Raw genomic sequence first — 1,114,556 nt, forward strand, 5'->3', positions numbered from 1 at the left:
CAGAGAGAAAGCAAATTACACCTCATTTGCAAAGGAGGCCTCAGATAAATCTGTTGGGATGGAGAGGGACGATGCTTGTAAGAGATTTCCCACACAGAGGGTGACTCCTGAAAGAGAAACAGCTGTGTGCATGCGTGGAGCAAGTTGAAAAGGGGAAAAAAATAGATGCTGATTCTGGGCAGAACTATTCAGAATGGACCACAAGGGATAAGTGACTAAGTCATTTAAGAGACTCTAAAGTATATGGCTTTCCATAGCTGAAATGGTCTCTCTCTCTCTCTCTCGTAAAAAATGTATTTACTTTTATTGGGAAGTCAGAAATAAGAGCGCAGGAGAGAGAAAGAACTTCCATCTGCTTGTTCACAATGGCCGAAGCTGAGACGATCTGAAACCAGGAGCCAGTAGCTTCTCTAGGATTCCCCATGTAGGCACAGGGTCCCAAAACTTTGGATTATCCGCCACTGCTTTCACAGGTCACAAGCTAGATCAGAAGTGGAGCAGCTGCCGGGACACAAAGCAGCACCCATATGTGATCCTAATGCTTGCACAGGGAGGATTAGCCTATTGGGCTGTTGTACCAGTTCCTGAAATGGTCTCTTATTCATGCAACTCTCGCGTTGTGGGAACACACACACACACACCCCATGCCATATTGTTGCCTGGCCCTGATACCAGTAAAGCAAATTGGGGATTGTAAGCTGAACTATCCACATAAATCCAAACCTGTTGCTTCTTGGCAACTCTCCTAAACACCATGGGGCTGTACTTATGCTCATGCTGCAAGCCAGAGAAACACCAGCAGGTCAGGATTGTGAAATGTACAAGATTAGTGCAAGTCTCTCCAAGGAGATTATAATGAGAAAAAAAATACCAAGATTTCTTTCTTTTTTTTTTTAAAGGTTTATTTATTATTATTGGAAAGCCGGATATACAGAGAGGAGGAGAGACAGAGAGAAAGATCTTCCATCTGATGTTTCACTCCCCAAGTGAGCCGCAACGGGCTAATGCACGCCAATCCAAAGCCGGGAACCAGGAACCTCTTCCAGGTCTCCCACGCGGGTGCAGGGTCCCAAAGCTTTGGGCCGTCCTCAACTGCTTTCCCAGGCCCCAAGCAGGGAGCTGGATGGGAAGTGGAGCTGCCGGGACTAGAACCGGCGCCCATATGGGATCCCGGGGCTTTCAAGGCGAGGACTTTAGCCGCTAGGCCACGCCGCCAGGCCCAATTTCTTTCTTTTTTTAAATATTTTTTATTGGAAAGTCAGATATATAGAGAGGAAGATCCTCTGTCCAATGATTCATCCCCAAATAGCCGCAACCGTCGGAGATGAGCCAATCCAAAGTTAGGAGCCCCGAGCCTCTTCCAGGTCTCCCATGTGGGTGCAGGGTCCAAAGGCTTTGGGCCATTCTTGACTGCTTTGCCAGGCCACAAGCAGGAAGCTGGATGGGAAGTGGGACCGCTGAGATTAGAACCAGCACCCATATGGGATTCTAGCGCATGCAAGGCTAGAACTTTAGCTGCTAGGCTATTGCACTGGGCCCAATACTAAAATTTCTTAAGGAGATAACAGAAGACACTGCTCAGGAATGAAAAAGTTGCTAACTTCAACTTCATATCTTTTATCTGTCAATAGACACTATAATATACTAAAATGGAAAGCTGCATATAGGGAGGAAGCATTTTCAATGCATGTTCCTGACATGGAACTCAGGCCTAAAATTCATCAAGAACTTCTGTAAGTCAACAACAACAATATATTAAAAAAAAAAAAAAAGAATTTAACGGGCGGGAAAGGCTGTTAGAAGCTGACATGCAAAAAAAATCAGAGGAAGCTAGACAGATTCCCTTTTACTTCCTTTCTGCACTGCTCACCCTGCTCTGTGACCTAGAGGGAGCCCACGTGGCCATCTTCTGTGGGCTCTTTGCCCTTGGACTCCTGATTGGATTCAGAAGATAAGAAAACCAAAGAATGATGGGGATTTTAATGACCCTGAGCACCTTATCCCTGTGTCTGTAAAGGTAACTGAGGCCCCTACCAAGCAGCCCTTTCCCTCAACTTTGTCTTCTGGGCTCAAAAAACATCTCCCTCTCTGGTCCCTTCAGACTTTTCTGCACTTTTGTGGAGATTCCCTTTATTGCTCCTCTTTGACATTGCTTGAGTGTGCCGGCTATTCCCTGAGAGGCTGAGTGGTGTATAACTCCATTCAGTGTTAAAACACAGACTAGTAGTGATACAGCAGAATGAGCCAGAGTTCAAGAAAGGACAAGATGTATCTTTTCCTGCCTCTATTAATTAAATGATATTTCTAGTTTATGTAAGAGGTTGCCATCCACAATGGAAATGTTATGTTTAAAAAGTCAAGATCTAGCTATCTGGAATATTTATTCATATGCAGTATTTTCTTCTGAGACATGGTGGCATACAAGAATATGCCTGACACTTTCAAAGCCTCTTGCAGTCTACCTTCAAAGCACTGATCATACCAGAAGTTAAATGATTGCCTTTTTGTGCACATCTTCCATACTAGACTCCAAAACCCCACGACAGTCCATGAAAAGGTCCACGAATACGTTCTTCCCACTGCCTGCCCCATAGCCTAGAACAATACCTGGACCTAAAGTGTAATACTTGAATATTGTTGAAGCATGGAATTCAGATGAGTCTTACCTCACCGTTAGGCAGAACACAACAGCGTGTGCATAGTGTGGGAAGATGCCTGATTTTCATGTAAGACTGATTCAGCTGGAGTGGCCACAAACTTTGGAATCTATTAATATCCTCCCAGGTGTTAAGGAACTCACACAGCCATGTACAAAACATGACAAGATAGCATGTGCCTTATTCCTCCTGGTTGCTGAAGCAGTGAAGTAAGGCAAGCAGCCAACAGATACAATCATTTCAGGCACCTGGGGAGTGGAACACAGCATCAGCATTCTGTGACTCCATCACATCCGAGATGCCCCGTGTTAGGGGCCATGTAAGAAAGAGTGAGTTTGAAAAAAAGCAGTGAGTTTATAGAAAACAGAAGGCATGCACAATAGTGAAGCTAAGAAAATCTTCACCTGAAGTTTGTTTGCTGCAGAATGCTTTCTAGTTCTCAGGAGTCAGGTTCTGTTCCATTCACAACTTTACCTGATTGGATGGGGCCTTTCTGCATGTGCAGGACAATTTGTTTTACTAAAAACTATCAATTTCAATGTTAAAGTCATCAAAAAACACTCTTATAGGAGTATGTAAAATAATAATGTCCACCCAAATATCTGGGCACTCATAGGTATCAGTTTTTTAATTGGCAAATAATAATTGTGTATATTCACCTAGTAAAAGGTGGTGTTTTAAGCTATCTATACATTAAAGCAAAATTCAAATCAAGTCAATTAACATATCCATCCCTTCACCAATTTTGCATTTCATCTTAAGATCATATGTTGTTACTCATGCCTAACTTTTGGCTCTTATAAATAGCTCTGTAATGAATAACATCTATATAGAGTACTATATTTCAGATTATATCTTAAAGACAATGACTAGAAGTAGTCACTTGGCTTAAAGATATACACATTTCAAGCAAAAGGTCTTATCATTTTTATGCATTATTGCAAGAAATAGTTTCCATTTCCCTTAATACTGGAAATTCACAATTTCCACAATCTTTTAAAAAATGTCTATATTGGCAGATGAAAATTTGAGCACAATTATTCCTATATGTATATCTGCTAGGTAATTATTAACATTACAAATATTTAAGTGAGAAATGTTTGAATTGCTCATTCATACTTTTTTCCAGTTCTTTTCTGTGAGGTTTATATTTTTATTATTGGTCTTTAAGAGTTCTGTATGCATGAAAGCATAATTTGATTGTCTCATATTTGCTGTAATCACTCTTTTTGTTCTTTATCATATGTACATCAGACCATGTGGAGTTATTTTTTTACAGGTAAAAACTAACTTACACTTAGAAATTTCATTTGGTTCAATATAACAGTTTTATTTATAGCTTTGTTGTCCAGGTATTTAAATCTAACAATCTTTACCTTCATGGTTTCTGCCTCTAGAGGGTCCAAGATTTAGCCATTTTTTATGCACATACCAAATTATCTGTTGGAATGTAGTTTATTTCCTCCTTTGTATGCCAAAACCAAATTCTGTCTTCCAGATGACCTTGTTCAATCAAAAACACCTTTATTTACCTCAATATTCAGTTTCTAACACCGATTCTGATGTGTAAAAGTTCTGATCCTTCACCCAATGTTCTTATAATGCTCTCACTAAATACTCAACATGAATCCACACTTACTATGTCCATGCTATCTCTCTGACTGGTCTCCTCTGTCTTCCCTTCTGCTGCCATTGCCCAAGCACAGGCATTCATCCTCTGTCACCAGGTCTAAGATTCCAGCAAAGTGTGGCTCATGGGCCAAATCTAGCTAGTTCATGTTTTTGTAAATAAAGTTTTACTGAAGCAAAGCAGCACTCATTCACTTGCATATAGTTTTCTTTCTTTTTTTAAAAAAAGATTTATTTTATCTTTTTGTTGAAAAGGAAGATCAGATTTACAGAGAGAAGAGACACAGAGAAAAAAATCTTCTATCTGTTGGACCATTCCCCAAATGACCACAACAGCCAGAGCTGAGCCGATCCATAGACAGGAGCCAGGAGTCAGGAACCTCCTCCTGATATGTGTGTGACTATGTCATAGTTGAGGATGCAGCCTAAATTGCAGCCCAAGTTTTTCTGACTCTATACTCTCTTCATTGCACTTCCAGAGCAACTCTAAACACAGGTGAGCACACGCAAAGAGGCCTTTCTCCATTGATCACTCTGTAGGCAAAAGGACTGTAAAAAAAAAAGGTGTAACTCTTCCCTTGCCAAAACAAGCACAGACACGGGGATGCAACTTGCTTTAAAAAGCAGGCTAAAAATGGAAATACTGCTTTTCTTTTCATTTTATATAATTCAATAGGAAATGGTGTGTAAATTAATGAACTTGAAGGATGAGTAGCTACAAAATCTAGCCATAAAGAGATGTTCTTGATCATAAAACATGTTTTATTTATCTTGACACTTGTAGTTTAAATATTTATATTACTTCATAATAAATATGATTCATGAAAGCTAGACAATGTGAAAAACAACTTTGGAAATTTGCTCAAGTACTTTTGCATGAAAGCTACGTGTAAGGGGATTTTGTCCTAAGAATTACGGGATTTCTAGAGTAGTAACATGAAAATGATCCCTATTATACTCTAAATGCAGTATCTATTGCTATTTCCAAGACAAGTACTCTTTATTTGGTGCAAGTAGATTAACTTATCCCTGTTATATGTCAAATGACCTGAATATGAAAATGCCACAATGGGGAGTTGTATTTATGTAGAAAAATAGTTTCCCCTCAATCATGCTGTGGTATAATTCTGTACCCTAAAGACTTAAACTATCCTATGTCAACAGTGTTTTCACTATTAAAAGAGATCATTGACTCTTACAAGAAAACTTTTTTTTGATATTACAAATCTCCTTTACATTTGGCTTAGGAAAAGAAATAGGGTTTTAAGTGGTTTAAATCTTTTTTTTTTTAAAGATTTATTCATTTTTTTTTTATTACAGCCAGATATACAGAGAGGAGGAGAGACAGAGAGGAAGATCCTCCGTCCAATGATTCACTCCCCAAGTGAGCCGCAACGGGCCGGTGCGCGCCGATCCGAAGCCGGGAACCAGGAACCTCTTCCGGGTCTCCCACACGGGTGCAGGGTCCCAATGCATTGGGCCGTCCTCCACTGCTTTCCCAGGCCACAAGCAGGGAGCTGGATGGGAAGTGGAGCTGCCGGGACTAGAACTGGCGCCCACATGGGATCCCGGGGCCCTCAAGGCGAGGACTTTAGCCGCTAGGCCACGCTGCCGGGCCCAAGTGGTTTAAATCATAATGAAGACCACAGATCAGTCTCTGCCACCAGCTGTGAAGGGAGCAGGTTTCTGGGTCAAATATACAGTTTGGTATTTACAAAAAGAAAGCAGAGAACATAACCTTTGGCTTGCCTGAAAATCCTCAAATCAAGAATTTGGCTGTGATTTTGGGGTGCATGGCCAAGGAGTGGTCCCAGAGTTTCTAACCCTGCTCATATGCCTGAGAAGTTACTAGTCATATAAACACCAACACCCTTCTTGTTCTCATAATTCACATCCTGAATTTGCAAAGGGGAGAACACTTGAGCATGGAAGTACATTATTTTGAACACATGGCAAAAATTTAAACAAAGTCTCTATGTCTTTTCTGCTTTGTGAAAGAGAAGATACCCACTAAGCTGCGAGTGTGCCCAGATACCATTGTTTCATCTGGGAGATTTTCTGCTTGAGAGTGCCTTGGAATTTCCAATCACAGTCACTCCAGTATCTTGGGAAAGTACCAAGAAGTTTTCTTAGAATTACATCAGTGATTCATGAAATGCAGGCAGATTTCACATCTTAGCTGCAGCAACTGGGACATCTACTCTCCATCTGCTCTCTCTACTACAACATCAGCAGGCTGGACTGCCAGACCAACTCCAGCCAAATCAAAGATGAATTTCAGACCCTCAACATTGTAAAACCCCGTGTCCGGCCTGAGGATTGCAGCATCAGACTCCTGCCCCAGAACCACGATAAGAATCGCAGCATGGATGTGCTGCCTCTGGACTGCTACCTGCCCTTCCTCATTTCAGTGGATGGAGAATCCAGCAACTACATCAGCGCAGCCCTGATGGATAGCCACAAGCAGCCTGCTGCCTTCGTGGTCACCCAGCACCCTCTACCCAACACCGTGGCAAACTTCTGGAGGCTGGTGTTCGACTACAACTGCTCCTCTGTGGTGATGCTGAATGAGATGGACACTGCCCAGGTAGGAGGCAGCTCCTGGCTGCCCTAAGTGGGCAAGACAGGTTCTGGAAGCCATGCTTTAGAATTGGAGGGAAATGCCATAGTAGGCCCTACCTGGCCATGCACGAGGCTGACATACTTCTGCTGCCTGCAAAGGCCAAGAGTGTCCTGCTGCACCCTGCACCTTGAGAGCGACAGCAGGGACTCCCACCACCTCTAGGATCTGCGCAGCTCCCCCAGGACCAGTCTCTGTCCCATTCCTCAGGCACTCGTTAGGGCTTGGTGCATATCTCGCACAGCAAGCAGAACCCCGAGATGGACTCCCTGCCACACACTGCATACCTGTAGTCCTGAAGAACATCCTGATGCCCGGCCCCACCTACCCACCCTGAGCACTCTGTATTTCACCCTGTACAGACAGCTTGGGACTTGAAACCTGGAGATTGTCTGCTTACCTCTCCACCAAGTCCCACCTTCCTCACCATTGAGTCTTCTGTCTGCCATAGTTTCATGCCTTGCCCCACCCCCAAACCTGGTGCTGCCAGCTCCAAGTATCATGAACCCACAGCATGAATAGGGACTCTGAAAAAAAAAAAATGTCCTTTCATTGCCTTGAAGAAAACTCAGGGTAACTCAACACACTTCCCTATTAGTTCTGACCTTGTGATAAAATTTTAAAAAATAAAAAAAAATTATCATCCATGAGTCATGGAGGCTTCCGGAAATTGTGAATTAAAGTGTGTCCTCATTGGGAACCCTAATGTGAGGAACAGGCAGAGAACAAGTGTGTAGACCAGGACTAGAGTACCTCACCTAATTCGCAACAGGAACAGTTTCTGAAGACACCTTACCAAGCTAAAAACAAACGAAAATCCACTGTCCGATGGAGCTCAGCCAGGAGAACCATTTGGTCAGCTTTCTATGCTGTCTTTCAAGGAGGTTATTTCTGCAGCTGATTACAGAGATAAGCAGTAGGGTGATGATGATGATACACCTATAATAACATTTTGTGCACTGGATGCTCCTTACTAACTTCATTGAGCAACAAAATTATGCACAAGATATATGTGATCTTTTGTGTTTAAAATTTTTATTTCTGTGTATATTTACATTTAATTATTTCATTTCAAAAGCTTCTTAAAGTGATATTTTAGTTAATTTTTAATGTGCTAGACATTTCGAAGATGATAAGTTCAGAGATTAAGAAAGAATGCTGCAGGTATTATGGCACTTGGGAAGTAACCAGTAGATGAAAGGTTCTCTAGCCTCTCTTTTCTTTATATTACCTCTTTTCTCCTCTCTTCTGTCTGTCTGTCCCTCTCTCTCTCTGCCTTCCAAATAAAATGAAAACAAATTTTAAAATTTGAGAATGGACGTAAAAGTGGGAGATTTCTAGATCCACTCAGACCCTACCCATAGGATAGAATGTACTTTCCCTCAGTGCTACTATTTTAGTCTTCGTGAGTGCCTGTCTCCCATCTAGGAGACACACATGCATCTCTGTCTCTAAAATACCCACAGCACCTCAGCATCATTTACCATGAGCCTTCATGAAAAATGAGTATTATGAACACACCAAGGCAAACGTATCTTACAATTCCGTTTTTCATCAGCTTTATGTAGTCCCCTGATATTTGGGCACTTAGCTATTCTGACCATTTGGATTTGCACTTTGACGTTCACTGCTGCCTTCACTTGGCAAAGTCCTATTATGCCTTACAACTCAGCATGAGCATCATCTCCTTCAAGAACCCTTTGAAGAATCACCTGCCTGTGGCCCCTAACCCGTTCCATACCCTGCACGATGTGCTCCTTTAGCATCCTGCACACTCCTGTCTCCATCCTCACCCAACAAAGAAGAACTGTTAATGTGTCCATCTCACTGCAGTGTAGTCTGCCGTGGGCCAGAGATTCATGTTATGCATCCTTCTTTCCCATCAGCTACCACAATGCATGGTTTAGCACTGGAACACAATAAATGCTTGTTGAACTTCATATGCTATTGTGAACTAGTTATTCCAATTTGTTTCTTATCTGCTTCTCATTGTGTCTGCTCTGCAATGGTAAATACCCCAAATGTTTCATGCATAAGAGGACTATGTAAATCTTTGCAGGAGGAATGAATGAATATGTCATGGCCTTAGCCTTCTGCCACAAATTGTATTGTGCAGCAGATATGAGAACATAAAAATTCCATCGGTGAAAGTATTTTTCTTATTTACAACTTTTAAAATATATTTTTAAACTTACTGTCAAGAGGATTCAGTCAATTCCCTTTGCTTGGTTTTTGCCAGGATGAAACATATGCTGAGGCCTAGAAAGAAAATACTCCTGGTATTAAGGGTGGGGAAGCCATGGAGGAGCTCTTTAGATGTTTTCAACAAACTCTGAATTTTAAGTGTCTAGGAAAAACTGTAGCTCAGGTAGAAACAAAGCTCTCTCCAATGTTCATTTTTTTTTCACTCTAATTCATGTGACCATTCAACAGCATTTGTGAAGCATCACCTTTTGGTCAGCTAAGGCTCTGGTCCAGCTGACCAGGAAACTGGTTTAGAGTAATAGACAGACCCTTGCCCTCCAGGATTTTAAACTCTAGTTTGAAATTGGTAACAATTAGAACAACCACTCCCATTTTGTGTGGCAAATGCTTGGGTAACAGTAGACACATGTAGTTATTTGCTTTGGAATCTACTTTCTGAATGAGCTGGGCCCTGCACAAAGTGTGAGCATCTTTGGTTATGTAAGGTTGGTGTTGGCTCCAAGTACGATGGCACCTACACTGGAGTGATGACCAAGTGGGAAGGAGAGAGAGAGACTCACAAAGAGTCTCATACATCAGGATTTTGTGTTTCCATGCACTGAGTGTGGTCTAGCGCCTCTCAAGTCTTCATACACATGAAAGTATTCTGGGAAGCCTACTAAACATTCAGAATTCAATCCACAGGATTGAGCCTTAGCATTTTTCATTTGTAGCCAGTTCCTGGTGAGTCCAAAGCTGCACATCCATGGAACTCACTTTGAGTAACAAGAACATAGACAAATGATCTTTCAATGGTGTACGTGAATACATGTAAAAATCCCATGATTAACATTGATGTGTATGGTCCTTGGTGCCTGGATTTGCTTTCTCACTCGCAGTTTGCAACATTTGTAAAAGAACTTGGTACAGCCACATCTTAAGTTTGCTGTAGAGATTCAATGAGAGTGCCTGCCACAGTATATTCAGTAATCATTAGTAGAAATTACTCAAGAAATTTGCATTTTCCCTCCAATATGCTTGGAAACTACCCGGAAAAAAAAAATCAAGTGCTTCTGTATTCAAACAGAATCCTTTTTACTTGTGGTCTCTGCTCTCTGTTTTTCTCCGCAGGGATTCATTGTCAGTTTGGGATTTCTTTTTATTCTCAGCACCTCTCAATTGAATATCTGATGCTTTTCATGAACTCAAGGGCTTGTTTGTCTGGGTTATTAATGAAGTTGTTAAGTGAGACTGGAAGAAAAAAGCCAGGAGCATCCAGCTCTCTGCCTTGCCATAAATCACCTCCCTGATTTGAGGGAGCTTCTGCCACTTGTCAGCTCCTATCATGCCACATATCTCAATGAATTTGAATGAATTTCATGATTAAAGTTTCATGAGACACTACATCAAACATTCTCTAAACCTCAAGGTCTAACATGTTGACAGCAGTTGCTTTTCTCTTCTCATCCTACAATTTTATCACAAAAAAGCATGCAGGTGTACCTTCCAAGATGGGCCTTTTCCTATATGCTCCGTACCACTGAATCCCCATAAAGCTGTTATCTCCTTAGTATTGAGAAGCTTGCTGTGAGCTTCAGCTCTCCACCTGTCAGGTGACCAGCTGGCTTCACACCAGATGTATACTGTTTTCCACAGTAATAAATCTGGCAGCCATATGCCTGACAACTTGCCCATGGTTCCAGTCACCTGCATATTCATGCTGCTAGACCTAGGTTGGCATTACCCCATTTTCTTCTCATACACAAACAACCACCCTCTCCACACACTGGCGCTTGTTCCCAGAGCCACCAGAATAATCTTGTAGCTCCTCCAGCCATTCTGGGCTTACTGTGACACAGCAGATGCGTAGGCCCATTGCCTTTTGAAAATGGAGAGAGAGATTTCCCTGTGTGAAATCGGCAAGGTTTTTTGCCATGTAAACAATAGGCTTGTTAACATCATCACATGAATATTCCTTGGGCCTCTCTAAATAGTTCAGGATCAAGAAACTAAAAAATCGGGACGGGACCCCAAACTCTTGAAAGCCTAATGGGACCCCATAGCAAAGATCAACAAGATGTCAGAATTTACAATTATAATATCCCATATTGGTACCACTAAACTTATCATTTTCCCCGTAAGGGAGAAGTAAATACAAAGTTAGCTCATTAAGTCTGCAAGTTTGGTGCAGCTTTCCCAAAAAAGAGTTGGGTTAATGCAGAAAACAGCTGGGATGTGCATAATTGAGGTGGAGATACATTTTTTAAAAAGCTTAAAAAGAAAGGGCTATTCACTAACAGACTCATTCTTCTCATTTGGAGAGCCAAGAATCTCAAGGCCAAATATTTTGTGTCCTGTTTTTTTGTTGAAAAGCTTTTGTTCATATCCTTAAATCAAGGAAGAGATACGAAATTAAACTTTTTCTAAAATCAGACAGTTTCTGAAAGAAAGCATATAGACACCCTGTTTTTGCATTCTCATAAGCATTGTTTCTTGCATATGTATGCATGTACCTACCTGCCATGTAGCAAAATGTACATACACATCTTTAGTCCTTGCATGTCCCATCATCACCAATCATCGTCTACACCTATACTTTCCTAAATAATAGCCAAAAATCATAAGCAACTCTTTAGCTTAATCTTAAAATTTAAAATTTAAATTTTTTTTCTAATTTGATTTTTTATTATATTTTTGACAATCTTTACTGTTGGGGTCTGTACAGACTCCAGCACTTAACATAGTTAATTAGGGAAAAAAAAGGTTCAAGGGCTATAGGGAAGGGGTAAGACTATTATTTCCATATTGTTTCCTTCATGTATCTGAGATAAAGGGGGGTATTGAGGGAGAAGCCCCACCCAGTTTCCCACCCACCCCAAGTCCCGGATGTGGGGCATGCTCTGAGATACTTGCTCAAGTGGTTTTGATAGTTCACCAGTCATGAATCGCTGCCAATCTCTCGACTCCAAGCACGATGAGGTCGTTGAAGAATCCACTGATTGACATAGTCCATCATAGAATCTCTGTTTGCCCAGTATTTTGCTGCCAACATATAGCTGAGGTTGTTGATTGAGGTGGTTCTGTCTTCTGTCTTTTCTTGGCTAGGGTTCTGAGTCCGGCAGTTCGACTGGGGAGATCCCCAAAGACACTTTGAGGTATTCCCAGACCAGATTCGTGTGTGTTCTAGCAAACACAGGGCCCGGCACAGTCCACCGCCCCAGTCAGCTGGTGGTTGCAATTGCTGGGTTGGTTCTGTTTTCAGCCCCAACTTCCACTGGAACCAATGGGTGTTGTAGTCCAGCCTGGTTCTGCCCAGCACATACTCGGCCTTCATGTAAACCAATGGGAGCTGCAGCCTAGTCAGAGCAACCCACAATAACCCCCACCAGGCCCACCCCCTACCCTGGTTTGCCAGTATGTGTAACAGACTAATCCAGTCTGTCCCACATCCCATTTGGCTCTCATACATGTCGATGGGTATTGAAGCTTAGTTCCATCTAACCAGCTCAACTATCCAGCCCTCATGGCTGTTGTTGAGTGCCTCTCTGTCTAGCCATCCCAACCCCCCTGTCCTAGTTTTCATGCCCTCCTGCAGGAGTAGTAACCCAAGAGGGAGGATCCCACTATTTCCCTCCCAGGTTGCTCTCACTCCCGGATTATGCACTCTCCAGGTGGTTCTGTGGTTTGACTTGACAGAATTAGCCCCCAGTGCCAGCTTCTGCCAGCTGATGCTGCGGCTAAGCCCAAACAACCCTCACCCACTCTAATTTTTGTTTGCACCAGTAAGAAACAATCAGCCCAGCCTGGCTTTTCCCTGATCTAGTCCACATGAGGCCCACAGGTGTTGTAGCCCTGCTTAGTCTGTTCTGTCCCCATCCCAGCCCACACTCTCCAGTGGGAGTAGCTGTCCAGCAAGGGAACCTCCTACCCCCGTTGTTCCCTCTGCCGGCTCTGCCCCTTCCCTTCCTGGTTCTCACACGTGTACTGGTTGGGTGCTGCGGTCACATCCGGTACAGGCAACCTCACCTTGGCATTCCGTATTGTGCACTGGTTTTTGTCACGACCAAACCTGGCTCAACCCACACTGTTCTGGTGCTCGGATTTGCCAGTGGATGGCCTGAACTGCCCCCAACCCATGCCAAGTGTATGCCAGTGGGAAACTTTCCTTGGCATATTCTGGGCTGTTTCCTATCATGCTTCTTGCACTAACCTGCAGAGTCTGTGTCCTGCCAGAGGAGTTGCCCAGGTTCCTCCATCAGAACCCCTCCCAATGCCAGATTTTGCCCATACCAGGGGGTCCATGAGCCAGGCCTACTCGGTCCACCTCCTGTCCTAGCAGGAACAATGGCTTTTCTTGACTGGCCTGCAACCCAATCTGGCTCTTGCTGTTTGATATTTCAGCCCAGCCATGGCTCATCCATACCCATATACGGCTCACGTATGGCTCAGTAGGGGTTGAGACCTAGCCTAGTCCGTCCCACATCTACCCTGGTCCTCCAGGACACCAGACAGTGTTAGGGTCTGACCCAGCTTGATGCATCCAGTCCCAGTCCACACTTGTGCCAAGGGAGACTACAACTGTTTCCTGCTCAGAACGCAGCCCCCGTTCCAGCCCACACGTCCCTTGATGGGAACCTCAACCCAGTTAGGGTGTCCCCTTAGCTCCCCAACCAGGCCTGTTCCCAGCCATAGATCATGTGCATGCCAGTGGTTGCTCCGACTCAGCTTAGCTCAGCCCCTCACCTGTCGTGGCCTCTGCGTTAGATACTGTGGCTTAGCATCCTTGCCTCACGCAGACCAGTAGGTACAAGAGCCTAGCTCGGCATGACCTATGCTCCATGCTGGTTTCTAGTTTTGCTTGTGGGCTAAGGTTTGTTCAGTCCTGCCTGGTACACCCCAATCCATTACCAATTCACACATTAGTCAGCTGTTGGAGCTACTTTGCCCAGCTTGTCTGACCCCCAGGTCTGGGCCGCATGTTCACGGCGGGGGCGGGGGGAGTCTATGACTCACGATGGGCGTTTCCCAAGTTCCTCCACTTGATCCACTCCCCGACCCAGTTCTCATACATGCCAGTGCTCGGCTCAGTCTAGCGTTCCATTTGGCTGTGTACGAGCTGGTGAATGTTGCAGCCCAGCCTACCCCACACCCTATTCAGGATGCATATTCGGGTGCTGCTGCCTTGACCAGTCCAGACTGTTGCGTGTTCCTTTACCTGTGATTGATGGCAAACTCCTTGGTCATACCTAGCTTAGTCCATCACCACCCAAACTCTTGAGGTAACCAGTGGGGCTAGAATTTCCACAGCTTGTGGCCCACACATCCCGCACAGAATCTACCCCGGATATGGTTCTCGAGTGCTAGTTAATGTCATGGCCCTGCCTAATGTGACTGGTCTGCTGATCCATCATCATGTCAGGTAATAGGATATCCTGCTGGACAAGCCCTGAGCCTTAGCTTTTGCATGAACTGGTGTTTGGTGCTCAGCATTGTTAAGTGATTACAAGTTCTCCAAAGGAACAGTTACTGTCATTTGGCATCTTTAGGATTGACTCACATCCCATAAGCACTGTGGGTTCAACCAGGAACTACCTAAACAGCGATTCAAAGAACCAAAACCCCAGAGCTCCCTGTCTGAGCAGCCAGCAGGCAGAGCCTGGGCGCCAAATGGCGTGCTGGCCACCTGGGGACAGCTCACCACGTGCACATGGTGGCTGGTGTGTGGGATCCAGGCATGAGACGCCCTGTCCTGAGGCCCACCCAAAATTTAAATTTAAAATTCAGTCCTGTTTTCACATATGTTAGTAGCCACTTGGGACTATTTGCTAGTGGATTGGACAGTGCAGTTATCACACATCATCATCAACTCAGAGTGCTTCTGGCTAGTGCTGACCTCATACAGTACATTTTATACAATATACACTTAAATTACAAGTTGGCCATTTAAGTGAGTAACTGTACTCTGAAGCTTTCCCAAGCATATTATTTTTCCTGTTATTTTGAATATTGCCCTTTTAAGGATAGTTGCAATTAAATTTCCTACATCGCACACTAGAACTGATAGGAGTTTGATTTGGCACATTATAATTTTTGTGGGGAAAAAAGCTAATAAAAATATGGAATAAGTTATGTGATGCTGAGAGAGGGGCAAGATTTCTAATCCAGAAATAAAAATGTTTTCTGTGTGTGAACTTCACATTTCTATGTAATTTAAATAATTAAATTATCAATAATGAATATATTAGCATTCATGATAATACAGATTAAAACCCTTAAATTAAGAATTTCTAACATTTCATTTAATAGAAAATATCCAATTAGAGAATGGGCAGAATAATCAATTCACAGAATAAATGTAGTAGTTTTGACTATACAAAAGCCTAACCCAACTACTACTATTCAAATAAATACAAATAAAACAACAGTAAGACTTGCCATGTCTGATAAAAATTTGAAAATCCTCCCATAGTTAGCCCTGACAAGGTTGCTGGGACATAGACACACCTGATCTTGATGTTCTGAATTGCAAATTTATGTGGCCTTTAGGGAGGGCAGTCTGGTAGGTTCAACCACAGAAGTTAAATGCACACACATTTTTCAACAAGTTCCATTGTGATAAAATTGTCTTGCAGGAATACTCAGACAAATGCATGGACAATTATATGCCTAGAAGTATGATGTGCCTAATTTGGAAGAGTGAAAAACGGATATATTTGAAAGTCCAGCAACAAGTTCCACATAAGCAATTGAATGCTATGTAACTGCTCTAATAAAAAGAACTTTTATGTTATCAAAATAATATATGTTCATTCAAAAATACAAGACACAAAAGAATTTCTATTCTATCACCCCAATGTATATTAGCACAAGAGTACCTCGGTAAGGTTGTAGGAAAATAGAACTGGATAACTTTATTTGGATGCAAATGCATACATTTTTCATAATTGAATTTTCCAGAAACTTTTGTAAATTTGTATTTCCTTATCTAAGAGAGATACTAGTATCCTCTGGTTCACTCCCCACAGTAGCTGGGGCTGGGTGAAAGCCAAAAACGTTACTCAGGGAAGACAATCCAAGTCTCCCAAATGCGTGGCAGGGATAAGCTCCCTGAGCCCTAAGCCATGACTGATGCCTCTCAGGATCTTTGGGAGCCAGAAGCAAAAACAAGAAGACAAAGTCAGTGGTGGATACTGGATTGAGGCACCCCGATAATGGGATGTTGGCATCTTAATCAGTGGATTAAGTCCCAGACCAAATGCCCATCCTTCAGAAACTTTAAAATTCCATTTCTCTGAATTTTTGGAAGTACACTCATGCATTTACACAAATAGAGATAGAAATATAACACTTAATGAAGGCTTAATGCATGTTGATCTCTATTTCACAACCTTACATTATTGACTCATTAAACCTATAATATGGATGTTCTATTATCTCTATTTTATAGATGTGGGAGCTGGATCATGGAGAGATCACTTAGCTAACAAATGGTCGAATCCCAAGGTGTGATCCCACAGAGACTGATCCTAGAATTCGGCATGTTTTACCTATCACATCCAAGCAGTGTGAGCATGTGTGAGTGTGTGCACAGAGATAAAGTGATAGATTCCAAATCACTCACATTTGTCTCAGAGGTGACTGGGTGAGGAGGAATATGACATGTGAGTTGAGAAAGGAAAAGCGAAAAAATTTCATTTCTTACAATTAGTCTAAAGTTTGAATTTTTATTAAAAATGTGGCCAGTTATATGACAAAAAAAGAAAAAATATGTTTTCTCATTTTCTGCAAAGCATTTAGAAATATTGAATTTTAATTAAAAAACAACTGGAAGAATGTCAACATTATTCATGACAGCTTGGAAACTTCCCACGCATCCAGGATGTTAGAGAGAAATCATTCCCCTCCTGCAAAGGTTGGTGTTGAGTGGAGTCCTCTGATTTCTCAGATTTGTGAGGTCCAAGGATCAGGCTCCACAGTGTGCTGCCCACATTACAAGCCCAGCTTGGTCCTGCACATGCCTTGGTCCTTAGATGATGAATTGACTTGTCATACTAAGCTTTGGTTTCCTCACTTGCATAAAGGAAATATGGATTAGTCCCACCCGAGAAGCTGAGGAGTGTTAAATGAGGTCCAAGATACAGGCTTTAGGTAACCCTGGGGCATTTCAGTCAGTCTTGACCATCTCAGTCAGTCTTGGCCACTGTGGCCATAATTGCCGTACTGAAATCTTGTGGCTTACTTCTCTAAAGTACCATTAGCTTAGTGCATATAAAGAACACATGTGGGCCTGGCACTGTGGCCTAGTGGCTGAAATCCTAACCTTGAATGTGCCGGGATCCCATATGGGTACCGGTTCTAATCCCAGCAGCCCCACTTCCCATCCAGCTCCCTGATTGTGGCCTGGGAAAGCAGTCGAAAATGGCCCAAAGCCTTGGGGGTAGTGAAGCATCAGACAGAAGATATTTCTGTCTCTCCTTTCTCTCTCTCTCTCTCTCTCTCTCTCTCTCTCTCTCTCTATATATATATATATATATATATACACACACACACACATATATATATACACATATATATGTATCTATAAATATATATACATATGACTAACAAAAATGCTATTTATCTTTGTCATGGGATTTGTGAAGTCCAAAATTTAGGCACTGGAATATTTGATGTCTGGTAAGGGACCATTTACTGATTCACAGACACCTTCCTACTTTGTCTTTCCATGGCAGAAAAGGCAAGGTCTCATGATCACAACCTAGTCACCTCCCAAAGTCCTCACATCCTCATACCATCACACTGAAGATTATGTGTTAGCCCATGGATTTGGTGGGGGGACCAAACATTCAGACTGTATAACACCAGGAAGGATAAAACCTCCCAATAACTTCACAAATCCTTCTCATTTCTGAATCTCTTGCACTTGGCCCACAGTTCTGTCTTTCACTTTACAACTAGGATTCGTGAAAGAACATATTAAAAAGGTTCATTTATTTATGCTACTTGCAGTACAACAGAAAATGGGGGAGAAAGAGCATGATCTTCTATCTACTGATTCGTTTCTCAAATGCAAATAACCTAGGACTTGGTCAAGCCAAAGCTAGAAAATCCATGCAGGTCTCCCAGCTGGGCGACAGGGACCCAAGTACTTGAGCCATTACCTGCTACCTCCCAAGTACATTAATGGGAAAGTAGATTAGAAGCAGAGATGGGAATTGATGCCAATTATACCCATATGGTATGTTGAGCATCCCAAGTGGTGGCTTAACCAATTGTGTTATAACACCTATCTACTAAAAAAACCTATCTTTAAAAAAAATTGGGATGACAGCACTGTGGTATTACTGGCTAATCACCACCTATAGTCGTGGCATTCCAAATAGACACTGGCTTGAGTCCTGGTTTCTCCACTTCTGACCCAGCTCCCTGCTAATGTGCCTCAGAAAGCAGCAGAGGAGTGCTTAAATCACTGGACCCCTGTACACCCACATGAGAGGTCCATATGAACTCCTGGTTTCAGCCACTGGCTGTTTGGGCCATTTGGAAAGTGAATCAGTGAATGGAGGAAATCTCTGTTTTAGTCTCTCCATCTTTCTGTAACTGTCTTTCAAAGAAGCAATTATTTATGAAAGTTAAAAACTACTTTAAAGAATATAGAAAGTAGAAATCTAACCCTTAATGGATGTCTGACTAAAGTGTATGAGGTTGAGAATGGCAATGTCAATGACCAACACCCTCTGACAGCGCCTGTCCTATCCCACATTACTTGTCCATGGGGACACATATGCCTATGCACAGACACACACACAGCTTGTCTCCCACATTTCCAATGATTGTTTGGAAATACAAGGCACAGGGAGGTTAATAAAACATACTTGAGGCTATGTTCTGTTTATTCATTAAACTATAAAGCTTTTTAAACTTATAATTAATTCCAGGTAAATTAAAGACATGACACAGCTGCAGCACCCTGGCAGCAACATTTGTGCTAATATCTTAGCATTTTTTACATTAAATCACCCTGCTGAAATGTTTAACAATCATTCATATTTATAGCTGCTTTCTACTTTTTTTGTGTGTGCCTACCTCAGTTGTCAGAGTATTAATGAAGTTAGCTTTTGGGAAGAATTCCAAATCAGAGTTATTTTTCCATGAGGTACTTAAGACTCCACACAGCAGCTCATGATTATGTTGGCAAAGACTTTGCATAACTGTTGGTTTCCTGTAGTATAAATAAGTGAACAGCTAAGAATGCTAATATTTTGCTTTGACCAAGAATAAGCTTTCAATAAATGACAAGGAATTGCCCTCATAGGACTATTTAAGTTTTTTCTTTCTTTCTGTTTTTTTTTCTTTTTTGTTAGATGGGTAAGTTAAGCCAAAGCAATAGAGATAAGTGGTCATGTATTATATGCTATGACTTTGAGACAATTGTTTATGTTTAAAGACAAAGAAGGGAGGGATAGAAGGGAGAGAGAAAAGAGGGAGGAATGGAGAGAGGGAACAGAGAAGAGAAATTGTATAGTTCAATTTCTAGTTGACACACTCAATATAGGAAGAGACCTTGAGTGAGCCAAATTCAGTCAGTATTCAATTGTATATCAATACAAAGAAAGTCATATAAAGCATTAGAATTAAAAGCGGAAGAAAAAGAAACCTGAGCTGGGGAGAAGATGAACCAGGAGGGCCACAGAGGAACGAGTTCGGAGAGAAGGGAGAGTGTGGATGAAGTACTGAAGGTTGCTTTGCTTCAGATTATCCACCACTGTCAAGAGTCGCACAGGTAACTGAGCAAGTGCCCTGAAGAAAGCACAGAGCAGTGCGCCTTTTACTTCTTCTGCATCCTCCGACATTCCAAACACTTTCCATCATACTCTACAATACACACCATTAAGGAAGAAAGCAGGCAAATCCTCTCCCAGAGAGCCTCCTGTTTTCACTGCCCTCCCACTCTCCCTCCTGCTGGCATCCTTCTTTTCTTTAGTGGCCCTCAGGCTGCTACCCGGTATATCCCTGCTGCCTGTGACAGGGTGACAGCATTCTGGTTCATAGGAGCCTTGGCTCCCACATTGCATGCTGTTGCTCCACTGTTCCTTGGTTCTCACTCTCCATCTTCCATCGCAAGAAATGAACTTTTCCAGAGTCAGACCACGATGTGAGTGATTGTGATCCTCAGAACGTGACTCAGTGCTGCCTCATGGCAGACTCCTGGGCAGGAAACAGCAAATTAATGTGACTTGAAGTGCTCTTATGCATGTGTTATTCTGTGATGGAAATAATTTTGAGTGATTAATTTCTTTTAGATACTTGAGATAATGTGATTATTTAGATAGCATGTGTATATTAATCTAATGGCAATGTAAGTAATATTGTATTACATTATAGCCACATCTATATTAGGACACTCAAAAAGTTTGTGGAAAATGATTTAAAAGAAGAATTTATTTTGGCACAAAAATGTTTTAAATATACAAATACTTTCCTCATAATAAGTATTTGCCATGAGTTTTATGAATACTGATAAACACGGATTTTGAAACTTTTTTTAATATAAGGAGGACTTTCAATGGAACTGTTAAATATATCTTAGCAATAGGATGCTGGACTTACTATCATTGTCTGTACCTATAATGATGGACTAATGAATTGCTGTTGCTGAAGGACTATACTATTGTAATAATATAGGGGAAAATAGTGGGAGGAGGGTGGAAGGAGAAATCCCTGTGTATATGGAACCATATCATGAAAAAATTTAAAAAGCAAGTTTTTGTCAAGATACATTCAACAGTTTCATTGGGAGTCCATCTTTGATTTGGAAGTAGAGATACACACTGCATTGTGTCTTCACATCTGTCTCTACTGCACAGTTACTGTACACTCCTGTAAGAAAATTCATAAAAGAAAATCAGCAACAGAGAGAAAAATAGAAAGTTTACAGCAAGATGAAGTTAAATAGCATGCTACTGAATGACCAACATGTTGCTGAAAAAAATGAAAAAAAAAAAAAAACAGCAAAGACCTTCCTGAAGCAAGTAGTGCTTGTGCTTTTGTGACAATGGGTTGCTGATCTCTTTGCCAATGTCCATACCTACAGTGTTAGAATACACTTATATAGCAGAATGATGGACTTAGGACTGATTCTGAAGGACTATACTATTGTAATGACATGGAGGAAATTAGTGGATGGGGCGGAAACTTAGGGAGGACGGAAGGGAAATCCCAGAGCCTATAGAATTGTATCATGGAATAATAAAATTATTATTAATAATTACAAAGTTGTTTTTTTTAGAGATCCTCAGGGAAGAAAAAACTTTTGCACCAAAAATAAACATTTTAAAATTCCGTTTTCAAGAAATTGTGCAATTATGCTCATACTATAGGTTCATGCAGATAAGTTCCACATGAATGTGACACCTTCATCATATGTCACTAAAAGAACTAATTGAAGAGCCAAAGTTTGTTCCTAGTTCTTTTTGACAATAGTCACTTAAAAAAATCTTGTATAGTGAACAGATCACACACAAAAATAGAGAGGAGTGTCTGGTGTACCCCTTGAGTCCATCAGCCAACAATTTTCAACACAGAACAGATCATGCTTCATCTCTTTCCTCACCTAACTGCCCTGTGTTACACAGGAGAGGCAAAATAAATATTTGATTCTTTCCCTTTAGTGTTCAAAATAATTAATGATTCCCTAGCATCTTCAAATAATGAGTAATAAGTTGATTTTTTTGTGCCAATGTCATCTTTGAGTCCACAGATTTAATCATATTTGGTAACTCACTGGGTTACTATACAATTGGTGCTTGGTAGAGCCTGGTTAAAACTGTCTCCTGAGTTCTTTTGAATTGACCCATCTAGCCCAAGGCAGTCATTTAAACAGAAATTTTAAAAGTTGCCAAATAAAAGGATTTTTCATGTGCCTTTCTTCTCCCAGATGGCATAGTTGAGGAAATATTACTATCTACCAAACTGCACTTAAATCAGAATTCCCCTGAAGAATGCTTCTGAAAAAGATAACCTACAAAGTGGAGTCATGTCCTTCTATGTTACAGAATGTTTCCAAAGTGCCTAGGAAATACTAAGATTTTTCTTCATTAACTCTCATGAGGTTTACATTATTGTTTCTCATAGGCTATATATCTTGGTCATTTGTTTACAAGAGTATATAATTTCAGCAATCAGTTTCTTAATTTCTCTTAGGAATAAAATGATAATGTAAGTAAGGCCCAAATGTCAGGAGACAAGCAGGTTTAATCAAGATCATCCCCTAGACTAGAGTTCTTCTTGACATCTCTTTAGTAGTGGTTGGACACCTGATCTCAAAGTGTAGCCCAGACACTAAGAAACACTGTGCATAGCTTGATCCTGAGCATGAAATCCAGCAATGGCAGAACAAGAGGACAATGCTGTCGTCTAAGAGAGGGGTCAGACAATGGCTGATTGATGTGTAATATCCAGAAGATGTTCACTAATTGCAGAGAGGAATATTTGGCTAGAATAATTTAGGATACCTTGTAATTTGACACGAGAGTGAGCTCATAGCTGTATTTAAATGTTTCTTCCAGTGAATGTAGGACTAACAATGTCTCACTGGTTAAATAGAAAGCATCATTACATGCTCAATAACTAAGTGATAAATAATTTTACTGCCTCATTCTCATCCTTTTGCCTTATTGCTTCTTCTTAAATTCTTTTATTCATCCATGCATTGCTCACACAATAACTATATATGAACAACTCTATATGAAACTATTTTGAATAGGTCAAAGAGAATGTTTATTAGGAAGAAACTGAACGGATTTCACAAATTTTTGCACCAATATAAATTTACTTTTTAAATCTATTTTCAAAAAAGAGTTTAAAGTATTCTCATATTAGGACCTAGGGATACATAATGGCCAAGCCTCTTACAATCTGGAACTTTCTTCCTGGGTAGAGGATACAATCAAAACATAAGCACATAACCAAGCAAGTTATATTTCCAATAACAATGTGTACCATGAACAAAAGAAAATGAAAGGAGTAACAGACTCATTACTTTAATAATGACAGATTGGCAAAGTTTGCAGATAAACCAGACTAGGGTTGGAAAACCTACTTCGATAACATTTGGGTAGTAAGTATTTTAGGTTTCGTGCACTATGAAGTGACTGTTTTTCAACTCCACCACTGAGTGGGAATGAAGCTACAGACAATGTGTTAAAAAAGAAATGCAGCTGTCCTCTAATAAAATGTTATTTACCAATACAGTGGATTGTGCCTATAGGACATCATTGGCTTGCTTCTCAGCCAAAATTCTGTTCCATTGATGGTTTAATGGTCCTTTACAAGCAGCCCAGTGATCTTTCCAAATACTTTTCAGATACTCCAAAGCCAACCTATTACACTGAGCACCTTGCCGACAAAGTTGGAGGTCTTAAATTTCATGGTATTGCCTGGCTCTGGTTTCATTACCCGCGTGAATAATAATTGAAGATTTAAGAGAGTACCCTCAGGAAAAGAAAAAGTATAATTACTACTTGAGTGTTCTCTTTACTGCGATGATTGAAATTCACACCTTTGGGAAGCCTAGCGGTGCCACCTAGGTGTGTGTGCCCACTTAGCAATATTATTGAAAGCCTTTCAGAAACTCTAATTAGTGCCCACTGTCTCATAACTAGCTGTTTTCCATATTGTCTCCTTAATTCTCTCTCTCTTTTCCCACCACATTTGTTAAAAACAAGATTTACCTTTATGAAACCATGATGGCTAGTTTTTGTCAGTTCATATTTCTCCAGATGTTTTGTGATCTCATTCCCTCATAATGTCTCTCGGAACTGCCCACCTCTTAGGTTAGGCTGGACGGTCTATAATTTCTCATCCCCTGCCACTCTCAATGGGTCCCTGGCTCAGCAGCAGCCCCCTCCAGTGAGGTCAGCCAGAGAGAGTCATATGTATCGTAAACATGCCGCGAGCTATTCAGCAATAACATTCAGTGGAGTTTGCTTTAGTTCAGAGGCCAAGGGGATTTGGCAGAAAAAAAAAATACACAAAAGGCTGTTCTATTGGAGTAAGCTTGACAAAGTCAACTGCTAAAGAGAACTAAAGCCAGACTTTTGGCCTCTAAGAATTTAAGAGAATATATTCTCATCCAGATCTTTGAGGTCACTGGAATAAAACTGGTTGCCTGTGCTTTCATTATAATTTGAGTGTTACTGTTGTTAAACCACAGTGTCAAAATCAAGGTCAGCAGTGATCTGATCACAAGTGTGGTTTTAGCAGCTAGAGACATAACCTGCACCAGCCTTGGTGAATGGATCCATGACCAAGAAATGTGCAAAATCCAAGGGTGTAGAAAAGTACAAGATTTATGGACTGTACCACTGGTTTACTCTCACTGTTTCCCACATCCTTCATCTTTCCTCTGAGACACTGCTCTAGCTGACAATGGCTCCTTCAATTTGCCTTAGATCTCACTGTACTTACAACTTTGGTTGTGAGGTTCACCTTCTAATCTTAACACCATGGTTGTGGCTAAGGAGTTATCTTACTTTTTAATCCAGTCCTGCAGTGCTAAGCCAACCAACTCAATTGTGTCTGCAGTCTCCTTTATAGAGGTTGAAAGAGTAGAAAAATCAACTAAAACATTTTCAAATAGTAGTAACATCAGTGAGTGAAAATAATGTAACCAAAGGTGGACCCAACTGCAGGAGTTGACAAAAGACTGAGAGCTTGTGCTGTGTCAGATGGTCTCAGTAAAGGATGATGGAAGTCTGCTTTTGGGACATAGTCCAGCATATCTGAAACACAAAGACACTAAAATCATGACTGGAATATTCACAGGGACATGATGACAACAAGAAAAAAAAACAGGTCAACAGGCAAAGATAGAGCATCTGAAATGGGTTCTCCGTGGCTCTGATCCACAGCCAAGTAGGTTTGAGTGCTTACAATGCAATAAGGGACCCATTGGAGCAGGTATAGCATTACCTTCAGGATTGCTTTGCCTGTTACTCAATTGAAAAATTCTCTGTTGTACAAGAATGTAGGATATATAAGAGTTTTTCCCATGCTTAGATAAAAAAATAAGTAGCGTTAGCACCTCAGCTGTGTCCAAGACCAAGCTAGTAAAGAAGTGATACTAAGAGTGGGATATTTGGGTTATCTGGCTTCACAGTCCCTCAACTCATTTTAATTCTATACTGTCACCACATACTCAGTTTTTCCTTTAAGAAAGAAAGCATTTGCTTCATAGATGTCCATAGATGGAAGGGAGATGGGGTAGAGATCCTCTGTCAGGAAAGCATCTGAAACAAATGACTGCATCCATAGAGATGAAGCGTTTGCTTTGGATCATTAGCATTCCGGGTCTGCGGACACCACATGGCCCTGCAAACCAGATGGTCAGAGTTACAAGTATAGCCCAGAGGTACAAAAAATGTTGACCAATTCTCACTAGAATTAAACCCACAGGCTCTGGTCTGCACCAAGGAGCCACAATTACTAAACATGGTTCTTTGATGTGCACACCACCACCTTGCCACAACCTGTAATGAGAACCTGTCCTTGCTCTTCTAAGGAGAGACTTGGATCTTGGGGAAAATCAAATTATTTATTATTGATAGTACCTAAAGGAAGAAGAATTGTCAGTCATGAGTATACTTCTGTGTCAATAGTTAGATTTTATACTACAGAATAACTGCATTTAGCTTATTAACAGCACGGGGTTTTAATACAACTGCATAACCCTCAAGGTGGGATACAGGTGACCAGAAATGGTATTGGTGGTAGAGACTCATCAGGCCTTTTTCCAGGCTTCCATCCCTTCAAGGGTAGGATAATGCCCCTTGCTAGGGTGCTTCTTCAGGTGCCTGAGCTGCTTGTCTTTCTTCCAGTTCATTCTCAAAACCTGTCCACTCTGCCTGACTTTGAAACCCAGTTAGAACACAGAGTTAATCTGACCAAAGAACCCAGGATGAAGTAGAAGAGACAGTTGTAGGCCTACTATCTCATTTCTCTCACAAGAGACACGTGTGTTTTTCACACAGCTCTTCAATGGCTTAACCCAGAAAATCTTTAAGTGGAAGGAGGGAGATATAATAAGCATATCTTATTCTCAAGTAACACTTGGAGGAAATAAAATGCTTGATTTGGAATAGGATAAGCCTGATTTCAAAGTAGATATTCAATTTGATTTTATGCAAATTGCTTCATATTAATTATCTTGTTCCACCTTTCCCACCTCCATTCTTCCCAGACATCTTCTTTTTACTTCTCTTCCATAGCAGCATTTCAGTGAGCACCTTTTCTCCATGCAAATTTATTTGTAAACTAAGGGAAAATAACAAAGTGAGAAAGTAGTTGTAAAAAGTCTATTAGAGACTATAAATGCCAGGATATTTCAGAAAGTTTGTGGGAAAAGGAACTAAAGTGTTTGTTTTGGTTTAAAACTTTGAGACCCATGCATAATTTTCCAATAATGTGCATTTTCCATGAATTTTTAAAGACCGATTCCTAAAGCATTTGGCCCCTAGTCCAGCAGAGGAGGCATTCAAGGAATGGAAATTTGCATTTTTCTTCACATAATAACGATCTCAGTCAGCTGAGTTGAGCACTCAAGGAGTTCAGAGAAAGACTGAATGTTTTTACATTTGCTCTGGGTGGCCTGACAATTTTGTCTATATGAAGGCATCTTGAATATCCTTAGCATCATTGAATGTTCTCTGCACTTGGAAAGGGACCCAAAACTGGAAGCGGTATGCCTTCATAGAGCTCCCAAGATAGCAAGACTTAGGCCATGAATTTCTGTTTAGGAAACCTCCATTTTGTGTTCGGAGTCTTCGATTTTGGGAAGAGTCATACATATCTGGCTTGGGAATTCTGGCGTGGCTGATTTCTTTAACATCATCAGCCACAGAAGTGGAAGCTGAGCTTAACAATCAGGATACTTCTGACTCCAGCTTCCTGCTGATACCCACTGAGTAGTAACGGTGACAGCTCCAATATTTGAGTTTCAGTCTCTCAGAATGGAAGCCTGGATAGCATTTCTGCCTCCCAGCAGGCATTTGAAGAGTGACCCAGCAAATAGAATCCCTGTCCCTCTGCTGATTAAATAAGGATAAACAGATAAGGTAAACCATCAGATTCTAACAGTTCCTTTAAAAATGGCTTGGCTATATATAATTTCCAACAATGTTACTGTCATAAAATATTCAGTGACAAAAAGTACTTTAAGAAATAGATATTTGGCAACTAAAGAGACAGGACTAAAGAAGGGAGAGAACTAGTGCCATTTCTCACAGCTAGTTACTGAAAGAACAGGAACTAGGAAGGTGGTCTCAGAACGTCCAAATCCTATTCTCTCCTATGACTTGGGAAAAAATTCAAACACAGGCTTCCCCATGAAAGGAAGGGATGGTTGGTGTGGCAGAAAAGGCCATACAAGTTCAGCCAACAATCTAAGCCCAAATCTGGCCAACACTAAGCGTTGACTTTAGTACCTGTAACATATCATCCACATGTAGACCTATGATGAGAAATTCCATGGCCCATCACCGAAAACTCTGGATCCATTCCCTGACTCCAGATATTAAAGGCATGTGACATTCCCCAAGAGAGCAATAGAACACCCAGGGTGTGCTTAGCTTGGAGTTCTTGGAGTTCTTTCCTTACTCTTTCCAAATAAAGGCATCCACTCTCTGACCATTTTCTGTCAATAGCATTTTTGTGCTATCATCCTCAGGGTCATTGGTGGTTTTGTTCTTGAACTGTTTTCTGGGAAGACTTTTTCTACCACTCTGGGCCTTTGCAAACAGCCTAAAATAGCCTCAATCACACTGGATGCGTTGGAGAGAACGAAAGGAAGGCAGAAAGGAAAAAGAAAAAATGAATTGTGATATTAAGCTGGCCTATCCCAAACTATATAATGACAAAACTGGGGAAAAAAACAATTGTGTCTTCCTTTGGCTTCAAAACCATGTGGCACTAAAGTAAAACAGAACAGGTCAAAAGCTCAATTCATTGTTGGCTAAAGCAAAAGTCTTAGAATTTAGAATGTTCTCTCTCTTGCTAAAAATTCAAGGCAGTCAATAAGCAAGGAGTGTCTACTCCAAGCTCAAATAGGCATTGTATATGTGACTACAAGAGAATAATTGCAGGGAAGCCCTATCTCTGTCTTCAAGGACATTGGGTGCGGTGATATTGAGGTTTGATTAGAGCAGAATAGGAGCCTGCTAACAATAATGCCAAGCATTACGGGAGTTCTTCATTTAGTCACTAGTGTATTCCTTCATTCCAGAGATACCTATTGGAGAATCTGATATATTTTAGGGCATTATTAGGACTGGGAATTTAAAGAACAAATTAGGAATGATGTCAGGCTTCTAGGAATTCATGATCCTTTTGGGAATATATATTATATATGGATGTATATATGGAATAATAGGTATATGCTGTGGAAGAATAGATCTGTACCATGAGACAGAGCCAAAGGGATTCAGAGAAATGAAGTGATCTTATTAGAAGATGATTAGGCAAGTTTCCAGATGACATTTAGGGGTTCATACCTTCCCTTAACCAAACCTGAAATCAGCATGGTCCCCAAAGACAACGAAAAATGAAACAAGAGAAAAAAGGTGTTCCAAGTGAAGAAAGAACATGGAAAACAAACAAACAAACAAAGAAGTAGGAAAATAGGAGACAGGATCATAACCAACCAGTGGATCCATCCAGTTGGTACATGGCAGAGTATGCAAGGGAGAAGCTGGGTTGCGGTGAGGATCCCATATTGGACTAGCCCATCAGTTGGAGCTGATAAATAATAGAGAATGGTGAAAAAGGTTACAGGTCAAAAGGGCATGATTAATTCTGGGTTTCAGGAGCATTTGCAGCAGATTTGAACTAAATCAGATAACAATGCTTCAGATAATGACTAACTACATATACAATGGTGGTTCCATAAGGTTGAGGTTGTAGGTATCTTCCTCTATGTATACGTACCCTACAATGTTCACACCATGATGACATTGCCTACTGACACATTTCTCAGAATGCATTTCCATTGTTAACAACACATGACTGTGTATAGGAATAAGGAGATTGTGGGTCAAGTTTTCTCTAACAAAATTCAAAGCCATGGAGAACCTGCTGCTCAAATTATGGTTTTTATATGCCTCCCCCACTAACAGAAACCAGAAGTCCTTGGAGACAGAGCTGACTTTATTCTGAAGTGGGAAATTTAACAGATGGGCCTGGGGTATCTTTGTCAGATAGCAAGGAAACTATCAAAGATGACTGGATTGTGTAAATGAACTTAGAACCAACAAGAAGAAGCTGCCACAGACTAAACACAGGGAGATGAGAGCATCAAGTCAGTTTAATACCACAGTGGATTACAATATCACATATATTAAATCCACAACTTCACATGATGTTAAACAACGTTGTTCTTTGGTACTACTAGAAGAAGCCAGAAAACTATTGAATAATAAAGGAAAGAATCACTCATTTATTTTGTCTTCCCAAGATGAACTGTGCCATTAAAATCCCAAATGTTAAATGAGCAAAAACGTGCTCTTCAAGGAAGCTTTCTTACTAATAAATAAACAAGAAATGACAGAGTTAATTAGCATCATTCTGTCACTCCTCGGGAATGAATAAGAAGTAAGAGAGAGAAAACTAGATGATAATGTGCTTCCTATGCCAGCATAACAGAATCATGCCAAAAAGATAATCTCATCTGTGGGTAAAATCTACACATCCGCCAACCAATTTATAGGAAAGATAAGAGATGGCAGAACGTCTCCATGATACCACTGGGATACAATTAGCAAGACCAGATTGTAGGAAAAAATTAAGTACAAAAGGCGTACTGTCTTTAGCAAATAAATTGGGAAAGGAAAAATGAGAGAGAGAGATGCAGAAAACATAAATTAAATTAATGGCAAATGTGGACCTTAGGAGATCTTCAAAACATTCATTGAAAATGCATATTATAAAAAATGAAAAAATTTCAAAGGTTTTCACACAAAAACAAATTTAACTCTGCTTTTCCAAGAATTTTTAAAAAAGATTTATTGATTTTTTTAGTGCAAAGTCAGATATACAGAGAGGTAGAGAGACAGAAAGTAAGATCTTTTGTCCGTTGATTCACTCCCCAAGTGATTGCAATGGCTGGAGCTGAGCTAACCTGAAGTCAGAAGCCCGAGCCTCTTCCAGGTCTCCCAAGAGGGTGCAGGGTCCCAAGGCTTTGGGCCGTTCTCGACTGCTTTCCAAGGCCACAGGCAGGGAGCTGGATGGGAAGTGGAGCTACTGGGATTAGAACCAGCGACCGTATGGGATCCTAGCACGTTCAAGGCAAAAGCTTTAGAGTAGCTACTGTGCCAGGCCCGGTTTCCATGAATTTTTAAAATATCCTTATATTTGGATTTAAAAAACGGAAATAAAGCCATACATGAGATTATATTTTTCATAAAAATGTACGTATTTATGTGGTTAAGAACTTGCATTTTCTAACACATTGATCACTGAGTACCATGTCAGTTGACTTCATGAAGTTGTAAGTTTCCATGTTTCTTCCTATTGTTGAGTTTGTGTTGTGACTTTTCATTAGAGGGGATGATATTCTGCAAGCTCTGCTTTCAGATCAAGTATGATCTCCCAATGAAACTGTTGAATTTATCTGGACAATAAGATTCTGGACTCCATGCATGGTCCATGCCCACAATGATGGAATTATGACTGGTTATGAGCTGTACTACTGTAAGAATATGAAGGAAATCAATATGGGGGGAGGGCTCTGGGGAGGAGTTGGTGGAATCCCAGAGCCTGTTGGAACTGTGTCATAAACTGAAATTAAAAAAAAGAAAAGAAAAATGTAAGTATTTATTTGGAAAGCAGAGTTACAGAGAGAGAAAGAGAAGGAATTCATCTGCTGGTTCACTCCCTAAATGACTGCAAGAAACAGGTCTAGGCCAGTTGAAAGCTAGGAGACTGGAGCCTGGACTCCATTTGGGTTTCCCAAATGTGTGGCAAGGGCCGAAGCACTTAGTCCGTCCTTCACTGCTTTCTTCCTCACTGGTAGCAACTGGATGGAAAGTGGAGCAACTCGAACTGGTTCTCATGTGGGATGCCAGTGTCACTTGTGAGTGGCAGCATACACCACTATGCCACAATGCAAGTCCCAAAAAACTATTGTCAATTTCTTTTTTGAGCTGTCAGTAGTCCATTGTTGTGTCTTTCTTAAGTGGTCCTGAATCTTGAGGAGGGCATTCTTGTAGGAGTTCAGATTCTGCTTGTGACATCCATTATTTCATGTCAAAACATCTAGATTACAGTGTCAGCTCTGTCCCTAAACCCAATGTCCTGCTAACACACACCCTGGGAGTCAGCAGGTGATAGCTCAAGTGCTTGGGTCCCAACCACCCCTGTAGGAGGACCAGATTGAGTTCTTCCATGCTTGGTTGCAGCCTTGGCTGTTGCCAAGTTTTTGAAGCGTGAACAGCTCGATGGGAGATCTCTCCCATCCCGCTGTCTCTCTGCCTTTCACATCATTTTTTAAATCATTTTTTAAAGTTCTCATCTTTTATGAATGATTGCATATAAAATAACACAATTCATGAGATTTGAGTCAGCATAATACCAATGAGAAGGACCTGGGTATGGAGAAAAACTGAAGATTATCTAACTCGTGATGAGTGCATGGGAGTGCATTTTCGTATCCTTTTTCGTATATGCTTTAAGTGTTTGATATCAAAAATTAATAACAAAACCAAAAAACATTAAAGCAGTGGAAAATTGGAGTGGATGGTTAAGTAGGGAACTAGCGATTGGAAGGATAGCATAAATACCAGAGTCATATCTATGTAGACCTGGAGGCAAGCTGGCCTGTGGCAGAGTGCCTGATTAGGGAGGTGCCCAACCCTGACAGCACTTGGCTGTTGTACTATCATCATTGCTTTGACTCAAACTCTCCTTTTTGTTGGAGATTTCCTACCCCTTTTGTAAGTATCCCTGCCAGTTAAATTTCAGCTCCTCCTAGCCCCGTTATTGAGGATTCCCCTTCCTGATGCAGAGTGTACCACTCTTCCCTTCCCCAAGTCCCACAGTGACTGTGGAGTCCCTGTGCTCTGTCACCTGAAGTTCTGGCTCTCCCTAATCCTCAAGCCCAAGGACCATGTTTGATGTCAATTTCCATGCCTGGTACAGTGAGTGTCACACAAAGGATATGAAATAGCTGAATTAAACCAATGGATGACTCTGATCCTTGGTGGCCAGAGCAAAAGAAGTGTCTTTCCTAGAAGTCAGGAACCATGAGAAGTTAAACTGACAGAGAAAGCTTGCATTTAGTCTCAGACGTGATGCAAACTCAGAGGATGCAAAGTTAGAAAGTCATATCTATGTATTTGGAAATCCTCCTCAGAAAGAAGCTTTAAGCCATTGAAGAGGATAAACATAACTACTGTGGACAGATTTGGGACTAAGAGGACACAGGAAAGTAATAGCATGTCATGTATTTTTCAAAGGAAGAAAAAGGAAGAAGGTGACCCCAATATTTTATGTAAGAGTGTGAAATAGCATGTAATTCAAGAGGGATCCTCAGATGAATCGAGCAGATAGGCTGAACTGTGCCAAAAAATGGGGAGAGGGAGTCTTGGTATCCAGCAAAAAGTGGCTCCGTTTAGGAAAATTAAGTGGAAGCAGGCAAGAACCTGAAAACAGACTTGAGTGTCAGTGCAGTCAGAAATGGTAGAAAAAAAAAACATAACTGTGACTCACTTTCATGAAGCTGATGACAAAGAGATACAGACAGCTCACAGCAGCGTAGGACATTTTTGTCTGCCATTTGAGAGGTTACAGGAAGCAAAACATTGCTGGGGGAGACAAAGTAGTCATAAGGAACTTATTCTCGAACTCTGAACATCTCTGCTCTTTGTTTTGCTGCTATTTCTTACGGGGTTATTGGTACTTAGAACTAGGAACATAACTATACAGAAATTAACATTTATGAAGCAATTGCTGTTTATAGAGTTAGTCTATGGTTTTTGTGTTTGTTTTTTATTTTGCTTTTTTAGCCATCAGCTTCTCAGTACTTTAAAATACCTGAGGAATGATAAGAAGGGAATCAAATCTGTTCAGGTTTTCAGTTTGGAGGTTCACAGCTCAAGATGAGGCAGCCCTGTTGTTTCAGGTCTCTGATGAGACCAGAGGATGGTGGAGGGGCAGTCCCATAGAGAGTCAGGAAACAGAGACACCAAGAAGGCACTGTTTGTCTGCCTTCTCTATGGGCTCCATCCTAACAACCTAATACAACCAAATCACTTCTTAAAGGTCCTGCTTGCAGACAGCATAATTAATTCAAGCTTCCACCCATAATCCATCAGTCCCTTACCCATGAACTGTGAACATTAAGCTTTGGGGCTTAGCTGTCTATATGCATTTGAGGGGGCAAATCCTGTTGATTTGCATTTATACTTACATTAAATACCAAGTCTTCCCAATCCAACCTTATGAGCATGGTGCTAATAATATCATTGTACATGGTAGGCAAAGAAACAAATGCACTAAAACTTGTACAAAGTCAGCTTGTGAAAAAACAAATTTAGAACTTGAACTCGATGCCCTGGTTTCTGAATCCATGTTCTTTAGAAAGGATGAGAGACAGAGAAGATCTTCCTTCCATTAATTCACTCTCCAAGAGGCCACAACAGCTGGAGCTGCGCCAATCTGGAGCCTCTTCCAGGTCTCCCATATGGGTGCAGAGTCCCAAGCCCTTGGGCTATCCTTAGCAGCTTTCCTAGGCCACAAGCAGGGAATTGGATGGGAAGCATGGCTGCTGGGAATAGAACTGGCACCCGTATGGAATCCCAGCACACTGAAGGCAAAGACTTTAGCTGCTAGGCTACTGCGCCAGGCCTGAATCCATGTTCTTAACAACCACACTCTATGGCTTCTTACGTGAAGTGGGGTTATCTGTGTTATGATCTTTTACAGAGAAGAAACTCAGTTCATTGAAGACAAGTAACTTGCCAGCCATTCTGAGACACAGCCAAGATTTAAATCCTCATCATGCCAAGTCCAGGATCCTTTCTGTTACTGAGGCTTCCCTCCTCTTAGTGAAAAAAGACACAGATGCTATCTATGAAAGCAAGAGAATTTCCCAAGGGAACTGGGCACCTGTGGAGGATTTTCAAAAAGATAAAAGCTAGAAACACATTTGGTGAGTAATGTGATGCTGAACCAACAAGATACAATTTCAGTGGGTTTGTTATAATCAAGAAACAAATACCAACAGAAAGGAAGAAAGTATTATTAATAGACATTATTTGAATGAATACATGAATCTGATATGGACATCCTGCCTCCATCGTTTGGCACCCAGAAACGTGGCCCCGAAGAAGCTGTATCACTGGAGGTGAGAGCTCACATTTGTTGAAGCCTGTTGTATTACCAGGACTGTGCCAGGAATTTTATAAGCATAATCTGATTCAGCTCCCATAGCAATGCAATCAAGCACTATATTGTTATTATTACACCCATTTTATGGACTTCACCCAAGGAAACTTGGCTAACAAATTGAGGTCTAAGATTAAGGCCCTACTTGGACTGGCTCCAGAGTCTGTTTTTAATCCCTAAAACATCAGCCAGTGTTTTTGGCCTTGTCCACAGGGGTCTGAGAATCGCTACCCAATTTGTGAAATTTAGTCCTCAAGGTTCCTATCTTAGCCCCCATCTTAGACTGGCATGCCTCAGGGTTTCTAAAAGTAGCTGCTGGCTTGCTGGTGGATATTTAACCTCAGAGTTTTTCTGTTAGAATCTGATCCCAACCTTGATGTAAAAAAAGGGGGGGTGGGGGAGTAGGGAGGAACTACAACAATTAAATCTCTGCTATTAAAATCTAGTGCTAAGTACCTGAGTCACTAAGCAGTTAGGAAGGAGAAATAGTTATTTAAGTATGAGGCAGCTGGGCAGACTTTGTAGGACCCTGTGCAAGCCAACTCATGGAAGACAGAGAGCAAGTCAATGAGCCAAACTGAAAGAAAATGGAACACATCACCCAAACTGTCAGTGAAGGAAAGACCGTAAACTTCCCTAGGAATCAGTGAAAAAGTAAATGTGGTGCCTTACATTCTTTTTGAGTTTTCAATTCTAGTTCCAATGTTGTACATTCCAGTTTTTTTGCTAACCTACTTTCGAGAGGCCACTCAATGTCACCCACTTCCAAAGGTCTTCTCCCCCAAGGCTGGTGTATGAAAGAATAGAATCTGGCAGAAGTGATAGGATGTCATTTTGGGGAGTCATGGAACAGTGTTGGATTTTAAAAATTAGAATTTGTTTCTGAAGGATTATGGCTTCTGTCTTGGGATGTCTCCTTCGAATCACTCACTCAGAGAGGAAAGCTGCCATGTCATGCTGACGCTTGGACAGTCCATGGAGAGGACCTCCTCCAGCAAAAGGGCTTTTCAGGCAACAGTCAGGGAGGAACTAAGTCCTGCCAGCCAAGCATGTGAGTGAGCTTGAAAGCAAATCCTGTTGGCTGAGCCTAAAAATGACTGCTTGACTACAATTCCTCCAAAGAGTGTGAGCCAGAACCCCCAAGTGAAGCAACTCTTGGATTCCTGACCCACAAAAAATCATGAGCTTAAAACATTTTTACTGTTTTAAACCACTAAATTTGGGGGTCGATTTGTTACACAGCGTTCGATAAGGATTATAACTTTCTCCCTACTAGAAGATGTCTGTTTTACTTTGTGCCCTGTGAGGATTTTGTTTGTTTTTTTGTTTTTTCTTTTTGTTTTTGTTTTTTTAAAGCAAAGTCTCAGGAATAAGTTTGAGGATACTTTTGTTTCTTCTGGCTGAAAGGACCTGGAATCAAGCCATTACACTCAGTCCTTGAAGATCATACCATCTGCAACCCTAACAATTCACCTAAATCACTAATTTTTTTTTTGTTCCACCTGTTTGCCTCTCTTAACTGCCTAGGTTTGGACTCACCTTGTCTTCTTTTTTGCATCTGAAGCCACCAAGATCACAGCCAGTTGTTCAACTTTGATAAAGTGGAGTTTCTCCTAATTCCCAGCTAAGCTAACACTCCAGATACCCCCCAAGTCTGAGCCTGGAGGAATGCTTTATTCTCCATAGTGGCTTTCTAAAATTCACTGTCACAAATGCCACTGAGGAAATTTTTCATGGCAACTGTTGTACCAATTACTTGAAATATACTAATGAAATAAGACATCGTTCTTGTTCTCAAGGAATGTTCAGTCTTGCTAAGGAAGCAGGTGCATGAATTAATTAATGATTTAATGTGATAACTGTGAACATAGAGACATGTCTATGGAGCTACAAAGAAAGTAGAAATGATAATGTCTGGAGAGGTCAACAAAGATACTTATGTGAAAGTGGTGGAACTTTGACTCCTTTAGAAAAACCAAAAATTCGGTTGTTAAAGAACACAGGAGTGGGCCAGCGTTGTGGCAAAACAGGATAAGCATCAATCTATGACAGTGATATCACATAGTGGGGCTGGTTTAAACCCTGGTTGCTTTGATTCTGATTCAGCTTCCTGCTAATGTACCTGGGAAACCAATGGAGGATGGAAATACTTGGGCCCCTGTCACCCATGTGGGAGATCCTGATGAAGTTCCAGGCTCCTGGCTTTTGTCTGGTCATTTCATTACAGCCATTTGGGTGAACCAATGGATTGAAATCTATCTCTCTTTCTCTCTCATCCCTTCAAAAAATATGTCTCCTTTTATAAAGGAACATGAAAAGTGGGTTCTAATCCAAAGAGAACAACATATAAATATTTTGTATGAAAACGGAAACTCCTCAAGTTTGCAGTGATTAGATACTTAGAAAATAGCCATTTCATGCACATATGTCTTGACCAAGTAAAGTTTTATTTTATGGATAAGTTCATGATCTACTCAGAAATCTATCTTATGGATGAACTCAAAATATACATGAAAAAATATAAACTGGATATTATTTTCAACAAATTAGTCATATAGAAAGAATAGGTGAAATATAAATGCCCATCCATAGTGGGTTAAAAAGGTGTGTTCATTCAAATAATGAAGTACAAGGCAGTTACCAACCAAATGAGGCGGTTTTACAGTTCTAGACGTAAAATATTAAGTGAAACAAGATGCAGAGTCAAGAATACTGCACACTCCATGTGCTATGAGTGTGTTTCTGCTTATTCATTCATTCAGTAAATATTTATTGTGCTCCTTCTATAGGTCTAGCAGTGTGCTCGAAATATAGCACTGAACAAGTTAAAACAGAGGACACGGTCCCTACACTCTAATGCATTCCAGGTATATGGACTATCTATGCAATGTCAAAAAGAATCAGTTAACAGTTCTTGCCTACGGCAGGTATACAGTGAGATAGAGACCAGGTGTGTGATGTTTCACTCTGAGTAAAATTTTGGCACTATTTGAATTTTTTTTTACTATATTCAAGAGTGATCTGTCTTCCTCCAATTTTAAACCAGACAATATACATTTCAAGTCATTAATTCAGAAGTGACAGCAATTCAGACTTTATATTCATGCAAATGCAGTGCTACTTCAAAGAACACCCATTCTACAGTCATTTACTTCTGTCCATATAGATAAGTCATGCTAAGAAATGATCCAGCAAGTACTTCTCTAACTGATGGTTTCTGGGCTGAGTTTATCTCTAGACTACAGAACGGTTAACCGTAATCAAAATGTATGATTTTTTAAAAAAGAAATCCCACCCTGAAGTCAGAGAATGAAATTGATTTTTGTGATAGACTCTGAGTGGGTTACTAATGTGCAATCCTCAGTGTGAAAGAAATAATCATTGAACATAATCAGTATCATTCCAGCACTCTGCTACAACGTAACCTCACAAATGATTCCTAGAACTGAGTCAGAAGGAATGCACCAAGATTCCAGGAGCAGCCCTAATGTTTGGGTTTTGCCATGATTCTTTCGGGGAGGAACACTTGCTGAAATATTAGAACTCATGTTTTCTTTCAGGTCCTGTGGGAATACCCAGGGCTCCCTCCTCCAGCTGACTTAGCTTGCTGACAATATATTACCTTCATCTCAAAGAGACATAATTCACTAATAATGTCGCAGCCTGAGAACTGAGTTTAGGCATGTATTTGGATTAGGCGTGATGTGGGATGACAAAGGTTCCCAACCCAGTGCAAACAATGAGGATGGATTTATGCAGGCCAGGATGCTTGTTGCGGTTATTTATCACAGTTACCTCATTTTGCTTTGGGGCAAGGAAAGGGTGGGCCAGAAGCTTGCGAAATGAGCTTCTGGATGCAGCGGAACAGCTCCAGACATCACAGAGGCCAGCACTGAGTGGGTGGCTCCCTGTGTCTTCATCAAAGTACCCGTGACATCTGAAGTCCTCCTGGCTGGTGCTGTTGGACACCTGTCTCAAAATAGAGGCTGTCATTCAGACCTGGTCAGATGAGAGCCTTGTAATGCCCATCTCTGTCTCTCCAGAGCAAAATGAGGTCACCCCATCCCTGAGAGTGTCACCTCTGTGACAATCTGAGGCAGCAATTGGCCTCAGGTTCCAGAACTTGAGCCTTTATCTGCCAGGCTCCATTGAATCTCCCTCTGAGTTACACTGTCTTCAATGTGTCCTTTTGTTCTTTTCCATTGGGTTTTATGAGCAGTGGGTTCCCCTCCTTGTTGGCTACGAGGTGTTGTGGTCCCTCTGGGCCAAAACCACTCTTGGCCCACAAGCCTCCTAATTTGGCTTTCAAACAATCCTGGCAGACACTGCCGAAGATTTGGCTCACAGCCTGATCCACAGACTTTTTAAAGCAATAGAGCTACACAAGGAGACCATAGAATGCAGTGGCTAAACATTGTGGGTTCAGTTCACCCAGCCTAAAGGATAACAGAAATATTGTTGCAGGCAACGTCAGCCGCATGCATCGATGTGTCAAGTACAATTACTGTAAGTGTCTGTGGCCTTCTGGAATCCTGGGCATCCTACCCTGGGTTGCAAAAGTTGCCTGGAGCATCAGTCAAAGGCACAGTCATGGTAAGATGGACCTCGGTCTGAGAGCTGCCTCTGAGCACATCAGTCAACGTTTCAGTCCGAGCACATACAGACTCTGGTGAGCATGCGAGATAATGCTGCATGGGCAAGAGGGGATGTATGTGACACTCATTGCAATAACCATGCATACATAGAGTATGGAAAGTGTCACAATCCCTCATTTATCTAAAGAAGCTGAGAAGAAATCAGTGGTTTCCCCAGAATCACACAGCTAAGAATTCACAGTAGCAGGGTTTGAGTCTGCTGTCATGATCCCAAAGGAGAAGCTCATTTTCCAGCCTGGCTAGAGCAATAGGTTGTGTTTCTCACACACTGAGATGTGTGACCAGCAAGCAGGCATAAGTCTGTTCACTAACCCCTCCTGCCGAAGTCTTTATTATTTTACTATCTCTATCAAGAAAATCTCTGGAAGAAAACAAGGAGAATTCAGAAAGGCTGAATTCAAAGTAACTAAGAGACTGAAAACTTGGGGGAGGTAGGATAGTTTAATCTTGAAATGGAGACAGTTGCAGACATGTAACAAGTAATTTTCACTTAAATAAAATGTGAAGATAAATCTTATCAAAGACAAAATAGGACAAAAGATTCCTCCACCCCAAATCTCCTAGTTGGTTAAGCTGTTACTTCCACTCCAAAATTCCCTTCCCTAAAGCCAAGGTTAGTATTCATGTGTATCGCTGTATTCATCCTCAGCTCCTTGTCAGAGATGAAAACCCTCTATACACATACAGGGTTACAGCCCGAGAGTAGGGTAGAGGAGACTGGCTCAAGTTATTACAGACAGGGAGAGAAGGAGAGAAGGGTGTCTGAGAGTGAGGGCAGCTGACAGCAGGCAGATGTGCTGTGGGAGTGACCATGAGGCAATGACAGTTGTGGCAGCAGGTGATGATGGTGCTGCCAAAGAGGACAGCAGCAGGGCAAGTTGGCCAGCTGGGGCCAAGAAGGATCCTATAGCATGATCGTGGATTGCATGTGGCATGCAAGACGAGTGTGCAGATGGAATCTGCAGTTAAAATTTCTGGGTATTTGTGTTGGTATCTATCAGAAGCGTCACTGCCAGAGGAGCAAGCCTGTTGCTTCACAGGTACAAATGGTAACATTTGTAAAAAGTGATCTGATTGAAAACCAATACGATAAAATAGGATGAGTTAAATTGCAAGAGGTCCTCAGACAGGGCAAACATTGTGAAGATTATGTCCAAATGATTAACTTTTTGGAAACTGCTATTTAAGAGATCACATCCAATATTGCCCAGGACCCTCTAGGCCAGGAACAATTGCACCAGGTAATGGGCTCCTTGTCTTGTAAGAGTCTACCACTTGAGGACAGTGAGTCAATAAATATTTACAAAACAGCATGTTATTGTCACTCTCATGTAAGAGGCAAGGTTTCCACTGAGGCCCAGAAGAGGCAGGGAAGCTGCATACAAAAGGGAACTAGCAGCAGGTGTAGGAGTTCCACAGGCAAGAGAGAAGAATGGTATTCCTGGGGCCCGGCGGCGTGGCCTAGCGGCTAAAGTCCTCGCCTTGAAAGCCCCAGGATCCCATATGGGCGCCGGTTCTAATCCCGGCAGCTCCACTTCCCATCCAGCTCCCTGCTTGTGGCCTGGGAAAGCAGTCGAGGACGGCCCAAAGCTTTGGGACCCTGCACCCGTGTGGGAGACCCAGAAGAGGTTCCTGGTTCCCGGCTTCGGATCGGCGCGTACCGGCCCGTTGCGGCTCACTTGGGGAGTGAAACATCGGATGGAAGATCTTCCTGTCTGTCTCTCCTCCTCTCTGTATATCCGGCTTTCCAATAGCAATAAAATCTTAAAAAAAAAAAAAGAATGGTATTCCTGGATGATCTTTCATCCCAAGGCTCAGAAGCACCCAAGGGCAACCACTTTGCCAGTCATTCTACCTCTGCAAGCTTTTAGTCCTGTGTGGTGGGCTTGGGGGAGCAGCCCCTCTTCCTCCGCAACCTTCTGGTGGAAAGCACATGTGGAAACATCACCTGCCAAGGCCAACAGTTTCGACAGAAGCTCAGGACCGCCAGGGTATCCTCTCAGGTAGTCTGATTCCAGGTCCCCATCCTGTTCTATCCCTACCAGCTGGGCAGTGACAGGCACCAGGTGCTCTGGGTTCTACCCTACTGATTCCCCTTTTTGATGTTAGGTGGCTTCCACAAAATCACCAGTTCTGACACTCTCAAAACCTTCAGGCTCTCAACCCCTACTTCCTGATTGCTTGTGTGTTTGACCGTGTACTCTACTACATATAGGATAACCCTCCCCAGGGAGACTGAGAAATCCAAAATCCAACGCCTGCTATCATCGCCGTCTCAAAGCAGTGTGCATCTGACCATGAACTTGAACAGCTGCTAATTGATTTGTACTGTTTCAAATCCAGTGCTGTTGATTTCAGAAACCCTGGAGAACTTGCACAATGAGAGAGGGCAATTAACTAGAATACTTAAAACCCACCAGCAGTCACATTCCAAACAACCTCCAAACCTAGAGCAGTAGCCACCTCTGCTGCCGCTGTGGTCTCCTCTGAATTCTCCACAACCAGCTTAGAGAGACTGACTCAGCACCCAGGAGGCCAGGGAAGGACCATGGGCAGCCCCACGATGCCAGAGGAGCCTTGAGACAGCTGGGAGCTGACTGACTTGGCAATAATGTCATTGGATATCCTTAATGAGCACCCAAATACAATTTAGAAAAGAAAATTAGAATCATGGTCTTCTCAGCACCAGTGTATTCTTCCACCTCTAAACAGATAAACAAAATCATGTCATAATAAAATATTAAAGAACTTATGTAAAGCTCTCTAAATTTCTTTGGCTTTGGGGAAAAAAGAATAGGACTTAGGCAAGCATATGTCATAAAATAAGTGGTAAATAGTGATTATTTAAGGCAATGGAAAGACAGATGGAAGGGAGGGAAGGAAGAGAGAAAGGAAGAAGGAAAAGGAAAATATGGCAGAAAAATGGGGAGGGGAAAAGAAAAGGAACATATTCTCAGAATTCTGTCTGTGAACTACTTTAAATCAATTCTCTTTATGCTAAATAGAAACATAAATCAAATATATTAAGGGAAGGTAAATTGGAATATCCATTGTTACTTTCAAGGACTTTGAGATTCTGGAAAGATCATCAACATTTATGGAAAATATTAAAAGCTGTTTCTTTCATTGAGGCAATTGTGAATGTCACAAACAGAGCAGAGTTCACATTACACGATTGAGTTAGCTACAACTGCCGTTAACACCATCACTGTAGGCATACATACTGTTTGAAAACGCCCTCTACTTTCAGCAATTCCTACAGATGTAGAAGTATATACATGGGTGAAAGCCTACACATGCATGTTTGAAAACAATTGAAAATACCTTGTAATTCCGCTTCCCTGGCAGCACCTCTGGCCCCTTTTGATGGGAAAGGTGCGTGGTCAGCACTTCATCTTGTGCTATGCCTGCACTCTCTTTTCCAGGAAGAGGGATCTGGGGGTCATTTCACTTTTCTCCCGCCTAGCGACATTTTACATTAAGGGTTTTTTTTTTGTTTTGTTTTGTTTTTTTTGTCTCATGTCCTTGAACAAAAATACTCTAAAAAAGCATTAACAATAGAAACTTTAAAAACAGGAACTGTTAAAAGAAAGCAACCTATTAAAGTACCAAGATGTGGGTCTTGCATGGTGATTACACATGCGACAGCTAAATTCGTCAAAAAACAACAAAACAAAAACAAAATCTTAAATACAGGCAGGTAACATTGTAGAATACAATTTATTCATGAAACAACTAATTTTATTATAGTCTTACAGCTATTTAACCTGAATTTTAATATAAAAATGTCTAACTAAACCTTTATGGGAGTGGTTAAACTCATCTCAATTTCCATTGCTTTATTCAGAAAAAAATGTACTGCATATCATTAAGTGCAGTATTTAAAATCAGTTATTTAGCAAGACAATTCATTTTTAGAATAATAGCTTTGTTTTGGTTTAAACAAAAATAGTACAAATGTATCTTAAATGAAGGGATATTATATATAAAACTTATTTATTATATATAAAAGCTGGAAATGTGTGACTCTATCAAGGATGAATTTACCTGGTTAACATTAATTTATGGAGTCCTTGATCTATTTGCTAGTGTCGTAAACATCAGTTCAAGTTTTTTTTTGAACTTTCTTTCCACTTTTATGATACTACTCTTCTTTTCAACTATTCCCTACTTTTTTATATTGCGTATCATTTACTGTTTTTTTCTTGTTTTAAGCTATAAGTGCTTGTTTTAAAATTCATCTTATTGGAAGATAAAAGGTTCATTGTGTAATCTGGCTCCTAATATGTAATTTTTATATTCTAACACCATTCTTCATGTTCTTAAAAAAGTGAAGTTGTGAATCCTAAGAACATGAAAATGCAGCATTTAGCCCAGTGCTGAGATGAATGTTTGCCCACACATGCTGGTAGGAAGCATTTAAATGAAGACATTGCTAATATCTATCATAGTTTTTTATACAAGAAACCTCACTTTTGTGTTTGAATCATGTTTTTCACTTAGAGAACTTTATATGATGGTGTTCCCCAAAATAAATAGAAAACGTAGAATTTTCAGGCAAGTTTGTTTTGCTACCAGAAAAAAACTGAAATTCATGAACTAATTTTTTCATAATTTGCATTTTCCCATGAAATTTTGGAAGACTCTAAACAGGGAAAATTTCAATTTTGTTTGCACACACACATCCCTTTTAATTCTGTTATTTCCATGAGATGCTTGAAGCTCTCTCCTGTTCGTCATGCCACACTTCTGTGATGGGCAGTGTCCGGTGATGTCATTTCCATCTTACACATGAAGAAGCTGAGAACAAGAGTCATCAGTCCATCCCGGCCTTGTGTTGGCAGAAACATCCCTGCTCCTTGGTTCTCTCCTACACTTCCTTGCCAAGGCCAGCTGTGTGCCAGCCCCTGGCCCTGCACTGTGTGGATGCTTCCAATTGATTCTCTGAGCGAGAGAAATGAATTTGAAGAAGAGGATGACCCAGAAATTTATTTATGAACATGATCTACTTTGCAACATAGCCCCTGAGTAATAGCCAGCTTTGGGAGAATGTTCCAGTGTACAGGATGCCTTCAGGCTTGTAGAAAGACTTTGGAGGGAGGAGAAGGGCTAAAAACCAACATAGTGACTGAGACTTAGTGAGAGCCCCCCTCCGTCTTCCAAAGGTGGGAAAGGCAATCTCCACCTGGAAGACTGACTCCAGTGCGGGTTTCCTTCAGTTTCCCAGGAAGACCAGCTCCCCTCTGCTCTTCCTGCACCAAGGGAGTCTTCTAGATGCTGAGCAGCGTTCCTCACACCTTGGTGCCACAGAACCACGTTCTCTGTTCCAGTTACCAAATCTGAAAAGCACTCACCCTCTTAACATTGACCATGGTTCCTTCTAGTCAAGTCAAAAGGCCAGCCCTCCATTAACAAATACATTCTGTTTTCCCTTAAGTTACCTGACACTTGCTGCTGTGAATCTTAACCAAATTCCTCCCTGCAGCCAGCAACCTGCTCTCCCCTTACCCTGTCAGTTCTCTCAGGTAGAAAACAGAGAGGCGTCCTTTCTCCAACAGCTATGCCATTTTCCTCCAAAATCTCTCATTTACATGGAGATACTGTTGATTCTCTCTCTCTCTCTCTTTCAACAACTAATTATTTTTTTAAGTGGCATAACTACTTTGATTACACGTACAGACGGGAGTTTTCATGTCACCAATTCCAGGTGCTCCTTCTGATTAAATTGCCCCACATCCAAAAGAGAAAGAACGAAGAAAAGTATCTATAATCTTTGAATTCATTTCAGCTGCCTAGGTGTTCCTCTAATCCATACCGTAGTATCACTAACGAGACGTATTTAAAAATAAGCTGCGAGTTCCATTTGCCCAGGTGGTAAGATTATATTTCAGGATTAAAAGACTACGGAGAGGGAGGCGGTGAGGACAACTGATGATCCTGCTTGGCTAAGTGCTCTAAGGCGGCAACTTCACCCTTTTCACAGGAATTTCACCAATTTTCGGCTTGCTGGCTAATCATCTTACTGGGAATTAAGAAAACACAGAAAAGGCTTAAATTGTTCCATCCACCTACTGTTTCTGAAAGCCCTTAATTTAATCCTGGGGGGGTACCTTTTCACACCAAGTAATCCAGTTGAGAAATCTCTTTGTGTATTCTGGGAGCGGCTCTCAGGCTAAGGCTGAGGAATCTAAAACTGTGGGTGCAGCGCTCTCTAGCGGTGACAGAGAGTAGACGAGTACCTTCAGTCCTGTAGTGTCCATTTGCCCGCTACCCATTCAGGAAATAAAAGAAAGCTTCAGCGTTCTCTTACCTGGAAATAACTGGTATTGTTAGAACATCTTAGAAACATGTTCTTAACGATAAAGAGCGTCTCCTGTCTGTCCACTCCCTCGCTAAAGCTTTCCCTCATCTATAAAGAGATGAGCTCTGAAAATGTAGGTTGAGGGACTGTTACGGTGCAGCCAAGTAAGCTGCTTCTGGATATCCATGTTTCATATCAGAGTGCCTAAATTCAGTCTCCCATGTAAATAGCGGTCAGCTTTCTTCTAAATCACCCCGGGAAGACAGCAGATGATGGCTCAAATACTTGAGCCCCTGCCATCTAAATGGTTCCTGAAAACTGGCTTTGACTTGTTCAAAGTGCATTTATCTGTAGATAAGAGAAACAAATATGCAGGCTCGATAGATACAGGTGCTGAAACAAAGAGATACAGTGTTTTACATACAGCTTTTATTAATTAAAATGTATTCAACATTTACTGAAGGTGAACAACCTGCAAAGAATTATGACAATCAAGGGAGTGGGGAACACAAAGATGACTAAGTCCTCACCAAACCCGCCAGGAGGAATGCTCCAGCAGAGAAGAGAGCGAGCCGCAGTGGCAATAATGGTGTGGATGGGTGCAAGCTGGGCTGCGACAACAGTCAACAGTAATACCAACAAGCAGTGTCAAATGGTTCAAACCATACCACACAGAGTAACACAGATCATCATCCCCCCAAAACAAGGAGATAACCATCAGTCTGCGAGATTGGGCAAGGCTTTATAGGCAATGTGTGCGTGGGTCAGGCCACTAAGGATAAATAAGACTACAGGCAATCAATGAAGCCCGAAAGGGAACTGCAGGCAGAGAAAGTAGAGCAGCTTGTTAGTTCGTTTTTAATGACAAATTAAAAGAAGGTTATATTCTGGCAGTTTAGAGGCCAGAAGTCGAAAATCAAGGTGTTAGCTGGGTTATGTTTCTCTTGAAGACTCCAAGAGAACACCTAATACTTGCTTCTTCCAGCTTCCGCTCTCCTTCACTTTAATAAGGACACTTTTCATTACACTTAGGGCACACTTAATTACATAGAACAATGTCCTTATCTCGGGAGCTTTAACTTAATTACATCTCCAAAGACCCTTCTTCAAATAAAGGTGGCATTTGTAGGTTCAGGGGACAAGGCTGTAAACATAGCATGGGGTGGAGGAAGGAGAGGACCACTCAGCCCACGACACAAGAGCCAACAGCAAGGGAGTAAGAGCGCACGACAGGTGCTGAGCTGCGAAAGAAATGAACCGATCCCAAAAGGTTAAATACCACGTTTGCCTTCATTTGAGATGAAATGTTGTCAATCTGGAAAATAGTACCTGTATATTATAATATTATTGCAATCTCAAACAGCCTGTATCTAATGCAAGAAGATAATGCGATGTAATCTATATATCAACAATTAATGTGAGTCAGACTGCTTATGATCTACATCAAAGAACTGTAAAACCTAAAACACTCTTAATACCCTATGTTATTCCATAATGGAGAGGGAGTGCAGAGAAATCTTCCATCTCCCTAAAAAGTGTGAGGGAGACGTGAAATATAACCTATCAGGATCATATCTGGTAACTCACAGACAACAGACGCGAATCAGCATTAGACAATAGTAAAGCTACAAAGGCATATGGGGTGAATCAGGAGCAGTCCTAACAACCTCTTAACAGGAGGTCATATGCACAGAGCAGGGGGAGACCCCAGAGTGGAGCAGGTGGACAGGAGGAGGCTTGTATCCCAACCCTGGAAACTCCCGGATCCTCACCACGGACTATCAATATGAGCAACAAGGACTACATCCCAACTGCCAAGGAGACCACGGGGAATAGGAGTACCTTCGGAGGCTGAGAACTCTGAGGTCATCCACCCCCATCAGGATCACTCCAGAAACCCCTCAAAACAAACAAACATACAAACAAAAAACCTAGATTAGATAGACAGACAACAACAAGGAAAGCTTAGAATCAGACCTCACCAGGTGGGACACAAAGATTAGTTACTCCTCACTGGGGTATTGAGGATTTCTCTGCACACCCCTCCTAGAAATGTTCTGCACCTAAACTGTTGACACATGTCTTGTTAGAGTTATAAGCCAGTTCAGACTACCCGAAAAACAACCAGATTCAGCAAAATCATGCTTCAACACTATAAACAGCTAAATACTAAAATGAAAATGGACATGAGACAGCTGAGTAGCAATCTATAGCCACTTTAAGGTGTATTGAACCCAGTAGTATATAAACCAAAATTGAAATGTCTATGAAGAAGTCACAGGATGTGGTTGAGAACCTGCATTTTCCTTTTAACATATTGGTCAATCAATACCATGTCAATTAATACCACAACGTTGTAAATTGTTGCTGATGTTATGTTGGGGCTTTTAATTGATAGGGATGATACTCTGCTGGCTCTACCTTCAGACCAGAGATGGTCTCCCCAAGAAACCATTGAACTTACCAGGACAATAAAATGCTGGACTTTATGCTTGGTAAATACTTCCAATGAAAGAATCTCAACTGAATTTGAACTGTGGTAATGCAACAAGGTGGAGGAATCCACCATGGGGGGAGGGTTAGGGTAGGGGTGAGGGGAATCCCAGTGCCTATAAAGCTGTGTCACATAATGCAATGTAATTAATAAAATACAGGAAATTAATAATAATAATAATAAAGCAGCCTGATTTGGTTGCTGAAGGTGCAGTGGGTACAAGTCTGGGCAGGGCAGCCGTAGCTGGTATGTAAGGGCTGTTTGTGCTGCTCCTTGTTCTGTGAGAGACCTGAAGACTTGTAGACCAAGGGACCACACAGTCATGATTATGCCTTAACGCCCTAAAGGGTAGCCAAGAAAGAGAGAGTGGAGGGGAATTCTGCCAAAGGCTGGGGCGGTGCCCTCCCCAATGAAAGACCTAAAGGAGACCAACGCCCTGGGATGCGGGATGTGAGAGTGACTGAGCATGTTGTCGATTCTGCTGCCAGACCACCGGCCTCTAAAAATACCCACCCCATCAGCACTTTCAGAGAGGAAAGCTGGAGACAATCAAGTCATGCCAAAAGGCCATTTGATGTGTGGCTTCTGGGTGGAGTTGCCTGCACACCTGTATGGGAAGAGCAAGGAAGTGGCATCTGAACTTCATCTTAGCGACTCTGATGGTGGAGAGAATGTAGGGGTGTCTGCAGGGGATGGACAAGCCCTGTCAATCAATCAGCATTTTTGTTGTTTAGTCATGTTTTAGCTGTGTGCTATGCACTATGGGACATATTAGTTTAAAAAAAAAAACCACACATCATCCTTATCCTTGAAGTGTTTATAAAATAGTAACTTACGAGAAATGGCAGTGGAGAGAATTTACATTTAGGGACAAACTTATAAGTAAAGTTGCCTGCCATTGGGAAGCTGGGGTGCCATCTCAGCCCAGGACACACAGAACCTTCCACCTTGGCTCACTGTGGCTTGCCCCTTCTTCCTTGTTGGAAGCACCAGACTGCAATCCCCTTCCTTACAGAGGCATCAAAGCAAGATTTGTGCATTCAGCATGGTGTATAGGGTACACAGCTATTTCCCCCGTTCAGCGCTATCACTATTGGGGATGGGACAGGGGGATTGCCATGAATATGGGAAATTAGAGCGGCAGGAGTCCTAGATGTGGGTGTCAGTGGCAAGCAGAGGAAACTAGGCTGTTCCTAGGTGAGAAGTTCAAGCTCATGGATGATACACTGCCAAGGTGCTACCTGTCCCACTGCTTATTTAAAGCTCCTACGAGAATGTGACACAGGGCCAGTGCTGCAGCATGGTAGGTTAAGCTGCCACCTAGCATGCTTTTGGAATACTGGTTTGCAGCCAGGTTGTTTTGCTCTTCATCTAGCTCCCTGCTAGGGTACCTGGGAAAGCAGTGGGTGATAGCCAAAAGTACTGGGGTCCCTGCCACTCACATGGAGACCAGGATGGAGCTGCTGTCCTCTGATTTTGTCCAGTCCAGCCCCAACTGCTGTGAGAATTTAGGGAGTGAACCAGCAGATGGAAAAACTCTCTCTTTCTCTCTGTCTCTCTCTCTTGCTCTCGCTGTGGTTTACAAACTGCTTTTTCACAAAGCTCTTACAAGAATAGGCCCTAAATGATATTCTACCAGCTCTAACTTTGGACCAGAAATGGTCTCCCCAAGAAACTGTTCAACCCATCTGGACAATAAGTAGCTGGACTCTATGTTTGGTATATGTTTGCAAGGAAAGAATCTTGATTGAATTTGAACTGTAATACTGCACCAAGGTGGAGGAATCCACCAGGGGGGAGGGGCGTGGGGAGGGGTGGGGGGATTCCCAGAGCATATGAAACTGTCACATAATGCATAATAATTAATAAAAAATATATATATATAAAAGAATAGGCCCTAAGCACAACTGCAAAGGGAGCCCAAGGCTGTCATTTCCTCTTTCCCATAGGAAGCCCTTCTCTGCCTAGGTTGGATCCTCTCTCTTCTCACTGCAACTTGGGAGACTCTCGTCACCCTTCTCCCCCGCTGCCCTGCCTGCCTGGCCTCCAGATATCCTCCCATTTACTAGAAAGGTTGATTAATTCTTACTATGATAATCGTGGCTGATATAGATGCACAGAAGTTATATGATGGCACTACAGATAGTTCACAGAAAAGGGAATTATGATGTAAATTCATCATGGTGCAAAATGGATTTGAAATCCATGCATGTAGGCCATCGTCACAAACACATAAGATGAAAAACTGCATGGATTTGAAAAATTTCCAGCGAAATAAATTTGTCATTTAGTTGTGCTATTCCATTGTTGCTGAAGGGCTATTGGATGCATTCAAATGCATGCAGTCAAGAACAATGGGTGTGTGTTCGTATGGGTTCCACATCCCAGGCCCAACTATCTGTGGACTGAACATATCTCAAAGTGTTACTTTGCTCCTGGCTGGCACTGTAGTTAAGCCTAGAATGGTTGTGTTTACACTGAACACTTAGATTTTTTTTTCCTGTTGCTATTCCTTACACAGTACAATGTAACAAGTATTTAAGAAGTATAGGATATTATAAGTAATGTGGAGATCATTTAAAATCTGTAGGAGGAGATAATATACAACACTACTCTATCTATATAAGGCATTTGAGCTTCCACGCATTTTTGTACTTGTGGCGGGTGGTGGGGCAGGCAGGGGGCTTGTCCTGGAACCAATTCTTTGTGGATAACGAGAGACCACCATATAGAAACGCGCACACAGGCACACATACATACAGCATGTTTAGTTTTTAAGTTGAACAGTGGTTTATACCCTTCAATAAGAGTGGCCATAATAGTAGCAACTCTAGTGCACAGAATGCACTATTTAAGACATGTTGACTCTGTAAACGTTTTTAACACTAACACCTTTCTATGTGTCTGAAGGCTCTCCAGCTACATATACAGTAATCAAGACAATGATAAAATAGTTCACATGTACATATAGCAGTCACCTATTGCCCAAGATATGTCCTTCTAATGCTTCACATTCTTGACAAATATCTGGGGGAAAGGTGTTGTACCAAACACATAAAGATTGTGTAGTAAGTGTCAGCATGGCGTTTACAGTGCTAAAGTAACATAAGTAGCCCAGAGATGATTAAGTATCCAGGAGTAGTTAAGATGCCAGTTAAGATGTCCATGTTCCATCTAGACAACTTGAGCTCAGCTCTCAGCTCTAGCTCCTGCCTCCAGTAGCCAACTCCTGCACACTCCAGGAGGCAGCAGTGTTGCCTCAAATAATTGGGTTTGTGCCGTTCACACTGGAGAACTGGCTTTTGTTCCTGATCTCCAGTTCCCAAGTTTGGGCACGACTTCCATTTTTGCTGTAGGTTTTGTATTATCACCTGCCTCGGAGAAGACTCTACATCCTGTCTCAGGACTTCTGACACCCATGGGAAGTTCCGTGTGCGAGGTGAACCTATAATATGACAATGCATCAACGGGCTACACTCAGTAGGGTGGATAATTTCCCATTTCTGCTCAAATCCATTGTCATATGATGCATCAAAACTAAAAAGCCAGGCCCAGTGCAGTAGCCTAGCAGCTGAGGTCCTCGCCTTACGTTCTTGTCCTGGCCACCCCACTTCCCACCCAGTTCCATGCCTGTGGCCTGGGTAGAGGATGCCCAAAACCTTCAGAGACGTGGGAGACGCGGAAGAAGCTCCTAGCTCCTGGCTTCAGATAAGCTCAGCTCCAGCTCTTGTGGTCACTTGGGGAGTGAGTCAGTGGATAGAAGATAATCCTCTCTGTCTCTCCTCCTCTCTGTGTATCTGACTTTCCAATAAAAAATAAAAGAATAAATCTTAAAAAAAAAATAAAAGCTCAGCTGATCAGTGGTCACATTGTGGTTGAGTCAGTTTTTACTGAAAGTCTATATTTTTGGATTTAAAAGTATTTAGATGACCATGGAATATTTTGAAAACTCTGGGAATTTGAGAAATAAGTTCAGAGTAACAAATGTCCACTCAGTAACTGAGTATAAAGCTCTGACAGATGGCTCAGATTTGGTGCCTAGTAAAGATAAAGAAATAAAAAGGGAACCTTTGGCTGATGTTGGGCTTTAATTGAGGCTACTAAGCCTCAGTTAAGACAATTGAGATGGGGTGCTCTGGAAGCACTTCCCTTCCCCCCCAAAAAGCTGTATCTCAATCAACAGAAGTAGAAATGTCACCAAGAAGACAAAAAGAAATGAAAGCAACGTTTTAACTAGTAGACTAACTGGCTTGCAGAGATTTTTTTTTTTTTTTCCAAAATGACAATGTGTGTTTGAACCTTGGTGTTGTTTCTTGGTTTCAAGCAGATGTCTAGCACTTTCATCAAATACAAATACCAGACTAGCGCTGTGGCATTGTGGGTTGAGCCATTTCCTGAGATGCCATGTATCCTGTGTGGACTCTTGTCCAAGATCTGGCTGCTCCACTTTTTTTCTTTTTCTTTTTTCTTTCTTTCTTTCTTTTCTTTCCCTATTTTTTTTATTGGAAGATATACAGAGAAGAGGCAAGACAGAAAGGAAGATCTTCCATCCAATGGCTTACTCCCCAAATGGCCACAACAGCTGAAGCTGAGCCCATTCAAAGCCAGGAGCCAGGAGCCTCTTCTGGGTCTCCCACGTGGATGTAGGGTCCCAAGGCTTTGGGTCACCCTCAACTGCTTTCCCAAGCCACAAGCAGGGAGCTGGATGGCAAGCAGGGCCACGGAGATTAGAACCAGCATCCATATGGGATCCTGGTGCATTCAAGGTAAGGACTCCAGTTGCTACGCTATCGCGCCAGGCCCTTGCTGCTCCGCTTTTAATCCAGCTCATTACTTATGACCTGGGAGGGCAGAAAAGGATGGTTCAGGTGCGTGGGTCCCAGCACCCAATTGGGAGAACAAGGAGAGGCTCTGGGCTCCTGACTTTGGCCTGCCAGCCCTAGCCATTACAGCCATTTAGGGGAAAAATAGGTGGATGGGGGAATCTCTCTCTCTCTCTCTCTCTCTGTCTCTTTCTCTCTCTGACTGCCTCTTTGTAACTCTGCCTTTCAAATAAGTAAAGAAACCTGGGGCCAATATCATGGCATAGAAGGCTAAGCCACCATTTGTAGCTCTGGTTCAAGTCCAAGCTGCTTCACTTCCAATTCAGCTCCCTGCTTTATGGCCTGGGAGAGCCGTGGCAGGTGGCAGAAGTCCTTGGACCCCTAGACCCACATGGAAGACTTAAAAGAAGCTCCTGGATCCTGATTTTGGATCAGCCAGCTCTGGCCTTTTTAGTCATTTGGTGAATAAGCTAGAGACAGAAGACCTCTGTCTCTCCTCTCTCTATAAAATATGACTGTCAGATAAAAATAAAAACCAACTCTTTAAAGAGAAAACCTTGCCTTGCAAATAGAGAAATCTTACAAACAACAACAACATGAATGTGTCTTCTTTTTGGTGTATTTATAATTTCCGGTATTGGAATATCCTCAATCATTGGCTATTGAATTTCACTACTTCTTATGTCAATATTTTACACTTAATAAAAGTACTTTGCCTCTGAAGAAAATATTAGATACATATGATAAATCCTATTCCTATTGAATATTTTCATCCTTGACCTGGAAGATTGTATGGAAACTGACATATAATCTTGTAGAACCACACTAAATAGAGGATGATTTACCTAATTATGATACCCAGCAATAAACGTTGATTTTTGAAATTTGACCCTGGATGCAAGTACTCCATAGGCGTGTAAAATGAAGTCCAAATCAAACCTACAACCATACCTTGCCTTTGACTGCCCTTGGTCCCTCCCACCATTCTCTCCCTTTTCCACTACACTCAAACTCAGTAGCTTTGTGCCATGTTTGTTCCGATCTAGGACCTTATTTGTTTGTTTAAGTTTTCTTTGTTCCTGGACTGACTGACTTTCTTTCTTTCTTTCTTTCCTTCCTTCCTTCCTTCCTTCCTTGCTTCTTTCTTTCTTTCTTTCCTTCTTTACTTATTTATGTATTTATTTATTTATTTATTTAAGTTTTCTTTGTTTTGGGGGCCAAAACAAAGAAACATTGTGACTCAGTAGGCTAGTCCTCCATCTGTAAGCACCAGCATTCCTTATGTGCCCAAGTTTCTGTCTCGGCTACTCCACTTGCCATCCAGCTCCCGGTTTACAGCTTGGGAATACAGTAGGGGATGGTTCAAGTACTTGGAGCCCTGAATCCATGTGGGGGACCGAAGTTCCTGGCGTTGGATTGGCTTAGCTCTGGCTACTGTGGCCAAATAGAGAGTGAACCAACAAACAAGATTTTTCTCTCTGTCTCTCCTTCTCTATAAATTTGCAATTCCTATTTAAACTAAATAAATAAGTAAAATAAAGATATATAGTTTTATGTATATAACAAAGAATGGCTGGCACACCCTTAACCCTGAAGTCTCAGTTGCAATTTGAAACCTGCAGGAGAATGCTGACCAGCCACCCTAAGTCAGGCCCTCAGCAGCTTTTCCCTCTCGGGCCTACAACCATTTGTCTTCTCCACAAGCCCCACCACCGTTTGAGATGCTCCTCTCAATACAGGTGTTCACCTGTTACTGATTTGTCTTCCACAAGAATGAAAGCTTCAAAGAGTAAAACACTTGTGTGATTTTTCATTCTATCCTTATCACCTAGGACATTGGCCAACATATATGGGATGCATAATTGTTATAAATGCATAATAAATGTTATTGCCTGCATTAATAAATCTGGACAAGGCATTGTAATCTGTGAGTTTAGATTTTGAGCTCAAATGCACTTGGAAACTCTTGCACAATTTAATTTAATTTAATCTTATATTGGTTCTTAAATTGTTCCTTGTGTTTTCCTGTTCTAATTGCATCATTTTAAGGAGAAGGAGTCACCATCCCAATCAAAAATTCCATCCATAGGTACATTTTAAAATCAGCTGGGGATTGAGGGGAAAATGTTTTACATACCTGCTGTTCTATGCCCCAGGAATAAAATCCTGAGCAGAAATCTTAATGACTTCTTGCCCTACCCCTACCCACACCTCTTTAATAACTCCAGTATTCAGTCAAGATTAAAAGCAGCTTCTTTCAGTGGTGCTGAAAATGTAAGACAGGCTCAGAAAATGCTTATTGGCTCTTTCAGTTTGGTTAGTTGATCATTTGACTGCATTTTGACAGTGTCTGACGTGTAACAGGTACTCACTGTTGTTTTTGTTCCATTTTAATTTACTTTTACTTGAAAGGCAGATTTACAGAGAGAAGAAGAGACAGAGAAAAAGCCCTCCCTTTCACTGGTTCACTCCCCAGTTGGCAACAGTGGCCACAGATGAGCTAATCCGAAGCCAGGGCCAGGAGCTTTTTCTGGGTCTCCCACGTGGTTTCAGGGTCCCAAGACTTTGGAAATCCTTTACTGCTTTCTCAGGCCACAAACAGGAAGCTACATGAAAAGTGGGGCAACCAGGACACCAACCGGTGCCCATATGGGTTCCCAGTGCTTGAGGGTGGAAGATTGGTCAACTGAGCCACTGCACCAGGCCCAGGTACTCACTGTTAACTGGCTTTCTAGGAACTGAATGATAAAGTGTATAGGAAATTAGAGGAGGCAGAGATCAGATGGCTTGATATGGTTAGAGGAAGATCTTTAGCAGGTAGTCACTGCTAACTGGACCTGGGGGTCCCTGGACTTTGCAGTTGTGATGTTCTAGAAGCCTTGACTAGATACATTGAACTGGACAATGGAAACCACATAACACAAAGGTTTGTAATTTTGTCTGTTCACCCATCCTTCAAAATTTGATGAAAGTTTGGGGCAGAAAACAAAACTAAAACAATAAACAAAGAAATCTGTAATTGTGTATCTAATCTGAACAAGTTCAGGAAGTCCTGAAAAATTACTTCCCAAGTCAAAATTCTGAAGGGCACAGCACAATGTACATATAAACAAGAGTGAAGACAAGGCCCAAAGAGAGCAAGTGACTCCTCAAAGCAGAAATTGAGTCAGGAAAAACGGAGGAAAACACAACACAGTCTCTCTGATATTGAATGTAGTGGCTCATCACACCTTACACAGCCCCTGAGGATAAAGTGAAGAGTGAGTTCATAGCTAAGTAGTTCATGTTTCCTGCTTCATGCTCTCGACTTCTGAAACTTCACATACCATAAATTCCAACAGCTAATCTAACCTCACAGCAATACCACTTTGTTTTAAAAAAAATTGGGAATTGAAATGCTAGAACAGCCCAGTATTTCCAAATTCACGTGTTTCCTAGCCAAACTCTGCGAATAGTCATAAAATACAATCTCTGATGAAGTAGCATAAGCCAGGCCTCAGAACAGATTCTTCTGCTGATTTTCCAGGGAGTCACACTTGCTGCCAGCACTTTCTCCAGATGCCAAGGAAAAGAAGTGAAAGCCAAATTAATCGCTCAATTCTTTGGGAGAACCATGGGAAGAGAACCGGTACCTTCATCTAAACTAGCGCTTAGTTACTTAAATGCAAAATAAGCCTGCTGCCTAGGACAGAGACTCAAAACCCAAGCTTGAAGCATTCAGGTTCATGGTTTACCCTGCCTAGAAAAGAGTCCATGACAGCTTGCAAAGGTTTGTGATCATGTCTGGGTTATCACCAAATCCTCCTGAATGGCCCCTGACAACTCTAGAATGCCAATATTCAACTATTTAGAACACTTGGGGGGAGGTAGGTGTTTTATTTTCATTTTTATTATCTGCAGAACAGATCAAAGAAGAAATAGGAGACACAGACAGACACAGAGAAAGAGATCTTCTACCTGCTGGTTCACTCCCCAGATGCCTGCAACAGCCAGTACAGAGGCAGACTGAAGCCAGGGGTCAGGTGCTCCACCTAGGTCTCCAAGTGCTTGAGCCATCTTCTGCTGCTTCCCAGAGTGCAAATTAGCATGAGGCTGCATCAGAAATGGAGTGACAGCTCAAACCCAGGCACTCGAACATGGGATGCAGGCATCCCAATTGTGCCATCACATCCAACTCAAAAACATACCTCTTTGTTTGCTTTCAGTTTATATGTTTTAATATGTATTCCTTATGAATAACTATTCCCATAGATTTATTTCCTTTTCTTAATCACATGAACTTGATATGAGTTCATTAATAGTATGAAGCACAGAATATACCAGTGAAAATAAACATAACATTAGGTACGTGGAGCTACTTTGCAGCGTGGACCCTCATCTCTGCTTGTGATCTAGTATTGCCTTCCCTTGAAATAGTCTAGTTTTTTAAAATGGCACATTGATCAACTGTGTAATTCATCACACTTTTTTAAAGATTTATTTTTATTGGAAAGGCAGACTTACAGAGAGGAGAGACAGGGAGAAAGATCTTCCATCCACTGGTTCACTCCCCAAGTCGCTGCAACAGTCAGAGCTGAGTCAACCCAAGCCAGAAGCTGGGAGCTTTTTCCAGTTCTCCCACATGGGCCCAAGGTCCCAACGCCCTGGGCCATCCTCCACTGCTTTTCTGGGCCACAAGCTGGGAACTAGAAGGGAAGTGGAGCATCTGCGACACGAACCAATGCCCATATGGGATCCTGGTTGTGGCAAGGCAAGGATTTAAACACTGAGCCATTGTGTTAGACCCCATCATACTTTTAAATATGAAAATTATTTCTACCAAACTGTTGAAGATCTAGGTTAAGTCCCATGCACTGTATCAAAGGGTCCTACTAAGATTCAGAAGGAAAAACAAGTGCAAATGATGCATGGTGCAGTGATAGACCAACCAATGTGAATTGCTACCCAAATGTCACCTGTCAGCATCAAAGCCTTATCCGATAGATAGGTAAATAAAGAATAATATATCAGAAGCTGCTGAATAATAGGCATCGTCACTAGCTGAAGATCCTTGAACCCCACCATGGCCATTTCCTCTACAGCTTGCAGCCATCCCAAGCAAGTCCTTGTTTTGTGGGATCCTGTTAGGCACAGGGAACAGGAGAGAGCAGGGGAATGTTGATTAGAGCTAACCCTCAGCATTCTGCCCTACACTCTTCCCTCTCAGCCCTACCCCAATTCTTTTTAGCAGCTTTCCAAGACCATTACACCAGCTACATTTCTGAATGTACTACAAGGAGGAGAATTCCAAAAAAAAACCATATTTCCCTCATAGACTCATACAGATTTCCTTTCTGCTTCGTCCTGCTTCTGATAATTCCTCCCCTGAAGAAATGGTCCCCTATGCATTCCTGAACATCGATTGTGGCCTTAAGCCATATTAGAACTCTACTCCATGATGTTTTTGGAGCGGGTAGCTTCTAGAAAACACTGGTCACCGATGCTGACTTTCCCTAAAAAAAACTCTGAGCATTGACCAAGAAATTAAAACAATTCTGTTTCTTCAGACATAACTGTGTGACCCACACACATCAAACACAGAGGTAGGGAACCTAGCTGAGAATTAATTGTTTCATGGTTTTAGCGATGTCATGAGCCTTTCAGAAGCACAACAGGAAAAATCAAATCCACCAACTAGCTGCAATCATAGATATTTGTTAAATTCCTGCAAACCGATTTCCAGCCTTTAGGCTGAGAAACTTACTGCAGAAAGGCAGCCGCTCTTGTCATCTTCTTTGCATGGGAAATCAGCTTCACTCACACATGAGAAGCGGAAGGGGAAGCAGTTTCAGTCTCATTTTCTCATTCATCAGAGACACTTCCAAAATCTTCCTTTTCAGCGGAGAGTTTCTCCCTGATATTTATCTGATGCGGATGTTTGCTAGGGACTAATTAATGGAAGCACCTCAAGGAGATCTCAGGGGGCAAAAAAATATCTGTAAAATCTGAGGCTCCAGCAGCCCACCCTGCCTGACAAGGATGCTGGGGGCCTGTTAGCAACATGCATCATTAGCTATTCCTCACTTTGAGTCATTTTCACTCAGGAAAATGGAAAGGGCCTTTTAGGAGGACAGACTACTGAATCTCTGTCATTTAAAGGGGCCACATTATGCACCTCTCATTGGAATTTGATAAGACTCCAAGAGAAGCAGTGAGATAAGAGTGGAAGCTCATTTTAGCCACAGAGCTATTTCCATTCAAGGGTTCTTATTGGTACTCCTAGCAACTGCTAGGAGAGACATCTGGAGGGGAAAGTGAATTGGACCCCCAAACTGCGAGGGAACACTCTTATGAAACATCCCTGCCTAGCCACTGGAAAAGGCTACTCTCTTACCAGGTAGCTCTGTCAGTTGTGGGATTAATCTCCAAAATTAGAACCATTCCTTCCCTACTTCCAGGACTCTACTGAGAACCAAATATTCCTCAGCATGCAATCCTAAAGGAAGGGTCACAGATGTTAGCCATTCGGGGTGACAATATTCTCCATTGGACAGGAAATCAGTTTCTGATGACATCACGCACATGAGGCTGTCTGACCCGGGAGCTCGGTGGCTTGTTCATCCAGGATTATGTCCATCCAGGATTGCGTCCTTGGGCACAGAGAGACCATGGGGGACAGCCAGCAATACTGCAGCACAGCTACACAGGGTCACAGTGATCACCACTGCCTTTGCTTCCTCTACCATCAAAATTACAGAGCAGACATCCTCCAAAACGGAAATGGTATATGTAGGTAAACAAGAAGTGAAAAGTTGATCTGAATTCACTTCCTCAAACAGCTCCAACATACGTGTAGAGCAGAGTTAACATTGTGTCATAGCCAGTAAAGCCACTGCCTGAAATACCAGCATCACACTTGAATGGGATCCAAATCCCAGCTGCTCCATTTCTAATTCAGCTTTCTGCTAATGCATCTGGAAAAACAGCAGAAGATGACCCCAGTGCTTGGGCCCGTGTGGGAGACTTGCAAGAGTTTAACTTCAGCCCAGTCTAGCCATTATGATCCTTTTGGGGACTGAATCAATGGATGAAAGACCCCTTATCAACTGGATGATATCTCATTGTTGAGTACACCAATTACCTAGCATACCTTTGGCCTTTAGTCTTAGTCTCCACTAATTTCCAAAGATATGTATCTAGGTCAACATTTCTTCCCTACTCCCTTCAGTGAGGTTGTTTCATTCATCTAAATTACAGAGGTATTCTGTCTTGCCTGCAATCTTAACCTACAGATTTTTAAAATTTGTATTTCTTAAAGTTCAGTGTTTGTGCTGTAAACTTCTCTGGATTGTAACAGGTATATAATGGCCTAGTCAACATGACAATACACATCACAGAATAGTTCACCCCCCAAACCTGGAGCTTCACTTATCCATCCTTCCCTCATTCTCCACCAGAAATCACAGCTCCTTTTGGTTATCTGCATCATTTACCAGTGTTCTATAGTTAGAATCACACAGTCTGTGCCTTTCTTCACTTAAGGTTCCAAAGTGTTTTTTTCCTGGCTTGATAGGAACATCCATGACAAATGGATGATTAATACTGTATTCTTATGACTTTGTCATTGTGATGTATCCATTCTATTAATGAGGGACACTTTCAGTATTTCTTTTTGTGACAAGTATAAATGAAGCAGCCATAAAGATTTCTCTGTAGGATTTTCTGTGAACAAAAGTTTTTAATTCAAGCAAAACTGCTGGACAGTGTGGTAAGACTACTTAACTAAGAAACTGTGAAACTGTCTTCTGAAGGAGCTGTATATTTTGCATCCTAGTCAGCAATGAGTCAGCATTCCCATTGATCCACATCTCTGTTATTTGACCTCAGTTTTTCTGGAATTTAGCTGTATATAATAATTATGGATGGCATCTCACTACTGTTTTAAACATCAATTCCCTATTAAAAATGATATCGAACATAAAGAGTTCTTTGCATATTTTGGATACAAGTCTCATCAGATGTGTGTTTCTTAAAGATGTTTTCTCCAGTTTGTACATTGCCTTCATTCTCTTATAAATGCATTAAAACAGGGAAAAGTTTTTTACATTTTAATAAAGTCTAACTTATTTTTACTCTTAAGGGCTGCAGTTTTGGTGCTGTATGCAAACATTTATTGTCAAATCCAAAGTCACCTAGATTTGCTCCAATTTTCTACAAGTCTTATACTGTTGCATTTTGTATTGGTATCTATGAGTCATTTTGATTTAGTTTCTCTAAAAACTATATAAACCCTGTATTTGCCAGTATTTGCTGAATGAATGACCTTTGTTCCATTGAATTATCTTTATTCTTCTGTGAAATACCTATTAACTAGGTTGAGGTGGATGTACTTCCTGGCTCTCTATTTTTACCTTTGAGCTCCATATCTATTGTTTGGCCAATGCCATGTCTTCCTGAGTACCACTACTTTATAGTGGATTCAGGTAGGATCAACCTAGTTCCTCTTCTTCATTCTTATATTTAAAATGTGCAACTTGATATTCTAATGTACGCATCAATGATTATTAGCACAATTAACATAATTAACATAAATGCCTGACCTCACAAAGCTGCTCTGTAGTTGTGAGAATACTTCTCTGTGAATTGCAAGCAGACCTCATGCCATAATTAATTACAATACCATGTTGCACATTAGGCCTCCAGAACTCATCCTAGAACTGAAAGTTTGTACTTTTCAACCAAAACAATCTTCCCATTTTTCCTCATCACCGATTCCTGCTACCCATTCTTTTATACTGTTTATTAGATTTCTAGGTTCCAGGTAGACATGAGATTATGTGGTAGTTGTCTGTCTGTGTCTGATTTATTTCACACAGCATTGTGTGTCCTGATGGCCAGCCATGTTGCCACAAGTGGCAGGGTTTCCTTCTTACTTAAAGCTGAATAGGATTACCTTGTGTTAATATGTAGGTTACATCTTGTTAGGTGTTAATCCATTGATGATTATTGCAAATAAAGCAATAATTGATCATAGCTCTTTGACATAGTGATTTCCCATCTTCTGAATACATACCTGGTGGTGAAAGTACTGGGCCATATGGTTGTTAGATGTTTAATTTTTTCAGAAATCTCCTTTCCATGCCATATTCCACATTATCTGTATGAGCTTACATTTCCACCAACAATATGTAATGGTTGCCATTCACCATGCCTTCACCATGCTTGTTATCTTCCCAGTTTTTGTGAGGTGATATCGCAATGTATTTAATCTGTATTTCCCTGATGATCAGAAATGTAGAGCACTATTTCAGATATGTGCTAGTGATTTGTGCCTCACTCTTGGAAAAATATCTGCTATTCTCTGTCCATCTTTAGATTAGGTTATTTAGCTTTTTGCCATCAAGGTTTTTTTTTTACTTTTTTATTTTAGTAATTTTTACATAGTTGATTAGGGCACAAAGGATCATAAGCTACAGGAAAGTGGGTAAGACCATTTTTTCAACATTAATATTTTTTTTCTGTACCCAGGGTAAGGGAAAAGATTAAGGGAAAAATCCCATCCAGCCTTCCACTCATCCCAGGTCCCCGATGTGGGGCATGCTCTGAGGGTCCTGCTCATGCAGTTTTGATAGTTCAACAGTTCAGAATTGCGGCCAATCTTTCCTCTCCAAGCTCAATGAAATCTCCTCAGAATCCACTGGCTGACATAGTCTCTTCATGGTTGGGGTTCTGAGATCAGCAGCTCAGTTGGAGGGATCCCCATAGAAACGTCATCTGAGGTGATCCCAGACCTGATTCTTGTGTATGCTTGCTAGTACAGGGTCGGACACCGTCCGTCGCCCCAATCAGCTTATGCATATGCTGGGTGGTTGCAATTGCTAGGTCAGTTCTGTTTCCAGCCCTGTCTTCCATGCAAACTGATGGGTGTTGCAGTCCAGCCTGATCCTGCTCACTTCATACTCAGCCCTCACACAAACCAGTGGGAGATGCAGCCTAGTTGGGACTCCCCATAACTCCACCAGGCTTTCCCCGTTCCCTGGCTACCATGCTTGCAAGTATGAACAGCAGACTTGTTCAGTCTGTCCCACATCCCATTTAGTTCTCATACATGTCAATGGGCATTGAAGCCTAATTCAACCCAACCTGCCCTATTATCCAGCCCACACACATTATGGATGGTGGTATTCCATCTAGCCACCCCTGCCCCTGTACTGGTTTTCATGCTCTCCAGTGGGAGTGGTAACCCAAGAGGGAGGTGCCCACTATTTCCCTCCTAGGCCACTCCCACTGCTGGATTATGTACTGTCCAGGTAGTTCTGCAGTTTAACTTGACAGAATTAGCCCCTAGTGCCAGCCTCTGCCATCTGATGATGTGGCAAAGCCCAACCAACCATCACCCACTCTAATTTATGCTTGCACCAGTAGGAACAATCAGCCCAGCCAGGCTTTTCCCTGATCTAGCTCACATGAGGCCCACAGGTGTTGTAGTCCTGCCTGGTCTGGTCTGCCCCCATCCCAGCTCATGCTCTCCAGTGGGAGTGGCTCTCTAGCAGGGGAGCCCTCCACAATCCCACTACTGACTTTGTCCCTCCCTGGTTCTCATGTGTGCTGGTTGGGTGCTGCGGCCCAGCCTGGTACAGCCCACTTCACCTTGGCATTTGCCAGTGGATGTTGTAGCCTGGCCCAGCCTGGCTCACCCACGATTCCAGCTGACCCTGGTAAGGGTTATAGCCTTAACCCAGCCCAGCAGGAATCTAATCCCAGCTGTAATGAGTACTGGTATGTGTTGCGACTCTATCTGGCCCAACCCACACTCTGTTCTGGTGCTTGGATTCACCAGTGGGTGATGTGAACTGGTTCAGCCTGGTCTGCCCCCGACCTATGCCATATGTATGCCAGTGGGTACCTCTACCTGGCCTAATCTGGGCTGCTCCCTATCACGGTTCTTGCACTCACCTGCAGGGACTGTGTCCTGCCAGAGGAGTTGCCCCGGCTCCTCCATCAGAACCTCTTCCAATGCTAGATCTCGCACATACCAATGGGTCCATGAACCAGCCCTACTTAGTCTACCTCCTGTCCCAGCAGAAATAGTGGCCTTTCCTGACTGGTCTTTAACCCATTCAGTTTCTTACTGTTGTATGTTTCAGCCCAGTCAAGGCTCGTCTATACCCAGACACAGCTCACACATGGCTCAGTAGGGGCAGAGACCTACCCTAGTCTGTTCTACATCTACCCTGGTCTTCCAGAGCACCAGATGGTGCTGGAGACTAGCCTGGCGTGTTCAGTCCCAGTCCACACTTGTGCCAAGGGAGACTGCAGCCATGTCCAGACCAGAACACAGCCCCCACTCCAGCCCCCATACTCTCCCATGGTAACCCCAACCGAGTTAGGGTTAGCTCCCCAATTGGGCCTGTTTCCAGCCATAGATCGTGTGCATGCCAGTGGTTGCTCTGACCCAGTTTGGCATAGCCCCTCACATGTCTTGGCCTATGCCTTGATTGCTATGTCCTAGTATCCCTGGCTCATGCAGGCCAGTCAGTGTAAAAGCCTAACCCGGCATGACCTGTGCTCCATCCTGATTTCTGTTCTTCCTTGTGAGTTAAGGTTTGTTCGGCCCTGCCTGGTCTGCCCCCTTCCAGCTGCAGCTCGGCTCACACCACATCCTGTTTTAGGATACACATTCGGGTGCTGCTGCCTTCACCTGCCCAGGCTGTTGTCAGTTCCTTTACCTGTAAGTGATAGCCGGTTTCGTGGTCACAGCTAGCTCAGCCCATCACCACCCCAACTCGCGAGCTAACCAGCGGGACTTGTATTTTCACAGGGTTGGGCCCATACTTCCCCCAGAGAATCTACTCCTGGATATGGTTTTCTCACATGTTGGTTAGTGTCCTGACCCTACCAAGTGTGACCCATCCCCTGTTGCACCATTCGGTCAGGTACTGGTACCTAACCCTGCCAGACAGACCCCAGCCATAGCTTTCATGTGGACTGGTGTGTGGCAGTCAATGTTGCTCTATGCTAACAGTCCGTCTCAGGCTTCCCATGTGGGTTGGTGAATCAGTCTGGCCCAAATAGAACTTATTTGATCTTAGTCTCCATGCTTGCAAGCAAGTTCCATTACCCCATCGCTAGGAATCATCCAGAATCACTAATTTAGTCTTATCCCTGGATGTCCCTAAGCAGCAATTACATATCCTAAAAACCCTAGAGTTTGCTGTCGGGTGGCCAGCAGGCAGAGCCTGGCACCCAAAGCCTAGGACTCGCTCACAGTGTGACGATGGTGCCCATGGGCCACTTCCTGGGCATTGGGTCTGACCTGCCTCGTGTACTGTCTGCAAGTGGGTCACCACCACTTTGGAGGGCTGCTGTCACCCGAGTTGCCAAGGTCGAACTCTTCCATCAAGTTGTATGAGACCGTTATACATTGTGAATATTAATGCTTTATCAGACCTGTGATTTGCAATGATTTTCTTCCATTCAGTGGCCTGTCTCTAATTTTTAACTTCTATTTTGCTGTACAGAAATTTGTCAGTTTGCTGTAGCCCATTTGTTTGTTTTTTTGTTGTTGTTTTTGCTCATGCTTTTAGGTTTTTTTAAATCATTATGAAGACCGAACACATGGAGCTTTTCTTTTTTCCCATATGTTTTCTGCTAGGAGTTTCACAGTTTCAGATCTTATATTTAAAGTTTTGTCAACTTTAAGCTAATTATGGTGTATTATAGCAGATAAGCAACCAATTTTATCTTTACTGCATTGAGATATCTGGTTTTCCCACCAGCACTTCCTGGAGATATTCTCTTTTTCCAACTGTGTATTCTCGTAGACATGGTGACCTTTAGTCGACTGTAGATATGTGGATATATTTCCTAGCTCACTATTCTAACCCATTGGTTTATGTGTATGTTGTAACATACTTTGTGATGCCTTCGGCTCTTGTTCAGGAGGCTCTAGGTAGTCAGGAATGTTGACATTTAATACAAATTTTGGGATTTGTCTATGAAAGATACCATTGGGATTATGGTAAGGTTTGTTTTGAATCTATAGACTACTGAGCATCTCAATATTTTAATAGCTTTGGTTCTTCCAGTCCATAAACAGAAGATATCTTTTCCATTTATTACTATCTTTTTCCATTTCTTTCATCAGTGTTTTATAGTGGTAGATGTTATGGATGTTTTACATCCTTGGTTAAATTTATTACCAAGTATTTTATTCTTTTGAATGCTATTGTAAATGAGACAGTCTTTCTAATGCCTTTTGCAGGCAATTTGTTGTTAAGTGAATAAAGGAGGGACTTACTGTTGTATGTTGATTTTGTATCCTGCAACTTTAATGAATCCTTTTATTAATTCCAACATTTCTATGTGCAGTGTTTTAGAGTTTTCTGGATAAAACATGTCATCTGCAAACAGAAACAGTTCAAGGCTTTTTTTTCATACCTTTATTTCCTTTTTGTTCAGATTTCCAGTGATATGTTGAGTGCAAGTGGCAAGTATGAGCATCTTTATTTATTCCACTGTTCTTAGGGGGAAGCTTTCAACTCAATACCATTGAGGATGATTTCATCCTTATGTTTAGTCTTGTGTGGCTATTATGGGTGTCTTACTTTTCCATATAAACTCTAAAATCACAAAATAGCTTTCTGGGATGCCAGTTAAAATGGAATAATTCTATTAATTAAGGTGGGGTGAAATTTACATGCTAATAATATTTAGTTTTCCAAGCTGCAGTAGATTATCTGTTTATTTAGATCCTTTTGATTTCTTCACTAGAGTCTGAAGTTTATTGTAAACATTATGAACATATTTTTGTTTTATTTTTATTTAAGTATTTCTTTTTTGGAACTAATGTAAAAGGTATTCTGAGTATTGGTTGTTAAATTAACTGACCTTTGTTAATGGACCTCGGACACTATGACCTCTGCTTCTGGAATGTGGTGTTGCTATTGCCAGTTCTTTAGGGTTTTATACATAAACAATCATGCCATCTGTTAATAAAGATAGTTTCATCTCTTCCTTCCCAAATTTTATTGCTTTTATTTCCTTTCCTTTTCTTGTTATACAATCTATGACTCCCGGCAAAATGTTAAATCAGTTTTAGCAGGGTATCTCATCCTTATTCCAAATTTTTGGGGGGAAAGAAGTTTATTTTGCCTCTAGCATATTGTTGAAATTTCAGCTGAAATTCCATTTTTTTCATTGCACTCAAAACATCTGGTTTCCTTGATTTGTGCCTGGTCCAGAACTGAAAGTCAGCAATAGAGAAGGAAGAATTGGTAAGAACCTTCATATTCTTCCCCATTATTTTCTACCTTCCTGCTGAAATCTTGGGCTGTTTCTGTGTTGGCCTGGGGTTGGGAGAAAAGCCTCAGGGCCTTTTCCACATGGCAGCAGCTTTGAGCCTTGAGCACTTGAGCAAGTTCTAATTCGCTTTCACAGGAGGCATTTTGAGGGTTGTTCAAAGGACAAATTTGGTGCTGGGAGGTCTCCTACCCTCAAGTACTTTGCCATGACTGATGTCACCTCAAATCTCTTGTGATACTCCCATGAACCCTTGCTTCCATATGATGCTTCCTTTAGCTAAGATCCCCTCATTCTTACATCTGTTCCTCTGGAATAACCTACTTTTCAAGGAACTCAGTGCCCACTTGCCTCCCAGAAAGTCCATCCAAGGTCAGCAAGAAACATAGGAACACATCTTTGACCTACCTGCCTACAAGTTTTTCATGCAACCTTGGCTTTCTCTCAATGGGATAAAAATAGATGTTATTGGGTGTGGGATGGGTGCTTTTCATTATATAGGCTGAAGATATCAAGTGACATAGAGCAAGTCCTCCAAATTATTTCTTAAAAGTTTGACATAAGGTGAAGAAAAGCTTCCTATCTGTAATGTTCACCTTCCCTTCTCTGATCCTATCAAACCAAGGACTGTTTGCAAGGCACCAACTCTCTCCCCGGAAGAACTCCTAGCCCCTGGGGTGTGGCCAGAGGCAAATGATGAAGTAATGAAGGTAGTTCCTGTCCTAGCCTCTTCTCAAGGGCAAAAGGCAAGGGGAAACCTACAGAAGACCCACAGGGTAGAAATAATTTTTCCCTACTGGAAAGTAATAGTTCCACCAGCAAGAATCTCTGTCCCCACTTAAACTCAACCCTATGGCAGTTAATGATGATCCTTAAAGTGAGACTTAGTTATCAAGACTGTCGGGACTGGAACTTGGAAGGTGCAGAGGCTATAGAACATTCTCAGTGAAAGGGAGAATTGGCCTGTAGCGTGTAAACCAGGCCAAACTGGGCTCTGCTCCCACAGGAGAATGTGGACTCTGTAAGAAGGGATGCATCTAGTGAATGCTCCCAGTTATCCGGGAGTTGCAGGATCTTTTTTTACCATATTTCAGGCTCCAGTTAATTACCTGATCTAGCCTGAGCTTTGCAGTGGGGAATCCAGAGAAAGACCTGCTTCTCACTGGGATAAAGTGGTAACAGGGTGGCTATGGCTACCCTCCCACAGAGCCCAGATGAGTGGGGGCAGCCAGGGGCACCAGGGAGGCCCAACTGTAGCACTATGATTGAGAAGCTTGATGCAGAGCTGGAGCAGATGATGCAAGCCAGCAGCAACCTGTTTCCAAGGTCCTGAGAGACAGGACATGACCAGGAAGGTGCACATGTGGGCATAGGTCTTAGAGAGGTAGTCTAGTTTCTAAACCAATGTAGATCCTCTGGTTATAGCTTTAGAGAAATCCAGAACTTTAGACCAGATCAAAATCTCATGTCTGTGATTCCCTAGGGGAATGGTTGTTTCCTGTCTTTTCTGTGGAGCTCAACAGTAAAGTTGTTGAATCAAAAAATGTTTACCTTAGATGCAGCAGTCAAACTATGGGCCTTCATGCCTTAATTTTTAATTCAGGTTCTTGTCCTCACAGAAATAAGAATTCTAAGCAAAAGATATGGATATTTCACATGTGAAAACAGGGTTTATTTAAAAGCAAGAAAACACACACATTCATGTATGAGTGTTGGTCACCCCACAGAGAGAAATACCCATAATGAGTAGTCCAGATAGTTGTCCATGGAGGAGGAAAAAGACAGCAGTACATCCAGATATGATCCATGGCAAAGAGATCTCTCCCCCGTTCTCAACCTCTTTCTTGAGGCAGGAGATGGTACCTTTATCATAGAAACAAATAGGGTCAAGACTTTGCATATGTGAGCACCCTGGGATTTTTAGAACATCTTTATGTAGTATTTTAATTCCATGTAAATGTGCTGGTGTCTCCTGTTTCCTAGCCCCATGTGAGGGGCAGGTACATCCTAGAAGGCAGGTCTATCAAGCTGACAGTTAAAGAGATAAATATTATATTGCGAAGTGGCAAGAAGTCCAGCTCACCCAAACTTAACTAGCTGCCCGCTTACACCATGTCAACAGGGGGGGAAGGAAAATTGTGGAGGCATGGCTGGTGATGGGTTTAGCAGGGAAAGGAATCCCAAGTAATAGGGGAGTGGCAGCTTCAACACAGAATAACAGGAAGTACTGTCCTTAAAAAGAAAAGGAGAGCAGGGGAAGGGTGTGAACCACTAGTTCTCCAAAAGGAATGAAAAGGGAAAGGAGGCAAGTCTTCCCTATCTTCCCCTTCTCCAAATCTTGCCATACCGCACCTTCCAAACTCACTTAGCTGTGTAACTTCAAGCAATTTCTCTATGCCTCAGTGTGCTCATTCAAAATGCACCTAACACTCTCTACCTACCATTACGTTATTACTGAAATGAAATGAAGAGAAACACATAAAACACTTCAAACAGACTGAGCGCTCAGCAAAGGGTGGTTTTTAAAGAAAATCTTGTTCTCTTCAGCATGCCCTGGAGATAACCTTTATTTCCACACAGTGCATTAATTGATCTTCTCAATGATGATAATGAAATGTCAAGGAAGAGCTAGATGTTTTAAAGAAATCTGCCATACTTTTTTAGGAAATTCATGTGTTTGGAAGGATTTTTTCTTAGATAGCTGCAAATTCTTTTGTGCATCTTAATTTATATTATTTGGGAGACAGGGAGAAAGCTCGCTTGTCTGCTGATGCACTCCTCAAATGCCCACAACACCTTAGCTTAGCTTGTGTCAGACTGCACTCAGGAGTCAGGAACATGATCATGTGTGTATTATATATGGATGGCAAGAACACAACCAATGGGATCATCACCACTGCCTCCTAGGATCTGCCTTAACAAGAAGCCAGAGTCAGGAGCCAGAGTTGGCTCACCCAGTCATGCAGCTTTCACTGGAGTTATTTGGAATGCCTACTCTTGGCCAACATGGGAGGATCACAGCTATGCTCAAAACAACCATAATGGGGAGATCACATATTGGCACTCACAGTAGTGAAAGTAATGGGAACACAAGTGTTGAATACTCTTTTTGCATAGATGGAGGCTAGATCATGTATGACAGTAACTGTCATCAGAACATTGTGGAAATTCACATGCCAAGATGAGGAATTCAGTATCAGAACACTTGCAGGGTTTTCCCCCATCCTCCTAGCCCCTGGTTGATCGGTGAACTCAGAACTCTGAAGCTAAAATAAGCCTCTTCCTCATCCTCAATTCTGCCACCTGCTTTCCCCCACCCCATTTTGATGTTAGTGAATGATGATTCTGAGTTTCGTACATTCTTCCAGGTGTGATGAATGGCTCTTTATCCTTCAAGCCAAGACAGAGCACCTGTGTCCCTTGCAGGTGGGACTGTGGCTTGCCAGAACCTCACCAACAGGTGGATTCAGGCCTCCCTCCATCAGCACAGCAGCCCCTCTGTCAGCATCTGTCTGCATAGGAAACGGATCATGGTTGGTGGAATTCTTGAGCCACCAATTTGTCAATAGTCACGCCTTTGAAGGGAGGAAAAGAAGGGTGGGGACAAGAAATACAAATCCCATTTTTTTTAATCCTCTGGGGTTTGATGTCTGTTTCACTGCTGTTAAGATTTTTGAGAGATAGAGAGAGCCTGAGAAAAATACCGTGGCAAAGCGAAAAGAGTACAAATCTGTTTCCATGGCAACTTCTCAGATAAGAGTAATAGTTCTATCAAGCCTAGGAGGGGAAAGTAGTAAGACCAAAAATATGCTCAAAATAAACACTTTTATGCCTTCAATTTTTCCTTAAGTGTTTAATTTTAGTGTAACCTATACTTGCCTGTTGCACGTTTTCCAATCTGTACCACAGGGGAGTAATTCCCATGACCGCTTAATTCTGGGATTTCATAAATTGCAAAATTCACTCAGATGCATAAAAATGAATCCCAGTAGCACCCCTTATCCAGGGGATTACATTAAGGTCCCCAGTGATGCCTGAAACCACAGATAATATTGAATCCTAAATGGGAGTATGTTGTCTTTTTTTAATTACTTTTTCCCTGATAATTATGTGCTTATGATAACACTTACCTGATAAATTAGGCACAGTGAATTTAAAATAGAAGCTATTAATAAACTAGAACAATTATAGCAATATACTGCAATAAAAGTTATAGAAAAGTGGCCTGTCTCAAAAAATTTTTCTTTTATTTTATTTACTTATTTATTTCATTGGAGAGGAAAAGAGAGAATGAATGACATTTCCTTTAGTGGTCCCCTCTTTAAATGACATTGTAGCTGAAGGCTCCAAAACTGATGACTCCAAAGTCAGTCCATGTCTCCCACAGGAACAGCAGGAGCCCAATCCATCAAGCCATTGTCACTGCCGCCCAGGGTTCTTGTTAGCAGGAAGCCAGAGTTAGGAATGAATCCAGTTACAAATGCAGACAACTCGAACATGGGACGTGGGCATACTACACCAACAGTTTCATCATCAAGCCAAATGCATATTATGTTCTCTTGTTGTGACAACATGGGATGACACAATGCACACATAATGAGGTGAAGAGAGTAAAGGAAATAGGAAATAGAACCTAGTATTAGACTACCATGTAAGAGCTGCTTGAACCAGCCATGCAGCCCCCTGGCACATGATGTGATGACCAAGACTGCTTCTAAGACAAACAGGCAGGGTAAGCTGGACAAGGGACTGGTTCGGACCCAGAGCGGGGCATGACAGCACACTGACAGAGTTTACTGTGCTACTCACAACAGTGCAGAATTAACAATCTATAAATTAGATCTAAAAGTTTCTCTAATATGTGTATCATGGTTGACCAAGGATAGCTGAAAATGCAGAAAGTGAAACTGTGGGTAAGGGGCAACTGTCATGTACCCTTTGTTAAAATTACAGCATAAAATTGACCATTTTAGACCAATGGCAATTAGTCTAGTGCCAAGACCTATTATGACAGGTGATCAAATGATTGAAAGCATATTGTGTGCTCACTTACTCACAGGAAAAAAAAATGGTCCAGCCTATGTTCTGCTATTGCACAGGGCTGTTGTGAATATTAATTGAGAGAAGAAATGGAAAAAAAGATTTTTGGGGCCTGAAGCTGCCACCTGCAATGCTTGTATTGCATTTAGGCACCCCTGTGATTCACAGAGCACTATGTCTGGTCCAACTCCCCACTAGTGTGCCTGGGAAAACAACGAAGCAGGATCCCTGCCCCACAGGGGAGACCCAGCTGCAACTTCTGGATCCTGGCTTCAGCCTGGCCCAGCCCTGGTTGTTGTGGTCATTTGAAAGGTGAACCAACAAATGAAAGATCTTCCTGTCTCTCGTTCTGTAACTCTGCCTTTCAAATAAATGAAATCAACCTTTTAAAAAAAAAGTGTTTGCAAAGTAAAAATCACTAATCAAGTGTAAAGTACAAAAACAGTGGTGACAAAGGCAATAGCATGAACAGAAGTAGTAGAAGTAATACCATGGCTAATGTTGCAGAATTAGATTCCAAGCCTTCTGAGTTTAACACTAGCACTGATTTCTTTGTACCAGCCAGCTTCCTGATATTGCATTGAGGTCCTCTTTAATGAAAATGCAATGCCACCCAGTCCACCCAACTAGTTAATCTCATGCCAGCCAAATCAGGTCAGAGGTTAGACAAAACGATAAAGCATAGAAAAGTCAAAATAGAGTGAGGCCCTGACCATTTGCTATTTTGTGATTTTTCAGATCCTGTCCTAACTTATCAAAAGTGCTTGTCTCTAAACAGAGGATACTTTAAAGGCTTAGGATTCAAGGAATGCTAAATGGATAGGGGAGCTAGAAAACCAAAGTCCAACAAGAGAGAATAACAAGTTGAGAATGCATGCTTTCAGTCAACTGTGAAGACCCAACTTTATATCATTGTATCACACACACACACAGAGATATATGTATATGTATATCTATATCTATCTATCTATCTATCTATCTATCTAATGCATATGCAGTGACAAACACACACATGCATGAAGACACTCCAACAAGCTGGTAGGAGATGAAATTAAAAGATAATTTTATTTTTGGTGCAAAAATAATTTGAAATCGGTGCATAAGAGATCTTGAACATATTCATGAAAATGTAAAAAATACGAGAAAACAATTCAGGAATTTAAAATACTTTTGAATGAAAAAATGAACTCTGAGTCTCTTTTTACATGAGCTTTTTAGAGTCTGTGTATTATATGCTGTAACATACACACACATACACAGTGGTCTTGTTTTAGGTTTTTCCGCCAACATCTATTGATTTCTGAACTTTAAAATAATTGCCATGGGAATTCGTGCTTTGATGCTCAAATATTTCAGTGCTGCTATTTCAAAACTAACTTTAGAGCTAGAAATTAAGCTATACTGCTTAAGAATTTAACGCTATTAATGATCAGAATTCAGTATCTCTCCTATTCCTGAAAGCATTCATCCAAGATAGCTGTGAAATCCTTTGAGGTTTTTTTCCCAGAAATCACATTTTACTCTTAATAACTGTATAGTCACCACTCTGAAGATACATAAGTGCATGTGCTGTCAATGTAACTGATTATCACAGGAGATCAAAATGGCCCTGGGCAATAAAGATAATGTGGGAGTAAATCATAATTGATCAATCCAAAACGGAGAAAAATATCTGAAAGTATAAGTGCAAATATATTTGCCTTTAGAAGTTACTTATACTTGGTTTTTAGAACTCTACTCATTCATGTATTTATTAATTAGTCCATTCAATTAGTTAGTCCATTCTCTAGAGATACTGGGCTATAAAGATGAACAAAACACCCTTACATAAGCAGATGATTCACAGAGCTGTATTTCCACCCTAATATCCTGCGTTTTAGGTCCATATTACTGTTTTCTGAAAGTTCCACCTTGATGTTTCTTAAAGACTCAAGATTCAAATTATGAGAGTTTATGTCTTGCCTCATCAACCTAGGGACCAAATGGTTTCTTCTTCTTCTTTTTTATTCACAGTGAATCTCTGAATTGCCAATCTGTCCTTACTAGTAAGAAACCCAGATACTCTCTCTGAAGACCAGCATTGATTGTGATTCTTGGAGGTGCCAGTGCCTTTATACTAGGGGTGACTGTGAAATCCAACATGAGAGAAAGAACTGGAAGATTCAGTTTGGGCACCAGCACTTTTGTAATGTTACATTCTTTTGTAATAGAATGAACATTGGTCCTACACAGGTCAGCAGTGATTGGTGCTGAGTAACGCTTCCAGGCATGCAGATCATGTTCAGTGCACCAAAGTCATGCTTGTGGCTTAATTTGTGGGATCCAGCTTGCCCTACTGCATTGCCCCCAAGCTCACTGAGTTTCTAAAACCTGACAACCTGGTATACTAAGGTCTAAGTCTCAATCACTCACTGCTTCCTTCACATAATAGCCCTGAGGCAGTCCTGACTCCCCACTTGTTTGTGATAGTTCTGCCCTCTGTGCTGTCACCGTGTCTCTCATGCCCTCTGCTTTGTATTGGAAGAACAACTTTCAAACGTTAGTATGTCAGCATTTTGCTTATGCATTTCCTTACTGAAGTCATAATTAAGGATTTTGACACCTGCTTCAAAGTATGCCCGGTTAGCCTAGTGAATAGAATCAAACCACCAAGAATCCTGGGGTTTAGAAGACATGAATAAACAAGCTTTGGCAAATAAGACACGAAGAGAATTAAAAGAGGGGAGTCAATATTATTTCAACAATTGTGAATTTTTCAGAGGCCTGAGCTGTACAACTCCTTTGTTGGTAGAAATAATTTAGAATTGGGGTCTTCAAACAAGACAGTTTAGGAAAGTGATTGCATGTATCAGTCATTTCCCTAATGCAGCAAAGATACAGGTTTCCTGTGGCATGAAGGAGAGAAAACTCAGTAGCTATGACCTTGTTTTCCCCTTACCTGGAGTCTTCAACATTCCCGTCCTGACTTCTTTTTCTTTTCCTCTGTGAAATAATTTAATCCTATATGTGCAAAAACACCTTGTCAAAAGCGTGGCACATGTAAGGCTGATAGCTCCTGTGGGGGATTATACATTCGCCAAGGAGCTCCTGGATAGATGCAGTGAGCGGATTAAATTTCTGTAGCCATAAGCAAACTACAAATCAGCAAATTCTGAATGATCAGCTGTCAGGTGGAGGAATGCCAGCTAATTGGTTGGCCACAAACATCTTCAGAAGGAATCTAATGCAGATAAACATTCAAGTTGAAATCATTTTAGAACAGAAGGTGTTAGCTTTATTAATTCTGTTCCACTTGTGCTAAGCCCACTCCTTTGGAAGTATTTATATCCTTTGAACCTGGGCACCCATGCCTAGTACACAGGCAAAGACCCACTTTCCCACATAGCCACCCACCCCTCGCCAAAGTGCCTTCGGGGACAGCACAAGATCCCACCAAGTGTCTTCGAAAGGGAGGCAACACCTGTATCTTTTACCCAACCAGACATAGAACAAGACTATCATATGTTTGGTCCTTAACTTGTTTGGGGGAAATGTTGCAAGGGAAAAAAGGGGTTGAAACAATCAAATAGATCACAGGATAATAAAATCAAAGATGTACCATAATTGGGCAATATATAACTGAACATAGCATGTCACTTCTTTTTATAGCTGAAAGTGCAATTGACCAAGAACATTAACTGAATATTGGCTGAGGAGGGAGGACCCACAGGATATTTATTGTACTGAATTGACATCTTGATTAAGAAATAAAGACATTTGCCTGCGAAATTTCCCAAGGGAAATAACCCAGGTAGATGAACTCCTGCATCGCCATGGCTTCTAATATCAAGGTCACATAGCAAGTCATTGAAAAAGTTCTGAAGCTTTGGTAAAAGAAACTGGCCCAGGACATGCTGTACAGAGCAGAGGATGATCCAAAATGTTCAGTCGTTTGTACAAACATTGTTCCAGGCACAAGGTCCAATTATATGGAGAAGGCAAGGATGTGTGTGTGTGTGTGTGTGTGTGTGTGTGTGTGTGTGTGTGTGTGTGTTGTGCAAGTGTATAAGGGAGAAAGCAAGCCTATTAACACCCAGTTGTCATTCCAAGCTGAAAAATGCTTTAGCAAAAATACGTGCCAACTGCAAAAACATCAAAAACATATGATCAGGTCTGGAATGATGGCTCAGTGACTAAATCCTCAGTGACTAAATCCTCACCTTGCATGTGCTGGGATCCCCTAGGGACATTAGTTTGTGTCCCACCTGCTCCACTTTCCATTCAGCTGCTTCACTTTCCATTCAGCTCCCTGCTTACAGCCTGGAAAAGCAGCATAGAATGGGTCAAAGCCTTGGGACCTTGCACATGCATGCAAGACCCAGAAGAAGTTCCTGACTCCTGACTCCTGGCTTCAGATCAGCTTTAGCTCTGGCCATTGCAGCCAATTGAGGAGTAAACCAGCAGATGAAAAATCTTTCCCTCTGCCTTTCCTTTTTGTAAATTCTCTCTTTCCAATCAAAATAAACAAATCTTAAAACAAAATAAAACATGAATGACTCCTTCCGCCTTGAGGAGAGTCTGCAGACATCTAAGGATACTACTGAGAGAGAAAGAGCAACAGAAATGTGAAGAGATGGTAGGAGAGTAGCCTGAAAGGACCAGACTCAGGACCCGATCCAGGGAACGCCCCTTCAGTACATTTCCAGCCCCCGTCTCTCACACCCCCAGAAAGCCATTTGTCTTAACAAATTTCCAGACAGCAGCGTATTTGCCAACCTCAACCTTCATGCGCTGTAACTCGCCCTTCCAGCAGCAACTCAGAAAAAGAAAAGGAAAAACAAAAAAGAAACTCAGACAGCTGAAGACAAGGATAGGCCAAGACACACAAGTAATTAGTAGCCTGGTGACCTGAGAAACCCTCAGAATACCCTTTCCTGGGAGCCCCGCACCGCACAGACTCTGGGATGTTCTCTTTCTTCTTTTCCTTCAGCTTCTCTCAGCAACCCCCAAGCTCGCCATTACCATTGACTCTGCATAGCGATCTGGTGATGTTCTTTGATTCTTGGATACTTCCCTGTCTTCTTACTGCTTGAACCAGGAGACCCCTTCCAAGAATCTCCAAGGTTGCCTTGGCTCGTCACTAGCCATGACTATGCTTGAAAAAGAAAGTTATTGTTTGGGAAATGCAGCAGGAAAGTTTGCATGCTGGCTGCTTTCCATTGGGCCTTCCATGCCATTCCTCCATACTCACACTCCACATCAATGGGCTCTTTCCCTTCTGGTCCCACTGGATTTGATCACCCAAGATTAAGCAAGAGTCCTGTACCTACCCCTATAGTTAGGGTAAGCTGATGATTTGCTATTGTAAGGGTCACCACTTCCAGCCAATGGTCCCCTCCGTATAGCTCTGCTCTCAAAGATGCAGTGGCACAGGTGACTAGTCCCATCTTAAACCCTGTGAATCCATTTCTCTCCTGCCCACAATTGTAAATAGCATCCTTTCACACAAACTCTCCACACACCACCCACACTGTACTGCTGTAGATCTGTTGAAATCCAACTAATGGGAGCTAGGGAAGACAAAGGGAGAGACTGGAAACAGACTGTCTTCCTTATTGGCCCGGATCCATTGCTTCCACAAATCCAAACAGAGCTTACTGAGGCTGGCACTAAAATCCAGCCATGACTAATAATAATCATGGAATCACTAGCATGTGCACATGCATGGGTCTTCTACCCAACAGAGGAGGGAAAACACAGCAACGTAAGAGATCCTATCATATGGTAGCCAATGTCACAGGGAAGGGGACAGAGTCCATAGGAAAGGGGGTCAGGGTTTGCCAGGGATTACAGTTTAATACAAGTAAGCCAAGAAAAGACAGATTGTATTAGTGTAGGGAAAGGCTGGCAGGTTACATAGGGAAAAGGAGAATCTCAACTTCGAAAAGCAAATGAGGACATTTCTTATAAGATTTTAACTAACTAGCCAAAGGCAGCAGGCTGGGATTTAACGTGCCTTTGAATATGCAAAGAACTGAGATGAAAGAACATTAAAATTAACAAAGATAAAAGTTTTTATTTTTAATTTTAAGAAGTACTTGAAGACCTTAGTGTAACTTTGTATCACACCCAAAACAGTACTTCACCCTGATAAGATGTGAGGATAAGAAGAAAAGCTAAAGAACATGATCAAGTTAATAAAGTATTATGCGAAAGAAAAAATTCCAAACAAAATAGTTTCTATTGAACAGTTTCTTCTCCTGATAAACTCTTTGCCTCCTGTCAGTGTAAGAAGATAACAATCTGCCTGTGTTTGTGGCTGCACAGAGATCTGTGCCAGGTAGGAAGTGATTAGTGGAGCTCAGAAGATGTGAATCCTGAACAAGATGTTTGGGAAGACCCCTGTGAAGAAGAACTGTCCAGGCCCAATGCGGTAGCCTAGTAACTGAAGTCCTCACCTTACACATGCTAGGATCCCATATGGGTGTCAGTTCTAATCCTGGAAGCCCTGCTTTCCATCCAGCTCCCTGCTTGTGGCCTGGGAAAGCCCTCAAAGATGGCCTAAAGCTTTGCAACCCTGCACCTGCGTAGGAGACCCGGAAGAGGCTCCTGGCTCCTGGCTTCAGTTTGGCTCAACTTCAGCCGTTGCGGCCATTTGAGGTGTAAATCAGCAGATGGAAGATCTTCCTCTCTCTCCTCATCTCTGTACTTCTGACTTCCCAATAAAAAAAATAAATATTAAAAAAGAAAAAACTGTTCCTCTGTTCCTGGTGCCTGCTGGACCCAGGCAAGTCAGAAAATGAGCTCAGGTAGCATGTGGTGAACAAAATAGCAGGGACCGGCAGAGAGACCACTTGGCCCTCAGCTCATGCAATCACGTGAACATCCATGATTTTAAAACGAGCTGGGGAGCTGCTTCTGCATCTGAAAGCTCCTAGTTTTCAAAGGCTCGTAACTCATTCAAAAGCCGTTGTGCCACACTGGACCCAGGAAGCATGGGGCATCTGTGGACTGCCACAGTGTTCTGGCCAGGGTCAGCTTATTTTTTTAAAAAAGATTTATTTTTTTTAATGGAAAGTCAGAGAGGAGGAGAGACCAAAAGGAAGATCATCCATCATCTGCTGCTTCACCCTTCAAGTGACCTCAGTGGCTGATGCTGTGCCAATCCAAAGCCAGGAGTCAAGAGCTTCTTCCGGGTCTCCCATGCGGGTGCAGCGTTCCAAGGCTTTAGGCCATCCTCTATTGCTTTCTCAGGCCACAAGCAGGCAACTGGATGGGAAGCGGGTCTGTGGGGATTAGAACTGGTGCCCATATGTGATCCTGGTGCATGTAAGGCGAGGACTTTAGCTGCTAGGCTACTGTGCCGGACCCCCAGAGTCAGCTTATTGATCACAAGTTGGCCACCTCTGCTTCAGAGAGAGAGAGGAGAGGAGAGAGATGAGACCCACATAGCACCGTGAAGGCTTCAGATCTCTCACGGGCCCAGATGACTTTGTATAGCCTGTAATAAATAGTAATAAACCAGTGAATGAAGAATCTTTCTGTCTCTCTTTCAAACCAAGAAATAAACTTGACTTTAAGATTAATTTTTCTTGGAAAGGCAGATCAGATTTAGGGAGAGAAGGAGAGACAAAGACCTTCCATCTGCTGGTTCACTCCCCAAATGTCCACATCAGCCAGAGCTGAACTGATGCAAAGCCAGTAGCCAGGAGTTTCTTCCAGGTCTCCCATGTGGGTGCAGGGTCCCAAGGCTTTGGGTAATCCTTCACTGCTTTCCCAGGCCACAAAATAGGGAGCTGGATGGGGAGTAGATCAGCCATAGCACAAACAAGCACCCATATGGGATCCTGAAAATACAAGGTGAGGATTTAGCTACTGAACCATTGCTCCAGGCCTTAAAGTTGGCTTTTTATGCCAGCACAGTGTGAGAAATGGGCCTATATTGAGGCCAGGGGAAATCAGATTGAATGGAGGACTTGTGATAAGAGTCAAGTCTAGCAACTCCGCACACTGAGAGCTTTATTTTCTCAAGCATCAGAGAGCATCAGAGCAGGAAGGAATTGGCTGCATTTGTTCATGTTTATCCAGGTGGTGAATGCTCTGGGCATCAATCCCTCCCTCAGAGGATGAATGGAGCTCAATTCTGCAGAACAAGATTTGAAAGCAAAGCACTAATATCTTAGTAAAAAGGTTTCAACATATTCTCCAGCTTGTGGACACTAAGATTGGTTTCTGTTCTGCCATGGAACACCTGATTCTTCTGCTACCAGCATCTACATGGAAAGACAGGAAAAGCCGAAGTGCACAGTGCTTGGCTAATTAGAAATGAGGGTGTTATCTGCAGCGATTAGAAGAGCAGCAAGTCCGTGACTGGGCATGTCCGGGAACCACCCAACACCCTCATTGGGTGGTGGGTGAACGGGATTGGGGAGGGGCGCAACCTCGGGCCTGCAGGATTTAACTTCCGGCTGCCAGAGGCGAGCCGAGGGCTGCGGGAGAGGACGTCTAGCTCGGATCCCGAACCCAGTCCGCCATGTGCCCATGGCTCATGGCGGGCTGGGCCCGGACATGCCTGGGTGCGGCCTGCTTCCTTCTGGGGTGAGTACGCTGAGGGGGGAGGCCTCCGTGACTGGGCATGTCCGGGACCCACCCAACACCCTCATTGGGTGGTGGGTGAACGGGATTGGGGAGGGGCGCAACCTCGGGCCTGCAGGATTTAACTTCCGGCTGCCAGAGGCGAGCCGAGGGCTGCGGGAGAGGACGTCTAGCTCGGATCCCGAACCCAGTCCGCCATGTGCCCATGGCTCATGGCGGGCTGGGCCCGGACATGCCTGGGTGCGGCCTGCTTCCTTCTGGGGTGAGTACGCCGAGGGGGGAGGCCTCCGTGACTGGGCATGTCCGGGACCCACCCAACACCCTCATTGGGTGGTGGGTGAACGGGATTGGGGAGGGGCGCAACCTCGGGCCTGCAGGATTTAACTTCCGGCTGCCAGAGGCGAGCCGAGGGCTGCGGGAGAGGACGTCTAGCTCGGATCTCGAACCCAGTCCGCCATGTGCCCATGGCTCATGGCGGGCTGGGCCCGGACATGCCTGGGTGCGGCCTGCTTCCTTCTGGGGTGAGTACGCCGAGGGGGGAGGCCTCCGTGACTGGGCATGTCCGGGAACCACCCAACACCCTCATTGGGTGGTGGGTGAACGGGATTGGGGAGGGGCGCAACCTCGGGCCTGCAGGATTTAACTTCCGGCTGCCAGAGGCGAGCCGAGGGCTGCGGGAGAGGACGTCTAGCTCGGATCTCGAACCCAGTCCGCCATGTGCCCATGGCTCATGGCGGGCTGGGCCCGGACATGCCTGGGTGCGGCCTGCTTCCTTCTGGGGTGAGTACGCCGAGGGGGGAGGCCTCCGTGACTGGGCATGTCCGGGAACCACCCAACACCCTCATTGGGTGGTGGGTGAACGGGATTGGGGAGGGGCGCAACCTCGGGCCTGCAGGATTTAACTTCCGGCTGCCAGAGGCGAGCCGAGGGCTGCGGGAGAGGACGTCTAGCTCGGATCCCGAACCCAGCCCGCCATGTGCCCATGGCTCATGGCGGGCTGGGCCCGGACATGCCTGGGTGCGGCCTGCTTCCTTCTGGGGTGAGTACGCCGAGGGGGGAGGCCTCCGTGACTGGGCATGTCCGGGAACCACCCAACACCCTCATTGGGTGGTGGGTGAACGGGATTGGGGAGGGGCGCAACCTCGGGCCTGCAGGATTTAACTTCCGGCTGCCAGAGGCGAGCCGAGGGCTGCGGGAGAGGACGTCTAGCTCGGATCTCGAACCCAGTCCGCCATGTGCCCATGGCTCATGGCGGGCTGGGCCCGGACATGCCTGGGTGCGGCCTGCTTCCTTCTGGGGTGAGTACGCCGAGGGGGGAGGCCTCCGTGACTGGGCATGTCCGGGAACCACCCAACACCCTCATTGGGTGGTGGGTGAACGGGATTGGGGAGGGGCGCAACCTCGGGCCTGCAGGATTTAACTTCCGGCTGCCAGAGGCGAGCCGAGGGCTGCGGGAGAGGACGTCTAGCTCGGATCTCGAACCCAGTCCGCCATGTGCCCATGGCTCATGGCGGGCTGGGCCCGGACATGCCTGGGTGCGGCCTGCTTCCTTCTGGGGTGAGTACGCCGAGGGGGGAGGCCTCCGTGACTGGGCATGTCCGGGAACCACCCAACACCCTCATTGGGTGGTGGGTGAACGGGATTGGGGAGGGGCGCAACCTCGGGCCTGCAGGATTTAACTTCCGGCTGCCAGAGGCGAGCCGAGGGCTGCGGGAGAGGACGTCTAGCTCGGATCCCGAACCCAGCCCGCCATGTGCCCATGGCTCATGGCGGGCTGGGCCCGGACATGCCTGGGTGCGGCCTGCTTCCTTCTGGGGTGAGTACGCCGAGGGGGGAGGCCTCCGTGACTGGGCATGTCCGGGACCCACCCAACACCCTCATTGGGTGGTGGGTGAACGGGATTGGGGAGGGGCGCAACCTCGGGCCTGCAGGATTTAACTTCCGGCTGCCAGAGGCGAGCCGAGGGCTGCGGGAGAGGACGTCTAGCTCGGATCTCGAACCCAGTCCGCCATGTGCCCATGGCTCATGGCGGGCTGGGCCCGGACATGCCTGGGTGCGGCCTGCTTCCTTCTGGGGTGAGTACGCCGAGGGGGGAGGCCTCCGTGACTGGGCATGTCCGGGAACCACCCAACACCCTCATTGGGTGGTGGGTGAACGGGATTGGGGAGGGGCGCAACCTCGGGCCTGCAGGATTTAACTTCCGGCTGCCAGAGGCGAGCCGAGGGCTGCGGGAGAGGACGTCTAGCTCGGATCCCGAACCCAGCCCGCCATGTGCCCATGGCTCATGGCGGGCTGGGCCCGGACATGCCTGGGTGCGGCCTGCTTCCTTCTGGGGTGAGTACGCCGAGGGGGGAGGCCTCCGTGACTGGGCATGTCCGGGACCCACCCAACACCCTCATTGGGTGGTGGGTGAACGGGATTGGGGAGGGGCGCAACCTCGGGCCTGCAGGATTTAACTTCCGGCTGCCAGAGGCGAGCCGAGGGCTGCGGGAGAGGACGTCTAGCTCGGATCTCGAACCCAGTCCGCCATGTGCCCATGGCTCATGGCGGGCTGGGCCCGGACATGCCTGGGTGCGGCCTGCTTCCTTCTGGGGTGAGTACGCCGAGGGGGGAGGCCTCCGTGACTGGGCATGTCCGGGACCCACCCAACACCCTCATTGGGTGGTGGGTGAACGGGATTGGGGAGGGGCGCAACCTCGGGCCTGCAGGATTTAACTTCCGGCTGCCAGAGGCGAGCCGAGGGCTGCGGGAGAGGACGTCTAGCTCGGATCCCGAACCCAGCCCGCCATGTGCCCATGGCTCATGGCGGGCTGGGCCCGGGCGGCCAGTGCGCCATTTGGCGCCAGGCTGTGCCTACTGGCCGCCCGGCCGGGGAGCTCTGGGGTATTGGACATCTGAATCGCTGCTGAGATAGCTCTAGAGTGACCCCACTGTTTCTGGGATCTGAGTCAATCCTAAAGATTCCCAATGCCAGTAACTCTTCCTTTGAAGAACTTCCAATCCCTTAATAATGCTGAGCTTTGAACACCTATCAAGTAAAAGATAAGCTCCGGCTTGTGTAGCAGGCTGGCACCTAATGGTCCTCGGAGCAACCACGTGCAGGTGCGTGATTTACAGCTAGGAACGGTCCCAATCTGGGATGCCACAGCTGGGATGAGGTTCCCACCAAGGGGTGTATGTGCTGGAATGGGGGCTGCGCTCTATCTAGGAAACAGTTGCAGTCACCCGAGGCACTAGTGTGGGCTGGGATTGGATGCACCAGGCCGGTTCAGATCCCAGCACCATCTGGTGTTATGGAGAAACAGGGTAGATGTGGGACTGACTAGGCTGGGTCTCAATCCCCTTCTGAGCCATGTGTGAGCTGTATGTGGGTATGGACGAGCCATGGCTGGGCTGAAACATCCAACAACAAGAGTCAGAATGGGGTGAAAGCCAGCCAGGAAAAGCCACTGTTCCTGCTAGGACAGGAGGTGAACTGAGTAGGGTTGGCTCAAGAACCCACTGGCAAGCGCAAAATCTGGCATTGGGAGGGGTTCTGATGGAGGAGCCTGGGCAACTCCTCTGGCAGGACACAGTCCCTGCAGGTAAGCGCGAGAAGCATGATTGGAAACAGCCCAGAATAGGCCATGGAAAGTTTCCCACTGGCATGCATTCGGCATGGGTCAGGAGCAGGCCAGGCTGAATCAGTTCATGTCATCCTCTGGCAAATCCGATCACCAGAACAGAGTGTGGAATGGGCCGGGTTTGGTTGCGACAAAACCAGTACACATTCTGGAACGCCAGGGCGTGGTTGCCTGTACTGGATATGAATGCAGCACCCATCCAGCACACGTGAGATCCAGGAAGGGAGGGGCAGAGCTGGCGGGGGGGTTAAGGGGCTGGTCCCCTCGCTGGACAACCACTCCCACTGGAGAGTGTTGGCTGAGATAGAGACAGACACGACTAAGCAAGGCTACAACACCTGTGCGCTGCATGTGGACAAGATCAGGGCCACAGCATCAGCTGGCAGAAGCTGGCACTGGGGACTAATTCTGTCGAGTCAAATCACAGGACCACCTAAAGAGTGCATAAACTGGGACAGAGAGACCTGGGAGGGAAAAAGTGGGTTCCCCCTTCTTGGGTCACTATTCCCGTGGGAGGGCATGAAAACTAGGACGGGGGCTGGGATGGCTAGACAGAGGCACTCAACAACATCTGTGAGGGCTGGATGGTTGAGTCGATTAGATAGAACTAAGCTTTAATACCCATTGACAAGTACCAGAGCCAAATGGGATGGGGGACAGACTGGTCTTCTGCTACACAAATTGGCAAACCAGGGTAGGGGGCAGGCTTGGTGGGGGTTATTGTGGGTCGCCCCGACTAGGCTGCAGCTCCCACTGGTTGATGTAAGGGCCGAACCAGACTGGACTGCAACACCCATTGGTTCCAGTGCAACTCGGGACTGAAAACAGAACCAACACAGCAATTGCAACCACCAGCTGATCAGGGTGATGGACTGTGCCGGGCCCTGTGCTTGCTAGAACATACAAGAATCTGGTCTGGGAATACCTCAAAGTATCTTTGGAGATCTCCCCACTTGAACTGCTGGACTCAGAATTCTAACCAAGAAAAGACAGAAGACAGAATAGGACAATCATTCATCTCAGCTACATGTTGGCAGCGAAATATGGGACAAATGGAGACTTCATGATGGACCATATCAATCAGTGGACCACCTCATCGAGCGGAACTGGCAGTGACTCATAACTGGAGAACTATTAACTCCACTTGAGCACATATCTCAGAGCATGCCCCACATATGGGACTTGGGGTGGGCGGGAAACCGGGTGGGGCTTCTCCCTCAATACCCCCTTTTACCTCAGATACATGATGGAAACAATATGGACATAATAGCATTGCCCACCTCCCTATCCCCCTGAACCTTTTTTTTTTTTCCTTCTCTTTCTTGATTTTCCTTCAACTATAGTTAACTATGTAAAGATTGTCAACAACAATACAATAAAATGGATTATATATAAAAAAAAAAAAAAAAAAAAAGATTTCCAAAAAAAAAAAAAAAAAAAAAAAAAAAAAAAAAAAAAAAAAAAAAAAAAAAAAGAAGAGCAGCAAGTACTCTTCCATTTATAAAAGAAGCAGAAAGGGATGGATAGAACATGATCATGGCTTCAGTATAACATGGAGACAAAAAGGATTTGTTTTTATTGGAGAGCAGATCTACAAAGAGAAGGAGAGACAGATCTTCCATCTGCTGGTTCACTCTCAGATGAATGCAACAGCCAGAGGTGAGCCAATCCAAAGCCAGGAGCCAGGAACTTTCTCTGGGTCTCCCACATTGGGTGCAAGGCCCAAAGAGTTGGGCCATTCTTTGCTGCTTTTCCAGGTCATAAGTAGGGAACTGGACAGGAATTAGCACAGCCGGGACAGGAGCCAGTGGCCTTATGGAATGCTGGCTATCTGGAGTTGCTAGTAGAGGGTTAACCAATTCAGTTATCATGACAACTCCTGACTTCTTTCTTTTTAAAGTCTATTTATTTATTTGAAAGGAAGCATGACAGAAACGAAGAGAGGGAAAGAAAGAGATCATCCACTCCTTGGTTCACTCACCAAGTGGCAGTAATAGCCCAGGCAGGGCCAGACAAAAGCCAGGAGCCAGAATCTCCATCCTGGTCTCCAAAGTGGGTGGCAAGGGCCCAAGTAGTTGGGCTGTCATATGTTTCCTGTCAAGGTCTGCGTGAGTGAGAAGCTAGAGCACAGTAGAAGAGTGGTGGGATCCAAGGAGCTCCCATAAAAGATGCAGACATCCTACATGGTAGCCTAACTTACTATGCCACAACAGCCTCCACAGCATAGAGGCTTTTAGTGATTTTCTTCATAAAGATACAATGACTGGGCCCAGCTCAGTAACTTAGTGGTTTAAGTCCTCGCCTTGCATGCACTGGGATCACATATGGCTGCCATTTTGTTTATCAGCTGCTCCATTTCCCTTCCAACTCCCTGCTTCTGGCCTGGAAAGTAGTAAATGATGGCCCAAGGTTTTGGGACTCTGTACCTGCATGGGAGACCTGGAAGAAGTTTCTGGCTCCTGGCTCCTAGCTTCAGAAAGGCTCAGCTCTGGCTGTTGCAGCCACTTGGGTCATGAACCAGTGGATGGAAGAGCTTTGTCTCTGTCTCTCCTTCTCTTTGTAAATCTGACTTTCTAATAAAATAAATTAAATATATTTAAAAATTCTTAGGAAAAAAGATATATAACCATGTTGTCCTGTTTGCTGCCCTCCCACCTCCACCTCTACCTACTTCCCATCACCGTCTCCCTTACCCCCACCGCAATGCCTAAAACCTAACATGGACATTGCAAATTACAGCTCCTCATGGCAGCAGTAGGCTGTGAACCAGTCTGGCTTGTGATATGTTTGGCTTCCACTTTGACACTAATCAAAGATGAGTACTTAACTGGATGTTAGTTGGCTTGTCTGAAAAATTAAATTGGTTGACTTTAAGCTTCTCTAACTGAGAGCCCTTAAGCTGAGTCTGTTTTGGAGACCTGCTGGAGGTGGCAGGGACCATGTCACAGCAGTCCTGCTTGGTACCTAAGCTTCTTGGTGTTTGTCACCTCAAAAGTCCTTTGTGCAAGAGTACAGCACCTGCTCTCCCAAGCAAAGAAGGCACAGGGTAGCATCACCCTTCTACCTCCTTCCCACAGTGGTGACTGCTCCCCCAGGCTCCTCTGGGGGCTTCTCTTCTGTTTGTCTCTTAAATGTTGGGGTTCTTCCAACTTCTCTTCTCCAAATCTATACACCCATTCCAGATGCTTTTTTCAACTTCCAATACCAGTGAGTCTGAGTGGTCAACACTCCCCATATTTAATTTTACCCCTAATCTACTCCGTGTGCCACACATGCATTTCCATTCTGTCTCCTGACCACCTCTACTTCAGTGTTTCTGTAGCACCTCAGTATCAATACATCTGAGAGTAAAATCACATTCTTCTCATCTGCTTTCCACCAATCCAAATCCACTTGTTTTCCTCCTTCACACTCATCCTCCTTCAAGCTCAGAATTTTTAACTCTATTTGCTGAGGACACCACTTCCTCCTCTCTCTTAGCCTGGCACATGCCATTATCCTTCAGAAACCAAATTCCAGATTGGGAATGTGTGTAGTGGTTAGACAACCCCCTGGATTGCCCACATCCCATGGCAGAGTGCCTAGGTCCAAGTCCTGGCTCTCCTTCCACCACACCCTTGATAGCTCACATCAAGCAGGTGGGTCTTCACTACCCACATGAGATCCAGCTATGGGACTGAGCGCCCAGCTCCTAGCTTTGGCCAGGTCCTAACTCTGGCTATTGCTGTCCCTTGGGAAGGAAGCCAGCAGATGGGTGATTTCTCTCTCTCTACTTCTCAAATGTCTAAAATATATTTTAAAAAACCAACAAAGAAATCCATTTCAAAAGAGTTCTTGGAAGAATACATCTCCCTAATGAGCATAGCAGTGCGGCTCTGTGCTCTCATGCAGGGCGCGCTGGGCCTTGAGCTGTCTTCCAGCATGATCTGGGTGGTCGTTACCAATTCACACATTTCACCACGAGTTCCTTGAAGGTAGGTACAGCATCCTCCTTTCTTTTGCGTCTTCTGTATCTAGTGTAGTACCAAGGACCCATGATTAAATTACTAACAGATATATATATATATATATATATATATATATATATATATATATATATACACACACACACATATACATCTATATACATATATACATATATATTTACGCACATATATATATCCATGCATCTTTCTTAAAAATGCATAATCAATCTCAGGATGCTCTGTATTTGTTGCCTCCCCAAAGCTTAGCCTATAAATCCGTGCTCTGCCTTGATATATTCTTTTCCAGTTATAATTCAGGGATGTCATTTGTACATGGAAGCAAAAATTCCCATCTGTGTGGATTCCCTGGCACTTAAGTCACTGCTTCCGTGACAGCAGAATGACCACTGAAAAGAAACATTTACCTAGGAAGGGAGTAAATGTTTACTGCTGACTTCAACACTGAGTGGATTTGGTAGACTTGAATTCCATAGGATATTATACACATGCCCCCCCCACCCCTAATACACACCCTTTCGTTTCTGTATCCAGTTAACACAGCAGTTGTGGAGTGACTGAGAGAATGGGCCTTTATCTCTTCTGCAGCTTCTGACCCCTCCGCACTCAATGCCACTTCCAATAGCACTGGCATGGGTACCTTGGTCTGTGTGCCTGATATGCTTGCAATTCACCTGCATCCTCAACTTGACCTTGACAACAAGACTAGGTGGTTGAGGTGAAGATTAATGAGACAATTACTTTTACAAGGAATATAAACAGCCTTATTCAATTGTGTTAACAGCAGCCTTGGCATTTGTTGCTCCTTAGCAACAGGATTTTGCTCCTTGAATTCTGAGCAGTGGAAAGTCAATGTAAGTTACTCTGAGATAATCACTTTAAATGGAGAAAAGTAAATTAAGATACAGCTTGTTATGGTTACAACAAACACTATTAACTTTGAAGTTTCTTGAAAAATAGACGGATAGAGTGGAAAAACCTCACAACACAGCTTAAGCTCTAATGTTCATACAAATCACTTAAAGCCACAGAGGCTGCTTCCTCCTTTGGAAAATGGAAATAAATAATCAGGAGAAGGAGAGGAAAATTGATATTTAGCATCAAAAATCAGTAACAACCAGTTTTGTTTAATTGGGATTTCAAATATAGACAGTACTTTATGAGGGTTCTTCGAAAAGTTCACAGAGGGGTGGACTTATGGAGACAGAGTAAAGACAGCAGTTAGGATGCTCACAGTTTATACCAGGCTGCTTGTTTCTAGTCCTGGATGCTCCACTTCTGTTCCAACTTCCTGCCAACAGGCATTCAAATACCTACTACCCACAGAGAAGACCTGAACTGAGTTCCAGGCTCCTATCTGCAGCCTTGCACCATCCCAGCTGTCATGTGCATCTGCTGAGGGAACCGGCTGATGAAAGGTTTCTCCCTCTCTCTTTCAAATACAGTTAGAAAAACACCAATATTTCTAATTTTAAAAAGTTCATAGAAAAATAAACATGAATGGTAAGCTTGCTTTTGTGCAAAATGATTTTAAATTCATGTACAATACATGTCTTCAAAAAAGTCACAGAAAATGTACATTATGAAAAAAGTATGGATTTCTTTGGGGTTTTCTGGCACCAAGGTAGAATAATCTTAATTCCATTTTCTGTGCACTTTTGGAAGTGTCCTTGTACTTAGAAAAATGCCTTCAGGAGCTTCTTTGAGAATAAATGGTGGAAGGTTCCAGAGCATGTTGTGCACAGAGAAGGCTTAGAGAGAAGGAAAGAGGAATTGTTCTGCAAATCACAGAGAGAAAGAAAAAAACTAAGACATAAATAGAAAGTGTGAGATGCATCAGCAGTGAGATTGGAAAGCAGACTTTGTGGGTTGCAAGGAGACTCCCACAACAGGGCAGCAGGTAAGCAAGAAACTCCTGGAGTGGAAAATGTTTAGTAGATTTCTCCTAGCAAGGACAGCTGAATGGAACTCGAAGTGGTTTTCTGCCTGTAGCGTAATTTCCTCCTGAACATCAATAAAGCCTGCAGCATACAGCAACCTGGTAGGTGTGCCAGGAGGAAGGAAGGGAGTGTGGGCAGCCTCCCATCCCCTAATAGGGGAGGCATTTTCCTTGGAGCAGACAGCAGCAGCAGAAGTGACCTGGGCGCAGGAACCTCCCTGACAAAGACTTATGACAGAACTCATCATCCACTCCTCTGTAATCCTGAAAATTCAGTGAACTATGGAGTGTGTCCACGGGCAACACCAGCTTCCTGGGACGTTAAAGGCTATAGGCTCTGCATGTATCTTGATTTCATAGCTGTCCTGAACATCTTGTTAGAAAAGGCAACCCCATGCACACAGTCTTTGGGGACCATGGGACAGTTTTATCACCCAGGAATAAATCTCCCTCACAGTCTCTCTGCCTATAAGCATTGCTCCCTGTCACTGACCCAGTGGATACCTTTGTGTGCTGTGAAAATTCATGTATCCTATGGCACACGGCCATGCCCCGTGCCCTGCCTGTCCTCCTGGCAAAGGTCTTTTGCTGCAGTCCAAGAGGAATGCATTCAAGCCGATTGCTCTGACCAGGGCAACAACACTTACTTGATACAGGAATTCTTGCTCTCTTTTTTTCTGCATGCAAGGCAAGCATTGTCCCATCCAGGATTTGTCGCGTGGTACTTTCCTTGGTAACTCCAATGCCAAGAGGCAGGGAGTGGAAGTATTCAGACTTCTCCTGGTAATTGGCAACAGATGCCACTTGCCCAGAATACCTCAGGGAGATGAGGACCACATGAAATAACAGATGTGAAAGCAATTAGCAAACTTTACAATGACACACAAAGTAGGGTACTAATGTAATGACAAATGGCTTTTGAAATTTTAGTCTGATCCACTTCTTCGAAGCAGTTCGAAGCAGTTGGAAAACAACAGGATTTGCAGCTCACTGGGGCTCATTTTAAAAGGTGGCAGTAAGTTATGGTGCATTTGTTATGATCAGATAACCTTGCATGTGGCTTCCAAATATGTCTTACTAATCAAATAATCAGCACGTATTTCTGGGAGTGATACTGTGGAGGGATTAAGTTGAGAGATGTACCAAAAGTCATGGTCACTGAACACAGAGATTATAGTGAAGAATTAAATCAACAGAAACTTAAGGGATAAGGAAGAGTCTTATCAGAGCTGATTCCAATCCCGACTGTAGCATAAACTAATCATAACCTTGTACAAATTACTTAGCTTATTTGATTCTCTTGTTTTGAGCTGCAAAATTCTAACAAATATGTCTGCTCTGTGCTAGCTGTGTTAGAGCACTGTCACAAACAGAAAAAGATAATACACAGGCAAGTCCTTTAAGCACTATGTGGTGCCCTGCAAAATAAGACATTTCTGTGAAGAAGTCTTTCTCGAGTGTTCATGCCTTTTTCTATTTCATATCTCTTCAATGGTAGGTGCACTCCATGTGAGGCTCCTCACTCTACATAAAATGTCTTGTCCCTTCAAAAATGCTCAGCAATAAATCACTCCTCCCTTTCCCTTCCTCTACTATCCTCCAAGGGAGTTAGCACGGCTCCCTTTCCATATGGCAGAGGACAGAAAGACGGGGGACAGCGCGGGAGGAGAAGCAACTCTGCCCAGGATTGCTCTGATTGTTTTCATGTGGGTAAGAGCTGAAAAAGAATACAACTTGCACGTGGGTTAGCCTAGTAATGCGGAAGGCCTCCATTTTATGTCTTCAGTGTTTCATTTGGTGACACTGACATGCTCTTGTGCAACGAACAAGGAAAATAATAGTATATGAGCTTGGAAACGTGCTGCCATTTACCAAGCATTTTCCTATGAAGCTCTTTGATGTTTTTCACTAGTGTTCTGTGAAGTCAAGAGGGCACGGGGATAGACCTGTGAGACAGCTAGGCTCTGCAAGCTGAGGCTTGCAGAGAGATAACGGGATGCAAAATCAATGTGTTTATTTCCACTGCCCAGAGGAAAGGGGACACTGCTCCAAAGAGGAACCAACAGGATGAGTATGTTAAGCATTGAGCTCCTCCTAAGACCATGCTAGAAAGACACAAGATGCACCTGTGACTCAGGATGAAATCTGCTCAGTCCATGGTGAGGATGGGGAGAGCCATCTAAGACTGTGCCCCCCTTGCCTAGCTGTGAGCAGCAATCTTGGCAGGCTCATCGCAAAGATGGGAGATGGCTCCTTTCTAAGATGGCAATGGGGGATTCAATCCCAGAGCAAATAGGCAAGGTAGGAGCAGGTGGGAGCACTGGGCCTTCTCTGGTAGAAGTGCTTGGGAGCCACACTATTTTTATTGCAAGTTTCTGACTTTCAAATGAATCAAGATTTTTTTTTAATTTTTCCAAGAAAACTTATTGGGAGCCATAAACAATAACCAGCAACATCTTTGGAGTCAGCCCATGTAAAGGGCGTTCAGAATGGGTTTCAGGATTAAGGAAGGGAAAAAGGTTGGGCCACCAGGGAGAACTAGAGCTGCAGAGTGGCAGCCCATAGTCTAGCCCCTACTTTTAGATGTGTTCTTTGGAGTTCCTAAAGCTATCCAGGACACGGCTACTATTTCATGTGAAATAGTTGCCATCATTTCAGTGTTGTAGAGTTGACTATAAAATGTAGGATTCCAGCTTCTCTTGAAAAATCACAACTTCTAACCTCCTAGGCCCAGGACCCCTGCTTGTCAGCAAAGGGCTAGAGATAGAAAGAAGGATGTATGTCCAGTGCTGCTTTCTCATGTCCCCTAGTCATGGCTTTATTTGGAAGATGAGCTGGGAATTCCAACTCCATAGCTGAAGAAAAGATTCAGAGAATGAGCAGAGTTGAAGGAGAAGTCCACAGGGTTATGAGGCCACTCCAAGAGCCTCAGGTAACCATGGCTTAGGAAGCTAATATTTGCATGTGCCATTCACATTCATGCTTTCTTGATTCTTCACTGACCTGCCTGCCTGAGACTCCAAGATCCAAGGTTGACCCTCTCCTTCCAGGAGGAGAAGCATGGGCAGGAGTCTCTGGAATGAATACCAGGAAATCCCAAGCAGAATCAACAAGCAGTCAGAGTTCAAAACCGCAGTGACACCTGTGAAGGCTCAGGTGGCAGAGGCTTGGACTTGGTCCCTCTGAGCTGGGTGACTGTGGCAGTGTGCTTTTTGAAAGTCCTGCATCCCAGTCAGACAGGGGCCCTTTCATCCACAAAGTCTAAATGGAGGTCCCTGATAATGAACCTGCTGACTCCATCAGGGGCTGCTGCAGACCAGTCACACAGAAGAGCCTCAAAGATCCTTATTTGAAAAAGGAATGATTGAACTATTAATCATTAACTTCAAGATAGAACAACTTGGCGATAACCAAAGAAGTTACTGACATTATGCCCTAATCTATCTACCCTATTTCCTGGGATTTGTTTCATAGTTTCTCATCCTAAGGTACAAATGGCTCATGGATAAGGTTACTCAATACAGTTTCATTCCCATCAGGAAAAAAAAGGGGGGGGATGAAATCATTCAGTGTTTTTCAAAAGAATGTTAGTTAAGCAGAGCCTAGCGCAATAGTATAGCTGGTAAAGTCCTTGAACGCGCCAGGATCCCATATGGGTGCCAGTTCTTATCCTGGCAGCCCCGCCTCCCATCCAGCTCCCTGCCTGTGGACTGGGAAGGCAGTTGAGGATGGTCCAAAGCCTTGGGACACTGCACCCATGTGGGAGACCCAAAAGAAGCTCCTGGCTCCTGGCTTCGGATTGGCTCAGCTCCAGCTGTTGTGGCTGCTTGGCGAATGAACCATTGGAAGGAAGATCTTCCTCTCTGTCTCTTCTCCTCTCTGTATATCTGCCTTTCCAATAAAAATAAGTGAATCTTACAAAAAAAGAATATTAGTTAAAAAAAGAATATTAGTTAAGAATATTAGTTAAATATTAGTTAAATATTAGGTATAGATGAAGAACAGAATTATTCTACAGGGCATTTTTATGAAGGAAGAAAATTGTGACCATTTTTATGTATTTATATGGAAAAACTTTAGAGATTAGGTGAAAAAAAGCTTGATACAGGACAGTAGGCATAATACAGTCTTTTTTATACTAAAATAGGAAAGAATTAAATCTTTGTACCTATCTTCTCTATTTGATTATTTGAAAAATATATTTTAAAGATTTCTTTCTATTGGAAAGGCAGATTTAAGAGAGGAGAGACACAGAGAAAGACCTTCTGTCTGCTGCTTTACTCCCCAAATGGTCACAATAGCCAGAGCTGGGCTGATCTGAAGCCAGGAGTGAGGAGCTTCTTCCCAATCTTCCACAAGGGTACAGGGACCCAAGGCCTTGGGCCAGCCTTGGTTGCTTTCCCAGGCCCGAAACAGAGAACTGGATAAGACGTGGAGCAGACAGGACACAAATTAGAACCCATATGAAATGCCTGCTATTCACTGTGCTGGTCTCTGATTTGTGAAATTTTGGATTGTTCTTTCACAAGCACATTAAAACACACATAATGAAAGCAGTTGTCTGTTTGGGCCCTGGTGTGTATGCAGACAGGCAGAGGGTCAGGTGAGAGAAAGTCTTTCAATGTCACCTTTATGGTTTTGCATTTTAAGATATGAGCATGTATCACTTTCTAAAACAAACATATGTTTACTTTTATGTTGATTTATTTTTAAATATAAAGAAAACAGATGGAGTGTAGTTAATAGGTACAACTCTTTTTCTTTCTAAGATTTATTTATTTTTGTTAAAAAGGCAGATCAGCTTTACATAGAGAAGGAGAGACAGAGAAAGATCTTCCATCTACTGGTTCGCTCCCAAATGGCTACAATGGCCAGAACTGAGCCACTCCAAAGTCAGGAGCTTCTTCCAGGTCTGCCTCTCAAGTGCAGGGTCCCAACACTTTGGGCCATCCTCTACTACTTTTCCAAGCTACAAGCAGGGGGCTAGATGCAAAGTAGAGCAGCCGGGACGTGAACCAGCGCCCATATGGGATCCCGGCTTCTAAGAAAACAGTAATACTTTCCTCCCTCTTTGCCTCCCTTCTCCAAAGTCTTAATGCTCCACTCAATATAGAGCTCAACAAGTGAAAAGACCCTAGATCAGCAGAAATCAGATCATGAGATAGAGACACAAGTTGGCCTTGGTCCTGAGAACAAAAGGGTCAAGGGCAGAAAGAATACAGTGGAACCAGGCCTGGCACGGTAGCCTAGTGGCTAAAGTCATCACTTTCCACTCGCCAGTATCTCATATGGGCGCCGGTTCGTGTCCCGGCTGCTCCAGTTCCCATCCAGTTCCCGGCTTGTGGCCTGGGAAAGCATTAGAGGGTGGCCCAGAGCTTTGGGACCATGCACCTGCCTGAGAGACCAAGAAGAAACTCCTAGTTTGCCTGACAGACCAGGAAGAAGATCTTGGTTCCTGGCTTCATATCAGCTCAGCTCTGGTTGTTTCAACCACTTGGGGAATGAACCAACAGATAGAAGATCTTTCTGTCTTTCCTTCTCTCTGTGTATCTGACTTCCCAATGGAAAAAAAAAGAAACTCACATGGCTGACAGCCATGCTGGGTGCCTGCCTCAGCCTCAGCCTCAGTTTATCTGCAAGAGCCTGAAGAAAAGGTAGAAGTCCAGGACAGATTTGGATAAGCCCCTGGGAGACTGAGTAGGCAGGTGGACAATGAACGAACTATAAAACAGAAACAGAACTCTGACCTAAAGCTGCAGCAATGGCCAGAAGACCATTCCCTTCTCCAGCTAGAGGGTCAGTGTATTGTCAGTAAGGTTGCTGACTGTCTCTAGTTGTAGTCTAGGAACTCAAACAAGACACACTGCAACTGACCCAAAAAGGCCAGCACCACTTAATAACCAACAACCTCCCTCACATTTGGCTTCACTTCCAACTTAAGACCAAGGAGAAAAAAACAAATAAGCACTTCTAACCACGCATATCATGGAGCTTATAGGCAAAGTGTCTCAGTATTTCAGCGAGGGGTTGACTTCCAACAAAGCAAGTCAAAATTGCTCCTGGCATGACAAGAGGTTTGAAAGTTTAACAGCATTCAGAAAGAAAGGGGTGTCAATTTATTTTACCATAACAGAAATGAAGACTGGAAGACTCTGATAACAGAATTTCTTCAATGAGGAGAAGGAAGAGAGATAAGGATGCTGTACCCAAACTCAAGGTATTCATTTCATATACTTCCATGGAAGGGGCAGACAGAACAGAAACATCCAAACAAGTATGGAAGAGGCAGGAAACAAGACCTTACAGTGAGTGGCAGCTGCCGCAGGTACAGCAAAAGGAACTCAAGGCCTCCAAAAGAAATCTGCAATGAACTAAACTCACATCCTCACAAAATTCATATACAGAAGTCCTCATCCCCAATATGACTGTATTTGGAAACAGGGTCTTTAAGAGATAATTAGGATTCATGAGCAGGGATTTACACACAGAAAGAAAGCCATGTGAGGACTGCAGGAAGGTGACCAGATACAAGCCAGGATGTGAACCCTCACCAGAACCCACCCTGCCAGCACTATGACCTTGGATTTATAGCCTCCAGAACCGTGAGAAAGTGAATTTCTATATTTAAATCACCCAGTCTGTGGTATTTTTTATGACAGCCCAGGCTGACTAATGCATCCCCCCAATTCCGTTGGACCACTGCTGGGTATGACAGCAGCATGAGTCAGTTGTGTGTGCTGCTCTAATGCTAAGTTCAAGGCCCAGGGATGGGGGTGTGGGGAGAATTGATGTTGCTGCAAGCTCTGATGATCTAGCAGAAGTCCTAAGGTCTTTTAAAACTGAAACAAAAGCTGGGGACTAATGTGTGCAGCAGCAAATGCCAGCACCGAACAATCTGGACACTTCATTGGCTCCCACACAGCCCCACATGTCACAAGCTCTCCCTCACTGCCCCTGCAGCCAGAGAGCCTCCAGAAAAATCCTGTAATCTTCTCTCTGCTACCCTGGACACCATGGTTTTGCCCCTCCCTCCATATACCCAGGCCTCATAGGGCTCTAAAAAGGGAAGAAGGCAGACAGTGGCAGAAATGGGAAAGATAGCATTTAGCCCAAAGAAATGAGGTCACTAGAGAAAGAATTTCGATTACTGACTCAGGCTAAGATGAATTATAGCACGTCCCTTCTGGTTCTCCCCACCTCCCATGGGAACGGGGCTCAGAAGGAAAACCACATCAGCAGCAGAAAAACTAAGAAAAATATATTTTCCTGAACATCTGAGCGTGACAAGAGTAATCCCTTGTTCTGCTAGGTCTTTTCACGAACACATACATCTGCATAATGCGTTCACAACAAATTTTGTATAAGGACCATCTAGGGCCTTACAACTGAGCTATCCATTCAAAGGCAGGGCTGAGTACAACCTGTATTTTAGACTATTCTCCCTGATGGAGAACTTTCAAAAGAAGTTACTTATATTCATCTTATATCTGTATCTAAAACATTGACCCTATAGTCATATGCCCTGATAAGTCCAGCCCTAGTGTGTGACTCATTCTACAAACCTGGCAAAGACTTGCCGTTATGCCTATTTGCTTCCTGCCCCTCCACAAAGGGAAATCTAGCTCCTTTGGCACCATGGTGCCCATATACTTGACGAAAAAAGAATGAGATCATTTACCTTAAAATTTATCTTTCCCATAAGCCTCTACACTATTGCTAGAAACAAAGACTATGAAGGCTCATGAACCTCATGGTAGGTCAAAACTAGGAGGAGAAAACAGATTGGAATACAGCTCAAATCACCATGTTGACATTTGGTTTTGCTTTATCAAAGCAATTGTACAGAGTTTGCAGTTGAGCAGCAATTAAAAACAAAATAAGTGTCTTTTGAATTTTTGTTTTGTTTTGTTTTTAGGGCCAGTAAAAGGTACTAGATAAAAGCCACCATCTTTGACGCTACTCTGGACATCACACATGGGCACCATTTCATGTTCTGGCTGCTCCATTTCTGATCCAGCTTCCTGTTAATGTCCTGAGAAAAGCAAAAGAAGATGGCCTCAGTGTTTGGGATCTTGCCACCCACATAGGAGACCCAGATGTAGCTTCTGGCTTTGGTCTGTCCTTGGCCTGGCTATTGTTGGGCTCTAGGGAGTGAAGCAGCAGGTGGGACATCTCTCTCTTTCTCTCGCTCTCATCTCTGTAACTTGGACTTTCAAATAAAGCAAATAAATCTTTTTAAAAAATGAGTTTTGCCACCCTGAAGCAGTCAGCCACTATTTGTGGGCCTCTGTGCCTAATGAAATAGATTTGAGTCCATCCTTGGGTAGATTTCAGTGCTCACCCTATAAGTGATAAACTTCTGAAAGCACAGAAGGAAACTCACAAGATATTGGGGACCAGAGAGTGAGTCCAATATGGAAACTAAGCACTAGAATTGGAATCAAAAGTGGTCACCTCAGTGACATTGGAGCAAGAAAATCAGGAAATCCTAAAAAACAGCAGAAATGGAAATGATGCAGAAAGAACAGGAGTACAGAGCAGTCCCAGAGAGTTCTGGATTGATTTCCCAAGCCCTGGTTTATGACCTTTCTTCTATGTTTTCAATTGGCTGTGTTCTGCAACCTGTAGTGGGATTGGGCCTCCCAGTGGCTGGTGGAGTGACATCAAGTCTAGGGATCCAGAAAGTGATGGACAGGGTGGAAGGTCTCTAGGGCAGCACATAGTACACCTACAGAGAGGACTCGTGACAGATGGCCAGTCTAAATGCAAGAACAGGGGTGGTTTGGAGAACTTGACATTTTGGGGTACTAGAAAGAGGGGAGTCAGCCTTGCTGTTTCTTGTGAGCCAGAGAGAACAGTATGACTTTTGCCAAGCCCACAGAGCCTTGGTCCTCTGACATCTCCCCGGAGAATGGCCCAAACCTGCACTGTCTAATAAGAAAGCCAATAGCCACATGCACAATTCACTTTTTCATCCACCAAAAAAATTTTTACTTTCATTTTTATTGGAAAGGCAGATTTACAGAGAGAAGGAGAGACAGGGAGAGAAAGATCTTCCATTTGCTGGCTCACTCCCTATTTGGACACAGTTGAGCCAATCCAAAGCCAAGAGCCACTTCCAGGTCTCCCACATGGGTGCAAGGTCTATGGTTTTGGGCCATCCTCCGCTGCTTTCCCAAGACACAAACCAGGAGCTAGTTGGGAAGTGGGGCATCCAGTACACAAACCAACACCCATAAGGGATGCTAGCACTATCAGGCAGAGGATTAGCCAGTTGAGCCACTGCATTGGCCCCAGTTACTCACTAAAAATTTAATTCAACTTAATTAAGGACTCAGTTTCACCTGTGGCAAGTTGCTACCTTTTGGACAACACAAAAATTGAACCTCATACAGAGCTCTGCTCTGCAGAGCTGGCCCACAAAAAATATTTAAAGGTCGATAGAAATTATAACTATTGTTTTGAACTCCGAGTATATGGAAAATTTGAGTTAGGGAAAGATAATTTTAATTTTAAAAAGCTTAAAGTTAATACTTTAAATTACTGAAGAGAAACCTGTAAGAATAGCCCTAAAAGAATGTGAAGTGAAGAACTCATGTGTTCACAAATTGGTACAATATCTAGTATTCCTGAACATTTTCATTCATTTTCCTTTGATTCTCTCCTGCTAATTGGTCTGACAGATATGGAGGGGGGAAAGTTGTGCTATGGATGATTTACAAGAATCATAAAAAATAGCATCCCACTCACCAGGAAATTTTGAGTATATATGCTTCTTTGCCTCTGCCCACACACTGTCTGTGTGGAGAACACAGCTGTTCGTTTGTATATGATTTGTGGTGTTTAGGTGACCTCTGCGGTGGTCTGCAGACATCATCCCCCATTAGTCATCCTAAATGTTTTGATAGATATTTAGATATCTGACTGGGTTCACTTAAGACAAGCTGGGCATTCCTACAGTCCCCCCAAATAAAGACTTCGAATGTACATCCCTCATTCTGCATATATACCATCTGCCACAAAAGGCTGAAAACGTTCACCCTGGATTAGGCAAACTACGTAATGAAGAATAATAAATGTCCTCCTGACTGCTTAGAGAGCCACCTGCAGCTCAGCAACAGTATCAGAAACCAAGTCTTCAAAGAGCAGGCCTGTTGATCTCAGATCAAAGAACAGGCAGAGGGAAAAATTCAGACAAATCTTTCACTCCATTGCCTGCTGGTCCCTACAAGCACACCCCTAATAATAAGTAACCCAATGACATTGCAGTGATATATTATGTCCTCAGTCACTTTACAGACATCTTCGGCAGTCCTTCCATCATTAACTCTCAATGAATGAAATGATTTATATTTTGGAATGTGATTCTTCTCTCCTGTCATGAATATACAGAATAGTGATTGATCCTGAACTCTGGGGACCAGAATAGTTGGGGCTGTTTCTGGCACAATTCTCCCACAGAAGCAACAACAAAATGCCCATTAAAAAAAAAGTGCCTGTCTACAAAGTCTCTGCAGGATGGTAGTTGTAATTACCAGCTACCATTTACTGGTTGTTGACAATGTCCCTGGCACCCTGCTAAGGAGTTTCGCTGTGTGTTTCCCTAGAATGTTCATAATAATAGTGGACACTAACCTGTTGGTATCTAGCCTGGGAGCAGGAGGGAACTGAGGCAGCTAGAGTCGCACAAGGGGAAAGGTACAAGTTGAACCAGATTTGTGAGAAGCCAAGCCTGGTCTCTTGCCCACCAAACTGCACTGACTTCAGTGAAGCTGGAAGACACTGTTTTCACAGAGAGAAGGGAAGTTGTGTGGACAGGAATGAAAAGCCAGAGCTCCGGCTCTTCTGGAAGCTTCCAAGGGTGTGCCTAAGGAAGGAACTTAGGAGAATCAAGCTGGCACCCTTCGCCCTGCGGTAGGGATTGTGCCCACCAGAGCTTTGCCCTACTACTCTTTTGCTTTAATTTGTTAGACAGCTTGTCCTCAGGTGAGCCATTTTCTCTTTCACTGTGTTACACAGAAATACAAAAGGATGTTGTGTTGTCTTACAGGCACAAGGTGGGATCAGAGGAAAATGCTGTCTTCTCCATTGCCATTTTATAAATGTGGCATGGGCCGTGTGCCAGCCAGGGTCAAACAGGATGGGACAAGAAGGACTGGAAAGGAGCAGAAGACCCACAGTGGTTTGAGGAGCAAGAGAAACTGAGTGGGTTCAGCTTTCCTGATGGCACAGCTCTGGGAGAGAGGAGCGGCGAAAGGTTTTATAACAATGATCAATTTCCTAAGACGCATCAACTGTCTTGTTGGTTGAACTCCCTTAACTTGCTGATGCCTGAAATGCTACTATGCGGATGACTTCCTATTAAATAAGTCCAGGAAGGTAATGAGATTTTAGGCTAGGAATAGTAACAGGGAAAGCTATAAGCAGTTTGTCAGTGAATAAAAGATCTAGAATAGAACATACCTAGTGGGCCTGGTGTGGTAGCCTAGCAGCGAAAGTCTTGCCTTGTATGTGCCAGGATCACGTATTGGCACTGGTTCTAATCCCGGCAGCCCCATTTCTCATCCAGCTCCCTGCTTGCATCTGGGAAAGCAGTGGAGGATGGCCCAAAGTCCTGGGACCCTGCTCCCGCATGGGAGACCTGGAAGAGGTTCCAGGCTCCCGGCTTTGGATTGGCTCAGTTCCAGTTGGCTGTTGCAGCTGTTTTGAGAGTGAATTAGTGGGCAGAAGATCTTTCTCTCTGTCTCTCCTCCTCTCTGTATATCTGACTTTCCAATAAAAATAAAATAAATCTTTAAAATTAAAAAAAAAGCCTGGATAGAGAATTTGCCTCCACTACTTAACTAATCTGTGATTTGAAACATGTTTTTTAAGATTTAGTTTATTTGTATTGGAAAGTCAGATACACAGAGAGGAGGAGAGACAGAGAGGAAAACCTTTCATCAGATGATTCACTCCCCAAGTGGTCGCAATCAGCCAGAACTGAGCTGATCCTCAGCCAGAAGGCAGGAGCCTCTTCTGGGTCTCCCATGCGGGTTCAGGGTCCCAAGGCTTTGGGCCGTCCTCGACTGCTTTCCCAGGCCACAGGCAGGGAGCTGGATGGGAAGTGGGGCTGCTGGAATTAGAACCAGTGCCCATATGGGATCCCGGCACATGCAAGGCGAGGACTTTAGCCACTAGGCTACCATGCCAGGCCCATATTTTTCAGTCTTTAGGCATTTCCTTGTTCTCATCTCTGAGGATTCTCCATTCACTTTATTGTTTTACTTTAAGAACAATGACTTAGCATCTAGAAATTGTCTCGTACCTAGTGAGTGTTGTTATGGTTTGAGCCAGAGAAGAAGTATGTGTTATTTGAAAACAATCCATGAAATATAAAGGACTGAAGAGTTTGGATCATTTGCCTAAAATCAGAGAATTTTAATCAAACCTATATTTTGACTTCTGTCAGTGTTCTTTCTCCTTCAGTATAAAAGCCCTCAACATAGAAAAAAGGAAGAGACGACATTGTGGCAGGGCAGATAAAGCCATTGCCTGTGATGCCTGTATCCCATATCAGAGCTCCATAGGTTTCAGTCCCAGCCTGCTCTGTTTTTGGTTTAGCTGCCAGCTAATGCACCTGTGAATGTGGAGAAAGCACCCAAGGCCTTGGATCCCTGGCACTCATAAGGCAACCCAGATGGAGTTCCAGGCTTCTGACTTTGGACTGGCCTTGGTCTCATTTTTGTAGTTTTTTGGGGAAGTGAAGCAACCAATACAAGATTCTCTCTTGCTGTCACTCTCATGCTTTCTCTTGCTAACCCCTGTGTGGGTCTCTCCCTCTCACTCTGTCACTCTGCCTTTCAAATAAGTAAAATTAATTTAAAAAAATGAAAACAGTCTTTATTGTTGACCGTGTCCATGTATGCCACAGAGGTCATGCCCCTTACCAACTCAGAAAACAAATCCTACTGGAGAAGCTGGGCAAGTTCCCATTTGCTGCACTGCAAACCTGGTGACCTCTTGCATTCTCTACATCCCTTAGGACCTCCAGCTCCATGCCAGGTAGGGAGTATTGATCATGTTATTATGGGATAACAAACAGATCCATGAAGCAAGCACCAGAACTAATGAGGTCAGGTTTACTATAGATTCAAGTTTTCTGGCTGAGCAACTTGAGAATTGAATTAAACCAAAGATATGTGACATTTCTGGCTTCCCAGATTGCTGAGCACCGGCATGTCCTTTGAGATCCATTTCTATGTATTCTGGTTTGTGAACCAAAGAGTTGAAATGCTTGGGGAATATTACAGTGGTGGTCTTTCCTACTAGCACGAAGGGGGGAAAAAGGGAGAAATAATAGGGAGGTGACAGCTGCAGAAGGGAGTTAGCTCCTTTTTGATATTATCCATTTGATGTGAACCATGTACCAGGCATTGCAGTAGACACTCTATGTCTGATGTATGTATGCATTCCATAAAGCCATTTCTATCATTGTAACCTTTTTACTCACTGCTATGATTTGAATATGTTTTGTCTCACCAAAACTCCGGTAATGACTTGGTACCCAACAAGGTGGTGGGTTTTCTAGTGATGTTTGGGCTATATGGGTGGGGCCCTCACAAACAATATAGTGTTGTCCTCATGGGCAGGAGTTGCTTGTCTCAGGAGTAAAGCCTGCCTTTCTGTCTTCTGCACAGTTCCAGTCCAGGTTGGTCCACTTTCAACCCAGTTTGCCCTTTCATTTGCCACTCACAAGGGCTCCACCACAAGCTGAGAAGCTTGCTACTTGGACCCAGAACTGTGAGCCAAAATAAATTTCTTTCCTTGTTGGGAAGACCATGCTTACTCAAGGAAAATACATACCTGAATGTGTAAGACATTCTGGGCAAACCAAAGCAACACAGTTCACTGCTGAGATGCTTTTCACAACCCTATGACATAACACAGTAAAGTTAATACATGACTTCAAACCCCAAGACTCAGTTGTGTTGGCAATAATGCTGCTCCCTGAATAAGGCAATATCGCAAAGCTCCAAGAAAGAGAAATCAGGAAGCTGAGCTCACATTTGAGGGAGTACGTGTAAGATACTTCCAGAGACTGGTTAACCCTCCACCTGTGATGGCAGCATCCCATATTGGCCCGGTTCCAGTCCAGGTTGGTCCACTTTCAACCCAGTTCCCTACTTACAGCCTGAGAAAGCAGTGGAGGATGCTCCAAATCCTTGGACCCTGACACACACATGGGAAACCCAGAAGTCCTGACCCCCAGGTCTGGACCAGCTCAACTCTGGACATTACAGGCATTTGGGAACCAGCACATTGTACGACCTCTCTTTCTCTCTCTCTTTCCTTTTCACCCTCTGTAACTCTGACTTTCAAGTAAAATAAATAAATCTTTCAAGCAACTAAAAATGATGCAGGCCAAACTCTGCTTTCTAGGCTGTTTACTCAGCAAGAACAAGGGTTTAGGCCATTGTCCAACAGTTGCACTGTTGCCCATGTGGGAAACCTGAATGGAGTTCCTGGCTCATGGTTTCAGACTGGCCCAGCCCAGGTTATTGCTGCCATTTGGAGAGTGAACCAGCAGATGGAGATCTCTTTTTTATCTCCCCTCTTCTCTTTATAGCTTTGCCTTTCAAACAAATATAAATGAATTAATATTTTTAAGAAAATGTGAATGTAGAGCCTTAAAAAACAAAAAATCTAGAACACATACATCCTTCTAAGAATTAACAGATGTATTTATCTGAACATTGCTAATAACGCCCAGATGTACCTGCAGAGAACAGGTGCAGTTACAGCGAGAAGAAACACCACCAAATGTTGGGCATGTAAAGAATGAACCATATAAAGGAAGAATGATTTTTCCAGATTGGAAGAGAGATTTCTTTACCCTGAAAAGAATAATCCTCACAAATCAAGACTTTTGCAGCATTTTTATTCTCCCAATACCACCAGGCCATGTTTAACTTTCCAAGCATTAGCTGCTCCTTACACCTGACTGAAGTGAAGGCAACTGGGAGAGCCCCACACAGAGTAGGCACCACTGTGGGCAGGCTGAGATCGTCCTACTGAGTCAGGTACAGTGGTCTTCAAGGTTGCACAGAGAACACACATGGAACCAGTCTGTAGGCCATCCTGGTTACATGGGATGTGATCAAATAAATGGGCTGTTGGAAGAGAGAGGTAGTTGTGACTCAAATGGCACCTGGGGACCAGAGGAGGACACAGTTTCCTTGGGATGGAGGAGATGTGGGTGTCTGTCACAGGGGGGGATTGTTCAAAGCATGCCTCCTGGCCAGGTTGGCAGGTGCATCCCCAGCATGCAAAGAACTTAACTCAGACAGAGCAAGGTGCCAGAGGAACTTTCTTGTAACAGAGAAGAAGCTGGGGTTGGCCCAGTCTGACACTCAGTGGTCAAGAGCAAGAGAATAAATGCTAAAAGCGATGGCTTCAGAACTCTGGTCTTAACTTGTAAACAAGATAAGCTAGAGCCCATTTCTTCACCCCAAAGAGAAGAGCTCTATACTTCCAACACACACTTGTCTGAAGGACTATACCAAATAATGTACACAGAAGGCTAAGCATGATAGGAAAGAATCAATAGAAACGCTAAGTGCTCATTTACTGCATCACACTTAGTAGTGATGAAAATGAGTAACTTAAATCTTTCTGCACACACACACAAAGAGATTTGCAAGACAAACTTCTGGGGTTTTGGAAGATGAAACTGCAAAGTAAAATGCTTGGTAGCATGCCATTTATATTTAAAACTCTATATATAACTGCAGTGAATTGAACACATGATGTATGGATATATCCCTGAGCTCATCCTGATGCAAAAAGAGCACCTGGAAGACCAGAAAACATTCAAAGGCACTAGGGAACTAACCCATAATTTTGAAAAAAAAGTTAAAGGATCAAATCAAAGTTTTTATTTTTCTAATTTCCTTCCATAATCTTTACTTGAGGGCAACCAAATAATTGATAGGGAAATTTATACAAATATTTCAAATAATAAAAAAAGAAACTTGGATTTCACTACTTGGCAGCCCTCAGAGAATTAATAGATGTCAAAACCAACCACCGATGGATACAAGCTGAAAACTGGCACCCACTTGTGGTAGAAAGCAGCCAGATTCCTCCTGTGAAAGAACGCTAGACCAAACACCAATTCTGACTCTGACCTTGCCTCTAGGAGTGATCATCAGCTTATGAGAAAAAAACAGAGGAACACAATAAACAATGCCAGCAGACTTCACATTATGGAAAACTCTTTGGACAAACAGCTGTATTTTTCAAAAATGGAATAAAACAACTCCCTACCTGTCCCCATCAACACCACCAAAAAGGAAAATCTTCAGTAAAGAAAACAAGCAAAACAGAAAAGAAGGTGATTAATGATTTAAGCAGATTTAGGAAGTCATCCCATTAATATGTATGGGCCACATTATAACCTGATTCAAATAAGCAAACTTCCATTTTAAAAAAGCTAAGTTATAATATGAACTAACTATTTCAAACCTTTAAGAACTATCCATAGTGTTTGATTGTCTTTCTGGAGTAAGGATGCCTAGAGTAAGGCAGCCTCTGAGATAAATTAACATGCCAGTGATGCATGAAAGTAGCACCTCTTGATAATTTGGCACGGGACAGAGAGAAGGAGAACAGGAAGGAGAGGAAGTCAGGCAAAGGTACAAACTGAGGCAAATTCCCAGCTTCAGCCTGGTCCTGTAGGGATCTCTAGAATGGAAGGTACCCTATAGAGTTTGTCCCATCTTGAATCAAAGGTCCTTGGTTTTCTCTTTTTTTTTAATATTTAAAGACTTATTTTTATTACAAAGTCAGATATACAGAGAGGAAGATCTTCCGTCCGATGATTCACTCCCCAAGTGAGCCACAACGGGCCAGTGCACGCCGATCCGATGCCAGGAACCAGGAACCTCTTACAGGTCTCCCATGCGGGTGCAGGGTCCCAAATCCTTGGGCCGTCCTCGACTGCTTTCCCAGGCCACAAGCAGGGAGCTGGATGGGAAGTGGAGCTGCCGGGATTAGAACCGGCGCCCATATGGGATCCCGGGGCATTCAAGGTGAGGACTTTAGCCACTAGGCCACGCCGCCGGGCCCTAAGGTCCTTGGTTTTCATACCCTAACACCCACTCTTGGCTGTGAGACGAGTGTAGAATAGAGAGGCACTTTATGTTCTTACAGTGAGCAACTACTGTCATGGTTGAAGTGTGGAAAGGCTGACAATTTCCCCAAGCCCAGAGCCCTTTATGCAAATGAGCTCCTGGAGCTGCTATTCAGTGTAGCCCAAGCTCCCTGAGGCATGCATACAAATCTCCAGCTAAAAACAACATTTCTTGAAGCATGGTTTTTTACTGAAACTTTGTCACACTATGGAATTAAGGTCAATAACAAAGGTATAGTAAACACAATCTAAATTTTTTAAATGATTTAATGTGACCTAACTCTTCTCCATTGAATACCAGTTCTCAAGAATGTTGCAGAAAGGATCTTCTGCCTAAATAAGTCTAATAGAAAAGAAGTTGCTCAACTCTAAGCAGGTGTGTTTGTAGCAATACATCCCAGAGCTGTTTGCATGCCTGTGAGGGCTGTAGATTTCTAGGAGGCCAAGATTTCCCAAATCAATAATGTAGACCCTGGATTCTATGATGCACATACATTTCCCCCTGTCACCACCAATAGAACCCAGAGGCGTCTTACAATGCATCTGATGAAAATCGGGCCACAGTGATAATGAAACTACAGAATTTTATGCCCCATGTCTGTGAGTCTATTTTCAACAAGCTCAGTTTGATGGGATAAGAAGCAACCAATCTCTGAAAACCTACTCTGTGCTCAGTTCAAAATGGCTTTCAAAAAATTCAGAGGGCTTTTCTCCCTCTCCCTCTGTAAGGAATTAGAAGTGCATCTTATCTATTCTAGGCTTGGGGAAACAGACCACCATGCTCCCAGATTCACAAATCACTAACCACTAGAAAACAAGCATGTCTCACCCAGAAGCTCCTGCAGAACTCACCCTGTCTTCCACTGAATGTTGGGCTCAACAAAGGCCCACCTATGGGGCTCCAAGTCAACTCTGCTGTGTGTCACGTGGTTTATGACATAGTAATTCAAGTTTTTCCGTATTTTCATGTTCTGTCATCTTGGATATGCTGCATCCTGCTTCACAATTCCATTATCATAAGCTGTGGGCCAAGTCACACAACCCCAACTTTGGACCAGAGGGCATGCTGCCAATCAACACATCCTGAACACAAGAGCCCCTCAAAAAGTTTGTTGGAAATGCGTATTGTGAAAAAGTTAGGCATAGATTTCAAAAGCTTGCATAACAGAGTGAATTCATCTTCTAATTCCATTTCCCATGGACTCTCTGAAGTATTACTGAGAAGGTCTGAGGTCATGGATGAGAGTTCTGGACTTGTTTGTGACTCATAGTGTGGGTGATGGGAAGTAAAAGCAGGGGTGGTGGGGTGGGAGCTGCAGATCTGAGTTCACCTTAAAGATGGACCCTGAGGGTGAAGTTGGAGTTCAAGTGCAAGAAGACATAGTCTGAGGGTGTCACTTGACTCTGCTTTGACTGATGGAACCCCATTCGAAGAAACTCTCTAACATCTCTTTTCTGTCTGTCATGACCACTGAAAGAAAACACACAGACATGCTCATGTGTTCCTCTGTCCACGTGGCCAGGTGAACTGGAAATTCTACACAGGCACTGAAAGAGATGTTCTCCCCTGCTCATATTTCCCATTGGGCCAGCACATACCTGTACCTCTCAGCCTGTGAATGCTACTCTCAAAAGGGTGTGCACCCACAAAGAGACACTCTGTACTGATTTCACCCAAGCAACACACTGGTTATGAAGTAGCACTACTAATCCATTGAATCCTCATCATATTCTTGTGAGATGGGTTACCACAACTATCCCCATTTTCCAGATGAAGACAACTGAGGAACACAGAGGTAAAGTAAGTTGCCCGAATTTTCCCAGTCGTCAAACCTGATTGGCTGTGGGGCCTCCCAAATAGTGAATAAATTCAGAAATCTTACTGATTTGTATGCACGTGTGTGTGTGTGTGTGTGTGTGTGTGTGTGTGTGTGTGTAGGAGCAAGGGAACTTCCATGTGGACTGCATAAAACTACTGCTTTACAACCAGAAGCACAAGGTAGTCTGAACAGCTTCTCATTGGCTATAATACCCAAGATGTGACAGCCCAGACAATTAAAAAATAGCAACAGTAAAACTAGATGACTTGCTACATTTCTGGAACATGTCTATAACCTTGGGTTCTTGGAAAGTAACAAAAAGGAAGTAAGAGTGCTTTACCACAAGATGGTGTCTCATTCCAGGATGAGATCTTGCTTTTGTCTTGTTTTTGTTTTTATAGCTCATGCAGTAAACTGATTGCCCCAAATTGATGTCTGTACATGGAATTGGTTTGCTTGGTTCAGTTGTTCACTACTTATTGATTGGATAGTTTAGAGTACACGATGCTTAAACTGATTGGATGTCTATGTCCCTCCACTATACTTGACTGGACATTTTGCATTATGCACTGATGTTAAGCTTGGTTGATAGAATGATTCATGTCATGTGTTAATGCTTTCTTGGCTGATTGGATGATCATTGCTTGAAAACACTGGATCACGATTGATCAGGGCTGCTCGCCTCCTCCATTTGCAGTGGTACAAGACAGACCAGCAGTCAGTGCTGGCTGGTGATAAAGGCTCCCGAGCTTCCAAGCGTCTGCTTCCAACTCATTTCTGGGAAAGATTTTTGTCAACTCACAACAAAGGTATCCCTAATTCCTTCTTGAAGTCTTGTCTCTTTCATGAAGGATCTGTCTGGCTTGCACAGGGACTTACTCAAGGCAACAGACAGGCCACATGATATCCTGAGGACCTCCAAAAAGATATTTGTTGAGAGTGCTTGATGTGGCAAGCACCATGGTAGGGATGAATGTTGATTTCCCTTATTGTAAATATTAAATTCCCTTGTTAAACTGGTCAAGCTGGAAAAAAAAACTGACACCTCAGTTGTTTGAAACACTTTGCACACATTCTTTCCTTATGCGCTTCTTGGGAGAGTATAAATTGGTGTACATTTTCTAGATTGCAATTCAACACAAAAGCTCTTAATACATGGCTATGTTTTAATTCTGTAATCCTATTTCTAGGCATGTTGCCTAAGAATGTAATTGGACAATTAACATGCCTATGTGCAAGGTTGTTTATTATAGAAGCTGTGAAAATAGCAAAAATCTAGGGAAACCAAGCTGTAGTAAGTGATGAATGCCACAAGGCAATGCAGAAGGAAATGCTTAGGCCTCCAAAGGAAGGTGGCAGCAGGTGAGGCACTGACAAGGAAAGACATACGGGGAATGTATTTTTGGTGGAGTTTGAAATGTACAGGTGACAAGGTAAAGAAGAAGACAATTTCATGGGAAAAAAAAGTCCTGTAAAACAACTTACCCAAAGTAATAGAACCATTATCTCTTATTAATAAGATTTTAAGTGGTATCTTTCTTTTCTTGGCTGATTGCCTTTTTTTTGTTTACAAGGATAACTTGCAATTACCTAAAACATAAAATGCATTTTTAAAATGGGACCATAGAGCTTAGATGGAAGGTGCTAGCAAGTTCTGGAGGAGTCAGCAGCAAAGGCTGTGTCTGGGGATTCCCACATCCACAGCTGCTAATGGCACCAAGACGTGCCCTGGCATGCCAGTCAAGTGCTGGGGGATGAGAAAGACATTAAAAGAAAGACACATTAACTCAGGAGTCATAAATCTTTGATCACCAGATAAACATGAAAGCAAATGTTGAGGAAATCACTGGGGACAGAGCATCTCCTCTCCTGCCCCTGAGAGACACAGCAGGCAGGAGAGGGGACCATAAGACAATATCCTGCCACATTCTCAGGTGAGAGAATCAGCCCCTGCCCACCCAACGGAAGGCGCTATTCCTGGGTTCTCCAACAGCATCAGCACCTGAGGACTGTCAGCTATAGTCCTGCTACATCTCCTGGGACTTCTGGCAGCTGAGAGGGTTAACCTAGGACACAGAGAAATTAAACTGCAGGAATACCAAGTTCCTAGGGGCTTGCAGAGAATGTGTTCATTTCTTATCTTGCCTGAGGAAATGTGAATTGTGACAGCTTCTCTGGAAAGTTATCGGGAAGCATCTTATCAAAATTAACTGCTCCCATATCCCAGCAGTTCAGCTCCGGGAATCTACCACATAGAAATAATAGCACCAGCACAAGAAATGCATCCTAATGGGGCAAGTGTAGTGTGGGTAGTGTGTGCTCTAGTTGCATGTCTAGCTTGTAGATACCACTCCCTCTCCCTGAGACATCTGTGAGATGTCAGTAAAACTTTAAACTTTGATAGGGCATTCCAGGTTGGTAGTTGGAAAAAGGACAGAAAGCATCAGGACTGTGTTCAAGGAACATGATCCACTTCACAGGTATCATTACTGCAGTTTGAAAATGTGTCCTGGGAGGTGGGGATTTGGGAACAGCTATAAAGATACTGCTCAGGATGCCTGCATCCCATATCCGAGTGATTGTGCTTCCTGCTCATGTATCCCTGGGAGGCAGCAGGTGGTGGTTCAAGTACTTGGGTCCCTGCCACCCACAAGCGAGGTGTGTATTGAGTTCTGGTCTCCTAGCGTTGATCTAGCCCAGCCCTAGCTGTTGTAAAAGAACCAACCGATGGGGTCTCCCTCTCTCTGTTTCTCCTCCCTCTCATTATTTCTGCTTTTCAACGAAATCAAAAACATTTTTAAAAATTAAATCAATAAAATGTACCCAGGATTTTGTTTAAAGTGGAGATTGCAAGTTATGCAAGCATGGAAATGGTTCCCATGAAGGAAGGTTTTATACTCACACATTCCTAGATGCCGGATGCACCTGTACTGTGCCACATGGAATGCCTGGGGAAAAGCCAGGGTTGGTCAGGAGAGGGAGACAGCCCTGATCACAGCAGGAGAGGAGGAGCAAGATTTAGAGTGACTGATTTGAAATTATCTAGCTTTACAGGGACTCTCCTGGTGCTCTAGTACCTGGGCAGGAGGACACTGTACTTGAAGTGTTTATGCTGATGGTGAGGAGAGACAGGTAGGCTCTGGATTCATTCATTCGCATAACGAAGTCACACAGACAGGTGGTGCATAAATTCCTCTAGGAACCAGCTAACCCTGGGAAGGAAGGCTCTTGGGGTCAGTGGGCACAGTAGCCTAGTAGCTAAAGTCTTCACCTTGCAAGTACTGGATGGGGGATAACATATCAGCGCTGGTTCATGTCCTGGCTGCCCTACTCCCCATCCAGCTCTCTGCAGGAGGCCTGGAAAAGCACTAAAAGATGGCCCAAAACCTTGGGACCCTGCACTCATGTGGGAGACATGGAGGAGGCTCCTGGCTTCAGATGGGCTCAGAATCAGCCCTTGAGACCACCTGGGGAGTAGATCTTTCTATCTGTCTTTCCTTCTTTCTGTAAATCTGACTTTTCAATAAAAACAAATAAGTCTTTAAAAACATCCATGCTTGCCACAGTTAGCTGGGCCCCAGGCAGGGGCCTTCACATGAATTTAGGCAGATAGCTAGGTCAGGAAGCCACACTTCCCCTGCCTATGTAATCTTCTCTTTCCACCGTGTGTCAAATGATGCTTACCTGTCATTACCTGGGACCTGAGAGGGATGGTATTGTATAACCTTTCCCCGTTCATGTTCCTGAAAAGCCCATGTTGAGGAAGCTCAATCTTTCTCTCTTCCTTTATTACCACCTTATTAAACCATCTGTGCTTAAAAATTGTGTTTTAAGTAAGAGGTAAGAACTAGAAAATAAATGCTAGGTGATCCCACATGGGGGTCATTTAAAGAACCAGAGAAGAAGGTGTCTGACGAGCCAGCCTGTGGAGGTGTAATCAGGGAAAGGCGTCACTCCCACTGGGAGTGTCAGACCTGCAAGGCCAGAGTAACACTAGCTGATTCTAGCAACTTCAAATCAGAGGCACACAGAAAGACTGAGCTCACTGGGGTCCTTGGCTTCCAAGGCCCAGTGTACCAGAGAGAGGCCTCCAGGGAGATGTGCTACAGTTTCCTCTAAGTCTGACATTTGTCTCTGAGTCTAACCTGAGGCTACAGACTGGAGTGTGTAGGCAGGCACTAGGCATGTTAGAGTGTTGGTATAATGTTAGTATGTTAGAATGTTAGAATGTTAGCGTTAGGCAATGTTGGACCCCTTCGTGCCAAGAAGCTGCTGCTTTGCTAGGTCGGGATGCGTCTGGACCATGGGAAAACGCCACTTTAGCGATAAATGTGTTCTTTGTCCCTCTGTGAGCTTGTGAACAGTGTCACAAGCCTTATCTATAGAATGCACCCAGGTGCAGGAGGACAGTGGCACGATCGTCCGGTCCCAGGAACAGGATGAGCCGTAAAGATAATGTGTGTGGGAACGGAGTGGACTGTTTGCACCTGGACTTTACGCTGATTGCTGTGTTTGAATGATGTATGTGATGGCCAAAAGGAGGCCTATATAATCGCTGGCCTTTTCTAGTTCAGGATCTGACCCCTCCTTTGCTGGCCTGCGTACCCCAAGATTGGTCTGGCCCCAGCATGTTGGCACACTAAACTCTGCTATTGCATTATTGGCGAGGCTCTTTGTCGCTCATGGGAAATTGACAAAACCGGACCCTAACAGGCACAGCCCTGGACATGCTCCTTCGGACACTGGCATCCTGTGTCAGGGCAGGGGGATGTGTCTGTGTTTAAGCCTCAGTTCCCTCTCTGATCCAGCTTGCCAGCAGTACACACCCTGATGGGGAGCTAGGTTCAGGGTCCCTGTCACCCACATGGGAGACTCAGATAACAGTTTCTGGTTCTTGGCTTCAGCCTGACCCAGCCCTGGGAATGAACCAGGGCTGGTCAACTGTTCATTCATACCTCTCTCTAAATACCTATGAGATAAGTAACATAAATAAACTAAAGAAAACTAAAAAACCCTGGAGTGTGATGAGTATCCGAGGCCCTCAGGGGAGTGAGGGAAGCCAACAAAGCAGAGAAAGAGAGACTCTTTCCCATTTGCCAAATCCAACTTTCAAGGACTTGGGTGGCCCTGGAAACTCAGGGGAGGGTCAGGAAATGAACCATGTGCGGAAAACCTTGCAGCAATGCAGGTGCATCTGAAAGAAGGGTGAATCCCTTCTTCCTCCCAGCTCACCTGCACACCCCCACCCAGTTTCCGCAGTAGGGAGCATCCCCTGCCTCGCTCCAATTACTTCCTCAGCAGGGGAGGTGGACCTTGCTCTTATTTCAGAAAAAGAAAAACCAGACTGGGAGAGATTCCTTGCCAGGCACCAGGCTGGGAACACATCTCACTTTTCTGCACTGACTCTCCTTGCATTTGTATAGAAGCAGGTTTTGATCTGCCTTTGCTAACATGACTGGTGTTTGTGATGCTCAGGAAAAGAATGGCAGTGGCTCCCTTAGGCCATTGATAACCTTGGCTGTGCCCCAAGAGAGCTGCACATTTGTGTACTGGCTGCATCTGCCACCCTGCCCTGCCAGCCACATTGCTTCATGCAGCAGGAGAGTCCCTGAGCTCCATCAGCACAAACAACACGTGGGACTTCTGGGCAGGGGAATTCTTACAGATGTCTGGGTTTTACTGGAAAATGTTAGAAGTCCCCAGTTCAGGTGGCTCAGCCCACACTCCGCTAAGGGAACATCCTATAATTCCTGGGTGTTTATGTTGCCTGAATTGACACGCGTGTTTTGAGACTCTGCTGTATTCCTGCCATCTCACCCTCCAGCACACACAAGCGCTTAGACTCAGAATGTATACTCCTGCTACTCAAAGTGAGGGCCCTCCAGAACACGCTGCTCATCACTTGTCCTTTCTTCTCTGTTTGTCCTTAATTCACCGCTCTCGTCCCACAAAGGCACACTATATGCTAATTTGTTTTCTGAGAACATATCCTGAGACTCACCAGCCAGACCCTGCCTCTGCTCCAAGATAACAAAGGAACAGGGACAGGATACTTGGAGATTCACAATAATGTAGGGCTGGTGGCAGGACTCAAACCAGCACCCTAGTGGCTAAATCCTCACTTTGCTCTTACCAGGATCCAATATAGGTGCCAGTTCATTTCCCCGTTGCCCCACTTCCCATCCAGCTCCCTGCTTGTGACCTGGGAAGGCACTAGGGGATGGCCCAAAGCATTGGGAACCTTCACCCACATGGGAGACCTGGAAGAAGCTCCTGGCTCCTGGTTTAAGATCAGCTCAGCTCCGGCCATTGTGGCTACTTGGGGAGTGAACCAGTGAACAGCAGATCTTTCTTTCTGTCTCTCCTTTTGTCTGTAAATCTGAATTTCAAATAAAAATAAATAAAATAAATTTTAATAAGAATAAATTATGTGTGTTACTGGTGAAGCTGAGTAGATTGTTTCCTCACCTTAGTGTAGAAACAAAAAGCTGGGAATTGGTTGTAGACAGAGAAGTTTTATTTGTGAAGTCAACAAGTGAACATGACAAGAAGAAGGAAAGGGAGAACATCTCCTTGGAAAAATATTGGAGATGAGGTTTCTCCAGAAAGGGGAGAGAGAGAAAGAGAGAGTGTTCTGGAAGTGTCTTGAATTTTGGGGTGTTTAAGGGATCTCTGATTTTCTCCTTTAGTGGTCTCTGACTAATTAGGAAATGGGTGGGCAATTCCCGTGTTGCCCACTTGGAGGCGATATTTGGCAACTGACCAATTGTACGTGCAAACGTGCAGCAGGGAGAATGGCCTCACATGCTTTGTCCCTGGATCTGACACAGGGGTTTAGCAGGTTTGGATGATCTCAGTGTGTCCGTGCCAGGAGCAACAACACTGCTGCTGTTGGGACACGGACCAGGGTAGAGGGTTATGCAGCTCTCAGCAGTGTGTGTGTGTGTGTGTGTGTGTGTGTGTGTGTGTGTGTTAGAGACAATTGCAGGATGAGATCTATGTGCCAGGACTCTTCATAAAGGTCAGGAAAAAGTGAAATTAAATGCATTTATTTGGAAAAAATTGAAATGTATTCAGTTTTTACAAATAATATGTATTTCCATGAAGTTTTTGAGAATCCATCAGATGTATGAATGTCAAAATGTTTTACAACCAAACTTAAGTGTTTTGAATTTCACAGTTCATGAGTTCTTGAAGAACCCATGTGTGAGTGTGATTTCTAAAAAAATAAATGGCGACTTAAAAGTGAGCCCCATAAAAAGGTTCTGTGTCTGTATTGGGCTGCTTTGAAGATCTTTAAGTTTTCCACATAGCTTCAAGCTGGAAGCTGCGATCACTTTGCTAACATCCATTAATGCAACTTGCTAAAATAAAAATTAAAAAAGCTTTCAATCATACTAAATTCAAAACATGTTTGACAGGGAGAAACCAAAGACAATGAGGGAGGGAGAAATAATCTGGGGTCACATGCCCTGTAACTAAAAGTCCCAAGCAAAAGCACTGACTTGGGGCATACTTCAGAAATCAGAGGAGGTAGCCCAAACCGCCTGACAGTTCAAAAACCCCAGAGCCAGGATGGTAGCAGGCCTTGCCTTGGGCTGTGTGCAGCTGGCTGCTCTCAACCTCCGGGCGGGAGGGCTGAGTGGTGAGATTGCTATGGGTAATAGCACAAAAGACCCAGATGACAGTTCTTGTCTCACACAAAAGACTGCAGACAACGCAGGGAGCAGGGCAACAACAACAACAAAAAATTTAAGATGTATTTATTTTTACTTGAAAGGCTGTTGGTCTCGACCACCCTCAGCCCCTGAATGCATTCAGTGTCCAACTGGCAGGTCTCTGTTGAGCTGCCGCCACCCCTGAGACCTGTTGTCAGCCTGTCTCCAACTTGCTCAGCCCACTGTGGGAGTGATTCTCAGCTATCTGGTGCCACCTCCTGGAGATCCGTGATCATAGCTACTCTAAAGAGAAGAGCAGGTCCGTAAGGCATCCCACTAGCCAAGATGCCAGTGAGAATACACCCCACCTCTTTTTATTTGTGCCACCACAGTTGCAGGTGCCTTATGAGGCTGGCACTATGTGGGAAGAATAATGAGCATGGTTAAGCATGTTGCTGGACTCAGGGCAGCCACCCTGGCTGCGCATTCCCAGGGCAAGATGGCTGGGGAAATATGACCAGTATCTTCGAGGTTATTGGTCCTCTAAGACGTTGTTCCTGGATTCCATTGGTTAATACATATAAAGATTCTGGAAGAAAAGTAAAGATGGAAAGCAATTCTGCTTCTCTGTCATTCATGCTTTTATTACTTCTGTATTAATGTGCTATTTGTGATACAAACACCGCAAAAGTCATGCTAGCACTAGGCAGGGGCATCCATCTCTTGTTTTCTGTTCCCATTTTGCATCTTTCTAACAGGAAGGACTTTCTCTGCACCCATGTTCCAAACATAATCTATGACCTTGGTGAGTTCCATAATGGCTCAACGTTCTCTAGAATGATCTAACCTATTTTGTTTTGGCTCTGACAGTGGAATGTAACTACCTCCCGGACATTTTCCATTGTAACCTGGCACTCTGGAGATGTAAATGGCCTACCAGCCATTGGTAGGCCCTATAGTTCTAGAAAAAGTCATTAGTGATGCTGGAGAGGTCACTCAGATGCTTCAGGAGTTTCAGTGTATAGAAGTAGAGTTGTCAAGTGAACTATGATGGCAATGGAAAGGTCCCAGAGGGCTGGGAGGTGCAGCTCCCCGCTTTGACCTTTACCTGACTTTAGGACTTCACCCCTGAAACCTCCAAGCTTTCCTTAATCTGTACCTTGCAGGCAAGTCCTGAGTACACTTAGGTCTAGATTAGTCTGGTCCTACTCCAACAGTTATCAAAGTGACTCTATGAGGACACTTAAAAAGTTAGTATGAGGTGGAGTTGAAAGGTAAGTTTAGGGACCAGCATGGTGGCATTGTGGGATAAGCCAAAACTGTGGCAGCGGCATCCCTTCCATGCTACAGCACCAGTCCCAGCTGTCCTGCTCCAATCCAGCTCCTTGCTGATGCCCTCAGGAAGACAACAGACGATGGTTTACATACTTGGGTTCCTGCCACCCATGTGGGAGGCCCAAAAGGGATTTTAGTCAGTCTTCTGGCTTCAGCTTGGCCCAGCATTGGCTGTTTTTGGTATTTAAAGAGTGAATCAGCAAATGAACAATATCTTTCTGTGCTTCTCTTTTGCTGTCATTTTGCCTTTAAAGTAGTCTTTAAAAAAAGGACAAGTTTATTTTTGCACAAATTTTTGAAATCAATGCTTATGCTTTTTTTAAAAAAAAGATTTATTTTTGTTGGAAAGTCAGAAATACAGAGAGGAGGAGAGATAGAGAGGAAGATCTTCTATTCACTGATTCACTCCCCAAGTAGCCACAATGGCCGGAGCTGAGCTGATCTTAAACCAGGAGCCAGGAGCTTCTTCCAGGTCTCCCATGTGGGTGAAGGTTCCCAATGCTTTGGGCCATCCTCTAGTGCCTTCCCAGGTCACAAGCAGGGAGCTGGATGGGAAGTGGGGCCGCCCCGGTGCCCATATGGGATCCCGGCGCATACAAGACAAGGACTTTAGCCACTAGGCTACTGTGCGAGGCCCTGCATATATATACTCTCTAATAATGAACTTTTCCATGTATTTTGAAGCTCCCTACTATAAATGGCTTAAGACAAGTTTTGAACCAATATTTTGCATGAACATCTTTTTTTTTCCTGGGGCAGAAAGACAAAGACAAAGAGAGAAGGCTCCTATGCACAAGTTCACTCTCCAGTTGTGGTCAATGGATTCTGGGAGCTGGAAACTCAATCCGCAATGATGACAGGAACCCAACTGCTTTCTGCAATAGTGAGAAATTGAAATTAGAGGTGAGACTGAAGCCCTGACACGCCAGTGTGAGTCCAAAGCATTTTTTTCCAGCATTCTAATTGCTTATGCCAAATGCTCTCCTCTAAACTCATCTTTCAACTTTATTTTCTTACGGACTCTGGGTAAATACTTGCATGCAGTCTTTTCTGAGTGTTCATGGAGATTTGGCTCCAGCAGTCCTGAGGATACCCGCAGCTGCTCCATGAGGCTCAGGGGCCCTTTTCACCATGGCGTGGTGTTTGCATAGAACTCATGCCCATTTTCCCGTGTGCTTTAAATCATCTCTAGATTATGTGGAATGCTTAATACAATGTAAATGTCATGTAAATCACTGTTACACTGTGCTGCCTGGTGAATAATGACAAGGAAATGTACATATGTGTTCAGTAGGTAGATGTGGGTTTTTTTCTTTAAGTATTTTCATTCTGCAGTTGGCTGAATTTATGGAAGTGATATAATCCAGAAACAGTAAATCCAACGTCAGAGATACATTTCAGTCACACACGTCCCTCTAGATATGACAGAAGCTTTCTTGGAGTAACATGCAGCATGGATCTGGCCAATGAGAAACAGGAAGATCACAGGTGGCCACACCAGGCAAGCTTCACAAAAGGAAACTGACACAATAAGCAAGTGTCCGTCAGTCCTTGGTATTCCCTTCCTGACTACAAACAACATGGCTGGCAGTTGGCAGTCAGCTTGTGACCACAAGACAGGAATGCTCTGCCAGTGATACAACAGGAAGGTGGGAGAAACCTGGCAGCATCCTGGAGCTGCCCTTCCAGTTCTAGGCTCACCATGTCCTTAGACCACCTCATGTGAGAAAATAAAGTCCTTCATCAGAGGTAGCTGCTTCAAATTAGCTAACACCTGCAGGTGAAAGTATGTCCCAAGTGCTGTGCAATAGTTGTTACTAATAGTCAATAGGCAGAATACTTTATTAACTAAAGTAATAATAGTATTATCATTAGTTATTAGCATCAGCAATAGCTATTTTAGCTTTATTTATTATTATTATAGTATTTCTAATGCTATATTAACAAGCATTAATAAGAAATGGTTTTATGCTGTCAATAATATTGATACAATTATATTAAGTAATAATAATATTAAATGACCAACTGCCCAGTCAGTCATGGAGGACAGGAGAATATTTTTCATGTTTTTTTATTCACTGTTCTTATTCACATTCCTAAGTCAGAATGTTTGACACTTAGTAGGCATCCAATATTTTCCCACCAATTCTAAGCTGACACAGAAGCCTGCATGAGTTCCTAACCAGCATCTACAGTTCCTGCTTCCAATTTCAATTTTGTACTTTACAAGTCTCAATTATGACAACTAAATGCGACAAAACATGTGCAAAACTTAGTACACTTTATGGTACACAGTCTACCCGTGTGAATAAAGGAAACACATCCTGTAAGCTGGAGATTTAACTAGTTCTATACAGGAAGAGGAAAGTTTATCTTAGGCCTAATGGAGACCATATTTTTGACATCCTACTTAGTATAGGTTACGAACAATCATGGATTTATTTGATTATTTAAACTATAGTCCAAATACATTGATAAAAGTGATATGTGAACAATTAAATTCAGAAAGTCATGTTCAATAGATACATGTAACCACAGGTTACCTGCTGACTGCCATTGAGTGTTAGGAACTCATGAGGCGTAACTTAGATGTAGCCAAAGGATGGTTCCCCAGTAAAGGCCAAGTTTCTCCACAGAAGAACAAGTTAGGAGGTGGATACTTCCTTGGTGCTTCACAGGATCCAAACACAGCTTACTGGTCCATACTGTCTGTGTCTTTACCCCCCTTTCATATTGTATGGGTTGCAGCAGTGTGTGAGCTTGTGAAACCAACCAGGTCTGACTCCAGATATTTTTGTTTGTGAGGCTTTTCTTGTCCTTGTTGTTGCAGGTGCTCCTTGAATTTCTGCTCAGTGTAGAGCTGCCTATACAACACAATGATTCAGAGTGCACCATGGCTGTCCTGGCTTGGCCTGCTCTAAGAGCCAGCCTCATCTTCTGTGTCTACATTTCTTGGAAATAGGCTCAAGCCCATAGCTCACACATTTTCCATCAGTTATCACATGCTAAAATGATGTGCTAGAACACACAACAATTGGCACCAAGGGAGACAACAAATGCAGCTTGGGAGAATGGGAACAGAGGGTACCATGCAGGATCTGGTGGTGAAGAGCACCATCAATGCCAACTTCCATTGGTCAAAACTAGAATCGTGCCGACTCTCATTTTCTTTTGAGGGAAGGGATACAAGAGCACTCAAAGCACTGGGAAAATACAGGACAGTCAACCACAAAGGGTTCTGCAAACTACATCAACACATGCCTCTTTAAGGAAGAGAAGTTCAAAGGTAACACAGAATATAAATGCAGAGCATCTTTCATGAAAGGAAATACGAACATGCTTGCTTCAAAATGTCATTCACTCTGTTCCCTTCCCAACAGAAAAGCCCTGTGTTCTTTCTTTTAAAATCAGTTGCTAAAGTTTATCCATACCTGGTATTGGAAACTACAAATTAAAAATACATAAAACATACAGCCCCAGAAGAAAAGACCAACCACTACACAACAGGAATGAAGAACAACGGCTTGGGAGTCTCTCTACCAAGATCCTGGCCCTAGCTCCTTGGTCCTCAGACAGTGGGTCAGCCAGGCCCCTGTCAGCACATCCCCTGTGTGAACAGCTCCCTCCTGGCAAGAATCACCCATTTCTCCAACAGGCAGTTAGTGCAAAGAGAGGTTCCAGAGCTGCTCTGCCACAGAATCAAGCTCTCACTCTCAAAATGTTTTCTAAAGCCTTTGAGGGAATAAGATTCCCTTCTTTACAGTTCAGTTCTTTCTTTCTTTATTTATTTTTATTGGAAAGGCAGATTTACAGAAAGGAGAGACAGAAAGATTATCCATCTGCTGGTTTACTCCCCAAGTGCAGCAACGGCTGGAGTGGAACCAATCCAAAGCCAAGAGCCAGGAGCTTTTTCCAGGTCTTTCATATGGGTTCAGGGACCCAAGGCATTGGGCCATCCTGTACTGCTTTCCCAGGCCACAAGCAGGAAGCTGGATGGGAAGTGGGGCTGCCGGGATTAGAACCGGCGCCCATATGGGATCCCGGCACTCAGATGGGTCCTGGCACATGCAAAATGAGGATTTAGCCCACTGAGCCATCATGCCAAGCCCTATAGCACAGTTCTAACACAAGTGTTTGTTGGCAGCCTGCATTCTTTCTCTATTCCTGGTCTGACTCTTTCATCCACCAACTTTTCCTCATACGTCTCCTCAGTAACAACTCTAAGCCAGTTATCAATGTCCCAGAGGAGACATGGGGGCTAAGGGCAGAGAAAGGGTTGAGAGGACTGTTAGTAATTTTCTCAAGAAACCTCACTCTATTGCTTGGCTTTAGCTCCTATGCACTAGTTCACAGAGTTTAGTAGTCGATGCTCATCAGAAAGCAGTGATCCTGAATGACTCACACATTCATCTGAAATTCAGTAATTACAGAGCTACAAGTTGGTACCTGCCAACTGCGTGAGAGGAAACTTTTGCTCTGGGCCCTACAGATGTACAGGATTCCCACATGCCCATGAATAGAAGGATTGTTTTACAGCTAGCTTTCTGCATAGAGTTCCCTAAGTACATATACATAATGAACTTAGTAATCCTTGAGCTATATCCCTGGCTCTGTGTATCCCTGGCATAGCTCCTCTTTCTTTTTCTGCTTACCTGAGCCCAAGCTTGATAGAAAAGGAGGTTTCTACACCAGCTCAGCCCTCTCTCCTGTTCTGGAGGTTGAGGAAGCACCCACTTGGTTCTTGGAGAATTCACTTCATGAGCATGTCTTGTCAACTAGCACCTCTTGTCCTAAAGTTTCCAAAGTGTGGTTCCCAGACAGGCAGCATCAACTCCTAAGATGTGGCTGAAACCAGATCCCCGACTCAGTTCATCAGAACCGCTGAGCCAGAAAATCTGGGAGGAGGGTATGGGGCAGGAGAGGGAGAAAAGGGGCAGAAACCTTTATTTTAATTTAATAACCAAGTGTTCTGATTCACACTCAATTTTGGAAACCACTGAGGTAGTCTTGGGCGTGACAAACCTCTGCTATAAATAACCCAATCATATGTTGGGCTTTGCCAGCCATTCTTCCAGTTGCCACTGCTCAACTCTGCAGTGTGTTGTAGCAGCTGCCATGGACCTCATGTAAGGAGAATGAGCCTGATTGTGTCTCAACACAACTTAGGAAAGTCAAGCAGCAAGCCACATGTGGTTAGTTGGACCCTGGCTTAGTCTATCTTGATATACCCCTGGGATGTTAGATGGTTTTTCATCGGTCAGAATTTTTATTTCAACCACACTCCTGTTCCTGGCTTCTTGTGAAGTAATTTTTAGCCAGTTTTAGAAAACTATCCAAGGCAAAAAAGAAAAGTGAAATTGTATAGCAAAGGATAATAATGCATTTTATTATTTCCAGAGGCCTCATTTTACAAAGAGGAAAGTGAAGAACAGACAAGATGTATTCAGGGTCCAGTGTCCTGCCCTCTGTAGGGTGCAAGGTGTGTCCCAGAGTGGTGCAACAATGACCCAGGACATAAGTACATACAATTGCACTGCTGGTCCCACGCTGTGGAGCTTCCTTACCCAAAGACCTTCACTATGCTCTGTAATCTATGTCAGGACCATATACTTCAGAAAGAGTAACGTGGCCAATGGCAGATTTTCAAAGTTCATCATTGACTCATCTATTTCTGGAGTCTTGATCAAGAAGAGATCCATTAGAGACCTTGTTCTGTTCACTGAGAAGCAGACAGTCTTTCCTTAAGGTTGACAATTTTCAACAGAGTGGAGATAGGTTCAGTCTAACCAGGCTGGCGTCTAGTTTATAGCTTGAAATCCAGCCTTGATGGACAGGTAAGGATTATCTGGTGTGTTGTGAGGCAATATTTTGGGGGTAGTGCCTACACTTCACAAGATAAAATACTCTACTTCAGTAATGATGTCTCTACAACTCCCTGCACTGCTCAGAGTCCAGGAGGGGCAGAGTGTCAATCATATGTCAGACCCAATTACACCATGTCCAGGAGCTCTGGGGAGAAAACCTGAGATGATGCTATAACCATGAATAAAGGTAGAGGTATCAAACTCACTCTAAAATCACTCTAAAATCTAGCCCCACTATGGAACCCATCATTTCTCTGACATTGCATTAGATTTTTAGCCTGCACAGCCTCCTTCTTTCTGTCTCCTGGTAATAAAAGGTATGTTCATCAAGTACCTTGGTCAGTATTGTTTTTTTTTTAAAGATTTATTTATTTTATTACAAAGTCAGATATACAAAGAGGAAGATCTTCCATCCGATGATTCACTCCCCAAGTGAGCCGCAACAGACCGGTGCGCGCCGATCCGATGCCAGGAACCTGGAACCTCTTCCAGGTCGCCCACGCGGGCGCAGGGTTCCAAAGCTTTGGGCCATTCTCGACTGCTTTCCCAGGCCACAAGCAGGGAGCTGGATGGGAAGTGGAGCTGCCGGGATTAGAACCGGCGCCCATATGGGATCCCAGAAATTTCAAGGTGAGGACTTTAGCCGCTAGGCCACGCCGCTGGGCCCTTGGTCAGTATTGTTAGCCACAGGGATTCAACCAGCAGAGGGATCAGAGCTCTTTTCAATACTATTCAGAGTAGATTTGAGAGGAAGTTCTTTTCTTCTTTGGTTGTGCAGATCTCAGTATAGACACTCAGAGCTCAGGGAGCTGAACAGGAGCAAAAGTGAGGAACTGGAAAATTAAAACCTGCTGGAGGGACAACTAAAGACACAGCAATGAAGAAGCAATAAGTGACTTTCTCACTTCCTAACAGAGGCACATCACCTCCTGAGTTTGGTTTTTTAAGGCCATTAATTCCAACTTTCTTTAACTTTTACCTTAGCTTTTTAACTTCTTTCTGAGCTGTTTGGGTTTCTAACATTGGTATCTACAAGAGCATTGATTAGGGGGTCAGTACTGTGGCATATCAGATACAGGTGCCACCTCCAGAGCTAGCATCCCATATAAACACCACTTCAAGTTCTGGCAGATCTATTTCCAATAGAGCTCTCTACTAATGCACATAGAAAGGCAGTGGAAAATGGTTAGCATTGCAGGCAGTGGTGTTCCCTGTTAAATTGCAATACTAGCCCCTTTCATCAACATGTGTATTAGAATGAGTTAGGCAAACAGCCCTTGAATTTCAGTGGCTTTAATGCAACAAAGAAATTGAGATGATCAGTGTCTCTTCCCCATATGAGGACTCTGGGGCTCCAGTTGCCTTCATATTGCAGTTCTGTCCCTAAAACCAAGCTTCCTTTAGGGTCACATGACTAAGGAAACACAGACAGAGAGGGACATTGGCCTACCCTGTCTACTTCCAAATGACCAGCATCAAGTACATTGTGCTACACAATTACAAGAGGACCTGTCTTCTGTGTGCCTGGGAGGGGAAGAAGGCTGCATACAATGCTAGTTGCAATGCAACTCATTAACTCCTGCTGTGTGGTGTAAGTATGGCTTTCCACAGCTAAGACAAAAACCAAATACAGCTTGGAGAAGGACTGAACAAGGAGTGGTTTTTTTTTTTTTTTTAAATAGTTCTGACATATCATTGGAACATAATGAGCCACAATGTCATTCCCAAACACCCATTAAACACAGAGTAATACCGTCATGGCTCTCAGTACAGGCCTATTCAAGTTTTACTACGATCACCTTTACCCTTTGCTGAAATAAGGTCAGCAGGCGGATACAGACAAAAAGGATTTGTGTCAATGAGGGCAAGTAATAATTAATAGCAGTAACTAAAACACCGAAGTGGAAATAAAGACTAGTGCTCCCTGTATCTATCTTGTCTCTTTTTATTCTCTCTCTTTTTCCTCTCTCTGATTGTATTTCTTTAACCAGGACACATCTTCTACCCTCTAGACTCTCTGGCTTTATCCCACTTCAACAATGCAGGCTAACAGGTGATTTTGATCAAACCTAGAGATAACTACCCCAGGACTCTATTTCCCATACCCAGTCCTCAACTGCCTAGCACATGATTTTTTTTTACTCACAGTAATCTCAGCACCTGTCACATACTAGGCACTGTGGCAGAAACTTTGCATGTGTTAGCTTCAGTTCTCTGCCTATGGGACCTATCATTCACAACAGCCCTAAAAGAGTGATACTGCTTCAATTTAGTTTATCATCTTAAAGTAAGGCAAACATGTGGTATTTAACCTTTTGTGATTGGCTCATTTCCCTTAGCATGATGGTTTCCAGTTTGGCCCATTTGGCCACAAAGAACTGCATTTTGTTTTTTTTAATAGCTGAGTAGTATTCCATGGAGTAGATGAACCATAGCTTTCTTATCCAATCCTCTGTTGATGGGCATTTTGGTTGCTTCCATGTTTTTGCAATTACTGATTGTGCTGCTATGAGCATAGGAGTGCATGTTGGTTTCTCATAAAACAATTGTTCTGGATATATTCCTAGGAGTGCTATTGCTGGATCATACGGTATGTTGAATTTGAGTTGTTTGAATATTCTCCATACTGATTTCCATAGAGGCTGTACCAGCCTGCAGCCCCACCAGCAGTGGAGTAGGGATCCCTTTTCCCCACATCCTCGCCAGCAAGTGTTGTTGGTGCTTTTATTCATGTGGACCAGTCTTACTGGCGTTAGGTGGTACCTCATTGATGTTTTAATTTGGATTTCCCTTATTGCCAGGGAACTTGAGCATTTTTTCATATGTTTATTTGCCATTTGGGTTTGTTCCTTTGTGAAGTGTTTGCCCATTTCCCGTGCCCATTTCTTGAGTGGCTTGTTTGTTTTGACATTTTGGTTGTTTTGTAGCTCTTTGTATATTCTGGAGATCAGCCCTCTATCACCTATGTCGTGTGCGAAGATCTTCTCCCATTCTGTGGGTTGCCTTTTTACTTTGTTGATTGTTTCTCTAGCTGTACAGAAGCTTCTTAGTTTGATGAGGTCCCAATTGTTTATTTTGGTCTCGATTTCTACTGCATTTGGAGTCTTTTTTAGGAAGTGAGGGCCTACCCCTAAGTGTTCCAGTGTGTTTCCAACATTTTCTTCCAAAAGTTTGAAGGTTTCTGGATGTAGGTTTAGATCTGTTATCCATTTAGATCTGATCTTAGTGTATGGTGAGAGATGTGGATCTATTTTTTTGTTTCTGCAGGCTATTAACCAGTTGTCCCAACAGCATTTATTGAACAGACCTTCCCATTTGCCTGGATTGTCGTTTGTCTTTTTGTCAAAGATTATTTGGCTGTATCTGTGTGGGTTTCCTTCTGGTGTTTCTATTCTGCTCCATTGATCTTCCTCTCTATCTTTGTGCCAGTACCACGCTGTTTTGATAACCACTGCCCTATAGTATGTCCAGAGGTCCGGAACTGTGATTCCCCCTGCTAACTTCCTGTTCTTCAGGATGGTTCTAGCTATCCGTGGTTTTTTGTGCTTCCAGATGAACCTTTGGATCATTGTTTCCAGTTCCATGAAGAATGTTTTGGGCAATTTGATTGGGATTGCGTTGAATGTATATATTGCTTTTGGCAGTATAGACATTTTAATGATATTGATTTTACCTATCCAGGAGCATGGGATGTTACTCCATCTTTTGAGGTCTTGTTCAATTTCTTTTTTAAGTAGTTTGTAGTTTTCTTCAAATAAGTCTCCTACATTTTTGGTTAGATTTATTCCCAGATATTTCATACTTTTCTCTGTTATTTTGAATGGTATCTTGCTGGTTAAGTCTTTTTCCATCTTGGGGCTGTTCGCATACACTATGGCTGTTGATTTTTGTTCATTAATTTTGTACCCTGCCACTCTACCAAACTCTCGTACAAGTTCTAGCAGTCTCTGTATTGAGTCTCTTGGCTCTTCTACATAAAGAATCATATCATCTGCATATAGTGAGAGTTTGACTTCTTCGTTTCCCATTTGGATTCCTCTGATTTCTTTTTCTTGTCTTATGGCCTCAGCGAGTACCTCTAGGACTATGTTGAATAGTAGTGGAGAAAGTGGACATCCCTGTCTTGTTCCAGATCTCAGTGGGAAGGGTTCCAGCTTTTCTCCATTCAGTATGATGCTGGCGTATAGGTGAGGTGATCACAGAAGGTGGCTGGGAACTCGTATTTACTTTCAACATGTTGGTTACTCATTACTATGTCAATTAATTCCATAATGATGTAAATTTTTGCTGATGGTATGATGGAGCTTTCAATTGACTGGGATAATACTCTGCTAGCTCTGTCTTCAGACCAGAGAGGGTATACCTAAGAAGACATTGAACTTGACTGGACAATAAGATGCTGGACTCTATGTTTGGTGTATGCTTGCAATGGGGGAATCTCAACTGAACTTGAGCTGTGGTTATGCAACAAGGTGGAGGAATCCACCATGGTGGGAGGGTTTGGGCAGGGGTGGGAGAACCCAAGTATCTATGTAACTGTGTCACATAATACAATGTAATTAATGAAGTTAAATAAAAAAAAAAAAGAGTGATACTGCTGTATCTACTTTGCAGACAAGAAACTGAGAATGAATTAGGTTAAATAACTCCTGTTTTAATGAATGAATTAATTGATAATGAGCTAATTGCTGGATTAATAATTAATATATGACAGAACTGTCACCTGCTCTCAGATTTGATGACACCGAAGTCAGACGCTGTTCATGTATCATACCAGGTTGCCTTTCTTATCATTCCCTTTGTTTTCATTTACCAGAGAATGCCTGCGATGGGCTGCACATTCAGAAGCATGAGCAAGACAGGGAGCTTTGTCCTTGAGTTGCTTGCGGTCTACATTACTGCCATGCACATGTTGGAGCTGTGCCTATGATGTATGGAGATACTCCAGAGATAAATGCTGTCATCTATCTGCAAGAGTAGAGAAGCCTACAGAGAAGAGACCTTGAAGGCCTGAGGTGGGTAAGACAAGCTGCTTTCTTTCATGGAAGTCCCTTCTGTGTCCCTTTTGAATGTCAAGGTGCCAGTGGGGCAATACCAGGTATTTGGCATGGAGGGTTGAGAACCCTCTTCTGGCTGCCCACAGCCATCACCTTTGCAAACCAGCAAGGCTGAGTGTTGGGACTTGGATCTGTATTAACTACGTTCACACAAGTGCTCATAATGAGCTTGTAGTTAGGGTCGCTGAGAAAAGATGAGAACAGATTCTTGAGCCGTGTGTCCTTCCATCATCCAAGGTAAAAGCTCTCTATGAGTCAGTTAACCTTGAGGCAGAGGAAGGATGTCTCTAGAGACAGACAAATGATGTAGTACAGTGGTCCCCAGGTACAGGTCCCAAGCCAGCAGCAGCATTGCCAACTGGCCATTATTAGAAATCAAAATTACCACCCTCCACCCAGAATCTTCTGCATCAAATTCTTCCTGGTTTTTTTTGGTTTTTTTTTGTTTTTTTTGTTTTTTTTTTTTTTTTTTGTATCTGAGGAAAAAGCCTATGCCAGAAATGTTACTGTTCTCCCCCCAAAGTGAGTAGGAATCTGAAGAACCTACTGGGATTTCTCAGGTGACCCTTCTAGGAGTCCATCTCACCTGCACTCCTCCCCAGGACCAGCATTTGCATTTTGTGAGAGCCACGGGTGTTCCCTACCCTTGTGGGAGGTGTCCTGTGTCAGAGAATGAGTGACAGGAGAGCAAAGAAAGAGCTGTTGTGTGTCCTAACATGTAGAATAGCAGCTTGTGCACTGTGGGATGAGAGCGGAAGCAGAGGAGGAGTGGGCATGGGATCTCAATTGGGAAGAGAGAGGGAAGGGATGACCTGGAACTAGACAGCCATTGCAGAGAGGTGCAATCACACTGCCCAGTGTAAGGTGATGCCCACCAGAAGGATCTGCTTAGTGAAACCAGCCGGGCTTTCAGGTGGCATCTGTGCCAAGTGGACACCACCTGGATTCTCCATGCCCACTGTTTAGATCTTCCTAGTTGTTAAATCTCTTGAATAGCACTTTTGTTGCCATTTCCTAGTAGGGTAAGCAACAGTTAGTGAGCCTGTGTACATCTCTGCTTCCTTGGCTATAAAATGAGTACATGAATAGCACCTCCTTCCAGGACTGTGAAGATTAACTGGATAAATATAAAAACTGTGCTTAGAGCAGTACCTGGTGCCTAAGCAGTTCTCAGTGGATGTCAGTTGTGATTACTCCTTTCTTCCAAAGCTTGAACAGTGAAGTGGTCCGTAAACTGCCTCAAGCCAGCAGCTTGATTTCCATGATGGCCAGATTCCAGGTGGGATGATCCCAGCCAATGGCTCAGAGCCCTCCTGGGAGGGAACTGGATGGCAGCAGCTGGTAGGGTGGGAGTGACGCCACTGTGACCATCCTCCGGCCAACATGAAACTACCACACACTGACAAATGCAATCCCCACCCCCGACTACATGCAAATGTCCTGGCCCCAGCCCTTATGGCAGACCCTTGGAGTCCATTCAAAATCGGGAAAATGTTTTAGATCCACCCAAATGACACTCTAGATTGTTGGCTCTTACTTTAGATAAACAGGAAAAGCGAATGTGGCCAGGATGAAAACTGGTCATAAACACTGTCTTTCACTATTCTTGTGAAAGAAACCAAATCATTCATCTCATGGGAAATGTCAGAAGGGTTTCTGGAGTGCTTGTTTATTTGGTTAGGGACCAAACACATTCTCTCTCTCTCTCTCTCTCTCTCTCTCTCTCTCATACGTGTGTCATAGTTAGAACACAAAAGAAGCCCAAGGAGTGCAAATGCTTTGTCTAAAGCTCGTGATCATCTTTTGTGGAATATCCCTTCCTAGTCACCCTACCAACTAGAGTCCTTGTTCAGCACACCACTCCCCCAGCTCTGAGCTTATTACAGACTTGTTGAAAAAAATCACACACACACACACACACACACACACACACACACACGGGAGAGAGAGAGAGAGAGACAGAGACAGAGAGACAGAGATCCAAAGTAACCACCGCCATCCTTTGGCTTCAGGTAAGAGGCTGTGTACTTCATGCCTTATCTCAGCCAAACATGGGAACTCTGATTGTGCTCCTACTATCACCTCCTTTGTTCACAACAAACCACAGCAAATTGTTTGCACACATGGTCATAAACCTTCTGGACACAAAGAAAGTTTTAAAAGGATAATTTCCCTGTCTGAAAATGAGCATGTGGGGATGGAGGCAGAAGGGAATTCTAAATATATATACTTCAGAGGACCACATACATCTCCAGAGAGGAATGGTCAGGTCCATACACAAACAGAATGATGACCAAGTGTTAAAAGGAGAAACACAGTGATGTATGGACACTTGCCATTTTTCAAACAGAACTGCCTGGAAAGATATCACTTGAACCACAAAGAAAAGGAGACATTTGCAATATAGTGACTCATGCAACAGATATAAATATATAATAAATGCAATGTATTTTGGGGTTACAGATTACCAAAGCAAGTTTCACATTCTTACAAGAAAAAAAAAATATGATCTTTCTTTTCTATCTAAAGAATTCCTAAAATTACCTGTCAGGCACCAAAAATCTATCATGTCTCCTCTGACTTCTCTAGCCTGAAGGGCACTTCTTTTCCAAATTCTAGCACCAACAGAGTTTTCTGTGACTCTGCTTGTCATCCTGTACAACAAAATGGTGCAAGAGAGTAGAGAAATTGAGAAAGGAGGTCTGTTTTATGTGTCAGAACCACCAAAATGCTTTCTGAATTAAGGGGAAAGCAAAATCACTTTTAGGTAACCCACTACAATGATAGAAAAGAGGCAAAAGCAATGCTAACAAGAATTAAAAATCAACTGGAACTCTTATATAGTATTAGCTAAAAAGCGAATGTATTGATGACCTTGAAGACAACATCAGTATCTGCTAACAGAGCCAGAATCTACTGCATGAACTCTCTCTGTAACTCAGGAACTGCAACAAAACAGGTGCACTGTGAGACATGTACACTAGAAGTTTCACAGTTGCACTAACTGTAATAGCCAACTACTAACACCAATGCTTGTCAACTGAAGGAAAAAAGAACATCTCACAAAGGAAAACATGAACAAAAGAGGCCAATCACGAAAGAAATGGGGTAAGGGCTAGAAAGGGACACAAAGTTGTTTCTGAGATTCTGATTATGTTCTGTTAATTGATCTCTTGGTTGGTTATAAGTAGGTTCATTGTATGAAAATATGTTAAGCTGTGTATTTCTCACAAGTGCAGTTTCTCTTACACATGTGATTATATAAATTGCATTTAAGGTGAGTGTGTGTGAAAGAGAAACAGAAAAATACTCCTAAGTGGAGAACATGCAGTGAATGGATAATAGCCCAGAGACCATCAACAGTATGTTCAAGGACAGCTGACCTCATCGGTATGCAAGCTATCTCATCATGCAAAGCTCTGTGTGTCTAGAATCCCAACCTTTCCTTTCATTGCCCACAATTATTAATAATTTTTGAGCCAGAGATGAATATTCCCCTTTACCTGGTGACCTGAAAACAACATAGCCAACTCCCTAATATCCAGGATCCAAGATGTCTGCAGAAGATCTAAGATTAGAGCATGGAAGGGAATAGACTCAATCCCTGAAACAATCCTGGGTACTCTTGCATGGAAACTAGAGTGACAGCTGCCTTCTTATCACAAAACCTTAACGAAGCCAATTGGTCTCAAGGCTCCCAAAGGTCCAGGAGGGCAGAAGTAGAAGGAGCTGCTGCCCTTGGAGTCCTAAGGGTAAATTCCTGAATGAATCAGGAAAACCACTTGGTTCAGCCCAAGCTAGCTCTCGAGGTTACCTTTGAGAATGGTTGAGCCTGTTTTTCTCAGTTCCTCCTTGTCTCTTGGAGAGAATGAATAACATTCTATCTATCGATTATGTTGGGGGTGGAGAGTGCTACCTTTTCAAGTGTACCAGGCAGGGTTGAGTGAGCCTAATTCAGAGGCATTGATAAAGGTATTAGCCGAACTAAGCCTATGCCCTCTATCCTGGTTTCTGTTGGCACTAAGTGGCCGTGTGGCTTCTACTTACCTCTCCTTTGTTCAGCTCTCCAAACATTCAGAACCTAATTATGTGGGACTGTTGCTGTGCAGTAGCAGCCAAAGCTTCAGCCTGCAGCACCAACATCATGAATGCATACTGGTTCAAGTCTAGCAGCAACATTTCTAATCCAGCTCCCTGCTTATGGCCTGGGATGGCAGCAGAGAATGGCCTGAGCCCTCGAGCCCCTACACCTACGCCACAGACCCAGAGGGAGCTCCTGGCTCTTGGCTTTGGATTTACTCAGCTTCAGTAATCACAGCCATTTAGGGAGTGAATTAGCAGATGGAAGATCTCTGTCTGTCTGTCTCTCTGTCTCTCTCTCTCTCTCTGTCTCTCTCTCTGCTTCTCCCTCTCCCTTTCTCTTTCCTTCCATCGCTGTATCTCTGCATTTCAGGTAAAAATAAAGAAATGTTTTTTAGAAAAGAATCTAAGTAGAAGTCGGCAGCTGACCAGGTCTCAGACCTTTTGCAGAATTATAATTTCCTGTCTATTTAAAAGCTGCAGAGTCAGCACCACCTATAGAGGACTCCATGACCCCATCCAAACAGTGAAAACCTAACTCCACGTGGGCCTTGGTGTACTGCAGGACAGAGACCCTGCTGCTTGGGCAGACCCACTTTCTCTCTCCAGACCAGAAGAGCTTCTTCCCCCACATTATCTGCCCTGCTGCTTGGTTCCTTTGGAGAGAAAATCCCAACAGGTGTTCCAGGGCAGCCAGGCTCTCACAGTTTCTGGTTCATCTGCTGTCCTGGGAGTCCACTAGGTGGGCCTCTTGTCCTGTAAATCTGTTTCGACCAAATACAATTCAGCCCCACATCCAGGATGGAACAGCTGACACCAAAGCTTGTCTGCTCATCGCATTTATTTTCTACCTGAATTATGCTCGCAGCTAATCTGCTGAAAACCTGGGGAGATTTTCTGGGGTTATTTCGTATGAAAGGAAACAGCTTCTATTTTCAGCTGAGAATAGATAAAATTCCCAGGGAATGCCACAATCACCCAACAGGTCCTGCTGTTTGGCTAACCAGTCTGAAGGTTGCATTTAATTCCAATTAGCCTCAAGGAATGTTTTTTCTTCTCATGTGAGAAGAGCAATAATAGCTTATTTGCCTTTATATGCTGATAATTGACAGGGTTCCAAATAGGAACCATGCATTTTTATAACCTATTCATCTTTGGAGGAACTTGTATCTCCATAACTCAATCTAGCCATGCAAACTTTCATCTGAATAACAGCACATCACCTTGCAAATCATTGATTCATTATTTACTCAGCAACATAGCACTAAGTGGACACTCATTCCCTCCACCCTTCTTATACCTCCACATTTTTTCCTTTATCCTGTATCCCTCAGTGCCTTGCTATTGTTTATATTCCAAGCATATATTCCAGGAAGACTTCTTTGGTGCCACTCATCCTATTTTGATGAGAGCCCCTCCAATACGAGAGGCTAGTTTGGTGCTCGGTCAGTACTATTAACATCTCAGTCTGAATCAAATCTCCCATACTAGTCCCATACAATTATCCTGAGGCTCTAATCAAGTCCAGCGATTACCACATGGAGAGAATTGGTGATGTGTCAGAGTCTCAGGGGTATCATTCAGAGCTTTTAAAAAGAATAACCTGGCCCAGTGTGATAGTGTAGTGGTTAAAATTCTCACCTTGAATGTGCTGGCAATCCCATATGGGCGTCAGTTCGTATCCCAGCAGCCCCGCTTCCCATCCAGCTCCCTGCCTATGGCCTGGGAAAGCAGTCGAGGACGGCCCAAAGATTTTTGACCCTGCACCCATGTGGGAGACCCGGAAGAAGCTCCTGGCTCCTGGCTTCGGATTGGCTCAGCTCCAGCCGTTGCGGCTGCTTGGGGATTAAATCAGTGGATAGAAGATCTTCCTCTCTGTCTCTCCTCTCTGTATCTGCCTTTCCAAAAAAATAAATAAATCTTTTTTTAAAAAGAGAATACCGAATATTATATTGCATTTCAAATAATAAGTACATTTTTATTTTTGCAATATGAATATAAATACCCTGATATAATAGCTCTGCTTGGAGGTATTTAATGCAAATGAGAGCCTCTCAGTGGAAATGTGTTCCTGTAGGTGGTGACCAGACCTGGGCTGGGGGATGTGGGGTTTTTCTACCAGTCTTCTCTAGGAGGTTAAGAGGAATCTTTTCCCTGAGTGAGTTTCTTGTTTCATGAAGCTTAGTTCAAGCTTAAGTTCAAGTTCTTTGCTCGCTTAGTGCGTCCCTCCTTTGCCTCTGTAAAACTTGTTATGATTTAAAAAAAAATATTTATCTATCTTTATTGCAAAGTCAGATATACATAGAGGAAGAGAGACAGAGAGGAAGACCATTCATCCCCAAGTGGTTGCCATGGCTGAAGCTGAGCTGTTCCTAAGCCAGGAGCCAGGAGCTTCTTTTGGGTCTCCCACACAGGTGCAGGGTCCTAAGGCTTTGGGCTGTCCTCGACTGCTTTCCCAGGCCACAGGCAGGGAGCTGGATGGGAAGTGGGGCTGCTGGGATACGAACTGGCACCCATATGGGATCCTGGTGCATTCAAGGCGAGGACTTGAGCCGCTAGGCTACCGTGCTGGACCCAAACTTGTTATGTTCTTAACAACCTCATCCTGCATTTGCTCTTTGGTACAAATTCTTAAGAGGAACCTCTGAAGAAGGAAGGTTATTTTGCCTGACACTTTTGAAAGTGCACAGTCCTAGATCAGAGGGCTTTATGAGTCTGGGTGCTGATGGGGGTGCATGCAGAGTTAGAAAACAGTCATGATGAATTCAGTTAATACCACCAACTCTGTTGTGAGAACTGTCTTCCAAGCCAACTCTTCAGTTACCTAAAGGCCTACCCTCAAGCACCCCTCTCAGACACCATAAATGAATGAGCCTGCATCCTTAATCTACTACGCACTGAACATTAACTATTAACCATAATCATGTTTAAACTTAACATGAGTTGGGGAATCAAATCTTAGTCAAATCATAGCACATCTTTTAAGATTTTCCTAGATCTTGGGGCTGGTGCAATGGCTAATCCTCTGCCTGTAAGTGTCCACATCCCATGTGGATACTGGTTCATATCCTGGTTGCTCCACTTTGGATCAAGCTCCCCACCTGTGGCCTAATAGGTGTTGGATGATAGCCTAAAGCCTTGGGACCCTGAAACGACATGGGAGACCCAGAGGAGGTTCCTGACTCCTGGTTTTAGACAAGTTCAGCTCTGGCCATTGTGGCCATTTGGGGAATGACCCAGTGGATGAACGATATTTCTTTTTTGGCCTCTCCTCCTCTCTGTACATCTGCTGTTCAAAACAACAACAACAACAAAAAGACTCTCATGGTTCTTCTAACAAGGGGTAGCCTTTATATCCAACCAACATATGAATACAATGGATAATAAGGCAGATTTAGTGGCTTCTCTTCTGAGAGCCCCCTCAGTCTACTCATCCTGCAAGGCAGCAGTAGTGGTTATTTTGTTGTGGGTCATGGAAGTTTCCCCAGCTTGGATTTATTCCAGGTTCTTGTCTCAGCATGAGAGGTGAATTTGAAGCTGAAACATGAGTGAGTTCCAAATCGGAGAATAGGGTTCATTTAAAAGGATGGTAGGCATTAAGAGGTAAATGAAGGCAGCCTCGCTCCATGAGGAGAGAGTGGTGTCTGCTGGCACTACTGCTGCACTCAGCGAAGTTCTAGACACAGGGTGGTGCCCTACCTGAACACACAAATGGGATGGAGCTTGGGCAGTGCGTCAGTGCAAGTGCGGATCTCCTGGCATGGGTAGTTGCATGGCTTAACCATGTGTAGCTCAGCATTAACGTAGCCACCATGATGTCTTATACATGATAGGAAATGGGCATGCTACATTCCCCTACAGTCATGTTGGGTTGGGATTAGCAATACACAGAGACTACAGCTGGTCTCTGAGCTGCCCACCTAGCCTTAGTGTATATCAAACTAGTCCTCATGAGCTGACTGCTTTCTTTCCCTCAAACTGTGGCCTTCTTGTGCTGATAGGTGAAAAAAAACACAGTAAATGAGTTAGGTGCATGATTCCACTTAACCACTTCATTTTTCTTCCTTTGTCCACTTAGCTATTTGGGCAAACATGTCTCCTGGTGACCCATATTACAACTACAAACTCAGATGATGTGGGAGAGAAATTCCAGAGCTGTGCCTGAACAGTCAACCTCCTAGTGGGGAATTATCCACCACAGCTCTGTCAGGCCAATCCTGTGTGACTCCAAGAGAAACAACTCAAGAACGCCACTGTTATTCAGTGGCATTGTTGCGTCAATAACCAAACACAGGCAAAGAAAAACACAGATACTCCTTCACAAAGAAAAAAAAAGACACATCCAGCCAGCTGTCTGTTAACAATAGACATCAGAAAGGTAAAATATATCAAATTCTCAGATAATTTTAACACTTTTCTCTAGCGAAAAACAAGTCAGAGAGCACATTTTTAGAAGCTTCAAGGACAATGTTAACATACTAACCAGAAATAAAGCTTGTGTGAATTCCATCCACACACAATTTTTACCCCATCCCACCACCAAACAAACATACATGCACACATGAGCACATACCACACACACACGACCCAATTTGGGAGGAACTAGTCCAGATAACCATTCAGGCTTGACATGTTCCCATCAAGCCTGACATGTTCCCATCAAGCCATGAGATTTTGTGCTTAAAAACTCATTGCTCCTTCAAGACCTTTGGGTCTAATGTAAATTAATTAAACTGCCATGCAGCTCATTTGACCATTATTGAGGGTTTAACATAATTAGGAGTGAAGGCAACTGGTGAAACCCTTTTCTGGCTGCTGTAGCAGTTTATGAATTATATACATTCCTTATTAATGTGAGTCCTCTGTGGCTGCAGATTAGCTGAGAGACATTCAATAAGATGAAATTAGGAGGCAACAGTAGCTGTGACATCTCTTTGTTTCTCATTCCCTGATAGCTTTCCAGGGAGTTCTATATAATGGACTTTATAACATTTTACAAACAGGATCATATTTTTTTATCCCATTTGATTCTCACACTAAGCCTCTCAGCTTTGCAAAGCTGTTGTTGCTCTCTTTGTTTCACAGAGTGTGTAAAAATGTGAAACGCAAAGAAGTGCCTGACATGGATACTAAGGAAGGGACATGGTCAAATAAGTAGTGTTCCTCCACTGTGCCATAGTTGCCTTCTTAGGAGCCATGATGCCCCCAGACCTCCTTTCTCCCATCTTAGATGTCTGAAATTTCTTCTTTCAAAGATTTATTTCCATTGTGCGTGTGTGTGTAAGACAGGGTTCCATAAAGAGAGAGACACAGATAGGGAGAAAGATAATTTTTTTCCTGCTGGTTCATTCTCCAACTGGCATAATGGCTAGGGCTGGACCAGGCCAAAGGTGAGAGTCTGGAGCTTCCCCCAGCTCTCCCATATCAGTGCAAGGGCACAAGTGCTTGGGTCATCCTCTGCTATCTTTCTAGGCACATTAGCAGGGAGCCGGACAGAAAGTGGAGTAGCTAAGACTTGAGCTGCTACCCATTTGAGATGCTGGTGCCAAAGACAGAAGCTTTACCCGCTACGCCATCATGCTGTCCCAGTATCTAGCATTTCTAGAGAAACCTGCATCACACTGACCTTGCATTAAAACAGAGAAGAAAGGCAGAGGGGAGGGGAAGGGAGGAAGTGCATGACTCAACAGGATAATCCTCTGCCTGTAGTGTCGGTATCCCATATGGGCACCAATTCGTGACTGGCTGCTCCTCTTCTGAGCTAATCAAGCACCCTACCCTGGACTTACTGCCTTGGGAAAGCAATAAAGGTTGCTCAAATCTTTGGGCCCCTGAACCCACGTAGGAGAAGCAGAAGAAATTCCTGGCTCTTGACTTTGGATCCAGCCATTGCAGCCATTTGGGGAGTGAAGCAGCAGAGATTTAGATCTCTTTCTTTCTCAATCTCCTCTTCTCTCTGCAAATTTGTCTTTCAAATAAAAATGAACAAAACCAAATCATTTTTAAAAGAAAGAAAGAAAAACAGAGAGTTTCCTCTGAGAGATAGAAGTTTGTTTTCTGCTACAGCCTTTTCTTTAAAAAAAAAAGATTTATTAATTTTTATTGCAGTCAGATATACAGAGAGGAAGATCTTCCATATACTGTTTCAGTCTCCAAGTGACTGCAATGGCCCGAGCTGTGCCAATCCGAAGCCAGGAGCCAGGAGCTCTTCCGGGTCTCCAACACGGGTACAGCGTCCCAAAGATTTGGGCCATCCTCGACTGCTTTCCCAGGCCACAGGCAGGGAGCTGGATGGGAAGCGGGGCTGCCGGGATTAGAACTGGAGCCCATATGGGATTCTGGTGCATTCAAGGCAAGGACTTCAGCCACTAGGCCACCATGCCGGGCACTACTATAGTCCTTCTTACAACTCCATTAAAAGCATTAAAAAAAAAAAATCCACTATCTTAGGTAAAATAAGAAACAAGCATAAACAGAGAATATCAGCTGGGAAGCATCTTTAACAGTATTATAACACCTGAGTGTAGTTTTTGAGAGCGTGGTGAAAGCAGGCTCATCCACAGCAGATTTCATAAAATGTGCAGAATTTTCCAACAAGAAATACCGCTAAGGAAGAAATAACCACAGCGACTTTTTTTTTAATAGTGGGGGTACATCTTAGCACATTTGATGAGACCAACAAAATCTTGACACCAAGGAAAGGGAAAGAAAGGAAAGGAAAATCACATTCCAAACTTACCAAGGAATCTTAAGCACTAGGATGAAAAAAGTCTTAAGTGAAGAGTTGACAAAAAAAGAATATGTGTTTCTCCAGTCATATATAAGAAACATACTACATGATGATCAGCTGGTGCTAATTCTAGTACTGCAGGAATAGTTTAACTTTTGCAACTCAAGGTAACTGTCTGGACTTACAGAAGAAAAGGGAAATTATATGATTCCGTTTATTCCATTTATTCCAGTACTCATGGCAAAGTATGAGCAAAAAAACAATACACGTGAACTTCCTCATATAATAAAAACTATATAACAAATGGAAATGCTGAAAACGTTGGACGCTTTTCTTGTTGAACTGGGAATGAAGTAAGAATGGAGCTTAGAAACGACCAAATGAATCAAATTGAATCTTATATGTGCAGCCAATCAAAAAAAAAAAAGATTAAGAAGTGGGAACAGTGACATTATTTATGGGAGATAGTTATGTGTAAATTATTAGATTAATAGATGGGGTTGGCAATTACACTGAATAGAAGATCAGTATACAAAGAGAAGTATTTCTACAGAATGAGAACAAATAATTAGGCAGTTTTAATCTTTTAATTGTGCTCATTATAATGACATCAAAAATCAAATAAATGCCTAGAAAATAAATGACAGGTTACATGTGAGATGTCTACACAGAAAAGTTTAAAGTATTTTTGAGAGGAATTAAATAGAGCAGAAATAAATTAAGATGTTGGAAGCTTTGACATTGTACATGTGCTAATTATCCCCCAAATGACATATAGATTCAGCCCCAATCTAAATGTCAGTAGGATGTGTCTGTGTGTAATTTGACAAACTGTTTCTGAAAATGACATGGCAGTGTAAGATAGCAAGAATATTCAAGTAAGAATGAAAAGGGTGTGTGTACTTAAACAGTATCAGGACTTACATAAAAATGTTACGGTAATTAAATCAGTGTGGTGAATGATGTAAAAAACACATATAGATCAGTGAACTGAATAGTTAATCCAAAAGCAGATGCCTGACACCAAAAGCAGCAGGCAAAGACAGCTTTTTGTTGCTAGGCATTCCAAATCAATCAAGTTTTTATATATAAATATGCATAAATATTTATAAATTAAACCCAGTCCCTGTTTCATTTATACAAAGTAGTCACTTTTAAATAAGTTGTATATCTAATGTGAAATAGAAAGATAATAAATAGTAAAATATGCTTATGACTTTTGAGTGGACAAAGATATCTCAAAATAATAGAAAACCTACTAACTATAAAGCATCAATAATAGGTTAAACTTAACTAAAAATAAGAACCCCCATTCACCAAAAGATCCCACTTTTATCTAAAAAGAAAGATCAGAGAATGAGAGAAAAAATTGCAACTCAAATAACTAAATAGGATACATATTCAAACTATAAAACCTCCCAGCAATACATTAAAAAAAGACAGGAAACTTTACAGATGGAGAAGATATTTAAATGGTCATTTCAGCAAAATGAATATGAAAGTGGATAATGAACATCTGAAAATGTAGCTAGATTAAGGGAAATGCATGTTAAACAGTATAAAAGCCAACATCATTGTAGTCTTTAGCATGGCTAAAATTAAAAGGCTTAACAAAACCAAGTGCAGACAAGAGTGCAGAGCAACTTAAACTCTCATATGCTAATATGAGAGCATAAATTTGTATAACTACTTTTTAGGAAATTGGCAAACTCTACTAAACTTAACATAGAAGCATGCGTAGTCAGTGATCCCCAAAGCCCCAAACATACATCAAACAAAATATAATGTGAAGTTTTCAGTTAAAATATAATGAATTTTACAGTTTTTATATAAAAACTGTATAAAGGTTGTGCACTCAGCATGTAAAACTTAAAAGGAATTGAAGAACTGGAAACATAAGAAGACATTGCATGCTTATTAATTGAAAGATTTAATATTGTTAAGGTGATAGCTCCCAAACTGATCTACAGATTGAATCCTTATCAAAATCTCAACTGACATTTTTTTCTAGAATTGATCATTCCAAAATTCATATGGAACTGCAAAGAACTCACAATAGCTAAAAACAATCTAGAAGAGGCTTAAAGGAATCATACCTTTCAATGCAGAAATGTATATAATTGGATTACATGGAAATGCTGCAATGTGCACAAATAGGTCACTGAACTAGAATTATACATGCATGAGTGTCAAGGCAATTTAGTGGACAAAAGAGGAGTCTTTTCAACAAATGATGTCTAGACAATGGCTATCCACATACCAAACAATGAGTCTGGATCCTCAAGGCATAACAAACTCACAACAATGTGAGCCAATCTGAAGCCAGTAGCTTCGTCCAGGTCACCTACTGGGGTGCAGGGTCCCAAGGCTTTGGACTGTCCTCCACTGCTTTCCCAGGCCACAAGCAGGGAGCTGGATAGGAAGCAGGACCACTGATATTAGATCCAATCACCCGTATGGGATTCCACCACGTGCAAGGCAAGGATTCCAGCTACTAGGCTACCACGCCAGGCCCATAATATGGTTTTTTATGTCAAATCTTACATGAGCTGGAACAGCACTAGGTGTATGTAGCTCTTCATCTTGATTTCTCATTGTGTCATTCTTGAAATTCAAAAAACAAATCTAGGAGCTCCTTCTTGTCTCTGTTCTGAATTTGTGAGTAATCAATGTATTTAGGATACATATAACAATTAGTCCCAGTGAAGAAAGAGTAACACCGTTTTTTTTACCTGTAATAGAACTGGAATATTTGGAAACTCACCAATCCTGATTATCCACACCAACAATGAGCTGTTATCCCAATTGTCAACAAATAACTACAAGTAGTTTTGTTATGCAATCAGTACACAACACTGCGTGTTACTATTCACCACATATGTTGTCCCAGTGTTTTATTTAAGTTTTTTTTATTGGAAAAGCAGATATACAGATAGAAGAAGATACAGAGAAAAAGATCCATTTGCTGGTTCACTCCCCAAGTGGCCACAATGGCCAGAGAAGATCTAAGACCAGGAGCCAGAACTTCTTCCAGGTCTCCAACTTGGGTGCAGGGTCCCAAGGCTTGTGGCCAATCTCAACTGCTTTTCCAGGCCACAAGCAGGAAGCTAGAAGGGAAGTGCAGTAGCCAGGATTTGAACTGGCACCCATATGGGATATTGACAGGTGCAAAGCAAAGATTTAACCACTAGGTTATAGCACTGGGCTCCCAGTGTCTTTTTTATAGGGTGGCTATGCTTGAACACTGATCATTTGAAAAACAGCACTTTTAAAAAAAAAATGGTGGCACCTAATTATATAAAATGTTATCGTGAATGCCTTTCTTACATATCAGCTAGGTATATAATTTGTCCAGCCGAACATTTGCTGTAAGTATCTTTTGCAGTAAACTTTATGCAATTTTCACAATGTAGTTAAAAATAGCTTCACATCCTCTCATTATTCAACTATTATTTTTCTCAACAGAACTTTTAAAACTTAGCATTTATCTTCCAATAATCATGAGTGTTATGTTTATTGCTCAATTTATAATTTTATGGGTGTCCAATATAACAGATCATGGGATGTTATAGCTTAAGTTTGATATTAGCTATGGCTTTAATGGATGCCCTTTATCAGACTTAGAAAGTTGCTATTTCTAGCTTGTTGAATTTTTCAAAACACTTGTTAATCTTTTTGAAAGGTAGAGAGAGAGAATTCTTCCATCCACTGGTTCAATCCACACACGACCATGTGACCAGTGTTGTGGTGTAGTTGGCAAAACCACAGCCTGTTAAATCAGCATCCCATATAGGCACCAGTGCTTCACTTTTATGTCCCAGCTGCCCCACTTCCAACCAAGTTCCCTGCCAATAACTTGGGAAAAGCAGCAGAAGATTGTCGAAGTGCTTAGGCTCCTAATACCCACAGAGAAAGCCTTAAAGAAGCTCCTGGCTCCTGGCTTCAGCCTAGTCCCGAGCTGGGGAAACAAACTGGAAGATGGAACATCCTTCTCCATGTGTCTCTCCCTCTAAAAAACACACAATACAACAATGGTCCCCATATTTCTTTTTAAAAACTCATAAATGGTAGTAATTTCTACTGAAATATAAACGCCATAAGGAATAATGACACTGAATACATATAAACTGTTTATAGGTGTCTTTTTTAAATTATTGTTCTCTTTCAACACTCATGACCAAATTAGTTTACCTGTCATTATTGTGCAGCAAGATAGAGAATAATTTGGCAGGAAAATAAGAGTAGGAAAGGTTTAAGGAAGTAGACAAGAGACGCCAGGAACTCTGAGCAGCTCCCAAATCACAAAGTACTTCTGGGAGCCATGTAAGATGCTACACAAATGACTTACTCATTCTCTCCCTTCTCACAGTCAGAAAGGCTCCTGCAAAATCTTCCAGGTCTATACCAGAGTGTCTATTTAATACGGACATGACAGCCTTGGGCCAGAAGCTGGTGATACAAAGATGAATTGCCCCAGTCCCCGCCCTCAAGCACTCACCGGCTGCTGGGAAGGATGGAATTATAAAAATCAATGTCAGGTACAACAGTAGATATGCAGTGGCAGGAGCTACAGCAATTGCCCCAGGGTGGGGGAGATGATTCTGTTTAGAAACTCAGAGACTATTCTATAGAGAAAAACAAGAAGTCTATATTTGAACTATCATGTATAGACCAGAGGAAAGGAAAGGCATGGGGGTAGCGCGACCTGTTTGAGGAACCACAGGACTACTGGTTTGATCACATGCATTAGTAGGTGGAAATAAAACTGGAATGGAGGAATCTAGCCCTCAGAGGACTGCCCTTGCCCTCACAGGGAGTAGGAAGCTTCTCCTGTACATGGTGGTAACCACTGAAAGTTTCAAGTGAAGTATTGTCTTGATTTTCAGCTTAGAAAAAGACCATGGTGCTTCCATGGAGAATTTGTGGGAGTAAGAGAAGATGGAAGGTCAAAAACTGATTAGAAGCATGAGGCTGGTAGTCAGTGATGGAGCCTGAGCTGGGGACATGAGAGAAGCAGAAGAAAGACAAATGTCACTGACGAAGAGTAATGGAGAGAATGTGGTGAGAAGGGCATGTGGGCTTCTGGTTTGAGCAGCTGCGTAGGTGGGTGCAGGAAGTGAGCTCATGCTTTGGCAAGCCGGCACAGATGCATGTGTGATGATGAGCATAAGACACACGCAGAAAAGAAGATTCCGAAGTCAGGATGGAATCTCCTCAAGTCTAGGAGACAGCCAAGTGGCCCGAGGAGAGAAGAGTGTGAAGAGAGAATGGTGCAGCATTTGCAATTCAGCAGTGAGTGAGTCACCACGGAGAAGCCATAGGGACTAGTAACAGGGTATGAAAGGAGGAAAGAAAAAGGATGAAAAAGTTCTGAAAAGGGAGTAATCATACCTGAAGAAAACTAAGAAAAGTATGAGGAAGAAAAAGAGAAAGAGATGGACGGGAAAGGAAGAGAAAAAGAGGGGGAAGAAGAGAGGGAAAGGGGGAGATCAATGCGACAACTCAACTGACTAATCCTTCACCTGCGAGCACTAGTATCCCAAAGGGGTACATCTCCCAGCAGCTCCACTTCCCATCCAGCTCCTCGCTTGGGCTTCGAAAAGCAGTCAAGGATGGTCCAAAGCGTTGGGACCCTTTATTCACATGGATGACCCTGAAGAAGTCCCTGGCTCCCAGCTTCAGACCAACCCAAATCTGACCATTGTGGCCATTTGGGGAATGAACCAGGAGATGGAGGATTTTTCTGTCTGTCTCACCTTCTGTCTGTAAATCTGCCTTTTGAGTAAAAATGAATACATCCATAAATATATAAATATACAGGAAAGAGTACATGCTTACTCAAGGGTGAGCTACATGCAACTACATTCAAGGTCATTCCTCAAAATGGTGGGAAGCCTTTTTTTTCTGTCAGGGGCCATCTGTCATGGACCATACAAAATTATCAACTTAAAAAATTCGGTGACTATAGATGTATTGAATTTCAAGTCCCACCTACGATTGCCTTGGCAGAGCCAGACCAAATGAATTCACAAGCCTAGTACAGCCTTCAGGCTGGCATTCCCCACCACTGTTTGATCTAAAGGCATAGGGAATGGTATGAATTGAATATTCATAGTGGGTAACATTGGGGCAACGCTTAAGTCGTGCAAATTCCTTGTCCTTTTGAAGAAATCTTGGAAGTGACTTAGAGGCAGGGCATGATGGGAGTGAGTGTGTCAACCATGATAATTTTATTGTGATGACATTATAGTGAGCTAGAGGCCATCACGAAGAAGCAACCAGCAGCCATGGTGGCTGTTTTAGCCACTGCCAGTTCTCAACCCCATGGAAGAGGTCAGCATCTCCTCCTTGCCCATCACCTTGCTGCCTACATCAGGGATATTCTGGGCTGATGCCAGGACCTGCCAGCTGCAATCCCTGTCTTCCACATGAGAGTGGAAACACAGCCACTTGAACACAGAGGAGCATTTACTTCACCTGGCACTTGTTCAGGGGCTTGTGTGGGGGGGGGGTGGGTATTTACTGTGACAAATAAGGAGAAATTGGGAAGGCACTGACCCCTAAACAAACTTCTTCCTGAGAGAGGCAGTTGACCAGGATTAACCAGGGTGTAGTGAAAGGAAGCAGGAGGCAAGGTCCTACTACCTCATGTAATACACCTCTGCAGATGCTGTGTATTTGAGACTTTGGTTTCATATAACTTTCCTCATGTGCCAATGGTCTGCCCCCTCAACCCCCTGGGAGTATGCTTTCCTGAAATATCTTCTGGAAAACCAGTTCAAGTGAGAAAAGTGTTTCACACCTGTGACTGCCCCCTCTTGCCCAAGACCTTCACTCTGTAATTATTTTATTCATTTTTATTGGAAAGGTAGATCAGATTTATAGAGAGGAGAGAAAGAGAGAGAGAAAAAAGTATCTTCCATCTTCCTGGTTCACTCCCCAAATGGCCGTGATGGACAGAGCTGAGCCAGTCCAAAGCCAGGAGCTGGGAGCCAAGAGCCAAGAGCTTCTTTCAAGTCTCCCACATGGGTGCAGAGTCCCAAGGCTTTGAGCTATCCTTGGCTGATTCTGAGGCTACAAACAGGAAGCTGGATCGGAAGTGAGAAGCTGGGACACAAATTGGCCCCCATATGGATTCCCAATGCATGCAAGGCGAGGATTTAGCCATTTAGCCATAGCTCTGGGCCTGAGATCTTCATTTTTAATTGCAGGGGGTCTGCATTGGCAGGAAGCTAGAAACAGAATCTGGGGTTGGGACCTGAACACAGACACTCTGAGATGTCATGCCAGCCTCCCAAAAGGTGGCTTACCATTAGACCTAATGCTCATACCAGAGAATAGTCTTTAAGTGCCACAGAGCTACTAACATCCCTCTGTTTGCTCCAACAAGCAGGGGAATGTGGTGGGTTGTGGTTAACATTTCAGGATCCTGGAAGAAGCAGCAGCTCATAAACAGCCCTTTTAACCCCTCCACCTATCTGGTCTGGAACAGGGGAATCCTTCTGCTCATCCCTCTGTGTCCAACACTAAATGAAAGTTTCTGGAAATTCAATATTATAACCTTTTCAACCTACAGATGTTTGTGCATCCCAAGCAGTCGTTTTTCTCAACTCTGACAGTGTAGTAGGGAATAACCACTGACCCTCGTAGAAGCCACTGGGAAAGCAGCCAAAGCAATCGAAGAACATGTCCTTCCCCAGCTATCTCAGAGGCTAGAGGCTAAACAGGTCTTGGTCCCAGGCACACATACAGCCCCACATCCATCATGAAGACATGACCTCAATCAGCTCCTCGGAAACAAGACACACAAACCTTCACTGAGAGTCAATAAAGTACTGTGTCCTGGGCTAGAGCTACACACCTGTTAGCTCACTATCTTGGCCTGTGAGATTCATGATTCTATGTCCATCAAGAAGACTCAGATCTACATGGGCTTGAGACCTTACATTTTTCAGGGTCCAGGATTTGTCCATAAATGAAGAAAGTTCATTTCTACAGTTTTTTTTTTCCTGTGGCTTGTTATCCATCAGATTTCATTAGGCAGATGAGCTTCAGAAACATATGTTTCCAGTAGTTCTGGGTATAAACAGAGTTTCTGCAGCTCAGATCCAACTTCAAGGATCTTAGATTTCATGACAAATCTTTTTTCTACATCCAAGAGGTCCTTTGTACAACCACCAGCCAGGCCATGATTTATCTGCAAGTACGTATGTCAAGTTTCCTTCAAGTGGAGCTCCATTCTGCAACTAAATGCACTTTTTACCCAGAACAAACACCAAGTTCAAAGTGTCATTATGTTTTCTTTGAGAGCTGAGAGGCTGAACAGCCCCAGAGGGAGACCCTGGCGTTCCCATGCAGTGCCTGAAGGAAACTTTCTATCTTGGAGGAGCCAGGCAATCAGACTCCAGTCTCTTCTCAGGAGCCCACTGCATCAGGAAATATCGGGTTTTTGCCTTTACACATTCTTGAAACTTTTTGAGGATTCGTAAAGAACCTAGGTGAGGCATCTGAACCTCTTAGACCAAGGTAGACTCCATGGGTCAGGGGAGAACTGAGGCTGTGAAATTCTAAGACCTCTCACCAAAGTCTGTGGGCAGCTTTCTCCTTGCCTGACCTCTCCTCTGCTCTCCAGGAGTCAAGCACATGCAGCCAAGCACTCTGGTTTCTTGCCCCAGCCTTCTCTACCTATGAATGTCGGGTGTTTGCACAAATCCTTGCATACACAAATGGGCGGAACTGTGAGTTTACTGGACAATATCATATACTTATCCAAGACTTACACTGACAACAGGCTCCTCTTTGAGCTGGTCACCTATTCCATCTACCAGATATATCCCAGTCTTCTCCCAGGCACAGGGATGATCATACTTTCTCAGCCCTTTCAAGGTTGGGTATAGCCATGTGACTTACTTTGTCCAATAAAATACAGGCAAGAGTAATGTGTATCATTGATACAATGAGCCTTGAGGGACCAGTAGGCCAAGGAAGCATGTACTGAGATCACCTACTGTCAGCCAGCATCCCAGAAAAAGAAACAGAGAATCTGCAAATGCCTGATAGGCAGGAAGCAAAAACAGACCAAGATGCCACAGGTATATTCAGGAGGAAAATCAGACAGAACTCTCACTCCAGGGGAGGCTGGTCACTGAAGACTTCCCAGAAGAGGCAGGGCTGGTGCTGAACAAGAGTGGAGGGTGGTGGAGTGTTAAGGAGTGGGCAGGAGGCAGTCCAGGGAGAGGAGATAGCACAGAAAAGGGAGGGAGGAAGGCAAGGCCCTGGAGTCCTTGGGAAGACCCACGCAGAAGCAAGGGCTGCCTTGCTTAAGAACTCCTTCGTAGGTAAACTTTGGACCACCTGACCCTGCTCATACAAAAAAGAGAGAGCAGGAGAGGCGCAGGAGAGGGAGAAACCGAAGTGGAAGAGAACAGAGAAGCATAAAGGGCATTCAATGCAAAAAGCAATACAAGCAACCAGGAAGTTCAATACACTCAGAGTCATGAGTAAAATAAAAATACTTGGTGCACCAGATTAGAAAATGTTCCCCAATCCCCCAAATGCCAAACCCTTAGTGTGGAACTGGTAAATATGAACTTTTTTGGAGAAAGGCTCTTTACAAAAGTGTTTACGGGTTCGGAAGCAAGGGGAATGCCTTGGGTTGGCCCTTACTAGCTTAATTGTGTTTCAGGCCCACATGAGAGGGAGGTAAAGAGCTGCAAACACAGGAGGAAGACAGAAGACCCTGAGACAGCTCCTGCAGCCTCGGGACCACAAGCAGAAGATGGCCTGAGACTGTCAGAAGCCAGCAGAGGTGAGGAAGGGGTGGGCTCTGAAGGAGGGCGGTTTGGCAAGGCCCTGTCTTCAGCTCTCTGGCTACCAGAATAGTGGGAGAATACACACCTGGAACTCCCTGCCACCCAGTTGGTGGGCATTTGGGACAGCAGCCCCAGAAAGCTAAGATGCAGATGACAGAGAAAGATTTATCATTTGGTCTGATGGGCTCCCATCATGCCCCTTAAAGAATCTGCTGTGCAGCCTTCCCTTTTACATTGCTCCCTCAGCTGTTCTCTGACACCACCCACCTCTTTCCTCTCCCATCCGGAGGGCCACCCCAGGGCTCCAGTGGTGAAGCTTCCCCAGCTACCTTTGCCCTCCCCCTTCTCCCCCTGGACCAGATAGACACGTCCTTATATTAACTATGCTTCCACACTCAGATCCAAGCTCTTGGATGCAGTACATTTCATCACTACTTCCAAATAGCAAATGGCAGATTGGAGACACAGATTTGAAGGCATAAAAGGTAATTGACAACTAGTTGCTAATTGATTGATGACTTTGAATGGACTCTTATTACTCTAACAACCATTTAGGAGGATCTTATTGTACACCATACACTCTACTGAGCAGACCAAATAATTAGAGTAATAATAATGGCCATGATCACAAAGGAGCTGTTACTGGGTGCCAGGGGCTGTGTTTTGCCTGTATTATTTCAAATATCAACTTACTGTTTTATTTGATTCTCACAATAATACTATTATTATTATATCTGTTTATGGACAAATAAGACAGGCTGGGAAAAGTTAAGTAACTCACTTTGTATCACCCAGTTGGTAAGCTTTAGAGTCCAAGTTCAAGTCCAAACAAAAGAACCTACCAAAACTGTGCTCTAAACAGGGTCTTTTGATCCCTCAAACCATTCAAATTCTTCAAGATAGTCATTTCCTTGACCACTGTCTTAAGGTTGCCCAAATGAGTGTGGCTCATCCTCAACCCATCTGAGTCCAGGCTTGCTAGCTAGCAAGACAGCCAGTCACAATTCCAGGTCCTGAAATCAACCAAATTGGCCACTGGATGGCACCAGAAAAGTGTGTTTGAGACCCAAAAGTCTACCAGTGTGGGTGGCTTCCAGTTCTCAGGTGTTCCTGAAAGTGAGCATCACAGACAGGGAGTCAGTGCCGCCACCTACCTGGAGGAGCAGAGCTGAGATACAAAGAAATGGATTAGAAAACAGGTGTCTCCTGCTAAGGGAAGAGATGGCAGCATGGCCACATTTGTCTTTCAGTTGAAGAAATTACAGTCCAGAGAAGTGCAGATTAATTAAACACATTGGCTTAGAAGGACACAGGAATCCTGTGGGTGCTGCAAGAAATGAAAATTTACCAGCACAGTAATTCCCCCATGGTGTGGATGCCCAAACACCTTATCAAGTCCTTGTGGAGACAGCAGCTCTTAAATTATTTCATCTGCTACTTAGCCCCAGTGCATAGCAACAGCCAGAAATATGCTATAATTAACAGCACGAGCAAAGCAAGGGGAACTTGGAAAATACTTCATTTTACATCTCAGAGGAGTCAAAGAATTCTTCCTTGTGAATGAGGACATCGTGAAATTATTTATCTAGAGCCAGCTGTGAATGAATGCTCCTCACTGTAAAATACCTACGGTTTGCTATGTGCTTAGTACAAACAACCAGAACTTATGGGGCAACTAGCTTCTGTGGGTTGGGCACCTGGCTAGAATACCAGTTGCCAAGTGCTATACCATTACTACTGTGTGTCTTCTGCGTGCCATCCATTTGGAAGCTATCATGGGACAATTACAAGGTAAGTTTATTTTACGACAAGTATTAATTTTAAAATCCACACGAAGTTTCTTGTTAATACACTTTCCCGGAACTTTTTGAAGATATCTCATGGCCATATATTTCAAAAAAAAATTTTTGAGAGGCAGAGAGAATTCCAAATGCCTCAAAGAGCCAAGGCTGTGCCAAGCTGGAACCAGAAACAATCCAGGTCTCCCCTGTGGGTGTCACAAACCCAATTACTTGGGCTGCCACAGCTGTCTCCAGGAAACTGGAACCAGCCATTGCTGCTTAAGTGGTGTCTTAAACCTGCCCCTCCATAACCTTCTCAAGCTATTCTAATTTGGGCTAATGTTCCTCCAGCAGGCAAGTACAGAGAGTGACAGGGAGAATGAAACACTTGTACAGCAATTTGACATTACAATGCTAGCCACGGCTGTGATCAGCTCAGCTAAGTTGACCCAGCAGGGATGTGGCAAACCAAACTGCCTGGTGAGTTATTTGTGACTAGAGTCAGGGCCAAACCATCCTATGCAGGAAGCATTCACGGATCTGAAACAGACTGGAAATTCGGCAAGATGGCCCTCAGCCCTGAGCAGTTTGAATTATAGGATCCCAGCGACCAAAAGCAGAGTGCTCTAACCTGGTCCATCCAGTTTCCCAGCCTTGATAGGCAATGCCTAGGAGTCAAGGGTGTGGGTTGGTAGACAGGGAGAACTTGATCTAATCTCCTCTGTTAATTACCAGCTGTGTGGCCTTAGTTCCACTGCTTACCATTGAGTTTTCTTAGGAAGAAAGTGTGGTTAATGATGTTTACAGTGTAAGAGTGGGTGAATGATATGAAATTGAGTAGGTGTAGTGAAACTGAGCACTCCCATGCTGCTTTCTTTTCTCGCTCTCTGCATGCAATACCATTCTTTTGGAGGACTTTTCCAAAGAAAACCCTCTCTAACATCCTCAACAAACAAGGCAGGTGGAGCAGCCAGAAAACGTACTTGGCACAGGATAAATGAAAGGTTTCAGGTGTGTCCCACCTGCAGCTTGTAGGCAGGTGGCATGCTAAGTAGAGGCAGAACATTCTGCATCGTAGATTTACCGAGTGTATTTGGGGACTTCTCTGGGTGGTCCTCAATTGGAAGAGAGAGCAAAAGGTAACAGGGATGTTGGCAGGCATTGATGATCCCATGCTAACCCAGGCTAGGGGCAGCAGAAGTGGTGATATGACTTCCTGGGCTATTTGCTTCAAGTGCACGTCCACACTTTTGTTATTGTAGATGACCTGGACACTGTGTGTGTGTTTAGTCTGTCAGGACCTGCGTATCTCACCCAGGTCCAATAGGAAGATGTTATGGATGTGTACCCAATAACAGCATGAGAGCTCTGGAAGACCAATCAGCACAGGTCTGTTACCACCCCAGTGTCTCACATCCAGGCCAAGTCTTAGGTAGCTTGGAAGGTGCTGGAGCCAACTCCTCTTACACTTTGCCATGAGTAGCTCATTTTCCCATGAGCTGCTGTGGTGGCTAATGACACCCAGTCACACAGGTAACACTGCTGACACAGGGTAGCACTCAGTAACATTGCTATTGGGAGTTTATTTTGTGGGAGTGCATTTGGTTGTTGTTGAAAGAGAGGCACCATTTGTTCTAGGATCTGGGATCTACACCAGTGTTGTTCAGGCTGGAGACTTTTTGCCCTCTAGAGGACATATCAACATGAGTGGAGGCACGTTTTTGTGTCCTAGTTGTGGTTGTGTTATAGGGTTTTTGACCCTGAGTACGGCAGCAACCTCAATTCTTGTCTCGCAGGAAAGAAGAATTTTCGTGCGGACACAGTTTAGTTTTAAAGCAAGATTTATCAGAAAAGCTGAGAAGAGGAGTTCCCATCCTAGTGTCAGGTGGGGACTTTAAGAGAGAAAAGAGCTGGTGCCTTCTGCCATAGTAGCAGGAGGAAGAGAGAGAGAGAAAAACCGAATTAATGGTGGGGAAAGCATCTTTCAAAGGTTCGCCTCAAAGATGTTTCTCCATAACCAAAGGAGAATTCCTGGTTTCCATGATACCTGACCCTGGGACAAAAGGTCCAGAAAGGTGTCATCACCCAACTTCCTCAGTCCCTTTTTCATGATAAAGAGGCCAGTATCAAACTACCCTCTTAGTGATGGCTGGAGATGGAATTGGGCTGACGCTTTAGGTGGGGAAGCATGTTCTGGATATGTTAAAATATGCGCTTGTCTCAGGAGAAACGTGCTCTGGTGAATCTAAGACCTGGTGGGAAAAATACCCTTTTTCATTTGAGAAAAAAATGATGACTCGGGGACGCCACTACATGTACTGGGTGGGAAGTAGGCATACTATCAAAGATCCTGCAATGCCATAGGATGATCCACAGCCACATGTGATGCAGCCCAAATGCCACTCCTGATGAGGTTGTCTATCTCTGGAGAGACATGGACAGCATCTGGGTGTTCTGGTGTCAGGACAGCACAGGGACCAACTGAGTGAACTCTGGATTCAGGCATGACTTGGACCCTTGCTTTGCCACCTTCTGGTGATGAGGGACAAGTTGCATAACACCTCTGACAGTGGTTTCCCACTCCCAGGATATATTATGCACTGAACTAAGCCAGCTTCATCCCAATTTTAATTCCTCTGAATAAGAAATGAGCTAGGAAGGTTGAGGTAGGTGAGCGTTAACCAGTCCTTCCTGTCCAAGATAGTTACCAAGTTAAAAAGGAAGAACATTTCAAATCCCTGCCAAGATTTAGATATTTATTAGGAAACAAAGCCAAAAATAGTCCTGGTGTAAACTCATGTAAGGGTAGAGAGCATTTTTAAAATATTTGATCAGGTCTAAATATCTTGAAGTTCTTTTTCTTTTCTTTTTTTTTTTTTCTTCTTTTTTTTCATTATCAAAGACTAGGGGCAAGTGACCTACAGAACCATCTTGATGCCACTTGGGGCATGCACATCCTGTACACACCAGAGGGCCTGCATTCAAGAACTGCCTCCACCTTGGATTCCTGCATCCCACTAATGTATACCCTGTGAGGCAACAGGTGATGGCTAAACTACTTGGTTGCCTGTCATTCATGTGGGAGGTCAGATGGAGTTTCCAGCTACTGACTTTGCCCTATCTGTTTTAGCAACTTAAAAAGTGAGCCAGCAGATTGAAGCTCTCTCTTTTATCTCTGCTTGAAAACTCATTTCTAATGCTCTCCCAGCATTTAACAAATCACTAATGGTATCTATGGAGAAACATTTCTGACATGTTCTAGGGTAATTGGCAAGCCAGCTGAGGTTAAGAAAGACATCAATAACAGAAACCCATTCTACCCTTTTGCTGATACCTCCTGACTAGGGTACTGAACACTCCTGAGAGTTCTTTCCACACCATATTACTAGCTGCACCTGGGCTGTAGCTTCGCATAGCTCACAAACACTCAGGAACAGGGTCTAGTTCAAAGGTTCTCAAAGTAAGTCACAGAGAATATAATAGGGTTGTTCAAACTATTTCTAAAAATTATATGCACTAGGCACTATTCCTGACACATTAATAAATGAGAAATACACACGATATTATTGCCATTATTTTTTGAAAGCTGCCCTCTAGTTTTTCGAGAAGACAGGGGATTTTAATATCTTAAAGGAAGGTGGTGGTGGCATTTTATGAGCAGTTGCTTGAGGCCTGGGGATTTTTGTGAGTTTCTAATTAGCATGTGGCAAGATGGTTTGATGATTGCAATTCTCTTATGAAGAAACAGGACAAGTGCATCATCCAACACCACCTAAGCAGAGCCAGTGCTTAAACACTCTTGCATGAGAAAAGTCTGTACAGTAGTTGCAGCTGCCTCCATGCCATTGCACTTTGAACTACTAGTCCTGGTAAAAAGTGAAGAATCAGGAGAATGGTAGGACCACTGCTGAACAATGAAGGTGCATTAGCACCAAAGATGAATGGTATCTTTCTTCCAGGTTTCTTTAACACCCAATGGAAAGAGTAAAGAAAGGAGAGGAATTTCTTTGAAAGCATTTCTGTGGCCTGATGCAATGGCTCAATGGCTCAATCCTCATCTCGCAAGCACCAGGATCCCATATCGGCGCTAGTTTGTGTCCTGGCTCTCCACTTTCCTTCCAGCTCTCTACTTATAGCCTGGGAAAGCAGTGGAGGATGACCCAAAGCCTTGGGACTGTGCACCCATCTGGGAGCCTCAGAACTACTTGGGTGGCTTCTGGCTTTGACTGCAGCCCTTGTAGCCATTTGTGGAGTAAGCAGATGGAGGATCTTCCTCTTCTGTCTCTCCTTCTCTCCATAAATCTGATCTGCCTTTATAAATAAATAAATAAATAAATAAATAAATAAATAAATAAATAAATAAATCTGGGGGGGAGGGTAAAAAAGAAAGAAAGCATTTCTGTAGCTTCAAGGAAAGACCCAAGTGGCTGAGATGGAGCCCTGCCTTATGCACTGATTTGCACAGTTTCACTGAGACAAAACTCACTGTCATCATTATTGCTGCCCTGCACTTTAGTTTTGGCAGGGTGGACTGGTAAAGACAAAGGTCCAAGGGGAAATTCTTCCCAGCAACAATCAAACAGAGACCTTGTATTCAAATGCTGGAGCAGACAGTGCCACTAGAGGGGCTATCCCTGCCGCCTACCGGCCACTGTGCTTCATTGCACCAAGTGCATGACCACCAAGATGGAATTTGCTCAGTCTAAGTTCCTTGGACTAGTGTTTGCCTCCTTTGCGCTAAATATGTTGAACTTTTATTGTTGGTGTCTGCTCCCATGTTACATAAGCATCAGCTCCATCATCAGTCTTTCAGAGAGACTTCCCAGACTTTCTTATCCAGTTTCACTCCTTCTACACCATTCCCCCAGGCATTTTCAGTTTTTTCTCTTTCATCTGTGTTTCAGAACTTAACACTCTCTGAAATCAGAGAATTTGTCCACATGTACTTGAGTTTTGGGTGTTCGGGAAAGGCAGGGCATGCTTTTCCCTGTGAGCACATTTATAATTCTTATGGTTAAGATACTAAAAATCACTTTTCTATCATTTGAAAAAGTGCAGCATGTTATCTAATCTCATACTGTACCCTGGAATACCAAAACTTCTTTGTGCTATCTAACAATAACTTAGTAAGGTTGACCCATCATCCTCTAGTCATCCTGTTTTGCCCAGATCCTCTGGCCTCTCTGATGACCACCATTCTACTCTGAGCTTCTGTCAGATCAACGTTTTTATATGCAACATATGAATGAGATCACATTCATCAGCATCCGTGGCTTGAGTGAATGAGCTTCCCTGCCTAACGGAGATTTCGCTTAGTCCACTGCTCTGCTTCACTCTGGACTCTTTTGGTCTTTGAGCTCTAGAACTCTCCCAACACCTTGACATTGGCTGTAATATTTTCCTTTAGTGGTGGTCATGGGAGAGGAAGGTTTTCGGCCCTTCCATTCCTTTGAGTGGATATAGTTTATTGGGTTGAAATAAGCTAGTCTGGGCCAATATGATGGAAGACAACCAACCATGGAAGACAAACACAGCATGAATACAGTATTATGTAGACATGCCCTTTGCATCCAAGAGAGTATTACAGTCCTGTAGTTCAAGAAGGGAGAAATAGCCACAGTGAGAGAGAGAGAGAGCAGGTAGTGGAGGCGTTACATAACAGCCAAAGGTAAAACACCTCCAGGGAACTGTTACATGAGAGGCAAAGGTAAAACACCTCCAGGGAACTGCAGAGAATGAAAAAAGAGATTACCTAAGGGAGGCAAGCAGAAAACTGGCAGACCTTGGCACGGGCTGCAAGCTAGAACAAATCCCAGGTGGAGGCACTGCCATATCTAAAGGAAGAATCTCTCCCTCAACAAAGCAGTTGGCAGGTCCTAGGATTAGAGTAAATGTTTGTTTAGCTTCATTACTTACCCAAAGTCTTGCTTACAGATTTCCTTGCATTGCCTCCTGTAATCCTCACAATAGTCCTTTTCTTTGTGACTAGCAGTCTTATCATAAGAACATGTCTTTTGTTTTTCGCCAGTCTTTAGCTTACTTAGTCTGTCCAAACATTACAGTACATAACCTAGCACACAGAGAAATAACCTACACTGGTTGATTAACTCTGCTTAACCCTGGGGTTTTCATCCCTTCTGAAAATATTCTTCAATGCTCGATGATGCATCACTGGGTTCTGATCACCCAGGTAGAGGACCTGGATTGTGCTCCCAGCTCTTGGTTCCCACCTAGCCCAGTCCTGGCTGTTTTGTGGCCTTTGGGGTGAGAACTATCAGATGGAAGAACAGAAGAACATGTATTTTCTCTCTCTTTCTCTCCCTTACAATTAAATAAAGGCAGAAGAGTGGAAACATTCTACATTTTAAGCTCTTTGGAGTAGAATACACTTAATCTTTAATTCCATTTCCTGTGAATCTTTTGAATGTCCCTTCTTACCATAGTGACATAGGTTCTGCCTTGCCTTGCCTTGGTCTCCTGTTTCTCTCTGGGAAGAATGCCTTTTTGATCTTTCTCTGATTGGCCATGACCTCTTTTAAAATGATGGGCAAATGGAGTTTTGTAAATAAGAGACCCAAGTTCATTCAAATACAGATGCTGATTAAATAGCTATGTGACTGGGAAAATTAACCTCTTTGTATTAGTATCCCATCAGTGAAATGGACTTAATCATAGAGATGCTAGACTTCTTGTACAAATTACTAGAGACTTTACATGTAAAGGGTTATTGTAGAGAAGTTAAGATGGGATTTAGACACACAGTACAACACCTGGAAGGGGACGTCAAACTGCAGAGAACCTTTGAGACAGAAGATAGTTAAGTACTTACAAGTGACTACTGGTTAGGTTTTTAGCTGCAAGCAAAAGAAATCAAATTTGGCTAACTTACACAACAAAACAAAACCCCAAGACTTGTTATAAAGAGAAGTGGCACTTATTGACTTGAAAGGTAATCAGAACAATCCATATTGGGGGAGGATGGACCGATAGGGAACTCAGCTGTCAGCCTTCTGCATGAGCCTCACTCTGACTGGTGCCCTTGGGCTGATGAAGCTCCAATTACCTCCCACCTTCTCCTAGTCTCTGCTCACGTAAAATTCAAAATCCAGGAGAGAAAATCTAGGTCATGTCTTATATTGTGGGGTTCAGGGAGTAGGCACTGTGACTGATGGTCTTACCAAGATGACATAGGACAATGCTGGGGCTAAATTACAGTTTGCTAAGGCTGCTGAAACAAATGGCCACATGCTTAGTGGCTTAAAACAGCAGTCATTCACCATTCTAGAGCTCTGGGGGCCAGAAGTCTACAGTTGATCTCCGTGGGCTACAACCAAGGTAAGGCATGCTTGCTCTCTACTCTGGCAGTCTTAGATAACTGAAAGTAAATGCAAAGTCATGTTCCATGATCTCTGGTGTCTGAAGTCATCTTGAGTGGTGGCCCATCATGTTCAGAGGCGGTATTCATACTCCAGGGGAGAGGACTACACATACCAGCTGTGTCGAAGATGGTCTATATTTCAGCAAGGTGAGAACAGGCAGATAAACTGAGTGCAGTACAGCATCTGAGGTGTTGTGGTAGGCGCATTATGTGGGAGACCTTCCGGGAGATGATTAGTAAAAATGTGTGGAAAGGAAATGGGTGTATGGACCGCTGGGAAGGTGGGCCAGGGTATAGAGAATGGAAATAAATCCCGAGTTAGAAGCTGCACACAGAGACCAAGAGGAAATATAACTCAAATTCCTTGGTGAAACACTCATGTTTTAATATTCAGCAAATAGCTGGATTCCAGAAAAGTCAGAAATTAAGTTCAGGTAGACTCAATCATTGAATAAGCCAATCAGGCCATCTTGGCATGCTTGGCAACTTAAAGCAGCTAAGATAATGCGCACCTGGAGCCTTTAAAACTTGCTGCATCTTGAAATTCCTCTCAGGAGTCATAGTAGAGTCATAGCACATTATTCAAATCTGTTTGCTTAAAAAAGTCATCGAGGAGCAGACTTTGGTGGAGTTGCTGGGAGGAAAAGGAGTCCTGTTATTGCTGAGATAGGATAACAGTGGAATTCACCAATCAGCCAGCTACCTGCGGGCTTCTGAATTTCTTTCTAATCTTACATGGCAGTATAGAGCTTAGAGGCAAAGGATATAGCGAAATGTGAAGAAGGGGGGGTAGGGAGCATGATTAAAGCAAGTACTAATTAGGGAGCAAGGGAGAAGCAGTGTGAGGAGTTTGAACTGGCCAGCAGTGGCCAACCACAGCTCCATCTGCTGCTAGAGGTGTGCATGGGATGGTGCAAGGGTTTCCAATTCTCTCACTATCCCTTTGTCATCCATTCTAGTGTGAGTCCAACTTCAGAGAATCGAATCCTGGAAACAGAATAGTCAAGGATTTGTTTTTCCTGGCACAGGGGCGTCCTGTAAATTTTTCCTCAAGTATATAGGCACACATTTTTTAATGTCAGTTTTTATAGAGGAACTATCAGTGTAAGAGTAATGTCTTTATTTGACCTACCTACAAATAATGTATTGGTGTCAAGCTCTGTATATTCATTTGAGATATCTCTTAACTACCATTACTAAATATGTGTAGCTCACCTATACCATCACACCAGACCCTACCTCCAAGAAAGCTTTATCACTATCTCTTGTCCTTTATTGCCTGTGTTCTGCTCCTTTGATATGCCACAATGTTTACCACTTTTTTCATTTTCCATGAACAATAGTCTTACATTTTCTCTCTTGTGATGAAAGGGTTTAAAAAGAAAATAGGAAAAATTTTTTTCAGCATTTTATTATAGTTTTGAAAATCTTTACATCGTTAATTTGGATAAGAAGGTTCAAGGGCTATAGGAAAGTGGGTAAGACTATTATTTCCATAGTGTTTCCTTCATGTATCTGAGGTAAAGGGGGATATCGAGGGAGAAGCCCCACCCAGTTTCCCACCCATCCCAGGTCCCAGATGTGGGTTATGCTCTGAGATTCTTGCTCAAGTGGTTTTGATAGTTCACCAGTAATGAATCGCTGTCAGTCTCGCCACTCCAAGCACGATGAAGTCGTTGAAGAATCCACTGATTGACATAGTCCATCATAGAGTCTCTGTTTGCCCAGTATTTTGCTGCCAACATATAGCTGAGGTGGTTGATTGACTTGTTCTGTCTTCTGTCTTTTCTTGGTTAGGGTTCTGAGTCCAGCAGCTCTATTGGGGGGAATACCCAAAGAAACTTTGTTCCCAGACCAGATAAAAAGAAAATAGGGAAATTAACAGGTGAAAATAGTGACCCAGTGTGTCAATAAGTGGGCCATTAAAAAAAGTTGCATGTATAAATACATTGAAGACATTCTGGGTAAATAGAATAGAACACATTTCTTTCGTGTGAGGCCTCTCAAAAGCTTTGATGTGCAAATGCATACTGGCATGCTTCAAAAGGATGTGAAATGTGTAGCATTTCCCAAACTTTTGATCATAGAAATGTGTAGTAGTAAGGGTTTTTTTTTCCTCCTGCTACACAGAGAACATTGATTCTCATTTGGGGAAAATGTTTATAGAATGGAAGAAGAGTCAGACTTCTGCTTGTTGCAATGTCAGGTGCACCAAAACAAAAATTATTGTACTAACATTCATTTGCTTTGAGTACCTTCCTAGAATGTACTGAGAGCTAGCACATAGCTTCCCTGATCTCTATACTAACAGTATCTCTGGCAGTGCAGAGTAAGGCATAAACACGGTCCATCCAGTGCTCCCCAGTTTAGAAGGTGGAAATGAAGATTCTCAGAGTTTCTTGATTGCACCTTACCACCATATATGATGTGAACATAATTTGAGTGTCCTCCAAGAGTTCACCTGTGGCAGCCTTGGTACCAAGTTGGCAGTACTGGCAGGTAGCATAGAATTTTGGAAGGTTCTTAATTGAGTTGGGGGGTGCACCCTTGAAAGATGCTAATAACTCCAGTTATTTGCTGTTTCACAGCACTCTGTTACAGCAGCCTTAGCCAGGTCCCACCCAACCTCTCTTGCTCCCAGCCAAACAATGGGTGGTTTCTTCCTTCCAGGGGAGTTCCTGCCTTTGCCATCTGACAGGGTAAGACAGAGATCAGAGAGCCCTCTGCATAGCTAAGCCAGGCCCTTGAACCTCCAGAGCTCAAATACTTTGTTTTAGCAATGGAAAACAGTTAACACACCATATCTCCCATAGACTGCCCTGCTACTCAAAGGAAGAAAACAGGCTTCTGAAAGTAGCTGAGCATCCTTTCTAGGTCATTTCTGGAATCATTATGCTCTATTTGTTTCTTTATAGTGATGCACAAAATACCAACAACTGTATATTCATTACTTCCATTGAGCCCTGTCAGGGAGTGGAGCAGATAAGGACACAAGTTGAATGTGCTGCTCACATAGATAATCAAGGATTAAGAATATCAGCAGTTCGCCTTGTTACTAGCTATATCTGGGGAGTACGGTTTCCAGAGTTAGTTAGTTATTTGTTTGAGAGACCAACAGACAGAACTCCAACCATTGATGCATTCCTTGCAATCTCAATAATGGCATTTAGATAGGCAAAAGCCAAGAGCTAGCACTCAATCCAGATTTTCCACATGGGTGGCATGGACACAAGGACTTGAACCACCGCTTGCTCCTCCCAGATGCATGTTAGCAGGAAGATGGAATCAACTCTGTGATGTGGGATACAGCCATTCTAACTTCCAACTTCATAGCTAAGGCAAATGCCTGCCCCGGAATGCCAGATTTAGCAAACAAAATGCTGGAGTCTCAGGGTTTCAAATAGGGAATGAATAGGTTCTTTAAATATAAACAACTTCCATGCAATACCTGAGACACTTATGCTAAAAATAGTTTGCAGTGTTTATCTGTATTTTTTAAAGATTTTAATTACTTTTATTGGAAAAGCAGACAGGAGGAGAGACAGAGAGAAAGATCTTCCGTTTGCTGATTCACTCCCCAAGTGGCCACAATTGCCAGAGCTGAGTCAATCCGAAGCCAGGAGCCAGGAGCCTCTTCCAGGTCTCCCACACAGGTACAGGGTCCCAAGGCTTTGGGCCATCCTCAACTGCTTTCCCAGGCCACAAGCAGAGAGGTGGATGGGAAGTGGGGCCTCTAGGGATTAGAACCGGCACCCATATGGGATCCCGGCACTTTCAAGGCAAGGACTTTAGCTACTAGGCTATCGTGCCGGGCCATTAGTTATTTTTAGTTTAAGTGGGTATCTTGTGTGTTGTCTGGTAGCCTTACAAGTCAGAACTCAGCTTAGAATGCAGGATTAATTGACAGCTCATGGGGGCCTGGATCAGAACAGGAGTATGCTGTATCTCTGAGCTCTGTGACTAGTATGCAACCAGTAGGAGAAAGCAAACCAGGTATTACTGTTTCTCCTAACCCTCTATGCAGCTAAAAGAAGCTGGAGCAACAGGAGCACAAAGCCAGGCACTGTCAGCCACAAGCAGCCTCATCGAGCGTTGTTTGAAGAGTGGCCCACATGTAGCCAAGCCTACAGGTGGGTGCATACTCCCTAAAGTGCCATCTAGGATTGTCATTTTATCTGGATCTCCCCAACAGCCCACATTCAAGACATCCAAATACCAGATCCCTTAACCCAACAGCTTCTTCTTGGGGATGAAGATGAGAGGGTACCCTGGCAGGTATAGCTCCCGTTGGTGTAAGCCTAGATATTTTAATTTTATTTATTTTCATTTTATTTGAAAGGCATATAGAGAGACAGACCAATAGACCTTCCAGTGCTTGTTCACTCACTCCATGCTGGATAACTACAATCTCCTCAGTGCTCATCTCTTAATAAGCACTATTCTGTTCTCTAGTTAATAAGCACTTAATAAGCATTATCAAGTTAATAAGCATGTTAATAAGCATTATTCTATTCTCTCTGTTTCTATGAGTTCATTTAAGACTCTACATATCCTTGAGATTATGAAGTATCTGTGTTTCTGTGCTAGGATAACTTAATTTAGCAAAATGTTCTCCAGGTTTGTCTAAATTATTGTAAATGACAGGACTTCCTTCACTTTTAAGGATGAGTTGAATTCCATGTCTTTATCCCATTCACTCATTAATGGATACGGTGGTTAATTACATATCATGGCTACTATGAATAATATTGGAATGAATGCATATCTTCAACATAATGATTTCAATTCCTTTGAAATCCCCAACCCCTCTTTCACACATATCTGATAACTGTTCTTTCTGGCTGCTGTGCTTTTATCAGCAATCTAGTTAACATCCTGGTGACTGCGTTGTCTTATGAGTTCAGAAAACTAGAACCTCTTGGTTATTTTTAAATGGTTAGGATGTGAAAACAGTTTGCATGTGAATTCTGTTTGCATTATTACAGAATAAAATTAAACACAGCCTTTGGCAATGAAGCATTGTTGAAATATTTAAATATAATCAACTCTTGCAAATGTTTGGTTGGCTGTTTAAAAAAGGTTTTAAATATATTATCACCTCTGTGGGGGACCTTAGTCTCAATGATGATCAGGAATTCGAAGGGAAAACATTAAAAAGTCAGTTAGGATGTGCTTGTAATCATTTCAGCATAAAACTGGATATAGAAAGCAATGTTGAATTCCACTTCCTCTAGAGACATGGAAAGTCATGAGAGAATGTTGCTCCTAGTCTAACAACAAGGAGCCTGCTAATCTACACAATCATACTTTTTAAAAGCCTATAAGGGAATTCAGGTTGTAAAAAAACATAATGAACCAAAATCCAAAACATGACAACAACCTCCCAGGAGATGGAAGTGCCCACAGCTACTTTTATCCTTGGCAGCATAGCAAAATTGGAATTCAAAATGCTATAAAAACAAGAAGGACCTAGGGTAGCCAAAGCAGTAGTGAAAAAGAAAGCAAAATTTGGAGGATTTATTCTACAGGGCTTCAGGACTTAAGCTCCTTAATCGACATAGTGTGTATTGGCAAAGGACTGACAAATAGACTAACAGACCGAAACAGGCCGGAAAATTACTCAGCTTGCAAAGTAAAATGATTTCCATTAGGGATATATGAGAAATGTAAAGGGAAAAAAGACAGTGATTTTCAAATGATGTAGAAACAACTGGTTACCTTGTAAAGAAAAACAGCAATCTTTACCTCTTTTTGACATCACACACACAAAAATAATGATTTGAGTTGAATTGAAGGCTCAAAGTTGAAAGTTAGAGCCTAAAGTTTATACGATAAAATATAGTAGTCACAAGACCTTTGTATGAGCAGAACTTTCTTAGAACACAGACAATAATCATAAAGTAAAAATATGGTGTATTTTACTAAACTGGAATGCATTACAATTTAAAGCGTTTGCAAGACAAGCTGTCATGAACAAAATAAGCACGTAAGTCCCTGTCTAGAAGCAGATGTTTACAATGTATACGTCTGACAGAATAATTGTACCAAGAATATAAGAAACTCTTACAACTAAAACTAAAAAGGCAAATTGTCCAAATAAAAACTGGATAACATCTACATCAAATATCTCATGAAAGATTTATATAAATGGCATAGAAAATCACAAGAAAATGTTCCACATCAATTATGAAAGAGATGAAAATTAAAACAATTGGATTTCACTACAAATAACCAGAGATATGAGTCCAATTGTCCAGTTGGTGAGGGTGTTCGCCAAGAAACCTCACCAGAGGCAACCCCTGACCTGAACCCCAAGTGCACCAGCCAGTGTGGGATCCGGCTCAGTCCATCATCCACTTCTGCCTACACACACACACACACACACACACACACACACTACCCCCACCCTTACAACTCCACTTTCCTGATCAGTTTTGCACCCAGCCTCATCTCCTATGCAAACCAACAGATACAGTGGTCCAATGTAACCCTTCCTATCATATACTAGGCCCTTAAGCACATCTGCAAGAACTACAGTCTAATCAGGGTAACCTCCAATAACTCCCACCAATCCTGTCCTGGTTCCTGCACATGCTGACATGTACAGCAGACTGGTCCAGTCCATCCTGCACCCCATCTGTCTCTTATACCGACCTTGGGGTGCTGCAGCCTACCTCAGCCCAACTGACCCCACCATCCAGCCCATATATATGCCAGCAGATGCTGCTGCCTTGTCCAGCCAGGCCCACCCTCGGCCCTGGCTCTCATACTCACCAAAAACTGCAGCTCAGCGGAGTGCCCACAGTTTCCCTATAACGTCTGCTCCCAGTCTTGGATCTTTCACTTTTCAGGGGTTACTGTGGTCCAGTCTGACATGACTTGCACCCATTTGTAGCACTTGCCAGTGGGTGCTGCAGCAAAGCCCCACCAGCCTGCACTTATTCTGGCTCTTGTATGTGCCAGCAAATGTGGTGGCTTAGTACAGCCTGGTTCTCCCTGAAACAGCTCACATGTAGACCAGTGGGTGTTGTAGACCGGTCAAGCCTGATCTGCCCCCAGAACCAGCTCTCACACACACCAGTGGGGGTAGTGGCCCAGCAGGGGAGTCCCTGAAGCCACCACCCACCAGGTTGACTCCTGGCCTGGGGTCTTGGATGTGCTGGTAAGTGCTGTAACCCAGTCTGGCATGATCTGTCTCACCTCACATGCACCAGTGGATGCTGCAGCCTGTTTCTGCCTGGTCTGCCTCCAGGTCATGCTGTTGGCTGCTGCAGCCTAGCACAGCAGATCCTAACATGAACTGGCTGGTGTTGCAGCCCAACCTGGCCTGTCCTGCACCCCATCCTGGCTCTCAGGTATGTATTTATTGCTCTTGGCACAAAACCTGGTGCATGGCAGGTGCTCAGCGAATGTTAGTTTCCTCTCTCCTCTAGGGTACTGTTAATTGTGGAGGTGTATGTTTCATCTGTTGTATGTAGGGAAACATTGTTCATTCCTTACTTTTATTTCCTAGAAAAGAAGGTTGGAACTGGTAAGTAGATCCAGTGTTGGCTGCTCTTCAGGAACAAGCTAATTTATGAAAAAAACAATTTTCTGAGTTTTCTTGGTGATGGCCTTAAACAATATGCAAATCAGGAATTCAGAATTCATTAATTGGTGTTTGTGCAACCATGCAAGTTCTGGAAAGGGCAGTGTTCTTACAAAACTAAATACTTTGTCATAATTAAGATGACAGTAGGGAGCTTTCCAGGAATATAAGAAGACTTTCTTCTAGACAATAGCCAAATACTTAATTAAATCTGCCAATATTAGAGATACCATTTATTTGTGGAGATACCAAGCATTCAAGATTAAAAAATTATTTTTTCTATACATAGTCCTCAAGAATTTGCTCCTCAAAATAATTTAGGAAGAATATGTCATTGCTTGATAACAAGGTTTTTCAAGGCCTATAAAACCTGAGTAAAAGGTTGTTTCTTAATTGGCACACTGTTTTAGTCTTGGGCTAACTATAAAAATGATTATTTATGTTACTTCATGCTTTGAACCAGAAACTAGGAGTCTGCACATGCTGTATTCCACAATTCTCCCACATTTAACTTTAGTATTAAAACTTTAAGACATTCATGAGATGTGACCACATGGCACAGCACATGCATTTCAGCACTTTCACAACACTCCGCAAGCTAATTTAACAGATGTGGAATAACACAGATGGTTGATTTAGTAAAGCAGCATCCACATCTGCTAGAGCTGGGGATCTCACCCATATTTTCTATCATTCAGTCTTGGCCTGTGCACTTCAGACCCCATGGAAGAACCAAAGGAAGAAGTCACGATGCTGTGTGGACCTCTCTGCCTTCCTTAGGAGTCCTGTACTGAGCAGGGAAACCTTACAGGCCACTTAACTGAAGGCAGACACATCTAGTCAACTCACACACCCATTCACAAATGGGTGGGGGAGTCATGTTTGTTTTCTCCCACCTGTGTGCTCTTAGGGGAATTTCTAATCAAAGATCCCCAATCCTCACCATCTATAGACTGCACCACCACCTTTGTTGGCAAGGACTAGGGTGTGAAGAAGGGAACTGGCAGCTCAGATAAGAGAGTAAGCAGACCCAGCCAAAAGGGTTGTCCAAGAAAGGACCTCACACTCAGCAATCAGCTACAAAGCCATGACAATAGCCAGCATTTTATTCCCTCCTCAGCAGCCTTCTGGAACCTTTTCTTCTCCTTTCTTGTCTTTCCTTGTCTTTCGTTTCCTTTCTTTTTTCTTTCTTTGATGTTCTTCTCATCTCTTTTCTTCTCTCTATCTCTCTTCCTTCCCTTTTCTATTTTGTCCTTTGCTTTTTCTCCTATTCTCTTTTTAAAATGAGACTTATCTCTTAGCTTACTCAGGAATTGATGGTTAACATGTTTTCCAAGAAAGATAAGCAACTGAGAAAAATGCATTTTATTTTTTCAGTCTTTGAGTTGAACACATTTTCAACCACCCATCCATTTAGTCCTAGACAAAGATGACATCTATAGTCTTACTTTTAACCTGAAGTTGAGTTTACAAAATAGATAATGAGACTTTGGAAGCAACTTCCCATATAGAACAGTATTGGCATCAAGATTGCTTATCTAGTGGTGGGTTTTATGGTCCATGGGTTAAACCATAGCTTGGGATCCTCAAATGCTAGAACAGAGTGCCTATTCACGTCCTGGCTATTCCCTGCTAATGCACTTGGGAACAAGCAGTGGTTGATTTTATTCCTTCAAAGCAAACATTGTATATCATGGTGTTTTTGAAACTCTGAAAAAAAATGAATGTATGAACTGCCTGTGCTCATGCAAAGGAGTTTTCTTCCTGGCATATGATGTGGAACATCCTGTGTTTCTCTCAGTTCTTACCATGTCTGTACCCTTGTGATTGCAGACTAAATATGAGCATTCTGAAGTTTTCTTATCTAAAAATTACATGTTTAGAGTAAGGTTTCTACTATATTGAAATATTTCTTGTTGTAAACAGTAAGAATTTTAGCCAAAAAATAGGAAAAAAGTGGTATGATAAAATTCGTGATACAAATAATTTCTCTTGGTTTTTGAAAAATGATCCCGTTGATGATTGGAAGCTAGGAAGGTTGAATTCATGGATGCAGGAAGTGGAATGTTGGTGAGCAGGGTTGTGAGTGGGGATGAAGGAATGGGAAATGTTGGTCAAGGGAGTTAGAAGGAATAAATCCTGTAGATCTGTACAACATGGTGATGGCAATTAATCTTTTATTGTGTCCTTCAAAATTACTGAGAAAGTGGACTTTAAATGTTCTTATATCCCCAACATGAAGTATGTGAAGATGTGTTTGTTGGCTTGATTTAACAAATCCACAATATCTACACATATAAATTCTACATTGTATGCTATATTCAGTCTTATTTATATGTTTAAAAATATATAGAAGAACATGGAGCAGAAAGTAGGAATGGAAAGGCAAGGGAAGGAAAAGGAAGAGAATGGAAAAGAGGGAGAGAGGAAAATTGGAGGGGAGGGTGAAACCATTCTAAGATGTTCAACCTCAGTTCAAGATTGTGGCTACTTCTGCAGGAAGGCAACAGTGAGGGTAGGGAGACATACGACAGACTACAAGCATTGACTTCACCCGTATCTATCTACTGTATTTTAAGTATGATCAAAAACATTTTCAAGAGGCTGCTTCTTCATTATCCTCCACTGTACACTTAAAAAGTAACCTGTGTGAAATATATGTGATGATAATGCCATCTGGCTTAACACATCTTAAAGGCAAAATCACCATCCTGCCCTCATCTGACAGCTTTCCAAGGCAGTGGCTGTTCTAGCAGTGGCTGTATTCAGCCACAAGTCAGCACACATGGTTCATGCTTATGCAGATATGTATAATATCACAGTATACTGGAATGTCTCACTTCACTTGTATTAAGAAAAAAATATGAAAAATACTCAGGCCATCTGTTTCTATGTAGGGGCCTACCACCTGGTTAACTCATGCGCTGTGGCCAACTGTCAATGTCCCACCGAACAATGTGATGTATTTTTACAAGAAACTCAATTTCTACTTTAGTCTGTCTGAGGAAAAGTTGATTATCTTAATTATTACCACTCTGTAGGGAGTAGGAAACAGACTTAATATTGTGCTGTCACTAAAGCATAATTAAAGGATTTTTTCCTTTAGCAGATGTTATAAATACCAGTAATTGTCCCAAGTATTAATTTTGGAAAGAAATTCTACAAAATGCAGCAGCATTTCTCTTCTGTATGGATGGAAATGAATGATTTAACTGAATTTCATCTTTCATTTTAAATCCTTCTCCCAAGCTTTCATTAAATAACTCATTTTTATCCTGGTGAGGACAAATACATCTAACTTCAGCTCTGCACCCCTCACAGCATATGTTTGTTTGTTAAGACAACTCAACCACCTGGCACTAAATATTTAATATCAAGAGCATCCTCTGCACCTGGAGTTAACTCTCATCTGCATCTGGTTTAGCTACAGTCTTTGTATATTTGTGTGTACTGTTTTGGCTCAGTCTGTCTCTAGAAACACAACGTGGGCCCATGTAAGAAAGAGAGTGACTATGAGCAAGACAATGATGTGATCTTGTTTACTGAAACTTGTTTAGTGTCTGATTAAAAAATAGGGATTAAATAGAAGGATTTTTAAAGTATTTTAAAGAGCATGTGTTTTAGCATTTTATATTAAGTATAACATTTTATTCTTTATTCTTATTTTTATTTCTAAAAAATAAGTTTATTTCACATGTTTCATGAATCAGGTTTAGAAGCACAGGAGTTCTATCTTCTCTTTCCCCTTGCTCCTTCCCTCTCTCCTCCCTGATTATGTTTTTCCAAATTATTACAATAACACATTCATTCACTTTACAGTAACAAGCTTAACTTTGCAATATTTAGAGACATCATAGCAACACAGCAAGTAGAGGAAAGAGATAGTAGAAAAGAAAATAAGAAAAAGAAAATAAGATTATGTATAATGAACGTGAACTAAAATGGAAATGGAAATCTTACTGTTACTCCCAAGTGTAGACTTTTGCTGTATACAGCAGTTGTTTCCCAGGATGCTGACCTTACTCAGAGGTTATGTTTGTTGTGCTCTGTGTGTTCGTTGGTCACAGATCAGGGAGAACATATGATATATGTCTTTCTGGGCCTGGCTTATTTCATTAAGCATCGTGTTTTCCAGCTGGGACCATTTCGTTGCAACATGACAAGATTTCAAACTATTTTTATATAGTTGAGATATATTTCATAGTGTATATGTATCACATGTTCTTTACCCAGTTGTCAGTCAGTGGGCATCTGAGTTGGCTATGTATCAGAGTTCTAGCACATTGTACTGCAGTAGGGTTGCAGGTATCTCTCTCATATGCAAATTTCATTTGTTTTGGACGTATTTCCAGGAGTGATTGGGGTGAATGGATATTTTCGGGTATCTTAGGACTCTTCATATTGTCTTCCATAATGATTGCATTAGTCTACATTCCCACTTTTAAAGATTTGTTCATTTGAATAATAAGATGTCAGAAAGAGCCAGACACGCATGCATGCACATGCACAGAGAAAGAGAAATTTTCCATCAACTTGTTTGCTCCCTGAGTGGCCACAAAATGGGCTGGTCTAGCCTGCAGTCAGAGGCCTTGAACTCCATCCCAGTCTCCCACCTTGGTGGCAGGGATCGTCATGTGCTGCCTTCCAAGGCTCATTAGCAGGGAATTGTATGGGAAGCAGAATAGCCAGGACTATTTTATATATGATGTGTAACATATAATATATATAATAGCACCTAGATGAAGGCTGTCAGTGATGTAAACAGTAAATCGACACCTGGAGCCACAACACTAGTCCCCAGATTTTCTTATTGAAACAGAAATTTGAACTTTAGATTAATGTCACATTTGAGTCTTCTCAAAGAAATAGTCCATTCCATCTTATTTTAGACAGTATGTAGTTTTAAGAAGTATATGGAAAATACACATTATGACATAGCGGGTAAAACCACTCCCTGCAGCATCGGCATCCCATATGCATGCTGGTTTGAGTCCCAGCTTGCTCACTTGCAATCCAACTCCCTGCCAATGGCCCAAGCAAAGCAGCAGAAAATGGCCCAAATGCTTGGATTTCTGCCACTCAGGTGGGAGACTCAGAAGAAGCTCCTGGCTTCTGGCTTCAGCCTGGACTGGCCCTGGCCGTTGCAGGCATGTGGAGAATTAACTAGCAGATGGAAGATTGTTCTCTGTGTCTCCATCCCTCTCTGTAATCTGACTTTCAGATAAGCATATCTTTAAAAAACAGAGTCTACTGGAACAGAAAATAGCAAATATTTGGGATAGGGAGCAACAGTAAAATTCTCTTACGCACTATAAAATATGCGAACCACTATGATGTGAAAAACGTATAGAGTACCATTGAATAAATAGGTTGAATAAAAGGGCTGCATTATCTGAAAAGTCATCATGTCCATAGAAACGAGTTAAAGTAAGAATGATTTATTAAGTCAGAATTTACTATGAAGAACTGGCATTGTGGCACAGGGGGTTAAGCCTCTGAATGTGATACTAGTATCGCATATCAGAGTATAGGATTAAGTACTGGATGTACCACTTCTGATCTAGCTTCTTGTTAATACACCTGGGCGGGTGATAGGACAGAGACAACAGAAAACAACTTAAATAATTAGGTTATTTCTACCCACATGGGAAAAATGGATGGAGTTCCTGGCTTTGCTTTACCCATTTCTAGCTGATGCAACTATCTGTGGCAAGAACCAGTGGGTGGAAAATCTCCTTTTTCTTTCCCCAACCTCTAGTCTCTCTTTTCTTTCTCCCAACCTCTCTCTTTTTCTCTGTATTTCCCTTTATTTCCGATGCCCTGCCTTTCAAATAAATAAATATATATTTTGAAAAAATATTCTAATAAATGGTAAAGTTACACAAAACACTGACAAAGATTGAAATTAATTCTAGAATAACTCTATAAATTATTTTTTCTTCTTTTTAAAAAATTATTGCCCTTTCATGATATAGTTCCATAGACCCTGAGATTTCCTTTACCCCCTTCTCAAATGCCCTCCCCCAAGTTTTCACATACCATTACAATAGTTTAATTCTTCATAAACAGTCATAAGTCCATGGACAATGGCAGAGAGAACAACATCCAATTGTCAAGATATATTTAGCAGTTTCACTGTGAGTGCAATGCAATGAGCTCGGTGAGTTTGCTCCCAGATCAGCGCATGTGCAGCTCACTGTTGTCCCAGTAGTCTCAAAGCCTTTACCACACTGCACAAAATGGCACTTGATGTGCCACTGCTGGAGTTCTTGATCTGCTGGCTGTTAGGTCTGGAGGCTACCCAGTCCTATTTTGGGTGAAACCTGTAAGATGTCATGTCATTGCAAATCACTGAACTAGAAATGAGTTCACTCCTTGCTTGGTTCATGTGCATTCCTCTTTCATAGCCTTTGCCTCCGTACACAAAATGAAACTCAATTCAGTGTGGGTCTGGGCTGTGAAATCCACCTCGTTCCCACACTGGGGATCTTCTGCTCTGTCTCTGATCCTGGTCAAATCAAACAAACCAGCAGGATGGGCAGTTCTTTGTCTGGGTTCACCTCCTGAGCTCCCAATGAGCACCCCCTTACCACGTGGTTGCTGGTGGAGTTCTGGCCTCTGGTGAAGTTTAGATCACCACTCACTGAAACCAGCTGGTCACTGTAGCACCACACCCTTGGCTCTACTGCTTTCCTCTGTCTGTCAGTCTCCAGGTGTCCCTCTGACATCAGTCTGTCCTCTCCTAATTCCTGGAATGTGTCCTCTCAGCTTCACTCTGGCTAATGTTTCTCCATCTGTTTAAATATGTCCCTACCCTATTCTGGCGTATTGATTTTCTCCATATGTACATTTTTCCAAATTATTTTTCTAATTGGGCGTTTTTAATGACCAAAACATCATTATGTGCTCCATATCTGGTAAGTATTCTTAAGTGGAAATAATATAAGTAATCAGATGATTAGATGTAAGAATTAAATATGTAGAATACATTTATATTAAGCATATGACACACACATAGATAAACCCTGATAAATATGCCCTATTGTTAGTTTCCTAACTTGTCAAACTCATAGATAAGTGAATGATATTCTGATTTTGATCTAGTCTTCCCACTGATGGAGGCAACTATGAGTTGAATGCATTTTGTCCCCTAACAGTTTACGTGCTGGAAACTTGGTTCACAGTGTGGTGGTGTTGGAGTGGTAGGGCCTAGTAGAAGGTGACTGAACATGAGGGCTCAGACCTCATGAATGGATTCGTGCTGATCTCTCAGAATGGTCTGGGTCTCAAGGGAGGGAGTATGTTCTCAAGAGAGTGGGTTGTGATGAAGTAAGACCACCCCACATGCCTGACCTTCTGCAAATATTTGGTTTGCTTTCTGCTTCTGTGCCATGCTGTGGCACAGCCAGAGGAACCCTCACCATCATGTTCCTTAGAGTCCCCACCCATCGGAATCATGACTGGGAGCTGCCCCCCTCTTCTTCATTCATTACCCAGGTTTTCTGTGACAGCAGCATAGAACAGTAGAGAGCAAGATCCTCATATCCTACAGGATGGCATTCACTCCATTATTGGATAACTGTAGCACACAGAAAGGCAGTTTGTGTATTCCATAGACATTTATATTCCAATGTTGTTGAAGCAATATGGAATATCTACTTTTGTCTTCTACATGACCACTCTTAGACATTTCTGAATGTATAGCCTCATCATGCAAGTTGTCGTCCCCTTGATATAAAATTGAGCCCAGTTTTTCACTGCCAACGTATAGCTGAGGTGGTTGATTGACTTGTTCTGTCTTCTGTTTTTTCATGGTTAGGGTTCTGAGTCCGGCGGTTTGATTGGGGAGATCCCCAAAGAAACTTTGTCTGAGGTGTTCCCAGACCAGATTCTTGTATGTACCAGCAAGCACAGGGCCCGGCACAGTCCATTGCCCCGATCAGCTGGTGGTTGCAATTACTGGGTTGGTTCTGTTTTCAGCCCCAACTTCCACTGGAACCAATGGGTGTTGCAGTGCAGCCTGATTCTGCCCAGCACGTACTCGGCCCTCACATAAACCAGTGGGAGCTGCAGCCTAGTCGGAACGCCCCACAATAACCCCCACCAGGCTCGCCCCCTACCCTGGTTTGCCAGTATGTGTAACAGACTAGTCCAGTCTGTCCCACATCCCATTTGGCTCTCATACACGTCAATGGGTATTAAAGCTTAGTTCCATCTAACGAGCTCAACTGTCCAGCCCTCATGGTTGTTGTTGGGTGTCTCTCTATCTAGCCACCCCAGCCCCTGTCCTAGTTTTCGTGCCCAAGAGGGAGAAGCCCACTATTTCCTTCCCAGGCCTCTCCCACTCCTGGATTATGCACTCTCCAGGTGTTTCTGTGATTTAACTTGACAGAATTAGCCCCCAGTGCCAGCTTCTGCCAGCTGACATGCATCAGATATTGTCAACATTATATCTGGAAATTCACTCTTTGTAGAATATATCAGTAGGTTTTTATTTCTTTGTGTTTTATCTGCTTCATATGCTTTATGAATATTCCAATGCTTATTTACCCATTCTATGGTTAATGAACATGCACTATTCCAAGTTGGAACTGTTTCAGGAAATACAGTGAGGGGTTGGTATTGTGGCATATTGGATAAAGCTGTTACCTGTGATGCCTGCATTCCATGTGGGAACCACTTCATTTCCCAACTGCTCCACTTTAGATCCAGTTCCCTGACAGTGATCTGAAAAAAGCAGTGGTATATGACCCAAGTACTGGGGTCCCTGTCACCCATGTAGGAGACCTGGATGAAGCTCCTGGCTCCTTCCTTGGCCCTGGTTCAGTGATGGCTGTTGCAGCTATCTTTGTAGCAAACCAAAAAAAAAAAAAAGCTAAGAGTTCTCTGTGCCACTCCCTGTCTCTCTGTAATTCTGATTTTCAAATAAAATAACTTTAAAAACAAAAGTCATACCAACACTGTTGTGCATTTTTTGTTACACTGTGCATGCATTTCTGTTTAATATATGCCTAGGAATGAAATTACTAACTCAAAACGTGTAGATCTAGCTTTAGTAAAGATTGTCAACCATTTCTCCAGAGTGATTGTACCAATGTCCACTCCTGCACCAGAGAATGAGAGTGCAGCTGCCCCACAGCCACACTGATACCTTGTATTATCTGTCTTCTTTGCAGTGACTATGCCAGGAAATATGCAGTTGCATTCCATGATTACTGATAAGGTTAAGCATGTTTTCATAAACTTATTGGTTGTTTGAATACCATTTTTTGCTGAGGTGAATATTTAAGGCACTTGAAATATTAAATTTTGATTATGCATATGAGTATATTTTGGATTTGAGTCTTTTCATACAAATGAAGATACTTCAAATCATTCATAGAGCACAGTTTTAAGATAATTTTATTATGGGGCAAATTTGGTGGTACAGCAAGCTAATTCTCTTCCCTGAAGCACCTACGTCCCATATGGACACCGGTTTTAGTTCCAGCTGCTCCTCTTCCAATCCAGGTCTCTGCTTATGGCCTGGGAAAATAGCAGAGGATGGCAAGACCCTGAACCCAAGTGGGAGACCTGGAAGAAGTTTCTGGCTCTGAGCTTAAGATCAGCTCATCTCTGGCCATTGTGGGAATGATTCAGTGGATCGAAGACCTCTCATTTTCTCTCTCTATAAAATCTGCCTTTAATATAAATAAATCTTTAAAAATAATTTGTTGTGGTGTAAACATAATTTTGATTCCATACATGAGAGGAGTCTTCAAAAACCATGAAAATATGTGTCATGAAGAAACTACATGGATTTCAGAAATATTTTGCACAAAAATGAATTTATCTGATAAAATTTGTATTTCTTCTTAAATTTAAAAACTTTTATGTGAAAGGCAAAGAGACATACAAGAAGATACATTTTCTAATCTTCTAGTTCATTCTACATATGCCTGCAACAATCAGGGTGAAGCTAAGCCAAAACCAGGAGCTGGAAACTCAATCCAGGTTTCCCATGTGGGTGGCAAGATCTATAGCCTGCTGTTTCCCAAGGTATTCGCCAACAGAAAGATGGACTGCAGAGGGAAGCTGGAACTTGAAGCTGACATGCTGATAGAAGATGTGGCTTTACAAGTGACTATATAACCACATCCCCAAACATATACCCTTATGTCTCTCTTTCAATTTAGTTTTCCAATACTTTAAAGTTATTAATATATTATCTGTATATTCTATTCAGTATATGCGGTTTGTGTTTTCCTCTAAATGGTGTCTTGATCATAGGAAATCTCTTACTTCAGTGCAGTTAATATTTTGTGGTTGGCATCTTTTCTATCTGTTTTAAGAAAACTGTCCTCAATAATAGGGACATTATCCGGTATTCTTTTCTAAAAGCTTTCATTGGTTTGTTGCATTCCAAGCTACAATCCAACAAGAATTTGTATAATATAAACAATGATTCATTTTTTTTTACGATGTGACTATCAAAATAACAGCACAATTTTTTTAAGGTAAGCTTTCTATAAATACAGCATTGGCATTTTCACAAAAACATTTGCAACAGTAGAGATGTAGGACTTCCTGGTCTATTTCTCTTGGTCTTTTTAATCCTCTTGCAAACTAGTCTCTCCTAATTTCAATAGCTTCTTGAGAGTCCTTGATATCAGAGAGAATAAGTCTCCCAACTACTTTTTATTAATGATCTGTTTGACTTTTTCTGACCTCTTGTCTACATACATGAAATTTAGAATCACCCTGTCAGTTTTTACAGAAAATGAGCTCAGATTGTAATTGGGATTTGTTTAATCTTGATACTTTTCTGGGAGAGTTTGCACCCTGACAGTTTAATCCATTTAATCTGTGGGAGTGAGGGAAAGAAAGCATGTATGATTAGGCTTTTAAATTTTCTCTTAACAAAATTTTATACTTTGCACTATACAAATTTCAAAAATCCATCGTTAAATGTATTTCTGGATTTAAGGGGTTTTACGCTAATGTAAACATATCTTTCATTTCATTTGCATTTTTATACTGATATAAAAAAGTCATTGATTTTGTATATTGACCTTGTTGTTCAAAAAGTGGCTACATTTATTTATCAATCCCATTAGTTTGTTTTTATATTTTTCTTTTAGATTCTTTGAACAATCTTGTTGTCTATGTATAACAAAACTTCAGCCTTCTCCAAACTTTGCCTTTTATTTTTTAGTTTAAGGTTTCATTTATTTATTTGAAAGTTGGAGTCAGAGAGGGAGTGAGGGAGGGAGAGAAAGAGAGAGAGAGGGAGAGAGCAAGGATCCCACTCCTCAGATTACTACAATGGCCAGGACTGGACAAGGCTGAAGCTAGGAACCAGGAACTTTATCGAGGTCTTCCACATGAGTGGCAGTGGCCCAAGAACCTGGGCCATATCCACTGTTTTTCTCAGGCCATTAGCTTGGAGTTAGATTGAAAGTAGAGCAGCCAGGGCACCAACTGGTACCCATACAGGATGTTGGCATCACAGGCAATAGCTTTACTTGCTTTTCTACAATTCTGGCACTGTTTTTGTTTTTGTTTTTGTTTTTGCTTTGCCTTCTTGCATTGACTTACATCTCTATTTTTGTTTTAGTAAAACTGCTAATAGAGTTTTCCACGTCAGGCTATTCATCTCAGGAAGAAATCTTCCTTATATGTATCATTCCATGGTATACGAAGTGTTTTTACCCACAAATTAGTATCATGTTTTATGAAATGTTTTCTCTGTGATTATTCAGATTTTTATTTTACCTCCACATTTCTATGAATGTTGTGCAACATGCTGATTGATCATTAGCCTTTCTGGAATAAAATTTATTTGTTTCTGATGCATTCTCTACTTACACATCATTGAATTCCACTTGCTGATATATGTCTAGCATTTTTACATGTATGTTTATGCTACATATTAGTCTTGTTTTCTTACAGTTTCTTCAAATGATTTAGTCACCAATTTTATACTGCTCCTATAGAAATACTGGGAAGAATTTCTTGTTCCATTTTCTGGAAGGTACGCGTGAAACCGCCATTATCACTTCTTTAATATTCAATGCAATTCACCAAGGCAACCCTCTGGGCTAGGAACATACTTTGTGAGGAGTTTTTTAGGCAAAATATTTATTCTCCTGAGAAAATGTGATACGTTGATGATCCTTTTTATGTTTCAGTTTGGATAAATTATGTTTTTCAATGAATTTCTTTCATTGAAATTGGCATAGAGTTACTTGTAACATTTTCTTCTTAGCACCTGTAGGAACTCTTCTGATGTTGCCTCATTCATTACTGTTTCTGCTATCATTTACGTCAGTGTTGCCATCACTGTATCAATTTGATTCCTCTTTAAAAAATGAATAATTTATTTTATTGATTTTCTTCTTTATTGTTACAAATTTCTCTTCTTTCTGCTTTTATTTTATCCTTTCTTTGTTTTATGACATTTTATTTTATTTTTTGAAATGAAACTTGAATCATTGCTATGCAGTGTCTTTTTCTTTAAAATGTCTAAACTTAACAGTATAATTTGCTTACCATGCTTCTCAACAATTATTTATTTTTATTTCTCTGAAAATACAATCATTTTACCTTCTTGCTTGCAGGATATTTTTGATGATTGTAAACTATTTGTTGGCAAATATCTCCTTTAGATAATTTAGCTGTTTTCCAAGTTTTCATAGATATACCATAGCATCACTGTACTTAGTTCAACATATTTTTTAATATACACTAAAGCTTTTATTCATGGGTTGCTTATAATCTCATGGCTCGATGTTCAAGTAGTTGGTATTTCCTGGAGCCAGCAGTATAGTGTGATCAGTAAAGCTCCCACATGCGTTGCTACCATTTCATGTGAGCAATGGTTCAGTTCCACCTGCTTCACTTCTGATCTAGATCCCTGAGAAGCAGCAGCAGATGGCCCAAGTGCTTGAATTCCTATCCAATATGGGAGGCCACATAGAAGGTCCTGGCTCCTGGCTTTGGCCTGGTCCAGCTCTGACTGTTGCAACCATTCACCATGTGAGCACTAAAGTAACAGATGGAAGATCTCTTTCTCCTTCTTTTTCTGTGTCTCTTTCTCTTTCTCTTTCATTCAGCAATAGTGAGTAAATGAGACCATGGACTGTTTTTAGTTTCTTGCAATATACTGCAGCTTACTTTATGAGAGAGTTTATGGTAAATTCTAGCAAACATTCTATGTTTTTTACTGTTATAAATAATGTTATAATACACATCTTACATAAGTGTATATACTTATACTTCTTATGTATGTACGATATTTTTTATTCATGATGACTACTTTGATTATCCTACAGTAAAGTCCTATAAGTGGCATTGCTAGATCAAGAGATTAGGACTATGGTTAATATCATCATTTACTCCCTATTGCTGAATGAATCTATGTACCTAATTTCATTGTCAGGTGTGATACTTGAAATCACCAAATTACCCATAGTGCTTTTTTTTAAAGATTTATTTATTTTTATTGGAAACGCGGATATACAGAGAGGAGGAGAGACAGAGAGGAAGATCTTCTGTCCGACAGTTCACTCCCCAAGTGACCTCAATGGCCAGAACTGAGCCAATCCAAACCCAGGAGTCAGGAGCTCTTCCAGGTCTCCTGTGTTGGTGCAGGGTCCCAAGGCTTTGGTCCATCCTCAACTGCTCTCCCAGGCCACAAGCAGGGAGCTGGATGGGAAGCAGGGCCGCCAGGATTAGAACTGGTGACCATATGGGATCCCGGCATGTGCAAGGCAAGAACTTTAACCACTACACTATCGTGCTAGGCCCGTCCCCCCATGGTGCTCTAATGCTTTTGTTAATAAAGTGGAAACAGGGATGGGCGTGGTTATGCAGTGGGTTAAGTGGACATGTGGGATTAGCTAATACACTATCAGAGTGCTGATTTGAATACTGACTTTGCTTCCAATCTAGCTTCTCACTGTTACATCCATAAAAGCAATAAATGATAGCTCAAGTACTTGAGTTTCTGTCACTCACATGGCAGAACTGGATGGAGTTCAGGTCTCCTGGTTTAGGCCTGATCCCATTCTGTCTGTTGTAGACGTATGAGGAAATGAACCAGCAGAGGAAATATGCATATTTCATGAGCTTGCTGAACATACCTCATGTGCATGCAAGGCCAAGAACAGAAATCAGGTTGGAGCACAGGTCATGCCGAGCTAGGCTCTTACACCTACTGATCTGCATGAGCCAGGGATGCTGGATCATAGCATCAAAGCCAAAGGCCAAGACAGGTGAGGGACTATGCCAAGTTGTTAAGATCAACCACTGGAATGCACACGATCTATGGCTAGGAACAGGCCCAATTGGGGAGCCAAGAAGATACCCTAACTGGGTTGGGGTTCCCACGGGAGAGTGCAGGGGCCAGAGTGGGGTCTGCATTCTGATCTGGACATGGCTGCAGTCTCCCTTGGCACAAGTGTGGACTGGGACTGAATGCACCAGGCCAGGCTAGACTCCAGCACCATCTGGTGCTCTGGAGGACCAGGGTAGATGTAGGATGGACTAGGCTAGGTCTCTGCCCCTACTAAGCCACGTGTGAGCTGTGTCTGGGTATAGACGAGCCTTGGTTGGGCTGAAATATCCAACAGTAAGAAGCGGAATGGGCTGAAGGCCAATCAGGAAAAGCCACTATTCCTGCTGGGACAGGAGGTGGACTAGCAGGGCTGGTCCATGGACCCACCAGTATGCGCAAGATCTAGCATTGGGAGAGGTTCTGATGGAGGAGCCTGGGCAACTCCTCTGTCGGGATGCAGTCCCTGAAGGTGAGCGCAAAAACCATGATAGGGAGCCACCCAGACTAGGCCAAGGAACAATACCCACCGGCATACATATGGCATAGGTTTGGGGGCAGACCAGGCTGAACCAGTTCACATCACCCACTGGTGAATCCAAGCACCAGAACAGAGTGTGGGTTGGGCCAGGTATGGTTGCAACACATACCAGTACACCTTACAGCTGGGATTGAGTGCCTGTTGGGCTGGGCTGGGCTATAAACCCCACCAGCGGGAACTGGGATTGTGGGTGGGCCAGGCCCACGTAGGTTACAGCACCCACTGGCAAATGCTAAGGCAAGGTGGGCCATGCCAGATTGGGCTGCAGTGTCCAACCAGTACACATGAGAACCAGCGGGAGAGGTGGCAAAGCCGGTAGGAGGGAATGTGGAGGGCTCCCCTGCTAGACAGCCTCTCCCACTGGAGAGCGTGAGCTGGGATGGGGGCAGACCAGACCAGGCAGGGCTACAACATGTGTTAGCTAGGCCAGGGAAAACCAGGCTGGGCTGACTGTTCCAACTAGTGGAAGCATAATTCAGGGTGGGTGAGGGTTGGTTGGGCTTTGCCATAGCATCAGCTGGCAGAGGCTGCTACTGGGGTATAATTCTTTCAAGTTCAATTGCAGAACCACCTGGAGAGTGCAAGATCTGGGAGTAGGAGTGGCCCAGTAGGGAAATAGTGGGCACCTCCCTCTTGGGTTATCACTCCCACTGGAGAGCACGAAATCCATGACTGGGGCAGCGGTAGCTAGACAGAATGGCACCTGCCAGCATGTGTGTGGGCTGGAAAGTAGGACTGGTTGGGTTGAACTAGGCTTCAATGCCCATTGACGTTTATGAGAGCTGAATGCAATGTGGGACAGACTAAACTGGTCTGCCGTACATACTGGCATGCATGGGAACCAGGGCAGGGGGCAGGCCTGGTGGGAGTTGCCCCAACTAGGCTGCAGCTCCCACTGGTTTGTTTAACGGCCAAGTGTGTGCAGGGCAGAGTTAGGCTTGACTGCAACACCCATTGGTTTGTGTGGAAAACAAGTCTGGAAACTGAACTAACCCAGAAATTGTAACCACCAGCATAGGCATAAACTAACTGGGGCAATGGACTGTGCTGGACCCTGTACTGGCAAGCACACACAAGAATCAGTTCTGGGATCACCTCAGATAATGGTTTTTCGGGAATCTCCCAACTGAACTACTGGACTCAGAACCCCAACCATGAAGAGAATTGCAGGTTCCATGGTCTGACCGTAGAGTGTCAAAGCTGAGCCTCAGAGACTCAGAGTAGCGGACAGTATATCCAGGTGCACACGCAGGATATGGCCATCCATCGGAACCTGCAGAGGACACCTGGTATAACAACAGAGGACAGAGGACAGAACCAATCAATCAACTACCCCAGCCATGTGTTGGTAGTGAAAATCTGGGCAAACAGAGACTATAGGGTGGACTATATCAGCCAGTGCATTCTGGAGACATTTCATCATGCTTGGAATGGCAAATTTGGCAGCAATTCAGAACTGTTGAACTATCAGAACCACTTAAGCAGGACCCTCAAAGCATGCCCCACGTCGGGGACCTAGGATGGGTGGGAGGCTGGGTGGGGCTTCTCCCTTTTTCTTTCCGCTTACCCCAGGTACAGAAAAAAAATAATAATAATGTGGGAAATAAAAAAATTAAATTGATTTTTAAAAATTTAAAAACATATTAAGTGTATAAGTGTAGAGATGCTGATCTCCAAGCATGTGTTATAACTGCAAAATTTCAGATAATTTGTAATACTCCAAATAACATTAAAAAGCAGTATTATATTATAGTTCATTTAAAAATAAAAATAAATTTCAGCCATTACGCATGTAAAAAACCCAAAAAACCAAATTTTATGTGCCAAAATTATTCTTAAAAATAATTTGTTTTTTGAATGGCAGAGTTACAAAGAGAGAGATTTTACATCTGTTGGTTCATTCCCCAAACAATCACAAAGGTCAGAGCTGGGCCAGACTCTGAAGCCAGGAGATTCTGTGGGGTCTCCCACATGGGTGTAGGTGTCCAAGGACTTGGGCCATCCTCCATTACTTTCCCAGGCCATCAGCAGGGAACTGGATCAGAAGTAGAGCAGCTGGAACTTGCACAAGTATTCATATAGGATGCTGGCACTGCAATCAGTGGCATTGTCTACTAAGCCACAACACTGGCTCCCAAAGTAATTCTTATTGCTATTACATCCTTTTAAAAATATTTTTTCCAGACCTGATATGTGTAATATGAGGTGTATTGTACTCTGCCAGAACAGCTTAGCTCAGACTTGCCTTTTTTCAAATGCTCAATAACCACTTCAGTTAGTGCCTGTGATATTTGAAGGCAGACACTAGGGTTATATTTCATTTTTTCAGTTAGAGTTGACAAGTGTTGATGGGGCTACAAGCCATGGGCAAAGCAACCCAAATTCGGGATGGGGGAAATAAGGTACAGGGACTTGCTTTCTCCCCATCTAAATGGAGACCCTGACATGACTTCAGCTCCCCTGGCAAAAAGGACTGAGAAAATAGCCTGGAATTCTTCTCATCAACTCATCAAAAGCTGACTGACTAGAGCAGTGCAGGAGGCAGTGTGCCAGTCTTTACTTAAACAGTGGCTTCTTAGTGCCCGGTGTGAGTGGAAGCAACACAACCAGTGCCAGCTTGTAGGGGTAGGGAGAGATTGGTATGAACTTTGGGGCTTACAGGTTATCTCCAAAATATCACACTGATTTTGAGAGCTACTTATCAGTGAGTTAAATGCTTGGAGTTTGGAAAATACCTTCACGAGTTAGAGGAGTCAGCAAACATTTATCTGATTTCTCCCTCAGCCCCCCACTCTGGGAACTCCCAACGGCCTAATAGGACTGCAGCAACACCTGCTTGGCTGCCAGCATATGGGCATTTTTCTTCCTAATAGTCCCCACATGATGACACTGCCTATTGTGCTAATGTGTCTAGATTTTTCTTAGGCGAACAAGATTACGACAGCTGTACATTCTTATCTCAGCTCTCCCTGACGATCGGCCCCTGAATATTTGTACACAGATGCCATCTGAGGTTAGATGAGGGCTGAGTGTATGTACACCCTCCCATGACTGATTTTCAACTGATTCCTTGTTCAGACAAGAATAGAGCGGCTCAAAGCCCAATCTTGAAAGGCACACAAAACAGGACTGGAATGTTAATGCTACTATAACTTGCCAGCTCTGTAGACTTGAACATGTGGTACTTCATCTTGTCATGCCTCAGTTTCCTCATCTGTAAAATAAAACCACCAACTTCCGATGGTGGATACAGGGATTATATGATAGTAGTTGTAAAGTGCTTGGTTGATGCCTACTGTAAAGGCTAAACTCACAGCTTTAATTTACATTGTGGCGTTACCATGACCTTTTCCCCCAGAAGAGCCTTGCTTATGGCCTCCTCATCCTCTCCTCACAGTGGAACTTGTAACAGAAGATGACCAGAGGCTTGCAGAGTTTCCTTGAACAAAAGGGATTCTGGCCAAAGGCCCTGTGCTGCCTCACGCTCCACCTTTGGCTCGGATGCCTCTTCTCCAACATGGTGTCCAGTGGTCTCCTCTGCAACATGTCTCTGCTAACTCTCTTCTCCAACTTGCACAATGAAGCTTCAAAAAGTTCATGGAAATAGAATTAAAAGATAAGTTTAATCTTCTGGGGAAAAATAATAATGGAAATCCACGGCTGGTTTTCCCACCATACAATTTTTCATGGACTTTTTTAAAGATTTATTTTATACATTATTTAATTGGAAAGTCAGATATACAGAGAGGAGGAGAGAGAGGAAGATTTTCTTTTCACTGACTCCCTTCTCAAGCAGCTGTGACCACTGGAGTTGAGCCAATCTGAAGCCAGGAGCCCTGAGCTTCCTCCAGGTCTCCCATGCAGGGGCAGAGCTTTGGGCCGTCCTCAACTGCTTACCCAGGCCACAAGCAGGGAGCTGGATGGGAGGCGGGGCCACTGGGACATGAACTGGCACCATTATGGGATCCCAGTGGGTGCAAGGTGAGGACTTTAGCTGTGAGGCTATTGCGCTGGGCCCCTCATGGACTTATTGAAGAGCCCTCATGTTACCATCTCCATCCTGTTACTTTCTTCTCTTTGACTGCTTCCTCCCACCATCTTTTAGTTGCATTTCTTTGAGTCTTTGACACAATGAGTCTTTCAAGCTTTTAAAGATACCAACGGCAGGGCTGGCATCATGGCATAGTAGGCTAAGCTCTGCCTACGCTGCCAGTATCCCATATGGTTCGAGCCCTGGCTGCTCCATTTCTGATCCAGCTCTCTGCTAATGGCCTAGGAAAGCAGCAGAGGATGGCTCAAATCCTTATTTCCATGTAGCAGTGTGAAGGAAGCTCCTGTCTGGCTGTTACAGTCATTTTGGGAGTAAACCTGTGGATGGAAGATAACTCTCCCTCTTGGTTTATCCTTCTCTATCTTTTAAAGAAAAAAGAGAAATATTTAAAAAGGGAAAGAAAGAGACACCAACAGACAAATCTTTCCCACCCCTGTCCCCATTTATACGGACCCCAGAATTAACCACTCTTTGTAGGATATTCTATACAGATATATACTATGAATCACACACACACACCTACTTTTTTTTTTTTTACACCACTGCACCTTGCGTTTTCATTTAGTAAAACTTGGCAACTATATCACACTGCTACCTAAAAAGCTACTTCATTCTCTTTAACGGTCACTCCACTTCCCATGGGGTGGACAACCCATCATTGATTTCTCTCATTCCACAGATTTTTTAATTTGTCAATATTTATTTGTCAATATTGCCAGTAACTCTTCGCATATACAAATCTATACACCAGTAAGATAAATTCCTGTATGTTTAGTCACTGGATCACAATGAATGTTTACAGATTTGGCCAAGTTTTTGCTGACTTATACTTTCAACTAGGAATGGTAGAGAACATCAGTTTCCCACGCTCAGCCCACTCCATTCTGTATTCTTTCTTAGACAGAGTAATCTTGACATCTTCAGTTCTACATCCCCATGTGCATTCCTGCAAATGGATCTTCCCCACTGGATCTGTCATTTACCTTGGACATCAAGGCTGTCATCCACCCCATAAACCCGAACGCTCAGCCCTCCCTCTATGTATAGAAGGATCTTCTTGCTGATCCTCCCAGGCCTGCATTGTTGGGGCAGTGTGCTTGGTGCTGGGAAGTTTCTCAATGGTTGGGAGCCAACAATAAGGACCAATACAGGACTCCCATCCAATGTGCGGAGTAGCACCCGCCAAGGTAGGCAGAGGGCGTCCTCTATCGTTTCCCTTCATGAAATAGCTGAATGTCATTGGCTTAGACCACTGCATACTTGCACATGGGAATAGCACACTGCTCTGAAAAGAATGATGCGCCGCTGTATGCATCAACAGGGATGCATCTCAGGAATATATGTCAAGTATTTTAAAATCAAGTCAAAGAAACATGCAGCATGGCAAAGTGCAAAGTTCTAACAGGAGCAAGCCAAATGTTTTCTGTGTTTGTGAGTATATATATACATGACAAAACCATACAAATTATAGGGCGATGATAAGCACAAAATTCAGAATGACAATGTCCTAGGTTTGAGGGAAGGAGGAGAATAATGTGATTAAGGAGGGTCACATGAAGTCCCCCGTGGTATGCGTGGTCTCTATTGCTTAAGATGCGAGTGCGTTCCTGGGTGTTCATTTTGTTCCTATCCTTAATAACCTCCCAGCCACTCATTTTGCCATGGTTCTTCATTGGTTTAAAATGAACACTAAAATTCTAGTAGTTAAGCCATCTTGTACCATATCAGAGTACATCGCTTCAACGTGTGGCTGTAGTTCCTGCCTGTAATTTGTTCAAATCGTAACACTGAAAGGCGGTAGGGATGGTTTAAGTCAATGTATTCGTGCCTCTCGTGAGAGAGACACAGATTGAATTCCTGACTCCTAGCTGCAGTGCCCTATCCATTGCAGGCACTTGAAAAGTGAACCAGGGAGTGGGAGTTTCCTCTCTATCTATGTATCTATTTGCTTATTCTGTTTCTGCCTCTGAAAAAAATCCTTTAAAAATTTCAGCATAATGACCAAAATGATAATAATGGTAGTATAGGTTATTATGATATTATGCTTTTTTTTTCTTAAAAGATAGTTATAAAGAGTGATGCCAGGAGCCAAGATATTCTTCCAGGTCTCCCACATGAGTCCAGGGGTCTGAGACTTTGGGCCATATTCTGCTGTTTTCTTAGGCTATTAGCAGGAAGCTGGATTGGTAGTGGAGCAGCCGGAACTTGAAGCAGAGCCCATATAGGATGCTGGTACCACAGGCAGAGGATTAGTGGGCAGTGCCACTGTTCTGGTGCCATAATATTATAATTTATACTTTATGATATAAATTTTCTATTTTTGATTTTTTTTCTTAAAAAGAGAGAGAGAGGGGTAGAAAGAAACCTGCCACCCACTTATTCACTCCTCAAATGGCTGCAATAGCCAGAGCTGGGCCACATTGAAGTCAGCAGGTAGGAACTCAGTTTCAGTCTTCTACAAGGTTGGCTGGGACCCAATTGCTTGGGCCAAGTCCTACTGTCCCCCAGGGTGTGCATTAGCAGAAAGATGGAACTGGGAGCAAAGCCGGGACTCCAATCCAGGCACTGCAATATTGGGATGAGGCTACATCAAATGACAGCCTTAACTACTATGCCAAATACCCACCCACCATTACGTTTGTAACAGAGAAGTGTTTTATTGTTGGTTTTTGTTTGTTTGCTTGCTTGTTTTTTTACTTTCGTAGTGAGAAAATATGCATTTAATATTGTGTTAAGTACTACAGCCAATTAGCTACACTTAGCTCACATTCGCTCATTTTACTGTCAGGTTCTGTTCTGAGTGCATTACAAATATGTTCTTATTAAATGCACAGGGAAAGTTCATGTGACTGGCAAGCTATTCCCCATGCCATAAAGTAGCAACTGGAGGGCAAGAGGGATTAAATAACTTCCTCCCAATTACACAGAGAGCCAGTGGTGCAGGCAGAGCTCCATTCAATCTTACCCAAGCTTTTGGGTAGAACCGAGGAGCCTAGGGAAGCCCAGGAAGCCATTCAGTCCAAGAAGGGCTAAGGACCTGGATGACCATTTAAGGTAGCCTGCCACTTTTTCATGGGTGTTGACAGGAGAGACAAGCTCTCTGGGTCACAACCCCGGGGAGTGGTCAGGGCGCCGTAAGAAGCATAGCTTACAGTTGGCTGCATTCCACCCCTTGAGCTCCAGCTACACAGAGCAGCCTTCAGAAAACTCTGTGTACATGGTAGGTTGTGTTGCAAGGAAAGAACAGTAAACTCAGGAGGCAGAGCACTGTGGCTGCAAGCAGAAACACACCTCATCCTTGTGGGAATGCCCAACTTGTTCCCCAGGCTGGTCCAGTATAAATACTATCCTGTAAAAACTCCCAAGAAAAACAGGTGCTCAGGACACGGAGTTCCTCACACAGCCAGCAAGGATGTGCAGGGCCCATGACAGAATGCTCTCCCATCATTGAGTTAAGACTGTTTGAGATGCAGTATAGAAATGTACCTTAAACTGGTCTAAATGAAACACGTCAAGAAAAAGAGGGAGATGGCCTGGCGTGGTAGTCCAGTGGCTAAAGTTCTTACCTTGCACATGCCAGGATCCAATATGGATGCTGGTTCTAATCCCAGCAGCCCCACTTCCCATCCCGTTCCCTGCTTCTGGCCTGGAAAGGCACTCAAGAACAGCCCAAAACCTTGGGACCCTGCACCTGTGTAGGAGACCTGGAAGAGCTCCTGGCTTCAGATCAGCTCAGCTCCAGCCATTGCAGCCAATTGGGGAGTGAATCATCAGACCAAAGATCTTTCTCTCTCCTCTTCTCTGTATATCTGACTTTCCTAAGAAAATAAAAATAAATCTTTATTTTAAAAAAAAGAGGAAGAAAGAAAAACAATGGCTTACAAAAATCCTCTTCACTCAATTAAATAAAATAAAAAATAATAAATAAATAAATAATTTTTAAATGCTAAAGATGTTTTACTCAGTGAGCTAGCTGGGTTGACAATGAAGCACAAGGTGTTCCCAAAGGTTTGCTGAGTCCCATCAGTCCCCGAGGTGCTTCTTCAGACATACGGGCCAACTGCCACACTCCCTGCGAGTTCTGACAGGTGAGGCAGGTCTCAGGAGACTGGAGCAGTCTGACTGGCCCTGACACACTGTGCCCAGGGATTTGCCCAGCTGATTGGTTTCTAATTGATTGCAATGCCTTCCTTCAATCTGAAGCATCTTTGATCCTGAACACATCTAAAGTTAAGAACCAGGAACAATGGTCCCAACTAGAGACCATTATGCTCATTGAAATAAGCCAATCCCAAAAGGACAAATATTAGGTATTCTTTCTGATAGAAGGCAAGCTTCAATTTCATAATATACTTTCATTGCAGAATTATAGACTTATGAGTGCTGCTGAAGAATTACACTGTTGTAATAATATGGGGAGAATGAGGGGAAATGGGAAGATGGAAGGGAAAATCTCTATGCCTATGGAATTGTATCATGAAAACAATGTTTTTAGAAGAACTGGGAGTAATGACCCAAATCACCAGAGCCAAAGGAAACATCCGTTTGCAAGGGAATTACCTAGGCACTCAGTGCTATGTTGGTTAGGACACCGTATCACACTACTGTGGATGGGCAGGGAGTATACCTACCTGGGCTAAGACATTCTGGGTTGCAACTGACAACGGAAAAGGCTTTCGCCTCATTCCAGCCTAAGAGCTCTCCTCCTCCTAAGCTCCTCTGTTCATAGATAAGGGCTGGGTATCGCATACAAGTGCAGGTCCTCACAGTAAGCATGGCCTCCGTGAAGGCTCCACAGCGCAGTGTGTGTGTGTGTGTGTGTGTGTGTGTGTGTGTGTGTGTACGTGCGCGCAGACTTCAGGGGCAGCTGCAGGAGGCCTAGGTCAGCCAGAAGGCTGTCCCACACTGTGAACACTCCCTGCAGCTGGTTCCCAGTTAACAGGACATTTCTGTGCCCCTCAAGGTGATCAAGAAAACCTTCTCCCAGGACAAGGAAATATCACCTGTACCTTACAGAGGAGTGATGAGCTCTGTGTACAAGAACTGTTGTAGGAAAAGTGATTAACAACCCCATTGTTTGCCTCTCTCTGTGTATGGATTACATCCAGTATGGGAGTGAGCATGCAGATGTCATGGACCTGCTTTATTAATAACCACGTCTGTGAACCATTACCAGGTTTTGTTTGCTTTCGGCGTGATTGATAACCACACTTAAGCCTGATGCAGAGCATGTGCTCATCTTGTAAGAACAAAACCTGCCAGCAAACTCAGGCTCACACAAGAGCCAACTCAGGCTCCTGAGAGAAGGAGTTCCAATTTTATATTCTCAATTTGACCATCTGAGGAAACTTAAACTCTGAATTTTCTTTATTGTTTAAATATTTACGGGCCTGACGGCGTGGCCTAGCAGCTAAAGTCCTCAGTTTGAAAGCTCCGGGATCCCATATGGGCGCCGGTTCTAATCCCGGCAGCTCCACTTCCCATCCAGCTCCCTGCTTGTGGCCTGGGAAAGCAGTCGAGGACAGCCCAATGCATTGGGACCCTGCACCCGCGTGGGAGACCTGGAAGAGGTTCCTGGTTCCCGGCTTCGGATTAGCGCGCACCGGCCGTTGCAGCTCACTTGGGGAGTGAATCATCGGATGGAAGATCTTCCTCTCTGTCTCTCCTTCTCTCTCTGTATATCTGACTTTGTAATAAAAATAAATCTTTAAAAAAATAAATTAATAAATAAATATTTACTCACTGATTCTCTTGAAAGAGATGCAGAGAGAGAGAAAAAGACATAACAAGACAGAGAATCTTGTGTCCATTGGTTCACTCTCAGATGGCTGGGCCAGGCTGAAGTCAGAAACCTCATCCAGGTCTTCCACATGGGTGCACAGGGCCAGCCATCTTCTACGGCTTTCCAAGCAGCACGAGCAGGCAGTTAGATTGAAAACGGAGCAGCTAGGGATCAAAATAAGCACCTTCATGGGAGGCAGGCACTGGAGAGGGTGACTTTACTGGCTGCCCCCTTTGATTTTTCAACCAAACTCTGATTTTTCTAGGCCACGTATGATTTAGGAGAGAAACACATATATGAATATGGATTTGGACCCAGAAAATAATAGTTGATTTGAACTAAATCCAACAGAAAAATTATGCTTTCTCATGTCCACTATAGGATGCTATTTCTCCTACTTTGCTGATCCACTATGTACAAAATGAAAATGGTGTCACGTCATGAAAATGAACTTGAATTTAAAGAGAATGCATTGGCTGGAGGAAGCCCTTCCAGACCTCGTGGTCTCTGTTGACTGGCTGTTGAGCACCCCTAAATCTCTCCTTCCTTCTTCTGCCCCCCCTGAAGCCTCCTTAGGAGAATCCAAGGCTTTCTACACTGTCCTTTTATCTTTAGTGTCACAGAGTTCCTCTCCAAAGAGATTTTCAGAATGAGAGGTTCTAGAAAGCCAAGACCATGTACTGTTTATCTATAGCTGGTTCCTCTCAAACAGCAGCTTAAAATAGAAAACACGTTAGTATCTCATTTTCTGAAGGTCAGGAACACTGCAGGCTTAGCAGTGGGGTGCCTCTGGCTCAGGAGAGCTCTCAGGGCTGACATCAAGACATCAGCCAGGCAAAAGTCATCTCAAGGTCCCAAGTACCATTCAGCCAAGCAACAGTCCAGGTTGTTGGCAGCAGCCGGGTCCTCCCTGGGTGTTGGCAGAGATATCAGCTTCTTCCTTCTGGACCAGTTATCAGGTATCTCACAATGCGGCATCTGGCTTCCTGCAGCAGGGGCTGGAAGAGAGAATCAAAATGAAAGGGAGCAGGACAGAATCCTGCTATGGGAGGAGACATTCTGTGATTTTTGTTGTGTTTTTTTGGCTCCAAGGTGCACACTTGAATGTGGAGGAATGACAAGGCCCTGGGTTGTAGGAGGTGGGAATCACAGTGGCGTACCTAGTGGCCACCTGCTACTAACCAAAGCTATCCTTTCCATGGCCGGACCCCATGCATGGGGCACATGGACTTTGGAGTGGTGTGTTTCATTCTGTCTAAAGGCCTGGTGTTGGGCAGGGCCCCTGCTGAAGAATGAGACACACACAAGGAACAAACAGAGGATGGTGTGAGGGGTATGATTGTCATTCCACTAACTTAACTGTGCAAGAACTACAACAGGCAGGGCTGGTGCTGCCACACAGCATGCAGATTAGGCTTCTGCTTGTGATGCTGGTATCCATATCAGAATGTCAGTTTGAATCCCAGTTGTTTTGCTTCAGGTCCAGCTGCCTGTTAATATAGACAGGATGGCAATAGAAATCTCTCTCTCTCTCTCTCTCTCTCTCTCTCTCTGTCATATTCCTTTCTGTCATTCTACCTTTCAAATAGATAATTTTAAAAAAAAGAAATATATAATTACTATAAGTAAACTTTTACTTGTGCTCTTAACCTTCCAGACTGGCAAAAAAAAATGTAATCCCCATTGCTGGAAGTTGGCTTCCCGTTTGTCTAGAATAGTCAGCTAATGGAAGAGAGATCATTTGGTACCCGGATCACAAGGATAGACCGGAGGGTCCCCTAGTCCTCAGGCACAGATGTCAGTGGCCAAAGTGTGCTTCACCCACATGCTCCTCTTTTGCCTGTCCACCTGCTGAGATAGCTATCTGTGAGAACCTTGTGGGTCTCTGTCCTACTTATGATTCACTCTAAAGTCCCTGGCCCCAAATCTTCAGTCAGGCTCTCCACAGCCCATCCCAAGGGATGTCTGAGAAGAAACTAGGGACTGGGGACTCCCGAATCCCCGCTCTGTGACTTGGTCACATTCCTGAGAAAGAGAAGAACTTCTGCTTATTCCAGAAGGAAGGGCATCCCACAGGGCCCCTTTCCTCCTAGGAAGTAGACCTTCAGAAGCCGTGGACTCCCAGGCTGTGGGAAATCCACTATTTTTCATGCTAACATCAAGCACTTAAGTGATTAAATTTCCATACCATCTGTTAGTTTCTCCTGAATTCTCACATCCAGAAGTCAGCTATTGCTGATTCATTTAACTGATGAAGGAAACAGACCAGCAGGACAGGGAGTTGGGACTGGAGTTCAGGTATTCTAATGCTAGAATCACACTTCTCTCAACTAAAGTAGCACAATATGGATCTTTCTAAGGAGGGGAGAGTGAAAACATGCACAGTTTTGGGCTAGTGTGAGTCTTCATTTTAATGCCTTCTTCTTCTCAAAAGGGGGGAAGGAGAAATATTTTTTCCATTCGTCTGTTTTGTTCCAACTATAAAGAAAGGTCATGGCAGCAGAAGAGACTAGAATGTTCTTGTGAGATTTGTTTGTTTGTTTTCTATTGAAAGTGCCAAAGACAAGTCTTCAAGGTCATTTTGTCTCTCAATTTGTTCATTTGAGGCTATTGCCAATTATCTCCATTGTTACAACATTCTGATCCTGATGCCGGGGTGGCAAGTGGCTTGATCAGCTTCAGAAAGGAGGGGAAGCAGCGCGGCATAGAATTTCTTTCTTTCAGAAGAAAATCAACTCAGCCCAAGTACCAGATGGACTGTGGCCTAACTGGTGTTTTTCCTTTAGCTCACAGGGGCCAGTGTCGGCCCAGGCCCTCTCTCCTGTGACTCAGGTATTCAGAAAAGTAGAACAGGTGCACAAAGAAGGGCTGGTGTGATGGCCAGAGATCCCCGGAGAGGGAGCCAAGGATGTTCTTGTAACTGGTACAGTGAGTCCGTAAATTTACCTAGCAATGCCTGAAAGCAGGATCTTTCACTTTTTTTTCACCTTTTGCTCTATAGTTTCTCAATTATATACAGATGCCACTACGGGAACTAATAAGATACAAGCTCACTTCAAAGCATTTTTAAAATCCTAAGACTTATTGTCGTCTTGTGCTTAGGTAATGAAAGGATACTTGTAACAGGAATGCCAATCTGTCATACTCTGGGAAGTTCAGCAATAATGCTTTCTCTTATAAAAACATCTCTAAGCTCAAAACTATTAGGATGCATTGTTGTACATTATGCACATGATCCCTAGTCCAAACATCTTGGGAGCTGAAGAATTAATCCTGGTCCAGGGAGACTCCCCAAGCCAATTCATACAGTAATGCAAACCCTATCAAAAATCCTAGCCGAGTTTTTTGGCAAAAATGAAGAAAAGTTCAGTCTAAAATGGATATGGAAATAGATGGAATGCAGGACAGCCAAAATAATCTCTTTTGTTTTGTTTTCAGTCTATTGGTGATGCTTAAAAGAAAGGGTGTAGGGTGTGAAGGCTGAAGCAGCTACACGGGTCACCCCTCCCTTCCCCCCTGCCTGCCCCTGGAACACAGTATCAGTTACTTGCTAATAAGCACTAACCTTATTAGCTAGCTGGTATTTACTTGTTAATTAATGCACACTAGCCCTTCTGTAGGCACAGGTGGCTGCTCTCACCTGCCCAGTGTTCTGGGGCTGTAATCCCAAAGCAGGAGCCCATCAGAGGGCTATCCATAGGCCCATCTCATTTCCGAGAACCACCTGCACAGCCTTGATGGGTGCAAAGGACACTGCAGGAGACTCTGAATTCTCCCAGGAGGGGTCAGGTTGAGAACCTCACCATACTATTGCCAAAGCTGTATGTGAATATTTTTGGACTCATTCTATTCACTGTTTCATTTTTGTTTTGAGGGTTTTGGTGCTCTCCATCACCCCCACCTCTTATTTTCCTGTCTCCTTCCCTCCTTCTCCTTCTGCTTCCCTAAACTGGAATGAGATTGACCTTCTTTGGTCATCATGTTAGCCTTTACATCCTTCCTTCCCTGATCAAGATTTTAACCCGCGCCCACCCCCAAACCCACCATGTGGCTGCTTCTTGGCTTCCTGACCTTGTGGTAAGCACTACTGGCTACGTCATCTCTCACTCCATTAAGGTGTGAGAAGGCTGCTAGAAAAGTCCCACTGCTCTGGGACCATTAAAATTTTTTGTCTGAGGGGCAGGGGAGAACCTCTTGCTTGTATGTCTTCTCCTCAAAGCCTACTGGTATGCAGGCCCATGACTAAGAACTTTTTGGTAACCACCATGGTTCCAGTGCTGTCTGGGTTGGTACTACAATGCCCATGTCTGTCCAGAATAATTGGGAAAGATGAGAGAGCAAAGTTGGAAGTCCCACATGTCCCCAAGTAGAAACTGTAATGATCAAGATAGTGTGTTACTGGCATAAGAACAGACATAAAGATCATTGGAATAGAACTGAGGATCCAGAAATAAATACCGAATTTACAGCCAATTGGTTTTCAACAATGTTGTAAAAATGGGAAAGAATAGTTTATTTACTTTTTCTTTCAACAAATGGAGCTAGGACAACTAGATAACCACAGGTAAAGAAATATATTTGGGCTCCCTCCATTAGACATAAAAATTAACTCAAAATGGATGAAGGACCTAAGTAGGCAAGCTGAAAATATAGAACTCCTTTAAAAAATAGTACATTTTTGTGGCCTTGGACTGAGGACTGGTTTCTTAGAAACCAACACATGCAAAACATAAACAAAAGAAAAAATAGAGCATCATCAAAATTTATAACTTTTTCACTTCCAAGGATAATATCAAAAAAGTAAAAAAAATTCCACAAGCTAGGAGAACATTTTTTACAACTTATCTGATAAGAAAATAGAACATAGTGTTTATTCTTACAATTTCACAATAAGAAAGCCCATAACCCAATTTAAAAGGATTTGATAGGCATTTCTCCAAAGAAGATGTACAAATATCTAATACACACTTTAGTCAATGTAATCAGTTGTTAGAGAAATGCAAACTAAAACAACATGTAAATGCCTCTATGACCTCAAATTTTTTATGTTTATTGGTGAATTGTTGAACCAAACAAGTCGCCTGGCCAAGCTCAGAGTTGAGTGTGGGAAGAACTCTGCAGGAATGTGGATATGAAGACACGTGGTTCATAGTAGACTGTGACTAGAACAGTCAACCACACCATCAGGCAGTCTCAGGCTTGAGTTCCCGCTGACTCCTATGCTCCAGGGCTGGTCACTATGCTTCCACAATCTCCTGCCAGCTGTCCCCAGGAGCAGCTTTCTTAGCCTCCCCCAGCAGCATCACAGAGAGCCTCTATGAAGCAAATACACTATTTATCTCTTTCACTTAGGGGTTTTTCCAGACTTCATCTCCTTCACTCCTTTTTGAAACTGCTCTCCATCACCTAATTATCACCCCTTCTAGCTGTAAAGATCCCCACATCCATCTTCCTGCCAAGGCTTTTCCAAATGATAATTTAATTTTGGCATTTGTTGTTGAACCTCATCCCAAATTCTGCCCTTCATATTGCCTCCTACATCTACCCTTGGACCCTACCCGAGCTTCAGGGCCAATCCTGTTTGACCCTCCTTGGCTAAGAGAAAGTCTCAGATATATACATCTAGTTCATGATCCCCTGTCCTTCTGGTACTGTCTGATATGCCTCTTAAATACAGAAATCTCATCTTGAAGTTCAGGCCAGAAGTGGAGATCCTGCATTGGCTGTTGCATTCCCCCGAGAACTAAGATGCCCAGCATTGCCTGATCCTGGGATCACTGTTGCTTGTCCTTGTTGTGCTAGAAGAAAGCCCCTTGTGCTTCATGTTTGGACAAAACACTCAGCCCAGATTAAATGGGAGATAGGGACCTCTGGGCTTATATAATGGAGACACAGGAAAATGAAACAGAGTTCAGAAATAATGATGCAAGACCTGACACATATTCATGGTCCGCTTCATAGTCCTATCTTTCACTTCCCTTAAAATGTTGATATTACATTGTGATATAAATGCAACCCCTAAAGTTTGCATGTGATAAACCTGGTTACCAATGTGTCACTATGACTTGGTAAAAATCCTTAGAAGCTTGGACTTAGCAGAAAGTAATTAGGTCAGGGGGAAATCATGCTCCTGAAAAGATTAATGATATCTCAGGAGAATGATTCAAGTCTTATGGGACTGCACTAGTTACTACAGAAGCAGGTTGTTAGAAGTATCCTGGCACCTCCCCTAAATCTCTCTTCTACACATACTACTCCAACACATGTACCTGCCACTAAGAGGCAACCTACAAGGTCCTCAGCTGTGCAGGGTGCCATGTTTCAGAACTTCCAGAACTGTGCTCCACATACAATCCTTTCATTTTATGAGCTCCCAGCCTCAAGTATTTTGTTATCTCAATAGGAAATGAACTCATGGTTTTTCCTCCATGGCCACTATAAACCCTGAAACTCTTTGAGGGTATACATGTCAATGCCCACATTCAAACTCTTTAACTTTGTGCCAGAACAGATAATTTTTTAACAAAGCCATTTCATGATTGAAAAAAAAAAAAGAAAGCTGGAAGTTTACAGATTCCTCTAAGGGTATGTTATTGCTTTATCTTCTCATCCTGTTTTGACATGTAGAGAAGGGAAACTAGACACAATTCAAATTCTTGCTAGTTCAAGTCAAGACAGGATCTGTATCAAATACATAACATAAAAACTTGATTTTCAGAACTTGAAGATTTCAGAATAATGGTTGAGATTGTACATCTATGCTGCAGATATCTAGTGATGGCTAGAATTTCAGGCCACTGGTTCCCAGTGTTAGGGGCTATCTCCAGCCAACACTGGGCCTATAATTGGTGGAACTTGTGTTACATACTTGCACCTAGGTACCATTCCCCTATGGCCAGACTTGTTTTCACTTTCTGGAGCACCACAAAGCCTCCCTTTCCCAGCAACTTCTGCCTCACTGCTGTCATCTCTCCAAGCACCTGCTTCCAAGGAGGTTATACTTAACAGTACATTGTCTAGATCCTGATAAAATCATTAATGGCATGTCCACCTGGCCCTACATTCCTTTTTTTCAAGATCCTCACAAATTTACCATTTCAAGTCTTTCCACCTGGACTCTCACCCCAAGATGTCCTAAGACATCCTCTAATCAAACTGTATTTCCTATCCCTTTGAACTCCTTAACTGTGCTCTAAGAAACTCATGGTCCATCATCCCAAATCTCCTCTACCCCTCATTCCCTATATGAGAAAGAATGGCCTCATGCTTCTTCCCCAGGGCACTCCACTCAGTCCTCACCCAGGACACTCAAGTCATAGCTTTGTTTTCTTTCACCCCTCTTGTATTCTTTAACCCCATGAGTGTGGGCATATATAGGTGTCCTACTTCTCATTGCTGCTTTCAGATCTCCATCTCGCCCTTGTAAATTCATAATGACAGTTCAAAAAAAATGTGCCTTTGACCTTCATCCTTGTCTCTTAGTACGCAACTTCTGAAACTATTGGCATCTGTTGAGTGCTAAGTGCCTTTTTGTATGCTAATAAAGATGACTGGGCTGAAGGCTCCTGGGTAGCCTCAGAATGGGACTGGTTGCCAGGGAAACCAATGCTATGATTAGAGGGTTATAATTTACATGGAGGGGACAGAGACTGGCTCTTGAGTTCATTACCAAGCGTCAATGGTTTAATCAATAATACCTATTATTGAAATTCCCGTAGAAATCCAAAAGGGTGGAGTTCATAAGTCTCCCAAGATGATGAACAACACAAGGAGGGGCCTTGAAGCTCCACACATCTTCCATGCATCACCCTGCTTGCCTCCACCTGCTCGCCTGTGTCCTTAGAAATAAATGAATCATTATAAGCATTCACTTGAATTCTGTGGGTTGCTCTAGCAGACAAACTGAATCTGAAGAGGGAAATCTGCACTTGCAATTGCTATGTCAAAAGTGGTGCATATGCACTGTGGAATACTACTTAGCCATAAAAAAGAATGAAATCCTTTGTTTTCCAACAAAAATGATACAACCATTATGCTTAGAGAAATAAGCCAGTACCTAAAAGGCAAGTATCCTATATATGCTATAGAGGCACTTTCAAAACCGATTATTGTTTACAAACTTTAAAAACAATTATTATACTTTTGAGGAACCGTAGATTTTTTTCTTACTTGCTAGTTGTTGAATTCTTCACCTAATGAATGGAGTGTGAAACCTGTGATTGCAAACTGGACTGAAAATATACCAATTTATCATTAGAATTAAAAAAAAACAAGGAAAGAAGAATGGAAGGAGAGAGAGGGGAAATGGGGAAGGGAGGGAAGGAAGGAGGGGGAAGGGAAAGAGGAAAGGAAGGAAGGGAAGGAAGGAGGAGAGAAAGAAGGGAGGAAATAGGGAACATGGCAGTAGGGAGGGTAGGATAGGAAGCCTCACTCTACTCCTAAATCTGTATTTTGAAATACCTAAAATTTGTTGACTTTATATAAATAAGTTAAAACATATGTTTTTTGAAAATATAGATTGTTACCTACTCAAAAGCCTCACCTGCTTCCTGGCAAATTGTCAAAAACTCACCAAAAGGAGTTATTGTGCAAATATATTTGTGCCAAATGAGGGCATTAAGGATGTAGTTTCCAAAGCTGACTCTACAAGTAGAGAAATAGGCATCTTGTACATTAGAAAGAAGTGAATATAGAAGAAGGGAAGCCCCTGTCATTACCTGTAAGGTGTGGGTACAAGTCCACTCAGGCACAGTTCAAAAATACATTCCAGCAAAGACAGGAGCAGTGCTATGGCCTGCTAGGCCAATCCTCCTCCGGCAGTGCTGCCATCCTACATAGATGCTAATTTGTGTCCCAGCTGCTCCACTTCCAACACCTCTCCCTGCTAATGGCATGGGAAAGCAGAGAATCACAGCCTACCTAAAGCCATAGACCCCTGCATCCATGTGGAAGACCCAGAATAAGCTCCTGGACCCTGGCTTCAGATCTCAGCTCCAGTCATTGAAGTCATTTGGGAAGTGAACCAGCAGACAAAAGACCTCTCTCTTTGTCTCTCCCTCTCTCTCTCTGTAACTCTGCCTTTCATATAAAACATAAAATAAATCTTAAATTTAAAAAGAGGGCAGTAATCAGCCCAGATCAACACCTAGACAGAAAAGCCCTCTAGAAGTCTGTTTTTCACTGGGAAAATATTTCATAAATACAGCAGGGTACTTAAAAATTTAGAGAATGAAATTTTCAGAAAATTGTTGCAGGAAAGAAAGCTCAGTATAAAAAAGAAATCTGAGGGAAATCATAGTTCTAATGAAGCATGTATTTTGCCATGAATTCCCTATAGCATAGGGGTCTTCTAACCCCTAACTGACTTCACTGATCTTTATAATTCTATACATAACATGGCAACTGGAACTCAATATTTGCTGCACTGAACAGAATTCATCAGAAGATAATGAAAAGAAAAATGACAGTGTGACTGGCACTGAAATTCTCATCTACAGAAAGGGAGAATTCAAGTCTTCCTGGAGAGTCAAATTTTTCTCTATCATATTCTTTTACAAGGGATTTTAGAGAGAAATCTTCATTTGAATGACATTCGGTCTCATAATGGACAATGGCTTCATTGACAGAGGTTTCAGTAATGACCTTCAACTATCTTTCTGTTCTATTCTCTCCCTAAAACCAAGGCAATAGTGCTCCATCATATTGCATGGATGGCATTTCCAAGGAGAGGATGAGCTCATTTGGCAGAGTGGGCTGCTTTCTGACCAAAGGCAGGAATAGAACTGAGAAAACTGGGAGATGTGGCTCTGAGCCTTGGCTGGGGAGAGTATCAAAATATTCAGAAACACCTGGAAGGATTTTTCAAAACAAGTCCTCTCTCCACCACAAAGATACTGCTATTACCTGGATCGTGTCCATGAGCGTGACATGGGGAGGAATCAGATTACTGGCTTAGGTACTTTGGAAAGCACAGTTCTCTCTCCCTCTTATTCCCTTAAATAGCAATGACCTTGGGGGATGCGTTTGGGTGTGATAGGCGTTTCTCAAATGCCAGTGTATCTTTTATGTATGCATGCATGTATGTATTTATATGCCATCTCACTCCAGAAAGGATGGCAGATGGCTTACAAGGATACATGAAATACAAAAAGAAGGAGAGTGTAAAAAATATATAGAAGCAAAATGCCAAAGTGGGGTTGAGGGGGCAGTGTTGGAAAATTCAAATGTTAGAAGCCCTAGGGGTGCACTCATGAATGTTAGCTGAGACAGTCCAACGGAGGCTGTAGCACTGAGACAAGACACAGGAGGCACCTGCTGGTGAAGGGGACTGTGTGTTTCCAAGATGAAGCCCCCGACTGCAGTCCTCATCAGGTGGCAATAAACCCCCTCTGGGGAGGAGTCAAAAAGGGACCCATGTTTGTCAAAGTGTCTCCGTGATAGCTCCTGGTCAGGGAATACTTGTTTCTTTTTATTATTCTTATTAAAGACTTATTTATTTTGATTAGAAAGGCATATTTACACAGAGAATAAGAAACAGAAAGATCTTCCATTTGCTGTTTCACTCCCACAAATGGCCTTAGTGGCTGGAGCTGAAGCTAAATTAAGCTGAGTTGAGCTGATCTGAAGGTAGGAGCTTCTGGGTCTTTCCCATGGTTGCAGGGGCCCGAGGACATGAGCCATCTTCTGCCTCTTTCCCAGGCCGTAAGCAAGGAGCTCAATCAGAAGTGCAGCAGCTGGGACTTGAGCTGGCATCCATAAGGGATGTCAGGACTTACAGGTGAAGGATTAGCACATTGAGCCACCATACCTGCCCCAGGAGCACTTGGCTCTTAAGACAAGGTAAACCATTCTTATTAGGTCTTATTATTCCAACCTTTCCCCCAATACACACACACCCCTACTCAGAGCTGGCCTAAATTATGACATCTGGAATTCAGCCTCTTATGCTCAATTGCTATCTTGACTGGTAGCTCTGTTACGGATTAAAGTATAACCTTCTTGCTAATTCTGATTCTGTTCTTTTTTATTATTATTTAAAGGGTGAGAAGGAGAGAGAAAGAATATCTTTCACTCACTGATTCACTCCCAACAAATTCTGGCCAAAGCCAGGACTAGGGCCAAGCAAAAACCAGGAACTCAGAATTCCATTCTGGTCCTCCATGTAGGTCAAGGACTCAAGTATTTGAAGCATCACCTGCTACCACCCAGGGGATACATTTGCATGAATTTGGATCAAAAACAGAGTGGGGATTTAAACATATGATGTGAGCATTCCAAAGCACAGTGAAATTCTATTTCAGTTTACTTTTTCTGGTTAAATATTTCTCTAATATTAGGTTTGTCATAGCTTAAATATAAGTGTATGAGCCACACATGCCACTCCCCTCTATGAGACACCCTGCCTTCCCACTACCTTTAAGGATGCCTGAGGAATTTGCTTTTGTCTGAATTCATTTTCCCTGAGGTACTAGCTATGCTTCAAATGAGAGGAGTCAGGAAACACCTTCCTTAAGCACTTCAGCCTAGGCTCTCAAAGTTTTCACATTTCTGACCGGATTAACACAATCACCAGGTCCATAGCATTCACATACACCATTCCTCTTTTTTTTTTTTTAAGATTTATTCATTTTATTACAGTCAGATATACAGAGAGGAGGAGAGACAGAGAGGAAGATCTTCCATCCGATGATTCACTCCCCAAGTGAGCCACAACGGGCTGGTGCTATGCCGATCCGAAGCCGGGAACCTGGAACCTCTTCCGGGTCTCCCACGCGGGTGCAGGGTCCCAATGCATTGGGCCGTCCTCGACTGCCTTCCCAGGCCACAAGCAGGGAGCTGGATGGGAAGTGGAGCTGCCGGGATTAGAACCGGCGCCCATATGGGATCCCAGGGCGCTCAAGGCGAGGACTTAAGCCGCTAGGCCATGCCGTCAGGCCCTACACCATTCCTCTTAATGTCCTAAAAATAATATTCACAGATAGTTTTCTTGTGTTTTGCTCACTTTGCTTGAGGTATCAAACTGTGGAATGGAGCCGCAAGAAGTTCTTGAAAAAAATAAATTAGAAGATTATCCACAGAGTAGATGTTGGGAGGCTGATGAAGACACAGCTTGGGATACCCACCTTTTTTACCTGAGTGCTGGAACTTGAGTTCTAGCTCTGTGCCTCACTTCGGCTTCATGTTAAGACATTCCCTGGGAGACAGTGTAGATGGCCACTGTCTCAAATGGCCACAATAGCCAGGGCTGGGTGAGGGTGAAGCCAGGAGCCTCATCTGGGTCTCCTGCATGGGTTCAGGGTCATAAACTTTTGAGCCGACTTCTGCTGCTACCCCAGGCACATACACAGGGAGTTGCATAATAAATGGAGTAGCTAGGACTCACCAGTACCCACATAGGATGCCAGCTCTGAAGATGGCAGCTTGACCTGCTGACCACAACCCAAGCCCCATAAATAAATGTATTTGAAAGAAAAATGATAACTCTACATTTGTGTGAACTATTGGAAGTTCCTTTATTATCATGCATCATGTGTGTTTCCATGGAACATTACCTGGTACTTGGATCATGAACACAGAAAGGAGTTCTCCTTTGAGATTTTGAAGATAAATGTGTGGTATGTGTGTGCAGCTATAACCCAGACCACATACAAGTTACTGTGGAATTGTTGCTAAAGTCTCCCATTCATTATGCAAGGGACGACCAGTATTCCTTACAGCATCTATCTTAGGGATTTTAAACCCTAAGTTTTCACTTCCTTGGACATTCAATTGTTTATTTTCTAAGTAGATAAAGCTATTCTCCTAGTAAACAGTGGGATCCTGAAAGTAGCACTCTTTGATGAACCATGTGATCAATTCTGCTTCAAACATTTGACTCCTGTTCTTGCATATATTAAAACTCCAAAGTCCTAAGCTATTGATACTAAGAGGATGGAAGCTTGATCCCATGCTCACGATTAGAGGCAGGAGCTAGTGGGAGATCTTAGGATCAATGGGGATGTACCTGCAGGTGGCAAGTGTCATGAGAGGATTGTGAGGGTGGACAGGAACCCAGCCTCTCCTGTTCTCCTTGGTTCTCCACACAATCCTGCTTCCACAAAGCTCCACTATAGCCATCCACCAGAATCACTGAATGCCCAACCAGTGGCGCTGCCCAGCCTTGGACTTAAAGCTCAAAAACTGAGCTAAATCATGCTTTTTCTCTTTACGAAGTTAGTTTCTCCCCAGTGTTTCAGCATAGGAACAAAAAAGCTAAGCAATACGGAGGCCCTGGTTCATATCAGCACCTGGGGATGGAACTTAAAAGAAATGACTTTTCCTAATAGTGGAGAAAGGGGTATCTGTGAACAGATGCAGGCTGTAGAAGCAGAGACAGGCTATGGGTGTCTTCTTTTTTTTTTAGATAACATACTATTTTGAAACAGTTTAAGACTCACAATACATTGCAAATTCACTTCAGACACTTCTCCCATAGCTTCCTCTATCATAAGACACACGGGGCACAGAGGACACTTGCTCATTGGCAAATACTGCCTGAGCACACACACTGTGTTAGGAGCCATCCTAAGAGATTAAGACATTAGTTCTTTTAATCCTCACAAAAACCTGTGGGACAAGCAGGATAGTTGCTTTCTGACAGCAGAGGAAACCAAGGAAACCAAGAAACTAGATACATTGCCCAGACCATCTGGCTTTGAAGTACCATACTACTCTAGATTTTTGTAAAAGTTACACTCATTCCTGTCTATAAAAAATATGTTGTTTTTGAAGATTTTTAAAAACCTGGAGAAAGAAATATTACCTGCAGCCTCCAGTACTCAGTGGCTGTTGCTCCCCAGGTCCACATCTAAAAAACACTGGCTCACTATGGAAGGTTGTTCTTCAGGCACTGGAAACCATAGGTGGAGATCAATAGAGAAGTCAGCGAGTGATACATGCCTTTCACTAGGCAAATGCATTTGTATGGAGATTTGCACAGGAATAAACCCAAAACGGTTAGGCCTTGACCTCCCAGGGACATCTCTGGGATTCCAGCTCTAAAGCAACAGCCAATGGACAGTAAAGATTTACTTTACAATTTATACAAAGCTTGGGTAGGTAGGGAGAGATGGATAAAATCAAGGCAAAAGAAGTTCTGGAGAGTACTAAAGCTAATAGGATGCATTTGCATTTTATAGTCCCATGGTTAGGTCTAACAATAAGAGTAGATTTCAACTATTTGATACATGCCTACTATGTGCCAGGAGCTTTACAGTCTATTGACTCCTCAGAGCTTTCAGAAAACAGTGCCCCATGCGGAGAGGAAGAAGCTGGAGATGGTGTTATCTTCTGACTGAGAGGAAGGAACAAGAACAAAATCCAGGTGACAATGGCATCTTCTCCCAACTGTCATCTACTCATCTCAATAAAACCAAAAATGAGCTGACAATGATAGGATAAGGCAATTAGTGGGAAGTTAGCTGCCATGCTAATTAGGAGATGTGACTTCATACATTCCCTGTAGAATGTATGTCGTGATGTCAATGGTGACCAACAAGTACATTAAATCATACTGGTTCTTTATTGCAGCTTTCTCTTCCACTTCCACTTGGATCATGGAGTAGAATTCACTAATCAGATAGTTTGTGTTTCTTGCTTTTGATCAAGTCAAAAATAGTTATAACACTTGCTTGGTTTGGCTAACTGAAAAAAAAAGAGCTATCTAAAAGTGATCAGCAGTCTTAAATTCTTACTATAAATATTCAAATACCAGAGGACATGGGGATGCTGGAAGTGGTTGATCATTCAACCATTCTGGAAGGGCCCAGAAGACATCCATCACAATGCTATGATAAATTCACAAGGAAACCCTCTTCCCCAACTCCCTGAAGTGTTCTGTAGTTACTCTAGGTATGTGTCATAAACTGAGATTGAATTATGATTTCTGGATTGTTGTGAGTGATAGAATTTGGCAATGGCAAAGATCAAATGATATGAAAGTCATTAATAAAAACAATATGATGTAAATCTTTGCATTAGGTAACTGATCTTGCCATTCCTAAAGGTAGAACTGATAAGTAAGTTATTAGAATCTTCCTCATCCAACTGGAAAAGCTCCCAGTTACCATGTTCATCCTGATTCAATAACGTGAAGTCAAGGAATTCTTGAAAAAAGAATTTGGTATCTTTCAAAAAAGTCATTCTACATACTGAAATTCTGGTTTTATTTTTTCCAACAATTCAGTTGGCATTTACCAAGATGTCTGCGCGTTAGGGAAGCAGAAACAGACTTTTCAGGATTATGATACACTGGATCTAAATTATCACTCATTTCCAAATGCCTAAAATGTGCTGCAATCCACCAGAGCAAGTGTTGATGAAGGTGAAATAACTCATGGAGTTGTTCATTTCCATCTCACAGCAATCCCAGTAGGCTCCAGAATCAACTTGCTTCCATTTCCCCTCAGTTTTGGAAGGCAGAACTCTGCACTGGCTTACTCAGCTGTACAACCTGGGTTGTTATGATAGGAAATTCCACAGAGAAACCACAAGTACTTCCTCTATTTAGAAGAGTAAACCATACCACATTTCTTAAAATATTGTAAAGATTAGTGTCAACATGGAGAATTTGAAAGATACAGGCATAGCAATTACTACATATCACCCATACAATCAGTTTATTCAAGTTGGCCTGTGAAGGAGACAGATGGAGCTTGGAGAACGACAGTGAATTATCTTAAGCTTCATCGGGAGGTGACTTCAATCACAGCAACTGCTGCTCTAGCAGATGGAATTCATTGTAGGAGCAAATCAACACATTTTCTGTCACCTGACAGGCATCTATTGATCTGGCAAATGTCCTTTTGTCTAAACCTATTAATGAGATCATCAAAAGAAGTTTTCTTTCAGTTGTCAAGGACAACGACCACACTGAACTATTCTACTTCAGGGCTATGGAGATGCCTCATCTCTGTACTATGACTGCATCTTCAGGGACATAGCCACCTTTCCATTCACAGGAACCTTTACACTGATGATATATGCTGATTGGACATGGTAGTTAACTATTTTTGGCATATAAACATAATATTCACATTGGCAGGAGGCAAATAAGCCCCCATAAAAACCTCTGTGGAATTGCTATTTATGAAGTATATTGAGATATCTCATTCATGGTGAGGAATCTAGCTGCAACATTGGGCTCACTTCCCAAGTGACTCAATGAGCTGCCATTTCGAGTGGGCTGCAGAATAAAAGAAAGATGTAAATAGGGTCCTGACTGCTCTGCAAGCTGCTCTGCCACTTGAGTGCTAGAACTACCAAATCTCTGCACAAAGTTTCAGTACTGGATATGATGATGTATGGAGGCTTTGTGAGTTACATGGCAGACTCTTACAATTTGGGGACAAAGCCGCATCCTCTTCCACAGCTAGCTACCCTCCTTTTGGAGAAACAGTAATTCAAGTTTGGCTTAGAGTCACTAGACTAAAGTACTAAGTATGAACTTGGGATTATCTGACTTACCAAGGCATAAATGTCATCATGCACAGCAGCCTCCATTATCTAGTGAAGTGTTGTGTGTAGTATCAGGCTTCAGCAGATCCTATGCAGTCTCAAGTTGCCTAAGAAAGTGGCCCACATTCTCATGGCCCCTTTGTTTGCCACATTGCCATCCTCCAACCTATATGTGGGAAGGACATTATATGGAAATTCCTTAAAATGATTTAATTGAACAGGGGGAGAAAAGCCTTTGGGCATGGCTGACACATGAAAGAGCATGACTACAGCACCATAGCCCCACCCTGGGGTGGGCCAGAAGGACAGTGATAAAAAGCAATACTGCCATTGCGTAGAACTTAGAGTAGGGCTTCTTCATTTTGCCTGGAAGGGGAGATGGTACAAGTCTCAACTGCTTCCCTGGGCTGAAGCTGGTTATTCAGGGAATTAGAAGGAACAAAATTGGAACAACTAGGTGGGAGGGTATGTGGCTACGCCTATCTAGATGTAAATGGAATGAATATACTGATAACTCACACACAAATGCTCACTATAAGGCTGCCTCACCAGAGATGAATTTAACAAGTGGGTAGGATAACCCATCCTCTGCTACAACTTAGTGCTTCCCCCAAACCAGTCCTATTACTGTCCAAAGAACATGAATCAAGTTCCCTGTGGCTCATGACCAGGAAATTCTACTCACCCAACCTGTCTGGTGTCTGCCACTGTGAAGTGGCCAATATGCCAAACACAAGAATCAATACTGAATCCCTGACATGACACCATTCACTCCTCACGAGGACTGGGTGGCAGGTTGACTGCTTTGAGCTGCTTGCATCCTGGAAAAAGAGAATATTCTCTCCTTAGTCATTTACACTGCATGTGGGTTTGCATTCCTTGCCTGCAATGTTTCTTCAAAACTGCCGTCTGTGTATATTACACTGTGCCTTACAACCCTTTATGGTATTCCAAACAGGCTTCTGATCCAAGAACCTGCTTAATAGAAACGTAGGATAACAATGGACCCGTGTGCATGGAATTCATGAAATTCATTGGTTATATTCCTCATTGCCTTAAAAAAGCTGGCTTGGAAGGTTGATGGTATGAACCTAGGGAGACTCCTTAACAGTACTTCCTAGGCGGCAAAAGCATCGAAGGGGTGGGGCAACAACCTCTAAGATGCAGCAGGTGATCTCAATCAGCCCCCAATAGCAAGGGCTCTTTCTTTGGATAAACGTCACATGTGCAACAATTAAGTGTTGAAAACAGGAGCAATACCACTCAGCATAAAACTTAGAAATCCACCAGCACAATTTTATTTCCCTTCACCTTTAAGATCTGCTGGGCCAGAAGCTTTTGACATAATTTGAGAGTTTGGTTCCTGAACTTACACAGATGTTTAGATCCCAACGTTCTAAATTAATGGCTCTGGGAGGATGGAAGCTTTCCATAGAATTATGGTATTCAGGTGAGCCTAGTGGAAAGGCTTTAAGTAATTAGGGCTGTGTCTGTAGAAGGTAACTCCTTGCTAGCGTGTCGGCAATGAAGCCTGATTTGGGCCCCGCCCTTGCTGGCTCACTGCTTCTTGTATAGCCATTTTCTACCCAAGCTCCACCACCGTCATCATCAGACACAAAACAAGCAAGGTCACCGGACTTTGGATTTGAGCCTCCAAACTGGTGAGTTAAAGAAACTCTTTCTGTTTACCGAGTTAGTTGCTCCAAGTTTTTGTTGTACTGATGACAAGCCATGGCACTTCTTGAGGGGGAAAATCCTTTTACTAACTGTATGACCATGACCCCGTTGGACTGGAATTTTCGATTGTTTTGGGGCTGTTTGGGTTCACTGTGGCAGTGAACCAACATTTCAAAGAAAGAAGGTACCATACAGGTTGGCATGATCAATCCTGCCTAACAGGGAAACTAATCTGCTGTCCTACAAGTGAGAAAAGAAAAACTGGATTTGGAAAACAGAAGACATTCTGGGTATTTCTTCGTATTCCATGGACTATGATTAAATTTATCAGGCCACTAAAGGCAAGGGTGCCAATGGCCCTGAACCTTCAACAATGAAGGTCTGAGTCATTTACTAGGCAAGGAGCCATGACCAGCTGAAGCAGCAGCATGGGGAGTGGGTAGTGAAAGGGTAGTGCTTACAAACAACTACAACCCTGTGACTGGTTACCTGGAGGACAGTAATATGTATGACTAGTCTGTGTTTTGACATGGAAGTTAATATATGTGTTCACTGAACTTCAAACATTTCTTTATCTACCTTTTATTGTCTTCTATAAAACATGTTCATAGATGTTAACTTTATGGCTCAATATTTAAGGCTGAGAACATTCAGCGAGGTTCTGAATATCTTAGGCAAAGAGAACATTTCTCCTTGATGAAATACAATCATGTATCTTTTTGTTTAGTCTGGCTCCTCACATACCAGGTGGTTGTAGTATGTTAGGGAAGCATGAATTCATCAGTATTTTAATCTGGAGATTAAGTCTGGGCTTAAGAGCTGTGTATGAGTGATGAATGGTTGAAAGAGTACAGTGGCTTTGTAATATGTCACTCTGGCTAGGCAGGCCCACGGTCCTGGTCCTGGGAGTCTCCCCCTCTATCTGCTGTTGATTGAGCAGCCCTCAGAGAGGTTATTGTGGGCAGAAGGGGGGGCAGCAGGTGTTTCTTAGCTCACATGTTCTCTCTTTATTTTGCTGGCTTGGCTCCTCAGTGTACGGCAGAGGTTAGGCCTGTGACTGCCCTGCCTTCCGCTGGTGCCTCCATGAACCACAGTGACTCATGAGAAGGTTGTGCTTCACTTATGGATGAGGGGGATTGTTTCTGCAGGTTGTTCATACCCACCAGGCCACGAGCTAAGCATGGGCAGGCGCTTGAGTTCATCCTTGTGGACTCCAGTTCGTCCTTTCTGTCTCCTGTTTTATAGCCACAAAAACGTTGCTTGAATACTGTGTGGCGGTGACTTGCCTTCATCAGTAAACTTTGAGAATTGTCTATGTATGTGAATATGTAATGTTTAATTATACATAGCTATATATAAATTGATTGCAGGGATTTGATATGACCCATACCACAAGCTCTCTAAATATGAACATATAATTTATATTTTATATATATACATGTATGTAATTTGTCACAGGAATTTGACAGACATATGCAGGCATATGACTACTTCAAGGAGTTTGTGGGAGAATGGAATTAAATGAAGTCTATTTTGGTGTAAAGCATTGAAACCCATGAATAGTATTTTAAAACATACATTTTTCATGAACTTTAAAAATAATTTATTTGGGGCCCGGCGGCATGGCCTAGCAGCTAAAATCCTCGCTTTGAACGTACTGAGATCCCATATGGGCACCGGTTCTAATCCTGGCAGCTCCACTTCCCATCCAGTCCCCTGCTTGTGGCCTGGGAAAGCAGTTGAGGACAGCCCAAAGCCTTAGGACCCTGCACCCGCATGGGGGACCTGGAGGAAGTTCCTGGCTCCTGGCTCCAGATCGGCATAGCACTGGCCGTTGCGGTCACTTGGGGAGTGAATCATTGGGTGGAAGATCTTCCTCTCTGTTTCTCCTCCTCTCTGTATATCCGACCTTGTAATAAAAACAAATAAATCTTAAAAAAATTTATTTGAAAGGCAGAATAACAGAGACAAAGAGAACTCTTCTATCTTCTGGTTTACTACCCAAATGGCTGCAGTAGCCAGGGTTGGGCCAAGCTGAAGCCAGGAGCCAGCACCTCTGTCCAGCTCTCACACATGGAGACAGGAAGCCAAGGACTTAAGCCATCACCTGCTGTCTCTCAGGTACATTAGTAGAGCTGGAGGGAAGTAGAGGAGCCTGGAATGAACTGGCAGTCATATAGGATGCAGATGTCCCAAGCAGTGAGTTAACCCACTGCACCACAGTATCTACCTATCATAAGCTTCTCAGAGATCCCTCATATGCATGGATTTCGTGTGTGTGTGTGTGTGCCAAAATAAACCTTTACTCCATTCTCCAAGTACTTTTTAAATATATGTATATCTATTTCTATAGCTTTCACATCTCTCACTAAATCCTGACTGATACACAGGACTCATTCAGAGGGTTAGTGACTTGGGTCTACTGGGTAGAAGGGCCAGGAACCTTCAACAAGCCTTAGTCCCAGACACCTGCCAGCGTAAAGGCCCAACTGTGTTTGAACAGGAAGTCCTCACCACTATGGGTTTCATCTTTTAAACTAAAAGCTTCCCTTGCTATGCCAGCTCAGGGAGGGCTTTAAAGACAACAGAACAAGAAATGCTCAGGTTGATGAGACATGTCTGTCAAGATGCTGGAACCATGTCCCTGGCCAGCAGGACCAATATTAGCTCTGCCTCTCAAAGATCCAAGATTCCTAACTTGTCCCTGCACATCTGGGGAGGATGCAATTTCCGGCTCATTCTCAGTGGACTGTGACCTTTATCCCGCCAGTCCCTCACAAACAGCACATCTTCCTGTCATGTGAAAGAGCACGTATCACTGCTCTCACACGCGGAAGCTGTGTGAGGCCCCTTCCCAGTGTTTTCTTTGATCTTGCCACCCATTGTTCTGTTGCTTTCTCTTTGCCCTTGGCTGGCCTGACCCCTCCAGAAGGCATATCACATTTTCCTCTATCTTCAGCCACCCAGCCAATGTGGCAATTTTCATGTCCCAGAGCTGTTTGTTGTAGCATGGGCTACAGAGGTGGTGATGGAAGAGTTCTGGCTTCTGGAGAAGGATCTGTTCTCCTGCCTGGGTGTTCACAATGGGGAGTGATGGGGACCCTCCAGGTCATCTCTGTGGGTCTGGGTTTCTCCAAACTTGTCCTTCCTGTGGGAAAAGGTCCACACTGAGCCATGGTGAGCAGAGCGAGCTGGGTCTCAATGATTCACCTTGCAGATGCACTCATCTCTGAAGCTGTCTGATTAACTGAAAGAGGGAGAGGCAGAGATGAGACAACATGAGGGAAGAGCCAAAAGTTGCTGACTGCTAGCAACCAAACTCCATGAAAATGACACATAGTTCCTCTTTTTAAGACTTATTTTTATTTTTATTGGAAAGTCAGATATACCGAAAGGAGAGACAGAGAGTAAGATATTCTGTCCTTGGATTAACTCCCTGAAGCTGAAGCTGAAGCTGCACTAATCCAAAGCCTGGGGTCAGGAGCTTCTTCCAGGTCTCCCATGTGGGCAGAGGGTCCTAAGGCTTTGGGGTACCCTTGACTGCTTTCCCAGGCCAGAAACAGGGAGCTGGATGGGAAGTGAGGCTGCCAGAATTAGAACTGGCATCCGTATGGGATCCTGGCGCATGCAAGGTGGGGACTTTAGCTGCTAGGCTACCATGCCAGGCCCAAGACATACTTCTTAGAGGTAAAGATATAGGAGGAAGTCCATCCCATCATTCTTCCAGCATGCGAAAAACTATCAAACAATATATGTTCAATGACAGAACACTGGAAGAGTGATAGAAAAAAAAAACATGCTTTCACTATTTTTGGAAGCTAAAACCAAAGTACCCATAAAATGTTAAATCTTTTGAAGAACAAGCAGCAACATGACATAAGCCAATATGCTTGCTTTTAAATTTAAATGACTGACAGTTCCAGATATTAAAAAAAAAGGCGTTAGCCGTTAGTGATGGTCTCCCCTGGAGATCAGACTAGAAGTGAATTTTGCCCCTTGCTACTGTAGACACTTCAGAATCCTTTGGTTCAGGTCATTATGTTCCCACCACCCACAGGAGAAACCGGGTTTGGAGTAGATTCTTGGCTCCAACCTTCATGTCCTTGAACATTGTAGACATTTGAAGGATAAACCAGCAGGTGACTCTTTTTTTCCCTGTGTGTGTCTTTCTCTGCCTTTCAATTGAATAAATGAAATATATACATAGATTTAAATAAAACCATGTCTTTAATGATTGGTGATTAATAGCAAAATGCTCATAATGTGAGATAAATTGTTAAAGACAGAGCACAAAATATATAAAGGCTAAAACTCCACAACATATTACCTAAAGAGAGAGAGAGAGAAATACTAGAAAGAAGAAAATACTTCATGTGAAATGTGATTTTTTTTGTGTGTGTGTGGTCATTAAGGTTAGGTAACTTAAATCCTTTGAGGTAATTACATTTTCTCAGAATTTCTGAATTTTGAATTAATTTTTTCACACTTGAGAAAGCAGGCAGAATTGCTTTTCATAGTCAAACTTTATGTTAACATCCTGTGACATGCCAGGCCCGAGCAGCTGTGTGTGAAGGACTCCCAGTTCCTCATTTTCCACCCAAACCGAGAGTCTTCAGGACTCTCAAGAGCATTTCTCAGGGAGGCTGCAGGAGCTGTTTTCCTGAGGAGGACAGAAAACAGCCCAAGTATCAAGGGTCACATGCTGTGGTCTGGCTCTGCAGGTCCCCTGGCTCCATGCTGGCAGCTCAACCACCATCTAAGTCATTGTCCGTAGTGCCTCTAGCTTCTTCAAGAAGACCAATTGTTAGTGAACCTCCTTCCTAGGCAGACTTTTTCCAAATCCATTTTTTAAATTCTTATCTGCTGTCCAGCACCATTCCTTTCATTTTACCAAGAGTAAATATGAAGTAGCAATTATGGAGCTCACCGACAAAAAGCTAATTCAGTAGCAGTGCTAGACCCTGGCATCCAACTCAACATTTGCATTTAATCAAGTTCCTGGTGTGTGCCAGTCACTGCCAGCAGGATCTACGTGCATGACCTTGTCCTTGGGATGCTTATGAAACTGAGAATAACGAAGGGAAAGGGAGCCAGAAGGAGCAACATCTAAGATGCACAGGACTCAGCATTCACAATACACTTGAGCAGGGGAAGAGCTCAGGGCCAGAAAGATGGGGAGAAAATGAGAAAAGAATATCAATAGAGGAAAGTATGGCCTCCTCTTGCCCTTCTGCCCAGGGTACTGGTTCTCTAAGCCACACCACCTGCTTTAGCATCTCCTGCAACTTTTAGTCAGAAACACACTTTATTGGTGAAATACAAGTGGCCAACAGACACATGGACAGCTGCTCAGGCTCACTAGACATCTGGGAAATGCAAAGAGAAAGTAGAAGCAGGTATCCCCTCATCCCAGTCAGATAGCTGTTATCCAAAAATGAAAAAATAATAAATACCAGCAAGTATGTGGAGCAAAAATGCACCCGAATTCACTGTTGCTGAGGATATAAATTGGCACAATCATTATGGAAGGAAGTATGATGATTCCTCAGAAATCTAAGATTTATCATATGACCTAGCCACCTGCAAGAGCCAGCACCCTGTATGGGCACCAGCTCATGTACCGGCTCTTGCAGGTGGATGATTAGCCTGTTGACAACACTATGCCAGTCCTTGTACAGTGTATGTTAATGTTGAAACAGTACAGATACATAGATATCTGTATCCAGTTAAGGAATAAAACTCTCCACAATATTTAATGACTAAGTTAGAATAGTATAAAATTATTTTGAAATACATCCTTAGAAGAAATGCACATTCTTAGATTGCACTCCAGATTTCCTGGAAGTCAGAAACTCCAGAGGCAGGGCCTGATCATACACATTTTAGTTGGTCTTTTTACCCTTCCTCATGCCCCCACCGAGTGATCCTGTTTTCTCTGAGGACCACTAATGTCACGTTTGGTGAGTAGCAGGTGTGGCATAATTCAGAAAGGCAGATAAGCAAAAACCTAGGCACGAATGAGTCACCTGCACCTCCTGCAAAGGCCAGAAAAGGTGCTGAGATTGTTGACAGTATGCTAGTTCCAAATGTGAATTACATTCCTATTCAGGCAATGGTGGGGGACAGCCCTCTGTTGTATTGCAGTCATTCCCACATGTGCTGAGCCAGAGGAAATTGCCCAACAGCGGTCAAATTTCATGAATGCAGAGAATCACGTGACTATGAACCTGCACAGGTGTTAGAATGCGATAAGTCCTTTATTAGAGATATCAACCCAATACAATCACTGCTGGCTGGGGGCAGAAGGCTTTATTGAAGTGACAGCATTGCATGTACAGCTTGACGAAGGAGTAGGTTGGTTTCTAGAGATGGAATAAGTAAGTAAAGGTTAGAGATCATGAGAGCATCTTTGGGAGTCAGAGAAAGCTGGGGGAAAAAGACTCAGGTGGGTGACAGGGAACTTAGTGGCCAGAAAGGGCAGGATGAAGCCACGTGCAGGAAGATTAGCACGGCCCCACAGAAGGGCCATCTGCCTGATGTGATTGAAAAGAAAATGGACAAATCTGCAGGAAAAATGAATATATGAAGCAAAAGGGAACCAAGATCACTGGGAGCAGACACTCTGGGTTCTTGGCGGTGGAGATGGCAGTGGTTGGGTCCAATGTGATGGCACAGTGGCTAAATCCTCGCCTTCAAGCACCAGGATTCCATATTGGAATTAGTTTGTGTGCTGGCTGCTCCACTTCACTGAAAAAGCAGCAAAGAATGGCCCAAGGCCTTGGGACCATTGCACCTATGTGGAAGACCAGGAAGAAGCTCCTGGTTTCAGATCAGCTCATCTCTGGACATTGTGGTCATTTGGGGAGTAAGCCAGTGGGTGGAAGATCTTTCTGTCTTTCCTTCTTCCGTAAATCTGATCTGCCTTTGAAATAAAAATAGATAAATTTGTTTTTTTAAAAAAAGAAAAGACAGTAGTGGTCACCTGAGATGGCATCACCAGGCTGCAGGGGTAAGTTCCAGAAGCTGTTCCAGGGCTGAGGACAGGTATAGGTCACAGCCCCTTGCAATGTCATCAGCAAACCAAGGGCTGAAAAAATATTAGCATCAGACCCTTTGTACAGAAAGCTAAGCCAAGGCACAGATATGTTGTAGTCATATAGGCAGGAACTGGCTAAGCTGGGGTTTGGACTCAGGCTTTCAGCCCTAAATCAGGCTGGGATTTAGGGAAGAAATAATTTCTGAATGATTGACAGATTATAAAGCAGTATTAAAAGCTCAAAAGAGTCTAAACATCATTTAGACTGTCCTTTGAGGGTACTGTTGGGTTGCAGTGGTTAAGCTGCCAACTACAACAGTGACAGCCCACATGAGCACCACTTCCAGTCTGGCCTATTTGACTTTGAATACAGCTCCCTACTAAAATGCCTGGGAAAGCAGCAGAGGATGACCTGAGTCCTTCAGTCCTTGCCACATGCATGGGAGACCCATATGGAGTTCCTGGCTCCTGGCTTCAGCCTGGCCCATCCCTAGTTCTTGTGTCTCTATGGAGAGTGAACCACCAAGTGGAAGATCTGTCTGACACCTTTCTATGTGTGTCTCTGCCCTTCAAATGAACACATAAATCTTTCAAAATATATACGTTCCATGGCATCCACGGTGGTTTTGGAAAGAAAGGCCAACAGACTCTCTCTCATTATACAGTCTTGACTTCTATCACCATATGAGTAAGACCTTGTTGAGGGGTTTCCGTGGAGGAGGCGGAGCTGTGGCAAGAGGCTGTTCTATGGCCAAAGCCATCCGGGAATGGCACCAGAGAGAAGGTGGCTTCCCAGCCACCAGGGCACAGCCTCATCCAACTGTAGGATTGGAAGTTCTCCAAGTCTTTGGGGAAGTGCAGCTGCCAGCAAAGCTGAATCAAAGGATCTAAAAATAGCCGAAGAAAACATAAAGACAGAATGTGCAAATCAAATTATTTGAGAAGCTAAGCCAAAGGCAGAGAAACTACAAGATGGGGTGGACAGGGGAGGGAGGGACGATATTTGGCATGGAAACAGAACCTGGGCCTCATTCCGTAGTGGTAATTGTACCCATTACCATTATCTCAGATCACCCTCACTGCACAATGAAGCATTCATATGAGATGGGCACACCACCCTGTCGAACGATCTGCTCATATCAAACACAGAACAGAGAAATGAGGCCGTGTCCCTACTACCATCAGTTGAGATGAGACTACCTTATATTGCAGGCAGATAGCTGGCAAAATGATTCATTTTCTAGCTTTACACATTTTGTCTTATTTGACAGGCAAAAGAGAGACAGGGTTTCCATCCACTAATTCACTTCCCCTAGTGCCCCCAAACAGCCAGAGCTACACTGGGACCAACACCAGGAACCAGGCACACAATCCAGGTCTGGCTAGGAGGTAAGAGGAATCCAAGGACTTGAGTCTTCATCCTTACCTCCAGGATCTGCATTAGCGGCAAGCTGAAGTCAGGAGTCAGAGCCGGAGATAGATCCCAGGAAGTCTGAGTTGGGTTGTGGATATCTTAACCTTCTAGGCTATGTAATCACTCGTGCAGAATTTCTCAAGGATATCACCCCAAAATCCCTAACCCCCAGTCCTTACATGAGGTATTTTGAGGTAGCCAGAGGAATCCCAATGAAATTAGCTCTAGTAGGTGGCATTTGACTATCACATTGGGAAATCCTCATGAACATAACATTACCCATAGTAATGTAGTTCTAGGGTCAGTTCAACAGCTTAGCATCATAGGGCATCAGTTAGTGCAAGTAGTGTGTGGGAGTAGGCAGGTTCCTTTCTACCCATTCCAGGGCAGGTGACCTGCTTCCAACGGGGCCTGTGTTTGCTTCCCCAGAAGCCTGCACTCCTTAGCTCACAATCTCTTGCTTCAGCTCCCATGGATTTCACTGCTCCCATCCCTAGGACTCCCTCTCCCACATTACAGCCCTCCTACCTCCCTCTGGTAAGGAGCCCTGTGGCTATGATGGGCCTCAGACAATCTCCCCATTCAAGGTCCTGCACATAATCATATCTCTTTGGCCATGGCAGGTGGCATAGTCAGAGGTTCTGGCCATTGGGAATGTGGACATGTACAGCCCTCTGCTGTGTCTTCTGTGCACTTGCTGACTCTAAAGCAACAAATCAGCCCAATCTGCTCAAATTTCTCTTGGATAATTTTGCAAGTTTCCAGATGTCTTCTTCAGAGATCCCTTTGGATCCTCATGGAACCCTTTCATTTTAGTTGCCATGGTGTCATGAGATGTCTCTTGACAATGGGGAATAGTCAGAGGCCCTATGGAAGAACAGTAATACTGAGAGATAGAGGTGTATGGATGGACAGAAGGGTGGATATATAAAGATTTCTCTTACAGTGGGCTTATGCTGTGAGAAATTCATGCTACATTGTAAATACCCCAAGTAAAAAAATGTGTTAACCGTACATACTCTATAGAACTACCCTAGCTTAGTAACATAGCATACCATCAAGTAGCAAATGTTTACCCCTGTGACCATGGGGTTCACTGAGAGTTGCAGCTACTCAACCTCAACCATGTAAGAACATGAGAATGCATATTGTAAATCCAGGAAAACTCACCAAATGGTTTCTGCTAAATGCAAACGACTTTATCATCATCATAAAATTGAACATCCATATGTCAAACAATTGTATGATGACTACTTGTATACACACACGTGTCATATGTGTATATACTCTTTATATGTCTATACAAAGATATTCAGGGGACTGCACTATAAGCATGGTGGGTTTAGTCCCTAGGGCATCCCAAATGGACCCTTGTTTGAGTTCTGACTGCTCCACTTCCAATTCAACTCCCTGCTAATACACTTGGGAAAGCAGCAGAGGATGGCGCAAGTGTTTAGATTCATGCACTCATAAGGGGGACCCAGAAGGAATTCCTGCTTGGCCTGGTCCAGTCCCCATCATTGAGGCCATTTTGAGAGTTATCAGTGGGTGGAAGAACTCTGCCTCTCCTTCTATCTCAATGTAATTCTACCTTTCAAATAAATAAAATCTTTAAAAAAAATAGATATATGAAGTATGTAAAAGATATTTATTGTGAGAAATTGTTTATTTTTTTTTGAAAGGCAGATTTTATAGGGAGGAGAGCTAAAGATGTCTTCTACCTGCTAGTTCACTCCCAAAATGACTGCAGCAGTCAGAGCTGGACTGATCCAAAGCTGGGAGCCAGCAGCTTGTTCCTAGTCTCCCACGTGAGTGCAGGTTCTCAAGGATTTCCTTTGCTGTGTTCTCAGGTCATAAGCAGGGAGCTGGCTTGGAAGTGGAATAGCAGGTTCACATGCCAGTGCCCATAAAAGATGCTGTCATTAGCAGTTAGGGGATTAGTTTGCTATGCCACTGCACCAGCCCCAAGGAATTGTTTTATACAGTTATAGAGGACTATAAATTTAAAAAATGTATAGATCTGATGTCCCAGGTTGAGCCCAAACATTGGAAGCTGCTGCAGAACCAGTAAGATGACTCAGGAGTGAAGGAATCAGGCAAGAAGCTTCTCTCCTGCTCAGGGGCAACCTATTGTTCTAGTCAATCCTTCAACTGATTGAACGTGGCCCACCCACACCAGAAAGGGCCTCCTGCTTATTTAGCACCTACAGAAATAGTCGTTGTACCCCCATGTACATCTAGAATCATACTTGATCAACCCTCTAGATATTCCATAGCCAGCCAAGCTTACAGAATACATTCACCATTGCAAAGGGTCAGTGGCAGGTACATTGCTCAGGCATACCTGGATCCTGCTGGAGCAGATGCCACTGAGAACTACCATGGTGGAAGAATGCCCGCAGTGCCCAGAGGCCACCAGCACCATGGCCCATCCGTGTACAGTGACACACATCACCTAAAATCAGGAGGCTGGTGTAGGGTGGTCTGAGGGTCCTTAGGCATGGGACATGTGCTAACATCAAGTCCTTCATTGTGTCTGCCCCACCTGACCACAGTCGGTATCATGCCAGCCTCACCTTTATCCCCACCTCCATCCTTAAACCAAGTTAAATATTTACCTTTCTCCTGAGTGAACTCTGGGGGTTTTTTTGTTTTTGTTTTTTTTGCCACTCCTTGCAGGTGCCCCTCACACCACCTGCCCTGTTGTTCGCCTTGCACATGGTGATGTTAGCCTGGAGCCTAAGATGTGCACCACCAAGCTCAAAACCAGGCTGGGGATCCTGCTGGACGTTCCATTCTTCAAGATGAAAGAAACAGGTCTGCTTATCAGCAGCAACCAGTGTGCCTGGAAGCAGAGAAGGCATAAGAAGCTTAGGAGCAGGGAGACCCTCCTGGGGAACTCAGATCGCAAAAAAGAGGCGTTCCCCTGCCTCTTGGCCTAATGGTTTCCTGAGAATCCTCTGGTTTCCATGCCACCACCCATGGAGCTTGTTATTAGACAGCTTTTCTCTTCCTGAACTGTCCCTGAAATAGGAATATGCTATGGCCCAGAAGCCCTTGCCCCTCCCACGCAGTGCAAAGGGCAAGGCATGGAAATGACCAAGCTCCTCTTATCAGCACCCAGCCGTTACAGATCACACTGGCTGATGTGAACACATTTTCCAGGGCCTCAGGAGAAAGCATGCATATTTCATGGAAACTCAATCTAGTTAAGTTGGTGAAAACTGGAAAAGGGAGTCCTTAATGTTGGGGAAGTGGAAGGAGACTCCAGCCAGGCAGGTTGGACCAACACAGCAGGTGGTGAGCTGCCGGCCCAGGGAGTGGGGGGAAGGGTGGGCTCTGATGAGCTGGGGCCTGGCCAGCAGAGGCAGCAGCACATTGGTGCAACTGATGAGGCTTCAGGATGAGGAAATACAAGCTCCTCCGTTGGGGTTAGAGTGGAGACTGGACAGAAATGCTTTCAACAGAGTCAGCAAAAGAGCTGACTTTCTGTTCTGTCCCCAGCAGGCACCTGTACAGCAGTATTGGGTCATAGCTGAAAGAGCAGCTTGGGAGTCAGATACGCCTGGGCCTTCATTCCCACTCTGCTTGTTCTGACATTATCTCTCAGTCACAATCCTTTATCTACAAGGACCTGCCTTATAGGCCATAAGACGATTCAATGCCACCATTATTAACTGTTCCACAGAACCAGATTTCTATCTTTCTCTTCTGCCTTTCTGGCACATGTCTTCCACCCTCAAGGTCATCTGATGATCCCAGATGCCCTCAGAGTCTCCAAATTGCAGGCTGGAGGAAGTTAAACTGGAAGGATGAAGACGAGGAGGTTTATGTCAAGTCTGATTAGTCACCACCTTATTTTTCTTTTAATATTTATTTTTATTTGAAAGGCAGATTTACAGAAAAAGGAGAAACAGAGGGATCTTTTCTTCTGCTGGTTCACCATCCAAATGATTACACCAGCCCAAACTGAGCAAATCTGAAGTTAGGAGCCAGGAGCTTCTTCTGGGTCTCCCACTGGATACAGGGGCCCAAGGACATTGGCTATCCTCTGCTGCTTTCTCATTCCACAGCAGGGAGCTGACTGAGAAGTAGAACAGCTAGGACAAGAATTAGTGCCCATATGGGTTGCCAACATCTTAGGTGGAGGATTAGCCTGTTCGGGCACCAACCCCTTGTCACCTCCTTCAAAACAGCCTTTCTTACCCACGTGACATCATTTCTGCTTCCCTTTCTGAAAACATGACTGCACTGAACTATAAAGGTGCCTGGATACATCCCACTATTTACTCTTGTTGAACTAGATTCATTGCTAAAACTCCCGGATAAACTTGATTTCTGTTATCAAGGAAAAAGAACAAAGTACTGTCCCAAGAGCCTCCATCCCTCCCAAGGTCTACTTCTCCATCCTTCACCTTCACAGACAGGCAGGCATCTGAGTTATTTCAGTAAGGACCAAAATCAGACAAAAGAGAACTTGACTGGGATTGCAGCCCAGCATTGAAGGTGGCCTCCACTCTCTGGCTTTTGCAAGTGTTTATCCTGAGCTTGCAACAAAGCTGAAAGTGAGGGCCAGCTTAAGTGTTGTGTATTAGTCACCTTGCTCTTCCTTCTCATACTAGTCCCAGCCCTGTCTTAGAATTTCTAAGATAATAACACCTCCCATAGGCCATCTTCTATTCAAGCCTCATGATTTTGATCAGCTTAGTGCTCAGCAAGGGCTCCAAATATCTGCTTTGTTGGAGGTCTTCAGATCCTGTAGAACACATAGATGGCACCCACATCACGATGTGTCTGCCTTCTACAGAGAGTGTGCAAGCATAACTGGCCAGGCATGGTGAGCACCGCTCCAGCAGTGCAGGTAAACCCTGTCTCATCCAAATCCCAACTTGTCATGGCTTTGGATTTCAGAACTCCTACCCCAAGCCTAGGAGAAATGAGGCTGCAGCTGGCACTGTGCCTTCACCCCCAACCCATGCTTTGAATTCTTTCCAGAAAGCACCAACCATGCTACCTCATAAGTGTTTTGCAAAAATCAGCTGGCCTGAAATGCTTTTGGATACACTGTACTACACACAATGGGTTAATTGCCAGTCCAATTATAATAATGGCAATAATGGGCCACACTCATTCATGTTAACCTGCATCACTAAGGCAAATGGTTTTCTGCACAGCTGGGTCCAAGCAGGCTGAGGTTTCTTTGGCTTGGAATAATGCAGACCAGAGTAACACCCATTTTTGTTTTCACTGCAGTTCTCCCAGTGTGGCATTGCCAACACCCCAAGTTCTAGGGATCATCAACATGCTCCATCCTTCTCCTCTTTCATTCCCAGATGACTCTGTAAACCTATGGAGATCCAAACCATCACATTCTCACAGGCTTTTGAACTTGGGACCTCTATCTCTAGACCACCATTCCCAAAGACAATGTATATTCTTAGTCTCATCCTGAGGTCATTCTTTTTGAGTCTCCTGGCTCAGCATGTTTTGCTGACATCACCTTGGGCCTGACTGCCTCACTCTCTGCCAAGAGAAGGCATTGGCAGCTCATCAGGAGGATACACCTATTGGAAGCAGAAGGGAGGAAGCAGGATTGACACAAGAGTCCTCCTGTCTCATCTCTTGCCCTGTAGATGAAAAAAAAAAGTTCACCTAGAGGATTCCTTGCAAATAACCTAGAATGAATCAGGGCACAGACCAAAAACCTTTGGACAATGTGACCCTCCCTGCCCCTACTCTTCACTGTTTTTGTGGCTCTCCATCTGCCCTTCAATGTGTTGAACCCCTTGAAGTCAAAGCCAACACTTTAGACGTTCCTGCCCCCACACAGTATCTGGTCCCGCTGATGTCTCGTATACACCTGCTAAATGAACAGACAGCATTAGGCACTTCTGCAGCCCTGATACATTTAGATCTCACCAGCTGGGGAATCAAGTAAAGTCATGTGAATAATAATCTCCTCTCCTCCTGATCACAATTACTTTATCTTTTGCAAAAGTCTCCCCAGCCACCCACCAGAAGCGTATGAGAGATCTGTCAAGCAGGGTCATCAGTATCCCCCAAACAGTCCAAATCATAGTGGTTATTGGATCATCACTGACTCTATCATCATCTCTGCCAGGCTTGGCTCTGCATGACAATATCATCACCATGATGTTAGCTAAGCAGGAGATGGGGTGGGGAGGGGAGGAGAGGGATCACCTAGTGGTAATTCCAAGTGCTGGTGCTGGTTTAGAGATGAAAAGAGCTCATGAGAAGGAATGCTGCTAACCTTGAGGAGGTTAAAGCAGCCCTCACTGACAGCCAGTAAGGACACAGGGACTTCAGTTGCATAACCCCCGGGAGCTGTCTTCTGCCTCTTTTCTTCTCATGGAGCTTACCCACAGCCAGCCAGCCAGCCTGGAACAGTGCTACAGTGACAGGACAGACCCTGTGGCTCTGATGTCCACATTCTACAGGCAACACATGCTGCAGGAGGAATCCTAAGATGACCCCAATTTTCCACCCTAATGCATATGTCCTACCTAATGTCCTCCTCTGGTGAGTGGATAAGACCCACCAATGAGAAGTTGACAGTCACTCCTTGATGAGATTTTGACATTCACTCCCCTAGTGAATACCACAATATGAGGGGGGTCTCAATCTGAGAGGTACCTCCAGGTGACACCCAGAAAGAAAATGGGGATGTAAGCCCTTCCTCAAGGGCCTGGATTCTGCCAATAGCTCAAATGAGATTGGATGAGAACCTTAAGCTCCACCTGAGAACACAGCCCAGTGGGACCTAAACAGAAGACTTGATTGGGCTATGCTCAGGGGTCTACCACACAAAAGTATGAGGGAATAAGTAGGTGTTGTGCTAAGCTACTGGATGGCAATGAAATAGGACACAGCAACAGAAAGCTGACAAAAACTAGAGAATTTATGCATTGTCGTAACTATGAGTTTGGACAGCAATAAGTTTCCCTATGTTGACATCTGCAATGTCAGTGAGCTTTCTGTTTGATACAAATTGTGTTGTTATTTGGGCCCAATTGTAGCCATACTGTCTTAACATTTTTCCATGCCAATGGAAAGCTATCACATATTTTTTATGCACTTCATTTTTAATGGTTGTGTAATAGTCCATTGAGATTTGTCCTAGTTTTCTCAACCTCCTTCCACACGGTGATCGTTGGTTGTTCCTAGACCCTAATAATATTTTAATCCTCACCATGGTGTGAGAAATTTACTTCCATATTTAGAATCACTTGTTCCTTTAGTGTAACTCTTGGGCCTGCTACTTTCATTAGCATTGCCTTCTTGTCTGTCCTCTGTCTAATACGCAGGTTCCAATTGTATCTTAGTCATATGCTGTGCATGTCATATCAACAGGAATGCATAGACCATGCACCTCTGTGTGTTCTCCCATGGGTTGTTAACAACAGGTACATGAAAGGACAGAACTAGTACCAGGGGAAGATGAGCAAGTTGCTGGACTTGGGTGCCACATTCAAACGGCACCACAAAACTCAGCAATTACATTAAATGCTATTTTAATACAATTGTGTCCATTTCCTAGCACTGCTGTACCAAGGTACCTCCACTCTGTCAGAGTTCTAGAAGCCAGAAGCAAAAACCTGAGGTGTGTGTGGTAGGGCCACACTCTCCATTAAGTTCCAGGGGAGAATTCTTGCTGGCTTCTGACTTTAGGTGGTTATTGGCAATCTGAGGAATTCTTTAGTTTGAAGTTGCATCCATTCAGATTCTACCTTTGTTTGCACTTGGCTATTCTCCCTCTGTTTACAGGGTGTCCTATAAGCTCTGTACCCAATGGATTTTTTTTTTTTTTTTTTTTTTTTTTGCAAGCAGAAAAGTTTATTTGTGAAGGGACCAGGTGAGCAGAGAAGGGAGAGGAAAAGGAAAGCACCTCTGAAGAGCCGGGAGGTGGGGTGCCTCTCGAAAGAGGAGGGAGAGAGAGAGAGAGACACCAAAGGTCTGAGGAAGGGTCTTGGGATTTTAAGCCTTTCTTGACCCCCTCCTTGTTGGGCGGGGAACCTACAAGTAAGATGTTCCCCATTGGTGGTCTCTTAATCAATTAGAAAATGGGTGGGCAATGCTGGTACCGCCCACCTGAAGGTGTGGCCAAGACCTCAGAAGACCTGGATGGTCTCAGTCCCCCCTCTTGAAATCCCACATCCTACTTCTGTAGGGGAAAAGGGCGAGGATGTCTTCTGGCTACTTCCTGCTGAATCGGGTCGACATTTGGGTAAGGGGCCCCTAGAGGTGTGGGATCCAGAGAGATGGTCTGGGTCATCCAAGTTGCCATGGCAGAAGTTGGTCGTCATAGAAGTTTGCATGTTCCAGGCCACTTGGAGTCTGAAGACTCCTAATGGGAGAACAAACACAAGACAGTTAGTAAACAAGTTGCTGCAGTGAGGGCCTTGGGTGGCGAGATGGGTGGAGCACATGGGAAGCACTTATCTGTTAGGTGCCTTTTTGAAAAGCAGTTTTAGATCCTCCAGTGCGTCCAGGTTGATTCTGCAGAATCTGGTTGACAGGGGGTGCTGACCTTAGACCATAGAATCAATATCTACCCCAGGAGGGAAAACAACCTTGTACATTAGGGGCCAAGACTAAGCCTACAAGGACCTTCATCAATATCTCATCCCCAATAAAGGGATTGGTTTCTCTGGAATTGTTGTAGGGTTTTTGAACCCCGAATACTGCAGCAACCTCAAATTCTTGTCTCGCAGGAAAGAAGAATTTTCATGCAGACACAGTTTAGTTTTAAAGTAAGATTTATTAGAAAAGCTAAGAAAGGAGACTCCGGTCCTAGTGACGAGAGGGGGTTCTGAGATAGAAATGGACCTGTGGATTGGGGGTGTTGGGACCCTTTTAAGCTTTAGTTCAAACAGGGGGTTTTCCAAGGGCAAAGGAATTTCCTGGTCTCCAAGTATCTGCCTTTGGGACAAAAAGACCAGAGAGGTGCTAGACAGGACATTCCAGGCCTTGGGCATCTGCATATTACTTCCTGCCCTCCTTTCAATGATAAGGAGATAGGCCTGAGACCCTCCCACACCTTGGCAGGAGGTAATGGCTGGTGCTTCAGGTGGGGAATTGATATGTTAATAGTGGTTCATAGCACCTTTGTCCCTTGGAAGAGACTGCCCTGGTAAATTTAAAATATGGTGGGGAAGTTCCCTTTTATATTTGGGAAGAAAAATGACTTGGGGACCCAGAATACCCTAACTGCCTACCACCCAGTCTAACTCCTCTCACAGAATAACAAGGATGGAGTGCCAGAAGTGGAGATATCCCCAAGTACAAGCCCATGGCCAGAGATGTCTCATATAGTTACTTTGAATGGATCTCGGCCTAGGAGAGAAAGGCAAGACAGAAAATCGAGCACCTGTGTCCAGTAAGAAATTGATCTTTTGAGAGCCCACCATCAGGGAGACCCGAGGCTCCTTAGTACGAACCCAGGTAGTGGGAGCCTAGATAGGAGTCCCTGGGACCCGTCACTGGGGGTCCTGGTCAGCAGACCCCCTGGTCCCTCTGGAGCTGGGGGCAGCCTGTTTTCCAGTGATCCCCTTTGCAGGTGGGACATGGTCCCGGAGGAAACTCCTGGCCTGTGGTTCGAGGGCACTCCCTCCAAAAATGACCTGGCTTCCCACAGTTGTAGCAACACCTCAGCGTCCTTTTCTCTGAGGTGGATGCACTCATAGCGGCCAGCATTTCACTGTGGCGCCTGTCCTTCCGCCTTTCCTTCTCTAAGTCTCGATTATAGTAAACAGCATTGGCTGCCTGGATCAACTTGTCCAAGGAGGACTTATCAGGGTCTGCCATAAGCTTTTGGAGCTTTCTCCTGTTATCTGGAGACTTCACAAGGGACTTGTCCTTGAGGATTGCTCCACCCTCCACTGTATCTGGGTCTAAGTTGGTGAACTTCACAATTGCCTCCTTGAGGCGTTCTAGAAAAGTCATTGGTGGCTCATTCTCCCCCTGATGAACAGTGGTGAGCTGGCTATAGTTCAAAGGCTTAACCTTTGCCCTTCTTAATCCCTCCAAAATACAATAAATGAAGTGATTTCGTTCCCACTTGTGTCTTTCATCCTGTGGGTCCCAACTGGGATTCTTTGTGGGGATTGCCTCTGCTCCAATGGGGATGTTTGCCTTGTCTCTGATGCTTTTCCCCTGAGCTGCATAATAACTGTTTGCAGCCTCATGAGCCTTTTCCAGTACCCTCTCTCTTTCTAAGGAGGTCAGGGTGTTGTCTAATGTTAATTACATCCTTCCAAGCTAAATCATATACTGACTGGAGTTGTTCAAAAGTTTGTACATATTGATCAGGGTTGTCAGTGTAACTGCCCAAATCATTTTTTATTTCCTTGAGTTCTCCAAGAGAGAAAGGCTTATAACCAATCTGTATACCAAATTCTCCTACCCCCACAGCTTGAAGAGGAAGCATGGCTTCTCCCTTCACTCGAGGATAAGGCCTAGAAGACTTTTCCTTTGATGCCTGCGGATAAGGGGGGCAGGGCTCCTCCGGATGAGATAAGCAGAGACTAGGTCCCTATGGAGGAGGGGCTGAGGGAATCCCTCCAGGTGATTCCTTCAATAAGGGAGGAGACTCTTTATTCACTTGCAAATTATCTTCTTCCTTTGAATCTGAAATGGCCAACTCCCCAGTTGTCTGACTTAGGTCCTATTCTGCCATTCTTAAGGTGATCCCGAAGGTGGAGAAGCATTCGAATATAGGAGATTTCTACCCACCTTCCCCACCGTCTGCAATAATCTCAATATGGCTGAAAGTTGGCAAGACATGGAGCCTGCCTTAAAATAGGCTTACCCCAAAACTGGGAAGCGGCAAGGGCAAGTTTCTCAAATTACCTTGGGCTAGCTGATTTCCCCTATCCCAAATGGAGGCAGATATAGAATCACAATAGAAATGCAAACAGAATCTTGGTGCTAAATTCCTCAACAGAATTCTCCAAGCCTGCTCCTCCCTTTTCTATGGCTGGTTCTGGCTTCAAAGGTGATAAGGTTACTACCTGGCTGCAGGTTTCCTGGATTCAAAGACTCCCTGTGGCTATCGGAGCTTTTAAGGGAAGAATCTCCTAACAGCACAGCTCCAAATGCGCTCTCCCATTCTAAGGCTGTTTGGGTTTCAGAGGCGTGAAGCTGCTTGGGTGATAGAATGGAGACGGGAGACAGAACAAAGGGACTGGCCTTTTCTCAACTCATCTGGGGGAGTATAGAGGGGGTCGTCCAAAGCTCCGCACGAGTCACTTTAAGGGATCAACCCAAGTCGCACACTCGTGGGGGTGGCCAGGAGTCTCACCCCTCCTCCACCAAGGAGAGACCAGCCCGAAACGTGGCTGGGAGCTTGGCACTAAGGTACCCATTCGGGCGGTCGGCGTTCAGAATCCACCTGGGGAGTTTCTAGTCACGCAGAAGTGTCGCCTCTGCCAGAGACTGTCAGTCCTCCTCCAGGTTTCCTCCAAACACACGCACCCACGGCCTTGCTCCCGAAAGGAAATGGAAGGTGATAGGAAAGGGCAAAGAGGTGGTTAGGGTTTAGAGCCTCTGAAGGCCTAAATAGCCACCCTTCCTTGCACCACCCCCCTAATAATACAATCCCTCTGGAGGTTCAACCATAGCTAGCCCGCGGCCGGGGGTCCTTCGTGTTCGTGCAGAGCCATGGGGTGCCAAGGGTTTTCCACGGATGCAGTCCCACTTGAGGGAAGGCATACAGACCTTACGAAGTCTTCTCTCGGTTGAGTTGGGTCACGTGGCTCCCGTCTAAGTCTCTTTTTTTTTCACGCCCCACGTTGGGCGCCAGGGAAAATATGTTACCAGAAATGCCCGGTGGGTTCTTTCCTCAGCTTAGTATAGAAATAAAAAGCCGGGAATCTGTTGCAAACAGAAAAGTTTATTTGTGAAGGGACCAGGTGAGCAGGGAAGGGAGAGGAAGGGGAAAGCACCTCTGAAGAGCCAGGAGGTGGGGTGCCTCTCGAAAGAGGAGGGAGAGAGAGACACCTCCCAATGGATTTAAAACCCCCCATCCCAGTATGATTCATCTTAACTAATTACATCTGCCAAGACTTCATTTCCAAATAGGCTCACCTTCCAAAGTCCTGGATAGACACAAATTTGAAGGGCACAACAACTAGTCAACCAAGTCATCAATTGACAGGAAAAACAAAAGCCTATAAAGAATAAATAATAAAATTATAATATATATGTTTGCTATTTATCATGATACAGTTCTGTAGATATGGGGATTCTTCTCTCCTCCTTTTTCTCCCTCGTTGTTCTCCCACCCCTTGCTCGCGATTGTCACAGTAGTGTAGGCCCTTTAAATTTTGAAATTTTAAATTAGCACAGGATCTACCCTGCCTTACCATGTCACATCGTTTGCTTCCCCTCTGGTCCCTCTCCTAATGAGATAACTTCTGTAAGAAGCCTCCAGAACAGAGCCAGATTTCAAAAAGACAGGGTAAGTATTCATTGTGTTTTGCCTTCCCTGTCCACATGTTCATGGGTTTGATAGGTTTTTTTTCCTAGCACTTTGCTCTGTACATGTTTTCATGTGAAACAGTTACCTGTTTCAGGGACTAGACCTCTCGGGTGCCCACAAGCCTGCTTGTGGGCCACTATGCATGGCTTCAGTCACCTAGGACTTGTCAACAAGCACAATTGAAACGCTTCTTCTTCCCTGACTCAGCAGCACGAACTGAGCGACTCCATTCAGAGGGGAGAGGCAGAGCCAGTGCTTCATGCCAAATGCGATTTCATTACTGCTAGTGAGTGAGCATTGGAAACAGGGTCCACACTCCCAGGGGGAGAAAGAGAACCCTCCCTAGGGGCTCTGGCCCTGAGCTGAATCCTAGCATAACAGACTAACATTGCAGAACAGCCTTGCTCCTTCGAACTTCCAGAGCTCCCAAAGGAGCTTACCGATCCCTTTACAGGAAAACACACAATCTCTGCTTATACACTGGTTTCTCGGCAAGAGAACATAAGAAATGGCCCAGCCCAGCCTAGAGTAGATCAAAAAGTAGGTCATAAATATCCTTGAATCAAATTACTGAAGCCAGCAGCTGGCAGCGCATGCCACAACCAGCAGGTTCCACATGGTTTGTTTTTCTCTCCTTTGTGGAGTCGAAGAAAGTAATGAAATCTTCAAGTTTCACCCTGGAAATGACAAGGATGGAGAATCCAATATTAGCAACATGTACAGATTTTTTTTTCTAGTCTGCACAAAATTCCATGCACTTTCTAAGTGTAATTTCTGTGAAATCAGACTGACAATGTTGACATTAAATCTTCCTTGTTTTCTGCAACCAGAAAAGTCACGGAGAGTTCAGACTCACCCAACGAGTGTGCTCCAGCACACTGGTGTGATGATTCCATCAAATGCTAGAATCCTCCTTCTGGTTCACATATCAAAATGTAAAAGAGCAAGTCCAACAGTCAGAAACCCTACCAGTGACTTTCTTGTCTTGTTCTGGGAATTTGCCCCAAGAAACCACTTAGTAATATACCCTAAGTCTGTTAATAGCAGCGTTAACAATAGTGGCAAATAGAAAAGACATTCCCAAATACAGAATGGTTAAGTAACTTAAGCCACACTTCTCACTGAAATATCCCAGGTTGTTCAAACTTGTGTGATTATTTCACTGTAAAATATTCCCCGATAAATAAACACATAAATGACAGGACTGCCTGTTTTTTAAGACTTAGGGATCCCTGAATAGGTCTGTAGTACAGAGAAGGAGCCTTCTGAGCCAGTAGTAGCAGTCACCTGTTGGCTTTGTGTTGCCTTTGGCATGTAACATTTTTGGCCACATTTGTGCCCCCTCTCCATTTGACTGGAAGCATGGAAATAAGTCCTTTATTTAATTTTTAAGGTCTCACTGAAGTTGCTATGTGCACAGCAGTATTTGCTAAAGTGATAAGAAGCAAGGCAGAAAAATGACACTTAAATCCCAAAGTCAGATGTCAGCCTTCCCAAACCTGTGGCTCATACCCCCATGCAGCCTTTGTACTGACTCTGACTCTACCATCTGCAGCTCAGGCCTACTCTTACATGTGCAGTAGTCCAGCCACTTTGGTTGGGTACTTGACCTGAGGACCTGCCTGGCTTATGGCACCCAGAGGCAGCCAAAAATATGCCATCATCAATGACAGCTGCTCCCTCGCCATTGGTCTTCTCCTTAGGCCTCCTTTCAGCTCCAGGGAAGTCACTGGCTCTTGCCTTGCATAATCAGAAGGCTCGTTGATGTGTTTCTTTTATTCCAAAAGACAACAAAGGCCTCTCAAATGAATTTTGCTGCCACACCCTGGAGAAACCAAAGCAAACTGCCAATCAGTTTTAAAATAGCAATCTATCTCCCCTTCCAACCACACACTAATGGACTTCTTCAGAGCCACTAAAAGTCATGCTGGAGAAAAGTGTTGAACGACATGGTAAAAGTGCTCACAGCATATGGGTGACAAAAAAAAAAAAAAAAAACTATTAAAAAGTACATGGAGCAGAATTCAAATTGCATGAAAGTTGTGTATATATTTGATTTTCAAAAAGAAGGGCAGGTTTGGAAACATATTGTTGTGTTTCTGTTTTACCCTCCTCCATCTGCTGCAGGGTACACATTATTACAAATACTAAGACACAGCTTTGCTACTTAGCTTTTGACATTCAAATCAGCTGTGTTACACTGAGATGGGTTTCAGTGCTGAGAACTGATAAAACAAGGCCACTGGATGTACTAATGACTTATTGAGGAATTAGAGGGAAGAGAAATGGAGACGGAGTAGAAAGATGTTCAGGAAAAAAAACTGCATCCTCTGTGTGAAGGGACCACTTGAGGGAAGACAGTCCTATGTAGCATTCAGGGCCAAGACCTGTGTGTGGACGAAGCCTAGAATGCATGACTTGATTCCAGCTTGGCTACGAAGGCAGAGACACAGCTGAGTGGAGTTAGTATCATGATCATGGACTTTGAGTGACGATCTGGACAGGTGACAGACAGCATGAGTGGACAAGAGGTGCCAAAGGTAAATAGAAGAAGGCAGAAACTCGGGGTCTGTGGTTCCCATGGAAGACCAGAGTAGCAGAGGGAGGATCCTGAACAAGCTGAGAAGGAGTTAGACAGGCTTCAGCTGTCACCAATGTCAGGGTGAATGTCAGTTGAACATCCAAAGATGAGGCCAGGTCAACTGGGTCTTAGCAGCAGGGAACACCAGCACAAAGCCCCCTCCCTTTGGCCACAGGGTCACAGAAGCTTCCTCGCCCATGCTTCTAGCCACCTTGAAAGCAGCCAGTGGAGGCCAGCAAAGGAAGAGTCTTTAAGCCTGAATATGTGCCCCGAGCAGATGAAGGAAAATCTAAAGATACTGCATGAATTATTGGTTTGGAGTTAGTGTAAACTTGTAACAAGCTCAGCTCAGTCTTTTCTGACAATCTCTCATAACAGATAGAGTAGGAGGAAGTCCTGATTGAGAGGGTCAAACTCACCACAGAGCAGTGATGCTATGATGTTTACGTGAGAATCACCTAAAGAACTGTCACAGATCCCAGCCAGGAGGGTTGGGGTAGGACCCAAGAATGTGCATTTCTAGCAAGTACCCAAATTATTTGGGTCCAGGAATGACATTAGAGAACCACTGATCTAGAAAATTAAGCAAGGCCATTGCCTCAGTCCAGGTAAACAGATTAATGACAAGAATTCTTTGTTTGCCAACTGATCCACCCAATACCAGATGGCAGCTATGGTTCTAATGAGGCTGTAAAATTACAGGTAATGTGTGCGTGTGTGTGTGTTTCATTGTACATTCCGAAATTTTCTAGTTGCCTAAAATGCGTGTTACTTTTGAAGTCTGGGGAAAATTATGTAACAAAAGGATTATTCAAAAGGCTAAAAACACTAGCTGGTTGGGATCTATTTAATGTGAACTAACAAAATGAAATGGACCATAGAGCCAGAACCTCACTCTTCCTGCCTGGTCTAGGCTGGCCCTTCCCATCACTGAAGGCTCCTCTGTTGCTGCTTTGTAACAGTCAGTTTTACACATAAAAAAAAAAAAACAAAAAAACAAAAAAAACACAGCCACCAAATAGGAATGAGTTGAGAGGAACAAAAAAATTCCATAGGCCCTTAAATATCTTCCTGCTTGACCTGCTGTAGTATCAGAAAATTGCTCAGTAGACTGATTCCTAAAGGACTTTGAAAATGGTCACTGACTGCAGCTTCTATGGAACCTGTTAGGGATCACTGTCAGCTTCCTGACCAGAGAGAGTACTGAGATCATTACTGCACACCCACATTAATAATAATACAGTGCATTAAATCCATAATATTACATAGTACATGTATATGTTTAATCATATATTAAATCCTTAACTCCATGCATATTAAACATTACTTCTCATTATTAATAGGACATAGGACATTACAACTTAATCAACTAACTTCTCTAACCAACATGAATATTCACCTATGCTATTAACTTAATAATCGTACATAGCACATATATTCTGTAATCGTGCATAGACCATCACACCCAGACTGACTTTACACCTACCACAACATGACTATCCCCTCCCCCCAGGAGTCCCTTAATCTACCAGCCTCCGTGAAACCAGCAACCCGCCCAGTACGGATCCCTCTGCTTGCTGTGCACCCATACCACTTGGTGGTCACTAGACTGAAACTGTAACTGACATCTGGTTCTTACTTCAAGGCCATAACACCTAAAATCGCCCACACATTCCCCTTAAATAAGACTTCTCGATGGACTAATGACTAACCAGCCCATGTTCACGCATAACTGTGGTCTCAGGTATTTTTGTTTTGGGGTGTATGCTTGGACTCACCATGGCTGTGGTGGGCCATCAGACCTAAAATCATAGCCGAGCACCTCGATGTACCTCCTCCACCCTCATAATTATGAGCCAGGACATTCGTTCCATGTACTCTAGGATATAGCAACTACCATTTTCAACATTCACTTCAATTTTACCATGCCTAAGCTAGCATGAACATTCAAGTTAATGGTTACAGGACATAATTTCTTAATACTACATACATTCATGCGTGTGTGTGTGTGTACCTGTACGTGTATGTGTAACTCATTTCCATATCTAATGATCTCAACAAACCCCCCTACCCCTGCAAGTCACACTAATGAATCCCTATTAACTCATAGAAACACCTGTATAAGCTTAATGTCTTGCCAAACCCCACAAGCAAGACTCTTACACAGTATTAGGAACTTAAGATGTGAAACTAATTCAACTATAATTTTAACTTGCACCTGGACTGTGGTCTCTTGGAGGTTAGGAGAGGTGGTAGGGAGGTATAAAGGGCAGATGCCACATGAAACTGGAGCACAAGACATAGCTTGGAGGAAGTAGTGGACAGCTGTGCACATTCAAGGCTCTGCCCAGAAAAGGGAACCTAGTCATGCAAGAAGAACACTAAGCCCCACAGCCTGCTTGCCCTGGCTGACTCAGTGCTGCAGGAAAAATCATCCTCTTAAAGTCCTGTGCCATCTTATTTACCAAATGCCACATTTTCTGTACAAGTGATAGCAGAGGCCCAAATGTAGCTCATTGCAAAACTTTTAAATCAATTGCGTTGTGTGTAAAAGTGGCTCAAATATTCAGTAGTAATTCAAAACATTTTAGAGAAAACTTTAATTAGAAGAGGTTTTTTTTTGGTGCAAACTTTAAAATCCATGCACCCCTTGTCTGCTTCCAATTTTGGGTCCCCACCCCCTCTCGTAATAACCATCAGGAGCACTCCAGAAACCCCTCAAAACAAACAAACAAACAAACAAAACTAGAATAGATAGAGAACAACAAGAAAAGCTTAGAAACAGACAGGAAACGGTCAACGGGGATGCACTTATACCTCACTGGGTGGGACACAAAGATTAGTTACTCCTCACTGGGGTATGGAAGATTTCTCTGCACACCCCTCCTAAAACTGTTCACCTAAACTGTTGACATATATCATGTTAGAATTATAGAGTTAGACCACCTGAAAAACAGCCAGGTTCAGCGAAAACGTGCTTCAATGCTATAAACTGCTAAAGACTAAAATTAAAACAGGCATGAGACAGCTGAATAGCAATCTAAGCCATTTTAAGGTGTATAGAACACAGCTGAATATAAACCAAAATTGAAATGTCTATGAAGAAGTCACAGGTTGTGGTTGAGAACCTGCATTTTCCTATTAACATATTGATTAATCAATACCATGTCAATTAATGCCACAATGTTGTAAATGGTTGGAAATATTATGTTGGGGCTTTCAATTGATTGGGATGATACTCTGCTGGCTCTACCTTCAGACCAGAGATGGTCCCTACAAGAAACCATTGAACTTACCAGGACAATAAGATGCTGGACTTTATGCTTGGCAAATACCTCCAGTGAAAGAATGTCAACTGAATTTGAACTATGGAAATGCAACAAGGTGGAGCAATCCGCCGTGGGGGGAGGGTGTGGGGAGTGGCCGGGGGAATCCCAGTGCATAAAAAATGTATCACATAATGCAATGTAATTAATTTAAAAAAATGAAATGCAATAAAAATAAAATCCATGCACCGTTTGTTTGTTTGTTTGTTGGTAATACATGCTCTTTATCACCTTTTCAAAGACTTATTATATGATAAATTCTTTACACCAAAATAAACTTACATTTTAATTCTGTTCTATAAAAACTTTGTGAGGTACCATCATAGGTTTTATTTATTTGAGAGGCAGAGAGTGAGGGAAGGGGAGAGAGGGAGAGAGAGAGAAAAAATAAAGGTGTTTCTTCCACTGGTTCATTGTCCAAATACCCGCAATGGCTGAGACTATGCTAACTGAAGTCAGGAGCCAGGAACTCAGCTGGGTCTCCAACACAGGTATCAGAGACTAAAGTACTTCAGCCATCACCTGCTCTCTCCCAGGTGAGCGTTAGTGGGAAGCTGGAATCAGAAGCTGCCTTCAAGACTTGAACCTGGGCACTCAGCTATGTGATACAAGCACCCCCTGCTTTGCCCCATGGATTTCTGAACTCTGCCTCAGGAGGGTCCTGGATTTCAAGGCTGAGTCATCTGACTGTTCCGAATAGACCAAGAGTACTCATTTACTGAGGGCCTTGCTGATGCCATTCCTCCCCCAGCTCAAGGATCAGGTCCAGCAGAGTTCACATTCACCACCTGGAAAGTGATTCTCTTCAGTCTGCTGTGTACACTTGCCACTGACTACAGGGCACAGATAGCCAGTTAATCATGCAGTGTGGATCCCTTTGCTATTCAACCTGGTTGGCCGAGAGCACCTTGAGAGTATCAGTCATGTCTGTATCATCACAACAGTGCCTGGGACAGAGTGGGCTCCTCAATGTTTGTTGAATGATACATGAATCAATAAATGTGTATAATTAAAATGCATTTTACCATCACCATTCATTTGAAACAAACACACGCATAGCTGCGCACACACACAGACACATTCTTGCATCATTTTAGGCTGGGTTAGGTCAAAGCCAGGAACCAGAAACTAAACCCATCTCCCAGGGGAATAGCAGGTACCCAAGCACTTGAGCCATTGCTTGCTGTCTCTCAGGGTACCCATTAGGAGAAGCTGGGTTTGGGAGCAGAGCCAGGACTGGAACAAAGCACTGTGACATTGGATGCAAGCATCCCAAGTAGGAATTTAACTACCAAATGGTCATCCCTACAATGTCCACTTACACTTCTTTTGAATCTTCCTAACAATCATTTTTCACAAATAAGAAAAGAAAGAGAACCAATGATTGGGAAAGGAGGAAAAGTGAGGGGAGATTCAGGGATGGTGGCCAAGGAGAAGCAAGGGGGAAAGGTGACACTGATGGAAGGAAGGGAAGAGCAGAAAGGAATAGGCTATGACAGAAAGGGAAAGGAGCCAGCCAGGGAGGGAGAGAATTAGAGATCAACTAGCTGGCACAGTACAAAGCCGAGGTACAGTAGAAAGTGCTGAGAGGATGGCTGTTGAGCTGACAGAACACTCGGTCTGCAGAGACTGGTCAGAGGAGCCTTGTGAAAACCCAGACATCAGTTGGCACCAATAGTGACCTCCTCCTGGACTGACCATGGCAGAAGGACTCTGTGGGCCAGGTTTGAGAACTGAGCAGACAGGCTAGGTAAAAACCTGTCAGGAAGTACTAGAGCTAGAGATGCTGAATGGGAACCAGGAGACTAGAGTTTAATTCAAGGTTACCTGTCAGGAGAGTGACACAGGGCAGGAATCCAGGTTCAGAACAGAAATGCATGAAAAAGACCAGGCAACCATCACCTGGGAGACTGAGGGAAGACAGGCACCATCTCACAGCAAGGGCTTTACACATCTGTTGCATAATGATATTTGGGAAGACATGTGGTTATCACAAAATCAAGTTAAGTAATACAGCACAGAATAAGGTCACAGAGTAAAGCTTTTGGAATTGCATTTGCCAGAAATGAGCCTTGTTGCTGTTGATGGATCTCACTTTTGGCAGTACTGCGCACAATGCAGAGACAAGCATAGATAAATGGAAAGATGGACACCCAAACACAAATGTAGAGGTTTCTTAGATGCTAATTTATAGTTTTCACTTTCCTTAAATGTAAAATATACCTAAATGTGTGGCCCAAGGGTAAGCTTCCTCGTAAAAGCATAGCAAAGACATGATTTCAGATCATCCCAGAAAGTGATAAATCTAAGACACAGAAGAGGAGCAATGCAGGATCTACCATCACTGGGAGGTGATTCAGGGGGATTCAGCTAGATCAGGTTCCGAGGAAAATAAGCAACTCAAGATTCAGTATTACAGGAAAGCCAAGTGCTGAGTTTGAGAATAAGCCAAACCAAGACAGGGAGGAAATAGCATTGAATTTTTCAGTTTTAGTATGATCAGATGTATTATTTAAAATGATATTTGGGGCCAGCACTGTGGTACAGTAGGCTAAGCCTCCCTCCACAGAACCAACATCTCAAAATGGCACTGGTTTGAGTCCCAGGTGTTCCACTTCTGATCCAGTTCCCTGCCAATGCCTGGAAAAGCAGCAAGGGATGACCCAAGTCCTTGGGCCCCTGCACTCACCTGGGAGACCTGGGATGAAGCACCTGACTTCTGGCTTCAACTCTGGCCGTTGCAGCCATTTGGAAAGTGAGGCAGCAAACCAAAGGATTTTCCTCTGATTCTCCACTTTGTAACAGCCTTTCAAGTAGAAATAAACTTAAAAAAAAATCTTTAACATGCTTAATGAAATGTTTAACACCTGAAGAAAGACTTGAAAATAAATGATCATAGACCTATAAATGTCAAGTATATCCAGGCGCATTTCCAGAAGAATGAAGCAGAACTTCTAGAAATAATCATTTCTACTGAAGTCTTGATGACACAAAGCAGGTCATTTACTGCTGAGGAAAGATAGAGTAATCAAGATGTGAGAAATGAAGGGATTTTAAAATTAAATGCAAAGAACTGGAAAAGTACTCCAAAAAGTTGAGGCATGGAGGATAAATAAAGAAGATACAACACATACACATTTACAAATCTAGAAGATTGAGGCAGTAGCACTCTATGAAGAAATAAGAGAGAAGCATTTTCTAGAACTGTTGACATGTTCTCATCCAATGATTAACAAAGAAGAAAAAGGATAAAAAGCAGTGCATACTAAGATGCACTTAATTAAATGTATTAAAAGATCATTTTTACGTAGTCTCAACATAAACCAGAATATAGTGGGATGTTGTCTCCAGTAATAAAAATTAGCATGTATAATGTGCCTGGAAATGTTGTAAAAACTTTAATGTGCCAATTCATTTCATCTTCAAAATCACACACAAAAAAGAAGTGGGTACAACTCTTACTAACATTTCTTGTATAAGAAAACTGAGAATTTCCCCACGTGCACACAGTAAGTATCAGAGTCAGAGTTCAAGTCAAGTTAGCCTTGTTTCAAAGACAAGGCTAACTTTGAAACAAGGCTAACTTGACTGGTACATTCATTAATTCTCTGGATTGAGAAAAATTACTGTCAGTCTAAATTTTATGTTTTCCATTCCAAGTATCTTCCTATGATGATTATTTTTCCATTTAAGTGATGTCAGACTACATAATTCAATTAAAATGGTGAGTCTGTAATAAAAAAAAGCTTCTCATAGGAAAATTTCAAACCAAATGGATTCACTAATAATCTCTATCAGTTTTAAATTCAGTATTACATAAACTCTATCAGGGAAAGAAAAATGAAAACAGAAACAATGAATTTACTTTTTGAAGCGAATATAATTCTAATTTCCCAAACTGGCACAAATGTAAGAAAGCAAGATTATCAATTCATATCACTCATGAACATGAGTCAAAAAAATCTTAACTGAAATAACAGTAAATAAAATTTACTAGGGAAATTTGGCAAAATCTTGTCAAATAAAAATGCAGTTACCCTGTGGTCTGTCAACCACAATTCTGGGAATTCACGCTACAGATTGAGCTGCTCTTGTACAAAACAAATGCTCATTACAATGGAGTATTCATGACATCATTGTTTGTGTTAGACAAAAATGGGAGACAATCCAACTTTGTAAACAAAACTTGTTGAATAAATTATTGTATATCCATATAAAGGAACATTGTAGAGCAATATGGAAAGTTTCTAAGATACATTGTTAAAATTAAGAAATCAAGGACAAAAGTGATGTTGACTGTTGTATGATGGTAGAAACACAAGCTAAGTGGAATGTTCAAAAGGTTTATGAAAATCACATCTGATGAAAACACTGATAAGTTCAAGAATGTTTTGCATCCAAATAAACTCAGGTTTTAAATATGTTTTACAAAATCTTTCTTGAGGTACTATTGTAAATTCTATAGTTGAATGAATAATAAAAAAACAACAGAATATACAAAAACATTCCCTGTTGGAAGCTACATAGTAGCCAGCAATGGGAGAAAAACATTTTGATTGAATTTTCCTTTCATACATTGAGTATTTATTTCTGAGTCATGGGATTACACTAAAAAAACAAATAAGAATAGAGCTGGCTTTGTGGTATAGTGGTTTAAACCACTGCCTGCGAGGTCAACATAACATATGGGTACCAACTGGTGTCCCACATGCTCCATTTCCAGTCCAGATCCCTGATAATATATCTGCAAAAGCAATGGAAGATGGCCCAAGTACTTGAGCTGCTGCACCCATGTGGAAGACCTGGATGAAATCCAGGTTCCTGACTTCAATCTGGACCAGCCCCAAGCCATTGTGGTCATTTGGGGAAACCAGCTAATAGCAGATCTCTGCTTTTCCTCTGTGTCTGTAACTCTGCCTTTCAAATAGATACATGCTTTTAAAAATAAATATAATCTTATGGCTAAAACAAGATTATAAGGAAATATATGGCCAAAGTATGTATAAAAGGTGATCATAATAGTAATAGAGATATCATGGATAACAAACAGTGGTTAACTTTAGAAGATCGTAAGTTCATAACTCTAGAGTTAATTGGTAGTATTTTGATAGCATTGGCACAAAACATACAAAGCAAAATTTGACAAAACTAGGAAATATATCTCAGTCATAGTGAAATAGTTTAAGATACGTATCTCAAATGGATGGTTTTAAGAATTTTTTTTAAATGAATAAGGATGTAGAGCATTTTAAGTACATAATAAATAATCTTGATGTGATAGTCATATTAGAGTGTATAACTCTAGGCCCAGTAATAAGGAGAACAGATTAAGTATACATAAAACATTTACCAGCATTGACTTTATATGAAGCCATTAAATAAGTTTCTGTAAGTTTTAAACAACATGTGCTGCTGCTATACTAGCAAAATAGGAATTCATAACTAAAACTATAATATTTACAAAACTGTGGCATTTAAATGAAATGACTTTGAACCTTATCCAAACCTTATCTTATTGAAACATTATACAAAAATAATGCACTCCAACTTATGAGACAAATTGAGACAAATCATCATCTTGATTTGAAACTGGCTGAGGACATTATGAGAAAAAAACATTGCAGTCAGAGCTCATTCAAGTAGCTAAATGCAAAGCCCCTTTGTTAAGTTCTGTGTTCTATTGGCAGAGCAGGAGTTTAGAAAAATCAAAGTGGTGGTGATTCCAGAAGAGAAAATGAAACAAACACAGCAATGGGTGGGGGAAGAAGTTCCCCTGAGCAGCTGCTCCTTATTAGAGGAATTCACTTGGCACTGGTTCTGGATCTAAGTACCAAATCCAAACTCTGGCACGTGTCTCTTAGGGGCAGAAGTTGACAGCTTTCTACTATAAAATCAACTTGACTTTAAATACTTGAATCACACTGCCTTTAGTTTGGAAGTGTAACTGATACTGTTATACCTGTGTTCTTGTCTAGATTGAGTTGCTAGTTGGTTTCTAAGATCTTTCCATTCAGTTGTTGACTGACCAGAATTTTATAACAAAGTAGTTGGTCTATTTGATCCCAGAATGGCCCGTGTATACTTATTGTCTGATTCTTCCTGTTAGGTCCAAAAGATCCCTGAACCACAGACAGACAGGTTCCACATGCAACAATGCAAAAGCAAAAAAAAAACTATTGATAGCTCGAGCTAGGGTCCATGTCTCATCCATCACAGTGGAGTCTTGACAAGGACCCTGCTGGTCCCTTGCAGACTGTTTTTATTCCCTCTTAGTCATGTACAACACGCCTCTAGCAAGCCGTCCTTATCTTTGTCACATATAACTTGTACTGGTGTAGGCCACATTTCTGCGCAACCCGTACCCCATTCAATTCTCCCCATTCCAAACCATGATATGAATGGTCACTGACATGTGGAGAGAACAGATATCTGTATGTTTGCAATGTGTGTTTTAAATAAATAGGATTGGGTATTTAGATTAGCATATTTGCGAATTTAATAGTGTGAAGATTACTTCAAATGAAAAATCTGAAAACTATTTGGTTTTGTGCATTTTCTTTCAAAATGTAATCATATGATTTTAGTGTGTTACATTTTGCTGAGTCCTAGTTGTGTTAAGAACATTTCCATTCTACATTTTACCTTGGTCACATTTGAACTGCTGCCAAAGTTGGGGATATAAAGAATGTCTACTGCCCTCTATTTAAATTTTGGAATGGGATAGTGGGTGTTTTTCCACTCTTGCCTTAAAAAACCATTCTGAAACACTTCAAAATATATAGGACCACTAAGCCTGCTATATCTGAGCATATTAGTTGGGTACTTTTTTATTTTTCAAGCATAAGAGGCTCATTTAAATCTGATTATTTTCATTGGTTTATCCTTTTTATTGGTTACAAACTCAGTGGGAATAAAATTGATGTATTATTGAACCTTTAAAAAAAAAGTGCAGACCACATTCCACTTGCCGGCATGCGGATGCCCCTGATTGGCCCATCTGCAAGGTCTTTGCCCCTTGCCCACTCCATCACTCTGAGGAAAATGAGACTTTGAAGTGAAGTGAGACTTAGGCCTACTCCCCGACCTTAGCCCTATCATGGCATCGGTCCTGTTCTTTATGCAGCAAAGCCAAGCAACGATTACAGAAGCCAAATTTAGCAATTATGCTAACAGTTAAGGCACTCCCTTATCACTACTCAGCACTCTTGTATTCCTACTACTGTTTTATGTTTAACTAGTCTCACCTCTAGACACTAATTTACTATTTATCCCTAATAACCTTTTAACACTACTGTTGTTAGGAGTAAATCCCCACCACCCAGCCTTGTACCCCCAACTCACATTCCATGTTTGGTCATTGCTGAAGTTGTTTCATAGCTTTTTTCGTATGATTGGAGGCCCTTCTGTATCAGTTGCATTGCTGTTGGGGAAAGTCTGATGGTAACCTGACCCTAAATCAAAAAGATCAAATCAGGGTCAACTTACGCTTTAACAGGGTTACTGCCTGCAATGCCAGCATCCCGTTTGGGTACCAGTTTGTGTCCTAGGTGCGTCACTTCCAATCCAGTTCCCTGTTATTGTTCCTGGGAAATCAATAAAAGGTGACCCACATCCTTGGACCCCTGTATTCAAGTGGGAGACTCAAATGAAGCTCCTGACTTCAGCCTGGCCTAGCCCTGGCTGTTACAGCCATTTGGGGAGTGAACAAGTGGATGGAGGATTGTTCTATCTCCCCCTTTCTCAATAACTCTGCCTTTCAAATAAAAAAATTAATCTTTAAACCAAAAAGCCAAGTTTTCATATCTCTATGTAGTGACCTCATGAGTGCCCTTTTTCTTTCCCAATAAATTTGAAGAGATCATTATCTACTATCTAAACCAATCATTCCCTACCGTGTACCTTGTTTTCTACCTCAAACTTAGATATTGCTTCCAGAGCAACTTTTCTTCTATGAAATCTTTGAGTAATCTTTCAGTCCTATTTGTTGATTTATCTAGCTCATATTAATCAACACTTGATCGTTATTATGTCTTTTCTATAGCTGAAAAGCAAGTACTTTTCTCTTACTATCTTACCCTCTTTCTGAATCATTTAAATGTAATGTCATGCTGGATTTCAATTACTACATTTCTAGCCATGACTTTTCAGTTCCTCCTTATTTCTGGTTGATTACTCTTGTAGTGATGTTACTTTATTCCTCATTTTGTTTCCCTGGTTTTGCAATTTCCATTTCCAGCTCATTAAATGTTTTACCTAATTTGTAAGATATTGTAAAATTGAATACACATTCTTTAGCATCAAGTGTTTGCAAGGAGTGTTTCTGTGCTCCTTAGATAATTTTTCCATAGAATAGAATCTTCAACTGGCAACTGAATTTTGTATTTCTTTCTCTGTTACCTTTCTCAGTACTATCTACACATTCTGGTACATGAATTCAGAGTCAGTTCTTCATCTCATGGTGATGAAAAATCATACAGACAATAAAGGGGGAGGTGAACAAAGGAAAGGAAAATAAATTTCACTGAGAAATAGAGATCCCAGTTTGCCAGAAGGGACCCACAAGGGAAAGAAAGCTGAGAAGGCCTGAGTACTGGGAGTTTATCTAGGGAGTGCACAGCAATTAATCAATTATACAGTTTCAATGGTGAGCGGTCACCTTCGTTTTTTTTTTTTTTTTTCCTATGTCTGTTGTGAAGCAGTTAAAGTTCCAGGTCAGTTAACAAACTTTCCCATGTCAACCACTTGGGAGATGTGGCGATTGAGAAATGTTGTTGACCTGATCAGTTTGAAGGCAGGTTATGACTACCTGATTAGTTGCCAAGCACTTGAGACATGCGGTCTTGTGGAGTGTTCTGATCTGATGCCACAGCCTGGTTTCTCATAGGTCACCTAAGGGTGTGAAACACATTGTTCTGCCAGAACTATCAATCTTATCATTTTCCTGGGGCAGTGTCTTTTGTTTACTCAGCTGCTGGCAGTTTTCCTACAGCCACTTGGTTCTTTATTCCCCAAGGGCCTTTCCTACGTGCCTATTAACCCTCTCACTCCCCCACACTCTCCTGTGATGGCGGCTTCAGTGTCTTGCAGTTCTGTTTAGGCTTGCTCCAGATGTGTGCTCTACTCAAAGATGGAAGATTTTTTGTGAATCCCTTTCCCAATTGAAGTCCACTTCCCAGGACTCCAAACTTTACTTTAAGAACACAATATGGAGGTGGATGTGTGTGATAACAGCAGGTGGTGCCGTAAGTTACAAGGTCCCTATCACCCACAAAGAGGAACATTCTGGACAACATTCTGGAATCCTGCACCAACCCTGGCTTTTGTGGGGTTTTCGGGAGTGAATCAGGATGGAAGATTTTTCTCATTGTGTGTCTTTCACTGCCTCACAAATAAAATGAAAATAAATAAATGGAAATTTTAAAATAGCTCAGAATAAAATCCTATCTACCTGAAGATAAAGAAAAAGGTCTGCTTGAGCGGTGGGAAGTCTTTGCTGGAAAACTTTGCTCTGCAACCGCATTTCAGACTCAGTTCAATTGCCTGTGAAGAGATTGGCTTTGTCATTAAAGCAAGCAGTACCAGGCCAACCCTTAGAGCTAGAGCCCAATGGTTGTCTTCTTGACTATTGTCTTAAATCCAGACTCAATCTTATCGTTTTCCCTTGCCAAGTTGAAAATATTTGCAAACTTTCTTGCTTTTATTTGTTTACTGTTCTTTTTAAATGTCCTATTAGTAGAGGTTGGAAAGAGAAGTGTTTGTGTTCTTGTGACCTTTATGATGAAGTTGTTTCTTTATTTGGAGGCTGTTGATTCTTGGCTATAGTTGATGGTGCTGGTTTCACTTTATTGAGAGGGAAATAAAAGCTGTTTCTGACTACATTGTACTAGGTTTATCTGAAAGGCACGTTGAATACATGGTGATATAGAGTTGAATACAAAGACAGTGGGGTGGGCATTGTGGCACAACAGGTTAAGCCACTATTTGAGATGCCTACATTCCACGTTAGAATATCAGTTCTAGTTCCAGCTAAAACTTCCAGTCCAACTTAGGAAGTTGATGATGGCTCAAGTGCTTGGGTTTCTGCCACTTACATGGGAGAGCAAGATGAAATTCCAGGCTCCTGGGATAAAATAACCCAACACTGACTACGGCAGGCATTTGGGGAGTGACTCAACAAATATTAGCTTTCTTTCCCTCCTCTCTTTGATCTTTTTTCAAGTAGGTGAGAATAAATACATTTTTGAAAAAGACAGTTTAATAAATAATGTTTATTATTGTTTTTGCTTTTAAAATGCATTGCTTTTTAAACATTTGTTTATCTTTATTGAAAAGGTAGATTTATAGAGAGAAGGCAAGACAGAAAGAGGAAGATCTTCCATCTACTAGTTCATTCCCCAAATGGTCACAATAGCAAGAGCTGAGCTGAGCTAAAGCCAGAATCCAGAAACCTCTTCCGAGGTCTCTCACATGAGTTCAGGGGTCCAAGGATTTGGGCTATTTTCCGCTACTTTATCAGGCATAAGCAGGGAGATGGGTCAGAAGTGGAGCAGCTTGTATATTAACTGATGCCTATCCATGATGCTGGCACCACTGGATGGAGGATTAACATACTGAGCCACTGTACCAGCACCTAAAATGCGCATTTAATCAACATATGTATAAATGCATTATGTATAATATCTACAATGTATAAATCATATGTAAAAATATGCAGTTGTATATCAATATGTTAAAACTAATATTCTCTAAAAGAATAAGTTTTATTTTCATATTTTCTTCTATTCACATTTTGTAGCATTTAATAGCAAACATGCATTGCTTCAAAGAAAACATTTTTCCCTTTATTAATAGGCATTCTTTTTTTAAAATGTACTTGATAAAGTTTTCAGCAACAGAATTATATGATCAAATAAACAAAAAAAAAACCTCAAAGCCTAGAGAAAACAAGTAAAGAAAGAGGGAAAGCCAAGAGCTGGTAGGGTGACCTGCTGGGTGTGGTGAGACCAGGCACTGGAGGGACCTGTATGCTTATAGACCTGTACGCCTATGTACCTGCTTGACATAGGTGGGCACCAGTGGGGGACAGGGACACCACATCATGGAGTGGGCAGAGACTGGATGACAACACCCCTGAGCTATGGGATTGTCTCCCCACTGATCGCAGCAGACAGAACTTTTGTCATCACTGAGGAAGCTACTTTTCCTACCTTGAGCCAGCTCGGTGAGGCCATCAAGAAACATCTGTGGGAGTGCTTGCAGCATGACTTACTTGGAACACTAACTTGCATGTTCAGATTGAAAGCTGGCATGAGACAATTCACAAATTGGCTCGTTATTATTCTCTAAAGGAAGAGAAACTGCACATGAGCACTGGTAGTGTTGAAAATGCACCATTATCTGGGACCATGGGCTGCCCTGCCCATACCCTCTTTCCCAGCTGACACTCCTGCCCCTACACATACTTGGTGGGTCTTTCGTTTGATTCAGCCTCCCTTACTAAGCCATAGGAGCATCCATTTTTGCACCTGACACCCACCCAGTTCCAATCCAAATGCATCCCCTTTGTCTGAAAGATAAAATAAAATTTAGGGAGACATCTCCCTAAAATCTAACTGCCTTATTGAGAAAGAGACATAGCAGTATGAACAAAAACTAGTAAAATAATATGGAGTGACATTTACAAGGGGAGCACAAATAATGAAATCATTTAGTTATTTGATTGGGGTGAGTATCTGTGCACAAAGCCCATGAAGACCAGGTGTCTTTGGAGTTGGGCCTTGGAGCAGAAGAATGGATTTTGTCAATGTTATGCTAAGGAAAGGTATTCCAGGAAGGAGCAGAAATCTATGCAATGGTATGAACTCAAGTTTTCAGGAAGCAGAGAGCAACCCACAGTTGCTGGAGAAGACCTGCAGCACCTCACCACACTGGTTACTATAAGGCTACAGTTCCCTCCAGTGTACTAGCCCCAGTGCACTAATGATGCTGAATTACGTAGATATTCTGACACAGAAAAACAACATAAATGGTGCCACATGCATGACTGCATCAGTGGTCCTTGAGCTCTTATGTAGAAATAAAGGGGCATGGAACTGCAAAGATCACCTTGGCTATGGTATGGGGGATCATCTATCTACCTATCTGTCTTTCTATGTAACTATCTATCTAAAAGTCCAAGGACAGAGAGAGACAGGCAGGGCCCCCACCTATTGGTTCACTCCCCAATTGCCTATAACATCCAGGACTGGGATTGGCCAAACCCAGGAGCCAGGAATTTAATCCAGGTCTCCTATGTGGTTAGTAGAAACCCAACTACTTGATTTGTCGCTGCTGAATCCCAGGGAGGGACTCTGAAGTCTAAAGGATTTTTATTTTTTTCTGTGGAAATTCAAAAAGCTATCAGGAACTCTTAAAGTTTTACCTATTTGCACTTTATTTGGAAGACAGGGAGAGAGGTACCAATAAAGATCTCCTATCCATCAATTGATTCTTCCAGTGCCCACAACAGTCATGGCTGCGCTAGGCCACAGCTAAGAGCCTAGGACTCCATTCAGGTCTGCCATGTAAGTGACAGATACACAAATACTTAAGCCATGATCTGCTGCCTCCCAAGGCGCACAGCAGTGAGATGCTGGAGCCAGAAGCAGAGGGGCTGTGACTTCAAGCAGGAACCCCAAAATAGGATGCAGCATTCCAGGCAGTGAATTAACTGCAATAAATACCCACCCTATCATATCACAAGTGTTTATAAAAGATTTTTTATTTCAAAGGCAGGATAAGAGACCAAGAGAAATTTTCCACCTTGTCCCTCAGTCACCCCAATAACTAAGTTTAGGTTAGGCCAAAGAAAGACATTATCTTTTACAGATCACCTTTAAAATAGAAAGACACTGTGGACAAGAGAGAGAAAAAGAAAGAGAGAGAGACACCAAGACAGAGATTGCTGCTAGAGTTCAGTCAAGAAGGTGATTGCAATAGCTTTGGCCAGATGAGTGTGAAAGACTTGTGCAGAGTGATGGCAGGGGGCTCAAGACTACAAGAGACTGTCCAGAACAGACTGCAGTAAACTTAGTAACCCATAGATGAGAGTGGTGAGAGAGATGAATCAACAAGTCCAGGGCTTGGGGAATTGGGTATGTGGGAGTGGTATTCACCGAGACAAGAAATTCTAGGTGGAACCTGGTTTATGGAGTTCCACTCAAGATATGCATGTATAAGTGGCTTATGGAATATCAGGAAAACTAGAAACAAGACCTTGGATCCACTAGCAAAATCCTTGCCTGCCAGTTACTCCTATGTAACATTTGCTGGGTGTGCACTCAGAGCAGTGGGAGAAGCTGAGCCGGGCCTGGTATTGAGGAGATGGCCACCACCGGTGGTCCTTAGAGTCCAGACACCTGAGGGAGGCAGGGCCTCTGATTCCCACAAGAGAGTCTCTTGATGATTAGTAATTTTGCGATATGCAAAAATTAATTTGAAATGGATAGGGAATATAAAAACACATGTGTAGGAAATATACATGACACATGCATGGGAAACACAAAAACAAATTCTTTCCTAATTGGTAAATTGGACCTGGTCAGATGAAAAGCTTCTGTTTGTGAAAATACATTATTGAAAGGATATTTTAAGGTAAGCCATAGGCAGGAAGAAAATAATTGTCATGTTCACATAAACGCAAGTTGTTTCTGAATATGTGTAAAGAACTGCCAGAAATCAATAGAAACTCACATCACTCAATTAGATTCATGTGCTAAAGACCGGGAAGGTACTTCACAGAGGATAATCACATGGTCAAAAAGCTCATGGAGAGGTACTTAAAACAAAACACAAAAGTGCAAATGAAAATCACTAAAGTTACTACTACATCAGCACTAGAATGTGCTGAAATAAAAATACTAGCAACTGCCATCATTGGTGAGGATGGGGAACCATTGGAATTCTCATAAACAGTTGATGTGAATGTAAAATGGGAAAAGCACTTCAGAAAACTACTCAGCATTTCCTTAAACATCAGTTTTCTCTATCGCTTAGCATTTCTACTCCAAGCTCATTACCCAACATATATAAAAAAAGATATTCACAAAAGGCATGCAAAGAGTTTTTCTTAGCAATTTTAGTCACAATAACCAAAAAGTAAAAACATTCTCCATCAAAAGGAAAAATGGATAAACAAATTGCAGCACACTCGTGCGATGGAATGCCATAGGGCAGTGAGCAAAGGAATGGGTGACTGATGCAGGTCCACAATTTTAAAAAGAAAATAATCAAATATAAAAGACCAGCTGGATGATTTAGGGATATGAAAACCTGGTGTATAGTCACAGAAGGAGTAATGGTGAGTTCCTTAAGGTGGCAAGGTAAGAGTGGGATCTATCTACTGCACAACAAATCTGATGACATTCTAGATTTTTATCTTGTTGGTTATGTAGGTATGCAGATATGCAAAAAGTCATCAGGCTTATATCCATGATTTACACATTGTCTTTCAGGTAAATCATATCTCCCAACATGATACTCTGAAAATGATATATCATGCATGCAGTATTCTGGCAGAGAGTGTAGAATATAATGTATTCCATCACCAGTAGCTTCCTATTTTTAGAAAATATCACTATCAGAGCAGTAAGCTGTCTTGGCCTGCAGTGCCAACAACATGTATAGGCATGGGTTTGAGTTCCAATGTTCCATTTCTGATGCACCTTCCATTCCTGCTTACGCCTGGGAAAGTATCAGAGGATAGCCCAAAGTAAGAGTGGGATCAGATTAGCTTAGCTCTTGCAGTTATGGCCATTTGGGGAATGAACAAGTTGATGAAAGATATCTCTGAGTGTGTCTTTCTTTCTTTCTTTCTATAACTCTGCCTATCAAACAAAAATAAATCTTGCAAAAATGTCAATATTATACAATAAAAGGAAAAGCTAGAACATTCCAGATTAAAAGAATCTATGAAGTAAATACAGTACCTAGCCCTAGGTCAAATTCTGGAAGGGAAACGTGCTAATAAAGACATCATTGTTGTTATCTCCCATCAGTCAGACAAGCAGTTAGATAACCAACATTTGGGATGATTGGGCACCAGTTTTTTTAAAAGTTTTTCATTGTTTTAATTTTTCCATGATACAATAGGGATTCCCCCATTCCTTCCCCTTTTCTCCCTTCCTATTTTCTTTTCCAATCATTTCCCCCCATATTATTATGCTAGTGTATAGTCCCTTAGTAACAGTTACCAGTTTAACAGTCTGCTATTTAGGTGCATCACGCCATTGCAGGCATAGACAATAGTATAAAGCATCTATTTTCAAGGTATATTTAACTAGCTCACTGAGAGTCCTCCTTTTATTCAGAAGTAGAGATGCATACTAGTCTCCATTATACAGTTCATCCATGAGAATATAGGCATATACTTGTTCGGCTATATTTCCATTTGGTTTGTATTTTGCATAAAGGTTGACTTTATTATCTACTACCTGTATAAATGAAACCTTTGGACTACAACTGAACCCAAGGTTAAGTCAGTCTTCTACAACTTTCCCTCTGAAAAGTGAACTGTAAGCCAGCTTAGAAGGTTAGATGTGTGCACAGATGCAACCAGCAAATGCTTAGTCACCTTCTATGGGCCATATACTATACAGCTCAAGGGGCTGATAGAAAACAAGGCAGAAATAAATGTACCAGTACTGTGAATAGAAGTACAAGTTGCTACCAAGGTTTGTAATTTACTGATACAGCTCTCCTGAAATGAGCAAGGTTTCTTAGAGTAACTGACACAGCAAGTTCAAATGTGAAAAACTAAACAGACACAGAAAAACTTAACAAAGAATCTGTAGAGGAAACAATGTTCCAGACAGAAGGTAAAAAAAAGCCAACCTGGAAATTTAAAAGAATCTAAAAAGCAATCAAGTATGTGAGTGAAGATTTCTCTAAAAGGATGTTCTGTGTAACATAATTTATGAGAATGACAAATAAAAACTACTCAAGTGCTCCCAAATAGCAGCATGATTAATCTATATGATGTGATGATAGAATCAAGCCATGAGGAATAATTCTGTGGATGACAATGCTCAAGATAAATTAATTTTTAAGTGCCAGGATGTGCTTTTTCAATAGGAACCAAAGGGCCACATCAATATTCTATTCTGTCTGAGCATTGAACATGCAAACTGAATGCTCCCAAATTCTATGTATGGTCATATCTGGGCAGTGGAATTGCAGGTAATAATGTTCTTCTTTGTGCTTTTCAGTATTTTTCTGATTTCTTGCTTTTATTCTTTTCACAATGAACAGGCACTACTGTTGTTGAGAAAATAAGGTTTGAAAATAATCAGGCTGCTTTTTCAGGCCCTCTCCCGGAGTGTTCTGTTTGAGAAGCATCAATGAGTTCTGCAAAGTTCCAGCTGGCAGCTCACGGCACACTGCACCACTAGGCATATCCTCCCTCCTACAGCTTGCATTTGGAGCCACCTGGGGTTGGGACTTTCCCACCTCAAGCTCCCTCCCATGGGGGGAGCTTTTCTCCCTCAGGAGGATTTGGTTTTGCCTTCATTGCACATGTTTCATTGCCCTGACAATAACCTTGTTCCACCAGAAGAGCTTTATTACAGGGCTTGATGCATAGCACGCACCAGAGCTGCTCTCAGTAAGTAGGCTGGGTGAAGCTGTTCCCCTTAGAGGCTTCAACACTAGGCAGATCACATCCCCTGTAGCTCGTTTCTGAGGGAAAAGAGACTGCTGTTGCTACTTTGTCACCCCTTGCTACTGCCTTTTCTCAGGTGCACAAGGGAGTTCCTGTCCCACCGCCACCAGGACGGGGAAAATTCTGAGTGAGGCAGGGAGAGAAGGGGCATCCGTGAACCTGATGTTTGAATGACATGGTTGCCACATGCGGTCTCAGCCTTGGCCGCATGTTGCAATCACCTGGAGAGCTTTCAAGAATACTAATGCAGGGACTGGCATTTGACCTGTCAGTTAGACTGTCCAGGTCTCACAACGGAGTGCTTAGGTGTGATTTCCAAGTTCCACTCTAGGCTCCATCTCCCTGCTAATGCAGGCTCTTGGGAAGCAACAGTCATGGTTCTGTAGCTGAGTCCCCTGGATTGAGTTCCTGCTCCCAAGCTCGTCCTGCCCCTGCCATGGCCCCCGCCAGGCAATTAGGGACTGAGCCACCCATAGGAGCACGCTCTCTCTCTCTCTCTCTCTCTCTCCTTCCTCTCTACCCTCTTATGCCCCTCTGCCCCTCAAAAATATTAAGAAAAAATTAATGAAGGGATGGATGGACAAAAGCACAGGTGGGTGAACAGAGAACTGATTATGTCTGACAACCATGGCCAGAAATCCTGATTTAACCTATCTGGTCTTGAGCACCTGGGACAGGAGAACAAGGGAGTTTTCATCGTATGTGGCATTTTCCCTGTGAATGTTCCCTGAGCAAGATCCCTTTCTCATGCCATCATCCTGCCATATTTCTCCATTCTTGTAAGCAAATTTTGAAGTTCCTTTTCCACCAGAAACTGAAGCCAAGAAGGCCCTGTGGTCTTAATACAATTCTCTTAACATCTTTGGGCTTCATTTCTTCACTCCCTTGTAGTGTCCTGCTTTGGCTTTCCAAAGCGGGTAGGTATCCTCCCCCTGACTAGTGGGAGCCAGACACTAGTGGAACAGACAGCACTCTGACTTTCAACTCAGCCTTTTGTCTCTGTTCTCCCAGTTTTGGAGACAGAAGTGGCTTTCTGCAGTTGCTACCTCCTCGATACCCTTCACAAAGTATAGCAAACATTCCCAGGCAAAAGCCAGAGAAATGAAAGTGTCTCAAGCCTCCCAGACCATTTCACTGTTGAGACTATTTGAGCTGGTCAATGTAGCATTTCAAAAGCTATAAATAATATATAAACAAGTGAGTATGATTGTCCTAATAGAGCTTTATTTATAAAAAGCATCTGACTCTCCCAGGCTGTTGCTTGTAGACCCTTGCCATTTTGTTATCTCATTGCCATTTCAGCAACTAGTAGACAATATTAGCCCTAATGAATAATTCTTTATATTAAATTGTCTGAGCCCAAGTCAACTGCTGTTATTTCTATCCCATAACTGATCTCTGCCCAAGACATTTTCTGTGATGAGTTATTTTTATTAGGTGAGGGGCAAAATGTGTTCTCTTTCATAGTTCTACATTGTTCGAATTCTTTATAAGCTTATTTTTGGGAAAATTCTTGACCTAAAAATATGTTCTCCTTTAATAGGATCTGAGCACTGCCTCCCTCATCTTCAAGAGATTATTTATATGTTGGATGTTTTATTCTATTTAAATATTCTCTTTCAGGATGGGATAATTTTATTCTCAGAAATATTGCTGCTTATTCTATCTTGAATTTCTGCTCCAATCCTGGCAAATTTGTATTTTTAAATATATTTCTTAGAAGAAGCAGAGGAAGAATAATAGCTGCACTGCCAACCTCAAGGTGGTTGTGAAAAAGAAATTAAATAATGAATAGGAAAATGCTTTTGGAAGTGAAAAATGCTGCTTAGCTAGGGAGAGATGGAAGGACTCACAAAACCATGTCCATCTTCCAAATAAAGGCTCTTATACTCTAGGGAAAATATTTAATCTACTTATTTCCTGGTTTTTAAATGAATTCTTCTTCTAAAAGCATATGTACAGGGTGTTTTTCCTAGCCGCCTTCAATACCTGAGTCCAAGATGACTAGCAGGTGCCACAACTCCATCCCAGCCTTAGATCCGTCAACTAACAGCGAACTGGCTCCCAACCCTGCTTCCTGTTTCCATTCACCCCGACATAAAGTGTGCTAGAGATTTACATGGGAGGAGATGTGCAGTACGCTCTAGAGAAAGCAGAATACCTTTATCTAGGTTCTGCAAGCTTAGATGAACATAAGAACTAAAGTTGAGTATTTCTCTCCAATGTTAGTGTGGTCATCAATGTCAAGGGAATGTGAGGCTTGCTCAATAATAGAAGTAACAGACACTTGTTGTATCAAGCTGTTGGTATTGTTTCTACAGATATGGTTTCCATGCTCACCATTGCTTCAAAATCCAAGATGGTTATCAGACCCCTCCCAGTACAAGTTCTTTATGTGCTGTGTTGCTAACAAGACACCTATGTTACTCTGTCTCAAAATTTGTGTTTTATGCATGGAAAACTCTACTTCAGTATCTTGTGTTTACTTTGTAATCCTGTCGGTTTTGCCTTCTGTGCATAAAGGGGCCTGTGGACTTGTCCCACTGCCAGAGGGCTCCACAGCACATAAGGAATCAGAGCTTTCACTCTAGAATGGCAGACACATTCTCCCAAGGGAAGTGTCTCTATCTGGTTTCTCAGTCCAGCTTGATCTTTGCTGGTTCTTCTCTGTTCCCTCACAGTTTCTCATCCATGCTCATTCCAGCTTCAAACTTTTCATCACACTCATTTACACAGAGCATGTCGACCCAGTGACGTTACTGGGGTATCCTGCAAAGCAAGGGTCCATCCAGTTATGAAACTCACCCACTTTTGAAGATAGTTCACAGATTATGTTTCTTTTTTTTTTCTTGAAGATGATCTTGAGGTCCTAACCCTCATATCATGGACTTATTAAACTACTCTTCTTTAGAATAATGTTGATGAATTCTGATAGGAAATAAAACCGCAGACATCAAACTTGGAAGTAAATGTTATTTACTGAAAAAGACTCACATAAAGAGCAATGAAGCAAACACACAGGACTCAAAATTTTTACCATTTTGTCAGCTCCTTCACTGGGCTTTCTAGGCACATAATTTAAATCACAAAAGGAGCAGTAAATTCATTTACATGAATTTCATCAGGAAGCAAGGTGATCATAGCAAAATATTCCAAGTTAGTAAGATAATTCTGTGCTGTTCTCTTAAAATAGAGCCTGGTTTAGCAATTTCCAAACAGCCATTTGCAAGGTACACTTACAGCTGATTTTGAAAGAGACAGTAGCATTTGTTTATAGTAAAAGGTGAGGTTCTAATTTGTTTTCTACAGTGTAAATCAGGAGTCTTTGCAGCAGGTAGCTTTTGCTACAGAATGGTATCTTCACATAGCAGCTTCACTGAGTTCCTTTTCTGAGTGACACAGAGGGATGTTACATTGTAACTGTCTATCATGCTAAGAATTACAGGGCAGAGAAGAAGATTTTCCAGGTACGTGTTAAGTATAATACATATTAAATCTCAGTGGCCTCCTAGTGCATAGTATGAGACCTGAGATAATTGGGCTGGTTTTTCTGTATAGTTCCTTTAAAAAAAAGATTTATTTTTATTGGAAAGTCAGATATACACAGGAGACACAGAGATAAAGTTCTTCCCCAAATGGTCCAAGAGCTCAGCCAATCCAAAGTCAGGAGCACTGAGCCTCTTCCAGGTCTGCCACGCTGGTGCGGGGTCCCAAGGCTTTGAGCTGTCCTTGACTGCTTTCCCATTCTACAAGCAGGGAGTTGGATGGGAAGCGTGGCCTCCAGGATTAAAGCTGACAGCCATATGGGATCCCAGTGCTTGCAAAGCAAGTACTTTAGCCACTAGACTACCACGCCAGGCCCTGTACAGTTCCTTTTTTTTAAAGTGTGTTTATTTATGTATTTGTAAGTGTTACACAGAGAGAGAGAGGAAGAGACAGAAGAGAAATCTTCCATCTGCTGATTTACTCCCCAAATGACCACAACAGCTGGCAGCGTGAGTCAGGCCAAAGCCAGAGTCAAGGACATCATCTGTGTCTCCCTTGTAACTGGCAGGCCCCCGAGCATTTAGGCTGTCTTCTGCTGCTTTTCCAAACACATTATCAGGGAGCTGAATTGGAAGTAGAGCAGCTAGGGCTCACATTGTGCCCAAATTGGATGCTGGCATTGAGACTGCAGCTTTCAGCAGCATTCACCCACTACAACACAACATCATCCCCAAAGACCTTATTCTTATGCGCAATAGCTTCATGCTTTAACTGACAATAAATGATTTGTGAAACAGCAATACCATTGTTAATACAAACAAAAGTACTTCCCAATGACACTCAGGTGAGTCTATGCTATTGGTTTACCCTTAGCATGCCTCCCGCTAAAGGCAGTCTAATTATTGTATTCTGTGAATCCCTGGAACTCTTTGTATTAGTGCCCAATAAGAGTCCTCACATAATAAATATTGTGAAATGACTAAATTTTAAAATCACTCATTATCCCACATTCTGTATATTTCCTTTAAGTATTTTTCAGAAGTTGGGTTTAGTTTCATGGTTTCCACTTCATTCCCAACTTCAAGATGTTGACATTCTAACAGATGGTAGTTATAAATTCTCAAAAGAGCATAGCTTTGACTACTAAGATTTTCTTGCTGGCAACATTCAGCTAGTTGAGTGGAGTAGGAGTTAGTTAAGAGACATGTAAAAAGTACGTGCACAAGTTTTATTTAGTATTTTCAGGCTATATGCAGCTATATGTTGTAAATGCAACATCTGGATAGGTAAGCCAATTAATTTTCTATTGTACAATTTCTACAATATGTTTTCACATAGCCTATTGAATTTTTTAACTATAAGTTCCAATTTGATGTTAGAATTTTTGTTTAGCTTTTATAGCTTTTCTCAATTATTTCCTCTTTTTTATAACAATCAATACTCTATTGCCCAAATAAAAATTATACCATGTATTATCATTTCAGTTTGCAACTTATAAATCAAGATCCTCCTAATTAGCATAAGGTTGGACTGCAGTTAGCCTGCAACTTTTCTTTGAGATATTTTAAAGAAAATCTCTAGGATTTGTTTGATTAACAAGGAAGAATAAATGCAAACACAGTGGTTATGGTTATGTATTAGCATATACCTTCAAGCTGCATCTCAGGAATGTATTAGCAGGAATCTCACAATGAAAGGCAGCCCTAGTATGGAACGCCTAATTGTGAGAAGTCTTCAGATTAAATACAAATGCTCATTACCCTAATACCAGGTAAATTCAAACTTCCAGGAGTGAATTATGAATATCATCAAAGAAAATCAGATTAGATTGTTTAATAAATAGACATTAGAAAAATATGCTAGAACTCACAGCAAAAAGGTGTACTTGGAACAAGAGAAAACAGTATGTATACATACAGTCTAGTTGCTTAGCAGGGAATATGTGAAATCCATAGCAGAAAGCTGAAACATTCCTGAAGGGCATAACGAGCGAACACTTAAAATGAGCAGCACCCAGCGAAAAGAGTCTAGTTGAATAGACTGTGGCAAGCCTCACAGCACAGTACTGTTACCAATGAAGAAAGAATGCAGTCTGTATGGGAGTTTTTACAACAAAGGAAAATCTATAGGTGGTACAGTAAATGAAGGAAGTAAAATGTTTAACAGTGCTTTCACTAGGCTACCGTTCCTATGGGGAAAAGTAGTGAAATAATACACATACAGACTAGCTTGTATTTGCGAAAAGAAACACTGTGATAACCATGACACTAAACAAATGGTAGCCCTTGGGGAACAAATGAGGGGGTGGACAGAAAAAAAAGGATAGAAAATATTTTAGTGGAAACCATTTTGCATTATTTTGGTTTATTTAACAGTGAGACAGTTATTATCTATTCAAAGAAAATGAAATTTATCCAACAATGCTCACCTGGGAACATTTCTCTAAATGCATATATTTTTTAGATTATTGGGGTTTAACTCACCCAAATTCTCAAGAGACACCACTGCTTACCACTGTAACTAGAATAATACGATTACAGTATATTCCAACTGAAATCCAACATTATTTCATATTTGCATAAAGTAATTTCTCTTTTCTCTGTAGAGAAAAGCAGCAAATCACATTCTTAATATTGAAGTAGAGCCTGTTGCGGAAGCCTAGTGACTAAAATTTTGTCACTCTTTTTGTGTGTGCCGAGATCCCATATGTGCATCAGTTCATATCCCAGCTGCTCCACTTCCCATCCAACTCCCTGCTTGTGGCTTGGGAAGGCAGTGGGTGAAAGTCCAAAACCTTGGGATCCTGAACCTGCATGGGAGACCCGGTAGAAGTTCCTGGCTCCTGGCTTCAGATCAGATCAGCTAAGCCCTGGCCATTGCAGCCACTTGGGGAGTGAACCAGCAGATGGAAGATCATTCTCTTCGTCCCTCCTTCTCTCTGTAAATCTGACTTTCCAATAGAAATAAGTAAAGCTTCAAATATATAGATATATACATATATGTATTAAAGTAACACTACACACATTGCATTAGTTTTGTTGTTCACACAACTAAACTTCCTGAGAGAAGCTACAATAAAAATGAAAGGGGTTATCATTGGTCTCAGTCTTGGAGGTTCACACACTAAGACTGAATAGCACCATTGTTGGGCATATCTGAGAAGGGCCATGTGCAGGGGGCAGGAGTGCATGGCACACCAGGAGGCAGAGACAATGACTGGGCCAGATTGCCTTGAATAACAACCCTCTAGCAAGAAAACATCTTTCAAGAAAATACCCCTAATAATCCAAGAGCCTCCCATTAAGCCAACCTCCGAGACACCATAATTAGAGCAAATCTTTGGCATTGGAGCCTGAGCGGATGCCCAAACCATTATCTAACCCATAACATATCATGTGTTTTAGCCACTATTTGACATTTGAAAGGAATATTACACAAAGGCTCCCTTATTTGAAAAATATGTTTTACAAACCAAAATTAACCATGGAAAAATTAAACCAAAACCCACCCTCTGATTTTTCTTTTGCTTTTTCTAGAACTGGAACTTATCTTTGACTCATGTTCTGTTATTAAATCATCAAAGGTTTTTGAGTATAAGATGAAACTTAGAGATAGTATTCTTGTTTTTTAAAGTAGTTTAATTCATGGTTTTTAATTTCATACAGAAAAAAATGCATTTTTCTCAAGACCAGAAAAGTACCCAGACTTTGAGAAACATGCCAACAGAACCACTTCATGGCTCTATCAACGAAAGCTTCATATCTGAATCAAGTCTTTTAATGGTTGGCTTTCAGAGAGTGGATCCAAATGCTAAATCATTCTTGAGATTCTGAAATCATATACACACAAATTAGTAAATGAAAATCTGTTTGTTTCGCAAAATGTATGTGTCCTTGGGGAATTTGCTGTATGATTCAATATTCCACTAATGGTCATGCATGGAATATTGTGAGAATGCATATTTGTAGCAGCAAGTTCATCTTAAGTCACTCATGTGGAGCTTGGAGGGCCTATGGTGCCCATGGTGGTAGGCATTCTTTCTCAACATCTTTCTCAACATCATTCCAGCTCTGTTTCTCTCTGAAGGAGTTCACCTACTCCCAGAGAAGTGCTCCAAAATTAAGTGTTTACCATAAGGTTATAAAGAAAGGACTCACCCCTTCAAGAGGGCCATGACCACAAACTCAGTACTCGTTTTCCAATACACCCGCTGAGTTTAGAGAACTTGTCATCAAACAATTTTCTATCTTATATCGCTCACTGGAATATTGTATAAGGCCACATAGATGAATAAGAGCTCAGAAACACCTGGGAACATGACAAGCAACCAAGAGGGAAGATCCTTCTGTCAGACACAGACACAGACAACTGAAATGATGGCAAATAATTCTGTGGCGATACTGAAGTCAAAATGTCCTGCCCATGCCCCACATCCTGAGGTTGTTAGGCTTGCATTTCTTTTTTGGGCTTCATATTGTCTTCATTCAATCAGCAGATGCCACAAGGCAATCCTCAGTCCTAGAGTATTGCTAAGCTACTCAACTCTGCTACTTACAGTATAATGACATTGGGTGTTGCTGCATGCCAGTCAAACTTACGGACAAAAAGTAATTTTGGATAGTTTTCATGATTCATAAAAAATTCTTTTGTCATCTTTTAAGAATGTAAAAATGGGACAGTATTGATTGTGATACAATGGAGTAAGTCACTGCTTCAGACGCAGGCATCCGTTACTGAGCACTGGTTCAGGTCTTGGCTGCTCTATTTCCTGTTGAGCATCTTGCTAATGCATCTGGGAAAGCAGCAGAAGTTGATCCAAGTGCTTGGGCCCTGCCATCCATTTGGTAGGCACAGGTGAAATTCCTGGCTCCTGGCTTCAGCCTAGCTAAGCCCACGTCATTGTACTCATTTAAAGAGTGAACCAATAGATGGAAGATCTCTTTCTTTCATTATATGCCTGTCTTTCTCACTGTGTCACTCTGCCTTTCAAATAAATAAAAATGAATAATTTTTTAAAAGAATGTAAGAATCCTTAGCTTGCAGATCATCCATAAAGAGCAGGTAGCAATCAGGTTTGGCCTTTGGACTATCATTTGCCAAGCTCTGTTTGAGGGTGTTGGAAGAAAATTGTTGTACTATGAGCTACATCCATCCTAAGCCATCCTCTTAAAATTCCCCGTAGACTGAGTCCTCTGGGTGCATAACTACATATTCATCATAATAATTGAGAAGGCTTCAGGCCATTGAAGTTCTGCATTAAAAAGTCTACTTAATCCTGCCTTAATGTCAAAATTTTTCTCTGTAACTTAACAAAGATTTAAAGTTTATGGGCAGGATAGTTCTAATTTAGTGTTTAAGCTATTCCATAAAAATTGCAAAACTTGCCCGGTAACACTGGAATTAATCTGATTCTATATTGAGGAATCTATTTTTGGTCTGATTTTTGGCAAAGTAACAATGCCCATTTTCCTCTAGGGCAGTGGTTTTCAGTGTATAATTGCCAGATCCACAGCATTAGCATCACCTGAGAACATTCTGGAAATGCATATTCTTACACCCTAAATCAGCTGAATGAAAAAACAGGTATGGCCCTGCACTCTGTATTTCATCAAAAATCCTTCAGGTGATTCTGATGCATCCCGGAGTCTGAAAACCATTGATCTAGAAAAACTCCATTGTACTCTGCAGAAAATAAACTCATTCTAACTAGGATGTGGAGTTACTGCTTGGCAGGAGACTGCTGATGTAATCAATCTGCTGATAGGTGAGAGGCATCTGACATCTGGCTGGTCCCCGGACCATCTTCCTTGTATTACAAGCAGAGAGCCTACCCAATGACAGGCTGTTGTGATGGATATTCAGGGAACACACCAGTAGTTTTGATTTGTTCTGTGCTCTTGATTTTCCCCAATGTCTCCTCTAACTGATGGATTGACTGGCAGAATGGACTTAGGAGACAGGAAAGTCTGCCAGGGCGTAAACAGCTTGTAAACAGGGTGAAGAAGTTGTTGTCATGATCCAGACAGCCTTTTCCTAATCAGTGGCCTCATTCTTTAAGTCATGTAGTTGTTTTATGGTCAGTAAGCAGCAAGAGGAAATAGACAGTCCTAGAGAAGTAGCTTGAGCAGCTGCAACGGCACAAGCAATTTCCCGACTAAGCCCATCTGTGTGATTGATGTGGGCTATTGGTCATGGTAGAAAAAGCAACAGAAATTGGAAATGGCAACATCCTAGAGAGAAAAAATAATGCACAGGCCAGGTAAGTAAGAGACCTGAGCTAGGATTCTGGAGATGATAGTATTAGAAGTACAAGCTACAGGTTGGACAAGGTTGACATGCCCTTTAAGGTGCCATAGAATCTCAACAAAACAGGAGGCTTGTCTGTCATCAGAACTTCCTGACTTCTTTACTGCATGGCTAGAAGAACGTGGATCTGGACTAGAGCTAAGACAGCTTGTTGAAAGTTTTTATTGAGGGACTCAATGTTTTCTTTGTGTGGATGGAACATAGGTGGCAGAGCATCATTGTATTGGCACCAGCAAATCTATTTTGGTTCTAACAGGGTGTGTTCTAAGCTAATTCCCTATCTCGATAGGGCAGTTGATCACAGGCACACAGAACTTCTAGGAGAGCCAAATCTAACTAGAGAGTTCTTGTGGCCTAGTGATTGTTAATTCTCCACTCAAGATTGTCTAGAGAGGGAGGTCAGGTCCGAACATAGCAGTCTTAACTTGCAGTCCATCCTTGTATGGAATTTACAAAGGAAGCCTGAAGCTAATATCCATGTAGGCCAGTGAGGGAAGCATGTTCCTTCATGAAGGACTCAGAGAATGTATGAGGTCATTTAATAAGATGATGGTGGATGATGATTTCCTGTTCCTTTCTTTCAACTGTGAGTCTTACAGAACCCAGGATTGGCTGCCTGTAATCTTAACGGTGTTGGCATCTCTCAGCTTCCTCTGAGTTCTGTCCTGGAACCCCAGGCAGTAGTCCAGCAGCAAAAATTTAGAATGTCCCAGAGGTGACCTTCAGAATGCTCTACCATGGAAAATTGCCTGCAGAATTTTCTCAAAGTGATTCTAAGTGCCTGAGACTTCTACTTACTTTTAAGCAATTAATTTTTGTATAATCAAGAGCAATATAAAATTAATTAATATACTCTCAGTGTGCCATGCATTAAATACTTGCAGTGCCAATACAGCCCTATCACAGAGCTAAGGGATTTTAAAGGAGCCTAAAAACTCTTTAAATTAGGGGGAAAGTGTTTGGCTTGCTGAGGTTCAACCATTCTGCCAGAGGTTTTTTTTAAGTTTTTTTTTTTAAAGATTTATTTTTGTTTTTATTACAAAGTCAGATATACAGAGAAGAGGAGAGACAGAGAGGAAGATCTTCCGTCCGATGATTCACTCCCCAAGTGAGCGCAACAGCCCGTGCTATGCTGATCTGAACCCAGGAGCCAGAAACTTCCTTCAGGTCTCCCACACGGGTGCAGGGTCCCAAAGCTTTGGGCAGTCCTCGACTGCTTTCCCAGGCCACAAGCAGGGAGCTGGATGGGAAGTGGAGCATCTGGGATTAGAAGCGGCGCCCATATGGGATCCCGGTGCTTTCAAGGTGAGGACTTTAGCCGCTAGGCCATGGCGCCGGGCCCTCTGCCAGAGCTTTTAACTGTCTTCCTGAGATAGGTCTGCTGCATTAAATATACTCTTAGGCTTAGCTTGAATGGTCCCAATTGCTCTCTAAGTTTTGGGGACATTTGAGCATAGGTACACCCAAGTGACATGGAGACTACACAGACAATGGGTAACAGTTAATGTGTAGTGGATTGCAGCCATTGATGACTCACACCTGTTTGTCAGGTTAATTGACAGCAGACAGGGTGTAGAACATATCCCTTCCTTTCTATCTTCTCTAATGCTATTCAAGTTAATTGGAGGTGCAAAACCAGCTTTGGAGGCTCCTGGCATGCTCCCTGCTCCTCCAGCCTTCTGCACCATTCAGAACAATTGACAGTGAGGAAATTACTTCGGAGGCTCTGTGTACCTTGCCCCTCCTGCCTCCTAGTGTACTAGATTAAGGTGACTACAGGAAAACTTTGGGCTCTGGTAACTCCCTTCTTTCCTGAAGCTTTGTACTACATTGCTGTCAGTCTGATTGGAGGATGAGAGCTTAAGAACCCCTGACTTTTGGTCTTGGTGCAGTGGCTCCTGGGGTGTATTGGGAACTGCTGTCACCAAGCTTGGGCAATAAAGGCTCCTCCTAACATCCTATACTTGGGTCCAGTGTGATCTCTTTCACACCCCTCAACAAATGACCTGAAGTCTAAGTGAGAAAGCCTGCCAAATGACAACTAGTCAAATCTGCCACAGACAAGAGTAAGTCAAGAGGAGACACTGACAGGGGGGTCATGGAGGTTTCCTGTGAGCCCTTGATGTGGTTCTCTTGATTGGGCTCTGGTGCCTCATGGGTACAGATCCAGCCCAGAAGATGGGGTTAAGTGCATCTTTACCAGGAGATTCTGGGAGTCTAAACAAGTCAGTAGAATTACTATTATTAAAGTTTATTCAGTGGAGAACTCCATAGCTGTGTCAAGTTTGTACATCCACACACCCTATCTTTCTTCGCTGTGAAAAAAATAAGACTTCCTTTGCAGGAAAGCTCAGATACTTTGGATTCATTCTGTCTAGTGTTGTCCCTCTAAGACTCATGAGAATGTGTCTAGAGATTCTCACTCATTGTCAAGACGCAGAAGCCAGAAAACTGCCGAGGTCTGCCCTGGTGGGGCCATAGGCACTGAGTGTTCCAGAGGGTTTTTCAGTTAGTTTCAAAGGCTTCTTCTGTGTTGACTCAAATTCTCAAATTCTGCAGACTTTCTAGGGTATTTGTGTGGGAGGTTCTCGTGGATTTGTCTCTCGTATAAGCTTCTGTTCCCACTTCCACCTCAACTCCATCTGCTCAAGATAAATATTCTTCAGGTTTCCCTACATTGTGGTTCATCCCAAAGATAGCAAAATGTTGAGTCCTCCCCACTCTACTCGTTGTATATATACTAACCAAGTGGACAGACCAAGTAGCCAAATGATTTAACGTTGATGAAGTAGTGTTGGGAAACCCTTTTCCATCCTTGGAAGAGGTAGTGGCTTGTGGTCCACTGACTTGGAACGGATATGAAGACAAGGCACCCAGAAGTTTTCTGTGTTCTTATAGGAAAGATAGCATAGGTGCACACAGGTGACATAGGCTACACAGACAATGGGCAGCCTTAGACGATGAGCTGAACTCTAAGTGAGAAAGGCTTTCAAGTGGAAACTGATCAGGTCCATCCATATATAAACACAAACAACAAGAAGTCTAGAGGAGAAATTGACATCGGGGTCATGGGAGGTCTCCTGTACCCTTGTCCCTATGATGCAGTTTTCTTCATCGGCCTATGGGGCCCCACGGGTACAGATCCTGCTGCATGTACACAATAGGTGGGAGAGAATTCCAACGGTTTATATTTTTGTGTAAATCTCATCATTTGCTAAAATCAGTAAGCAGGACCATGAAGAAAGAAGCAGAGAGTTCCCCAAACTCCCAAATCTTGTTAGGGTTTTAAAGCAGCGTCAGCAAATAGTGCTAAAAAAGATTTCATGGCACCTGGTTGGACTTGGTGGGCCACACACAGCCTGTGAATACTGCGTAGGTCTGCTATTACAGCCAAAAAAGCAGCCACCCAGTAGATGAGGTTGTGTTCAAACAAATGTTACTTACAGACACTCTAAGTTGAATTTCATATTGTTTTTTGTGTGTCTGGAAACAAAAGGCTTCTTTTGATGTATAGGAATATTGCCACCAAATTGTACACTTTAGAGTGGTTGGTGGTTGAATTGCAACTCAACAACAAAAAAAGTTTAAAAGCCATTTTAGTTTGGATGCTGCACAAAAACAGATGGTGGCCAGATTTGGCCCTAGGTGGTTGTTTACCAACCCCTGCCTTAAATGTAAGTCTGACTAACTCTGTCTTTTGTTGCTATAACTGAATACCACACACTGAGTAACTTACACATTTCTTTGTTAGCTGAAGACTGGGAAGTTCAAGGTCGGACATCCGCCTTCCATTTGGGAGCCATCATGCCTTCAGGACATACTTACCATTGTGCTTATTCAAATTTGACTACCCAGCACAAATCCTGGCACATAGCAGGTGTCCAGGAATCATCATGAGTGAAGCTGTATTCTTAGAGACACATAGAAAAATAAACTGAAATCATACTAATGAGAAGCTGAAATTGGAAAGAATCTTTTTTTTTTCAAAAAAATAAAACTTCAAGCATTTCCTAGGTAGATGAGTTTGTGACAGTTTCATTTGGATGCAAATGTGTTAAAGCAAATACAAATAGCTTTGAGGGCCAGAGCCATCTAAGAATTCAGCAGTCAAGCAGAGCTGGAGCAGTATTGTAGCAAAGATTCCCCAATATCACAGACACCAAGTTGAATAGCTACCCACCTACCTTAGTTTTCCTTTATAAGAATTGGGGGAAGCAGGTAAGAGAGCACAATGCCAGGATTTATTACAATAAATGGAAACGATAGGCCCAGCATGTTGGCCTACTGACTAAATCCTTACCTTGTATCCCCCAGGATCCCATATGCACATCAGTTCATATCCCAGCTGCTCCACTTCCTATTCAGCTCCCTGCTTGTGGCCTGGGAAGGCAGTGGAGGATGGCCCAAAGCCTTGGGACCTTGCACCCACGTGGGAAAGCTGGAGGAAGCTTCTGGCCCCTGGCCAAAGCCAGGATCAACTGCTCCAAAGAACAGCTCAGCTCTGGCCATTGCAGGCACTTGGGGAGTGAACCAGTGGATGGAAGATATCTGTCTCTCCCTCTCCTTTCAAACACGTAAAATAAATTCAATAAATATAAAACAGAAGGACTCTTCCCTATTGTGGGACAATATCAGTACATGAATAGTGGTTCTCAGACATTTTGCTTTATTGATGTGGACTACGAGGTTGTATTATCTGCATGGATCCACGTGTGTCTTTGGATTCAAGTCAAGAATTACTTCCAGAGCAATAGGAGGGAACAATCTGTGTCAATAAACCTTACACTGGCAGGAAATGCCCAAAAGGAACCCAACTTCAGTGCCAAAGCCTGCCAGGGCTGCCTGCTGGCTCTGTCTTCGTTCATTTCTGTGGATGTTTCCCTGGGCAGACAGGAAGGAGGAGGTGCAGATGGAAGCTACAGGGAGGAAAGCCTCAAGGGCTGAGGGGGACCCACTCTGGGGAGGCGTGCCAGTGGGCTCTTCCAGAAGCCATGGAAACTTGCAGAGTTTCTCTCTAGCCCTGAAGCATTGCACAGCCCCAGGGGACACCATTCCCACCATGCTGTGGAAGCACCACTCCCCTGAAGTTGGGTAGTAAATACATATCACTACTTCTGAGTATTTATTTTCAAGGATATGGGCCTGCAAGGGGGAACAAGGTTTGGAACTGGAGCTTGTCACCCTCTAAGAGGGAGCAATTCTGCCTTTCTCTTGGTGACCATAGACTAAGTCATATGCTATATACCTGATCTGTAGATCAAGTGCAGTTTCCAAGAGGTCTATTGTCTGTGTTACCATCCGCTCTCTTGGTTCCCCTTAATCCTTCAAGCCGACAGGGTACCCTCCAGTGCTCGGAGTGGTCACTGTGAGAAATAGAGGGGCGGGGTCATAGCAGAAGGGCATTTTCTACATGGGCAGGGATGACAAAGCAGGAAAAAGCACCCCCTGCAGGAATTCTGCCCCTTGGGAGGACAGGGGCCAGTAGCAAATCCAAACCTCAGTTGCCGGAGGGAGCTATTCCACCCCACTGCAGGAGACTGACATCCTAACCCCAAGGATATCTTCAGTATTGATCCACCCCACCTTCACAGAAAATGCTGCTTTAGCAGTGCTAAAATTGCAGTGGATATTTTCAGGGAAAGAAAGCAAGGAGGCGTGGTCCAGACAAGCAACCACCCAGGAAAAGGGTCAGCGACTCAAATATGTGGTGCCTGCAGGAAAGTTCTGGAAGCCAGACAGCTCAGAGGGCCAACAGGTAGGTGTGAATGAGGGAAAAAGAGACTGAGCACAATCCATGCAGGTTTAGAAAGGCAAGGAGTTCGTCCCTTCGGCACTAAATTAGTTCCTCTGTATTTGCAGCAAATTAATTTTTCCTTGTTTAGATAACATTAAGCATTCAGCTGATGGAGAGGGGGTAGGGAGAATTTATAACAATGCTGAAAGAAACCCTTACCTTGACAATTTACTTTCTATCTGATGAGCAGGAAATTAATTTCCATATGAACACATTATGTGGAGATAAGACACAGAAACACGAATTACAAAACACATGGAGGTCTCATTAATTTTCTAAGAAATACTGGGCATGCATTAGGCTGAAGCCAGCAAGTCTAATAGAGACTTGCAGGGAGAGGTGGATTACCAGAGAAACAGCTTTGGCGCTAAAGGTTTTCTCTTCCTCAGTGAATGGAGCAAGATAAGACACATTTCTTACAAAATGTAACTCTCTCTTTCTCCACCCCTCCAGATCTACCAGACAGTAGTGAGGCCAGCTCTCAGCACAACAGGGAACTTCATTAGCCAGCCAGTGGCATGGGGCTTTCCAGCCCCTGGCCCCAGCTACCTTTGCAAATGAACTGTACAAAGACCAGGGAAAACCCCAGTTCGCCACCCTCCCTGGCTTGCCTCTGTGCCCTGTCAATTGGGGTTTGGATGATGAACTGATGAGTCTCCCATGTGGTCACAGGCACAAAATCATCATCACCACTAAGCCTAATCCTAATGCATTTTTAACTGCCAATCCTCTCCCTGCCCCCACCCATTAACGAGGAACCCAGGAGAAAAGATCTCCAACAGGCAGCCAGAAAGAGCAGTGACACTATATTTGAGAAGCTAAAGGCACTGGGGGTTAAAGTTGTTGGAAAGAACCCCAGCTTGTGATGTCCATGGGGAAATTTGTGGCCTGTTTGGGTGGAGGGAAATGGCAGGTGCATGACACATTACCGCACTGTCCTGGAAACAAGGAATTTGCCAGCAAGGGACTCAGTTGGCCATGACCTTGCTGCCTGACCTTGGACAAATTGTGGACTCCCTTGTACAATGAAGGGTTGTGTTTAACGGTTTCTATTGTCGCTATCAATGTTAGCAGTCCGTGTTCCTATAATTCAGCAACTGAATAACAAGCCAACCCATGCTTGCACATCATGATGGATCCTGTGGATGACCCTTTCAGGAAAACTTTGTTGCCCAGCAGTTGCATGTGTCATTAGGAAAAAATGGTCTCTGTTTTAGGGAGCTGCTTGGCCAGGGTTCCTGCCCATCCTGGAACAACTTCACAGATGGAAATTGGGAATAAAGGGCTGGCCCTTTTGCTCCTAGTTAACACCACACTAATGAGTATTCTAGCTCCTGAACTCTCCCTGAGATTAACTGGGGCCGGCACTGGATTCTCTCTCCTTTCGTTCTGTCCTGCTTCTTCCCATAATACTTTTCCCAAAGCCTCTCCTTAACGAGCAGCTTTCTGATAACTCTCTTCTCAGAGTCAGCTTCCTTTGAAATCCAACTGCTAACAGTCATAACCAGAGACTCCCTCCTTCTTCATTTTCCAAACTAGAAATGAAGGCCTGAAGAATGACTCACCTAATTCATTCAGTTGGCAGACCCAGGGCTAAATCTTCAGTTCCCTGAACCTCTTGGCTATGGCTCTTTGAATTACATCTCATTGCCTTCCTTAACCTATCTCATTTTGTTTGCATGGCATAGACAGATGTGTAGGCAGAGAGATAAATTGATTCATCCATCCATCGCCACTGCAAGAGGAAATAATGAGCAAATTCATGCATTCATGAGTTATTTGCTGCCTCCACTTTAGAGAAGCTACTGGTTTTCATTTGGGGTTCTTTTTTTTTTTTAATCTCTCTGCCAGGCTGCACCGTGTAGAGACAGTGAAAACTCTCAATTAAGAACTAGGAATACTTGAGTTTTCATCTCAGTTCCTCATTCTCATAGCACATATCTTTTGCTGTCTGCTTTTAGGCTCTTCTAGATTCGAATACTGATGGCTGGGCCCTGCCCTTGGTTGGGAAGGGGTTAATCATGCTGTGAAATAATGCTGTCAGTTATGTAAGAGGTTATGGGAGGGGCAGGTAAGCTGGGTAGAGGGCACACAGGAACTCTGGGTTATTTTCTGCATCTTCTTAGGGTCTAAAAATATTTCAAAAGAGAATGGTTTCAAATAATCACAAAAATAACCAATGATAGTCTCATTTACCCTCACAGGGAAAGGCTGACTTTGGGTCATCCACTGAGATAAGAGGAAGAAGCTTGTTGAAGCAGACATGCACATTTTCATTGCTATTATTTTATGTATTTGAGAGGTAGAGAGTACACCTCCTTCGATTGATTCACTCCCCAAATGCCCCAAACAGCCAAAAGTGGGAGTCAGGAATTCAACCCATGTCTTTCCCCATGGGCAGCTGAGACCAGCTAGCTTGCATCATCAGTGTTGCCTTCTAGGGTCCACGTTAGCAGGAGGCTGGAGTTAGGAATTGAAGCCAGGGAACCAACCCAACTACTCACATGTGAGACACAGATGCACTAACCAACATCTTTTTTCTTCTTCAGATTCGATGCCCTAAACAGCATTTTTTTTCTTTTTAAGATATATTTATTTTGTTTTGAAAGGCAGATTTACAGAGAGAAGGAAAAGACGGAGAGAAAAATCTCCCATCTGCTGCTGGTTCACTTCCCAAGTGGCCAGAACAGGCAGAGCTGAGCAAACCTGAAGACAGGAGCCAGAAGCTTCTTCTGGGTCTCCCATGTGGGTACAGGGTCCCAAGGATTTGGGCCATCCTCTGCTGCTTTCCCAGGCCATCAGCAGGGAGCTATATGGGAAGTGGAGCAGCCAGAACACAAACCAGCACCCACAGGGAATGCTGGCACTTGTGAGTGCAGGATTAGTCTGTTGAGCCACCCAGAGAAAAAGTTGGGGTCATAAAAACAAACAGTTCCAAGTTACATACATGTACCTGGCCAGGGATATGTCCTACAAGCATCTTGACCTGTTTCAAGAACTCAGATATGGGGGAGCAACTGGGAAACCCTTCCCTGTGGAATAACAACAGGAACCCTAGTGGCGGGACTAGGGTTAGGGATAGGGTCCAGGTTTCATTTATGAATACAGGTGACACAGTCACTCAGGCTGTTCGGGGCAGCCCCCTGGGAAGTCACACTCAGAGACATGATCTTGAAAGAAGGAGCCGCCTCCAAAGAGCTTAAGAATTAAACATCTTCCATGTAAATGGAAACCATGTTCTAGGGTACTACCAAATATAAATCAAACATTTCCTTAAAGCAAAACATAGAAGAGTAAAAAGAACTAACCAGCAAAATGGAGCTTGCTATCCTCTATCATAACTTCTTACAATAAAAGATCTGTTTATTTTCTAAGTTATTTTTGTCTCCCATGAAAAAAGAATGTTTGCACAGCAATAAGAAGGGAATGCTAACAAAAATTGCTGTTGATTCAGTGTGTATATGATTTCAGTGGTGTTTCCTGTTTAATAATAAGAATCTCTAGTTCATATTTCAGAGTCCAATGTCATAAGGATATACTTGGGCTATTTTGAGAACATGAACATTTTTAATTGTTTTTAACTGAGGTATACTTTATAGAAATCAAGTGTTCAAAACTAAAGACTTTGCATGCAGTTGTCACTTTGGATATTTGAAGGCTTGATTCCAGGACCCCAGAGACACAGAAATCTTCAGATGCTCAAGTCCTTTGTATAAATAGACCTTCAATTTGTACATATCCTACCTTAAATCATCTATTGATAGCTAATAATACTAAATACATGAATTGATGTTGCAGCACAGTTGGTTAAACTGCCACCCAGGAGGCCAGCATCCCATATTTGTACCAGTTCAAGTGCCAGCTATTCCACTTCCAATTCAGCTCCCTGCTGATGGGTCTGGGAAAGTCACAGATGATGGCCCAAGGACATGGGCCTGGTGCCCACATGGGAGATCTGGATGGAGTTTCTGGTACCTGGCTTTGTTGCCAAACAATACCCCAAACTGGATGGAGGCATTGTTGTACAACCCCCAAACTGGGTCCACTCACCTAACACACAGATAGTCCATCATTGACATCAGGGTGGTGGAAGAAAGTAGGTATTTATTCAAAAGTGCAGAGAAAGGAGCCAGGCAACTGTTGCTTAATTCCAGAGCTCTCTGAGGAGTTAGGATGAAGGATTTTATCAAAGGAACTTGGGCTGAGAGGTGCATGATCAGTTCATGTCCAAGTTTCTGGTAGGTCAGTGGAGCTCGTGACCTTCCTTTGACTGGTCAATGGTGCCATGCACTTTAGGAAATGTATGATGGCCAGGTGAGCTTCAGTTGGTCTGGGGGTTACATGAAGGTAGTAGTTATATTCTGGCCAGACCTGCAATTTCCCTACACAAAACATCCCAGGACAATACTAGCCATCCAGGTTCTTATCCATGGGAGAAGCAAACATTTCCCTGAGTCCAGGGATTAGAACTTATCAGACCAGCTGCATCACTGCTTAAATTAGCAAATTCATTTTTGATAAAGGACAGGCAAGGACACCTGGTACTAAGGAAAACAGCCAGGCTGGGTCCTGCTTTTATATTATGGAGTTTGGGTTGCAGCTTCTGCTCAGCAAAATCCCAGCTATGGTGACCATCTGGGGGAGTGAAACAGCAAATGAAGTCAGTCACGCACTCTCTCTCATCTCCCTCCTTCCCTCTCTGTAACTCTTCCTTTCAAATAAATGGAGAAATCTTTTAAAAATGTATATGCATTCTGTTTCTCCTTCTCTCTGTAAATCTGACTTTCCAATAAAAATAAATAAAAATCATATATATATCAATGTAAATAGTGGTTATACTTTAGGGGACAGTGGCAAAAAAGAGTCTAATTATTGAGGATACTTTCAACTTCTTTTAATATGAATATTTTTGGATCTGCAGTTGTTTGAATCCATGAAACAAGGAACTCACGGGTACAGAGGCCTGACTGTGCATTGCAGACCTGAGAACCAACATAGGTCCAGAGGAAGTCCAGAAGCCTCCTGAAGTATATCTATATTTAGCCAAAATTCATGAATTTTGAAGCCTGCCTTCAACCTGCTCCACACAGTGGCCTGCTCATCCCAGCCATGGGTCAGCCCCTCCAGGAAGCCAGCGGAGCTGAAAAGAATTCTTTATTCTGAAGGTAGGACTTGCTTTTCCAGATGTACCCGGGTTCAACTCTTCCATCTCATAGCAGGTTTGTGTCCAGAAGACCCTTTGCTTGACAAGGTCAAATAGGTCTTAAAGCAAAGGAACAGGGAATGAGGGTGGGTACAGGGACCAGAGACCAGGAGATTTAAGGAAAAGCCAAAACTGGAGAACAGGGGAAAGGTAGCAATGAAAACAGATAGGTTTCACTTGTAAACTGTGTTTTTAATATTAAGTCATACTTCTTGGGAGTTTATTTCACAGCCACTGAGTGGTAGAAACTGTGGACTTCAAGGTGAAAAGATTTGTCCTTCATGTTTTCTTTTTTCTTTTACATATATTTTCCCCTTCATGCTTTCAACCTATAAACTGATATTATCTGGACTCGGATTAGTTGGAAATGTATGTTGCAAACTCTGGAGCAACCAACAAATTAAAAAAAAAAACAACTAAAAGGCAGAATAACTGATATGCTAAGAAACAGTAGAAGAATATGGAATCATACAAAATGTTGAATTAAAACCACAAAAATGTCTTGGCTCCGCCCTGCCACTATCATCTTGTGGCAGGAAGAGTTTGAGCAAAGCAAAAGCAGCTCCCTGCAGTGTGGTGGCTGTAGGGGGTGTCCCAGCCAGGCCGGACCCAATGCTGGGGACTCAGGCCAAAGTCACTGCTGACAGGCAGTGACTGAGTCCTAGGCTCTCGGTGTCCAGCGCACCAAGTGGTGCCAGGCTCTGCCTGCTGGCTGCCTGGCAGCAAGCTCTGGGGTTTTTAGGATATGTGACTGTTGCCTAGGGACATCCATGGATAAGGCCAGTGTGAGTGTAGGTGAGAAATGAATTCTGGGTGATTCCTAGCAACGAGGAAATGGAACTTTCTGGCAAGCGTGGGGACTGAGACCTGGTGCTTTGGAAGGGAGAGTCCATGAGACCTATTTGGGCCAGACTAATTCACCAACCCACATAGGAATTCTGAGATGGGCTGTTAGCATAGAGCATTACTGACTGCCACACACCACTCCACATGAAAGCTATGGATGAGGGCCTGTCTGGCAGGGCTAAGTACCAGTACCTGACTAAGTGGTGGAACTGTGGACAGGTCACACTTGGCAGGGTCAAGACACTAACCAGCATGCAAGAGAACCAGGTCAGGGGTAGATTCTGTTGGGGAAGTATGGGCCCAATCCTGTGGAGATACAAGTCTCGCTGGTTAGCTCGCGAGTTGGGGTGATGATGGGCTGAGTTAGCTGTGACCATGAAGCTGGCTATAGTGCACAGGTCATGCCGAGCTAGGCTCTTACACCGACTGGTCTGCATGAGCCAGGGATACTAGGACACAGCAATGAAGGCATAGGCCAAGACAGATGAGGGGCTATGCCAAGCTGGGTCAGAGCAACCACTGGCATGCATGCAATTTATGCCTGGAAACAGGCCTGACTGGGGAGCTAAGAAGACACCCTAACTGGGTTGGGGTTCCCACTGGTGAGTGTGGGGGCTGTGTTCTGGTCTGGATATGGCTGCAGTCTCCCTTGGCACAAGTGTGGACTGGGACTGGACATACCAGGCCAGGCTAGACTCCAGCACCATCTGGTGCTCTGGAGGACCAGGGTAGATGTAGGATGGATTAGGCTAGGTCTCTGCCCCTACTGAGCCACATATGAGCTGTGTCTGGATGTGGACGAACTTTGGCTGGGCTGAAATATCCAATAGTAAGAACTTGAAGGGGTTGAAGACCAGTCAGGAAAGGCCACTATTTCTGCTAGGACAGGAGGTAGACTAAGTAGGGCTGGTCCAAGGACCCGCTGATATGTGCGAGATCTAGCATTAGAAGAGGTTCTGATGGAGGAGCCTGGGCAACTTCTCTGTCGGGATGCAGTCCCTGAAGGTGAGTGCAAGAACCACGATAGAGAGCAGCCCAGATCAGGCCAGGGAATGGTACCCACTGGCATACATATGGCATAGGTTGGGGACAGACTATGCTGAACCAGATCATATCATCCACTGGTGAATCCAAGCACCAGAACAGAGTGTGGGTTGGGTCAGGTTTGTTCGCCACACAAACCAGAGCACATTACAAAATGCCAAGGTGAGATGAGCCATACCACATGTGGCCGCAGCACCCAAACAGCACATGTGAGAACCAGGGAGGGAGGGGGCAAAGTCAGTAGGGAGAATGTGGGCTTCCCTACTGGACAACCACTCCCACTGGAGAGCGTGAGTTGGGATGGGGGCAGTCCAGACCAGGCAGGGCTACAACACCTGTGGGCCTCATATGAGCTAGATCAAGGAAAAAGGTTGGGATGACTGTTCTTTTTTTTTTTTTTAAAGATTTATTTATTTTTATTGGAAAGGCAGATATACAGAGAGGAGGAGAGACAGAGAGGAAGATCTTCTGTCCGATGATTCACTCCCCAAGTGAGCCGCAACAGCCAATGCTATGCCGATCCGAAGCCAGGAACCTGGAACCTCCTCCAGGTCTCCCACATGGGTACAGGAACCCAAGGCTTTGGGCCGTCCTCAACTGCTTTCCCAGGCCACAAGCAGGGAGCTGAATGGGAAGTGGAGCTGCCAGGATTAGAACCGGCGCCCATATGGGATCCCGGAGCATTCAGGGCGAGGACTTTAGCCACTAGGCCATGGCGCCGGGCCCAGGGCTGACTGTTCTAACTGGTGCAAGCAAAAATTAGAGTCGGTAAGGGTTGGTTGGGCTTTGCCTCAGCATCAGCTGGCAGAAGCTGGCACTGGAGGCTAAATCTTGTCAAGTTAATCTGTAGAACCACCTGGAGAGTGCATAATCCAGAAGTGGGAGTGGCCTAGTAGGGAAATAGTGGGCACCTCCCTCTTGGATTACCACTCCCGCTGGAGAGCATGAAAACCAATACAGGGGCAGGGGTGGCTAGACAGAAAGTCATCCACCCGTATGTGTGTGAGCTGGACAGCAGGGGTTGGTTGGGTTGAACTAGGCTTCAATGCCAATTGACATATGTAAAAGTTGAATGATGTGGGACAAACTGAACAAGTCTGCTGTTCATACTGGCAAGCATGGGAACCAGGGTAGGAAGCAGGCCTGGTGGAATTATGGGGAGTTGCCCCAGCTAGGATGCATCTCGCTCTGGTTTGCATGAGGACCAAGTATGAAGTAGACAGGATTAGGCTAGACTGCAACAACCATTTGTTCGTGTGGAAGACAGGGCTGGAAACAGAACTGAGCCAGCAATTACAACGACCAGCATGTGCATAAACTGATTGGGGCGATGGACTGTGCCGGACCCTATACTGGCAAGCACACACAAGAATCAGGTCTGGGATCACCTCAGAGGAAGTTTCTCTGGGGTGCCTACAACTGAACTGCTGATCTCAGAACCCCAACCATGAAGAGACTATGTCAGCCAGTGGATTCTGAAGAGATTTCATTGTGCTTGGAACGGCGAGAATGGCAGCAATTCAGAACTCTTGAAGTATCAAAACCACATGAGCAGGACCCTCAGAGCATGCCCCACATTGGGGAGCTGGGATAGGTGGGAGGCTGGATGGGGCTTCTCCCTTTGTTTCTCCCCTAACCCCAGATATAGGGGGGAAAATGATGATATTAGTGTGGAAACAATGGTGTTACCTACTTTCCTGTAGCCCTTGACCCTTTTTACCCTAATCAACTATGTAAGATTATCCAAAAAAAAAAAAAAAAAAAAAAAAAAAAAACCACAAAAGATGAAATGAGTGGAAGACAAAAATATAGCATAAAACAAACACAAATAAAAAAGCAATAACAAATAGAAAGTTATTAGCCCAAGTATTTCAATAATCACTGTTAATGTTTTAAATGTATCAATTATATATTTATTTCTTAAGGTTTATTTATTAATTTGAAAGTAAGATTTACAGAGAGGGGGACATAGAGAGATCTTTCATCAGCTGGTTCACTTCTTAGGTGGCCACAACTAGACAGGGCCAGGCCAAAGACTGGTTCCAGGAGGCTTCATCTGGGTCACCCATGTGAGAACAAGAGCACAAGCACTTGGACCATTTTTCGCTTCTTTCCCAGTTCATCAGCAGAGATCTGGACAGGAAGTAGAGCAGCTACAACATGAACCAGCACTGATACGGGGTGCTGGCTTGCAAGCAGAAGCTCTACTGGCTATGCCACAACACTGGCCTCCTGTATGTACCAATTAAAAAACAAAAATTATCAAAATGGATTAAAAAATAAACTAAGATTAAAGTAAAAACTAAAAAGTGTATGTTTGCTACGGGAAATCTATTTTGAACTTAAACATACTCATAAATCAAAAGTAAGTGAATAGTAAAACCTATATGAGTGTAACACCAGTGATAAGAAGGTAGGTTCATCTCCTGTCTTCAGACAAAGCAGATTTTAAGCCTACAAATATTGTCAGGGTAAAGATGGGCAATGTGTGATTCTCCAAAAGAAGTCATCATCTTTAACACAGATGACTTTAACCACAGAGCTTAAAAAAATACATGAAACAAAAACTGACAGGCTAAAAGGAGATATAGATGAATCTGCTGTTATAGTTGGAGACTTCAACATCCCTCCATCAGACATGGACAGCTCCTGCAGGCAGAAAATCAGTGAAGACCAGGTTGAATTCAACGCATTCATCAGTCAACATCCATAGATTACTTCATCCAACCGTCGCTGCATACAAACTCGTCTCAGGCCCGCATGGAACATTCAGTAAAACAGGCCACTTTCAGGGATATGAAGCGCATCTGAACAGGTCTAGAAAATTAGATATTACATCTTCTCTCAGAGCACAATGTAACTAAAATAGAAATCAAGCAATATAATTAAAATAGAAATTAAACATAGATAATTGAACAAACTCAAATATACAAAGATTAAATAATTAAACACTTCTTTTGTCTTCTTTTATTGTCATTATTTTCCATGATGCAGTTTTGTAGGTATAAGGATTCCCCCTCCCCCTCCTCTTTACTCCCCATTTGCCTTTCCTGCCATCCCCCCAATATTATTACAATACTGTAGTCCTTTAGTAACAGTTACAAGCTTAACATTCTGTTATTTAAGTGTTTAATGGCATTATAAGTATAGGCAAAAGCAGAAAATCTAGTATCAAATTGTCAAAATATATTTATGTGGCTGTTTCATTGGGAGTCTTTTATTTGGGAGTATAGATGCATACTATAATGCATCTTCACTTCCAGATATAATAGTCTTCAATATGTAGTTCAACTATCAAGATATATGTATATGCTTATTTACCTATAAATCTATTTTTTATATTTTACACAAAGTTTGTCTTATATCACAGAAAAACATATAATATTTGTCCTTTTGAGATAGGCTTGTTTCACTGAGCATAATGGTCTCTAGTTGGGACCATTTTGTTGTAAATAGCAGAAATTCTTTTTAATGACTGAGTAGTATTCCATGAAATATATGTACCATTGTTTCTTTATCCATTCCTCTTTGGACAAGAATCCCCTGTCTTTGTTATTGTGTATATACATTGTATACAATATATACAGCATATATAGTAGCATATACAGTATTCACTTTGTTGTTCATTTCCTTTGCTGTACAGAAACTTCTTAGTTTGATGTAGTCTCATTTGTTTATTTTGCCTTTGTCCGTGCTTTTTGGTAACTTTTCTAAGCAGTCTTTGTCAATCCCAGTATCTTATAAAGTGCTTCCTGTGTTTTCCTTTAAGAGTTTGATGATTGCTGGGTACAGATTTAGGTCCTTAATTCCTTTAGAACTGAATTTTGTGTAAGGTGAAAGGTGGGGGTCTTATTTCGCTTGTCTATAAACAAATAATGATTGAAAACATTTCTAAGAAACACAGAAGTCAAGGAAGAAATCTGATAAGTTTAAAAAGTGTGCTTGAACTAAATGAAAATGAAACCATAATTTGTCAGAATTGTGGAATTTAGGAAAGGCAATATTTATAAGTAAGTGTATAGCTTTGGGTGCAAAGATAGAAAAGAAGAAAGATATAAAATCAGTTATCTCAATTTCCACTGTGAGACTGGAAAAAGAATAATAAATTAATTTCAAAGTAGATGGAAAGAAAGAAATAAACAGCAGAAATTAATGAAACTTAAAGTAGAAAATCAGTAAAACCAAACGTTTGTTCATTGAAAAGATAAATAACATTTAGAAGCCTTTAGACAAGCTAACAAAAATGATCGGGGCGAGGGAGGGGTCAGCATTTCTGATTCTATGGGCACTGAAAGTTAATTATAAACACAAAACAAAAACAAAACAATGAACACCTGTTTGTCCATAAACTCTGTGAAGGCTGTGAAATAAGCCACTTTGTTGACAACCACAATCTAACAATCTAAAAAAAAATTAACAGACAATGTGAATAGGTCTAAATTTGTTAAAGAATTTGAATGAATTAGTAATAACTATTCCAAGCAGAAAATTTCAAACCTAGACAAATTTTGCCAAACACATAATAAGGAAATGACACTAGTTCCCTGTGATCTTATGCAGAAGATAAAATCAAAGGGAATACTTCCTAACTCATTTTGTAGAATAGTATGGGCCAATATCTCTCATGAATGTTCATTGATATGTCTTCAGCAAAACATTGACTCATTAAATCCTATTAGGTGTAAAAAGATACATCCTGTACTGACCGAGTGGGATTTATCCCAGGTACTAAAATTGACTCAATATTTGAAATTTCTTACATGAGAAACATAGAAAGGAGGAGAGACAGAGAGGAAGATCTTCCGTCTACTGATTCACTCCCCAAGCGGCTGCAATGGCCAGAGGTGAGCCAATCTGGTAAACTCTGGTAAAGAAATCAGGCAGCCAAATAAATGGAGAGACTTTCCATGCTCATGACCATCAAGATTCAAAGTTGTCAAGATATCCCTTCTTCCCAAGATAATCTATATATGCAATGTGATCCCAATCTAAATTTCAATGAATTGTTTTGTGAGTTGCAACAAACCAATTCTAAAATTTATATGGGCAGATAAAAGACTGAGAATTACAAGACAATATACAATATTGAAAGGAAAAAGAGTTGGAAGGCTAACACTTTAAGACTTATTGTAGGGCATGGCGCGATAACATAGTGGCTAAATCCTTGCCATGTGACCACCAGGACCCCATACGGGAGCCAGTTCATGTCCTGGCTGTTCCATTTCCCTTGTATCTCCCCACTCATGGCCTGGGAAGGCAGTAGAGGATGTCCCAAAGCTTTAGGATCTTGTACCTGTATGGGAGACTGAGAAGAAGCTCCTGGCTCCTGGCTTCAGATCAATTCAGTTCCAGCGATTGCAGTCATGTAGGGAGTGAACCAGTACACAGAAGATCTTTCTCTCTGTATTTCCTTCTCTCTGTAAATCTGCCTTTCCAATAAAAATAGAATATTTATTTTAAAAAAGACTATAAAGCTCCAGCCATCAAAAATATCTGTTTATGGAAAAAGAATAGACAAATAGAGCAACAGTCAAGGGAGCTCAGAACTAGCACAATATAAATATAGCCAGCTGATCTTTGACAAAGGAATAAACAGTGCAGGACAACTTAACACATGGACACACATACACACACACACACAATGAATCTAGGCATAGCCCTTGAAACCTTCACCATATGTGATTCAAAGTGAGTCACAGACCTAAATATATAGTACAGAAGCGTGTAACTCCTACAAAAGTCAAGATGACCTTGGATGTTTTAGAAATTGTCTCAAAGTCATGAACCAAGAAAGAAAGAAAAAGTGATAAGCAGGGCTTCATTATAATAAAAAATATCTGCCCTTGAAAAACACTGTCAAGAGAATGAAGACAAATCCTACACTAGGAGAAACTGTCTATCAAAAATCTTCCTGAAAATTCAACATATATAAAGAACTCTTAAAACTCAGCAATAAGAACATAAAATATCCACACTAAAAAATAGGCCAGATATCTCTGTTCTAACTCATAACGGTTGTTGACCTTGTTTCATGGCTTCTCACTTAGGGTAATGTATAGTGATGGAGTACTGGGGTCTATCATACACAGACATGGGGGTCAAATGGAACATGCATCCCTGCATCCAGACGAAAGATGGATTCCCAATGAAACTGTTGGACATGTAAACAATGGGATGCTGGACTGCCTGACATTGCATGTAGCAACAATGTCAGGGTACACTTAAATAAGAGACTGATTGAATTATGATTCCTTATGAAGGACTACCCTATTATAACAAAATGGGAAAAATCTGATGGGGAGTGGGAGTTTGGGGGGGATCCCAGCCTATACAAAAATGTACCACATAATTCAAAAATTCAAAAAAAAAATAGGCCAGATATCTTAACAGGCACCACAACATAGAAAATATACAGATATACACAGGAGTAGAAAATTAACATTGTATTTCATTCTTTAACATTTATTTATTTTCATTGGAAAGACAAATTTGCAGGGAGAAGGAAATACAAAAAGATATTCCATCCACTGGTTCACTTCCCAAATGTCCACAAAGGCCAGAGCTGAGCTGATTCAAAGCCAGGAGCCAGGAGCCAGGAGATTCCGCTGGGTCTCCTATGCAAGTGCAGGATCCCAAGGTTTTGGGGCCATCCTTCACTGCTTTCCCAGGCCAAGGGTGGGGAACTGGATGGGAGGTAGAAAAGCCGCAACATTAAACAGAGCCCATATGGGATTCCGGTGTATACAAGGTGAGGATTTAGCCACTAAGGCTACCACACCATGTACATTTCTACTGTATTTCTTCAGAGATGTGCAAGTACCCACTGGTAAGAGGTGGAATGGGTGTGGGCCAATCAGGCAAAGCTGCTGTACCTGCTGGTGAATGCTGGGACAGAGGGAGACCAAGTCAGGATGTGCCTAGTACCCACCAGTATATGCAAGAAAAATGACTAGAATCTGACCTGGTGAGAGAGCTTGGGCAACTCCAAGCCTGAGGGTAGCCCTATACCAGGCAAGGCTATATTACCCATATGTATACACGTGGGTCAGGTCTGGGGGTGCGCCAGAGTGGGCCAGTCTGCAGCACCTGCTGGCAGTTATGAGAACCAGAACAGCGTGTAGGCAAAGCCAGTTGGGGCTGCAACACCCACCAGTTCACATTAGGGCTGGGATGTTTTAGGCTGCAACACCTGCCAGCATCATCTGGGACTTGGGGCAGGCCAGGTAAAACCAGGCTACAACACCAGCTGGCGAATGCCAACTTGAGGTGAGCCATACCAGTCTAAGCCATAGCACCGGTTAAATCCAGTATAAGGGCTGCATGGGCTGTCCTGTTGGACCACTGCTCCCACTGGTGAGTTTGAAAACTGGGTCTGGGTTCAGACCAGGCTGGGCAGGGCTATGAAATCTGTTATCCTGCATGTCAGCTGAGTTTAGGGGATAGCTGGGCTAGGCGAGGCCACTGCATCCGCTGGCGCATGCAAGAGACAGAATAAGTGCAGGCTGCCCAGGCATAGCTGAAGCATCTCTTGTCAAGTGCCAGGAATGGGTACAAATCACATCAGACTGGACCACAGTACCTCCTGGAAAGTACAAAATATGGGTCTGGGAGTGAGCCTAGTAGGGAAAGTTGGCATTCCTCTGCTGGGCTGCAACTCCCATTACTGAACATGAGAACCAGGGCTGGCAGTAAGTCTGATTGAATAGGACAACTGCACCCACTCGCATATGTGTGGGCTAGATTGTGAAGTCAACTGGGCTGAACTAGGCTGCAGCAACCATTGGGTGTATATGGAAGCCAGATGGGGTGCAGGATGGAATGGACCAGTCTCCTGCACAAACTGGCATGTACTGGGACTGGGGCTGCATGTGGACCAGGTAGAGGTTATGAGGGATTACCCTGACTAGGCTGTAGTTCCTGCTGGTGTGTATAAGGGCTGAGTGTGTAGTGGGCAGGGTTAGCCTGAGCATCAGCATCAGTTTGTGTATGAGTTGAGGCTGGGGCCAGAACTGACCAGACCCCTGCAATCACCAGTGTGTGTATAGGCTGATGCAGGTGATGGACTGAACCCGATCCCACATTGGTTTTACACGCAAGAATCATGTCTGGAATCACACCAGGCAAGGTTTCTTGGGGAACCCCCACAACTGGACTGCTAGTCTCAAAACTGCTGCCACAGGGAAATCACAGGATTTGTGGTCCAACCTTGGAATGCATGTATCAAGACTGGGTCCCCTCAGTTGCTGATGCCTGTACAGTAGGCAGCATGCCCAGATGCACATGGGGGACATGACAACTCATTAAGGCCTTCAGAGGTTAATACCATGGCAGAGGATGGAAGGCAGAACATGCTGTACAATTCTCCTGGCCAAGCTTTGACAGCAAGTATCTATTTGTCTGCCAATGGACCTTGGAAAGATTTCTTCAACCTTGGAGCAATGAAACCAATAATGTCTCAAAACTAGCAAAACCACTAAAGCAGTACACTTGGAATATTCTCCACCTCAAAGTTCCTAGAATGACATTAAGTGGTTGTTCCCCCATCCCCAGGTACTGATGAGGTGGTTTGGCTGCTGGGAGCAGTCGTCTTCCCCCAGATATGGTGGAAAAAGAAAAGAAAAATAGAAGCATTTGTCCCACCCACCTTCCCTCAACCCTCCCCACCCTAATCAGTGATCCACATGGACATACATCCTTCCCAATGATGTAAACAATGTCAAAATAAAATAATCTAAATAAACAAGAACAGAAAAAGAAAAAAATCAGTGGGACAGGCCGGTGTTTGGCAAGTATTTATTTAACACTTGGGATTCCTGTATTCTGTATCAGTCCCTGGACCCAAGGCCATCTCTGCTCCAGACTTCGGTTTCTTACTATGCATACCCTCAAAGGCAGCAGGTGATAGGTTAAGAAGCTAGGTCCTTGTACCCATGTGGGAGATCTGGGCTGAATTCCAGGCTCCTGACTGTGGTCTTGCTCAACCCTGCCCAGTTGAGAGCATTTAAGGAATGAACTGGAAAATGGAAGATTTCTCCCTTTCCCTATTCCTTTCCCTCTCCCTCTCCTTCCCTCTTCCCTGTATCTCCCTCTGTAGGCCTTTCTGTCTCTCTTCTTTTCAAATAAATAATTAATCTTTTAAAAACTAGATGCTATAACACAGCTATTAGAGTGGCCAAAATCCAAACCATTCACTATATCAAATACTAGCAACAGAAATATAGAGCAACAGAAAGTCTCATTCATTGCTGGTAGGAATGAAAAATGGAATCACCACTTCGGACCATGATAAGGAAGTTTCTCACAAAATTGATCACGTGCTTAGCATATGGTCCAACTATCGTATTCGTCAATGCTGCTTGGTGCTGATCTGAGAGACCTGCACATGGGTGTACACAGCAATTGACACATAAACATTCTAATGTCTTTAATTTACAACTCAAATTCCCCCTCATATCCTTTGAAATGTGTCTAATTCATTCTAATGTCTATATATTAATTATCCCATAATGTAGATAAATTACAGTTATATTTATCCTATTTCTTCTCTTGATGGGAAATGAGTTTACTTCCAGTCCTGGAATAGTAAAACACATCTGCAGCACACATTTTTATTCATTTTTCCGATGGCCAGGTGCTGAATTCTCCAGAGAGAGGAACTGGGTCTGAAGTTCACAGCATTTGCAAGGCTGAATCTGATACTTTGGGGTGCCACCGAGAAGATACCAGAGCTTGCCAGAGCCACCTTTTGCCTTGTTCTCCATGTGCAAGCTCAACTAGCCCAGAGTGGAAAGCCTGCTGTACCCCACAGGTGCAGAGGCAGGACAGGGGCAGACCTGTCCCTGAGCCCAAGTAAGGCACACTGGGGATTCCCAGGAATGGCTGATGAGAAACCTGCCCTGGCTTGAGGCTGCCACTCTCCCGGGCAATGGTTTGTGCCCTAGGTCTGCTGCAGCCTGGGAACACGGGGGTCAAACAGAGGAGGTTTCCCTGTTCCTTTCAGGGCAATGAGGATACCCAACTTTGCTCTGAGGTGATTAAACTCGTCTTGGGGGTGCTACGTTTGCACAGCAAGCTAGAGAAATACAAAAGCAGCTTTATTTCCCTTCAATAGTGTGAGTCCGACAAACCTGGCAGGAGAGGACATGGGGGATTTGGATGGCAAATGTCAGAATGAATAAGAGAGAAAAGAATTTGGAGACATTACTCATTTTTGTTCCCTCTCATGGAATCTTAATGTTCCACTTTATTATCATCCATTTAAAACTAAATTCCCCATGAGAGGAACTTCAAATTTAGGAACTATGTCGAGATGACCCTGTCAGGGACCCACTCCACCCAAGAACATCCCTTGCCTGGATTTAATCTTACGTTCACAGTATGCATGAATAGCCAGGACAAGAATGGTTAAATATTCACTCCAGGAAGTCAGTCTGCATTAGTGCTAAGTCATTTACATAATAATTTTCGTGCCATTTCCACCCTATTCCACTCTTTTTATGCATTCAGACAGGATTATAACAGCATCCTAGATATCTTTAAAATACAGAAGATAGAGAAAAAGACAGGGCAGAGTGACAGAATTAATTTCTGTAAAGGGCCACAGGTTTTCCAGCCCCCATGGACTACTGTGCCATTTTTACTATGCATTTAAGCTTGCGTAATTTACCCCCAAAATTAAGTGACGTTTACAAAGTGCAGGATTCCCCAGGCAGTCTTTAGTCCAACTCCCCGATCTTTTTCCTTCATTGGTTTTTGGCTGGCCCATAGGATCCACACTCCTGGCCACTCCCCGACCTGCTTGCTTACTTGCCTGCCTACCTACCTGTCTCTGCGAGTCTCCTTTTAACTATGTCCTGCCATAAGCAATACACGCACCTTTCATATGTGCTGTGCCCCTCTGATGTTACCTTACCTTACAAGGCTCCCCTCTCTTTCAGATTCAGCTCAAGCACTTCTTTCTCCACAAACATTTCTTACATCAGCTCCTTGGTGGTCCATTTTGTTCATTGATGGATTCCTCCCCTCCCCCATGGTGCCTGAAACATAGTAGCTGCTGAATAAATATTTGCTGAATGAATGAAGAGCTAAGTCTTTCCTTGACTCTGTCCTCCTGCCCGCTGTGGAGACGTCTGTGGCTCTAACTACCTGTACCCAGCTACTTTCTCCTTTGCTGCCTCCTCTGACAGGCACCTTGCATTTTGCTGAACTTACCTCCAGGAGACTGAAGGATTTAGAAGGATAAGAATTTCTTCCCACCCACTTTCCTGAGCTGCTGTCACATTATTCACTTATGTTGTTAGAGGCATACCTTACTTTCAAATTCCTCAATATTGGCAATGTGATGCATCCATGCCTTAATTCTGATCCTCCCCCACTCCCAGAGGCAGGAATGATTTAGGTGAAATCTGTACTCAGACACCTACCTACCAACCACATGCCTTCAGCCAACAGGACGGACTGCCTGAGCTCTGAGGGATACTAGTAGTTACTTTCATCCCGAGCCCCATGGTGTTGATAGGTATGTGCACTCTGCCTTTGCTTAAACAGATCATCTCAGGGAATTAACCCAGCTTCTTGGATTCCCTGATCCTATTTTCCTTGTGTTGTCTTGCCCTAGGTTCCGTCAAGCAAAAGGATAGTTCATACACACAAAGTGAGTTATTCATCTCTTTAAGAGCTTTTCAGGCTCCTCTGTGCATTGCTTAGTGGCCGACGTTTCAAGGCTACTGAAGATTTGTCCCCCGCATATCTCCGTAGCGTCACCCTTCAACATGTACCACCACCAACCCCTCTCCCAACACATTGTACTCCATGTGCACCGTTGTGTGAACCAAGTTTGGTTGGGAGGGGGCTCAGATAAGCATATTTTCCCACTTGATTTGAGTTTGCTGTGTTACTGGGATATTTCAAAAGTCCACAGATTGCTGATATTAAGATAAGTTTATATTGATGTAAAAATTGAAATATATGCATGCTTTTTCTCATAATATGGGTTTTTCATGAATTTTGTGAAGACCCTTCAAAAAGAAGGAATAATTTTCTCACCACTAGGGATGTCTCACCCTACAGGAATTTTTAGGTAATTCACTGTAGGTTCTATAATTTCCATTCTTTAAAATTTAGAAAATAAGGTGATCAGAAAAGGACTGTTGAGTAGACAGGTAGTCATGGAACTAATTCTATATATGAAGGGGCTTTAAAAATACTCATAGAAAATAAAACTAAAGGATAGTTTTATTTTGAGACAATAAATTTTTGAAATCTATGCACACCATGAGCCTTCAAAAAGTTCATGCAATGCATATGATGAAAAAAAATTATGTGTGATTTACAAAATAAACTTTTAATTCCATTTGCCATGGACACTTTGAAGTGTCTTTGCATCTCAGCTTTGTGGGTAAAACAGTCTTTAGAGTCTTGGGATGCAGAGCAATGGACCACACTGTTTGGGCCAAATGCTGGCGCTGCCGCTCACTTGCAGGAGGCCTTGTGCAAGTTGTGTAGTCTCTCCATGACTCCATCTCCATATCTGTTACAGGATGACAACAATAGCATCCACTCCTCTGGATTATTATGAGGATTGAATAAGTTAATGCCTGTCAAGTGCTTTTTAGCACACTCACCTGCTACACAGGCAGGACTCAATGAAGTCTTTATATATTTTTTGTAAGACTTATTTTTTATTAGAAAAGGAGATTTTACAAAGCAAGGGAGAGACAGAGAGAGAGATATTTCATCTGCTGACTCACTACCCAAATGGATGCTGTAACTGGAGCTGAGCTGATCTGAAGCCAGAAGCTTCTGGATATCTTACATGGGTGCAGGGGTCTATGGACTTAAGCCATCCTCTGCTGCATTCCCAGGTATAAACATGGAGCTGGATTGGAAGAGGAGTAGCTTGGACTCAAAATGGTACCCATATGGGATGTCAGTACTGCCGGCAGAGGATTAACCTTTACGCCATCGCACTGACCCCTGAGTAAAGTCTTTATTATTGTATTCCACCTTGCAAGCCAAGAGTCACTGGTGGGGTTCCTGTGGGCAGAGAGTGATGAAGTGTGGTTCAAAGAGCATCATCGTTCTGTACTAGCTTCCAGTCTCGGTTCTGCCCCTCAGTAGCTGAGACTTGATGTCCTTGAGGAGTATGCTGAAGGAAGTAGCATTATAAATTTTAGCCATGAAAACCCTCTTGCTAATGATCCCTTTTGGGCATTAGCAAGCTAGATGATAGGTAAAAATGAAATTTGGGCTATTACTACCCCAACCTTCCAGGATACACAGAGGCACTGCAAAACCTTCCAGGTAGGATCACTGTATCACACAATTTATGAATGACTCTTCCTTTCAAAAGTGCTAGCCACACAGTAAATGCTCAATAACTATCGACTAATGTTGATGGAGCATCCTCAGTAGCTCTCTCTATATATACATACATGTATATGCCTCTGATAAAGGGTAATTCATAAATTAGACACAATAAGATATCAAAAATAAAAACTGCTCAGAAAATAGAGCAGTTGCAACAGTACACTGATAAAAGTTGTGTGTGATTTTGCAAAATATACTGGTACATGTCTAGTGATGATGCATAGAGAGAAGGGAAATGAGAGAAAGCCTCTATCCAGTGGTTTACTCCCCAAATGGCCACAGACCAGGGCCGTAGCTAAGCTGATCGGAAGCCAGAAACTAGAAGCATCTTCTGGGTCTTCCATATAGGTGCAGCAGGGTCCCAGGGCATTGGGCCATTCTCCACTGCTTTCCCAGGCCACAAGCAGGGAGCTAGATCAGAGACAGAGCAGCCAGGACATGAATCTATCCATATGGGATACTGGTGCTTGGAAGGGGAGGATTAGCCAATTGTGCCATTGCCAGGAGGCCCAAGAGCAAAATACCAGCATTTTTAATCTCTGGTGAAGGTCTTCCTGCTAGGTCACTGTAAGACAGAAAGCAAGCGTGCTAGCAAAGGCTCATTTCTAAAAAGATCTATTTAATTTTATTGGGAAGACAGATTCACAGAGAGAGGCAAAGATCCACTGGTTCACTCCCCACATGGCTGTAATGGTCAGAGCTGAGCCGGTTCGAAGTCAGGAGCTTCCTCTGGGTCTCCCACATGAGTGCAAGTTCCCAAGGTTTTGGGCCATCCTCCATTACTTTCCCAGGTCACAAGTAGGGGGTTGAGTGGGAAGTGAAACAACTGAGACATAAACTGGCACTCATATGGGATCCTGGTGTTTACAAGGATAGAGTTAACTAATTGAGCCAGCTCACCAAATTCAAAGAAGTCTCATTTTAAAAACAGGGCCATCCTCATTATAATCTGTTAATACATTCTTTCATAAATGAATGGGTCATGATCAATAACCACCCTGAATTTCTACTTCCAAAACATGACTTGGGGCTTGAGTTTTTAACATGTGAAATTTGGAGGGTACATTCAAACCAGGGTACACAGTCAGAGTGGAAAGGATGCATGATATTCAGAATTTGGCAGGTACAAATCTGCGCAGGAAAACTTCCTGTTAAAAAAAAAACCCTCCAGCGGTGGGGGAGGGGTAATGTGTGCCCAAAGCCCATCCCATAATCAATCCCCAAACTCCTCTCCTGGAGGAGCCCCAAGACCTAAGGGAGATTTAAGATCCTTAATGGGGAAACTTCCAAAAGTTTGTGGAAAATGGAATTAAAACATAAGTATACTTTGGTGTCCAAATACTCATGAGAAGTGCATGTTAGCACAGAACTGTACATGGATTTTAGTCTTTTTTTTTTGGCACCAAAATAAACTTTTAATTCTACTTTTTTCAACTTTCAGAAGTACTCTGATATTCAGGTATTTATTGAATGAAAGGGGATTGAGCCTGGCTCTGTCTTAGTATTTTTTGATCATTAAACGAAAAGTGTCATGGAGGTTTAAATTCTTCTGGAACCTTTCACTACTTGCCTGGGTTTACAGCAACTATTTGCTTTCCCCACCGCTGCCTTAGACTGAGACAGAGAGAGAGAGAGAGAGAGAGAGAGAGAGATTCATTAATTTTTTTTAAACAGAACACTCATGATAACTTCAAGCAACACTGTCAGAAGTATTTATTCGCTTGGAGTTCTAACCACCCTTTCTGTATTTAAGACTCTTAAAAAACATTTAACATTTGTCCTTCCAGCTGGGTCTGCATTTGCAAGTGCTAAGATTATTGCCCTGGGATTTCTTTTTTAACAAAGCTGAAATTAACACTGCTCCCTTGACTCAATTACAAAGACTCTTCCTTCACATGATGGACTTTACCTCTATGAAAATCAAGCTTATTCGTCAACTACCAGTGAAAGTGAAATTCCCTAAATCTCAGCGAAATGTCTGTCTGTGACTCTTCTTAACTAAAAGAAGGAAGGGTTTAGACACAAAGAAAACAGTTAAAATCTGGGCTTCATTCCTCTCCTTGAATGTACTTACACCAAAGTAGGTCAGACTGTATTGCTACAAATCTTAACAATTCTCTCAAATTCTTTCACCCAGCTCTACTTGAGAGCTTAGAGGGAGGCGAATCCATCCAATTAATTAAAGAACAATTGCAGTCGGGTAAGAAAAACTCCTGGAGTGCTGATGAGCTCCAACTCCAGGCTTCAAGAGTTCACCAACAAAAGGATTATTAGCAGAAGAATTACTGGTAGCATAATGGTTATTATACAGTAGACACTCCAATAGGCTGCTATGGTTGACCACAAACATTTTCCTCTTCCTGCTGCTGAGGAGGAAGCTGACACAGCTTAAGACAAGCCAAACCTGGCTTACACCTCACATCTGTGTTTATAATCTTCCACAGAAGAGACGCTCCAAGCTGGGGATTCAGCAGAAACTTACAAAGACGCGTAGACTTGGTTGGAAGTGTGAGAGAGTGAGGCAAACATACGGATAACTTTAATTGGCTGAGGCTGCGTGCGTGATGCTCCTAAGTCCAAACCCTTCCCTTTGTTTGTCCTTGAATATATACTCCTACCTTAACCACAGAATGGCATACTTATGTGCAAGATCAGCCTTGCCAGAAAAGACACAGCATCATTTTGCACCAAATCGAAACATTACCTGTTTCTCTCTCTCTCTCTCTTTTGTTTACAATTATACACTGGTGACTTTCAAAAGCCTTTAAAGTCCCTTTGGAACACATCATAGATGAGCAAAAAGCTGCAAAGCCTGAAGGGAGTTGATGAACGACCTCTGGCTTATTCTTTGATCTCAAATGAATATCTGCAAGAAATGACTCGAGAGAGATGTCCCCTCATTAAGCTACCCAGCAAAACAAGTTTTCTAGAGTTTTCCAATGAATTCTAGGACAACACAGTTCTCATCAACTAATTCTTTTCTGTGTGGATCTAAGATACAGGCTTTTTTAGCCCTCACTCAGAACAAGATATTGTTTTACAAGGCTACTTCAAAAAGTTTGTAGGAAAGTAGAATTAAGAGACAAGTTTATTTTTATGCTAAGATTTTTCCATGCAGAATTTTATATATAATACTACACATTTTCCACAAATTTTTGAGGACCCCTTGTGTTCTATTTTATGTCTCTAACATTACTGTCTACATTGTATTTGTCAGCTATTGTCAAAAATAGGCTGCTTAAGAAACAAGCCCACCAATCAATGGCATATAAAATGTACTTCAACTCAGGTACCTGTGGGCTGTTGGGAACCTAACTCCTCTTGATTGATTTCTGCTAGGTCAGCATTCAAATGGTGGCTTGGGATTAGATCCATTGTACTTGTCACTCATTCCCCCTCTTATTAACAGTTTCTCCTGAGACCTGTTCTTCCCACAGGGAAACATGGATGTGCAGGAGAAAAAGCCCTCTGCTGAACTTGAAGCCTGTACTTGCTTCCTGGCCATTAACAGTCCCAGAGACCAAGAAAATCACACAGCAGCCAATCCTCCATCCCTGTCAACAAAGCCATAAAATAACGCCCGCCTCTTACAGTAGGAACTGCAAACTCAAAGGGTGTGTGGTCAGAAACAAGTGGGAAAAACAATGCAATCTCTCCCCATCATCTCTTCTGTTGTTTGCTAAAGCAGTTAGGTTATAACCCTTTGGGGGAACTTTAGGAGGAGCACAAAAAATTAACAGAATTGGGGATGCTGGTTCCTTTAGGAATCAGCTGGGTAACTGTAGCAACAGATTCTTCCTAGGCCCCAGTTTCAAAATCTATGAAATGGAAGAAAGAATTTTGCCCCACAGGACTTCTGGGAAGACAAGCTGAGTGAGTCTCCCTCACTCAGATCTCAGTACAGAGCTGTGCTCAGTACAGAGCATCTCTCTCAGCAGCTGTTCGGCAGACATTCACTGAGAATGTGCCCTGAGCTGGGCGTTTTACTAGGCTGCCATGATCCAAAGACAAATAGCATAATCCACGATAGAGTTCACAGTCACTAGGAGATGATGGGCAGGAAGTATAGGTGCCACATGGGATCTTGGAAAATGAACAAAGGTTTGCCAGATAGGCGGGGACAGTATGTGTATGTATTGAGGGGAGGGTGTGCACAAGGAAGGCATTCCTAGCAGAGAACCCACCAAAACTCAACTATGGGTATGAAGGGGGAGGTCAGCTGGAGGAGTGTGGTTAGGACAGCAGACGCCTTCAGATACTATAAGCATGCTTTATGCAGCAGTTGGATTGTATCCTAAAGGCCATTAAGCATCCAATAATATTCAAATTGGAACCATTCATTTAATGGCATTGTCTCTAATCTACATTAGTGCTACATGGTCTCGTCCAATTCCCAGGAGCCGGTGCATGGGGAAGTCTGGAGTCGCCTGCAAGTGATGTCTTCAGTCATAGCTACAGGGAGGGTGCATGACCCCTAAGCTGCACTGTGGACCCTATGCAATTCCACAAGGGTTGAATGCAGTGTATGCTTGTGCCCAGTTCTCCACTCGGCACTCAGAGGGAGGCTTGGGATGGAGTGGCGAGAACCGTCTCTATCTTGGCGACATTGTCCTGAAGGCCCTAATGCCAGCTGAAGGTTAAAATGGGTCTCACTGACTGGTTGCAGCTGAAACATATTCCTCCCTACCCCTACCTCCCATTTCTTCCTTAGGATTATGCCTCTTGGGTCAGGAAGGCAGGGTCACCTCTACTGAGCAGAATGGCTTTTTCTGAATATCCCAGTCCTACCCTTCCCTGCTCCATCCTTCCACACTCCCAAGAAGGTAGAGTTAGTGGGACAGGTAGAGGGGGAGGGGACTTGATTCCATCATGTGTTGCATTTCCTACAGGGAAAAAGCCAACTGATGTGTCCAGTTCTGTATCTCATGAGCACAGAAGAGAGGAATTTAAGACAGCTGACTCCAGGAATGAATTAGTAATGAGTTTCTGCTGAATTTTTTAAAGTCGTACTTGTCATGTGACTGCGATCATTACCCTTCTTTTGATGAATCCACAAGGTTTAGTTTGGTAATTTGCAAGGACTACATAGTTTCTGGATAGAAGACTTGCCAATTCCTCAGGCAAGGTTGTCCTACCTGCCCCCTCATGCTAGGGTGCTCCTGGATCCTGTGAGGGGAGTGAGGTGGGATGCAGGTGCTTTTTCCTGGATTCTCCACCTACAGATAGATCCTCCCAACCTCCTGGCTCAGTCCTCTGTGCTGCTGAACATTTTTGCACCATGACCGTGACTGACTCCAGCCCTGCCTACCTACACTCTCAGCCAATGCTCCTCCCCCCTCCTACTGTGAATAGAAGATGCCACCTCTAACTCCTGAAGATCCTGGAGGTCAAAGGTCAGACCTCCTTCTCATACCTACCCGCTGCTCCACCCCAGAGTTCGTGGAAGGGGTAACAATGATGATGAGGCTCCAGGAAGACTCTGCAGCAGCCTCTGCCTCACCTAGAGCCTAGCAGGAACCCATCTCTGTGTTTCCTGTGAGAGCTGTAACAGCTCACCATGAGCCACATGATGCAAAAGGTGCCAAATTGCTTATCCTGCCCTTTAGAAGGTCAGAGTCTTCTGTGGATCTGCCTGGGCTGCAGGCAGTGGTCATCTTCTGGAGGGTTCAGGTGAGGACCTTCTGCCATTTCCAGCTTCTCAGGGCTGCTCACAACCCACGTGACTAATGGCCGTGGCCGTCTTCAGGCCAGCCATGGCTAGCTGGTTCTTCCCCAGTCACATCATTCTGACATGACTCTTTGGCCTTCCTCTTCCTTTCCTGAGGATGGCATGAATACCCTTGCAATCCACAGCCACCTCTTTTTCTCCAGGTCAGCTCATTGACAACCTCAATCCTACTTGCTCCCCTCACTCTCCTGGCTACACAGTAGAACATAGGCAGAGGTTTCTACGACAGGGGCACGATTAGAGGGTCGTAATTCTGCCTACCACAGGGATCAAGGTGAAGGAGATGTGAAACACACATGCACGTGCAGGTGCATACATGAGCATGCACAGGTGCACACTGAGTCCCAAGCTTGTTTTGGGGACAGATATGGGCTGAGACACTGTCGGGCCAAATGGCAAGAAGAAATGCTATAGAAAAGCACTCTGTTTCTTCCACTCTGCTTCTTTTACCCACCCAGTGTTTCAAGCTGCCAAAAAAGGTGCGGGCGTCGCCTGTGTGTATGGCTGTTGCTCTGACACGCTAATGACAGGGGACTTCTCCAGCCTTGACAGAGTGGGGAGGATGGATGAGATGGGAGACAAAGCCTGCCTCTCTTCCATCTGCTGGCAGCCTATCAGGGCCATCACTGAGCGCATTCTGCGGAGGTTTTCCTAGAATCTGTATAAGAGTGGGGCCATCTGCTTCCCTCTCTGTAATTAGCCACACATGAGTGCTCTGTGCCCATGCTCTGTTATTATGTTTGGATCTTTAGAACTATGATGTGTGGTTTGCTCATTGGAGTCAGGAATTCCTCTTAGAATGCTACCTATTTCCAGGGTTGCAGGAAGGCTGCTGCATAGTGGCCCTGCCAGTGGTCATGACCGGGGCCATGATGGATTGAGGAGTCTCTGAGAAATGTTCAGGTTCCTTGAGGGCTGGGATTTAGTGAGGCCACTGGCATGCAATGATCGCCCGGGAAGAGGGCAGCATCAGCAAACAGGAAAACATCTCAGCTTGGATCATTCTGAGTGTCTTGTGCAATCTCTAAGTCTGTGTAATCCAGGAGACTGTAGAAGGTTGCTCACTACAGCCAAAATAGAGACCAAAAGGGGAAAAAATGGAGTCTTAAGCTGAATGAGGGGGTGAGTCTCACCATTTTGTCCTTAAAGAAAAAAAAATGCTGATAGTGGGAGCCAAGCAGAGGAACTGGCAGCTTCTAACAAACAGGACAAGGAAGAGAAACAGGAGGAAGAGGTAAAAGCCTGTGTCTCCAAATTCATAGATGACAGAAGCAGAATGAACAGGTTAAAAAAAAGTATAGCAACTCCGTTTGCCAACTTCATCAACTACAGCATGCCCTCAACAATATTGTTTTGTCACAGTCTTGATAGATTTCCATCAGAAGCAAATATTGAAGAAAAGTTTTCCTTTCAGAGGATATACTCCAGGAAAGCAACTGTCCTCCATCTCATCCCTGCCGTCAGAACAGGAGAGACAGAGGAGATTCAGCATGCAAGGCCTGCTAACAGGGACTTTCTCTTGCAGGGCCAGAAGCCACATGTCCTACAGGCACAGGTACCTTGTCCGGACACGTGTGAGTGACAGAATAGATGGAGAACTGATCCATGTCCCATGCCTGCATCCCATTGCTCTGTCACATTTGAGTGGAAGGGTAGGAGACACTGAAACTGGGTGGGTATTCAGGGCTCAGCTGAACCATTAGGCTTAAACAAAAGCACCTGCCAGTTATGGTAATGGTTTCTATCGGTGAGCTCTTTTATTTATTTATGTATGTATTTATTTACTTACTTACTTATCTATTTACCTATTTTTGGTGACCACATAGTGAACTGCTGCAAAATCAAAAGGAAGCAGAAGGGCACATCATGAAAATCTGACTTCAGGTGCCTGATTTTTTTCACTGAAACAACGATTATAAATAATGCACTATCCAATTAACCCAAAGCATTTAATTATTACAAGCACAGGTGTCTTCTCATCCTCTCATGGCTTTATCCCAGAAGCAATGAACTCCCTCTTTCCTAATGTTTCACTTTCCTGAATTTCAGTTACCAAAAATACTAAGTAGAAAATCCAAGAAACAAACAATTGCTGGGTATTAAATTGCATATCACCCTGAGTAGCCTGCTAAAATCTCATACCACTCTACTCCATTCCCCATTTCTCAAATCTCCCCTCTGTCCCACATGTCTGTGCTATATGAACTACCTAGTAGGCAGCTTAATTATTACTTTTTAAGATTCATTCATTTATTTATTTGAAATACAGAGTTATTGAGAGAGGGTGAGGCAGAGAACAATTATCCATTTGCTGATTTATTCCTCTGATGGTTACAATGACCAGGGCTGGATCAGGCCAAACCCAATAGACAGCTTCATCCAGGTCTCCCAGGCAGGTGTCAGAGACCCAAACACTTGGGCCGAGTTCTACTTCTTTCCCCAGCTGGATCTGAAGGGGAACAACCAGGACATAAACTAGCACCTATACAAGATGCCCCACCTTGCTGCTGTGGGTTAAACCTGCTATGCCACAAAGCTGAACCTGACATCTTGACTCTCAAACCAACTGTTGCTAAAGCTCAGTGCTGTGTTCAAGTACCCCTTGCTTTGAAACATGAAATATGTTTTATAAATACTATCTTAGTTCATGTAGGATGCAAGTACTTGGGCCATATTCTTCTGCCTTCCCAGACACATTAGTAGGAACCTAGATCAGAAGCAGAGCAGCTGAGACTCAAGCTGGTATTCTGGTTTGAGATACTGGCATTACAAGTATCAGCTTCATTCCGTGTGCTACAACACTAGGCCCTAGATGTTAATGTCTTACTGTGCTTTGATTTATCAGTTATACCTTTTCATATGAAGGTAGGTACAGGACAAAACATAGTGCCTGTTGGATTCAGGACAATCTGCCATATTAGACATCCACTGGAGGTCTTGAAAGTTTTTTTAAGACTAAGGGGCAACTACTGTGCACACAAACCTGTATAAGTATTGTCTCAATCTCCTCTATTATTTTGTATTTTTTGTAGAGTTTCTGTAGGATTTTCGGGTTCACAACAAAACTGAACAGAAATTTTTCTCTTTACCTCCTTTCCTCAAGCATGTGCCTCTGTTACAACCAACAACCTCCCCACCCCCGCCATTGATCACCATCATCATCAGCCAGACTCCACAGTGGGTATTTGGGGGACAATCCTGTCAATTCTGCAACATTGGACAAATGCTAATGACATTTCATATGTCAAATCATATGACATTTCATATGATTTGTCATAATGACAAATCATAATGACATGGATCCATTTCTGTAGTGTCACACAGAATATTTTCATTGTCTTAAACATCCGCTATACCCTGACTTTTTCATCCCTGCCTTCCCTCAACCCCCTGCAACCACTGATCTTTCGACTGTGGAACAACCAGGACAAAGCCTGGCCTTTCCCAGAATGTCATGCAGTTGGAAGCCTACAGCATGAACCCTTTGCAGGGAGTCCCACCTACTCCTATTTCCTCCATGCATCCATTCTCATGGCAGTATTTGCCACAGGCCTGCCGTGCACCACATGGAGTCTCAGCGATGGGGACACTGGAGAAAAATTCTTTTATTGCTTGAAGCTTGCCTTCTAAACGTGTAGTGGGAGAAAGCCAATAATAAAGTAAGAGATGTTGAGATGTAATGATATGCATGAAATGGTACATAAGGACTTGGCAAGGAGTGGCAGAGGAGGTGCCCAGGGAAGATGGGGATGCAGAAAGTGGTTTGCTCAAGGGATTCCTTGTGAGCTGACCCCACGTACTGCAAGGAGGGAAAGAAGGCATTGAGATTGTGGGTTGATCCTTATAAGGGTGGCAAAGAGCCAGGCATTCTTTCCTCTTGATCCTCTCCCTGCTACAAGACTTCTCTGGGGATGGTGGCACCGGACAAGGTTTGCAAGCTCTGGAACTGTTATGACCCTTGTCTACACTTAGATCTGGAACAAATGTCTGAAGGATGCTCGAGGGAGGCAGAGGGCTTTCTTGCCTTACTGCCTCTGCAGCTGGGCCAGACTGCTGGTTTGCTTGACTGGTCAGGTACCTTTCTTCTTTTCTAATACTGTACAACAAAGCATTTGTGCATTGTGTGCAAAATGGAAGACATCAGCTTTCATTAAAACGTATACATTTGTGTAGTTGTGTTTCTGAGTTCTCACTACACTTCGAAGTGCAGTGAGAGCACTACAGGTTCACCTTTCATTCACAATGAAGATGAGAGCAGCCCAGGAGAGGGGGTGGGGAGTCTCCAACTGCAGAAATCTAACCTTGAGAATGCACACTCAGTACCGCCATCCCAAATGCTCCAGAGTTGACCCGGGAGCTCTCATCCCAAAACTAAGGAATTTCCAGGCCACCATATGGGTAAGAGTAGGAATGAATATTCTCTAGTGAAGAAATAATAATGTGCAAAACATTCCTGTTGAGTATGTGCCTTATATCTCTGATCTCACAGAAAAACCACCAGGTATCCCTAAGGTAGATCTCAGGAAGAGGGGAGGCAAAAGAAAAATCTGAGCCATCTGCTGAGAAAGCCTTGACTTCAACAAAGACCATAACTCAACAAAAGAAGCAGATCAGTGGATGTAATTCTGAGTCCATCATCTATCAGCCCAGAGATCTTCCACCAGCTCCCGTTTCCAACACACAAGACTCAAGGATGTTCCAGTTGCTGATCTCAGGGACCCGACTAAAAGCTAGACAGATGCTCAGCAGGACTTCTGTTCATGATCCTGATGGTGAGAAGTTCTGGAGTGACATCTGATCTCTGCTTTGGAGCAGCAGCTAGGCCTGGTCCTGTCTCTGTTGCTGTATCACTCAGCTTCCTGTCTTCTGGGTCCCTGCCCTGGTCAATATCAGCAACACGGAAAACCATTGTAGAAATCTGTTCTTTCTGACAAATTCACACAAGAACCAGGTTTGGGATCCTCTCAGATGAAGTTTCTTTGGAGATCTCTCCAACTGAACTGCTGATCTCAGAACCCCAACCATGAAGAGACTATGTCAGCCAGTGGATTCTGGATAGGTTTCATCACGATTGGAATGGCAAGATTGGCAGCAATTTAGAATTGTTGAATTATCAAAACTGCTTGAGCAGGACCCTCAGAGCGTGCCTCACATCAGGAACCTGGGATGGGTGGGAGGCTGGATCAGGCTTTTCCCTTTGTTTCTCCCCTGACCCCAGATACAAGGAAAAAAAAATATTAGTGTGGAAACAATGGTATTACCCACTTTCCAGTAGCCTTTACCCTTTGTACCCTAATCAACTAAGTAAGATAATTTTTAAAAAAATAAATTAAAAATAAAAAAAAGAAATCTGTTCTTTTTAACTAACCACTGATCAAAAGCTGCCTGTCCTAAAGAAAGAGCAGGGCTTGCCAAGACTGAGTAGGGAAAGAAAAGGGGGTTAGGAAATGACCATGCTTGGGTTCAGAGTTCCTTCTAGAGGATGCTAAAGATGTTTTGATATCAAACAGTGGTGATGGTTTGACAGCACTCTGGCTATATTCAGAACCACCAAATTAAACATTTTACGTTGGTGTGTTGTAGGCTATGTCAGTTATACCTCAATCAAGCTATTAAGAAAACATCCTGACTGCCCTCATTTCCTGCCTTTTTATGGCTGCAGATTGCTTAGCTCTGGTGGATATCGGACATGTCCATATGTCCTTTGGTGCTCACCCACTGAAGAAATGGAACCTAGCTACCACCCCTATGAAATGGGCTAGACTTAGTGATCACCAAAACGGATAGCACAGGACTAAAGTGAGGGTCGGGCCCGGCGCCATGGCCTAGCGGCTAAAGTCCTCACCTTGAACACCCGGGATCCCATATGGGCGCCGCTTCTAATCCTGGTAACTCCACTTCCCATCCAGCTCCCTGCTTGTGGTCTGGGAAAGCAGTTGAGGACGGCCCAAAGCCTTGGGACTCTGCACCCACGTGGGAGACCTAGAAGAAGTTCCTGGCTCCTGGGTTTGGATTGGCATAGCATCGGCCGTTGCACACACTTGGGGAGTGAATCATCAGACAGAAGATCTTCCTCTCTGTCTCTCCTCTCTGTATATCTGACTTTCCAATAAAAATAAATAAATCTTTAAAAAAAAGTAAGGGTCACGAAAGGCATTACTGCTCCCTCCCTGTTTCTCTCCCAGGATCACTTACTCTTGAGGAAAGCCAGCAGCTATGTCATAAGGATGTTCAGCACCATGGAGGGCTTCCCCAAGTGAGCCAGATTTAATTCAGATATGCCAGCCCCATCAAGACAAACCTAGAGATGCCTGTAGCCCTCCACTTTATCCTAATGAGGACTCTAAGCTAGTACCACGGGCCACACTGCTCTGTTGATTACTAACCCACAGAAGGTATAAGACAACAGATGCTCAATTTCTTAAGCCTACCTTGGGCTGGTAATCTGGTAGGCAACAAAGATAATACTAATAAGTGGGATAGAAGGTTCAATTGCTAACAATCCACTAAATTGCATTGCCAAACCACTAGCCAGTGTGGGCTCCATTTAGGCAAACACAGGGTGTGGAGAGGGGGGCAGATGGTAGGACTCTATCCTTCCAAAACAGCATCTTATGCTTTAAACAAGGAACTCTGGGTATGTGGTTCCTCCTGCTTTGAAAGCATGGTGGTAGGGGAGGGGTGAGAATTTCAGGTTTAGGGGCAGGCCTGGTGGAAGGTTATTTTTGGTCTGAGCTGGTGAGTTTCTGTGGTTTTACTCATCATGCCAGGCTGCCAGCTGCCTGTTCTGCATCCCCTGCCTCTTACCCATCCCCCAGGTAGCCTAGTGAGACAATTCCTGTCAGAAGCAACACAAGCAGGGATTTGATAATGTCACCACCACCCGAGTGACAGAAAAAAAGAAATGTCCCTTTCTCTGGAGAGCTCTCATTCTCCTTTCTTTTCAGACTGCCTCATCCTCTGAGTCTATCTAGGTCTTCCACCATGAAAGGTCAATCTCATTCTCCTTTATCTCTGTCGCTGAGGGGACCTTTCCATTCTGGGTAAGTGTGTCTTTGCTACCTGCTGACTTCTCTCTCTTTTTTCATTTCCTCAGTTTCCTTTGACATTTGTGATTGCTACAGCCCTTTGGAAATCCTAGGATTCTTTCAAGAATTTAATTAAAGTTGGGGATTGGTATGAACGAGGGCTGAGGTCTACAGCTGTTCCCTTAGCCTGTTGTAAGGCTTAATGGCAACAAACAAGTGCACATGCATATGTGTACACTCATACACATACATGTAGAGAGGATACAAACACAAAAAGAGCAAGGTGTATTTCCTGGCCAATCAGATGACCCCCACACCCACAGGCCTGGAAGATAGAGGAGTGCTTGGGTTCTACAACTTAGGAGTATGTCACAAAAGCCAAACCCATTTATAAAAGATTGGCAGTAATCTTTCACATGCACAAACACTACCTGTATCATCATCTTTACATTTGGCTGTTCCATTTCTTCTCCTGCTTTGCATGTGCTTGAGAACATGTCTTTGCCTAGCTTTTGAATGATTGCTTGGGATCCCCAATGACTAAGTCCAGGTTTTGAGTTTTTGTGCTTCCATGGCTATGTCTCTTCTAGAGACTATTAAATCCACTGTGGCCCCACATACCCATCTGGACTCTGAAGTGCCTTAAAACAGTGTAGGGTGATCTTAGAGAAATGAAGAAAAATTGAAGGTGACACAGCTGTACTTGGCCTTGAGGAATACCATGTGAACCACTCACCTGAGGTAGTTCAGAATTCAGCATGAAGAATCAAGATGGCGGAATAGGGAAAGGACATGTCTAAACAGATGAAGAAACATTAGCCAATGTGAAGCAGAAAGGGCACATTCCATAAAATAAGAGAGGATGGAACAACACTAGACAAGTACCTGGAGACAGACAAGAGAGGACACAACAATGTGGTGTGGCAGTGACCAATACCCCAATGGCATTCAGTGAGTGGTGATCTGAACTGCACTGGCAGCCTGTACTCTACCAGCAACAAGGTGCAAAGGAGTGTACACCAGAGGCTCAAGAGGTGAACCCAAAAGGAGAATTGCCCATCCTGCTGGTCTTTTTGATTTGACCAGAAACAGAGACAGAGTGGCAGGTCCTAGACATGCAGTGTGGAAACTGAGTAGACTTCACATTCCCAGTCTGTCCCCAAGGGCCAAATAGGGCACCATTTTATTAAAGGAGGTAAAGGCTATGTGACAGGACTGGACAAGCGGTAAGCAGGGAGTGAACTCACTTCTGGCTCAGTGAACTGCAACAACATGACATCCTACAGTTTCCACCTATAGGATAGGCCCACATAGCCTTCAGACCTGACAGCCAACAGATCAAGAACTTTGGTAGTGGCCCATTAGGCATTATTTTGTACAGTGTGGCAAAGGCGTTAAGACTGCTGGGACAATAGTGAGATGCACATGTGTTGAGCTGGGAGCAAACTCACTGAGCTAGTGCATTGCACTGGTCCCTCAGGGAAAATAATATTGACTTTTGCAACATACAGGTCAAAGGAGGTCTGTGTGGTCCTGAGACCAAATGGCCAACAAGTTCCAGAAAGATCTCCAGGAACAACAACCTAGCTATATAGGACACCTGCTGTCTCCCTAATTCTGGGAACTGCTAGAACTAGAAAGGTTGTACAGACAACAGTGCAGCCTCAGCACATTATCACAAGAGGTGGAGAGTGGTAATCCAGGACCTGGGACTATGGAGACCATGGTGGAAGTCTAACATACCTGGAACTTGCTGGAGGGAGTAGCACAACTGACTGCAAAGATCCCTGTACCAATCACAATAAGGAAAAATGAATTGTAGACCTTGATTTTGTAGATCTTGATTTTCTTGTTCATTTATTCATTGACACATTTGTTATTTAGTAATGTGTTATTTAACTTCATGGTGTTTTTTAATTTCTTTTTTCTTCCTGTTGATTTTGTTTTGTGTCTTTTCATTTAAGGGGATGTATAGTAACTGTGTAATGGAGACTGTCATATCCAGTAGCAAGTTATTTAACTTCATGGCATTGTAAATTTCTTTTTTACCTTCTGTTGTTGATTTTGTATTGTGACTTTTTCACTTAAGGGGATGCATAATAACTATATAATAGAGACTATCATATCCAGATGTGAGGATACAATGCCGTATGCATCTGTACTTCCAGATCAATGATGGATTCCCAATGAAACTATTAACTATATCTTGACAATAGGATGCTGGACTGTCTGTCATTGTCCATGCCCGCAATGATGGACATATGACTGTTTTTGAAGAACTATACTATAGTAATAATATAGGCAAACTCAGTGTGGTGGGCAAGGGAATTGGGGAGGGGATACAAGGCTTATGGAACTGTACCATAAAATGATAATAATAAAAAAAGAAGAAGAGTAATTCAGCACTGACTCATATAATTCTATTTCAGTACTTGTATATTGAGCTTTGGGTGGCTGTTATAAAAAGGAAGTGTTACCCCAAATTCAGTGTGTGACAACAACAAAAAAATGACAGTTTAAGTGTCTAATCTGGGAGATTTGATCAATAATGCCACAGGTATACATATAGTCTGCTATTAAAAATTGTGTTTATCCAAGAATGAAATAGTGTTTTTTTTAAAAGATTTATTTATTTTTATTACAAAGTCAGATATACAGAGAGGAGGAGAGACAGAGAGGAAGATCTTCCGTTCGATGATTCACTCCCCAAGTGAGCCGCAGCAGCCAGTGCTGTGCCAGTCCGAACCCAGGAGCCAGGAACCTCTTCCAGGTCTCCCATGCGGGTGCAGGGTCCCAAAGCTTTGGGCTATCCTCGACTGCTTTCCCAGGCCACAAGCAGGGAGCTGGATGGGAAGTGGAGCTGCCAGGATTAGAACCGGCGCCCACAAGGGATCCCGGGGCGTTCAAGGTGAGGACTTTAGCCGCTAGGCCATGGCGCCGGGCCCTGAAATAGTGTTAACCTTTCTTTCCCATTTATGCAAGTTTTCTTTTTCCTGTAAGAGTGTAATGGTTAAGACCTGAATACCTATTCAGATGTTTGAATCCAACTACCCAATAAGTGGAATGGGAAGGCAATTCTTTTGATCTCAGGGCATGGTGAGAGAACAACTGAAACAACATGACAGCACTGAGAAAGGGGGTATCCTGTTGTGCCAAGGCCTTCCCCCAGCCTTCCCCGATACCCACCTGCTCTTCATTCTCTGAAGCACACAGGATACTGTTCATCACAGTTGCCATAGTCCTCACTTCTGGGGCTTTATGTAGGGAATGGTACTCTCTTTCTCCTGCTCTGGATGTCTGCACCCAGATCACCTATGACATCTGCCACTTAGCCCATCACCTGGAGTTGCATTTTTTTTTTTTGTTTGTATACTTGTTGTCCCACTCACCAAGGAGCTTCTCAAGAACAAGGGATATACTTTGCTTTCCTCTGTACACCCAGTGTTGAAGAGAAAGGGACACCTGTGTCACTAGAAGCGTTTTCTATAATTCTGCCAGCTTTATCCAGTCTTCCCTGTAGAGACACACTGTCATCCCTAACTTCTGTTCCTCTCCTAATCTGAAAGGACCAAGTGGCCTTTCCTCTTTCTGCAACTATTCATTTTACAGAAATGTATTAAAGGACCAAGATCTGGAGAATTGTCTTGGGGTTCTCTGGTCTGGTTTCAAGAAGTCTATGTGCTGAGCCTCTCCAGCTGGGGTCAAGCTTCCAGAACAGTAGCAGCCCAAGGCACATCTGTTTGTAAGTAGCAAGGACTAGGAGGAAAGAAATTGTGTTGGGTTGTATTACGTTGTATTGTGGTTTGTCCTGGTTTGCATGATATGGAATGCTTGGTCTGCTTTTTAGATGCGCAAACTTAGATTTATTCTTCTGCTATTCCTGAAATAGCATCAATACCAGGATCCCTGAAAAAGTGGCCTTTGCAGAGCCTGGAACTATAATCAGAACCTCAGAACTGGCTTTGATCCAAAATAATTTCACTGTCCAGCACAGAATGATCCCTGTTCCAGTATTAAGTATAGCAGCATTTCTTCCCACTCTCTGCAAGGTTTCTCTCTACAGTATCCCCATTCTACTAAATTAATCACTCTCTGCTAAGCCTCAGTTCCAAGTCCCGAAGTGCAATCTGATTGGTCCAAGGGATCAGTGAAGTGTCTGTGGTGGTAGCTTCTAAGTTAGCTGTGGCTGAGTCAGGTGTCTGCTCCCCATCCAATCAGCTGTGTGTGGGAACAGAAAGGACTTGGAGTGCAGCAGCATGGTCACTTGCTGTCACACAATCCTTGTGAAGGAGTTATACAGAAAATACCCCAGGAACTGGCCTATCTTGCCTGTGTAATTTTTACTGTTGCATAGCGCTAACTAGCTGACTGCTCAACAACATTGATTGTTCTATTTCTGGCGTCTTATTTATCATCCCCAATTGTCAGTTTCAGTCTGCACACTGATAATGCCCAGATATTCAGTTATGGAGTCATCAGTGTCTCCTTCTTATTTATTATATTAACAACAAATGATTCTCTCTGCTTCTTCAAACATACTCATGGGAGTATAGCCGAATTGCCTGTGAGTGTGAACATAAACATCTTTGATTTGCCCCCAAAGAAAGGCCTCCAAGATTCTGTGATTCTACAGTGATTTATGAACTTGGAGTTTCTAGATCACTGAGTTGGGATCAATGCACAAGATAAATGACTCCATGAGGCAGAAAAAGAGGACTTCTTAATTTGAGCAATGAAGCTCATTAACTAAGGGAAGACCCTTTTAATTGCTATGACCAAATAATCAAGGATGAAATACCTTATCTTTATCAGTAGATACTTTCATATGCATAGGCAAAGCCTGAGTCTTCAATGAGATCCTGCCAGGAACCAGACTCATTCCTAGAGCTGACTTGAACCTTAGAGATGAGTTTTTCTTTGCATTTGACATCAACCTGTGGTGTTGACCCCACCATGGCCTCTGGTATTGGATACTGAGTGGGGTTTTTTTTGTTGTTGTTGTTGTTTTGTTTTTGATGCTTTTTGATGTCTTGGGTTGTTTGTTCACACATTTCACTTTCATTTAAACTGCTTCTGTCTTATGCCTTGTCTTTTATTCCTGGACAGCTTTAAAGTCTTGCTTCAAATAACTCGTTCGCCTGACTTACACACACATAGCCAAGCCTTGACCAAAAATAAGGTGCTTTCCCCAGACACTGCATGTCCTCCTGGTTCCCACTCTCCTCTTGCTCTCAAGCTTCCAGGAGGCATGGTTTGGACTAAGCTTCAACTCAGTCTCTTCCCTCCAACTGACAGGGTGGTTCCTTCCTTCATTTCCTTTCTCTTGACTCTACCTTTGGTGTTGTTGTAGAAATCTAATAGCTACCTTCGAAGCACCCCCTTCAGGCCTCATGTCCCAGCCCTTTCTACAGCATACAAACTCAGTGACTTCTCCCTCCCCTCTCCTGCCATGGTGGTCAGGCTTCATGGAGCATCATTCATGTGAGAGCTGATGCAAACATAGTTGCTGCAGAGTTTGGAACTTAGTGTGTCTGCTGAAGCACCCTGTGCATTTCTCTCTCCCTCTCACTTTTAATCTAACTTTTTAATGTTTTTTTTTTTCTTTGAAACGCAGAGAAACAGAAAGACAGGCACACAAAGGGACATCCTTCTTTTACCAGTTCATTTCCCCCAACTACCCACAACAGCCAGACCTGGGCCAGGTAGAAGCCAAGAAGCCCAGAGCTCACTCTAGCTTCCATCTCCCGAGCTGAGTAGCAAGGACCCAAGTATTTGAACCATCCCCTGTTGTCTCCCAGAATGCACACTAGCAGGAGGCTGAAATTGCCAGTGGAACCAGGACTTGGAACCTGAACACTTAAACACGGGATGAGAGTATTCCAGCAGCATCTTCAGTGCTGTACCAAACAGCTGCCCCAGATTTCTGACAAATTCCCTGATGTTACTGATAGTTCTGGCTGTAGACCACAGTATGAGGAGTGTGGCTGGTGGGGCGGGGGTGTGATTTTGCATTACTCCCATCTACCCCCGATATTTGGCAATGCCTTGAGACATTTTGGGGTGCCCAAACAGGGAGATTTGGGGAGAGAATCTACTGCAGTTTGGTGAGATGCTCTAATGATCCACAATGTAGAAAGCTACATCTTTCCTTTCTCTAACAAGGAACTCTCCAGGCCCCAAATGCCTATGGTACTTGAGAAATTCTGCTGTGAGGACTTTTCCCTAGATTGGTCTCTGATCATGGCCCTGCTCTGCTTTCCTGCAAACTACCCTCCTCCAACCCCTGAGCTCTACGGCTCTGCCTCTGCTATGAATATGCCTCTCGTCCTCGCTTCTTCCATTCCGCTGTCCCGCTTTGCTTCCTCCTTCATCACCTCCAATATGGATTCCTCCTGACTGCACCAGCTTATTAAATCGTTTTTTTGTAAATGATCATGTTTTCCAGCTCAAGTGGATAAGAACTTTCCAAACTTGAAGCTTCCCTAGTTAAAAGCCACCCATGTTTGACTCCCTCCCCACAACCACCCCCAGAGCAGGTTTGAGAAGACTCCAGATTCTGTGACACATGAGCCTGTGTTGGGTCCCACCAGGCTGGTTAGCCTCTGGGCCTTCTCACAGCCATGTGTCTGCCTCCAGAGTCACTTGCTGTTGTCTGAAGGCACTACCTGCTCTCATCTCCAGGCAGCTTGTCTGTCCTCTTCACCTGGAAAGCCCTTTCTCATCCTCTGCTTGGGTAAGGATTCATAGTAAATGTCACCTCCTCCATGAAAGCTTCCTGGACCATCACTGACCAAGTGGTTTTCACTCAGGGTCCCTAGGACCTTTGCCAATGTCTGTACCATCGAGGCTGACCCTTCTCACACCCAGAAAGGCAGCAGAACAGGTTGTTAAATATACAACTCAGAACTGAAAGCCCCATCTGGTGCTAGCTGAGTGACCTGAGATAATCTGTTTAACTTTTTGTCTCAATCTCTTTTTCCATAAGGTAAGTTTGTGAGGGCAAAAGGAGTTAATATATGCTTGAAGCACTTAGGACAAGAGTTGGTAATTACTAAACAGTTTAAATGTCGGTCACTCTTGATATCATTTATTTGTCAGTTTATTTCTGTCGATCATCAGCTCGTGAGGGTAGTGAAATGTCTCTGATGTCTGTGTTCCCTCTGATTCTAGCAGGCATTCAGTAAACACAAAATGCACTTGTGGATTCCTTGAAAACCAAACCTGGATAGAACAACACTTTTTTTTCTCTTTCCTCCCTTCCTTCCTCCTTCTCTCTTTCCCTCTTTTCCTTTCTTCCTTTTTGCCTCATTTATTCATTCCGAAAATGTTTACTGAGCACCTTTTAGACAAGTCACTAATGCCTACATCCTGATTTCTAGGAGTGTAATAGAATATATGAGGCAATAAGAGTTAAAAAAAAAAATCTTCATTTCTGGCTCTCTCTTGGAAGCTTTGAACATCAAAAAAATTGCTTGTCCCCTCTTCTGTCTCCATCATGTTGTGAAGCTCTCATGAGATAAAGAATTTATAGAAAGTATAAAATAAATGCAAAAGATCTCATTCTTGAGGCCAGCATTGGATCATGGCAGGTTAAGCTGTTGCCAGCAATACTAGCATCCCATATGGGCACAGGTTCAAGACTGGCTGGGCCAGGTGCAATGGCTCAGTGGCTGAAATCCTGGCCTTTCTGGTTCATGTCCCAGTTGTTCTGCTTTCCATCCCGCTCTCTGCTTATGCCCTAGGAAAGCAATAGAGGATGTCCCCAGTCTCCCCTGCCGCCGCCCCCTACTTCTAGTCCAGTTCTACTCTACTGCTAATCCAGTTCCCTTCCAAGCTATTTCCCTTCCTGGAAAAGCAGCAGAAGATGTTCCAAGTGCTTGGGCCACTGCCATCCATGAAGGAGACCTGGGAGAAGCTCCAGGATCCCAACTTTAGCCTGGCAGCACAAGCCTAGTCATTGTGGTCATTTGTGGGGTAAACCAGCAGATGGGAGATCTTTTTCTCTCTGCCCTCCCTACCCCCCATAACTCTGCCTTTCAAATAAATCTAAGATAAATCTTTTTTTTAAATCTGGAAAAAAGAATACTAGTCTGACTTCTAATTATTTGTACAGTATTCTTGGCAGAAGAATTAGAGAAAATGTTAATTGAGAAACAAATTTCCCACAGCTATGCAAAATTAGAAAACTCAGAGAGAATGTTCATGTGTTACAGACCCAGGCTGTCAGCATTTTCCAAGGCATTTTCAAACTAACACTCACTCCAGATGATGATCCAGCTGGAGGGGCAAATATAGTCAACCAAATGTGGGAATACTGGATTATACAAACAAGTCTCTTGGTAGTAAATCTTTGCAGAATCTTTAGGAAGCTGATGTGTGGGATCTTGGGGGACCTCAATAATGCCCAAGTCCCAATAGTTATTGCCTTCAGAACCATTTTCCATCAAGGGTGTTTTCCTTAAATAATAATAATAATAATAATAAAGATATATTTATTTTTATTGGAAAGGCAGATCTACAGGGAGAAGTAAAGATGAAGAGAGAAAGATCTTCCATCCATTGGTTCACTGCCCTCCTCAAGTGACTGCAATGGCCAGAGATGAGCTGATCTGAAGCCAGGAACTTTTTTCAAGTTCCCGACATAGGTACAGGGTCCCAAGGCTTTGGGTCATCCTCTGCTGCTTTCCCAGGCCACAAACAGGGAGTTGGATGGGAAGTAGAACAACCAGGACATAAACTGGTACCCACATGGGATCCCAGTGCTTGCAAGGAAAGGATTAGCTTGCTGAGTCATCACGCCAGGGATCTTAGGAAATAAGTTATTCAGGGCACACTCTTCAGACCCGCATGCTGGGAACACTGGTCCAAGCTCTTTGTTGTATTGACATGAAAACAAGGTCCATGGAATGACATGATTTGGTGCAAGTGACACACTCAGTGAGGGAGAGTATACTGGGCCAGAGCCTATTCAAAACAATCGTATTGTTGCTATCCTTTTCCAAACTCTCAGAATGTAGAGGTCTGAGGTTTCTGATTTAGGTCCATGGTAGTTTCAAAATTCAGATCCCAGAATCTCAAGAAAATTTTTTAAATGTTTGTGAAGTAAATAGGGGAGCGTGAGTTTCATCTCCTTCCCATTTATAAACTGAATGACCTCCTCCCTCTTCTAATGTCCTGATTCTAGCTTGTCCTCAGGTCTCGCTCAACAGTGTCTGCTATGCAAGAAGAGCTCTTGCGAAGTGCAGTAAACATCAAGTCTTCCAGGGAATCTCCTATCAGTGGAGGATCATGTCCCTCCCCTGTGGTCCCACAACACATTATCCTTACTATCTCTTGGCAATTTTCAGAGTTTCCACTGTAATGGCTTACACACATTCTCTTCCATGCCTTAGATTATAAAAATAAACTATCATAACAGTAAAATGCAAAATGAATGGATAAAATTTGATACCAAAGTATGATCCCAAGGAAAGAGCTATTTTAATCATCAAAACGTTACTATAAATTAAAGTGTATCATTTCTCTTATTATCTTAACACTGAGCAGATTGGATTTATGTTACTAGAATAAACAGTTCCCAAACTTCATTGATGTAACCCAATAAAATATTCTCATATATGTCCTATGTGTGCCCGAGATCAGTAGAGGGCTCTGTTCCATATAGTCATTCACGACCTAGCCTCACCACAGCCTGACCTGCCACCAGCTCAGTTGTAGCAGTGAAATGAAACCTTTCACGCTGTATATCTTACACATTAACTCAAAAATGACACGATATGTCTCATGCGTTAACTCAAAGCCCATCAAAAGAATTGCTTCTATGGCCTTTCCCAGGGACAGAGCCTTTTTCATCATTTCCTGTGAGCAAAAAAAAAGGAAAATCAGATGCGGGTACACCCTAGATTTCTCCATCACAGAGTCAGATTGTAAAAATTAAACAGTGTTTTTTTACTTGCTTGCTTTTGTTTTTCACATATTTGAGAGGCAGAGAGATGGAGATAGATTAAGAGAGAGATTCCCTCTGTGCTGATTTCCTGCCAAATATCCACTGTGGCCAGGGCCAAAGCCAAGAACTAGAAACTCAACTCAGGTCTCCCAATGTGGGTAGCAGAAATGCAGTTACAGCACTCATCACAACCTTTCATGGTGTATGTTGGGAAATAGAATCAAGACCTAGAGCCAGAACTAAAACCCAGGTACTCTGACAGGGGTTATGGGTACCCTAACCAGTGTCTTAACCAGGAGGCCAAACAACCATTCTTGTGCTTTGTGCTTTGTTTCTGACAATGATACGATGATACATGTCGAAAATAATTTCAGGTAGGATGGAAATGAGATACATTTTAAAGGGAGGGTTAAATGACTAAAGCATTAGATTATAATTCCAATCCAATCTTGCTCCTACCCTCTGACCTTGAACAAGTTCCATGACCATTCTAGATTTTCATTTCCTCATAAGTGGAAAATAAGAGATTGGCCTGGGAAGGGCTTGATGGGGAGAGAGGGGTGGGGGAAGGGTGGCTAACAAATACAAGAGTGTAGTTAGGCAAGAATAAGCCTGATGTCTGTGACACCATAGAACAAACATGGACAACAACAATTAACTGTCTTTCAAACTGGTTAGCAAAGAGTTTGAATGTCTCCAGTACAACAAAGACATAATCCATGTTGCAGTGATGGATATGCCAGTTACCTTGCTGTGATCATCACACATTGTAGACATGTACTGAAATGTCATAGTATGCTCTAGCAGTGTGTACAATGACTGTGTGTCAATGAAAGATTTAAAAGAACATGTATATGTTTAAAATGTATGAAACGTACAGAAATAGGAGGTTGGGTGATATTATTTCTAAGGAGTATCCTAACTCAATTATTCTAATATACCTTGGTAGGATAGGAGTATCCATTGCAAGAATTAAGAGGAAGCCTGTGAACAAAGGCCCCGCCACTCAGCAGAATTATCCCTTTAACACCAGCTGGCTTTTTGTCCTAAATAAATGAAGAAGCCACAGAGGAGAGAACAGAGTAGAGCAAAGAATCCAGAAATAGCCTTTCATTGCAAGCTAGGGGCAGGCAGGAGCCCTAAGCAGAGTGGAGATGTTCACTTTGCTTTTGGGAGATGCCAAAGTTGTCTCTTCAATCAAAGAAGATTGTAGGAGAAACACAGCAGTTCTTTAATGTGTTCCTGAGCCGCTCTCAGGCCTGGGACTGGGCCCAGGAAACACAGTTATTGTAATTGAGATTCTAAGACTTTTGGCAGTGTTACATTCTTGTTTGGCCCAGTGTGGCTCTTTATTTATTGAAGTCTCAGGGCTCCTCAGACCAGGGTTCAGTGTATTAATGTATACAGTTTTCTGCCCTAGACAAAGGACTGGTTTGAGTACCCACAGCTCCAGGGTGACCCAGTTTGCAGCTAAGATATTGACACAAAGTTTCTTGTTTTTCTTCCTTATTTACACCCATAAGGGGCATTTGGCACCCATGCTAACAAAACACCAAAGTCTAACATGTCATTCCTGCCCTTTCCAATATTCCTCTCTTCCTTTATTATGCCAACCTGATTTGGACTCTCAATTTAATTCAAACACCCAATATATCCTGAAGGTTAATTCTACAAGCCGTATGCTAGCATCAATTAAATAAGACCCAACTCTGTCTTCAAGAGGCTAAAAATATCCTGAAGGAGTCAGACATGGAAATAGTCCCCTGCTCCACCCCGACCCCTGAGAACATGGCAGGTGCAGAATTAGAAGGAAACACAATAAGAGGGTGGAAGTGAGGATGTAGTTCACTCTGTGAGAGGCTCACAGGGAGATTTCTGAAAGAAGGTACTTGATTTGGGCCCTGAACAGTGGGTAACAGTTGACAAGGTATAGGAATGAAGAGGACCAAGTAGTCTTAGCCGTTACCTGGACCATAGTAGGGTTGGATAAAATAACATTATATGCATTCAGAACATCAAACCATTTCAATTGAGTTGAGCATGTAATGAACAGAAAGAGGTGCAAGGGTGAGAATGGGGCTAGATTGTGGTTGACTTTGGGAACTAGAACAACGTTGGCCTTGTTCTCTAAAAATAATTTGTGCTACCATCCTTCCTCCAGATGAATTTCCAAAGACAAAAATGTCCCTAAAGGTACTAAAATGAATGCTAATGATATCAACCAGGGCCTCAACTGAAAACAGCACATTAGGATAATTTAGGGATGTGCTGATTTATAAAGGAAGTATTAACAGAGATGAGGGTAGAGGAAAGCCACAGGGGAAACAGCAGTGGGCAGGCATCAGAGGCAAGAGTTCCACTAGCACCCAGGAGCTATAGAGATGAGTTTTAGAAAATCAGCAAAGAGTTGTGAAGGATTAGGGTCAGAGAGAAGTCAATTTCCCGACATCCTTTCCTTCTCTCCTTCCAGTCTTCTGCCAGATCTCCCATAGGGCCAATAAGGCTCCAGAGCATATTGACAATGTCTAGAAACATCAGGCAGGAGAAATGGAACATTTTCAGTAACTTATGGTTGGCCTTGGTATTGTTGCTAACTGCAAAAGAGATTCTAATGATTGGGACTCCCTTGCATTTCCTCACTAACATTCATCCTTTCCTCATGGTTTTTCCCTTCAGATCCTGGATAATGGCTAACTTATCCATCTTGGCAGCTGGCACCTATTCTATGGGATATATAATTGACAAAATGTGGCAAACAAATGAAGAGATGGTTCTATTCAGGCTGTTGCAACAGAGAAAACATTCATAATGGAGGAATGCTCATGGAATAGAAAGAGGTTCTGGGGTTTTTAAGAGGCAAATAAATAAAGGAATCACACAGGCATACCAGCATGTATATCCTAGGAAGAAAGTAAAGTGGCTGATTATTTCTAGGAACACAAAAAAGAGAGAATGGGGTTGACTATTACCATTTGCCAGGAACGTAGGACTCAGGTACCAGTTCAGCTTTGCCAGATCCCCCTTTGTTTCAAAACAAGTCAATAGCATTCATCCTTAAACTACTCAGAAATGATCACCAACCTTCTGAGAGGGGTGACATAAGTTCCAAATCAATAGTGTCTTGAAGACTGTTTTTGCAAAATCATTTGAACCAACTGTTGAAAGGCAGTGAAACCGGTCAATCCTTTAACAGACATGAGTATCAGGCATCTTATATGAAAGGGGTGGGGAATAGAAATGGCTGTGGTAAAGAGCCAGAGAGTTGAACCACTATGTTAGATACCAGATCAGTGGGGTAAAATAACCTATTGATGCTACCTCACTCACTGAGTCAGCAGTTTGGTTTTCTGTTGAGATTGTCAGGTCTTGGATGGCTGTCACCCAAGGGTGTGCATGATCTAAGCATTTTCCTGAACTTCCTTCCCTAGTGGCTTAGACAGCAGGAAATCTGGGTGGGGGGAGCAGAGGGGTAGAAATCCAGCCCATAGATGAATGCTTGTGGGTGTACATCAAGGTGCTTGAGTTTGGTAAGACCCTGGGAAAAAAGGGCCACTGCAAGGCAATCTAGCATCCCAGTTGGCTGAAATCTGACAGATCAGGTTTAATATTCCATGACACCAGGCCAGGTGGAAGGGAGGAAAATTGGAAAAATATCATGGAATGCCATAATCAGATACTGAAGGAAACTAGGAGAACTGGAAATTTGGTATGGATTGGCAATTTGCACAGTGTAATAAGATCCAGTGCAACTTGCAGGTAGTTACTACAATGGGTTTTTCTGATGAGACAGGGAAAACAGAAAGTTATGCAAATCTCTACCAGATGAGAATTTGCCTGTCCATCAATTACCTGAAGCTTGCAAATGGGCAAATAGCTCAATGAACAGGGCCAGAATGACCAGGGCCAGAATCTGATAACTTGGAAATGTGTGCTCTAGACACACAAAAAAGTCACCTGACTCCTGATCAAAATCATCTCTACTAAAGATTATTCTTGAGCACAATAAAGATGGTCTCATTAGAGTTGACCTGACTATGTACATAAGTGTCCACAAGTACAGTGACTTACCTTACATAAATCCTTCTTAAATTTGCCTTACTGGACATTTTCATTTAATGTCTCAGATTGAACTCTTTTTTGAGAGAGAAAGGTAAAGGGACACACACACACACACACATACACACTCAGAGAGAGAGAACCTGCTTCACTGTTTCCTTCCCAATGACCAGGACTGGAGGAGGCCCAAGCCAGGGTCCAGGAACTCAAGCCGGTTCTCCCGTGTGGGTAGCAAGGAGCCCCTTTCCCTGGACCATCACCTGCTGCCTGATCAGGTCTACGTCAGTAGAAAGAGTCCACGCTGGAGCAGGGTCCTGAACCCAGGCATTCCTGATCAGTGTCTCAATCCCTTCACCAAATATATGCCCCTCAGATGACACTTTCCATAGCCTCTCCAGGATAGGAAGCCAAACCAAAAGCCTGCCACCAGATCTCAACACTACTAAAGATGTGAGTCAATGTCACACTTCCTGAAGTCCTCCAAACATTCTGTTTCCTAAGTGCCCCCAAAGGGCAACTTCTCTTACTTACAAGGTCATTTGTCTCAAAAGGGCTTTTGTAAGCATCAGCTCCGCAAAGTCAGTCTTCACCCTTAAGGTCATATCCGATTAAATAAACACTTTTCTCAATAGACATTCTAGGCAAGGCCATGTTTCCAATTGTGTCCTGTGAACAGGAAAGCTGTATTATTGCTGAACCTATTCAGTTAACCATATGGCTATGAAAAGAGAACATTTAGTAGTTCTAGATTCTCTGAAAGTATCAGATAGGGAAGAAAGAAAATAAATAGGTTATTTCTGTTTATAAGCTAGGATCTACTAAATTTGCTATGCACAGTGACAGTTTAAGAGAAGGGACAACTGAAGGGGTCCTTCTATTCAGAAAATAAAGCATTGAAAAGTGGATATTCCTAGTGAAAGTTGCCGTCATCTTTCATTTGCCCATTCAGAACATGTGTGATTCATTCATTTTTTTCTTTTATTTTGATAATCTTTACATAGTTGATTAGGGCACAAAAGGGTCAAGAACCACAAGAAAGTGGGTATGACCATTGTTTCCATATCATTGTGTGTGTATCTGGGGGGCAAAAAGGGAGATAAAGGGAGAAGCCCCACACAGCCTCCCACCCCATCTCAGGGTCCCCAACATGGGGCATGGTCTGAGGGCACTGTTCAAGTGGTTTTTGATAGTTCAACAGTTCTGAATTGCTGCCATTCTCACCATTCCAAGCATGATGAAATCTCTCCAGAATTCACTGGCTGACAGAGTCCACCTTAAAGTCTCCATTTGCCCAGATCTTCACTGCCAACATGTGGCTGGAGCAAATGATCCATTTGTTCTGTCCTCCATCCTCTGTTATGGTACCAGGTGTCCTCTGTGGACACTCCCCAAGTGTCCACAACAGGGAGCCAGACTGAAGACGGGAGCCAGGAGCTTCCTCCAGGTCTCCCAACTAGGTGCATGGTCCAAACGCTTTGGGCCATCCTCTTCTGTTTTACCAGGCCACAATCAGGGAGCTGGATGGGAAGTAGAAGAGTCAGCACACGAACCCATACCTATATGGGATCCCAGTGGATACAAGATGAGGATATACCCACTAGGCTATTGCACCGGTCCATATTTATTCTATTTTGAAGGAAGACTGAATACTACACTTAGCTTAATAAAATGGATGAATACAATCTTTACAGGGAAAAATATCTTCACCAATAACACATAGTAATCTTGAGACATAATAGTGAAGTTAAGCTCTTAGACTATACCATTGTTACTAGCAAAACTCAGTGGTGTCTTCCTCAGCTTAGCATAAAAACCTGGAAATCAGTTGGATACCAAGAAGTTTTATTTGCAAAGTGACCAGGTAAGTGTAGAAAGAAGAGGGAAGGGGAAAACACCTCCCAAGAAAGAGCTGGGAGATGGGGTACTTTGGAAAGGAGAGATGGAAAGACACCAAAGGTTTTCGGGAAGATCTTAGGATTTTATGCATTCCCTGACTCCTCCTTGTTGGGTGGCAACCTGTGGGGAATATGTTTCCCATTGATGGTGGCCTCTCACCTGGTTTAGGAAATGACTAGACAGTTCTTGTGCCACCCACTTGAAGGTGTGACCAGATTATGATGAGCTTAGATGGGCTCACCATGACTACATTGAGAATAACACATAAAGAGGATCCAGTAAGTCTGGTTCTACATGGGAAATCATGTGAATCCAAGCTTGAAAACCACTGGCCCCAAAGACATTAGACTCAAACAACTTAAGAAATGACTAAATTAGCATTTAAGAAATGCAGCTGGTATCCAATTATAGGCAATGTGGCACCAAGACCTTGATAAGCAGAAGTACGCCATGGCCAGCCAAAGCACTGACTGTTAATGCAAATATCAAAAGTTATCATCGTATTTGAACACTGATACATGGGTCACTGAGAACAACATGTGGTTATCAATTTCATCAAGATGAAAATAATAAATTTTTTACAGTTTTTTGTTGTTGCTGGAAAGGCAGATTTATGAAGAGAAGGAAGACAGAAACATCTTCCATCTGCTGGTTCACCCTGCAAGAGGTCACAACAGCCAGAGCTGAGCAGATCTGAAGCCAGGAGCCAGGAACTAGGAACTTCTTTTGGATCTCCAATGTGGCTATAGGGTTACAAGGCCTTAGGCCGTCCTCTACTACTTTCCCAGGCCACAAGCAGGGAGCTGGATGAGAAGTGGAGCAACCGGGACATGAACTGGTACCGCTATGGGATTCCAGTGCATGCAAGATGAGGGAGCCAATAGTAATTGCTCAAATAATTGAGTCCCTGTCATCCACATGGGAGACCTGCATCGGGATCCCAGGCCCTAAGCCTGGGCCTCAGCCCAGTTCTGCTCATCGAAAGCATTTGAGGAGTGAGCCAATGAATGCAAACAGTCTGTTTTCTACCTGTGAGAGTGTGTGTGTGTGTACATGCTCATGCACCTGCCTATTTTGCTACCTCTCAGATAAATAATTCAAAAATTACAAAAAAAAAAAAAAACCCACACAAAAGCAAGGAAGTAACATGATGGTAAAAGACCTTCATTTAGCTCTTGCAAAGTTGAGAAGTCTTTGTTTTCTTAAATAATCAAGGGCATGACAAAGTCAACACAGAACACAACCAATTGTACTTGTAATGCATAGAATTTGGGTTTCCTAGGCAGACCTTTCTCCGCAGAAGGCAAGAACCGCCTTTTTACAACCTCTTATCAAGAGCAGGTCAGTAATCTAAGAAAATGTTGTTGTTTTAACAGACAGAATATCCAAGATCTGGTTTTGAATCTGTGCAATACTTGATGCAGAAGCTCTGTTTGAGAAATCTCATAAATAAATCATAAACCTTGGCCAGCTTTGATCACGGCATAAAAAACTTCATTTCTAAAACTTTTTCTATCCATTTTATCCTAAACTTTTGCTTTTTCTCATTTTGAAACAACCAATCATTTCACATTTTAGAGCAAAACATTTTGTTTTTCCTTAATCCAACTTCTCAAAGTAGCACAAAATAAATACATTTATTAGTAAAACCAAACAATAACTTTTCTATAAGTGAGGAATTCAGGAATTTTTAAGATTTATTTTATTTTTATTAGAAAGGTACACTTATAGAGAGAAAGAAAGACACAGAGAAAAATCTTCCATCCAGTGGTATGCTCCCCAAATGGTTACAATGATCAGAGCTGGGGCAGATCCGAAGCCAGGATCTTCTTCTGAGTCTCCCACATGGATGCAGGATCCCAAGGCTTTTGGCCATCCTCTGCTGCTTTCCCAGGCCATAAGCAGGGAGGCTGGATGGAAGGTAGCACAGCCAAGATATAACAGGCATCCATATGGGATGCTTGTAGGTGGAGGATTATTCAGTTAAGCCATGGCACTGGTCCGAACTTTGGAAATATCCAACTTATACGGGTGTACTTCACAAAATTGGCAAAAATAAATAAATAAATAAATAAAACCCATAAAAGTTTTAAAAATCTGTGTTTGGTTTCTTCATAATACATTTCTCATGAACTTCTTGAAGTTCCCTTCTGTAAGTACTTGCTCATCTCAAAGCAAATTAGAACAAAGCTCTTTGAAAGAGGTTTTTGTTATCTAGTGGTACGCTACTATCCAGAGGTTGGAAACTACTACAAACTGACAGATAGGTATATGTACAGGTGTGAACAGGAAGCTTTTAGCTTCAATTATAATATTTCATCTATCAGTCGAGCATAAGAAACATGAAACTTGTTGGTTCACGTCAAGGACTTTTCTCTGCCTGTTGGATATGAATGCTTGAGAGATGTGAACTCAAAACAGACATACAGAAATGAGGGCTAAACCAGATTGTTGGTCTCATACAGAAGACAACGTCTGTATAAACCATTATTCTCATTGTCAGTGAGCACCACTGGTCCTATCAGCAGATCTAGAAGATACTGTCCCCCAAAGTGATGAAGGCACTCCGAAGACCCAGGAAAGTGGCACATGGGACCAGGAGGCAGCCTTGCCATTGTAGTGCTCCAGTGGGCAGTTAGGAAAGGAAAACCATGAGCTGAGGGCTGGTGACAGTGGGGCAAAGGAGAATCCAAGGGAGAGGAGGCAGTAGTCGCTGAGCCATGGTACCAAATCATCAAGGACAAAACGCACCTAGTACTTAAGGACCTGATTTCATCAGGCCGTTGCTATTCCAAGAGGGAGAATATCTGTCTATGAGAAATCTCAAAGGCAAGAAAGGGGAACTTGAGCATCATAGAATCAGGTCAGTAAGGAGGGTGTTAGGAAGAGTGGAGGGAGGTCTGACCGATGGGGAAGGGAGTCTTTGTCTTCTGGAACCCCAAGGGGTAAGAAGGTTTAAAAGGGAAGTGGAAAAAAGGTTTCTGGAAAATGAAAGAAGAGAGCTTTCTTAGTTGCTGCTTCTTCTCTGGAGAACAGGGGTCAGGTAGAGGTTGACACTGTTGAGGGCCTGTCAAGCAGCTAAATGGAATCTATGATTATTATGGTTATTTTAGTGGCTTTTTACTTCAGCCAAATCCCTTATGGCAATTGTAATCCATTGTAAGATGCATCATAAGAGGGGTTTTTTTATTGCTTTAGCTAAGTCAAATATTAAAGCTGAAAGATGACTTGTCTTTTTAAAATATAATTTCAGAGCTATTCTTACTTACCTGATGGGTCATGTAGAAGGGAGCCACTGGGACTGGCATGGTGGCTCCATAGATAAATCTTCACCTTACAAATGCTGGGATTCTAAAAGGTGTCAGTTCATGACCCTGCTCCACTTCCCAATGAGCCTCCTGCTTGTGTTCTGGAAAAGTAGCAGAGAATGGCCTAAAGCTTTGGGACCCTGCACCTTGTGGGAGATTTGGAAGAAGCCCCTAGCTTCTGGCTTTGGATCTGCTCAGTTTTGGCCATTGCAGCCCTTTAGGGAGTGAACCATCAGATGGAAGATCTTATTCTCTTTGTCTTTCTCTGCATAAATTTGATCTGCCTTTCTAATAACATAAATAAATCTGTTTTAAAAAGGGAGTCACTTGTACAAATGTGTTTAACAACAGCACCCACTGCAACTTTAGGGTTCCAGTTGTGCGCATAGTGAGGGGAGTGAGAAAGGGTGAGGAATCAGATGAGGCTCGGGAGATGGGCAGCTGTGAGGAGAGCCAGGGCTTCTCCCTTGAGTTAGAACCTGGTGTTGTGGTGTCCTTTTTCTGAGAGCCGGAGCCACAGGGCTGACTTTTCCAATCCAGAGCTTGCTGTTTACTATCTGCAGTCTTGAGTTGGTTACTTCAGCTGTTTTCTTCTGTTGTGCAACACTGTTTTGAATGCTATCTACTGAAGATCACCAAAAGGCTTATGCAAAATGGATATTGGGAAAAATTGATGTAAGGACTTGACAAGAAGTATTTTTGCACTCGAATAAATGTTCCTTCATTCCACTTTCCAACAAATTATTTTGAAATATTCTTAGTTTCAGACGAATTATGTGATCTGCTACAAGAAAAGCTTCCCAATACTCTGTGGGATACATAGAAGGACCTGTGACTACTATTGGAGACATTAATTGTTGGGATTTGCCTGTTCTAATGTTGTTCCCTGTGTGCATGGGCACTGCGGACCTCCAGTTTTCCCATTAGGAGTGGCTCCGTAACACCCATCAGCTCGGAAGCTGTAGAGACTTGCTGGTAATTGTGCATAGCTCCTTAGGCAACAGTGAGTGAAGTCCACTGATGAAACAAAACCATAAGGTTCTGGAGGTCAGGATGTGGTTAAAAGTCTTGCCAGTGTCACCTTTCTGGGGGAGGAGAATGAGAAGTGAGACTGACAGGTGGCTACAGAAATGTTTGACAGTGTATGACCTTAGTATGTTTCCTCTGTAGTGACCCTCTTTGAGTTTCTGCCACCATTAAAAATGGGGAACTCTAGGGCCCGGCGCCATGGCCTAGCAGCTAAAGTCCTCGCCTTGAACGCCCCGGGATCCCATATGGGCTCCGGTTCTAATCCCGGCAGCTCCACTTCCCATCCAGCTCCCTGCTTGTGGTCTGGGAAAGCAGTCGAGGACGGCCCAATGCATTGGGACACTGCACCCGCGTGGGAGACCTGGAAGAGGTTCCAGGTTCCTGGCTTCGGATCGGCGCATACCGGCCCGTTGCGGCTCACTTGGGGAGTGAATCATCGGACGGAAGATCTTCCTCTCTGTCTCTCCTCCTCTCTGTATATCTGACTGTAATAAAATGAATAAATCTTAAAAAAAAAAATGGGGAACTCTAGTAAAATGGCCAGAAGGAGACTCTCAAGACTGTCTGGAGCTTGAAGTGCAGAAGAAGCCATGAAAGCCCAGGTAAAACTTGGGCATATTTATGTGGTTAGCCCAAATATGAGAAATCCAAAGGGCAGCATCTCAGCCTCCTTACAAGCAGACACTCCCAGAAAAGTCAACTTGAAGGTTCTTGTCAGGCTCAGACTGTGCTGACGTACATCAGCAATGCTAACTTGATTTACTTCTGGTTCCTGGCCTAGCTGAGCAGAGGAAGTTTTCTAGAGCATAAGGTCTCTCAAGTGCAAGGGCCTATGGGTTATAGGAAAGGACTAATAGTGTGGTTCAAGGATTCGTTCAAGAATGGCACTGCTGGGCGATTATTTTCTGTTTCTGAAGACATTGATTTGAAATGAAAGGAATGAATGAAAGGAGAAAGGTTTTAACCTAGGTTATAATTAATTCAGAGTTGATGGGCCTACCTCATCAAAAGAGAAATATTCCATCAAGTGCTATGTCAGTATTGTGGGGGTTAATTAGTAACCATAAAATAAGAAAATTAAAACCTTAGTTCATTAAGCCTGATTTTTTTTAAAAAATTTGCAATAAGTTGTATTTTTCTGATTAAGGGTTGGGCTAGGGTGGGTTGTAGTTAAAACTATAATTGAATTAGTTTCATGTCTTAAGTACCCAATATTGTATATGAGTCTTGTTTTAGGGGTTTGGCAAGACACTAAGCTTACACAAGTGATTCCTAAAAATTAATAGGAGTTTATTAACATGACTTAAGTGGGAGGGGGCGGACGGGGGATTTGCTGATATAATCAGAGAATATGACTATGAATTGTGTGTATGCATATGTGTATTAAATTATGTCCTGTAACCATTAACTTAATGTAAACCTGGTTTAGGCATAGTGAAATTCAAGAGAATGTTGACTAAAGCAAATGTGTACTTCGTGAGTACATGGACTGAATGTCCCGGCTCATAATTGTGAGGGTGGAGGCGGTACTTCAAGGTGTTTGGCTAGGATGTTAGGTCTGATTTATGGCTGCAGTGGGCCATCTTCCATATGCTTACTCACTCACTCTCCAGCTGCATGCAATAGCCAGGGCAGAGCCAAGCTGAAACCAGGATCCAGAAACTCCATCTAGATCTCCAGTGTGGTTGGTGTAAGCCCACATACTTTACTTGGGTCATTATCTGCTGCTTCCCATGATGCATATGTGCAGGAAGCTGGAGCAGAACTAAATGCGGGTCTTGATCCTAGGAACTCAGATATGGGATGTGGGTGTCCAACGTAGCAGCTTAACCTGATGCACCACCACACCTGCCCCCACCACCATTGCTTAAAGTCATACAATCACAATACTCATTCTTTTTGCGTCATTGACATAAACTTTCATTTATATCCTGCAACATTTCAGCAAAATATCACACACACACACACACACACACACACACACACACCCCTCACAACTATGTGGAGGATGAAGGGAACATAGTGACCTGAACACCCATGGCAGAAACAACCATTGAAAGAATGTCTCTGCTTCCAGATTAATTTGGCTAACATCATCATTTTCTTGGATACTGTGTCAACCCTTGTTTCCTGAACCAGAGAGGTTTACACAAACAGATTGTTGGTCTTGTGGGGAGTTGAAGTTTACTCAACAACCATGAGATGCATGACTTTCAAATCTTCTGACCCTGACCCAGTGAGAGAATTACACTCTCTCTCATGATCTAACTGAAGCTACATTGTTATAGTGTTAAGGCTCTTAGCATGATTTCTTCCTAGCTAGCAATCTGATGTCACTGGTTCTCTGAACATGGTTTCGGGAAAAACATACATAATCAGCTGTCAACACACAACTGCTACACACACGCATGCAAGCAACAGTCATTAACAAACTGCTGAATTTGCAATGCGAAGAGCACACATTGAGAAACACTTTCTAAATTGCAAAGTTAGTAAATCAGAAGAAAAAGATGATGTGCAATATCTCAATGTTTTCTTTGCAGAATTTTAAGGTCTTTGGCAGTGTGCTTCAACAAACATACTCTTCCCAATTTAATTTTCCACTGGTGATGTTCCAAGGAAGGTGGTACTTCTATTTTAAATCGCTACCTTCCCTGGTTTTTTATTCCCTGTGGTTCTGAAAAAAATTGCTTCAACCCACATGAAGTTTTCTTTGGAAACAATTTTTATAAAGGACTAAAAGATTAACTCTGATGTACACACAGTAAAATGAAGGGTATGTATATACCCATTTGGCCTGTATTTAAATTCATGAGACTTTAAGTGTTCAGAATAGATTTTGACATAAGTAATTTTCTGCTAGGATTTAAAATTATTGTGTAAATTTAAAAAGTTGCATTATTGCATAACAAACTTTAATGTCGATGACAATTTACAATAAGCATTTACTTATCACATAGTTACTGGTTTGCTGAAAGAACTCTTGGCCCTTGACTGGGTTAATTTTTAAAAAATATTTGTTGCAGGGCCCGGCGCCGTGGCCCAGTGGCTAAAGTCCTCATCTTGAACTTGCTGAGATCCCATATGGGCACCGGTTCTAATCCCAGCAGCTCCACTTCCCATCCAGCTCCCTGCATGTGGCCTGGGAAAGCAGTCGAGGATGGTCCAAAGCTTTGGGATCCTGCACCCACGGGGGAGACCTGGAGGAAGTTCCTGGACCCAGCTTCTGATTGGCGCAGCACCGGCCGTTGCGGTTATCGGCCGTTGTGCTCACTTGGGAAGTGAATCATTGGGCAGAAGATCTTCCTCTCTGTCTCTCCTCCTTTCTGTATATCTGACTTTGTAATAAAAAAATTAATAAATCTTTTAAAAAATATATTTGTTGCAAATCAGATAGACAGAAAGAGGGAGCTCTCCCATAAAGTGGTTCACTGCCAATATCCTAAATAGTTGGAATTGGGCTAGATGAAAGTTAGGAGCCAAGAACTCAATCCAGGCATCCCATGCGTTTGGCAGGGACCGACCTACTTGAGCCATTTCCTGCTCTTTGCTGAGGTGCACATGAGTAGGAAGATGGAATTAGTGGAGCCATAATTCAAATCCAGACACTCTGACATGGAATTCCAAGCAGTGTCGTCTGAATCACCTGACACCTGCCCCTGGTCTTACTCTTGTTTGGGTTGAGGGTGGGGACACTACTTTGTACTGGGATTGGTTGGAGGCAGTTTTGCTCCCTGTAGTCTCACCCATCTCATGGAATCTGTAGGGCAAGGCTGATGGGGCATCTCTTCCCATGCCGTTGGCAATATTCCTTAACAACAGAAGGAAACTTGAAAACCCCTTTTAAAAAACCTTTTTTTTCTTTTACTAGCTGATGAAAAACAGCTCCAAGGCCGGAGTCCAATGGAGGGGAAGACACCACACTCACAAAAAGAGGGCATCTGGACCCAGCATGGTAGCCTAGTGGCTAAAGTCCTTACCTCACAAGTGTCAGGATCCCATATGGATGCTGATTCGTGTCCCAGCAGCCCTGCTTCCCACCCAGCTCCCTGCTTGTACCCTGGGAAAGCAGTCAAGGATGGTCCAAAGTCTTGGGACCTTATACCCACCTGGGAGACCTTGAAGAATCTCCTGGCTCCTGGCTTTGGATCAACTCAGCTCTGGCTATTGAGGTCGCTTGGGGAGAGAACTAATGGATGGAAGATCTTCCTCTCTCTCTCCTCCTCCTCTCTGTATATCAGACTTTCCAATAAAAAAGTTATCTGACAATTTTATGATCAAGGATAATGTGGCAAGGAGGAGAAGATGCTGAAGATTTGGGGTTTGTGGCAGGCTTTATAATGTATCCAGACGCAATGTTTGGAAATTATAAATATTACCTTATATGGCAAAAAGTTTTCTACAGTTGAGGTTAAATTAAGGTTCTTGAGATGGGGAGATTATCCTTTGTTTTCCTGACAGGTGCAATGCCACCACAAGCAGCCACATGAGAGGGAGGCAGGATATCAGAGTTGGAAGAAGCATAGGGGATGATGGAAGTGGAGGGAGAAAAGTGATGTGATATGTGTCAGAGCCAAGTATTGAGGACAACATCTAAAACCCAGAGAAGGCAAGGAAACAGAATCTCTGCTCTGAAGGCCTCAGGAAAAAAAATAACACCCTGATTTCATCTTTTTGACCTCCAGAAAGTGGGACAACAATTTTTCTATCGTAAGTTAAAAAATAATTTGCAGTGTTTCGTCAAAGCAGCTATAGCAAATCAACATAGATTGGAATCAGGATGTGGGGTGATGCTGTAACACATACCCACAAATGGGGGCGTGGCTTTGGAACTGAGTCATAGGCAGGTGCTGGAAAACGTTCGAGGAGTATGGACACCCACAGGCTATATTTCCTTGGCCAGAAATTTGGATGTTAGAGAATCTGTTGGTGAACAGCTTGGGAAGACATAAAAACAATTATGGGAAAACTGAAGGCCAGGGGAGCCTAGTAGACAGTAGTAGGAAGATTGGCTGAATTGAGTTCTGTATTTATGTGGAAAGAAGAATTTGTCAGTAATGTGCTTAGATGTTTAGCTGAGGAGGGTTCCAGGCAGAGTGTTGAAGTTACAACCTGCTTTATTCTTTATGGCTAAAGCATAAATGTGAGAAGAAAGAACTAAATTAAGGAAAGGACCATTCAGCAAAAGGAAACAGAGGATAAAGACTGGAAAGCTCAGCCTTTCCAGATTGCAAAAGGGGGTAAAATTAGGAGATTTCCTGCCAGGACAAATGTGCTCTAGAGAGAAAGCCAAGACTGTGGCAGGACAGTCTTTTGTTAGTGCCTGCGAAGAAACAAAGTATCACAGATTTCTATCACCCAGAGGACTCTTTCAAAAGACTTCATATGTGACTGTGGAATTCCTGCAGCCCTCTCATGGTTTGATCTCACTTTGTCTTCCACAAGCAAACATCTTACCTTGAAAGTGACGTCACTGAGCAACTGTATTTGAAACACAGAAATATTCTATAGCTGCCATCTTGAAAACTTCAATAAGCTAACATGGTATGCAACGAGTCAGTGCTTATTAACGGGGGAGTATCCGGAGTGAAACAGAATCTTGTCATAACAAGTGACCTCTGCTTCTCTCTTCAGTTGTGGAAGAAGATCCAGGAAGCCTGTGTGGCAAACATAGAAGCAGTGGAGAAGGAGAAAGGAGAAATGAAAGATCTGGAGAGCTGTGGAGAGACAGCCATATTGTGTGACAAAAGTAGATCAAAGGTAAAATGGGATTTAAAAAATGGTATCACTATAAACTACATAGATGTATTTGGATCCATTCCAAAGTTTTTGAGAGGGGCTGGCATTGTGTTACAATGGGCTAAGCCACAACCTGTGTTGCCAGCATCCCATATGGACATGGGTTTGAGTCTCAGCTACTCTAGTTCCAATCCAACTCACTGCTTATGTCCTGGGAAGTTCTTGGGTCTCTGCACCCAAGAGGGAGAACTGGAGGAGACTTCTGGCTCCTGCCTCCTGCTTTGGGGCAGTGAGCTCTGGTTATAAGAGCTATTTGGCAACTGAACCAGCAGATAAAATATTTTCCTGTCTTTCCTTTCTCTCTGTAGCTCTGTCTTTCCAATAAAAAGAAATAAATTCTTAAAAAAAAATAATAAACAAGGTAGGAAGCCCAGAATGACCAGTTAGAACTCAGCTTTTCCTGCATCCCTTAGAAAAGAAAACATCTTTCCCAGAAATCCTCAGCAGTCTCTCCCTTCCATCTCATTGGTCAATACTGGGTCAAGCACTGCCCCCATCTTCCAATGGAAGAGTAGAGGCTGAGAAGGCAAGAGTCTGGTTTTCCAGACTTATAGTGGAGTGTAGCAAAGGAAAATGGGTTGGGTGTGGCTTCTGGTTGGCCATCCATGTATAAGTGTGTGGTAAGAGTGTCTGGTCTCTTTCGCTGAAGGGGCTCCAGGTTTCTGGGCGGTGAGTTTGGGAGATGAGTCAGGGCCTCTGTTCTTTTCAATGAGTTCTCAACTCCAAAGGAAGGCCTCATCAGTGCTAGTCTGCAATACCTGCACTCCCCTCCCTGGTGAGCTTCCTGGAGCTATGAGGAATGTGTCTTCTAGGGTATCTTAGGGAAACATGGCTTGAGATGGATACATGGATCCAATCTGATAAATCTCTTTGGGTATTAATTCTCTAATGCCTCCTACTTGACAGAACCAAGGTGTTTCTGGCCTCTCTCCTTGATAAGAACTTAAAAATATTTTCAGTTCAGACACAGAAAATTGCCATCGGATTGGAATCCCAGCTGCATTGCTGACTGGTTGTATGAGGAAAATTGTTGAACTTCTTTGTGCCTCAGTTTCCTTTTGTGTAAAAAAGGAAGGTGACACATAACTCACAGCCTTATTCTCGAGATGGACTACTTTAATGTACAAAAGGATGCTAATCAGTCTTGGGCATCTCAGAAGAGCATCTTATGTGCCAGCTTATTTGTTATTTATACCGGAGCTCAGGACCCCAGATTTCAGCAGGTGATTAATCCTAATCTCAAATGCTCAAGTGGGCACCCTGGTTCTAGAATCTGGTAACTCCTCTGGAGCCTGACTTAAAATCACATTCTTCCTTCTGAGTCTGTCTGAATCTCCACATGCATTTCTCAGATTGTTTGCTTCAATAGGTTGGTTAGGACACAGCTAAAGTCCTGTGATGGGCAAGCCTTTTCCTACAGCATTTGCATTTTCAGTCTGCTTCTCCAGGCATGCTGAGATCGGATCCTGCACAGAGACAAAATGAGGGAGGATTTGGCATTAAGGGGTGAGGTTTCAAGGCACCACCTCAGGGCAGATCATCACTGTGTCTCAGTTCTCATGATTGCACTTGGCACGGAAGGCAACGGCAGGCACATTGCTCCCACGTCTCTTCATTTAATCCCCAGGGTTCTACTTTATTCTGTTCCACTCGGTGGCCTCTGTTTCCAATAAGAGAGGAGCCAGGTCATGAGTTAAAGTTGTTTTATAATTTGATAACCCAGAACATCAAACTTCGAGTTTTCACCTACCTGGACTTCCAGTTGCTAAAAATAAGGTTTCTTATTCTTGGCTGCTTGTTGACTATGTCAGAAGACATAGAAAATCCTGGTCTATGGGTACTTTGAGCTGAGAATTTGGGAATTTGCTATTCTCTTTCTTTAGGTTGACCAACTCCATGAAAACAATCAGCTTAGTCCCACAGTCCTGACATTTTTGGCTGCCACTTGGGCTCCCAGAAACTTGATGCCCGTAGGTTCATTATTCTTGGTAAGCTGCCTATATCATAGACCTTTTTAAAATATATATCTATTTTTTTATTTGAAAGGTGGATTTTGAGAGAGAAGGAGAGCGAGAGAGTCTTCCATCCCGTGGTTCACTCCCTGTATGGCCACAACAGCCAGAGCTACTCCTAGATGGCCAAAACATCTGGGTATATCAGACTGAAGCCAGGAGCCAAAACTTCCATCCTGATTTCCCAGGTGGGTGGCAAGTGCCCAAGCACTTGGGCCATCTTCTGCTGCTTTCCAGGGCAAATTAAGAGGGAGCTGGATTAGAAGTAGAGCAATCCAGACTCCAGCTGATACTGCTCTGTGCTGCCAGCTTTGCATTGCGGTAGCTTCACCTGCTGTGCCTAAAACTCCACTCCTGAACAACACTTTTTTATTAGCATTTTCATCTCACTGAGATCGGTTCCAAGACTGAACCACAGAGGAGTCCCAACTTCCAGAAGTGGCATGCAGAATTGTTATTTTGTTGCTTACAATTTTCACACAAGTAGGTCAGGAAATGTGGCTTAGCTCTTACACCTTAAATATCTCTTTTAGATTGTGATGCATTTTTCAGAGTAGTGCCTGCCCTGCTGGTCTAAAACTTTCCACTGCTGCTGGCAGTCCAGTGCAGGGAGCATGGTGCAGGAGAAAGATGCTGGGCTGGGGAGTCTGAAAAACTTTGGATTCCATTTTAACTCTGACTGGTCAATAGTTTGCTGGTAGGTGCAGGCTTAACGCAAATAAACTGTCACTACTTCTTTAGTAAAATGGGCATGGTAAAATCAGCTCCCCCGGGTATCTGAAGGCTGAGAATGTAAGTGGCCGACTACACTTTCAGGCTCATCTGATCTGTGAATTGTAATGAGGGTAATTACAATTCACATAGAGCCTAGTGAGAGTTGCCAGGAAACAATGGTCTTGATTGTGTGGCTCGAGTTGTGTTTTCATGTGTCTAATTGAGTGATTATCTGAAGTGTGGTGCATGGAACAAATACATGGACAGAAGTGGAGCAATACAGTGAAGAGGAGACTTCGCGCTCTCAACAGACACTGTGGCATTGTCATGAAAATCTTTTCACCTAACACCCATTCTGCACAGGTGGTAGACATGCCCGAAAGGAGTCTCTGTCCACCAGGTACACATGACCTTTTGAAATTCCAGTGTGTTATCTGCTTCCTCTTAAGTTTGTAACATGTTCTCTCTTGAGAGGCCATGATGAAACACGCAGCTCCAGCCTAGTAAACACCTTTGTCCATAAAGAGTGTCCTTCAGCAATTATTGTAAAGTACAATCTTAACACTGTGGGAAAAACAATTGAGTTACAATTGATTTCTTCAAGTGAGTTATTCATGTAAGTAAGGAGAGCATATACTACAAGTATAGAAAATGTGCACATTTTCACGTATGCGTGAATACTAAAAGATTTATTTACTGTTATCTGGAAGGCCGACTTAACAGAAAGAGAACCAGATAGAGATCTTACAGCTGCTGGTTCCCTCCTCAAATGGCTGTAACTTTCAGTGCTGGGCTGGTCTGAAGCCAGGAGCCAGGAGCTTCTTCCAGTTCTCCCATGTGGATGCAGGGGCCCACAGGATCTGGGCATCCTCTGTTGCTTTGAAGGGAGCTGGATCAGAAGTGGAACAGCTGGGATTCGGCCCAGAACTCCTATGGGATGCCGGCACTGCCAACAGGGGATTAATTTGCGTAACCTGCTTAACACCACAGTGCTGGCCCCTACATATGAATACTTATGCTTACACTGTTTTTTTTTTTTAACTTAATACATACACTTCATTTAAAAAAAAAACTGAAATAACCATCTGTTGCTTGCTCTAATGTGGTGGACCTGTAAGGTTGGCATGATGGACATGTTCAGAAATCTTTCAGTTATTAACTGTACCCCTGGGGCCTTGGGCTTCAGAGTCTGGTGGGATCCACGCACAGCACACAGAGTTCTGGCCACCAGATGTCACCATTCTTCTGTTTCCCTCCCAGTACCCAACGAGAGCTTGAGACATTTTCTTCCTAGGGACTGAGGGAAATAAGTGCCTTGGAATATTCCCTGGAATTTGAGCCAAGGGTCTCTTAGGAGGAGCCATCCTCCTGGGCCTGTAGATCTGTGTGTGGTTCACAGGCACGTCTTGGACAATTCTTGACAGCGCAGGGCCCCAGGGTTGGGACTGTGGGGTTCACTGGATCTGAAAGTCTCATAGGCACTCCCTGGAGGCTTGAGTTCAAGGCAGGACTGACCCAAGGCAGGTGGAGCCTTGAGCTGGCATGAAGTCTTCAGCTGAGGACTCCTTAGCCATTCCTTCGCAGCTTTGGGGAGGGAGGGAGGAAGTCATTGCTGGGTTCTGAAACCTTCCAGGATGTCAGTCCTTACACACACTGAGTGAGTGTCAGAGTAGGGTGCCCCAGAAAGGACAGTGAAATGAAGGATCCTGCAGGCAGGGTCAGGAGTACCTGGACATGAACTCTCAATGCTGGGATTGGAGGTAGGACTAGTTACAGGACTGGCAATTTCCTGGGGTCATGTCCCTTACCATGTCCACCGCTAGGCAACCCACCAACCCCCTCATGCCTCCGTGCAGGTTTACATCTATACTGCTTTTTGCAATCTCTAAGTGGCTTCACAGTACCTTCAGGGAGGGCATGACATGTTTTGTCTATTTGTTTATTTTTTGAGTTTAAAACAGAGTGACCAAAGTCCAGAGTGTTCATAAAATCCACGTGGGGGAAAGGCAGGGAACGATCAGTGGGTTTTATTTATGGAACTCCCATGAGCACTGGGTCTGGTTGAGCACTTTTAGGAAGTTTTATCTTCACCATCGGCCTTAGGAAACAGCATTTATCACGCTCACGTTTAGAAGCTGAGTCCGAACGGTGAAGTGGCCCACTCAAAGTTCCAGGAACCGGGTCGTGGGACCTCATACGGCTTTATATAATCCACTCCACAAAGGAGGGTGTTTATTAACATTGACTGCAGCCCTAGGCGCAAATCTCCCTGGGCTTCCCTGAGGGGAGGTCCCTCGTTCCGCACCAACTCCAGAGGCCGCCTCGGGCTGTCAGCAGGTGCACTGGTCCCCGACCTTGGTCGGATGTTAGGTGCTGTCACGGTCAGACGGTCGGGCTCCTCGGCGTCTTCTTTTGGGCTGCGGAATCAGAAGGCTGGCAAGCACTCCTCGCCAGGAGTTGAGAGTTTGCAGACGGCCCCTGAGAAGCTGGCGCGCTCCGAATTGGCTGAGCGCTCGGCCGGGGGAGGGCGGGGAGTTTGCCCAACGTCCCTGGCCGGAATCCCTGCCTCCCGGAGCCGCGAGCTCCGAAGCCAGACAAGTTGGAGAGGTCTGCGGGTGGCGGACGCTCGCTAGCAATTGCGGACCCAAGCGCTCGCCTGCTCCCGGGCCCCGGTGCCCCGCGCCCGGGAAGGAGCGCTCCCGCGGGGCGTCCGGGCCGAGTGTGGACGCGGCTGCGCGCGGCCCCGCCAGGGCTGGGAGTTTGCAGACCGTCCCTGCCGCGGCCCGCTCCGCGCCGGCCCTGCGGCTCCCGGGCGCGTCCAGCCCAGGTAGCCGCGCCGCAGGCTCGGGGCGCCGCGACCCCGCGTCCCGCCGCGGCCACGGCGGCCCCGGCGGCCGCTCCGGCTGCTGCTCGGCGACGAGGTAGGAGCTGCCGGCGGGGTCGGGGCGACCGCGTCGGAGCGCTCTCTCCATCCGGGCCGGGGATGCACACGCAGAGGGGACCGCGGGGGCCGAGGGCGGGCGGGGAGAGCCAGCACCCCGGGCTGCGCGGCTGGGAGCTTCCGCCCACCCGCCACCCCACAGCAGCCCTGCGTGGGTGCTCCGGCGCCAGCGGAGGCTGCTCTGCAGGACCCTGGGAGGGGTGCATCTTGGGGGGCGCCCACCTGCCCCTGGCAGCCTATCCCGAGGGGAGGCTAGAACAGTTCCCTAGCTTCCCCAGGCCCTGTGACATGGGGGACACTGGGCTTTACAAAGGTGGTGCGGGCTGCGCGGGCTGGATGCGGGCGGCCAGGGGTGGCAGGTGGGTTCTGAGGCTGCGGAGGAACCGGTTGGGGGTCACGTTGCTTGCGGGCTGGGCTTGGGTTGGGGAGGGAATGGATGTCCCTGGGACCTGAGGGCGCAGGGCGCGCAGGGCCATGGGCCCCTTGGGAGGAAGGAGAAAGGCTGGCCTCGGTGCTCTGGAGAGGAGAGATGCAGCGGGTGGGTGGTGCGAGCCGGGCCGGGGTTGAGGGGTTCTCCGAGATCTCAGGGTGCCCCATCCCTCAGAGACTGCCGACCAGGACTGCTGCCCCACGGGCGCATTCCCCGAGGCTGCGGGGCGCAGAGCCCACACCCGCGGAGCACACACATACACTCCGGGAGAGCATGCTCAGTGCGGCCCTGGGAACTTCCTGCCCAGTCGCCAACCGCCCGGCCCTCTCCTCCTGGCCCCTCTGCAGCTCGCAAAGTTGGAGGGTGGGAGCTGCGTGGGTTGTGGGGGGAACTGCATGTACCCCTTGGCGCTCCTCAGTACCCTCACCCTCATTCCCGGCCCCTGCCCTGCATCTGCCCAGCCACGAGCGCTGCTCCCCGTGGCCGCCTCCACTGCTGGGCACGGGGGCGTGGATGTCATCTATGGTGGCCAGAGGCCTTGGCGGCATGGCTGTCAGCATCGTGGCCCCACTGGCAGTGCGCAGCCTGTGGTGGTGGGGAGAGCCCAGCTGGCAGAGCCGGGTGGTGGAAGGGGGTGTGTGAGCCCTGGGACGTTCGCGCGCGCACACACTCCCGGCTGTCACACACAAAGCCCTGGTTTCTTCGCCACCGTGAAGAGAGGGAAGGGGTGGCGCCTGCCTTGTTCAGCCTTTTTTGGCACGCCCACTGGGTGCTGGGTGTCCCAGGGTTGCGGGAATCGCGCGATACATGTGCGGGTTTCCAGAGGTGCTGGAGTTGGGGTCTGGGTTCCTGTCTCCTGACACTGTCAGGCGTTTAGCTAGGACGGGCGCCGCTGGATGCAGCCGCCTTCACCCGCTCTGGCGGCCCTGATGGAGAAGGCTGGATGTCTTCCTCTGTGAGGGCTAGGAGGAACTCACAGGTGTGTGTGTGTTGCGGGGGGTGAGGTAGGGGATAGAGAGGGAAGGTGACTTTTCCGCCATTGTACACGCATATCCAGGTGGGGCGGCAAGGGGAGCGAATGTCTTGGGCTGTGCTCCTCCAGGTCCTGGCCAGCACCTGAGCCCCTGGGTTGGGTTTTAACACGGAGAGACACCCCAGTGGTGGCCAGTGATGCTGCTCAGAAATAGAATCTGACCTGAAATGGTCACCAATCGCCCTTCAGGGTTAGGGCTAGAGAGTTCTGATAATCTTCCTTTTCTTCAGTTAAAATCTTGGCCCATGTAGTGCACCTGAAGTGGCAAAACCCTGAAAACCCAGAGGTACTTTAGTTTTGGGCATTGAGAGAAGAGGAGATGATGTTGCTGTACTGGGTACCTGATGGTGGCAGAACTGAGTGCGTGGGCAGAGATCTGTTCTTTTTTCTTTCTCTTCCTCCTTTGTTTGCCTACCTTCTTGGCTTTGGGATGCCTGTGACTGGAATCTCCCGGACAAGGAGTGTGCAGTCCTGGTCTGCAGCTTTGCAGGTTCTGCCTCTACTCCGAGGCACCCCCGCCCCATCTCCGTTCCATCCCTCTGCCCAGATCTGCTAGCCCCTGTCACCCAGCAAGCAGCTCCAGGGCTTTTTGATCCCTGGAGCGGTGTGCTTTCAAGGGCTTTGTGTTTGGACCCGTGATGGCTGTGCTCGTTTATATATAGCCTCGCATCCCTGTGCGTTCTCATAAGCAGCCTGTGCATATGCGTGTGCATATGCAGTGTTCTTGAAGGGACACCAAGAGAGATCCTAGGAATTCAGATTTCCCCTCTCTTCCCATTCAGCTTGCTCAGTTTAAAAATAACCCAGCAGCCTTCTGCCCAGCTGGCCTCTGAAAGTACCAAAATATCAGAGTCCCCTGTGGTTGTCACCAAGGTGGGGAAGGCTGTGGCGACTCCCCCTGAGAGGTGTGGCTGCTCAGTGCTCATCCCACATCCATGTGGAACACGGCTTTGCCTGACGGACGTTCCGCACATGTCAGAATCCAAGTCGATGCAGAGTCACGCAGGGTTCATGGAGACGGGGGACAAGCAGTGACCAGTGTCTGGAAAATTCCAGAGAGTAGTCATGAGTGAGGTCCCGGCTGCTGAGTTCATGCCCTCTGTGGTCACTGCTCTGGAGTGTTGACCCACTCCCCTTCACCTCCTTGGAGGGCTTATTTCCTCTCTCACTGACTTCATGTGTACGCCCCTGCTCCTAGGAGCTCCAGGCAAGATGTTTCAGTGGGGTCAGGCCAGTTCTTGGCAAAGCCTGGGCTGTGGGCTTTGCCTCAGGTCTGCTGTGGGGGAAGGCTGGCATCTGGGCAAGGATCCTCGTGTCACGTGAACAGCTGGTGGCCAGTTTTGATGGATGAACGGGTATGTGTTCCAGAATGGAAGTTTTGTTTTTTAGATTTATTTGTTTTTATTGGAAAGTCAGATATATAGAGAGGAAGAGAGACAGAGAGGAAGATCTTCCATCCAATGAATCACTTCCCAAGTGACTGCAAGGGCTGGAGCTGAGCTGACCCAAAGCCAGGAGCCAGGAGCTTCTTTCGGGTATCCCACATGGGAGCAAGGTCTCAAGGCTTTGGCTGATATCCACTGCTTTCCCAGGCCACAAGCAGGGAGCTGGATGGGAACTTGGGCCGCCAGGATTAGAGCCAGCACCCATACAGGATCCTGGTTTGTGCCAGGCGAGGACTTTAGCCACTAGGCTACCGTGCCGGGCCCAGAATGGAAGTTCTTTACCAAGGGAGGCACTTATCGTATATTTGGTGGGTGGGGGTAGAGTAGTGTTTGCTGTGGGGGTGACAGTTGAGAATTTAGGGTGAGAAAGAAGCCTTTGGAACTTGTCAGTACAGGTTTTACTGGGCTGCCTTTAAAGTTAATAGTGGCTTTTGAAGTCTGGAGAGGCGTTCTTAATTGCCAGAAGATAGCTCTCCTTGAAATTTCTGTTGGAAATTAAGTATCTCCCCCAACTGGTAAAGTTTCTTGAAGTGTCCAGTCTAAGTCAGATCTCTGCACTGTGTTTTATAGGCTGTGTCAGCATGGACGGATCGAGTGCTGCACAGCTGGGACCCTGGCTACAGGCATCCTCGTGAGCATTGATCCGACATCTGCCACTGCATTGTGCCCAGGGATGGGGCTGGGTATGGAGCCATCCCTCTTTTAAATTACCTTCTCACTTTTAATTTATCTAACCTTCTCTTCCAGTGTGTTAATGCAAACTAATAGCTCCTGGAAAGCTGCCAGTGTGGCTCCCAGGAGCCCGAGTACCGTATCCATGCTCTCAGCGCAGGAGTTGTGACTTGAACTGTGTATTTGCCTCTTTGGGCTGTTTTTGTTAAATTCATTTATCTATCTATCTATCTATCTATCTATCTATCTATCTATCTATCTATCTTTTCACTCCACCATTCAAATACATCCTTCTCTGACTCAGCCAAAGGTCTGGAAGATGGCATGTGCGTGGGGGAGGGGTTTGAAGAGTTCCTTCTTTGAAATCCCGCAGATCTGTTGGCTAAACACAGAACCTTCTGGAAGGAGAACAGGGATTTCCTCTTGGGCTCTTTGTCCAGTCTCAGAAATGCAGACAGGCAGGGCACATACGGTGGGGGAACGGCAGGGTTTGGTGGAAGCAGCTGTTCCTGTAAACTGGCTCTGTTTCTTTGTCACCTTCACTGCCAGGCCTGTGCCACTGCCAGCTGCCCCTTGGCTCCCAGAAGGTCTGTGGAGTCCTTCTCTACCCTGTAGCCTGTGACCGCGGGAGTGAGATGTGCTCCGAAGGATTTGGTTACTGGCAGAGGTTAAGTAACACTTCCCAGTAGACTGGCTTGTTAACTTGGAGCCTAGTTCAAGATTCCTCTGGAGTGAAAACAGCCTCGTTTGTGCGTATCCTTCTGCGGTTTCTGTGCTGGGCCCTCGTAGTGCGGTTCTGTGTACAGACTCCGGTAGCTGGTAAAAAGGCTGTTCCGTTTCCCATAGACATGGTTCTGCTCTAATCATTTTGGGGTTCCTTTGTGTTTCGGACCCCGGTTCTCCCAAAGGTAGTGTGCTGTGCTGATGATCACGTCTTGCCAAAGCATGAAGAACTGGCAGGTGAGAACATCGAAGTAAGGAGGATGAAAGGTTTCTCTAGTTGACGGCATTTCTCATGCTTCCATTGTGCCATGTGCTTTCACTGTAACGCTGAGAGTTCCCGTCACTCTGTTTTTGTACAGGGAGACGGTGAGGTTGTGAAATCTGGCCAAGGCTCCAGACAGCTAGCAGGTGGCAGAGTGAGGACCAAGACTCAGGTGCTCTGTCCTAGCCAGCACTTTGTTTCTAAGTTGGGGTCTAGGAGATCCCTTCAGATCCCTTCTTTTCTCAGAGGGTCACCGAGACACTGCGGGTGAAGGACTTGCTCCAGGTGGCAGGTGGCAACGGCAAAGCCAGGGCTTCCTTCCCGCCCTGGATGCTGGAGGAGCAATCTATCAACAACTGATAACTGAGGTGCACCTTATTTGTAGCAATGATACTGGAAGGCAATGTGGAGTGATTGGTGTCTGTGTCCCCTGGAGCCCTCAGTGGGCTTACACCCAGCGTCACCTCAGAATGGGGTGGCCAGGAGGAGTTGGTGTGGCCCATCGCTGTCTCATCCCCGCATCAAAGGACCCAAACCACTTGTGTCCTTCTGTGTGAGTGCTTCCTTTCTTACATTGCCTGACTTTTTTAGATTACAGTCTGGGCTTCGATTTGACATCGCATTCTTATTCATTCTGTGCGTCTTAGGAACACAGGTTTCAGTCAGTTCTGTAGGAATGCAAGGTGGGCACGGGGCCGGGGGCTCCTGGCAGGAGTCTCAGAGTTGTGTCTTAGAAGTCCAAAAAGAGTACCTTGGAAGACAGCAGAATGCTCTGCTGATTCCAAGGTCCCCCAGACTTTCTGGAATTTCCGTGCTGGACATTCCAATGAGCCACTTCTGCCACCCTTTTATTCTCTTCTCTGTGCCCTGGAGTACTTGAGACACCCCCACCCCGCCCAGGGTGGTCTCCCCCACCTGGCTCTGAAGTTTTCTGGTTAATAAATTGTTGCTAGTTGCTCAAGGAGTTTAATGTCTAGATCTTGTCAGCGTCTGTATGGAAGTTCATTTACAAAGGAAAAAGCAAATAGGAAACAGTAGTCCAGCCCACAGTGCAGTGCTGGGCTTCACTTCTTTTTGTTTCTTTGTTTTTCTTTTTAAAGACTTATTTTTAGTTTTATTTGAAAGGCAGAGAGACAGGGAGGAGATACACACAGAAGAGAGGGAAAGAATCTTCCATCCCCTGGTTCACTCCCCAAATGGGTGAAACGCCTGGTGCTGAGCCAGTCCAACGCCAGAAGCCAGGAGTCTCCTCTAGGTCTCTCATGTGAGTTCAAGAGCCTAAGGACACAAACAGGGAGCTGGATTGGAAGTGGAGCAGCTGGGGCTTGAACTGGTGCCTACCTTGGATGCTGGTGCCACAGGCAGAAGCTTAGTTTACTATGCCCTGGCACCAGACCCTTGGCTTCACTTCTTTATGTTGGAAAGAAATGGGGAACTTGAATGAGCTCCAAAGATCCATTCAGTCCTACTGTTTCATTCTGTATGTGTGGCAAAAGAGTTGCAGAAGAAGTAAATAAACTAACTCTCCTATTGGCTTATAAAAAAAAAAAAAAAACAGAAGAGATTGAGAAAATACGTTTGTTCGGTCGGGGGACCCTTTTTTAGTAGGGAGCCAAAATGACTTGCCTAAGAACCAACCTGTGTGTGTCCATCTCTTTGTTATGTGTAACTGTATGTTTAGAAGGAGAAAGGCTATGCCTTTATGTTTGGCTTCTAAATAGCCTGCTTGTCACTAGGGACCCCCCCCCCCCCCTTGGGAAATTGAGCTTCAAAGAGGAAAAGGTGACCAGGCTGCTGGAGTCCTGTGGTTACCTGGATCAGCACCCTGGGGGGCGTGGTGAGCTGTTTATGCTGCCCCCTGCCCATTCCCAGGAACCCTCTGCTTCCTGGTGGAAACCCTACATTGAAAAAATATTAGATTGTTTGCTGTCAGTCCCCTGGCAGCTGCTATTTTTTTTAGACCCATCTGTTATTTCCAACTCTTTTTTTCTTTTATTTACGAGTGTTCATGTGGATGTGTTTTCTAAATGACCGATTCGTTCTCATATGCATCTAGTTTAAAGATGCTTCTGCCTGCCTCCGAGTGTGATGTTTCTGTTTTCCTGTGGCACCTTTCTTAGTATTGTGTTTCATGTGCTTCCTTCATCCCTCTGCTGTGGTTCTCTAGAGAAACCATGCTAAAAGATGGCACCAGGTGGGGAGGCTGGGACAGACAGAGGGAGCTGTCCTCCAGTCCCCCTGTCCCCAACCCCTGGGAACCTTCGTCCTGGGATGTCCCTGGCCGTGCGTAAGACCTTTGGAGACACAGCTTCAGATCCCATAAGCTTCCCTAGGTTGCCATCCATCCTTAACAAACTTCTGGCTCCTATTAGCCAGGGCTGACGTGGCACATCATCCCTCCTCTGCCTTCATTTGATTTTGAACCACATGCTGAGTATTGCCTACCCAAAAATATGTGTGACCAAAAGCATTTCAGATCTTGGAAATTTAGGGAAATACTTGCAGGATGTTATCTTGGGGGATGGGACCCAAGTCTAAACACTGAATTCACTGATGTTTCCAATATACTTAAGCATATGGCCTCATAATTTTATAATAACTTTAGATGCCTGTGATCAGGTGTGACATTTTCCAGTTCTCCATATTGATGTTTAAACACCTGTCAGGTTTGGGAGTGTTCTGGACTTTAGGCATGTTAAACTTGTATTATCTTGCCAGATTAAAGATGGGACTGTTACATGGGCAGTCTTTCCTGCGTGTACACACATAATTCTTGAGTAAATAGGATTAACAGGATTAACTTTCTTGCATAGATTCATTATTCCTATTTCCTTATTGCATTTCGGGTGCCCGGGGAGCACCAGTAAGAACGGTCCTCCCCTACTCTGCCCCCGCCACTATCTCACTCCCCCAACCACTAGTTTGTTCTACAAAAATCTGGCCTTCCACAATGCTCCGTCAGTACTATGGAGCTGTCCAGTAAGCAGAGCCTGGCACATTGCAGTCACAAGATCCACTGGGCAGGGTGGACGGGAGTAAGCTTTGACCCCAGCAAGTGAGGTCTCTCTGCAGATGGCTGGCTGTCAACACCTGGGTTATTTGTGTGCTCTGGGTTTCCAATGTTTCCTGTCTTGGATGATCCCATCACTTAGCTTCTCCCACCCGGGGGTTCTGCTAGTGGTGTTGCTTGGCTGGGCTTAGCATGCTTGTTCTCCCCAGCCTCGTTCATTGACCCTTAAGACTGTTCTTAGCTGTGTCCCTTGATTTGAAGTCCTATTTAGTTATTGTGCTTTATTAGAATTCTCTCTTTTCTAATAAGCTAGTAGACACTTGTTTTTTAAAGATTTATTTATTATTGGTTGGAAAGCCAGATAGATATACAGAAAGGAGGAGAGACAGAGAGGAAGATCTTCTGTCCAATGATTCACTCCCCAGGTGGCCGCAATGGCCAGAGCTGAGCCAAAGTTGAGCCAATCCGAAGTCAGGAGCCAGGGACTTTTTCTGGGTCTCCCACATGGGTGCAGGATCCCAAAGCTTTGGGCCATCTTCCACTGCTTTCCCAGGCCACAAGCAGGGAGCTGGATGGAAAGCGGTACAAACGGGATTAGAGCCAGCACCCATATGGGATTCTGGCATGTGCAAGGCCAGGACTTTAGCTGCTGGACTATCATACCAGGCCCTAGTAAATTTTAATAGGTATTTTCCCCTCTCACATTGAACATGTTCATGGGCCCTTCAAAGGTCAGCAAATTGGGATTCTGGAAGAAAAAGTTAAGAGTGATCAGGATTGGCTCTACAGATGAGGAGCAGCCATCAGTTAACTGAAGTCTTCTGAAGAAGGTCTGGAGAAGGATTTTTGTTATTTGACTTTCCCCTGCTACTTATGTGTTGGGGCTACAGGTGCAGAGTTCTTGGAGATATTGTAGATGATTTCATTACTCTTTTCCATGAAGTGCAGCAGAGTGTATTCTCCAAGATACTGCATTGGTCCATCTACCTTACTGCGTTTGGTCTAGCTGCTGCTCTCATTGACTTTGCATTTTCTGTGCCATGCCTGCTCAGTGTTCTCCTAGGTCCAAAGTTTCTTCATCTCAGCCCAGTGGCTTCCAGAGTGCCTTTTCTCTTTCTTCCTTGTCAGATTTTAGTGGGAGCATGACACTGTCCTATTGTTATTGTAGCAAATGACCACAAAATAATAGTTTCAGCAATACGCAGTTTTACTTTGGATTCTGTAGGTAGCAAGAGATTCATATGGGTCTTGTTGGGTAAGATCAAGGTGTCTTCCTCCTAGATACCCCTTGGGGGATGTCTGTTTCTTTGTCTTTGGCAGTCTCTAGAGTAGGGATGTGAACCATCCTGGAGCCTGAAGACCATAGAAGGCAGTCATTTGGTGTGGTCCTGCCAAGGCAACAGCAGCATCAAAAATCCATGCATCTGTGGTAGGCTTATTGATATTTTGTGGGTTTTTTTTGAAGATTTATTTATTTTTATTGAAAAGGCAGATCCAGAGAGAGAAGGAGAGACAGAGGGAAAAATCTTCCATCTGCTGGCTTACTACCCAAATGGCAGCAGCAGCTGGAGCTAAGCCAATCCGAAGCCAGGAGGTTTATCTGGGTCTCCTACATGGGTGCTGGATCCCAAGGACTTGGGCCATTGTTTGCTGTTTTCCCAGGCTATAAGCAGGGAGCTGGATAGGAAGTGGAGCAGCCAGAACATAAACCGGCACCGATATGGGATCCCAGTGCTTGCAAGGAGTGGACTTAGTCAATGGAGCTATTGTGCTGGGCCCAAGTTGATGATTTTGTTTGGCCCACAAACCAAGTTATAATAGCTAAGTGCCTCTTGGTGAAAAGGCTGCCCCTACCTGTGGGGCTGCACACCTTCCTAGGCTGCTGCCCCTCATTTCAACAGCAACCACATCAAGTTGAGCCCTTGTGCTTCTGCTGCCACATAGCTTCTTCTGCTTGAGTGTGGCAACATTCTCGGCTCTAAGGATCTGTGTGATTAGATTAGAGTGACCAGGCTCATCTGGGATAATCCCCCCATCTTGAGTCCTTAGATTGATCCCATCTGCCCTTTCCAGTGGCATATTCCTAGCTTCCGTAGAATTAGGACATGGACATCTTTGTGGGCCATTTTTCTGCCTTCTAAAAACACTTTGTAAGAAAATGGTTCGTTACTGTATGCAAACACTCTAGTCTATTTTTGTAGAGAGATTTTACTGGTCTAAGAAATGTACCTGCTTGCTTGCTCCTCCACTGTTCTGCAGCTGCTTGCAGAACACATTGGTAGCTAAATAAAACTTGCAGTCTCCTACAGCCACACCTGGAGCTGCGTACTTACACTCGTCCATGTTAAGGCCATTGTCAGCAATGAGATTATTATAGCCGGGAAACCGAGGAGTGAAAGAAGCTTTCCCACTGTCACAGAACCCTAAGGGACAAAACCAGGAAATATAAATTGACATTCCTAAAAGCCTGCATTCTGGTTGGTGGGGTACTAACAAATTCTGTATGCAGAGCATTAAAAAATATCACATGTTGCTTCCCAGTGTCTTTCACGCAGTGGGGCTCATTAAAACATGTCCAGGCTAGCCCAGCGGGGTTAGCCGGGTGGTCCTCTGAATAATCCCATCCTGGACCATCTGACTATGCTGCCTTCCGTCTCCTGAGCCTGGATCTAGCACCACTGTTGAACCTGTACAGTCCTGCACCTGTTGTTCTAAGCCACTGAGTTGCTACTGAAACACAGCTCACATCAGATGTTTGAATATACAAGAGGTAATTTTCATATCCCTTTAAAGATCATTTGGGGTTGTTACAGTTCATTAATATTCCTCTTAGATTGTACTTTCCCTTTTGCCCTTTATGTCTGCCCTTTTCCCTCCCTTTTAGTCTTACAAATCTTACCAACTTCACCAAGCAACACACTTATTCTCGCCTCATCAACTATCTGCCATCATCTCCTGTGGCTAGGGAGAGTGATTGTGACACAGGTTGCATTTCCCGTGCAGAGCGGAAGGCATTTCCTATCTGTGCCTTGAAGCAGAGTTAGTTCTCTTGGCCTGCACCGGGTTGATGTTACCATGCATCAGCTCTCCTGGCATGAACAAGTCTGGCGGATGTGAAACCTGACCCTTCTCCTGTGTCATACTCAAACTTTCTTCTCTGTTTACTTAGTTCAACAATTACATTTAGGTTGTTTAGATGGGCATTTGGCCCAACCATTGAGATGTCCCCTAGGATGCCTGCAACTCAAATTGGAGTGCCTGGATCGCAGTCTTAGCTCTAGTCTGGATTCTAGTTTTCTGCTACTGCATACGCTTGGAGGCAGCAGATGATGGCTCAAGTACTTGGGTCACTGCCACCTACATGGGAGATCTAGCTTGGGTTCCTGGCACCAGCCTCAGCCTGGCCCAACCCCAGCTAGTGTAGACATCTGGCGAGTGAATCAGTCGATCAAGAGTTCACTCTGTCCATCTGTGTCTCAAATAAAATCAATCCAAAAACAAATAGATATATATTTATTTGCTTAAAAAAGGTTTTTCCTGTTTACTATTATGGCTGATTGGCTTAGATAGGAAACTTTAGGAATTTCTAAAGTATTTCATTTTATCTAGTGTGAAGCCCCTCTTTTAATTTAGGTAGGGCTTTCTAAGGGAAACTAACTGGAATTAAAATAGACACAAATTCCATTGAAGTGCTAGTTATTTATTCATTAGATTCGTGCAGTGACTTTTTAGTGATATAATGGACTCCATTAGTGAGAGAGGCAGAACTGCCATCTTGACTTTCTTTCGGAACACCTTGCTGGCCTCTGGTTCCTATTACCACATTTAAGAATTAGGATGGTATTATTCCCGAGCCTCAAAATAGTTGAGAAGGTTTTCAAAAAAGTCTTATTTTTTTCCCCACTCAAACTTAATTAGGCCTCCAAAGGCCACATTTCTCCTCTCCCTCCATTTTCCAAGCCCAACGGGGAAGGACACCATTGTTATTTATAATGTGTGACTCAGAGGATTGATGAGAACAAGCTGAGGCAGAAAAGGCTTCAGAGTCTGAGTCTGAAAGGTTGAGTGAAGAGTGGTCACTGGCTCATTCCACAGTGAAGTCAGAGTCGACCAAAATGACCTTGAACTGCAGCCTGAAGAGCTTAGGGAAGCACTGAGGGGTGTCTCCAGAACAAGGTGCCTTCTTTGTCACTGCAACACTAGGTTCTCCCCAGCAGTTCTGCTGGTGCTGACATGTGACGTGGAGGTGTAGACCATCACTCAGGGTGGCTGGTGATTGGATTTCTGTACTTCACAAGGATTCTTCTGAAACCCACAGACTGGGAAGGGGGTCCAGGAGCCACCAACAGCCAGGACTTAAGGCCTTAGTCACCCTCAAAGCCCCCTGCACCCTTCTGCCAGCAGCCTGCCTAGCTGCCAGCTTCCCCTTTACCTTCTCCTGCTTTTCTTGTTCCAAGGGCAGAACTCTGGGTAAGAGTTCACTATATAACACATTTGCTTTTTCTCTTGAAATGCTGGTTCCCCTTTTTTGGCTAGTATACCCCACAGTTTGAGCTCGCCCGGAAGTAGACAGGGGCTGGGATCTAGGGAGAGGACTCTGGTCCAGCCCCGGATTCTCCAGTGCAGAAATGCATGCAGGCGATTTTTAGATCTAGAGATGCCATAGCATTTGTTTTACGGGCACCATGGACACTAAACATTCATCTTGGGTGGAACAGTTGTGTACCGTAAAAATCATTTCTGTGACAGTGTCGGACTAGGTAATCACAGTCAAACGAAGCTTGAGCCTAGATCTCACTTACATACAAGCAAATTATTTTTGCAATTTTAATTTAAAAGAGTTTCTTAGCAATAGAGCATGTGCTGTCCTTGATATGGTCACTGGCCCAGTGCGCTCAGTGTCCTGGCTGAACGGGAACTCAACTCAGGCTTGTCACACGAGTGGCAGAAACACAGCTAGCTGAGCCATTGTTGTTGTCTCCCAGGACTTGCATGAACAGGAAGGAAGCTGACATTGAACCTGGAATTGAACCCAGGCTCTCTAATGTGGAATATGGCATCTCCTTTAAAAAATTTTTTTTTCTTTAAGATTTATTCTTAGAATAAATTTACAGGGAAGGAGAGACAGAGAAAAAGATCTTTCATCTTTTGGTTCATTCCCTGGATGGCTGCAACGGCCAGGACTGAGCTGATCTGAAGCTACGAGCCAGGAGCTTCCAGTTTCTCAGATGGGCACAGGGTCCCAAGAACTTGGGTCATCCTCCGCTGTGTTCCGGACCTGAAGCAGGGAACTGGATTGCAAGTGGTGTATCTAGAACATGAAGTAGCGTGAAGGGATGTTAGAAATGTACTTGAAGTGGAGGGAGTTTGAGGCTGAGAGGGTTTGGAACTCAGCTCTGGGAAATGCCTAAGTCCCCTGTATCACAGTGTCTGTGGCCGTGGACTACACCTTCAGGTTGGACATTCTCAAAGGAAAATTGTGCCTGTCCTTATCTTGGACAGATTTGTCCCTTCTTGCCTTTTTTCCTTAAATAATATAGTGTAACAGCTAATTACAAAGTATGTGCATTAACTTAGGTTTTATGGAATTGATTTTAAGTAGCTAGGAAGACTTGCTAGGTTCTATGCAAATAACTTTCTCACTTTAAATACCGGACTGGAACATCATCAGGTTTTGGGGGTCTTGAAACCCATCTTCCAGGTGGTACTGCTGGGATTCATACTTTTAACACTAACTTTTTTTTTTTTTAAGAAAGCAAACAGATGCATTCATTGATGTGGCAGATTAAGGGAGAAGAGTAGAGATTGGGTTCCAGTTCCCACCCACACTCCTGGATGGTGGACTCTTCCTAGTGCAGATTCGCCCCACCTTCTCCACCATGTGTTTTATTGCTCTTGCTGGATCAAGGTTCATTTATGGATCTCCTTGTCATTCTTGAAAAATCACAGGAGTGATCTGCCTCTTTTTTAATTTCTTATTTGAGAGCCCAGCACCATGGCCTAATGGCTAAAGTCCTCGCCTTGAACACGCTGGGATCCCATATGGGCGCCGGTTCTAATCCCGGCAGCTCCACTTCCCATCCAGCTCCCTGCTTGTGGCCTGAGAAAGCAGTGGACGATGGCCCAATACTTTGGGACCCTGCACCCGTGTGGGAGACCTGGAGGAAGTTCCTGGCTCCTGGCTTCGGATCGGCACAGCACCGGCCATTGTGCTCACTTGGGGAGTGAATCATCGGATGGAAGATCTTCCTCTCTGTCTCTCCTTCTCTTTGTATATCTGACTTTGTAATAAAAACAAATAAATTTTTTAAAAAATGAATTTCTTATTTGAAAGGCAGATTTACAGAGAGATGAGAGGGACAGAGACAGATCTTCTATCTGTGGTTCACTCCCAAATGCTCACAATACCTGGAGATGAGCTGATCCTTAGCCGAGATCCAGAAGCTTCTTCTGGGTCTCCCACTTGGATGCAGGTATCCAAGGACTTGAGCTTTCTTTCACTGTTTTCCCAGCCCACAAGCAGAGAGTTGGATCAGAGGTGGAGCAGCCAGGGCATGATCTGGCACACATATGGGATGCTGGCACTGTGAGGCAGAGGATCAGCCTGTTGAGCCAACACACCAACCCCTGCTCTACCTCTTAAAGATTCCATTGTCTCAAAGTCAACACTTTGGAGAGCAAGCTGTCAGTGTATGTATCTGTGGAAGACAAACTGCATCCAAACTATTGCAGGACAAAAGCAGGTTGTTGTGTCACTAGAACTGTGGTGAACCACTGTGCATGGCTTCAAAGGGACCCGTGAGCTTATGTGGAAAATTCTACAGCTTCTCTTCACTGATCTCTAGCCAAAATGCAACTATCCCTTCACTTTCGAATGACAGTGTCCAATGGCAGTAATTTTTGATTTTGTCACCGATGGATGATAGCCAGTATTTTCATATTACATTATAGTTGGCTAACAGATATGTTGAAATATAATTTACCACTAGTTGGACATGATGGTGCCAGTTACACCTGCTGCTAGGGAGTGACTTAATGTATTAATAAACACATACGTTATTATTTCATGGATTAATAATGCTTTTGTTACTGAATTTAGATAAAATTGATTTCTTTGGTAATTTTATTTTATAGATTAAAAAAATATCCCATTGAGATCAAGGAGTCCTTGGGCCCTTCTCTTCTGCCTAGGGCTCTGTGGTGCAGACACTGGGTCATAGATTGGTGAGCTCCAAACACTTTATGTCCTCTGCTTCCAGCATTATCCTCTTCCCAGGGTTTGCTGATGTGGTGGAGTGCTCATGGGTGTCTCTGACTTACGTATTTTTCACAGATGTGGTCAAAGCATCGAACTCCACCCATGGCTCACTTGCATGTTGTACACAAACAAGGGCGTAGCTTGCTAGAATATTCCTCCATCAAGTCTGTATGAATCCATATCATATATGTGAAGCACTGAATAATAAAATGGGGAAAAGGTCTTTGGCACTCCAGGTAAAAGCCCATTTGGGGGCCTGGCATGGTAGCCTAGTAGCTGAAGTCCTCACCTTGTATGTGCCAGGATCCCATATGGGTGCCAGTTCTAATCCCGGTGGCCCTGCTTTCCATCCAGCCCCCTGCTTGTGGCCTGGGAAGGCAGTCAAGGACAGTCACTTGGGAAGTGACTCTTCTCTTTTTATCTGAGTTTTCAAAAAAAAAAAATAGCCCATTTGGGATGCTGTCATTTATATTGAGGTGCCTAGGTTCCAGTTCTGGCTTGCTCCCAGTCCCAGCTTCTTGTTAATAAGCATCCGAAGAGGCAGCAAGTGATGGATCCAGCAGTTGGATCTTTGCCACCCATGTTGGAGACCTGGATTGAACCACGCTCCTAGTTCTGGCCTGGCCCGGCCCCAGCTATTGCAGGAGTTTCGGGGGAATGAACTAGTGGATAGAAGATATTTCTTTCTTTGTCTTGCTGCCTTTCAAATGGATGAAGTGAATAATGGTGACAATAAAGCTAAAATGTACTGATAATCTGAAACCTGAAGAGAAATCTGACTTCTGCTTTGCTTTTGAGAAAAACCACAGACACCCTGTGGAACATTTCCTCTGCACAGATGAGCCCCCTGTGTCCTTCTCTCTGTGTTTCAAGGCTACATAATCACCAGCCCAACTGTTCAGTTACCTCATTGCCCAAGAAAGGGTTGCATAAACGGCTACCCTTGTGTTTACCTGTTTCCCCTATGCTTGTAGAGCGGCAGGCATTCGCTAGAGGCTACGGCCTGGGTGAGGGTAGACAGCCCCACAGCTGTGGGACACACCTTCACGGCTAGCTTAACCCCTGCTGAGTCCAGTCTCTACTGCTGTGCTGCTGATATAGCTGGGGTCTCTGTGTCTGGAAACTTCTGTCTATAGGAAGTGCCTGTCCCAGAAAAACTTATTGCACTGTTTCTTGCCATCATTCCGGCCGAGCACCATTGCTGGGCTGCCACCTATGGAGCATGAGTTTGCTGCTTGCTTGTTTACTCTAGTTCCTTAGGCATCACGGTGGAGTTATTTTTCAGATGTCTTCAGTACCAATACCTTGGACAACCATATTTAATAAAAATGACAAGCATACATGTTTTTGTTTTGTTCTGAAAGCCATTATTCTGAAGATTGGAATCCAAGAGTCTCATGTGTTTTCCCCTTCATTTTCTTTTGGGTGTGGTAGTGGATCCAACTGCTTGTTGAGTGTAAACTATCCTTTGAAGGAAGTAGGATGCAGGCTCATTAAATCATGCTGATTCTGCGCATTTAAAACCTAAGAGGAACTTGTGTGTATCTATAAGCTTATCAATAAAGTGACAGCACCTCATAATTTTTCTTAAAATCCTGTTAAGTTCCTGAACTCCTGTTTGATATTTCATATTCACATACAAGAATCTTCTGATTAGACCTATTTTTAAAAGATTTATTAATTTTTAAATTGGAAATGCAGATACACAGAGAGAAGGAGATACAGACAGGAAGATCTTGTGTCTGCTGGTTAACTCCCTAAGTGGCTACAATAGATGAAGCTGAGCCAATCCAAAGCAGGGAGCCAGGAGCCAGGAGGTTCTTCTGGGTCTCCCACATGGGTACAGGATCCCAAGGCTTTGGGCCATCCCATACCACTGGCAGGGAGCTGGATGTGAAGTGGAATACAAACTGATGCCCATATGAGATCCCGGTGGATGAAAGGCAAGCATTTAGACACTGGGCTATAGGGCTGGGCTCTACTTATTTATTTATTTTTAAGATTTCTTAAGTTTTAAGTTTGAAAGACAGAATGCTAGTGAGGGAAGGAGATACTCTGTTAGCTGGTTCATTCCCCAGATGACAGCGGTAGGTGGGGATGTACCAGGCTAAAGCAAGGAGCCTGCAAGTCCATCTCTGTCTCCCACATCGGGGGTAGGGGCCCAGTAACTTGGGTTATTTTCTGCTGCTTTTCCAGGTGCCTTAACAGGTAGCTGGATTGGAAGCAGAGCAACCAGGACTCAAACTGGTGATCTGACATATGATTCTGGCATTGCAAGCAGTGGCTTATGAAACTTTGCCACAATGCCAGTCCCTGGATTTGGTTTTTAAAGTAAGCTATATAAATCCCTTTACCTAGAAACTGTCCTGCCATCTCTGTCAAGGCCATGCTTTTTTTCGTCTTGTAGCTTGAGAAAGGTAGAAAGGGATGCTTTCGTGAAGTTCAAACGGTCCCTTTCTCCCCCTTCCTTCAGTTGGCCTGTCTTTTACTGGAGTGATATGGGGGTGAGTTTTGGAGAGAGTCAGTGAAGTTCAGAAGAACTAGAGTATAGGAGTTTAAAAAGTAGTGAGCTGGTCTTATGCATGACAGCTTCATTATAGGCCCAGATTCTATAGGCCTTATCCCAACGAGATGTGGAAAATGTGGGTCCTGCTTTCAGCATGATTGCACAGAAGGTGAGGCCTTCACCTTGCAATGAACATGTTCTCCGAAGCAGTGCCCAGGAGCCCAGGAGCTAACGTCCAAGGGCCTCTTGGTGTTCCTTGACCGAGTCTTCTGTGCACTGTTTGCTTTGTTTCTTGATACAGCTTTGGGAGTTAGGCTCCTTATTTGCATTGAGCAAATGTGAAGTTGTTGTCATATGGAGAACTGAAGTGTCTTGTTTGTAGTGACTCACATAATCAAGGTGACGTTATAATTGATCTTTGAACCTTGTACACGCTTGTGAGTGAAGGTAATGGTATAAGTGGGGATGTGAGGGCCCGGCTAGTCAGGTGCAGGTTGGCAGTTTAATGCATGGCTCTGCTTCTAAAGCCCATTGGGTCTTTGTTACAGGATGATGGATCAGGCTGCCCTATCTCTGAACAAAGTAATATGCTCTACATATATTAAATAACCTTAAGAATTATGTTCAGAGTCAGAGACAGAAAGGGAGAGAGAACCAGCTTCCATCTGCTGAGTCACTCCCTAAATGTCCACATTGGCCTGAGCCTTGAGCTAGGAACCAGAAGTGAAATCCAGGTCTCCCATATAAGAGGCAGGAACATGGTGATTTTGAGCCATCACCACTGCCTTCCCGAGGAAACTGGGGTCAAGACTTGGAGTTGGGTAATCAAGCCTAGGTGCTCTGATGTGAATTGTGGTCATCTTATCTGCTGGGTTAGAGATCCATTTCTGAGTAATCTTCTGAACAAATATCCCCTAGCAAGTGGAGAGTTAAAGGGAAGTTGCTTTGAGGCTATGTGATCATTCCCTTTGGCAAGAGGAATGCTTTTCTCTCTTAGCAAGAAGTAAAAAGCATCTTGCTGGGAAGGTTGGGTGGTTTTTCTCTTCCTGAAACTGTTTTCCAGTGTTTATTTTAAAGGATAGTACACATAAGTGTTCACAGGAAAGACATAGGTAGATTTATGAGATTTCTTGTCCAGAGCAAACTTTGACCCAGCCAATGGCTGTTGAGATACTGCAATACACAGTTGCCTTTTGAGCTCCGTGGTAGATTGATTCATGGTTTCCTGCTCCCCCGCTGTGACTACCAAAATCCAGAGGCTCAAGTTCCTTACACATATGGGGACAGTGTTCCTATATAACCCTGCATATTTTAAATCATCTCAAGAGAACGTATAATGTCTATCACAGTATGGATGTTGTGTCAATAGCTATATTGTCTTCTAGGGAGCAATGACAAGAGAAAAAAAATCTGTTCATGTTCCACACACTTTTTCTTTACTACTTTTTGATTTTTGGTTAGTTGAATCCACAGATGTGGGGCATGCAGTTTTGGGGAGATGACTAAGGAAATTTTCGGTAGTAAAGAGTGTGTGGATACAAAATCACTCCTATTGTTGTCACTGTGTCTGTGCCTGTTATCATTAAGGCAACCATGTATGCTGTAATAATTCTGATGAGAATATGCAAAATCCCAACCGTTATCTAAATTGTCCTCCCACTCCTGCCACACTCTGGCTTGTGATACCAGCTGCATGGTCCTGTGAACCTGATGGGTATGTGACCCCATTGGCAGAAGCTCAGACCATAGGTTGCATGAATTGCAAGGTGCTTAGAATGGTACTGAAGCCCACCCATGGAGCGTATTCCACAGCCTCACATCTGCATGCCAGGGTTAATGTGTTCACAGTGTCATATTCTCCTGCTTTCTTGTAAGGCAGCTGAGCTGTGAAAGCAGAAGTTGCATTCCAGAGCCATTCTAGAAATGTCACAGCCTCTGAGAATGTCCTGCTGGATTGCTGTTTGTCATCAAGTAAGCAGTGCCAAAGCATGATAGGCCTTGCAAAACCCACTGCCCAAAACCCAGAGGACAGGTGGACGGGTTAGAGTTATGCACTTAGTCGGACATTTGGGAGCTGCCTTCCACTTGAGAGCTGTTACTTGGCCATCATGCTGCACCCAAATTAATGGGGAATTATGAACCTTGGCACATTCAGAAAAGGCTGAACGCCAAAGCAGACAAAGTGCAACTGTCCTCTCTTGACCCAGTCAGGAGAGACAAGCAGGACTTGGCAAGGGACTGGGGGGCTTAGATACTGTCCCTGGCCCTGAACTGTGTTTAAGCCACACCCTAAAGAAGGCAGGGACCTCTGGTTGTATTTGTGAAGGGCTGGGCTCTGCTCCCTGGATACTTGAGACCCACTATGACAGTGAGTCGGGGGGAAAAGAAAAGAAAATCTGGCAGGGAGGAAGGAAAAGTGGATGCAAAGGGACAGCAGAGATGGCGTGGATGGTAATTCGCAGCCTTAGGGTGTAGAGCCTGTGCTTCCTTGGGCCAGTTAGGATTGTTTGGGATGACTGCAGGATTCCAGCTGGACAGTCATGAGATCTGAGATTATTGCTTTGCTAACCTCTCAATTAGTGAGCTTCCTTTCTCTTCTGCAATCTCGTAGGTGATGGGGGCGGGAGTCCCATGTTATCCAATGGGACTTCTGGCCTAGGAGTCTTTGGTGCTTAGTCGTTGTATATCCCTGTAGGGCCCACCGGTATGGCACAGTATACACTTACTGAGAGCCCTTAGGTCAGGTGTGGGACAACAAGCAGGAATCCAATACCTGCTCCCACATGCAGGGAAGAACCCTCTCAGTGCTCCACCTGGGGCAAGAGGAGCAAATCTCAGAAAGCACGGGTCCTGAGCCTGCCATCTGTGAGTGCTTGTGATCCTCCTGATGCCATGACACAGGCAGGATTCTTCCAGTCTTACTGCATTTGATAAACGTTGTTTTGTTTGTTTTCACTTTATTTGAATGGTGGAGAGACAGAGCAAGATGCACAGAGAGATCTCCCATGTACAGGTTCACTCCAAAATGTCCTCAATAGCTAGGGCTGTGCCAGGGACAAACTAGGAGCCAGAAACTCCAGGTGCTGGGTGGCAGAGGGCCCAAGTATTTGAGCCATCACTGGCTGCATCCCAGAGTGTGCAGTAACAGGAAGCTGAATGGGAAGCAGAGGTGGGATTGGACTAGGCAAATAGCCCCAGGCATCTTAACTGCTGATTCACATGGGTGTGCTGGCCACAGTGTTAAGGGCAGAATTTCACTGGGGAGGAGAGACCATGGGAATTGAAGCGGAGATGTGAAGTGGAGGCCCAAAGGTGTGAGGACTTTGTAAGCTGGAATCGATGGACTTGCTGACTGGCTGTCCAGGTGTTCCCATGTGGGGACAACATGAGCTTGAGCCAGCATGACAAGGACAGCACAGATAGAGGTTTAGGCCTTGCCAGCAGTTTGAGACAGGATAGAGAATGGCATCACCTTGAACAGGTATTACCCCAGAAGAGCCAATCCTTAAGAAATTCTTTTGAAATTATTTGTTTATTTATTTGAAAGCCAGAGGGACAGAAAAAGAGAGACAGGGAGATGGTCCATTATCATTAAAAGGAACCTGGATTGGAAGCTGAGCAGCCAGGACTCAAAGTGGTGTTCCAATAAGGGATGCCGGTATCTCTGATAGTGGTGGTGTCTCAGATGGTGGCTATATAGAGATGTACCACAATTCCAGCCTTTATAGATTGAACCCAAAAGAAGTCCCAGCTGGCCAATAGAGGTCTTGCCCTACCCAAACAGAGCAGGGATGTGGGTTTTATGAGCCTGATCATCTTGACTACCATGACAACATTGCTGAATGCAAGCCTGGCACACTGGGATGCTTCTACTCATTTTCTCTCTGTTTCACAGAGGACGGGAGGGATGTGTAGGGAAAATATGTTTCTAGCAATCTGAGGTCGCATGCTCCATGTGACCAGAGGCCTGTGGGGATGAGGCCATCCAAGTTTTCTTCACTTTTGCCAGAGTGATATTCTGAGGCCTTTGTAGGACCCAGACAGTGCAGCAGAGGCTGAGGCCGGGGGGGAGGCGGTGAAACGGTTTTGACAGGACAATGAAGGGTCAAGAGAAGGGGGTGTACATGTTGTTCCAAGAATGAGGGCATTGCTTGAAAGGCTCAGAGAAAGGAGCAGGGCACAGAGGAAACCTCAGGCTCTCTAGGACTGAAGGGAGACAAGCATCATGAGCAGAAAGGAGACCTCCTGAGAAATGGTGCCTGGAGAGCAGTCTTATCTGAGTGGGAGGAGAGACTGCATGACCCTACTGATAGGAGATGGCCAAGTATGTCCACAGAGACAGGAGGGCAGGGGCTGTGGAGTGGAGAATGAGGAGCAGTACCTAGAGCATCTGTAGTTTGCCCTGAAGGTGACAGAAGTAGTAGAGGTGACAGCATCACTGTATGAGTGTGTTCAATGTGACTGAACACTACATTGTTCGAGGGTAGTTTCATCCTCTGTGAATTTTCTTTCAATTAAAAACAAAACAGCTGGGGAGGGCAGCAGTGTGCAGAAAGTGATAGGGATCCCATCTCTGCCCCTGCTTGCTCTCTGATGTGGAGCAGTTTTGTTGTCATTATCTTTCTGTTTATTAGCGTGTGAACATTGTCACTTTGTCAGCTGCAGTCCTGGCTGTGTGGTGTCAGCCCAGCACTTGGGTAGCACACAGAGTGGGCGCTCAGGGGCTCAGGGAAGTGGGCCTGGATGGAGTCACAGTTGAGTGGAAGATGAGGTTCATCTGTAAAGGTGAGGTGTCAGAGTGGTGCTGGTTGAGAGATGTTGGCAGAGCATAAAGGGTCATGCTGAGGACAAGAAAAAGACCCAGTCATTAAGTGAAAAGACCAGGGCATATGGTAACCTGGTAACTGCTGTTTGTGTGGTTACCATGTATTCTGTTTTGTTTTCTGTTTCTTTGTTGTTATTTTTTTCTTCTTCTGAATACTGTTGTGTTGCCTCAGTGCAGAAGAGGAGGCAGATGTAGAATGAAGATACCATTTGGTGTTCCAAGGTGGGGATTTAGCTTGGTGATTGAAGTGGAGGGACAAGGATGTGGGGGAGCAGGCCTTGTGCAAATGGATGGCTCATGATGTGTGTGTGTGTGTGTGTGTGTGTGAGAGAGAGAGAGAGAGAGAGAGATCTGGGAGGGAGAAGCAGGCTTGGGAAGCAGCTGGATACAAAATGGTCCCAGAACTCTGGGAAGTGGAGAGAGGGCTGAGTGTTGGGAGGAAAGGCCCTGGACAGATGTCAGGGACAAAATGTGCTTGGGGCGTGGCCCCTGTGGGCTGAAGGTGAAGGTCACTGGACCTCTGATGAACACTATGGGGGTCAAACCTGGGTCATGAGTTATGAAATCTGTTGTTCAAAACCACTTTTGGGGGTGTGGGGGAAAAATGAAGATTTTATCTTTTAGTTATTTTTGCACTAAAAATTTAAGTCTTAGGTTTTACGAAGATTTACATGTTGAGAATAGTGAGTGTTTTTTTTTCCTTTTGAAATAAATGAACATACATTAGGTTTCCAAAAGCTGATGGTTTGGGTGTTTAGATAGATCCTAGGGTGACAGCTTGGGGTCTTGCATGCAATGCTATGTGGGAGACCATGGCAGAGGACTCCATGGGACAGAAGCCCTGGCTCTTGGCACCCTCTTTTGGTTGACCACCCAAAGGCAGGCTATTGCAGTGTGCCTGATACCTTTTAAAGCCAGGTTGTAATCCAGACCACCTCTATAAGGCGATCAATAGCCATTCGCCAAATACTTGCTGGTTGGCATCCAATTAAATGCTTACCAATGTCCATAGTTCCTGAATGCACTCCTCAACACTAACTTTGGGTTTGTTGTTCTTTGGAAAATTGAGTTGTTTGCTTTCGATCTATTAAACTTCATTGTTTGGCTTCTTGTATGTGCACGATACTCCTTTTCTTCCGAAGAGATTGTGACCTGGGGACATGTGTTTTTAGGAACTGGGAATGCCATTGTCCTGAGATGTGGCATTTGTCCCAGAATCTGAGCCATGAAGGGCAGGAGAAGGAGCAGCCCAAGGCCCAGAGCCAGGGCCACCTGTCTGTCTTCCAGGTCTCACTGCTGCCACCCTGGCTGTGTGCTTCAGGTTGCCCACCCTGTCAGGTGTTGCGGGAGAATGAAAGGAACTCCTAACACCTGTGCAAGTCCCTGCGGACTGCCAGTAGCTCTCCTCTCCCCCAGCGCTATACCAACCCTGGGCAGTCGGCTGGGAAAGACCCTGGAGAACAAAGCACCTCTTGCTGGGACTTCCCGTCATGACTGGTCACAGGGTCAGGCTGCCTTTGTCTTGTATTCCCTTGCACAACCCGTCACTTCCTTTTCCTCAGTCTTTCTTCTCCTTTAGGGAGAATTGTGGGGGTGGGAGGTATTCTCCATTACATTAGAAATGGCACTGTGTGAACTCTTAGGCTTGGTCAAGCCATGGTATTAAAACTCAGTTAGAAAGTTGCCACCAACCCAGAGTAGGTTTATGGCTGAGCTGGGTGCCCGGGTCTTGCACTTTTTTTTTCATAAGCAGTGCCCCTGCACTAAGGCTAGGCCCTCCTGTTTCTACTGGCTCCTGCTGTTAGTCTGATGCCCCTCCCTGGATATTGCTTCACCACAGGACCTCCTCCCATCTCTTAAGGTGCCCACCTGTAGGTCAGGGTACTTATACCTCTGCACCTTAGGTGCCCTCTCCACTGGATTGCACCTCCCCGCTTTCTCAATTGAGGAGAAACAGGAAGAAGGAAGCTTTGTATGTGAGGGACAAAAAGAAGCCTAGGAGTCCTGCCTGCTTCCACTAGCTGGTCACTGCTCTCCGGTAGGGGTAGGAGATAATGCCTCATTTTCTGCTCCCTCAAGTTTCTGAGTCCGTCCTTTGGTGGGGAGGTGATCTCAGGTGGGCTGACTTCTCACAGGTACACTACAATGTTAGGTCAGTGTTGACATGAGTTCATTTATTTTGAGTCTCACCTCATCCCATGAAATGCCTTCTTGAGGAACTGATCTCCTGGAAGGCAGAAGAGGAGAAAATGTCCTCACACTTCCTTCTACTCCATTTCACACAATGAAGTAAAACAGTGTCCTCACACTTCCTTCTGCCCTGTCTCACAGATGAATTCCAGGAATCTGGAGAATCAGGATGCTCTGGTAGGGTTGCAGAAGACCCTTGCTAGTTGTGGAATGCCAGTCTTCCTTTTTGAGGCCGTGGCCTTGATGGCTATGTGCCACGGGCGAGCCCTGTCTGCCTGGCTGGGGAGCTGTGTCTGTGCCATGCTCCTGTGCTCCAACACTTAGAGCTGCTCCCTGTGTCTGGCTTGCCACCTGACTGTGCCTTGGGTCGCCCCATGCCATTCTCACCTGCATTTCCTCCCGGTGACGTCTTGCTTTGCACATGGAAGAAATATGAAAACACTAGAATAGCCAGAAAGATGTTCTTAGGAAGAAAAATAATGGGTCTGTGAGTTCCTTAGTGCAGTGTGGTGCTAGGGTAAGTGGGTGTGGTATCTCCACCCCAGGAAAATATTTTATTGTTTAGTTTAAAAATAACTTTCTATTTGTAACAGAACTCTCTCCCTGTTTCTTTTCCTCCCTCTTTTTTCTCCCCTATTTCTCTTTCCCACTAGAGTGATTTTGTAGCATCAGTCTATTTTTGAAGTTCTTCATCAATTTATTTCTTTATCAGCAAGATGGGAAAATGCCACAGCATGGATGTGAGTGTTGGAATATTTCAGGAAAAGAGCCCGGGGCTGTGCCCAAAAGGTGATAGCCACTCAATGCATGGTAAATGCTGCTTTAAATTCACATTAAAAAGGGGGAAAAAAAAGCATTCAGGTTCTCTGCAGGCAGCAGAGCTCTATATGAAAAGAAGCCTATTGAGTAAATACTTAAAAAGTTTCAAAAAGCCCCCCTTTAAATCCCAGGATATCCGCACTCATGTGACGAATGTCTCAAGACAGATAAAACAGTTGAGCCTTTTTAGTAAAACAGGGATCTTTTCAGATGAAGTGGCACTTGAAAAATATTGCTGTAATTAAGATATGCAGTGGAGTTAGTTTTCAGGAAATGTACATTTTTCATGTCTTAGAGAAACCTTAAAAAAGCAGGGGAGGTGGGGCTGGGGCTGGGGAACAAGACTCTCCTGGAAATTAGCAGGTGACCAGGATGAAGTGATGGGGGTTTTCTCCTCACTTCTGCCCGAGACCTTGCTCCTAGTGGTGGAATTTATTTGGGGGCTGAGACAAGCCAGTAGCTCTGCTCTTTTTCCTTATAATCCTGGGAGACTGTGAGCTTGGATGGGATCAACAGTCTTTCCCTTCCCACCTCTCTGACTCCCCAGTCATGGTAACCAAAGCTGAGGTTGTTCCAGTCCCTTAAGTAAAAAGGCATAGTATTTGCATATGACCTATGTACACCTTCCCATATACTTTAGAACATTTCTAGGTTGTTTCTAATACCTAACATGATGTCATTGCTCTTTGGATAGTTGTTATACTGTATTATTTAAGACATAATGGTGAGATTACAAGCCTGTATTTATTTGGAACAGATAAGATTTTTTTCCCCCTCAGCAAGCTTTAGTCCACATTTGGTTGGCTGAATTTGCAGACACAGAACTTGTGGAGGGTTGATTGTTGAGGACAGGGGCCTCAGCAGTCGTGGAAAATTCACGTTGTTTTCTGATTCCAGTTTTCTGTGAGCTCGTTGAAGTGCCCTTGTATTAGAAGTACTTTGATCATATCATGTTATAGTTACTGCTGAGATCTGTAAATATTTGTTACTGAAAAGGTGGTGGGGGGATAGGTGTTTGGTCTGGAAGTTAGGACAGTGATAAAGCCTAGAGTGAATTCTTGGCTCTCGCCATATATTCCAACTTCCTGCTTATAATGGAGGCCCTGGGAGACAGCGCATGATGGCCGAAGTAACTAGGTTCCTATCACCCACGTGGGACACTTAGATTGAGTTTCTGGATTCTGGCTTCTGCCTCCACCCAGCCCCTGTTATTGCAGGCATTTGGGGAATGTCTCAGCAGGTAGCCTAGCTCCAGGCCTGTGGGTTGGTCTCTGCCCTTCAAGTAAACAAAATATTAAAACAAACAACAATAAAAATGGTAAACTTTCATCATTTTCAATCTTATTGCTTTGTGTGTTAATGAAAAAGCAATTGTATTATGATATCACAGTTTAAGAACATTGCAACAGATCCAAGCACACTTTGCTTCATTTGCGTTTTATTTTATTTAAAAGCATTTTATGGAGGAAGCATCCACGGGCTTCTTCCCCAGGTTACTCGAGAAGTGGTCTAGAGTAGACAAAAGATGGAGTCTTTTGCTCTGTCCCCTGTGACCAAATCTCATCCTCCATGATTTCAGAGCAGTCCTCAGCCCTGGCTGCCCATTAGAGTTACCCAAGGAGGTTTTAAGAATCCCAGGGCCAGGCCAGACCCTAGTCCAGTTGAATGCACATTTCTGGGGATGGGTTGAGTGATGGCTCTTGCTTCCAGCTTGCAGCTGGCATTAAGAACCCATTGGTCTAAGTGTTTGTACAAAGCCCCTTCCTTCTTTATTATTATTTAAGAAAGTAAACTTAGTATTCTTAGAAAATTCAACCTATAAAGATGAGCATAACCTTGGCAGCTTCCTAGAGATAACTATTGCTCACAAAGTTTGTGCATAACCATTATTGATACAAATGAGGCATTTCAAAAAGGTCATTGAAATGAAATGCAAAGATAAGCTTACTTTGGTGTGGAAAACTTTGGAATCCATAGTTTTCAAGCTATGATTTTCCCCATATGCATTTTCTATGAAAAATCTGAAGGCTCCTTGTATATCCATGACAAGATTGTACCACGTCTGTTAAACCAAATAGACGTAGGTGTTCTGTCACTTACATCAAATACAATTTTCTCAGACAATTTTAACTAGCTTGGTTCTTTTTTTTTTTAAGATTTATTTATTATTTTTATTGGAAAGTCAGATATACAGAGAGGAAGAGAGACAGAGAGGAAGATCTTCCATCCAATGAATTACTTCCCAAATGAGCACAACGGCTGGAGCTGAGCCAATCCGAAGCCAGGAGCCAGGAACTTCCTCCAGGTCTCCCACACGGGTGCAGGGTCCCAAGGCTTTGGGCCGTCTTCGATTGCTTTCCCAGGGTACAAGAAGGGAGCTGGATGGAAGTGGGGCTGCTGGGATTAGAACCAGCACCCAAATAGGATCCCGGGCACGTAAGGCGAGGACCTTAACCACTACACTATCGTGCTGGGTCCATAGCTTGGTTCTTAACAGTAAGAATCTGGGGGCTGATATTGTGGCACAGAGTGGGTTAAGCTACTGGCAACCCATTTTGGAGTACTGGCTCAAGGTCCAGGTGCTCTGCTTTCACTTCAGCTCCCTGATAACATACCTCAGATAAAGATAGTTGATGGCCCAAGTGCTTGGGCCCCTCCAACTCACGTTCACCTGAATGGAGTTCCTGGCTATGGCCTGGTCCAACCCTGGCTGTGGTGACCATATTTAATAAATTAAATACGTGTTTAAAAAGAGTAAGATTCTCCTTATTTAACATTTTTGCTTTACATTGGAGACCCTGATCCACATAGGCTCAGAGTAGTACCAATTGTGAGATTATAGATCCTGAGTTCCATTTTCTAAAGTATGACCTGGTGGGAGGGAAAGACCAACCCCTTGATGTTGGGCAGACCTGGTGTGTGGGGCCTGTGGCAGGGGGTCATCCACATGCATTTCTTTAGCTGTGTTTGCTGCCTTCCAGGTAACGATAAAGAACGTCTCTGTACAGGACAGTTGGGTGATGTGTATATGCCCAAGGCAGTAGTTTTTATCACTGACCATGTGCCTGGAATATCTCAGAGGAACCTGGAATGTTCCCTGGGTCGCTCTGAGTTCTCTTCCCTGTAACTCAGCAAGGGGCAGGAAGCAAGCAAGGGTAAGTAAACAAGAACAACAGTCTGTGTATACTTCCTGCTGGCGGAGCTTAGAGAGCCTAAACCCCAGCTCTTGTCATCTGGTCGGATTTGCAGTTGGGTTCATGGCCACACTGGTGTGAAATTAGCCTTATCAGTACCTGTCAGTCTGGGACTTGTACAGGTTTACAGTTCTTAGAAATGTCCCCATGTGCTTACAGACTTACAACTTTGCATTTCATCTCCCTTGCAAGTGTAATTACGTTTACAATGAAAGTCATTGTCACAGCTCCTGGCAGGCAGTAGAATTCACCCCAGATGGTTTGAATGCAGATTAATAAAGGAATAGCTACAGAGGTACTGGCTGTGTTGGAGGAACCCACTGAGGCTTGGGGACTAACAATATTGCGAAAGCTCTGCAACCCTTAGGGCTGGGGGATAAGAAGAAGAAGTAGTTACTGCAGTCTGTTGAGGTTTGGAAACAAGGAACAGAAGCTTTCCAGCAACAGTGAAGAATAGTGCCCAAAGACGTAGCATGTAGGAGAGGTAGAAGCGTCCAGTAGTCCAGTCATGCCTCCCTTATCTAGCCCCCCAGGTACCCACCACTAGTTGGTTGGTCCAGTGAAAGCCAGCAGGGAGTGGAGCCCAGGTGATGTAGGCTACAGATACCAGCAGGTTAGAAGGAGGGCAAGCCAGGAGCATGGAGGTGTCAGATTTCAGGATCAGCGGAGGGCTGAACCTTTGGGTGGTGATAAGTGATTCCTTTTCCTGTCCTCCAAGGACCCGGACAGTTGCTTGTTTGCCCCATCTTAAAAAAGCATCATCAAAGGCACTTAGACAGACAGAGGAGAAAAGAAGGGGACAGGTTTCTGGCCTCGTAGTTAACACACTACTTGAAATACTTATAATATCCTATGCTGGAGTGCCTGGGAAAGGCAGATTTAAAGAAAGAAGTGGAAACAGAGGGAAGAATCTTTGATCTGCTGGTTCACTCCCCAAATGGCCACAATGGCCAGAGCTGAGCTGATCCGAAGCCAAGAGTCAGGAGGTTTTTCCAGGTTTTCCACGGAGGTGCAGGGTGTCACAGAGTTGGGCCATCCTCCACTGCTTTCCCAGGCCATAAGCAGGGAACTGGATGTGATACATACTGGCCCTCATATGGGATGCTGATGCTGGAAGGAAGGATTAGCCAACTGATACAGGGGCCGAGTGTCTGGACGTCCTCTGCTGCTTTCTCAGATGCATTACAGGGAGCAGGATTGAAAGTGGAGAGGCTAAGGCTGAAATTGCCACCCACATGGGATGCTGGCCTCTTAGGTGATAGCTTTACATGCTGTTAAAATAATGAAGCATCTTTTGAACAACCGAAAAGGCGAGAAGCTTGAGTGAAGGACATGGCAAACCGTGTTTGTCTCTAAGGAACATGCAGATGCAACTGAGGCTAACCTGTTCATTTCAAATGCATGAATTATCTCTGGCTATAGCTGTGTTATCAGTGGGGCATTAATAAAACAGGACAGTGCTTTGCCAACCTCACTTGCATAAAAAGGACTGCAGCAGCTCTCCCTCCCCTCTCTCCCCATCCTCCCTTCTCCAGACAGGGAGTCCCCCTTATTCACCAATACCCCAAGTAGTTCACGAGACAGTTTAGACAATGCTGCCCCATGGAAAAACACATCCGCTTAAGCCTGTTGTAAGGTGCTGAAACCTGCTCAGGAGATATTTAACGTTTTTGTTGTTGTTGCTAGGTCAGGATTGCAACATTTCTTCTGGACTTCCTCCCCACCAGTGGGTTTGAGGCTGATACTACCAGCATTGGCCAGTCAGATGCAAGTCTCCCTGGAGAGAGCCAGCTCCTGGGGCCACATGGTAGGGAAACTGTCTTGTCTGAAAACAAAGAAATGCAACCCTAGGAGATGTCCCCGAGGAGGTAGGAGATGAAGTGTAGTGGTCTCTGTGTGTTTGCAGAGTCTGTTATTAATCCCACTCCCTGTCTTGCCCTCTCAGAGTTTTCTGCAGTACCTGCTAGGTCCTACTGGGGGATTAAGCAGCCCTACAGGCCACCTGAGGGCTGTGTGTCTACTGCAGCTGACTGTACTTCTGTGCGCCTTTTCTAAGTGGTGCGTTGTCTCTCGTGGCTCCATGGGGGTGGGGGGCGGGGAGTGTGCCAGTGCTATCATGGTTGAGTCCTAGCCACGGCTTCTCCCAGTGGTCTCATCCTTTACCCTCCTCACAACATCAGAAGCATCTCAGCCCCCTTTTAGTGGAGCAGGCAAGGATATAGCTCTTTAATGCTTCCTTAAAACAAAACAAATTTTTTTTTTTTTTGAGAGAAAGCTCCCAATCAATAGCTTATGCTGCAAATACCTGCAACAGCTGGAGCTGGGCCAGCCCAAAGCCCACAAGCAAGGATGCAATCCTGGTCTCCCACCCGGCTGACAGGGACCTGAATGACTTGAGCCATCGCTTGCTTCCACCCAGGATCTGGCACCAAAGTGGGATGGAGAACATATCCGGGCCTTGGGAGTAGATCCAGGACTCAAACCATGTACTCCTATATGAGCCGTGGGTGTTCCCACCAGCATCTGCACTGGCAGGCCAAGTGCCAGCCAATGCAGCTGTTTGTTTTTTAATGCTCATTATCCTATAGACAGAAACAAAGGCTGTAATGCTAAGAGCTGTCCAAAACCAGATGTACTTTAATTCAGTACTTTGGGAAAGAAGAGAAAGGTAGTATGTTCTTCAGCCACCAGATTGTACAGTTTCAGGTTCTTAATACAGAGAGTTTGTGGTCAGTGAAGGCAGTGAGGGGAAGGTGGGAAGAGGTGGAGGGTGTCAGATGCACAGGCGTGCCCGTGGGGCTCACGGGGCAGCTTGCGTACTTTGTCCAAATGGGGAGGCTTTCCGATATCTACCCCTCAACATCCCTCCCATCCCCGTCCCCTCCACGCTTCTGCTCCAGGCTGCCCCACTCCTTCTGTTTCCCAGCCTGCAGCTGGCTGCCCTGGCTTCATCTTCTCCCTCCTTCCCTCCAGGCGTGTCCCTCTTCCAGATCAGGCTCCTCAAGTGGGCAACTTCCATTTTCACTTTGCCATCCCTGGAGGTTTTCAGAGCAAAACAGAAATCCTCAGGGTCCTGACGGTGAAGTGACGGCAACAGGGCAGATGAGGCGTCATTGGTCATTGCAGCTCCTTCCAGAGGTCAGTGTGGGAGGTGCAGGGGGAGGGGTGTGCCCTCCCGGGAGAGGCCCTCCTTCTGTTCCATTTCACTACCTCCTGCTTCATGCTGCTCACAGGAACAAAATTCCCATCATGGACCTTCCTGTTGTTATTTTTCAAAACTATTTTTATTTTTTTTTGAAGTGTAGCAAGAGCGGGAGAGAAAGAGATCTTCATTTGCTATTTCATCTCCTAAATGACCATAACAGCCAGAGCTACACTAGGGTGAAAACAGGAGCCTGGAACTCCATCCGAGTCTCTTACAGGGAGGGCAGGGGCCAAAGCACTTGGGCCATTCATCCTTAGCCTTCCTAGAAGCATTAACAGGGAGTTGGTTCCAGGGGAAGTGGAGCAGCAGAGACTTGAACTTGAACCTGTAAGGGATGCTTGCATTGTAGGTAGTGACTTAGCCTGTGTGCTACAACACTGGCCCCTGGTGTAATGTCACTTACTTACTGATTTATTTATTTATTTATCTATTTATTTATTGGGGATGGTGCCTGGTGGGCCTCTCAGCCTGGGCTATAGCTGCCAACCACCATAGTTTTCAGGCACTCCTGCCTTGTCAACAGCCAGTGATGGATTTCTTTGGCTCTGTGTTAACTGTTGATATCTGTGAATCTTTGGCTCTCTGAACACCATCCTCTGGGGGCAGAAAGTGTGGGTTGGAAGCAGGTAGACCAGTTGACCTAGTCCATCAACTACTGCTGTCTCCCACCAAGAGGGAGGTATTGCCCGGGGAGGAATACACTGCAGGAAACCCGGGCTATCCTGGCACTTGCTGCCAGTGTCTTAAGCAGCATTATTGGTTTCTGATAAAAGTAATGGCTTTTTCCAAAAATTAATGGGTTTTAAATTTTGCAGTCTTTTAGCATAAATCTTACATCCTTCCTAGAAAATTCAGATGTAAGTGTATTCTCACATGTAAATTTGAAACTCCCAGAGCCTATTATGAGATGATGGACATTTTTTAAATGAGCAGCAAGTTGTTTGCCTTCTCAAGTGTTTTCACCGGAAGCTTTAATGTGCATCTTCATTCAGAAATGTATTATATTGTCATACCCTAGCAGAAAGAAAAAATTTTATTGGAATATATGATTCTGTCGGTTTACACAGATCACATGCCTAAACCACCCCCTTAAAGAAAGCCTAGATTATATAATTCAATTCTACCCAAAAACATTTAGTGCAAAATTTGTATCTGAGTCTTATTCATGTTATAAACATGTTTTAATTCCAACAATAACCTCAAGTCTGTGTGGGCTTTTACTACAGTAGGAAGGGAGGCTGTAACTTGTTTCCATAAGGAAGTGACTACCTCTCGCCCCACCCGTGGGTCCCTCTGGGACCTGCTGAGCTCCACACTTGGCTGTTCTTATTGTGTCCAGCCACACAGGACAGGGACACAGGCCAGGCTGAGCAGGGGGTGGAGGGTTGGCATGGTAGCATCTGACCAGTTAGACCAGCGAAACCCACTGGGCTTCACCAGCATCCTCTTCACCAGCCTAGGTCTGCCAGTGGCTTGGATTACTGGGCTCCATTCAGTATCTCCCTGTCGCCCTCCCCAGCAAATACACACATGCACCTATGTGCATACAAACATATATTATGCATGTATACACATATGCAGTACACACACCCATGTCTGCACATGCGCAACCCTTTGAGTACCTGCACATATGCATATGCATACAAACATACAGAGACACACACAGACACTTACATTTTTAATTTAAAGTGCAGTACCTGGACCCCACCCCTCAGAGTCTAAATTTAACCCATGAAGTCGTTTCCTCCCAGGCTTGTTCTGGTCCTTGTTCCATTTTCTAAGCCACAGGCATGATTTTTATAGAAACGCAAGCCATCATCTTCCTCAAGAGCTGGAAGGCACTCATGGTCATTTAGACGTAGATGCTGCTAGTCGAGGTAGGAGCTGAAAGTGTCTTGTTACAGCCAAGTTTGTATGTGTGTTCGTTTGTTTATGTGTACCTGGGCAAGCACTGCTGTAAGCTTTCTGAGTCATTTCTCCTTGAATGCTAATGTGGAGAGGGAAGGGCAGACTGGTGCTGACATCTGGGTCACTGTCACGGCCCTGTGTTTCAGGTTAGGTCCTTTAGGAAAGGGGAGACTGCAGTCCCCCTCATCATCTTCCATGAGAGGGTGGTGTGGGACTGGGAACGAGATGCTTGCTTTGTTCATGGCCGTGTGGTGGAAACCTCGTTGAGCAGCCCCATGTGAGAGGCCAGGCTTGACCAACCACCTAGCCCTTTCCATGGCGTGGCCATGGCTGCCCCTGCCAGGAGCTCTATCCTGGTCTTCCAAATGAGTAGCAGGGGCCCGAATACCTGAGCCATCATCCCCTGCTGGCCTGGTGCATTAGTAGGAAGCCAGACTGAAAGCAAAGCAGCCAGAACTTACACCAGAGCTCCAGTGTGAGAGGCTGGCAGCACAAGTGATGCTTTAACTTGCTATACCACAATGGCTGCCCCCTCCAGATCAAAGTTTCACCCGGAATTCCAAGGACAGTCGGTACTGGCTCATAGTAAGTGCTGAAAATGGGCAGTTCTGTTGTCAGTTTCAAAGGCCTCGTTGTTGGACTTGGACTCCAGCACAGAGTCCTACCTGCCAGATGCAGCACGGACTGAGGCCAGGTAGTGTCTCCGGCTCTCCTGGCAGCACTCTTCCTGCTCCTTCTCACTGTTTTCCAGCCACACAGGCTTCTTTCAGCATCTGCAAAGCATGATGCTCTCTTTCTGCCCTGGGACCTTTGCCCAAGTGTATCCCGCACTGAGATTGGTTTCTTCTTTCTTTGGTAACTCACTCCTGCTCTTCCTTCCCATCGCAGCCTCACTAGCCTTTCTTTGGGAGCACCATTGACCCAAGAGGTGACAGCACATCCTCAATATTCTCAGCTTTTTTTTTAAAGATTTATTTATTTTATTACAAAGTCAGATATACAGAGAGGAGGAGAGACAGAGAGGAAGATCTTCCGTCTGATGTTTCACTCCCCAAGTGAGCCGCAACGGCCGGTGCGTGCTGATCCGAAGCCGGGAACCAGGAACCTCCTCCAGGTCTCCCACGCGGGCGCAGGGTCCCAAAGCATTGGGCCGTCTTCGACTGCTTTCCCAGGCCACAAGCAGGGAGCTGGATGGGAAGTGGAGCTGCCGGGACTAGAATCGGCGCCCATATGGGATCCCGGGGCGTTCAAGGCGAGGACTTTAGCCGCTAGGCCACGCCGCCGGGCCCGATATTCTCAGCTTTAAGACCCCCCATTCTGGACCTTTAGTAATATTTGTCCCAGGTTGTAATTTCTTGTCCATTGGTTGGTTTGCTTGGTGTCATCAAACTCTGCCATGTTTTAAACTCCTTGAAACCCAGCTTGGACTCTACTTGTACTTAGCAAGGGCCTGGTTTGCATGACTTCCCAGCTGTGGGCTGAATGCATGCTGGGCCCCAACTGAGCCTGCAGACCTCCTCTGGGTCCACCATGTGTGTGCCACAGGATGTTTATCTTTGGACAAAGAAACTTCTAAACACATTTTAGGTCCCAGGTCAGCCCTGAAGAAGTTGTGGGGTTTTCAAGCTGCTGCAGGCATCAAAAACACTGGTGCTTGAGCCTGTTTCCAGGGTGTGTGATTTTGCAGGCCTGAATTCCCAGCGGAAGCCTCTGCTGCTGGTATTGGGGCCACACTTAGAGAACCAGTGACAGAGCAAAGCAGTTACTCTGTGGAGGCCAAGTGGCCAGCAGTTATGGAATGCCAATGGAAAAACAAACACACAAAAAACACAAGTGTTAAGATTGGTCCCTTTCCTAGTCTCTGACCATGGGTCCCAGGAGTTGAGTGTGAGGTCAGTTACCTCAGTGTGGGAAAAGCTCTTCTTCCTGCTTTGCTGCTATTATAGCTTAGGTGGTGAGATCTTGCTGCTCGAAAGGATTGGAGATGAATGTTTCATCCATCCATCCATCCATGCATCCATTCATTCAGTTGGAAAGAGGCCAAGACAGGTCTTTTATCTATTGATTTGCTATCCAAATGCTCACAATGACCAGGAACCTGTAACTACTCCATCCAGGTCTCCCATGGGGGGGCAGACCCTGGAATTTAGTAAGCCAGATAGCACCTGCCGCCTCCCTTGAGGTGCCTTAACAGGAAGCTGACTTGGAAGCAGAGCAGCTAGCACTCTAGTTTGTATGTGAGCATTCCACAGGACGAAAGTCTCTGTCAAACACTTGTCCTAGGGCTGTATAAAAGAATTCCTGGTCATTATGTTGTAAAGGCCCAAAGCCGGAATCTTCAGTTGTATTGCAGCTAATTTAAATTTTTTTCCTGTCACTCCATGACTCACTTCTCAATAAATGCTCCTCCCTTTGACTTCTGGTGCCTCTCTGTGCTGTGTGCAACTATAAGAGAACTCCTGGGTTGACCAGTGGCCCAGGAAGAGGTAGGCCATCTTTGGGGGCAGGAGCCGCTGTTTCTCACTTACGGCCACACAATCTCTTCATGGATTTCATGACCTTTTCCTGGGGTTGTCCCAGCTCTTTATCCGTCTGGGACCAAGAAAGGCAGTTGTGTGGCAGGAGTACAGCTCTGATCTTGCCGTCAGGCACAGCCCTATTTGATGTGCTGATCAGCACCCCTTCAGGGAACTCACTTTCCAGAATTTCCTGTGCTGTCATGTGGGGCCACTGCTCTCCAGGGGAACTTACTGTGCAGGGGTCAAGCAGAACCTCTCTTGGAAGCAGAGGGAAGGAGCTGAAAGCCAGGCCTTGCTGATCACTGCTGCTTGACTATGTGCGAGTGATTGAGTCTTGTTTGCAAAGCCTGTCTCTTCCATCCTCTAGAATAGACTGACACATACCTTGTGGGGTTCTTGGGAAGAGAGAGGACGTGGGGCGGGTGGAGGGTGGGAGTTGAATAAGTCTGTCAAGTGTTTGATTTGGGCAGAAGATTCAAGGTTACGGAAGATGTTAGCTTAAGGGATGCACGTGTTCCTGTGATAGTGCCATGAACAAGGCTCTCTGCTTTCTATTTTCTGTCTCCTCTCTCACCCTCTTTTTACTCCCTACACACCTGCTGGCTAAGTCGTGGCGGTGGAGGTGTGACATCATCTGAGGCTGATGAGGGTGCTCCCATGCAGAGGTGGTGAGCTGGCCACACTCCAGCTGGTGCTCTCCGAGCACACAGGAGCACATACATTGATAGAGCATGTGGGACTTTTTCCAGGGAGCTGGCATCAACTGTCTTTGTAGTAAACCAGTTGCCTGCAGCTGGAAAGGTATGGCTTTTACATTAGGAGTGGAGTAAGGATTCCTGCAATTCAGTTCTCCTGTAGGCTCCTCCCTTCTGACTCCCCATGCTCTAGAAGATCTGTTTGGTGGCTGGTTGGGGGTTCACATCTCTTTTTCAAAGTGCCTGAAGACCTTAACACCTTTCTCCCAACTGTGCCTTGAAGCTGGCTGTTGCTAAGTGGACAGATGTTAGTTCCCTGGTCTTCAAGGCTGCCAAACTACCTCACCAGTCAGCTGGGGGAGTGAAAATGCAGACTCCTAAGCTCCCTGCTGCTGCCTTGGCCTAGGAAGGGGGTTGCATTTACTCTAGACAGCATGCTTGTCAGCTAGTGGGGTGATCCAGCGTGGGAACAAGCCTCAGTTTACATCCTGAAGCCAGGGGGTGTTGGTGAGGTGCTGGGTGCAGGGCTGGGTGGGACTCCAGAGCTGGGTGGACACACCTGGCCCTGCTTGTCTCCTTTGCTAGTACGTCCTGGTTGGCTAGGCTTCTCAAGGTCCTGCTCTCTTCGTTAGAGGTCAGCAGAAGATGACGGGATGGGGGCTGCGTCATGACGTACAGGCCCTGTTTCTTTGCTTGGTGACTTTGTAATAAGGTCACTTTAAAATCTATACTCATTGTGGCTGTTGAGATGAGCTACGATAAGTGGTTTATTTTTGTTGGAAAGGCAGTTGTAGACAGAGAAAGAGACAAATCTGCCTTCAGTTGGTTTACTCTTCAAGTGGCTACAACTGCTAGAGCCAAGCCAGTCTGAAGCCAGGAGCCAGGAGCTTCTTCTGGGTCTCCCATGTAGGTGTAGGGTCCCAAAGTTTTGGGCCATCCTCGACTGCTTTCCCAGGCCACAGAGAGCTGGATGGGAAGTGGAGCATCTGGGATATGAACTGGTGCCCATATTGAATGCAGGTGCAGCTTGCTGGCAAAAGCTTAACCTCCTTTTCCGTGGTGGCAAACCACGGGCAGCATGTGGTGCAGGCTGCCACTCCGCACTGGTCCTACTTGTCTTCTGACACTTTCTCTGAACTTAAGCCTGGGATTGGCTTGGATGATCAGAGCAGATTTAATAGTTTCAACAATGAACATCTGCGAGCCCCCGGCTGGCCTAGACAAGGAAGGGAGCGCAGCTGGAGGTAGTGGAGGCAAGTGAGGGCGCAGGGGAGGCTGGGAGCCGCACAGTGTTTTTGGGGCTAGCCAGTGAGTTTGCAGATCAGGTCAGAGTTTCTCGATGCCGGGAAGGTCAGACTCTCTCCCCTTGGATTCGCAAACGCCTTTGTCAGCATGTATCTCCAGGGAGTGACCAAGGCCGCGGCCCCAGGGTAAGGTTCTGACTGACATAGCTTTCTGCCTTGGGGACTGGGCTGGGCCTTGGGAGCAAGAAGGAGGAAGTGAAGACATTGTTTGGCTCTGTAGATGCTGACTTTTGCTGGGGACTTTGTTACCTGGAATTGGCTGAATTCTGAACACTGGCTGCCTGCCCCGGCCACCTTTCCCACAGTTGAAGAAACTCCTGGGCCCTGGAGTCCAGCTTGGAGCAGGTCAACGCTGAGGCCTCCAAGATGAGGGCAGGAGCCCAGGCCCATGCAAACCTTCCTGTTTTGCCTCTCCCTGCCTCCCCTGAGTTTTCTTTTCTTTTTTTTATTATTTTTTTAAGATTAATTTATCTTTATTGGAAAGATGGGTTTACAAAGAAAGGGAGAGAAAAAAGACCTTCTATCTGCTGGTTTATTCCCCAAGTGGTCGCTATGACTGGAGCTGAGCTGAAGCCAGCAGCCTCTTCTGGGTCTCCCATGCAGGTGCAGGGCCCTGAGGCTTTGGGCTGTCCTGCACTGCTTTCCCAGGCTGCCAGCAGGGAGCTGGATGTAAGTGAGCAGCCAGACATGAAGCAGCACCCATATGTGACCCTGGCACTTGTAGGGGGAGGATTAGCCAATTGAGCCATTGTGTTCTACCCTCTCCTGAGTTTTCAAAAACTTGTAAATTGGGCAGAAAGGATAGGATTTATTTTTCTTTGTTGGGTGGGGTGGTGGCATTTTCATCTACTTGGTTGGATGGGTGTGCGTCTCTAGGGTGCTGGCTTTCTCAATACAGTAGACACAGTTGGAATGATTTTAATCATAGATTTGTTTTGTAAAAAAGGGAACCGGTAGGACCAGTGTCTGTTGCTTTCAGGAACTGTCTCTCTGGTGTTGCGTGTGAAATGTGAGTTGACGGGAATATTTGGGGAGTGGCAGAGCCATGACAGTGAGGGCGCCTGTGTTCCCTTTAAAGAAACGGGTCTATGGGCCGCTGCCCAGGTGATTGTCCTGAGCTGGCGCTGCTGGGAGCTTTTGCTGATGGCTGGGGATTTTCAGCTGAAATGAATGCAGCCTCGCAGCCTGATTTAGCAGCTCCCATTAAACTACGTGAAATACTGGAGGTGAAGAGTGATGTGAACAAGAAGTGTGAGGACTTTGTTTTCCCTTTTCATTTGTATGAGGGGTTGGACCAGACTTACATTTGGTGCAGCAGCATTTTAGAAACCTGTTTCCCATGTCCAGGTGCCAGGGTTCGAGTCCCAGTTCTGCTCCTTCAGCCACTTCCTCTTACAAACCCTGGGAGCTAGCAAGTGGTGGTAGCTCAACATTAGGATCCCTCCTAACCCACCTGGGAGACCTGCCTTGAGGTTCCTGGATCCTGGCTTCTGCCTGGCCCAACTTTGTCCCTCGAGGTGATTGAACCCGTGGACAGGAATGCTCTCTGTGAAATGGCCAAGACGCTTACCCATGAATGCCCTGGACTGAGTTACCATTTGCTGATAGCATTGGGTGTGTGAAGGTACTTCAACAAGTTCATGTAAAGTGGAATTGAAGGTTTATTTTCTAGCAGTCACTTTGCAACCCATGCATCATTGATTCATCAGTGCTTTCTGCAGTCCCTCATTTACTCTTCAGCCTGATTATCCTCCTCCTGTGGTTATCCAGCCTTTCACTGAGCTAGTCCTTTCCCACGATCCCACAGCTGGGTCAGCACAGTGCCAGGATGGGAACATAGGGCCGAATCATCCGCCCACGTTATTTCTTCTGTACTGCCTTACCTCCTGAAGGAGACTTAGCAGGAACGAGAGTAGGAGGGGAAGAGGGAAATGAAGACACTTAAGTGGAGCCTGCTGTGTGCCCCACACTAGGGCTAAGTGCTTCACCATTATCTCCTCAACCCCAAAGACCCAGTGGGGGAGGCCCTGCCATTACCTCGGCTGCAAGGAAGATGAAACCCAGTCTTAGAGATGTTAAGTGCCTGGCAAACGGTGTTGAAGCCCTGTGCCCTTAGCAGATGGGAAATCTGCTGAATTTCGGAGTGTGAGTAGGAATTGTGCTTTTCAGCAGATTGTCAGAGATGAGGGCACTTCACAAAGGGAATGAAAGGATCAGTTTATTTTGATGCATACACCAAAAATATGAGGTCCACGCAATGAAGGGTTTTCAAAGTTTCTAGAAATGGACTAATATGAACTAACGGCAGATCATGAAGATTTTCATTGGGTTTTTCCAAAGACTTTGAGGTACCTTGTACTTGGGAAGTGTGTGTTTCATGTAAGATTCAGAGACCACTGGCTAATCCTGCACCTGCAAGCGCCAACACCCCAAATGGGTGCCAATTTGTGTCCCAGCTGCTCCACTTCTTATCTAGCTCCCTGCCTGTGACCTGGGAGGGTGGTGGAGGATGGCCCCAAGGCTTGGGACCCTTTGCCTGTGTGGGAAACCCAGAATAAGGTCCTGGCTCCTGGCTCCTGGCTTTGGATTGGCTTAGCTTTGGCCATTGCGGCCATTTTGAGACTGAAGCAGTGGACAGAAGATGTTTTTTCTGTCTCCTTTTCTCTGCCTTCCAAATAAAAATGGATAAAATATTGGGAGACTCTGTGTCCACATGCTCTACCCAGGCCATGCTCTTGGAGCTGAGGAGTCGGGTCAGGGAAGTTACAACACTGGGCAGGCCAGATGCCAAACTGTGAGCTCAGGATGCTGCAACCTAAGCCACCTTTCTGAGGAAGGTCTGGGGTAGTTGGAGGATTTTTCTGGCAGGCATTTTGGAATGATTTGGAAAGAAGGTGAATAAGGCTGGAGTAAAACACCACTCCTCCCAACATCCCTACCCCTCTTCCCCCATCCACCCAGGTTAGAAAGCAGCGAAGCTTACATCTGACTGATGCCACAAAGTGGATCAGGGAAGAATCTTCTTTGGGATTGGCCACTCACTTGGTTGTGAGCCTTCGGCAAAGGTGAGCAAGCCTGTGAAGACACGTAGACATCTTGTGGACACAACTGAATTCCATTCTCATAGAGGAGCATTTGCTAGATGGCCTGTGTGGGCTCTGAGAGAAACATGTTTCTTTCCTGTAATTAGTGTCCTGAAGGTTTTGCATTTGTTGTTAGAACAAAAGCAAGGTGGCAGGTTATTCTAACTCTTCTGCGTTATGTGTCCTTGTAGGCAGAAGCCTAAGTCTGACCTGTGTGCTGGCTTGAGGCTGGAACTGGCACATTGATTTCCAGAATTACCTAGATTACTGCTACTGTGAAGTTTGCATTTTTGACCTGGAATCTGCCACCTCATGGACCAGGGTTGGTGTCCAGGCGGGCTGGTTTATCGTGGCTGTGGAGCGCAGTGGTTTTAGACTGCTGCACAGACAGCAGGGGGAAAGCTGTGAGCAGCTGGGGAGAAAGGAGGAATGCCAGGTGCAGAGAGCTTGTGGGTTTTAATAGTGGAAGGTCAGATCATTGTCCTTGCCTTTTAACAGCTCTGCCTGCCTCACCCTGCTGTTGTATTTCAGCAGCATCTGACTGTATTTTAGGATCCTGCTCCAGATTGGAATAATTACCCAGAATTTCTCAGGATTTCAATTCCTATAAACCTGTTTTATTAAAACATTTGAAAAGTTTGCCTTCTCAATCAAGAGTAATTGCATATGTTATATCCCTGTGAGGTACCATGCAATGTTTTATGTTTGTCTTGTGGCCTGGAAATCTTTTAAAATGACTCCTTCCAAATCAGATGTTATTGAGGGGAAGTAGGCTATCTTTTTTAACCTCTTATCTGACTGTCATTGTCCCAAAAAAGCTTGTATGGTTGGTAATTATCCTAGCTTTAAGGGAACCAACTTAGTGATAGCAACTGGTAGAAAATAGTGAGTCGTTAGCGTTATTTTGTGCTAGAATCGGGCCAAATCTGGAATCCCTGCCTCGCTAAGGAGGAGTTACAATGATGAGCTGTTCACCTGGAAAGATGAAGATGGGTGTCATCAGATGTACCTGCCTGGGGATCATGGATGAGTGTCAGTGTGGTACTTGGATATTTCTTGAATGGCAGTTTCCTAGGTTGGTTATTCCCAAAAGGAAGGTGTGTTTATAATTGTTTCTTAGACGTTCCATTCTACTGCAGCCTCATAAATTGGCCAAATGACTTCTAGAATATTATACCTTAAAAGAAGATACATAGTGTCACACGTGCATGCTCAGAGTTATGAAGGCCTCAGTTAGATTGATGTGGTGAAAAGGCTGTCCTTCACAGTGTTGGTAGGTGTTAGATGAAGAAGCAAAATGCACTGCCCTGAGATTCCCGCCTGAGCACCACTGGATAGAACTCTTCGCCTGTGGTGGGCTATTCCTCTATCTGTCCTGGCAGGTATGTGACTATCAAGCTTTTGAAATGCGGCTGGGTGCATCTAAGCAGCAGCGGTTTTCATTGGACACCAGTGAGTCAGCTGATGGCCAAAGGAACATTGCCTGCTGCAGTCAGCAAGTAATAGAATTTGGGTGTAGGTCCTGGGTGGATAGTCTTGTTGGTGAGAGGAAGTTTAAGACACAGGGTACACTATTGGGAAGGAGAAGATGAGATTAATGGATACTATAGGATTGCAAAGTTGTACTGTTGGAATTCCAAGGAGAGTTGCAGCTGGAAGCAGGCAGGGAAGCTTTTGGGGGAAGATGCCATGTACTTAGTGTGCAGGAATCTCTGCCAAAGGCCTGCTCCAAGATAGGAGAGCTTTTTTCTCTGACTTCTTCTGCATGGTGTAACAATACCTCAAAGAGGTATTGTTCCATTCATGGCTTGGACAAGGCTCCCAGTGTCTTGGCGCAGGTTCTCAGTGCAGGCATTGTTACAGGGAGAAGGATAGCTTGTTTACACAAACCCTTCTGATTATCTCAGACTACCTGGTGAGTCTGGGTTCTCCCACCTTCTCTTAATGGTCTTTGATGAGGGCAGTCTCTGTTAGGTGAGGAGCCTAAGCTGATGATTAGAGTCAAGAGGGAGAGAAGAGGCTGAGTGATATGCACAGGGACCCTTGTAAACTGGAGCATTGTTGTGTGAGAAATTCATGCCTTGAGTCCGTGGGACGGGCACTCGTTTGCTGCTGCATATTGTGATCTTCAAGGTTCTGCCTTTGAGTATCCTTTGCTCCTGGAAGGAGTATTAACTGCATTTTACAGCTCCAGCCCCGGGTTTCCGAGCATTACTGTACACGTGACACTTGGGGCACTTCTCGGAGCCAATTCCATTATCATTTCCTTATCTGGATTCTGTGTACTTGAACACTTGAGGTTGATTTAGTATCTTACAAGAACTGAACATTGTCTCACTGAACATTGTCTCACAGACATCATTAATCTCGCTGCTGTTGTCCAGCACAAGTGTGAAATTAATCAAAAAGGAAAGGGAAATTAATAACATGTTGGTATTCACAACTCATCAGGGGATCTCACCACAGGTATGATATTAGTTTCTCCAAATTAATATGCACCTCAGAAAGTGATTTATTTGTTATTTATGAACTGCCCCCTAGTTCTTGCTGCTTTCATCATTAGTTCTGCTAAATGATGGGCGAGAAGGCCACTTAGTATTGGGAGGTCACCTTAGGATCCATAGGAAGTGCTAAATCAACTCTTTGGTTTTCTTTGTATGTTTCTTGGGCGACTGTGATAAATCTAGATAGTTGTTTGGTATGTACTTGGGTTTTGCGTTTTATTTTGTAGATCATAAGAGGTTTGCCCAAAGACAGTTTTGATTTGTTTACAGTAAAATACATTTCATCCCATGTTCTGTGTTTCCTTTTTTTTTTTTGACATGTGATAAGATTGGTTTCAAAGGGCATATTATGATGAGTACATTATGGAAAAGAATGGGGTGTGGTAATTATAACTCTCCGTTTCAGCTTTCACCTGGGGTTGATAAAGGACAAGCTTTTATTACTGAGTTGTTCCAGTAATTACATCAGAGATAACAGGCAGCAGTCACCTTCCATTAGGGGAGTGAGAAGGCTCCTTACTATTTAAGTGATCACATAAGGTGCCGAGTGAATCATCTTCAGCCTCATCACAGAGACTTAAAAATAGGAAGGAACAGTTGACATCATCCTATAGCAGGTTTTTAAGGAACAGAAAAAATGCCAGATTGTTCTTCAGGAGCTCTCTGAAGTACCAGCCCAGCCCACATGGTAATAGGTTGTTGGCAATGGCTCTCAGACTTGAGCATGCCTCCGACTACCTGGGGAGCTTGTTAGAGCAGGTGGCTGGGCTCCACCTGGTTTCTTAACTGAGTAGCTGTGTGCTGAGGAGGGGGGAAAAGGGGTGCTGAAAATTTTGCATTCCCAGCTTCCCATGTGATGTTGCTGTTGCTGGTTCAAAGGCTGTACTTGGAGAACCATTGGGATAGGAAAGAGGTGGAACTAGGGAATGGTTCCCAAAACAGCATTTTAAGATTCCATTCCCCGGGTGTTTGGAGTGGCATTAATGATGCTGTTTGGGATGCCTGCATCCTGTATTGGATGTCTAGGTTTGAATCCTGGCTGTCCTCTAAATTCTAACTTGCTGATGTCAGGAAGTCAGTTTGGGTCTCCCTTGTGGGTGGCAAGGAGCTAATTGCTTGAGCCATCACCACTGTCTTCCTGGGTCTGAGTTAACAGGAAGGTGGATTCGAGAACCACAAGGCATCATTGAACTTGGGCTCTCTGACGTAGGACACAGGCATCTTAACCGCTAGACCTAAGGTCTCCCTTGAAGACATTGAAACTAATGGTTTTCCGAGTCCCAAGCCAGTAAATCATTCTTTGTCACACCTATGTCTAAGAACAGCTGTTAGCAAGATGGAAGTGTAATGCATTGAGCCCCATCAGCTAATATGGTTCTAGTACTCTCACTGGTTCCAGAATCATCCTTGTCTTAATCTGTTAATTTATTACCCCGTGAAAAGAAGCTATCACCATGGAGATCCCAGCTTGTGGCTTGCACCAAGAACTTGCTGACTCTGAAATCCTGGGTTGGGCTTTCCTTGCCGCCTCTGCTAGCGAGGCCCTGGGATGCCCTGTTTCAGACCCAGGATCACCACAGAGGCTGGGTAGCTTGGCTGCTGCCATGCAGGCTGTGAGAGTTGGAGCCCAGATACTGTGAACAGATTAGGGCAGAATTAGATTTTAGGTTACTTCCTGTGGAGAGGCACACTACAATGCAAGATTTGAAAGCTGCAGCGTGTCGTAACACCAAACCTGTTTAAAGTTAGCATTTGTGTAAGTACTGGTCTCAGGAGTCTCTCTAGATTGTTCTAACAGTGCAAACAGCTGTGGTCAATTTTGCTGCTGTGGTCAATGAAAGTCAATGAAATGAGCATTGTAATTATGGGGATCTTTTTTCTGCAATAGGGACATTGAATGAGTAAGCAGCCATGAGGATTTTTTCCTCCTCAACATGGTGTACCACCAGGTGGTCTTATTTGAAATCTTGCGAGACATGATGGTATTTTTTATTGGACCCACAGATGCCATTTTACTGAACAAGGCAGATTTGTGTTCTCAAGGAACTCATTTGTAGTAGTTTGCATGGGAGGGGAGGAAGGTGGAAAGCATGCCCACCTGGCACCTCACCATGGTGGTTTTTCGCATACGATGTTGTCCATTTGGAGAGAGACTGGCCCCAGGGAATAAAAGGAAGGAAAATTTTGAGTGTAAAAATAGAGAAGGTGTCCGTGTGACAGGTTCCAGAGCTGATGGGCAGGACTGGAATGAACCGTCATGGTTCTTTGTCACCAGTTCCTAAGCAGGTGCAAACTACACAAGTGAGTCCTGTGCATGCTTTGGCCCACTTTTGAGATGCATTGTGTGTGAGATGGGGAAGGGAAGTGCACATTGCTGGCTTAATGATGTCATTAGGTACAGGGCTTACAGAGTAGGTTCCTGCATGTGTTGACTGCAAGGAGGATTCCAGTTTTTTTTGGGCTGCTCTGCCACTTTACTCTGTGATTTCTGCTTGACTTTCTCCCTAAGATTGAATTGCATTCCTATAATCTGAATTGCAAAGGATCTCACAGGTTAGGTGTAATTGAGAAGGGGAGGAACCTCAAAGGATGGAAGCCCAAGAGGAAACTGAGGAACTTACCAATGCCCAGAATGCCAAGCATTGAGTGAACTCCAGATAGAAGTTGTGCTGTTTGAAAACTGGAATGGGAAAAGGAAAAAGATCTCTTTGAATGTTTTCTTTGTAAATCCAGCTAGAAATGGCTTCACATTTTCATTAATGTTATGTGCTTGACTCTGCAGGAAATGATACTTAAGATGAGCTGAACATTAAAGCTTTGCCAAGGTCAGACGTAAACGGCCTTTTGGTGTCTCAGTGACCATGAATTTTGTGAACGTGCAGTGCCAGCGGTGATGCAGAGGTCTTCATGTGCCCCAGAAGGAGCTTAGGAGTTTTCTGACTCTTAAGGGGCAGTGAAGACAGAGTAGTTAAGATGGTAGCTGCTGTTAGAGGCACATAATCCAGATTTGAAAACACTGGGGAGAAAAGGGAAAGTGCACTCTTTTTGCTTTTTGCATGCATCATGAACATTTTTTGATTGCTATAGTCTTGTCACTGATATGATTGTTCAGTCATCTACCACTCTGGCTTGATACCGTTCTTGAAAAAAAAGCTGTTGTAGAATGCACCCTAGGAAATCTTGATGAAACTTGAGTAAAGGCGTGAAAGGGTCCTTGATAACCATTTAGGCCCGAGGCACAAAGGCAGTTTTTTCTGTTTGCACCACTGCTCACAAGAGGTGTCCCTGACAATGACCAAGAATTGTTGTATGGAGATACATCTTGGTACCTGAATTTGGGAGAATGGGCGGCCTTTTCTGTATCATGACGATCAGTGTTTCAACTCATTGCTTCATGCAGAGCTATCTGAGCTGATCTAGTCCAGGCTGTTTCCTGGTGATGGTGCCTTTGGAAGGACGTTGTTTGAGCCTCCAGCAGGTTACCTCCGTGTGCGGTCCTCTGATGTTGCTCACAGCTTGTAAACAGAGTTAAATACTGTGAATGTGGTTGTGTGCTAATGATCATCCTAAGAAAGACATCCCTTCATTTGTGTCAAAGATACAAAAAAAAAAAAAAAAAAAAGAAAAAAACTTGCAGAAAGGAATTGTATGGACCCTCCTGATGTCCTTGAGAAAGAAACAGGCTAGTTAGTGTTGGAAGACTGATTGGGTACTCAGTTTGTAGATGGTTGGCAGAAGGCTGTATGATCATCTGGATATTTTCCTTCCCTTCTCTGTCTTCCTCGTGGGGCCCTTTCTGGTTTTGTGTTTCTCTGATCATCTCAGGAATGTCAGAAACAGACTGCAGCTGCTAATGAGTACCTTTTTTTCCTCTTTGCTTTCTTTTTTACAAAGGTGTTTTGTAGATGGAAAATATTAGCCAATTGCAAAGCCCTTATTACGTACAGTTCTGGAATGGCTCTTGACTTTTCTTTTTCTTATTTTTCAAGATGAAGTGGCTTCGAGTAGTCTGTTGCATTTGAGTGAGCAGGCTTCTAATTGGGTTGGCTTTATTTCCTATTGTGAACTTGTTGCAGTTTTGTAATAGAGCTGAATTTTTTAGGCTTGTTTGTGTATATATAGATTTGAGGCTGTGCATATTTGAGTATGACATAGTCTGAAAAGTGTTAGGCTTGGTAAATGTTTTGGTTTAATGCCTCCTGAGATTTGAACAGTGCAGTGCAGATACCCTATCTTAGCCAAGTGTAACCTTCTTCTTGCTGATATAATAATGGATGGGTTTGGGTCCTAGTGAGAGATGAAATTTTTTCTTAGATAAATAATTCTAGATATTGATCATAGGCCTTCCACTTAGCTACATTTAGGCATTGTAAGTGTATGCGTGTGTCTTGTTTTTGTAGACTGCCTTTTTCTTTTTTTCCCAAAGCTTCATTTGACAGGCCAAGAGATGGGTTGTCATCCTACTGATTCACTCCGAGTGCCCACACCTTCCAGAAGTGGGCGTGGCTGACACCAGCAGCCTCGTTGATCTTGATCATCCACATCTTGATCATCCACGTGGGTGCCAGGAACCCCAATAGTTGGGAATGACTGGCTGCTTCCCAGGTGTATTAGCAGAAAGTTGGATGAGAAGCTCTGGGTAGCTGGGATTCAAGCCACGCACTGTGGCGGGGTGAGCATTCCAAGTGCTGGTTTATCCTCCTGTAGCACCCCAGTGCCTGCTTCAGGTAGACGGTGTGCAGAAACAGGTTCCACGATGTGAGAATCCAGAGTTCATACAAGGTCTCTCAATCTGTTCACATTGGACCAAATTCTTTAAAAAGAAACGTAAAATTGTCCTGGTACTTGGGTTTTCAGTAGTGATTTGTGTTCTACAGTGGACACGGGAGGAAGTTCCATTAGGCCGTGTAAAGGCTTTGGTAAGTGAAACACTCTAGCTAGGCACAGAGTCCAGGTTATTTCTCCCTGGGAGAGAGGACCAAGGAGTTGAGTCCCTTCAAACTCTGGCCCCAAATGACAGGAGTTGACTCTCCCAGGGACTGTCTGATTAGGTGAAACTGAGAGAAATTGAGCAGAAGTATTTTCTCTGTGTGGAGTTAGTGAAGTGACTGGGGCACAGGGCTGATCACTGTCAAATGCGAATTAATTGGGCTCCATCATTGCCAGAACAGCCCGACCCAGCACTGACATACAGGATCATAATATCAGTGAAACCATGAAACAGGAGTGAGTGGCTTATAAAGATTGCACAACCTCTAAACTGTGGCCGCCTTGAGGAACTGTTGCTCAATGAGAATATTTTTGAAATTCGGCAGTAAGGGGCATATTTTATGGAGAAGGTTGCTAAGTACTGTTTTATTTTGGCTGTCTGAAATAGTTTGTAGCATGTGGAACCACTGGTCGGACTCCCCTAGAGAGTTACCTTGATAAATCAAATGTTGAATGTGAGCAAAACATTTGAATTTCAGAGACTGCTTTATTTGATGTCAAGGTTATGGATCCAGCAGAATGAAACATTAAAAATTCGTGAATCTTCTCATGTGTTTGGGTCTTTGAATATATGTTGTCTGTAATGAACTTGCAAGAGAAAACACCTTTAGCGGTGTTGAATGAAAGCACTAATATTATAGCTAAAACGTCTTATGACTTTTGTCAGCAGCAACTCCAAGCTGTCACCTTGAGAATCGAGCCCTCTGGGAGAAGTCAGAGGAACAAGATGTGTCTCCTTTGTAATTGTCAAAGGGAGTTTAATATATAAGTATATTGTATCTGCCCTCCCCCACTGCTTACATCCCTCCCCACTGCTTAATGGGAATGTGATTTTATTCCAGGGACTGGACTACTGAATAATCTGCCTTCTAGGTCTACCCACCCTGTGACTAGTGCTAACTGGCAGGGAGATATGTTTATTGCCCTCCTGGGGTTGCATGGAGATGCAGTAGCTGTGGGAACAGGCTGACACTGGGAGAACTGGAACTGGCTGGTGGTCTCTGTACACTCACTATGGTTCACACTTTGAGAGAAAATAAGCATTTTTCTGTGATTTTTTTTTCCAATAGTATCTGCACCTCCCACTTGCTTTCAAGCTCTGCACCATGTGGGTTTGACAGCCTTCACAGAGCCTGCAGGTGAGTTGGCGTCATGTGGGACTCCCAGGCTGTATCTTTCTGCCACCAAATATGTTGGCACCTCTCCCCATCAGTGCGCCATACCTAGTTGCTTGGGAGAGGCCTCTTGGCTCCTTGGGAAATAACTACGGAAAGAGCAGCTATCTGTCAGCCTCCTCCAGGGCTGTCTGATTGGGCTGCTGTCACCCTGTTGTTGGAGGAGTTCCCGAGGCAGCAGACTTGGCTGTCATTGACATTTATCACTTGAAAGTCATATCACAGATGACTTTACATTTCTTCTTGAAATAGCCTATGACCTATCAAGCATGTGTCCTGCCCACTCTGGCAATGCCCATGAGTGGAGAAGAGTGGGTCTTCTGCAGGGCTCCCTTGCCTCACACTGCCCAATTAGGATGTAAGCTCTGGGTTAGAAGCAATTGTCCTGTCTTTGTGCTTAATTAAAGTGTGACCAGGCAGATCCTACTAAGATCTGGAAGAACATAGCTTCCAAGGCCAGGGGACTGATCACTTATTGATAATCAAAGTCTGGGAGAATGGAGGGTACACCTGAGGGGCAGGTTACAGAAATTATCATGTGAGTCAGTGCAGCTTATGCCTGGTTGGTTGTGCCCTACTTTCTCAGAAAGCCAGCTTCTGAGCTGTATTTCTTGAGACATAAATGGAAGAGAAAGGGGCAGTGATCCTGCTGAGAATACAAATTCTGATGTCCATGAATGTGAAAAAAAAAACCAAAACAGGAAGGATGGGCCTAAAAGCATGTATATTGCCTGTGTGTCTCTAAGACTGTAAATTTCTGAAGATCTACAATAGGTCTTTCTCCTCTTCATGCCTCCGTGTCTAGGGTGGGTCCATGTGCAAGCTCAGTGAGTGCGTGGTTAGAGCAACTTTATTTGCAGATAGAAAAGCTTTTTTTCCATTTTGTTATCTGGGTAGCACAGATATTGAAATACATTAATCAACAAATCCAGATTATGGGATTAAAAATAATGAAGTTTTCCTGTGGGCAGAGAACAGGGAAGAGTTTGAGATAAGAAGTGGAGACAGACAGTCCTCATTAGTTTTGGCTAAAATAATACACCTTCGTCTTTTACACCTCTTCCTGTGGCCATGATCACATCTTATAAAATGCTGCTCCCTGGTCTTGGTGTTGGGCGTAGCTGGCCTGAATTAGCTGCAGGAATAGGCTTCATGAGCCAAACTGAGGGTGTCTACAGGCTTTGGCAAGATGGTAAGCTGCAAGATGTTTGCTGCTGCTGCTTCTCAGCTCTCTGCCTGCAGCCCATGAGGTGCTCTGGACTCAAAAATTGCAAGAAAGTCACACCTATCCATAATGATGGTGGCGTGGGGGACTTAGCCCTGCTGGTCTCCTGGCCAAGGGCAAGGTGAGGGACTGTGGGCCAGCCACACACCTCTGTATCAGGCCAAGGGCAGGGTAGCCCAGCAGTTTTCACCATCACCACTACCCCCACCAAGGAGTTCCTGGTGCTGACCACATCAATTGGCATTCTGGTTCCTGGTAAGAGATTTCCAAACAGCATCTCATTTTTTGAGAAACAGAAATGCAGGGAGGGAAGAAAGGAGGGTCAGAGGGGGGAAAGAAGGCTGCCAAATGGTGGTTTGCTCCTCAAATGTCTCCCAATAACAGGACTAGGTAGGGTGAAAGCTAGCAGCTCTGGGGCTGGCATGATTGTGTAAAAGGTTAGTTCTCCACTTGTTAGTACCGGCATCCCATAGATGGGCACTGATTTTTGTCTGCGCTACTTGACTTCTGATCTGATTCTCTGTGTATAGCCTGGGAAAGCAGCAGAGGGTGGCCCAATTCTGTGGGCCCCCACACCCACATGGGAAACTGGGAAGAAGCTCCTGGCTTAAAATCAGCTCAGTTCTGGCTATTGCAGCCATTTGGGGAGTGAACCAATGGATAGAAGACCTGTCTTTCCTTCTGTCTCAGTAAATCTGTCTTTCAAATAAGAACGTATAATAATCTTAACAAAAGCTGGGAGCTCAGTTTAGATGTCTCACATGGGTACAGGGTAACAACTTCCTGAGCCATCACCACTGTCTTCTGAGGTCTACATTGGCAAGAAGCTGGAGTTAGGATCTTAAACTGGGACTTGAACACGGGCACCCTCTGCAGGTGTGTCAGCCACTAGCCTAAACATATTTTGGATATTTGAAATGTCCAAAGGAATGCAGAGCTTTAATAGGATAATCATTCCAGTATCTGCTGCCCACATTCTCTTCCTCTGTAATCCCTCCCATGACACATGTCGTCCTCACTTTGAAAGGTACTTGTTTTGCTTGACACGATTACAGCTCTTGTGTTAGCCAGATTTCTAAAGTAAGTGGATTGCCTGGGACCTGAACCTGTCCCGGACCATAGCACACCTGTGCTCTGAGGAAGGTGGATACTGCCCTGCTGTGTTGATTCTGTTGTCATTCTGTTTTCTACTTAGGTACTTTAAAAAGTTTTTGGGGGAAATGTTTATTATAAAAAAATAAAACCATGGATTTCAAATTTCTTTTTGTACCCACATGGAACGTTTTAAATATTTTCTATGAACTTTTTGCAATACCTGAGAGTCTGCTTTTATCCTTGATTCAGTGTCAAGGAAGTACACACACACACACACACACACACGAAGCTGAGTGTGTGTGAATTCTCTTGCCCTCTCCTCCCTCCTTATCTAGCTGATCAGAGCCTCCCTTGGTCATGAATAGTTCAGTTCCATTGGTTCTGCTTGGCAGGGCTCAGGCCATCTCCACACCCCATTCCTTTCCCTGAATACTTCAGCACATCATGACCACAGGTGACTCATTTCGCAAATAGCCTCTTGATTCTCTTGAAGCCAGATGTGACTTCTGCATGTGTGTCTGCTCTTTGGAGATGTGAAGCACATACTGTTGTCCTTTGGCTTTCCGATTTGGAGAGAGGTGTGCGTGAGCAGGTAGAGGCCCTACCTCAGGCTAAGATATAAGCGATGTGTTTGGAGTACAACAGTTTTCTCATCGCTGCTTTTTCATGGGAAAAAAAAAGCAAATGGTGAGTTTATCTTGGTGTAAAATTTTTCTTAAAATTAATGCCTACATATCTTTTTAATATCTTTTTTTTTTTCTTGAACTTCTTGAAGATTCCTGGTATAGGTGATTGCTGAACCAGCAGGATTGAGGGAGGCCTGGTGATGGATATGGGAAAGGTGTAGCTTTGGGAAAGTGACAAGAGATTTTGAAGTTCTGGATGATTGGAGAATAAGAATAATTTTGAAGAAAAATCTAACCCGTTATAAACAAGTATAGCATAAATGAGTTATTCTAAACATGAAATTTAAAAATTGGAAGTAAAAACTGTTAAATTCTCTGAATATCAGATTAAAAGATGTGGCAGTGGGACCAGAGTTGTGGCACATCTGGTTACAGCCAGTGTCTGGGGTGTCGGCATCCCTGAGTACTGTTTCCTGTCCCAGCTGCTCTATTTCTGATCTAGCTCCTTGCCGATTTACCTGGTAGGGTATTGCATTATGAACCAAGTACTTTATCCCCTACCACCCATGTGGGACACCTGGATGGAGTTCCAAATTCCTGGCTTTACCTGGCCCGGATCCAGCTGTTGGGGTCATTTGGGAAGTGAGCCAGTGGGAGAAAGATCTTCTCTCTGTGGCACTACCTTTCAGATAAATTTTAGAGAAGGTGTAGTACCCCCAACAAGTTGCTATAGAAGTTTCTAGGTCATTTTCCTTCCATTTTTGGCTTTTACCTCTTAACAACCCAGAGCCAAATACTTCCTAGGCTGCTGCTGCTCTGCTGACCCCTTTGGAGTACCATTGACCTTGGGCATCTGGGTCATGGCTGTTTCTGTCCTCACACACTGGGTGGTCCAGCCTGACTTTTCTGGTGCTGGATTTTATTGCTGGAGTATGGAGGTGCTTTCTGGCTCACATGTCACTCTTCTCATGAAGACATATGGGACTAGGAGTTAGGTGCTTGATTCTAAGTCTCTTGCTTAAGTGACTTCCTCTTCTAGAAGGTCCAGAACCTAGGGGATTCTCTCCTATAACCTCCAGCTCCTCCTTCCCACATAAATTACTCATCTGCCTGAAGAGAAAGGCATACATCCTTCCCTGGTGACCTTTTACTGGTAAGTATGTGTGTGCACGCCTATGGTCATTTTGAGTGTGATGTTGAGTGCAATGTCGTGGTTTCTTGTTCACAGACAGCATGGGACATTTAGGTGATCAGGCCTGGCAGTGGTAACTGTCATACCCTGTTCAAATTTCATGGCCTGGAATGCAGTTGGCTGACTGCCCCTGGCCGGGAAGCACTGTGCCTGGACTTCGAGGGGCTGGCATTCCTCTCATCTGCCCTCTGTCCTTTCTCTGGTTGACTAGAACCTTACTGTAGGCTTCTTTCATCCAGACAGTCTTGTTTACTTCTTAAGCCTGAGAGCAGTCACAGCCAGCCATTGGCCAGGCATGCGGCTTCCTAGGCACGACAGAAGGGAACAATGGAAGGAAGAGAACAGCCTGGTCCCTGGGAGTGCACAGCCAGTGATGACATAGGTCTGTGGTCAGCTGCCCATGGCCGCCCATGTAGACTGTGGCAGTGAACTGGCTTTGTACCCTAGCCTACATTTTCAAAAAATTTTTCTTTGAAATCAAGGTACTTATGAGTTGAGTAATGCTTGATCTTTCAAAAATAAATGGAACGTAGGTGGGTGGAAAAGCATCACTGTGTGAGAGCAAGGGCAGGCTGTAAGTGGCCTGTGTTGAAAGGTGGCTGAGGTAATGTAAGTTGGTCAAAATAGCGTTATCCAGGCTCTGCCCATCTTCCTGCAGTTGTGAATTAAAAACAAAGCAAAAGCTTCTATGCTCACGGCACTCCAAGACCAGAGCCTGTCTGGGAGAAGTGAGGAGTGAGCAAGGGACAGGGTATGTGCAGGGGTGGGGGAAGTTTTGCGGCAGGGAATTTTCCAGAGCCAGTGTTGGGTGGGGTGTCAGGTGGGGATCAGTCAGAAGACAGCCTCCACCTGAAAGTGCTGAGTCACCAAACACAGTCTTTGGTGCACAAGTGTGAGAAGGGGTGAGAGACCCAGGCACGGGGCCTGTTGGGGAGCTGATGGTGTTGTCAGGTACCTGCCTAGGCGGCAGGAGAATGGGAGAGGGGTCCCCAACTGCTTCCTTCTTCCTGACCTCCCTGAGTCTGTGGCTGCCTTCCGCAGACAGATTCTAGGGAAAACCACTGTCAGAAAGGTTTGGGAAACCCCGTTTCCCGCCAGTGGTCAGAGCAGAGCGTGGTAGAGGGTGGACTTAAGAGCACAGCAGTTGTTGGTACTCCTCAAGGTGTGGTAGCTGAGTGAGAGATGGCGCTGGAAAAGGAGCTTCCTCACCACGTTCATGTTGCTTACAGCCTGGAAGTTAACATTCCAAGATGGTGTGTTGGGGGGTGGCCCCCATTGCTCTGCTGGCGGCTGGCAGTGCTGGGGATATATAGAGGGAGAATGTTGTGGCTGGTCAGGAAGCTAAAATCCGCAAGGAGTGCACCTTGCCAGAGCCTCCTTAGGCCACCATCCGTCCTGGTTTCCCTCTGGGCTGCACTCTTGCAGCTTCACCTTCAAGCACAGTAACTGCATCACACCTCCACTAAGTCCATCAGTCCACAGCACCTATCCATTAGGTGTTTTCGAAAAGTCTTACGATTTCTTTTTACCATTTTGCTGTATTCATTTAAAATGTAGATGTTGCATACACATGCATGTAGGTTTTTTTTCTTAAATAGTAATACCACAGAGTGATCATTAAAACATGAGGGAAAGAATGTCATGTACAAGATACGTTTCAGTGAAATGTTTATAATTAAATACTACAAGATCTGGCATCTGGTTTTTGTACTGTTTTAGCGCACACAAATATCAGAAAGCACATGATATTTGTCTTCCTTGGTCTGTTTTATTTGCCTAGTGGAATCAGTTCATATTCCATCCATTACCTTGCAAATGTCAGGAGTTTATTTTTGTGGCAGTTATATTCCGTAGGTATTATGCAGACTGTGTTTTCTTTATTCAGTCATTAGTTGATGGACATGTAGATTGATTCTACATCTTACAATCACTAATTGTTAACGTAAGACATTGGGTTTTACATGTCTGTGTAAGCTTAAGGAACCAGGTCCTGTTTGTTGTATAACCTCACCTCTCTGGAGCTGTGTGGCACCTGTGTGGTGAACCCCTTTTGTCATGCTTCTATAGCATGTGATATGTTGATGTATCTGATTTCCCTAAAAAAATAACAAATATTTGCTGAGTGTTCACTCTGAGTTTTATCTGTAGGGCTTCACTGAATGGTCAGATTGCTCTGTGAAGACAGCCATCATCCATCTTCATTATCTGCTTGTTTGTGGATTCACATCCTGGCTAAAGCCTGTTTAATACTCTCAGATCGATCAGTGCTTTCATGTCACTGTTACACATGCACTGAGCAGAGGAGAAAGGGACTTGTCCAGTGCCCATGTTCCCTGCTGAGCTTGAACAAGCCACTGCTCTGCCTGCTTGCCCCAGCTGCCGTGCTGTAAATAGCTTTTCTTTCTTGTACCTGGTTAGCACTATAGCGTTCTAGGTTTTCTGCTTGCTTTGATTTTGCTGCCGAATTGGGTTTCCAGGTGGGATGCTGAAGTGCCTCTTGGGGCTTCTACATGCAGGAAGGCTGTGATGTACCAGAGGGAGGATGGAGCCAGAGATGTGCCATATAGGTGTCTTCAAATGGAATCACGTGGTGAACAAGGTTGTTTATGGATCAGATGCTAACCATGCTGTGGTCAGACTTGTGGGGCCTACAGATCTTTTCGAGAGGCATGGTCCAGAGGTTGCTAATGGAAATGGGGAAAATGGGGACAGAGGGACTTTGTATCTGCTGGTTCACTTCCCTCCCTCCCATTTCCCACCTCCCGCCCCCACCAATAGCCATAGAAGCTAGTGCTGGTTTGCGGTGGGATGGAGACTTCACGGGACATAGCTACCAGCAGTCCTGCCGGTCAGCAATACTGCATCTCCCAGCTTTGACCTAAATAAAGGTGACTGAGGCAAGTACAAGTCAAGAAAGGTGTTCATGGCCTCCCAGTAGCATCAGGACCCAGGCAGGTCAGCCCTACACCCTTCATTCCTCACCTTTTTCTTGCCATTTCCCACTCTTTAGAATCTACCATTGATGCTATTTGAGCCATCCAATGGCTGTTTCCGATACAGAAAGTCTCATTGGCTAAGCCAACAGTCACCTGTGGTTGGGTGTGTGGATGCATCATGACGTGTACAATCCTTTCACAAAGGATGTAAGGTGGGAGTTGTGCATAAGCTTCATTACCTGAATAGGAACTGGCGTCTGGGGGATGGCAAATATCCCTAACTGGGATCCATGTAGTCTTCCATCCTACCTGTTTCTTGTACATGGGCTGGTTGGTACTGTTAGAAAATGCTCACATTGATGCAGATAGGAGCCACACATGCACTCATCATCTGTAATGTCAGCCAAGCTTTTCTAGAACCTTGTCCATATATACAGTGGTGCCTATTTCCTATTCCAATGTACGCAACACACATACAACAAAACATTGATGTCTTAGGGTCTTGTGATCTGGTCAAAGTTCCAGGTCAGACAGTGCCAGAAGTGACTGATCCAGGCTGGCTGGCTGTGAATGCCTTTCCCTTGCCTCTTCCAAGACTGCCCTCAGTGACAGCCTGTGGACACCATCAGCAAGACTGGCTACTGTTCTGCTCACCTGCTGCTGGCAGGCTACGTTGCCCTGGAGAAACCTTGTAAGTTAGACTGGTGCGCAAGATCAGTGATTCCAGAGAGGGGCCAGGAATAAACAAATATAAATCTTTAAAATATTTGTTTGAGAGGCAGAGTTAGAGAGGGAGACACAGATGTTCCATCTGTTGGTTCATTCCCCAAATGGCTGCAATGGCTAGAGTCGCACCTGTCCAAAGCTGGGAACCAGGAGCTTCTTCCAGGTCACCCGTATGGGTGCAGGAGCTGAAGTACTAGGGCCTTCCTCTGTTTCTTTCCCAGGCCAGTAACAGAGAGCTGGATTGGAGATGGAGTACCTGGGACTTGAACCAGCACTCAGATGGGATGCCACCTGCAACACCAGCATCCCATATGAGTGCGGATTCAAGTTTTTGTTGTTTCACTACCTGTCAAGCTTCCTGTCAAGCTTCCTGCTAATGCACCCGGGAAAGTTGCAGAAGCTGGCCCAAATACTTGAGGCTCTGCCACCCGTGTGGGAAGCATGGATGGAGCTCTGAGTTCTCGGTTCCAGCCTGGATAAGCACTGACTGTTCTGGCTGTTAAGAAATCTTTCATCTGCTAGTTCACTCATCAATCTTCCTTCTCTTTTTTTCCTTTACCTCTTTCTTTGTAACTCACCTTCTCAGTGCTCATCCCTTCATCTGAGCATGAGCATCTAGTGTTTCTGTCACCACCTTCCTAGCTAACTAGACCTGTGTGTTAAGAATTCAAGGAATACTTTAGAAATGTGCCCGTTCCCATGCCCCATCAAGAGGTGAACAGTTTGCCTGATGTATTGTGTGTCTGTAAAATGTTCTGACAAGGGTTCAGACCTGGGAGCAGTTTTCCTCCTGGGACATTTGTCACATGGGACTTAGCAGCATTCCTGGCCTTAGCAGCACTCCCTTAAGCATCGTACAGTGTATGGGCAAGCCCTGCAGGTGTCTCCACCCAGATCGGCTGTAGTGTTGAGGTTGAAGAAGCCTGCACTGTCCTCTCTCTAAACTGTAGGAGCTGTCCTAATGTGTCCAGCACAAAAGCCTTTGTGCCTGAACTTGACCTTGATCTGTGTCTTCAGAAGGCTTGGTCTGCCAGACTCTTCTGCCCCTGATGTTACAGCTGCTAGCTGAAATTGGGCCACTGAGAAAAAACCTCTGAGGTTGCCCCTGGGAGGGACTGCATTGTCATTAAGACTTAACAGACTGACTTCAGACAGTCAGCCTTTTAAAAAATTAGCACAATCTACATGGGCAGTTCATAACAAAGCCAGGGATAAAATGCTTCGAACAACCATTGCTTGTTGATCCAAGTCCTGAGTAAATGCTGCTGTATTCTCCAATGTACGATGGCCTGAATAAAGATTTTTCTGTGATGCTGTGCAAGCAAAACTGCGTCTTGGATCTTCTCTAAGGCTAATGATCCGTCCAGGTGGTGTGGTACCACAGCTGCCTGTCAGCCAAGGCTTCACCATGCATGTAACTAGTACTCCGGACTGTTTTACAAAAGTTGGTGCATAGGTTGATTAGACATATAAAAATAGTCTTTCTGCTTTGAAAACTTTGAATTTATGTGGGGTGATTGGATCATAATCCTGTTGTAAATTGAAGAGTTTAGTTACAAAGATTCTCCAGCAAGTTTGTACAAAAACAGAATTTAGGGATACATTCACTTCAGTGCCAAAAACCTTTTTGAAATTCATGTATGGTTTTTCTGTAACATGGATTGTCATGACCTTTGGAAGGCTTCTCATGTGCATGGATTTCAGATTTCTGCATGAAAATAAAGTTCTTGTAATTTTTCACAAGCTAGTTTTGAAGTTCCTTCATGTATCAATATGCATACACTTCAGTTGGCACTTTTTTAACCCTTTAATATTCGGCATATTCTGCTTGGAAGTGATTAGAGCTCAAATTACATAACTGCTCTGTGTTTTGCTCTTGGTGCCATGTGTTGCTTTGAACCTAAGATCCTAACCAATCAGTGGTAGGAGCTGCCACATTTAACCCTTTGAGATATAACATGCTCCTTTGCTGAACCATAAATTTTCCACCAGCAGGGATAGTACAGTTAAAAGGATGCAAAGCTTGAGTTTCTTCACTTCTGTCCTGTGTGATGTAAATAAATTTAAAACAGTGAGGAAGTGAGAACCGTGTGTGTGTGTGTCTGTGGGGTGAAGTCATTTGGTCAGTACAGATGATGGTTAATGGAAGACCTATTTTCCTGAATTTTAAAATTGGCCTTTGTAGATTTTGTCGAAGTGGAAAAATGAGTCAAGAATGTAGGGAGTATTGAAGTGCGTGTGCGTTTCTGTAAATAGTTTTGTCTGGAAGAAGGATGTCACACAGTGATGTGTCCTGGTATCACCTACACTTGACATGCCACTGTTAGGGTGGTTAATTCTGAAGAAAAATGCAAGGGAATGAAAGCGGACCCAGTAAAGCAGTTAATCATTTATGTTGATCTGGTGTTTGTCCTTTTCCCATGAAAATGCGCTCTCAAATGCCACGGAGCAATATGAAGTGCTGACCTCCCATGAGCTTGGGAGGACAGTCTTTGTCCTTTCCACCTGTGATGTTTTAAGCCTTACTATTGATTTACACAGCAAGAACAGTGCACACATCATGAGTAAATGGCATGAAGAATTGTGCCAAGCAAACACACCTGTACTTGTCAGCACCCAGACTGAGAACCCAAATGGGTCCTTGCTAGTGTCACCACATGACTTCTAACAGCATGGAACACTTTCATCTGTCTTTGGCTGTTAAACAAAGGGAATTACATAATACAGAAACACTCAGTTTTCACTCTATTTTATTATTTGAGAGGCAGATCCCCCATCTGCTTGTCGACATCCCAGTGGCTGGTGCAGGTAGACTGAAGCCAGGATCCAGGAATTTGGGCCAGGTTGTCTTTCATGTGGACGGCATGGATCCACTGCCTTGATCTTCACCTGCTGCTTCCCAGGATCTGTGCTCACAGGAAGCTGGGGTCTGGTCTCAAACACAGACACTCTGTTGTACAGCCTGGGCATTCCAGTTGCTTCTTTTTAAAAATATTTTTATTGCAAAGTCAGATATATATAGAGAGAGGAGGAGAGAGAGGAAGATCCTCCATCCAATGGTCACTCCCTAAGTGACCGCAATGGCCAGAGCTGTGGTAATCCGAAGCCAGGAGCCAGGAGTCTCCTCCAGGTCTCCCTCATGAGTGCAGGATCCCAAGGCTTTGGGCCATCTTCCATTGCTTTCCCAGGCCCCAAGAAGGGAGCTGGATGGGAAGGAGGGTTGCCTGGATCAGAACCGGTGCCCATATGGGATTCCAGTGCGTCAAGGCAAGGGCTTTAGCCACACTGGTCCCTCCAGTTGCTTCTTGACTAGGCAGAATGCCTGCCCAGATAAGACTACTTCTTAACATAATGCTTGATTTTGCTTCTCCCTAGACATGATGGAAATACTTGAAAATGTAGCAATTATGCTTCTTAGCAACTTTCAGTGGGAGATGAACAAAAATTTCCTGTTCCATTTGAATAGAAAACTGCAAGATAGTAAAACATAATGTTGGTGGCTTCCATAACAAAGAAAATGACCATCCCAATCATCACATCACCTGGTGGGATTAAGAATTTGATTTGGAAGGCAGGGAACTGTATAGAACTGAGTTGATGTATGTGTTGGACCAATCAAGTCCATTTGAATTTGGAGTGACTTAGAGCATTAGAGTGTTGCATTTAGAATATTATTTCTGAGCAGTAAGTCTGTCTTGTCTACATAAACTGAATTGAATGATTGATTGTTGAAATTTGGGTCATGGAGAGATGAATTTGACCTTCATGACAAGGGCAAGTTGAGCCCTTTGGGATATTGAACCATTAAGTTCCCTTAAAACTATCACATAAAAATATGGCTTTCTTAGCAACCGTCATCCATGGTGAAAAAATGTATTTTCACTCCTTTCTGGATGTGTCAGGGGCTGGCTCGTTCTTGGTGAGCCACAGCAGCCAAGTCTGGCGCATGACGTGGCTCCCAGTGGGGTGTTCTGTAGGCAGCAGCTACCGGGATGTGACAAACATTGGCCGTGCAGCTTCTGTTGGTCCCAGCAGAGATGAAAATGAACAGTTTCAGCAAAAATTGCAAAGTCAAGGATGTTTGTCTTTGGGAAGCTGCCATTGGCTTGCTTTTTTCCCCTTTCTGTGAAAGGCATTCTCTTTTGTCTTTTCTTGTCAGTGGTTTCCAGTCATCTTTGCTGATAATAACAGGGAAGGGACCTTTCATGTCTTTGTCTTTGAAACGTTAAGTTTGCAGTTACTACATCTGCGCCTTGTTTCCATTTTGCATGTATAAGCCCCTGAAGAGGAAGAGGCCAGGGTTGCATATAAAAATGAGTTCAGGAAATGAGACCTGGAGTGTGAATTGAATCATGTTGCTCCTGGGCTTGAGGACTTTGCCAGTCGTCCTTTGGCACAGAGTCCCGAGTCTCAGCCATGGCGCTTCAGTACCCTCATTTTCATGTCATCTCGGACACACCTGGGCTGCTTTCTGCATCCCTCTGTGCTTGCATCCCCTGTCCTTGAGAACGACTGATGCTGGTACCACTGTTGTGTATGCACCTGCTCTTCCCTTGGCTGGGGAATGCCCTTCCTGTCACTTTCATTTGCTCCGTCAAGATTCCTTCCATGGTCTGGATTATCATCATTAATCCTCCTGGGTCAAATGAGAAATCCTTATGTATTCTTGCTTCATGCAGGATGCATGTCACAAATGGGTGGGTTTATTCCTCACCATGTGCCAACTCTTTAAAAGATTCAGACACATTGTATCTCCTAAGCAGGTACCAATGGGTGAATCCCGTTTGGTGGGTAGCAGTATCTATTATTAATGAGTCTGCTTCTCCACTCTACTTTGAGGGCAGGGTTCGTGCCTCTGTGTTGTCACATACTCAGTGACTGGCCAGGGTGCAGGAGTGTGTGTGCATGGGGTCAGGCAGAACTGGCCCATGGGGACAGTGTTTCAGAGGCAGCGGAGGCTGCTGCACACCTTGTCATTGTTATGTATGCTTGAGGCTGGGAGCGGACCCTTCCCCTGTAACACAGTGGTCTGTCACCGGGAGACTCCAGAATGCTGCAGAAGCAGAATTATCTGTGCTTTTCCAATTTCCCAGCCCCTTGTTTTCCAAATTGGATTGCTGCCATGTGTGTGAAGGTGTTGAAAAAAGCTTCTCTGGCTAAGGGAAAATGCTTGACATTGATGTTGATTACTTTGCTGATTGCTGGTGCAGGTAGACATCAGTAAAACAGAAAACCTGGGAAAAAGGGCTTATGTTAAGGCAGTATCAATCATCATCCTTTAAGGGTACTAATTGCCATTATAATGTGATTGCTGTGCAGCTCAGCACAGTCCTGTATGTGGCTCATCACGGTTTATTCATGAAGGAACTTGCATGTGAATGTGTAATTGACTCAGATTCTTGGACTCTTGGATTTTATCATAGCTGCTTTTTTTTTTTAACTTCCCAGAAAAAAGAAATTAAAGGCTGGAATAGTGCTGTCAAAATTTTGAGCCCCTCGGTCTCTGATACCTGCTCAGATCTTCGGCAGCTGCTCACCTGCCAGTGAGTGCCAGAGGGTGGCAAAATGAAGAACCAAAAACCAAACCCTGGGCCAAGGGGAGAGATGCAGTTAGAGGCAGGCACTGTTGTCTCCTATGGCACTGTTTCCTCTTCGTCTCAGGGAGCCTGGCTCAGAGGAAAGGACTTGTCGTGTGTTCACCTGGCTGTCTGGGGCTCTGCTCTCTGCCAGGGCAAGGGCCCCTGGGAAATGAGCAGAGGCACATCGTCTGCTTTTAATTTGCGGGGGAAAGCATGAGATGCTGGGTCTGCCAGCACATTGCTTGGCCCTGCCTGTCTCCCCACCTGGGACAATAGATGTGTTACAGGATCAGTTCTGGGTGAGTTCAGGGATGACCACAGCCAAGAATGCATAGGCCTTTTGTGTAGGGGACAGTTGCTCTGAGGGGACCTCATTCTGATGGCTATGGTATGAGGGAGGTTGGCAGGGATGATTGGACAGAGATGTGTGCAGGCCAAGTGGTCCCCAGCCAGTAATGATCTCACCTGGCTTGGGAGTGTTGATGGGAAAGGACTGGCAGTCTTGCTCACGCTGTAACCCTGACAGGTCAGAAGGACATTGCCTTTCCCAGGCCCGGAGATTCAGGCTTAGTTACCTTGAATCTGTTCTAGAGGCCTCATGCCCAGAGAGAAATGCTAAAGTTGATCTTGACCTTCCTTCACTCAAGCCATGTCTCTATCTTGTATTGCCTCTCAGTTGTCCCATTTGCACTACTACCCATCACTGCCTGCAGTCAGACACAGGTCTGTGTCTGCTTCTCCCCTCTTTGACCTGGTGGGGGCCCCAGGGAGCTGGGCAGGCCTGTGGCCTGGGATGCTGTTATGTGCATGACAGGTGCTCCAAAGGCTTACTGAATAGCTGAATGAAACAAAAGGGCAGCCTGTTAATGTCCTTGGTATATCCCTGTTCACCATCAAAGCAGCCTGAGATTTTCCTGGCTATTCTCACCATGCTGAAGTATCTGCTTAATAAACACTTGGAGAAGTTAACCCTTAGGATTTAACTAAAAGGGAAACCATGGTGGGAGAGAAGGTGGGTGATGGAAAATGATGATGGGGCCCAGTGCGGTGGCCTAGTGGCTGAAGTCCTCACCTTGCACCCCTGGGATCCCAAATGGGCGCTGATTTTAATCCCGGCAGCTCCACTTCCCACTCAATTCCTTGTTTGTGGCCTAGGAAAGCAGTCGAGGATGGCTTGGGACCCTGCACCCGTGTGGGAGACCTGGAGGGAAGTTTCTGGCTCCTGGCTTCGGATTAGTGCAGCACCGGCCATTGCGGTCACTTGGGGAGTGAACCATTGGATGGAAGATCTTCCTCTTTGTCTCTTGTTCTCTGTACATCTGCCTTTCCCAATACAAATAAATATTTTAAAAAAATGATGATGAAAAGAAACAACTTGAAACTTGTTCATTTATGGCAGGGAGATTTGTCACTTTCATTAACATTCAGAGCCTCCTGCTGTTCACTTGCATTTTTTTTTGTTGGGAAAGATTTTCAGGGACATAGTTAACCTCCTCTACTGTGTTCTCAATATGCGCCCTGAGCCACAGTCTGAACCTGATTATTCAGCCATCAGAGAGCACACCAGTTCCACATGGAACCCAGCCTGTGGCCATCCTGATGATGGACAGTGGGCACTGAGATAATGGAGAGGAACAGCAGCCTACGGGCCCTCAGGGCTGGGCAGCAGGCATCGCAGCCTCTGCCCTGGCTTTGTGGCTATGGGACAGCCTCCCTACGCGGAGCTGTTGCTTTTGAATCGAACACATCCCTTGACTTTTCCCGAATGTGCTTATCTGTAAAATGTTACAGTTACAGAGCCTGCCATTTAAGGTTTCTCTGAGAATTAAGGGAGTTAATATATGTGGAAGGTCTTAGAACTATGCCTGGGAGAATGTCACCCAAATGTTTCAGCTGTGGGGGGCTGGCATTAGTGAATAGTCGGACAAAGCTGCTACCTATACTACCAGTATTCCGTATGGGAGTTGGTTTGTGTCCTGGCTGTTCCACTTCAGTACATCTCCCTTCTGATAGCCTGGAAAATGCAATGGAAGAGGGCCCAAGTATTTGCACCCCTTGCCACCCATGTGGAGACTTGGGTGAAGCTCCTGGGTTTGGCTTGGCCCAGTGTGGGATGTCCCTTATAGGGACTGAACCAGTAGCTGGAAGAGCTTTCTCTTTCTTTCTAAAACAAATGAGGGCCAGGCTGAAGGATGTAGCTGAGTTCCAGCTTACCCACCATAGTGCCATGTGAGGTTGATACCTGGGTTCTGGTGCCCCCAGTGCTGCTGAGTAAACTGCTCAGGATAGGGCCAGGACAGAGTAGGGACCCACTTAGGACTCTGTAGAATGTCCTCTCCAAGGGAGGCCCTTAGTGACCACTGCACCCATCTGAGAATGAGAGGGACTGGGGGCTGGTCAAGAGGTCTTCCTGGACTCATCTGCTGTACCTGCCCGTGTACATGTGAGAGCCAGGTCTTGGGGTGGGTTGGGTCATGTACACTCGATCGTCTCACCTGGGCCAGGCCTGTGTACTCTCAGCCACGTGTCAGCAGGGTATTGATCATACACACCAGGCCAGGTTGTGCACCCAGTAGTGTGTGTGTCACATTTGGGGGTGAGCCGGGCATGGGAGTTGGGGAGTTTTTTCTGGGACAGATCGCTGTGTCTAGTGAGAGTCAGAGAGTCAGAGGAAGGTTCCAATTGTTAACAGATGGTATAAATTCTAGCAGAAAACATTGTTTGGACCTGGGTATTGAACTGGTGTACAGGGCTTGCATTTACTGAAAATGAAGAGGGAGGAGGCCATGACGCCTGCTTGTATACCGGGACAGAGCTCTGTTGCAGCTGCCCAGAGATGGCGCAGAGCCCTTACGTTAAAGGGGGTGAGCCCTTCTTTCAGGCACCATCTTCATTCAGGGAGCAGAGAAGTGTAGAGACACATGAGGAGTGCCTTGTGTTGCACCTGCAGATAGGATGTGGCACCTTCCTGCTACATCCCTGTCCTTACCGGGTGGGGGCGCCACTGAGCAGGTGGCCAGAATTCTTCTCAAGGTAGCTCTTACACTGAGGCAGGTCTGAGTGATGGAGTACATCCCTGTAGCTAGGGGTGGAGTTTACAGCCCCACTCTGCTGTGCTGACACTCCAATGTCTTGGTAAATTGACGTGCAGATCCCACCCTGAGCCATCTCTTAGTTACCCAGATAGGATACAAGGCGCTGATGAATATTAAAGCTGCTCCTGTTACTGTACAGATCCTAAGGATGTGGGGTCTTCCTCCAGGAAGAACCAATGTCAAAGCTAGTCCGATTCCTTATTGTACAGTGCAAGATAAAGGAACTGGCATGATGGCTCAATTGGCTAATCCTCCTTCTGCAAGCACCAGCATCATCTGTGGGTGCCAATTAGTGTCCTGGCTGCTCTGTTTCCCATCCAAGCAACAGAAGATGACTCAATGCCTTGGAACCCTGAACCCACAGACAACCTGGAGAAAGCTCCTGGCTTCAGACTGACTCAGCTCCAGCTGTTGGAGCCATTTGGGGAGTGAACCAGTGGATGGAAATCTGTCTCTCATCTATGTAAATCTGCCTTTCCAATACAAATCTTCAAGATAGCAAGATACAAGGAGGACCTGGGAACAGCTGCTTGGGGCAGGGGCCCTCTTCTTCCTTGTCTGGGTGTTACTGCGGTTGCTGTAACCTGGTGTTAGACTGGCCTCCTGGTTTTGCAGTAACATTTGTTTAGCCTAGGCACCTCTAGCTTTTTTTTTTTTTTTTTTTTAGAATAACCCTATTTTGTCTCATGGTAATTAAGCTGTCTTTGGGGGTTTTACAGTGACCTGTTAAATAACCACAGAAACAGCGTTTCTGAATTGGAGACTGTGGCTTTGAAATTGGACTGCAGTGTTCTGAGCACGGTGAACTGCTGGCTGGTCCTGAACTGGCTTTCAGGGTCACAGATGAACCCTTCTGAGTAAGTACACCCCGCTCCCCAACCTCCTACCCACACCGAAATCTGAATGACCGTGGGTACTGGTTTGTGTGTGGCCAGGCATACAATTAGCCTGGTGGTGAGATTTTCCCTGTTGTCCCCGTGATTGCTAGCGAATGCTCCTTGGTGTTCTGTGTGAACTTGAATTTCTGTACATGTGTGCTTTCTGTAGTGCTTCTTGTTCTGTCTCTCTCTGAGCCATCGTTCCTCCAGATTGCAGACACTTAAGGAGAGTTCCGTAGTACATCTTGATCCTTGCACTCACAGCCTGGGGTTCTCCAGAGGCATTTCCATCTGGATATTTTGAGCTCCTCCTCTCTACCGCCCCCTCCTCCCCAGCCGCTGCTTAAGCAGAAGGTGTGTAACAGGGCATGACACACGGAAAGTGCACAGTAAATGTTGTGGCTATGTTTTTTCTTACTAGTCATTTATTCCCATCTGATTGGCAAACAGCTTTAAGCAGCAGTAAAATGCAGAAAATAGAAACCTTGCTGACAGCCTCCAGTGTAGAATTTGAATCAAGGCATTCTTAAGTCTTGCTAGTGGCAGTGCGAATTGATATACTTCTGAAAGAAACATTGCCAACATAACTGCCTCAGAAGAAGCCAAGACGTCCTCTGACTTGGACAGATAATTTCTTCATTCTTCTAAATGTAAATGTTTAAACTTTAACTTTACTTTAAAGGTAGGGTCAGACAGCTCTTCCAATCCTGAGCAAATACATAAAATCATTAATGTAAGAGTGGAAGACAGGTTTGTTACACCTTTATATAGGGAAATTGAAAACAAAATGAGTGTCTAAAACTGTGGTTTTATTTAAGTGAAACAACCATCACTGAATGTATAGTGATTTAGTTTGTAAATTGTGATTCAAAAGATGGGGAAAATGTTGAATATGAGTTAAGATCAATGCAGGCTACAAGAAACAGCCGGGCTGTTTGTGATATAAATGTATGGCTGCATATGCCATACATTTGTATATGTGGCTGGATGGTGTGTGTATGTGGGACAGTGCTGCAGAAAGATAATGCAATTGACTATTGAATTTTTTTTTAATGCAAGAAAATTTAAAACCATGCATGAATCTTTTTCACAATACTCATTTTCTGTGGCTTTCCGTGGCCTTCCATGGCCTTTCTGATGAACTTGTGTGTATGGGAAACACCAAACTCCAAGTGGATATCTTGTTGCATCCACTCAACTGCTAAAATAGAATGTTACATTCACCAGTGAATCACAACAAAGTTTTATTATAAATGAGAGGCAAGGCAACTGGCTGGCTGGCTGGCCCAAACCTGCACCCCTTACAAGAGTGTGGCCCGGAATAGCGCATTGACAGGGTTTTTATAGAGGCAGTCCACAATAGCTTGGAAAGGGGCAACCCACAATAGCCTGCAAGGTGAAGGAGGAAATGCCACTCATTCCCTGCTTATCTTGGCTGGACAGTCCATGCATAGCTCTTCTCTGGTCTAGCAATTAAGGTAACCACCTACTTAATTACTTGGAGCCACCTGTGAGATAAAACCAGATTTGGGCCTTGGAGCCATCTGTGCGTAACTGAACTTGGGCCTGGATTCATGAGAATTGGGGCCTATCAGTGCTGAAGTTCACATAGGCCATTTGGCCTGCAAACTTAGTTTCTTAGTAGCAATGAGCCGTGTTTACTCAATTTTGTTTTCCACTCTACAGTCTGATGATGGGTTTCTATAGTTAACTTCAAATCTGTGCCTTTCCAGTATTTACCCAATGTTTGACAAAGAGCAAGTGTTATGTTTCTGTCAGAAATAAGGCAGCTCCAGCACTTGGAAAATCTGGACTCTGGTTGGTGGTGTGAGGGTTCCAAGAGAGCAAGAACTTAGCAAGGGAGCCAGTCTCCAGGTGATCCCCAGCACAAGGTGATGGGCTGCTCCCCTAAGCAGCCCTTCTTGCCCACCCCGAGTCCCCCAGAATACGTGCCCTGCTCTCTACGGAGCCCCAGCCTGATAGGAGCCCCTCTTGGTCTCCTTGGCTAAGGAGCAGTCTACCCCTCCTTGACTTTGCCAGAGGATTTGTGGTTTCTGAGTTTTCTGCCGAGGCCCTGTGGGATTTGCTGAGAGGCTGTTTAATCAGAAGTGATGAAAGCTGGCTTCTGCCTGATCCCGTTTTTGGATCCCATTTCCCATTCTCCTTCGCTGTCTCCCTGACATTCCTGTCCTTGCTGTTCTCTGCATACCATTTTAATGGGGTAAAAATAAACTTTGCTTGCTGCTCAGAATTGATCCTAAGCAAATCTATCTTTCAGCTGGACCTGGGTGCCAGATGGCCTTGCACCCCCTGCCGGGTCATGGAATTGTCCTTTGGGAAGAACCTTGAGTTGCTCTTGACTCTATCAGGGAACATTCACCACCAAACTGTGGGTGGCAATTTGCATTTGTTTGTTTTTCTCTCCCTCTCCTGATTCAGGAAGGAGAAAGATGGACTCAGTTTTACTGCTAGTATTAAGAATGTGTATCCCTAAGCTACTTAACCTATGTTGTGTCAACTTCTAACAGAAGTATATCGTTTCTCCTTGGAGCTGTCTGCAATGGTTGCTTTAAAATACAGTACCAACTGGGGCCAGCATTGTGGGGCAGCACATTAAGCCACTGTTGTATTGCCAGGCTCCCCTGTGGGCTCCAGTTATGGCTGCTCCACTCCCAATTTAGCGTCCTGCTAATGTGCCTGGGAAGGCAATGAAAGATGGCCAAAGGCTTGGGACCCTGCTGGAGACTCAGATGGAGTTCCTTGTTTCCTGATTTCAGCTTGTCCCAGCCCTGGCCATTGTAGCCATTTATGGGGTGAACCAGTTGATGGAAGATCTTTCCAGGGAGCAGGATTTATATAGATGCTAGTTTGAAGAAAGCCATAAAAAAAAAATGGAGTTTGTGGTTGTTAATAGCACCTCCATGGTTGCACACGCTCTCATTCATTCTTGCTATAACCTTGGGCAGCAATAAGCAGGTCGGGGAAAGAATATTGCCTGTGTCTACTTATTATTTGGTCAGCAGCTTTAAGATAGCTTATGTGCTGTGCAGGGATAATAAACATGACTCAATGCAATCTGTGGCTCATACGCTATAAAATAAATAGTGGGGGTGTTAAGGATCCAAGGATCAATGGAGATCTGCCAGCATGAATTTGTGTCTCTCCCCACGGTAGGTCTGGGTACCTGTCCTGTGGAGAGAATGCAGTGGGTTTGGAATCCTGCCCCCTTCTAAGGGGCTTCGTTGAGGTGCAGGTGTTGCTAGCTCTGTTCTCACTCTGTCATAGTTAAGGCCCTGATTCAGTATCTTCCTTGAATCCCATGCCTTCTCTTGACACAATAGGTGTTTTGATGTGCAGGTGGTCCATTCTGCCACAAGAACCTCAATTCAGGAAGATAATAAAGAAGCTGAAATTCTGTGTGGTTCCCTCAATCTCTTTGCCCAGGCTTGGGAGGTATCATGACTGTAAAGGTCACATGTCTGCATTATTTTCCTCAAAGGCAGGTGACCTCTAACATGGAAACATCCGTTGGCCTAATCCTGTAAGCTTGTCCGATTCCTTCGGGCTCCTAAGCCATAGCTCATTGCGTACCCATCCCCAGAACATGACTTGTTTCTGAGTTAAAGGCTACTGTCAGACTGGAATGCTTATTGTCAACACCCGGTACATTTTTGAATTTGGAAAAAAACCTGCAAGTGTGAGTTTTCTATTTTTGAGGAGGATTTCCCTTTTCAGAGCTTCTGAAGTGTTTGGATTTTACTCTGCACACTCACTAATGATTTATCCTCTTGCAGTACAATTTTCTAGAAGCTATTGTAGAAATTTCAGAGGGCATAAAAAATCTCAAACCTGTGATAAGGAAGTCAGAAGTTTGCTGTAAATGCTTTGTTCTTACATACTGTGTGGGGTGTGGCATGTGGTGCTGTAATTGTTGTCTCTAGCTCTGTTTCCTCCCTCAGCCTCACCCATTTTTGAGTTGCTCCTAATCAACATTGTGTACAAGTGCATCGTACTGTAAAACTTGCCTCAAGCCTTTCTGATGCCGATAATCCTGCCTGTATTGGGTGCCTGGGATGCATATGAGTATGCGTATTTATGCGTGTATGTAAGAGTTTCTGATCAGCTGGAATCACACATATCCCTTAGTTGGCTTTATTTGTGATGACCACATAAAGAAATGGGCTTTATTGGGCTGATGTGTTGACTCAGCTGCCTAATCCTCCACCTCGAAGTACCACATGCCATATGGGCACTGGCTTGTATTCCAGCTGCTCTACTTCCAATCTAGCTCCCTGCTTGTGGCCTGGGAAAGCAATGGAGGATGGCCTAAAGGCTCAGGACTCTGCACCCATGTGGGAGACCTGGAAGAGGCTTCTGGCTTGTGGCTTTAGATCGGCTACTTTGGGAGTGAACCAGTGGATGAAAGATCTGTCTCTTTTTTTCTGTAAATCTGTCTTTCCAATAAAAATCTTAAAAGAAAAAATGGACTTTATCCTGTATGTTGGGCTGGAGGAGGACATAGGCACACCTGGGCGTGTAGGCTGGCTCATGTTGCCCAACAAGTCACTTCCTGTATCTGATCATCCAGCAGAGTTGCTTGTGGATGTCCCTGCGGCTTTTAGATGCCACAGTTCTGTGAGTCAGACAGGTCTGCAGTATGTTTTGGCTATTCCATGGTAAAAAATGAACAAGATGCAAGTGAATTTAAAGCCATCTTTTCCCCAGGTTTTCATGTGGGTGTAGCTCCTGTTTAGTGCTGTGGGACTGCTGTTCTTGAGAAGTTGATCTCGCTCATTGCTTAGTGCTGTATTCCCTACTTAACAATAGATGCTAACATTGTCATGTGGGGTCTGCCTTTGAATTTCACCTGTCTTAATGAGGTATCCATTGGAAAGGTGACAGAGGGAAACAGATCCACTATCTGCTTGTTAATTGCCCAAATGTTCGTAACTGCCAGGGCTTTGTCATTTTGGGTCTCACGCGGGTCCTACAAACCAAGTAATTGGGTCATCATCTGATGCCCCTCAGGCTTTAGGAAGAAGCTGAATTGGAAGCCTGGACTGACTTGAACCAGGCAATCTGATACTGGGATGTGGTCATTCCAAGTGACAGCTTAACCTGCTTTGCTGTCACTTCACTAGCTGTGACATAGTTCCATTTGATTTGCTAGCTTCACCAATATATTGTTCTGATTGTGCTGGGGACTGAACTGCCTAGAATCTGGGAGACTAGAATGAATCAGCTCTTCTTGCCCCAAGGACTCCGCAGGCTGCTATGTTAGCAGGTATATATGCTGCTGTATGTCCCGGTGGTCTTTTCAAAGTCCCCCATGCACTTGGCAGTTGGAACGTTCTTAAGTTTAAGCTTGCCCATGATGCCAAGGGAATTTCTCGGTTATGAACAGCCTTGCAGGCAGTGGGAACAGCATGAGCATTGTCCAAATGATGCTAGACTGATTTGTTCCACAAATTGTGAATGATGTATAGGAGAATCCACTGGAAGAAAAATTTAAATTGAAAGGTAGGTGGGAGGACTTTCATAATGGGCAAAGCAGTCACTTACAATATTAACATATCCCATATGGATGTTGGTTTGTGTCCTGACTGCTAGACCTCTAATCCAGCTGCTTGCTTATGTGCTTGGGAAAGCAGTGGAAGATTGCCCAAGTGCTTGGTCTCCTACACCCATGTGGGAGACCTGGATGAAGTTCTGGGCTCCTGGCTTTGGGTTTGCCTGACTCTGGCCATTTTGTCCCTTTTAGGGGAGTGAAACAGTGCAAATAGAAGAGCTCTCCCTCCCTCCTTCCTTTTCCCCTCCCCTTCTCTCCCCCTCTTCCTACCTGATGGTGCCTTTTACTCTCTGTACCTATGTGTTTCAAATGAATAAATCTTAAAAAGTAGATAGGGCATTAATTAACCTAAAGAATAAAGTTGTTAGTTTTGCAAATCTAGGGCTTAAAATCTGAGGTTTGGGAAGAAGAGAGATTTGAGACTGTTGGCATTACTTGCTGCAGAGAGGAAGGTGATGCTTTCTGTGTGGTCGGACTTAAGAAGAGAGGGTAGGGAAGGATGGCTGCTAGGTTTGTAGTTCCATGCAGGACAGCGCACAGGTTCCATTGCTCCAGCAAACCCTAAATCATACTTCAGTAAGATTCTGAGTTTCCTTTTGTATTATACTCGATAGGAGAGCAGTCTTGAGGTAGCAAAATCCAAGTGGTGACTTTGCCAGCTCCCGTGCTGCTCTCCTTGTATGGCCTATGATACAGTGGAGGAAAGAGTGGGAGGAAAGATGCGGGAAGATGTTTACCCATGTGTGTGTTCTGCTCACATCCCTTAGGACAGGGTTAAGACACATTGCCCCTAGCTGGAAGAGATGCTTGCTTGCAGTTTGCAGTCAGAGGCTCTGCTGAATTCATAGGAGCATCTGTGAAAGGAGGAGACAGTAGCTTTGGGAGAGAGGATGGTAGCACTTCAGCACAATCCTGTTGGGGCCTAACTGTGTTGGCATTGCTTGATGCCAATGAGGATAGTCCCAGCCCATATTTTTCAGGTTCTTCATATCAAGAATGAAGTAATTTACAAACTCTTGTCTGCTCCATCAGGCTCCCTGACCTGGGAGCCAGCCTCCAGCTGCTTTCTGTGACCTTTGGCTTGGGAGACAAGATATTTGAGCTGGCCGAATGTCAGATTTCTTGCTGCCTGGCCCTGCCCAGCTCTGCAGAAGGCCAACATTCCTGACACAGCCTTCTTCAGGATTCCCAGGCAACTGACAGCAATGTCCAGGAAGTTGGCCAAGGGACACCTTTTGCACTTGGTCCCAGCTGGATGTGAATCTTGGCTGTCACACCAGCTGGACTCCTTCCAGTGTGGCTGCGTTAATGAGGTCTTTGGGGTATTTTCGTGCAGAGCAACTTGTCAACCTTGGGTGGGGGAAATGCAGTCAATGTACCTTGGCTATGTTGCCTCCTGCAGCTGCTCTCAAACCTGTCTGCTGGTCACTCCTCAAACGTCTGCAATAGCCAGGGCTAAACCAGGCTGAAGCCAGAAGCTAAAACTCTATCCAGGGCTCACCCTGGGTGATAGGGAACTAGCTGTTTGAGATAGCACCTGCTGCTTCCCTGGGGTGTGCGTTAGCAGGAAGCTAGAATGGGAAGTGGAGCAAGGCACCCTGATGTGAAACATGAATCTCCCAAGGGGTGAGGTGACTGTTACACACAGACATGCACTTCATGCTCCCAGGATTAGACCTTTCAATATGTGGGCTTCAGACTGGGCCAGGCTGGGGAACCACTGCCTCACAGCCTTCCTGGTAAAACAACTCTTGGCAAATGCCTCACAATTTCCTGTCTGTCGAGGGGTTTATGTTACAGTTTGACTTGTAAATGTTAGCTGTGGGGCTGTTTCTGATGTTCAGCCTGTGTAAAGGAGACAGCAGTGTGTTTTTCTGAGTGAATGGCATTTGTGTGCAGCTCCACGGCTCCCTGAAATGTTTGCTCCGTGGCATATTAAGCTGTCTTAATACATTTCCACTAACAGAAGGTAAAAATTAGCACACCAGGAAACGTACGTGTGTACCATTTCAAAGAAATTAAATACTTTTCCTCTTCCAAAATTGCTGATAGATTTGAAAGTTAGTGTTAAACTTCATTCTGGAGTTCTTTGGTAAAGCTCCTCTTTTTTTTTTTTTTTTTCTTCAAGGAAATCTTTTCTAGAAAATTTGAGTTTTTGAGTTCTCGAGAGTGCTATTGAGGAAGATAGGAATTAGACTCTGTATAGCAGAGGGGGAAGACAAGGCCCTTTAGAAAGGCAAGGAAGTGTAGCAGGTGTTAGCAGTCTCAAAAGCACACCTTGGAAGCTGCCCTGGATTTTTCAGTACAAACTCCTGTCTAGACCCTGATAACAGGTGATGCCAGCCTCCCTTCCAGGACAAGCTGTCATGGGGAAGCCTCTCTTCCAGGCATCAAATGGGTTATCCAGCCTGATAACATTGGACAGTAAAACCTTCATAGCTGTCCCCCTCTGTTCCCCCCCGCCCCCACCGCTGCCACACACACAAGGGCATCCTAGGGCAATCTCTGCCCAGTTTGATAACATTGGGCAGTAAAACCACAGCTGCATCCCCCACCCCTCCAAGGGCATCCTAGAGCAATCTCCTCTGCCCAGTCTGACAGCACTGAATAGTAAAATCTTGGGAGGAATTTCACCTAATTCACAGTCAGCAAACGCTTTGTCCAGGGGAGAAAGGGAGGAGGAGAATCAGTGGGAAGAACTGGACCTCGTACCCATAAAAGCCCCCTACTCTGAATAAAAGCTTTTGTCAGCTGTTTGCTGAGCTGTCCACCTGTAACCTTGTCCATCCTGTAACCTTGGCTTTCCCAGTCTGAATGGCTGGGCACTCTCTCAGATTTCTGTCTAGAGAAGTGTCCATCAGTCTTGATGAATGCCCTTCACCGTGAAACCTTGCTCTCTTGCTTGCCACTGCTGTCTCCTGTCTGAATTTTTTGGCAAAGACAAGAACCTGCTCTGCTTATGCCCACTAGCACCATCCTTTTTCCTGAGTAGGCATTGTTATCATCCCCCCCCCCCGCCCACTTCTGTTTCTGCAAGGATGCCAAAGCATGCAGACACCAGGAGACCACACCCCCCAACATGAGTCTTGAAATTCATGGCTCAGTGGTAACAGTGTGGGGACCAGTGGTGAACTGAAGAGCACTCTTCTCTCCTGTGTCCCTGGGCGCTGCTCATCACATCTCTGATTGAGGCCAGTGTCTTAGGACTGACTGTAGCTGTATGGTGCTTGCTTGCTCATTCTCAACAATAGTAGCCCGCACCTGTTCTGCCACTTGCTCTGTGGTGATGGAACGTCAAGTCCCTGTTGAGTGACAACAGTAGTGTTTGACCTGTGCTCTGGGTTAATCTAACAGCTCTCGTAAGCCTAATATCCTGTGGGTTTTTTTTTTTTCCCATTCCCAGCTCTTGGATCTTTCAGATACTCATTTTGTGCTTTTGTTCCTCCTGTCACTCAGGATTATCCTCTTATACTTTGCTTAGGATCCTTGACTGCTGCTTCTCTGCCCTTCTCATTTGAACCCTCAGCTTTGGGAAGCTTCTCTCCCAATTCCTTGGCTTAGGAACTGGTCTCCATCGTGGCACGTAGGTTCTATCGGAATGTGAGGGAACCAGTTATCGCTCCAGTATGTGGAGGTGGTGCAGGTGTCCAAATTGAACGTGGCCTTGCCTTCAGGGAGTTTCAGTAGTCCAAGAAAAATATCTACCACCCTGCATCAACAGTGGCTGCATGGTGACAGAGTTCTGCACTTTGCGTGGAAACTGTGCTGTCAAGTTTGAGTTTTGGTCTTGTTCTAAGGGTAATGATAGTTGATGGTTAGCCTCTCTTGTGCTGGACATTAGCAGCCTGGTCAGCTCTACCATCACAAGAGTAATACCTGGTACCCTGCTGGGTACTGCATTGCTGAGTTGTGCCATTCAGTTGGTCAGATGTATTCAATATATTTTCGACTCAGGATATTTTCAGTTTATGGTGAATTTATTGGGTGTCCTTGCATTGAAAGTCTAACACCTATGATCATCGAGAGTCTTAACATTATTTAGTAGTAGTCTGTTTTGGGAATGTCTAAAGATTTATTTTGTTGCTCTGTAACTTCTTGGAAATTAAAATGATGCAGTTCCCTGTAGTCTCCTATTTGGGTAATAATGATTATTTTGGCTGATTTCATTCTGCTACACTCTGCCACCTCCCATAGACTGAGAAAAGCATAGCTTTAAGGAAATATCTGGGGCTGTGTGACTGGCTGACCTTGTGGGGACATGGTATTGGTCATGCATGAAGACATGAAGAGTTTAAACAGATTGTATACTTCGGGCAGGACTGTCCGGAGGTCCCATGATATCTTGCATCCTCTTCTGGAAATTTCTGCCATTGCTGCAGCAGAGCTGTCCTTGACTGTTTTATCTGGGTGGTGGCCATTGTTTCTAATCAGTGGTGCAAGGCCCTTGCTTGGTGCTTGCTCCATTCAGCCACTCTTTGTCTCACAGCCCTGAAACATGATCAGACAGGTCCCACTTGGCGCAGGTCCAGTGTCTTTCCATAGAACCTCTCTTGGCATTAACCTTGCTCCATGCATTCCTTCCTTCAGGGAACAGTTGAGCATCCACAGTGCACAAGATAGTGCTTCCATTGACAAGGACACAGTGACACGCACTCCAGAGGCCTTCTCTGCCCTCAGTGGGTTTCTGTTCTGGTAAAAACCAAAGATCCAGGACAATTGCAGGTGGTTAGGGCAAGCTGTAGCAGAGAAGAAGCAGGTGTTTTATTAAGGTGGTCAGGGACCATCTGATCACATGTGCTCAGGGTGTGACTTGGTGGATGAGGGGCCAGCCACACACAGAGCTTGCCAGCCATGAGGGAAAGCATGCTGAGAGGGAGACTGGCATTTAGGATGGCGACATTGAGATCTGACAAGCGGGGTGAGGAAGTGCAAGGCCGGATCGCAATAGGCTATACTTGGTCAGGATAAGGTATTTGCCCTGAGCATTGTGGGAAGCCATCAGAACAGAGGAAAGCCCTGTGGGCTGTGTAAATGGCTTTGCCTGTCAGTGACAACACTCTGTATCCTGTGTGTGTGTGTGTGTGTGTTGGAGCTCCATGTGTCAGGCTGTGAATCTTATTTCCTTCCCAGAAGTGACAAACCTGCTATTCCCGTTGCCTGGATAGATTCATCTCTCATGATCATGGGCTTTTAACCGAAACGGCAGAAGCTGAACTTGGGAATGGTCCTGATGCATGGGGATGCTAGGGGAGGAAGGCCCTGGCTGGCCCTGCCTTGTGTTTGCTGTTCAGTGAGTGGCCTCTCTTGATCCTTGGCTTATGACACATGGAGAAGGGAAATGGGACTGAAGTATTCCCAGTGCCTTTTCCTGTTTGCTCCCTTTCTTTCTCCTTCCCCATTCCGGAAGTTTTATATCTGCCCTACTGTTCTTGTAAATTATTTCCAGACATGGTATTTAAGGTCCTGTGTTACACGACAAAACACACACCTGTGGAACTGATGGTACCACAGTGCCTGGGTTTTCTGAAAGCTTCTTGCAAATTTGAACACCAATCAGAAAAAGCATAAATTTCAATTTAAGGAGTATATGTCTTCTGTTCAGCCATTCAGCCACCTTTATTAAGTACCCTGTCTGGGCTTGGTCTCCCTACTGGGCTATTTACTGCCAATGGAGAAGTATGCTTTTCAGCTCCCACGACTCTCTGGTCTGGGTGACCTACACTGACCTGAGAGCCAGAAAATCTTAAGTGATCACAGAAACGTGTGTGCTGGGCTCATTTCACAAGGAAGTGTCACTTGAGAGCATAAAAAAGTGTTGGCCCCTGTTTTGGAGCAAATAGAGTCCAGGATGGTTTAAAATACATTTTCAGGCCTAGTGTGGTAGCCTAGCAGCCAAAGCCGTTGCCTTGCATGTTCTGGTTCTGGTCCCGACGACTCTGCTTCCCATCCAGCTTCCTGCTTGTGGCCTGGGAAAGCAGTTGAGGACAGCCCAAAGCCTTGGGACCCTGCACCTGCATGGGATACCCGGAAGAGCCTCTGGGCTCCTGACTTTTGATTGGCACAGTTCAGGCTGTTGTGGCTACTTGCAGGGGAGTGAATCAATGGACGGAAGATCTTCCTCTCTGTCTCTCCTCCTCTCTGTATTTCTGACTTTCCAATAAAAAAAAATGAAATAAATCTTTACCTGGGCCTCTCATGTGGGTGGCAGGGGCCCAGCACTTGGGCCATCCTCTGTTGCTTTTCTCAGATGCATTGGCAGGACAATGAAATGTACGTGAGGCAGCCGGGGATGTGAAGATGACAATGGCAACACAACACCCACTCAAGGGTGGGCTTTTGTCACTATCCTTCAGCTTTGGGCAATTCAGTGAATTCTTTTTCTTGGTCTCTTCTACTTAAATCCTGTCTTTTGGCCTGTTCATTCTTGTTAGGGAAGCAGCAGACAGGAGGAAAGATGATAGGGTGGGGAGGGAGGAGAGGACAGCATCTTCTGCATCAGCATTGGTCTGACCCATGACAGCTCCAGACAGGGTGAAACAATTTTTATGATTTGTCTTCACATCCTCTTCTCCTTTTGCCTTCAGGGTGACCTATCCTTGTCAGATACCGCACTACCCTCCCCACCCCCCCGGCAGTGTTCCTGTGAGTGCAGGAGCTGTGGGCCAGTGCTAATGAGCAAGTAACCACTGTCATCCTCTCCAAGGTGGCCTTGGTCATGACTGCCAGACCCCAGCATCTTTATCTTCCCTATGCAGATAAGGCATGTTCCCTATGCCAAGTGCACAGCCCTTTATAAAAAGTCCTGATGTTTGTGAGAGCCATGATTACACCTCTTTCCAAACACTGCGGATAAGCCCTGACTGATAATGTGGATTGCTGGCCATCAAGCTGCCAATGTTTGATGTGGTCGCTAAATGAATTGCTTCTGTGATCATTTGTTTTCTAGTTGCTACAAATGAGCACAGTTATTTCCATATCATTATTTTTTTCTTTGAAGATTGATTTATTTGAAAGACAATGTTAGATGGAGAAACAGAAGTCTTTCATTGGCTGTCTCACTCCCCAAATGGCTGCAATGGCTAGGACTGGACCATGCCAGGAGCTGCTTCTTGGTCTCCCAAGTGGGTACAGGAACCCAAACACTTGGGCCATCTCCTCTTGCTTTCCCAGGCACGTTAACAGAAGATGGATTAGAAGTGGGGTAGCTGGGACTTGAGTAAGGTACTGTATGGAATGTGGGCACTACAAATGACATGACTTAATCTGCTATGTCTCACTGCTGGCCCCATGGTATAATTTTTTTTTTTTTTTTTTTTAAAGATTTATTCATTTTATTACAGCCAGATATATACAGAGGAGAGACAGAGAGGAAGATCTTCCGTCCGATGATTCACTCCCCAAGTGAGCCGCAACGGGCCGATGCGCGCCGATCCGAAGCCGGGAACCAGGAACCTCTTCCGGGTCTCCCACGCGGGTGCAGTGTCCCAATGCATTGGGCCGTCCTCGACTGCTTTCCCAGGCCACAGGCAGGGAGCTGGATGGGAAGTGGAGCTGCCGGGATTAGAACCGGCGCCCATATGGGATCCCGGGGCTTTCAAGGCGAGGACTTTAGCCGCTAGGCCACGCCGCCGGGCCCGGTATAATTTTTTTAAAAGAAGCTTGTTTATTTGAAAGTAGAGTGATAAAGAAGATACGTTTGATGGTCCATCTGCCAAGTAATCATAATGGCCAAAGCTGGACCAGGCCAAGACAAGGAGCCAGAAATTCAACCAGAGTGTCTCCAGTTGGGCCATCATCAGCTTTCCCAGGTACATTGACAGGGAGCTAGATTGCAAGTAGAGCTGTTGGGACTTCAACCTGTTTTCACGTATGATGCTGGCATAAGGAGTGGCTTAATTCAGTGGACCACAACACTGGCCATTGTTACTGTTTTTGTTGTTACTGCTCTTGAATTACCCAAACCAAAAATTTGGCCTTCCCAGTGACTAACATCAGTAAGTTCCTTTCCTGTCCCATCTCCATAGCCATTGTCCAAAATGTTCAGCTCCTCTACCTATTGCTGCCTTCTGTGATCTGGCTGTGCCCTTGCGGGATTCCTATAGTTGGCTAATGACCAGGGTGAGAGTATGAGCAAATGGGGTCTTTCGGGCAATGGTTCCTTCATGAGGGTGGAGCCCTCCTGAATGGGGTGAGTCCTCTATTTGGGGTGAGTCCTATACAAGAGGCCCTGGTGAGGATTTGGGGAGGAAGGTAGTGTGGAGCTGTTTGTTCTCCTCTTCGTTGCTGGGACCCAGTTGGAAGCAGCATCGGTGAAAGGCAGAGCAAGCCCTCCCTGGACACTGGGTTTCCTGGTCTTTTCACCTTGGACAATTCTCTGAATCTGAGAGAGATTTCTGTTGCTCATAAGTTGCCCGGTCCAAGGTAGCACAGCAGCCGAGTCAGATTGACTTTGGTTGCAGTACACAGGTGGGAGTGTTGCCGTGAGCTTTGGCTGTCTGCCTTCGAAGTGTGTGTGTGTGTGTGTGTGTGTGTGTATGTGTGACAGAGAGAGACAGACAGACAGACAGAGACAGCATGAGTGCGCGAGAGCGAGCTAGCTAGCTAGCTTTCGGGCAAGTAAAGTAGCCAGGACACAAACTACTGCCCATATGGGATGTTGCCGCTTGCAGGTGGAGGGTGCCGTGTTTTTCTACCATGTCTCTTTCTTCGTGGAGCAATGAGGTTGCTTCAGGAAGCTGGATTGAGAGACTCAAAGAAAACATGGCACCTAGCAAATGACAAGCCATAAGCAGTTCTTTTTGCAAAGTAGGGGGCATGCACCAGTCATTCAGCTCACAGGGAAGACGAGGCACTTGGATTATTTGGACCCTAAGTTCACTCAGGTGATGGTCAAAATTGGATGTTTGAATTTGAGAGCCTCAGCTTGCAGCTGGGGTTCAGAGCCACGGGACTAGGCATGCTCCCCAGGTGAGAGAAACCAGATATCATCAGATGGACAAGAGGAAGTTCTGGCAGGAAAGTCAGTCCAGGAGCTGCTGCAGTGTCCTGAAGGCAGATTCGTGGAAAGGAGCAGGTCTATAAATAGAACTCCCTACAGAAATGCTAGCAAACCAGTCATAAGCCCAGAGAAAGAGCAGTGATTAGCCAGCACTTACAAGTGTGTGCTCTGCCCCTAGCCAGCTAGGGAAACTGTCTAAAGAGGCTCTTCCTAATTGAGGAGTGTGGTCTTCCATCTTCCCATTGCCTTCTGTTTGTGGTGGGGATTATTGGCTTTGTGGGCAAAGCTCTTTGACATTTGTAGATGGAGTGTGCTCATTATAAAGAGAGATTCTCAGAAATGGTGGATGTGTTTTCTTGACCCCATCCCCAACTCTAAGCTTTACTTTAGCAATTATTATACAGATCAGCTAAGAAACTGAGAGGCAGGAAGGAAGGGTGACCTCTGGGGTTTTCAGTCGCCACTTGGTTCTGTAACATAGCATCCTATCTTAAGTCAGTGCAGTGATTAGGGGGGAGATCGGGGGGGAGATCATCTCTGGATATGGGATCCCGGGAGGCTGATGGGAGTGGTGGGCTCCATCCTCCCAAATAGGACCCCTCCTTATCTGTAGCACTCCTGGAGGAGATGGGAATGTATGGCTTTCCTCTTGCTGCCATAACAGATGCTTATCCTTAGTGGCTTAACACATAATTACGATGTGTGGTTTTGCAAATCAGGAGTCTGATGTGGCTGTGTTGCAGGTTGAATAACGCCCTCCTAAAACCTGGTACCTGTAAAGGTGAGCTTACGTGCGGAACTGTCTTTGCAGATGTAATTAAGTCAAGGATCTGGAGACTTGGAGGCTGGGAGGATCATCTTGGCCTATTAAGATGAGGCCACCAGAAATTTCCTTCTACTAGAAAAGTCAAGACTATGCAGGGACAGAAGAAAAGGCAGATGTAACTGTGCAGGCTGGAATTGGAGAGATGTGGCCACAAACCAAGGAATTTGGGCAGCCACCAGCTGTTGGAAGAGGCTGGAAAAAGGGAGCCTCTCAAAGGATCTTGGCACTCTGACCTCGTTGAGTTCCTGGCCCTGGAGCTGTGAAATGCATATCTGTTGCTTTAGGTGACAACTTGTTAGAGCAAATCTAGAAAGCTAGTCCAGAATCTCCCTTGGCCAATCTAAGACCAGCAGATGTGTGTTCTTTTCTACAGAAATCTATTTCCTTGCCTTTGCTTCCAGGAGTGGGCAGGCTGCCTGCCTGCCTTCACTAATGGCTCCTTCTCTTAAAGCCAGCCATTTTCAGCACTTTATTATTTATTGACATGACCTCTTCTGCCTCCTTCATCCATGTTTAAGAATCCTTGGAATCATGTTGGACCTGCCTGGAAAATTCTATTCCAGAGTCTGTGGATTAGTTCCTTTAACTCCGTTTGCAGCCTTCATTTGGCTTTGCCATGTTAAAGAACACATTCAGTTTCTAAAGTTGTAACAGGAATGTCTTTAGGAGGCCATTTTTGGGGGAGGCAGTTATTTCAGTAATGGTATATATAGGGTGGAAATAGGGCTTTCTTCTGAGAAAACCTAACCTGCCTCCACTGTGGTTCCCATGTCTGGTTATCTTGCTCCTCCAAGTACCCATACCATCCAGACTTCCTTGGCCAAGCCTCCAGATGTAGTGTTATCTCTCAAAGCCTGTGACACACCCATAAACACATCAGAAGGATATCAGAAAGCTGTTGATACTGATTATTTACATCTGTTGGGCTCAGAAGAGATGGGTGGTGCCTAGCAGCCTATCCTGGCCTCCCTGGGAGTGTTACAGGTCATTGTTACTGAGAGCAGACCACATCCCTGTGTGAGCTGTGTCATGAATGATTTTGCCATTGCCCTGGCTGTTTTGCAGGCTCCTGCCTGCTACTCAGCTAACCTCAGGAGGTCACGGCCTACAGACTTGGCACAGATGATGAAGTTCCAAGGAGAGAGCTCAGATTTACTCCACTGCCTTCTGGGAGTGTGTGTTGTAAGCTAACACAGGACTGTGGGAAGCATACCTTACGGGAAAGTGATATGACTGTGTGTTCTGTTTATAAAAGATGTCAGATTGATCAAACTGTCCTAATCCCGTGAGCCTGGCCGTTGTCATTTTGATGAAGTCTTCCTAGGGCATGGAGATGAAGAACCCAAGGACACAGTGAGACAGCACTTGAAGTCAGAGCTGTTTAATTTTTGGTTAAATTTTTTTTTTAATCCTTATTTTTAAGCAGGCTAGTATTTCCAAATTCTAGGCACCATTCTTACCCTGTTGCTGTTACTGTTTGTACTAGTTCCTTAGCATGTTTGTCTTCGAATTAAGCCTAAAGTGACTCATGCATTTTAATTTGGTGTCATTCCATTTGACAAAATATACCAATTGATGCATTTGTGCTGCTTGAAGTAAACACCTGATTATTAGAGTAAGAGGGGTTTGTATACTATGTGTTCATGATCTACACTCAAGCGGCTATATGAGATGAGGCTTGGCACCCAACGGTAATGGAGTCTTTGACCATTGGCCAGACTTAACATTAATGTCAGCAGATAGAAGAGTGGCTGCTTAGCTATTCCGGAATATTTTAAATAAAACATCTGAGGACCATGGATTGGATGTGCCTTTCTTCTTAGCACGCAGAAAATAAATGCTATTTGTTGAACTATTTGCAATATAAATACTGTAGGTCCAGCAAAAGCTTCATTCAGTATCCCATTAAAAACAGCAAACAGAAAACTTGGATCACTTCTAGATGAAATGTCTCAGGAAACGGGGCATTTGCCAGGTCCTGGGCAAATGATAAAGCTCAATATCTGTGAGGAGCAAAAATCTAGTGAATAGAAACATATATACTTGGACTTGTCTGGACATTTTTAGAAAAAGTTTCTATATTACATTCTTGGTTGTGATGAAACCTTACCTTACTCAGCATCAGGAGAAAGTAAAAGCAAATGGAGTAAAAGCACCAATAAGGAAAGACCTCCTTGTGTCATTCTGAGATCAGGGCTGCTGTGCATGTGGGAAGACTTGAATCTGTCCTGCCATGCTTGTCTTCCTCTTTGTCTTCTATTACTACATTTATTGGGGGAAACAGAAGGATTGTGATGTGGCTGATTCCTGGGCACATCTAGGGAGCAGTGGGATCTGAACTTTCTAGAATTTTGGAGCATTTCTAGCTCTTAGAAGTCAGGGATCTGGTTTTACCTGGGAGATCGTGGGAAAACTGGGATAACATTGGCATTGACCCCATGTGACCAGTGTGTTCATTCTCCTTTCTCTTCTCAGACTTCTCTAGAAATACTTCTTTTATAATTCATTTCCAATGTGTCAACTACTTATCTTCCAGAACAAGGGAAGGTATCAGTAAGATCTTCAGACTTGCAGCTCTCCTCAGTGATCATGGGAAATGAGCCAGGTTTAATGCTGAGCTCCACGTGGTGTAGACTGCTGGTTGGCAGAATTCACTGCAAACGTGTCTGTGTTGTCTTAATGAAGTGAGGTCCAAAGGGTGAAAATTTGCTTCAGGCTACACAACCAGCTGGTGTCTGTTGATCAGTTGCCTTTTCAAGATCAGCTATCACCAAGAACCCAGATTTATCTATAAAAGGGGGAACTCTTCACTATTCAGAATATCTCTGATACCAAATATGTGGTGAGTTATTCTCACATCAACCACATCAACCAAATCTCTAATTCTGCAAATACCAACTAAGTGCCCTACAGTCCAATTTTAACACTAACTACCTGGGGTGGATGGAGACCCACCCTACAGGTTCACAAATGGATCTGTCCCATAAGAATGCCCACCGCTCCCCCAGCCCCACTTTTGGCCATTTCACAAAACAGCCACAGCTCTCATTGGTGCCTCTACTGCTCATCAACTGTGAATAGAGGGTTGCTGCAACCTCCTTGACAGGCATAATCATTTTATATTATCCTTCATAAAACCCAAGGCAAAATTTGACAGTTTATTATAAAGGATGTTGAGAGCTATGTACAGGCCGATAGAATCACAGATGGGGCAGATTCTGGGAGAGTCCTTTGCAGCAGGTGACACAGGGACATGTACGCCAACCTGGGAGACCCCTCGAGGCTTGATTCTGTAGGCCTGATGGAGCAGATCATTGGCTGTCGGGGAGCAAGCCCATCTCTTCTTGCCCTTTCCTTCCACAGATCTTGGGAGTTGAAGTCCAGTGGAACTGAAAGCCTCCAATCTGGCCACTCCCTGGCATCCTGAAGTTAACCTGGAATCTTGACTCTGGTCATCTCGTTAGCATACAAAAAGACTCTGTCCACTCTGGAGATGGCCAAGGATCTTAGAAGCTCATGTGTTGGCAATGGAGGATTAAGACCTAATATTGAAGGAACTGGTATTATGGTGCAGTGGATTAGCCAGTTCGTGATGCCAGGATTCTATTTCAGAAGGCCAGTTCAAGTCCTTACTACTTTATTGCCAATCCAGGCTTCTGCTAGGGAACCTGGAGAAGCAGTGCAAAGTAACCCGGGTGTTTGAGTCCCTGCCATCCATGGTGGAGACCAGGATGGAGTTCTTGCTTTCAGCCTGGCCCATACCTGGCTGTTGAAGGCATTTGGGGAGTGAACCAGTGCATGGAAGCTAAATCCCTTTTCTTTCTGATGACTAATGCAAACCAACACTCTTAATTTTGTTCCTAATTTTCATCGATATGTAATATGCATATGCAAGTATACAAGTCATGGATGTAAGTCAAGATTTGACACCCAGTGCACCTTGCCTATGTAACTACCCAGATGAACAAACAAAACACTGTCAGCCCTTTACAAGCCCTCTTTTCCTCCCACTACCTTTGCTATCCCCTGCCCCCAATGCTGACATTGAACAACACAGATTGAGCTGGTCTGTTTTGTACGCATGTGTAATATATTAATACAGTATAGGTTATCTTGTGTTTGACTTCTTTGGCTTGGTTTGTGAAAGTCATCCAAGTTGTTGTGTGGTACATCATTGATTTTTTACTGCTGTATGGTATTCCCATTGTGTGTCTATGCTATGATGGACCTGGTTTACTGTGAAAGGACATATAGTGATATGTGGAATTTAAGAGAACAAATATCAGACTGAATCTCACCCATTCCTTGAATTCTCCGTGTTTTCTATCTCTGGACTGATATCACAACCAGACTTACTGGGCAGTATGCTCAAAGTACCAGGCTGGAGATTGGACAAGTTGGGTGTTAGTGAACGAAACGGAGCAGTCTGGATAGTGGTCTCCCTCTGTTGGAGTTTACTGTGAACAAATGGAAGAGTTGGCTATTTTAGCTACTATTTGGCTCAGTTATCATCTATATGAGCATGTGTATCTCAAGCAGAAATAGATACTCTGTTCTCAGAAGATTCTTCTATGAGTGGCTACCTGTACAGATCAAAGGGCAATAAGAAAACTTGGAAACACTTGTGGTTTGTCATAAAAAATAAAATTTTATATATGTATGCTGCAAGTGAGGATGTGGCAGCTTTGGAAAGTCAACTTTTATTAGGATTCACTGTTATGCAAGTGAAAGATGAGCATTCAGAATCCAAAGTATTTCAGTTACTACACAAAAACATGCTATTTTATGTGTTCAAAGCAGACGATGCACAGTCAGCTCAGAAGTGGATAGAAGCATTTCAGGAAGGCACAGTATTGTAGCAGTGTTGGTTTCATCTCTTCTTTGTTTCCAGAAAGGTGGAATTTCATCAGACTGAAATAAATATGTTTCAGAAATTTTGTAGAAATGAACACTGCCAAGACATATCCAACCAGACTTTTCTTTGGATATCAGAAAATAGTGGGTTTCGTCTTAATGTTTGTTTTTCCATGTATGTTATTTATTAAACTGTTGATGTTTACCTAGTGGTCAGAATTATTTCTGAGATTCACACTGAATTCTTAAGTATCATTTCTTTAGAGACTAGAAATGTTAATGCTGTACAGTATTAACTATTTGTGATTCAGTCTACACTGTTGTTTTGCCTTACATTTTAATATTTTCACTAGCAATATCTTGGTAAATAAAATCTATATCATAAGGAGCAAAAAAAAAAAAGATACTGTGTTCTTACAAACTAAGTATAGGTTGGAAAACCTTTTTCTCAAAAATGTATTGAGCCACACCTTGTATATGCTGGGATCCCATATGGGTGCCGGTTTGTGTCCTGGTATCCTGCTTCCCATCCAGCTCCCTGCTTGTGGCCTGGAAAGCAGTGGAGGATGGCCCAAAACCTTGGGACCCTGCACCCACATGGGAGACCCGGAAGAAGCTCCTGGCTTTGGATCAGCTCAGCTTCAGCCGTTGCGGCCACTTGGGGAGTAAATCAGTGGATAGAAGATATTTCTGTCTCTCCTCTCTGTCTTACTTTGCAGTAAAAGTAAATATTTGAAAATTTTTTATTTCAGTTCAGTGTTGCATGAGTCTGTTGGAATTACTCTCGTTAGATACTCACTGTACCTGAGTATATTCTTAGAAGTGGACTTTTGGGTTCACAGGCTTACATGCATAGAACTGTCAGTTTTCCTAGCAGTAATACCAGCAGAGAGCTTCCCCCAGTCATACTCGGAATGCAATTGACGTTTCTTGGATTTTGCACCTTAGTCCTTCTGCTGGGTATGTCGTGATACTATGCTGCAACTTACTCCTGATCATTCTGTTGTAGTTTGATTAATGTGATTATGCGCCTTTCCTTTGTGCCTTTGACGCATACTGTAATCTCCACCCTTTAGATGGTGATATCACAGAGACATTATCCGGATTTTTCAAGGAGGCTGAAGTGTCCTGACAAACTGCCTCACCTTGGCCATTCTGCAAGGGAGAAGCTGGTGAAGCTGATGTGTTGCCCTGCGTGTGATCATACTCTGCCTCTGGGCTTGGCTTCTTGCAGTGAGATTAGCAGAAAGAAGCAGGTGCACACCAAACCAACTTCATTGGGCAAGCTGGATTGATCCGAAGTAAATGCCGACATTTATGTGTTAGATCACAGCAACCAGCAGGAGCAATATGGAAAGTATAGGGCTTGCAGATATTGTGGTCCTGTGAGAACAGACATGGCTTTGAGGTTTTCAGTGGGAAATTTCCCTGGGCTAGTCCTTTGCCCTTCCTGGAGAAAGGAATTTTGCAAAGAAGAATGGAGGTGAAGTCACTTCCAAGTACTGGACAACTGGAAGCACAACCACAATCTCTTTCTTAACACAGGGTGCAGTTTAAATCAAGGCAATGTCATGATCTGAAGTGTTTACTGAGGAAAATTCTAAAGCAAAATGAAAGCTCAACTAGGAAATAGTGCTCGCATGGGAAGTGTGCAGAAGGGTCTCTTTAGGTAAGCAGGAAGTGTGATTCATCATCCTGCTGTTTGAGACTGCTCACACCCTGCGCAAGAAGGTGATTAATGAAAACAGACTTGGCATCTTTTTTCTTAAAGCACCTACTTTTGGCATTTCTACTCTTCATCTGCCGGTGACCCTTGCAGTTTCTCAGGTACTGGGTGAATGAGGGCAGGGAGAGGGAGGAACTGAGGTCTCTATGGGTATAGGGGAATATGCCCACTGCTGTGCTTGACTGCGGTGGGCTATGCGAGTGGTTTGGAGCCCTGTTCTGTACAGGAGAAAAAGCAGAGATGGTTTTGCCAGAAGATAAAGCTATGTTGAGTTGGGCTGTAGACTGTTTCAGGGAGGGTAACAGGGTGATGTATCTGAGGCCCCCCAGGAGCCTGTTTTCTCTTGAGCTCCCCTGGAGAGTCATGTAAGGAGCTTGACAGTCCCTAGAAGAGAGGCGGGGGAAGCTCTGAGAAATTGGTAGGATTCCTAAGGCCCAATGTCAGTCATGCTTGATATATGGTGTTATGTAAAGATTGGTTGAATGAATGCTGGCAAAAGTTTGAATCAGAAGTTGATGCTATGGTTGTTGACATCTTTAGAGGGCTGAAGGCAGTGCACATGGTCTGAAGGAAAGAGACTGAGAGAAGTATAGGGTAGCAAGCTTGTTTTGCTGCGGAGAAGGGAAACAATCTGTTTTGAACACTTAAATATGTCCAGGATGTGTTATGTGCCAAACCTTTGAACTTTCATACTCGATGAGCAGATTTTCTAATTGTTTCATTTCACTTTCATTCATAGACTGACAACTGGCTCTCAAAGGACTTAATGGTTTTTGAGGCTTAAGTTTCTTGAGAAAGTCAGTGTGGGTAGCTGAAAACTGAACTGAAAGACCGCCTTGGGAGGAAATGCATCATGGCAACCACCGCATGGGACCAGTCATCAGGTTCCATCATTGAACGAATAGGGTTGAATTGGGGTATTTCCAGAGATATCAAATTTGTGTTGAGTTGGGTTGCCTGGGTTTTGGGAAAAGCAAGCCCTGGAGTTCACTACCTGCTGTGCATTTCTGACTTTGATAAAAAGAATAGGGATGGGCCTCATACCTATTCTCTCCCAGCAGAACAGGTGAATTGCTTAGTTGGACAAGGTCGAGTCCTTCAGGGCAGTGGACTGTTTTGTATCCTGAACACTGAGCCCATTCATAAGCCATCTTGTTGACCCAACGGGGAAGACTATAGCAAGTTGATGAGAGAGAGAGAGAAAAAAAAAGACTGTAGCTTGGAAAAATGTTTTTCTGACTTGCGCTTTCCCGAGTTTTAACATTGCCCCAAACCGAGATTCCTTGTGAGTCAGTTAATGGACACATAGTAAGCATCTAGCATGAATAAGATTAAACATTAGTAAATGCTTGTTTCATCACTGTTGGCTACCAGAGGGGTGGTGGGAAGCAGGAAGCAGGCTCTTGGTCCTGCTCTTCTGCTATCTCTCCTCCTTAGTGCTTATTAAAGTGTCCAGATGACTCACAGTGATTGTGCTAGAGATGAGGATGATGACAAATCCATATTAACTTTCATATAAAATTCAGAGACAGGCTAGGCACAGTGGTGCAGCGGGTTAAGCTGGTGCATGGGGTGCCTGTATCGTGCATGCCAATTTGAGTGCCAGCTAGTCTTCTCATCCAGCTTCCTGTTGGTGTACCCTAGGTGTTGGCAGATGATAACATCAGTTCTGGGACTTCTGCTACCCAAGTGTTAAACTCAGATGGAGTTCCAGGTTCCTGGCTTAGGCCTAATCCAGTCCTGGCTTTGTGGGTACTTGAGCAGAACTGAAATCAGTCTTTCTGTATTTCTCTCTCTATGCCTTTCAAATTGATGAAAAAAAATTGACATTTAAAACATACACGAAATGTTCAGAAGTACTCTGTTTGAATACCCTACAACCAATCACACTGTCTCATGACTTGTTGGAATGCCATTTTTAAGCTCTGTGGTTCTTGGTGTGACGTACAAGGTAGACTCAGTCTGGTCACCTGGGTCTGTCACTTGGTAAGATGAGGATGTATCTTGAGTCATCACACTTGTTAGCTACGGCCACATGACAAGCTCTGCCAACACTTCAGGGCACAACACAATTGAGTCTTTTGTTGGTGTTTGCTAGCAGCCTGCACATCAACTAGGTGATTTTTGTGGCCTGAGCTTGTTTGACTCATGTGACTGGAGGGGCCAGGCTGCTGCTGGTCTTGGCTGACCTTACTCCCTTATTTGAGTGATTGATGACTTCTGTTGGACATCCTTTCATCAGTCCGATGTCCGTGGCAGGCTCATTTATCTGGGAGTCTGTGGTTCTAAGAGGGTTAACAGGAAGCATGTAATAGCTTTTGAGCCCACATTAGTAACCGGCATACAATGGCTTCTGCATTGGCCAGCCCAGATTCAGAGGGTAAGGTTCTAAGTTGGTAAGAACTTGTAGAATCTCATAAGGAGCATGGATATGGAGAGACTCTAAATCAGGATCACTGGTGCAGTCAGTTGGTCACATCGGTTCTCTTACCCTGAACCCCCCCTGCATATGACCCCTGAAGCAGTCTCTCATCCCCTTGGTCCATTCTTTACTAATTAAAGCTCCTTACAGATGGGTATACTATGGTTGGTGAGAAGGCTACCAAGGTGCATTAGGTACTAGCAGCACTTTACAAAAGTTCTTAAACAAGTGGAAGGAGTGGAGTTGTCAGTGTCTGATAGCAGAATGTGAATGAGCCTGAGAAAGTAAGGTATGTGTGTGTGCGTGCACGCATACATACACACATGCAGAGTGGCCTGGGAAGCCAGAGGAAGGAAGTTTCTGGGTAAAGTCGCTTCCTAGTAGGGGACCTCCCTCACCCACGAACTGATAACAGGAAAAGACTGAGGAAGATGGCAATGAGAGAGCGGACAGCAGATGCAAAGCTTCCGGAGCAGCCAGAGGACCTACTTGGCTCATGGAATGCTTTGTGTATGGAAGGAGTGGCAGAGGCAGGAGGCAGAGCCAGGAGAGTTGGCTTGGGTCAGAGGGAACAGCCTGTCCTGAAGGATCAGAGACCAGACATGACTGATGTCCTTGTAAAAGGAAGCTGTTAGCAGATTTCTTTCTTCTCTTTGCCATGTCAGTGACTCATCCATTTTAAGGAGCACGTGGTGTGATGACAGTGTTTCTTTTCACCTTAATGACTTTTCCTCATCAAAATGAGAAAACCAGTGGAGTAGAGTCTCCAGACTGCGTGCTGTGGTGCCAGAGCAAAGTCACAAGGCTGCCAGGTGATCATTCTAAATGCTGAGGAGAATCTGGAATGTTTATCAGACAGCTCAACTCTGCTTAGTTATTGGGGCTTAACTGTTCAGCGTGCAGAACTTTGTTGGCATCAGAGAACCATTGAATAAACAAACAACAACAACAACAACAAAACCCCCAACAGGATGACTAATATAGCACAGTAATAAATGGTGGAGTTAGAGCATTTGTGTTCAGGGTCCTGAGAGGAATTCTGCTTCTGCCCATTGGAGGTATGATTTTTGGGCAAGTAAGTCAGTGTCCTGAGCTTCTTGCTCCTTGGTGAAGTGCACTTGGCACTTGTCTCTTCCCAGCCCAGGTTTTTAAGAGGAATAAGTTTGTTCTGTGTCACCTTGCATGGCAAGTGTGCTGATAAGCACTGATTCTAACTCCTTAAGACCCTAATACCTGGGCTAATGCTATGTCACTGTCACTTGATAAAAGTAACCTAACCACAGTAGAGGTGCTCCTGTTGGGATAAGGAGAGTGTCAGAGCATTTTGAAAAAATCATGGAAAGTGGAATTATGAGTTTATTTTGGTGCATAACATTTCAAAATCCATGCATAGTGGTTTTTAATTTTTTTTTCAAATAGATTTTGTACAAAAATTTTGAGGCCTGGTCCTCCTTCACAGCCTCTTTGTGGTAAATGGAACTTGGTCTTCTATAGGAAGTTGCACGGCGCAGTGGACAGCATCCAGCATTATGCTGTCCTACGGCGTTTGTTCTTCCTCAGCCTCCCTATTCAGGGAGCTGCACTTGCAGACCCAGCTCTGGGGTCTTCGTGATGTGGACAGGTGCATTCACTTATTCTGTCTTCCCTGAGCACTCGCTGTCCCCTCATGAAATCACATAGTGTCTGCCTGTCGACATCAGAGGGGAGGAGGGTGGCTTGATAATAGGTGGGAGTGGGCATGTGGCATGGCAGGAACCAGCAGATTCCTTGCATGCCCTGGGAAGGCTTCTGCCTGATTAGGAGCTGACTTTAATGCTGAAATAACTCACTGTTCCCCATCTCTCTAGTTGATCTCTTTACCCTAACAGGTTTCCCATTAAATTGGATTTCTCTGTGTGTGTGTGTGTGTGTGTGTGTGTGTGTGTGAGAGAGAGAGAGAGAGAGAGAGAGAGAGAGAGAGAGAGAGAGAGAGAGATACATACTGTGTTTGACTTTGTGCAGCAGATTTTTGCCCCTCCTTTCCTGGCCTTCATGCTAGACTCTATTTCTCCCCTTTTGCTAGTGGAGTCTTTGTTCTTTCCTGGTCTCACCAATGTCCCTTGGGTGCTTTTTCTCTAACCTGTAGCAGGAAGTGGGCTGTGGCTTTATCAGTCATTCTGATCATGTTGTTTCTGGATCTTGCCAGATCTTTCTGGCATTTGTTGTTCACCTCATTGCTCTAGTTCTGTAAGCTCTTCAAGCTAAGTTTCTCCCCATTTGCCTTTTACTTAGTTTTCCTCACCTGTGTCTTCACCTCTCTCTGGATCTGTCCTTCTATGGGTAACCACAGCCCCACGGCTGTTCAGTGTGACTTGTAAGAAAAATGTGGGTCAGGACAATGCCAGACCTGGGTTCCCAGGGTATGGCTTCATTTTTTGAAGTTTTTGGTTTCATTTGCTGTGTTGCTGTCTAACAAGGCACACATCCTGTTGGCAACAATTTCATCATCTGCTCTAAGTTTCAAGAAAATACTTGTCTCCCATGAGGTATATGTATTGCAAAGGATTCATACTTTAAAACTCAGTGCTTTGAGTGCTAACCCAAGTCTTCTTGGAAGATAAGGAGCTGACTTCCTCTACTGGATGAAGTTCTGGTACACTATACAAAACCCTTGGAAATGCTGATGTTTAGTGTCTGTGAATTTGATTCAGGGGGAAGAGTGTTTAGATTTCTATAGGGAATCTGTGCCTCCTACATATGGGGATCTGTGCTGAGGTTGTTTAAAAAGTCTAAGATGATTTGAATTTATGATGCGTAATCTGAAATAAAAGGGCAGAAGTTACAGCAGCATAGACACTTGTTTCTGGTGATGATACAGTCCTTACTAAGCATTTAGAGGAAGCTATTTTTGTTTTGGGGAGTTTTCTCTCTAGTACTTTTTTTTCTTTTAAGGAACGAGGATGTTTCTGGGTTCTTTCCTTCTTTCCTTCTTTCCTTGCTTTTCTTTTCTTTTTTTCCTTTCTTTTCTCTTTTTTTTTTGTTTTCTTTTTATTGCAAAGACAGATTTACAAGGAGAAAGAGAGGCAGAAAGAAAGATCTCAATGTGTTGGTTCACTCCCCAAGTGACCACAATGCCTGGAGCTGATCTATCTGAAACCAGAAGAAGCAAGCAGCTTCTTCCGAGTCTCCCACATGGGTATAGAATGGTCCCAAGGCTTTGGACCATTCTGTACTGCTTTCCCAGGCCACCAGCAGGGAGCTGGATGGGAAGTGGAGCAACTGGGATATGCACTGGCACCCATATGAGATCCTGGCACTTACAAACTGAAGATTTAGCTACTGAGCCATCGATTGTGGCAAGCCCATCCTCTAAACTCCAGTACTCATTCTTACCCCTTAGTACTGACTGCTCATTGAAAATGAGATGCTGAAAGGAAGGGGGAAAAGTAAAGGTCATGTCTTAGGAGTTTCCAATGTTAAGACTGGCATAACAGGATTCATCCTCCCTGGCAAGTTAGCACTGTTCACTCGGGGAGCACAGTGTAGGCTCCAAGGAGAAAAGGGAGTCATGGGTCCTTGCTGACCACTCTAATCTTTACCATCCAGCAGTGGTCCATACCCTGGCAGCCTTCCTAAACACCTGAAGACCCTCCAGACTTATCCTAAACCTGTGGACTGACCAGGGCCCCAGGTGATTGAAAGAACTTGTAGATGTTCAAGGAACAAGATAGTGCGCATGTTTCCCTGACAGCAGCAGTGGCCATCTCTGAGGTCTTGTGTCCTGGGAATGACCCTTGCATCTTTTAGGTGAAGTTCTGCTTTCCTGTAACTTAAGACAAATTTCCACATGAGGGCAATAGCGAAAGTCTATAGAAAATAGAATTAAAAGACCAATTTATTTTGGTACATCTAAACATTCATGAAAAAGGCAGAGTATGAATAAAAGTATATGTGGATTTAAACATTTTCGCATGAAAGCCAGGTTATCTTTACGTTTTATGGACTTTCTGAAGTATCTTTGTGTATCAGCATGATGGGATAGAATGTGGGTTTGTGCCTATTTGTGCACACAGGTACATGAATTGATCAGAAAATGGATGCTTTATTGATTAATGCTGCCTGGAGGAAGGGGGTTGGGAAGCTGCATAATGAAGTCACTGAGATAGAAGCAGTAAGATGCTGGAGATCTGTGGTTCAGAGATATAAACCTGTAGAGGAGGATTTGCGTGCCAGCAGATGAGGTCTTTGCGGGCCAGCATGTAGGATCAGAGGAAGAACAGGTAGCTGTGTGTCGCACTGCTGCAGCATTCCATCAGTGTATGGCCATGGATGGACAGCTCTGTAATGAAGATTATCGTTGAGTTTCACCAGACATCTGACCTCCTTGAGGTGGGAAGTCGCTCTCCTTCCTCCTTGTACTAAATGGGTAACATTTCTAGGTCCTCAAGAAAGTAGCTTAGATGTTCTGTTGTTCAGGTGGCCATCAGTCCTACCTGGGAGCAAGTGTTGATTTGGCAAGCACAGGGGTCCTGCTCTCTGACGTGGCTAAGGATCCCTGCTTCCTGTGAAGTGTAGGGGCTTCCTTCTGTGACTTTGTGTCCTTGTGAACTCAAGTAGGAGGTGTGATCCAGTTGAAATACATGCTCACTTGCCCTGTAGTGGAAGTAGCCTCATTTGAAGACTTAAAGGTAGATAATTCATTTACCCGATAGGATTTTTGAGTTTTACAGAAGAGGGAAGCAACAGCATCATAGTATCTGTACTTTTCTGTTTAGGTAGTTTAAATTAGAGAGTGTTTCTCTCAGCCTGTTTATTTTTTTAACTCAAAGCTCTTTTTTTTAAGATTTATTTATTTGTTTGTTTATTTTTTGGAAAGGCAGACCTACAGAGAGAAGAAGAGACAGAGAAAAATTTTCCATCTGCTGGTTCACTCCCTGGTGGCCGAAGCTGACTTGATCTGAAACCAGAAACAAAGAGCTTCTTCCTTGTCTCCCATGTGAGTGCAGGATCTCAAGGCTTTGGGCCATCCTCTGCTACCTTCCCAGGCCATAAGCAGGGATATGGATTGAAAGTACAGCAGCTGGGACACAAATGGACACCCATATGAGGTGTAGGCACTTGCAGATGGAGGATTAGCCAGTTGAGCCATTGTGCCAGCCCAAAGCTCTATTTGTATACCCTGCCTTGCTTTTCCATACTTCTGGCTATGGAGTCAGATAAGCTCTGGATTGAATTCTGACATCATTGGCCAGCTGAGTGAGGCTTGGAAATGCGTGGTTAGCTCATTCCCTGACTACCATGAGTGGAGTGGGGGCAAAATGATATTAAGAAAGAATATACAGCTTGTGTATACTTGATTCACAAATTTGAACTCTCAAGTGCTCCAAGTTCCAAAACTTGAAATGCCTATATGGTACGCCAAGGGGAAATTACATACTTCTTATGTGGTGTGTCACCATCAAAGTATAAGTGCACCCAAAATATTATATGAAATGAGTTTCAAACTGAATGTAAGGTATGTGTGGAACATAAATGTATGTTCAGACTTGCATTCCACCCTTCAGCTATCTCATTCTATATATGTATATATGCAAATATTCCCAATCCTAAAAATAATCCAAAAGCTGAAGCATTTATAGTCTCAAGCATCTTGAATAAGGAAGAATCACGCTTGAGTGTAGGCAGACCATCTGGGAAGGTTCATGTGGTCACCTTGGGGTCCTAGCACCTCACAGGCACAGTTGCTGTGAACTGCGATATAGGTACTGCATTGGAATACACCAAGTGAGTCACACAGGCTTCTCATGCTTTATCATGAGACTAAGCTGAAATTCCAGCAGGGCTGGGCAGGCTCTAGGGTTTCAGAAAACAGAAGGTGGTCTGTGGCAGCTTGCAGAGGGAAGGCTTCATTCCTGCCAGGATGCCCTCTCAGGCCAGGTTTGGTATCTACCAGGAAGGCCCAGAAGGCCCAGAAGTCCAGCCTTATTGTGAAATCTACCTGTATTCTGATTTAAAGAAGAACCTGAGTGAGTATGCGCTACAGTGGTTCAGACACATGGTGATTTGGAGTGTCTGGGTTACAGTCCCAGCTCAGTCATGCATCTGGCAGACTCAAGCATACCCTGGAGACAGCACCAATGGTTCAGAATGCCAGTCTGTCTGCCTTGGGAGACCTGTGTAAAGTACCTGACTTCTGGCGTCAGGTTGGTCCAGCTACAGCAGTTAGAAGCATTTGTGGGAGTAATACACAAGATGTATGCTCTCACTATCTCGTCCGCATTCCAAATTAATAAAAAATGAATAAATGCTAAGAAAAAAGTAATCCTTGCTGACCTTTGACTTCTTGTTTCCCAGAAAGTAATGAGTGTGTCCCTAACAAATGGCACTTGGATGCTCTGGCCCATTACTGGTGCCACAAAGCATGGCCGCAATCGCCTGCCTCATCTTCTGTCCCAGCAACATGATGAGCATCTGGGGTCCAGAACCCAGCGCTTTGCCTCCAGTCTTCTCTCCACGATGGACTGCAGCAGTAAGGAACTTGACCCTGGGAGGGCTGTTCTTTATGAAACAAAAGCGAGCCCCACAATGGTCTCTTTGCCACTCTGATTCGCCGCTTCCACTTGGAGCTGGAGATGAAAGCCTGGAATAGTGAAATGGAAGGAGTGTCTATTTCTGGCAAGCAGGAGTTGCATTCAGGTTCATTCACTGCAGGGTTTAGCATTTATGAACACTCGAATCCTGAGCTACAACTCACAGCCTGAAACAAGCCAGCTGAAAATGGGTACCTCTCAAAGAGTGGATTGGCATCAACTTTGTTGTGAGAATGGCTCTTTATAGGCCATATTCTGGAAGAGCTGAACTGAGTATGGCACACATCTTTGAATTGCCTGGTATACCCTCTGGGGTAAATCTGGCAGCAAAGGCTCCCCTGAGAAGGCAAGGCCCCTGGTTGACTCGGGATCGCTTTTAGCTGCACTTTCCTTTAAGTGTCTCACATATCACATGGTTCTGGCTCTTCATATCGAAATCCTATCATTTCTGTGTGCTTCCCAGTGGACACTACTGGTGCCCACAGGGTGGATTTGCCAATGGCCGTGGAGCAGGGCAGTTGAGAAGGAGTTGCTTTTCTCCTACCCAGACTAGCATCCAGTTGTAGAGCCTGTCTCCCACCTATTAGCCACTCGATGCACCAAATCACCACTTGATCACGACTTTGGAGAGAGAGAGGGATGGAACCTGCTAAGTATCAGCCTCATGGTTGTGCTATGCAAGTGAGACTATTAGCTTAAAGCAAGAAGCGTTTGTAGTAGTTTTAAGAGATGGTTGTCAGAAGATCACAACATTTATGTGGGATCATTTGGAGCAATACCACCTGTAGCTACATGTGTGTGCATACATGTACACATACATGTTAAGAAAGAGAACAAGCTTACCGTGGGCTACGGTAAAGATGTTCCTTTATTGGAACAGGTTATTAGTTCATGGGCAGGGTGAGGATTTTTGGCAATCTAGATGGGTGGCCACTCAGGACCAGCCCTGGGCAAATTACAAAACAGCCAGTTACAAACCTTGCTTTTGCTTCCAGTGCCTGAGTTGTGTAAAGCATTGCAGCCAGAAAACACCTCCCAGATGTTTGCTACACCAGAACCTTATCACTGTAGCCCATCTGCTAGCTCTTGGCTGACAGCCTGTCAGCTTTATCTGTTTTGCGGTAGAGGGCGCTGCAGAGACATTGCAGGAAGAAAGGGTTTTGCTTGCTGGGTTCCCTGTGGCTTCTGGGAATGACTTACGGGAGTGCAGTGACTTGGCTTCAGTGTCCTTCTCTGGTGGGGTGTAGTGGCCAGCAAATTCTCCTGGCATTTGGTTGGGCAGTTTCGCAGCAGTGTACCTGAAGGTGAGCAGCTTTCCTGGCATCCTGGAAGGTACTCCAGTGAGCTTCTCCGTTGTCTGGTAATGGGGTGTGTTGCCTCTTCTATGGAGTCTGGATCTCTATCCTAGAACAAGTGTCTCTTGCTCTGGTTCCTTTACCAATTCTGGGAGTAGTAGCTGCTGCTTACAGATGCCTTTCCAGTGTGCCTTACAATTTCTGTAGGGTTTTTGTTTTAACGTTAGGTTTATATATTTAATGTCAGTGCTAGAGAAATCTTCCCTTTGCTGGTTCACTCCCCAGATGGCTACAATGGCTAGGGATTGACAAGCCCAAAGACATGAGTTTCTTTGAGTCCAGGGGCCTGAACACTTAGGCTGTCTACTGCTGCTTTTTCCAGGCCATTAGCAGGGACCTGATACGAGGTAGAACAGTTGGGACATGAACCCATTTGGGATCCTGGAGCTTGCAAGGTGAGCTGTTGTGCTGGGCCCTCCATAGAACTTCTTACTGATCAAAACCTTGTTAGTACAGTCCTGGCTGTCATTAATCGTAAGTATTCCTTACTAGTCTTGTTCAGATTGTGTGGCTTCTAGAGCCTATTGGACCATGGCTGAAATTACATACTTTCCAAAAAAATGTCAACAAATTTGTGAAGGACTCTGAATTGCAGCCCCCTGAAGAATTGGGACCTGCTACACTTTCTAGGCTATTGACGTCTTTGATTTTCTTTGCTGTAACGTGTCAAACTTCAGAATATCCAAAGTGATGGTAATAATTTTACTCCTACAAATGCAAATGAATTTTTCCAGTGAATGTAATGCTGAACCCTCTGCAGACACTTTTTTTTTTTTTTTAACCATACAGGCTAAATGTCTCTCTTCTAAAATGCTTGGGCCAGGAATGTTAAAGATTTTGAAAGTTTTTGGCTATTAGCAAATTTGAAAGTACATAATATGTCTTAGGAATAGGACCCAAGTCTAAACATAACATTGGTTTAATCGAGGGCGAAGGTAATTTCACTAGGTATTTTAACAGGCCTATGGTTTGAGTGAGAACCTGTTGCATGAGGTCAGGTGTGGAATTTTTCCACTTACTGTGATTTTCAAAGGTTTGGGACTTTGGAACATTGAGAGTTTTTCAGATTCCTGAGATGGAGCCTGTAAGAGCTCTGCCATTTCAGCTTTCCTCTTTGCCTACATCTTTTGGTTATGCTGCATCTTTCTGGATTGCTCATTTATGGATGAACTAAATAACATCTTTATGTTCATTTTACATTTGTGAGAGGCAGGCTGAGTGTTTTAAGACCCATAGTCTATAATAGGTGTTAAGGAGCTCTTGAGTTTTATTTAAAAATGCCACAACAATGTTGAAGAATAAAAAATTATTTAAAAACATTAAAACTTTAAGACTAGACAGAAATAAGAAAATATTTTTTTCAGAGGAAAAAATGCCTTGATTATTCATGAAAAGTGGAAGATTGGTTCTGTGACTGTGTTGGGAATCATAAGAAAATACTTGGAAGTCATGTATCTGATAAAATGGCATTATTTAGACTGTATGAAGAACTCTTAGAGCTTAATAGCAGAGATAGCTCAATTAAAAGTGGGCAGATGGGGGCAATGTGGTGCAGTAGAGCAAGCCGTCACTAGGACATCCATGTCCCATTCAAGTCCTGGGTCCTCCCCCCTACTGATCTGGATGCCTGCTCGTGTGTCAGGGATGCAGCAGAGGTTGGCCCATCAATGTGACCCTTGACACCCTCACAGGAGATCCTGGCTGTTGTGGACATTTGGGGAGTGAACCAGCAACCTCTCCTCTCTGTCACTCTACCTTTCAAATCAGTAACCATATTTATAGAAATGGATAAAGGATCAGAATAGACATTTCCTCACAATGGAAATGCAAATAGCTAGTAAACACGTGAAAATACTCTTACCAGCAGCAGGCAAGTGCAAAACCACTAGGAAATATCACTCCCTGCCTACTGGGGTGGCTGTATTAAAAATGAGTGTTGCCAAGGATCAGGAGACACTGAAACTTTCATGTACTGTTGGTGGGAATAACGATGCAGCCACTGTGGAAAATAGATATCCAAAATATTAAACATAGAGTTAGCTATATAATGCACAAGTTTAGTCCCAGGTGAAATGAAAGCAAAAACACAAGAAAATTTGTACACACTTTTGTAATTGCCTTACTCATTCTGTCCCTCAGCAGAATAGGACCGAGGAATGTGATATCAATGCTTAAAACAAAATATTGAGGCATTAAGAATCTGGCCTACAGTTGTGTGCTATAGCATGGATGAATGTTAGAAACATGGTCCTTGCAAAAAAAAGAGACGTGCCTGATTCTATTTATCTGAAATGTCCCAGATGGGCTTGTCTGTGGAGGCAAAAATGTTGCTCAATGGTTGTATAGGACTGGAAGGGAAGATGGGAGATGAGGAAGTAACAGCTGAAGGGCATGCATGAGTCTCTTTTTGAGTTGATAAAAAAATGTTCAGTGGGTTATGACAGCTGCATAGCTCTGTAATACACTAAAGATTATTGCATTGTATATGTTAAATGGTGGTGAGAGGTATTGTATGGCATATAAAGTATCTCAATAAAGTTACCAAAAAGGAAAGTTCATGGCCTAGATAGATGTAAGTGATCAAGTTCCTCAGGGGTGGGACAGCCCAGTGACGCAGGTTGTCAGAGGCTCATCCTGCTTTGCCTTGACATCCCATCACACAGATTTGTTTTTCTTGTTTGAAAGAGGAAGAGTGAGAGAAATTTTGCAGCTGCTCACTCATTCCCCAGAAGCCCCAAACAGGGCTGGGCCAGGTCAAAGACAGAAGCCCAGAACTGCAGCTGTGTCTCCAGTGTGGGTGGCAGAGGTCTCAGCACTTGACTTTCATCGGCTGTGCATCAGCGGAGAGTTGTGAGTGGTGTGTATCTGGGCAGGTTTTTCGTTTAGGGACAATAACTGTTAGGTTGGTGGGTGTCCTTCTTCCTTTCCCTCTAAGTCCCTCCCTTAGGAACCTTGTGGATCCTGTCCTAAGCACCATGAAGGTGTTTGGAGCCCAGCAGCTGAATTTGTGCCTGGCTTTGTGGTCTGACCACAGCAGGGCCAGGTAGCTGGCGTGGCTGACCCTTCTTGGCTGCCCTGCCTAATTGTGTATCTGCCAGTACTTTGCACCCAGTTGGCTGAGCATGAAGGACTTCTTCCTACCAAAAAAGGCAGTGTATCAGCCTTATGTGATACGGCGCCTCTGGCTGCTACTGCCACTGCCTTCTGTCCTCACAGTTGAGCTCCCTTGTAACTAAAATACCTTTTCCATGGATTCCTAAGTTGGAAACCTGGCAGTCGTGGTCATCTGAGATCCCTCCTGTTGCTCCTTTGCCTCATCAGTCATTGTCCATTGTCTTTCTGACTTGACCTCTGCTGTGTGTCCAGCTCCTGACCTTTGCTTAGCTGTGCCCACCCCTGACCTTTTTAGGCCTTATGGACTTGGTCCTCACCCTGCGCTCCTGGGCTTCTGCCCTACCTCATTGTGGTCCATCTTTTGCCCAGAGGTCAAGATCAGATATGAATGGCAGTCTGGTCTCCTAAATGTCTTCTGTGGTTGACATTGGCGGGGGTCTGTGCAGAACAGGGGCAAGTTTTGCCCATCAAATGGGGGGATTCTACGTTGTGTGTAGGTGTGGATCTCAACTTACAGCCTGAAGTGGGAGGAGGACATGGGGGAAGGAATTCTGTACCACTTTCTGATCACTCCATCCCACTTGTTTACAGTAGAAATGTTCCAAGTGCCCCAAAGGGTGCTTGAAATCATGGACAGCACTGAACCTTGTATGTGCTTTGTATGAGTCTCTGTGAGGAAGTTTAGCTTATAAACTAGGCATAATCAAAATGAACAGGAACTAATAAGAGTTCTAACATACAATTCTAACATATACTACTAAAATGAATGTTGGCTGCTGTCTCTCAAAACTTACTTTTAAAGTAGGCATTTTATTGCTTTTGTTAAGAATATATATATTTTTGAACCAGTATTAAATAAAACAAGGGTTAGTGGAATAGGGGTGTGCAGTGTTGATAGTCTGATGAACTCAGTGGCAGCTGAGTGATTAATGAGGAGGTAGTGGGTACACTGGTGGACATGCACTGCATGGTGGTATGGACAGTGGTGGTGCCAGATTTCATCATGTTACTCAGAATGATCCACTATATGGAGCTTAGGAATTATTTCTGGAATCTCTAATACAATTTTTTCTTACTATTCTAGACCACAGATGGGGAGAGGGGAAGGTAACAACATCAAACTAGGAAATTGACATAGAACTTTGCTCATAGACTGTAGACCTAAGGAAATGGTTGCTAATGCCATTTTTTCCTTGTCAGTTTAAATGTCATACTTCTGGTTACATAGGCTGCTGGATTTTTTTTTTCTTGACTTCATCAGAGCACATTTTAGTTCAGGAAAGGTCTGGACATTCTTGGTCCTGGGAATGGTCGTGGCCATAGTGTATATTTTATTCATGTGTGTGGGAGACGGAAAAAAAAGGTTTTGATAGCAACCACTTGTTTATCCTTGTAAAACGGATTATACCCTAAAGAGCTTGCCAAGAATAAATTTGAGCCACGTAATTCTATCTAGTAACCCAGGGTCATGGCTTTCTTGTGTAAAAAGTTGAAACTGCCACAGCAGGTTTTATGCTGGAGAAGTAAGACAAGCATTGATTTTTCTGGATTCTAAGATTTAGTTACCTTACAATTATGTCAATGTGCATTGTGTCCCAGGCATGTGGGCACCTTTTCATTGTAAAACATCAGGATACAAAGCTTGAGGTTGTCTCTGGGTCTGCTTGTGGTTCTCGTTCTTAAAGCCAGTGGTGTCTCCTAGAGCATGGCTGTAGGCAATCGGACACTGTGGTTTTGCTTTGGAAATGGGATCTTAGTATGGCCATAATGAATTCTGTGGCACAGATTGCCTAGTCCCAGGTGGTGACCCAGGAGGTGGTTGGAAGTGGTGAACTTGACCAGTCACTGAGGGTCCCTGGGCTTTCTCATCAAGATGATGGACAAGATAGAAAAACCCTTTGTGTCTGTCACTGTGACATTTTGCTGACACTTGTCTGCGTGATTTGGGTTTCACAGATAGGCTCATGTCCTTTGAGAAAAGGAGCTGAAAAAAAAAAAAAAACACCACTATTTGCTGCCAAATGGAAAGAACTGGGTCAGGAAGGGCAGACTAGGCTTTTACGGCAAGGGGAAGGTGGGTTCACCACCCTGGCACCCCGGGGTTGGGGGTGCTGTCAGAGTCCCCTGGGGCTTAGAGAACTTCTGAGGCTTTGCTAAGCCCACCCAGTGCTAGTCAAGCTTTGGGTGCTAGCCTTGCCGCTTAGTAAATTCAGTGCCTGTAAAGCAAACATTTACTGGAAGGAGACTGGGTCTCCATTTCTCGAACTTTCCACAGCTATGCACAGGGCTGGTGTAGGTCAGTGCTGGAATTTGAACCTGAATCTCATTGCCGAGCCTTGACACCTTGCCCATCCCTCTCCCCTCCCACCTCCATGCAAAGTGCAGCTCTGGCCCTCTTGCCTGCTTTCAGAGGGGGCTTCTGGAAGAGGTTTACTCAGGTCAACTTCCAGCATGGCTGAGAGGCTGTCTTCCGTGGTGACTGAAAGGAGCCTGATGCCTGCACTGCAAGCTAAGTCCTTTGATGGTGACTGATAACCTCAGAGACAGAAGACCATGTGGTCCAATGAGACAGAGTGCCCATTCAGCATTACTTAGCTGGGCTGTTTCTTGGTGTTTCTCACCTTGATTTTATCTGATTGGGGAAGCAAGTGTCTGTCACTGTGAGAAGGAGGGCATGGCAGAAGAAACAACTTCAGGGTCTTCAGAATGAACTCCCCAAGCAGGCGTGCATTCTCATGCTTGTGGGCTTTTTTTTTTTTCATTGCCCTCATGCGCTCTCCAACCCACTCTCTTCCTTTTCTTCTCTCTTCTTTCAACTAGCATTTCTTTTCACCAATGGAGAATTTAGGACTCTTAGACAAAACTATCCATTGTGTAGAAGTTTTCAAGACACCACCAGATCATGCATGGGCAGCACTCTGGGTGGACATTGGCTCATTTTAAGGCTCAATGCATATGCACAATTATTATGATGGCAACAGAAATGACAGCCTTTCCCATTCGATTTTTGGCTTGAAAATAATAAAGAATCTCTCAATAATGAGATCTAATAGGCAAGGAAATTAGAAGGTGGTGACCTTCATTCCTCTAGCTTTTGCTTGGGCCATATGTTGTCTCTGTGGTCTGGCCTCCACTGGGAGGTTCCTCACTTTTCAGAACCAAGGCATTGCCCAGGCAGAGATGCTCAGTGGCAGTGCTGAGGGACGGATCAGAGCAGGTGTTCATAGAGCCCCCCCCCCCAAGCTCAATTGAGGGTGATAAAGAAGAGTTGGTGCAGGAAAGTCCCGGGTGTTTATGATACACCTGCTGTCTGTCTCATACACACACACGTAGGCTAATTTTTTTTTATTGCAAAGTCAGAGATACAGAGAGGAGGAGAGACAGAGAGGAAGATCTTCCATCCGATGATTCTCCCCAAGTGACCGCAACGGCCGGTGCTGTGCCGATCCGAAGCTGGGAACCAGGAACCTCTTCCTGGTCTCCCACCTGGGTACTGGGTCCCAAGGCTTTGGGCCATCCTCGACTGCTTTCCCAGGTCACAAGCAGGGAGCTGGATGGGAAGTGGAGCTGCTGGGATTAGAACCGGTGCCCATATGGGATCCTGGTGCATTCAAGGTGAGGACTTTAGCTGCTAGGCCATCACACCGGGCCCACACACGCTAATTTCTAACTTACATACTAAGTGTGGACTGAATTGACTATGGGGCAAAAGCATGGTGACATAATCAAGCAAATACCCAATTGGTATATTCATGGCACGTTTGTCCTAAGGTATTAATAAACTCCCCGCATATCTTGCTGCACTGCCATGGGCATTTAAATCGTTATCATAATATGCCTAGTTTTCTTTTGAGTTGAGTGATTATAGACGTAATCTAAATGGCCTTATATAAATCCAGCGGCCTGTAGAAGCAAGCAACATGTATTTAGTGTATTGGAGGTAAGGGCTAGAAGGTAAGGGAGCCGGGTGAAAATTAACTTTGGTTTCCTCTTTTACATAATGACTTCCTTCAGCCATAATTCTCCCAACGTAAATCAATTTCTATCATCTGCTGCCTGCTTCCCCTCCCTTTCCTACCAGGACCACATTTGAGGCTGTGAGTTCCCTCATTCTGCATTATTTGAAAATTGAAGAAGTTAGTAAACACACCTGTTCATCATGTTTGGCGCTCAGAATAGAAGGGACTCAAGGCACTGCAGATTTCTGCTACTTAATTTTGTGGGCAGGCAGATGGAGGGTATTGAGATGTTGATTGGTTTCAAAGCTTTGCCCCAAGTCCTGGGTCCTGTGTCAGCTTTTACCCTCCTGCCTAGCTTTTGCTTGGTTGTCTCTGTGGTCTGGCCTCCACTGGGAGGTTTCTCACTTTTCAGAACCAAGGCATTGCCCAGGCAGAGATGCTCAGTGGCAGTGCTGAGGGACGGATCAGAGCAGGTGTTCATAGATCCGCCCCCTCCCCCACCCCCCCCCGAAGCTCAACTGAGGGTGATACAGAGTTGGTGCAGGGAAGTCCCGGGTGTTTATGATACACCTGCTGATTCTTCATTTGCAAGCAGCAGACCTGCAAGATTTCCTTGATGAAAAGGGGGTGGGCATGTGGGCAAAACACTCAAAGCAGCATATATGTATTACAGGCATATTTATTATGTGCATTACCCAGTGATTTTTCTTTTAACTCCTGGTTTTTGCTGGCTTTGCTCCCTTTATCTGTTCATGAGCAGGGAACCTTCTGGGTGTCATGCTCTCTGATAGCCTCCTGGAGTATCAGGAAGGAAATCAGAAAGCAGCATCACCAATAGCTATGCACCCTCCTGGCCATGTGGCCTTGCACCAGCTGCTGGGCAGTGCTTCACCAGGTGGTTTGTCTCCCCCCACTTTGAGTGGAGATGGTTCCCGTCTCATATGCTGAGAGTGAGCCTCACATGACGGGAGGTCAGTCAGGGTCACTGTTTGCAGCTCTGAGGTGTTACTGCATGAGTCCTTAGCATAGGTTTAGGGTCCAGAGCTTGAACTTGGTGAGAACCCAGCACCAGAGGAGCAGGCGTGATGAGCAAGTGAGTGTGTGACAGGTGGCCCTGTCTGCTTTCCCTGCCTGACCAGACTGCCTTTCTACCCTCTGTAACTCACTCCATAATGCCTCATTTGGCACTGTCACCATCTCAGCTGTGTGCTGTTTTTTTTCTAAATACTCATGTGTCTTTGTTCCCTCCCATTCGTGAATGCTGAAGTGTCATGGCTTTGACACTCAGCTGTGACCTTACCATCACACCGGGGTCAGTTATGTTCCCAGGCCAACCTGAGGTGCAAAGGCTGTTTGTCCTGAGGCCAGGTGCTCTTTCCAGTCAGTCCTTGTCTGCTCTACATATCTTGGGCTTTCTTGGCAGTTACATTTTGGGGTTCTCACCTTGATCCACAAGTACCCCCTCTCTTTCTGGAACTCTTAAGCAGATTACCCCTAATGCCAAAGGAAAGATTTCCAGGGGAACCAGATAGTCAGATTTGTCCCATCCGTACCCTTGGTCTGTGAACACCATTGGGTGAATTGTCTAAGAGCTCTTACAGAAAGCTCCTTCTGGGCTACTTCCGGTGGTGCTCTGCTGTTGTGAAGACTCTGTGATGACATTGGGGCCCCAGGGTATTAAAGGATCCTCTATCTTCAGGTCAACTGGTGAAAAAACCTAATGCCACCAGATCCCTCAGCAGTTCCTCTGTCACGTGCCTGAACCCCATACACTGATGCTGTAAGATAATACCTGGAGCTGGATAATTTATACAGAAGAAGTTTGTTGAGCTCGGATCTGACGAATCCAACGTCCGGTGGCTCTGGTTTGGTGGGGACTTGGCGCTGTTGGTGGCAGGTGGCATGCAATGTGGGGGCTTGTGCCAAAGTGGTCAACAGAAGCTTTGGAAATGGATGGAGGTGGGAATGGGGCCAGGGAGGCCTGACTATTTGACAACCTGCTCCTCCTGGAGGTAGTCTCTCGCTGTGGGGACTGGCACAGCCTCTGCAGAGGGACATGTGTCCATGCATCACGTTGATGTTTTCCTGACTCGTTCACCTCCCAATACTTTGCCTTTGGCCAGACTGTTTCAGAAAGAGCTTTGCTGGAACTAAACCTTTGCTTGAACTATGGCTTTTTTGTGTTGGGTTAGTTATTATAGTATGATGTAGAAAGAATAAAAAGATAATATAGTAAGTAAAAATATTTTTAAACTGAAAGACTACAATGAGGCAAAGGGAAGTAAAGCAGGGACCAATGTGATGCCCCAGTGACTAAATCCTTACCTTGCAAGTTCCGGGATCCTATATAAGCAATGGTTTGTGTCCTGGCTGCTCTACTTCCATCCAACTTTCTGCTTGTGGTGTGGGAGGGCCAGTAGAGGATAGCCCATAGCCTTGATATCCTGCACCCAGAAGAAGCTTCTGGCTTTGCAAAAGTCTCTCCAACCCGCTCCTCCTTTCCAATCAAATGAAAATAAATAAGTAAAAATGTAATACTTACAAAAAGAGGGAGAAAATAAGAGCTGGGAGGTTTATGCAGGAAAAAAGTTCTTTGAATTCTTTGTACTTCTGGGTAGTTGGATCATGATTTTGATCATGAGTTTCTCCTAGTGGTTCTCTGTTGTTAGGTAAATAAATATTTATTTACTTACTTACTTACTAACTTGCTTATTTGAAAGGCAGAGTGATCAGGGAAGAGGGAGAAAACTTCAGGTAACTGGTTCACTTCCCAGGTGGTTCCAACAGTTGAGGCTGAACCAAAACTGAAGCAGGAGCCAGGAACTCATTTTGGATCTGCCATGTTGGTGGCAGGGGCCCAAATATTTGGGTCATCTGCTTTTCTGGGTGCTTTAGGAGGGGGCTAGATTGGAAGCACTGGGCATTGGAAGTGAAGCAGTGGGGACTTCCACCAGTACTTAGATGTGGGATGCAGGTGTCACAGGCTGTTTTTAACACACTGTGCCACATTGCCAACCCCCTCTAGTGGCTTTATTGAAGAGGATAGTGCTCTCAGATTTTCTTGTGGCAATGGAGTAAAATGTAATCGGGTGACTGTTGTCACCATTTGCTATGAGAGAGGACTTTCTTCCCTAGATCCTACTGGATACATCAGGTGCAATGAACAATATCTTTGGCTGTAGACAGTAAACCCCACCACCTGCTTCCCCTGGCCATTATTTTGTCCCTATATTCTGTATTGGCTCAAAAAGGCTTTGCTTTGCAGGCTGATTTTCAAGAAACCTGACTTGGGGACTGTGGAACAGTGTCCCCATCACATGGTGTTTGAGAATGCTTTGAGCTTGTGTTCTGAATGACTGTGGCATCAGATTGACCACTCCTGTTTCTGATGGTCATTAAATGAAACATGTTTATCTGTATGAATCCATATCATCCTTTGAGAGGGAGCAGTTTGAAAGTCCATCGGCATTTACCAGGAACTTGGGTTAGGCTCTTAGTACCCGTTGGAGAAGTGCTGTGCTGTAGCTATCCATGAGGTTTTTGACAAGCGTGTGTTGTTACAATTGATGTTATATATGTTTTATATATAGGTAGATATAGATATAGATAAAATATATATGTATATATTATATATATATAGATTCAGGATGCATTAGAACAAGCAGAATGAAAGTGTAAGTTTTAGGATGAGATTGAGAATTCTGCCAATATCTTTCCAGATTGTTTTCCATGTTGAGCCAAAACTTGGATTTGTCCAATCAGCATTCTTTTGGCATTTCTTATGATATTTTAAAATTCTGATATTTAGAAAGGGAAAATATTATGACTGTGAGAGTTATTTTGCCTTTCAACTTGTGAGGATTTAAGATTTCCACACCTGCAACGTGTTATTTGTAGACAAGTGCTTTCAAATAACTCCTGGAAACCACCTGTCTTATCTTGATACTTAGAAACAAAACAGAAAAAAAATAGTAAAATAAAGTTCTGGGGGTTTGGAGATGTCAGTTAATCACACCTGTCTCCCTTCTGGATTCTGAGAGGAAGATTAAAATGCAGTGCCGGTTATGTCCATGCTACATAGAGCTGGAGGATAGTGCTGGAGTGTGAAACTGATCTGCTACAGGTAGAACTCCTGCTCACACAGGTGACAGGGCCAGGCAGCCATAGGTGGGGTCCTCAGGAGGTTAAGGACCATCGAGCTGACATGAGCAGGAGCAGAGTATGTGTTCCATGTTCTGCCTAGATGGAGCTGCTGTCACCAGGAGCCCCAGCCGAGGGCTGTGAGCCCCGCAGAAAACGAGCAGGGCTGGGCCCATCTCTAGTCTCTTCCTAGGGGCTGGAGCACGTGTCCCACTGGAAACAGGTCCAGGGGAAGCAGGGCGCTCTCCCTTTGTAACCCATTTGATTTGTTTTGAAATCCACATCCATGAAATCCAAACAGTGGGCATTTTGCTGTCCTGTCTGGATGTCGGAGCCCATAATTAACTCGCTGTCTGGTTTTGAATATGCATTTAGTCTCTGCACTGAGAACATACTAATAAGGAAGTAAATTTGAAATGGAGTGTATGGACAAATCACACGTCCTCTAACCTAATTAAATGCTGTGTGTTACAGCTTAAATGTGCAAAGAGTAATTTGTCATTAGTCATTTTGAACAATAGCAAAGGTCACAAAAAAAATGGACTGCATAAACTTTTGTATCTTGCTTTAAAAATGAGTTCTGATTCTACTTTATTGTCTTCTGTTTCTTACATGACTGGAAAAGGTAAGAAATGATTAGAGTTGCTGAGATGTGGGTATGGGAGAAAAAAAATGTGATCATTGAAGCTCACTGGTTCCAAAAGGTTAGGCAAAGCTGATCATGAACAATGGATGAATTGTGAATCCCTTAAGTCATCTTTCAAATATAGTTTCTTTGAGCACAATTTTTAAACTGTCCATGTCCATGATGTGCCCTGGAAAAAAATGGAACCAGAGCCATTTTCAGAAATTTTTAACAGCTTATTGACAACATGGTTGCAAAGAAGAGTAGCTTGTTCCATATTGAAGTTAACTGGAAAAATCTTTATGACTGGTCAAGTAGGGCTTCTAAATGTGAACACTTCAGCAATTACAAAACAGGAAAAATTCAGGAGCCACCCTGGTGTCTAGCTCGGAGCAGTGCAAGCTGTGCTCTAGATAGCTGTGTACATTGAATCGTTTGCTCTCTGAGTCACAAGTCAAACTGTCTCCAAGCTGTGTCTTTGATTTTAGTCTCATGAATCAAAACTGTTGTCAGCAGCTACAGAACAGGACCTGTTGTCCTAAGGGCACTGTGGTTTGTAACGATAAAGCCACGGCACCTTGGTTTTATCTGTGTCTTACTGACATGGATTCTTTTCAGAAGCACCACTGCGTTATGGGAAGGTGGGGACTGCTGCTGTATCCTCCCATATCTTCTTATTCTCAACAACCTGTTCCAGGAAGACCTCATGGGACTGTGTCATGTACTGGCTCCTCCTAAGTGACTAGCTGCTTGGGTAGGACACTGGCCTGAGAAGACAGCATGTGATTCCTGCAGGAGAAACACCAACCACCTGCAGTGTGGGTTACCTAATGAGCCAGAGGCCCCAACTACCTTGGTAGGCTGCAGAGTTTATCTCCTGAGATACTCAGATCACCTTTTAAGTTCATTAAGTAAGCCCATTAAATTGATAAAAGGGTGTCTTTTTAGACATTTAGCATTTAATTTTTACTTTAAAGTCATAGTGGGAGAGACAGAGGTCTTCCATCCGCTGGTTCACTCCCCAGATGACTAACATCCAGAGCTAAGATGATCCAAAGCTGGGAGCCAGCAACTTCTTCCATGTCTCCCATGTGGTTGCAGGGTCCCACGAACTTGTACCATCGTGTGCTACTTTCCCAGGCCACAAACAGAGCTGGATCAGAACTGGAACAGCCGGGACGTGAACCAGTGCCCATATGGGATGCTGGCACCACAAGTGGAAAAATAGTTTGATGTGCCACCCTACTGCCCCCAAAATGGGGCCATCTTTTTATAGTTGTGCTGGTTGGATATTAAAACCATCCCAGCAGCTTAAAATACTTATGCTGGGCCATTTCTCATATGAAGTAGAGCAGAGTGTTTGGGTGTGACAGCTGGTCATCTCTGTTTTAGGAAAACAAAACAAACCAGCCCAAGAACCTGGGAGAGGCTCTGGTGTAGACAGTCCTGAGAGCTTAAGATGACAGCATCTTCTGAAAACCTCCCCAGCGGTTGATTCCTGATTCATTGTTGGTAAGACATAAGGGCTTCTGGGCAGATAGCGATCAACAGACCCTATATGTCTGCAATGTTGGGGAGCGTTGACTGGCTTATGAGTCAAAGAACAAGTGGGCTTACAAAGCAGCCAATGACAGTTTTCTCTGAGACAATTCATTCCTGGGGTATTTCAACCAGAATCTGCCAGAGCTTGAGGGGTACTAGGTACCCTATAGTACAATGGTATCCTCATGGGAAGGGCAGCGAGAAGTTGCTGATCAGGTTGAACTGATATAAACCTCTCAGTGGTGCGCATGTATGTGCATCCATTTGCTCATCAGTTAGATGGGTCAGTTGTTGAACCTTCTGGTATTTAACAAAATTGGTTTGGGGAGGGCTGTCCTCTTTACATGGACAATGCATCCAGAACACATGGAGTTTACCAGCATCCAGGCCTGGGATTCTGAAACCCTGGGGTGGGAGAGTTAGGATCAGAGGACTTGGGGCCCTTGTGGAGGTATGAGCTTTATCTTAGGGGCATTGTCTTGTGTGCTTGAAATATTTTTTAGTGATTTCATTTACAGGTTCTCCTGATTCCTGTGGCCGTTTGAGGCCTACTGTCATTTAGGGGGCTTTCTGCATGTACAGGGTTGCCAGGAGTCTAATCCTGGAGAAGAAGGTGTATGTTATGCTCACCTTGAATTGCCTTGTGGTTTGACTGTGCTTTGGTTGAGTGGAACTGATCTTCTGTGTGTGTGTTTTCACTGAGCATGACGGATACCTTGTGATCTTGCCCCAAGTGTTCTCATAATCCTGTTCAGGGTTTCCTTAGCAAAAAGACAAAAAGGAGCAGAGTGGCAAAGAAAGATTTCCCCCATCCATTGGTTCACTCCATCACATGGCTGCAGCAGCCAAATCTGGGATGATTCAGGCTGAAAGGAGCCAGAAACTATATCCCTGTGTCTCACCTGGGTTGCAGGGGTCCAGGTGTGTGAGCCTGCTTTCGTGAACTGCCTTCCCAGGCACATTAGCTTGGAAACAGAGCAGTGTTTATATGGGATGATGACATTGCAAGTGGTGGCTTAACTGGCATGATACCAATGCTAGTCCTTTTTTCTCTTTTTTAATGGTTTATTTTTATTTGAAAGCAGATCTCACAAACAGGAGGAAAGATAAAGATGTTCCATCCGCTGTTTAATTCTCCAAATGGCTGCAACAGCTGATGCTGAGCCATTCCAAAGCCAGGAGCCTCTTCTGGGTCTCCCAGACGGATGCAGGGTCCCGAGAATTTGGGCCACTTCTGCTGCTCTCCCAGGCCTCAAGCAGGGAGCTGGATGGAAAGTGGGGCAGCTGTTTGGAAGGGAGCCAGCAGATAGAGGACATCAAGGTCTCCTTGTCCCCTCATTGGTACTCTGTCCCTCAAAGAAATCCTAAAGGACTGATGAAGCATTGTGTGCACTTGATTATTTCCACCGTGGTCTCCACAGCCCCAGCTCCTGGCTCACCACTCTCCACCTCCTGTGATACCGTGCTGAGGCTGCACTGTTGTCTCTGCAACCTTTCTCCCACTTCCAGTTGGAGCAGGTCCCAGGATTAGAGAGACGCCAGGTGTCCTATAGGGTTAGGTTGTTGGTGGCGCTGATCTTGTCGGAACCTGTTGGACTTTAGATCTGGGTGCCACACGGACCTATTTTGACTGGTACTCTGAAACAGTATTATTTTCCTGCGGAACCAGTGCAATCACGGACCTCAGCAAATTCTTGCAAGATCAGCACATGCGCAGTTCACTGTTGTCCCCTGCAGTCCTAAAGCTATTGCCACAGTGCACAAAATGGCGCCTGATATACAACCACTACAGTTCCTGATCTGCTGGCCATTAGATCTGAGGACTATCCAGACCTGCCCTGGGTGGAACCCGTAGAATGCCACGTCGTTGCAGTTAACTGAGACCGAAATGAGCTCACTCCCAGCTTAGTGCATGCTCCGTCCCTTCCCTTGCTCTTTCCTCCTTACACAAAATGGCGCCCAATTCAGCTCTAGGGGGCTGACTGGGCTGTGAAATCCACTCTGTTCTCGCACTGCCCGTCTGAGATCTGCTGCTCTGTCTCTGCTCCTGGTCAAATCAAACGGACCAGCAGAACGGACAATTCTTTGTCTGGGTTCACCACCCGAGTTCCAGGTGAAAGTCCCTTCCCACCTGGTTGCTGGTGGAGTTCTGGATGCTGATGGAGTTCAGATCGCCGTGCTGGAGTATCAATCTCTGCAACACCACACCGTTGTGTCTGCTGCTTTCCTGTGTCAGTCAGTCTCCAGGTACCCCTCTGCTGTTGTTCTGTCCCTTCCTATTTCCTGAAATATGTCCTCTCTGCTTCATCCTGATTAAATGTTTTTCCGTCTGTATAAACGTGTCCTTACCCTATTCCACCATCTTGATTCTCCACATCAACCTTTCTTTAACTGCATATTTGCATCTCTGTCTTCTGTTAATTCCTCCAACCCCCTTAGGTTGTTGGGACGTGGAATTTGACCCATAGCTCCTTAATATTGCCACACTCTGGTGCCTAGTTTGTGTTTCCTTCCAAGAGCTCTCTCCCTTTTGAGTTTCTGCAGGTGGCTAGGAGTACGCTGCTTGCCCTGGAGGAGATCATGTAGTCATGGGAGACAGGCCTAAATACTGGTTAGATGCTGACTCAAATCAGCAAGCATACAGTTCTCTTGACCTTGTCTTCCCCTGTACATTGAGAGTTTGCCCTTGTTTATTATTTTCTAAGTAAAATTGAATGTGTTCCTCTTGTGTAGGAACCTGTTTTATACAGTTTATCATTTCCTTTTAAGGTGAGTCATCAGGCTAGAGAGCTGCTCTTATGAGAGAAAAATTGAGAGTTTGGTAAGACTTGGCAGATTGAGCCAGGTTAGCACCCTGCTGATGCCCACATCACTGTTTTACTTCACCTAATTGTGGCTGAGAATGGCTACTATTTTAAAGGATTTTGCCAAGCACTGCTAGTTTTTAACATTCATACAGAGGCTGGAAAGAGTCAGAGTAGACATTGTTTCAAAGTCTAGTCCTTGGACGAGAAGCTTTGAAACTAACAAAATGTGATCAGCCTTGCCCTGATATTTAATTAGGGTAGTGTTCTTTGTCATAGATTCATTTGTGTTGATATGTGGGTGGGCCTGACTGTTAAACATGATTATTCAAAGCAGTTGATCCCAGCATCAGTTTGTTGACCAGTGAAGCTGAAATCCGAAGTTCAGACTCCATGACAGTACATGGATAGCCAGGGCAGTTTTGTTCTGAGTCTGTACAGTATAAATCAGTAAGAAGTATGTACTACTCTCCTGATGGTCTTCAGCATCTCAGTTTTGCTTGAAAAACTTTCTGTACTCTCTGTTGAAAGCAAAGGGAAGCAAAATTCAAATGAAACATTTTTACAACCTCTGGGACCTAGAAAACTATCCCTGGGAACCTTAAAAAAAACTTTTGGAACAAAACATGAGGTCCTTTACCTCTGATATGTCACTCTTTCTCATCTGGTTGTAATAAGTGTCTGTCATTCTAGAACTTCTTGTATACATGCAGAAACTGAAATGGAGTGTATTAACCAGGATCATGCTGTTTTATTAGGTGGAACAAGCTGGAGGGCAAAGATTTCTGGGTTTTCACTGTGAAGTTCTTTCAGCTCTTCGTCCTCCTGTGTTAGATTTAAATAGTTATAGTTAAAATGCCTGGAAATAGCTACTCATGAAGGAAGAAGGTTGATGTTGCCTCAAGGTTTTGGAGGCTCACAATCCAAGATGGGCTGGCCCCACTTGTTGCCGCATCTCATGAGAGTGGGAGCTGGTAGTACTTGAGATTGTTGTACAAGAATAGTGAAGTGGTGAGGTAAGGAAACATGTGGAGATGGGAAGGAGCTCACTGTCCCCCTCCACATGTTTCCTTGTAAATCAATTATCTGCTCAGAGAGGGAACCCCAGCAATGTAACTCAAATCAGCTCTATTTCCAAAGTCTCCCCCCCCTTATAATACCATTAAGTGCATTAGGTTCCATCCCCAAGCCATTAATATAAGACTCTGATGAAGGGCCCAATGCATTGACTCAATTGGCAAATCCTCCCCTTGCAGGTACCAGGACCCCTAGGAGTACTGGTTAATGTCCCAGCAGCTCCACTTCCCTTCCAGCACCCGTGAGGGAGATCTGGCAAAAGCAGCTGGATCTTGGCTTCAGATTGGCTCAACTCTGGATGTTGCTCCATTTGGGGAGTGAACCAGAGGATGGAAGATCCTTCTGTCCATCCTTTTTTTCTGTAAATCTGCCTTTCAAATAAAATAAATATTTAGCAAAATAAAATAAAAAGAAGACTCTGATGACCAGGCCTGTAGCACATGGGCCTTCAGGGGACACCCAAAACCCATGTTGGCATAACAGTGAGGAAGTAGTCTTTGTGGAAGACTCCCTTGCTAGTACCCCCCCCCCCCAATTTGGCCCCCCCATCTCTGTCTTGGACATCTTTTTGTTCTTGTTCTCATGGTGTCACTGTCTATTCTAGCAGTTTTATTATGGCTTTTTTTTTTACATTCTGGTTTTTTTTTTAAATACATATATTTGTGGTATAGAGGCCAACAGAGAGGTAGGTTGATTGACACATAAACAGAACTCCCATCTGCTGGTTTATTATCCAAAATGCAACAATAACTGGAGCTGGGCTAGACCAAAGTCGGGAGAACTCAGTCTTGGGTCTCCTGTGAGCAGCAGGAACCGACCTACTTGGACCACAGCCTGCTACCTCCTTGGGTGCACATTAGGAGAAAAGCAGGTACTGTTCCTGGGACCCAAGTACAGGTACCTTGATTGGGCATCCAAGCTGGTTGCTTATAGACTAGGCCAAATGCCTTCCCTAAGATGATTTTTTCCATTTTGCTTTGGTTTTTTTTTCTACTACCCTGTCAGTATTAGTAATCTGTTCAAGGAAACATACATTTCTCATTGCCATGGGACAGTATTATGGTAAAATCTTCCAAGCATAGCCCCCAAGATGTCCAGGTCCTGTGTGGGTCATATAAGAACCTCTTGAGAGTTGTGGCTCTTCATCTCATTTCTACCTTTCTGTCCTTCTGGTGAGCAGTCATTTAATGAGCACCCACTGTGTACAAGACTTGGCCAGTGTTGCCATTGTTTGTCTTTGTGGACCTCAAAGACCACTTAGGAGAGCTGAACCAGATGATCCTGTTGGACAGCAGGTTGGAAGCTCTGCTGAGTGTGGGGAGCCCTAGGAAGCTTCATGCTGGAGGCTGAGTGAGTTGTGAGGTTGGAGAAGATGGGGTGGAGATGGTCTCGTACAGCAACAGATGAGCAGGGCTAACTGAGGGTGCCTTAGGTGTTATTGCTCATGAAGAAAAGTCAGAGATAGGTGCGGCCAGCTGCTATGAAAAGACAGGGAAGTAGTTCAAGTGGTATACGGTGGGGACAGAAGTGGCAGCACTGTGCAGCACTGTGGTTGGGGCTGGCATTGTTTCTGAACAGGTGGCCATCTCCACCTGCTTCCATCCTCTGAAGCAGTGGTTCCTGGTGGAAGACAGGGCCTCCAAGGACATTGGCTGGGCACCTGTAGGAACTGCTTCAGCTACTTAACTGTTGTTCTTTTCATTCATTTAAAAGATATATTTATTTTACTGCAAAATCAGTTAGAGAAAGAAGATCGAGGTCTTCCATCTGCTGGTTCACTCCCCAAATGGCCAAAGCTGAGATGATCCGAAGCTGGGAGCCAGAAGATTCTTCCAGGTCTCCCATGTGGATGCAGCTCCCAAGGCCTTGGACCATTTTCGGCTGCTTTCTCAGGCCATAAGCAGGGAGCTGTATGGGAAGTAGAGTGGATGAGACAAACCATGTGGAATGCTGGTGCCAGCAGATGTTGCCATCCTGACCCAACTTGGCTGTTTTTCAAGGGATGTGGTTTGATCACGGCATCCACCAGGCAAAGCAAGCCATGAGGCATCTGTACAGAAGTGGGTCTGGAAGTTAGGAGAAAGGCTGTGTGTGGTGACCTGGAGGCAAACAGCTATGGATTCGTTCTGTGAGTAGGCCCACAGTCAGCTCCAGTGCCGGGTGTAACCTGGCATTGATTGTGCTGGGTGTGGACAGAGGGCAAGGCTGTCCTGAACTCAGGAGGCTCATCTGCCTGCTCTCAGTTGCTCCTCCTCCCTCCAACTTCAGGGGTGGGCTTGCTTTGTTCTTTTTCTGAAAAAGTTTTACTAAGGTACAGTTCATATTCGGTATCATTCTCAGCTTGTGCAGCTCAATGTTTTTTACAGCATTGTGGCTCTGTCCCTGCAGTCAACCTTAGAACATTCTTGTGACCCTAGAAAGAAACTCTGCACTTTAGCTGTCAACTCCAAGTTCCCCTATTTCCTCCCCGAGCAGTGCTGAGCAAGCCCCATGCATGTCTTCCCACTGCGGATCTACCTGTTGCGCACATTGTGTGTAGGTACAGTCACGCACTGTGTGGTCTGTATTTCACTTAGCACAGTGTTCTCATGGGGCATCCATGTGGTAGCATCATCTAAAATTATTTTTTGCCAAATGCTATGACATGGCATGCACTTACAAGTTTAGTATATCCTTTCCGCCCTGGCTGGACAGTTGGATAGTTTCACTTTGATTTCTCATAAATGATATGACTGTGAGCATTTGGATATAAGTTTTTTTTTTTTTTTCTGTGGATGTACCCAATTATTTGTCTTGGGAGAATTCCTGAGAGCAGAGTTGTGTGAATTATGTAAGTACTTGCAAGGTTGTTTTGGACACGGGCCGTACCAGTTGACATTCCCATCAGCAGTAGATGAGAATTGCGATTTTTCTGTCTCCTCACCAATATTGGTCCTTATTTGTGTATATTTTTTCTTATCCTAACCATCTTAATGGGTGTTAAGTGGTATCTGACTGTGGTTTTGATTTGCATTTCCCTTAATGACTAATGATGTTGAGTATCTTTTTCATGTGCTTTTAGAAAAAATAGAACTGACACATTTCTTCTCCAAAGATTTTTGATTGTTCTTGGGAAGGTGAAACCCAGATTTTACTAAGTTCAGTAAGTGGGAAATAAGGACAGTGGTGAATGCTGTTTTAGGAATGAAGGGCTGAAGGGCACACCTGTTGGGATAGTTATGATGGAGGTGAACTGATGATGTTATGGCTCCGGTCGGCTGTCAGGACTCGACTCGCCACAAGGACTTCTGAGATTCTGAGATGCACTGTGCACTATGAGGTCCCTTCTGTGCCCTTGGGGTCTACTGGAGGCAGGCAGGGTCTTAGCCTAAATAACTCCCTTTTGCTCACTATTGGTCAGAGGCATCTCTTGGTTTCTTGGCCTTTCCTGATGATCATCATTAAGTCACCAAGGCACTCCGTGAGGATGGATGCTAAAATGGCTATGGATGCTAATGACATTTCCTGTCATTTCAGACTCTGGATTCCACAGGAGAAAAAGATCATTTCTGGTGGTTCTGTCATCACTTAAAAGTCTGGGCCTTTGTGGAGCAGAGCTGTGCTCTGAATTCCTTAGACCTGGACATTTTCACTCCCAGCCTGCCCTTGTCTGAGCTGGAGTAATTTCTGTGGGATGGAGTTTTCCCACCATCTCCTTTGCCCGTAACATGTGCCACCTTCTGAGTCTTTCCAAGGCAAACACTAGAAGCCCTTGCTCTGTCCCTGGCTCTTGGCCTTTGCTCTCATAAACCCTGCAGCCCTGCAGGGGCTGTCCTCGATGGAGGAGGTGGAGTGTGGTTCCTTCTCTGAAAGTTGACAAGATAACTCCTGCTGGCAGTGGAAATCCTCTTCTGTCATAGTGAAAGAAAATCACCAGAGAACTTTCCTGATATAGCACCTTGCTCACTCAGTCTGGGAAAAACCCCTTTAGGCTTGAGGCGAAACTGACTAATGGGTTATCAGAAAGGAAGCGCACCCACTTCCTGAGGAAGTAGGGGCAGCACCCAGTGACAGCGGTGGCTGTCTAGCGTTCAGTCCCTTGAGTGTTAGAAGCATCTCTTCTCTCACCCCCTCCTTTCCCCACCCACCACCAGTACGGTTCAGTGCTCAGGCATAATGGCAGCAGAAGTTCAGTCTACACTTGCAGAATGGTTGGCGGGAGGAAGCATGGAAGGTACCACAGTGTCCTTGTGACTTTGTGCTCTTGTGATAATTATCTTTTTCCAAGAAGTTCTGTACAGGAAATTGGGGACTTGAAATGGCTTGGCTTTAAGATGGGGCAGAAGCAAACTCGTACAACTGCGCTGAATTGAATTCAGATAACAGTATTCAAAATACTGTGTGAGATGTTTGACATCTTACTATAAAATAGCTGTGTTAGGTGATTCAACCTCAACTGTAGGCTAGCTTTGGTGTTGTGAACACATTTAAAGTGGGCTAGACAATGCCACCGTATTTAGTCAGTTGGCTGTATTAGATGTTTTACATTTTTGACTTACGATATTTTTGCCAGTCTTATTGAGGTGCACCCCTATGGTGTGTCAAGAAGCACTTGTGCATGTGTGTGTGTCTCTCCTTTAAAGGTTCACAATGGAATTCCATTTAGAAACACATAAGAGTCCAAGGTAGACATGTTTTAAGACTTTGGCCCTAGAAGAGCATATTGTAATCTGTTGTGGTAGGGAGAGAGACCCACAGTGCAGGGACTGGAGTGGAGGTATGGAGAGCAGGTGGAGTTTGAGTTGTCACCCTAATATAGAAAGTATGGGCCAGCAAGTGGAGAGAACCACCTTTAAGTGGGCTGTGCCTGGCTTTATGTTAGCAACCGATCCAGCAGGTGCATAGCATCTAATTGGAGGGAAGGGTAGCAGACCATGCAGGACAGAGTTCAGGGCTCATCTCTAGGTGTTGCCTGGAGCAGAATCTGTACACCTCAAATCCAGTTTTCTGGCTTGAGGGCCCTGAGACTAAACTGCAGTGGAATCTCCCAGAGGGCTTATTAAGGACTGGCTACTGGGCCTCATTCCCAGAGTTACTGATGCTGTGGGGCTGGGTAGGGCCTGAGAATTTGCATTTCTCATGAGCGCTGCTTTGGTTGCTCAGTTAGAAACCACTTGAAGAACCCGCAGAATCCAGCCATTGGAAAACCTTTGGTTAAAGGTCAGTCAGTGTCTGGACTTCCTGGGTTGCCTAGGATCTCTGCTATATGAATCAGTCCCTTTCCCTACCCATTTAAGCAAGTGCACATCATACTTGGTCATATGGGGCATCAGGGGTGGCCCGGGATGTGGGACACTGACTTCCAGACTTCCTTGATTATCCCTCTGCCACAGGCCTGGCCATACTTGGCATGTCAATCCCCTTCTTCCTTTAGTTGCTCATCTCATTTGTTTTTCATGAAAGAGATTGTGCTATTAATATTCTTCTCATGTGGGTTATGATGGGGACCCCACCACCTAAGACCCAGAAAAATGTTGATCCCAGTACCCAGTAGCAGTGATTTCTCATTCCTGGTGCTAGTATTGGAACTAACAAGTACTGATTACTGGGATGACGGTGAGAGACAGATCAATAGACAGCCTCTACGTTAGGGTCTGAAAACGAATTGCTCCAAGGTCTTGCTGCTACATTCTCTTGGGTGGCTTGAGAAAAAGAATTCCTAGGCTTGAAACACATGCAGCCCCCGGAAGACATCCTAGTCATTCCCTTCTTAGACAATTACTCAGCCTCTCATTTGAGCAGCACTTAGGTCAGCAAGTGGCAGGTTCTGGCCAGGGCTCTGGCTGCTGGGTTGGAGAGCTCAGCTGATGCTGGGGCTTTCTGTGATAAAAGCGGGAGCCAGCTCTGAGGGAGAGCTTGGGCCCAGCCTGTGATTGTATCAGGTAGGAGCTGGCTGTGTTGGTACGGAAAATGATGCCCTTCAACTTCACATTTCGCTTCTTTGTGGGAGTGAAAGTGAGAGCTTCCGTGGGGCAGACACCGCTGGCGGCTGCAGATTGCTATGCTGCGCGGTGTGAGGGAGTGAGCCCTGAGCTATAGCGGGTACAGAGAGATCGCCGAGGGCTCCTCTGCCATGTCTTCTCAGTGCCAGCAGGGCACCCAAGACAGTCACCTTGTCCCTGCACTGATAATGAAAGCTGGCTGGCTATGCTGACATAGGACGGGGACCTGCTGCCCACTTGCTGTCCGCCGCCCCTGAGGAGCTGTCCATTGCCTCACTCACCTCCGCAGCTGCCGACTCTCGGTCTTTGCCAACAGTGCCAAAGAATGATTTTGTGAGCTCTGCTTACACACACCCATGTGCCCAATGCTGACAGCAGTCCGTGCGCCGCTTGAGTTTTTGCTGACATTCAGCAAGCTAGCCCTGCGCATCCTCCCCACCTTACAGATCGAACTTCCTGTCTGAATATGGGCCAGGCTGGAGGTGGCCCAGTACTTACACCTGTTACCACACTCAGACAACTCACTTCCCCTCCGTATTTGTACAGCGTCTTACTGCTCAGCCAGATTTCCTCTCTGAGGGCACAAGATACACTCACCCGGGGAATGAAGGGAAGAAGGAAGTTCACTTTGTGTTTAGAACCGCTGGAGTGAAAACATGACTGGCGGCTTGAGTTTTTGCTGTGCTTGACCCTTAGGCTAACACATTTTACTTTTCTCTCTATTTTAATGACAGAATGGAAGTGAGGAAGGGAAGTCTGCTGACGCAGGAGCCAGAGTGAGAGCACCGCTGGACTCGTGCGCCCATCCTGCACCATGAATCTGGGTCTATCTTGTGTGCGCTAGGAGCTGAGGGCAGGCGCAAGCTACAGGGAGCAATGGCTCTCTTTAGTCCGTGGAAGCTGTCCTCGCAAAAGCTGGGCTTCTTCCTGGTGACTTTTGGCTTCATTTGGGGTATGATGCTCCTGCATTTTACCATCCAGCAGCGGACGCAGCCTGAGAGCAGCTCCATGCTGCGAGAGCAGATCTTGGATCTCAGCAAAAGGTACATCAAGGCACTGGCAGAGGAGAACAGGAACGTGGTGGACGGGCCATACGCTGGCGTCATGACAGCTTATGGTAAGTGCAATGCTGCCGGGGCCTCTCTGTTGAGCTTGCTTTGGCTTTGAGATGTTGCAGAGGTCTGGTCTTGTTCTGGTGTGGGTTGCCCTCACCAGTACTTTGCTGAATTGTCCACTGAGGTCTTGGGAAGTTCAAGCTGCGCCCTCTAGGGGCAGCTGCTGTACAGACAGACGTTTGCTCCCTGGAGCTGGGGTGTTTTGTTAATATTTACCTCCTTCCTCAGCACATTTCTGGTGGGCCTGGTCTCATGTGGGTGTGGGTTCAGGGAATGCTGAAAAACATTCTAATTATCATTCCCCAAACAGTTCTTAATGAGATCTGGTGGAGGTGAGGAAGGTGGGAAGGAAAATTTTATGGATGCCAGTGGACTTGGAACCATATATGTGCATCCGCCCAGCTAGTGCAGAGGTCACTGGAGCTTAGCCCTGGCTAAAGGCTTTTTTTGACTTCTACAAGGTTTATGCTCTTTTTATTCCCCCAAATCTGAGAGGCAGGCAAAGAGGGAGAGAGATGTAGGGGTGTAAAGAGAGCGCTCATCTGTTAGTTTACTCCCCAATGGCTTCAGCAGCTGAAGCCAGGAACTGGGTCGCAGTGACCCAGCTATGTGAGCTGTTCCTGTCACCTTCCTGAGTGTGATTAGGGGAGGAGATGGAACTTGAACCAGGCACTTGGGTAACTAGATGGTCACCAAACCATCCGGTGGGCATGCTAGGTGGCATTCTGACCAGCATGCCAGAATGTCCAGGGTTGATTTCCTGTCTAACAGCCGTAACTTTCAACAAATATTTTTATGGTTGTTACTTTTTTAAGGTGCCTTATTCCTTTTCCAAATAATTCAGAATAAAAACATACACATATGGAATATAACTTGTTGCAGGGTGCGAGCGAGATCACACCAGACATGTCTAAGGTTAATTAAGGAGTCTTTATTAATCAAGCTTGGAGACAATAGAGCACAATAGCAAATCACAAGTCCATACAGCAATCCACCTAATCAGAATCCAACCAATCATAATCCTAAAAGGAACAAATGGTCATTATCCTTAAGTCCATCCATTAAGATGAGAACCTATGTCCCAGCTTCCCCAACAATATGTTATCCTAAGAGACATGCAACGAATAACCTGGACACACTCACGAAGAACCTGGACACACTTACAAAGCTGCAGACATTCACCTGTCCCTGGCTTCTCTGCCCACATTCTACTACTGCTAGGCCTCACCCCTCTTGGAACTCCAGATAGTACACAGACCAGAAACAACATTATTATAACCATTGCCTCATCTAAGCAGTACACAGGGACCATGCTCAGGGGATTACCTGTCCTGGGTCACCCAAGAGTCAAAGTGCCAGAGTAATGGAAGCACCTGGCCAGAGAGAGAGAGACAGCCCCTGCTGCATGGGCCTTTTTATTTATTTATTTATTTATTTATTTATTTATTTATTTATTTATTTATTTATAGATTTATTCACTTCATTACAAAGTCAGATATACAGAGAGGAGGAGAGACAGAGAGGAAGATCTTCCGTCCAATGATTCACTCCCCAAGTGAGCCACAACGGCCGGTGCGCGCTGATCCGATGCCGGGAACCTGGAACCTCTTCCGGGTCTCCCACGCGGGTGCAGGGTCCCAAAGCTTTGGGCCGTCCTCAACTGCTTTCCCAGGCCATAAGCAGGGAGCTGGATGGGAATTGGAGCTGCTGGGACCAGAACTGGCACCCATATGGGATCCCAGGGCTTTCAAGGCGAGGACTTTAGCCGCTAGGCCATGCCGCTGGGCCCTCATGGGCCTTTTTAAAGGGGCTTGTGAGGGGAGTGGTTACACGACAACACAATACCGTCCCCTCTCAGTTGATAGGTGAGTCACAGGTGGGCAGGAGCGAATACCTAAGTGTTATGGGCTAAGGAGTTGATCAGTGCTCGTTGGGATGGCAGGAACAGGAACTGGGCTTGTAGCTAAAACACCTAGACTGATTGGACTTCCAATATCCTGGCTAATTTAGGATTTGGGGAAGTGGTTGAGGATGGAATTAACATTCCATTGCTGTTAGGACCCACCTTCAGGACAGAGGGTAGAGAACACAGCCAAATTTCAGTTGCCCACTGTCAATGGGTGCTGGCTATCACTGGCTGCACCCCATAACAAACTCACTTTTGTTTTAACCGAAGTTAGGTTTAATATAGGAAAAAAACTAGAAACTGTAGGTGAGCAAAAATGGAAGGAGAAAAAAAACCCACATGAGTGTTACTCTAGGCAATAATCACAAATAGCAGTTTGATGTATATCTGTGTGATTTTACATATATATACACACACAAAGAGATGCAAAATAAAATTGGGAAATGCAGTGTCGCAAGCCATGCCTTACCCTACTGTATCACAAGGCCAGCTCCCAGAATATGATTGTTCTACAAAACAATGTGAAAATCCTTTATCGGCACTTTTTGTGAATGATCATACAATCCACCTGCAGTCTGTTTACTCCTCCAAGATGTGGCAGTGTCTGGAGGCATTGGCTTTTAATACGTCTCTGTAAAAATGCTGCCTACCTCTTTGGTGCTGATGGATATAAAAAATAAGATTCTATTTTGAGGGAGCCCAGTTGGAAGTTAACCAAGTGGTTTAAAGAGCATGTACAGCAGGATTGCTCCCTGGCTTTAAAATTCATGTAACATTTCCAGAGCCATTTAAGTAAACTATCGGTGGGGGTGAGGAGGGGAGAAGCATCCAGAGTTCTCTGTCTGGTTCCAAAAATCTTATATGCTTGCCATCCAAGGGCTTTGCATCTCAAACTTCAGAAATTATTCCAAATTCTTCCTTTTATTGGTAACTCTTGGCAAAGTGATGAATTGTTTTCTCTCCCCCAGTCTAATAGGCCACATCAGTAAGTCTGTCTCGCTCTAATTTTTTCTCGTGTCTCATCAGCCTGACATGCTGGCCAGCATGGTCTTTGGGGCCAGATTTTTGGAATTTAGTGCGGCTGCGGCTGTCCATGTGCTTGGAACATTTGGCATTGAGATAGGGTGTCGGATAAGCTTTGTTTGTACGTGATACGGTTTTTAGCTGCGTGTCTGGGGCCTCTGCCCAATAGATGCCAGGAGCAGCCCTGCCTGGTGGTAATCAGCAGTGTCTGTAGACACAGGTGAGAGTAGCTGCCCTGCTCCCTGCCACCATGGAGAACCTGGGGGATGTGCTCAGGGGAGAATCAGCGCGTATTTCCCAATACCCTGTTTCTGAAGACATTTTCATGCAGATTTCTGTTTTCAACTTTGATGACTGAACTTGGGGCACTGCACTCGAACGGAGTAGAATTGTGCCAGGGACCAGTGCAGTTCACACCAGTCCTGGAAAGCTGGTGTCCCCAGAATCCCTTGATGTGGATAGCATTGACAGGTGGGCGGCTGTAACAATTGGTGTCACATGGGGGTTCAGGACGACCAGTGGTTTAGTGGAGCTGGCAGAGCAACAGGGAAATGCACGGCTCATCAGTTAGTTGACTGCCAATTTCCTGTCACAGGAACAACCCCAGTGAAGAACTCTGCCCACATGTTTGCTCCAAAAGAGGGTGTGTTGGTCCTGAGTGACTGGGATCTCTGATTTGAATGAATCCAGTGAATAGGCAGTCTCCATTCTCACCCCTCAGAAAGCCCCTTCCATCCTGATCCACACACTGGTGTAGAGAAGGGTCTTTGCTGGCTGGCAGGTGTTTAAAGAATGGATGTTGCTGATTGTAGATTGTTTCTGCTTTATTGGAATGCTTGACTTAAGCAGCAGGCTTCAGCACTGTGGCCCGTGGCACACATTCAGACCTCTGTATGTATTAATAAAGTTTTATTGGAACACAGCTGCACCAGTGTTTATTTCCCCCAAAAAGCCCAAACCATCTGAATCTGCCCTTCAGCAATCAGCTGGGCGAGAATTGATCTGAATGCTTGTCTGATCATGGTTGTCATTGACTCAGCTACTTGTCTAGATGCCCAGGGTGGTAGGCAGACTGGGCGAACCTTGCTCTCTCCCTTGCTCCTTGTTGCTGTTTAGCAGAACAGCAGCCATGCCTGGCCCATTTATGTTCACGCTGTCCAGGGCTACTTAATGCCATGGTTTCACAGGGACTAAAATTCTGTTTCCTTTTGGGTCTTCAACAGAAGTGTCTATTGGTTCACGACCAAGATCTGTCTGTCTATGGCGAAGGGGTGTGTATGTGTGTGTCCGTGTGTCCATGCTGAGTCTGTTTCAAGCTTGCACTTGGATTCACTGCAGACACCTTAGAAATGGTGCAGCCTGGGAGTGCTTGGGGGCAGAAGGGTTTCGGAGTGAGCCAGTGCATCTTTGCCACACCCTGGCTGTGTGCTCTAGACGCAGGAGTACACGCAAGTTTTTTCTTTTTCTTTCTTTTTATTTGAGCAATTAGAAGAGGAAGTTTGTGTGGGCCCCATGTATTGGTTCCAGGTTCACAACAGCCAGGGTGAAGCCAGATCAGACCCAGGAGCATAGAGTGCAACTAAGGTTTCCCATGTGGGCGGCACTGACCCAACTACTTGAACCATCCCTGCTGCATTCCAGGGTCCGTATAAAAAATAAGATTAAGTCAGGGCTAGGTGTGGGATATAGGTGTCTCCACCAGCATCTTAGCCACTGGGCTACTTGTCACACAAATCACTTGTAAAGTGGGTTGTCTATCTGTCTCATCAGGACTATGATGCTGGAGCCAAGTGCTGCATGTATGGTGCCTGCCACGTACATGCTGGTGGTTTGTCATTTTCATGCTCAGATCCTAATACAGGTGGTTCCTGTCTGAGGATTTCTCAACATGGCAGTGGTTGTGAAAGTGCCTGGACCACCTGTGCCATCATTCTGGTTGTTATTTTCAGTGTAGTATTCACTACATGGCCTGATATCATCATATGTGACTAGACAACATGGTTCACCCTAGATAAGTCTATAATCTGATGTCCATGGTCTGAGCATGCTTAGGGCAGGCTTAGCTCATCTAGAATGCTTGGTGGGTTGACTGTATTAAATGCATTTTTGGTTGAATGGTGTTTTCCACTAACAGTGGTTGGATGTCACAGCATCTAATCTAGAATGTCACAGCCTCCTAGGTAGTGGGCATCTAGGAGTTGCCAAGCAATGTCTTCTCTCTGCTCCTACTCAACCTTGTTTTGGTGTTTTAACAAGTATGTCTTCTGTTACATGATGAGTGAGATTCAGGGATGTTGCCAGAAGGATCTTGCGGGCAGCACTCACTTTCCGGGTATAAACCGTGTTCTCTGTGTTGCTCTGTCACACAGCGAGTGTGGCTCCTGCCTCTGACCACTTGTGGAGCTGGAGCCCTGTATGGCTCAGCTGGCTTGCATTCAGCTCTGCCAGCCGTTGATGTCATGGGGATTGCGTCACAGGTGGCGTCACTCTCCCTTGTCAATGCCCTTCTTGTTTCCAAGGTGAATTGATCCCTGTCTCTGATGGCCGGGCCCCGATTTGGATCCCTAGTGATCACTCTGTGTCTAACAGGACAGGCCTGGTTCCCCTCTGTTCCCTAAGGAATAGGAGTGGAAACCGGAGGCCCGATGATCCCCTATGGGTCTAGCCTCACCTTATTAACCCTGATGGATGTCATGTGCTTGTTTTTCTGGGCACTAGGATGCTCTTTCCCTGAGCAGGTCACTAGCCTGGGCTGCTGAGAGCTGTAGGTGCTCTGCTGCTCTCTGCCAGCCTCACCTCACCTCCCGTTTGCCTGTCGCTGGGTTCCTTCTTGCCCTGCAGGGTTTGTGCACTTGCTTGGCCTTCCATGCTGCCTGTCCCCTGGCTTCTTGAGCTGCTTTGGCCTAGACGGTTTCATTTTTCGGCTGTCACCCTGACCCTTGGGAAAATGTCTGTGTCATTAGCCAGGGTATGCCAAATGCTCTGTGGGCCCGGGCATCTGCTGATGTCTCAGCCATTGGCTCCATGTAGGGGTGGCCGCAGGTAGCAGTTGTCCTGTGCTGCAGACCCAAATGAGGATCCGGCATGCAGATTAGAGCTTTGCAAGTGTTTGCTTCCACCTCTGCTGGGAAAAAGAAAGGGGGAAAGCATCCACTTATGTAGGGCTTTCATTAGAGATGCAAGCTCATAAAAGGCTTTTTTTTTTTTTTTTTTTTTTTTTTTTTTGTCTGTATTCCTATCAGTGTGACCAAGGGGACTTTTATGGAGGGCTGGCACTTCCTTGGGGCCATGGCCAAGGAAGAAATACTCTGCCCTTGAAGGAAACTACACTGCTCTGGGAGTAAAATGAACACGTGCATGTGGGGGAATAGCTGAAGTACTGGAGGTGCCCTCGAGGACATGACTGGAGGCATTAAAGAAAGGGCTTCCTGCTTTCAAAAACTCTGGCAACCAGAGCTGCCTCTTGGAAACTTGAGGCTTTTCTAGCCACTCCGTGGTGGTGATCTGTTTCCTCCCATCCCTCATCCCAGCATCCTAAGTGTAGCATGCTAAGTTCAGAAGTACAGGCAGCCTGATTGGAAGGGCTGGGAGACCTCGGGGACATTACAGAGAGGAGGAGTGAGAGGAAGGCAGGGGGTTCATTGTACTGCTGTACCTTCTGCTTCCTGTGTGCTGTGAGGTTAAACCCAGGCTCCAAATATCCCTGACCTTGTCTGCCTGCCAGAGCTCAGCATGGCCCTCTTCCCCATTCACCTGTGCTGTCAAAACTCACGCAGGGGACCTCAGCCCTCTTCATGGCTATGTGGCACCTAAGTGCCACTCTGGGCCATGGCTAAGCAGTACTGTTTCCCAGGCTCCACATTTTCTTCCCTTTACTGTCCTCCCTTCTTCCTTCTCCCCTCCCCTCCCCCCTTCCTTCTTACCTGTCTGTTTCACTGAAGTCCATGTGATGTCCTCATGGGAGGCTTCAACCCTATGTCATTTCCGTCAGACCAGATGCTCAAGCTACCTTGTGCTATCCATGCTTGCTCTCTGTGCCTTTGTTAGTGTTGGCTACTACAGCAGCAGATCTGAAACAAGAGCTGCTTCCCTAGCAAAGACACATATACTTGGCTCATGGTTTTGGGGGCTGCCAAGTCCCAAGGGCATGACACAGGATCTGATGAAGGTCCCATGCTGGATTGCAGAGTGTGTGTGTGTGTGTGCACGCGCGTGCGTGCGTGTGTGTGTGTGTTTGAAGGATTGTGTGACAAATTGGGAAGCAGAGTATCTGGGCCAGAACTCAGGTTTTATTATATGCTCATGTGAGAGCCGCCTTCCAAGGACATCCATACCTGTTGACCTGAGAACCTCCCAATGGGCTGTACCACTTAAAGCTTCTACCGCCTGTGGCTGGTGCCCCTAGCAGATAGCTTCCCTGTAACACTTGGGCATTGGGGACATTTAGCATTCAAGTCACTGTTGCTCATCTCTGCCCTCCAATCACTTTGAGTATAGTACCCAAGACAGCAGGGATTCCAGTCTCTTCTCCCCACTGTGCCCTGAGACTTTGCACATTAAGCCTGATGCTCAATAGGAGTCATATGTTGCTAGCAGCTGTCCCCTGGCAAAAGTGCTGTGGCTCCCTGTGTGACCTGCTCACAGCTGGGAACCATTTGCAAATCACGATCCTGTGTTTAGGGAAGCAGGAAACGAGAAGCAATTCCCTGTGGAAACCACTGTGGGGGATGCTCTGAGTAGTTGTTTATATGTGATACTGCCGTGGGAACTGCTATATGTTCTGGAAGGCAGTCTGAGGGTGTTTCTGTGAGACGGCCTTGCGGGATGTGTGGCTTTGAGCAAGTCACTGGTTTTGAAAATGCCTGCTTTCCCCTCAGAAAGCAGAAGCTGACATGTGGCAGCCACGTAGATGTGTCATGAGGATTAGGGATGAAGAGTCTGCCAGAGTGTTGGACTAGCCACCAACCTTGTCTTTGTGCACCTGTGGCTCTTTCCCTTCTAACCCCCAAACTGTCTATGCAAGTGGTTTATTCATGTCCGCATCTGCCTTCCAGAATGTTTGTACAGCTGCCCTGAGCATTTGCAGGGGTGGGGCCTGACCAGACAAGAGAGGAAATAGGCCTTGCTCCAGAGGATGCTGTCACGTCCAGCGCAACTTTCCTTTGCGGGCTGTGAGATAAGCTGGGTGTGCTGCTCTTCACAAAGAGTATATTGCTGGTGATGCTTCTGATACGTGACATGGTGCTGTGCAGGAAGAAGAAATATGCAAGGGAAGATGTGGTCCCTGGAGGCAGGTTAGGACCCTTGGGTGACAATGGCCTTGACTTCACAGGACCTGTGAGTCCTCATCTGATTCTATAAAAAAGGAGTAAAACTTACAGCTCCTGCTCTGTGCAGCTGGCTTGCTGTTGGGAAAATCCAGAGAAGAACCCATGGAGTCTGTTCAGGGTATTTACGCATTCTGCAAAGCACTTGATGACATCACTGGCCTAGAGATGATCTTTTCTCGGATTGTGTTGCCCAGGTGGTGCCCTGATAGTGACGTCGCCCTCTGCAGCTCCCTGGGGATGATGTTTGCTGCTGGGTACCAACCAAGTTCAGATCAAAGGCTCAACCTGTAGTTCTAACCCAGCAAAGAGCAGTATTCTGAGATGTGGAGCGTCTGAGTTGTCCTTCCCGCTTCTGTGTCGTTTGTTCAGTGGGAAAGGCACATTTGTAAGTTCTCCGGCCTGGGGTTAATCGGCTGGGTGGCTTTAGAGCTGAAATGAGAACAGGTGATGAGTGTTCTGGAGAGGTTTATAATGTGCATTGTTGTGTCTGATTCGGGCACATGGGCCAGCATCTTTGCATTCTGGGAGCATTTGTTCTTTCTGTATCTGATTAAAATTACTTTGAACATGATGTGGGTTTTTATGTGAAACGGAGATGGTCAAGGAGAATAAAAGGGGTGACATTTGGTGGCTGAGAACCCACGTGGGACTCCCACACACCATGTTGGCGTGCCTGGGCTCTGCTTCTGGTTCTGGAATCTTACAGATGGATGTCTTTGGATGGTTCAAGTAGTTAGTTGGGGTCTCTGCCAGCCATGTGAGAGAGCTAGATGGGATTCCTGACTTGTCACCTCAGCCTGGCCCAGTCCTAGCTGTTACGGGTGTTTGGGGGGAATGACCCAGCCGACGGGAGTTCTTTCCATGATTGTCTCCTCCTTTTTCCCACTCCGTGTATGTGTTTGTGGTAGGGGGAAAGCGGGGTTGGGGGAGTCCTGCCATTCAAATAAAAATAATCTTGATGCCCATGTTTTAACAATGATAAAATTTTGGTTACCATCTGTCTTTTAAAAATGCAGATTAGATACATGAAAATCTCTTAAAATTGGATAAATTTTTTTTTCAAACGTGTTTCTTGCATTTATCTGAAAAGATGGAAAAAAGGGAGGCAAAGAGGAAGGGTGGGGGGAGAGGGAGCCTCCCTCCGTGTAGTAATTTGTTTCCCAAGTGTTCTCAATAGCTCAAGCTGGGCCAGGCTGAAACCAGGACCTAGGAACTCTATCCAGGTCTCCCACATGGGGTGACAGGGATCTGACTACTTGGCCCATCACCTGCTGCCTCCAGAAGTGTGCCTGTGCAGGAAGTTGGAGTTAGCAGTCGAGTTGGGCTTTGAACTTGGGTGTTGTAATATGGCATGTAGGCATCCTAACTGTGTTTAGCACCTGTTAAAGGTAGGCCAAATGTCCACCTCGGGAGCGTGTTATATATACAGTCTTTAAAAAACATCTTCCTTGGGCCATTTAGGCATTTTTATGACTGTATGCTTTTTCTTTTTTTATTTTCTCCTATCCATTCACTCAGTAAATATTTATTGATCTCCCAGTATTAGCAGCAATTGGCAATGGAGAAATGACAGCATGGCCTGGCCTTTGCCTGCTCCAAGTACTCCTGGTGATTTGTACTGCTTCATAAAGGGATGACATGATGCAGTCTCTCCTTGGCAGTCCGGAAGCCTCCAATTCTCATCTTTAATTAATAGCACCATTTTTTTCTCTTAGAGTAGCACAGCTTTGTCCTTAAACAAAATGAATGAACTGTTTTGCTCAGCCCTATAACTATTATCTTCCGATGAAAAGGTCACTTTAGAATTAGTTTTGCAATGTCTAATTGATGCAACTTGACATTCCTGGCAGTGGATGGTGGCAGACAGTGGAGGTCAATTCTTTTTTCATTAGCACCTTCCGTTCTCATTAACGCCTTGCTGCCAATGAGGCTCCTCCATGGCTCTGCTGCTCGTGCTTTGTACCCCAGAGGCGGCCCTGGTGAAGAGTTTGGAGTCAATATAAGCATGACTTTAAATTAGTGTTGGCATATCCCGTGTATGTCCTTGTTCTTTGTATAGTTGGTTCTGTACCATTGATTCATGGCAGCCACACCTAACAGCGGAGTTGGCCTGTGGCTGCGCCGAGAGTCTTTGATAGGTGGTTTCTACAGGTTTGGATGTAGTGTTGGTGATGGGGCCTGGTTACAGTGACTCTGGTGATTGTGAATCTGACACTGAGCAATGTGGCAAGCCACTACTTTGGAAAAGTAGCCCTGGGAAAATGCAGTATGTGATGGAGTAGGTCTCAACATGGCCTTTTCTTGGTGATTCCTCAAATATTTATGATGTTGTGATCTAGAAAGTTGACATTCAGTCTCATATGTTGAGCTTGAACCAATACAGCTATAAACTGTTTCCTATCAGTGGGCCCATTCTTTATCGTGAAAGCCCTTCTCCTTGGACTCTATGCCGGGAGCATAGCCAAGTGTCTTGAGTTACTGTTGATGTAGCAAAATACCTGAGGTTAAATAGGGTACAAAGCAAAGAGGTTTATTTAGCTTATACTCTTGAAGGATATGAAGCCTAAAGTTAGGCAGCCCTTTTGGTTTGGCTGTAGGTGACAGCCTTGTGACTATATCACAACATAGAGGAAAGCTTTATGGTAGGAGGACCTGTGAGAGGGAGAGAACAGCCATGTGGTGGGACAAGAGGCAGGAGAAATCCAGGTCTAGCTCCCTGTTGCCTCAGGGAGCTCTTGTAGTACCCCAGAGGGCTGATCCTCTTCCACTGGATACATCTCTGAAAGGTCCCACCACCTCTGCACTTGCCGTGGTGGGAACCAAGTTTTCAGCACACAGACTTCTGGGAGATGCGCTCACAGCATGTTCACCTCCGCAGTGTGGATGGCAAAGCTACCTGCATGACTGTCATCTTCAGGATTGTGTCAGCGCCTTCCAACCTCCTCATGCCCTGGATTGCCAGAGATGAAAACAGATAGAAGCCATTACAACATCTGTTTTCATGCAGTTTAATCCATCTCGCCATTTATCAGAGAATGCCCGGACATATAGAAACCAAAGCTTCCCTCTCCCCTCCCCAAAGGGCTACTGTAAATGTTTTCAGCTGCTTTGATTTTATCCCCATTGGGTACACTGAGTTTTAGGAACACAGACTTGGACTATTCATGCTGGGATTAAATTTTTATTGCTAAGGCTTTGAAGCACAAACAAAATTTTAAGAGCTCATTAGTAATTGAAAATTGTAATCCTGCTGAGGATACATTTTACTGCAGTAACAACCGTAAAACACAATGATATGTATAAAATATTATACCAGAATCTGGAAGAATGTTTTCATCCTCATTTTCTTATTAAGCTCTATAGAAATGATTCTTTGGTGCACAGTCTTATTGGAGAAATGGGTTGCTATTAAGACTAAAACACAAACCAAAATGCTCCAGTCATTGGTTTAAAATTGTAATGAAACTGTTACTGCTTCCTGCAGATTCAGCTGGGCAACGTGATGAAATAATCCCATCACCTGTTAGGAGTGGATTTAGTTCTACTTACTTTATCTTTTTACTTCCTCACTTACATGGAAGCTATGTACTAAGAACTTCAGTGTGCTAGACACTGTGCTTGGTTGGTGAGGATGCAGAGATAGGCTAAACATCCTATTGTGTGTCTCTTGCTAACACTATCAGTCTTGTTTTGGACCTCTTGGAAATTGCAACTCAAATAGCAAATACTAACCCCCAGCACTGGGAGCTGCTGGGATTAGAACTGACACTCACAGAGTAGTCTTAGTCCCCAAGCCCTGTCACCAACAGAACCTGCAGAGAGAAAGAGCGAGAGAGCAAGATCACAGAGCCCTCACAGATCCTGGAGTTCCAAGATTGCTGGTTGCTTTATATTCTCCCTGTGTAAATGCACATGCTTTGCTAAGTCAGATTCTGTGCTTTTTTTTTAAAGATTTATTTCTTTTTATTGGAAAAGTGGATATAAAGAGAGGAGGAGAGATAAAGAATATCCTCCATCCAATGGTTCACTCCCCCAAGTGACCATAATGGCCAGTACTGCACCGATCCAAAAGCAGGAGCCAGGAACCTCTTCTGGGTCTCCCATGTGGGTGCAGGGTCCCTAGGCTTTGGGCTGTCCTCAACTGCTTTCCCAGGCCACAAGCAGGGAGCTGGATGGGAAGCGGGACTGCCGGGACCAGAACCGGCACCCATATGGGATCCCAGTGTGTTCAAGGCGAGGACTTTAACCGCTGTGCTCTGGCGCTGGGCTCCTGTGCTGGTTTTACTCTTGGGAGCCGCTGTCATTAGGAAAAGGTGTCTTCATTTTGTGATTCTCGAATGTCCCCCAGTCATAGTTAATGATGCCTGGAGATGTGTGCTCCGTGCTACAGCTGGGAAATTTCTGCTGGCATGTGGTAGGTACAAGTACATTGCCCAGTCCCACAACAGAGAATTAGTCAGTAAAGCCAAGGTCAGGAAATGGAGTTAGCCCACATCAGAGGGCCAAGGCTTTCTGTGGCTGGCTCACTTCCACTGCCAGCAATAGCTGAATGCTGTTTTAATATGGATTCTGATTGGCTGGTCATCCTGGCTCCAGACAGGGGCTGGAGCTGGGGAAATTGATATTCAGTGTGTGTGTGTGTGTGTGTGTGTGTGTGTGTGTGTGTGTGTGTAAGTGTTTTCCGGAGTATTTTTTCCACTGAGCACAGTCACCTCTCCTATGTGGCTGGCACTGAAAGATCTTCAGAATGTAAGGAACCAGTGATGCATTCAGCTCAGAGCAGGTGACGGATGCCTGCTGTCCACACTCACTAATGATGTGCCAAGGACAGGCTGAGTCATGCTGACCCTGCAACGGTGGCCCCAGGGGGCAGTGATCTCATGTCCCAGGATAAAACCCTATTGCCCAGAGAGACAACCTTAGGAAGCATGAGAGCCTTGTCCAGGAGCTGTTTTATTTATGCATAAGGAGACTTCGAAAAGCTCATGGAAAATGGAATTAAAAGATGAGTTTTTTGTCCATTTTTTTGGAAAGATTTATTTGTTCTTATTGCAAAGTCAGATATACAGAGAGGAGAAAAAAAAGGAAGACCTTCCGTCCAATGATTCATTCCCCAAGTGACCGTAATGACAGGTACTGCACTGATCCGAAGCCAGGAACCAGGAACTTCCTCCAGGTTTCCCACCTGGGTACAGGGTCCCAAGGCTTTGGGCTGTCCTCGACTGCCTTCCTAGGCCACAAACAGGGAGCTGGATGGGAAGTGGAGCTGCTGGGATTAAAACCGGTGCCCATATGGGATCCCGCCACATTCAAGGCAAGGAATTTAGCCAACCGCTAGGCCATCGTGCCAGGCCCTGTCCAATTTTTATAAAAACATAGTTTTCTAGAGGGGAGAACAGAGGGGAAGGGAGGGAATTTGGGGGGGGGGAGGGGAGAGCCCAGTGCCAACTAAATTGTATCAAAAAACAAACAAAAATAAATAAATTTTTAAAAAAGAAAAATGCATGGTTTTTTACAATAGGAAATTTCATGAAATTTTGAAGATCTCCTTGTATTTGTGGATGTCAGAATTTCTCTGCATAAAAATACATGGCTTTTTGGTCTTGTTTTTAAAGATTTTTAAATTTTTATTGTAAAGTCAGATATACAGAGGGGAGGAGAGATAGAGAGGAAGATCCTCTGTCTGATTATTCACTCCCCAAGTGACTGTGATGGCCGGAGCTGAGCCAATCTGAAGCCAGGAGCCTGAAGCCTCCTCTGGGTCTCCCATGCTGGTGCAGGGTCCCAAGGCCAGGGGCCATCCCTGACTGCCTTCCCAGGCCACAAGCAGGGAGCTGAATGACAAGCAGGGCCAGGACTGGCGCTGCTATGGGATCCCAGTGTGTGCAAGGCAGGGACTTCAGCTGCTAGGCTACCACACTGGGCCCTTGTTTTGTTTTTAACTGTAAGATAGAAGGAGAGAGGACGAGTGCGTGACTCGGGCAGAGGAAGAGATTACATCAGCTAGTTCACTCCTCGGATTCCTGCAAACAGCTGGGACTGGGCCAGGCTGGAGCCAGGAGCAGGGAACTGAATCCGGGTCTCCCATGTTGGAAAGGACCCAACTACCGGAGCCATCACATGCAGCCTCCCATGGTGTGCGCATTAACAGGGTGCTGGAGTTAAGAGCCGGAGTCAGGCGTTGAGCCAAGGCATTCCAGTGCGGAAGGGTGGCATCTGAATTGTTGAACCCAGTGCATGCCTGCAAAATGAACGCACAGTTGTATTTTCTACAAATTTTGCTGAAGTCCTCTCACATTTGGCAGGCAGCAATGCAAAGCTTCCTGTATGCCAGCACTGTTGGGAACATTTTGTTAATATTCACTCGCGAAGTCCTCACCACAGCCCCAAGAAGGGAGCCAGCTCAGACCAGTGTCTCACATGGAGCAGTAAGGAGTAGAGGAGCGCAAGCCAAGAGTCTGGCTGCAGGGGCTCGAGCCCTAAGCACTACACTGTGCCACTGAGATTGAGCTGGATGCCTCATCCCTTTTTCTACCCAGGTCTTCTGAGTGGTCCCTGTAAGGCACCAGGGAGCTCTGGAGGCCTGCCTCCAGCCCTGGTTCTTTTTTTTTTTTTATGAAAGGTTTATTTTTATTGGAAAGGCAGATGTACAGAGAGGAGGAGATACAGAGGACGATCTTCTGTCCGATGGTTCACTCCCCAAGCGGCTGCAACGGCTGGGGCTGAGCCAATCCGAAGCCAGGAGCCAGGAGCCAGGAGCCAGGAGTCTCCTCTGGGTCTGTCATGCAGGTGCAGGGTCCCTAGGCTTTGGGCCATGCTCAACTGCATTCCCAGGCCACAGGGAAGGAGCTGGATGGGAAGCGGGACCGCAGGGATAGGAACCGACGACCATATGGGATCCCGGGTGCGTTGAAGGCAAGGACTTTAACCACTACGCTATTGCGCCAGACCCCAGCCCTGGTTCTGTAACCACTAATATGGTCCCTTTTCCCATCTGTAAGATGAAGTCCTGCCTACTTCAAGGAGAATGGAAAAATCCAGCTAGACTGATTAGATGGGTCAAAACTCAGGATAAGTTAGGCATCAGGAAAGGTTTAAGCCAGAACCCTTGCAGGGTTTTGCCTTGGAGAGGTATGTCCAGGCAGTGGGACAGTTGAGGACTGGCTGCCTTTGAGCACTTGCAATGTCTCGTTGCTGGTCTGTGGTCCTGTGATGATGAAGGCAGAGTGCTGGGCTGCTGGGCGGCAGAGTCCAGACGGGGGAGATGCAGTTCTGGAGAGGGTGTGTTTTGCATCACAGACAGGCTCTTGGGACTGGGTCCTTTGTTAGCTTTAACAAGTAATCCCTGTAGGGTCAGTTCTCCCCAGCCACAATGATTATATAGATCTCAAAATATCCAAAGAAAATCAGAAGCTCCAGGCAGAGGCCTGCATTGTGGAATGGTGGGTTAAGAAGTTGCCTATATTACTGACACTCCAGTCCCTGCTAATCCACCGCTGCACTCCTGATCAGTTCCCAGCTAGGGTACCTGGAAAAGGTAATAGAAGACAGTCTGGGTATATTGTCAGCTGCTACTCCTGGGGGACAGAAGGATAGAGACCCAGGCCCCTGGATTCAGCATGGCCCAGCCCTGGCCATCAGAGCCATGTGGGTAGTGAACCAGCAAAAAGAAAGTTTCTTTCTCTATCTTGCTGTCTCCCTCCTTCTCCCTCTCTAGCATTCTGCCTTTCAAAGAGTAACAATAAGAAAACAACTCATTTCCTGGACAGCTAGTAATGTATAATAATAATGATAATGATGATGATGATGATGATGAATGACTGAGCTGCTGTTAATCCTAACATTTTGAGCAAGCCTAGTGTTGAATTTCGGGTATATTTGTGGTAGGACCAGACATCAGAATCAAGATAGGAGATTTCTTCTATTTTGCTGGACTTTTCAATCTGCTTAAGTATGAGCTACCTAGAACACCAACCTCCATGTGAACTTACTATCTCTGTGTACCAATGAGTTTCTCTTCCCTGTACAATTGGGGTAGCCTGTAGGCAGTGTGCTGGGTGAGATGTGCTGGCTGCGGTGAGCTGACTGACCAGATATTTATTTCCTGATCAGATCTGAGCACCTGTTCATAGGCAGCTGAGTGGGAGGTGGCTGCTCCCCTTTTGTCTTAGCTGAGAGCTTTCTGGATCCTGCTGGCCACTGTACTGCTCTCACCCACTCCCAGTTTGTAAATGAATCTGACTTTGATTCTCATGGATGCCTTTCTGACACAAGTCTACACATCTTTCTTTCCTTCTTTTTCTCATGGGGTGATGTTGAGGGTGGGAAGAATATTGATGCAGTTTGTCTGAATGCATCTATTACGTGAGAGGACCTTCTGAATGCTCCATGAGGAATCAGTAAGCATTAGTACTGAATTTGGAAAATAGAATCCAAAAAGACGCACAGTATTATTGGGACTGCACAACATTCTGCAATACAATACACTGTGCTTCTAAAACAGAAATGAAAGCAAACTAAAGTGTGTGTTTGAGACACCGGTTCTTAAACTTGGGGGTCTCTGTGAGCCTCCCCACATAGCACACCAGCCGCTGTATAGTGTGTGTGTGTGTGTGTGTGTGTGTGTGTGTGTGTGTGTGTGTACATTTTCTTGCAGAACAATCTCAGAATGTTCATCAGTTTATGAAGGGACCCAAAGCAAAGAAGGAAGAGTCCATAGTTGAATACTAGTGTTTTTTTGTGTTTTCTGTGAGATTGCCTCTCCACACCCAAGAGCTCCTTTTCATGTAAAGAGGGTAGACAACAAATAAGACAACGAGTAAGGATTGGGCAAGAAGAAAACCCCAAAGTGCTATTGCCTTTATGAGTTCAACATGTTCCAGTTTACAGAGAGAAAACGGGAACCTAAGGAGTAACGCAAACTGAAAGCAAGGGGACTGCAGTGGGATTGCTTCTCAAGTCCTTAGACCATCCAGTGGCTACATGAGTAAAGCAATCGCATCTGTTCAAAATGCAGTGAAACCCAAGTCCAATATTCAGGTTCTGTATAATACCAACTGCTTAAATTGTTTGGATATCACAAACTTCATTCAACATGCTTCAGAAATATTCTGCCTGTGTTGAACACATCTACGAAAAGGACAGCTATCCTGCTTACTTGCATTTTAACTATGAAGTTCTAACTAAACAGCCAGTGAATTTAATGAACACCTACTTAAAAATCATTAGGTGCAGGTAACAATGAAAAAAAAATCCAATTTGTTAGATGATGTTTGACCACTGTGCATGGGTTTGTGTGATGCTACTGGTAATGACTCTGAAGCATGAACAAATAGAAATACAGGACAGTCTGTGCATCAAGTTTAAGGGATCAAATATTGTTGGCCTCATTGCTCCTGAGGAGAAAGCTGTGGCCTGTGGACAGGGCTGCTTCTTAGCATCCTTCGAACCACTGCCCACCCCCAAGCCCTCCCCTCCCCCACCCATGGGAATCATCCAATCACATCTTTTTGGAGTCGTCATCTTCAATTTGCCTTCTCCATCATCTCCCTTTTCATCTGCAGTTCTTTTCACCAGAGTTGTCAAAGAACTTTTTGTCTGCATCTTTCTTCTCCTCCTCAACATCTCCAGGCTCTTTTTCATCTACTTTCTTTTTTTGTCATCTTTGTCATTGGACATGTCATCAAGAACTATTTCATATTGATTTTCCTGTTTTCATCAGAATATTCGTCAAACTAGAGCCTCGCTTTCTCTGCCAGGCTCCAGAAGAGTCTTAAGTTCATCTCTTTATCAGCCTGTGGGGAATCTTGTGCACAAAGTTGCCACATGCTGTGTGTTAATGAGCTGTTTTTCACTGCTGTGAAATACTTGAGGCAACTAGCTGTATGAAGAGAAGAGAATGATTCAGCTGGAGGTTCCAGTCTGAGATGAGGTGGCCTTGTGGATGTGGCATCTGGTGAGGATAGCAGATAGCAATGCCACAAGGGGCAGGGGCAGGGAGGGAGGAGAGAGGAGGAGAGAGGAGTCATGTGGCCTGCCAGCAAGTAGAGAGAGGGAAAAGGAATATGTGTGTGAGGAAGGGATGGGCTTAATTCAAGTTATAAATGCCACCTGTCTTATGAGAACTACCCCTGAGTGCAGGGCGCTGATGACCAAAGGACTTTATAGGTCTACTTTGAAAGTTCCACGGGTGGATCAAGTCCACTCTTCATCCGTTTAATAAGATTTTGAGGATCCAGCCTTTAATGTCAACATGTAACATAAGTTTGAAGTCCCTAAACTACTTTGCAAACTTTGGGGAGGCCACCCAAATCTTGTTCACAAGCACAGCTGCTTGTGTAAGATGGTATTCCTGTGAATGATACAAAGAGAGATGTGCCACTCTTGAATGTGTAAGAAAGAAGAGTCAGTACTTAGATGTACGCTACATGAGACAATGTGGCTTGGCATCCAGAGCAATGCTAGGCACACTATGCAACTTTTATAAATGTTGTAAACAAATGACCCTAGTTTTTATTCTAAGTGTGTTCCCTCGCCCTCTCCCCCGCCCCCCCCCCCGCCCCCAAATTTGATTTTAGTCAACTCTGGCGTATCTAGTATGCCTGAATATCTGGAATTGTAGCTATCACATGTAACCAACAGAAATAAACCCTTGAAAAAAAATTAGGGCAGGCTGAGTACACACTACCCATAAGTAGGCATGGGATTGAGCCAGATGCTACTTTGAGACCCTGTTGAACGTCTGGATTGTCATTGTGTGTATTGGTAACCATAGTGTTGTAGGGAAGAGCTGGAAATAATTTTATCGTGTGATTCTCAGCCAAACTTGCATTCTGCAACTGGCAAATTTGTTCAATGTGGTCTTGGTGGGTTGAATATGGCCTGTGTCATCTCCAAGATGTGGTTTTAATCCCAACAATCCAGCTTCAAGGCCCACAGGGAAAACTCAGCTAAATTGCATCCTACCACTGTGCTGTTTTAATGGAGAAATTTGGATGTCCGTGTCTTAAGCAGAGGTCAAAGAAATGTAAACTGGTTTGCATTTTCTCTTCCAGATCTGAAGAAAACTCTGGCTGTGTTACTAGATAATATCTTGCAGCGCATTGGCAAGCTGGAGTCGAAGGTGGACAATCTCGTTGTCAATGGCACAGGAACAAATTCCACCAACTCCACAACAGCTGTTCCCAGTTTGGTAGCACTTGAGAAAATTAATGTGGCAGGTAAGAATGACCATCCCTTGTCCTGACATGGGGTTGTGTCTTGCTTTGGATGAGGAAAAGGTTCAAAAAGCACGGTGGTTCTTACTGGAGTAATACAGATTGCTATGCTAGTGAAGTCATTGTAAAAACAAGTTTTGGTAAGATTATTATTTTTTTAATTTATTTTATTGTATTGTTGACAATCTTTACATAGTTAATTACAGTTAAAAAAAAAGGCTCGGGGGTATAGGGAAGTGGATAATGGTATTATGTCCATATTGTTTCCATCATGTATCTGAGGTAAAGGGTGATATTGAGGGAGAAGCCCTACCTGGTTTCCCGCATACCCCAAGTCCCGGATGTGGGGCATGCTCTGAGATATTTGCTCAAGTGGTTTTAATAGTTCTCCAGTTATGAATCGCTGCCAGTTTCGCTCGATGAGGTCGTCCACTGATTGACACAGTCCATCATAAAGTCTCCGTTTGCCCCATATTTCACTGCCAACATAGCTGAGGTGAATGATTGACCTGTTCTGTCTTCTGTCTTTTCTTGGTTAGAGTTCTGAGTCCAGCAGTTCGATTGGGGAGATCTCCAAAGAAACTTTGAGGTATTCCCAGACCACAATCTTGTATGTTCTAGCAAGCACAGGGCCCGGCACAGTCCATCACCTGCTGGACAGTCCATCAATCAGCTGGTGGTTTCAATTGCTGGGTTGGTTCTGTTTTCAGTCCCGAGTTGCACTGGAACCAATGGGTGTTGCAGTCCAGTCTGGTTTTGCCCAGCACATACTCGGCCCTTACATCAACCAGTGGGAGCTGCAGCCTAGTCGGGGCGACCCACAATAACCCCCACCAGGCCCGCCCCCTACCCTGGTTTGCCAGTATGTGTAGCAGTAGACCAGTCTGTCCCCCATCCCTTTTGGCTCTTGTACTTTTCAATGGGTATTAAAGCTTAGTTCCATCTAACCAGCTCAACTATCCAGCCCTCATGGATGTTGTTGAGTGCCTGTCTGTCTAGCTACCCCAGCCCCCGTCCTAGTTTTCATGCCCTCCCATGGGAGTAGTGACTCAAGAAGGGGGAACCCACTTTTTCCCTCCCAGGTCTCTCTCAGTCCCGGTTTATGCACTCTTTAGGTGGTTCTGTGATTTGACTTGACAGAATTAGTTCCCAGTGCCAGCTTCTGCCAGCTGATGCTGCGGCTAAGCCCAAACATCCCTCACCCTCTCTGATTTATACTTGCACCAGTAGGAATAATCAGCCCAGCCTAGCTTTTCCCTGATCTAGTCCACAAGCAGTGCACAGGTGTTGCAGCCTTGCTTAGTCTGCTCTGCCCCCATCTCAGCTCATGCTCTCCAGTGGGAGTAGCTGTCCGGCGAGGGGACCAGCCCTGCCAGCTCTGCCCCTCCCTTCCTGGATCTCACGTGTGCTGGTTGGGTGCTGCAGTCAAATCCAGTACAGGCAACCTCACCCTGGCATTCCATAATGTGTACTGGTTTTATCGCGACCAAACCCGGCTCATCCCACACTCTGATCTGGTGATCGGATTTGACAGTGGATGACATGAACTGATTCAGCCTGGTCTGCCCCTGACCCATGCCGAATGTGTGCCAGTGGGAAACTTTCCATGGCCTATTCTGGGCTGTTTCCTAACATGCTTCTTGCGCTTACCTGCAGGGACTGTGTCCTGCCAGAGGAGTTGCCCAGGCTCCTCCATCAGTATCCCTCCCAGTGCCAGATTTTGTGCATACCAGGGGGCCCATGAGCCAACCCTACTTAGTTCACCTCCTGTCCTAGCAGGAACAGTGGCTTTTCCTAGCTGGCTTTCACCCCATTCTGGTTCTTGTTGTTGGATGTTTCAGCCCAGCCATGGCTCGTCCCACATAGAGCTCACACATGGCTCAGTAGGGGATTGAGACCCAGCCTAGTCAGTCCCACATCTACCCTGGTTCTCCATGACACCAGATGGTGTTGGGGTCTGAACTGGCCTGGTGCATCCAATCCCAGCCCACACTAGTGCCTCAGGTGACTACAACTGTTTCCTAGTTAGAACGCAGCCCCCATTCCAGCACACGCGCCCCTTGGTGGGAGCCTCAACCCAGTTAGGGTGTCCCCTTACCTCCCCAATTGGGCCTGTTCCTAGCCGTAAATCACGTACCTGCCCGTGGTTGCTCTGAGGACCAGTAGGTGCAAGAGCCTAGCTCGGTATGACCTGTGCTCCATGCTGGTTTCTAGTTTTGCTTGTAGGCTAAGGTTTGCTCAGTCCTGTCCAGTACATTCCTATCCATTACCAGTTTACACATTTTGGAGCTACTCTGCCCTGCTTGTCCGACCCCCAGATCTGGACGATGTGTTCACCAGCGAGAGCTATGACTCGCCAAAGGAATTTCCCAAGTTCTTCCACTTGATCCACTCCCAGACCCAGTTCTCATACATGCCATTGGGTTTTAGGCCAGTGCCCGGCGTACTCTGGCCTTCCGTTTGGCCTTATATGAGCTGGTGAATGTTGCAGCCCGGCCCACCCCACACCCTATTCAGGATGCACATTTGGGTGCTGCTGCCTTGCCCAGTCCAGACTGTTGCGGGTCCCTTTACCTGTGATTGATGGTAGGCTCCTTGGTCACACCTAGATTAGTCCATAACCACCCAAACTTTTAGGTTTACCAGTGGGGCTAAATTTCTACAGGGTGTGGCCCACACATCCTGCACAGAATCTACCCCAGGATAAGGTTCTAGAGTGCTAGTTAATATTATGGTCCTGCCTAATGTGACCAGTCTCCTGAACCATCATCATGTCAGGCAAAACAATATCCTGCTAGACAAGCCCTGAGCCTTATCTTTTGCATGATAGGTGTTCACAGCTCAGCATTGTTAAGTGATTAGAAGTTCTTCAAAGGAAGAGTTACTGGCACTGGTAATCTTTAGGATTGACTCAGATTCCGGAAACAGTGGGATCAGCCTGGAGCTACCTAAGCAGCAATTCAGACAACCAATACCCCAGAGCTCCCTGGCCGGGCGGCCTGCAGACACAACCTGGCGCCAAATGGCGCACTCGCCACCCGGGCCCAGCTCATCATGAGCACATGGTGGCTGGGAATGGGATCTGAGCAAGACGCTCCCTCCTGCAGCCCCCAGCAGCCTCCGGGCTGCCGAAGTTTAAACCCGCAGGCCCAAAGTCGCGCCCCACCCAATCCCGTCCACCACCCAATGAGGGAGGTGGGTGGGCCCCGGACCCACCCAGTCCCGGATACTCCCCCCCTCGGTGTACTCACCCCGAAGGGAAGCAGCCCCCAAATCCAGGTAGGCCCGGGCCCAGCTCATCATGAGCACATGGTGGCTGGGATCGGGATCTGTGCAAGACGCTCCCTCCTGCAGCCCCCAATAAGATTATTTTTGAATAACATGTGTTATGACATTTTTATAGTATCATCACTGTGTGTAATATCCAGTGGTTGCTCTGACACATTGGCCTGTTGTGAGCTCCTGGCATTTACTTAAAATGCAGATAGGCAACATGGATTAAATGAAATACTGAGGTGATCTGAGAATCCCTTGCCAGTTAGAATTTCTCCCTGCTTCCCATTCCCATCGGACAATTTCTAATGTTTGATTCTCTTCCCCATTAAAATACCTACAGTATTTCTGTGGAGAGGTACATGTACTAGATTTGGCATGTAGGGCATGAATGGTTCCTGTGTCAGGCTGAATATGGTAGTTAAGTGTGGACTTCACCTTGCAATTCAGTGCTGCCCAGCTCTTCTTGAAACCACATCACTGGAAGCAAGAAGGGAAATGATTTTAAAACCGCACCTCAGATATACACAGCTTGTTGCCGGCATTTCACATTGAGCTCGCATCCCCATCACACCACTGCCTTGGGCCTTGTGCTTGAGCCAGGGCAATCTTTATTCTGGTAACCACAATTCCAGGAGACCCCAAGTTAGGGTGAGGGGTAGATGCTTTGGGCAAGTGGTTATGAGCAAGCAGTTTGTACTGATAGTGGGTGGTAGCCCAGCTTCAGCTCATGCATGAAGTAGGTAGCTTGAGTTACTCTGAAGGTTTTGCAAACTCTCTTCATAAACTTCTTAGTGTCTTTTGTCCTTTCTCGCTCTTTCTGGTTAAATTTCACGTACCTTAGTGGACGAGATTAGTTTTCTTTGCTACCTCCCAGTTCAAAACCTTCAGTTGTTTCACTTGATGCAAGTGAGTTGTACCAACTTTTTGGTTATGTTCTTGTAGCAAGTCTTGCATTACAAAATAATATTTTGAATAATCCAAAGTATCCAACCAAACAAAGGTATTAAAAATAACTTTTAATTACAGCACAGGAGCAGTGTCATCTGGGTCATAAATCCCATCTTCCTTGCAGTTTCCAACAGCTTCTGTAATTAGACAAGGAAACCTCCCACTGTGCTGAGCTACTTATTAATAAATGGAAGCCATGCCTCCCCAGCCTGCACTCCCCCACTGGTACAAAATCCTGGTGGGAGGATCCAGTTTGATTTCATTGTATTCTGCAATATCAGATTTCTGGAGTGTGGAATGGGGTATGATCCCTTTAACTTCACTGCCCCCATTGCTTCTATCCTAAAGCCAGTCTGTCCTTTGCTATCTGGGATCCTGCTGCTTCAGGCCATCCTATTCATGTGCCCGATTGGTGGAGAGACTTTTCACCCTGGGCTGCAAGGTCTAGGGCCCTGGATCCTGGGCTGACATTCTGGAATGAAATGGGAGGACTTGATAGCTGCCTTTAAAAAAAGAGAGGGAGAGATACAAGCCCAGTGTACAGAGCCAGATGGACTTGGCTAGAAAATACCCCTGGAGTATATTCTCTCACCTCCTCGCTGTGTGTGTTCCCCCACTTCCCTCCCCAACACACTGCTTTGACCACAGTGGATTTAGGTGTGCTGTGCATCCTCCCTTTTTAACTCAGCCACATGCATAGATGAGGGTGCCAGCAAGAAGGATGCAAGCCTAAATTGATAGTCCTCGTTCAGGAGCAGCCCTCATTGCTTTTTCTGCCCTCACCCTGATCCATGGCCTTGCAATTGGTCCTTGGGGCCCTCTTGTCATCTCAGGAATGGTTCCTGAGTTGTGACAGAGTTCATTTTTATGAGGTTCCAATCCTAGCTGAGTGAGATTGTTCCTTTCTCCCTCCATGCATTAAGACATGTGGTAATTGCTCAGAAGTGTCCTCCCTGGTGTGTCGGCGCTGCTTTACTCTGGTGTCTCATTGCTCACTGATGTTTCTGAGTACTTACTGTTGTGTCTTATTGCTTGCTGATGTATCTTCTGCTTAGCTACACACTGCCTCGAAGCGGCTGCCACTGTCGTCAAAGCTGCATTCCTTATGAGTAATCCAAAGGGGCCAGCCAAAGGCAGCTGTGTGTACCGTGGCATTTCTTTCCAAATTTATCACTCTGGAGCTCTTTTATTATGTGAGATGGAGTGTATCTTGAGAAGAATTCAGAAGGAAATGAAATTTATTAAAAATTAGAAATCAGATTAAACAGCATTTTTTGAGTTCTATTTTATCATGTGGAAGAGGAAGGTAAAACATATTTAAAAAGCCCCCTTCCTTCCACCAATCAGCAGTCAATTAACTTCTCTGGGTTGACTGAATAGGCTTCACTGCTCCCTTGTCAGTTACCTAATTTAAGGATCTTCTACTAAAATATATATATATATATATATATGAAAATTAAATAAAATTCTGTCTGTCTTTAGTTTTGATTCCTTAACTGGCCAAGTGGAGTGAGTAGGGTGGGCTCATGCATCTGCTGTGTGCAAAAAAGGAAAGAGGTACAGCTACCTGGGAATGGAAGTTTCTGAAGACTCCAACTGGGTCTGCATGGTCATTGTGCTGCCCTCAGTATCAAATTCAAAGCCTTGCCAGTGGCAGGTGCAGCACAGATGCTGCTCGGGCGGATTGTGTTCCACGGGCAGGACTGGTATTTGCTTTCACTACCAGGAGGTGTTTCTCCTTACAGTTTTCTCCTCTCCTTTTGTATCTTGGAGGATTTGGTATGTCGTTTCCGTTTCTCAAATCTGGCAGATGGCCCCGAAGTAGCAGGACTCGCCTTCTCTTGTTGGCTATTCTGAGCTTCTACAGAGCTGAACTTGCACAGATTGTGATCCTTATAAGTCTAGAATGTGGTCTCGGGGAGAACAGGAACATTGCTTAGCTTTCTACGGGGGAGTGTGTCTATGTGTATGTGTGTTACATTATTCTCAATAGCCCATTGTTGTTGCTTGGTATCAGCTGGTTGGCTGATGTGGATTGTTGGCCAAATGTCAGAATGGCGTCAGATGTAGTTTTATTGTGATCACTTAAAGTTACGAGGTCAGTTGGGAAACACCGGCATGGGATCGAAGGTGCAGGCAAAGCTGAAGTAATGTTTTTCAGTGTGTAGTTCAAATTGCAAGCATGTTCAGCAGGCCTCAGATTTTCGAATAGCAATTGCAGCATGCAGCACCTTCCCATACTAGGGGGTTGAAGTGCAGTGTATTTGAACTTGGGTGCTGCTCTTAAAAACAACCACAGTAATTATTATGCTTAGCATCTGAAAATTGAAAATGAAAAATGTCCCTGCTGAGTTCCAGGGCTTGCATTTGGAAGTGTAATTTTCTCCCCTTTGTGCTGCTAATGGACCTTGAAATTAAGTGGCACCTGTGCAGTTTCCTTGTTTGTGTGGACCTGTTATCAATGGTGTACCTGAAGTGTAGGCTCCCAGTCTAGCCAGTGGCTCAGCAGGTGGCTTGCAGTGGGACCTGAGGTCAGACACTGCCCAGAAACAGGAGAGGAATGAGATGGCGGAGTGTAACCATGTTGGAGCAAGAAATAAATATGTTCATTGTGCTGCTTTCTGTTTTGTTCTTTACAAGAGCAACAAAATATTTAAATATTGTGTGGAAACAGTTCCTCTTGTGTCTAATTTTAAGATTTATTTTATCTCTTTGAAAGGCAGAGTAACAGAAAAAGAGAGAAGAATGAGTTCTGAAGTGCTGATTTATTCCCCAAAAGGCCAGTAACAGGGCCTGGTATAGGGCCAAAGCCAGGAGCCTGGATTTCCAGCCCCGACTCCCATGTGGGCAGTCCCAGGGCTGTCTGGGGGAGCCTTCTCAGGTGCATCAGCAGGGATCTGTCTGGCTTGGAAGCAGAACAGCTGGGGCTGGAACCAGCATTTGTGTCAGCTGGTGTCTTTGCAGACACCAGCTTAACTTCTTGTACTGGCATGCTTGCCCCAATTCTTTGCATCCTCACAGAGCATGCACATCCTTGTTGGTGTGTTTTTCACTTCCTGTGGTTGAGAGTGTTTTGGTTTTTATCATGGTAGAAAATACAGGGAGCAGGGGTCATTCTGACTCATAAAACTGTGCGTGTGTATGTATGTAGCAATGACTCTGAATTCCAGATGACTTTGTCCCCCAGGGAACACTTAGCAATGTCTAGGTACAATTCTGCTTGTCACAGCTGGAGAGGTACTATTTCTGTCTTAACGGTTGAAGGCCGGGATTGCTGCCAGGTGTCCTCCAACATACAGGACAGGCCTTACCATGAAAACCTAGCCAGTCCCGCCATCCATTCACATGGTGGTGAGAAACCATGGATGTGCGAGGAACTGTTGGAATGAGATGCCAGCTAGTGCTGCCTCCTGTGGCCTGGGCACAGGGATACCTCCCGCAGAGTAATGCTGAGAGCTTCTGCTTGGTCTGCTGAGACCTGCGGTAGCTTTTTCCCCCTTCTTGTGAGCAAAGCTGTATATGGGCTCTCTAACTGCCCCTGCAACACCCAGGAGCTGAGCTGAGCTTGCAACTGGTCTTTGAGACCTCCAAGGAAAGAGATTTTGTGAACTCCCAGAAAACCATTTTTGGATCCTGACCTTAAGAATATTTTCTTCTGGCCCATAATCAGTGCATTTTTGGCTGTGTGTGTTTCACCTTGCTTATCCAGAAGATGCTTTCATCTCGTAAAAGAGCCACTCATCTAGGATGATTTTGGAACAAAGGACTCTAAATGGATTGAAATCGCAGAATGTTCTAGAAGAAATTCTTCCACTTGTTTGAAACCAAGTGTATATAATCACAATATGTGAGGGTAAATGAAGCAAGTAACAGAAAACAAAACAGGTCTTGAAGATCTGCTTGACAGCATGAAATGTGTCCTCCACGGCCTGCTTGGAGCACACTTGAAGGAGCTGAGGCTGGAGAGGTGGGTTAGGGGATTGGTGAAGCACGTTCAGTATCAAACTAAGGCGTTTGTAGCTGGTCCTCCAGGCTGTGGTGGCTGAGGATAGGTTTAGGTGGAGGAGAATGTTTTCAGGGAATAGTTAAAGGCCGTATGGAGGTGAGATGCTTGGGAAGAGAATAGTCATAATTCAGATAATGGGCTCACATTTAGCCTGGCAGCTAAAACACCCCTTGGGATGCCCATGTGCCATATTGAAGCACCTGCATTGGAGAGCCTGAGTTTGATCGCCTGTTCCATTTGAGATTACAGCCTCCTACTAATGTGCCGTCTAGGGAGCAGCAGGAGATGGCTCAAGGAGTTGGGTTCCTGCTGCTGCTGATGTGGAAGACCCAGATGGAATTACAGGCTCCTGGCTTTTACCTGGCCCAGCTCTAGCCATTGGGTGCATTTGGAGAGTGGAACAACACATGGGAGATCTGTCTCTCTTCCTTTCCAATAAATACACACTGGGAAAAAAAAGTTCATTTGCCCCACGTAAGAGGAAAAGCACTAAAAGTAGGCATGTGTATGGGGCCCAGGAGAATGATGGCATGAAGGAAATCCTGGCAGAGCAGTGGATGAGAAGTGGGATAAGTCAGCATGAGTCCCAAGGGTGTAGCAGGTAGAATGAGTGGATGTCTTGTGGATTGAGGACATAGTCCAGCCAAGAGACAATGAGTTGTGAGGATGGTAGCTATGTGTTAATGTGAATGTGGGGAAACAAGACTATTTGGCTCCCTCCACCCCCGTGTGTGGGATTAACAAAGGCATTTGAGGGCCCCTGGAGATATCTGTGGAGCCAGACTGGCCTGGTTCACCCTGGCCATGCCCCTTCAGAGCCAAGTGACTTTGGACATGGTTCCTGTGGCTGAGTATCCTCATCCATGAAATGGGGGTAAATGGAGGTAGTGCCTGCTTGACAGGATGAAGTGAGACAAGTGCATGCCTAGGAATACAACTGCCATGCCATTGTTAATTACGGTTTGGAAGTTCCACATTGGGGCTGTTGGTTTCAAAATGCAGTATTGCAGGGACTAGTAACTCAGCATCACCACTGATAGGGAAATAAATGGCTAATGCTTGGGTAATACTTCATAGGTGACAGGAAGATATTTTTGTTAACATTTCACTAGAGTACTTAAAACTTGCTCCTGAATGCACCTTGGAGCCCCTTTATTATCAATCTTGAGGAACTCTTCAGGAAGTCCTGGTATTTGTCAGGAATTTCTTGGTTGCAAGAGGTGTGGAAGATGTAGTTTGTATTAGCCTAGGCAAAAAGAGAGCCTGGGGTTCACATAACTGTAGAGTTCAAAGGATGCTGTCAGGATCCTTGGCATTCCTGTCTTACATATGGCCCTGTGTTCAGGCCATTTGGGTGGGATGGAGGCAAAGGGCTTCTGGAGGAGGTAGCAGGCTTTAGTTTTCAGCTCCATTGAAAAAAATAGTGCTGCTTTGTCCTGGAAGTTCTGACCCTGCTCTGGGGAAGGGATGTCATTAACTGGCCTGCAGTTCTGTGCTTTTCCCTGACCCAGTGAGAGTGCCCAGTGGTGACTGGCGCCCTGGTTGACTGGCCTGGTTCAAGTGAGTCACCACTGAGATGCCATGGCCCTACAGATGAAGTATGTGCAACTACTGTTGGATTTCCAGAGCCATCCTAAGCCTGACTCAGCATTTTCTTTCCTTAGAGGTGTGGGAATCACAAACTTGACTGCTGCCATTTGAAAACAGATGTCTGTCTTTCTTCAGCTCAGAGGTAGAGTAAAAGAGCAAGAGCTTGTATCTGCTGATTCATTCCCCAAATGTCCATGATGCCTGGGGCTCCTGCAGGTTACAGGCAGGAGCCAGGAGCTGGAAACGATTCAGATCACCCATGTGCTGATAGGAACCTGAGCCATCCCTTGTACCTGCAGGGTGTACATCAGCAGGAAGCTGGAATGGGAGCAGAGCCAGGACTCAAATCTTAGCATCTTAGCTGTTAGACCATATGCCCACCCCGCAGCTACCATGTCAGACCCTATGGGAACTGAGTGGGTCTAAGCCCCACCAGGAACCAACCCAGCCTGTGCTATGCTCTTCATTCATGCCCTTGTACATTAATAGGGTTTGTCTGCAGCCTGGCACACTCCATCTTTGGGCCTCATCTCAAGGTGTCTTCCCAGATGGCCTTCTTTGCCTCCCATCCTCCCCAAGTTTTCCATGTCCTTGCTTTGTGTTAGCTATAACCCTCACGTGCAACTGTGGACTTCTCCATTTGTGCTGGTCTGCACAGCCAGCCCCTGAACCCCTCACAGGCAATGTCCTACATGTCTCTTGGAAATCCAGGGCTTCGCTGGCGGCAGCCTGGCCAACTATGGGCCAACTGTCTACCTTTTTCTGCTGAGCACACAGCAGAGCAACCACTGTGTCCTGTGGTCATCGCTCCAGGTTCCCACTTCTCCACCTTGCCGGTGAGAGTAGCTTTCGGAAACTTCAGGAATTCCTGAAACCCCCCTGAAAGTTGACTACTTTATTGCTTAAAGGAGAAATGCTTAGACTTTATTACTCTTCCCGGAAACAAATCCCGAAATGAGATCATGCATTTCTTTGTTGCTTGGTGGCTCGTCTTGAAAAAAAGGAACACGATTCTATACCAAGGTCAAGCTACCCACACTACATGAGAAGCTGCTCAAAATGAACTGTTCTGGCAAGGACAGGAACCCCTAAGCGCTGCCTGACACTTCCGGGAATGCATAGCCTTTTCATGTCATAAGGTAAGAGAGTGTGGTTGGATCCTTGTTGGGAAGGACTGTGCCTCCTCTGGTGTTCTGATGGAGTCACGCCAGCTACAGCACCCTCAGTAACATTCACTGCTCCTGGGAGCTGGTGCAGGCTTCTCTGATACTTGGAACAGGCCTCTGTGTGGGGCTGTGCTTTGTATCAGAGAAAGGACATGCTGAAATTAGATGTTTGTTTTGCTCACAAGGCGACAGATCCCACTTGCTCTAATTTGGCTTAATGAGGTGTGTACATACAGTTGTGCTATCAGCATACATATGCTATTGATTCAATAGACCTAGCACAGCTCCAACATGGCATATGCATTTCCACTGATATTCCTTTCTCTTTGCCTCTTCATTCCGTACCTGTTTGCCATGACACGTGTTGCAGTAGATGCAGACAGAGCTTGAGATTTCAAAATCCAGGAAAGAATTTTGGAATCCACCTGTTGGGAGTGAGGGCAGGATACTTGCCTGATCCATGTTTTGGAAAAGGGGCTTTTTTTTTTTAAGGTTAGGAGGTTTGTGGGGTTTTATGAGATTGCCCTTTTAAGCTGTGCATTTGGCATTCTGTATCTATGGCTTCTAAAATTAGGAGACCTAAATGAAAGTTGGTTGTTTGCTGTTTTTGTTTCTCCATTGTCTTATCCCAGGAAATGCAGAGAGAATGCCTGGGAGGTCAGGATGGTCTGCAAAGCTTTGCTGATTTTCAGAACTGGGAAGAGGGGCCTCCAATTAAGGTTGTGATGGGGTAGGGGCAGAATGGGGAAGCAGAGCTTCCTTACAATCTGGGAAAGCAAAGAATCCTTTCTCCCTCCCTCCTCTCTCTCCCTTTCTTCTCCCTCTCCACCCTTTAAGGTTTGTTTGTTTTTAGCAGAATTTTGGAATAGTGACTACAGCTGGAGAATTACACTGTTCTAAAATACAGGGAAAAATTAGGGTGGGAAGGGGAGGAGGGAAAGGGAGAGACAGAGGGGGAGCCCTCTACCTATAAAACTGCATAATGGACAAGGATTTGTTTATTTGAACAGCAGATTTACAGAGAGAAGGAGAGACAGATCTTAAATCTGCTGGTTCACTCCACATATGGCCTCCACAGCCAGAGCTGAGCCAATCTGAAGCCAGGAATCAAAAGCTTTTCTGGGTTCTCATGTGGGTACAAGGTCCTAAGGACTTGAGTCATTCTCTACAGCTTCCCCAGGCCATGAGCAGGGAACTGGATAGGAAGTGGAACAGCTGGACACAGACAGGTGCCCATATGGGATACCAATACTAGCAGACAGATGATGAGCCTATTCAGCCACCACGGCACCCCCCATCTGTGTCTTCTATGCAAGTCTCAAAAACAAGAATGTGATCATAGACCCACTTTTGTCCAGGAACAGGTGGATCAAGGTGTCAGCACCACCAGGTGTGGGATTGAGGGAAGCCGTTGAGCTGCATTTTGGGGTACCTGATCTAAGTTGGACAGCTGCATCATTAGCAGGCCTTATGCTGTCTTGATGTTGCAAGGTGGTGAGCTTTCTGAGTCTGTGATTGCCAGTGGAAACTCTCCCATTACCCTGGCACATCTGTGGATGGGTTCCTGACACAGATCTATGTGGAAAAGCCACAAGTAAACTTGTGGTGAAGGGTTTGGGCTAATGCTCTCTTGCCCGATGGGGGTGAAGGTAGGGGGACTCAGCTGGCCCACAGCAGCAGGTTTGTGGGTCAGACATCGACCCTGCACCCTTGACTGCTTGGATTCAAATTGCAGCTGAGCCACCTCCAGCCCCATGATCTGGGTAAACCTGATTGTTTTCCCCATGTGGGAAGTGGTGAAAAAGTTTGATGCCATACTACTGTTAAGACTGTAGATTAGGGCCTGGCGGCGTGGCCTGGCGGCTAAAGTCCTCACCTTGAACGCCCCGGGATCCCATATGGGCGCCGGTTCTAATCCCAGCAGCTCCACTTCCCATCCAGCTCCCTGCTTGTGGCCTGGGAAAGCAGTCGAGGACGGCCCAAAGATTTGGGACCCTGCACCCGCGTGGGAGACCAGGAAGAGGTTCCTGGTTCCCAGCTTCGGATCGGCATAGCACCAGCCGTTGTGGCTCACTTGGGGAGTGAAACATCGGACGGAAGATCTTCCTCTCTGTCTCTCCTCCTCTCTGTATATCTGACTTTGTAATAAAAAAATAAATCTTAAAAAAAAAAAAGATTGTAGATTAATACATGTCAATCACTAAGGATGCCAGGCTCAAATTCAGTAAGTTTTGGCCACTGTTCTTAAGAACTGAACATAAGGGGCCAGGCATGTAGTGGTGCAGTAGGTTAGGCTGCTCCTTGGGATTCTTGCATCTCATAGGGAAGTGGCTGTTTTGATTCTGCCTGCTTCTGATGGGGCTCTCCTGTGATGCTCCTGGGAGGCAGTGGATGATGGCCCAAGTGCTTGGCCTTCTGCCTGTGCTGTGGCTCAGCTCTGGCTTTGGTAAGCATTCTGGAAGTGAACTGGTGAATCAAAGATAGACCTGACTGTCCCTGTTCCCCGCCCTCACTCCTCTGCCTCTGCCCACCCCTTTGTTCTCTGCTTTCTTTCCATCTTCCACTCTGCCCTTTAAGCAAATAAATCCTAAACAAACAAAATCCCAACCTCAGGTTTGAGTCCTGAGACAGATTTGTAGCTTTGTAGGATTGCTTATTGTAGGGTTGCTTGACTATGTTGTATTACCCAATCCAAGGACTGAGTTTTTTGGAGAAAACAGCACCCGGGAAAGGGCTTTCTGGAAGTACTCAGCAGCCCCAGGCTGGGGACAGTGTGCAGAGATCTTCATACATTGTCTTAGCCCTCCTGACCTGCTGGCACTGCCCTCTGTGTCTAATACCCTCTGTGAAAGGAGTAGTTGAAGGCATAGTGTGGCCCACGCTGATGCGTATTTTGCCAAGCCATATGGGATGAGCAGTGCTTGACATGTGTCACACAGTGGAGGTGAGGTGAGTGGGAAGCTAAGCTTCCATGTATGGCTTGGGATGTGGGACCTATTGTCCAGGGTAGAATGAGAACCGGGAGCTCTGGCAGTGCCCACAAAAGCACTGGTGATCTTGTACCTTCAGCTGCCATCACCCTTGTTCAAGATAACCTATTGGCTTTGCCTGACTTTAATCTTGGGAATGCCTTCTGGGGGATCCAGAGAGGAATGACCTGCCAGGACTTATAGAGGCCTTGCCTTTTCCACCTGTCACATTGCCAGAGTCCTGTGGTTCCTATCCCACCTGTCGTAACCCACTCAAGCAGATGTGGGAACTGTGCTAACTTCACTGTGTACCTGCTGCAGGGTAGGGAGGGGGACTCCTGTGCGCCAGTGCTATGCTCTCAAGGGAAGACAGTCATTAACCTGTCTCAACTCTATGCTAATAGTTCCTTCTGGATAATTGCTTTCATTACATGTGGTTAATGCGAGCAGTACGCGTTACCGCAAGATGTGCAAGAGAAGAGTAAATATTTAAGATTTTTATTTCAAGGTGTAGTTGGCTTGGGGCAAAGAGATTAGTAAAAGCTGAACTGAAGATATTTCAAAAAGTTTGTGGAAAAAGGAAGAAAAAGAAGTTGAAGGAGCAGACTTTTCTAGTAGCCACGCTGTGTGTCCCATATGGGAGTGAATGGGTTCAATTCCTGGCTGGCTCCAGCTCCTGAGGCCTGCTACCTCCTAATACAGGCCCTAGAAAATAGCAGTGATGGTTCAAGTTACTGGGTTCCTGCTACTCCTATGGGGTACTTGGATTCTGCTCCCAGGTCAAGGCAAGTGAAGTCTCCTTCTCTCCTTACATCCCCTGCTAAAATGTAAAAGATGCATTATCTTTATCTGTAAAACTTTCTTTACAGTAAAAATAAATCTTTTTTTAAAGATATGTTTGATGCCATAAAGTGGCACCATAAAATATGTTTGGAGATAACAAACGATTTGGATACCTAAACTTTCAAACTCATGTGCAGTTCATCACATGCATCTTTTAAGGGCTCAGTGTGATAACTTAGTGGCTAAATGCTTCCCTTGCAAGTGCAGAGATTCCATTTGGGTACCAGTTCATGTTCTAGCTGCTCCACTTCCCATCTGGCTTCTACTTATGCCCTGGAAAAGCAGTAGAGGGTGGTTCAAAGCTTTGGGATCCTGCACCTGTGTGGGAGACCCAGATGTTCCTGCTTCTTGGCTTCAAACTGGCTGAACTCTGTTGCGGCCATTTGGGGAGTGAACCATGGGTGGTTCACTGCTCCCTCTCTCTGATCTGTCTTTCCAATAAAAATAAATCTTACCAAAAAAAAGGGACCCTCTGGGTCCCCCTTGTGTCTGGTGGCACCTACCATCCTGACACGGGGAGCCACCTAGCTGAAGTTCCAGTTGTCTCTCTTCCATGGTTCTGGCCCTGGGAGGCAGGTGGCTGTCCTTCAGGAGATGGATCTGACTCCAGTCTCCTTTCTCTTTATATTCTGGCCTCTGTTGGACGGAAGTGAAATCCACCAAAGATCAATTGCCATGCCTATGTGCCCAGGAGTGCCAGGAGGATTAAGATGTCTGTTGGCCCAGTGTTGTGCGTGCCAACACTTGTTCTCTAAGGTCAAGGAGACTTTTGTGGCAGCTGAGCTGGCCAGGAATGCCCAGGGTTGTGTGTGCCAGCCTGGGCATATTCAGCTGTCTTCTGTAGCACCTGGGAATTAAGTTCACTGCGATGTTCATGCCTCTAGGCTGCTTTGGTCCTGGATGTTAGGGCATAACAGTTGTGCGGTAAGAAGAAAACCTTGGAAAGTGGAATGATTCTTCCCTAATACAAAAAAAAAAAAAAAAAAGGTGAGGGCGGAAGGGATATAATTTTACCACTGAGCATTTGAAAGTGATAGCCTCACGGGAAGGTGAAGTAGGAAGTGACTGTTGCTCTCTCACCCAGAGGCTGGATTCCATCCTGGCAGGAGCCATGAGCTGTCCAGGAGCTGGAGCTGGAGTGTTCGGTGAAACCATGGCTTTCCTTCATGCAGAGGATGGCCCAACATTGAAGGCAGATGGTGACCAAGTGCATAAGCATTAGCTAGATCTGGTATGGATCTTGCTGAGATCCAGGACATTGGTGATTTTGTGACTGTTTCAAACTTGATTGCATCTAAGTGAATTTAGTCATCGTTTCATTTAAATGTTATCTAAAGTCCTAACCCAATTTCTACCGAACTGTATCTTTTTCATGTTTTAAAAGATATGTTCTTTTATTTGAAAGGCAGAGACAGAGAAATCTTCCATTCACTCATTAATTCCTTAAATTTCTGTAAGGGCCAGAGCTGAGCCAGTCAGAAGCTAGGAGACTTTTCCGAGTCTATCTGGGTGGTGGGTCCCAAGGTCTTGATCAAATCTCTGCTGCTTTCCCAGGCCTTTAGCAGGGTGCTGGATGGCAAGTGGAGCAGCTGGGTCTCAAACTGACAGCTATATGGAATATGGACACTGCAGGCAGAAGCTTAGCCTATTGTTACACCATGGTGCCAGTCCTATCTTTTGTTGTTGTTGTTGTTGTTGAACTCTAATTTTGTGGAGCATTAAGCCTTTGGCCATAATGTGAGTTAGAAATAAATTCTCAGGCCGGGTACAATAAACTAGTGGCTAAAGTCCTCACCTTACACATGCCGGGATCCCATATGGGCGCTGGTTCATATCCTGCCTGCTCCACTTCCCATCCAGCCCCCCTTGTGAACTGGGAAAGCAGACGAGGATGGCCCAAAGCCTTGGGGCCCTGTACCTGTGTGGGAGACCCAGAGGAGGCTCAAGGCTCCTAGCTTTGGATTGCCTGAGCTCTGGCTGTTGCAGATGGAAGATCTTTGTTTCTCCTTTTCTCTGTAAGTCTTTCCAAAAAATAAATAAATCTTTAAAAAAAAGACTTGTTTAAAAAAAGAAAAAGAAATGCAGTCTCAAAAGTTACAGGATAGTGAAAGTATCATTTCACCTACATAAATATAAAAGTATATAAACGTAAAAAATGTTTTATAAGCATATGTACATAGTAAAAAAAATTAGAAAGCCACTGAGGAGACTATGTACTTCGTGACCGTATCACCTGCCATGGATGCCCGTGCTAGGTCATGTAGGATACTTGAGAGAGCCATGTTGGGACAGTGGGAGAATGTCAGTATTGCTGTGGCAGTAAGATACAAAGTGAAACCTCAGTGACAACAACAGCTGCGGGGGTTTGTGTGTGAACTCCACCAGCCGTGTGACTGGCCATGTCCCTTAGAGAGTTCAGGACTCAGTTCTGTCTCCTGTTGAACAGTAACCAGCTCACAGGGAGGTTGGCAGGGCCACAGCAGCCAGTGCCTGCAAAGGACTGGCACATGCCACGTGCTCAGTGTCAGCTGCCACCGTGAGGATCTACAGTGTGATCTCAGCAGGCAGTCATTTGAAAGGACCCTGCACATGCCTTTGTTGTATAGGCTTTTCACGCAAAGCAAGGGAGCTCCCCAAATTGTGTGAGAGGCCCCTGTGCCGGAGCCAGTTCTATTCACTTCCCTAAGAATGGTCTAAATAGGATCAGAGCGTTAAAAGAAAGGCTCATCCATTGGGCCAGGTCTGAGCTTGCTTTTGTGAAAGGGTGCAGAGTTTGTGGAGTTCAGCTCATTGTCTATTCACATTGAAAGCCGTTGGAGAGGAACATAGTGTCCAATTCTTACAGCAGCTGCTGTCAGCTTCAGGGGTGTCAGAAGGCCACAGGGAATTCATCATTGCTCCTTATGCTGCTTGGTAGCCTTGACCTAAATTGGATCCCTACTGTTAGCTTCTGGCCTCAGGGAAACTAGTGCTTGGGTGAGCAAGTCACCACGGCAAATCTGAGCCCAAAATTCCAAGTCCATCATCTGGGAAATACAAAGTTTACAGGTAGAAGTCTGGCCATGGCTGTGTTTCCTGAATTATGCCCCTCTTTTTTCTAAGTATTACATGTATTTGAGATATTTTGAAGGCAGAGAGACAGGAAGAGAAAGATACGTACCGTTTCCAAATGCCCACAACACTCAAGTTGAGTCAGGCCAAGGTGGGTCCCAGGAACTCCATATGGGAGACCATGTGGGTGTCAGGGGCAACTTGCTACCTCCCAGGGTGCACATTAGCAGAATGCTGAAATTGGTAACGGAGCTGAGACTCAAATCCCCACACTGAGTGTCCCAAGTGCCATCTTACCAGGTAACAAATGCTTCCCCTTCCCCATCTGCTCTTAAGGGGCTCCACGTGAGGTGATGGCAAACGTTCCCAAGTGCCGGGTTTCCTCTGTGATGTCCGGGGTGCCCAGACATAGCCATTGCCACAGTGAGGCCTTTAAGAATGTGACAAGGTGTGCTGTCACATTCGAACAAATAGCTAATTTTGAAAACCCTGGAGAAATGGAGTGCAAATAGTTGCTCTCCAGCCTGATACCCCCTGCCCTCCACCTCCATCCTACCAACTCCCTGGATATGCCTAATGGACAAACTCATGCATTGTAAATCAGGGTTCTTCTGGCTGCTCATACCCACCTGTTGATAGTGCACATGAGGCTCTGTGGGAGTGTAATGGCGCCCTCCCAGCAGAGTGTAAAACAGGCTGCTGTCCACTACCTGGTGGGCTGCCCTCACTGGGTCGTGCTCACCAACCGAGCATGAATCTTACTCCTCATGCAACACTCATTTGTCTTTGCTGCTTTAACTCCTTGGCTCCTTGGCTCCTGGAACCCTCAAAAGTCTTCACTCCAACAGTTACCGACCGCCTAGTGATAGACTGGCTGACATTTAGCCTTCAGCATGTGGGCAGACCACGGGTTGAGGAATGTGAGGCTTTAAAAGTGGGAGCTGTGGGAAGGATTGTATTGTTGGGGCCAGGAACCCTAGGTCAGGATTCTGCTGATTGATAAAGCTTCTCCAGTCTCCTGTCCCTTGTGGCTCATTTGGTGGCTGGACACTCGTGGACTTTTCAACATGGGAGAGATTGAGATGTTCTAGCGGCACAATTGTCAGAATCCTTAGTGGATGGTCCTCCTGCCTTGGCTGAACAGTTCTGGGAGTGGGGCTTACTTCCTGGAACATTCATGTGGCCCGTGTCCTGACTATGCAAACAGTATTGCAGCATTCGTTTGCTCATTTGTTGGTCTACATTGTCTATCTCTACTTTAGTGTTACAACTTACGATTGGGTAGTTTTAAAGGCCATTTGGCGCACCATGCTAGAAGTTCCTGTTTAATGGCACTTTGCAGAAAACAGTTGCTGAACGCTTGTCTGAATGCTGGGTATGCAGTGCACAGTACACTTAGCAAGAGCAGTATAGTCCACTGACCCTCCGGGCAAAACCTGTTAGATTTTTGAAATCCTCATAAAACAAGGGAAAAAGTCACTACAGAAACATCCAGGATTCCAGGCACCAATACTGGCTTTGATTTACTCGTTCTTTCCTGAGAGCAAACCTGCAAATCAGTTATGCCAATGTAATGGAGAAGGAGTGTCCGAGCAAGAAATGCTGTACTATTTGCTCATGCTGGTGGAAGCCTGGACTGGGATTCAGATCCTGGTTGGTCTGTCTTTCAAGTCCACATTCATAGATGCAGCCCAAGCCTGGAACAACTGAATTTCATGCAACTTCACACCCAAACCTCACACTAAGACATCTTTTTATTTTTAGCTTGCTTTATTTATTTTTAGAGCTACCTGTCTGTCACTAGAAAGGCAGAATGATGAGAAAGAGAATCTTCCATTTACTGATTCTCTCCCTAAATGAGGTATTTTTAAAGACAAGAATAGTTGAAGATTCGGGAGTGGAAGCTGTAATCTGATTCCAAATCTTCCTGGTGATTTGCATGAAATTGTAAGTGTTCTCGGGTGCCAAGTGTCCTTTTGACTTTTGATTTTTGGTTAGTCTTTTTGATATTGGGATTTGATTTTCTTCTCCTAAAGATGCATTTATTATTTGGAAGAGTTAGAGATTTACCATTCCCCAGAGAATTGTGTGGATAGTGCTGGGTCAGGCTGTCAGGATCCAAGAGTTTCTTCCAGGTCTCACATGAGTATAACGGAGCCAAAGCACCCGCACCTCCTCCACTGCTGTCCCATTCACTCTATCAGGAAGCTGGATTAGAAATGGAGGAGCCAGAACTTGAACCAAGTCCCCATATGGGGTGCTGGTAGGGTCCCAGCAGCTAAACCCCCATGCCAGGGTGCTGACTCATGTCCTGTGATTTTCATTGTAACCAATACAGATGCTCTCTTAAATAAGTTTTATCTGAAAAGCAGGCTGAGTTAGGGAGAGGGAGAGGCAGAGAAAGATTCCATCTGCTGTTTCTCTTCCCACATGGCTGCAACATTTAAGGCTAGGCCACAGCAGACCCAGGATCCTGACACTCCTTCCAGATACTCCATGTGAGTGGTTAGGGTCCCAAGCATTTGTGCCATCTCCTGCTGCTATCCCAGGCACATTAACAGAGAACTGGACCAAAAATGAAGGAGCCAGGACTCAAACGAATTCTCTTCTTGGATGCTGTTGGGGATGCAGGCAGCAACTTAATCCAGTGTATCACAATACTGCCTCATATGCTCTTTAATACATGATAAAACCATTGTAGGTTGACATAAAGCCATCACGGTCAACATGTTTATGTACTGGAGCTTTCAAACACAAGAATGTTGGCTGTTTATCCTCAGGATTGTAGTGTTGGTTGGGAGATACGCTTGTTGCCACTGTGCTGACCGGATGCCAGGAGACAGAAACTTCTTCTGGCTCTCCTACGTGGATGCACTGGAACCATCTTCCACTGCTTTCCTAGGCACATTAGCAAGGAGCTGAGTTAAAAGTGGGGCAGCTGGAACTCTAACCTGCCCATATGGAATGCCTGCATCACAGACAGAAGCTTTACTTGTTATGCCACAGCACTGGCCACCAATCAATTTTTTTTAACGATCTGCTTACTTATTTTTTTTTATTGGAAAGAGATTTGCAGAGAGAAGGAGAGACAGAGATCTTCCATTTGCTATTTGACTCCCAAAGTGGCTGCAGTGGCTGGAGCTGAGCCGATTTGAAGCCAGCAGCCAGGAGCTACTTCCAAGTTTCCCATTGGAATCAGAGTTTCAAGGCTTTGGGCCATCCTCTACTGTTTTCTGAGGCTACTAACTGGGAGCTGGAAGGGAAGTGGTGCTGCCAGCATACAAACCAGTGCCCATAGGAGATCCTGGCACATGCAAGGCAAGAACTTTAGCCACTAGACTACTGTTTCAGGCCCCAAATAAATGATTTTTTAGAAAGTGTGTGATGCTGCAGGTTAAGCTTCCTATCGCTTATGACTCTGGCTTTCCGTATCAGAGTGCTGATTAAAGTGTCACCAGCTTCACTTCTGATCCCACTTCCTGGTGATACACCTGGGAGGGTAGTGAATGATGGCTCAAGTATTTGGGCATCTGCTGCCTACAGGGAGACCTGGAGGAAACTCATGCTCCTGGCTTCAGCCTGGCTGCATTCAGGCTGGCAGAGCTATTTGGGGACTGAAACAGTGGTTGAAAAAATTCATTCTGTCTAGTTCTCTGTTTAGCTCTGCCTTTCACATAAATGAATGCATGAATAAATTTTTTAAAGAAAAATTTGTTTTGCTGCAACTAAGTTGAAATTTATGTAGTGTTTTCTTTTTTTAAAAAAAAAAGATTTTATTATTATTATTATTAAAGCCGGATATACAGAGAGGAGGAGAGACAGATAGGAAGATCTTCCATCCGATGTTTCACTCCCCAAGTGAGCCGCAACGGGCCGGTACACACCAATCCGATGCTGGGACAAGGAACCTCTTCCGGGTCTCCCATGCGGGTGCAGGGTCCCAAAGCTTTGGGCAGTCCTCTCCTGCTTTCCCAGGCCACAAGCAGGGAGCTGGATGGGAAGTGGAGGTGCTGGGATTAGAACCGGCGCCCATATGGCATCCCGGGGCTTTCAAGGTGAGGACTTTAGCAGCTAGGCCATGCCGCCAGGCCCGTGTAGTGTTTTCAAACTACACATTTTGCCACGGACTTTGAAAAATACTCTTGTATTTCAAAAGAGGCTTTTTCCTAGAGAAATAAGTACTAAGAATTACACTCCAATTTTAATTTTCTGCTTTTAAAATTTAAAAATACTTTTGTAATGCTTGACAAATAATGCATAATTAATGTTGGGAATCTGGGAAATAAAAAAATAAGAAATCAGATGACTTATTATCACATGGAGCACATTGCTCTTAACTGGCTTTATTCCATGTTTGTGATACGTAGAAATGATAATTACACTTGATCCATAATTTTAAAATCTGGTTTTAAGGGAATATTCTATTGTGTTTATCCTCTTGAAAAGCTTCGTCTTCTAAAATAACATATGAGTTTCTTTTATTTAGTAAGTCCTCATTTTAAATTATCCTTTCCCTTTTTGTGCTATAAAGATCCTGGCAGGCAATATCAATCTTTGCTTTTCTGCTTATTCTCTGGGGAGAATTCTTTAAGCCCAGAATGGTTAGACCAAAGGATCCAAGTAGTTTTTAAGTTTGCTGTTTATCTCATTAGTATGTGTGCAGAATTTTAGGAGTCCAATAATGTAAGGCTTTTAAGAGATTCATTTGTCAGCTTTCTGCCCTTCTTACCCAGATTTCCTTTCGTTCCTCAAATCAAGATATTTTTAACATTGGGTGTTTCTGATGAAGCATTTTTGTATTTCTTGGTTATGTGTGGATGCTGTTTTTCCTTATGGTGTATTTTTGAGGTTGGGTTACGGTTTTAGCCTGGCCAGTGGTCAGTGCTTACCCTAGGAAGATAGTCTTTAGCTCTCTGATCAATGAAGCGATGCTGAATGCCCCTTGTTCTCCATCTTCGTGTTTTTGCCAGAGTTGATGACTTTCAATACTCACTTGCTTTTATAAATTAATACAGTAAAAAGTCCTCCCCATCTGTGACTTTGCTAACAAGGTTAGGCAATCTGAAAATATTACATTAAAAATGCCAAAATACAAACAGTTTATGGATTTTAAAAAACTTTCATTATAGTATATCCATGCAATTATTCCTTTGTTTTTGTTACTTTCCTACTGAGCCTCTCATGAAACTTTATTATAGGTATGTATGTAGAGTGTACATACATGGTTAGGCAGTATCTGTCTTTCAGGTAAGCCCTAGAGGTCTGGTCTGTGTCTAATGATGGATGACTGTTCTTGCTACTTATTATCTATATGGCAGATCCTTTCCTGGATGCTGGGATTGTATCAGTGAGCAGTGACAAACACTCTCACTGTTAACCGAATTCCCTCCTAAACTTGCCCCCAGACTTCCTCTGACTGGGACTGAGAGGTAGAGAGCTCCCGGATGCACTTGTAACTTAGCATCCGTCTTTCTGGAATGCTGCAGGCTCCAGCTGCCCTCTGGCCTGCTCCCTGGGCTTGCTGCCCCACTGACATCCTGGGGCTGCCTGCTTCCAGTGCCCGTTTCCTCTCGCTTGGGCTGGGTCTCTTGTTTCCTGAATCCCACATCTTCCTTTCAGTTGCGTTATTACCTCATCTTGTGGTTGTTTCCTGAGAGTGAAGGTACACAGGACAGAGAACTTTGGAGAATTCTTGAGTGTTGGACAATGCCATGGCCTTACCTTTACCCTGGGTTGTTAGGTTTGTGGTATGCAGAATTCTTGGCTTGCCTGGTTATTTCCCTACCAGATTGGAAATCCCCCTGCAACCTCTGGTTTTGTGTCATTCGAACCCAGTCCAATAGCTCTCTGATCCCTGGCCGTGACCCCTTGCTGCTCTTGGGAGTCTTGGATTTGCTTTCTATCCTGTCTTGTTGCTTTTCTCCTGCACAGCATGGCCTTCTAGTGCACACGCTCCAGTGAGGCTACTTAGATCATTCTTGTCTAGCGATGTTCCTCTAATGACTGATTTACCAGTCCTGTCTCTGCCGCTCTTTGGCCTGACCCATTTTTCTTCTAGAACTCATTAGCTGGATCATGCACACTAGTAATGGATTCCCACACTTCCTTCCACTACAGTTTTCCCTCATATTACCATCCTGTTTATCTTTTTGTACTTGGTTTTCCTGAACTATTTCCACATGTTTAGCTGCTCTGCAGATGTTGCGAATCCTCCTGTTTTAGTTTTCATTTCTGAGAGTTTATGTCCTTTCATTGCTCACCCTTTGTTATGGCTTAGGTACTAACTGGGGTGTTTCTCCGAACCCTGTGTGTGGAAGATTGGGTTTCCCCAGTGTTATTCCACTGGTGTTGGCAGAAGGGTGGGGAGCATGATAGGTTAGATTTGGCAGTTAGCATGGATCCTGTGATGGAGTCACAGTGGTTTAACAAGCAGAGACTCAAATACATCTGCTTCCTCCTGCCGTGTGACCCAGAGCACTGCCTTGTCTTTGTGTAACAAGCACACCATCCCAGATGCCCAACTTGGGCCCTGAACCTCCTAGGAATCGTGAGCCAAAACAGGCCTCCTGTCTTCAACAGCAGATTCTCTCAGGCATTTTGCAGTAGTACCAAAAAGCTTTCTGGGGGCCAGCATGGTATTATAGTGAGCTAATGATCCATCTGTATTGCCAGCATCCCATATTAGCACTGGTTCAAGTCCTGACTTCTCCACTTCCAGTCCAGCTCCCTCCTGATTTCCTGGGACCTCTGCACCCATGGTGGAAATCTGGAAGAGACTCCAGGCTCCTGGCTTTGCATTGGCAAATCTCTACCCATTGCAATCTTTTGGGGATTGCATCAGCTCTGCACTGCCTCTCGCTTTCTCTGTAACTTTGGTTCTCAAGTAAAAATAAATCTTTTTAAAAACCCTTCCACTGCATTCTGTTCTGGCTCTGATGTCATGAGTCAATATACTCCTGTCACATGGCATTTCTAAAATATTAACATAATTTCTGTTATCTGTCCCTTTGCCCTTTACGTTTTACTCCTCTTTCTCCCTTCAGGTTTATGAGTTCAAGTTCGTCTGTGTATAAATGTTTTGGCAAATGTCCAGCGGCCCTCAGTTATTCTTTCCTGTTGCAGGGTAAGATTGGTTGCACTGCTGTGATTGGCTGTGGGAGAAGAGTGGCACCTGCTGGGTCACCCCACAGGGAACCGTAGATGATCTTGGGGGACATCATGAGTCCACTTCAGTCTTTTCTGTCTTGGGCTAGTTGCCCAAAGCTGACTTCCTCAGCCTTAACCCAGGGGCCACACCCTGCCTGCTCAAACTTGGCTGTCCAGCTGGAGACAGGCACCTTGTAAACATGGGAGGAGGGGCCTTCTGTCCCGTTTTCTGCTCCTTCAGTGTTCTCTCCACAGGGAAAGCTTTGGCTGTTTATAACTGGAAGCCTCTAATCTCAGCCCCTTGTGACTTGATAGATGTTAAAATTACACTCTGATCAGTTAAGCATGAATATCTCTGTTTTACATTCTCTGGGTAAATATTTGATATTTTCCTTGAAAAAAAAAAGATCCTTGCCAGCATAATAAATAGGAAGTGATACTTTACATGTGCTTCCCTGATTGCTACAGAGGCTGAATGCTTTCCATTTGTTTTATTGGATTTGTGTATTTCCTGTCCATGTCCTTTATTTTTTCCCCCCAACTTTTAATCTCTGGAATACTCACTGGAGTTTGAATCCTATTACTAGCTTCTGCAACTGAAGCCTTTCTTTAACTTTTTTTTTTCTGGCTTTGTGATTTCTATCTTCCTGACATGGCTTTTTTAGATACTATCTTTGATGTTGGAAGCTCATAAAACACTACTTCTGCTGTGTGGCAGACATCTCCTATCAAGTGGGTCAGTATCGATTTTGTTAAAAATGTAAATGGCCAAGATCTGTTTTGCCTCATCTGAGTTCCATGCAGGATTTAGACTCGGGTTGGGGAGGGGGGAGCTCCGAGCTTATTGAGCCTGGGCTTGTTGGTTTATGTGCATATTGCTGTTTGCATGCCATGCTGGCAGAAGCTGTATAGTTGGCACAGAAACCATGTGGCTTGCAGGGCTGGAATAGCCACCATCTGATTCTTGAAGAAAAATCTCACCAATCTCTGAACTAGATATAGGTTGCTGGTGCTTAATACCATGCATTCATTTTTCTGCAAGTCTGTGAAAAACAAAATTAAAACTTGCTTATTTTGGTGAAAAAGAAATCTCTGAAATTGATGCAGCTGAGAAGCCTTCAGTAAGTTCTGGAAAAATCATGTATTATGGAAAAAAATACACATGGCAAAGATTTTTGTACTTAAAATATCTTTTAAGTATACCTCGCACAAACTTTTCAAAGTATCCTCATGAAGAGTTGTGAAAGCACGTGAAATGCACATGGCTTTTATGAGTACAAACTAAGAATGGGTTGCTGTTGGGTGCCAGTGTTGAAGATCCCATTTGGGAGGTGAGCTGTGCACACCCTTTTAGAGGGCCCAAGTCTGAGGCTTGACTCTGCACCTGATTGTAGCTTCCTGCTGCTGCGCACTCTTGAAGATAGCAGCTGATGGCTTAAGAAGTTGAGTGCTGGGCCGGGTGCTATAGCTTAGGGGGTAAAGTCCTTGCCTTGCATGTGCCAGGATCCCATATAGGGGGCAGCCCTGGCTGCTCCCCTTCCCTTCCAGCTACCTGTTAGTGGCCTGGGAAAGCAGTAGAGGAAGGTTCAAAGCCTTGAGATCCTGCACCCACATAGGAGACCTGGAGAAAGCTCCTGGCTCCAGATTGGCTGAGCTCTGATTGTTGCAGCCACTTTGGAAGTGAACCAGCAGATGGAAGATGGTTTTCTCTGTCTCTCCTTTTCTCTGTAAATCTGACTTTCCAATAAAAATAAATACATCTTTTTTTTTAAAAGATTTATTTTTATTACAAAGTCAGATATACTGAGAGGAAGTGGAGCTGCCGGGATTAGAACCAGCAGGCATATGGGATCAAGGCAAGGACCTTAGCCACTAGGCCACGCTGCCGAGCCCAATAAATACATCTTTAAAAAAAAGAAGAGGGGCTTGGCACGATAGCCTAGCAGCTAAAGTCCTCACCTTGAAAGCACTGGGATCCCATATGGGTGCTGGTTCCAATCCCAGTGGGCCTGCTTCCCATCCAGCTTCCTGCTTGTGGCCTGGGAAAGCAGTAGAGGTCCCAAAGCGTTGGGACCCTGCACCCGCGTGGGAGACCCGGAGGAAGCTCCTGGCTTCAGATCAACTCAGCTCCAGTCCTGGTGGCCATTTAGGGAATGAATCAATGGATAGATATATCTAACTGTATATATCTCTCTGTATATCTCACTTTCTAATAAAAATTAGAAAGCTTAAAAAATTGATTGCTTGTCACTAGGTGGGAGATTGGCTAGAGGGTCTGGCTCCTGAGTTAAATAAACAGGCAAACAAAAGTAAGCATGATTGCCATGCCTTCCATAAAAATCATTAGAGCAGTTTGGGACAGTAGCAGCTGCCTGCCTTGCAGGCATTGTATGAATGTGACATCTGTGTCAGGTGGTATACCACTAAATCCCCCAGGTGACTGGCTTCCAGAGTGTTGCTGTGGTAGCCCATCTGTCCCCGAAGGCCACAGCACTCACCTGCCTCCCTTCCTTGCACCTTCTGAGAGGACCAGGTGTGCCAAACAGGCCTTACCTGCTCAGACCTTTCCCTGACACTGTGCACACAGCTTTGCAAGACAAAGTAGGTTAAGCACAACCAGACTGGTGGGTGGGAGGCAGCTGTTGGCACAAATGTGCCAACCACTTAAAGCACACAAGAATTTCAACCGCTGGTCTTGTGCAGCTGTTCTTGATCTTGCTAGTAGGGCTCAGTCTTTCCCTGTGGCCATGATCTCTGTGCCCTTGAGGATTCTGACTCCTTCCTTGGGATGGGGGCGGGGGTGGACTATGTTTGCCCTTGGGGCTTAGCACACTGATTGGAATGTCCCTTGTCTGCCCTGCCTGGTGGGGTGAGGCTGGTTTTCTGCTCTGTGGACCCACCACAGCTTCTGAGCCTTTGAGTGCCAACCTGGGCTGGGCTCTGTGCTCTGCAAGACTGTCTGGCATCCAGTGCGCCCATCTCCCCTCTGTGGCCTTTCCCCACTCATGCCAATGCTAGCATCCCTGGCTAGCAACCCAAGCCTGCTCCCTGGCAGGCCTTTGCATATTCCCTGAGGCACTGCCATCTTGGTGCTTCCTGATGCAGGTGCTTTGTGGGTGTTACGTGTGTGCAGATGTGAATACCTTAGGTATGATGCACAGGACTGTGCTGAAAAGACATAGCAGGCCTGAGACTGCCATCCTTATAATACCTTCCTTGCCAGATTTAATCTTTTCTTAAAAAAAAAAAAAGATTTATTTATTTTTATTGCAAAGTCAGATACACAGAGAGGAGGAGAGACAGGAAGATCTTCTGTCCATTGATTCACTTCCCAAGTGACCACAACGGCTGGAGCTCAGCTGATCTGAAGCCAGGAGCTTCCTCCGGGTCTTCTACACCAGTGCAGGGTCCCAAGGCTTTGGGCCGTCCTCAACTGCTTTTCCAGGTGACAAGCAGGGAGCTGAATGGGAAGCAGGGCTACTGGGATTAGAACCAGTGCCCATATGGGATCCCAGCATATGGAAGGCGAGGACTTTGGCCACTAAGTTGCCACATTGGGCCCGGCAGGTTGAATCATGCTGGCTTTTGGATTTTGAAAAGTGTTTTCCATTGCCGTTAAAAGCAACTGTGCTTAAGCCAGTTGTGCAGACATGATTCAAACTGAACAACTGCAAGTCCTGGCACATGACAGGTAGAAGGTAACCATGTGACCAACCACCTTTAAAAGCCTTGAGCATTAATTCACAGTCAGTCTGTCTCTCTCCCTCCCTCTCTCCCTCCCTCCCTCCCTCCTTTCCTCCCTCCCTCTCTCCTTCCCTCCGCTCAACTTCCCTAAATATTTGAAAGGCATAATGATAGAGCTCCTTTATCCCCTGGTCCACTACTCAAATGGCCTTGAATGGCCACAATAGCCAGGGCTGACTCAAAGCTGAAACCGGAAGCCGGGAGCTCTGCTTGGGTCTCCTGAGAAACCCAAGGACTCAAGCACTTGAGCCATGATTTGTTGCTTCCCAAGTACATTAGCAGGGAACTGGATCAGAAGCAGAGTAGCCAGGACTTTAACAGGCACTGCAATATGGGATATGGAAGTCACAAGTGGTGGCTTAAACTGCTGTACTACAACCCCCTGCTCTTCACCATTGAGTCTCTAACCAGCTTACAGTGTGACTCTACTGGCCAGATCTGCGCCCTGCATTTTCTGAGCTTCTATCCTAGTGCCTGCACCCTTCCCTGATAATGCTTCTGCTCTAATGAATCAGCTGCAGGTATGTGTTCATGTTTCTCCTGTGAGTACAGATGAGTCTCATTGAACTTGAAGTAGCCTTGGGGCCCGCCCTGGCTCAGGGGCTTGATTCTAGGAGCTTTCTGGCCCAGGCAGGCTAGGAAGAGTCCTGGAGTCCTACGTGCTGTTCAAAGTGCTCTCACAGGAGGATTTGCAGAGGTTCAGCAAAGGGAGATGGTCCGTACAAATAGAAACAAATGATTGTCCTACTTTCTCCAAAACCCAGTAAATAAACAAAAAAAAAAAAAAAAAAAAAAACCAGTAAATAAGACAGTGCCAGTCATTGCCCTTGACGGTTGTACTGGTCTGTCCTGTGCATTCACAAAGCATGCACTTGAAACCCGAGGAGTGACTCAGAAGGACCACTCCCTCCACCTTCCTCTTGGCCAACCAATGCCTTGATGTGAGTGCTTGGTTTTGAGTCTTTGCCATTCTGCCCAGATCTCTCTCCTTTTGCTTGTTTTGAAGATGTTGCCCAGCAAGAGCCACTGTGCAGTTGCTGGGAGGGTTTGTGGGTAGTGAAGTAATTAGAGACACACCAGCTGCACTTCCAGGGCAGGCAGTGGGGGCTGCTGCCTGGCTCCTCCTCTTTCTCCCTGAGCCCCTACCTTCCTGTGTCCTGCCCACGCGCCAGCAGGAGACATTGCTTCCTGTCTCCAGTTGCTTCATGTGGTTTGGTTTATACTCATCTTGGCTCATTTAAATCATTCCTGTAAAACTTGTACAAATCTTCCATCAGTACTTTGAAATCTCCATTAATACTTTCATGAGTTACTGCAGTGTACCTCCCCCAAAAAGGAATATGAACTGATGGTCACGCAGTGATCCCTGTGACATAGGGCCTCTGCTTCTGTGGCTTTGTATGTTGCATGTCTGTTGTCGCCATGCTGGAGGAACTGCATTTCAAAATAAAAGTAGTTCCTTGCTGACTTGCAATGGAAGTTGTGATAGCATTGCTAAGATACCCTCATATGGGTGCACCTGGTGCGGTGTACACCAGGAGGCAGCAGCTTGGATCAAGTAAGTCCTTGACTCCCTGTCATTCACATGGGACAGTCCAACTGAGCCCCCAGCTCCTGACTTTGACCTGCCGGAGCCCTGGGCATTTGTTCACTTGTTGACTGAACCAGTGAGTAGGGAGATCTCTGGCTGGTTGGTTGTCTGTTTTTAAAATAGAAATTGAAAAGTATAGCAACGATTTTTTTCTTTTTGCTCTAGCACAATCCCATATGATGAGCCTGCTGAAGAATTTCTGATTGGGTATGAAAGGTTCTTTTAGAAGCCAGTAGCCAAAAATATCATGTCCCAGAAAATGAAGGCCTCACCTCAGGGAGGTATATTCCCATAAAAGAATATAGCCATAGACAAACCAGGCTGACATGTAACAATGTTGTCAAGTAAGTAGGGATAAAAGTAATGAAAGAAGCATAAAGCAAGGCAAAGAGGAAGACAATGATGTGGGAACGGCTGAGTGAGTTTCATGGACCAGACATACCTCTGCAGCCTGCGGTGTTGACGTCCTGTCCCCCAAGGCGAAGGAGTTAGGAAGTGCCACTTTGAAGTCTACTTCGCCTTCTGTCCTCAGTCTATGGGAGGCTAGGAGGAAGAGCATTCTTACCTGGTCCCTCCATCTTAGGCATCAGCTCTGCACAGCTGCAGGGGAGACCTGTTGGCGGCCCTCTGGCTGGTTGCATGTGTTGGAGCAGCCCTGACTGCTTAAGACAGGTATATTCAGGATGGTTGGAGAAGGCTCAGGGCCTGAGTATGCCACTGCCTAGAAAGGTGCTTGAGAAGCAGAGGCAGCAACAGCCAGGGAGGGAGGGAGGGAGGGGGAAGTGTCTGGGCCACAGAACATTCTTTTGTATGTTTGCATGTGGTGATGAGACCCATGTGGCTGGAGAGCAGTGAGTTGGTATGAGAGGCATGGAACCGCAGGTCTGCAGTCTATATGCCCAGATACGGTCACCGTTTGCTACTGTGAAAATGTATTCATGCCAAACATGCAACAATTGCTGTGACTAGTTGCTTATTCATTTTTTCCCCCTGAGAAGCTTATCAAATACGGGCCTTGCTTGAATCTTATGATGTTTTCCATTTGATGGGCTCTCCAGTTGGCTTTATGCCTCCAGTTGTATCATGGAGTCTGGTCCATCCTGGAGCCTTCCATGACCATTCCTCCAGAAGATTCTTGCCTTGAGTGCATCCAGCCAGCAGCTGTGTCCAGTCAGGTTTGGTTCCCATATAGAAGCCCATCGACCTTTCCCCTCCCTCCCTCACTCCCTCCCTCCCTCCCTCCCTCCCTCCCTCCCTTCCTTCCTTCCTTCCTTCCTTCTTTCCTTCCTTCCTTCCTTCCTTCCTTCCTTCCTTCCTTCCTTCCTTTCTTTCTCTCTCTCTCTTTCTCTTTCTTTCTTTCTTTCTCTCTTTTTCTTTCTCTTTCTCTTTCTCTTTCTTTCTCTCTCCCTCTCTCTCTCTTCCTTCCTTCCTTCTCTCCTTTTTTTTCTTTGCCTGGAGAGGTATTGCAGGATGAATGAATGAAATCGAAGGAAACTTTCCTTGACTTTGGCAGGATGCCTGGTTTAGTACATTTCAAAGCGGTAGCATATGGTTTTCAGATTCCATCTGAGTCCTCAGAACTGAGTGTCCCTCAGGAAAAGTGGAACAGGAAGCAGCCAGAGGAGCCCCACCCCTGCCTGCTTCCTCATTTATGGATGGAGTCCATAGAGAGACCAAGAGGCAGGAAGACACAGTCCGCCACTTGCTGCTGTTGATTCAGCACCAGCTGCTTCTGCAGCGTCTCAGTGTAGTCTTTGCACAGTTTTCTTGCCTTCTGGGCAAGCGTAAAGTCCCCAGCCCTGACTTGGCACAGTTGAACTGGAGAGCAGAACATGTTTCTCTTGCCAGCCCTGCTACTGATCAATATTTTTAACCTGGGGAGAAAGTTAGCAGGGTCCCTCCAAGGACCTCCAACTTGTATGATTTTGATTTAATTCAAGTTCTAGCTCTTCTCCTGTTTGCCTCACCCTTTGTCCTAGCCAGGTCAGGGCTCCAGCCATCACTGAGTGTCACTGTTCAATTAGAATCCAGCTTCTTTCTCTGCCTGAGGCCATACCCCTGGCTGACTTTTCCTCTTCAGCAGGTCTGCGTTCTCTGGGTGACCTTGTAACCAGGGGTTGCGCTGTAGACCCACCCTGAATGTGGCAGGTGGATGCCACTTCCTGCCCCTGTACCTATTCCCAACCTATGCACTTAAGCCGGATACTCCAATTGATGAGAAAAGGCAGGTACCGAGGAAGCTGTGCTTTAAGATGAGTAGTCACCAAATAGCTTTCAGATGAAGGTCATGTGCATTCACAGATGTGTGCCAGGATGAAGCCATTGTTCTCGCTGGTGAAAATAGCCAGCCAGCTAGCAAGCTGGCCTCCAGGGGAGCATGGGTCCTTGACAGACCTTCACACATGATGGGCAGCCATTCTCATTTCACCACAATGCATTTCGGATACCAGTGTACCCCCCGGCCCCTGTTGCCTGTTTTCATAACATGTATATGATAATAAGTGTTACTAGTCAGTGAGTGGAAAATTGAAAATGGATGGCAGATTCATTGCATTGCAAATGAGTACATTATCAGTGGGCACTTGGTTCCACATACTAGGCTGCTTACTCAGGCTGTGGGTATGTGAACAAATAACACAGATCTTGAATGCTGAAAGGGCTGCACTGCCTGCCTTTTCTTCCACTTACCTTTCTCTTTTTTTCTTTTTTGTTCCTCCTCTCTTTCCATCCTGTGGTCTGGAGAAAAACTAAGCAGGAAGATTGTCCTGTATCGGCAGCGGCCAAGTCTCTGCAGGCTGCAGTGGGCAGGTGCAGGGGTGGATATAGCAGTAGCTCCTAGGTCTGTGTTCATGGCTTTGCTGTTGCAGGGAAGTGAGACCCTGTCTGCTCTCAGTGCCTTCTCATATGCAAAACCACTAGGCATGTGAAATACAGTAGAGTGGGGTGGGGAGGGGTTGGGGGCCCTGGGCCACACCCTCTGGTACACAGCCTCCTCCCTTTGTTCTCTGGTTGTGTGGGTCTCCAAATTGATACAGGCGGATCTAGCAAGACATGATGCTCTGAGCACCTGACACAGCTTGGCACATGGGAACAGGGGCACTGTCCACTTTCCTAGTGGCCTTGTGCCTTCTGCCTCTGAGGGAGTGGGGAAATGGAGTAGAGGGAGAGAATTCTCTCCTTTCTTTGACAGCAGCTGCTAGGCAATGCTTTGCACGTTAGCTGGAGCAGAGAACATGCTTTGTCCTTGTGGTGTAACCCCATGGACCTTATAAGTCGTGGAAAGATCTCCATGCTGGCAGTCGAGCAACTGTCGTCATTTCCAGTGTTTTCATTTCTTGTTTTTGTGTTTCTAAGTCTTAATATAGGAATTTTACTGGATGTTGGGTGATAAATGCAGGATATGGTGTTCATATTTCTGAATATGAACTTAAACATGCAAAAGGGCTTCCAAAAGTTCATAGCAAATGTGTATTGAGGGAAAAAGAAGTCATGGATGTTAAAATGCCCTTGGTACCAACAGCAGCATCCCATATGGGCACTGGTTTGTGTTCCGACTGTTCCACTTTCTATCCATCTTTCTGCTTGTGGCCTGGGAAAGCAGTGGAGGATGGCCCAAAGCCTTGGGAGACTGTGCCCTTGTGACTGCCCCAGCAGAAGCTGCTGGCTTCGGATCAACTTAGCTCCAGCAATTTCGGTCAGTTGGAGAGTTAATCAGTGGGTGGAAGATTCTCTCTTTTCTCTCATCTCTCTGTAAATCTGCTTTTCAAATAAAAACAAAAATGTTTTACTCAAACAAAAGTCATTTTTAGTCCAGTTTTTCACAAGCTGCTTGAAGTACCTATGTATGTGATGAAGCAAAGGATTTTTATTCCAGGTCGTTCCCACAGCTGGTCAAGTGCTTTGGCAGTCCTGCATGCTAAGGCAATTAGTGTTATATTATTAAAGGCAAGCCTAGGCTTGTTAGTTTTGAGTGTGCCGTATGTTATTTGGTGTTTGTTGGCTGTTTTCTGATTTGAAGATAACAGCTCAGAACAATGGAAATGCCCAGAAAAAAAATCTAAAACTGGTATAAATGCTTAGGAGTCAAATATGGTATAACTGGACTGGGCTGGAAGTACCTCCCGGGACTTAAGTGGGCTTAATGAACTATATAGATTCTCTTCACTCAAGAAGGAAAATAGAATATTGTATGATCTTCTTGTGCTCTTTGTCAAACATTAGGGCCACCAAAAAAAAAGTTATTAAAGAAATCTTCATGAAAACCTCTCAGCCCATAATTGACTTTCTCTTTCATTCACTCTCGTACTTCTGTGTTGTAATTTTAGCAGGTAGATTTATTACCGTTTTCCTCAGGATGTTCATTCCTTTTGTTACTGAGCACCCGCATTCTCTCCAAGGATTCCAAGAGCAGGGGTAGTGGGTCAGTTGCTGTTGCTGGCTTCAACCCAGTAGGAAGCGGGTGTTAAGAGTGTCAGTTAAAACCATCAGAAATACTACTGGAGTGACTTCAGTATCCCAGAGGAGTGGTTTGTGTGTTTCAGTTCAGTCTTTTAACATCACAAGGACCACCCCCCCCCCCCCCCGTGTTAATCTGAATTCTGCTCAGGGTGGAGAGATAGCTTAGATGATTTCACAACATTCTTCCAAAATTGTGTGAATTTGTGGTTTAATAATTTTTACTGGAACCCACAAGTGTCTACAACATTTATTTGGATGGTAGAAGAAAAGTGAAAATCTTTGGAAGAGCATAGGGTTTAACTAGTGGTATTTGGCAACCTCCTGCCGTATGTGTAGGTGTTACTGGCATTTTGACTGTCCAGTAACAAAGAGATACTGTGGTCTTGGCCATGCAGACCAGGAGGTAGTGTGGGGAGCAGACGAAAGCCTTTAACATTTATGAATCTGAACAGACTGAGACATTTTTGTTGGAGCAGCAATGTGTTCTGTGTGTGTTCTGTGCGGCAAAGAATTGGGGATAGCCAGGTGAGATTTGAAGAATCACACACACATTAAAAAGTTGCTGGGATAAACAAGTTGCATGCTACTCAACCGGGGAGTCAATTTCTGGAATGCATGGACACTGAATAAACACTAACATGCTAAATTACTTGGTTAGGTTTGCAGGGAGTGGCTACCTGGCTCATTCATTCTTCCAGAATTTCCTGTTCTTAATATCCTTGGCTTCAAATTTTTATTGATGGAAGACTCAATGTTCTTTATAATTTCTTGGTAGCATTTGACTAAACCTTAAAGTTCTGTTTTGTTGCCTGTTCCTTTTTGCCATTCTCTATTTCTCCCCTTTACCTCATGAAATTAATTTCAATACTAAAAGAAAATTACTTATTTTTATAGCTGTACATGAGATACAGTGCAAACTATCTCACTTAACCTTGCCTTTTTTTTCTGTTTATTTTATTTGGCTAAAACCAACTTGAAATTTGGGAAAAGAAAAAGGCTGTATTCAAGTGACAAGAGTGATAGAAGCCAGAAAACAGAAGCCTGATGAAAATTATGATTTTCCCAAACTAGTTAGCATGAAGAAATTAAGCTTTTGCATTTCATATTTGTGCTAGTGTCTAAGAAACACCATGCAATTGGGGAGTAAGGACTGACAGCAAATTCAGTGTGGCAGAGAGGGACTAGCTTGGCACATCCTCTTCAGAAAGGCAGTGCTACAACTTGGGAAGATTGTCCGTGGCAACCATATTAGGACAGTGCACCATATGGAGAAGCAATTTCTCATGGAAAACTCCCATACTTGTATAAACAGTAGGAGTTGCAGGCCCTGTCGCCTGAAGCTGTTGCTATTCCCTACCCCAGCTCTGGCAGCAGTTTGATCCTAGCTGAGCAGGGAATGCTGGAAAGCCCTCTGCTTCACTGCTGAATGAGTTTGGCCTGATGGGGAGCAGAGCCCAGAAAAATCTCATGTCCAGTAGCAGAAGTGACGCTGATAGCTGAATGGGGAGTTTGACCCCAAGCAGCACCAGTGAATCCCTCTGGTTGAGGACAAGCTGTGAACCAGAAGATGAGCCAGATATTTAGTTCGGAAACTTGAGAAGTAGGACAGTTGCAAGGACTTAAGCATTGCTTTCTACAAACCTGGATGGGACACCACCCCATGAACCTGTCCGCATGCACAGACGCAATACAAAACAGCAGAAAAGAAAAACCAAGAGAGCATGGAATACTGCTGAATATGGAAATGGGCCATGAGCAGGCACACAGATCCAATGGGAGAGACAGGAAATTTTAATTGACTTGAAGTATTTGTGTAGAAGCTCTTAGCAGTCATGGACCAACCACTAAGCTGTGTAAACACAAAAGTGGCCAAAAATAAAAAAAGAATTATAAAATGCAAACCAAGGGCTCAGCACGATGGCCTAGCAGCTAAAGTCCTTGCCTTGAACACAATGGGATCCCTATAAGTGCCAGTTCTAATCCCAGCAGCCCCGCTTCCATCCAGCTCCCTGCTTGTGGCCTGGGAAAGCAGTGGAGGACGGCCCAAAGCCTTGACACTCTGCACTCGCATGGGAGACCAGAAGCAGCTCTGGGGTCCTGGCTTCAGATTGGCTCAGCTGCGGCTGTTGCTGTCACTTGGAGTTGAACCATTGGACAGGAGATCTTCCTCTCTGTCTCTCTTCCTCTCTGTATATCTACCTTTCCAATAAAAAAAAAAAAAACTTAAAAAAAAAACCCAAGAACCTTAGCAGAGATATGAACTGTCAATCCCATGGAGGAAACAGATTCCACAGATTCAGTATAGATAAGCTGTTAAGCAAAATATGACAACAGCTCACTGGACAATCAGATTCCAATGCTCCTAAAATGTATTCCAAAATCAGTAATTTAGCAAAGAAACACCAGTGTAATACATATTGTGGCAGGAATAACAGCATCAAGTAAAGTAGAAACTAAGTGGACCCACATTTTGGCAGAGGAAGACATTCTAATCAGGTACTGTGAGAACCAAGGGAAATGATGTTTTAAGGATTAGAGGAAAGCATGAAGAAAATAGCTCAAAAATACTGACAAGGTACATACTAGTAAAAAAAAAAAAAAGAACTTAATGACTGTTGGATTTAAATACCAAGTCCAAGGGGCAAGCGTTGTGGTGCACCTTTTGTGATGTCAGCTTCCTGTATGGGCACTGGTTCATGTCCTGGCTAGTCTCCTTCTGGTCCAGCACCCTGCTAATGTCTTGCAACAAGCACCAGAAGATGACGTCTTTGGGCCCCTTGCCACCTACATGGGGAACCCCCGATAAAGTTACTGGTTTGGACCTGGCTCAGTGCTGCTCGCTGTGGCTATCTATGAAGTGAGCTGTCAGTGGAAGATCTCTTGACCTTGTCACTATTCCATTCCATCTCCCTCCCTCTTTCTCTCTCTCTTTCTCTCTCTTTCTTTTCTTTTTTTCTTTCTCTCTTTCTTTCTTTATTGATTTATTTACTTTTTAATTGGAAAGTTGGTCACAGAAAGGGAAGGAAAGACAGATCTCAAATCTGCCAGTTCACTCCCTAAGTGGCCACCAGGACCGGAGCTGAGCTGATCCAAAGCCAGGAGCCAGGGTCTTCTTCTGGGTCTCCACATAGGTGCAAGGTTCCAAGGCTTTGAGCCACCCTCTACTTCTTTCCCAGACCACAAGCAGGAAGCTGGAAGGGAAGTGGGGCAGCCAGGATACATTCTGGTACCCATATGGGATCCTAGCGGTTGCAACGCGAGGATTTTAGCTACTAGGCAACCATGCTGGGTCTCATTCTTCCTCTCTCTTTAACTCAAACCTTCAATAAATCTTAAAAAAAAAAAAAAAAAAAAAAAGACCGAAAGAAGGCCTAGAGACAACTGGTCAAGACAGGAAAAACTTTTCAGAGTAGGACAGTACAGTGAATGACCGAGGGGCTTAAATCTGACTGGGCAGCAGGAGGGGAGTCTAGAGTCGGGCTTCAGATTATCCACACCCACTTCCTTTCCATCCAGTTGTCCTTTTCTGCGCCTTGCCTGGGAAAAGGCCCATATTCACCATGACAGAGTGGCCTTTGTAAGAAAAGAGCCCCCTTGACATCTGTTGACCAGACTCAGCATTGTATACTGTGGTTTTAGCAGCCCATTTCTCCAGCAAGGAGCTGTAACAGTCAAGCTGTAGAATCTGAGTCATTCCACAGTGTGATCCTCAGGGTCATTTTGCTTGTGCCCAGTTTTACCAAGTGCAGAGAGAAGCATTTGTGTGCCAGTAGCTAGCAAGTTGTAACAGTGAGGATTCTTGGTGATATCTAAGCTATCAGAAGAAAATGTCCTGAAGTAAATAGACACGAACAGATTGTAAGACACAAGACGAGAAAGTCACAGACTTAGAAGGCTGCAAGTGTATGCATATATGTGGTTTGGGAACTGCAGGAAGAGAGTAGGGCAGAGAAAACACTGGAAGAAATCATAGCTGAAAGCTTGAAATTTGATTTTTAAAAAATCAGATCACGAAGCTCAAGTTAAAGTAGTGCATACATAAATAAATTGATATCTAGGCACATTATAGCCATTTTTAAAACTATCTTCAATAATCATGAAATTTATTTTTCATTTTATTTGAGAGGACACAAGAAAGAAAGATCTTCTACTGGTTCATTTCCCAAACCCCAAATACCTGCAACAGCTGCGGCTGGGCCAGTCCAATGTCAGGAGCCAAGACCTCAGGCTGTGTCTTCCACAAAGCTGGAGGGAGGGAAACAGTTAAGCCATCAGCTGCTGCCTTTCTGTCCTGCCCATTAACAGGCAGGTGGATCAGAAGTGGAACCAGGGGCCCGGTGCTATGGCCTGGTGGATGGAGTCCTCACCTTGTGTGCACCGTGACCCCATATGGGTGCTGGTTCGTATCCCGGCAGCCCCACTTCCCATCCAGCTCCCTATTTGGGCCATCCCTGAACGCTGTCCCAGGAACACAAAGTCTTGCACCTGGGGGAGGCTCCTGACTCCTGGCTTTGGATCGGCTCAGTTCTGCCTGTGGCAGCCACTTTGGGAGTGAATCAATGGATAGAGAGTCTTCCTTTCTGTCTCTCCTCCTCTCTGCATATCTGACTTTCCAATAAAAATAAAATGAATCTTAAGAAGTGGAGCGAGGACTTACACCAGGTCTCTGACACAGGATGCAGACATCCCAGGTGATGTCTTAACTGCTGTGATAAAAGGCTAAAAGGCCTGTTGGTCAAATTTTTGAAAGACAAAGAAAAGGAGATAGCCAACTCATCAAATCAGAAATAATAGATGCCAGGAGGTACTATTCTACAAAGTGCTGAAAGAGAAAAATACCCTTTTTTTTTTCCCCAGCAAAGCTCTCTTCAAGAGTGAATGCAAATAGAAACATTCCCTGTCAAAACCAGATTCGAAGATTGTTGCTAAGCAGAGTGGCCTTATAAGAAAAACTAATAGATGCCATTTAGACCAAAAGGAAATAAGATAAGATGGTAACTTGGATTCTCATAAAGAAATCAAAATTATCTGTGCAGGTGTATGTGTGAGTAAATCTAAAAAATGAGAGATGTTTTCCTTCAGGATTTTGGAAGAAGAATTCTGATGTTGTCTTTATTATGTTAATACACATACAGGCTTAAGCATTTACTTGAAAGTTCTAGTTGGTAACTTAAGCTTCTATACTAATAAACTAGAAAAGAAGAAAAAATAAACAGAATGAGATCCAGAGTATAACAATGATAACAGTGGAGTTCAATGAAACAACAAAATGGAGAAAATGAACTAAAATAGCAGTGAACCACTGGTTTTTGAGAAGATTGAGAAATTTGACAAGTATTTATCAGGAAAGAGAAGAGAAGGTAGGATCAGATGACCAAAATCATGACTTTAACAGAACGTCACCGATACACAGAAACTAGACTGTAAGAGAATGGGCCATCATCGGCTACTTTCCCAAGGTACATCAGCAGAGCACTGGGTCAGAAGTGGAACATGCAGGACACAAACCAGCAACCGTCTGGGATGCCAGCATTGCGCAATCATCTTATTTCAACAAGGTGAACTTAAGATACTGGTAATGCTTCTGATTCCATGGTGATAGGGCCATACTAAAAACGAGGGACACCTCGAAGAAAGGCATTGAAACTGTCTCTAATCTGTATGACATTTCTTGCCTGTAGCTTCTCTGTTTCCTCAAGATTTTCTGCAGGCCAGGTGTACACAGACTCCAACCCCACCACCCAATTCCTGTGTCCAAGCTAGCTTGCTTTAATTCTGTCTTCTGTGTCCAAAAGGCCTCCTTTACTGTCTCCCCTTCCTGCACCCAGCACTCAACTTGCCCCTTCCCTGGGCTACATTGGCCTCAGTCCTGCCTCCCAAGTTCCTCCCTGGCTTGCCCGTTGTCTTCTGCTACCCCTACCTCCATGTAGAATTCTGCTACATAGGTAGGATGGAGGACTCTGTACTGCAGCTTTCTTGCAGGGGTGGCTATTAAATCCCTGTCTGTTTCAGTGAGTGGAAAGCAATTGAGAACTGATGGCCTAGACTATTGTTTCGCAGAAGCAACCATTTTCTGACCATCTGACTTATTAGCTCAGCGTGGTGCTGGAAAATAAAAGCCTCTAACGACTTCCCATTGAAGCCATCTTCCTCCCCACCCCACCCCCTCCTTTTTTTTCAGCCTTCCATTTTAATTGCTGCTTGGAAGCTTAGCATGTGAGGCTGAAAGCCTGGTACCACAAGTAAGCTGAGCAATCAGTTACATGTTAGAAATGGAGCTTAGATGATTTCTGTCACAGCCTTCAGACTGGGGTGGGAGTGAAATCACAGCCATTTCTTTTTATTGGGTGTCCAGAGAGTGAATTATTTCCAGGTTCTGGTGACTTTTTTTGCACTCAAGCTGTTAGATGTTGGAGCAAAGGCTATTATTTAAACCTCATTTCAGCTGTGGCCCAAGCCCTGTAAGTACGCAATTAACTAGTCATCTCTGTATATAAGACATCTAAATGCAGTCAGTGACAGAGAAAAACATTGTATACATAGGTTGCACTTAACTTCAAGGTTGCAATCTTCAGAACAAGGTTTTGTCTGCATTCTGAATGCACTTTTGTAGCCAGCCTGCATGACTGGTGAGCTTCCTTACACCTGTCAACCCGCACTGTCATGGGAAATACTGGTGGTCATGCATGGTGTTATGGGAGATATTCAGGATGCAGGGGAGCTGCTTGTAAAGGTTCAGCCCTTAAGATCACTGGCAAAGGACAAGGGTGAGTAGATGCAGGTTGCCATCAGAAGGTAATATTTTTTTCCTTTTTGTTAATTCTCCTGTTGCAGAGAAAACATACCTTTTCCAAGCAACTTGGCTTAATCTTCATTTGAGAGCCGCATTGTGTGTAATGCAAGGTACAGATCTTAAGTGCACAACCTGATGAGTTTTGATAAATGTATGCATCCATAAATACAGCACCGTGGGCAAGATGTAGAACATATTCATCACCCAGAAGGTTCCCTCGTGCCGCTTTCCATTCAGGCTCTATTCCTCACAGGCATTGGCTGCTCAGATTTCAATCACCATAGATTAATTTTGCCTTCTCATGAGCTTCATAAAAATGAAATCCTACAGTATGAACAATATGGGAACTGGAGTCTCTCTTTCCTAGTAGAATGTTTTTGAGATCCAGCCATGACATCACATATATCAGTAATTGTTCCAGTTTTGATTGTGTTTAAAATCACTGAGTAGTACCCTGCTGAAAGAACATTATAATTGATTTATCTGTTTTCCTGATAGGAGCATGTGAATCACTTGCAGTTTGCGGCTACCATGAGTAATGCCACCAGAAACAAATGAGTCTGCCGTTTTTTAAACTAGTAGACTATATTGTCATTAAGTTGCTCTAACTCTTACAATTTTTAATGTTGAAATTGTAGTGACAAACTCCTTCGTTCTTTTAGTATTACTAATTCTTGTTTTCTGTATTTCATGATCACACTGGCTGTGGCTTATAAATTCATTTCCTCAAAGAGGCAGATTGGACTTTTTAAATTTTTCTCTCCTTAGGCCAGGTATTTGGTTTGGTGGTTAAGACTTTGCTGGGGGTGTCCACATCCCATATTGGTGTACCTGGATTCCTATCCTGACCCCACTGCCAACTCCCTGTTGTCAGTACAGATTGTAGAAGGTAGTATGTGGTTCTATCATATCTGGATCTCTGCCACATACATGGAGGCTCTAGACTGAATTCCACTTTTGTGGCTTCCATTTGGCCCATCCTGTTTGCTGAATGCACTTGGAGAGTAAATCAGAAATTAAAGATCTCTTGCGAACAAATAAAAATTTGTAAGTTATTCTCTGGATAATATCAGAGGAGCAGAGTGATTAGGAAGAATATATACGTTAGGTTTTGTCAGATATTGCAGATTAAGCAGATGCCTCTGATGTGAACGTTGATTCTAGTAGTAGTTGTTGCTCCACTTCTGATTCAGCTTCCTGCCAGTGCTCCTGGGAAGGAGCTGAGGATAGTCTACATACTTGAGCCCTGCAACCAAATGTGACATATGGGTGGAGTTCCAGACTGCTGGCTTCAGCCTGACCCAGCCCTGGCTGTTGAAGCCATTTGGGCAGTGAAACAGTGGATAGAAAATGTCTCTATGTGTTTCTCCTTTCTATGTAATTCTTTGAAAAATAGAAGAAAAGAGGCTCTGTAAAATGGACATTTGGCTAACACCTACAGTTGTGGAAGAGGTTTTAACAATTGATCAAGTGTTGTTGCCCTTCTTGCAGTGGAACTTCAAGTCCACCAAGCAGGTGGGAGGATAAAGGTGAAATGGAGAAGAAGAATAAGGCCTCCAACTCTGAGCTGGAGTGACAGTGGGATACTACTATGTCAATTTGCTTTTGGTTTCTGCCCCTGACTTTGTGATATGGGTATCCTCCAAACACTGGAACTGTTTTATCTAAAAATCAGAAGAACTTTGGGAGGAAGGAAATACTTTCAGTTCTACCTCCTACTCACCAAAATGTTTTTGTTGAGTAGCAACACTGAACAGGAACTCTGTAGGATAAGGGCTGCCAAAACTGCTCTATATAAAGGGTTCGGTAAATGTGTTGGCTTTGCTCATCACAAGATCTCTGCTTTAGCTGCATCATTCTGCCATTGCAGTAAGAGGGTAGCCCTGGATATGTAAATGAAACGCTTGACATGTTGCAATAAAACTTTATTGACACAAATGTGGACTATAAGCTGTGTTTTGCCATCCTGTTGGAGACTGCAGTGTGTTTTCTGTACTTGTCACTTTCAACAGGGATCGTCATAGAGTTTGTACTTAATTAACATTGATCCTCCATCCTTTATATTTTATTAAATAGCTTAAATCTTCAGCCTCAAGATTACCCTAATGGAATTTTTGCATCATTGTCTGGTGTGCAACTGAAGAACATTATACTTCAATGCCTACTCTCATAGTAATGATGGTGATTTTCTTAATCCGTTTCTAGTTGCCTATTTCCTTCTGACGACATACGTCTTTCAGCACACAGAGCTGCTTTCATCATTTCTTGTCTCAAAGGGTCTGCTGATGGTGAAGTCTCTCCACCCGTTTGTCTGACCTTGACTTTTTGGTTGGGCAGCAATTCTCAGGGAGGTCACTACAGAAATCTGAGCTGAAAAGCTGAAAATAAGTTTATCTCTCAGCCCTTAAAATTGCTAGTTCTTTGTTTTCATCTTTTTCTAATGAGAACTCGGCTTTCTGAGATGGTTCTCTTATGTAACATGTCATCTCCTATTTTTTTTTTCAGGGCGTTTTCAGCATTTTATCATTGACTGTTAGCAAACTTGATTATGATAAATGTGATTACTTTGGCAGTTGGAGTGTGGTTCACTGAATGTTGGATCAAAAGCTAACGTTTTCCACCAAATTTGGGATGTTGTTGCCCATTTTAGCAGATACTTTTGTTTTCTACCCCTGGGTTTCCATTTACTAAACACTAGCATCCGTTATTGTCTCACAGGTTGCTGATACTCCACTGATTTTGTTTTCCTTCATCTGTATTTTACTTAATTTTAAGATTAGATAATACCCATTTTTTGTCAAGTTCACTGGTCTTTTCTTTCAATATCTCCAAATTTCTGTTACTGACACTCAATGGTTTTTTTCAGTCTAGATGACAAATTTCATTTCTTAAATGTCCTTTGCCTTGCTGCTGAATCTTCTTGCGTTCACTGACCACAAAAATTTTGTCTTATTTATGGTAGCTGCTTTAGATTTTTTGTCACTTCTCCAACGTTTGCATGGACAATGGAATTAAAAGATAATTTTACTTTGCTGTGAAAAATGTGAAATCTGCATAAATTTTTTTGCATAATTTTTTGTGTGTGTGAATGTTTTGAAGATCCCTCATACACCTGGATTTGAAAAACTTTTATGCCAAAACACACATAGATTTATCTTCTGATTCCCTTTTCCATGAACCTTTTGGATGGCCCGTGTATCTTTTCTGTGGGTTATTTTTCTTGGCTTTGGTTCACATTTACCTGGCTATGTAGAATTGATAGTGATGTTTTTTTTCTCTTTTTTATTTTAGATTTTAATAAATATTTTGCCACATTCCACTATGTGTATATATTATATGAATGCACATATCTGTAGAAAGCCAAGGTAGTAATTCCCTCATGTACTGGACATTATAGATTCTTATCTTCTTCTGAATAGTTGATTCTTCGGCTAAATACTTAACATCTTGAGTTTAGGAAGATCTCATAGACTGGAGTGTGTGTGTCTCAGTTTCTTTGCCCAAGTCTTAAGTCCTGGACTGGATGTGAGACTCTGGTAGGGTTCCACTGGCAAGTCTGAAATGTTGCTTAAAGCCACTCTGCCTCCTTAGGATTCAAACTGCGCTCATCTGCAGTGCTCATCAGCTAAGATCACTTGAACGCCTTTAGGTTTTCCCTTGGAGTTTCCTTCCACAAATGCTTCATTATCATCAGTTAAGAAATTTAAGGTAGTTGATAACAAATTTAGAACTTTCTGGTGACTCCTTCTTTGGAGGGGGTGAAATATCCTAGTTTTATTCCGTTTATGAAATTTGTTCCTCAAATTTCATCCAAGTCAAGCAGACTATGGCCTTGGTTGTGCTTGTCAGTGGTCTCCCACCACCCAGACTAGGGGGGAGTGCCCGAAAGCACCATGGCCATGGAAATGTGACTTTTACCAAGAGCAACTCTTAGCTTTCCGGCATCATATACCTTCCAGTTCCTACTCTTTCTCGCTCTGGAGAGGCTTCTGTAGTGTCACCTCTGGAAAGGTTATGCCAGCAAAAGTTTCTCCTCCGTTGGTGATGCTGAATGCCTCAGCTTTGCTAGCCGGAAAACCCCAACCTTCTGCAACCATGTAGCAGGAACAGTGTGAGTTAGCTGCTGCCACCTCGCTGCCATGCCCTTTTTTACACAAGCCAGCTTTTTGCTGCTTTGCACATGGGGACCACTATTTTAGATTGATTGGCAAGGAAAGTCCATCTCTTTTGGTCGTTATCTTTCTACCCTGCAGGCTGTAGTTGGAGGGGGAGCGAGTCTTTGTGGTTGATTCTGGAACCTGAAGTGGTGGAGTAGTAATCCCAGCACCCTCCAGAAAATGACTAAGAAACCAGATTCCCAGCTTGGGAAAGTACTCCTTCTTACAAATTCCAAAGCAGGTGCAAATCTCAGTGTTTTCTTTGGAAGAACTTGCATTTACATTTTTACTCGCCTCTTCTGTGAGGTTGGTGAATAACATTCCAGTGTCCTGAGAATGCAGCATATAAGGGCTTGCACATTTGACAAGCACGATTTGAGCTCAATATAGGCTGTCCAGATACCCACAGTCTTAACAGGCATGTTTCTTTTCTGCAGAAAAGAACCCTGCTAGCTAGCAGCAGAAATTAAGTTAAAAACAATCTTTTTAAAAACTTACTTTATTTTCATTCTTTAACAGCAAATAGACATCTGCTATCATCTGTTCATTCTTCAAATGCCAGTCATAGTTCAGTCTGGGCCAAGGGTGAGGATGGGAGTTCAGAACTCAGGGTGGATCTCTCATGTGTGTCAGGAACACAAGCACTTCAGCCATCACTTGCTGCCTCCCAGGATGTACATTCACAGGAAGCTGGATTGGAAGTGGAGTAACAAGACCTTGAAATGGCATTCTAGTAAGGAACATGATTGTTCAACACAGTGTCTTTAACTACACCCAGTGTTTTTCAGGTCACTGATAGATGAAAGGCGTCCTTAGCAAAGTACCTGATCTGGAAGACTTGGTATCTGTGTGTTATACCCGTGGTATAACCCTGGATAAGCCACAGTAAGCATACACATATGATGGTTCTTAGCCTTTATTCGAGCTCAGACAGAGGGCTGGCTATACTTGGGGATGTTCACAGTATTCTGGTCTCTGCCTTCATTCATGCCTGCTTGTTCTAGAATCAAAAGCTTATCTTCTGTCACTCATTACAGTTTGAATTTTCACACAGTGAAACAAGATGAGAGGCCAGGGCCAAGCAACAAAACCAGAATGAAAAGCCATGTTATATGAGGGTAGGAGTAGAAATTGTTCTGAATCTTCTCTTAGGAGAATGGTCAAAGTGCTTTCTCCTTGCTTACAGATATCTGTGACCACAGAAAATTCCTGTGCTTTTTAACAGCTGCACAGAGAAGAGTGACAAATGATTCTTACGACTATCTTTTCATTTGATTATTGATTATAAACTTTGTTTCCTTGCTGAACCAGGATCTTTATGTTTTTAGTCTATTGAACTCTTCAGTATATTATATGACAGAAAACATAATCATTTAGAAAAGTCAAAGCCACCGGGGAATATAGGCAGCCTATTGTGCAGCTTTGTAGTTCCTAATTCCATCATTCTTACATGAAGAAAAACAAAAAACCAAGTATGCATGCCTAAACCATGTGTCAATTTCTTTTATTCCCTCAACAAAACCTAAATCTAAAGCTCCTCTGGCAGTTTGGGGAGTACAGTCAGGACTGTAGAAGATGTGTTTGTGTTGGTCAGTCCTGTTGTGTCAAAGCCAAATACTAGCACGCTGGAGGGGATAGAGGGAGATGTGGATATGTGTGCCTGTCCCCTTGGTGTGTCGCTGTTAGAGTGCCACACCTGCTTCACGTGTGGCAAGATGGGAAGTTACAGTTCCTCTTCCTTATCTTGTTAGAAAAGAATAGCTCTAAGAATGACCATAGGCCCCCAACATGAGATGAAGATAAAGTTTTGCAAGAGTAAACTTGAATTTCTAATACCTGCAACTTCTTTTCCCTGTGTTTTCTTAAACTAAAATTGGCAGTTGATACAGTCTCAAAATAAGTACTTTTTATTTAAAAAAAAGTATGGAAATAGTTTTTGTGGAAACTGGAGAGTAGTACAACTGTTTTGGTCTTGATGTGTAAAGCTAGCGTTCTCCCAATTTAGTTACCATTATGCACCCCCCTTTTCTGGTAACCAGATGCATTTATAATGCCCATATAGAATATTTTAATTTTATTACATTGTTACTTAAAATACTGAAGAACATTTCATTGCAGAAGACATGAGAGCAGGAATTAAGTATATTCTTCTAGAAAATAGTGTTCCCATAGACATGAATACATGTAGATTTATGCATAAAGAAACACTGATTATCCAAATCATGTTACAAACTGTTTTATCTCCTAGTCCCCAAGTTGTTAGGAGTATGTGTTGTGTGTGCTGTTGTGTCATGATTATATTCATTAGAAATGATGGAAACTCTTTGCCTTTCTCTAAATCCAAAGCATTTTAATCATTGACTAGACTTCACGCCCCAACAAGCATTGTGACATTGAAATTAATCAGGGTTGGTCAAGACTGGCACAGGAACATATAGGAAGCAGAACAAGCCTGTTGTACAAGTAGATGAAATAACAGAGTGGGTGCTAGTGTGTGCTTCTTCAGCGTGGGGAGAGCTGTCTCAAGCCTTTATCTCCCTCCACCTCTCCCATTCTACTTCGGAACTTATTCTGGGGGAAGTAAGGTCATGCATGAGTGCCAGGCACAGTACTTTGCACAGACGAGCAATACAAATGATGCAGGGATTTTCTGAATGTGTTTTTTGAGCAAGAAAATATGTCCTGTCAAAGCTTAAGGAGGCTGTGCAATTGGTATGAAGCAGAGAGCAGGAGTCCCAGCTAGAACTCCTTCTCCAGGATGTAATCTTTACTTGCATTTTCTTCTTTTTCCGTATTAAACTTGAATGTGTTCATGGACTTGGAAAGGTCAGGACATTCAAGTGCCTTTTCTTCTTGAAGCATTTCCATGTTAGTTCTAGAAGCAAGTGATGTCAGAACAAGGAAACATCTTGCATGATGGCCTGTAAAGGAGAGTGGCATTTTTATGGGAGGATGGAGTGACTATTTGGAAATGAGAGAAGACAGAATTCCTTTGGAGATACATTAGAAACTTTGAAAATCTGTCAGTTGCCTTCTGGGTGGGCACCAGTGAGTTCTTCATTTGCTTCTGTCTAATGTTTATTTTCGTGTGCTAGAATGGCAAAGTCACAGAAAGATCTTCCATCTATTGGTTCACTCCCCAAATGCCCACGACACCCACGACTGGGGTAGGACAAAGCCAGGTGCCTGGAATTCCAGCAGATCTCCCAAGTGGAAGGCAAATACTGATCTTTTATGTGCTGCCAATTAGGATGTGTTAGCTGGATGCTGGTCTGCCAAGAGTATCCAGTAAGAGAAGTGATTGATTGTTCCATGTAGTATCTTTTAAGATTTATTTTTTTTTATTACAAAGTCAGATATACACAGAGGAGGAGAGACAGAGAGGAAGATCTTCCATCCGATGGTTCACTCCCCAAGTGACCGCAACGGCCGGTGCTATGCCGATCCGAAGCTGGAAACCAGGAGCCTCTTCCTGGTCTCCCACATGGGTGCAGGGTCCCAAATCTTTGGGCCATCCTCAATTGCTTTCCCAGGTCACAAGCAGGGAGCTGGATGGGAAGTGGAGCTGCCAGGAATAGAACCGGCACCCATATGGGATCCCGGGACGCATTCAAGGCGAGGACTTTTGCCACTAGGCCACGCCGCCAGGCCCTCCATGTAGTGTCTTAACCCACAATGGCACAGTGAGTTTCATTGAACAAAACTGGATGTTTTAGAAATATTTAGAAGTTTCATTTTATTTGATTCAAAAGTAACTCCTCTTTTTAAGGAGGCAAAAATAATAAAAAATCAATTTTTTTTAATTTCCAAAGGGAAACTTCCCCAGGGACTATGACCCTAACTATTTTTACAACAGGGATAAACTGTGTTCTGAGCTCAGCTCTTAGAGTTTCGTCATGTGCAATGCCAGCTTATCTGTCTAGTCTTCTTCCTTGCCACCTTCTCTGCTTTTGCCAGATTGGCTCGCTTTCTTCTCCCACAGGCACTCAAACACAGATGCTTGCTTGTTTGTCCTTCCTGCCTGGGGGCATGTGTGCTCTGCTGTTGCCACATTCTGGCTCGCTATTTTCCAGTGTCACCATGTTACATCACTGTTTCATCTCTGGCTACTCCATTTGCCACCTGAGGTGAGGGTGCCATGGCAGCACAATCTTTGAAAGTAAGGGGCATTTAAAAAAAAAGCTAAAGGGATTGTGAAGTGTGCAGGCAGGGTTAAGAAGGGCTGATTTCTTCTATGATCCTTGCCAAGTTACTTCATCTCTCTGAGCTCAGTGTTCTTTATCGACTAGGGACAATGCTGCTGACCTCTTAGGGTTCTCATTGGGGTTTACCTGAGACAATGCATGTTCGTATGTTGTCACAGGTGCTCATGGTATGTGTCTGGTCCGTGCTGGTGGCCATTCTGTTTATTCTCCTGTGAGTCCTCCTCTCCTGCTCTGTAATCCTGCTTGCGCTTTAGACAGCTCCCAGCTCATCCATGCTTTCTGGTAGTTAGTTTTCGTGTCAACTAAGGTGGCAGAGCACAGAGGTTCAAAAATGTAGTATGTAAATGGGCTTTAGCGTGGCTTCTGTTTCATGTGATAAATCTATAGGCTGCAGTCCAGGGCAAGGAACTCGCCAGGGTCCAGACTCCTCTGCACTGCCTATGGGAAGCGTCAAGCTTTGGGAACTGAGGAGGGCGGGTGACAGGTGTCAGAACTACTGATTCGGCCAGGCAGATTGTCATGAAATTAGAGATGACCTGGAATTTCTTTTCCTATCTACTTGGCCTGAATTTACTCATTCAATCATATTTATTTAATTCCTCCACCATCTTTTTATCAATGTCAAGTTTCTATCATTTTAAAATGGTCTTATAAAAGATATTTTTGTAAGTCTCATGGTAGCCATAAAGCAAAAGTGTATAGTAGCCTCTCTCCCTTTCTCCCTCTCCCCTCTCCCCCTCTTCCCCTTTCCCTCTCCCTTCCTCCCCCCTCCCACCTCCCTGCCTCTGTTTCTGAGCTCTTCCTTTGAAAATGGGGAGATAACTTTGTTATGTGACTCAGTGAGACCAGTTGCATGAATCCAGCATAAAATATTAATACAACAATCATTATTAGACAGGATTGATCTCCTGTTGTAAGAGACCCCAGCTGAATAGCTCAGCTACACAATGTTAGTGTGGGATGAAAAGAACTGAGATCTGGGAAACTAGTGAGCAAGCTGTTAAGTTCTGGAAGCCTTCTTGGCCTCCTCAACCCCTACAGCCTCTTTCTCTGCTCATTGCTTGGTTCACACTTCCCTGGTAGATGGCCTTAGGCTCTGAGCTATCTTTCCTGGGAGCAACTTTCAAGTTCCTAATTATACTCAAGGTTCCTTTGAGTTGGAGAGTGTTTGTTCCTTTCTTGGCTTCTGAAGAAGTTACTAAACTGATTGCAGATGCTTACTTAGATACAATATTTGTTGAATGAATCCATGGCAGCATTTTGTAATGTCTTTATTGAGATACACTTCACTCTTCATGCAATTCACCCACTGGGAGTGTCTGAACCAAGGGTTTTCAGTACATTTCAAGATGTGTCATCAGGACCACAATTGATTTTAGGCCATTTTTTCATCTTCTAAGAAAAAGTGCTGGTACCTTGAAACTGTCACCTACCCCTTGCTTGCCACCTTTAGATTCCCCAAACCTAAGCAGCCTCTAATCTTTCCATCTCTTGATGGGCCTGTTCTGAATACCTCATGTCCACGGACTCATACATTATGTGTGTGTTATGACTGACTGCTCTCACGGAGCACAGCACTTTGAAGGTTCGTCCATGCCATAGCATGTGCTAGCACGCCATTCCTTTTTCATGGCTGAATAAGAAAATATTCTTTTGTGTGAATAAGCTGTGTGTGAGCTGTTCATTAATTGATTGATATTCAACTTGTTTCCAACTTCTAAAATGCTCTGAATAAGGCTACTGTGAACATTCACTTGCAGGTCTTTTTGTAGGTGTTTGTTTATTTTCTTTTTTATAGTAGAAACCAAGGAGCAGAATGGTTGGGTCAAATGATACTTCTATGTTTAACCTTTTTTAGAACTGCTAAGACTCTGAGCCAAAGCAACTGCACCGTATTGTCCTTTTGTCAGTGGCATTTAAGGCTTCTGATGTTGCCACAAGTTTGCCAGTGTTTGTTGTTTGCATTTTTTATTGTGGCCATTTCATTTACTGTGAACTTAGCCTCACGGTGCATGTCAGCCTTGAAGCTCTGCTGTTTTTCTCTGCTTACTGTGCACGTGTGTTTCTATGTGTATCATATGCCACCTTCTGTACGTGAGCATTCCTAGTTGAGGTGGCTGGGTGCTTACCAAAATAGAGAGCTGTTTATGTGGATGGAGTATGTCTGTGTGACATTCTTAAATACTCGATTCATCATTACCAAGAATCTCTACCCTAGGACATCCTTTTGCTCTGACTCTGCCAACAAAGGGAGAAAAGACGCCCTTAGAAGCCTAATGAGGTAGATAACGCTGCAAACAAAAAATTGACAGTGTGACAAAGAGAAGTATAAATAATCTGGAAGTTTCGGCTAAATTGAGACTCTACAGCAGTGATGATATTGGGCAGCGGGTTTTCAGAGACATTACACTTTCTCCACTGGATGTGTTCCTTCCATTCTGGGAGAGCTGTGAATAGTCAGAAACCATATACATCACATTCGTTTTTGTGTTGACATCTGTTATATCCATAGTGTTTACACCTGAGCCATCCTGTAGCTCCACATTCCAATTTGGAAAGTCTTTTTCAGAGGTGAATAAGAACTTCTACTTTTGGTATTTGCTTGGAAATTTCCCATGCAGAATTGCGCCTGCTGTGCTATCCCATTCAGTATGCAATATAGAGCGTTGTGAAAATCTGACCCATGAGGCAAAGGTCTGGGTACCTTACACATGGAAGGTGCTTCATGAATTTTGTTTTGTCGACGAATGACACTTTATCTCTCTAGGCCTCATGGTAAAGGAAGAAAGCAAGAGGGGGCTAACACAATTGCACTACTCCCTTACAGCTCCAGAATCCTTTGGGCAATGTGATACCACTTCCAGCTTCCTAGGTTAAGAAAAAAAAAATGCTGGTGTCCCATGTGGGTTGAGCATCCCTCCACCAAACATTCCAAATGAAATTCACATTTTGGAGTTTGGGAGTAGAAATAATGGTTGATCAGGAGAGTTCTTGGGCAGTGCTCCAAATTCTTAAAACCTGCAACATCAGAGACAGTTCTGTTGCCAAGTATTTCACATCTGGAAGACTCAACCCACTCAACACCTCTGGCAGCCCATGAATAAGACCTGCCTGTTACCCCATATCTCAGCTTCGTAAGGCCTTTGGTGGAGACTGGGCCTAGGCTATATGTAAAGACTCAATTAGAGGGCCCAGCACAGTAGCCTAGCAGCTAAAGTTCTCGCCTTGGACGTGCCAGAATCCCATATGGGCTCCAGTTCTTATCCTGGCAGCCCCACTTCTCATCCAGCTCCCTGCCTGTGGCCTGGGAAAGCAATTGGGGATGGCAGAAAGCAATTGAGGATGGTGCAAAGCCTTGGGACCCTGCACCTGCATGGGAGACCCCGAAGAAACTCCAGGTCCTTGGTTTCAAATCGGCTCAGCTCTGGCCATTGTGGCTGCTTGGGGAGTGAATCAGCAGACGGAAGATCTCTGTGTCTGTCCTCCTCTGTGTATATCTGACTTTCCAATAAAAGTAAATAAATCTTTAAAAAAAACTCAGAAATGAAATCACTTTTCATAGTGCAAATGCTAGAAAGCCTTACATGCATATTTGCCAAGCTGAGAATGACTGAAGTCATTTTTAACAGGAGGCTGTCTTGAACTGTAGTTACTTTGTGTACAATTGATTGCTATTAGCTCTCACAGCCAGGCCAGGTGATGGAGACGCTGGCAAGGGTTGTGTCTGCGGGCTGAGTACAGAGACAGCATCAGTTACCGGCTGTTGCTGAGCGGCCAGAGGACTAGTGTGTTCACGTGGGTGCACTTCACAGATCCCAACTGATGTGTGTGGCTGCAGGTTCCTATCTTCCTACCTAGAGAAATGGCACCTTGTCCTGCATACAGAGCAAGATGGCTGCAGACCCCTTATGTGTTGAGAGGAAATGCATGTTGGGAGACTGGAGGCCCACGAAGATAAACTGTTGCTATTGGCAAAGCAACTGGAAGAGACGGTTGAATTCAGTTCCCTAACACTTCTGGGGTGGGCAGATGATTAGATTTTTGAAGACGGTTAGAGTTGTCGTAAACACGCCTCTCCTGCTGCTGTTTCCCATTTTTCCCAATCTCCGTTTAGAATCATGACTACAGTGAGAGACTCAACCTGACTGAAACTGTCAGATGCCTTTTCAGTTCTGGATGAAAAGAGTCAAGGATACCGCGCTCTGCAAGTTCTTAAAAGAAGTGCTGTTTCTAGCACTTGGCACCTGCGCTGTTATTAATGCTCAGGAAAGTGAGTCTTTGCAAAGCCTCCTGACTTCATAGTGGGTCAACTTGCACTGAGAAATGACTGCCTCCTGCGTGTAGCCCCCTCCTCATGCCCCTTCCCACATTCCTGACCCCATTCACTACACAGTCACTCCCGCACTGTCCCCTGTCTCACTGTCTTTGTACCTCTCCAGGGACTGGTAGGCAGTTCTTCTTACACTGGTGCAACATAAGCGTTGCTAGAATAAAGTTTAAGGTTCCCACCTGACTTCCAATCTGTTTATTTGCTTCCTGGGGTTTTTTTGTTTGTTTGTTTTGTTGGTGTATCTTTTATTTGTAGCTATATTTCCAGATGTCTTTGGTTCAGTACCAAGAAGTCATCATTAAGTCTAAGTGTATGGGAGGGGAGTGTTTTATGACTTAGCTCACTTGTGAGTTGATGATGGTTTTGAAAGCAAACAAGGACACACGTTTGGCACAATGGTCAAAAAACTGCTTGGGGTGCCTGCAAGGGCTGTAAGTTTGAGTCCTGGCTCTGCTCCTGATTCTAGTTTCTAGCTAATGTGCATCTTCATAGGTAGCAGGTGATGACTCTAGTAGTTGGGTCTTTGCCAGCCATGGGGGAGACCCAGATGGAGTTCTTGGCCATTGACCTTGGCCAGACCCAGCCCTGGCTGCTGCAGGCCTTTGGAGAGTAACCCAGCAGTTGTCCTCTTGATTTCTGTCTGCCAACTCAAAGGAATAAATAATTGAACGAACTAGAAAGTTCTAAAGGACTTTGGTACCCAGTAAACCTTGTATTGGATTTGGAAAATCATCAGACAGATAATAGTGATGATTCATTAAGATGTCACAAACTGTTAGCCATCTTGTCAGTGCCCCATTAAGGTACTTACTCGGGGAGGAGGCAGGAGGGTAGGCTGTGTCCTCTCCCTGTGTCCCCTGAGCATCAGAAAGCACTTATGTTTCTCTGCCTCCCCTTCTGCTGTTGTCCTTCATGCCTTGCCCCAGGTTTCTAGGGGTGTGGGATCCAGAATGCACTCCAGAGAGCCTGTGAGGCAACTCCCCACCCCACTCTGCTTCTCTGTGGGGCTTGCACTCTGTGTGCCTGATGCACTTGTTATCTGTTGTTAGTGGAAACGCTGCTTAACCCTGTGTGCCTGGACCATGCCCTGGGGGTTATAGGATGACCTTGCTGGAGGCTAGTGATGCTGTGCCCTGATTTTATGATCCCCAGAAAATCATCAGGAGTCTGAAGTCGATGCAAATGCATAAAGGTGATTTATTCAGGCTCCAGCAGAAATGGCAAAAGAAGAAGAGGGAAGAGACCGAGTTGGACAGATCAGGGTTTTTATACATTTCAGGTCAATTCTATATAAGTATACAGTCATTTTTGGCCAGTTTATCTGTTAACTTTTTAAAAGAGCAAGTTGGCAGGCTTCTATTGGGGGGGTTGAAGCAAGCAACTTTCAAAAAGCACAAACTGGTGGTCTGTAGGGCAGTGAGCATCTTACCTAACAAGCACATCAAGGGTCTCCTTCTAAGGAGTGCTCTGACTCCGTGACCGGCCAGGTGTTCTGCCTGGTGTCACATAGACTTTCAGGCCTGGAGTTCACACAGCCCCCAGCCAAGCAAGTAAGGCAGAAATCACAAAAGCAGAAAACACCTAGGTTCTTCAGTGAGGTACTCTGAGGTCATGATTTCTCCCATGACTCAGTGTGTTGACCTTGGGGCTCAGGCAGACAGCAGGCTCTCAAGGACCAGGGAATGAGTTTGGAGGTCAGTGCTGAGGATCTTACAGGTTCTCTATTAAAAACTGTCATGTGCGGTTCCCATAGCTAGCAAAGAACATGAGTGCATGGTGGCAGAAGGGAAACAGGCTGTTACCCTCCTTCTGGTTCGGCTTCCTGCACTCTGCCACCCTTCCTCTATTTCCTCTGTCACTCAGAGATATCTTTCCTGGTTACTCCTGCCCTGTTTCTCCTGACATCCCTACTTCCTTCCCTCCTCACGGGTGGCAGAAAGCATAAGCGAAACCATCTGTGTGGTTCCATGTCTCTTCTCTTGTGGATGTGTGTGCCAGAAGGCCGTTAACACCTTAGGGGCAAGACACACTCACTTAGAGGCATAGCTGATCAGGACTGGTAGAAGCTTTGATTCAGAGCCCCACTCTGTGTGCCTGATGCTGTTGACAAATCCCACACAGGGCTCCTCATTGTCTTTTGTAGCTTTTTCTCCTCAACCTTACACGTGTTTGATGCTAGAAGCAATGCGTGTTTTCTTAGAGCAGGTGCAAGGTTACTGGATTTATCTAAGTGTGCAGGTGCAAGTGACTGATACAGCAGCAGCATTTTCACACCCGTGTTTCCTGCCTTATGTGTTCACACCTGGTTGACAATTCTGCAGAATCTGTTGGGTTGCAGTTCTGGGTAAGACACATGGACTGTGATGAGGTGAAGGATGAAACTGAATCATAAATGAGAGTAAAACTGAGCTGCCTTGCTTACATCAGTTGTTATTTTTTGTTGTCTTTCCACCATTAAAGAGGGGGTCCTTGACAGGGAGGGTCAGCCACAGGCAGAGCATTCCATTCTAGCAAGGCATCAGCAGTCTCCGTCTCTTGAAGAGACCCATGACTAAACCAGCTCTTTCCTGAGAAAGCAATAACATTTATTGTTTTGGGCCAGAATTTCTTTGAATTAACCAGATTGGGATTAAAAGTTCTACAGGCAGGAAAAATCCTTCATGGACACAAACTAATAAAATGCCTGTTACGTTACTGCTCTGTGATAGAAACACACGTCAGAATTGTGTTTTGAGAAGCAAAGAGAAGCCCTCAGGAATGGCGAAGCCCTGCAGGGTCTCACCCTGGCTGCTGCAGGGGGCAGCTCAGCACCCTGCTCTGGAGGCTGTTACTTCCCATCCCTCCAAGTTACAGATTGCTTCTTCACCAAAACCTCCAGTGCCATTCAGTAAATGTCTTGGGAAGCCCATTATCTGCCCAGATCCATTCCTGGTTAACTCAATAATGCAGAGAATCTCATCTGTGAGATAATGCAATTGCACAGGAGGCCCTGCTGGATTTGCTGACAGGCTGCTAAGGAAGAACAGCAAAAACCCAGGCCTGGCAGGTGTGTCTGCCTGTTTAGTTGCCTCCCAGCTTGGGAGGCAGGAACATACTGCTCATTATTCAAACAAAACTTCATTGTCCAAGTCCTTGATGATTCAACAAGAAGATATAACCCCCTCATAGATTCCTGGTACCCTGAGCAGGGAGATGGGCCAATAGAAAAAAAAAATAATGGAAATGCTCACCGTGGTGGGAAAGATAGGGATAGGAACAAAAAAGTTCAGAGAAAGGCTACACTAAATCCTAGCCGGAGCATGTCTTGACACCACAAGGACCAGGGAGAGAGTGCTTGGTCTGAGTCTTGAGGGATGGGCGGGACTTCATTGGATGAGGAAAACAGATACAGAGAGTCTGCAAAGAAAGCATCCCTGGCAGAGAGGGAATGCCTGCAAGGCTCCATGAAAAGTAGTAGTCAGTTCAGCAGATGGGCTCAGAAATAAGAACTCCTGTTCGGAGAGTCTCTGAGCATAAGCAAACACAGGTAAAGGCCTGTGACTGGCTTTGGGGTTTTCATGTCTTCTTTTTTAATCTGTTTATCTGAAAGGTAGCAAATAGTCACTGGGTCACTCCCCAGATGTCTGCAGCAGCTGGGGCTAGGCTGGGCTGAAACCTGGAATCCTCAGTCCATCCTGCTTTCCTTCCTGGGAGGCAGGGACTTAAGGACTTGAGCCAGCACCTGCTGCTGCTTGCAGGGTGTACATAAAAGCTGGATTCAGTGGAGGGGGTGCTGGGGCCTGCATCCCAGACTGCCCCATGGGATGCTTATAAATAAAGTTTGGTTGGAATATGGCACCATCACCCTTGCATTCACGTATTGTCTGTGGCTACTTTCTTGCTATAAAAGCAGGATTGAGTTGTGACAAACCATGAGGCGTACATAGCCTAAAATATTTACTGTGGGGTATATTACAGAAAAACTTGACTGACCCCTGGCCAAAATTATCTTTGTTCATTGAAACTCTGAGTGAGGAGATTCCACACCATCCAGTAAGGCTTTGTTTCACAGGCCTGTTTATCACCTCAAGTCCTCTTCAATCCTATCTCCACCCCATCACCAATTTAGTAATTCCTGGGTTCTGTAACTTGCAGAGTAATTGTTCTGGAAGTAAGATAGTGGCTGTAGAATGGAAGAAAAGAGTCTCCCTTCTAAGTTTTTCCTTGGATGTACAATTACCCCAAACCCTGGGTTGTTGCAACCTCTGTTTGATGTCCTAAGTTCCTGCTGTTAGGTTCTCATAATTCCTTGGATCACGAGTGTTGCCAAGCAAAGTCCAGAATTCCCCAGAGTGATGGGAGTGAGAGTCAGTAGGGATCCCTAATATTCCCTAGGCGTTCTGTTCTTTGTGTCTTCTGGAGCTGGCTTCCACATGCCAGTAGCAGGAGGGGAAGCCTACATTCATTTCTGGAACAAAAAGCATGTATTCCCACAGGAGCCTGTGCCTTTGAAACACCATGCTCCTGGACTTCGGGAATGAAGTTGTGTGGGATTACACAGCAACACCAACTGCTGTGGTCTGTGGTTGTTGGCCTTGGAGTGTTGGATAGGATGCTGTACAAATGCTAACTAGTTTATTAAAAATGGGGTGAAATAGAGATGCAGTCTCCTGTGCACTCTACAGATCCCAAAACAACAGCTTTGACAAGTCAAGTGACTGTGATTTTCACTAAACCTGCAATAGTTGGATATGGATTTTTACAGTCTAGCTATTTTCAGAAAGTAGAAGGCTCATTGATAGCGTTGCATCAAAAGGCTAAGAATTTCTGTAACAGGTTAACCAAAAAAAGCTGGTTTTCAAGGGGCAGGTAGACAGTTAATCCACTAATCCTCCTTATCATGAATTTGTTTCAGCCCCAACAAACTCCAAGGTATTTAAATGCTGCTATCAAAAGTTAACTAATTCACGAATTTTAATTCAAATACAAAAACAACTGTTTGCAATAAATAATGATGGCGTTTAACAAACATTACTGAGAAATGTAGGAGATCCCAAAATAGAATCACATAGGTTTGGGATCATTCTGTTTTCCTACTAAAATGATTATCCCTATAGAAAAATCTGATCATCACCATCTCTTAAAATGTCTCCTTGCTTGGGTACATCCTTAAAGACTTCTGGACCCTCTTCCTGTTAGGCCCTGTCTGCCCATGGGGTCAACTCACTCTTCTGCATTCCAACCAGAGGGGCTCCCTGTGTGTACAGCTGCCTCTGTCCTTGCAGCATCTTCTGGAGAAGGTCCCATACCTTGCTCTGTTCTGCTTCATCTCCGTACCGCAGCTTGAATGTCTCTGGATGCAGGAGGTTTGCTTTGACCCTTTAAGAGTGGTTTGAGTATCCTTCCCTTGCTCAACCTTGATGTCCTATGCATTACACTGTTGATCAGTTGTTCACCTATTCTCTACTCTTAGACCTCAGGGCTTCCAACAGCATTCAGAGACAAGCAAAAAGCATTGTGGCAGAGTGGGTTAGACCACAACCTGGGGTGCCCAGATCTAGTATAGGAGTACCTGATTCAAGTCCATGCTGCTCTGCACTTGTAGTCTCAGTTCTTACAATGCACCTGAGAGGCAGTAGGTCATTACTGAAGTACTTGGAACCCTGCTACCTACATAGGAGATGCAGAGGGAGTTCTTGGTTCCTGGCCTAGCCCCAGCTATTGGGGAGTGAATCAATGGATGGAAAATCTGCTCCCTAATCCCTGTTACCACCATCTTTCTCATTGCTGCCTTTTAAGTAAATAATGAAATCTGGTTTTTAAAAAAATAATACATTTCGGTGCTGGTGCGATGCCTTGCCTGCACTGGATCCATATGGACACCAGTTCATATCCCAGCTGCCCCCTTTCCCATCCAGGTTCCTGCCTGTGGCCTGGGAAAGCAGTAGAGGATGACCCAAAGCCTTAGGATGCTGTACCCAGGTGGGAGACATGGAAGAAGCTCCTGGCTTTGGATAAGCTCAGCTCTGGCCATTACAGCCACTTGGAGAGTGAACCAGCAGATGGAAGATCTTTATCTCTGAATCTCCTTCTCTCTAAAATCTGCCATTCCAATAAAAATAAACAAATATTTTAAAAATACATACTTTTTTATTTTCACTCTGGTTACAACAAATTGAAACCCTCTTGAGCTACCATCTAGGAAGGGAGTTTATCGTGGGAAGTATCAAAAAGCAATAAAGAGACATTGGTGGACATGTGAGAACCAGGTGTGTGGGAAAGCTGTACCTTATGGAACCAGGATGGAGGAAGCTTACGATAGTGTAATTGTGTCTCGTGGCTTCCTACTCCTGTGTCCACCAGCACCATTGCCCCTCTTTCTGCTGCTGGCTTCTGAGCTGCTACCCCTGACTTCTGGAGCCTGCTCATGACCTCACTTAGCCTTGAATGCCTGCTTCAGCCCCACTCCATTGATAGAGCATCCTTACTTCATGCCTTCAGTTCTTCTTCATAGTTGGGTTACTTTTGGAGCTTCCCAATTCTAAATCTCCAAGCCAAGACTCAGCCTTTTGAGTCAGGCCACACATATCACAGGTCTCTGGCTACCCTATTAGGAGGCTCCAGTCTTCCCTGCAGCCTGTGCAGTTTTGTGTACAGCTGGAGGGGTATCCTGGGTCAGAACATGGCTGTCTATTAATGGGGACCCTCTTGTTTTTTGTTTCTCCACATACAGAGATGTTATTCCTGTGTTGTATGCACTTTGTGACATCCTTTGTTTTCCTTCACAGATATCATTAATGGAGCTCAAGAAAAATGTGTATTGCCTCCTATGGATGGCTACCCCCACTGCGAAGGGAAAATCAAGGTGAGAACCAAGCAGTGCTTCTCCTTTCCTTTGAACATTACGCTGCCCCTGCTGTAGGATACACGTGGGCTCATGAGCTTACGAGGTAGGCTGTCTCAGAGCTGCCTCCTTCCCTCCAGGTTTGGGCTCCAGCTGGGACGGAGGCTTCTCCCCTGATTCTACCACTGTAGAGTTCATCAGTGGTGGCCAGCATCAGTCAGACTGAAAGACCCTGGGCCATTGCAGGCTCCTGCTCTGCCTAAAGCTGTCTTTCCCTGCCTCTGCAGTCTCTAGCAGGTGGTCCTTCAAGGACCTCTAGCCAGGAGTGACTGTTATTTAGGAACCAACTGTTGTCACTCGCAGTCCCCAGCTTTGAGGTCTCCACATTGTGGTTTCCTTGTCCAATTTGCAATTTACATGTGTTAGTAGAGCACTCAGAGATACTTGGACAGTCTTGATCCTTACTTCATTTAAAACTCCTATATGTGATGGTCTCTTCATTTTGGACCGAAAGCTTTGGTTGAGTTGTGCTCATGAGACCAACCCCAGAGCCTTTTGCATGGTCTCCTTGGGGACGCATTGCACCCCAAGTCCTTCTTTATGTACCCTGCGTTCAGCTATGCTGCTCGGAGTGCAGTTCCCAGAGTGTATTTGGAGGCTGGAATGCATTACTGCTATCATCTTGATAAACCTCTCCTAGACGTTGCCCACCCCCCCCAGCCCTTGGTCTTGCTACCCTAGGCACCTGCTGAGGTCCCAGTATCTTCTTGCTGCTTTTCTTGCAGTTAAGCGTCTGGTTATCTTGCTCTTAGTATACGGTGACTGTGACTCAGTCTAAAGGTCCCACTTGAGCCATTGCCCTGCCTTTACCTTTCCACTCCACAGTTTCTCTGTCAGCATGTATGGTACTGGGGCAGTGGGAATGACTGTTCAGAGATGCTCTTCCTTGCTCTTGTTTCAGTGGATGAAAGACATGTGGCGTTCAGATCCCTGCTACGCAGAATATGGAGTGGACGGGTCCACCTGCTCTTTCTTTATTTACCTCAGTGAGGTGAGTTGCTTTGGGACTCTGCGGGGCAGGATGTGGGGCAGGGGCAGACCTGCTTGCTGAGTTGACTATGTACATGAACATGAGCTTTGCAGCACTTCCATCTGTGCATCGGTTCTATGTGGAGGACCTGTGGAGGCTCTCTTCCATAGGGGTTATGAGCTAGTGCACATAACCCAGAATTTATCCTCCAAGTTTATTTATTTATCTGTCCATCTTTCTATTTCTTTATCTGAAAGGTGAGGGGCACGTTCTCATCTCCTGGTTCATTTCCCAAGATAACATCACTGGGTCATGCTGAAGTTAGGAGCTTCATCCAGGTCTTCCACATGGGTGGTGAGGGTCCAGGGACTTGGATCATCCTCCAGTGCTTGGGATAGTCGAATGTCAAAGCGACGCCTGTATGGAATGCCCAAGTCATAGGTGGCAGCCTTGCTTGCTACACCGCAACTGTGGCCCCCTCTGAACTCCTTTCAAAGGCTCGGTTCAACAGCCTTGAGTGCCTTCACCTGGCTATGCAACTATCGCTACCAGCCACCTCCAGAATTCCTTCTGTCTTGCAAAATCAAAACTATGTGCCTGTGATGTCTTGCATAACTCCTCATTCCTAACTTCTGCCTTTGCCCTGCACCTGGCACCCACCCTCTTCTGCCTTGTGTTTTTATAAATTTATTACTTTTAGGTTCATTACTGAAGTAGAATCTCTTGGTAAGTGATGTCCTGTGCCTGGCTCCATGGACTTAGCACAGTGTTTTCAGTCTACCTAAGTTCTAGACCATAGCCTATGTTTGAATTTCCTTGCTTTCCAAGGCCAGCTGATACCCTATGGAAGGAAGGCAGGGATGATATTTGGCTTATATATTCATCTATTTCTGCTTGTGCTTTGTCAAGCATGATGCTATAAACATGAGTGTGCAAGTATCTGTTCCACTAGCTGCTTTCACTTCTCTTGGTATCCCCAGGAGTGGAGTTGTTGAATCATATAGTAATTCTGTTTTTAATTTTTTGAGGAACTACCCTTCTGTTTTTCATAATAGTCCTGACATTTTACAGTTCCATCAACAGCAAGCATGAGTTCCAGTTTCTCCACCTGTTCATCAATACTGACTGTTTCCTTTGCATTTGATAGCAGCCTTCCTAAAGGATGTGGGGTGCCAGCACATTGTGGTTTCCATTTGCATTTTCCTGGTAATTCATGATTCTGAGCAATTTTTCTTGTGTCTATTTAAATTTATTTTTATCTGGGCTTTATTTTCAATAGTATCTTTAAATTTCTTCTTGTCCAAGATTTGTTTAGTTTTAAGGAGAGAGAGGGAGAGACAAAAAAAAAGAGATCATTCTTCCTTTCACTCCCGAGATGAATGTGATGGTCAGGACTAAACTAGGCTAATGCCGTGAGCCTCTCATCTATGTTCCTACATATGTGGCAGGTTCCTACATGCTTGCTCCATCTTCTGCTTTCCTAGGCCATTAGCCGGGAACTGGCTCAGAAGTGGAGCAGCCAAGACGAGCTCTGGCACCTACATGGGATGCCAACATTATGGGCAGGAGCTTCACCAGCTATTGCCAGCCCCAGAACCTTTAACGCTGGCTTTTCCCTTGGTTAAGGGTTGCAGAGCAGTATAGAAACTGTTAAGTAACAGGCTTCGGGGATCTCCATTGCAGTTTTAGAGAATCAGTGAGTGGGGAAAGTTTAGCTTCATCCAGAGCAAGGATCCAGCAGGTGATAGAACCTGGTCCCTCTTCCGCTGTTGGCTGAAAGTCTGGGGATTTTTGAGACACATGTGCTGGTTGTCTTCAGAGGGTGCATCTCCACAGGCACTCTGCTGCTATTTTTGTATTCCGTCCGCCGTTTGGGCGTTCAGGTGTATGTTAGTGTGGTTGCCATTTGACAACAGACGATGCCAGACAGAAGGGAGAACGCCTCCATTTCTGAGGCTCCCTGAAATTTTCTTATCCTGTGACTTCCCTGGTGGGATTCAGGGGTTCCTGACAGCCACAGTTTCCTTTGGGAATAGATGCTACCCCAACATTGCTGGAAGGCAGATGACCTTGGATTCCTTGGGTTTTAGCCAGCTCTAGCATCAGTCTCTTTCCTCGGGATGATTAAATCATGGCCTTTGAGTGTGACAGAGTTATTCCAGGGGCTTGCCATGGCCAGCGGGCAAAGCTGTGGAGGAGAGTGAGGACACCTTCTAGAAATGAAAGGCACAGGAAGTTGGGTGTTTGATGGTGCTCATTAACAGGCTGCCCGCAAATTGATTCTGCAGCTAGAGTGCCTTTGTAGTTGCTGCTGCTGGACAGCTCCCAGCCTGCCTTCTCATCTCTTTCTCCCTCTCCAGGGGTGAGGGTGGAAGGCCTGGGGGCACCAGGGAGCCTTTACAAAAGCAGGTCCATTACCTGTCCCTCTCCTGCCCCCAGGACAAGGCTCCTCCTTCACTTCAATTTTCTGAAGTTTTCTTCCTCTGAGCATTTGATAGAATTTATCCAGGGTCCAGCTGTGCCCGTGATTGACAAGCTGGTCTCATTTCATGCCTTCCTTAGAGACTACACATTGGGGTGGACTTCAGAGGGAACAGTGGAGGATGTGACTTTCCCACTCTTGCTGCTTCTCTAGCTCGGGGGGCCAGAGCTGGGAGTTGGTGGTACCAGACTTAAAGAAAAGGGACAGAAATGCTTGGTGGTAGTTTGCCTTTCAAACCACTCTCCCTACCCCTTACAATGGAGGATGGATGTTGCTAGGAGGAGAACTGGAGGGTCTTGGGTGGGGCGATGGAGCAGACTGTAAGATGGGCAGGGATGTCTGGACCGAATGTCAGGGGCTGAGATTTTTGATTTCAAATCCCCTGTCTGTTGCTGAAGCGAGGCATGCTGCTTCACTGGCCTGTTGCACTCTATTCTTGTCCCTGATTGTGTATTTCTCTTCTTGCTCAGCTGAATGCATATTGAACGCATATTCATTGATTGTCAGTATTTACCCAGCCTGTTTCCTTAGCACCATGCTGTGCCTTGTTATCTTTTTTTTTTAAATTATTTATTATTTTACTTCATTAATTACATTGTATTATGTGACACAGTTACATAGGTACTTGGGTTCTCCCCACCCCTCCCCAAACCCTCCCACCATGGTGGATTCCTCCACCTTGTTGCATGAATACAGCTCAAGTTCAGTTGAGATTCCCCCATTGCAAGCGTTTACCAAACATAGAGTCCAGCATCTTATTGTTCAGTCAAGTTCGACAGCTTCTTAGGTATACCCTCTCTGGTCTGAAGACAGAGCCAGCAGAGTATCATCCCAGTCAATTGAAAGCTCCAACATACCATCAGCAAAAATTTACATCATTATGGAATTAATTGACATAGTAATGAGTAACCAATATGTTAAAAGTAAATGTGAGTTCCCAGCCACCTTCTGTGACCACCTCACCTACACTTCAATTTTAGTTTATACACAACATATAACATTCATAACATAACATGTTATACATAACATCATATCATCTTAAATTAAGGCAAACATGTGATATTTAACCTTTTGGGATTGGCTCATTTCCCTTAGCATTATGGTTTCCAGTTTGGCCCATTTGGCCACAAAGAACTGCATTTTGTTTTTTTTAATAGCTGAGTAGTATTCCATGGAGTAGATGAACCATAGCTTTCTTTTCCAATCCTCTGTTGATGGGTATTTTGGTTGTTTCCATGTTTTTGCAATTACTGATTGTGCTGCTATGAGCATAGGAGTGCATGTTGGTTTCTCATAAAACAATTGTTCTGGATATATTCCTAGGAGTGCTATTGCTGGATCATACGGTATGTTGAATTTGAGTTGTTTGAATATTCTCCATACTGATTTCCATAGAGGCTGTACCAGCCTGCAGCCCCACCAGCAGTGGAGTAGGGTTCCCTTTTCCCCGCAACCTCGCCAACAAGTGTTGTTGGTGCTTTTATTCATGTGGGCCAGTCTTACTGGCGTTAGGTGGTACCTCATTGATGTTTTAATTTGGATTTCCCTTATTGCCAGGGAACTTGAGCATTTTTTCATATGTTTATTTGCCATTTGGGATTGTTCCTTGTGAAGTGTTTGCCCATTTCCCGTGCCCATTTCTTGAGTGGCTTGTTTGTTTTGACATTTTGGTTGTTTTGTAGCTCTTTGTATATTCTGGAGATCAGCCCTCTATCACCTATGTCGTGTGCGAAGATCTTCTCCCATTCTGTAGGTTGCCTTTTTACTTTGTTGATTGTTTCTCTAGCTGTACAGATGCTTCTTAGTTTGATGAGGTCCCATTTGTTTATTTTGGTCTTGATTTCTACTGCATTTGGAGTCTTTAGTGTTGCAGTGTCCCACAAATTTTGGAATGTTGTGTCAGAGTTTTCATTGGTTTCCATAAATTTTTTGATCTCATCTTTAATTTCTTCTCTGATCCATTGTTCGTTTAATAGCATATTGTTCAGCCTCCAAGAGTTTCTGTATTTCCTGGGGCATTTTGAATTGCTGATTTCCAGTTTCATTCCGTGGTGGTCTGAGAGGGTACATGGTATGATTCCTATCTTTTTGAAGTTATTTAGGTTTGCTTTGTGTCGTATCATGTGGTCGATCCTGGAGAAGGTGCCATGCACTGCTGAAAAAAATGTATAATCTGTGGCCTTAGGGTAAAAAATTCTATAAATATCTATCATGTCCAGTTGTTCTGTTGTTTGTATGAGTTCTGTTGTTTCTTTGTTGAGTTTTTGTTTTGTTGATCTGTCTATTGTTGTTAGTGGGGTGTTAAGATCACCCACTATTATTGTGTGCATATCTGTCTCCCCTTAAGTCCGTGAGTAATTGCTTCACGTAGCTAGGTGCGTTTGAATTTGGTGCATATATGTTCACAATGGTAATTACTTCCTGATGGATCAGTCCCTTCACCAATATATAATGTCCTTCCCTGTCCTTTTTGATGTGTGTCAGATTGAAGTCCACATCATCTGAAATTAAGACAGCTACCCCAGCCTTTTTTTCTTGTCCATTGGCATGAAATATCTGTTTCCAACCTTTCAGCTTCTTCGAATCTCTTCTGGTTAGATGTGTCTCTTGTAGGCAACAGATAGTTGGGTGCTGTTTGATAATCCATTCTGTTAATCTATGCCTTTTGATTGGTGAGTTCAGGCCATTCGTGTTTAGAGTTAAAATTGAGAGGTTGTGATTTTGCCCTGCCATACTTGTTTTTGTGGGTGTTGATATCTGTGTAATTGCCCTTCCTTGTGTGGACTTTAGCGGGGAGACCTTCCTGTTTGCCATCTTTGCTTATGATTCACCTCCTTTTTTTCTGGAATTAGTGCATTTCTAAGGAGATTTTGTAGAGCTGGTTTTGTGCTGGCATATTCTTCTAATTTCTCTTTGCTGTGAAAGTATTTGATTTCGTTCTCAAATACGAATGAGATCTTTGCTGGGTACAATATTCTTGGTTGACAGTTGTTCTGATTCAGGATTTGGAAGATCTTTGTCCATTCTCTTCTTGCTTGTAAAGTCTCTTCAGAGAAGTCAGCAGTGATCCTGATTGGTTTTCCCCGGTATGTGATCTTTTCTCTGCTTCGTACTTGTCTTAGGATTCTTTGTCTTCGTTGGAGTGGAACTTGAGCACCATATGTCTGGGTGAAGATCGTTTTGGGTCATATCTGCTGGGAGTCCTCTGACCGTCCTGGATTTGGGCTGGGTTCATGTTCCAAGTGTTTTGAAAGTTTTGCTGTATTTCATCGAGCACCATTTGCATTCCTGACTCTTTTTCCGCTCCTTCAGGAAGGCCAATAATCCTAATATTCGATTTTCTGAGGTTGTCTTTCATTTCTTGTATGGTCTTATTGGCTTTGTTCAGACTTTTCTCCAGCTGTTTTAATGAACTGGGTATGTTCGTTTTGTGTGTCTTCCGTTTCAGAGATCCTCTCTTCTGCTGTATTTGTTCTATTGGTTAGGCTCTCAATTTTGTGCTCTAAGTCAAGGATTTTACTTTCCATTTGTTGTATTTCTGAGGCTATGTGGTTCTTGAATTCCTTGAAGTCCTCCCAATTCTTCTCATTGTCTCTGACATATTTTAACATTATTTTTTTGAATTCCTTGTCTGGTAGATCTTCTATGTCTTCATCTCGCATCTCCAAAATAGACATTGGCTTTCGATCCTTTATTGGTAGGGTGTTGGCACTCTCATCTGGATCATTACCTTTTCTGGTATTTCTTCCCATTGTGTTAGTGTTTCTTTTTTGAGAGACCTAGGCACCGGTGTGCTGAGGGGTCTCCAAGCACTATCCTGTAGAGATCGGAGTCTGCAGGCGTGGAGTAGCAGGGTGTGGGAATTTTCAAGGCACTTTTGGTGCGTCTCCAGAACACTGGACCTCAGGGCGCCACTTCCAGGGCCCAGAGGATTCAAAGCACACTCTCAGCTCATCCCCTACAGGTATGCTACCACAGGGCGTGGGGGAGTGAAGGCACTCTCTGTGCGCGCCCCCTGTGCGCGGGATCACAGGGCTCGGAGGATTCTAGGTGCTTTCTTGGTGTGTCCCCAGTGCCAGGGACTGCAGGGCGTGGAGGTTCCAGGTGCTCTCTGGGAACGCCTCCTGCACGCGGGTCCGCAGTGCTCTCCTGGTTCGTCTCCCAAGCACTGGACTATAGGGCGTGGGGTGTTCCAGGTGCTCTCTGGAAGCGCCTCCTGCGCAGGCCCGCCCACCCCAGCGCTTGCAGGGGATCGACCGCCCCAGCGCTAGCACGGGACTGCCCAGCCCAGAGGCGTGCTTGGGTTCCTGTCGGATAGCACCACCCAGCTGAGTGCCAGACCGCAAAGGCACAGGGGAGTATTCAGTGTGCCTTTTGCCTTTCCCCTCAGCGCACAGGACCCCTGTGCGTCACCTCCCAGACAGTTTTGGCAGTTTCAAGGCACTCGCCCGGTGTCCCTAGACGCTGGAATCTCGGAAGGGGAGGGGCGGGGAGACGAGCACCAAGGGTGTTCAGGCTCTGTGCATGCCCCTGGGGGGCCAACTCCCGGAGCCTCCAACCCACCACTGTCCCCACCCAACTCACTCAAACCTCAGGTTCTTGCAGTCTGCCTCTTCCTCTGGTGGGAACCCTCGCCGTGGGTGCGTCTCCCGGCTACTGCGTCCGTTGTAGGTCCCGGCGGGTGCAGGCGGATGGAACCTGGAGGCTGCGGCTGGTGCAGGTCCCGGCGGGGCTTGGCGACCAGGGTGGGCGGATGCCGGCGGGTCCGGATGACTCCAGGTCCTAATGTCCGCAGCGGGCGCAGGTTCTGGCGGGTCCTGGCGACCAGGGTGAGCAAGTGCCAGCGGGTCCCGATCACCGCTGGTCCTCACAGCCACTGCGTCTGCGGGTTGGTCTACGGGTCGACTTCGGCTTTCAGCGTCTGCACTCAAAGGTGACTCAGCAGGTCAGGAGCGGAAAGTCGTCTTCCCTGCCCTTTGTTTTGTTTTTCCCTGGTTGCTCTTCCGAGTTGTGTGGATTTTTTTGGCTCCACACTGTCCAGGAAACTTCACGTTCTTCTCCCTGTAGTTCTATGCTGCTCCACTTACACTTTTGTCGCGTTCTAGCCCTCTCTGTCTGTGAGCTCCCTCACAGTCTTCCTCCTATGTCGGCCATCTTGCGAATCCTAAGTGCCTCGTTATCTTAAAAGCATCAAATTGATGTGGGCGTGGGTATATTAATTTTACTCCAGGTTCTTGCCTCACACAAAGGCACACACTCTTGAGTGCAGACATTTACATACATAGGAACCAGATTTATTTAGTAGTGGAAGAAAAAAGTACTTGTTCACACAGGAGTGTGGACTGCCCCACATGGAGAAACCACTGTCACTAGTGGGCCTGAGAAGTGCCCAAAAGTAGGGCAAGAGGAAGAATGCACCTGCAAGGTAGTTCCAGCCATGGTGCTTGCTAGAAGAGAGCACTCCCTTCTCTCCAGATGTTGCTCTTTCATGAGATAGGAGGATAGTGCCTCTCCACATGTGGGAAGCCACATGGGGCTTCATATCTGTATGTTCATGTCATTCGCCCTGGGGTCCCAGATAAAGCAGGTGCATGTGGGGAAAGAGACATTTTGATTATCAGACAAGGAGATAGCATGACATTGGTGACTTACAGTGGCTTCTCGCTCATGCAGACCTGTCTAGCTGCCTTACCTGTTCCCCATACACCATTGTTAAAATGGGACAGGAGGCAAGGATACAGGTATTGGGCCAGGAAAGCATGGAGTTATTTCCCCTTGGGAGAGAAGTAGGACTCACTTTATCAAAGTTTCAAATCCATGTTTTGTCATAGCATCATGTGTGTTCATGTTAGTCTGTGGCAAAATATCTGAGACAGGCTAACTTCGGGAAAAGGGGTCCATTTACAGTTCAGGATGCTGAAGTCCGAACTTGATGTGTAAGAGCAAGAGATTATAGATCAGAATAGGAAGCCAGGGAGCCTGGGGTCCCACACTTCCCTCCAAGAGCGGAGCTTCCGGGGACCTAGAGAACTCTCACCAGGCTCCATATCCTAGAGGCACACCTCCACCCTAGAGGAACAAACTGGCTAAAAGTTGTGGTGCCTGAACTTGAGGGAAGACTGTTGTGCCGGTTTCTGAAATCCCCAGATAATCATCAAGTCCGAAGTTGGTGCTAAGGCATAAAGGTGGTTTATTCAGATCTGCCCAGGTCTCCCAGCCACCTCCCCCAGCCCAGCATGGTTGGGTGGGGGCGGGGCAGCCGCTGCAGGATCCACAGGGCTACTAGCAAAACAGTGAGTGCACAAGCCAGAGAGAGCACCCAAGAGAAAGAGAGAGCCCCAGGGCCCAAGCCCCCCAGTTTTTATACATTTCAGGCCATTAATTATACCGTCATGACCTAGCAGGCTTCTATTGGTGGGTTTGAAACTGGCAATTTTAAAAAGTACAAATCGATGAGCTATAGGGCGGTGGATCTTATCAAACACCAGGTACTTCCTTCCTGAGGAGTGGTCTGCCTATGTGACCTGCCACATGTCCTGCTGGGTGTCACCTAGGCTATCAGGGTTAGAGCTCACACAGCCCCTAGTCAAGCCATCAAGGCGGAATCACAAAAGGCAGAAAACTTCCAGGTTCTTCAAGACTAGTCCACCGTCAGGATGCTGCTGTGCTCCTTGTGAGCCAGATCTGCCTTGTTACTTCTGCAGGAAAATGGCCTCACCCCTGTCATTTTCTTCTTTCCAAACTCTGTGATTTGTGGACAGTTACCTCACCTCTTGACTTCTCCCTTCATAAAATAATACTTCCAAATCAGCTCGTTTGTAAAGCTGCTCCCACCCAATGTGAAGATGTTGTGAAGATGTTGTGAAGATGCTGGGGTTGCTATGGTAACACAAAGTCGTGCCAGGCAGGAAGAAGGCACTTCATACAGAGGACTTGCACCTTGACCATGTCTAGTGTGGCCTCATCTGAGGATCCTTGTGGGCTACTGCTTCACTTAAAACATTCTGTGTGGAACCTTGGTGCCATTTTAAAATGAGATTCCACTTCTGGTCCTCATTCACCCGTCACCTTGAGTCATTTTACATCCTTTCCTGTACAAGTTCAGCTGTTTGCCTTGGCTTCTGTTCTCCTTTCTTGACAAGCTAAAGTCGTGTGTAACTGTGGTGTACAACATGATGTCTATGAAGTGGCTAAATCCGCCTGATGAATATATGCATGCCTAAATTGCTGTGCTTATTCACCTGTGCTGAGCGCCCTCCACCTTGACTCTTTGCCCCTGGGGTGATGCTGCATGTACATTCAGATTGGGAGCATAGCTAATGCGGAATGAGAGTCAATTTCCGAAGCCCATTAGGTGCTGTATGTTTTAAAGAATTCAGGCAGTATTCCTGTGGAACTGTTTGTGATTCTGTCCGTGTGTTCTTTTTGTCCTTCCCATGCTATCTTGAGCCTTTCCCTATTTTGTCACTTCATTAAGCCCGAAAACCTATTTATAGCCTGTGTGAGAGGCCACGTGTCTCTGGCAGTTGGGAAAATGATTGGGAGGGACATCTTCCTCTTAGCTTGTTAACCCAGTCCACACCTGTGCCTGTGACTTTGTTCTGCTCTCAATCCTTACTGAAAGGTCGAGTTTCTATTTCCATTTACAACATCAGAACTTTGACAGATACCAAAAGGACATGAAGGAGGTCCCCAGGTGAGTTGAAAACATCTAGATTCTCAGCCATTGTAGGAAATGACATTCTGCTTTTTATTTTTTTCCTCCATGGTTTCTTCGTGTGCCAGCTTCCATTGAATCATGGAATTACAAACTTTGATCCTTATCAACCTGTAGTCTTTCCATCTAGTGGGGTTGAATCTGTGCCAGTAAGGCCCTTGTGCTATTCCCTGCAGCCTCCCCATGGCTGATGTGTGTTTGACACCAGCCTAGGGCTTGGGGTACCGAGAGCCCCCACATCATTGTACTTATATAGGAATGAAGCTTCAGTTGCAGACCACTGAAATGAAATGTCCTCAAATTGCACTGTGTGTGGAACGTGAACCCAAAGTCCTATTTCAACCTTTCAACTCTGGTGAGCCTTGGAGACATGAGAGGTGAAGTCACTGCCCTTTCTGTTACTGTTACACCTTTCCTCTTGAAGGCAAACTAAACTTGGGCCAGTGACTTATAGTTCCTAATCATTTGCATCACTCATAAAAACAGGTGTCAGCCGTTCCGAGTTGTGAAAGTGAGTGGATGTTGCATTAGGCAGGCTTACGTTTCTTGAACATCAGTTTTTTCCGTATCGTTTTTGTGAGCCATGTAACTATTTCAGTTTAAAAAGAAAAGACAAGTCCCTATGAAGTAATGACATTGAACGTCATTGTTCAGGCATATTAACTTAGTTGCCTACTGGCTCTTGTACCACTATCAGCTTCTACAAAATTGAAAATGAAGTTCATCATCACTGTTAAGACATTAATGAGTGATGCTGATCTATTAGGCACTCCCATGCACACATGCACCTGCACACACATACACACACACACACCTTTTTTTAAATGTGGTTCTAAAAGCAAGCAGGCATACTAACCTTTCAGAGTTATTTATGCAGAGATTTTGGGCATTGCTACTGCAGTATAGTTTCTTAAATACTCAAACTGCTCAGTGATTGCTGGTAGATCTTAGAATGTTCAAAATGTTGCCTCAGTTGCCAATTTGGACTCGGGAAGTGTGTGTGTGTGTCCAGTCATCCTTCAAAAAGAAACACAAGGAGTAATTGCATGCCTTCCTCATCAACCTGTTTCTTTGCGTTTCGTGAACAAGAGGCATAAAGGTCTTTGCCTCTTCCTGTTTTCCCTGGGCAATATGTAAAACTAATATTGGTTGAGCATGCTATTAACCTTGAGTTTAAATTCAGCGTACTTAATCCCTTGATTAATGCCAAGATTAATGCCCAACAGGAAAGGTTGAAAGCTTAAATGTTTGTGAATGCGAGCATGAAATGAAATCCTAATAACCAGTACAATGATTTGGATTTATGGGCTGTGTTGGCTGCTAAAGATAACTTGAAAATGGTGTTGTGCAGACTCATTTGTCAAAGTGGGCAGCAAGAAAAGAATTGACTGTTCAGGTTGCAGGAAAAAAGCTGAATGGGGAGGAAAAGACCTAACATTTTTGGATGGGTCATAGCGGTCCTTTAAAAATACCACTAGAGTATTGCCGGAGAACAGCAACACAGACCTATGAAATGTTGAACTGTTGGAAATATGTGAAAAAGGAACTTCCTATTTCTTGGCAATGAAGCAGGTAACAGATTTATGATCGTGTTCTTTTCACTCTCTGAGTTTGGTATTTATTAGGATTTTTCTCATTCACACGTATCCGTTGCTTTCACAACCTGAACTCTAAGACCTCCATGGGAAAAAGATTCTTATCAAACAATCTGTCAGGAAGGCCAACTGGGCCCTGACTTGTCGGCACCATCTATTCCTTACAAGGGATTTCTTAATGAGGTTTCCTGTTTGTCTTGACCTTTAGGCAAGGCAACTTTTCCTTTCAAACTACTACCTCTGGCTTCCACCTTCTAACAAACCAAAGGGAAGAGGATGTGACTTGCCGCAACCCAAATAGCAGCTTCTTCTGATTGGTCCTTGAAAGGCGTTCAGCAGCCTGGGGCTTCTGCAAAATCTTCTCTGGTGTACGTTATGTGTACTGTGAAAGATTCTCTGTGAAATTTCCACTGCACATCCAAAACTAGTTAGGGATTGTCTACGTTCCAAATTTGAATCTGCAAATTTCTGAACACATGCAAAGAAGAGTTTAGAATCCCCCATGCTGTATACTATGGGATCTGACCCTGGTTCAAGAATTGTGAGTTCATGGCCGTCGTCTGCTTGCTTACACCCTCCCCTGCTCCATTGTTTTGAAACCAATCCAAATAGCCAAACATCTATGAAGAGCCCAGTATGCAGCTTTACAAGAGAATTAGAAAACCTTGAACTACACTCCCATAACAACTACTGGTGCCACTTCATACCTGAAAAGTAACTTAATTCCTTAGTAACATAAAAAATCAGATTAGTATTTATATTTTCTAATATTATGATGAAATACTAGCTTATAACTTAGTGTGCATTGCAACTGGGCTTTAAGTACTATAATTGGCAATGTTGGTGTCTCTTAAGGTTCTCCATTATTGTTTTCCTCTGTCTTATTTTCCCCCTCACAACTGTTTGTTCCATGGAAAGCTTCATGTGCCTCCATTTGTCTTACCTGTATTACTGTGTAATCTGAACCTGGGTCCTTTGTATTTCCTATAAATTGATGTTTAGATCTGAATCTAAATGTTCAGTCAGGCTGTACATTGATTTTGCAAGGCTGCATTTCCTTGCAACTATATAGAAGTTATTTTACCAGCCTGTGATGCTACCTGTGTCTCTTTTTAGGATTTATTTCTGTGTTTGAAAGGCAGAATGACAGATACTCTTAGATCAGCCATCCACTGATTCATTCCCCAAATGGCCACAATAAGCCAGGGCTGAGCCAAACCAAAGCCAGGAAGGTCTGACTCCATTCAAATCTGCAAGGACCCAATCACTTGAGCCATCTTTTGTCACCTTCCCAGGCACATCAGTAGGGAGTTGGAGCTGAAGCACAGCCCCAAGTGTCACAAGTGGTGACTTAACCCACTGCACCTTGATGCCAGCTGCTGCTTACCTCTTGTGGTTTTTAGCTGTCCTTCATGATCAGTGCCTAGATTCATCTGATCATTAGAGGTTCATTCTTTATATACAATAGTACCATTATAATTCAACTGCCTTTATTTTCTTCTTGGTTTCCTAATTGGTCCTATTGGTCAGCAGCATTCTTTCCCCCTGCTTATATGATCTCTGGCTTTTATTATCATCATGAAGTCTTCAACAGAAGGAAACATGTTTAGGCTTTTGACGTTATTTCCTACTGGTTCTGACATCTTCCCTGCTTTGGCTGGTGGGCTTCTGTTCATGTTGTATTCTGGATTCTGACCCTGGGGGTTTTCAGTAGTTTCATTGCTCTCTGCTGTAACAAGATATTCTAAGTTTACCTTCCCCAGTTCCTGCTTCAGTCTTGGGATTAGCTATGTATCCAAGAGCCACCTGCTTCTTAGTAGAGACTTATGCTTTGGGACCTTCCAGTGCCAGGGGATTCACTGCTGTTGAGTGAACGGGTGAACGGTTACAAGAAGCGTATGTTGTTCTTTCTTGAGGTTGTATTTGGTGAGGGGGGAGGACTTGCTCCCTGACTGGATTAAGTCCATGGGGAAAGGCATGAGGGAAAATAAAATGGAGAACTACTACTCATGAAAATGATGATCGTATTGGAGTGATCAAGATAGGCCTGCTACCAAGAAGATAAGGGATAAAACTAAGAGGGGCATACAACTAACAAGTATTTGGCAGGCATTGGGAACACCAGGTTCAAGGGTCATAGGGCTAGCATTAATATTCAAGTTTAACAACAAGTCCAAGAAAAGTAGATGCTGAGTGTTTCGATCATTTTGTTCTCACTTATAGTGGTAATCAGGCATTATTTACTGAATGAACGATTCTATTCAAAGTACTTGTAAACCCAGCTAGTGACTTTGTTATTGTTGTCCTGAGTGGAAGAGTTCTTCCAAGTTACTACTTTTTCACATCTTGGAAAGAGATGTCATTGTAAAATCTGTGACATTAAAATCTGATAGACATTCTGGAAAGACACAAAACAGGTATCTCGAACATTTGTTAACAATTTCCTGGAACACTCGAAATGTTGCATCTGAGTTTGAGTGTAGATTAATGAGACTGCTTGAATGGAATTAGCCAATTATATTAGAAGGCAACATTTTCTTACCCATCATTTATTCTTATTGCCACAGACCATTATGTATCCAGATTTACATTCCTGGCACAAGCACTCGTTGAATCCAGGAGAAAGGATAGTCCTGACCCCTGGGCTGAAACTACCTTTTGAAATGGGCTGACTTGAGCTGTCACAATGTCCTCTGTGTGGGTGCAGGCCTGACAGGAGCTGGTTTTGCGAATGTGCAGAGACAAGTGTGCCAAGTGCCAACTGGTATGAGACGCACCTCAATGCTGTCTGTACAGCTGCCGACTGAACAATTCATATGCTGCCTCTCCCATATAAAGGGAAAATTGACTTTTCTTTTTGTGCAGCAGTTAGGAATGGATTTTTAGAACTCGGTGTCTTTTTTATTAAATTTATTCATTAATTACATTGTGTTGTAATTACATAGAATCTGGGATTCTCCCCCCACCATCCCCCCATGGTGGGTTCCTCCATCTTGTTGCATAACCATAGTTCAAGTTCAGTTGAAATTCCCTCTTTGCAAGTATATGCCAAGCATATAGAGTCCAACATCTTATACTCCAGTCAAGTCCAACTACTTATTGGGTAGACCCTCTCTGGTCTGAGGGCAGAGACAGCAGAGTATCATCCTGGTCAAATAAAAGCACTAACATACCATCTGCAACAATTAACATCGTTATGGAATTAATTAACATGGTATGGAGCAGTCAACATGTTAAAAATAAATGCGATTTCTTAACCACTTTCTGTGACCCCCCATTCACAGTTCAATTTTAGTTTATATACGACATATGACATAACATCCATAACATAACATGTTATGCTTAACATCATATCATCTTAAATAAAGGCGAAGATGTGGTGTCTAACCTTTTGAGATTGGTTCATTTCCCTTAGCATTATGGTTTCCAGTTTGGCCCATTTGGCCACAAAGAACTGCATTTTGTTTTTTTTAATAGCTGAGTAGTATTCCATGGAGTAGATGAACCATAGCTTTCTTTTCCAATCCTCTGCTGATGGGCATTTTGGTTGTTTCCATGTTTTTGCAATTACTGATTGTGCTGCTATGAACATAGGAGTGCATGTTGGTTTCTCGTAAAACAAGTTTTTTGGATATATTCCTGGGAGTGCTATAGCTGGGTCATACGGTATGTCGATTTTGAGTTGTTTAAATATTCTCCATACTGATTTCCATAGAGGCTGTACCAGCCTGCAGCCCCACCAGCGGTGGAGTAGGGTTCCCTTTTCCCCGCAACCTCGCCAGCAAGTGGTGTTGGTGCTTTTATTCATGTGGGCCAGTCTTACTGGCGTTAGGTGGTACCTCATTGATGTTTTAATTTGGATTTCCCTTATTGCCAGGGAACTTGAGCATTTTTTCATATGTTTATTTGCCATTTGGGATTGTTCCTTGTGAAGTGTTTGCCCATTTCCCGTGCCCATTTCTTGAGTGGCTTGTTTGTTTTGACATTTTGGTTGTTTTGTAGCTCTTTGTATACTCTGGAGATCAGCCCTCTATCACCTACGTAGTGCACGAAGATCTCCCTCTGTGGGCTGCTTTTTTACTTTGTTGATTGTTTCCTTTGCTGTGCAGAAGCTTCTTAATTTGATGAGGTCCCATTTGTTTATTTTGGTCCTGATTTCTATTGCTTTTGGTGTCCTTCTTAGGAAGTAGGGACCTACCCCTAGATCTTGCAGAGTATTTCCAACATTTTCTTCCAAAAGTTTGAAGGTTTCTGGATGTAGGCTTAGATCTGTTATCCATTTAGGTTTGATCTTAGTATATGGTGAGAGATGTGGATCTATCTTTTGGTTTCTACAGGCTATCAACCAGTTGTCCCAACAGCATTTATTGAAGAGACCTTCCCATTTGCCTGGATTATCGTTTGTCCTTTTGTCAAAGATTATTTGGCTGTATCTGTGTGGGTCCCCTTCTGGTGTTTCTATTCTGCTCCATTGATCTTCCTATCTTTGTGCCAGTACCAGGCTGTTTTGATAACCATTGCCCTATAGTATGTCCAGAGGTTCGGGACTGTGATTCCCCCTGCTAACTTCCTGTTCTTCAGGATGGTTCTAGCTATTCGTGGTTTTTTGTGTTTCCAGATGAACCTTTGGATCATTGTTTCCAGTTCCGTGAAGAATGTTTTTGCCAATTTGATTGGAATTGCATTGAATGTATATATTGCTTTTGGCAAAATAGACATTTTAATGATATTGATTTTACCTATCCAGGAGGATGGGATGTTACTCCATCTTTTGAGGTCTTGTTCAATTTCTTTTTTAAGTAGTTTGTAGTTTTCCTCAAATAGGTCTCCTACATTTTTGGTTAGGTTTATTCCCAGATACTTCATACTTTTCTCTGTTATTTTGAATGGTATCTTGCTGGTTAAGTCTTTTTCCATCTTGGGGCTGTTCGCATACACTATGGCTGTTGATTTTTGTTCATTAATTTTGTACCCTGCCACTCTACCGAACTCTCGTACAAGTTCTAGCAGTCTCTGTATTGAGTCTCTTGGCTCTTCTATATAAAGAATCATGTCATCTGCATATAGTGAAAGCTTGACTTCTTCATTTCCCATTTGGATTCCTTTGATTTCTTTTTCTTGTCTTATGGCCTTAGCGAGTACCTCTAGAACTATGTTGAATAGCAGTGGAGAAAGTGGACATCCCTGTCTTGTTCCAGATCTCAGTGGGATGGGTTCCAGTTTTTCTCCATTCAGTATGATGCTGGCATTGGGTTTTTTCATATATTGCTTTAATTATGTTGTGGATTTTTCCATCTATGCCTACCTTGGTTAGGGTCTTTAGCAGGAACTTGTGCTGGATTTTGTCAAGCTTTTTCTGCATCTATTGATACTATTATGTGATTCTTGTTTTTCAGTTTTTGGATGTGGTGTATCACATTGATGGATTTCCGTATGTTGAACCATCCCTGCATTCCAGGGATGAATCCTACTTGATCTGGATGAATGATCTGTCTGATGATTTTTTGAATTCTATTGGCTAGGATTTTGTTGAGAATCTTAGCATCGATGTTCATCAAAGAGATAGGTCTGTAGATTTCTTTCTCTGTAGGATCTCTGTAGGTTTTGGGATTAAGGTAATGTTGGCTTCATAGAATGAGTTTGGAAGGGTTGCTTCTTTTTCTGTTGTTTTGAAGAGTTTGTAGAGGATTGGGGTCAGTTCTGTTCGGAATGTTTTGTAGAATTCTGTAGTGAAGCCGTCTGGGCCTGGGCTTTTCTTTGTTGGGAGATCTTTAATCACTGATTCAATCTGTGCTTCAGTTATGGGTTTGTTCAGTTCGTTTGTTGCCTCTGGGTAAGTTTTGGCAGGTGGTGTGAGTCTAAGAACTTTTCCATTTCTTGGTGGTCTTCTGATTTGTTGGAGTACAGTGCTTTGTAGTAATTTCTAATTATGTTCTTAATGGTTGCCGTGTCTGTTGTTATGTTGCCTTTTTCATCTTTGATGCTGTTAATTCTTGCTTTCTCTTGTTTTTTTTCTCTTGTTTTTTCTGTCAGTCGGGCCAGTGGGGTGTCTATCTTGTTTATCTTCTCAAAAAAACAACTTTTTGATTCATTGGTTTTGTGTATAGTTTTTTTATTTCTATCTGGTTGATTTCCTCCCTTGTTTTGATGATTTCTTGTTTCCTGTTGTGTGTGGGGCTCTTCTGCTGTTGTCTTTCCAACTCCTGGAGTGTGTGTTTAGTTCCTGTATTTGGCGTCTCTCTTGAGCCTTGACATGAGCTCCAATTGCGATGAGTTTGCCCCGTAGCACTGCTTTGGCAGTGTCCCACAAGTTTTGGAATGTTGTGTCAGAGTTTTCATTGGTTTCCATAAATTGTTTTATTTCATCTTTGATTTCTTCTCTGACCCATTGTAGAACTCGGTGTCTTGTACTCATTAGCAGCCTGTGGTTCTATGGCATGTTGGAAACTTACCTGCAACCTCCTTTTAAGTCCTGTCCCTTCCGTAAAAGCCTGAGAAGAATTCTTGCAATGGATACCAGCCCTTGGCTGTCTCTTCCACACAGCTGATCTCTCCCCTGGTGTTAATAAGACTCCTGACGATGCTGATGGGTCGGTGGGGGGAGGGTGGCAGGACAGATGACAGTTATTTCCCTGCCTCCTTTCATCATATCACTTCCCGTAGTTTCTGTTCCCTGTGACCTGAAATATTAAATGGAAAGTTCTAGAAATATACAGTTTATACATGTTAATAAGTAACTTTTAATAGCCTGTTTTAAAATTGCTTTTGGTTATTATCTCATTCTCTTGCGGTGCCTACTTTATGAGCAAACTGTATCTTAGGTTAGTAGGTATTGGGCTTTTTCTAATGCTCAAAGTATCTTAGAAAACAAATGTCTTGAAATTCATGACATGAAAATCGGGTAGATACTCAGGTTGAGACACAAAGCAGGTGTCTTCTACCAGTTTAATGGTATGCTTTATCATATTTGTAAGAATATGATGATTGGATTAGCCCATTAGAATAGAATGAGCCAGTTTTACTAAGTTTCTTGTCTGTCTGCTGTTTTCATTGCCACATGGTGAAGTAGATCCTCCTGTGAACAATCAGGAATGTCTGTTGAGAAAACACTGAAGATCTGATAGTCTTTCTGGATCCCACCACTGACCTGCGGGGCTTAGAGCTTCGTTGAGTTTTCACTCAAATTTGTCAAGGAGCAACCTGCTCCACCTGATGAGGTGTGTTGTAGGGAAGGTCTTGATGAAAGCAGTGTCACTCACAGGGCTACCTGGAGCACTAAAGTCATATTTTTTATAGAATCATCACTTACCAGGCATTCATGGAGGACCGACTGGGTGCCAGACGTGTTCTTGGGGCTGCATGGAGTGATGAACAGGAGAGACAAAGTTTCTGTCCTCCAGAAACTTAGATCAAATCTGGAGTAGTAAGGCAGTGCATCCAATACTTTCTGTCAGTCATGAGCCACAGGAGTGATAAGGTGGAGCTGTGGTGTAGCGTGACCAGGCCAGGAAGTGAGAGAGAAGGCTTGTCTGTGGGGAACTGGGAGTGTAGTGTGGAAGGAAGCAAGGGAATGAGACATGGGTCACTTCAAATGGAACAGAGTGACAGGAACAACAACACAGATATCCTGAGGCATAGATCTAGCATGGATCTATCAATGAGCAGAAGACAGGGCACCCAGTGAAATTTGAACTTCCAGGTCAACACTTAAAAAAGAAATGTGACAGACACCGCACTGGGAAGACTAATACTGAAACAAAAAATATCTGCAACTAAATTTTAACAATATCTTTATTTTGCTTCTGTCAACTTGGCAGTCCTGCTAAGGTGGGAATAGGCTATGAGCCTGACATGTGTTCGGATGTGCAAAGGGGCAGTAGGTAAGGGTGGGAGTCAGATTCTGCAGGATCCAAGTATTAGTTACAGGCTACACCCTGAATACTTTGAGTCTCCTTGAGAGTTTGAGGATGCAAGGAAGTGATCCCATTTCAGCTTAAAACAGTTGCTGCAGAGAATGAACTTTAGGGGCAAGAGATGGAAGCAGACTATGGTTACCAGTGCCATTAACCTTATATTATAGTACTGTCCCAAAATAGGAACATAGTAAATCATTTTTAAAAGGATTTTATCTAAGAGTTAGGAAATGATACCCTATTATTGAACATTGGGCTGTGCTTCTTTAACTGTGGGAGTCAGATGTTTGGAGTACATGCTTCAGTGAGTAGTCAACAAGCACACCTGCTCTGGGGCTGGACAGTGTCAGTCCTTAACCTTGTCCCCATCTGCACCTGTGTCTTCCGCTGCTATGATAGCCTAGCCCAGAATGTTATTTGAAAGACCAAGTGAAGCCCTGAGTGTAAAGGGTCTGTCACCCTGTTGGCTGCCACCACATCCACATATCTTTTGTTTATGCTTTGTCTTCCTCACCTGACCAAACTCAATAGCCAAGTCATGTACCATTTCCATGGGTAGACATCATTTAGTATTTCCTTTTTGAAACCTGAGAAAGTGGAGTGCACATGGGGGTTAGTATATGTTGGGGAAGGTGCTTAAAACAATTTCTGTAGCATGCTGCATTTAGTAAATAACTATTGGGTGAGCTATCGGTGTAACTGGTGCCTGTGTGTACCTGTATTTAGTGTAGCAAAAGAATGTGAATTCATTTGTGTTCATGTACACAGAGCTTGTCTAATAGGATAACGTGAAATGCCCTTTCTGGTGAGATACCAGAATTGCAATGGTTCCCCGGTCCAACCCCACCACTTTGTTCATGAGGAACCCTGAAAACCACATGGTTGAGGCTGCTCACCTCATTACTGATAGAGGTGGTTGATGCAGAGGGAGTGCTCTTTTTCACCCACCACCTCTCCAGTCGCTCACCCAGCCCGGCCTCTGGCTGGCTATGATGTATCCTGGTCAGGGTAGCAGAAGAATGTAGCTGTCACCTGGACTGCTGCTCGCTAATGGGGCTCCCCCAGTCAGTTCCCCTTCAGCTTTGCTTTCCTGGCATGCAACAGAATGGCAGCTGCAGTATTAGCTTCTCTTGAGTACAGTGAAATACCTGGAGGAACGAACTTCATAAAGAGGAAAAGTTTGTGTAGCTCAAAGCTGTGGAGCTTCAATGCCGAGATCCCATGGTTCTTTAGTTCTGATGGATGACTGTGGTGGATGTGAGAGAAAATCACGTGGTGAGCCAAGAATTAGGGCACATGTGCCTGTCTGTGTCTTTGTGGCCTTAATGAAGTCTGGAGGGTTTAATAGTAGGCTCTACCCTAATAACTTAACCCATTTCAGACCACAACCAGAAGGCCTCACCTCCAAATCTTGTAATTGTATGAAGTTTGTACCCGCTTAGCAACATTAACCTGTCTTTGGAGACTAACCTTTAACATCCAAACAAATATCCAAAGGGTAACCATGGCCTAGACACCTTTGAAGGTAAAGTGATCTAATGCCTGCAAGTTTTTATGGATTTGTTTTTAGAGAACATGAAGTGTTATAAGCCTGCAATAAATAATTTTATGTTTATGCAATATGACTCATTTAAAAGACCTTCAAGTAATAGTCATTGTAAAACAAACTGCAGAGACAGGCATGACAGCCGGGCGGGGGGGATTAAACTGCTTGGGACGTTTACAACCTATAACTGAAGTGTAATTGGAACATGTGGATTTGAGTCCTGCCTCTGCTTCTGACCTAGCTTCCTTAGGTGGCAGCAGAAGACAGCTCAAGCATTTCAAGTACTTGGGCACCTGCTACCCCATGAAAGGCCCAAATGGAGTTCCTTAAACCTGCCTCAGTCCTGGTTGTTGGGGTCATTTGGGTAGCAACCCAGCACATGCAAACTTGGTTCCTGTGTTGGTCCCTGTCACTCTGCCTTTAAAAATCCATTAAAAAAAAAAAAAGTAATTGAAGGGCCTAGCACAATAGCGTAGTGGTTAAAGTCCTCGCCTTGAACGTGCCAGAATCTCATACGGATGCCGGTTCTAGTCCCAGTGGCCCTGCTTCCCATTCAGCTCCCTGCCTGTGGCCTGGGAGAGCAGTCCAGGACAGCCCAAAGCTTTGGGAGCCTGTACCCGCATGGGAGACCCGGAAGAAGCTCCTGGCTCTTGGCTCCTGGCTTCAGATTGGCTCATCTCCAGCCGTTGCAGTCGCTTGGGGAATAAACCATTGGACGGAAGATTTTCCTCTCTGTCTCTCCTCCTATCTCTGTATATGTGCCTTTTCAATAAAAATAAATAAATCTTTAAAAAAAAGTAATTGAAAACTTGAAACATTCAGATTAGAAGAACGTGGAAAGCGGCCTGATACCATTACTGACAGATGATCTCAGGCTTCCCATACACATCTTTTTCCATTTAGTTCTGATGGCATTTAGCACCTGCAAAACCCAACTTGAAATCCTGTGTGTCAGCACTTCCGTAAAATAACACGTTGCATTTCATTCAAGAAGAAAGCCTTAGTAGAGATGATCCTCCTTTGGAAAGATTGGAACCCTACTGCACAGTTAGCCCATTGCTTTACCTGCCTCCGTGCATTGCTTGGGTCTCCTGTCCAGGTTTGCAAAAATTTTGATACTTATTCTTTCACCCTTTACATTGTAAGGGCTGGTACCTATGAGTAATGTCTTTTTCCTGAAATGTGATAAAGTGTCTATCGCCTTGACTTTGAAAATAATTTTGACCTAGTTAGGCCATTTAGAATTTCAGAGAATGCCTTGATTCACAATGCTCATGATTAACCTATAGCACTTTTTCTGTTCCAGAAAGGTTAAATCACTGGGAAGAAGAGAGTCAAAAACCAAATGGTTTTGTTTTCTATATCCTTGTTGGCGAAAAATGATGTGTAAGATTTCTCTGTGGAATATGCATTAATGTTCCAAAGTTCTAGCCTGGCTGTTCCTGCTGTATTTCTGCTGCCTCTTCATTTTGTAGCCCGAGGCTGGCTCGCTGAAAAGATGAGTTCATGTCTGAGGAATTGTACCTTCAATCGAAGGTTATTACAGTAATGATGCTGCACCTCGATCGATTGCTATGTGCAAGTTGCCATGAACTTGTACACTTCTCAATTCTTGGCCTTATTGTGGTGAAGTTTTTGTACTTTTAAGCTGTCCAGTCCCTTCCCTGGCAGATGACTGGAGACAGAGCTTACCCAGCCCAGAGGAGGAGAGATGAGAGTAGATAGTAAAATGGGGCAGTCTATTGTGCTTCAGCTTTCTTGGTCTAGGGAGAGAGCCCCCACAAGGGCCACAGCTGGAAATATCTATTCCAGGCAGTGGCTAAAGGCAGACAGCCAACTTAAGTGTAAGACAGAGAGCTTGAACCTTCAGAAAAGGAGCTACTCAGAACAATTACTTGATGGAAAACTAATAAAGATAAATTTGTCATGCAAAAAAAATTTTTGAAACCTATGCATAGTTTTATTTTGCCATAATATATCCTGTTCCATTAATTTGTGAAGACCTTTGTGATGGCATGAATTTGCATTTTTTTCACCCAAATTGACACATCTTTTAATTACCTTTTCCATGAACTTTGCCAGATGATTCCAGGTTAGCCAGGTGGTGGGCTCACTCTGAGGGCTTATTTATTCGCAGCATAATGCACCAGTGCAAGGAGTTTGTGCAAAAGCCTTGAACGGATCAGACTGAAATCACAGAGCTTACGGGGGTTGAGTTACGAGCCATGAGCCAGATTTTCCCTTAGTGTTATTAGTGATGCTGCTAGGAAAATGTTGCTCATCTGAGGCTACTTGTTTCCGTACTTCAAGTCGCTGCCAGCGCTAGCTGATGGCCAGGTCTGGTCATCCTCTGAGGGTTTCAGAAAGAAAGGCTTTGTTTTTGTCTGCCCCCCATCCCCACCCCTAGGGGTAATTGGTTTACATACAATTGAATTATCCTGTTAACCAGTTATCCTATCATTCTGTACCAAAACAACCTCCCACACCGCCCTCTCCTTCTGTGTTAAGTTATCCATAATTGATTTTTCTGCCATGGCACATGCATGGGTAACTCTGAAATTTCTTGCTAAAAGCTCAATTGGACTGGCTCTATTTTCCATATTTACAAGGAGGCCCTTGGAGCCTTGCAAAGTGGTAGCCAGCAATTAAGAGTCAGAAGATAAACGAAGATAAATGAAAATAAATGCTCAGCTTCGGAGAATTACAGTCCTGAGGAATCCCCAGGGAAGTTGTGTTTTCCACAACTGCCTTAGATTCTGTTTTTATCAGTGTGTGTTGTGAAAGACTTGTGGGAACAGACAAGGAAGGACTGTAAATCGCATTGTCAGTATCTGGGGTCAGGAATAGCTGCTATTCATGAGAATTTTATTTCAATTTTGATGGGTTGCTACTGTAGTGCCTTCAGACCAGATTTCTTTGACCTCTGTGCATTGCTTTTTCATCCCACCCACTTTTTGGATTTGTTTCTTCTTAAATGGAAGGTCTCACATCAAGACGGCATCTGCCTGAAAGCTTCAGATTGAGACCGTTTACAAAAACGTTAATTGGGGCTAGATCATTCAATTTGACCTTGGAGTGCAAGACACAGATCTGTACAGTTCTGCAGCCAGCCAAAGCTTGGTTCCTTGCAGGTGTCTTTTCTGATACTTTGCATACTCATAGTGATCCAGATAGTGTCCTGTGTGGCCAGGTGGTTGTGAGGTCCCAGCAATGAAGACATGGATCTCCATGGCGAGTTAGTGCATTCTGGGTTGATCAGTAAGTCATTTCAGCTTTCCTTGCAGAGAGTTGTTGAAGTCTCCAAAGTCATTCCCGCATAATGGTGAGTGACCCCCTCCCCCCTCACTCCACAAGAGAAGACTGCGGAGCTTTTCCCATCAAGGGTTTCTGCCCTCCGCTCATTGCTTTCAGCTCATTTGCAGCAGCAGATGGCTTTATGCAAATCAGGCCGATTATTTTTAACCATAGTAAAATCCACATTGTGTTATGAGCACTTTCTAGATGGATACAACTGGCATGTTTCTTTGAAAACTCACTTAGATCTAGAGAGCAAACCTTGGCTGACTCTGCTCTGCTGCTGGAGGGCGGGGCATGTGGTCACTCACAGTCCTGCTGCCATAGTGATATCACCGCCACCACCTCTGGGATGTCCTGCACTTGGTTAAATTGTATAGGTCCACCTGGTCATGCAAACTTTTTCAGTGACTGTTAGCTATATTGAATTATAACATTGCATATTAGTAAATGGCTAATCATACTACCTTAAAACTTATGCTTGTTACACCAAAAAAGCTAGGCATCAGTGCTATTCATCCTTATTTTTTCCTTTCCTGATCTCCTTTGATAACCCCTGCAGTAATTTCTGTGAAGTCGGACCCTTTTTCATCTTCTGTTTCTTCCGTGCCCCCAACACTCTAGACCCTTGCAAACTTATCAGCTCTTTCCATCTCCATCCTCCAGAATGGTCTGCCCAAATTGTAAGGGCTATTTTCTACCTTTTATCTTTCTCCAGTAGGATTTACCACCTTATTTTTAAAAGGCCAAAAAATGAGAGAAAGCCTTGACTGGTTCATCTTAAACTCAGTTTCATTCCACATTCTGTTATCAGTGATTGAAGTCTGTGGCTAAGATACCACCCTTGTTTTCCTCCCTCTTGGTTGTGTCATAGAGAACAAGTCATCGCAGTCCGCTTACTACCCAGCCACACAGGGACCTTTACTTGTGCATTGATTTTCAGTAGTATTCAAGTTTATTTTTGCTTGTCTTTGGAAGTGTGAGGATGAAATGGTTAAGGAGGGAGCCCTCACTGTAAAGTACCTAGAGGGCAGACGGGTGTGTGGGACGATGCTGTGTTTCTTGTAGCCCTCCATGGTTATTGGACAGAGCATTTGAATCTGAATTTACCTTCTGTAAGCCTGAGGATGTGGCTCTTCATCATAGCCCATGGTTATGGAAAGCTCCTAGTGAACTGCATTCCGTGGTTTGTCAGTATTTCACTTCATTCATAGATGAACCAACATACTTAGTGTCCCTGATTTGTGTTTTTCAGGTTGAAAATTGGTGTCCTCATTTACCTTGGAGAGCAAAAAATCCCTATGAAGAAGCTGATCATAATTCATTGGTGAGTGACTTAGAAAGGTTGTTCCTTTGTAATTGAGTCAGCTCAAGTGGTACTGAATTTGCAGATTTCTGGCACGATCCTGGCAGTTCAAGTGATGAAAACAGTCAACTGTGGGGCATATGTTGATTTGAGCAGTTCTCACAGGGTTGCAACTGGTGAGCTACTGATAAGAATAGGACCCACTGTGAGGTGTAACCCAGTGAAGGGTGCAATTGTAAATAGAGGCCATGTGTGTCTCATACTGTCACGCCCACCAGTGTAAATTCATGGGGAAGAGCAGTCTCAGGTGTTGGGGTCAGAGTGAATTGTATACAAAGGAACAGAACTGGAACTGGATTTAAAATAATGAATGAGTTGATGGGGAGTCAAGAAAAAGGAGGATGCTCCTGATTCAGGGAAGAGTGTGGCTTGATGGGTCAACACTGGAGGAGAATGAGTGCTTTGGGTTGAAGGATAGATCAAAAAGTGAGGCAGAAGGCATTGAAAAGCTTTGTTCACTGCTTTGAATGCTTAAGCCTTTATTCCTTGGGCCAACGATTAGAAACCTTTTGTCTTCAGGTAGTAACTCATTCCATCCTCCTGGCAGACCAGAGAGTCTGTAGCACAGCTCTCAACTTGGCCATTTCAGCAGCTGGAGACAGTACATAAATGAAGATATGTGGCTCTGTGCCAATAGAACTTGATGCACAAATAGGCAGTCAGGAGGCTGTAGCCCAAGGGTTGTAGTTTGCTGACATTAGCTCTTAACTGAGTTTCAGGAAAGTTGACCAGTGCTGGAGTGAGGTAAGTTTTCAAAGCAACCTGTGGTGACTGTTAGATTCAATGTGTTTCAGAAGTTCTAAAAAATAAATAGTGCTCTTATCAGGTTTCTTAGTTATTTGTGTCATTACATGTATGCCAGCATGTTCTGAAAAATATTCTGCATGCTCTTTCAATTCTTCTGGTTTGTATTTTAAATTGTGTTCAGCTGTGGTGGAAAGCCAGTGTTCCTGCCTTTAACTTCATTAGCAAATACCAAGTTTTTGTTTGGAACAGAACTAAAACATGAGCCTTTATTTCTGTATTTAACTCTGTGAACAGAAAGAGACTTACTGGCGACCTGCAGGATGTCTGGCATCCCATTTAGAATTGATTTCAGTTTTCCCAGGAGTCGCATGCCTGGCCACAGAGCCAAGTGGCACCATAAATTTGGGCCCAGAGAATTTCAAGGTACATCAAGCACACTGATCATAAAAAATTGAACTTGAACGTAGCTCAAGGCTCTACAGTGGCTGTGCTGCCTCTCTCGGTTTCTAATTTTTTTAATGATGTCCCTTGCAGCAAGGCAGCCTTCTGGAGTGCCTGCTTTCATTTGCAGCATGGGGACCTAGAAAGGAAAGCCATAATGCTGACGGGACTCACTCTTGAAGCCCTGGATTTAATTGACAACCTCTTTCAAGTTTTCAAATGTCACATCATGAAAGCTATTATGCTTTTTTATCTTCTGTTCATTTTATTAAATTTTGGTTTCCAGGCAGAAATTCGGACAGATTTTAATATTCTCTACAGTATGATGAAAAAGCATGAAGAATTCCGGTGGATGAGACTGCGGATCCGGCGGATGGCTGACGCGTGGATCCAAGCAATCAGGTCGCTGGCAGAAAAGCAGAATCTTGAAAAAAGAAAGCGGAAGAAAGTAGGTTCCTTGCCAGTTCAGTTCAGCGAGATGCCGATTTCCTTTGAAAATGTGATTTTACTTGGAAACAAGACTGGGAGAAATGTTGGCTCTCCAGTGGTGTTCCCACCGGGTGAACCTGTTCATTCTGTTACAGTTGCACTTTGGTTTTCTGTCTGCAGTTAGAGTATTCTTTCTTAGCAGGTGCCCATGCACCTTTCTGGGATGATGCTAAGCAAGCCATTGGCGTGTGAGATTTTCATTTGACCCACCTAACTATCTCCATCAGACTATCAGGAATCTTATTTATCTGAGTCCAACCTTCTAGAACTTTCTATGACAGCATTATGACAAGTACAGATTTTTGTATGTCAGTCTTGGGCTTTGGGGCAACCATTGTATTCCATTATTGACTGCGTCTGGTTGGTGATCTTGCTTACACTGTCAGGAGAGATGCTGTATTGAACTTGAACCATCTTGTTTTAAATTCATGAAGAGGTGCTTGAAAAAAACCTCCAAGATACCCCCCAGGTTGACAGGATCTTAGGATTTTAAACCTTGTTATAAAGAAAGTGATGTGATGTTAGGTGAACTATTCTGATGTCAAAAGGGAACAAAGTGAAGGATTTGTTCCTTCTGTATTTTAACTCCAGTCTTCAACAAACTTTATAAAGTCCCTCAAAGAAATAGACCTGGTGTCATAGTTTGGGTCAGTTTTGTTTATAACCCCTGTTTGAAACAGCAATACGAAACATTTTCATATCAACTTGTTGTTCCATGGAAGAATCTGTGCTCCTTTGGGGCAGGTGAACTGTGAAAGGAAACGTTCCAAAGTCTACCTAATCCAGTGGAGTCTTCTGTTATTTTGAACTGATTTGTTTTAATCTTAGTGTGCATTACTTTAAAAAAATTTTTTTTGGTGTGCATTACTTTTAAAAGAGAAATTTGTTTCTGTGTACATGTGTAGTTACCCATGTAGGCTCACAATATAAGTAGGATAAATTTTTTTAGTCCTATTTTTTTTAATTGGAAGGTAAACCATAAAATTAAAACCAAAGGAGATGGATGGTGGTGATGGGTGACAGTGTGAGTGTACTTAATGCTACTGCGCTATACTCTGGAAATGCTTTTATTCTGTGTGCATCTTATCACAATTATTAAAGCTGCCCGAGTGGAAGAAGCACGCAGCATGGAAACACCAACTATGGAATCTCGGTTTCTCTGAAACTATCTTACTTAGTATGCTGACCGTATAACTGTTCTACCAGAGCAATTAAAAATGTAGTTGCTTAAAAAAAAAAAAGCCCAAGGAAAGGAAACAAATAATCCCGTTCTATGCCCATCCACGTCAGATGTGAGCGCACAGAGAGCACCTCACTTCTTGACTGAGAACACAAAATGCAACATTTCTAATGGCATAGCATGCAAAGCAGAAAGAGCTACACAACTGGCTGACTTGAACAATCATGCAAATTGCGACAGCCTTGATATTCCCAAGCAAATGAATCATGACTGTAGTGTCTTTGAGAAGGGAGATTTTCACTGTATGAGACTTAGAAATAACAAGAGAAAGGTATGCGAAAACACTGATTCTGAATTTGCATTGGAGGTGTCAGGATGAACTCATGATTTCTATTAGCTTTGAGGAAGAATAAATTTCCTAGCACTGGCCACTCAGGGGGCCTCCCTGGACTGTTTTAATGAGGGTCTCTGAACTCCAGGCTCTGATCTCTAGATGCCACTTCCACTAGGTAGCACCAGGGGTTCTTGGGAAAATGACTCATTGGCTGAGACACAAGGAAAATAGGGTGAGATTTTAGGTAGCCGACTTACCTTAAACGTGGGAAGCTAGCAAAAGAAGGCTAGGATTGTGTCCAAAGAACACAAAGTCAGAGCCAGTTTAAGTAGTCTCGGGGATGATTTTGTAATCAATGAGGCTAATCACTGAAACTTGTTGAGACACAGGAAATACACTTATATCCGTGATTTGATGTCTTTAATTAAAGATCATACATCATCATTAGAGTACATTAGACAACAATTTTGCTCTTATAAAAAATGCTAAATAAAAATACTTGAGTTTTTACCAGGGTAATTTTCGGTAAACTTTCCCTCAGGATGACCCTGTGGTCAGTGAGGGGAAGGTTGTCTTTACTGAAATGTTCCTAGCTAAGAAATGAAGTAGGGGTCTTTGAATATCAGTTTTCACAACCCGTAACGGATTAGTAGATCGGGTTAGTGGTCCTCAATGGCTGCTAATGCCCTAAAATGCACCAGATGTGTTCCCATAGCAGCACTTAGGATGTGAGCACCCAAGACACTGAGAGCTGGAATTCAGTCACGTGTGCAGATGATGATAATTTTGAAGTATTTATGAGTTATTAATAAATGCCAGGAATTGATAAACCTGTTATACAACATCTAGGGATTACAAACAGCAAAGTCTAGAATGTGGGAGACAGAACTGGAACTATAGTCCAGTGTCTGATGAATTCTAGTGTCATCTCTTAGGAAAAAGAAAAGTGGTGGGGGAGCGGGGCAGTGTATCTTACAGAGTTTGCTGAGAGGGAATGACAATGGATGTGCTTGGGCTTCTGAATGCAATAACCACTTCAGACATTCAGAGACAATTGAGGAAGTGTTAACGCTAAGTGGATGTTGAATAATATTAAGGAGTTGGCTTCTCTAGGGAAAAGAGTGGTGTGTTGGCTGTTTTTTTTTTTTTTTTCCCCACCACTGGTTTTGTTTTAGAGAAACGTGCTGAAATACCTACAGAAACAGGCTGTGATGTCTAGGATATACTTCAGGATCTAAACAGCTGGGAGAGAATGAGAGGTGTAGAATAAGATCTGAGCCGTGAGGTTGCTGAAGCTGTGTGATCAACACATGGGGATTCTCTCTATCATATTGTCTGCTTTGCTCTCTGCTATGGAAATCTCCCATGGTAGAAGGTTAGATATACTCTGTAGGAAAAGTGGCAATATTTTTAAAAATATGTTATATTGTCCTGGTTGACTTTCATTTCATTCTAAATATATGCATATTTAGATACATATATCTATATGTGTATTTATATATATGCATTTATATATTATATATATTCTGAATATTTATACTGTGAATATATATATATACCCTGAATACACACATACATCCTGAATATTAAAACAGTACTAACTCATCATACTTTATGCTCATGACTGTATACAAAATGCAGTAATGTTATTTCTCTAAAACAACAATGAATAATTATTTTCTTCCCAGGATGGGCATTTGGACTAGTACTTAAGAAACTAGTAAAGATGCCAACCTCTCCACATGAGTCTGCAATTTTGAGTCCTGTTTCCTATTTCTGCTTATAGATAGTCTGGGAAGCAGTGGGTGATACGTTAAGTGTTGGGGTTTCTGTAAACCATGTGGAAGACTCAGATCTTGACTCCTGGCATTGGCATGACCATTCGGGGGTGATTTAGTGGATGGGAATTGGCTTTCTCTGTGTCTTTGTCTTTGACAATGAAAGAAATATTAGAAACAAATTTTTTGAATGATCCCGTTCCCTCTTTGTACCTTTTAGAAAAATAATGTGTTCTAGCTTGACTTCTGTTGGAGTTTAAACATGACTTTGGGATCAGTCGATGGCTGTTGTGTGTGTCACTGTGAAGCTTGTGCGTGGTTACATGTGAATCAGAATATGCCTCTTTGTTTTGCAGGTCCTGGTTCATCTGGGCCTCCTGACCAAGGAATCTGGATTTAAGATCGCAGAGACGGCGTTCAGTGGTGGCCCTCTTGGTGAATTAGTTCAGTGGAGTGATTTAATTACATCTCTGTACTTACTGGGCCATGACGTTAGGATTTCAGCTTCACTGGCTGAGCTCAAGGAGTAAGGAGATTACTTTTCAATTTTAAAGTCAGAATACAAAAAAGAAATTGTAAACTCTTAAAGCCCTCTATTAGTGTGTAATTTCTTGTGGAGGAAAATGAAAGTGATAATTCACTAAACAGAAGATAAGGAGATTATTTTCAGGAACTAAATACATGCACTGTGAAAAGGATAATATGTTTTCATTGTAGCTGCGGGCTCCCGAGGCTTCATAAATGAATGCCAGAAAATTCAAACTAAGGAGCTTATTCCTGGCTCTTACAGGTGCTTCAACATCTGTGGCACAACACATTATTGACTTTCCTAATTCCCTATCTCTTGGTGAAATTTCTACTGTTCCCCGTTCAATATCAAGCTCTCCAAGTCTGAAAACAGGGCAGGTTCCTGTTTATAATTTAATTTGGATAGAAACGAGTTTCCGAAAGGCCTTGATCCACTCCCTTTTCAATTAGCCGACTTATGGCTCCAAGTCTGTTACCTCAGCTTGGGTTTTGTATGGCACTGAAATTCACATCTCACTGCAGCTTTTTAATCCCACTCAAATGGACACAGCTGGCTGAACAGGACCCTTTAGCTCTCCTGCACTCGTTGATTACTGCCCATGGAGACTTGTTACCCAATAGCTGGGTTACTGTATAGCCATATGTCAAACATTTCCAGAAAAACATACCCTGGCTGAACATTCTGGAATTGAGAGGAGTATTCAAAGCAGATGTATCCCACCCTGCTCCTATTTTATTGTGCAGGCCCAGAGAGGCCACGTGTGTGAGTTTCAGGATCCTCATCTGCTGGGCCATGGTGTGTTGAGAAAAAAAAAAACAGTAATGTCATTAAGATAACATCAGTCATTATTTGCTAATGATTTTCTGGTGCCAGGTGCCATAATATAGGCCATCAATAAAGTTCCAGCAGTTCTAGTCACCAAATAAACGGCAGTATTAGCAACAGTGTCACCAACATAATGTTGGGAATGACTTAATCGTTACCATTATTGACTGCTTAACTGCTTCCCAGATGCTAAGCACTTGAGATTTTTTCTGGTTTTGGACCCCTAACACCTCAGAGTCAGTACTATGGCCATCAGCATTTTAAAGGCAAAACTTGAATTCAAAGCAGAAATAAGTGGTTGACTGGTTGACAGTAACATAGGTGATGCACAGGAGCGCCAGGATTTGAACCCTATGCTCCATTGACTTGTGAGCCTCGATTACTACCCCCATCTGTGTTGCTCCCTCCAAGGCCAAGGTCTCGAGAACACTTCACCAGCACTCCAGCCTTTTAACAGGCTGCCTCCTCCTGCCCTTGTCCTGCTTGTTTTAACACTCAGAGTGGGCAGGCAACTCAGGAGGAAGATACACAGACTGCTAGGCATTGCATCCACTCCTTCAGCACCTTCCGCGACCTGACCTTTAGTACAGGACTTACGGAAATGACGAACATGTGGGTCAAGTGACTGCCTGTCTTTTAATCATGACAACGGGTATTTGAAGGTGTGGCGATGCTAATTGTAATTCTGTTGGTGCTAATTGAGGTATAGATGCTGGAATGTAAATACAGAAAGTACAAAGCTGCATATTATTCACCCCTGTGTGTTTATCACATAGGACATACAGCATGTGGGTGCTTATCCAACTGTTCATGAAATGAATGAGTGAAGAAATGAATTGGTGAAGGAATGAGTGGCTGTGGGAACAAATGGGGTTACTGTGGCAGTCTTGGGGACAAATACTGAGTTGGGAGGCCAGGCAAGGCATAGAAGGGATCTGGTGGACTGACCCTTCAATCATCTGTGAGGGTCTGAATACATAGAATTGACAGTGACCCCAAAGATGCTTGCATGTTAGAATTGCCTGGGGGTCCTTTTAAATTAAGTTTGGGGAATCTTCGTGAATTGTAAAGCACACTCCATAGCCCTGGCCAGGGAAAGCACACCCTCTGGACTAGCACACAGTCCTTAAAGTTTTGATGTCCTAGGAATGACAAAGTGTAAGCACGTCTACCAAAAAGAGGGTGGACTCGGCAAACGTGGCTTGGCAGGCCAACTCCAGCCCCCTGCCTGTTAGTGAACATGCACTTTGAGGGATGCACAGCCTCAGCCCTGGGTTCTTGCCTTGCCTTGCCTGTTCTCATCTGCTGTGGCACCGTTCAATGGTAGCCACCCAGAAAGCATGGCCTGTGACCACTGAAGTGGTCCTGTCTGTCCCTTCCTACAACGGACTTTCCGATTCTCAGGAAGAAGCTGGTCTGGCAGAACTCAGAAACCCAGAGGGAAGGAGAAGGTGCCTGGCATGGAGCCCTGGAGCACAGAGTCCTGTTTGTGATGATGGCCATTCCATGTAGGATGTGCATAGCTGGGGAAGGATCCCTGTAGGACATGAGATGGGAGTTGAGGCTCTACTGCTGACTGCTTTGAAGTGAATGGCAGTGTGAGGAACAGTTCCTTACCGTCCCATGTGAAGTTCAGCGTACTGTCAAGTGCATGGTCGCCATTTTGGATTTCTGGGTGGATAGGCGATAAGTGGTTCAAAAGAACGTGCAGGATATTTCTGGGGGGGGGGTATTGGGGGAGTCCCTTGAACGAGCATTCTAGGGATGGGGGTGTTGAATTCATGTTGTATCCACTTATGTACGACACTGACTCTCTGGTGTGTTCGGTGCCAGTTGTGTGATGGTGTCAAGATGGAAGCAAGAGAAAAATGAAGGGACACTGCAAGGGAGACGAGAGAAATTAGTACTATCAAGGTTCAACAAGGCAGACATTGTCTGAAAGGAGAGTCAGATAAGCTAAAAAAAAAAAAAACACACACACACCACACAAGATAAATATCAGCTTTGTGTCCAATTTTTCTTTCCTGGAGGATGAGGAAAGATTCAAAGCAGTATAGGGAGTTTGCTGTCTCCCCACCATTAGAGTGGAGGTGAATACAAGCCCGATTGGGTTTTAAAAGGTCGTGTTTGCACTTCACCATTTGCTTTTGTGCAAGAGATGGAATCAAGGCCCAGGGTTGGCTCTGTATCTGAGTCAGTAGCAGATTTGGTGGGGCCAAGCTGTCATCCTTAATAAGGACTTGGAGAACGGTGATGTGCTTGTTTAAGTTGGCAAACATAGGATCTCAAACTAAATGATGTCTTTATTAACCTCTCATGTCTGCCTTTTCTTTTTAGAATAATGAAGAAGGTTGTAGGAAACCGATCTGGCTGCCCGACTGTAGGAGATAGAATCGTCGAGCTCATTTATATTGATATTGTTGGACTCGCCCAATTCAAGAAAACCCTTGGTCCGTCCTGGGTTCATTATCAGTAAGTGCTACAAACTGTTCTTAAGTTTTCAGCTCCTGTTTTGTTCTTTTAACAAGGACTGGGTGATTGCGAGCAGAGAAAAAGCTTACCAAATGTCATCTTTTCAACTGTACAGAGGGTGTTTATCATTCCTAATTGAAATTCAGATTCTTTACAACGACTTTCTACTTTCTAGGGCCATTTGTTATTTTCATCGATTTCTTGAAAATAGAAAGCAGGTGTCCAACCTCCTTTTTACCCTCTCTACTACTTAACATTCCTCTCTGTTTGCCTACAGCCGCCTCATGTGCTTAATCAAATAAAGATTCTGATAAAATATGGCTGTGTCATTCGTAGGATCCTTAGATGGGAAACAATGACTTTTTTCTGCTAACTTTTCCTTCATTAGTATTCTGCTCCTTCTTGGAGGGGAAAGCTGGGCTACTTTGTCTGCATTCTGGGGTCAAGTGCTTTTTAAGATAAACCCATTCGCAGCAGAACTTTGGCGCATGTCTGCTGTGACTTAGTTGAATAATTGATCCTTCACTTGGGATTGTGTTTGGGGCTACATTTGGGTTCTTGCACAGATTTTACATAGTATACACATAAAGCACTAAATGACAGTGACATCATGAGAGGTCCTGAGTTTTTAATCTTCCAGCAGCTGATTTGATGCTACTGTCTTCAGTGATGCTGAGCACTAGCAAGCATGTTTAAGAAAATGAGAGAAGCTCGGAGTCGGGACCTTCAGCAGGCTAATGTGTCAAACTAAAATTTAATAATGATGTTTTTTTAATGTTTATTTGAAAGGAAAAGTTACAGGGCAAGAGAAAAGGCTTCAGTTCTCTGGTTGACTCCACAAACGAACCGCTGGGGCTGAGTAAGGCTGAAGATAGAAATTGTGAAGTCTACCCAGGTCTCCCACATGGAAGGCAAGAGCCCACTTAGGCCAACTTCTGCTGGTTTCCCAGGTGCAGTAACAGGGACCTGAACCAGAAGCAAAGTAGCCACACTTGAACTGGCACTCACGTGGGACGCCAGCATCATAGGCTGTGGCTTAACCTCTTGTGTTTTAGTGGCGACTCCTAATCATGATACTTTTTTTAAGTTTTATTTCCAATAAAAACTGGAAAGGCAGATTTACCAAGAGAAGGAGAGGAAGAGATAAAGATCTTCCATCTGCTGTTTCATTTCCCAAATTGCCACAGTGGCCGGAGATTAGCAGATTCAAAGCCAGGAACCAGGGTCACCCTTGGGGTCCCCCATGTGGGTACGGGGGCCCAAGGGCTTGAGCCATTCTCCGCTGCTTTACCAAACCAGAAACAGGGAGCTGGATCGGAAGTGGAGCAGCTGGGACACAAACCAGCTCCCATATAGGACTCTGGTGTTTGCAGATGGAGGAGTAGCTAGTTGAGCCATCATACTGGCACCAATAATACTTTATTTTATTTATTATTTGTGTGTTTTTAATTTATGTACTGGAAAGGCAGATTTACAGAGAGAAGGAGATACAGAAAGATCATCCCTCTACTGGTTCACTCCCCAAGTGGCCACAACGGCCGGAGCCAAGCCAGCAGGAGCTTCTTTTGGATCTTTCACGTGGGTGCAGGGCCCCAAGGCTTTGGCCTGTCCTCAACTGCTTTTCCAGGCCTTAAGCAGGAAGCTGAATGGCAAAGTGGAGCATCCAGGACAAGAACTGTTGCCAGTGTGTGGATCCCAGTGTGTGCAAGGAAAGGATTTTAGCCACCAGGCTACTGCACCAGATCCTATACTTTTTATTTCTTTAGAGGCTTATTTTTATTGGAAAGGCAGATTTACAGAGAGAAGGAAATAACTGAAAGATCCTCCATCTGCTGATTCACTCCCCAAATGGCTACAACAGCCAGAACTGAGTCTATCCAAAGCCAAAAGTCGGAAGCTTCCTCTGGGTCTCCCATGCAGGTGCAGAATCCAAGCTTTGGGCCATCTACCACTCCTTTTCCAGGCCACAAGCAGAGAGCTGGTCAACCGGAATACAAAGCAGCAGCCATATGGGATACTGGCACTTGGAGGATTAGCCAGCACCCTGGCTAATTGTGCTTTTTAAAGAACTGTTGTGTCATCTTGTTTCGGTTATCCTTTGTTTGGTGGAATTGATAGTGGCTTTTCCCAGGGGCCTAGAAAACATTATTTTCAAGGTGAGACCATCTAAACAAAGATCATATTTTAATAACGTAAAACATAAATGGTTACACACAGACCCATTGATCTGATGGGTTGAGTTACTGTTTGCAACAACTTCCTAAGTGAGCGCTCATGCTGCTTCTCACTCTCTGTGACTTTCCAGTAAATAAATAAATCTTTTTAAAATCTTAAAACCACGAGTGCAATGGGAGGAGGAAATAGCCATTGTCTGAATTCTCTGAGATCTAATTTCAGCAGCCAGAATTTTCTCACTTGGCAGTGAGAGACTCATAGCTCAAGAAAAAGCATTAAAGACATTGATGTGATAAGGACTATGCTGTTTTCCTTTGGTTATAGTTTCATAAGAAAAGCCAACTTCAAGATTCATCTCACGCCAGGATAGCAATCTACTTCTGACCTCAGACATTTTTTTCCTGTGCTTGGTTTGTCATTGTGTTTAAATCTTCATGAACCATGAGCTATCATGTTTGTTCTAAGTCATGTAGAAGGTAACTATCTTTCTTCTTGGCTAATAAGCCATATCAAAAACATTTTCTTCTTGTTTTTTAGTTTCACCACTAAAGAATGACAGAGCTGTTTTGTGGCATTTTTTAAATGGCAGGCACCTGATTAGTGTACAGAGGTAGCTGGGCAGTATGGGCCTTCCAGTAGTCTCGTATACTCACCATTCAGGCTGTTTAGATTGGGGAAATAATCTCAGTGGTAGCGTTTAGGTCAATTAAAGAGAACATGGTCATGATTAAAACAGTCACTGTTGACATGTATTTGATTCTTGTTGCAAGCAAAGGCTCTGGAAGAGTTTCCTGTTAGTCAGCCTATCTTGGCTAAACATCCTACCATAGTGGAATCAGCTGGCACAAGGTCTGTTGGTGCTGCAGCCCTGCTGTCTTTGTGCTGGGATGAAGCCAAGACAAGGCCAAGGAACCCATCTACCAAGTTTCAAGCTTTTTTTTCTTGGGCAATTAGAAGTTGTTGTGGCTGAGGCCATGGTGTAGAAGGCTAGGCCTCCAAACATGGTGCTGGAGTCCCATATGGGCACTGATTCCTGTCCCAGCAGCACCACTTCTGATCCAGCTCCCTGCTTATGACCTGGGAAAGCATCAGAGTATGGCTCAAGTCCTTGGGCTTCTTCACCCATGTGGGAGACCTAGAAAAACCTCCAGGCTCCTGGCTTCAGATGCGCTCAGTTCTGGCTGTTGCAGCCATTTTGAAAGTGAGTTAGTGGGTTGAAGATTCTCTTCCTCTTTTCCTCTTTCTTTCTCTCCCACTCTAGTTCTCTTTCTTACATATTAAATTCATGGGAAAAGCTTTTTATAATAAAGCTTACAAGTTTCATAATTTTTACACCAAAATAAGGTGTTTATTTTTAAATAAGGTGCTCATTTTTAAACTTTTAAAGTTTGACTTGCTTATTTCATTGATTTGAGAAACAGTGAGACAAATTTTCCATCCAGTAGTTCATTCCCCAAATGCCTGCAAAGGCCAAAGTCAGAAGTTGGCAACTTAGTCCAGATCTTCCACATGTGCCTGGGACCCAGCTGGCTGAGCCATTACCTGTGGCCCCTCAGAATAGGGAAAGGAGCTTTTATGCCCTCAGATCTGGGCATCTTAACCACGAGCTTAATCACAGTACTAAATCCATGCCCCAGATTTCTTCAATTTGATTTTCCATGAACATTTTTAGGTATTGTTATACTTTAAGAAGTAAGAATTTTCAGACATACCATGTTTGACATCCAACTTCAAACTAGAAAGTAGGTTCTGGCTGAAGGCCTGTGAGCCCTGGTCTTGAGATTGTGTTCCTCCCAGCAGATAGAATGTTCTGGAAGTCCCCGTGCCAGAAAGGCCAGTTGCTTTGAGCATCTGGGCCCCAAGCTGGCAGCTATGTTGTTTAGAGTTTAACTGTCCATGTAAAACTGAAAACCATAAAATGAGTGAAAACCATGGTTCTGGTCATAGCTAGCAAGACATATAGACTTGGTCACTTGCAAGCATATGGACAAAGCCAAGGCCTTTACGGCTAGGCTTCTTGGGGCCAGGACAGCCCTTTTCTCCATTGTGTGCTCCTCTATAGAGCACACTAGTAAATCCTTGACTTGGGAAGTGCTGGTGAATCCCAGCTAACAGGAGCCAAGCCATGTCCAGCCTCTGGAGGGTGAGTGTTCTGCTTTTCTGTCCTTCCTTCCACAGTGACCTTGTACACATCCCAGCTTTTACTAATTGTCCTTCTCCAGAGAGGATATATTGGTTCAACCAGTTCCTTTCACATCCCACTTTTAAAATAAAACATATAAGCTAAAAAAAGGAAACAGGGACAGACATTGTAGCACAACAGATGAAGCTATCACTTGGGATATCTGTATCCCACCGCGGAAGGATGCTCGAATCCAAGTTTCTGTACTTCCAGTCCAGCTCTCTGCTAATGCAGTGAATGATGAACCAAGGACTGGGGCATCTGCCACCCCTTTGGGAGACCTGGATTACAGCTACTGACACCCAGCTTTAACCTGGTTCAACCACAACTGTTGCAGGCATTTGAGGGGTGAACCAGTGAATGGACTATCTGTCTCCCATTTTGTTGCTGTGCCTTTCAAATAAATTAATAAATTTTAAAGGGAGTGTTTATTAAGGAGTAGGTGATGTTTTAAGCTATTCAAAGACAAGGGATGTCAGGCATCATAGAGCTCCTCAGATCCCTCACAGTTTTTCCTGACTGCAAACTCCCATTTCTGTCCATTTCTATTGGTTGTCAGGCTGAAGCTGTGTCCTTAACAGACATTGCAAAACTTGCCACCATGATCAGAGTGTATTCTCTCTAAGAGCTGCGCAAGGAAAATTTTTCTGCCATCAGTTTTGTCTTTCACTGTTAGCATCTTGGCTTTATCTCTCTTCCTTCCCTGGATGAATGGAGATGATCTCAGATAAGAAAATTAACACACACACACACACATTGCAATTTTGATTATGCTTCTCAGACAACCCAATCTGGATGTTTAGACTTGTGAGTTTTTTTGTTTTGTTTTGTTTTGTTTTGTTTTTGAAGGGGACAGTAAAAAGCACGATGAATGTTGGGGAAAGGGAGGGTGACACTGAAGTAGATTCTTTTTTTTTTTTTAAAGATTTATTTTCTTTTCATTACAAAGTCAGATATACTGAGAGGAGGAGAGATAGAGAGGAAGTGGAGCTGCTGGGACTAGAACCAGCGGCCATATGGGATCAAGGCGAGGACCTTAGCCACTAGGCCACGCTGCCGAGCCCTGAAGTAGATTCTTAAAGGTTGCTACTGTCCATCTTCTGATTCAAGGGCAAAGGCTGCACTTTGCATGCTTATGAGCCCAGTGAAAGAAAGTTGTGTAACCACAGCATCAGAGCTGCCTTCATTGGCCACCATGTACCTACTAGGCATCAGCATGAAATCAGTGCGACCAAAATCATTACATTTTGTCTCAGTGTACTTTCCTTTCTCCTGGTTGATGGCTCTTGGTACACTGAGGATTTGTTTTTGTTGTTTTTGTTTTTCTGTCTGCAGGACCAGCCAGCACATGCTTTAGACTTTGCAAGCCATGCTGCTGGGACAGTCAGCTTCACTCTCAGCTGTGCAGTCATCCATTGATGATGCAACAGCAGCGGGGCATGGCTACCCTCAGATGCATTTATTTGTTTTTTAAATGTGTGCTTATTTGAAAGAGCAACAGAAAGAAAGAGAAATCAACTATCTGCTAGCTTACTTGCCAGTGCCCACAAAAGACAGGAATGGACCACACCAGAACCAGAAGCTCAGAACTCTAGAGCTGTGTCTGGTTGTCCCAGTTGGGTGGCAGGAACTCAAGTGTCTGAGCCATCCTCTGCTGCCTCTCAGGGTGCATGGGCAGGAAGTTGGATTAGAAGCGCAAAAGCTAGGACTGGAACTGGCACTCTGACAGGACAGAGAGGCATCCCAAGGGAGAAAAACCAGAGGAAGCAGCTTCTTTAAATGCTAAGAAAAAAGCAGGGAGTCTCTGTTATTTTCCAGCTGTAAAAATCTGAAGTGTCTTAGTCCATTTTGTTTGGGTATAACAGATTGCTTTAGTCCGAGTAATGGATAATGAAAAGAAATTCATTTCTAATGGTACTAGAAGCTGAGAAGTCCAAGATCAAAGGTCTGTATCTGATCGTAAGAGCACAAGGCATCAACTGGTTGGACATGGCAGGTGTACCAGCTCAAATCTGTCTCTTCTTAGAAAGCCACTCATCGCACTCTGAGGAGCCTCCCTCGCACAACCTCATCGAATGCTAATGATTTTCAAGGCTGCTCCTTGAAATACTATCCCCCCGTAAGAGTTTTGGGATTAAGTTTTAAACACGAGCTTTAGGAAAATTTGATCAAACCATAGTGTAAACTTCACCAAAACCCAAGGCTCTCATTAACTGCTGTGAATGTCAGATGATGACTTTCAGAGATAGTACAGCTCCTGTGCTGTGAGCAGGAGCCCTGAAGAGATGGCAGGTTTTGGTTTCTTAAGTAACTGTCGATCAGGCACTTGCTCTCAGCTCAGCCCTGGCTAGGTGCAAATTGCTGAGCCGTGAACGTGGCACCCTGAGTAGCAGCATTCAGGAAATTACCTCTTGGACTTCTCTTTCAGCAGTCCTCTATGTCCACACATCTGGAGCCGATTGTGTACTGTGTGACATGGCTCTGGCTGTGCCGTCACACGTGTAGGCATTTGGTGTACAAGATACTCTAACACCTCCACAGTCTTGCCCAGTAACATTTCTGATGAAAAATGTTCATCTGTTTTAGTAGATCCTGAAGTACAGGCTGAAAAGCTTGACTTTGAACTGTACCCAAGTGCTTGCTTCTTTCTTTCAGGTGCATGCTCAGAGTCCTGGATTCCTTTGGTACTGAACCAGAGTTCAATCACGCTAATTACGCCCAGTCCAAAGGCCACAAGACCCCCTGGGGAAAGTGGAATCTGAACCCTCAGCAGTTTTACACCATGTTCCGTGAGTATCTGCTGCTTCTGTATCCCAGGGTGCTGCTGCCTGTGGATGGAAGGGCTCACGCCCCTGGCCATCTATGGTGGTGATTCCATGCCAGGAACCTATGCTACTTGAGTGTCTTATTGAGCCTCTTCTAGGGGAGTAGCTGAGGGTTTTCATTTTCATTTTAATTGGAATTGAAAAACTTTAGAAATAGTAGTGAAGAGCGTTGGAGTGTTCTGGAGAAAAGATGTTCAGTCTGGATACCACTGGGAATACATTTGGGGCAAGACCGTGGGTTGACAAGTGCTCAGCTCAGATGCTGGTTAGGTCCCTGCATTATTTACAAGACGGAGATCTTGTGAATTCCTTTTCCAAGCAGCTAAACCTTGATCAGTTAAACATTAAACTCTCCAAAGTTTGTGGTGACTTGTTGTCATTTGTGAACAACAGTTTTTGTTTTATTCTGCTGTGTTTGGTGGTGGTGGTGCAGAGCTACCCAACCCCACTGTAAAGCTCTAAGGAACTCTCTCTCCTGCCCCCAGCCGGGCAGCTAAATGAGTAACTGTGGACTCGGGGCTAAACTACATTGAATAGTGTTTGTGGCTCAAATGGATTTACCATTTAAATCAGTAGACCTTGGAGACTAGGTCAGTCAACTCTGGAAGTGAAAGTTCATGCAAAGTCTAAACATCTCACATTGGAGAATCCCTGTTCTCCAAAGTAACCGGCATGACGTTAATGCAGGGGTTTCTGGAGTCAACCCTGAGATGTGAGTCTGTGTACTTTGTTAAGATCCAAGGGACCCTGTTCTTCCCTGCCTTGTGGTTGCCCCTTCAAAGGTGCCCTTTTTTCTCAGATTCACATTATTTAACAGTGTGCATGCTAGACAAATGCCTGGGTGTCAGATACCAGGGGGAGAATTAAGAGGACAGTTAATGAGGGGAGTAATTAAAAAAAAACCCTCAATCTTAAGCATAGTGTCTGGCCCAAAATGCTGGCAGTGCACTCTGTAATATTGTGAATAGTCATGTTGCTGGAGCTCCATCACTCTGTCATTGCTGCCTGTCTCTGGGAGCCAAGCTAATATTCGGCCCATTCGGTGACAGATGGCAGACTGCATGATGAGGTGTGGTTGGAGTTAACCCGTGGTCTGACCTTGCTGTGTCATTTTCCAAGACTGGGATTAGGTGGCCTATGGGTTATGAACACAGAGCGGCCTGTGTTGCACTGAGGGAATGGAATGATACTGGTGTTGACTGTAGCCCTGCCACACTGCCTGGATGATCGGTGTAGATGTGGGTGTCCCCCTGTGTGCGAGGGGAGAAGAGGGGCAAGGACTGGCCAGCAAGTGCAGAGTACTCTTCAGGAATGTTGGATTCAGAGTCCCCCTAACTGATTGTGTTCTCCACGGATGAAGGGTTTCCCTTCTTTCGGACATAACTGAAAGAAATGCATAGCTTACAATGCAACTGAAGGTCAAGCCGTGAACTGACCTCTGTTCACCTGGGTGGGGAGAGTTTTGCTACCTGTGACTCAGAAGTCAGCAAGGAGGCTGACCTTGAGCCCACCAATTACGAGTTAAGTAAGTGCCCTCTGTGAGAGTAGCTGGTTTCCCATCCTGGTTCCCTTCCAGTTGCAGCATCTTGCTCAGGTGCACCCTGCAGTAGTGGCTTGGGCAACTGGATCCCTGCCTGCCACCCACCGGGGAGACCTGTAAGCGCACCCAGCTTCTGCCTGACCCAGACCAGGTCATTGCAGGCACTTGGAGACTGAACCAGAGGACAGGTACTCTGTTGCTCTGTCTCTCCCATTCTCAAAAATAAAGGAAGAATTCATCAGGAATCAGACACAAAACTGATAACATTTGCTGATTTTTTTTAAGAGAACCTTATGGCAAAACAACAGCAACTAATAACATTATGAGTGAAAGCAACCAGAATGTTTTGACATTTTTGTTCATAGTGTGAATTATTTATATTGTCACTTAAAAACTACTGGAGTTAGGGACCAAGATTTCTGATATAGAAGAGATGGAGAGTACTTAAAGTATGTCAGGAAAACCCATTTGTCCATCAGTTTGACCGGGAAACAACTGAAAAAAGATTATACCTTATTCTTCAGTAAAAGCAGTGCATGCCCTTAGCACTCTGGGCTTCTTGACTGCCTTTGCCCACTGTAGAGAACCATTTCCTTGGCAGCCAGTGCCAGATATGAGGGAGGAAGCGTTCAGGATGGGATGTGTTATGTCAAAAGGTAAGGTTGCCAAGAACAGTCACTGTGATAGAATCAGACCCAGGATCCAAAACGAGGGCGATGGGAGCATCAAAACACTGAAGAGCAATGGATGGAGGTTAAGGCAGTAAGAAAGAATTCATAGGTCCAAACTGATAACCCTAAGGTAGCCCATAAAATGTACTGAGTCACCTTTGCAGGTGACTGGGCCACCAACTCATGACACTGAAAAATAAAGAAGGTAGCCTTCATCTTGAACTCTCAGCGCAAATGGTAGTTGAAGATAATCAAATGGTTGATGAGAAAAAGCTGTTACCCGTGGGGAAATCACGACTAATAAATGCAAACAGAAGCAAGAATGAGAAATGGAACCTCTAGAATGAACACAGCAGGGCGTGAAGGCAGTCATTGGCAGTGGTTAGTAAATGCTGTGGAGTCACAAGTTGATGGAAAAAATCCCCAGGGGTCTTAAAGAGAGGAAAGATGGAAATGAGTAGGGAAATGAAGCAGTTAGATACCTGCTACAGGCCTCTGAGATGGAGAATTTGTGATAGAATCACCTATACCCTGCTTTGCAGAGGCTCCTCACCAAGACCCTGGGAATGTCCCTGGAGAAAGCCCTTCTTGCCCAGTGGCAAAGGGGAGGGTTCCAGGCCAACACTTGGAGTCCTGTGTTTCCTTGCCTAGGATGACTAGTAGATTTGGCTGTTCTGGTTGTCTCGGGGGAGGGGCAATGCCCGTGAATATAAGAAGCGAGTGTCAAAAGACACTCCTTGTCAATTTCTTTTCATTTTTTTTAAAGAAGTGAGTATACCAGTTCTCGATATTTTGAGAGGTCTTCAGAAAGTCCATGAAAAACGGGTATGTTGAAAAAACTATGCATGGATTTCAGATTTTGGGGAGGGGTCTAGGGGGCAGAATAAACTGATTGTTTTCCCGGGAAATTTTTGAATTACTCATGTGTTGGCTAATGGCAGTCTGTATATGATGCCATTTCAAAATGCTTGCAGGAAATGGAATTGCAAATCCTTCTTTAGGTCTAAAAAGTTTTGAAATTGGGTATACTTTTTTCCTTGTGCACATTTTCCATGAAAATTTTGAAAATCCATGGTGTGCACTTCAAAAAACATTACACCAAATAAGCTTATTTTTTTATCCTATTTTTCACCAACTTTTTGAAATGCTCTGGTTTAACTGAAGTAATAATCGACACATGTATTGGAGGGAGTACTTTTAGATTGGGTGTGGAGAAGTTAGTTAATAGAGTGCCAACCACAAAAAGAGCGCTTCGTCCTGGTCAGCTGAAATCATCAGGTACCTGGTGCCTAGGGATCTAGCCCAAGTGCAGCTGAGACTGCCCGGAAGGAGAGAAACAAAAATCCAGTACTGGAACTGCATTTTTAGAAGTCATGGAACGAAACAACTTAAAGCAGAACTTCTTTCCTTTCTTACATAATCCTGGTTCATTTCTCACATGACAGCTTCCCCTCCTTCTCTAGGTTGTTTCGTTCATGGAATTTCTGCAAGTTAAGAAGCCTTGTTTTTCTGCAGTGTTGGATTCCCCATCTGGGCAGTTCCCTGGAACTGTCTTCTCCGTATTTCCTGGGCATGGTTGGATGTTCCGGCATGGATAATTATTCATATCTGCAAACTTCCAAACTGCCAGAAGTGTAGAGGTCAGACACACTAAGGCTGTTGGATTACATTTAGAGGGTTTTAAAAATATACATATATCAACTATATGTATATATGTATATATATACACATATATAATTTGAAAGGCAGAGTTACAGAGAGAGACAGAGAGGAAGAAAGATCTTCCATCATCCACTGGTTGACTTCCAAATGGCCGCATGACCAGAGCTGGGCCAGGCTGAAGCTGAAGCCAGGAGCCTAGAACTCCATCCATGTCTCCCACGTGGGTAGCAAAGGCCCAAGTACTTGAACTACCTTATACCACTTTCCAATTTATGTTAGCAGGGAATAGATTGAAAGTAGAGCAACCAGTTCTTTTTTTTTTTTATTGTTGACAATCTTTACATAGTTAATTACGGGGCTATAGGGAAGTGGGTAAGACTATTATATCCATATTGTTTCCTTCATGTATCAGAGGTAAAGGGGGACATTGAGGGAGAAGCCCCACCTACTTTCCCACCCACCCCAAGTCCCAGATGTGGAGCAGAGCAACCAGTTCTTACTGCAACACTGGGATCTTGGTATCTCAGGTTAGCGACTGAAATTGCTGCTCAACACAAGTCACTGACTACATCAGTGGAATGATGGCTTTTTCCTGGGAGCTGTTCCTCCTAAGCCTGGGCTCCTGTTTTGTTCTTTTGTCCGTTTGCACACATGGCTTCAGACCTAAAGGCTAAGGCCTTCTGAAAGCCAGTTGAGCCAGTTCAAGGAAGCTCAGCTTGTCCAAGCTATCCTGCCTCAAAGGCTGTGGTGCCTTCCATTTGTCCATGTGTCATGTCCAAGCACCAAGGCTGGAGTCCCCTTTCTCTCCTCCATCTCCTGGCCCCAGACCATCACTACCAGGCGCCTCATTCAGGTTGCCTTCAAAGCAGTGTTACTATTTTCTGTAAGACTATTGCAGTGGCCACCTCTGTCTTTCTAATTATACTGTAGGAATGGTAACCCTCTTAGAAAACCAGTGAAAGCCTTCCTCCAGCAGAGGTGGCTCCCTGCCCCTAGTGTAGCCGTGATAGCTCCTGTACATGTAAGTTTACACGTGGTTGTAGCACACCTGAAAATATTAAATATTTCCCAACCCCCTTACCTGTGGTGTCTTAACTCATTTCTAGTTCTACTCGAATTTCAAAGCCATCATTTTCAGAGCTGCTTCTGAATCCACTGAGGGGCTGTTTCTTTTGAATATGCTTTTGTGATTTTTGGTAAGGGATTAACTTCCATGTTTAGTTCTCTGTGCTTGCCATGGACTTGGCCTTGGCCTGGCTCTGGGTCTCTGAGTCATTTCATTCTCTGCATTCTACTGTGTGCTCTGCTGGTTTTAAACCCCTCCGTGCCTCTCTTTAATAAAATCACGCAGGCAAGATACAGTATGCCTCAATAGCTGTGGAAAAAAAAAAGGAAAAATCTACCCACAAAGAAAAATAGAGTAAGCTTGCCTGTGCCATTTACAAGAGAAAAATAAAACTCAAATTGATAACTCGCACCGTGAATTACCCCAGATTTGGATAGCTGCAATGATCTGTGCGCCACACACTTTCACAACTGAGCGTGGTTATGTGAAAACATTGGCCATGATATACCATCTTGATCTAATTGGATTTTTTGCTTCCTTTCTAAAAGGAGCAGTAGGCAGATATTATGAGATGGTCCCTGGTGTCATTCAGGTCCCAGACATTACATTTTTGCATTTATGTATTTCTGCATTATAGTTGAAATGCAAAGTAGTGGTAGGGGAAGTAGATTTTCTTCTAGTTCACACCAGGAATGGGTCAAGTCCATTCAGGGCCCGAAACTCACTCAGACCTAGGACTCCCATGTTGGTGGCAAGGACCTCAGAACTTGAGCTTCCTGGGGTGTGCGTTAACAGGAAACAGAAATGGAGCTGTTTGCTGCTGCTGTGATCTAACAGGGGAAGCCACCATCTGCAATGCCAGCATCCCATATGTGAACCTATTCCTAGCCTAGCTGCTGCACTTCCTATTCAGCTTCTGCTGTTGCCCTGGGAAAATGAGCAAAAGATGGCCCAAGTGTTTGTGGCCCTGCCAGTCTTGTGGGAGATCTGGAAGAAGCTCCTGACTCTTGGCTTTTGGCTTTGGCCTGGGGCAACATTTTCTGTTGCATTTGGAGAATGAACCAGCAAATGAAGACTTCTCTCTCAACTCTGACATTCAGAATAAATAAATCCTCTAAAACAACCAGGAGCAGCAGCAGCAGAATTGAAACCAGGCATTGTGATGTAGGGTGTGAACATCCCAGCTGCTGCTCCAAAGGTCTGTCCCTCGAAACCTGTTTTTGTATCTTACAGAAGTTTGAATAACCTTTGAACTGTGTCTGCCTGATGGCCTCAGTGTTCATATCACTGATGTAAATGGTCCTCATCTCAAAGCATTCTGTGTAGGTTGATTTTGTTTGTATGTTTGTTGAGTACTTGGCCAATACCTTGGCCATCATTCACAATGTGGGATGACAAAGTATTTGCCTGCTGTCTGCTCATCTTCTATATCACAGGCCAGCCTGGGAAATGTTTGGCTTTTTGAGGACCTGTGCAGCATGGGGGAACTTCCTGAACCCCTGCTGAACGTCAGCTAAGAGCCTACAGCCTAGATAGTACATGGAATTGTTTGCTTTACTCGTTTTGTAATAGGTCCATCCGCATGCGAGTCCTCTGCCTGCGCATCTGGCCACCATTTAGGATACATGGCAGAGCCTTTCCCTTCTTCAAAGTTTACTTTCATGCTTTCTGTCTCTAAGCCACGAACTATCTTGTTCCTTCACTTACTTAAACTGTCCCTTCAAACTATATGCTTCACAAAGGGGAGCCCATTGTTTACATGTGCATCCTTGCGTGTTTGGTTACTGCCTGGCTCAGAGTAAAAGTGATGAATGTTGAATGAAGAGCAGCAATTAGAGTCCCATGACACCAGCATTTTCCATGTTTCCATCTATGGTTTGTTTCCCTCCTTGCCAACGTCTTCTTTGTGCACTATGTAGGAGACTATTCATTTGCCATCAGTCAATGAGTTTTGAACTCTAAGACTCTGCAGGGCTTGAAGATGAGGCTGGTGTGTGAGTAGGAAGCTCCTGTAGCTGGTGATGAATTCCCAGGATGGAGCTTGTATGCAGGGAACACGATGCTAGAGGTCATTTCACCCTGGCCTGCCGAGGCCTGGTCATGTAGGTTTTCTGACAGTGAGTTTGTATCAATTAACTAAGCAGTCACGAAACACTAACTCAATGCCTTCCATGCAGTAGGCAGCTGCCAGTCAGGGACCTGCCGTATGCCTTGTCCTGCAGGAACACTCGGTCCAGGCGTGAGGGACTGTAATGTGTGGTAAAGGTTCGGACTCTTCTTGATCTCTAAGAACCCATGAGGGGTGCTCACAAGTGCTGGGGAGGCAGGGAACCCCTCAACTGGAGCTATGTTGTACTCACAGGAGGGGCAGATTTTTAGCAGGAAATTGCTCCAGTCACAGGTATGTCCAAACAGTGTTCACATTCCTTGTCAGGCAGCATGGAGGGTGGATTGGGGCTTAGGGGTAGAGAGGAAGGGGCTGGTGGTGTGGAGAATGCTTCAAACTCTTCAGCAGCTTTGAAAGTGTGGTGATACCTGCTGCCTATTAATCTCCGTAGTTGTTAATCAGAAACATTGAAATGCCCTGTGGTGGACAGATTAAAAAGGCTCTCTGTCACTCTGACTCAGTTGCAAGGCTATGTTGGCTCCTATCCCTGGGAATTGGTGACACCAGCCCTCAGGAGATTGGGAACCAGGGAACTTTCTGTGGCTCTGGTCCCCTGCTGGCCAGCTGAGTGACAGCAAGAGAAGGCTGTGGATTTCACAAGGAGCTCTGACAGCAAGCATTTCCATCCATGTCTTATGTCAGAGTGCCTGGGTTCTGCACCCAACTCCCCCTGCTGCCTCCAGCTTTCTGCTAAGGCAGGCCTGAGGGGGCTAGAATGTGAATCAGATTGTTGGGTTCATGGATTTGGCTCAGCCAGGCCCTGTGGAGAGTGAGCCAGCAAATGGTAGTGTGTTCGCACTCTCTCAAAACAGTAAAACAAATAAAAATCTTAGTGCTGACTAATCGCAAGAAATGAATAGCAGTATATGGATCAGCTAAATCTGTCTTTTCTACTGAGGATAAGAGATCCAGCAGCAATGGAAGCGCCCACTGCTAGTGGTCATTTCCAATGGTGAGCTGATGGGCGTCTTCTTTCTTATATCTTTATTATCTAAAAGAAAAAAAAGTACAGTGCAGATGTATTCCTGTTAAAACCAAGCACACTAATAGTAACAGTGTGTTTGGGAGATAGAAAGTGTTGACAAAAATTGACCAAGCTCAGACTAAGACTCAGGTAGTGACTGACTGTGTGGCTGGTCCTGGGTGTCTTGCCCTTAGGGACCTAGTGGCATGGGTGTAACCCAATGTTTGGTGAGGTGTGTGGATAGGAAAAAATTAGCTCCAGGAGACTTGTGCAACTGAAGGGGAAGGTCAGTTCGGCTTTTTATTAATTTAAAAGAAGACGTGGTTACTTGGTGGATAACAGTGCATTTGTTGACCAGTTTCTGCTAAGCTTGTTAAGGCAGAAGTTGTTTTGATCCCTGAAATCCACCTATAGGCCTTAGTCTATGGTAGGAGCACTCTATGATGTTGGTCATTGCATGAGTTACTCAAGCTAATGATGTGTGAATGTGTGTGTAATTGACACATAGTAGTTACACACATATTTATGGGGTGCAGTGCAACATTTCATTGTATACCTATAATGTATAATTGGCACAGTTGTCACCTTCAACATTTATCATGTCTTGCTGTAGGGAACATTCAAAATTTTGTTGGCTAACTGGTTTGAAACGCACACTATAATTGTTGGCAGCCATAGTTACCCCATTGAGCTATAGAATGTTAGAAATGTTTCATTTTCTCCCAGCTTAACAATGTTTCCTTAGCCATGATCGGAATTTATTCAGGGAATATATCAAACTGATAGGCAATCATTTGTAATTAGATGGTTCCAAAGTTCTTAGAATAGTACTTTTCTTTGAGGATAAAAAAATTATTTGAAAGAATTTGAAATAGAAAAGAAAACTCTTCCATCCTCTGGTTTACATTCCAAATGCTGGCCATAGCCAGGACTGGGCCAGGCTACAGCCGGAAATTCCTTCCAGGTCTCTGTGGGTGGTTGGAACCAAAGTCCTTGGGCCATTGTCTGCCGCTTTCTAGCCTCCTTAGCTTGAAGCTGGATCCCAAGGACAGGCGGGACTCAATCCCAGGCACTGTGATGTGGGATGTATGAATTGCAGGAAGGGACTTAACTTGCTGCCCCACCACACCCCCCCCAACCTCCAGTAGTAGTGCTTTTCTTTAGGATGTTTGCAACTATTTGAAGATCATTGTTGAAGTTAGGCAAATGTCCTCTAGTACATAGTGTATGACAGTAACAGTGTGGTCCCGCATGCATATGGCTCAAGAAACCAAAGGACTGCTACTGTATATGAGGGTTATTCAAAAGATGGAAAGATGGAAAAAAAAAAGATAAACATGGAGTTATTTTTTGTGCCTTCAAATTTTGAAGTTTGCGCCTAGTTTCTTCATGATGCACGTTTTCCGTGAGCTTCATAAAGACTCCTGTGTAGCTTGAGTCTCACAAGTACTTTAGTTGACCTTGCAATATTATTTTCCTCTGAAGCCATGGCTTGTTTTCATCAGGCCCAGAAAACAAAATATTTGGACTCTTAATATCTATCTTAGGGTACTTTAAGGCGCTTAAGCTCTGAGTCCAGCATTGTCATTTCCTGTTGTGGCTTCAGTACACCTGTTACTGTTTGCTCATCTGTGCTAACATGATATAAGGTTGTCACGAGGACACATGAATAGCGCGGGACTCAAAACATACACTCAAATATCCACTGTGGCTTTCAAACTCATTTTTTGTGACAAACATCAGCTGTTTTTTCCGTCTTTGCTTGCACTTACTTCGTCTCTTTTGTCTCGCTCATGCTTGGGCTCTCGGCCTCCCTCATTCACTTACTCTCTTGCTTTCCATAGACTCTGGGGACAGAAGGCAGTAACCCCTCTTACCCTTCTCCCTTTCTGGCTCACTCTCCCTGAACATGTCTGTATTGCTCACTCTCTGGATAAGCCTTATCTCTCTCCTTGAAAAAAAAAAATCAGCTTTTTAAAAAAATCCCATTTATTTATCTTCTGGGATGGAATGATTACCAAACGTACAGGACTTCCTGAAGCTCATTTATGATGGGATTTCTTTGATTTACCGTCAGTATAAATACCTACTTTTTGAAGTCTTCCCCTTCCCACTGAACTTTGTGTCTCCCTCTTGAGGGAGAACCAAAGAGAAAGCTTGGACTGGGATTAGAACTCCATGAAAAGGTCATTTTACACTGTATCAGCCTGCGCTTGTGGCTTTTGATGTTCTGAGTGGCATCTGGCATACCCAGGGTCAAGACCAGGTCACCGTCTGCAGATGTGACAAGGCAGGCACCTGCTTGCTGATGGACAGCTCCTGAGAGGCCAGCCAGCCGCAGGGAGCCTCGGTTGACTTCAGCATTCGTCCGCTGCCGGCTAGGGGATCATAGCCGAGCAGGCTTCCATGGTAGCCTTCCCTGGGCAGAGTCCTGGAGAGGGGTCTGCCTTGCACTCAGGACCTCTCAGTGGGCACTGCTTGCATTTCTGCTGAAAGCACCTTGGTAGGTTTGTGACAGCGCAGGTTCAACTGCAGCAAAGTGAGAGGGGAGTCAGCACAGAGCATTTGGCAAACAACTGAAATGGAGGTGAGTTCATGTTTGTCATTCCTTGCTGTGGTGCCAGAGTGTACTCAGGATGCCACAGGTGCCTGGCATTCCTCACAGTGGCTTCTCTCTCCCTCTCACCATTCATGCTGTAAGCCAGGAGTATCTGTGGCACAAAAAATAGGGACCAATGGTGTTCTTTATTCTTGGAGGGCACCTACATCATTTTTTGGCATACCTTAGTGTGGTCTTACATGAAAATCAGACTCTGTTTCCCATGCCAGATTATTTGACTTGTGGTTCCTTTTTAAAAGTGCCCACAGAGGGACTAGGCACCTGAGTTGCAGAAGCAGTTACCTAAAGCATGGAGTTACCAGCTAAAATAAAAACAGGGGCCAATGCTGTGGTACCTCTGGCTCAGCTGACACAGATATTGCATGTCACAGGGCCAATTTGAGTCCTGGCTACACTGCTTCTGATCCAACTCCATGCTGTGGCATCTGGAAAGACAATGGATAATGACCCAAATGCCTAGACCCCTGCCTCCCACAAGGGAGACTCCAGTGGAATTCCCAGCCCCAGGCTTCAGCCTGGCCCAACCCTGGCTGTGTAGCCCTCCAGCAGGTGGAAAATCTCTTGTTCCCTCTCTGCCTTTCACATGAAATAAAACTTAAGAAAATCCCAAAACTTCACAGGTATCCAATTCTAATTCTGAACTGTTTTTTTTTACGATTTATTTTTTTGTTTGAAAGGAATGGGCCAGGCTAAAGCCAGGACCCAGGAGTTTCTGGGACACCTAAGTGTTTGGGTCATTCTGGTGCTTTCCTGGGAATATTAGCAGGGATTTGGATATAAAATGGAGCAGCCTGGACTTGATCTTGCCACCTTATGGGATGCCAGCATTGTAGGCAGCGGCTTAACTTGTGATGCCACTACACTGTCTCCTAGTTGAGAACTTTTACAATTAATCAGAAGTTATACAGAGAGCTGTTCCCAGCTGCTGCCTGGACATGTAAGATGCACGCTGGCCCTCTTCCCCTCCCTACTTCGCCACCCCGCATTATCCCCATTCCTCAAAAAGGGAAAGAAAGAAAGAAAAGAGCCATTGCCTCTTGTTGGCAATAACATTTGTTCGTTGGTTGACTTTCCAGCCAATTGCCGCCTATGTCCTTGCCTCTGGGCACTTGTTCAGAAACACAGAAATAACAGATCGGTCAGACTGCATGCAACTCCCCAGTCACAGCCCTATTATCTCCTCATTCTTACACCCCCATTAGGCAGGAGCCTGGGAGACCAGGCAGTGGCAGTTCAGTATGTATACAGCTCCCCCGCTGCCTTCCCTCTTCTGACTCCGTTCTGTGGACTGATGGGAATGAAGTTGGGCTATCTCATTTCTGCCGTTTCTTTCTGTTTAACGTTTATATATTGGAGATCCAGAGATCCTGTTCACTTGTTCATTCTCCAAATCCCCATAGCAGATGGGGGAGCCGAGAGAAAAGGGGAGAGGGGCAAAGCCAGGAGCTGGAGATTTAATGCAAGTCTCCCACGTGGCTGGCAGGAACCCAGTTATCTGAGCTGGACTCAGGAATCCAACTTCCCAGACACCAGGAACGTGGGATACGAGCATCTTACCTGCTGGGTGAATAGTCCGCTCATTTTCTTTTAAGATTTATTTATTTAAAAGGCTGAATTACAGAGAGACAGACAGCAACGGAGCGAGAGATCCTCCATCCACTACTTCCTTCCAGAGTGGCCACAATGGCTGGGGCAGGGACACACCAAAGCTGGGAGTTTAGAACCCATCAAGGGCTTCCACGTGGCCATCTTCCACTGCTTTTTCAGTCAGCTTAGTGGAGAGCAGGATGGGAGGTGGGAGGTAAAGGAGCTGAGACTAGAAGTGACACTGTTAGGGGTGCTGGCATTCCAGGAAGTGGCTTAATGCACTACACCCGGGCTCCTGTGACTCCTTCAGCACTGAGAAAACTGAAAGACAATGCAGAGGCCCACATCTCTGGTTTGTTGACAACGCCTTGAGTTGATGTAGGTGGAGTTGTAGTATATGGATTCTATGGAAGCTGGCGGGTATCTCGATTACCAGGAGGAATTTGGTTTTGTGTTATTTATAGCTGTTCGATTCAGGTCAGAGCCAAGCAGAGTGGTTGCTTTATTTAATATTGGCCACATGTCGCCTCCACCAGGCCATCTCCTGTTCAATGGAGATTTCTCTGGACAGAGTAAAGGAAGAGAAGAGGAAGATCTCTACTTATCAAGAGGAAATTGTTCTCTGTCACTTGCTGGTGAAATTTCTTTTCCAAGTAGAGGTGGAAGTTGCAAATGTGGGGGGAGGGCCTGCAATTGCTTTTTCTTTGCGTAAGTGTTAAAGTAAGGAAATTGCAAAACCCATGATGACAGAGAACAGAGAAAGCCCTTTTCCTTTCCAGCATGGTCCACCCTGTGGCTGCCGTTCCTTTGCAGTGTTTGGCATTTAAGAGGGTTTATAGTTCCAGTTAGCTTTCCCCTTTATTCCGTCTTCATTGTGAGCGTTTGTTCAGTGTAGCTGTGTCATGACAGTCATGCATGGCTTAATAAATGAAAGCAGCGGGTCCCCAGAGATGTATCATTAGGCTATTTCATCACTGTGAAAGCACACAGGCTCTCCCTACACAAGCTTGGACAGCTACATTACTCTGCTTTTGACCCAAACATCTGCATGCATCCCTTGGCTCTATGTGATTTATCAGTGGGTTATTCTTAGAAGAGGTGGAATTTTGGGTGAATGGTGCCTGCTTTCTCCCCACCCCCAAACCTTTTTCCCAGCCTGGGTGGTGGATGCAGCTGAAGGCAGACCAAACTATGGGGTACCCACTACTGTTCAGAACCACTGAGTTAGCCTGGTCTGTCTGGAGTTCTGGCCATTCACTCGAGGCATCTGGATAGCACCCTGTCTACCAGTACTTAGTGACCCAGCACAGAGCAAGACAGGATGGGAAAGACACAGCTTCATGATTTTAAAAGAGGATTTTCTCCTAAAAAGAACAGAGTTTGGTTCAGGTTAATCCATCATGGAGAGCATTATTCATGGGAAAGTTGTGTTGGGTAGGCAATCCCTGCTACTTCTAAGCAAGAGCAGGGGCCAAGGAAAACGAGCAGGTGCGTGCGAGATGACTATTGTAAATTTCTCATGTCATTGCTGCTGCTCGGTGATTGAAGCCTAACTAGTGTGTCCTTTCCTTCCCACCCCAGCTCATACCCCCGACAACAGCTTTCTGGGCTTTGTGGTCGAACAACACCTCAACTCCAGTGACATCCACCACATTAATGAAATCAAAAGGCAGAACCAGTCCCTCGTGTATGGCAAAGTGGATAGCTTCTGGAAGGTGAGTCAGTCTGTGTGCTTCTGTCTGTCTGTCTGTCTGTCTGTCTGTCTCTCTCTCTCTCTCTCTCTCTCTCTCTCTCCCCCCCACCCCACCCCACTCTCTTTCCCCAAGAAGCTTGTTGGGTAATTTAATTTAACTTTGATCCAGGGAGTAATCAAGCAAAGTGCCCGGGGCTTAATGGGATCTGCTTAGCAGTAAACAAGAATGTTGGAGGATTTGGCAGCTCAGCATTTGGATGTTACACTGTGGCTGCATTTGCTCATCCACACAGTGTGCAAACAGCCCTTCCCTGTGCTCTTTGCATGTCAGAAGTGAGTGCTGCGACATCTTTCATGTCTTGTGTGGTTTCTTTGAATTCTACATTCGTGGATTTAACTAACCGCAACTGGAAAAATTTGCAAAAACAGTTGCATCTAATGCTGGACAAGTCCAGAGTGGTTTTCTTTGTCATTCCCTCAACAATAGAGTATAACTGTCATGTATACAGCATGTGCATTTTATTGAGAATTTTTAATAGCTATGAATGACTTCAGGCATACAGGAGAATGTGTTCAGCTTGATATGCAAATATTCTATTTAATTTTAAAGATTTATTTACTTTTATTGGAAAGACAGATTTACAGAGAGAAGGAGATGCAGTGAGAAAGAGCTTCCAACCAGTGGTTCACTTCCCAAGTGAACACAGCTTCCAGTGCTGAGCCAATTTGAAGCCAGGAATCAGGAGCTTCTTCCAGGCCTCCCATGTGGGTGCAGGGTCCCAAGGCTTTTGGCTGTCCTCTGCTGCTTTCCCAAGCCAAAAGAAGAGAATTGGATGGGAAGTGAAGCAGCCAAGGTATGAACCAGCACCCGATGGGATCCTGGCACATGCAAGGCAAGGACTTTAGCCACTAGGCTATCACTGGGCCCAATTTATGCTATTTTATGTAAAGGGACTTGGTTCACCTGAAGGCTGTGGTGTCCACAGGGGATCTTGCAATGAAGTCCCCTCTGTTATCAAGAGTCAACTGCAACTGCCCCTGCAAGTTGAGAGCCCCCAGGAGCTGAGCTATACAGAGAGACCTTTGCTGAATGAATCTACTCTTCCGCCTTCCAGAAAATGATCTGTATTAGTGGACAGCTCCCATTCCTAGGGGCTAACCAGGCCCCCACTGTGATGGATGCTCACCTAACCTGCAGAGGGAAGTGTTCCCCAAGGCTGACAGTGTGCTGTTTGCTCACAGTGTTCAGGAATGAAGCCATGCTCTTGGCTGAGAGGGAACCAGATCTTCCCTAAGCACTGGGCTCCTGAGCCCCCAGTAGGAACTTTCACCTGCCTGGCATGATTTCCAGAGCGCACTTGGGGAAAGGGTAATGGGAAAGGAGCCAGCTTGGGTGTGGCCTATTGACAGGTAATACAAATCATCTGCATCAGTAAGCACAAGACCTAGCTTTTACTTTTGGAAGAAAAAAAATTTTTAAGATTTATTTTTATTGCAAAGTCAGGTATACAGAGACTAGGAGATACAGAAAGAAGGATCTTCCGTCATTGAATCACTCCCCAAGTGGCTGCAATGGTCAGAGCTGCACTGATCCATAACCTCTTCCAGGTCTCCCACGTGGATGCAGGGTCTTTGGGCTGCTCTCGACTGCTTTCCCAGGCCACAAGCAGGTTGCTGGATGGAAGGCAGGGCTGCCAGAATATGAACTGGTGCCCATATGGGATCCTGGTGTATGCAAAGCAAGAACTTTAGCCACTAGGCCCTGGGGGAAAGTGTTTTTTATAGAACGTATCTCGGGGACTTCAGAAACATCCTTGTTACTGAATTTAAGAACTTTAGTCACTTGCCAGAATGATCATGAGTGGTGTTCTCAGGTTGGGTGTGCCCTTGGAGAAAGCTAGAAGTTCTACAAGCGAGAGGGTGCACAGTGAAGCAGAGAGCAGAGAACTAAATTGCTTCTGTGCCTGCCCATGTTCAGATTAGGAAAAACTGTGATCACCCTTCAGATCCACAGTGCTGGCCATGATAAAGGGGAATCAGCCTGTTTTGGGGGAAGCTCAAGGAATTCCAGATAGCTGTCTTTGTTATAAACAGCCCAAATTATGTTTTCATTTGGTGCAGTTTTACTCCCCTCCCCCAAGGGACATTTTGTCAGTGCCTGGAAACTGTTTTGTCATGTCTGGGCAGCATACTACCAGTATCTAGTGGATAGAAGCCAGCAATGCAATCAGCATCCTACTGTATATAGGCCGGTTCCTCTAACACAAGGTGTCAGTTGGGCCAAGTGTGAGAAACTCATGCTAATGAATCATTTATTTCCTAGGTGGATGATTGGACACTTTGAGCTCTGAAATGAAATCAAATGCATCTAGATGAATGTTGGCTCTTTCCAATGTTGCCATGAATTTATGCATCCTGGATTACCTTGTAGCTCTGTGGCCTGTGTTGACAACACATTTTTCAGCATACTTTTAGCCAAACTCAACTGAGAATGGGCATATTGGGATGTACTCATTCTTAGCTTGGTTGTGACATGAGTGGCTCTAGGCAGACCTGAGCTCTTCAAGAAAAGCTACAATTGCCTTCTTGCCTCTGCCCCTGCTTGAAGCAAACAGCCTGCATGTCAGCATGAGCTTGACCATGAACTTGTATCACTCCTGATTGGATCCAAGTGTAGCCACCTCCCAGGTACTTCTAGCAACATTTCTGTATCTAGGAAGGGGAAGACAAAAAAAAAAAAAAAAAAACCACAATACATTAGTTCTAAGAAATTTGGATACATGATTTGTGTAAATGAATACTTCCACTAACAGGATGACATCCTGGGTGGCAGGCCAAACCTCAGAAGTGACAGGTCTCTTGCTCCAGCAGCTCTGGATGTGATGTGGAAGTCATTGTGTTTTGAGGTGTAGAAACTTAGCAGGTGAACTCACCTTCTGAATCTTGCAAATCACCTGAGGTTTACAAACGGCTCAGGGGCAGTGATTCTGTGTTCATGTCTGTCTGAATATTGAGAATTGGGGTGTCATGTCAGTTTTATTCTATCATGCTGCTGTTGTATGTTAGGAAAGATTCAGAGTGGAAGAAAACAACTGTAACACATTTTCACACAAATTCACAATGTCATCTCCATCTTTGGAACACAGCACGGTATTCAAACATTCCCATTTCAGAGTCTAGTGAATGCACAGGAATAACGGATGTAGCTGCTGAGTGAGATGTTAGCTCAGTCACATGTCCAGAACTGCAAACCAGTGGGCCTGGCCTAGCAGCAGATGTTTCCCAAACATCTTTTGCCTCAGAGGTCTTTGGGAAGCAACACCTGTCAACCCCTGGAGGGTCATGGCTGCTGCTGGAGCTGGTGGAAGTGGGGCGTGGTTTAGATCAGATGGTTCTGGAAGACCCATCTTGATCCTTAGACTCGCTGAAACTAAAGATGTATGCTGTGTTTCAGCTCCTCCCCTCTGCCCCACCCTTTTTAGGGAAGCTTCTCACCTACCATGTGCTTCCCTCCAACCTTGGAAAATTGGACCAGGGATTGCCTTCTGACCCCAGGTAGGCCAGTTTATTGGTGAATGGGGTCATGATTCAGTTTGATCCAAAGACAGATTGTGTCATGACTCCAGGCAGGCCAGCTTACTGGTGGGTGGAGCCGTGATTCTGGCTCAATGTCAGGTTGATCAATCAGATTCTTAGTGCTGAGAAACAGAGGAACGATGAGAATGAGCCAGTTGTAGGTCCTTCAGGTGTCCAATGATGAGGACAAAGGCACTTTGAGAAAGTGATGCAGCTCCCACAGCGAGAGGCACCACCTTGGGAGAAGAAGGAGCGCTCTTGAGGGGCTTGACAGGAAGCAAAACATGGAAGGGTGCAACCTTGCAGCTTGGAGGGGAGGAAGTAGTTGGAGTTCCCAGGTGTTTTCCTTCCCTAGTTAGATATGTCACTTTCACTCTCTGTAACTAAGTACTTGCTCTTCCTTGTATTCCTATCAGGGGTCCCCACTAAGCTCTACAAATGTTACTGCATTCCCCAGGCCTTGAGAAACGCTGCCTGCTATGGAGGCCAAGGGGGACCAGGCTTCGCTTTAAACCTCTTAACTGAGGTGTCTGCAGTGGTCTTGCTTGATTCTGTTAACACTCCAGACTTTGCTATCAATTCCAAAAACCTGAAGGCCCCAGCAGATGAATTCCTGTGCCTAGGCCCCTTAACATCACACAGGATTGCTAGCAACTGAATCCCAAGTTCCAAGCTCTCTGCTTAACCCAAGAGACCGCCATTCAGAGCTCCTTGCCATTCAGAACCTTAGGTTCCTAGCCTGTGAAATGAGTGTGTAGCACCTGCCAGGTGGCTGAGGGCCTCTCAGTTTCAATAGTGCATGGACGTCACTTGGAATCACTAAATACAGATTCTGCCCCAGCCCTTCTGCAGGAGTGCTGTGGCCCTGCCTTTTTGCAAGTACCCAACTGATGCTGAAGTTGCTGGCCAAGTACACATGGAGGCATGAGGTGTGGCTACTCGCCATGCTAGCCGAGTCAGCACAGAGTAGCTGTGTAGCCAGTTCTGCAGAGTAAAATACAGCTTATCTGAGTAACACACATAGTTCCTGGCTCCATAGCCCAGTGCAGGACTTGCCCCAGCCAGCCTGGCAACAAACAATGTTGGCCAGTCTCCAGTGAACTTGAAAAGCTCCTTTTGATGTAGACCTCAAGGAGTTTGTGGTGTTCAAGCATCAGCCAGAGTGATCTTGGTGAAAGTGGAAATTGGACTGTAGTACACCTCAGCTCAGAACTCTGGTGGCTTTGTTTTAAAGGTAGAACATGGCACATAGACTGTGAAAGTGAACCTTGTCAGTGTGGTTTGGCATGACTACAAACTGTCCACATCTGACGTGGCTCTACTGTTCTCTCTAGCTCCTGAGTTGTGGCCACAGTCACTTGTATGCACCCCACCCTCCTGCTTAGGGTTATGAGGTGGGGGCAGATGGCCCAGACAGGCCCTTGCAGTGGCTGCTGCCTCCTTAGCCTCACCAAGCCCCCTAGGGCTACCCTGTCCCCTCACCAGATGACCCGATGCTTATTAGAGCACTTTGTCATTCTCATTTTCACTCACACTTGAGTTTATCTTTCATTGTCCCTTCACCTCACTAATGGGACATGAGCTACAGGAATCATACCAATTGTCTTCACCCAAATTGCCTGACCATGCTAACATAGCTATGTGATGACTGGTGCATCACATCTGGATTCAGCTTAAAAACACTGATGTGTTTGAGGGGGCTGCAATACAAAGTGGAGTGCTGCTGGTTGTGGGTGGAAACATGGGGCTGTTCCTTTGGGATCCCAGAGTGAAAAGGAAAGAGTTTAGAAGGAAAAGGAAGGGAACTATACTTACGTGCCTTCCACAGACCACACAGGGGCTCATTGAGTCTTCGGAAGCTCCTGGTGTGATTGGCAGCGAGACGGCATGGGAAGGAGGATGGTGTGCAGGGAGGTGAGAGGCCTGTCTCTGGGCCAACTCTGCTGTCATCTGTGAGGTTTGGGGCAGGCAACCCCAGCTTTCCTGCTTGTGTAAAGGAAGGTCTTGATGCTCAGAGGCATCACTTATTGATGGATACAACCACAATATGGTAACCTCAAAGTAATGGAGGGTACATACTTGTTTGATTCTGTGTTTGAGGGTACTTGATCAAATTTGGAGAAAATGGAATGAATTAAGCCATGAATGCTTAGGGTTCTGGCATCACATGGAAGAATGCAGATCAAGTCCTGGCTTCTCTGAATCTGATCCAGCTTCTTGCTAATACAGTCCTAGGAGGCAGCATGTAAGTAATGGCTCAAGTGCTTGGGCCCCTGACACCCATGTGGGAGACCCATTTGGTGTCGCAAACCCCTTACTTGAACCTGCCCTTGCCCTGGTTGTTGCAGGAATTTTTTTTAAATTATTTATTATTTTTACTTCATTAATTACATTGTATTATGTGACACAGTTACATAGGTACTTGGGTTCTCCCCACCCCTCCCCAAACCCTCCCACCATGGTGGATTCCTCCACCTTGTTGCATAACCACAGCTCAAGTTCAGTTGAGATTCCCCCATTGCAAGCGTATACCAAACATAGAGTCCAGCATCTTATTGTCCAGTCAAGTTCGACGGCTTCTTAGGTATACCCTCTCTGGTCTGAAGACAGAGCCAGCAGAGTATCATCCCAGTCAATTGAAAGCTCCAACATACCATCAGCAAAAATTTACATCATTATGGGATTAATTGACATAGTAATGAGTAACCAATATGTTAAAAGTAAATGTGAGTTCCCAGCCACCTTCTGTGACCACCTCACCTACACTTCAATTTTAGTTTATACACAACATATAACATTCATAACATAACATGTTATACATAACATCATATCATCTTAATTAAGGCAAACATGTGATATTTAACCTTTTGGGATTGGCTCATTTCCCTTAGCATTATGGTTTCGAGTTTGGCCCATTTGGCCACAAAGAACTGCATTTTGTTTTTTTTAATAGCTGAGTAGTATTCCATGGAGTAGATGAACCATAGCTTTCTTATCCAATCCTCTGTTGATGGGCATTTTGGTTGTTTCCATGTTTTTGCAATTACTGATTGTGCTGCTATGTTGCAGGAATTTGGGGAAGCACAGCAGATGCAGGTGGTTGATCACTCTTAAATTCACTCTACATTTTTTTTAAGATTTATTTATTTTCATTTAAAGGCAAATCTTAGAGGAGAGTTAGAGAGGTTGTCTATCTACTGGTTTACTCCTTAAATAGCTGCAACAGCCAGAGCTGAGTTGATCCTAAGCTGCGAGCCAAGAGCTTCTTCTGGGTCTCCCACATGGGTCCCAAGGACTTTGGCCATCCTCTGCTGCTTTCCCAGGCTGTAAACAGACAACTGGATGGAAAGTGGAGCAGTCTGTAACTAAGCCAGCACCATTATGGGATGCCAGTGGTGGATAAGCTTGATGTACCACCATCCCCACTCTATTTTTCAAGCAGATGGAAACAAATAAATAGGACATCTTTTAAAAGAAATCCATGCACAAGAAGGGTACATGAAAAATTTATGAAAAAATAGAAAAATGCATGAATTTCAGGTTTTTTTAAACACCAAAATACAATTATCTTTTAGTTCTGTTTTTCCATAAACTTTTCAAAAACTCCAGAAAATGCAGGCTAATCCAGGTGGACAAAAGCAGATTGGTAGGGCAGCATCAAGTGGGAGAGAGGAGCCTGCTCACTGGGGTGTGGTGACTGTTTCATGGACTATACAATTGTCAGGTATCATAACATTGTATGCTTTTAAAAATGTGAATTCTGTTATAAGTCTGTGGACTCAATAGAACTGTTGGGAAAAAAATAATAAACAGGATCTGGCAAACAGCAGCCCCTAGAAATCTAGCCTTTGGCCAGTGTGTACAGCTTGCAAGCTCAGATGGTTTTTACATTTTGAAAGTCATTTTAAAAACATAGCTGATGAAAGCATATATAGCAAAGACCTTATATATCCCACCAAGTTTGAAATATTTGTTATGTGGCCCTTTACAGAATTACCCACCTCTCGATGAGATCAGTAAGCAGTCACCCACATGTTCTGGAGCCCCAGGAGTTAAGGGGAGGTGACAGAGGAAGGGCTCTGCCCCGCCAGAGTGGCTAGGATTTATTTAGGGCATATATTTGAATTATTTTCGAAAATAGTATACAGGAAAAGAGGGTTAAATGCTCTGAACAACCAAAAATAAACCTTGGTAGTCTCTAGACTTAGGTGACCTCGAAGACAAATCCCATCTGAAACCTGTAATTATCTCACTCGCTAATTTAGTTGATTTGGACTTAGTTTAAATTAATTCAAAATTGGAAATGGAAGTCATTTGGAGCAATGCTGTTTTATTTCATAGTAGGAATTAACTGCTTTTAAATGCATTGTTTTAATGAACTGCCAAAGACCTTTGTAATTAAGGAATGCACTAAAATCCTGGAGAAGCACACATTTTCATGAGTAGGTTAAACCTTGTCAGCCTGTTTTTTTGTTTAATCTACTTAGCCAGGCATTTTTTTTCTTCTCAGATAATGCAGAGATGAACCAGATAAATTAAAATCTACCTTATGTCTCCTTGGTGTGTATTTTGGTACAATAAAGTCAGACTCCCATTTCGCTGGAGTTGCTGAAAGTCAGATGTAATCACAGATAGCTCTTGACTTTGGTTCAAGCTTGAAGAGCCTTAGGAGATAGATGACGTGTTCTAATTCATTTTCCTCGGGACAAAAGTCAATGAGAAAAGACCTTGTAGAGTCGCTTGGCCTTTGCCAGGGGCAGAATACGGTGGAATGGGAAAGAGAAGGCGGTGAACAGCTCTGTACCCCCTCCACCAACTTCAGCCCAGGTCAGCCACTTACCAAGCTGCAGTCACCTGAACCAACTTCATGCCTGGCACAAGACAGAGTGGAGCTTCTTCTTTCCCCAAATTCAAGTATGAGCTTGGGGCAGGCAAGAGGAATAGTGGAAAAACTCAAGAGCGAAGGGAAACATGAGAAATGAATCACTGGCCTTTTAATATTCGGAGGGCCGTGACCCAGGAGGTCTTTAGGGTTTTTTCAAAGATAGTGTAGGCTGCTTGCTGACTGAGCAAACCCTGTACAGCATCCAGAGAGCCAGTTAGTGTTTGAAAGGGGTGGGAGGGAACTTGGGACTCGGGCATCCTTGGCTTGCCTCCTTGTCTGGTGGATTGCTCCCTGGTTCAGCCGGCTTTCTGTGATCATCATAACCTTACTGAGGTTTATTTAGGGATTGGCAGAGAGGACACCTCCTCTCTGTTGCACAGTCGGAGCACAGAGGTGCTGTCTGGGGACCATCCGGAGCCTTTGCAGGAGCCCTGGGTACAACAGCCCATGCAGAGGTTTCTCATTTGAGCTGCACCTGGCACCAGCCGCCTGTCCCTGACAGTCACCTGCCCTCAGGCTCTCGCTTCTGTTTTGTATACAATGAGGCAGAAGACTGGATGTTCTTTTGTGTAAGTCTAGAGAGTTCTGTGATTCCATAACCCAAACTCCTCCTCAGCCTTCTCTAATTCTGTCAAGTACAAGAGCAAGGAAGGAGGCAGCTTTCAAAACAATGTTATGGGCCATCGCAAATAGGGCAGAGCCAGACAGGAAGGAGAGGAAAATTGGGCCAGGAGAGGCCCAGCGTCCCTACAACAAAACTGCCTGAGGAAAAGTTGGAATTGCTGAGACTGAGCGTCCTGGTACTTAGGGGAAGTTGAAGGGATGCATCAGGAGTGAGTTTATGTAGGCCAACAGTGCGGGGCACTGCCAGTAGTTGCTCATGGACTTACAGCTGAAGCGTAACAGAGAACAAAGGGGCTGATACTTCCTGCTCGCCCAGCTTTGTTCCACTTCCCAGTAATGAGTTCAGTGGTGGTCCCCTTCCTCTTTCTGTAGCAGTGAGTCCATCCAGAGACTTGGCTAACTGTTTTCAATCCTGCCTCTGTGCTGAGTAGCTGTGTGATGTTGTGGAAGCGTCTTGTGCTCCCGGGGCCTCTGTTTTCACATCTGTATAATGGGTGGCCATTCTTAGTCTAGAGCAAAATAACGGGATTCTTAGGACGATAACAAGATCATCAAATGTAAGTTGAAAGTGATGCCTGATACTCATGAAGATTTTTGTGGTGTCATGTTGCTACTAGGATTACTAGCAAAAGTAGATTGCAGGAGTCGGAGATGGGGAGACTCAGGACCTGCTTTGTAAAACTGTATTCAAAGAAGAAAAAAATGACTGGTCAAAGCAGCAAGAAGTTTTGATGTAGTGAGAGGGCAGGGACAGTGAAGGGGTGCCAAACACTCGGACTTCCTGCGCATGGCCCACAGTGGGGTACCAGATAGGCTGTCGTGAAACTGGCTGAGATTTCTAGAAATATCAATGCCCTGCCGGGACAAATAAAGCCTCCTGCAAAGCTGTTGTTGGCAGAAGAGATGGCGGCAGGGCTTCTGAGACACTCTACCAGTGCCAGGGCACATCTGAGTGTGTGTGTTCTAAGTCCCCTGGCAACCTAGATGTTGTTTGAAGTATGTGGTTGGCAAAGGGGACAGGAGGGCATTCTTGTCTATGGGCTTGCAGCATCAAGATAATAGTTGTTCACGTATACTGATGGTGGGACACAACCCTGTTCTCAAGATCATGGAAACAGTCTCAGACCCCTTGGGCTCAGTCTACCTCACAGATATGTATGTATGCCCAGCAAGATGTTTCTAAATTGGAGAATTTGCCACTTGGGAAGTTTCACCTGAAAAGCTAGAATCCCAACATCAAAAACATGGATGGTATAACACACTGAACTCTGAGTCCCTCTGTACCCAAGATGTTCAGGAGCCAAGTGGTGTCTGCCCCCACATAAAGGTTGTGCATCACTCCAAGGGTGGCAGTCATGGAGCCTCTTTCTCTGATCTCCATGACCTCTTTGTACCCAATGAGATCCGCACACTGGCAGAACATGGTATGGGTCAGTCTGCCTGGATTCTTTGAGAAGGATTCCTTAGAATATGAGTGAAGTTAGCAAAGAGACTTGGAATGGATTGAAGATTTGCATGGTTTTTTTTAGGCCAGGTATCCCTTCGATGGCATTTGTGGGAGTCTGTGTAATGTTGAGGCATCCAGGTGGGTGGGTGGGAAGGAACACCATGGCCCCTTTCTTGGCATGGACTTCCAGCAGAAGCCACAGGTTCCTTGGCATCTGTGTGTGAGGGTGAAGGCTTTTCTTCTCCACAGAACCCACAGCAAGAGCCAAGCAGCCAGGCTCTGACATGCACTGCTGTGGCATCCTCTGCCACACTGACCTTGTCATTGGAGCTGAGTTTTCTTTCAAGGCCTAGCAGTCCAGCCTGTTGGTTTACTGCTTCTCTGTTGTAGAATGCAGACTTTCCCCTACCTGATAGTGAAATGAGCACAACTGATAGAGCTTTTCATGGAAGCAGTTTCAAGCATTGCTTGGCTGTGAAGCCAGGCAGGAAGCCTCAGGATCTTCCTGGAACAGCACTGATGTGTGGGGCTTTGGCTGAGATGATGCATCCTGGATTACAATAGAAAAGTAGAGGCAAAGCTTAAGTTCATGTTTAGAGCCTAGGTTGGTATGAAGAAGCTAGTCTGATTGTAAGTACTGCTGAGAGCATGTGACCCAACCAGAGCCCTGATTCAGTCAGAATCTCCGGCACAGGTGCCTGGAAATGTGGATGGTCAGCAAGCGCTCCGGCCAGGCACACAGGGGAGAGCATGGCTGGTAGCCACTATAGTCCCCAGATGAGGAAACATTATGGCATAATGTTCAACTTATGTGTAGCAAGCATCCACCCCTTGCTGTAGAAGATATATGCTGTGTTCCTGTTTACCCCATCCTGTGCTCTGGGCCCTGGCTTCCTCTGCCAATTTGTCCTTATAATTGGAAAGCCATGGCTGCCCGATATAAGTGACGAGCAGCATGACCTGTCCTCGCCTAGGGCCTGGCCCTGATTTCAAGGGTAATGGCCTGTCATCTACATTAATCCATGCAAGGTGCAATGAACTAAAACAAAGTGCAATAACTTTTCCCAGGTGTGTCCTTAGAAAAAGTAACATTTTCAATGAACTTTCAATGTTACCAGACCGTTCCTTATTGCCTCATGAAGTATATGCTAGTTTTATAGGTAATACAACCAAGCCTTAGAAACAGAGACAAAACCATCCACCTTAAGGTGTGACTGCCGGCTTGATATCTTCCTTTTCACTGTGACATTTACCCTTTGAAGAAGACAGGCATGCTGCAAAGGTTTAAATTGTGAATGTGGTAGAATCTTGACCTTTGTCTCAAACGACAAGGAGTTACAGAAATGTTTGAGGATTTTGGAGGTGGGCAGTGTATGTGTGTCCCTAGAGAAAGCCACTAGCTCACTGGCCAGTTGTCCACCCCAGAAGTGAACAGCAGCTCTCCCAGTGGCTAAGTGCAAATCCTTGCAGCTAGGAGAAGAAAAATCTGTCAGTGCAGTAAGTGGAAACTGGCTCCTGATGCTCAACAGGGAATCTGCTGTGGAAGCCAGGACTAGCTTGGGAAACAGGAAAGGCAGGCAGCCAGCAAGACAGCCTGGGGGTGGGGTGCTTCTCCAAATTTCCAGAACCACTGCCCCACCACTCTCATAGTTCTGGGATGAGTTCACTTGTAACTCTTAGTAAACACAGCTGTTGTGGTTGTAATTTGCCTCAAAGCTTTTTACTATTCCACCAACCCGAAAGGTTTGGCAGCCGATGTGGGAACAATGGTGTTGAGGGATGGGAAAAGAAGCTGCTGTCAGAGAGAAGAGCCATGGCTGCCCATGGACAGATGCCATTGGGCTGGTCCCCTGTGCGTGCAAGCTGTACCATTGGTAGGGGGGAGTGTTCAAAAAATCTTAGGTGACCAGACAGTGGACAAACACTTCTGGGAGAAGCAGGAGGACCGAGGCCAGAGTTGTTCTAGAAGTTCTGCTGGCTTATTCCGTTATAGGGAAGAAAGGTTAAGATTTTTCTTGAAGGGAGACATGGTATGCATAGAACATTTGGCCTCCACATATGCCCAATCTGGAAAGCATGGCCTTCTGTGACTGAGAACAAATTGCCAAGAATGAGATAACAGTATTGGTGGTAGGGCTTTGTCTCCTAGCTGGAGCATAATTAGAGCATCGGTCATGGGAAGATAAGAATTGAATGAGAATTCCAGGCATGTGAAAGTCCAGAGAATGTGGCTTGAGGAGGTGGTGCTGTTCTCAGTCACTGCAGGCAGCAGGTGGTGCTGTTCTCAGGTACTGCTGGCCAAAACCTGTCTCAGCCTTCAGTGATGAGAGTGCCAGAGCTGGCTGTACTCCATCCCAGGTGACCACATGGCTCCTCACAGCATCTCAGCTCTGCTGGGGTTGTATGTGTCTGGGTATGGTGGGATGACCATGGGCAGCTGCTCCCTGATGCCTTGAAGGCTTCATGGTAGAAGGACTGGCATGCCCTTGTTTGCTGCACAGCGTCTCTGTGGCTGCCCCAGCTCTATCCTGGGAAAATGATTCAGCCACACCTGCGTAGAACACCTTCTTGCAAGTGCCCTGTGATCCTCACGTCAACTTCATTTAGAAATTCAGCAAACTAAGCAAAATCACAGGCCACAGAGATGAAAGACACATTCTTCCTGCCTATTACCTGGGTAGGGAGAGCCCTGTAGAAGTATTTGTTAAAAATGTAGATGGAGGGGCCCGGCGGCGTGGCTTAGCGGCTAAGGTCCTCACCTTGAACGCCCCGGGATCCCATACAGGCGCCGGTTCATGTCCCAGCAGCTCCACTTCCCATCCAGCTCCTTCCCTGTGGCCTGGGAAAGCAGTGGAGGATGGCCCAATGCATTGGGACACTGCACCCGCGTGGGAGACCTGGAGGAGGTTCCTGGTTCCTGGCTTCGAATCGGCGCGCACCGGCCATTGCGACTCACTTGGGGAGTAAATCATCGGATGGAAGATCTTCCTCTCTGTCTCTCCTCCTCTCTGTATATCTGACTTTGTAATGAAATCAATAAATCTTTAGAAAAAAATGTAGATGGAGGAGCAATCTCTAAGCCCAGGAAAGGTATTCCAACAGCCCATTTGAGGCCCAATGAGGAAGCTTTGCCTCTTTCTGTTGTCTGTCCACCCTGCCTTGAAAGCAGATATGGAGAGTGGCTTCCCAGGACAGCTGGAGTACTATAGGTAGTACTAATGGCAGTAGTTGAAGCTTTGGAATTTAAGTCCAATGGGACCTTCTAGATCAGGGCAAAGCCATTGCTGCTGAGATCTCAAAAACGGCCTTTGGAGGGCAGAGCTTGTCAGCAGACATTGATGTTAGAGACACAGAGAAGACCATGGAACCCTGAGCATTGCTTGAAAACTGAGCCCATTGTTGCATTATAGGAAGAGGTATTATGACGTTGGCAAACAGTGCTAAACCAATTTGGAAAATGTTTTAGTGTAATAACGTGTGTGCATCCAAAATCATGGGTAGCATCTATATTCAGCTTGATGCTTTAAGTACGAATCACAGATGCAGCATATGCTCATAAAATCTGGCTGTGGTGGTACAGGCCTGAGTGCTGAATGAGTCCATCTGTTTATCTGGACCAGATAAAGCGGGGATCCTGGGCCAGCCCTCGTGGACCAGCATTGCTACAGAGAACGCCAGTGCTATCCCTGCTTCCTGGGTGATTTGTTAGCTGGCTGGCCTGTGCTCCTCCCCTCTGAGGTTCTGCTTGTGACCAGATGGGACTCCTTGAGATAGAATGACAATGACCATACTGGAATGTATCCTACTCGTTGCCATGAGTGGCACTCAGGGTGCCTTCCTGAAGTCAGTCCTGACATGAACCCCATTTTTGAGACAAAGACAAAGGCAGTTAGAGGCTAAGAGATTTGGAATGAATCGTGTGCTGTGTGCATGGCCACTGCCCTGAACTAAGGAGTGGACTCTCCCTGATAATTTCTTCTGCTCTATCCTGTGCAGCCTCTCAATTACTAAGAGCCTGGGCATGCTTTTGGTGGCAGCAGACAGATTCAAAGGAGAATTCTGTAGGGTTCGGGATACAGACTTAAAATCCCTTACAAAGAGCCAGTGAAACTGTGGTAGTTGATAGACATTTACCTTTGTTGCAATAACAAGGGGAAGGAGGTCCAAATTCTGAGGGGAACAGAGGCAAGTACAAAGGGCTAGTGCTCCCCTCATCCCTGTCTTTCCCACAGTGGCTGAAGCTGGGACTGAGACTGGGAGCACAATCTCTGGGAACCCAATCTCTTGAGCTATTCTCACTGACTCCCCAGGTCTTTGTTAGCAGGAAGTTGGAATCAGAAGCCAGAGGATCCAACCCAGCTCCTGCAGTTTGGAATGCAGGTATTGCAGTCACGTGGCTGAAGGCCCGGTCCTTGGCTAGGAATTTGCATTGTCCATCTAGGCCTCTGGGGAGTACATGACCGCAGAGGTGGGGTCAGCTGCAGAGGGTCTGTCCTCATACTGTGGCAGGGAATGCAGTAGAGCAGTGTGTGATGCTGTTGATCCAGACAATCTGTGGTCATTTCCACTTCTCAGATCCCAGAGCTTTCCAACAACCCACTCGGGCAACATCACTATCTGCATTTTACCTAAAGGCAGCCAGTCTCTTTGGAGGCCAAAATCTGAACCTGCCGCCAGGGAAACACTGCATCTACTGGGAAGCAAGCCTTCTCTGTCCTTCCTTCTTCCCCCTTTTTTCTCCCCACCTCTCCTCTTTGACTCTCTCCCTCTTTTCTCTTCCCTCCTGCCTCTTTCCTAATTTATAAAAATGTAGATCATTGACTACAGTAGATGATTCACCAGAGTTCAAATAACTAATTAATCCTAAGTCAACATCTTTTTATTTTCTTGTTCTTAAGTCATAGTTTGTGTTACATGGGACGAGTTGACACTTGAATGAGGTAAAACTGATGGTGTGAGTAGCAACTTGAAGGAAAAGCAGGGGCATAACCACTTTCATGGACAAATTGATCGTGGTTTGGATCAGCTTCTAGCTTGTCCTCAGTGACTTGCAATCCTGGTGCATCTCCTAGCCTGGAGAAGCCTCATGGGTGCACTAAGGGAAGGGAAAGAAACTCCATCATCTGTGTCCATTTACCCGTTAGGTGCACCTGCAATCAGCAGGTCTGCTGCCATCTCTAAATGGAGACTAGGGTGTTAAATATTCAGTTGACTTTCTTTATATGTTGTGAGAAGGTGTTGGCTCTTTGTAGAGCCATAGCCCAAAGATAACAACCCCCAGAAATGGACTCACTTGGTAACCTGGCTGGCCTTTGCTCCTAGGCCCTTCTGAGGTGGTAGGAGCTCAGGGGACTCAGCTCCTGCTCTACTACTGAGCACTTCTGTGCTTGAACCACACCCTTGCACCCATCTGGCTGTCCTTTCTGAAGCTCGGCTGCCAGGGCTGCCACAGCAGTCTGTGAAGAGATGGATCATGTGCAGGCTGTCACCAGCTCACCTGGTATACCCACCCGTGGCTCTGTGTCAGTTGAAACTGTAGTCACCTGCCATTAGCAAAATTCCACAACAGAGAAGAAAGCCAGGAGTGACTTCCCTCATATGGCAGTGTCAGGGTCTAACCCAGGATGAGCTTATTTGTCCACTCAAGTTCATGGAAAACTCAGGCCGCTTCCATCTTCCTGTTTAGTTATCCTTGGTCTGTTTAGCTTGTACCAGAGAGTCACAGGGCCTCCTATGGCCCCTAGCCTGTCGTCCAAGCAGAAGGAACCAGGCAGGGACTGCAGCTTGCTATGTTTGTTCCATGTGTCAACAGGCAACTTGTTTGTGGCTGCCCTTTTGTGACCACCTGGGTCATGTGGACATCCTCAGCTACAAGGGAAGTGAGGCAAGTGGCAGATGGCACAGTTGTAGTCAGCTCATCAATCAGAATTCCATTCACTGTGTCTCTAGATGTTGGAAGCCTGGTATAGAGCTAGAAGGAAAGGAAAATGGACTTTGAGATTGTGGTCAATCGATGTTTGCATTGCTCTGGCAAAACCATACAAATGGGCGAGAGAAGCATAGCCCATGTTGAAGGAGACGGGGCAGGGAGTAGGGAGAGGGTGAAGCTGTGTCCTCCAGGCCCTGATTCCCCCCTTTGCTAATGTGACCTTGTCATTCAAAGAGCCACCATTAAAATACATGACTTTTCTCCATAACTGAAGCCTTTGCTCCACCCCTGGGGTGTTTTGTATTTTGTTTTGTTTTGTTTTGTTTTGTTTTTAGCAGAGAGGACTCCACCTCCAACTTTGGGAAGCACTAGCAAATGTTCACGCAGCTGAGTTGCCACATGTGTCCCAGCAGGTACCTCTTGCTTAATTCTAGCAGAGTGCTCAACAAAATCCCCATAGCATCTGCTGTACACAGCATAGGCCTGCCTCTTCCAACCTTCTGCTTCCAGCCAGTTCGCGGGGCCTTGAGACAGCTTGAGTCCCCTCCTGTTGGCAGGAAGGGTAAGTCAATGTGCATGTGAGCAGGTAGCTGCCACTCAGCTTCAAACGCATCCTTTCTGTGCCCTGGGGAGAGTTTGCATTGAAAACTGCCTCTCAAGTTCTGTCTGTAGAGGGTGCCAGAAGACCCATGAGGAGGAAAAAGATTTTGCTTTTCCACCTGCTAGGGGGCACAGGGGAGAGTGGCATGTGGCTAGAGCAGGCTGCGAATTTTGAACTTTGAAGTTGGGAAATGGAACACATGGCTATGTGCTTGCTTGCGCTCTCTCTCACTGTCAGGTTTGTCTTCAGCAATCAGAGTGATTAAACAGGCCTTTCAGCCCCGGAAGTGTGTGCAGAACCCTAGAGGCTGGCTCCACAGCTGTTGAGAGAAGGCACCCCGAAGAGACATCCAGGGTTGGTTTTACCAGACTCTGCCATTCTGGCCAGGAACTCCTGGTACTGGACATATGACACATCTAAGTTTCAATGTTTGCACCTGTAAAATGGGGATGAGATTTGTTATAAGATTTAGGATTTTCTTTAATTTTAACAATTTATTTGTGTAAAAAGAGTGAGAGAGCCAGGGAGAGAATGAACCTCTCTACTGGTTCACTGCCCAAATACCCACAATGGCTGGGGCTAGGCCAGGCCAAAACTGGGAACCTAGAACTCTCTCTGCGTCTCCCACGTGGATAGTAGGGGCCCAAGCACACATGCCATCCTTGGCTGCTTTCTGAGGTACATTAGCAGGGAATTGGATCAGATCTAGATCAGCTGGGACTCTAACTAGAGATGATGGTAACATTGTACTAAGTGGCTTAACCCAGTATTCCATAATACCTTGATGACGTAAGATGATTCTGTCATGGTGCTTCAAAAAGTTCTTGCAAAAATGAAGGAAAGCATAGACAATTTGGTGTAAAAACATTTTAAATTATGCATGGTTTTCCCCTAATATTCATATATTCAGGAACTCTTTGAGGATCCCTTGTAGTCATGGCTTTCAAGTTTTTGCACCAAAAACAGCATCTTGTAATACTATTTTTCATGAATTTTTTAAATGCACCATTGTCAGGGGGAATGTTGAGTGCAATGCCCGGTGTGTGGTAGTGTTACCCCGTGGCTGTTGTGGGCAGGCTGTGTCTGTGAGGGACTGATTGCCAGCATTCCTGCCTGCTCCCTCTTGGTTTTCTCTTTCTCCCATCTGCCTTTGCTCGTTCTTTGCTTCCCATCTCTTCCACGTCTTCTTGCTTTTCTCTGTTCAGCTCTGACTGTCGTGAATTCCCAGGGGTCTGATGAAGCAGTTGGAAGCATCTGCCTCGGGCCTTTATAGAAATACTTGCTCATTTGTCCCGAATGCTTAAGTCGCTGGGGTGACTTGCTCCTCTCCCTTGTCTGCAGGCTTAAGGATTCCCTTACAGTTTTCTGCTTTCAGGAATAAATACAAGTGACCAAAGAGATGAATGAGTCACGCTTTAGGCCCAGACCAAGGTCTTAGTTGGAGCAGTTTGTTTCTTTTCCTTGCAAGGAAACCTCTGTAGCTTTTTAGGACTGTCTTTGGCCAGCTGGATGAGGAGCTCAAAGTTTGTATTCTGTGGAGTCACACCCACTGCTGGGAAAGGTAGCCAGCACCTGCAGGCCCAAAGCGGGTGATTCAGAGGGTCACTACTTTCTGTAATGAGATCCAGTTTCCATGCAACAGGGATCCTGGGCTGGTCTACAGGTCTCTTAAAGGCAGGTGCCCAGTGATGTTAATTGCATTGGCTTCTGCAGTGCCCAGCCCAATCCTGACCACAGGGAGCACAAAATATATACCTCAGGAGACTAGACCATGGGTGTTTGGATGAAAGTGGGCCAGTGCAGCCCACAACAGTAAGAATGCTAAGACTGGGCCCAGTGCAATAGCATAGTGGTTAAAGTCCTCACCTTGCATGCACCGGGATCCCATATGGGTGCCGGTTCTAATCCCGGCAGCCCCACTTCCCATCCAGTTCCTTGCTTATGGCCTGGGAAAACAGTCGAGGACAGCTCAAAGCCTTGAGACCCTGCACATGAATGGGAGACCCGGAAGAGCTCCTGGCTCCTGGCTTCGGATTGGCTCTGCTCCAGCCATTGAGTCCACTTGGGGAGTGAACCATTGGATGGAGAATCTTCCTCTCTGTATAACCACCTTTCCAATAAAAATAAGTAAATCTTTAAAAAGCAAAAAATAATGCTAAGACTTTTCACTTACAGTAAGACCAGCAACACTTTGCATTTTAGAGCTCTGTGTGCAAGGTGAAGGGGATTAGGCCATGGACCCTGCACTTAGCCGTGTCTCCCACAGTTACCCTGTGGCAGGGGCTTGTTTTAACCTCTATTAATGCAGATTTCTCATGTATAAAAGAAGAAGAATGCATTGCAGGGCTGCAGGGATAAGGTGAGAGAAACAGAGAAGAGCAGAAGAGTGGAAGGAGCTCTCAGGACAGTTTGGCTAAGCACTCCCTCTCCCCAAGGCAAGGAAGCTGAACTTCACACTGAAAAATGTTTAGGAATAGATTGGAGAATCCTCTTCGGGTCCAATCTCTCATCTCCAGATTTTTTTTTTTAATGTCACTTACTGCATGGGCCTCCTGCTGATACTCCTCTCACAGGATTGTGAACTGAAGTAAACACGGGCGTGAAGCACAAGTCTGAGAGTACAATCAAGGCTCAGTAAGTGGTAGCTGTTACTTTCTTACTGGCACCAAATGCTCCTTATGGACTGTGTGTCCATAATGAATCTTCCTGGCCTTGCCCTGCTGCAAGTGGAATGGTCAAGAAGCGTGAGCGTGGGGCAGGCCCCTCTACGGCCCCCCTGGCCACCCGACAGAGTAGCCTCGGATGAGTCAGAGGTTCAGTTTCCTCCTCTCTTCCCCAGGTTTTCTGTGAAGAGTGCATGAGAGTGTCACAGCAGCCCTTGTTTCCTTGACTGCGTCTTAACACAGCATAACTGTCACTGCCACGTGTGTGGTCAGGTTTTGCCAAGTTCCACTGCTTGGTTGATGCCCCCACCCCATCCTATGGGCTCTGTTCAATTTCTCAAGTCTCAGAGGACAGAAAGCTGGTTGGAAATATATTCAATGTGCAAAGTATTATTCCAATGTCTGGCAGTGGAAGAGTTAACACGTGGTTGTGTGGTTTTGATGAGGGGGTGGGTTGAGGGGAAAGGGCACAAAGCCACCCAATCAGTGCATGATACATGGTAGTGTATTCTAGGAACAGTGATAAAGCCGAAGAAAATAGAATGGTGGAACTCACTCCTCTCCATACTTCTTTATTATTATTTCTTTCCCCCAGAAACCTACTCCTACCCTAAATTATGCTAATGTGCTTGCAGATACAAAAACCTGGGTCAGTATTACTGTAAAGCAATTCTGAATTCTTCTTGAATCCTGGAAAGTCTGAGTCTATGGCATTAGCCTGATTACAACGACTGTTTAGAATGATTGCAGTTAGGGTGCCCTGCTGACGGTCAGAAAGGTGTGATGAGTTGCCTAATAGAAAGGCAAACAGCTTTCAGAACTCCTATCCTGCTTGTCAGATGCATGGCACAGTCTAACTGCTCCTAACCTTGCAATCAACTTCTGTGGCCTTGGCCTTGAGAACTTGAATGCTGTCAATCACTTCCATTTGCAGCTCTCTGGCCTTTGCACGGCAGGAGGGAGACTAGGCATAGTGTTTAGTACTGTATCCCTCTGTGGCTATGACATGCAGCTGCTGTTGCTGATTCTGCAAAATACTAATGTGCTGGGCAGAAATCACACATGAAGTAAAGCAGCATATATGCTCTGTACCATCACCCCCTGTTTGTTCTTCATGTGTGAGCATATTGGCAATAGAGAAGGACATGTTTCAGCAGAAGCGCCTCTTCTTCAGTCTCTGCCTCCCTGCCTGCCTGCCCAACATTATGCCTTGAACACAGAATCAGGTAGAAGAATGCGCATCTCAGTAGCCTGAGCAGGTGTCACATAAGCCTTAATTACCGGATCATCATGTATGTCAAGACAGCATGTCTGTACTGCAAAATGTGCTAAATCCAAGAAGAAAGAACAAAAGTGTGCCTGGCATGTTGCAGTCCTTTCAACCTGTTTAGCCGTCAAAAGCCCCTCCCTAACTGTCTCAGAATTTGGGATGCTCGGAGCTGCTGCTTGCATGTCTGCTGCAGCTGACTCCATTGTACTCAAGTACATGTTGTCTGCACTGACAGGCTTGGGATGGAGGTAGTATTGTTTTAAATGCCACCTCAGTGGAGCCAGCATTTTAAGCCTTCAGGATCTAGATAAAGTAGCCTAACACACACACACCCCGACCCTCTGCCATTGGTGATGTCATTTTTGACTGTTTGTAAGTGCCCAGTCAGCCATGTTCTGAAAATCTTACATGGAAAATTCTTGAAATAAATGATTCATAAGTGTTGAATTGTGTTCCATCTGAATGATGGGATGAAATTTTCCATGCTGAGGTGGGAATCACCTCTCTGTCCAGCATGTGCATATTGTGTGTGCTACCTGCCCTTTATCTGCTGAGTAGCCATCTCAGCTGTCACACTGACAGTGGGGGTGTCACAGTGCTTGTGTTCAAGTAATTCTTATTTTGCTTAGTGTTAGCCCCCAAAGTACATGAGTAGTGAGGCAGGGGAGTTACCAGGGCATAAAACACATAAAGACAAAGCAACTCAGGTACTGCGTAGCAGCGCTGCATGGTATATAGGAGAAAACACAGGATGGACAATCATTGTTTCCTAGTGGATGCCTGCAGCCATCCATGGGGAAGGGGGAAGAGTGACATGGATAACTTTTTTAATGTGCATAAATGATGTTTATAAAAATACATTAAAGAGGGGCCAGCATGGTAGCCTAGCAGCTAAAGTCCTGGCCTTGCACATGCCGGGATCCCATATGGGAGCTAATTCATGTCCCAGCAGCCCCACTTCCATCCAGCTCTCTGCTTGTGGCCTAGGAAGGCAATTGAGGATGGTCCAAAGCCTTGGGACCCTGTACTCAGGTGGGAGACCCAGAGGAGGCTCTGGGCTCCCTGCTTCTGATTGATTCAGCACTGACCATGACAGCCACCTGGGGAATGAATCAGCGAATGGAAGATCTTCCTCTCTGTCTCTCTTCCTCTCTGTGTATCTCACTTTCCAATAAAAATAATAAATAAAAAAATACACTAAAGAATGGATGGGATGTAACAGTGAAATGAGAAGTTACTAGTGATGTGACATTGAGGAATGATCATCAAACTACTGAAGAGGAGGAGTATGGAGTAAATACATGAGATTAGAATTAGAATTAGAGATTAGCATTATTAGGAATAAATACATGAGATTAGATTTGGATGCTCATTGAAAGGAAGATAAATATGGCTTTTTTTTTTTTACTCAAAACATGCAAAGTAAGGTCATACTCATTGTTATAGATGGAGTAAATGTTGAACAGTTCATCAGAAGCTCTACTAATCAGCAGCAGAATGTCCTGGAAGGTGAGATAGGTGTAGGAGGCACTTTGTCATTAGCCAGAATCCTATTACAATGCATATTGGGAATAGGTTGGTGTGAAGACCAAAAGCCACAGAAGGGCATGAGGGCAGAAATGCTGATGCAAGATTAAGTTGTGAGTTAGGTTTGAATGGGTAGAATTAGCTGGTGGCCAAGGTGTGATAAGTCAGTTCAGGGTCAGAGTTGTGAAGTTGTCTCAGGCAGAAGTGGAAATGTTTGATGAAAGCATTGATAGGAAATAAAGAAGGAAAGCAATGACCTCAGAGAGGTTAGGTGAAGTTCAGATAGAAGACTACATAGGTAACAGAAAATGTTGATGCTCAGGACTCCCCAGATTGAGATCTAACAATGAGGGGATACTCAAATTAGGAATTGTGGTTGCATTCGATTACATACACATACATTGTAAAATGAAAAGTTTTTCAATACATTGAGAGTTTCCTTACTACCTCGCTCAACGAAGATAAGCGTATCAGAGCTATTCTAGTGGTCAGTCTTATCATCTGATTCTGTTTCTTCGTCCAGCCCCGCTGGCTTAATGGTGTTGCCATTTTCAAAGGTAACTTTTGATCCAGTTTGACCGCTGACATTCCAGCCATTAGGTCCACAATCCATTTAGGATGCTCATTAAAGAAGGGAAGGATCGAAAGGGTGTATACTTTAAAAAGTTCTCTCCAAAATATCCAGTCATTACCCACCACAAGTTTCTACAGAGACTGGGAAAGATGTTTTATAACCACAACTACAACTGCCCCATATGAAAGCAACATTCTGTCCATGATATAAAAGAGGACCGTTGCCAGTGGTTGCTTACACAAAGGGGCTCTGTGCTAAGTTCATCTTTGTACTAAGTGAAAGGGAGAGTAGTGTCATATGCCCGGGAAGCACTCCTGTGCGGGACATCTCAGGGTGGCAGAAGTTGGAATTGGATCAAAATAAAAATAGAGATCAGTGGAAATGCTGCCACAATTGCCAGATGAAAGAACTGTGTGATGTGTTCTCATTTAAACTGGCCCAGGAACTAGATTTTGTAGAGTGTTAAGATCTGTGTTCGAGTCCTCATCCCGCAAGCTGCCTTGCTAGATGATCTTCGACAATTGCACTATAATTTATGTGACTAGAAGGTGGACACAGTAATCAGCTCCTCCTCAGGTACCTTAGAGGATTAACTGGAAAATTGTCTGGAGAGTCTTCAACAAAACTTAGTCCACAGAGAGTACTAGACACACTCCTGTGACCAGGTGATCTCTGCCAGAAGTTCTCTTTAGGAGGAAGTGAGGCACCTTGCAGGCCACCTCATGCTGGAAGGTAGGAGAAAGAAAGATCCTTGTCATGATGATTCAGTGCTGGACACTGAGCAGTTGTTTGATCAAGGGAAACAAGAAGGCACAGGAATATTGAGAGGGGGCCGACCGCTTGGTCTAGCCATAGAGGCTTGTGTGTGTTCATTCTGTGCTGGCCTGTAAGCTCTAAAGTCATGTGTAAGAAAACATTCTTGCCTGGGAAGCTATGAATGGAAATGCCCCAGTGCAAGGATACTAGGCATGAAATTGTTGAAAACTCAGGACATTTTCCCCACCTGATGTTGTGATCCTGGTAGCCAGAAATCAGGAGACACAGCCATCAGCAGCCGAGGGTGTGCAAGGATGCACTAGAGTCCTCTAGTTGGAAAGAGTGCACAAGGGAGGAAGAGGAGGAGGTGCAGGACTCGAAAGCAAGGGTGCGAAAGCGCCAGAATCACCACGTCATCCTACAAAGTGAAGTTTGACATGAATGGGTCCTTTTTCTCCGCAATGGAATGTTGGAAATATTTCTCAGAAGAGCCCATGGTGATTCTTCTTTATATTATTAGATTTTGTCAGGGAAATTTTCTAAGCATAGCCTAATGAACCTGAATATACATGTCACCCCCAAGTTCACCAGTTATCAATTTGCAGCCATCCTCCTCTGTATCCCAATCCAGATTATTTTAAAGCAAACCCAAAGCATTATATTCTTCCATTACTGAGTATTCCAGAAATGTTTGCCTAAAGTATAAGGACCTTACAGGATAGCACACAGTACTGTTCATCACATTTGAAAGTAAATAACAGTAGGTTCTTAATATTAAAATACATAGTCAGGATCAAGAATTTTTGGCTTGTCTCAAGTCTTAACTTTTGAAAATTCAAATTATGATGCAAGTGAGATCTGGCCATGGGAACTGGATATGTTCCTGAAGTCTCTCTCAGTGCAAGTTGATTTGTTGGAGAAACCAGGGTTATTTGCCCCACAGTCCAAGTTGTTTGCTAATTGCAAATCCACGGTGTGCTTTGCCACCTCTCCCTCCTTGCTGTATTTTCTGAAATTAGTAGATAGGATCCAGCAGCTTGATCAAGTTCCACTTTGGTTTTTGCAAAGCTGCTTCATTTGAGCCTTGGTATTAACATCTGGACAAATCTGACTCCTGCTTATCTGGCTTTTCTGAATGTTAAAATGAATCATTGCCTAGTCCCAAGAGCTCATTAGTACTTGCTGAGGATAATCTAATTAAGTGCCTTTATCAACTCACTTTGTATTTGGTGTTCTCTCAGTCTGTGCAGCTATTCTTATGGATTCTGTACAGACTGGTAAATTTAGCTTTTAGATGCTGACTTTGGGAACATTTCAGAGGTCCTCCCAGGAAGCAGTTCTGGGCAGCAGCTGTACTGAGCTAGCACCCTTTGCCTTTTCCAGGTTCACTCCTCTCTGGAAGGAAAGCTTTCTCACTTTGCTTTCACTAAGTCGAGTTTCGCGTCATCCTCTGGGCTCCTTCCATATGCTTCCCCAGCTGAACCATCAGACCAACCAGCTAGCTAAGTTCCCAGGTGATTATTTTTTTTTCCTGGAGACCCAGAGGCCCCACAGTTACGCACATATGGTATGTAATGGCTTGGTGGGTAACTGTGTTAATGGTGTGTGAAGGTGACCTGAATAAATTTGAAATTAGAGTTAATGTGGGTTATAGCAAGCTGCTCCAATAATAAATTCAGAATACCTGCATTTTTGTCTAAGTGGGTGCTAGGTGACTCTCTTAAGAGAGAAACTAGAGTGGTCCCTAACTCAAATTCTGTTAGGGACACAGGAGACCAAGCCTCGTCTCTTTGGAACCTCATTGATGCATGCATTCCCTCTCCTTGTCCTTAGTTGCTGCAATGTAGAAGATAGTGTCATTCTTTTATAATTGTTCTTTGTAATTGAGAACTGTTAATGTCCAGTGCAGAGGAGACATTGGTATGGTTTCTGCCTTCTCCACCCCTTTAACACTTTCTGTTAGGAATAGAGGCCAACAGATGTTGATGTGTCCACTTCACCTCACTGTGGGTCAGTGCTCACCAGCATGCTTCTCTTGAGGTCTCCAAATGAATGCACAGTCTTTGCTTTTTGATTGTTGCAGCTTTGTCAACAAAAAGATGTTGAATGTGGCTTCCCAGTATATGAATATTCATTGTTTTGGTAATAATATAGAGTTCTATAGTAGTAGCCCCTATATTAGGAACATGTTGAAAGCTCACCAATGCTTTGAAATGTGTTTTCTTCTGTCAGTGGGTCATCTTGTACATCCCACTTAGGAGTCCCCTTCATAGATGAGAGGTCTGAGCTGAATGATGATGTCCTCCAAACTTTCCAAAAGTGAAATGCAGTGTAAGTCAGTTTTTAAAATAAATCAATAAATTATATTAGTTTTGTTTCAGTATATCCATGCCATTTTTCACACAGCTCCTGTCTGAGTCATAGGCAGGCAGCCATCACCATTTTTAAATATAGAACTTCTCACAGGATTTTGACCTGGCCTTGTTCCTGTTACTTAGAGGAACACTCTGGCTTATCAGCAAGCACAACTATGAGTCACATGACATGTTCCAGTAAAATCACACACCAGATGCATGAGTCAATTCAACTTACAGGTGACCGCATATACCATGCTAGTCCCCAATTTTAATCTTAGAGCTCAGAAATTCTTAGTGGCTAGCTTTTTGCTGGACCTTTGCTGTGTTTAGAGACAAGAATACTTAATGTTGTGTTTTAGTCACCTATAATGCAAGAATATGTCACTTGGCAGGCTAGAAAAACCCCTAGTATGGTGAGTAACAGAGTGGTGTTTCTGAGGACTGGCGAGGAGGAGGCCGTCTCTTGACCCAAGCTTGGAGACCACCATTGGCTGTTTAGCCTATATGGCCATTGAGACTGGGTATCCTATGTATAATGTTAAATCTATTCCTCACTGCTGTGGAGACTGACTCTGAGATCAAGAGTGTCACCATGGTCAAGTGCAGGTGAGAGCCTCTGCCCGGTTATAAACTTCCCATTGCCTTCTCTCATGGCAGAATGAGGGTGAGCAACATGCCTGGTCTCTTTTTAGAGGGGTGCTAATCCCATCCAGCAGGGCTTCAACCATGACCCATTCCCTCACTCTCAAAAGCCTCCTTGCATAGAGTATCCAAACACCCATTCCACAAGCAGCCATGATCCTAGGATGGTGGGGAATGGCCGGAGAAGTCATGAGCAGCATCGTTGCTACTGAAGAGTTTTTTGCCCACGTCACCGCATGCAATCCTGTGTACCTGTTTGGGAGGGAGGCTGATTTGTACCTGAGATAGCTTAAGGGGAAGGGGTCAGAAAATGTCAGTCCCAAGTCTGAAACCCCTGAGCCTGACTCCAGGTTCTTTAGTCTTGGCCCTGATCTTGTCTACAGCTATTTGTGTTGCTGCTGGGGCATAATACTAGAGAGACATAGAAGGCAGAAGGGAAGTAAATGGAATCTGTGAGTAGAGGACATGGGAAAAATGAAAAAAAGAGTTTTCCAAAATGATAGACAAGCATGAGACCTCACCTTTCCTTTCACCGCGTGTTTTAATTATTCCCATTTTCAAACTGCTGCCTCTAAATCAGCTGCTTCAGCCGCTTCTCCTTTCGAAATTTATTGATTGGCTGCATTTCAGATTCAAATGCACTCTGATTAGGCGGATTGCTTATCTTTTGCTATCAACGCATTTTCAAGAAAGCAGAAATGAAGCGGAGGAATGTGTGGAGGCCCATGATTGACGTGGAGGGCTTGTGGGGAGGGGAAGCCTAGCCTTCCACATACACATCAGCTCCTCTGGGAAAGCCCCGGCTGTCACTGTCCTTTCGAGGGAACCATGACTTGCTGTGCTCAGATCAAAGTCTCAATCTGTACTCGGTAGACAGGGCAGAAATTAGGCCTGAATTTTTTAAGTGGTGTGCTTGGTGCCAGGGATAGGAGGGATCCCAGAGAGAGTGCAGAGGGAGGGTGGGAGGGCAGCAGGGACCTATGTTTTAAATGGCCTGGTTTGTCACATGTCAGGCCCCAGCCTACAAGGACAAGTGTTGACACTTGGTGTTCTGGGGGAAGATTATGCACATTATTAACGACTGACACATCCATCATTGCGAAGCCGTGGGTAGTGCTGCTGCAGATGGCACTCAGCCGGGTGCCTTGCAAAAGAATTGTGCAAGAACAGCCCTTGTGTCCTAGAACTAGAAATTGGAATTGAGCCCCAGATGTGTGGTGGTCTCTGGGCATGGGGTGGAGAACACTAGTGGACAGAGGCCCCTTGGAAGGGGCGGGACTAGGCTGTGACCACCATTAGCAAGCACTGTCTGGATAGAGCCCTGGGAGGTGACAGAGACTGGGGTGTGTGCGATAAGCAGGGTGAGCGTAGTGCGGCTGTGGGCTCTTTCATCTCATCAGTGTTGAAAACCCTCATTTGTTGCGTGGACAGTCTCGGGAGATAACAGAGCAATTTTAATCTTCCCTTATTTGACACATTAGGAAGCTCAGGTTTAGTGTTGGCAGGTTCCCATCAGAAGTTAGTCACAAAGCTGGGAGCCAAACCCAGATGACTTCACTCATGACCTGAAACTGCCTTCTAAATTTTACAGGGAGATGGCTGGAGGGCTCCTTACCCCCAGTAAAGGCCAGATCGCTTCAGTCCAGGGCAGGGGGTGTGTTCCTCTGGCCTGCTGCCCCCAAGGCTCTTCACAGACCAGTGGGTAAATGTCACGTAACCTCACTGTGGGTAGTCAGAACCCCACTCCCTTGCCTGTGTTCATGCTGAGGGGCTCCTGGTGAGAGTCGCCAGGCAAGAGTTCCAGAAAGTCCCACATCTGTCTGAAGCAACCCGTGCTTAGAGCCTGTGGCGTGGTGACAGCTTCTTGGCACCTTCAGCTGTGTCTTACTTGGAGCCTGTCTTCCCATGCAGACAGGGAAGTCATGCTCCGGGGCGGCACCAGGGAGCGTGTTCTGTGACCTGTGTGAATTGGCTAGGCTCCCTGCTGTCTTGTCCCCTGAGGCATGCTTTTTTTTTTTTAAGATTTATTCATTTTATTACAGCCAGGTATACACAGAGGACGAGAGACAGAGAGGAAGATCTTCCGTCCGATGATTCACTCCCCAAGTGAGCCGCAACGGGCCAATGCTGCGCCGATCCAAAGCCGGGAACCTGGAACCTCTTCCGGGTCTCCCACGTGGGTGCAGTGTCCCAATGCATTGGGCCGTCCTCAACTGCTTTCCCAGGCCACAAGCAGGGAGCTGGATGGGAAGTGGAGCTGCCGGGACTAGAACTGGCGCCCATATGGGATCCCGGGGCTTTCAAGGTGAGGACTTTAGCCGCTAGGCCATGCCGCCAGGCCCCAAGGCATGCTTTTTATCATTCACCAGGGCTCCAAAGACAGGGACACCCTTGCAGACTGCACACTGCAATCCCAGGATTAATTGCATTGACAGTAAGAGAAGTGCTAAGTGAGATATGTGCAGCTCCAGATGAAGGTGGCCATGTTGCTGCACTGTGCAGTAGCCTGGGCGTGAGTGTGGCACACTTCAGTATCAAGCTGTGGAACTAGCCCTGCTGTTTGGCTGCCCTTGTGGGTTCCACAAGTCACATGCAATGCAGCATGCTCACAGGAGTGTAGGCATCTTCTCTAGGGGTGTGTATGATGTGTGTATGTGTGTGTATTGTAGCATATTCCAGCTGCCTTTTCATTCCCACCAGGGAGGGGTTAGTGGAAGGGCAAGGCCCTTGGGATGCCCTTGGGAACAAATAGAAAGGTGTGTACTGTCCTATAGAAATGAGCTCTGGTACATGCTTCATTACCCTGTTTCAGTTTCCCAGAATAATGAGGCCTTCTCTGTTTGTCCCAGTTCCTGACTTTGTGCATAATCACCATCCTAGACACATGGCCCTTTGGGCTTCTGGACGTGGTATGAAGACAGAGGTTATCTTTTCCTGCTCTGGTTATAAACCACATGGAGGGGAGAGTTGGAAATGGCACATCCTGGCATGTAGAATTCACGAGGTTGGGTCAGCGTTCTGCCAGTCTCTTGGCATGTTCTTCTTTGTACGTCTTGCTTCCTGGAAAAGAAACTTAGTAAGAGTAATCAAAGGTGTCCCCTGGGAAATTCTGACTTAAGATGGAGTGGTAGGTCAGGCAGGCGGTGATGCCCATTACTGTGGCTGTCTGAAGAGTATAACCTTTGTCGGGAGCCACTGGCAGGTGTGCCGTGGTTAACACTAGGAAACGGAAATCCAATACACATTAAGCAATCCTAATCCCCAAGTCAAACCACAAGTGGTTGAAAACCTGAAACTTTGTGAGCCCCAACTTGCCACTCAAGGTAGCAGACTTTGGAGCATTTCTTATTTCATATTTTAGGAGCGGGGATGCTCAATTGGTGAGGTCTGTGCAAATCTTCCAAACTCCAGAACATTCCAAAGTCTTTAACACTCCAAGGATTAAGGGCTAGCCACCCTCTATTATTCATTAAAAAGAAAGGCCAATATACAGGTTGCATGAATTCCAAAGGGTTTTTTTGCACCAAAATAAACCTGACTTCTAATACCAGTTTCTACATACTTGGAGGTACTCCTATATAGTAGAAGGTTCCTCTTTTGTTGTTGCTTTCTTTTTTCAAAGAAATTTTTTAAATAGCCAAAAAGTATTTATCTGAGGTGGGTATCTGGTACAACAGTTAAGATGCTACTTGGCATGCCTGCATCCCACATTAAAGTGTCTTGGTTCGATTCCCACCTCCACTTTTCTTTGAGATTCATTGATTGATTGATTTAAAGGCAGAGTTGCAAAGGGAGGGACAAACAGAGATCTTCCATCCATTGGTTTACTCTCCAAATGGCTGCAACAGCCAGAGCTGCACTGGCTAAAGCCAGGAGCCAGGAACTTCTTCCGAGTCTCCTACGTTGGTACAGGGGCCCAAGATTTGAGCCATCCCCTGCTGCCTTTCCAGAGCATAAGCAAGGAGCTGGATCTGAAGTGGAGCAGCTGGACATGAACTGACACCCACATAGGATGGCATTGCTAGACATGGCAGCTTCACCCACTATGCCACGCACCAGCCCCCTACCTCCACTTCTAGCCCAGCTTCCTTGGGGGCAGCAGCTCGTGGTTCAGGTCATTGAATCTTTGCCACCCATGTGGCCAACTTAAATGATGGAGTTCTGGGCTCCTGGCTAGGACCTGACCCAGCTATTACGGACTTTTAGGAAATGAACCAGTGGATCAAAGATGTGTGTGTGTGTGTGTGTGTGTGTGTAAATAAAACTTGAGAAAAAAGAGGTCACAGACTTGATAGCTCAAAGGACTTTCAAGTCATCAAGGCCCTCCTTTTACAGTAAGGGATTTGAAGTAAAAAATAAAGTATCTTACAAAACCTCTGGCCTTCTGGAAGGGCACATTATGAGTAAGCTCAGCCAGGCTGTTATCCACAAAAGACTGGGTGGAACAGCCTGAGGCTTTCCTGGGCTGAGTGCCTGGGCGGAGCTCCGGGCACCCTGCCAGCTGAGCTCTATGGTTGGTAGCTGCCGTTGGGTTGCTCAGGAGACTTTGTATCCCTGTGTTTCTTCAAGGTGAGAGCACACTGTGACAGTTGTTGGTTCCCCTTCCTTTCTACTCTGATCTCCCAGCCACCTGAGAAACTGTATGGGTGTTTGCTGCCGGAAAGCACTTTGCCCTGGCCCCCTTGCCTTCTCTGTCCCTGCCAGGTGATCCAGAGTGGCAGGGTGGGGGACTGGAGGAAAGCTGACCTATGGGATGCAGGAATGTGGTTTCTCCTCCTCCCCCAGAGTCCTCCCTCCTTGAGGACTGTCCCTCACACTGTTATTAGGCAGCAGCTTCTGATCTTGGGTCATCTCCAACCCAAAACCCATACACAACATGGCTGCTAGGTGCTATTGACGAACTTCTTTTTAACGATGGCTATTTTAGGCTTATGCTAACTAAACAACATCCGCAAAATCACCCAGGGTTGCTATTTTTCTAAATTACCTGCGAGCAAATTTATGTTACTTCAAATGATCACCCACCACCTAAAGTCCCTTAACACAGTTACTATTGCAAAAGTGGGATTTCATAGAACACAAACAAAAATCAACCTTTCCTAACTCTTTGCTTGCAGAGTTAATCTTAAACTATTGGATCTAGTCTTGGGCAGGCAATGCCACGAGTAACATCCTTCACTATTGAAGAGTTCTTAAATAGTAGAAAGAATCCTCCCATTACCTTTAATTCGAGGAACAATCCCATGGCCATAATTGAAGGATCCACTTTAGTTTAATCATGAAAACTCTGGACATCGCTTCAAGTTCAGCTACTTGCCTCTGACTACCAAGGGCTACTTCACCAGAGCCTGCTTTGAGTCATTTTCTCTGCTTTCCCAGCTCACTTTCCCCTCCTCATCCTCCCCTCCTTATTCCTGTATCCCAGGCAGAGCTGCTGGCAGTTCCTGCAGAGGTAGTATGGGCAGCAGGTCAAGAACAAAGGAAGAGGATGCTCTTGTCTGAGCAGGGCTGGGCTCCCCAGTTGGCCACCGCTGTTTTATGCAGAGACTGCCCTGCCCAGTGGAACATTCTTCTGCAATAATGCTCAGGTGTCCAGCAGGCTGACCCTCCACCTTTGCAGTACCTGACCTTCCTGTGGCCCCTATGGGCTCCACCAGTTGAGTGCCCATGTGTGTAGTCCGCACTTGCATCAAGGGATACAAAGTCCTCCTAGCCTGAAGAAGATCTGGAACTCGGGCTATACCCCCAAGCTGACCCTGCACCAGACTCCTCCTCAAGGTGTCTCTGATTGTGAGGTTTTCAAGGCTTGAATCTTGTGTTAACCTCCATTCCCCGAAAACTTTCCTAGGATGTGCAAGAAGCTCTCCCAGTGGTCCCCAGAGGCCCTTCATACCCAGCTGGCAGAGCTGATGGACAAGGCGGCAGCTCCCCTCTTCCCACCCACACCACCAGGACATCCTCCCTCCTCCTTTCTCAGGGTAGATGGCAGGTCCAAGCTGGCCACACCAGTTCCACCTGCCTGTTAGGCCCTTGCCTTTGTAAAGGAGGACCAGCTACTCCACTGTGTAGGCTACCTGCCCCCTTTAGTTTGGTTCCTGTTCTTTGGGATTCCCTCATACCTTCTATTGATATGACCGTGCCCCCTTTATGTGACAGCACTGAGCCCCAACACTGCGATCCTTGCCCAGGGAGTCTTACAGGTTGTCCTGTGGAGTAGCCACTTAACCATGGCCTCTCCTGAGCATCTGATGTCAGTCTAGCCAGTGCCCATCCGTTCCTCCCAGCTTCAGAAAAGATGAGACTGTAGGGTCAAGTTCATTCCAGGCACAATTAGCTGGCCCTTCGGTGATTCCATATGAAGTACAACTTTGGTTTTGTCAAGGCTATCTGCCAGTCCAGCTAACCTTCCCCTGCTTTGTCTTTGTCACTGAGCAGTCTGCTTTCTGCAATGGGGTTAGGGGTTGGGGAAGAGGGGTGGCTTATGGAGGAATCTGTTGACACATGTAGGCCATGATGCTATGAATGCAATCTTCCAGCCAATTCTCTGCACTCAATAGCATAGCCGGTGGGCTGGGTGCTTCAGGGCTGTGTCAATCAGAGTAGATTAAGGGGCATCATTATCCATAAGTGACTGCATTTACATTGGGGAGAGAGAAACCGGCTTTGAAATGTGAAGACCTCTTGCCCTTCTCAAAGCAGAAAGAAGCCGTGTCAAAGGCTTTCTTGTTTTCACAAACAGGCTGGCAGTTCCCCAGGGCCCTTGAAGAGGCCTTGGTTCAATGGCAGAAATGTCAGTGCTAAGACAGAGAAAACCCTACAAAACAAAAGAGCAGGGAAATGGGGCAGCATACTAACTAACCCAGATGGGGAGGAAGGGAGGAGCGTTGCATTGGGGCTGGACACTAAGGTCAGGGTTTTGGCCCTCCAAGGGTTCTTGAGGCTAACTTTCTCCACTTTGTGGGTTTAAAGCAGGGTTGACACTCTGTTGGAAGTAAGGGTGCATGTTGAAACAGCTTTCATATATGTTGTATAGTCCCCCCCCCTTCTGACTCTATCATGCAAATACAGTGGGTGTGTTCTGGAGCCTTAATGCCATGTTACCCCCAAGTATAAATGAGAAATTTGTTGTCAGGTTGCTAAAACAGAACTGACAGCTCTTCTCAGACTATGCATTTAGTCTCAAAAATCTCCCTCCAGTTTCTATCTTTAGACTGGAGGCCAAGATTCTCACCTTTGAGTATTCTTCCGTCTCCTTTGTGCCTGGGGAGGTACTTCATCCGTGCAACTCCATGGCCACTGCTAGGGATGAGTTCTTATGCATGCCAAAAGACATCACGTGTAAGTGGGATGCCCAGTACTTCACAAGAAGGAGACCCCTCCCTTTTTTACCCTTAGACACTTATGGCAACCTCAGACCATGCTGGAGACAGGAGATCTCGTTTCCCCTCCCACTGTCATGATCTAGCACCATGTCCCAGAAAGATGAGGATTTGGGGCTGGTTGGGCAGGGGAAGACAAATCTTTAGTTTGGTGACTTCCAGAGGTCTTGTAGAGCTCTGTGGAGACTGAATGGGACTGCTCCCTTCCTCCATTCCCTATTCTGCCACACAATTTGACCTTGAGTATAAATGAGCCAAGGACTGCACAGATTTTAAGTGATTCTGCAGTGTAAATTATTTTTGCTTCACTGCTGAGAATCACAGATTTGCATTTTTGGAGCTTACCTCTAATCCTAGAATAAAAGAATTTGTCATTCTTGTTGAATTTTGGACTTTGGAGCAGGCATGTGAGTTTGTTTGCTTTTATCTCCCTCTCTGCCTCCCTCCTCCTTATGTACTGACTCCTAAGAGGGAGCCTTCTATTCCATAGCTGTGTTAAAGGGAAGATGAAGCTTTTTGAACAATATATCTTTTATGATTGGCAGCTCTTCTTTTGTGTTGTTTTGTCATAAACCGTTAATAGCCATCAACCCAAAGCTCATTTGTTAGGAGCCACCTGGCAGAACTTGGCCTTGATAGCAGGTGGGATGAGTCGGTCCTTGGAGGGTGTCAGAAAGAACAAGGCCATGCCTAAACTTCTGAATGCTTCATGGTTCATGTTCATGTGCCCGCTGTCTTTCTCAGCTGGCCAACTCATGTTTACTAGGCACCTGCTCTGTGCCAGGCCTTTGTGAGCCTGGCATCCTGCTGTTGAGAGCTTCACAATTCCAGCTGAGGAGGAGCACATAGGGGCAGTGCTGCCTCAGAAGGCCCCATGGTATGAAAGCATGGAGGAGGTTGCTTCAACTGGCCAAATCCAGAAAAGCCAATTTATCAATGGTGAGGACAGTGGAGCGTACCTGGGAGAGCTGTCCAGAGAGAGGGAGAAAAGACAAGTTGAGAACCACAGGCCAGGTGGTCTGTGACTGGTAGGTTCAGTGCAGGTGAACCTTGAGCAAAGTAGGGCGTGTGACAGTAGGAGGCAAAAGAATGAGCACTCATGGAGGCTTGCTTGTGTGCAGAACAAAAAGGGAAATCTCGTCCCAGTGCCCTTGATGACCTGTGAGGCCCTTCATCTAGGTCAGTAGAATCTGCTGTTTGGAAAAGTTGTGGCAATGGCGTGGGTGGATTAAAGGGACGAGAGCCTTAACCTGCAGCCTCTAAACAGCAGGGGACAAGGTTAAGACTAACATGCACCAGTTACGCTGAATCCACGGTTGTGCATTCCAGGGATTCAGTTTTCTGCAGTCCAAACATACTGAATGGAAAATTCAAAAACTCATCCATACATTTTAAATAACTTTGATTACTGTATTACTTGGAAAACAGAACTAAAGGAATAACTTATTTGACATCAAAAATAGTTTAAAATCTATGCATAGTTGATTATAATACATTTTCATGCATATTCTGAAGAATCCTCATACTGCTATCACTGTTATACTTTATTTTTTGCAGCTGTAGTGTTGTTAACCTCTTACTGTGTGTGATTTATGAAATAAGCTTCATTGTAGATTTGTACGTATAGAAAACAAAAGAGGCTACATAGGGTTTGGTGTCATTTGAGGTTTCAGGAATCCACCAGGCATCCTGGAATGTAGCAGAAGAGAACATGTGTTTAAATTTCATAAAGGAAGGAGGTACTGAAACCCAGGGTAGTTAGGATGAGGGAGAAGAGAAGGGAGGCAGAGAGTGGCACAAGTGATGTGATGGGGTAGTCACCACGCTGGCTCCTGCATCAGCTGGAATCACACAGACAAAGGAGACAGGCGACCCGGACTCCCTCCCTTGTCCATGTCTGGAACAGAGAAGAGGTGGGTTTTATTTGTCTCGTGCCGTCCTATGACCCAATCATCTTGGATTCACCTGCCAGGGGCCCAGAACCTCCCTCAGCCCCATTGCACCAGCGAGCGTTGTCCCAGTTGGTGGTGGAGTCCCACCTCATCACATGAACACTACCAGAGACAGCAAAGGCAGAGCAGCTGTCAGGAGCCGTGGAAGGTGTGTGGGCATGGGTCACCATTTCCATCCCACAGAAGTGTGTCTCAAGAGTTCAGGACAACAGGTGGGGTGGATGCCAGAGTACCCGCGGAGGAGACATGGAGAACCTCTGACCAGCTCCATGGCAAGGACTGAGCCTTCCACTGTGGTTAGCAGCAGGAAGAGCTTTGGAGACTGGGACAGATCCATTGGGTTTTTTTTTTTTTTCTTCTTGGCAATCATTTTAAACCTTACATTTCAATTATAAAGCAGGTCAAGTCTATTGAAAGCAAGAAAACGAGAAGCTAGAACAGTCTGTTTTCTGTTGCTGTAACAAAATATGTGAGACCATGTACTTGAACAGGAACATGGATTTCCTTGGCTCTTGGTTCTGGAGACTGGGAAGCCCATGGAAGAGCATGGGGCAGGCAGAGGCACCTGCTCAGCAGCTGATGAGCACCTCCATGCTGCACCTCAGTGAGATGGAGGGCATCACAGAAAAGCATTGTCTGTCTTCCTCTTCCTATGGAACCATTAACGCTGTTATAGGGATCCCATCATAACCTCATGTACTCATTACCTCATAAAGGCCCCACTTCCTAATGCCTGTACCCACCATGAATGTTTGGATTAAATTTCCAACACAGGAGTTCCTGGACTCATGCTCAGATCACAGCAGACATGTGTATCCCCTACACCCAGCTTTATAACTGCTTATGTCTTGCAATATTTTTAGATAACAAAAATGGCATATTGACACTGCTAAAGCTCTGTCTCCCATCCCAAACCTTGCCTCCACCCTGATTAGTTCATGTCTTGAAGTTGCCATAAAACATCGCTATGTGTATTTCTCTGTTTGCACTGCAAATATCCATATGTTTAAAACATAATCAATGGTTCTTAAAAAGTGGCTTGACAATGCACAGAAATAGCATGGAGACATACATCCTGTTTGGCATTTGGTCCTGACAGGGCTGCGTACTTGGAGGAACCATGGGCAAGTTCCATCACCAATGGCCCTGCCTTTTGAGGGAGATGTGTTAAATGCTGATGGTGTTAATCTGAGCACAATCCAGGAGAGTGAGGAACAGAACCTGGACAGTAGGGACTATTTTGATCTTATGAAGAACCAACAGGACATTGTGACTAATTGCATATTGTATGTGTGTTGATGTTGATAAATGTGGAGAAAAGCAGAAGAAAAGGTACAGTTCTATTCCAGGGAACTTGGTGAAAGGGCCAGTTACTGAACTCAGGAACAGATGAACAGATGCTGGCTACTTAAGGTGGTGGATTCCCATTTGTGTCAGAAGTAGCTACTGCCAAAGTAGAAATGTTCAGGATATTTGCACGGTTTTTGGTTGGCTGGTTGTTTTGAAAAGAGTTCACTCACCCAAATAGCTGTGACAGCTGGATCTGGACCTGTTCAAAGCCAGGAGCAAGGAATCCCCATCCTAATTTTCCACATAGATGACAGTGACCTCAGTAGCTGGGCTCTCTTCTGCCATCTTCCCAGGTGCATTAGCAGATACTTGGATTGGAACTGGAGGAACCAGACTCAAACTAGTGCTGCAGGAGAGGAGGTTGGTGTAACAGGAGATAACCTTCTGCACTACAATGCCAGCCCCAGATCCGAGATGTTTAGACTTGAAATTCAGGAAAGAGATCTGAACTGGGGATACCCCATTGGGTTCATTTTGCATCCAGTGAATGTAATTAGTCAGTATAGGAAACTGTGTCCAAGCGGTTCCTGTGACATGTTTACGTGGAACAGGTAGCATGGCTCACCCTTACCCAATTGCTGCAGAACTCTGACAAGTGCCAGTAAGACATCCAAAGTGGAATGACTTGATTTCATCTCAGCATCAAAACTCAGAGTTAGGCTTGAGACAGTCTGTTCCTTTAATCACTTGTTGAAATCTCATAGATGAAATACCGTCAATCCTCTCTGAGTGTAATTTTTGCCTTTCAGACTTTATCGTGCCTTAATAAGTTCAACAGACTTTATTAGCCTTGACATAAATTTCTTTTGTGGGCCTGAACTTGCTCCTTTGTTGTATTTCAAGGAGGCCTGGCCTTTTCTTGGATTTAAGGGCAGTGTGTGTGTAATCTCTTCCGTTCTTCCTCCTAGGCATTTAACCTGGGAATCCCAATCTGAAGTCGGCCTGCAGGACAGGAACCAGATGGGCCTTTGACTGTTGTGCCTGTCACTCACTGCACTTGTGGTGCTTCCTTGCTAAGTAGAAGCTGCCTCTTCACAGAGGAATGTCTCCTTCTGCAAAAAGGAAGAGGCACATGACATCCCTCCCATGCCCCAGTCCTGCAGCAAGGCCTTCTATGTCCTGGAGGTGGTGTTTGGTGGGGTGGTGGAGAGGTTGTCTCTCTTCTCTTTTATTTATTTGTTGGGAATCCAGCCACAGTAGCTTAAGTGAAAATAAGGCCCAGGGTGTGGGGAGATTTTGGATAGCTGCTGGTGTTTTAGGGTCCAGAAAGTTCTGGAGAATTTAGGATAAGGAAAGATTTGGGGTTATGTGGAAACCACAGCCATTCTTGGCCCTGGCTTTCTGTCTTTTCTTTTTCCTCTTGTTTTTGCTCCTGCCGTTGTCCCTTCTTCTTGCTGTCCTTTTCTTTCCTTCCTTCCTCTTCACCCTGGATCTGTATGTGTCTCTGTCTGTCTCACTGGCAAGGATATCTCCATCACCCTCACTCTCTTGGCCCCTCTTGTCAGCTGTGACTGCCCCCCTTCCCCACCCTCTGCTCCTACTTGGTTCTTTCCTTATCCCCACCCTCCTACCTGGTAACTGGCTTCCTCGAATGTACCTAATCCCTACTTGCCCAAAACCTACACTGGATAATCTGTCTGCAAGGAAGCCCATGGGTATCTGAAAGTGACTGCTCTGCATCCATGATCCTGAGTCCCCAAGACAGAGTTGAGTTGGCTCCCTCCATCATCCTGAACTCAATACAGTGTTTGCTGAGCTCCTGGCTGGCCTAGCATGGGCTGTCTTCAGGTCAGACCCATGCTAGGACAATCAGTGATGCAGGGGTCAGGGTTACGGAGCCCACTACCTGTTTAACATGGTAGAAGGAGGCCCTGAGAAGAAAATGTTACTGGACACATCTCACACCAGCACCATATCCATTCAAATCAACTTTGCCCCAGGCCTAATGGTAGGTAAGTGTGGTGCATTGTTAGCCTTGCAGCACTCATTCATGTGACCTAGGCACTCAGCTGCAGGGATGTGCTTCTTGGTTGTAACCAGAGCTCTACTGGTGCTTCAGCGGAGGGCTCTGCTGTCTTCCATCCTGCAGGCTTTTGGCACATTTCTCCAAGGTTAGGAGTTCTGTGCAATATTTACCCGGGATAAGTCATTGTCAGGGGACAGATGGCAGCCTGCCATTGTCAGAGCCCACCTGACCCTGGCCCACATCACATGGCCCCTGGTCCTACATGCCCCGTGTCCCTGCAACACAAGGCTGGCCGTGATGAGATTTGCCGGGAGTATCTGAAAACAGGCTTAGAATGAGAAAACCATGACCCATTTCCTACAACTGGAAAACATTACAGAGCTTGGATCTTCAAATTAAAAAAAAAAAAAAAACATAAAAAACACAGCTTGTCCAATTTAGTCACGCGGAAGCCTGCGGGGGCAAGAGAAAGTGATCTTGTATCCCCGTCACCCTTCACAGGTGTTTTGGATTTAGAAACGTGCCCGGAAATTCGGTGCCTACACATCCAGGAAGAGGTTTGGTTTGGCTTCCAGCAACAAGTGCCTTCTGTGCTTACAGGGCTCGCCCAAGCTGACAGTCTCTTTTTCTACTTTGCTCTGCCTATGTGTTCTCAGTTTCTCTCCAGAGCCCGAGCCAATCAGCATGTGTGGTGAGGGATTTCACTCTGTGTCTGTGATCTGAGTTGGTTGGGATCTGGTTCCCACAGCAGAAGTTCATTGACAATCGAAATACAGACAAGAGCTGGGATGTGTGTGCTCCTCAGGGACAGCTTAGCATCTCCTGGTGCCTTCTGCAATCCAACACACTGCTGCCTCTGGGCTTTCCTCCCCCAGACTTCCTCTCCTTCCAGCAAGAGTGTGAGCCAAAAGCAGTGTGTGGGGACCCTGGTAATTGACAAAGCAGGGATCGTATTTCACAACAGTTGGCCACGAGAGGCAATTCATGTTCAGTGATACACTGCCATGTAATGTGTTTTGTGTAGCAAAACTATCCCGGAACGATCTGTTTCTATTCTCAAAATCCAGCCAGATCACTTTAAAAAGAAATTTCAGTGTTCAGATTGCCCGATTGTTGCCAACAGTATGTTGAGAACATTTTTTTCCCTCTCTTTCTTTCACTATCTTTCTGGCTTTGGGCATTTTAAGAAATTCTGTCCTTTGGGACAGGTTGCTATGCAAATACAAGAGAGACATGTTTTGCGCTTGTGTGCTCTCTTTAGAATAAGAAGCTCTACTTGGACATAATTCACACATACATGGAGGTGCACGCGACTGTTTATGGCTCCAGTACCAAGAATATTCCCAGTTATGTGAAAAACCACGGCATCCTCAGTGGACGGGACCTGCAGTTTCTCCTCCGGGAAACCAAGGTGAGTTTGCAATCCTGGAAACATGCACTCGAGATGCGCTTCGCAGGTTTGCTTCCATTGGCCTTAAAAATGGAACTGAAACCTTTCATGCTGCCATTTCAACACAGCAATTCTGGGCAGACACTGTCCTGGCCAGCTGTCAATGAGCTGTAGAAGGAGGTTATTGTAGGCTTGCTCATCTGTTGCCGAGCTGGGAGATGTCCCATGAAATCCACTGCTCTTGGGCCCGCTGAGGCAATCACAAGCAAGAATCAAAACTCCATCATCTAGGGCAGACTAATTTTTAGGTTGACAGCTTGTGTGGCAGGTGAATGATATTCCACGTAGTCACATGGCCCTTGGCAGGGAGAAGGTTTGACAGCCCCTGAATTTTAGTCAAAGAACATATTCATAGGGGTTCTACTATGGATCAGGAAATGAGCCAGGGTCTTGGGATAAGGATGAAGATGGCAAAGGCAAGCACCTGCCTGGACAGATTAGCCTTCTAAAGGAACTACAGGTTTCACCATGGACAGGATGGCCCAATTCCTTCCCCACTCATCCCTGTTGAGTGAGCTTTCTCTCGCTAGGAGTGTATGCTGGCCACTTGGGTGTAGGAAAACCCCTGTGGGCCCTGAAATCCAAGAGAGCATCAAGTGAGATGGAGATGAACAGGGTGTAGCTGCTGGGCAGGGTCAGCCACCTGGAGGAGAGGATGATGTGCCTAGGAGAAAGCTGAAACCGAGCTTGGCCAACCTAAATATTTAAATGGTAGAAAATACACTTTGTAAGGGGCTGATTGTCACAGACTGTAGTGGTGGAGCTGATTGAGTGTACCCCTGAGGATTGTTTAATGAGCCATAACATGAGGATATGGTGCTTGTAGGCCATAGGAAAGTCCACCTGATGGTATACTTTTCTAAACTCTGGATTTGTGAATAAACCAGTTTGACCAGGAAGTGATAGATGGCCCTTTCCTGTGTCAGATAGTCTCCCTCGCGTCTACTAGAAAGTCCTCATTTATGAAATGGATGAATGTTCATTGAGCAGCTGCTTCTTGTCAGGCATGACACATGGGAAACAATGGTGAAGAAATCAAATGGCTCTCTCTCACACAGTTTGCTGAAGCATAGGGAAAGTGACTGTCAACAGTAAGTGGACTTTTTCATGTTCACGGGTAAAAGAAGGAGCAGATGGATGCCATTGTCCTGATGGTAACTGCCAATCACTCCCTTACAGTGTGTTTCTAGCAAATGTAGTCACCTCTGTTACTGGTTCCCACAACAGTGTTAGTGTTTTTGTCAGCATGAGGGAATAAACTAGAAAAAGGGACTTGGCCACAGTCAACTGTCATCAAGATATGGAGGTGGCCCCTTCATGATTTTCTTTGTGTTGCAAATTTAAGCTCTGCTAGACCCTTGCCACCACAGCCTCAGAAACACCTACCCATAAGAGCATTCACTGGACCCCCACCATCCAGAAGCATCTTTCTCCTCTTTGCCTGATTTCACCATCTGGAAATATATTGATTCTTTCACCACCTAGCTTGTGTGTGATACCATGAATAAAATTGTCTGACACATGCTCTTCTCCTTGGCCGAAGACCTAGGTTGTGTTCATTAGGATTTTGTTTCCTTAGAAGGATCATCTGTCGTCTGATGCCTGGTTATGGCCTGCCCAGCATGATGCATGTCCCTGGGCTCACCATGGGTTCTCCATTGCCTTCTGCTGTTTTTGGCACTTTAGAACCCTCGGAATGCCCAGGTCCTCTGATGGTGATGCTGCTTTGGCCAGTGGCTTCGTTTTAACTTTTCTTCACTTTGGATGATGGGATAAGTTCAAGCTCCTTTCAGATGATGTTTGGCAGAGCTGGGTTTCACCAGCATGTCATTACTGTCTTGGACACTTGTACTAAACCAGCCTCCTGCGCATCTCGCTCAGCCTTGCAGATTTTTAATAGTTCTTAACTTACCTCCCATCCTTTTAGCCTGTCAAGGAGTAGGAAATAGGCCTTGATGTCCAGGAGAGGATGAGAAAAAAGATTCCAAAGGCCCAGGTTGTAATGTGAGAGATTGCCTTAACAGCTAGGGGTTACAGTTGGCATTTTGAAAATGAAGGGCATATTAAAAAAAAAGTTGTGCCTTCCAAGGATGTCCCTGATCCCATCACATAGTGGCTGTTCATCTAACTGGAATATATTAAACCACTCCAAATGGAATGATGGCTCAAAGGGTTGGCAAATAGGACAAGAACACAGCCCTACATCACTCTGCCTCCCTTTGCACACTGACCACAGCAGCCAAAACTAAAACAAGTGAATCCCGGGCTTATGAAAGAGTAGCATGAAACACCAGGCAGGCTTCGCATTTATGACCCCTTCCACCTCTCACTGCTTTTCTGGTGTCTCTGAGCAACTTAAAAGCAATTTATTCCAGTACATAGTAGAAGAATGGAGAGCTGAAGCTGCTGAGGGGCTGTGTCTGGGGAGTGAGTGAGATTTCATGCATGCCTCAGACTTGGGACCACAGAGGGAAACAGGTCTGGTCTCTCTGTAACGATGGAGAGTGAGGACTGATGCTTCTACCACCCTGACTCCAGCTTTGCCTTTGCAAGCCAACTTGTGCATCTCTGTACCCACCAGCCAAGGAAAGCCTCCATCCAGCACAATCTCTTTTCTGTCTGCTGCTAACAGTGGGCTGGCATCTTGAGCAGATTCTGGCTTCATGGAGCCAGGAGAGGAAATCTGTGCCACATTAAAATTGGGACTCGAAACATCAGATGGTTTCTGGAGTCGACCATACTTCTAGTGGGGTGGAAGTTTGAAATGAATGAGTGATTTATTAGAAGACTACAGAAAAGGTATTCAATCCAGCCAACTGCAGAAATGCAGATTGTACAGCAAAGCAGGACTCATTCAGGTGGTCTGTCTGGTTTTCTTTGGCTGACTTCTCCATCTCTTCTAATGTGGTTTTTTCCTTCGTCTTCCTGGTATTTAATTCCTCCTGTCCAGGGCTCCCCTCCAGCATATCTGTTACCAAGAACAAACATGGCGTTTGTATCCTATGCTGGCCTGGTGGAACGGCTGCAGCCATGATCTGTAAGCCCAGCCAGGCACTCCTCTTTTTTACGTCCGAGAAGCTGTGCTACTGTTCTTGCTGGGGACATACCCCTTCTGTTTACATGTGGGACTCACCCAAAGGCCAAACCTTGCACGGTGCTTATGTCGGATGCACTGTATGACTCTATCCTATCTTTTTGCCTGACCCACACTACCATACACACACATACATACATACCAGCTCTTCCCACTGATCAGGAACCCTCTCCAAACCAGGACTTAAGGCAAGCCCTCAGAACTAGTGATTCATGGCTATGAGTGCAGGCAGAGGGTGCTTGTTCCAGTTAGAGGTATATTGCCAGCACCCACCTGGCCTTTAGGAAGCCTTTAGGTTTAGTTTGAAAATTCTTACACTGAAAAGCTCAAAAGCCAGAAAGCTTCGAGCACAAACATGATGCCGCAAATGAATAGTTATGCCCCTGGCCTTTTGTAACAGGTCACAGTCAAAATGCAGGATGTTGAAGCTTTTTCTAAAATGTCATGCAGTCTATGTGACTAGAGTGCATGTGAAACTAGTGAACTTCATAGTAGACTTGGATTCCATCCCCAAGATATCTCATTATGTGCATGCAAATATTCCCAGGCTCGAAAAGTGAAATCTCGACTGCTGGTCCCAGGTTTTTCATCTTTAGTGGTATTCAACTTGTATAGAGTAAAGACAGGACTTGAAATCCATCTGGGATCTTGGGGCCGGGCCCCTCACAAGTGATTTCTTCCTAATTTTCCTGAGCTTATCACCTGCATCTCCCAGTTCTCCCCAGTGGCGGCCCCTGACTGATACCCCGCAGCTCTCTCCACATCCCAGGCTCTGTGAGCAGAGGGCCAAGAGCTCACTTCTATTTCCTTCTCAGGTAGGATCCACCTGAGTGCCCTTAGGTCACTGCCATCCATGTGGGGTGAGGACAATAATGGGGCAAATACAGACACGCCCATTCCTCCTTACCTTTCTAGTATTTGTGTGTGGAGGATGGAGAATGGAAGGCCTGACTTCAGGATGGAAGTCACACCCCCACAGCCAGCTACTGGCCAACAGACCACCCTGCTCGCAACCAAAATCTTGAGCACTAGTAGTCACAGCCCAGACTTTATTCTCGCCATTCTGTGTATAAAAATGAACTGGCCAGTTTTGCCCTCAAGGAGCATGTGGGTGGTGTGAAAAGAAGGGGGCTGGAGCTAAGTGATGACGCAAAATCACACTACCCACAGACAACCTTGCAGCAATCCTGTGCATGGAGACAGTGATGCAGATGTGAGAAATGTGGCTGTGTGATCTGAGAAGTCACTAATCCGTTTGAGGTACACCTGCTGCAGAGGACAGGAGCCAACTGTCAGCCGATGCTTTAACATCTTCACACACTGGTGTTGTCATGTTGCACCTGCCCATGACGTTGACTGTGACATTAGTGAGTGGCCTCCATTTCCACCTTTACCATGTGCCAGTGCTAAACCCTTTCCACACACTCTGTCTCTTCATATTCTATGTCCTGTGCTCTTAGCGATGTTATAATCCCATTTAAGGAAGCAGAGTGAATACATCTGTGGACATGCTTCCCTGTTCAGGAGTACCCGGAGTGGAGTGTGAGTAGAAGGAGAGAAGTGGTCAGAGAAGGCTGTCCCAGGAGATGGTACCTGAGCTTTACTTCTATGGTGACCTTTCCAGGCCAGCCCAGCTAAAGATGTAAAACATCTAGTTTTCAGTTGATCCCCATTCTCTCCTGCAAACACATTCTCAAGTCAGCACATGTACAGAGCAAATTATAATGTCTTTGATTTTATTTGGGACTTGCAGATGACTGAAACACAAGAACTTGATCTTGATGATGTTGATTTGCTTTAGCTCGGTTCTGCAAGGCACTTGGGCAAGGCACTCCTGATCAGAAGGATAGCCCAGCGAGTTCATCTCTGAGAAATGGCCTTTAGTTAGCCACTGACTGAGTTTGGGCACATACACAAGCTGGATGGGGAGGCTCTGCAACTTTGACTCCTTGATCATCCTAGCTCTTCACCGAAGAAACTTCAGGCACTGTGGATCCCCCAGCAAGGACAGAGAAGCCGGGAAGGGAGGGAATCTGCCCACTGTCCATCACAGCATTTAGCATCAAGTGCACGAGGGAAGAGAGCCAGACAGAGAGGAAGTCTTTAGGTCACACGAAAACAACCCCTATCGAGAAATGAAATTGTTTCCTCCATACACAGCTGTTCTGTGGGTTCTTGGTAAAGACGCAAGAGATACCTGTGAGTGGTAATGTGATTGCCAATCACTATATGAAGAATGGACAAGGGAGGCTCGGCAATAGCCCAGGACTTGGAGAGCTGGGCCCTCCACAGCCTGTCAACCCTGTCATCTCTCATCTCTCCTTCCTCAAGAATGCCCCTCCCCTCTGCTCATCTAAAATACTTACTGAAACAGTGAGAACCCCTGTACACACAGGGGTAGAACACCCTGTGAAAACACTCACCCACAACTCACCCTCCTAAACTGCAGCTGGATGGTGCAAGGCCATGTGATATGGCTGTGTCAAGTTCAGTTTGGATTCAGCCTTGAGCTGCTGTCCGTCAGCCACATCCTACGTACCAAGCTTTGTAATCTCCTTCCATGAGAAACCTTGTTTAATCTTCAGCAGCAGCTCTGTGGGAACAAAGCGCTATTGCTTTTGCCGTATTATATGTGAAAAGACAGGCTTAGAGAGCTTGTGTTTGGTTGGCTAAGGACCTATCACCAGGGAGAATGATTGTGAGTGGACCCATGCACACAGGCCTCCAGCATAAGGACCCAGGTACTTAGCCAGGAACCATCAAGGCTGATCTCTGGTCTCCTTCATTCCGAGCCTCTGCTGCCCTGTCACTTTGTCCCAACAGTCAGTCCATTGTGCAGATCCATCCGCTGAGCCACACTTCCTGATTCGGTAAATTGGAACCAATCAGAAAAGTGTACGTTAAGTGTCCTCTTGCAGGTTGTGCTTGATGTTTCCATCAAGTGACTGCAAACTGAGCAAATCCACAGTCTGTTACAGAACTGCCTCTGTGATGGCTGAGGGCAGGCATGTGGCCCAGGGGTTAAGAGCATAGCTGGGCACCCACATTCTCTGTCGGAGTGCCTGGATTCAAATCTTGGCTCTGCTCTCAAGTAGTTGGATCCCTGCTTCCCACAAGGGAGACCTGCATTGAGCTCTGGCCTATTCCAGCTCCATTATTTGAGGTACCAGGAGATGGGAGTTGTATATCACTCTAATTTTAAAATATGAAATGATTTTTAAAACAATTATATATCCAAATGGCAGAGAGAGAGAGAGAGATGTCTTACTCCCCCAAATAGCCACAACTGCCAGAACTCCACTAGAGCAAAGCCAAGAGCCAAAAACTCCATCTAAATCCCCTACGTGCAAGTTAGGAATTCGAGTACTTGGGCCATTATCTGCTACCTCCCAGGAACATCAGAAGGTAGCTCGATTTGAAGCAAAACAGCCTGTACTCAAAACCCAGCACTCAGATATGGGGTGTGGGCACCCCAGGTGAGACTTAACTTGCTATACTACCACAGTAGGCCCAAGGAACCTTTGTTCAGTACTGCACGTGGTGATAGAAAGCAATCCAGTTTCTCTTTTTTAGTGGCTGTGTGGGACTATCAAAGCTAAAGCAGGAATGAAATGCATGGGGCTTCTCTTCTCCCTCTTGTTTAGTGTCCGTGGTAAGGGCAGAGCGTGTAATCTGTTTAGATTGGCACCATGAGGAAGCTAAGGTCACAGCCGTGGAGCTGGGCCGTCATCTGCAAGGTCCTCAGCTGAGGCTGGGCAGAGCATGCGGCAGCCAGGGTCAGCCTTCTCCCCAGGAGCTCACCCTCAGCCCTCGAATGCTTCTGTGCCATGTGACTCTTGCCTGCATGCCAAGGAAGCTGCAGGTGGGTACAGCGAGGCCAGAAGCTGAGCCTGTGGGAGGAGGACAGTGATTTCATGTGGATAAGGTACCCACGTGTGGCCAGGCTGTCAGCTTGCGGAAGTTTACAGTTGGTGATGCTGAGTTCTCTGTGCCTACCCTGTTGTCTTTGCAACCACAGACATGCCATTCATCCTGGGTCCATGTGCTCCATTGTAATGTCACAGTAATGAACATCCAGGAAGCCAGGGGAAAAGTGGCTTATTGACCAAAATGACCCAAGCTCGCTGATTTTGATGTCTTTCCGAGGAGTGCATTTCCTGCCACTCTGAGTTAGTATGATGAGAAAGCTTATTGCCAAGCAATTGTGTGCTATTTGCTGAGGCCTCGTTCTGAAATGGGGAGGCTTGGGAGAGGTGGCCCCTAGTGTTTGTTTTATGTGTGCTGAGATATCATGGTGCCAGCGGGGCAGAAGAGATGGTGCAAATTGTTATTCAGATATAATTAAAACCCGGGTCGCATTCAAGTCCATTAAGCAACAACCTCAAATCCTTTTAATTAATAGGTTCACATTGGTTGGTCTGAAAGAGCTAATTAAATTTTTTTTTCCCTAAGATTTTCTATTTAAATCGACAAGCCTTATACCTCTTGTATTAACTCTGGAGTTGTTCTTTGCGAATCGGCGCTGATTAAGGAAGGTAGTAGCACTTTGTGGCTGACCCCGATTTTTCAGAGGTGGGCATTCACTGTGGGCTGCAGTTTTCTGGCTAAGCCCCTGGACCCCAACCGCATCTTAGAGCACCTATGTTCTTGTTTCCCACTGTGGCCTAAGAGGTCATTTCTGTCTCTCTCTAAGATTTATCTGTCTTTATTAGAAAGTCAGATTTACAGAGAGAAGGAAATACAGAGAGAAAGATCTTCTGTCCACTAGTTCAAATAGCCACAATGGCCGGAGCTGAGCCGATCCAAAACCAGGAGCTTCTTCCGGGTCTCCCAAGTGGATGCAGGGTAGCAAGGTCTTGGGCCATTCTCTACTGTATTCCCAGGCCACCAGCAGGGAGCTGGATGAGAAGTGGAGCAGCCAGGACATGAACTGTGGCCCATATGGGATCCCCTGTTCTTAGAAGGTGAGGATTTAGCCACTGAACTGTCACACCGGACCCCTGAAGAGGTCATCTCTTTGGCCCGAGCCAGCTGACGCAGCCTCTCTGAGGTCTGAGGAAGGGAGCCGAAGTCAGAGAACTGGCACCTGAATTCTTTCATCCCTTCCTTCTGTTGCCTCCGCTGTCAGCCCCTCCCCCACCTCTGAGCCACAAGCCCAGGCGCACTCCCACATTCTCTAACCATTTCTTTTCTGTTGGTTGAATCTGTAAGATGGAATGTGGAAGCCACGGGGACAGTGTAGACAGTGCCCAGGCCCCCACTGCCCTGCCCTTCCCTCAGGCCTGTGGTCTCTGCTGCTAATTTTGTCCAAGGCAGAGGGGACACCCAGGCAGCAGGACCTCCCAACTTCTTTGTACCCCTAAAGAGTGTCCCAACAAATGTGGCCAAGGTGAGCAAGAAATACAGGAATCTTTCTCTGGGTACCCTGTACCCAGAGAAAGCTCCTGGGTGCCCCCTGCATCCCCCTTCCCAAGTTTAGTGGAAAAGTTACCAGAGATTCTGAGATGTTGGGGTTTTGTCCCCAGAATTCCTTCAGGGACTGTTGTCATTCCCCCGAGGTGTCGGCCGTGACCAGTGGGAATTGAATGCTCCACATGGGCACGCTGCTTCCTCGTGCCTAGGGAGCTGCAGGGTCACATAATTCATCAGTGAACACGGCTGCCAAGCTGGCAAACTGGAAAGAGGACACAAATGCCAAACCCTCTCCTGGGCATCAGCGCTGGCCCTGTGGGTGTCTGCAAAGGCGGAGGAAGCCACTGTCCTGGGGCCCATTTGGATTTTGTCCCGTGTTGGGTCTCTAGGGACTAGAATGCATTTAGAACTGGTTTCTCGGCATGGCTAGGGCAAGCACAGGATTCATTCGTTTATTTTTAAAATAGGTATTATTAGAAAGCCACAGGACAGGGAGAATCTGTTACTCCCCCAGGGCCCTCCAACAGTAGGACAGGTGCCCTCAGCCACTAGTTTCTGGGAGGTATTGTGTCAGTTTTTGTCACGGCTGGCGGCAGCTCCCTGCTGCGAGACGTGGAATGCGTGTTTCTGCTGCCATCTGTCGCCCGCCGCGGGGACCGCACCCCATTTGCTTTCTTGGGGAATGGGGGGAGCCGCGCCTTGCAGGCTTAGGCGCTCTCAGCCACCCTTCTCTGAACCTGCCCTGAATGCGGGATTGTTGGTGTCCCACCCCCACCCCGCCACGCACCAGTAAACAGCCCATTGTGAAAGCCTGTGTTTACGGACCTGTCATCGTTTTAACAGCAGTCGCATTTGAACTGCAATCAAACCCAGCCAGTGACCTTTCTGTCCCTTTGAGTAACGGCCCTCAAAGAGTCCTTGTTCCCTGGGTTCAATGAAGAAAGCTTCTGTTTAGTTAAGTGCATGTTTTTCCAGCCGTGTCTCCTGGTGACTGACAGACAGATTAGTGTTGGCTCTCTGTTTTGTTGTGTTGTTGTTGTTGTTTTTCTTTTAAGTCTCTGACTTCTCTGCCCCCTTCCGACCCTCACCCCCACAACACACACACACACACACACACACACACACACACACACACACACACACACACTTCCTTGCTTAGTGGACAAAAGGAATATACCAGCCAAGCAGCCTCCTCTGAGAGTCCCCTGGTGAAGTTGTTGGGATCCTGGTCCGAGCTGGCTTAGCTCTGCCCCTCCGCTCCAGGGTCTGGGAGCCTTCCAGTGTGTGTGCTACGCACAGGAAGACTGCTGGATAGCCCCAGGGAGCCAGGGACGCCAGGCCTGACTGACTGACCAGTGCTTACCCACTGTGTGTTTCTGTGTCCCACAGTTGTTCGTTGGACTTGGGTTTCCTTACGAGGGACCAGCTCCTCTGGAGGCCATCGCAAATGGATGCGCTTTTCTGAATCCCAAGTTCAACCCGCCAAAAAGCAGCAAGAACACGGACTTTTTCATCGGCAAGCCGACTCTGAGAGAGGTAAGTGCTTGTCACCATCATGCCACGTGCGTGAGCTGATACAGATGATTGCTACTTAGGGAGTGCTAATGAGTTGTTCATTGACCTCTGTGGGGGGCTGGTTCCAAGCCTCTCCGTGGACATCAACATCTTCAGATGCTCAAAACTTTTCATGGGATAATATAGACTTTGTGCACTTCCTCTGTATACTTTTTATTTTTACAAGCAATCAGTTCTCATGGATGATTGATTAATGGATTACAATACAAGGTCTTATTATAAAAGATACAAATAATTAGGAAGTGCATTAAGGTGTAATACACAGAAAAAATCCTTAGATTTGACATCGTATTATCTTATATTAGAGCAAACATATGGTATCTGACCTTTTGGGATTTGGCTCATTTCCCTTAGCATCATGGTCCCCAGCTTGGCCACAAGCAATTGTAGTTCATTTTCTTAATAGCTGAGTAGTATTCCATGAGTAGATGAACCACAGTTTGTTTATCTAGTCCTCTGTTGATGGGCATTTCGGTTGCTTCCATGTTTTTGTGGTTATTGATTGTGGTGCAGTGAACATAGGGGTGCACATTGCTTTCTCATGTAACAAATCTTTTGAATTTATTCCTAGAAATGGTATTGCAGGGTCATATGGTAGGTAGATTTTCAGTTTCTTAAGTATTCTCCATACTGACTTCCATAGTGGTTGCACCAGCGTGCAATCCCACCAACAGTGGAATAGGGTTCCTTTTCGCCCCTGCAACTTCGCCAGCAGTGGTGTTGTAGTTTTCTGTATGTGGGCCATTCTTACTGGAGTTAAGTGGAACTTCAGTGTTGCCTTTATTTGAATTTCCCTTATTGCCGGGGGCTTGAGCATTTTTTCATATGCTTCTAACCATTTGGATTTGATCCTTTGAAAAGTGTCTGCCCATTTCCCTTGCCCATTTCTTGACTGGTTTGTTTTGTTGTTATGGTTGTTCTGGTGTTCTTTGTGTATTCTGGATATTAGCCCCTTGTCTCCTGTGTAGTGTGCAAAGATCTTCTTCCATTCTGTTGGTTACATTTTTACTTTGTTGATTGCTTCCTTTGCTGTGCAGAAGCTTCTTGGCTTAATGTAGTCCCATTTGTTAATTTTGGTCTTGACTTTCTTTGCTTTTGATGATTTTTCTAGGAAGTCAGTACCTACACCTATATCTTGCAGACTGTTTCCAACTTTTGTTTCCAAACGTTTGATGGTTTCTGGGTATAGGTTTAGATGTTTTATCCATTTAGATTTGATCTTTGTGTATGGTGAAAGGTGTAGGTCTTCTTTCTTATTCCTGCAGGCAGTTAACCAGTTGTTCCAACACCATTTATTGAAGAGACCTTCCTTTTTCCCTGGATTGTTTTCTGTTTTCTTGTCGAAGATTAGATGGCTGTGCGTGTGTGGGTTCTCTTCTAGTGTTTCTATTCCACTGCATTGGTCTTCTCTGTTTCTGTGCCAGGACCAGGCTGTTTTGATAACTACTGCCCTGTAGTATGTCCAAAGGTCTGGGATTGTGATCCCTCCCGCTAGGTTCTTATTCTTCAGGATGATTCTGGCTGTTCGTGGTTTTTTATGTTTCCAGATGAACCTTTGTATCATTTTTTCCAGCTCTGTGAAGAATGCTCTTGGTGTTTTGATTGGAGTCGCATTGAATGTCTGTACTGTTTTTGGTGGTGTGGACATTTTGGTGATGCTGAATCCGCCCGTCCAGGAACTTGGTGTATTTCTCCACAGTTTGAAATCTTCTTCTGTTTCTTTTCTTAATGTTTTGTGGTTTTCCTCATAGAGACCTTCCACATCTTTTGTTAGGTTTATTCCTAGATATTTCATTTTCTTCTCTGTTATTTTCAAGGATACCATGCTGGTTAGTTCTTTTTTTCTACCTGCAGTTGTTTGTATACACTATGGCTGTTGATTTCTGTTCATTGATTTTGAACCCTGCCACTTTACTGAACTCTCGTATAAATTCTAGTAGTCTCTTTATTGAGTCTCTTGGTTCTCCTGTGTTTAAAATCATGTCATCCACAAGCAGAGATAGCTTGACTTCCTCGTTTCCAACTTGAATTCCTTTGATTTCTTTTTCTTGTCTAATAGCATTCGGGGGTACTTCCAGTACTATGTTAAGTAGCAATGGCAATAGTGGACATGCTCATCTTGTTCTAGATCTTAGTGGGAAGGCTTCCAATCTTTCCTCATTGAGTATGATGCTGGCATTGGGCTTTTCATATTTTGCTTTGATTATGTTGTGGATTGTTCCTTCTACGCCTACCTTACTTAGAGTTTTTAGCATGAAGTGGTATTGGATTTTATCAAAAGCTTTTTCTGCATCTATTGAAACTATCAAATGATTCTTATTCAATTTTTGATGTCATATATCGCATTTATTGATTTCCGAATGTTAAATTATCTCTGCATGCTGGGCGTGCATCCCACCTGGGTGTCACAGACAGTGGCTTAACCCACTACGTCACTTGTACCACTACACCAGTTTCAACCTTACTTTTACATCAAACTAATTTTTCAAGCTACAATGTCTGTACAAATGGGGAAAAATTCCCTAATATAGCATAGTCAACTCAAGTTCCATTTCAATATAAATTAGATCTTTATCCTAGTATCTGGTAGCATATTAGTAAGTTCTCAAGCATTATTCTGACATTTTGTAAACCTTTAGAAATTCTCTGGCTTCAGGGTTTTTTCTCCCATAATTGTGAACACATATTCTCCTGGGAAGATTGAATACCCACTCTGAAGTAATGTCTCATATTTAATAAGATTTTCATTACTTCTACAAAGTATATGCCAGTAAATTTACTGATATGGGTATACAACAGAGTAGCTGAGGTCAGGCAATCCTCAATAAATTAACCGAGAGGACCATAAGATCCAGAGGGGCTAAGGAATCACAAAAGGCCTTACTCATAAAACTAAGTAACCCTTTATAAATGGAAATGAATAAATGATAATGGCTCAGCACTTCACAGCATCCTAGTGCTTGGAGCAACCTTGTAAATAAGCAGGGACCCTGGGCAGGGGGAGACGGAGGAGTCAGCTAATGTGTAAATCGTAACATTGATGGCAAGTTTAATTTACCCCAGTACCAGTGGAAGAACTAATTAGGTTGTTCTTCAGGCCACAAAATGAAAATGATGTGACACTGCATTCCTCTGCAGAAAAGGTCTAATACAGGCATAAATTCATTTTGGGTTATATATATTTTTTTCCTTTGTAGTGTTGGCAAGTTTTAAGGGGGCGATTAAAAGGCTGGTGTTTGCATCAAGCTGTTGTTGGTCTGTGTCATAAGTACTCAGTGGCATCTTTTAAATCGCCTTCATCCTCTGTAATGGCCAAAGCTACTAAGTGCTTGAAGGACCGGGGTTTGAATTTAGCTCTGCTGCTTTCTGGCTGTATGGTTTGCGAAAGAAAAAGGGCGTAAATCCCTCTTGGCCTCAAAATCCTCCTTAGTATGTGAGAAACCTGGAAATTAAGGCATGCCCACGGGACCAGCACAGGGACAGCCCAGCCTGGCGCTCCCTCCACATTAGCTTAATCCAGTGTACATGCAGAGAAAGAGATGGAGGCTTCTACAGTCCCAGGGGGCTGCCAAGGGTCTGTCATTTGATCCCTGGAGACTGGCCAGAAAAGTGGCAACTGAGGAGACGTGACTTGGGATTAACACAGATGGAAGCAGAAATGAGCTAACCTGCTGCCCTTCAGACTGTGAGGGCTGTGGCAGGTTGCCTGCAAAGGCTGGTGGCCGGACCAGGGACAGGTGGCTGGGGTGTGCTGCCTCGAGCAGTACATACCACTGATGTGTAGGATACCGAGAGTTGTGGCAAAGAGCAAGATGAAATGGTGCAAGGTGTGTCATCCAGCCCTCTGAGTGGGTTTGTGTCCAAAGAAAAATGAGAGGACAGCTCGGTCTCCACACATGCATTATCAGGGAGTTGGATTGGCAGTAGAACAGGCAGGACTCAGATGGGATGTCAACATCACAATCATGCCTTAACCTGCTGTGCTACATTGCCAGCCCACAATATCTCCTTTTCTCATAAATTTATCATCTGTTTCTCTTCTGAGGCACAATCTGTAAAAGATGTCACATTTACTACATTTGTGATTCCATATATGAATTCCAAAAATTTTTTCATAACGCTAATATAAAGAACTAAGAAGAAAATAATTTCTTATACAGTGCAGGTTGGATATTCCTTTTCCACATTTCTTGGGACCAGAAATTCATTTATGATTTCTTGGATTTTGGAGGCTTTTGAGTATTTGCATATGCATAATGTGATATCCTGAGGAAGGGACCCAAGGGTATCGTCAGCTTCTCATTATTACAGCTGAAACATCCAAGAGACGCTGCTTAGGAAGGAAGAAGGCCTGTTTCAGAAGTGGGTTTTGGAAGTTCACCATCCCAGAATCAGATACTGCCTTAGTCTGGCATCTGGTGAGGAGGAAGGCTGATGACAGCTGTCTGTCTGCTGGGAAAGGTCACATGGCAAGCCCTGGAGCACAGAGCGAGCGAGTATGCTGAACTAGGCTTCTATAGCCCACCCCTGGTGACCGTGCCCCGGCAACCTGGAAACCACCTGTGGGGCCCACCTCCAAGAATTTGACCCTTATTCTGTTCAAATAACCCATTAGGCTTTGGCAGCCAAGCCCTTATGGCCTGGGAAAGCAATAGATGGCTCAGGTCTTTGGCTTCCAGCACGTGCATAGGAGACCTGAGGAGGAAGCTCCAGGTTCTGATTTAGGATCAGCACAGGTCTGGCAGTTGTGTCCATTTTGGTAGTGAACCAGCAGGTAGAAAATCTTTCTCTTTGTCTCTCCTTTCTGTGACTCTGCCTTTCAAATTAAAAATAAAATAAAATAAATCTTAAAACACTGGATTCCTGAGGAGTTCCCTTTTCCAAAGTACCAGAATGCACTCTTGGTTTCTTTGGCCATATTTTATTCTTAAAATAAAACTTCCTTTAAGACAAGCCCCACCCTTTCTTGCTGTTCAGATTACAAGCTGTCTTTGTCAGTTTGAAAGTCTGGTGTCATTAACAGTTGTACCTAAAGCCATCATAAAAATTCTGTGCTTTACAAAGAATTTTTTTTCATCCTCCTAGAACTTCACAGCGTTGATTTTTGGTGTAGCTTTCCATGCTTACCTGTGTGGCCTAGATAGGGCAATACATACTGATTTGCTCTCAATGACTGTCAGGGCAGGGCTATGCCTGAGAGTGGATGTTCTTGAGGGACAGATGTATTTTTGTCATCTGATTATGACATCTCTCCTCTTACTCCCAGTGGGATTTGAGATGTGCAGCCATCAGGGTTTGTCATCTGCTTGGAAATGCTGAGGGCAATTTGCTACTCACATGAAAGGATGAGAATGTCTTGACATGCATCCGCACACAGCTCAGTGCTGTCAAATGTGTCTGGCTGGGTTGGCCAGGTGTTAGGGTTCAGAGGGTGAAAAAGCTACAGTGCTGCACCCCCTATTGGAGCAGCAGTTTGAGCCGCGGCCACTCTGCAGCCGGTCTAGCTCCCTGCCAATGCACCTGGGGAGCAGTGATGAAGGAGCCAGCACTTGCGTCCCTGCCTCCTACGCCCAGTGTGTGGGAGATGCCGGAGTCCTGGCTTCTGCTGTAGGAATTGGGGGTAAGGGAAGGGATGGACAATCTCTCACGTCTCTTCCTCTCCTTCTCTGTCACTCTGCCTTTCCAATAAGTAACTTTCTATAAAATATAAAACAATGTTTATCGAGCACAGTAAGTTTTTTTTTGTTGTTGTTAAAAAGACATCACTGTGGAGTGGGGGGAGGTGGGGTATGGTGGCATAACATTCTAATTCTCAGGCTGTCATGCTGATATCCCACATGGGTACCATTTCAAGTCCTGGCTGCTCCACTTCTGATCCAGCTCCCTGCTTATGGCCTAGGAAAGCAGTGGAAAGGCCTTGGCCTCTGCACCACATGGGAAACATAAAAGAGGCTCCCAGTCCCCAGCTTCAGCCAGGCCCGTCTCTGACCATTGCAGCCATTTGGGGAGTTGATGCAGCGCTTGAAGGACTTCTTTCCCTTTGTCTGCGTCTCTCTGTCTCTCTGAATTTTAAGTAAAATAAATAAATCTTTTAAAAGGAGGATGAGAAGACTGTGGAGCTAAGGCATTCGTTTTTTTCTTTTCCAGCTGACGTCCCAGCATCCTTACGCTGAAGTGTTCATCGGCCGACCACACGTTTGGACTGTGGACCTCAACAATCAGGAGGAAGTAGAGGACGCAGTGAAAGCAATTTTAAATCAGAAGGTAGCTGTTCTTCTTTTTTTTTTCCCCCCCCTCCTACTTGTCCCCATTTCTCACTGGAGCTGGCTTGCATGCAGAGCATCCCAGGCCCCAGGTTTAACTCAGTACCACTTTCCCATGTTAGCTAGACCCTGGAATCGAAAAACAGCTGGGCCTTAGGCTTTGGCTCAGGGGTCACATGGATGTCCTGCAAAGTGGAAACAGCTGCTGTCCAGATGTGGCCGTAGGTTTTCTGGGCCCTAATAATGTGGTTCCTGGGTCCTGAGTGCAGCATCTGGGGCTTGGATTGTACTTGTTCCTGTGATCTGTCCCCTTCATGTCACACTGCCACAGTGGTAAAAGCATAGGTGTGATTCTCTTAGAGAAAAGAAGGAGGAGGAGGACTAAGGAAACCCTGGGGAATCTTTTGCTAGAGCACCTGTTTGTGAAGATTTTTTTTTCCCTTTGGCCTAAACAATTTGTAGAATTTTATAAGAACTTCTGAACTTGAATCAGCAATTTAGCAAGTACCAGTTATGCACAGAGCTCCCCGTGAGCCACTTAAGGGGGCAGACGGCATTGCATCCGTGAACCTGACCTCAGCTGATTCCTGCCGGTAGAAATCTGGCCATCCAGTGAGGCTCACTCACCCCAGAACTGCCCTGGGCTCTCTCATGTGCAAGTTGCCCTTGTCCTTGTACTTGGGTACTTTTAAAACATGGAAAAAGAAGTTGAAAACTGAGTTCATTTTGTAGTTTTTAACCCACGTGTAGGTTTTTTTTCCCCCGTGCTATACATCTTCCCTGAACTCTTTGAAGTATTGTTGTATGTTCTCTGTCAAAAGCAGCATGCGGTCTGTAGGAGGGGCCATGATAAGATGTTTTCTGTGGAGTAAGTAGGAATTTGCAGAGCAAAACTGAAGAGCAGAGCTTACAGTACTGTTGAGTAAATAGGAAGAGGTTAGAAGAGTGTGAATCCCAGCAGGTGCACATACCTTGCCTATGAGAAGGTCATCTTGACTCTTGGAAAATAGAATGCTAGCAACTCTATGCCCACTGTGCTGCTGATTTCACTACATTCAGAACATTCTTGAGCCAGCAAGAATACCTGATGCATATTCCGTGCCCTGCCCACTTAAAGCTGGGATGGTTGTTAGGTTTTGAGGTAGCTGTGAGCTCCCTACTGGTGGCAGGGGCAGCCACCATTCCCAGCCACCCCCACAGGATGGTTTTTCCCATGGAATCAGGCAGCCCGGCTTGCTTCAGTATGCAGGCTCCTTGGTGCTTAGTGCCCTGGAGCTGTCACTCAGAGTATCACAAAGTCTGTGGCTTCCAGCAGCGGAGCTGTGCTTCCTGCTGGTCCTGGAGCTGAAAGTCCAAAATGAGCATGTCGGTGAGGTTGAGCCCGGGGAGAATGGTAACTTCTGTCTCATGGCCGCTGGTGAGCCCACGAGTGCTCTGCTTACAGTCCCAGAGCTTTAGTCCAGGCCTCAAGTGGCCTCTGCCTGTGGCTGTCTTGCTTTTGCACCGTGGACCAGGACCCACCCTAACTCGGCGTGATGCTCCTTGGTGTAGGTGTACCTGCACGATCCGTGTGGTCAGGACTTCACACACTTTCAGGGACACAGTCCAGCCTACCACTCTAAGTGCTCATGCCACTGAGGAGGAGGAGGCCTTTAAAGGCCAGGGGAGAGGCAGTCAACTTTGGATCACAGTCACGGAGTTCAAAGCTTTTTAGGACCTAGGTTCCTTTGTCAAAACACCACTAAGTGGGAATTTTCCAAAAGAAAGCATAGCAGGTGGGGTGCGGATAGCTGCTCAGCCCTCTCTCAGGCTGTTCTCCCTCCAAGCAGCATGCACAGCGCAGGTTAAAACCCTCCTCAGCCTCACTCCCAAAATGATTCCATCCCACTTGAAATAAGAATTAGAACAGCACCTTGCATGTTGAGAGAACCTCATTATGATCCTTCTGACCTTGTATGGCTCTATAGAGTTGGGATGGTTATTCATTTTTTTAAAGATTTATTTATTTTTATTGGAAAGACAGATATACAGAGAGGAGGAGAGACAAAGAGGAAGGTCTTCCGTCCAATGATTCACTCCCCAAGCAGCCACAACGGCCGGTGCTGAACCAATCCAAAGCCAGGAGCCAGGAACTCCCTCCAGGTCTCCCATTCAGGTGCAGGGTGAGGACTTTAACTGCTACGCTATTGCACTGGGCCCAGTTATTCATGTTTTAGAAGTGAAAATTAAGGCTTAAAGAATAAGATACAGAATTTACCCAAGATCATACAACCAGTAGCCACTAGTACCTGGAGTCACAACCAGATGTTTTTGACTAATTTGCTTAAATAAAATAAAATTTTAAAAGGAAATAAATGATTAAAATAGAGTACAGGGAAATATAAGAGTGGGACATAAAGACCGAACTGAATAAAAAAAATTTTCATGGAATTCACCATTCTTAATAAGCTATCAATAAAACAGGATCTAAAGATGGCTCACATGTTGGAATTATTAAACAGGAACTTTTATGCTCTGATGAGTATAAAAAAAATGGACAGCACATGTGATCAGATTCGGAGTTTGACCAGAGCGATGAGAACCTTTCTAACCCAATTTAAAAAAAAAGATAGAAATGTAAAATGTAAAATGTAATCTCAGAAATAAACAGTTCTTTTAGTGGGATTATTGGTAGTCTGTACCTAGCCTAATGTATATGTGTGTGACAGAGAGAGAGAACTGGAAGATATGTTGAACAGAAATTCTACAAATTAAAACACAGAAAAAGAATGAATGCAGAACAGAACATGGAATCTGAAGGACGGTATCAAGTATCCTCATTAACATGTGATTGGAATCTCATACAGCGAAGTAATTAGGACAAATGAACTATTTGAAAAGATAATGAAGAATTTTCCAGGGTTGATGAATGGCATCAGCCTGCAGACTCTAGGAGCCTGATGAATTCCAAGCAGGGCAAATACAAAGGGAAATACATGGTGGTGCTTTATAATCCACCTGCTGAAAAGCAAAGATAAGGGGGAGAACATCTTGAAAACATCCAGAGAAACTTCTCATTACACATAATGAAGATCATACATTGATCCCCAGAAGCCAGAACATGTAGGGCTTTTAAATTAAGCACTAGTGGGGATTTGGCTTTAGTAAAGAAGTGTGGCAGGAAGTTTTGACTAGGGGAGTAGCATGGTTTACATTGGTTTGCATTAGAATCCTAAACAGAAACCACAGCCTCTGCTGCGCTCAGAGTGTTATAGTCGCTCAAACCAGGGGAACCCAGACTCAAACCCCAGTGCCTACTTAGAGTATCTCTCATGGAACAATGCCAATCCAGCTGTTCAGTCAGACCATGAGAACTCTCTTAGGGAGGCTGATCTCAGAGAGTAGTTTCCAATGGAAATGTGAGTGGATGCTGATGGAGACAGGTGACTGGAAACATCCCCAGAGGAGTAATGTTGAAGACTGGAATTTAAGGCAAATTTTCAAGGCAAATAACTCCACAGTACACCCTTCAGGCAATCCTAAAAGTCCCTTTTTCACAAAACAATTTTTCCCACACCTAGCCCTACTTGGATTTCTGGGTGACAAGGTATGACTTTAGTATTCTCTTTCATCCATCCCCCAAAGAGGTTATGATTTTTCCATTAAGGTTCGATAGGTAGACATTTGCCTACCGTACATGCAAGAGCTACTGACTCATGAGTGTGTCAGGGCTGTGTGTCCTTGAAACCACAAATCTGGGGAGCTTTCCCATGCAGAGCCCTTTGTACATTCACAGCATGATGGCCAATGAACTCATGAACAGTTGCCTTTTGGGAACAGCTAATTCAACCTCACGACCTTTGAAACAACAATGTGGCCCCAAAGCAATGAAATGAGTCAGCACCCCTTTGGTTAACCTGGGTTGAGAGGAGGAGAGACCAGAGGAAGAAGTGTAAGTGGGGCATGATTCTGTATTCACTGTGTTGAGCTCTTGGAATTCATTCACTTCCATTCTTGCAGCAGATGCCCCCGGGAATAGGATGTCGCAGTGCCCCTGTGATTCCCAAATCCACGTGATCTGGATTTGTTCCTCTTGCCAAAAGTGGGCCACTGTTGTTTGTTTCACTCTTAATGTTCTACTTGTTCCTTCTATGAATTTTTGAGAGGAGAATATCTCCAAGACAGTTTTGGAAAGCTGCTAGACTTACCCATGGATTGAATAAGTAAACATGCTTTAAAAGCAAGAACAAATTTTTACAATTACATGGGAAAGAGCTGTCTGGGTCGGAGGGCCTAGTAAGTTGAAAAGCTTGCAACAAGGAGCAAGTTGAGAACATGAAAGTTGGTTCTTGAAAGGATGTTGAACCCTTGAGAGAATAGAGTGGCCTCTGTTCTAACAGAACCATTGGCCTTGAGGTTCCAGCACTTACGACTTGGCCGTTTTGAAATCTGTCTGGACATATGCGGGAGGTTCAGCCCCCATGACATACCATGTAGCTGTGAGCCTGGAGATGTATTAAAACTTCACAAAAGTTCAAGGGTAATATGTGCTACAGCACATCTGAAATGCTCACAATGACGTGGGCAGAGAGGATGCCCTGCAAGCTGTCCCTGCCAGTGACCATCCCATCATCAGCACACTCCAACCCAGATGCTATGGCCAGTGGTCCACCCCGTGGAGCTGAGATGAGTGTGTGACTAAGTGGGAGCGGGGACAGGTGTGTCGCTGTGTTCTTGGACTCTCAGAAGCTATAATGGATCGGATTGCTGATGATGTTCTAATGAGTGAAATATTCATTTCAGAGTAACAGTGTCTCTGAAATTGCAGGCCTCAATAGAATTGGCCAGTGCTGCATGGCAGAGATCAATCAGTGCTCCTTTCCTGAGGTATTATAGATTGATCAAGTTCCTCCCTGGTCCCACTGAAACACCCAGGGTTTCCTGCTCCCTTCAAACAAAGTCTGTGTTGCTTGGCATAGAAACCTCAAGGTGCTCACGGAAATCCAGTGACTCTCCTTGCCAGCCTTCATGATCCTGAGCTCCAGCCTCCTGCTGCTGTTTTTTCATTGTCACGTGTTCCAGAAAGTGTTTACCTGGAAACTATCATACCTTGGCCCTCCCAATCAGAGCTTGGTGGGATCATAATGGACCTTAAAAGAGTTGGACCTCCAGCTTCCCCCGCTGCACTCTGTGGCACATCACCACCCTGATGTTGCAGGATACATGCTAACTTCGCCTGTTAGCCAAACCAGTGTGATCTTGTTGTGGATCCCTGAACTTGTCTTTGCGTACCCTTCTCAGAGCAGTGGCCATGTACTCATGCACCAAGTACTTCCTATGTTCCTGAATGTGCCACACTAGGATCAGTCTTGGGTTGCAAAGATGATGTAGGAGTGACAACCCTGCCCCATGGAGCTTACCTACCAGCAGCCGATACCAGATCCTGAACTTTGACCTTCATGTAATTTCCATGACAGTGTAGGAGAAGTGGGTTTTCATATTCTTGTACATATGAGGTACTGGAGATGCAGGGATGATATGTAGATCGCCCAGGGTGTCCCACCTCGGAAGTAGAGCAAAGTTGAGAGATCCGTTGACGTCCAAGTGCACAGTTGTAGCACTTGGCTACATGTGCTGCCATGCAGTATGGGCATGTGTGTGTGTGTGTGAGTCTGGAGCTCCGGAAAGTGTGTGCATCCTGGGTCCTCCGTGCTCACAGTGCCATGTTCTGTGTCTGCAGATTGAGCCGTACATGCCGTATGAGTTCACATGCGAGGGAATGCTGCAGAGAATCAACGCCTTCATTGAAAAGCAGGTAAGACTCCTCCAGAGTCATTCTCAACCTTGTCCTGCCTCCTGTCACCCCAGAGGGCACTCAGTGACGGCTCAGAGCTGCCCATCTTTCTGTGGTTCCATCCTTCCTCTGTTGGAATCCTAAAGGCAGGACTTCCCTGAATTGTCCGGGAACCTGAGCATTCTAGAAGACTGAGAAGGAAAAAGGGCTGGACAGGCTCTTGGGGCCTCACCCGTCACTGTAAGAGAGACAAGGACCAAACTGGTGATTTCTAAGCATTCCTTTCATGACATATGCTGAACAATTCTAAACCCATTAGGAACTTTTAGTAATATTCAAAAATCCTCTTAAATAAGAGCTCTTTTTCTATGAAATCTAGATGTGTAAGACAGCTAGAAGTAGGACTTCAGTTCTGCAGAAGGGTGGGGTTGCCAAGAATCCTCCTTGCCCAATAGGGTTCGGAAGCTACGGTGTGAGCTGATAGTGAAGGCCGGCAGTGCCCTTGCTGGGATTTTATGTTTTATTTCCCTAAGCCACCAGAGCTGGAAATAGGCAGAATAAAAACCTACTCCATTCCCTCCCCACTTCTACCCCTTACCCCCACTGGCTAGAGGAGTATGAAACCTGAGCAGATTCCAGAAATAAGGAAATCTTCTGGAAGAGCAAAACAGAGTGCTTTAGGACCATCTGAGGTCCTTGTACAGTCAGGGGTGAAACTGCTGGCTGAAGACAGAACAAGGGTGTGAAAATGCAAGAAGGTTAGATAGCAGGTTCAAGGTGGGCGTCACACGAAGAATCCATGGCAGAACGTCCTGTGGGTTTTCCTGAGTGCTATTCCGGAGCGCAGCTACACCACAGCGTGTTCCTCCTTTCATCCACTGATGGACATCTGGTTCTTTCTGCCTTTTGATCATCATGACAAATGCTATTGGGAGCGTTCCCATGTGACCTTAGTGCGCATGTGTGCTGGTCGCCCCTGGTAGTGGAGGGGCGTGGCACCAGGTGGGTTTGTTTTTAGTTCTCAGCGAGCTTGCTGCCATGGATGTGGAAGCGAAGGGGTCTGCCAAGGCTGGTGCTGTTCTAAGATCCACAGCACCTGGCTGTTGCCTTTGTGCAGACATGCATGTACCTGCCTATGGAAGCAACCTAGAGGCCAGCTGGGTTCATGTCTCCTTCAGGGTCAGACAGCCCAGGCGAAGGAGGCAGGGTACCAGCCAGCAACCAAGGTGGCCTGGTGCTCAATACAAGAACACCCAGAGCATTTCTGGAAAATAGGATTAAAAGGCCGTCTGTTTACAATAAAAGGAAGCTAAAGCCCACATGTAGTATTTCCATAATAGACATTTTCCATAAATACTTTGTATACCTGGATTATGGGATATTTGCATCAAAATAAACTTCCTGGATCCGTGAACTTGTTGAAGCACACTTACGTTTATTGAACATGCCTTCTATGTCAACCTTGAATTTCCCAGCTGTAACACCGGTAACAAAAGTGCTACGTAGCTGCCGAGTGTGGCCCTACTCCCTTTTATATGGCCTGAAACCTGCCCCACCAAATCCTCCCTCTTTTCCTAAACTTCTTCACAGAAATCGGGACCTGTTTTTCTGCCATGGGCCATTTAGGTATTTGTAAAATCATTTGTGGGCCATATAGTTATCAACATAAAAATCAGTCTGCTGTAGGTTTCTTGAATTTTAAGTCCCATCCATGGTTGCCTTGGCTGGGTTAAACCCAGTGATTTCTTTGGTCTCATGTGGAACACAGGCCCTTTGTTCTCCACTTCTGGGAACCCACCCCCAGACCTTTATATCTAAGATGTCTTCTTCATTCCAAACCATGTCGATTTCCATGGAAATCAAACACAAAAACTCATTGGAAAAATGAAATGAAGAAATGAAAAGCTTCGTTTTTTTGTGCGAAAAGAATTACCAACCCACGCAGTGTATTCAGAATGTATATATCCCATGAACTTTTTTAGGGCTCTTTGCACATGTGGATTTCAGATTTTTTGCCGCCAAATCAATGTGCCTATTAATTCTAATCTTCCATGAACATTTTGAAAAATGCTTATGTTCTTCAGACTTCTGCTTGAGGGCTGTACGTTTAACAGACTTGTGCTCTGTTAAAGATTTGGCTGTCTGAGTGGAGTAAGGACTTTATGGTAACAACCTCATCATGAAGCACTTCCATCCTCTTTCAACCTCTTCTGTTTCTGTTGTTGTGTTTTGCTTCAAACCAGGTTACCTTTCCCACCTGGCATAGGCCACCAGGAGGGAGGGACAAGCCAGCCCCGTACACAGCACTGGCCTCCTGAACAAAGCCCACCTGTCTCCCCCATCTTGAGATTTCTGATTGAAATCCTCCAAGCTGCCCCTTCCCCTCAGTGCCAAAGGCCCTCTCCTCTGGCAGAGATCCCCAAGGGTTTGTGCACGGTGACCCTTGGGTACATTTGTTGAGAAGACTGCTTTTTCTCATCAGTTGATTGTGCATGAACCTGCCCTAGTATGGTTGATGGTTGCTCCATGGACATCACTGATTAGTGAAGCACATTTTAGAGAAATCTGGTAGCCAGTTGTAAGAATTGTTGGAAAGGATTGCAACTGGTCCGCATTTTCTGAGGGCTTGCTAACCTGATTGGAAATTGATATCTCATTCTGCCTGCAAAGAAGCCTCGCTGTTTTGCAGTGGGCTTTCCTGCTTCTGCTGCTGTCAGATGCCCATGATGCCCATCCATGCAGCAGTATCGAACACCAGTTATAAAGCCCCATGTCAGTGATAAGCCACTAACTCCCATCCAACCTACAAAACCAAACTCACAAGTCCCCATCTCCACTTGCTGCTGTTCTACTCATCCCCTTCCATTAGTCTGTCCCTTTTTCTCCTCCAGGAACCCCTCTCACCCTGCTTGGGCATCTGCTGTATAATGGTTAAAGCACAGACCCTGCAGCAAACCGCTGAGCCCAAGGACTGTGCCTCCCAGGTGTTCATAACTCCCAGCACTCAGCCTGAGGGCTTGTTAGTTACACGTAAAGAGTGAGGAGACCTTCACAGCCAGCTGAACGGCCCCCACAGGCTGGCTGTGCACAGGTGCAGCCTGGGAGGTCATGTTGACTTCCTGACCATCTCTGCACCTGCTGTGGCCCTGCTGTCCCTTCACAGCCCTGTGGTTCTTGTCACTGTGTACCCAGGACCTCCTGGACCCCACCAACTCAAACTTCCTGCCCCTAATACACTACAAGCACAAGCCCGCATGCTGGCCTCCAGCCACCCAGAACGCTTGGTTCATCCGGGACATTGCTCTCTTCTCAGATACTCCCATATACATGTCCCACTCACTGCTTTCCTTCTCATTGGGTCGCCTGTCACCTGCCACCTTCTCAGGGAAGTGTCACCTGGTCACCCTCCCCACAACAATCTCATTGCTTTTTTTTTTATTGCAACACATCACATTCAAGTTACTTATTTTATTTTGCTAACTCCTTGCATGAATACAAGCTCTGTGAAGGCAGAAGCTTTTGAGGTTCCTCTTTATTATTATTATCAATTACATTGCATTATGTGACACAGTTTCATAGGCTGTGGGATTCCCCCAACCCCTCCCCGTGCCCTCCCCTCGTGGTGGATTCCTCCACCTTGTTGCGGTATTACAGCTCAAATTAAGTCAAGATTCTTTGCAAACATATACCAGGCATAGAGTTCAGCATCTTATTGTCCAGATAAATGCAACAGTTTCTTGGGGAGACCATCTCTGGTCTGAAGGTAGAGCTGGCAGAATATCATCCCGGCCAATTAAAAGCCCCAGCACAACATCAACCACAATTTACAACATTATGGAATTGATTGACCTGGTATTGAGTAATCAGTATGTTACAACAATGCAAGTTCTTAACCACATCCTGTGACTACTTCATGGACATTTCAATTTTTGTTTATACACAGAACCGGCTGCTATACACCTTAAAATGGCTATAGGATACCATTTAGCTGTCTCGTGTATATTTTCATTTTAATATTTAGCAGTTTATTGTGTTGAAGCATATTTTTTCTGAATTTGGCAGATTTTAGGATGGTCTAAACTGGGTTATAACTAACAGGGCATATGTCAACAGTTTAGGTGCAGAACAGTTTTAGGAGGGGTGTACAGAGAAATCTTCAATACCTCAGTGAGGAGTACCTAATCTTTGTGTCCTACCTAGTAAGGTATATGTGGATCTACACTGACCGTTTCCTGTCTGCTTCTAAGCTTTCCTTGTATTTCTCTGTCTATTCCAATTTTTTGGGTGGCAGGCTCCAGAGCGACCCTCATGGTCATTGCCAGAGAGGGTGGGGATCCAAAGTTGGAACTAAGTAAGGACCAGAGAAAACTCCTCTCCCTAGTCCCGAAGGAAGTTTACTATTCTGTTCTGCAGACCACTCAGGGCTCCTGGCTGTTGTTCCGATGACCTTGGATCCTGCAAGGAAGGATTTGGGCTTCTTCCATCCCATGTGGTAGATCCAAACGAGGCTGGGTGACCTCGGAGTTCTCGGCCTCTGAGGGCACTCCAGTTCCCCGTGTTCTCCTTGGCTGTTGGGATGTAGTCCTTGGTGCCTGTACTGATAGTCCTTGGTGAGGATCTGAGAGTCTTCAGGGCTGAGATACAAGCCTCCTCCTGTCCACCTGCTCCACTCTGCGGTCCCCCCGCCCCCGCTGTGTGCATATGACCTCCTGTTAAGAGGTTGTCAGGATCGCTCTTGATTCCCGCTATATGTCTTTGTAGTTTTACTATTGTCTAATGCTGATTCGAGTCTGTTGTCTATGAGTTACCTGTTATGTTCCCAATAGGTTATACTTCACGTGTTCTTCACACCTTTTAAGGAGATGAAAGCTTTCTCTGCTGTCCCACCCCTTTTCCGAGTAGCTTAGGGTCTTAAAAGTATATTAGGTTTTACAGTTCCTTGATGTAGATCATAAGCAGTCTGACTCACATTGATTGTTGATTCATAGATTACATCACATTATCTTATTGCATTAAATACAGGCTGTTTGAGGTTGAAATAATATTACAATATACAGGTACTATTTTCCGAATTGACATCTTTTCCTCTTATATTAAGGCAAACATGTGGTATTTAACCTTTTGGGATTGGCTCATTTCCCTTAGCATAATGGTTTCCAGTTGGGCCCATTTGGCCACAAAAAAAAACTGCATTTCTTTTTTTTTTTTTTTTTAATAGCTGAGTAGTATTCCATGGAGTAGATGAACCATAGCTTTCTTATCCAGTCTTCTGTTGATGGGCATTTCGGTTGCTTCCAAGTTTTTGCAATTACTGATTGTGTTGCTATGAACATAGGGGTGCATGTTGGTTTCTCGTGTAACAGGTGTTTTGGATATATTCCTAGGAGTGCTATTGCTGGATCATATGGTATGCAGATTTTGAGTTGTTTGAGTGTTCTCCATACTGATTTCCATAGAGGCTGTACAAGTCTGCCGTCCCACCAGCAGTGGAATAGGGCTCCCTTTTCCCCACATCCTCGCCAGCAAGTGTGGTTGGTGGTTTTTTGTATGTGTGCCATCCTTACTGGCGTTAGGTGGTACTTCATTGTTGCCTTCATTTGGATTTCCCTTACTGCCAGGGAACTTGAGCATTTTTTCATATGTTTGTTTGCCAGAGGTTCCTCTTATTCAGAGCTGCCACCTAGAGTAGTCCCTCGCTGGTGTTTCCCGACGGTGGCGGCCACTGGATAGATGCTGTCACTACTGTTGGCACTTTTCTGGGCACTTTGCGTGTTATAACTCATTTCCTGTCTTCTGCAGCCTTGTTGGTTTCTTCATTGGGCAGATAAGCAAGCTGAAGGCAGGAAAGACCGGCCCAGATTCCTGGAGGAGCTAAGATTCCAACCCAGGCAGTCTGATCTCTTGAGACTTTGGGCTTTCCTAACTTCTTTGCAACTATGTGTTGAGGTTGTGGGTGGGTGGATGGACAGACAGACAATTGGTCAGGTGGATGGATGGACAGACTCACAGGTAGACAGATGCTTAGAGAGGAGATAAGGCAGGCTGGCAGTGTCACGTTAGCTCATGCTGTGGTGAAACAAGAGACCACAGGCTTCCGTGAGTAACCAGCGGGCCTGCACTTGGTGGAGGAAGAGGCTGACGGCAGGGGCTTTCCTTCCCCTGTTCTCTGGGAGCAGCGGACCTGGAGGAGGCTCTCTCTAAAGCAATCGACTCAAGTTTTACCTCTGCCCCACCTGGACACATTGTCTGTGACATCTCCCAGTGCTCACTCGCCTCACTTTGTCTCCCAGGAATCACCTAAGGCAGAAAAGGTAATGTTCTTGTTGTCCCCGTTGTCTCTGCGAGCCATGGGATAGTTTAAGAGACCACCATGAGCTCCTACAGAGCCCAGCCCCCTCCTGCCTGTCTTCCTGCCCCGCCTACCGATGATACCTTCATCACCGCTGGGCTTTCTAGTGCACACCCAGCTTCCAGAAGGTCCTATGCTCCTGTGACTCTTCCTGGCTCTCAAAACAGAGTGCTGCCAGGGAGCCAGACCAGCCTCTCCGCACCTGCAAGGATGCTTGGAACTCACGTGCTCCTGTGCACAATGGTATTCCGTGGGCCTCTTGGGCCGGAGGGCGTGTCCTGAGGCGGTCACACTTACTTTATGGTCCCTGGAAGGAGTGCAGGAGAAGGGGGAAGGAGAGGCGTGGTCTCCCAGGCCAGGGTGGCTTACAGCGGTGCCGGGCTCCGTAAGGCTAGAGCTAAGAAGCTAAGAGCACCTGAGACAGTCTCGTTCTTCAAGGAGCTACTCGAGAGCAATTTGCCTGCTTACCTGAGCCCCTGTTTACACTCACTGGGGCTGCTTCTCCAGCTTCTTTTGTGTCTCGTTCTTATAGATTAGTGGGAGGGGCTAAACATTCTCATTGTGCACACGTTAAAAGCTTGTCATAGTTCACAAACACGTCCTCGGTACTCCTCCTCACTCTAAGTTACACACAATTACAGTTCATTAACGAATGGGTCACACATTTCACATTATGTCCATTAATATTCCAGACATTCCACATCTTGAGGGGATGGCTATATACAAGGAAGCCGACATTTCGTGTGTGTGTGTCTGTCTGTCTGTCTGTCTGTCCCGGGGTCAGAGCTCCAGGCCCCCAGGGTGGTTCGTCCACAGGGAGCGGGCGGAAGACACGGGAGACAGACTAAAACAGACCAGGGGCTGCTGCATTAAGACTTCATCACCACTCCTGAGCTGGTACTCCGGGTGTCAGCCACACCAGCCATGCAACGCTTGCACATGTTCATGGATTCATGTCCCAGTGTTTCTGGAGGGTGGTCTCAGGTCAGCAAGGGGATACTTGCCTCTTTTTGCCTTTTTTAAATGTTGTTTGTCTTTAAGCACTTCTCTTTATAGCATCTTGTGCACGTTTTCATACACATGTAACTTTTACCCATTGGAGGCACAGGGCGGTATCTCAGTGCACATTACAGTGTGGACCTGTCGGAGTGGATGGCCGGTAGGATGAGCATCACCTTTGCTTTGTGTTTGGAGCCTGTCAAGTCATTCACACATGACCGTGAAGTAGCATGGGCACATGGGGTTGTGGGATGCTGGCACTCCGTGGCGGTTCCCTCTTGGAAGACAGCATCATGTGGTTCCCAGCTGTTTGCTGCTTCTCTGACATTCCCGCCAGACCTGGCCCTGCTTTCAGCAATAGGTTTCTTGGTACACAAGTCACCCGTGGAAGCTTTGTAGGGCTGGTTCTGTGCCAGTTGGCATTCAACAGACCAGCACAGCTGCTCAGGTTCCCAGCGTCTTCAGTGCCCGAGCACCCAGGGACATGGAGTTCTCCCATCAGGCTCTTATCTGTCATGCACTGGCAGAGCGGGTACCTGCCACCAGGGGCCCAGGCATTGCCAGCACTGATGCCTTCTCAGGGCCTTGCTAGGCACAGCTAGAATGAGAGCTGGCCTAGGTCCTGCACCTCTGAGCTCCACCCCACTCCTGTGTCTCCTTGTGACACAATGGTTCCCCCATTCCTTCTAGATTCTTCGAAGGCTTGCCTCTACGCTATGCTGAGCACCCCACATTACCCGTAAAGGGGGTCCTTGTCCTCCCATCATACTCTGCCCAGACTATTTTCTCTACTTGCTGAATTTTTGCAATCATCTCCAGCCAACAAGTCCCTGCTGAGGATCGGGCACTGTATTGAGATGTGTCAGCAATGTCACCTTGCAGTGTCTGCATTTTGCCCTTACAACATGATGGGGACTATCCAACAGGGTCATAGGTAACTGCCAAAGCCAGAAGACACCCACTCTGTCTTTAGAGACAGACATAGAGCAGCAGGTAGAGGCAAGCCTGAAGACGGGCCTGCCAGGGCAGAGGCGTTTTTAGCTGTGTTGCGTTATTGACACTGGTCATAGTGATAAGAGTAGTCTAATGCACAGGCATGGTGCTGTGTGCATTACCTGGCATCCTCAGGCCCTAAGTGGGCAATGCTGCTGTCCTGCCTCTACCTTCATTCTTTATGTGGTTAAGGAACCCAGTAGAGAGCAAGCCCTGGCCTAGGGATATGTACAAGCTAAGTCTTTCTCGCTCGCTGGACCTCCCCTTCCCAACTGTCTCTTAGTGGGTGTCACCTCCACACCGAGGGTTGCTTGGTAGGACTGGGGGATGGGGCCCCTGTTGAACCCTTGATCCCTTGGCTAATGGCTTCATTGTCATTCCAGGATTTTTGTCATGGACAAGTGATGTGGCCGCCGCTCAGCGCACTGCAGGTGAAGCTTGCTGAGCCCGGACAGTCCTGCAAGCAGGTGTGCCAGGAGAATCAACTCATCTGTGAGCCGTCCTTCTTCCAGCACCTCAACAAGAACAAGGATGTGCTGAAGTGAGTAGCTGGGGTGTAGACATGGGCGGGTGTGCTGGGGAGGGTGCTAGTCTCGCCTCATCCTCCCTGGATGTCACTCAGCCTTTTGCATTGAACTAGGAGGTATGGGGCGTCAGTTCCAAGCCCCAGGGCTTCCGGAAAAAGATGTGGGAAGGGAGGTTGGCACAGCCAACCTCATTCCCAGGATGGTGGGAGCAGAGATGGGCGCAGAACCACAGGCCCGCATGAGGCCACCTCTTGGGTTCCCTAGGGGCAGCAAAGCACCTCCCCTCCCAGTAGTCCCCATGCAGGGTCTGAGCAGTGCAGAAGGCAGGTGACAGCGCTCCACCCTGGAATCAGAAAGCAGTGAGAAACAGGGAGAAGGGCTAGCGCGAGACTGTCTCCAACAGCTGCCGAGTCCCACCTTCCCCTGCTGTGGCCTGTTGCCTTTTGAATTTGCTGCCTGTGCCTTTTCCACGTGGTTCCTCACAGTGGGCCTGAGAATGCCTCCCTATGCCGGGTCCTGGGGTAGGGAGGGGGTTGAGTATAGCATCCTTGGATATTCTTTGAATTTTTTTTTATTGAGAGAAAACTTGCTCTCAGCTGCTAGTTTACCCCCTAAGATCCCCCAGATAGTCAGGGCTAGGCTTGGGTTAAAGCTAGAAGACAGGAAATCTGTCCCACATGATAGTAGAGACCCACTTACCTGAACCTTTGCTGCTGCCTCCCCGGGTCTGTTAGCAAGAAGCTGGGATTGGGAGTGCAGTCAAGGACCCAAGACCAGGCACTGTGGTGTAAGACAGAGGCCTTATCTCTGGTGCTTTAAGTGCTAGGCTCAATGCCTGCCCCTCTTAGAATGGTTTAGTTTGTGCTTGCGTGACTTTTAGGGCACCAAATGGGTTTTTGTTGTTGTTACATCAGCATTTCCACTTTTGCACACGCAGTCCCAAATCCCCACGTGCCTTTAGCTCTGGTTTCTGATTCTTGTCTTACCACTACTAAATCTATTATCCCAATTTCCATCCCACGCCGGCTTGTCCATACACTGCTTAATTTTCGAATCTTTTGTCCCACACACTCAGCATACCCTGATAGCTCTGGTTAAATTTGTCTCCAAAAGACTCACCTGCAGGATGACACCTGCTAATCCTACTCAAAATCTGCAGTGCACTGGCTGAGCTGTCCCAGTCTGGAAGAGGGTGTGACAAGGAGTGGAGTTGGGACTTGGGGCGGGGGATGGTTTTCTGGTCCTCCTTCTGGCTTCACCCTCATTTGAGGCCATTTTCCGCTATGCTAACAAGAGGACCACAGACTGGGAAGTGTACAGTAGACCAGGATGTATGTGAAGGTGGGGAGTGGTGCCGACCTCCGGCACGGGCCTTGAGACTGTGTGGCCCCATTAACTGCAGGAAGCAGAAGGGCAAGAGAGGGCAGCCCAGACTCACTTTCATCCCCACCCACTCCTGAGGACAGCAGCCTCCCACCTCTCTTAGAGGTGCCCTTAGAGCTGTTGGCCACTAGGGGTATCTGAGCTGAGGTAGCCTGGACCCTCCTGTGGCTCCTTACCCATCAAGTGTGTGCAGAAACTTCACAGAGAAATGTGGCCCCTGGTATCCCCCCAGCAGGGCGGCACTCGCCGAGCAGGAAAGTGAGTATGGTTATTTCATCCCATTGTTTTCCTGGGAACACCAGCACTCTGAAGCTGCCCACTTCTGAAAATGCAAAGTTGTGTCCTAGGAAGCAGGCCCCCAGAGGGTCCCCTGAGAAGTACAGCTTCAATTCCTGCCCAGTAGCAGTTGGGGTTCATCCACCATCCCCACCCCCCGCCCCAGGCACCGTGATCAGGCCTCTGAGCTAGTATAGTCCACAGACTGGGGTCTCACTGGGGCTGAGAAGGGGAACCAATAGCCAGGTAACCTGTGTATCATCAGTGTTGCCATTTCTCAAATGGACACATCTCTTATGTGATGGTGAGTTGCATCCTGCCCTTGCTGAAGAGGGCTGAAGGCAGCCAAGGGACTTGGTATGGACTTGTCCCGTAAACAAGCCTTGGACACCACCCCTGTCCCACCTGTGTCCCCAGGGGGCTTGGAGGAAAGCTCATTTCCAAGTAAAGACATCTGAAATGAATCATGCGGGCATGAACCCTGCAGACTCCCTTGTTGGTGCATCTGTAAATACTCGTGCCATTGAAGTACCCCAGCTTGCATCCTCAATGCTTGTCCGCGTTCACGGCCAGTCAGCAGGAAGCGGCTCCTGGAAGCCAGAGGCTGCCTGTTTTCTGGAGGCTAAGCCTAGCGAAGGCTGCTTTCTGTCCCGAGTGTCCCACACCCCTTAGGGAGCACCTGTCCTCACTGCACCCTGTGGACTTGATACCAAGGGACTCTTCAGAAAGGTCATAAAACGAGAGCATTCAGTTAAGTTTATTTCAGTGCTAAAAAAAATATGTTTGCAAACATGTCTGTTGAGTAGCGCTCATAAACTGAGCCTAGTGTTGTAGTCTTGAACCTGGGAACTTGAGGAGAAAGATCCCCCAGTGTGTGCACTTACCTCTGTAGGGCCATGCGTGACTCAGGAGACGCCTGGTTTCTGGACCAAACTCCAGGTGTGCTGAGGTAGGGGCAGGGAGAGAGGACTCCAGGAAGTCCTGCCGTCCTTGCAGCTGGGAGGACTCAACCCCACCAATAGCAACACACATGTCTATGTGAAGCCCGGATCAGTGTCGTGCTGTCTGAAAATCTTATACCTTGGAAAATCTTCAAGGGCAGATGGCCCCCACCTTACCCCAGTCTGACTTCCGAGACGATTTGGCCTTGATGATCCATCATGGCATCATTTGAGGCTTGGCTCGGGTTTTCAGTTTGGATTTTTCCCCCCCCGGGACTGGTGACATGCTGTGGGATTTGGCAACCGTGGCCAGCCCCGGGAGTGTCGGGGAACTCGGGGAGCACTCTGGCGTGGGCTGCGTGGCTGAGTCATGTAAGGTGTGGCCCTGTGATTCCCACTCAGGATGTCTGGTTTCCGAAGGGCCTGTGGGAACACAGCCCTGTGGGGAATTCTGGACCTGAAGAAGAGGCATGGCCAAGAACCAGAGCAGTCACCCAGGGCATTCAGTGTGTAGGTGGGGGGCTGGAATCCTCTGTCTTCTTCCCTGAGCTGGGCTCCCCTGACACAACAGGGGAGGAAGGCAGCCCCCCAGGAAGGAAGATATCACCATGGGATATTTTGCAAAGTGCTAGGAGCTGCCCCTCACATGCTGAGGGCAAAGTGGTAAGGCCAACGGGGGAAGGCCTCCTCTGGAGCATGCAGGGAGACTCAGCCTGCAGTGTGTGGAGGCAGGGGCAGCGAGGCAGACGTGGGCTAGCTGAGCCCCAGGGTTCTGGCCACCAGCCAGAGGCACTTCTCTTCACCAGTATCTTCGGCTCTGGTGACACAGGGATGGTGGGTGCAGCTGACCTGCCTGCCCATGGCTGTGGGGAGCACTGCACACCAAGAAAGGGGGGCAGCTCCTGGGCAGGTGTCTGCATGTACGTGAGGATGCTCAGGTAGCCACGCAGGCCCATGGCACTGCAGGAGCAGCTTGTGCAGGTGTGCATGGCCCGGGGAAGGCTCCTTGATCCTGAAGCCTGGTGGAGGTAAACACTCCCCAGTGCCCACACCCCAGGCATCTGTGTCCCGGAGCCCAGGGCCTGGTGACCTGGCATGGGTAGAAAGGGTTTTAGGGCTCTTGGCAAGGATAGGGTGTGAGAGCAGGAATGGAGGATTCAGCAGTATATCTGACAGATGGTTTGGGTTAAGGCACAGTGCCTGCTGTGACTCACTTGACCCAAAGCTGCATCCCAAGGCCACCTGCCCCATGTGCCAAGAATGAGCTCAGGATCCCTTTGTCTTGGCTGGTCCCTGCCAGGTGTCCCATGCAGGACTCATTTTCCCCGACAGGAAATCGGTTAAACATCCCGCCTTGACAGTTGGGAGGCTAGGTGTGGCTTCTCCCCTTTTCCCACCAGAGACAGGAGGAAGAAAAAGAAAATGTGGATCCAGTGGTTTCAGGCACTTTCCCCTAATCCTTGATCCTTCCCTCCCTGATCAACTATGTAAATATCATCAAAAATATACATACATGCATACATACATCCTACCTTCAAGCCTGGGCTCCTGGACCCCTCGGCAGGTGCAGCAGGAACCCTGGGCTTGCAGGGAGGAGGACTGGAGCACTATTGGAATTCCAGAAGCCACTTCAGCCATCACCAAGCAGAGCGAGCCTGGGCAAGGCAACAGGCAGGAGTGGGAAAGCGGGGGCTTTCCAGAAGCAGGGGAAATCTCAGGATCCCCAGCCTGATCCTGGTCAGCCAGAACTGAAAACTCCAGGAAAAATGTATGTGTACATTCACCCCACCAGGCACCAAGGTTCAGCCCAGCCAGCACCTGCCAGCCCACAGCCACAGCGGCGGGTTGACTGTGTTGTGTTTTATTGACCACTAGCTGACTCAGACTCTGTTGCGTGAAGGGAGACAGGAGGTGGCGGCGGGGGTGAGGGGAGTGGCTCTAGTTTCTGGGCAGGGGGAGTCCTTGTTTTACAGAAGGGAGAACTGAGCCCCAGACTGGCTCAGTGGCCTGTCTAGGATCACACAGTTCCTAAGATATGAGAGGATGGGCTCAAGCCTAGGTCTGAGTCCCACCCCACCTACCTTGCATACACCTGTTCTCAGGCTCAGGAAAAGATTTGCAGCTTGTCGTTGAGGTCAGAAGCCAGCATCCCTGGGAACAGGTATCCAGAGTCTCCTTATTGATACCTGACTCAGGAAATTAAGCTGCAAGTGTCCCCACCCAATAGATACCACAGCCAGGGAACCAGAGCCCAGACCCAGGGCTCTACATGCGAGAGCCCGGTGCCCTGAGCTCTCACTGGGATACCAGTCACAAAGGCCCACAGAGATCATGCCCTCAGGACAGTATCATCTTTCTGACTGCTTTCCAGGCAGAGTCCACAGCTGGGCAAGGGAGCTACAAAGAGCTCCTGAAAAATGCAGTTAAAAGGCAGGTCGGTTCTAGCGCAAAAGTTTTTGAAATTTATGCAGGTTTTTTTTATCACATTCCTTTTCCATGAGATTATAGAAGTGTTTTTTTATTTTAATTGAGGAAGAGAGAGATACACGTAGACTTTCCATCCACTGGTTCACTCCACAAATGCCCAGGAGCCAGGCAACCAGTCAAGTCTCCCACGTGGAAAGCGTGCTCTACTGCTTTCCCAGACACACAGCAGAGAGCTGGATGGGAAGTGGAGCAGCCAGGATAGAAATCAGCACCCAGGCGGGATGTTGGCTTCTCAGGCAGCAGCTTTATTCATTGTACCCCAGTGCTGGCACTGATACTCAAGCTTTTCCATGACCTCTTACAAAGTTGCCTGATATGCATGAATTTTTTAAAAAGCATGTACTAGATACACACGTTTTTACTGCATGTTTTACAAACTTTTTGAACAATTTTGAAGTGATGTAAGACTTCGTCATAGCTTCACTTCCTGGAGGTCAACCTTGGCTAACACTGTGCCAGTCTGGACTTTACAAGCTCACACATACACATCGGGCTGAGCACAGTGGGCTTCCTGTCCCATGACCTTCCCGAGGGACAGTTGTCACGCATGCCCATGCCTGTATTTCTCCCTTTGCCATGGTAGCCTATGATACCAGAGGCACACTTTGCTAACCACTCCCTGCTTGGCAAGTGTACCACTTGTTTTTGGCTTTTCCCATTGCACACAACATTGACCTGAACAAAAGCCCCACATGCTCGTGCTTCTAGGCCACACTAGGCTTTCTCAAGCCACGACTGCTAAAAGAGAATCTAGGGCTGCGGAGTGAGCCCCCTTCCCTTCCTTCACTGCACGACCTGAGCGTGCTCCCCAGCCCTCCACAGGCTGGCCAGTGAGAAGGATGGCTCATGTCCCTTGCATTGCTAACCTGTGTGCCTCTCTCTCCTCGGCAGGTACGAAGTGATCTGCCAAAGCTCAGAGCTGGCTAAGGACATCCTGGTACCCTCCTTTGACCCCAAGAACAAGCACTGTGTGTTCCAGGGGGACCTGCTGCTCTTCAGCTGCGCGGGCGCCCACGCCCGGCACCAGCGGATCTGCCCCTGCAGGGACTTCATCAAGGGCCAGGTGGCACTGTGCAAAGACTGTCTATAGCAGCCATCTGCCCACCTGCTCACCGGCTCCGCTCATGCTCCTCCTGTGGGGACGGCAGGCTCTCTGGCCTCTGGACGTCAGGCAGGGCTGTTGGGCAGGCCACAGGTCATTCAGGGACTCTGGATAGAGCCTGAGCTTGTTTAGTCAAAGGTTTCCACTTGGTTTTACTCCTGCTGGTGACCAAGTGGCCCAGAGGGAGTTTTTGTCAAAACCAAGCAGGAGTTTGGCTTCTTCCCTATTACTAGAAAACACTGTTTCTGTTTCGCAAGGAGCACCTGTCATGGTGGTGGTGGTGGTGGTGGTGCTGGTGGGGTGGGGTAGGGACGGGAGTGGAAGCAGAGGGGATCTGTAGGTACAAGCCACTCCAGGGTAGAAAAATACTCCAGATGGGTTGCAAACCAGGAAGACATCTTTGAGATGATTGGAAAGAACTCTGGGCGTATTCCTAAACCCATTAACTTATTTATTTGGGTGGGAGGGGTGGGGAGGGCCGAGGGAGCGAGGACACATTTCTTCTGTTATTTCCCACTGTTGAATCGTCCACGTTCACACTACTGTCGGCTGTCCGCTTCTGCAGGATGGAGGTACGGGGTGTGCCACGGGGCAGGCTAAAGCAGGTCCTGTGTGAGAGATGCTGGCCAGGTTGTCCAGGGCATGGATGGTACAACCCACCCAGGGACCAAGGCCAAGGCTGCTTTCCTCGTGTGCCCCCACAACCCATGTTGCCGTTCCTTGTTAGAGTTCCTTTAGGAGGCAAATGCTTTTGTAGTTTAGCTGGTGGTATGCTTGTTATCTGTTGTCGCAGGTCCCCATGGGGAGGAAAGGGCACTTGGGGGACCCAGAGGTGTGTGGGAGCTATCTTCCCCCCTTTTTCAAAGAGCACAGTCTGTGAGCTGAGATGTGGGCTCGAGTGCTGTCAGACCTTGAGAGCTGCAGGCCCCACTGGAGCTGGGCTCCCAGGCTTGTTCTGGGCCCAGGTCCTAGCTGGCGTTGCCCAAGTCCAAGGCTCCTGCGATTCCATGTGGACTGGATGTTTACTGGTAAGCCAGGAGCCACTCGGGATGAATGTGGTGTGTTGTGCCAGCTGCCAGCCTGTGAGTGAGGTTTGTGAGGTGTGGGCGCCTGGGGCTGGTGTCTCCTCCTGGCAGGATCCTTGCAAGGGGGACAGGAGCGGGCAGCAGCGCCCCTCCCCTCCTGTATTCAGGCTCTCCTGGAAGCATGTAACATTGAAGACTGGTCATGCAACCATTCGGCCAGCAGGGGGAGCCTGCGGGTTGCAGGCAGGAGCTAAGCTAGGTTAACCCACGTGGCAGAGACCTGTTTGAGCAAGTGCAGGAACTAGGCAGGGTGGCCTGAGACCCCGCCCTGCAGTCCCTGGAACTGATGTGCCAGGCACGCACGCTCACATGCATGTATGTGTCTGTTCCAGCCCCTGCGCTTTCCTGGAGCTGAAGTGGTGTGTGTGTGTGTCCGTGTCCCCACATCTGGCCCCTGTGCTTTCCTGGACCCAGAGCTGACTTTTGGAAAGGGAGAGAGGGAGAATACTGGGAGTTTGATTTTGTCTGCTTCTTGGTATCTGTCCCAGTGGCGAGAGCAATGCCAAATGCACTGTCACCTTCTTGGTTCGTGGGCCCTTCACATCCCTGTGCAGTGAGTATGCAATGCACCTTCTATGGAGAGAATGGTGAGGGCAGAGGAAGGGCACCCAGGGTCTGCTGCCTACCTACCCACCACCCCCATTGAAACGACTCGTAAGTTAGTCTGCCAGGAGGGTACTGTGCAGGGCCATCAATCCCAGCTGAGTTCCTCTGCTTCAGCCTGGCAGGTGGGGCAGGGTAGGCAGCCTGAAGGTGCTAAATGTTACATGGACAGTGGCCTGCCTGCAGCAGAGGGGAGACAATTAACGGCACAACCCTTATTGAGGAAAGACTGTTGATCACATTCCTAGGACACATGGCTTGAGCTGCCAGACCTACAAAATTCTATGCCACCAGCGCCCTCTCCTGGAAGCTTCTGACACTGAGGCGGTCAGCCAGGCATTTGGCCAGCAGTGGGGGAGCTCAGCCAGGCTAACCCATTTAGCGGAGACCTGTTAGAGAGCAAGCACAGAAACAGGAAACCAGATGGCTGGAAAGAAGCTCTCCTGCAGAAGCTGCGTGGCTCACTCGTTGGCTGGCTGGGAGCTCAGGGAGCCTGCACCTTCCCGTTCCTTTTCGCCAAGTCTCTGGGGCCAGGCAGCCTAGATGAGCACTTTGTCCTGTCCCAAAGCCCCTGTGTGGCTGTGTCCCTTCCCTTATCCCAGGATTGGCTGCCTCCTTGGGAAGACCCTCCAGTTGTCAAGGGCACTGGAGATAGATCCGGTGACCCTGGAACATAGGCCAGCTCCCAGGCCCTGGAGGCCATGACCCTTGAGAGGAGCTAGGAGAGGGGGCTTCCTTTAACACTGGGTGCAAAAAAGAGGAAAGGGCCTTGAAGACTCTGGCCTGGGAACTTGAAACCCTTTGGCCATTGCCTGTCGTAATGGAACCCCAAGTCCACGTGTTGCTGCGGACAGTTTCGGCGGCAGGGGAATCCTGTCGGGGTTAGTGTCTTGCCGTGCTGCGGTCACACCTTGCCTGGTCTTTGGGGTTATTTTTCCCCTGTGACCCCCAGTTCTTAGATGCAGGTTTCCTAACTTGGAACGCTTTGCTGGGAGTTGAGTGGCCTCAGAGGAGAGAGCTGCGCCTTGGGAGGCAGCAGCCGCTTCCTCTCTTTCCTCTGTGCAGTTCGCTTTGCACATGGATTCCAGGAGCCGCCACAAGGGGGCGATTTTGCTTTGATGGCGTTTTTGTCCCTGCTTCTTACCTCAGTTTGCTTGGAGCTGCTGGGCTCTGCTTCCTTGGTGGTGTTTGTCTCTTTAATGTGCCTTTTCGCTTTTCTTTAAGGCTGGGTTTGGCGTCTGGGGAAGGATGGTCATAGGCTTGTCAGTGTGGAGAAGGGGCATGTCTGGGTCACGGCAGGTGTCCGGGCTGGGCAGTTTGGTTTTTGTCTGCTTCTAGGTGCCCATCCCAGTGGCGAGAGCAGTGCCAAGTGCACTGCCACCCTCTTGGTTCGTGGCCCCTTCACCTCCCTGTGCAGTGAGTCTGAAATGCTCTGGGCTGGGCTACCTTGTCGGTCACAGAGCATGTGCACATCCAAGTATGCCCCGGGAGGATTTGGGAAGCTAGGCAAACCCCAAGAAAAAGACGAGCCCGTCTCAGCCCACGTCCACCTGGATCACACGGCCGTTGACTCTGGATTGGTCTTGGGACTGTTGGCTGCGGCCGCACTGCTAGGCTGGGCTCCCTGTGACCCAGCACCTGCTGAGGTGTGACCAGGTAGGACAGGCCAGCACGCTGTAAGGGGAACATTTGAAGGGCACAAAACTCCACTGAACTCATGGGGAGCACGAGGCCAGAACTAACTCAGCTAATTAGCATCTCAGCTTAGGGGCAAGGACAGGCACTCCCCCCCCCACCGCCTTGTTTCTGTTTTCTGTACGAATGTGAGACTTGAGTGAGCGAGCTTGGGAGCCGAGCCCCCTCCTGGCTCTCCTATGTCATGTGGTGGGCGCAGCTAGAGCTGAGTGATGGTCCCAGGGGAGCGTGGGCTTTCGGGGCCAGACTGAGCTGGTTTATCTGGACTATGTATATAATTAAGACACTGGCACCCTCTCCTGTGCCCCCCAAAATTTTCGAAAGGTATATTTTATTAACGACAGGCCTGTTGTGTGTGTTACTGTTCCAAGCCTGGATTGCTTTTATTTATTTAAGAAATATTTTCATTTCCATATTGGCTTTATTCTATTCATCCCTGACTGTGGGGGCCCCCTGATCTTTGTATGAGTAGATGGACGGATCACAGGTGCATGTTCATTGAGGCGGCTGCAGGTTGTGTCAAGCTGAGGGTAAGTTCCTTTCATTCTTGCTGGCGTCAGCAGAAAGTACAAAAGCAGGATTCTGTAGCAGAGGACCAAATTAGCTGTATGTCGTCAGATACAGAAAAAAACCCCCCCCTAGCTTTGTAGTGCTTCCGGTTCTGTGAGGATTCAGTGTGTAGCTCGGTGCCTGGCACATAGTAAATGTTAAATATTGTTGTTGTTAGCCTTTCCTAAAACTTGAGAAATTAGGAGCTTAGCTCACTTTCTGTATTGTTAACTCAATACCTATACAAACATATCACGCGTCTGCCCTGCTGGTCGGGATTTTGCTGTGCCCATAAATGCACTGATTGGAAAAATGCACCAGACTTCAGCCCCCAGGGAAACAAGGCTGGGAGAACTTACGACCTGGAGCTGAAAACTGCCATCAAGACAAACCTTTGGCCACACCTAGGCCTTAGCCGACACCTGTCTTTTGGAACATTCCAAGGATTTTGAGGACCTTGGAGCTGTAAGTTGTGCACCTGGAATTGTCACTGTTGTGTATGAAATAGATAATGGAGCCTTTCCTGTGGTTGTTAGGGGAAGGGATGGCCAGTGACTCCTGCAAAATTCCCCCCAGGAGGCCCCTTTGCTGCCCCCTGCTGGCCGGGGTGGCACCTCTGGTCTTCAGGCCAGTTAACCCCCAGCTGTTCCCTTGGAACTCCTGGCCCACTCCTTGGCCTGATCCCAGAGGAAGACCCTAAGATTTGGTCTTGTTCTGGACCCAGCCCCAGAGTGGCTCGTTCGTGTAATGGCTTTCCCTGTTCTGGGGCAGTGGCACCACTCTGGCTTAAGTGTGGTCCTGAAGCAGGACAGAGTGGTTGCAGCAAGCATCTTTACCGCATCATCTTTACCGCATCACTGGGGATGTTCTTCCAGTCATAGGCAGTGTGTGTGATGACGCCCCCTTACCTCCTTCAGGGTCTCACCTTCCCTGTTTCAGATTCTGGGAGTCTTGAGACTGCCCTCAGCCGTACCTGACCACCACTCACTGTACATCCCTGCGCTTGCACGGTGGAAGGGGCCATGGCTTGTGGAGGGTCAGGGCTGCCAGGGGCCCGCCAGGGCCATCTGCAGAACTAGAGGGCCGAGTCCCCCTCCCTGGGCTTGGGAAGCATTGTTTTTTTTTTTTTATTGTCTGCCCCAAGAATTAACCAGACCATAGCATGAAATCGATGCCAAAGGAGTTGGTGACATCTCTTCTGCTGTAGTTTGCTGTTAAAACCCTTGATATCTTTAAGCTAATGGCCATTTGCATCAGTGTCTTTCACCTGACCCTGGTACCCCCGTTTTCTACTGTTCCCTTCTGGGGTGAAGTAGTGCAGGAACCTAAAACTACGGTGTCGCTGTCCACATGTACTGTACTGGCCTAGAGAGCACTGCTTTGTTTTCCACTGTTGTAGAGAAAACTAGGGAGAACTTTATTTTTCAATAAACTTTTCTTGTGTGACAGGTGGAAGTGATTTGTGGGGAAAGGGCTGTACCTGCCCCAGGACCGGTTTCTGAGCGCACTCCCGGGAGGAGCTCAGAGTGAGCCTTCAGGAGGCTCCAGGAAGGCCAGAGCATGTTCGACGTGCAGCGTTCTATCCTCCTCGAAAAGAACAAGTCTGAAACAGTAAGCTTTGGGGCACAGAGCACTTGGTTAGGCTGACGGAAGCCAATGGCAGGTCAAGGTCACACCCACTGCTAGAGGCTTGTCTGTAGGAGGAATGGCCCTGTACTAATCTTTACCAGCATGGGGAGCTCCTGGGTACTGCCCAGAAAGGAGACACTGTGCCCTTCACAGAACGTGGGTGGTGGAACACAGGTCCTAAAGAGGGCACCCAGGCAAGTGCCAGTACCCATGGGCGGGGATTGCAACATCGGAGTGTCACCTCCCCATGCTTCCATGAGCTTGTGAAAAAGGAAGAGATTTACTCTGGGGAGAGGCAGTTGGTATCCTGCACCCCTCACCAGGAGGTGCGGGTTCAAGCCCTGGCTCTGTTCTGCTAAGTCAGTCACCCTCACTGTCTCCCAGCGTAGCATGCTGCTGCCACCCATGTGGGAAAGCAGGACTAAGATCCAGGTTGCCAGCTTTGGTCTGGCCCAACTCTGGGTGCTCTAGATGTGGTGATGGGGGGGTGCACCAGTAGACAGGATCATCTCTCTCAGCCTTATTTTTTTCAAAAATTTTACTTGAAAGTCTTTCCCTCTCTCTCTGTACCTGAGAGAGAGGGAAAGAGATCTTCCATTTGCTGGTTCACTCCCCAGATGGCCCCTGACCAGGGCTGGGCCAGGCTGAAGCCACATCCTTATGCCACAGAGGAAGCCCTGGTGATGGCGACGCCTCTCAGATGACCTCCCTGTACCATCCAGAACAGGTAAAGATCTTTATTGACTAGTCAGTGCTGCGAGCCATCCAGGAGAGGGCAGGAGGGGGCATGGATACGGAAGCAGCACTCCATGTCACACCCACACTGGGTAGCACACCACCTCTTGCGGGCCGGCAGGGACCACAGCATACACATGTGTGCGTACACACGTGGAATAGATCGTTATTTATTACAAACCAACATCTTAACGTCTCTCAAAAATGGGGCCTGTTCGTACAGGAAGAGTAGGGATCATGTGCTTATTTAGCTCGTCCATGCAAAGCTCATACGGGGATCACTAAGTACTTTTAAAAAGAGGATGTTCTCCTTTCACACAAACCAGCTTGGGGCGAGGATTAGTAAAACGGTATGAAACTAACGCAGCACGTGGATAGAAATGAGGTGACGTTGTGACGGTTCTGGATGTCTGATGGGGACAGAAGGGGACAGCTTCCCCTCACACCTGCTGGGACAGTGACAACCCTGGGCCCCGGGGCGGAAGACAGCCAAGCCACACAATGCCCCGAGACAGCAGACCTGGTTCTTGACCTAAGACTACCTTCCTGCCCGCAAGAGATCTGATCTTACCCACAACAGCTGTCTGACCCCGGAAGCAAGGCCAGAGAAGGGGGGGCACGTCCCTTCCCGCAGGGGTGTCTGTCAGGGCAGTGCAGCGAAGGGCCAGTGTTGTGCCATGATGACAAACTGTGGGAAAGAAAATGTCCGAAAAACAAACGATGTGCTGTTCTACACATTGGCACCGTCTGCCTGCGGACACCTGTGCAGCTCACGGCTGTCCTCACTCGAACATCTCGTAGTGGCGCGTCTGCCTCACCCTCGGCACCATGTCGATGAGGAGCCTGCAAGGACGAGACAGAGATGGTCACCCACACCTGGCACCGTGCAGTCCTGTGGTTTGCTGGCTGGGTCAGGTATGGAGGGAATTGTCACTTTCTAGGGTCATGCATGTACCAGTTATCAGGGTATAAATGCATGTTCTTAAGCCTCCGTCATTCAAGTGTTCATTCGAATTCGAGACTACTCCAAACCCCTGGCCCACTGGCAGGCACTCCTTCTCCCCTCTCATTTCCCTGCCAGCCAGTCGTCTACTTTGTCTCTGGATTTCACATGTAGCATCACACAGTACTTATCCTGTCGTGATTGGCCACTTCCTCCTGGCTGGCATCACATTTGAGGTTATAAGCCACACTGCAGTACCTTGCTTTTAATAGCAGAGTAGTAGTTCCCTAAAGGGACCACCCATCAGCTGATGGACAGTGGCTTCCGCCTGTCCCCACTGTAAATACCGTCCTTCATGTCTGAGCTTCGGTGTGGCTGTAGGTCTCAGTCCTCTGGACTACCCACCCAGGAGAAGTGCCAGGGGCAGATGATACCTTGACTAACCCCTAGAGGAAGTGCCAGGGTCTTTATCCGAGCGGCAGTCCCATCCACTGCTGCTCCCATCAGCCGCGGGAGAAGAGGCTGCTGCCTTGACCTTCTCACTGCCCCCTCCACGGCCCCATTTTTGGTTATGGCCATCCTACGATGGTGAGCAAGTGTAGAATGTTGCAAGCACAGACTATGTCCACAAGGACAACTACCCTCCAGGCATTGAGAGGACCCAGGTCATCCCTAAGCTGGGTCCATCAGTACTTATGGAGAACCTTTTGCAAGGAGTATTTAAACCTGTGGCCCTGTCTTAGGCTGTAGGGTGCTCTGTCACCTCCCCTAATTCACTGGGGAATGCCCATGCACAGCAGGAAGCCACTGCAATAGAAACCTGCCCCTTCTTGTTACAAACAGCCAAATGTAAGCTGCAGAGGCTTCAAAGTCTTGGACCTCTTAGAGGTCCCGCCTCAATACTATTGGAACCCTTGCCATGGTCTGGGTACAGGGTCCTCCTCTGTCCTTCCCCAACAGGAAGATGACTGAGGGTAGGGAGTGAGTACTCCTAACTGCCACGAGAGCCAACGTGAGAGTAGGGAAACTTACTTGACCCCATAGGCAAAGATGGTGAGGCCGATGAGCACACCGATGCTGCCATCCAGGTACCAGACCTTGGCGTTGTGCTTGAACACCTCAGCACTCAGGAGAATGGAGAAGCCCATCACGCCACCCACGAGGGAGTTAAACCCTGCAGAGGAAGCAGAGACCTTCACCACCAAGAAAACCACCTCACATCCTCCCTGTGTCTGGGGGAGGGGGAAGAATGGGGGAAGCTAGCCCGACACCTCCCTGACTGGTGAGAGCCAGACTGGGATTCTCCAAGTCACTAACCATTCCTCCCCCTGCTGTATTTCTCTTCTAAGAATACAGGCCTGCAGCTTCTTCTAGGATTTCACCATGCCCAGAGGAGGAGTAGGCACTGAGATCTCTGCAGTGGTCCACCTTCTAAGTTGGGTGGTATAGTTGTTCCATCACATGCCATGGTCCCAAATGATGCAGTTTTAAGAAAGGAAAATACTAAGAGTAAACAATTGATATGTATTAAATCGAGGGGCAATGCCAAGTAAGTCCAGCATCCTATATGGGCGATAGTTCACCTCTCAGCTGCTCCAGCTCTCTGCTAACGGAATGGGAAAGCAGCAGAAGACGGCCCAGATGAAGACCTGAAGAAGCTCCCCGGCCATTGCAACTATGTGGGGAGTGAATCAGCAGATGGAAGAGATCTCTCATTTCCTCTGTAATTCTTCCTTAAGTAAAAATAAAGTCTTTGCAGATAATAATTACATGTCATGTTGAGTAGCTTCTTGAACCCCCTTACTGTTCCACCCTATGTCTCTGGGCCCTTTAAGTAGTCATCTCCTTTTACTTAATTACTGGGACCATTTTTGTTACTGTTGATCTGTTAGTATGTCAGTTTTTAAAAATTAAACTTAGCATAGTGAAATACATGCATAAAAGGTTCAATACTAACATTAGTCTTGGTAATACTTCCCACACAAATAAAGGGAGAAAGTTTCCCATCAGGGTTGAGGTGGTTTGTATACTAAGTCAACAAGATATGGTTGCAAGGATTGACCCAAGTGATGCTGATTGAGAGGGGGAGGCCTGTGCCCTCCAAAGGATCCCCCCTCCTCCAAAAGATAAACGCAATGTCTAGAATCATCTCCATGGTTGGAGAACAGCGATGAACACAAACGTGAAGCTAACATAACATCATCCTTTCCCTTCGTTTCCATCTTACCTGTGAGTTCCCCAAGGCCCCCATGGAAAGGGTGTGGCTTAGGGGGCCTCCTGGCTCCTCCCTGTGAAATGAGCCATGATTCTCACACACCTCGTCACTGCGGTGGACTTTCCTGAAGTCACTGGAACTCCGCACTGCCACCTGAAGCCAGTCACTCTCCTTCCTCCCCATGTATCCTGCTGCCAGCCTTGCCCTAGCCCCTGCTCAGTCCCCTGGCCTCACAATTCTGACTTCTCCCGTGACAGCAGTCAGATCTTCACCACTGCAAGAAAAAGCCCCAGAAAACAAAAACCTTACGAGCTTGCAGTTTTGGACCTTCAAGTCCAAGATCTGGCGGTCCCACTGGCTGGACCTCTGGTGAGGATGAGCAGAGCTCAAGCCACCACTGGCTTGGCTGGTGAGCAAGAGTGGCAGCACCCTCATGGAACTTGCCTTCTAGGAGCATCTGTCCCAGCGATCCACTAAGTTTCTGCACCTTCTTCTCCCAGATTCCTACCTCTTGTCCTGTTCCACCTGCGGGCTCATAGACGCATGTCAAAACAGAACATGCACACAACCAAAGTCCCAACTCCTGTCCGTTCCCAAACCCCTCCCCTAGTGGATCACTTTTTCCGTAAGTGGAACCTACCTCCATCCAGCTACCCACCCTTCTGTCACAGCCCTCATCAAACCCCTCCATTCCTAACTGCCCCCTGCAAGCTCCAGGGCACGCGCTCAGCTGCTCTTCCACTCTCAGCCTCAGCCGCATGGGCTTCTTCAGCAGCATCCCATCCTGCCCACCTCTCACCAGGCGATGGTCCCATCCACTCCCAGCAGCCACACAGCCAAACCCTTCAACAGAAGAACCGCTGCCCCCTGTGTCACCACGTGGAATTCTCCAGGTCATCCCAGCCTGCCCTGCACACTGTACACTCAGCAGCCAACTCAGCTGGGAAATTTGCCTCCTCTCAACACAGACCTCCTTCAGGCCTTGTAATACCCCCCAGCACTGACCCCTTAGCCCCCCTAAAACACTTCCCCTCCACCTGCTCACCACCCCTCCCCACTACTGCTTCCTTTTCTTCCCAGCTCACTCAGTACCTAACATACTATCTGTACCATGTTTCTTTTGCCATCTCTTTCCCCAACTAGAAAACCTAAGCACCAGGACAGGGATGCAGTCCCTTTCCTGGCTTTGTCAAGTACACACAATCACTCTCTTAATGAATGATTAACCAATGGAAGATTAAGATAAAGGGAAGGCTTGGGGCCTGGCCTTTACCAGGCCTGTCCAGCAAGGACCACCTCCACCCAGGTTCTGGTGACACTCAGAAGATGCAGGGGGAGTGTGAGATTCCCCAGGCCACCACTAGATGTCCACTCAACTCCACCAAGTCACCTGCCCTGCCAGGCAGCCCACAGCCAACCCAGAGTGCAGATGGCTGGATGGTTCAAGGCTCTGTGCCACCTATGCCTCTTTCTCCTGCATTTTCTAGAAGGTGACTTACCTGCTCTGCTGGGCTCCCCGCTTGTGACAACAGAATCTGAGTCATTGCAACAGCACACACTGTGGGACTGGGGAAGAGCTCTGAGCTCCAGTTCCCTCCCCAAGGCTCAGCCCTGTACTCATGTCTCTGGTCCCATCCACGCATGCTGGGCCCTGTCCCCTCAGTTTAAACAAAAGTTTAGCACAAAAATCAATGACTGCTGGTGAGCTCAAAGTCTGTGTTGTGACAGACATCAACACCACACCAAAGATTCTCATTAAAAGTCATCTTAGTTAAACCTTGGATACCGCACAAGCACTAGGGTGTTTCTGGACTTGGGCCGGCAGCTCTGTTGACAGTCCATTATTGCACACCACCACTTTACCTTAAATAATACAAAGCCAACTTCAGCAGAGTCCTGATGAGGATAAACACCCATTGCCAAATGTCCACAGTTACTAAGCTTCACCTTGTGGAATAAAGCAGGGAGTCCAGAATTCACCCAGTGTCCCTCATATGTACCATGCTGTCCCCTTCCCCTGCAGATTGGCATCCTGGTTTCAAGGACACTGACCAGCCAGGTGAGCTCTTGCTGAATCAGCCTGGCCCTGTTCACATGTTGCTAGCAAGGGGATCAGTTACCCCACTTCCCAGCAGGAGAGGACAAACTTTGCTGAGCTTTTTCTTCTCCAAGAGAAGGTGCAGGTGCTCAGCCTGGGTGCCCCATCTGTTTAAACATTTGGTAAAAGACCTGCTCCCACCCTTGCCAAGACTGCTATGATCTGCCTTCTGCCTACTTCTCAGGGGTCCCTGCCTGTTCCCCCCCATCCACTGCAGGGGTCTTTCTGCCTGTCCAATAGCCCTTTCCCATTGTTGCCTGTACAGGGAACAGTCCTCCCCTTTCCTTTAATCACCTGATGCGTTACTGTGCTTACACATGCATATGCTACCCACACAAAGTTTCCCAACTCCCAGATGTTGGCCACAACTGCCAATCATGAACACCAGGACTATACCAACAGTTAACATCACCCAAGCCAGAAAAAAAGGGGCTACATAATCTCCCAAGGGGTCCATTCCTTTCCTGGAACATATACACTGTGGCTTTACTAGCCTCACTTTATTCTCTCTGAACTATAATTCATTACTCCATCAGCAAAATGGAGCAAAAGCAAGGCAGCTGCTACCACTGACATTAGAAAGACATCCTTATGGTTGGCATTTCCTGTCAGTGTGAAGTCTAAGTAGGCACCTATCTGGATGTCAGTGATACTAAGAACTCACCAGTTGAGGCAGAGGGCCCACTCTTTCCACAAGATAGGAATCATACCCCATGGTGATGGGCTTGGACTGGATGGAGAAGGGCCCAGGATCACTGCTGAAGGCCATATTCAGGCCCCTGGGGAATGCTTTTTAAATGTTTGGTTTATTTGAGAAGCAAAAAGTTACAAAGAGGGGAAGAGACAGAGATCTTCCATCCACTGGTTCACTCCCCAGATGGCACCAACAGCCAGGACTGGGCCGGGCTAAAGCCAGGAATCAGGAACTTCATCCTGATCTCCCTGGGGCCTAAGGCCTTGAGCATTTCCTGCTGCTTTTCCCAGGCCATCAGCAGGGAACTGGATCAGAAATGGAGCAGATGAGACATGAACTGGCGTCCATATCGGATGCCAGTGTCACAGGCTATGCCTTATGGGGGACACTTTCTTACATTCTGTCACTACTGAATAGATAAAGATGCCAGCCCTCTGCAAGTCAGAGGGGCTTGCAGTCCATCCTTAGGTCCACCCAGGAATCAGCTGAAGAGTGGCTGTGGCATGCCCACCACTGGAAGTCAGCCTGTTGGAATGCCTAAGTCTTCTGTTCTGGGCACAAGGGTACTTCCAAGACTGGATTGGGCTCAAGTCAGCATGAAGGATGTGACTGCTAGGCAAGGATGGGCAGCGCTTGCAGCAGAGACATGACCCTCAGGCCTGTTAGTACACCTGACAAGAGCTATGCCCACATCTACAGCTGGGTCTCTGACTTCCAAGGTGGTCATTCCTGCCCCTGCTCCACCCAACCCCAGCCCACTGGGCAGAGCTCAGCTCCACACACAGCCCAGGATGAAAAGGCAGAGGCCACACCGGGTACCCAGGCTCCACCAATTGAGCAAGCAGGGCCCTCCCATGGCTGTCCTCCTGGTCCCATACTACCCAGACTATTGCGTTCAACTATTTCACATGAAACAACCTTGCCAGTGTGGGGCAGGGAATGGAAGAGGGATATTTTCTTTTTAAAAAAAAAATCCAACAATTTCTGCTCTATTTTATGCATATTTAGCCACCAACCCACAGCAACGGTCCCCTAATTTTTGCTACTCTGCTGCTACACTAGGACTCTTCACGTGCCCAGGAACGAGCAACACCAAAATAGCTCTGTCCATCAGGTCTGCCGGTAATGCACTGATGCTGATTTGGGGTCCAAAAATGCCCTTTGTATAGTTCATACCCCTGCTATAACTCAGAGGTCACACAGGAAGTCCTCCTGATCCACAGGGACATATGCAATTTCTTTTTCTTTCCTTCCTTCCTTTCATTTTTTTCTTTTCTTCATTTCCTTCCTTCCTTTTATTTTTTTTAACCTGCACAGAAACCTGTAATTGCACCAAGTACAGGGTCATTCACAAAGGAAACATTTGCAGAGCCAGGAAAAGGTTCACGATTGTTTTATGGAGCAATGGCCATAAAACACAACTCTCAGAAGCCCTTTGTGCCATCATGATCTTCATCTGTTAGGAGGTCAGAATATAAACGATTAGTACACAGTTTATTAAATTCCATGGGCAGAAGATAGCTGCCTTGTTATGAGAGCCCTGAGAATCATTCAACAGTGTGGGGAAAAGAGAGGCTGGTGGAGGATGGATTCCAAACCGTTGAGCCACCCTGCAGGACAGCAGCTCGCAGCAACCTGGGAAGCGTCCTCCCTTGCCCTGAGCTCAGCCCCATGGCTCAGCCTGACTCACCATCTGTAATGAGTGCTCTGCTGGTGAGAACCTTGCCCAGCATAAACTTCAGCACAGCCAGGATGCTGCAGAGGATCCCACTTAAAATGGAGACACTGAACAGGAAGTCATCCTGCAAGAGAAAGTTTCAGATATCAACAGGTCATCTCTGGCTAGAGCAGACTGCTCGCCTTAAGCATCAGCTTTCTTCTGACCTTCAGTGAAGTATGCTGCCACCAGGTGGTGGGGGTGTATGGTCGGCTTTGCATACTTGTTGGGAAGCAGAAAAGGACGGTCAAAAACAAGTACTGCAGATTTCAATCTATTTAGAAATTCATTACGCTTTTCCTTCATTTCACCTTCCCACTGCTGTGTCTCAGTGAGTCACAGTCATCGATCACATCAGAGTTGGTCAGAACTCTAAGGACTGCATCTTCTCAGGAGTGTTTTTGGCTGATGATTCAGTTGGCTGAGAATTTGGGGTTGCACCACCACCCTAAGAACCCTTGAATGCAGAGCCAGCAGAATTAACCACAGGGTCAGTAATGGCCAGAACTACTTAAAATCCTGTTTTTCCCCCTTAAACTCATACAAGGTGATAAACAGAGAATTCAGATGTAAGTCACCAAAGTGGGGAAAATGACATCTAAAAATACTACTTGCTCTTGACGTTATCTTAGACCTTTCTATACACTTCTACCACCACTCTGCAAGCAAATGAGTGAGTCATGGAAGCAAAGAGAGCCACTGTCTCCTGTCATCAAATCTACCTTGTGCCTGTTTGCAGTGCCTTTATAGCAGTCCCATGAGATACCACCTCTGCGTTCTCTAGCAGTAAGATGCAACCGCCAACAGCAACCTGTCACAGCATTCGCCTTAGGTGTTTACTCTTAATACATTTGTTAAGCTGATGACAGAGTATAGGAGGAAAGATACAGCCTGTCTCCCTGGGCCCAGGACTGAACAAAGGCCCTTTGAAACTCACCTTATTGGCCATGGGATATCTGTGTAGTTCCCCCCTTCAAAGGAAAGAGCAATGCTGATGGGCATTTCAATCTCCTCCTGTTCATAGATTCTTTGCCATTCCTTCTTCTAGGTTAGTTCATCACTCACCCCATCCATTCCTCTTGAGTTAGCACTGGACTTGGTGACTGAGACACAGCCCATAGGTATGGGAAGGAGACAGTCACTTCCTAGCGGTGAAGGCCAGCAGATGGCACCTTAGCCACCACATCAGAAATGGACATTATCAGCATGAATTAGCTCTGTGAATATCATGTGCTACCTGACATTATTTGATATGTGATGTGACATGACAAGAGTACTTGACCTCCACAGTATGCTACTCCAAAACTAAACAACCCCAGGTTCATCATGAAAAAAAATTCCATTATATATCTTAAACTCATCACAGGGGGACAGCCGACAAACCAGCTGACAGTCTTCACCCAAGGGAATGTTGTGAAATACAAAGCAGGAAGTTACACAGGAGTGATGGGAAGAGAGCTATTAGACCTCCTGCCAAGGAGGAATCAGGTATCCTGCTTTTCCACTTGGACTCACCCAAGACCACCCACTTTGTAATTTAACTTGTGTTTAAAGTGTCCTGCTACAACAGGAACTCAGGCAGACCAGTGAAGTCCAGCTCACAGCAGGTGTGCAGTGAGTTCCAGTTTGACATTCAAACAACCCTGTCTCCCTCTACGATCATCACAACAGAATGAGCATCACAGCTTTGCTCCACCCCTGCTGCCATTCCTCGTGCACCCTGGGAAGCCACATGCATGGGCAGTCCAACCGTGTGCAGCTCCCTGATGTCAGTCACAAATGCCATCCTGAGTACCATGACTGCAACCACCAGTTAGCACCCTTAAACCTTAGAGACAAAAAGCCCCAAGCCAGGAATCAGGGACCAGGTTCTCTCTCAACAGACCTATTCCTCCCCTGGAACATACTTTAATAAAATTTTTTTTAAAGTCCATACTTTCAGGGCCCAGCGCTGTGGCCTAGCGGCTAAAGTCCTCGCCTTGAACGCCCCGGGATCCCATATGGGCACCGGTTCTAATCCCAGCAGCTCCACTTCCCATCCAGCTCCCTGCTTGTGGCCTGGGAAATCAGTCGAGGATGGCCCAAAGCTTTGGGACACTGCACCCACCTGGGAGACCTGGAAGAGGTTCCAGGTTCCCGGCTTTGGACCAGCACAGTACCGGCCATTGCAGTCACTTGGGAAGTGAATCATCGGACGGAAGATCTTCCTCTCTGTCTCTCCTCCTCTATGTATATCTGACTTTGTAATAGAAAAAATAAATAAATCTTAAAAAAAGTCCATACTTTCCTCTTCCTGAACCATAATTGGTTCCCCTGGCAAAAGTAATCCAGGCAAAGTGGCCACTGCAGGCAGCAGGAAGCCTGGGGAAGTCAAAACAGAGCCCAAGTCATCAGAACAATGCTGATCTCTCATCATTCACTGTCCCCCCGGCACAAGAGATGTTACCTTCAGAGCAGGCTGAATGAAGGGTGTTCTGGAACTCCCTAGCCTCTCTTCAAGACTCTGCTATAAATCTAAACTCATCACACGTATACATTTTTTAAAAGTCATCATCCCACCTCCTCAAATGATCGGTCGGCTCTTGTGAAGCATGGTCTCCTGAAAAATCGCAAGTCTTTTCTTGTGCTTGCAGCTGTAGAGCACAGAACTCCACAATGGAGTGGAGGGCCAAGAATCCCCAAACCTAAGCTCCTTTTGGAGGGGAATGTAACCTCAGGACAGGAGATGGTGCCCAGGAAAATAACGTGAGTATTACAGTGCAGTGTGAAAGCTGTGTTGCCCCAACACACACATGTTAACACTTAAAAACGCCAGTGTGGTGCTCAGGGGAGGCAGAGACTGAGTAGTGAGAAGGTTTGGGCAGATGGACTCTGCATGAATGACATTAGGACCCTTACAAAATGGAGTACTAAGGGGTCAGTTCTCTCCCATTCAGGGTAGGGCTCAGCAGGTGGATGCCATCCGTGAACAAGGAAGCGAGCCCTCCGCACCAGACACTGAAGCTGCTGGAGTCTTGATCTTGGACTTCTCAACCTCTGAAACTGTGAACTCTAAGTTTCCTTTGTTCAAAAGCACCCAACTCTACAATATTTTTCACAGACAGCCCAAATGGACTATGACACACAATCAGGAAATCCCACACAATATGGTTCCTAAAACTCAGCACAGTTAACGAAAAGTAGACAGTCAATGAAATTAAGTGCTGGAAATCCCCAAATTCAATTCGCCTGGGCCAGAGCTTCTTTGACTCATTTTAACATCTTCCCATTTGCAGAACCCTCAGCCAAGGGGGGAGAAAGGTGGGGTTCACCCTACACAGGCTCCAGAGAGCAGGAGTCAGGACACCTTCCTCCTGCAGGTAATGTGCAGAAGAGCCACCGGTGGCCTCGGAGTCCTCGCTCGCCACTCACCAGAGGCTTGGCTCACCAAGGCAGTGGACACACGGGGCAGACCCTTGCTCACATCTTGTCTCCAGCAACTGTTAGGAAAACACACCCTCAACTTGTGAGTCTCTGTTCTGACTTCTGCAAGGGAGACACAGTAGGCCCTCAGGAGTTGCTGGTGTGCAATACAAGGCAACAATTGCTGCAAAAGGGGCCTGAAACAGCACCAACATACTCAGCTATTCCCTCGTGTATGTATAATGGTGAGGTCAGACAAAATGTAGCGAGTGCCCCTGCACGGGGAATGTTCAAAGTTATTTCCTAGAGGAAAGGATGCATGATGAACTGGATGTGTCGCACAAACCAGAACTGGCATTCACCGTGACTTATCAAATGGGAGGGGTGCTTCAAGATCCTTCCTTCACCTGAGGAGCCCCATCTCAAATCAGCTGACAGACTCAAGGAGATCCTGTGCCTTGCCAAGAATCGCTCAGCAAAAGACAGGACCCAGAACTGGGCTCTGCTACCAACTGTCCAAACTCTGAAAACAGGGACAGCCACTTCCTTGCTAGATATTCACTTCCTAGAGTTCCCAGCATTAGGGCTCTAATTTCCTCCAGTTGCATCTTCACTGATAAAAAACAAACAAAAACAAGAAAAGGTTGAAAGAATTCAGCCACTGATTGAGTCAAAGATTCATGCACATTAAACGTAAATGCTCGGGCCTGGCAGCGTGGCCTAGCGGCTAAAGTCCTCGCCTTGAATGCCCCGGGATCCCATATGGGCACGGGTTCTAATCCCGGCAGCTCCACTTCCCATCCAGCTCCCTGCTTGTGGCCTCGGAAAGCAGTTGAGGACGGCCCAATGCATTGGGACCCTGCACCCACGTGGGAGACCTGGAAGAGGTTCCTGGTTCCCGGCATCGGATTGGCGCACACCAGCCCGTTGCGGCTCACTTGGGGAGTGAAACATCGGATGGAAGATCTTCCTCTCTGTCTCTCCTCCTCGCTGTATATCCGGCTTTCCATAATAATAAAAATCTTTAAAAAAAACAAACAAACGTAAATGCTCTATTAATCATGTCCATGTCGACAAGTTCTTTTAAGACCTCAGAAAGTGAAAGCCCCTTGTAGCCATCTTCAAGCCACAGACTCAATAATACAAAAATTTTAAAAACTTATGCAGGGGAACAGTCACATTCAAATATGAACTAGGGTAAAAAAAAACCACAAAAGGCTCGTCTTAATACACAGAGCTCATGGGGTCTTTAAGATGAGCAAAGTTACAGAAAATGGACAAAGGACATGGACAGAAGACAGAAATGAAGCAAATTTTAAACATAGGAGAGATGCTCAAACTCATTTATAAAAGAAAACAAAGCAAACCTAAGAAGTCATTTCAACCTATCCAAGAGCATTAAGGCTTCAGGACACAAGCTATCACACAGCCATTAGAGCAGCACAAGGTGGTGCCAGCAGCACAGGGAACAATCCAACAAATTTTCTAGAAAATCCTGACCACCTGCTTATGTACATTTATCTTACTGCTATACCTATGCATGTTTGAAAATGATACTACATACAATAATCATGATGGAACTAGAAAGAAAACAGAAAAACCCAGCATCGAAGGTAGGGAGTCTAACGTATCCCTCTGACCTGTTGACAGAATAGGTGTGTAGAAGTTCCGTCAGCACATAAAACTATCAATCAACTTGAGCTGACATTTACGGACTATCTACCCTGTTCCTGTAGATCACACTCCTTTCAAGTATATAGTATGTTCATTAACGTAAACCATATTGCATAATATAAAACAGAGCTCAATCAACAACAAGATTAAACTCACATGAAGAATATTCTCTGACAAAAGTGGAGCTAAACTAGAAATCAGTCATAGGAAAAATATCTCATCTGTAAAAATTACATAACAAAATAACATTTCTTAAAAACAAATGAACTGAGCCCAGTGTGGTAGCCTGGTGGCTAAAGTCCCTGCCTTGTACCTGCTGGGATCCCATTTGGGTGCTGGTTCTAATCCCAGAGGCTCTACTTCCCATCCAGTTCCCTGCTTGTGGCCTGGGAAAGCAGCCTAGGACAGCCCAAAGCCTTGGGACCCTGCACCCACATTGGCGACCCAGAAGACGCTCCTGGCTTTGGATCAGCATAGCTCCAGCCGTTGCAGCTGCTAGGGGAGTGAATTAACAGATGGAAGATCTTCCTTTCTGTCTCTCCTCTTATTTGTATATCTGACTTTCCAATAAAAATAAAAATAAACCTTAAGAAAAAAAAATGAACTGGCCCCGGCACGATAGCCTGGTGGCTGAAGCCCTCACCTTGCATGCACCAGGATCCCATATGGGCTCCAGCTCATATCCTGGTTGTTCCACTTCCCTTCCAGCTCCCTGATTGTAGTCTGGGAAAGCAGTCAAGGACAGCCCAAAACCTCCCTGCACCCACATGGGAGACCTGGGCAAAGCTCCTGGTTCCTGGCTTAGGATCAGCTCAGCTCCAACCATTGCAGTTACCTGGGGAGTGAACCAGTGGATGAAAGATCTTTCTCTCTGTCTCTCCTTCTCTGTAAATCTGACTTTCTAATAAAAAAATAAAATCTTTTCTAAAAAGCAAATGAATCAAAAAAAGAAGTCACCATGGAAATTAGAAAATATCTTGAAATGGAAAAAATGAGAAAAGGGCATATTAGTGAGGTTAAGGCAAAAAAAAAATTTTAAAAGGTTTCAAGTTAAATACTTCAAAGGCCAAAATCATTGTCCTGAGGTTCCCCTTTAAGCATCAATAAAAAGAAAATAAAATTAATCCCAAAGGAAGAAAATACAAAAGGAAAATAGAGAATGTAAAGAAAAAGAAAAAGCCTGTAAAGATAGGTAACACTGAACAAAGCCCAAGGACTTGTCTAGAAAGAGGACAGAAGTCACTACTGTCCAGCAATAAAAAGCCACATCATTACAGACCTGACAGGATCAATGACGGGTACAAAGCAGAGCAACATCCCCAACGTCACAGCACTAAATTTGACAACATGGATTTTTAAAAGACAAATCAAAGCTACTCAAGAAGAAAGAAACTAAGCATCTTGTATCGGTTGAAGACACTAACATGTAATTAAAACCACCTCACCACAACTTTTCAGACTGGACAGTTTTACTGATTAGTTCCATCATACATTGATAGCCATATAAGGAAAAAAATTCCAAACTCTCCCAGAAAATAAGAAAGCATTTCATTCACCCCAGAGGCCAACATGAACATGAAAATAAAATCCAAACATTACAACAAACCGACCAGCAGCTCTCACTAACACAGACAACAAGGCTTTAACACAGTTTTAGTAAAATGAATCCAACAATAAGGAAAAGTGAAAAATACCTCAGAATTAAGCAGGTTTTAACCCTAGAAAAAATGATTAAGCAATAAAACTTCAAAGTAATTCCCCTAATTAACAGACCAAAATGAAAATTCATGTAATCATCTTGGTAGGTGCAGAAAGAACATTTGACATAATTCAGTAATTATTCATGGATATACACTATATAGAACAACTAATTTGAGAGAAAGATTGCAGATCTCAATGTAAGAGCTATAAATGTAAAACTCTGCACCATTTATGACCTTAGGTTTTGCATGGGTTTCTTAGGACAAACAATAATAAGATGGTCAATCTTGTAGCCTTTAATGGGTTAAGCCACCAACTGCAATGCCAGCATCCCATATGGGCATGGGTTCAAGTTCAAACTGCTCCATACCCAGTGCAGCTCCTTGGCAATGCACATGGGAAAGCAACAATGACCCAAGTGCTTAGGCTCCTAAGGCTCCTGGCTTCTGACTTCAACTCAGCCCAGCGCCAGTTGTTGCATCCAAGTAGGAACTGAACTAGCAGATGGAAGACATCTCTTTCTCTCTCCCTTTCTGTAATTATGCCTTTCAAACAAATTTTTTTTAAAATAAATTATTTCCATTAAGGGAAAGAATGATAAATTGTACTTCATCAACATTAAACACTTGTTCTTGAAAGACTATGAAGATAAACCACATCAGGGAAAAATGTTTGCAAAATACATCTGATAAAGGACTTGTATTCAGAATATATGAACCATTCTACATCTCGGTGGGTAACAGATGAATCAGTTTTTGAACAGACTTTTTGCCCGTGAAGATGTTAAGAGCAGTAAATGAGCACATGGGGAGACAGACAGCAACACTGGTAACCAGGGAATGTGAACAGAAGCACGACTAGATACTATTACATACCCTCTACAGTCACTCAATTAACGACAGACAATACCAACTAGGGTGAGGATGTGGAACAACCAGAACAACCTCTAATATATTGCTGGCAGCCGTACAGGATGGTACAGTCACTTTACAGTGGTGCTGGTATTGTGCCTTCATGGGTAGAGCCATTATCTGCGATGCTGGCATCTTATTTGAACACCAACTCATTTGCCAGCGGTTCCACTCCTGATCCAGATTCTTGCTAATGGCCTGGGAAAAGCCACAGAAAATTGCCCCAATACTTGGGCCCCTGTCACCCTGGCTCCAGCCTGGCCCTGCCCTGGCCATTTTAGCCATCTTGAGAGTAAAACAGACAATGGAATCTCTCTCTCTCTCTCTTGCACTTACTCTGTCTTTCCCCTTTCCTATAACTGATTTTCAAATACATAAATACATCTTTTAAAGAGCAGATTGGCCATTCTATAGCAAAGTTAAATGCAGACTTTCAGGGCTTGGTAATCCAACTTCTTGGATTTTATCCTAAAAAAATAAAAACACATATCCAAACAAATATGTGTATACCAATGTTCTTGGCTACTAATTTTATTTCAAAATTGGAATGAATAGGAGCACTAGTTAAGATGCGGCTTGGGGTCCCTGCATCCCATATCATAGGTTGCTTGTAATTCAGTTTCCTGCTAATGCACACCCCAGGAGGTAGCAGGCAATGGCTTAGGTAATTGGATGCCTGCCACTCACGTGGGAGACCTGGATTGACTTCCAAGTTCCTAACTTCAAGCTGGCCTAGGCTTGGATGTGGAGAACATTTGAAGAGTAAAATGGTAAATGGAAGATCTCTGTGTGTGCATGTATGTGTATCTGTCCTTCTAATAAAGCAGAAAAAGGAAGTAACATTAAGGTCTAATATGTGGTGAGAGGAAAAGCAAATTGTGATCTATCCATACAATGGATTTTCACTCAACAATTACAAATACTAAACCATAGGACATTCAACATGAACAGACTTACATCTCAAAAGCATTCAGTGCAGACAGATACAAGAGACTAAATACGATATATTCATAGAGGGCATAGTGGTATTGTGGGTTAAGCCACCACTTGGATACCAGCATCCCTTATCAGAGTGCTAGTTCAAGTTATGGTTACTCTGCTTCCAGTCTAGTTTCCTGTGGATACATCTGGGAGGTAGAAGATGATGAGTGATTCAAAGTACCTGGGTTTCTGTCATGCACCTGGCTCCTGGCTTTTGGCTGGTCCAGCCCCAGCTATTATAGACATTTGGGGAGTGAGCCAATAGATATGAAGTATTTCTCTCTCTCTCTTTAATGAGTGAATAAATAGATGTAAAAAAACTGTATGATTCCATTTATAAGGAATTCTTTTTTTTTTTTTTTATTGTTAATTATTTTGCATTATGTGACAGTTTCATAGGCTCTGGGAATCCCCCCCTCCCTCCCCCTCCCCTCCCCCCGGTGGATTCCTCCACCTTGATGTAGTAATACAGTTCAAATTCAATCAAGATTCTTTCATTGCAAACATATACCAAGCATAGAGTCCAGCTACTTATTGTCCAGATTGGTTGAACAGTTTCTTGGGGAGACCTTTTCTGGTCTGAAGTTTGAGCTGGCAGAATATCATCACAGTCAATTAAGAGTCCCAATATAACATCAACAGCAATTTGCAATGTTATGGAATTGACATGGTTTTGAGTAACCAGTGTATTAAAAAGAAAAAAAAAAATAAAAAATAAAAAAGGAGAACAAGTCCTAGCCACAACCTATGATTAGCTCATTGACATTTCAATTTAGTTCATATACAGGACCGGCTGCTCTATACCTTAAAATGGCCATAAGGCACCATTCAGCTGTTTCGTGTCCATTTCATCTTAGTATTTAGTCAGTTGTTGTGTTGAAGTAAAATTTTGCTGATCTTGGCAGATTTTAGGATAATCCAGACTGGCTTGTAACTCTAACAAGATATATGTCAACATTTTAGGTGCAGAACATTTTTTTTTTTTTTTTTGGGGGGGGGTGTGCAGGAAAATCCTCAGCACCATGGTGAGGAGTAAAACTAATCTTTGTGACCCACCCAGCGAGGCATGAGCCAATCCATGCCAGCTCTTTCCTGTCAGATTTCAAGCTCTACTTTCTGCTGTTTATTTATTTTAGGTTTTTTTTTTTTTTTAGTTTGTATGATTGTTTGTTTGCTGTGAGGGGTTTTCGAAGCGATCCCGATGGTCATTGCGAGGGAGGGGGGGTCCAGAGGTGGAGCCAGGCTCGGACCAGAGAAAGCTCTCCTCCCTGGTCCCGAAGGACGTTTATTGTTCTTCTGTTTCTGCAGACCACTCAGGGCTTCTGGTTGTCTTTCCGATGACGTTGGTTTCTGCACTGTAGTGTTTGGACTTCTTCCATCCCCTGTGGAAGCTCCGGTTGGGGGTGGGTGACCTCAGAGTACTCGGCCTCCGAGGGCATCCAATTCCCTGTGGCCTCCTTGGCAGTTGGGATATAGTCCTTGTTGCTCGTATTAATAGTTTGTGGTGAAGGTCTGGGAGTCTTCATGGTTGGGATCCAAGCTTCCTATTTATAAGGAATTCTTGAAAAGGAAAGCCACAGTACCAGAAAGCAAATCATCTGGGGAGAATATTTACTTAATGATAGCAAAAGGGTCTAAGAAAATTTGGGGGATGATGGAAGCTTTCTAGATCTTTATTATGGCAGTCGTACTGTGATTACAGTTATCAAAACCCACCAAATTGCACATTAAAAAGGATGATTTTCATTTTATGTATTCTATTTCCACAAAAACGTATTTTCAAAAGAGGCAATTTATCTCAGATAACCCTATGACAATTACTTATATGTACGTAATGTAGATCCACACATTATCATAGTACACATCACGTCCATTATCCCAGCATGAGGTAGAGGACAGGGATCTAACCCACTGCAATCACAAGGACTGAACCTGAGACACAGAGAGGGACTCTTTCCCACCCACTTCACTGTCCACTTACACAACATTCAAAAGCATCTGTGAGCCGAGCTAGTGCACTGCAAGGAAGAGCCATCAGAATCACAGTACACAAAGTCTTTTGTTTTTCTTTTAAAGATTGGAAAGTCAGATTTGCAGAGAGAAGGACAAAAACAAAGATCCTCCATCTGCCATTTCATTCCCCAAGTGGCCTCAATGGCTGAAGCTCAGCTGATCTGAAGCTAGCAGCCAGGAGCCTCTTCCAGGTCTCCCATAGGGGTGCAAGGTCCCAAGGTTTTGGACCATCCTCTACTGCTCTCCCAGGCCACAAGCAGGGAGCCACAGGGCAGTGAACAGCTGGGACACAAACTGGTGCTCACATGGGATCCCAGCATATGCAAGGTGAGGACTTACCTACTAAGCTATTGCACTGGGCCCTACATGAAGTCATTTACAAGCAGTTTTATGGGAGGTGCAGGAATGTTTATTAATACAGTCAGCTGACAGCTTGACCCTTGTCTAGTCCATTCAGGCTGCTATAAAATACTATGGACTATAGTTCACTGATGACAGAAATGTATTTCTTATGGTTCTGGGAAGCCCCAGGTCAAGGTACAAGAAAATCCCACATCTAGAGACAGCTGCTTTCCAGCCCAGAGATGATGCCTTCTGGCTGTGTCCTCACAAGGTGGGAATGGAAAGGAAACTACCACACTTCTTTTTATACAAATTTATTTATTTATTTGAAAATCAGAATGTGTGTGTGTGTGCATGAGACAGAAAGAGAGAAAAAAAGAGACAGACAGACAGACAGAGACACTTATCCTCTGGTTCACATCCTAGACAGCCAATGGTCCGGCCAGTTAGTTGGGTGATCTACTATGATTCCCAGGCCATTAGCACAAAGCTGTATCTGAAGTGGATCAGCCAGAATTCAAACCTGCACCATATGGCATGCCTGCACTGCCGGTGCTGGCTTCACCCACTGTGTCAAGACACCAGTCCCTTCTCAGGCCTCTCCTACAAGAGTTTAAGCCCATTTGTGAGGATTCTAACCTCAAAAGCTAACCACCCCTTAAAATCTACTCCCACTCCAAATCATCACTTTGAAATAGGGATTTGAACATTCAATCTGGAATAGATGGAACACAACCCTCCAGCCCTAGCAAACATTCATCATGTCAAGAGCACAGGCTGAAGCTATGTCCACCCCAGGTTCGGTACAGCCATTGCTTGGGGTGGGGAGGGAGAATGCTAAGGTGATTGCTTTCTAATGACTAGACTGAACCCTGAGAGGTTCCTGCTTAGGAAGCAACATACCCCAGGGACAATGTTGCTCAGCAGTAGCTGTTTTACTCTAGACTCTTGCAGAGAAGCTGGTTATCAGTGGGGACAGGCCTGAACTTGGATGAAAGCCAGAATCCTGGATTGGACAGACCCTCGCTCACATGTCCAGATATGAGAACCAAGTTGGGTCTGAACACTTCCCTACCAGTCAGGGGGTAGACAAGCAGTGTTGTAGGACTCCTTGGCCCTACCTGGACCCCGCTTCTCTGTGTTGAAATCCTAACCTAGATGTGATGATAGGAGGGGATGTGGCCTTCAGGAAGGGATTATATCATGATAGAGCCTCACCAATCAGATTAGCTACCTTCCTGATGAAAGAGGCCCCAGAGGTGCCTTGCGCTTTCCCACAGCGAGTGCTCAGGGAATGATTGCCATCTGCAAAGCAAGAAGTCGACTCTGGCCAGACACTGAACCCACTGGCTCCTTGATCTCAGCCTTTAAAACTGTGAGATGGACATTTCTGTTGTGGTCACACCACTCGGTCTACCATATTATTACAACAGCCAGAAAGCACCAAGATCCAGATACCCTTCAGCCTGCTCCCAACACACCCCCTCTACCCTCCAGACTGGGTGGAAAGGAGCCCAAAGTCAGCTCATGTGGTTGCAATGTCTATTTCAAGAGCTGCTAATACTTCCACTCTAATTTTTATTTTCATTTCCAAGTTCACAGTCCTGATGTGTAAAAAGTAACACACTAACTTGATGACACAAACTACTGATAGATGAATTTCAAGAACTGGACAGACTCTGAGGGTACAAAATGTTTTTCATTCCCAACTCTGGCTTATGCCAAGGGTAGTCCTGGAGACACATGGCCCAGAGCCCCACATCAGTACATCCCAAGCAAGGACAAGCATACTCCCGATTGTAAATAAACAGAAATCATGAAACCACACATCATCAAGGGCTTAGTGAACATCCAACTCACACTACATGGGAGGAAACCAGGTCCTGGGAAACGTGGGCCCCCTGAAACACAGAGAAAGGAGTTCCCAGTCACCCTGTTTGTCTTAGCAGCCTGGCACTGGCCACCCCATCTAAATCTCTCAGCCCAGGCTGCAGTACTAGGAAAGCCACAGGGCTAATTTGAGGATTCAGAAGCATCAGAAGAGGACCAATAACACTTGATCTGGATGAAAATTCTTGTGCTGACACATAATGTTAAATATCGCCAGGCAGCTCCAGCACACTGGGTCAGCCAAGCTGGGTCATCAAATGTCTTGGAAAATGCAGGGCCTCAACACTGCCTCCAATACAACCTGATGCCTGCAGGATGACAGTCCACATGACCTAGTGTACAATTCCTTTTTCATCTTCCCTTAGAAAAACCAAACTCAACTTATGAAGCCAAGCCAATGAAGCTGATCTCTTACCACACTGTGCCTCCCACTCTGCTCCTCCAACACAAGGGACAGCATGCTCCTATCTCTGGGCCTTTGCATATGCTGTTCCCACCACATCCACGTAACTCACTTCCTTGCCCCTTCACCATCACTCTGCTCAAGTTTCATCTTCTCAATGACATAGTCCCTCCTATTCGTCTGATCTTTTTTAGACAGGCCATTTTACTTTCAAACACACATGCTTATATTTAAAGTTAATAGAATGGAAAACTCACTTGTTCTGCATTAGACCAGCCATGTTCCAGTGTTCCACATGACTATGGGCCATCACATTAGACTGAAGACACAGGATAGCTCCACCATCCCAGGAAGACTCATTGGTAATACTGCTCCAGAAATAAGCTATTTTTTTCCTCTGCACTTGAGATAAATCAAGAATTGGCTATCAAGTGGAACAGACAAGTGCAGGACAGCAGCAGCTAGAGGTCATGCATGGCCTGGCCAATGGCCCAAAGTAATAGATAAGGAGACAGGAACTTGAATTCACAGGGCAAATTGCAATTGCCTAATGTTCTGCCTCTAAAATGTGCCTAGAGTTTTTAAATATTACAGTATGCTTTTTCGTTAGAGGTATCAAGTGAAAAATGAGAAGATAGATTTTTGAGATTCAATATGAAAAATTGTATCAATGGTATCACTACCCCCAAAACAAAATTTAGGGAGCAGGCCAGATGGAAAAGCAAGTTAAGCTATCACCTTTAACGCTGGCAGCCCATATGGGCATCAGTTTGAGCCCTGGCTTCTCCACTTTGTATCCACTTCCCTTCTAATGCACCTGGGAAAGCAGAGATTGGCCCAAGGGCTTGGACTCCTGTTACCCACATGGGAGACCCAGATGAAGCTCCTGCTGCCTGGTATTAGCCTGGCCCAGTCTCAGCCCTGGTAGCCATTTGGGAAGTGAATCAGAAGGAACATCTCTATCTTCCTTCTCTAAGTAACGTTGCCTTTCGAATAAAATACACAAATGCTTAAAGAATGCTTGAATAATTATTTTCACAAAAAAATAGACATTTCCATTATTACAGAAAATCCCTCATGTCCCTTTCTCAGTCTCCTGTACCTACTTACTGACTTGAATCAGCAGTTTCTCCTATACTTGAACGTTCACCTAGAATAGAATCACACAGTGTGTTTTTTTGGTCTGGTGCCTTTGTCAGTGCCTTGAGTTGAGGATCCATCCCCATTGTGACAGGTTTCTGTAGTTCATGGAAACTGAACCCCAAAATAGTAGTGCCTTGAATTCAGATGCCAGTTACCATAGGGTCATGGTCTCCCAGCCTTAGCATAAAGTGCCCTTGCCTTGCCTTGCCTTTCAGTAGCACTAGCATTAACTCACAGGATGGAGGGAATAATACAGCCAATCCTACAAGAATTTCATCACTGGCACCCTGAGTTCATTTGCTTCTCTAATAGGTAATGCCTTAGTGACTAGCATTTTCTTGAGGGGTTTTGTCTAGGGACATCCAGGACTGGGTAGGGGAGCTCTAGCCCCAGGGAAGAAAGTAACTACCACCTATATGTATCCTGCAGACTAACAGAAGACTCTCGGATCGTCACAAAAGTTCCATGAAGAGCACAGCATTGCTAACTCATCAAAGGCCAGCCACAAGTTACCATGGACTAATCAGGAACTCGGACACATGATCAACACACACCTGTCAGCTTCATCTTCAGTCTGGAAGAGGCCTCACACTAGCAAAACTTGGAAAGCCCAGGGAATTAATCTGTCTAGCTCCTTGCTTAGCAAACTTTGCAAACAAATACCTCCTTTCTTCCACCAGCCCATCAGGGACTAGCTTCTTGTGTGCTGGATGAACAGACCCAGGTTTAGGAGTTCTTAACAATTTCTCCAACAAGTTCAGGGGTTATTGCATAACACCATGGTCCTGGAGTTTTAACTTTTGGACCTCCCCAGGAAAGGTTTCTCTCCCATTTTTTAAATCTTTACTAGAAAGTCAGATTCGCAGAGAAAAGGACAGAAAGATCTTCCATCCACTGGTTCACTCACCAGATGGCCACAAAAGTTGGAGCTGAGCCAATCCAAAGTCAGGAGCCTCATCTGGATTTCCCACGCGGGTGTAGGGCCCCAAGACTTTGAGCCTTCCTCTGCTACTTTCCCAGGCCACAAGCAGGGAGCTGGATAAGGAGTGGAACAGCAGTGCCCATATGAGATGTGGCATTTGCAGACTAAGGATTAGCCAATATGAAGTAGGAAAGTTTTCTTGTAATTCCAGCTAATGGCCCTCTGCTGGGCCAAGGCTTTTATACCTAGATTCCCAAAAGGCAGTTGTTGGTGCAATAAATAGTCAAGGAAAGAGGAGGGAAGCTGATGGGGTTAAACATTTCCCTTCAACAAACCAGATGCCTTCCTATGAACTGCACTTTAAGGTCAAATGCCAGAATGGCATAGGCTATTGGGATCGAACAGCTGGACTAGCCACTCGCATCAGCATCTAGAACGACAGGGCCAAACCCTGAACCATCAAGATGTAAGATAGCCATGAAGATGTCTCAGGGCAACTAGCTGGGCTGATACTGGACACCAGCCTTCCTCCCCATCAGTCTCATCCAACACAGAATAGAAGCAGAGATGCAAGTTTGTACCACAAATCCAATTTCATCCCCTGACCCTCAGTCACCTGAAACAAATAACCCTTATTTCTAGCTGGTCTCCAGCTTGCCCCTGTTGCTAACATCATGACAATGACTTTCTCTGACCTCCCTGACACTCCCCATATTGTCCCCTACAGTATCCTCTCAAAGTGCATTTGTTCATGCTCATGATGTAGCTCACAGAGCAACTGTATGTAGAAATGAGATTTTTTTTCTCATCAGTGGCAGCTATCACCTTCTACTTTCAGAATATTTCTTTTCAGAGGCGACGCTGTCAGGGCACAATGAGCTGTGGTCACGGGACACCACACAGAGGCCATGTCTGAAACCCAAGCAGTCCCCTCCCTGTGGACCAACACTGTTCTTTTTCCTAAGCTGTGTGACAGCGAAGGGGGAATAGGGAGGCTTGCTTATGCCTGCAAAAAGGCGTCCTTTGCCTTCTAATGAGGACAAATTTCAAGCCATTCTGACACGACATGTGTTAGCGGATCACCTAGGGAAATGCTAGAGCTGGTTGAATAATACATGAATATCGATTTATGGCCCCAGGTGAAATGAAAACAGTCACCCTGGTCCTCTGAACTCGGCATCAGCCCCTCACCCCCATCCCCTGGCAGATGACAAAGCTGGCAGCTGTGGAGGAAATTGCACCAAGCACCAGCCCTCCATTTCCCCTGCTTATTAAGTTACACTGACAAATGGCCATGGCTCTCCATTCAATTGTTTCACAAATTTTAAAATTAGCATGAGGCCACTTGGATTCCAGGAGCATCAGGTTGCTGTTAATCAGATAGATGGGTACGGAGTCAGTAGCCAATGGGGTCACTGGCAGGCTTGCCAGGAGAAAGGCCTGTCTGCTCAACCTGACAGGTGAAGCCCTCCCAAGTGTAATAGAGAGAAATGTCCAGGTCCCAGGGGTCCCTGGAAATGGCACAGGAAGACACAGTTGCATCAGCCAGAGCATCACAATCAGAGTAAGAAGGAGGAGGACTCCCTGGGTGCTCACCTGTCAACTCCAAGACCCAATCTGGCTTCTATGACATGAAGTATCAGTCAGGTGGCTACTTCCTGACACACAACCAGACCAGCAAGAGTCTGTGACCATTCACCCGGGAAGCAGAGATGAGCCACCTTGGCGAGCTCTATTCTGGGGACCAAGTGTTGGCCCCCCTGCAAGGAAAACAGCACTCTTGCTACAGGCACCAAAATAAAGGGCCCCTTACAGTGGACACCCCAGAAGCAGCCAGGGCCAAGTTATGGCACAGAGAGGAGCAAGAAGTCACTGACGTTGAACTACTGCCCTGGAAATTAGCCCAGATCAGAACAGAGAAAAGGATTTTAAGTGCATGAATATAGAGGCTTATAAATAGAAAACAGTTATATTAGAATATAGTTAATAAACCCAAAATTATGGTAATAAATCATTCTAAATTAATGCATTAAATCATAAAGCTTAATAACACATTTAAGTCATAATCTGAAGTTATAATAAACACAAATAATATTTTGAGACATGCCAAAACTAATCTCGGGTAAAAATGCCTGATTTTTACTGATGACAAAGTCGTAAACACTGGTGTGGTTTATTGCCTTAATTTACAAAACACTAAACTTCAACCAGATGCTAAAAGAAAATGCAGACACATTTTTTCCAATTCAAGTTCATGGATTCCCTCAAGTCCATCCCTGGACCCATGTGGCAGATTAAAAACCGTTGCCCTGGGTTGATGACCATATGTAACAAGCACCACTCTTACGGGTACACGTTCACACACGGAATGATAGCATCTCTGTCAGTGACAGCAGCAAATGGACTAGTGAGATCACATCACCTATTGACACGGCAGCCATCATGGCACATGTAAGTGTCCTCACATTTTCACATGGACAAAATTGCCTAATGAGACATTTCTCAGATACATCCCTGTTGTTAATCAAAACATGACTATAGTCATGTACAAATGTATATATGTATATATATGATATTTATTTATTTTTATTGGGAAGTCAGAGATATAGAGAGGAAGGTCTCCCATCCACTGATTCACTCCCCAAGTGGCCACAATGGCCAGAGCCGAGCTGATCTGAAGCCAGGAGTATTCTAAAGGTCTCCCATGCAGGTGCAGGGTCCCAAAGTTTTGGGCCTTCCTTGAGTGTTTTCCCAGCCACAAGCAGGGAGCTGGATGCAAAGTGGGGCAGCTAGGACACGAACTGGTGGCCACATGGGATCCTGGCAGAGGCAAGCTGAGGACTTTAGCCACTGAGCTATTACACCAGGCCCTCCGTAAATATTCTTAAATAAAATCAGACAGCCAACAGTAACTAGACATGCAGGAAGTTATCTAATTGAAAGGCAGACCAAAACAAACAGAAGAACCTCACTTGGTAAAACTCTTTAAAATAGTTGTTAATACAGAAACAGGAGATGTTGTGACTACATTTAGACAGAAAAGGATGCTCTTAAAAAAAAATGAATAAAGTCTTAGAATTTAAAACCAACATAACCTTGGGTAGGCAGCTAGCATAGCATGTAAGAGGCTACTAGGAAGCTTATATTTCATGTTGGAGGACTCAGTTGGAGTCCTGCTTTTAGTTTTCTATTAAATGCAGGCCTGAGATACACAAAGTGATACCCCGAGTACTTCCACTGCTGTCACCCATTTGGGAGACCTGAATTAGGCTCCAGTCTCCAGGTTTTGACCTGGCCTACCTGTGGCAGGTATTTGAGGAATATATCAGAGAAACCGAAAAATCTCTATCTCTTTATTTCAAATAAAATGAAAATGAAATTTTAAAAAAGCTAAAGAAATAGCAAATATAACAAAATGAAAGCAACTACGGCAGAAAAGAGAAAATTAGAGGACCAGTCCTTAGGCCCAAATTTCAATTAATAAGTCCAGAAAGAACAGGGAAAATCAAAGAATCATTAATAGTGTCAGAGGATTGTCCAGGATGGAAAGACATGAGTTTTAAAGCAAAAACATCTAAGTAGTCATCACAAGCCAAGAAAAAAGTCTCCTCCAAAGAAAATAACTGAACTGTCAGAACATCGAAGTCCAACACAAATCATGCAGGAAGGAAAATCAGAGCTTAAAGGGGAAAAAAAAATCACAGAGTTAATCATTTAAATAATACACATCTCCATGGCAACACTAGAAATGAGAAAACAACGTATGCATGCCCTCAAACTCTGAGTTAACTCATTTCACCCAGACTACTATACATCAGCTATGAGGATAGAAAATTAACATTTTCAGATATTCAAGGTCCCTGAAAAATTTACTTTCCCTGTATCTGTTCTTGAGAGACAAATGGTTCATGTGCTCCTTTCTGACAGTGAACTAAACCATGAAAGACAGCATCACAAGATCAGTGAGAACCTAAGAGATAAACTAAGAGAAAAGCAATGAAATCCTGGGATTCTAATGCATGGGATCCCAAGATAACAACTGTGGAGTTCACCTTGTATGTGCCCAACCTCAACAGGAACACACACACACACATACACACACACGTGGTATATGTTTGTGTAATTAGTCTATGTGATATTTTCATTTATTAATACCAGAGAACACAAGATACTATGCAAGAAGGGAAATAAACCACAAGAGACTATTGCACTCAGCTATGAGTAACATTTAAAATCATAGTAACAACAGGGAAAAAAAATAACAACAGGGAATGTTGATCTAACCACAGTAACAATGCAAATAAACTGTGGCAATGCAGGGGACCATGAAAGGTCCAACAAGGGAAGGAAGACAGTAAGTCTTGTGTGTAACTGAGAAAGTGAGAAGCAGTGAAAGAGGTATCACATAGTGATGTGGGGGTTGAAAGGAGCTATATGTGGTTACCCCTTGGGGTGGGGTATATTTTTAATAATGAGCCTTGAGCCATTGGCTGTTCAAACTATATACACACTTATTGAATCAAAAATAGAATCCAATCTAAAGAAAATATTGCAGAGCAGTAATTTCTGGCTTTATCAAACAGGGTTTAATCAGAGAAAAAGAATCAGAAGGGAGGCTACATTTAGACATTTATTGTTTTTTGTTTTTCCTGTTTTGTTTTGCTTTTAAGATTTATACAGGCAGGTTTACGAAGAGAAAGATTTTTCGTCTACTGGCTTATTCCCCAAATGGTTGCAACGGCTGGAGCCGAGCTGATTTGAAGCCAGGAATGTCTTCCAGGTCTCCCACAAGGTACTTGGTCCCAAGGCTTTGGTCCCTTCTCCACTGTTTCCCAGACCATAAATTGGGAGCTGGATGGGAATTGGAGCAGCTGGGACATGAACCGGCACCTACATAAAATGCTGATGCTTGCAGGCAGAGGATTAGCCAACTGAGCTAGCATGCCAGCCACTGGACATTCATTATAAGCAAATGGCTCTGAGAGTGTGGCATTGGCTAGCCAAGTCCAGATAACCACAAGGCCAATGGTTGGGTTAGCCAGGCTGGAAATGGCTAACACAGCGTGAAACCTCTATCCATGAGCCAAACTCTTCCTTATGGCAATCTCAATTCTGAACCAAGGACCTTGCCGCTGGTTGAATCTGGCTCACCCAGATTATCAAATCTAATCACCTTCATGCTAAACCAACACATTTATCATGGATATGAATCCCATCTATAAAGCAATTTCAGAGCAACACGCAGTCAGTGTTTGTTGGAGCATCTGGAGATCCCTGATCCACACTCTGGTCAACAAAATGGTGACCTGCTCCATGGTCGTTACCCTGAGAGTGTGCCTGATGGCCAATCACTAAAGAATCAGAAATCGTTCAGGGCTGCCCTGGAAGAACGTAGATGGCAGCATCTGAAAAACAGCAGACACTGTGTACAGCAGCGTACTTCAAGACGCAAGTGTACTTCAAGAAGCTCATGCACATTGTAAGATCAGTGACCCTTTCCATAGTGTTTTTGCTGCAATCCATGGGTTTTGATGTTTTTATTTTTATTTTCATTTCTTCCAAATAGTTTCTTTTATCTAATTCTTCACTGACTCATAGGTCACACAAGAACCCTCTGTGTTTTCTTTTTCATTTCTTCATCAACACATTGGTTATTCAGTAGCATGTTAATTCGGTAGCATATTATTTAACTCCATGGTGCTGTAAAATTTTTTAACTTCATTCCTGTTGTTGACTTTGTTTCACGGCTTCTCATTTAAGGGAATGTATAGTGATGCTGAAATAGAGACTATTAAATCCAGATGTGAAGGTACAATGAAATAGGCATCTTTACTTCCAAATCAAAGATGGACTGTCAATGAAACTCTTGGATGCCTTGACAACACAATGCTGGACTGTCTGGCATTGTCTGTACCAGCAATGTCAGGACACACAGATAACACAATGGTGGACTTACAACTGCCTATGAAAGACTATACCATTATAAAAATATGTGGAAAATCCGTTGGGGTGGGAATTTGAAGAGGGGGCAAAGAAAATCCCAGATCCTATAGTACTGTGCCATAAAGCTCAAAATTTAAAAAAAGTAAAAGATAAGCTTCCTGTGGCACAAAGATTTCAGTAATCAATGCTTATTTTTCCCGTGAGGCCCAATTTCTGCAAACTTTGCTTCTGATCTAGCTTCCTGTTAATGTGCTGGGAAGGCAGCAGAAGATGGCCCAAGTACTCAGGCACCGTAAGCCGTAAGGGAGATGTGGGTGGAGTTCCTGTCTCCTCGCTTCAGCCTGGCGCAGACCTGCCGGGTATGCCATTTGGAGAGTGAAACTGCAATGGAACAACTCTGTTTTTCAAATAAAAAGTTAAAAAAAAATCTGGGCCTGGCGTGATAGCTTGGTGGCTAAAGTCCTCCCCTTGCATGTGCAGGATTCCATATGGGCATTGGTTCTAATCCCGGCAGCTCCACTTCCCACCCAGCTCCGTTTGTGGCCTGGGAAAGCAGGATAGGATGGTCCAGAGTCGTGGGCCCCTGCACCCACATGGAGACCCAGATGAAGCTCCTGGCTCTTGGCTTTTAATTGACTTGGCTTTGGCCATTGAGGCCACTTGGGGAGTAAATCAGTGGATGGAAGACCTTCCTCTCTGTCTCTCCTCCTCTCTGTATATCTGACTTTCCAATAAAAATACATAATCTTTAAAAAAATTAAAAGCAATAGCTAACAACATATAAAGAAATATGAAATTAGAAAGGAGAAACAAAACTCTCATATATAAAATAATGAACGAATGAACAAAATTTAAGAAGTCAGAAAGTTACAGGCTAACAAAATCAACATCTAAATATCCTTAGCTTTCTCATACAGTCATAATCTAGAAAATTATCTTCTTCCTGTTGTTGATTTTGTATTGTGGCTTTTCATTTAAGGGAATGTACAGTAACTGTGAAATGGAGACTAACATATCCAGATGTGAGGATACAATGCAGTATGCATCTCTACTTCCAGACAAAGATGGATTCCCAATGAAACTGTTTACTATATGACAAGAGGATGATAGACTCTCTGCCGTTGTCCATGCTCACAATAATGGACATATGACTGTGTATGAAGAACTACTGTAATGATATAGGGGAACTCAGTGGTGGGGGGAATTGGGAAGGGGATAAGAGAAATCCCAGGAGCCTATGAAACTGTATCATAAAATGATGATAATAATAATAATAAAGAAAAGATTAAAAAACAAATACAAGCATTTGATCTAGCTATAACAAAAATATTTAGAAATCCAATTAAAACTTTAACTAAAGGACACAAAAGAAACTCCAAATAGACAAAGCTGAAATGGAAAAGAGGATTTAATAGTTAGAACAAAAAAATTCTTTCAAAATTAGTAAGTGCAATGCAAGATTATATAAAATCCCAACAAAATGTTTCATTAAACTTCACAGATTTTGGGCCCGGCGGCATTGCCTAGTGGCTAAAGGCCTTGTCTTAAACAAGCTGGGATTCCATATGAGCACCGGTTCTAATCCCAGCAGCTCCACTACCGATCCAGCTCCCTGCTTGTGGCCTGGGAAAGCAGTCGAGGACGGCCCAAAGCCTTGGGATCCTGCACCTGCGTGGGAGACCTGGAGGAAGTTCCCAGCTCCAGGCTTTGGATCGGCATAGCACCGGCCGTTGTGGTCACTTGGGGAGTGAATCATCAGACGGAAGATATTCCTCTTTATCTCTCCTCCTCTCTGTATATCTGATTTTGCAATAAAAATAAAATAAATCTTAATTAAAAAAAACCTCACAGATTTTGAAATCTGTAAGGAATACTATAAACACAAGACCACTTTGAAAACCCAAGAAAAGATGTAAGTCAAGGGCCTGGTGTGATGGCGTAGTGGTTAAGGTCCTCACCTCGCACGCGCTGGGATCCCATATGGGCGCCGGTTCTAATCCCGGCAGCTCCACTTCCCATCCACCTCCCTGCTTGTGGCCTGGGAAAGCAGTCGAGGATGGCCCAAAGCTTTGGGACCCTGCACCTGCGTGGGAGACCGGGAAGAGGCTCCTGGCTTCGGATTGGCTCAGCTCCAGCCGTTGCAGCTGCTTGGGGAGTGAATCATCGGACGGAAGATCTTCCTCTCTGTCTCTCCTCTCTGTATATCTGCCTTTCCAATAAAAATAAATAAATCTTAAAAAAAAAGATGTAAGTCAAACATGAAGATTCACTGTCGCCAAGGAAAGCATGACCATGGGTGGTATGGAGGGGAACAGACCAACATATCCACGTCTTGAACCATCACACATTCATGCATTTATGGGAAGCTGACATCTGATGGAAGTTGCCTTGAAATCATAGTGAGGAACTTACACTTTCATCTTGGAAAACAGATCAAGAAAATGGACTTCTCATCTCCTACCAAGCCCAAAAACGTATTCAAAGAGTGGCATTTGTCATAGTGGCTAAGACATGAGTTATACCACCCACAATAGGAGCACCTGGCTTCAAAACCCAGCTCCAGTGCCTGACGTCAGCTTCCCTCTGACACAGATGCACAGATGCTAGTAAGCAGCAGAGATGGCTAAAGTGACTACATTCCTGCCAGCCATGTGGGAGACCTGGATTGAGTCATCTCTGATCCCAGCCCAGTGGGTGGGAGCTCAGCTCTCTCAAATATAGAAATATTAGATGAATTAAAGACTAACTTTACATTTGCTCAAAGATATCTTCCTGGCACGAAGGCAGCAGGCTTTCTGAAACTATTTAGCAGAAAAACAAACCACCACAACCTCATCAACACTATCAACTTTGAGGAAGAAGGTATAACACACACCTAAAAACAAGCAATAGAAGAAAAACAAAATACCATTTGAAATTCTTTGCAAGTTAATATCTACTAAAATTGATTCTTAGATTACAGAAATAATTCCTGAAAAATCTATGACATAAAGAAAACATTAGGGGACAGTATTGTACTTGTATCGGAGTGGGCTACTACCTGTATTGCCAGCAACCAATATCTAGAGGACCAGCTCCAATTCTGGCTGCTCTGCTACCAGTTCTAGCTCCCTACTCATGCTCCTGGGAAGGCAAGAGAAGATGACCCATGGGCTTGGGCCTCCACCACTCACAAGGGTGACTCACATGGAGTTCCTGGACTCAGCCTGGCCAAACTCCAACCATCGTGTCAGTTGGGGAGTGTACTAGCAGATGCAACAACTTTTTCTCTGGCTCACTTTCTCACTTTTCATCATTTTGTCTTTCCAATACATACAGTAACAGGCAATGGCTCTCAGAGACATTTATAGGAGAGCAAACACAAATAGAAACAAATACATAGAAAGTATCATCAACTGTACAGCTATAATCAGGAAAAACAAATAAAATGAGGTTCTATCTTCTACCTGTTAGTCTGGAAAACTGTGACAAGTTTGCAGCTATCAAATATGGTGGCGTTCTGAGAATGGAAACAGGTGCATCCCACCAAAGGGCAGTTTGGCAGAATCTATCAAACCAAAACACATTGTAGTTGTCGTCTACGGCCAACCACCCTGAACGTGCCTAATCTCAAAGCAAAACACAGGCATGCTATACTTTCATCCAAATCTGCCTCTTTAGATATCTTCCCCAAAATAAAACCAGCTGCACACATTACACTCCACCCTAAAAGTACAGCAACATTCGTGCTGACATCTGTAATATAGTAAAATATCAGGTCCTGTTCCAAAGCAAATCCAAGAAGTGTCTCATGAATTTATATGATGAACAATCAACATAAATATTCTAGAGCTTAAAAACAGAGTAAAAAATAAACTGCAGTAGGTTTTATAAAACATCTATCCATAGAATAACAAATAGTGTAATAGTCCCTAAGAAAATAAACATGCATGGTACAGAAATCAAAGGTGATGGTGAATGAAGCCACTAATATGAGATGTTTCCAAAAGCTCATGGAATATGGAATTAAATTTCAAGCTTATTTGGGTACCAAAAGTGTTTTAAAACCACACACCGTATTTCTCCCTGAGAATTTTCCCACAAAGTCTCCTTATCCATATGGCTTGCCTCACCTGCATTTCACATGCCCACATTCATCTCCCACCCAGCAGAGGAAACAGGCAGCCCAGGCTGTGAAGATAGGGCAGGAGTCCAGGACAAGCTCCCTCAGTTGTCTCTCTCTCCCCTGGAGATGTAAAAATGGCCATCACCAGGTCCTGGGCAGCCTCGGTGGAGTTCCTTGAGAGACAAGCTCCCACTGCTTCTACCCCTTTCCTTGGTGCAGTGCCAGCCTACTGCCTGGTATAGGCGATGACCTCCTGTGTGCATGAATTCATTCCTTTAACACATTGAAAGAATGTTCATTGAGTTCTTCCCATTTGCCAGGTCCTTTCAATTTCCACCAAGAAATAGCTATACCAGGAAAAAAAATCACCCTGTACAATTCAAACGCCTGTGGAGCAATCAGTGTGAGCTAGTAGGGAGTAGGGACAGACACCTTGGTTGGGGAATTCCTCATGGAGGAGAAGCTTAGCTCCAATAGATGGCTAGCACCAGCGACCAGGGGCAATGTTTTCCCCAAAAGCAGGAGGGAGTGAAGTTAAGGGCTAGGGCTCTTCACAGTGGTTTTATCGTAGCTTTCTGCACATTCCCCACCCTCTTTGGAACAGCCAACCACACAGAGAGGAAGGGGGGAGTCCCGGGAGCCCTTACACCACCAGTGATGCCCACGGCCACTGCTCTGCACATCCTGCCTCTCCCTGGCAAGGTCTCCATGGAGAGGAACACCCATCCAGTTCCCTTTGGGTCTCAGAATTTCTCAGCTCCACCAAGGGACTGGGATGATCACAAGGTCCACTTTGGTAGGAATATTTTAAGTTGAAAAACATAACCAGTTTCTCAAAAATCCTCCCTTAATAAGTATGAAACACTTCCCTAACAGCCCACTGACACAGTGACTCTGTCCCAGAGATTTATGGCCTAACTACAAGCAGGAATATTGCAGAGCAACAAGCACTCCCCAGTACCCAGAGGTCAGAACACAAGCACCTGCAAGAGGTACTGCCACCTGCTGGGAGCATGCAAAATGCTCTGCTGGCCACTGGGCTAGCATGCACCTTGTGCATCCAATCAACACGAATACTTCAATCACAGCTTGAGAAACAAATAGAAACACTCAAGGTGAGTGAGTCCCTCCCATAGTTAAGCAACAAAAGAACCGAAGCAATAAGAGATATCGAAAGAGAACTGTGTTCTTCGTATTACTCTTGGGGAGGTCAATTAAGACAATATTTACCTGAAGCTGTTATACTCCTCTTGATAAATAAATTCTGTTTCCAAAAGGCAAGAAATTACTCTCCACACCTTGGAGAGAGAGAAAAGTGCTAAACTGATTTGTTCTCATATTCTAGATGGAAAAAACAAGTACCAAGAAATGAAATCCATTTCCCAAGATCAAGTACAGCAGCATTGGACTAGTCAAGCACATAGTCTTGATACACTAATACCCAGGTTTAACTAAGACCAGGGTCCCTCACATACACAACCACCTCCAGAGACACGGACAGAAGGAGCAAAGAGCTGCCTTCTTTCCTCTTCCCAGGCCATCCAGTCCATGCCTGTGTTTCTCCCTCCTTCCTTCCCTAGTTCCCTCTTCGCTACACTATGTCCATTTTCCCTACCCTAACCCAGTCACATCCTCAGAGACATCTCCATGGAACCAGACACCAGAGAGCAGGAAGGTGTGAGGGTTCAATTCCCTTTTAGGGAGTGTGGGAAACCTAAAATGTGGAATTCCGTTAGGATGTTCTAGCACACAGACTGAGTCCCCGGGCCTTACTTGCTGGATCAAGGAACTGAGGTAGCTGCATGAGCTTTTTACAAGGGTGAAATTTCTGACTGCAGGATCTGGCCTGTTTTAGAAGGCAATCTGGGCAAGAGTAGGCACTCTACCTGGTGTGGAGAGCTGAGGTTTTCCTGCACCAGGCATCTAACATTGATTCGGTGTAGCCTGGAGGGAGTCATTTTATTTCGTCACCTAAGGACTCACTTCCTTGCCACAAATACCTCCAGAAGAAAGTCAAGGTAGAAAACACAAAGAGGCAAAATAGAAAAAAACCAATGCGGCTGACGGCTGGCAGGCATGGCATGTTCTGATGAAAACCCTCGGCTCCCAGAGCCAGGCCTCCAGAGCCGCCCAGGGATTCCCTGCAGTCATTTCCTAGGTAACGCGGGAACTGACAAGCAGGGCACACTGCACGGAGAGCACACAGAAGGATCAAGTGCCCTGAGTCCAGCCCCTAGCTCCCGAGGCTTACAGAGATTAGCGCCCTTTGAGGATGTTTCCGGCACCTGCGTGAGATCAGTTAGGTTGATCCACAAAAGCTCCTCTTAGCGCCAGCCTCTGGGGAAGGCTGTCAGAGTCAGCCCGCCATGTACACGTTCCCCTTTACCATGTCTGTCAGTGAACACTGTTAGAGCAGTGTGACTTCTAACAGTGCCGTCAGCAACCCAGATACTAAATGCAAGGAGCACACACTGAGAATTGAAAATCTCACTTCCTTGCAACTTAAATTATGTGTCCTATGCAGCTCTGGGAAGGATTCCCGCCTGAGCATTGCCAGGTCACTAATGGCTCAGCACAGCCCCTGAAACGCCCTCAAATTGCATCTACTTAAAATGCCCACTTTGGGGCCCGGCAGCATGGCCTAGCGGCTAAAGTCCTCACCTTGACTGCACCAGGATCCCATATGATCACCAGTTCTGGTTCCAGCAGCCCCGCTTCCCATCCAGCTCCCTGCTTGTGACCTGGGTAAGCAGTCGAGGACGGCCCAATGCATTGGGACCCTGCACTCACGTGGGAGACCTGGAACAGCTACTGGCTACAGGCTTCAGATCAGCGCAGTACTGGCTGTTGCGCTCACCTGGGGAGTGAATCATCAGATGGAAGATCTTTCTCTGTGTCTCTCCTTCTCTCTGTATATCTGCCTTTGCAATAAAAAAATAAATCTTTAAAAAATGTGCACTTTGATCAACCTTGATATGTGTAATGTTTTTAAGATTTGTTTATTTTTGTTGTAAAGTCAGATATACAGAGGGGAGGATAGAGGAAGAGCCTCTGTCTGATGATTCACTCCCCAAGTGACCACAATGGCCAGTGCTATGCTGATCTGAAGCCAAGAGCCAGGAACTTCCTCCGGGTCTCCCACATGGGAGCAGGATCCCAAAGCTTTGGACTCTCCTCAACTACTTTCCTAGACCACAAGCAGGGAGCTGGATGGGAAGTGGAGTTGTGGGGATTAGAATCTGCACCCATACGGGATCCCAGGACGCATTCAAGGCGAGGACTTTAGCCACTAGGCTACCTCGCCAGGCCCAACATGTATTTTATACCTCAGAAATCATCACTCAAAGCAAGGACATATCTGTATTGTCCCCTCATGATTCTTTTAATAAACACACATGTGGTGCTTGCACAATGGCTGAAACGGCTACTCCTCAGCCTGCAAGTGCCAGCATTCCATATGAGGGCCAATTCGCATCCCGGCTGTTCCATATCCCATCCAGCTCCCTGCTTGTGGCCTGGGAAAGCAGTAGAGTATGGCCCAAAGCCTTGAGACCCTGCATGTTTGTGGGAGACCCAGAAGGAGCTCCTGGCTGCTGCCTTCTGATCGGCTCAGCTTCAGCCACTGAGGCCACTTGGGGAGAAACCTGTGGATGGAAGTTCTCTCTCCTTTATATAAATCTGCCTTTCCAATAAAAAGTTAAATTTTTTAAGATAAAATAAAAATACACACACACACACAGCTCTGTTCTAAGGTAACAGTTGCTCCCTGCTTTCTGTTACTCTGGATTAGCATGCAGGGAAATATTAAAGAAAGAAACTGAGTCACAGGGGTCAGACTTGTCAGACTTCTTTAACTGTGGCAGCCACCCTAATCATTCTGATATCTTTATGCTGTTGTGTGGCCAAATTGTGAATTATTAATTTGTATCCCACTGTGTGAATATATTGTACTTTGCTTATCCACTCACCTGCTCAAATATACTCGGAGTGCTTATCATTTTGGTATTAGATACTAAACTAACATAAAACATCTTTTGTGCAGAACTGTATTTTCATTTCTCCTTGTGGAATTACCTAAGACTGTCACAGGAAGTCATACAGTAAGTGGATGTCTAACTTTACAAAGAATCTCTAGATAATTTTTCCAAAGCCGCTGTAACATTTTGCTCTCTCACCATCAGCATCAAAATTGTAACTACTCCATACATTTTGGGACTTGGGGAATTAAGTTTTTAAATTTTAGACTTTTACTAAATAGTGAAAGAAAATCTCCCATTTGTTTGTTCACCCCTCAAATGTTTGCAATAGCCAAGGCACACTGGGTCCAAACTGTAACTCAAACTGGGTCTCTCACACTGGCAGCAGGAGAGCCAACTCCTTGAACCATCGTTGCTGTCTCCCAGGGTGTGCATTAGCAGAAGTTAAAATAGGGAGCAGAGCCAGGACCAACACAGACACTCTGCTAATAGGGTCCAGGTATCCCCAGGGGCATCTCCATTCCAGTGGGAGCATGATGATTTTCATTTGTGATTCCCTGATGACTAACAATGTTGACTATCTTTTTATGTGCTCCTTGAAAATTCATTCTATCTACTCTTGGTCACTGTGTGTATACAGCTTTTGCTAATTCTCTCACTGGTTGTCTTAGTAAGCTGTTCTGCACTCATTCTCAATCCAAGATCTCTGTCTGATGTCCACATCACTGTGGTATCTTGTCATTTCCATGACAGGGTACCGGAACAGCAGAGAATTTTGATTTTAATGAAGTCCATTTGCCAACACTCTGATCCTTAGCTCACACTGCAGCACTGAATCTAAGCAACTTTCACCTAGCCCAAAGTTCTCACAATGCTCTTTTGTTTTCTTCCGAAAGTTTTACTTTTAAGCCTTTCATGAAGGCTTATAATCTGTTTGGAGTCAATTTTTACATAATGAAGGATGCCTGTTTTTGCCTATTTGGCTATCCAGTTGATCCAGCACTTTTCTTTTCTCCACTGGCATACCCTGGCACCTTCTCAAAAATCCACTGACCACTGTGCAATTTTCCATTCTCCATAAATCTATTCAGCCACTGATTACCCATCTTTGTCAGTTATCAGTTCTCTTTAGAAATTATGAGTTCTTGATTCTAGGATGAAAGAAGATTTATACACACATACACACACACACATATATATATGTAAAGTTTAATGGACTGACGAGCCCAGGTAATTCAGAAAGATTTCTTGCTTGAGATGCAGTTTAAGCGGAGTTTGCCAAACACTCGTAAGCCTATGAATCTCCTACAGATCTGGTTACTAGGCTAATTGTGATTCACTAGGTCAGTGGATCCACTAGGTTTGAGATTTGGCATTTCTTTCTGCAGAGAAGAGAGACAGAGAGAAAGATCTTCTGTCTATTAGCTTGCTCTCCAAGTGATCTTCCCTACTGCTTTCTTATTCCAACATTAGTCCACACTCATTCAGTACTCATTGCCAAGCATGTCCCCTAAATAATTATTTCCATTTTATACATAAAAAATGAAGCAGGGAAACATTATTCTCCATGTTCCAGATCTCCCAATTAGGAGATGCCAGAACTGACATCTGTCCCCCTGATTTGGCTCTGTATCGATCCCTAGCACTACATTGCTTCAGAGCACCCACTCCATGCTGAGGAAGTCTCTGGAAACATGCTCCTATGACAATGACCTGACGTTGTTGAACAGCCTGGGTGGGCAGTAATTTTATGAAACCCCTCACCTTGCTTCAAACCTACTGCCAGGTGTATGCTGAGGGGAGAGAGAGTCTGACCATGAGATGACACAGAGAATGTCAAAGGAGGGATAGGAACCTTCGGAAAGAGCACTTTCCAGACAGTCAAGTTGAGAAGGCAGGGACTTGGACATCAGTGCCTGTGTTGGACATGATAGATAGTAAGTGACAGAAGATACTAGAAAGAGAAGAGATGTGCATAGAAGCAAGACTTTCAAGCAGGTGGCCAGGTTACCTCATTAGAGAAGAATAGGACAGGGTGGGACAAACAGAACTTTGCACTGAGAGTGGGCATGTAGGAAGATGGCAGGCTAGGCTGTACGAACTCCCACTACTTCCTACTAAGTAAGGACTCACTAACCACAAGATAATAAATGGCTGGAGAACACATAAGCTCACTTCAAACAGTTTTTGAGGAAAAAACATGGAAATAAAAAATAATTTATTTTGGTCTAAAAATTCTGAAATTCATGCATGTCAGGGGTTTTTCTAAAAGTAGTGGAAAATGCACACTGCAGGAAAAACAGCCACAGACTTCCCAAGGTTTTCGTACCCAAACAAACTTATCTTCTCCCAACCCAAGCAGGTTTAATGCCTAGCAGCTTACAAACACAAGAGCCTATAAGTATAAGAACTAGAGCTAGTTCCATGGGATGGGGGACCATGGGGCAACATTTCTGGCTGTGCACCTGCAAGCCCGAACATCCTTCCCTGGGGTTCCACTGGCGGTTTTGCTCCTAACAGTGGAATTTCATCAGAAGTCCCTGCAGCAAGTAGGTAGATCCCAGGGATCTGCAGAGCCAGTGCAGCCTTGGCAAGACTTCTCCAGCAAGTACACCAAAAGAAAAAGATTGTACCTCCACTCCACCCCACTCCTCCCTCCCAAACCACCCTGATAGTCTACAGGGCTGAGAATAGAAAGCAAGCTGATGACCAGCTAGCTGCCTGCAAGAGAATTAGAAGCCAACAGGCACTCTTGTGCTCTGGCTAGAGTAGACCAATTTTATTTTGGTGGTGGAGATACAACATTGCACCAAACATTAGGCGGGGAGGGGGGAAATACAGACAAGGAGGGCACATAGGGCAACCTCGCTGTGCGAGGATGGCAAAGTAAAACTGCTAAGCGACTGCTGCTGCCTGAGAACACAGAGCTGTTTTCTCCCTTTTAACACCTCTTTTCGCTAATTGCTTCTCCTTCCAGTCTTTCTCCCTTATACTCAGAGAACCTTGTGTAAGGAGAAAACAAGACCATAAGAGAAAACAGAGTAAGCAGAAGACCTGTGCCTCTGCCTGGTTCTTCTCCCCTATCCCAGATGGAGGCAAAGCCTCCTGTGTGTTTGCCAGATGACGTGTACCACAGCCCACGTCACCTTTCATCCAGTGAACCAGCTGGTGGGCCCCTCCTCAACTGGGACTTCCCTGAGAACAAGAGCCAAGTCCTCTGAGAAGCAAAGAGCCTTGCAGAGCATGGAAAATCAACCATTATTGCCTTTTCAGGGCCTCAGAAGCAGGAGCAGCCTAAAGTCAAGCATTAGGGCATCCACAGCCAGAGAAAGACCAGGATGCCAGGAAAAAGGGCCACAGAACCTTGAAGGGTAGAACTTCAGAAGCAGCCACTCCCCAAAAGTTCTGTCTTCTAAGACCTATCATTTTTGATGCATTATAGACATAACTTTTTTTGTAAAGATTAATTTGCTTTTATGGGAAAGGCAGATTTACAGAGAGGAGAGACAAAAAGATCTTTCATCCACTGGTTCACTGCCCAAGTGGCAACAATGGCTGGGGCTGAGTTGAGCCAATCCAAAGCCAGGAGCCAGGAGCGTCCTCTGGGTCTCCCAGGCAGGTGCAGGGTCCCAAGGCTTTGGGCCATCCCCTGTTGCTTTCCTATGCCACAAGCAGAGAGCTGGATGGGTGGTGCAGCTGCAACATGAACTGGGGCCCAAATGGGATGTTGTGCTTAAAGGCAGAGGATTAGACAGTTGAATCAGTGCACCAGCCACATCATGACTTTTTTATCAAAGTCTCTGACCTCAGGATTGCCTCCATTTTACCTACAAAGGGACCAAGATTCAGGGAAAATGACCCACAGATGAGGCAGAGAGGAGAATCACAGTCGGAATGAGTATCCACATCCTCCACCACACTTCATAGTCTTGCTAGGATGCAGCTCATGACCCCCCCCCTCCATGCTTGCCCCTCTGCATCTTCTGGTTCTACTTGGTTTGCCCACTTAGGAACTTTTCAAGAGACAAAGTAGTGGGGCTCAGCCTGGTCTTGTAACAGAGAGCAAGGGGACCATGTTATAAGAGAATGGGGAAAACCAGAAAGAGCAGGGTCATGAGTATGAACAGGTAGACAGGAGGGCCAGACTCAAAATGTCAGTGGTCAGCAGGGTTTCAAAGGCCCATAGTACAGTTATAGATAAGGACACAGGGATTTAAAACAAAAATAGCCACAGGAAAAGTGTTATCATGCCTTCCCATAGGGCTGTCTCTGCAATTCCTCCATTTTCTATAATCCATGATCACTACTGTATGAAGCTGTTCCCCAAAATCAGCTACAGCCAAAAGGCTCCCACATACCTGCTGGCCACACCCCTGTGATGACCTGTAGCTAACTATACTGTCGGTACAACAGGATTACCATGGCTAACATTGTAACTCCCATCATGTACCTGCTGCTGTGACACTTGAAAGACATCCTAAAAAGGCAGTCAACCAAATTCCTGGAGGTGCCCCCCCCCCGACCCTTTCCTGGCAAACGGCCCCGGCCCTGAGCTCTATCCCCTAAGATTGCAGATCACCCTGAATCTCATGGGGGCACAGCTCACTCTAGAGCTTGCCCACACTCATTCTAGAGTATGTATTTTCTCCTTGCTAATACATCTTGTTTCTTAGCTAACTTTCACCTAGATCTCATCCTCAAGTTCCCCTCATGTGTCAGAAATAGTGATCCAGATTCCCCTACCCTGAAATGGTACCAGGAGTCAATTTAGCCCAGGGTGAGGGACAAGGGCTCAAATCCATGTACTGCCATCAGTCAACCCACCAGCTGACAATACCAGAAGGTCAGTTTGGCTAGCAGCACACTGGTGTCCTAAGGAAAAGGAGAGGCGATATGACTGGCCCCGCTTACCAGAGCAGTAGGTGATGGGGTAAACAAAGAAGGAGTAAGTACACCATTGGCCACAGTATAGCCATCTCACAGAAGATCATCAGGCCGGATGCCACATGTACAAAATGTTCACTTCTCAATTGAAAACCCAGAAACAGAAACAAGGGATGAGGCTCTCATGGAAGTCAAGGATGTCAAGACCTTGCTTATCTGTTTAAATCTGCTTCAATCCTTGAATGAATGAATGAATGAATGAGTACAAAGCAACCTACAGGCACAGGAACACACTTTGAGGACTGTATCCTCAGCCAGCACCTCCTGCCTTCCAGAACCCTGGCTAACACGGAGTGGCCTGGGCAGCTCTGTTTAGCATCTGTTTCATGACAGCAGCTTCTTGCACCTGCATCCCTGTGGCAGATTTCCCAGAGCACTCTTCTGGGGCTCCTGGAGACAGTCAGACATGCCTTGCATTGGGGCTCAGAGCCAAGCTGCTCCACGGCTGGGTGATCCCCAACTGCACAGCTTCCTCGCTCAGAACTAACCCATCTTTCAAGTATTCCCACTCTGAGAACTGTGCACCAGAATGAAAAGGCGAGGCACCTGGGGAACAGGTGAGAAGGAGTCACATTCCTCCACATAGGACTACAGGTGGAAATGCATTTCTACAGTGGAAGCCAGTAAGGAAGAGGACCTAACTCAGGTTAAGTTTATGATTCCAGGGCCCAGAGGGGCAGTCTGGCTTCACTCAGACCCTATATTTATAGCCACAAGCCAACTGAAGGTAGCAAACTCCCCACCTGCAGCCAGGCAGTACGTCAAAAAAACCTTGGAAAAAGTTAATAGAAGCTTACTTGGGTGATCCAGAGTTTGAAATTCATGTTAAGAAAAAAAAAACTATGCATGAATTTCAACACTGTGGGGCACCCAAATAAATGTATTATTCCACCTTCCCACAAACTTATTAAAGGTCCCTCTCACTTGATCTGTGTGACAATTATCCATTCACTCCCAGAAAGAATTTTCAAAAACATAACTAGCTGTCCGTTTCTTTCACATGACACAGTGGTGGACCCTGAGCCCACATTCCTGCATATAACCTAATAGAGAGGCCAGACCCTTCACCTAGGCACACATTCCCCAGTTGCCACAAACCTGCCAGCTTGCCCTATTTTTGGGCCTCAAGGCTGGCTTTTATGGCTGAGTGTGATGTGTGACTTTTGATTTAAATGAAATGTTATGGATGAATGTCCACTTTCATTATTATAGCCCAGGAGTTGGAGGCCTGGCCATGGCCTGTTGGTTTCTCAAAACTTCTATGGACACCAGTTAGAATCCTGGCTGCTCTACTGCTGATCCAGCTCTCTGCTTACAGCCTGGGAAAGCAGTGGAGGACTGCTCAAGTCCTTAGGTCCCTGCACCCATGTGGGAGATCTGGAAGAAGCTCCTGGCTCCTAACTTCAGATTGGCTCAGCTCTGGCCACTGTAGCCATTTGGGGGAGTCAACCAGCAGATTTAAGATGCTTATCTCTCCTTCTCTCTGTAAATTTGCCTTTTCCAAGAAAAAAAAATCTTTAAAAGAAACATTTCACAGAAAATGGAGTGAGAAGACAACTATGCATGGATTCCCCCCACCCCTGTTTTTGGTACTAAAATAAACATCGTTTAACTCCATCTTTCCATGAACTTTCACATACCTTGAAGGGGAATTTCAGTCTGTGAACATCTGAAGAGAGCTTGTGGCGTGGGTAAAGTACCACTCCCAGCTAATAGCAGTTCAGTCAATAGAGAAAAACAAGTAAGGCCTCAGAGCAGTCATCCATTCCATCTTGAGTTAGCCTGGCCAGAGATTAATTTTTAATGCCCAGATAAATGACCAAGTCCACTGGTACAATGCTGAACCTTCCTACAATAAGTGTTTCACAGAGTTGTGCCATGAAAAATGCAAAGATGCGACCCAAGTGATAGCCGACACATACAAGGGAATCGACACTGAATGTCTTCACCTGTTACTTAAGATACAAATCTGATATGTGGAAGACTGGTAAGTTTTGATGGAACAACAGGATGGCAAAGCTGAAGACCCCAGGAGAGCAGGGAGATCGGGGTTGGGGAGAGAGGGAAGTGACGATGAGGAGATGAAGAGCACAGGAGTGTAATAAATGGGAACGCTGGCTGAAGGCGCTCCCTCCCCTGAAGACTCCACACTACCAGCAGTACCATTGCTGCCTTAGCTTTCATGCCTCCTGCTTGTCACTGACCAACTGTGGTCACAGACAATACTGAAGATCCTGATGGATTATTAAAAATGTTGTATGGTAATCGGCGCAAAACATGGCAGCAACCTTGTTTCTCGTCTCACATGAAAGAAGAATTTTCATGCAGACAATTCCGGTTTGCAAAGCGGGATTTATTGAGGAAAAATAGGGGAAAAGGCCCCCTGCCATGGTGGCAGGAGGGGGCTCATGTGACCAGAGGAAAAACCCCAGACCTCCAGCCAGAGTGGTAAGAGGAAAGAAAGAAAAGCCCGAAGTAATGGGAGCGGTGGTGTCTTTTATGCCTCATCTCAGAAGAGATGCTCAAAGAACAAAGGAAAGAATTTGTCTTCAATAGTACCTGGTTCTGAATCTCAAAAGGGTGGGACTGGTTAACTTCCTCCTTCTATACTAATGATAAGCTGGTCACTCAACCACCATCTCCTTGACAGTGACCCAGATATGAGATTAGGTGGGTCATTTCTCCTTGCATTTGTTACAACTGAGATGGTCAATTGATTTGTAAAAACGTGCTCTTACAAAGTTTAAAAAAATGGGAGAGAAATACAATTTTGTAATTTTAACAAATAATTTCACCAGAGACCATAAACCCTAACTAACTGCCTGCTATCCCATTTGACTCTTCACACAAAAGGATTGCTCTAATCACAGGTTAAAAGACAGGGGTGAGGCAACTGAAAATAGCCCCTTTAAGGCTGCTACAAACTGCAAGAATACTTCGCCTCATTTTCATCCTCCCTATAAATATGCACACGAATGCAATACATCATTCCTAAAGGATTAACACAAATGTTTCCAAAAGTAAAATTAAACATCTTCTCATTTTGATTTTAGACAAGACTGTGCATAGAGCTATGTTCAAATCCCTCAGGTCCCAAGAGAAGAGCCCATCGCATGCATCTCTAACACTGCAACTGGGAACAGAGAACTACAACAGCACCATCTTCCTCTCCCCATGAACAAACTGGCTGCCAGGATGGTGTGGTGAGGTAGGAGTTCAGGGTCATGAGCTTGGAAGCCACTCCCCCACCACGTAGGTGTTCCCTCCCACCCACCTGTAATGCTCACCTGGAACCTCGGAGGGGGCGGTATTCCATTGCTGTATAACCACTCCCCTCACAAGCCCCTATAAAGGCCCATGATAGAGAGGGTCTCTGCTCTCTCTTAGTTGTGTGTCTGTTGCTCTGGCACTCTTGACTCTTGGCCTTTCCAGTGCCTGCCTGCTCTCTGGCTTCCCAAGGACAGGTATCCCCTGAGCAGGGTCCCTGTGTGGGTGTATTCCTCACTCTCTATTCACCACTTGGACAGGACAATGAAGATATCTATGCTAATGTATGTATTTCTAATGTATGTACTATCAATAATCCCAGGAGAAGTTTGGACTAGCAGTAGTGGAATGTAGGCAGAGAAGCCAGGGAAAGGTGAATGTCCACAGCTTTGTAAGTGTGTCCAGGTTATTCATTGCATGTGTCTTAGGATAACATATTATTGGGGAAGCTGGGACATAGGTCTTCAGCTTAATGGATGGACTTGAGGGTAATGACCATTTGTTCCTCTTGGGGTTTCGATCAACTGGACTGCTGTATGGATTTGTGACTTGCTATTTATAGTGGGCCCTGTTATCACCAAGCTTGGTTAATGAAGACTCCTTAATAAACCTTAGACATGTCTAGCATGATCTCGCTCACACCCTGCAACAGTGGGAGGCTCTCAAAATCTTTCTTTCCTCAGCATTCCTAATGGGAGGAGAGAAAACAATCAGAGTGCAGGTAATGACTCTCACCCGGAGGACAAAGCCATCAAAGACACATTTGCCTATGAAATTGTGTCCTCCAGTTCCTATAACCAAACATCAATTGTGCCAGAAAAACTAATGTAAATAGATTTATGTATCAAATTGAGGTGCAAAGTACAAAATAAGTAATTTTTATGATGGCAATCATTGGATGCAGAATAACAATTGCACACAACTCACATCGGCTCACTCTACCATACAAAAATTATCTCATTTCTCAATACAAAACAAACATCTTGTGTTGCAACCAATCAGACTTAAGGTTGATGCAGTATCAGCTCAACCACTTGGAGTCGCTTTATCTTACTCAGTGCTTTCTTTTGTGAAGTCATTTGCATTCCTACCATGAGTTCTGAATCCCCCAAAATGTGTCTCTCAACCTGCCCACACTTCTAGTAAACCAGCATAAGGAGCCAGCACAGGAGGCTGGAACTGCTGCTGATACTACTAGCACAGATTTTTAAGCAGAAAGAAGTACCTTACCACTTCTGGGAGTAGCTTCGTAGAAAGGTCATGGATGGCTTTGACCACTATACATATGGATGACAGAAGGAATATCACGCCCAAGATGACACAGGCTCTGCAATAAATACATACATACATAAATACGTAAACAAAAACAAAGACACATTGAGATTTCTTTACCGAATGACTCCATGGGACTGAAGACTAGGCATAATAACCATGACAAAGACATAATCCAAAAGTCCAATATATCTGTCATTTGGTATGCCCCCTGGTGACCACCTAAAACCTCAGGACTCACCAACTCACCTCTAGGAGAACACAGCTTGGGATCTTATTGTCAATGCAAGCCTCTATAGGAAAAGACCTCACCATCCTACACAATTCCATAGCACCCCAAAAGTGCTAGACTCAAAGGGTTTCCAGTGCCAGGAAATCTACTCCCTGCCTGGCAAGCTGCAGGCTTTGTTGTTTCCCAAGCTGGAAGGTGCAGAACTTAACGGCAAAGATCTGAGACACCCTGTGTCATCTTGGTCAAGTAACAGAACTGAATTTCACTGGGAGTGGCAGTTCCTACTTCAGATGAAAGTATGAAAGTCTAAAAACATCCACCCATCCATGTCAGCTGCAACGAACAAAAAGTTTGATGGAATGCTCTGTAGTTTTTTCTGTTTCTTTTTTTAATGTTTATTTTTTATTTACTCAAAAGTTAGAGCAGCAGAGAAAAACATTCCTGTTGCATGCTGACCAATTCAATCCCCAAAATCAGTCACAGGCTGACTCTTAGAAGCTTAGAAATCTTAATTCACTGCCAGCAGACTGTACTGTACCACCACGAGTACAAGAGGGGACAGCCCTAACACGTCTCGATTACGGACTTTTAAACTCACACAGGCATGAGAAACTAGCCAATCAACTAAGCTACCATTGGTGCAATGTGACGAGGGGAGAACTGGCAGGAATTATTATATTCTCAAGGTTGGGCACTCTTTCTTCCCAGGGTTGTCAAAGACCTGTGTTTAGTGTGAGCTGTTAGGGGAAACTTTATAGCTGAATGCTAATCTGAGGATAAGGGGAAGGTCTACTACCTGCAACCCAACTGCCAGGTACCATTAGGAGAAACAATAACACTGTGAATTATATGAAGCTATCCAATGGGCAAATGTTTGTACATGCTAAGAACCGTATCCTGCTTAGTAATGAGGAGCTGAAGCAAGCAAGCAAGCAAACAGAAGCCAGTTTACAGTTAGCCAAGTTTTAAAGTAGACAGTGAATATCATTATATGATTCTGGTCCACATATGTGTTCCCAACAGAACACTCGTTTTTTGGCTGGCCCTAAAACTCATGTAGACTTAGAGGGCTTGACAAAACTGATGCCATTTTGAATCTTCAGGCTGCCACAATTTCCTCTATTAGTTCACTTCTAAAATAGCTGCAGCAGCCAAGACTGGACCAGGACAAAGCCAGGAACTAGAAACTCTCTCCAGGTCTCCCACATAGGTAGCAGGAACCTAAGTATTTTACCCATCACCTACTCCCTCTCAGGATGAGCCGTAAGAAATTTTTTAATTTTCTTTTTAATATTGTCAGGATGAGCATTAAACAGGAAGTTGAATCAGAAGCCTAGAAGTCAGGAGCTGAGCCATCATTCCAATTGGGAATACGGAGTCCCAAGCAGTGGCTTAACCTCCCCTGTGGTCCAGTATCTCCCCTTCCCCAAATGTAGGATTTCATCAAGGTAAAAGGAGGAATGCTTTGGTAGTGAAAAAAGAGAGCATTCATGTTACCACAGAAAGATTCTAAAATGGATGGAGGCAGGGGAGTAAAGATGAAGTCGAGAGATGGCCAGTACAGCAGGAAGCAACAATAAGTGGAGGAGAGGCAAGGTAAACAAGAGAGTTCATGGCTGGGTTATGGAGAGAGCACCAGGAAGGGCAGCTACAGGGTTCTTGGGTAGCACAGATAGTAATGAGTCTCTGGAGAAAACTAATAAAAGGCAACATGAGGGATCTGTCACATGAAGGAAAACCACCAAATGAACATAAAGAGAACAGTAAGAATGCCCAGGTTCAGCTCAACATCAATCCTGTCTTAGCCTGATGCCTCTGTCACGTGACAACCTCCTTAGCACCTCCCTCAGCTACCAAACAGAATCAGTTCCCACTCCTCATTTTGGAGTCCAACAACATACAAAGTTTTGAGTTCAAACTGCTCATCTCACTTGGAGATAGCACTCACTTGTCACCCTGGCAAACCTGCAGGTAGTCCCAGGTGCCTAGATGAAGTCATCAGGAAAAAAAAATCAACAGGGTTTCTTGATTCCACTTTCCAGGCACCTAATGCATGTTGGAACTGTAGAGTTTATTTTCCTTAAAAATAAAGATACACAGGTCTGGAATCACCTCAGATGATACGTCTTTGGGAATTCCCCCCAACTGAACTGCTGAACTCAGAACTCCAACCATGAAAGAATTACAGGTTCCATGGTCTGACCATGGAGTGCATGTGTCAGAGCTGGGCATCCTCAGTGACAGACGGAACAGTGGACAGCATATTCAGATGCACATGGAGGCTATGGCAGTACACTGGAGCCTGCAGAGGGCACCATAACAGAGGACGAAGGACAGAACAAATGGATGAACAACCCCCAGCCAAGAGTTGACAGTGAATACCTGGGCAAATGGAGACTCTAAGGTCAACTATGTCAGCCAGTGATTCTGCAGAGATTTCAACATGACAGGAGTTGCGAGATCAGCAGCAATACAGAACTGTTAACTTATCAAAACCACTTGAGTAGGATCCTGGCAGCATACATTACATCAGGGATCTTAGGATGGTTGGAAGGCTGAGTGTGGCTTCTTCCCTCATCTCTCCCTTCCCTTCAGATACAGTAAGGAAAAAAGAGAATGTGAAAACAATGGTCTCACCCACTTTCCTCTAGCCTTGGCCCTTTGCACCCTAATCAAATATGTAAAAATTATCAAAAATAAAATAAAATAATAAAGATACAAAACAAAGGAATCAGTTCAGGTTGTGGCAACACACACACACAAGAACACAGAGGAAGAAAGAAGTGCTGACTGGGCAAGTGTTCTTGGGAAGAGCTTGAGTAAATGGATGAGCCACCAGGGCACCATGCATCCTCTTCACAAGCCCTCGGGGAGAAACATGCACTCAAGGGAGGAAAACAATAATTCAGGCATCTAACACAGGCTGGTGCAGCTACCGGAGTACAATGCATCTGGGGCTGGCACCCGAGATACTCAGGGGACCAATTGGAATAAAGATGCTGTGGAGACAGGAGGGTCACAGAGTAGAGAGGTGCACCTGTTGGATAATACTAGGGTGCCAAGACAATAGGGCAAGAGCAAGATGCCCACAATGCAGGGCTCAGTGCTCCCACACAACAGGCTTCCCACTACTGCTGTGCCCACTTACACAGACCACTACAGACAGCAGTAGATGTCACTCTCTACCTGCAAACCAATGGACTACAACAGCTTTCTGTGCAGAAAAACTATTACAGTCCAGTTGGGACTTCAAGGCAAGTTCTGCAAGGTGATGTTTTATTTTTCTCTCCCACTCACAAAATTCCTGAGAAGTCAGCAGGGAGTATTTGATTCATTGTTTCAGATCAATTCTACCATCAGCTCAATAGTTCCCAGTCCTGAAGACACCTGCTCTTCATCTAGGGGATTTGCATCCTTTTTTAAAAAAATGTTGCCTGGAGGTGACTTCATCCCCATTTCTAGCAGAATCTCTGGGGTGGATCTAGACTGGTGCACTCCTTTAGAAGCTCCAGATAATTCTAAGAATACCAGCCTACAGCTAGGTGAGACCCAGTCTCCCTTATGGAAGCTTCCACTGTGGAGGTAACACACACAGCAGTTCCCAGGGTGGCAAGCAGGAGCGGAACAGGGCAAGGAACCCTTAGTGAACTTGCAGAGTACTTGTTCATCAATCTACTTCCTTCTCCTGAGGAATGAGAAATGAGAGCAGCCACCACTAGGCTGTTTGCCAGACCATCTCCAGGCTACTTGTCACCACAGCCTCAAGGTAGGTGTCCATGTCCATGCAGCCCAGGGGGTGGGAGAGCGAGTGTGAGGAGACAGATGGGTTAATACATAGTTAGGGCCTCTAGCCTCTGCTGTAGTTAATTTTTGAAAATATAACCTCGCCCTATTTTGGCCTTCTTTGAAAAGATGAGTTCCTCCAGGTTGCTCCTATCATTCACATCGAATTCCCCAAAACACAACCATCTGCATTCCCCTGATGGAAAATAGCAATGCCCTCACCATGTCACTGCAGACGACACAGCTGTAATGCATGAAAGGTGAGTTTAGATTCTGTTTGGACCGTTCAAGAGACAACTATAGTGGATTCAGTGTTTTCTATGTCTTTCATCAAAATGACATACCTTCAGGTCAAGATCCCTAGTTCTCAAGGCGAGCATGCAGTGGGTGTTCCACAAGTACCCGCAGAGTGGATGTCATCACCACCTAACTCATCACTGATTTGTATACTTTCCCAGTGGAGGCCAGGGGAGCCCTGATCCCCTAACAATGGGTACAGGAGGAGGAAAAAAGGAGACATCTAACACTCTTGCCAGATGTTGTTGGGAGAGTCCTCATGGTAAAACAACACTATAATCTGTTGCAGGGTGCAGGAGAGATAATACAGAACAAGTCTAGGATATGTTAACGAGTCTTTATTAACCAAGGTTGGTGATGACAAGACCCACTAGAAATTAGCAAATGACCAGTTCATGTGGCAATCCAGTCTGAATTGAAACCCTGAGGGGAACAAATAATCATTACTATGAAACCCATTCATTAAACTGAAGATGATCTATGTTCCAGCTTCCCCAGCAATATAAATTATCCTAAGAGGGCCTGGCATGGTAGCCTAGTTACTAAAAGTCCTCACCATGCCAGGATCACCTATGGGTGCTGGTTCATGTCCTGGCTGCTCCAGTTTCCATCTAGCTCCCTGTCTGTGGCCTGGGAAAGCAGTGTCAGACAGCCCAAAGCCTTGGGATCCTGAACCCATGTGGGAGACCGGGAAGAAGCTCCTGACTTTGAATCAGCTCAGTTCCGGCCATTGCAGCTGCTTGGGGAGTGAACCAGCGAAGGGAAGATATTTCTTTCTGTATATTTGCCTTTCCAATTAAAAAAAAAAATCCAAAGAGACATGCCACAAACAACCTGGACATACTTACAAAGCTGTAAACATTCACCTTTTCCCGACTTCTCTGCCCAAATTTCATCACTGCTCATCCTAACCTTTCCTGGAACTCTTCAAAGTACATAGACTAGAAATACAAAGCACCTTACTATTTGCATCTTCACTGACTCACCCCAGCAGTAAATAGAGGGTGAGGAATATAGACATACAAGGTTCATACGCAGGGGCTTTCTGTCCTTGGAGTCTGTCTACAGGAAGCCAGAGAACAAACGGTACTGGGGAGGCCGAGTCAGAGTGCCAGAGCGGTGGAAGCACGGGATCAAGAGAGAGTACCCCTCCCTATCATGGGCTGTTATGGAAGTTTGTGATGGGAGTGGTTACACAACTACACAACACTGCCCCCTCTCAGGTTCCAGCTGATAAGTGAGCATCACAGGTGGGCAGAAAGGACCACATAGGTGGAGGAGTGTCAGCTTCCAAGCTCATGACCCTAAATTAGCTGCCTAAGCCCCGTGCAAACAGAAAGTTATCTGTGATTTTTCAGTTGATTTTAATCATGATTTTAAAAAAGATTTATTTGAAAGGTAGAATAGAGGAAGCAGAGAGAAAGGAATCTCTTTCATTGGCTGGATCACTTCCCAAAAACATTTAACAGGCCCACACAGCAGCCAGGAACTCCACCTGGGCCTCCCATATGGATGCAGGGCTCCATGCTCTTGGGCAAACTCATGCTACCTTCATAGGCACATCTGCATTGTGCTGAATGGGAAGTAGCACAGCCAGGACTCAAATGGACACTCCCATTGGAATATAGGTGTCCTAAACAGCGGCCTAACCCCGTGTACCCCAATGCTTGCCCACACAACCATATATTCTTTATAAATGTACCCAGAAATATGCTCAAACATGTTTTAACAACTCATTGTCATCTCTTTCAAATGGGCTTCAAATTCAAACCAACCTCCATTACCCTTCCTTCAGCAAAGCTGGGGCTGTGTCAGAGCCCAGATGCTCTAACAGCCTACAGTGGCTATTAACAGCAGAGGGTATGCTGCTATTTTTTAATTTTTTTGTTAATAATATATCGTTTACATGGCAGCTCTCTCTCCTCAGGAGCTCAGCGTGCCTTTACAGCAGCTCAGAGATCCCCAGAAGCTCATTGATTATAAAGGAGAGGAGCAATGTTTGTAATCGTAAGTGTCCAAAACGGAGGAGTCGAGGATTAGGAGGCTTCCCCAAGGTCAGCTATGGAGTTTGAAGCCTACCCAGAAACAGGTCCTAGGTCAAATAACCCCCTCCGCATTCACAAGTCCTGTCATCTACCTAGTTATCACCCAGTTGCTCCTGTCATTCTACGTACCACAGCCCTGGCCTGCCTGTAGCCTCCAGCTGCTAAGAAGATCTGGGTCAGGAACAAGTGCTGCAGATGTGACTGTTTCTGCATCTGTGAGATGAGCTATTTCTAGTCCTGGGGAGACGGGCTGGGGGATGCCCAAGGCAACTGCTCCCACAACACAGGGACAGTTGGCCTGGCAAGCAAAGGGCACTGAGGAGCCAGCTCATCCCAACACAGACTTCATGCTGTGCAAAACCCAAAGGGGAACTTTATGAGCCAGAAAGAGGCAAATAATCCACCATCCTTTTCAATGTTGTCCTCCAATTAACGCAGCGTGGACACTGAACTAAAATGTCCATTGGAGCAGTGATTGCCACAATGTGGTCCATAGATTAGTAGCATCAACATCATCTGAGAACTTGTTAGACAAGCAATCTCAGAGTCCAAGCCAAACTTACCAAAGCTGAAACTCTAAGGGTGGGGGCTAGTAAAATCCCTTCAACTGGAGTTGTTTTGTGGCACAGCACATGAAAGTGATGCCTACATTGCCAGCATGGCACATGACCACCAATTCAAGTCCCCATTGTTCCACTTCCAATTCAGTTGCCTACTAGTGTGCCCAGAAAAGCAGTGGAGTTAGCCAAAGCAATTGGGCCCCTGCTACCCATATTGAGAGATCCAGATGGAGATCTTGCCTATGGCCTGGCCCACTCCTGACTTTTGTGGCTATTTGAGCAGTGAACAAGTAGATGGAAGATTGATTCTCTAACTGTATCTCAAATACTTTTTAAAAATAGCCTCTCAACTAATTCTGCTGTACAAATTTAAGAACCTCAGTATTAAAACACATTTAATGTCTTAAATACAACCGATGAAATTCAAAGAGATGGTTCAAGCAACTTTAAAAGAGGAACAAAGATGGTAACCCAACTTGCTAAAGGCTGTTTGGCTCACTGTTTACAGCACTGCCAATCTCAGATTCACTTTACAAGCAAGCATGAACTTTTGCTTCTGAAATGCCAAGGGCTCAACCTCTACTCATATTGAAAATGATGCCAGACTGAAAGAATAGCTCCTTGTCAATTGTAAGCTTAAGGTTGGTGACTCTCAGTAATAGAGCCTAAATTCCTATTGCAAAGTGCCTTCCCCTTGGATCAAAACTGACCAAGTGAGGGAATTTTTTCTAACCCTCTCTAATTTGTAACAGATGTAACACACATTACAGCCCACTGTTTAAGGTGTCATTATGTCATTTATCTGCTTTTACCCTAGCTTCCAAAGCACTTGTAATCTGGGACACTGTTCAAAAAGGAAGCAAACAATGACAAATAGAAGATAGTCAAGCAGTGGGAGCCTAACAGAGGTATGGGTGCAGCATTTCTAGAGTTGTTTTATTCCAGCCAGATCTCACCCTCTCAATTTGTTCTGGCATTTCAAATTAAAGCCACAGAACAAAATCGGTTGTCAAAGGAAGGAAACTCACAGCCAATGGCTCTGAGTCATTCCCTGCTTTATCTCATGGTCCTACAGACATCATTTCCTTCTGGACTCCAGCTTTCTCTCTCTCCATCACCAGCCACACACACCTCCTCTCATTATCTTCCAAGCTGTACCCATTTTCAGTTCTTTCCCTTGACTCTCCTTGGCTTTTGGCCCTCATTTCTTCTCTCCATCCCTGGTCCCATCTCTCACCTCCATCCTCAGCTTCATCCACCTGTTGTGTTGAGAACAGACTCTCATGTGAGGATGTCATCAACTGCAGGACCAGGGACAGTCTCCTAGGCCAGAGCTGTGCAGATAAGTGTTCCACAACCTCTCCATGGTGAGATCACCCACCCCCCTAAACCCACAATCACTGAAAACCTCTCCTTCCTCAACCCATGGCCCCTTGCTTCTGGCTGTTCTAAGATATCAGCTGAAGAGAAAGCTATCAACTGAAATCCCATTTAGGTGGAACTTTACTTCTGGCTTGTCATTTGAGGGATAAATCTCAAACTGAGGACTCAGTTAAAGAAATATGTTTTAGGCCTGGCAGCGTGGCCTAGTGGCTAAAGTCCTCGCCTTGAAAGCCCCGGGATCCCATATGGGCGCCGGTTCTAATCCCGGCAGCTCCACTTCCCATCCAACTCCCTGCTTGTGGCCTGGGAAAGCAGTCGAAGACGGCCCAATGCATTGGGACACTGCTCCCGCGTGGGAGGACCCGGAAGAGGTTCCAGGTTCCCGGCTTTGGATCGGCATAGCATCGGCCCGTTGCGGCTCACTTGGGGAGTGAATCATTGAACAGAAGATCTTCCTCTCTGTCTCTCCTCTCTGTGTATATCTGGCTGTAATAAAATGAATAAATCTTAAAAAAAAAAAAAGAATGAACTTCTCTTTAAAAAAAAAAAAGAAATATGCTTTAGAGCAAAGCAGTCCAATAGCATTTCCTGATTTTGCAAATGTTCTATTCTGTGATGTTGTACACAGGAGCCAGGAGCCACAAATGGCTACTAAGTACTTAACATATGGCTAGTACAACCCAAGAAATGAAAGTTTTACTTTCACCACTTTTAGCTAAGAATCAAATCGCCACACGTTTGTAGTGACTTAAATGCTGGACAGCGTAAAGTTCTGGCTCAGAAATAATAGCACGCCCCAAAAGAATCTTAGCCTACAAGTAACTTAAGATGGGGAGCCTGCTCTAGGAATTTTTGTGAAGGGCATGTGGTACCTCCCACCAATCAATGCATTGTGCCCTTCCTCTACTGACCCACAGGTCTCCTCCTTGTTCTCATCCACACTGATCAGTCTTCAGCCACAGCAGCTGCCCTATTGAGGGAAACTGCATTTTAGAAAGAGAAACAAAATGCTAGTCACTCAATTTAAGTTTTGTGTGCCAAGTGCTGAGGCTAATGCAAACACAACCTATCCCAGAGGATACAAATCTTATACCTAAGAGATTAGAATCATGATAGGCTAGTTACAACTGAAGAATGTGAAAACACACAATGGACTAGGGAGAAACTTGAGGATGGGCTCAGCATAATGAACACAACTTGGGAATGAGGTGGGAAGGACAGCTCTGCAGGGTGACATCAAAGCTGGGTGTAGCAGAACAGACATGAACTGCCAAGCAAAACAACTGAGGCTGTGGAGAGGACTTTCAACAGAGAAAACTGCACCAGCCCAAGTGAGGCACCCTGTTTCAGGAGCAGATCAGGGTGTAGATGTTGTCCCTGTAGTAGTGTATCAACCAAGGACAGCCATGCCAGGGCCACACACAGAGTGAATCTTATATGAACTGTAGGATTCTGCCATCCCACAATAGCAGAGGGATACCTGGAGACTGACAAACACAGGAAAGCAGCAGACACAACAGTGTGGTGTTGCAGTGACTGATACTCTAGCAGCACTCAGCTAATGGCCATCTGAACTCCACCAGCAACTAGGTGGGAAGGGACTTTCACTGGGAGCTTGGGAGGTAAACCCAGACAAAGAGCTGTCTGTCCTGCTGGTCCGTTTGATTTGACCAGGAGCAGAGACAGAGCAGCAGATCCCAGACGGGCAGTGTGAGAACAGGGTGGATTTCACAGCCCAGTCAGCCCCCTAGAGCTTAATTGAGCGCCATTTTGCATAGGAGGCAAAGGCAAGGGAAAGGACTGAGCATACGCTGAGCTGGGAGTGAACTCATTTCTGACTCAGTGAACTAAAGCAACGTGGCATTCTACAGGTTCTACCTAAGACAGGTCTGGGTAGCCCTCAGACCTGACCACCAGCAGATCAAGAACTCTAGTAGTGGTACATCAAGCGCCATTTTGTACACTGTGGCAATAGCTTTAGGACTGCAGAGGACAACAGTGAAGTGCGCATATGCTGAGCTAACGAGAACTCACTGAGTTCCGTGGATTGCACTGGTCCCGCAGGATAATAATATCACTGGTCCCGCAGGATAATAATACCGACTGTGGAATCATACGGGCTAAAATAGGTCCGTGAGGCAACCAGACCTAACGTCCAACAGGATCTGGCAGAATCAGCACCACCAACAACCTAGGTATATAGGATACTTGGTGTCTCTCTAATCCTGGGACCTACTCTAACCGGAAGTGGGAGAAAGGTTGCACAGACAACGGTGCAGCCTCAGCACAGTATCACAGGAGGTGGAGACTGGTGAGCCAAGAGCTGGGGCTATGGAGTTCTTTGTGGAAATCTAACATATGAACCCAGACTAGAACTCGCTGGAGGTTGTGGCACAAGTGGCTACAAGCAAAGAGTTGTGTGCTAACTGCAATAAGGAAAATTGAATTGCAGACCTGTGGGTGACACAGCTTAGAAACCTGCCCCAAGGAGAAGAATCTGATAACCAGAAGTACAATGAACAAGAGCAAAAGAAGAGACAAAGGCACAATGAATATTACCGAAGACTCCCCTGCAAAGGAGCAAAGCCCTATGCCAACCTCGGAGTTAACTGAGGAAGACATTGAGAAAATGGGGGATACAGAACTTAGAAAACTCATTTTAAAGCTTCTAATCAAAAATGAGAAATTAGTAGTGGTGGGCTCCAGGATGGGGTGTCCTGCTCGGATCCCGACTCCAGCCACCATGTGCACATGGTGAGCTGTCCCCGGGCCTGCCTGGAATCGGGGGCTGCTTCCTTCGGGGTGAGTACACCGAGGAGGGAAGTCTCTGTGACTGGGTAGGTCCGGGGCCCACCCACCACCCTCATTGGGCGGTGAATGGGATTGGGGAGGGGCGCGACCTTAGGCCTGGGGATTTAAACTTCCAGCAGCTCGGAGGCCGCTGGGGGGCTCCAGGATGCGGCGTCTTGCTCGGATCCCGACTCCAGCCTGGCGCCAAATGGCGTACTGGCCGCCCGGCCTGGGAGCTCTGGGGTACTGGTTGTCTGAATCACTGCTTAGTTAGCTCCAGGTTGATCCCACTCTGCTTCTGGGATCTGAGTCAATCCTAAAGATTCTCAATGGCAGTAACTCTTCCTTTGAAGAACTTGTAATCACGTAACAATGCTGAGCAGTGAACTCCAGTTCATGCAAAAGCTAAGGCTCGGGGCTTGTCCAGCAGGGTATCCTTTTACCTGACATGATGATGGATCAGGAGACTGGTCACATTAGGCAGGGCCATAACATTAACTAGCACTTGAGAACCATATCTGGGGGTAGATTCTGTGCGGGATGTGTGGGCCACACCCTGTGGAAAGTCTAGCCCCACTGGTAAGCCCAAGAGTTTGGGTGGTTTTGAACTAAGCTAGGTGTGACCAAGAAGCCTGCCATCAATCACAGGTAAAGGAACCTGCAACAGTCTGGACTTGTCAAGGCAGCATCACCTGAATGTGCATCCTGAATAGGGTGTGGGGTGGGCCGGGCTGCAACATTCACCAGCTCATATACAGCCAGATGGAAGGCCAGACTGCGCCAGGCACTGGCCTAAAACCCATTGGCATGTATGAGAACTGGGTCTGGGAGTGGATCAAGTGGAGAAACTTGGGAAACTCTCCTGGCGAGTCATAGCTCCCGCTGATGAACATGTGGTCCAGACCTGGGGGTCGGACAAGCTGGGCAAAGTAGCTGCAACAGTTGGCTAATGTATAAATTGGTAATGGAACGGGATGTACTGGGCAGGACTGAGCAAACCTTTGCCTACAAGTGAAACTAGAAGCCAGGATGGAGCACAGGTGATGCCGAGCTAGGCTCTTGCACCTACTGGTCTATGTGAGTCAAGGACGCTAAGCCACAGTGTCTAAGGCAGAGGCCAGGACAAGTGAGGGACTGAGCCAAGCTGAGTCAGAGCAACCACTGGCAGGCGCGTGATCTACGTCCGGGAACAGGTCTAGCTGGGGAGCTAAGGGTACACCCTAACTGGGTTGAGGTTCCCACCAAGGGGTGCGTGTGCTGGAATGGGGGCTGCGTTCTAACTAGGAAACAGTTGTAGTCTCCCGTGGCACTAGTGTGGACTGGGATTGGATGCACCAGGCCAGGCCAGACCCCAACACCATCTGGTGTCCTGAAGAACCAGAGTAGATGTGGGACGGACTAGGCTAGGTCTCAACCCCCTACTGAGCCATGTGTGAGCTCTATGTGGGTATGGACGAGCCATGGCTGGGCTGAAACATCCAACAGCAAGAACCAGAATGGGTTGAAAGCCAGCCAAGAAAAGCCACTGTTCCTGCTAGGACAGGAGGTGAACTAAGTAGGGCTAGATCAGGGAAAAGCCAGGCTGGGCGGATTATTCCTACTGGTGCAAGCATAAATTAGAGTGGGTGAGGGTTGTTTGGGTTTAGCCACAACATCAGATGGCAGAAGCTGGCACTGGGGGCTAATTCTCTCAAGTCAAACCACAGAACCACCCAAAGAGTGCATAAACTGGGATGGAGAAAGACCCGGGAGGGAAATGGTGGGTTCCTCCCTCTTGGGTTACTACTCCCATGGGAGGGCATGAAAGCTAGGACGGGGGCTGGGGTAGCTAGAAAAAGAGGCACTCAACAACATCCGTGAGGGCTAGATAGTTGAGCTGGTTAGATGGAACTAAGCTTTAATACCCATTGACAAGTACAAGAGCCAAATGGGATGTGGGACAGACTGGACTAGTCTGCTATATATACTGGCAAACCATGGTAGGGGGCAGGCCTGGTGGGGGTTATTGTGGGTTGCTCCGACTAGGCTGCAGCTCCCACTGGTTGATTTAAGGGCCGGGTATGTGCTGAGCAGAACCAGGCTGGACTGCAACACTCATTTGTTCCAGTGGAAATCGGGACTGAAAACAGAACCAACCCAGCAATTCCAACCACCAGCTGATTGTGGCAATGGACTGTGCCGGGCCCTGTGCTTGCTAGAACACACAAGAATCTCATCTGGGAATACTTCAAAGTTTCTTTGGGGATCTCCCCAATCGAACTGCTGGACTCAGAACCCTAGCCAAGAAAAGATAGAAGAAAGAACAAGTCAATCAATCACCTCAGCTATATGTTGGCAGTGAAATACTGGGCAAATGAAGACTTTATGATGGACTATGTCAATCAGTGGATTCTTCAACGACCTCATTGTGCTTGGAGTGGCGAAACTGACAGTGATTCATAACTGGTGAACTATTAAAACCATTTGAGCAAGTATTTCAGAGCATGCCCCATATCCCGGACTTGGGGTGGGTGGGAAACTGGGTGGGGCTTCTCCCTCAATATCCACCTTTACCTCAGATACAAGAAGGAAACAATATGGACATAACAGTCACTTCCCTTTAGCCCCTGAACCTTTTTACCGTAATCAACTATGTAAAGATTGTCAACAATATAATAAAAAAAATAATTTAAAAAAATTAAAAAAAATAAAATAGATACAAAATAAAAAAATAAAATCAGTGGTGAATTTGGCATATGAATATGGAGTAGATTAAAATTGTGTCTTTTCAAAAATAGATGAAGAGAGGGGAAGGAGCATGGGCCATTAAGAGGAAATAGGAGAACGAGGAAAGTGTGGTTGTCATCCTGTTACTGTACCTGTGGAATGTGCAAAAGCTGTTCTCTTTATATTAATTAAAGATTTTTAAAAATCCACACACACAAAAAAGGATTCTGCCATCCCCTGTTGGACATCAGAAAAGAACAAACACCTGGTTACTAACCCATGACTTCAAATACATATTATTGCTAAGGGAAAAATTATTATGACTGAACTTGGAGAAGTAACTAACAGGACAGGTGGCACAAACAGCCATAATCATCGAAGTGAAACACACACATCTTAGCCTGGGCAAGTCTTCGGAAGTAGAAATCACTAAAGAATTTTAAGCAAGTGAGACCCATTTTGTGACCATGGCTGGAGATTGGAGAGCTGAAGGGGAACAGAGGAATCTGATGAGGGGTGAAGTCAGTAGCCAAGAAAACAAAGTGATGTCTTCCCCTACACAAGGGTTATAATAGCTCAGAAAAATCCACATTGCGGGGTGGGGGGAACTCTAAGAAAAGAGTTGGGAAGACTTGGAGACTGCCAGAGAAGAACAACACAAGGACAATTCCAATTTTGAGACTGGCCAATAGACAAGAGATGGTGGCACACCCAAGACAGGTGCTGAGGTGAGAGAAGGGAACTGCCAGTGAGTCTAGTGTGGAACTTGGCACACTTGGAGAGGGACATGAAGCCACCCAGGTGTACTGACCTAAACCAAAGAGCCGTCTTCTGGGCCTCCATGTCTCATGCTGCTATTTCTGGAGCATATAGAGAAGAATAGAGAGGATGGGACTGGCAGCAACTCCTTTAAAGGTTTCAAGCATCACCCAGAACCTACTGATCTGCAATGCCAGGGAGGTGCAGGTGGAGACAAGGACCCAAGTGGTTCCGATCAATCAGCAAAGCACTGACCACTGAGTTTCCAGGCAAGAATTCAGCAGGGAATTCACATGGGGAGACACAAATAAAGCACATATGTACAAGCAAGTATATAAGGTATAACCAAACAGGGTAACAACAACAATAATCAGTGTTGCTCCATAGTCACACTTCTAACTGGTCCTTGACCCAAGATTTCAACACAAGAATATCAAGTCCTACTGCTTCAGCTACCAGGGATGGAAGAGTGCTCTGGGTACAGATTCCCAGTTCAGGAGGGAAACCAGCACATTCTAGGACCAGCAACAAGGCCAGTGGCTGGGAATGAGAGGCCAGGCAGGGCCTGAAGGCCTGAGCAGGAATCAGGGCTTTTACTGAGTGCAAGAGAAACTAATGCAGGACCAAGCAGCAAAACAATACAACCTGACATTCCAAAAGGTCACCCTGGGTGCTCTTTGCAGCACAAAGAACACCCAGGTAGAAGCAGAGAGGCCAGAGGAAGCCAACTGCCAAGACCCTGCAAACAAACAGTGCCAGAACAGGAGAGGCCCAACAGTAAAGTGCAGACGAGATGGGAACCAGGTTCTGCACGTTCCTGGAAGAGCCATGAAGTCTGGCCAGTGTTCCATATACTTGACCCAATGAGCTAAGAAGTGGACTGGTAAGTTTCAGATAGACTTAGAAGTGATGCTTTCTACTTCAGGAGGAAAATGAAACACTTAGAAATCCTACTGCTTCAGCAAACTGGTGATTTAAACAGATATTCCTTCCAGGCTCTACTCTCCTGGGTGGGTGGATGGGTGGGTTAAGAGGGTTCATGCACTTGACTGACCCAAAAGGGACCACTCAAACTCCATTCCTGGACTGTGAATCCAAGAGGAGAGAGAATTTAGGACTGATTCATCTCCCTCCCAGAATGGCAGGAAGGGAGAGCTCAGCTCCAGATATCAACTACTATCCAGGGAAGCTGGCACTGAGCTTCCCCTCAGCAAGTATTCCAGAAGATTCAAGCAGAAGCTCTGAAGCCCAGGAGGTCATGTAGCATTGTTCCAAGTTCAGAGCATTTTGCTGACTATAAGTGAGTCACAGGCTTAGTGACAACAACAGGGAAGAGAGCAGGATGGCAGTCCTTGATGGCACAGAGTCAGGATAACACTGTAGAAGACAGGTGAAAGGGGAGATAGTAGGGTCAGTCATCTTCAACAAATGGCATTTGCAGTCACAAAGAGAGGCCCAAGTCTACAATGCCCACTCACTAGATGAGAATACCTATGTTTCTAGGGATTCTCTCATGCTAGGGCCCAAGCAGCTTGGGCCCAGAGTCAGGATGTATTGCCATACATACACAAAAAGATGTTTTCAGAACAATGAGGAAGCTATAGGTCTGTGGAAGACTGCACCCTCATTCACATCAACTTGATTCAACTAATGTCCCTACTGCTACATGATCTGCCACAGGATTTGGACACCCTTCTGTGTGATGGGAGTATGAAGTACTTATAAAAGCTCACCAAAAACATAAAACAGAATTGAAAGAAATTTTGGGGGCTGATGCTTTGATGTAGCAGGCTAATCCTCTATCTGTGGCACTGGCATCCCACATGGGCACTGGTTCAAGTTCCAGCTGCTTTACTTCCATTTCAACTCCCTGTTAATGATCTGTGGAAGGGGACCTAAATGCTTGGGTTCCTGACACCCATGTGAGAGACCTAGATGAAGCTCCTGGCTTTGGCTTGGTTTCTCCGTGGCCATTGTGGCTATCTGGAGAGAGAATCAATGAATCAAAGATCTTTCTGTTTATGTCTTCCTGCCTTTCAAATAAATCAGCTTTAAAAATAGTAGGGGGCAACAAAAATTATGAAATAGCTTTTTTCATAACATAGATACTCCATGAATATTTTGAAACATCTTCAAATGCTAGGATTTTTAAAGCTTTACATCAAAATAAGGCAAGATTTTCATTCCCATTTTTCATACTCTCTGTACCTTAAAAGTATGGCCTCGTTCTTGGGCCTCACCATGTGACTTGCCTTGGCCAGCAGAGTGGAATTGTCATCTCTTGCAACTGGGTAGAAGGTTGCAACATGAAGGATTTGCTTGGCCTAGTTTCTATCCAGCAGTCCTGCGTGAGGACATTTTTGTGTGAGATGAAAGAGTTCACGTGCCACAGCCTCCACCAATGGAGGTTGTTCATTTCCTCTCCAAAGCTGATAGACCCGAGAGAGAAAGATCTTGGGGCTGTGCAATACCTGGAATAGAGATGCAGAAATAGGAATAGGGCCTGATTGAGGCCTACTGTGGGACACCTGTCTGATTTCCCCTGAGTCCCAGTCCATCCACAAAACAAGCTATTCCAAGGTCCCTGGAGATATGGATCTCTTGAATGAAAAACCTTCCAGAATCAGAAAGAGAAGAACGGAAGCCCCAGGTGATCTCTGGAGCCCTGGCCCACTGCAGAGGCACCAGGCACCAACCCTCCACCTCTGTCTGAGGGAAGCAGAGCTCAGCACTCAGGGCACGCAGGCTTCTTGATGTGACTCAGTTAATTGAATCTTCTCTTTCTTTCTATCCCTACAACAACCCTATCATTTTCTTAGTAACCTATTCTCTAGTGTTGCTAGTCGGCTTGATTACAGTATTTAAAGTAATTGGCTTAAATTGTTCATTCACTTGGATCTGCTTCTGGGAGTCGATCCTGGAAGAAAAGGCTTTCACAGCAGTATTATTGGTATTTAAAAGTGGGAATTTCAAATGCATCACAAAAGGACTGTTTAACTGATACAGCAATCCAATTAATTGACTATAAAGTGTCAATTAAATCTTTCTGTTCAGAGCTAGATATTGTCCAATAAATAACTACTCTTTGAAAATCCAAGAGATAAAATTGTGTACAAACAGGAGCTAGCCTAAACCCTGCATCCCATATAGGCACTGATTCGTATTCTTGCATTGCCACTTCTGATCCAGTTCCCTGATAATCACCTGAGAAAAGCAGCAGAAGATGGAGCATGTGCTTGGGCTCCATTTTTTTCCATGTGGAAAACTGGGATGAATCTCCTGATTTCAGCCTGACCTAGAGCTGACCACTGTGGCCATCTAGGGGGAATGAAACAGTGAATGGAAGCTCTCTCTCCCTCTTTGTCTCCCTCTGACTCGCAAATAAATACATCTTTTTAAAAACTACATAAGCAGATTAGAAACACAAAGGATCTACGAAACGCTCTTGGAAAATGTGCATTATCCTTTAACTCAGTTTTTCATGTTCTTGTTTAAGAGCCCTCCTCTGTAAAGTCAAACATAAGCAGAGGGGGACAGTTTTGGAAGTCACCCCATAAAGTCACGGGATGAGGTTGGAGTTTTTTCCCTTCTTCTGTCCTGAATGCTATCATAAGAAGGAATTTTTCTAGAAATACCTTCCTCAGCTCCATCACTTTCAACATTTCTTTTTATTTTTAACCTTGCACAATGTAAAATGCTGGTCTCCTTCAGGTCTCAGACTTGATTGTAAGAATTAATCAGGTTTTCCCAAGCATCTACCATCTGCCCTGTAGAGTGAGGGGCTTATGTATGGAAAGCAAGGTGCTATTGACCCACAGTACCAGTACTGGAGCAATACAATAAATTCCTACCCAAATCCAGCTTTTGACTCTCCTTATCCATGATCCCCTTTTAAGAACACTGGAATAATAAAAATACCACTTCCCTCTTTGGGTTATAAAAATGGGTACCACACCATAAGTTGACATGTGATGATACTGAACATATGCAATGTTATCTATAATAATTCTAGTTGTATCTTCTTCCATCACTAGGACTTTTGCTAAAACTAATCAATGGCAGACCCTTTGTGAATATGAGTCTTAGGGCCAAATCCCCAAGGTATGAAGCTCCTGTGGCAAGAATCTCCCAGTACACGGGTAGGAGTGTACACCTGATAGAGAACTTTCATGTGCTTCTTTTCATCCACAGAACCACGTGGTGAATCATTGTTCACATACAAGACATTAGGAGGGTTGAGAGAGAAGCTTTAGGTAGAAATAGACCTGTGCAGGGTTATAAAGACAGTCAACAGGGTTTTTTTTTTTTTTTTTTTTGCCACAGTGGTTAAAATATGTGCTTCAGACACCTATATTTCATTATCAGAGTGCTTGGTTTGAGTCCCAACTCTGTCTCCCAACCCAGATTCTAATGATGCATATCCTGGAGACAGCACATAGCAGCTCAAATGCTTGGGGTCTGGTCACCTGCACGGGATACACTGATGAGTTCCAGCCTTAGTTTCAGCCTAGCCCAAGGCCAGCTATTGTGTGTATCTGGGAAGACACACAGGTTTCTCTCCATCTCCCTGCCTCTTTTTCTACCTTTCAAAATAAATTTTTCAAAGAAATATTAAGCTAGCTAATAGGTGAGCTAACAGAAATCTAAATTCGAGGTTTACAACACAAATACACATGAGTATCACATAGCTGTGTTTAATAATTTGTCTAACAGTAGTACTAACTATTGAATTGGGGTAGGATTCAGGAACCTTGGGTTCTATTTTTTTTTAAGATTTATTTTATTATTTTTATTACAAAGTCAGATATATAGAGAGGAGGAGAGACAGGAAGATCTTCTGTCCGATGGTTCACTCCCTAAGTGACCACAACTGCCAGTGCTATACCAGTCTGAAGCCAGGAACCAGGAACCTCCTCCGGGTCTCCCACGTGGGTGCAGGGTCCCAAGGCTTTGGGCCGTCCTCGACTGCTTTCCCAGGCCACAAGCAGGCAGCTGGATGGGAAGTGGAGCTGCTGGGATGAGAACTGGCGCCCATATGGGGTCCCAGCTCGTCCAAGGCGAGGACTTTAGCCGCTAGGCCATGGCGCTGGGCCCGAACCTTGGGTTCTAAATCTTTCTTTGTCATTAACTAGTGATCACATAAGAAAGCATCCCCAGATCTCAGCTTTTCCATATTAAAAATTAGCTCCTGGAAATATGCCATTATAAAACTTAGGAACAATAAGTAACGAAAGAGATGAGAGGGTAGGAAATGCAGGCAGCAGGAAGGATGATACGGTGATAAGCAACATTTTGGTGCTAAATGTGAATTGTGAAATTTGTTCACTTCATATAAATTTTTAAAAATAAATAAAATTAGCTTCTTTACACACCAATATCTTGACATACTGAAATTCTATCATTGCAGCAATGGGAATTCTGGCTTATTAAGGATTCTGCTTTAAAATCAACAGGTTTGAGCACAGATTTATTTTGCATCACCAAAATGTAAGAACTGAACAGTGGGGATTACTTACCCACTGGCAAGTGAGAGGAACAAAGATGACTTTTCCACGGAGCCATCTGCAAAGTGTAGGTTCTCTCTCATCTATTGCTGCACAGGTGTTAGGATGAGGGAAAAGCATGTATCATGGTATTGGCTGTATCACACTGGTATTTTTACAACTTCTTTGGCCCACACACTCTAGCTTTGAAATGGCTGACATTTCACAGGGTAAGAGATAATGCAAAAAGTGTGCATGAGTATTAAGAAAAAATACTCTTTGCCCATTGAGCTGGGAAGCAGGTGTTCTCAAAAGAGTGGTTTAAAATGACCATAACAGTATCAATATATGGCTATGTTACTGCAACACAAGTTGGGAAGAGCACATAATTAATCCTAAAGTGTCCATCCACAGGGGTTATGGTTCCAGAAATTTTGGAACTTTAAGCTAAAATAAAAATCTTTCATTGATAACAGAATACCAAGACTTCCATATAAAGTGCAGATTTGCACACGGACTATTAATTAGGTCCCTAAATCAGTTATGCATACTGCAAAACCACTTGTGATACCAGCAGGCACTGCAGGCATTGCAGCATATCATATTGACACCACATGCAATTCTGACATCCCATACTGGAACAACAGTTGGAGCCCCTTCTGCTCTGCTTCTGATCCAGCTTTCTGCTAATGCACCAGGAGAGGCAATGAATGATGGCCCAAGTGCTTGAGTTCCAGCTACCCATGTGGGAACTGCAAACGGAGTTCCTGGCTTTGACCTGGCTGAGCCCCACTGTGTGGATACTTGGTGAGTGAACCAGTGGATGAAGATCAATGTGTCTCTTTTTGTCCCTCTCTTACTGTGCCTTTCAAATAAATCTTTAGTAAAGAGAGGGCAGGCTGCCATCCTGCTCATGTGAAGAATGGGGAGGTTAAGAAACATAAACCTATCAAGCTGAATAAATGCAAAGACATCCCAGAGGAAAGGTGCACATTTTTGAGCTCCAGTTCAGAAAAACTGCAGGAGGTAATGAAGCAGAAAAACACCTTTGGTGCCACATCACACCCTCAGAGCCAGCTTAGATTTCCTTTAGTCGCTCCCTGCCACAGTCTCAATTTGTTGCTCATCAGGATGGCCTGGTCTACCTTCCCAGATGCCAAGGCAGGAGGGACCCTGTGCCGTCTGTGGAAGTGGCCATGGTGACCCACCTTCTGCCCTTTTCTCCAACCTCTCACTCCTGTTTTCTGGATCACTCCTGGAACCAATATCCAATCAGCTGCCTGCAGCCAGGTCGCAGTCCCCAGTCACAGGCAGCAGGAGGTCTGGGGAGGATCCAGCACAGGGATGGTCATAATCAAGAGAAAGTGAGGCAACCCGGATCCAACTTTGACAAAACGAGGCCACTAATATTCACATGAACAACCAAATGAAGACTCAGAACAGCAATTTCCACAATCTCCTTGTTTTGTACATTGAATTTGTCCAGCTCCTCCTGGGGCTTGGACATCCACTTGGACTCAAATGTCTGACCCAAAACAACAGTCCTTGGTTAGTTGTGGCAATAGCCCACAATTCTGTCACCTTTTAAGATATTCACAGATCACAAAGATAAGGAATAGCCCAAGCCAAACAACGCAGTCTTGCCAAAAAACAAAGCAACCAAGATTTTTCTCTCTTTAAATAACATTTTGCCTCAAAGTCCACTGATTTATCCCCTCTCTTTGGGGATGTCTTTAAAATCTTCTATAGATTATCATAGGAGGCCTCAGCAAGGCAGTGCTAAAGCCTGTGACTACCTTACAGGTGTGCAATAGACTAGGGTGGCCTCTGGGTGTGACACAGAAGGCAGAGATGAGTTTAGAGCAGAAAAAGGTATGAACTTTCTGCACCAAATAAACCCAGAGAGGTTGGGCATCAGCCCTCCTGGTGGTTGCTGCTGGCCAGAATGGAGGGGAGGTCTGAGTGTTCAGTTCTCTGATCAAGCTCCATCAGAAAGGCAGGAAAGGATCATGACATAAGCTTTAAAATTGCGTATCTACTTATACACTTGAAAGGTGCGTGCGCGCGCGCACACACACACACAGAGAGAGAGAGAGAGAGAGAGAAAACGAGAGATGGTCCATCTGCTGATTTCCTTCCCAACTGCCTGCAGAAGCCAATGCTGGGACAGGTTGAAGTCAGGACCCCTATCTGGATCTTCCACTTGGGTGGTGGGGGCCCTAAATACTTAGGCCTTCTTCTACAGCTTTCCCAGGCATATTCGCAGGGGGCTGGATCAGCAACAGAACAGCTAAGACTGGAACAGGCACTCTGATCATGGGATGCCAGTGTTGTAAGAGACCTAAGTGGCATTTAACCCGTTGAATCACAATACCAGCCCTGTGAGTCAGCTTTAAAAGAAAACACAACCCTCTCAGGATGAATGGGATGAATGCAGGTAGAGGGGAAAGAGTGGGCAACTATGTACCAAAAGGCATTCAAGAACGTTTTTTGTCATTTAGGTTTTTAAAAATTGATGATATAAAAAGTAGTGGACACATTATGGGTTACCACATAATGTGAGATATATGTATACCTTACTGGGGCAAATATATCTTCTCAAACACTTAACAATTCTTTATGGTAACATCTAAAGTCTTATCCTCTAGTTTTATTTTACTACTTTTTTAAAAAAATGCTTTATTATTTTATGATTCATTTCCATAGGCTCTGGGATTTCCCTTACCCCTCCCCAAATCCCTTCCCCTCATCCTCACTGATTTCCCCTATTTTTTTAAAATAGTATAGTTTTTCATGAACAGCTCTAAGTCTGTCATTCTGCTATTTGAGTGTGCCCTGACATTGCAGGTGTGTACAAATGGCAGAGTCCAGAATCTATTGTCAAGATATATTAAACAGTTTCATTGGAAATCCATCTTTAATTTAGAAATAGAGATGCATACTGCATTGTATCTTTACATCTGCATATGACAGGCTATGACACAGTTACTATACATCCTCTAAAATGAAAAGCTGTAAGACAAATTCTTGTTTATTTATCTGAAATCCAGAATGAGACGAGGAGAGATGAGAAAGAAGGAGAGAGAGATAAAGGCAGAGAGGGAGATCAAGAGATCTTCCATCTGCTGGCTCAGTTACTGAATGACCAGGGCCAAAGTCAGGAGCCAGAAGCTCCATCCGGGCATACCGCAAAGGTGGCAGGTGCCCAAGTACTTTGGATATCCTCTGTTGCTTTCCCAGGCACGTCAACAGGATGTTAGACTGGAAGTGAAATAGCTAGGACTCAAACCAGCACTTAACGGGATGCCATCATCGCATGTGGTAGCTTAATCCACTGTACTACAATGCCAGTTCCTAATGTTGTTTTAATAGAGAAATGCACAAACATATCTGTAGTCACCCTGCTATGTAATAGAACAAGAATCTGTGATACAAATGAGAGGAAAATGATTCGCATAATCAGCCCTTCCCACAGCACATGTCTCTGGAATCCAAGTTCTCACAGCACTATAAAGACAAACTCGTGGTGGAAGAAGAAAATCTTGCTATCATTTGTCTGACTCTGCAAGGACCATTTAGAAAAGCAAGGAGGGGAGAGACCATTAGAGTAAGATAATCCATCACTCTGTAATTGATGCATCCATACATTCCCTCAAATATAGAATTGATACCCTGCAAATGGCTCATTTGTCAATTCATTACCTAAAGATGACCCCTAATAAGGAATTATCAGGCACAATAACTTCTGTGAAATCCAGCACAGTGCTCTGATTCGTGACAATCACAGTGGAAGCCCTGTTTGAGTCAAGTACTGCTCAGAGCACAGACCCGGTAGCCAGTGTGACGGACAGCATCTCCACTCACTCCTGTGCCATGGCTTATCCTCTTGGTAATGGGGAATGGCAGTATGACCATTGTTCTTTCACAAGCAGGGCTATTTAACACACAGTGCCTGACACACAGTTTGGTAGGTGTTTCTTTGCTTTTTGTTTTTTTAATAAACTAGTTTGATGACACACAAATATACTTGATCCAAACAGGCAAAGTGCTCTCATTTTCTTGGACCACCCCCCCCATTTTCTTACAACAGTCTGAAATGCCTTCTTAGTTACAAACCCATTTTCCCTTTACTGATTCTGGGACTCAGTATTGAATTCACATGTCAAATGAGATTGTCATGGATAACCTCATCCAGAGACAGTGGCAAAGGCCCAGGATGGTGAAAGCCTGTTGAGTCCCACACTGTTCATCAGAACCATTTCCGGGGCACTAGGGGCCCCTTTTTGAAGTTTCCAACTCCGCTGTCTCAGGTAAGGTGTTATGAGTTTTGTTTTTAATTGTTTTACAAAACTGTATGGGTGTTTCTCATGAAAGAAAAGCCTTGAGAACTTCTAAGACACAGCCATGGCTCTAGGTCAGTGGTTCTCAGCTAGGTCAATTCTGTTCTCCATCTCCACCCATACCTCCCCTCCCCCTGAGGAGAAGGGACAATTGGCAATGTCTAAAGACATCTTTTACTGTCACCATTTGTATGCCCTGGAAGTTACCAAGCAGAGACCAGGGATGCTGATAAACACCCTACAATGCACAGGATGGCCCTCACCACAGGAATGATCTGGTTCTACATGACAACCACGGGAACCTTGGGAAACCTGTTCTAGGACACTTGAGAGAATGTCTTTCTCTTGGTGGATACCTGGGAACAAACATCAAGCTTACAAGGTCATCATCTGGGACCAACCCACAAAGTCAAAGGTACCAAACTGGGTAACATATGGACTGTCGACTGGAGGGATAGTTGTAAAGGAGCAGTGATAAACGCCTAGAGGCCACACTAACCTCAGGTATACAAGGAAAACAAACCTCACACAGAAAGAACACATCAAATTATTCCAATCCTGAGACAGATCAGGACCAGAGCAAGACCAGTGGGTACCAGCTCCACTTGCTAAATGCCTCCTAAGCGGCCCACACTCTCCCATCTATTCCTGACAGTTGCCCTGTCACACAGGTATTTTAGCAGTTCAAAGGGTTTGTTGACCTTATCTGCCTACACTCTGGGCACCCATCATCCTCTTCTCATCCCACTGTATCTTTGTTTCCCAGACTCATTCTCTATGCACCTACTTGTCTATTCCTTCCCTGGTCCCATCCCAGGTCTCTGGAGAATTTCAAAGCTGGCAATTCTCAGGCTTTGGGGTCTTCATAAGCTCAGCGGAGGATCACCTAGCACCTAAAAACCTGAAACCCAGAGTTTCCTGCCATGGCCTTTGTGGAGCACACATCACTCAGGCCAGCAACTGGCAGCTTGTCTCTACAGAGATGGGCTCAGAGACATAAGCTCCATCATCCAATCCCCTTACAAGAAGACAAAGTGAAGAAAAAAACAAAACAAAAACAAAAACATGGCTCAACGGGTCCAAGAGAACTAAAGCATTTGAATTGTCTTCATTTGGAGGAAGCCAGCTTCTGAGGGGCTCTTCAAAGGGGAACTAAGCAAGTGAGTTAGAGACTAAACTATTTTGGCACCAGCAGTTTCTGAAATGCCAGCACTGAGGGCTTTGTAAACACACACAGATTAGATAAGTGCCTCTCCAGCCCCCAGGTCCCTCAACCAGATATTACAAGTACACATTTGTAAATTATTCACTGTCTAGCTTGGGGGTTGCAGATGTAAGCATGACTTTGCCAACCATAGCCTTTATTTTGCCAACAACCCAAATAACCTTTTAAGGATAGGATGCCAGTCACATGGGGTGCATGAGTATGGGAGCAATAAAGAGGAAAGTCATTTATTATTCCCACCATAATTAGCCTACTGGCTTATCTAACGCTCATTCCGATTTGCCCTCCTGTTGTAAATACCCCATTTTGCTCTAATTTGTTTGCCCAATGATTTCAAATTAATCTGCCATTTGCTTTTTTTTTCTTTTTTGAGCAAGACAAAATAAAACAACAACAACAACAACAACAAAAAACCCAAGTGGAGGCAGAGGCTGAATCCCATGCCTGTTGAAAGAAAAGTGACATGTGGTTTCAACACCCTAAGCAGTCAGTGAGATGCCCATTCTCTTCCTAATTACCAGCCCACTGGTCTTCTAACAGATGGAAAAGACCGACACCACCCCTAACAGTTTATATAAAGAGGCATTGGGTAATGACAACCTTGCATTCAATCTGCCTCATTAATGCCAGAGGTAGTTCAACCGAGAGCCTTATGAGCCAGACTGATGCATGTGTACACAGTAATTGTATTAACCATGAACAAAGCCTTGTAGAAAGAAAACAAAGGCTTCCAATTCAAAACCACGAAATAGATACACAATTTTTAACCTTCACTGACAGAGAGCTTGTTGGCGGGCGGGTTAGATAGACGGGGTGGGAGCTGGGGTTGGGGGCAGTGGAGTAAGCTATCGCTAACTAGCCTGCGAAGACAACAGGGAGTAAAAGCATCAACCAGCCAGTCAATCACAGGAATTATTCATGGGCTTGTTGAAAGGTCACATGCCAAAAACTTCAATTAAGAGAAAAGAGCTCAGGTACGGAGCTCAGTTTTTTTTTTTTTTTTTTGTAAACCCATCATCAGATTTGAGAAAGAGAAAGGCAAAATTTCACTTTGCAATATGTATGAAGTGATCATTGCTATCTCCTAAACTCTGGTCCTGGGCAGAGCTAGAAGGCACCCTGCTGTGTCCCTGAACTTCTCATGTCTCTACTGTTTCATGGACATCCCTATAAATATTCTAATCATTGGGAGGCTTCTTCCAGGAGACTTAGTCCAGAGGTGGGTAACAGAACCAAAATTCCAAGAACCAAAGTGATTATTGCAGAGGGTAGAGGGGCCCCCATATTCTGGTGATTTTGTCCCCTGGGAGGATTTTGTCCCTCACCTCACTGGAACATATGACACCAACTGGGATAGAGATGGTGCCTAGTAGGGAAAGGCCAAGAATGTTGGCAAACAATTTTCCCATCACTGAGAAAGATGGGAACCCCACAAGTCAACAGAGCTGAGGTTGAAACATCTTGGTCAATTTTAATAGTTTATACCTTTGTAACCCAAAGCTTGGTTCTGTAGCCATCAGCAGTAACAGCTGAGATCTCACTCCAATCTCAAAGCCTTTTCCAACTCTTGCAGCCAGAATCTGTGTCCCAGTGGTCCACACAAGCAGATTACAATCAGAGCTGCAATCGCTTGGAACAATGGTTCTCAAATGAAGCTAAACTTGGAGGTTCCCTGATGCTCTCAATTGGGTGTTCTTTGTCTGGGAAGCAGCCCAGGGCACTGAGAGCAGGTGACTTCAATGTGCAGCCCACAGCAAGAACCACCATCCTCGGAGACTCCTGCATTAACAGTGCAACATCACCATCACCGGGGAGCTTGTTAGAGCAGCAACTTCCCGGCCTCCATCCCCACCCACAGTGGAGACCGTGCATTAGAGCTGGTGCACTTTAACAAGCCCTCAGAGGACTCTGGGGCTGTAGATCATGGGAGTCAGAACAGCACAGTATCCTGCGAAGTGCCACCTGCCTCCCAGCAATTTCTCGTGACTTGCAGATCATGGTTCAGGACGGCTTCTGCATTCAAGATTCAAGAAGCTTGCGTTCTGCGGGGCTTCAACTACAAAGTCAGTGGCTAAGTGGCACTACGGAGTGGGCAAGGGGAAAATCAAACATGTGAGCATTTTTATTCACACAAGCACAAAATGTTTTCCATTTGTTGAGAGAAAAAGAAGATATGTTGGTCACTGACAGTCCAGTTTCTGGATCATCAGTTAGACAGGAATGTCTTGATTTCAGAACAAGGTGACAAAATTGAGATTCAAGGCTTAGACCCTTCTGCCAACTGGTGGAGCCAATGTGGGCTACAGGAGCAAGAACCACACCGGGTCCTGCCAAAGGCACCACCAGCTCCCACCTCTCAGAGATGGCCTGGTCTCTGCCCCTGAGTTCCCACAGCTCTAACTACAACCTCATGAACTTTGACCAAGAAGCACACAACTCCTGAGACTGAGGATGATGTCCGCATGCCCAGGGAGATGGTGGATCTCACCTTCAAGGAAGTGCCCAGGCCACACCCAACCCAGATGGTGGCTCTGAACACTCACACTTCTCTGCATCATGAAGGACTCTGATATCCACTAAGATCGGCAGCCACTGGCAATGGTAGAAAAAAGGCAACAGGAGAACGCAAGTCCCATGAGTCATGCAAGAGACCACACTGTAGTCACGCACAGGAAGAACTGGAGCTCTATCTGGATCTCAAGAGATGTGTGCACCTCCTGTTAGCTTTACCTATCAAAAAAGTACTAGTAAAAATAAGTTAAAAAACAAAAAAAGATGGGGGCTGGCACTGTAGCACAGCACATGAAGCCATTGCCTGTAATACCGACATCCCATATGGGCACCAGTTAGATTCTCAGTTGCTCTGCTTCCAGTTCAGCTTCCTGCTAATGTACCTAAGGAAGCAGCTGAAGATGGCCAACAGAGCCAAGATGGAGTTCCAGACTCCAGGCTTCCAGCCCAGCTCCAGCCATTGCAGCCCTCTGGAGAACAAACTAATGGTCAGAAGAACTCTGTCTCCCCCTAACTCTGCCTTCCAAATAAATAAATAAATCTAAGAATTAAGAAACCTTGGCTTCCAGCCTTGTGACACTGTAAGTGTTGTAGGAAGTAACCCCAGCAGAAATGCATGGCTGCCCTCTGGGCTAAAGGGATAAGTACAGCACAGTCCACAAGCCCTCAAAGGAGCTTTGACCTCCCAGTCTGTATTTGGGTGTCAAGAGGAAAATTCCATAGATCAATCAAATGGCACACAGTTTATCTGAGCAAAGAAAAACAAAAGGTTCACCAACCAGGTAGCTTCTGGAACCACAGCAGTTTCTAAAAATGCCAGCACACATCATTATCAGATGGCATTTACAGAAAACACAACAAGAGGCATGGGAAACAACTCAGCTGGCTACAGCTTAGGCAGTCAACCAGTTGGCTGACTACAGAACGTCCTGTGCTCAACTACGGTTCAGGAACTGCCATTAAGCTCCACAATGATTTGATCTCTTGAGCTCAGGGCAGTTTCCTAGTCCAAATCTATGGCCTTCCACAAGTTTAATGTTGGAAAGAGCCTGTTAAAAGCATCAGCTGCTGCTTGGTGCAGCGGCCTAGTGGCTAAATCCTTACCTCACCTTGGCATGTGCCAGGATCCTATATGGGCACAGATCATATTCTGGCTGCTCTGCTTTCCATTCAGCTCCCTGTTTGTGGCCTGGGAAAGCAGTCGAGGATGGCCCAAAGCCTTGGGCCCCTGCGCCCATGTGGGAGACCTGGAAGAGGCTCTGGGCTCCTGGCACAGACAGGCGCAGCACATGATGCTTGAGGAGTGAATCAACGGATAGATCTTCCTCTTTGTCTTGCTTCCGCTCTATATATCTGCCTTTCCAATAAAAATAAACAAATCAGGCCCGGAGGTGTGGCCTAGCGGCTAAAGTCCTCGCCTTGAAAGCCCTGGGATCCCATATGGGCACCTGTTCTAATCCCAGCAGCTCCACTTCCCATCCAGCTCCCTGCTTGTGGCCTGGGAAGGCAGTCAAAGACGGCCCATTGCATTGGGACACTGCACCTGTGTGGGAGACCCGGAAGAGGTTCCTGGTTCCCGGCTTTGGATCGGCGCACTGGCCTGTTGCGGCTCACTTAGGCATTGAACCATCGGATGGATGCCTGTCTCTCCTCCTCTCTGTATATCTGACTTTGTAATAAATAAATAAATCTTTAAAAAAAATAAATAAAAATAAACAAATCTTTAAAAAAACACTCAAGATTAGCAAAATGAAAGTCTCTGGCTGGATGATTATGCCACACATATCTCCTGCCTGATGAAAGCCTTTAGGTAATGAATGCAGTTGTCCCCTCTGGAAGAACTACTTGTAAAATCAAAGTGGACACTGGTTGACAGTGGGTAGGGACAACAGCTCCACAACGCAATGTGCCACTCAGTCCTTTCGAAAACCACTCATGAGCCATTATCATTTCTCAAAGTAAAGGTATGCTTTTTTTTTGTTTAAAGATTTATTCATTTTATTACAGCCAGATATACACAGAGGAGGAGAGACAGAGGAAGATCCTCCGTCCGATGATTCACTCCTCAAGTGAGCCGCAACGGGCCAGTGCGCGCCAATCCGAAACCGGGAACCTGGAACCTCCTCCGGGTCTCCCACGCGGGAGCAGTGTCCCAATGCATTGGGCCATCCCAACTGCCTTCCCAGGCCACAAGCAGGGAGCCGGATGGGAAGTGGAGCCGCGGGGACTAGAACCGGCGCCCATATGGGATCCCGGGGCTTTCAAGGCGAGGACTTTACCTGCTAGGCCACACCGCCGGGACCCAGGTCTGCTTTTGTCCTAACTGAACCATTATGTTTCAAGAAGAATGTGGTAAAAACTCATTCTACTATAAAAATGTTGACTGGGAAAACTTAATAAAGACTTAAATAAAAGACACCTGAAAGGCAGCCTAGTTCAGTTGTGCTCAAGAAATTTGAGGTTTCCCATCATCCACAGCCCAAGCATGACTGCTACATTAAGTCTTTACCAATACAATGCCTCATTTCAAAGCAAAAATTGGGCGAATCATGGAGAGAGCCTTCAATTCATTCCAGTAATGAGAAATGCCACATCCCTCATCTCCTGTTCTGGCCTAACAGATCATTTTTCAGACAAGACTGTCAGTTTTAACAGGATCAAATCTCATCTCTGGGTAATGACAGCCTCATTATCTCCCTTCTATCTCTGCACTCCGAATTCCTTGCTTCTCTAGAAAGACACCCAAGTGTATATGTACACAACTGCATATACACATATGTATGCCTGTGTGTTTATATATTCAAATGTCCACATATATATGTATATGTACACACATATTACATATACATATAGATAAACGGAGGCAAACAGAAAGGGAGGACATGGGCCAATGTGATAAGTAGTGGCTAAATCCTCACCTTCTATACACCAGAAACCCATATAGGTAACAGATCATATCCCTGCTGCTCTGCTTCCCATCCAGCTCCTTGCTTGTGGCCTGGGAAAGCAGGTGAGGATGGCCCAAAGCCTTGAGACCCCACATGGGGGACCTGGAAGAAGCTCCTGGCTCCCAGCTCAGATAGGCTCCTTTCTGGCCATTGCGGCCACTTAGGGAGTCAACCAGTGGATGGAAGATCTTTCTCCCCTTCTCTCTGTAAATCTGGTTTTCAATAAAAATAAATAACTCTTTAAAAAAGAAAAAAAAGAGTAGTAATTTTTTTAAAAGGAGATTATGAGGAAAGAACCAAAAAGAGGAAGGGTTTGCCACTGTGGCATAGTGAGTAAAGACAATACTTATAGTGCAGACATCCCATATTGGCACTGATTTCAGTAATGGCTGCCCCATTTCTCATCTGGATTTCTGGTAATGTATCTGGGAAAGCAGTCGAGGATGGCTTAAGTAGTTGGGCCCCTGCACCCATGTGGAAGACCTGGAAGAAGCTCCTGGTTTCACATCTGTCCAGTTCTGGCTATTGTGGCCATTTGGGGAATGAATCAGCAGATGGAAACCCACATGCTCGCTCGCTCACTCACTCTCTGCAGTTGTTTCAAATAAACACATACATCTTAAAGAGAGAGCCATAGAGGAGAGAGAGAATTTTATAAAGAAACTTCAAAATTATTAATAAGAACACTCTGAGGAACCGCAGAAAATTCTCCAAAATACAGCCAACCCTTAACATTTACAAAAGACACTTGCCAGAAATAAAACACCAGTGTCCAAAATCCTGTGATAATAGACCTAGGGCTGAGAAGCTAAGGAGAGGCTCAGTCCCAGCAGAGAACTGTCAGGGCACAAAGCTGTTATCCTTGCCATGTGGTTCCAACACCTCACCATAGAACTCTCCAGTGCCTGTTCTCCCAGTATCCTATGCAAGTCACTCCCGATACTGGTGACATTCCATGAACACTGACTGGGAAATCGCAAGACTGAGAGGAAGGATGCTTTGAAGTCAGTCACTGTGGCAACACAGGAAGCTCTCTGACAAGGGGAGATTTCAGAGGCATCCTAAAGACACACAAGCACAAATATGCACCTCAAACCTAGATCCAAAATCGGCTAAGCCTTAAAGACACATTTGTGTTATATGTACAGTAAAATGTCTTTTCAAGTGCTATTCACAGCCAAAGTCTCAGTTTGGCTGCAATCCTAGAAACATGTTCAATGATAACAGGAGACAAAAAGAGTGAAGAGCATGACTTCCACTGAACCTTTTTCTTCTGGCCTTCCAACTGGACAAGGCACAAAAAATGAAATTCATCAAGAAATACAAGCGGAAGATGCAAATAGAGGCACCTGCTCACCCCATCAGCACCTAGATCCCAAACTCTGATAGCCCAGACACCAAAGGAGCATCCCAAGTTATTGCAGAAAACCTACCAAACTTTGAAAAAGGATCCCAGTAACAAAATATGATTCTTAAGTTCTAGGAACAGGGCCTAAAAAGTCCAGCAAATGTTTGACATTCAAGTTTGAGTTGGCTATTTAGCAGATTTACTATAAAAACAAAATAGTGAAGATGCCCAGCCAAGCCAGGCTCACCAGGTATGAATCAGACCTGTATAACTCAATTTCGCCAGCCCTGTGAGCCAGGGTACAGCCTGATGCATTGTGAACAACACACAGGCAAGTTTCTCAGAAAAGCCCCATGTGTAAGATGGCACTGAGGGCATGGTTAGATGAACTCAACCCTGATTGGAAAAGCATTCTGGAAAATCTTGATCAGCTTCCAGTCATGTCTTTAGGATCAAGTCTTCAGAAGCTCTTTGAATTGTCAGTTTTTACAAATGGAAATCTCCAGTGCTGCTTGGGATGTAAGTTGTCATAAATCTTCTCAGAGGACAATTAAATAATGCATATCACATGTTGGACAAGAAATTCTATTTCAAGGTTCTTTCTTCCTGAGGAAATCATCAGACAGTTGCAAGAAGACAGGCTCTGTGCTTATTTTTTTTTTTTTTAATACTTGGAAAAGGTGACTCTGGCTTGGTTCCTGGCTTCAACCTTGCCCAACCTCACTGCTGCAGTCATTTGGGCAGTCAACCAGCAGATGGAAAATCTCACCCTGCCCCCATGTATATCACTCTAGTATTCAAATATTTTTTTTTTTAGAAAAATAATTTTGGTGCAAAAATATTTTGAGGGAAACCGCTACTTGTGATGCAGTAAGCTAAATGGACACTTGTGGTGCCAGCATGTCAGACTGTAGAGTATGTTGGAGTCCTGTCTACGCCACATCTCATGCAGTTCCTTCCTGATGTGCCTGGAGAGGCTGGCGGTATAAGATGGCCCAAATACTTAGGCCTCTGTCACCCATATGGGAGACCTGGCCCAGATCTCTCTGTAGAGACCATTTAGGGACCATTTAGGGTCAATGGGGGATCAATCAATCTCTCTCTCTCAAATATATATGAATGTATTTCAAATATATATGAATACAATAAATATTCCAAATGTGTATGAATACATTTTCAAATACATATATACGCCTTTTAAGTATACATGAATACATTTTTAAAAAATAAAAAATATATTTACGGAAGAAAAGACATACTGAATGAGTTTATGAAAGAACCATCACTAATGGTGCAGCCACAGGAAAGAACCGTCATGGACACTAAATGAAGCACATCAAGATCTCTGAATCACAAAACAATATTCACTCTGAAAGCAGCATCAACAGAAGAAAGAGAGCTGACTCCGTTTTATAAAAATGTTACATAAAACTGTGCACACCCACTAAAAAAAAAAATTACCAAAAATTCACCTTCTACTTTGAGCAGTGGCATGAGTTAATTGTATTTCAAGATCCTAAAGTTTTTAAATAGTAAATACACATTTCTTAAAAAATCTTAGACTATTGCTTACTCTATATAATTAAAAACGAGGATCAGAAAACTCATAGGGGCTGAAGGGACATCACTTGGGAGGCTCACACACAGGAAGGAAATGAAATGGCATCATCTCATCTTAATAGTTAGTAAGGCTCCTGCCATGGTACTTAGTAAGGACCCTTCATCATGGTACTTAGTAAGTACCCTTCATCATGGTACTTAGTAAGGACCCTTCATCATGGTACTTAGTAAGGACCCTTCATCATGGTACTTAGTAAGGACCCTTCATCATGGTACTTAGTAAGTACCCTTCATCATGGTACTTAGTAAGGACCCTGTCAACTAGCAGCCAGGGCAGGACTTCAAAAGACACTTAAATGCACGAACTTTCAAAAATTTCATGGAGGGCCAGGGGCTGTGGCATAGCAGTAAAACGGTCTCCTACAGTACCAACATCCTTTATGGGTGCTGGTTCAAGCCCTACCTGCTCTACATCCAACCCAGCTGCCTGTTAGTGTGTCTAGGAAAGCAGCAGAAATGGCCCATGTCCTTGGGTCTCTGTTATTCACATAGGAGACCCAGAAAAAGCTGCTGGCTCCTGGCTTCAGTCTGGCCCAATCTTAGTTACTGGGGCCACTTGGGAAGTAAACAAGCAAATGGGAAGATTGCTCTGTCTCCTCTCTAACTCTGCCTTTCAAATAAGAAAATAATTTTTATAAAAAGATGTTTTAATCCAAATCTGAAATCCATACACACAAGGGGTCTTCAGAAAGCAAATGACATGTGTACATCAAGATGAACATCACTGGATTTCAGAAGAATCAAGATGGCAGAATAGGGTAAGGACACGTTTAAACAGATGGAGAAGCATTAACCAGTATGAAGCAGTGAGGGTACATTCCAGGAAACGGGAGAGGACAGAAAGACAGCAGAGGGGTACCTAAAGACTGACAGACACAGGAAAGCAGTGGACACAACGGTGTGGTGTTTCAGTGATTGATACCTCATTAACATTCAGCTAGTGGCTATCCAAATTACACCGGCAGTGGCAGTGGAACTATACCAGCAACAAGGTGGAAAAGGACGTTTACCAGGAGTTCAGGAGGTGAATCCAGACAAAGAACTGCCTGTCCTGCTGGTGTGTTTGATTTGACCAGGAGCAGAGACAGAGCAGCAGGTCCCAGCTGAGTGGTGTGGGAACAGGATGGATTTCATAGCCCAGTCCACCTCCTAGAGGTGAATCAGGCACCATTTTGTTTAAGGAGGCAAGGACTATGGACAGTACTGTGCTGAGCTGGAAGTGAACTCATTTCTGGTTCAGTGAACTGCAACAACATGGCATCCCACAGGTTCCACCAAAGATAGGTCTGGATAGCCCTCAGACCTGATGGAAAGCAGATCAAGAACTCTAGTAATGGCACATCAGGTGCCATTTGTTACAGTGAGGCAAAGAATTTAAGACTGCAGGGAAAACAATGAGATGTGCACACGCGGAGCTTAGCGAGAATGTGCTGAGCTAGGTTCATTGCACTGGTCCAACAGGAAAATAATACAGACTATGGCATTATATGGGTCAAAAGAGGTCCATGTGGCCTTCAGACCTAACAGACAAATGCTTCTGGCAAGATTAACATCACCAACAACCTAGGTATATAGGGCACCTGTCTGGGACCTACTCTAACCGGAAGTAGGAGAAAGGTTGTACAAACAACGGTGCAGCCTCAGCACAGTATCACAGGAGGTGAAGAGTGGTGAGCCAAGAGCTGGGGCTATGGAGTTCTTTGTGGAAATCTAACATATGAACCCAGACTGGAACTTGCTGGAGGCTGTGGCACAAGTGGCTGCAAGCAAAGAGTTGTGTACTAACTGCAATAAGCAAAATTGAATTACAGACCTGTGGGTGACAGGGCTTGGAAATCTGCCCCAAGGAGAAGAATCTGATAACCAGAAGTACAATGAACAAGAGAAAAAGAAGAGACAAAGGCACAATGAATATTACTGAAGACTCCTGCAAAGGAGCAAAACCCTATGCCAACCTCGGAGTTAACTGAGGAAGACAATGAGAAAATGGGGGATACAGAATTCAAAACACTTATTATAAAGCTTCTTATCAACCACCAGAAGCACATAAAGCAGGCATTCAAGGAATTTAAGGAATATATCACACTGGAAATGAATCAAATGAAAGCTGATGTATCAGAAATGAAGAATACAGTGGAGCAAATGAAAAAGTACAGTGGAGAGTCTCCAAAATAGAATGAAGCAAGCAGAGGAAACAATCTCAGAATTGGAAGATATTTCCTGTCACCAGGGGGAAGCAAACAAAAAGCTGGAAGCAGAGCTGGATCAGGCCAAAAAAAGTATTCAAGAATTGAAAGACACTATTAAGAGGCCAAATATAAGAGTTATGGGAGTCCCAGAAAGTGCAGAAAGAGAAGCCGAGTTTACAAATGTATTTAATGAAATAATAAAGGAAAATTTCTCTAATCTAGAGAAAGAATTGGGAAATAACATCCGGGAGGGGCACAGAACTCCCAACAGGCTTGACCAAAAGCGATCTTCACCACGACATATGATCATCAAGCTCTCTTCAATTGAACATAAGGAAAAGATCCTTAAATGTGCACGTGAAAAAAATCAATTGACATATAAAGGAATGCCAATTAAATGCACAGGAACCTCTCACAGGAGACTTTACAGGCAAGAAGAGAATGGAGTGACATATTCCAGATTCTAAAAGAAAAAAATTGTTGGCCCAGGATAACGAACCCAGCAAACTTTCCTTTGTTTTTGAAAATGAAATAAAATTCTTCCACAGTCAAGAAAAGTGAAAAGAATATGCCTCTTCCAAACCTACCCTACAAAGGATACTTCAAGATGTTCTCTTGACAACGGGTATAGCACCCAACAAAACCAAAGGCAAATGGGAAGAACATCCCAGTAAAATGACAACAGAAGACTAAACCAATGAACAACCCATTCCTAAAATGGCGGAACCAAATTACCACCCATTCATATTAACCCTGAATATAAGTGGCTTAAGCTCATCAATCAAACATCAGATTAGTGGACTGGATTAAAAACAAAACCCATCTATTTGTTGCCTACAGGAGACACATTTCACCAACTAAGATCAGTGGAAACTGTGTCATGGATTTTGACTGTTTTTGTTAGTTTAATCTCTTCAAAATACTTTCTTCTCATTAAACTCTTCAATGACTCATAGATCATACAGTAGCATCATTTTCTTCAAGAAGGTTCTTGATTTAAATTTCTTCAGCGACACATTAGTCATTCAGTAACATGTTATTTAACTTCATGCTGTTGTTAACTCCTTTTTCTTCCTGTTGTTGATTTTGTTTTGTGGTTTTTCATTTAAGGAGATGTATAGTAACTATGTAATCGAGACTATCACAACTAGCAGCATGTAACTTAACTCTATGGCATTGTAAATTTCTATTTTTCTTCCTGTTGTTGATTTTATATTGTGACTATTTATGGGGATGTATAGTAACTGTGTGCAGGGGACCATGCAGTAGGTGTAGATGGCACAAAGGTGTGAAGAGAACAGCTCCCCTGCTTGGCAGGGCCCAGGGGAGCTTCCAGCTGTTTGGCAGGGCCCGGCGGATTTCTCTCTGACCACCTTGATGCAGTCTCACCACCCTTTTGCATGGACACTCAAGCACCCCACTAAGAATCCTGTAGTCTATTAAGGCATTGTTTGCCCCTGTGAGATGGCTTTGGCAAGTAATATGAGCTTGAGAGTTAATGTTACTGATAATGTCTTGGTGAGTGTGCCTTTAACTGTGCACAGGAGTACAATTAAACCCATGCCATTTCTGGACACCTTGTTGCGTGCCTACCCATTGTCCTGAAATCTGGCCCAGACATGTAGCATGCCTTCTGGGAAATGGCTTAATAAGAATTTTACAAACTAACAGAATTGATGGGAGTATGAGTGGAAACTGCTATGGCAAAAAAAAATATAGTTACTGTGACCTTAAAGGTTAGCCTGTCCTTGCAACTTTTAGAGCATAGAAAATGCAGCTGTTTTAGCCGTTTTTATAATTTTTTAACTAGAGGAAATATAGGGCAATTCTACTAACATCACAGAGATATACTTTTGATTATTGTTTAATTGTTTATGGGGTTGTAGGGTTTGCAGTTGTAGGGGGATTTAACGTTTGGAACTTTTTGCCTGAGATCCTTATGTTCTTTCTCTTTTGATGTATTTTTCCCATTATGTGATAGATAAGTTGTGAAAATAAAATGTAGTAGGCAGGAATGTTTTACTGATTAGTAGGTAACCATCTGTGCCTCGGCCTTGGAGTTCTGGCTGTCACCTAATGGCTACTTCCGAAGAATGAATAATGGTTTGCTTTAAAGAAACTGATTATAGTAACTTACAGAATTATCTTTAAGAGCACCTGGTTGACCATGAAGTAAAAATTAATTGAGCATCTGTGTATGCTGTCTTAGTTCTAAAGTTAAAGATAAAAAATCAAACGTTTGTGCAGAGGCTAGTGATGTGTCTAAGTAAATAAAAAGGACAGCTTCTTTTGGAGAAGAAAGCATATAGCAAGAACGCACCAAGTGTCAGTGTCTGTGTCTTTCTTTATCGCCGACGCCACGCACCCTTCCCGAGCTCCGAACTCTCGGCTGGAGCTGGACTCCGGCACTGTGTAATGGAGACTATCATATCCAGATGTGAGGATACAATGCAGTGTGCATCTCTACTTCCAAAGATGGGCTCCCAATGAAACTTTACTATATTTTGACAATAGGATGCTAGACTTTCTGCCATTGCCCATGCCCACAATGATGCACATATGACTGTGTATGAAGAACTATACTATAGTAATGATAAAGGGGAACTCAGTGAGGTTGGAGGGATTTGGGGAGGAGATAAGGGAAATCCCAGGACCTATAGAACTGTATCATAAAATGATAATAATAAAAAGTAAAAAAAATATCGTTGGTCTTAAAACTTTTTTGCACTAAAATTTATCTTTTCCAAATCTGGTTTTTCCATGAATATTTGAAATTTTTCTAATACTTGCACAGGTTAGTTAGGAAGCTTCATGTTCCTCATCCAGATCTCAAACCAAAAGCAAGAGGCTCATGAAGGCTGGGAAAGGGGTGGCATTTGCTCCTTCCACAAGCCCACCTTTCTAGAAGCTTTACAAACAAGTCAACCTGGTACCCACACTGTAGCATAGCACGTGAAGCAACTGCCTTTGATATTGTCATCCCAGATCAGGGTACTAGTTGAGTCCTGCTTGCTCTACTTCCAATCTGGCTTCCTGATAATGTATCCAAGGAAAGCAGTGTAAGATGGCCCAAGTACTTGGGTCCCTGTCACTCATTTTGAAGACCCCTGGCCTTATGATCATTTGGGGAGTGAAGCAGCACATGCAAGATCTTTGTCTTGATGCTATTGTGAGATGAGTTATGCTGGTTAGTAGGCAGTTAGGGTATTCTGGTCCCCAAGTCATTTTTTTCTCAAATATAAAATCCCCCACCATGCCCTAGATTCAAGAGAGCACTTCTCTTCCAAGGGACAAGGGTGACATTAGCATATCACTTCCCCACCTGAAGCATCTCCAGCCATTGTGTAGGAGGGCCTCAGGCTGATCTCCTTATCATTGAAAAGAGGACTGCAGGAAGTGTAGTACTCCTATTCCCAAGGCCAGGAATGTCCAGTGTCTGACACCTGTCTGGTCCTTTGCCCCAAAGCCAGATATCAGGGGGACCAGAAATTTCCTTTAGTTCTTGGAGAGCCCCTTTGAAGTAAACCTTTAAAAGGTGCGTTCCCCACCATTAATACAGGTCTTCTTTCTATTCCTCCTGCCACTATGGCAGAGGACTAGGGTCTCTTTTTTTCTCCACTTATCCTGCCACTATGGCAGGGGGTAAGGGTCCTTTCTATCTCAGAGCCCCCTCCTGTCACTAGGAAGGGAGTCTCCTTTCTCAACTTTTCTAATAAATCTTGCTTTAAAACTAAACTGTGTCTGCACAAAAATTCTTCTTTCCTGCGAGGCAAGAATTGAGGTTGCTGCCGTATTCAGGGTCAAAAAACCCTACAACACTATTATTCTCTGTTACTCTGCCTTCCAAATAAATAAACTTTAACAAACTTAAAAAAAAAAAAAAAAAGAAGAAACCATCCTTTCTGGTGGAATCCCTCTGATTCTACTCTAGGAGGAGTTATGAGAAAAATGCCCCCTGATTGACTTTCCAATTTAAAATGAGCCCCAGAGAAAATCAAACAAAGCCTCCCTCAATAAAGCTATCCACATCACTTCATCCTCTAAAAGGAAAAAAAAGGAAAGATTAATATGAGATTTTTTTCCTTAATTTAATAACATATACCTTCTTTGCAACTAAATCTAATAACCCAGGCTTTCCCCTGGGGTTGGAGGAATAATAAATCAAAATGATTATTTCTGGGGCCCAGCGGCGTGGCCTAGCGGCTAAAATTCTCGTCTTGAACACCCCAGGATCCCATATGGGCGCCGGTTCTAGTCCCAGCGGCTCCACTTCCCATCCAGCTCCCTGCTTGTGGCCTGGGAAGGCAGTCGAGGACGGCCCAATGCATTGGGACCCTGCACCCGTGTGGGAGACCCGGAGGAGGTTCCAGGTTCCCGGCTTTGGATCAGTACAGCACTGGCCGTTGTGGCTCACTTGGGGAGTGAATCATCGGACAGAAGATCTTCCTCTCTGTCTCTCCTCCTCTCTGTATATCTGACTCTGTAATAAAATAAATCTTTAAAAAAAATGATTATTTCTGGACAGTAGCTTATGTGCAAATAATTTTCTACTATAATATACTTCAACACACACACACATAAGCGTGTACAAACATGTAACACATATCCTTACATCTTCTTTTGCAATGGTTCACTCCAACACAAAGCCTAGGAAAATTTGATTTATTCTCCCTTTCCATATTTCTGCCATGCTTTGGTTCATACTAACCTTATCTCCAACAGCTTTTGCATCAACTTACACCACAACAGTGAAAGGAGAGTTCACATTCACCTTACTTTGCCACAAAAAATTCTCCCTTTCAAAAGGCCACCGAAATAAATACACTTTACCTAGTTTTCTAAACCTTTCTCTGTAGCTGGTGAATGGGGAAGTGGCAACAGAGACAGGACAAACTCAGCTGGTTTCGAAGCCAAGTTCAAGTGTGTACATTTGGCACAAGACCGTGATCTTATATCTTTGACAAGCCAAAAATGCAGAGTGCAGCCCATATATGTCTGAAAGTCAGCCGGCAAGGCAGAGGTATCTACCAAGGCCTGGATCTTGCCTTGGCTATTAGAGCTGCATGCACCATGAACAAAGAAATTGTTTTCCAGAGTCTCACAGCAGGTCTCAGTCAAACAACACAGAACAAGTCCCACATGCTGTGAAAGTCCTTTCAAACATTTGGGCCACAGTCCTCCCGGACTTTCTGGGGCTGAGTATAAAAAGACATTCAGAGAAACGACTCTTCAGGGCTTCTCCCCCATCAAAACCTTTCAGAAGCTAAATGCCCCTTCTTACAGCATGTCTGCTTTTCATAGAAAGTGTGATATTTGCAAAATGCAGATTTGGTCATAAAGAAATGTGTATTCAATCTTGAACATGCTTGCCACCACCTCAAACAATGGCACTTCTAGAGCTGCAGATTCCCCCAGTTAATTAACCAAAGGGCAGACCCAGCTTTGTGTCGTCTTTTGTTGGTGAGCTCATTCCTGGCTTTAGTTACTCATGATATTAAGCAAAGCAACCTAATACAGATTTGCAGCTGTGCCCACACAGTGAGGGCTGCCTGGGGAATACTCACAGCTTCATGTGCATATAAAATAGGTGTGTTTACTATTCCCTACATATGTTCTTCATTGTTTCGGGCAGTTGGGGCTGGCAGTGTTTTCCATCATAGTAGCTAGTGCATGAACAATCAAGACTACAAATCAGTGACAACCTTCAACACTTGGAGACTGACAATCTCCTGTATAGGGTGCAGTCTTCCCAAAAAGCCAGCTTTCATTCTCATGTAGAATGCATTTGGGGCTAGCACCTAGTAAGGTTTTTGAAACTCACAGCTTAGTTGTCTCTTACTGAATAAAAAATACCTGACTTCAAAAGCACAGGGTCTTAAAGAACAAAGATGTTGCATGCAGAAGGCAGAAACAGCCTCTCAGCTTAAAATAGCACAATTGGGAACTGTTCAGATTTCCTAAGATATTGTTAAATAGTCAAGAGCAGGACTCCATGAAGTCATTAGCAAGAATGGGTTAGACCCATGTGCAAGAGGCTTTTAAATGTCCCTTGCTTTGCATTAGGACAAAGAAACAGGTTTTAAAACAGAAAGATTGCATTTCCATTTACACATAGCAGTATGTGTTTGTGTGTATGATGCATATAAGAATGTACCCCATTTTATACAGGGCATATTCTGGAAGTGTGTATACACCCAACTGCTCATTATAATCATCTTTCATAAAGAGGGGGCAGGAGGAATAAGTATGAATAAAGAAACTTTCACTGTTGAGTTTATTTTGATTTAAAGGTATTTGGTCCACAAATCTAAACCACAGTTACAGCCCGTGAGATGAAAAGGAAACAATTCTGCTTTTCAGGATATAACACAGAGCCTCACATATGCATGACAGTGTCAGATTTCTCTTGTAACTAACCACCTGAGCTCTCCCACATCAATTAAATAACCAGATCACATCACTCTCAGGCCTAACATCTCAGCCAGGGCTCCCCACTACTCTGACAAAGCATCCCAGCAACACCTCAGGGACCCAGCTGCCTCCTCACTTGCTGCTCGCTACTGGGTCCAGTCTCAGGAACTTACTTTCCTCCCTCCTCTCCAACACTCCAGGCTGGTCCTTCACCAGGGTCTGCAGTTGCAGCAATTCCACAAAGGCCCTTCCTCCTGTCACCTCCGAGTATGAGGTGGAGCTCACCTCCACACAGTAGCCTTCTCTCACCCCCGATTTCAAAGTGACTCAGCCGCACCACCTGGGTCCTTCCCCGCACAGCCTTTGCTGGAATTGGGCCGCCCATCTTCTCCTTTGAGGTTGTCTGGTTTCCTCCTGGGTACATACATGGTGGACTCATGAGACAGGTGTTAGACAAGGCATCTGTTGACAGGAATCTGTCAACTTGGAATCTGTGAACTTGGGCTTTTTTATCCAAGCAAATTTGACCTTCTGCATCCCGAATGCAGCTGCATTGACATAAAACCTTTGTAACTACAACCCTGAGCCTGGATAGTCACTCATTGGTCCAGAAAAGCATTACATGACCCAGAAATTCAAGGGAGCTGAAAGTCTCATCAGGGAAGCCCCTCAAAACTGAATTTCCCACAAATCGCCACTCTGTTGGGAGAAAGCCGTGCAGTATCTTTTTTTCTGGGCTGCCAACCCCAACAGTCAAATAAACTCTAGATAAAGGGGAGCTGTTGAGCCAAGATAGTTTCAACTGAAGCCAGTAAAGTGTCTTGCTCAAAACAGGACGTAACAGCAGGTACTGAGAAACCGGTGTCCAAGGGGCTGTATCGAGGTATAGTGAGTTAAGCAAGCTACTACCCACAGTGCTGGCATCTCAAATGGGCCCACGTTGGAGTCCTGGTTGCTCCACCTCTGATCCAGCTCCCTGGGAAAGAAGAGAAAGATGGTCCAAATGCCTAGACCCTACATCCAAGTGGGAGACATAGAAGAAGCTCCTGGCTTTGGCCTGGTACAGCCCCCAGCCATTGTGCCCATTTGGGCAGTAAACAGTAGATAAGCTTTCTCCTTAGTCTCTCTCCCTTTCAAATAAATAGAATTTTTTTAAAGACAAAATTTGTCAAGGTTGCCAATGGATTATTCACTGCTTATGGCCATTTCTTTGACCTTGTCTTTGGGAGAAAAAAAAGAGAAACTGGAACCTCAGATGCATTTCCTGATCTTGTCAACATCACCTTCACATCACTATTTCTGAACCCTACTCACCTGCAGTCTCCATTATAAGCTTTCCTATTCTAGGAGAAATCACACCTGCAAGGACCTGGTTCTTCCCTCTTCTGAGCCTCAGTCACATGGGAAGAAGAGAATTTGTGATTGGAATTCAAAGGCAGGCACAGTCAGCATACTGTCTGTGAGGTAGGTGACTTTCACACCACTTGATGTAGCAGGCACATGGGTCACCCTCATTGAAAACAAACACACAGAAGAGCAGCAAAGAATTTCTTGGCTGAAAAAGCCAAAAACAAATTCTGGTGGCTGCTAACACCCGCACTAAATTATCCCTGTGTAGCAACAAACAACCAAAAAAAAGATAAAGGGAAATTTGCCTGTTCTGATGCCCTGAGAAACAGTGGAGGGGGAGGGCTCTCAACTCTTATGTTCACAGCCTGTAGCAGGCTGTTGGAGCTTCCCTCCAAGTGCTTGTATTTAGGAACTGAAATTAAAGATGTATTTATTTTTATGGGATAGGCAGATTTACAAAGAGAAAAAGAAACATCTTTCATCTACTGGTTCACTCCCCAAGTGGCCTCAGTGGCCAGGCTGAGCCTATCCAAAGCCAGGACCTTCTTCTGGGTCTCCCACGCGGGTGCAGGGTCCCAAGGCATTGGGCCATCCTCGACTGCTTTCCCAGGCCACAAGCAGGGAGCTGGATGGGAAGTAGTGCAGCCAGGATACGAACCAGTGCCCATATGGGATCCCAGTGCATGCAAGGTGAGGACTTTGGTCACTAGATTACTGCGTCGTGCCCACGAACTGAAATTATGTTACTGATAAAAAGGTATCAAGTTTCACCTGGACATTCTACAGATCTACTGTACCAAATGGTACTGCACACTTAGGGTTAACTGCATTGATATATATTACTGCTATATATGTAAGTAATTTACATACATCTTTATTGTAAATTATGCATTGGTGTATGTAAGAGTATTTTATAAAGTACATGACTTGGGTCCAGCACAGTAACCTAGTGGCTGGGGTCCTCGTTTTACGTGCACCGGGATCCCATGTGAGTGCAGGTTCAAGTTTCACCTGCTCTACTTCCCATCCAGCTCCCTGCTTGTGGCCTGGGAAAGCAGAGGATGATGGCCAAAATCTTGAGACCCTGCACTCATGTCGAAGACCCAGAGGCGGCTTGGGGCTCCTGGCTTCCAGTTGACTTGGCCCAGGCCGTTGCAGTCACTTACGGAGTGAGCCAGCAGACAGAAGCTCTTTCTCCTTGTCTTTCCTCTCTGTAAATCTGACTTTCCAATAAAAGTAAATAAAAAATAAAAATCTTTTTAAAAAGTACATGGCAACAAAAATACATTCTTTTTAAAAAGGTAAAGGAAAGTAAAAACATAGCCATCTTGCTGACAATTTTTAAAATCAGTGCATAGCACATACTTTTTCATGAATTTGCTAAACACTCTTCATAGGCATGAGCTTCAAATTTTTCTATTTATTAAAAAAAAGATTTGTTTTATTTATGTAAAAAGCAGAGTTACAGAGGAAGGGGGTTGGGAGAGACTAGAAATTCCATCACTGGCTCATACCCCAAATGGCCACATTAGCTGGGTTTAGAATAAATGGAAGCCAGGAATTTCATCTGGATCTTGCACATGGGTGGCAGAAGCCCAGGTTCCTGGTCCATCCTCCTGTGTTTCCCTAAGCCATCAGCAGAGAGCTGCATTGGAAAAGGAGCAGCAGGGCCTTTCACTGGGTGCCTGTGTTGCAGACGCCAGTTTAGTTCACTATGCTACCACACCAATCTCTGGACTTCAAATTTTTCTTGCACAAAACCAAACATGATAATTCTGTTGCATATCAAAATTTTGAAATCCCTTCATATATAGAGAAGCTTTCAAACCTTCAGAACATGTTCTCTTTCCAGGTTTTTCCCCAAGATACTTCCCCCAAGGCAAGGAAACAGCTTCCATCTTAACCCCAAGAAGCAATGGCAAGGAAGGGTGGTTAAATTACACGGCCAGACACAGACCTAAAACAACAACGGGAGTTGGGGGAGGGAGGACTCTCAAGTGGGGTGAACACCTTCTCTATAGGCTGCAGGGAATAGAAGAGATGCTGCCCACCAACCTCTGCAGGCTCCCCTTGGGGCTCAAACAAGTAGGGTTTAAGGGCCCAGTGCATTGTGATACAAATCGTGGCTCTTCCAGCATCATCCCCAGTCCCTCAGCTCTGGGCAACCCATGTGGGTCTCCTGTAAGGTTTCATTTCCCCTCCTGTACCATTAAAGCAAAAAAACAAAACAAAACAAAACAAATCCCTGTGTTTCATAGGATTGTTCTGAGGATTAAGGAGACAAACATGTAGGAAACATTTAGTATCTGGGGCTGGCAGTGCATCATAAAGGGCAAAGTCACCACCTGCAACACTGGCATCCCATATGAGTGCCAGTTTGAGACCTGGATGTTTCACTTCTGATGCCTCTCCCTGTTAATGCTCCTGCTAAAGCAGCCAAAGGTGGCCCAAGTGCTTGGGCTCCTGTACTCACATGGGAGACCTGTAACTATCTGAGCAGTGAACCAGCGGATAAAGACTCTCCCCTCCTCTCTCCCTCGTTCTACCTCTCAGATAAATACATTTTTTTAAAGGAAATACTTAGCACAGTACTCAAAATGTACCAAGAAAATTAGTCATAAGATTGTTCTCAGGAGAATTTTCAGATCAAAACTTATCACTTAGGCTGGCAGGATCTTGGGTCATGCTAGGTGTGCATACCAGGACTTGTACCCCACCAGCCATGCATAGTTGTGGCTGGCGGAATGGAGGGCAGCCTAGGCTCACAACCAGGAGTTCCACCCCTCCAGCTGTCTAGATGTGGCTGGTGGGATCTTGGGTCAAGTAAAGCCCTCAAGCTGCCCGGTAACAAGCTCTGGGGACTTGTGACTGCGAGTTTATAAAGTGTCTGGGGGATGGCACAGGTGGGGGTGAGTAGGAACCTGAGGGATTATCTCCAGGTGAGGAATGACTTCCAAGGGACTTCTGTGGACATGGCCACTATTCTAGCAACTAAGAAAGGGTGCTTAGACTGAGTTGTTTGGAGCAGGGAACGGGAGGGACCTTTAAGGGTCAGACCAAGCTCACCTCTGAGGCCTGAGCTGGGGCAGTTCACATCAACCATCACCAAATGCCACTCACAGGCACAAACTTAGGCTGGGTGAGGGGGCTTCCTGGCAGAAATGGGTCATGGTGCCCACCAGTGAGAGTTGGAACAGAGAATGGGTAATGTGTGGCTGGGCCATGACATTGAGCAACACATGAGTGAATTAGGACTGAAGGCAGAATTTATGAGAGTGTATGAGTGCTCATCCCTGTGGAACAACAATCTCCACCGGGACACCCAAGAGCTATGGCTGGGAACAGGCCTTGTTGGGAAGCTAAGAGGATACTCCAACTGGGTTGGAGGTCCCACTAGTGAGCATGAGAGTCAGAATGGGGCAGTGGGCTGGGATAGACATGGCTGCAGTCTCCCCTGGCATGGATGTGGACTGGGTCTGGGGAGTGCCAGACTAGGCTAGACTCCAGTTCCCACTGGTACACATGACAGCCAGTATGGATATAGAACAGACTGGGCTAGGTCTTGGCTCACGCTGAACCATGTAAGAGCTATGTCTGGATGTGGACCAGGTGAGAACGGGAATGGGTGTGAGCTGGTTGGGCAAGGACATTGTTGCTGCCAGGACGAGAGGTGGACAAAGTCAACCTGGGCCAATGACACATCTGCCATTGGGAGAAGACCTGATAAAGGAGCTTGGGAAACTCCTTTTTCACGATGCAGACCTTGCAGATGAGCGCAAGAACCAAGGCAAGGAGCAGCCCCGACCAGGCCAGGTTGCAGTACCTTCCAGCATACATAAGGGTCAGATCTGGGGGCAGGCTAGGCTAGGCAAGTTCATGGCATCCACTGGCAGATCTGAGAACCAGGATAGGGAGCAAGAGGGGCTGGACTGGGCCACAACAGCAGCCAGTTCACATCAGGGCCATGACTGGGGACTGGCTGGGCCTGGCTAGGCTATAGCACCCACCAGCATGAGTTGGAACTGGAGGCAGGCTGGACCAGGTCAGGTTGTATCACTGGGGTTGGATACTAAGGTGAGGTGAGCCATGCAAATAAGGGGGAAGTGCGTGCTGGGTCCGTGAGCCCCAGGGCAGGAGATCCAGTGGGCCCCAGGCCCTTGGCCTGTCAGCACAGTGGGTGCTGGATCCATGAGCCCTGGGGGGCAAGGGTTCCAGCAGGGCCCGGGTCAATTGGCTTGGTTCCTTGGTCCACCTGCGATAACTAGTCCTCCTCAGTGAGAGTAGTGGACAGATTGCCCAGACCCACATGGAGAGTATGGCAGCCCATTGAGGTTTGCAGAGGACACCTATACCATGCCAGAGGAAGGAGAGCAGAACAAACTGGATAACTACACAGCCAAACAATGACAGCAAGTATCTGGGCAAATGGAGACTCTAAGGTCAACTATGTCAGCCGATTGAAATTGAAAGGGTTTCCTCATCGTTGGATTGGGGAGATCAGCCACATTTCAAAACTACTGAACCCACCTGGCTAGAACTCTTAGAAAGTGTGCCACATTAGGACCCTGGGTTGATACCAGGTGGCCATTCCCCATCCCTTGGTACTAGGGCAGTTGGGAGGCTAGGTATGGCTTCTCCCCTTATCATCTCTCCCCTAAGAAACAGGAAGAAGAAATAGAAAATTTGAAAACAATGATCACACCCATTTTTTCCTAACCCTTGATTCATCCTACCCTGATTAACTATGTTAACATCATCTAAAATAAAATTTTTCAAGAAAAAATTCAAAAACCCTTCTCATTCAGAAAAGGGACTACTCAGAAACCCCTCAACTACCAGACCATGGTCTACTGACAAACTACAGAAGCCACAGCTCTATGCAAAAGACCTACAGGCACTCAAACACAGAATCCCAAAAAAAGTTGGCTGGAAAGGGGCGGGGTGTGTGCCATGCTGTGGCTTGTGATACAAACATCCCAAATGGGTGCTGGTTTGTGTTCTGGCTGTTCCATTTTTTTCTTTCATTTTTTCTTTCTTTTTAGATGTATTTTCATTGGAATGGCAGATATACAGAGAGAAGAACAGATCTTTAGTCTGCTGGTTCACTCCCCAAGTGGTCACAACAGCTGGAGCTGAGCTGATCCAAAGCCAGGAGCCAGGAGCTTCTTATAGGTTTCCCATATGGTGCAGGGTCCCAAGTTCTTGGGCTGTCCTCTACTGCCTTTCCAGGCCACAAGCAGGGAGCTAGATGGAAAGTAGCATAGTCAGGACATGAACTGACATCCATATGGGATCCCAGCAGCTGCAAGCTGAGGACTTGAGCTGCTAGGCTATTGTGCTGGACTCGCTGCTCCACTTCCGATGTAGCTCCCTGCTCCTGGCCTGGGAAAGCAGTGGAAGATCGCCCAAGTGTTTAGGCTCCTGCCTTGATGTGGGACAAATAGATCAAGCTCCTAGTTCAACCTTACCCAGCCCTGGCCATTGATCACCTAGGAAGTGAATGAGCAGGTGGAAGATCTGTCTCTTTCCTTCTCTATAACTCTCTGAAGTAAAATAATTATTTAAACTAATAGGTAAATAAGTAAGTAAAGACTTAATGTTAGCGCATGGTGTATCAAAAGATAATTTAAGAAAAAATTTAAAAACACAAAAGAGGTGGGTGAGCTGGACAAATACAAAAAGGGCAGTCATAAAGGCAGGTGAAAGCTGTTCACCCCCAAGTCTGTGGCTCCAAGGTGAAGCAACCCCAAGTGATGTCCTGGTCTCAAAGACGGTCCCTTTAAGATACATGCTACTCTTGCTGCACTTCTAACATACAGACTGAGGCCACTGGGCTATGAGGTCACTGGCACTAAATAAAATGTCCTAGGTAGCTCTCCCTGCAGGGGAAGAAACCAAATGGACACTGCCTTAGCTCAGGCTGCTGAAACAGACTACCCCTGAGGGCTTTAAACAAAGACTCTCCTTCTCACAGCATTGGAGGTTCAAAGGTGGGACGAGCAGCCTGCCTGATCAGCATGTGGGGAGGGCCCCTCCCTGGCTTGCACATGCCTGCCTTCTCACTATGTGCCTATAGAGCTGAGGGTATACATTACAGCATCTCTTCCTCCTCCTCTCAAGTTATTAATGCCATCAGAGGCACACCAAACTCAATTACCTCCCCTTTGTGCATATCTCCTATTACTAGCATACTCAAGTTAGGTTTCTGCCATGTGTAACTAGGAGAGACTCAAGCATTTGATCCTTAACAGATTCTCACAAGATTTGGTCAAGATATTTCACATCCATTCATAAACTCATATCCTGTCCTTTCACATCCTTTCTATCAGTTTGATTCATCTTATTCTCCTGACCACGTGCCATGACCTTAAAGCCTCAGGGGTATACATTGTGTCAGACCAGCTTAAACCACTACTGCAGATGCCTGCATCCCATATCATAGTGCTAGCTCAAGTCTTGGCATCTCTGCTAATGACCAAGATTCATCCTAATGCACCTACCTGTTCATGTCTGCTTGGGTCCCTGCATGCTGTAGACCCAGATGAAGTTCCTGGCTACCGAATTTAGTCTGTCTCTTTGGATAATAAACCAGCGGATGAGAGATACTTCTGTTTGCCTCTCTCTTTCAAATATACAGATGAAAATCATGCTTGAAAAAACAAGTAGAACTTCCATCTCCAAGGCCCAAAGCAAGTAGTGCAGGACTGTAAAGGCACCAGAAGGCACGCATCATGGGGGTGGAGGGCCAACTGAAAGAGGCTTTCTCAGGAGAGTGGCATGCTACTTCATTAGTGTGACTAACACAGCTTCCTGAGAGCCCATGGGAGTCAAGGCCAAAAGTCAGGCAAGAGAAGGCAAAGGTGATTTTTCCCCCCAAAAGCACAAAAACCTGTCAGGTATAGATCTAAACCACAATGAGATTGCCCTCACACCCACTGGTGGAAATACAACATGGTCCAGCCACTCTGGAAAACATTTGGATAATTGCTCCCATGTTCAGCAGCAGCAACCACATTAACCAGTGCTGTGGTCTGAATGTGTGCACCCCTTACTGTTCATGTGTTGAAGTTTGAATCCCTAAGTTGATCCAAATAATGCTGCCAATGAACCAAACACCAAATCTGCCTTAACTTTGGATGTCACAGCTTTTAGGCATTTCTCATGTTTATGAAGTGGCTCAGTTTGTATTTTACTACAGCAACTCCGAGACAGGCACTCAGCAGTTCCATTCCTAGCCATACGCCTAGAAAAATGAGAACCCACTGGATTTCCACATGAGGCATTCACAGCAGCATTCCTCACAACAACCATGAAGGAGACAGCGCAAGTGCCTACCAAATGATGACTGGCTCAGATGCGACCCATCCAGATACAGGATCACACAACCACAACAGAAAAATAGGAAGCAGTGACACATGCTACAACATGGGTGGCCACTGTAAACATGATGGAGCCATCCAAGAACACACGGTCTACAGTTCCCGTTCAAAATAAACCAAACTAAATGAACGGAAGCTCAATTAGTAGTTGTCCGTGGGTAGGAGGCAGGATGGAAGAAGAGTGGGAGGGGTGGGGCTTCTCTTTGTGGTAACAAATATGTTCTAAGAATGACTGTGATGGCACATACACAAATCTGTGAATACCTGAAAGGCCACGAGGTACACACTTTAAATGGGTGAACAGTATCCCCTGGGAATTGTATTTAAAAAGGCTACTTAAAAAAAATCTACTTCTTTTGTGCCTGGAAAGCCAACCGTTAAAAATAGCTCCAATTTACTAGGATCTTGTATGGGTCACACACTGTGCCAAGCAACTTATCTGTATTATCTCATTTGCTTCTCCTAACAATTTGATGAGGCAGATAAAAACCATTAAAAAAAAATAAGCCACTCAAGAATGTCTTTCATGAATAAGAATCAGAGATGCTGATAAACCCATACTGACTGAAAGCTCCAAGGCTGTGACTATTTAGAGAAAGGCAGGAGATGGGAAAAAAACAATCTATCAGATTCCCTTCGGTGCAATTCATGAACCTCCCCCTCAAAGCAGGGTATGTGCACTGAGCACCCCAGAGCCCCTTCCTGAGAGAAGTAACCACACACACAACACCCAGCGGTGCTTGGGTTAGGTTTGCCAGCACTCCCTAGGCTATTCACAGGAAAGTATTATCAGTGTAAAGGAGATGAGAGCTTCATTCTTCATTTCCATATCCTCCAAAAGGGAAAAGCATGCTGGATCTGACTGCAAAAATTATTTATGTACAGAACATTTTTTCCAAAAAGTGGAAGGAATAAACCAATCATTGGCTATCATCAATACTAGCATTTTGAGCAGCAAGCAGTAGACAAAGTCACACTGAGTTACAATTTTCTACCACTGAACACACAGAACAAAATCTGGAGATAGAAAAAAATACTCACATGGGCCATGAAATCCCTAACCTGCAAGCTTCTGAGACTATGGAGAGGAGGAAACAAAGGTCTCCTCATGAAATAAAATACTTCACAGCAGGCAAGCAACCTGTCCCAAACCCCTACAGACAAGCAAGTTCTAAGGAGACTAAATTCTTTCTCATGCAGCTTCTGAAGTCCCACCACCACAGGGGAAGCTGAACTACAGCTGGGCACTGCTAGTCATGTCAAGAGCAGAGGGTGGCAATATGACAAACACTGCAGCTTCTAGGTTTATCTTTCCAAAGGGTAACCATCCTCAGAGCAAGACAGCACCCTGGAGTATAGAGCACTCTGAGTTAGGCAAATACTTTGTCCTAGCAGCAGGTCCAAGAGGGGAAGCCACGTGGGTCACCTCCAGCACTTAGCTGCAGCACAGCCTCATACAGAATGGGCTGTTTCCAAGAGTATGAAGGGAGTCCAGGCTACTGCTGAGACCAGCCATCCTCATCTGCAAGGCTGCTGCGATGTGGGAAGGCTGGAGTGCTTGTCATGATAGCGATTGGTCAGGGGACCCAGGACAGAGAACCCCGCCTCTGGGAATGCTAACCCAAAACCCTTAGACTGCCAACACAGTTTGTCTGTATCTGGCTGAGCGCCAGCCATTTTCCTGCCTTGCAGACTCAGAACCAAACACCAGGATTGAATTTCAGGTTCAATAACAATACAACCCCAAATTCTTTCACATACACAATTGTATTTGTTTTCCCTCCTACTAATTTTGAGTTGCAGGCAATTGTTAGCAAGGTGCATCTCCAGGAGGGAGGAGAAGGAACGGAATATTGGTCATTCAGAGAGGTAGTGTAACCCACTCATCACTGCAACTAAGACCTAGACTCAGACCCCAGTTCCAGCCATTGCAAGCCAAGAGCTTGTTAATAATACCTCTCCCCTAGGCAAACTACAACACAAAACCTAGCACAAGAAAGTGCTTTGTAAATAGTAATTACTACTGCCTCAATGAGAGTTATCACACTGTATACAACATGAAGGGATTCCATCATTTCTTTACTTTTTTTGATGCACGTCTACTACATCCTGGACATTGTCCAAGGGATTGGGGAATAATAGAAAAGACACTTGTGAAATAGTCTTGCATAGGTGAGTTTCAAGTCTTATCAGGGAGATGCAAAACAAATTTACTAGTACAAAAAAAAAAGCCAGGTAATTAGATATATTAAAAAAAATCACATGACTACAAAAAAATATATATTACCTGAGTGCTAGGAGCCGGAGCCAGAGCCAGGAAACCGAGCCCAGATAGAAACAAAAGGCTTTTCAGTTCCATCTGAAACTCTGACAACGCACTTCCCCACAACACACACACACATGCCCAGGAAGCCTATGAGAATACCGTCTGCTAGGCTGATGACTAACGACACACACATTAGTGTGAGGAATTCCATTTTCTACCCAGATACCTGGCAAAGACTGCAGAGAACTGTGGCATTCAGGACCAGCATGGGGGGTACAGGTCTTGCCAGGCCCAGTCAGGGCAGTGCAAATGAGTATGGCCTTTGTGGAAGTGCAGCTTGACACGAGTTGTCGAAATTATGTTAACATGTTCTTCAACCCAGACTCCTGGTCATTTATCCTGCAGAAATAAGAGGCCTAATGGCCAAATCAAAACACATCAAGACAACTGCTTCAGGTTATCTGTAAACTCACATCTTCAGTAGAAAAGTGCTTTCGGAGACTAAAAATTCACATAGAAAATACCACCAAGCTGTCAAAAAGTCACATGTTACCTCTTGGCAGTCTAACACGGAAAGATGAAAAAAAAGTAGAGATCATCTCTGCACTAAAGCCACGTTCACTTATGTGCACATACACACAATGCACATCAAAGGGTTAGTGCTAAGAAACCTTAGGAAACCCTGCTACATGAATTTGATGGTATCCTTGGTTTTATGTCTAATCTCAGTTTTTAAAAAAGATGTATTTATTTCTATTGGAAAGGCAGATTTACAGGGAGGAGAGTCAGAAAGATCTTCTACCCTCTGGTTCACTCCCCAAATAGCCACAATAGCTAGAGCTAAGCCAATCCAAAGCCAGGAGCCAGGAGTTTCTCCCAGATCTCCTAAATGACTGCAAGGTCCCAAGACTTTGGGCAATACTGTGCTGCTTTGCCAGGCCACAAGCAGGGAGCTAGATGGAAAATAGAGCAGATGGAACACAAACCAATGCTCATATGGGATCCCAGTGCTTACAAAGGGAGGATTAACCAATACAGCCATCAAACCAGGCCCAAATAACCCCAGTTTGTTGTCATAGACTACTTATCTTGCCTCAAATAATTCTCATTTCTTTGGAAAGAGGGAATGAAATCAAGGAATTCAGACACAATCTCTTTTGTCCCTTCATGTCATCTCTACACTTAGACCAAAATAACTTTTAAATACACTACTGAAGTGTATATTACTTTTTCTTTGCAAATTTTTTTCAAGATGATTTACTTGAAGGGCAGAGGGGCAAAGAGGGGGGACAGAGAGACATGGATCGTCTATCTGCTGCTTCCCCTGATGGCCATACTAGCCAGGTGTAGGCCAGGCTGAAGTCAGGAGCTATAAACTTCATCTGGGTCTCCCAAGAGGGTGGCAGCAGTCCCAAGGACTTGGGCCATCTTCTGTTGCCTTCCTGAGAATAGCAGCAGGAAGTAGCAAGGGAGGCAGAGTCGGCACTCCAGTGCAGGGTACAGCATCCAAGGGGTACTGTTATCTGCTGTTCCACAACAAATTTTTTGTTCCCTAGTCTTGAGAAGTTAAATAAAATCATAAAGTAGACACACTGATATAACCAGAAAAATATTTTCAAGATCTGTAATATAGAAAATAAGTCATCTAGTATTTTTCCAACAGATATGAATATTGCATTCAATATCATGTTCAATCATAACCATGTTGCCATTTGGCAGATGTCATAACCCTTCAACACATGAGGAAACTGGGACTTTGGAAGACTAACAAATCAATATAGGTTGCAGAGGGGGTTGAGGCTTATATGTAGATCTGAAAGAACATTGGAGATGATATTTTGAAAAGTTCACAGAAAATGCATACTGTGAAAAAAATTGAGGGCCAGTGTTCTGCCAAGGTGGATTAAACTGCCACCTCCAATGCCATCAGCCCCTACCAGAGCGACTGGTTCATGGCCTGACCTCTATTTCGGATCCAGCTCCCTGCTAATGCACATGGGAAGGCAACAGAGGATGACCCAAGTCTATGGGTCCCTGCTACCCATGCGGGAGACTCAGATGGAGTTTCAGGCCACTGGCTTCAGCCTGGCCCAGCCCTGGCTGCTGCAGGCATTTGGAGAATGAATCAGCAGATAGAAAAAGATACACACACAGAGAGAAATCTTCTTTCAAATTATAAAAAAAAACTATGCATGAGTTTTAAAGGCTTTGCACCAAAGTAAACATACTATAATTGGATTTTCTTTGAACTTTCTGAAGTGTACTCTTATGAGCTTCCTGGGATTGTTATAACCCAGCATGACAAATCAAGCAGTCTGAATAATACCTTTGGTTTTACAGTTTAAAAGGTTCAAAATTAAAGTACTTAGCCATGCCAATTACTCTTAAATGTATCTACCTTGCTCTCTCTGGATCTGATATTTATCACAATCCTTGGCATTCCTTTGCTTGCAGATATATCTCTCTATTCCCTGCCTCCCTCATCACAAGCCGTCTATTCTGAGTGCCTGTCTCCTTTTATCTTCTAAGGATGCTTGCAGTGCCTGATGCTAGCCTATTCCTATCAGGCATGACTTCACCTTGCCTTGATTACATCTACAAGAGTTTGTTTCCTACTAAGATTCCATTGTATTGCCCTGGGGCTTTCAACTTCAACAGTTTTTCCCCTCATGGGATACTATTCAATTCACAAAGGGCCCAAGTCTGCACTCTTCTCAGATATACCACAACACATCACCACATTCCTGTAGTGTCATGTCTCTTGTAGGCACACTTCAAATGTTCTTTAACATACAAAGGGCTCATGAGGGTAGAAACCCCTTACAAAGACCTTGCTTCACTCAGCATAGAGGGCATCTCTGACGTTATTCTTGTAGCTCAAGTTTCACCCCTTGAATGAAAATACGGTCAAGAACTTTGTCAAGGGAAGAGTACTGGAAAAATGTGTCGTAAATGGGATGTACTTTCCCAGAGCCTGATTTAGAGCAAGATCGAATGTCCCATGAGAAGTACTGGAGACATGATTCTACTTTACAAAGTTCTCAATGCAGCTCACTGACGCTATAGCTCATTCCAATGAGACCCCAAAAGCAAATGACCAACCTATCATTTTTGCCTGTGCTGACTGCTTTTCTTTTTTTTAATCTTCGAATCTTCTTTCCAAAAGCAGCAAGAGGGCTGCCAAACCTGCTGATCAAAGGCTACTGTCAAACCCTCCTGGCTACTGGCAATTCTCAGCCAAGGCATTTGGCTCAGCAAAATGCAAAAGAAAACAGAACAAGCGAGCACCTGGGTGAGAGCCAGCATGACCCATTTATTTCTCCTGAGAAGACACACACAAGGCTTTATGTCTCTTCAAGAACATCACTGTCCCAGGTGTTCCTGAGCAGGATGTCTTGCAGAGCGAGCTGCCAACAGTGCAGTAAGCTCTCAGGCTGCAGTGTTGCCTTATGGTGCACAAGTAGGAGTCTGATAAGGCGAGGGAAGTTTCCCAGCTGCCTTCACCTGTCCACCTTGGTGAGCCTCAAGAGACAGCTGGGACCAGGGCACCTTCAGTAGTCCCACCTGTGCCACCATCACACACAAAATGTCAGAACTCCCCAGTGAGTGCCAAGCTGTACCTTTACAGCAAGCATCTGATAGCCCTTGCTGCTGATGACAGCGGGAGGCTGTCCTTCCTGTGGCCTGACACCGTGCTTGGGACTCAACATGACTAAGACAGGTGTGAAATTCCCTGACATTTGGCTCTGCCAACTTCCTCCTTAATTTCTCCACAGGCCCTCAAACCAAAGCACCTCTTTGCTTCCCTGATAGCTCTTGTTGCCAAATCATTTCAATGTTGGATACATTCATACTCTGCCCTTTTAAAATAGGTTAAGAAGAATCAAATTATCTAAAAAGGTGTTAGCCAACAGATTAGGCACCAGTCACATGGATTACTGGAATTTTTGCATCATTAAAAATCCAATTAAAAATCTACTGAAACATTCAGGGGTTCCAGGGACATGTGAAGCACTCAATGGTTCCTTGTGGCTAGGGGTCATCAGACTAGACAGTACAGAAGTGGAGCATGTCTGACAGGGCATAGAGTCTGCCAAATAGGTCCAGTCTAAAGATGTGGTAGATTGAGCCATCTCTTGGGAATGGCTGGGATTGAGCCCCACCTCTGCGCCTGTTCCAGCTTCCTCACAGTAAACATCCTGGGAGCCAGCAAGTGATGGTTCTAGCACTTCGGTCCCTGCCGCCTGTGTACAAGACCAGGTAGAGTTCTCAGATCTTGGTTTCAACTCAGCTCAAACCCAGTTGTTGCTTCCCAATTACTTGTGTCTCTGTCACTGTCTCTCTCTCTCTCTCTCACTCTCTCTCACACACACACACACCTCCCTTCTTACTATCACCCTTAGGCCAATTCAGGTTAGAGAGACGGAAGACTCATTGAACTTACAGACTGGGGCTTTCCCAGTCCCACTGGAGAGACATCCAATGAGCATAGTACATGGCAATGGCAGAGCGGATGCAAAAAGAGGGCCACGTGACTAATCAGGAAGCAATGAGAGTTCCTGGGCCCATGTTCAGGCTTTCACAACAATCCTCCTGGGAATTTCATGTTCCCAATGATCTAAGGAACTCCTGTCACACTCACCCCCTCAACAATGATTGGATGAAGTTGCCGCCCAATGAGTTCCATTAGTTTATGACAAGGCATTTAAGTCCTGCACAAATTCAGAACCAAATCCTATGTAAGCCATTGCACCATCCAACCCCTTGGAGTCTCAGCCTCACTGCTTTCAGACCCTCCCCAAATTCTGCAAACATTCCCAATGTGTCCTCATTCATGTGTGATTCATACAGCTAATTCATAGAAACACAACAGAGGTGCTGGCACAACAGCTCACTTGGCTAATCCTTTACCTTCAACTCCCAGCTGCTCCAGTTCCCATCTAGCTGCCTGCTTATGGTCTGGGAAAGCAGTACAGAATGGACGAAGTCCTTGGGACCCTGTACCCATATGAGAAATCTGGAAGAATCTCCTGACTTCATATCAGCTCAGCCATTTGGGACATGAATCAGTGGATGGATGGTCTTTCTGTCTCTCCTTCTCCCTGTGAATCTGCCTTTCCAATAAAAGTAAGTCTAAAAAAAAAATGTTAAGGCATTCCATTAAAAAATATATATATAAAAGCACAGTAGAATGAAGGCTGCCAGGGGTTGGGGCTGTAGGAAGACAGGGACAGAATTTCAGTTTTGCAAGATGAGAGACTGCCAGAACTTTCTCAACAATGTCCAATGTAATTAGCACTATTTAATTATGCACTTAGTTTGCTTAATTTTGTGTATTTTTAAATTGAATTTTAAAAGCATAACCAAAGTATTGGGGTTACAAGTCTTTGCTGGTGTTGATATCATAATCTTTCTGCCTCCGAGCATCAAACACTGCATTGAATTCATGGTTCGGATACAGAATCACCAGGTAGCAGGCCTGGAAAATTTCTATTTCTTTTGCCTGGGCATGTCCAAGCTCAAGGTTGACTCTGAGTCCAACTAGAGACAGCAAGGAGTGGGAATGGGGTACAGCTATGTCTTCTGTTTAAGATACAGCTCCACTCACCTGCAATGCATGTTGAAGTGTCTGGTTGCAAGTCCCACATCCACCTCCCTTTCAATTTCCTTCTGATGAACACCATAGGAGGCAGCAGATGATCCCTCAAGTACTTGGGATCCTGGAACCCATATGGGAGACCCAGAAGAAGTTCCAGGATCCTGATTCAATCTCAGTTGTTGGAAATGAACAATCAGCTCAAAGATTTCTCTAAGCCTTTCAAATAAAATGATTTTTTATAAAAGTAGAATTAACCAAAAGTCTGTAGGATATTTCCCAATTGCCCCCAGTATCATCCTTGAACAAATAACTCCAAATTTTGATTTTTTAGCTATGCATCTCCTATCTCACTGACAATTTATAATTTGAAAACATTGGCTTTTCAGTTGTCAGTAGCTTCAGAAATTTTTAACTTATATGGGATGGGCTAGAGAATAAAGTGTTAAAGGCAAGGATATATCATTTGAATCCGTAGGTAAGGAATTTCCAAGTGAAGTCACTGCCATCATCAATGAACAACCTTCTGTGAACTGCCAAAGCAACTCCTAAGTGTTTGCAGTTTACATAATTAGACAATTTTGTTTTGTTCAACTTTGTTTTTCCACATGGTTCTTTTTTTTTTAAATTAAATTTATTCATTAATTACATTGTGTCACATGGTTCTGTTTTACTATATTTGTTCTGGAATCAGAACGAGCAGTGAAACCAAAGACATTTCTCGTCATTAGTCTGAATTCTGGGAAATCTCCAGGACACCAGTAAATTTTCACAGGGATCCCAAGGCAATGGAAAAAAACCACAGTGATTTGCAGCTCAGTGAGTACAAGACACAAAATTATTTCAAAAAAGAAACCAGATTTTAAAAAATAAATTAGGAAAGAGAATTTGGCAAACTCAGAACTCAATTCCTTTTAGAACTGCAAATAGAATTATTAATTGTTGTTCCCTAAAAAAAGAAAAAGGCAGCAAGAGGATCTTTCACCTTTGAGGGCACTGTGTAATACAAGTAAATTTACATATGCAATTTGCATTGTAAGTTTCTAGAAACACTATTTAACAAGTCAACAGAAAAGAGTTTAACCCAATGTATCCAAAATACTTTGATATCAGTACATCAGATATATCCTAAATAACCCAGTATGTCCAAAATGTTCTGATATCAGTATCAACATTCTGGCAATAGTTTAAACACTAATGAACCATTTATATATAAATATGAAATATTCATATATATCTTTAAGTCTTTGGAATCTGGTTAGATTGACAACATATCTCCTTTCAGACAAGTGTTAATGTATGACTCTAGCAGCAAGCATTTTGGAGAATGAAACCATGGAACTAAAGATTGGGTGATGTTTTGTTCTGCTTTGTATTAATATTTATTTTTACTGAAAAGCCAGATATACTATAGAAAGGAAGAGGAGGGGAGAGAGAGCAAGATCCTCTGTCCATTGACTCACTCCCAAGTAGCCTCAACAGCCAGGAGTTGCGCCAAACCGAAGCAAGGAGACTCCTCTAGGTCTTCCATGAGGGATCCCAAAGCTTTGGGCTGTCCTTGACTGCCTTCCCAGGTCACAGGCAGGGAGCTGGATGGCCACCCATATGGGATACCAGTGCATGCAAGGTGAGGACTTTAGCTGCTAGGCTATCGTGCCAGGCCCAGATTGGGTGTTCTTGATGACACAGCACCTAGCTCTTAAATCTGAACACATCTCATAATTGCCTTCATTGAATTCCTCAAATGCCAACACAATGGCTTGGATGGATGCATTAGCTAACCATTCCTTTAGATATAGCAGTGCTAACTTCCCTGATTTTGATACCATCATGTGAAATCTTATCAAATCACTTTACTACTATTTCTCTTAAACAAAACAAAAACAAACAAGCAGGGCCCTGCACAGTGGCCTAGTGGCTAAGATCCTCACCTTGCACATACCATGATACTATATGGATGCCAGTTCTAATCCCAGCAGCCCCACTTCCCATCCAGCTCACTGCCTGTGGTCTGGGAAAGCAGTCAAGAATGGCCCAAAGCCTTGGGACCCTGCACTGGCATGGGATACTCAGAAGGGGCTCCTGGCTCCTGGCTTTGGATCAGCTCAGCTCCGGCAGTTGCAGCCGCTTGGGGAGTGAATCATCAGACAGAAGATCTTCCTCTCTGTCTCTCTTCCTCTCTGTATATCTGATTTCCCAATAAAAACAAAATAAATCTTTAAAAAAATCATAAATTACTGTAACTTTATCCTAACTAGTATCTGAGATATCACAGGTTGGAATTTTAATTATAGTTTAAAATCTAACATGCTCCAATATTTAACAGAATCCTATTGCTACCGAAAGCCAAAGGTGAAATTAGCTGAAATTTATGCTCATTAATGACTCATTAGGTATCATTTTCCAAAAATTTTCAAGTTGGCACATTCATTCAAGAGAACCCTCTGAGCCTTAGCATTTTCCACAGTGAAAGAGTATTCATTTTCTCATGTGTGTTCCAGATGCTGCACAGGTCAGATAGTGCTTCTGCCCTGATAAATACCAGGACACGCATACACTTTAACACCTACACAAGTTAACATCTATGTATTTAACTGGGGTTCCATTTTCAGCTCTATGAGGGATAAATTGTTTCCTTGCTTTCTAGATGAGGAAATCAGACACAGAGCAATCAGAGAAGTAGCAAGATGTGGTCTTCAAAGCCAAGCACTGGACTCCCAGACCTGTGCTCTTATTACCCTGGTGGGTGTCAAGCGGTATAAACGGACAGAAATGGGAAAAGCCATGTTTTATGGTCACAAATAATCACTCGGAGTCAAAATCTTCACGCACCAGAGGAAACAACATTCTTTCATACAGAGATGGATGGCAGGCAAGTAGAATAACATAGGTTGCCATCTAATTGTCTTCTGGAAATTCCAGTAATGAAATTCTCACACATAGAAGAAAAAACATGTCTAACAATCCAAGAGAATAGAGTCCAATAATGAAAATAGAAAGGGTGGGTGGTTAGATGGATAGATGAGAGGATGGGCCAGTGAATGCATGCATGGGCTAGACAGAGACAGGCAGACAAATATCAACTGACATTCAGGAGCAGAAGGGATTCTGATCACCCCTGGAGGGTCCTTTCCTGTGGCCAACATCCCTCCTGGTGCTCTCGGAGGCAATCTGGGGACCTTGTTCTCAATACAGTACAACAGCTGCAGAGCCAGCTGTGCAGAAAGCCTAATCACAATGTCTCCCATTCACCAGGGTTCTGCAATCTGTAAAAAAAAGTCAGAATCCACTTACATGTACTCCCTATGGGCAGAGTGTACGGCAGCTGCATTGCTGTATCGCCACAGGACAATCGCTGATGACAGGACATCGAGGATGGCATCAAACTAGGAGAAGGAGACTCAGCATTAGTGGATTTTGAGACAGAAGTGGTCACAACTGTCATGATGTCATGACACAGGATTACTGTGCTGTTACTGGAAACATCTGAATGAGTGAACCCTGAGCAAAGAGGTTCCCATTGTTACAGCCCAGCCACTGGGGGCCCTCATAGGAAAGCCCGGGGGTGTGTGGAGCCTCTGTGCCCATGATGTGGCCTGGTGGTAACACTACAGTCCCTGTCTTGTGGCAGGTGCTGCTTCAGGGTCTCCAGGTCCCCAGTACGGGAGACATAAGGAAGATTGCGTTACTTTTCTAGCATGTGCAATTGTTTTCCCCCAGAACAGGTAAGTTAACTTTATTTTCCTATATGTCCTAGGAAGTAGAAGATTCAGGACAGGGATTTTGTTTTGAGTTCTCCATGGGATTATTGTGATTAAGGGATGGAGAAAAGTGAGGATGAGCCAGGGATCCCAGGAAATCTGTCAAGACTTTGACGTTGCACACAACATTCAATGCTTCGGTTTGAATGAGAGCCAAAGCGTGAGTGCAGAAGATGGGTGTGTGTATGCACCAGAGGCGGCAGATGTTTGTGTGTTTCTGGGAATGTGCACTTTTCTATATAGTCTGCATCCTTCATAGAATTTTGTCTAGTAAGTGCAATCCTTCCAGAACATGGCAATCCCACAACAAAGGACAGCAGCGGGCTTGAGAACAGGCACCCTTTTCCTGGCTATGGCAGCCCTATAAGTGCACAAAAGGAAGGCCGGAATAAGTGCCCGTCACATGTTTCTGCAGCACAACAGTCTTCATCGGGAAATGACAAGCACCAGCTCTCTCTCAAAGAGGCTTCCCCCAAGTCTTTCAACATAACTGGCCTATGAAACAGAGACCTGCTACCTGGGACCATCATTTCCAGAAGCAGCCTAGGAAGCTAGCTGACCTCTAGCCTGCTTACACACTGAATTCATCCCATTGCGGGCAGCTCTGCGGCCAGCTCCTAACACCTCTGCCTACAACAGCAAATGTCTCACTTTGGTGCGGGCCAGGCCTACACATAACCCAGATAGGAAAGAGGAGGGGGGAGGTCCAAAACTAAAGCATCCTCTCCATCCAGCCGCACTGTGCAACATGTGGAACCCTCAAGCTATACTTGAGAGACATCTGGTCTCCTTGCTGTCTTATCAAGGTAGCAGTTTCCAGAAAAGCCATGTTCCTCATGCTAAGCCCTTGACTCTAACCAGCCTCTGCTCTGAGGGTTCGGGGAGAGATCTGGGGACTTAGGCAACATGTGCAAGACTCGAGAGAAGTATATTTCAGGTTACTTACTGCAAACCCAAAAGCAGAGGCGCTGTACCTCATAACGGAGACAGCTAAAAGGAAAGAAAAGAGGATTCAGAATATTTTAAGACCTCAAGGACACTTTTTCTCATTTCTGAGTATTATTCACCCATCAGATATGGCCCCTAGAGAACACAAATAAAAATTCACTGCACTTGGAAAATTAAACCCATAAAGTGAAGAGCCATGGAAAAGCTTTGTTGCCTCACAAATACTTCACTGCCCCATAGGCTCGGAAGGCCAGCTCCAGGATAAAAATGCAGAAGGCATTGCCAGCCAAAAGTCTTCTGAGACTATGTGAAATTAGAAGCAGGCTAAACTCTCCAAGTGATATGCAGTCATCCAAATGGCTCCCACAATAGGACAGTGACTCCTGACGTCTTGTGCACCGTACTAATTGCTGGAAGAGGTTTCCATCCCACAGAGTTTAAAATCCAATATAGGCACCAATAGAACTGTTCAGAGCAGTAATAACTTATCTTTAAAGACCAGAGGTCTAGAAATGTAGACATTATAATTGCAATTAAAATGTACTTTATTCACATTGAACAATTGGAAAGGCAAATCAACGTAGTAGCAATTTTGCCTAATTTAATTCTTTGCCCAAGCTAACATCCAGTTATACAACTTGTCCTTGATTTGACGCAGTCAAGGCAGCTCTCGAAACAAAAGCTCTATGTAACTAGCACAGGTTGCTGCGAGAACTCCACTCATGAGGCCCATAAGCTTTCAGACGGTTCCTTCCCAGGCCAGGCACTGCAGGTGCTCACAGCAGGGGGAGAAATGCATGGGTGGGAGACACGGAGGTCAGCACCCAGATGGACTCCACTCAGCTCCCTACACAGTCCCTTTTTAAAGACCTGCTTGTCTTCCTATTCACAAGGTCCAGAAACATGCCACCGGCAACTCCACCCAAAGTGTACCAGTTTATTTTCTGTAATGTAGAAATGGAGACAGAGAGCATCTCATGGGTCAACTTAATTAGAATTGCAGTACACACTGCAGCTGTCCTATGCCTTGATTTGCCTTAAAGACAGGGGAGCAGGAACGCAAGGATGGGGCACCTGCAGAGCTAAAACCACCTGCTTCTTAACACTTCCAAGCTCTCCCCAAGACTTAGCCATAACCCAGTCCTCTAGCTGTGTGAGGCTCCAAGCTGTTTTTCATGGGAGCTGCTGCTAGGGTCCCAGCTGTTACTGTAACCATCCACAGAGAAGGGCGGGGCCAGGAGTGCACCATGGCAGGCTGCAGCTTTCATGTGATACACAGAGGCAGTGTTGTCCAAAGGCATCAGACCCTCCCAAGAACAGCAGCTCTCAGTTGCAGGGGCAGACGCAAAAGAGGCAGCTGTTCCCTTGCAGGGCAGCCAGGAGTGCTGCGGATGCCCTACATGATGTTGGGCCTGGCTCATGGTCAGTAAAAGGCATACTTGGTGAGTTATTTATACTTTCTTTTTACTGTTTTTAGAATACTTGGGCCATGTGCATCCCATGGACTGCTTCCTTATCAGCTAGAGTAACCTGTTAACTCCCACTTGCATCTTGTGCAGACACCAATCTTTGCAATACAGAGCAGCAGAGCCGCCCTGGCTGGACTGCCAACTCCAGCTCTATCTGTGCCTCTGGCTTTGTACAAGGCACAGGTAGAAAAGTACTCCCACCTGTATGTGCAATCACTGAAAACCCCTGGCTTTATGTGCAGGAGGTCATTGTTCTATGATATTTGTCCCTATTGGGGAGTGGGCAGGCATTTGGCACAGCCATTAAGATGCCGTGATGCCTGCATCTTTCATAGGAATACCTGGTTCAAGACCCAGGCTCTGTGCTTTACAATCCAGCTTCCTGCCAATGTTGAGTTCAGGAGACCACAGATGATGACTCCAGTATATGGGTCCCTGTCACCTATGTGGGAGACCCAGATTGAGTTCCAGACTTCTGGCTTTGACCTGGCTCAGTCCTGCCTTTGCAGACATTTGGGAAGTGAACCAATACATGAGAAATCTTTTTAGCTCTTCCTCCCTCTATCCCTAACAAATAATATTTAAATACATTTTCTTTTAAATTTTTCCTCTGGTTTACTTGATAAGACCAGATATTCACACAGTAGTGAGGTTTCCTGGACTTAAGAGTCTAATGCCTGTGATTATGAATATTCTCAAACACACGGGAAGGTTCTGCTTGTGTGAGTGAAGCATTCCCAGTGCATGGATAATCAATGTAGAAGGGGGAAATCAGTACTGCTTCATTCTTTGTGCTCCAAGGGAAGTGGGAGAACCTAAGGCCACCAAGTCAGTCCCCAGCCCTTCAGAGGCGCCTATCATTTAACTTCCTTGATGATATGGCAAGAAAGAGAAAGACAACAAATTGCACAGGGGATCAAGACTGCACTGAAGGGCCCTCTACATGGCCTTGCTCAGGCAGTTGTCCTCAGAAACCAACTCCCTGCACTCACTACAAATAGCAGTCAGCAGTCACTGGTGCAGGAAACAAATGGAAGTACTCGCAAGGCCTTTTAGGAATTTCTCAAGAATTGCAGCTAATTACTTTGCCTTCTTTAGTCCATAATTCACCAAGGCATGACCAATTCCCAGACCGGAATGAACTCAATGGAAAAAATCAGGTAAGCTTAGACGGTTGCTGCTGTCCTAGCAAGGCAACAAGATTTAGCCAACTGTGGGGTCTCCATCGGCACATTTACAACTTTCCTCAGGCCAAGAACGAGTTACTGGACCAGAATGCCTACTCCCAGCAGAGATGACAATGCTAGGTTTCCCCAGGAGCTCCATACACACCTGAATGTAGGCAAAAGCCACCACAGGGCCAACAGAGCTCAACACTGACACCAAGGCAGACACTAGATTCCACAGTGCGTGACAGAGCCCTTTCAATCCAAGGCAAGAATGCTGCAAGAACCAGGAGACCAGGCAGCCTGGGCTTGGGAGGGCTCCTGTACTGGTGGCTCTCAGACCACGCAGAGGCCACAGAAGTGGGGGGCCTGAAGTCACTCTGGCTGTCAGCCCATCAGTGCAGAGTCTCTTAGCAAGTCCTGCGGCTGGCTCTGGAATGGAGCACCTGCCTGCCAGCAGCCTCTAAGTTCATCTGGAGAGCACTTGATCAGAATCCCGTAGAGACACTCAAGAATTTTTCTGCTGCTCACATTTAGAGCCTGATTTCATGGCTCATATCTTAATCATGCACTTAGGGAGCTAGTGGCCAGTGATAGCCTATAATTGTGTGCCGCATGGTCTAGCAGAAGTCTCACCTGATTGTCCAAGAAACTAGGGCCTGTGATTCTTGCTTCTTTCTCTCCCATACTAACAGTGGAAATGTTGCCATCTGATTAGATTGTATCAAAATAATTCAAACTTGCTTAGGATGTAAACGGCCTTCTCTTTCTATATCTACTGGACTTTTTCTGTTTTCCCTAAGGCATAGAATCCTTCAAATGTTCATGGGAAACATGGAGAGCTGTCAGTCAAGGCCTGTCCAGCAACCATCCCCCACATGGCCAGAGCATCCTGACTCTTTCTGGGGGGAGGAACGGTACTTGTCTAATCACAGGTAAGGTGTTGCGTGTGTGGTGACAGCACCCCTGCTCTATTTCAAGCTCATCCTATACCCAAAATGAAGGATTCAAAGATGGCACAACTCAACTAGAGCCAATGAGACCCTGCCTCAAAAATTCTCCTAAAAAACATTAAGTCGCAGGTGTCTCCCAAGGAAGGGATTTTAGAGCTAGTAAGATGAGATTTTGACATAATACAGTATCTCAGAATGAAACACACAGCAAAGTAGACAATGAAGATCTGAGAGATGTTCAGATTTGCTGATAACTTCAACTCATCCCGAAATCTACCCTCTCACTTCTCAAATACATCAGTAACTTCATGTGTTTACATTGCATTTCTCTTACCTGTGGCCAACTGAGCCTCAGTAGAACCTACTGCAAGTCCTCTGCCCCAGATTTTCTCATAATATCTAAGAAATGGAAAAATGCTATACACAAAAACATCGTAACAGTTTCATGGGATTTATGGGATCAAAAAATTGAATGCACTTTGAACGTCCAATAGTTGGGTGATGATTCCAGTGAGGCCCTTTAAAGAACAGGCTGTGAGGTAGGCACTGTGGTGCAGAAGTGACCACTTGGAATGGCCACACACCATCATGGTGCTAGCTACTTCCTTAAATTCTCCTACTAATGCACCCAGAAAGGCAACAGAGGATAGCCAAAGTACTTAAATAGTGCCACTTATGTGGAAGACCAGGGTGAAGTTCTGGACTGCTGGCTTTGTGTAGGCCCAGCCACAGATGTAACAGGCGTTGGTTAGGGAACCAACATATGGAAGAGTCACACACACACACACACACACACACACACACACACACTCCTTCTGTTAAATATACAAATAAGTGTTTTGAAAGGGGCTACATGTAGTTATTGCCAACTTTACAAAAAATACTATCAATATTTATATCACTATACTAGGTAAGATAATAACATTGATAAAAAGCAGGTAAGTGGCATGGCAGGTGTCACAGACACCAAATGACATGAGAAGTGATAGATCCAGGCCAGGAGTTCAAGGCTAACGCAGGTGCAAGCTGAATGATGAGGTCAAAAGAGGCTTCACTGAGGTGACACAGCTGAAGAAGGAAAAGCAGAGGGCCATGCAGTCACTTGGAGGAAGGACCTTACAAATAATGGGCAGCGTCAGTGCAAGGTTCTGAGGTAAAACACTCGGAAAGTACTGATCCCATTCAGGCAGAAGCCAAAGGGAACAGGCAGTTATGTGTGACAATAAAGGGAAGACACAAGATGTGACTTGCCTAGTTCCACAGCACAGCTATGCTTTTAAAATGCACTGAGGGGGGCCCGGCGCGATAGCATAGTGGTTAAAGTCTTCGCCTTGAACATGCCGGGATCCCATATGGATGCTGGTTCTAATCCCGGCAGCCCCACTTCCCATCCACCTCCCTGCTTGTGGGAAAGCAGTTGGGGACAGTCCAAAGCTGGGGACCTTGTCCCCGCGTGGGAGACCCACAAGAGCTCCTGGCTCCTGGCTTCGGATTGGCCCGGTTCCAGCCATTGTGGTCACTTGGGGAGTGAACCATCAGATGGAAGATCTTCCTCTGTCTCTCCTCCTGTCTGTATATCTGCCTTTCCAACAAAAATAAATAAATCTTTAAAAAAAGATGCACTGAGGGGTCAGCACATTGGCTCAACTAGCTAATCCTTTTCTTCAAGTGCCAGCATCCCATATTGGTGTTTATTTATGTCCCGGATGCTCTGCTTTTGGCCTGGGAAAGCAGCTGAGGGCGGCCTAATGCCTTGGGACCCTGCACCCGCATGGGAGACCCTGAGAAAGCTCTTGGCTCCCAGTTCAGATCAGCTCTTAACCAGCCACTGAAGCCATTTGGAGAGTTAACCAGCAGATGGAAGATCTTTTTCTCTGTTAATCTGCCTCTCCAAAAATAAATAAATAAATAAATCTAAACAGGATAAAATACAATGTATTGAAAACAATAAAGCTTTTTCCTCAAATCCTAACAGGAGTTAACAGCTTTAGGGTGGGAACATTTGAGAGGATTTCTTTTTTAATTTTTCACATTTTTCTATAGCTAAAGATAACAATTCAAATCAGAAAAAAAAATCATTTAATCTGGCAAAAATCATCCAGTGCATAGAAACAACCATTGGCTGAAAACATAGGGGCAGGGGTCAGCACTGTGGCATAATACAGTAAACCTCCACCTGTAGGATTGGCACCCCATATGCATACTAGTTCTAATTTAGGCTACGCCACTGTCCATCCAACTCCCTGCTTATGCTCTGGAAAAGCAGAGGAGGATGGCCTAAATGCTTGGACTCTTGCACCCATGTGGGAGACCTGGAAGAAGCTCTTGGTTTCAGATTGGCTTAGCTCTGGCCATTGTGATCATTAGGGGAGAGAACCAACACATGGGAAAGTTTTCTCTCTGTGCAATTCTGCCTTTCAAATAAAAATAAATCCAAAACAAAATAAGAAAGGAGAGAGAGAGAGAGAGAGAGAGAGAGAGAGAGAGAGAGAGAGGGAGAGAGAGAGAGAGAGAGAGAGAGAGAGAGAGAGAGAGAGAGAAGAGCAGAAATGAGGGGCTGTAATGGAAGTTTCTGAATGTTCTAACAGGGAAAAAAACATTTTCTTTTTTTTTTTCCTTTAAGATGTATTTTTATTGGAAACTTAGATTTACAGAGAGGATAAACAGAAAGATCTTCCATTCACTGGTTCCCTCCCAAGGGATCACAATGCTCGGAGCTAAGCCCATCCAAAACCAGCCCAACTCAAGCAAGGCAAGGACTTCAGCCACTAGGCTACTGCACCAGGCCCAAGGAAACATTTTCACATATTCTTCACATTCAAGTTCCTGCAATCCATTGCTCTAGCCCAATCACTCATATGAGTGGGTTTTTAACATTCTAAAGAGCTCTTGGGTATAGAGGGGAGGGCCAAGGTGGCCAGGGTGTGAAACACAAATAAAATATCACTTCGATGTCACTTCAGGTTTGAACCACTCCCTCGCCCCGACTTACTCCCCACCACCACCACCCTCCAAGAAATGCACTTGTTTTATACTCTACCTTCATTTACATGTCAAGGAGGTAATGACAGCTACTTCTGTAGAAGCACACACAAGAGAAGTCTTAAATAAATATTTATACAGACCTGACTAAAAGACCAAAGCTCCTTTAACCAAGCCATACTCAGGTCAGGACAGAAAGTGCCATCAGCCGGAAACTGAAATTCAAACAGAAAAACAGCTGGAAAATGGACAGGACCCAGGCAACCCATTGTTAGGGAAAAGCCAAATGCCAATCTCACAGCTGAATAAGCAGCAGGCTTTGAGAGAGCATTGTGGAAGGTTGAGAAAAGGCGTGTCTGCAATGCATGGAAAGGCCAGGGTAGCAGCAAGGCAAGGGAGAATCAATGATATTGCTGTTGAGCCCCTGGACAGTGTTAAACGAAGAATGCCATTTCCATTGCAGGCGAGACTTACAGCAACAATGGGGACCCATCTGTCATTCTCTCCAATGTCAGGCAATAATTATCTTGTGCTTAGCACTCTTTTGCAATACCCCAGGCCTCCTAACACCTTCACATTGCTAAATTATGTGACCAGGAAACCTCTGTTAATAAATCAATTCCACTTTAATTACAATGCCTCTATCACTCAGATGCCTGACAACCACCATGTAACAGAGCCACCTGGTGAACCACCTGCCCATCCAGCACCTGCAATGGGAGAGCTCAGGCTGATCAGCACACAGGCAGCAGCAGATGCAGAACCAAAACAGACCAAAATTCTATCCTGTTCTATTCTGTTCATTTTTGTTTTAACTTGCTTTATCAGAGCCTTAGCCTCCAGACTCTGCCCCACTCAAAGGGGACGAATGTAACATGCTATCAACAATGACTGATAGAGTGTTGAATACGGTTCTCACTGAAGGGGAAGAAAAAAAAGCTAAGAGAAACAAATGAACACGAAGACTGCTTAGCCATAAATCTATGCTTCTGTAGTTGTGTGATAGTTGCCTCTTCTGTACCTTAAGAGAGAATTCACAAAAGGGCTGCCTCAGGGAGAAAACTGCAACATTTTGTTGCCTCTCCACAGTATTGTTCAGATACCAATATTGGCTATCAGGGTGTTTCAAACAGGGAACTTCATGTTCAACAAAAGCAGAACAGCTTCCAAAGGATCAAAGCTTCAATCTTTGGCTTCTCTCAAAACACACAGCTTTCTGTCTTTCAGTAGGGCCAGCACCGTGTGTGGATGGGGCACACTCTCTAGGCTGTCCACTTCCCCTGCACCACCATGTCTGCTTGCCTCATCCTCCTCCTCTTACCTCAGCCTGGCCCAGACCTTCTATTCCAAGTACCTATGTGATTGCCAGCAACCTGAAGCTAGTTTCATGCTTTGTTTCCATTATCACTACCCTGGATCAGAGTCTCCTCTATGTCACCCAATGCCACCTGTCCCTCTGTCCTCACCTTTCAGTACACAGCAATGGCCCTTGTCTACCCTCAACCAGTGTACCAAAACCTGAAGGGTACATTCTACTCGTCTCTATCTCCAAGGCTATGAAAGCACAGGCATGGTAACAATTAATGGTCAACAAATGTTTAGTAAACTAAATTCAACAAGACCCAAGGAATCTGTAAACCCTAGTAGTTGCATCTGATTTTCATTTAACATGCCATGAGTGATTTATACCAGAAACACAGGTTCATGATCTGGGTCACTGAGCAAGCAATGACATGGATATTGTCACCTAAGGTCATTCTTACCAGACCACTAAGAAGGCCTTGGGCTGGCATTGATGGTCTTATACTACACACTGAATCTTGTTCTGATGATTTTTACATAGTTGATTAGGGTGATTATGGTCAAGGGCTACATAAAGGTGGGTGACATCACAAGCTCCATGTTCTCTTTTTTTCCTTCCTGCACCTGGGGGAAGAGGGAATACGAAGAGGGAAGACACAGCCTCCTAAATGCCTCTGCATCCTGGGATAGAGGGCAGCCACCAGACACCACCCCAGGGTGCCAGATGTGGGGCATGTTCTGAGGGCACTGCTCAAGTGGTTTTGAGAGTTCAACAGTTCTGACTTACTGCCAATCTAGCCACTCCAACCACGATGAAATCTCTCCAGAATCCACAGGCTGACATAGTCTACCTTGGAGTCTCCATTTGCCCATGAGACTCACTGCCAACATATGGCTGGGGTAGCTGATCAATTTGTTCTGTCCTCCGTCCTGTTATAGTGCCAGGTGTCCTCTGCAGACTCCAATGTACCGCCATATCCTCCATGTGCACCTGGATATGCTGTCCATTGCTCCATCTAAGCAACTAAGGAGGCCCAGCTATGACCCGTGCACTCCATGATCAGACCATGGAACCTGCAATTCTCTCCATGGTTGGGTTCTGAGATCAGCAGTTCAGTTGGGGTGATCTCCAAAGAAACTTACTCTAAGGTGATCCCAGGCCTGGTTCTTATGTGTGCATGCTGGTACAGGGTACGGCACAGTCTGTTGCCTCAATCAGCTTATGCACATGCTGGTAGTTGCAATTGCTTAGTCAGTTCAGTTTCCAGCCCTGTCTTCCACACAAACCAAAGGGTGTTGCAGACCAGCCTGATCCTGCCCACCACACACTCGGCCTTCATGGACACCAGTGGGAGTTGCAACATAGCTAGGGTGACCCGCAATAACCCCCACCAGGCATGCTCCTTGTCCTGGTTCCCAAGCTTGCCAGTATGGACAGCAGACTGATCTAGTCTGTCCCACATCCCATTCAGCTCTCATACATGTCAATGGGCATTAGAGCCTAGTACAACCCAACCAGCCCCATTATCCAGCCCACACACGGGAAAGAGAGAGGGTGCCACACCCTGTCCAGCCATGCCTGCTCCAGTCCTGGTTCTCATGCTCTCCAGTCGGAGTGGCAACCCAAGTGGAAGATGCCCATCATTTCCCTACTGAGCCGACTATCAGATCATACATACACTCTCCAGGAGGTTCTACAGTTTAACTTGACAGAGTTTAACCCCAGTGCCAGCATCTGCCAGCTGATGCTGCGGCAAACCCAAACCAACTCAAATTCACAATGATGTACACTTGCACTCAGTCTGACTTGCGCTGATCCAGCTCACATGAGGCCCACAGGTGTTATAGCTCTGCCTGGTCTGGTAGCCCCCATTCAAACTCACGCTCTTCAGTCTAAGTGGTGGTCCATCAGGGGAACCATCCACATTCCCTCTATCGGGTGTGCCTACTCCCTGCTGGATCTTACTTGTACCTGTTGGGTACTGTGGCCCAGTCTGGCATGGCCCACCTCTTCTCAACATTTGCAAGCTAGTGCTGTAACCTGACCCAACCCAGCCCAGCCCACCCCAAATTCCAGCTCCCACTGTTGGATGTTATAGCCTAGCCCAGCCCAGTGGGCACTCAGTCCCAGCCATAATGTGTATGTAATGGTGTGTACTCCCATACAACCTGGCCTGACCACACTCCGTTGTGGCACTCAGCGGGTGATACAAACTGGTTCAGCCTTCTGCTCTACCCTCAACTGTGCCAAATGTATGCTGGTGAGTACCGTCCCCTGGCCTGGTCTGGGCTGCTATCTATCATGGTTCTTGTGCTCACCTACAGGGATTGTGTCCCAACAGAGGAGTTTCCCAAGCTCCTCCATCAGAAACTCTCCCAATGCCAGATCTCCAACATACTAGTGAGTCCATGGGCCAGCCCTACTTAGTCTACCTCCTGTCCTAGCAGGACAGTGGCCTTTCCTGACTGGCCTTCACCCAATCCGGTTTTTACTACTGCGTGTTTCCACCCAGCCAGGCCAGGTCCACATCCAGACACAGGTCACACATGGCTCAATAGGGGCAGAGACCTAGCCTAGCCTGTCCTACACCTACCCTGGTTCTCACAGCACCAGTGAGGGCTACAGTCTAGCCCAGTCTGGCACACCCCAGCCACAGTCCACCCTTGTGCCAATGGACACTGCAGCCATATCTGGACTAGACAGCAGCCCCCACTCTGGCCTTCACACTCACCAGGTGGGAACCCCCAACCCAGCCAGGCTGTCCTCTTAGCTCCCCAAACAGGCCTGTTTCCAGCTATAGATCGTGCTCATGCCAGGACACGCCAGTGGTTGCTCTGACCCAGCTTTGCATAGCCCCTCACCTGTTTGGGCCTTTGCCTTAGATGCTGTAGCCTGTCCTGTCCAGGCTGCCCCCCTCCATCCCGATTCTCGCTGGTGGGCTGTGGAACCTGGTCCTGCTCAGTCTATTCCCATCCCTGCCTCATGAAAACTGAGGTGCGACAGCATAGTCCAGCATGACCTGCGTTCCAGCCTGGTTTCTGTTCTTGCTGGTGAGCTAAGGCTTGCTTGGCCCTGCCTGGTCTGCCCCCTTCCAAAACCAACCCTCACATTAGCCAACAGTTGGAGCTACTTTGCCCAGCCAGCCCAACACCTAGGCCTGGACCATGTGCTTACAAGTGGGAGCTATGTCTCACTAGGAGGTGGGGGTTTCTAGGTTCCCCCACTTGACCCACTCCCAGACTCATGCCAGCTGATGCCTGGCATAGTCTGCCCTTCCATCTTGGCCTTGCATGAGCTGGTGAATGCTGCAGCCTGGCCCACCCCACACCCTGTTTTAGGATGCACATACAGGTGCTATAGCTTCGACCTACCCAGACTCTTCTTGGTCCCTGTACCCATGAGTGTTGGCAGGTTCCATCATCACACCTAGCTCAGCCCATCACCACCCCAGCTCTTGAGCTAACCAATGGGACTTGTATTTCCACAGTGTTTGGCAAACTTCTCCCTCCACAGAATCTATCCCTGGACCTGGTTCTCTCATGTGTTTGTTAGTGTTATGGCCCTGCTAAATGTGACCCATCCCCTGATCCAACGTTCTGTCAGGTATCAGGATCTAGTCCTGCTAGACAGGTCCCCAGCCTTAGCTTTCACGTGGAGTGGCATGTGGTCAACAGCAGCATTCCATGCTAACAAGCCCAACTAAAGATCCCCATGTGGACTGTGCATGAGTCTAACCCATACAGATCTTACAGTCTCTTCCCTCCAAATCACCAGGTCTCAGTCTCCTTGCTTACCTCCAAGTACAGTGACCCTGTCATTGAGTGTCCCTCCAGATTCATTCTTCACCCACCCATACTGTGGCCTTATCCATAGATGTCCTTAGGCAGTAATTCTAGACCCCCTAGGATCCCAGAGCTCATAGCGTGTGGCCAGTGAGTGAAGCGCAGCTTTGTTCCACTCTGGCTGCATGCAAGCTCTGCCAGCGGTGGATGGGGAGCCTGAAGTCCCAGCAGTAAGTCTGGCCTGGTATGAGTTCTCCCAGCCATATCACATGGCTGGGAGATTCAAGCACCTGCACCTCTGAGCAGACTTACCTAGATTCCGCCCACCAACATGGCAGTGGTGGGCAGAGCCTGAATCTCTGGTTTTGATAACTGCTAAAGGAACATTTTAAAGAAAAGAACATATTGTGAGGAAGAGAGATTTATTGAACAAGGCCTTAAAATGTGGCTTAACAGCATGTACTGACAGATGCTGAGGTGAGGCATGGCAGGCTAGACTGGGCCACAGCACCCACCAGCACATGAGGACCCAGGGAAGAGTGCAAGCCAGAGGATCTGCAGGAGGCTCCCCTGCTGGACCACTGCTCCCATTGGCAAGCATGAGAACTGGAACTGGGGGTAGACCAAGCCAGGCAGGACTATAAAAGCTGCTGACCTCCATAATGAGCTCAGGCGGGCTTGAACCAGGCTGGGCTAATCAATTGTACCCACTGGTGCATAATCCAGAGTAAGTGCAGGCTGGTTGAGCTTTGCCACAGCATCAACTGGCAAGTGTGGGACTGGGGGTGAACACTATCAAGCTAGACTGCAGAGCTACCTGGCAAGTGCAAGATCCAGAAGTGGGAGTGGGCACTGTAGGGAAACTGTGGGCATTTCTGATGGGTTCAAACTCCCACTGGTGAGCATAAGAACCAGGGCTGGGGGTGGGCCTGGCTGGATAGGAGGTGGCACTTGCCAACATGAGTGTGGGATAGATAGTAAGGTTGGTTGGGTTGAGCTAGGTTTCAATGCCCATTGACATGTATGAGAGCTGAATGAGATACGGGACAGACTGGACCAGTCTGCTGTATAGATTGGTAAGCGCACAAACTAGGGCTTGGGGCAGGCTTAGTGGGGGTTAATGGAGGCCACTTTGACTAGGTTACAATTCCCATTGATTTATGTTAGGGTCGAGTGTGTGGTGGGCAGGGTTGGGCTGGGCTGGAGCATCCATTGATTTATGTAACAGATGGGGCTGGGGACAGAACTGACCCAGCTATTGCAACTACTAGTGTGTGTGTTTAGGCTGATGGGGCAGGGACAGAGCCAGACTCCATACAGTTGAACATACACAAGAGTCAGGTCTGTGATTAGTTCAGACAAGGTTTCTTTGGGGATACCTCTAACTGAACTGCTGGACTCAGAACTCCAACCATGAGGAGAATCACAGGATCTGTGGAGTGTATGTGTCAGAGCTGGGACTCCTCAGTGACTTGGATGGAGGACTGGACGACATACCCAGATGCACATGGAGGATATGGCAGTCCACTGGAGCATACAGAGGACATATGATAGAATAACAGAGGAAGGAGGGCAGAACAAGTTGGTTAACTACTCCAGCCAAGTGCTGGAAGCAAGTATCTGGGTGAATGGAGAATCTAAGGTGGACTATGTCAGCCAGTGCACCTTGGAAGGATTTCCTCATCTTTGGATCAGCAAGATAAACAGCATTTCAGAACTACTGAACTACTGAAACCACTTGGGCAGAACCCTCAGAGCACGCTCCACACTGGGGACCCTAGGATGACACTGGGTGGCTATTCCCCACCCCCTGTTACTGAAATGGTTGGGAAGCTGGGTGCAGTTTCTCCCCTTATCTCTCCCTTCCCCTAAATACAGGAAGAGAAGAAGAAAAAAATGTGAAAACAATGTTTTCACCTACATTCTCCTAACTCTTGACTCTGCCCACCTTAATCAAGTATGCAAACATCATTAAAAACAAAATTTAAAAAACAGGCTTGGCTTAAACAAATGATATTTACTTGCTAAAGCTGAATCAAAGTCATTATCCCTCACAGAATAAACATGAAATACAGTGGGACAGAGCCCTTTTTCTTTCCTCCCTCCCAACCGTTCTCTATAAAATCCACCGAAACCACAAGCAGCACAGAAAACTAGAGAACAAATACAATGATCTAAGGAAAAATGACTCCAAAGACTACCCAACAAATACATTAAAATTTGGACCACACAAAATAAATGCCTTTTTGAGTGGGTTTAGAGTCCCAAAACTTCAGGTGCTGATCCACTGCAAGCTATTTAGAGGGTGGAAACTTAACCAGGCTCTAGTGTCCAGCAGTGGAACTTTTGAGCGGTGATGGGGACCTGATCACTTTCAAAGAGGTAGAGAGACCACATACACGTGTGTATGTTTCCCACCTCCTGCCACATGATGGCTAACACCACCTTCCAACCCTACCAGCAAGAAGGTTACCACCAAGTGAAGCCCCCAGACCATTTAACTCCAGAATCATGAGCCAAACTAGACATATTTTCATTATGGAGTTGCTTAATTGCAGCATTTTGTTACAGTAACAAACTATGAACTAGCACAGGGAAGATACTGAGAGCTAATGACCTAAATCAATTAAATCACAGACCTCAGTTTTCTACAATCAGATGGCACAGTCATCAAGGACCCCAACAACTAACTACTGCTTCTTTGCAAAATTTAGTTTAGGCTTAAGTGGCATCCATCCCTGAATACAATCTCCATATCCCATCCTCCAGAGATCAGGGGTAAGGCCAAAGGAGAAATAAATCAGACACTGGGGTGAGAATCAGGCAGCTGAGAAGCAAAAGGCTTAGTTTAAAGGGGAGAGAAAGTTCTATTGTCAGTCAGGAAGCTTTCAACTCACAAGACAGGGAGACATTCCAGAAAACAGAAGACTGAGATTGGGTAGAAAGTGCCCCAGGAGAGAAAATCAGAGTAAAAGCTGCCTGCTCCTCCCTTCACACCCAACTCTCCATAAAGCTGCAACCATTCAAGTAGCAAGGTAAAGGAAAACTGCTGGAAACAAGCAGGGAACTAAAAGGAATTCAGCAAGGATATCACACATAAAAACCAATACACACAAAGATCAATTATTCTGTATTAGTCACCAGAAGAAAGTCAATTTTCAACAGGTAACATCAAACCAAATACCTAGAAATACACTAATGAAAAAATACACAAAACTTTTACCTAGAAAAATATATATTGAAAATTGTATCAACTGTATGGAAAGAGACAATATTGAGTTTTCTTCATGAACACACATGCTATCAGTCAAAACGCTAGCAGTTTTCTATGGAGAGAATGGATAGCATGATACTAAGCTTTACATAGAAAGTGAAGATTATCAGGAATAACCCAAACAATCCTGAAAAACAAAACTGATAGTCACTACCAGATATCAAGATTGCAAAGCTGTAATAAGTGAAACAGACTGGTATACACACAAGGCGAACAAAATGATCATGGAACCAAAGGAGATTATATATGATCACTTGACTTCTAAGATACCCCTCCAATACACTAGGCTGTTCTTTTCAATGAATGCTGCTGAGCCAAACAGGTATTCATATGAAACGACCGAATCCTGACTACCTCACACCACACACAGAGCATTACTTGTAGATGACAGTTACACATAAAAAAGCATGGCAAAAGATAACACAGGAGATTGTCTAAAATATTGCATCACAGAATATCTTCACAATCTCGGGGGAAGACTCCTTAAACACATCCTAAATGCTTTTATTATAGAAAAAAGTAAAATTGACTAAATTCAAAGAAACCATTTGAAGGGTAAATAGCAAGCCACAGGAGATTTACAATACTTGTAACAACCTGGAGACTTGCATCCAGAAGTCTGAACAATTAATAAGGAAAACAACACTAGAGCAAAAATGGGCAGAAAGTTTAATCAGACCTTCAAAAATGATGATAGACAAATGACTAATACACACATGAGAACATGCTAAACTTAATAATCATAAAAAACAAAAAATCAGAGCCACAGAAATATCATTAAGAGGAATGACTGAAAAGAAAAAATGCCAACCACTACAAATGTTGTCAAGGATGTAGAACTGGTACTCTTGGGCTGGCACAATAGCTCAACTGGCCAATCCTCCACCCAGCAGCGCCACAACTGCATATGGGGCACTGGCTCCTGTCCCAACAGCTCCATTTTGATCTAGCTCTCTGCTTTAAAAAGCCACTGCAGCCATTTGGTGAGTGAACCAGTGGCTGGAAGAACTTCCTGTCTCTCCTTCTCTCTGTGAATCTGTCTGTCCAATAAAAATAAATCTAACAACAAAAACAAAAAACCTGGATACTTTTGGAAACAGCCAGAGGGTACGTAAATTGGTATAAACACTTTCAAAATTGGTTGTCCGCATTTGTATAAGGTGACCATCCTCTACGACTCAAGCAGACACAGAGACTCAACAGAAATCCATACCCACACACAGAAGATGCTTAGAGATGCTCCTAGCAGCATGATTCACAAGGGCCAAAACTTGAACAACCCAAATGTTTGTCAATAAAAAGATAAAATGGTGATATGTTTACCTTGCCATCAATGACATCCGATGGATTAGAGCGAATCATATTTGCATGTATGAACTCCAACAAATCATGAAGGGGAAAAGGCAAACAAAAGCATTGCCTGGATGTATCAGCTCTGTAGGATTATGTCTCTGAAACGTTAGAACATGTAGTCAGTCCATGATGGTAGAAATCAGGAGAGTGGCTACTGATGGGATGAGGATCAGTGGCTGGGAATAAGTAAAAGGCTTCTTTTTAAGGTTTATTTGTTTATTTGAAAGAAAGGGAGAGAGAGAGAAGTCATCCATTTACTGGTTCACTCCCTATTAGATAGCCCCAATGGCCAGGGCTGGACCAGGTCAAAGCCAGCAGTCAGTTTCTTCCTTTGGGCCACCCAAGTGGGTGCCAAGGATTGAAACATTTTGGTTCATCTTCTGCTGTTCTTTCCAGATCACCAGAGTTGGAAGTGGAGCAGCCAGGACACACTGGAACCCATGCGAGATGCTGACATTCCAGGCAGCAGTATAACTTGCTACACCACATTGCAGGCCTGAGAGAAGGGTTTACAATGTGGGAAGATGAGGCTGAGTAGTAACTATACATTCAAACAAACTATACAATTTTATCTGTGGCTCTACTGTATGCCTATTATGCTGATTTTTAAAAAACATGGGCAAATCAGTTTAAAAGTAAAACTGCAGGACTCCAGTGTTAGGTCAACACTCATGCTAGTGGGCATGAGATTTGAAACTGGGGCACACCAAGCTGGGCAAGGCTATCACACCTGTCAGCCTACATATCAACTGGGTTAGGGAGAGAGTCAGGCTGGGGTAGCAAATTCTATCCACAGGTACAGGCATGAGCCAGAATAAGGGCAGGCTGCTTGGGCTTTGCCACAGCATCAGCTGGCACTGGGACTGGGGGCACTTGATAGACCACAGAATCCTCTAGAAAGTGTGAGATCTGGGCCAGGGAGTGGGTCCAGTCACAGAGGTCCTCTTGGATGGGCTCCAACTCCCACTGGCGAGCATGAGAACCAGGACTGGGGGCAGGCCTGGCTGGGCAGGAAGTAGTACTCACTGGCGTAAGTGTTATAGAGAATGGAGTCGGTTGGGTTGAGTTAGACTTCAATGCCCAGTGATTCAATGCCCAATGAGACCTTGATGGGATATAGGGCAGACTAGACCAGTCCACTGCACATGCTGATAGGCACAGGAACCAGAGCTGGGGAATCATCTGGTGGAGTTATTGGGGTTTTTTTCTGAGTTGCAGCAACCCCTGTGGTACGTGACAGCCAAGTCTGTGTTAGCAGGACTGGGCTGGATTGCAGCATGCATTGGTATGCTGAGGATGGAGGGCAGAACAAACTGATCCCAGTGAAACTTTGAAAGCACACACTGCACCAATGGAGACTCAGAGGTGGATTAGGACAGCCCATCGACCTCGGAAGGATTTCCCCATCCTCGGAGCAGCATTATCAGCAGCTTCTTAGAAATATCGAAAACAAATGAACAGAACCCTCAGAAAATTCTCCATAATGGGGAACATAGCATAGCCTTGGGTGGCAGTTCCCCATTCCCTGGATAATGCAGTGGTTGGGAGACTGGGTATGGTTTCTCCTCTTGAATCCTCTCTACCCTTATATGGGAAGAAGGAAAAGAAAATGTGTAAACAATGGTCTCACCCATTATCTGTTGACCCTCGACCCTTTCCATCCTGATCAACTATGTTAACATCACTAATAAATTTTAAAAAAATTAGTAAACAAAAATCAGACATTCCGAGAATTAACAAATAAATCTTTGAGCCTAAAACAAAAAGAAAGGACATGAACAGGCAACTTTAGAAAAGGTATTGAAAATAGCCAATAAGCATAAGATGGAAAAAATATGTAAGAGAAATTGAAGATCAGTTCCACCTTCACACGAAAGATCCAAGTTGAGTTCTGGGACCTGGCCCTGCCCTGGTTGTTTCTGACAATCGACAAGCAAAGCAACAGATAAAATATTTCTTCCTCATTCTTACACTTTGTCTCTTTCTTTGCCCTTCAAATGAAAGTAAATTAAAATGTAATTTATTTTTTGATGTGTGATATACATTTTATGAACACAGAACTACATTTGGAAGTCTATTCTGTCCTGGTACTGCCACAGATATAGAAAGAATACATACAAAACTCTCCATTACTGATGTTTAACAGCAACATTAACTATTTACACATTCAGTAACAAGGGAGTGATTTGCTAAATCATCATACATTTATACCAGGAAGTATCATTAAGCTTTTGAAAAAGACAGCCATGTCATGTTGCAGCGCACATAGCAAGGGAATTCAAGGTTATTAATGGAGTGATTAAGGTCTGTGTGTTTGCACGGATGTATATAGAAACACCACTATATGCAGGCAGGTAATATTTCAGAGGGGCTACACAAGAACCCCTCCAAAGAAGAGGGCTGGGAGTGTTTGGTTGAAAATAAGCTCTCAGGGCTAGCACCATGGCTCCACAGGCTTATCTTCCACCTTCAAGCACCAGCATCCCATATGGGTTCTGATTCATGTCCTGGCCACCACACTTCTAATCCAACACCCTGATAATTGTCTGGTAAAGCAACAAAAGATGGTACAAGTCCTTGGGCCCTGGCAATTGCATTGGAGACCTGGCAAAAGCTCCTGGCTTCAGACTGTTCATCTCCAGCCCTTGAAGCCATCTGGGGAGTGAACCAGCAGATAGAAGATCTTTCCCTCCCGCTATGTGCTTCTTTCTGTAAATTTGCCTTTTAAGTAAAAATAAATGAATAGTTTTTAAAAGAAATGAGAAAGTAAGCTCTCATCCCACTCTTACATGTCTTAGCTGCTTTCACTCTTTTTAAAAAAAGATTTATTTATTTTTATTGGAAAGGCAGATATAGAGAGAGGAGGAGAGACAGAGAGGAAGATCTTCTGTCTGATGATTCACTCCCCAAGTGACCGTAATGGCCAATGCTGCGCCAGTCTGGAGTCAGGAGACTGGAACTTCCTCCAGGTCTCCCATGCAGATGCAGGGTCCCAAGGCTTTGAGCTGTCCTTGACTGTCTTCCCAGGCCACAACAGGGAGCTGGACGGGAAGTGGAGCTGCCGAGATTAGAACTAGCACCCATATGGGATGCCGGCACATTCAAGGCGAGCACTTTAGTTGTTATGCTATCATGCTGGGCCCTTCTTTCACTCTTAATTTGTGTATGTACCTCCAAGATGGAGATAGAGGCTCATGGGCTACAACCAAAGACAGTTATCTAACCACTTTTCATTTGCTGATATTGTTATTATGCGTATCCAAGGTAGATGGAAATCTACCTTGCTGCCATTTTAGACCACCCAGTTCTATATTTTTCTTACACAGTTATGAATCAAAATGATCTGCGATTTGTAACAATCCATTAGAGAAATTGAGTTTGAGTTTTTCAAATCAGAAGATCCCTCCACGACACCTTTCCTCATTTGCCACAAAGTCTTTTCTTCCTCACTGAAGGTAATACTAGTGGGGAAACATGACAAATAACACAAAGGCAAGTATTTCCAAAGAGCTAACTGTTGTGGAAATTGGCCGGGTAGATACAAAGACTGGAGAATACTGTGCAGTGGCTGAGAAAGCTGAGTCTCCATTTGGTTACGTTGCCTCTTCCATTAGGAGCTGACAACTCATGTGTTCTCCTTTAGAAAGTTTTCCATAATATTTTGCATGGTTAATTGCATAATCATCATTCTTCCCACTAAAATATAAAACTAGACTTAAATTAGATTTTAAAAAAATCAGCTAAATAACAAATATATCTCACCTTATTTGAAAGATCATGGTAACTAATTTATTTTGGCATTCCTCAGAACTATTCTGTCTCAATACCAACTTTCCTCAACCTTGAGCACGAAGCTGAAGAGAGGTAGAATGATAAATTGAACCTCAAGTTCAATTTTTCAGCCAGCAATTACAATAGCTACGTGTGCACCCTGTAATGATGAGCATTCTCTAATGACAACGAAACAAAAAGAGGCATCTTCCAACCCATCACAACACCACCACATCACAAAAGAAGCCCAAGAATCAATCACAAGAACAAATATGGTGGACACAACACTCAAAAATGAAATTTTACACACTCAGTTCGACTTTGGGTCTTGGTGCAGAGAGCTTCCAGCAGCCTAGCAGCCCTGGCCACAGCCTCCGCTGCCATACGGTGAGTGAATCCTGGGCTCTTGGGTGGCCAATTGGCGCACTGGTGCCAGGTCCATGGGGAGATTCTGTGGAGGGAGAAGTTTGCCAAACACTGTGGAAATACAAGTCCCATTGGTTAGCTCAAGAGCTGGGGTGGTGATGGGCTGAGCTAGGTGTGATGGGCAGGTCAAAGCTGCAGCACCTGTATGTGCATCCTAAAACAGGGTGTGGGGTGGGCCAGGCTGCAGCATTCACCAGCTCATGCAAGGCCAAGATGGAAGGGCAGACTATGCCAGGCATCAGCTGGCATGAGTCTGGGAGTGGGTCAAGTGGGGGAACCTAGAAACCCCCACCTCCTAGTGAGACATAGCTCCCACTTGTAAGCACATGGTCCAGGCCTAGGTGTTGGGCTGGCTGGGCAAAGTAGCTCCAACTGTTGGCTAATGTGAGGGTTGGTTTTGGAAGGGGGCAGACCAGGCAGGGCCAAGCAAGCCTTAGCTCACCAGCAAGAACAGAAACCAGGCTGGAACGCAGGTCATGCTGGACTATGCTGTCGCACCTCAGTTTTCATGAGGCAGGGATGGGAATAGACTGAGCAGGACCAGGTTCCACAGCCCACCAGCGAGAATCGGGATGGAGGGGGGCAGCCTGGACAGGACAGGCTACAGCATCTAAGGCAAAGGCCCAAACAGGTGAGGGGCTATGCAAAGCTGGGTCAGAGCAACCACTGGCGTGTCCTGGCATGAGCACGATCTATAGCTGGAAACAGGCCTGTTTGGGGAGCTAAGAGGACAGCCTGGCTGGGTTGGGGGTTCCCACCTGGTGAGTGTGAAGGCCAGAGTGGGGGCTGCTGTCTAGTCCAGATATGGCTGCAGTGTCCATTGGCACAAGGGTGGACTGTGGCTGGGGTGTGCCAGACTGGGCTAGACTGCAGCCCTCACTGGTGCTGTGAGAACCAGGGTAGGTGTAGGACAGGCTAGGCTAGGTCTCTGCCCCTATTGAGCCATGTGTGACCTGTGTCTGGATGTGGACCTGGCCTGGCTGGGTGGAAACATGCAGTAGTAAAAACCGGATTGGGTGAAGGCCAGTCAGGAAAGGCCACTGTCCTGCCAGGACAGGAGGTAGACTAAGTAGGGCTGGCCCATGGACTCACTAGTATGTTGGAGATCTGGCATTGGGAGAGTTTCTGATGGAGGAGCTTGGGAAACTCCTCTGTTGGGACACAATCCCTGTAGGTGAGCACAAGAACCATGATAGATAGCAGCCCAGACCAGGCCAGGGGACGGTACTCACCAGCATACATTTGGCACAGTTGAGGGTAGAGCAGCAGGCTGAACCAGTTTGTATCACCCGCTGAGTGCCACAACAGAGTGTGGTCAGGCCAGGTTGTATGGGAGCACACACCATTACATACACATTATGGCTGGGACTGAGTGCCCGTTGGGCTGGGCTAGGCTGTAATATCCAACATTGGGAGCTGGAATTTGGGGTGGGCCAGGCTGGCTGGGCTGGACTGGGTTGGGCCAGGTTACAGCATCAGTTGGCAGATACTGAGGCAGCAGGGCCATGCCAGACTGGGCCACAGCACCCAGCCAGCACATGTGAGAGCCGGTGTGAGGGGTAAGGGGGGCACACCCAATAGAGGGAATATGGAGGGCTCCACTGATGGACCACCACTCCCACTGGAGAGCGTGAGTTTGGATGGTGGCAGACCAGACCAGGCAGAGCTATAACACCTGTGGGCCTCAGGTGAGCTAGATCAAGGAAAAGCCAGGCTGGGCTGACTGTTTCTACTGGTGCAAGCATAAATCAGCGTGTGTGAGGGTTGGTTTGGGTTTGCCGCAGCATCAGCTGGCAGATGCTGTCACTGGGGTTCAATTCTGTCAAGTGAAACTGCAGAACCACCTGGAGAATGCATGATCTGGGAGTGGGAGTGGGTCCAGTAGGGAAACAGTGAGCATCTCCCTCTTGGGTTGCCACTCCCACTGGAGAGCATGAGAACCAGGACTGGGGCAGGCATTGCTGGGCAGAGTATGGCACCCTCTCTCTTTCCCGTGTGTGGGCTGGAAATTGGGGCTGGTTGGTTTGAACTAGGCTTCAAAACCCATTGACATGTATGAGAGCTAAATGGGATGTGGGACAGACTAGATCAGTCTGCTGTCCATACTGGCAAGCCTGGGAACCATGGCAGGGAGTATGCCTGGTGGGGGCGATTGTGGGTTGCTCCAACTAGACTGCAGCTCCCACTGGTTTGCATGAGGGCCGAGTGTGTGGTGGGCAGGATCAGGCTGGTCTGCAACACCCTTTGGTTTGTGTGGAAGGCAGGGCTGGAAACAGAACTGACTCAGCTAGTTCAACCACCAGCCTATCCAAAAGCTGATTAGAGCGACAGACTGTGCCGGTCCTTGTACCAGCATGCACACACAAACATGTTTTGGATCACCACGAAGTTTCTTTGGAGATCACCCCAACTGAACTGCTGATCTCAGAATTCCAACCATGGAGAGAATTGCAGGTTCCATGGTCTGATCATGGAGTGCATAGGTCAAAGCTGAGCTTCCTCAGAGGCTCAGAGCAGTGGATAATATATCCAGGTTCACGTAGAGGATATGGCAGTAAGTCAGAACCTGCAGAGGACACCTAGTACCACAATAGAGGACGGAGGACAGAACAAATCGATCTTCTATCCCAGTCATGTGTTGGCAGTGAAAATTTAGGCAAACAGAGACTTTGAGGTAAACTATGTCAGCCAGGGAATTCTGGAGAGATTTCATCATGGTTGGAGTGGCTAGATTGGCAGCAACTCAGAACTGTTGAACTCTCAAAACCACTTGAGCAGTGCCCTTGAAGTATGCCCCACGTCAAGGACCCAGGGATGGGTGGGAGGCTGTGTGGAGCTTCTCCCTGTGGAAACAACGATCTTACCCACTTTCCTGTAGCCTTTTACCCTTTGTGCCCCAATCAATTATGTAAAGATTATCAACATAAAATAATTTAAAAAAAATTTAAAAAATCTGAAATTACACATGCCGACGATGTCATTTGGCCAGAGGCTCAGAGTGATACAGATCCATGGTTATCCACACAGAGATGGCCAGGACTGGGTTCTGATAGGGTTTTATAAATACAGTACTGTGTTTTCAGCATTTTACGTGAACTGAGAATCTTTTCCAGAGATAGTGAACTATAAATCAAAGACAAATCAGTATTGATGCACCAAAAGAAAGTAAGACCAAGGAGTCATGGTTTTCCTTGTACCAATGACATTACCTTCCCCTTACAACATCAGCTGTATTTCTACCCAAGACAGATATGCAACTAATTACAGGGATTCACTGAAGATTAGCTAAAAGGAACATCTGGAAAACTTTGGGAAATGAAGTTTACTCACCTTACAGAGAGGGGTGGCCTTCATACTAGGCAGTGTCCTTGTGGGTAAGACTGCTGTTCTAGCCAAAAGCACAACCTGAATCCCTAAGCCACACTGAGCCTGTACTGAAATTCCTTCTCATTAGGAAAATAAGGACATAGTCTGTTTCTATATTCAGAAATGGTTTTCAGAGACAGTCATCCACCTGAAACAACCAGTGGGGTTCAGTTCACACTCCTTTTCTCAGATTCACAGAACAGCACGTATTCATTTCACAGGTGCCACACTCCTTTTCAGGGATTCACACAGATAAATCCAATGGATGGTCACTTGAGGTAGGCACACTCAAAGAGGGAAAGTTAAGGGTCCTCCTGGTTGTCGGCCTAACAAGTAACCATGTAGGCATGTACAATGTTCTTACATAGCCTTAAAGCGACCAATCAAGATGCACATGATTATATAAGGGAGACAAAGAACTAAGGCTATATACAGGGCAGTTCCTGCTTTGCTCAGAGCCCAGATATTTAGATATAAACCTGGTGGACTTGAAGCTGGCATAAATGTAATCCTGTTTCCTGCTTAAGCCCTGGTGTCATGTTTTTCTGAGTATCCCACAACCAATTCAGCTCACTCTGCCTGCTTTCTTCTGGCTTCGACAAACAAAACCAATATCTCTCTTTCTGTGGTTGAGGGGCTATTTCTTCCTAACTGGTCCATGGATGGGCCATGCTAGAATGATCCTGACCTCTCACATGACCAGACTGCAGAGTGCCCTTATCTATCCCCAGACACAGCACCTGTACGGGCAGGGGTCCCCCCCACCTTTTTTTGGAGACTAAACGAAATGTTAATATGGAAAACATTCGTGTCTTCTTGGTATTCTAAGAGCCGGGACTCTTCACATAGATATCCTTGAATAGTTCCCTGAAGACATGGCCCAAGGATGAAAGACAACAGACACACACAAATGAGAGGGGAGAGGAGAGAAGAGAAGGAGACACACAGAATTCTGACAGATAAGCCCACACCACCAGCCAATCACCTTCTGTGAGATATTCTCATTTATTCTGCTTAAGATGACAGATCCCCACTGTCTATCACTGGGACACCCAAGACTGTTCCAACATACACACACATGTCTTTTTTACTTATAGCACTCAAGACTCAGGCTCATACTACACCCCATCTCAAAGTTGGCACCACCCCAAAGACAAATTAGGAACCAATTCACAGGAGGATTTCTTCAAATATAAGCTCTTCCCAAATTTAGATGTTTCAGTCTTAGGCATCTCATTTCATTCAGTTGAGAAACAGGACTCCACAGCATGTAAAACACACAGCTGAGATAATGGCTAAACCTAGTTGTCTAAGCTATGGTCTCTCTTTGCCTTTAATCCTTTCTCAGCTGCATTTATTTTCTCACAATCAAAAGCAGGAATCTAATGGCCAACTAGGCCATGCTTTGACCACAGAACAGGGTGCATTCTGTCAGCTCACCCCCTGCTGACTCTGGTCATGACTTTTCTGTCATTATCTACTTAAAGTGGAGAAAGACTTGGGTATTCACATAATGAAGGCTCAGGAAAAAGAAAAATCTACTTGTACTTAGAAGGGAAAGATTTTCAAAGACTTTCAGAGATGCTAACGGTTTCTAGAGCCACTATAGGTTTGGTGACTCAGAACAATACACAAGTCTTAGCATACAGTCCGATGCAGTATTTATTACACTTAGAAGGACACAGAAAAATCAGCAAAGGGAAAAGGTGTACAGAAAAAAATCTGGAGGAGAGCTGGTACAAGCTTCCAAGAGTCACAAAAGACAACTTGATTCCCCCCAGCAACAAGCTGTGACAATGTGTGCAAAATGCTACCTTCCAGGATGCTCAAAGACTTTGCCAAGGGGTCTAAAGATGGGCTCAGAGCACAGGTGCCCACCATCTCCTATGTAGAATTTCATGCTCCTGGAAAGCCAGCAAGTGCTCAGCCAAAGCTCCAGGATTTGTACAAACAGGTGAGACATGGTGTGCCACTCTTCACAGCTGGTTTAAGCACCAGCGTTGTGAACTGTTTACTGGCCAATTTCACAAACATTAACCAAAGGCCAACCTTGCTGGCAGGCTTTTCTAAGGCCAGGCAATCTCAAACCTGCGCTGTTAACCCTCTCCACACAGGATCATGGCTTTGTGTCTCACATCTAAGAGAAAACGTGAACAAAATCACTGCAAAGGCAGAACCAGCCCCTGGGTGTGCAGAATCACAGACAGGTCATCACCGGCCCCACAGACACAGACACAGACACATGTTTTCCAAAGCCATCAATCCACCTCTGAGTGAAGGGTATGCAGAAACATCTCTGTTCACAATCCATAAGTTCTCCATGGCAACATGCATTACCCTATAGCTTCAAAGTTTCACAGGAAGGAATAAAAATAATTTTCCATATCCTATCCCTGCTCTTAGAACAAGACACCGCTCCCATTCTATTTAATATTTGAACATACTGATACTCATAATGATCTTAGCAAAAAATCTTACAGTGTTCACTTATAGCTGGAAGAGTCCTCAGAGATGGTATATGCAGACTGACATTTTAACTGGGAGCCAATGAGGGAAGCCATCCAACCTAGGCCTGCATCCTCAATGTGCTTAAATAGGCAGGGCCACACTCTCCCTGGCCTTCTTCCAGCCATGCACCACTCCTAGCACATCTTTCCATCCTCACAGACTGGGCTGTTGGAGATCAGAAGACTGTGTGCTTATTGCAATCCGTTAAATGCTTCATGATCTAAAATGAACTCCCATAGGTGACCTCTGCAAGAAATCATCTCACAAGGAGATAACATCCCTCACAGCAGAGAAGGGGATTGCTACATGGCAGGGGATTTTGTATGTTATTTCAGGAATATTTTTAAGCATTCCTTTTTTAATATACATGGTGCTGGCCCCGGCATGATAGCCTAGTGGCTAACGTCCTCGCCTTGAACAGGCTGGGATCCCATATGAGCACCGTTTCTAATCCTAGCAGCTCCACTTCCCATCCAGCTCCCTGCTTGCATCCTGGGAAAGCAGTCGAGGACGGCTCAAAGCCTTGGGATCCTGCAACCATGTGGGAGACCTGGAGGAAGTTCCTGGCTCCTGGCTTCAAATTGGTGAAGCACTGGCCGTTGTGGTCACTTGGAGAGTGAATCATCGGACGGAAGATCTTCCTCTCTGTCTCTCCTCCTCTCTGTGTATCTGACTTTGTAATAAAAATAAATAAATCATATACATGGTGCTGCAGAAGCACACAAAGGGCAGGATCCACCAAGTCACAACATGCCACAGAGTAAGGGACCTTCCACACCCTGTCTGACTCCAGCAGCCTGAACAATTAAGGAACCGATTTCCATGGCTCAAGGAAACAGCCAACTAGCTCTCTCCAACATATTATCTCACACAGAGAGCCACCAGCCACAGGAACATGAATGATCAGTTCTTTTTTTCCTACAGCAGATCCTCACTGTGTATGATATGGCCACCAGAACTATCCAAATGATTTCAGTCTGACCTCTGTGTGAAGTCCAAAGACATGAGTGCCAGCATTGTGGCATAGCAAGTTAAACCACTCCTGCAATGGCTGCATCCCATATCATGGCACTGGTTTGAATCCCAGCTAGTCAGCTTCTAGTCCAATTCCTTCCTAATGTGCCTGCAAAAGTAGTGGGAGAGGGCCCAAGTAACTGGTTTCCTGCCATCCATAACCAAGTCCCAGATGGCGTTCTTGGCTCATGATCTTGACTTCAAGTAGCCCCAGCAGTTCTAGCCATTTGGGAAATGAACCAGTAGATGGAAGATGGATTAATCTCTGTCACTTTGCATTTCAAATAAAAGGAAATAAATAATTTTTGTTAAAAAAAAAAAAGACCTGATTAGAAGGATACAGTCTGAAAAGCGACATTTCAGGGATGTCAGTAAAGTATAAACCAGTGTTTTTCAATGGGGTTACTTTTGCTCCATCCCATGGGATACCTGGCAGGGTCTGAGATATTGCTGGTTGTCATAACTGGGGAGGTAGGTTTTACTTGCATCTAATGGGGAGAGACCAGGATGCCACTAAACACCCTACAAAGCCCACAACAGCCTGTACAACAAAGAACAGCCTGGGCCCAATTAAAGGCCAACTCTGAACTCTTGATCATATCCAGAACTGCAAAGCTGAGTTTGACCTGTTTTAGTGTTAAGCACAGTGGTGTACACAAAAACAAGAAAACAGCATTAAAGAATCTCGCTTGGGACCTGGCATGATGGCCTAGCAGCTAAGGTCCTCGCCTTGAACTCGTCGGGATTCCATATGGGCTCCAGTTCTAATCCCAGCAGCTCCACTTCGCATCCAGCTTCCTATTGTGGCCTGGGAAAGCAGTTGAGGATAACCCAAAGCCTTGGGACCCTGCACCTGCATGGGAGACCTGGGAGGAAGTTCCAGGCTCCTGGCTTCAAATTGGTGAAGCACTGGTTATCGCACTCACTTGGGGAGTGAATCATCAGATGGAAGATCTTCCTCTCTGTCTCTCCTCCTCTCTGTATATCTGATTTTGCGATAAAAATAAATAAAAATAAAAAAAAAAGAATCAATCTTGGTCAGCCCAAGGATTCCATGGATCCTATGTAGAGCTGAAGTTTATTTCTGTATTTGAAGGCTTGCACTCTTTTGGTTTTGCAAAACTGAAAATGCTTTTTGGCTCCCGAGTGGCCATCATATTTGGAAAGCAAGTGGCAGTTCCCAGTTCACTTGGAGAGCCAAGGGATCCAGAGGCCTGGAAATTAACTGCAAGAGGGACCCATGCGGCAGAGCTGGCACAGGCAGTCCTTCTCCACCATGTGGCCTAGGTCCTTGAGCTGCCGGCCACCACCCAGTGGTGTGTATTTTTAATTATGTTTCCAAGAGTTTCCCAGTTAAAGTTTAGAAACATTGATAAATCAAGACAGCAATTATGAATGAGAAAGCAAGCCTGCATCACTAGCCAATAAATCAGATGTTCATGACCTAACAGACACAGTGGGTGAAGGGAATAACAATAAGAATTTGCAAAATGGTCAAGTGCTGAAATCTTAAAACAAAACCAAGGCACACAATGCCAAAAACCTAAGAGCCTTTGTCCAAATACTAGCTTCTTTCAGAGGCTTTTGGTATCCTTCAGAGCTATACCAAGAAAACAGCTATTTGGATGAAGAAATTACCTGAAGACCAGATGGGAGAGTTCACCCATTTAACAGGATACATTGCACTACAGGTTTCCCAGCTGCAAGGTGGGAGTGGACTGGGGGTGGAGGGAGCAAGGAGCAGGGGCGCTCCATGGAGGCAAGTTGGTGGCTTCACTATCCAAGGACTCTCAGATGAGAGGCCCTAAGATGCTGAAATTCCAGCTGTGGGCTTGGCAGAGTAAGCGGCAGGGAAAGGGGCTGGCATCCACACCCATCAAAGATGGTCCTTGGGCTAGCAGGGGTGCGACTCGAAGGCGGTAAGGAGAAGAGGGGGAGACAGGATCCATCTGCCAAGTAGGGCCCACCCAGATATGTAGAAGTCTGGGAACAACAGAGGAACAATGTGGTCACATGCAGAATGCAGGCCAGGAAGGGTGAGGTGGGAGGAGCTGTGACTTTCTTGGCCCTATTATTGGAGTTTTTCCCATTATCAATGGAAGGGGGTAAAAGGAAGAGGAAGGAAATGACTTTAGAGTACAGGTGCTGCAGCTTGTGATAACTTTATATAGATGCACACCCTTAATAGTACATGTCAAATTGAGACCTGATGTACCAGTTCTACAAGCAAATCCATCTGAACCATAAGTAAGCCCTTCTTCACCCCATTCCTCATTATTCCTGCCGCTATTCTCTCCTCTCTGTTGCCACATAATATCCTGGTGTCAGACTCACACTTGCCTTTATCTCTGTGAGCCTGCTATACACGCAGTGTTGCCAGCACAGATGGGTCTAGAACAATATCTGACCCTTAGTTCATACTTGAGTAGGACAGACACCTACACACAGTTCTTGATGTTCTCCTAGTTCCATATCATCCCTCTGCGTCACAGTCCCACGACTTGTGTCACTGGTCCCACAGTGATTGCCCAGCCTCTTAAGCAAGAACAACAAATCCACAATGGCAGCACAGAGGGATCCACTGTGGTTAGGGGAGAACACAAACAATTACACAGACAGGTATGACGCCAGCAGGTGAGAGGGTGGTATACAAGTAGAAATATGATTCTGTGTCAACATCACGCATGTCTAGAGGACACAAGTCTCTAAGGATTGACTCCCAGGAGAGTCACTGACTCAAGGAGGGTTCTGGCACCCACCCACCCACCCAAAGGAGAGCCCAGGGATATGCAAAAGGAGTTTTCTGCAAAGTTAACATGAGGAGGAAGAGCAAGTGAAAGGCAGGTTGGGTACAGCCAGAGGAGGATCATAAGGGATTGTACCAAGAGACTGAAGGTAATGGAACCATCAGACAAGCCCCTGCAAAAGGGCACTGCACTGGTCAGCTGGAGCAGGAGCCAGGGAACACAGAAAGAATAGAGGAGGTATGACAATTTTGGAAACTCCTGGAAATTTTCAAAACAAAGACGCTAAAAGCTAGATTGTGGTTGTGTCCTATCTGTGAAATTCTGCAAAGTGGTTTTAGTCATCTCAAGAGCCTGCTACCTTTATACTTCCCACCAAACCCTAAATAAAAAAAAAAATACCATGCCACTGCTGCTGCAGCCACTGTGTAGAATGCTGGGGAGATGCACCCCCAAATTAAAAGGGTTTGCGCCCAGACTGAGCCTAATTTTAGTCTGCAAAATAAATTCCTCCAAAACAAAAAAGCCACCTTCCAATGGCCCTAAGAAGCCTGACCTGGAACAAATGACCCAGCCTGCCTTGTCAGAGACCAGGTCTTCGTTTTTAGGAGACAGAACCATCTCCCACAAGAAGAGGAGCCAGCAGGAGGGATGGGCCATGGCGTGAGCTTCTCTGTGCGCAAAGCTGAGGGATTCAGGACCAGCTGCAAGTACTACTTTCTCAAATCTAATGCACCTGCGAGTATTTTCACTTCCCCACTCAAGGGCAAAGTGGGCCTCTGCCACAGACCCACCTTCATTCCTTGGATACATGGACTTTTCTTGCTGCCTGCCTCTGCCACAGCGGCAGTCTCTGGACAGGAGATAAAGACAAGACTTCCATTAAACAAAGACACTGAAATTCACTTCCTGCTGCTCTTTCTAAACTCCCCCAACTGTCATATCTGCTCTGCCTCAGCCCACACACAGCGTGTAGTGTTCTCATTCCAGTGGCTCAGCGACTTCTCAGGGGCCCAAACTCACTCGCACAAAACTACCAGGCTGAGGCAGGAATACCCACCCAGACCTTTCCCAAACTAAATGAAGGCAATGTCCATTTTTAGACAGCAAAGACACTTCAAAAGTTTTATGCAACACTTGGAGTGAACCATCAGAGATCTCTGTTGCTCTTTGTCTCTAACTCTGCCTTTTCAAATGACTTCCATAAAGAATAAAAGATAAACTTCTTCTAGTGCCGAAACCTTTGAAATCCATGCATGCTCTTTTCATAATATGTACTTTTCATTGACTTCTTTAAGAAAATGCTATGCATGAGTTTCAAAGACCATGTGCACCAAAACAAGCTTATCTTTCCAGTTTGTTTCTTGCGGACTGTTTCAAGTGCCCAGGCCTATGGCACAAACTTAGCCCATCAGCTCTCAGGAGCCCAAGTCTGCACCCTTTTCTGTGAGGCACGGGTCATCTCTCCTCCAAAGGATCCCTCTCCTTCCCTCAAGAGTCCTCTGTAACTGCCAAGGTCCCAGCCTTGGCATCACCATAATGATGACATGAAGTTTTCACTTACGTTTACTTGTGAGATTAAGGATTCAAAACGGGGTGCAGGCACACCAGAAACACACACCGGTGGAAGCTGGCTGTATGCCTAACCACACGTGGAGGTGGCAGTGACCCGGGAGCCCAGCAGCAACCAGCAGTCCGCCAGAGGAGGTGCCGAACAAAGACGTTACACAGAGCTGAAGACCAAGACTAACAGGCTTCCTCCTTCGCCCTTTTGTCCTCACAGCTGCCCTAGTCCTCAGGCCAGATCCAGCTCAGCTGGTAGGTTTTCCTGGCCTCCCCACCTGCCCAGGTGAGCCTCCTCTATTTGCCTCTATCCAATAAGGGAAGATGATGCCTGAGTGAATCCTCCCACTTTCCTCCTCCTGATGCTCATTGTATCATTTCAAACTTAGAGGAAGAGAAAAGGGTAGTTTTTCAAACGATAGATGCAACATTCTGGCAGGCATTATTAATCACAGGATTTAGCTCAGAGAAAGGAAAGTGCACATAGAGATTCTGCTCATACAAATCCTGTTCTGGATCTGCCCCCATTTCCAAAGGACTACTCTCACCAAAGCAGCTCAGAAATAAACAGAACCTGCTGTTGATGGCAATGCTTGCACTGACCCAGTGTAATTCACGAACTCACGTCAGCCAGTTACTGGAGCTTCCAGTCTGCTGTCCACGTGAATACTGAAGCATTACCCTCGTGGTGAGATTTTGCATGTGTAATATTGCACACAGCCAGTCGGAATGAACTAATTTGACAGTAAATTGCAAGAAGCATCCTGTGGTACAATTAAATACACAAAACCTGTGCACAAAGTACCACTAGCATGCACCTGTGAGTAATCTGCTTGCAGCTTGTCCCAGTAACCAGACACCATCCTGGACTCCATACTTCTGCCCAGGTTAGATCTCACAGGATCCAGGGATGACCTGGATTGTGTCAACGGTGTGCGCACATGAATACACAGCAATAATTTTCCCACAGCTCTGTCAAGTGAAGCATAAAACTTTTCTCAAGAAGGCAGATAAAAGGAAGTTTCTCTATTCCCCCAACAGCTACTCAGTAATGAACGTGCTCTGGGAATGTAAAATTAAAAGCTTATTTTGAGAGCTAGTGCTGTGGGGCAGTGGATTACATCTCTGTCTGTATTGCTGAATCCATGTCAGTTCCAGTCCCAGCTGCTCTGCCTCCAATCCAGCTCCCTGCTGATGTGTCTAAGAAAGCAGAGGATGATGGCTCGAGCATATGGAGCCCTGCTGTCCATGCGAGTACACGGATGGAGTTCTGGGTTCCTGGTTTTAGCCTGGCCCAGTCCTGACTGCTTTGGTCATTTGGGGAGTAAACCAGCAGATGGAAGGTCTCTCTCTCTCTCCCCCCTCTGTCTTTTGGAGTCAATCTACATTTCAAATGAATAAATGAACCTCCCTTTTTAGAGTTTTGGTGCAAAAGAAATTTTAAATCCATTCATACATGGGACTTTCAGAAAATTCACGGAAATTCATTTTTTTGGACAAAACTATACATATACTTCAAGATTTTGTGGTACCAAAATACATTAGTCTTTTAAGTCCATTCTCCACTAACTGAAGTATCTGTAAATCATCCTTCCAAACCCCTAATTTCCTGTCATTAATAAATCTATGTTGTTGAAAAAAATTTTAAATGCGGATGCAACTTTTGTTTTATGCGCATTTTCCATGATATGTCTGAACATCCTGCCCCCTCCCACCAGCTATTAGGAAATGTGGAATTCTTTCATAGCATGCATTTATTTTCCTCATACAACCAAATACAATGGCTTTAAAATCACACCACCTGGATATGATCATCCCTAGTCACGATTGGAAGCTGAAATTGGTTTTGCTATTTCATGGGTTTTTTTAAAATAACACATTTGAAATTTCTCATACTAAGAAGATTTTTTAATTTAAAAAGATAGTCACATAATTAAGAAGGTCTAGATTCATACAATTGTTTCCACTGTCATCTCCTGAATCACAAGCAAATCTCATGTTCCTAATTGCACCCTTAACCAGAGAGCTAATTGGGAAGGGGAATGTTCTCCTGCAGGTGGAAGGTCAAGCGGGGGTAACTAAATGGTGGTCCTGGCAGGTAGTTAGAGGAAAATGAGCTGCCAGGATTGTTCCACGGTGTCTGTTTCTAATCCTGCACCTTAAGCCCACCCCGCTCCAATGCCAATACAGTATGCCCACTTTCCCATGATTATTGAATCTCCCCCTGCACCAGAAAGGAGACACCATGATGAGCACGTGAGCATAAAGCTCCAAGTGGAAAAGTCAAGAAAGTTTTCCAGACAACTTCAGATAGCACATTAAACCCTGCCCAAACTCAACCCTCCATGTACATTCAATTATGACTGCTCTCTGCTCCATCAAAGGGACCACTGAATAAGTGACCCTTCCCTTCATGGCCTTCCCAAATTCTCATCTCATGGACGGGTCTCTCTTGCATGGCTTGCTCACACTGACTCTCTTGGCTCAAAAGCCCTCCATGTTTGTCCCTGCTTTGATATTCACATGGGAATCAGAACCTAGAACAAAAGCAAGAAAACACACTCCCACAGCAGCAACACACGGCTTTTGGGACAGATAGGGCTTGCATTTAAGTCTAGTCATACCCTACAACAGCTGTAAAGACAGGGCAAACTGTCTCCTAAGCCTTACCTGTCTGCAAAGACAGAGTATAACACTCAAACTTATCATGGAATTTCAAAAGAATATGAGGGTAACTCACAATGTTTATGGAAAAGTGGGATTCAAAGATGTATGTTTTCGAATGATTTCTTAGAGACCCATAACCATTTATTGCTTATGGCATGAGTCTTTCTTGCTAACTTGACCCTTGTGCCAATGGTAATGACTTCTTCCTTTATGCACAGCATAAAGGATTTCATATGACACCAGATTGAGAGCTCTAGTCTGAAAAATCTAAACTACGATAAGAAACAGAAAAAGCAACTTTATTCACTAAACATCAATAATGCTACCAGGATATTTAGTAAGATGTGATCCTGAAGTAAAAAATCTCAATCTCAGGTTTTCTTTCATGAAGCACTTGACTAAAGCAGACATATTTTACCTGTCCAATTACATGTTAATAAAGGAAATTTTCACAAACTGAGAAGATGCCTTTTTAAGAAACATGAAATGCCTGCTCTCTGCACCTCCATGACTTCTGCAATGAGGGAAACAAAGGTGAAGGCATTGGAATCCACCAGGGCTTGGGAGTTAATGAGGCTGCTACAACCCCAAGTGTCACAGCCATCAATTTAACAGACATACCACCAGACACTGGATTTTAATTAGTAGGGCTACAAAATTGTTTAGGAACCAAATGCAATTGTCAAGCCCAATTAAGCAGGTTGATGGCACATAGCATGTGGGGCTATAAAATGTTCATTTGACAAAAGAAACAGAAAATCGAAACCTTGTTCAGGAGCCCTTTGGCTCCCTGCCATATCCTCAAAAATATATGGTCTGGCCCATGTAATAAAACTCATCCATTAATTTATTGTGCACAGAATATCATTCTTTGCATCAAATGATTTCTTGTTGAGGAAATTAGTCTTGAATTGGGCCCAAGACTAATATTTTCTTCTACTTATTTGCTTAAAGGCAGAATAACAGACTTGATTTTTTTCATCTATTGATCCACTCCCCAGATATGTGTAACAGCCAGGTCTGTTCCAGGTTCAAGACAAATAAATTTGTTTTAAAAATGTCTTTTTACACTTCACAAAAGAACAAACCCAAATGGCAAATAAACATATGAAAAAATGCTCAAGTTCCCTGGCAATAAGGGAAATCCAAATTAAAACATCAACATCCAAATTAAAACCTAACGCCAGTAAGACTGGCCCACATGAATAAAAGCACCAACGACACTTGTTGGCGAGGTTGTGGGGAAAAGGGAACCCTACTCCACTGCTGGTGGGGCTGCAAGTTGGTACAGCCTCTATGGAAATCAGTATGGAGAACATTCAAACAACTCAAAATCAACATACCGTATGATCCAGCAATAGCACTCCTAGGAATATATCCAGAACACTTGTTTTATGAGAAACCAACATGCACTCCTATGTTCATAGCAGCACAATCAGTAATTGCAAAAACATGGAAGCAGCCAAAATGCCCATCAACAGAGGATTGGATAAGAAAGCTATGGTTCATCTACTCCATGGAATACTACTCAGCTATTAAAAAAAACAAAATGCAGTTCTTTGTGGCCAAATGGGCCAAACTGGAAACCATAATGCTAAGGGAAATGAGCCAATCCCAAAAGGTTAAATACCACATGTTTGCCTTAATTTAAGATGATATGATGTTATGTATAACATATTACGTTATGTATGTTATATGTTGTGTATAAACCAAAATTGAAATGTCAATGACGTGGTCACAGAAGGTGGTTAAGAACTCGCATTTACTCTTAACATATTGGTTACTCATTACTATGTCAATTAATTCCATGGTGATGGAAATTTTCGCTGATGGTATGTTCGAGCTTTTGATTGACTGGGATGATACTCTGCTGGCTCTGTTTTCAGACCAGAGAGGGTATACCTAAGAAGCCGTTGAACTTGACTGGACAATAAGATGCTGGACTCTATGTTTGGTATATGCTTGCAATGGGGGATTCTCAACTGAACTTGAACTATGGTCATGCAACAAGGTGGAGGAATCCACCATGGTGGGAAGGTTGGGGGAGGGGTGGGGAGAATCCAAGTACCTATGAAACTGTGTTACATAATACAATGTAATTAATGAATTAATAAAAAAAATGTTTTTTTAAGATTTATTCAATCTTTATTTAAAAGTAGATTTAGTGAAAAGAATGGATAGAAAAATCTTTCCTTGGTTGTTTTACTCCCCAAATGACTGCAATGACTGAGGCTGGCCCAGGAGTCTGGAGCTTCTTCTGAGTCCCCTATATCGGTGTGGGGAACCCAAGGACCTGGACCATCTCCTGCTGCTTTCCAAAGCACATTAGCAGGGAGCTTGATTGGAAATGGAGCAGGCAGGACTCAAATCGGTGCTCATGTGGGATGAAGACAGATAACACTTAATAAGCCAAGAACCACTCCTGAGTTGTGATGAGATGGTAGGTGTGGGTAGGGATCAGTCCCACTGTGGCTAACATTCCAGAAGGGTTTCGTGAGATTATGCTCACTGGCTCACTTCAGTTCCAAGCTCCTGTAACAAAGGATCAAATTTCCTACCCTTCAAGATTCTGATGCTGATAAGAAAGGTCAAAGCAGGAAACTGCTTAGTTTAGAGTTGGAAGGACCCTGGGCAAATCAAGTGGGAAAGTGTTCCATTAGCATCTTGAGACACCATTTCTGGTGGATCCCTCTCCTCCTTTTCTTCTTCCTTTATTTTTTTAAATCAAACTTCTACCATCAAAAGTAGCTATTTAAAAAATAACAGTTTCCTTCCTCTTAAAAGAAAAAGAGCTGATACATACTTTTTAAATAACTGGAAAACACAAACCACAAAAACAACTTTCACGCCTTCTTCCTAAGTGTCTGCATGCAAACAGCCTCCATCACACATGATGCTTGTGCCTTTCAGAATAGATCTGAAATTCCCCCACTTCACCTGAGTTGGGGAAATTGCATGTCAACATTCACATTCATTCTGGAACCGGGTCAGTGTCCTTCCAAATATGAAAACAGCAGCTGCCAAGCCCACTCTGGCTGTGTTGCTGCCCTGGCCCTTTCCAATGCTTCCCACAGCAGCTGCCTCCCAGGGTCTGCATTAGCAAGACTGGGATTGAGAGGAGAGCCAGGACTCGAAACCAGGCATTCTGATATGGGATATGGACATCCCAATTACTAGGCCTGATGACCACCCCATTCCACTTGTAACAGCCAAGAGCTAAGAGGCTCACTCATTGACCTATACCTCATAGCCTCCTCCTCCACCCCAGCCTGGTCCCAGTCAACCAGGCTGCCTGAAGACTGGCAGTATGCACCATTTCACTGTTTCTCTGTCCTCCATTCCCATTCTGGCTCCATTTATTCCCATAGCATTCTTCTTGATCTAATATGTATCTTCTTTCTTCCAAGTCCCACAAGGACAAGGATTTCTATCTGTTTTGTTCACTGCCCTACACACAGAGACCAAAGCTTACCAGGTACAAAGTAGGTCCTGAAGAGAGGGAATACAGGGATTGGTGTTGTGGTATATTGGGTTACATCCTCTCAGTCATGTTGGCATCTCATAGCAGTACTAGTTTGAATTCTGGCTGCTCTGCTTCTGACCCAGCTCCCTGCTAGTGTGCCTGGGAAAGCCACAGAAGATGAACTAAGTGTTTGGGTCCCTGCACTCATGTAGCACACTTAAACAGAGTCCCAGGGTCTTGGCTTCAGTTTGGCCATCCCCAGTCACTGCAGGAACTTCAGAAGTAAAACAGGTATTTGAGCAGACAGAAAATCTCCCTCTGTCTCTCTCTCCAAGTTTTTACTTCAAATATATAAATCATTTAAAATATATAAAGATATTTCATTAGTAAAGCATAATCATGAAAACACAGGTTTTCACTTATTAAATATAAATAAAACATATGTATTTTAAGCCTTATAATCCTTTTCCCCACCCAGCAAAAACTTTAGACTTCTCGAAATAAGAACAAGCAATGTTCAGAGAACCTTCAAACAATGGATATAATTTTTTAAAAGATTTACTTATTTGAAAGACAGAGTTACAGAGCAAGGGGGAGAGATAGAGAGACAGAGAGAGATCCTTTCTCTACTGGCTTACTCCCTCAATGGCTACAACAGTCAGAGCTGAACCAGACCAAAGCCAGGAGCCTGGAGCTTCATCCAGGTCTCCCACTTTGGCACATGGGTCCAAGGACTTGAACCATCCTGAATTACTCTGCAGGGAGCTGGTTAACAAGTGGAGTAACGGGGCATCAAATCATAGTCTATATGGGATATCAATATTGCATGTGGCAGCCCCCTCACCTTTTTCTGTATTTACTTGGGAAGCAGAAAATCCCTGTTTTCTGGTTCACTTCCCAAATACCTATCCAAGTCAAACCAAAAAGCTGGGAATTGGGAATTTTATTCTGGGTCTCCTACATGGGTTGGAGGAATTCAATTACATAAGCCATCAGTACTGCCTTCCAGGGTCATATTAGCATGAAGCTGGAACCTGGAGCCAGATACAAGTGTTGAACCTAAGACCTGTGATATGCAACACAGGAACTCCAACCAACATCTTAAGTGCCAGTCTCAACACTTACCACCACTGTTCAGAATACACGTCATCAATGGCAAGAAGCTTTATAGCTGAGTTAGGGTACACAAACACTATTGAGGCCTTCAGATCATACTTGGAAGAAGAGCTGTTTCCATGGCAACTGTTTGTTGTCTCGGGATCTCTCCATCTCAGGCCAAACCTGGATTAGTTGATTGCATCTATAGTAACTAAGTGCCACCAATTAGGGACTTATTGTCTCATGGACCTGAAAGTGTAAACTGAGGTTGTCAGAAATATTGGTTCCTTCTTGGGCCAGAAAAAGGGAATCAGTTCCATGTCTTTCTCCTGGTTTTCGGTGTTGCCTGGCAATTTGTGGCTTTTCTTGGCTTCTGCAGCCTCACCCTATCTCTACTTTCATATTCATATCATCCCTGTGTGTTTCTGTGTCTACATCCCCCACCCACGCTTTTTAAAGACTCCAGAAATTACTGGTTAAGGACTACCTCTCTCCCATATATGGCCTCATTTTAATAATTCTGCATGCAAAACTCTTCTTTCCAAGCAAAAGGGCATTTGAAGGTACTTGCTAGGGGTGGGGTTACATAGGGCTCTGATATGTGCATTTGGGAGAACACAATCAGCCCCCACAGAACCTACCAGCAGGGTTGATACAGAAGCACGGAACTCCTGGCCCAGCCACAAGACAGCCATAAACACCAGTAGTGGCTAGTACTGGGGCCTCAGTGATCACAGAACTGCAATAAGTGGTGGGCTCTATTAGAGCAAGCTATCCTAAGTGAAACATCAGCTGTGTTTGTTAATCCACCAGAAAAATGCCACCAGCCCTTAGGATGCTTTCCACAACCATTAAGAATGGACAAAATGAGACCTGGACAAAATGAGAAGCAAAACAGACCTAATGAGGATCCATCACTGACTTAACATCTAGAAGCCTTAATTTGCAACAAAAGCATCTAAACACAGATTTACCATCAATCTTGAGCCAAAATATCACCTCCCCTGCCACCCACTTCTGAAAAACTAGGTTTGGAATACAATACAATACAATACAATACAATACAATACAATACAATACAATACAATACAACACAATACAATACACACACAGCTCAAGGTCCCCCAAAACAGCCTGTGGACAAGAACAGGTGCACGTGCCCGTGCCAAAGGCCATCAAGGAAGGGCACCAAAGGATTCTGTCTCCTACCTGTAAACTGGAATACTAAAATGCTCAATAAGATAGCAGGTCCTTGACCAAAGAGGCCCAAATACTATTCCCAGTGCTCTGAGGTGATGGGATTCTTTTCATTGGTAATAAAGATTTAGCTGTAAGTCACATGGTATCAAAAAACCTGGAAAGCTCCTGAGACATTCTCCTGTGCACTGATGAAGAGGTATTCAAACAAATAACAAGGAGTGATGTACTTCAAATCCAATTATTGCCGAGTGTTTATAGTTAATTTACTTCTAGGAGGAAAACAGTTTCATGGCATTCCCTGTTGTGTACTGTGAAAAATAACCCTGTCAATTACAATCTCTGTAAATTGCTACATCCAAAGGGAAGAAAAATGTGACAGAGGCTCCAAGGAAAACTAAACATGAGGCCCTTTAAAGACTATCCAACCTGTGAAATCCCCATAAGTCAAAGTCAACTTGCCTTCCAGTCCCACAGGAGACACAACAGGAACCAAGAGAACTCACACACTAGCATGGACACTGTCTGTCTCTCCAAACACCCAACTCCAAGTAGTGCTGAGAAGGATTTAGACAATGAGCCAGAGTATGGTCTTCAGTGGCTGTTAAAATGCTCATGGATTTCTGGCAATTCCAAATGAAAAGAATGGGTCAGAGAATAAAAGCAGAGGGAAGAAAATGATAAATGATTCTGCAATGGAGGCACAAGCCTCTAAAGGCTTTAAGACTGATCAGCTCTCCATTTAGACCAGAGAAGCAAAGCCAAGTGGAAGAGCTGATGATTACGTTACGGTCAAGTCTGCAGATCCTAAATCAGGTGAAAGCGAGGCGGTGCTACAGCTCAGAGGGAATACAGAACCATCCCCAGAAATGAGATTTGTGGGGAGTAGGGTCAGTAAACCAGCACATGCCACCAACCATGGCTACTACAGCTCCTCCCAGAAGGGCAGTCTTCTATCCACACACTCATTAGATGTCTACTGTAAATAATGATAAGACAGAAAAGAACCTCCATGAGATACAGATGGGTCTTGACCTCTAGAGATCACATTAGTAAAGCAAGTATACTTCAATGTATCATTTCCCAAGGGTTATGGGGTTTATTCTTCAATTATGGCAGAATCAAGAAGGGCTACATGGAAGAGGAGACATTTAAACTAGCCTGGAGACAAGCAGATATGAAAAAACAACTAAGAGATGAAGAGACCATTCCCAGTGGTGGGGGAGGAGGACCAGTTAGATCGAAGCATACAGTGCATGAAGAGTATTACATAAGAGGTTAATATGTGCTTTATTTAATGTTAGAAGAAATGTACCTTAAAAAGTTCACTACTGGATCCTGCGTGGTAGCCTACTGGCTAAAGTCTTCGTCTTGCACGCGCCAGAATCCCATATGGGTGCCAATTCTAATTCCCGTCCAGCAATCTGTTTGTGGCCTGGAAAGCAGTCAAGGATGGCCCAACGACTTGGCACCCTGCACCTGTGTGAGAGACCCAGAAGAAGCTCCTGGCTTCGGTTCAGCTCAGCTTCAGCCATTGCTGCCACTTTGGGAGTGAATCAGCAGATGAAAGATCTTCCCCTCTCTCCTCCTCTCCTCTGACTTTCCAATAATAAATAAATAATTTAAAAAAAAAAAAAAAGTTCATTACTATCCTGCAGCCCCAGGATGGGAAAGAACAAAGGCAGAGAGTGTAATTGCGAAGCCATTTGAAGAGTGCACATACAAGGTCATGGTACCCAAGAGTAGGAGATAGTGGGAAGACAGTGGGGACTCAGGTGAACTCTAAGGTATAGATAAGATACACAGGAACCAAACACTGACAGTAGGAAGAAATGGTCAAAAGCAGGCCAACCCACAAAGAATGAACCAAACATCCATCACTGAGTGCCTACTGCACATACTTCTCTGGCAATACAGACATGGGTAAGCCATCCCTAATCCACAAGAGACTTGGTGGAGTTAATAACAAGCAGCCACCATAATAATTAAACAGTTATTGGATTTGGGCTTTAAGGTCAGTAATTTCGCTCTTATCCATTAGCTGCTTACACTTAACTTTTCTATCTGCTGGAGTCAGAGCCAAGGCATAGTAGGATAAGCTTCCATCTGCAGTGTCAGCATCCCAGGTGAGCACCAGTTCATGTCCCAGCTGCTCCACTTCTAATCCTTCTCCATGCTAATGACCTGGGAAAGCAGTGCAAGATGGCAAACGTCCTTGGTCCCAGCGTGGGAAACCCAAAAGAAGCTTCTGGCTCCTCGTTTTGGATCAGCTCTGCTCTGCTTTGCCTGTTGCAGACATGTGGGGAGTCAAACAGCTGATGAATGGGTGTTTTTTTGTCTCTTCTCTCCCTAAGTCTCGCTTTCCAATAAAAATAAATCTTAAAAAAAATCCATCACCTGAGAAGTCTTCTCCTACTCTAGTCCCACTGAGGTGTTTTTTTTTTTTTTTAAGTTTGATTTTTATTGGAAAGACACACAGAGAGAAAGGTCCATCAGGGGTGTGGCTTGGATCTGAAGGCCTCAGCTGATCAGCCTGCTGAGTGCTTGGAGCCAGACAGGGCCAGCTAACCCCAGAGTGTGCTCCCAGGTTGCAGGGCTCAGGCGAGATGATCCAAAGATGGTCCAAGGGCTTCACCCAATGCCACTGGCACCACAGGGTTACCTGGTACTGGGATCTTGAGGGGGGAATGCAAGGATCTTTAAGGTTCAGACCCAAGCACCAACCCTAAAGAAATAGCAGAGCTGGGGTAGTCAGTATTGACCAATGCGGAATACCACTCACTGTTACACACTAAAGCTTGGGCTGGGGGCCTACCTGGCAAGGCTAGATCACACTACTCGTCAACTTGAGTCAAAAAAGGGGCCAGGTAATGCTAGCCTTGGCTGTGGCACTAACAAGCATGCAAGAGAACTGGGTCTGGGGGCAGATTCTGTGGGAGATGTGGGCACCCAACTCTGTGATCTGCAATTTCAGCTGTTTGGCTTGGAGCTGGGGGGGTAACAGGCTTAGCTGGGCATGACCATGGAAACCCCTCCCCAACACTCATGGGTACTTAGGTTTGGTACAGCTCGGGTAGGTCCAGGCTGCAGTACCCAGAAGCCCCCAAGAAAACAATGTGGAGTTGACCGGGACACAACATGCACCACTCACACATACGCAGGACAGAGGAGATAGCCAATGACTGATAAAGCCCAGCACGCACTGCACATGTGAGATCTGGGCCTGGGGATGGGTCTGGTAGGGGAACTCTGGAAACTCCCCTGATGGGTCATTGCTCCCCATTGTGAGTATGTGATTCAGGCCTGGGTGTTGGTCAGACTGGCAGGGTAGCTTCACCTGTCCTCACGCATGTGGGGTGATTTTGAAGGGGACAGATCAGGCAGGGGCCGGCCAACCTTAGCTCATTGGCAAGTGCAGGAGCCAGGCTGGATATGGGACATGCATGAGTCAGGGATGGGAATGGACTGGACAGGGCCAGGCTCAAGCACTCACCAGTTAGAGTTGAGACTGGGGGCGGGCCAGGTCAGGCCAGGCTGTAGCATCTAATAGCAAAGGTCGAGACAAGAGATGGGCTATGCAGAGCTGGGTCAGAGCAACCACTGACATGTACAAAATCTGGAGCTAGGAACAGGGCTGCTTGGGGAGCTTAGGGGATGCCCTGACTAGGTTGTGGTTCCCAATGATAAGTGTGAGAGCTGGAATGGGGGTGGTGGTTTGGGCTGGACCTAGCTGTAGTATCCCTCAGCATGGGCATGGACAGGCTCTGAAGTTTGCCAGACTGAGCTAGACTCCAGCATCCACTGGCAACTGTGAGAGCCAAAGTGGGTGTAGGACAGATTGGGCTAGGTTTCCGATCCCACTGGGCTACCTGAGAGCTGTGTTAGGGCATGGACTAGGTATGGCTGGGCTATAACTCACAACAGTAAGAACCAGGTTTAGCAAGTGCCAGTTGGGCAAGGCTACTGTTCCTGCCAGGACAGGTGGTAGACTAAGTCAGCCTGGATCTAGGACCCACTGGTGTGTGTGAGATCTGCCACTGAGAGGAGACTCTTAATAGAGGAGCTTAGGGAACTTCTCATCACAGCGCAGTCCCTGCAGGTGAGTGCCAGAACCAAAGCAAGGAGCAGTGCAGACCAGATCAGATTACAGTATCCTCCAGCATATATGTGGTTCAGGTATGGCTGTGGGCCAGGTTGGACCAGTTTATACCACCCATTGGCTGATCTGAGAACAAGGATGGGGTGCAGGACAGGCTGGGTCTGGCCACATCACCAGCCAGTTCACACTGAAGCCAGGTCTGGGGGCTGACTGCACTGTACTGGCCAGCAGCTCCATCAAACACAAACTGGAATAGGGGCAGATGGAGTCAGACTAGGCTACAGCATCCCTGGCAAATGCTGAGGTGACACAGGACATGCCAGACTGGGCCACAACACCCACCAGCACACATGAGACCAGGACAGGGGGTGAGCCTGGTAGGGGAGTAGTGGGAACTCCAATGTTAGGTCAACACTCATGCTGGTGAGCATGAGAGCTGGAACTAGGGGCACACCATGCTGGGCAAGTCTACAACACCTGTCGGCCTACATATCAACTGGGTTAGGGAGAGAGCCAGGCTTGGGTAGCCGATTCTATCCACAGATACAGGCATGAGCCAGAATAAGGGCAGGCTGCTTGGGCTTTGCCACAGCATCAGCTGGCAAGTGCTGGGAATGGGGGCAAGTCCTGTCAAGCTAGACCACAGAACTACCTGGAGAGTGCGAGATCTGGGACAGAGGTCCTCTTGGATGGGCTCCAACTCCCACTGGCGAGCATGAGAACCAGGACTGGGGGCAGGCCTGGCTGGACAGGCAGTGGTACCCATTGGCAAAAGTGGGGCTAGAGGGTGGGGTCGGTGGGTTAGACTTCAATGCCCAGCGATGTACATGAGACCTCAATGGGATGTGGGGAGACTAGACCAGTCCACTGCACATGCTGACAGGCATAGGAACCAGAGCTGGGGAATCATCTGGTGGAGTTATTGGGGTTTTTTTCTGACTGGGCTGCAGCTCCCTCTGTGGTACATGACAGCCAAGTCTGTGTTAGCAGGACTGCGCTGGGTTTCAGCATGCATTGGTATGCTGAGGATGGAGGGCAGAACAAACTGATCCCAGTGAAACTTTGAAAGCACACACTGCACCAATGGAGACTCAGAGGTGGATTAGGACAGCCCATCGACCTCGGAAGGATTTCCCCATCCTCGGAGCAGCATTATCAGCAGCTTCTTAGAAATATTGAAAACAAATGAACAGAACCCTCAGAAAATGCTCCATAATGGGGAACCTGGGATAATCTGGTAGTTTTCTATCCCCTGGATAATGCCATAGTTGGGGGACTGGGTGTGGTTTCTCTTCTTGCATCCTCTCTTCCCCATATATGGGAAAAACAAAAATAAAATGTGCCCAATGGTCTCACCCACTATCCACTGATCCTCGGCCCTTCCCACCCTGATCAGCTATGTAATCATCGTCACTGAAAAAAATTTACAAAAAATTTATTTTTATTGGAAACACAGACTTACAGAGAGGAGAGACAAGAGAAAGCTTCTCCACTTGCTGGTTCACTCCCCAAATGGCTACAACAGCTAGAGCTGAGTCGATCCAAAGCTAGCAGCCGGGAACTAGAAGCCTCAAACCTCCTCAGTGTCTCCCAGGTGGGTGCAGAGTCCTAAGGCTCTGCTGCCTTCCCAGGCCACATGGTGTAAGTGAAGCAGCCAGGACACCAATGCTTTAAGGCAGAGGATCAGCCAACTGAGGCATCACACTGGTCCCAAGTCTTACTTTTTGTACAGAGTTGTTGACAAGCTGATCCAATCTTGCTGGAGTCCAGCTCCAGCTGAGTTTGGAACTCGAGAAGGGTGTGTGAATGAGGCACAAAGAGAGAGAAAGAGAGACGGACCACTACAATTCCAAGATCATTGTGGACAATTCAATAAAGCTGTCCGCTTTATTTATACAGAACCAGTCAAACTCGGGCTCAGGATTTTTACGTCATGGTCAAATTGGTGTTTCTAAGGATAATTCTGCCCTTTGTTTCACCTAAGGCAAGATGTTATCCATCCTGGCCCTGTGGTCAGGAAGTTCTCAATAGATGGTGCATATCAATCAGTAACACATTCCTACTACAATCCTCAATCTGCAACTTAGTCTTGAATCAGTTAAGGAAGGAAAGGCATCACAGAAGGAAGGACCTAAAGATCAAAGAGGGAAAGAATAGATTCCCACTACACCTGGAGACTTAGCACCCTTGATTAGCATATGGTCAATGGGGGCAGCAACAAAAGGCCCTTTTGCTAAAAGGGTATCAGCAACTTCCAAGCTCACATTGGTAGTAAACATTAACTCCACAGAGACAATGTCTAAATAAATTATAGAAATCTCAGCGGGGTTGTCTGGTGTCCAGGCAAAGGGCGGTGGAGCTGCTTTCAGGTGGTTGTAGAGACATCAGGAAATTCCTTGCGGCCCTGCCCGCAATGGAGCAATTATCTTCACATCTTCCTCTTTTCCACACCCATCACACGGACCCTAGCACAATCTAATCCTGTAAGTACCCCTTTTCAGAAAAGATCCAAGTGGAGATATAGAAAGGTTAAGTAAATTGTCCAAGAGCACATTGCCAGTCAGTGGCCAAACCAGTCTTCTGCCCCTAACCCAGTGTTGTGACCTGCCTTTCCTCCCAGTACCCACGACCTTGAAATCTTTCATCCAAGCCTCTTTCCTGGGAAAGCACTCTGCTCAGCCTGACTACTGCCATTCTGCATGTGACCCCCTGGAACCACTGCTAATCATACTCCTCTGGTTTGGTTTCCTCTAGCTCTCACCCAGGACTTTCAGATAAGCTGACTCCACCTAATCCAGGTTTGTCTTACATCACTCTTTAACTTACAGATGCTTATAGCTACCCACTGTCTACCATAGCAAGCTCAAATTCCAGCCTGACATTCAGGACTCCAACCACTTGTCAAATGCCATCACTCCCATATGTTGCTCCCTCCTATTTAGCTCTCAGAAGCAAGAACCACGCTAAGTTTGCCTGCAACCTTCACAGCCCATAAGTGTGTATACTTTAGATACAGTCATTCAGATATAAAGACCTATCTCTCCTCTCTGTAGGGTTATATAAATATAATCATATGTCCCACAATGATGGATATACATTTTCTAAGAAATGCATATTAGGTGATTTTGGCACTCTGTGATGTCATAGAGTAGACATACATAGACCTGGACGGTCTAGTCTACTATGTACCTGGACCATATTGTACAGTTTGTTGCTCCTAAGTTATAAACCCTCACTGTATATTACTGTACTCAATAATGTATACAGTTGTAACATAATGGTATTTGTGCATCTAACCATAGAAAAGTTACAGTAAAACAGTATATTAGGAGCAGCTACCATAGCAGTTACCGCATTGTTTCAGAAGCCCCTCTCCCATAAGGGAGGAGTGCCTGGGTTTTGCTTTCAATTCTAATTTCCAAATTATGCATACACCAAGAGGTAGCAGGTGATGGTTGAAGTGCTTTTGTTCCTGCAACCAGATGTGAGACCAAGACAGAATCCTGGGCTTCTGACTTCAGCCTGGCCCAACCCTTACTGTTGTGGCAAATTGGGAAGTGAACCAAAGGATGGCAGATATCTCATTCTTATTCATTCATTCTCTCTCTATCTCTCTCTTTCTCTTTCTCTCACTCCCTTTTTCTCCATGACTGTTTCAAACAAATACAAATAAAAATTTAAAATCTAGAAAAACCCGCTAAATTATTAGAAAAATTTCAGTTCCTTTATAATCTATGAGACCATGAATATATTTATAGTCTGTCATTAACCAAAACATTGTTCTGTTCTATATTACCACAGAGGTAGAGAGATTGACACAAGTACATATATTATATATCCTTGGGAATGAGTGGATTAGAAAAGCAAGATGACAAGCATCACCTCTTCTCATACAACACTCTACTCAGCTTTTCCCCACAGTGTCACAGCATCTTCAGGTTCCAGGGGCTTTTTTCAGTAGGAATACAAGATAGGAAGCTGTGAATAATACAATATAGGACTTGATCACTACCTGATTTGTGTGGAACAGGTAAAGCTGCTGCAAGCTCAGAAACTCATGGGAAATGGTAGTCTATAACACAGAAGTGGACCACAGCTTGAAGTGGCCAAGCAGAGGGCAGAACATACACAGATAGGAAAGAGTACTTTTGGCTTCAGGAGAACACGCAGATTCATTACAAATTTTTCTGCGATTCTTTTCCCCCCTAAATATTATTTATTTTTATTGGAAAGGTAGATCAGATTTCATGGAGGCAAGGAAAGATAGACAGAAAGGACCCCCACCTGCTAGTTTACTCCCCAAGTGGCTGGGTACAGGGTCCACAGGCTTTGGGCCAAACCTCTACTGTTTTCCCAGGCCATAGGCAGGGAGCTGGACAGGAAGGAGAGCAGCTGGGCCATGAATCAGCACCTCTATGGAATACTGGCACTTACAAGGTGAGATTTAGCCATTGAGTCATTGTGCCGGACCTTCCTCTGTAATTTGAACTGAGCTCATTTAAGACTTCATAATGAGCTGGCTCCATACATAGTGGCTAAAACACCACCTGGGAAACATGTAGCCCATATTGGAGCACCTGGTTTCAGCACTGGTTCCTCCTCTCGGATTCAGCATCCTGCAAAGGCACACCCTGGGAGACAGCAGATACTGGCTCAAGTATTTCTGGGCTCAGGCTCCAACCCTGCCCCATCTTGACTGTTGCCCCCATTTGAGGAGTGAACTGCCAGTAGAAGATCTCTATCTGTCTATCTGTGTCTCTACCTTTTCAAGAAATTGAAAATAAATGTTAACAAATTTTAAAGGATTTCAATAGAGTCCGCTTCCTGCAAGATGGAGCTGGACAGGTGACAGTGAGACGAGGGGCACTAGAAAACCATCCTTGGAGGCTGACCAGGGGGAAAAAAGCCTCTTGCCCTGCTACTAAATCTCACAGGAGCTAAGCAGGCAGCATCACTTACATTCAGAAACACACAGGCCCAGTGCTGTCTTGCAGCACAGAAGGAAATGGCCCAAGGAGTCTCTCTGATGAAAAGCCTTGCATGTTATCAGGAGTCAGGGGGACACAAGGTCCTCAGGGGGCAAGGACAGAGGAAATGAGTGGACGAGATGGGCAGGGGGCAAAAGGTCAGCTGAATCTAGAAAAGAGTATTAGCCACTGCTTCTTCCAACTCATTTGTATCCAGGCTGTTCAGAATGCAGGCTACTAAGGGTTAATCGCTTCTAGTGCCTAAAAGCCTGATTCATAAAAAATTGAAGAGTGCTCTCACTCTGAGGTTTTTTTTTTTTTTTTTTTTTTTTTACATGCAGAGGTTTAACTCAGCAAGATGCTGGCTGCCTTGCATCAATTAACCCCTATGAAAGCAGCTGGGCCACCACGCACAGAAATTCCCATTCCAGATGGGGCCAGTGGTCATTGAATAAAGTCTCTGGGTTCTCCATGTGGAGAACATAAAGCTCACAGGCAACTGATTCAAGAAAAAGCTCCAGTTAGAATCCAGTTCTGGCACAATGGGAGAGCTAAGATGGCAGGACTTCCGTACCGTGCCCAGCAGCAGAAGATGCTCGCCTCTCACTCACCCTAGAAACACTTCCAATCTGCGTCATTCCTGCTGGTCACACATAAAGGAAGGACAAGAGCGAGGGAGGGACAGGGAGAGAGGGAGCGAGGCCAGGCAGGGAGGATGTGTCAAACCTGACGACAGCCTACAGCAGAATGCGTTTCTCCACCAGGCTGGCTTCATTTCCATTGGAGGTGGACCCTAACTTCCTTAAGCGTTTCCATCAGTGTGATGCAGTCTGCTGTCTGCCAAGTGGCAGCTATATCCCATAACTTATTAAATAAGAAATCCCACTTAAAAAAAAAAAAAAGCTACCCATGACCACTAAAAATAAACTTGGAAGCAAGCTATTTATACACTGCCTGTCACCATGCCCTCTCATACGCTCAGCGGGATAAAAACAAAGACATATGCGGCGCATGGAGCTGCTCTCCTGTTCTCTGAGAGCCCAGGATGGATGCAGTAGAACTGTGAATCGCACAGGCACACCCACTGGCAGGAAGCCTGCTGGCTGAGCGTGTCAGTTTAGGTCCATTTCCATCAACTCATTTAGAAGATCGGCAACTGAATTTCATTGCATCAAGCACTTCAGTGTGCCAGATTCAAAAGGAGGTGGAATGGCCAAGTCTTAGAATGCTACGGAACATGCAGTATGTAAATTAAGGTGCAACATATTACATGGACTCAGGGTCTCTCTCCACCCCACCTTCCTGTCTAGAGAATAAATAATGGGGGTGGGGAGAGGACTGGCAAAGCAGCAAGACAGATTTCATGGAAAAATAGGAAAAAATAGGAAAAATCTATTTCCTGGCAGTTTAGTACATATTCACAACTGTAGTATGTGCAGGTATATGATAAACTATACACATAATTTATAAATTCAACTGAGTTCTACTTACCTGCCAAAGTAGTAAACATTCTTTTTTTTCTAAGATGTCTTTCATGTTTTTAAAAGGAAAAATGGTAGAGAGGGATAGACTGAAACCTTCCACCCACTGATTTACTTCCCAAATGGTTGCAAAGGCTGGTCCAAGCCCCAAAGTCAAGAACACCATCCAGGATTCCCAGGTTGTTGGCAGGAGACTGAGTAGTTGGGCCATCATCTACTGCCTGCTCAGACACATTAGCAGGGAGCTGGTCTGGAAGCAAAGCAACCCAGACAAGAACTGGCATTCCAATGTCAGATGGTGGCACCACAGGTGGTGTTTAACCCACTGTGCCACAATACCATCCCCAGAAGGGATACTCTGTCCCCTCTGAAAAATGCCCTAACTGACCTAGGCCACTGTTCCAGAGAACTCACTCACAGTTACTGGTTTTCAGCCAAGACACAATATCATCTGCTTCCAAACCTGCTGTGTTAGTTGTATTTGTTTTACTAATAATGTAATAGTAAATATTGACAGTAATAAAAACAGCACTATGTCCCAGACAATGTTCCAGGGGCTTCATGCGTATTAACTAACAATTCCCACAGCCACCCAAAAAGTCTGTATGAACATCAACTCCGTTTTCACAAAGAAAACAAAGAGGCCACAGTCCAACTTTAAGCTAGCAAGTAACAGTGGCTCAGATAAAAGCTGATTTTAACTATTGGACTTGACTTCCTAAATATTGGGCAAATATCCATGAGTGCAAACTCAACAGAGTAGCAGGGCGCTTGAATTAAATTTAAACCAAAGGAAGAGAGGCGAGAGAAAGAAGAAGGGAGGGGGAAGGGAGAATGGGAAACAGTCTTACAATTGAAGCCAGGAACTACAAGGAACCTATTCTTTTTATATTAGTTCCACGTCAGTAGGACCGCTGAGAATGCAATGCTTTGGAAAGACTCGTTAAAACCACTCTGAAATGCAGCTGACTTCATATTTATGTGGACAAGGCAGATATGAAAGACTGGGGAAGAAAACGTTAGGAAGGCTTTATAATTCTGGGCTCAGATACCCTTACAATGATATTCATGACCATTCTGCTTTAACTCCTATACAAACTAGAAATATCAATTAATTCTTGACACCGTATCCACTTCCCAAATCAGATTCCCATGCTTTAAGTGTAAGCATGTAAACTTTAAGTGTATAAAGTAAACAAAAATGCTCTCGATATTTATGCCACCCCCAATCCTCCAATGAACCCTGATCACTGGAGGTGATGGTATGAGGAGGTGATGCCTTTGGGAGTCCATTAGGTCATGAGGATGGAGCCCTTATGGGTCAGTCCCTCAGAATAAGGACCTGGAGAGCTTTTCTTTCCATCACATAAGAACAGAAACTTTAATGTACTCATTTCCATTTTTTTTTTTTACTTGAAAGACAAACAGATGGCTCTCTCTCCTCCAAATGCCCTCAACAATCAGGAATTAACCAGGACAAAGCCAGGAGTCACGAACCGATGCAGGTCTCCCAAGATATGTGGCAGGAGCTCCAGTACTTGAGTCTATCTGTTGGCCTTCCAGGGTAACCATGAGTAGGAAGATGGATCAGCAGTGAAAGAGTCAGGATTCAAACTGGGCACTTCCACACAGGAAATGAGTAACCCCAGTGGCACCTTAACTGCTAAGCCAAATGCCCAGCCCATCACTTGAGAATATAATAAGAAGGCAGTCTTCAGCCTGAGGGAAGACTCCCCAGAGCCTGACCATGGACCCTCATTTCAGAATCCAGACTCTGCAATTGGGAGAAACAAACCATGTTGTCCGTAAGTCACTTAATCTATATATCCTTAACACACAAACTAAGATTTAAAATTAAAGCACGACCTTCAACACAACAAATGGCTAAATACTAAAATGAAATAGACACGAGACAGCTGAATGGTACCTTATAGCCATTTTAAGGTATATAGCAGCCGGTCCTGTATACAAACTAAAATTGAAATGTCAATGAGCAAATCATAGGTTGTGGTTAAGAACTTGTTTTTTGTTTTTTTTAACATACTGGTTACGCAAAACCATGTCAATTCCATAATGTTACAAATTGCTGTTAATGTTATATTGGGACTCGTAATTGACTGGGATGATATTCTACCAGCTCTAACTTTGAACCAGAAATGGTCTCCCCAAGAAACTGTTCAACCCATCTGGACAATAAGTAACTGGACTCTATGTTTGGTATATGTTTGCAAGGAAAGAATCTTGATTGAATTTGAACTGTAATACTGCAGCAAGGTGGAGGAATCCACCAGGGGGGAGGGGCGTGGGGAGGGGTGGAGGGATTCCCAGAGCCTATGAAACTGTCACATAATGCATAATAATTAATAAAAAAAAAAGTAACCTAAAAAAAATTAAAGCACGACATTGAAGATTTCAATGATCATGATTTTACATTCCTTTCTTACTAACTCAAAGTGCCTGATCCTGTAGCATCAGGACAAGAGGTTTCTACTATGTGCATTCCTGTGTATGCACACACAGAACCGTCAGAAGCCTCAAAATGAAAATGCTTCCTGAACAATTCTAGAGGTGTCCCTATTGAGCTCACTAAGAAGGCAAGATTTTAACAAAAGAGATAAATGAAGGCTGGGGCCTAGAGACCTGGGGGAAACAGCATTCAGGAAAGACAGAAAGGCTTTAGAAAACCTCAGAGGTACGAGTGCATCGCCATGACGGACTCCTTGCCCTCCCACCAACTTGTCCTTCAAGGAGAAAAGGAAAATGGTATCAGCAGTTGAGTGCAATCCTGATGTCAAACAGAAGATGGATGATTAAGATCTCATCTGAAGAAGCCAAGTCAGAAATGTCCAGCAAGGACTCAGACATATATGAAGACCCTGCTGCTGGAGAGAGAGGGGCTAGGGCTGTCGTAAGCCTTTGGTGGTGTGGCAAGGGTAGGCTAAACACTTGCTAATTCCATTTCCATTTCTTCACTCTCTGCTGCAGTTAGGCTAAGATCAGGCAGCAGAGTTAAGGTACAGGAGTTTGACGTCCTGTTTGCTCAGGTTCTCTGCCTCGATGCTGAGAACAACAGACAAAGGAGGGTGACAGTGAACAGGATGTGCATGGGTGCTAATGACGCCCCTTGAGGACCTGGCCATCAACTCTCCTACTTGCTTCTCCAGACTCTTCCTACAAAGCAACTGCATAAGTCTCATTTTTAAGATGCCAGCAAGGCTTTGAGTCCCACACCACTCCCTAAAGGGGAATGACAGACAAGGAGGGCTGTGCTCGAAACACAGGGACTGTGGAGTAAGTGAGAGGCTCTGATTACAGAGCCTGGCCTGATTCGCCTGGATGGCCACACAGGGAGGGATGCAGAGTGGAAAGGATCAGCCTCACAGAGGGATCATTTCTCTTCTGAAACCACTTAGAAGAGGGAGAGTGAAGATGGTCTCCTTCCCAAGGATGCTAATTAAACCTGCATCTCACTGAATGCATCTAAATTGTTTCATCCTTTCCTCCTCAAAACTCTCTCTTTCCTAGACTTCTATAGCCTGAGCACCACTTGTCTAGAAAACTGAACCCTGAAATGCTCTAAAACCCCAAACCCTTCAAAGCAACAAATGTGTAATAAGGCAGGTTGCTCAGGTTCAGATGACCTGGAATTCTGATAGCCCTGCAAATTCATGTTCATCTCTGCCTGATCTGCCCACCTTTCCAGAATGCACTTGTGTCATCAGGGACAAGGGCACATGCTAGGACCACACACCTTTTGTTTATCTAATTAAGGCACTATCCTACCTCATAAAGAGGCTGAGAACAGGACAGGTGGCTCTTTCTATCCTGAATCATGCTTAGAGAGAACTTTTGTTTTCTTTCTTTTTTCACAGGCATCCCTCTGATCCACACACAACATGTGTTTTTCTGTGTAGAGTAGCCCACATTCTCACTGGATTGCATGTTTATTCCCTTCATTGTCAAGTAAGTTGTGTTCCTATTTGAGCACATTACTAGTCTCCACAAGAACCTAGAGTGAAAATCGAAACGTTCACATTGATATTGGCACCACAAGTAGAAAACTCCACATCTGGCCTCATGTGATAGGCTACAGTTGCAACATTGGCACATGAAAAGTACTGTGTGAAATAATCTTCAGTCTCACTGGGTCCTTGTATCAGCAGTTAAAATGCTGCTTGGGATGCATGCATCCCATACGGGAGTGCCTGCGTTCAAGGCCTAGATCCACTTGTGATTCCAGCTTCATGCTAATGCACACACTGGAAGATTGCAAGTGATGATATGATGGTCCAGACACGTAGGGAGATGTGGGAGATCAAAATGAATTTAGGCTTTCTGGCTTCGGCCTGGCCCACCCTCAGTTGTTGTGGGCATCCAAGGAGGGAACCAGAGGATAAAAATATGGAAGGTTTTCTCACCCTCACTCATTCAACTAAATAAATATTTATTTTTAAATTATCTTCAGGCTACTTATAGGGAACACAGGATTAAAAATACACATGAATTTTGTGTTTAGAAGTGAGTCTCATCCTGCAATGTCTCATTATGTATGTGCAGACACTTCAAAATCTAGAGAAGTTCAAAATGTAAATCACCTACTGGTCCCAAGTGTTTCAGGTAAGAGATTCTCACCCTATACAACTCCAGGTCTCTCCCAGGTCCCCTGCCTGCCACACTGGCTGTCCTACTTCTTCTTCTGCATATCCTTGAGCTGTGGTTTCTGCCTCAGTTACACCTGTCTACTGACACCTGTTCCCTAGTCCTGCTGCTGCTCTGGAGCCATACTTTGCACTGCTTTAGCTCACTGGCCCCAAGGGGGTAGCTCCTTGCATTCTAAAATCTACACATCAGGTACACTGCAGGTTAAACCACTGTTAGTGAGGCCAGCATCCCCTGTGAGTGCTGGTTGAAGTCCCAGTTGCTCTACTTTTAATCCAGTTCTCTGCTAATGCACCTGGGAAAGCAGCAGAGGATGCCCAGATTCTTTGAGTCCCTGACACCAAAGTGAGAGACCAGGATAAAGCTCCAGGACATTTGAGGAGTAAACCAGTGGATAGAAGCATCTCTGTCTCAGAAAAATAAAGAAAAGAAAAGAAAGAAAAGAGAAAGGAAGGAAGGAAGGAAGGAAGAGAGGGAAAAAGAAATAGAAAGAAAGAAAAAAGAAAAAAAATCTATATATACATTGACCTTATCCATGTTTCCAAAGCTCCCACGTATGTTGGGGATTGCTCCTTGGTCCTGTGACTGCATACTAAAGCCAACAGAGGAGTTTTACAGAAGACTTCCCTGTCTGGGTCGCACTCTCACAAATTCAGGTGAACCTTATCTGGGGAGGAGCACACAAGCATATTTATGAATTCACCTGATGTATCTAAGGAGCAGGAGGGGTTAAAGGGTAGAACATATATAGGGGTTACCCTGGAGCTAAAGGTCATTAGCACAGACTGGGCAAATCATGAAAAACAACAGCATCTAGACCAACACTGTGTTTTCTACTCTTAACCTGTTTTTAAAAAAGTTTGGCAGCAGTATGAATTCAAATGACCAGCATATAGGCTACAGTACATACAGCTGACCCATTAGCTGCAAATTCGTGAAAAGTCAATGCATGAAAATTCGTGAAAAGTCAATGCATGAAAATTCAACCATTTTGAAAAAAAGAAAAAATTAAAATCTAAAATACAAATACCCCAAATACACAGCCTGTGACCTAAAATTAGTTATTCTACCTCTCTGCTGAAGCTGTCATTTTCACCCAAGAGTGTTCAGGTTGTCTGAGAAAATAGCCCTTACCTCTACTTGGGTGTCATACAACTCTGCCACTTATTCATTCAAGATTGAGTATCTACTTGGTTCTCAGGTACAATGTTAGGAATGTAAAATCAGTAACAGAAATAATAGTATCTTCCCATAAGGGAGTTAGAGATTACTGGAAAGAGAAAAACCTAAACTACAAACAAAAAAAATATATATTAAGGTGTTAAAGATGTTGCAACAGCTACTTCTTTTTTTTTTTTTTAAGATTTATTCATTTTATTACAGCCAGATATACACAGAGGAGAAGAGACAGAGAGGAAGATCTTCCATCCAATGATTCACTCCCCAAGTGAGCCCCAACGGGCCAATGCGTGCCGATCCAAAACCTGGAACCTGGAACCTCTTCCGGGTCTCCCATGTGGGTGCAGGGTCCCAATGCATTGGGCCGTCCTCGACTGCTTTCCCAGGCCACAAGCAGGGAGCTGGATGGGAAGTGGAGCTGCCAGGATAAGAACCGGCGCCCATATAGGATCCCGGGGCTTTCAAGGCGAGGACTTTAGCCGCTAGGCGATGCCGCCGGGCCCACAACAGCTACTTCTATGGAGCACAATAAAACTATGAAGCTAAGAGTGTTACATTTAACTAGCAGGCCAGGGAAATTGAAAGAAGAAGTCCACAAAAGCAGGGGCCATTGGCCTAATCTTGAAATACTCAAAGGTGCTCACACAGAGTAAGAGTAGGGAGGACAAATATCAGGAAAGGCATTTCCAAGAATGAAAAGCAAAAATACTAGTCCAGGCCAAATAATGGGAATTACAAATGATAGTCTCGACTCCATGCAGTTAGCACTGTTATTTTACTGACTTACTTGTAATCTAGAGGACACCTGTCACAGAACATGCTTCAGTTTCAATCTGCACCAAAACATTCCAGAGACAGCAATGCCAATCCACCAGATCCACCTGCAGATCCCACAGCTAGCTACCAGAGCAGGTAGCAAAGAGCTCAGTACCATGGGGAGAGAACGGGAATAGAGGACACTTGCAAGGAAGTTACGCAAAAGCTTGACACAACCACAGATACACATGAACCCAACAGCTTGTCTTAAAACATCTGGCACATTGCTTCCTTTACTCTACCTCCCAGTCCCAATAGAGGAGATGGAAAAAATACCAGAAACCTAACCAGGAGGGCCCTACTTAGTTGCCAACATAGGATGTCTGCTTAAGGAGCCAGCCATCTTGCAGCTACCAGAAGGGAGAGATTGTTTGGAACTCCCTAAAACATGTTGGCTATTTGTCCTGACTAGGAAATCCCACCACAAAAAAAGACCTAACTGCAGTGTATTTATTGAAAACAATCAGCAATATCTGTTCAACGTTACAGTGTTAATTCTACTTGAAGTGAAACATATCAGTTTCCACAGCAGATTTGGGTTCCCACTTCTGGCTCCTGACTCCAGCTTCCTGGAAATGCAGAATCTGGGAGGCAGCACTGACTGTTTAGGTAATTGGGTTCCTGTCACTTTTCTGGGAGACCTGGATGGGGTTTCTAACTTGTGTTTCTCAGTCCCAGTCGTTGTGGGCACTTAGAAACTGAATCAAGAGGTGGGAAAAAAACCCTCAATCCCTCATTTTCTGCCTTTCAAGTAAATAAACACAGTAAATAAATGAAAGTGCTAACATGTCTGGCAGACAGAAGTTTGCACACAGTTTGCAGAGCTGTGTGAATTCCCTAGGCAGATCTGAGTAAGCTCCAATCTCCCACTGACAGCAAACCCCTCAGAAGCAGTAAGTGAAGGCCAAGCAAGGGTTGTAAGGTTCCAGGACAGTGAAGGTAGACTACAATACGCATATCCACACAATATACAGGGATCTTGGGCAACTTACTAAACGCATTTGAGGCTATCTCTGACAATCAACAGATAATAAATAAACTAAGCAGGGACTACTAGAGACCCAAGTGATGACATATTACAGAAACTATAGATGATCCCAGCTCAGTCCTTAAAAAGTTACAAAAAAAAAAAAAAAAAAAAAAAAAAGCCAGCGACAAGAGCAAATAAATCCTTGGGAGATTATTTGTTGTTGATTTCAGAGTTGTGAAATTATATTATCTTAAATATACTGCTTTCAAAAAAAGTTATGACATATATGAATAAACAATGACTGGCCAATACACAGGGAGAGAACCAGTTAATAAGAATTTCCCCTGGCTGGCATTTTGGCATAGAAGGTTAGGCTGCTGCCTCCAGGAGGCATCCCACATGCCAATCCTCTACATGTGCACTGGTTTGAGTCCCATATGCTCCCCTTCTGAATCAGCTCCCTATTAATGCACCTGGGCAAGCAGCAGAACATGACTCAAGTGCTTGGATCCCAGAACCAACACAGAAGACTCAGAAGAAGCTTCTGTTTCCTAATTTCGGCCTGGCTCAGTCCTAGCTGTTATGGTCATTTGGGGGAATGAATAGATGGAACAAATCTGTCTTTGTTTCTCCCCATCACTGTTTCTGTAACTCTACCTTTCAAACAAATAAATACATCTTAAAAAAAAAAAAAAAGAAAGAAAAATCTGCCTCTTAACCTCCTATGCTTCAGGAATATCAGATGTTGGGCTTCTTGAGCAGATATTTCAAATCAGCAAATGTAAATATGCTTAAAGAACTAAAGGAAACCATGTTTTCTTAAAATATTACAACAATGTCACAGCAAACAGACAAACATAAGTAAAGTTATATAGCTCATTTAAAGTAACAAACAAACTCTAGGATTGAAAAGTAAAACTGAAATGAAAAATTCAAAACGGATGGACAACACCAGATCTGAGGCAGAATTGGTTTACCAAGAATTTTCCAACTGAAATAATCCAATCTAAGAATAAGAAAGAAAAGTTATAGAAAAGTTAACAAGTTAAGAAGCTTGTCAGGCACCATTTAAGATATTAGCGCACATGTAACAATAGTCCTAGCCAAAGATGGAGTAAAAAAGACTCTTGAGAAAAACGGAAATCAATAATGGCAACAAAACTTCAAAACTTTCATGAAAATTAGTAATCTAAAAATCCAAGAAGGTCCACAAAACTTCAACAGCAGAACAGAAAGGAATCTTCAACTACAGACAGACTAATGTCCAAATGTTGAAAGCCAAAAACACTTGAACTAGAAAACAAAAGGAGAAAAAGCATCCATCCTATGTAATGGGATAACAGCACAATATATGGAGACCTATCATTATAACAGGAAACCAGAAAGTAGTGGAATGACAGTCAAGATTCTGAATTTTACATTTAGCAAAACTGCCCCTAAAAACAAACACAACAGAAGAAACCAAATTTTTTTTTAAATGAGATAACCCTAAATTATATAAAGAAGATGGAATAACTAGGTACAAATATAACAACATATCTGTAAGATCTCTATGTTGAAAATTATAAGATTCTGGTAAGAAAATAAAAAGTACCAAGTAAATCAGTGAAGAAACTTATACATTCCTGATCCTTCCTCGCAGGATCCAAGGTCATCGGAACAACAGCCAGGAGCCCTGAGCAGCCCGCAGAAACAGAAAAACAGTAAACTTCCTTCAGGACTAGGGAGAGGAGCATTCTCTGGTCCTTACTTAGTTCCAACTTTGGATCCCCACCCTCTCTTACAATGACCATCAGGGTCGCTCTGGAGCCTGCCACCCAAAAACAAAACAAAACAAAAAAAATTAGAATAGACAGAGAACAACAAGGAAAGCTTAGAAGCAGACAGAAAACAGTCAGCGTGAACTCACATATACCTTATTAGGTAGGACACAAATATTAGTTACTCCTCACTGAGGTATTGAAGATTTCTCTGTACACCCCTCCTAAAACTGTTCTGCACCTAAACTGTTGACATATGCATTGTTAGAGTTATAACCCAGTTTAGACCATCCTAAAATCTGCCAAATTCAGAAAAATTATGCTTCAACACAATAAATTGCTAAATATTAAAATGAAAATATACGCGAGACAGCTAAATAGTACCCTATAGCCATTTTAAGGTGTTTAACAGTTGGTTCTTTGTATAAACAAAAATTGATGTGTTAATGAAGTAGTCATAGGATGTGGTTAAGAGCTTGCATTTTTTCAACATATTGGTTACTCAATACCATGTCAATTAATTCCATAATGTTGTAAATTGTGGTTGATGTTATGTTGGGGCTTTTAATTGGCCGGGATGATATTCTGCCAGCTCTGCCTTCAGACCAGAGATGGTCTCCCCAAGAAACTGTTGAATTTATCGGGACAATAAGATGCTGGACTCTATGCTTGGTATATGCTTGCAATGAAAGAATCTTGGCTGAATTTAAACTGTAATACTACAACAAGCTGGAGGAATCCACCAGGGGGGAGGGTATGGGGAGGGGTTGGAGGATCCCAGAGCCTATGAAACTGTGTCACATAATGCAATGTAATTAATAATTTTAAAAAGTCAACATAGTAGAAACACCAGTTTTCCAAAATTAATCCATAATTTTAACTCGGCTCTTCTAAAATTCACATAAAAAGGAAACATCCTAATAATCAAAACAGTGAAGAAAGAATAAAATGCCATGAATCAACACTTCATAACTGCAGTAGTCAACACAGCATAGTCCCGGGAGAAAGACAGAAAAATAGATCAGAGAGACAAAACAAAGAGCTTAGGAAGACACTAACACAGATATGTTCAATTACTCCTGACAGGGACATAAAATTAATTCTATGGGGAGGGATTAGTCTTTTCAACATATAATAATGGAATCATCAGACACCACAAGACAAAACAAACAATAGGCAAGAATAAGCCACCACAAACACAAAACCTTATGCAAAAGTTAAAATGCCCTTTAACAAAAAACATAAAACTAAAAACTCTTGGAGACATAACAGGTAAAAATATTCAAGTTCTACAGCTATGCTGTAGAAACTTACATGTGATAACAAATGCATTCTCAACAAAACAAAACTTCATAAGTTGAATCTCATTAAAATTTAAACAAGGGCAGGCATTTGGCCCAGCAGCTAAGACACCAACCAGGTAGATACTGGACTCCATATTAAAGTGCCTGGGTTCGAGTCCCAGTCTGCTCTGGATTCCAGCTTCGTACTAGTGCACAACCTGGAAGGAAGCAGGTTTTTCAAGTTAGTTTCTGACACCAACATGGCAGAACTGCACTGAGCCAGCCTGGTCCAACCCTGGCCATCAAAGGGCCTTGGAGAGTGAACCAGTAGATGGAAGCTCATCTGGTACTAGGTGTCTTTGTCTCTCTTACAAATAAATAAAAGAAAAAGAAAATGTTTAAATTGTAAAGTTATTTTAGGCCCAGTGTGATAGCCTAGTAGCTAAAGTCCTTACCTTCCCTGCACTGGGATCCCATGTGGATGCTGATTCATACCCTAGCCCTTCCACTTCCCATCCTGCTCCCAGCTTGTGGTCTGGGAAAGCAGCTGAGGATGGCCCATAGCCTTAGGACCCTGCACTGGTGTGGGAGACCCAGAAGAAGCTCCTGGCTCTGGCTCCTGGTTCCTGGCTTCGGATCAGCCCAGCTGTAGCCTTTGCGGCCACCTGGGGAGAGAACCAGTGGATGGAAGATCTTTTTCTGTTTCTCCTTTTCCCTGTAAATCTGCTTTTCGAATAAAAATAAATAAAGCTTTTTTTTAAAAAAAGTTATTTTGTGAAAGATTGCTAAGATGAAAAGACAAATTACAGAGTCATAGGAAGTATTTGCAAATTAATATTTGATAAAGCATTAACATAGACTACAAGGAATTATGAAAACTAAACATCAAAAAAACCAGGTGACCGGGCCCGGCGGCGTGGCCTAGCAGCTAAAGTCCTCGCCTTGAAAGCCCCGGGATCCCATATGGGTGCCGGTTCTAATCCCGGCAGCTCCACTTCCCATCCAGCTCCCTGCTTGTGGCCTGGGAAAGCAGTTGAGGATGGCCCAATGCATTGGGACCCTGCACCCGTGTGGGAGACCTGGAAGAGGTTCTTGGTTCCCGGCTTCGGATCGGCACGCACCAGCCCATTGTTGCTCACTTGGGGAGTGAATCATCGGATGGAAGATCTTCCCCTCTCTGTCTCTCCTCCTCTGTGTATATCTGGCTGCAATAAAAACGAATAAATCTTAAAAAAAAAAAACCCAGGTTATCCAACTAGAAGATGGGCTAAAGATATTAACATAGAAACACACATTCACACATAAATGAGTGTGTGGCATTACTGGTAAAATCTGAATAAGTGGCATGGCTTGTATCAACTCAAATACTTGGTTGCAATATGGGATTACAGCTATAAATGGCATTAACATTGTGGAAGTCTCCTATTCATGAGACTCTCCTGTATATATTTTTGCAACTTGCTGTAGACTTATGATTCTTTCAAAATAAAATGTTTTTTTTTTAGTGAAGGAAAAATGAAGATATCTCCAACCAAGTAAGAATGAATTTGTTAAGTACAACTAGTAAGAAATTCCAAGGGAAGTCAAAAGAAAATTATTCTATATGGTAATATGAATGCACGACAAAAAAGAAAGAATGGTAGAAATGGTAGCCATTAAGGCAAAAGTAGAAGACTGTATGGGAGCGGATGTTTGGCATAGGAATCAAGGTGAGGCTTGGAACACCCTTATCCCACTTGGGAGTAATTGGGTTCAAGACCTAGCTCCAATTTTGAGTCTAATTTCCTGCTAATGTGCACTAAGGGGGCAGCAAGAGAGGGCTCAAGTAGTGGGGTCCCTGCCATCCACATGGGAAACCTGGATTGCGTTTCCAGCTCCTAGTTTTAGCTCCAACCATGGTAGCCATTATGGGAGTAAAGCAATAGATGGAAGATATACCTCAAAAACTCATGCAGAGAGAGAGAAGGGAGGAAGGGAGATTGGAAGGAGGCAGGGTAGTAATGGAAGTGGGGTTATCTTCTTGGAACTGTATGTATAGAATGCATAAAATCTGCTCTCTTTATATTAATAACAACAACAAAACCTAGCACAATAACCCAGTGGCTAAGTCCTTGCCTTGCATGTACCAGGATCCCATGTGGGTGCCACTTCGTGTACCATGCCACTCCCTGCTTGTGGCCTGGGAGATTAGTGGAAGACAGCACAGGACCCTGGGAACCTGCACACATGTGAGAGGCCTGGAGGAGGCTGCTGGCTCCCAGCTTCAGATCGACTCAGTTCAGGCCATCACGGCCACTTGGGGAGTGAACCAGTGGACAGAAGAATCTTTCTTTCCTTCTCTCTCCTCTCTGTAAGCCTGCATTTCCAATAGAAATAAACCTTTAAAAACCATTTAGGAACAAAACTAACAAAAGAGGGCCCAGTGCAATGGCTCAATGGCCAGATCCTCATCTTTCAAGCCCCAGGATCCCATATGGGCCCCAGGTGCTCCACTTCCCTTCCAATACTGTGCTTGTGGCCTAGGAAAACAGAAGAGGATGGCCCAAAGTCTTGGAACTCTGCACATGCATGGGAAACCCGGAAGAATTTTCTGACTCCTGGCCTCGGATTGGCTCACCTCTGGCCATTGCAGCCATTTGGGGAGTGAGAGTGAATGGAAGATCTTTCTCTCTGTCTCTCCAAAAATCTTTCCAATAAAAATAAATAAATCTTTATACATAAAATATGAAATGTACATATCAAAAATTATAAACATTATTAAAATCTAAAAAAGTACATGTTCAAATCTAATAATACAATCATCTCCAAACTGATTTACACATTTAAAACACATACTATGAAGCACTAAGCTTATTTCTTTATTTCAAAGCTTATTTTATTTATTTGGAAAGCAGAGTTACACAAAGAGAATAGGAAAAACTGAGAAAGCTCTTCCATCTACCTGTTGCCTCCCCAAATGGCCACAGTGATGAGGACTGGGCCAAGTTAAAAGCAGAAGCCATGACCCTCATACAAGTTTCCCACCAGGAAGCTGGGAACCAGGAACTCGGGCCATCTTCTGCTGCTTTCCCAGGATTATTAGCAGGGAACTAGATTGGAATTAGGACATAGGAATAAAGGGAAGAAGGGAATGCCATTATATTGTGAGGACTTATCTACAAGCCATATTGAATCTGCTAAAAAGCTAATCAATATTTAAATTCAATAATGTTTAAAAAAGAAAGTAGAACAGCTAGCACACAAATCTACACCCATATAAGATGCCATTATCACAGATGGCAGCTGAACCCATGACACCAACACTGGCCCCTAAGTTTATTATTGTATGGAAACTGATAAGCTGATAATCAAATTTTTGTGGAAAAAAGTCTACATTAACTGTTTAAGAGAATAGTGGAGGGTCTGGCACAGTAGCCTATTGGCTAGTGTCCTCGCCTTGCATGTGCTGGGATCCCATATGGGTGTCGGTTTGTGTTCCAGCAGCCCTGCTTCCCATCCAGCTCCCTGCTTGTGGCCTGGAAAAACACTCTAGGATGATCCAAAGCCATGAGACCCTGCATGCACGTGGGGGACCTAGAGAAAGCTCCTGGCTTCAGATTAGCTTAGCTCCAGCCATTGCGGCCGCTTGGAGAATGAATTAGTGGATGGAATATCTTCCTCTCTGTCTCTCCTCCTCTTCATATATCTGACTTACCAATAAAAATAAATAAGTATTTTTTAAAAAGGAAAGTGGGAAAATGTAATCTAGTAACTCTATGCTAGGGCAAAATGATATTGGTTTTTCCTAATCCCCAAAACAACAAAAATACCATGAAGAGAAAACTACAAATAGGGCACAGATAACATCCATTTAGGTTAAGGTGCATATATATATATATATATATATATATATATATATATATATACACATTAATATATTATAATAAGTCAAGCTGAACAGAGTCCTATTATTCTGAAGTGCAGAGCTGGCCCTAAATATTTTAGCTGAATTTATCTACATAACATTAAATATGATCTCCACTTGTCACCATAGGAAGAGACAGAAAGGCAAAAAGCAGAGAGAAGGTGACAAAAGCATGCAAACGAGCAAGCTACCTCCAAACTGTGATCATCAATTTCACAAGGATTTTCATTGGATCATCAAACAGCAAAAATTTTTCCCTTGAGGGGGAAGAATTCATTCATTCATGCTAGTCATTCATATCCTTCTTTCCCTGCCACCTTTCCAGAAGCCCTTTGATCGCAGTAAAAAGAAGAGATGAAGAAACAGAAACAAGGGGAAGGAAGTTCATTTTCTGTATGAGTGTTGTCTTACACAATAGTGCAGACCTCAGGCAAATTCAGACTTAGCAAAGTCTACATACTCAATACTATATTCTTACTCTTCTACAACTTCCACTTGCACCTTTTCAAGTAGCACTCACACCCAAGGACTAGATTCAATGAACAATTCTAGAATGTTATATTGGAAGGACCAGGAAGTTCACAGCACCCAACTTCTCCTATTTTATATAAGAGGACAGGGAGCCTAAGGAGGTGAAATACAGGTGATTTCACATGCCATTCCTGAATAACCATACAAAGTGTAGAAAAGGAAGTAAAACATTAAACAAAATTAAAACCAAACCCTAGTGATCTGATGAATCTGTATCTTTGATTGCGAGGACCAGCAACCTACTGAGATGCCCATTCTGGGGTAAACATCTCAGTCCCACCAATCACCCTCCCAGCCCCACACCATACACAACTTTCTTCATAGTGTATGGGCTTTCTACTGCTGCTATAACCAATCACCAGATTTAGTGACTTAAAACTGCACAGATTTGCTAACTCATAGTTCTAGAAGTCAGAAGGCCATTACCAGTCAGACTGGGAAAAAACAAAGATGTTGGGAAGGTTCCATTCCAACTCAAGGCTCTAGGCAAAATTTTCTCCTTCCAGCTCCTCAGTCCCTGGCCCAAAACTATGTCCTCTACTCTTTCATTATATCGCCTTCCAAGATTTTCCCTCCTGCCTTTTAGAATGAGCTTTGGGAGTACACTGGACCCTCCTGGACCATTCACATTAGTCTCTCCAACTCAGGATCCTGAACTTAAATCTTATTTGCAATGTCCTTCTGGCCACATGTTTATAAGTTTTGGGAGTGAGGGCAAGGACATCTTCAGGGAGCATTATTCTGTTATGGGGTGCAGTCAGCGATAGCAGCACACATTGACAGTGGGCAAATGAAATGTGGCTGTGTCCCTTACCCTCTATCCTGTAGGTTGGTCCTAACAGCAATGGAATGTTAACTCCATCCTCAACCACTCCCCCCACCACTTAGGTATTCGTTCCTGACCACCTGTGACTCGCCTATCATCAGAGGGGACCATACTGCATTGTTGTATAACCACTCCCCTCACAAGCCCCTTTAAAAGGCCTGTGAAGCAGGGCGTGTGCTCTTATTCTGGTCAGGTGCTTCCGTTACTCTGGCACCTTGACTCTTGGCTGACCCAGGACAGGTAATCCCCTGAGGGACCTGAGCATGGTCCCTGTGTACTGCTTAGAGGGGACAATGAATATAATAATGTTTCTGGTTTGTGTACTATCAGGAGTTCCAGAGGTGAGGACTAGCAGTGATGGAATGTGGGCAGAGAAGCCAAGGGAAAGGTGAATGTCTGCAGCTTTGTTAGTGTGTCCAGATTATTCGTTGCATGTCTCTTAGGATAGCTTACATTGTTGTGGAAGCTGAGACATAGGTCTTCAGCTTAACGGATGGACTTAAGGGTAATGATCATTTGTTCCTCTTTGGATTATGTTTGGTTGGATTATGATTGGTTGGATTGCCATATGGATTTGTGATTTGCTATTTTTTAGTATGCTCTATTATCACCAAGCTTGGTTAATAAAGACTCTTTAATAAACGTTAAACATGTCTGATGTGATCTCGCTTGCACCCTGTAACAATTCTATTGGTAGAATATTCTTCATGAATGTGAATTTTAATGCATATTTAGTGTTACATTCTATGTATCAACCAAATATTCTCCTATTCTTTCCTGTCTGGTTGTTTTAAAATATTTTGCAATTATCCATAATGCAGACACAGATCCTGTATTGTGCAAACATTTAAACACCCCTCTAGCTAAATTTTTCAGAACAACGGATCTGAGCTCACGTTCACGGCTTTTCAGAAATAACCTTGCAAACCGCTGTCTGGAGACTACATTTGCATCCTCAACAGCAGCTAAGAGTGCCCACTTTACATCATTGTTTCCAGCATAGAATGTCACAATTTTCCTCAATCACTGCTAATTTGAAAGGTAATGTGAGCTGAATGTTTCAATATACATTTCCTTTCTTTCCAGGCACAATCTATTTTGTATAGTACACGTGTTGATTTCTTGTATTTCTTCCTTTGACATCATCTGCTCATGTCTTTGTCTTTACTGGTTTCTCTAAAACAGAGAGGCATTTGTTCTCATATATTTGAAAATTACCTGTATTGGCCCCGCAGCGTGGCCTAGCAGCTAAAGTCCTCGCCTCGAATGCCCCGGGATCCCATATGGGCGCCGGTTCTAATCCCGGCAGCTCCACTTCCCATCCAGCTCCCTGCTTGTGGCCTGGGAAAGCAGTCAAGGACGGCCCAAGGACTTGGGACCCTGCACCCGAGTGGGAGACCTGGAAGAGGTTCCTGGTTCCCGGCATCGGATTGGCACGCACCAGCCTGTTGCGGCTCACTTGGGGAGTGAAACCTTGGACGGAAGATCTTCCCCTCTGTCTCTCGTCCTGTCTGTATATCCGGCTTTCCAATAATAATAAAAAATCTTTAAAAAAAAGAAAAAAGAAAAAAAGAAAATTACCTGTATTGGAGCTTACTAAAATTTACATTTAATTCCCTGTAGATGTATTTTAACAGATATCAGCTAATTACTTTCTCCTTGTATTTACTTATAGATGTGTCTAAATAATCCTTATGAAAAATCTTTTTAATGATTCAGGCTTTTTTCTCTGGTTCAATATATATTTTCTTTTTTGCTTTTAAAGAGACAGAGATATAGAGCTTGCATCTGCTGATTCATTCCTCAACTAGCTGCAATGGTCAAGACTAGGCCAGGCTGAAGCCAGGGGCCAGGACCTTCTTCTAGATCTCCTATATGGGTACAGGGGTCCAAGCACTTGGGCCGTCTTCCTGTACCTTCCTAGACACATTACCAGGTATCCTGATCAGAACTGGAGGAGCTGGGGCTGCAGCTACTGCCAATATGGAATGCTGGAATTTCAAAGACAACCCTTGGCCAGCTCCAGCAGACAGATTCAGAGCCTTTAGAACATTGCACTAATCAGAGCACTTTTGTGTGACTTAGGCCTAGCACAATGCAGTATCAGTTTCATCATTTACAGATAACGGGATATGTGCCTAACAATTGCTTTTGCATAGAAGACACTCTCAGAGTGTGATTGACTCTTCCCAAACCCTGGACACCAAAGCAGGATGATGGTTATCACCGGGAGTTCACCCAAAAGCACACACAAGCTTTCTCTTCACTTACCCCATGAATGGCCTGCCTTTCCCCTCTCCAATAGACCATCAGTATCAGAGCATCTCAAAAAAATCTAGAATATGAAATTTAAAAACATGTTTAGAGACCAGCATTGTGAGGCAGCAGATTAAGCCAACTCTTACAGTGCTAGAAATCCATGTGGGTGCCCTATTGCGTCCCAGCTGCTCCACTTCCGATCCATTCCCTGCTAAAGCTCCTGGAAAAGCAGCAGAATATGGCACAAATGCTTGGACCCTCTGCTTCCCATAGGGAAAACCTGGAAGGAGATTTCTGCTTCAGACTGACTCAGCCTCTGTGCTACAGACATTGTGGGGGACAGGAGGCATGAATCAACAGAAATTTTGCTCTCTCACTCCCCTCTCTGAAACTGTACCTTTCAAATTAACAAAGCTGACAAAAAATACAGGAGATGGGACAAGAAAAAATGAAACCCATATAGTTTTCTTTTTTCATAAAACACATTTTTCATGAACTTTTTAAAGACTCCTCATGCTAAAGCTTTTCTGAGACTTGAGTTTGATAGAGTATCAGACTGTCACATCTGTGGATGGTATTAGGGGCCTCTCATGTACTACTGTTAGTTATTTAAAAAGATGTAGAGTTCTAGTTCATAGAATATTATGATATTATTATTACACGCAGCTAATTCCCACAACCTGGTTCTTTACCGTGAGCTGAAACACACCAGACGCAACGAGGTATCTTAGGAGGTTTATTCCAATGGGGCAGGAACGGGTAGAGGTGGTGAAAATCAGGAGGAGAAAAAGGGAAGAGAAGGGAAAGAGAGAGAGCAGAGAGACAGAGACCAGAGAAGGAGGGATAAGAGAGAGGATAAGAGCGGGGTAAGAGCGGGGTAAGAGAGAGAGGGATAAGAGCGAGCTGCACCTGGGGGGCCTTTTTGTCTTCCAGGTGTAGGGGGTGGGGATTGGGAGGGATTGAGGCCAGGCCCTCAGGGGATTGGTGCCTGCAGGTGAATGCCTAGGGATGATTGGCAAGTGGGCGGAGTTGGGGAGGGGGCTGGAAGATTGGGGTGGGATTCTCAGGTGGAATGCCAGGTTACATCTGATTGGTGGATAGCTAGGCCGGCGCAAACTTCATGAGCTGTGAGGAAGAAGCAATGGCGCCGGTATTGGAATAACTCCTTACAACTACTCATGAGAAATTTTGTTAAAATGATGTAACAGACAATGTACAGCCACTAACAGGAATGAAACAAACGTGTGTACAAGTACATGCTCATAGCTGATGCCTCAATATGTTGATAAATGATCTTACCAAAACACTATGGGGCATGAAGCTGCATTTTTAAATGCTAATTTTTGTGGAATAATCATGACATGCCAAGCCTTATCTAAGTGCTTTATTATCTCATTTGATCTTTACAACACTATGACTGTTGTCACCATTTTAACAACTGATTTTTCACTTTATTTGCAAGACAGAGAAAGAGACAGGATGAGACTAAGAAAGATCTATCTGCTGGTTTATTTTTGCAATGACTGCAACAGCCAGGGCTAGGTCAAGGCCACAGTCTGAGATCCAGAACTCAACCCAGGTCACCCAGGTACTCAAGTCATCAACTACCATGTTCCAAGGAGTGCATTAACAAGACACTGCATCAGAAGTAGAAGAGGCAGGACTCAAACCAGGCTCTCTATACAGGTTGCACGGAAGGCTTAGTGCTGCACCATATGCCTGCCCATACTGTCCATATTATAATGAAAAGATAAGGCACAGAGAGATTGAAAACACACCCAAAGCACATAGCCAATATCTGAAACCAGGCTGACCTCCATCAGAGTTGACATCCTTTTATTTTCAAAGATTGACTTATTAATTTCAAAGGCAGAGTTACAAAGAGGGAGAAACACAAAGAGAAGAGAGATTTTTCATTTACTGGTTCACTCCCCAGAACAGCTGTGACCACTGGAGCTGGGTTAACTCAAGATCAGGAGCCAAGAATGCTATCCAGGACTCCCTTGTGAGTAGTAGGGGCCCAAGCACTTGGGCACTCTCCTGCTGCTTTCTTGGGAATATTAGCAGGGAGAGAAATCAGAAGTGAAACAGCTGAGACTCCAACCAGTGCCTATGTGGGTTGCCAGCACTTCAGGCTGCAGCTTAACACACTGCCACAGCACTGGTCCTGGAGCTAACATTTTTAACCAATACACTACACTGCTTTGCTCCTCAAAATTGTGCATATTCGCATGTGTTTGGAATACACTTATAAAAATGCATTCATAGGAGCAGACATTTGGAGGAGCTGTTCAGCTGCCATCTGGGACACTTACATCCCATATCGGGGTGCCTGGATTCCAGCCCCAGCTTCTTGCTATTAACACATGCCAGGAAGCAGCAGGCTATGGCTCGTGCAGTTGGATTTATGTCATCCATGTGGGAGACCCAGATGGATTTCCTAGCTCCTGGCGCAGCCATGGCTATTGGGAGCATTCGGGGAGTGAACCACCACATGAGAGATCTGTCTCTACCTTTCAAACTAATAAACTGATTGATTTTAAAAACACTAACAATAGCCTCTGTTTGGCAATAAAATTATAGAAAGGAAAGGTGTGATTTTTATTGTCAACTATCACATGTACTTTGTTTCTGATATATTGAGTTTGCATTAATGATGCAATAGTTTTTTATAGACTATGAACTGCCTTATCAAATGTTCAGATACATTAGGGGGCTAGTTTTAGTCTTTCTATTCTTCAGTATTCCAGGACTTGTACCACTCTGCTTTATTTTAAAGTCTTCAATTTCAACTTTACTGCAATTCTAATTATACTACTCTCTTCTCACCAACTCTTCCCAAATTCTAGAATATTTCTGTGTACTTACCTCTTTAAATAAACTTCAGCATCATTATACCAGGTTCTCTAATGAAATCCTTTTGGTATGTTTATTGGATTCATAACTCATTGTTAAAGAAAGCACGAGGTTATATTTTCAGGGGCTGGCTCAACGTTGACATCTGCAGTTTGTGAAGAAAGCATCTGATGAACAAACTGGCCAGTGTGGAGACAGACGGACACACTAATGAGAATATCTACACCAAAACACCTTCAGTCAACTGTCCTACAGAGAATACATTGTGTATCAGCACCAGCATTCACATGTCGCCTAACGACATCATTGGCAGTAGAGGAATTCCTCATGCAGTCCATTGACTGCATGCCTGCAACATGACAACACAGAAAAATCTTCTCATTTAACACCTGTGTGATTCAGGCAAGTTATCTAGTCTTCCAGACCCACAGTTTTCACATCTGTAATGTGGAAATATAATTCTCTACCTTTGGGGATTAACATGAAAATCAACTGAGCCATCCCATAGTAAATTTTCAGAACATGGCAGGTCCCAAAGAAATGCAAGGTATCTATCTTCATGATTAATGCCATTGTCACACAACCAGCCTACTCCAAAGTCACAGCTCATTTCCTCCCCAAAAAAGAACAAAAACAACTCTTAATATTTCTCTCATTTCTAGTATTGTCAAATCAGTGACATCTTCGCATGAGGGTGCTTGAAAATGATCACAGAAAATGGAATTACAAATTACATATGGGCAGGGATTATGGACTGGGATATTGGCTTCCCATATCAGCCTGCCAGTTCAAGTCCCAGCTGCTCTGCTTCCAAGCCTAGTTATGTGCCTAGAGAGCACTCAAGTACTTGGGTATCTGCCACCCATATAAGAGGTCAGGATGGAGTTCCTGACTCGTAGCATTGACGTTGCTCAGCCCCAGCTATTGTAGCTACTCCTTCAGCACGAACCCTTGAATGGAAGATGTCTCTTTCACTTTAGTTCTTCCCCACTCCTTTTCTTTTGTCACTCTGCCTTTCAAATAAACAAGATGCTTTAAGAAAAAAAAGATGAGCTTATTTTAGTACAAAAACATCTTGAAATCCATGCCTAAAAGCTCACAGGAAGTAAGTGTTAGGAAAACACGATGCGTGGATGTCAAAACATTCTGCACCTAGATAAACTTATCTTTCCACTCATCTTTCCGCAAAGCTTTTCAAGTATGTTCATGTATCTAAATTTCCTTTACTAGGTTCCTTATCTGTCATACAGAACTGAGCAGAGAATAAGAGAAGCAAGAAGACAGGGAAAAGAAACCTAAGCCAGCTGAATAGGAAAGACCTGAGCAACAGAGCATGCACAGTCCAGTCAGCAAAGTCCACTCTGCTCAGACCACATCTGTACTCTTGGTAGCACAATGCCAAGGCCAAGGCCAGAGAGCCAGGTCCTGTCTCCCCGGCTTCTGTAAGCCTGCCCTAGGTTTCAATGATGATCACTCATTGCCATGGTAACCATCTGTCAGAGGCACACGCCTCTACTAGTCTGTGAGGCAGGCAGCCTGGCCTCCTGGGTGTTGTGAGGCATGTTGGACAGCCTCTGTACCTGACTGCTTCACGCATGTGGTCTGCAGGGAAGGTGTGAGAGGCAGAGGTCTCAGGTTCTGACTCTCAGTCTACAGTCAGACATTCTACAAACAGCCACTGCCGACACACACCCCTTTGAGCTAAGATAGACTGTGCTAAGGATAGGAAGGAAACATTGTGACAGCTTCATTCAGCTCAGTGTCACACACTGGAAAAAGAAAAATTGGTTCACTGAGGAAAATCCATGACCCAGTACCACAACAGCAATGGATTAAAGGCAGTCGGAGCCTCTTCAAGGTCTAGAGAAGGAACCAGGGAAACAAGAGAAGACGGCCTGGAAAAGATCAGCTAGAGCATAGACTACGGAAGGATACACATACAACACAGGCAGTTGAGAAGAGTGTAAGATAAACACAGCTGGAGGCAGCACTCAGCGGCAGAAAATTCCAGAAGCACAGCTAACCTGGCAAGCCAGGTTACCTCTTTCCACACAGAGCCTCTCTCCACGCACCTAACCAAAATGAAAGAAGAGAAGGGTTCATACCTCTCTCTAGATTGAATAGCAGGCTGTGTTCCAGCCTTCCTCAATGAAACATCATGGAAGGACCTTTCAGCTGATGTGTGCCCCAGAGAGGAAAGGGAACACCTTTGTCCTTACAGAGAAATCAAGTGGTACAAGGATGCTACACACCCCAAAAGGGAGCATGAATGTCTTACTGGCACCAAAAAGGAATCTTAACCCTGGACAGCAATTTCTACCCAGCCAGCAAAGGCAAAAACATCAGGGAAACATAATTATACAGGCATAATTTTATTTTTCTCTATCTTCTCCTAAGTAACAAAGGAATAGTTGCAATGCCTAATAATGTTTGTTGGGCAGCGGGTAAAAATACCAATCAGCAGACATTGCCCTTTGCCTCCCAAGATCCACCCTCCCTCCTGCCTTGCCCCAAGAACTCCAATTCTGGTAACACAGTAAGGTGGTTTGGATAAGGCTGCCTGATTCTTAGGGTCCCTTGTGAAAAGAAGTAACTACATGACCACAAGCAGGCTAACAAGATATCAAGAAGGGAAAAACACATTTGATGCAAAGGCTTAGATGGAGCTTAGGAGGAACACATCTCATATCAGAGTTACTAGGTTCAAGATGTGACTCTACTCCCAATTCCAGCTTTTTGCACTCTAGGAAGCAACAGTTAGGTCAAATAAACGGGGCCCTGCCATTCATGTGAGAAACCAGGATTGAGTTATGATGTGCAGAGTGGGGCAAAGTGGGAAGGGGACTTTCCGATGTTAGCCTACCCAAGACCTGGCTGTCTTAAGTATCTGGGGAGTGAGCTAGTGGATGAATGATCTCTCTCTCTGCCCACCCCTGTCTTCCAAATAAATCCAAAACTAAGTTTTAAAAAAGATGCCAATAAGAAAGGTGTCCTCCAACCTTTGTATTTAACCTTCCTTCTCTTTACCAGGCAGGCGGAGTACAAAAACTAACTATGCACATGAGAATGAAACTCATTTACTACCAAGGAAGGGAAAGTGAAAGCTAGCAGAGAGAGAGCACATTGCTTCCCTGTGGACACATACAAGGAAAAGAGCCTCCAATTTGGCTAAGTTGCCCTGGTTAGATTTTCTGTCGTCTGCAGCTCAGCACATCCTTAACTCACAGACCAGCAACAAGGAAAACACAGAACGAAGTCTGTCTGGGAATCATGGAATCTGGGAGCTCAGCCATCATTAGTTAATGATCCTACTGTAAAGAACACTGTACATGCCAAGTCACCTTATATTTTAATTAAATACTTTTTCACTAGAAGTATAACACTATTTCTGTTGTTTTTATATTGTTGTGTGCCAAGTTCTTAGAATGTATTTCTGAGCCCACTCCAAAACTACAATTTCCTGAAACTTAATTTAAATTCTCTTTTTGTTCTTCCTGGTAACTTTCCAAAATTTATCTGTGGGAAGAAAGATGGAGGATGGGAGGAAGCAAGAGGAAATTATATTGATTTCCCAACAACAGAAGCATCCACCATAAAGTAAAAGGTAACTACTCGATATTCTCAACTGACAGGGGTGCCAGCTTGTTAGCACCCTAACAAACGCTGTACCTGTTATAGGGAACCACTTTATATACTTGAACAGACATGCTATTTCCATAACCATTTCCTGACTGTTGTTGTCTGTGGTTGTCTCTGTTGATTTTAATAAAGTAACGCTCCAAACTATAAAGTACATTTACATTTGCTGCTCTCAAGGATTGGCAAAAATTCTTGCCTTTAAACTGCACAGGTTCTAGCCTTATCAAGCTGCAGGAGTTTCAATGAGAACACTTGTAACTGTGATCCTCAGCTATCCAGAAGAGACAAAATGGGTTCAGTGTTGTGGCACAACCAGAAAAGCTGCTGTCTGTGATGCTGGCATCCCAAAGAGCTGATTAGTATCCCAGGTGCTCCACTTCTGACCCACCTCCCAGCTGATATGCCTGAGGAAACAGTGGGAGATGGATGAGTCCTTGGGTCCCAGCACCTTCATGGAAGACCTGGATGAAGCCCGACTCCTGGCTTTGGCCTGGGCCAGCCCTGACTATTACATCTGGCTAGTGAACTAGCAAATGGAAGATGTCTTTGTGTGTGTGTGTGTGTGTGTGTGTGTGTGTGTGTGAGGGGGGGAGGGGGGAGAGAGGGAGGGGGGGAGACAGAGAGAAAGAAACACGCACACACAGGTTCCCAAGGCTTTTGGCCATCCCCTACTGTTTCCCAGGCTACAAGCAGGGAACTGGATGGAAGTGGAACAGTAGAACAGTCGGGACATGAACCAGTGCACATATGAGCTTCCAGTGCTTACAAGGCAAGGATTAAGTCACTAGGCTATCATGCTGGATCCCTCTCTCTGATTTTCAAATAAAGAAGTCTTAAAAGGAGAAAGGAAGACCTAAGATGGCCAAATAGGGAAAAGACATACAGATTCTGGCCACAGAAGGACAACAGAAGAAAAGGGGAAGAATTGCATTCCCAGGGGGACAGCTGGAAAGAAGTCTGCAGTGGATATTTTACAATTAACAAAATTAAAATCTAAAAATGGTATTAAATTAAATTTAATATTTTATATTAAAATGTAAAAGTGAAATGAAAAGCTGCATTTTTGAAAAAATAAATAAAATTGATACAATTTTGGTACAACTAACCAAAAAAAGGAGTGGGGGATAAGGCCTAAATTAATACAACAGGAGATAAGACAGAAGATATTATAACAGGTACCACAGACATTAAAATAATTGTATTAATGTAGTAATAGCTATATGACAACAAGCTGGAAAATCTAGAAGAAATGGACAGATTTCTAGACACATACAATCTACCATAACTGATTCATTAGGACATAGAAAACTTCAATAGACCCTGCCAACCAAAGAAAAGTCTCAGGTTTCATTGCTGAATTCTTCCCAATTTTTAGTGAAAAACTAATTTCAACACTTCTCAAACTCAAAAACAATTGAAAGTGAGGGAATCCACCCCCCACTCTGTAAATCCTCCTTATCCTTCCATAAGATCAGCATCATGTTAATTTCAAAACCAGAAAGAAGATAACAAAGAAAGATAAATATAGGCCAATATGCCTGGTGAAACTAGATACAAAAATCCTTATCAAAATACTGGCTAGAAAGATCCAGCAAACCATCAGAAAAGATTATTCACATGGACCTAATCAAATTTATTCCAGGGATGCATGGATGATTAAACACATGCAAATCAATAAATGTGATACATCACATTAACAAACTGAAGAATAAAAAAACATATGATTATCTCCATAGACACAGAGAAAACATTTGGTAAAATCGAATGTTCTGTTATGACTAAAAATCATAAACACATTTGGTAAAGAACATTCTCAACACATTCAAGGCAATGTTTGAGAAACTCACAGCAAGAATCATATTGAATGGAGAAAACTGGAAGCATCTCTACTAAGATCCAGAACCAGACAAGGATGAAAACATTCACCATTGCTATTCAATCTATTTCTTGAAGCCTTAGCCAGAGCATTAGGGCAAAAGAAAGAAGCCAAAAGGATACAAACTAGAAAGGAAAGAAGTCAACTTTTTTCTATTTGCAGATGACGTGATTCTACACGTATAGGAACCAAAAGATTCCACTAAGAGACTACTGGACCTCACAAATTCAATAAAGTTGCAGGATATAAATTCTGCACACAAAACTCAGTAGCCATAAATAAATCTTTAAAAAAATGAATACAGAGTTTCATACACAGATAATGCCATGGCTGAGAAATAACTCAAGACAGATAAACTTTGCAAAAGCTGCAAAAGAATTTAAAAACCTGGGATAAATTTTAAGGATGTAAAATATTTCCTCAATGAAAATTTAAAATGATTAAGGAAAGAAATAGAAGACAAGACATAAAATTGCAAAAAAAAAAAAATCTTCATGTTCATGGATTAAAAGGACCAATATCATCAAAATGGACATTCTACCCAAAGGAATTACAGATTCAATGCAATCCCAATTACAGTGAACATTAAAAAGAACAACTAAAAAAAAAAAAAACAATAAAAAGAACATTCTCAGATATAGAAAAATCAACACTAAAATTCATATGGAAACACAAGAGACCTAAATAGCTAACACAACCTTAAACAATAAAAACAAAGCCGGAAGCATCACAACACAAAAGACATGCTACAGGGAAGCTATAAACAAAACAGCCCGGTACTGACACAAAAATAGGAAAGAAAAGAAACCCCAGAAATTAATCCACATAGCTACAGCCAACTAATCTTTGACAAAGGAGCTAAAATCAATCCCAGGAAAGCAGTCTCTTCAACAAATGGTGTTGAGTCTTTCATAAAAATCAGCTCAAAATGGGTCATAATCAGTTGCCTAGAGTAAAACATCGGGGAAACTATGGAAGACATTGACAGAGGAAATCATATCCTAGGAAAGATCCCAAAAACTTGGGAGTAACAGCAAAATAGACAGATGAGGTTACAACAAGCTAAGAAGCCTCTGCACTGTAAAGGAAACAGTTAAGAGGCTACCAACAGATTGGGAGAAAATATTTGCAAACTATGCAACTGGTAGCAAGTTAATATTCAGGATCTATACATAAAGAGCTCAAGAAATTCAACAGCAACAAAACAAGCAATCCAGTTGAAAAATAAACAGGCAATTTTCAAAGGATGAATTACAGATAGCCAACAAACACATTAAAAAAAATGTTCAGCTACATTAGCCATCAGGGAAATGCAAATAACCACAATGAGGTTTCACATTATCCCAGCTAGAATGGCTACCACCCAAACATCAATAAGTAATAAATGCCAGCAAGGATTGGGGGGAAAAGGTACTTGAGTATACTGTTTGTGGAAATATAAACACATACCACATTATTGAAACAGCATAGAGATTCCTCAGAGAAAACAGATCTTTCATATGACCCAGCCATCCCACCTCTGGAAATTTATTCAAAGTAAAATCAGCATATGAGAGAGTTATTTGTACCCCCATGTTTATTGCAGCTCCAATCAACAGCAAATAAATACAGTGAGTCCACATGTCCATCAGCTGATGAATGGATCAAGAAAATATCACATAAATACTATAGAATACTACTCGGCCATTAAAAAATGAAATTTTGCTTTTTGTAAAATACATGCAACTAAAAACCATTAATGCTTACTTAAATAAGCCAATCCCAAGAATTACATCATTTGTTTTCTCTAATATGTACTATTTAATGTAGAATAAACATATCTGAATAAACTGTGCATTTTTTTAGCTCTTGTTTGTACTCAAATGAATCTGTGATCTTTATTTTTTACTTGCTGAATATTATGGTTAGTGGTGCATTAAACCTGTGATTGTAGAGTTAACTGAGAGTATGTTCATGCAAAAAGTAAAGAATAAAGAAACGAAGGAGAGAGGTTTCAAGAGAAATGGAGGAATAGAAGTAAGTATGCTAATATTCTTAGAATTATACCTATAAAATATATGAATTAATTATACCTATAAATATATGCATTAATACAGCTTTTAAAAAGAGGAAAAGGCTTTCACATTTATGTGGTTATTTAAAACCCACATTCATCCCACATACAAAGTATTTTTAAAACTTCATGAAAATGCAATTAAATAACTTTGTGCAAAAATTTGAACCCAAAAGTCATGCATAGTTTTCTCATAATGTGCATTTTCTGTGAACTTTTGGACATACCTGTTTCGTGCATGGAAATCACATTTTTCTGTACAAAACAATGTATCTTTCAATTCTACTTTATCTGGACTACTTGAAGTTCCCTTGCACACAAAAGGTTCACTTTTCTAAGCTTCCACTTGCAAATTCCTTCAGATGTTCTAATAATTACCTAAAAGTATCAATAAGACACTGATCTGGAAAAGTTACTAGTTCATGTGATGAATCTGGAACTGATTTTAATCACACACATTTTTGGGTCTAACAACATTCAAGAGCAGATCTTCCTTTGCTGCCAGCTGTCCTACACAATCAAACTATTTAATAGCACTCCTTCCAAGCAAGGACTGTCAAAAATGTCCCCAGACACAGCCAAATGTCCCCTGGGAGAGAAAAACCACACCCCTCATGCCACTCTTCTGTCTGAATAGGGTATGTATCCAACCCTCTGTACAGATGAGAAAATTAAAATCCATGAGGGTCAGGAGGCAAGTTCAATGCCAGAGCTGCCCATGTTCCATCACACTGTGAACTGTTTGCGTTATTAACCTGACTGCAGACAAAACATTTTTTACTTAAAATGAATGCTACAAAATTAGATTTTGAAGAATGCCTCATGATTTAATTCCCATTATATTAGGGATATTAGAAAGAGAAGTCTGCTAAATTTCATGGCCAACCATAAGACTTCTCTTAAATAATCTCATTCAGGAAAGCACAACAAATATCCATTAAACATTTCCTAAGCAGTAATTAAGCAGCAAAGAGTCTCTGTTCTAGTGCAATAGAAAGAGTCAGTAAGGTAAGTTTAGCACTCATCATGGCACCCTTACAGTCTAGGCTCCACAAGAAATGTTGCAAAGAAAAGTTACCACAGAGGCCAACTCACACAGGAAAGAATTCAGATTAACCAAAAAATCAGAGACACTTCAGAGCAATGGCAACTGAAATGGGATTTGGGGGATGTTAGAACAGCATTCTAAAAAGAAATAACAGCAGGAATATAGGGACTAAGGGACCTCTTATTGGGACCACAGAATTGCCCAACTTGGACCTCAGGGGATAGGAGTAGGCAGTGAAGCTAGTAAGAACAAATAGAAGCCATATACAGGCAGCCCTAGTATGCTTCTCTGGACATCTGTTTTTAAGTTGTTAGTAAATAAAGAACCATTGAGTTTTTAAGCAGATAAATGCTATAAATGAATTAGATCATTTCACCATAACCACATAAAATAAATTAGAGGTGGAATGGGCTGGCAGCCATCATTGCTATGAGAAAACACCTGAGACTGGATAGTTTATAAACAATATACATTTATTTCTCACAGTTCTGGAGATTGGGCAATCAGAGTCTGGTGAGGGTTAGGTTAATTCTCTGCCTCAGAGATGGCCTCTTGCTATTGTGTCCTCCAGTAGCAGAAGGGGAGCTCCATTCCCCCTGCCTTCCAAATGCACCAATCCCTCACCACTCCCAGAAAAGCTCCTCTCTTTTCATCTCCCTACAAGGGGAATTTGATTGCAACATGACCTTTTGAGGAACACATTGAAATCCCATCAGGAGACTTCAGAAGCCCCAGTCTGGCCAGGAGGACAGAGTAAGTCATCCACAATCTACAGCACTACAGAGAATTCAAAAGAGACTATTACATCTGTCCAGGCAAAAAAACATTGTTAAGGCTGGTCTGGGATTGAAGTAGCAGAGATGGAACACACTGGGACAAACACATAGGATGACACAATACAAGTCAGTGGGAGGTGGATAAGGGGACACACGGTATTCTCTTTTTAATCTTAGTGCTAAGGAGAATGACCAGTAAGTCTGAGGCCAGGAGAAGAAGTGATCTTAGGGAGAAATATATTTGGGGTTGCAGGGAGTCAAAGAATAGAAAATGACAAACTGGAACAATGGGAGGAAAGTCTGATTAAAGATCAGGACCATGATTTTGTTCAGAAATAAAAACCAGTTATCAATTCAGAGTCTTCAAAATCAAGTTAGTTATTGAGGGTTTAACCATAAAAAAGATTCCTAAAGAAGAGTGAATTATCAGAATCCTAAACAACGTGTAAGATGCAAAGCAGAAGGATAAGGGAAACAAGCAAATAAGCCAGGAGGGGATTCCTAACTGTATAGGTAGAAGACATGGGGAATCAAAGAAGGCAGCAACAGTTCAAACGCACTGGAAAGATCAAGTAGGATGCGACACAAACAAGCAAGCCTGTGCACCTGCATGACTGGGCTCCATCTGGATGAGATGGCCACACAGCAAGCAAAGAAAGAGATTGCTCTCTGAATTCAGACAGGCTCAGTTCATAACCAGGGTTTGGCAGCTGTCAATCTGGGGATTTCGAACAAGTTGTGACACTGCTCTGTGATCCACTTCTTGAAATATAATGAGGACAGTATCATTTTTGACATATTAGTTGTGGGAAAGTCAAGCATGGGATGCCCTTAATGTCAGGCCAGATCCCAAACACAGAATAAGCTTCCGGACATCATCCAGGAGGTAGCAACTTAGGGATCCCATGCACCAGAAAGGACAAGTCCATGCAGTTCTATTTGCCAAATGACTGGATATATGAGAACACTTCAAAAAATTTATAGAAAATGCAATTAAAGGATAGGCTCATTTTTGTTCAAGAAGTTTGAAATCCATGCTTACTTTATCATGATATCCATTTCCTATTTAAAAAAAGAGAGAGTACTTAAATATATGAATTTCAAAGCTTCTGCAGGTCCGGCACGGTAGCCTAGCATCTGAGGTCTTCGCCTTGCATGTGCCTGGGATCCCAAATGGGCGCTGGTTCTAATCCCAGCAGCCCCATCCAGCTCCCTATGTGTGGCCTGGGAAAGCAGTTGAGGATGGTCCAAAGGCTTGGCACCCTGCACTCATGTAGGAGACCCTGTAGAAACTCCTGGCTCCTTGCTTTGAATCAGCTCAGCTCCAGCTATTGCAGCCACTTAGGAAGTGAATCAACAGACGGAAGATCTTCTTCTCTGCCTCTCCTCTCTCTGTATTTTCTGCCTTTCCTATAAAAAATGAATAAATCGTTTTTTAAAAAAGCTTTTGAAATAAGATAAACTTTACTTTCACTTTCCATCAACATTTTTAAAATAATAATGCAAGCCCTTGCATACAATATAAATTTATTGAACTACTAATTGCTAGGTTATACAAAACTGCACATATTTAATTAAGGCTTTTAGTTTACCTTTGGCCAAGTAGTTGTACCACTAGATTGGTCAATTTAAATACTGTTGCTCTCTGTTGGACACAGGTATAAGCTTTATACTCAAACATTAATGCATACAAAACAATACACTATTAAATAAAACAGCAAACAATTACTGCAAGTTGGGCTTTGTGACCAGTTACACACAACTATAATTACTTCCCACATTCACATCCACAGTATGTATTCACCATTAAACATCTTAACCAAAAAGTTACACAGGGGAAACAATTACTAACAGGCAAAAGTGCTAAGCCTATGTATTTTGTGTTGCTCATATGCTTACACACATCATGACAAGAACGTAACAGAAGAGCCATGATCATGATGGGGAAGGAAGTGAAAGTGGAATGGCCACACAATACAGCAGGGTCTACAAACTCTTATTGATAAGCACCAGACAGTAACTGCTTTAGGCTTTGAAGACTATTTAGTCTTTATTGAAACAAAGCAAATACCCTTGCATTGCAATTAAGCTATCAAATGAGTCTATCTATGTCCCCATAGAACTTCATGTACAGAAACAGGTAGTGATTGGCCTTTAGGCCTTAGTTTACTCACCTCTGCAATAACAGATAGAAATAGAACAAGGCCAATATTCAGAAACCCCTAACTCTAGCAGGAGCTGCTAAGTTTAGAGAAAAAGATAACAGGGATGTGAGAAACATACACTGAGGCTTACAAGAACAAACTCTGTAAAAAGTCTCGAGCATGACACTAGCATCCCATGCCTGGTGTTTCATTGTTGTTGAGATGGGGGAAATGGAGAGCAGAGGCAAAGACTGACTGAAATAAATGGAAAGCAAGCAAGCCCAGAGATGCCTAAGTAGAAACAAGGATAAAAACCCATCTGCGCTGCAAACAGCACTACACAGTCCCTGACACCCAGAGAAGCTTCCTAAGCTGTCTGGGAATCAGCATTGTAACACTGTGTCCTGGTGACAGAGACTTGTACCTAATGTCCAATGGAGGCTTCTTCCAACCTTTGCCTCAATGATTCTTTGCATCTCTTTTCCCACACCAGCCCAAAATTTCCCCTCAAACTGTCTCCTTCTTCCTTCATTCTAAGAAGGACACTCATCCTCCGTGGATCCCTTCTCCATCAGTCATCAGTTGAGTTACCATGTTGGGTGTCTCAGAGCGACAAGACCTGCTAGGATTATTGAGCTGATCAGGATTGTTACAGGGACTAGATCAAAACAACCATGAGGGAGGGAATTCCCTCTATGCTGTGGGGGAAATATCAAGATGAATGGTTCTGGTCTTATCCCCATGTCACTGAAGTCTTTAGCAGGAGAGATAAGATAAGGACAAACACAATTAAGTGCACAAAGAGATACAATGCAGAAATACAGATACAGATAAAGGTCTGTGAACAGAGAGAGATTGCAGCCTCCTCTCAAGCAATTTCTGCTTCCAAGATTTCAGTTCACCCTACAGTAAACAGTGGTCTGAAAACACTAAATAGAAAACTCCTGAGTTTTAGGTTGTGTACTGTTCTGAGAAATGTTGTGAAATCTTATGTCATTCTCACTTGGGACATGAATCTTCCCTTTACCCAGTGTACCTATGCAGTGATATAGACTACACATCTATTAGTCACTCAGAAACCATCTCAGTTATCATATCAATGTCAAATGATTGCAGGGCTTGTGTTTAAGTGCAAGAGTACACATTGACACTGGAGGCCCAAAGATGCCAAAAAGAAGTTTAACCAAAAGGTGTTTCCTTTAAGCAAAAGGTGAAAACCTTTGATTTAAAGAAGAAAATACATGCTGATCTGCCAAAAATCTGTGACAAGACTGGCTTCCGTGAGATTGGTGAAAGAGGAAACAAAAATTCATGCTAGGTTTGCTATTGCACCTCAAACAGCAAAAGTCACAGCCACAGTGTGAGGTATGTGCTTGGGGGGCAGATGGAAAAGGCATTAAATTATAGAGTTCAGAACAAGCTGCAATTGCAGGTATCCACCTTGAAACACAGCTCCCGTGGATAAAACATACTACCACGATACTTGCAGCCAGGAGAAAGAGAAGCTGAGTAGCTCTGCTATCATGAAAGGTGAGCAAGATCTAAAAATGCAGGGATTATAAAAGGATGTCCCAGGTGGAAATGACCCCATGGGCATGGGCAAATACTCAAGTCAGAAGAGGCTCATGAAGGATAGCTGGGGTGGACATTCAGTGGCAAGGCAGCAGACAGAGAATGCCAGTTATTGAAATCCACCCCCAGACTTCCATCTCAGAAACAGATAGCTACTATCCTGATCCTTACTTCTAGCATATGAAATGCTGGTATCCTCACTCCGGTACCTCTCCTTCCTCTCGCCTCATCTGCACAGCACAGGGAAGACCAATCCAGAGTTTCCTCTGGCACTAAGTTTGGTGTCTATACTCATGAGGCTATGCCCACATGACATCTCATTAAATCAATGGTTAGAGGGTTGTGTCAGTCTTCTCTTGGCTGATAGATCATGCACTGAAAACAAAATAAGAAATATCCTCAGGTACTAAACTCAAAAGCATTTTCATGGAAGGATGATTCACAAATTCAGACTTAATTTTTCTAGTCCTGAAGAAGCACTTGCAAGCCTTGTTATTTATTTATGAACTTTTGGAAAAGGGTAATGCATACGTAGGAGCATATTCTTCAAAAGTAATACATACAGAATAGTGTGAAGTAACCTCATTCAAATATGTAATGAATACTCAAAGTAGAGATATATTAATTCTTCTTTTCTTTTTTTTTTTAAAGATTTATTCATTTTATTACAAAGTCAGATACACAGAGAGGAGGAGAGACAGAGAGGAAAATCTTCTGTCCGATGTTTCACTCCCCAAGTGAGCTGCAACGGCCAGTGCTGCGCCGATCCAAAGCCGGGAACCAGGAACCTCCTCCAGGCCTGCCACGCGGGTGCAGGGTCCCAAGGCATTGGGCCGTCCTTGACTGCTTTCCCAGGCCACAAGCATGGAGCTGGATGGGAAGTGGAGCCGCCGGGACTAGGACCGGTGCCCATATGGGATCCAGGGGCATCCAAGGGGAGGACTTTAGCCGCTAGGCCACGCCACCGGGCCCTAATTCTTCTTTTCTTTAACACATAGAATCATGAAAGTATCAGTGTGTATACTGTTTTAAACCTTATCTTTCGTTCCAGTTCACCTTACACCTTGGAATTTGTTCCATACCATCCAATATACATGTAATTCATCACTATTTATAGCCACAGGATTTTCTATTTGTTATATGGCTTCCTCTTAATTTATCTAAAGCAGTAACCAACTGATGGACACTGAAGTTATTACCTGTGTTTGCTCTTATAAATATGACAGCAAACACTACTCGGTTTCAGTCTGCATTCATATATCTGCATAAATCTGCAAGATAAATACTAATAGACAAGGAAATGCTCAGACAAGGAAAGGAAAGAGTAGGAAAGGCAAGGGAAAAAAATCTGTGTCACTGTGGGAAATATGAACAGAAGAGAAGAGTTTTAGAAAATGCTAGTGATGGAGAATAGGCCACCAAAGGCAGAAAGTGAAACAAGACCAGTGAAAAGAAGACAAATCCAAGAATACAGAAAGTATAATTTACTGATGGTCCTTACAGTCTCAGCGGGTGAAGATAATGGATACATAAGGCAGGAGGCAGAGAGTTTCCTAGACAATTGTGGTCCTTGCTAACTGAAATGCACCTGGGCTTTCTCAAGACACATTGATATCTTGGGCCTGAGATAACAGACATTCCAGGGTCAAGAGGCAAGGCCTTGAGTAATCTTAATGGCTTTGGCTTCCCTTTTGCAGGGCTTAGAATGACTGACTGGGTCATCTCTGGGGCAAGAAGGCAGTTATATCAAAAATGGCTGCAGTTCTGTCAAGGCTGAATCCCTAAAAAGGGAGATGATGGAGACATACCATGTGGGATGCTCTAGTGATGTTGCAAGTGAGATCATCTGAAGGGCAGAGATCATGATGGAAACAGAGAGAAATGGACTAGCACCTATCCAGGGAAACCTGAGGGGAACAGACTATAGGAGCTATGCAAGTTGAGCACAGCTAGTACAGGCACAGAGGAGGAGCATGGGAAGGACAGCAGAAAGGGAAGCAGAGAACTAAAGTTTGAAAAGCATGGCCAAGCCAGAGTTGTCAGAGGATATGAGTGCTGTACAAACCCCTGAGGAGCATGGAGTATATAATGATCATGAAATTACTGTGGGGCTGCTGGGTTGACTTTTGAAACTATGTTTGGGAATGCACTATAGAGCTCGGCAGAAGGCACAAGGACAAAAAGAGGGATTTAAGGACCAGCCACGGAGATAGATGGCCAAAGACTGCGATGGGACAGGTAGAAAAAGGAACAAAGTGTTACAACGCTACCTCTTCTGCAGTATCGTTTAGGGAACCAAGACAATGCAAGTATAGCCAGAGAGGAAATCAACAGAAGGTTAGTCAACGCATAAAGCAGTAGAGAACTTCAAACAGAAAGCTCACAGCAGGGAAAGGGACAGTCAGACAGCCTGTGCCACAGTCATCTTTCAACACCACCTGAAAAGACCCTAAAAGAAGATGAAATCTGGAGCCACATTCAACCAAACTGACACAGAGCAGAACCAACCCAGAATTTCAAGGTAACAGTGCATTTTCCATAGGAAAGAAAACCAATTCTGCTTACATGAACACTGAAATAAAGAAGACAGAGGGAACTAAGCATAAAAACATCCAAATGCTGCACTGTCCTGACTGACATAAGATCTAATCACCCAAAATTTGGCCCATTCTCCTTTTAGATTCCCCTAGCTTTCTTCTCTTTGTGGGCTCTCGTCAATTTCCCACTATGCAGTAGCTTTTGCTGTCCCAGGAGATGTTGTGCACTTCTACCCCAAAGTGATCTTTCTACAGTGAGGGAAACTTCTAACAAAGGCTCTCAGCAAAATGTCACCAACACAGCTGCCATCTAAACGTGCTTTGATTCCTGTAATCTTGTCCATGGAGAGTTCTCTCATTTGTGAAAGCAAACAGTCTGCTAAATCAGATATGAAGATCTAGAAAAATACCACAGAAACAGATGACATACAAGTCTTCCCAAGGCTCTGGGCATAAGATGCTTCTTCAACCACTGTTAGAAATGACAAGGAAGTTTACCGAGTCAGCCTCATGTCTCCCAGGGAAAAACAGCATTGTGTTTTTGATTGGCACTTTTATTGCCAGGTCAGTAATTCAACAAGTTACTTTCTTTGGCTATTAAAGGACCTTCTCACGCACTTACGATTCAGTTTTTCAGAGCCAGCATCATAGTGTGGCTGGTTAAGCCATCACCTATCACCCCAGCATTCTATACAGCACAAGAATCAGCTGCTCACTTCTAGTATAATTCTCTGCCAAGGACCTGGGAAGGCAGCAAAAGATAAAAAATGAAGAAACTTACCATGTTCCTGGATTGGCAGGGTCTACATCATCAAAATGTCCATATTGCCAAAAGTAATAAACACATTCAATGCAATCCCAATCAAAATTCCGACAATATTCTTCTCAAAAATAAAAAAAGATACAAAAGTTCATCTGACATCAAGACACCATGAATAGCCAAAGCTATCCTGAAGAATAAAAATCAACCTGGAGGAATCAAAATTCTAGACCTCAAGACACACTACAAAGCACTGGTCATCAAAACAGTCTGGTACTGGTACAAATACAGAGAAGATGATCAATGGAACAGAATAGAACATCAGAAGGGAGCCCACACACGTATAGCCAACTAATCTTTGACGAGAAAACTGAAAACAAGCCAGGCAAAAAGCCTGGTCTCTTCAACAAATGCTGTTGGGACAACTGGATAGCAGCTGGCAGAATTAACAAGCAAGAACCACACCTGTCACATTCTACAAAAGCAGCTCTACATGGTTCAAGGACCTAGAGCTACACCCAGAAACCTTCAAACTATTAAAGGAAAACATAGGAAGCACTCTGCAAGATACAGGAATGGGGAGAGACGTCTCAGAAAAGACACCAAAAGCACACACAATCAAAGACAAAATAAACAATGGGACTACATCAAGCTAAAAAGCTTCTGTACAGCAAAGGAAACAATTAACAAAGTGAAGAAGCAACCAACAGAAGGGGAGAAAATCTTTGCACACTATACAAGTGATAGGGGACTAATATCCAGGATTTACAAAGAGCTTCAGAAACCAAGGGACAGAAAAAAAAAAAAACAAGCAAATACACACACACACACACACACACACACACACAAACTTGTGAAGAAATGGGCAAAACAATGAACACACATTTTGAAAAGAACAGATTCAAATGGCTAACAGACATATGAAAAGATGCTCAGGCTCCCTAGGCATCAGGGTGATACAAATGAAAACCACATTGAGGTTCCACCTAGCTCCAGTGAGACAGGCCTACATTCAGAACTCTACTAACAACACCTGCTTGAATGGATGCTGGTGGGAGTGCAGGCTAGTACAACCACTATGGAAATCTGTATGGAGAGTGCTTAGAGAATTGCAAATAAACTTGCCATATGACCCAGCTATCCCACTCTTAGGAACATACCCAAAAGAAATGAAAACTGCATATGAGAAGGGTATCTGTAATCCTATATTTACAGCAGCAGCACAAACTGTAATACTAAAGACATGGAAACAATCTAGATGCTCGTCCAAAGAGGAGTTAAAGAAGCTGTGGCACTCCATGGAATATTACTCAGCCATTCAAAAGAATGAAATCATACCATTTGCAACTAGATGGTCCCAACTAGAGACCACTATGCTCAGTGAAATCAATCTCCAAAGGACAAATATCATATGTTCTTTCTGACATCAGGCAGGCTTCATGCAAATTGTAAGATCAATAACCCTTTCCATACTGTTTTTGCTGTATCCCATGCGTTTTGATGCTTTTGTTTTTATTTTCATTTCTTCCAAATACTGTCTTTTTTCTTGTTGAATTCATCTCTAGCTCATGGGTTGCACGGTTGCATCATTTTATCCAAGAGGCTTTTGTGCTTTCTTCACCTATGCATTGATTATTCAGTGGCATGTTTTTCGACTCCATGGTGTTGTAAATTTTTTGTTTTAACTTTGTACCTCTTGTTGACTTTGTTGCATGGCCTCTCATTTAAGGTAATGAATAATGATGGTGTAGTGGAGACTATCATATTCAGATGTGAATATATAATGCAGTACACATCCCTATTTCCTAATCAATGATGGGCTCCCACTGACACTGTTAGACATATCTAAACAATGGAATGTCGGACTGTCTGACATTGCCTGTACCAGCAATGTCAGAGCACACTTAAAGAATAGACTGATGAACTTATAACTGTTTATGAAGGACTTTGCTATTGTAATAATGCATGGAAGCTCAGTCTTGGGGTGGGAATTCAGACAGGGGGGTAAATCCCAGACCCTATGAATTGTACCATAAAGTTCAAAATTTTTTAAAAATTAAAAAAAAAAGAAGAAAAATAAGTCAAGCAAAATGGGTTGGTAAAGATGAGTCCTACTCATCCCTTCCACATCTCAAGAACTCTAGATCTCATGTATGTGGGAGCATACCAAGCTAGAGGGGCCTCCTACCACATGAACAGATGCACTGTCAATTCTGCAGAGGCAAATCCTGCTTTCAGAACTTTAAGCACATGTCAGAAGAGAAAGAATAGTTCAGACCATTGCAAAAAAGCCACACCCAGGCTCAGCCACACCCCATTTTCACGACCCTTACACCTACTATGTACCCTTCAAATCACAGAACACTTAAATACAACAGTCATTGTCCTTAAATGGTAGCTCAGAGAGAAAACCAAAGAGGAAGGGCATCACAGAAAAAGCAAGCTTCAATTTACTAAAGCAAAAATAGATTAGATTGAGCTTTTGGTGCTAAGCTACGCAATATGACAAAAAACAACCAAACATCAATGATCGGAAGAGAAAGGTTCACAACATTCTGGAGAAATGGTTTGAAGGAAGCATCCTGAGACTAAAACATCAACTAGTAAAGCAAAAGGGAACAGCCTCTGAGTGCACAATCCTGGTAGTAGTCAAAACTGGCTTAAAGAGAGTCAAATTCACAATGGCACAAAATGTACAAACAGGCCCACACATATGAGGTCAAGTGGTGTTCAACAAAGATGCCGTGGTCTGTCAGGTGTAAAAGGAAAAGCTTCTTAAACAAATGCTGGCAGAAGAAGGGACCACGCATTTGGAGTAAAACATGACTCTGACCTAACACCAAATACACACACCCACACACAAAAAAACTTGGACTAGATTATAGGTATAAACAGAAAAGAAAAAAATACCTTCTCAATCTGAGGACTGGCAAAGACTCTAAAAACAATATAGAAAGAAATATCGTTAAGAAATTAAACTTTACAACTGCTCAGAAATGGATGGCACTGTGATAATTGCAAGTTCTAGACTAAGGGAGAAAATGTGTAACACATATCTGATAAGGAACCCATAAATAGATGGATAAATAATAAAATATAAGCAAATACATAGTCAACACAATAGTTAAAATCAAATAGAGGGCCCGGCGGTGTGGCCTAGAGGCTAAAGTCCTCGCCTTGAACGCCCCGGGATCCCATATGGGCGCCGGTTCTAATCCTGGCAGCTCCACTTCCCATCCAGCTCCCTGCTTGTGGCCTGGGAAAGCAGTCGAGCATGGCCCAATGCATTGGGACCCTGCACCCATGTGGGAGACCCAGAAGAGGTTCCTGGTTCCCGGCTTCGGATCGGCGCGCACTGGCCCGTTGCAGCTCACTTGGGGAGTGAATCATTGGACGGAAGATCTTCCTCTCTGTCTCTCCTCCTCTCTGTATATCTGACTTTGTAATAAAAATAATAAGTCTTTAAAAAAAATCAAATAGAATATTAGAATACAAATAACTGAAAAAGGATAAGAAAGGTCAAATAGAGAAATAAAAATGTAATGAAATGATATATTAAAGGGAAGTGTATCAATAATTACAAAGTATATGAATGCTGTAAACATATCAGTTAAAAATAGACTATCAGCCTTCAGGTTTTTGACCCTGCCAGCAGGGCCCTGAGGTCACCATGGGTGAGACACATGGTGGCCTTCAGCCACAAGATCCACTGGAGACAAGCTAATGAGGAATGTCCCTTTATTCAGCCCAAGTTCTAGGTTTATAAAGGTCTAAGAAAAGGGAATGTAAGAGGGCGTTTTCAGGTAGCCCCTTCACCCAATGGTGATACTGTGATTGGATGAAAGGCAGGTCTAATCCTGTTGATCTTCCAATCAAATCAGAGGTCACATTCTATATATAGGATTGGAAGTCATACCCTAGACCAGGGCAGATAAGCTCTAGGTCACACCCACCATGTAGCAGGCAGAGACCCAGGGATGTATTTCGCACATATCAGGATCAAATCTTTCAAGTAGGAGACTCTTTGAAGCAGAATGAAGTTCCGGCTCCTGGCTTCAGCCTGGCTCATCCTAGCCCATAGCAGCTACCTACAGAGTGAACTAAGAGCAGGAAGTTCTCTCTCCCTTCTTCTCTCACTCCTTTCCTCTGCATATAATTCTAACTTTCAAATCAATAAATAAACGTTTTAAAGTTAAAAAGGAGCTTGTCCAACTTGATAACAATATTTGCTGTCCCCAACACTAGAAATCCTAGACAGTGCAACAAGGCAAGAAAAAACAGAGAAAGGAAAAGTAGAAATAAGGCTGCACATACTTCCAAATGATGTAATTGTCTATATAGAAAATAACAAGGAATCCACAAAAAATAAATAAAAACAGAAAGTTTCTAAAACTAGTATATAAAGTTGGCAAGTGTATAAGATATAAGATTAACACATAAAAATCAATCATATTTCTAAACAACAATGAGCAATTAAAATAGATTTTTAAAACAATTGATACTAGCTTCAGACATATATGTCAATCTAATAAAAATACATACAGAAACAACATGCTGAAATTTTCAAAGAGCTGAGAAAAATTGTTAAAAACCCACACAATTGGAAAAACACTGTGTTCAGGAACTGAAAGACTAAACATAGTAAAGAGGCAAATATCTCTAAATTTATCTATGAATTTAACATAATTTCAATCAAATCCCAGCAGAATTTCTTCTAGATACAGACAAGGTGATTTGAAAGATTGTATGGAAAAGAAAAAAAAAAACCTAGAATTGCTGAAACAATTTTGAAAAACAAAAACAAAGATTAAAAGACTCCACTGCTCATTTGGAGCCTAACTGTAAAGTGACACTAATTAAGACAGCGTGGTACTGGCAAAAGTATAAATCAACAAACAGAACAGGTATCCCATACGGGCACCAGTTTGTTTTGGCTGCTCCACTTCCAATCCAACTCCCTGCTTGTGGGCTAGGAAAGCAGCAGAGGTTGGCCCAAGACCTAGGAACTCTGCATCCACATGGAGAATGGGAAGAAGCTCCTGGCTCCTGGCTTCAGATCGCCTCAGATCCAGCTGTTGAGGCCATTTGGGGAATGAGCCAGTGGATGGAAGATCTTTCTGGATCTCCTTCTCTCTTTAAATCTGCCCTTCCAATAAAAACAAATAATCATTTTTAAAAAATGAAAATATTTTTCAACAAGAAATATTACAAAATTAATGAAAAAAAAGATATTGACTGGAAGATACTGTCAAACCAGATATTCAACAAAGGACTTACATCCATAACATTTTAAATAAAACCTATCAAAACTCTAAGTAAACTACTAACACTATTTTGGGTAACAGATTTGGAAAGCCACTAAAGAGAATATAGACACTGCACATGAGCACAGGAAAAGCTGTTTGATATCATCTTCCCTTAAGGAAAGGCAAATAAAACCGTACCAAATTAACTCTATGTTGCATTAAAACCACATATCTGTTAGGGTGAACTAAGCATGTTGAGTTAACTCTACAGACCTATTGCAAAGTTGCTTACAGGACTGTGGGGGCATCTTGAATTCTCATGCCTTACTGGGAGGAAGACAAAATGGTACAGCTACTCTGGAAAAGTCTGACAGTTTCTTATAAATTTAAACATAAACTAACCATATGGCTCAGCAACCCTACTCTAAGCATTGCCCCTTCTGCCAAATACAGCAGCACCCAAAATTCACACAGTTCCCATTCACTTAGGTACTGCCTAGAGCTTGTGCATGCTACAATCATAGAGTTCAATACACGCAACAAAGAACATATGCTCAGCAAAGTTAAATACATTTATTACCTCACGCGTGTGCACATACACACAAACCACTGCTTTAAAGAAAATTTATGTAAATACAAAAAACTGTATGCAAATATGTGCAGCACCTCCAGTCCTAAATGCCAAAAACTTTAAGCAATCCAACATCCTTTGCTAGAAGACTTGATAAACTGTCGAGCCATCATACAATGGAATACTACTAAGCAATAATGGGAACAAGCTACTAATACACACAAAAATATTATGAATCTCAAAGGACTAAGTGGATTTTAAAAGTCAGCCTTAAAAGATTGCATAGAATTCTGCCATGTGAGAATCTTGAAAATAAAATACAAGAAGGAAGAACAGATTTACTATTGTGATAGTGTGCTTCTATAAACATTGTTGTGCGGGGTATCTCTTGAATTGTATTTCAAGTCTCATGTATATATACACAGTAGTACAACTGCTGCATCATATAGCAAGTCTATTTCTAGTCTTTTAAAGAAATTCACACTGCTTTTTATATTAGCTGCACTAATTAAAATTCCTACCAACAGTGCGGAAGTGTTTCTGTTTTTCCACATCTCAACAGCATTTCTTACCCTCTGAATTTTGGATTTTAGCCAATCTGACAGGGAGTAAGGGAGTAAGTAAGGTGATATCTCTTTGTGATTTTGATTTGTATTTCCTGGTGGCTAGTGATGTCGTACATTTCTTCTCTCAAAAATTGTCTACTGAAGTCCTTTGCCCATTTTTCAACTGAATTGGTTGGATTTTTTGTGTGTGGTTGAATTTTGAAAGTTGCTGATATGTACAGGATGTTAATCCTTTGCTACATAGGTGGTTTGCAAATGGTTTTTCTCATCCTGTTGGATGTCTCTTCATTCTGCTGATTGTTTCTTTGCTGTGGAAAAGCTTCCAAGTTGTAATCCCACTTGTTTAGCCTTGCTTGCAAACCAACTTCTTCCAGGATAATAAAGCTATTCTGTAGCTATATCCTAATTATGGTGATGGTTCTACAAATCTATGAAGATACATTTGTTAAGTCATTCTGCCACTTAAACGAAAAAAAAAAGTATTTTACTCTGTCAATTTTTACATATTGTCTCAAATATGATTCCTTGCATATTTGTTCACTTACAGCATCTGACAATCAACATACAGTCAAGGTCTCAAAGTATCATTTATGAAATAGACTTGTGTGGTTTCTAATTTGATTATTTTCAGCTTCATCCCTTATTCTTCATCTTTCAAGTAAATGATCAACCTGGGCCACAGAAAGAGGCTGTGGACTTGAACCCACTGTATTTTGATTCATGGTGAAGGCACACAAAAAACTGTTCCAGGACATGCTGGGATAACACACATGGATAAATAAGTCTTCCTCATGTTCACTGTCCACCTAGAATCCTCTCAGTGCTACTGGCAAATCAGCACCACAAATTTGGGTGGCTCCCTCTGATTTCTCAGTGTTTTCTATCAATACCAACAAAAAAGGAGCAAGAAGGGAGTCTGACTCTTCCATAATCTGTTTTGTGGCTTTAGCCAAGTCATTCAACCTATGCATGGTTCAACTTCCACAATGATAAAAAGAAAACCCCTACTGACCCTCACATTTCAGATAAAATTGCCTTTATGCTATTATCCTCCAGGCCAGCAGTCAAAATAGCAAGGAATTAACAAGAAATCTGCTAAGGAGAGAGCATTTATGTCTTCTTATGAAATTTAAACATGAAGATCCTAAGTTTTCCCAGCATCCTGCACCTCTCAAAAGGAGCCAGAAACTAACAGTCATGGGATGTCCTGCCAACTTCTAAAATCACCTACAGAGATTCTCCTGCAACAATTCCTGAGGGCTCTCTACAGTGGGACTTACAATGAAACCTCAAGCTATGTTCACAAAGTACATTAGGTAGTCAAGGCCCAGTATAAACAGAAGCAGTTGGCCAACACATCCAATTGAGAGCTGTAGGAACTCTGTACCTCCTTTTCAGGAAGACTATAGCCAACAGATCAAAAGCATACCACCCACTACCATTGACCAGCACTAGGAAAACCTAGGATGAGTAGATAATGTAAAGGATGAGAAGAAAAATCACCACCTTACAGAAAACAAGAAATGCCTGTACTTACATTTCTATTAGAATATACAAAGATGGAAAAGGGAAAGACTTAGAAGGAATCAGTCCGGGTAGGCATCTTTGCTTCTGATTCAAACAGGCTTCCTGAAACAGGTGGCATGATTCATGGACTAAGAACTTGCTTCCTGTCAACAGCATGAAGTTGTCATATTTCTTGAATCTATCTAGCCCTTGCTAATAAAGCACGTAAATGATTCACTTCAAACAGAAGTATACTTCCTTACATTAATACTACAAGCTGGTGGCTCAGGGCTGGAAACCTCCACAGTATTGAAGAATTCTTTCAACTACAAAAGAATCATTCTGTATCTGTTGATTCAATAGTGGGGGGAAAAAAGAAATAAAAGAACTATCAGAACTCTAGGGACATGACTCTTTCATCTGTGACATACTAGAGGAAAAGTTTAACACAGTTTTAACCTACCAAAGAAAGTACATGTAACAAAAGAATAGGTAAAAAGGTTGAAGAAGTTATCTATAATAAAGTGGATCTACAATATATAAAACCCAAGCCCAATAGAAAAGATCAAGGTTGAAGAAGTTGTCCATAACAAGGTTCATCTATATAAGTAAATTGTTGTAACCTGTAGCAAAGATTGAAGTTATAAGAAATACTCAAACAGACACTATGCATCACAGAGGAATACTGAAATATTTGAAATATTGAAATAGTTGAGGAATCCTCAGAATGGGTCCAACACAAATACTCTACCCCTCTCCTTCTCAGACCAAGTGCTCATGACCACTATCAGGTATTACATCAATGACCAAAGTAAAGTGACTAATATACCTTCAAAGAACTAGTTGCATTAGAAATGTTTACAATCCCTTTTGTGATGCAGCCCAGTTTGATATATGAGTCATATCTCAATAAAGATCCTTGAATCAAGCATTCTCCAAAGTAATGAAAAAGAAGGAATTTATGAACATAACCATTTGGCTACATTTAATTGATTTATGTGATGAAGGATGTCAATCTTATGTAAGTACAGAGAAATTATTCCAATTATTCAAAACTTGCAAGTACACTAAAATTACACTAACATAGTAATGTGTGTTTCAACAGTTAAAATTTTAGAGCTTTAAATGTCCACTAGCATTGGAATGGGTGAAATAACATTAGGCTTATCAATAGAACATTATGCAGCCATGGTAAGAAATGCAGTGGGTCTGTATGTTCTGGCATGCAGAGATGATCATGGCATATTACAGTGTTGGAAGAGGGAAACTTAGTAGATACACACAGAAAAAAAGATACCATTATACAGTATTTTTTGTACTTCTACATATATAAAAATATCTGGAGCCTTCAACACTAACAAGTAAAAAGGATCTTGGAAATCCTATTAACTTTATGCCCTTCTAAGTAATTCATTATTATTATTTATTATTTTAGAAGCAATAGAGAGATAGAAAGCAAAAGCTTCCACCACCAGATGACTAGGATGGCCTGGCCAAAGCTGGGAGATAAGAATTCAATCCAGATTTCCCATGTGGATGGCAGGACCTCAGTACTTAGGCCATTACTTGCTGCCTGTCAGGGTGTGCATTAGCAGGAACCTGGAATCAGAACCAAGGTCAAGATTCAAATCCAAGCACAATCCAGTATGGGATATGACCATCTTAACTGCTACAACAAACACCTGCCCTCTGAATATTTTTAAACTAAAAAAATCAAATATCAATAATATTAAAGCTGTGAAATTGGAGATGACAAAAATCAAGCTTAAAATGTCCATTGTTTTTTTTAATAAGTAGCTATTAATAGGGAGGAATGAAACCCCAACATTTTAGTGTTGATTTCCCTGATGAGCAGTCTGTTCATAGCTGTCCACATGCACATTCCTGAAGGCATCAGGAATAGACTTTCCTTCAACTGGGCGTAGACAGAAGTCCACATGAAAAGTATCTCCAAAGGCAGCAGAACATGTAGAAAGAAAGCAGCTAAGGCAAAGTCCAGTGACTACTCTGGCAATATGACATCTAAGTGACAAAAAAAAAAGTCTTCAAGATTCTATTTGTTTCAAAGAATAAAAGCAACATGAAAGGTCTTTGTGAAGTTTTCTTTAGGTGACAAAAAATCTTTCCCCTCTCCTAGCACTATGTAGAAGAGGCAGTCGATTTATTGATCTGAAATTTTTTTTTTCAGAAAATTTTAGAGAAAAAAAAAAACAGCCTGGCCTTGTTCTAATGAGAGCAACAGAGCTGAGGTCCCCATTGTCATGCTAATAGGAGAATGGAATGCATATTCCAAAGCAGTAAGTTACAGAAAACACCTTATTATTTTTTTCTGAAATACATGTTTATAAAGCTCTGCTTTGCTGAAAACTCAACATACTTCACAAAGAAAGAACAATAGGCTCAGAAGTCTGGGTGTCCAGGGAGATGTTCAAGGTTGCCATCACCCCCACCACACTGGACAAAGACCCTGAAGTGATTTCTGGGATGTGGCTGAGGGGACTGTGTGGGTGTGTCCCTTTAACAAACAAGTGTGGAGGGAGTGCCTACCACCCCTGGCACACCAGCTCCCCTGGCACACATTCGCAATCAGGTGGGTCTTCAAAAAGTTCACAGACAGGCATATGTTTAAAAAAATAAGCACAGGATTTCAAAATAATTTGCACCAACACAGACTGAACCTTTGAATTTCTTCTTATTTAACAAGTACCTACCCCTTTGTTCTGTGGTTGACAAATGCCATGATCAGAGATGAAAACCTGAGGGAGCCTAACAATCTAGTGAAGTGAAACAAACATCGAAAAATCAACAAGACTCAACAACACAATTCAATGTTTATGGACAAAACAAAACTAAGTGACTGGCTCAGGCCAGACCTGGATGTGCTGGAGGATGATGGAGACTCTGGATTGCAGAGGAATACCACAGCTAAGTATTCCCAAAGGGTTAAAGAGGGAGGCAGGTATTGGATTGCTCAGAGCCTGGAGATGACAGGGAAGAATTTAGGTTTTCATTTTAGTACAATAGAGAACCACAGTGAGAGAATACAAGTATCAATTTCTATCTAACAATTCTATCTGTTAGAGAGAGGAGAGATAAGACAGCTTGGAGGGGCCCAGAATGTAACATACAACAAATCCAGCAAGAGATAAAAGTGGCCTGCAAAAAACCACGGATAGCTAGAACCATCCTGAAGAACAGGAAGTTAGCAGGGGGAATTGCAGTTCCGGACCTCTGGACATACTATAGGGCAGTGGTTATCAAAACAGCGTGGTACTGGCACAAAGATAGAGAGGAAGATCAATGGAGCAGAATAGAAACACCAGAAGGAAACCCACACAGATACAGCCAAATAATCTTTGACAAAAAGACAAACGACAATCCAGGCAAATGGGAAGGTCTGTTCAATAAATGCTGTTGGGACAACTGGTTAATAGCCTGCAGAAACAAAAAAATAGATCCACATCTCTCACCATACACTAAGATCAGATCTAAATGGATAACAGATCTAAACCTACATCCAGAAACCTTCAAACTTTTGGAAGAAAATGTTGGAAACACACTGGAACACTTAGGGGTAGGCCCTCACTTCCTAAAAAAGACTCCAAATGCAGTAGAAATCGAGACCAAAATAAACAATTGGGACCTCATCAAACTAAGAAGCTTCTGTACAGCTAGAGAAACAATCAACAAAGTAAAAAGGCAACCCACAGAATGGGAGAAGATCTTTGCACACGACATAGGTGATAGAGGGCTGATCTCCAGAATATACAAAGAGCTACAAAACAACCAAAATGTCAAAACAAACAAGCCACTCAAGAAATGGGCACGGGAAATGGGCAAACACTTCACAAAGGAACAAACCCAAATGGCAAATAAATATATGAAAAAATGCTCAAGTTCCCTGGCAATAAGGGAAATCCAAATTAAAACATCAATGAGGTACCACCTAACGCCAGTAAGACTGGCCCACATGAATAAAAGCACCAACAACACTTGTTGGCGAAGTTGCGGGGAAAAGGGATCCCTACTCCACTGCTGGTGGGGCTGCAGGCTGGTACAGCCTCTATGGAAATCAGTATGGAGAATATTCAAACAACTCAAATTCAACATACCGTATGATCCAGCAATAGCACTCCTAGGAATATTTCCAGAACAATTGTTTTATGAGAAACCAACATGCACTCCTATGCTCATAGCAGCACAATCAGTAATTGCAAAAACATGGAAGCAACCAAAATGCCCATCAACAGAGGATTGGATAAGAAAGCTATGGTTCATCTACTCCATGGAATACTACTCAGCTATTAAAAAAAACAAAATGCAGTTCTTTGTGGCCAAATGGGCCAAACTGGAAACCATAATGCTAAGGGAAATGAGCCAATCACAAAAGGTTAAATACCACATGTTTGCCTTAATTTAAGATGATATGATGTTATGTATAACATGTTATGTTTTGAATGTTACATGTTGTGTATAAACTAAATTGAAGTATAGGTGAGGTGGTCACAGAGGTGGCTGGGAACCCGCATTTACTTTTAACATATTGGTTACTCATTACTATGTCAATTAATTCCATAATGATGTAAATTTTTGCTGATGGTATGTTGGAGCTTTCAATTGACTGGGATGATACTCTGCTGGCTCTGTCATCAGACCAGAGAGGGTATACCTAAGAAGCCGTTGAACTTGACGGGACAATAAGATGCTGGACTCTATGTTTGGTATATGCTTGCAATGGGGAAATCTCAACTGAACTTGAGCTGTGGTTATGCAATAAGGTGGAGGAATCCACCATGGTGGGAGGGTTTGGGGAAGGGTGGGGAGAACCCAAGTATCTATGTAACTGTGTCACATAATACAATGTAATTACTGAAGTTAAATAATAAATAATTAAAAAAAAAAAAAAAAAAAACTAAATTGAAGTATAGGTGAGGTGGTCACAGAAGGTGGCTAGGAACTCGCATTTACTTTCAACATGTTGGTTACTCATTACTATGTCAATTAATTCCATAATGATGTAAATTTTTGCTGATGGTATGATGGAGCTTTCAATTGACTGGGATAATACTCTGCTAGCTCTGTCTTCAGACCAGAGAGGGTATACCTAAGAAGCAGTTGAACTTGACTGGACAATAAGATGCTGGACTCTGTTTGGTGTATGCTTGCAATGGGGGAATCTCAACTGAACTTGAGCTGTGGTTATGCAACAAGGTGGAGGAATCCACCATGGTGGGAGGGTTTGGGGAGGGGTGGGAGAACCCAAGTATCTATGTAACTGTGTCACATAATACAATGTAATTAATGAAGTTAAATAATAAAAAAAAAAAAAAAAGAAAAGAAAAGAAAAAAAAAAAAGTCATGGAAAAAAAAAAAAAAGTGGCCTGAAGTAGTAGAGATGCAGAGGAAAGAGAACATTCTGGATTTCTGCTAGTAGAACTCACGGACAAATGCGATACATGGAAGGAAAAAGGAGTAAATCAAAATGTCACATGTGTACACAAGACCGTAGCATAGTGGCTAAAGTCCTCACCTTGCATGCACCAGGATCCCATATGGGTACTGGTTCTAATCGCAGCAGCCTCTCTTCCCATCCAGCTCCCTGCCTGTGGCCTGGGAAAGCAGTCGAGGATGGCCCAAAGCTTTGGGACCCTTCAAGGGAGACCCAGAAGAGCTCCTGGCTTCAGATCGGCGCAGCTCTAGTCATTGTGGTCACTTGGGGAGTGAATCAATAGATGAAAGATCTTCTTCTCTGTCTCTCCTCCTCTCTGTATCTGCCTTTCCAATAAAAAAAAAAAAATACATCCTTAAAAATAAAAAGATGTCACATGTGCAGTCTCAGAGACAATTGTGAAAGGAGTTTCGTCTCAACAAAATCAGTGACTAATCTTATTCAAAATTGGGCAAGTTTTCAGATGTCAACTGGCAATGGTTCATAGTTGTCTCATCTTCTAACAATGTGTACCTGCTACCCTACCGCTGGCCTTATAAAGTCAGTTTTCTAAGATCTGCTACAGTCAGTCCACAGTTGAAAGAAGCAACAGAAATCAGGCTACTAGACTAGGCTCCCAAAATGAACACACACATCCAGTAGTATGGCTAAAGAGCACCTAAAACACTGCTCAGTGATGTAATACAAAGGTAGGGGGAAATAGCTTCCTGATAATGTGGATATGACATCAGGACCTGGACAAAAACACTTCCACAGTGCTGTGGTTTGAATACTATACCCCTAAGTTCAGGAGTTGGACTTTTGGTCCCCAAATGAGGTAGTATTGATAAATGGGATTTCCAAGTAGTGATTTGTCCATGAGATGTTTCCCCTCCTGAGTGGCTCACTGCCATTACAACAGTCTGCCTTCCTCCTCTTCTCTTCCTTTCTCTCTCTCCCTGTGGTACCTCTTAATACACAATAAGAAGTCTTCTTCAGGTGCCAGCACCTTGATCTTAGCCTTGCCAACCTCCAAAACTGTAAGAAAATTAATTACCAGTCCCAGGAATTCTTTTCCAGTAACACAAGATGAACTGACACAAGTAAAAATGCATAGTCTTCACCAGATGTTTTTCAGGAACTCATACATGAATGGGTGAAAGAAACTTGCAGGTGCAGACACAGACAGCAGTGTCATGCCCAAGTGTTCCTCCCACAGCAGGTGTAAACAGAGCCCATGTAACCCCATTCAAAGACTTGCAAACTTCGGCTCTCCTTAAATCACTAGTGGGATGTGGCAAAAGTAGTTAAATTCAAGAGGCTTAAGATAACCTCAAGAATCCATAGACAATAGATGACCCATTTAAGTACTACAGAATTAGCTCTTCACCCTTTTCAACTTTTTTCACTCACACGTTAACCAAATAAATGCAAAGTTTAGCCACACATACATTATTAAGAAGGCATTTTAACCTATTTGAGCCTTGAACCCAGAAGGTTCCAGCTCTGCAGTACCTTCTGGAGAATTATGTGATTTTAAAATGCAAGGTTTTAATTATGTTTGAGTTGAAAATACACAACAAAACATGATAGTCTTTTAAGAAAGTATTCAGAAACACATTACTTTTCACTTCTTCTATTTACACCTCTGGAATCAACACCAAAACATATAATTCAATTTCTACTCTTTAAAAAAAAAAGATTGGGCCTGGCGGCGTGGCCTAAGGGCTAAAGTCCTCACCTTGAATGCATCGGGATCCCACATGGGCACCGGTTCTAATCCTGACAGCTCCACTTCCCATCCAGCTCCCTGCCTGTGTCCTGGGAAAGCAGTCGAGGATGGCCCAAAGCTTTGGGACCCTGCACCAGCATGGGAGACCCGGAAGAGGTTCCTGGTTCCCGGCTTTGGATCGGCGCAGCACCGGCCTGTTGTGGCTCACTTGGGGAGTGAATCATCGGATGGAAGATCTTCCTCTCTGTCTCTCCTCTCTCTGTATATCTGACTTTGTAATAAAAATAAATAAATCTTAAAAAAAAAAAAAGATTGACTTTGGCACAGCAATGAGAAAGAGCAGCTGACTACAGGGGGCAGACTAGTGACAGGATGGAACTCATAGCAAGAGATCAGGTGCCATTTTGTGTGGTGGGGCAGAAAGTAGAGTTGAGGAGATGGCCCAGAGTTGGCCCATTTTTGGCTGACTGCTCTGAGCTGATCCCATGCGGAGGGCAGCTACAGGGTCTATATGGTCCCCAGATATGAAAGCCAGCAGCCCTGATTCTCCAGCAGTGCACCACCAAGGGCCATCTTGTAGAGTAGAGTGGGGCAAAGAGTGAAAAATTCACAGGATGACTTGGAATGGGATCATTTCTAGCTAATCACACTGAGCTGAGACCGCAGAGAAAGCAGCTCCAGCCTTGCATCCTGCGGGGTCTATGGGGTCCCCGGATCTGACAGCCAAGAGTCCCAGATCTATGTTGGTGCCCTGTCAGGCGCCATCTTGCACAGAGGGGCAAGGGTTCAGAGGTCAGGAGGAGCAGTGCAAAATTGTGCATGCACTAAATCAGTAGGGTTCCGATGCCATTTTCACAGAACCAGGCACTTGCTAGACTGAATGAAGGAAGGACAAATGAGCTCTGCAAGAGCTAAACTAGAAACAAAATCACTTCCAACTTGGAGCACTGCATAGGTCCCTCCTGAAAAACAACAACAACAACAATTCCGTTATGACACTCCACAGACTCCAACCAAAACAACTCCAGGTGGCACTCAGACTTAACGGCCAGCACGTGTTGATAAGATCAGCACCAGTGACAAGCCAGTTATTTGGACAGCTGGTGTCTTCCTAATATGGGACAATGATTAAATATAAAAATTGACTTGTAAACCTGTAGGTAGTTCATCTTAGAAACCTGCACTAAGAAGAAGAATCTGCCAACCAGAATTGCAATGTAAAAAGGTAAAAGAAGAGGTAGAGGCATTATGAATGTTACTGAAGACTCTCCAGCAAAGGAGCAAAAGCCTCTACCACCCTCAGAGTTATCTGAGGAAAACATTGAGAACATGGGGAATACAAAATACAAAACACTTGTTATAAAGCTTCTGACCAACAATCAGAACCACATAATACAGAAGTTCGAGAATTTTAAGGAATATGTCACACAGGAAATGAACCACATGAAAGCTGATATTTCAGAAGTTAAGAATATAGTAGAGCAAATTAAAAGTACAATGAAGAGTCTCAAAAATAGAATAAATGAAGCAGAAGAAAGAATCTCAGAACTGGAAGGTATTTCCTATCACAAGGGGGAAACAAACAAAAAGCTGGAAGCAGAGCTGGGTTAAGCTAGAAAAAGGTATTCAAGAATTAAAAGCTATGATTAAAAGGCCCAACATAAGAGATATGAGAGTTCCAGAAGGCACAGAAAGAGAAGCTGGATTAAAAGTGTATTCAATGAAATAATAAATTAAAAGTTTCTAAATCTGGAGAAAGAATTGGAAAATAATATACAGGAGGGGCACAGAACTTCCAACAGTGTTGATCAAAAGCGAACTTCACCACGACACATGATAATCAAGTTCTCTTCAATTGAACATAAGGGAAAATCATTAAACGTGCACATAAGAAAAATCAAGTGACATGTACAGGAACCCCAATAAAAGTCACAGCTGATATCTCACAGGAAACACTACAGGCCAGAACAGAATGTAGTGACATATTTCAGATTCTAAAAAGGAAAATTTTTCAGCCCAAAATAAAGTATCCTGCCAAACTTTCCTTTGTCTTTGAAAATGAAATGAAATTCTTCTACAGTAAAGAAAAGTTAAAATACACCTGTTTTAAACCTGATGTGCAAATGATACTCAAAGATGTTCTCATGAAAGAGAAAAGGAATAGCAACTACCCAAACCAAAGGCAAATGTGGAGAACACCCTAGTAAAAGGCTAATAGAAGACTCAATGAACAACCCATTGCTAAAATGATAGAACCAAACTATCAATATTAACATTGAATGTAAATGGATTAAACTCATCAATCAAATGCCATACATTAGAGGACTGGATCAAAAAATAAAACCCATCTATCTGCTGCTTACAGGAGACACATCTCACCAACAACGATCAGAGGAAACTGAAAATGAAAGGATGGAGAAAGATTTTCCAAGCAAATGGTAAGGGAAAACATGTGGGTGTAACCATTCTTATATCACATGATAGAGACTTTGATGTGAAAAACATTTAAAAAGATGAAGAAGGACACCACATAATGAGCAAAGGATCCATTCAGCAAGAAGAGATCACCATAACAAATGCAAAATGCCAAAGCTTCTAGCTATGTGAAACAAATATCAATGGATTTAAAGAGAGAAACAGACTCCAATACAATAATAATGGGGTACCTTAATAATCCATTAACATCAATGGACACATCAAAGAGACTGAAACTCAGCGTAGAAACAACAGAATTCACCCAAACACTATACCAAATGGACTTGATATCTACCAAACCTTTCAGCCTACAGATAGAGAATACACTTCTTTATCAGTGCATTGAAATTTCTCCAGAATTGACCATGATATAGGCCACAGAACAAGCCTCAGCAAATTAAAAACAAACTGAAATCATACCATGCATCTTCTCAGACCATCATAGACTGAAACTAGAGACCAAGAAGTCAAAACATCCAGGAAGACTTGCAAACACATGGAGACTGAAGAATATGTTACTGAACGAGCACTGGGTTACAGAGGAAGTCAAAGGGGAAATTAAAAACTGCTTGAAACAAATGAAGGCATTAACTCAACATATCAAAACTTAAAGGACACAATCAAGGCAGTGTTCAAAGGAAAGTTCATCTCAATCAATGCTAATGTTAAATTAGAAAAGCACCAAGTAAATAAGCTAACCATACAGTTGAAGGAACTTGAAAAACAACAGCAAAGCAATTCCAAGATACTAGGAAAAAGATTCATCAAAATAAGGCAGAAAATAAACCAAATGGAGAACAAAAGAACTATACATAAGATCAATGAACTATACATAAAATCAATGAATTAAACAGCTGGTTCTTTGAGAAAATGAATAAAAATAGACACCCCAAGTAGTCCAATTAATAAAAAAAAAGAGAGAAGATACACATCAATAGCATCACAGATGAAAAAGGAAAGATAATAACAGATACCTTGGACATATATTGGATTATCAGGAACTATTACAAGCAACCATATGCGAACAAATCAGAAGACCAATAAGAGATGGATAGATTTTTGGACACATATAATCCACCAAAATTGAATCAAGAAACAATTAACAATCTAAATAGACCTAAAACATGCGATGAGATTGAATTGGTAATTAAAAGCCCTCCCAACAAAGAAAAGTACTGGATCACATGGCTTCACTGCTAAAGTCTACCAAATGATTTTAAGAGGAACTTACCCTAATCCTCCACAAGCTTTTCCAAACAATAGAAAGGGAGGCAAGTCTTCCAAACTCTTTCTATGAAGCCAATATCACCTTAATAACAAAGCCAGATAGAGAAACAACAGAGAGAGAGAACTACAGACCAATATCCTTGATGAACATTAATGCAAAGATCCTCAACAAAATATTAGCCAACAGAATCCAACAGTACATCAGGCAGATCACTCACACGAAACAGGTGGGATTCATCCCAAGAATGTAAGGGATGGTCAACATTCGCAAATCAATGTGACACATTATATCAACAAATTGAAAAATAAAAACCATAAGATCATCTCAATAGATTCAGAGAAGGCATTTCATAAAATACAACACTTTATGTTGAAAACCCTGAGCAAGATAGGCATAGAAGGAACATTCTATAACACAATCAAAGCAATTTATGAAAAACTCAATGCCAGCATCATAGCAAATGGGGCAAAACTGTAAGACTTTTGACTAAATTCTGGAACTAGACATGGATGTCCATTGTACCAATACTATTCAAAATAGTATTAGGAGTCCTTGCCAGAACTATTAGTCAAGAAAAAACAAACTAAAGGAATTCAAATTGGAAACAAGCAATTGAAGTTATCTCTATTTGCATATGACATGACTCTCTATGTAGAAGAATCAAACGACTCAGCCAAGAGACTACTGGAACTCATAAGTGTCTTTGGCAGGATAGCAAGATACAAATTTATGAACACAATTGATGGCACTAGAGTACACAAATAATTCCATGGCTAAGAAAGAAACTGTAAGTATAGTTCCTTTTAAAAATAGTGGAGAATAATCTTAAATAGCTAGGAATTAAGCTAACTAAATATGTGGAAGACTGCTATGAAGAAAACTATAAAATATTTCAAAAGGAAATAGAAGAAGACATTGAAAATGAAGAAACTTACCATGTTCCTGGATTGGCAGGGTCTACATCATCAAAATGTCCATATTGCCAAAAGTAATATACACATTCAATGCAATCCCAATCAAAATTCTGACAATATTCTTCTCAAAAATAAAAAAAGAAAAACAAGACACAAAATAGAAATACAAAAGAAACGTAAGACACCATGAATAGCCAAAGCTATCCTGAAGAATAAAAATCAACCTGGAGGAATCAAAATTCTAGACCTCAAGACACACTACAAAGCACTGGTCATCAAAACAGTCTGGTACTGGTACAAATACAGAGAAGAAGATCAATGGAACAGAATAGAAACACCAAAAGGGAGCCCACACATGTATAGCCAACTAATCTTTGACGAGAAAACTGAAAACAAGCCAGGCAAAAAGCCTGGTCTCTTCAACAAATGCTGTTGGGACAACTGGATAGCAGCTGGCAGAATTAACAAGCAAGAACCACACCTGTCACATTCTACAAAAGCAGCTCTACATGGTTCAAGGACCTAGAGCTACACCCAGAAACCTTCAAACTATTAAAGGAAAACATAGGAAGCACTCTGCAAGATACAGGAATGGTGATACAAGCAGAAGCTCAACCCACTGTACTGGCATGGCTGCCTCTAGTTTCTTTGCTTTGCAGATGCAGGTTTGGAATCTGGTAGAAAGCGATCTCTTCATACATAAAGACATAAGGAAAGGTCTGAGAAAGAGTGAGAAGCTTATGCTTCCAACTCAGGCCTTGTGGAGACAAGGCCAGAATGGGTTCTGATCAGAAAAGAATTCATGATATCCACAAAGTTCTGTTCTTAAGATTATTCTTCAAATAATTCCAAAGTATGCACACAGATAGCCAAAGAATGGCAGTAACTAGGACTGATGTGTTGAAGTGATTTAGTCTGAGACTTGGCAGCAGAGGAGCTATTAGTCTCCTCTTTATACTTCTCCACTAGGTAGGAGGAAAGAAATCACTTTTTTGTTTTCATCTCTTGGTATCACATCAACCTGAAGCCCATTGGTCCTCCAGAGACTTCATCAGGTTATAGACTTTCAAAAAAGAGAGGAACAGGAAAATGTCTCCAATGCACTTCCTCAGGGTACCTGAATAACCAAAGTTCTGTTCTGTTTCATGTTCAGCCAGTGTGGAGTTGCCTGCTCAGCTGAAACTAGCGTGCAGCAAGCACACTCCGCAGAGCTTCTTCCATGATGGGATTCCCATTCCGTCAGCCCACTGGGCTGTCACTGAGAGTGCAACTATAATCAGGCCCCTACCACAGGCCGATCGGACTCTCTGGCCTTAGAAACCTGCCCAGGGTCTCAGGATCATCATGCCTCTTGTAGCAGCAACCCTCTAGCACAAGAACTAAAGAGATCCATGGAGAGGTACACAGTTGGGAGACAATGGCTGGCTTGCTCTCTGTAAACAGGAACAAGCATTATGACTAATCCGTGGTACAGCCTATGACAGCTCATATGGACTTCAGCCGTTTACAGATACTGTCAGTCCTAATATTCCAAAGCCTGCTGGGTAATCCTCCAGGTCCTTAGTCTGATGAGTGGCACAGGACAGAATTCAAGGTTTGCCCTAAAGACTCATCAACTACAAAATTTCCCATGAATTTCTTCCTGCTGCTGAAAAATGCAATGATAATAAACCTTCTGTGGAGACCCTGCCCTTGACTATTTGAACCTGTTCTGCATTGGTTAGAATGAGTTTGTGGAGGAAATCCTGGAAGGTGTGGTCAAGCACTTGGGGTATGTGCCCCATAGATCCCTTTCTGCCCGGTATCCCACTATAGGCTCACTTTAGCACATTAACAGGCACAGATAGATATTGGTTGGCTTTACATCCTCCAAAGTCCTTCCTTCACCTTGCTAAGCATTCCAGACTGCTTCCATTCCCAAATGAACATCGAGAGATACCATGAGTTAGGTAGCGTACCCAGGCCACTCAGCTAGAAGGTGAAAAAAAAAAAAAAAAAAACAAAAAAAAAACAAGACTCTCCACATGTGAGTCCCACCTTTCCTACCACAGCTGAACCCTCTCAGATGCCCCAAATGATACTAGGGAGGATGTTCTGCCTCCAAAGGCCTCTGCTCAGGCCCCCTACCTGAGCAGCCTGCCAATTCCCAGTAACCCCACAGACACAGAAAGTAAAGTCTGTAGGACCAAAACAAAATGTCATTCACATTCCACACCCTTCCCTTCTCCCTTGTACATCAGAACAGTTTCATCCAGACCATGCATCCCTTCACTCCCTTCTAAATTCTAGGCCTGGAATTTTCAGAGCAGCTTTCCCCATGAGCAGCAAGGTTAGTGGGTTCCATCATGCCTGGTGAATTTGGGTCTTACAGCCACATTAGATCCATGGGGACAGATCAAGATACCCAAACCTTTAACTGTCCTTTCTCCTGCTCTTGACTCAGTTTCCAATGTCAGGCTGAGCTAGGAGAGCAATATCAACCTCAGAATCCCTAGCATTGCCTGGAAGGTCTGTTAAACTACAATAGAATTGCCCTGATCACAGCATCTCCGAATCACCAGGTCTGGGGAGAAGCCTGAAAATTCAAATTTCTATGACAGGCCAGTGATCCTCAAAGATACCTAGGGCCTAATCCACGGAATTTGTAAACATTTTGTCTGAAGTTACAGATCTTGAGATGCAGAGATAATACCACATTATCTGGTGGACCTTAAATGCATCAAGAGTCTTGATGTGGGAGAAACAGGTTAATTGACAGCAGAGGAAGAAGCAAGGCAACAATAAGACATAGGGACTAGAGTGATATGGACAACAGTCAAGAGATGCTGGCAGCTTCCAGGAGGTAGAAGGGGCCAGGAGTGATAAGAACATACAGAAGAACCATTCCTGCTGGCATCTGGATGTCAGCATCTCTAGAAGACTCAGTTCAGACAGAGAACAGAGGGTGTTCAACCATTACATTCATGGTAGTTTGTCTCAACAGCCAGGAGGAAGCTCAAAACAGCAGGTGATGCTGATGGCTGGTCAGCATACCAAGTTGGAGAAACAGTGCATGACATTGACCCCCTAACTATTCCCAATGCCATTCTGAGGACCCAGCTTTGTGGGAACAGTCCCCTCAAGATCTTATCATAATTCTCAACAATGTGTTACAAGGTGAATGCACACCAAACTATACCCCCTCATAACTCACATAATGAGAAAGAGCATGACAAAGTGTTTACAGAGCCTGGTTCAAAAGCTGGCTCCCCCACTCACTAGGCTCAAGGCTTGGCCAGCCCATGCATCCCTCCTTACCTCATTGTCTATATACATAATTTGGGCACATACCACCAGCCACAAAACTCCATCAAGAGGAGTACACAGCGCCCACCATCATAGTGTAGTGGCTAAATCCTCACCTTGCAAGCCCCAGGATCCCATGAGCACCAGTTCATGTCCCAGTTGCACCACTTCCCATTCAGCTCTCTGGCTGTGGCCTGGGAAGGCAGTAGAGAGTGTCCTTTGTGACTCTGTACCCTTGTACAAGACCCAGAAGAAGCTCCTGGCTCTGGGCTTAGGATCAGCTCAGCTCCAGCAATTGTGACCACTTTGGGAGTGAATCAGTGGAAAGATTATCTTTCTTTCTCTGCTTCCCTCCATAAGAGATCTCCCTTTCCAATAAAAATATATAAATCTTAAAAAAAAAAAAAAGAGGAGTACACAGTGCATGAGCTCCTGTTTGGTTCACAAAGAACACTGTCCAAGCATCTGCAATGACAAAACTATTTCTGTGACTTGAAACTGCCATGAGAGTAGCTAGATGTATATCTCCACCCTGCCCAGCTGAATACTCCTTATTGATGTGAGTTTCCAGACCCAGATTATTAAGTAACTCTGAGATTTGATCCTCCCATCTATAAATTAACAAAACAGTAACCAAAAAAAGGAGAATGAAAAAAGCATGCTCCCGTCCCCTACGCAGCACACACACACAATCAGATGAAGCTCCACCCACAGGCAGCATCACAGCAGCCAATTTCTGCCTACCCATTCCTTCTTTTTCATCTCTCTCCAGCAGGGTCCTGCACCTGATACAAAGGGAGCAGAGAGGTAGAGTTAGCAAGAGGAGCTGAGATGTGACAGCACCACTCTGCCCCTTGCCTGGCCTGCTGCAGCCCCAGCCAAACCCTGTGACAGCCCCAGCAGCTGCCCATGACAGTGCCAGCTGGCCAATGCAGCAGCCCAAGCCACGTGACATCCTAGCCCAGGCATTCAAACCAGCCTCCCACATTTCCCTGTACCATTTGAACCCCTCCCCTTCTGTATAATAGAAACCTAAGGGCCATGATGCTGCAAGCTGAGAAAAAGCACAAGCTGAAAATATCCAGTATGGCTGTTGTGTCAAACTGTCATTATACTAAAATAACTATGCCTGACACTCCACTCCCATCATGCACCTATAACTGTGATGCCTCCTAATTTTCCAAAGAAAAGGCATGGAAATGGATGGCACCCAAGCCCTGTCCCAAACTCCACCCTCTTTGAATATTCAATTAGACCTCATTCAGACACCACCCTTCTAGGCTCCAGAGTATAAAAAGACAACTTCAGGGTAGGCACAGTGCTATAGCACACTAATCCTTTGCCTGCACTGCCACATCCCACATATAAGTGCTGGTTCTAGTCCCAGCTGCTCCACTTCTCAATCCAGTTTTCTGATAATGGCCCGGGAAAGCAGCAGTGGATGGCCCATGTGCTTGAGCCTTTGTACACAAGTGGAAGACCCAGAAGAAGCTCCAGACTCCTGGCTTTGGAACAACCCAGCTCCAGCCCATCTGGCCATTTGGGGTGTAAACCAGTAGTTGGTAAATGTGTCTCTCCTCCTCTCTGTAATTCTGACTTCTACATTAAATAAACAAAATCTTTTAAAAGAGACAGCTTCAACAGTCAAATGTTTCCCTCTCATTCCTAAATGTATTTTCCCTTTGAGTAAATTTTGCCTCCCTGCTCACTTTTTCCTACATCTCCTTCTTGACTTCCATCTTGCAAGGGAGAGAACTTGGACCAAGCTTAGCCAGGGACCCCCCACAATACTATACACCCCAGTGCCACAGAACCAAATACAAAGTCCGCAGGGCAGTCCATTTCAGCAGCTCCTCTATTAACTGCTCCTCTGCATTTCCCTGGTCCCATTTCTCAAGTCCCTCCCTTCCCCACACACAGTCTACTCCAATCCACACTAAGAGCCCATTCTACTTCTGCCATTACAGAATCCACCTCCTTGGCCCTGGAAGCCCTCCTGCCCTGGTGCCCACCCTCTGCTTTGGCGCAGCCACAACACGATGAACTGCCTCAGACAGGAGGCATGCCAGCCCTGCCTAGGGTAAGGGAGGGTAAGACCAGCTGTTTCTACTCTAGAACCAAGTGGCAGAAAGTCTGAATTCAAATTCTAGTTTCACTAATTCTAGCCTGGAACAATTTACTCCTACTTTGTTCCCTATAAAAAGGATATCCTAATCATATCTGCCTAATACAGTATTTTATATGGATTACAAGAGATCACTCGCATAAGAAATGTTGTCTCACACAAAGGAATCATTCAATAGTGTAAACTCACCACAGTGTTGGGGTGTGCTCTGAGCACCTGTTTCAGAGCCATGATCCCAGCTGGCTGTGATCTTCCCTACCGAAGAAGTTTCTGTTCCTCACAACATCTCCAATGTCACAGCCTTCAGAAAGCAAGAGGTGCAGCCCACTGGGAGTATCCATCCACTCACCTCTCATGATCACTCCTTGTATACTGCAGCAGGAGGTGGCCTCGGGCTTGAACTTCTCATTTCCCCAAATCAGACCCAACACCTCTAGAATGCTCCTTCTGAGGACAGCCAAAAACAGTACTGCAGCAGCAGCTGGTTATCCTACAGTATGGGTTCCACAGTTAACACCATATTTACTCTTTCATCTGTCTCACACAGGACCCTAGTTTTCAGCTAGGCATGTAGCATCTCGCATAAAAACTACTTCCAGTCTGCTTTGCAGCAGAAATGGCCATGGAATGCAGTACCAGTCAGCAGGGCCTGAATGTGGACTGCATCTTCCAAGGCAGTCTTTTATAGAGAATGACCAGGCACTCTCCTTCCTTTTTAGGATGTGGTGGACCAGGAATTTAGAATCTGGTAACCTATCTGACTACGTGGATACAGTCCGCATTCTAGAAGTAGCAGAGCAAGGAGGAAGTGAACAACAACTCTGATGCTGAGAACGTTACTGGAGCAGCCCTGGGCATCTTAGGCCTGAGGTCTGGGTTTAAGCTGTAACTATCTGTGGCCTCAGGTCATAACTGAACCTATATTCCAACGAACTCAAACACAGCACAGCTTTGAAAAGCATCTGCCAGGGAAAAGTGAGTCCTTCCTGCCTAGGCCAGTGGCCTGAGCATCTCTGTAGACCCGATTCTACCTGCAGTCCATTGGGGTAAGGGAATGAGAGTCCAAGACTCTGGCCGTCTCCCCATCCTCTTCCTTTGTTTTTTATTTCTGGAACCTTCCAAAGCTTGCCTGTATAACATATCAATTCCTCAATCCAGGTGCAGTCGATTGTGTTCCCAAAAATGGCTATACCCAGCTTTGCCACATCATGTGTGTCACAAACTGTGAAAAGGATCTGCCACTGAGAAAATGATCTGGTTCCCTTCCCTTCAGACAGCTTCTTTATAATCACAGAATGTGATAGGGCCAGCACTGTGGCTCAGAGTGTGGGTTTGAGTCCTGGAAGATCTGCTTCCAGCCCAGCTCCGTGCTAAGATGCTTGGGAAAGCAGCAGAAGATGGTCCAAGTACATGGGCCCCTGCCACCCACATAGTATATTCAGATGGAGTTCCTGGCTCCTGTCTGTCTCTCACTCTTCCCCTACCTTGAAAGTGATAATGAATAAATCTTTAAAAAGAGAGAGAATGCGACAAAATAGATGCAGCCCCCTTTCTGATACGGAGTCTGACGAGGTACATCATCAGCTTTCACCCTGTTCCCTTTGGGACTGGTGCCATCAGAGCCCAGAGCCACTGTTAAGGATCACGGTAACCCTGAAGCCACTGTACCAGAGAGACCACATGGAAAGATCCACAGCGCTAGGGGAAGATAGACACAGAGGCCCGTCTGCTCAGGACTCTCTGGCCAGGCACCAGCCCCATGACTGGGGATGTCTCTGACATGACCCAACCAGAGCAATCTCATGAGAGTCCCTAAAACAGCACTCTCTCAGCTGCTCGCAGATTCCTGAACCGGCAGTGAGAACTGCTGTTTGAAGCCATGGTGCTTGAGTATGATGTTCTTGGCAGCCACAGGGCCAGGAATGGCGGTCTTTAGTAGACATCACCCCTCTCCCCAAATCACAGGTTCTCACCTCAGGGCCAGCTTTAGAACATCTTGCCAGCAGTGAATTTCACAAGACCAACTCCTCCTGGAGTAAATGGCACCTTTTTTTCCTGAGGTTTCAATTTTCACTGCAAGATCTTGAGAATTTCACAACACCTCTCTCAAGGTCGCTCAAGAGACCTGCTGACATCTTGAGCAATTCTCATGGCTAGACATGTGCTGAGGTGACGACCAGCAGCACCAAATGAGACTGCGGCCTCCCCCACTCACATGCATGTCTCCCTCAACCCTGACAATGGCATCACAGAGCAGGCCTCTGAAAATCCAGCATCAGGCCAGTTTCTTAGCAACTAAAGTAAAGCAAGACTGCTGACCATCACCAAATTGGCTAAAGCATTGGTCAAATCCAACAGCCCAGGAAAATAGCCACAAAGACACAGAAAAGGAGTGGGGAGAAAAGGAAGAAGGGGTGTGTCACCAGAGCAAGAAACTTCACTTCCAGAACAACAAAGAAAGCTTGGCCTTTTGACAGAGTTGGGCTGGAATGTGAGATCACCTGCTCCACTTTGTAACAGGAAACCTTTACTTGAAGAGCCAATTGCTTGAGGAAAGTCCCTGAGTGTAAAGGACTTTGAAACCCACACCCCATGTAAGTGCTTGCATAAACAAAATACCTGCCTGAGATGTGCTGGCTCATTTCTTCCATTTCAAGCCCTGTCTGGGCTTTCTGTTCATGCATCTAAGGATAGCAGGTGCTCAGCCTGTCCTTCGGAAGCCCTGCCTTCTACATACCTTGCTACTTTCAAAGCTTTCCTTGGAATTGGGCTTTATCCTCCCATCCAGCCAAGTCTGCAGCCTGGGAACTGGGACTGTGTCCTTTCTCCTTCCCTTATCAGCACTGCTGGTCCTCGATAAAGGCTGCAAATCCTACTTGTGTTTCAGAATCCTGGTCATTAGCAATGCAGGCCTACACCACTCCATCAGGGCATGACTCCCTATCCCAATTCCAAGCTCCTGAGTCCCTACCACTTTTTCCCATAATACTGGCTTCAGCCATAGGTGCCCACCAACCACACACCCTCAACAGTATTTCACACCACTCTAGACCCTGGATCTGCAGGAAATCAATCCTCCCTAGGCTGAAGCCCCACATGGACTCCTCTGCCCATGGCTGGTGACCAAGGCACCCCTCCATGGTTTCCCAGGGATGCTGTAGCTCTCTGCTCCTTGTTGATGATGCACCAATCACTTTGCCCTGAGATCCCTGGCTCTGAAACAGAAATGCCATCGTTGTTATGCAACAAGGTGGAGGAATCCACCATGGTGGGAGGGTTTGGGGAGGGGCGGGGAGAATCCCAGTACCTATGAAACTGTGTCACATAATACAATGTAATTAATGAATTTAAAATAAAATTAAAAAAAAAAATAAATAAAAAAAATAAAATAAATAACTAGAAAAAAAAAAAAAAAAGAAATGCCATCGTTAACCACTCCCAATCAGCCCACTCCACTCCCCACCTTCCTGGAATGATAACAAGGCAGAATGGAAGCAGCAGAACAACTGCATGAATATGGGCCTGGGCCCCATGACTAAAGGGCTTGACACAGGCTTTAGAATCACACCAAGTTATCAGGGATTGAAGCCTAGCTTTACTCCTCACTGTCTGTACAACTCGGAGCAAGTTACGCAGTCTCTCTGGAATTGGGCTGCCTCTTCTGCAAAATGGTGTCATAAAAATAAACTCTTACAGGGACACTGCAAGGATGCATTAAGTTAATAAGTGCAAAGTGCTCAGAATCCAGCTTGCTTATTGGTTAAAAACAAACATTTGTCATCTGTTTTATCTGTTGCTAATCCAAGCTTTAAAAAGATGCCTCAAATAGGCATTGTGGAGAATCAGATATCCACATTCAATATTGGAATGTCAAGTTTCAGCTACTCTCTACTCTGCTCTTCCCATCCAGTTTCTTTTTTTTTTTTTAAAGATTTATTCATTTTATTACAGCCAGATATACACAGAGGAGGAGAGACAGAGAGGAAGATCTTCCATCCGATGATTCACTCCCCAAGTGAGCCGCAATGGCCGGTGCACGCCGATCCGAAGCCGGGAACCTGGAACCACTTCCGGGTCTCCCACGCGGGTGCAGTGTCCCAATGCATTGGGCTGTCCTCAACTGCTTGCCCAGGCCATAGGGAGGGAGCTGGATGGGAAGTGGAGCTGTCGGGATTAGAACCGGCGCCCATATGGGATCCCGGGGCTTTCAAGGCGAGGACTTTAGCCGCTAGGCCACGCCGCCGGGCCCCCCATCCAGTTTCTTGCTAAGGACCTTGGGAAGCAGAAGATGGTCCAAACACTTGGATTCCTGCCACCCATGCAGCAGACCCAGATGGAACTCCAGGTTCCTGCTTTTAGCATGGTCCAGTTCTGAAAATTGTAAGCATTTGGGTAATGAAGCAGTGAATAAAATCAATTAATCAATTGACTGATAGATCAATCTCTTTCTCTTTCCCCCTCTCCCTTTTCTCCTCCTTCCCCTCTCCCCTTCCCTCTGCCTTTCAAATAAATATATTCATAAATAAGCCTTTTTAAAAACTTTCCTAATCTATATCCCGATCATTTTAAGGGGTTAATGTCACAGCACAAGAACAGAATAGAGGATATCCAGTAAGAATAAAAAACAATGCAGAGGGCCCGGCAGCGTGGCCTAGCAGCTAAAGTCCTCACCTTGAAAGCCCCGGGATCCCATATGGGCGCTGGTTCTAATCCCACCAGCTCCACTTCCCATCCAGCTCCCTGCTTGTGGCCTGGGAAAGCAGTTGAGGACAGCCCAATGCATTGGGACACTGCACCCGCGTGGGAGACCAGGAAGAGGTTCCAGATTCCCGGCATCGGATCGGCGCGCACCGGCCGTGGCGGGTCACTTGGGGAGTGAATCATCGGATGGAAGATCTTCCTCTCTGTCTCTCCTCCTCTGTGTATATCTGGCTGTAATAAAATGAATAAATCTTAAAAAAAAAAAAACAACAATGCAGAGACAGCTTGTGAATTGCTGTGTCTCAGTGCTCTGGAACCGATCAGGATCCCATACTCCATTTGAAAGTCCCAGAGGTCCCCATTATATAAATAACTCTGAATTTACCATCTCCATTCACCCCACAATAATCCCAAAACCTGACCACCATGCTATATTTCCTAAGTTCACTAATATTGCTTTCTTCCATCTAGCACTCTAACCAACCACCCCTCCACCCTGCTTACTCTATGCAATCACTCAGCTTCTGTTAGCTCTATTCCCTCCATCTACCTGAGACACAGGTTGTCTGTTCTCACTGCCTGACACACACTCATCTCCGGTCCCCATTGCAGCAGTGGCACCCAAAAGATATCACTGCCTCCAACTCATGTACCCTAAACCCCACCCACGGCTGGTTTTCCAAGATGCAAATCTAATCATGTCATTTGCCTAAAGTCCTTCAAAGACATTCCATCAACCACCACTATGGCATTGAATCTTCAACTCACAAATTCCACAATAACCTGATAAATTTCATGGTCCCTCTACACAGGGAAATTCACACATGCCTAATATTTTACATACAAGGCCAAATGGCTAGGAACTCCTGATGTCCTTCTATCAACTGTAGGGTAAGAAATATTGAACCTCAAGATACAGTTCCCCTTCCTAAATTGACACAAGGGCCCAGTCTGGCTATAACTCAGTTTTGACCTTTGTTTCTAGCTACCTCTCACCTTGTCCTTGAGGTAACCCTGAGGATCCTGGAAGCACCCCACAATTTTTCCTGATTTCCACTCCCCTTGAGAAGCAGAAAACTACACAATGCAGAGACATGGAAATGAGCTCAACAAAATGGTGAAGTTAACTGTAAACCAGCAGTAGGTCTGAAGTCATGTGGTGCACAAGGTAGTACTTCCCAAAGATGTGCGCATGCTCAGCCCCAGAATCTGTGGCTGCATCACCTGACATGACAAAAAAGACTCTGCAGATATGTGATGGGGAGATGATCCTGGATTATCCAGGTAGACCCACTGCAGGACATCCCTTGGGAAAACAGGCAGTAGATGTGTGGAGGGTCAGAGAGGATGAGCAATGGAAGGAGGAGTTGGAGTGGCACAAGAGCTGGATAAACTGAGATGCTGGAACTTAGGAACACATGCAGCTTCTGGAAATAGGAAAAGGCAAAACACAGATTTCTCTCAGAGTCACCAGAAGGGAAGCTATGCTGCTAGCACCTTTACCCTCACCCACGGAGACTGATGCTGGTCTTCTGACCTCCAGAACTACAAGGCAGTAATGATGTGCCTTTTTAAGCTACTGCATTTGTAGTCATCTGTAATAGCAGCAACAGGAAAAGGCATACAAATTACCATCTAGAGCCATGTTGCTTTGCATTCTCACGGCATACTCACTTAGAGCTGTTGAACTCCACTATCCTGAACACACATCAGTAAACAACTGGCTCCATAGACCACATTTCATACATTCCATGAAGTATCTCACAGACACCAGGAGGGGAAAGGTGGCTGTTTGTCTTCGGTTTACCTCCACACACACATAAATACACATAAATACAAGTGTATACATTCTTCCATATATGAGGGCATATTTTCTGTGCATGGAGCATATCCAATATACAAACTGTTTACCTACCTGCCATTTCCCCTTACTACAAGGGTATTCAAAAATTTCATGGAAATTGAGTTAAAAGAAATTAACTTGAGAGATGCAATGGCTTAGTGGCTAAATCCTCACCTTGCATTCACTGGGATCCCATTTGGACCTTTGTTCCGGTCCCGGCTACTCCGCATCCCATCCAGTTTCCTGCTTGTAGCCTAGGAAGGCAGCAGAGGACATCCCAAAGCCTTGGGACCCTGCACCCGCATGGGAGACCTGCGAGAAGCTCCTGTCTCCTGGCTTTGGATCGGCTAAACTCTGGTTACTGGCAGTCACTTGGGGAGTAAACCAGAGAATGAAGGATCTTTTTCTCTGTCTAGCCTTCTCTCTATAATCTCTCCAACAAAAATAAACACTTCTTTAAAAAATTAAGTTGAGCACGAAAAAATTGGAAATCCATACCTAGTTTTCTCTCCTGGTATGCATTTCCCTTTAGAAGACCCTTTATGCATGACATGTCAGGCATTATGCTAAGTTAATGCAAAGGTATCTATTGCTCATCTCTGGAAGAAACAATTAAAACATCAGCTTTTTCTTTTCTCCATACTAACTGAATTTTACTAACAATTACTAACCGAACTATACTAACAATTAGTATAAATTATCAAAAAGAAAAAGCATGAGTCCATTTCCAGTAGAGGGAAAAACTTATTATCAGAAAAGTTTCTTTGTGAAAATTCCATTTTGACACTAAAAAGGGGGGAAAGTCAGAATATTAGTAAAATGTAATGAAAGAATCAAATTGTCTAGTTATTCCTTTTTTTTAATAAAAAAGAAATAATCAACCAGTGAATCAATCTCAACCACGTAGGTAGGTACAATAAGAAAGGTTTTTCCCAAACCTCTATTACTTCTTCAATTTCCAGTGTGGCTGACTGTCTAATTACTAATCTTACAGAGATGTTGACAAATGAACACATGGGAACAGCAGTAAGACACGAAGCTGTGATTTCTCGAGGGATCACTATTGGCCAGCTCATAATGGGAAGATTATGAATAATTCATATATTTCCTGCCTGGGAAAAAAATGACTTTGAGAGATGTAAGCCTAAATCTGATTGAATTAATTAAAGAAGCCGAATAAGGAGGACAGTGGATTCTGTTGCTTCGTCTCACAAGTTATTGTGGCAAATTTTATCTAGAATCATAATAGGGTGGTCTCCACACAGAAGAGCAGTATAAATAATCCAATTTGATCACAGGACTTGGGAATCCAAATTTTCCTTCTCAAAGCCAAAAAGCTGTATGAGAGCAATCACTGGTTGTTGGCAGCTATCTCTCAGGGCACAGCTTCCCCAAATGAGACACTCCTTAGGGGAACCCCAAAACCCAAAGAGACAAGTTAGCCAGATGCCTTCCACAGAAAGAACCCAGGAGCCTGTCAGAGCCCACTGGTCAGCTCTCCTCACCACTGAGACAACCAGTCCTGAATTCAATGACAGGGACAACCTCTGGCCTCTGTGACAAGGTGCAGAGTGTGGGGCTAGCGGTAAGATGACAAATACTTCACTGACTATCTAGGGGGAAACAAGGTGCTCATGCCAGCTTTGTCAATGTCCCTGGTAAAAACATGCCCACTTCACTACCAATTTCAGGTACCAGCTTGCTGTCCACCAGCTTGCAAAAGATTCCTGAAAGTTGAACCATCCAGTCTCACAAGCCAACACACTCCAGCTTACATCTGAGTATCAATTCACTCTTGCTAAATTAATCAATTAATTTATTAATTAAAATTAAAAGTGACCTCTAAAAGCCTGAAACTCCAAACATTCTTAAGGGTGTTTTTCTTCACATTTTTTAAAAGTACAGGCTCTTCCAATGAGTCAACTGTACCGATTAGCATTGCAGTGAACATGCATGTATTCATGTCTATTTTTTTCTAACAGCTTTAAAGAGCTTTAATACATTGACTCCAAGTGTAGAAAGCAATGGTTTTTAATGACCTCAGAGTTATGTTGCTCTCATATTTAATTTCAGATCATTTTCATTATCTCCAAAGAGACTTTCACCTGCTTAGAAATGGCCTCTCACTTTCCCCCACATTGCCATGTTTACTTTTCTCCCTTTAAACTTTTACCCCCTCTGGCTATTTCACATAAACAAACTCAATCTTTCACATAAATCCCATCACTCTGATACATTTTAAAATACAAAAGTATTTGAGATGAACAAACCACGAGAGATCAGCGCTTCAGAGGCAGCACTGAGCAAGAAAATTAACCAAGAAAAATTTTGCAGTCGCTATGTAAAACCCAGATAGATCAAGAGCGTAAGATTAAACAGGAAAATTCAACACATCTAGTTCTTTCTGCCAGCATTCATTCTTTACAGAAGACATGTTACCCAGACATAGCCAGCCCAAGAGAAAGAGATGTAAAATGCCTCTGAAATGTCCACACTGCACTTGTGTGATTGGCAACGCTCCCAATCAAAGTAGATCAGCTTCTGGTGACCCTGTGCCTCAGGGCTCCTCCCGCAGCTGTCCCAGGCTCTCGCTGCACATAGATGATGGTGCTCCTAAGCTACAGAATGGAGTAGAGGCTACCGGAGGGAAACCAAACCCAGGGAATAGCCTGGATGACTACCAGGGGGGCTAATTTTAAAGCCGTCTCTCTGAAGCATCAGTAACTGACCTTATCACCTTCCTCCCTAGGAACCAAACCCCACCCCTGATAAGTCAAACACTGTATCAGGAAAAGCTAACTGCCATCTGCAGGTAAAACTAAAAGAAGGATGAAAATAAAGGTACAGTAGCTTTTCAAAATGTAAAAAAAACAAAAAAACAACTATTGTCACTCAACACAATTTGACTTTTTAAAAAGATTTATTTATTTATTTGAAAAGCAGAGTTAGAGAGAAAAAGAGACAGAGATCTTTAATCTTCTGATTCACTCCCCAAATGGCTCCAATGGTCAGAGTTAGGGCCGTCCAAAGCTGGAAGCCAGGAGCTTCTTCTGAATTTCCCATGTAGACACAGGGCCTAAAGACTTGAGCCATCCTCTTTTGCTTTCCCAGGTCATTAGCAGGGAGCCAGATCAGAAGTGGAGCAGTCAAGACATAAACCTGCCCCTATATGTGATGCTAGCACTGACAAGCAGAGGATTAACCTGTTACACTATGACTTTGGCACCTGAATTTTTTTTGAAGACACATCATATATTGGTTTTAATAAGCAGAAGCAAATAATAGTAATAATAAAAAGTTAACTTCATCTTGGGGTTGAAAGTGATAGTATCAACCTCTGAATGGCTTTTTCATGAAAAGGTCACCCAAGGGCCCAGCGGCGTGGCCTAGCAGCTAAAGTCCTCGCCTTGAATGCCCCGGGATCCCATATGGGTGCCGGTTCTAATCCCAGCAGCTCCACTTCCCATCCAGCTCCCTGCTGAGGAGAGCGGGACTTTGCCCCAAGATGGCGCTTGTTATTGTCTTCTCACGGCACAAAGGCAGTAAACAAGTTTTAGGAAGTTGTAGAGGATTGGTTCAAGGTCTCATGCAGTCTGCATGGTGTGCGCGTGATCAAGGCTGTGATTGGTGTGTTTGGTGCGTGGCCAAGCAGCCCTGTTGCAATTGGCTGTTGATAGGGTTTTAACCTAAGTTTGAGAGAGAACAAAGAAGAGAAGAAGAACAAAGAGGAGTAGTGGTAGAGTAGTAGTAGTAGTAGCAGAGGAAGCCTGTAAATATGCTGTAGTTACTGCCCTTCTGTATTATACTTGGATTTCTTGTTATGTTATGTTATGTAATTAGTTTGTCCTTCAATAAATCCTCATAAGAGCAAGCACCTGTGTCAGAGCTTCACTCGCTGGACGAGGGACCCCGTTACCTGCTTGTGGCCTGGGAAAGCAGTCGAGGACGGCCCAATGCATTGGGACACTGCACCCACGTGGGAGACCCGGAAGAGGTTCCAGGTTCCCGGCATCGGATCGGCGCACACCGGCCGTTGCGGCTCACTTGGGGAGTGAAACATCGGATGGAAGATCTTCCTCTCTGTCTCTCCTCCTCTGTGTATATCTGGCTGTAATAAAATGAATAAATCTTTAAAAAAAAATGAAAAGGTCACCCAAATCAGTTGAATATAGAATTGTCTGTGTAAGATGACTAAAGCTTTGTGGTTGTTAAAATAGATTCAGAAAGATTAGGGAATGAATATATAATATTAAAATAAGCTGTCTCTAGGATTAGAGATTAAAATATTCTTTTCCAAGTTTCAAAATGCTGTATTTCTTTAAAAACATAATGTTGTATATCAAAGAAAAAGGACCTAGATCATCTCTCTGCATCATCTCTGCATCTGCCTGTGCCCCGTTCATAAGAAAAAGGACAATAAGCAGTCTTTGCACTGCCACTAGAGGAGAAGCAGATACCCTTTATTCTCACTACCGCAAGGAGACTCTGCAGCCCGAGAAGCCCCATGCTCGGAAGCTGCCTGCAGCCAAATACAGAAACCCCAGCACTCCCCCTGCAGCACCCTCCTTGTCATGGTGTCTCTCTGGAGAGCAAATCGATCCAAGCTAACTGACACAGCAGTTTCAGGTCCAGAATGTCTATCTCCTAGTTCTATCATTGGTCTGTGTGTTTTAAAGGTTGAATTATATATTTAAAAGGCAGAATGAGAGAAAGATGGTTCACTCTCCAAATGGCTGCAACAGCCAGGGCTGAGCCAGGCCAAAGCCAAGAGCCCGGGACTCCAGTAACGGTCCCATATGGGTGGCAGGAGCCCAGCACTTGGATGATCTGCTGCTGCTTTCATGGGTGCATTTAGCAGGAAACTGGATGGAGAGTGGGACAGCCAGGATGACAACCAAAGCTTATACAGGATGCTTTCATCACAGGCAGTAGCTTAACCTATTTAAAATCATTTTTTGTCACATCTACCCTTTCCCTGGTGACAAAGATTCTTTGCCTACCCAAACTTTTGAAGTCAGTTTTCTGAGTCTATTCTCAGTAAAGAACTCTGGGAAGTCAGTTTAGTGGTGACTGGCGTCTCCATCCTTCACCAGCCTCAGGTGAGGTCAGCTTACCCTAGCAAGTCCTCAGAGCCCTCTTACCCTGACCTTTCCTCCTAGTCATCTTTCATCCACTGATCCCCACCCTGCTCCTTGGTCATAACCCCCCACTTGCCCATACTGTATTTAAAGTGGGGCCCAATATCATGTCCTCCACCCACCAGTACAAAATCCCACTCCAGTGGTCCTTATATTGAGCTAATAGGACAGTCCTGAAACAGTCTGCCTTCCTGGGCTTTAACACTAAGTCACTGTCTCTTTAACCACTACCTAGCAGCAAGCATGGGGAAAGGGACTCATCGTGTGCCTCTGCCAGCTCTCAGGTTTCACCCAAGGACTGTGCCAGGACAAGAAGCAACGTCACTGTTCATCCAGGCAGATGTTCCTTGAGGCTCAAGGTCAAAACAACAGCACGTGGATTTGTTGGTTACAGACAGTTCCCAGTAGGGAAGAGTGGGGGGAAGATCTCAGTGTATTTTTAAGTGACATGGCATGCAGAGACTGTTCTCGTTGACAAGGGCTTCTCCCCACAGGGATAAGTAAAGGACAGAGGTTGCACCCAGTGATCAGTGAGAGAGGAGCTAAAGGCTAGAGCTGACCCTGGAGTCTGCAGCCCCAGGCTCAGACCGCATTTTGGCTACTCACAAGCTGTGTGCCAGGTCGCTCTTGAAACGTTCACCCCAAGAAAAATACCAAGAACCTGTATAGCAGGAAGTACATCAATGACACTGAGCAGCTGTGTGCCAGATGCCATCGCAAGCCCTCGTTTTCATATTTGAGCTGCGTTATTATTTCTTCAGGCACAAAGCCGGTGATCAATAAAAGTCCATGGAATAAATGAATCCTTCCAAGTTGCTAGCCTTTAATTGCTTTAGATTGACCATCTATTGAGCTATTTCATTCTAACCTCAAGTAGACGAGCTACATTTTAATGAGGCTACTGTATTTGAGAACAATTGTTACTTCAACTGCTGAAAGGGCAACTTTTAACCAAGTTAAAAAGAACTTCTTCCAATATCTATGTACACGAAATTAACAGATGGGGACATAGAGGTGACAGTCAGCTGTGAGGGACACTGCATGCTTTCAGGGCTGGAGCAGATGGTGGGTTCCAGGCCAGGCATTAGTACTTTTGATTAGTGGAGTGAAAAGACGGGCAGCTAAATAGGTCTAATATGTTGCACACCTGCCATGTACACCCAGTGTACTGTTATCCCTTTACCTGCCAGTCAAGTTACCCACCTTCCAAAGATGTTCCTGTGTCTCATCCAGGACTAAGAATGGGATACATGGACATTGAGCTCCATGTGGATTTAAGGAGGCATAAAATTCCCAGGTGGTCTCACACATATAAAGGCATAGCTCTCCCTTACTCAGAAAAGGGGCCAGCAATGGGGAAGGCCTGAAGGTGCTGTTGAAGTCTTCTCCCCCTACTTCTTTCTGGGGGTCATCCTCTGGCTGACACATAAGCATAATTTTGCATATGGGGCAACTCACAGGTGCATGTGTGTTCACATTCTCACTTTTGGAATGAATCTTGTTATCATTTTGTGCACCTTATACTTAGCATGCTTATCTTTGTGAGACACAAGGACATGGGAAAAGATGAGAAGATACTCAGGCCCACAACACTTGCAGCTGCAGATCGATCAACATGTCCAGAGGAACTCAGGAGAGGTGTGGGTCTGTGGCTAAAGGTAGGGGGTATGGCAGTGCTTGATTCCCAACCAGAGGCAGGGCTATCCCAGCACTGAGGTACCTGCTGGAGCCAGCTGGGTGGTTAGCACCTGTGTGTCTGTGACCTCATGCACATGCCCAACCTCGGTGGCTTATTCTGCAGAGTTAAAGGCAAATACTCTCACTTCAGATCCTGCATTATAACAATAGGAATAGTTTTCCTCAGTTAAAAGTTATACTAGCACCTCAACCCATTTCAACAATGTTCATACTTGTCTGTCCTCTCCAACTCACAGAAAGAGTGACAAAGTGTGCTGGTTGGAAAGAAGAACTGGGGAAGGTAGGGGGAGAAGGAGAACTGAGGATGGATGGGGAAGAAGGTGGGTGGGAAGTAGACTGGCTCAGGACCTGGCCAGGCCCTTTGCTAAGGCATTTTATTTGACCTGACAGGTCTCTTGGAAAAAAAAATCTAAAGCGAGGGGTAGCAGACAGGCAATGATTAAGATGCCTTCACAGGACACCTACAGCCCCTACTGATATATGAGTTCAAGTCCCATCTCTGCTCAATTCCAGCTTCCTGCTACTGCACACCCTGGGAGGTAGCAAGTAATGGTTCAAGTACCCAGGTCCCTGGTATGGATGGAGTTCCTGGTTCTCAGTTTTGATTAGATCCAGCTTTGGCTTTTGTGAGCTCTCAGGAAGTGAACCAACCAATGGTTCATTCAGATAAATGAATATGTATTTCTCAAAATGAAAAGCAGAGCAAGAGTCCCATATCCATTCTATAAATGATCAAAAAGACTTTGTTTTCCACAAGGTCACAAAGCTTATAGTGTACCTGTCTAGAAAGCTTTCTTGTTTAAAAATACATATTTGCTTAATTAAAAATAAATAATCCTCATTCAAACCAAAATACAAAGTGACCAAGCCTTATGCTAGGCCTAGAAAACACAGGCTACCCTTCTTATGTGCTTCTGTGCCAGGTGACACAAGGCTGGAAAAGGACCAAGGCTGAAGCCACATCTGATTTTAAAAGCCTTTTCACTATGTAAATGTTTGTATGAGAACTAAGGTTTTCTGTTGTTATGGAGCAAAAAAAATTTTTTTTAATAAGGTCTTGATGGGATTTGTATGTGTTTTCTAAATAATTACTGTTTCTTTTTCATGGAATTTATTTCAAGTGGTTATTTATCCTCCAGTGATTGATAAAAGAATTAAATAGAAAGACTAGAACCAAAGAAAAGATTTAACCCACAAAAATGAAAACTAAAGGGAAAAAAAGGCCTTTAAAGTCACTGGTCAAATTTAGCTAAATGTCCACCTCCCAAAGTCTTTCACATTTTTGTTCAGCAAATCATCAAAACTTGTCATTCTCCCCCAGTGTTCTATTTCCAAATAGACTGGACCACATCAAAGAGTGAGGCTTCTACTGCTCCTGACAGTCTGTCTGTCTGTCTGCTGGCTGTTGTGGCCTTAGGCAATTAGTTCAGAGTCATGAGTTTAGAAGCCACATGTCCCCATCCATCTGTTCCTTTCTGCCCACCTGTGGTGCTCACCTGTCATCACCTGACACCTGAGAGGGGGCGGTATTGGGCTTTTGTGTCATCACTCCCCTCACAAGTCCCGATAAAGGTCCATGATAGGCAGGGGTTCTCTCTCTTGGTGATATGCTTCCATCACTCTTGTACTCTGATTCTTTGCCTTCCCAGTACCTGCTTGCTCTCTGGCTTCCCATGGACAGACTCCGAGGACAGGTAACCCCTGAGCACTGCCCCTGTACGTCTCTATTCCTTGCCCTCTGTTCACTGCTTGGGCAAGTCAGTGAAATTGCAAATGCTAAGATGGTTTGTATTTATAATTGTACACTTACTTTTTAAAAATATTTATTTATTTTTATTGGAAAGTCAGATTCACAGAAACAGAAAAATCTATCTGCTGATTCACTTCCCAAGTGGCCATAATGGCTGGAACTAAACCAAACCAAAACAAGGAGCCAGAAGCTTCTCCTAGGTCTCCCACAAGAGTGCAAGGTTCTAAGGCTTTGGGCTTTCTCAGGCCACAAGCTGGGAGCTGGATAGGAAGTGCAGCAGCCAGGATATGAACTGGTGTCTATATGGGGGTCCTAGAGGATGCAAGACAAGGACTACAGCCACTAATTTGGACTATAGCCAAAGGACTATAGCCAGGCCTTCTAATTTGTATACATTCAAGAGTTCCTGAAGAGGTGAAGCCTAGCATAATTGAATGTGGACAGAGAAGCCAGGAAAAGGTGAATGTTTATAGCTTTGTAAGTGTGTCCAGGTTGTTTGCAGCATGTCTCTTAGGATAACTTACATTGCTGGGGAAGCTGAAACACAGGTCTTAACTGATGGGTTTCACAGTAATGACCATTTGCTCCTCTCAGAGTTTTGATTCAGACTGGATTGCCACATAAACTTGTCATTTGCTAATTTGTAATGAGTTTGGCTGTCACCAAGCTTGGCTAATAAAGACTCCTTAATACAGCCTAGACTTGCTGTGTAATCTCTCTCGCACTCCATAACACTGGGCAGTTAGTGACCTCCTCCTGCCTAGGACAGAGGTGTGGGGCAGCCTTGTTTACCATATCCCATTTAGAGAATCAGAGGGGGTTCTGGCAAATAGGTCATATCCTGGGTACGCTTGGAGGAGGAGCTGTGCTCCAACCATAGAGGTCAGCTTCATGCCAGCTCCACCACGTGCCAGTGTGTGACTCTGAGCGGGTCATAAGTCCTTTCATGGCAATGTGGTTAGGATTACACAAAAATGTATAAAGAACTTGGAAGATTGCCTGACACACAGGAAGTACTGGATACAATTATCATCAATACAAACCAGTTAGCATGTGGGCTGATTCTGGATGGAAACAACAGTAAATGTATGCCTCCACTCCTCTTCATAATATGCGGGTCAACTGTGTGAGATTCCTGGGTCCTCCAGTGTCCATCATTTGCTAGGTTGCCCTCTCTGTCCTTCCAACTTCTACCTCACTCTCACTGAAGCCTCTTCCTTCTCATGACATCCAACAGTTACCCTGCAGGGCACCCTGCTCTGCACTGCATGGTGACTTCTGACATGTGCATCTGGTCATGTGTCATTCCAGCTGACTTCCTCCAGGGACTCCACTTGGTACAGCCTGCCTGTGCCCACTTCCAGGCAGGCTGACCACTCACAGTGTCTCTTAGAAAAACTCTGTCCCATATTCTTGTACAACTGAACTAAGAGCAAGCAATTCCCAAGAGGCATTGAAGGAACTCTGCTTTCTTACCCCCATCACATACACACCCATGAGCAAAGGCATGTGCACGTATACACACACACACACACACAATCATGCCAACAGAAACAGGAGAATCATCTCTAAATCCTATTACTTGGAAGGCATGGCACTTTCTCTTAGCAGTCGCCAGCAATGTACAAAATATTCTTCATTTCTGAGTCCCCTACTTGCCTCTTCTCCCTGCTCTGTAACTCCCATGTCCAGCACAAAGGAACCCATTAGGGCATGTGGACTAAAAGGATGGTCTAATAACCCCTGAGAACCTTGTTCTAGGAACACATCAGCCTGTAAACAGTCAATTTGGTTTTTACATACTCAACTGCATTACGGAGCTAAAGAAGAGAAAACTTTAAGGATTGCTGGTTTGGGGGAGAGGAAACACACATGACACATGGCAAACAACCTTACTTCACCAAGGTTTTATTTGAGAGATGCCTGAGAAAACAGATACAACATCTGCATACAACGAACTGAAAGGACACAATCTTTTCTTCTTTTTTAAGACTTTATTTATGTTATTACAAAGTCAGATATACAGAGAGGAGGAGAGACAGAGAGGAAGATCTTCCATCCGATGATTCACTCCCCAAGTGAGCCATAACAGGCCGATGCACGCCGATCCGAAGCCGGGAACCTGGAACCTCTTCCGGGTCTCCCACGCGGGTGCAGTGTCCCAATGCATTGGGCCGTCCTCAACTGCTTTCCCAGGCCACAAGCAGGGAGATGGATGGGAAGTGTAGCTGTCGGGATTAGAACCGGCGCCCATATGGGATTCCAGGGCATTTAAGGCATGGACTTTAGCCGCTAGGCCACGTCACCGGGCCCAGGACACAATCTTTTCAACCAGCATTCCGTATCTGAACCCCACCACAGACAACTCCAGGAGAGTGTATTCCAGACTGTTCCAAGCTGGTAACTGGCATGCATAGATGTTAAGCCACTGTGGACAACACTCCTTCCAGGATATTAGAGAAGAATTTCCTTGCAGAACCCCAACTGAGGAAGTCTAAGGGGAGGGGACTTTCTTAAAGATGTATGTTCAGTTTCTTTTATCACTTCACCAAACTTCAGACTTCCCTTCTTGTCTGGGGATAGACCCAGAATGCATATGAGATTGTGCCTAGCCTATTTTGAGGGGTCCAAGCAACACCTCACTAAATGAACACATCATGCATCCACAGCAACTCCAGTCACCTGAGTTGGGTGGTGCCCAACCTTTCATCACAAGCAAACACAAGAGAGGCGGCACAAAACCTCAAACAGGCTGGGAAAGCTAGAAAGAACTTCATTCTCATACTTTCAAAAATACTGGATATCATGCATGCCTATCACAAGGAACTAAATCATTCATTGCTGATGGGAATGCAAAGACAGCCTGGCAGTTTTATCTATCTATAGCACATTCAGACACGGGACTATTATACATGTAGCACTATAAAAAGAAATGAGCTACCAAGTAATGAAAGGTACAGAAGAACCTCAAATGCATATTGAAGGTCAAAGAGACCAGTCTAAAAGGGCTTCAAACCCCACAATCCCAACTTGATGGTACTGTAGTAAAGGCAAAGCCATGGAGATAGTGGAAACACGAGTGGTTGCCAGGGATTTGCAGCAAAGAAGAAAGGAACAAGAAGAACCCCAGGGATCTTTCAGGGCAGTGAAAATGTTCTGTAGGATACTCTCATGGTAGATACATGCCTTTGTATACCAGTGCAAACAGTAGGGAAAACACGACAGGGAACACTAACATCAGCTACAGCCTTTACTTAGGTGAGAATTTTGTGTTAACATGGGATCACCCACGGTGAGAATGTTGAGAAGGGGAAGACTATGCATGTGTGGTGGCAGGGGGTATGTTGGAAAATCTCTGTACCTTCCTCTCAAGTTCGCCATAAACCTAGATCGCCTTTTTTTTTTTGAAATGGGAAAAATAGTCCATAACCAACAAGGTGGAAAAAACTTATAAATAAACATTTAAGATATGAAAATGACCTCCAGAATCCCAAATCTGGGACTTCAACATCTGTGGGTTCCAGTATTCTTGCAACCACATTCAATTCTTTACTTTAAAACCAAGCTCATTTATTAAGTCATAAACAACCAGAACTTTCCTGATCATAGAGAACATGGGTGGCAATTACAAAGTCTGGGTACTACCACACTGGAACCTAACTCTGTTTGTTTAAGGTTCTGCAGCTCTTCTGCTTAAATCTGTACTAAGCAGTGCTGATTTTTAGGCATGCTTAATGGCTGGTAGCATGTGTCCCTCATGCCTGTGACTCTAGCACAGTCCCGGCTGAGCCTCAGGTGCTTAAGGAAACACAGGGAGAAGGATGTCTTTCAGACTAGAGGGGCTTGCTTCAGCAATTCCTTGTACATGAATTGTCAACACCACCCCGGGAAAACACAGGAGAAAGATTGTCACACTGGTGCCCATGGACGCTGATCTCTGAAGAGCACAGCTTAATATATAATAAACTCAAACTTGTTAAAACAGGTAATTTAATAACAATGATCAATGATAATTATTGCCATCTATTTGCATGGCTTACACTGCTACAGCATCTGCCACACCACCTGAGATCATCAATATTACCATGCTTTACAAATGCGGCAGGCAAGACCTGCTAAAAGGCTTAGTAACTCATTCAAGGTCCCAGAGCAAACAGCACTTGGTCTTTGCCTTATGAAACACATGCCCTCCCTCATTCATTCTCTTGGCAAATGTAAAACTGACAAATATTATCTAGCTACTGCTAATTGGAAAGATTTCTCAGAAACAAACACTACCACCAAGAGATTCCTTTTTTCTAAGATTTATTTATTTTTATTGGAAAGGCAGATTTACAGAGAGAAGGAGAGAAAGAGGGAAAGGTCTTCCATTTGCTGGCTCACTCTCCAAGTGGCCACAACAGCTGGTACTGAGTCCATCTGGAGCCAGGAACTTCTGGGTCTTCCATGTGGGTGCACAGTCTAAAGGCTTTGGGCCATCCTCAAGTGTTTTCCCAGGCCATAAGCAGGGAACTAGATGGGAAGCGGAGCAGCCAGGACACAAACTGGCACCTATATGGGATCCAGGTGCATGCAAAGTGACTAGGCTACTGCACCAAGCCTGTGGTTTCCTTAGTGAGGGTTGTGAACACATCTGACTACTATTAATAGGCAGAGTAAAATGAACCCCAGATGCAATCAGAAGCGGTGGTGTTGTAGGATAATCAATTAATTTTATGGGCATGAGCAAAGTCTGCAGGATCTTAAAAAGTCAATGCTCTCCCACAGCCAGGGGCAACAGGAAAGACACTTTGCTTTGAAAGAAATCCTTGGTACAAGGGAGAATCTTAGGGTTGAGCATCAGTCAAGACAGGGTATCAGTGAGGCAAACGAAAAGGCACAAGAATAAGCTCAGTTTTCTGGGAACGCAGAGATACACCTTAACAGCAGAGTCAATCAGCTCCCAAGGACAAGGCCCAAAGAACACAGCACTGCAGGGATGTCCATTCCCACCAATCCAGCCGTCAGTCTTCATGTTCTCAGCTCTTTGATGTCACAACTCAAAACAGGAACTACTAGACGCCCTCCCTTGGGTACTGAGGAGTTGAAAAGGTAAGTGGCAGAAAGCATGCCTTCTCAGGGGTAAAGGTATTAGGTGTAAATATCTGGGCTGAAATCAGCTCCTGAAGTCAATCATGCTGTCTGAAAAATGTCTAACCTTCAGAAACAACCATTTTCAAATGTTAAAACCCACCACTGACTTTTATCACCTTCACAAAATGCCCTGCATGACACATTAATTTCTGATCCAAGAAGAGCTAAGAGTAGATTGACCAAGAATCCCACTGGCTACAAAAAGCCTTTTGGGAAAAACAGCCTTTGCTCTTTGCAATGTGTAGCAATTCAGAATATTAGGTGCATCTAATTGTGGAAATTATTTATGAGCATTAAGACATAGTTTAGCATCACATTAAGCCCATGTCTAAGTAAACTCTTTAGAAAGTAAAGGACCTTTCCAAATAAGTCACCATAATGTTTGACAGCAGCCTAATTGGATCAGAAGGCTCCTGACACAATAGGCCCCACCCTCCCCATCATCTTCATTAGTACTTTATGCAACTAATACAAAACTGTGCGAAAATGAACATGGTAGAAAGAAATCAATCCAAACAAGGAAAAGAACATCTGTTTACAAATCAATCACATGGATCAACAAACTATATTTGAAACTACCGCCTGACAGAATCTTGATCAGACTATCCACCATAAATCTGAAAACAGCAAATACGGTTTGTACTCATTTGAACTTTTCATTACAAGAAATGGTAAACCAAACCCAAAATTGCCTTAACCAAAAAGAAAATGGACTAAACCAGTGTCTGTCTGTCTGTCTCTCTCTCTCTCTCTCTCTCTCTCACACACACACACACACACACACACACACACAGAGGCAAGTGCCTGAGTCCATAACAAAACCAACTACTGGTCTGGCTTGAGTCAGTCTCTGTATCTTCCTAATCACAGAAATGGCTGCCACACAGTCCTGCCAAGAAGAAAGAAGTACCACTGGATCCACTTGTCCCTTTCACCAGGAAAGCAAAAACTTTTCCTGAACACAACTACCCCTCTCCACCCAACACCTTCTATCCCTACCACTCACCCAAGCCTAATAAACTTGTGTCATCACAGGGGTATTCATCTTTGAAACCAATTTCAGCATTTCATCAGTCAGAAGTCTGACAAAGCCACCCAGAACTGCAAGGGAAGCTGCCAGAGAGACAAAGTAGTTCATTCAGGCTCCAAAGCAGATGGAGGAATACAGAGCTTGGGGGTAAGGGTTGGAAAGATACTCCCTGGCCTTGACAAAGAAGTGAACTATCCCCAATGCAATCAGTTAACATCAGGGCAGAACTATGGCAGCTCCAAGGAGGCAGCAAAAAGGGAAAACTGACAGTTTATGTGACAGTTTGCGCATTAGCCATATGATACTTGGTATAGGGGTATTAGGATATAAGGGAAGACAAGACCAGGGATTAAAAGAACATTCATTTAAGCATTTTAGAAAGGTAATTACTGGCTTCACGAGGAGTAAAGGACACAGAACCACAGCATGCAACTCAGAAGTCAGTATACCACTCTTTACACAGTCAAAAGTACAGATATACTTGCAATAAATGTACTTGAAATCTGTGATATTAAAATAATTGGGAAAGCATAAGGGAAAAAGATTATAAAGGACTTAAAAGTTTCACCCAATTTACAAGCTAACAAATTAATCGGCCAGTTTCATGACTGCCAGAAGAAGACAAAAGATTTGGGTAAGAGACAAAGAATGAAGCAGGGGACATGAAACTTTTGATCAGGGACAAAGGACAATTTACAGCAATTGTAGTAGCCAGGGTAGCTTTTTGCCTCAATGATCTTCCAATCTCCAATTTTCCCAGATATCCAAAGAGGTCCAGTGACTCTGTAAATGCCCTGAGTTACATTACAGGAGGGAAACTCCCACTGTGGGGAACCTTAATGTGTCATGATGGGATGTCAGCATGCCTGGTCTCTGTGGTGCAGAAAAGCAGCATGTCTACCTTCCATGGCTGTAAGCTGACAGACTAGATGGACACTATACTGCCCAAGGTATCCACTATTCACAAGATAGTCTGAAAAAAAGTTAGTATCTCTGCTTGCAATAAAATATATGCAGAAATGTGTGAGAACTAGGAACAAGAATCTCTTGGCAAGGCAAAGGGTTAAAATTTCCAAGTACAGGCCAAAAAGTATTGACTTTGAGAAACAGGGCTTTACAGGCCCAGCACAGTAGCCTTAGTGGCTAAATCCTCACCTTGCATGCACTGGGATCCCATGAGGGCACTGGTTCATGCCCCAGCTGCTCTACTTCCCATCCAGCTCCCTGCTTTGGTTTAGGAAAGCAATAAAGGACGGGCCAAAGCCTTCAGACACTACACCCTTGTTGGAGACTAAGAAGTTCCTGACTCCTTGCTTCAGATCAGCTCAACCTGGTCATTGTGGCCACTTGGGGAGTGAAACAGTGGATGGAATATCACTCTCTCTGTCCTTTGTTTTCTCTGTAAATCTGTCTTTCCACAAAAATAAAATAAAACTCTAAAAAATGAGAAAGAAACAGGGCTTACAGAAAAGTCACTAATGATATATTGAGTAGTGGCTACCCAGAGTTAGAAATGAGTATGTGTGTGGGCCCAGCGGCGTGGCCTAGTGACTAAAGTCCTCGCCTTGAAAGCCCCGGGATCCCATATGGGCGCCGGTTCTAATCCCGGCAGCTCCACTTCCCATCCAGCTCCCTGCTTGTGGCCTGGGAAAGCAGTTGAGGACAGCCCAATGCATTGGGACACTGCACCCACGTGGGAGACCCGGAAGAGGTTCCAGGTTCCTGGCATCGGATTGGTGCGCATCGGCCCGTTGCAGCTCACTTGGGGAGTGAATCATCGGATGGAAGATCTTCCTCTCTGTCTCTCCTCCTCTGTGTATATCTGGCTGTAATAAAATGAATAAATCTTTAAAAAAAAAACAGAAATGAATATGTGAGAGGGACAGAATTTTGGGAGATGAACATGAAACCCCAGTGCCTATAGAAATGCATCGTAAAACAATAATGAAATAATTTTTAAAAAGTAGAAATAAATCTACATAAAATAGAAAAAAATCACCAAAACAGAAAAAAAAAGTGCATATGACATAGAGGGAAGGGAAAAGCACAGCAGACAGTTATTTTGTTGCCAACTTCTGCAATATTTGACTTAAATCATGAGTATATACTGTTTTAACAAGTGGACGCTTAAAGACATGTACAAATTTAACAAAAAAAAAAAAAAAACACGAGCATGTCAATTGTATTCTTCTCATTTCAGGATACAATTCCAACAATAAGACTGAAATACTCAACACGAGAGAGCTCCCTAAAAGTGATGAGTGTGGCTGTGACAACGTAGCTGCAAAAGAGGTGGCAACACTTGGTTCTTAACTCTGGTTAAGAATTTGGTTCTTCAGCTATAAGATGCATATGCTAAGTGACAGCCAAGGAAAGTCCCTACAAATGGAGGTGAAGGTTTTATAAACCATATGCTCTGGCATCTGCCACTTTCATTTAAAAAAAAAGAAAGAAAAAAGAAAAAATGGATCACTACTAAAAATCAGAGTCCAGTTTACCAACCAAATAACAGAATGCCTACTTATATGCAAAGCACCCAGGAAACAGACAAACTTGTACAGAACCAATTCTCAACTCAAGGAGCTTCATTCATTGCTGTTAACATACCTGCCAACTCGGATTATCAAACAGTAGAGGGGAGGAGGAATACTTGGCACAGTGGTCAAGGTATCACGTGAAAATATCCACCTCCCATATCAAATGCTGGCTCCTGATTATGACTTCCTGCTAATGCTGACCCTGGGAGGCCACAGATGACAACTCAAGTATTTAGGAACTTACCCCCACTTGGCAGGCAAAAATGGAGTTCCTAGTTGCTGGCTTTCTTTGGTCTGGCTCAACCCAAGTTATTACAGACATTTAGGGTAGTAAAACAGTGGATAGATCTTTCTCCATTTTCCTCCTTCTCTCTCTCTTTCAAAGACATAAATAAATAATTTGTTAATATAAAAGAAAACAGTAAGGGGTTTGTTTTCCTAGGAAGAACTTCAGAGTTAAAAGAACTAGCTGAGAACAAGTGAACAAGCTCCAGAAGCTGGCCAGACCCAATGCAAGCTCTAGGCTGAGAATGGAGATGAAGGCACAGAACACTTACTTCCAAGGCTACCAATATCAAAACACTCCACTCTTGTCCAACGCCCCCACTACCATGGAGCCCAGGATGCTGCTGTCATTCCAAGGCTAAAAAGAACCTCAAGACACTCTCCAAACAAATCAAAGCCCCAAGCTAGAAACTCACCATTGTCACATCAGTCATGTGCCTCAGACCTGCCCGCAAGCATCACAGGAAAGTCAATTTCTTCTAATTTGATGAAACCCAATCTCCCCTCCCACCAACTCATCAAGGGGGAGAAGTCAAAGGTCATCACCTGAGTGGGAATAAACAATACACAAGAAAGCAGTTAACCAGTGACAAAGAAATAATTTTAAAAACTCAATTACTTTTAAAATTTCCTTTTCATATAGATTCATAACTCTAATTTTTCCATAGTTGGATGTTTTAATTCTCATAATATGCCTTGTTAGTCTCTTTTTGAGAGATAGAACACAGAGTGATAGACAAAGAGAAAGAGAGCTCCCATCACCTAGTTCATTCCCCATATACCCACAATGGCCAGGGCTGGGATGAGTCCAAGGAACAGGAGCCAGGGACCCAATCTGCATGTCTCATGAGTGTGGCCAGGACACTACTACTGCAGCCATCACCTGTTGCCTCTCACAGTACACATTAGCAGGAAGCTGGTATCAAGAAAGGTGTTAGGATTCAGACCCAGACATTCTGATACAGGACACAGACATTTTCTCTAGTATCTTCACCTCTCATAACACTCCTAGGAGCAGCCATGGTGGCACAATAGGTTAACTCAGACATGCTGCTGGCAGACATGTGGGGAGTGAACCAGGGTAAGGAAGATCAAACTGTCTCTCTCCCCATCCCCTTTCTGCCTTTCAAATAAATGAACATAAGCATTTTTCAAAAGATTCTTAAACAGTTAAGAATTACAGGGGAGGGGTGGGGAGAACCCAAGTATCTATGTAACTGTGTCACATAATACAATGTAATTACTGAAGTTAAATAATAAATAATTAAAAAAAAAAACAAAACAAAACAAAAAACAAAACAAAACAAAAAAAAAAAGAATTACATCATATACCACTTAGAGTTTAAAGGAAAATTAATTTTAGTTCTCCTATTACCCAAATCCCTTAGACATCACTCTCTCCACTAGATGGATTCACAGACCCTCTGCCATATGTATATCTAGGGAAATTGTAGTTAGCAGTGAAAGAATGGACATTTGATATTCAATATTCTTCTAATACTAAGCAATGAAACACCTTCCTCTCAACACACACACACACACACACACACACAACTGCTGTCCCATATGCTAGCCAGTTACCATATGTACACATACACATGGCATTTAGCTAGTTCAAACTGAAATGTACCTTAAGTATAATGTACCCACTGGATTTTGAGCATCTTACATGAAAAGCAGAAACCAGAAAGTAATATCTCTCAATAATCCTGTTATTTTATTGCCAAATGTTGGTATAAAATTTTGGGTAAATTGGGATAAATGAAAAGTATCAGCAAAAACAATGGTGTATTTTTTCACTTGGTTTAATGCACATCTAGACAATATTTCATGATATCAGTGCTTCACATTTGGGATTACAGTTATATGTGATTTCTATTAGCCAGTGTTGGTTCAGAGACCTAGGATTCATTCAGCTCAATGTCCCCACATGATTAGCATGGGAATGTCACCTCCAAACCTACCACACAAAGGAATTCAGCCCACAAACTTCTGCAGAGACCATCTCCTGGGCTGGGGCTTCCATGGAGAAGAAAAGAGAAGCAGGATCATGTGGGGAAGGCCTGCAATGCATCCTTGCCTGGTGCAAGTGAATGAATTCTTTAGGAAAAAAAGCAGTTAGAACAAGGATGAGCTCAGGCTTTCAGGACCCAAGATATCAACAAGCACACTAATCATAAAGTTGCTACATATAGATAGCCATGGATTATTCAGGAGTTGGAACCCTGATTGCCTCGTAAGGAGATGGAGACATTGACAGGTGTCCTCCCTGGCTCTTGCTGACATATGACGCTCTCATCCATTCTAGGACACCCAACAAGAATGCAGTAACCAGGATTAAACCAGCAGGCACTGCCCAATCTTGGACTCTAAACCAGGAGTCAAAACCAATCTCTTCCCTTCTAAAGTAAGTGTGCCCTGGCTAATTCATTGTACTAATGAAAAACCGACTACTAGGTAAACTTTATTTCAGAGAAATGCCCACGCACAGGTTCTGCATTCAAAAACATGATCTTCCCAAAGTACTGCATGAACAGTCCTAAAGCAAAATTCACCTTCCCCTTTGCTTTCCTACACATGGGTTATTGATTTATCAAACTTCAGCCACATCAGCAATTTCTATAAAAAAAAAAAAGTCACTAATCTGGTTGAAAGATGGATTTAATTTGTCAAAGGAAGAGCCACTGAATTCTTTAGGACCTTGAGCAAACTGGAAGAGCCTACTCTTCCCTGACCCTTTACCTCCACACAACGAGAAACTTGATGACCTTGGGCTCTCTTTGCACTACTATTCTCCCAGCTGAAGCTAATGAGATCTTATCCAAGCAAAATTACAACAGTTCCCTCTAGTATAAAGACTCACACCAGCAAACCGCAAATACCCACAAAACCCAAATATACTACTTCAAATAAAGACAAAGCTGGGTAAAGGGCTTTGAGATGCAACCTAAATCTTTCCTTTATTCAATATATCTCATTGTCTATTACCCACTCTAGGGGCTGGTGACACACAACAGGGACCTGCTCCCATGACAGAAGGCCCTACAGAGGGCAGTGAGGCAAGAAATACCCAATGGCTCCAGAGCCACACTTCAGGGAGTGGAAGGGAGCCCCTGAAATGCCCAATGGGCTCCAAGCAAAGAGAATAACTGCCCCACCTCAACCCCTCCAATGCCCATCTCTCATAGAAAGGGGTCCCCATGAGTCTTCTGTTCAATTAGCTGAGCAAGGCCAGCCTTTATCCTCGCAGCAAAAGCATTTTCTTTGGTTTTTTACTCCTTACACATTTTTTGCTCCCTGGGTATGTGGTAAAAAAACAGCCCACAAAGACCCATATACCCTAATCTTGGAATCGGAGCAACTTTCTTCATAATAGCAAACAAAGGGGATATTATTCTGAACTACCCCTGTGGGTAGTTCTTATAAGAGCAAGTTATGAGTGTACTTATAAGAGCAAGGCAGAGAGGGACTTGGCACCGAAGGAAGTGGGGTTATAAAGATAGAGCAGAGAGATGTGGAGAGACGTTGGCTTTGAACAGCGGCATGCAAGAGCCACCAGAAAGTAACAGAAACAAATAAAAGATTCCTTCCTCAAGCCCCCAAGGGTAAAAGCTGCTTGGCTGGCTTGAGATCAATTTCTGTAAATCTCTTCAACAGCCATACCAAATGAACACCTCCTCTCCATCTCTATGCCTTGAAGTCTTCCCCTTGTTTCTTGTCTTCTTACTACCCCTGAGAGTAATTCTCTGAATTCTGTTTTCTGCTTTCTCTCCCCTACCTTAATGGGCTCAGGTCACCATAATAAAACCCTGCAGGCTGCTAGCTTACACATAGGAACTGGTTTCTCATGATTCTGTAGACTAGAAAGCTCCTATTACGGTACACACAGCAGGGGTGCCTGGTGAGGGCTCTCTCCTCATGTTGCAGGTGATTGCCTTCTAACAGCAAACAGCATCCTCCCAGGGCTATTCCTCTGTGCAAATGGGTGGTCTGACACAGGGAAGACAAGGGCCAGCATTGTGGTGTAGAGAGCTAAATTACCACCTGCAAGGCCAACCTCCCATTTTAGAGCTCCAGCTCAAGTCCCGGATGCCCCATTGCAGATCCAGCTTCCTGCTACTGCACCTGAAAGGCAGCAGATTATGGCCTGAGTGCTTGGGCTACATACATAGGAAATGCAGGCGCAGTTCCAGTTTTCAGGTTTTGGGTTGACCTATCATTGGATGGTAGAGACCTTTGGTAAGTGAACTAGAGGATAGTTCTACCATGTCTGTCTGTCTTTCTCTCTCTTTCTTTCTCTCCCTCTCTGCCTTTCAAATGAGCAAAATAGGTCTTAACAAAAAAAGAAGAGACAAACTCTGGTAACTTAAAGGGGTACAACCCCAACATTAAGATCCCACTCTCATGATACACCTAAAGGTCCCACCTCTGAATACCAGCACACTGGGAGTCAGGGCTTCAACATGTGGATATCAGGTATATACACTGAATCCACAACACCTGCTTCTCTATCCTCATCAGCATCCCTGCTTCCTCAATCACTGCCTTCATGACAAATGTTCCTCAAGCCCACATTTCTTCCTGAACCACTGTCATTTTCTAGTCCCGCACTTCCAGATGAGCACCAACTATCTCCCCTGCTATATACTACCACACTGTACACTTGGCAGCAGCAAACTAGACTCATCTGCTGCCTCCTTTGTCTCCCCTGTCACAGACTGTGCCATTGTCACCCCCATCCTGGCTACCTCCATGCTCCAGGTTCTGAAATGTTTTCAGCCTCTGTCCCCATCCAGAAGCCTTCAACATGAGTCCATACCAACACGGGCTCTGCATGAAGTGTAAAGGGAGAAAATACAGCATTAAATTTTAATTGTGTTTAAAGCAACTGCAGGTATTAGAAAATGGGCCTGAGCTTCAGCATGAAGGAGCTTCTAAGCTTACCTGCACTGCTGTGAACTTGTATGAATTCTGCACTACTGAAGGTAATGGATCCTGGTCAATGCTTTAAACAGGACATGAATGGGTTCAGACAGGGTTGGTCAAGAAAATGGGTTCTGAAGCCCATCTCACATGGGGACTAGCCAAATGGTCTGAGAGGATCACTACTATCTAGAAGTGACATGAAGACATGTTGATAAACTAATAGGATGTGTGCTCAGATGCCAATTCTTATAGTCATGGAACATTAGGAACGTTTCATAACTTCTCTGAATTTTAATCCCCATCTACAAAATGGGGATGACAGAGCTGCCTAAGTACAATGTTGTCAGAATTGAGCATAGGATGCTTGTCAACACTTCATACAGATAAACAGAGATGCTTGCTAAATGGGACCTCAGAACATACTAAGATCCTATAAGGGCTAAGGGAAATTTAACATCACCACCACTACCCTCCTCCAACCATGTGAATAAACTGACAGAGAGGAGAAAGATTATACACATGCATTAATAAAAGGCAAAATGGGAAAAGAAAATCACAACATGTGGGGAAAGCTATAGGAGCATGATTATACTCCAGCCCAAATTATTCACAGAACTGTACCCAACGCATTTCTATAACACAGAATACATTATCTCATTAGCTTCAAGTGATGGGTCATAAATGATTTTTAGGGGAAAGTCAATGGACTTTAGAGAATAGACAGCAGTCTGGGACAAGCTCTTTTTGTCCTACAGAACAGACTGTAAAAGATTCTCCTTAGGACACAAGTAAAGGCTAACAGTATGTGAAAATAAGTCTGCCCAGATGCATGCCTTTCATAATGCAAGTGTAGTTGCTGAAAGCCTAGGGAAGGGACCAGAGGTTACTGTTTGTCCTGTGGTAGATCCAAACGAAGCCTCTTCCTGTGCTGGAAGGGGAAGAGACAAGAAAAAGTAGGGAAGATCTCAACTCTGAAGTTATCTCTAAGGTGTCTCCATCTTGGGATATCACTTTCTGAGCCAAACAACAAGTGCAGTCATCACTCAGCAAATTTAAGACCCCCCACGAAAATCCACAGATACTAAGGACCCCTCTCCGCTCCCCCCTCCCAAAAAAACAAAACAAAACTTGTTAAATTAGTATCAGGCCAAGATAAAACGAGTATTACTAAGCTACTAGAATCTAAATAGTAGACATACTCTAACAAAGGATAGACAAACCTTACAACTGCCCAAAACAGAACAAACCTCTAATGTTAGTTATTTAGACAGGGTGGTAATTTAGAAAGGATGATTCTGCCCACAGGCCGGCCCTTCAGACGCCATAGGACTGAAGGACTGGTGTCACAGAGTGACGACTTCAAGACTTTAAGCTAATGAGATTGTCTTACAACCAAATACTTATTTTGGTAGAAAGAAATTTGTCCTTGCATAAAACAAATTCATTTGTCATTTTAATATCATTTTCTATAAATGCTCTCATTATAGGACATGCAGTTTGTTTCCAAAAGACTGGTACATCAATTATTGCACAATATCTCTTCAGCTATAATACTGTATCTCCTCATGTGCCCTAATGAGTAACTCATGAATTAGATCCAATCTCTCACAGGATAACCATATACTACACACTACACTTTAAAAAAAAATAACATGCAGTTTGTCATTTTGAAAATGTACTTCCTATATTGCACTAGGGTTACTTTCCTTTTAAAAAAGCTACAAGGCCAAAATGCAATTGGCAGGAATGCCAAACATCTCCCCAGAAAAATAAAGGCATAATGAAAAAAATCAAGAAATCCAAACTTAAGAGTCTTCTGGAAAGATAGAAATGGTGGTGACAGTTTTGCTGTTGTTTAGTCTCACTGATTTTTCTCATAGTTTTCAGAGAATGTAGAATACCAAAGCCCAAAACTCAAGCATTTACAATACAGCTGGGTGAAAGGCACTGCTTCAAAATATAAAACAGCAACCCAGCTGTCTCTATGAGCTGCACGGCCAGGAAGACAGGAAAGAGAAGAATCCCCAAATCACCAACAGGTAGTCACTGAAATGAGAACTCCATCTGAGATAGGCAGTCCAAACACGTAAGAAGTCATCCAAGGCCCAGTTGGAGGTGAAGGCACAGGAACAACAGTAACATCTGATAGTTCTAAAATTTGTGCTCTGGGAACTCAGATGAAACTGCCTTTCTGGGACTAAGCTCACATGGAGAAGAAATGATTGGACACAGAATCCAACTTGAACAGGAAAGACAATTGAGGAAAAGGAAACTCCATCATCACCTGAAATAGGAGCTGAGGAGGCAGACCCAAAGGAGGCCACGGTTCGTACTCATACATTGGAGGAAAAAAGAAGAGGGAGTTGTAGAAGCAAGATGTCCATAGACCTCCCCAGTGGCAGGCTTTGAGCCTAGCACGGTAACGCTCCCTGCTGTTGGTATGACCACTTCTTGCTGGTGCTACCCACATCCCACCTCAGGATGCCTGTGTTCAATTCCTGGCTATGGGATGCATCCTTGCTCTGGCTGCTCACTGCTAATGCAGACGCTGGGAGGCAGTGGTGACAGCTCTGTCATGTGCATGTGTAGTCCAGTTTCAAGTCTCAGTTTTTGCCCCCAACATGGGATAGGAATTCAAAGAGGAATAAACAAATGACATAAATCAAAGAGGATTCACTTAAAGTGAGGGAGTAAGCATACATTCAGGTGTAAAGGCAAACATCACCAAAAAAAAAAAAAAAATACTTGTGGGTCTGGCATGGTAGCCTGGTGAAAGTCCTCGCTTTGCATGCTCCAAGATCCCATATAGGCACCGGTTCATATCCTAGCTGCTCCAGCTCCCTGCTTGTGGCCTGGGAAAGCAGAAGAGAACAGCCCAAAGCCTTGGGACCCTGCACCCACATGGGGGCCTAAAAAAAGATCCTGGCTCCTGGATTCAGATATGCTCAGCTCTAGCCATTGCAGCCACTTTACAGAGTGAACAGCAGATAGAAGATCTTTCTGATTCTCCTTCTCTCTGTAAATGTGCCTTTCCAAAAAACAAACAAACAAACAAACAAACAAACCTTAGAAAAGAACAGAATAGAGGGAAGGGGAGGGAAGGGAGAGAAGAAAGAAAGAAAGAAAGAAAGAAAGAAAGAAAGAAAGAAAGAAAGAAAGAAAGAAAGAAAGAAAGAAAGAAAGAAAGAAAGAAAGAAGAGAGAGAGAGAGAGAGAGAGAGAGAGAGAGAAAGAAAGAAAGAAAGAAAGAAAGAAAGAGAGAGAAAGAGAGAGAGGGGGGGAAAAAAAGGCGGCAGGAAGAGAGAACGAGAGGGAGGGAGGGAAGAAACAAGGGAAGAAGACATGTCCTGTGAGGGCTAGAAAGCTGACCATGAGGATAGAAGGAAAAGAGAGTTTCCATCTCCAGCCGCCCCCTTTGTGGGGAAGTGGGTAGTATCCTAAATGAGTATACACATGCAGAGGGGTCTGGCTGGGGTTTCGCGCACAAGGGGTCTTTTGGGAGTTCCAAAGCATCCCCACATGGAGCTCACCTTACATGTGCTCACCATGGCGTCCCTCTTCTGAGTGAAGTGGGTGTACTGGATTGGTATGCAGGGGGTGGAGTTAAATAAGGTATGGATAATTACAGGGAAAAATATCTTCCAGCTCATTTATTCTTATCTAACTTCCTTCCCATTCTTGGTCTATGTCAGTTCAAGTAATTGGATTCCTGCCACCCACATGAAAGATCTATATTGAGTTCTTGCCTACCAACTGTAAGCATCAGTTTCAGTTTAACTACAGTCGTTGGGGAGCGAACCAGCAGATGGGCATGCCCACTGTCTCTCACTTTCTCTTCTGAAATAAATACATAAAAATTAATTTTTATGCCATTTGATTGATGAGTTAAAGTCATTTACATTCAGGGTTAATATGAATAGGAGGTAATTTGGTCCTATCATTTCAGCAATGGGCTGTTCATTGATTTAGTCTTCTATTGTTATTTTACTGGGATATTATTCACATTTGCCTTTGGTTTTGGTGGGTGTTATTTGTTGCCTACAAGAGACATATCTCACAAAGAACAGCAGAAACTATATCATGGATTTTGATTTTTTAGTTTCATCTCTTCAAAACGCTTTCTCATTAAATTCTTCAATGACTCATAAATCATACTGTAACATCATTTTAAGAAGGTTCTTGAATTTTTTTTCATTTCTTCAGTGACACATTTCTCATTCAGTAACATGTTATTTAACTTCATGGAGTTTTCAATTTCTTCTTTTCTTACTGTTGTTAATTTTGTTTTGTGACTTTTCATTTAAGGGGATGTACAGTAACTGTGTATTGGAGACTATCGTATCCAGATGTGAGGATACAATGCAATATGCATCTCTACTTCCAGATCAAATGTGGACTCCCAATGAAACTGTTTACAATATCTTGACAATAGGTTGCTGGACTCTCTGCCATTGTCCATGTCTGCAATGATGGATATATAACTATTTATGAAGAACTATACTATTATTACTATACTATAGTAATAATATAGGGAGACTCTGTGAGGGGGCAGGAAAAGATTAGAGATAGGGTAAGGGAAATCCCAGGGCCTGTGGAACTGTATCATAAAATGATAATAATAATAAAAAAGTAAAAAAAAAAAAAAAAAGAAAAAGGATAATGAATCATTATTTGGATTAAAATGAATATACCCAACAGATTTATGTCAACAATGAACCCTTTATGGGCTCTAAATTTTAATCCAAAATGATGTTTGATTAATATTATATTTTATAATTAATAATTTGCATTTTTAAAAGTAAAGAAAATAATTTTATATTTGGTTTTTTAAAAATTGATTTTTTAAATTTAGGTATCTGTATTGGAAGAAATATATTTAATAACTGAATTTAAAAAGGAATCTTAGAACCAAATTTCCATTTCAACAATGAAGCAAAAACTAGAAAAAACAAAAGAGCAAAATATAAGCTAATACATCTAGAGACAAAGAAGAAAGCCGAAGTTCCTATCCCTAATGCTTTATAGATTGTTTCAGATGTCAGTACCTCTTCTTTAGCTTGGAATTCCTCTGTAAAGATCAATTCATAAAGTTATTGAAACAAGAGTAAATACCAAATCTTAAAGACTAAAATTCCCCATATAGTTAACTCAGTGCTGGCTTCTATTCTGAAAGCTTTGCAGGAGGAACTCTCTGCCCTTGATCAAACCAAACATCAACCTACCCTTAGAGCCAGAAAGCCTGGAACCCACCTTTGTCACTCCTAACGAAACACACTGACCCGATCATCAACCAGTCAAGGGAAGGCCACATGCACTGTAAGTCAATAGACACCTGAATGATCTTGCACTGTTTGACCCCCATTTTGAACTATAAGAACCCAGGAATTGCATATTAGCACTCTGCTTCTTTGCTCTGTGCTTTGCAATAAAGATCTGCTTTTTTCCACCATCTCAGTGTCAGTGATCAGCTTACAATGCACTTGGTGAGCAGAACCAAACTGCAGAGGACTCTACATCAGTTTTGGGGGTGTTCTATAACAACAATGGAAAGGAGACAATTTTTTAATTAAAAATAGCTTGAGAAAAAATGACACATATAAGACATGCAAAGAAGGTCTAACATAAATACATTAGAAATCCCTAAAGAAGCAAACCAAAGCAATAGAACAGATCCAAATATCACAACTCAATGAGATGTTTGTTTACTAAAATAAAAACATTGAACTATACCTTTTATCTGTAAAAAGCTGGCCAGTCTGGCAAACTCTTACAAATTGGTTGTGGGGGAAAGCCAAGAAAATTACTGGGCATTCAAGAAAAACATGAAATCATTTTGAAATAAAAAAAAACAGTGCCATAAAACATTGAAAGCAGTACTTTATGAAATGGTACAAGGGAGAAACTCATATTTTAAAATACTTAACGGGGCTGGCACTGTGGCAAAAAGGATAAAGCTATGACCTGCAACATCAGCATCAACATCCTATATGGGCACCAGTTCTATTCCCTACAGCTCTGCTTCCAGTCCAGCTCGCTGCTAAAGCACCTGAACAAGTAGTGAAGGATGACCCAAACCATGTGGGAGACTGGGAAGAAGCTCCTGGTTTCTGGCTTCAGACTGACATAGTTCTGCTTGCTGCAGTCATTTGGGGAAGATCTATCTCTTCCCCCACCTTCTCCACTCTTAACTCTGTCTTTCAATAAGATATTTGGAGAAAAAAGTGTGGACCCAGTATGAATTAGGAAGGACAGACATTAGCCTATATGTGTGAAAGCAGATGGGTTAAAAGTTCCTGCAGGAAGTTAGAAGCACGCCTTGGAAGCAGTCCCCCATTCACACATCAATGTCCAGCCTAGTCAGGACAACTTTGTAGGTGATCCCAGCTTTCCCACTGGAGACAACCCTGGAGAATCTTCTCCTGAGAAAGAGGGAATCAGTGTCAGAGAGGCTGTGTGGCTGTTAATACACCTTGTGAAGAATTCCCAATTCTTCCCTTCACATCCAAGGCAGCCCTTTGCCCAGAGAGGAAACGGGAAGAGAAATGGTGGGAAAAGTTGGCCTCCTTCCCATAGAAACCCAACATGGACGGCACACTCTCACTTCCTTCTGAAAAGCTGTCCACCTGTCCCAACAGAAGTACTGTGTCATTAAACTTTGCTATTTTGCCTTCTGCTCCTTTCTGCCTCACATCTGAAATCTCTCTTATGAGACAGAGACAAGAACCTCTATTCCAGTCATCTCAGCTACCACGAGTTCTTTACACTCAGTCAAGACTCAAGTATTAAAGCCACAAAAAAATTATAAACACACAAAGGCTCAAGAAATTCTGTTCCAGTGAACTCTTCTGTAGAAAACTCAGGAGAAAGAACTGATAGGAAGGATCATTAGAAGGATGAGCAGTTTCTTATAAAAATATATTTCCTTGCAGAACTAAGACTAAATGACAATTATAATGAAAAGAGAATATGGAATGTCTATATGATTTGGCAATGTAGTTGCTGTACAATATTTTAAGGATACAAGAAACAACAGAGACAGTACATGAACAATGGGAAATATTTTAAAATAAATTAAAAATAAATGTCTAGTATGCTCACTTTCCCACCTTGCACCTGTGTCTCATCTGAGACCAGAAAGGAAGACACTATTACAATCACACACAAGAAGGTTTTTTTTTTATTGTATTGTTGACAATGGTTACATAGTTAATTACGGTTAAAAAACAAAAAGGTTCAGGCGTATAGGGAAGTGGGTAATACTATTATGTCCATATTGTTTCCATCATGTATCTGAGGTAAAGGGGAATATTGAGGGAGAAGCCTCACCCGGTTTCCCGCCCACCCCAAGTCCCGGATGTGGGGCATGCTTTGAGATATTTGCTCAAGTGGTTTTAATAGTTCTCCAGTTATGAATCGCTGCCAGTTTCGCTCGATGAGGTGGTCCACTGATTGATATGGTCCATCATAAAGTCTCCGTTTCGCTGCCAACATATAGCTGAGATGAATGATTGACCTGTTCTGTCTTCTGTCTTTTCTTGGTTAGAGTTCTGAGTCCAGCAGTTTGATTGGGGAGATCTCCAAAGAAACTTTGAGGTACTCCCAGACTAGATTCTTGTATGTTCTAGCAAGCACAGGGCCCGGCACAGTCCATCACCCCGATCAGCTGGTGGTTGCAATTGCTGGGTTGGTTCTGTTTTCAGTCCCGAGTTGCACTGGAACCAATGGGTGTTGTAGTCCAGTCTGGTTCTGCCCAGCACACACTCGGCCCTTACATCAACCAGTGGGAGCTGCAGCCTAGTCGGGGCGACCCACAATAACCCCCACCAGGCCCGCCCCCTACCCTGGTTTGCCAGTACGTATAGCAGACTAGTCCAGTCTGTCCCCCATCCCATTTGGCTCTTGTACTTGTCAGTGGGTATTAAAGCTTAGTTTCATCTAACCAGCTCAACCATCCAGCCCTCATGGATGTTGTTGAGTGCCTCTCTGTCTAACTACCCCAGCCCCCGTCCCAGTTTTCATGCCCTCCCATGGGAGTAGTGACCCAAGAAGGGGGAACCCACTTTTTCCCTCCCAGGTCTCTCTCACTCCCAGTTTATGCACTCTTTAGGTGATTCTGTGGTTTGACTTGACAGAATTAGAACCCAGTGCCAGCTGATGCTGCAGCTAAGCCCAAACATCCTTCACCCACTCTAATTTATGCTTGCACCAGCAGGAATAATCAGCCCAGCCTGGCTTTTCCCTGATCTAGTCCACATGCAGCGCACAGGTGTTGCAGCCTTGCTTAGTCTGGTCTGTCCCCATCCCAGCCTATGCTCTCCAGTGGGAGTAGCTGTCTGGCGAGGGGACCAGCCCCTTAATCCCCTCACCGGCTCTGCCCCTCCCTTCCTGGATCTCACGTGTGCTGGTTGGGTGCTGCAGTCCAATCCAGTACAGGCAACCTCACCCTGGCATTCCATAATGTGTACTGGTTTTGTCACGACCAAACCCGGCTCAACCCACACTCTGTTCTGGTGATCGGATTTGCCAGTGGATGACATGAACTAATTCAGCCTGGTCTGCCCCTGACCCATGCCGAACGTGTGCCAGTGGGAAACTTTCCATGGCCTATTCTGGGCTGTTTCCTATCATGCTTCTTGCGCTAACCTGCAGGGACTGTGTCCTGCCAGAGGAGTTGCCCAGGCTCCTCCATCAGAACCCCTCCCAATGTCAAATTTTGTGCATACCAGGGGGTCCTTGAGCCAACCCTACTCAGTTCACCTCCTATCCTAGCAGGAACAGTGGCTTTTCTTGGCTGGCTTTCACCCCATTCTGGTTCTTGCTGTTGGATGTTCCAGCCCAGCCATGGCTCGTCCCACATACAGCTCACACATGACTTAGTAGGGGGTTGAGACCCAGCCTAGTCAGTCCCACGTCTACCCTGGTTCTCCATGACACCAGATGGTATTGGGGTCTGAACTGGCCTGGTGCATCCAATCCCAGCTCACACTGGTGCCTTGGGTGACTACGACTGTTTCCTAGATAGAAGGCAGCCCCCATTCCAGCACACACACCCCTTGGTGGGAACCTCAACCCAGTTAGGGTGTCCCCTTACCTCCCCATTTGGGCCTGTTCCTAGCCGTAAATCGCGCACTTGCCCGTGGTTGCTCTGAGGACCAGTGGGTGCAAGAGCCTAGCTCGGTATGACTTGTGCTCCATGCTGGTTTCTAGTTTTGCTTGTAGGCTAAGGTTTGCTTAGTCCTGCCCAGTACATCCCGTTCCATTACCAATCTCACAGCTCAGCATTGTTAAGTGATTAGAAGTTCTTCAAATGAAGAGTTACTGGCATTGGGAATCTTTAGAATTGACTCAGATCCCAGAAACAGTGCAGTCAGCCTGGAGCTACCCAAGCAACGATTCAGACAACCAATACCCCAGAGCTCCCCGGGCCGGGCGGCCCAAGGCTGCGCCCCACTCCAATCCTGTCCACCACCCAATGAGGGCGGTGGGTGGGCCCTGGACCCACCCAGTCCCAGAGACTCCCCCCCTCGGTGTACTCACCAAAAAGGAAGCAGTTCCCGAATCTAAGTGGGCCCAGGCCCAGCTCACCATGAGCACATGGTGGCTGGGATTGGGATCCGAGCTAGACGCTCCCTCCTGCAGCCCACCCACACACAAGAAGTTAAACTCTATGTGGAGGTAACATGAAACTCCCAGAAAGCCTTATGCATACCAAACCCCGACCAGACTGCTCCCTGCTTATATATTCAAGTAGGACATCACACCCTCCATTCCCTAAGAGACTGATACACTTGAAAACAACCCTTTTGACTTCTTACTCTTGCTCTGAAGGCAACACTCTAGTCTGCTTACGATGATATCTCTCTCACACAAATAAATGCATATCCACACTCTCAATACTAAATTTTTCTCTTGTGTGTGCAGTGTATTCTTTTGAATTCTGCCTGTATAATGGCAAGAATTTACACTATAAGAACTGGGAAACATAGTCCCAGATCAATACAACAAAATAACCCCCAAAATACAGACGTGTAATATCATCTGAGCCTAGAATTCAATCTATTTCTTTCCCTCCACTTGAGAGTTTGCTTTACTTTCTACTGTTCTACCTCCACTTTTATAATACATTCCTAAGGTTATAGTACATTCAAAAGGTTCAAGGAAAATGAACATTATCTTTAAATTCTATTTTCCCATTGATTTTTTAACTCTTGAAATTTCTATGTAAATCATAAAAGTATGTTTTATTTTATTCATTCTTTTTTAAATTTTACTTCTTATTCTTCTTATTAACATCATCATCATCATCATCATCATCATCATTTTATGATACAGTTCCATAGGCCATGGGATTTTCCCTGCCCCCTCCCCAATTCCCTGTCCCCACCCACTGAGTTCCTCTATATCATTACTAAAGTATAATTCTTCATACACAGTCATATGTCCATCACTGCGGGCATGGACAATGGCAGAGAGCCCAGCATCCTATCAAGATAATGTAAACAGTTTTATTCTATGTTCATCTTTGGAAGTAGAGATGCATATTGCATTGTATCCTCACATGTGGATATGACAGTCTCCATTACACAATTACTGTACATTCCCTTAAATGAAAAGCCACAATATAAAATCAACAATAGAAAGAAAAATAGAAATTAAAAACTCCATGAAGTGGGCCCGGCATGATGGCCTAGCGGCTAAAGTCCTCGCCTTGAACGCACCGGGATCCCATATGGGTGCCGGTTCTAATCTCCGCAGCTCCACTTCCCATCCAGCTCCCTGCCTGTGGCCTGGGAAGCAGTAGAGGACAACCCAAAGCCTTGGAACCCTGCACCCGCGTGGGAGACCCAGAAGAAGTCCTGGTTCCCAGCTTCGGATCAGCATAGCACCAGCCGTTGTGCTCACTTGGGAAGTGAATCATCGGACGGAAGATCTTCTTCTCTGTCTCTCCTCCTCTCTGTATATCTGACTTTGTAATAAAAATAAATAAATCTTTAAAAAAAACTCAATGAAGTTAAATAACATGTTACTAGATATGAGAGTCTATCACAGTTACTGTACATCCCCTTAAATGAAAAGCCACAAAACAAAATCGCCAACAGGAAGAAAAAAGAAATTAACAGAGTCTGAAGTAAATTTAAAAATTTGGTCATCAATGATGACTCCACTCAATATATCAAAAGCACAATATGAAGCATTTCTATCAGTCCACCCTTGTAACTGTTACATTTCTGATGAGTCTACATGGACATACCCATGCATCTATTTATCTCTTGTTTCAAAATACCAAGAAAAATGTCAATAAGACAGCCTCTTTTCTTACTTCTCTTGAATCCAAACATTTTCATTAGAGGTAGGTGTGAATAAAAATCTACTCAGTTTTAACTATTACTATCATCATAACAAGCATTTATATGTTTCAATCCTGTTTAAACCTAACATACTTTTTATTTCTACACTATATAATATTTTAGGTATACTATTATGGTTTTAAATAATGTGTACAGTTAGAAATTTTAAGAGGATAAAATATATTTCATAAAAGATATTGATCATAGAAAGGTTACATTAAGAACTAAAAATATAACTGCTATTGACCCAGCGCAGTAGCCTAGTAGCTAAAGTCCTAGCCTTGCACATCCTGGGATACCATATGGCATCAGTTCTAATCCCGGTAGACCTGCTTCCCATCCAGCTCCCAACTTGTGACCTGGGAAAGCAGTCAAGGACAGCTCAAAGCCTTGCGACCCTGCACCTGCAAGGGAGACCCGGAAGAAGCTCTTGGCTACTGGCTTCAGATCAGCTCAGCCACTGCAGCCACTTGAGGAGTGAATCAGCAGACCGAAGATCTCTCACCTCCTGTCTGCAAATCTGACTTTCCAATAAAAAGAAATAAATCTTTAAAAATAAATAACTGCTACTATACCAAAGTCTTCTATGTGAAAATAACACAATAATGTCTATCAAATTTCCTGATAACATCTGTCTACCTTCTAGTATTTTGCTAGAACAAACAAAAGTACTCCCTAGATATGTATCTCCTTAAACACATATAACTTGACATGCACTGTAAAGTTACATGCATTGGAAATCGCACTAGCAACTTACCTTTCATTATTTTATTTAAAGTTTTTAGATGTACACAGTTTTTAATATTCTTGTAGTGAAACTGATATTTCCCTTCATAGTTTGTGCTTTCTGAGTCTTTAATATCTATCACATAGCTTCATATTTTCATGCCAAATTTATTTTCTTTATGTGAGAGACAGAATGAGCAATTCTATCCATTGGTTCACTCCCCAAATGCCCACAATGGCTGGGGTTGGGCCAAGACACACACAGGATGCCAGGAAATTTTATTAGGGCCTATCCCATGGATGACAGGGATCCAATCACATGAGCCATTACTGCTGCCTACCAAGGTTTGCATCAACAGGAAGCCAGAGTCAGGAGTTAGTCAGGGATTAAATATAGGTACTACAATGTGGGATGCAGGCTGACTGATATGCTAAATGCTCACTCCTATCAAAAACTTTCAAATCTTTACATGTCAGGTATAGTTTCTTAATTCACATGGAATTTACATTTGCGTATGTGAGAAGGAAATAAATTTATTGTCATTTTTGTTACACAGTCAATTTTGCAAGTATCACTATTTCTCTCCCTGATTGTGTGATGCCATTTTTCTTACAGATCCAATTCCATATATTACAGTACTATTCCTGGACTTCCTATTCAACTTTAGCTACTTAGCCCCAAAAATACCACAACGTCAACTGTTCTCATTTTAGAAGTTTCAACAAGTAAAATGTACCTTGTTCTTTGAAAGGTATTCCGACTTTTCTTAGTCCTTTATCCCTCTGTGTACATACATCTCAGCACTAACCAAATTTATTATTTTTTTAACTATTGGGATTCTTAGTGGAATTATACAGATTTAGGGTTAGCTAAGGAGAAGTGACATTTATTACACTATCTTTCCTAATCATGAACAGGAGATGGTTCTTTGCTCAGATCTTATTTTATACATTTTAATACAATTTCATAATTTTCCCTATTAAGGCATTATACAGACATTAGATTTATTCCATTTGGTCTATTACCATAAGAAATTATACCATTATGAAAAGTAAATACTCCTCTGTTGTGTTACTGCTCAATGACTGAAATGTTTTTCTTCTTTTAATGATGTATTCAGAATCCCTTGGCTTTTCTATGTAGAACAGTCTATGACATCCATGAGTAATAAGGTCACTTCTTTCTAACCTACATTTTTATTTCTTTTTCAGGCCTGTCTTCCCTGTCTCGGACTTCATGTACATGTTAAGGAGAAATACTAACAGCAGACATCCCTATTATCATTCTAAGCTTTAAGGAATTGTTTCTACTGCATTTGTTTATCACTTAAAAATTACTGATGTTGTAGGACAGATACCTCTTGTCAGATGAAAAAGTTTCCTTCCTTCTTTGCTAAAAGTTTGCAGTCTACCAAATGCTTTTTTTTCATATCTAATGAGAGATGCTATGATTATTCCTCTTAATTAATGAACATGGTCAGTTACATAACAAACATTCTAATTATACCATCTTATCTTCTTGTACTGCTCCACTTTTCATTACTACAAAGATATATCTGAGAAAAGCTAACTCCATTTTAAAAAAAAAATTATTTTGCCACAGTTTAAGAGATGCCTGGTGCAAGACTGGTGGGTTCCATCAGTTTACTCCTGTTCAAAGACCACAGAATGGCAGTGGCAAAGCATGTGTGGAGGACTAATCATGAGGTGAGCAAAGAAGACTGGCTAGAACCATCTGTCTCTCTCTCTCTCTCTCTCTTTCTCTCTCTTTCTTGAGAGCTACTACCAAGGGCATGTCCCATTAACCTAAGGACCTCCCACTAGATCCAACCTCCGGGACACCATAATTCAATTGTTTCTAACCTCCTGGTGCCATCAGTTTATGACTATGGGATGTTACCATCTGCATGAGTTTGGGAGCTTTAAACAATGCAAACCATAGCGATTCCTAAAATAATCATGCGTACTGATATTCCTTAATAACTATTCTGTTATATAAGCACAGAGAGATTGAATATGATTGTATCTTAAAATTTGGGGGTCTATTTCATGACCTATGAATTTTTTAATATCTTTGACTTTGGTAGCAAAGACCAATCTCAAAGTGATATGGGAAACTTTTCTTCTTTTATTATAGAACAGAACATATAAGATTGGGATTATCACACTGTAGAATTTTTATTAAAGCATCCATAAATTCACCTTGGCCCATATTAGTTTCCCATGCATGATACTATCAACATTTAGGGTCAGAAAATCCTTTTTTTGTAGGGCAATAATTCTACAGGGCACAGGTTCTGTCTTGTGCCCTGTAGAATGTTTAAGAAGCAATCCTGGACCCGGCGTGATAGCCTAGTGGCTAAAGTCCTCACCTTGAACTTGTCGGGATCCCACATGAGTACAGGTTCTAAATCCGGCAGCTCCAGCTCCCATCTAGCCCCCTGCTTGTGGCCTGGGAAGGAAGTCCAGGGTGGTCCAAAGCTTTGGTACCCTGCACCCAGGTGGGAAATCGGAAAAGGCTCCTGGCTTCGGATTGGCTCAGCTCTGGCCTTTGCGCCGCTTGGGAAATGAACTATCGGACAGAAGATCTTCCTCTCTGTCTCTCCTCCTCTCTGCCTTTCCAATAAAAATAAATAAATCATTTTTTTTAAAGATTTATTCATTTTATTACAGCCAGATATACACAGAGGAGGAGAGACAGAGAGGAAGATCTTCCGTCCGATGATTCACTCCCCAAGTGAGCCGCAACGGGCCGGTGCACGCCGATCCGATGCCGGGAACCAGAAACCTCTTCCGGGTCTCCCATGTGGGTGCAGGGTCCCAATGCATTGGGCCATCCTCGACTGCTTTCCCAGGCCACAAGCAGGGAGCTGGATGGGAAGTGGAGCTGCAGGGATTAGAACCAGCGCCCATATGGGATCCCGGGGTGTTCAAGGCGAGGACTTTAGCCGCTAGGCCACGCCGCCGGGCCCAATAAATCATTTTTTAAAAAAGGAAGCAATCCTGAGTTTACCTACTAAATATAGTAGTGCCTCCACTCCAAGCTGTAACAACCTGTGTTGCCTGACATTGCCAAATGTCCCCTGGAAGTGAAGGCAGTTACAAACACCTTCGCTGAGAACCACTGACCTGGACTAATTTTCTCAATCATCATAAAATCATCTAGTTTTTCCCTCTTGAATTAACAATGGAAGGTTGAAGTACATTTCATCTAAGCTTCCAAAATCATAGGTATAGGTTATAAATAAAATTTTCTGAATTTTATTTTACTAACTACACCCCTTATTTCATTTCTAAATATCCTTACTTAATTCATTTTCTGTATCAGTACCAGAGTTAAACTAGTTTTATAAATCTTATGATAAACAGCTTTTATTTTTCTTGATTTTTATCCTTTTTCATTAATTAGCATTCCTAAATGCATTGTCTCCTTTCTTCTCTCTTTCATGAATGTATTTTTCTGTTTATTAGCCTTTGGTTTAGACAATTTATTTCTTGATTTTTCAACCCCACATTTAATTTCTAAGTTTTATATTAATATTTCATATAAATTTAATCCTAGATTTGCTCAGAAACATATTGCTGGAGTGCATTTTGTGATTGCAGTTGTGATGCCCACATCCCATAGTGGAGCAGTCAAGTTCAAGCCCTAGCTCTGACTTCCAACTCCAGTTTCCCGCTAAGGCAGATCCAGGAAGCAACAGATGATGGCTCAAGCAAATGGTGCCTTCCAGAGGGGAGCTGCCCAGTTCTGACTGTTGCAGCAATTTGGGGAGTGAAGCAGGGAATGGAAGACCTCTCCCTCCCTCCCTCTCTCTCTCTCTCTCTCTCTCTCTCTCTCTCTCTTTCTCTTTCTCTTTCTCTCTCTCTCTCTCTATCTCACATACACACACACCCTTCCTCTCTGTGTAACTTTCAAATAAATTTTTACACCTTGAAAAAAAAAACTGTAAAGACCAGAGAGATTTAAAAAAGTAAACCCATTTTAAAAAGAAAATGGAAGAGGTAACAAAAAACAACAACAAAAACATTTTTAGAAGCTAGAAAAGATAGAGTGAAGTGACTCCACAGGCATCAGAAAGCAAAATCCAAACACAGCAGTGTGAAAGCTAAATAACAACCTAATGTACATCTCAGGACACTCAACAAAAGACGTTGGAAGCACAATACAAAAAAAGAGAACAGCAGGGTAGACATTTGGCCTAGAAGTTAAGGTGTCACTTGGGATGACTGCATCTCAAATCAGGTGTCTAGGTCTAGTCCCAGCTCTGCACTGTCCCAGCTTCCTGCTAATGCACACCCTGGGGCACAGAAGATGACAGCCCAAGTCATTCAGTCCCTGCCTCTACATGAAAAACCTGGATTCCCCACCAACACAAGTGATTAAGATGATGCAATACAAATGATTAAGACCAATGCAACAACAACAACAAGCACCTCAGGGGAAGGCAATGTCACATTGCTTTTTTGTTTTATTTTGAACTTCTGCTAATAGCATCAAAAAGCTAGCAAAAAAGTCTATTTAAAAGAGTCATAAGAACTGGATGATTTTTTAAATAACTTAATATTTTACTATTTAAAAATCTTATTTTTAGAAGCAGAGTGATGGAGAGAGCTCCCATCCATTGGTTCACTCCCTAAATGCTGTAATAGACCCTGTTTTGGTCCTCAGATGGGAGCTGGGAACTCAATCCAGGTCTCTCACCTAAACAGGAAGGCAAACATTTGAGGGTCTGCATTAACATGAAGCCAGGTATCCCAGGCTGGTGTCAAACCATGGAACTTCAATGTGGCACACTGGCATCTTAATCAGCATCTTAACTCGAGCACCATACGCTAACCCCAGATGATTTTTAAAAGGAATACAAAGGCTCATGGAGAAAAAAAAAAAAAAACAGGAAAGTAGGAATATAAAGTTGGGAAAATTCCTGGAAGCTGAACAAAAGACCCAAGGACAGAAACTAAGAACCTGCATGGGTGAAAGAGAGCCCGTTAGAGCAAGTCCCAGGCAAAGGCTTTGGTCTCAGAACAGCTTAGGACTTTAAAAACACCAGAAATTGTGAAAAAATGGAGCAAACCTGTCAGAGCTCTTAAACTATCAGTGAGATATCATGTTGTTCTTTTTTTTTTTTTTAAGATTTATTTTTATTGTAGAGTCAGATAAACAGAGAGAAGAGGAGGAGAGGGAGAGAGGGAGGGAGATCTTCCGTCCATTGATTCACTCCCCAAGTGGCTGCAATGGCTGGACCTGTGTTGATCCAAAGCCAGGTGCCAGAGCTTCTTCTGGGTCTCCCATGTGGGTGCAGGGTCCCAAGGCTTTGGGCCATCCTCGACTACTTTCCCAGACCGCAAGCAGGGAGTTGGATGAGAAACAGAGCCGCCGGGATTAGAACAGGTGCTCATAATGGGATCCCAATGTGTTCAAGATGAGGCCGTTAGCCACTAGGCTACTGTGCCAGGCCCCCACTGATAATTTTCTATCCAGCCATCAAGCAGTGAATGTCAAGCTCTCTTAAAGACATTTCAGGCAATGCATGGTGTGAAAGCTGCAACTCTCCTGTATACTTTCCTGTCTCCCCCTGAAAAAATCTAAAGCGGAGGAAAAAGAAAAAAAAGTCCAGAAAAGGGAGCCCAACAGGATAGAGGAATAGAGGGAATATGCTGGGATGTTGTTTCATGCCAGGTACAAAGAGAATCCTGGGGAGCCAGTATCAGGGCGCAGCAGGTTAAGCCATTGCTGGTAACACCAGCATCCTATATCTGAGTGACAGTGCAAGTCACAGCTACTCCACTTCCTATCAAACTTCTCCCTAATGCACCTGGAAGACAGCAGAAGATGGTTCATGAACTTAGGTTCTTGCCATCCACATGGAGACCTGGATGGAGCTCTGAAATCCTGGCTTAAGTCTAGTCCAGACCGGGCTGTTGCAGGTATCAGAGGGCAAAATGGCAGATATAACTTTGCCTTTCAAATAATAGATAGGTAGAAAAGAAGAGGAAACCAGAATAGATCCAAGAGGGGAAAAAGAGCTCCAAGGTCTCAAGAAGATAGCATTATTACTTAAGCACCTGAAAATGTCACAGAGAAACTGAGACTGAGATAGAAAAGCTAAATTATGAGCTGAACCAAGAAATAAACTCAGAGAAAAGTCAACACAGGAATACACAAGGCAAATATTCAAATCATATAAAAAATAAATTATGCATGTCTGTGTGCAGCTCAGCGAGCAGGGTGATACACAGCCTTAGGTAGAAAAACCCTAACCAGTGATTAAGACAGCAGTGCAGAGAGCGCACGCTTGTGGGGGGCTGGGAGAACTGTGGGGGTCTAGGACAACAGAAGAGTAACAGACACACCTCCCTTCTATTGGGGACATCAACAAATAATGCCTAAAGTTAAAAAAAAAAAGATCAAGATTTAACATCAAGAGCCCATTACTAATACACATATAAGTAAACCATAGAAAGAACTATAAGGCGTGTGGTGACTACTGGGAGGAAAATAAATGGGCATTTGGGGAATAAGTCCAAATGTGGGGACTTTCTCCTCTCAGCCTGTTTTCCTGCATTTGAAATAGATTTTAAAAATATAAAGAAATTCTTTTCAAAAATTCATACATTGAGGAGCTGGCACTACAGCCAAATGGGTTCATCTACCACCAGTGATGCCTGCATCCTATATGGATACCAGTCAGCATCCCAACTGATCCACTTCTGATCCAGCTCCCTGCTAAGCAGAGGATGGCCAGATGAGTAGGTCCCTGCCACCAGCAGGGAAATCCAGATGAACTTTGTTGCTCCTGGCTTCAGCCTGACCCAGTCCTGGCTGCTGCCACCATTTGGGGAGTCAACCAGTATCTGAAAACCTTTCTCTTTCTCTCCTTCTCCCTAACTCATTCCTTCAAATCAAGAAATTTTTTTTAATCTATGTAGAAACCTTGACCTCCAGGACCTCAGAATGGGACTGTATTTAGAACTCAGAATCTTTTTTAAAAAGTATTATTATTATTATTGATGTTTTTACATAGTTGATTAGGGTGATTATGGTCAAGGGCTACAGGAAGGTGGGTGAACTCAGGGTCTTCAAAGAAGATAATTAAATGAAAATGAAGTCACAAGGTAGGGCCCTAATCCCATGTGACCAATATTTCCAAGAGAAGAAAACATGGGGACGCAGACACAGAGGAAAATCCTTGAAGACACAGGCAGAATGTGTCATCTATGAGCTCAGAGCAAGGCCCTGGAAGAAACTGACACTGCCAACACCTTGATCTTAGATTGGTACCACTGGAGCTGTGAGAATATAGGTGTCTGCTGCTTAAATCGCTAGCTTTGGAACTCTATTACGATAGCGTTAACAGACAGATCTGGCTTCATGTCATCCCCTTGTGGACACCGTCACCCATGGCCTCTTAGAGAACCCCAGCCTCCCACACCCATCCAGGGTAGCCTAGCTTCTATACCCACAGTTCTGACTTGCAGCTTATTCTGTTTGGGCGGGGGGGGGGGATGGTGGGGAGGTGAAGCTGGGGGCTCCTAGGCTGGGGGCTGTCTTCCTCTAACAGGTCAGTGACAACCTTTCCAGAATACCTCTGCACCTGCAACGGAGTGGGGGACCCTCAGGTTGCTCAGCCTGTCACTGGCTCAAACTTGGAGAGAATACAATATCCTACTCTCCAAGGGAACTGACTGTGTTACTTCTTTATCTGTTTCTCTCTTTAAAAAAAAAAAAAAAAAAGATTTATTTTATTGGTCTTGAAAGGCAAAGTGAGAGAGCTCATTCATATGCTGGTTCATTCCCCAAATGGCCTCAATGGTCAAGGTTGAAATAGGCCAAAGCAAGGACCCTGGAATTCCTCCAGGTCTCCCATTTGGAGTGGGGGTGGGAGTGGTTAGATATCTAAGCACTCAAGCCATCTTCTGATTTTTTCCTGAGCAAATCAGCAGGGAGCTGGGTCAGAAAGCAGAGCAGCCAGGACTGGAGCTGGCAATATGGAATGCCAGCATCGCAGACAGCCACCTAACTGTCCCACCTCTAGGATCCAGCCCAGCTAACTGTCCTTCCCCCAAAAGACACTCACTGCAGGTTACAGGAAGGAAGTCACTAGGCACAGGAAGGCAGGGAACACCAAGTGGTAGAGTCGGCTAAACATTCACATGTGTTCCTTACATCTATGTTCATTCCCCAGTTTTGTTGCCTCAGCGCACACATTATTTGTACCCATGCTTAATTTAACCTGAAACATTACTGTTTTACGTTGTTACAATTGCAACAAAGGAACAAACAAACAAACAATGGAGAAAGAGGAATACACCGCTTTACTGGGGATGGGGATCAAGCAAGGAGGATTCTCTCCATCCCTCTGGTTTCATCTGTTTCTTCCAAACCCTAGCAGTCTTATCTCTCAGGCCCCAGGGCCCCAGAGTGTCACCTCCATCCAGCAGGGAGTCACACTAAGCCAAATCACAGCCTTGTGCCAAGCAGACTAAAACAATTGTTGGCCAAGCAACTGGCTAACGAATGCAACTGCCAAGGGCTGGGAGGCAGGAGCCAAAAGCCCTCACAAAATTCCCAAGGGGGCTGCAGCAAGCAGAAGCAAGGACCTGCCTAGTCAGATGAGTCCAGCTGGGCTCACCCTTTTGGCTATGCCACAAGGACACCCTCATATTAATGCACCCAGTCCACGTTTTAATTAACCGCTGTGTGCAGAATGCACTGAGAAGGGAGGCAGGGCAGGCAAGCAGCTGCTGAGACCCCTCCTCCACTGGCAGCTGAAAACAGCAGCTTGTTGTGAGCAAGCAGACTCCAGAAGATGCATTCTCCTCTCACCACCAGGCAAAGAAAGAGGTGGACAGCGAGGGGACAGCAGGAGAGTAGAGCTGTTGCATCCCAGCCACTTATTATATGCCTAAGCTGCAGCTTCTCATTGCTTTCATTGGCCTGAAAATACTGCAGTTTCTTTGTCCGGAATGCGCACCTGCAAGTACGCATCCCCCCCTTACTGAGCCACAGTGGCCTCAGCAGGGAGAAGGGAAAACTGGCTCCAGTCCAAGTAACATCTAAGTTGACTACCTGAAGAGGACAGGGCTCTCCACCTGGAAGAGTCAATCAGTGGGTACTTCCAAAATGAGTGGGAAATAGACCTGAAATGTATATATTTCTTTCCATGCAACATGTTCGATTTGTGCACAGCTTTTCTCATTAACTGCATTTTCCCATGATCTTTGTGGAGAAGCCTTGGATTAGTGCAGGAGGCAATAATGTGACAATTCTGATATCTGACATCAAATTTCTGACCTACTGGTATCTTTGGGACTATAGGGAAAGGGAGGGCGTGTAAGTCAGCCTGCGGGGCCAAGGGAAGGCTTCCTGGAAGCAGTGTACTTCCATTTTGAATTAGAGGGAAAAGGAAGAGTGGAGTCAAGTACAAAGGTATCTGGAAGTAATGGACAAGCAGGGGCCTGGGAATGAAGACAAAGGACAGGATACCACAAGGAGCAATCTTGGACTAGAGAGTGGGCCACAAGAGTGCAGCCAGAGGATACCCAGAAGACATCCAGAGGACAGCCACAGGACAGAATGAGTACAGCCAGAGGAAAAAGGCAACAAGATCATGAGCGAACTTGTGGGAGGCCAAGGAGCCCAACTCCAATATTATTCCAAGGGTGGGCATTTTGCTCAATGGTTAGGATGCTGCTTATAATCTAGCTTCCTGCTACTGCACACTCTGGGAGGTAGCAGATGATGGCTCAAGTGTTTGGGACCCTGCCATCCATGTGGTAGACCCAGATAGAGTTCCTGACTCCTGGATTCAGCCTGACCCTGCCCTGGCTGCTATGGGTCCTAGGGGGAGTAAACCAGCACATGGCAGACCTCTCTTGTTCTTTGACTTTCTCTGTTCTCCCTTCCAAGTAAAAACCAACCAACCCATAACTTTGAAAACACTACTATGTGTGTCAGTCATTGCCAGGGACATGCATAGAGTTTTGGATGAAGTGACCACAGGCCACAAGGGAAGAACCAGATATTGAGGGGTTCTCCAGCCATCTCATTCTGTTCCTCCCTCCTGATCTTTTCATAACCAAACACACAAGGAGTGAGTTACCCCATGCCACTCCCCCTGCAGCTGTGTAGCAGAGTAGTCAGGGTAAGAAATCACATGTAACACAAACACACCACTCCCAGGCTTACAGGGGCACAGAAAATGTCTACAAAGCCTGTTTGTGGGAGCAGTACTGGGACAGAGGTTGACATCACACACCCCAGGTCTCATGGATCTTTACCATGAGCCCAGGTTGCTTTGACAGAAATAAATGCAATATCAGGGAGCCATTCAAAGGCTCATTCTCTGAGCTGAATGCAAGCTGCTTGCTTCAGGCTCTGTTTCATGGAAACGATATTTCAGGGCAGAAGGTTTCACAGGGCTCATGATCTGCTGGAGGAGGGGACAGAGACAGAAGGACCATGAGGAGGCAGAGGTGAGAAGTGGAGCAAGTACTCCAGGCACTGACTCCATCTCACTGAGCAATCCCCTCTGAGGAACAACCCCTCCCATGCATAGGAGACCCACAGAAAGCTGAGTTTCAGGGCCAGCATTATAGGGGAAAATTCCACCTGCTACGCAAGCAACCCATGTGAGGCATTGATTTGAGACCTCATGCTCCACTTCCAATCCAGCTCCCCGCTAGTGCATTTTGGAAAGCACTGGAAGATGGCCCAAGTCCTTGGGCCCCTGTACCCACATGAGACCCCGATATGAAGCTCTGAGCTGCTGGCTTTGGCCTGGCCCAGCTCCAACTATTATAGACATTTGTGGGAGCTATCTCTGTCTCCTTCTGTCTCTGTAATTTTGCCTTTCAAATTAAAATAAATCCTTAAAAAAAAAAGCAGCTGACTAAGGGAGAGGAGACATGGGACCCTCCTGAGGAGATGTTTGCATTGTGTGGGAAAGCGAGGCTCAGGCTGGCTCAGGCTGGGCCTTCACAGTCATGGAGACAATTACAGATGCGGCCTTCAGAAATCTCCAGCAGACTTAACGCTTTCTCTACACAGCCATGGGTCTGTCAGGAGCAGAACACCTCAGAAAGTTCCCAGTCATCTTCCTGATGAGCTTCTAGAAGACCTGTATCATTTCATTTCCTGCACCTCTCCACCCCTGGCCTCATAATTTTGAAATCAAAATGGTTCAGTACACACATTCTACTATGTAAGGGTCAACACTTCATCCTACAATCAAGTGTATCCTTTTTAAACCCTCACATACAAGAAGAAAAACAGTCCTTCCCGGAAACTGCTATTCTCAAGTTCTTCAATCGCATCATGCACTAAATCTTTAAGTGAGGCTTTCTGAGACAATTTTGGTATAGAGTAATTTTTTATTCTTAATGGAGCTGTGTGTCTGTGAAGAGGTTTTCCCCTGTGAATGACACAAATATATCTTCATTTCCCACAGAACACATACAGAGTGCCTAAAAATTCACCAGCACTCAAACTTCAAAAACAGTCAGAGTGCATTTTCCTAAATCATTCTAACAAAGACATCAATAACAGCAAGACTCTGTGTTTTGAGACAGGAGTTCTGTTCTAGTTCTGGCCTCAATATTAAAAGACATTTTTCATGTTTGTTCATGACAAGATTGTCATTTTCCATGCTGCATGCCAATTATACACAGGATCAATTTTCAATTGATAATGGAAACTAGCATACCAGGAAGTAAAGACACTCTATAGTATGTATCTCTACTACTTAACTAAAGGAGGACTCCCAATGAAACTGTGAAGTATATCGTGAAAACATAATGCTGCACTTTCTCCCATTGTCTATACCTACAATGTCAGGATACACTTAAATGGCAGAAGGATGTGATAACATGGGGAAAACAATGTGTAGGGGAGAAGAAGGGTGAAAGGAGAAATCCCTGTGCCTGTGGAACTGTATCACGAAAACAAAAATTTTTTCAAATAGAAACACATTACCTTCAAGGCATGAACTTGGAAAGTCCACCCAATTTTCCAAAATATACCCCATACGTGACTGTCAATCTCAGCCACACACATAAAAATCTGAAATAATTTGTAACACCATCCTAAACTCATTTCATTCTCAAGTCTTTTAGAAACTATAGAAATGCAGTATTCTGCTTACTGAAAACTTCAACAAGGTGGGAGGTAACAATCCATAACTACAATGTACATTTTATATAAAAATAGGAATCTTTCCAGATGACTAAGAAACGATATGTCCCTCAAATTTATGAAAATACTCGAAAAATGTCTTGTAAAAGGTAATTAAAAGTTACGCCTAGGAGTGGGAATTGAGGTAAAGCAGGTTAAGCTGCCACTTGGGGTTCCCACATCCCATGTAGACGTGCCTAGGATGGAGTCTGACTTCTGCTTCCACTCCCACTACATTTCCCAAGGTGAAAACCAGGAGCCAGATCTTCAACATGAGTGACCCAAGTACTTGAGCTGTCATGTTGAAGATCTGGCTCCTGGTTTTCACCTTGGGAAATGTAGTGGGCCTTCGAAGGATGAATAAGCAAATGGAAAATCTCTCTATCTCTCTCATTCTCTCCTCTCTCTTTTTCTCTGTCATTCTGCTTTTAATGTAAAATAAAACAATGAAATCCACACACATGAGGAGGTCTATAATGAATTCATGGACATGCATATTATGAAAAACTATGCTTATTTCAACATTTTTGCCCCCAAAGAAACATCTTTTAAGTCCATCTTCTACAACCTTGCTGGAGTCCCCTTATATATATGCATCCCCCTGATAGCCAAACACAAAAGACGGCAGCATTTCTTCAGAAGATATTCAGGCAAAAACTAGCACTTCTGTAAATAAGAACACAGCAGCAGAGTAGCTGAAGACAGGAATTCCAGCAGACGCCAGGAGAAGCAGCTCTGAGACATGGTTCTTACCAAGTTCATAACCACGAGGAACACACAAATGTCTCCAAAAATCGTCAGTATTTATAAAATGAGACTTAACAGGGGAGATTCAATATGTTTAAAGAAATATTTGCCTTCTATTTCATTTTTTGAAACAATTTTCTAAAAACCTGTCTCAGTTCATTTACTTCTCAGTTGTTAAGTACTGAATCCATACAATGATAACGGATGCTCTGCATGTCCCCCGGTTGTTTACCATCTGCAGCATTAAAAAAAATAAGACAAGATCATAAGCACATGAATAGATACAAATGCAGCCAGTTTGTCTTCCTGGTGATTAACGCTCCCTGCCAACACATATATGAACACACATGTGCATGCACAGAGACATATACGATAAAAGATTTTTCTGCCACATCAAAGCACTACATCTAGTAATTCCACCACAGTTCTCTTAAGTGCTAATTGTTCAACCTGTCCACTTCACTGGATAGAACAGGGGCTCATCAAGTAACTCACCATTTAGCATGGCAACTTGCCTCATTGAGCATACAGTATGAGTTCCAGAACACTCCACACTTCCAAAGCAGCTTGCTGCTAATGCACTAGGAGGCAGCAGATAACATCCCAAGTACTAGGGCTCGTGCCACTCATGAGGAAGATGTGGATGGAATTCCTGGTTCCTGAAGTCTGCATATGAGAAGGGATCTATAATCCTATATTTATAGCAGCACAATCTATCATAGCAAAGACATGAAAACAACCCAAATGCTTTTCCAAAGAGGAGTAGTTAAAGACACTGTGGTACATCTACTCCATGGAATATTACTCAGCCATTAAAAAGAATGAAATTCTGGGCCCAGCATGGTAGCCTAGCAGGTAAAGTCCTCACTTTGCACACCCTGGGACCCAATATGGGTGCGAGTTCTTGTCCTGGTGGCCCACTTCCCATCCAGCTCCCTGCACATGACCTGGGAAAACAGTCAAAGATAGCCCAAGCCTTGAGACCCTCACCCACATGGGAGACCAGTAAGAAGTTCCTGGCTCCTGGCTTCAGATTGGTTCAGCTGCAGCCAATGTGGCCACTTGGAGAGTGAATCATCAGATGGAAGATCTTCCTCTCTGTCTCTCCTCCTCTCTGTATATCTTCCAAATAAAATAAATACATCTTCACACACACACAAAAAAAAGAATGAAATTCTATCATTTGCAGCCAAATGGTCCCACTAGAGACAATTAGGCTCAATGAAATAAATCAATCCCAAAAGGACAAATGCCATATATTCTCTCTGATATATGGCAGCTTTCATGCAAATTATAATATCAACAACTTTTAACACTGTTTTTGTTGCAACGAATGGATTTTGATACTTCTGTTTTTACTTTCATTTCTTCAAAATAGTTTCTTCTCTCTTATTAAATTCTTCACTGACTCACAAATCATATAGTACCATAGATCATAGTACCATTTTCCCCAAGAAGGTTTTTTGTTTTGTTTTATTTCTTCATTGAAACATTGGTTATTCAGTAGCATGTTATTTAACTCCATGGTGTTGTAAGATTTTTTAACTTCATTAAAAACATTCATATTCCTATGATGGTCTGAAATGAACTGTGCAAATTTTGCTGCAAGATTTTATGAAAGGTTTTTTTTTTTCAAAAAAAAGATTTTTTAACTTCATTCATACTGTTGATTTTGATTTATAGCTTTTCACTTAAGGGAATGTATAGTTAACTGTATAACAGAGACTTTCACATCCAGATGTGAATATACAGTTCATTTCTGCTTTCAAATCAAACAAGGATTCCCAGTGAGACTGTTGGATATATCTTGACAATAATATGCTGATCTATCTGCCATTGTCTGTGCCAGAAATGTCAAGACACACTTGGATAGCAGAATGATGGATTTGTAACTGCTTATAAAAGACTGTACTATTGTAATAATATGGGGGAAATAAATTGGGGGTGGGATTTAGAGGGAGGGTAAAGGAAATCCCAGAGTCTATGGAATTTTGTACCAGAAATTTTAAAATAAAACAGAAGGAAAAAAAAAAAAAACAAGACACATCAGAGTATCAGATTTCGGGACCTATTATAGGGCCGTAATAATCAAAACAGCTTGGTACTGGTAAAATAAATGAATGAATGAATGAATGAATGAAAGAAAGAAAGAAAGAAAGAAAGAAAGAAATATTTTTTAAAAAAAGAAAGAAAGAAAGAAGACAGGTAGACCAATAGAACAGAACAGAAACCCCCGAACAAATGGTGCTGGGAAAATTGGATTTCCGTGTGTAGAAGTATGGAACAAGATCCCTACCTTATGTAACCTGATACAAAAAAATCAACTCAAAACAGATCACAGATCTAAATCACAAATTGCTAAAGGAAAACATCAGGGAAACTGTGCAAGATATAGGTATAGGCAGAGACCTGGTGGAAAAGACCCCAGAAGCTTTGCAATTAAAGCAAAAATAGATAACTGGAATTACATCAAGCTAAGAAGCTCCTACACTGCAAAGGAAATCCTCAACTAAGAGAAGAGGCAACCAACAGAATGGGAGAAATAACAGCAAATGACGCATCTGATAAAGAATTAAAATTCAGAATCTATGAAGATCTCAGGAAACTCAACAACAAGAAGCCCAGTTTAAAAAAATGGGCAAAGAACATGACCAGGTATTTTTCAAAGGATGAAATTCAAATGGCCACCAAACATGAAAAAGTGCTTAGGCTCACTGGCCATCAGGGAAATAAAACCACAATAAGGTTTTGCCTCACCTCACTTAGAATTACTATCATCCAAAAATCAAAAAATAATATATGCTGGAGAGAGTATAGAGGGGGAAAGCACCCTAACCCACTGTTGGTAGGAATGTAAACTAATACAACCATTATGGAAGACAGCATGGAGATTCCTCAGAGACCTAAAAATAGATCTACCATATGGCCCAGCCATCCCACTCCTGGGAATTTATCCAAAGGAAATAAAATCAGCATGAGACAGTCATCTGTACTCCCATGTTTACAGCAGCTCAATTCATAATAGCTAAGATATGGAATTAACTCAGATGTCCATCAACTGATGAATGGACAAAGAAAATATGGTACATGTTCACTACGGAATACTACCCTGCCATAAAAAACAAATCCTGTGCCTTGAAACAAAATGAATGCAACTGAAAATCATTATGCCTGGTGAAACAAACCAGTCTCCCCAAAAACCATGTCTCCCCTGTAACTAATATACAGAATACAAAAAAGGTAATCTATTGAGTGAAATTGGTATTTTGAGATTTGTTTACAGCCTTTGTCTATACTCTTGAAAAACAGAAGTAGTTTCTTTTCTACTTTCTATTTGTTGAATTCTTTACTTACTGGAGTGTTAAGCCCATGGTTGTAAATTGAACTGAGAGTATGTCTTTGTAAGATTTCCAGAGGGAAGAAAAGAAAGAAGGGAAGAGATGTGTACTCAGGCAGTAGGGTGGATAGGGTGAGAAGTATCACTATTCTCCTAAACAGGTATTGTGTAACACAATAAATTTGTTCCCTTTATGTAAATAAAATAATTTTTAAAATTTGTATCAAAAGACAATAAAACCTTGAATATATCACAAAAACAAAAAGCATTTAAGTAAATTATGAAAACATATATATATATACAAATCTTTATACACAAAAGTCTGTCAACTTGTAGATGTCACTTTTCAAAGAATTTCAAGTATTTCATATTATAAACACATTCACAAAGCTAAAGAGTAAAACCAACAACTCACATAATAGAGACCACTCTGAGGGTTTAAGATATGAAATGCATACACACACTAAAGCCATTCTGTACTGAACTGAGGAAAAATGCAATTCATCTTCTATCTTTTTGATTTAACGTAACTAAAACAAGGAGAAAGCAACTTACCAAACAAATCAAATCTACATCAGAAAATCATAGGGCTCACAATATAGGTTAATGTCAACATTGTATAAGCAAGAAGTTAAAGGATTTAGATTAAATACTCACTGCGACAAAGGGGTGAAATCATAAAAAGAAAAGGACACCCCTTTCACAAAATCAAATTCTACTTATAATGGATTGCATATCATTTAAAAGGAAATGAAACAAGATTTTATAAGATAACCAAACCATCAAGTAAAACCAAAATTTCCTCCTAATTTTTCTGCTGTGACAACAAATGTAATCTTATTCTCCCAAGGAAAGACTTGTGCATTATTTCTTCCCAGTAAAGTCCTTCATTCAAACACCCACAAGATAAAGCCCTAATGGCTTTATTAGGCACATGGACAGATCCAGGCAGCTATTATTGTGTTTGTAAATCACCCGCCTTCCTTCCACTCCTCTTTCTTTACAAATGTAAATCAGTGTGTCTGATCCAGAGTCCCCCACCAGTCACCACAACCAAATGATTCTCCAGGGACATCAATGTGGCTTGTTATTCTTGTTTCAGCCTTAAAAGGGGAGGGCAAGGGCAGCAGCTATTTTCAGGAACCAGAATTCCTCTTGATCAGATTTCTGACTGGCTGGTAAATGCTTATCCCCGTTTGGAAAAAAAAAAACATACATTACCCTCTGCTTGTAAATATTTGACTTTTCTAGAACCAAAATACTATTGCCAATACGAATTGCTTCAAGTTATGTATGCTTAGTTTCACAGGGAGCATTTGGTCAAATTCTAGTATTTCCTCTTGGAAATCAATTGCAACTTCCTGCAGATCTGACACTGCAGAACAGAACTGTAAACCACACACACATACAGAGCCATATCTTTCAGTGACACTGTCCTTTCTTTCTCCTACTCTGAGACACCTCCTATGACGTTCAAGGCTTAGAAAAAAGATCTTCCTGGGAGGCACAAGCGTCATCACAAAATGCAAAAAAATGCTTTTCCTCTGGCATTAAAAACAACAACAAATAAACCTCAGTTTCTAACCAAGGCTGAGACTATGAATCACTGCACGATTAATAAGAATAGCATGCACACATTTCCATAGGTGCCAAATGTACATTGAAAAAACACATGTCACAGGGTGTAGGAATCGTCTGTGGGCAGGAACCATTTTAATTGCAATCCCATTTTCTTAACTGAGATCATTGCTGTTGCTTCTGCGGCCACTGACAACCAAAGAGGACCCTCCCATTCATCTGTCATTAAAATGTACATGTGAATGGACTCCAAACCTTACAAACAGATATAATCTGGGAAAAGGTGAGGGTTCACTGCAATACAGCACTCATCCTGTTGCATTAGGGCTCAAAATAAGACATGTCAGCTCAGGCTGAAGGCTGGATGAGAGAATTTCACAAACTCAGCTGCGGCTCAAAATGTACTTCCACCAAGCAGCTGACTGATGACAGGCTAGGCTCTCCATTTCTTTCCCCCAACACCTCTTCCCTTTGCAGTGAACAGAAGCCATTTTACTAATTTATAAGTACCCTGACTACCCAACCATCTCCAAAAATGTACTCATCAATAATGGTCAACTGAAAGCCAAGGCACATCCCACAGGAGTCAGGGAGGAAGACAGGCAACAGCAGCACACATCGACCTGCCAGGCTCCAGCTTAGACACTCACTGAAGGCAGCCACGGCCAGGGCCAGAGTGACGATAATGGAGAACCAGGAGACCCACAGGGCCTTCTTTCTGTAGTTCTGGGCTTCGTGAGGTTTCAGCCGGGTGCTGCTTTCTAGTAAGCCTAACAAACACAAGAAGAGAAAGCAGTTAGACAGCTCCTTATTAAGAAACCCACAGCCAACACAATTTCTGATCCAAAGATTGCAAACTGACAGTCAGCGGGCCAAGATGTGTTGTGCCTGGCCCATGCTGTGTTGTAACAATTATGAGGTTGCACATGAGAAACTAGGCTTGCTGGCATCCCTTGAAAACTGTTGGGTTTTGGCAATGTGAAACATGCCACTCTGCAGCATGACAGGAACTGTCCCTTTGCCACTCCACAGTTCCCACTGCTCGCTGACCCAATACCCCAAGTCATTCCCCCACCTCAAGGCTAAGTAAGCCTTGTGGCCCAAGAAGATGCAGCTCCTTCCACTGATTGCCACTGACCCACTGGCACAGTCCGAATTGATGCACAGGACTTGGCCCACAACAAGGAGTCAAGAAGTACCAAAGATCTCTCTTCTCCCAATTAACAAGTCGAGATGGCCATTTTTCTCTTTAACCACACCCAACAACAGGCCAGATTGTGCAAGATATTCAGAAAGTCCATGGAAATGTATATTATGGGGGGGAGTTACATTCAAAAAGTTTTCACAAGTTACCATTATGTGCAACAGCTAAGATGTCCTTTGGGATGCTCATATTAGAGTGGCCAGGTTCAAGTCCTAGCTCCACTCTTGAAGCCAGCTTCCTACTAATGAATACCCTGGAAGGCAGCAGGTGATGCTTCAAGTTCTTGGATTCCTGCAAGAGATTTGGATTGAGCCCCTAGCTCCTGGTTCCTGGTTTCATCCTGGTGCAACCCCTGTGGTAGTAAGCATTTGCAGAATGAACCAGTGGATAAAAGATATCCTCTCTCTTTCTCCTTTTTTCCTTCCTTTTCAGTCTCTCCTAAAAATAAGTAAATATTCTTAAAAATTTTTACACAAAAACAAATATTCTTGATTCCACTTTTCATATTATTTAAAATGTATTTGAGAAAAAAGATGCATAAAACTTACATCTCATGGCTTATTCTAAGGAATAATAACCACATTAGCCCTGCCCCAGGGACCAAAGCCATCGGTCAGGTTGCCTATGTGGGTAGCAGGAACATAATCATGAACCATCAACACCATCTCCCAGGGTTAGTACAGGCAGGAAGCTGGAATCAGAGCCAAGCAAAGCATCAAGTACATCTCAACCACCACACCAAAAACCTGCCTCTCTACAAACTTTTTGAAGTATACTGGTACACGCCATGTTTTCTTCCCTCCTCTCTATACACTAAGCCTGTTTTTAAAAATCCCTCGGAATAGTAAAGTGGGCAAAACCTGCTAAAACTGAAGGTATCTTCCCAGGTAGGTCATATGTAAGAACGATTATGTCTTCTATACTTTGAACATTGGAAGTCCTTAAGAATAACAGAAACTTAGGAGCATATTCCCCCTCCCCCCAAGTCAATGCCCCAGCTTCAACTACCTGGAGTCAAAATGTGATCTGGATTTATGTTTTATTTCTCCTCCTTTAAAAACAAATCACAGATGGCATCTCTAAGTAGCACAGACAACCAAATTCACAGTCCTGCCTTCTATGTAAAAAAACATCTACTGCACCATCTCTGGCTACAAACACTCTTCGTTTAACAGAACGGGCAGCTTTATCATAATAGCTCCAAGGGATGAAGGAAATGCTAGTTAAAAGCCAGGCACCCATACAACATGGGACAAACCACACCTATAATTCCCACAGAGAAAGCATCCTTTTTCTCTGCCTGGGTGCACATTCGGGTTGCCAAAGGAATAGGAAGAGTGTGACACCTATCCTTACCCATCAAAGAGAAAAAGCATCACGTGATACAGGAGTCTGCAAAAACTAAAACCCCCTCACTCCCACTCCACCACAAGATTTCCTGAATGAAGAACTGCTGTGAAGGAATGTGACTAGTAGAAGGGTGTGACCCAGTGTAACTAAGGGGGAGATGCAGCCAGACTGGGCATCGGATTCTTCCTCCCTTCTGGGTTTAGGGTGAGATTCCTTCTGGAACTAGGCATCTATAGTCACACAATGTAGGTCTGGAATATTCTTTAAGGTCAGCTCTTACACAGTTAAGGGGGTTGGAGGGAAGACTGCAGTCACACTTCTAGCTTAAACAGGTGTCTTTGGAAGACAGGGGTTGTAGTTAGACCCTTCTTAAAAAGGCAGTCTAATTTCTGTGAATTGTACTAGGGGAGAGAGTCAGAAAAGAATCCTGCTTCTGAAGCCATGCCAGTGACTTTCAGTTCAAGGCAATCAGCCACCAAAGCTCCATCCTTCAGGGTACTGTTTCCTAAAGGCTCCACATTGCCAAAAGCTGCATCCTGCTCAAGACTTCCAAACTCCTCAGTTCTCTTTATTGCTCAGACTTGAGCACTCCTGAACAAGTTCAAAAAAGGCTAGAAAGAATGTCAAGAAGGCTGCCCAGTGAGCCAGGTGTATCATACACAAGATTTTTAAATAATCAAGACTTTGTCTGGGAGTCACAGAACACATACCACAAGTACAAACACCATCTCTACCACCTCCCTGCAGTGATCTCCCCAGACCTCCTTCAAAAATTCTCTTGGAAGTAAAAAACCAGAACCTTCTTTCTGTTAAGTCTGGCCCAAGTATGGTACAAAGTCATTTCATATGGAAATTCCATGCCCCTTTGTCTACTTCATCCTTACCTACCAGAAATCAACTCATTCCTTGTTCACCTGCAATCATTGCTGTCTCCTAGTCATAACCTGGAGCAAGCAATCATTGCTGTCTCCTAGTCATAACCTGGAGCAAGCAGATCTCATATACCCCTAGGAATTCATTGACATTTTCCCAAATGACATAGTAAGCTTCCTTTGCCCCTGCCCAGTAGATTTTCACGGGGAAGTGAAGTCATACAGACTCAACACACTTCTGGTAAACATTTTGACAGCAACTATGTCAAGAAGTTTACCCACAGAGGTCAAAGATAAGGCTCCTTGTAAAAGTAATCCCATTTTCCGAGAAGTAACAGCGATCTGAACTTTCTATTCTGCATTGACATTTATTCTTCCTTCCAAAGTCATCCAGTTTTAACAACCAGTAACAATACCCAGTCCACACCTATGAATCAATCTACACCCCCTCACCCACCAGCGGGGGCCCCCAGAGGAGCATCGAGTAACAGGCCGCACTGCTTGAACTGCCACGAAGGTGTCACTGGAGTCCTCCCAACAGGAGGACTAAATGAGTCTCCCCCAGACCTAGGTCCGTGTATGCCACCTCTGTGTAAGAAAAATGAATCTCAGTGGGAAAAATGCCCCCAAAGAGAAAGACTTGACAATTCCTAGTTAACTGTTTATTTCCTGCTGATTTTTCTTACTGAAAACAGAGCTGACATCAGGAGTGGAAAACCTCCCATTCCTCAAAGTAGAATAGGAAAGTCCACAAAAATCCAGTGAGAAATATCCGGTCTGCACACAGGTGCCTCCACAGCTAGGTCAGATCGATGCTCATGCAGCAGCCACCAGATGTGGGAAGGGTCCTCAGGGTGTCCAAGAAGCTGGCAACCAACCCAAGGTGGAAGAAAGGAAAGGCAAGACAGCCTAGTGCAGCCAAGACAAGCCCACATTTGCACACAGGCCCACATTTTCCCTAGCCCCTAGGCTAGGGAAGTGGGCTCCACAGTCCAATTTTTCATCTCACTCCAATTTCATCTACTTGCCACCTAGGCTAGGCCAATACCAAGCTGAGGTGAGGAGGGTTGAATTAATGAAGCACTGACTCCTTATTTATCTGGGGGCAGGAGCAAGCCAATATAAATGAGGTGGTGGGGTGGAAGGGTGAAGCTGCCAGCTGTTTCCTATGTACTAGCTTGAATGAATTCCAATAGCTTTCTCCTGAGACGCTGTCAACCTCGTGTTCTCTGAAGGGGAATTTTTATTAGTTTGAGGGTGGGGGAGGAAGTGTAGTGGGGAATGCTGAAGTTCAAAAGTCTCTAAACCTAAGGTTTGGGACAGAATGATGAGGGAAATGGAGATTAAACCGGGAGGCTGAAATGCCTGCAATGAACCTGATCTATTTTCTACCTGCTAAAGGTCTTAAACCATAAAGCACGTGCTTGTTGAAGAACAAGACCCAGCCAAAGAGCCCCATGCTCACTGACAATGCAAGCTAGCTGCGTTTCTGGGTACCAGCCCACATCACTTCTGGGGTGGGGTGGGGTGGGGTGGGGTGGGAGCAGGACCACCTCTCAAGTCCCCAAACTCTGGGCTATAAAGCAAGTCTTTGATCAGAATTGGAGACATTCAAGGGTTCCTGATGGCTCAGGAGGGAGGAAGCCTGCGACAAAAGACAAGGCCAAATATAGGCACAGATCATGAGTACCCATCCCCCTCCCCCCCACACACACCCTATAGGTATCTAGGCCTAAAGTCTGCAAGCCAGGCAGCACAGAGAAGCACAGCAGGCCACTAGCCAGGCTCCCTCCCCTCCAAACCCTCTCCCCAGGAGCAAAGAGGTCACAGCACCAGAATATTCCCAAGAGGAAAAAAAAAAAAAATCCATGCAGTCTGCACGAAGAGGATATCACAGGCACTATTTATTTAACCAAAATGATCATTAGCTCTTCCCATCAGGAGTCAAGTCAAACAAAAGAATGTTCAGCTCTGCTCCCAGCGCCACACACGCGGCAGTGGGTTCTTTGGGGACCAGGACACATCCCAACAAGGAGGCTGTGTGTGACCTGCAATGCCTTCACCCAGGCAGTTCATGAACAGTGAAGGCTTTCACGCCATCACATAATGCAAAATGAAATTCAGCTGGACACTAGAAAATAAGCCCAAGAACGAATTCAGAAGGGTTTGTATTTTTTTTTTTCACAGCTTAATCCTGAGCTACAAGATAATCTTAAATATTAACTCACCCCAGTACTATTTTCCTTCCTTTTGTGGGCTGCGGAGAAATAAGTCAGCACCTACAGATGACCCGCAGTGTTGCACAAAACAAGCTCAACTCACTTTTTCCTCCCTAATAAAACAAAAATCTCTACAAGATTAGTTGCAGGGGTTAGTGGCAATTAGCTCCATTGCATGTAACTGCTGGGCTTGCATGGGTGCTTGCGAGGGCACGGGCCTCGGAAGAGAACCGGAACCCTGAGTGCAGAACTCGTTGTCTGCCACTGGAGCGGCTCCAGATCCTGCCCAGCATCGCTGCCCATGTTCGTCTCCATGTCAATTCTATCTTTCATGCTACGACTTAGAATTTCTAAGGAGAAAGAAATCGTGCATCCGAACACGAAACCGGAATAAAAATGTACAGGAGAGTCTAAGAATAGGACGGAAACCTGTTAAGACTAAAATATACTATCAACCCGCCACAGAGGATCAAATACTGCTTCCAAGAAAAGGGGGGTGGAGCGGCCGAGAACCTGCTCTCTCTCGCCCGCCCCCACCTCCCCCAACACGTCAGCCCGCTGGGAAGGCCGGGTCTGCAGGGACCCTGCTTCGGGCCCCTAAGTGGTTTGAACACATCCATTTCGAGGGGTCCCGTTGCGAAGCAGCAAGAAGCAGAAGGGGTGTAGACGCGGTGAGGAATCCCAGCCCAAAAGAAACGAGGTAGAGACACAGGAGCGGGGGGGGGGGGGGGCAGGGGGAGGACCCGTCAAAGTGAACCCTGAAAGGTGCTCCACTCCCTGTGAACCACTCACTGGGGAGCACGGGGGGGGAGGGAATTGCGTCGGTACCCGGGAGAAGGACATTGGAGGGCTTCCAGGAGGCCTGGGTCCAAGGAAGGGCTGCAGAGACTGCTCTGAACGCTGCTTGGTCTCAGTGGCATCCCTCCACAGGAGGTTAGTAGACCATTCCCAATATCCCCTGCCCCAATTACCAGACGGCAGGGCAATGACCCTCGGTGGCCCTGGCGCCCGGTGCGGGCCTGGGTTGCCCCAGTGCACGGTGGCCGGAGCCCCGGCTCACCCCCTTCCTTGTGCCCTTAGCGGGGGCGAGCCACCCAACCGCTAGAGTGACACGACGAGACTTAACTCTCGGAAGTTCCCTTGGCAGCCGAAGCAGGCTTGCAAGAAGAGCAACCAGTCCGGTTTCTCTGAGCCCGGCGGGACCCGCAGTCCCCCGGGAGCGCTGGGCTCCGAGAGCCACAAAGCCTTTCGCAAACTTTTCCCCGGGCGTCAGAGGGTACCGGCCCAGGCGGGGTCGGCCGGGAGGCAGCCGGGTTCTCCAAGCTCGAGGAGGACGGAACCGCTGCCGAGCCGGTGCCGGCCGCAGGAGGTGGGACTGCCGCCCCTGCTTTCCGCGCCTCGGCTAGGAAGTCCACGCTCCGCGCCCCCGCACGCTCCGAGGCGCGGAGCTCAGCACCCTGCCGGGGCCTGAACAGCGAGTCAGCGAGCCCGGATCCGCGGCTCCTCGAGCGCAGCCGACCCAGTCCGCGCTAGGGGCCCGGGAGGCCCGGGGCGGTGCCCGCTCACCTCGGTCCTCCAGCCCGTCACTGAACTGGCCGCTCTCGCTGATCCGCGGCTGTCGCTCCTCCTCAGGCTGGGGCGGCTCACGAGCCGGGGAGCCCAGCGGGCCCGGACTGGGGGCTGTGGTCAAGGGCGTGTGGCCCCGGGGCGGAGGCTGGACGGCTGAACCAGGGGGGCTGCGGCGCTCATTGCCCAAAGCCGGCTCCATGGCGCCGGGCTGCGGATCCCGGAGGAAGCGAGGAGCCCGAAGTGCGAGGCGCCGCAGCTCCTGTGGGCGCAGGGAGGGACACACGGACAGACGGACCGCGTGGAGAGGGAAGGAGGTGCACCGGGAGGGAAGAAGGGAGCAGAGGGGAGGTTGGAGAGACGCGTGGCTAGCTCGCCGGGTAGCTGAGGCAGGGGCCGCGTTGTCGCCGCCGCGCTCCGCCCCTGGGGGCAGGTGCGGGCGGCGGGGACCCGCCCCAAGGCGCCGGCGCTGGAGCCCGCGCACCGAAGCCGGTGAGGAGGGTGGGAGGGACGGGTCTGGCCACAGGCGCGGACGCTAGGGGGACTGTTCTAGGAGTGCGTGGGGATGAGCAGGCGGATCCTGCATGGCTAGGAAAGCATGCAGTCAGGAACCTACTCCACCCGCGCCGCTGGATGGTACCCAGGGAGACCCCTCAGACTCGATTCCTTGAGGTCAGCTAAGCCAACAGGCGGCAGCGGCCCTCTGAGCGCAATAGCGCCTTAGAGTAGGGTACCCGCCTGGGTTGCCACCCCCATTGCCCGTCTCTTTCGGTCTTGGGCCTTCTCGGGTGCTGAAACTCTCCCTCCAGAGTCCCCCCCTCTGTCCAGCACCAGCTTAGCCAGCGGATGGGATGCCAGGCACGGCGGACGGTTCTGCGGGAGATGCTTGAATCTCTCCCCACCCCATGACAACCCACTGCGACTGTCCATAGGCCTTTGTTGTCGCATCCAGTTCGGCTTATCATTTTCCCCTATCCAAATGCTGAGGGTCTTCGGGACTCCTGGGAGTGTGGGGCTCCCCTACCTGGCCCTTCCGGCTGCGGCACCTCTGCCTGTGCGCCGCGGGCTGTACCTGGGGCTGGGAGCGCGCACCGTTTTTAAAAGACTTAGCTTAAAAAAAAAAAAAAAAAAAAAAAAAAAAAGACTTAGCTTGGATTTAGAGGTTTCCCCACCCAAGGTCTAGAATCCAGATTTCATCTTTAGATTCGTACCAACTCTAAATCTAACCCGAGTACTCTGAAATGCCTCATGTAGAAAATTCGACCTGTGTCCTTTCTCCTGGCTGCTGTTCTTGGAATCCAAAGCAGAGACGGATGGAAATGCCTCTCTGATGTGGGGGAGGGGGAGAGGTTATTTCGCTAGGGTGGTTCCAATTAGGAGACTGACGATGGCTACCCCACTTTACCTTTAAGAACTCATTTCACCAAGTAAACTGAAGGGCTGTGCTAAATTGTTTCAAACCCCCCTCTTCCTTGGATTTAAAAACTAACAATTCCTACCCACTGATCCTGATTCAGTCCTGAAGGTAGATGACCTTCAGACCTGCTTGCACACTTCCCTCCCAGCTCCAGTACTGCAGCCTTGCACCATCCACTTGATCCTTCTCTCAAGGGCTCTCCAAGAACCACCTGGAGACCAGGCAAAACCAGCCAGGCCTCGACTGCTGCAGATTCTAATCGCATAGTGGATGTAAGTTAGCAGGCGTCACAGGTGTTTTCATAAGGCAGCCCTTCGTTCTGAATCACTTGGGTTTTTGTTTTGTTTGCTTGTTAATGGCTATTTCTCCCTGCTTCTCTGAAATTCTGATTCAAGAGAACTCAGGTTTCTCTGGGACTCTCTGAAACAAACCACCTCCACCCCTCCCTACACCTCTCGCACACACGTACACACACGAGGGGGGCCATTTGGGGGGCGGGGAAGGGGATGGTCTGCAGCAGGCTCCTATCCAAAAAGCAGGTCCCATGTTCCTCGGGTGGGTCTGTGATGCATCACAAACATAAACGTGCAGATGGACATGTTGAGGCACAAAACAACAATGCCCCCAAAGTATGTCATGCCTTCGCACGCTGAGTACTTTGAAGTGAAAGAAAGAGGCTCAGAGCAAGATATTTCTGTCTGTTGCCCTTCTTTCTAAGCTTCTGCTCCTCCCCCAAAGCAGTCCATAGAAGCTGGGATTCTTCTTTCCTTGGGGAGAACCCTTGTCCCCAAAGACTGCTATAAAGCTTAGACTCTTGCTCCAGTCTCCTCCACCTGGCCATGAAGGGATGTTGTAACCCATGCTGACCGACACCCTAAGACCCTCATTACAGAAGAGCCCTGTCCTCAGCACAGGAGGGAGGAACACTGTCCAGAAGCCAAGCAGCATCCAGGAAGCCAGGCCTTGTTGATTTACCTTTGTTCATCTCACTGCCGCACAGCTCAGACTAAGTATAAACACGGGCAGCTTTTCCTGGTCTTGGGGTCTTGGCGTCTGCAGACTCCTATGTCATATCAAACTTGGGTTAAGTCAATTTGCTAGGCTTTTTTTCCTTGCTCGCCTTCTTTAGCAACAGGAGTGTCAGGATGGGCGAGAAAAAGCATCACACCTGTAAACACTGGGATCCTTGGTAAAAGATTCTCAGCTGGTCTGAGATGGGGGAAGATCCCACATTTCTAACCTCCATCACAGCAGATTCTGCTGGGCTGGTGGCTGCGTGCTGAGAAAGAACCATCTAGGGGCTATTTTTTATTCATGGGATAAATATATGTCCCTTCACGTTCCAGCTGCCCTGATTCAGTAAGCCACTGCCATCTGCCCCAGAAACATCCCTTTCACTCCAGTTCAACTCCAGGCACACCTCTTCTGAACTGCAAGCGATTTAATAATTCACTGCATACTTCACATGTAGGGCCAGGATGGTAGTGCTTTTCAAACCGACATCACTCACTCCCTCAAGCCTGCCTGGATGTTAAGTAGACACAAGCCCTTGCTGATTAAGTAGAAGACAATGTTAGCTTACACCCTTGCGAGGGCACACAAGGTACCAGGCACCTGGCTAAGTGTGTTGTCTGCACTGTCTTCCTCACTCAGTTACTACTGTCCTCATTTTATAAAGGTAGAAGCCAAGCTAAGTGTCTAGTTCAGCTCCGTTTAGCCCTCAAGCCACAGCAGCAGTGCCCCCTAGGGGAGCATCTTGGAAATTTGCAAATGCTTTCTTTGGTTATCATAATGAGAGGAGGAGGCAGTCATTGGCCTTTAGAGGGAGTGACAAGGTTACAGGAGACTGTGTCCCACCAAGCCTTCATATGTCAGGAGGGACCTCTGGCTCAGCTAAAACATGCTACTTTTTAAAAGTACACACACACATATGTATACATGTATATATATTAGGATTTATTCATTTTATCTGAAAGAATTGTAGAGAGAGATCAAGAGATAGATTTTTTTCCTCCTCTCGCATTCACTCCTGAAATGGCCAAAAGTGCCAGAAGTGAGCCAGGCTGAGGCTGAAGCCAGATGGCTTCATCAGAGTATCCCGCGTGGCTGCAGGGGCCCAAACACCTTGACTGTCTTCCTATCTTCCCAGGTGCATTAGCAGGGAGCTGGATGAGTAGCAGAAGAGCTGGGACTCAAACCAGCATTCATTGTCACAGGTGGCAGCTTTACTTGCAATGGCATAATGCCAGCCCCTAAAGTGTGCTTCTAATTACATTAGGACTTTGTTTCATATATAAGCAAACATTTTTTTGTACCTTTTGAGCACATAGAGAACTTTCCCAGTGATGTAACTACTGTTATCTCTAGAGAAGTCGGTCAGTTCTCTGTTCACGACTTTGGAAAATTAGGACACGAAGCTACTTCCACTCATGGTACCTAAGTCATCAATCAGCGCATCTGTACCCTGCACATGTGTAACTGCCACTGGCAGGCAAGTCCACACATGCACACAAAAATGTTGATTTAGCTCTTGCAAAACATCAGAAACAAAAATATCACTGGCAATCCAGAGTCTTGTCTCTCTGCTCTTAAAATATAAGTAGGTACACATGTCTAATTTATGACTTCTGATGCATTTCTAGTTGAACATTGTTAAAAGCAAACACATTCATTATGAAATGGTCCTACTTCTGTTCTTCCTGTGCTAATGCAGGTCACCATATTGATTTTTAAATTGTGCGCCTATATTATCTATGAATTTACTTCATAATCACAATAGTGACATAGCCAAAAGAACTGTGCTGAAAAGAAACATTTAACCATTACAAAAGAGATGTGACAACTAAAAGCAGTGTGATGTTCTGGATGAGAGTCTGGAATAGAAAAAAAGACCTTAGAGGGTGGATATTGTGGCACACTGAGTTGTGATGTCACATGTGATGCCGACACGCCTTCTGTGACTGCCTGGGATCAAGTCCTGCCACCTCATCTGATCCCACTTCCTGCTGATAGGTGTGGAAGGCAGCAGATGAAGATAAAATAGCTGTGCTTCTGCCACCCCAGTGGAAGACCAGGATGGAGCTCCTGGCTCATGACTTTGGTATGGCCCAGCTGTTGCAAACATCTGGGGAGCAAACCAGCAGAGACAAGATTGATCTCTCTCTCAAAAAAAAAATAGAATAAAAATAAACATAAGAAATTCATTATTCAAAAAATGTTATTAGTCAAAAAGAAATCTACTTTAGGTAAAAATTTAGGAACTATGAAGTCTGAACTTCAGCTAATAAGAACATATAAAGTATGATCCATTAGCTATAATAAATGCACACCAGTGGAAAATGTTAGAAAATACTGAATGTAGAATGCAGGCTATACTGAAATCTCTGTGCTATCTTCTCAACTATATGTAAATCTAAAACTATTCTAAACACTAAATTCACTTTTTAAAATATAGTTATATAATTAGTTATTTGACAAGCAGTGTGAACAGGGGCATGGTGGGGGTAGGGGAGATACAGAATAGAGAGAGATCTTCCCAAATGGTCTCACTGTTACGGTCTGATACAGACTGAAGCTAAGAGATAGGAGCTCCATCCAGGCCAGCTACATGAGTGGCAGGGACTGAAGTGCTTAAGACATCTTCCCCTACTTTCCCAAGTAGATTAACAGAAGCTTCATCAAAAGTGTGGCCTCGTGGCTAAAGTCCTCACCTTGCATGTGCCAGAATCCCATATTGGTTCTGGTTCATAACCTGGATGCTCCACTTCCCACCCAGCTCCTTGCCTGTGGCCTAGGAAAGCAGTCAAGAATGGCCTGAGCCTTGGGACCCTGCACCTGCATGGGAGACCTGGAAGAAGGTCCTGGTTCCTGGCTTCATACAGGCTCAGCCCTGGCCATTGCTGCCACTTGGGGAGTGAGCCAGCAGATGGAGGATCTTTCTCTCTGTCTTTCCTCTCTGTAAATCTGACTTTCTAATAAAATTAAATAAAATCGTTAAACAAATGTAGCAGCCAGGGCTCAAACTAGCACTCAGATTTGGGATGCCGACATCCTTAGTGGGTGTCTTTATCCATAGTACCAAAGTGCCAGCCCCCTATTTTCAAAATAATTTTAAAGAAGAGGAGAATATAAAGGTATAAATCTGAGATATAAACACTCAAATCTTAAACTTACCTCATTGCAAAAGAGAGATAGTGGAAAAAAAGTATTCAGCAAGTTGAATAGTTATAAGGAAGACACTGATCAACATTAAAGTAAAAAAAAAAAATGGACCACAACAAGAATTACACTAATATTCTTGATTTTGAATCAGTTTCACTGTCTTTCAGTGAGTCTTATTTTCAGTACAAAGGTAATTTTAAAAGTCTGCAAGAAATGGAATTAAAACTAAATTGGGGGGCTCGGCAGCGTGGCCTGGTGGCTGGGGTCCTCGCCTTGATCCCATATGGCCGCTGGTTCTAGTCCCGGCAGCTCCACTTCCTCTCTGTCTCTCCTCCTCTCAGTATATCTGACTTTGTAATAAAAATAAAAAATAAATCTTTAAAAACAAAACAAAACAAAACAAAAAAACTAAATTGGGACAGGCATTTTGTTTAGTGGTTAACATGCCAACACCTTACCTCAGAGGAGTGGTTGGGTCAGTATTGGTCTTAGGTAGCTGACTATAGCTTCCTGCTAACACAGACTCAGAGATACTTCAGTAAGACTCAAGTAACTTGGCCCTCTCAAATACATGGGAGACAGAATGGAATTACTACCTTCCAATTTTAGCTCCATCTCAATACTGACCCAGCCCCTATCACTGCAGGCATTTAGGAAGGCAAACCAGTGGATGAGAGGTCTTGCTTTTTTTTATCCTTTTTTCAATAATTTTAAAAAAGATTTATTTATTTTTCCTGGAATAGCAGATTTACAGACAGAAGAAGAGACAGATCTTCTGTCTGCCGGTTCACTCCCCAAGTAGCCACAACACCCAGAGTCAAGCCAATTCAAAGCCAGGACCCAGGGGCTTCTCCTGGGTCTTCCATGGAGTGCAAGGCTTTAGACTCTCCTCTACTGTTTTCCCAGGCCACAAGCAGGGAGCTGGATGGGAAGTGAAGCAGCTGGTACATAAACCAGCACACAGATAGGAACCCGGCGCATGCAAAACGAGTATTTTAGCAACTAGACTACTGTGTAGGGCCCTCTCTAAATAATTTTTAAACATGAATTTTTAGTGCAAAAAAAATTAAAATATATGCATATAAAGGGATCTTCAAAAAACCTTATGGAGAGCACATGTTATAGAAAGCAATTTTGGGGCCTGGCAGTAGCCTACTGGCTAAAGTTCTCGCCTTGCAACTACCAGGATCCCATGTGGGCACTAGTTTGTATCCTGGCTGTTCCACTTCCCATCCAGCTCCCTGTTTGTGGCCTGGGAAAGCAGTCGAGGACGGCCCAAAGCTTTGGGACCCTGTGCCCACGTGAGAGACCCGGAAGAAGTTCCTGCCTCCTGGCTTTGGATCGGCTTAGTTCCAGCCATTGGGGCCACTTGGGGAGTGAACCATTGAATGGAAGATCTTTAAAAAAAAAAAGAAGAAGAAAGAAAGAAATTATTATGGATTTCTTTACTTACTTGAAAAGCAGGATGACAGAGATAAAAAGAGAGTAAGAGAGATCTTTTATCCACTGGTTCACTCCTCAAATATCTATAAATCCAGGGATGTAGTAGGCACAGCTGTTAGTGAGAATTCTCTCCAGGTTTCTGATTTAGGTGGCAGGAGCCCAAACACCTGGGCCATCCTCTGCTGCCTTCCAAGTGAATTGGCAGGGATCTGGATTGGAAGTGAAGATGGGGCCTTTATCCCAAACACAATGATACATTATATGGGCAAGCTAGGCAGGAACTTAACCTACTGTACCACAACAACAGCCCCCAGGATATTAATTTTTGGCACCAAAATAGATTTCTAACTTTGTTCTCCACAAACTTTTTTAAGTACTCACATATATGTAAAGATTTTGTAGTTTGGGTAATTTTTTTAAAAAAGGTTCAAAAAAGATTATTTTTTATTGGAAAGTCAGATTTACAAAGAGGAGAAACAGAGGCAAAGCAGGGAGCTGGATGGGAAGTGGAACAGCCGGGCTAAACCGGTGCCCTTATGGGATCCCAGAACATGCAAGATTAGAACTTTAGCCACTAGGCTTTCACACCAGACCCAGGAGTTTTGTTAATTGTGTAGACTCTAGGGCATTTTAGAAAGTCATGTATGAGTAATAGCACACATGGCCATAAAACCCAAATGTTGAGAGAGGGTAAGAAATCAAGTAGTGCCTTTGTTCTTCTCTATTCCTTTTGACATGTTCAGAGAAGGTTCCCAAAGCTCTAACCCCAGGAATAAACACAGGAGATGAAAGAAGGACCAAAACGTCAAAGGAAACAGAGTAGACAGGAAGACCCTTAGCTGGGAGTAATAGGCAGACTGACCCAGGCCAGAGCCACCTGAGTGTTCCACAGGCACTGCCCTTAAGAATCTACTTAGTCCTTGCAAATCCACAGGGTGAGTATCATCAAGCCCTGTTTCAAAGATAAGGAAACTCAGGTCAGATGAAACAACATGGCTAATGAGATAGATCTTCAGCCTTGCCTTTAAAAAGAAATTATCTATTTGTTTGAAAGGCAGAGTAACAGAGAAAGAAGAGCAGAGACTGGTTCATTCCTCAGATGGCCACGATGACCAGAGCTGGGTCTGAAGCCAGAAGCCAGGAATTTCTTCCAGGTTCCCCATGTAGATGCAGAGGCCCAAGCAACTTGGGCCATCTTCCACTGTGATCAGAAATGGAGCAACCAGGACTCAAACCAGCTCCCATATGGGATGCCAGTGTCACAGATACCGCTATACCACAGTGCCAGCCCCTGAGCCTTGCTTTTAACCACTTCACTGCATGACTTCTGTAGAAGACCATGACAACAGTCCAGAGCATGGCTTCTGTACCTGATGCTGTGACATCAGATTTTAGAGTAAAGCTGCAGACTTTGTTAAGATGTGCGGGCTTTGGAAAACCAAATCTGGACACGTACTCATCTTGCGCATGTCTTGAAGAAACATAAGCAGCACCTGAGAGTTAATGTGCCCTGACAAACATGATCTCCGGGACGTGGGACTGGCTGAGAGACTGTCCAGTACTGCACTGTTTCTAACCTGACCGCCAAAGTCAACCTCATCAGCATGCAAGGCAAGGGGCTGGAAGATCTTCTCTTGGAAAACAGGAAGTGTGTCTATCTGCCTGTGCATGCAGGTGTGTATATTACATTTATCAACCCCCTTTCCTGTAGAAAAAAAAATCACTACAAACTAGGGCATGGCAACAGAACATTTGAAGGTGTATCATTTATTTGATAAGCATTATTTTAGGAGGCTTTGTGTGCAAAATATTGTATGCTTGATTTTTCATATCTGTGAGTCTGCATCAACCAAACATGCATTGAAAAGACTTTTTAAAATAGTGCTTAAATTGAACATGTATAATTTTTTTCTCATCACATTGTTTATTGCCTAAACAACAAAGTAGAATAAACACCTACACAGCATTTACATTACCTTAGGTATGACAAGTCATCTAGAGGTGACGGAAAAATTTTGTAGGATGATATGCACAGGTTTCATACAAATACTTATGCAATTGTATATAAGGGACTTCAACATCTGTAAATCTTTCATATCTTTACAGGGTCTTGGAACCAATCCCCCATGCTTCTGAGGCACCTTTTAACGAGACAGACAACAAGAATTTCTGTGGCCAGCATTGTGGTACGGTGGGATAAGCCACCCAAAACACTGGCATTCCATATGAAAACCAGTCTGAGTCCTGAATGCTCTACTTCCTGATCCCACCCCCTGCTAATGCATCTGAGAAAGCAGTGGAAGATGCCCCAAGTGCTTTGGTCCCTGCCATTCTCATAGGAGACCTGGATGGAGTTCCAGGTTCCCATCTACACAGCCAGTCCCAGTCCTGGCTGTAATAGCCGGTTTGTGGGAGTGAACCAGCACATACAAACTCTTTCTCCCTGCGTCCCTCCCCCATTCCGTCACTCTGCCTTTCAAACAAATAAAACAACTATTTAAAACAAAAGAATTTCTAAATACTACCTCTGTCCTTCAAAGACTGTAGTGTAAACAGGAAGGTCCAGTTCTATAGGCCAGAATCACTGAAGACAGGGCAACCAATTCACGCTGGTTAACCAGAAACATTCCTCTAAGTCCCATGACCTGGAAAACTCCCTCAGACCCCCAGAAATTAGCACAGCTACCCAGCCTCCTCAGAGGCTTTTACAAATCTCCAAGCTCAAACCCACCTCACCACTCCTGACTAGGGACGTCAGAACTGCTGGGGGTGGGGCCCAGGCATGCTTGGGGAAGACCCCCCAGGTGAGTCCAACACACAACCAAGCATGCAAATATACCACGCCACGATGGGGTTTTTTTTCTCAACTTAAACGTGCCCAATAATCACTTAGTGACTTCAGTAAACTGCAGATTTAAATTCGGTGGGTTTCGGGTGGAGCCAAATTTTCAGTAGCTCTAACAAGCACCCTGGAGATACCACGGCTGGTGGTGCATGGGTCCCCAGTAAAGAGCGAGGGTCTGGAATACACAAGCAGTCCACTGTGTTTTCATTTGAAAGAATCTGTAAGAGTCAGGAAGGGGGCGGGGTGAAGACAAATTTAACAAAAGGGAAACATTGAAATAGAAGCAGCTGATGATCCAGGAAGCAGAGGGGGTGGGGGAGGAGGACACTTTAGTTTCCATTTCTCACTACTGAGTGTGCACTCAAGACACAGTGGACACTGAACAGAGTTGAGGTCGGTCAGCTTTGTGCGGTGCGTTCGAACAGGGACTTGCGAGGATGGAAGGGCCTCCTGGACAGTGCTGGACATGAAGGGTCTGTAACAAGATAAGGGCAAACTCGGAATGAATACACAGATTCACAGTTCTCTCTGTGTAACGTTTCCTTTGGGAAAAAGACTGACGTAGGGCATGGTGAAAGGGACTTCTGGTATTGCTGGACAAGTTCTACGTTTTGCTCGGTAGCTCTTGCATTATCGTAATTCATGGAGCCTTGCATTTGATTTGTGTAATTTGCAGTCCCCATTTTTTATAATAAAAAATATTAAATTTTTTTTTTATCTGGAATGATCAGATATATTGGGTGGGATGGGTCAGGCAGTCTGTGCTGAAGCCAAACAGCGGTTGCCAGGGGCTACTGCCAGAGCAGGTCTCATGCGTCACCTCTGTGCGCTCCATGGAGAATGTCAGAGAGGGACAGGAGCAGATTAAAGAGAATGAAGCACAAAGTTAGCTGAATGCGATATGAGAAGAGGGAGTTACAGAAGCTCAGAAATGGCTTCATTTTCTTCTCATGTTAAGAAAGAAAAATTCTTCTTAATGACATCACTGTCCCTCCAATCTCCAGCCCCAAATTCTTCCTCTCTGGCTGATCTCCAGAGCCCCAGACCCAGCAGTCTCCAGGTGACTAAGCCCCCCAAATTTAATAGACCCAAAGTCAGAAGCCCAAAATCCAGGCACCTTCAGCCTCCCTTGACTGGCAAATGACAGCATCATCCACCCCACTGTCTTGGGTAAGAATCTGATGTAACTTCACTTGCCTCTTTCTTTCCCCTTGACTTGCAGCAAGAGACCACCTTCCAGGCATCACCTGGGTCATCTCTGCCTCTCTGCCAAGCTCCTATGGCTTTTTTTTTTAAGATTTATTTTTATTGGAAAGGCGGATATACAGAGAGGAGGAGAGACAGAGGAGAGATTTTCCGTCCGATGGTTCACTCCCCAAGTGACTGCAACAGCTGGAGCTGAGCCAATCCGAAGCCAGGAGCCAGGAGCCAGGAGCTCTTCAGGGTCTCCCACACGGGTCCAGGGTCCCAAGGCTTTGGGCCGTCCTTGACTGCTTTCCCAGGCCACAAGCAGGGAGCTGGATGGGAAGCAGGGCTGCCAGGATACGATTCAGCACCCATATGGGATCCTGGACCGTGCAAGGCAAGAACTTTAACTACTACGCTATTGTGCCGGGCCCACTCATATGTCTTTTATGTGGACTCCCATTGTCTCTTGCCTGGGATGTTTGGTGGTCTCCTGGCCAGTCCATCGCCCCCTGCTCCATCCCTTAACACCCTCCTGCCACAGTGTTCTTTCCAGGAAATTGCTCTAACCATATTGCTCGTCTGTTCACAGCTGCTTCTGGAAGAAAGCCTCTGATCCCTTGGGTTGCTGGGTGTAACCCTCATCATCTCTGTCCTGCCTCCTTTCTCTCTGTACAATAGCTTGTACACAAATAGTTCTGGCCTCCAGCCTTTGTCTCCCCAGTAGGTCAAAATATTGTTTGGTTTCCCAAAACTGGACAATTCCATCACATGTACAGCTTTTTGCTACTCTCTCTTCCTGGAGCAATCTTCTGGGCTCTCTGTCAATTCCAGTCAAAAGCAGACAAACTATAGGGACTAGGGCAATGGTCCAGCAGCTAAATCCTTGCTTTGCACCCACCAGAATCCCATATGGGCACCAGTTCATGTCCTGGCTGTTCTACTTCCCATCAAGCTCCCTGCTTGTCACCTGGGAAAGCAGTAGAAGATGACCCAAATCCTTGGGACCCTGCACCCCCAACTGGGAGACCCAGAAGAAGCTACTGGCTGCTGGCTGCGGCTGCTGGCTTTAGCTCAGCCCAGCTTAGCTCAGCTCAGCTCAGCAGTCACTTGGAGAGTGAAACAGCAGACAGAAGATCTTTCTCTCATTCTCCTTTTCTCTGTAAATCTACCATTCCAGGAAAAATGAATAAATTTTAAAAATAAAAATAAAAAACAGGCACATTCTAGAACCTTCCACTCTCTGAAGAGTGCCAGTCTCTACATGTCTTTCCAAACACCACTCCCACCCCACCAAAGGGCATCACCTGTCCTGTTTCTCTCCTATTTATACCCTATGCATTCTACTGCATAGCCCTTACAACATTCTATTTCTCTAATTCAATTAGTTTACCAATTCCCTTAAAAATTTTTTTATTTAGTTGAGAGAGATAGTGACAGAGACATACACTGTGCACAGATAGAGAATTTTCCATCTGCTACAAAAAGACTGCCACAATCAGAGCTGGACCAGGCTAAGCCAGGTGTCAGGAGCTCCATCTTGTTTCCCCACATGGGTGGCAGGGGCACAAGATTTGGACCATCTTACGTTACTTTCCCAGGCAAACTAGTAGAAAGCTAGACTGGAAGTAGAAACGGAGATCCTCCATCTACTGCTTTACTCCACCACTGGCTGCAACAGCCAGGGTCAGAAGCCAGGAGCTTCTCCTGGGTCTCACAAAAGGCCCAGTAGTTGGGCCATGCTCCACTGCTTTGCCTAAGAGGATTAGCAACGAGCTAGACTGGAAGTGGAGCAGTCACAACTCCAATCAGAACCCCTATAGGATGCCGGCATTGCCAGTGGTGGCTTAGCCCTTTCTTGCTCTGCCTTCTGAGTTACCAGCTTCATTCTAGGGCTGGTCACCTGGAGGCTATAACATGTAATAGCTGCCACGAGGGCTACACACTTCAACAGTGAGAGGAGTTTAAGGAGAGAAGGAATGGGAAGAGAGAGACGAACAAGAGAAGCAGCCATCTTGGAATGAAAGTGCTAGACTCTTTTCTGATATGACTGAATTTGGCCACGTGGCCAGTCACTATGGCCTAGACAATGCCAAGTATTAATCTAGCCTGTTTTCATTCATCATCAATCTTTGTGTGTCAGGACAACAGCTGGAGCTGGGCATAGGGTTTAAGTTCCTACAAACCATATAAATAACTATGCGAGGGGTCTTCAAAAAAGTCATGGAAAACTGAAAATTATGAAAAACTATAGATTTCAAAAATGTTTACATCAAAATAAACATTTTAATTGCATTTTCTATGAATATTACTAAATATCCACATACATGATGTGGGTGGAGTTAGAATGGATGCAAGATGGGCCACCTTAATATACATTACTGTAAATATCCTTTGTGACCTTTTTTGCATTCAAAATACTCTCAAATACATGAACAAATAGTTGTAGCCAAACTGGGATCACACAATTCTACCATAACTGACTATTCTATAATTTCACAAACAAATAAATCTACTTAGGTATTTAAAGCTGCAAAGGAAATGTTTTAAAAAGATGAAACTAACAAAAAACCCTCAAAATCCAAGAGATAGAGTTTCCACTGATCTTTGTTGGTGAGATATGTCTCCTGTAGGCAACAAATACATGGGTTTTGTTTTTTTCAATTCAGTCTACTAATCTAAGGCATTTGATTGATGACTTTAAGCCATTTTCATTTAGAGTTAATACAAATAGGTGGTAATTGGTTCTGTCATTTTAGCAATGGGTTGTTCATTGATTTAGTTTTCTGTTGTGATTTTACTGGGATATTCTTCACATTTACCTTTGGTTTTGGTGGGAACTATTCCTCTTCTCTGTCAAGAGAACATCTTGAAGTATCATTTGTAGGGCAAGATTGGAAGAGGAATATTCTTTTCACTTTTCTTGACTGTGGAAAAATTTTATTTCATTTTCAAAAACAAAGGAAAACTTTGCTGGGTATGTTATCCTGGGCCAACAATATTTTTCTTTTAGAATCTGGAATATGTCACTCCGTTCTCTTCTTGCCTGTAGAATTTCCTGTGAGAGATCTCCTGTGAGTTGAATTGGCATTCCTTTATACGTCAGTTGATTTCTTTTTCACATGCACATTTAAGGATCTTTTCCTTATGTTCAATTGAAAGAGCTTGATAAGCATGTGTCATGGTGAGGATCGGTTTTGGTCAACACTGTTGGGAGTTCTGTGCCCCTCCTGAATCTTGTTTCCCAATTCTTTCTCAAGATTAGGGAAAATTTCCCTTATTATGTCATTAAATACATTTGTAAACTCAGCTTCTCTTTCTGCACCTTCTGGGACTCCCATAACTCTTATATTTAGCCTTTTAATAGTGTCTTTCAACTCTTGAATACTTTTTAGCTTGATCCAGCTCTGCTTCCAGCTTTTTGTTTGTTTCCCCCTGGTGACAGGAAATATCTTCTATTTTTGAGATTCTTTCTTCTGCTTGCTTCATTCTATTTTGGAGACTCTCCACTGTACTTTTCATTTGCTCTACTGTAATTCTTCATTTCTGATATATCAGCTTTCATTTGATTCATTTCCTGTGTGACATATTCTTTGTATACCTTGAATGTCTGCTTTACGTGCTTCTGGTGGTTGATCAGAAGCTTTAAAATGAGTTTTCTGAGTTCTGTATCCCCGATTTTCTCAATGTCTTCCTCAGCTAACTCTAAGGTTAGTTTCATCTCTTCAAAACACTGTCTAATTAAATTCTTCAATGATTCATAGATCATACAGTAGCATCATTTTCTTCAAGAATGTTGATTTTCTTTTTCATTTCTTCAGTGACACATTAGTCATTCAGTAGCATATTATTTAACTCCATGGCATTGTAAATTTCTATTTTTCTTCCTGTTGTTGATTTTGTATTTTGGCTTTTCATTTAAGGGGATGTATAGTAACTGTGTAATGGAGATTATCATATCCATTGTGAGGATACAGTGCAATATGCATCTCTACTTCCAGATCAAAAATGGACTCCCAATAAAACTGTTAAGTATATCTTGACAATAGGATGTCAGGCTCTTTGCCATTGTCCATGACTGCAATGATGGACATATGACTGTTTACGAAGAGCTATACTATAGTAATGATGAAGGGGAACCCAGTGAGGGGGAGGGATTTAGGTAGGGGATAAGAAAAATCCCAGGGTCTATGGAACTGTATCATAAAATGATAATAGAAAAAAAGAAAATAAATAAATAAAGTTGCCAAGGACCACTGTATAAAAAAAACAAAAATTTAAAGACTTCCTAACTGATGAATGTTTATGTTAAACATGTCTTCTACAAAAATGCAATATTATTATTTCATTTTGGACAATATCTCAAAAAGAATATTTAATTTTTGGAAATCATATTTTAAGATAGTTTAATCATATCTAAAGTTCATGAAGACAATGGGGTAGAATGTTCTTTGAAAGTCAGTTAGGTACCTCTCTAACTAGTCTCTCCAAATAACAGTTTTCTTTTGTCATTTCACTTAATACAAATAGGAGTTACTGTGTCTGTGAAGAGAGGTAAATTTTTCATTGTTGCTCAGATGGAAAGGAAATAAAAGCCAGCAGCAGTAACAACATTCAGATTAGGAGATGTGACAATGCAATCTTGTCAAAGAGAAACCTGAAACTGATTAAATCAGACGGCTGAAAGAAAACCCAGGGGTCACCCAGTCCATTTCCCTGTCTTCAAGCCCAAATCCCCTCAAACACAGAGAGCTGCCTAGCTAGAAAATCACCTGTATGCAATTTAGAGTCTTAATACAAAACATTTCATCTGCAGATTTTTTTATGTTTTATTCAACCATAAACACAAGTCTTTATTTCCTCTCCCTGATTAATGACAGTTTCTAGTCTTAATCACCTTTATCCTTTTTCCTCATATCTGCGATGCAGAGCTGTTTCAACTGGTGAAGGAGTCATCCTAGATTCTGACTGGGCCACTGAATGCTTTCTGAAAACCCAAGCTCAAACCCTCTAGCTCCTGCTCAGGCCTGGGTGATCTGACCTTGCCAGAAATGTGGTGTTTGTGCACACTCCTCTCTTGAGAGTGTCAGAGCCCATCTGCCTCAACTATTATGGGCTGAATATATTCCCCTCCAGCCCACAGTCCCTACCCTAACCCATCTAGCCCTCCCTACATGACTGTGCATGGAAACGGTCTTTAACAAGGTATTTAAGGGAAACCGAAGTCACTACCGCAGGCCCTAGCCCAATATGACAGGTGTCTCTAGGGAAACAGAGGCCATGTGGACATGTGGACACCTCCGACAGAAAACGGCCACCTCAAAAACAAGACGGGAAGTGGGGGGCCCTCTGCAGGCACCAACTCTGCTGGAACCATGTTCTCCACTTTCCTGTCTCCACTCCTGGGCCTGTGGTCCAGGCCGCTAGTGTGTGGTACTTTGTTATGGCAGCCCTGAGTGACTAACACAACTCCCAGACCCAACCGTGCAATGGAAAGTCTTGACCAGACCATGGAAGGCCTTCATGACTGTCCATGGTTGTGTGGGTGGCTCCTAGCCCTCTGCTCTGCTGTGCAGCTCTCAGCAGTACCCCTCCAGTCCTCCTCTGCCCCCTTCCAGGTTGCTGACAGTCAGTGGGTTCCTCTCTTATTTTGTTTACATATATAATTGACTTTGAGATCTTGGTGGGGGTTGGGAGGGTTTAAGCATCACTACTCTGTGAATAACTATTCCCAGATCAGGGTTCCAGAGATGAGAACACACTAGCTCAGTGAGGGGGCTAGGGTGCCTGCACTTACAACAACCACCCCCCTAGCAATTCTGAGGGCAGGCTGAGAGGCACTGTGCAAAGCATATCTCCCTCCCTCCCTGTCCCTTTCACCTGAGGGTCACCTTGACAGCATATTAGAGTCACATGGAAAGGTTTTTAAAGCATCCATGCTATGCTCAGCAAGAATTTATTAGTTTTAATTGATCTGTTTAATATGTTAAAGTAAGAGAGGATAGAGATCTCCTGTCTACTATTTCAATCCCTCAAATGCCCACAGACAGGCATGGCTGGACCAGACTGAAGCCAAAAGCCAGGAACTCAATACAACTCTATGTGGATGATGGGGACACAACCACTTGAGCTATCTATCATCTGCTGCCTCTTATGATGTGCATTAATAGGATTCTGGTGTTAGGTTACAGCCAGGACTCCAATGAAGGGACTCAGATACAGGATGTGGGTGGTCCAAAGCAGAATCTTAACTGCTACACCAAGCACTGCCCCAGATTTTTTTTAAACAGAAGCTCAAGAGCAAAAGCAGATAAATAGGACTACATCCTGCTAGAAAACTGCCAAGCAAAGGAAACTATCAACATTACAAAAGGATAACCTATAGAATTGGAGAATATATTTGCAAACTGTACATCTGATACATGGTTAATAACTAAGAGACATTAAGAACTAAAAATCTCAACAGAAAATAGACAAATAGCCCAATTTTTTAAAAGGGCTAGACCAGCAGTGTGGCATAGCCAGTTAAGTCATCACCTGCAACACTTTAATTTCATTGTTTGAGCCTGGACTGCTCCACTTCCCTCCCAGCTCCCTGCTAATGGGCTTGACAAAGCAGCAGAGGACAGTCTTACTGCTTGGGTCCAGGCACCATGTGAGAGTGCTGGATGAAGCTCTTAGCTCCTGTCTTTAGCCTTACCCAGCCCTGGCCTTTCAAACAAAAAAACAGCAATTTTCTTTTTAAAAATATTTATTTGCTTTTATTGGAAAGGCAGATTTAGAGAGAGACACAGAAAGATCTTCCATCTGATGGTACACTCCCCAAATAGTTGCAATGACCAGAGCTAAGCAGATCAGAAGTCAGAAGTGTCTTCTGGGTCTCACACATGGGTGCAGAGACCCAAGGTTTTGAGCATCCTCTGCTGCTTTCCCATGCCACAAGCAGGGACCTAGATGGGAAGTGGAGCAGCCAGGATACAAACCAGTGCCCAAACAGGATGTTTGAACTTGCAGGGAGAGGACTGGCCAATTGAGTCACCACACCAACCCCAATAACATTTCTTTTTTTAAAAATTAAAAAAAAAAAACTAAAATGGGCTGAGATGTGTATTTGGTTCAACTGTGAAGATTTCATTTGGAAGCCTGCATCCCGTCTGAGTGCCTGAGTTCAAGTCTTGGCCCTACTTCCAATTCCAGTTACCTGCTAATGTGCACCCTAGGAGGCAGCTGGAGTATGTTCAAGTACTAGGGTCCCTGTCACTCATAGGAGAGCTTCAGCCTGGCCCAGCCCCAGCTGTTGTGAGCATCTAGGGATGGAGCCATCAGATAAAAGATCTCTAACTGTCACTCTGCCTTTCAAATAAAGAAATAAATGAGTAAAACGCCTGAATAAACATTTCTCAACAAAAGACACACAAATGGCCAATAAATATATTTAAAATTATCAAAATCACTAATTTTCAGGGAAACACAAATCAAAACCACCATGGGTACCATTTTAACACAGTTAGAATGGCTATTTCAAACAGGCAAAAGAAAACAGGTACTGGTAGGGATGTGGAGAAAAGGGAACTTTTACACATTGTTGGCCTGACTGCACACGAGTATAGCATTAGAAAAACAGAACAGAGATTCCTTTGAAAAATTAAAAATAGAATTAACATGATTCAGCAGTTTCACTACTGGGTTTGTATTCAAAGGAAATGCAATCAGTATGTTGAGGGTACATCTGCACCGCACGTCCATTGCACTACTAACAATAATCAGGAGATTATACAACCTGAGAGTTAATCAACTGATGAGAAGATAAAGAAAATGTGCCACATACACAGTGGAATACTACTCAGTCACGAAACAAGGTGAAGCCGCATCATTAGCAATGACATAGGTGAACCTAGAGAGCAAGACGTCACATGACATAAGCCAGTCACAAAAAGACCATTACCACATGATCTCACTCATATGGGCAATCTGAAACAGTCCATCCTGTGAAAGTAGACAGTAGACGAGTGACTGCCTAGCCAGGTGAGGTAGCCAGGAGGGCAGGATAGGATGAGGGTGCTGAATGGTACGATGTTAGAGAGAAGGGGTAAACTTGGGGATTCTGCTGCACAGTAGGGTGACTAAAGCCAACTATAACAGATGACATCTTTCAAATAGCTGAAAGAGAAGAAATAATTCTAAGCCCAAAGCAGTGGTAAATGCTTAAAGTACAGGGTATACGCATTACTGTGAATGGATCTTGGCAATTACACGCATGTAACACTATATTGAGGGGTGGGCACCATGGCATCTTGAGTTAACTATTAACACATAGGGTTCCTGGCTACTTTGCACTTCTGATTCAACCTCTGGTTAGTTTGCCTAGGAGGCAGCAGATAAGTACTGCTTGGGTAGGTCCAAGTACTTGGGTTCCTTTCAGTTATGTGGGAGATCACGTGGAGTTTCTGGCTACTGGCCTAAGACTGGTCCAGACTCAACAATTGTGAGCATCTGGGGAATGAACAACAGCACACTGAGGACCTCTCTAGCTCTCTTTATCTCTCTATTACTCTGCCTTTTAAATAAACAAATACATCTTTTAAAAAATTCATCCAAATTCTTCCTCACAAGTATCTATAATTAGGTGTTAGTAAAAAAAAAGAACAGGTCCTCCTTTCTTTCTCTTTCCTCCCTCTTGTCTTCTCTCTTTCTGCTCCTTTCTCTGCCTCCTGAATAAATAAATAAATATTTTAGAACACTATCACAGTGGTAGGTGTTGGACATGGCAAGTTAAGTCACCACCTGGGACACTAGCATCCGATATTGAGTGCCTGGGTTCAGATCACACCTCAACTTCTGATTTAGCTTCCTGTTGATGCATACCCTGGGAGGAAGCAGATAATGGTTCAGTGCTTGGATTACGGGACATTTCAACTTGGGTGATCAGAATGGCATTCCTGACTTCAGACTTTGGTCTGGCCCAGCCCTGGTTGTCATAGGCATGTAGACAGTGAACAATGAATGGGAAATAACTCTCTCTCTCTCTCTCTTGCTCTTTCTCTCTCAAACAAGCTTTTAAAACATGTTTATATATATATATATATATATATATATATATATATATATATATATATATAAATCAATTTATAATACAATGGAGAAGAAAGCTCTGGCTGACAAAGTGTTTTGGTTCCTAGGAATGGGCACTGGGCAGTTTTCATCTTTATCCCAAATGGTCTATCCTTAATGCTACACTCTATCAAATGTCTTCAGGACTCATGGTCACCTCCACATGCAGGTTTGCCAGCTTATTCATTAGTGTCTTCTAGGTGCCTGGAACAATGTCTGCTGTGAAGTCAACACACAAAGTAGACACATGCTTGTTGTCTTAGGAAAGTGTGAGTGAGCAATCACCTCCTTAAGGTAACTCAGTGGAGTCTTTCTCAGGACTGCATAGGCTTGCAGAACCCAGAATTCAGAGGAAGCCATATCAAAGGGTTAAAGTGATCTTTTTCACTCTTGTGGAGACTGAAAATGATAAGGATGCCTAGGATACAAATGCACAAGATCCTCAGATGAAAGCTCTTTAATACTCAAGGGAAGAAACTATCCTGACGATACTCTAATTCTAAAATAGCAATCCCCATCTCAAGAGACAGTGAGGCTTTGTAGCTGTTTATAAACTTGAAAATTGGTTCTAATTCATCACTGCCTGTGAGATGAGGAACTGTTGATGACCTTGACTCTGACTTTCAAGTCCTCTCTGAATCACTGAAATCCGCTCCAATTGTTCCAGATCCGAAACAAAATTTGAGTAATGAAGACGTCTTCTGTGACTTCTTAATCTAATGGAAATGAAGAGCCCAGAGTGACTGAACTCTAGCTCCCCTTGGCCTATCTGAATATCTCCATTATACCTTACTGGCACCTCGACTTTCTAAAGTCTAAGAAAACCCAATGATATTTATTTATTTACCTATTTTTTTATTTATCTCTATCCAAATGTTCCTAAAATGAGACACAAGATTTTGCTAGGACACAGCCTCTATTATAGCCCAAGGTGTCTCCTGTCTTGTCCTTTAGAATCAAAAAGAACTCACTGAATTGTAAGACTCATCCCACTGACCCTACAAGGTTCCAACCTCCTAACCATTTGCTTCTCTAACAGATAAAACCCCATTGGCCAGTATTGTCTGGAGGTATTTGTTTAGATACAGGTAAAGAAGTTCCAGGTTGGCAGTAGCCCACCTGGCTATCATAAAAATTCCTTCAAGAGCACAGCATTACCACCCCCTCCAAAAATAGTCATGAGCAACACTGACCAATCAGGAACTTAGACACAAGCTCTTAGCCCCAATTTCAATGTATAGGTTTCTACACCCCAACTCCTCAAGAGGTCTTAATTCTTCAACACCTGCCTGGCTCCTGGCTCTGCACTTTGCAATAAGCACCTGCTTCTTCTTCCTCAACTTTGACGTCAGTGATTGGCTTTCTGTGTAGCAGGTAAGCAGACCCAAGTTTGGGGTTTCTATAGCAACACCTCCAACTGGTTTGTGTGTGAGTGTGGCAGCGGGGAGGCAATATTCTACCACACTAGCTACTAAAGAAAGCCAAGCAATTCACCTCAGAGTGTTAACACAAAAAAGTCCAGTAACATCATGGAGGTCACTTAAGTTTGGCCCAGACTCCCACTTAACAGATACAAAATCTGAGATACAAGATAGTATGTCAATTTTCATTAAACAAAGCTACAAGGAGTACAGAGACTCAAAATAATACAAACCTACTGTCTTTCTGTCCTGGAGAAGCAGCCTGAAATGGGTGCTGAAGGGTTAAATCAATGTGTCCACAGAGCTAGCTCCTTCCTGAGGCTGTAGAGAATCCCCTGTCTGGCCTCATCTCAGGTGCAAGACTGGGGAATTATTCCTTTCCAAGCCAGGAGACCTAATTTCTGGTCCTCGTTCTCACCTTCTGATGGAGCCATTCTTTGTGTTGATCAGAACTTTTGCAGGTGCAACTGAGAGGAACCCACAAGAGGTCTTCCTGGCCTTGTATAGGCAGGAAAGACAGGCATGAGGGACCCTGGACTGCCTCAATGTGCACATGTCAGCTGCTCGCTGCCTCTACCATGTGCAGCCATTGTTACCTGGGTGTGGCCCCCCTCCTCATCACCTCCAAAGGCCTTCCCCAGGTAGCAGGAAGGATGGCCCCTGAAGGCCCCACATTCAACCCTTGCAGCTCCTGAGAGACAGAAGTTTGCCCTTCTCCCGTAGTTCCCACAAAGAAGTCCCAAAGAAGAGCTGTGATGGGCCTGGCTTGATCATGTGTATGCAGACATGCCTTAATCTGGCAGACATTTTTGCAGAGACCCAGCTCTCAGAGTTCTTCATGAGGGTTCCTACTCTGTCAGGGGTTCAAGGTAGATCTAGCTGCAGGCTGCAGACCCGGTACCTTCAGAACAGCAGTGAGGAACACACAGAGCCCCAAGAACTCTCTACTACCTGCATTCTTGGGATGAGTCCATGAATACAGAATATTCACATTACTCAGATGTGATTGCACATGGGTAGGCAGAAGGACTCTGCAGAAAACCTAGAGTCCAGCTCAGGAAACATGACTAGGGGAATGGAGCTATGTCTGTGCATGCCTCACATCTCCCTGAAGCCAGGGACCCTGAAAGCAACTCGCCCAGATGACTGAGCACAAGCATTTCAGGGTACCCTGTGAGGTGCCCATGAGGATATTTCCTGCTTGTCATGGGCTGTTGCACTCTCAGTAGTACCAGTGTAACAACTGCAAGCAAGAGAAGGAAGAGCTATAGTGGCCCAAGTCATTAGGGATTCTGTCCTTGAGACAGTGATATGTACATTTCTAAGTCAAGCTTTATGACCAGCAGGGGATGGTGTCATGGTCCACTTTGGGTCAGGTTGCCCCTAAGGGGTTGTTGTGGGAGAGAAGGGGCAACATGTGCTATTAATAGAAATAACAGGAGGAAAGTCATGGGACTCTGGCTTCTCTACAGGCCATGGTGAAAATGACAGATCAGAAAGAGACAGAAGCCAGGGAAAGAATGTTGACAAGAATGAGTGAGCCCAGAGGCATGTGGCCAGGTTCTTGGGAGGAAGAAGTTTCCAAAAGGGAAGCCAAGAAAGGCCACTCCTATGTGGCCAGGCAGCCCAGAGACATGCCCCACTTCTGGTAGCCACATCCACTGCCATGCCTCTCATCCCCCTGTGTAAAACGCAGACAGCAGCTCTGGGCTCCTGGGGCTCGCCTGAGGACCTAAAGAAGCAAGGCCTGAGGCAGAGACTGTTGCTGTGAGTGATCTCAGGAGAAGGACCATGAGATGAACAGAATAGGGCAAAGGAAGAAGCTAAGAACAATCTAGGTTCAGCAAAATTCTAGCCCCGGCCTGATCCCATACGTGTGTTTATCAGGTTTTGGGAAGAGGGACTTCTTGCACCTGGTATCTATTGGTCTTTTCCTCCCAGAGGAAAAGCAGCCATTTGCTGGTGAAGTGGCTCCTATCAGCAGAGTTCAGAAGGAAGTAGCTGACATGCAGGACAGCAGGGAGCCTGGCCAATGAAGCAGAGTTAGGAGAGTTCCCAACAGCACCCTTTACAAGGCTACTTGGACAGCATTACTGAATTCTAGAAGCCATCGTTATCAGCAGAAGTACTGAGGAAGCATCACACAGTGCAAGATTCTTGAACAGAAGCTACACAAGCATGCATTGGCAGGGGAGTCTAAGGATGCCTGTGGCATCCCCAGCACAGGCTAGTCATTTGATATGGGGTGCATAATGTAACCCTTTTGTGCCTCAGGGTTCCAATCCATAAAATGGGCTAACAATCAGAACTCCAATGTGGGGATATTGCCAGGATGACGTGCAATCTGGGTCATGGTTTGTGCAGAGCTCGCCGCAGAGGGAGGATTTGAGTGTTAGCGTAGCTTCATGCATGTAAGTCATGTTGCTACATAACAGAACAGGAATACGAATTTGCATCATATAAAAGATGAAGTCGACTGTGATGAAGGAAGAAAATCTGTTTTCAAAAAGGGGACGTGAAAGTAGCCTCTGAAGGCAGGTGTTCTACTCATCAAGACAGTCTCAAGCCCTTTTGTGACAGCTCCTCACACCCACAGACCAAAGGGCCTCACCCTGGGTTTCTACAAAGATGTGTCAGTCTGCAGTCACCAGCTTTGGTGCTTTCTCTGCCTGGAACCTAATAGTAAGAATGCCTGTTTAGGAGCCTGATCAGGTCAGAGCTCTACCACCAGCTGAGCCCATGACAACCATCCTCTGCACTGCGTAGCTTTGTGACTATGCACTGGGTATGCAGCTTCTCTAAGCCTCATTGACTTCTTGATATAAACAGAAGAAAGCACTCCCTCTGTTTCGGGTTATTTTAGAGAACTACATTAGAATACATTTATAAACACTCGACTCAGTACCTGGTTCTTCCCTCGGTGCATTTAAAATCAGTGCCTACTCCCAAAGAACAGCTGTGACTGTTCTCCTCGATGTGCATTTATCCAACCAATACTGATCGTGCACCCGCTCTAAGTCAGCACCATTCCCAGTAAAAGGAAGATGCTTACAAGAAAAGAACATGAGGTTCCCACTAGTAAGAAGCAGCAAGCATCTTCACACAAGGAGAGATAGCTGTGAATAAGCAACTCAAGGAGTGCTATGCATAGAATTAAAACTGGGCAACAAGATAGTGGCAGAGTAGATGTGTCAGCCTGGTTTCCCCTTTAGGCCTCTTTGAAGTGAGACCCTGACAGAAGCCAACGACAAAGTGATTTTGGGAAGTGACAATTGCCAAGGACCCAACATGGAAACAAGTTAGGCCTTGGTGGGAATAATCTCAGCATCTGAGGGACACAGGGTAGCTGAGGTGTAAAGCAGAGAGTCATGGACAAGGGAGACGAGTTTGAAATAAAGACCAGAGGAGACTGCAGAGTTCTCTAAAGATTTGAATCTTCATCTAAATGAGATGCAAAGCTGCAGCAGGAGTTTAAGATATACAGAAATATAATCTGAAACAGGCTTGTGAAAGTTTCACACAATATTTTTTTAAGAAATTTATTTATTTTCTTTGAAAGACAAGAGAGGAGAGACAGAAAATGAGATCTTCCATCCACTGGTTTACTCCCCGAATGGCCACAATGGCCAGAGATGAGCCAGCCCGAAGTCAGGAGCTTCTTCTGAGTCTCTCTTGTGGGTGAAGGGTCCCAAGGCTTTGGGTCATCCTCTGTTGCTTTTCCAGGACATAAGCAAGGAACTAGGTCAGAAGTGGAACAGTCTGGACATGAACAAGTGTTCACATGGGATGCTAGTGCCTCAGGCAGAGGATTATCTTGCTACACCATGGCACTGGCCTTTTCATGCTCTGTTTAAAGAAGCAATATTATTGCCCTACATATCTTTCAGAATATTGAGGATAGGAAACACTTGCCAATTCATTACACGTATTATCCTATGACAAAGCCAGGTAGGCATCACAAGAAAACGAAATACGTATTAATCTCATGAAAACAGTTGCAAAATCCTTAACACACTGTTAAGCAGCCTGAATGCAACAACATGTAAAAAGTATTATGCACTGAGACCAAGAGGAGACTGATTCCCAACCCTGAAGACTCCCAGATCTTCACCAAGGACTATCAGTATGAGCACCAACTGGCAGGGAGACCACGGGGAATTGGAGTGCCTTCGGAGGCCGAGAACTCTGAGGTCACCCACCCCCATCTGGATCTACCACATGGGATGGAAGAAGTCCAAATCCTTCCTTGTAGGATCCAAGGTCATTGGAACTACAGCCAGGGGCCCTGAGTGGTCCGCAGAAACAGAAGAACAATAAACTTCCTTCGGGAATAGGGAGGGGAGCTTTCTCTGGTCCTTGCTTGGTTCCAACTTTGGGCCCCCACCCTCTCTGGCAATGACCATCAGGATCACTCCAGAAACCCCTCAAAACAAACAAACAAACAAACAAACAAACAATCTAGAATAGGTAGTCAGAGAACAACAAGGAAAGCTTAGAATCAGACAGGAAACGGTCAGCGTGGATTCACTTTTACCTTACTAGGTGGGACACCAAGATTAGTTACTCCTCACTAGGGTACTGAAGATTTCTCTGCACACCCCTCCTAAAACTGTTCTGCACCTAAACTGTTGACATATGTCTTGTTAGAGTTATAAGCCAGTCTAGACTACCCAAAAAACAGCCAAGTTCAGCAAAATTATGCTTCAATGCTCTAAAATGCTAAATACTATAATGAAAATAGACATGAGACAACTGAATAATAATCTATAACCTTTTTAAGGTATATAGAACCCGGCTGTATATAAACTAAAATTGAAATGTCAATGAAGAAGTCACAGGATGTAGTTAAGAACCTGCATTTTTTTTCTTTTAACATATTGGTTACTCAATACTATGTCAATTAATTCCATAACGTTATAAATTGCTGCTGATGTTATGTTGGGGCTTTTAATTGATCGGGATGATACTCTGCCAGCTCTACCTTCAGACCAGAGACGGTCTCCAAGAAGCCGTTGAAGTTATCTGGACAATAAGATGCTGGACTCTATGCTTGGTATATGCTTGCAATGAAAGTATCTCAACTGAACTTTAACAGTGGTAATGCAACAAGTTGGAGGAATCCACCATGGGGTGAGGGTTTAGGGAGAGGTGGGGGGAATCCCAGTGCCTATAAAACTGTGTCACATAATGCAATGTAATTAATAATAAAAAAATGAAATGCAAAAAAAAAAAGAGGAGACTGATTGCAGAAATGTGAGGGCAGTAACATCAGAAAATGAACTCATGCACCACCTTATTGACAGTACACAGGACAACCCAGAATGCTCACCTCATTAGATGTGAAAAATGTATCTGATTTTTAAAAAAATGATACAGCTGCTATGAAAAACACTGAGGTCATTAAAAACACATAAAATATAATTAGCATGATTCAGCAATTTGGTATCATCTTGATGTGTATCCACAATGGAGACTTGAGTACATATTTATACTCCCTTGTTCACAGCAGCCTTAAAGTTCAAGGTAAAACAAGCATCCATGGAAGAATGTATGGATAAATCAAATGCAGACTATATCTACAAGGCTTAATAGGAGGGGCAGACACCTGGTTCAGTCCATATTGGACTGCCTGAGCTTTTATTTCCATTTTCTAGCTCTTCATTCTAGCTTCCTTTCGATACAGACCCTGGGAGGCAGCAGGTGATAGCTCAAGTACTTGGATCCCTCCATTCATATTTAAGACACGGTTGAGTTCCTGGATCACAGCTATGGCCTGGTCCAGCCCTGGCTGTTGTTGACATTTGAGGAATGAATTGACAGATAAGAGTCACTCCTCCTACCCCTCACCACACCACCCCATGCCTTTCAAATAAATTAAATGAAACTTTACTAAAAAAAGAAAGTGTTCTGGAGATTAATGGTGGTGACAGTTACACAATGATGTGAATGTATAAGAGTACATCACAAAGTTCATTGAAAATACTTATTATGAATAAATTATGAATGGACGCAAAAAATGTTTTGTAACAAAAGAAGCTTATTTTTAATATCATTTCCCATGAACTTTCTCATGTATCCTTGTAGTTTAAACCACTGAACTGTACACTAAAAGTAGTACATTTTAGGGCATGTCCAATTTTATCACTTTTTCTTATAATTTTTTTAAGATTTATTTATTTTTCTTGGAAAGTCAGATTTATAGAGAGAAAGAAAGACAAAGATCTTCCATTTGGTGGATCACCCTCCAAGTAGCTACAACAGCTGGAGCTGAGCTGATCTGAATCCAAGAGCCAGGAGCTTCTTCTGGGTCTCCCACATGGGTGCAGGGTCCCAAGGCTTTAGACCATCCTCTGCTGCTTTCCCAGGGAGCTGGGTGAGAAGTGAAGCAGCTGGCACATGAACCAGTGCCCATATGGGATCTTGGCGCATGCAAGGCGAGGGCTTTAGCCACTAGGCTACCACACCAAGCCCCACAATTTTTTTTAAAGGATTGTTTATTCTAATTGAAAGTCCGATTTATAGAGAAAATATAGAGAGATCCTCCAACCTCTCATTCAGTCCCCAAATGGCTGCAAAGATCAGAGCTGAAAAGGCCTGAAGCTGGGAGCCGGGAGCTCCTTCCAGGTCTTCCATGTGGGTCCAAGGATCTAAAGCCTTGGGTCATCCTCCATTGCTCTCTCAAGCCATTAGCAGATCAGATCTCACTGGGTTTCTACTGCTTTAGGCAGTGGGGGGCTCTTCCTCTGATGTGTCAGCTGCAACCTTCATAGTCTAATCCCAATAAAACATTCTCAAGTGTGGAATATTTATTTATTTATTTATTTATTTATTTATTTATTAGATCTTCCTGTCGTTGACTCACTCCCCAAGTGGCTGCAATGGCTGGAGCTGAGCCAATCCAAACCCAGGAGCCAGGAGCTTCTTCCAGCGTGTCCTTCACGGGTGCAGGGTCCCAAAGCTAGGGGCCCTCCTCGACTGCTTTCCCAGGCCACAGGCAGGGAGATGGATGGGAAGTGGGGCCGCTGGGATTAGAACTGGCACGCATATGGGATCATGGCGCGTTCAAGGCGAGGACTTCAACCGCTGTGCTATTGCCCCAGCCCCAGAATATTTTAGTTTAAAAATGTATTTAAAACCCAACACCCATCATGATAAAAAAAAATCTCTCCACCAAACATGAAAATAAGGAAACATCCTCATAGACAACATCTAGAATGCTACAGTTGACTTTCTACTTCACAGCGAGCACTGGGTCATTCCTCCAGGGGACTTAGGGGAAGGCATGGTTTTCTTCTCTCCCCACTCCTATCCAGCACTGTTCTAGACAGGTCACTGCAATTAAGCAATATATAGAAATAAAACATTTTCAGATTGGAAAGGAAGTAGTCACACTGTCTTTATTTACAGATGATACAATTCTGTGCATAGAAGAGCCTAAGGAATTAAAACAAAAGCAAAAAACTCAGCGGTAGGCTAGTAGCTAAAGTCCTCGCCTTGAACGTGCCAGAATCCCATATGGGTGCTGAATCGTATCCCGGCAGCCTCGCTTCCCATCCAGTTCACTGCTTGTGGCCTGGGAAAGCAGTTGAGAACAGCCCAAAGCCTTGAGACCCTGTAACCGTGCGGGAGATACAGAAGGGAGAGAATCATCAGATGGAAGATATTTCTCTCTGTCTCTCCTCTTCTCTGTATGTCAGACTTTCCAATAAAAATAAAATAAACCTTAAAAAAATAAACTCAAACTACCAGAACCTGTATGTAAGCGAGGAAAATTTAAATGGACATTTTACCATATATATTCAAATTGCTAAAAGATACAAGAAAAGCTGCTTCATATTATTAATAGCTAGAGAAATACAAGTTAAAACCAAAATAAGGGACCAGTGTTATGGCACAGCATGGTGAGGCATGCTTGCAATGCTGGCATCCCATAAAAGAGTGCTAGTTAAAGTCCTGGTTGTTCTGCTTCTGATCCACCCCCTGCTAGATGCACCTGCCACCCTTAACAGACACCAGGACGAAGTTCTTAGTTCCTGACTTTAGCACAGTCCAGATCTTGCCATGGAGGTCATTTGGAAAATGAACCAGCAAGTGAGATCTCCCGCTCTTTAGTCTGTCTCTGTGTCTCTGCCACACTGCCTTTCACAAGTGCTGGCAAGGATGTGGAGAAACTAGGGCCCTCATATTTTACTAGGAGAAGGGAGGACCATCAAATAATTCAATCATTTGAATAAATTTTAGCAGGTTTTTATAAAGCTGAGCATGTAGTTACCATACATTCTAGTAATTCTACTCCTGTTTTTCCAAAATAAATAAGAAAAAAAAAACAGTTGTTCACACACTTGCATGTAAATATGTACAGTAATCTTTTCATGAGAGCTACAAAATGCTGTTCAACTAATAATTAAATCAAATGCAGTGGATGTCTCCATACAATAGAATACTCTCAAACAGTAAAAAGGAAATAAGTGCTGATCAATACTGCAATGTGCATGCCTCTCAGAAACATTTTACCAAGTGAAGGAAATCAGACATAAGCAATCACATACAGTATGAGTCAACTTAGGTGAAATTTCCAGAAAAGGCACATCTGTGGAAGCAGGCAACAGACTTAATAGCTGACTGCTAAGAGAGGACATTCCTGTTTGGGGACATAAACATGTTTACAAACTAGATTATAATAAAAGCTGTGCAATACTACACATTTATCTAAAATAATTGAGTTGTGCACTTATAATGGGTAGAATTCATTGCGATAATATACACCTTAATGAAACTAGAAAGTCAGGTGTGTTAGTGAAGGGAGCTATTGAAATGATCTCAGGTGAAAGTGACAATGGCAAAACCAAGAAATAGTGATGCCTTAAGTACATTGTCCTGGCATTGAAAAGACTCACTGATGGATACAGGCATATCAGTAGACAAGCCCAGAGAGCAGAACTATGGAGAGGGGTGGTGATGGTTGTGGTTGCATTCCGCCCTGCAGAGAGCAGGCCATGTGACTCCTGTCACCTAGCGCTGAGGGCTGGGGGCTCTGGATGTCTGTGTGGATGGGTGGTTGGGCAGATGTGTTCATTGGTGGGCAGCTGTACTTTGAGAAAATCAGGTTCCTGGGATCTGGATCCACTCTATCAGAATTTCAAGCACTATCATCTGCTTTAAGAAAGAAAATTTGCCTGAGGAAATTCAGAAGCACAGTAAAGCTTAGAAGTTAATCTATTGTAGGCATTGTTTTAAAATTGTTACACAACACATGGATTTTATTATTGATCTCTGTCAACTTGTCTAATGTCCATCTTCAAGGTCAAGAGCATAGATGTCCTGTTCCCATTCACTGTCCTTTGGTCCTAATCAAAAGTCCTTCCTGAGGGGAATGTCCAGCTTTCTCTTTGTGCTGTGCTTCTCCACACATAACTCCTTTTCTCCAGAATGGTGAGCTCCCTCCTAGGGGAAAGGGCATGGCTCAGGAAGTGAAAGTTTGACCACCATTCCCAAGCCAGACCCTCTTACTCCACAACATTTACAAGTGAGCTAACCACAACTGTTACAATAACCACAGAAATCCTACAGAATTCGCTGAATTCACACATGTACCCACCACCTCCTCTACACTGTCTTTACTAACTCCATCTGCCTCTGTTAAAATCACTGATAGATGGATGATCCTGTCTGAATCTTTGCACCCAACCTAACTAGCCAGATGGTCTTATTCTGCTTCCTGGGACACAGTTAGCTTATTTGTAAAGGGAAAGTGTGATAAAGTCAGTGAGACCAAGTTGTCTTTTTGGTGTGGCATGTTTCTATCACTGGGGGAACTTATAAAGCTTGCTGGTGCCCTGGCTATATCCTAGACTAATCATGACAGCACCTCTGGGTGGAAGATACCAAAGTGATTCCAGAGAAGAGCAAAACCTGAGAACCTCTCATGTGGTTACTAAGGACCACTAAAGTGTTGTCTCTGATCCACACAGGGGGTCTTCCAAAAATTCATGGGATATGCACACTAGATTTTTAAAAACTGCTTGGCTTGCAAATTTTTCCTCACACCCAAATGAAACCTTGCAGTATAACTTTTAAAATATTTGAATTTATTTTCATTTTATTTGAAATGCAAAAAGATTTTTCCATCCACATGCTCACCCTCCTCAAAAACTTATAAAAATGGAGGCTACACCAGGTTAAGACCAGAAGCCCAGAACTCTAGTTCAAACTCCTGTGTGGATAGCAGGGACCAAAATGTTTAAGCCATTATCTGCAGCCTCCAGTGCATACATTAGCAGAAAGCTGAATTGGAAGTAGAGTAGCCAAGCCTCCTTCCTTGCCATGATAACTTAAGCCACTATGCCAAACACCTGCCCATGAACTTCTCAAAGTGCAGTGTCTTCCTTGACTACTGTCACCATCACTCCAAGGCAAGGATTAGAGATACACTGTATATAGTATCTGGACAGTACTAACAGGGTACACCTGGTAAGCCTAATGAGGACCAAATCTGGTCTGGCTACTGAAGACTCAGTATCTGAAGGTGTGATCTTGAGAAAAATCAATCCCCCTGAGTTACATACAAAATCCTGCCCTGAGTACCTCCCAAATAAAAATAAATAATAAAAAGTAAACTAGTAGGATGAATGTAATTATGCCTAGTTCAAATCTGGAATGCTGCTATGCTTCTGTTCCAGATTCTTGCTAATGTGCATCCTGGGAGGAAGTAGGTAATGGCTTGAGTACTTGAGTCCCTGCCAATGTGAGAGCCCTGGATGGAGTTGCTGGCTCCTGGCTTTGGCCTGGCACAGCCTTGGTTGTTGCAGGCATTTGGGAATTAAACCAATAGGTGCAAGATCTTTCCTTTCCTCTTTCCCTCATTATTAAAAAACATTGAACAACAAAAATAAGATTTAATTATCATTTTATGCAGAGCAAGGGGTCACAACTTTTTTTTTAAGATTTATTTTATTTTTATTAGAAAGGCAGATTTACAGAGAGAAGGAGAGACAAAGAGAAAGATCTTCCTTCTGCTGGTTCACTCCCCAAGTGGCCCCAACAGCTGGAGCTGGGCTGATTGGAAGTAAGGAGCCAGGAAACTTTTCTGGGTCTCTTACACGGGTACAGAATCCCAAGGCTTTGGGCCATCCTTTACTGCTTTCCCAGGCCACAGGCAAGGGGCTGGATGGGAAGTGGAGCTGTCAGGACATCAACTGGCACCCATATGGGATTCCAGCACTTGCCAGGCAAGGGTTTAGCCACTGAGCCATTGCACTGGGCCCATGTAAAGGTGTTTTCTAGAAGCCTTCTGAGTCCTCAGAAAGGTGATGATGATTTGTTTTCCCACCTTCTGTTTTTGCTGAATAGAGTGAGCTAAAGACAGGACATGTTGACTTTGCAAAGCAGTGTCTTGTTTTTAAACGTTAATGTGACCTTTTGGATCCATCAGATGTCAGCATTAGATAACAGAATCCTGAGAAATTTCTGAGAAGTTAACTTGGAAATGAAAATCAGTAGACAGCTTAATTTTCTGTGGATTTAGACACTGCCCATTTTTCTATGAAGGAGCTTCAGAAAGGTTATGGAAAATGTAATATGATGGAAAAAAAACGGCATGGGATTCAAAATCTTTTGCACCAAAATAAATGTATGTTTAAAGTCTACTTTTCCATGAACCTTTTGATGGAAAAAAAGACATCTGCCCATGACACGTAAGTGGCATAAAGTCATTTCTAAGTTTCCACAAAAAATTTTGAAGATAATAAGAATATTTGAAGGACAAGGTGATGGCAAAATACTAAGCTGCTGCCTGTGACACCAGCATCCCACTTTGGAGCAACGACTTCAGTTCTGGCTTCTCGGATTCCAATCCAGCTTCCTGTTTATGTATCCGAGAAGAGAGAGATGGCACAATTGTTTTAGCCTCCTCCACTCACATGGCAGAACCAGATGAAGTTCATGGCTTTGGGCTTCAGCCTGGCCCAGTCCCCACCATTGCAGCTATCTGGTGAATGAACCAACAAATGGAAGATTCATTTATCTCTCTCTGTTTTTCTCTCTTTTATTCTCTCTTTTAAGTAAAAGAAAATAAATCTTAAATGCACAGAGTACAAATAAGACACAATCTATAGGTATGATAATGATACTCTGGGATTTGATCATTGTTACAACCTTTGTCTATACACCTGAGGACTAGTTTATTTTTCTTCTTTTTGTACTCTCACTTTTTCTCTATTCCTTGCTGTTGTTGCTGTTATTATTATTATTATTATTATATTTTCTACCTGCCATTTGTTGATATGGTCACCTAAAGGAGTGTTAAATGTCTGGGGCCTTAGAAATTGAGCCGCTGAATGCAAAGGGCTTAGGGCAGATGACTAGCATGTTCTTCCCTACCCACTCCTGGTCTTACTCCACACCCAAGGAGGCTGGTCCATATGTATTGAGGCAAATGGGCCTGTGGAATGCCAACAGGTTCAGTCACCTTCAAATCACCTCCCTGTGGGCCTGCTGCTAGGTAAGCAGTTCCCACCTTTGGCTAGACCAGAGAAAGACAGCAGCATCTCTCCAGACTGTATCCTTTGACAAATATACTACTTAACAGGAATGGCACATCCACTTCCTTGTTATATTTGAGACTCTGATATGCTGTCTCCCTCAGTGTGGAACTAAAACCCATCTCTGCTTAAACCAAAGAGCTTCTTAAAACGTAATTCAGTACTGTTCCTGATTCTCTTTCTCAATAGCCTGTCACTCTTCAAGTGGAAGAGGCATTTTATTTATGTTTTATTTGCTATAATAATCTAAGTATCCAGCATGGTACCTGGCTTACAACAGCTATTTATAAACACGCATCAAAAGAATGCGTGAACTGCAGGGGCAGGAAGTGAAGACAAGGACAAACAACTGACTCTTTGAAGAAAACTGTCTGGGAGGAAAGAGGATAGGAGTTGGCATGAGGATGACATGGTGGAGAGGGGGGCCTGTTGCTGCTGCTGTTACCATGGGAACTGGGGAAAGAGGGAGGATGCAGAAGGAGGATATCCGGACAAGCACTGACCACTTCCAACTTGAGTGGCGTCACCTACTCCAACTCCCTCGTGAATGGCACCTCCACAGCTGCACAGTGCACTAGCCCAGCTGAACGTGAGAAGGCAGCAGTGCCTGTTGGGGCAGAGGACAGGCAGGGTACACTCAGAGCACAGCTGAGTTGTAATGGGGGTTGGCAGAGGAACAGATCAGAGATCAAGCAGGATACAGGGAATTAGAGCAGGTTTTGCCCGTGTGCATAAACATTTCAGCACTATTTTATTTTTACAGATTTGCTTATTTGAAAGGCAGAGTTAAAAAAAAAAAAAAAAAACAATGGAGACAGATCTTTCAACTACTGATTCACTCCCAGATTGCTAGGCCAGACCAAAATCAGGAGCCAGGAGTTTCTGGGTCTCCTGTGTGCGTGAAGGGGCCCAAACACTTGGACCATCCTAGGCTGATTTCCCAGACACATTAATAGGGAGCTGGATTGGAAGTGCAGCTTTTGGGACTTGAAATGGTGCCAATGTAGGATGGCAGCACTGAAAGTCACAGCTTAACTTGTTATACCACTGCATCAACTCTGAGATTTCGGTTTTATAAGAGCTGAAGCCACCCAGTTGTGACAGGACTGGGGCTGTGTGAAGAGCTTAACAAGTGCAGGGAGTCTTTGGAAGAGGAGAAAGTCGACTGCAGACAAGTCAGACTGTCACTGCATCATATGGAGCTTTTTAGGAATCCAAGATCCAGATCACGGAGACCTGGTAATGCTCGGTGGAAAGGAAGGCAGGCTAGAAAGTGATGCGGGGGAGGGGGAGTATACATGTACATCCCATTGAGTCTCAACAGCACAAAACTCATTTGCAATGAGCTGTCTGGGCTCAGGAACCACAGTCCTACGGGGACTATTGCTTACAGTGGTTAGACAGTCCGGCCAGCAAACCAGCCAAAGCCCATTCATTCTCCAAAATCCCTGCAATCATGAGCTCATGCTGCATTGATGCCTCAATGTCACCTCCTGCTGGGCGTAATTATAACCTCTGTCTGCAAAAATATGTTCCCAGTTAGATCCAAGGACCAGGAATGCCTGGCCATGCCACCATCTATCTTGAAACTCTTCGCTGGCCTCCCTGATCAGTGTGTGCTGAGAGTTTCATATGTCCAGAGGTTGAAATGCCCTCAACTCATCAGCCACTGGACCTGCAAGCATTATAACCAGACTGACCATTCCCTAGAGCTTTTGAATTGCACACCAATGGCAGTGCCGGCACTTGAATCCCAGCAGGGCTGTGCTAGAGAGGGCTACCTCTGCAAACAAGTCTTCCCTTGATGTAGACGTCAATCTACATCAAGACATTTGGCCAGTGAAATAAATCTTTCACTGTGACACAGCAGTCCTATACTACTTCTTGTGATGAGATATCTGCACAGAGGTGTGAATAGTTGCCATTGTAATTAAGGGAAAAAAAAACAAAAATGATGATGAAAATATTCACCAGCAAGAGACTGGAAGTAAATTAGCTATGGTAAAGTCATTTCCCCACAAGAGAAAGGTCCCCACGTGTCTTTTAAAAAGATAAGGTGGGTCTACAGAAATAGGATGATGCAGCTAGATACAGAGCTATAAGAAATCACACACATGTGTGTGTGTGATTACAAATGTGCTTATTAAAAACACCTCAAATAGGATGAACACCTCATTATGTGGTTACCTCCAGGCGAAGCATCAGGAGAGAAGCAATCTGACTTTCATGCTCTCCCTCATAAATTACAAAATTGCCAGAACCATTTTTACAACAAGTGTGTCTTACATCTATGATAAAACAGCCTTTTAAACCAATTTGAAGGGATATTAGTCATTGTAAATATGTTAGTGCATCACAAATTAATCTATAAGTATAACGTTCTCCCAATGAAAATACCAACAGGGGTTTTCTGGGGGGATATAGCAAGCTAATTCTAAAGGTCCTATGGAAAAATAAAAATCCTAGAATAACCAGAGATATTCTGAAAGGAAGAGAAATGAAAGGAGATAAATGCCAGCATGTATCCAAATGCACTGTCAAAACAGCAATTAACATGATTGCACAGGTAATAACCCAGATGGCAGGATTCAATTTGACATGACCACAGCCATTTCACTGGTGACCACCACCTTTCCCTTGGCAGACCCTGACAGTCATCCCAAGCCCTGTGATAGGAATCTGAAATTATTAATATCAGGCTTGTCTTGCAAGGTTGGGCCCTAGGATGTTCCTTATCTAATGCCCACATTGCTAATGTTTTTTGAGAAACTGCAGGTGCACCAAGGTTAACTCTTCAAAATTGACTGGGACCACAAGGATCTATTGTCATGTGGCCACTCAGGATTATACTTCCATCATTAAGTCTCCAATAAATTGTATTAGAATCTCGGATCTGTCCTCTTCCATCAGTCTCAGAACTCTCTGCCATTGGTGGCTAGTTCTCATACACAGGGTTTTCCTGAACCATCACAGAGAGGTCAGTGCAACAGAAGAGAGTCCAGATACAGACACAGATCCTTCTGGAAAACTTTACTGGATAAAGTTGTCATTTCAAAACAATGGGAAAGACCAATCCTGTAAGTGGGATTGGGACAATGAGGTCACTGTTTTGAGAAGAAAAAAACAACAGAATCCCTTATCTGGTTCCTGAACTTGTTAAAGTCCAGGTACATCCAGATTTACGCATAAAGGATGAGCATCATCAAAGTAGTAGGACAAAGTACAACATAATATGAGAATCTTTCCTATTACAAGTATACAGAGTGCGCTTCTAAACCATGTACACAGCCAGGAAGTCATAAAGGAAGTTATTGATGTGTCTGACTTGCTCAGATTCAACGTTTTCTGCATGGTAATAAGTGTCATGAGCAAAGTAAGACAGACAAACTGCAGACTGGAAACAGATCTACATAATAAACAGCACGAGGGGTTAGTTTCCTTAATGCATAAGGTGCTACTAAACGAATTTTTTTAAAAAGCTCAACAAACCAATAGCAAAATGAGGAAACCATGAATGAAACATCTACACCAATTTAAATGTAAATATTGAAGGTACATGGCCACATGAAAACGTGACCTTCTTATGCAAAACAACACCGTATCAGTTTTCAATCTACTAGCTTGACAAAGACAAAACATTTAAAATAACATTTTAGTGAGGCCAGGAAAAAATTGTGGTTTTTTTTGCATTATGGATAAGAATAGGTGTAATGTTGTAGATGTTTGGCACAGCAAGTAAATTATCTCTTGGGATGTGGGCATTCCATACTGGAGTGCCTGGTCTGAGTCCCAGATCCTTTGCTTTCAGCCCAGTTGCCTAATAATGTGCCCTCTAAGAGGCAGCAGGTGATGGCTCAAGTACATGAGTACTTGCCACACATAAGAGACCAAGATTAAATTCCAGGCTTCTAGCTTCAGCCTGGCCCAACCCAAACTGCTATGGGCAATTGGGTTGTGACCCAGCAGGTGGAAAATTCCTTCCTGTCTCTTAGTTTCCATACTTCTCAAATAAAATAAAACTAGCCAAATAAAAGGTTGCCAATAATTATATATCCTCTTGGAAGGGAATTTGGCCATACTGGGATAAAATATTTGTCTGTCCTTTGACTCTGCTCTCCACTTCTGAGAATTCTCTGTTAAGAAATACATGTGCACAAACATGTAATCCCTGCTCAACGACAGAAACATATTCTGGGAAATATGTTGCTAGGCAATTTTGTTCTTGTGTGAATATTATAGAATGCAGAGGGGGAATCAAGATGGCAGAATAGGGTAAACACATTTGAAAGGACGGAGAAACATTTGGTCAGGATGAAACAGACAGGACACATTCCAGGAAATAGGAGAGGACAGAACAACAGCAGAAGGGTACCTGGAGACTGACAGACACAGGAAAGCAGCAGACACAACGGTGTGGTGTTGATACTTCAGCTGCATTCAGCTAACGGCAATCTGAACTCCACCAGCAGCCAGAACTCCATCAGCAACCAGGTAGGAAGGGACTTTCACTGGGAGCTCGGGAGGTGAACCCAGACAAAGAACTGCTCGTCCTGCTGGTCTGTTTGATTTGACCAGGAGCAGAGACAGAGCAGCAGATCCCAGATGGGCAGTGCGAGAACAGGGTGGATTTCACAGCCCAGTCAGCCCCCTAGAGCCAAATTGGGCACCATTTTGCATAAGGAGGCAAAGGCAAGGGAAAGGACTGAGCATACACTGAGCTGGGAGTGAACTCATTTCTGACTCAGTGAACTGCAGTGACATGGCATCCTACATGTTCCACCCAAGGCAGGTCTGGGTAGCCCTCAGACCTGACAGCCAGTGGATCAAGAACTCTAGTAGTGGTACATCAGGCACCATTTTGTACACTGTGGCAAAAGCTTTAGGACTGCAGGGGACAACAGTGAGGTGTGCATGTGCTGAGCTCACGAGAACTCACTGAGTTCCGTGGATTGCACTGGTCCTGTAGGAAAATGATACCAATTGTGGCATTGCACGGGTCAAAATAGGTCCGTGTGGCACCAAGACCTAACGTCCAACAGATTCCAGCAGGATCAGCACCACCAACAACCTAGCTATATAGGACACCTGGTGTCTCCCTAATCCTGGGACCTGCTCCAACCCGAAGTGGGAGAAAGGTTGTACAGACAACAGTGCAGCCTCAGCACGGTATCACAGGAGGTGGAGACTGGTGAGCCAAGAGCTGGGGCTATGGAGTTCTTTGTGGAAATCTAGTATAAGAACCCAGACCTGGAACAATTGGCCACAAGCAAAGAGTTGTGTACCAACTGCAATAAGTAAAATTGAACTGCAGACCTTTGGGTGACACAGCTTAAAAACCAGCTCCAAGAAGAAGACTGCTAAGCAGAAGTACAATGACCAGGAACAAAAGAAGAGACAATGGCACAATGAATATTACTGAAAACTCCCCTGCAAAGGAGCAAAACCCATGCCAACCTCAGAGTTAACTGAGGAAGACATCGAGAAAATGGGGCACACAGAACTCAGAAAATTCATTTTAAAGCTTCTGATCAACAATGAGAAGCACATAACAAGAGTTCAACGAATTTAAGGAATATTTTACCCAAGCAATAGTAGCAATAAAGCAAATCAAGCCTGATATATTAGAAATTAAGAACACAGCAGAACAAATTAAAAGTACAGTGGAGAGTCTCCATAGTAGAATGAAGCAAGCAAAAGAAAGAATCTCAAACATTTAAAATAACGGTTCAGTGAGGCCAGGAAAAAAATCGTGGTTTTTTTGTTTGTTTGTTTATTTGCATTATGAATAAGAATAGGTGTAATGCTGTAGATGTTTGGCACAGCAAGTAAATTATCTCTTGGGATGTGGGCGTTCCATACTGGAGTGCTGTTTGATTGTCTTAAGCTCAATCAAGCGTCATACATTAGTAGTCTGTATTAAAAAACAAAACCTATCTATTTGTTGTCTAGAAGAGACACATTTCACCAACAAAAATCAGCGGAAACTATATCACATGGGTTTTGATGTTTTCTGTTTGTTTCATCTCTTCAAAACACTTTCTTCTGATTAAATTCTTCATTGACTCATAGCTCATACAGTAGCATCATTTTCTGCAAGAAGGTTCTTGATTTTCGTTTCTTCAGCTACACGTTAGTCATTTAGTAGCATGTTGTTTAACTTTATGGCGTTGTTAATTTCTTCTTTCTTCCTGATATTGATTTTGTTTGGAGCTTTTCGTTTAAGGGGATGTATAGTAGCTGTGTAATGGAGACTGTCATGTCTAGTAACATGTTATTTAACTTCATGGCATTGTAAATTTCTACTTTTCTTTCTATTGTTGATTTTGTATTATGACTTTGCATTTGAGGGGATGTACAGTAGCTGTGAAATGGAGACTAACATTCAGATGTGAGGATACAATGCAGTATGCATTTCTACTTCCAGAAAAAGATGGACTTATAATGAAACTGTTTATTGTATCTTGACAATAGGATGCCTGCAATGATGGACATATGACTGTGTATGAAGAACTATACTTTAGTAATGAGATAGAGGAACTAGGTTGGGGTGCGGGTTTGGGGCTGGGATAAGGGAAATACCAGGAGCCTATGGAACTGTATCATAAAATCATAATAATAAAAAATAAATTATATATATATAAATATTATAGAATGCATTGTCACAAATCTATATGATGTAACTACATCATAAAATGTAGCCTTCCGATGCAATAAATAACTGTGGTAAACATGGAAAATAGGAACTGCTGCCAGCATAACACAGCACATCATTCGACTGTCAACGTTTCATTAATAAATAGAAAGAGGGGCCAGCACTGTAGCACAGCAAGTAAAGCCACTGCCTGAAGCACTGGCATTCCATATGGACATCAGTTCAAGTCCTGGCTACTTCACTTCTGATCTAGCTCCGTGTTCATGTACCTGGAAAATCAGTAAAAGATGGGCCCAAGTACTTGGGTCCTTGCACACAAAGAGAGGCTGAAAGAAGCTCCAGGCTCTGCCTTCAGATGGGCCCAGGTCCAGCTATTGCAGCCATTTGGAGATTGAACCAGCAGAAGATGGAAACACTCTCTCTCTCTCTCTCTCTCTCTCTCTCTCTCTCTCTCTCTCTATCTCTCTCTTTCTCTCCCCCTCCCTCCCTCCCTTTCAAATAAATACATAAATAAACAAACAGACAGATAGAAAGAATACCCCCATGATAACAATAACAGTATAGTAACATGGTCACTTATAACAAAAGCACTCTGCATTAGGAATTATAAAATATCCTCATTCTCATTCTCCAGCAGATTTACTTACACCAGGAGTACCAAAGTAAGCATGCATTGTGCTAATAATTCTTTAACCGCATCACGATCCGATCAGATCACTATTGCTTACAGGTGTATCATGGACCAAAAGATTATTATGTTGCACATGGCTATATGTTTGAAGATCACAGAACAAAGACCAGACACAACCAAACTTCCTACCATGGCGGCAGGGCAGGGGGGGGAAGGAGGGAATTAGTTCAACAAGCTGAGGCATGTCTATCTCTGCAAATGGAACATCACACACTTATAGAAAAAAATGCTTGCTCCTTCTGTATGCTGATATTCAGCAACCATCACATTATTATTTTCTAGTAGTAAAAGCAATGAACAAAGCAGTATGTTTGTTAACTTGCAATGGGAGGACAAAGGGAGAAATTATCCCTGTATTCTGCAATCTCTCAAAGCGTGCACCTGAAACTTGATGGTACTTGCATCTCTGCAGAAACACCAATGACTAAACACTTGTATACACCAGAAACCTATTCTTATTATATGTTTCCTTTAGACTATTTGAACTGTTGACCAAGTGTAGACATTTTTCAGTTGAACAAAATGTAGTTCATGATGGAGCATTAGAGATAATGAACTGAGTCCAGATCTCCCATCCTACGAACAAGGCCATGGAAGCCCAGCCTAATGTCTGCTGTTTTATTCACCTATTGCCCAAGTAACAGATAACCACAAGCCCGAGGACTTGAAGCCACAAAGAGTCACTCTGAAGTTGTGGAGATCAGAGGTCGAAAACAGGGTAGGAGGCCTGTGTTCTTCATGAAACTTATAAGGGGAGAAGCCATTTCCTGTCCTTTTCCAACCTCAGATGAAATCTCATTGTATCTCCTCCTCCAGCTCTGGCTCTCACCTGCCTGCCTTCCCTGTTAGAAGGACCATTGTACCTGTGATGAGTGTGCTCAGGAAACCCAAAATCATCATTCCCCCACATCAGAATCCTTACTGTCATCGCATCTGCAAAATCCTTTCCACCACATACCATGCTAGCATTCGCGGGTTTTGGGGTGTTAAGATGCAGACAGACTGTGAAGAATACCTTCACAGTATCGGTGCTGACCCAGACACTGAGGATACAACAGGAACAAAATCTACACAATCCTTGCCTCATGAGGTTCACACACAGCTTTGGAGAAGCAAAACAATAAACAACATGTACAAACCAAACCAGTTATGCTGGAGGTGGTTGGTGCCACAGATAGCGCGAGTGAAGGACATTTGAGACTGGGGAGGAGAGAGGGATCTAGAAGTAGGAATCCCTCCCTGGGGAGTGTATAGGGTGTGGTTGTCTGAAAGAGGTAAAAGAGTAGCCAGGACAGCAAATGCTGTGACCCTGGAGTTAGGGTGCATCTGATGTGTCCATGAGTCGAAGCTGAGAAGTATGGCTGGGGAACGGCACTGCTGAGTGGTGAGACCAGACTTAGCAAAGCAGTGTTTAGGGGTATTGGAGACCATCGTAAACCCACCATTTGCTTAAGATGACCTGCATGGAACAACCGGAGAAATCCAAGCAGAGATATAACAAGATCTGTTCTACTACAGTTCTTCTAGGAAGAGGAAAGCAAAAAGCAACCAAGGTCTTAGAAGGTATCGGTGTGGGTTAAAATGTCGACAGTGGAAGTGAAAAGCAGCCATCTGATTGTAGAGGTGGCAGGATATCATACCTGGGCCCTCCCCATTCAGATGGATTGCCTGTGGAACAACCACATTGGGGAGGGAGACAGCTTTCCAAGGAGCAGCTTTGGGATTGAGGGAACAGTCAGCAGTCCAACTGGGAGCCTGATAATTTTGAGAAGCTATTAAGCATTCTAGTGTGGGTGATAAATGGACATCTGGTTAAGTCCAGATTTCAACTCCAGGAGGCAGGGCCAAGGAGAGATAGAAGTTGGGAGTCAGAGAAACAGAATTTAAACCATGAACTTGAACTAGGAGCCAAAGCACAGATCCAAATCTCCCGGCTCCTGTCCTCAGTGAGGACCTGAGGTAGAAAACTGTTTGTCTTTCTTACATTTCTGTTTTGCTTATGACATAACTAATTTTATTTTTAAAGTTATTTTTGAGAAAAGGAGACAGGCAGACAGAGATCTTTCATCTACTAGTTCACTCCCCAAATACCAGCGACAGCAAGGAAAAAGCCAGGCAAATTCCAGGAAGTTGGAACTCTAACTGGGTCTCCCACACGGGTGGCTGAATCCTAAGGGCTTGAGCCATCCCTGCTGCCTTACAGGTGCACAGCAGCAGGAAGATGCAATTTGGAGCACAGACCCGGTGATATGGGGTGTGGGCATCCAAATCGGTAGTCTTTCCACTACTCCAAATACCCACCAGCCTCTTTTCTCCTCCACCTTCTGATGCTTTTTCTTCTTCCTTTTCTTCCTCCTCTTCTCCTTATCCTCATTCTTCTTCAATCTTAATAGGAAAGTATTGGGGTCAGCATGGTGACCTTTCAAGTTAATCTTCCACCTGCAGCACGCACATCCTATATAGATATCATTTCTAGTCTTGGCTGCTCCATCCCTGATCCAGCTCTCTGCTTATGGCCTGGGAAAGCAGTGGAGGATGACCCCAAGGCCTTGGACCTGTACACCCATGTGGGAGACCTAGAAGCTCTTTGCTCCCAGCTTCAGACTGTCTTGCTGATGTGGCCATTTGGGGAGTGAAACAGCACATGGAAGATCTCTCTTTGTGTCTCCCTTTCTCTGTGTGTGTCTCTGCCTTTTAAATTTAAAAAGAACATGTTTTTAAAAAAGGAAGTTAGCTCATGTTTGACGTACAGACTTAAAAAAAACACATCAAAACTAAAAATCACCTATAATTTTGTTAGTCTAAAATAATAATGCCAAACCATTTGTCAAATTTCTTTTCAGAGTCATGCCAATGTAGAGCACATATTTCATATGCCACACACTGACCAGACATTAGGAGTTGGCTTTGGTTATTTCTAAAGGAATGAGGGAAAGGAATGGGGGGCCCACTGGATAAAGCTGGGAGACCTATGGTCTATCACTACCCCAAGCACAGGCTTCCTGCCCAAGCAGGGGTCCTGCACTTGTCCAGAAAGGCAATACCCAGTCCTGGGTCAAGTGTTCTCAGGGCTCTGGCACCCACTGGACTTACCAGAGGATTGGGTTTCTACCGGGTGCCTCTGGTTTCCAGTGCACACATGGGTCATAAGCACCTGGCCACCACACAGCTTCCACTCTGCCCTGAGGCTGGGTCAACACAAAGTGCTGCCATGTGTATTTCCTCGGCCAGACTGTGAGATGCGGGAAAGGTTCTTCAGCAGCAGTTTCACAGTAGAAAGAGAAAGTGGCCTCAGACAAAAGAGGGGAGAGAATTAAAAAAAAATTCTCAGGAATTTATTTAGTCTTTTTTCTTTCAGAGCAGAGCTGTCACCTTTCTATTCCTGGCCCTGCCTGCCTGCCTGCCTTTCGCTGGAAAATGTGAGGCCTGAAGTGAGAGTTCCCAGGGTACAGCTGATCCAAACACCTTATCTTAGCAGAGTGGCAGAAGTGGTGGGCCAGAGTCTGCTGGCCCCTTTCTTTCCCCAGCTCACCTTTCCTGCCAGAATGAGGTAGAACAGGTGGAACCAATGGCATTGCCAAGGAACTCCTGACTTGTTATTTTCATTTCTGTGGGGGTGAATCATTCATGGCCACCATGACCCCAGGACACTTAGCCCTATTCCTGCAAGGGCCCAACAGGACACTCTGTAAAAGCACAGAGCTCAGAGGGAGCCGCACCTGGGCTCAAATCCCACCTGGAGCAAGTACTTTTACCTCTTTTCTCTCTGCAAAAATTGGGAACAATAATGTGTGCCTGAGGTGTAAGGCAGACCCATGGCCGGATGACAGCAAATGTCATTCTCCCTTCCCTCCTCCCAGCAGCCAGCCTGCTCCACGTGGAGTCTCTCCCCGGAGATATTCCTTTGGGGGGGGTCACAGAATGCTGTCTGGTCACACATTTCTCTGTGAGCATCTCCAATAGTGCTTCCAAAATGGAATCACCTGTCATTGCCTGGACATGCACAGTCAGCGCTTGGAAAAAGGGATGCCACCTGCAGAGACAGAGTCACAGATCGGGGCCTAAGGAAGGTCCATAATAAAAATGACGTGACATGATAAGGCTAATTTAAGAAAATGCAAGCAGCTTCCTTCAGCGACAATGCAAGTGCCTCAGGAAACTGCCTACTTCTGCAACAACATTCGATGAGGAGGGAAGCTGGGGATAGGAAAGGAAGCATTACCCCGTGGTCTTAGGGGTCCCTTGGATTCCAACAGCTGTGCAGGGCAAGGTGTGGCCTCCAGAAGAAACATGTGGGCACTCCAGTGACTTCATCACATAATCCCGTGGACAGCTGGCAGAGTCCTCCCTGGGGAGAAATGGAACAGCAGGAGATGAGCAGTCCCATCCTCTTCCACTGAGGCAAAATCCAAAGATACCAAGAGGAGAGCAGTGGTGAATGAGAAGCAACTCCCATGTCGAGTACAGGTTCTGGTTTCAAGATGGTTCCCACAAACGGGTACTCACAGCCTGTGGCGTGGTCGGTCAGATCAAGGCCAGCTCCTCCACGCTGCACTGCATGCCCCTCAGCACAGGCTCCCAGCCGCCTGGGCCACATTCACTCTCTAGATCACCTGTCTCACATTTGTACATCTTCACAACCAGCCCCTTCCCCATCCCTCAAGCTCACTCCAGTGGCCCCATTTCACTGTGGATGACTGACTGACTGATACTGACTGGTGGCATGGAACTGAGCTCTGGAAGAGAACCAGAAGGGAGGAGAATCTGTGGGAGGTGGCAGGGGGCAGGGAGAAGAAACCACAAGGCTCAGGAAACATAAAGCTCCTCTTACCCTGCTAGACCTTGTCATGTCTATACGTGAAGCCCAGAACCATGGCAGCTGTTTTGTTATACAGAGGGCAATAAGCTGATAGGATGAGCACAGAAAAGTAGCTATTTTGAGGTGAATCTTCTGTTTGAAATGTCCAAAGGCATCTTAACCCATACACAGTCCCATTGATTTGCAGCCAGTCTTGAATGTCCTAATTTAGTCGTATAAATAGTCACAAAGGCAAATTCACTTTCTTGGTCTCTAGCTTCCCCTTTGATTTTCAAGTGAATATGGATCAGAGGCACAGTAAGAGAGAAAAAGTACAACCTTTGTTGACTGGCTGTACCCAGGGCTTAGCATTTTCCTGAATGATTGCTGCATGGAGATGGGCAACTCTTTTTCCACATATGAGTGCGGGTAGTGGGTACCTTGGAGAAAAAGAGGATGTGGTTGGGTATTGTTAACAGGAGATAAGGAGCTGGCCCTTCAGTTGGAGGTTTATAAATGTCTACACTTGGAGATCTGGGGCCCTTCTTTTGCCTGCCTCCCTCCCTCAAGGCACTAGGCCATCCCACTCTCTGTCTGGTGGTATTGATCTAAAAGGACAGGTAAGTATTTTTCTAATCTGCACAAGGGTACCACAAGGGTGAATGGTGGCCATTTGGGGAGTGTTGCTTCCAGGCCAGATGACAGAAGTTGCGGAACAGGTAAGAGGACCTACAGTACATTTAGCTTAGATGTCTACAGTACATTTAGCTTAACTCTAGACTAAAAGTCCAATCCGGAAGCTGGGACTTTGGTACAGCAGGAGACAGCTTCATTCAGCCAATGTTCTGGCCATCTCCAGGGGCCTGCTCCTGTACCTGTAAACTGCCTTCAGCATTTGGGCACAGGCCAGGCATGACTACCTACTGGCTGAGGGCTTCGGTGTCTCCCAGTGTGCCAGTTGTCCCAGTTAGGGTTACATGCTCCAGGAGGCTGGTGCTGAGGGCTGCCAGTTTAAGACTAGGTTGCTCTGCTTCTGATCCAGCTCGCTGCTGTGCCTGGGAATGCAGCAGAAGATGGCCCAAGAGCTTGTACTCTGTACCCATGTGGGAGACCTAGAAAAACTCCTGGCTCCTTACTTCAGCCTGGACCAGCCCTGGCTGTTACAGTTGGGAGCAAACCAGCAGATGAAAGACCTATCTCTCTCTCTCTCTGCTTTTCAATTAAAAATAAAAATAATTTTTTCAAAAAAGACTACATGCTCTAGTAGTAGATTATCTGACTTTCCATAAGGAATGCCACAGCAAATATACCTCAGTCAGGATTTCTACCAACCCTTTCCTAATTAGAAGAATGAATGCCAGTGATTACTTTTGTTTAAAAAGTCCTTATTTTTAAAAAAAGATTCATTTATTTTTATTGGAAAGGCAGATTTACAGAGAGAAGAAGAGACAAAGAGGGAAAGATCTTCCATCTACTGGTTCAATCCTCAAATGGCCACAATGGCCAGAACTGAGCTGATCCAAAGCCAGGAGCCTCTTAAGCAGGTTGAGGAACCCAAGGTTTTGAGCAATACCCTGCGGCTTTCACAGGCCATAAGCAGGGAACTAGATGGGAAGTAGAGCAACCAGGACACGAACCAGAGCCCAAATGGAATACCAACCCTTACAGGGGGAGAATTAGCCAAATGAGCCATCATTAAATTTATTTTTTTAAAGATTTATTTATTTTTATGGAAATGCAGATGTACAAAGAGGAGGAGAGACAGAGAAGATCTTCCATCTGATGATTCACTCCCCAAGTGACCTCAGTGGCCAGTACTGTGCCGATCTGAAGCCAGGAGCCAGGAACTTCCTCCAGGTCTCCCATGTGGGTGCAGGGTCCCAAGTCTTTGGGCCATGCTTGACTGATTTCCCAAGCCACAAGTGGGGAGCTGGATGGGAAGCAGGCCACTGGGACATGAACCAGCGCCCATAAGGGATTCCGGTGCGTTCAAGGAGAGGACTTTAGCCACTAGGCCACCACACTGGGCCCCATCATTAAATTTAAATTTCGTCATTAAAGTCATAGCCCTAGCAATGACTTTAATGATGAAATTAGCAACTTGTTGACACTCCTGAGATCAGATTAGACATGCGCTCTCATTGGGGAAAATAATGTGATGGATAGTAGGTGGTCTGGAAAGAGTATTTCAGAGATGGAAAATTACAACACAGCTGGCTCAATCAACTGAGTAGCTTAGAGGAGACATGGCAAAGTGAAGGTACTTCAAAGCTATATAGGCAGTTTCCCTAGGGAGATGGCGGAACAACTGGATGTTGAAGTTAGGGCACAAGTAAGTGGCAGAGGAAACCAGCAGGGTGAAAGGCATTCAAGGAGGTTAGTGGCACCTGCCATGGATTACTCCTGTGACTGTGTGGAGCAAGAAATCTAACTTTTTGGCAGTGGGATACAGGAAGCATTGTGAGAGTGCAAGGTAGAGTGGTGGGGGTGGCATGAGACCAAGTCAAAGCCTCAGGCAGAGCCCAGACAACAGAGGCTGTTGAACTTAATCCTGAGAGTGGTTAGGATGTCAAAGGATTACAGGGTTTGTTTAAAATGAATTTCTTCTATACAAAATTTTGTTGTTAGAGAAGGTCCAGGATAGACCAAAGCAGAGAAGAAAGATGGGAGACAAGGTCATAGAAGTGTTTGATAACATATATTTTTTTTAAGTATTGCTTTATAAGCAGAGAGAGAACAGTTTCATCCACTGGTTCAATGCCCCTAAATTCCCAGGCTGGGCTAGCTGGACGCCTGGAGCCAGGAACTCAGCCCAGATCTCCCACAAGGGAGAAAGCCAACTGCGAACAGCCATCATTGCTGCCTCCCAAGGTCTGCATCAGCAGGAATCTGGAGTTAGGAGCCAGAGGATGGACTCAAACCCAGACTCCCTGATACAAGATGCGGTGTCTTAACTGACATGTCACTGCTAGGCCAAATGCTGCTCCTATGGTGTGATTATTTTTGGAAGGACCTATGCAAGGATGTTGACCCATTATATCAGTCTACTCTTATAGGCAGCCTGTAATTGAGATGTTTTGAGTTGAAGACTCCTTATCCCCTAATCTCAGTACTTGAGAAAAGAATGTGATTCATCCCTCCTGGCAAATCTCCCACCTGTTGAAGCAGTGGGCAGATTCCACTGAGATCAAAGAAACCAGAGCTCGGCTTTAAGTTTCAGACAGACTTGCAGTCTGTGGTGAAGAACCTCATTTTGAGAGCTAGGCTTTGTTGAGTGACGAAGGCACCTTCTCAATTCTGAAAACTTCCCTTCAGATAAGAGGAAGCAAAACTTGGATCAGAGGAAGGGGAGCGGAGGCCACAAGGTCAGCTGCCAATGTCCCGGCGGATAAAAACTTCCAGGGGGAAACAAAGACACCCACTCAGGCTTTGAAAGTCAGTGAACATGGAAGGTTGCATGCCAGAGGGCACTCGGGGAAGTCCCACACAGTTAAGGGTTCTGCATCGCATGCCATGAAGGGAAAGACGGAGCAGCTTCGTGTCAGTGGGGCTAGAGGTCCCAGTGAACCACAAAGTGGATATTCTAGGAGAAACCACAAGCACCCTTGGGGGACGTGACCGTGCTAAGAGAACTGGTAGGGCTGGGGAAGCTTGGGCGACAGAAAAGGCCACAGATCATGGGGTCTTGGGAATCGGAGATAACCCAAAATCCCAGCCGGGATTCATTTAAGACCTCAACATCATGGGAAGAGACGCTCTCAGATACCCTGCAGGATGAAGGCCATCTAGTGGAAGGCAGTGGTAATGCAGAAGACAGCCCCAGCAGAGAGAAGACCCAGCCCTGAGAGACTTTGAATCCGCATTTACCCCTATGCAAAGGATGCTTTTTAATTGGAAGAGATGGAGTTAAATTTAATTTGGAAAACCTCTGTGTACCTCAGCAGAGGCAAGAAGTGGGGTGGTTCCAAGCAGGATGGGCTCTGGGAATAAATGTAAGGTTTTTATATTCAAAGGTATTTTTGCATCAGATTGTCATGTGTAACCTTGCATCCTGAGTGAGTTCCAGAGAAGCCACAGAAAATCTGTATCTTGAAAAAATTAGGTGTGGATTTCAAAAATGTTTTCTGCACCAAAGTAAATTCCTTCACAATTCTACTTTTCCACACACTATTTGAAATGTTCATATGTGTGTTCTCACACACATACAATGCACACATACACACACACACACTCACACACACAGAGGCTCTTGAATTTCTTCCAGGACAGAAATCATCATGCCAGGGGAAAAAAACCAGAATGAACTCCAATGTATCGCAGTAATAGCTGCCTTATAAATAGGAAGAGTAGGAGTTCCTTTGGGAAGCAAGGGTGTGTGATCATGAAACCCAGCCAGCCACACTCCCAGACTTCAAGCCCTAGGCCCACCAGTGACCAGCTGTGACCTTGCACAAGTCATTTGCAACTCCATGCCTCAGTCTCCTGTGTCAGCAAAGTGGAAACAATCCTGGGGCCATAAAGGATGTGACGTGAACTGACAATTGGAGAACTCAGGGTGGTGCCTGGCCCGCAGTTGGTGCTGGTGAAGTGTTCAATACACACACTCAGCTCTCAGAGCCCCCAGACTCTTGAAGGAACAACATGTGATCATAGACTGAGTTAATTCCAGCACCTGCTGGCACTTACAAAAGCCAGAAGGAGTGTGTGACAGGCCAAGATAGGCCACAGCACCTGTCGAGTCACACAAGAGCTTGGTCTGGGGATGGGCCGGCCTGGGCTAAGATGGAGTACCCACTGGAGAGAGCCAGAATGGATGCAAGGCATTTGGGCTAGGCCACAGTACCCACTGTTCAGTACCAGGAGTTGGGGCTGCACGTGTCAGTATGAGTAGCAGCAGCTACCAGTACATTGCAAGATCCATTGCTGGGAGTGGGTATGATATGGGAACTTGGGGGACTCCCTGCTAGGCCATAGCTCCCACTGGCAAGCACAAGAGCTAGGGCCTAGCAGCAGGCCCAGCCAGGTTGGGCTTCAGCACCCATTAGCAAAACTGTGAGCTGGGCCTGAGGGCAGAGCAGGCAGGGTCAGTCCATAGCACACACTGGCGTGAGTGAGAGCCAGTACAGGGTATAGGCCAGGCAGGATCGGACCACAACACTCACCAGTTCACATGAGGGCTAGAATTGGGAGTGAGTCAGGCTGGGTGAAGCTGCTGTACCCACAGGGAGAACTGACTAGAGTAGGGCTGGGCTGAGCTAGGTTGCACCTGCTGTTGAATGCTAAGAGCAGGGGTCAGCCATTTCAGACTGAGCCACAGCACCTGCTGGCACATGCAAGATCCAGTACTGGGAATGGGCCTAGTAGGGCAACCTCCAGGATTCCCCTTTGGACCTCTGCTTTTTTTTTTTTTTTTTTTTTTAGAGTGTTTTTTTTTTTAAATTTTTTTTTAATTATTTATTATTTAACTTCATTGATTACATTGTATTATGTGACACAGTTACATAGATACTTGGGTTCTCCCCACCCCTCCCCAAACCCTCCCACCATGGTGGATTCCTCCACCTTGTTGCATAACCACAGCTCAAGTTCAGTTGAGATTCCCCCATTGCAAGCGTATACCAAACATAGAGGACCTCTGCTTTTATAGGTGAGAGTGAGAGCTGGGATTAGAGGCAGGCCAGGCTGGGCTAGGCTGTCACATCCTCTAGTATGCATGAGAACCAGAATGGGTGTGGACCAGCTGGACTAGTTTGCAGCACCAGCTGGCAGGTTCCAGAACTGGGTGAAAGTCATGTCAGGCTATACCATAGCACCCTCTGGCAGACACAAGATCTGGGACTAGGAACATGCTTGGCAGGGAAACTGTGGCTACTTCTCTGTTAGGATGTACCTACTGCTGGTGAGCACAGGGACCAGGGCTGGGGGCAGTACAGGTTGGACAAGGCGACAGCACCTGTCAGCATACATGAGGGCTGGTTCTGGGGGCAGGGTGGGATAAGCTAAGTCACAGCACCCACGGGTGTGCATGAGAGCCAGATGGAATGTGGCCTGGGCCAGGCTAGCCTGCAGCAGAGGCTGATACCTGCAAAAGCTGGGGCTGGGGCAGGTCTAGTGGGGATTATTGATGATCACCTTGATTAGGCCATGGCACCTGCTGGTATGCATGAGGATCAGGTCTGTGATAGGCTGGGTGGGTTGAGCTGTAGCAATCTTCAGTTCATGTGAGGTATGGGGCTGGGATGGAACTGACCAGGCAGCCACATCCACCAGTACGTGCATTGGCTGGTGCACACAAGAGTCAAGTCTAAGGACACCCAAGATGAGGTTTCTTGGGGGACTCTCCAACTGGACACTGGCCTCAGTCCCTAGCCACAGGGAAAATCACAGGATGTGTATATGGTCTCACTTGGAGTGTATATATCAGGACTGGGCCTCTTCAGTTGCTGATGCCTGTGCCATGAACAGCATGCTCAGATACTCATGAAGGACAGTCTGACAGCCAGCTCATCTAGGCAAGCAGAGGATATCAACTGCCTTGTCTGAGGATGGGAAGAACAGATTGGATAATTCTCCTAGACAAGCTTTGCAGCATGTTCCTGGGTTTGTGGATGAAATAAGGCGGGTTTTGAACAACAGACCTTGGAAAGATTTTATCAACCCTGGAGCAATAAAACCAACAACTTCTCAGAACTATCAGAACCACTCAAATAATACACTCGAAGCATTCTTCCCCACTTCAGGGTCCCCAAGTGCTAATGAAGTTTGACAGCTAGCGGCAGTCCCCCTCTCTCCCTGTGGACACAGGAGAGAAAAAAATAAAAATACTTATTTTCCTTCCTCCATACCTGACCCTCCCCTAATTAGAGGCCCTAATTAGAGACCCACATGGTCATGCATCCCTCTCAGTTATGTAAACAATATTAGAAATAAAAAAATGTTTTAAGAATATGTAGTCATGATTTGGAAATTTTAAATGTAAGCTCTTGTCTTCACCTTTTCTAGAATCTGGGCAGGCCGTTAGGCCACAGCCCACCTTCCCTAATCCCTAATCTGTCTGTACCATAGGTAGAAAATTGCTCTGTTTCTTATACTCAAAAGGAAACATAATTTTTGAGGCACTTTTTATAATCATTAGCTGTTGTATTACTATTTTCTCCTAGAGTTCTCCACCTATTTGATACCTGGAAAAAGAGAGAGAGAGGACAGGAAGGGAGGAGAGAGAAGAGAGAGGCATGTGAAAGGGAGCAGAGGGGAGGGGAGGGAAATCAGAGGGAGAAAGACCCCTCTCTCTCTTCCACCTCCATCACTGCTTTCAAATAAATAAATCCCATGTATTTATATAATGCGTTGTGAAGTTTTTTCAGAAAATTTGAGTCTCAAGAAACTCAGAGCTAAAAGGCCGACAGCATGTGTTTAATATTTACTGGGAGATTTTAAATAATATTTCCTAACAATGGTTACATTTAATACATAAGAAGGAATTTCTCTTAGATCTGAACCCAGAAAATTAATATGATATTTGTCTTAAAATAGATAACTTCTTTCTTGTGTGTCCTTTTCTGTATTTTTAAAAACCCACAACTTATTCATTCCCTTTTACCAGATGTTAGCCCCGGGGGTGGAGGGTGGAGGATCTTTTTTTAAAACCTAGCTAGAAAAACTCACAGATACACAAAAGTGTTGATAACGTCAAAGGTGCAATTTACATCAAAATCTCACAGAAAGCAAAATTTTAAGGATCTGCTGTTGCCGCTTCAACTGTCACTATTAAATGTGCAGAAATCACAAGACATGTACCTGTGAGAGTTTTTTGAATTAACAAATATCCCGGATGTAGAACGAATGTGCATTAGGCTTTGAGGTTGAGCTAAACTCAAATTTAATAAGCTGGTGGGCTGCACAATGCAGGTACTGTTTCTAATCTAGTGCTATGACGGTTTCAGCCAACAGGGACATCCTTGAAGTGGCAGGAAATTCTGGGCTTGAGGTATTTTTAGAAAGGGCAGTTCCTGTGGTCTTCCTGGACATACATGTGAATTATACCCAGGCAAGTCCATGCCCATGACCTGAAGCAGTGTTTTTCCAATTGGGTCATGACCCATTCAAAGGCTCTGGCATCAACATATGGACAAAGCCAGCATTAAAAGAAAAATAATAGAACCCGATTAGTGCTTTAAAAAATATTAACAAAGTTTCATTTGAGTTTGTTTATGTGCTGAGTTACAAAACAAAATGGGTATTTCAGAGTGCATTACAGTTACAAATATTGAAAATCAATATGCAGCTTTTTTCAATCAATATATTCTACTGGAAGGAGAGGACATTAGTACAAACCTAATACAAAAGATCTTTTTCTTGGAGAATTAATTTTTAGGGAATATCATAGATCTTGAAATGATTCACAGCTTAAGAGCCATCTTTTAGAGTTCTCTCTTTCTGGACAATTCCTTATCTTAAGGAATTAATCCAAAATTCAGACAAAGATTTTTAGACAAAAATATTCATTGGACCTTTACTTATTATACTGCAAACCCTAAACAGCTCACTATTGCTGTTTAATAACAGCAATGGTGAATCAATTTCAAAATATGAGGACTGTTTAAATATTGTGTGATCATTAAAAGCAGTATTTTCAGAATATGTATAACTGAGGCAAGAAATGCTCATGACATAATATTAGGCTTTAGAGAACAAAAGATTCAAAATTGCTCATATCAGGGTTTGTACTCGACCTGGTGGCTAAGATGCTAGTTAGGTCACCTGTACCCCGTGTCAAAGTGGTTCGGTTTAATTCCTCACTGTGGCTCCTAATTCTAACGTCCTGAAACTGCAGGCCCTGTAATAGGTGATAGCTTACCAGACTGGGTTCCTGCTACCCACTTGCGAGACTTAGATTGGGTTCCTGGATCCCAGGTTTGATTCAACTTGTTTCCCGCACTTGGAGACAATTGGGAAGTAACCCAGAAGATGGGTACTTGTCCTGTACCTATCTCTCAAACTTTCAGAAGCTGTCCATACTACATTATATTAACACAAGACTAGTTAAACGGAAATGCTACAACAGCTGTTTTTTGGGCAACTGAGTTATGGGGTTTGATTTTTTTGGGCAACTGAGTTATGAATTTGATTCTGTCTTTCCATAGTTTCCAACATTTCTGCAGTGTGTGTTTAAAAAGGTACTTCAAAAGATTGGTGGGAAAATGGAATTAAAATATAAATTTAGGAGCAAGCATTTAGCCAAACAGTGAAGATGCCCTCATCTGAATCACAGTATCAGGGTTCAAGTCCCAGCTTCAGCTTTGAACTCTAGCTTCCTGCCATTGTAGATTCTGTGCCGAGGTATTTAGGTTTCGCTCATCCATATTAGACATCATGTGGGTGGAAATCTTGTCTCCGGATTTTAGCCTGGCACAGCCCCACCTATTACAGCATTAGGGAACAAACTAGCATGTAAGAGCTGTGTGTGTGTGTGTGTGTGTGTGTGTGTGTGTGTGTGTGTGTGTGTGTCCCACACATACATCTTTCTGTGTGCCTCACAAACAGTATAAATAAATACAAGTTTATTTTGGAGCAAAACTTCTTGGGATCCATGTGTGGTTTTCTTCACACTATGCACTTTTCATGAACTTACTGAGATCCCTTATCCATCTAAATTTAGGGGAAAAGTTTCCCTCCCCAAGACTGTTAATGTGTGTTTTGTTAAGTTACAATGCTGTGTTCCGCACTGCTTGCTTTCACAAGGATGCCACTTGGCTGACTTTCATTTTGAGCCAGCAAAAGTAAAATTTCCCTGTCTTAAAATGCAGCGGGGTACTGCACAGTGCCCTTCCCTTCCTCTCCACACCAGCAGTGTCCCCTCTTGCCTGTTCACCTGTTCCCTCGTGGCCTCAAATGGGTCAGAATTCTGAAACGGGTCCTTCGGGACACAAGGGAAGGTGCTGGCCACCTGAGTTCTTCTCAGAGACTCCAGGAGAGAGAATCTGTTCCCTCGCCTTTTCCAGCTTTCAGAGGCTGGCTGTGTTCCTGGGATCCTGGTCCGCACTCAAAGCCAGCATCACAACATCATCAATTCAGCTTGCGCTCTTACACCTCCTGCCTGCCTTCCTCTTAACATGGACCCTTGTGACACTGAGCCCAGCAGGATCATCCGTGGGCAGCCCCACCTCCACATTCTTGTCTTACTGATCAGCACAGCACCTGTGGTAACGGATGGTGGCTTATTTGTAGGTTCTGGGCATTAAGACAATGACATCCAAAGTTGGAAGGATGGTCCTTATTCTCCTACAGCAATGTTCCATGTTTGACAGAATGACTTGGATCTGAGGGATTTCATCTCTCTGGCACTACAGGGTGGTTTGAAATTTCACTGCACCAGGAAAGGAGCCATAGCCTCCGTGGCTAAATCTTTACCTTGCATGCCTGGGATACCACATAGATGCTGCCTTGTTTCCCGGCTGTTCCACTTCCCATCCAGCTTTCTGCTTGTGGCCTGGGAAAGTAGTCAAGGGTGGCTCAAAGCCTTGGGACCCTGCACCCTCATGGGAGACCTGGAAGAGGCTCCTGGCTTTGGATGGGCACAGCACCAGCTGTTGCAGCCACTTAGGGACTGAATCAGCGGGCAGAAGATCTTTGTCTCTGTCTCCTTTTTCCTCTGTAAAAATCTGCCTTTCTGATAAAATAGAGAGAGGGAGACAGGGAGAGGAAGAGGAAAAGAGAGAGAGAGAGAGAGAGAGAGAGAGAGAGAGAGAGAGAGAGAGAGAGAGAGAGAGATGCAAAAAAAGAAAATGCAAAAGGACCTGAGGCTTTCCCACTAGGGGGCGGTATACATCAATAGCAAGATCCCTCACCCAGCGGCACTACCTGGACTAAAGGTTACCCAGGGAAAAAGTGCAAAATTGACTGTTATTCTAATTCTACAGCACAGGGAAGGTGTAGGCAAGGTGAAGAACCACCCAGAACCAACAGAAGTAGATGCCAAGGGACCTGCAGCTACGACCAGGGATTCTCTGTATTGTGCTTTTGTCAGTCGCCACGTGGGAAGCTAATGAACCAGAGAATGGAGAATATGGTCTCAAAACCTTTACAGGCAGTCATGATTTCCCCTTGCTTTTACATTAGAACTTTCTAACTGGCCTAAGTAATGCCACATTTAGAAAAATCAGAAAAGGCAGATAAGCACTTTTTTATATTATTTTTAACATCATTTTCCGTTCTTAAAAAGTAACTGTGTCTGTGTTTCATTTAATCATTTTTCACATTTTTTTTATTTTAGAAACAGAGGGGGAATCAAGATGGCAGAATAGGGTAAGCACACATTTGAAAGGACGGAGAAACATTTGGTCAGGATGAAACAGACAGGACACATTCCAGAAAATAGGAGAGGACAGAACAACAGCAGAAGGGTACCTGGAGACTGACAGACACAGGAAAGCAGCAGACACAACGGTGTGGTGTTGTGGTGACTGATACTCCAGCTGCATTTAGCTAACGGCAATCTGAACTCCACCAGCAGCCAGAACTCCATCAGCAACCAGGTGGGAAGGGACTTTCACTGGGAGCTCGGGAGGTGAACCCAGACAAAGAACTGTCTGCCCTGCTGGTCTGTTTGATTTGACCAGGAGCAGAGACAGAGCAGCAAATCCCAGATGGACTGTGCCAGAACAGGGTGGATTTCACAGCCCAGTCAGCCCCCTAGAGCCAAATTGGGCACCATTTTGCATAAGGAGGCAAAGGCAAGGGAAAGGACTGAGCATATGCTGAGCTGGGAGTGAACTCATTTCTGACTCAGTGAACTGCAGTGACATGGCATCCTACATGTTCCACCCAAGGCAGGTCTGGGTAGCCCTCAGACCTGACAGCCAGTGGATCAAGAACTCTAGTAGTGGTACATCAGGCACCATTCTGTACACTGTGGCAAAAGCTTTAGGATTGCAGGGAACAACAGTGAGGTGAGCATGTGCTGAGCTCACGAGAACTCACTGAGTTCCGTGGATTGCACTGGTCCTGTAGGAAAATGATACTAATTGTGGCATTGCACAGGCCAAAATAGGTCCGTGTGGCACCCAGACCTAACGTCCAACAGATTCCAGTAGGATCAGCACCACCAACAACCTAGCTATATAGGACACCTGGTGTCTCCCTAATCCTGGGACCTGCTCCAACCCGAAGTGGGAGAAAGGTTGTACAGACAACAGTGCAGCCTCAGCACGGTATCACAGGAGGTGGAGACTGGTGAGCCAAGAGCTGGGGCTATGGAGTTCTTTGTGGAAATCTAGTATAAGAACCCAGACCTGGAACAATTGGCCACAAGCAAAGAGTTGTGTACCAACTGCAATAAGTAAAATTGAACTGCAGACCTTTGGGTGACACAGCTTAAAAACCAGCTCCAAGAAGAAGACTGCTAAGCAGAAGTACAATGACCAGGAACAAAAGAAGAGACAATGGCACAATGAATATTACTGAAAACTCCCCTGCAAAGGAGCAAAACCCATGCCAACCTCAGAGTTAACTGAGGAAGACATCGAGAAAAGGGGGGACACAGAACTCAGAAAACTCATTTTAAAGCTTCTGATCAACAATGAGAAGCACATACAAGAGTTCAACGAATTTAAGGAATATTTTACACAAGCAATAGCAGCAATAAAGCAAATCAAGCCTGATATATCAGAAATTAAGAACACAGCAGAGCAAATTGAAAGTACAGTGGAGAGTCTCCAAAATAGAATGAAGCAAGCAGAAGAAAGAATCTCAGAACTGGAAGGTATTTCCTGTCATCAGGGGAAAGCAAACAAAAAGCTAGTAGCAGAGCTGCATCAAGCTAAAAAGTATTCAAGAGTTGAGAGACACTATTAAGACGCCTAACATAAGGGTTATGGGAGTCCCAGAATGTGCAGAAAAAGAAACTGGCTTTACAAATATATTTAATGAAATAATAAAGGAAAATTTCCCTAACCTAGAGAAAGAATTGGGAAACAAGATCCAGGAAGGGCACAGAACTCCCAAAATCTAATCAAAAGCGGTCTTCACCAAGACACATGTTCATCAAGCTCTCTTCAATTGAACATAAGGAAAAGATCCTTAAATGTACACGTGAAAAAGAAATCAACTGACATATAAAGGAATGCCAATTAAGCTCACAGGAGATCTCTCCCAGGAAACTCTACAGGATGGAGTGACATATTCCAGATTCTAAAAGAAAAAAATTGTCGGCCCAGGATAACATACCCAGCAAAGCTTTCTTTTGCCTTCGAAAATGAAATAAAATTCTTCCACAGTAAAGAAAAGCTAAAAGAATTTGCCTCTTGCAAACCTGCCCTACAAATGATACTTCAGGATGTTCTCTTGGCAGAGAAGAGGAATAGCATCTACCCAAACCAACGGCAAACAGGAAGAACATCCCAGTAAAATGACAACAGAAGATTAAACCAATGAACAACCCATTCCTAAAATGACAGGACCAAAGTACCACCCATACATATTAACCCTGAACGTAAATGGCTTAAGCTCAATCAAACGTCATACATTAGCAGACTGGATTGAAAAACAAAACCCATCTATTTGTTGTCTAGAAGAGACACATTTCACCAACAAAAATCAACGGAAACTATATCGCATGGGTTTTGATGTTTTCTGTTAGTTTCATCTCTTCAAAACACTTTCTTCTGATTAAATTCTTCATTGACTCATAGATCATACAGTAGCATCACTTTCCCCTAATCCTCAATCCTTCCCACCCTAATTGGTGGTCCACATGGGCATGCATTCTTCTCACCTTTGTAAACACTAAAATTATTTTTTAAATTATGTTAAAATTATTAAAAAATATTTTTAAAAAGGTTAAGTTCAGCACCTGGGATCACAGAGCTGACAGGTAGTGAAGCTGAGATTCAGAACCAAAAGTCTCAAGTTCTAACACCTGTGTGGAAGCCACTACTCCAAAAGGAAGTCTAAGAAAGGATCTCTAGCTAATGAGGAGCCTGTGATTGGCAGGCAAGATCAAGAAGGTAGAAATGCACCATGCTCATGACCCTGGTCTGTTTGAAGTGATGATGTGCAAGGAAGATGTGATTCCACTGGCCATTCAGGCCCACTGGTCTCTCTGGGACCAGTGCTGGGAGCAGAATGCCAGAGACCAGATCCGAAACAAGGCATGGTAGGGAGGGACAGAATGGAGAGCACTTTGAGGCATTCATGAAAAAGGAAGTTAAAACCAAAGTTATTTTGGTGCATTTTTTAAACATCCATGCTTATAGAAGGTCTTCAAAAAATTATGAAAAATGCATAGTTGGAGAAAACAATGCATATGCTTTTAAATCTCTTTTTAAAAATATTTGTATTGCAAAATTAGACATACAGAGAGAAGGAGAGATAAAGAGGAAGATCTTCCATCTGCTGATTCACTCTCCAAGTGACCACAACAGCCGGAACTAAGCTGATTCGAAGCCAGGAGCCAGGAACTTCTTCCAGGTCTCCCACGTGGGTGAAGCGTCCCAAGGCTTTGGGCCCTCCTCGACTGCTTTCCCAGACCACAAGCAGGGAGCTGGATGGGAAGTGAAGCTGCCAGAACTGGAACCAGGGCCTATATGGGATCCTGGCATGTTCAAAGCGAGGGCTTTACCACTAGGCTATCACACTGGGCCTCTAAAATTACTTTTTATGCCAAAATAAAACTATCCTTTCATTCCAATTATCCATGGACATTTTGAAGTCCTCTCATATGAACGATATTAGGGAAATGTAGTAGTGGAACTTGGGCAGCGTACTGGTTGTGTGCCTGGCATGCCTTCTCCACTGCCTCAGGCTTCAATTACTAGGATGGGGGCACTGGCGGTGCCCCCAGAGACAGGGAGTAGGTTTTATATTCTTAAGGAGTTTGCTTGTGGTAGGAAGCTGATGCATGGCAGGATTTCAACACTGGCTCTAGGAAGAAAAAGATTTTTCTTGCCTTTGTCTTACTGACTGTGAAACTGCTAGAGAACTTTGTTAGGAGTAACACTTCCTTAAGTTATAGAAAGTGTACAGACAGTTCAAGCTATCTGAGCTTACTGTAGTGAACTCAATACCAATGTCCCTCACCTCCCATTTATAGGTTGCAATTGGGAGGCAGGGTCCTCAGGAGGTAATGAGGTCATGAAAGTGGATCCCATATGAACAGGAGGCGTACCCTTACAGAAGGGATCTCAGACAGCTGCCTTGCCCCTTCCCTACGGGAGGCTCCAGAGAGAAGCCATCATCTGTAAAACAGGGAACAGGCCTTCACCCAATTCAGAATTTGCCCAATGCCTTGATCTTTAGCTTGCCACGCTTCAGAACTGCAATCAATGAATTTTGTCTATAAACCCAAGGTGTTTTCTAATACCAGCCCCAACTAATTTAGACACTTGCTACCATCTGTGCCTGATAGGAGAAAAGTCTGCTACTTGGGATGTTCCACCTGTTGGGCTTTTCTCTGCACCCAATGTATCCTTGTCTACGTGAAAAACGGAAATCTAGGACATGGTTTTCCAATTGAATACACAGCACTGGCCAGCAGCACGAACCCCAATGGCTACAGTATAAAACAAGTGAGCGGGCCCGGCGGCGTGGCCTAGCGGCTAAAGTCCTCGCCTTGAACGCACCGGGATCCCATATGGGCACCAGTTCTAATCCCGGCAGCTCCACTTCCCATCCAGCTCCCTGCTTGTGGCCTGGGAAAGCAGTTGAGGACGGCCCAAAGCATTGGGACCCTGCACCCACGTGGGAGACCCAGAAGAGGTTCCTGGTCCCGGCATCGGATCGGCGCGCATCGGCCCGTTGCAGCTCACTTGGGGAGTGAATCATCGGATGGAAGATCTTCCTCTTTGTCTCTCCTCCTCTCTGTATATCCGGCTTTCCAATAATAATAAAAAAAATCTTTAAAAAGAAAAAAACAAGTGAGCAATGCAGAAGAGTGGCTACAAGGCCCCTGATGGCTGGGAGCTCGGTATGCAAAGGTGGCCAATCATTTTATAAAGATCACAGTGTGACTGCAGCAAGGGTCACTGGGAGACCAGGTACAAGACAAACCTGAAGGAGTATAGGCCTTTGTCTTAGAGTTGCAAATCCTGACCAGGGCCTGGCCAAACACCCACACCAGGCCAAGGGTTTTTAATCCTGGCTACACACAGGAATGACTAAGCCAAGGAGCTTTGGAAAATGCTGATGCTTAGGCCTCACATCTAGAAACTGAGTAAGCTGGCCTGGATGGGGGCCAAGCATGTATTTTTTTTCCTGTTTTTTTCCCCCAAAGCTCTTAAATGATTCCAATTTGCAATCAAGGTTGGAACCCCTGTTCTATGGCATTTTTAACTCTTAAAGTCACAATTTGGATGAGAGATTTCAGTCACCTTGGAGTTGCCATTCCCCAAATGACTGGAATGGCTTTGCTAAAGTCATCACTAACTCAACAATAAGAGTTCTGGTCAGAGTTAGCAGGTGCATATGCTGGCCTCAGAGTTGAAAAGATATCACCCAAAGATGGTGAAAGGCATTAAGTCAGGAACTTTGAAGACAAACACCACCAGGAGGACATTTGGCTATTTCTTGTGTACCTACTACCATCCTATAGGTCCTCCAGAACAGGATGTGGATTCTGTATTCAAGGAGGGATAAGAGGGTCTGGAAAGACCTCTGAGAGCAGGTAGCACTTGAGGAGTGCCTAGACTGTGTTCCAGGGTGACCAGGAAATATATTTCTTAGGCAAGCAGCCAACTGTCCACCTAAGGTTTGTCCAAAATGGCTGAGCCTGTAAGAAATGCAAAAGGGAAACCTACCTTACAGGCATGCTCAAGATATGCACTCCCCACTTCTAGGACAGCATGTTGGAACTAACCACAGGGGCAAATGGGTCACCCACACATGAAGAATGGTCCTGGTGTCACAGATTGAATGTCTCTCTAAAAATTCATGTGTTGGAGCCTTAATCCTTTGGGAGATAAAGAAACTCAAGAAATCATTACAAGGAGAAGTGCCCTTTCAAGAAAAGACATGCAATATATCTATTCCCCTCTTTCTGTATGTGTGTGTGTGTGTGTGTGTGTCACTTCCTTCCTACCTCCATCTCCTATGTAAGACACAACACAATAGTAACCACCTATAAGCTAGGAAGAAAATCCTAACCAGAGCCTGACTATGTCAGCACCCTGATTTCACGCTTCCAGCCTTCAGTACTGTGACAGATGCATGTCTGATGTTTAACTACCCCAACAGTGGAATTTCATCAGTCAGCCTGAACTGACTGAGACACCTGGGGTCTGGGGATTTCTGTTTCAGGGCAGGGACTGTCCAGAATTGTGTGCTCCTTGGCCTTTCAGTCCTAAATCCAGGAAAGGCCCCAAGAAACCAAGACCTTTTTGTAAATGAGGCCTCTGTCCCTTTTGTTGGAGAAAAGCAGTATCAGCTTGCTTCACCAGCATGGGTTTTGCCACTGGAATGGAAGCATTTGCAAACAAAGGTTAATCCTCCCTTGGCATAAGGTTTGCTGTTTTCAGAAAATAAAAGTGGAAGCTTTCCCCATAAGCAAAACCTTCACTGCTTTCATGAGGAACTGGTCCATGGAGGGGTGCCTGACATTGTATTTATTTTCTATTAATAAACTTGGACTTCTCTTGAGGCACCAAAGTAAGCTTGATTAAAGTTCTCTTGCAAATGATCCCCAAGTGGTCGCTTCCTTGCCTGTAATTCAAAGTCAAGTACAGCTACTTGTCAGACGGTTGCCAGGAGACAGCTTGGGAGCCAACTCCCCATCTCCTGTGCCATGGTAACACACGGTTATTTCCTCTTTCTTCATTGTTCAGATGGAGGCTAGATTTCTGAGTGCGGTGTGCCACCCTTGATTATTTAGCTTAATCTGGCAGACAGAAAAGGGCCCTTCTATCCTTCCTTGGGCACACAGAGAGCTCCGCATGTGGTGCCAGCCTTGAGCTGACTTTTCCTTTTTGATCTTGCCCTGTGGCTGCCATCATTCTTCTTGATTCTCACAAGGCTTCCGTGAGACACTTCTGGAAGCTGCAATTCAGTATGACTGTGAACTCCTGAAAGCACAATTCTCTCTTAAATGGTGGCTTCTCAAACAGCAGGTAAACACTTTGCAATGTCTTCCTGTGACCTAATAGCTGGAAGCATGCTGAGCCTGGAGTTGATGGAAATGGGGCTTGTGGAGTGGCTTGATTTCTCTGTCTATAGAAAGCAGAAATTTAGAAGAGTTGAGTATAGGCCACGCTTTCAGGGAACACTGTTGGCATATAGCATGTATGCAGTGCTGTTCTTCATCATTCGAAGGCAGAACCATTCCAGTTTGGTTGAAATCAGATTTATAGAAAGAAAAAGTTTCTGCACCTTGTAAGAATTGTTTTCATCGTGACTCCCCAGTCTGCCCCACAGAAAGACATCAGGCTGGCTCCAAGCTGAGCTGCCGACAAGCAGAGCTGGCTCGGTGGGCTTCAAGAGAGACATCAGGATTTGTGCTTTCTGCCTTGTTTTTTCCAATCTGTTTTTTCTCTATTTTCTTCACTCTCTGACCGGCACTCTCATAGACCCTGACAACAGAAGTGGAAGCCACCATCACTCCCAGTCCACTTCTATGTATGGTAATGGACACATGCACATGTCACATAGCTTAAATCTGGTGGGGTTTTTTTTTTATTATCAATTACATTGCATTATGTGACAGAGTTTAAAGTGTATAGCAGCTGGTTCTGTATATAAACTAAAATTGAAATGTCAATCTGGTAGCTTTTAACCAGAGGTGAGAATTGGAATTGCTTACAACATATTACAAATTCAGATGTCCAGATCCCATCTGCAGAAATTCTGATTCAATAGTACTGGAGCAAGAGCCAGGCAATGATATTTTTTAAAACTCCTTGGGTTTTTGGTTTTGTTTTGTTTTTGCCTGGTGGTTAAGGTATCGGTTGGAATATCTACATCCTGTGTCAAAGTACGTGGGTTTGAGTCCCAGGTGTAGGACCAAATTCTGTTTTCTTGCTTATACACATCTTGGGAAGAAGTAAAACATGGTGCAAGTGATTGGGTCCGTGCTCCTCATTTGGGGCACCTAGACTGAATTCCTAACTCTTTGTTTTGGCCTGACCCAGCCTTGGCTATTACAACTGTTTTGGGGGGTTAATCAACAGATGTAAAATCTTTCTCTCAATTTTTTCCTTCTTCCTATCTCTCTCTCGCTCTATCTGCCTCTAAATCAAATAAATAAATAAACAAACAACAAACAAACAAATAAATAAATATTAAAAATCCCAGGAACAAAAACTCTTCTGCAAGTAAGTGTGATGTAATATGTCTGATGAGAATGATCTAAGAGCCTCTCTGTGCCCTTTTTTTGGTCCTATTTAACAAAGAAGGAGCACATGCTATATATGCTGATGGGACTTTTAATCCTAAGCCTATGAATCTTAGGAAAGATAAAATACCATAAAGAAAAAAGTATCATTAAAAATGCCTTTCTTGTGCTCTGATAACACACCTTCTATAGATACCAATCGCAGCCTTTATCATGCTGTTTTAGCCACTCACTTGTTCCTCTCAGATTCTTGGCTTGGTGTGAGGTATGGAGGGATTAAAGACATCACTTCCTGGAGCAGGCATTTGGCCTTGTGGTTAAGATGCCCCTGCAAGGCCTATATCCCTGATCAGAGTGTCTGGGTTCAATTCCTGCTGTGCTCTCCATTCCAGCTTCTTATTAGTAGCATACTCTGGGAGGCAGCAGATCACAACTCAAATGTGGGAAATTCAGAATTAGTTCCCATCTCCCAGCCAGTCTGGCCTAGCCCCAGCTGTTGCATGTATTTAGGGAGTGAACTGGGGATTGAGAACTCTCCTCTTTCTGTCTCTCTTTGACTCTGACTCTATGTATGTATACAAGCTTATATAAATTATGTACACACATATAATTATATAATTTTATTGTTATTTTTATAAGATTTATTTTTAAAAACATAGAGAGATATCTTCTAGCTGCCGAGTCACTTCCCATATGGACACACCAGCCAGGACTGGGTCAGGTTAAAACCAGGAGCCAAGAGCTTCTTCCAGATCTCTTCTGCAAGTGGCAGGGGCCCAGGTATTTGGACCATCTTTCAATGCTTTCCCAGGTACATTATCAGGGAGCTGGACAGGAAGTGGAACAGCCAGGACACAAACCAGCACCCATATGGGATACCAGCACATGCAAGGTAAGGATTTAGCCACTGAGCCGTCCTGTCAGAGCCAATGTGCTGGATCATTACACAAAATAGTCCAGAGGGGTAAGTCTTGGTTCAAATGTAAGGTCATTCAAAGGGTGTCACCAGGAATCCATCTCTCTCTCTTCCGCTCTTTCTACCTTTCCTCTCTGTTTTTCAGCTGTACTTCAGGGTTTGCTTTCCAAAGAGGCCCGTTCCATATGGTGGTAAGATGACCATGAATACCGCAACAGCTTTATGTGCTACCAAACAGACAACACTTTTCTCCATGGCAGCAGTCACTGGTATGAGGCTAGGTCAGGTTGACCATGTTTGGATTACATCTTCTCTACCAATTCTCTTGACTACCATCCATGATGGCATGATGGCATGTAGGGGTGTGGTTATCTTCGCTGAAATCACATGGAGTATGACAGAGGAAGGGGAAGAGGATCTTGTTATATGAAAAAGAGGAAGAAATCCTATGGAGGAAAACACCACAAACACACATTACATCAGGACTGCAAAGGCAATGGACTAGAGCTAAAAGATGCAAATCTAGGCTCTTCACATCAATACTGCACCTAGATTTTTTTGAGGCTCCCATAGACATAAGGTAGTGGGATGAAAGCAGACCAGGCACCCCATCTTGGCACAATGTGAGCCTGGACTCTCTGGTCATTTTATTTACTTCTCAGGCTTTGATATTCTCAGCAGCAAATCATGAGATGAAGCCAGATTTCTGAGGGTCTTCCTGAATTTAAAACTATAGATGCCTGTATAGCCTCATCATATCTAAAAACCTCTAGATTCTGGATGAAAGCAAAGCAAAACTATACTGCCAGAGTAGAAGTCAGAAATATGAAGTATTTTTCACTTTTTTCTCCACCTGCAGAGACCAGCAAGCCAGGATCCTCAGGCAACCACAAAGCCATCCCCTCTGGAGGCCTTGCTGAGACAGCCTGTGGGCAGATGCTAGTGGGACCTATACATAATTCTTTGTGATACACATCACATCAGGACTGACCTTATCAAATTAGTCTGATCTTAGCAAATTATTTAGAGACATTTTCCTTTATCTGTTTTAATTTGCTTTTATTCTTTGAGAGCAACATTGCAGAGACAAAGAGATTTCCTCATCCTCTCATTTACTACCGAAATGTTCACAACAGCCTGGCTAGCTGAAGCAAGCCTGAAACTCCATCTGGGTCTGCCAAGCGGAAAGCAGGGGACCAAGCAGCCAGGCCATTTTCTGCTGCTTTCCCAGGAACATCAGCAGGGAGCTGGGTCAGAAGTGGAACAGCTGGAACTCAAGCTTCTGCTCATATGGGATACCAGTATCACAGGTGGTAACTTCATACTTGCAACAACACTGCCCCCACAACACTGGCACCAACCAGAGACATTTTCAGCAAAAAAAAAAAAAAAAAAATGATTTGGGGTTGGTCAAAATGGGTGTAAAAATAACTTCATGCAGCAAAAAAAGGAGATCTTAGCACAAAGTCAGGAACACTAATTATACTAGACACAAAAGACCAAATCTGCCACAGTTTGAAACTGACAATTGATATTAAAAACTCAACAGAGACAAGAAAGAAAAATGATCAAGTGAAAGCTGCTTTTATAAACCTGATATGATGCTGACAAAATTTGCAGGCCTGCCCTCCTTGGATCACTGCCTTCGGTTTGCAGAGCTAGCATATGGGTCCCATGACGACTGCTATAGCTTGAATATGGCTTGTCACCCAAATTTCATATATTGCAGCCCTAGTTCTTTTTTTTTTTAAAGATTTATTCATTTTTATTACAGCCAGATATACACAGAGGAGGAGAGACAGAGAGGAAGATCTTCCATCCGATGTTTCACTCCCCAAGTGAGCCGCAACGGGCCGATGCGCGCCGATCCAAAGCCGGGAACCAGGAACCTCTTCCGGGTCTCCCACGTGGGCGCAGTGTCCCAATGCATTGGGCCATCCTCAACTGCTTTCCCAGGCCACAAGCAGGGAGCTGGATGGGAAGTGGAGCTGCCGGGATTAGAACCGGCACCCATATGGGATCCTGGGGCTTTCAAGGCGAGGACTTTAGCCGCTAGGCCACGCCACCGGGCCCAGCCCTAGTTCTAATGTCATAGTTTTGAGAGATAGAAAACATTTAAGAACAATTCATGAGGGTTCAACTGTCATGAAGGAATGAATGCTGTTCCCAAAAGAACAGGCTGTTGTACAGCAAATTTGGCCCCATTGTGGTTGCTTCCTCACCATGTCATCTCTTACACACATATATCTGCCTTTCTTCTAAAAAGAAGACTGCCGTGCATGAAGCACCATGAGGCTCCATTCAGAAGCTGACAAGACCCAGGGTTAGGCTCTTGTACCTCCAGAACCATGAACTAAATAAAGTTCTTTTCTCTACATATTACCCAGCTCCAGGTATTTCATTATTGTAACAGAAAATGGGCTAATGCAACCACTGACAAAAACATCAAAGTTGAGAAGAAATAAGAATTGTGGTAGACAGTTGCACACTAACATCATTATGGGCGGAAATTGGAGCTTCCATCTATTATGAGTATGTAAAGAGCTTGATACTTGGTTTAGAAACCAGACAACAATTGAATTCAGAAAGCTACCAGAGTTAAATTTCCATCAGTGCCACTGCTTCCTTTCCTGAAGCAGTCAGCAATTTCACTTCAATGACAACACACTCTACTCAGTCCCTGAGGCCTGGTCAGGAATTGTCACTTGTTGGTCTTGGAGATGGAAGCCAACTATCACAGATCTGACCTTACTGTATTTCTAATTTTGCCTTTTCCAAGATGATAAGATAATCAAGGATGAAAAGAACAAGAATACTTAGTTACCTGTCTGTTGGTTTCTGGCTAAATTATGTACCTGCTCAGTTACCAATGCAGTCAGCTATAGATTAATGTAGTTTATTTCTCTGTGAAATGCTGTCAGCTAGTAATAAAATAGGTCTTCATTAAATTTGCTCTCCTTGCTCTAATGCTCCTCTGACTTTCTGGGTAAGAGTTATAGTAATCTGTCTTGTGTTCTATCAGTGGTTCCCAAACTATTTGATTTCAGCACCTTTAAAATCACTGAGGACCCCAAAGAGCCTTTATTCATGTGGGTTAGCTCTATAAATATTTATCACACACACACACACACACATGCTGGCATCCCATTATCAGTGCCATTTCCAGTCCTGCCGCCCTGCTTCTGATCCAGCTCCCTAGCAACACACCTGGGAAAGCAGCATATTATGGCCAAACTGCCTGGGCCCCTGCCACCTATGTTGGAGGAATTCTAGGATCCTGGCTTTGACTGGTCATCTTGGACATCTGGAGAATGAACCAGAAGATGGAAGATCCTCATTCTCTCTCTCTAACTCTGCCTTTCAAATAAAATCAATTAACTCATTTTTTAAAAAAGATTTTATTATTATTGGAAAGCTGGATATACAGAGAGGAAGGAAGACAGAGAGGAAGATCTTCCATCTGATGTTTCACTCCCCAAGTGAGCCACAACGGGCTGATGCGCGCCGATCCGATGCCGAGACCAGGAACCTCTTCCAGGTCTCCCACGTGGGCGCAGTGTCCCAAAGCTTTGGGCCATCCTCGACTGCTTTCCCAGGCCACAAGCAGAGAGCTGGATGGGAAGTGGAGCTGCCGGGATTAGAACCGGCGCCCATATGGGATCCCCACGCGTTCAAGGCGAGGACTTTAGCCACTAGGCCACGCCGCTGGGCCCTAAAATCAATTAACTCATTAAAAATTAGTTGCAATGTAGAATCAGTCACAATGATGCAATTTTTTTGTTCTATGTTACATTAAAACCCATTGGTCTATCTTGCACTTTGAATTATTTTCGAGAATTTCTTCTCTGCACTATGCACATCTACCAGAACTTCTCACATTAACTAAAATATTCCTGCCAAATGCATCAGAAAGGTCTGTCAAGTATTGGGAAGCAATTGCGCTTATGGAGAAGAATGCAAGTTTTCCAAAATTCTAATTATTGCTTGAAACTTTAAGTGTTTTCATTGTCTTTTTAAAATGCTGTTTCCTCCAAGTCACAAATTCATTTTATTCATTTTAAAGAAAATGTTAACATTTACAAAACTGATAGCCATAGTTTTTCTGCCAGATGTTCTTTCAGTAAAAACCTTCTTGAGAAAGATGGCTAGTTGAGCTCATAACTTAAGTACTCACTCAGGTCACACATTCTTCAGTAAGTTCTTGATGCAGATATCTCATTCTGCTACAACAATACTAAAAGATATAATCTAGAGTCTATATTTACAGCAATTGGGATTGTGACATTGTGGGTTAAGCTGCTGTATCCAACACTGGCATTCCATGTTATGGTGCCAGTTCAACTCCTGCCCACCCTGCTTCCAATCCAGTTTCCTGCTAATACCCAGTGAAAGGTAGCCAGCATACCTGGACCCCTTTCACCCATGTAGGAGACCAGGATGGTGTCCCTGAATCCTGGTTTTGACTATTGCTGCCATCTGGAGAGTGAATCAGTGGACACAAGGGCTCTCTCTGCCTCTCTCTATTTCTTTGCCTTTCAAATAAATAAATGTTTTTTAAAAGTTTAAATTTAACAAAAATTTAAATTTTTAAAATTTTGATTTTTGAGAGACAGATACAGACAGAGGGGTCTTATACTGTTCCATACGCAAATGCCTACAATTACCAGGCTAGATGAAACCAAAGCCAAGAACTTGCTACTAACTTCTGAGTGTTGACTTGACATCCTGTAACTTCACTGAATTTTTTTATTGGTTTTAACAGTCTCTTAGTGCAGTCTTTAGGTTTCTTTTTATTTAGAGATTCATGCCAATTGCAAACAGGAATAGTTTCACTTCCTCCTTTCCTATCTCTATCTTTTTTATTTTTTTTTCCTGACTCATGGTTCTGGCTAAAAATTCCAGTATTAAATTAAACAAATGTAAAGAAGTATACTTTCTGCCTGGTTCCAGATCTTAGAGACAGTGCTTTCAGGTTGTGGGGTTGTCATATACAACCTTCATTATGTTGACCTATAATCCTTCAATATTTAATTTATTCAAAGTGCTTATCATGAACAGATACTGAATTTTACCTAATGCTTTTTTTGTATCTATTAAGATAGTCACTTGATTTTCATCCTTCATATAGTTGACATGATGCATTATATTAATTGCATAAGCTGAGATATTTCTGCAACCCTGAGATAAATCCCACCTAATAGTGAAGGATGACCTTCTTAAAGATTTGCTTATTTGAAAGGTACAATAACAAGGGGGTGGGAGAAAATCTTTCATCTGCTGGTTCATTTCCCCCAAATTGCTGCTACAGTCAGGTGTGGGGCAGGCTGAAGCCAGGAAGCAGGAATGCCCAACCTGGCCTCTCATATGGTAGCAGGGGCTCAAGTACTTGGGCTATCTTCCACTTCTTACTTGTATTTACAGGAAGCTTGGAAGCAAGTAATCAGTGTTTGAATTAGTATTCTGACATGGAATGTTGTCATCACAGTCCATGGCTTAACTCATTATACTACAAAATAAGCAGCAGAAAGATCTTTTTGATGTGTTGTAGGATTAGATTTCCTAGTATTTTGTAGAGAATTTTTGTATCTATGTGCATCGGGGATGCTGATCTACATTTTTTTTTTTTTTTTTTTTTTGCTGTGTCCTTGTCAGTTTTGAAATCCAGGTAATGCAGACCTAAGAGAATAAGTACGGAAGAGGTCCCTCCTGTTCACTTTTTGGGAATAGTGTGAGAAGAATTTGTGTTAGTTCTTTCTCAAAATCTCCAGTACATTCTACTTGTGAAGCTCTCTGGTCCTGGACTTTTCTTCATCGGGAGACTTTTGATTACTAATTCAATTTCATCATTCATTTTTGATTTGCTCAAGTTTTCTGTGTCTTCATAGTTTACTTTTGTTAATTTACATAAATCCAGAAATGTTCCCATTTCTTCTGGATTTTCCAATTTTTTGGCATTATAGTTTTTAATAATATTCTTTAATGGTCCTTTGTATTTCCATAGCACTGTTGTAATACCTCTTTCCATCCCTTGTTTTAATTATTTGAATCATCTCTTTTTTCTTAGTCTAGGTGAGCTTCATCAACTTTATCTTTCTAAAAATACCTACTCTGCATTAATTTTTCATCTTTTTTTCTGGTTTCTATTTTAGTTATTTCTGCTCTGATTTTCATTATGTCTTCTAACTTTGGGTGTGATTTCTTTTTTCACTTTTTTTTTCTGTCACACATCTGCTTTTATTGTGAGGGCAGGTGGAACACTTCCAGCAACAGTAAAAAACAGAAAACAAAAAAGATGAATCTGCAAAAGTGGGGACTGCGTGGCTGGTACCCTTGGAGCTCACACATAGATGCCAACCCAGAGCAGGAGGAAGAGGACTCGGAAGCCCATGATGAGTGCGGCCACCAAGGAGATGAGGGGCTCTTTGTAGATGTCCCTGGTGTCCTTGGTGGAGGTGCCCTCATAGACGAAGAACCAGGCAGTGAAGAACATGCCGATGAAAAAAAAAAAAAAAAAAAACAAACAAACAAAAAAAAAAAAAAAAAAAAAAAAAAAAAGAACATGCCGATGGCCAACAGCACCACGGTCAGGTGGAGGAAGATGGCTGGGTTCACTGGGCTGGTGTGGTATCTGCTCATGCCCTCGGGCTCCCATATAAAACGGAAAGATCTGAAGCCCGATGAGACGTCCTCACCTCCCAGCTCAGCCCGGGGCTTCCAGCAGCGCCACCGCCCCTGCTCCTCGGGCTTCTGAAGCCTCTTTGAGGATACGCACTGTCCCTCACACGGGGAGCCGTCCTCATAGCCCTCTTCCAAACTCCCCTCGTCCCTCTCACCATTTTGTCCAGTACCGGATGTGATATCTTCTTACTTTTCTAGTTCCTTGTGATTCATTGTTAGGTTGTTTATTTGATATCTCCCCCTCCCCCTTTTTTTTTGGATGTAGGCATTTATTGCTGAAAAATTGCTTCTTAATATTGCTTTTTCTGTAATTTGTATATTTTGGTGTATTTAGAAGTTTCAAATTCACACGTTTCAAGTTATTTTAAATATTTCCTTTTGATTTTTTTCAATGTCTTCATTCAGAAACAAGTTATTCAGTCTCCCTGCATGTATATGATTTGTAGAGTTTCTTTTGTTGATGATTTCTGGTTTTGTCCCATGTATTAAAAAAAAATCTGTGAAATAATTCTATTTTTTTTTACATTTGTTGAGACTTTTTGTGACATCATATATTGCTGTCCTAGAGAATATTTCTTGTGTTAATGAAAAGAATATAAATTCTGGGCTGGCACTGTGGTGCAGAAGGCTGATCCTCTGCCTGAGGTACCAGCATCCCATCTAGTCCAGGCTGCTCCATTTTTTTTTTTTAATAAATCTAGGAATGGGGGTGGGGGGTGGGGGGGAGGTGGTGGAAATCAGCAGGGAAGAAGGGGAGGGGAAGGGAGGACGGAAGGAGAAGAGCCTGCTGCTCCATTTCTGATTCAGCTCCCTGCTGATGCCCTGAGAAAGCAGACAAGGATGACCAACATTGCCTTGGGCTCCTGTACCCACATGGGGAACCCGAGGGAAGCTCCTGGCTCCCAGTATCAGATCAGATCAGCTCTTGGGCCATTGTAGGCATCTGGGGAAAGAATCAGCAGATGGAGGATCTCTCTGTCTCTCTCTGCCTCTCTCTTTCTCTCTGAAACTTAGACATTCAAGTGAAAAATAAATAGATCTTTTTTAAAAAAAAGAATATTCACTTTCTAGCTTTCAGGTGGAATATTAATTGTTATGTCCATTTGGTCTAAAGTGGTGTTTAGTTGTGATATTTCCTTCTTGATTTATTTTCGGTCTAGATGATCTGCCCATGGGTGAAAGTGGGGTAATGAAGTCCTCCACTAATACCACTTTAACCTTATCTCACTTTAGATCTATTTTTGTTCTATAAAACCGGGTGCATCAGCATGGGGTGCATATACATTTACAATGGTCATATTCTGCTGTTGAATTGATCCCTTGATCATTATCCAGTGACCTTTGTCTCTCTTACAGGTTTTGATTTAAAACTCTATTTTGCTGATAGAAGTATAGCTACTTCTGTTCACTTTTTCTCTCCATTTCCAGTTGCTTTCTCTGTACTTTCCTTTATGATCTGTGTGCTTCTTTACTGGTACAGTGGTTTTTTTTTTGTAGGTTGCAGTTCACTGGGTGTTGTTTCTTTAAACCATTCTGTATCTTTAAATTGGGGGAATTCACTCCACTTACATGCAAGGTTATTACTGATAAGTAATGACTTAGACCTGCTGTTTTAAAATGTGTTTTCATCTTATGTTTATTTTAATATATTTTGTTCTTTTTCTGATAGATTTTATAATTCTCCCTTTGTTCAATATGGCTGTTAATATTCTTTTGCTTCTGTACATAGGACTCCCATAAGCATCTAAGGCGGTAGTAAAAGTCTTTATTATTTCTCCTTCATTTGTGAAAGATAACTACAGTGGGGGAAATATTCCTGATTGGCAGTTATTTTCATTCCCTTCCTTCCTGTCATATAATATCTTTGTTAAAAACGCTGTTGTTAATTTAATGGGAGTTACTATAAAAGTGATATGATACCTTTCTATTATAAATTTGTGTTCTACTTTCAGGGTTTGACTATAACGTTTTGCAGTAAAGATCATTTCTTGTCATATCTATTTGGGGTCCTGTGGTCTTCCCTTTCTTGCATGTCCACATCTTTTCCAGCTTGTGGAAATTTTCAGCTCCTAGGTCACTGAGCAGGGTTGCTAAGCTTCTATTCCTCTCTTCACCCTCAGGAATCTCCACAATTTAAACTTTTCTTTATTTAATGATGTCCCAAATATCTTAGTGGCTGTCTTCATTCTTATTTACTTTTATTGTCTGACTAGGATATTTCAAAAGACTTGACAAGAATATTTCACAAACTGCCAAGACCAGCACAGCATAGGATAGAACCAAGGTCAGTCTTGCTAGGGGGTGCTTGATGCTGAGGTGGACTTATAACCCCCACTGCTGCACAAACCATTGGTGATGTAAGTCCAATTGGCTGGAATTATAGATCTTCACCTGGACCTGTCATAGACAATCAAGGGCTCAATCTGTTGGCACTGACCTAGGTACAAGGACCATTAGTATTTTCCCAGTGCTAGTTTTACCAGATCCAAGACACAGTCCTGTGCTCATTCTGGTGCCTTATTCTAGTGCATAGGGTCGTGCTCCTGGCCTGTGGTTGGGGGATGGATGATGAAGGCTATCCTTGGCTACCCAGACTGACACTAAGCTGGGTTACCCTTGAACCTCACATCTAAAGGGCTCTATGTTGTCTTGTAATTGCACATCATGTCTATGAGGGACAGAGGTTGATTCAGACCACAATGCTCCTCCATCCTACAAGGGCCCAATTCTTCACCTGAGGTGAGCAGAGGTCTGGAGATTCCGTCTATTAATACTAGAAAGAAAATAGGCTCCTCTAGTATCAATCTGCTGCAGGAAGACTGGCACTAGGTTTCAGATTCAAGATTTGACTCCTTATTGTCTGCCTGAGTTTGGAGGAGAGGTTCTGGGGGCAGTAATGGAGTCACCCCAGAAAACACTAAGCTGGGTTAGACCTGAGTCTCACAGTCCATGGGCCCTGCACAATCTCAGGTTCTATGCCAGAGTTGGGCAATGCCAGCAATGATCCAGGGTGAAATAAGTCTGTCACATCCAGAAGAAGGTCTCCTCCACTTGATGGCCGGGGCTACAGTCTGGGAGTACTAGGTTTTAAGTCCTTTGAATTTTATCTCGTGCTGGGTCTCACCCCAGAAGGTCCAGCTCTGAACTGCAAAAGGCTGTTTGAAGTTCTTTTTGCTATCCTACTCTCCATGACTGAAATCTTACTCTACTGTCTTCTGGAAGTTGGGGGAAGAGTTATGATGCTCTTCCTTATCCATCTGGCCAATAAAACTCCAAAGGCTGCATCTACAGGTACTGGCCTGGGGGCAGAGGCTGTGGAATACTGTCCAGCTCTGAGTTCCAATGTAGCAGGCCTGGCACAGGGTTTCAAGTCTACCATGTGGACTTTATGTATTCTCCCTCCCCCAAGTAGGAGGCATCTATCCCTGAATTAGAGTGTAGGGAGGGATGACATAGTAATTCTCTTCTTCCTGCCTTCTTCAGTGTTTTTACTTATTATTTATACTAAACTCAGATACCATGGGCTCCCACTTGGCTTCCCTGGCTCTAATGAAGGTAACTTGGTGCATGAATAGCTGTTCAAATTGGTATCTCTGTAAACAATTGCCAGAACATGCTACTTAAACTCCATCTGCTCCACCTCCTCCTTTCTATTCTTTAAACTGAAAGTGAATGATAGGGGAAATACAATCATTTCTAGTGTAACTCAGTACAGTTGCATAGATTTTTACAAAAGATCAGCAGTTTTAGCCACCATCACTTTTGCACTAGCAAAAATGTGAATTGTGTGGTTTTCTCTACCGACTTTCAACTGTTCAAGCATTCAGTTGACAGGTACTTGGGTTTTAACCAAGGCCTAAGTTTTTCTAGGCAGATGTGAAAGACAGAACCATGTATATCAAAGATGTTTCTAAGAAAAGAGTATTGTATATAATTAGGAATCAAAGTTGAGAAGAAAAGAGCTGAGGATAAATGGGCCCATGGAGTAAGGTGAAGATCCAAGTAAGGGTCCAGCACGATAGCGTAGCAGTTAAAGTCCTCGCCTTGAACGAGCCAGAATCCCATATGGGCGCCGGTTCTAGTCCCGACAGCCCTGCATCCCATCCAGCTCCCTACCTGTGGCCTGGGAGAGCAGTCGAGGATGGCCCAAAGCTTTGGGACCCTGCACCTGGGTTGGAGACCCAGAAGAAGCTCCAGGCTCCTGACTTCAGATTGGCTCAGCTACAGCAGCGGCGGCCACTTGAGAGTGAACCATCAGACAGAAGATCTTCCTCTCTGTCTCTCCTCCTCTCTGTCTCTCCTCCTCTCTGTCTCTCCTCCTCTCTGTATATCTACCTTTCCAATAAAAATAAATAAATCTTAAAAAAAAAAGATCCAAGTAAGATGAAATGTCAGGATGACCACAATTTGTGATGGTTTCTAGCCCCAGTTTTGACACTCTGGTATAATAATAGTGTCTGATAATAAGATAATAGTTGACATTTACTGAGACACTAAGACCTTACAAATGTTTATCATTTAATTTTCATGTCAGTTCTAAAGGTTTTCTATCATGATTCACATTTTGCTGACAAAAAATGGGAGGCAGACTAAGCAGCAGATCACTCTGAATTGGAATTGGATTTCTTTCTTTGCTTGCTTTGCTTTATTTCCTTACTTCCTCCTGTTTTTTTAAGTCAGATTTCTTGAGATTTACTTATTTTCTTTAAATGTAGAATAACAGAGAAGGAGAGACAGAATTCTTCCACCTGCTGGTTCACTCCTCAAACAGCCACATTTGGGCCAGGCCAAAGCCAGAATCCTGGAAATCTTTCTGGGTTCCCCACATGGGTGTGAAGGGCCCAGGCACTTGAGCTATCCTTTGTTGCTTTCCCACGTGCGTTAGCTGGTGTTAGATAAGGGATGCCCACTAGCAAGTGGTGGCTTGACCTACTGTGCCACAATACCAGTCCCTAGGGTTGGGCTTCAGATCCAGACCTACAGATCCCAAGAGTGCAACTTTTTCCTCATTATACAATAACTTCTTCCCTTAAAGAGCCAGGACATTTAGAATTCAAACTTGAGGTATGGGCATTTGGTTCAATGTTTAAGACATCACTTTGGATACCCAATTTCCATAATGGAATCCCTGAGATTGAATCCCAGCTCTACTTCCATTCCAGTTTCCTGAATAAGTATACATTGGGATGGAGCAGATAATAACTCAAAAACTTGGGAGAACCTGGCTTTGGCCTGATCTAGCCCTGGCTATTGTGGGCACTTTAAGAAATGAACCAGCACATAGAAGATCTTTCTCTGCCTCTCAAACAGTAAATACACTTAAGAGGCACACTTGGTTGGCTATTGCCTTTACCGATTGTACGTATGATGTGAGGAGAAGGAAGAGCACCCAAGAGCGAAGATCTGATAAACAGATCATAAAAGTGGACACACTTGGCTTTGCCCTTGCTGTCCCTTCCAGTCTCTCCTGCAACAGCTGCTTCACTTCAATGCATATAAACTGAATTCTTCTCTCCTTGTATATCATTAGCTTAATTCTAGTCTGTTTCTTGGCCCATGGACATATGATTCAATGACTTGAGACTGGAAGAAAGTGTGACAGACTATTTGCGTGCTAATTTGAAATTGAAAAAAAATTTCTAATATACAAGCAGATGCATTTTCTTCATTGAGTTGTAAAGCACATGTGTTGAATAAGAACAGATTGTATTACTAATTCTCAAAAGTTGACAAAATAATGGCCCAAGAGTTCACAGTTGTATTAATCACCATTTTCTGTCTAATGAGACAGGCTTTCTTTCCAGTTGAGATACAGAGCGCCCCCCAACCTTTTTTAATGCCTTTTTTGCATCATATTTTATATTTTTCCAAGAATTCTATTTATTTCTTCACACATTAAAACTTTTAAAAATGAGGGTCTACTCTTTCACTAGGTAGACATAAAGACAGAAAATAAATGGTTGAACCTCAAACAGAACCTGTGTACTTTTAGTCTTGTTGGGGAGACAGGAAAGGAAGCAGTCAACTATTTAATTTTCCACAAGAAACTTTCCTGTCTTGAATCTAATAATACCTATGTAATATATGTAGTCATGGAAGAATACTGGCTCTCCAAATAAGCTACCTTACATGGCAAAAAGGATTTTACAGGTGTGATTAAAATGAGATGGGCAATCATCTTGAATTATATGCATGGACTCTTAATAATCTCAAAACTCGTATGAAAGAGAGAAAGACAATCAGAAAATACAGCAACGGAAACAGCTTAGACTTCTGCAGGGCCCAAGGACTAGCAATATGGACAACCTCTAAATTCTGGAAAAAGCAAAGTAACTAATTCCCCACTAGAGCTTCCAAAACAAACGCCCCTCTGACAACACCCTAATTTAGCTCACTGATTTCTAGATCTATAGGGTAATGATTTGTATAATTGAAGCAGCTAAGTCTATGGTAATTATTATAGCAGCAGTAGGAAACTAGCACCGTTGGAAACCATTACTGGTCCTATTTAACAGATGAAAAATTAAAGGCACTTGTTTGGCCCAAAGGTTAAGACATTGCTTAGGATGTCTGCATCCTTGTCACCAGACCTATGTCCCTCCTTATTTCTCACCCCCAGCTCTTGATTCCACAATAGGCCCTGAAATGTCCTTGCTTGTCATTAAGCTCCATCTACACACCCACAAGCAGCCACTCCTTGGCTACCTTTAGGATCTAGAAGAATATACGCAGTGGTACATTCTGTCCTTGGGAAGATGGACCCAGGGAGCTACACAAAACCTGAAAGCTGGCTAAGGGACAGTGGGAATCCCAGAGACATGGTCCGCAGAAGGAAAGGCACTTACAGGTTGGCTGGTGGCCATGGCCTCTTGGTCTCTGTGACTCCTTCCTCTATAGGATGGCAAAGCCCAAAAGAAAACCAGATTCAAAGTATGCAAAAGCATGGGACCCACAAAGAAGTCCCTCCTTCTCAAGTACAAAATAAATATTTTCTTCCTTTCCCCTCCCCAGCAATGCTCACAGAAAGAGACCCTCAAAGATGGACAAAAATGTAGGGTTCAAGTCCAGTCAATGACTTAGTGAAATACCTATGAGAATTCAGTAGTCAAACCTCGTTCAAACCACAGCAGGTAGGAAAGGGACAGGATAGGAGAAGATGAGCATCAGTATTTGCAAAGTCCTCCCAAGTGACTGCAATGGGGAAATAAGACTTAGATCTGATTTTGTACAACCCATCTCCAATCCCACAAGAAACAGTTGTTATTTTCTATCATAGAGCTCTAAGTAAGTATAGCATAGAGCTCATTATTTTTTCAACACACACTAAGTGACAGATTTCACATTCATTTATGTCACACTTTCCCTTTTATAGTATTGTAAGAGTAGGCAATGATTGACACCCGAGAATTATCATGATGAGCAAAATGCACATAATTTCCCATTATGTAAATGCCTACCACTCATTTCTGAATTAGCCATCAGTTATGACAATAGTGAATGAAGAGGCTGAGTCACAGACATGATGCTGGTTTCAAAGTCATAGTATAAAAACAAAAGAAACTTAAAAGTACCACTAACTTTTAGAATGGCATGCATACATTTGATTTTATTTCTTTTCTAAAAGATTTATATATTTACGGGCTCGGCAACATGGCCTGGTGGCTGGGGTCCTCGCCTTGATCCCATATGGCTGCTGGTTCTAATCCCGGCAGCTCCACTTCCTCTCTGTCTCTCCTCCTCTCAGTATATCTGACTTTGTAATAAAAATAAAATAAATCTTTAAAAAAAAAAAAAGATTTATATATTTACTTAAAACTTTGAGAGAAAGAGATGTTCCATCTGCTGGTTCACTCCCCAGTTTAGCCACAATGACCAAGGCTGGGCTGGTGCAAAGCCAGGAGCCAAGAGCTTCATCCAGGTCTCTCATTTGTGGCAAGGGCCCAAACACTTGGGCCATCTTCTGCTGCTTTCCTTGGGATAATAACAGTGAGCTGGATCAAACTGAAGCAGCTGGGACATGAGACAGTGCTCATAGGGATTATGACATCAAAGGCAGCACTGGCCCCTAACTGATCTTTTAATATTTATTTATTTATTTATTTATTTATTTATTTATTTATACATTTGAGAAGCAAAGCTAGAGTGAAAGAGAAGACAAAGAGAGATTGAGATCTTCCATCTGCTGATTCATTTCTCAAGTGTCTACAATACCAGGGTTGAACCAGGCTAAAGCCAAGAGCCATGAACTCCACCCTGTTGTCCCACATGGATGGCAGAGGCCCAGTCACTTGGCTCATCTTCTGCTGGAAGTACATTCACAAACCAGTGCTCTGGATATAGGATGCTGGCAATGCAAACAGTGACATACCTCACTGTGCCAAAATGCTGGTCTAACATCTGGTTTTAAGTGAACCAGTTAATTTTCCCGAGTCCAAGTAGGCATACAGGTCCTACCATAAGTGCAGAACCTCATTATGTTACTCTGATCAGGCAAAAAGCTGGTCCAATTAGAGATCCTGGATTGAATCTAAGTTGTTGGTTCCTGAAGTTGATTGAAAAAAATCCACTTTATGATTGAGCTAACCTTGCACTTGCTGTCTGGTCCCCATCACTTGCTGCCTTGTTGGGCAGCCTATATCCATTGAAAACAGAACCTACACACACAGGGAGTTTGTCATTTCCCAAACCTTGTCCCTGAAAACCTTCCCTTTTCATTTAATCACACCTGGAATTTCCAGGTGAACTTGCCAAGTTTTCAAATGTATTGTTCTATAGACATATGCAAAATTTAATCTTCTCAACTTTTCTATAATTCCCCTCAATTGTTAATATAAGTCCTATGCCATCAGAAGTTATTTCAGAGTTTCTCATGCCCACACAATTTTCCTTGAAGTACTGTCTAAATTCTGGTGTTCTTGTGTGATAATATGAAAAGCAGTGAACAGGCCTGGGCACTTAGACTAGTGATTAGACCGGCCTGCTTCCCACATGAAGTGCCTGGGTTGGACACCTAGCTGGGACTCTTGAGTATAGCTTCCTACTGATTAAGATTCTAGCAGGCAGCAATGATGACTCAATAATTGTATTCCTGTCACCCATGCAGGAGACCTGGATTGAGTTCCCAGTTCTCTGCACTCAGTTGTAGTAATTTGTCGTAGTAATGTTGTTGTAATTTGAATAGTGAGCTAAATATCTTCTTCTTTTCTCCTCTGTTCTTCTCTTGTTTCCTGCCTTACTCCTCTCCTCTTTTCCTCTTTTTACCCCTAACCTTTCTCAAATTAAAAAAAAATGGAATGAACATTTGTCCTGGCTGTTATGACTGCCGGTAAGATGCCTCCATCTCTTACCAGAGTACCTGAGTTTGAATCTTGGCTATGGTTCCTGATTTTACCTTCCTCTAATGCACACCTGGGAGGCAGTAAGTGATAGTTCCAGTAGTTGAGTCCCTGCCATACACATAGAAGATCTGGTCTGAGTTCCCACCTCCTCATTTCACCCTGGCCTGGTCTAATCAATTGCAGATACCTGGAAAATGAAACAGCAGATTGGAGCTGACAATCTTTCAAATAAAAAACAGTGATTACCATTCTATACCACTTATTCTCTAATAGCCATTCTTTTGTGTGCTCTGCTCATCTTCACTCACTTAATCCTTGCAACAGCCCAAGGTAGATTCTATTATTGTTGTCATGTTTTACATGCAGAGCAATGAGTATATGGAGGATTAAGTAATTTGCCCAAAGATGTAAAGTTTGCAGATCTATGCTAGAATTCCTACTCAGTCACCTTAGATCCTCTTACTTGCTTGTATAGTCCAAGGCATTAGCAAAATTACTGCACAAAATACCTGTTGGCCTTCAGCCAAGGATGCCTGGCTTACTTTCAGCTCTCCTGCCTTGCTAAGCCTCAAGCACTCTTTTTACCCATCTGGAGCCCCTTTTGCTCCTGATAACAACAATCAGCACTTTCCAAGAGTCCATGCCCACATCAACCTCAAGTTTCTTCCCTGACCTCAAACTAGGACTTGCCTCTGGAATATGGGGCTTCAAGATGCCCTCCCACCCATGGCAGCTACACAACACCCTCTCCTCTGTCTCACAAAGTAGGTTAAAACTTAAATCTTAGCCCTTGATCATCCCAAGTTTATGGTATAAAAAAAATATATTGGTTGAGTTTTATACAACCAAGTCACCTTCTGATGCATTTTCAGAACATAACCCTGCCATTAATACATATGTATGTGTGCACATCACATATCTACATATAATATATATGACAAAGAAAAATACTTTCAAGATTTATTTATTTATTTAAAAGGCAGAGTGACAGAGAGAGGTATATCTTGCATCCTCTAGTTCATTCCCCAAATGGCAGCAACAGTCAGATCTGGACCAGACAAAAGTCAAGAACCAGAAATTCCATCTGGGTCTGCCACATAGGTAGCAAGGTTCCAAACACTTGGGCCATCTCCCGCTGCCTTCACAGGCATGTTTGAAGCAGAGTAGTTGGGGCTGAAATCGGCACTCTGATATTCAAATCAGCACTCTGGCATTCCAAGGTTGGTGAGATATCTGTCTCTCTTTCCTCCCTGACCTCCTCCTGACAAACAAATCAAATCAAATAAACACAATTTAAAGAAGGAGAAAGGGATTTCCCAAAGAGTTGATATTTCAACTAAATCTTGAGTCATAGATAGGAGTATCGTTGGCAGAAAGAAGAGCAAGGAAAGATCATTCCATATTCTAAAGACCAAGGAAGTAATAAATTAAGACAAAGTGGGAACACATGATGTTTGGGAAGGCACAGTGGCAAAACACATAGGCGAGTGAGGTAGAAAAGCAATGACCACCTGTAAAAAGGCCTACTGGAAAAGATGTGATCCTTTTGCATCTTAGAGTGATTATGTTGGTCAAACAGGCTTGGGGGTGGGTTGCAGTAGGCCAAGACTGGGGTCAGAGATCATTGGCAAGATGATCAAAGAATATAGAAGGGAGATGATGAAGCCTGGAAGTGAGCTGGGTGAGAAGGGAGGGGGACCTGGAAAGATATTAAATCATGGTTATTTATTGATCGTAGGGAACAAGAGGCAAAGAGGAAGGAGGGTGGCCTGGATAGGCTGTCACCATGAGAGAAAATATAAAAAGAGAGCCAGATATGGAGTAAAGAATTCCATTTTGGGAGAGGAGTATCCAGAAATGGTCTATTCACCCATTGAAGCTACCCACCTTCCATTGTACCACACAGGCCTAAGCAAGGACAGACCAATAATCATAACAACCACAGAACACATGCCCCATTTTCCTGGATCACATAAACCCAAGATTCTTATATACCACAACATAAGGAGGAGGTATGCTGCTTAAATAGACTGATAGAAGGTTTCTTGCCAGTCCTTGCATATGGCAAAATAAAAAATGAATATGTGTCATGATATAATTGATAGGTAGTAGTTTCATATGACTCAAGTTAACACAAAACTCTATTAAATCATTGGTTCTATTTTGCATACTCATTTTGTAGAGATTAAGTAATTTATCCAAAGCCAGCCAGCTAATCAGCAGCCAAGGCTGAAATCAACCTTTGATATTTGAGCTAATTCATACTCATTATATTAAGGCCAAGAGAAAGTTTAGTCTAAATCATTTTTTATTGTTACACAAGCCAGCTACTGAAAAACTGCACAATCTCGTTTTTTTTTTTTTCTTTCACAAAAGAAAACTCAGTACAGCACCCATCTGATTTCTAATTCATTGTCTTAAGCGCGGAGATGATACTGATATCTTCTGCCATACTTTTTGTTTTTATTTCTCTTGTTGTAGTGGGAACTGAAGCCTCCTTGCCCAAAAAGATTCCTTAACTACTTACTTCCCACTTAGCCAAAAAGTTTAACTGTCTTTTTGTTCAAAACAAAAGCACTGTTTGCTCAAAACAAAAGCATTGGGGCAGGCATTGTAGTAGAGTGGGTGAAGTTGCTGCTTAGGAGGGGGCGTTGTCTAGTGGCATCCCATATTGGTACCAGTTTAAGTCCTGGATGCTCTACTTTACATCCAGCTCCCTGCTAATGATCTAGGAAAGCAGTGGATGGCCCAAGTCCACGGGCTCATGGAAGCAGGTGGGAGATGCAGAAGAAACTCCTGGCTCCTGGCTTCAGACTCAGCTCCAGAGTTGTGGTCATTTGGGAAATGAACCGAGAGATGGAAGATTCCCCTGCCACCTGCCTCCCATGTGTAACTCTGCCTTTCAAATAAAAAACAAACCTTTAAAGAAAAAAAAAGGTTGTTGCTGGGAGGCTCACATCCCATATCAGAGTGCCTAGATATGAGCAAGCTCCACCTCAACTTCTGATTCAGATTTTTGCTCATGTGTCCTAGTAGCAGCAATTGATGGCTCAAGTACTTGGTTCACCGATTTTCACATGGGAGACCAAGATGGAGTTTCCAGCTCCAGGCTTCAGCCTGGCCCAATCACTGCTGTTGCAAGCATCTGGTAAGTAAACCAGGAGATGGAAGATCTACTTCTTTCTGTCACTCTATTTCAATAAACAAAGAAATAAGGCTTTGAAAAATGAAAGCATTGTTCTTTAGTTCCAAAGATACTATCATTTGGTCACATACACAACTTTTAAAATCTTCCTCTTTCCCTTTAATTCTGTTTGGAAAAGTAGTCTGTCTTCCCTCTTAAGGAAAATTATGCAGTTCCCAAAACGTTTCAACTCACTTTTAGGTAATGAAATGCCGGAGTCCAGCTCCAGCTGAGTTCGGAGCTCGAGAAGGGTGCGTGGAGTCGGCAATAAGAAAAGACACAGACACCGTCACTTGTCTTCTTGAGGTAGCTCAAGAAGAACCTGCCCTCTTTATTTACTTAGACACATCACAAACTTCTGCACAAATGTTTGATTTTTTATCTTTAACTTTAGAACTAAGCCAGCATGCACAGATGTTCAATTAATTTTTACTTCATGGTCAACCAGGTGCTCTTAAAGATAATTCTGTAAGTTACTATAATCAGTTTATTTAAAGCAAGCTGTTATTCATTCTTCAGAAGTAGCCATTAGGTGACAGCCAGAACTCCAAGGCCAAGGCACAGATGGTTAACTACTAATCAGTAAAACATTCCTACTACATTTTATTTTCAATTTATCTATCACTTAATGGGAGAAATACATCAAAAGAGAAAAAAACGTAAAGATCTAAGACAAAAAGTTTCAAACATTAAATCCCCCTACAACTGCAGGCTCTACAACCTCATAAACAAATAATCAAAAGTATATCTCTATGATGTTAATAAAATCGCCCTATATTTCCTCTAGTTAAAAAATTATCAAAGCGGCTAAAACAGCTACATTTTCTATGCTCCAAAGAAACTACAAAGACAGACTAGCCTTTGAGACCACAATAGCTATATTTATTGCCATAGCAGTTTCAGCTCTCACTCCCATCACTTGCATTAATATTTAGGATATTTATCAAGCCCTTTCCCAGAAGGTATGCTACACGACTGGGCCAGACTCTGAGGCAATGGTTAGGTACCCAATAAGGTGTCCAGAAACGGCATGGGCTTAATTGTGCTCCTGTGTGTAAATGGTCAAAGGCCCACTCACCAAGACATTATCAGCAACATTAACTCCCAAGCTCACGTCTGTTGCAAAAACCATCTCACAGGGGCAAACAACAATGTCTCAATAGATTACAGAATTCTTAGTGGGGTGCTTGAGTGTCCATGCAAATGGGGGTGAGACTGTGTCAAGGTGGTCAGAGAGACATCCGCCGGGCCCTGCCAAACAGCTGGAAGCTCCCTAGGCCCTGCCAAACAGGGGAGCTGTTCTCTCCACACCTTCGTGTCATCCACACCTACTGCACGGACCCCAGCAATGAAAAATCCTGAGGTTGCTTAAAATTGCAAACCTAGGCTCATTTCATAAGGCAGAAATGCCCAGCACGATATATCAAACATTTCAATTCCATCAGAAGGTAAAGCTTTTTCCCCTGAAGATGGATACATGATCCTTTCTTCTCCTTTACCCTGGCATTTCCATTCCTTGGGCTTGATCTGTTTGTCTGGCAGCTCAAAGCAGAGACAGAGGAAATGTTAGAGCTACATGAATGTCCTTACTTGAGTGATCCTGAAGCCAAATGTCTTAGAGTCCTTGGGCTAGGCTGGAGGTTAATGTCTCTCTCTTCTTGTGGAATGCTACTAAGGTCCTCAGTGGTTCCTAGGCTTTGGAATTTTCTGCAGCGCCCTGTAGATAATATTTTCACTTGATTGACACAGGAATAATTGAGATACATGCATTAGGGCTGGATGTTTGGCAATCCTTCTTTTCTTTCTCTGCTTCTCTTTCACATAGCAGATGCAAGAATCCTTACAGATACCCTCTTTGGCCAATGGTTTCTTTTCTCTAGATCCTTCAATACTCTCACCTTAATGTGAAAGTTATAACTTTGTATAAACCCCACAGTAAAGAAAAGCTCAAAGAACATGCCTTTTCCAGACCTGCCCTACAAATAATACTTAAAAATATTTTCTTGACCGAGAAAAGCAACAGTACCCACCTAAACCAAAGACAAATGTGAAGAACATCCCAGTAAAATAACAACAGAAGATTAAACCAATGAGTAACCTATTGCTAAAATGACAGGACCAAATTGCCACCCATTCCTATTAACCCTGAATGTAAATGGGTTAATCTCATCAATCAAACGTCATAGATTAGTGGACGGGGTCGAAGAACAAAACCCATCCATCCTTTGCCTACAGCAGACATATCTCACTAACAAAGTTCAGTGGAAACTATATCTTATGGAATTGGATGTTTTTGTTTCATTTTCATTTCTTCAAAACACTTTTTTCTCACTAAATTCTTCACTGACTCAGGTTATACTTTTCTTTTTCATTTCTTCAGGGACACATTAGTCATTCAGTAGCATGTTATCTAACTTCATTTTAAATTTCTATTTTTTCTTCCTGTTGTTGATTTTGTTTTGTGGCTTTTCATTTAACAGGATGTATAGTAACTGTGTAATGGAGACTTTCATATCCAGATGTGAGGATACAATGCAGTATGCATCCCTAAGGTGGACCCCAAAGGTGGACTCTCAATGAAAGTATTAACTCTATCTTGACAATAGGATGCTGGACTCTCTGCCACTGTCCATGCCTGCAATGATGGGCTTATAACTGTTTATGAAGAACTATACTATTGCAATAATATAGGGGAACTCGGTGGGGAGGAGCAGATTTTAGGAGGGGGAAAGGGATATCCCAGAGCATTTGGAACTGTCTTATAAAATGATAATAATAATAATAATAATAAACAAATAAAAAAGATAAAAAAAAATAACTTTGTATAAACCCGTAGTATAATCTTCCATCCCCCTGTAGGAAATAATCTCCAAATGGCTAGGATTCTGTGGTCACACTGTGTTGGTTCAAATTCAAGTTCTGTCACACACTACTGCATAACAATGGACAAGTTACTTAATTTCTCTGGGCTTCCCCTTCCATAAATTAGATAATGGTGATAGTTTCTATTTCATGGGGACAATATGAGGAATAAATGAGCTAATATGATTAAAATGCTTGCAGCAGTGTCTGATCCATACAGATTGCTCTAAAATTGCTTATACCCCTCCTGGATGCTATCACATTTCCCCATGTTAGGTTAAGGCCCATTTACCTGGTTTTACCTCACAGTATTTCTTAAAAAGGATTTTAAGGGTTTACCTTATTGTCTTTTACCTGAGCAACAATGAATAGTACATCTGTTATTATTTACTCAGAATCTGATTAAATTATGTAGCTAGGCTTTTTGACTACTAGGTCCCCATATGGTGGAAACTAAACTAAAGAGATAATCCATGACTTTGCCAGGGACCCTGAGATCCCTTTAACGTTTTCTCAAAAGATGTATTTATTTAATTGAACAACAGAGTGACGGAGGAAAGAAAGACATACAAAAAGAGGAAGAGAAAGATGGACACAGAGAGAGACAGAGAAAGATCTACTAACTGCTTCTTCTTTCCCCAGATGAACACAACAGTGAGGGCTGGGCCAGGTGAAAGTTGAAAATGCAAAACTCCATCCTCATCTCTCACATGAGTGACAGGTGTCCAAGTACTTGGACCATGATCTACTACTGCCTTCCAGGAACATTAGCAGGAACTTGGTTCAGAAGCAAAGCAGCCATAACTCAGAACCAGGGTCTGATATGGGATACTGGCTTCACAAGCAGCTTAACTCACAGGCCACTACCATTTCCCCTTGACATTTTACGCTTCCCATGGAGAGAGTAGACACAAAACCATAATAGGCTGCTTGGTCCAGGCTTTCTTCAGAAGCGTGAATAAGCTGCACCTTGTGCTTCAGGAGAAGTCCTCGTCAGCTGCTCTGACAACCTTCAAAGGAGACAGCTACTGTCCTCTTTTTCTGACTCTCAGCCCATGCACACTTACACATCACAGAGTGTGTGTCTTTTAGTCTGTCACTCAACTGCATATCCTCAGGGCATGGCAGCTGTCATTCCCTGTTGATTAAATGTATACATGAATGAATGAGTGGAAGAGAATGATAACAGAGGAAAAATATACATTAATAGGGCTCTTCCTGTGATTTAAAAATAAAAATGAAATTTCTGCCACAATTTTTCAATATGCTAAATTCTCATGAACAAGCGAATTGTTAAATATTTCTTAAAGACATGGAAGTAACTAACTGAAGAAAAAGTAAAAGCATTAAGTGTGCTTGCTTCTGGGTGGTGAAACCAAGACTAAGGATCAGTTTTCTGCTTTTCTTAAAACTCCCTCTGTATTATCTAATTTTTAATCATGTACCATTTGACTTTTAACTATGTGTAACTTGAGAGAAAAAAAAGCTGAAATGTGTAAAAACGAAGGCTGGATTTTTGACCTGGTATAACCCAACATCCTGCTGTACTTTTGACATCAGCAGAGGAATACATTCCTTTTTGTTGCTTCTTTAAAAACAAAACCAAAAAAAAAAAATGTGCCCAGAGTCCTGATTACCAAAGAGTGTTGACCAAAAGTCAGGTTGTCAAATAAACAAGGCTTGGAACTTTAATAAGGCAGTTCCAATGGACCTAGGCTGGCCGGGCAGGCCTACTAACTGGTGCTTAAAGGTAGTCCTAACAGGACTGAGTATATCCTTGAACTCCATGGTTCTCATGGGAATCCTCTGAAATCAAATCTCCTTCCCCTACCCGCTTCTCCTCTGATCCTGTGAAGATGAAAATTGACATCCATAGTCATATTCTACCAAAAGAATGGCCAGATCTAAAAAAGGTAATGGTGATTAATTTGCGGAATTATTTCTGGAACATCGCCTGAGTTTCTCAGTGCCTCTGTTTATAACTTTTCTCTTCTCTGAGAGAATCTGATATTATCTTTCTCTGCTCCTGTGGTGGTTTTAAATAACTTGGTAATTCTGATTTACTAATTTCTAAAAATAATTGTTTCACATTTATTTTGAAATAGTATTGAACAAAGAAACAGTGCTTTCTCAAAAATCCCTCTCTTTCCCCCACAAGAGAAGCATTCTTTAAAATTTCTGAACAATTTAAATGAGGCAGATTTACTTCCTTTAAATCACATTTTCAACTGCTGGGAAGATACATGCCAACTACAGAATTTAAAGTTTTGTTTTAAGTAAAAGACTATTAAAAATGGAATGTAATAGGATTTAAGGATTTCTAAAATACATTTCCTTTTCAAAATCTTTCAAATACAGTTTAGAAGAATCAAGGTTTGTGGAATTTTTTTAGTCTATTTTGGGAAGCTGTCTGAAGCCTTTCCTTTTTGATCTGTAAGCTGTAAATCCTTGTTATGAAGAACTAAGGAGTAGGCACATCAAAATCCCCAGAATAAGTGACATACAAAGGTTTTACACAATGCATGTCTCTAAAGAGTATTCTTTGTGCTTCTGTAAAGATGGAAATGTCCTTTAGTCATTAAGAATTTTTGAAGGAACACTCGAAGAGGAAGGCAGGAGACATGAAAGAAATTTTAAATTGGCTTCGTGTTAGGTTTTACCCAGTCTTTGGCATTCTGCTAGCACTTTCATACCAATGGCAATGTTTCATCTCTTTTATCCCAAGTGGGAAAAAGAGAGTCAGCCCCAACTCTAATTAAAATGTGATTCACTGTGCAAGTAGATCCAACTGTGTAATTCTCATAGCTGTCTCGTAGAGCATCAATCTCAAATGTTTCTTTGCCCACTGAAATCCTAAGTAGGATGAGTGGTAGGAAGTGCATGATGAAAACTACAAGCAATGCTGAGCCATCTTTGAAAGGCTAGAGCTATGGGTGAAAGCCAAACTATCCCCCCATGCCAACAATCTCACAAGGAGAGCCTAAATGCTTACACAGGATGTTTTAAACGCTGTTGTCCTCATCAGATTTTATTGATGTCTAACCATCACTTCTCAGTGTTAATTTTATGAAGAAAGTGCACAAATTACTTGGCAGGAGCAAGAGCATGTCTGTCTTGTTTGGGAACTGCCTGCCTGCCGTTGCCCACGTCCAACATCACTCACCATTTTCTGCCTTCCATTGATGAGTGTTTACCTGAGGAGTGATGCAATGAAAAAAATACATGCATTTTATAACTCAGGCTATAGAAGGAATAGCATACTCCTAAATATAAAAGTTTTAGAAAAATCTAAAGCTTAGCAACTGGTATTTTGTAATAGCTTTTGCTCTGTCTCAGCAAGCAGCATTAATTCAACATGATGTTTTGTGGTTTTTATTTTTCATTTATTTGAGTGACAAAGAATATGCATATGAAATGGTTTGAGTCAGCAGGTGGTCTTCACAGACAGACCACCATCTACCTGAACTCTCCACTGAGAAATGTGCTCAGAATGACTCAGCCTCCAACATTCTGTCGCAACAGCAGGGGCTTAAAGCTCCATATCATTCAACTCACCTAGTCAAAAGATTTTGGAGTTAAAGAGTATTGTGGTTTGATATGTGGTCATATGTTGAACTATGCTTGGGTGATAGAAAGAAGAGACGAGACCTCTGCAGGAGATTAGGTCATGAGAGCAAAAACCTCATGAATGGGATCAGTGCCCTTATAATATAGTCCCAAGGAAGTTCTTCCACCCCTTCCACCATTTGAGAAGTAAGGAGGCTGGATGCGGTATGTTAGCCTTCTGCTTCCCAGGCTAAACCTGGGAGCAATGAGGTTATATAAGTCAACAACTGATAGATTGTGTTACAATAGCCCAAATGGACCAAGACAGAAAGCAAAACATAGTTCAGATGTTTCCATGACTACAGGAAGGAATTTTCAGTTTCTTCCATAGGAAGTTAGGGTATTACTGTGCAAAGAGCCTAGCTGTTCTATCAATTCTTGTTGACTTCATAGTGAAATTTGGGCCTAAAACCAGTTTCCAGAAACTGAGAAACTGATTTCAGACAACATTCAGAGCAAATCCTTTTCCTGGAGAGCACACTGTTCAGGTCCCTTGGGAAGGATTGTCTTCCCACTAAACCTAAGTCCTGATAAGACATTAACCCCTTCTGGGCGAGGCCTTGAATAAGCTATAAGTACCAAATCTCCTTCAAATGCACCTCAGCTTTCATCAGAGGGGACTAAAATGGTGCCTCCTCTTTACTGAGAGGTGAAAACCTGCAGTTAGTATCCTGTGCCACAATTTTACTTTCTCCCTCATTCTCTATCTTCCACCTCCAAACTTGCCCCTTGGGACTTCCCAGGCACGTGTTAAGCTGATCTTTCACATTCCCTCCTCTTCCCACAGCCAGCTTCTGCCTTCAGAGAGGGATGTGGCTGTCTCAATAAGCCAAGCCTCCTTGCATCCACATGCTACAAGCAGACAGATGATGCACTTCAGATTGACAGTAATAGTCTAATACTCCACATTCTCCAAGGAAATAAGTAGACGGAGAGACAGGTATTAAGTAATCTGAACCCCCATAAAACCTTGTGACATATGCTGGTGGATAAGATTCATATTAGCAACCCTGGCTGATGAAGGAAGCACTTGAAATTCCAAAAGGGGTCTAGAATGCAAGAGAACTTGGGACCACAGTGATCTCTCCAGGGCATGTACTTCCCATGCACCTTGAGAAATTAGCCTAGAAGAAGATATCCTGCTTGCCTCTGCTCCCTAGTGCTTGCTCCACTGCTAGGCTCACACTCACTGAGGGAAAATTCACCAAAGCATCACTGGACTCTGGCCTCCCAGCCACAGGTAAAGCAGTTCCATTAGTTACATGTGAATGCTAGTTAGCCATGGATGAGAGAACTAGCAGAAAACAGCTATACTTTCAAACTGGGTGGGGTTCTGCTCTCTCACTCCCAGTCAACATGATCAGAGTGAAATGAATAATAGAGAGACATTAACTGGGGAGGACATTTGGCCTAGCAATCAGGATGCTAGTTCAGACATCCACATCCACTACTGGCATATCTGGATTCTATACCTTCCCCCAGCTCCTGACTTCAGCTTCCTGGTAATGCACATCTTAAACAATGTTGTTATGAGCATTTGAGGAATGGATCAGCAGATGGGAACTTGCTAGTTCTCTCTGTTTCTCTACCTCACAAATATGTAATTCAAAAGAAATTTTAAGTAACATTAACTGTAGCAGAGTTTTGTGTATTTTAAACTTATTTCCTAGTGTAGAAAAGATATTATTTCAAAATATTAGTCTAGGTCTTTCCCACTATTTTTTTCAAACTTATCAATAGAAGAGTGGGGCAAAAAAGGTTAGTAATATTTTTACTTTAAAAGAGAAAGTCCCTTTAGAAGAACTAATGTCTCCTTTCAAACCTTTCCTCCTTAAATATTAATAGACACACCTCCATAACTTTGACCTTCTTGTGCAATGAATCAAAACACCTAGGTTGATGATTAGCTACCAGTTTCAAGCGAATGGAATTTGAGAAATCTTTCATTTTCACTTGCCAATTATGAGGATACAGTGACAGAATTCCTGGGCATTTGTTGACATGGTTTCTGATGAGTCAGGACTGGTATTTTCTGCTGTGGTACAGGAACCGAGGGAGGAAGAAGCTTCAGGGTGAGCCACAATGAAATCATTTACAATAATGACAATGAAGATGAAACCTTCCATTTTCCCTTCTACAAGACTTTATGGAATTAAGAAAAGAGAGTGAGGGAGAACAGAGAGAAAGTTGGGAAGGGGGAAAAGAAATAAATAAAATGTGCCCTCCTACATTAAACATAAAATTTCAATGGCAAAGTTCTGGACAAAGAGTACATATTTTCAAGTTTGCTCTAAATTTTAGCTGATCTATGTCATATTCCATCCCTTCCTCCAACATCTTTTTGTGGTTTTTTCCAAGGGGAAAGGAAAAAAAAAAGTATAAAGGGAAAGAAGAAGACAGGTGAGGGGTCCAAGCTAAGGAGAACTTGGTGTAGCAAGGAGAATCTGAGTTCTGAGCATGTTTCCTTTGCCTGCCTAACCTGCTAATCAAGGTCCACAGATAACCACTACGGAGGAATTAGGTGGATTTCCAGAGCTAATGAGTATTTGGAGCTAGAACTCAAAAACAGGCCTTATTCCTGAGTAGAATAAGACAGATGGAAAATTAATCCAAACTTTAAGATGCCTGTTGAGGTCCAATCACAGACCCAGAGATAAGAACCAGGATCCAGGTTCAGACCTTCTCACTCAGCCTGGAGGTGAGCAAGTTGATAGGAAAAGGGATCTGCTAAGATCCAGTTTCCCCTAGACAACTTTCCTGTGTGCGAACATGAGAACCAATCATTGTTACCTGACCTTATCCCACCACAGGGAATTGGGATTCAACAAATGGGTGAGGAGCTGTTGATAAGCACTTTGTCACCTACTTTCACGCATCAGCTTCTTTTAGCACACTTTGAGAGCCTTGCTTTACAGCACAGAAATCCTATGCAGTGGAAATCCTTCTCAAATCTGATTCCAGATCACCTTTTCAACCTGTTTCTCTTGACACCACCTGACCCATTTCAATGAATTTTTCAAAATTTATATTTCTTTTTAATTGGGAGACAAAGAAAGAGAGACACACAGGGAAAGACCTCCAGTCCCCTGGCTCACTCCTCAAATGCCCACAACAGCTTGGGGTCTGGGCCAGGGTTGAAGACAGAAGCTGGGAACCCAAATCAGTTCTCTCACAAGGGTGGCAGGGACCCAGCTATTTGAAGCATACTCTGCCTTTCAGAGTATGTACCAACAGGAGACTAGATTGAGGAATGAAGTTGGAACTCAAACCCAATCACTTGATGTGAGATGTGGACATCCCAACCAGTGACTTAACTGCAAGTTGAGATGTCTGTTGCTTCACAAACTTTTTAAAGTAGCCGCCCCCACCCCTGTGTAACAGAAAACAATGCTTACTACATGAGAGACATTCCATTATACTCTATTCCATCCCATCCCATCCTTTATTAGCTTGTGTTTTCCAGGAAGCAAATCCCAAGATAAGGATTGAAATGTATGTAGTTTACTTTGGAGGCCATCCAGGAAATGTTATCAGAGGGGGGAAGTGAGACAGAGCAAACAAGGCAGCCAATGAAAAATTTGCTCAGAGCAGAATGCTATCTTGCCTCCCAGTTATCCTGCCCAAAGGGTGGAGTACCTTATATACAGAGTTCCTCAGTCATCAGTGAAAGGCTGCTGGGTTTCATTATACCTTTGATCACTAGAATGGCTTGGTCAAAGCAGCTTCCAGAAGCATAAGCAAGCTCTGTACCCCCCAGGCAATGCAGGTCCTGGCATTTGGAAGTGGGATGTTGTACACAGGAGTGTTCAGGGGAAGAATATGAGAGGGATCCTGACAGCATCTGCTACTCACATCATTTCCTGTTTTTAAAACATCTGGGTCCCTATCCACTAGATGTTTGCTGATTTACTCAAGGACTGGGATCCTACTGCTGGAATAGCAGTGCAGTTCCTAAGGAGCTGTCCCCTTGGCTGATACACTCCCAGCAGCCTAGGAAAGGACTTCAGATGATACACAAACAAGCATTTGTTCACATTACCTTCATTTAAAAGTATCATACTGCAATAGGAGAAAAGAGAAAGACAAAAATGCTGGGATCCAGAATTTTCCTCCTGAGTAAATACATTTTAGAATTTAGGCTGATTTCTGTGTGAATGCTGAATAAATGACCACTGAGTGTGGGGAAAGACAGAAGACAATGCCTGCACGGATGGAGCTCAGGACCCTGTGCCCTGCAGATGCCTCCGACTGCAGCCCTCTCCTCTGTGTGCTTTGAGCCTGACTGTGCTTCTCCCCATTGCAGAGATTCGGCTACGGAGGCTGGGTGCAGCTCCAACACCACAGCAAGGTGAGTCACTCCCTGAGCATGAAGAGGAGTTGACCCAGGGACACCCCAAATCTTCGGCTTTCTTGCAGCAGGCCGTCCACAGAACTTGGCCCTTCTACTCTCATGTTAAGTTTGTGGCAGGCAAGAAGGTAGCATGGGGATTTCTCAGTACTGGGAAAACTGGGGGTGATTTAAAGATTGGTATCTGGAAAGAGGAATAGGAACTTGTAAGTCCATTAAAAATTTTTTTTGACCCTGTGACCCATTTTATCAGTTATTGTTCTGCTTCAAGGAAGCCACCTGTCCCTCTCCACAGACTACTGCCGTATTCTGAGGCTGATCAAATAGTTGAAAGAGTTAGCTTTGAGCATAAGTTGGAGAAATTTAACACTAGAGATGAAAGGAAGGAACTGCTATTATTAACGATTGAGTTTAATAGAAGAGGAAGGCATGGACTAAACATTCTGCAAATGATAAGAGGCCTGAGAAGAGAGGTTGGAGGTTAGATCTCTGCAGTGTTCAATGAAACTTCATTTTCAGGGATCTCACCTGACTTTTACAAGTTCAGAGAAAACATCCTTGGGTTTCTAGCTGGAATACAGACATGATGACTAGGAGGGTCCTGCGGGACACATGGTCTGGACAAACATAGGTATGGACAGGGTTAACTCAGTGCAGCATGGTAAGGGCAAAGACGCCTTTGAGATAGGTGTTAAGAGGCCTGGATTTGCATCGAAGGATGATAAGGGTCTCCCAGAGGAAGTAATGCCCACCCCAAGTCTTGCAAGAGTGGAGGTTTCCCCCAAGGAATAAAGAAAACAGTATTTCAAAAATAGAAGACAGGAAACTATCAAATACATCTGAGCCCAGAACTCAAGCATTCAGGTATGGTTGCTACCAGGATTTTTCAAATTATGGTCTCTTGGACCAACAGGCTCAGAGTTACCTGGGAACTTGCACATTCCTGGGCCCCCATCCAAGACCCACCAAATCAGGAACTCTGATGGTATGTCCAATGACTTGCATTAATAAGTCCCCCACCCCCACCTCAGCAATGTTGATTCACACTCAAGTTTGAAAATCAAAGGCTCAACCTATTATTAACTCACTCACTTATTTTGAAACTTGTTTTGTGCCAAGCCCACCAATCTAGACACTTGCAGCACAAACAAGACAGTTAATTTCTGCCCTCACGGTGCTCAAATTCTAGGATGATACAGGTTAACATGATCAATTCATGGGATGGAAGTATAAACAGGTATTAACAGAGAGTGACAGGCTGGCTGTCCAGTGACCTAGCAAGTCCTTGGAAGACAGGAAAAGAAATCCTGAAGAAGTGTGTCTGGTTAAGCAATAGTTGCAAAGGCGAAGTAGGAAGGAGTTGATGTGTTCTAGGAACACAAGCAATGTGGCTGAGATATAGTGACAGGTGACAGTGGGAAATGGACTTAATTGCTTAAGGGATTTGGGAAACATGCTGAGAAATTTGGATTTTTGGAAGTTCTTAAATTGCTTTGAAAGACCACTCTAGCTGCTCTGTGAACAAAGGGTAGAGATAGGCAAGAGTTTTGAGGAGCAAAAGGATGGCAAGAGGTTGATGATTTGAGCAGAAGCCTCATCAGACAGGGCCTTGTAGAATTTAGGGGTGAGGCCCCAAATGAGTGTAAGTCATTGTACTTGGTGCTGTAGGCAAGTGAGGAGTCTTCAATCCTAGACATCAGATTTCTGGGATGCCTCATCCTCACCTTCTTTCAAAGAGTGTCCACTAAGTGCTGATTTAAACACTATGCACTTCTGCAGTCCCCTTCCCAGCCTGAGAGCTGGGTTTCTCAATCACTGGCCGCTAGTCTTCCCAAGGGAAAGAACATTGTGAGTGGAGTTGATTACAAGGTTGCTAGTTTAGGCCCAACTGCTACACAAGCAGCCTGTTAATGTTTGCTTACTCCACACCCTAGGCTTCAGTTGGTCCCTCAATACTGGATTTGAGTGCTCTTCATTTCATTTACTCCTAATATACAATCTTGGCACAAGAAGAAAATACTGTCTAGCTACATTTACCGACTTACTTATTGTAGCAAATTGGACACAACGGCAGTATAATAGAATAAAACCGATGTTCTTCCTCTCTCTCCAAACAAAACAAAGCAAAACAGCATAAAATGCAATCAGATCTGCATTCATAATAATTATCGTGGTCAGGAGTTAGAGGCACTAGAAAACAACACACAAATGCATACACTGTTTCAAATTAACCCAACAGCAAGGAGACAAACCAGTGTTGGGACTTTAAAGAAATGCTTTCCTAGATTCCTTTGGGGAACAAACATTCTCCACTGTTGTGATTGATTCAATCCAGAGATTCCTGTTGCCTGAAAGTTCTTTGCAAAAACCCTCTCTGATCTACCCTATTTATATTCTGCTAAACTGTTGGTTTTCCAATGTTCCCATAAGATTCAGGGATAATTATTTGCCATGGTAAAGACTTGCTTAGATTTGAAAAATTCAATTTGCCCTTTGGTTGAACATTTATGAAAGTTTAAGTAGCAAGCTGGTCCTTGGTTTGTAAGAAAACCTGGCAGGAACTGAAGTCTAACTGCGGTATGAGTGGAATTTTTCCCCCGATGGACAGACTACCTGGGAGCATTTTAAAAGCATAAACCCAGGAGGGTATGTGTACACAGTGCTCAATTCAAATCTGCAGATCATCAGCTTCATCTAGAAGCAGCCACTGAGTGTTTCTCAAGGCTTTCTAAATCCATCTGTGAAGTGTTGACCCCAAAGTAATGGTACTCAGAGACAAAATCCAAGAGAGGTCATGAGTGGGGCTCCCGTGATGGATAAGCAGGCACAGCGGAGAACTTGTCCTCTCTCTTGCATGGAAGAACACATCATGAAGACAGCCATCCACAAGCCAGGAAGAGAGCCCTCTTCAGGCACTGACTCAGCTGCTACTTGAACTTCACAGTCTCCAGAGCTCTGAGATAGAATGCTGATGAAGCACTCAGTCTATGGTATATTGTTACTGCAGCCCAAGACTAAGATATCCTACTCTCAAGACGAGTTTCTCCTTGCTGGATAAGCAGGCAGACTCCCAAATGGATGAAGTCGTATAGACTTATAACAGTAGTTTTGTGCTGGATGAGGAAAATAGACAAGATGTCAAAAGAGAATTTAGAGTAGATGAGGTGACCAAAGCAGAAAGCAGTCCTCAAGAAAGTAAAAGATGGTATCACAGTAGAGCCAGGGACCATCTAATCCAGAGTTTACAAATATGGGATACAACCCAAACTGAAGCCATAATATCCATGTAGTGTGTTAGGACAGCTTTAAAAATCAAACATACTGCAAAACGCAACAGAATGCATTGCTACTGGTAACAGTAAATATTGTTTCATGAAACTTTTATCTCCATTTATACTAGTATAGATACTTTTGGATATCCTGGATCACTGTGAAAAATCTATTTTATAATCTGTGAACACAGCCAAAATTGGTTAGAAGCTATTAATACACTCCAATGCCTTCACATTATGTTTTTATTTCCAGGATGAATTTTTTTGTTACATAAATAATGTTGAATAAATTCTCCTTTAAAACCTTAAGCCATTAGAGATCAATCTACAGTTACCTTAATGAGTAATTCTTATCTGCAAAAGAAATTCCTATTAACAATTTAGTGAATCTCTCTCCAGATCTTTTCCTATAATTACACTTAAGTATGATACATGTACCTGTAGAAATGGCAGTTTTACTCCATATGCTTAAGTACAGTTTTAGCTGTATCAATGAGGTTCTACGCTGAAAAAAAGTGACATATTCAAAAAAATGTTTTGCACAGTTAAGAAAGAGACTGCATATAAAGGTGTAGGAATGTGATAAAGTTACAGAAAGAGGCAGGGATAGATCATAGAGTTTTGTAGACCACTTTAAGGAATCTGAATTTTATCTTCTATGATGTAGGTATTCATATCAGAGTTTTAAGTGGCTCAGTGGCAAGGTTTGAGCTGAGAAGCTAAATATTCTGACTGTGTGTGGCCGCTGGGTGGGAGAGCAAGGTAAGAGCAGAATCAAGGGTGACAGGCCAAAGGTTGAGCAGCTGTTTAGGGAGAAAGGATGGGAATATGAGCCAGGGATAAGTGAGCAGTAGACAGATGTAAACTGTTACAGGATATATTCTGAGCTGGATTCCCTGGTACTGAGAAATGGATCAGATGCTGGTGTAGCAGACAGAACTAAGTGAAATGACAATGTTGCTGCAGTCAGTTGAGAAAGATGAAGCAGGCAACAAGAACAGACATTGTCAAACCAGAAGGACAAGCAGATCAGGGAGAGAGATAAACTACAGATTGAGCAAACCTTGTATGAGGTGTGTAGCAGAGTCATCCCATGGAACTGTCCTTCAGAACCTAGAGGTGTGGGACGTAGAGTGATTGCCAAAGTTGCTTCCTGATGTCAGATCTGGACCATTTCTGTTAACTCTGCACCTCAAGCCCAACCAGCATGGCAGCTGGCATGGTTTACAGAAGTAACTAAATTAACTAAATTTCTAAATCATCCATATGCAGTGCCAACACTGTCAAATCTGAATTTAATTTGGGGATAGCACTAGAATTGAAGAATTAGATATTCTATAAGTTGCATTCAGACTCTAAGTTGGAAATCAGCATGCAGGAGGTAGAATCATAAAGTGCTCTTGGTGTGGACACTGAAAGAGGGAGAAGAGCTGGATGGAGAGTAGAACAGAAGGGAATTTTGAGTTGTGATATAAACTCAATGGAAGCTTCATTGGACCAAGAAGGGGTTTTGAAGCTACCCTTCAAAATCACCCCAATTTTGGAGCAGAGGAGTAAGAGAATAGGGTCTCCACATCTCTACAGTTAGTCATTTGATGTGAACTCTGCCCTGGAAACAGAGCAGACCATGAGGGAGGCAACTGTCTTCAGCCAAAGCCAACATCCTGTGGAAGCTCAGAGTTATCTTCAACAACAGTCCCAGTAGCTGGAAAATCTGCCCTTTAGTCCCAAAGGAGCATCTGGGAAGCCCACTACAACACTCTCCGAGAAGGGCCTTGCGCTTACCATATTATCCTAAGCCCTTGTTTTATGGGTCAGGACCTGAGATTCCAGAAGAGTGAGAGGTTCACACATAAAATTTAAGACTGCTGACTCTCACAGTATTCCACTTTCCACCACACTATGCTGTTCTGGCACTAAAAATGATAGCCATATATTTCAAATGGGTTATAAAGATAGCGATAGAGGTTTGGGGAAACCACTTAACCTTAAAACTGTTTTATTTTGATAGCTTACCAAAAAAGTGAGATTGAGTTCTGGGTCACAAAACTTAGAACATTTTGCTCCCATTACTTCGTTTAGTTTAAGATTGATTGATAGGGACCAGTGCAGTGGCCTAGTAGCTAAAGTCCTGTCCTTGAACATGCTAGGATTCCATTTGGGCGCCGGTTCTAATCCCGACAGCTTCACTTCCCATCCAGCTCCCTGCTTGTGGCCTGGGAAAGCAGTCGAGGATGGCCCAAAGCCTTAGGACCCTGCACCTGCGTGGAAGACCTGGAAGAAGTTCCTGGCTCCTGACTTCGGATCGGCCACAGTACCGGTCATTGTGGTCACTTGGGGAGTGAATCATCGGACGGAAGATCTTCCTCTCTGTCTCTCCTCCTCTCTGTATATCTGACTTTCCAACAAAAATAAGTAAATCTTTTTTAAAAATTGATTGATAATGAAGTCAATGTTGAGACAGAAAGAGAGAAAGAAAGAAAGAAAGAAAGAAAGAAAGAAAGAAAGAAAGAAAGAAAGAAAGAGTGACCTAGTAACCACCTCTTTCCCCAGCAGCAAGTGCTGACATCTGAGGCACATTTATAGCTTTACAGGAATATTAGATTCCTGAATATAAAGTAAGAGAGATTAGGAACTGATTCTTCACAATGGTTGTTCAAATCCCAAAACTATGGTTAAAAAAAAGCAGGATGAGCTGGGGTCTATTATAAGAAAACACATAGCTCGTTGGTGGCAGTCTAAGTCACCATCAACCAATGAACATATTTTTAAAACATGGCATATACACAATGAAATACTACTCAACCTTTTTTTAAAAATGAAAGTTTGTCATTTTTGATAACCTAGAAGAAGCTATAGGACATTACTCTAGGTTGAAATAAATCAGGAACTGAAAAGGCAAACACTTCATGATAGCATTTATATATGGACCTAAAAAAAAAGTCAAACTCACAGAAGCAGTGAATAAAATAGTAGTTGCCAGGGACTGAAGGAAATGGAAAATAGTGGGGAGATGGTCAAGGGATATCAAATTTCAGCTAGACAGGAGGAGTAAGTTCAGAAGAACTGTTGTACAATACAATGATTATAGCTATTAAAAATATATTATACAATTTATATTTGTTAAGACAATAGATTTCAAGTATCTCACCACAAAAAGATAACAGATGTTTAACTAGTGTGATATATATATATATATAATTATAAAAGTTTGCTTTATTAAGATAGTTTGCTTGTAAGTGAGCAGCATAGCAACTAATTCTCTTTTCTCTTCTGTTCTCCTAATTCTGTTTATTGTCCACCAGTTCCTGCAGATGTTGACATCAACAGACCCTCCTCCACTGGGGGAGAAAAAAAAACTCACCCTTTCTATCCCAATGTTGCTTCTTGATAAAAACAAGAGGGTTTAACTAAATAGTCTATCTCAATGACCCTTTTCAATGTGAAAATGTAACAGATCTAGCACTTCCCAGATAATGGCCCATTCTTTTAGGTCTAATAACCAATGGTTTGCTTGGCAAAGTCATGTAAACTTAAAAGGTCATGACCATGACTTCACTGTCTCTGTGTCCAGCTACTGATATTCACAGAGGACACCTATCCCTTGAATTCTAGCTCAAAAAATTAGAAAAACAAATGAGGAAGAAAAGCTGAATTCCACTAAATAAACAGATTTCTACTTCTTCAAGAATTAAAATTTAAAAATCCCTGAAAGTGTAGAAACATATTCCAAACCATACAAGCAAAGATTATCCCAAATGGGATTTGGTTGCCTTTGGCTTATTCGAATTTCCTGCCCTAGGGAGAAGCCAAAATGATGAAAGATGGGAAAGTCTTCCGAGTGGTCCAAGAGAACTGCTGGGATCCAGAAGTCCGTATTAGAGAGATGGATCAAAAAGGTACTTGCAATGAGAAATGCTACAAATATTTGCATCTGATGTAAAAGCAATGTGTGCTGTTAAAGTCGGCCGACAAATTTCCAGTATTGTGATTTAGAAGGTGACAATGAGCCTCTTTTTTTTCAGCCAGGCTAGGCTGTTCTCCCCTAAGGGAGAAGAGGACCTTTCACCACAATGCTTTCAGAGTGCAATTTAAAATGTTTTTAAAGTTCAAAATATAGTATTTATTACAGATTAGATTAAATGACTAAAAATTATAAAAATAGATGAAGGATGCCAGTTTCCTGCCTTGACAGATTGAGGGACGCATTCCTTTCTAGTTTTCTGGGTGAACCACACACAATAGCCCCATTAACACATGAAGATTGAAAGTAGAAGCAATTTTATAAAAATCAGTTAACTGTGTACTGTCAGAATATTGAATAAAATCAGTCAAGAAATTCAAAAGAAGAGAATTAGGAAATTTTTGTTTCAAAGCTCGGTGTCTGACAATTTCAAAGAACCTTTTGCATTCCTTTTATTTAAAAACCAAGTAAGTCCCCACCATTTCCAACAATCTCTAAGTCTAACTAAAATATGATTTGATGATCCTGTTACACTTCACTTCTTACTTCCTGGGTGACTTGCTCTCTCTGCTGTTTTTTAACAATTAAAGCTATATTTAGGTGGCATTCAATTGCACTTTATAGAAAAGCCTATAGCAGCCTTTTAGACCATTCCACAGAACAGAGAATATAGCTGTGTTATAACACGGTACATGGCAGTTGGGAGGGGAGCTGGAAAATGAAAATGATTACAAAACCTACAGCAGAGAACCAGGTTTTGCTGTTAATGTGACACTAGAGCAAGAGCCCACCCTCAAGAAGAAAATTGCTGGGAATGAGATTTGGATGAGAAATAGTGTCCAAAACCAGTCCTTACCACTTGCACATACGTGACGTGTGTGTGTGTGTGTCCTTTGGTTTTTGTGTGTTTATCCATGAGCATCTTGAGATAATAGTCACAGTCATGACTAACTCTTACAGAGCCCTTGATTGGGGCTAGGTACCTTTTGAAGCACCCAGTAGGTATTGATTCTTTTAATCAACAACACTAGCAGCTAGGCTTTCCTGAAGACCAGAGACCATGCCATCCTAGATTCTAGATTCTGGATTCTGGATTCTGGAACCAAATTCAAGATCCTATTTTAGCTCTTCAAAATCATAGGACTCGGGCCTGGTGGCATGGCCTAGCGGCTAAAGTCCTCGCCTTGAACGCCACAGGATCCCATTTGGGCGCCGGTTCTAGTCCCAGCAGCTCCACTTCCCATCCAGCTCCCTGCTTGTGGCCTGGGAAGGCAGTCGAGGACAGCCCAATGCCTTGGGACCCTGCACCTGCGTGGGAGACACGTAGGAGGTTCCTGGTTCCCGGCTTCAGATCGGAGCAGCACAGTCCGTTGCAGTCACTTGGGGAGTGAAACATCGGACGGAAGATCTTCCTCCCTGTCTCTCCTCCTCTCTGTATATCTGACTTTGTAATAAAATAAATAAATCTTAAAAAAAAAATCATAGGACTCCATCCAGGCTCACTTAGAGCACTGAATCAAAGAAGCAGGAAATGCCACTCTACTATGAATGACCTGAAAAATCTGGGTAAAGAAATATCTTATTTCAACAAATTGTCACAAGAAGAGGTGTAAAAATAACCCTTGGCAAATGGGATCAGTTAGTTGTTCTTGAAGGATCTCATTTTTGCCCACTCTTCATCCTCCTCCTTAAACTGTGGGATCAACGGGAAAGGAACCCGGGAGAGGGCCTGAATGAAAGGATTGGGCACAGTGGCAAGGGAGGGAGGGCAGGAGGAGGCTGGGGCAGAGGTTTGAGGCCTATTATTCTGGAAAGGACAGAAAATGTCTCCCAGCCATTCTCACCAGCTTTGCTTTTCTTTGTGTCTGTGTCTAGGAGTAACGGTGCAAGCTCTTTCCACAGTTCCCATCATGTTTAGCTACTGGGTGAGTGTAAAACCCCAAACTACCTCCTTTGTCGTGGAAGGCCCATGTCCAACTCCCCTTGAAGCAGACAGACACCTCAAGGTTGGAGGTTAATCCTACCAAACCCCTACAAATCATCCTCCCTTTTAGAGACCAACAAGTTCTCTCTCCCACTACATGTCCCTTTCCAAGTCTGTCTTCTCAGCCATGTTCATACTCCAGTATATAGCCAGTAGTCACATATTGCTGCCTGACTCCTATTATAGTTCCATTGGCAAATATGGCTCTAGTCCAGCCACAATCTCTACCAGTACCTGCATAGCTGGTGACTCATTCCTGCCATGCCTTGCTTTTTGAAACTGACATTGACAAGGGAGCAATAATCATAGCCTAATATGTTACATTTCCCTGGAAAACATATAGCTCAAAAAGAGAGTACTGGAATTGGATGCTTTTTCCTAAGTGAATGAATCACAAGCAAAAAAAAAAAAAAAATGTCAGACACAATGTTAAACCTGTGGAAGACTATCTTTATCCAGAGCTGAGGATATATACTAAATACCTACTTAACCCAGCAGGTAGTCAAACAAGTAGTGATTTAAGGAGAATCAAAATACACCTGCCCACATGTATTTTACCCACCTGAGGTTTTAAGCCCAGTATTAATGATTCAGTCCTTATCTGCTCTGATGATAGAATCATCACTTAAAATAACATGCCCCAGAAGTAGGCATTTAGCCTAATGATTAAGACACTCATGTTCCAAAAAAAAAAAAGATACCCATGTTCAACATTGGAATTCCTGGGTTGGATTCCAAGTCTGGATCCTGATTCCAACTTCATGTCAGCACAGACCCTGAGAGGTAGTAGTGATTTTTTCTATCAGTTGGGTTCCTGACACCCGCATGGGATCCCTGGATACTGTTTCCAGCTCCCAGCTCCCAGCTCCCAGCTTCAGCTTCTACTCAACCCCAGCTGGTATAGGCATTTGAGAAGTGTATCAATGGATGGGAGCTAACCCTTTCTCTGTCTGTGTCTCTCCAATAGCCAAAAATTAAGATGTTCTCAGACCTCAAAATGCCTGAATTTATCAGACTTAGTTCTACTGTGAAAGGGCAACAGGGATTGATAAAATTACCAAATTTCTGGCAGTAGAGTGGGGACAATGATGAAAATGGTGAAGAAAGGAGGATTAGGGGAAACAAAAGCAAACGTTGTCTGCCTCAATATTTTTCTAAGGATAGCCCTGAATACCACACGCAACAGGAAGAACTGGGAGGAGAATAGTGACGGACAGAAAAGGTCTATAAGATAGCCTGGCATCCCTTAAGGAGTTGGAATAAGGAGGGGCCTTGACTGTGGCCTGGAGCACTTGACCAGGCCCAACCTCCTAGCAATAGGGAGGACATGGAAGATTTGTCCATAGTTGGTGGAGACCAAAATTCAGTCCATGGGTAGTGTGAGGTTGCCAGGCCCAGAAACTATCTGTCCCTTCTGATTCTACCCTTGATTTTTCTCATTACTCAGCAATACAGTACATGTTTTCTTTGCAACGTGTAATTTCACTCTGAAGGTTGACTTCTGGGTCTTTCTGAGACTGAAAAGTTTTCAACCCAAGCCTCAGTTTTCTGAGCAGTAAAATCATTGAGAAAGATAAATAGTTGTGTAAATTAGTTGTGTAGAGACACTGTCCTTAAGAAGCATCTGAAGACACAGGTTTTGAATGATACGGCTTTCTCCTTCTTGTCTCCACCAGGCCAAACCTCAGGACACTTTAGATTTGTGCCAGTTTTTAAATGATGACCTGGCTGCCACTGTCGCAAGATACCCCAGGAGGTTTGTGGGTCTGGGGACACTGCCCATGCAGGCCCCTGAACTGGCTGTCAAGGAGATGGAGCGCTGTGTAAAGGAGCTAGGCTTCCCAGGGATCCAGATTGGCTCCCACATCAACGAGTGGGACCTGAATGAGCGTGAGCTCTTTCCCATCTACACGGTGAGTAGAAGAACTTGCTCAGCCCAGGCACAGCTGCAGAATACCTGAGTGGGAGCACCATGGGCGGCAGGGGGCTGACAGAGCAGAGGAAGGTGCCACCCCTCTGGGAGGAACACTGAAAACCAAGGACACCAGATTTGCTAAAACTGCTCCCCACACAAGAAGTGGAGAATCCTACAAAAGCATCGAGTCAGACACTTCCCAGGCATGCCCCGAGTTAACTCTGTGATGAAATCTCTCTTTGATCACCTTTTTATTATTATTATTTGTTTTTTATTGGAAAGGCAGATTTACAGACAGAAAGATCTTCCATCTGCTGGTTCACTCCCGTAACAGCCAGAGCTGAGCTAATCTAAAGCCAGGAGCCAAAAGCTTCGTCTGGGTCTCCTGTGCAGGTGCAAGGTCCCAAGGCTTTGAGCCCTCCTCTACTGCTTTTCTAGGCCACAAGCAGGGAGCTAAATGGGAAATGCAGCAGCCAGGACAAGAACCAGCATCCATATGGTATCCCAGCAATTGCGAGGTGAGGATTTAGCCACTGAGCCAACACACCAGGTCCCTTTCCTGTCTTTTTAACCTTCAGTTTATAAGTTCATATAGCAGCCTCATCACAGTCACTATATATCAGAACCATGCTAATGGCATGTACCTCTGCTCCTGAAAATAAAAAAAAAGTATGTATCTTTGCTTTAGCAACTAATACTTAACACTTTTCAAAAAACTTATGAAGTAATTTTGAAGAAACTGGATACAGAAAAGAATAAAGAGCAAAGCAAACATCACCCATAATGCAACAATCTGAAAATAAGTAGCCACAAGGAGAAAGCCTGGATCCCAACCATGAAGACTCCCAGGCCTTCACCACAAACTATTAATACGAGCAACAAGGACTATATCCCAACTGCCAAGGAGGCCATAGGGAATTGGATGCCCTCGGAGGCCGAGTACTCTGAGGTCACCCACCCCCAACCGGAGCTTCCGCTGGGGATGGAAGAAGTCCAAACACTACTGCGCAGAAACCAACGTCATCGGAAAGACAACCAGAAGCCCTGAGCGGTCCGCAGAAACAGAAGAACAATAAACGTCCTTCGGGACCAGGGAGGAGAGCTTTCTCTGGTCCGAGCCTGGCTCCACTTCTGGACCCCCACCCTCCCTTGCAATGACCATCAGGATCGCTCCGAAAACCCCTCATAGCAAACAAACAATCATACAAACTAAAAAAACCTAAAATAAATAGGCAATCAACAAAAAGTAGAGCTTGGAATCTGACAGGAAAGAGCTGGCATGGATTTGCTCATACCTCGCTGGGTGGGACACAAAGATTAGTCACTCTTCACCGTGGTGTTGGGGACTTTCCTGCACACCCCCCCCAAAAAAAATGTTCTGCACCTTAATTGTTGACAAATGTCTTGTTAGAGTTACAAGCCAGTCTAGATTATCCTAAAATCTGCCAAGATCAGTAAAATTATACTTCAACACAACAAATGGCTAAATACTAAAATGAAATAGACACGAGACAGCTGAATGGTACCTTATAGCCATTTTAAGGTATATAGCACCCGGTCCTGTATACAAACTAAAATTGAAATGTCAATGAGCAAATCATAGGTTGTGGTTAAGAACTTGTTTTTTGTGTTTTTTTTAACATACTGGTTACGCAAAACCATGTCAATTCCATAATGTTACAAATTGCTGTTAATGTTATATTGGGACTCTTAATTGACTGGGATGATATTCTACCAGCTCTAACTTTGGACCAGAAATGGTCTCCCCAAGAAACTGTTCAACCCATCTGGACAATAAGTAGCTGGACTCTATGTTTGGTATATGTTTGCAAGGAAAGAATCTTGATTGAATTTGAACTGTAATACTGCACCAAGGTGGAGGAATCCACCAGGGGGTAGGGGCGTGGGGAGGGGTGGGGGGATTCCCAGAGCCTATGAAACTGTCACATAATGCGTAATAATTAATAAAAAAAAAGTAAAAAAAAAAAAAAGAAATTATAAAGAAACCACAAAAAAAAAAGTAGCCACTGATATTTTTACCTACATTGTTCTTCATTTGTATATATCTATGTTTTAATGAAATTGGAATTCTGCTACACATGTGCTTTTGTTCCCTAATTGAGAACTTCTAACCTGAATTAAAATTCTCTTAATGTATGATTTTAAGTAACTACAAAATATTTTGGTCTGCTGATATGTTTTAATTTATTTGAACAATATATGATAGGGGCCCAGCACAATGGTTCAATGGCAAAATCCTCACCTTGAAAGAGCCAGGTGCCCATATGGGCCCTGGTTTGTGTTCTGGCTGCTCCACTTCCCATCCAGCTCCCTGCTTATGTCCTGGAAAAGCAGCAGAGGCTGTCCCAATACTAGGGACCCTGTACCTACATGCAAAACCTGGAGGAAGCTCCTGGGTCCTGGCTTCAGATCAGTTCAACTCCAGCCATTACAGGCAGTAAAGATCTTTCTGTCTCTCCTTCTCTCCATAAATTTGTCTTCCCAACAAAAATAAATCAATCTTTAAAATATATATGATAAAAATAATGCCATGAAAATGTTAACATCTGATAAAATCACATGGTGAATATATGGATTTTCTTGGTACTATTACTCATATTTCCATATTTAAAACATTTCATAGTAAAATACAATTTCAGAAGTCCAGTAGCATCCACTTCTGAAGTATTCAATTCAAAGATTCATTGTCTTGTATCTCTCTCTACCATTCTTCTTCCACTTCTCTCTTTTTCTTTTTTTCCTTCAAGTTATTTATTTATTTATTTATAAATGGAAAGTCAGATATACAGAGAGGAGAGACAGAGGAAGATCTTCCATCAGTTGATTCAGTCCCCAAGTGACTGCAATGGCCGAAGCTGAGCCAGTCCGAAGCCAGGAGCAAGGAGCTTCTTCTGGGTCTCCCACATGGGTCCAGGGTCCCAAGGCTTCGGGCCATCCTCGACTGCTTTCCCAGGCCACAAGCAGAGAGCTGGATGGGAAGCAGAGCCTGCCAGGATTAGAACTGGCACCTGTATGGGATCCTGTGGCGTTCAAGGCAAGGACTTTAGCCGCTAGGCTACCGTGCCAGGCCCATGTGGTTTTTCTTTAAATAACAATTTAATTGTTTACAATTTTATTTGAAAGGAATAGAGAGAGAGAGAGATCGTCTATTCTTTAGCTCACTTCCCAAAAACCCACAACAAACAGTGCTAGGCCAAAGCCAGGAGTCCACAAATTAATTCAGGTCTCCCAAATAGATGTCATCCCCTGCTGCCTCCCAGGGTGCACATTAGCAGAAAGTGAACCAGAAATGGAGTAACCAGGAGTCAAGTCATGCACTCATATGGAATGCCAGCATCCCAAGCAGCCACTTAACCACTGCATGGCCCATCTGTACCATCTTCCTCTACTTCCTTTCTGGAACTAAAACTATTGTTCTCAGTACCGGGATTCAAGATTCATAATTCTTAATTAAAATTTTAAATTTCTAACTTCTTTTCAATAATTATGACAGTGTCATTTTTTACTATTTTCATCACAAATGTGAAATCTTTAATAATGAATTAGATGTGTGTGGATTAGTTGGACACTGTAATCACCGATCATTTATTCATTTAATATTTATTGAGCTCTAACTCTCAAGCTTGTATCTATGGAGACTGTCTACCAGTTGGGGACCTGCCTGCTAAGTTGCTTCCTAATGACCTGAAAGATTTAATGTTCCTCTTAAATAATGAACTTCCTGATGTTTACTGGCTGCAGTGGCTTAGCTGAGGCAGAGAATGTTTTCCAGAAACTTTAATGAGCTTTGAAAAAGGATTTATTTACTTCTGCATCCAAGTTGTTTCAACACAGTGTGAGACAGACTTCAGCTGCAAGCCATTCTATTATTCATTGGAACTGGGTTTATGAATTGCTAAAGGGCTTAGAAAGCTACAGCAGTCAGTTGGGGTCCACACAGATATTTTCATTTGTGTAACTTGGTTGATGCATGCATTATTCCATCTATGCTGTTTTGAGGGTCTGCTAGTACCTGAAGGGAATTGGGACCATGTTTCTGCGACTGACCTGCAATGTCCTGGGGTTGACAGCACATTGTTTGCTTAGCACGGCTTACTGCTGCACTGTTCTCTAGCTTACGTCAGTAACACGCTCAAACAAAGAGCTAAGCTGGTTTTGTCATTTCAAGTGGAGCCTGGTACTCCAATTCATTTAGCTGTCACCATGCCCCTTATCTCCTGGATTTCCCTTTTTTGGTGAGTGAACCCAGGCCTATTCACTCAGGTCAGTCCACAGATTCAAAAACACCCAGCATGAGGCAGACATGGTAGTGTCAAACTGTCAGATTCTACTGTTCATCAGCCACAAGACCTGAGAATCACACAACCTCTATCTACATCAGTTTCCTCATCTATAAAATGAGGGTAATAAGAGTTTTGCTCTCATAAAAAATTAATTAAGCATTCTTATAGGGGCTGGGTCAGTGGCAAACCATGCTAATCTTCTGCCTGTCACTACAGTATCCCATGTGGGCCCCAGTTTATATCCTAGCTGCTCCTTTTCTGATCCAGCTCTCTGCTTATGGCCTGAGAAAGCAGCAGAAGCTGACCTGAGTCTTTGGGTCCTTGCACCCATGTGGGACATCAGGAGGAAGCTCTTGGCTCCCAGCTTCAGATCAGCTTAGCTATGGCTGTTGCAGCCCTTTGGGAGATGAACCAGTAGATGAGATCTCTCTCTCTATCTATCTTTCCCTCTCTTTCCATAACTCTGCCTTTCCAATAAAAAATAAACAAATGGTTTTTAAAAATTATTATATCAGGGCCTGGTGTTCAGTAGCTAAATCTTCACCTTGCAAGCTCAGGATCCTATATGGGTGCCAGTTCGTGTCCCAGCAGCTCCACTTCCCATCCAGCTCCCTGCTTGTGGCCTGGGAAAGCAGCAGAGGACGGCCCAAAGCCTTGGGATCCTGCACCCACATGGGAGACCCAGAAGAAGCTCCTAGTTCCTAGCTTCAGATCAGCTCAGTTCCGGCCATTGTGGGAGTGAACCAGCAGACAGAAGATCTTTCCTTCTCTCTGTATATCTCCCTTTCCAATAAAAATAAATTAATCCTTTTAAAAATTTTCTTACAGCAGTTTTGGCACATGTTAAGTTCTTAATTAATGTGAGTTCTGCTTTTGAGAGTATAAATTACTTCTTTTTGTTTGAGCTACAAGGTGTCACAATACATATGGAGATCAGAAAAAATGGCTAATTTGAATTGAATAAAAATGAATCATCAAAGGCACACAGAATGGAATTTGTTTTTGTTTTTCAGTTTTATTTATTTCAAAGGCAAAATGACAGAGAGAAGGGGCCGGCGAGGAAGGATCAAAGAAAGGGAGGGAGACAGGGATTTCTATTGATTGGTTCATTTCCCAAACTCCTGTCACAGCCAGACCGAAGCCAGAAACTTTGTGCAGCCTTGGTCCAGGTCTCCCCTGTGGGTGGCAGAAACCCAAGTACTTGGGCCATCACACATTAGCAGGAAGCTGGGTTGGAAGGGAAGGCAGGACTCAATCCTAAGGACTCTGATAGAACACACAGCTATCCCAAGCAGTGGTTTCACCAGCTTCACCAATACACTTGACCCAAAATGAAGTTTTATCCTCATGAAGAATCAGATCCCACTGAGATATGATGATCACAGATCTTTGCCAAGCCCAAACTCTCCCAGTAAGTCCATATACTCTTTCGAAACTGCAAACACTGTCAGATGCCAACAGCTGCTCTTCCTTCAAGAGGCTTATATCTCTCTGCTCCTCAGTACCTGTTGAGTTCTATCTTCAATCGACACTTTGCTTGCCACTTCCAGAGTCCCCTGAAATTCAAAACTGATTTTTCTTTTTCTATTTTAAAAAATACTTATTTACACAAGTCATATTGCATCAGCCTGATTAGCACAAATATTTATGTATGAACGTAAAATGAATTATTCCAGCACCCTAGTACTCATATATTTGAAAAGAAAAGGTTTCAGACCAGAGAGGGTATACCTAAGAAGCCGTTGGACTTGACTGGACAATAAGATGCTGGACTCTATGTTTGGTATACGCTTGCAATGGGGGAATCTCAACTGAACTTGAGCTGTGGTTATGCAACAAGGTGGAGGAATCCACCATGGTGGGAGGGTTTGGGGAGGGGTGGGGAGAACCCAAGTATCTATGTAATTGTGTCACATAATACAATGTAATTACTGAAGTTAAATAATAAATATATAAAAAAAAAAAAAAGAAAAGAAAAGGTTTTGGGGAAAAGACTGCTTTGAATCTTGATAGACTGTAATATTCAATGCCCTCTGAGGGGACTTCTAATAATTAAACACTCAGTTGGATGAAGGTCATTCCATCCAGATGGTATTTCCATTTCTCAGAAGACCCTGGAACAGGCTTGCCTATGATATTCATCTCACTACCTGCCTGGCTGAGGTACAGCATGCTCTTTTCCCTGAAGTCATCTCATTCACGACACACATTTCAGGAATCCAAGTAGTCTCCCACAGCTCCATGAGTGCCCAGGCCTCAGAAATTGCCACCCAGTGTTGGGCTCTGATGACCTGGAGAGCTGATGTGGCCAGCCTACCCCAAGTCAGCCCTGAGACCCCAGACCCCACTCCATCACTTCCTTACTTTCCATAGCCTCAGTTTTCTAAGAGGAAGAAGTGGGGGAGCACTTTACACTATCACTCTGCACTCACAGCAGTCCTGTGCCTACAGAAACCAGGAGGGAAGTTTCCCCTAAATTCAAATGCAGAATGAATCCTTAGGCATTTTGCTCCCAGCCTCAGTGTGTGAGTGGCAGATGTTTTCTGTGACCTGCTTTGTCAAACAATATATTAAATCAATCCACCCCAGTAACAAATCCACCAATGCCTTCTGTTAATTCTGAGTGTGCTTTTCATTTTTTTAGGCATGAGCAGTTTGCCAATGAATCTTTTATAAATGTCAATGTCAGAAATATTTTAGTTCAATTATTCAGATCAATACAGACTCAGAGAAAAGTAGTTTCCCTAAAATAGTACCTGGTTTTTGTTGGTTCATCCAAATAACCTTCTCTCTCCCATTGCTTCTTTAAAGGCAGCTGAAAAGCTGAACTGCTCCCTGTTTGTGCATCCCTGGGATATGCAGATGGATGGACGCATGGCCAAATACTGGCTCCCTTGGCTTGTAGGTTTGTGTCAGTGTGGAGTTCAGAGCATATGATCAACTCCTGAGGTTTTCCAATCATATCCAGAATCCTATTTTGTCAAAGAGAGAACAAATAATGAAAAGGATGGTAATACCAACAAGAATTTAGTGGATTCTATCAGATATGTGCTATATTTATTAAACCATTTAATTTTAATAAAATCCAATAAGACCTTGAGTAAACTTTATCATAAATAAATTGTATATGAAGATACTTCCAAAATGTTCACAGATTATGGATATAAAAGATGAGTTTACCTTGGTACAAAAACTTTGAAGTCTATGCATGGTTTTTCCATTTCCCATGAACTTTTGGAAGACCACTAATATACATGGAATTCAAAGTGTTTTGCACTAAAAAAATATTTTAATTCCAGTTTTCCATGAACTTTGTGAAGTATCCTTATATTTAACCAACGAGGTTGATATTATAAAGACCATTTTGTAGATGGAGAGACTGAATCTTGGAGAGTTGAGACAAGCAAAGATGGAATTTACACAGATCTTCCAGACTCCAAAGCCACCTTGCTTCACAGATTCCCAAAGAGAGAAAAAAAAAAAGTTTGCCAGTATCAGTTTTTCCAAATGAGAACCCTGGAATTACCGCTAGAACATCTACCTCCACCACTCAAAGATCCAAAGTCTTACATTGCAAACAGCCCAGACTTTCAACTTTCCTGTTAATTTCTCCTGTCTTCTGCCCTTGCCTCCTACGTGATCCAGTCATGGCTCCACAGAAGGGTAATGGCAAAGAAATAAAAAGAAACTTCTATTTGGCCAATCTAATTTCTCACCATCAGTCCTGACCAATGAAGAGATGGAAAACACGTATAAAATTTGAACACTACAAGTTAAAAAGGCACCTTATCTCCAAACACAACAGAAAGTAGATTCCCACACAGATGATTCTTTTTGGGGAAGATCTTTGTGCATTCTCCCATCAACCCAACTAGTATAATTAGTAAATATGAAGTAGTCAAAACAGCAAGCACAATGAATTATTAAATGAAACAGTATATTGGAACCAAAACACTAAATTCTGGTTCCAGCCTGATCTTTGTTTCATTGTATAATTCACAGAAAATTCCATCTTCGGCTCCAATTCCCTTCTGGAACATGTGAAAGGTGACCAGGAATCCTTATAAGGCTCCTTTTGCTCTGACATGTGTATGTTCCTGTGACTGCTGTTGGAAACCAAAGTATTTAATAAGGCAAAGTATTTGCCCAAGTATCCCTCAAACGCTTGAGTGACAATTAGTAAGAACAGACAACTGAAGAAGCCCACTGCTGCCCTGCTTCAAACAAACTCTCACCCTGATTTGCTTAACTTTGGCCTGCTTATTGTTACTGTAGCTTCCCACAGGAACAATGAAGATTATTTGAATATATAGTCATTTCATCATTAATGTATGTAATACATAAATACTGATCCCCTCTGGTATGCCAGGTCCTGTACTAGCACCAAGGATATAGATATGAACAAAATCTTTACTCTCATAGAACTTCTAGCTATGCTGGTTAGAAAGCAGAAATGGTAAACAACAATTCAAACAAAAAAAAAAGTTGACCAATTTCAGAATTCTATTCTGAATGTTTAGTGGGATGGGGGATATCCATCAGGGAAGAGCCATGATCAAATCCCCAATGTAAATGTAATGTTGGGTCCTGGAGTGAGGGGTTATGGTTTGAATAATAGAAAGCAGAAGCACCAGACAAGCAGGAAGCCATGCTATCCATGCCCCAGCCTTTAGGAATTTCTGTCTACAAATCACTCCCACATGGTTATAAAACCATCTTGCTTCCAGAATTCCCAGAAAGTTTGGAAGCCAATCACATCTCTGTCTCTGAAGCAGAGTACCAGTGAAGCTCCATTGAGCAGCTGGCGACAGGCTTTCCAAGAGCACAGGGAGTTAGAGAGCTCAGACTCACAGTACAAAAAGCAGTCATCTGGCAATGTGGCCCACATGGCAGCTCTTTCCAGCACACAAAGCACTAGAAACAATTCACTTTCCTTCAGTTACTTTCATCTCTGTTTCAATAGGCAGGCAAGATTTGGCAAGAACGAGGATAAGAGTTAATATCTAATGAATGCTTACCGCCAAGTGCTGTCTACTGAGTACTCAGAACAATGCCCTGCCAGGAACTAATGGTTATTATCCTCCTTTTACAAATGGGAGACACAGGCAATTCATATTTATCAAGCACCTGCAATGTGAGGTTCTGGCCAGGAACTTTGCTACCATCCTCATTTGCTAGGCTCCAACGCTGTCTTGAAACACTATTTCCATTTCACAGGGGAATCTCAAGACCACAGAACAAGCTGTTAAAGCAAGGGGGTAGAAAACTGGAGGAGCTGAAGTTTAGCCTAGACTTACTGTGGTCTACATCCAAAGCTGAACTAGTGGGAACTGGGACAAATGTCAGGTCCTCATTTGTCCTACCCATTAGACAAATCTCCCTGTAGCGATAAATAGGAAATTTCAGATGAGTTTCCTTGTGGAGTCATGGCCTGGATTCAACCAAATCAGCCAGGTGTACAGAAACCCCTTATTTTTTAGCATCAACAATTCCCCAGCCACTAGCTGACGTTTCCCAGCATTAATATCACTGAACTTTGTCTTGTTGGAAGCTGCAAGCCCTAACCCTTGTGACTATTTCCTGTCCCAGGGATGCCGGCAGAGACCACCATGGCTGTTTGCTCCATGATCATGGGTGGAGTGTTTGAGAAGTTTCCTAAACTGAAAGTGTGTTTTGCCCATGGAGGTAAGACTGCACCTCTATTAATCAGCTCAAACTGCCATAACGTGGTAGACTGGGTGACTTACAATAGAAATGTATTTTCTCACATTCTGAAAGCTAGGATTTCAAGATCAAGGTGTTGGTATGGCTGGTTCTTAATGAAGGCTCTTCTCCTAGTCTGCAAATGGACATCCTGTATTCCCACTTGGCCCTTCCTCTCTGCATGCACAGGATGGGGTAGAAGATAGAGAATCACAAGAAAAAGATTTCCTATTTTTGTTGTAAGGACATTAGTCCCATTGGAGTGTCATTTCATGATTTCATATGACCTTAATTTCCTCCTTAAAGACAGTTAAATACAGTTAAATTAGGACATAAGCCTTCATTGGATAAATTTTGGAGGAGTGTAATTCAGCCCATAACATCCTTCCAGCCATCTTTCTAGTCACATGATGCTTTGGGGATGAAATTCCATTTTGGTAGGAAAATTTAGTTTGGCTTGCATAGATTTTTTTAAATTTAAATGCTTCCAGACAATGAGCTCTCCAGTTTGCAATGGTCTCTAGATTCTCTCTTGTATACAGATAGGCTTATTTCATTCATTTACACTCCTGAAATTCAATTTACCTGCAGGGGCCAGGTAAAGGAGCCTGTGACTCTTGGATACACATGTGCATACACATGCACATTCACACACACGTAGCACACTAACCTACTTTTGCTTCTCAACAGCATAACGAAGAATCTTTCCACATCAGTGACTACAGATCTCTGTCTTTATTTATGCCTCCAGACACAACATAACATTTCATGGCCATGTCATTATGACTCAGATAGCCCCCTCAAGGATAAGTTGTCTGGATATTTTATTTTTAGAACTGTGCTATATTTGAAATCTTTCACCAAATATGTTTAAATGTTTGTCTTCTCTCTTAAGGATACATTTTTCAATTCTGAATTTCCAGATGCATTAATGCCATTTCTTCTAGTTCATCTCTCAGCTCTTGGAACCAGGACTGCCTATGTTACTCACACCTGGTCTCCCCTATCAATCAGCTGGTCTACAGTAACTTTTCCTTGCAAAGTACATAATATTAGAAAGGATACCCTCCAATCAACCACAGTCCCTTAGAAGTTTTTGCCTGCAGGTGGTGCCTTCCCCTTCACAGTGGGGAGAATCTCCCATGGTTTCAGCATGCGTCCAGATCTGTGCGCCCAGGACAATCCCACTAACCCAAAGAAATACCTCGGTTCTTTCTACACGGACTCCTTGGTTCATGATCCTCGATCCCTCAAGCTATTAACAGATGTTGTGGGCAAGGTAAGCCACATTTGCCATTTGGGAGGCTTAGGGGCAACAGACTGCTGGATCAAAATAAATTTCTTGGTCCGTCTCCAAAAAAAGGGGGGAGGGGACATTTGGGGTAGCAGTTAAGACATCAGTTGGGATGCCCACATCCTGTATTGAAGTGCTTAAGTTCATGACCCTGCTCCACCCTTTGGCCGAGCATCCCATTTTAGCACACACTTTGAAAGGGTGTCAGTAGTTAGGTTCTTGTCACTCATGTAGGACAAGAGTTTTTAGTTTTTCAGCTTTTCTTTTTAGTTTATGAATAGAAATAGAACACATTTTATGCATTCCAAAGGCACAGTTCTAAGAAGGTAACCATACTTCCCTCACTATTCTGTTCCTCACCAGTTTCCCTCTCTCCCTCCCCTCTCTTCATCAGTTTTTGCAAAGACATAATTTTAATCCATTCTATATTCATACGTGCAATGTGCCACTAGTCATAATATTCAGCAACTAGAAAGTAGGAAGAACATAGTTATACTGGAGTATAAACACAGACTAAAAATGATAATCATATCCTAAAATGACCATTTCATTCCTATACATTTTTGAATGCTCTATTAGCTGCCACATATTATAGAAAACATATAATATTGTCTTTTTGAAACTGACTTATGAAGAATAATGGTCCTTAGTAGCATCCATTTTGTGTTAAAAGACAGGATTTCATTTCTTATGGCTGGGTAGTATTTCACATTTTCTTTATCCAGTAATCAGTTGATGGACATCTGGGATGATTCCACATCTTAGTTATTGTGAAACTGAACTGCAATATCAGGGTACAAATATCTCACTCAACTTAGGTAAATTCCTCGGAGCAGGATGACTGTGTTATATAGGAGATATATTTTCAGATCTCTGAGGATTCTTCATACTGTCTCCCATAATGGCTGTATTAGATAATTCATATAAAAGGGCATTTCCCCCAGATTAGCTCCTTTTCAAAGCTTACTCCAAATGACATGGGCAATGTAGTAAGCAAGGAAAAGCTATCAGTTTTGAAATTCAATTAATTTGGGTTAGAATCCTGGCTCTACTTTTTTCCAGTCAGGCAAACTTAATGCAACAATTCTCGTTCACTATGTGAAAGAAGCCAAAACATCAAAAATGGGACATGCAGGACCAAGAAGGAACACTAGACAGGGAATGAGGGAGGATGAGAAAGATAGTTTTATGTGCCAAGTCCTGTGTCTTGCTGGAATAACATGGCCTTGAAGATTGATCTATTATTTCTATCTCAATGATATTTTAACCTCCCACGATAAAATAATTACTTCTGTTTTGGTTTACCAGCTAATATCCCTCTTGGTAGTACCTCTTGCTTCAAGTATTCCTTGAAAATGCCACTCAGCAAGATAAACCATATTTAGAGCAAATGTGAACTAGTAAAAGTATGAAATATTTAGCACTTAAGTTATATTTTATGATTTACATATACCTACTGAAAATTTATAAGGTTTTCTTTTTTTTTTTTTTAAGATTTATTCATTTTATTACAGCCAGATATACAGAGAGGAGGAGAGACAGAGAGGAAGATCTTCCATCCGATGTTTCACTCCCCAAGTGAGCCGCAACGGGCCGATGCGCGCCGATCCGATGCCGGGAACCTGGAACCTCCTCCGGGTCTCCAACGTGGGTGCAGGGTCCCAATGCATTGGGCCGTCCTCAACTGCCTTCCCAGGCCACAAGCAGGGAGCCGGATGGGAAGTGGAGCTGCCGGGACTAGAACCGGCGCCCATATGGGATCCCGGGGCTTTCAAGGCGAGGACTTTAGCCGCTAGACCACGCCGCCGGGCCCAATATAAGGTTTTCAAAGGCAAAAAAATCTTAAGGGTTTTCCAGATGTACACAGAATAGTGAAATATTTACAATATTTTACAAACTCACGTTTTTTAAAGCTTGTTCAATGGAAAAAAATTTAAAAAGAGGTTCCTCATTGAAAAAATAGTGTTCTGGGTTAAAAAAAAAATCACTGGAATGTAAATGTTACATATTGTCTCAGTGATTAACTCTGGGATTGAGCTGTGTTTCTGGTTTGCGTGGGGTATGACGGGGAGGCATGTAGGAAAAAACTACACAGGAGAGACGCTGGGGCAGACATTGTGGGCCCTAGACTTTGAGCAATGGAAGAAGGGAAGAAGGTTAAGTGGTGTGAAAATGGGGAAAAAGTCTTTCTCATTCTGCCCCTATCTAGCCTGGTACTACCTCATAATCTTGGAAATCGAAAGAGCAGAAGAAAATACCCTGTCTCATCTTCTGAGGGATACCATCAGCAGGGAGGGATTTGAGCAGCAGTTTCAGTGAGCAGTCAGGGCAACACACACGAGCAGGGGCTAGAGTACATAGCAAGAACATGGCAGGTGCCGTCTGGGAACCAGCAAACACACTAGTTAGTGATCACATGTGAGTAGACTCCCAGGGTGGACTCCCTGGAAAACCGAGAGCACTCTGCAAATCTGATAGAGCTCAGATCTCATGATCCAACTGTGAAGGCTTAAGCTTCTGCAACTTGGGCACCACAAGTAAATGTGACCTCATTTTATGTGACCTCACAGGCCAATGATTTCAGGACAAGGATGAAGTATTCATGAATAATTCAGAATTCTCTTTAAAATATTAATGCTTCCTCATTCCGGTTTTACTCATCTGAGCAAATTTTCTTTTAAAGACAATCTTCAAGTCAGGATGGCGAAGGAACAGCCCAGCAGGACATCTGGACTAGAGAGCTACCTGTTTCACTTTGAGTTAAGAGGACATGGAGCTGTGAGGAGAGAACTGCAGGAAAGAAAAGGATGGGACTGATGGAGTCATGGGAGTGTATGAGAACTGGCAACAATTATTGCTAGATATTAATCAGATCTGTTGATGTACTGGGAACGAGTATGCAGTAAACACACAGAAAAATAAGCAAATGAACGAAAAGGAATTAAGGAACTCAAACCATGTAAAATCTGTTTGAGGATGGAGAATCATTGTATTATTTGACTTAGCAGTGAATATAGTCATAATAATGTAAATACTAAAAAAAATGGTTTAAGGGAAAATGTAATTTTTTAAAGATTTTTTTTCCTGGAAAGGCAGATTTATAGAGAGAAAGATATTCCATCTGCTGGTTCACTCGCCAAGTGGTTGTAATGGCCAGAATTGAGCCAATCTGAAGCCAGAAGCCAGGAGCTTCCTCCAGGTATCCCACACAGGTACAGAGTCCTAAGTCTTTGGGCCATCCTCTGCTGCTTTTCCAGGCTATAAGTAGGGAACTGGATAGGAAGTAGAGTAGCTGGGACACAAACTGGCATCCATATGGTATCCTGGCACTTGAAAGTAGAGAATTAGCCTATTGAGCCACCATGCTGGCCCAAAAAGATTGCAATTTTATTGGGAAAATACACAGTGTGGGAGGTAATACAGAAATGCTCAAAGATCAAAATGGGAAATCAGCAAATAGTCTTAAAGAGCTAACAACTTAAGAAGAATAGCCTAAGCTTATTATCTGGGAATATAAAAGTTAAGTATCAAAAGATGCATTAAGATGGTATAAAGGGCTGCTTTGTGGGATATCAGTTTGGAAGGCGGGCACAGGACTGCTTTCCACAGTAAAGACATTTGACCAATATCTGTTTAGCTACATGTAGCTGTTAATTTGAAAAATCAGAATGTTAAACAATAGCACAGACTAATCAACATACTGATGAGGATACTTCAAAGAATTCACGTAAGTGCCTATGATGGAAACACTATACATGGATTTCAAAATGTTTTATACTCAAATACAGTTATCTCGTCATCTCCTTTTTCCAGGAAGAGATTAATTTATTTGTCATGTCTTTGTTTGAAAGTCAGAGAGTCAGAGAAAGAGAAAAGCCCACAAGAAATGAGTGGGACCAGGTCAAAGCCAAGAGCCAGGAACTCCATCTGGTTCCAACATGAGTGACAGAAGCTCACACACTTTAACCATGATGCTCTGCTGCCTCCCAGGAGCATTGGCAGGAAGCTGGATCAGACGCAGGTACCAATCCCAGGTACTCCTGTGTGGAATGCAGGTGTTCTAAGCAGCAGCCTACCCCATGTGCCACAACATCAGTCCCTCCATGAACTTCATAGAATACTATCGCATGTCAGATATGTAAACATCAAAACAATTTTGAGATAACACCAAAACGCTCTATTTCTAAAAAACTATACTATTGCTAAAGTAAGACAAAATGACATAATGTATTGGCTCCCTTTTAGCTCTAAAATTCTCTGATCTGCATCTATGTTTACTCACTTTTTAAACAGTTGCAAAATCAATATTGTGGGGCACGGTGGCTTAGTGGCTAAAGTCCTCACCTTGAACGTGCCAGGATCCCATATGGGTGCCGGTTCTAATCCCAGCAGCTCCACCTCCCATCCAGCTCCCTGCTTGTGGCCTGGGAAGACAGTAGAGGATGGCCCAAAGCTTTGGGACCCTGCACCCATGTGGGAGACCTGGAGGAAGTTTCTGGCTCCTGGCTTTTGGATCAGTGCAGCACCAGTCATTGCAGCCACTTGGGTAGCGAATCATTGGACAGAAGATCTTTCTCCCTGTCTCTTCTCCTCTCTGTATATCTGACTTTGTAAGAAAAATAAATAATTGGCCTGGAGCAGTAGCCTAATGGCTAAAGTCCTCGCCTTGAACGCGCCAGGATCCCATATGGGTGCCGGTTCTAATCCCAGCAGCTCCACTTCCCATCCAGCTCCCTGCTTGTGGCCTGGGAAAGCAGTCAAGGATGGCCCAAGGCCTTGGGACCCTGCACCCATGTGGGAGACCCGGAAGAGCTCTGGCTCCTGGCTCCTGACTTCAGGTTGGCTCAGCACCGGCCGTTGCGGTCACTTGGGGAGTGAATCATCGGATGGAAGATCTTTCTTTCTGTCTCTCCTCCTCTCTGTATATCTGACTTTGTAATAAAAATTAATAAATCTTTAAAAATAAATACATAAATAAATAAAATCAATATTGTGGCACAGTGCAATAACCTGCAATCCTCAATGTCAGCAGCCCATTTCAAGGTTCAAGTCCCAAGTCCCCCAAATTCTCTACTTCCAATCTAATTCCCTGAAGTTATATATCTAGGGATACAGTGTAAAATGGCTAGGCTTGGGCTCCTACCATCCATGTAGGAAGCCTAGGCTTAGCCTAGCCCTGTCACAGACATTTAAGGCAAAAATCTACATTTCTCTCTCCATCTATCTCTATTGGTTTTTTTCAAATACATAAATAGATATTTAAAAGATTGAAAACCTAAAGGTAGTTGCAGGAACTCTGGTAACATGCTTTAGTTAATCACTGTGAAAATATGAAAATTTATCTAGAATCAAAGAAAATCCATTATACATATATAAATTTATCTGCATAGAATTTTTTTGGAGAAGTCAGTCATCCACCTATTAGAGTTATATAAGCATTTGGTCTAGCTCCCTGATAATCTATGGCTGCATAAGTAATTAGCTTACTAAGTAGCAGCTTAAGAAAACCAATATCTATAAATATATTTCAAAAAGTTTATAGAAAATTCAGAATATGCTAAAACTACACATGATTTTCTCAATTTTTTGGCAAAATAAACTGTTAATTTCATTTTCCCTTCCAGTTCTTGAAGTAACTCATATTATCTCTCTTGGTCTCTGTGTCAGGAATTGAGGAGCAGCTTAACTGGTTCATGGTCTCTGAAGAGGTTGCAGGCATAGTGTCAGGATTACAGTCGCCCAAGGGTATAAGCAGGCCTAAAGGACTCAGTTCCAAGGTGGCTTTTATCCCTGACTGGTACACTGGTGCTAGCTGTTGGCAGGAGGCCTAATTTTCTCTCTAGGAGTGCCTTTCCGTAGAGCTGCTTAGGTACCCTTACAACACAGCAGCTGAGCTGCACCCAGAATATGTGATCTGAGAAAGAAGCAGAGAGTGGGATGAAAAAACACAGACCGAGACGGGGCATGTGCCAGGACAGAGGCCATCCTTGTTATGACCTAGACTCAGAAGCCACGTAGCACAGCTTCTGCCATGCTTTATGCATTAGAAGCAAGTCACTAAATCTTATCTAGTGGAAGAGAGCAGCTTGAGGCACCATCTTCTAGAGGGAGAAACAGCAAAAAATTGGAGGGCATATTTGCAAAGTACCACCTTCCACCAAAAAAACTCATTTTCCACCAAAGTAAAATGCTAACTCCCACCAAGACTGTCTCAAAAGTCTTGTCCATTTATAATACCTAGGCTTTAAAGTCTAGGATTTCATCATTTAGAAGAACTTGTAGAGGAGACTTACAATGTACAACTCCTCTCAATCTGAGGAATTGTTAACTAAAGAGACACATTTCACACACACACACTACAAAATGGCAAGACTGAGGGCCCATGTGGCACGGCAGGGTAGTGTTGCCACCTGCAATAGCAGCATCCCCTACGGGCACAGGTTCAATGTCCCGGCTGCTCTGTTTCTGACCCAGCTCCCAGCTAATGGCCTAGGAGAAGCAGCAGGAGACAGCCAAGTCTTTGGGCCCCTGCTACCCACACAGTATACCTAACTGAAACACATGACATCTGAGAGAGGGGTGGGAGGAAGAGAAACCATCATGCTTTCTACCTCTTCCAGGATGAGGGGACACTCCTAAGAGCTGCTGATCTCAGAAGCAGGAGCAAACCCAGGTCAGCTGAGGGGGAATTTAGGAAAAAAGAACCAGTGTGTGAGAAGGAACCCAAATGTTGCCAGATGCCGCTGGCAAGAGGACTGCGTTCAAGGGTGAGACATTTGAGCAGAGACTAAAGGAGGAAGCAGCTATTACAGCAAATCTCTATTGACTACATCCACAAAGAAACAAAGCAAAATCTCTCCATCCCAGGGCAGGGAACAAGTCCATTAAAGGTCAATTAGGTCATACTTCACTGGGAAAATTTAGCCACGCCCTGAAACTCTGACCAAGGATACTGGCCAAAGATACTGGAATCTATTATGATTTTAGAGCAGTCATTTCAATGTACTTCTATTCAGGTGGGCAGTTGTTATAGCAGTTAAAACACTACTTGGAATGCCCACATCTCATACTGGCATGCCTGAGTTTAAGTCCTGGTTCTATTTGTGATTTCAGTTTCCTGCTCACATGCAGGAGAGAGGGTTGTGATGATGTCACAGAGGTAGTAACAATCCCTGCCGCCCATGTAGGAGACCTGGAAGGAGTTCTGGACCCCTGGTTCCAGCATGGCACAACCTTAGCAGTTGCTGGTATTAGAGGAAAGAATCAGCAGATGGAAGATCTTTCTTCCTCTGGTATGTCTCTGTCCCTCTGTCTTTCAAATAGATTAAATTTTTTAAAAAGTATTTCAAATCATTGGCCTCTCTTAACCTTAATTTCCACAACTGTAAAGTGAGGATGATGACTAGGTAAGGTCAACAAGAAGACTCAATGGGATAGTATGCCAAAGGACTATACAAATGCCAGAGATTTCTGTGACTTACGCTAGTGTTTATAAAAAGAAGGTATTACATTGTTTGAGTTGCCTAATGATTTGAGGGATCCGAAGCTAATCTTACTCTACACTAATTAGATTAAACCTGGCTCTTTCTCTAGGAAATTATGTCTCTGGGAACAAACCAAATCCCTGATATACTAGAATTTGTATAATAAGCTATGCTGTATTTGCTGGAAATGTTCCTAAGATGAGAAAACAGCAAATTGTTCCTTTTCCAGGAGAAAAATGAAACATTCTTTCACAATCAGAACTTGCTTGATAAACCAGATCATCCAAGGTTTACAGCATTACCTGAAATGTGAAGAGTTAATGCATTCCAGAAGAAGAGCAGTTTATTTATCTTTCCTAACAGAAACAGTAATCACTATTATTACCAGCTCAGTAAGACTCTGACCTCATAAGGAGCTGTGTCCTGTTTGCTGGTGGCTTTAGGGAGGAAAATGTATGTTGGAGCATAATGTTGAGGCTGAAAAAGCCATCCCGGTTATTCACTGCTTTACTGCCTAATAAAAACAGCCAGTATCTATTTAACAAGCACATTTTCAGGATCCCACAAAAGGCAGCTATGGCACCTCAAATGCCTACCAGCAGAATTATTCCATGATAGAGTCATTAGAAATACTTAAATATCAGGGCTGGCATGGTGGCATAGCACATTAATCCTCAGCATGTGGCACTGGCATCCTTTTTGGGAGCCAGTCGAGTCCCCCTGCTCCAGTTCTGATCCAGCTTCAGACCCGCCCAGCTCTGGTTGTTGCAGCTATTTGGAGAATGATCGGCAGATGGAAGATCTCTCTCTTTCTGTGTCTTTCTCTCTCGCCCTCCCTTGTTCTCTCTCTCTCTGTAACTCTGTCAAATAAAAAAAATAAATACACATTTTCTTTAAAAAGGCCCAAATAAAATATAGATGTTGTGGAAGATTACATTAACACACTAGTAGAAATATTTTTTTAAATGGGGAGGGAGGAAGTGAAAATCCCAGATCCTATGGTACTATATCATTAAATAAATAAATAAATAAATAAATAGACAAATAAAAAAATTTTCTAATGAACCTAACATATCAAAAGACTAGAATATCCATTTTGAAGAGTTATTATGTATTTGAAAGGAAGGAGAGGCATAAAGAGAGATCTTCCATCCCCCAGTTTACTTCCCAGATGGCTAGAATGGCCCATGCCAAAACCATGAGGCAGGAGCTACTTCCAGGTCTCCCACGTGTGCACCAGAGACTCAAGAACTTGGGCCATTCTCCATTACTTTCCAAAGAGCATTATCATGGAGCTGGATTGGAAGCTGAGCACCTGGGACTCCCACTGGTTCCCATATGGGATGCTGAGGCTACAGGTAGCAACTTTATCCTCTATAGCATAGCACCAGGCTGGAGAACAGAACTTTGTCTTTAAAAGAATTTTTTTCACCTGAAAGGCAATTGCAGAGAAAGAGGGACAGGAAGAGATCTTCCATGAACTGGTTTATACCTGAATGAATGTAACAGCCTGTGCTGAGCCAGACTGAAGCTAGAAGCCCAGAGTTCCATCTGTGTTTCTCATGTTGGTGGCAGGAGTCCAAGCTCTTGAGCCATCTTTTATTTTTTTAAGGATTTATTTATTTTTATTGGAAAATCAGATATACAGAGAGGAAGAGAGACAGAGAGGAAGATCTTCCGTCCAATGATTCACTCCCCAAGCGGAAACCACGACCAGAGCTGTGCTCTGGATCTGAGACCAGGAGCCCAGAGCCTCTTCCAGGTCTCCCACATGGGTGCAGGGTGCCAAGGCTTTGGTCCGTCCTCCACTGCTTTCCCAGGCCATAAGCAGGGAGCTGGATGGGAAGCGGTGCCACTGGAACATGAACCAGCACCTATATAGGATCCCGGCATGTTCAAGGAGAGGACTTCAGCCGCTAGGCTACTGCGCCGGGCCTGAGCCATCTTTTGCTGCCCTCACAGGCACATTAGCAAGGGGCTGAGCTGGAAGATAGTAGCCAGAATCTGATCCAGCATTCAGATGGCATGCTGGGATTGCAGACAGTAACTTAACCCACTGTGCCACAACATTGATCCAGAGAAGAAAATCTTAAACACAGGCAAGAACACAAAGTTCAGCTTTTAGGGAACCAGGATCAGACACGTTCCTTAGGAACGTAAGATGCCACAGAGCCTAAAATATCTCAGGTCAGGGATAAACAGGACAAGTCATCCAAAGCCATATGCTAAGACTCCCTAACCCAGCAGTCTTCTTGGAAACCATTTAAAACACAATCCATTTGCAGTTATGATTATTAGATGGTCAGTGACAGAAATAAAGAAAAAGCATTTTTAAACCCAAGTATTTTTTGAACATTTATCAGGTAGAGACAGGGAGTGAGCGGTGGAATATAAAACCTTTGCCCTGCAGGATCATACAACTCTAGAAGAATCTTTTCCCAGTTCTCCATTTTCCCTGCTGCTACCTCTGCCCCTTTGAACAAGAAACTCAGTGAACAAAAATTTCACTTTTAGTGCATTCATGCTTGCTTCTCTTTCCCTTGTAAGACTACTAACAAGTTACAATCAAAAGTCAAGCAAAAGTTAGCAATACATAGGAAAAGTTCAAAAATCACATGCTCATAGGTGGGTAGCCCATCTCCTGGAGAGAGGAGCTGTGAACATTAGCTATGAAATTGTAGTGAAATAATAATAGATTGTGAGCATGGTTTTCTGCAATGGGCATTCAATATCAACTTAGAAAGGCAGGCAGGTTAGGTATCTATCCAGAAAAGGTAAATTGCTTTCATTTTAATTTTACAACCATTTGATTTCTCCACATTAAAACAAAACAGAACCTTTCTTAAAATGTGTCTACAGCTGAGAAAGCCTGATGTGAAATGGAAGAATTCTTGAATACAGGCAAAAGTAATTCCTAAATTTCATTTCATACTAACGAAGTTGATAAATGTAATATAAGCCTGGGACTTTTCAAAATTATGTTGTATATTGGAACTGTACACAGCTTTAGCAAGAGGAGGTTAAGAAATAAGGACAAATGAATCTCCAGTGAATGTGAAGCAGGCAGTTTAGATTAAGATCAGCTGTCGGCACAGATGTTCACAGACACAACTTCAGGTCTTCAGGTCTTCTGTCAGCAGATGTATTTGCTTGGCTTCATGCAGTCATGAATACAGAAACCTAGAAATAGACCTGTTAGGGCCCGGCGGCGTGGCCTAGCGGCTAAAGTCCTCGCCTTGAAAGCCCCGGGATCCCATATGGGCGCTGGTTCTAATCCCGGCAGCTCCACTTCCCATCCAGCTCCCTGCTTGTGGCCTGGGAAAGCAGTTGAGGACGGCCCAATGCATTGGGACACTGCACCCACGTGGGAGACCCGGAAGAGGTTCCAGGTTCCCGGCTTCGGATCGGCGCGCATCGGCCCGTTGCGGCTCACTTGGGGAGTGAATCATCGGACGGAAGATCTTCCTCTCTGTCTCTCCTCTGTATATATCTTGCTGTAATAAAATGAATAAATCTTTAAAAAAAAAAAAAAAGAAATAGACTGGTTAGTCTATCATGGCCTCCCTCTAAATTGTATCACACACTTTCCCACATTACTTCAGATATTTGCAAAACCTAGGAAAACTTTTTTATGGTGGCAATGAAAGGGTTATCCTTACAACAGCTCAAATTTAGAGTGTTTTAAATATATTTAACAATTCAAACCTACTTTCAGTCAGACTTCTCTGTTTCATCAATTGAAGCATTTACCAGCATTTACTCCTCCAACACACGTACACCTTTGCTAAAGCACTTTTCGATTTGATTACAGGCATATGTTAGTTTTATTTCAAACTTGTCTGCAGAGACTTTCTGGAAAGCCTTGTTCAAAGAATACATCTTTCCAGAAATATTTGATAGACTGGATTTTAGAAAAGAAGAAAAGAAAATCTTGCTAAGGGGATGACACAGTGGCTCAACAGTCCAACACCTCCAAGCAGAGCATTCCATATGGGTGTCAGTTAGTGTCCTGGTGACTCCACTTCCCATCCAACTCCGTTTGTAGGGGAAAGCAGTGGAGGATGCCCCAGGTCCTTGAGCCTCTGTACCCATGTAGTAGACCTGGAGGAAGGTTTTGGCTCCTAGCATTAGATTGTCTTAGCTCCAGCCATGGGAGAGCTAGGTTGGGAGTGAACTAGCAGATGGAAGATCTTTCTGTCTCTCCTTCTTTATGTAAATCTGCCTTTCCAATAAAAACACATAAATCTGAGGAAAGGAAGGAAGGAAGGAAGAAAAGAAGGAAGGAAGGGGGCCCAGCACAGTGGCGTAGCCGCTGAAGTCCTCAGCTTGAACGTGCCAGGATCCCATATGGGTACCAGTTCTAATCCTGGCAGCTTCACTTCCCATCCAGCTCCCTGCTTGTGGCCCGGGAAGGCAGTCGAGGACGGCCCAAGGCCTTGCACCCTGGACCCATGTGGGAAACCTGGAGAAAGTTCCTGGCTCCTGGCTTAGGACTGGTGTGGAACCGGCCGTTGCGGTCACTTGAAGAGTGGATCATTGGACAGAGGATCTTCCCCTCTGTCTTCCTTCCTCTCTGTATGTATGACTTTCCAATAAAAATAAAATAAATCTTTAAAAAAAAAAGAAAGGAAGGAAGGAAGAAAAGAAAAGGAAAGATAGAAGAAAGGAAGAGAGAGGAAGGAAAGGAGGGAGAAAGGGGGCAAGAAAGGGAGGGATAGGAAAATAAAAGAGAAGAGAAAAAAGAGAAGAAAAATCTAGCTAAGTATGCCAGTTGCTTTGAATTATTGGTTAAAATTTCTACAATGGTCCTGAGAGTAACATGGTCAGGGCAGGCATTCAATAGCGCTTGAGTCACCACCTGGGACAACTGAGTCCTATATCAGAGAGCCTGGTTTGAGTTCCCACTGCACTTCCGGTAGCAACTTCCTGCTAGCGTACACTCTGAGACAGATGATGGAAACCTGCACGGAGTTAGGGCTCCTGGCTTCAGCCTGACCCACCCTGGTTGCTGTTGTGAGCGCTTGATGAGTGAACTAACAGAAGAAAAGTCTCTATCTCTCCCACTGCCTCTGTTATTGTCTCTATTTCTATGTCTGTGTCTGTCTGTGTCTCTTGCTTTATGTCTGCCTTTTCAATAAAACAATTTAAAGACTAATATAGTTACTCAGTTTTCATGGGGTATTGGTTCTAGAACTCCCTACAGATACTAAAATCTGTAGATGCTCCAGTCACTTACATAAAAGGATATGCCATTTGCAGATAACCCATACATAGTTTCTTAAAAAAAAAAAAAAAGATTTATTCTTATTTGGGGTCTCCCACATGACTGCAGGGTCCCAAGGCCTTGGGCTATCCTCTGTTGCCTTCCCATGCCACAAGCAGGGTACTGGATGGGAAGTAGAGCAGCCAGGACAGGAACTGGTGCCCATATGGAATCCTGGTGCTTGCAAGGATAGAATTAGCCAATCGAGCCATCACACCAGGCCCACGTATTTTTTTATATGCCTAAGTCATCCTAGATTATATATAGTACTTTTTAATATTTTGCTTATTTATTTAAAAGTTCCCAGGAAAAGGAGCTAGTCATAGTTATACCACAAACTTGTCCCAGCTCTTTTTGGGGATCACTTCCTGTCTCAAATTTACTGGGAGGCACTTATTTCACTCCAAGGAATTTCAGCTTCATCTTCTGAGCAAGGGGGAATTATATTTTTAGATTTATTTATTTAGTTGAAAGGTAGAATGGCAAGAGAGGGAAATAGGATGGAGAGAGAGATCTTCCATTTACTGGTTCATTCCCCAATTGGTTGCAATCACTGGACTAAGGCCAGGCCAAAATCAGGTGCCTGGATTTCCATCCAGGTTTCCCACAGGAATGGCAGAGTCCCAGTACTTAGGCTGCATTCTGCTGCTTTCCCAGAACACTCACAGGAACTTGGGTCAGACGTACAGCAAAAAGCTTCTGTTTTTAAATGACCATTCTCTAGCGTTTGGTATCAACTGAAGCAGCTGAGACTGGAGTTATGGAGCTATGTGAGAAAACCACACAAGCCCCACTTAATTCAACAACTATCCACTTAACATCAGGCCTGTGCTTGGAGCTGGGGACAGTTTCTGCTCTAGTTTTTAGCTGAGTGAGGGAGATGGAGACATTAGACTGGTTCCACCGAAAAATAGTTTGATAGGCAAATGAGTTATCTTTGTTTGCTCATCTGTTCAAGGCCATAATAGGATCCACTTACACATGGTTCATAAAAATGTACACAAGTTTTAAAAAAATGTACACAAGCACATAAGCATCTGTACAGAAAAATCATAATGAAAAGCTGGCAAAAATAAGCCCAGTAAATCTGCATTAAAGATTATATGACAGATCCTTGAATTTTCTTGCAATGTTTCTATCAGTTTGACAACCTGCTAAAATAAAATTGTCCTCTTCATTAATTAACCAATTAAATATTTTTTTTCAAATTAGCTTTAGTTTAAAACGGTTTCCCAACAGAGTAATCAACCCACTAAAGTCCAAAAGCATAAGCTGGTGGGACTGGAATACAGAGTGGCCCAGTTAAGGCTCCCACAAAACAGAAAATGACATATTTGCATTGGGAGAACTTAAGGGAACTGGAAGAAGAGATTATTTACAAAGGAGTGGGAAGTTCCATTGCCAATCTAGGCTGAACTGAAAGGCATAGAGGATTGTCTTAAAAAGGCCTGGTGGAGACGCCCGGGGCCCTGCCGCTCCCCGCGTCTCGCGGCTCCCTCCTCGGCCCGGTCCGCCCCCTCGGCCCTGGCGTGACTGGGCAGAGAGCCCGGGACCCAGCCGCCGGTCGCCACGACTCGCTCGCGAGCTCTCCGCCTTCAGCTTCAAAGCTGGTGGCGTAGCGGGCCGCCCTCCCGGGCTCTCTGACGATGGTGGGAGTGAAGCTGGTCGGGAGCGACCCGGATGTCCAGCCGCAGCTGAGCCGCGCGGGCTCCAAACTGGCGGTGGTCAAGTTTACCAGAGACGGTGTGGACTGTGTTTGAAGATTGCCCCAGCATTCAGCTCTATGAGTAATAAATACCCCCAGGCTGTTTTCTTGGAAGTAGATGTGCATCAGTGCCAGGGAACAGCTGCTACCAACAATATATCAGCCACACCTACATTTTTGTGTTTTCGAAACAAAGTGAGAATTGATCAGTACCAAGGAGCAGATGCTGTGGGACTACAAGAGAAAATCAAGCAGCATTTAGAAAATGACCCTGGAAACAATGAGGACACCAATATCTCGAAAGGCTACATGGATTTAATGCCTTTTATTAACAAAGCTGGCCGTGAATGTCTTAATGAAAGTGATGAGCATGGTTTTGACAACTGTTTACGAAAAGACCCGACCTTTTTGGAATCTGACTGTGATGAACAGTTACTCATTACTGTGGCATTCAACCAACCTGTTAAGCTGTATTCCATGCAATTTCAAGGGCCAGATAATGGTCAGGGTTCTAAATATGTGAAAATTTTTATCAAGCTCCCCCGATCTATGGATTTTGAAGCGGCAGAAAGGCGTGAACCAACTCAAGCTCTGGAACTGACAGAGGATGATATTAAAGAAGATGGCGCTGTTCCACATAATGATGTTAAGTTTCAGAACGTGAACAGTGTAACTATATTTGTTCAGCCCAATCAAGGTGATGAAGAAACAACAAGAATTTCATATTTTACTTTTATTGGTACCCCAGTCCAGGCGACGAATATGAATGACTTCAAAAGAGTAGTTGGCAAAAAAGGAGAAAGTCACTAAGGTGCAAAAGACACTGGAAGACCATATTGCAATCAGACCTCCAGCTCCTGGATAATTGCTTGATTCTCACCAGAGACTGTCAATGTTTCATTCATTGCCATTACCAATAAATCACTGCTTTTGTTTAGATGGTATCACTAGTGTTTTTATTGTAATCTTGATACATGCAATTGTAAATAAAGTCACTACTTTTGCCAAGCTTAAAAAAAAAAGGGGCCTACTGAAGGGTGGGCATGTAGCACAGCAGTTGAGATACCAGTTGGGGCACCTGCTTCCCATATCAGGGTGCCTAAATTCCAGTGCTGCTCTGCTGCTTATCCCAGCTCCCTGCTAATGCATATCCTAGGACACAGCAGGTAATGGCTCCAGTACTTGGATCCCTGCCACCCATGTGGGAAGCACCAAAGATTTCCTGGCTACTGGCTTTTATCTGTCCCAGTCCCATCTGCTGTAAGCATTTGATGAGTGAACCATCAAATGAAAGACTTTTTCTTTTTGTCTCTATCTCTTTCTCTTTGCCTCATTGAAAAAGAAAAAAAAGTGAGAGGTGCCAGGAGTTGGAGAGAATCTGAATGGCTCCTTGGCAGGCAGCTGAGGGGTAGATACTTCAGCCCCATTCGCCAATCTTCAGCCTGGGTTGCTCATTTGCTAAACCCCTGAGGAAGGCTTCAGTAAATGGAGCCTACTGTGTGCATCTAGGCCAGTCTCCAGGGACAAACAGGGAAGGAGAAGAATGGAGAGTGGATCATGAGGCGCAAATAGGAGAGACTGAGATTGAATGGGATTGAGTGAGGAGACAGCCAAAGTAAGAGTGAGAGACAATGAGCATGATGCTGAATATTTGGTCAAGGTGTTCAATACTAAACAGTACATCAAGTGTTAACTGCCAGTGAGGCAGCCAAGTGAGAAAATCTGGAAAGTGGCCACATCCTCCAGTTGAGGCTTAGCAGCCAAGCTCTCTGCTTCAAACGGAGCTCCCAAGCAGCACAGAAAGAGGGATTCTGCCCTAACAATTAAGAGTAGTAAAGTAAACCTGCAGTTTCCAGCTCTTCAGCACTCACTTTTCCATTCAGCACAGCTGAGTTTCTCCTCACACACTTCAAGCATACTTAATAAAGCCATCAAATCCAAGGCCCACCCTTCAGTTCTTATCTTCTTCAGTTCTCATTCTCTTCTGAAGTGATATTTAATATCTACACCTTCAAATATTTCTCATGGAATTTTTTTCTCACACCACTTTTTCTTCCTTGGGTCTCCTTCTACCTCACTCTGCCTCTTTTGGGGCATCTGCCCCCGTCCCTCCTTGTCCACACCCACTCTACCCCAGTACCGACATTCCCTATGGCTCTGTTCCAAGCACTCATCAGAAACTAGAGGCTAGAAGGCACTGGAAGACATATTTAAAATAGTGACAAGAAGAGAATAAACACTCAAAATTCTTCCTTTTAAAGATTTATTTATTTTTATTGGAAAGCCAGATGTACTTAGAGGAGGAGAGACAGAGAGGAAGATCTTCCATTCAATGATTCACTCCCCAAGTGAGCACAGCGGCTGGTGCTGTGCCTATCCGAAGCCAGGAGCCTAGGACCTCCTCCAGGTCTCCCACATGGGTACAGGGTCCCAAAGCTTTGGGTCGTCCTCAACTGCTTTCCCAGGCCACAGGCAGGGAGCTGGATGGGAAGTGGAGCTGCCAGGATTAGAACCGGAGCCCATATGGGATCCGGGGGAGTTCAAGGTGAGGACTTTAGCAGCTAGGCCACGCCGCCGGGCCCCAAAAATTCTTTTTTAGAAAAAGATGCATTGGGCCTGGCACGGTAGCCTAGTGCCAGTGAATGCGCCGGGTTCCCACAGAGGCACTAGTTCATGTCCTGGCTGCTCTACTTCCTTTCCAGCTCCCTGCCTATGGCCTGGGAAAGTGGCGGAGAACAGCCCAGAGCCTTGGGACCCTGCACCCATGTGTGAGACCCAAAAAAGGCACCTGGCTCCTGGCTTTATATCAGCTCAGCTCCAGCCATTGCAGCCACTTAGGGCGTAAACCAGCGAATCGAAGATCTTTCTCTCTGTCTCTCCTTCTGTCTGTAAATCTGAATTTCCAATTAAAAAAATTCTAAAATAAAAGATTCATTCAGGGAGTGTCCGAGAGGTCTTGGATCTGCTGGTGTACTCCCCAAATGGCCACAATAGCCAAGTGTGATCCAGGCTGAAGTCAGAAACCAGACACTCCATTGTGGTCTCCCACATGGATGGAATAGCACTTGGGCCACTTTGTGCTGTCTTCCCAGGAGCATTAACAGGAAACTGGTTCAGAAGCAGAGCACCTAGGACTCAAACTGGCATTCTGATATGGAATGCCAGCATGTCAAATGACTGCTTAAACCCACTGCATCACAATGCCAGCCCCAAACTGAAAATTCTTTACCAAGAAAAACTACCCTCCAAAAGTAAAGGATTAATTAAGACACTGCCAGATAAATGAGAATGGAAAGAATATATACTTGTAGATCACTACACAAGAAATGTCAAAAGCTTGTGGGCAGATGTTCCACCTACTAGGTAAGACACCTGCCTCCGCTATTGAAATGCCTGGACTCAATACCTGCCTCCGGTTTCTGACTCCAGCTTCCTGATAAAGCCAACCCTGGGAGGCAGCAGTGAAAGCTCAAGCAGTTCAGTTTCTGCCACTTGGGTATGCTAAGTGTAAGGTATAGGAAGTCATGGAGACATCTGGTCAAGAGAGGAAAGACTTTTATTGTAGAAAGGACAGCCCAGTAAATTAAAGTAGGCCTTTGGCCTGTCTGGAGAGCAGTCAGGGAGGCCTGAGGACTTCATCCTTCCAGGGTTGGGGGCAGTTGTCCCTTTATGTTCTTGATGGGAAAGGACCATGAATTTTTGCAGATGCGCGTTCACCAGGATAAAGTGGACCTAGATAAGCAAGAAGTGTTCTCAGCAGATGTTTTATCAGAGTCAGCAAGGTACACTGTGGTCTTATCAGCACATGTCCCTGCAAGGCACTGTAAAAACCAAAGTCAAGCCAGCAGAATCTCAGGCAATAAAATAATATAATGTTATCCTCAGGTTCATTTTGTTTGTGTCCAACTTTACCAGATGTGGAGTGAACCATCGCAGCAGCCAAGCAAGTCCTAACATGGTAGGAAACCTACATCAAGTTCTCAGCTTCTGTCTTCAAGCCAGCCACAGACAATCTGGGGTGGAACATGCAGAATAAACCAGCAGATATGAGCAGTCTCATCTGTTTCTCAAATAAATAAATGCATATTTTTAAGGAGTCCTTCAGGTTGAAATTAAAGGATACTAGGCAAAAAAGAAATCATGACAGAGATGGCAAAACAGCGGACATGAATTCAGTACAAAAACACCACATCTTGAAACTCACAGGATTTAATTAAACCAGTACTTAGTGGAAAATATATACCTATAAAATGGCACATTTAAAAAGGATAAAAATATCAAATCAATAACCTTGAATTATACCTTAAGAAAGTAGAAAAAGCAGAATAAACTAAACCCAAAGCAAGCAGAAAAGAGCAAATAATAAATATTAGAACAGATTTATTTTTTAAAAATACATTACAGAGGGCTCGGCAGCATGGCCTGGTGGCTAAGGTCCTCGCCTTGATCCCATATGGCCGCTGGTTCTAATCCCAGCAACTCCACTTCCTTTCTATCTCTCCTCCTCTCAGTATATCTAACTTTGTAATAAAAATAAAATAAATCTTTAAAAAAAATACATTACAGAAAAACAGTATAGAAAGTCAACAAAATAAAAACTTTGAAAAAAATCAACAAAACTGCCAAACCTTTAGCAAGGCTGACCAACAAAAATAAGAGAATGTTCACATTACTACAATCAGAAGCAGAGGGCATTACCAAAAACCTTATAGAAATAAAAGAGTTATTAGTAAAATCTATGAACAACTAATTATGTCAACAAATTAGCTAAACTAAATGAAATAAACTCCTTGAAAGACTAGTGAAGAACTCAAGGAGGAATTAAAAAAAACTGTAAGAAGAGAGTATATTTGTAAATTATAATTTATAGTTTTTATTTGCTTATTTTTTTTATTTTATTTAGAAGACAGAAAGAGAAAGATCCTTCATTGCTAATTCACTCTTTAAATAACTGCAACAGGCAGGGTTGGGCAAGGTCAAAACCGGGAGGCTGGAACTCTGTCCAGGTCTCTGAGGGAGGTGGTAGGGACCAGAGCATCGGAGCTCCCCCTGCCACCTCCCAGGATGAGGTCAGCAGGAAGCTGGATTAGAAGCAGAGGAGCCAGGACCTGAAGTTAGGCACTGTAGGTATCCCAAGCAGTGACTCAACCACTGCACTAAATAACCATTCCTGAATTACTAATTGGAATTACTAAATTACAATTAGAGTCACTAATTACTAATTCCAAAGCTTCCCACAAAGAAGAATAAAACTAGATGGCTTCCCTAGTGACTTCTATTAAAGATTTTTAAAAGAATGAAAATTAGTCCTTTACAAATGCTTCCAAAAAATGCAAAGAATGAATCACTTTCTAATTCTACGAAACCAGCGTCACTCTGATACCAAAACCAACGAACACCCTAGACAAATATCATCTGTCAATATAGATGCAAATTTTCTTAATAATATCTACTTAACTGAATCCAGGAACATATATGATGAACTATCTACCATGACCAATTGAGATTTACCTTAGTATTGCAAGGTTGCCTCAACATTCAAAAATAAATCAATACAATTCATATTATTAACACAGTAAAGTTCAAATCTACACCAACTTCTAAAAAGATGCAGACAATAAATGCATTTAACAAGGTCAACAGCCTTTCAAAACAAAAAACTCACAACAAACTAAAAGAAAACCTGCATAACCTGATAAAGTGTGTCAAAGAAAAAAAAAGCCAATATCATACCTAATAGTAAAAAGTTAATATTTCCATTCAGTACAGTACTGCAGGTTCTAGGCAATTAGATAAGAAAAATAAATAAAGGGCTTCTATATTTAAGGGCAGAAGCAAAATTACATCTATCTACAGATTATATGGCCTTATAAATAGATAATCATAAAGAAGCCACAAATAAACTATTAAAAGCTAATAGATTCGGCCCAGCGGCGTGGCCTAGCGGCTAAAGTCCTCGCCTTGAAAGCCCCGGGATCCCATATGGGCGCCGGTTCTAATCCCGGCAGCTCCACTTCCCATCCAGCTCCCTGCTTGTGACCTGGGAAAGCAGTTGAGGACGGCCCAAGGCTTTGGGACCCTGCACCCATGTGGGCGACCCGGAAGAGGTTCCTGGTTCCCGGCATCGGATCGGCACGTACCGGCCCGTTGCGGCTCACTTGGGGAGTGAAACATCGGATGGAAGATCTTCCTCTCTGTCTCTCCTCCTCTCTGTATATCCGGCTTTCCAATAATAATAAATCTTAAAAAAAAAAAAGCTAATAGATTCAACAAGGTTATAAAATATGAGCTAAAATACAGAAACACATTGTTTTTCTATATACTAGCAATGAACATTCCAAAAAGGAAACTCAACACACATTCTTCAAAAAGAATTAAATCTTTTGAAAAAATATAGAGAATGAGACATGTACACAATAAACTACAAAATTCTGCTAAAAAAATTAAAGACCTCAACAGATGAAAACACAACTCACGTTCATTGATCAGAAAACTGAACACTGTCAAAGTGGCAGCACTCCCCAAGTTCATCTTCAAATCCAATCAAACTTTTACAGATGCCACCCTCACCATTTTTTGACAGAAATCGAAAAACTAATGTTATAGTTCATATAGAAACGCAAGAGACCCCAAATAGCCAAAACCCCCTTTAAAAGGAAGTAGGTGCCTTGCCAGCAGACCATTTCAGAGTACAGCTGAAGCCCCTGTTGCATCACTTTCAACCCTGCTCCCTAATGTTCCTGGGAAAGCGCAGAATGGCCCAAGTACTCAGGTTCCTGCCTTTGGCAAGTGAATGAACAAGTGCATGAAACATCTCTGTCTCTTCTTCTCTCTGAATGAAAATAAATAAACATACATACATTTTTAAAAGATAAAGAGGGGTCGGCATGTTGGCTCAACTGGCTAGCCCTCCACCTCCAAGTGCCAGGATCCCATGTGGACTCCAGTTCCTGTCCTGGCTGATTTAATTCCCATCCAGCTCCTTCCCTGTAGCCTAACAGAGCAGTGGAGGATAGCCTCAAAGCCTTGTCCATATGGGAGACCTGGAAGAAGCTCCTGACTCCTGGTTTCAGATTGGATCAGCTCCAGCCATTGCAGTCATTTGGGGAGTTAGCCAGCTAATAATGGAAGATCTTTTTCTTTATGTGTATCTGCCTTTCAAATGAAAATAAAATTTTTAAATCTTTTTTAAAGGAGGGCCCGGTGCAGTAGCCTAGCAGCTAAAGTCCTTGCCTTGAATGCACCGGGATCCCATGTGGGCGCCGGTTCTAATCCCGGCTGCCCTGCTTTCCATCCAGCTCTCCACTTGTGGCCTGGGAAAGCAGTCAAGGATGGTCCAGAGCCTTAGGACCCTGCACCTGTGTGGGAGACCTGGAGAAAGTTCCTGGCTCCTGGCTTTGGATCGGCACAGAACCAGCCGTTGCAGTCACTTGGGGAGTGAATCACCGGATGGAAGATCTTTCTGTCTCTCCTCCTCTCTGTATATCTGACTTCACAATAAAAATAAATAAAGCTTTAAAAGATTCCACTGGGGGGAATCCCAGTGCATATAAAAATGTACCACATAATGCAATGTAATTAATAAAAAAAAAGAAAAAGAAATCTTTAAAAAAATAATAAAAAAGATAAAAAATAAAGTACTTGGCAGACCCAATTTCAAAATTTCTATACAACTATAATAATCAAGACTGTGAAATATTGGCCGACACACAGTAAACTTACATATATAGACAAAAAATTACACATAATTTTCTGCAAACATGGCAATATGAATCGATGAAGACTAGTCTTTGGATATGTGGTAATTAGACACCTGACTATTCACAAATGAGAAATAATAAAACTGGATTCCTTTTGTAGACCATAAACAAAAATTTATTCCAAATGTATCATAACTCCAAGAGCTAAAAATAATAAACTATTAGAGGAAAATAAGTATAAATTCTTGTAACTTTGGACTAAGCATGAATTTTTTTCCTCTGATGCCAAAAGCACAAGCGTTCAAAGAAAAAAAGATGGGTGGAAGATATGATCAAAATTAAAATTCCTGTATTCCAAAAAAGTGAATGACTACCCATAGACTACAGAAAATATTTGCAAATCATATACCTGAGAAAACTCTAGTAACTGAAATACTACAAAAAGATTTCTAAAACAGAATTAAGGTATAATCTTATTTTGATTTAAAAAATTTTTAAATCCATAAACAAGAAGGATCTTTAAAATATTACATAAAATTAATATTTATGAAAAACCAGGCATAGATTTTAAAATTTTTTGCACTAAATAACCATCTTAAAATTCCATTTTTCGTTCAAATTTTTTAAACTATTTGTATATAAACAAGTCTTATGAATCAAAATTTAAAAGATAATGAAGTGGATATGAACAGACACAGGATTTTTTTAATATGGACTCAAAGCTCAGTGAAGAGCATATCTGAACAAGCCAGGCAAGCTTCTTAGTAAAGAAGCGAGGATCCCATCCGCATTCAGACTGGAGTGTGTACTGATTTGGATAATGTGCCCGCTGCCCTCTTCCAAGGATATTAATAGAGACATTTCTCTAAAGAAGACATACAAATGGAACAGTAAGCATACGGGAACACACCCAACATAATGAATCATTAGAGGTAGGTAAATCAAAGCCCCAGCACCACACCATTTAACATCCACTGGGGTGGTTATAATCGAGAGATGGACAGTATCAAGTGTTAGTGTGGATTTGGAGAAATTAAAACCCTCCATACATTGCTGGTGAGAATGTAGAATGCTGTAACTACTGTGGAAATTCCTCAAAATGTCACATGGATATACCATATAGGCCGATGAGTCCACTCTTTGGTGTATGCCCAGGGGGGACAAAAAAAAAAAAAATATATATATATATATATATATACACATATGTACGTACGTACATGCACAATCTTGAATACAGATGTCCATAGCAGCATTATTCATAACAAACAAAAATAAGAACAATTCAAACATTAATCCTCTTAAGAACAGCTAAAAATTGTGGTATGTCTACATAATAATAATAATAACAATAACAATAAATCTTTTTTAACCAAAAAGAAACTGCAATATTAATTCTTACTGAAACATAGATAAAATTTTAAACATTTTATTTAGTATGATTCCATGCATAGGAATCATATGTATAATTCCACATATAAGAAATGCCAAAATGGGCATTTCTGTAGAAACAGAGAGTAAACCAGTGTCTTCCAAAGGACAAAAGAAAATAGCCACTGTTAATTGGCATGAGGTTTATTTGAGGGTGATAAAAATGGTCTGCCATTATACCCAACAAATAAGATATTTTATAATTTTCTGGAATTAGTGGGGTACACAAATTCATGAGGCTATTAAAACTCACTGACTTGCATCTTTTAAGCAGCACATTTTACGACACATGAATTACATGTCCAAAAATATTTTAAAAGAAAAGGGAATCTTTTGATTCTGACACCCCAGTTTTCCTCCTTGGGGACAACTGTTACTTATTTCTTAGGTGCCATTCGTGAAAGTGCGTAAATACAAATTCATATGGATTTCCAAAAACCTTGTTAAAGAAAAATGAGCATAGCGGAATGTTGTTTTGGATTTTTTTCTCTCTTTACAATATACCTTAAATATCATTCCTCTTTATCATATAACTTGGAAATGATTCCACTTTCACGTTTATAAGTATTCTTTTTAATGTTGGATAGGCTATCTAATTGCCCAGTCTTTTACTAATATGTAAATGAGATACAGTTAACTTTCAGGACTAAAATGTGTTTCCTGTTTTATTTTGATAAAATGTTATTACTGCTATACAGTCTCTTTCTTATTAGATTGAGTTACTTGAGAACAGGGTCTGTGTCTTCTGTCCTTTGAACCAGACTATATCTAAATTCTAGCATATTCCCTGACATAACTGCTTCCTAAATGGGTAGATTGACAAGCCTGTGTATTTTGTTGCACAAAGTATTAAATAGAAATTGGAAGCTATCATTTAATGAACCATGATGTAGTTTAGATGGATAGGAATTGCCTGGATATTTCTGTTTGCCTGTTTTAGTTTGTATCCAGTCATTTGTTTCCTATTCTTTTCTGTCAAATAAATTGCAAGGTATGACTCTCAGATATAATTCTAAATTTCGACTGACCAACTCAGTAAGTTTTATGAAATACATGCATCTGTCTTATATTTCAGTACTGTGTATTTCAATTATTTTTTAAAAGGGGTAAGATGGAGTAATTTACAACTTTAAGAGACCTAATAGCGACACCTGCTGGAAATGGTATCAAAATAAATTTAAACCGTTAAACCTTAGAAATTTTAGACTAGTTTTATGTCTAGGAATGCATGTGTTATTTCACCATTGGAATGGCTATAATAAGTAAATATGTATATGTATGTATATATCTAAAAGAAGTCTTTTGATATTCTACCAAAGTGCAAAAAACGAATGTTGTTGTTTTTTTCCAGGATAAAGTCATTTTGGGAACAGATTACCCCTTTCCACTAGGTGAGCTGGAACCTGGGAAGCTGATCGAGTCTATGGAAGAATTTGATGAAGAAACAAAGGTACATGTCTTTACCTCATGCTCTCCTTCCTGAGTTTTCCTGCTCTCATTAATGCTGGTTTCAGAACATTTAGACATACGGTACCAAAACACAGAGGGACCATTACATTTAATAGCCCACAACCATACCATTACATTTAATAGCCCACAACCATTATCCTGTCTCCAGAAATAGCTAAGCTACTTCAAGGCATGGGGACATTAAAAAAACTGATGCCAAGGAACAAAACCATAGGGAAACACATCATAATAACATGCTTCGTATGTTAACTCATAAGAGTGCCTCATGTTTCCTGTAACAGTTCTGTTACAAACCACTCTCTCAAGGGGTACTGATTCTAGTTATGTGGATATTGATAATAAAGTCTCAGTGACAAGGACCTAAGGGATCACAATATCCAAGTTGCTCAATGTGTGTGTGCATGTGTGTGCATGCGCATTTGACTTTAAATGTGGGTAAAACGTACTAAAAGGTGCTGTAATACTACCGATACTTATTCTATTCCATAGATTCCTGAGCTGCAATGAATTTAAATGAGACAATTAAATTACCTCCCTCCTGCCATCCCTTCTCCACTCTATTTGTCATGATAGATGGGTGGATAGATAGATAGATACATAGATACATAGATAGATAGATACATAGACAGACAGACAGATAGATTAAGTTTCTTCTAAGGACTTTACTGCCAATCTCTCCCTCTTTCTAGAAGTCAGAGACATCCAAAAAGGAAACCATGGGGCTAAACTCTTACTTAATCTTATGAAGGTCTTGGTCACAAATCTTTTCTATAATTCTTGTCTTTCTTTTAAACTTAGAATCCAAAAGTTGCCTTGAACCCCCTCTATTAGAAATAAAGCTCATCTGCTCCAGCACAGTAGCCTAGTGGTTAAAGTTCTCACCTTGCAAGCCCTGGGATCCCTTATGGGTGCCCATTCATGTCCTGGCAGCCCTGCTTCCCATCCAGCTCCCTGCTTATGGCCTGAAAAAGCAGTAGATTTTCCCCATGTTGTTACAATAGTATACTCCTTCATAAGAAGCTATATTTCCATCAGTCTGTTATTTGAAGTGTGCCCCAACAGTGTTGTTATTATTTATAAACAGTGCTTTCAAATTTTATTCCAATATTACAATACGTTAACTTGTACAGAATGTTGTGAATTTGTGACAAGATAACATTTTATGTACATTAAGAAAACTTGAAAGGGGGAAGCACATCAGGAATGATAAAGGCATAGAGTAATAATTATCATTCTATTAAAATCTTAATCAGGAATTTGGGATAATTTGAGTTGTGTTTAATTTTGGGTAACTTTATATAGGCAAATTTCCTTCTAACCCTGCTATATGCCCCTCCTTTACACATGGGCTACAATCAACAGGATGTCACAAAGTTGCCACTTAGATAATTTCTTCCTGCAGAGTGGATACTCTGTGTCCGGGCAGTGGGTGGAAAAAGACTGGGGCGTCCTCAGTTCCCATCAAGTCACCAAAAGGAGGGAGTTTTGCCGCCATGTGAAACCCATCCTCTGTGGACTTCTGCTCTGAAAGAGCTGACCTAGAATTGAGGGCCATCTGAAAGGAACACACACAGACCCTGAAGCTAGGCTTTAGGACCTCTGGGAACTGTTTCCAGTCCTCTTGTCCTACAGGCCTAAACTGTATCTTTTCTCTGTCT

General features: G+C 44.2%; 4 protein-coding genes, 1 long non-coding RNA gene and 1 pseudogene across 9 annotated transcripts; 4 read left to right on the top strand and 2 right to left on the bottom strand.

Annotated features, from left to right (window-relative positions):
* The first annotated feature begins 333,059 nt into the window (after positions 1-333,059).
* On the top strand, positions 333,060-673,098 carry MGAT5 (alpha-1,6-mannosylglycoprotein 6-beta-N-acetylglucosaminyltransferase). 5 transcript variants are annotated; one of them, XM_058664413.1, is made up of 19 exons: positions 333,060-333,407; positions 383,072-383,140; positions 400,370-400,507; positions 456,824-457,206; positions 476,518-476,682; positions 537,720-537,796; positions 538,737-538,826; positions 564,608-564,679; positions 566,193-566,354; positions 570,044-570,213; positions 573,379-573,513; positions 580,526-580,659; positions 594,554-594,687; positions 635,425-635,574; positions 645,509-645,655; positions 651,842-651,958; positions 657,677-657,751; positions 666,455-666,612; positions 672,577-673,098. In XM_058664413.1, exons 4-19 carry the CDS (start codon positions 456,966-456,968, stop codon positions 672,773-672,775), a joined length of 2,226 nt encoding a protein of 741 aa, XP_058520396.1. In that variant the 5' UTR covers positions 333,060-333,407; positions 383,072-383,140; positions 400,370-400,507; positions 456,824-456,965; the 3' UTR covers positions 672,776-673,098. The 5 variants fall into 5 exon arrangements, with proteins under 5 accessions (XP_058520396.1, XP_058520398.1, XP_058520397.1 ...); XM_058664415.1 differs by lacking the exon at positions 400,370-400,507; XM_058664414.1 differs by lacking the exon at positions 383,072-383,140.
* On the top strand, positions 661,009-663,807 carry LOC131480359 (uncharacterized). The gene is made up of 3 exons (XR_009245430.1): positions 661,009-661,254; positions 663,387-663,683; positions 663,716-663,807. It is a non-coding gene; the product is annotated as an uncharacterized LOC131480359 (long non-coding RNA).
* A 6,690-nt stretch (positions 673,099-679,788) lies between the features above and the next one.
* Positions 679,789-969,275, bottom strand: TMEM163 (transmembrane protein 163). The gene is made up of 8 exons (XM_004589357.3): positions 968,903-969,275; positions 962,342-962,461; positions 789,569-789,612; positions 788,156-788,247; positions 725,599-725,695; positions 686,724-686,835; positions 681,059-681,200; positions 679,789-679,926 (listed from the first exon to the last, which is right to left on the bottom strand). The coding sequence occupies exons 1-8, from the start codon at positions 969,102-969,104 to the stop codon at positions 679,866-679,868; spliced, it is 870 nt and encodes a 289-aa protein (XP_004589414.1). The 5' UTR covers positions 969,105-969,275; the 3' UTR covers positions 679,789-679,865.
* Positions 969,276-1,041,618: 72,343 nt separating this feature from the next.
* Positions 1,041,619-1,042,032, bottom strand: LOC131480358 (transmembrane protein 258-like). Its single transcript, XM_058664419.1, has 2 exons — positions 1,041,965-1,042,032; positions 1,041,619-1,041,893 (listed from the first exon to the last, which is right to left on the bottom strand). Exons 1-2 carry the CDS (start codon positions 1,042,030-1,042,032, stop codon positions 1,041,734-1,041,736), a joined length of 228 nt encoding a protein of 75 aa, XP_058520402.1. The 3' UTR covers positions 1,041,619-1,041,733.
* Positions 1,042,033-1,059,314: 17,282 nt separating this feature from the next.
* ACMSD (aminocarboxymuconate semialdehyde decarboxylase) lies at positions 1,059,315-1,114,426 on the top strand. The gene is made up of 10 exons (XM_058664196.1): positions 1,059,315-1,059,371; positions 1,065,368-1,065,412; positions 1,072,487-1,072,583; positions 1,074,524-1,074,573; positions 1,076,309-1,076,545; positions 1,083,663-1,083,756; positions 1,086,441-1,086,536; positions 1,087,661-1,087,833; positions 1,112,780-1,112,878; positions 1,114,301-1,114,426. The coding sequence occupies exons 1-10, from the start codon at positions 1,059,315-1,059,317 to the stop codon at positions 1,114,424-1,114,426; spliced, it is 1,074 nt and encodes a 357-aa protein (XP_058520179.1).
* LOC101529958 (thioredoxin-like protein 1) lies at positions 1,102,156-1,103,237 on the top strand (annotated as a pseudogene).
* Positions 1,114,427-1,114,556: the final 130 nt, after the last annotated feature.

Source organism: Ochotona princeps, chromosome 5 (genome assembly GCF_030435755.1).
Source record: "Ochotona princeps isolate mOchPri1 chromosome 5, mOchPri1.hap1, whole genome shotgun sequence".
In the NCBI taxonomy this organism is placed as follows: domain Eukaryota; kingdom Metazoa; phylum Chordata; class Mammalia; order Lagomorpha; family Ochotonidae; genus Ochotona; species Ochotona princeps.

Excerpts from the sequence above, each read along its gene's own strand:
- MGAT5 (XM_058664413.1), top strand. The coding sequence starts at position 456,966 with ATGGCTCTCTTTAGTCCGTGGAAGCTGTCCTCGCAAAAGCTGGGCTTC. Across the intron at positions 476,683-537,719 it reads TGAGAAAATTAATGTGGCAG|ATATCATTAATGGAGCTCAA; the intron begins GTAAGAATGACC and ends TTTCCTTCACAG. Across the intron at positions 537,797-538,736 it reads ACTGCGAAGGGAAAATCAAG|TGGATGAAAGACATGTGGCG; the intron begins GTGAGAACCAAG and ends CTCTTGTTTCAG.
- TMEM163 (XM_004589357.3), bottom strand. The coding sequence starts at position 969,104 with ATGGAGCCGGCTTTGGGCAATGAGCGCCGCAGCCCCCCTGGTTCAGCC. Across the intron at positions 789,613-962,341 it reads CCTGGCCGTGGCTGCCTTCA|CTGTCTCCGTTATGAGGTAC; the intron begins GTGAGTGTCTAA and ends CTTTCCTTTTAG. Across the intron at positions 679,927-681,058 it reads ATCTTTGCCTATGGGGTCAA|GCTCCTCATCGACATGGTGC; the intron begins GTAAGTTTCCCT and ends TCGTCCTTGCAG.
- LOC131480358 (XM_058664419.1), bottom strand. The coding sequence starts at position 1,042,032 with ATGAGCAGATACCACACCAGCCCAGTGAACCCAGCCATCTTCCTCCAC. Across the intron at positions 1,041,894-1,041,964 it reads CTGACCGTGGTGCTGTTGGC|CATCGGCATGTTCTTCACTG; the intron begins CATCGGCATGTT and ends TTTTTTTTTTTT.
- ACMSD (XM_058664196.1), top strand. The coding sequence starts at position 1,059,315 with ATGAAAATTGACATCCATAGTCATATTCTACCAAAAGAATGGCCAGAT. Across the intron at positions 1,072,584-1,074,523 it reads TAGAGAGATGGATCAAAAAG|GAGTAACGGTGCAAGCTCTT; the intron begins GTACTTGCAATG and ends GTCTGTGTCTAG. Across the intron at positions 1,074,574-1,076,308 it reads CCATCATGTTTAGCTACTGG|GCCAAACCTCAGGACACTTT; the intron begins GTGAGTGTAAAA and ends TGTCTCCACCAG.